Genomic DNA, 1,153,433 nt, shown 5'->3' on the forward strand with positions numbered 1-1,153,433 from the left:
TTTTAATTTTCAGTAATCATTTGGGCAGTCCCAATACTGTGAATAGAACTAAGATATATTGGTTACAAAATGCAACGATAATTTTATTCTGATACCATGAAATGTTTTTCAATTTTCAATTTAATCATTGCTTAAAGCATGTTTCTTAGTTTTTTTAAACTCTAAGTGATGTAATGTAAACCAAATATATAATAAAATTTTGAATTCATTTTATGCAATCAATTTAATATAAACGTCGATATAAGTGATAATGAAAACTTCAATGTCATCACTGTCATCAACTTAAATATATATTTTGACATCAAAATACTTTTTGAATCGATATTCATAAAATTTTTGACACATTTTTGGGTTCTAGAGGTGAAAAAAATGTGTAACGATCCTAATGAATTTGATGTTAAAACATTATTATGGGATTTCGGTAAGTAGAATGTATATACAAATATCTTTGTAATATGATATTCCAAAGTCTCAATCATGATAAAAAGTTTTTTTTCTATTATTTCCATTTTGTTTGAACGTAATCTGGTTGTAGTATCTGTGTCAAGACCGTCCGAGACTATATCCAAGATTTTGAAACAAAAAGAAATTGATCACAATAAATTGATTGAATCTATGAAAGAGAACATCACCAAAATAAATAAAGAAATAGATGCAGCGATAAAAGAAAAATCTGCAGTCCTTGAAAAAAAATTAGACGATATTAAAGAAGATGTTAAAATGTATTTTATTGATTTGCGCTTCAAATTCGAGGTAGGAATCAATTTTATATTGCTACAAATGAATTTTTAGATTGATTATATATAGAACAACAATTTATATTTTCAGTCTTTGATTTTTGAGGACGATTATTTACTGAAGTCACTAAACACTGTTACAAAATATAACGAATCAGAATTTTCAATAGTCGAAGAATTCTGTGGATTTTTATTGAACTTGGAAAAAAGCAGATCTCAACAATTCAAAGAGTTGCTAAAAGACACAAAATTGAAGGCAATAGAAGTTGCCCATGAGCTACCATTTGCTTTAGACGAAATGTTTGAATTGGAAATCACGGTAAATATTCTCATTTTTTCATGTGACTATTCGTTCCAAAGTTAAGTTTTTCGATGATTATAATAAAACTGATTTTCTGTTTCTCTTATAATATGATGATACCAGTTGAAAACACAGTTTATTAACTCAACGCTATCACTCACAATTACACTGCTTGGCGTTAACCAATAAGTTGTCGTCTAAAGTTAGAGTTTATCGATACACGTCTTAAATTATGTAATAATGAGTTTGTAGTGATACGAGGATAGTACCAGAAGTACCTGGCTTTATCTAGAGATGGCGGTAGTTGTTTGAAAAATCCCACTGTATTAGAACGTACACAATCTATACACCATACGTTTCAAGTTGAAAGACGCCATGTTGTTTAGTATTTTTGTGGCAAAAACCAATAGTAAACGTTTTCAAAGAATTTGTAAGCATGGAAAAAATGGGTTTCAAGCTAACCATTATAAAAGCTGAACTAGATTCTTCTCTGGTGGAAACTGCTCCTTCGTTAACAACAGTATTGGGTAGCAGAGACCGAGGCCGTGCGAACTGCGAAGACCAGCATCGCATTGGTCGACCAAATTAGGTGACGACTTCAGAAATGTTAAAGAAAATCCACAAAGCAGTATTGGATGATCGTCGACTGGAAGTTCGTGACAGAAATAAAGCTGAATTTTTGCGTAACCATGGATGAAACGTGGGTCCATTACTTTACAGTGAAAGCAAAAGAACAAATAAAACAATGGATTGAAACGGGAGTACCGGCTCCAAAGACGCAAAGAACGTTTCATCTACAGGCGTCCGTTTTTTGAGATGCGCGCGGTTTAATTTTCAATAACTATCCTGAAAAAGGAAAAACTATCAACTTCGATTATTATGACCGTTTGAGCAAAATCGGCCGTATTTGGCTAAGAAGAAAGTGTTGTTTCATCAAGACAATGCCACAACTCTCACATTCGTTATTACAATGGCCAAAATAATTGAATTAAAGTTTGAATTGCTACCTCATGCACCCTATTCGCTATCTTTAACCCCCTCGTAAGGTCGTCTTTTACCTCTTGCCACCATGTAGACCTTGGTCTTCCTCTTCTTCTAGCACTTCCAATCTAATATTGAGTACGCTACTGTTTCCTCTCCTGCTCTCCATACATGTCCCAGCCATCTTGCTCTTTGTTGTTTAATTTTTCTTACTATGTCCTCTTTAATTTCTTGTGCTATTTCATGGTTCATTCTTCTTCGGTACTCATTTTCTCATTAGTTTTACTGGTCCTAATATTGTTCTTAATATTTTTCTCTCAACAATTCTTAAGTCTTCTTCTTGCTTTTTTGTCATAGTCATAGTTTCTGCAGCATACATCATGACCGGTCGACATGTCTATATATGTATTATTTATATGGTTATTGAATTTAACAGATAAATTTCACGTTCTTAAGGCCGCGTGCGGTTTACAAGGAATATAATTTCAATACGAGACTATTGAACATATTATTCGCAAAATTATGAAATTATTCAATATTATTTCCGATGTATAGGTTATATGGGTATATTCCATCTATTTTTTCGAGCTAATCATATTTAGGTGAATAAACAATATCCTAAACCTGCATTATATTGAATTAAACCGATAATAAATTTAATAGAAAAAAATACCAAAAACATTAGAAAGTATCTAAATAAACTTTATTCATAGTTTAGGTACTTAAATAATAGAACTAATAGATTCAAGAAAGTATATTACTTACAAAAAAATTTTAAGAATCAAAACATAAATAATCGAAGGAAACTGTTTATTTTTCACCATTTATAATTTTCTTGTTTCCTTTGGCAGCTATTGAAACTAATTTTTTCTACGACCGTGCGTTTTAACCCACTTTCCCGCACGCATTTTGGTTTTGAAAGTGTCACTTTCCCGCACTAGTGCGGAAAGTGACATAAAGTGTCACTTTCCCGCACTAGTGCGTGAAAGTGACATTCTTCAAAGGAGAAACAAATATCAAAACTGGTTTGATATCAGTTGCTATGACAACCCAAGCGTGTAATTGTTACTAAAACGTCAAAGTTGTTCAAAACGTCTTGGAAGTGACCGAATAAGAACAATCTTCTTTTAAATTAAACCACATTAAACCGAATCCGATACAATAATATTAATGGATTCATCCGACGAATAACTTCCCGAAGCCGTTTTGAAGGCTGCAAATGAAGCTAATTCCGAGCTGTTACCTGCCAAATCCAGACTAAAGTATGAGAAGCAATTCGACCATTTTGTTACATGGTGTAAGGAGAAAGGGGCCAAAACTTATAAGGAAGAGGTATTTCTGGCGTATTTTTCAGACCTAAGTAAGGTTTTGAAATCTAATACATTATGGTCCCGCTATTCGATGGTAAAAAGTTTCTCTGTACTACAAATGACTTAAAACCGTTGCCGTCACCGTCATCGTCATCTTTATGCGACCTGCAACCGATGCCATCTACCTTCCAGTTGAAACTAAATAACTCCACTGGGCCGGCAATTCTTACTAGTCTACAGAATACAACAAATTGTGTTTTCAATATTAATATTTATAATAATTAATAGTTTTTAGTTAAAATTTTGTATATTATTATGTTTGTTGGAATAAAATAATTTTTGAAAAATGGGTTGGTATACTTTTATGTATATACGGTCGTAGAAAAAATAATGTTCCTAACTCATGCGTAAAGTGTCTTTCCCGCACTTGACCGCTTGCCCGAACTCCGCTCCGCGTCGTTCGGGACAACTGCAGTTGCGTGCGCGAAAGTATCACTTTCCGCAGGAAAATAACTATTTCGGCTTAGGTCACTCAGCCTCATAAATATATCCGTGTTTTTCACCTCAAATGGCACTGACGTGTTTGCTAGTAAACTTACAGTTTTTTGAACTAATTAGAAAATTCTGTTTATAATATCTGAGCTACCTGTAATAACTAGATCTATGTTTTCTTTTATTTAAAAATTCTACGTAACATTTAAAACTTCATTTTATCCTCTCGACGACAGGCTCCTATCCACTACTTTGCCAAGTCTTCATTTTTTGGAAATCCAAAGTATTTAATACCAGTTTCTTTGATATTTCGATTAGTGTGTTCACACGCCACGGCTCCACCCGACATCATGATTTTATAATAGGAAGTTCAATCTTTTAAAATAAATTAAAAACAGTTATGTCAACTCTGCAATAGTCTTGTATACTGGCTAAGTCGATAAGTACAAAAAAATATCACAAACACACAAAAACTCGGTATGGTCAAATGAAATGGCCAAGAAAAAATTCTGATTCTAGCGTGACGTCACGCGCGTGGCCTGTCAAATTTGAGCCGACAAGTCAACATATAGGTGTTTGTATATCGTGGGTAAAATCCTTTTCTGATATAAACGTCTATTTCGTAGTAGACGTAGCTAGCAACTGAATAAATCTATATGTGGCTAGCACTTCGCTCGCCAGGACTAGTGTCGAGAGTCTCTAGGAGATGCCCCGCAATAGTCTGGATCGAGCATTACGGTTGGAAAGTAGTTATTTGCCTATTTTATTTTTACGCAGTAGTTCGCTAAACAGTTATTTAGTTCACTTGTATACGTTAATTCAATTAACCAGTATTTTAGCTCATTTTGCTACTCTACTTAACTTGTATTTGAAGTATAGAATTTTAATTCCACAGCTGAAGCACGACTTCCTATTATTGTTCTTATTAGTGGTAAAAGTTCATTTGTAAGTAGTTGTATGAACCTAATTTAACTAAATATTTGTTAAATTTTCAGTTCGTATCTCTCTTATATTTAAAACTTATGGTCCTCAATCAAGCAAAAAAAACAAGAAATCATTTATTTTTTCATGTTTAACAATATTCAGAGGATTGAATCAAATTTTGAAATGTGACAACATATTATACCATCAAATTTCTTCATTATGCTTCAGTTTTTGTTTCAATGAATCTTCAAATTTTGACGTATTAGAACACCTCATATCCAAACCATTAATTTGAAATGCATGTAAATTTTATTTCTAATACTCTAATTAAAAATGCTCATCTTCGAATCATTACTAATAGGGTAACTGCGCCAGTGCTCGGCCATGTAACGCTACTCTGCATATTAGAAAAATATAGAGCAAACTCAAAGACTAACCATTTTAGTTAGTTAAATATCAATACATCTAAGTTTTTTACTACTTCACTGACAAACTGTTAATTTTCAATGTTTTTTCACCAATTTATTATTTCAAGTTCTGTTTTTGATATTTCGCAAGAAGCAGCAGGAGCCATATTCAAATCTTCGATTCGGTTTCTCATACACTTCATATACAACACCGTCAGGATTAAATGGATACAGTGCACACTTCCTGAAACCATTGACAATGGAATTTGCCTGTGATTTGCTTTTAAGTACCTCTTTTAATAAAAGGAAAAATATTGTCTTTGTTAAAACACAGTTAACACTTTCTGGTTTTGACTGCCGTCTTTTTCCACTCAACTATATGTCTTTTAAATACACTTACATCACCAGGTTGCATTATGTGGATAGTGTTCTAAGGCAATGCGTAAAATATTATCACATTGTTGCTGCAAAATTCACTCTATTTATGACCGTTAATCAGTAACAGTACTGGTTTCGTTATATCCTCTTTTCCAAGCCATTTCCAATTAAGAACGCGCCACCTTCTTTTCATACTTAATACTGTTTTAGACGTTATCCTACTTCACTCGAAGTCTGCCTCACGGTCTTTATTCGTGTTTCATATATTTACTGTGAATAGCGTTATCCCCCCATTCTTGTGCAAAGGCTTATCTATTGATTTGTAATATTTTTCGTATTTATTCAGACTCTATCTGTTCATGGGGTGAATTAATTAATAAACACAGTGTCTTACGTTCTCAATTTATTTGCACACTATAATTACACTGAACTTATAATAATTCACTTTTATCACTATTAATTAAGTAATTAAGTACTGTATTTAAACTCTTTGACTACTATGCTAATTGGTTCCGTTCACTAAGACTATTTGTTTTAAACTAACTAAATGCGTTTACACAATTCATTTATATACATAAATAAAATTCTACAAAGTTCTAGAACAAAAAGAAGCAAAAGAAATAAATAAATAGACTTTCCTAGCAATTATTTAGAAGAAATAAACCGCCTGTCACAAAAAATATATACAAATAAACATCAAATAAGTTCCGCCATTTATAAAAAATGTGAAAGATGCCGCCCGAAAAGCGCCGTGCGAATTCGCCGAATTTTTGGATTTTCATAGTAGTTGATCAGAGCCGGCCGAGGGAACCATTTTTATTTATGAATTTTTTAAAGAAATAAACTAACAGATATTACTACTAATACCTAACGTGACCTGACGTCTTGTTTTAAACGGTACTGTCCCTTTTTATAATTACGAGTCCCCCGGTGACTCAAAATTGTCCCGTTTTCAGAAACCGCGCGAAAATTTGAATAGCAAAAACTAACAATGTATTAACGAAATTACAATCATCTTTGAAAAAAGACTTGATAGGTATTGGATGTAGAGCCTATGTAATTCACAATGCAATAAAATCTGCTATATACGGGCTATGCGTAAATTGAAAAAGCGTTATTTTTTATATTCACAAGATGAAGTTCTAAAGTAGTTTTGTGCCGAAACTGAAACGAAATATTAACAAATGCTCGGTTATAGCAAAACTAGATGGTTTGCTATTAAGCCTACCTTGGAGAGGGTTTTAACAATGTATCAGTCGTTGGAAAGCAATTTTTTGAGTATTGAAAAATGTCCCTGTTACTAAAAAACTTTTTTAAAGATCCCACATCCAAATTGTGGCTTTATTTTTATATGCTCAGTCAGCAAAATTTCATGCAGCTGTCTTGAAACTTGAAGGTCAGACTGTATCAGCAATTGAAGCTGCAAATGAAATTTAGCTCAGAAATAGAAGAATTAGTTTCATCCATTTATATATCGATATATCGATAAAGAGTTTGTGAAAAGGACGACTACAAAATTTTATAAAACAAGCTGTGAATATCTGGAGCAGTGGACTTGCTTTCTTTCCAAAGAAATGGAGATATTTTATCACATTACGTCGCAAAAACAAACAGAATTTAAAAATTCAAATGTTTCACCGGAAACCCGTTTGGTTGTTTCATTCTTACCTGGACAATATTTCTCTTGAAAAAATGTATTTGTTTTTCATTGACTACCTATTATTTGACCTAAATAAACCTATGTCCCGTTTTGAGTCAAAGAATAAATGGTCACATTACTAATACTTGTTTCTATTAATACAATTACTCTTTCTTCTTGACATTCGTTTCGTTTTTTCCATTTATGGTTCATAGTTCATAGAATTGATCTGTCGAATTATTTCTATATTCAGGCTCTCAATCAAATAACAATGAGTAATTATCGGAGTTATGCGGAACTGGAAAAGGATCTAAAATTGAGGGTTAAAAATGATTTGCGAGAATGGACAAATGAAATAATGGAAATAAAAGAACAAGTCAAAGACCGCTTGAGATCGCTAGCTAAAAAATCCACAATGTGAGTAGATAATATTGATTTTCGTAAAAATTTATTTTTTAATCATTCTAATGAATTCACTTGAGGATAATATGAATCAAGGTAAATTCGATTTAAATCAAGTGAAGCGCTGCAAAAAATAGAAAAATAAAAATATTATGTAAAAAACAATAACTTCAATTAGAAAAAAATACCTTTTGAATCATAGCAAAAACTTCCTTGCGTGAATTTCAGCCATGTAGATGAATGTCGTGGATCTTATTTCTTCAGATTTTCCTAAAGGTGATCGATTAATTAATAGTCCAAGCAGAAAGTGCTGCGAAATAGTGTTCAACCAGAATAAGTGCAAAAATATATTTTCTTCAAACCTCGGTTGAAAGTACGTTTTTTCGTCCCTAGTAGCAGGGACGAAAGTTCAACATTTACTCCCTGTAGAAATTAAACGCACGTCCTCCATAACAGCGGGAGGAAAAAATTAACTCGTAACTAGGGACTATTTATTCTGTTGCTATGACAAATTGTTAATTGCTGCCATTAGTATTGCTACCTCTAACCTTGATAAATTATTATTAATGTCATAAAAAGTGAAATTAATAACGTACTTTCGACCGGCTATAAAGAAAAATCATATACACTACACGGGCCAAAAGTTAAAGTCCCGATCCTGCTCATCATGAGCAGGGCCGAATATTTAACTTTCGGCCCTTGTAGTGTAATATAGTATGTATTTTATATGGGGAAATATTATGTTGAATCTCATGTAGAAAATGCTCGCTATTATAGCCACTGAATTAAACGTAAAGGAAGGAAAGCTGCTATCTATATACATAGACAGCAAGTGCGACGGAAGTAGCCTTCTTAAACATCCAAGTAGGGATCAATTTATTTTGATTGTTGCATTGGTTTAAGCGCACGTGATTGTTTTTGATAATTTTATATAAATTTTGCAATGGGTAGCATAGATTTTGTTTGTTTTGCTAAGCTTTACATATGCGCTCATTAGAATAGTGATTTAACTGTTGAAACGTTAGTAATTCGATTACAAATAAAATGGTTAGTTGTGTAGCTTGTAGCTGTTCTAACACTCCTAAAAATAAATCTTTGGGGATCCATTTTTAAAGGTAAGTTGTTTTTTCTTAATCAATTTTAGTTACTATCAATTTTAACTGTATAAAATGCAAAATAAATATTCCATGTTTCGATCATAGACATAGGCATAACATAATAAAAATACCAAGTTAAATGCTGTTAGTTGTCTTAAAGATTGTCAGAAAACAAATTTTGGACGAATTTTGTTAGTTAATTAGATTGGACATCTATAAGAACAAGTGTAGTATGCTGTCAACATTTCACTTATGAATGTTTCAATCGAACCTCAAAACCAAAAGTTAGATTGTGGTCATATGCCCTTCCTATAATAAAAGTTAGACGTTAGTATTTTATTTATAATTATATCAATACTATTTTTTCAATATTTGGCAATTTTATTTACATGTATTCAATTTTTACACGTGAGAAAATTCAATCCAGTTCAACTTAAATCTATTAAGTCACCTGAAAACAAGCTTCTACTAGCGCCATCATTTAGGATAGAAACACCTATTTTAACTCCTGTTATAAATGCAGGTCTAGAAAGTACCCCACGTAAAAAATTCACAAAAATATGTTTCTCTAAAAAATGAAAAATTTTAAAACCTTAGAAAATGATTTCGCGACAGAAAAATAAATAAATTTCCTTACGAAAATGGTAAGTTTGCTTAAAAGAAAAAACTTACTCTCTACTGACCTAGAAAATGTATTATTGGGGTAAACACGGAAATAATTGATAGAATTTGCATCAAAACGGTCAGACGGAGAGTATTTGCAGTGACCCTACATTTTTTTCTCCAAAGGCTTATAGTTATGTTCGACAAACATTCAAAAATTTGAAAAATTTTAATTTCAAATTTTATGGTTATGTGGATTATGGAAATGAGTTGCAGGAAGATTGGGATACATAGCAAAATAAGTTCTATTTTTGATGATTGTCTGTATTAATGAGCCATGGAAAATACCAATAGATTATTTTTTCGCATCTTCATTGAATAGTTCACAAAAGGCAAAGTTAGTTGAACAGGCACTATATCTTTAAAAAAATATTGGAATTGTAATAACAGATATAACTTTTGATGGCACTGCGACAAACATGTGCAGTGAATTAAATTATAATTTTAGTAAAAATAATATCCAATCATATCTCATTATACACAATAATAAATATTATTTTAAAACAATTAGTGATAAAAAGGGGGATTCGGTAGATTATAATTATGTTGTTAAACTTAATGAGTTGCAAGAAAAAGAAGGTCTTCATTTAGAAAACAAATTGAGAAAAAAACATTTTTCGGGCAAAAAATGGAAGTTAAATTAGCTAATTAATTATTGAGCAAGTCTGTGACTAAGTCATTAATTTAATATTTTGTAAAGAAATTTTGAAACCAGACAATTTCCAAGGATGCGGACCTACTGCTATTATGCATTATGCATATCATTTCTAAACCTATATTAGCCCAAATTTTTATTATAAGGATTGTACAAAAATTAGGCCCATAGTACGTGCGGACATAATATTTTTGAAAGATTTTCTCAGTTTTTCGGAAAATAGGTGTTACCGTATGGTAACGCTAGGCTTCAAGTAAGCTAACTCTTGTACATTTAAAAATATTTTATTATTTAACACATTTCTAGAACTTACAAAAACATATGAAAAATAATCGTGTATTTTTTACGCGCATTAGCTTGGCATCTTAAGACGACAAATATCTGCGTCATATAAAGCATTACAGGGTATGTTATATCAAATTACAATCAACGCAAAGATCAACGTCACACTTTTTACACATCGTACGTCCACTAGAACAATAACCTTTTCCTGTACAACATCGTCTTTTATTATTTAGTATTTGGTGACCTTTTCCATCATAACGCTATAGGTATGACATTACAATTTTGCGCTTGAACTCAAGCTGGGATAAATTGCCTTTAGATTTTTTATTGAGATATCCAAGCATTTTCGACTGAAAAATCAATATGCCAGCTAAACACACACCACCACCATTTCTTGCCTCTCATCGAGATTCTATAGCGCGAACCATATTGATCCATTAGATCTCTGCCTCCCATTCCATTGTTGAATTTACGAATAACATCTGGCATATTGACTTTCGTGTATTTTTTTCAATTCCCGAATACCTCTTCACTTGGGTTAGAGGAGCTATTCCGCTAGAGGTAGATGCGACTGGTAACTACATTATTATCTATCCAGTTTAGAAACATTATTCCACTATTTTGGTCAATATTATCTCCTTTGTTAGCATTCTTAGCAATCTTTCAGATTCATTGAAAACAATTTGTCATGAGTTAAAAATTACTCAGGGCTAGCAAGTCATCGAACAAAAACTGCAGCTATAGTAAAAAAACGTATTGGGACGTCAAGGTTTCCATTTATCTTGCCAAGACTTGCGAAAAAATATATTTTTCTTAATAGTGGATGAATCAACGAACAGAAGTACAATTAAACATTTGTGTGTTGGTGAGATATGTTAATGATTTTTATCATATTCAGAATACATTTTTGACTCTACTTGAAATTTCTTGGGCGGATGCGATCACTTTGCTTAAACGCGATACACCCATTATTTGTCATCAAGTATGAATGTCATTCTTTTAGATTATAGGAATCTTATTCTTGCGAAAAAGTGCCAAGATGTTACAAGAGATATATACAATTACTTTAATTCAAGTTGTAAGAGAATTGCGGAGCATGCGAAATTTCAAACATTCATAAAATCCTGCATCTTTCACATACTCGCTGTTTGTCAGTACAAAGTGTCGTTACTAGAATTTTAGAGCAATAAGGGGCATTACAATTAATTTTTTTGAATAATGATCTTGTTGCAGAAAATATAATACAAAAATTGAACGATCCTAAAACAAAGTTATTTTTACAATTTTAATGATTTATCTTATCTTTTTTAAACAATTTCATTGAAGGACTGCAGTCAGAAGCTCCTAAGTCCTGTACAAATCATATAAAAATATCGTTCAGATATATTTGATTGTTTCCTTAAAAGAGATTATTTGATTATTGTAGCATTAGAAAACGTGGAATATAAAGATCCTGGTATTCCCATGCCTATAGGGAATATATATTAGGGGACAAATGTTACACAATCCTTATTACAGTTAAACAAATTAAATTTTGTAGATTAAGTTTTTTGAGTTCCTATATGAGTCTGTAGCTTATTAAAATATTTGCATTAAAGGAAAATAAAATCAAATTGTTTGAATTTATTAATGCTAGGGTACTAAAAGAAGGTTCAGTAAACTCTATTTATTCCCTAATTTGTTAAACGATGATATGTTTTAAGCTTTGGACTCTGGATAAAATACTGAAGAAATTCGGTTATTTCTAGACGATCATATATTATTTTGATAAGAAGTCACAAAAATACAATAATTAATATTTTTACTTCTTTTGTTTCCAATGTGCTAACCCTTCCACATTCCTTGGCTAATATAGAAAGGATATTCTCTTCTATTAATGCCATGAAAACGGAACAAAGGAACAAATTAAGCATTGAAAGTATAACCGGTTTGTTACATACAAAAATGTGTAGAGGGAGCAACAACTGCCACACTTTTTCATTAGAAAAAAAAACTGTTCTCACATATTATTAAATAAAGCCCATATGCTTTGTTGAGTATAGATTAAATTTAAAAAGCATGTTAACCTGGGTCTTTATGTCATAGTAGGTATACTTTACTCAAATAGGACATAATAATTATTTAAACGAACGGATGCACTGCTTTACAATTATGTTGATATTTAACATTTTTTTCCAGTATTTATGTCTTTTTTTAACCTCATTTCGTTGAAATTGTTTTTCAACAGAATCACTTTTGAAAAATTTATGCCCCAATTCTTCAAATCTACCGACTTTTCACGTGCTAAACTACCGATTTTTAAATTTTCGAGCTGGCAAAATCCATCAATGTTCTTCAATATTTAATAAAAACTGAGTCTTATACAATGTGGCCCATATGTATGGAATAAATTCAATTTTAGTATTATTATGTATTATGTGAAAAAAATCTGAAACAGATCGATTTTTATTCTGGAATTAACAATTTACAGTATGAAAATATTATCCCTCTCCCACACCCCCTCGAAAATTTTAAATAAGAAAGGGGATCGTGTGGCACCTTGTTGGAAAGAGATTTTAATCTTCTGTTCAGCAATATAGAGTTTTGGAAATTTGGTATAATCATAACTGAGAATATTTATTTTTAAGATGTAAAATTTTGGCAATGTCTCTATCACAAATTTTACGTAGAATGAAGATAATAATGCCGCATAATATTTAGAATGTATTTTTCACTGTAATTTAATAATTAAATGTTCAAAATGACTACCATTCACTTCTTTACAATAATAGAGGCGATTTTGGAATTCTCGTACAACATTTTTTATTACCTCAGGGGTTATTTTATTAATTTCTTGCGTTATCCTAACTTTTAAATCAGCAAAATTGCCTGGTCTATTAAAATATACTTCAGAAATAATCAGGTATTTTCGTATCTGTTCTGCTAAATATCGGAAAAAATCTTTGAAGATACTAAAATATCAGTCAAAAAGCTAAATAAACAATTGATATGAATCTAGTAAGCTGCTGTTATTTAGGTATTAAAAGTTACTAAAAGATGTTAGTGTAATATTTGAGCGCATAATAAATTTAACATTCTAGCTCGCTGATGGCTAAGGGTAAACGCTCTACGCAATCAAACTGTAGCTCCCAGGTTCGAATCTGGTCTAGGAAAATTTAAGTTTTTTTATTTTTCCATGTGTACAGAAAAGAATTTAGAATATTTAGTGGTTTACATGATAGAAAATCGATTTTTCGAAGTAGTATATTATTCACGAGTGCATATTGAAGGTTATCATTCACGAGGTGAATTTTATTGCCATGAGCGCTAATAAGTGGAGTAAATCACCTAGTGAAAAATAACTCATTAAATGAGGTGGTTTTCTTTTCCTTTTGTTAGTCCAAATAGATTAGTAGTGTTAAAAAAAGTCATTTTTCTTTTCTAAATCCAGTTTTAGTTGATTTTTTAACACAATTTAACACAAAATTTCTAGATACCTAGAAACCTACGCATATAATTTTGATTTGAGTCAAATATATTTCGTTTCAAAAGCTATTTATATTCATAAATTGTTCTATATGGTATCCTTAGAAACAGGTATACGACACGCACATTCCAAGTCTCTGATGGCTCAATGTTGTTCCGAGCCTTCCAACTACGTGTCCTGGGGCCGAATCTGGTCTAGGAAAATTAATTTTTTTATGCATATAGAACTGAATTGATAATATGCATAATTAGTTACAAATTTTAAAAACCCACCAATTTTTTGCAGAAGAATTAATGTCAAGCAAACAGACATAAAATGGGTACATTATACAACAGTCGTGGTGGATAAACAATATAATATTATATTTAAATCAAGAAAGCATATGACAGCAGTGATTAATAAATTCATTAATCTTAACGTATGAAGGATACATTATACAACAGTGGTGGATAAAATATATTTTTTTACTTATTTAGGTTGACCACCCTTTCACGGCGATCACCACTTAGATTATAATCACAAAATGGCCCTGTATTATACTTTTTCTGAGAAGAGGTTTATTGAAAGCAATTAAGCTCAAAAACCAGTTTTTGAGTCATTTAATCACGGGTTAATTTTGTTGACTAAAAATTCCCGAAGTGCACGAAACTTGTTCTGATTTGAATTCCAGTATAAATTTTGTTTTCTGTCATTACCTGATGATTGTTTCATCTTCATGCTTATTAATATTCTCAATAAAGCCATGTTTTTATTACAATATTTTCAACAGCATTCTTTTTTTGCTCTTATATTTTTATAATGCCTAATATCCAAATCTTACTACTGGTAGGTATTCTTTAACACATTTTAATTCAGTTGACTAATTAAAAACTTAAAAATATAATATTGCCATAATTTTGTATAGCAATTAAAAATAAAATTTATATAATAGATTGGCTGGCGATTTAATCAGAACAGAATCAAGAAATTCAAAATCTTTAGCTCTGTCCAGCGAAATAAGTAGATTCAATTCCTTGAAATCAGTTTTCAATTATACATATTTTGGAGAAGAAAACGTTCCAGTATCACCGCAAGAAGTGGAATGTTGGCTCAATGATGTACAAAGAACATTGGCTTCGTTAGGTTGGTATAAAAAATAATCTAATTTTCGGCCAATCACAATTTTTTATCAATAAATTCCAGACCAATCAGCCAAAAATATCGTAACCCTCTATAAATCAATTATAACAGTATTGTTTCATCGATTTTTGGACGAGTTAGACGATATTAAGAATATGATGCAACGATCTGGAATGTGCCATAAAAAGGAAATTGAGGATTTTAAATGTGAAATATACACACCCACAGTAGATCAACTTAATATCGAGTATCTTTCGGAACTTGAAGATTTGCAGGTTAGTTCTTGATATGTATTCTACTAAATCAAAAAAAAATTATAAATTTCTTCAGGTTAATATAAATGTCTCCATATTGTATATAGTCTAAGATCCGAACCTAAATAGACCTTCACCAAGTTCAGATCAAACATATTTTATAACAAATTTCGTATATTAGAAAATACATTAAAAATGGGTAGACAACAAAAATCCTGGACAGAATATTTTCAATTATTTTTTAAAAAATGATTTCTCATAAAATGTTGCAACATGAAGATAATAATAAAATTTTATACTTTTATACTTAAAGTATAGAACATATAGAATTTGCAGACGTAGGGTTGACTATTATTTACCTGGACGAACTACTGGGATGACAGATATAAACAGGTATGTCAATACTTTCACTTGATTAGATATACTGTGCTTTTCAGATAAAAGTATCCACCTTTAATAACTTTTGTAATACTGGTATTTAGAAAAAATCCAAAAACACGTCAATTTATGTTGGAAGGGGCAAGCATTATGGCTTATTTAAACTTACTGGAAAAGCCACCCCCTCACCCCTAGCAGCATCCCCTTTATTTTTTTAAATTACTTTTCATATTTTTTATGTAAAATTTGGATACTCCTCCTTGAGCTGATTTCAAAAATGTATAATACTTGTAGGTTAAAGTGGTTAGTTTATGAGATAAACAATTTTTCTTTTAAGAGCACAAATTTTACTTATTATTTACTTTCACCTTATTTGCCTGTACTAAAATGGGTTGTACAACAGTTCAAACTCTTTAATCTTCTTAACTGTGCTATTTATTATGAAGTTACAATAAGTGTTCAAAATGAGTACCATTCACTTCCATACAATGGTATAATCTATTTTGAAATGCCTCTCTGACATTGCTTAATACGGCTGGATTTAATTGTCGACATTCATTTTCTATCCTCTCTCGTAAATCATCCAGAGATTCTGGTTGGGTAGCATAAACTTTTGTTTTTAAATACCCCCATAAAAAGAAGTCTAGGGGTGTTAAATCCGGTGACCTAGGTGGCCACTCCATCATCTGCCCCCTTCTACCTATCCAACGAGCGGGGAATGTTTCGTTTAAAAATTGTCGGACAGGCATAGCATAGTGTGGGGGAGCTCCGTCTTGTTGAAATACCAGTAAATCTTCGGAAAGGTTATCATCATTTTCTATTATTGTTGTAATACGTGGGTCAACCCCTTCCCTGAGTAACTCAAGATATGATTCACCATTTAAATTTCCGTTGATGAAGAAAGGTCCGACAATGTGGTCACCTAGGATACCACACCAAACGTTTAACTTTTGGGGATGTTGTGTATGGAATTCACGCATAATATGTGGATCACTTTCAGCCCAATATCTATAATTATGCCTACTTACTAAGCCATTTAATGACCATGAGCATTCATCAGAAAAGCAAATATTGTTTAACAATTGTGGATTGTTATTGATAGTTTGCGTCATTGATTCGCAAAACTCTAGACGACGATCAAAATCATCTTCATTCAACTCGTGCACCAACTTAACTTTGTATGGGTGGTACTTGAATTTATGTAGAACTCGGAAAACTGTAGAAGATGAAACACCGATCGCTCTACTTATTGTTGACAACGATTGGGGTTGTTGAGCCTCTAAGCTGACTTGCCCTAAAATTGCCACTTGGATTGCTTCGTTATTTACGAGTCCCTCTCGCTTATGCACTTTATTGCAAACAGACCCTGTTGTGGTAAATTTCTCCATCAGTTGAATTACATACTTATGAGTTGCATGTCTTCCGTCATGTAATTCGTTAAATATTCTAGCAGCAGCTCTTGCACAATTATTATTTTGGTAGTATAAACCTACAATTTCAATTCTTTCTTGCAAAGAGTAAACCATTTCAGAGAAACAAAATAAATAATGTATCAAATGACTACAAATTCTAGTTGACAATGTCAAACTTTAATAAAAAGTAGAGTTTTTTGTTGTTTGGATTTTTTAAGTAGAATAAATAGCACAGTTAAAAAGATTAAAGAGTTTGAACTGTTGTACAACCCATTTTAGTACAGGCAAATAAGGTGAAAGTAAATAATAAGTAAAATTTGTGCTCTTAAAAGAAAAATTGTTTATCTCATAAACTAACCACTTTAACCTACAAGTATTATACATTTTTGAAATCAGCTCAAAGAGGAGTATCCAAATTTTACATAAAAAATATGAAAAGTAATTTAAAAAAATAAAGGGGATGCTGCTACGGGTGAGGGGGTGGCTTTTCCAGTAAGTTTAAATAATCCATAATGCTTGCCCCTTCCAACATAAATTGACGTGTTTTTGGATTTTTTCTAAATACCAGTATTACAAAAGTTATTAAAGGTGGATACTTTTATCTGAAAAGCACTGTATATGTAAATTCTATGTGGCTTAATGCAACTGATTCTATATGTGCGTTAAAGTTAAAGTTAAACCATGTAAGCTACGGTTGGCATTTAGATGTTTTTTTTTAAATCCAACAGGTTTTATCGGAGATCCAACTCCTTTAAAACTCCAGGACATTATTGAAATGGAAGTTATTGAGAAAGAACTTGAAGAGTCAGATGAATTCGAGAGTCGTAATTCAAATTCAGATGAATCAGATATTGAATAGAAAATATTTATTGAAATTTTTTTTCATTAATATTATTTGCTGTTTAAATTTAAATTTTGAACACCCCGTATCTCGGAAACTAGCAATATTTGCATGAGGCATGTTCAGCACAATCATCATATTTTGAGATCTAGAATCTACAGTTCAGAGCTTGGACATTCTTAATGAATCACCCTGTATACCGAGCAAGCGCACTTTCTTATATTCACGACCCCATCAGACACGACTGCAATGTTAGGTCGTTTATTATCATACTTACCTCGGATCTCTCTGTCACTCATTACCCCACGCTTTGAAATTTAAATCTTTAAAATTTATATACCTCTATTAGGACCAAATTTTTTGCAGTCAATCCTATATCATCGTGTTGAGAATAAAATCTAATCAAATGAAAGTAACTAGTAATGACATACCTGTTTATACTTGTCAACCCAGTAGTTCGTCCAAGTAAATAATAGTCAACCCTACGTCTACACATTCTATATGTGTTATACTTCAAGTCCAGTATAAAATTTTTATGAAAAATAATTTTTAAAAAAGAATTAAAAATATTCTGTCCAGGATTTTTGTTGTCTATCTATTTTTAATATATTTTCTAATATACGAAATTTATAATAAAATTTGTTTGATTCTACTATCAACCCGGTAAAGGTCGATTTAGGTTCGAATCTTCTACTAATAAGGACCCATAACTTTGTTGCGTCCCTGACCCATTTATAAATCGAAACGATTATTTATCATCACGTCAGATTGTAACCTATTATGTACGGACTCACGGCATGAACTGACAAAGCGTTCATATAGTAATAGCCCGAATTTGAGAAAGGCACATCTAAGTATCAAAATTGAAAATGTAGAGCAATGGGCGCTGATTAAATACTTGCGATTAAAATAGTTGCACCTAATGTAAATTCACATAAATTTGGTGAATTGGTATGTGGTGCAAAATCTTTACAGCCGAATTAAACATGTCTGCACGATGTGTACCACGAGTATTAACACAGACACTCAAGCGAACTCGAAAAGATATTTGTATTGAACGTAGACAACATAAAAAAAATTTTTCTCGTAATATTAGTTACAATGGATGTCATAGATATGATAGATACTATGATTTAGAGACCAAAATATAATAGAAATTGTGAAAACAATGAGGTTCATCATCTCCGAAAAAATTCCAGATGCAGCCTTTAGCAGAGAAGGTTATGTTCACCGTGTTTTGGAATGTCGAAAGTGTAGTTTCAGTAGATGAAACAAAACGGAGACAAAAGTGATCAATATAGTATATGAACAAAATTTCAAAATTAAAAATGTTCAGATAACGCAGGTAACAGGTCCGCTAGAGAGGTTCCGATTTAGTCGAGCATCTGCGTTATTCTCCAAATTTGATCTCAAGCGACTACCTCTTGTTTCTGAATCGATTTTCTTGGGGTAATGAAGACATCTGTGTGGAGAATTAGTAGTTTATAGTGGTTGAACAATTTTTCATTCATATAAACGATTAATATTATTTCAGAGTCACTGGGGAAACAGTATAACTAACATGACAGATACAATAAATACAACCTATATCTTTCTGAAAGGAGCCGCTAGCCTTTGGGATCAACATTTTGAAAGAGTAAAAGTCTTACAAGAACTTGTAGTGAAAGACATTGAAAAAACAATCAAGAATAATTCTTGTTTGACTGACGTAAATATTTTTTTTATTATTTTCTCGGTATCCAACTTTTTTTTTAATTTATTAATGTTTTCCTCTGAAAACTTCTACCTCAATTGCGCTCTTCATTTTGTTCAAACTTGCTTTGGAAGCAGTAGGAATATCTTATTAGTCATTATTTCATTTTTTACAACTATGAAATATGGATAGGGCATCAACGAAGAAGTAGGGGCCAACAAATAGTAACGTTTACTAGATATTCTTCGCAAAATCCATTAGATGAGATGGATACATACCAATTAGAATATCCGCCAGGATATGAGCTTAGCCTTGTAAAGTGAACTTTACAAAGAGCGAGCGCATTCCCACAAATATCCAGTCTAGCATGCTTTACTATTATGGGTAAGAAATAAAGTTAAATGTCGCTACTCCTAAACTATTCCACACCATGTTTATCAGCACCATGTCGGTTAGGTAGTCTGTGTCACAGATTCAACAAAAACAAAAGGATGGCTGGTAAAGTTTTTTACTCAAGTTTCATGAAAACTCATCTTGAATTGGCCTATTGGTACCACAGTATACAAGCTTATTATGCAGTGTAGGCTTCATGTACCCCAAGTACTCAATCTTCTAATCAACACTCATTTTGTCCATAATGAATTTTCAGCAGGGACGAATTTAGGATTTCTTGAAATAACGAAAATAACAAAGGCGTTATAATGAAAAAACATCAGCATAGCGAGCACGAAATATAACTGCCACCGGCCATATGTGTCCTCAAATTTTAATTTTTCCCGGAAAAGATGAATGAACGGCGGATGATGATAGGTGCTTCAACTGAAAGTTGCGCTTTTTCAAGGGGTCACAAGGGGAAATAAATTAGCCTGAATATATTTTTAATGGAGGAGGAAAGAATGGATATTGAAAAAGAAGGTAAAAATGAGCTTGTAGGAATAATTAGCTTTAAAATAGCTCAGCACAGGATGAATGATGCTAAAACGAGTGACTATAAATAAAAGTGCTAATTTTGATAATAAGAAAACATATATCAAACTCATTGAGTACAATAATCCATAACCTGGGAATTCTAACGAAGTTGAAGTTGTATGTTTTGAAGAAAAATATTTTCAGTTCGCTGAACTTGAAGATTCATTATACTACCAATGTGATGAAAGTAAAAATATAAATTACAGTTCCAATTGCATTCCAAAATATTTTAGAATAATTGTTTAATTATAAAAAATAATATGTCTTGAAATATCAAGAAACAGGTTTTACCTTCAAACCTAGTCATAAACATGAACGAAATAAGAGGCATTTGAAAAATATACAGGGTGTTTTTTCAGGATTTAATGTAAAAAAATTGGAAGTAAGTAGATGATGTGAAAATAATGGTGTGACATGAAAAAACTTTCCCATACGACCCCTCGTTTCTGAGTTAAACGCATTCAAAGCTGCGAAATCAGAATTTATATTAGAGTATATTTTCTAAATTATACATTCGAAAATTATGCATTTTTAATGGCTGATTACGTAGTGTGTTTGACAGAATAAATAATTGTACACTACTGTCTGAAGGCCAGAGGCGGCTCATGCCCAATGGTTACTAATCAGTAACTTTTACAGGGACAACCTGTACAATCTAAAAATAGCAAAAACGAATTTTTAAATGATTTTTAACAAAAAGGGATTCTTTGTTTAACTCGATAAAATGTATAGTTTAAGAGATATGTAGATTTTTAGATCGTTGTACATGTCAAGGATACCTTTCGCCATAAAGATACATTCTGATGAATGTATCATAAATTGTAGTTATTTATTGAAAATACTTACAGTAGATATTAAAACACAATCAAACATTGCACTGGTTGTCCCTGTATAATTTACGGATTGTTAACCATTGAGCATGATCCCTTGGTCTTCAGATAGTAGTGTAGTATTATTTATTCTGTCAAACACACTACATGGATATACGTAATTATCCATTAAATAATGTTCCAATGTATAATTTAGAAAATATACTTGAATATAAGTTCTTATTTCGCAGCCTTAAACGCCTATAACTCAGAAACGAGCAGTCGAATTCGTTTTGTCACAGCATTATTTCCACGTCATCTACTCACTCCCGACATTTTTTGCGTCAAGTCCCAGAATACCCTGTATATTTGGTATAAGTTTTGTCAGTTAACAATTTTATTATAACTTTCGTTACTTTGTTCATACCATGGTTCAATCATATTTTACATTATTGTGGCACATAGTAAAAAGATTGAAATTAATGTTCTAGACTTATGAAGCAAATTTGAATATTGTTTTGGAAAAATTACGACAGGGTCTTACTAAAAAACAATTAAAGTCCAGTTTGGAACGTATTTACGAAATTTTGAACAAAATGGAACTATCGTAAGTGCAATTACCATAGGAAATAAATAACAAATCATATTTTTTCGTATTAATTATTAATTATTCAACGTAAAGCTTCAATTGCTTAAACCTTGAAATCTAATACATGTGAGAAGAACATTTTTAGATTCAAAAACATCGTTTTTTTTTGGCTATCATGTACGTCAGAAGAAATTCTGTGACTGGACAACTATCCTTAATATCAGTCCACCAAAACTTAGCAAACAATAGTAAACATCTTTAGGAACTTGGAACATTCATACCAAATTCAAGGCTAATCAGTTGAATTTCTACCAATTAGACCGTATTAAGCCTATACAACAAAATTATAACCGGGAAGTGATTTAATACGGTACGAGATAGATGTTTATGGACGAGGCGACGAAGGAGCCGAGTCAAGAATATCTAATCGAGTACCGTAGTAATAACTTCAATGACGCATATCGTAATATGTTTTTTTTCATACTGTTTTCGGTTTTAAATAAAAAGCAAAATTATATTAAAACATGAAATATCATATTGGATAATTTGATTATTGTCTTATTATTTAAAAAAATAAAAATTAACAAAAGTCTCTAAGGTAACATTGTAAACAAAGGCAGATACATTCACCTGGGGAATTTAAGATTACTGCAAAGTACAAGGATACCGTAAAGTGCCATTTTCCTGTACTGTAAAGTCGACTTTACAGTCGCCAGTGGACGCCAGTGGACGCGTGTATTTCTGTGACACCAGTGGTCGCGCGGTGTACTCCTACATGTGTACATTATTTCAGCTTTAAGCTATAGAATCTAATACTATAATTTCAAATTATGTAATTAACTGTACTGGAACAAAATAATCTTCCAATCATTTTTTACAGATAAGTAGTTTATTATAAAACATTGTCTTGATTTATTGAAAGAATGTGTCCGTAAAATCATATAATTTAAATTATACAGAAAAAGTCATCATAAGTCAGAAGTCAGACATCATTTTTAGAGGCGCTACTCATATACGTTTTGTAGTTGATCAACAACCCATTTCTGGCATTTACTGTACCTTTTTCTTGTAAATTTGCTTCTGGCACGGCCGTATACAAAAGACCTCCCATCAAACCCAAGACGATTTTGGTTAGTTTTGTAGATGAGTTGTAGTAGAGTTTTGACCCCTGCAACATTTAGGTCGTGGAAAAATAACGTTAGAAGCCATATTCGCGAGTTTCTAGCACTTTCATATTGTCGACATATTTTATCCAATATATCGACACTGAAATCTATCTCATTTTAATCGGTGATGATAACTGACTTCCTCTCATATCCAGAGGCTGGATCGATAGCTGAGTTACCATGCATGATTGAGATAACCAACACATCTTTTTTCGTTTTTGGTACATAGACTACCGTACAAGATTTTTGAAAACCGAAAAAACAACTTTGTTCTTCTCTCTCTGTATCTGCAAGATAGTTTGGAGACGTTTTTTATTGCGTAGAGTATTAATCATCATAATCTTCTTCATAAAGCTTTATTGCTAACGGTATTGAATTGAAACAATTATTAGAAGTAATGTTACGGTTTTATCTTGATATAGTCTGTACTAGTTTTAGTAACTACTAAATCATTATTAGAATTACTTTTTCTGGAAGGGCCAACTGACCGCTGCCCTACATATACTTCAAACACCCCATACAAGATTTGTAGCTTAGAAATTGCTTGCTAGGCATCTAAACCCTAAAACTACGATTCCCTCTAAATGTAACAAGCTGCTTATCTAAGGTAAGGTAGTATTCTTACAGTTGTCCAGAAACCTGTCAAATACTTCTTAAAAAGTAGCTACCTAATCAAGAGTCTTTCTTTCGTCTCTAGTGTAAATATTGTCAAGTCTAAGAAAACGTAACAAAAATCTAAACCTTTTCACACTCTTCGTCAGGTATATAGATTCCACCCCAGTACCCTAAGATTATTCCTCATATATATGTTAAGTTTATTCTCTCAGATTTTATTGCCTCATCAAGGTACTCTTCGTACTTTCAAAAATTTTCAAAATGATTTGATCATCACTCAAATACTAATTTAGATGTAAGAACTTGTTTCGCATTATCTTTGGGTCGTGGCTGATGTAAAATAGGAATTATTTTGTCTACCCAAATAAAATTCAGGATTTACAAAAGGACCTTGAGAAGGTTCCTAAGGTGGCAGCACTTGAGGGGCTGGTTCAAAGTCCATATTATCAGGTATATCCGGTGAAAATTCTTCTTCGATCATTTGATCTGATTGTTCAAAACTGTGATCTAACCAGAGGCTTAACTGCTCACGCGTTCACTCATGTCAGATTATATGTATGTTCAAATATCATGTCTAAATATCATAAAATCATAATAGTTGTACTAACTATATGTCACAATAATGTAAGAAAATCACATTCAAAAGTCACAGAAACAAAAAAACTGTTACGCGACTGGTCGCAATATGTACAGGTATACACCAAAACTACAGGCTTCCAGAAAATATTTAGCAACAATTCAGTGCATCACGAGAACTGGGCCAGTACTGAGATGTGGGGGAAGAGGTGTGGGGAAGATAGATGTCCGCTGAAGGTTGTCGGTATTGTCAACCGTCATTAGTAAGCAAAATAAAATACACCTGTACATCGCGTGACCACTGTAGTGTATTATTCCTTAGTCCATTGTTAAAATTTGTTCACGGAATGTTGCTTGAAAATCAGAAAAACCGTTTTCATGTTTTTCTTTGGTACATCTGTTTGTTATGTGTATTATAATATCTGCTTTATATATTATATATAATATGAGTCCATCCTGTTTCGAGTCTAAAGTGAAACTGTCGATATTATTGTTTTCAGGTATGAAAACCAATGTTCAAATGAAATGAACGTTGTTCAAAAGTACAAAACTATGATGGACATAGAAACGGACGTCCTCATGAGTGAAATTAAACGATTTCTCGTTGTACATCCTCCAGATTCAGAACGTGATCCCAAAAAACAAAGAAAAAGAGCAAGTCAAATGAGTTTAAAAGAAGAAGAAAAACAACCTCTACCGTTACAAATACTTTATTGCGTGTTTCAAGTAGATGCTGTCAAAAACTGGATGTTCGGGTTCGTAAAGCTATTTATTTACTTTTTATAAAATAGCAGAGAATTGATTCAATCTAAAAAACCAATTGATAAAATATACCTACTATTGAGAAAGTAACAAAACACATCAATGGAAATAAAATATGTATTATTCATGCACATTTACAGTTATTGTCCGTTTGTTCTTTTGATTAACATTGAAAAATTTTGTTCAATAGCCTTTTTTTGATAATATGAATGGAATGGAAGTATTGCCATAATACCTACTTGTCATAATTTTTTACTATGCATTGACCTTTGAACTCCTAGGAGTAAAGCAACAAGAATAGGAAACTAAATCCTTGAATTTTAAAGTTTTGTGGTAAAATAACATCATAAATGAAATTTGAATGTACAACTTTCACTACGCATGTGAAAATAGTAGTACTGATTCTCTCGTGTCTAAGCACTCAACGTGTACGTTTGTTGTGTGGTTAAAATTGTGACGATATGTCAGTAATTAGAGAAGACATCACTTGCAAGCTTTTGAAACATATAAAAGTGGTCAACGAAGCAGTTAAACATACCGAGCTGGGAAGAACTCCGCTCCCGGTCGGAACGGAATCTCTAGACATGCATTGAAAATCTGTCCGAGACAGCCTTCCACCAGCTATGCGGCCTATTTAGCGCCTGCTTGGCAAATTCATACTTTCCTCGATGTTAGAAATCCACCAAACAATTCTCATTCACAAACCCCGCAAAGGCTACGTCTGAATCTTACCTCCCTATATCGCTCATCAGTATTCTGGGTAAAGTACTTGAATGTCTGATCAAGGACACAATCTGGGACTTCTGTACCGAGATAATTCCAAAATTTCCATTCGGATTCAGACCCGAACACTCCACGCCCAACGCCATCACTAATCTTCAATATATCATAACCACTGAAGCAATGTACCGAAATCAGTACGCCTCTGCCATATTCATGGATGTCCAGAAGGCTTTTGAGCAAGTCTGGAATGCCAGGGCTTGTTAGACAGCTTTTGACTAAATTGATATATTAATATCTCACCAACCACTCCATCAGGGTCAAAGTCGGTTATTGCCTATCCAATCCTATCACCTCCCTTACCAGTGTTCCACAAGGCTACATTCTAGCCTAACTTCTTCACATCTTCTATACGTTTGATACCCTAGTCCCTCGTGACCCATCGTTAAAGGTCCATATGTATGCCAACGACACCGCACTAATAGCTCCCGCCCAATTCATGTAGAGGGGGACTCTCAATTCCCAAAAGACACAAGCCATGATCTTAAAACATCCGTATTCCGTGCCAAGCAACATCAACCACAAAACTTCAAATTGAGACTCTGGGAGAGAGGCTCGAGATCCACAGAGAAGCCGGGAATGAAATTCACTCACAGTCTCAGATGGACGGCCGATCTGAACTATTTTCTAAACAAAGTACGGAGACGAGTCTTATCGAGGCACTCGGAGGAGAATTTGGACGAACTCGTCCTGTCATTTTACTTCATACGTATAAAACCTTACTCGACTATCAACCTCCAACAATTCTTGACCTGCGAGCAATCCATTCTCATGTACTTCCAATATAGGTTCCGATTCAGCCACAGTAACACTGTTAATGTCAATACTGACATAACCTACATTTCAAGCCGTCTAAATGACCTCCAAGACGTCTAAGTAACCTCCAAGCCCGCTATATGATTCGTACCATCGAATCTAACAACTCCGCTGCCAAAGAAACTCTTCTCACCTTCTAGCTCGTCAATTTACGGTTCCTCGCCTCAAAACCCAGGAGGAAACTCTCCTATTCAACTCTTCCCCTGTTAGCAACAGTTTACGAAGACTACCCGAGAATTATCTTAACTTCCTAGATAATTTTCTCATAGCCAACAGATGAAACTATACCTCTCACACATCTTCGATCGTCGGTGTTTCCCTGTAACTTGATGAACCGGTTCTACAGTCAAATGGCCGACGATAGAGAATAATGCAGCCGCAGCTGTACCTGCTTCCTAATTACACATTTCCTCATTAAATAACGAACAAAAGAAACAAAAAAATGTAAAAATAAAAAATCCAAAAAAAAAAACAACAATAAAACAAAGAAAATTGGATAATATATTTCTAAACCTGAAAAACCGCTTTTTTAGGTTGAAGCTTTCCTCTTTTTTATTTTCTCGTCAAACCCAGCTTGGTAGTTGGTTTTTTTTCTTTTTTCAACCTGAGGCGATACAATCTTCACAAACAAAAACTACAAACCCAGCTCTGCAGAGTAGCAAGTCCTATATCAGGGCCAATTTCATTGAATCCTCCTTCCTTTAAAAAATTTCCTCATTCCACCCAAATATATCCAACGAATCTATTTCTCTCAGTTAAACATAGCAAAGATGGATGTAGATGAACTCTTTTTTTAATAGTTTAAGTCTTTAGCGATGCTTTTGTGGAATTTTAGCGATGCTTTTGTGGAATTTTAGCGATGCTTTTGTGGAATTTAAATCGAACTTTACCGTGAACATTTTTGGAAAATTTCAGAAGCTAACAAATTTAGTCAAAAACAGATGTGAAAATTAGTTCTTGACACCAAAACTTAACTGTAAAAGTTGGAAATTCATACTTTCTTGAAGTTCTAATATAGTTTGTTTGTTAAAATTTGTTTTTTAAAATATATAGTTTCAATTTCCTTCCATAAAATATATCACTTTCGTGAAATTTTTTGAGATAAAAGGTTTAAGAAAGATTTTGTGTGTCCTAATTTCACAATGGCAAAGATAATGAGGTAATTAAGGTAAAAAACATCAACAAATTAGGAGCATTCGAAATGTGGGTATATCGTAGAACCCTGAAGATACCATGGACTGCCAAAGTGAGGAATGAGGATATTCTCAAGCGTATCAATAAAGACCGTGAACTCTTTAACATCGAGAAGAAACGAAAGATTGCATATCTTGGCCATATAATGCGAGGCCATAAATATCAATTCCTTCAGCTGATAGTCGAGGGCAAGATTGAAGGTAAGAGAGGATTGGTACGGAAGAGGACGTCGTGGTTGCGGAACGTAAGGCAATAGACGGGTATACAAGATATTCAGACATTGATCCATACCGCTAGATATAGAGAAGCCATGAAAAATGTGGTCGCGAACATCCATTAATGGATAAGCATTAAAAGAAGAAAGATAATGAATAATAGATAATGATAAAGCAAAGATAATGATAAACTTTTTTCAAGTGACGGAATAACCTCCTCAACAATCAACCCTTAACACTGGCCAAATTTCAATAATAAATTAAACAAAAGTATGAGAATTCACATGAATGAATGAATCATAAATTAGCACTGGTTATAGTTTGCTGGAGAGGGATTCAATGACTGCTGGAAATGTTACGTTCTGTTCTCCAATGAATTCATAAAACAAAAACGTAGTTATTTCCGTTACCGTATTGTCTCTTTTTTCACTTAAATATTTCGATACTCCATTCATTGGTTGTTTTCCATTTGAGAAATATGTATTTGAAATATAGTATTTGATATTTTTTAGATTGTGGGAAGCTGTAAACCAGTATTTATTAACGGGAAGAGAAGAAATATCAAACCTAACGGATGAATGGGTGAAGATGCAAATTGAAAAAATAAAAGAGCGATTTGAATTAAAACTATCCTTTCATCATCCACGTTACGAACACATAAAATGTGCCATTTATGAGAAAAGATATAGAGAATTGATTTTGCATGACAAACTATTCAACTGTCACAAAAATGTAAGTAATTTTTTTGAGCACAAAAATTTCCCAAACTTCCAAACAACACCATATAATTATTCAATGACATATTAATCACATTTGAAAAAATAGTTTCTTGACTTTGAGTTTGTGAGCAGGCAACAATATCAACTTTTTATCACAAAACAATGGTCAAGACACGCTTTGGAGTTTCTCCAAGAAGTTTCTGTTAAAACTCTGCCACAGCCACCTTGTTTGAGGAATTTAAATCCCATCGTATATGTATGGAATATGATGGGTTGGCAATTGATTTGTACAATAAACACACTTTGGATAGATAATCCATGAAATTAAAGAGGCTTGGATCTAAGTGCTACAAATAGACCACCTCTTTTTGTCGATGCGTCGACGTATACATGATAATATTCAGTTTCTTGCTAAAGTTATAATTCCTTTTCTAATTATCAAAAAATCGGTTTCGATAAATTATGGGTGTTACATTCCTAAAATCACTGTGAAATGTACATAATATTAGAGAGAAAATATTACAATTTGTAGACAAATGCTTCTAAAAAATATAAAACAAACATAAAAATAACTGAATAAAAATACAAATAAAATAAAATTTCAATATAGGCTGAAGAAGAAGAATAAAAGCACAGTTAGTAACAAATTCATAGATAATAGTAATAGGTGATAATTAGTATAGTAAGTCCATAGCAAAATTAAACCAGTATGCAGCATGTCCGGAATTAATTATATTATTAGAATAGAAGTCGTTTACAAAGTAGAAGGCACTTTCCAGTAAATATGCCCTCAAATGATTGCGGAAAGCGGGAAACGTTGATATCGATTTAATTTCACTTGACAGGTGATTGTGCATTTTTTTGCATTGTAAACTATTGAGCCGTTAACTAATTCCAAACGTGGAGTATGTAGGTAAAGGCCGTGCTCCGCGTTTCTAAGTAGGTAGCCGTGCAACGATCTGAAAGCGTGCTTACGAATTAGGCAAACGGATTTAAAGATGAATATGAAAGGATGAATTAGAATTTTTCATCTTTCAAAGAAGTCCCTGCAGTGAGCCCTGCTGTTTAGTCCGAGTAAATATCTAACAGCTCTCTTTTGTAGTTTGAAGATGCGCTCAAATTGAGTCGCACCACATATACCTCAGAAGGGAAGGGCAAATCGGAGATACTACTCAATAAAGGCAGGAGGAACTTAATTTTTAAATAGGGCTGCAATATATAACGCCTATTTCAAGGAATTGTCCACAGCACTAAGAATTTTACAGATTGAACGACGTCAATGGTGGTGTTATTTATTAAAAAAGGCAGCAACGTATATTTATATGATAAAACTTTAGTTTTAGAAACGTTAAGACAGAGAAGATTTGAATTACACCATGATTTAAGGGTGATTAGGTCACTAGATATGGTTCTATGAAGTGGCTTGAGATCAGGGTTGCTCCAAGATAAACTAGTGTCGTCTGCAAATAGACATATTTTACCACTGATGTCTAGATAGGCGATGTCGTTTATAAACAAAAGAAACAAAATAGGGCCTAGTGCTGAGCCTTAGAGCACTCCACATTCTATTGGCTTACAAGAAGACATCATTGTATCAACCCTTACAAGCTTGACTTCTATTGGTAAGGTATGACTATGCCAGAGGTGTTCCCCTGAAACCATAGAACTGCAATTTGTTGATTAAAATATTACGATTATTACGATTGAAAGCCTTAGGAAAATTCACACAAAAATTGTTGCAGTGGAGTGATGGCTGTTTGCTACAAAAAAAGAACGACAAGCTGAGCTAGAATTGGAAAAGAAATGACCAAAAATTGAATATAAGAAATGGCAGTGAATTTTGTTACCTAACGGTATACGTTATTTACTCATAATTTGATGAAACAAATAAATATCACAAAAATATAAGTCAGCTATCTAGGTAATATATACTGAAGTTAATTAGCTGTGAAAGTGTTGATGTAGGTATTTCAGAGATCCATTTCCATGTCTCACACCACAGTGGAAACAATCCCACTCAAGCCATCCTAAACCGAGTCTTACAAAGAAAACATATCCTATATCAATAGCTTTCAAAATCAAATCAATCCACACAAGAAATCTAAATAAAAGACATCAAATCCAAAGATCTTTTCTCTGTGTATCATTTCGTTTTTTATAGTTTTCGTCATACATCAATAAACTTCTAAATTAAACCAGTTTTATTTATTATCTTATGAGACTTTATGTACGAGTATTATCAATATTTTCTCCATATGAAGCTATTGTAAATATTTATTAACATATCAATACTTTTCAATAAACGTTTGTGAATTACTGGTATTCCATCACTTCAATACTTTTGATAAAAGGGTATGGAGAGATCTGTAAATAATAAAAGTGTCACGAAAATATAAGCCAGCTATCTAGGTAATATATTATACTATAGTTAATTAGCTGTAAAAATGTTAATGTAAGTGTTTCAAAGATCTATTTTCACATGTCAGACCACAGTGAAAACAACTCCTCCCGAGTCATACAAAGAAAACAAATGCCATATCAGTAGCGTTCAAAATTAACCAATCCACACAAAAAGTCTTAAATAGAATATATCAAATCTAAAGATCATTTCTCTCTCTCTCTTTCTCTCATTACATTTTTGATGCTTTGACATTTGACATATCAATAAACGTCTAGATTAAACCTAACCTAACCAGTTAATTTTATTTACTGTATTATGATACTTGACGTATTATCAATACTTTCTTCATATGAAACTGTTGTAAACATCTATTAACATATCAATATTTTTCAATAAAAGTTTGTGAATACTTGGTATTCAATCCCTTCATTACTTCGGATAAAAGGGTATGGATAAATCTAAAATTTGACAAATATATGACATTCTTAGAAAATGACTTAAAGCACTACTTATATGTTGATATTATATGTCTATCATTAAATAAAATTAAATGGAATTTTCGGGGGGGAATATGATGATATTTATGTACATGTATAATAAGGTAATGTAATATCCCTTTTTTAATTAGGCAATAAACTATTTATATATCTCCTCCTGATGTAAATTAGTACTTTGTGAATTAATTATTTGTTAGCATATTCTTCTTCGATTGTTAAGTTTCCAATATTGAGTAGTTGGTTTTATGTATGTGCTTAATAGAATGACCTAAAAGATCTATTGTGCCTACTTCTCCACTCAGTTTTCAAATAAGAGCTAAAGATTATTTTTCATTATTTGATACATTTTAGAACATCTTTAGTTTGAGTAAATCTTGCACTATCCATTATACTCCGAGCTATGACATTATGTATTATTTTGTATTTAGCAAGTATGTGGATAGAAGTTTCATCGTCTAACAAAATCTAACCTTTCTACCACTTTGTTTCTTTCAGCTTGACAATTTTTAGTGCGAACTTACTCTGGCTACTGCATTTTCTGATTTCTACCCGTTAATATCTTCGCTTGTCTTAGCCCCACAAGTTGTAGAGTATTCCAATAATTTTTTGTTTCGGTTTCCGATTTCTTCTAATAATGTATCAGTGTTGATAAAGTGATCCTTAGCTTTCATTTTCTTCTGCTCCATCACGCCCTAGTACTTACAACACGACTACATCCTGCCTAGTTGCGAATTCCTGTGTATAAGTATTCACGACCCATTCTAGAACTGATTTCAGAAGAACTCAGCGCTTCAATGGTTGACCGGTTTCATGACTATAATCATCTGTCTTCTAAACAGTTTTTTTAGTAATAATATGAAACTATAGTTGTTTGGTTATTTTATTCTTTGATTAAAGAGTCAGATGCTTCCTTATTTCGTACAAAAATACGATATTTGTCCAAAAAGTTCAAGGGTTGCTACTTAAGTTTTGAGATAAACAAAACAAATATTTTCCATTAAGATCAATACACTTTTGTATGCCTCTGGATCAATTCAATGAGTTGTAAAGCACATGACTCATCAAGTCAATGTTTTGACTGTTCAAAAACGTTTTTGTTTGAAATGATGTGTGAGAGCTCGTATTGTTATAGTGAGGATTGCAATTCTTGAAGTCTTCTGCAATTGGTTTCCCTGATTTTTTCGAACACTTATGGCAAACAAATACTAATGTACCATTCAGAATTGATCCTTCTACATTGCTCTAATGGAACGGTGGCGATATTGCGAAAAAACAGACGAGCATTTACTTCGAAGTGTTTCGGCTACGAGAAACTTTTGTTGGATTTGGCTCGTCTTGAAAGACCCATACAGTCGTTATTTTTTCAGAGTGTTTGCACCAATTGACACGTGTTCTTTTTAAGCGATTGTCAAACTATGCGGCATCCAATGTGAAGAAATCTTTTTGACAGCAAAATGTTCATGCAAAACTACATGTAGGTATGCTTCAATCTCATTGTATGTCACATGACGATCGCACAGCATCGATGTTTCCTGACACAACAGCCGATTTTGGACGCCCTTCACGGAATTCATTATTTAGCGAAGGGTGACCAGGACTGAATTCGAAAAACCAGCAAAACACTGTGGCTCGAGATGGTGCTTTATCACCAAAGGTCGAAACGAGTTGATCGGCACACTGTTGTTGGTTTAATTCAGGTCGAAAGTCATAGAAAATCATCACACGTAAATATTCACGATTTAATTCCATTATTTTACCAAGATGTATGTTCCATGTATTTGTAAATCACTCAAATAGCATTTATATGATAAAACGTTCTAAGTCTATAACGACAGTGTCAGTTTTGACATATTCACATCAATGTTGCCATATCTCAACCCTTGTATCGATCTTTCTTACTTTCATATCTCTGAATCGTTATTATTCTTAAGACCCGGGAATGACAACTTTTGAAGTAACTACATTCACTGCGGTATGTACACTGCAGCACTGGAAGTCAACTTTTGGAATTGCTTTCAGTGAAGAACGTATAAACGTATAACGTTCATGAACTACGTTTGTGGCGACTTAATGATGACTTCAATCCCACAGAGGTCGATCGGGAGAAGAGATGAAGGTCTCGATACTTTTGGAACAAATTTAGTTTTAACATTAGTCATCATCATCATCAAGCCTATGAATCCTTTGAATTATCATTTCTATTTATAGTTTGTCATTTGCCTTGACTGCTTTTGTGATTATTTTCCATTCTTTTTGGTTCATATACTTTTTTATATATTTTAAATCCTCCGACTACAAAAGATCATAAACAAGAACATTGAACTTTTATACAATAAGTTACATATCAGATTGTTTCTACCTCAGCATTCATTATAAATTATCAAACATTTCGGTATTTTCTAGATACTGTTTTGTATTTGCTCAGGAGTTAACAGTTTTTCCTTCACGCCAATGGAGTTTCTGTTGCTTTTTCTTTCTTCTTGGAACCATGTGAAGTCCACAATTTGGTTTTGATGCTAGACGATCTATAAATTGCGGCTCAAGGCTTTTGAGATTATTTTGTTCACTATTGCATTATGTTTGTATATATCCCTTAATTAATTTTTTGATATTCCTGATACTATAAATATGACTGTGGATATATATTTGAGTTCACTCCTAGCGTAGATAGTTGATAATTTTTCTATTGTCCTCATGTTTATGCTTCCCAAAGAAAAAAAATACAGCCAGTCAGTTATATTGAAACAATATAAAGGTCACAGTAAACTTATGCCCTTATCTGATGCATCTGCTTATGAAATTTCAGTCTATTGAAAACAGAAAGAAACAATTGAAAGCTTACAAAACTACATACGAAGATGAATGCAACAAATGCTGCCAACAATATGAAGAAGAATGCCAAAAAATTATAAAGAAAATGACAGATATGAATTCATCTTACGAAGTCCACGGCTTGGGTCAAATGATCAAACCGCAGTTGCAACCTATTGAGAAGAATTTGAGAAAATTAACGAATGACTATTACTTGATGTGTACGGATTTTGTAAATGAAATGAAAATTTCAAATTACAAATACCTGAAGAGCTTAAAGTAAGATTGAAATTTTTATGGTTTTTTTAAGAATTAGATTAAGTATAAGGTAAAGATACGTGGATTGATTCTTATAGAATGCGTTCCATTTAACGCTGAAATTTCCAATCTATTAACGTAAAAAAGACGTAGACGTCGCGTCGTAAGCGAAATCTCTAGAACCCACATTTTAGGCTCACTATCTTACGGTTTTACATGCTATTTTAAATGAATAGCTCTGTTCGTAGAGCAAATTCCGAATCAGTTTAGACAACGATCGCATGCGCACTTTCAAAAATGTAGTTCGCGGAGGGGATGAAGTCATCGACTCACGAACGACAATTTTGAAAGTGCGCGTGCGATCGGTCCCTAAACTGATCCGTAATCTGATCTACAAACAAAACTGGTATTTAGAATGAAGTAGGATGAATTAAATTTAAACATTGTTAAAAGAAATGACTGCTCATCCTTGAAGAGGGTCAAATTTCAATATCAATTTAGAAAATTTATAAAGCAAATTAAAAGTTTTCTACACAATTGCATCGAAAATTCTTTGAAAGGTCCATCAGTTTAGCTTTACAGCTTTTTTTCGTCTTTCACCAACAAGAGAAATAAACTGATGATAAGCTGCACTCTGATCCAAAAATCAAGTTTAGAGAAATATTAGACATGTTTTAACTTATTAATTAGTTAGAGCAAGGTGAAGAGAATTATTGTTCATTGATATGGACTAATTTTAGTGCTTTGGGGTCATTAACAAATGCAACATTATGTAAGATTTTCAATAAATTACTGAAATTTTCGACACAATGGATAATTTGAGAAAAAAGTAAATCTGCAATTAATTTATTAAAGCAGTTTATGAACCTCAAAAAACAATCTTTTTATATGTTCCTTGAATTACCAAAATGTATAACTTTGAAAATACGAATTGAAATGCAATGAAAAGTTGTTCTCTCAAAGTATCATTCACATGAACAAACAATATTAGTAAGAAATTGTAAATAGTGGTTTAGATTATGACAAACTAGCGGTGCACCGAAAAATGAATCGTATTTGCTGATTCTGAAATTTCAAAATATTGGGTCACAATTGCAAACACGTATGCCAACAAAGATATATCTGCAATATTGACCACTGAAGGTACAAAAATAACCTGAAAATAAATTTGTGCTCTTTCGATTAACCAAAATAGATTTAGTAGAAGCACTAGGCACCTCATTGGGAAAAGTATTGTAGTCTTGGATTACAGAAAGATCTGTGCAAATGAGCAAAAATGCGACTTTCTCGATAACATTTGAGGCATTTTGAAAATGATAAAATTTATTGTACCATTTTATAGCTGTAGACTAGACTAGGGTCTACCACCATCATCCTAAATCAAAACCAGAAGCCAACGAATGGAGCAAAGTTTAGTCCAGAAATCGGAAAGAATGAGTTTTGTATATCATATAATTTTGTTAAATATCGGATAACTTCTAGTTTTATTCAATAAAATATTTACAACTATAAAATATATTGATTACAATAATTATAAATGTCAAAAGACAATTTTATCAGAGGAAATTAGTATTTGATACGTGGTAAATATAGTTCAACCACCGTAAGACACTATTTCTTTAATACCTGATACATTCCCAGTGAACTTGGACCTCTTCGATTCTTTGATAGATAATCACACTACATGGATTCTAATGGTCTTGTTTCTTCATCTAACTATAAATATTCATGACTATTATATTCTTCCGTTATTTTAATTTATTATCTCCTATTATTGATCTTGTGTCTAGCGTCTTCTAATATTTAATTTTTTAATGTCTTCTCTCACTTTGTCTTTCCATCTTATTCTTAGTTGTCCCCTTGGTCTACCTTTCATTGGTCTCTCTCTAGGAACCATACCATCTCAACCTGTCCGAATTTATGAATTTAACTATCCTTTCATTATCTCTTCTAGCTCTTTATTTTATTCGCTAACCTTATTCCTATATTCATTCTCATCTATTTCCTTTGACACCAATATTCATCTTAGCGTTTTTCTTTCTAGTATTCTAAGGTTGTTTTTTCATGAGACACATAATTTCTTCAGCATAGTTCACAACAGGCTTATTTATTGATTTGTATATTTTGGTTTTAGTACTTAAGTATTCTATCCCTTCTATCTGATATTTCTTTAATTTATTATTATATCTAAGTACTTGAACCTCTTCACTTTTTCAAAACTTTTTATTCTATGTTTGTTTTTGTTTGTTTTTCCCATTTATACTGTCCAAGACTTGTTGAAAATCGGTGAATAGTATGTGTAGCATTTTTCTAATAGTTGCGTCTAAGGTGGGTCTCTCTTTCTTAAAGCACTGGCGCATTTTTTTGTGAAAAATGCTCTATTTTCACAAACAATGCAGTATTACTAGCGTTTTGTCCGTCCGTTCTTCTATAGCAGCAACATGTGATTTTTCTCATACAAAATTTCTTAACAACCACCAAATTTGGAAACTTTATTTACAAACTACAACATCGATTCAGTATCTTCAAGAGAAACTACAACAAACGCAGACATAACAATCGATGAAGTTTTTGCAAAATTAAATTTTTACTAAATTGAAACTTATATTTATAAATCATATTTTCCATTTCATAAACTAATTATTATGATCAAGAAATAATTAGGATAAAATTATTAAATAAATTATATTATCATAAATTAAGATTTTTGTTAATATCCACTGATTGCTAACGGTAAAAAATTCATGCAAATACTTTTTTACTTGTTGTCTTATCATTGTAGTCAATATTTTTTTGTAGTTGCTACACAATAGGTTATCCCCCTTTTTAAATCTGAATCAGTGTTCCTCCTTTCTCTGGCATTCTCTGTTGTTTTTCATATAGATCTTAATTACCGAGAGCAAACAAATGAAATTTCCTTGGAGATCATACATTCACACTCGTAAAACAATAAACACAAACTATTATTGTAATCTTTTGTATCAACTGGATATAAAATGGTTTATACAAGAATGAACTTATTTTTTTTTCAAGATAACACCTCGAAAAACCATCGCGAAAATTATAAATTAAAGAACGAAATGCTACAATATGCATCCTATTCGCCATATTCGGCTCCTTCTGAATCTGGCTATTCTCATATCTCAATAAAACCATATGTGAAAAGCGATTTCTATCGAATCAAGTAGCCGTGAAAGCGTATTTCAACAGTCTTCTCACTTGAAGAATAAAATCCATTAATTAGAACATCACTGGGACATGTGCACTGAAGTTCAACAAGATTGACGGCATGAATAAAATGATATCTGGCGTTAATACTTATGAATTATTGAAAGAGAATCCAACGTACACCAACGGAGAGCGAATGAATTAGTCAACAAATCAAAAAAAAATGGAATAGTCTCAAAAGCTGAAAGAAAAAGGATGATAACAGATTGGGAATGTACCGAAAATATATGGCATACGAGAAACTCACAAACCAACCCTAACCATGGTGCCAGTAAAATAGCGAAATGTATTGATTCTTCATCATATAAAATAGTAGTTTTTGTTAACAGGTCATTATCGCCGATAACCACGACGCTTCTATATGATGTAAAAAACTCATATGAATTTGTGGAGTCAACAAAAAAAATAACACTTGCTAATGGTTATATTATGATATCTTTAGACATAGTATAACTTTATACTAATATGCCTGGAATTTTAGTAAATAACATCATTAAGAAACATTGAAGGTACCTACTGTCGTACACTGATATACGGTATAATTTGATTATAAAATTAATTAATCACTTATTTGGATCCAGTTATTCTTCTTTCAATGACAGACTCTACAAACAACTGGAAGGCACAGCCATGTGAAATCCTGTTACCCTAGTTTTGACAAATTTGGTAATGAATTATTGGTTACTGAAAGTCTGAAGCAACTATACTTTCCAGTTAATTTCGTGAAAATTTATGTTCATGATTGCATTTTAGCCATTCCAAAGCAATGAATTGATATGATAATAAGTACGTTTAACCCCTATTATCCCAATCTCAAGTTTACCTTTGAGGAAGAATTAGATGGTGCCATCCCTTTTTTGGATAAAGTGGCAATTAGGCAACCGAATGGTAAATTATTAACAAATTGGTTTTCCAAACGTTCTGCATCGAACAGACTGCTAACTTTCATTCGAACCATCCTTGGGGACATAGATTAGGGCCAATAAAAGGGCTTATGCACACGGTTAAATGTCTTAGTAGCCCTGAATTCTATACTAATTCCATAATAATAATAAAATCAGACAAATTCTCAAAGTAGATGGTTACCCAAGAGAGCTGGTTAATAAAATTATAAATGAGAGCAAATCATAACGTAATACAGGTACTTCGAAACTAAAATAAAAAGTATTATAAATTTCCTTACAGTAGAGGATTGTCCGAGAAACTTGGAAACTGTTTCAAAACGCACTCGTCAAATAATTATGATCTAGCTTTCTACCCAATAAATAAAGTTGGCAACTTATTCACACATATCAAAAACAAAATACAAAAACTCCAGGATTCCAATAGGATTAATAAGATGAATTGTTTAGGCAGCAATAAGAGTTACATTGGTATGACTAAACAGTACTTGAAATCCAGAATACAACAGTATACATATGATTGTCGAGAACATACTAAGAACAAAAAAGATAAAACAGCTTTGGCATAACATTAATTCACTAATGGTCACAACTTTAATTTTAATGATGTCAAAATTCTGGATAAGGAACATAAATATGTAGAAAAAACCATCATCGAAACTGAATGATGCAGTTAAAAACGTACGGATGTGGCCGATCTCGGGGTTCAATATAACCATCTTTTGAATGTTTATAAGTTAACACACTCGTGATCGGACTAGTACTTGATACTATTGAAAAAGTTTGGAAGTATTGATTCACTGATCGATGTATCTTAACATGCCGAATATGTATCTATGTATTTTATCGTTTGACTGACGTCTAATAATTTAAAAAGGTATGTTGTTTGCACAGGTGTATGTATTGGTTTCAAACTTTTTCATTATTCTTCTGTTTTATACAACAATTTTCTTGTTAGCTTATGCTATATAGATTGTCTTAGATGAATTGTGTTCTATTCATTTATATATACATGTATAAGTATTTATTTGTTTACATTATCTGATTATTGTTTTACTTCTAATTTCACATTTTTTTGTTCACTTGTTTATCTGCATCAACATTTGACTTATAATGTACTACAGATTTTCAACCTTGATAAAGATCAAATAAAAGATCGAAACGTTGGTTTTTAAAAACAATTATTGGACAGTTTTATTTCGAGTTCTCCACCCGCAACACCATTCGAAGATATATTGAACATTAAAATATCTTCAAACAACAAAATTACGAGAAAACGTTTACCTTTGAAGCACACATCGTGAAGTTCCTTGGTAGTTAAGAAACTAGTTATTTGCTCGCGCTCGTGAAGTTTCCGTATAAGATTTATTATCATCATGTGATGATGATAAATAATTTTATTCACGAGTTATTTTCATGTTTTAGGTTGTTTTCAGAAGGTGGTAATTTTAATGCACAGGAAGTAATTAGTCTCCAGAAGCACATACAGAAATTGGAAGATACATCAATCAAGCAAATGGACATTTTTATTAAAGTAATATCAGCAACGGAAGAAAAATGTATCGCACGATTGCATGCTGCGGATGGGAATATAATGTCAAAGTAATCACTACAATCAGTAGAACAATAGACCAAGAGCCAGTGACCAATTTTAGATGGTCATTTCTAAAGTCACGAAACTTTCTACAGTAAAATCTCTATACCTACTGAAAATAAAAAGCTACTTCTGGCAGCCATGTGTGGCCGGGGTAGAATACCCTAAAATTTTAAGGAGGGTAAGAGATAAGATGTATTTTAGTTGAAGTCATAAGAAAATATTTTGTCTTCATGGATTTTTGACAGAGCATTTATATCTCTCCTAATTGTTGACAGAACGCTATAAATATTTATAAGAAAGAATCAATTTTTATTCCATCATCAACAGTCTGCCAAAGCGAAAAACGTGTCCGTGTGAGTGCAAGTAAGACAGTAATATGGAAACCTGCGGGTTAGAGTGAGTGGACTGGCATCTGTACCTTTGACGCAGATATTCTCTATTGTCAAGGAGACTGTGGGAAAATATTAAAACGCGTAATATTCTAGGTATTCTTTTCTTTTAGGAGTGATAATTCGTAGCAGATCTGTTGCTGGTACCTGTACCTGTGACGTACTTTTATAGTTCTCAATGTACATTTCGAAGATCCTAACACAGGTATGAATAAAAAGTAGGGATCCTTCTACGGTTTGGGGTATTGCATAAGATTCAACATCTCAGTAGTCGCTTACGAACATTTTTGGAGTGCAGTTCAGGGTAATTATATACTTTCGATATTTTTTTTCTTAAAATCCTCGTTTTTACGGCTAATTTATGTGAAAAAATATAGGAAATATATCACTTGAAGATTTTATATGGTTTTATGACTTTAACAGTCAACCTTAGTAAGATACCATTTTTTTAATGGTGAAAATTTTCAATTTTCCGAAGTTAACTTTTAATATTGTACACTTTTGTGTTTTTCTTCAGATATCTTTAATAATTACTTGATAAAAAAGGTACAAAAGATTTTATGTAAGATAATGTCAATTTTAGGAGAAATTGTTATTATTTTTAATTGTAAAAACATAATAAAACAACATCTTTGTATAATTTTTTTTCAATTTGTTTGTTTTTGTGACACCAATATAAGTTTACATATTATTTTATCCCCAAAATTTTTTTCGTAAATCCGCCGTAGAAACGAAGATTTAAATAAAAAATCCATCGAATTCGAATGAGTTTTCGATTTTCTAGAGCCAAAAAACGAAGGGACCGCGAAAGTATAAAATTACCCAGTTTAGTTTTACTTGCGCGACAATCTTGCTATCAGAATAAATATTTTATATTGATGTATTGCAAATTTTGTTTGTTAAGATTGACAAATATATCCGTGTGAAGACAAATTTAAAGTATCGTGAAGTAGATTTCTACATGTGTTGATTTGCCTACTTTATTAAATAATACTTCAGACTCATGTAGAACTGTGTATAAAAAAAAGTCTACACGATACTTTAAAATTGTCTTTATCCGAAGATATTGTCAATCTTTAATAAAAAAAAAATTTTTGCAATACTTCAATATAAAATATTTATTCTGATAGCAGAATCGACGCCCGAGTAAAACTAAACTGCATTCCAAAACTGTTCGTAAACGACTCCTGAGATGTTGAATCGTATGCAACATCCCAAACCGCTAGAGGATCCCTACTTTTTATTCATACCTGTGCTAGGACTTTCGAAATGTAAAGTAAGAAATATAAAAGTACGTCATAGGTACAGGTAACAGCAATAGACCCTATGAATTGTCACTCCTAAAAGAAAAGAATACCTAAAATATTATGCGTTTTAATATTTTCCTACAATATCCTTGACAATAGAGAATATCAGCGTCAAAGGTACATAAAAATCTTTCAAAAGTGATATTTTAACTAGATTAAAAAAAATCTATTGCATCATGTATCATTTGAATTCTAATTACTAATGAAGTCCACAGATGTCGTATAAGAACTCCCACTCTAACCCGCAGGTTTCCATATTACTGTCTTGCACTCGCACGGACACTTTTTTCTCTCTGGCAGACCGTTGATGATGGAATTTCGTTCTAGCATTATATATTACTAATTATTTATTCATTTTATTTGTTTTGTTAAAATTTTAAGACTGATGAAATGACAAAAATTGATTTTTTCTTATAAATATTTATAGCGTTCTGTCAACAATTAGGAATGCTCTGTCAAAAATCCATGAAGACAAAATACTGTAGAAAGTATTTTTTAAAATTTCACGACTGATACATTAACTGAAATAAATCTAATCTTTTACCCTCCATAAAATTTTAAAGTAGTCTACCCCGGCCACATAGAGGGCTGCCAGAAGTGGCTTTTCATTTTCAGTAGGTACTGAGGATTTACTGTAGAAAGTGCTTTTTATTTCAGCAAAGACAACTCATCGCTATTGATTCGCCAGTTTTTAGCCGGTTTTTTATTACTATGCTACTTCCGATTGCCTCTCTCCAAATCAATTATAAATTAATAGTCGGTCGGCCAAGGGCAGTTCAAAGTCAAATTCTGTCACTTCTCTACTTTGTTTTCGAACTTATATCTACTATATTGCCTCAGAAGACGGGAAAATCATTTTTTGTTTGGTAACATAATAACATTATTTTAATAACCGATGTTGCAAACTATTTATCTGGCGAAACCTTCAATAGTGACTAATCTATTGTATGCGAGATGTATTCAAAATAATAAGGAATACTATTGCCGTTAATTCATCATTAAACTTTAAAACCAAGAAGTTTTATAACCATATATGATAATTTTGTCTTATGGTGCATAACACCATTCTAATAATTGTTTCAATAGAGGCAATCAAATTATATAAATAACCACAAACATTTCATATGCACAAGCATCATCTACTCATGCGTTTTCTGGAGAATTATCGAAATTATAATACAGTGAAACTTGGTTAAGTGAGACATCAAGGGACCTGCACTGTCGTTTCACTTATAGAGGTATTCCACTTACCCAGTGTCTCAGATATACAGGTATAAATAAATATCTGTCTCATTTACATAGGGTTCCATTAATAGAGGTGAGAATACAGGTTCTTTCAGTTATACAGGTTAAATTATTTAATAAAATAAAATAACGTGTTATGTGTGTAAATGAGTTTTAACACCTTTGAAACATCGCGGAGACTTGGATTTTCCGATTAATAGGATAGGCAACTTTTCAGTTCCTGACATATTAGCACCTAGAAGTATTGTAATGCGCTCTTTACTGAGTTTCCCGCCATGACAAGACCCACCTTTTAAGGTAAAAGTTTTATCGGGTAGACACTTGTAAAATAAGCCAGTTTCGTCTGTGTTCAAAATATCATCAGCAGAATAATTGCGTAATAGAAGTGGTAGGTCTTCAATCCATTGGCTACATTTGTTAACATCAACAGCGTTACTTTCTCCACAAATTGCTTTGAAAACTATACCGTTTCTTTTCTTAAACCCTTCCATCCAACCATTGCTGCTACAAAAATTATGAATATCGAGCCTTCGCGCGAAATCTTGTGCCTTTTCTTTAATCATCAGTCCACTTACCGGAACGTTTTTGTTACGAAGTTGCTTGACCCATGTTAGCAAACACTGTTCAAGTTCAGGATATTCTCATAAACGTACACGTTTTAGTTTTCCTTGTCCTTCAGAACATTGTGATTCAATTTTATGTTTACTCTGAACTATTCTACAAAGAGTAGATTTTGGCACATTAAATTCGGCACAAACTTCTTCGCGTATCTTCCCACTTTCATAAACGGATATTAACTTCAGTTTTTCACGTAATGATAACGATTGTAGCTTTCGTTTTGGCATTTTTCAAATAAACATCTGTATGATAGTAAAGCGAAACTAAAACTGAAGGTAATTGAAGCTCAAAATTTGTACTTACGTACTTGAAATTATGTGTGGAATTTGTGGGTAGAATAAGAATGACTAAACAAACAATGTTATCTCAGTTACAGAGGTTTATGCATATAAAATTTACTCGCTGTCTCAGTTATAGAGGTAACTATGATGATAAATCGAAAGAACAAATCCCAGATATAGAGGCTTACCTCGTCCCACTAACAGAGGTAATTCAGTGCCAAAGTGTTGGGACCTCAGCATGAGTTCCAGTTATGGAGGTTTCTCACTTATCCAGGTCCCACTTAACCGAGTTTCACTGTATCACAAAAACTTCGAAAGTAATCTGCCAAAAATCAGATGAGCGTAGTCGAATGATTTTTTAATGATTACGTCGTGACAAATGATACTAGATTATTTTCGATTGCTCAAGTGGCTTTCGTTGCGACTATATAATGAACCAATAAAAGATCGTTCCGCTTATTTCCTTATTTGAAGCGATTCCGAAGCGATTTGTGGCGAGTTCAAGACGTTTTCTGACGTTTTAAGAAAATTCAGTCAACACATATTGTTAAACCCATCGACAAAGTGATTAAACCACGTTGCCAAGCGTTCAATCGCTTATCTATACCTATATCTTTTATTGGAAATTTTATCATGAATTATATGATCTACATTAAATGCTAGAGCTGTTAGTACGCTGAAAATAAAGGTATTTCGTTACGTAGACAATCAAAAACTGAGGAAGCTACAACACCTATTGTAAATTCATTTCATTAGGATTATAAAATCAAACACTGTAGTAGTTCCATATATTTGAGTCCACTAACTCGAATAAACAAGTTCCCGAGCCACTATTTCTTCTGTTTTCCTATATGTTTCCTTACCTAAATTAGCCATCTTAAACAAGCGATCTTAGCACCTCATGTGCGGGATTTCTATTAACCAATTATGCTATCTGAAAGGTCAAAAATTGGTCATAAAAAGTTAGTTGTTCTTATTAATTTGTCAGCATTAGGTACTTTTTTAAATTGAGGAATTTTAGCATTCACTCTTAATTGATCAACTTATACAAATATTTGGTCAGTTTAAGTTAATATTAAAAATATTATACAAGTTATCATTGTCGTACAGCGCATGTTTTGGCCCGCTTAACTGCATCAGGAAGTGATAATAGTATTTTGTGCACCAAGTGGAGAAAGTTCAACTTTTCTCACGAGTGTGGAAGATTGTGTGAGTGAGAAAAGTACTTTTCACACATGTTGCACACTATACTTTTTCTACAACTGCACAAATCGGAAGAATAAAAGTAATGGAGCTTAATGTTTATTTTTATGATTAGTAAAACCAAAATAATACTAAAGTATCCTCTTAACTGTTAAATAATATTATTTAGAGCTGTAGATGATTGTGAAATTTTTACAATTCTGTATAGCTGAGCCTGGAATGTCATTTATTTTCATTAAATTTTCTATTATGTTCATTTTAGATGTTGAGGGTTTATCGTTCATATATGGTGTATTTTCTGTTTCCATTTCTGTAAAGGGTTCGGAAGGTTTTTCAATGGAGTTGACGATTTTATTAGCATTAATAGACTTTTCGACGTATCCTTCGGCCATAGTACTGGATTTCCATCCTCCATGGCCCTTCAAGGCTAATAAGTAACCTCCTGCAATAATAAATAATATTTCTCACAGTATGACCAATATGTGGTTTTGAAATTAAGTTAGCTATGAGAAATACGTCACTTTTCATAGTAGATGTAAAAAACAATAGAAAAAATTATTTTTTTTTTTTTGGAAAAAACTTAGACATGTTCGGCTATCAAATATATAATAGTAGAGAAAGAAATAGGATATTTTTTAAATAACGTGAATGTATGGGATTTCGAGGACGATAAATAACTAGTTTCAAAATTTATTATTACTTTATTTGTTTTCACACAGTACTTAATACAATTTGTCATAAATGGCATTAATAATTAGTAATTCAAATATGCGTAGATCGAAGCGATGCATGAATTATTTGCCTCTTATAGTAAATAGAGTGCATTCGCAATAATCTTTATGCACGTGTCATTGACAAGTCTCAAAAAGCAAAGATCACGAAAAACACTAAAAAAAGTGATGGCTTCAATATTTTCGGATTGCGTGGGTAACCTTTTGATTGACTTTAAATAATTGAATACCACCGTAAACGCGGCATATAACTCTGACTTACTATAGCAGTTGAATCAAAATAGTATCGAAAACAGGCGCGGCAAAATCAGCCGAGGTGTGCGCTTGCTACTGCTGTGCTTGCCAAGGGTACTGTACACAGTACACCCACCATTTAGCTCTGAACCGGCTCCGTTCGCAAAAGCCGTTTGTTACCAAAGCTGAAAGCCGAGTTAAAGGGTAAAAGATTTAACGTAGATGAAATTATTTAGTCAGTGTACTTACTTTTGACTCTAAAAATGCATTATATTTTTATAGGGGCATAGCTTTAGTCTGACGTTCTGAAAAATGTGTGGAAGCAAGGGAATATTATCTTGAAAAATAATCATAGTATTTTTTTATTTATCTATTTTTATTTCTTCTTATGATAGGCTCAGAGCTTATGGTCTACGTTCCTAATGTCCAGAATTCACACGCCTCGATGAAACATTACTAATGAGAAAAAATACATTATTTTTGATGTTCCTTTGAAATAATAAAGTAATTGATGTTTGAATTTGGCCAAAGAATTCTTCAGTATTTAAAAGCTCTATTATGAAATAATGGAACAACAAATAACACAATTGATAGTTTAATGTATCCTAAATTACTGTTGTTAATTTCACTTGTCTAAATTAAATGGATTCATCTGAATTAAGCTTTTTTTCCATATAGGATCTAAAGATGTGTCTTATAGTGTCTTTGATTTGTTCAATCACCTTTGCTTGAAAATAATTTGAGATGGTAGCTATAATTTATGTTTATAAGGGTTCACCCACTTGACACCGTGACTCACTGCGTATCCGTATTTTTTTGGTCCGAAAACTTATTTTACGATTTATAATAACAAGAGTGCTTTTCAGCTTGAATCAATATATCAAAGAGCACGAACACAATGAGAAATTAGTGAAGAAAATAGAAAAATTTCAAAGAAATCTGAAAGACAAAGTGCAATCTTTGAAAAAATCTTTCAAACAATTTGAACAGAAGCTTCACGATTTTAATAAGGAGGTGAAAATCAATCTGGGCAAAGTAGAATATTTGTATGAATTCATAGAAACATTTAATACTTATAAAAACGAAATTCTAGAAATAACAGAATATATTAAGCATCCAGAACCAATTGGTTTATATACGGTTACCACTGGTAAGGATTACAGATATGATACCATTTGGATAAGCTTCATTTTAATTTAAACCTCGTTATAGTTTATTGATATTATGAACTACGATAAGAACTACGAGTATAATAGACTTTTGAATATTTGACTTCTAAAATGGATTTTTTGGGTACAAAAAAAAATGTGCTCCTAAATGTATCGAATTAGTTAAAACAAACTTATAAAGCACTTTAATTTGTACAGAATATAAAACAGTTAATTGATCGTTTAATTGGCCTTTTGAAAGAGATTTTCAAAATCATATTTCAATTCAAATTAACAACATTGTTTTCTGCGCTTACGACTATCTGCCAACTCAATTTTGTCATTTAATTTCAAGCCCTGCTCTGTTTTGATCTGACTTGAATTTTAACAATTAATATCTCTGGTGTAAAATATGAAATTTGTATGTTTTAGCCGACGCAGTCAAAAATAAATCGAACGTGGATGTGTTACTAAATAGAAAGATGGATTTTCACGCAAACGATTTTATTTCAGTTATAGTTAGAATGCTCCACCAATCTTTCAATGAACTTGAAGAATCTGCAAAAGTAAGTGTTCAAAATTTTACTTAGCTTAATCAAGAATGCAAAAGTTGGAAGTAATATCGTTTTTGGCATATCGATATTTGATTGTTTGTTAACTCTTTGTGTTACTATAACTTGTTCAGTTTTAAATAATGAAGTGTCACTTTTTTGTAAGTTTAAGTGAAATAGTCAGCGAAATACCAGGAGAGCGTATCTTTGGCAATAGACATTAGCTAATGCCAAAGATGGATCGCTGAGTTCAGAACCGGAAATATTGATGCCGCGTATTAGTCTATGAGCTGGTCGCCATGTCGACTAAGGTACTTGCCACAAGGCTACAATTTTTTGTATAATTGATTTAATATATTTAAGTATCAAAACGTACTTCTCTTTGGGTAGAGCGGTTTTAAGAATACTCCTTTTTATGTTTATGTTTATAATTGTAAATTTTTCTTAAATATTAGTTCACACGTCTGCCGTTGACTTATGTTTTAATCTATATTATCTGGAATCCATGAAGAAATTGGCAGAAGATTTTTGCGTTTGCAAGTACCTGCCAGGTGAGTATGAAATTGTGACAAACGAACGTATTTTATAATATACTTTAATAAGTCTACCGTTCACGTATTTTCTTGGTTGTAAACACTTCTAAAATTAATCTGAAGAGGATGCATTCGTGTTCAAAATCCACATACATACACTACTCTTATATATTAAAGAAGTATAATAAAAGGGTATGTAAAATAAAGTTCTAATAATTTATAATTTTTTTTTATTATTTTTTAATGACAATAGCATCAAAATTTTTTTCTTATTTTAGTTAGATTATTCAACGGTTTCCTCCTCATAGACGATGTCATCTTCTGAATTGAGTGCATCGTCATCTATTGTACCTTCACTCTCTGAAAAACGTAAATGGATATTTATAAATATTTCTACAATATATCAAATTGATTTTAAACATTTTTTACCTGAAAGAAAAGCTTCTGATTGATTTAATTCCAGCAAAACGTCGTAAATAGATGATGGTACGTATTTCCTTCTTACCATTTGAAGTTATATTTATATTCATCCATTACCCATCCGTAATCTTTTGGTGTCAGTGTTGTGGAACACTTTGAATTTGCATTTCGCCATATGCTTCGTAGAAGTTGTTGTTTCAGTTCTGCTTCACAGGGTGGTAAATTTGATGCAACATAATCAACAAAATTTTTGTGAAAAGGTTCTTTTTTTGCATTATATATTGATATGAATTTGTAGTAGATGGCTTCATTTACATTATCAGCTGTAATTATATATATTTGGCAAATGAATTGTTCTAAACATTTGAATATAATATAAGCTAGCGTGTTTTTAAAATTTCAATCAAGTCTGAAAAAATAAGGTTTACAATCGCAACCCGTCAGCGCAAGGAACCCCGGTAGGCTTGATGATAGTGATGGTCCTAGCTGATACTGATACAATTCCGATATATTGATGTGTCTATTCTTCTTCCCGATGCCGTATTTCATGAAAATGTTTAATGATGAGTTTTACAAATGGTCCATTATCATTATAATTAAAATATCTGTAACTGATGATTTAATTAAAATATTGGTTGATTGAAGATTTTCAATTTGACATACTTAAGTTGGAACCATATGGAAAACTTTGTTATTAGTGGTATTATGAAAAAAAGTTATTTTTGATAAAAAAGTAATACAAGAATTTGTACAAAAGAACAATTATATGTCAAAGTAAGTAAAATTTAATTATGTGTGTTTCTGTTTAATAAATATTCTTTGTATGGATTTTTCAATTTCTACAATAAATAATTATTATGCATTCATTACGTATGTAAATTGCAAGGTTGTTCAAAAGCAGTAATAAGTAGAAAGGTTAACATATTTTTAACAGGTGAGAGAGATAAATTTCATGCAGCCAAAATAATTAATACGGAATGATTTGTAAATGATCACAAAATCTGAATTTTCATAATAAACGGCTGTAATTGCATATTTGAATATAACTATAGATTCAAAACATCTTTATTTCATAACATTTTTCTGAATCATAAAAAAGATACTTTACTCTTGCTCAAAATTCAAATTTTTGGACAAACCTCATCTAGTGATTTAAAACATTTATATCTGATGGTTGCATTTTAACTTTTGGACTAGGCAAAACTTTTTATCAAGAATAACTTTTATTCATAAAACCACTAATTAAATAGTTTTTCATATGGTTCCAACTTAAGTAGACACACACATTATATATAAGGGACGATTTTGGTGTCAGCTTTTTCATGATCCAGTTTCGATAACTGTTCTTCAATTGTTGCAATTAGAGAATTATTTCGCACTGCATAATTATGGCAATGTAAATAGTTTAAAATAATTTCTACAATTCCGATGAAAGGTATTACTTCATTGGTGCTCCAATGCTGAAAAAAATCTACAAGAGCTTCTTTGAACGAAATATTTTTCAATTCCTCAAAATCGACTGGTCTTTCTTGTTCTGGGCCATCAATGAAGTAAGGAATATTTCTGCTTTCTTGACGTTATTGACATTCTTTGTCTTTTATTGATTAAGAGTGATACTGATGGAAGATAATATTGATCAGCGATGTTTTTCCAGCTGTGCATTTTTAAAAATTCGTATTTTTAAAGTACAAATGTTACATGAATAATTTTTATACCAATGAAAAGGGGAAGTTTCAAAGTTTTTTAATGTAGGCAGGTGGTGATGGTTCCAGAAGCGGCCGCTAGAGTTCTCGCGGCAATAGGCCGACATTCTCTGTCACTGCCAGTTGTGAGTGAGACGGCGACTGTGGAGCACAAGGTGTTCTGTGTTATTGAGTTCGCAAGAAATGAATCACAAATTGTAGTGCATCCGGCATTTTTTGCTGAATTTGGTATTAAACCACCAACTAAAGAAAGCCTTACTCGTTGGTTTGATCAATCAAGAGACTGAAAGTGTATGTAAAAGAAAAAGCACAGGCCGACCGCGTGTGTCAGATAATGTCAGACGGATAAACGACAGTCTTGTTCACATCCCAAGTAAGTCTAGCAATAGAACTAGTAGAGAACTTGGAATACCCCAACCAACTGTATGGAAAGTTCTGAGACGGCGTTTGCTGAACAAGCCCTACTTTAGAGCTCGTGTAGGCTCTCAACCCTCAAATTTTGATGTAATGTGATAGAAATGATGAAGGATGACACATTTGTACAGCGTATCATATTTAGCGATGAAGCCACTTTCACCTCAGCAGAAATGTCAACATACAAAATGTTCGCATATGGGGTTTGAAAAATTCACATAAAACATTGCAAAACGAAAGAGACTCACCGAAGATAAACGTGTTCTGTGCCTTATCACGTACAAAGATTTATGGACCATTTTTTTTTGCGGAAATAACTGTGACTAGAATAACGTACCTAGACATGTTGGAACAATGGCTATTCCATCAAATTTTGGAAGATTATCAGGACTTCATTTTTAAACAGGTTATAAGTTAAGTAAGCTGTTTACGTCTCGCTTCTACCAACAAGTCTCAATGATCTGCGAAGTCGTATCATTGCTGCCGTGCACTCAGTAACAGCAGATACACTTGTTCGTGTGTGGGATGCATATGACTACCGCGTGATGTTTGCCATGCAGCAGCTGGACGCCACATTGTACACTTGTAATACATTAAAAAAACTTTGAAACTTCCTCTTTTCATTGGTATAAAAATTATTCATGTAGCATTTGTACTTTAATAAATACGAATTTTTACAAATAGATCCATCATTTAGAATAACCCTGTATTTCCAAATGTATTAGGAATATTTTGGGAGGAATGCAGTGAATAATATCCATCGAAAACAACAACATCAAAATGTTTGGGTGATTCTTTATTTGTTATGTATTTCTCCAAAACCGGTACTAACGCTGATTTTTCGGCTTTGTTGATTGTTCCATTCATATGACATAATTGGCAAAGGTATTAATGGGTAAGATGAAACTTTGTAAATCAATTTTTTCATTTATTGATATTGCAAGTAAACGTCCAAATAAATTTCGTTGAATGCGTATTTCTTCGGTTTTATCTTCTATTCGCATTTTTTTCTTTCCAGCTTCAGATAAAAAATTCGGTAACTTGGCTTTACTAATGCTGTATGTATTATCACTTGCACAGTCTGCGATCAATGTTTCTTTTAATTGGTTTCCTGTTTTTTCAAAATCTAATAAGAATTGTTCAACTTCGACGAAAGCAGGTTTACCACTTGCAATATTGAATAAATAATCCGGGTTAGCATTTGGGTCAAATGGATTTATGTATTTGTCAAAAGTTTGTATAAATTATTGGAGCTGGTCATTGTTTTCCTTTATTATATGAATCTTGCTAAATCTGTTGTAACTAGTATGTAAAAAATAACAGCTGCCCTGATATCATCTTAGCCCAACGTTGCCGGCCAAAAATAGAGTTGGTGAAGTGAATGACACCTATCAAACGTTTTCCTGCATCAGCATTTATAGTTTGTTAAAGGGTGAAGTCAATTGTCTGCCTTGAAAAAAATTGTGGGGTTTGATTAGGATTGCATCCTCTCCAGATTAATTTTAGAAGTATTTTCAACCGTGACAATCTTCTGTCAATTTTTTTACACACTTAAAATAGTATGAATTAAAACATACGTAAACGGCAGACTTATTAAAGTATATTATAAACTTCGTTCGTTTGTCACAATTTTAAACTCACCTGGCAGGTACTTGCAACCGCCAATTTTTTATCTATTCCAGATAATATAAATTAAAACATATGTCAACGGCAGACGTGCGAAATAATATTTAAAAAAAATTCACAATTATAAAAATAGTAGGGAGTATTCTTGCAACCGCGCCACCCCAGGCAGAAGTACGTTTTGATACTTAACTATAATTAAATCAATCATAGAAAAAATTGTAGTTTTTTGGCGAGTACCTTAGTCAAAGTGGCAACCAGCTCTTCGACTATATAGATCAGGAAGCCCAACAACATTAGACAACGGAAGCAGATCCATGTCAGATCGAGTAACTTTTAGTCGATCATCCAAAAACATTTGCAGCAGATTGGAAAAATAATTAATCAGAGCAAGTGTTTGTTGAAAGTTGTTGAAAAATAAAAATGAATATGGAAAAAAATGTGTTGATCCCTTGTGAGACAAGCTTCGTGTATGAAAAGTGTGTTGTTTCGGTGATTGCATTCCGAGATGTGACGTACTAAATTTCTATTATTCATATAAATACGAACCTGGATTTCTACCTTTAGCAAACAGATCACCATTTAACATCATTATGACGAGACCACTTCGTGACGGTATCTAGTAGAATTTACTTTTCCACTCTTATATATGTTATATCATGCATTATCTTTAGTTGTTTATCTTCACCATTGCGCAATATTACAAATACCTTTTATATGCCTTTTTATCTTTTGATATTGTCTTGAATACATTATTTTGTATTTTAAACCCAAAAGTACTTTTACTCTTAAAAGGGATACATTTCTTTAAAAAAGTGTGGTTCCTTTATATTTGAGACTTTTCATTTATTATATATTCAAGTCAAAACAAATGCGGCTACTTAATTTTTTATTTTATTCCGCCGTACATATGTTTGGACTAAAAGCAGCTGGTTTGCGATACCAATCGGGCTCTCGTTCGATTCCTCTTCTTCTATAAAACGAATGCTTTATTACTTCTTCTCTGCCGAATGGATATCTCTTCAAAGTTTTCATTGTATCAAATATATTCCAACCGTATATCCAACTAGAACACTCTGGAAGGTAATATCGTTTTTCTGGTAACAGGTGTGCTCTTTTCTGTAGATATCTTTTACGTCCGTCAACTTCTCTTTCGTATATCATTTTCTTTACTTCATGATCAACAGGTCGCATAATATCTAAATCAAAGGATAAGAATAAAAAAGTCATTAACAAAACAAAAATAATAGAGTAAATTGAGCAAAATACTCAATTCTATGAGGAAAATACCCCAGGTACAATTCATATGAATAATAAAGTTATCCATCTCTTTTTAATACCTACGTTCAAAACAAACTGTTAACATTTTGAATTACCAAACGCGATTTGATCTCTTAGTGTGCGTTCACATTGGCGACGCTCAAGTGGTGAGCGTCAAGCAATGCCGCTTTTGCGATATCATCGCGCGCGTTGTCCTGTTCAAATTAGTTAAGCGTCGTTTTAGTTATTTTCTAGCTTTCGAACCAAAAGGACGTAGTGAATTTGGTATCCAAACGATTATTCCTTTTAGAAAGTACACGACTGCGAAGGCTAATTTTAAAGAAAAGCAAAAAAATACAAGGCGTTCATGAACTTAATAGAAATAGACTTGCTTATGGCGAATTTCAGCACCTTAATCATGAGCTTCGCAGTGATCCGATAAGATTTTTTCAGATTTTAAGATTACAATGGGTACGCAATACAACAAAACGTTTAGTAATATATTCCTACAATTTGTGTTATTTCATCCCATAATTTTGCTACCATTTTCCTGTCTTTGTAGGAACGGTGTCTATCATTCCAAAGGGCTGGCCTGGTTTGAATTTCCGATATTAATAACTCACGTTCAATAATCTCATTTTGCCAAGTCATTTTATTAAAACTAGAACGTATAGATTGGTGGCACTTCGACTCCATACTGAATAAAAATATAGACATGAGTGCACCACAAAGGCGATGCCGCTCAAAAAATCGAACAAGATCGAAGCTCAAGCGACGTTGAGCGGTGGTCTTTTGCAATTCGAACATATTCATTTAAAATCTATAGTCCGAAAGATTTTTTAACACCGCTGGAGCGGCATCGCTCAACGTTCAGCGGTTGAGCGTTGCCAATGTGAACGCACACTTATGGTTACATCTTTTTAATACGAAATAGAAGGCTCATAATTGTAAATGTAAATCGAATCAAAATAAATACTTTAAGGTTAAGTTCTTGAATACCTTTTACTGGAATTAATTTGCTTGAAACTTTGGCACTGACCTCACAAAATCACTACGTCAGAATAATGCGTATTGCCCCACTTCTCGTATAGTATCAATCAATATTTTTAAAGTTCAAGAACGTGAATTTCTATAGCTTTGTTCGCGGGTTAAATTCCGAATTAGTTTAGGACTATTCAAATTTGATAATTTTGAAAGTACACTTACGATCCGTCCTAACCTCAATAGAATTTTCAGTAACCAATTAGTAGAATTAAGAAATATCAGTATGCCAAGTTACGAACCTTATTATCTTCAGTTTATAGATTGAATACACAATTGGAATAGCGTATCTTTAAACCTGGCCGAGATACAAGGAACTAGCCATATCAAGTGTACTTCCGCTGCGTGCGCAGACCTAGCAATCATCTAAATCTGTTTGTTTTTTTTTATTAGATATAAAATAGAAAGTTATTGAATAGTTCTATACATAGCAACAACTTAAATCATCTTTAGGATTTCTCATATACAGGGTGTTCCGGGATTTGATGCAAAAAATTGGGGAGTGAGTAGATGATGCTGACATAAAAAAAATTTTCATACGACCACTCGTTTTCAAGTTATAGGCATTTGAAATTGCGAAATTGGAACTTATATTTAAGCATATTTTCTAAATTATGCATTCGAACATTATGAATTTTTAATTGATTACGTATGTCCACGTAGTGTGTTTCACGGAATAAATAATTGAACACTACTATCTAAAAGCCAGGGGTGGCTCATGTCCAATAGTTAACAATTTTACAGGGATAACCTGTACAATTTAGTTATGACCAAAGCACTTTTAAACTTGATATAATACCCGAAATAGATATTGATAAGTGAAAGCAGACCTTAAAGGGAGGCAAGTGTTGTTAAGAAACCATTTGTGTCAAAGCTTAGCTAAGCAGGTAATTTTTTGAGCTTCGTTCATAGTAAGAAATGCTCTTATTTTATTGATCTCAAGCTCTTGCGGAAATAATACATGATTTGGACATTTTTTGAAAGCAGATAAATTGAATTAGAAAGATGGGATCCACTTCCGGTATAACCGTAGACTCATCATTTATACGAGGGTCGACCGAAAAATTTCCGACCTAACAAAGAAACAAGACATTATTTTATATTTTTATTTTGGACATTGTCTCTCTTTAATCGATGCTCCAACCTTTTTAACCCTTTCAAACAATAGTTGCCAGCTTTCTCCTAAAAATAGCTGTTTTCGTATGCGATAAACAAGAAAAGGTTCTGGGGTACGGATCTGGTGAATACGATGGGTGGTCAACCAATTTGTTCAACTAATATTAGCCATGGTGATTACCGAGGTAGGATAGTGCGTTGTTCTGATGGAGAAGAAATTTGTGTTTCTTCTAATGCTGTCGCTTTTTGCAATATCTCATATCAAGTAATGATACATTATCTTCTCCTGTTGTGATTTTGCTTTTTTGAAGATAATCGATGAAGACAATCCCAAAAACGGTCTGAAATAACTTTCCGGTTGATAAGACTTACTAAGACAACCAATTATGCCCTTTGGCATTGAATTGATTCTTGTTTAGGTACGGGATCGATGTGGAATTCTTCGAAATCATATAATGTTTAACTTTTGCTACTACTTTTTGGTTTAATATGAGGCTATAATGATTTCTGAATAAAAAAAAAGAAAAACAATGTGAAAATCCGCACATATTTTGGATTATAACTGCTACACAACAGTTTAAACTTTTAAACGTTAATGCGACATACGGAAGTCAGACAGCCAAAGTTTGGTTTATAGCTGATATGTATTCGTTATTTCACGAGCGCAGGGTTAAGTCAGCTGAAATGAGTTAAGTTTATTGAAGAGGAAGAGATTAATTTTCGGTATATATAAAAAGAAATTGGAACAATGTGGACGAGAAAGGAGAGATTGTGTTCTACCGTTCTGCAAACAAATTACCAAGTTTTAAAACCAATCTACCAATTACATCAATCCTCTAGCGGGGGCGAACACAACCTCTAAAATTTGAAATCTAAATAATGGTTGAGTTATTTTAGTCGTTTAACTATCTTTTTAAAAATACCATAAACTTTTATTGAATGTTTTATTTTATACCCACGATATTCCAGTCATTTGTCTCCATTAGTTAAAAGCTTAGTCTTGTAGTTACTGGTTCCCATTTAACGCCAACTTCTTCATTTTGTTGTTAGATGCGATCTTTATGCGATCTTTCTCCATCATTTGAATCAAGTTTATTATTTTAGATTTGCTATCTAAACTTCTGCTATTGTTTTATATTCTACCTATGAGGTTCTTGTCCTTTTACCCCATAGTCATATTTGCATTGCCTTCAACATCTATTCATATTCTCCCAAGCTTCGTAAAATGAATTGAAATGAATGAAACTGGAGTCGTCATCACAAAGTATTTTTACTTCTAATATGACGAAAAAATAATGAACAAATATTTCAGTTCAAAATTTATTATTACTGGCAAGAATTTTCAAATTGAAACCTCCTACACAAATATATAGTGTGTCATTTATTGACACTCTACCTAAATAAGATACTTGAATTAACTCACCCATTAACTTCCCCGGACTGATCAGTTCAGCCTCTTCAACTTTCTTCCGACTGAATCTTTGTACATTTCTAAAATTTTCTATCAAACCCTTAGCGAATTTCTCTTTAGCCTCTTCAGGTACGGTCCTTGAACAAGTTGCATTAGCTATTTCGTTCAAGCGTTCTTCGTGTTTCCGAAACCATTTCAATCTTACTTCGTCTTCTCTTTCGATGGAATGTATCCAGCCCTTTTCGAGTTTAGGATCAATTCCTCTGGCGTGTGGTGCCATGATTTTATTTGATAATCTTTACGATATTTCAGATTGAATATACATGAATTTTATAGTACTGATTTAATACGAGATATTTATATAAGGTTATATGTCAAAACTGATGTTTAAGTCCAAAAAAATTAATAATTGTCAGTTTATAGTGTGTTTCAATTATTTCATTCAGTATTTAAGTTAGTAGAAAGTTTAAGGTTGCAAATAGCGCTGTCAATGATGAATAATATCATTGTCAGTTTGATAATATAGGTCCTCTACAATATTGGCCCTGACGCTTCGACGAAGTTAACTGAAGTTCAAAGTGTATATCCACGTCCTTGTGCAGCCTTGAGAGGAACTCATTACGTCTCACTTCGAGTCCCTCGACTCGTAAAAAGTTTGTCTCTACACTATCTTATTTGATTAAGCTCGATCAACTTCAGTAGTTTAGTCGACGCTACGCACCTTATCTAATTTCATTAGCTTTGTTTCAATTTAGTGCGCATGCTATCGGTTCCTACACTGATTCAGAATTTGTCCCGCGAAAGCAGCTATTCTATCTCTGAACTTTGAATACATGTCGGGTCGAAAATTGTAGCAGCTATTTACCATTCGTAAACAGAACGCCGTAGGGTAAACAGTGGTGTATTCTATGAAAGAAATTTGAATAAGACATAAATTCCTTTGGAAAAAATATAGTAAACGGTAGCACAAGCAATTGGTATTAGCCAGGCCACGATCAAAAACACCACACAGTTCCTCAGATGACGAAGAATATTATGATTTCTTATAATTTAATTTCTGTATAATGTATTTTTTGGGATAATGTTCAATAAAAATTAGTGTACCTAATACTATGTACATAAAGCCTAATTTTTATTCTGTTAAAATAAAATTCGTTCCTTTTTACGAGTATCCTACCAGCCTTTGGTACACTATTTTCAGTGTTTGTGAATGGATAACAATAGGCTAAATCCATAAATTGACCCCAACCCGGGTGGTACTACCTGCACTTGATAAAAAAAATTTACAATAAAATCAATGCCAAACTATGAAAGTGACGTTGAGTCACTCTGTGGTCCCTTAGCATACCTAATGCGGTTTTATTACTCTATACCTTTCTAAAATGAACTATAAAAACTGTATATTATAAACATTCTGTTTATAACTAAGTTGGAATTTTTGTGCTGATGATTTTATACCGAACACACTGTTTACACTATCACTACACCAACACTCACAATTACACTATCTGAAGCGTGTTATCGTCTTCAAAGACTAAAGGTAAACTGAAAACAAAAACTTATATTTATCTTCATTGGAATTTGATGGTTTAAGCTATCCTAAAACTCCTCTAATAATACTTAAGTTACTTCATCGAGATTAATTGAAATTAACAATTTTCAGGATTTTTACCAAAATTCTAAACATCACAAGTTACTGGACGCTTCTAGACTACAACCTACCTTAGAAGATTGTATAAACGAACTTTTACAAAAGTACAAATCGTACCTACTACAATGTGAGATATGTTGGTTGGAAAACGTAACTGTTTTTTTAACTCTTCTCAACAACATAAAATCATTTCAAGAAAACTTCTTGTTTTCGTTCGAGAGTGCATTTAATAGAATTTGTTTGGAAAGCTTAAATTTGGCAATCGCCGAAACTTGGCAGCAACTCTACGCGAAATCGGACGAGTTAAATGGCAGGTTAAAACAGGTATCGTTTTTACAAGTTCATAGTTCAAAGTGAATTTAGACTCTAAAATAATTGTAGATGTTCCTAATCATTTTTATATCACGAGCTTTTGTTATATTACTTCAACTTTGGCAATTAATTTCTCATCACATCACATGTTTCCTTCGAAATATTGATCAAAAATTAGACACCGATTATTTCAAAAGTTTAATTTTATCTTGTGTGCAAATAGTTTTCTTCAAAGAAACCAGCTAGTGAGTAATCTCATTTTATTTGTGCGATTTAGATTAAATCTTTTTATTTCAAAGTTTCAAGATGTACTTTTAAACTGCAAGGAAATTTTTTAAATGTAGAATATCAATTATTGTTCTGTATAAAAAATAGTGGCATTCTGAAGCTGGATTAGGACACCCACTTTGCTTGATGATAAAAGTAACCTACCAAACACACTAAAAATTCAAAAAAGTTTATTCAAAAGTGAAATAAGCCATTAGAAGTGAACTTATTTTGAGATATGTGAGTCATCTTTCTGGGCGACTTTTTATTCTATATTTTTTTCGCCTCTTTATAAAGCCTACTCCATTTCCTTATTTGAGTTTTAGAACCAATATAATATTTAAAACACTACACTAAGAAAAAAGATAAACTATTCAAACGAACAGATAACGAGCAGAATCTACATGATTTATAATTATTTTGGACTTTTGAAAGTTGGGGGAAAAAGAGATTTAAAAAATGGATGGTACGAGAGTTGCTACTTAAGTTATGAGATTTGGCAACACTAATGTGAATATGACATTGTCATCATAAAGTTTGACATTTTTAATGGTGAACGTACTCAGAACGTGTTGTCATACGAGTCCTATTTGAGCTGTTTACAGATACTTGAAACGTTCATCTTGCCCAAAAAATGGAATTAAATCGCGAACATTTTCATGCAATGAATTTCTAAAACTTTCGACGTAGATTAAACAGCAGTGTGCCGATCAACTCGCTTCAACTTTTGGTGATGAAGCACCATCTCGAGCCACTGTGTTTCGCGGTTTTCCGAATTCAATCCTGCTGGCACTTAGCTGTAGGATGAATTTCGTAAGGATTGTCCAAAATCGGCCGTTGTGCCAAATAGATGCTGTACATAACCTGATATAAGATCGTCATGTGAAATACCCTGAGATTGAGGAATACATGGACATTCGTTCCACTCGCATACATTCAATATTGTATGAATATTTGACTGTCAAAAAGATTTGGTCGCGTTGCATGCCGCCTAATTTGATAGTTGCTCAAAAAGAGCTCGTGTCGATTAATGTAATGAAATGCTGAAAAAATTCAATCGCGTAGTTTCAAACGACATTTATAAAATCCTGACAGGCGACGGATCATGGATTTATGCATATGAGCACGAAACTATATGGGTCTTTTAAGATGAACTAATACCAACAATAGTTGAGAAGAAGAGAAAAGGTAGAGAAGCACTCCGAAGCAAATATTCATCTGTTTTGTCGGAATAACTGGACATGTCGCCACCGTCCATTAAAGCAAAGTAGAACGGTCAATTTTGAATGGTACACCAGCATTTGAAAAAATCAGGGAAACAAATTTCAGAATACGAATCATTTTCCTCCACGACAATGCGAGCTTTCATACATCAGTTCAAACAAAAATATTTTTGAACAGTCAAAACATCGAATTGATGGGTCCATCCGCCGTACAGGTCTTGTTTGGTACTTTTATTCCCGCAGATCAAAAAGAAATTGCGACGTCAACGTTTTTCTACACACGCGAAGTATATTGATTTGTTTTTATTTGTCTATAACTCAAAACTTAGTAGCAAGCCTCGTAGTTTATAAAAATTAATAAACTGCATAATCCATCTACTTATAGATACATAATAGGTTGAAAGTAATGTTTGGACATCCCAGAAATACGAAGATGTTACGAGATTTGGAACAAGACTACCAAGAAATTAATGAGGACAATCAACAGAGATTTGCTGGAATTATACCACCACATAAAGTAAGTAAAATTAATTGATTTTTCGTTTTAATAATGCATAATTTTGTATTTGTTATCCGAAATATTAGTTAGAACTTGGTAGGTTATTGAATAATTCCTTAAATAAGGTTGATTTTATGTATCATTAAGTTTAGAATATAATGAATATACACTTTTGTAATAAAACATTGAATACAACTGTTAGTCCTTGTTCCCTATATCCCTAATTATAGAACTATTTATAATTTATGAACATTATTGAAAGAAAATTCAACTTATGTTTCTGATATCAATATTCTGAATCCCTAGTGTCATTAGAACCAACATGAATTTATGTTGGTTTATGTATTTCTAAAAATCGAAATTATAATTATGGTATATGGTATTTTAAAAACAATTATGGGACACAGTAATAATAATGTAAAATCTTTTAGCAACTTAATTACACTCAACCAGTATAAGCTTCAAAAGAACATGGTGATAAATAAAAATAAAGTGATCCGAACTTATGTCTGCTCCACTATATGTTATCACCTTTGTGATTAGTTTTGAATGATGTCTTCGTGACAAACCAAAATATCGCATTGAATAATCTTCATTCAGGAGTCGATGCTTGCACTGCCTCCTCCATTGACACATTTCTTTGGCGGTTCATTATTTATTTGCTATACTCCGAAATTAACTTCCAAACATGCACGTAATAAAACCAATTACATACAATCAACAGCTTTCTTCTAACACAAATTTTGCTTTAATCAGCACTTAAGAAAATATTAACACAGTTTTAGTCTAAAATGAGGTTTGATATGAATTATGTGATACTACAGTTAACTTGAATAACAACTTTCACAAGGTCCATGGCCTACTTGTCATACAGTAAGTTATCAGTAATTAAAGAATATCGAGAAAAATATGAGTAGTGCGTTAATTTTTCCTATGAGAGGGTTGGCGAAATCAATTATAATATTATTAATATAAATTTTATCAAAAACATGTTCAATGTATTAATAAAAATATTTTTGATACAGTAACACTGCATAAATTTCTATTATACGTGATTATAATGAAGCTGCACGAATGTATTTGTTTCTTTCAAAAGGTAACTGATAACAGTTTTATTTATTATTTTTTTTTTTCGAAAAGGGCCTCACTCTATGTTAGGTCTCTAAAGTCTGCTCTGTTTTCTAGACATTATTTTGTAGGGTTTTAATTTTTGTAACAGTTGGTAGGTTAGATAAAAAGTTTATTTCACAAAAAAGATATGAAGTTTAAAACAAAAGAAAGAACAATGGAAATATACACGTAACGGAATAAAATAATATCCACACAACTAAGCCTCAGATTTGAACGATCCGTCGTCTTTACGTCTTTAAACAAAATACATCTTTTTTTTTTTTTGAAAAAGACAAAATCTGTTTTTAAAGTCTACATTAATTTGTACAAGTAAGCAAAATTAAGGCAAATCTGAGTCTTTTTACGGGAGTTACTTTTAAAGTCATTCGATTGAATAAAAAAAAATATGCGTCATATCTTGTACTGAGAGCTTTTAAGGATAGGGGATTCAAAATATTACCATTTGTTGACGATGATAATTTTCGTAGCCTTATCTCACTTGTCATTTGTTAGATCTAATACATCTGCCGTACACTACTTGCCGCTTATAGACAGTAAGGATCAAAGTTACGTTCAAAGTTTGTTTGGCTTTGGTTTCACATTAGTGGAAAGATCCTGTTTTTAATGACAGTTACAGTACACTTTTTTATAGTTTGGTACTGCACGTTCGTGTTGTAGGGTATTATCTATATATATAAAAATGAATTCATGTTTATTAGTCTCGCTAAAACTCGAGAACGGCTGGCGGATTTGGCTAATTTTGGTCTTGAATTATTTGTGGAAGTTCAGAGAAGGTTTAAAAGGTGATTAAATATGAAAATGCACGGAATTAAATAAAATAACAATTTTGTTTTTCCCTCATATTTTGTCACAAATTAAATTTATGAACGCAACCATATTTGACATTTGACAACCAACTAATATGTCGATCTATACCTCAGACAAAGAGTGCATCCTATCTTTGTGAGTGACCTTTTTTGTTGATCTTTTTCGATAGTGACACTTTTCTGTTAAGTGCACGAGAACTTTTTTTACTTTGAGTAATTACAATTTACGATGCCGAGGAAACGACTTAGGTCGTAGCAGTACCTCACGTGCTAACCGTATTGATGACCAAAGAGAGACAGATCAATGAAGTAGATAGGCTTAGAATTCAATAATAATAAAGTCGCAGAGGACACCCCGACCAGATTCATCACATTACCCATAGATTTCTGTCAAATAACAGACTCAAAAGAGAAGCTTATTTAGCGTATTTTCCCAGATATAGCGCAACAGTGCAATAACCATAATTGGCTGGGTGAACGAGAGCTATTGGCGGGCGAATAAAAAGATGTCGAGAAACTCAATGCGACTATTCAGAATTTTCTCCCGGGACAGTTGGTTTCCTGCAGATCTGTCAACACAGTTACGAACCAGGATGGCGTAGTTAACTATCCCACGGAGTTTTTAAATTCATTGGAATTGCCTGGATTACCACCTCACATTTTGCAGTTAAAAGTAGGATCAGTTGTCATCATGTTGCATAACATTAATCCGGTGATGAATAACGTTTTCAAACGAAATACATCTTTTTTAGAATCCATACGTCTTTGATATTTATACTATTTTTGACATTATTGGACCAAAAATAGTTGAGTTAATAAATAAAGCACTAGAAAGTGGAATATACCCAGAAGATTTAAAAACAGGAAAAATTGTGCCAATATAAAAAAAGCGTTCATAATGATGTAAGTAACTACAAACTCATACTCAGTACATTCACCAAAATAATAGAGAAGAAAATAAAAATAATAATAGTCAACTTTGTTGAAAGAAATTTGAAATTTGATGAAAGACAATATGGATTTCAGAAAAAAAGCAGTACTTTGTATCAAATAATATAGACAAAAATCAGTATGTTGTTACAGTGTTCGTCGATTTAAAGAAAGCTTTTAATACTGTGGACGTTGAGTTACTGCTACAGAAACTTTATATGGGACTTACAGGGGTATCCCATAATCTTCTAAAAAAATATTCAACCAACAGAAAACACTATACAGTTGTAAATAGTGAAAGTAGTGAGGAGATAAATGTAAAAGTGGGTGTCGCACAGGCATCCGTACTGGGGTACTACAGTACCTTTTTATATGTACACAGTTTAAAATATGTGGGGCTAAAGTCTGATTACATTATGTTTGCTGATGATACTGTCCTAATGTACTCTAGTACAAATCAAAATGAAATTGAAGAAAATATAAATTTCATTTATTATGATTGACTGTGCAATAATAAACCAAGTATGAATGTTGATAAGACAGTGTATATACTAATTCAACTGAAGGCAAGAGGCAGTGTAACCCTACCATTAAATTAAATCAATTAGTGCTTAAAAGAATGCAAGAATACAGATACCTCGGACCGGTGATATCAGATATATTAATGTGGCATGGACATGTAGAAAATGTTATACAAAAAATTACCGCATTTATAGGTGCAATAAAGAAATGTAACCACCAACTAAATACAAAAACAAGATATTATTTGTATAACAGTTTTGCTTGCTGGGGCAGTACTAGTGCTGTCCTTTTAAATAGACAACAAAGACTTGTAAAATTTCCTTTTAAGGCCTCGATGCAAGTTATTTGTAATTGATTTGAGGTCTTAAATAAATAAAAAAAAATATTTTGAAACGTCGGTACTCACGTCTTCTAAGCAACTGACTCGTGTGCGGCGCTTTTCTTGTAATTATTATATCACCCTTTTAAAAATGATTCGTTGCGATGTCGGCTAACATTATGATGGATACTTAAGCGGTACACAGAATTAACGCAAACATGACGCTGGTTTTCTAATAAACATAACCTTAAAGTGCATGTATATAAAGAAATTTTAGCAGTGATCAACGATTCTAAATTATGTATAATATATTATATATTTACTTTATTGTATAAAATGCATAGAGGAATATATACCAAGAGTCATTTGACCCGGCGTTGGTGAGTGAGACCCCTCAATTTGATCAGAAATATCTACAGTTACAAGAAAAAATATTATTTCCTACAATTTCTACTTTTCATCGATTTCAACTCAGTTTTTCATGAATATATATCTCAATTTTGTAATAACAATCATAACATTTGTTTTTTGATTATAATAATTAACTCACTCTACAATAGTGGTACTACAAATTTCTTCATTTCTTTCTATTTACAGGAATACTTACAAGAAGTATACGATTTATTGACTTCCAAATTGAATGAAGTTCATAAAACTTTTTCAATTATAAAAGAAGATGACAGAATAACAAACGTAATTGAAGAACTAACCACACAGCTAAATATTAAATCCGAGTTGTTACGACCCATAGTGTACACAAATATGGCGGAAGGAGCTAGTGAAGTTTTCGTTAACAAAGGTAAGTAATGAGACTAGATATGTTAATCTCTTTTGGCATTTACCTATATAACTTAGTTATAGAATATTCTGGAGTGATCTAGAGTATGCTAAAACATTATGAAACTGATCTTGAGTATATTAGCTATAAAAGCCTACAATGGAGGGAAAGGAAATTGACATGATTCAGAAAGATGTTGATGTTTGTAAAATCTTGGAGATCAGATCAGTTAATAAAAAATTTAACCCCAGTGTGTTACAAGTTTTTTTTGTCTATATGAAATAAAAATTGATATCCGCTAAGATTTTGATCCTATTATAGCTCGTTTTCAATTTTCAGATACAGCGCATTATATTCAGAATTATTTCAAAGAATCGACAACTTATTTGGGGCTGGAGCCTTATTCGTTCCAAGCTCTGAGTCTAAATACATTATCAACTGATAAAACGTTCGAGACACTTGAAGACTTTTTTAATGTCCTCCGCGAAACTATCACAGCGACGACTTCCGCAATACAAATATTCGTTAATAACAAAATCATTAAGGCTAATGATGATTTCAAACAAACTTGGGCAGAAGACATAAAGTATATTTTGAATTTGTACAAAGTGAAATATGATAATAAAATATTTTGAATAAAAAGTATATTTAATTTTTACACCATATAAATAAAGTGACTTATACAAATAAAACCATGAGAACGTTTTCAATTTATAGTAGTAGTATAGACACGTCCTATAAAAAAAAAATTAAATTACACAAAATAATTTGTAATTCTACTTAATAGAATTGGCAAAAAAATTTAACTGCAAGTATACTATACACTAAATTCAAGCTCGTAACGATACGAATTGTTGGAAAATTTCTAAAATATGGTGGTCCAAATCTTGGGTGAACAATAAAGTTTCTAATGTCGAACTGTACTTCTGAACTTGTTCATGATGCTAAAAAAATATTAATAAATTAGTGGAACTGTTAAATGAAAATTTTAATATAAGGAAACTAGTAGACCCATACCACCTCAAGCATTGAAAATTAACTCTCTGCATAATGTGATGAGCAAAAATTTCTATGCAATCTAAATTCATAACATCATTCATACTATCTCTATTTTAAAAAGATTTTCTGTGAGATAAGGGTACATATACACTGCAGGTCAACAGTTTAAAACTACCTTATTTAGAGTATGAAAATTAAATGAAACTCTTAAACTTAAATATTAAGTGTTGAATTAAAGTGTTAAATCATCCAATAAAACACTTTTTGACAATCAATATATTTGAAGTGTAAAGAAATCCCCTTTTACGTTCTTTGGCTTTTTTCACTAGTCTAGATATACGAGCAATCTATTTGTTGATAGTATCATGTGATATGTTGCTCCGACTTTCACTTGAAGCATCCCACATTTCTTCTCGCGAGAATGGACTACAATTACGGACGTTCCTATCGATTCCCCTATTCCCACAAAAGCTCTATGAGATTAAGGAGGCTAAACCACTTTTATTAATATTCTTTGTGTCTCTTTCTATTTCAAATATCCTCTGCATAATGTTACGCACGCGTCTTAGCTCAGGAGTCGGTCCTGCCTTGAATAATTTCTAGGAAGGTCTATTTATTTAGTTGTTTTGTTTTTTTTATTTTCTAGAACTTTGGAGAATTCCTTTGGAATTTATATAATTTATGTAAATTAATTAAGTAATGATGATAAATGAATTATATAAATTTGTTAAGTTCATTGTAAAGTATTAAAGTACATTAACGTAAAAGACAGTGTCTATTAATCCAACCTTCGAATAGAAATCATATAAATAAAATAATAAAAATCTTACAATAATTTGGAACTATGCTTGGAATCATTATCCTGTTGGAAAATGAATCTATCTCCAATTAATCGCAAGCTGGAAGGAACGGCATTTCGTTCTAAATTTTTTTGTACTGTTCTTTTTGCTTAATTCCGTCACTTTTGATCAAAATGCTAGTTCAATGGCTACAAAAGCAACCCCATACCATAATTGAGCCACCACCATGCTTGATTGTTGAGAATACTCAGTCTGGCAATAATATTTTTTGGCAGTGCGTCGAACGTAAATTTTTCATTTTGCACCGAATAGCTCAAAATTGGATTTAATCGGTCCAAACAGTTTTTTTAAAATCTTCAGTCCAGTCTTCTTTAGTATGATTCATTATTAATGATAATGATTATTGGAAACCGACATTTTTAATTAGACATCCTCGATATTTTCTATCGTCTTGAGGAATTGCTCCTTTTCCTTTTCAATTAATTAAAGGTTAATTAAATTTCATGCATTTACATAATGGGGCATTTAGAACCGGCTTTAATGGAATGTTTGATAGGTGATACCCAGTGCATGTATGTAGTTTATTTTGTATCAGATACAATATTTCATCAGGTATATCACAACAACTTCCATTTCATGACATTTCCTACCAGTTTATAACTCACACTCTGCTTAAGTCAACTTCCACCTCTTTCAACATTTTTGTCCTGCCACATCTTATTCGACCACCAGGTCCAATTTTAATCATATTGAATGCTATAGATTGTGTTTCTTCTTTCCATACATGTCCCAATCACTTAATTCGATGAACTTTAATTTTTCTTTACAAAATCATCGCCGCTGAGTTCGTCACTTCTTTTTCGTTTTGTACTTATCCTATTACCCTCGACTAACTTTTATTCATCCTATTATTGTTTTGATTATCTTTCTTTCCGATCTTCTCAATTTTCTTCTATCATTTCTTGTTAGTGTCATTGCTTCAGCTGTGTACATCATTACTAGTCTAATCATCGTTTTATATTTATTAATCTTCGTTCGTTTTGTGATTAGTTTACTTTTCAATAATTACCAATTTGTATTATTTTTTCTTCAATCTACGAACTTGTCTCCTCTTTTATTGATAATAACGCCGAGGTACTTAAACTTTTCTATTTCCAAAAATTCATACCATTTTTTTCATTATTTGTTTTATTGTATGTACTGGGTCTGATGACCTACCCCGTATGAAGCCGTATTGATATTGTCCCAATATTTCTTGAGTGCTATTAGCTAGTCGTTTTTGAATTACTATTGATAGGATATTATATGCAACGTTTAATATAGTAATCCTCCTATAGTTACTACACTGGTGTTGATCACCTTTCTTGTCATTAGTGATAATTTGTGTTATTTCCCATTCTCTTGGCAACCTTTCTTTCTCTTTACCAGGTGCTTTTCCATTTCTCATGTTATTTATGATTTCGTTAACTTCTTCTATTGTCATTTCTTCTGATAAGGTTCCTTGATCATTCTCCTCATGTTCCTCGTCCACTCCTGTGCTTGGTGCAGTAAGCAAGTGCTTAAAGTAATCTACCCATATCTATTTATATTGGTGGTCTTTTTATGTAAACCTGCCTTCTTTATCCTTTATTTTCTTGAAATTACCTTTGTATGTTTTATTAGATTCGTTCACTTTTTGTAGAAACTCTTTGTATTGCTATTTGAATTTATCTTTTCTTTTTCTCTAACAATATTATCCATTCATTCACGTTTACTTTTCCTTATCAGCTTATTATTCTCCTTTTTAATCATTTCTTATCGTTTTCTGTCTTTAATTCTGTCCATCAATATTAGCCTTGATTGGACTCATTTCTACCACGCTTATACAGCTTTCATTGACCCATTCTTTTTTCTTACAGGTCTTTGTTCCGCCTAAAAGATTGTTGGCTATTTCTCTCTTCTTTATATTGTTCCATTTCTCTTCGATAGTTTTCCCTTCGACATTATTTTCTGATAGTAAAAATAATTCAAGTAGTTATCCAAATTTGTTTTATGTAAATTTTTTGGTGGTAAGATATTTTTGTAGCTTTCAGATATTCAAATTGATTATCTTCCTGTATTTACAGGAAAAAATGAAATAAAATTTATGTATAATAATACTGACAACGGGAAAAGATTGAAAGTTATATTACTTACTGCAAGGAATACTTGTTGTAAGCGCCCAATCGTCCATTTATACCAATGAGTACTGTAGTCTTTTCCGTCGGTATCGCATCGTACTAGATGTTCAGATAAAATCATAATGAATCTTTGGAAAATAATCAAGAATAGATTTTTCTGATGCGTATGGGCTAATTCCAGTTTTTCTTCCATTCTCTCCACCATTTCTTCTGTAGGTTTTTCAGCATCATCTTAAATGAAACAATATAATTATGATTTCAATTTAATTTAAAATGGACAATATACAAAACAACTTTTGATAGAGAATATACTTCTATAAAATTACAATATGCCTTATGGTAAGGTGACCATCCGTTCTGGATTTCCCTGTTTTTTGTCCCGAATTTTTGAAAAAGTTCTTATTTTCAATATTTATTTTAAATATATTTCAACTAGAATTATTGTTACAAAATTTGAACTGAAAAAAATTCTCTTGGTTAGGTAACTCAATTTTTACTGTTTTCTTAGTTCAAATGATTATATTAGATTCTTGAGAAACAATATTTGAAACGTTTTCCTCGGAAACTATTACCACGATTGGTCTAATAACACATCACTCAATAAGCCGTGTGACTAACTAGGGAAAAAACATTTTTTTGTCAAAAAGCACTTCTCTTCATCAATGTAATCTCCTTCAAGAGCAATACAATCAATCCAACGCTTCTCTAACTTCTCGATGCCGTGCTTGTAGGAGGATTTGTGTTTTGACTCAAAATAGACTTCAGTTTCAGCAATTGCTTCTTTATTTGGGTGGAATTTCTTACCGACAAGCATTTATTTGAAATCAGTGAATGGGTGATTCCATTATAACTGTGATATTCAATGTCCTGTATTGTTTTTTTGTACTAGTCATTAATTAATAATCAATTAATAAAAATTTTGTGTTAATTGAATAATTCTTAAGATATTTAAACATTATTTTTATACAATATAACTTGCCACTTAAAGAAAACTTATACTACATCACTTGAATGTCAGTACCGTGTCATGTCCATTCCTAGAATTTACCGATAAATTATTAATTTTTTTTGTCGTAACAAATGATTTAAACTAATTACCTTATAAATTCTAATGTTTATGATCAAACTGAGGAAAATTGATGCACTTGTTGTTTAATATCTTAAGTTACCATGTCAGTACCGTGGATAAATGAGTCAGTACCGTGGAACTCAAAATCCGACATTTGTGCCTTGCTCGTGATACTTTGAAGTTGTAGTAAATTCCTCTTAGAGTTTTATTTTTACAGTAAAATAGATGAATAATATGCATAAAAAAGTTAGAAAAGTTAAATTTTAAAATCTTGAAATTTTGAATACAAAAAATCACAGTTAGAACGGAATCACCCGAATATACAATAGTCACTGGGGACTAGATCTGGACTATACAGTGGATGAGAAAGTAATTCGAAGTTTAATTCGTTCAATTTAACCATCGTTGCCATCAATTTGTGAATATGTGCATTATGTTAGATGAAACGGTGGTTTTATCTTCGACATATTTTTGCATTAAAGCGATCCAACAATTCTATGTAGGATTCGCTATTGATTGTCTCTCTTTTTTGGAGATAGTCGATGAACAATATTCCATGCGCATCTCAAAATACTGAAGCCATAACCTTTCCAGCTGACTGTTGTGCCTTTGGACGCTTCGGACGTGGTTCACCGGTTGCAACCACTAAGATGATTATCGTTCTGATTTCGGGGTGAAGTCATGGATCCATGTTTCATGCATTGTCACATATCGACGCAAAAAAATCTGATTTATTACGTGTAAACATGGTCAAACACTGCTCTGAATCATCAAAACTGGTCAACTCATGGTCAAATGTTGATGCATAATTGTAAACACACTCAGCTATCTCAAGCAATTTCAATTTACGATTTGATATAAGCAATTTGTGGACTTTTTTTGATGTTTTCTGGAGTAACCATCTCAAAAGGTCGAGCAGAACCTTCACTATCATCGGTGTCTGTACGACTACGTTTAAAATCAGCAAACCACTAAAAAATGGTTCTTTTCGATGAAGCAGAATCCGAATAACACTTTTGAGGCAATTGCTGAGCTTGTACAGTATTTTTTTTTCATCAAGAAGCGTTTATAAATTAACTCACCAGATTGTTTTGAAAATAACGAAAGTAGATTCACCTAAATGGCTGTCACTTTTATCTGACTAAGTTGAAATTCATAAACGTCATATGGATTTGACAATGGTAGCGCTATATGTGCGTCAGTCAGTCGTACGATTTATTAAGTGACGTTATAAATACATTGACCTAAGCAGGAACAACATAAGTACATGGTTTGTGACTGTCAATTGAATTATTAAAAATGAGAAGCACCGGCGAATGTAACTTGTCTAGAGAATATGGTGAAATACCAGAACCCATATTTTCGAGATACTAGTTATCCGTGGCAGGGTACTTGTATTGATTGGAATTGTGGAATGAAAAGTGGAGAATTGCCCTCCTTGAAGATGTCTCAAATACAGGCATCTATGTTCAGGGACTATTTGAAGAGCTCTAACATACATGTCCAGCCCAGCTCTAACAAATGGGGGACATGATAAATCTCTTATGCACAATCCACATTTTAGTCTTTTTTTATATCTGTTCATCTATTTACCTTGTTTTTTCTTTGATTCGTCATCTTCAGATTCACTGTCACTTGATTCAGCACGAGCAAGTTTTTCTCTGGCCTCGTTAAGTTCTCCACCAAGTTTTATAACATGTTTATTCATTTTTTTAATTGTTAAATGCAATATTTCCCACAGATACATTTTAGTAAACTCGCTAGTCATTTCTTTGGAAAATATCCAATTGGCTACCTGTAAAAAATGAGGAACTTAAATTTTGCTAAAAAAATTAAGTTGATTTCACGAATAGTAGTGGATTAATGAACAGTAAATGGAGGTAGTTAATAGAATGACTAAATTACACTCCTAAAACAAGTATTATTCAATAAAATATAAAGTAAAACAAATTTTGTATTTGAAATTAGAGTGAAAATTATAAATACTCACTGCTGAACATTCCACAATTTGAGTTTTCAACATTTTATCAACTAAAACGATCATCATCTGTTGATGATTATGCCATAATTCAAACATATTTCTCAATATACATATTTGAGCGGCTTCTGATTCTGCTAATATTTTGAAAACATAATGAAACTTAGATATAGCTGCAAAACTATGAGAAAAACTTTTCGAACCCAAATTTAGCAAAGTTTGTACGAAAACATCGATTTTAAGGGGATTAAATCGTCCATCGGCTTCTTCTTCTGTTCGAGGATTGGGTAGATCTTTCAAAACAGCTAAAACTTCTTCGGGGGTACATTTTTGTCGAATTGAGACGACAAGTTTATGAGCAGCTTCGGTACCAGGTAAGGCAGCTAAAAATAAGACAATGTAAAATTAAACAAAACCACATCTGCATAGACAACATCGAATATCACCTGCAATTTTACATATTCCTATGAAAAGAGAAAAAGTGAGATATTATTTATAAATTGAAATCAACGTTTATAACTTCTACTTGAAGATTTTCTCTTTAACTTTATCATTGGTTCATCACACAGAGAACGGTATAGAGCACTACAGAATATTTCATAATATATAGTGTTATCATATAATAAATTAGAAATCAAATTATACGAGAAAGAATAACTTGTCAGTCAAACAACCTATCTAGCCAAGTCACAATCTAGACACGTGTAGTGTGCCAAGCCAAGTTCAAGTAACAGAACAGGTGAGCAGCACCGTGTGTAATATTACACTAACTATTTGGAGCTACTTTTGACCCCCTCATAACTAAAAAAACTATTTCACATAAACGTGTCAATTTTGGCTCACATATTGAGACTTGCGTGATACATATAAGTTCCAAATTTCATAAACATCTCAAACGGTTATTTAGATATTAACGTCCAAAAATCGTCATTTTTATCACTAACTGACCTATCATCATCATCAAAGCTCTAACCCAGTTCCAAATGACTCATAAAGTTCAAATTTGGCATGCAGATAGGTATTTAAGTGAATACAAAGGAATAAATCAGAATATATATTCGTATAAATCATTTTATTATAATTTTCCACTTGATTCTATTAGAAACATTTGACTTATACTTAGTGCCTGTAACTGTAATATATATAAGAATTAGCTATTAGTGTCAGATCATTTTCCTTATAAATAATTAAATAATAGGTATTTCGGTACACGACACGCGGTACGACGCCAGAGAAACGAGGTAGGAGCGGTGCGATAAAACCTTGACGCGAACGTGTCCGAGCGAGTGGCAACCGCGCTAACGGTGTTCGTGTGTATTTTGGGAAGAAGGCATAAGAGGAAGACAAAAATATTAAAATCAAAGTTGGAGAAAAATTTTTTAATTGTTTATAGCAAATTAAAATTTTATATTCAACAAAAATACATATAAGCAAACATGCTTCTATATTTAAATAGTTTTTTACATATTTTTCAATTTTTTTATGAAGGTGGCATTTTCGATTTAAACTAGATGGAAAGTTTTTATTGAAATGCTCTGTATATGAACTAATTTAGCTACTTGGAATAAAAAATCAGAACGATTTGGTGATTTCTTAATTTTTACCAATTTTCTTGATTTTCCAGAGAAAACGTTCTTACAAAACATTTTCTAGATATTTTAAAAGCTCTGAAATAATTTGGAATAAAAATTTTTCTGGGTCCAAAAATTTTAAGGTTGAGACATACTGCAAAAATCATAATGAATTTATCGGTATTGCAAATGAAATCTACGACCTCTAAAAATAATTTTAAATTTCCTTTTTTTCTATAACTTTAGACTGTTATCTTGAAAGATAGCTCATATATGTTTCACAAGAAAGTGTTGCATGTAAATATTATGCTTTACAAAAATAGTTCAATGGCACTTGTATAATTATGAACTTTTACTTAAGTAAACTGTTTTATCTGATCATCAGGATGTTGATGAACATTTATCTAACCATCTCAGTAATCCGAGCAACTAAAATTTATATATAATGAAACTATAGATTTATGTACACAGGGTGGTTACTCGTTCGTAGACCCATAGGTTTACATTAAATTAATCGTATATTATTCAAGCGAGCGATAATTCGAGTGTTGCTACTTAAGTTTTAAAATAGACAGAAAAACGAATATCTATAATTGAATATGAGATTGAGGTACCACCAAATCATATGATTTGAACGCATCAAACGCTTCTTCGGGTGTAGAAAACTTTGACATCGCAATTTATTTTTGATCTGCGGGAATAAGGGTACCAAACAGTATAGCAGATAACCCATCAATTCGATGTTTCGACTGTTTAAAAATGTTTTTGTGTGAACTGATGTGTGAGAGCTCGCACTGTCGTGGTGGAGAATGATTCGTCTTCTGCGATTTGTTTCCCTGATTTTTTAGAACACTTTTGGCAAAAAAATGCTGGTGCACCATTCAGAATTAACCGTTCTACGTTGCTCTAGTGGAACGGTGGCAACACGTCCAGTAATTCCGACAAACAGGCGACCATTTACTTCGAAACGCTTCATGCGCCAACAACTTTTATTGAATTTGATTCGTCTTGTAAGACCCATATAGTCGATTGTTGTTTAGTTTCGGGTTCACATGCATAGCTTCACGATTCGTTGCCTTTCACGATCTTATAGAAGTCTTCTGAAGGAACGAAATAAATTTTCAGCATTTCTTTGCACCAATCGACACGAGCTTCTTTTGAGCGATTGTCAAATTAAGCGGTATACAACGCGAACAAATCTTTTTGACAGCCAAATGTTCATGCAATATTGAATGTATGCGAGTGGAACTGATGCCCAAGTATGCCTCAACCTCACGGTATGTCACATGACGACCTTGCTATATTAGTTCACGCACAGCATTTATGTTTCTTGGCACAGTAGTCGATTTTTGTCGACCTTCACGAAATTCATCCTGAATCAAAGTGCGACAACGATTGAATTCGAAAAATAAGCGAAACATGGTAGCTAGAGATGGTGTAAATTTTTTCATTTGTTTGTAACTCTCCTTTAGACATTCATTGTTTTTTAAAGCTTTCGTATCGAAAGGATACGAAATAATTTTCTAAGGAACTAATAGCAACATTTTCTAAAATACTCGACGAAAATGCTAATGAGAGTAGAAACGAAAGAAATACAGATATGGTCGGACCTGCACCAAAACGGAGAAGATTTAATTTCTGCTCAAAGAGAAGAGATAGGAAAGTGAAGACATTTTGTCAAAAGCCAAGCAGCAGTTTTTAAAGACCATTCAATTCACAAACGTGTATGTCAGTATTGTAAATGTAAGTAAATGTACAATTAAAGCGTCGTGTTAAAATTTTTATTCATAAATAACTTTTTTTATACGGTTACGGTACAAAATTGGAATGCATCTTGGATATTCTGTTATTTTGTTTTTAGATCATTATAATATATTAATAAGTCAAATTTGCCATGGAGGTTACTACTGTTTAAGTTTGTTTTTAAATTTAAGACTCATGTTTAATTTTTTCTTGTAAACTGCTATTTTCAATACTGTTTGAGCAAAGATATATAAAAATAATATATCCTTTTGTTTATTTCAAATGGGGTGTTGAAACACCCCAGGATACCAATTACGTGACTGTAAAACCTCGATACCAGTTGAGGGTTAACTTTTATAAGTATATACACTTTTATATACTTGGTTTCATTTCGTATTCAAATTTGATTTTCATGGTGAATGTAGGAGGAGAAAAAATCATAAGAGCTCTACTTTCTTCTCATATAATTAAATACATAATTATCGATAATGTATTTACTATGATGAAATATTCGTCGAGAAGATTTAAAAAATACAATAACAGTGTTGTCAGTTATAAGAACATAAAATGAGATCCATTAAAACAATAAAAAATTTAATCAATCATGGAGTAATTTCTGCAATTTGTTTCTCATCCTTCTTATACAATGAAAATTTGGAAGTGAATGTGTTTAAAATATAGATAATCAGTGAAAAAAAGTTGCCAAACAATGTGATTGATTACGAAATCGTTTAATTATAATATAAACTAAGGATCTCAATCTTTAAAGCTTGGGTAATTCGACAATTTCTGAAAACATGTCAGCATTAATGGAATCAAGGTCGAGATAATGTTAAGATACGAGATTTTATTAAGTAATAATGGTAATATTGTAGACAGACATTAGATCTCTGTAGTACGTTTATTTAGCGAATGGTTAATCACAAAAATATTGTTTGTATAGAATTTGTAAATCTTATACGAGGGTTGTCTGGAAGTTCCCGACCTCATCCTGAAGATGTAGACCGTTATCAATATAACTTGGGATATATTTGCACATGCTCGAGATATTCTCACTAAAACTTCAGCATTAGTTTCTGCTCGACAATCGTTCGTCAGTCGTTGTGAAAATTTTTTTGAATATAAAAAATTACTATCATTAATTGAAGCCGATTGAGGTTGATTCCTACGATCACTCTGGTACTCCAAGACCTAAGAAGTTTCGTGTCCAAAAATCTGCTGGAAAAGTTCTTGCTCCAGTATTTTGGGATTGCCATGAAGTATTCAAGATTGATTTTTCGGATAAGGGTAGAACAATAACTGGAGAGTACTATTCGACATTACTGACCACTCTACGGGAAAAAATTAAAGAGAAAAGACACCGAAAGCTATCCAAAGGTGTTTTGTTTTTGCAGGACAACGCCCCTGCACACAAATCCCATGTTGCCATGTAAAAAATTCGTGATTTAGGTTTAAATTACTAGAACACCCCCTTATTCACCAGATTTGACTCCGTCCGACTATCATATCTTTCCTCAACTGAAAAAAGTTTAAAAGGTCGTGAATGTTCTTCCAACGAGAAGGTAATAAAAGCTGTGGAGGTCTGGTTTGCAGAGCAAGAAGAAACATTTTTTTTTGAAATGTCTAGAGACGTTGCAGGTTCGCTGTAATAAATCTATCCAATTAATTAATAATGAAATTTTGTTTGGTTCTATAGTAGGTTGATATATCCTCGTATTAGGGCTTTATAAATATTATTTCTATTATTTGGAAGATATGAGCATTATAAAAATAACTGTGTTGTGTTAGAAAAATCTTGTATGTCAGTGTAATTATTACTAATTTGTGAAAATGGATCATAGTCTTGTTTTTAAAATATTTTGATACATACATGGTCACTCATATTTAATGTTTCTGCGCTTCAGTACACAAATAGTGTATTGGATTTAACCATATAAACATGTAAAACTAAAATGTTCCCAATTATTTTGATAATAAAGAAAAAAACTTTAAATTTTCGTCCGTGTGATTGGAAACAATTTACAAAGAAGCCTGCTTCTTCCGTGTTACTTTTTCCTGGCGGTTATTATTTTTGTGAAATTTACTGGCCAATTATTTAATTTTAATAGTCAATTAACACAGAACAATCCACATATAATCACAACCTGCACGTTTCCTATTTTTTTCTAACTTCCATTTATGAAAATCGTTGTATGAGAATTTCGATTTCAATTGTTGTAGAAAAAAAGAACAATCGGAAGAGTCCAGCAATTAATCTGAATATAGTCACATAATAATTGTTACGTATTCGCACTTCCTTTAGTTTTTATTCTTTCTATCCATTCTGTAACGCGTAAGCATGCTAATAATTGCTATTGTTGTACAATAAATGTATCAAGTGAAAGTGAACATACAGGGTGTTTCTAAATTCATGCGAAAAAATTCACGAAGTGATTTCTCGTATGACATCAAGATTAGTCTTTCCACAACCCTTTCCGAGATATCACCCTTAAAATATGGTGACTAAAATTGAGTTTTTTTTAGTGATGCTAGAAACTTGGAATATTCGTGCACCCGCAAGCGACTAACTACAGGTATTTTTTGAATATTCCTGTTACTTTTTATGGGGGTGAAATTAGCAACCCTTACTTCATTTCAAATCAAAAGTTTTTTTCAAGATGAAGTTTGATGAAAAAAATTATTAGTTACAATACTTGTTTTATTTAAAAATATTTTTAATTCTTAAATTCTTTTCCCAAAATCTATAACTGTAGCGAAAAAAAAAATAAATATCATAATCTATATTTTTTTTTTGATAAATTGAGTGGAAAACAGCGAAGATGTGAAATGTGATACCTTGTATTTAATTCCAGTTGTAGAATAGTAGGCGGTTCAAATTGTAGTGGGCTGATGTCAAACATTGTTATGGATAATTACAGTGAAACCTCTTTAACTCGAAACTCAAGTGACAAGCAATCTATTTCGAGTTAAAGGAGTTTAGAGTAAGGGAGGTTTCGAGATAAAGAGGTGAAATAAATTTACTTCGAGTTACAAAGGTTAACATTTTTTAATGAATTTTATTCTTGTCTATCAAAAAATTTTACACAATTTAAATGAAAAAAACCGTTATTTCTCTTTGAGATTTTGATTTACGAGATTGAAGATCTATGATATCGATGTTACGAGGATATATTGAAAAATTATTAGCCTACTAGAGTACCAAAAAAAATTTCAATATCAAAATATTTTATTACTCAACATATTCTCCTCTTAATTGGATATATTTATTACAGCGAACCTGCAATGTCTCTAGATTTTTCAAAGAAAACGTTTCTTATTGCTCTGAAAACCAGACCTCCACAGCTCCTCGTTGGAAGAAAAATTACGACCTTTTAAACTTTTTTTCAGTTGAGGAAAGAGAGAGAGATTCAAACCCCAAATCACGAATTTTTTGCATGGCAACATGAGATTTGTGTGCAGGGGCGTTGTCCTGCAAATACAAATTAATTTTTTCCCGTAAAGAGGTCAGTTATGTCGAATAGTAATCTCCAGTTATTGTTCTACCGTTATCCAAAAAATCAATTATGATTACTCCATGAGCAATCCCAAAAAACTGAAGCAAGAACTTTTCCAGCACATAGAGTGTCGCCATTCCATCGATTTTTGCTCTGTTTCTGGAGCGTAGAAATGTATCCAAGTCTCATCCATAGTAATAATTCGGTTTAAGAAGTCTACATCGTTTTCAAATCTGTTTTCTGTCAAAGACAGAACGCGATGCTTCTACCCTTGCACGCTTTTGGTCAACATTCAAACATTTGGGGATCCATTTTGCAGCAATTTTTCTCATGTCCAAATTGACGTGAACTATATGATGAACGCGTTCGTATGAAATATTCAGTGCTTCAGATATCCGTTTCAGCCCAATTTGACGGTCTGATAAAATCATGAAGTGCATCGATATTTTCGGGGACTGACACAGAAACTGGCCGTCCCGATTGGTCATCATCTTCAATAGAAAATTTACCTCTTTTGAAGCTTGCAGTCCAACACTTCTAATAAATTATTGTTCGTTGCTATGGTGACGCAATATTTTGTTTATGCTTGGAACTGGTCTAGACTAACTAGATATCAATATATCCTCGTATGTAGAGATGAAAAAATATTATCACCAATTTCTTTTGATCTCTCTAAATATGTTCTCAATGTATCAAGGGCACGTTTCGCATCATGACTTCATGACTTGTCACAAAGTGTATTGTGTAATTCGTCTCGTCATCAGAATCTTCCTTGTCTTCATTTCGTATACTTGTAATAATGTCAGTATAGAGTCCGTACGCAAAAATACCATTATTAAAATCAACAAACTCATCGAAAGTAACAGGTTATTGAATATTGAAGTGCGCAGTACTAGAGACCATTGCTGCTGGATGTTCGAATTATAATCAGTTTCAGACTCTAATTCTTAAGAGGTGACATCTGCAAAACCTGCTTTTTTGAAGCAATTGGCGATAGTATTTTGACTAACATTCTTCCATGCTTTATCTATTAACCTAGGTGCATGTAGAAGTGTAATACTTGACTTTTGTTTTTCTTCGATGTCATAAATAATTTCTTTACAACATCATTCCTGTAAAAGTACTTGAAATTTCTAATGATTCCTTGAGGGGTTGCAGTCTTGAAGTTGTATTTGGTGGCAAAAACTGCTCAGTAATATTTTTCAAAGGTGGCAATGTAGTGTGAGCACTGCAGTTATCAATAAACAGTAACATTTTTCGCTTTTGTTGCTTAATTTGTTTTTCGAGGGACAATAGCCATTGAGTGAACAATTCGATCGTCATCCATGCTTTTTTATTGGATCTATGTTCTACTGGTGAAGATTTCACTTCTCGGAAGCAACATGGTTTAGCTGATTTGCCGATCAGCAAAGGCTTCAATGTTTCAGTACCACTTGCATTGGCGGCTAATAATACTGTAACGCTTTCCTTGCTGTGTTTTCCACCAAAATATGAATCAGTCTTAAAAGTTAATGTGCTGTCAGGTTGACACTTCTAAAATAAACCTAAAATTACATAAAAAGAGCACGTGTATTTGTACACTTATTATTTTATTGTAACATAATTTTTAAAAAGTTATCGAACCTAGCTCATCGGTATTGAAAATGTCATCAAAGTCATATTCTCTTATTATGGTTTGCAGTTTTAGATTCCAATCGTCACACGTGTCATTGTTTCCATTGACACTCTCACCGCAGACTTTACGAAAAACAATGCCATGCCCCTGCTTAAACTTCTGCAACCAGCCGTTACTAGCTCTAAAACTGTCACAGCCTAAATCTTTTGCATATTGTTCGGCTTTCTCATGCAAGATTGGTCTTGAAATTCTGACATTTTCGCTGACACACTGCTTAAACCATTTCAACGTAGCTTCTTCAACACTTGGCTATTCAGCCTCTCTCTTTCTTTTACGACTACAGTCACCTTCGTAAAATCGAGATAAAATTTCGTCTTTATTTTTCAAAATCGTTAACAATGTGCTACTAAGAATGCCGAAGTCTTTTGCTATGTCTTGCTTATTCTTTCCACTTTCCACAGCTGCAATAACCTATACTTTATCAGGAATGCTCCGACATTTCAGTTTTCTCTTAGCACCTGCCATGTAGTAGAAATGTAAATACCGACGCCAACTCATACGTACGTATATTTATATCCCTTTACATTTTCGCATTTCGACTTACAGAGGCTTGTGATCGTCGCTTCGAGTTGTAGAAGCTAGTACGGCTAAATATTGAAAAATAAAGGACTTTTTCGGTCGATCAGACTTCGAGTTACAGAGGTTGTGATTTTACATTGATTTTTTTTCGAGTTAGAGAGGATTTCGCACGGGACAAAAATTTTTTTCGAGTTGGACAGGTTTTCGAGTCAGAGAGGTTCCACTGTACCAATCAAAGTTTGTCGGTTGTTATTTTTGCGTTATCTGTGTATTGCAACATGTATACAAACGCTAAAATTGCCGACGTGCATTTTGTGTATGATATGGGAAATGGTAATTCTCGACAAGCTAGACGTCATTATTCTGAAAAATATCCGCCTCATCATTCCGTATTTTCACGTATTTACAATCGCTTATCCAAAACTGGAATGGTCGTTTCCGGATGGATAGAAATGTAGTGAGAGAACAAGCAATTTTAGAAGAAATTGACAAGGACTTGAAACATTGGGTCTTGAAAACTATAGGAGAAAAGAAATTACTAAATGGAATTCGTTTAATTCTATTTTAATAATAAACATATCTAATTCATATTTTAAAATAAGGAATGTCACACTAAATTTTTTTTTTTTATAATAATAATCAAATCGTTGGTTTGGAATTACAGCTCCTGTTTTAAAGCTTTTTATTGAATTGGTAAATAGAAAAGTCTAACACAGTAACATTCTCCTTTACAGAACCCTAATGAAATTCGAGAAGTTGCCTTGAAACTTGACAAATGATTCTAAAAAACACGCAAAAACCACATAAATTATGAATTATAGTCACTATCTTACTGTTAAAGTCTATGAAAAGTGGCTGATATTATTTTTACATATTTTTATATTTTTTAGAAATCTTAGAATCATTTTATTTGAATTTGCTTCGATTTCGAACACTCAATCTCTAGAAACACTACATTCTGTATTTCTTAATCACTTATTTCAGCGTTAGACTAAGACCAAAGCTAATCAATGATAAAATAATCTTACAAACAATACTTATTTACAAGGCAGGTCCCTTTACTTCGCCAATGGCCCACTTTTAATAAAAAAATACAGCTCATCACATATGAGGCTGATTCGTTTGCAATAAAAAATTGGCAAAGATACCATTTTTATATCTCAATATAGTCTCCATTAAGTTCAACACATTTTTCCTAAATTGCAAACGCATATATGCGTTTATTATCCGAAGAATATCATTCCTCATGCCAATGTTTTCGGAACAAACAATAATCGCTGGGGGCTAAATCTAGTGAATATGGCTGATACTCAACTAATTCGAAGTCTTTCTGAGGTATTGTGGCTCTTGCGGACCTATGAATAGTAGCTTCCCCCAACATTTTTTTGTAATGCCTATTATAGAACTGAATTGGTATATCCAAAACCCATAATTGTGGCTAGCCTTTTGCAGGTAATGAACTGAAATTGTGTCTTCAGCATCCCAAGAAATGGTTAGTATGCTGATGGTCGTATCTTGTTGTTCGTCGGTGGTGAACTTCGTGTTTCTACTCCTTGCTCTGCTCATCCTATTTAAGGTATCTCTTATCGACAGACCAGTTTTACATAATTCAACAATTCGACTCTTAGTTGGGACACATGGCAAGTTCTAAGCACTCTAGGTAATTCACTTTAATTCTAAAAATCATAACAAAATTTAAATCTAAATCCTACTAATTTCTAAGCCACCTATGTAGACATCACATCATTTTGCCATTAAGGGCATTAAGTAATGGTAAGTAAAATCATTGTGAGGGGTTAATTAGGGGTTATCTACCCTGAAAATTTTACAGAAGTTTTCATCTTATAAATTATTTTCATATCATGGATAACTTGATTTCAAAACTTTTGTTACTCTCGTCTTTTTTCATAAAATATGTCATTTTGAAAGAAAAGTCTAATAACCAAAAACGTGTGTTCAGCAATGCTTAAAAAGTTGCAAAAAAGTCAAGATGTGGCTATGAATTTATACATAAAATCCAATGCTTCTAGTAATTAAATTGTTTCAAGTGGAAAATTCCCAATCAGTGAACAAGTGGATATTTAATTGTTTTTAGATACTTGCTGAATTGCAAATTGTTAAATTTCATAAATAAACTCATAGGAAAGTCTTATTTTTTTGGAACTTTTTGAATAACATTGTTGAAAACATGTTATTAGTTATTCGACTTTTTCTGGAAAATGACAAGGTTTTAAGATAATTACATGAATAAAAGAAATTTTTGAACCAAATTATCCATGGTATGAAACTAAAATTTTGTAAACCAACTGACAGATAAAAAACATATTAAATTTTTTGGGGTGGGTCACCCCCAATTTACGCCCTAGAATGATTCGATCCCGTTCTGGCTCCTATTACTTAACGCGCTTAACAGTCTCGAATTTTTGGGCTCCACTCTGAGGTTCTATAACTACTCAGGGATACAACTCGGTACAGAAGTAAATTGCCCCAGTCGTCATTTTTGGGCTCCCTTATACCTTGTATCGGTTCTCATGTACTACACCCTGTATAATCGGTCACAGTGTGACGTGATGGTAAATAATTGTTTAGATTCATAAATGGGTGATGAGCAAATAAAACTGATCAGCAGTCGTACCTCGACAAATCTTATTTTCTGGAAGAGAAGCAAAAAATTTAAGAATCATTGTACAATTCGAAAGAGCAAATTTATTTCTTATCCAAAAAACTTGAGTTACATACAAAAAATTATGAACTTATTGAGTCGTCCTCGTACTCACAGTAAATTAAGAGCTTGGCTAACAAACGTACCCGACTATCTAGATTAATTGCAATTATGTGAACAAATTAAAAAAAAAACATAATTTCGTAAACAAAGAAAGATCGAAACCAAAGATTATTCAAAAGAAACATCAATGGAAAGTCATTAATGCCGGGCTTAGATTAACCATGGAATAAGAAATACGACGGAATGATCATTCAATGTAAATAAGACAGTGAAAAAGTCTCAAGTTGCACAGCATAGAAAACTCATATTCATTCTCACAACCATGGGTAGAACGTCCTCCACAATGCAATACGTAACTTAAGTCAAAACCGTATTGATTTCTTTTTTGTAGGAAAATTAGAATGTTGTTTCATCCCTCGGTAACATAATTATTTGAAATAATATTTTGGAATTCCTATTATAAACCAATAATAAAGTTGAGAGAGAAACATTAGTTTCTGACATATAAAAATTTTTTTTTCGCTCTCGAATATCATCTATATTTAGGAGGTTTGCGATAGTATGAACCTGAACAACTAATATGACATCCTTCATAAAATAATGGCAAAATTAAATATTATTTATGGCACATGATTTAAATTTAGAAGTAATTCATAATTTTTGTTTATAATATTCTTTAACTTTTTGCAATACGTTGTCGTCGTATTTGCGGCATTACAATGCTAACATTAAATCCACTGTCGCAAGGTAAGCTAAATAGTTTGTGTTTATCTTATGGTGTTTATGATAAGTTCATCATGTTTACGAGGATGGTCCCAGAAAAACCTGGTCTGACCTAGAAATGGTGGTAGTTGCTTGAAAAATACCACTGTATTAGAATTTACGCAAACTACACAGCATATGATTCAATTTTTTAAATGCCCCGTTGTTTAGTATTTGTTTGGCAGTCATACCGTTATACAGAGCATTCAAGAAAAGCAATAATTATATTTTAACCACTCTGAAGAGATTCAATTCAGAATAAAAGCCTGTCAGCGGATTACCCCTCTCTGTTGTAATTGCGGGTCATTAAAGATGTCATTTCAACATGACATTTTAAATATTTTTGGTTTTCTATTGTTTTATTGCGATTTATTTTATTATTATGGAATACCAATTATTTGTACTAGAATTCACAATAAGAAAAACAAGATTTAAATACTTTCGACTTTGTTATCAATTATTACGTGGTGCTAGACGTTATTATTCAAATCACTCCCCAAAAAAATTAATTCTTACTTCTTGTTTTTTTGACCATAAACACGTTCGCTGAAGCGTAAAGCCGAGTTCACACACGATACAAGAGCAAACAGCGACGCTTCTACGGTAATTCGATGTTGAAAGTAAGTTGTAAAGTAGGGATGAATTGCATTGGGAATCTCCTGTCGAACTTATGAAAAAAATAAATATATAATTTAGTCATAATTCTGTTTTTGTTCGGCGAATATCTTGAACGGGATATTGTTCCAAGTAACTAATAAACATTTAGGATTTCAATATTGAGAAAAAAATTGTGGTTATGTTAAAAACAACGGGGTGTAAAATCAGCAGCAAGTACCTCTAATTTGAATGTGAAATTAATGGAAAATGTGAATTAACAAAATGTTTTTTAGTTTGTTTTTCATAAGTTTCCAAGTAAGTAGGTTTATTGTTAGTCTTCATACAACATTAGGTACTTTCAATATATTCATTTTTAATAAAGAAAAACATCAATTTGAAATGGATATTAGACAGACCTGTGGAACTGATGAGGAACTGATTTTACTTTGGTAAATTTAGTATAATAAGATGTATTCGAGTTTTTCAGGATTGTCATATTAAAATTTTTCCATAATTTTTAAAATTCACGTATCAATATTTACTTTTTTCTGTTCACAATTACACTATATATAGTTTAGTTGAAAATTATTTTGATTTTAGGTTTCTATAATTTGAAATTTTGTTTTAAAGCATATCTATAATATTGACGTTTCGACTACTTTCAGTCTTTATCAAAATATATTTGACACTGACAATTTGCGTATCAATATAATAAAAAAATAAAAATAAAACTACATTAACGAAACACGGAATATTAAATTAAAAAAAAGACATTCGATTATGAAAATTCAAAAATTCTCGAAACGGAATCAAATTCACGTAAAAAAGATTGAATATACATTTTTTTAATAAAACTTCTTGAGCTCTTGGGTTGATTTTAATGTGGATTGGAATTAAACACAAAAGTGTACCAACTCTAATATATTCCGAGCTTTCGAATACTTATATTTATCGTCTCGAATCAATTAATAATCAAACAAATACTAAGCGTATTATTAGATATGAATATTTCTAACAAGGGTCAATTTGAATATTGAATTTTGAAGTTGATGAATCTAATATTTTTTTAGAAGATGTAAGAAATTTATCACACCACAATCCTTAACTAATTGATTCTCAGATGATGAATACATAATTATACGGAAGCTAGGAATATATTAGAGTTAGTACACTTTGGTGTTTAATTTTGCCACAATCTCTCTACGAAAACGCTCAGTGATTTAAGAATTTGTAAGGTATTTAGTCGATATCTTTGAAAAACTAAATACTATGCAGTCCATATGGATGGTATAAATTAAATTTTAGCATTACTCCTATTATATACTATGTAAAAAAAACTGAAACTGGTGGATTTTGAGCTGGTTTGCTGATAATCTTAAAGTAGACATTAAAACGAACAAAATAAAAAAATCGTGTTGCGTAATGAGGGAGAAATTTCCTCCCTCATGACACACTTTACAAAATATCTTGCCTAACTCTCTCGGCCAAAAAAATTGGTTTACGTTTTTTCTGAAAGAGAATGAGAAGAGTTTTTAGATTGATAGCTCTTGGACTATAGGTAACGATACAGACGTGAGATTTTCAAACGATACTTACTTAAAGCCATTCCTGTTACATTTTTGACTTTAATTTTGACATTAGATAGGTAAAAAAATAATTCTATTACGATTTACCTATATTTTTGTTACAAAACTATTTTAATGACACAGATATATCCAGTTACTGGTGTATGATATATTACAGACGTTACGCAAAGTTACTACCGGAATAAAAACTAGTTTATGAAGAGCAGTTATCAGTAATAAAGTCATACAAGAAATAATCTAGATCTATATCGATTCATTTTGCGCAAAACATGATTTGCGATTTTCAAATATTATATTTATGGTTTTCAGTTGATAAGTACTACTTGGGAAGTAGCTGCAATAACAAACAGAAGACCATCGATATCAACCCCAGAATATTCAGGAAACGGGAGACATTTTCGTCATATACCAGCTGGACCATCATCAGTGCAATTAGGAGATTGGGAGGTACAATTTTATTTTTTTTATTATGCTAGATGTCAAATTCCTTAATCACTTTGAAATAAAAGTCATCCTACAAAGCTTTATGACCCCTACAACACTGCTTGCCGCAAATATTGATCATTTAGTTTGAGAGTTTTACACCATGCAATAAACCAGGTGCCGATCCTTGTTCGCTCCTTCAAAAATTGCCAAACATTTTAAGGAATACGTCAAAGTCAAGTCAAGTCCGTCAAAAGCCCATTTTGAATAAATATAGCAAGCAGGAGGTTTACATATTTTAATTTGACAAACTTATTTATTAACTGTCATTTTCGCTTAGTGTAACTGTTCATACAGTTATAGTTCTTCCAATATCAATATCCCCATATAAAATTCGGTAAACATCTAACAAACCGTCGGTCCATGTAGACTCATCATCTCCACTGTTTACCAATGAAAATATCGAATCGTAAAGATAAATACATTTTTATTGGCTGAAGCCGTATGTACACAATTTCTTCGAAATATTCCTGCCAGATACAGTCTGCGGACCAATGGCTTCGTTTGGTGAAATTTATTTAATTCATTAATTTCTTTAAATATGGCGCTCTTTAGACCATGTGAGAATGAAGACAATAAAATTGCACAGTGTAGTGAGAATAAAGACAAGTATGAATTTAATAATAAAGATTTAGATATACAAACACAGCAAGTTATTTTAAATATATTCGAATGTTTGAAACAGGAAAATATTCAGCAATCTAATAATGCAATCATAATAAGAATTGCTGAGTTAACTAGAGTAAATAAATTTCCTATTTATCGAGTAGTCACGAAAGGGGTTGACGTGGATCCGTGGAACTGAGGAACCGAAAATACAGCAAACGATAGCAGATTATCCAGAATACAAGTATACCAGTTTAGAAACATTGCGTCAAGTTTCAAGTGTCAGCATGTGGTTTTCAACACAAAAAACTGAATAAACGGATGGCAATAACCGAACCGTCAACGATAGTTCGATGGCGACAAGATTATTTACGTCAGTTAAAAGACCACCGAAGTTCTAATAGACAATTAATTTATCTAGATAAAACATGGTTTGACTCTCACGATGTAGTAAATTTCGGTTGGATTCACAATAGTAAAAATTGCTGTTTGAATATGTCATGTTCTAAAGGGAAACTCTTTATAATTATCAATATTTGTTAAAGAAAAATGTGCAGTTGATTATCATGAAAATATGACAGTAGAATTATTTGAAAAGTAATGAACAGCTTTTACCACATTCCACCACAGTGAGTAATCGTTATGGACAACGCATCCTACCATTAGCGGCAACTCCTCAAAATACCAAATAATAGTAGTAACAAAGCTCAAATTTGAGCATTTATGTCTGATAAAAATATTAATATTCCTGTCCGCGATCGTAAAAAAGGTCTAACAAACAAAGAATTGCTTACTGTTATTGAAGGTCTGAAGTTAGATAAAATTAATTATATTGACAAGCTGTGCAAAGAACAGGGTCATACTCTTCTCAGACTACCTCCTAACTATTGTATATTTAACCCTATAGAGTTAATATGGGCAAACGTAAAATCAGAATTACGAAAATGTAATCAGTCTCCAGAACTGAGGAAAGGGGTTATAGAACTCGTAAAGAAAGTTCTAGCAGTAGACAGTCAAGTGCTTTGGAAAAACAAATGGGGTACAAAAAGGGCTCAGTTCACGTCTGATACTCTGTTTAAACCAAACTCCTTTACAAACAGGTACATTTTACTCGTCTATTTACGTTTTATTATTTAATATTCAGTTGTAGCAAGTTAAAGAGGTATTATAATGATTCGATTGCCTTTTAACGAATACATATACATAATTTTAAAAATAATAAATTCATAAAATGAGGTATCTACGCCTATGGTAGATCAAACAAAATTGTCAGCAAGGGTTTTTATAATCTGCAATTGATATTGGAAGAACTATACAACATGTTTCATATCAGGAATTTTCTTTGTAGCACGCATCATTTCCTAATTAAATTTACAATTCTGGGACTTCAACTTGGCATTGCGTAATTACGCAATAATAAGGTTACAGCCTTGACATCGTGATCTTTTTTTCATGCAGTTTCATCCACAATATATGTATTTGAAATTGTTATAATCTGCTTACAAGGATCTTCTTTATAAAGGGTCAGTCAAGAAAAACTTTATCGTATGTAGAGCCATTCAGAAAGATTATCATATGGTTACTTTTCAACTTCTCTTCTTCATTAAGTTACAGGGTTATTTGTGAAATTTAATATAAATAGCAAATGAAAAAGAGATCCCACAAAGGTGCATTTTTATTCAATTTTTAGTGAACGATCAAGTCTTATTAAACAGAACAATCATAATGACGTATCACATAATAATGTATTAATTTGAACAAATTTTATAAATTTTGAGTATAGTTGAGGTTGTGCACTATATTATCATTCGTTAAATATGGTGTCTTCATCAATTCACTTGTTTTAAATAAATTTTAACAGCATTGCCAAAGACCTAATGTGAAATTTTTCGAAGAAGTTTTCGCTGGAATCATTTTCGTTCATTAGTGGGAAAATTCAGTATAAAATAGGTAGGTTGAGTTAATAGGTTTTAGATAACCTCAGTCTCTGAAGACGATAACTTGGTTGTCGAAACAATATAGTAGTTACCTCTCTCAGTCAGACACTAGTAAAGTAATACTCATACATACGCGTATCATTGGTGTACATAATCAAACGAATCATTAAGATTTGGCAGACAGGCTGCTTAGAACTAAGTTAGTATTTCTGGAACCGTTGGTGATATTCATACTGAACACAATGTTCACACTACCATTACACCAACACTAACAATTACACTGTCTGACGGGCGTTTCGATAACCAAGTTATCGTCTTCAGAGACTGAAGGTAAACTAAAACCTAATGACTTGACTTACGTGTTTTATACTGAATTTTCTCACCAATAAACCTTCTCCCACAGCTAATTTCATATGTGACGGGAAATATACTGGGCAGACTAAGATATCCGTTATTGTCCGGTTTAAAGAGCACATAAATATTAACAATGTAAAATTGTTAAAAAATGTATCCATTAATAAATTGCTAGATGCGTTTGGAAGAATTGAAATTGTTAAATGTGAGAAAAGCTTAAATAGGGACAAAGGACCAATTCCTTACAGCTCACACTAAAGTTTGGGAATAAATGTAAAGATTTCCACCAAGGAGGTTTTTCCGCTGGAATACATTTTCGCGGGAGAAGGTTAATTGGTGGGAACTTTCAGTATAAAATAAGTAATTCAAGTTGTTAGGTTTGTAACTAGACATTGTAATTGTGACTGTTGGTGTAGTGTAATGTAAAGAGTGTGTTCAGTAGGGTGCTCAGAAGCTTAATGTCAGAATATCTACAACGAATAGAAGAGGTTAAAAATCTATTCTAAATATAATTCTTTATTTTAAAAGCATAGAAACGGAGGATAGTATCCCAAAACTTTATTTAAACTTAAACTTCTACATATATTCGTTTATTCCTAATGACAGGTGAAAAATTCTTATGATTGAGCCCGTGTTTTACCTTTATTTTGTATTAATCAATCTTTTTATATTTTATAGACCGGCTTGCGAGAAGCGATTCACCAAGCATTATTACGAGAAGGATATTGGGAACCCCATTTACGCGAAAGGTTGGCAATTGCTCAACTAATTGGTCGCCGAGACCAAGCTACACCTTTTGGAGATGTAGCCGTAATTGCAAGAGGTCAACTGTATAATATTCAAGCGGGTAACTTCATGTTATTGCAAGATAGTTATCAAAACGACTGTGACGATTGTTACAATCCAAGGAGGTGCGACAGACACGACTGTCAGGTATTTTATTTTCGTGATTAGTATTATCAGCCCAATATTTGTGAGAGTTTCCTACAACTTAATAAAACATTTTGTCACAATTAAGATAAAAGACAAATTATCCCAGTTTAAACATATCCTATCCGGCAGACTACTGGAACATTATTTATTGTGTTTAATCCAAACTTCTATACTAGAACAAGTATAATTACGAATGACTTTAATCTTATAATACGAGTAGGTACAATAAAAATTGCACATTCAAAATGCTGCAAATTTCCAACAGAAGCAACAAAATATCTTTCTTTCTTCTTCTTTCCGGAAACTACGATCGGGTTAACTCAAAAGGTCAGTATTGTAACCAAACCGACTATTGTCTGATTCAAAGTCAGTTAATGAATCATCCACACATTACAGACAGATCTCGGTATTCCAACCATCAATGAAGTTATTCAGACATCAACGATAAGAAGCAAAAACCGCAATGAAAACCACCAAAATCCACTAATATCCAAGCTTTACTCTGATCCAATGGAACAGAGAAGATTGAAAAGACGCTGGCCTGAAGACCTCATAGAGTGATCTACGGAGACCCATCAGTCATCAAGTCATTTAGCAAGAAACCATATGATTTACTTATTACTCTTTATTTTTTTTTGGGTAGATTGTAAATTTGCAATTAAATAAAAAATGTAATAGCGAAAATAAAACAAAAACTACAAAGAAGGAGGAAACAAAATAACGGTCCAAATAAAAAGTTTCAAATAAAGAAATTTATAGAAGATAAAACAATGGCAGCAAGATATGCGGAAGAAATTGAAAAAACGCTAATCCAAATAGAGAGCCTCGACATAAACAATGCATGGAAGCACATCGAAGAAACCATAACGAAAGCGGCGGATAAAATATTACCAAAGAGAGCAAAATAATGTAAGAAAAAAATGGAAAAGAGAAAACGTATTAATCAGAAAATGTTGCAAACGTGTGCTGCTTAAGATAAAACACATTACCATAAGCAAAGAAGAATCACTAAAAATATATGCAGAACAAAAAAGAGACAGGAAATGGAAGACAGAATAAAATGAATTGAAGATAAATTTGTAAGTAAAGAAATGAAGAACTTTTCTCAAAGATTTGAAAAAGAATAGAGGGACGGAGCAGCAAATGACAATTTTTATTGAAAGCAAATAAGGCAACATATAACAAAACAAGAACAGATGAAGAGGAACTATGGAAAAGTGGAAAGGGTACTTCGAAAAATTGATAAATACAAAAAATAATAAGGAATGAACATTTGAAATAGCAGCTCTAACGCTGCATAACGAAGAAAAAATACCAGTACCAACTAAGGAAGAAGTAGCAGAAATGATACAAAACCAAAAAAAACTGTAATTGTCCCTTAGAAAACGAAAGTTACTCGGAACTTATAAAATATGAAGGTGACGCTCTAACAAACAAAATACACTAATTGATTAAAAGTATATGGGAAAATGAGATAATATCAAAGGCATGGGATACTGCGTAATGGTACCAATATACAAAAAATGGGGTACGAATACAACTTGCCGATATTTGTGAGTTTCATCGACTTCCAAAAGGGATTTGACATAGTTACAAGACAATATCTTTGTAAAATAATGAAAGTCCTGAAAGTACCAATAAAACAACAAACAAAAACAACACAATTGTTAGCATAAGCAGATCGTGTGGTAATTTTAGCAAAAATGAAAAATAGTTGAAAAGAACGTGCAGGGCTTCCATAGAAATGGCAGAAATAAGGAACCTCATAATAAACGAGGGAAAATCCAGGTTTATGAACAGTGGCGCATCCCAAAACACGTAACAATAAGAGAATTCTTAGAGTTCAATTACACATACAAAAAATAATTGAATTCAAGCAAGTCAACAGTTACATTTATCTTGGAACACTTATCAGATAATGACGACGAGGAAGAAAAAATAGAAGCAAGGTTAAATCGAGGAAGCAAACAGGCGGGTAATATAGAACAAGATACTAATTTCCAAGAACATTTTCATCAGACAGTCATCAGACCGACTGTACTTTATGCAAGCGAAACGTGGATGCTGAATAAAGAGGAGAAGAGCAAGTTAGATATATGGGAGAGGAAATTACTTAAGAGGATATTAGGAGGGGAAAAAAGAGGGAGACATATGGAGATGAACGACAAACCAGGAATTGAAAAACCTACATGATGAAGTGAACAAGAAATTGGCAGTCATAAGATTCAGAAGACTATGATGGCTGGCACACTTAGATTTGAATGTCAATATCAAGAGCAGCCAAGGAAAATGACAGATATAAATATGACAGGAACACGAAAAAAGGGAGACTCAAAAAGAGATGGTATGCGGATACAAGGAGACATTTCATTTGGTAGAAAAAAGCTTACAAAAACTAAAAAACAAACATACAAATAACTAAATAAAGATACAAATAAAATAAAACTTTAATATATAGAAGAAAACCACAATGAGTGATAGAGTCCATAGCAGATATTAAAATAGTATGCTGCATGTCCGAATTTAAATATTATTATTAGAATAGAAATTGTTTACAGAGTAGAAGGCACTTTCCAGTAAATATGCCCTCAAATTATTGCGGAATGTACGAAAAGATGTGATCGATTTGATTTCAATTGGCAAGTGATTGTGCATTTTTTTGCATTGTAAAATATTGAGCCCTTAACTAATTCTGAACCTGGAGTAGGTACGTAAAGGTCGTACAACTCGTACCCAAGAAGGGAAGGGCATATCGGAGATGTGACTCAATAAAGGTATAATAAATTGTTAAGGATAAGTTCAGTTCTTTGGAAACTGATCTCAGCGCGAAACAGGAGTAATTTAATTTTTTGCTATGAATAGAGATGGTGCAAGTTTTAAATATGTTTCCTCGAATCAGTGACACAAAATTGAAGGAAGGAATTGTTGTAAGTCCGCAGATATGTGAGCTAGTGAAAGACGAAGCTTTTGATTCGAAGTTGAGCAGAGCAGAAAAAAGAGCTTGGGTGGCTTTTGTGGAAGTTTGTCATAATTTTCTTGGGAATACAAAAGCTGAGAACCACCGACAAATCATTCGAGAGCTTCTTTCTGCTTATAAAACTAGAATGCAATATGGCACTCAAGATTAATTTTTTGGACTCGCATTTAGATTTCTTTCCTGAAAATCTCGGAGCCGTATAAAATGAACTTGGTGATAGGTTTCATCAGGATATAATGCAGATTGAGAACTGTTATAGTGGGCAATGGTCAGCAGCAATGCTTGCTGATTTTTGTTAGTCAATTCGCCGAGAAACATCAATAGAATCGATGAAAAGGAAACAAACCTCAAAATATCTTAAATTTTCCTACATTATAATGAGATAACTGACTAATATTTATTCATTTTGTAACTATAATTTAGGATTTTTCACTGTAAAACTTATACCGTGATATTTTTTTATTTCGTTATAATAACAGATACTTTAATAATATTGTTTGTTAATTGAATAAATATTATATTGGAAATCTACGTCTGGTGCTTAATTGTATGTCAGATTGCGTGTTTAGAGAACAAAATATGATGAATTCATGCATAAAACAAGGAGAAAAAAATATTTTTTTTGCAGACCAATGTTTAATTCTATAATCAAATCAAGAAACAAAAAATCAGTTTTGAAAAATACTCAAAAGAAATTCAATACAATGAGAATAAAAGAAATCTAAGACAGCAGATAGCCATACTGAATGAGGTTATACTCGTGTTGTGGGTTGCATAACAAGCTACTGACTCTTTCCATAGACTCAACTATTGAGTAGAAATCGATTGATGACAACGATTTTACCTCGACTCAACTATTTAGTTGTGTAGCGTACGCATAGAGGCAATAGTCGATGATATCTCTATCAGTTCTTATACTTCACTACTAGTACAAAATTATTAATTGAAGAGCTCTCCTTATCACTTTTTGTTTTATTTTCTGCATCCATTTTCACACACATGTGAGACAACTTCTCGACAAAATTTCTCCTATGTTTTTTATCAAATTAACGTCTAAATATTCTTTCAATGGCTTAAGATACAGCACAGGTCTCTTCTGTATACATTCAACGAAGCACTTGACGACATCATGTATGAAGACAAATCACCTCATTTCAAGAACACCCGAATAACTTCATGTTCGTCCAAAAACGTTAGAATACAACTGATCTTAAATAGGGCATCGACTATTTAGTTGTGTGTATACGCACTGAAATACAAAGCTATAAACATAAAGTCGACTAGCGATAGTTGCTCAATTTTTTAATCAAAAGACAATCGATATAGTTTTATGATTTCTTAGTCGCACAACTAGCGTGTTGGCTGTATGCGCACTCCTATTTGATTCTACAGAATTTTGACAAATGAGGCGCTTAGCCTTATAATTTATCGTTACAGAATAAAAGTTTGAATTTCAAATTTTCCATACAAATATTTTTTTATTGTTAGAACTACAGATTAATATTTTTTATATTTTCAGCCATACTCGCCGCACAATCACGAAATATTAGTAGCTTTATGGACTGTTAAACGCCTAAGGCATCGTGATGTGAACGGAATCCGATTCGAAATCGAATACATCGTATCTCCAATTAATTCTAGCAACAACCGCATAATAATGCGACGAAATCGATTCAATTACGCTATTCCGGGACATGTATTTGTTATTAGAAATGGTCGAACCAACAAGAAGCATTCTGTGGTAAGATGGTATTTTTCTTCATGAAAACTAACATGAACGAGGACAATCCATTTGAACTTACACAAACAATAATGCAATACTAAGAGCAAATGCACTACAATTTCTAAATGTTTCGAAATATTTCAGTTTAATTTTTGTTTCAGACTTTTAACAGCAAAATTCCTCAGAATAACTTGAGAGAAGAAATTGCGTTGGGAGTTGATTCAGATGCGCATAAAAAAATCTTGTATAATAATTCTGACTTCCTTACATCTATTCCTGTACATTATTTACCACCGGAATCTGGTAATAAAGAAGCCATATTATATAACAAGCTGCTAGAAGTTCTTTCTTCAAAGACAACCACTACTCAAAAACAAGATGTCTCTAGTACATATCCATTTAACAAATTTCTTGAAACAACAAAAGCTTTATCAGAAACTAAAGAGCAACAATCTACAACAGCTATGGTATCCCCGACTTTTCCTTCTACGACTACTATGAAGACTATAATAACATATTTTATGCCCATTGGTGATGAAATATTGATGCCTCAAACAGATAGTATGACAAATACTATGTCAAGTACAGGCGCGCTTACAACGTCTACATCAACAACTACAACGACCATACAGCCATCAACTCCTCCTAAAAAGTATTCTTCAAAGCCAACAACTGAAACGTTTATTAAAACTTCTGCAAGGCAAACCACTAAAACCACAAAATCTACTACTACCATGCCAAAAAGAATAACCACTACAAAGAATAAACAGCCATCAGCCCCTAAAACAACCTTGCTTTCAACATCACAAAAAACTACTGGAAGAACTACTACTAAAAAAATTAAATTAACTACCCCTTCTAAGCCAACATACAAAACAAAGCCCAGTTCCTCAAAAACAACACCATATTCAGTGACTACTACAGAAAGCACTACAAAACTAAAAACAACCACCTCAAAACCAACATTCAAACCACCTCCTAAGTCAACAATGCGATATTCACCAACTACTACAAAAACAAGGCCAACCAGCTCCAACAGACCGACAAATAAAATAAGTTTTAGTTCAACTAAAACATATTCTGTAGCAACTACAAAATTAAAAACATCTACCTCCACAAGACCAGCATACAAACCAAGCTCGACTTCCACTACTCCATATTCAGTCATTAATAAACCTCCACCAGTTACTTCACCATTTACGCTGCTCACTACTACTATTACTAAGTCCAATACAGTAGCGCCAACAACTACTGAAACAATTAATTCAATATCAGAACTACCTCCATCAGAAAAGGCAATGAAAGCAACAATCATGACAATGATCCCTACTAATGCATCTTTACTGACAACAACATATAATCAAATGTCGGATGAAACTCCAAAAGTAGAGCATACCTCTACAGTATTTACTGAAACGAGACCGTTTACATATCCTCCAACTACTACTACAGAACTACCTAGCGAAGAAGTTGTAACTCATGAAATGTCGACCTTACGTCCCACAGAACCTATGACAGTACATACAGAAGCAAATACAGAAATCACCTCAAACACTCGCATCATACAGACTACGAATTTTGATATGGACAAAAGCAAAAGCACTTTTACAACTACAGAAACAACGGAAACGTCACCAATGACATCAACAGAATATTCTAATACATATTTTGATAGTACATCGCTACCAAAAGAAACCATTTTATCTACTATGAAATCTATAATGCACACTGACAGTACCACTGAAACACCATTTGTGCTGTCAACAACTACAACTGAAGCTCCTACAACTAATCTATTAACAACAAATGAAATTTCATCAACCAACATGTTGACTACGCCTGAAACTCCAGCTACTACAATTTCAATGGGCAACATCTTGACTACACCTGAAACTCCAGCTACTACAATTTCAATGGGCAACATCTTGACTACACCTGAAACTCCAGCTACTACTATTTCAATGGGCAACATCTTGACTACACCTGAAACTCCAGCTACTACAATTTCAATGGGCAACATCTTGACTACACCTGAAACTCCAGCAACTACAATTTCAATGGGCAACATCTTGACTACACTTGAAACTCCAGCTACTTCAATTCCAACTAGAACTGAAACAACTAGAAAGATATCAAGTGTATCCTCAACTAATAAAACAGCCACAACACCTAGTGATTTCTTAACAGAAATTGAACCTTATGAAGGTCCTTTATATGTGGAATCGGTGAAAAATGATTACTCCCTAGACGATATTTTTGGAACAACTGCAGCAACCTCTAAAATGGTCAGTACAAGTACATCTACATATACAGAATCTGACATATCCCAACAATTATTTGGGAAAATTATACCAAAGAATTCAAAGGTAATTTATTCGAATTTTTATGAAGCTTCTACAGATAAAAATGGGAAAAATAACAAAGAAAATGAATTCTCAACTAGTCAAAGTTATGAAACGTCTATAAGTCTTGAACTGAACAAAAGAAATCAAAGTAAGTTTATTGGTTCGGCAATGAGTACGCCAAATGTATCGACTACAGCTACAAAGAAATTTTCTAAAAATAGGATATTCAACATTAATCGAAAAATAGCAAATTTGAAAAAGTCTACAATGAAAAATAAATCTTCAAATATTGATAAAAATGAAAATATAACTAAATATGCATCAAATGAGGTGAAAGAAGTTGTAAATGTATCGATACTTCCTCTAGAAGCTAACATTAGTACACAACCAATCGAAACAACTACAAAAAGTGTAATTATAAATGAAACAGATATAAAAACATCTACCAAAGCTCTAGTACTAGAAATGCCAGCCAATATGAGTGACTTTGTCGTTTACAAAGCTGAATACCCAAGTGAACAGACAAAACAAAATCAAACTGCAAACAACAAAGATGTTTTAGATGATTTAGCTTTGAGGTTAGTAAATCATGCCAGAAGTTTGCAATATCTAACAAAAAGTAATAATACACTTAAACAACCAAAATATAGAAGAAAACCGTTCATACCAAGGTCTAAGAGACCTGTTAGAAAAAGAAAAAATGAAGGGGATAGAAAGTCGACTTAGTTTAAGTATTGAAAAAATGACAGATCCAACAATATACAGGGTGCTCAAGAGTAAAAATAATGTTGTAACACAAAAAAATATACTCATACGCCCCCTTGTTTCTGAGCTATAGGCTTTAAAGTTGCGAAATCAGAACTTAAATTAAAGTATATTTTCTAAATTCTACATTCAAACATTATGAATTTTTAATGGATGATTACATATGTCTACGTATGTCCATGTAGTGTGTTTGATGGAATAAAAAATTTTACACTACTATCTGACGGCAAGGAGCGGCTCATGCCCAATGGTTAACAACCCGTAACTTTTACAGGGACAGTCTATACAACCAAAAGATAGCAAAAATAAATTTTCTAATCGATTTTTTAACAAAAAGGTACTCTTTGTTTAACTAGATACAATTTATAGTTAAGGAGACATGTAGATTTTTTGATCGCTGTACATGTCAAGGAAATCTATCGCCATAAAGAGACATTCTGAAGAAAATTATCATGAATTATAATTATTTATTGAAAATTCTCACAGGAGGTATTAAAACACAATAAAACATTTCTAATTAAGCTGCACACTGCCGAATATCGTGTTACTTCATCATCATCATCATCATCATCATCAAGCCTTCCAATCCTACGTGGATTATAGCTATCGCTTTTGGCGCTTTAAATCCTTTTTTTAGTCGGATTACTCCTCGTTTTCTAATTTTTATTTTCTTTAGTTTGTCGTTTGTTTTGGCTGTTTTTGTTATTATTGTTGACAATACATTTGTTAGAAAAGTACTGTTTACTGATGTAGCTGGTTTCAGTTTTATTAATTCCACACGGTATTATTAATTCCCATAATTTACATTTATTATCAACAACGATTTTGTGTTAATGTGTGGAAAGGAATGATAGGTAATAATTTAGTAGATCCATATTTTTTAATAATAACCTGAATGGTTAACGATACTTAGAATTCTTCCAAAATGATAAATATTCCTCTAACCATATGGCTCATGCACGATGGAGCTAATGGGTAGATTGGTCGGGGAGGTCCATTTGCATGGCCACCACGTTCCCCTGAATAAAATACAATGGATTTACTTTTTTGGGAATATCTTAAAAGCTTTGTATATGCAACACCGGTAAATTCAAGGATAGAAATTATCGATAGAAATAAATTGTCATTGTGACGCTATAAGCTTGGAATACTCTTACAAGTTCAAAGAAATATCCTCCGTAGACTCCAGAAGTGTGTAGAAGTGTTATTTTTTTGTGTTTCATTTGATAAGTTGTAGGCTAACCAAGTAAATGTTTCTACGTTCCAATTTTTTCCTTAAGTAAGTTACACGACGTTCGACAGTTCAATTAGAGATGTTTGATTGTGTTTTTATAGGGATTTTCAATACATAATTACAATTCATGATCATTTTCTTCAGACTGTCTCTTTATGACAAACAGTTTCGTTAACATGTACAATGATCTAAAAAATTTACATATATCCTAAACCGTTAATTTTATCGAGTTAAGCAAAGAATACCCTTTTGTTAGAAAATCGATTGGAAAATTAATTTTTGTTATATTTAGATTGTATAGGTCTGTAAAAGTTTCGGTTATATTGGGCATAAGCCGCCGCTGGTCTTCAAATTGTAGTATAGAATTATTTATTCCGTCAAATACACTACATGGACATACGTAATTATCCATTAAAAATTCATAATGTTCAAATCTATAATTTAAAAAATACACTTAAATATAAGTTGTGATTTCGCAACTTTAATGGTTTAAAACTTAGAAAGGAGGGGTCGTATGAGAAATCTTTTTTATATCACACCATTATTTTTTCATCATTTCACTCCCGAATTTTTTGCATCCTGGAACACCCTATATGCAGAAAAATATATTATTATGTATATAAACAATCAATAGTACTAATCTTATGTTTTTTATAATGGATCAATGAGACTATGTCAATATATTTATGAAATCATGTACATATTATTTATAAAAATATATATTTTTATATGGTTTGTTGTTTTATTGCAAAACAAATTGAGTGTAAATATGAAATCCAATTTTACTTCTGTACACACACCTAAAGGAAATTTTTCTAAGACAATTTTTTTTCTCAATTCATCAAATACCAACAATAATGACAAATTAAACCAATTTCTCTTCGAAAATAGTTTATTAACGTCAACTTAGAATTCTACATAATAATAAAAAATTAAATTATTTTACTAATATTTTTTTATATACACTACGAAATGTAAAATACAGAATATTATTTTGTGTTACACGGTTTAAAACATTCTACGCACAACGTAATATCTCATTTAGAGCAAAATGCTTTTTCTGACCTCCTCTATATTGGCACCTTCTCTGATTGTTTCTGCGTTGAATCCAATGATTTTTTTGCCTTACCTAACGTTGAGAACTAACTCTGCAACATCCATTTTCCGTTTTGTACCATGGCCGTGGGGTTTGAAATACGGCACAGCAACTGCTCTTCTGAAGTTCAAACTCTTATTAACTGTGCTCCATAGAAAGTTCTATATAATAACCACGCATTGTTAACAGCCATATTTATTTTACGAATGAATATTGCCCAGTACCATTTTTTTCCTCGAATCTGAATTGCATATTTTCCCATTAACCAATCTTGATGATCAACTACTCCCATACACTGATTGTAAGATTAGATGAGATTTCGTTGAGGCACATTTATTTTTTCTTTTTTAGCACTGTTCTAGTGCTTTTAGCAGGAAACTTTTTCAAAAAATCGGAATTCAGGGACAAAACATGAAAAAAAGGACTTTAGGGACCAATCATTTTACTCATAAATATCAATAATATATAAATAAGTATTTTTTTATATATAATCTCATACCAAGGGTAAGCCGGCTAAGAGAATACCTGAAATCAAGCAGTTTTACATTTACACTTAATTGATGGCAACACAATATTCATAAAATTTATTAAAATGATTATGTAAAATTTAAGATTTCCAAATTTTCATGTAGATTATTCAACTCTTGTCTGATCAAAGTTTTTCTTCTTTTTTTAAATATAGGTATTGATATTCAGATTTGCATGCCTTGATTCATTTAACAAAATAATTTTAAATTAATGAGATAAATATTTCAAATTATGTTATTCAAACACAAAAATATGAAAGAAACTAATCAGAAAGGGGGAAACAAACCTACTGAGAAAGTCTATACAAAAATACTTATGTAAAAGTAATAACTCACTCCCTGCTATGTGGACAGAAAGAAAAAATTTAATATGTAAAAAAAATAGGGGAAAGTGTCCCATCAAAATAAATACACCACTGTTAAGTCAATATATTCACCAAGTTTGTATATAATATCATTTACCAATTACTGGAGAGCAGTAGCAAGTCCCAGATTTCAATGACGGTGGTCTTTAGTTCTGCTTTAGATTGGAAATGTGTAATATTGGTATATACAGCCCTTATTAAGGATATTCACACATTTTCTTGGAAATTGAGGTCAAGGGAAGTCTTATTAAGAAGTGTACTAACGCAAATATTTGTAATGACACGATGAGTAAATAACTATTGTAAACACTGAGAATTTTTTCAGAAAAAAAGTAGCTAAATGTGATAATTTTCCCTTCCAATCATACAACTTGTGTTTAATTTCATAAGGCAGTCATAAACAAACAAATTGTTTCTGAGAATGATCATCAAATTAAAAGTATGCTGCAATATGGTAAATATGTATTTATAAAAATAGCATGAAACTTTGATGCAAAATTTAACAAAATGGGACTAAGGGACCAATTTGCAAAAAAGGGTCTTGGGGACCTAAAATAAAAAAGGGAATATCAAGGAATTTAGGAACCTCACTAAAAGCCCTGCTTTTCCAATGACTACCTTGTTCTAGTAGCGTAGTGGTTCGTACCTATGAGGTTATTATATATTATTATTCCTTTTTATAAACAAAACCTCGCCTTGATTGTCAAATCCATAATCGTAATTACTACGTGCTTATTTTTCTAATAATTTCAAGATTTTTTTGTACGGTTCTCGCGTATTGTACGATTGCCCTAAACCCCAAATGTCTTAAATGTATTTGCAGGTGTCGATTGGTAAAAAAATTATCAAAGTGCACCATGTGATCCTAAGGTACTGCGATACATTCTAAGAGATTGAGTTGTACTCTTTTCGGTATAATCAGAAAAATTATAGCAGTAACCTTCAAATTGCCTAAAATTTGTAGCCAAATCGGCTTACCACCTATGGATTGTTTCAATCTATTATGGCCATGATATTTAACAATCATTTCATCAATGGAGAGATTTTTCGAAAAAGCTCCTCACTGAGGAAAGGCTTTGTTGATTAGAGAGCGCACCTTGAAACATATATCTTTGGCAAAATGTAGTAGAACGACGGTTAGTTTTCTTTTTTTTTTCTGTTTTTTTACCACTACTACTAGCTACAACCTCTTCACCAGCTTCATTTTCCAATCTCTGATTTTCGATATTCCCAGCTTCAGTTTCATCCGCCTCTTAAGAATAACGTACACTTTCAAAGTATTAGGATTATCAGTTGCAACAACCAGACCTAGAATATCATCGGCACTTTCATATAAGCATTCAAAGAATCAGATTCTGGTGGAACCACAACCAAATGTATACCAAATATACATTCTTCATACCCCGAGAAAACTTATCTCGTTCAAATTCAGCTTCTAGTTCGACAATACTCAAAAATTTATTTGTCGTTATAATACTGGTCATAAAGAATCTTTTTAAATTTTATAATTTGAACTTTCCTTAATAAATTAACCTATGATCATTTAATAGGTGAAACATAACCAACATATTGGAATAAAACTCACTTTTCAAAAGAAATGAGTCACGTGTACTCTTGAATAAAGTTCGCTGAGGATCCCGGTGTCCTAAATATATGACATCTAATTGTATCAAAGAGAATAGGATTCATGAACATTCTAAGGGATAAAATATTTATGGAGTAATACTCTTATAAGAGTGAAGAATCTGTTTATGGCGTTAGTAATACAGTAATCAGATATTATTTTAACTTATAAATTTTACTTATAAAGATTTTTGAAAAAAATGTAAATAGTCTGTCCTAGTTATATGACAGCGATAGATACATAATGGATTAATAGTACATAATGTATATAGTTTACTTCCTTTTGCATAAATTCCACACCTCTTTTTTATATAGAGATATAATTTGTAAATTTCAAGAATAAACAGTGAATTTAAAAAAATCTGCACTATTTAGAAAAATATTTATTTTCCTTATCCCTAAAAGAAAGGCGCATAACATCGCGGACTTTTCTTAAGAGAAATATTTCTCTTATAGATGATTGCTCCATAACTCTACCAATTTATATAATTGAAGCTCTTAAAAAATATACATTTTGCCCTTTTTTGGCAACACTTTTTATTGGTATTTATTAGTCCTAGATTGGTGTTATAGTCTATGGCAGGGATTCCCAAACTAATTTGGGCAACTGATGCCTTTTCCAAAATGAACAGATACCTTAGAACCCCAAATTACTATAAACTTTTCATAAGCCGCAAAAATATAAGTTATGGTTATGCTAGTAAATAGGTAACTAAGCATTTTTAAAATTATTGTTAAATTGCTTTATTACAGTACAATAGAGTATTTGCATGGTTTGAGAAACAAAAATAATTTTGGATAGTTTATATACAACTTTTATTATAAGTTTTTTCTAATTCTTTGATTAATTTTCATAGAGAAAGAAATTATTGAAAATTCTAAATTTTTGTAGGTATAAAATAAACACTGAACATATGATACAAAGTAAATACAACAATTCCTTTCTTGGATATTCTAAAAGAAGCGTTATTATTAAACTTTGATTAATCTGAAAAATGGTATATAAATTGTGTTTTGTGCCAAGATGTAAAAATATTAGATAAAGTTTTTTTATGATGTCAAGAAATTCGAATATACTTCAACAAAAATGATTTGAAAGTGTTGGACGCTTTGACGATCCTGCCAGATGTAATTATTTTTGTTGCCAGGATCATTTTAATCTAAGTAACATCAAATTCAACTTATTTCAATATTTTACAGTAATTGAGTTTATTATGCTTCTAATTTTTCTAATTTTTAACGTGATTATGTAATATTATGAGAACTTAACCTATAAAAGGTTTATTCACTTTATTCTTATAAATAGAAAAATACGTAACTGATAAATAAAAACTATATTATAACAGTACACGCTACAGTGCAGGTAACGATAACCTCGTAATCATTAAACAGTATTAGTGCACCCATGACAAAAGATATTTTACTACAAATACCCTATATAAATTTGCAATATTATTTGCATTTTATTTATTCATTGGATAACAGATGAAATTTTAGAAGTATTAAAAAAAGTGAACAGAGCATATAACATCTCCTTCAGGTGAAACCTAATCAACTTTGTACCACATATCCTTTAAATTTATCTATTATGGAAATCTTAGACATAAATATTAAAAACTAAGAGACTTCTACTAATATTCATACATATCAATATTTATTGTAATTCGCTAGAAACAACACTCACTTTTTAAAAATAACATTATCCAAGTATAGAACAAATCTAAGTAACGATATCACTTAGTTCAGGCATTGACATTACTAGATACCATAACACTAATGCTGGTAATCTCTGTAGCATATTTTTTGTGTAGGTTACATGTTATCTCCACATCAATAAACTCAGAGACAGTTCAAGAAAAAACCCGAAATTGTCACCAAAAATGATCTGAATATTGTAAATAAAATAGACATGCCACATAAATGAATAAAATAGTCCACAGTTAACAAGATAGCTCGTAAAATGAGATTGTATTTGTTATTTATGTAGAATACAGAAAATTGACTAAGCCCATTATTAACAATTAAGCATGCCAATTCCAAAAAGTATAGGCCCATGAAAAGTAAAAAGTTTATAGAAGGATAAATAAATAAAATACTCACCAGCTCCTTCTTGAGCATACTTGTAATCAGGTTCTGGTTTCTCAGGAATAAATTTGGAAAAACTTTCAGGCAATATTTCTCTAATTCTTTGAAAATAAGAAAGTCTAAAAATAAAAAAATCAGTCAATATCAATTGTTCGGAAATGTCATTTCCAGATATGACACACTCACTTAAATTCGATAAATAAAAAAATCTCCAATCTACGTACATGCGAAACTCTAATAGAAATAAAATAATATTCCAATTGATAACATATTTAGCTTTTTTTCATAAATATTGAAATTAAATTTCGAACTGCAATTTATAATCAGTATCAAGTGGTTAAATGATTCTAGGTGAATATAACGATTTCCAATTATTAAAATTATTTTCGATGGTTGATTTGAAAGAGGTTTCTTCCTAGGCAATATGGTTAACTTACAAACTGAAGAAACAACACTAGATCAAAGCAAATATATTAAAGCACTATTAAGTAAGTTTAATATGGCAGATTGTAAGCCCGTAAGTAAACTTCTAGTAACTAATTTAAATTAATTTAACTCTAAGTATATTAAGCAGATATATGAATAAAAATAACCAAGAGCTTTGGCATTATTTAAAACGAGTACTTACATACTTACAATGTACTATAGATTCAAAATTAAAATATGTAAAGGGAACATATGATATTATATTTACAGGATATGTTAACTCTGATTGGAGAGGTAACGATGATGAAAATCCTGTCTTAGATTCTAATACAGAGGCTGAGTATATGGCGCTGTATGAAGCTGTCAAAGAGGCAATGTGGTTAAAGATTTTAGCACCAGGTATAAATCTGGAAACTGAAGAACCTATCTTAATATATGAAGATAACATTGGATGTATAAGCATAACTAATAATCCTACAAGCCACAAAAGATCCAAACATATTGACATCAAATATCATTTTTCTCGGGAACAATGTGAGAAAAAGACTATAATTGTTAAACATATTTCAACGGGTGAGCAAATTGCAGACATGTTGATAAAGCCACTACCCAAAGGCCAAAATCCTAGAATTTAAAGCAAAAATGGGATTGGAAGATTGATTAATAAATGATATCTATATATATTATAATCATACTTTTTTTATTTTCTTTTGATCTTCTGGGTTCCCCTTATTGTGAAGGCAGATGTTGGGAACAACTATTGTATCTAGTTGTTATATTGTTATGAATAAATTCTTTTGACATTTTAAATCAAAAAAGAAATTAATTTTTGAGAGAGCGTGTGGGAATATTGAATGCAAAAATCCTTCACTTTCAAGATATTATACTTTTATAATATTAATATGAAAGTATGAAATATTAATATGAAAGTAGAGGTTTTTATTTTAAAACATGTATTAAACACATTTTAAACCTTGTTAAAGGATATATTTTGGTATAAATATGAAATCGATAATACAAACTCAAAATATATTAAGTTTAGGTAGTAGGTAGTCAGTTCTCTCCGATCCTTAACATTGTAAGGACATACCTCCAAAACTCTAATAGAAATAAAATAATCTTCCAATTGATAACTTATTTAGTTTTATATATATATATATATATATATATATATATATATATATATATATATATATATATATATATATATAATTCATTCAACAATTTCGATATGAAGAAACCTCTAAAAAAATTATCAACTGATTTCAATAATAAATGAAAATAAAATTTTTGGAACAATATCATTAATCTTCATTATTTTTTATGTTGTAATTGAGTATAATAATGCATTACTTACCTCATACATTTCAGCATTGTTTCTCTAATAAATTTAGGTTTTGGATGATCATCATCTAAACTAAGACAAGTATCCCAATCCTCCCAAGACCACCTGAATTGAAAGTTACTTAAATGATAAGCAAACCAAGAAACAAATCTATCAAAACAAGACACATTCATAGTATCTATTCTAACAAACAGCATTTCAGTTGCTTGTGCAAGAACTTGAGGCATCGTTGAAGGTTGTAACTTGCATAATTCTATCAATATAGCTCCATAAGCAATTTCAAGATACCTGAAAGATAAATTGTATGAAAAAACTATAACATCTATTATAATATATCAAGTATAAAAAACAGTGAGAAGAGTTTACTTGTCTCTATGTTTATAAGGTTGGAGATTGGTATAATCTTATATATATATATATATATATATATATATATATATATATATATATATTTCTTATTTCTTAGACCTTTTGATATATTAATGCATCTAAATGTTCTTGATTTTAGGTCTCTTCTGTTTTAAAATTAGTTTTTTTTGATAATTTTTAAAAGAAAGATAAATTTTGACGTTTCGACTTTTCTTTAAGTCTTTATCAATATATATATATGCTCATGTTATTTTTGTAGTTTGCACACAAGTTCAAACAGCTATTAAAAAAAATAGTTTATTCAAATTTCATGAAAGTTAAGTTGTCTACGTAACTAAATTAACTTATATGACAATGAAATGGGTTTAGTACGCTATACATCTAAGTGCTGGTCAGGATGGCAAATGGACAGATCAAATGAGTCTCGATTAACGAGCATTTGTGGTTATATTACATCTTCCTATTATATGTTCAAATTTTCGCCAGAACAGATTTTACATTGCTTTGAAACAGTCTTAGTTTTATTGTTCTTGTTTTATTGTTTTATTGTTGGAGATCATATATTATACAGTGACCCAAAAGTGTTTTGTGCCAGGCCTATTCTTCTTTCGATGTTAATATTAGTATTTCCTTGGGTACTTAATATACTATTTAAATGCTCTATTTTTCCCCATAAGTATATGGCGCTTTCAATTTCAGCTTTGCTGTGTCATAATATCTTTATTTTTTTCTGTTTTTAACAACTGCTATTGGGCTATTATGTCCTATTTTTATTAATAGACACATATCATCCGCGAATTCAAGGTCTTTTAGTTTTTTGAATAGGTTCCAGTTGAATCCTGACCTTTTATCCTCTATTTTCCTCATTATACAATCTATTACAATGTTAAACAGGTTTGGCGATAGAACACAACCCTGTCACGCTCCCTTTTTTATTTTGATTTGCCAAGATTATTATTTTTCATGCTGTATCCTGGCTGTGCAATTGTTATAAAAAAAATTCATAATTCAGATATGCTTATCTGATAGTCCCTATGCTTCTAAGGTTTTCCTCATTACTTCTCTGTTTATTAAGTCAAATGCTTTTTCGAAGTCTATAAAATTCAACTGAATGTCTTTATTTTGTTCTTTTGTTTGAATTCTCACTGATGCAATATGGCAAGATATACCAATTTTGAATCCACCTTGATATTTTGTAGTTTGTTGTTTAGTGGTTCTCTGATTCTTTCCAGAATAACTCTGGATAAATTAGCTCGATAAATTTTAAATTAAGAAGATAATTATTATAAAATTGTAATTTGAATTTACCTTGGCTTGGGCATATGAAGTAATTCACCAAAAATCACTTCTACAATGCAGTACTCCAATGGAATTTTTAATTTGTATGGAAAGTTGAGCAAATGAGCAGCACAATCCTTTCTTTCGAGATGGTATAATTCAATTATAGAATGAAGATGTTCTTCAATAAGGAATCTTTCAATTGAATGAGCTCCTGGTAAAGTGGGTCCTTCTGGACAATCTGTGTAGTCAAAAAGCCTGAAATTACATACATTTTCACAATATTATAGTGATATATTTGATATATTATATACATATATATATATATATATATATATATATATATATATATATATATATATATATATATATATATATATATAAAATAACATAGGTGGAAGTATCATTAATAAATAAATACAAGTAATAGCACATGCTGATGATTTGACCCTATTAGGAAGGGGCCGAAAAAGTCTTGAAGACACTTTAGAAAAAATTGAAAGAGATGCAGGCAAAAGAGGATTGAAAATAAATAAAAAAAACGAAATTTATGGGAATTGAAAGAAAGAAGTGCACAAAAAAGAAACAGTAAAAATAAATGAACTTATTTTCAAAGTAGTCGAAACTTCAAGTACTTAGGAACAATGATAAGCAACAAAACTGACACATAAAATGAGAACGAAATGAGAAACAGATGCAAGACAAAAAGAAATGGAGAACAAAAAGCAGTCATGGGAGAATTTTTAATATTGGGAACTTTTTTATACCATACCAAGCTTTCGAATGACTGCATCCATTTTCAAGGCTGCAATAAATACCAAACAAACTGGTTCATAAAATAATAATTTACTAAATTGTTATAACCTGCTTGTATAATAAAATAATTAGACGAAATCAATATCACAAAATTTATTGTGAGCTACATTTTTACTTTTGGAGGAATTTCATAAAAACTATTCAGGAATAAGTAAAATTAATTTTTATGAAATTCCTCAAACTGGAAAAAATTTTTATTGTAAAAACAAAATTCAGTTTTATTATAAAGATAATATAGCTCACAATAAAATTCAGATTATAGGTTTTCCTGTAAAATATTGCGATATTGATTTTGTATAGTATAAAAAAGTTCACCATATTAAAAATTCTACCATGACTGCTTCTCCATGATTGAAAAATTGTTTTTTGTATAACAAATAATAGTTTTTCATGATTTATATATATATATATATATATATATATATATATATATATATATATATATATATGTTTAATAATTTTTGCGAAAAAATGTCGATAGAGGAGACATATAATGAAATTATAACAGACTTCATAATTTTACTACCAAAAATAAGTAGATAAGTAGATAAAACATTTTTAAGCATGTGTTTTTGTGTACATATTTCACGATTCTCAACTGAAAACCCAGAAATTAAAGGAAAATTATTTAACTACTACAAAGTTCACATAATTAAAAAACAATTAACTAAAAATTGTGAGGTGAATAAAGTTCATATTTGAGCACTGACACGCATCGTTCGTTTTGATATGAAAGCCCTAAAATTCCCTCAGATTTTCTTTAACTATTGCAAAGGACACTTAATAAGAAACCTATTAGCAAAAAATTGTGATGTAAGTATTTTTTATAACGCCAAAAAAAATTCATGAAGTTTGATATACATTAGAATTTAAAATAAATATCCTTCATATCATCGTTATTAAATGGCCACTTATTAATGGTGTATTATATGTAACAATCATTTATTAGGAACGTCAGCATAACTATTTGTACATAAAAAGGTAAATTCTTCTCAAAGAACAATTATTATTTTTATATGGCACTAAATTATGTAGTTAGTGGTTACGTAAAATTTATTTTCTGGGGTAATTTTAATTATTTTCATAATAATAAACAAAACTATGATGCCGATTTCATCAAGGTAGAGTTTTCTATAAAAATAAACTCAGCTACTCAAAAAAAAAAGGATCAGATATAATCTTCCAATAATCACAATCCTCTCATATTAAAGAAAATTTTGGGACTTTGTTACCAAAACAAGTAGGGTTTAGGATTAGGGTTGAATTAATTAATTTTAAATAGTTACCTGAACACAACCCATGGCATCGGATATTCATAAGTGTCATGATGTGGGGGAGGTATTATAGAAGCTAAATTATGCTGTAGAGCTTCACATAAAATCGAATCAAAAGCTAAATAAGGTCTAGGTATATGTTTCTCAGCCCAATTGTCCTGTCTGAGTTTTCTAACTTGTGCCCAAAGACAATCTAAATACTCTTCTTGAGGATGTGGGGAATCAATTGCCCAAACCCTTAATGCATTGTGATGTTTTTTAGATCGTTTGTTCAAAAAGATCTCAATTTGAATCATAAGATGTTCTAAAGATTTTTCTTTCTTTTCATAAAGTTCTCTTCCTACCCATGGTAATGTGCTAAGTATAGCAAAAACATACCAGTCTCTACGAACTTGAGGGACATTATCTTCGTTAGCTGTGTCCATCATATTATCCAATAATTGAAGGAGGGAAGTAGCAGAAATTACATGGCAATTAACCAAATCGGCTAAAAATCTCAAAGCATATCTTGCTGCATCCCATTTACACTGTTTCAAAGACTCTTTGAAACTCTTCACCATATACTCTACAAATTCACCACCAAAATTGAAATTCTTAGCATTCAATAATCCTACTAAGGTTGTATAAATCGTACATTTTTCGGGCATTCGTATAGCACAATCTGTAAGGATTCTAAGAATTTTTGCCCTGAAAGTGGACAAGTCTGCTTCTAAAACACTTGCTAAGCCTTCTAAATTGCTTTCCAATGAAGAAGTGCTTTTTTCTCCTACTCTTAATATAAGAGATTCCAATCTATCCTCTATTTCTTGATTTTCGGAAACACGACGCCTCTTTCTGTAGGCTCTCTCTAAAATAATAAATGCCAAATATAGAAAGTAGCCAAATGGTAACAATTGTTAACTTATTAACTTACCGTATCCATCGTCGTCTTCATGAGCTCTTCTTCGACTCATTTTTTATTAGAAATTAATAATAGAATCCTTATATTTATAATCAAAATTCTAACCTACTCAATTCAACAAACTAAACAGCACATACGTAGACGCCACAGAATCACGAAATTATTTGATTTCAAACCTTTAGAAAATTTGAGCAAATGACATCTGACAGTCTTATTTCTTAAGTTTAAGGTCTTTACATTTTAGTTATGCCAATAAAATTTATATACGATTATTTTCTTATACAAACATAATGAACACGTATACATTTTCGATTTATTATTTATACATTATAGCGAAAACACTCATATAAACTGTTTTGATCAAGAGTTTAAGAAAGTCATAACCATATAAAATGTGTCTAAGCTCATATAGTGAGTAAAAGGTCCTGGATTATGAATAGTCCAGTGAACATTGTTTTACCTCAGATTTTACACTGGGGGTGATTACGACCCCAACTAAAGGGTGGTATTTTTTGTTGAAAATAAGCGTAGAAATAGACAAAAAAGCATTCTACGCACAAATTAATCTATGGAATTTTCTCGAAAAACAATACTTTTTGACTTATTCTTGAATGAAGTTTTGAATTATTGTTACAAAAAAGCATATTTTTAATCGAATTTTCACAAATAACTCAAAAACCTCATATTTGAAAGGTTTAGAGAGCTTGATTCCGAAAAAATATTATGGTTACAATGGAGAAAGCATTTCAAAATTTTTTTAAAAAATTTTATTTTATTAAAAAAAGCTCATAAATATGAAAGATATGTTAAAACTGTTAGAGAACAAAAAGTTGTTTATTTTTTAATTTTTTTTAACTTCACAATTTAAAATAATAGCGACGCTCTTTGACGTTGTCTTCAGTTCTGGTCTCAAGCCCGAACGAGGACTGTTAAACTGCTCTAATGAAACGTAAAGACGTCGAAACTAGTCAGTAGTTACAACCTCTCTTTGCAATTGTGAGACATTGAGGATATTAATATCGACAAAAGGGTCGATCGACATCATGCCCTTCATAGGAGTTGTGATTCAATATTTGGCGAAGCATTATCCAGGAAAGTAGTTGTTTTCTCCTTTGAAGAACGGCAGAATTCATTTTCGAAATATTGAATTTCGAAATGTTTTCAGAAACGAATAGTAGAAATCCTGTATTTTGATACATTTTACACATACCTCATTTACCATCGGAATAAATTCGTTATTTCGTAAACCGGAGGAAAAATACTGAAACCCATCGATTTTTAATTTAAAACAGGCTATTCGTAAGGATACTTTTTTATTTTTGACGTCATCTATGCGAGCGTGATGACGTCATCGCTAAAATTTTTAAATGGAAATGTAATACTTGAATGTAATATTTGAAAGGTCTTTTAAATACCTATTCAGCCATATCAATATGTACAGTAATTGATTTGCGTTATTGTTTAAAAAAATTAATAAAATTTTATTATTACGATAAATATTTAATATGTTCTACTCATTAAATACAACGAAACCTAAATTAAATGCTCAAACCTAAATTAAATGCACGAATTGGCAACGAAGGCGTACCAGGAGTCAAACAGCGCCTTAACGAAGATGCAACAAATGATAATAAAGAGATTATGATCAACTTTTGTACACTAAATGAGCTAAGAATAAATAATACATTCTTCGACCATAAACCTCAATTCAAATATACATTCGAAAACACAAGAGGACATAAATCAACCATTGACTACATACTAAGCAACAGACAACTACACCCAACTCAGGTACAAGACGTCAGAACACTAAATTCAGCCAACGTTGGTAGACTACTGCTCGAGAAGATCAAATTTAAATTGCCCCTGAGAATGAATAGGGAACCAGGCAGAAAAGATCAAAAAGTAAATATAGAAGCGCTATGGAATGAATCTATGAGAGTTCTTTATCAAAATAGGTTAAAGGAAAAGATAAATAAAAACCAAATAAATTAGCTGGAAGATGCAAATATCAGTTGGGATAAACTAAGGAGTAACATCAAGGAAGCCGTGGACGAAGCGCTTGGTTCCCGCATAATAAACATATCCACCAAAAACACAATAAAACGCCATGGTTCTCTCAAAAAATCAAAAACAGGAGCGAAAAGAAGAAAAAAGCTTATCTAAAATATCTAACGATGAGGACACAAGACTCGTACGAACAATATAAAACAATCCGTAATGAGACGAAAATAATCGTAAGACAAACTAAGACGGATCACTAAGAAGCTTTCTCAAAAAGAATGGAGACCGACTTTTATGGTCTCCAAAATCAAATCTGGAGATTTATCAGGAATCAGAGAAAAAAGACAAACGAATTAATTGTACCTAAACATATAACAAACCTGTGTCTCACAAAACTAAACAGTAAAGAGGTAGATGCTATCGAGCGCAACACTCCAGACATAACCACATTCCCAATGAACTGCTTAAGCACGGTGGTCTTATCCAACAACTAACAAAACTGATTAGAAATATCTTTACATACCACCGAATACCTATGAATGGCGAAAAGCCCCACCATTATTATGTTTAAAAAGGGAGACAAAAAAATGCCAGAGAATTACAGAGGCATAAACCTAGAGTACATTAAAACTAACAACAAAAATAATAACAAACAAAATAAATAGTATTATATCCCGGTCGGATGAACAACAAGGATTTACAACGCGAAGATCATGCATTGATGCAGTGTTTGTTATAAGACAGATTGCAGAATACACAAACCAGCCTACATGTGTTACATAGATCTGCAAAAAGCATCTGACCGGGTTCAGGTATAGGATGTTGTTCATTAACAGACAAGTATGCGGACCTTAATCAAAGTCGTAGAGAATCTATTCAGCGAGAACAAAATCCAGGCCAAGATCGACGGAGAGCTCACTAAAACAATCCCTGTGGAAAGAGGAATACGTCAGAGCGACTCACGGAGTCCACTACTTTTCAACATAATTATGGATGAAATGATGAAGCAAGTACGCAGATTGAACGGATACAAAATGGGTGACCGCAATATTACAATCCTGTGCTATGTTGACGATGCTGTGCTGGTTGCAGAAAATGAAGACGACCTCCAAAAGCTGCTATATCGCTTTAGTTGCATAGCAAAATCTCTAAATATGATGGTTTCTGCCACCAAAACAAAAAGTTTGACAACATCAAAAAACCTCTTAGATACAAGCTCATCGTAGACGACAAAATAATCCAGCAAGAAATGAAATCAAGTTTCCTGTATTAGAATCATCTGTATACCATTTTGACGGTATTTCTGTTCATACTCGTATGATGAATTAATCCCATTTGCTTTTGCAGCTTGTTTTGAAATGTGATAAACATGATGTGTCATATTTTTCAAATAAAATAATATTCCTCGAGTGTTCAGTGTCACTGTTAGGAAATAAAATAATGTCTTTGTATATAAGATCCAGTTGTTCCAAGGATAGAAATAAATACAATTTGTTATAAATGTTTATTTCAAGATAAAAACATGAAAAGAAAATGCTTGTATAAGATTACTAACAAATTAACATTAGTAAGTAATTATCACAATATATCTTAGGACTACTAAACACCTAAAGTAGGACATTTTTAATAAATATCAAAATACCGCAACTGCGAATCAAAAATAACATGTAATTTTACTGAAACAATTTTATTAAAATATAATTGGAAAAAAGTTCAAAGATAAAATCGATGGACATTGAATATTAAGTAAATAAAATGAAAATTATTGATTCGTCTAAATAAGAGATTCGGCAAAAAGAAATTGGAATAGATATTAATAGACATACTGACGTACAAATTTCTTTTTATCTGGTATAAGTGTTACGTCCCAAGCCCGATCTTGTACGGAGTCGAGCTTTGTACAATGAATTTGTACGAAGTCCGATCTGTACAAGCCATTTTGTACGAAGCCGAGATTGGCGGACTTCGGACAGAGATGATTGTACGAAGTCGACTCTGTACAACGCTGGTTAGGTTAGGTTAGGTTTTCCTCAAATACTCTTTTCATCGTGTCCAAATTCATTTTCAATCTCAATCCGTTTTCAATCTACACTCGACAATAGATGGTAGCCAACTAGCCGGAGAACATACTTTCAATCACAATAACTACGTTTGTGTTTACTAACATCTTAATAGCGCGCTCATTACCGAGTGAGTATCGATGCTCCGACTCCGTACAACATATACAATCCATACAGCATATGGTTTAAGTTTGAAGACGCCACGTTGTTCAGTATTTGTTTGGTAGCCATCAATACTGAACGTTTTTAGTGAATTTGTAAACATGGAAAAAATTGGTCTTCGTTTTATGATACAATACTTTTATTTGAGTCATAAGTTAAGTCATAAGCCCAACCAATATAAAATCTTACCTAGATTCTCTAGGCGAAACTGCTCCTTGGTTTTCAACAGTGAAATATTATGTAGCGGTACATTGCATATTAAATGAAAATTTGGGCATGAGAAAGCTGTGCACACGATGTGTGCCGCGTCTGCTCACAATAGAATAAAAGCAGCGTCGTGAAGATGCTTCCATTAAGTAAATGGCAATGTTTTACAGAAATGAAGCCGAATTTTTGCGTCGTTCCATAACAATGGATGGAACTAGGGTCCATCCTTTCACCCACGAGACAAAAGAGCAATAAAAACAATGGACTGAAAAAAGAGAACCGGCTCGAAAGAAGGCAAAGACTATTCCATCAAGACCATGGCGTCGTTTGTTGGGAAGCGTGTGGGATAATTTTCATTGACTTGAAAAACGTAAAACCATCAACGGTGAGTATTATACGAATTCATTGTAACGTTTGAGCGAACAAATCAAGCAAAAGAAGAAAATGTTTCATTAAAAATTAAAGTCTGAATTGCTACCTCATGCACCGTATTCGCCATATTTAGCCCTCTCGGATTCTTTTCTATTTCCAGAATTGAAAAAATGTCGCGATGGTCAAAGATTTTCCAACAATGAAGAGGTGATATCGACAATTAATGGCTATTTTGAGGAGTTTGTGATTCTTATCACGGGTATCGGACTTATTGAACATCGCTGGGAAAAATGTACAGAGCTAAAAGAAGATTACGTTGAACATTAAAAATATTTTTTTCCAAAATTTTTGTGTTTTCTTTGTTGGGCCAGGTATTTTTGGGACTATCTTCGTAAATGGAAATATAAGTTGAAAACTTGGCTAATAATATTAAGAATCGGCTTAAATTGCTTACATAAAAAATGACTTTTAAACAAGTTTTATCTAAAAATTTGGAAATTATTCACTTTAAAACTATTAGAAGTATCTTTTTCACACTTTGTATACAGAGCTGTAATTGTGTTAAAAAAACATTTTAATATACAACCATAAGTCACACTTTCGCGAAAATAAGGTTGAGGTGTACGGTCATATCGGTCTAAATCTAAATCATCCTTATAAATAACGTGCAAATTTGAACAGAAAATTGAAACAAATCAAATTAGAGCAAGCCAAAGGTAGTTTTTGTGTAAGTGTCTTTAATCGAAGACAAATTAGGAGTAGTAATCCCACATGGAAGAAAGAGCCGGAAGGCTCGCCCATTATAGAAAATGAACCAATGACTACAAACAATCAAAGTAGAAAAAAAAACATTAAATTTATAATATTATTAATATAATATCAGTGATTCTGGCCCGTTTAAGGTACTGATTGAACACAAAGACAAAAACATAGGCAATCTTCACCCAGTAGAATTGGGCAAACTCCTGCACAAACAAGAAATTAAAGGAATTCAACAGTTTGAAAAAAAAGGTAGAAACAGGGTTGCAATAACTTTCAGAACTATAATTTATGCAAATGACTTCCATAACAATGAAGAAATCAAAAAGCAAGGATATGAAATGTTCATACCAGCCTCTTTATTGACATGTAAAGGAGTAATGAAAGGAATCGGTGCTAATCTATCTGAAGAAGAAATTGTAAGAAGAGGAAATGAAGAATCAGATAATATATATAAAGATGTAGAAGCTCGAAGAATAAATAGTAGAGTAGTGGACAAGGTATCCCAGTCAATAACGTATGTACCAACAGGTTCCTATATTTTTACATTCCATGGAAAAAATTTCCCTAGATATGTTAATTTATATTCAAACAAGTTACAAGTAAGAACATACATAAGACCAGTTGTACTATGTTTAAAATGCTACAGGTTCAATCACACGACAAAACAATGCAAAGGAAAAGCTAGATGCCACAAATGTGGAAATGAGATCCATGGAGCAGAAAGGTGTGAAATTAAAAAATAAATCTTGTTTGTATTGTAGGAAAGAATACAATATACAGGATGTTATTAAAAATGTGGAAGAATGTGAGGAGCTAATTAGACATGTAGAGCCAAATTATATTAATTTCCCTCCCTTAAAATCCAAACAAAAACCTAATGAAACAGTTAGCATCCCTCGAAGACACCTATTTTCTCCTACACCTAATCAGCCAAACAATTACAATACAGTCACTAAAAGCCCTAAAAGGCCAAGACACAACGATACACTCAATTATAATAAAGTAGCTCACAGTAGTTGTTTGGCGAAACACCAACTTTTCCCTTCCTCCCCAATAATTAACAGGCAAAATTATACCCAATCTCAACACAGAAGCTCCAGTTCTAGAAGTAATCAAAATAATCCTCAAAACCAATCCGACAACCACTCCCCTACAAGAATATCCACCAATTCCCAAAAACTAGAAATCACCACAAACATAGCAGACTACTTTAAAGACATCAATATTCCCGTATAAGAGTTAATTAGGTACTCAAATATTATTCAAGAAAATATCAAAAACAGAGGAGGAAGTACCTCCACAGAAGCAGGGGGGGAACTCCCTGGAATGGGTAAATATGATGAGAAGATGTTTTAAATGATCTACCGGATATCAACATCCCTGTGGATCATAGCTAAATATTAAGTTTTCTTTTTTCAAAATTCAAAGTATTACAATGGAATGTGAGTAGCATAAACTCGAACAATTACAACCTAGAATATCTACTGCATCATATAAACCCTGAGGTAGTTATCCTACAAAAGACCTTTTTAAAAAATAGAATCAATTGGAAAGTTTATCCATACATTACTTTTAGAATAGATTCTTCAGAGGGCCACAATGGCTATTATAGCAAAAAGGAGTATCTCTCCTAAACCTTACAATTTAAACGCTTCAAATGAACCTTATGGTACAATCATTCGGGCTATATCAATAAAGGAAATTCTAGTAATTAATATCTATAACCCTAATAAGGTGAGACTAAACAAAATGTTTCTAAAAGATATTTGTAATGAAAGTAATAATTTTGAGCATATTATATTTGGTGGGGAAAATAATACTAATGATCATGACAATGTCATTGTGGACAATGTACTGGACAGCAAATTTATTTGTCTTAATGATGGCTCAGGCACAAGGGTTAGTCTTCCAGGACATTCTGCTCAGAAGAGCTGGGACTTAGATGTTCTTGGACAACATTACCCACAGACAGGGGAAATAGTGATATTTTCCGAAAATAATAGAATTTACAAACAATAATTATTTACCTGAGGTTTACACCTATAAAGCAATCATTTAACTTCAAATTAGCGGACTGGAGCAAATATAACTCATTAACAGGAAATATGATAAACCAGACAACTGATGAAAACTATGGAAATATAATTAAAATCATCAAAGAAGCCACGTCAGTTTGTGTACCAAAGAATGAGGGAAGGAACTACAAAAATATGCAGCCTATCACATGGTGGGATGATGAATGCACCAAGCTGATTAAAGAAAGAAAAACAGCTATACAAAAATATTTAGATAATAGTACAAAAGAAAATTATATAAACATGAATTTACAGGTGAACGGAGTAAAAGAAAAGTCCTTAAATCCAAAAAAAAGAACAGCTTTATTCAATTTTGTAACACTATCAACAGAGAAAAATGACATAAAATATATTTGGAACACTGTTAGGAAATTTAACAATAAAAAACAATCAATCACATCAAATAATTTTGTTAAGGACAACCTCGACAACTTTGTCAACGACATAACAACCCCTGACATACCTAATGAACATCAATATTATCGTATTGATAACGACGATAAAAAGTTAACTTTAGAAGAACTAAATGCGGTAATCAATAGAAAAATTAAGGATACTGCTCCAGGTGTGGATGGCACTATTTATTCTTAAATAAAGAATTTAGCAATTTCATGTAAAATCAGTCTTTTTATAAAATACTCAATCACATATATGAAAATCCCGGATGATTGGAAAACGCAAATAATTTCTCCTATAGTAAAACCAGGAAGAAACCCAGATCAAATGGAAAATTATAGGTATATTGCATTACAATCCTGTGTAATGAAGATATTTGAAAATCTAATTAAAAATAGGCTAGAATATAAACTGGAAAATGAATCGCTAATTAATCAAAATCAAAGTGGATTTAGGAAGGGGAGAAGTATCTACGGCAATTTGATTATGCTAGAAACTAAAATAATTCTATCCTTTAAGAAAAACAAAAAATTGCTAGCTGTGTTTCTTGATATTAAATCAGCCTATGACAATGTGAAATTACTTATCTTATTAGATAAATTGGCAAAGCTGAAAATTCCACAAAAAACTATTGATATAATAAGCAAGCTCTATTCTAGTAGAATTATCCAAATTAAAGATACTTGTAGTGGAAGACTATCAATACCAGGGGAAGTATGTAAAGGATTACCTCAGGGCTCGGCTTTAAGTCTATTACTATACAACATCTACACAAATGATATGTTTGATCTGAAGACAAAGGGAGTATAATTATTGGCATTTGCTGCACCAACATTCATCAAACAATCAGGAATATGAATGAATCTTTATATAATATAGGAAGATGGCTAGAACAGCAATTTCTACAGCTCTCGATTCACAAATCAAAGGCTGTCTTATTTCAAAAAAGGAAATCACCGATAGTAATACCTGAGATAGAAATTATTGGAGAGGCTATCGAATTTGTTACATCATTCAAATACTTAGGAGTTATATTAGATGAAAAAATGGAATTCACAAAACACATAGACAATATTGTAGCGAAAGCACAAAAAGGGGTAGATGTCATGAGATTAATCAATCAAGGCTATAGTAAGATGACACCTAGATTTCGGTTCAATTATATTTAATAATGTCTCACAACAAACAAACTTAACAAAATTCGGTTTAAAGCTTTAAGAGTGGCGATGGGTGCCATATCCTCAACTCCAACAAATTCACTTCTAGCAGAGGCTAGTGAACTACCTCTCAATTGAAGACGGGTGTGGCTAGCACAAAAATATATAATCAAACAACTATCCATTAAAAAAACTTCCCTTACTAATAAACTTATACCAAAATCTACTTATACCAATTTTCCAATAATGGAAGATCTTGATAGAGCATTATCATTAAACTCTCATATTAAAAAAAAACCAATTAATCCCATGTTTTTCACAGTCCTATGAATCCCAATTAATGGATGTCAAAACACACAATCTTAAACTCTCAAAATCTTCCCATAATAATCAAATATTCCTAGCCAGAAATTCCTACACGAAAAATGGCCTGACTACCAGACAATATATACAGATGGCTCTAAAAATGAAGAGAACACAATTGGGTTTGGTCTGTACCAAACTGTACTTGGTTTGTACTTGAAAAACAAAGACAAATAAACTACATTCAAAGCATCAGCTAGAGTATCGAACTACGCCAGTATATGCACGGCTGAAACCCTAGCAATTGCTGTAGCGATCAAAAGAAGTATTGAACAGAAAATACCCAAGGTTTTAATTCCAACGGATTCGAGTACCGCAATTCAAAAAATAAAAAGATTTGGACTAGATAGCGATACAGACTTCTCGAAGTTAATGACAAGACAACATCTATGGGAAGCCAAACAAATGGGAATAGAAATTGAATTGGCTTGGATACCTAGCCACACAGGGATACACGGGCATAAGGAGACAGATAAAATTGCGAAGCAGAGCCTCAATGAAGATAATATCAATTTAGAGAAGCTGACTATAAAGATCTATTACCTTTCATCAAAAAAGAAATAAGGGACCTGTGGAATGAGGAATTGACAGAAATATGCAAAAGAAAAGGAAAACATCTGTATAAACTGATGGGCAAAATAAATCAAAAACCGTGGTTTTTTCAAGTAAATTTGGATAGGGCCAGAATCACTATGATGAGTAGAATGAGAATGGGCCATTGTGGCACTCAAGAGCATCTTTATAGAATTGGAGTGGTCGACTCGCCTCGGTGCATGTGTGGGGAAGTAGGGAGCTTGAAACACAAGCTATTAGAGTGCAGCAGCATTAAAAGTGACATTAGAAATAGATTTTATTTTAGTATGCTTAATTGCTTGTTTGGTAGCAGCTCTGTTTCAAGCTTGGAATGCATGCTTATTAATCCAACTGCTAAAAGTGCTTCGCTAATATTTGCTTTTTTAAAGAAAACAAACTGGAAAATATGATAATTTCAGATGGCTGGAAGGAGTGATGACTATGAGTCAGACGCGATAATATTCGCAACCCTAGACAGTTAAAACAAATTGCAGAAACTTTAACTTAGCCTGGGTGGATAGTCTAAGGATTGATCCCATCACCACAAAGAAGAAGAACCATAAGTCACAAAAATTATACTTCAACCAGTAATTTACCTATTATAAAAATTTATTCAACATAATTTGATAAGATTTTACAGTATGACAAAAATATGTCAAAATATTATAATAATCTCGACATTTGGTTATGCTTAAAGTCACAACCAGCCGAAAGTCATAAAATTGTTCAAAATAAAATTATTAATTAAATTTTCCACCATTCCCATGCATGGTAAAAATTTTACTAGAGTTAAAAAAATAAGTTTTTTTCCGATTTGAAGCAAAACGGTGAGTTTTATCATAAAAATACCTGTGACAGAATTGTAAATTATAAAATTATTTAAAAAAAAATGGAGAAATACTTTTTTTCCTACGAGTCACCGTTTCTGAGATATTACGATTCAAAAAGCTGTAATCGTAATAATATGTACACCTATGAGGTGGCGCGTTTTTTAACATAGCTTCCTCAGTAGGTCTATTCCATGAGTTAATTGTAATCTTGTTTGATTTGTAACAATTTCCAAATAACGGAAATTAGCAAAATTGGAAAAAATAAATAATAATAATAAACAAAAATAGTAAAGTTTATTCCTCCGATTCATAACTTTCAAATTCTTTTGGTTCGTCTTCTTCTTGTTCTTCCTTTCTTCTTCTTATTCATTCTGAGTTCAAGTAAACTGCATCAATTGCGATGTATCGCATGTCATCTCGTTGGTATCAAACGAATCATTCACTGTTGGTGATCCAACATTAGAGCACGACTTGCCTTGACGTTTTGTATATGTCAGAGGACAAAACAGTCCCACTTTTTGCAACCACATTTAGCGCTGCATACCTTTTTGAAGTTCAGGGTTCCCAGCAAAATTTGCCTGATAAATTCCCTGACTTTCCCTGACCAAAACTCAAAAAATTCCTTGACCAAAAGGTACGCGCAAAATCAGCTTGGATTACTTAATGTTAATAGTAGTATTAATCATTATTATTAGTATTAATTAAATTAATTTAAAAGCATCTAGTGAGAAACACAGCAAAATATTTCAGAAGCGCCATCTGGTGAGACGTAGCGCAAGGATTTTCTAAAATCTGGAGTTACTCCAGATTTTACTTTATTTTAGGATTTTCCCTGACTTTTTGAAATTTTATGTAAATTTCCCTGACTTTTTGAGAATATTTCCAAATTTCCCTGACTTTCCCTGACCATTTTGCAATTCCCTGACTTTCCCTGACTTTCCAGGTCGCTGGGAACCCTGAAGTTGCAAAAATTGTGCTCAGCAGTTTTTTCGGCAGGAGTAAAGTTTGAACTGGTTCTAATGTATTGTTGATCAACTTCCAACTCCACTTTGTAGGATCTAGCAGGTAACGAAGCATATTATGACGATTACTTTTACAACTTTTTCTATCGTAATATTGTGACTTGTAGGAAAAAAGTATTGATACACTCTTTATAGATACATAGTTTTATGATCTACAATTTTTGTCTGAAGTATGTGAGTATATGATACAACTTACCGTTTTGCTAAAAATCTAATTTTTTGCCATACATTAAGATGATGGGGAATTTAAAAATTTTATCCATAATTATATTCTGAACAATTTCACTGATTGTCAGCTTGTTGTCATTTTATGTATCTCCACTCTTATTTTTTAGTCTAATTTGACTGGACTATAAGTTATTGCACACAAATAGTTTTTAAATTTTTGAACAAATTACTTAATATAAAGCCTAATTTTAATTTAGTGATTTAGATTAATTTTCAGCTCAAGATTCAATAGTTTAAATAAATCAAATCATAATTAAAATAAGATGTATAGTTTCTCTCACATTCACTAATTTTTGTAATTCAACCACACATGAGAATATGAAAATTAAATTTAGATAACAGTCAATGTATTCATCTTACTGTAATCGGGGTTCTATTATATAGACCAAAAGCCAGTGAACAATTTTAGGTGGTCATTTCAAAAGTCATGAAACTTTTCACAGTCAAACCTTAATACCTACAGATGCTGAAAAGCCACTTCTCGCAGCCCTATGTGGCCGGGGTGAACTATCCTAAATTTTTAAATAGGGTCAGAAATAAGATTTATTTTTGTTAAACTATAAGTCATAAAATTCTAGGAAATTACTTTCGACAGTATTGTTACTTCATAAAATTTTTGCCAAAATATTTACATCCTAATTGTTGACAGAACATTATAAATATTTATAAAAAAATCCAATTTTGTCATTTCACCATTCTTGAAATTTTAACAGAATAAATAAAATATATTAATAAGTCATAATATCTAATGCCAGAACGAAATTCCATCATCAAAAGTCTGCCAGAACGAAAAACGTGTCCGTGTGAGTGCGAGCAATGCAAATGGAAACCTGTAAGTTAGAGTGAGAGCGCTTATTGGGCATCTGTAGACTTTATTGGACGTACATTTAAAATGATATATAATGAAATAGATTTTTCTTTATCTTGTTGAGATTTCACTTTTGAAAGATATTTCTGTACCTTTGACGCAGATATTATTCAGGTCATTTACAAGGCGACTGTGAGAAAATATTAAAACAGATAATATTTTAGGTACTCTTTTGGGAGTTACAATTCGAAAAGGTCTAGTGCAGTTCAGTTTTACTCGTGCGTTGATTTGGCTATCAGAATAAATATTTTATACTGAAGTTTTGCAAATAATTTTTTTTTATTAAAGATTGACAATATATTCGTGTAAAGACAATTTTAAAGTATTGTGAGATATATTTGTACGTGTATAGATTCTCGATTATAAAATACTTTGCTACAGACTTTTTTTTAAACTCAGTTTTACAGTTGCATTTCTAAAAAATGATTTGTGTAATTTGCATAAAAACTGGTGATAAAATTTTACTGTTTGACACAGTAAAAAAATTGAATAAATGTAGCAGAATGTTAAACTGAATTCATTGAGGATCACGACCAATATGATGAGTGCACACGAGGATGAAGACTATGAAACAACAGAATAATTCCACAAACATAAATTTTGTATTTTTTAATTAGAATAATAAATTTTTTCTTCAATTGTATATATCCAGCTTAAATATATTTTACTCTCCACAATATGTGTATTCGCTTACCTAAACAATATTCTAAACGTACGTCCAATAAAGTTTACATATGCTCAATAAGCGCTATCACTCTAACTTACAGGTTTCCATTTGCATTGCACGCACTCGCACGGACACGTTTTTCGTTCTGGCAGACTTTTGATGATGTAATTTCTTTCTGGCATTAGATATTATGACTTATTAATCTATTTTATTTATTCTGTTAAAATTTCAAGAATGATTAAATGACAAAATTGGATTTTTTTTATAAATATTTATAATGTTCTGTCAACCATTAGGATGTAAATGTACTGGCAAAAATTTTATGAAGTAACAATACTGTCGAAATTAATTTCCTAAATTAGCTTTCAGCTCAGTAGCTCATGTGTAAGTATTAAGGTTTGACTGTGAAAAGTTTCATGACTTTTGAAATTACCACCTAAAATTGGTCACTGGCTCTCCCTCTATAAGAGGAGGTTCAGAATTAATTTCTAGAGTTGATAGTACATAGAAAAATAAAGGTACTTTTTTCATTTTCTAAAATTGAATACTAATAAGATATAACATTTTACAGAATTTCATTTTATTTGTTATTATATACCACGTCCCACATCAATACAAGGTAATTTTGGATGGTGAATAAAGGTTGATTTGTAATGTTATTTATAACTACTTAAAGAAGTTTTTTTAAAAATTGTTTTTTTAGAATTTCCTGTTTTATTCATTCAGTGGATATAAAACTTTAGTCAGACTCTAAAATATTTAGGTTACAATTTCTGGAATCGTTACAAGCGTTCCTTTTGTAAAAGATCTGATTTAATTCAAATTGAGCTGATATCATCAATTCACCTTTTCTCACTGATATGTGGTGGATCCAATGGAAAAACAAACTGAGACATTCATTCAACTCATTCATATTCTAACCTAAAATTGACTCGTCAATACAATAGTGAAATAAAAATAAATAATACGCCTATTTCTGTAAAAGAAAAATTAATCGGTAAGGGGGTAGGTAAATATCTCAATTCATCTAATTTCGGTGAAATCAAATGGGACGTAAAATTAAAAGGGTTACACTTAAATGAGTTCAAATTCTCTGAGACTGCATGCAATACGCTATAGTTGATGATATTCATACTGAACACACTGTTTACATTACCAATATATCAACGCTCACAACTACACTGACGCGCATTTTGATAATCAAACTATCGTCTTTAGAAACTAAAAACTGTGATCGAAAAAACAGTCACTCAGTCTATAAAGCTACCCTTTATTTATATAGAATGGGACATGTGGTAAGATGATTTTATTTATACATATGTCTTGGCTCAAGTCGCAAGCCACGTAACTCTGTTTTTTCTAGTATCAAGATTTTTATAAAGTTAGATATATACGTATGTAACGAACTCGTCCATTCCATAGGCCTTGAAGCCGGTCCTGTCCGGTTATAATAGAATTCTAAAATTTGGCAAATTTGCGGTGCCTTTGGTTTTTTAGAACTAATTTCTAGAAAGGACTTTTTATTTATTTGTTTGTCTGTTTATTTTCTACCTTTTTTGAATATATAAAGAAGTTTGTATAGCGGAGTTAGTTAGTTTATAATTGAAAGTCCTAATGAACGGAACGACATAGATTAGGAAGCCTTAAGTTAGTTAAGTCTAGTGTAAATGTTTAAATAAATTAAGTACGTAAAAGACAGTGAATATAAATCTACCCCACCGATAGAAATAGTATAAATAAATAAGAAAAATATTACAATAATATCTGAACGCAACTAACAGAAAAATTCATGAAGGCCCAAAAAAATCTGGTACAATTTGAAAGTCTAAAAAGAAAATCTCGCAACTCCAGACCGCAATCGTTAATTTTCTTGTACTGTTTCTGATTAATTATGTTCACGAAACTTGGTATCTGGCCAATATAAAGCCAAATGGCCGAAGATAGGGAATAATGCAGCCGTAGCTGTACCTGATCTCCCCCTATTTAAATTAAAAACAAACAAAAAAAATATAGAAAAAAAAATTATCCCCAAACTGAGAAGAGCCGTTTTAACTAAAGCTAGAACTCTCTTTTCGTCTTCTTCTGGCCATTGGTCTTCGTTTTTCCTCCTTTTCAGCCAGACAACACAACCACAATGCAATCACCATAGCCCCAGCCCTGCAAAGAAGCAGCTCCTATGTCAGGGCCAACTCCAACAAACCTTCCTATAGAAAAAAAAATTCCCCTTATCCTACCCAAAAATACCCTTCGAATCTCCATCTTTTTTGATCATTAAGTTTTTGGTGTCTATTGTAAAATTTGCTGCTTTTGAGTTTGCGGATTAATTCGACGATAGTGTACCTTTCAAAGGGTTGAGTGTCTTTAATATAGTTTTAGAAAAAGATGTACACATAAAGGAGTACTCTTATTTTTGGAAGTACTATCAAGTCCACAAATTAATGTAAGTTGTACTGGGTCACTTTAGTCACTTTATAAAAATCATAATTTTGTGCGAATTATGGCTATAATTTTGAAAATTTTTAATCTTCAGATAGCAACATAATTGTCTTAAAAATTCAATATGTGTGAAAATTTTATTTTTATCGAATTTTTGGCATGAAAACAGATTATATAAACCGAGCAGACATGTATTTGAATAAAAATAATATTTATTTCAGTAAAACTACATTTAATAAATGAAAGTTTCGCAAAATTTTAATTGACTAGATTAACAAAATGCACATTTTACGATCTTTCTAAAATTGCATTGCAGTAAACAAGTTGGCACTGTTTTCTACTATGTTCTCAAGGCTTAACAAAAACTTAATCAGTGAAATAATAACAGTTCCACAAAATCAAATGAAAATAATCATGTGCTGGTGGTTGTCGTACTATATATTTATTGTGTATTTTTTTAATTAAAACTGTTTCCATATTTTGGCTGACAAAATAAAAATTACCAACTTGAAAAATTTAAATAACGTTCATCAATTTATTGGAGAAATTGAAGTTTAAAATTGTTCTCAGCTATTTTACAAAAAGTTCTAGACTTAACCATAAATTCAGTGTAGTGAAAACTTAAACTAAACTAACAACAAACAACTTGCAATATAACGAACATGCATTAAATTTTGATATACCCCATATTTTTTTATTTCTTTCAATGTATAGACATAAATTGTTGTAAAATCGAATCCACAAAATACTGATTATAAAAATTGATTTACCCACTTTATTATTTTCTAATTTGGATACTCATATTTAATATACCAAAATGAATAAAAATAAAATAATTTTATTTTCAAACATACTACCTTCACTTAATTTATAAAATTCGTTCAGATTCATCCCAAATGCTCTAGCACTCTACTAAATAATAAGAGTTTAACGGCCAACGGCATCATTACAGATTGTAGGGAAGAGTGTTGAACCAGGCAAAAAAAAAAATTATTTGGTTGTAAAAGATCTGTGAAGGACTAAAAACTGATACATCCAAAGGCTGCAGCTTGTTCGATTTATGCGGAGATAAAGTAATCATAACTATTCCCTTTGATGCTTTTGTAATAACATCAACAGAGAAGTATGACTCATGTTTATTTAGAAGCAAAAGTATGCGTTCTTCCCGTTCGGTTTGGCGTGAGCTATATAATGAAATTTGAGAATAGCTGCTCGTTCGACCACCTATAGAAGCTGGAGGAACTCTAGCCATCATTCTTTCTTTGAAAAATACTCCCAGGAATATTAACATAGGTGGAATGTGATTTCCGATAGCATTTGCAGCCCCAATAAAGGTTATCAAGTTGCCTCTTTCAGCTGAGATACAACCACCCACTTGTTTTACCCTTTTTTTGGTTACAATATAAGATGATATTTGTATAATAGACAGTCCTTTTTCTTCTATATTCCATATTCTAGGGGAAGAAATAGGCCTGTTATGAACATCTTCCACGTTGTCAAAAAAAGCTTTTACATTTACTTTGTTGAAACTGGTTGATCGGGAAAGACTTCGGGCTTTCTAATTGACGACAAGGAGTTTTCACCTTGACTATGCCTTTTCAAAAAAAGACCAAAGTGTCTGTGATTTTTTTTGTGGTTACCTTTACCATGCTAATTCCCTAACGCCTTTCTTAGTTAAGCCATAGTTCATTTTAGAGACTTTTAAAATATAATCAAAGTCAAAATTCCAGTAGTCGAAACTCTGAAAATTATGTCCTTAAACCACCCATACTTAAAATTTATCCCCATTCGTAAAATATTGTAACAGATGTAGACCTCAGTGATCAAGAAGGCATCCTTACCAACGAAGAATCTAATCAAAAGTCAGCAACAAGTCAAAAAACGGAAACGAGATAAACCAAAAAGAGATCCCGGGACCCCCAACACACCACCAACCAACTGCAAAACCAAAACGTATTACAGCAAATCCCTACCTAATGAAATTGTTAAGATCTCAGCTCACACAGAAGAAACCTACAGAAAGTTGATAAGATATTTTAAAGACATAAGACATTTTCACTACTCTATACCACCCGAAGATATCAAAGCTGAATTGTAAAAGGCAGGTCTAGATCTGAAAAAAATGGACATATTACTTGTATCAGAAATGCACTTCACTACCCTAACAGTATTCAAAATCCCACAATACTCCATTTTTACACTTCTCAACCAGATGGTACTGCTCATGAAGGTTCAGCAGTAATAATTCGCAGGAATATCCCCCACCGTGAATTACAAAAATTTCAAACAAACAAAATATAAATTTATTGCAGGTGTTGACTAGAACGCCAAACATACGCACTGAAGTTCCAGACGCATTACTACAAATGGACGAAATGTACTGCGAGCAATGACAGATAATAACTACGATTACCTATCCAACGGAGTCCTACTTACTGGCCAAGCGACCCCAGGAAACTGCCTGACCTCCTGGACTTCTTTATAACAAAAGGAGTGTCAAGAAACGACTGCATTGTAGAATCTAACTTTGACCTTAGTTCTGATCACACTCCTGTTATAACTAGTATAAGGACAACAATTATCAAAAGGGCACATCCTTCTTAGCTAACCTCAAAAATACAGAATTGAATCAATTTCGCTACTACTTAGAAGACAACCTCAACCTCCAACTCCGACTAAAATGTACTACAGTAAGCAAAGTCCTCGAACGGCTCCTACTAAAATGAATAAACAAGGGTGATGGTCTCATGGAGTTACTACTATTCATCAATTTCGATTTCGGGAACATCATTCTATAACCCCACAAGTTCACAGGTTAATAAGTGAAATCTCCAAGGGTCTTGAAGACAAAAAGTATTGTAATGCGGTATTCCTAGACATCTCTCAGGCCTTCGAAAAGGAGTAGCACAGGGGTCTTAAATTAAAAAACTGTCTTTCAAGTCATTACTACCTTCTCTTCAAATCATATTTATCGATTAGGACCTTTTCTGTAAGATTTTCAGACCAGAAATCTAATTTCTTTCCTATTAAATCTTGAGTCCCCCAAGGTAGTGTCTTAGGGCCACTGCTTTTCCTTATATATACATCAGATATACCAGTAACCAACAACACTAAAATGGCTTCATTCGCTGATGATGTAACCGATTTAGCTACAAACGACGACCTACTAACAGCTACTGAAGATTTACCAAACCATAGCGACCTGCTTAATGAGTGGTACATCAAATGGCGGACTAAGATTTAAATCAGTACAAGTCACCTTCACCATGCGTCATAATATATGCCCCTCCAGTAACTATGCACACCATACGAACACCCATAGCAACTGAAACCAAATACCTCAGCCTTCATCTAGATCAGCGACTTACCTGGTAAAAACACATTGAGGCTAAAAGAAGACAACTAGATATCAATAAACCTACTGCGATCAACATAATACAAAGGTTTCAATTTAAAACACTAAGAAACCAGACAGATGCTCCGTGGTATGTTAGTAATCATACCCTCCAGATTGATTTCAACATTCCCTACGTTAAAAATGAGATAAAGCGTATGGCCATAGCATACATCAACATGGCAAACCATGACAACGAGCTAATAGAAGAACTATCCACTAACGGTCCACGAACGAGAAGACTACGTAGAACTTGGGTTCCAGGACCTACCACAACTTTGAAAAATAGAATATAAGGAGTAGCATCAATGAATGGTTCCCTTTAAGTCAAATACAGACAACTAATTTACTTAATACTTAATCCAAATGTGATAATAAAAAAACGAAGTGACCAATATTGTTGGTATTGTTGCCAACTATTTAATTGTCGAAAGCGAATATATGAAAATTGTAATGCATGTATACTCTTTATATTATGTGCGAATTAAATAATAAAGTAAAAATTAGCTTTCTAAAAATCTTATCAATAATATAAAAAGAAATAAAAACTCTTTGTATTTTTGTTCTAAATAAGTACTGTATCCTATAATTATACGTTTTTAAACTATAATACAAGAATGTGCTCATCGTCTTTTGCTGTAAGTGCAGATCATCTACGAGATTTAATATTTACAGTGTATTTCACCAATACATACATACACATATTGATAGTTATATGGATAAGGAGTTTACGCCTCATTTGTTACCCAATTAATTTACTTGAATATCGTTTAAAGTAATGGGTCAGAAAAAAGCAGGAGCCTCTTCAACGGTCTATAACAGTAATACAGTTGGACATCTTTACTCCGAACTCCTTCTAATCCGAATATCCCACTGCTCGCTTTTTCACTTGTCACGCCAGTTACTTATTTTGAGTGGGTAATATATGAATCTATTCTTTGTGTTTTTACATCATGGCTTCGACGTCAAAGAAAAAGAACCGCATTTCCCTGACCATTTCTGAGAAATGTGAGATTTTGGATCAACTCAAGGAAGGAGGCAAATCAAAAAAGTTTTTGTGTCTGTACGAAAGTTACCAGTACATTACATAAGGCAATGAAATGCATGGGTGAAAATTCCAAAAAGGTGATTAACTATACGACAATGAAGTAGAGCTTAAAATCTGGTAGTGGTCAGAATCCAATTTGTTCCAAGACTTTTCATTTAATGAACAGAAATGAAACAAAATTAATTTGTACTTAATTTAATGATTGTTTAATGAGGATCCGAAATTCATTCCCATAATTGGCACTGGAAATTAAAATTGGGAATAGGGATTGTTTTGGGTCCAAGACAAAAATTTAGAGTTTTGAATGGAAAAACAGTGACATATTCAACCCTAAAAGGGCCCATTAATCAAAATAGAACATTAAGGTCATGATCATTATTTTCCGATTATAATGCTATAGTGCAATCAATCTGTTTCAAAGGAAACAACTTCAAATTTTAAATCCAATTAGGAGATTAGAACATTTGTGAAATAATGTGCAAAGAAGGAGACCTGCTCCCAATTATGGTTTCAACGTTCAGATAAGTGGATATCCACAGTTACTTTTGAGAAAATTGATTAAAACATTTTAGTTATGCAGATATTTAGTAATGAAAAGTCAAATATATGAAGATTATTGTAAGATTGTAATAAAAGTGAGTTTTGGTCGCCCTTACTATAAGCCACACATCATTTTTATCAAATTACAATTGTCCTGGAACATCTACATCCAATAAACAAATAAAAGCCAGGGCTATTAGACAAAACTAATTGAATAAATAAAATCAACTAGTATGGTTGAAGAAGTACATTACATTACCAGACTGAATCAATAAAACAAAATGGTAACATGTGACAAATTTGTACCTTTTCTCATTAATCAATAACTAGAAATATATAGTATAGGGATGATTTACTATTACTATTTACACTATATATTTAAGAGAATAGGTTATATATTAGTGAAATTCACTTTACCAAATCTTTGACTTCTTAAACTTTTAATCACCAAAACTTTTTGATAATATATAAGAGCAAGATAATATGGAATTTTGAATAGAAATAATTATGTTTTAATAGCGCAATAATGTAAAAATACTTATACAAATTCAAAAACTGAAATAATGAATACGGAATTTAGAATGCAGAAAATGAACAGTTCACTTATTTTATTATTAACTCCTAGACCTAAAATGATAGTTCCAGAAGTAAATGGCTGTAAAAAACAATCTAGCTACTCTTTTCTAGGACGCAAAGCTCTAACTCATTGTTATTGCAGTTTTACGATTTGGATCATTTTTCAAAATATCACATATGAAAATTTGGTGTTAAAAGTTGAAAATGTCGGATCAACCATACCAACACTCTTTTTAGTAAGAAATATTGACTATGTTTTTTCATTATAACAGAAAATCTTGATATATTTAAATAATTTTCTCTTGGGTATGTTGCAGACTGGAACAGTAATGCAACATCAACACTGATAGTCCGTGAACTTTTGCGTCTGCTTTCCCCATTAAAAAAGCTAATTTCGCTTTTTCGACCTCCGATTCCTCTGATCCTATTTGTTTCGAAAGATCCATGTGTTCCATTGTAACCGAATCTAGAGTCTTTTTCAGTTCAGTCATCTGAAAATGAAAGGAAACATTTTTATTTACATCATAAAAAAACTGTAAAAAAAAACAAATATATCAACCTCAGGAAAGCGTGAAAATTATGAAATAATCAATACAGAAAAGAGAGAGAGAGGGTAAAACGAGAAAGTCGCAGACAGAAACGTTTAAATTGTAATATACTACCAATAAAAAAGCTGAAGCAACAAAGATAACATGAAATTGACTATGTGGGAACAATTAACAGGAAATTTTTTTGCTCCAGTAAAAAAACAATGAAAACAATTAATCTAAAGTCGTCTGATTGAGGACAACCAATCAGTGCAACAAAAATTCTATCATATAACCGCGTTACAATTAGCTTGGCGAGGTGGGGAAGCTGATACTTGCTTGACTAACTTTTTTTGTATCAAATCACACAACAGTGGTTCTGTAAAAAATCGAGTTATAACCCTGTATTCAACAAGACTTGCGAGGTGGTTCAAGAATGTGTACTGGAAACAAATTTTTGATAGAAAACAATGTCACATTTGTCCTGTCAGATTATTTAAAAAATTGATGTCAAAAAGGGCCCTAATATAAAAATCAACAGATTATTCCTAAGAATAAATCGGAAGTGATCACTGGTATAATATTCCTATTGAAAGAAATACGTTTCAAAATTGTAGAAAATTGTCTGTCGAAGCGATTGGCTTTAATACCAATGAAAAAAAATACTAATCACCCAAATATATTGACCGCGGTTAGTCAATTGGCCAAAAGTGGTGTACAAAGATAAGAGCTCAAAAAAATTACGGATCACAACAATGCCAACGCAATAAACCTTACTTGAATTTTGACGATGATCATAATTAAATTATTAACAGCGTGCGTATTGAAAATACATCTTCATCAGTTGTAATAATAATGTTTATTTGCAAGAAAAATTAAAAATTATTTGAATGTACAATATGCAATAATCAATATTCAATAATTTTTATTTCACAATCATTTGAAGTATAATGAGAACAATGAAAAGGAAAGAAAAAGTTGTTGGTCCATTTACATTTGAGAATATTTCAACTTTGACATAACTTTTCAATACTCAATAATATAAAATCTACTTTCATAAAAATAAATGTTTCGAATGGGATTATCTTCTGTTCATTTAAGTATCTATCTAAAATGTATTAGGTAAGTAAATAAAAACCTAATCAGCATTAATACTGCGAATTATTTTGCCCTTTTCTTAACTTTCTTTATCTTAATCAATAAGTTCTTGAAATTCACTTTGATCCGTATTTACGAGAAGTTTTTAATAATTTCAAATATGTTTTATACATTTCTGGAAAATAATTATATAGTTTTGCGGCGAAATAATAATGACATTTTTGACTTAAAGACTTATTTGAACTGATAGTTTGTACATTAGAACTACTTTTTGTCTTCGTATTATAATTATATCTAGCAGGTTTGTTTCTTGGGTTTATTGTACATAATTTTAAAGATTTTTTTTGTAATACATCAAGTTGTCTTATATGTGTATAGTATGTTTCACCCCATCCCAAAATACCATATTGGATTCTAGATTCTACAAGAGAGTAGTAAATGGTTTTGAGGTAACTTTTGATCAAGACATTGGAGAAATATATAAATTTGAAAAGTATCTTCCTTAAAGTTTTCGAGACGTTATCAATATGTTTGTCCCATTAAAAGTTTTCATCTATAATTACATCCAGGTACTTTAAACTCGTCGCTTTCATTTCGGTTTCATCTCGTTTGTTTTTATTTTTATAACATATTTGGAATGTTTTGTTGATGTATTAGAAAGGGAATAAAATACGTTTTATCGACATTAATTGTTAATGCCATATGGTTAAAAAAATTATCCATATCTTTTTCAGCTTTTGACTTTAGATATGCCCATGTTTTATCATGATACAAGATGACGGTATCGTCAGCAAAACTAAAGATTTGGCCAGATGTTTCTGTAGTGAATAAGTTATTTATATAGATTATGAAAAACAAAGGTCCTAAAATAGTTCCTTGTGGAGCTCCTGTTTCAATTTACACTTTTTCATTTATTCGGTTATTTATTCAGACCATTTAATCTATTTTTAATAAATAACTTCGTATTAAATCCGGCGGCACTCCTCGTATTCTTATATCCACCAAGACAGTGAGTATAAAAGTATAAATTTCGATAGTGAAACAACCTACAACATCAGTAGTGGATATTCCCTGTCTAAAACCATATTGTTATAGAAACTAACACGTCTGGATCTTCATTTAACTTTTTTAATTGTCTTATGTTATTTGCACCTTAAAATAAATTATTTTTGTTCTGTTTTTTTCTATAATTAGCAATAAAATTTTTATCTGAATAACCCTCGATTATTGACAACAAGATATTACTGTATTGAAAATGGTTCTAAATTTCATTCACAGATGGTATTTTATTTGAACATTTGGTTACATGGTTATAAAAACATGTGATGATATGGGGTTGCTTCCTATTTTAATTGAGTTTTGTCATTTCACTATACAGATTAAAATATACAATAGGGTTAAAATTACAAATATTTTAAACTCTAAGGCAAGGCGTAAATTGGGACACGTGCTGCGTGGGGTGATTTGCGTTTTCAAATAAAAAATGGTGGGGTTTGAATTTGATACACGCAGTTCGCGACTAGTCGGCATCAGAAAATGTCATTTTTGACAATCGAATAAAACAATTGTTGTTATTGAACTTAAGTTCTAAATCAGAATCGGATGATGCTGAGGAGGAAATTTTTGTTTTAATCTTTGATGAGGAAAAACTTTACATCACCTAATAAATTTATTTTACCGAAGAAAAAAAATAGTGGGCAATTAAGGAAAGACTTGCTAGTCACTCACATGTGTGGCACAGCAAATTGTACTACAGCAGGACACGTCTGTGAGTTCACGCGGGTAGTGTCAATGTATGCAATCTTGTAGATTACAAAACTACTAGGCAAACCTTTCGAAATATTTGTATTTGCAGCGTTATCAAAGATATTTTGATAAAAATACTCTTTAATAAAACACTATATTGTTACTATTGTAAAGCAAGAATAATTAGCTACTTATTTTAGAGATATAACAACCAAGAAAAAATATTTATTGTTATTGAAACAGAGTTTTATTTTGATATTCATGTTGTTGGTGATCGATTGATTAATTTAAATAAGCAAAACATATTTTGATAAAGGCCAAACTAGGGCGAAATGTCAATTTTTTACCTTTTTTAAAAACTAACTTTTAATCAGAAGAGACCTAAAATCAAGACGATTTAGTATCAAAAACATATAAAAGGGTCTAAGAAATAAAAGACAGTAATTAGTTAACTTACAATTAGATTAATTTTTTCAACTTTTTCTTCGTGCGACATGTGTAGATACATTTGTCTTCCAGTCTCTTTGGCAGCATCCATTAATGTCTCATCATTAGGACACGACATAATCTGATCCAATAATTTATTAATGCAATCTGAAGCTTCTGCCGGGTTCTTCTGAACTTCTTCAAGAACTTCAGGACACATTAAAAACGGATTTACGATTACCAAAGATTGTTTTCTACTTGGAGTTCGTTGGGGAGACGGTGGCAAACTTCTTGAAGTACAACCTATGAATGGAGATCCTAAAAAATGTGTGTTATTTTGTAGTGTATGTATGTTGGTAATGGATTTTTCAAAAAGCGCTAGATCAAGAAAGAACAAATATCAACTATGTCATTACATGATAAACGTTGTTTGTTGGTTGTATTCAAACTCAATTAGATCCACATCACACAAAAAAAAATAAAAATATTAGACCTAAGAAGAAAGAGAGAGAAAAAGACAATAGCTTATAGTCTTGAAAGAAATAGAGAAGCTCAAGTCATGCTAAATTTGAGATTACATGAAATTTTAAAAGCTCCGGTCTACCTTTCAAAAATCTTACTACTGAACTACAATAGTTCAGGCACATGATGAGAATGACTGATCAAAAACTCCTCTATATCGCATATAATAGTAGAAAATCCCAAAAACACATGGGAAGACAACATCATAGAGGCAATGAGCAAGAGAGGTGTTACCAGAGAGTGGCCTTGGATTAGTGTTGTTAATTGAAATAAGTGACGAGCTCTCTGCCAACTCTTATCTCCATGACAGAATGAGCAGCATGATGTAAAAGTATGACAACTTGTTTACTAAACCAGTTCTGATGGGAGAAATATATAAGGACAACATAATTGAGAGAAAAATCTTCTAGAGAAGTCTAGTTCCTGTGTTGCTGATTGAAACAAGCCGTGAGCTCTCTACCAACCCCCGTATAGGGGGCAGGGTAAAATGACGTGGCCATCGAAGGCCATCTATTCAGATCTGATAGAAATAACACATCATGGAGGCAATGGAATGAGTGAAAAAGTAATATTCTGGCGAATAGCCTGGATTAGCGTTGCTGAAAAACAAATGCAGAGCTCTATGCCAACCCCTACTTTCAAGGTAGCAAACATGGAATAAAGTGAGTAAAGCTTTCTTTTTTATTATTTGGTCGCTTCATCAATTTTGAAGTTTTGGAAGTTCAAAATAAGATCAAATAACTACGCTAAAGTAATAGAGGTGCTAATTATAAATTGCAAGTGTTGAAAAAGTGCAGGTGTTGATTTGATAGTGAACAAATTACCTGGGATGGCTAAATTATTAACACTATTAACTCTTTTGATGCCATTTCCAAGTGGTTTTGACTCAGTTATCTCTTCACCGATATCAGTCATAGCAATTTCGGGTCCTTCAGAACAGGAATGTTCAGTTTTTGAGTTTGGATTGCAGCCATTACTCATCTGACATTTTACTATGCATTTTTTATGACAACACAAACCACATTGCTTGCACTGTACAGCATCCTTCAACCATATCTAAAAAAGGCGCACATATTGAAAAATAACTTAAAATAACAACTTTTATTATGCAAATATTAAATATTGTTTACCTTTTTTGAACAAAAATCACAATGAGTCGTTCTATGGAATTGTGTCCTAACAAAATCGTGTTGCATTCCACTGGGAGATTCATCAGGTTTAACATCCTCGGTAAAGTGATTTTCTGATATCTTCTGTTTTAGTTCGATATCCTCATCATGTGTCCATACAAATGTCAGTAGAATATCACCATAACAAAAAACATGTTCGAAGCCCGAATGCAACAGAAGAGGATGAGTCTGATTGTTTGGGACTATGTTGTTCGGCGGCAGAAATGAATAGCATCGCATATAATTACCTAAGAAGCTGCAACAAAAGAATTATAGATTTATGATGAAAAAATTATAATAAAAATCATTTAATTTACCTATTACAACATTCTCCTAGAACGTGGCTAAGTGGTATGTTGGTGTAACCTAGTAAAACATCTTTTTCATCAGTAATCGTTCCCCATACGTTTATATTGAGATATTTTAAAGAATCTTTCAGAGCAAACTGAAAATCTTCGTTGAACTGAAGTACTGTCCCAACCTGTAGTTCTTTGCTTCTATGGACCTGCAAAATTGTATATTAATACAATTCCACTTATTTGTGAAAAAAATAATTTTTGGATTATGCATAAATATGGCAATTAACGAATTCTGTTAGTTTCAAATCTATTCTTAGATACGTTTGTATAACAACTATGTCGACAACTTATTTATAAACATTTTTCATTCTCTATAGAATATATACTACCTGTATACCTATAAAAACCACAAGAAAGTAATTATTTTCTAATATCGTTATAAAAATTTATACTATTTAATAATTATCAAAATCACTTTATATGTGTTATTAATTGATAAAATATGGTATTTGCATGGTTTGAGAAAAAAATAGTTTTGGATGGTTTATACACAACTTTTATTATAACTTTTTTACTTCTTTGATCAATATTTATAGAGAAAAAATATATTGCAAATTCAAAAATTTCGTAGGTAGTTTAAACATTTCAGTGAGGCCGCCTTATCGCGTGATGTCATAGGTATAAAATATATACTCAACATATGATACAAAATAGTTACGATAGCTATGCTCTAGTTTTTTTTTAAACTTTGAGTAACTAAAACACCTGATAAAGTTTTTTATGATGCCAAGAAATTCGAATATACTACAAAAAAATGGTTTGAAAGTGTTGGACGTTTTGACGATCCTGCGAGATGTATTTATTTTTGTTGCTCGGATCATTTTAATGTGAGTAACATTCAAATTTAACTTATTTTAATATTTTACAGTAATTAAGTTTAAGATGCTTTTAATTTTTAACGTGATTATGTAATAATTTATAATTAACCTGTAAAAGTTTTATTCATTTTATTCTTATATATAGAAAAATGTTTCATTTATACGTAACTAATAAATAAAAACTATATTATAACAGTACACACTACGTTGCCGGCAACGACAACCTCGTGATCATTAAGCAGACAACTGCTCGTTGTTTTTGTTAAACCAATGACGTCACAACTGAAAACCAATATGAATCGTTTTCTTATGTAGTTAAAAATTTGAAAATTTTGCGATTTTCAATTGAATATTTAGATATCATTTCTTCACTTTCAATTAAATATTTTACTATCTGACATTATTTCATATCAAGAACTTATAAAATAAACAAAAAAATAAATACTTTTTAAAAAATGCAAGTACCCTATTTCAAACTACAGAATATGCAAGAAAAAAGCAATGCTGGTTTACTTTTTCCTTGATTTCAAATTTGCATGAAAAAGGAATGTGGAGGAATGAATAGAAAAAAGAATAAACGCTTCCTATACCTGTAAAAAGATGTTGGGTAAAAAATGGGGACTACAAAGTTTAAAAATAAAAAATGGAAAACTTAAAAGTTTATTATATATTTATAATTGGTTATGGCTTTATTGTTTTCTAAAATATTCTCCATTAAGATCAATGTAATTTTGCTGCGTTTGGATCAATTGTCGAAGCATTTTTTCATTCCGATTGAGGTACCTCCAAAATATGTTATTTCAACACATCAACCGCTTCTGTAGGTGTAGAAAAACGTTGACCTCGCAATTTATTGTTGCTCTGCGGAAATAATAAGAAATAATCGAGTTCCCTACAAGGAATGTACGTCGGATGACCAATCGATTCGATTTTACGACTGATCAAAAACGTTTTTGTTTGAACTGATGTATGAGGCTCGCATTGCCTTGATGGAGAATGATTCGTTTTCTGTGATTGATTTGGAATGCTAGTGTACAAGTTATTCCGAAAAAACAGGCGACCATTTGCTTCAAAGTGCTTTAGATGCGAACAACTTTTGTTGGATTTGACGCATCTTGTCCACGGTCGATTTTTGTTTAGTTTCAGGTTCATATACTTGAATCCATGATTCGTGGCCTGTCAGAATCTTATAGACGTCTTTTGAATCACCGCGATTGAATTTTTTCAGCATTTCTGTGCACTAATCAACGACCTTTTTTTTGATAGATTGACAAATTATATGCTTCCAACACAACAAATCTTTTTTACAGCCAAATGTTCATGCAGCATTGAATATATCCAAGTGGAACTAATGCCCAAATATGCCTAGATCTCAATGTATGTCACAATACGATCTTTCAATATCAGCTTACTCACAGCATCGATGTTTTTCTGACACAACAGCCAATTTTCTACAACCACGATTGAATTCGGAAAATCGGCGAAGCAAGGTGACTCTAGATGGTGCTTCATCGCCAAAAGTGTTGGTTTAATCCACCTCAAAAGTTATAGAAACTCATTCCACGAAAATGTTCGTAATTCAATTCCATTTTTTGACCAAGCTGAATGTTTCAAGTATCTGTAAACAACTCAAACAGCACTCGTATGACAACACGATCTGAGTAAGTTCACCATTAAAAATGTCAATGTCATATTTTATAGAATCACATCAATGTTGCCATATCTCAAAATTTAAATAGCAGCCCTCTTTGTTAGCGACTCATTGTATATTGGCACTGTTATGAATTTATATGCAAGAGTGAGTTTAGTCTTATCGGATATAGATGAAAGCAGCAAGTGAAGAAGCAAGTGTCACGCCCCATTTGTATCATATTTGTTTAAAATATATTTCATTAATAAAGGGTATGAAATAAAGCAACTCAATTAGTTCTTTGAAAAGAAAATCATTTTAGGAACAAACTACCACTCGAACTGGATAAAAAGTGTGTTAGTGTAATTTACATAAATAATCGAAATAATAATTGAAAGTGGGATGTTGATGAGAAATAGAATCATCACTGATAGACACCATGTAAGAATGTCTAGGGCAGGCGAAAAGCACAGAAAAGGATTGGTTTGACGAGCAATGTAGATTGATGTAAGGAAAGAGAAACCAGTCAAGATTAATAAATCAAAGCAAATATAGCAATAAAAGAAGATATGATGAAGCAAGAAAACAAACAAAAGCAGAATACCCAAGAAGAAAAGGAGAAACTGGAAGCAATAGAAGAAAAGGAGAAAATAGTATCACAGTGGAGATTTTAAAAATAGGTGGGTGATAAAAAAATATTGGGAAGAATGGTTACCAAACGATTGGAACAACGCTGTATGATGCCCTATCTATTAGTAAGGTGACAGGACCTGCTGCGAGAACTACAGGGACATAGCACTACTGGATGTGCCCTACAAAGTTTTGGCCAGGATAATAAGAGAAAAAACTGGGAGTAATTCATAACCAAGAAGTCAGTGAATATCAATTTTTTTAAATTTTAAATTAAGTAGAGTACAGGTGTAATAGTATAGGCACTGGGAAATTATTCAATGTCAATATGAATGATTTTAAAAATCAGAATCTGAAGAAAATTATTTGTTATTCGAAGTTTCCTATAATTTATGCAGAAAAAATTTGAAAAGATAATGTAGCTGAATGAAATTATTTAGTGATTGTTTGAAATTTCTTATTTGTTTAATGATATTTTTTATGTTTTAAATGTATTTAATAATTTAATAACAAAATTTTTTTAGGGGTTTTTGATTGGCCCTTTCAGAAAATAAATTTTCAAGAATTGGGAACATTGGTGTAACGACTTACTTCTGTATTTAACGGAACGTCTACACAATTACTTTCTATATCCGTTCTTGTTATTTCTGGTAAGTCCGGCATTGAGGTTTTCTTTATCAAAAATGTGGTTTGATTGGCTTGATGTTTAAGATTGGAATGTTGTGGTGTACTGGGATTACTTGATGTTGGCGTGTTTTTGGCGCTTCCAGTTTCTTAAAATAAAATATCCAGTGATTATCAAATGCACAAGAAATGTTAATTTAATCACAATAATTATTCATTTTCATCAGATGAAAATTTGTAGCAACTCGAAGCTAAAATTCAAAATATTTTTGTTGAATTGAATTTTTTTCAAATCATTACTGGTGTCTACTGAACTAAATAAATGTAGATAAATAATATGAAAATTACCTGTTTCATTATGTCGAATTTAAACCAAAAAATATCAAGTAATAAATGAAAGTGGCCTTTAGTAATTGTGTATTATTGATATTTATAAATGTATGTTGTATTATGCTGATCTGCTACTGTTTAGTATAAAGTGATTTATATTAATTACCAGAAAGAGATGTCTTCCGTTTCCTCAAACTAAAATTTCCAATAGTTTGAGCTAATTTTGTCATATTTTCATTTGTTGGTATGATTTTCGGTACTCTCTTTTTTGTATCTTTAGGCGCCTCAATCATAATAAAATTTTCTTGTTCAGTTTGGGTTAATTCAGTCTCTTCCGGCAGTTCCGGTGTAGGACAAGTTACCTTGAAAAAACAAATCATTATTATATCATTGATATCTAATTTATTAACATGCAAATTCTGTATTATAAACATAGAACCATCTGTTGTACACTGTATCCCATTTTGGTTGAGACTGCACTGTATCTCAGCTATTATTAAAGATATTGACATGCGGTTTTCGCGACATTGTATCACTTTTTTTGTAAAAGTTTTAAAGCCAAAAACAGAAATATTCCAACAAGTTTTTTTAAAAAAAGTGATTGGTTTCTTTGAATTTCCTTCAGACATAATAAAAACGGAGTTTGATTTATTGAAGGTTGATTATTTTTCTCGAACAAAATTTTTTTAAATTCAACGTCGAGTAACGGAAAAACGGACTTTTTGAGGTAATTGCATATAAACTTTTGAAAAGCTTTAAAATGAGAGTTAGTAGAACTCTCTAGTATAAAAACAAAGGAAATTATGGCCGAAATAAGATCGATTTATATTTGTTTATAGAAAAAACTAAATTTCACCCTTAGCAGTAGTACCCATATTGCAATAAAAATATAATCCAGTGATGATTTACTTTATTTACGTATTAATAATGATTTCAGAAAGTTTGAACGATTTAGAATGCATAATTTCGAAAAAAATTATGTTCAAAGTCGAAAAATCATTTTCGAAATTTCCCCTTTTTTTTCAAAATTATTAAAAAACTTTGAGATTTATATAAAAATTGATACAGAACAAAAACTTAATATTTTTGAACAATTTTGCGTTTTTTAATATCTTTGTAACTTCTAAAATAACTGAGATATAACCTTACAAATCGTATCCAAACGTTTGACTGATACCATCTTCTAACCATTTAAACATTACCCTTTAAAGAGGGTGTGAGTCTTAGTGTGACTTTCATACATTATAGTTGAAAACTCAATGCTTATTAAATTGATTATATATCACCCATATCACCACCTACCACGGGTACTCCATATCCAACGGAATACACCCGACGACTTAGAGAGAAAATAAGTAAACTCAACGAAATAAAACCAGAGTTATTTAAGAGCGAAAACTTAATTAGTGATAAAAATGTTAGTGTGAGGAAAACAGGCAAGCCTATAGTAACAGTCAAAACATCTCCTAGGAAATCAATTATCAAGGGTACGTACAAACACAAAATCATAAAAAGAAACAGAAAGAAACACCCACTAAAAAACACCTCCACACAAAAAAGTTGCAAAAAAGGTGATTTGGAAAGCAGCCCAAACGAGGAATGTACATCCGTATGCGCTTCTAATAGCCCCAACTCACCTCCCACATCTATATATTCAAAAGAACTACAAAGAATTAGAGAGAAAACTCAAAAATTGAAAACAAAAAACGAAAACTACCACCAACTAGTATATATAAACGAAGATAACACGTCTTCCGAGGAAAAACTAGATTCATTAAAAAATACTGGAATAAACAGCCTGAAAATAACGGAAAGTCAACTCAAATCTGTCGACATAGAGACATTATATAAATGTCTAGACATAACAAATAAATTGCCCAATAATATTACAGAACAAGAAAATAAGTGTCCTGTAAGCCCAAAAAGTCTAGATATAACAACAGAAGGCCTGGATTTCTCTGTTCCTGCTTGTCGTGGAAAAAATTCAACACTAACGTCAGACCATCAGTCCATCAGTATACCAATAAATATGGAAGAAAATACTATCGGGCAAAGTGCAAATGAAAACATAGTAGTTGAAGTAGATAAAAACCCTCAAAGTCCAATTATTAAAAATCAACAAACAGTGGTGAAAGCACAAATTCACAAAGCAGCGAATCACTCTTGGGCACAAGAAGTAGAAGATGCAGAAAAGGCTACACCAAAGGAAAATTCGGACAATTTCACATCCCAATACGAGAAAATGATTAAAAATAAAGAAATCACAGCCAGAAAACTCGATGAGTTTTCGAACAAAAGCAAACCAAAACAAAAAGTTAATATGAACGAAATTATCACAATTCCACAAAATGAACCCATGGAGGTTAAGGAAATTACTCCACCAAGTTTCACCAAACCCAGAAGATACACTCCCTTTAATAAAAATATAACTCAGAACATAAACCCGACCATCACGCAAAACACATATGAATCGCTTTCGGAAATGTCCGAGGAAGAGTCTCAACAAACATCAAACACCCAAAAGAAAAGGAAAAAAACTACTTTCAGGAAATACAATGCCACAGAGTCAAGTTCGGATGAAGACAATCAGAATAAACAAACCAACAAGAGGCAAAAAGCTAAACAAACGAACACTACAATCAAAAAGAATAACACATCTTGCCCGCCAATCGTCATTGATGGCAACGTTTCTGCACATAGGGATATGGTGAATAAGTTGAAGGAAAATATTCGCAAACCGTTCGAAATCAAATACACAAACAATTCATCAATCATTTTCACTAAAGACGTTGAAGACTTCGAAAACTTGAAAAAGGCCTTAAGAGTGGAAAAAGTGCAATTCCATACTTACTCAAGAAGGGAGGAAAGAGCTCATGCATTCGTTCTTCGTGGCTTAGCCGAAGGTCTTCAAATAATAGATATAAAAGAGGAACTCAAGAAAACATACAAAATTCACACCAAAGATATTTTCAGAATGACCACGAGACACACGAGAATTCAATGGGAACATCGTAGGCAGACAAAACCGATAATACACGCGACTTCAAATTGTGGTAGAACACCGAGATATCTGAAATGTGCTGGACAACATCTCACACCGGAATGTCCTAAGGAGAGAAGTAAACCCGCGAGGTGCGCAAACTGCAGGGGTGACCACCCTGCCAACGCAGAAATTTGCCCGGAGTTCATTAAAGGAAGGCAATGGCTTGAGGAAAAAAGAAATGTATACACTAAACCGGATCCAAAAAAATACATTCCTGCCCCTACTCCAGCTGTCAATCCATGGACACGAGTATCCCAAAATAAACAAGATTTTCCCAGCTTACCTAAAAAACAAAACTCCCAACCGATTCCGCAAACCACTTCCCTTCAACCCGCTTCCCAAAACAAAATAACAAGTCAAACAGCAGATACTGACGTGGACAAATTTAATGAATTAAACAGTATGTTCAAAGAGCTACACTCATTGGTAAACTTGGACGAACTAACCAGAGCCGTCGCAGATCTGCTACAAGAAATGAGGAAGGCGACCAACAAATTAGAAAAATTCACAATCTACAATAACTTTGTTGCTGGTATAGACAACTATGACATCTAGGCAGGTAGGTGGTAAAGCAGTATTTCAAAATCGATCTAATCTTAATATAATTTTTTGCAATATAAACGGAGTTTTTAACAAACTCCATCTTATAAGACATTTTCTCTACATCCATAAACCCGATATATTTTTTCTAATAGAGACTCTACTCAAACCAAACAAAACAGTAAATTTCAGAAACCCCGAATATTGTCTTTTTAGACAAGACCGCCCCGATGATGCCAACGGTGGCGGTATCGCATTACTCATCAAAAAAGGCATAAATTTCCAACTTTTACAACAAAATAATTCTGTAATTGAGCATATCGGAATCCTTCTCGATAATAAAATTAAAATAGTTGGTGCATACAACCCTCCAAATACTAAATTGAACGAATCAGATTTTTTCAATATTATGAAAACCCACAACAAAGTATTGTTGATGGGTGATTTTAATTGTCGACACCCACAGTGGGAACGGTACGCAAACTATCCTAACAAAAATGGAAGTACTCTCTTAACTTTCTGCGATAATTCGGATTGCAACATATTTTTTACTGACGATCCTACCCATTTTCCTTACGCAAACCACACCCCTAGTACGTTAGACATAGCAATAGGACGTAACATAAATATCATAACAAAAATGAAGACATTGACAGACCTAAATTCCGATCACGATCCCGTCCTAATTCAACTTAAACTTTCACATAATATAAGCAACACAATAATAAAAAATATCTATGACTACAGCACCACGAGCTGGGTCAAATTCAGAAGAATCATTAACGAAAACATTGAAATCATAGACAAAATAGAAAATACAGAACATCTAAATAGAGTCATTGAAAATTTACAAGATATAATCCTAACCGCTAGAAACCTATCCACCACCCTTAAGCGTATACCCCCAATAAACGATACCCTCCCGGACTACATCACTGACATAATACACGACAAAAATAAAGCACGCAAAAGATGGCAATCATCAAAGCTAGAAAACGATAAAATCATATTAAAACAATATCAATATACAATAAATAATTTAATTAAAGAATACAAAAACAATAATTGGACAAAATTTTTAAACAAACTGAAACCCGAAAATAACTCTTTATGGAAAATTGCCAGACATTTCAAAAACCAACGTAACGAACTAACAAAAATTGTTTACAACGACCGCACTATAACGAATATGACTGAAATTGCGGAGAAGTTTGGAGTGTACTTCCAAGAAAACTTTATAAACAACATACCCAACACACAATATCACGACAATATATCAAATATTGCACGAAATCACCTAAACGCACTAAATATACAAAATTCAAAGAATCTTACAACTTGTACTGAAAATTATAATATAATTTACAAGTTGAAAAATAAAACTGCACCGGGTATAGATGGCATAGCCAATATACTTATTAAAAATCTTCCCAAAAAAGCTTTAGTGCAACTTACACATATCGTTAATTTTGTTCTAAAAACAGGACATTACCCCGATAAGCTCAAAATTGCCAACATCGTTCCCATTATCAAAGCTAATAAACAACCATACTATACCATACTTGCTCAATAATATTGTAAAGGTGATAGATAAAGTAATTCACAAAAGATTACAAAACTTTATTGAAAAACAAAAAATTATACCACCCGAGCAATACGGATTCAGAAGTGGACACAGTACGACGGCCCAAATAATACGAGTTTTTAATTATATTAGAGAAAGCTTCCAGGACAAAAATAAGTCCATCATGGTCGCTATCGACATTCAAAAAGCATTTGACTCCGTATGGATCGAGGGTTTAATTTTTAAATTGATCAATTTAGAAGTTCCAAACTATTTAATAAAAATTTTGCATTCCTATTTAACGAATAGAGAATTTTACGTCAAAAACAACGAAAGCCAGGCGGGTCCATATCCCATAAAGGCTGGAGTTCCGCAAGGGTCCGTACTATCACCTTTGTTATATTCCCTTTTTACACATGATATACCCACTTCCCAAGAAATCCTAACAGCTATGTATGCAGATGACACTTGTTTTGTAGCATCGGCAAAACATCCCGATCAAGCACTTAACATCATCCAAACACATTTAAACAACAAAATTTTACCATATTTTCAGAACAATAAACTATCTATAAATGCGTCAAAAACAGAGTACTTGTTACTCAGACGTATAGCCAGGAAAAGCAGCTCATTGCAATCGCAGCTTCACATTAACGGACAAACGATCCTGCCAAGCAGTACCCTAAAATATCTAGGGTATATTGTGCAAGGAAACACGAATGCCCACATAGCCAAACAAATACAAAAAGCTAAGATTGCAATGGGCAGACTTTACCCTCTCATCTGTAAACACAGTAAACTCACCACACAAAACAAACTTTTATTATACAAACAAATCATTAGATCCATTTTAACATACGCAGCCCCAGTCTACTACACAGGTACCAAACAAAATTTCCTCACCCTTCAGGTGGTACAAAACAAATGCCTTCGTATGGCTATTAAATATTCATGCTACCCAAAACTTCCTAGAACCTCGTGGTTACATGACATAGCCGATATACCCACTGTCAAAGACTTTGTCACCAAAATTTCAACAAACTTTTACAATTTTTGTCTACCAAAAGATCTTCGAGAAAAACTCGAGAGCCGCAAATCGCGCAGGAGATATCCACGACAGTGGTTGTAGGCTTCTGGATGGTTCACTTATAACGTAGTTTAGTTGGAGAAATCCAAATTTATATATACCGAAATCAAAGTAAATAAAAACTTCAATATATTCATACGAATTATTCAATATCAACCACGTTGCTTTCTCGAAAACTAGAGCCCCGATCGATTTTTGAAACCCTGTTTTTCAGCTGCTTTTCAGGGATATTTCAGCCGAAAGATACTGGGAGACACAACTATATACCAGGGACAGAGTTATTGTAGCTACATCAAACTTGTGGATAATGCCCCGATGCAAGGAACCACAACAGTACTTAAGACGTACACAACACATCTAGAGATCGCCAACTCATGTATTGTTATCTTTTAGATGTGTTGTAATTAGGGAAACATAAAAGAAAATAAAGACACTTTTTTTTTAAAAAAAAAGGGCGAAAGAAATTTAAAACGCTTATAATCTTATAGGTTATATAATTCCCAATGATTTTACGTTTTAAGCTACTAAATTTCTTGAAAATTAACGGAGATCTGACCTAAAAACTAAATACACTTTTTAAAAATTTGGTCCAGGTAAATTTTGGAGCTTAAGTGAAAGTATCAACATTGTGTAAATCTTGTGAATAATTTTTTCATTTTTTTGACACAAGGGATGATTTATAGGGGTTGAAAAATGTTATATATAATATTCAAGTTAAAAGAGATAAAAAATATCAATTCGATATAAATAGATCAAAAAATTGTATAAGTACGTCTGTGAATTTTTTTCAATTTTTTCCGAAATTTGGGATAATATACAGGGGTTGAAAATTATAAATACAAAATATTGAAGTCAAAACAGATAAGATGTCCATTTAAAATAAATAAATCATCGAAAAGAATACATACGTCTATAAATAGATTTTTTCAATTTTTTGGAAATAAGGGATGAATTATAAGTGTTAATTTAATATAGGTAAGCTACCACAAGGTAATTGAATAATTTTTTTTTAAATTTTATATTAACCGGGGGTGCTTTATAAGGGATGAAATACATAGAGCGGGGTTGAAAAATTATAAATACTAAAGCATTAACAACAAAAAAGTAATGTTTTTAAGATTGGGCATAAACAAATTATTTTCTGAATACATTATTTTTTCACAACCTAATCAGAAAACAGAAAAATCCATATTTATGTTTGTTTACTTAATAGTAGGCCATGGATTCTTTCACACATGCATAAAAAAATGTTTTGTTTATTGCACACCTGGAAACTAAGTCACAGAGTCAATACAAATCAATAATTATGGCTGAAGGTGAAAACAGGGAATTTCAAAATTTTGAAAAGTAGAATATTATAAAATGTTTAAACCTTTTTCAACGAAAATGTCGAAGCAGCGCTACAATTATATTTAAACAGGTGAAGAATCGGCTTGTTTTATTTTGTTACAAAATCAAAAAATAAATAGAAAAGATCTTATTAGGTTTCCAGAAAGACGTCAGTCATCTCGGGCTACGGTATCTCGGTTAAAATCCAATCTTTTAAATTATGACTGCAATTAAAAAACCTTGGCAATCTCATGTTGAAAGAAATGAAGCTGGCGAAATTAATGTTTTAGCGTGTGTGAAAGCAAGACCCCAAATTTCCTATAAATGAAGATTTTGAAAAAAAAAGTGATATGATCTGACGAATCCCATATAAGCAACATCGGCATATATAATATGCAAAATACAAGATATTAATTTCAAGAAAACCAGCATATTACTTTTGAACAACCGCAACAAGGCCGATTTGGTTTTATTGTTTCATGTTTTGTATTGAGTACTAGAATTGTATATACAACTGCCTAAAGATACCTAAATATATTACAAAATAATATGCCAGAATTGCTGGAGGACATACCTTTGGAACCTCAACCGAAGAAACATTCAGAAACTCACAGAGGCAACCCTTTATGATTTTAACTGCCTTAAGGCGAATAGAAACTTTATGTGGTTTATGTATAAGACAAAATAGACGACAGTTTAAACAGTTTTATTAAATTTATATGTTTCTTCTTCGTTTTTGTAATAAATTTTTTCATTTGATTATTGTAATTACAGTTAAAGAGTGATATTTTGAGTTTATTTTTAGAATATAATTAAATAAATAGGTTTAACTCACATGGAGTTTTAAGAAATCAATAATTAAATGCACGTGTGAAAGAATTCACAGCTTACTATTAGATAAATATAAATGTGGATTTTCTATCTTATACAGGATTTTCGCCTTATATTTCAAGAACAAAAATAGTTGGAATATTTCTGTTTGTTGCTTTGAAAATTTTACAAAAAAGTGATACAGGGTTGCGGAAACCTCATTTCTATAAATAATGATAGCTGTGATACAGTCTCAACCAAATTGGTACACAGGTACAATTACAAACAAAATACAAAAGCTAAGTATATGTTATGGACCATAAACAAAAAAATTAATACTTTTTAAAGAGAGATATTGACTAAAATGCAATGTTACAAAAATATAGGATTCTGTATGCTGCCCTATCAATATATAAGTTTTACAACAGTATAAACTAAGAGTCATCATTATAGCTATCAGTATAGTTTATTTTTTTTTTTGGGATCAAACCAATCTTGAAATCATAACCCTGGTGATTAAATAAGTACAAAATAATAAACAGAAAAAATATATGTTGGAGTCAGACAATAAAAAACAACTATAAAACAGAAATATTTACTAATAAAGAGTGGAATAAAAATCTGGAAATAAGTGATTACCTAAAAAAACAGCTAATAGGTATTATACAAAATTAGTATTGTCTGAAATAAATAAAACAAAATTATGGATCCACTAATGGCCCTAATAGCATTTTAAATCCGTAGAGATTGAGAGGCTAGTAGGAAGAATAAACCCTTCAATCATTCCACACTGATATTAAATATTAACCTATGCTTTTATCTTGTTTCTTACAAGCTACAAATATAAGAAGCTTCACTTTATATGTTTGCCTAATCTGACGTACCAAAGAGATCATGGTAGACACCCACATATCTTCACCTGGTGATAGAAAGATCAGTCTATTAAATCATTCTCAGAATATCTGAAGAAGGTACAGGAAATGAGATAGTGTGGTACATCTCTTCAGTGGAAGTTACTAGTGGAGTTATGATCAAGCAAATAATCATCATTGAGGTTTTTACCGTAATATTAATAAGAAAGATAAGGATAGTATATTTGAGGTTGGTAATCAAATGTTCACTACCCTTAAAATAATAAGCCGACATTCCTGAATCTGGAAAGAAACCATCATGATTGCGACATAGCATTTAACTTCTATGTTTATGCAAAGCTTGGAATTGCTGTAGGAAATCCAATGATCTAGGTAACAATACTTTTTTAAGATTCTAGTTATATTATCTATAGTTGCGAAAAGTTTCAAATGACATAGAATAAAAAAGTTTAAAAAGTTTTATTGAATAGTAAGAAAATTATAAATATAATGATGTAGATAATATACTGAAAGGAACAAAATGATTAGTTACGTTCTAGGTGCCAGTTAATCACATCAATCTCATCTAAACTAAAAAAATTAAAACCTGAACTGTAAAGAATTCTGCCATAACCAAACACTGAATGTTACTTTTATTTTTGTGACAAATATTCTTGTTTTGTAAACAACATGGCAAAGTCACTTTGTTACTTCGCTAGGCCATCGCCGAAGGTGAAAATCATTGTTGAATAGATGTTTGAAGTAATTACATCGTTTAATTTTCTTGCTCTTCAAACCTGAGTTTTGGAAAAATATTCTCATAGTTGTGAAAAGCTAATTCAACAAGTTATTAGCACATAGTTTATTTAACACTGATTAGTAAAACTAATTATTTACCTTGATTTCAGTCTCCTCTGAATACTTTGATTTGATACTGTAATTTTCAGCCAACCTTTCCACTTTCAAAGTAACATTAGCAGCTGATATGGATTTGATAAACTTTGCAACTTGAGGTACCGATTGAACCGTACGGTTTTCTACGGCAAGTACTATATCATTTTGCCTTAGGCCCGACTTGTAAGCCGTACTTTGGGGTGTGACGCTATCAACTAAAACCAATCCTTGTTCATGTTTAAAAATTACACCTAGTTGAGCTTGTCGAACTTTCGTCATGGTTATTTCAAGTGTCATATATACATTGTCATCTTTATGATATATAGAGATCCAAGGTATTACATCTAAAAATAAACACCATTGGGTGATAAAAAATGAAAAACAAGATCATCTTTAGAAAGAATATAGCTGTACAATTTTAAATAACAACTCAATAAAAGATGTTTTAAGTATGATATATTGAAAAATTCTTAGCCTACTATAGAACCAAACAAAATTTCAATGTCAAAATATTTTATTACTCAACATATTCTCCTCTTAAATGGATACATTTATTACAGTGAAACTGCAGCGTCACTAGACCTTTCAAAAAAGTGTTTCTTCTCGCTCTGCAAACTAGAACTTCACAGCTTTTATTACCTCCTCGTTGGAAGAAAATTTACGACCTTATGAATTTTTTTTCAGTTGAGAAAAGAGATGATAGTCGGACGGAGTCAAATCTGGTGAATAAGGTAGGTGTTCTAGTAATTCAAACCCTAAAACACGAATTTTTTGCATGGCAACATAAGATTTGTGTACAGGGGCGTCGTCCTGCGAAAACAAAACACCTTTGGATAGCTTTCCGCGCCTTTTCTGTTTAATTGTTACCGGTAAAGTGGTCAGTAATGTCGAATAGTAATCTCCAGTTATTGTTCTACCCTTATCCAAAAAATCAATCATGATTAACTCCTTGGTAATCCCAAAAAACTGAAACAAGAACTTTTCCAGCAGATTTTTGGACAAGAAACTTCTTAGGTTTTTGGAGAACCAGAGTGTCGCCATTCCATCGATTTGTTACTTTGTTTCTGGATCGTAGAAATGTACCCAAGTCTTATCCATCATCTTCAATGGAAAATTTACGTTTTTTGAAGCTTGCAGCTCAATGTTTCACGGTCGCATACGAAGGACATTGATCACCAAGGGTATTAAGCATACCTTCGTAAATCTGCTTACCTCTTAACCCTTTTAAATACAGGTACTTGATGGTGGCTCGATACCTCAATTTTTCGATTTTCCCAATTTCGGTGGACATATTTTTTCTGTCAATTTATTGCGTAACTCTGATTTACTTTTTTGATATCAAACTTTACACTGACACTTCTAATAAGTTATTGTTCGTTGGTATGATAACACAATATTTTGTTTATGCATGGAACTAAGTAGATATCAATACATCCTCGTAAACACAGTAGTTGCTATGATTTGTATCTAGGTGAGGATTCCGAACTAGAAGGAATGGTCTAATGAAAATTTGTTGAAAAAAATTAATAGCAGGCAACGGCCGACCGGAATATACAGGATGTTTCAAAAAAGGGTGATCCCGTATATAGGATGGATAGAAAACAGAAAAATGTTTGGGGTTTGTTCGGTAAAAAATGTTCGTAACGCCATCCGTATTCAAGATAAAGGGCGTTGAAGAAAAAAAATACGTATTTTTTTACGATTTTGCTGCAACTACTTGCAACATTGTATTGAAGTTTTATAGAAATATGTTTTGGAAGTTGATACATCCAATGAATCTGTTTTTACGAGTATGTCTGACTCTCATAGTGGACGCTAGTTTCACAGTTCGTACTGTAGATAGTATTGAACATAACTTTTTGATTTATTTAAATAAAATTTCAAGTGAACTTAACCATCACTCAATTTTACACCAAAAAGATACTCTTGTTAAAACTCGATACTATTTACCGTTTTCGGAATATTTAGATTTGAAATTTATGGAGTAGTAACCGATGCTGGTATAAAGTATGGATAAAATAATTATTTCTCACAATTATTAATTAGTAAACATTATCTGAATTGACAATTCTTTGTCACTTTTGTCGTTTTAAATACATCCTTTATGTATTGATTTATTATGAAATAAAATAAAACTTTATCGTTGATTGAGCTTATTTTTATTGCGAGGGAAAAGGCCACAGCCAATTAATTTGCCACAGGCCTCGAACAGTCTTGTTACGCCAGTGTGGATCAGTATGATTCAAAACTCTAGTCAATTTCCACTCCCTCTAATAAAATTGTTTGTTGAAATGAGCAGTTGAGTACGGACCTGATAATAAAACCAGTAGAAATAAATCAAGAAGTAGATATAAATTTACAAGACCAAAGTTCACATTGCTAAAAAATCTGTACTATTAGAAAAATCTCCATAATAATAAATAATAGATAGTTTTTATTTATTGAAAATACTCACCCACTGCCATTGTGCAATAAACATTTTGAATGAGGGGAGGTAAGGAGAGTCTTGACACTTCAACACAGGTGACTTCCAATTGTCCTTGAGGAACTATTTCGTTGTCTTCTGCATCCAACTGACATGGGTCCGTTTTGACAAAAAATGGTTTGTATCTACAAAAATGAAAATTTTACTCTATACAAATTTTTCTCATAACCCATTATTATTGAGTACATAATTACTTAATTAATTAATTACCTTAATTTGTAGTTTGGCAAAGTATGCTTTCTCTTAATTGCTTTTTTGATCTGATTCACAATGAGATTTGTTATATTAGATTGTAGTTGCCTTCCTTGAAAATGAGATTCTACTTGCAAATTCAAAAGGGGTTCAGAGAAAAAACTAAATGACCAATGAGTGTAGGGTTGTCTGGAAAACTGAAGTCTTGCTTGTCCACTTATTCTTTTCACTAAAATGAAGGTTTTTCATAAATAGTGTTGCAGTTTCTTTTATATTTAATGATCTAACCTTTTATAGACAGATAAGCGGTTTTTCCAAATTTCATTTTGGCATCAACACTTAATAAAAAATTTCCTGTGTAATCCAAATCAAGGCATAAACTCACAGTTTCAATATAACCTTCCCTCTTATCTAATTTGACTGTATCTATAGTAATTTCTTTTATGTCAGGAAATTCTGTCCCTAGGTGCATATCCCTAATCTAAAAAAGTTTACTTCTTTAAACATACTTTCAAGACATTGGCGGGTCCACCGGAAGGGGGGTGGACGAGCGAGACCGCACCCCCAAGAGCGAAAAAATATAATGTTCTACAAAAAAATCAAACAATTTATATCTTGCAAAATATAAGTAGAATTTTTTTGTAATGTCAAATGCTAGTATTTCCTAAGAGCCTAAAAACTTTGTATTTTCTGACAGGCACCCCCTGCACTAGAGGGTTTATTATCACTAAACTCTAGATTATGCACAATGGTTGTTAAAATTTTTATAGCAAATAGTCTATGAGGTAAGAAGTTTATATACGAAATTTTAAATTGCCGAGATAAATAGCTTTTGATAAATTTTTGAAAATGTATGTTTTTTAGCTTTATGTTAAGCCAACCATAACTTGTTTAAGAGCATTTTGTATTGTGTCATGCATGGCGTATCCGATGTTGCCATTAATCATTTAGGGGTCAGATTAGGTCTTGATTAATGAAATTTTCTCAAGAATACTATTACATTTACAATTTTTAAAACACTGTTTAGCTCGAAATTTTGACACAGAGTTAGTAACACTCCTGGTATGTTTAGTCATCTTTTGTTCGCCTTACTGTTGAGCAAGTTAGGTTTGGTTAGGTTGGGTTGGGTCGGGTTAGGTTAGGTTGAATTAAGTTAGGTTAGGTTATTATTTTATATTTCATTTAAAACCTGAACCAATTATAAAGATAACAATCTATAAGTACTATGTAGGCAGTACTAATATACACTCAATATAACTTTAGTTTTAAATTATTTGGAGAAAGACTCCCTCAACAGAAAAAGGTCTTGCAACACCTTCTGGGGTTGTGAAGAACTCGTTACTATGTTTATGATTTATATTGGTCAGTCCCAATTTCCACTCAACATAAGCTCAAACTTGATGAGGTCCTCCCCCAGTATCTCCTCCCTCTACCGTCAGAAAATCACTATAAATCAATGGTACATAATCTAAAGTTTTACCACCTCCCCCCCCCCCCAAAGCAAAATGTTCACTTTACTACTTTAAGAAAATACATTATATATTGAGAAATAGAGAAAAATAATCTGGAAATCAAATATGTTCCATTTCAAATCACTTACTGTAATGCTATCAAAAAATTTTCCTATTGTAGTTTTTGTTAAAAGTTCATCAAATTCTAGGCTCAATTTCTTATAGAGCCACCGTTTAATATATTCTGAATGCCTCAACTCGTGGAATAAAAACTGTAAAACTAAACTAATAGGCAGACTAGCTCCTTTTCTTCGGTCTGTCACATCTTCAGATTCTATTTGTTTTTTTATGTCCTGAAAATTTAAATAAACTAATATGTAGTAGTGTTTGGAATTAACAAATAATAAAACACTTCATAAAATATTTGAATAATTACTCCATAAGTTCTTCAATAAATAACAAATGTTTTGGTACAAGTCATTAAAAATGCCACTTTTAATTACTGTCAACAGTATTAAAAGTGACTGTTTACATGAAGTGTGATGAAAATATTTTTGAGATGGTTTTGTATTTGAGTATTAAAATGCATTTTGAGGTTTAATGTCATTCCAAAATCTCATATATTGTTATCAAAATAAGGTAGTTACTCAAAAAATGTTGTATGATATTTGTGATAAAGTGATTTTATTTTATTCATTACATTGTTCACTTTGCTCCCCTCATTTCACAAACTTTTTAACTCACAAAATAAAACATCACTTTTAGCACTCACATCATAAATAACTATTATGTTTAGTAGGGCATAGTGTGGGTCTAGTTATTTAGTAACTAGGTCTCTACTGTCAACCTATATCTGATAATTTTCCAAGAAATTGAAACAAATATAATTAATACTGAACATAACATTCTACATTTACATAAGAGAATTTGGAGAGCTGTACATTTGGAAAAACTTTAGATTAAACCCACAATTAACTGAACATTTTAGTATTTATAATATTTGGCCTAATCTATTTATAGTGTCTAAATTTAACACTACACTGATCAATAATCTACACAAACAATAAATAAAACACAATCATAAACCGACGAACCTTCATTTATGTTAACAAAAACAATGTTTTAGGAATAAACAGTAAACATTAAAATTAAGAGTTAAGGTCATGCAAGATTAAGCACTAATCTTGTTGAAATTACAATAAATACCTGCGGTAGGTTGTAGTCAACTGAATTTTTTGTTACTGAAGGCTTTGCTATTGGGCTCTTTTTTAAATAAACATACAAAATATAATACTGTACACCTAAAGTTAAAATTATTCCGAATAATACTGAAATACAGGCCAGAAAGACAGTAGCAAAAATATCCATTTTAATAAACTCAACTGCTACTATCACAAGAGCTATTAGACCGAAGAAATATAAATTATTATTATTAAAATCGATTAATTACATTATGAAACCACCTTTTCTCAAAAACATTCTATTTGTTTTTGTCAAACATAAAGCTTAAAAAAGAAGATGATTAAACCGGATGGAAACTTTGTCAAATTTTAACTTCACTATAGAAAATCTTAATCTCTTCAGTTTTGGCAATTATATTAACTCTTTCTTGGAAACCGTTAATCCTTTGAGAAATTTATTTTCCTTCTTCAGTTTTAATAATTTTCATTTGTTCAAAAAATTTTAATTTATTTTGTTATCAAACCTAGCTGATGTCCTACTATTAAGTCGCCATTCAGTGATAACGAAGAAAAAGATTTTGATTCCAAAAATTTATATTTTCCAAAATTTTTTAAACAATGAAATTTAGTTATCCCGTGAAATGAGTAATAAAGTTGTCTTGAGCTATAATGAAAGTTTATTAAGAACATCTGACATAGAATTGCTGAAAGGTCCGAATTGGCTAAATGACACAGTAATATCTTTTTATTTTGAATATCTAGAAAATGACTTGTTCAAAGGCCTGAATTATTTATTATTTGTCACTCCAGAAGTGACCCAATGTATAAAAGTATCTCCTCAAAATGAATTAAATATTTTCTTAGGGCCATTGGTAAATTCCATAATGAGAGAATTTATTTTCTTTGCTCTAAATGACAATCAGTTAGTTGACTCGTCTGGAGGTTCTCACTGGAGCCTTCTAGGTAATATTTATCCGAATAACTGCAAAAAGTAGCATAAAGTCAGTAGAAATAAAAATTACGTAATGACATTTTTAGTGTTTTCAAGACCAGAAAAAATGGTATACCATTATGATTCATCACAAGGAAGCAATGATGACCAAGCTGTGGAACTTGGGGAAAAAATTTTAAAATATTTTTCATTTCCTGTTCAAGGAAAAGTACAAAATATGCCTTGTCTTCAACAAACAAATGGATATGATTGTGGTGTTCATGTGCTTTGCAATGCTGAACAGTTAGCAAGTTATGCTTCTCATTATGGAAGGGTAACAGGTTGTCCCAAATTAACACCGGAAACAGTAATTGCAAAAAGATGGGAAATTTTAGATATTATTGAAAGATTAACAGGAACAGGTTATGTAAACTGATGTTTATTAAACTTTTTATTCAATTTTAATAATTTTTTTATGTAGTATTAGTCCACATCATAATTTAATATAAATACTTTTGTACAAAAGTGTATATAATAAAATTAATATTCATTCCACTAGGACAGTATTTTTAGATACTTAATTTTTTGTCTTCACATAATTGTAATATTTAACATGAATTTCGAATTCAGAGTTTACAGAAAGTCTAGAAGAACTTATTCATAATAAATAGTTGCTAAACAGTTGAGGAAAACTGAAACAAATAATAATTTTTTTTCTAGAGTAATTAGTCAAATTCTCTTCAGCTTTTTAAATTTTTCCAGAAAAAAAAATAGACCAGAAGAGATTGTACTGGTGATTATCTATGTTTTTCTGTTTTCTGCCTTTTGGAGTAGTGAAAGGGTATTCCATTGACATTTTATTTGGAAAATGAGATTTTCTTTGCAACAAAATGGGTTCTGCATGATTTTCTGATTCTTGACATCTTCATTGAACAATAGTTTATCATCAATTTTTTTATCAAAATTTTTTTAGCAGTAGTGTTCTAAGAATTGAAATATTTAAAAGAAAATGCAAAGAAAATCATGAATTTTCCGTGCTTTTCTGTTTTCTACTAACAATATCAATCAAACATATTTTGTTCAAATTGATCAGAAAAAATGTTGGCTAGACGTCTCCTGGGCTATAACTGTTCCTGGGCATCTAAAAATTTTGCAGAAAATGTTCACACTGAGCCTGTGTTTTTCTGAGACATAAAATAAATGTTAATATAAAGGTAATAATGCAAATAGACAACTCAAAAGGACAGAATTGTTACGTTGACCATTTATACTGTTAAAAAATGTGTAAGAAAGTTCGTAGAAATATATTTTGTTTATAAAAGTCAGTCAGATTCAATAGAAATGTATGCTATTGTATTTATGCTCAAAAACCTTTAAACTTTGAGAAGATCATTATGGAAATATAAGATATATCAAAATTTCATTAATTTAAAGTAACATGAACAAAATATATGAAAATATACAAAATAATTTTTCATTATCCTCATTATCATCCTCTTTGGATAATTCACTTTAATCTGATATTTCTTCATTGATTTCTCTCCTATCACACTCGTTATATTAATTAATATCTTTCATCATTCAAAGCTTGAAAATGAAAAAATTCATATTATTGACACAACAAAAAAAAATTATATCAAATATTAATAAAAACATGTTTTTAGGGATAAAAATGTACTTACATGAATTACACAGAAATTATTTACCTTCATTTGCTATTAAAATTTGCATTTCGACAGTTCTTCCACTTTGTACGAATTAAAAGTATATTTTTGTGCACCCAACCATACTACTTAATATCTAAGCCAGATGGTATGGGTCTGAATGCATTGCTTCACAGATTTTTAATTTACACTGTTCTTAAAATATGCTGCTCTAATTCCCTATTACATGGCGACAAAGTACATGTATCAAAATTCAATGATGTCTTTTAAATTGTTTAGTTGTCTCAATTGTGCCGTAAGTGTTGAAAAACAATTGAAGGCGAGCTTCATCTTCTGATTTAAGTGTGTGAAGCTGTGAAGGCATTTCTGCGTGTAGCGTACATTTTACAAATAAATTCCTCTAGGATCTCTGAAGCGGCCCTATAATAATAAAAATTTGTTTTTATATTGCAAGTTAAGGTGTTTGTATTATGATATAAAATGTTGATAAATGATTTCAATTTAAAATTTATAATAGTTGAACTTGTTTACTTACTCTACAAAATTTCAGCTAGCGATCACAGAGTTAAATAATGAGTATTTTCAAATTGAAAATAACAAAAATAAACATTGACTTCGCATCATTAAAAACTTATTTTAACCTCGAAAAAAATTACGGCTGTCTTGCTAAATTGTGATTGTATGATATATATGGTGTTGATAGCTGGACTTTGAAGGTCTCCAGCATGCATAAGGTGGAAGCTTTTAAAATGTGGCTCTTTAGACGGATCCTCAAAATACCATGGACCGGATCCGGATCATGGATAAGGAAAGCTTCCTACTTTGGCCACATTTTTAGAAATCAAAAATATGCCTTGTTACAGCTGATCTTGGAAGGGAAGATAGAGGCAGGCGCGGCCTGGGTAGAAAAAGATTTTCATGGTTGAAAAATCTTCGAGATTGGTTCGATGTACGTGATGCCGTAAAACTAATACGCATGACTGAAGATCGTGAGGAATTCCAAAGGATGATTGCCAACCTTCATTAGAATGAAGCAGGCACTGGAAGAAGAAGATATATATGATGGCATAAATCAGAAAATTGTGGCCATTTGGAAATATTTTTTTAATGCACTGGAATAATTTTGATTTAATTAGAATACACTTTCTAAACACAATATCCTCACGGCACTACTGCCTCTTTGTGAACTTATGGTCTTTAGATGTATGCAAAATGGCAGAAATCAGAAAATCGTGTAAATTTTTCCGAATTTTATTATACATTTGAGACTCCTGCCTTTTAACCGTTCTGCTGATTTGAAATGAGCACTGACTGCATACAAGCATGATAAATTTTAAAAATTTGCTTCTTTAGTTATAAAGATTTTTTTAATAATACCTCTAGTGTACGGGCCCAGAACCAAACACTCTAAAAGCCTGGGCAGCGCACCAAGTCTTTTTGAAGCAGAAATTTATAGGATTGAAAAATGTGTTCAGCACTGGAAAAGAAGGTTGATAGGAAGAAAACCAATTATTGGGACAACCTACAGGGTCTGAGATACTCAAAGACTCTCCTGGGAAGCTCTAACCAGAAAAGATATGCTAAATGTACCAACCTGAATAAGAACAATCTACAAATACTAACAGGAGTCCTATCGGGACACTGTCGTCTTAACAAACACCTGAAAACGCTAAACTTAGCAGATAATGCGTGCAGAATTTGAAGTGTAAAACACTAAAGAACTCCATAGCACTTCTCCTGAGAGCGTTGGAAATAGAAGACGAAGATCTCTGACAATTACAGCTATCTCACATTCTATACTTTTTAAAGAGAGTGGGATTAACAGATCAGCTGTAAACACTGTGTGCCCCAGTATCGGAGCAAGAAAGAGAGAGACAATAGATCCTTTGGGTTGCAGTGTATACGATACCCCAAAATCCATACATACAGAGTAGATACCTCATACATAGTGAATAAAAATATTGAGGAACAGTTAAGTAGTGACATTTCTAGATTGTCATTGAGTATGTGGCAAGAAGATGGTTTCTTTGAGTAGCTCTTATTTCTGAAGATGATGTTTGCTGCAGTTCACTGGCGGTAGAGACTTGTTTATGTTACTTTGTGTGTCTGTATTAAAACAATGTAGTGAAAATAAGTCTAAACAAGAGCCAGCTTTAGTTATTCTTATTCTTCTAATTAATTTGGTTATACCCTGGTATATTGATCAAAAATTGTGTTTGAAGCATATTGCGATTTCTTTCAACACTGTGATTATTAGATGTTTGACTTCTCTGTTTACTGTCCGGGTTTAGAATGATTTTTCAAAACTCTGGAGAAACTTATTTTGGTAAGGTTTGATTCACTTTGCTAATCTGGCATAGGTTAACTGTTTTTTTCTACAGAAACGCCAATTATAACAATTTGATAATTTTTTTCCATTAAATTCACTCTAATTGTGGGATTCTTGTTTCCTATAATATATTTTGGTAGATTTCTACCTAACTATCTAGGATTATTAAAAAAAGGAACCAAAGAGAGTATAAATAGATGAGAAAATATTTACAAGAATAAGGATAGCACTAAATGTATTCATTATTGTACAGGACAAGATAAGGATATTAATTTATTTTGCAAAGGCAACCAAAATTAAACTCAGAAATACAACAAGAAGCCCATTTTATTATAAAATATTTAACAATTATAAAAAATAATGCACAATCTCAAGTTCTCACATAAATGTTTGTATAAATACAAGGAGTGTACTATTTACTAGTTTAACTGGTATGTAGATACAAATATTTCTAAAAATACATAAATGTGATCATATTGGTCATTAAAAAAGTATGAAACACACTGTGATGGTTACTCAAAAATAACAGTCAATTTCCATTAACTATAAACAATTCTACACCTTAGGATTGAGTTTCTAGAAACAACTACTCATTGAGACATGTGGATTAAGAGCAATTATGTTATACTCAACATAAAAATAGTTTGGGGGTATAAAGCCCTGAGAAAATATTTTTTATCCAAAAAAATTGTTTCTTCCCAATTCACAGGCACATAGGCTTGTTACTTGTTAGAGTTGCTTTACTTATTTTTACACCCTATCTACCAATTCATTTTTGTTAAAACTTGAATGAAGAATTCTTTTGATAAAATGGCTCAACAATACAATAATAGAAATTGAAAGTGATATAAGTTTATTGAAGTTTGATGGAATTAATTTGACCCAAAATGGTTGGTATACATTTGAAGAAAATTTTAGCCACAAGGAAACATCAGACAATACAACATTTATTTTTAACATTAAATTAAAAGGTCGATAATAAAATAAAGCTGCAATAGAGAACAAGAAAAGAGAATATGTAGATGAATTTTAGTTAATGATATCAATGACTGGGTAATAACTTTGTAAATTCCAAACCCAAAAACGTGCAGATGAATGCTCTGGAATTAGGTCTCAGATTTTAGATGCGGAATCGTATCATGTTGTAAACTGTACTAGACAATACCCTAAGATAAACTTGATCGGAATCGATGATTTCTTAGAATATCGGACGATGTTGTTGAGAAGTTCTGTTGTCAAAACTCTCAAGCAACAGCCCTTCAGTATATTTTAAAATCAAATGCTAAAGAATAAAAACTTATTATATTAGAGAATAAAGCTGCTTTCTATTTACATCTAAACTCAGATTATTCGCATTTGTGACGACATAACTCAGTTCAATGCACCTTCCTTTTCATCTTACAAGTGAAGCCTAACTGAGTTTTTACCAGCAATTTGCATAATCTTGAGACCGTGTGCTTTAGTGAGTTTTTTAAACTCGAATTGAAAGTGATGTTGAAGACATGACGTAGTCAGATTTTGTCATCAAAATATGCAATTAAGTACACAATACTGAGTGACAGCAAACAGTTAGTGATATGAATAATCTTATACATAATATTATTTTATTTATGTCGTTTCTTATGCTACGAGTAACTGACAGTTGGCTTACCAATAATAATGATGAATCACGACACTTAGATAATGTTTAAGTATAAGATACATAACTGAGTGTCTCAGTTCGCTTGAGTGTAAATAGAAGGCAGCTAGTCTCTCGATAGCAATGAGACTATCGAATCCTATACATGTCTCGTAATTATTATAAACTAATTTTAACGGTTCTACAAATCTTAATAAAACTGATGCTAGTTCTTGTCCAACATATGATGCAACTGTAAATTTTTCAAACCATTCATGAAAATTCGTTCGTAATAAATACGATTCCTTTTTTATTTGGAAAGACTGTGGGTATATAGTATGAGTATTTTGTGGTATTAGAACCAAACCGTGAATAGTACAGTAGAAATTTTCCCATTTCAGTTTACAATAACATTTTCTGTTGTGAAATTATTATTTATAATCTATATTCACAGCACCATTTTTAAAACTAGTAAATTTCAATTGATTTTTCTATATTTATGCTGATGACAGATCTTTTAATAGAGCATAAACTAAATAGTAGCAATCAGACTTGACCAAGTTATCATCAAAATTCAATATTACCATGATAGAAAGACAGTGTATGTTTTATAAATTATTTTAAATATTGTAAATGGCGTATTTTCTCTAAATCTTGTTTTTTTATCTATAAAGGATACATTTCCTTTCCAACTAATTAATATGATTATAGTTCAAATATATCATTTCTGTGATGTATGTATATTTCAATTCATTCGATAATACCTAATTGAAGCTTTTAATTTGACACAGTTAGCAACATTGCATGTTTTCATATACTTTTTTGAAGGAAATAAAATTGTTACTGTTACCGGTAGTTCCAATGTTTCCAATAACGAACATAATATATTGGAAAAAATTTTATGGAACACTCCTCTCTAGCAGAATGTAGTCGCGGATTTATTTTTGGCTCGAGCTTGCATTTGCTGATTATCTTTAAGGTTAATGCTCTGTAACAGGGGCGGCCAAACTTTTGAGAACCGTGGTCTACTCCATATAAAAAAATCGAATGCGCTGTACCAATGGCAAAGCTAAATTAACCTAACGTACATGTTTATGTATTTATGTTTGATAACAAGAAAAAATTGTAAATTATCCAATTTTTCAAAAAAAAATTACAAAATAAAAATTTACTGTCGAATATATTCATATACCAAAAACTGACCATCCTGACCCTGACCATTATACTGATAAAAACTATATTCAGAAGATGAAGAAAAGAAAAGATAATTTAGTGTAACAGTTGAGTTTTATTATAATCCATCGCATTGCAATTAGACTGGTAGATTATAATTAATACTGCTGACGATTTTATATTGATACAGAATATTACCCAAAATATTTTCCAATACCGCTTGAAGCTCATTTTTGAGAGGTTATATGTATTGCTACTCAACAATCTTTGATATTTTTAAGACACAAGTGAAATTGCAATTGTTGCTTTCGAAGAGTAAAATAATTTGCTACTATATGAATTTATTATACTAATTGTTCCAAGAAAAAATAAATTAACGATTATTTACTCTTTTGGCGAATATGATATACGAGGTTTGTTCAACAAAATACAATGAATTATTTTTGATAGCAACAACAGTTATGATGCGTTCATTTCAACTAGTATGTCTCATACCCTTATATGCTTGGGTAAGTAGTAACAAGTTTAAAACCATTTCTAGTTTATAGAGTCTCAGAATAGGGGTATTGAACAACACATTAAGATTGTTTCACATTGAAAGAAGGTGGCAACGTTTTTGAAATGTTAAAATCAGTTTATAGTGAGTGGTTTGAGCGATTTAAAAGTCGAATTGGGTCAGTAAGGATGAGGAACGGTCGGGACACCACTTCAAATCAAAAATAGATGACAATTTGAAAAAAATGGCCAAAAGTGTTAATTCAAACAGACTTTTGGGTACTAGAACGTTTGTGAAAAGATATTCGATGACGTACACCTGAAAAATTGTTCAACATCTTTCTTCTTCAACATGACAACGCGTGTTCAAAGTTGTTTTGATTTGCGAATTGTAGGTCGCTAAAAATCTACTTGTCTTTCCACATTATACAGCAAAATCGCAGAGATAGAAAAAATTAAAGCAATTTCAGAAAAAACTTTGCAAGAACGCTACCAAGCTAATATTTATCTTGGGATAAAACATTATCGAAAAGAGCACTACTTTGCAGGAGACTCCTGTTACCTTTTAACTTTGTTTTTAATAAAATAATTCACTGTCTTTTTTGGTGATACTCAGAAATACTCGGATAACAAAAAGTTTCTACTCGTTTAGCATATATACCAAAACTGCAATGGTTCCCAAAAAATATTGAAATTGTTTTGAATTTAAACAATTTGTTACGTCAAACAATCAAAAATGTACAAATATATCGATATTAGGCTTTAACATGTATAAAAAATTACATCTATATTTTAATAACAAAAATAATCATAAATATAATAGTATATGTGTATTGTAAATATATAGTTTTTGAAAAATAATTTCGTAGTTATAAAAGTTCATATAAAATATGGAAAAGCACAGTACAATCTTTTGCGTTAATTTTTTTATAAATTTTCAAATACTTAGGCATAAAAAGAAAAAATGTCAGAGTTCAAAATAAAGCAACTAGTTGATAATTTTACCAACAAATTTATTTGTTATAAAATTATAACAAAGAAGAAAATAACCCCGACTTCTTTCCGTGCTCTATTTTGAGTAATTTAAGCTTTAATAGCTGGAGGTATCCAGCCACCAAATGCTTTTTCAATTTCTCTAGCTACTGCTAAACACAATCGATCGTTATTCTCTGCTGCTATTACCTGTATACCAATGGGCAAACCATTTTTGTCTAGACCCATTGGACAGTGTGTGGCAGGTAAGCCCAGAATATTTATCACAGCTGTATACGAAAAATTGAAGGGTTTAACTAACGGCTCGTTGTGGTATGGAGCTGCAGTAGGATGAGTCGGATACAGGAATACTCCATCATTACCAAGAAGCTCAAGTAGCTCTCGCCGAAGATTATTTCGTTCCTGGAAAACAAATTACTGATAAGATGAACAGTGATTATCGTTTTAATTAATATCGATAGACACAATAATTAATATAACATATGTTATTAAGTTTGTTCTAGGGCTTCAATTTAATAAGTTTTGTATTTTTTCACTATTTTGTTAAGTAAGTCTTAACCAACTGGAAACAGTAGAACTGATTGAAAATAAAAAAATTATGACCATACCAAAAATTTAGAAGTGTCAACTTCAAAACGGCAACGTTTTCAAGATGGCCAAGAAGATGTTTAAGATTATTCACGTTTGGGTGGCCCTTCCACGTCAAAAAGGATTGAAAATATCGAAAAAGTCAAATCTTGTTCGATTTGTCTAGCGGCTAAGTATTTGTGCTCTTGCTAAATCTTAGGAATTGATAAAGAATATATGCGACAAATTTTACATGAACATTTTAATATGGGAAAAGTATGTGTAAAACGGGTGCGTAAAATTATTATCACATTTGAACAACAAGAAGTTCGCAAAAATATTTATATTGACACTTGAATGCGATTGAAAATATCTCAAATTTATTAGAAAAGGAAATAATGTGTGTCGAATTACATTTGCATCAAAAGGAACAAAATTGGACTTTGTTGAAGCTGTGAAAGAAAAAGCGATGTGCATCCTGAAGGAACTGATAAAAAACGACTTCCTGCTCTGTTTTGAACAATGGAAGATCACATGGAGCGATGTATGGATAGATGAGAGGGTATATATTGAAGGTGATACTAAATAAATATACATAATATCAAAATAAAATGTTTTATATCACGTCTCGTTATTTTGAAATTCATGATTCTTTCATTCCATATCCATTAATAAATTTTAGTACATCTATCGGCAGCAATTTAGTAAGTCTTCCTGTTCTATCTAGTGTGTTTGCAGATATTGAGATTTGAGATGCTGTAATGCCTTACTGTTTATTTCAGTTCAGGAGTACCAATGTTCATTTTAATTACAAACCAATGTTGATTTTACGCTTTCCTTTGCCAAATTATTTTCCAAAAAAGTTTTCTATTTTCACTTATAGATCCATCTGTCGAATATCCTTTCTTTAAAATATTCGGTTTGAAAATTTCCTGACCTCTGTACACCTCTGTTAATTGAAATTTTTGCAATTTTTTAGCTGTGTAAATTTACTTGACATTTATTGCCTTGTTTACCAATATTAAGTTACCAGTATTACCATTAAGTATTAAGTATTTACAAAAAATGTTCATTAAAATATAATTATTAACTCTTTTAGTACAGCCGACTCGGGTAAATCGTTACCATTCAAACCCATTTGTTAATTACAAGTTATGCTTGAGAATTACAGCGGAGTATTTTTTTTTTCTGAGACTACTAAACCGCAATAAGTCCATCATTCACTAATACTAAAAAATCTCTTTGCAGCTGTATCTATAACAAGAAATACTCTTTTTATTCTATCTTTCTGAATCGACCTAAAAGAACTTGAGTTAATATGGACACGTGGTCAAAAATTGTGTTCTTTGGGCAATAGGAAAAATGCTCATAGTGATCTACAATAAAACAAAGAAGGTAAAACGATGAGGTCTACCAAACAGAGCTACAGTATGAAAACTTTGTTCCTTTCCGATCTGATTTTAGTAAAGAATCCGGCGATGATTTGTCGGTTTTCCTGGACTTGAAGGATTAAGATTGCTTCCCACGAACTGTTATATTACAGGCCGCGTCATAAGTGAGTTACTCTTAGAAGCGGTTTGTATGCAGATACGAGGATCTTAATGGTTCAGCATTCGTCAAGTACGGTAGTCGGATTATTCAAACCAAGTTTAATTCTTCTCATAGATATCATAGTTACACACTTTTGCTCATCCTGGTCTGGGGAGAGAATTAGTCTCGATTATGTCATCTAGAGTTTAGTATGTTATTTAGAATATAGGTATCCAGTTTCCACACAATAGATGAACATTTAGAAGTGAATTTTCACAGTTGTCAAAAATTTTTTGATTTTGTTTCCCGAGGACTATAAATTGGCTATCGAAACACAGGTCAGATAGAATGCGTGTTGGTATAGTCATGAGATGTATACTAAAAAAAACAATTAAAGTATAATTTTCATTATAATTCCAGAAATACTCTTTCTATTTTTTGACCTCATCTCTTACAACATTTGAAAAATTGTAGGTCATTAATATTTTATTATTCTTACCTGAACTAAATAGTCATATTTTTCATCTCCATATTTACAACCTCCCTTTTCTGCCAAACATGTCATTATACCAATGAATGTATGCTCTGATAAGCCGAAAACCCACTTTACCAATTCCATCCACGGGTTGACAGTACCATTCAAGTTAGCGAGTTGTTGTCTGAACGAAGGTCCATTCGGAGATTTCATGTTAGCGAACCACATTGCACCACTTTTGGCAAATCTTTTGAAATTTACCTGAAAACAGAGAAAACTGTTATACATTTATTTTCTCGATCTAATAGTCTCTATATTTTGCTATATTTCGAAATCCATACCGTCAATAGCTAGTTGCATTACTATAATCCTTTCTACGGTTTATTTTGTGCTCTACGAGTATATTTCATCGCGGATATATATTGCTCGTAGACCTTTTCAAACTCTAGAATCTCATTTCAGATTTCTTATTAAAACAGTTTATATATTTTTCATGAACAAATAGAGAGGATCTAAACCAGCAGATTTTTTTATTTTTTACGTAATTGTGAAAGCGATTGCTGTACAACTCCGCACACGGGTCGACTCATTTGCAATTCGAGTTGTCAACGGCAGTCACGCGCAACCTTTTCTGTGTTTCACTGCCAGTCGTCAACTCAAATACAGTTGGAAACGTGACGCTGCCTGCAATCCCAGTCGCGTAGTTGATTGCCGTACAATAGAAGACTACGGGTGCGGAAGGCCTTTATTATTAAAAATGAGTAATTAATCTCACCAAACAATATTTCTTTTGTTGAAGAAGTGGAGAAGCATGAAGTGTTGTACAACTACCACCTTCCTGGTTATTATAAAAAACGATTACTGATAGTAATCTACCATTTCTTCCTTAGACTCACCATTGCTAGAATGCATTTTCAAAAACTAGCATTACATAAAGTAAAATTATAGAAATATAATTTCACTCGTCCGGGTTCTGTTGCCAACTGTTGCATTCATAACCCTCCTGTGTGCGGACTCCAGTTGCAACTGGTTGCACAACTCCGATTGCCCGTTGTGCAGTCAAGTTGCAAACTAAAATTGCAAATGAGTCGACCCGTGTGCGGAGGGCCTTAGTTTTACTTGCTTCTACAACTCTCTAGTGGCTAGAAATTAACCCTGCAAAAATTTTAAATGAGGGTAGGTGTAATATCCGTTTAAAAGGTTTTCAATAGAACGAATACTGTGCCTATCATTACTTCGAACAAATCAATACAGTCGTAGCCTTCATTTCCATCAGGGTTGTTTTTGTTTTGGTTGGAAAAAGTGTATAAATAAAGCAACGATTTGATCTGACCATCGCATACAGGTAAAACTTACGTAATTTACGGCCAAAATTAACAAAATCAAAGTTTGATTCCAAAATAATAATCTAATTTAGAAACAAAACACATAGTGTCATAAGTAAAAAAATGAGAAAATCTCTTTAATTGTACTGTTAGTGCCAGGAAACTAGTTTAACTATTTATCGCTGGTTAGATACGTTGTATCGTAAAGTAGAAGAATTGTCTTGCCAAACATAAACAGTGTCAGAAAAATATGAGCAGAATTATACTGTTGTCGAAACTATTGAAAATGATATGAGAGCTCATATTAAAATACCACGCATTAGAAGCCATTGCTTGAGGGCACAAACTACCCGCGAATATATTAAATTAACATTAAAAAAACTAAGAAGCCACTGTGAGTAAATGAGCTGTCACACAATGATTTTATTTCACTGCAAAACTGAATTAGTGACTAGGTATTATTTTGATTGAGATAAAAGTCTCAGAAGTGAAAATGATGAGTGTTAAAGATGAACCTAATATTTTAAAGTACAAAACGTCTTACACGGACATTGAATGGTCAGAAGTTAGTTTATTCTCACGAATTAAGAAACTAATCCTTCCTGGTACGAGTGATTTTTTATGCTGACTTTTTTAACCATTTTTTAAAGCAGGTTTTGACGAGAGATTTACTATTCAACTACTTCTCTGTTTTATTTTTGTATGTAAATTATTTCTAACCCAAATTATTTTTCTTGATTATGTGAGTAAGATAGTCAAGTACAGGATGGGCCGGAAAGGCGTACGATTTTACAAACTCACCAGAGCGCAACGTGTATTTTGCATTAAACATTATTACAAAAATGGCGATGCGTGCGCAATTGTTCGGCGTTTGTTTCGACGTGAGTTTGGATTACATAACATAAATCAGTGTCCGAGGGAAAGTGTGATTCGATCGTGGGTTAGAAAGTTCGAAGCTACTGGTTCGACTCTCAATCAGAAGCTTACGGGACGCCCAAGATCAACAAGAATAGAAGACACAATTCAACAAGTTGGAGCTTCAGTTGAATTTCATCCTGGTCCATCGACTCGCAAGCGTTCAGCCGAACTTGTGGTATCCAGATTATCTTTGCGACGTATTTTGTCGATCTGAAATTATACCCTTATAAAATTCATCTTATGAAGAAATTACAGTCAAATGATTTAATTTTAAGACTAGATTTTGTTGGAATAATGTTGGGACGCTTTCAGAGTTTCAACAATATTCTGTTCTCCGACGAAGCTCATTTTGTCAATAGATAGAATTGCCGTTACTGGGCTGCAGAGAACACAGAAGCAAAACATCAAAATCCTCTGCATTCGCGGAATGTAACCGTTCGGGCGGCCATATCAGCACTGGGAATTTTATACCGGAGGGCACATGTAATGCCCTCTTGTGAAAATAAAGTATTTTTAGTTTAATAAAACGTTGTTTGTTGTAACTTAACAATAGGGAAAATTAAAATAGGAAAAAGAGGAGACAACATAGAAAGGGATATGATAAAATATTTGCGACAAACAGGAAAGGGTTGAATATTAGAAATTTGCATAAAGTAAAATACCACCCTTACAAGTTCAGTTATTTCAGGAGTTTAACTAAGATGATTTTGATAGAAGGAAAGAATTCTGTGAATTGATGATGGACAGAATGAACGCAGATTTGCAGGTCATAAAATAGTTTTTTCTGATGAAGCGACGTTTCATTTAAACAGAAAGGTTAACGAACAGAATTGTAGATATTGGAGCAGAGAAAATCCTAACTGAATGTGTGAGGCTCACACTCAATATCCTCGAAAAGTGAACGTTTGGTCTGGTATCATTAACAATAAAATTATTGGCCCTTATTTTTTTGTGGACACAGTTAATTTTGAGGTTCAACTAGATTTTTTAATTGACTTCTTAGTGCCTACATTACAAAGACTTTTTGCTGCTGTTAATAATACAAATGAGATCAATTGATCTATTTACTACCAACAAGACGGAGCTCCACTACGTTTTGCACGTACAGTTAGAAATTATTTAAAGAGGTTTTTCCGAATAGGTTGATTGGAAGACGTGGAACGATCGAATTGCCGGCTAGATCCCCCGATTTGACTCCTATCGATTACTTTTTATGAGGTTATTTAAAATCTAAAGTAAACTAAATTAATGTTGTACGAGAATTCCAAAATCGCCACGGTTATTGTCAAAAAATGAATGGTGGTAATTTTGAACATTTAATTTAATTGTAAAGTAAATATTTTGCGACATTATGAGTATAAGTTTTGTGATAGAGACATTATAAAAATTTTAGATATTGAAAATTAAGTTTCTCAGTTATAATTGCACCAAATTTGGAAAAAAACTTCATATCTCTGAACAGATGACTAAAATCCCTTTCCAACAAAGTGTCACATCTAATTTAAAATTTTCGAGGAGGTGCGGGAAGGGGATAATATTATCATACACTAAATTGTCAATTTAAGAATGAAAATCGACCTGTTTCAGGTTTTCTTCACATAGTACATAATAATGCTCAAATTTTTTCCATACATATGGCCCACATTGTATTTTTTGGAAACATTTTGGAATGCCTGAAGCTTTTCTACAAGTTATCATGAAAATTGTGAATATTACCCCATAATATTGGCCTCAACATATTATAATTCGATTTAGTCTCGTTATCACCTGAATATATAAAATATTTAAAAGAAAACACTTTGTTAATATCTACATTCTAATATTTATTATCTCATTTTTGTAATCTGTTTATCTAACCGCTTCCAAATTTTCCTAGTCATATGCATATTGTTTAGGCCAACGGATTATATTAGCATAAAATAAGTCAAAGTGATAAAACAAATGATTTTGGTTGGTTATTCAGATCAAAAGATACCATGAAAATGAAGATAAAATATGATAAAATAAGGTTTACGTACGCGCTCGGATTGTAAATTAATATGTAGATAATAATAAAATTTATACTAGAAGCTGACACCTTTATGATGAACTGATGATATATTGACTTACATTTAAATAAATTATTATCACGGGCCCTTATATTTTTGTCTTTAATAAAGTTTTCTCTGTGCCCAAAAATTTTTTTTGTCTTTTTACATATCATAAAGGGTGTGGATTCAAGGAAAAATTTTTGGAAATAAATAGTGCGAAAAATTGATATTGTTTGTATGTGGTCTATAGGCCCGCTCCGTTCCCGAGGAAAAGTTTACCGCTAAAACTTTCCCCAGGGCCCAGATCACGAAAAACATATTTTGCACTTTTTATTCGAAATAAATATTTTCATTATCTTTTTTTGAAGGTACACTCTAGATGCACTATGGAAAAACAAAATTTTGTTAGCTTTTTTATCCTTTGAACGAAGAGTTATGCTTTTATGTAAATTGTACAAAAATGTTCGTTTTGTTTTGAAAAATGAAAGATCAACGTAACGTCAAGGTAACACAAATGAACAATTTCAATCAAATATTATTTGAATTATGTTGAAGAAAACAAAAAAAAATATGAAAAGTGAGGGTTTTTGTTTTACAATGGAGTTGAAGATCATGAAAATGGACCAAGTGTAGGATAATGTTCCAAAAAAACACATTTATTTCATACTTTACGGTATCCTTTTACTTTACAATACTCTTAAAGTGTCCAAATATCATTTGAAATTATTAGAAATGAAAAATCAATTAACATCAATAACTAAACTTGTATTCTAATTTTTGAATGTTAACAGTAATGGTGCAACTACTGTTACCTGAAATCTTTATTGTAGAAATTACTGGGTGTACTTTTGTATTTTCAATAATGCTGGAAAATGTGTGTTTTTGGTTTAAAATTTGTACAAAAGTTTCACCCCCTTGTATAATTCTTGCTATTTTATTTCTGCTCTCAACGGATTCTTCCACATATTTTTCAGCCACTGTTGAACTCTTCCATCCACCATGCCGTTTTAAAACATTTATATCAGCCCTAGCGTTGGGCAACAACGTTGACGGAGTCCTTCTGAAGCAATGTCCGGTGTACTTTTCTGGATCGAGGAATTCAGCATTTTTTTTAGGTGCCCCGCCAACAGTGTGTATTCCAGCTCTTTGATCTACGAATTTTCCTTATCTCAGCAATATTATTTGAATTATCAGCCATTCTTTCGGAAAAATTTTTTGTATTTCCAAAAATTCAATGTCTTCCTTTGTTTACAATGTTACCTTAGTGACTTCGGACTTTACGTCCGTAATGTTATTATTACGGTATTCAATTAGACATTCTTGACTCGGCTCCTTCGTCGCCTCGTTCATAAATATCTATCTCGTACCGTACTAAATCACTTCCCGGACTTATAACGTAAATAACTATTAAATACGGTCCCTTTGGCCGTGGAGAAGGTTTGATAAATTAGATCGTGCAGTTCATAGGACCCCTCTGGGGTCAGTTCAGTTGTAGGCCTATGGACCGCACCGAGGCTCAACGTGATAAGTTTCGTGATATGGCAACACTGATGTGAATATGTTAAATCTGATATTTCCATCATAAAGTTTGATATTTTCAATGATGAACGATTTCCGAATAAGTTGTCATACGAGTGCTATCTGCGTTGTTTATAGATACATCTTGGTCATAAAATGGGTCTAAATCGCGAACATTTTCGTGCGATGATGTCGATCGACTTTTGGTGAAGAAGTACCATCGCGAGCCACCGTATTTCGCTGGTTGTCCGAATTCAATCGTGGTCGCATTTCGCTACAGGATGAACTTCGTGAGTCCTCCAAAATCGGATATTTTTTCGGAAAACATCTTTGCTGTACGTAAATTGATATTGCAAGATCGTCATGTGACAAAACGTGAGATCGAAGAATACCCGGGCATTACTACCTCTAGCATACATTGAATATTGCATTAGGCGGTCAAAAATATTTATCATTAGACACCTTATGTCGATTGGTGCAAATAAATGCTGAAAAAGTTCAATCGCGGTGCTTCAAAAAACGTCTATAAGATCATGACAAACGACGAATCATGAATATATGCATATAAACCCGAAACTAAATCGACTGCATGGGTCTTTCAACGTGAATGAAAACTTCGAAGCAAATGGTTGCCTGTTTTTTCGGAATAACACCGGACATGTCGCCACCGTTTCATTAGAACAACGTAGAACTGTCAATTGTTCATGGTATATCAGCATTTGTTTGCCAAAAGTGTTTTAAAAAATAGGAAAATCAATCGCAGAAGACCAATCATTCTGCACCTCGACAATACGAACTCTCACACATTAGCTCAAACTTTTTTGAACAGTCAAAATTTCATACTCCTTACAGTCTTTGTTTGACATTTAATAATTTCTTCTTATCCTCGCAGATCAAAAATAAATTGGAAGAAAATAGAATAGGGAGAAGAATTATACATTACATCCATCAATTTGAAAGCTGCATTCGACTCAATAAATAGGAAAATAGTAAGAGATAGTATGAGGAAAAAAGAAATCCCAAGAAAAATAACAGAGATAACAAAAGAAATGAAAACGTAAAGGGAAAGTTCGAATAGACGGAATAAGATCGAAGGAGTTTAGGATGTAGAATATTTTGAAAAATAATGAAGCCATATCCAATTATAAATATTTGTTTTTATTTGTCTATGTCAAAACTTAAGTAGCAACCCTCGTAGCATCTATTAATGGGAATAGCTATTTACATACCAAGAGAGAAAAATAATGCGTTTCTCCCCTTGGATACTTTGATTATTATCCTAGGGAGAAAGCGCATTTTCCTCTTGAGGCACGTATATAGTTTTTTCTACTACACCTTAACATGAAATTTGTAAAACTCGTGTGCCAAGTGAATAATTAAGGTCATAACTAAGGACTGGTCAATAGTCTTCCATTATTAAAACTAACCACTTCATCATCAATGAATATTCTTCAAGTTAAAATTATTAGTATATCAATTGAAAGTTACAATTCGGGAGGAATAATTTCCAAGAATTCATCCATCGAATTGCATAATTAATTTAAATCAATTTTTAATTTGAATTCTTATACATAATTGAAAAATAATAAAATATTTTCAAATGAAATCTTTATATCTTTTTTCCAAACAGCAAATGAGGAAAACATTTTGTCTCCAGAGAGTAAAAAAAATTTACTCCCTCAGAAAACAATTTTCCTCTCTGTGAGGGAAATGGTCATTTAGTGGTTGAAAATTTTGGTTGCGAGTAAGATAGTAGAAAAAAATATTTAAACAAACATATTAACATCATCACTTTTAGGTAAATAACAGAAAAATTAACAGATACAGACAATGGGATTTATGTTGATACAGTTGATTTAGAGAAAGCCTTCGATAATATAAACAGAGAAAATATATGGGAAGTAACGAGGAATAGAAAAGTTAGTGAACAATTGATAAACAAAGTTGAAAATATATATAAGGAAACAGAGAATGTGGTACGAGTTAGCGGGAAGAAGACAAGTAGTTTTGTACCTTCCAAAGGAGTGAGACAAGAAGTCGTTTCATACCCGTTATTGTTTCTTCTAGTCATGGACGGAATAGCAAAAGAAGTGAACAAAGAAGAAAAGAAAACATACAAAGGATACAACAGACTGAGAGCCAACTACATAAACGAACTGTAAGCGGACGACCTACTAATATTCCCTAACACAAAAGAAGAGCTCCAAAATAAAATACATAAGTGGAGTTATGAAGAGGAGCAATACGGACAAACCAGAGGAAGTACCGTTGGAAATACAAGAATTAGAAAAGAAGAGCCTTAACAGACTCAAGTATCTTGGGACAATCGTAAAACCAGATGGAAGATTTGATTAAGAGGTAGTCAATAATGTAAATAAGACAAGCTCTGTACAGAACATACTTCGACAAAAAATGAATAACAAAACGAACAAAAATCTACGAATCAGTACCATTACCAATGCTGATCTAGGGTTGCGAAACATGGGTTCTAACCAACAAGCTGAAGCAAAAAAATAACAACTTGCGAAATGAAGATACTGAGAAGGGGTTAAGAGACTCGATAAAACAAGAAACGACATAAATAGATGCGAATTAAACGTGGTGAGTGCAGTGAAAAAAATCGAACAACAACAATAAAGATGGTTTGGAAATATAGTTGGAATGAAGGAGGACAGAACAGTTAAAGTCATGGGAAAACGAAACAAACCAAAAAGAAGAGAAAAAGCAGGCCCAGGAGTAAAGCGAATGAAGAAATAGTAAATAGTAAAAATAGTACTGAATTGGAGACGAGCTGAACAAGAAGCAAAAAATTTAAAGAATTAAATGGAGAAGGAATATCACCTCTAGACCTATGGTAGAAGAGGTTGCGGAAAAGAAAGTAAGTGAGTACAGCAGTAAAATTTATATACCCTGAAAAGGATGTAAGTAATATTCACCAGAGACTAGTAAATATACTTACATCCTTTGAAGTATGTAAGATTTTTTCTTATTCCTGCAGAATTCCTTCTCAGAAGTTAATTAAATTCTTTTCACATAAAATTTAGAGCTTTCACTGGTTTATATAGCATCATAAACCAATTATTCCATCAATATTGAGCTGACATCAAAATTTGAGTTTATTGTGTGAATATTCCATGCAGAAGTCCACTGTTTTCATAGAGGAGATTACCTTTTTGGTAATTCTTACTTACGTCCTTGAAATCAATGTCAAAATGCATAAACTTGGAAAAATATATTTATTATCGAACGATCATTTTAAAGGTTAATGCCAAATTGAGTGTTATGATTATTTAAAATAAGACATACCTTGGTTGCTTTAACACCGTAGGCTTTATCCAAATGCTTACAAATTTTAGTAAACAGTTGCTTGATTTCGGGCACGACAGATGAAACCATAAAGGAACCACTGTCATTATCCTGGTAGTACCATTTTAATTTTGTCACATCCACTGGTTCGTCTAATTTTAATTTCTCCTTATGGGAAGCAGTCAAAACTTTCAATATTGGAAGAAGATCTTCCGCTCTACGACACATAGGACCGATGCCTAAAAATCTATCTTGTTCCTCAGTTACTGGTTCTGGATATTGACCATGGTTAGACACAACAAATGGAGATGGTTTGTGACCGAAAATTCCATTGAAGAATGAAGGCATGCGGATGGAACCACCGATATCTGAGCCAATACCTAAAATAAAATAATTTGTTAATTAAAGGTAAACATCATGTCGAAATATTTTTTGGAAAATATAAGAGGTGTGATTTTTTGAAAATTTATATACAGAGCACGGCTGGAACCAATTCATTATTTTGCCCAAATTTTATTATAGATAAAAATCCTGAAATTGAAATTTAGGTCTTTTCTTATGATACCTCATTTAATATAGTAACTTAATTTCTTTCGAGAATAATTAATGAAAAACTGCAATATTAAATTGATTAATACTTTTTCGACTAAATTAAATACCATTAAATGCTATTCAACGGTTTATTGACAATAAGCAAGCACATATCGGAGTAATTTTATTAACATCGTATCTAATTTGATCTACATCAATTGAAATCCTATGATTTTAAATAATACCATAGAAATAAATCAAGACGTGTAAGATCTGGGCATCTTGATGATCTTTCTAATATATAAACTATAAACACTATAAACAAAGTTCGATAATCACTTAAATCTATATACAATATACAAACAAATATAAACAAAACGTAAAACTCAACTGAGTATGTGTGCCGAAATCTCAGGGAGTAGCGTAGCTCTGCCGACTCCTAGGCGTTCAAGAACTGCTCGCTTCGCTATCCGATTCAAAGCGACTCGTCTGGTTTCGTGTGAATGTGTTGCGTTTTCCTAAGTTAATTTCATAGTATTAGGACAATGAGGAGATTATAAAATACAGGTGACTTGAAATTCCGAAATGACCAAAATTTGTTGCTGAAAGAAATTTTTCCGTAATAAACGGAAAAAATTATTTTATTGTTCATCGTAGATTTTACTCTGGGTTGTCAGCAACTCATTAAATAAAGTAAATTGGATGAGTTTCTAGCCGGTATTCTTAAAAACAGACCATAAAAAAATCTGAAAAACGATTGGCCCTGTAATCTGTCGTCGTCTGTTTGGGTGAAATTGAAATGTAGAAAAATTATATTCATTGGCCTACAACTTGTCAAATATGTAGAAGTAACTTATCAAATAGATAGAGTAGAAGTGTACAACATTTAATATAGTTTTTTTGTTTTTATTTGATAAGCTGTAGGCTAACTAACTAAATTTTCCTACATTTCAATTTTACAGTTCAATTAGAAATGTTTGATTGTGTTTTAATACCTCCTCTCCTGTAAGTATTTTCAATACATAATTACAATTTATGATGATTTTTTCCAGAATGTCTCTCTATGGCGAACGGTTTCCTTGGCATGTACAACAATCTAATAATCTACGGATTGTTAACCATCGGGCATGAGCTGCCTCTAGCCTTCAGATAGTAGTGTAGAATTATTTATTCCGTCAAACACACTACGTAATCAGCCATTAAAAATGCATAATGTTCGAGTGTATAATTTAAAAAAAAATTACTTAAATATAAGTTCTGACTTCGCAACTTTAAAGGCCTACAACTCAGAAAATTTTTTCAAGTCACAGCATTATTTTTAGGGCATCTTTTCACTCCCGATTATTTTGCATCAAGTCCCGGAACACTCTATATACGGTATGGAACAGCCAAGTGGAATGAATTTGTTAATAAATAAATCGGGTCGTGTTGTGAAAAACGCTTGAGCACATCTATTTGTATTTTTAAATGCGCATTTTTTTCAAAGATAAAACTATACAGGGTGTATCATGTGAGAGTGACCAATACAAACTGTCTTATTTTAAATGCTACCCACTGTCCTACACCTGTTTTCAACTGTTCAAGAAATATTTTCAGATGAATTACGTCTATAATTTTCTGAAGGATTCAAAAAAATAATAACATACACGGTGTTTCATTTAAAATAAAAAAATTTGGTCCATATACACGGGTCTGTTTCACATCCTATGCTCTTGCAATAATTCTGAAACTTTTTAGTAATAGACAACTTCTGACTGGAAACTTCTGTTAACTTATTTTTATATCTCGAAACCTCATACCATTTTTAATAGTTTCCAAAACATTAAATTATGATCGGCGTCTTTAGACGGCGTGCAGTTATCTACACGTTGCACTATTATCTGGTAAATTGGGATTGTTGGCGTTTGGAAACATCGGCAAGGAATGATATAACTTTTTTGCAACATTTGGTTTGGAGTGCGGTTGGATAAATCTTGTCCCAAAACTGTATAAGGCGATTGGGATTATCATTGTTAAGTCCAACAATTTGAATATTTTGAACATGATCAGTTTTACTAAATTTTTTCTAAATTTGACCGACTGTTTATCGAACTATAGTTCTATCTGAGTACTTTGCATTAAACAAATCGTATACTTGTTGAGTTCTAGTTTTATCCCTACATCTCAGAAAAATAAAATTTCTATGGAAAATTTGTAAAATAATAAATATTATTAATTACACAAGGTGATTGATTAGTATAATAAAGTTCTGAGCCTCTAGTCCTTTGAGATATCAATTTGAAAATTTGTGGGATTATAGTCATCATTAGTGTTCATATTTTAAAATTTTTTACAATCTTACAGGTTGTGTCATATCAAAGAGACATTTTTTTATATGAAACATCCTATATTTTATTGGATATTTGAAAACCGTTTGAATTCTTTATTACTAAAATCAAAATATCTCAAGAACTAATAATTTCAGGTATAGGAAATGCTTGATAAGAAGATGCGTGTTGGTAGTACTTTTTGATACTCACATAAAGTACAGGGTGATTCATTTAGAAAAGCCGAGAAAATATTGTATTAGTATTTTCATTCACCATGTATCTGATTTAATGATTATTAACAAAATAAATCATTTTTACTACTATTCGATTGCTTTGACCGCAACAGATCTTAATTTTTGAATTTCTCTTACATTCTACAGGGTACTGAACTTGTTACGATTTTTATGAATAATTGGTTATAAGTTTTGAAATACCCAGTATAACACATCACAACTCTATATTATTGTAATGGGGAAGTCAAGCTGAAGCTGACTCAAAAATATATCCAATAAAATATGAGGTGTTTTATTTGAAAAAGTGTAAATAATATTGTGAATACTAATGATGGTTATATCCCTCAAATTTTTAAATTGAATCTGAAAAGAATAAGGAGACCCTGAACTTTATCGCACTAATCAACAGTTAACTAGATTTATTTGATTATCTTCACTTTATTTTGAGCTGCTTGACTGTCGGTCCAAACCAACATCTCATTCTATTCAGTTCATGTTCTACTAAGAGTGTAAGTGCAATACGATGTATATGTCTTATAACACCGACAAAGAAAGAGCTTAAGTTGAAATTTCGAATATTGCATTAATATACTCAAAGACATTAGCAATCACCCAGAAGGAAGAGAAAAGCTTTTTTGTCAAAAAACTGTTACAATTTATAGACAAAAGCTTGTAAAAACTAGAAAAAAAACAAAAATAACTAAATAAAGATAACACGAATCAAATCAAATTTCAATATACAGAAGAAAACCACAATAAGTAATAAATTTATAGCTAATAGTAATAGGTTATAATTAGTATATAAGTCGTAAGAAGTCCACAGCAAATATTAAACCGGAATTAATTATTATAAGAATAGAAGTCGTTTACAGAGTAGAAGGCAATTTCCAGTGAATATGCCCTCAAATTATTGCGAAATGCGAGAAAAGTTGATATCGATTTGATTTCAATTGGCAGGTGATTGTGCATTTTTTGCATTGTAAGATATTGAGCCCTTAACTAATTCTGAACGTGGAGTAGGTAGGTAAAGATCGTACTCCGCGTTCCTAAGTGGATAGTCGTGCAACGATCTTTCTGAAATTGGAGAAGCGTGTTTATGAATTAGACAAAAACGGATTCTAAGATGAATATGGAAGGAAGAGTCAGAATTTTTCCTTTCAAACCTTTCAAAGAAGTCCTTACTGTTTAGTCCGAGTGAATATCTAATGGTTCTCTTTTGTAGTCTGAAGATTCTCTCAAATTGAGTTGCAACACACGTAGCCCAGAAGGGAATGGCATAAAAGGAGATGCGACTCAATAAGGGCATAATAGACGGTTAAGGAGATGGATAAGTTCAATCCTTTGGAAACTGATCTCAGCGCAAAAAAGGTGGAACTTAATTTTTTAGATAAGGCGGCAATATGTAACTCCCATTTTAAGGAATTGTCCACAAAAAGCCCTAAGAATTTTACAAATTCAACGACGGAATAATTTAACTCACTGATATTTTGATAATATGAAACCGTAGATACAATTTTGATGACAACTAGTCATAGATAAATGGCGGTGGTCGATGTCTGCTTATAGCACATCCTTACAAATAACTGTTGGCTTCGTGGATTAACTGCGCCTGGAAAATATTACAAAGTGGACTATCACCACCTCCATACAAGTTCGATGAAATTCAAATCTTAAGACGGGGGTGTTAACACAGCAAAACATTAACGCCAGCTTCTCGAAGTACTAGTTAGACGTGCAATATGTGGACGCGCGTTGTCTTGTTGGAAAAGGACTTTCTATAAAGTAAAGATTCATAGCGCTGATTTCGCCATTCTACCTCCTAGTGCTTCCATTCTCTGCACCAGTTAAAACGTTGATCATAGTGGTCGGCAATCAAAACAAGCACTTATCGAAATGAAAATATGGAACGCATGGTAAAAGACCTACTTCTCCAATATTGCTGTTAAAAAAATTCACATCCAACTATAGGCAGCACTGAATCAAAGAAAGATGGCCAAATATAGATAACTACTTAGATATTGAATGATTATCGTAGTACGCCGAGCTTGAAAATTTGAAGTGGGGTTGTCATAGCTAATAGCTTTTCGTACATGATAATGATTTTTATTCAGGTTTTTCTACAAAAATTCGTGCATATGACACATTTCCTTGAAGTCACTTCTAGGTATCTTCTTTTTAAATTCAGAATAATAAATAACACCTGACTATTGTGATTTTGAAATCAATAATCAATTCATGTTCCTACAAATACTTCTTCATACTTCATAAAAACTTTTGTCGGTTCTTAACTCAACCTATATTCAATCTCAAATTTCTGAACACATTGCTACCACTACATCAACACTAATTACGAAGTGTGACGCGCCTTGCGATAATCAAGTTATTCAGTTTAACTTCCGTCTCTAAATTCCAACTTAATTTCCAAGTTTGTTCAGTAGAACTCTACTTTATAGCCTTACTAAAAAGACTTTTCATACACCAATTAATTCAAAATGTAATAATAGTATTACCGTAATAGGGCACTATCTAATTTATATTGCTGTCAAACAATTGTTTGAAAATAGCCACATCGTATTTCGAAAAATATGTCTACCTAATCACAATGACAACATTTCGAATTATAGTTATTGGTTTATAACAGTATGTTACGTTGAAAATGAGTCACGCAAGAAAACCTTCATGAATAACTGAATACACAATTAATATTATAATAATACATAATATTTTAACGAATATTACAACAAATAACTCGTTGGATAAAAATGAGTTTATAGTTTCTGCTATTGAAAAGCTTTGTACTGCTTAGAATTGTTTAGATTGGATAGTTCCTCGTAGGTATGAGGGTATCTTCTATTTTTATTGACAATACCGGTCGCTCTTTAAACCTGTTCAGTCCATCGTGCTGGTTGAAACCCATCTTTAATTTGTTGTCATCCAAAAAATATCATTATACTCTCAAAGTAAATAAAAGAAAGTTATCGCCTCCAGAGACTGAAGGTAAACTAAAACCTATTAACTTGACTTACTACTAAATTTTTCCTTCTCCCGCAAGAATTATTCTCAGCGGGAAAACCTCCTTGGAGGGAATTTTCACATTAATTCCTTGACTACTAAACTATAGAGTGGGCTGTAAGGAAATGGTCCTTTGTCCCTATTTAAGCTGTTTTCATATTTAGCAATTTCAATGCTTTCAAATGCATCCAACAATTCATTATTGGATACATTTTTCAACAATTTTACATTATTAATATTTATGTCATGATAATGACTGGCAGCGAGATCGGCAATACCTACTCAATTTTTCGGCCCGTCTATATTTTTAATAAGCTGTGCTCTTTAAACCGGACATTAACGGATCTCCTAGTCTGTCCAATATACTTCCCATCACAATCACCAAAGCTAATTTCATATCTACCACTCTTTTCCAAATTTGGTATTTTATTCCTAGGATTACCCAACGATTGTTTTTTAATCGTTAATCTCTGTTAATTATTCCTTCCGATCCCTGGGACATACTTAAGCTCTTGATTGATTTGCTTTTAAAAATGATGCGTGAATAGTTCAGCCAAAAACGGTAATAGGCAATTGTCTATTGTTGTTTCTTCGTTTTGTTTGAAGAATTCATTGTACTGAGACTAATTTTGCTCTATACATATACTTTAAGCAATCTTCGATTACATCAGTTCCCAAATTATTGGATCCCATAAAGTCAAGGTACTGCGGGATCGACAGGCTGGGAAATGAACTTATATCAAAGGAGATTGAAATTTCCCCATTACATTTTCGTCTATTTACTTGTAGTTTTTAACACACAGAGGATGAATGCATTAGATGTTTTTTCTGTTAGCAATTATATAAATATGTACACATAAATAATACAAAAAATTGTGGATGGTCCCATAAAACGGTTTCATTGTACCACATATTTTTCTATTTTTTGTAGTTGTTCGTTGTACAAAAGTGTGTTCAAGATGATTATTTGACTAAAGAGAGCGAAATTATATGCCAATATTTTCGATGTTTGTACAAGGACAAAGAGATTTCTTTTCTTAGAGCGCAGATACGAGTACGGTGCATATACGCCGTGAAAATTTTTTTAGAAAAGTTAGAGTAAGTTTGGGGCAATTCATTTGGTGGGATTTCGGATAAGTATCAACATCTGATTTCGATAGAACTTTGTATGTGTGTAGGAAGCGGGGGTAACAACGAATTCCAGTGTGTGCGTGTGTGTATGCGCGTGCGTGTTCATGTGCGTATATGTGAAGTCAATCAGCCACATAATTTTTCAATGATTCTTCTATTAATTAATGCTTCTAAATGTTGATTTTAGGTCTCTTCTGTTTTTAAAAATTAGTTTTTTTAATAATTTTTGAAAGATAGATAAAAGTTGAAGTTTCGACTTTTCTTTAAGTCTTTATCAAAATATGATATTGACACTGAAATATAATTAAAAATTAAATTTTAATGTTTTCCATCATTCCCTTGGGTGGAAAAAATGTTTTTCAACGTCAAAGGTCAAAAAATTAGTTTTTCGCGATTTTCAGCAAAACGGTAAGTTTTATCAAAAAAATACCTTAGACAAAAATTGTAGATCACAAAATTATTTTCAGAAAACGTATTAATACTTTTATTCCTACGAGTAATCGTTTCTGAGATATAACGATTCGAAAAATTGTAATCATCAAAAAATGCAGCTCCAACAGAAAAAACTATTTTCTTCTTAAAACCACGAAAAGCTCAACATCAATCGGAAATCTATTCATCAAAAAGTTTATCTATCGTGCAATACATTTGTATAATCTTTTATGTACGCTTTACCACAGAGAGATCTTAATAAATGATAATGATAAATGATAGGGTGTTCAAAAATTTTATATCAAAATCAAAAATTTGCCATAAATCAAGAACGCCTTTAAATTTTTTTTTCAAATTTGGTGACCAATATGCTCCTTAATGAAGTAATATTTTGACATAAACAAACTTTGGAAAACTTAAACTAGTGGTGCGCTGACAGGGTTAGTTGTCACTTTTATCCCCCTATTTTTCACGCCACAAGAGCATTTTTTTTTAATTGCATGATATCTTTTAGTTGTAAAACTAATAGCCTTTTATGGAGCTAAAATGAACGGTATTGTAGAAACAAAAGGCTGCATGCACTAAGTAATTTACAAATTAATTTATTACTTATTTAATTTCGAATAATGATTAAGCGGAAGTAGTTAAAAAAATAAAAATTTTAATTGTTCAAACTGTTGGCGGCTCACTTCAATATACTTATTATACCGTTTTTTTATTGAAAAACGTGTTTTTGAAAATAAATTTGGATGGGATTGAAGGATTTCTGCCGCAGCTTGAATCCTAGCTATTACATCTTGTTCAGATTTGATTATTTTCTCGTACACTAAGGACTTCATATAGCCCCATATAAAAAATCGATATGATTTAAGTCAGGTGATCTGGGAATGCGCACGAATTAAGGAAACTCCAAATTGAATTCGCAAGCTTGCAATGATTGGCCTTGCGATTTATTTATGGTCATCGCAAAGGCCAGACGCACCAGAAATTTTAAACGTTTAACGTTGGAATCATTGGTATACGCGAGATCAAGACATCCTCTCCTTTGTATTTTCCCTTCATGAATTCGGCCTCAATGACGTTATTTATCACCTTTTCACGACCAGTCTTTTTCCATTGAACAGTTGATTAATGTTACGCAGCATGATGACAACTAATCCTATTTTTAACTGCAAATTGTGAAAAAAACTCAGTGGGATAGTACGGTGTCGACTGATTTGAAGGAAAACAGATGTCCGGGAAAAAAATTCTGAATGGTCGCATTGAGATCATCGACATTTTTATTTTTTGCCACCAATATTGCTCGTTCATCCAGCCAATTATGGTTATTGAACTGTTCCTTTATATCTGGCAAAACATGCTCAATAAGCTCATCTTTTGAGTCTTTGAGTGACAGAAATCTGTGGGTAATGTAATGTAATTTTCAGGTTTTTATAGGGACAAGTTTTGTTGCAAATGATGTTTTATTGTCCATCCTGTAACATTGATCGGTTGGAAGAATTCAAGGTTCTGATTTTCAAACCGGAAACACTGAACAATTATTACACATGATATTGGCCATGAAATGATTTCAACAATGGATATTCACTTCAATAAAATTTTTATATTATGTTTTGATGGATTTTTTGTTATTTTAATTTAACGTTTCATGATAGAGTTGGTTATTCGCACAAAATCAAACATTACATAAATTTATTTTAATTAGTTTAAACTATTACAATATATAAATACAATCTCGATAGCTTCAAAGAACTCCAAAAAAAATTTTTACCTTAGGCTTCAGATCAAAATGTGTGGTTGTTTAAAGTCGGCAGGAGTGTACTTGACGCTAATAGTGATAGGGAAATTATGAAAAACAGTTTAACTCCTCTCCTGTTTGGTGTGTCTGATTCGTAGCTTCTATTGTACAAGGCGCAGCAGCACAAATTTCTTTTCAAAACGCATTGTATCTATAAAGTATTAATTTGTCTTACAATGTAGCAATGTAGCACATCACTAAATAAGTCGTGAGACTAACTAAGAAAAACACATGTTTTTGCCAAAAATCTTCTTCTCCATGCCGTGCTTGTAGAAGTATTGATCTTTTGCCTCAAATAAAGGTTTTATTTTCAGCAATTACTTCTTCATTTGAGCTAAATTTCTTACCGTGGAGCATTTTTTTTATATTAGCGAATAGCCAGTAGGCACTGGGTCCCAAATCTGGACTATACGGTGGATGAAAAAGCGATTCGAAGCGTATTTAATTATCATTTCTATCGACTTGTGAATCGATGCATTGTCTTGATGAAACAATGGTTTTTTCTTCGGCATATGAGGCCGTTGTTCCTTGATTTTTGCATTCAAACGATCCAACAACTCTATGTAGTTTTTGTTATTGGCCCTTTGTCCTATTCAAGCTACTCTTACATTTAGCAAGTTCAATGCTTTCAACTGCATTCAACAGTTTGTTATTGGATACATCTTTTTAGAATTTTACATTATTAATATTTATGTCATGATTAGCAGCGTGATCGGCAACACACGATTTTTCGGTCCGTCTATATTTAAATGAGCTGTATGCTCTTTAAACCAGACAATAACGTTTCTTCTAGTTTGCCCGATATACTTCCCGTCACGATCACTGGTATTGTTGAAAATGTATCCAATATTAAATTGTTGTATGCATTTGAAAAACAACTTAAATAGAGAATATTAAAGATCCTATTCCTCTCAGCCCACTCTAAGTTTAGTAGTTGAGGAATAAATGTGAAGATTCCAGTCAAGGAGATTTTCCCGCTGGATTTATTTATTAACATATAGTGTAATTGTGAGTGTTGATGTAGTGGTAGTGTAAACAATGTATTCAGTATGGAAATCAAGTATTAATTTACAAAACCATCTTAAAAACAGTCTTCACCTATGACTAAAATAATGAGGAATTGCCGCAAATTCAAATATTGCATTTATACAGAAATTTCCTAAGGATGACACTAGTCCCATGGATTATAACCAATGAAGCCATTCACCAGACTGCAAGTCTATCGTATGTCAAAGAAGAAATGAAGAAGTACGCGGAAAAATATACAGAAAGGTCGAATGTCAAAAATAGTCAATACATTGTTTGGGTTGTTTAGATTGAATCTAATACACTGGGAAGTTGATAAAAAAATATTTTGCTATTGAAAAACAGGATACGGTGCGGTATGATGTGGCTGTAAGAAAAGCGATCTTTACTGCTCATCAGCCCGCATTGTTTGTAGTGGTAGTGACTACTTACAATAACCCCTCATTTGTAAAGTACCTTTTTTGTACATAAAATAATAAATTTCATACCGTTTATAATTACTCCTAATTTATTTATGGATCTAATTATAAAATATGTACTTACCGAACGCTGAGATGGCAGCAGCTTGCGCGCATCCTTCTCCTCCAGAAGATCCTCCAACAATCCTGTTTATATCATAAGGGTTACGTGACCTGCCATGCACTTTATTGGCACTCTCCCACCACATGCATAATTCAGATACATTGGTTAAAGCTATTGGAATGGCCCCAGCGTTTCTTAAAGACGTTATAGATTTAGCATCTTCTTCAGCTATATTATGTTTCCTTTTTACCAAACCAGAGGAATGGATCATACCTATTAGTAACAGAGAGAATTTTACTGCACGATTGGTGGCAAATTTAAATCTTATGTTAATTGTGGGTCACTTTTTAATGCTGAATTATAATATAACAAATAAAAATCAAATTAGTCAGTTATATTATCTGTGCACAACAAAATTCTAACGCCTGCGGGGAAAGTATCGTAACTATAAATGTTTACGAGAGTAGTTTGACAATATTTTTGCTAAGATGATTATATTGCTAGTTCTCGCCATGTTTCTGATGTTATTTGTCAATTTTACACAAATCTGACAGATCGAGTAGTTTTAAATGGGAATAAAATTGAAGAAACTGAAGAAAAGTTACGTATGTATTATTCTGCATGTGCTTCTTGTCATGAAATGTAAATAATATTCCGCTTTCAAAAGTATTCACACAGATGTTGCTTAAGGTCCGAGCTTGTTATTTACTGTCAGTTTTCCAAAAAATGTTTAATAAAATCTGTACTCTTATACCAAGAAATAATGTTAATGAATTAATTACATGGCAAACACTTTTTTTGACACACAAACTTTGTAATGCTTTTTATTCATGTTGATGTACCCTCACTAATAATATATAATAATTTTGTTTCAATCACGTCCAGTTTATTTCTGAATTTATATACGTGTTTTTTTAATAATTCCATTTAGAAGATTGTATTACTATCGCAGTCAACGCTTACACCTCTTATACTTTTGTTACGTCTTAAACATGCCACGAAAGTATTTTAATAATCCCGAAAGTTTTTATTATGTGTGTGGAGAACTAACTTTTAAATTTCAGCGCCGAATATTCACATCATTAATTAAACAGTGCTATTTAGACTATTTTGGATTTTCTGTGAGGAATCTGGTTAAATCCTGGGTTCCACATAAATGTTGTGTAACATAGGCCAATTGCTATACCAATTATTTAAACCGAACCAAAGAATCAATTAGTGAAGTGCCAGACTTCCAGTACCAAAGCCTTCACATTGATCAGAAGCAGAAGATAACGATCAGGTATCTGCAGATAGTGACCCAAGTTAAGAGTCAACTTCAAAAGAACCGCATTCATTGATACAAAATTATTGAAATGATTTAGTACGCGATTTAAATCTTGAATCTTAAAAGATAAGCTTTTGGGGTATAGATTAAACGACTTGAATCTATTTTCTTCCGATACGGAAATTTCTTTTTTCTGTGACGGGGAAAAAGTTTGACATTTTATCTCTGTTCACATGTAACAAAATATCAATTAAATGAATTATTTTTTTTATCGGTAAAAAAATCATCAAACTTGATAATAAAGGTACAATTATTAAATGTACATAGCATGAATGACACGTTTCTTAAATTATTCGGTACAACAGTCGAATTTTCTTGTGTTGACATCAAAAATAAATACCCATCTGGAACATCTGCACATTAAATCACCTTACCACTTTAATTAACGTTTAATTTCAAAATGGCGCTATTCTCAATTCCCTTAAGACGTTCATAATTATACCTCTGCATAAAGGAGGAGATAAAAATCAAGCATCGAATTATCGCCTTTCCCATAAATAATGTCTACTCTAGCCTAAACAGCCATCACTCCACTGTAACAAATTTTTGTGATTAATCTAACGTTTTCGATTGTGTTAATCATGATATTTTAATCAACAAATTGCAGTATTACAGTTTCGGGGGAATACCTCTCGCATGGTTTAAGTCAAACCTTATCAGCAGAAGCCAGCTTGTAAGGGTTGATACAACGTTATTTTCTTGTCACTAAATAGAATGTGGAGTGTCCCAAGGCTCAGTACCAAGTCCTATTTTATTTTCTTCTGTTTGTAAACGACATCGCCTATCTAGACATCAGTGAAAAAATATGTCTATATGCAGACGACACTAGTTTATCTTGAAGCAACCCTGATTTCACTGTACTTCATAGGACCATAACTGGAGACGTAATTACCCTTAAATCATGGTGCGATTCTAATTTTCTCTGTCTCAACGTTTCCAAAGTTTTATCATATGAAAATACATTGCTGCCTTTTTATTAAATAACACCACTACTAAAGTCGTTGAATCTGTAAAATTCTTACGGCTTGTTGTGGACAATTCCTTGAAATGGAATATTGTATCCTTATCTTTAAGTTTCTCTTGTTTTGCGCTGAGATCAGTTTTAGAAGAACTGTACTTATCCACCTGTTTAACAATTGCCCTTATTGAGTCGTATCGTATGTCGTATGCCCTTCCTTTCTGGGTTACGTGCAATTTGAGCAACTCAAACTACAAAAAAGAACTGTTAGATATTTACTTGGACTAAACACTAGGGCTAACTGCCAGGACTTCTTTAAAACATTATTAAATTCTGACTCTTCCTTTCTTATTAATCTTTGAATCCGTTTGCCTGATTCGTAAGCACGCTTTTCCAATTTCAGAAAAATGGTTGCACGGCTATCCACGCGGATTACATCCTTCATCTACCTATTCCTCGTTCAGAAGTAGTTAAGGGCTCAATTTTTACAATGCAAAAAAATGTACAATCACTTGCCAATTGAAATCAAATCGATGTCATATTTTCCCGTATTCCTCAATAATTTGAAGGTATATTTACTGGAAAGTGCCTTCTATATACTAATTATCACATATTACATATAATTGTGTTATTCATTGTGGTTTTCTTCTGTATATTGAAATTTTATTTTATTTGTATCTTTATTTAGTTATTTTTATGTTTGTTTTTTTAGTTTTTACAAGCTTTTGTCTACAAATTGTAACAATTTTTAACAATAAAGCATTTCTCTCTCTCTCGCTCCTGAAATTATCTTTCTTCGTGCCATCGCAACTTCCATTGATGTACTTGGTCGCAAATCCGGTGTTATTTCAGCGCTACCATACGTTATAAACACTTTATTAGCTATTTCTGTCCTGTGTGCTACCAATTCATCCATGTACCTTTCAGCGACCGTTGATGACTTTCAGCCGCCATGTTTTTTTAGTGTCATCAAGTCTCCCCCACATTAAATTAAAAGTGTAGCAAACGATCTTCGAAATAAATGACCTATATAAGAGTTAGCATTTACAAGTTGATGAAAATTAGCTACTGTTTAAGGAACCTTATATAACTGATTTTTACCCAAAGCCTGATTAATACATTTTCCATTTTGATATGCATAAAACAGACGGCGATACTTTACGGCTACTGAAGGAATGGCTATGAACATTCGGTGAATTTAAACATATTTTTCAGTTAGTACAAATCTCCTGTTCACATCATTCTTCGTTTCCTCAAGTTTCGCAATTAATAAAGTCTCCGAATCTTCAATATCATCTAATGTTACCTGGATAATTTAGAACTTCGACAAGCTCCTGCAATGGACATTGAACTGCCTGTTATAATTGCAAGATAATTTCCTGTTTCAATGTGCATGGTACCTTACTTCAGATGTCAGCATATTGATAGGAAATGTAAGTTAATATGTAAGCATTTTTGGTTGGTTCGATCCATCCGGGTCGACGGCTTATTATTATTATAACTATGATCGTTGTCCAGTACAGACATGTAACGTTATCAATATACGTGTGAGAGATTTTTGAACTTCCATTATTCTAGCGAATAGCTAGATCATGTCCCCCTTTTTACCCTAACGGACACATTCTTCACACTCCTACAATCTCAAATACAATAATAACCTTGACCAATTAATAACTCCATCGGGAGTTTATTTAAAAAATCGCTAAATTGTGTACTCGTTAAAATCGCAGCTTTCTTGGGCTTGTAACATTTCTCATTTTTGATTCAGAAATGTAATTAGTTTGAAATATTTTGAAATGTCTACAATGTTATTGGATCGAAACGAACTTTTAATTATTGAATCATTCGATCATACTGTTGATCTGCCAATTTCGAAAAATAAGCCAATAAAACCGTTTCTGAGAAAGAACGGCATATTTCATTCCATGAATATTGAATACGCGGTTTCGTGAATTTTCTGCGATTCTGCGAGTCGAAGAAAACTCAGAATCAGACAATTTTTACTTTATAGTATTGAAAATAACTTCTAAATAATCCATTTGCTCCCAATTGTTGAATCAAATCACAAAATTTTATTGACCGCTATTTTATTACTTTAAAATTGTTCTTAGCCGCACAGGTCTAATTGTCTAAGTATAACATAGCCTACTGCTTTCAAAGTTCAAATTTCACATCGATAATTTTCTGAATAGAATATTTCAATATGATTTTTCAATATTAAATCATCGTTTTTTTCGTCACAGAAAAAAATTGTGTATTATACACGGGAAAAATACTAGATTTAAGCTCCTGGTTTTTTGTCTCCCTCACAACTTCAAGCTAAAATCTAGTACTTTTTTCCTAGTATATTTTTCTAAGGAAGGTGATTAGTCTATTGTAATAACGTTCCTATTTTTATGAATTTATGAAATTTTTAATATGTTCAATAACATTGGCGATTTTCCATTGACTCCTCAAAAACGAGTTTGAAGGCAGTGTTGCTGTATAACGGAAATTAACTTCCTGCAGTACCGGTATCTCATAGTTTTGATATGGCTTACGAATTGAATTGAATTGAATGTAGTACGAGGATGGTCCTAGAAGTGCTTTGCATGACCTAGAAATGGTGGTAGTTTGCTTGGAATATATCACTATATTAGAGAGTATACAATCTATACAGAATACGTTTCAAGTTTCAGAACACCACGTTGTTAAGTATTTAATAACCATAGCTGAAACGTGGGTCCATGACTTCACACCCGAAGACGGCAGCTATGCCCCAAGATGTCATGAATTTGAGACAATATCTAGGAAACTATAAATCGGAAAATTACAAGATGAAAAAGGTAAATTATACTTATTACTAATGCTAAAGCTTTGGGTATAATATATGATATAAATTTTCAACAAAAAAAAAGTTAGAATGGTCATAAACCAGTATTATTTCAACCGAACGAACATGTAAAATTTGAGAACACTATCCGCAAGGTCATTTTACCAAAATGTCTCTTCTGACCAGTTATTACATACGCGAGTTATAAGGCCTCTTTTTTTTGTCTTTTTTTGTCGCTGGTCGCGGGGCGACAAGAAACACAGTGTTATTTTATGAAACAATATTTAAGCGTTTCTTGCCGCGTCCCACTTTTGCACGTTTCAACTGTTGCAATTGGACCTCACAACGGCAGTGATTAAAAATGAATCCGTGTGGTTTTACGTATTTGATATATAAAAATTTCATTGAAAAAAGATGCCAGAGTCGTTGGGGTGTTTTGTAATTCCACGCGACAGGATTTCAGTACATCGCGACACAGACAGCGAGCGGCTGATTGACGTCGATGCATAAAAGCGTACATTTAACAAAGTGCTTTTAGAAAACGTCACGTTTTTGTCGTCCCGCGACCAGCGACAAAAAACACATGTATAAGAGAGGCCTTAATACATTGAGTTCATGTGCACGCTGGCCTAAACTTCGAACGTTGCGTCGCCTTAGACTGCGCTGTGGTTGGATTTTTCTCGATACGCGTAATCAGCGTTTTGCGATTTGAGTTTTGTTTATCGTTGATCGTTATTTAAATAAAAATAAAAATAATAAAAAATGAGCATATTTTTCGAAAAAGTTAAACTAATTGTGTTATGATTTATTGCCATAATCCCCTGCTTTGATTACTTTCTGTTCGCAAACTTGAATAACGACTTAAGGGAGAGCAAATTCAGATAAATGAAGATTGATAGCAGAGACAAAAGTGAATTTCATGAAGCTCACTTCAGATTGTGTTATAGATGGTTTTGAAACATTAGTACATTGAGTTGAAAGATTGTATTGAATAAGTTGAAGTTGAATGAAATAATTTTTAAAATTAAAACAATAAAGATTGAAAAATAGTAGTAGTATTGTAAAAAAAATGTCGACCACTCGATTTACGAGAAATATGGAACAAATCGCCTCACGCTACTAGTATTTTTCATTCATTATTGTTTTAAGCTCATTTTGGAAATTGATTTCAACTTTTTAGTTCGATTTAGTGTCAAAAATAAAATTTTTCTTTAAGTTCTAGTCTTTAGTATCAGAAATCTCCCCAGAGGGTGCAATCATGTAGATTTTTTTTCGAACAAAATAATAAAAATTAAGGTGTTAAATTCTAAAGTAATATCTACTGACGCATAGTCAATCTTAAAGAGACGACAGACAGTTGTAAAACTTGTTTTGATGAGAAGAAAAAATTTGTGATAATTTTTTTACAGCGTAAACTCACGACCGGCGAAACCAGGGGTTGGCGCCTTAGCCCGCTCGGCTAACGAAGAATCCGGCAAAGAGAGTTAGAAACAAGCTCACTACAAACCCACATACAGGTGAAAGTATTGAATCGTTATAAAAATATAATAGGAATGTCATCGTCCACGATTATTCGAAGAATTGTACATCAAAAGAGATTTATGAGAAATAAAATTATATTTTAATATAGTCAATAGGATATTTTATGCAATCAAAAATCACGACATAATTCTTGATGAGTCAAGAAATTTTACTTAAGGCATTCGTAAACTTAACTACCTGTGGGATCAAATTACAGAACAGTGAGTGACAATCATCGAAATTAGTCGAAAGCCTGGTTTATAGAAAAGTTTCCAAGCACTAATGGGCAAATGGGTAATTTTATACTTTCGCCGTCCCCTCGTTTTTTGGCTGTAAAAAATAGAAAAATCATCCGATTTCGATCAATTTTTTTTAAATCTTCGTTTCTACGGCGGATTTACAAAAAAAAAATTATAGGAATAGAAAAAATGATATACTTATATTGGTTTCGGGGCTTTAAATAATCATGAAAATGCACTTATTCACGTATAATAACTCCAAATAACCAAATGATGTTGTTGTATTTTTTTTCATAATCTAAACAAAAAAACGACAATTTTGAAGAAAATTTATACAAAGATGTTGTTTTATTATGTTTTTACAATTAAAAATAATAACAACTTTTCTTAAAATTGACCTTTTCTCACATATAATCGTTTGTAACAACTTTTTTATTAAATAATCATTAAAATTATATGAACAAAAACTTTTTAAAAATCACTTATTGTAATCAAGTATACAATATTAAAAGTTAACTTTGCAAAATTGAAAATTGGTAGTGTGGCGAGGGGCGCAGGGAGGTTTGAAAATGTGAACATTTGTTCTGAATTTTTAGCGCACTGGAATCCCCTGCCCACACCCAATTCTCTTTATCCTCAAGATCGTTTTAAAAGGATTTTCTGGAGTGTTGGTAATAATGGCTTCGTTGTTGTCGGTAATTATTACATGTTATCGATCGTTAATGATCGACAAGTTATCGATCGTTTATCCACTACTATCGTAAAAATTTTTTATAAATCATGGTGCTATAAAGTCAAAACCATATAAAATCTTCAAGTGAGATATTTCCTGTATTTTTTCGACATAAATTCCCCAAAAAAGATTTTTAAAAAAAATTCATCGGAATCGGATGATTTTTCGATTTTCTAGAGCTTTTATGAAAACTTTTAAAGTCGTATAAAAAATTCGAAACATTTTCTAATTTTTTTTCCAAACTGTTTTTTTTGTGTATATTAACAAAAAAATATATGAGCTGCTTTTTACACTTTTTAAAAAAGTGATGAACGATTATATGCGAAAAAGAACGCCGTAAAAACGAAGATTTAAAAAAAATTCATCGAAATCGGATGGTTTTTCGATTTTCTAGAGTCAAAAAAAAAGGGGACCGCAAAAGTATAAAATTACCCCATCTTTTACGATGACATGAACGCAGATAGCTTAAAATTGCGGTTTTAATCCGTCCACTCTTCTTGCCATAATCGCACTTCAAACAATCGAAAAGCTACAATGCAACAATGGCTACACAAACAGGATATAATGATTCTGTAATCAATACCGTTTCCAAGACTGATTTTTATTCAGCGATAATTTTAATTGAAATTTAACGGTACATAAAACTAAATGAAATTTTTTTTATTATGGTGTGAAAAAGCGCTTTAAATGGTATTCGTATGCCAATTACATTCAATACGTGCTCACATTATTGCATTTTTGCGACTACTACCGTATCACAGCGACCTTAATGTTGCAGAACTTATTTTTTCAATGAAATATTTAAGATTTTGCCACTTACTCCTTTACCTAAATAATAAACTGTAAAAGGAAGTGGGATGAAAATACCTCACAAGAAATGAGTAGACATACCATTAAATGGTATGCGGACGGATCAAAAACAGCAGACTGAAGAACTGAAGAGAAAGAGAGGGATAGAGTGAGAGACGGAGAGAGAGTGAGGGTTCACCGGATTATTTTAAATCATTACTTCACCGTAATAGTATTAAATTGATCGAATTTTGTAATGTAATGATGTATGAAGCCAAACCAAAAAAATATTACAAACTATAATAGACCAGGGTTGATAATTTTTAAAACCAAAAAAAAGTAGGATGAAATCCATCAGGAAAAGAGGAGAATATGATAAAAATGGAAGGAAAAATAATTTACCAACGATCTGAGATCGAGAAGGAGAAGAGGGTGACTTTTTAAGGGTAAAAAGAGTTTACCTCGATTTCTGTCAAAACCAGGATTTCTATGGAAAAAGGCGGAGAACAAAGTAGTAGGTAATCAAAATATCTACAACGTTTGTATTCACACTTTTTTCACATAACCTCAAAATTTATGTGAAAAATTCAAAAAATCAAATTTTTGGTCTATCTACAAAAAATATTTTTACTTCTCACGAAATTTTGTCAATACTCAACTTATTATATCCCAATTACACACTGTTATTGATTGGATTTGAAATATTTAATTCTTCGCCTTATTTTGATTAAATATCGTCAAAATATCATTTTTTAAAATCGGTGATAATTTTGTTAATTCAAATCTCTACTCTCTGATAGTGTATAAATATATTGCCATAATGATGGTAAATTTTCTTAGGAAAGGCAAAAAAAATCGAAAAAATTATTTATCAATTATTTGGACAATTTTTAGTAATTTATTGGAATTTCACACTCCAATTACATGAAAATGTGAGATTTTATCGTCCACTGATAAAGATAAGTGATTAAAGTCTGAAATTTCAATGAATATTTCGTTTATTTTTGCCTTTTTGCCAAAATAAGGTGAAACAATAAATAATTCAAATCAAATAAATTACAGTATGTTCGGGACATGAAAAAGTAGGTTTTCCCTAAATTTCGCAAAAAAAATATTTGTAAAAGTAAAAGATGATAAGAAAGCAAAAACTTGATTATTTCAATTTTTCACATAAATTTTGAGGTTATGTGAAAGAAGTGTGATCATTACCTACCACTTTGAGGTGCAACTTTTTTCCGTAGGACTTTTAATATTTCCAGAAATTGAAAAAGCCGTTTTTTACCCTTAAAAACTCACCCCTTTCACTTCCCGACCTTAGATCACTCGTAAATTTTTTTTTTCATTTTTATTATATATTTATTCTTCTACCTCTCTAATGGATTTTATCCTACTAACATTTTGTTTCACTTTTTATCATTTTCAAAGGCTTCTGCCCTGGTTTTTAATTATATTAGAATATTTTAAATAACTAAGATCCCTTCCCACGGCACTTGGATTCGAATGTTTTTATGTACCGATAAATTGCTGTTTAATTTCATTTTTAGTTTGTTAAGCTATAAAAAAATGATGATTAGTGTTATCACAAAATACTATTTTATTCTTATTAATTCGAAATGTATCACTAAATTAGAATAACGTTTTTTTTTAGATATAACTTACCTTTAACTGGTATGCAGTCTTTTGTTGTAAACGGAACTCCTAAAAATGGTTTTTCTTGAGCAAGTTTTTCTTCAGAAATAACTTCTGATGCGAGTAAATCATCAACTATCTGAGCTTCTTTTTTGGCTTCCTCGAATCTTTTGTCTACCACGCAATTGAGAAGTGGATTCACCTCGTTTATCCTATCTATGAAAGACTGCAGAACTTCACTACTCTTTATCTGAAACGGAAATTTTATACTAAGTGAATTAAGGTAGTTGAAATAAATTTGCGTTCTAATATATTATCAAAAATAACTGTAATGTTATCTAGAAACCCACAATGATGCCTTCTTTAATTTTGACTTCGCTGAGTCTTGGAAATTTCGTTTGACATACAAAAACTCCTGAATGGAGTTGGTACCGATCTTAAGTGCTGGAGTTACTGCTTGAAATGCTATGCATTGCTTTTTTACAGTTTATACGGCTGTCCAGTTCACAGAGAAAGCAATATTTTGTATACATCGATAGCTATCAATGAGCAAGGACTATGACTTTGATTATAACAAAATTGCTCTAAAATAATAGGTACTAATGATTTATAATTTAGAGTGCATGTGCTATAGGTCAGATGGATTGTTGTTAGCGTTATGAATCTATATAACTTATGCTTCGAAAAATGCAAAGACCGTTTTATCGGCTGGAAAAGTCACGAAAACCGTTTACTGGAATAGCCATGAGATTGTGTTGATCGACTATCTTCAAAAAGGTAAAAAATAACAGGAGAGTATTAAGCATAATTGATGGATAAGGTAAAGGGGGAAATTGCAGAGAAGTGATAGCATTTGAAGATTAAAAAAGTACTTTTCCAGCAGGGCAACATACCTTCTCACACTTCGGTGATCGCCATAGCTGAAATTCACCTACCGCAAGAACGAGATTTGGCCCTCAGCAACTTTTTACTGTTATCTAACCCTGAAGTTTCACTAGAAGAATTGAAAGGGTTAGAGCATCGCTGAACTAAGTGTATAGATCTAAAAGAAGCCTATGATAGACAACAGAAACGATAATGGAAAAATAAATCATGCTTCTTTTTTAGGTCTGAAGCTTTTTAGGCAATCCTCGTATATTAGATCCCCTTGTTAAAGAAAGTATTGGATAAGCTCACTCTGTCGTTTTCTGTAATAAGTAAAATGCACATCGTCTTGCAGATCATTCCATTTTTCGATCTAGATGTTAGAAGTTCGGATTGCCGTTTTTGAAGATTTATATTTCGAAATAAGTCAATAAGTGAAATCAAATTCGGGGTATCCGGCAGTCAAATGGAAGATCTTTCTCATATGCATTTTCAATTACCTTTGCGACAAAAAGAAGTAGATACAGTTTAATAATTCAAACTCATATATTATGATTCTTTGGAAAATATAACCTTAGTATTAATCTCGAAAATTTTAAAAATTACAGGTATCGTGATACTTTGGATTGATATGTAAATTTCCTAAATATTTTAAAGAGTTCTTGCTATATAGGAATATGACATATTAATTTTTTGTTTGTTTTAAATTCTATAATATTGCTTGTTTTATATTCATTAGATCTGAAGTAGAAATAGAAATTTATATTTCTAGATAAAACGATTGTTTTCAGATTCGACTTTACGAAGGTTGCTACTTAAATTTTGACATATAGCAGCACTGATGTAATTATGTCAAATTTGACATTGCCATCATAAAGTTTGACATTTTTAATGGTGAACGTACTCAGAACGTGTTATCACGCGAGTACTATTTAAGTTGTTTACAGATATTTGAAACATTTATCTCGGTCAAAAAAGGAAAGAAATCACGAACAATTTCGTGCGATGATTTTCTATGACTTTCGACGTGGATTAAACCAACAGCAGTGTGCCACTCAACGCGCTCTCACTTTTGGTGATGAAGTTCGTCCAAAATTGGCTGTTGTGCCAAAAAACATCGATGCTGTTCGTAAACTAATATTGTAAGATCGCCATGTGACATATCGTGAGATTGAGGCATGCTTAAACATTAGTTCCTCTCGTATAAATTCAATATTGCATTTGGCTGTCAAAAATATTTGTTTGCATTGGATACCGCATAATTTAACAATCACCCAAAAAAAGATCGCGCACATTGTGCGAAGGAATGCTGAAGAAATTCACTTGCGTATAAGATCTATGCGTATGAACCCGAAACTGAACAATCGAGTGTATGGATCTTTCAAGATATGTCGCCACCGTTCCATTAGAACAACGCAGAACGGTCAATTCCGGATGGTACATCAGCATTTGCTTGTCAGAAGTCTTCGAAAAAATCAGGGAAACAAATCTCAGAATCATTCTCCACCACGACAATGTGAACACATCATTTCAAACAAAAACGTTTTTGAACAGTCAAAACATCAAATTGCTGGGTCATCTGCCGTACGGTTTACTCCCCAATTATGTCTGCTTATATCCGCAGATCAAAAATAAATTGCGGGTTCAACATTTTTTTACACATGAAGAAACTGTTGATGCTTTCAAATCACATGTTTTGGAGGTACCTATTGATCTTAATGGAGAATATTTTGAAAAACAATAAAACCATATCAAAATATAAATATTTGTTTTTAATTGTTTATCTTAAAACTTCTAGAAGTAAACTTCTTTTTGTACAATTCTATACAAACTAAGTAACTACTATACTCTAGTAACAAATTAATTAACTTGTTTATAGACATAATATTGGACAAATTTTTGGCAACTCGTTGGCATGTTTGATTGTCAAAATTTTAAAAGATGGAAATGTCAAAAATACTTTATGTGCAACTCGCATTAGTGGTGGTCGAAACCGTTTCAGAATGCCTTTTACAAAAGACTTTATAATGGGAGGTATTTCCGCTATAGTGGCTAAAACTATTATGGCACCAATAGAACGTGTCAAACTCCTTTTACAACTTCAGCGAGCTAGTAAACAGATTGATACACACAATGCTTATAAGGGAATTATAGATGCGTTCGTTCGAATACCAAAAGAACAAGGATTCCATAGTTTTTGGAGAGGTAACATGAGCAACGTTATAATGTATTTTCCGACACAATCTTTAAACTTCGCTTTCAAAGGTCTGTATAAACGTTTCTTTCTGGTTGGAGTAGACAAAAGGACACAATTTTGGAAATTTTTCGCCGGTAACTTGGTATCTGGAGGAGCAGCTGGAGCTACTACATTGTGCATAGTATACCCTCTAGACTTTGCAAGAACACGTTTAGCAGCCGATGTCGGTCGTGGTATTCATGATAGACAGTACACCGGTATTATAAATTGTATATCGAAAACTCTAAGAACGGACGGTACTTTCGGTTTATACAGAGGATTTTGTATATGTGTTCAAGGTATTTTTATTTATCGAGCTGCGTATTTCGGTTTATTTGACACGGCTAAAGGACTTCTTTGTGACCCACACACGACTCCATACTACGTATTTTTTATTATAGCACAAGCTGTGACCACAGCTTCCGGACTTGTTTCCTATCCGTTTGATACAGTCGGAAGGAGAATGATGATGCAATCCGGTCTTCAAGAACACGAAGTTATGTACAAAAATGGTTTCGATTGTGTTAGTAAAATAGCGAAATACGAAGGATTGAATGCTTTCTATAAAGGTGCGTTCGTGAATGTTCTCAGAGGGATAGGAGCAGCCTTAGTGTTAGTGGTTTTCGAAGATCTCCAATCAAGATTTAATTGAGCTTTTTGGTATATTATAGATAAGTTCCAATGTGACCATTAGAGTTTAGAATCTTATGTAATCTCTGTAAATGTTATAATAAATATAAACTTTATTATTTTCTATTTTATATTAGTTTGGTGGGATAAAAATTGTTTTTAATAGATTCAGTTATGAGTTCCCAAACATGATACATTAACACAATACTACCAACTCGTCCAAAAATCCCATCAAACTATGGAAATACAAGTACACTTCTGTTGTAAAGTTTCCCTTGGACCCCTGGGGGTGCACTTGGACCACTTTGGAAACCACTGAGTTCAGTTCAGAGTTTAAAACATTTTATTCTGTCAAAATAGACATTTCAAGTGTAAATCTTGGGATTACCATTAGAAATAAGCTCCCAGAAAACCTCATCGACATCTCGTGTTTGCTGAAAAAGGTACTCAAGGTTAATTTTTTTTTTGGATATATCAAACAAAAATTGTAAGAAAATTATCTACAAACAACTAATGATATTGATTTAATTTTTGTCCATATTCTTCAGATCATCCAATGTAAAATGTAATCATCACCGACTGTTGAATCTTGAAGGCGGCCAATGTTATCCTCAGTGTGGGTTTTTGGTAGGATTTATAATAATTGTCATCATTAAGGATTTATTTAAACGAACTAACAAAGAAAAATGACACTTTTGTCATAATCATTTTTATTTTCCATCATAGTTCGTTTTAATTTTATACATTCCATCTAGGGATGAACCAAGCTTCCCAATTCTTTTAAATAGTATTGCCGTTGTTCTCCTTAACATATGCCCTACAAGTGAAAGGTTATGAAACAGGAAATAGTCGCTTATGGCAAGATCGGGGGAATACGGTGGGTGGTCAACAAATTTGAAGTGCTATTTGTTACTGCTTTCCGGAAATTTCGCCCATTATGTTATCATGCAATTATACATAATATTCTATTTTTTCACTTTTTGGTAATAATCGTTCATAACAATCCCATGGTTAACCCAAGAAATGGATGCTATTACTTTTTTGACCGACGAAACCTTTTACTTTTCGAAGTAGGTTCGCCATTTGCAATCCACTGTTTCCTCGTTTCTGGAGTTTAGTGGTGGTTCCAGGTTACATACTCAGTTATGAATGGAAGCAAAAAATCTATCATGTTGCTTAAGCAGCGTCAATAATAACCGAGAAATGCTCATTCGAATGTACTTTCCGTCCACAGTGAACAAACGCGACACCAAACGCGCGAATAGCTTAATGGCGTCCAGTTCCATTTGGTGAATCTTTTCGATAATATCACTGGTTGTGGTTTTTTGACCTTTCCGAACATAATGTGTAACTCCTTTTTCATTTGCGTAAGCACATTGTCTTTAAGAAAATATTCAGTGATAGCTCGATACTCATTTATTACATTTTTAGAAAAATCTTCATAACGACTCACATATACAAAACAAACCAAGCATCAAAAATAATTCAAATTTTGGTGAGATTCTTCAACGCATGTGCAATATTTCTTTTGATACGGTAAAGGTCGGAAACTTTTCAGACATTCCTTGTATTTAGCCTTATCAGCGACTAAATCCTAATGCAAGTCAATGCGTGCTACAATACCGTTTATTACATCCTCGGAACGAGGTCGAGCTTTTTCCAAAATGGTTTCCTTAGAAAAATGGAGTTGAAATAGTAGTAACTATAAATTTTCTTCAAATTTTAAGTGTTTTGGCTTCATCACCGCACAATAAGCAGCATTGTATTAAACAAACATCAGATTCACTGACTCCTGCTCTAGAACGAGGTGTATAATTTTGAAAATGGACGGCGCCAGTCAAAATTTTCAGTTTCACCTTTACTTAAAAGTTTATTACAAATGAAACAAAATCTAGACATTTTGTCTTTTTTGTCAACAGATACAATGTGGAACACAATAAAAAATACGTGTATTCACATCAAGACAAAAAAAATTAAGAGTATTGTCAATAAAGCAACAGAACAGATAGGTGAAGATACAAAGTCTTGAACTAAATTATTGTTCAAGTTGAAAATCTGAAAAAAAATCTTCGGTAACCTTCTGAAGGATCCGTTGGACGTTGATATTGGTGAGGGAGCCCAGCGGCCACTAAACTCATCTAGGTGGGCACGAGGAGGGGGGCCAATGCAAAGGACAACTCATTGTCATTACCTTAATCCAAGACGGAAGCAAATATGCCTAGGGTTGAATGGTACATGAGTTTTAAGCAGGTTTCGTTAGCAATGCCTGTGAGAAATCTGGCGAAATTTCAAAGGCCCTGTTAATCAGGGACCACGCAACCCACTACTACCAAAGCATCCATTTCTACTGATGTCGAAGCTCTGACCGGTGCCCGGCTCCATCGCTGCAACATCAGTGGTGCGGGAAAAAAGTTGAGGAGGGCGAAGGCTCCCGAGACGGCTCAAGGTTTACGGCCTCGAATCTTAAGGTTGCGTCGACCTCCAAACTTCCTCCACCATGGTTTGCAACCCAGAAGTCCAGGTGAAGCTTGTTAAGAGGCCAATAACCTCTGGTTCTATGCCTCTCGAACAACAAGTTCGCTCCACAAGACGTGCAACTGCAGCCGCAGTGGGGCCCGGTGTTAGCTATATGAAATCAGAGCGACGTTCGTATTTGCAGCTGGTCGTGGGTCAAGCGGGGCAACCCGATTTCACTAACGCAGTGAATGATGCCATCATGCGGTCTCTATTTGGCAGTGGTACCAAACCATTTCGACAAAAGTAAAAGCGCCTGTTAAGCTTTTCAAAGGACATCTGCCTTTGATAATTTCAAGGAGGTACAACGGGCCTATCCTAAGGTTTATGTGTTTAGAGGCCTTTGCCCTCCAACTATTCTATTATGAACTAAGAACCTTGATTAACTTTTTTAGAACATTGGGATAGGTTGAGACTTCAGTTCTGTGGGAATTTTTTTTATTCGACCGCTATTAGTCTAATTTGACCGGACCAATTATTAAGGTAACTCAATAGAAGGCTGTCCAACTGAATATCTTAGTGCATTATGGGAACTTTTAGGCAGGTAATGAAAAGCATCATATAAAAATGAAGATGTATTAAAGTGTTTGTTCTATTTTTTTGTTTTCCTTACTATTTTCCTGAAACGGTTAAACACACAATGTACTCAAGTTAGTAATTTAATATTGCTTCAAATAAACGATGACGATAATTAGTTGCAACCAAACAATCAAATGAAATTAATTAAAGATGAAACATTACTTATTGTTTGGCAATTACCTTGAACAATAAAAATTATCTAACCTTGTATTCATTGATATTAACTATTATTGGAAAGTTTGTATGAGTAGAATTAATATCAATGTTTATTTCTGTATGAATTATTTATGAGGGAAAAGTCCAAAAATACGCAACAAGGAAATAAAACGTAATTATAAATTAATAAAAATTTCAAGGCAAAATATCTTTATTTCCAAATACGTTAATTTATTCAAAATTCCGATAGATTGTTTCAACTCTTAGTATCTTATTCCACAGAAATATTATATTAATGTATATTTGGCCCTATTGCCATATTTTATTCAGAATAATCTGCCTCTTGTCAACAAAAGAATTATATTTATGCTTCTAAATGTTCTTGATTTTAGGTCTCTTATGATTTGAAATTAGTTTCTTTTATAATTTTTTAAATACCGATAAAATTTGGACATAAAAATACTGGTCGGCGTTTTATCAAGAGATTTAAAACATTGAGATATAAAGAAACTTTAGTTGCTTTTAATTCAATAGATGCAGATCCCAAAATGTCACTCATAAATCGAAACGTAATTACCAACAGAAATGAAAAACATTTATGAAGAATTTATAAAGCAAACATAATTTCTCCGTACAAACTCAAAATTTGTCAAATTTCAGAAGAAGGTGACGAAGCAAGGCGATTACAGTTCTATTTGTTTTTAGGGGAGGTAATTTTAGTAAACAGAAAACATTATTTCAAAAAAGTGTTACGTCAAATCAGCAAAAATACTAACAAATCTTGCAAAAATTGGTTGACGAACTTCCTTTCAATATTAAACACACTTATTTTTTTCAACATGAGGGTTGCCCTGCTCCATCTATACAAAAGATTACTGATTGGCTGCATAATCAGTTTGATGAAAGATAGTCCCCAGACGTTACAATATTGGATTGGAACACATTCCGATGGATAGTGAAATATTGGAAAATATATTAACTCGTCAAGTTCAATCAAACTAGAGAGATTAGTGGGGTCTATTACCTAATAGGAAGGTTTCATCTTACTTTTATTTAATTATCAATAATTAATATTGAACCAGTAGTAATGAGTGATGTGAATTTTTTATTATGATAAAAATTAAAAATTATACTTGATATAACTGATTTCGAAATTTGGTACATGGGCTAAATTCGTTAATTTAGAAATAAATGATATTTCACAAAATTTACTTTCTGGTGACGTCAATATTTTTGAAGTGGTGACCTAATTAATAATTTTTTAAATTGAAATTAAGATTTCGTAATACTTCTAGATCAGGCTCGATAATTTTTAAAACCAAAGAAGATTACAGTAGTATGAAAACCATTTGAAACGCAGGGAAATATGATAAAAATGAAAGGAAAAATGAATTACGGGCGACCTGAGTTCGGGAAGTGGGAGGGGGTAAGTTTTTAAAGGTAAAAAATGGTTTGTTTCGAATTTCGGCAAAGCTAGTCCTATGGAAAAAAGTTAAATGGCAAAGTTGTAAGTAATGAAAAGATCTACAAGATTTAAAATTTTAATTACATAACCTCAAAATTTATGTGAATAATACCAAAAAAAGCACATTAATTTTCAATTGAAAATTGTGGCGTCAAAATATCACCTTTTTTAAAAAAGTCGGTGTGCTTTTTGTTCGTTGAAATCTCTAGTTTCTGATGGTTTAAAAAATATATACATTTTTATTGTAAATGTTCTCAGAAAATCTAAAAAATCGAGAAAAAAATTCGAATTCGAAAATTTTTTAATCATTATGAACAATTCCATTAAAAAAAGTTGAGTGTTACAATTTTTAACAGTTAAAAAGCTTATTTATTAAATTCTAATTACATTCATATCATAGAAAATCTCATAAAATATAAATATACATGTAAATCGTATTATCGAATTTAGATACCTCAGTCCGATTACGTTGTTCATTATATTTTTAATAATGTTAATCTTATTATTTATAAATACATTATCTTGAATTCTAATCAATTATCGATTAGTTTTTATCTCCTTGATGGCATTTCTTCATCGTTAAATTCGACCATCCTTTCTCCCTGATGCTAATGCTAACTTACAGTTTCTTCTTTATAGTTTTAGGTAAATCTTCGCAGTACAATTAATGACATCAAAAATAAATACTGATCTGGAGCTGATGGACTTACATTAAAAATGTTTTGGAGATTGCCCGATTGCTCATTAAATAACTTTACCACATTTCATTTCAAAATGGTACTTTTCCCGTTATTTAAGATCATATAAAGATTGGTCAAAAAGAGGCTTTTATCATTTCTGTTGATGATATATTCTTCTTCCTTAATTACGTGTACTTTAGCCTAAACAGCTATCACTCCACTACAACAGCTTTTTGTGATTTTTCTAAGGCTTTCGATTGTGTTAATCATAATATTTAATCCACAAATTGCACTACTACGGTTTTAGAGGAACACCTCTCGCATTGTTTAAGTCATACCTTACCAACAAAAGTCATCTTGTAAGGGTTGATACAACGATTTCTTCTTGCAAGCCAATATAATGTGGAGTGCCCCAAGGCTCAGTACTAGGCCCTATTTTGTTTCTTATTTTTATTAACCATATCGCCTATCTAGACATTAGTCGTGAAATATGTTTATTTGCAAAGACACTAGTTTCTCTTGGATCAACCCTGATCTCACGGCACTTCATAGCACCATATCTAGTGACCTAATCATCCTTAAATCATGGTGCGATTCTAATCTTCTCCGTCTCAACGTTTCTACAACAAAAGTTTTATCTTATAAGAATACAATGCAATTCTTAGGGCTTGTTGTGGTCAATTCCTTGAAATGGGAGTTACATATTGCCGCCTTACCTAAAAAATTAAGTTCCTCCCACTTTGTGCTAAGATCATTTTCCAAAGAACTGAACTTATCCACATCCTTAACAATCTATTTTGCCTAATTCTTAAGCAATTCTCCAATTTCAGAAAGGACGTTGCACGGCTATCCAATTAGAAATGCGGAGCACGACCTTCACCTACCTACTCCACGTTCAGAATTAGTTAAGGGCTCAATATTTTACAATGCAAAAAAATGCACAATCACCTGTCAAGTGAAATTAAATCGATATCAACGTTTCCCGCTTTCCGCAATCATTTGAGGGCATATTTACTGGAAAGTGCCTTCTACTTTGTAAACGACTTCTATTCTAATAATAATATTTAATTCCGGATATGCTGCATAATGGTTTAATTTTTGCTATGGACGCATATACGACTTACACTTTTTGTGGTTTTCTTTTGTATTTTGGAATTTTATTTTATGTGTTTTTTCTTTATTTAGTTATTTTTTTGTTTGTTTTTTAGTTTTTAAAAGCTTTTGTCTATAAATTGTAACAATTTTTGACAATAAAGCATTTCTCTCTTTCCAATTCTAGTTGATCTTCGGAATCTTCAAGACCATCACATTCTTCGATTCCAATATTATTTCCATTCAGCATTGATTCTTCATCCACAATTTTATCTGAACCATTAACTTCCTCGTAGGTTTTTTCTTCCATATTGGACCAGTTTTAAGAACCATGAAAGTTTGAGCATAAATTTGCGCATTTTAAACCATGTTTTCGGCAGCTACATTTTAAACTGTTACCTCCAGTTTAACAGCTGCAGCAAATAGTTTTAAACAATACATCCGGAATTAATTTCCAGTGTGTAAATTTGGGCATAATGCCACGTTGACGTTATTTTCAGTCTCATTCTGTTGCTGTCAGTTCGTTACCTAACCAAGTTTGAAGCTGATAATATGCCCGGTGAGTGGGAGGTTTGCCAAAATGAAAGAGGATTTAATTTATATGAATTGATATTTTGAAATCTTAATTGATTCAGTGTTAATTTCTCATTTTTACAATTATAAATGGATGTAAAACTATAATCCATTTTTTTATATCTTCTTTACTTGCATCTTTCTTATAGAAAACAATAGCCAAAATTGACAAATTTTTAGCGTCTAATAATAAATTTACGATATGTTTCTTTCTATTTCCGACAAATCCAGATTTTGTATCGCAACCGGAAAAACAATGCAGAAATGCAACAATATTTTTGAAAGATTCATGTTTGAAACTCTTCGACGTGTAAAATAGATCCTTAAAATTCTCAAAATCTAGTTTTACAAAATAACTGTCATAATTACTTGGATTTAATTGATTTAAAAGGACCAAAAGATCAATATCTTGTCCCACAACAATGACAGTTTTATTAGTATCACAGACAATTTCTATCGAGGTATTAATTATGTCAGCATATTCTTCTACTTGTTTACGAGTACAGGAAAACCTTTGCGGCTGTTATCTTTTCATTGTTTTCAAGTTTTTAATATTTTGTTCTTTTTTTTCGTTAGATAAAAATTTTTCTCGCAAAAATGGTAGTTTTTGAGGTTTTTCCACGACTACTTTCCACTCTTTTAGTTGTAGTAGCTGCTGGTACTGTTTTTACAATAACTGATTTTTTAATTTCGGTGTAGTGTAGTAATTTTCGTGTAATTAAAGTGTAAATTTTGATAAATAACTCAAAATTGTACATACTGATTAAAAAAATTCGAATTCGAGTTTTTTACGATTTTTTGCATTTTTTGAGGAAATTTTCAAACCATCAGAAATTAGACATTTCAACGATCAAAAAGCACACCGACTTTTTGGAACAAGGTGATATTTTGACGCGAGAATTTTTTATTGAAAAATAGGGCGCTTTTTCGAAATTTAGTTAAAATAAAGAGAAAAAATAAATATTCTAATTCAAATAAATTACAGTGTATTTGGGACATAAAAAGGTAAGTTTCCAACAAATTTCGTGAATAAAAAATTTTTTGCCAAGGAGAAAAATGAAAAACCAGAAACTTGGTTATTTGAATTTTTCAATTTTGAGGTTATATGAGAAAATTGTGAATACAAAAGTTGTAGATCTTCTTATTACCTACAACTTTGTAATTTAACTTTTTTTCATAGGATTTGTAGTTTAGCAGGAAATCGAGATCAACCATTTTTTACCCTTAAAAACTCACCCCCTTCCACTTCCCGAATTCAAATCACCCCTAATTTATTTTTTTTCTTCCATTTTTATCATATTCCCCCCTTTTCCAATTAGTTTCATCCTACTATTATTTTTTTTACTATTTACCATTTTTGTGGCTTCGACACTGGTCTATTTAAAAGGTCCTTCAATATTTTATTCAGTAAGGACATAGATGGTCGATTACTATTGATACGCAGTGAACAAATATCCATTTTATATCCCAATTTAAATATTTGCTATTTTTTGAAGATATGAAAATAAGTTTTTCAAGATTTTATAAGACTCGCTCGGTATTCTCTTTTAATGAAATTCATACACAAAAACTCAGAAATTGGTCGATAATAATATATTATAAAAACCACGCTTTAAAAAGATTTAAAAGAGCACTAAAAAGTGAGAAATAAGAAGAGAATAGGAGTAAAACTTGCAAATAATAACAATACCAAATGTATGGGCACTTATAAGAATATACCACCACAACATATATTATTCTTGAAAGAAAAAAAATTAAAGAGCCCACCCTTTGGTATTGTTATAATTAATTTTCAATTTTTTTCATTTTTAAATTTTATTTGTAAATAATTATTGTTTAATTAATAATATGGTAACTGATGAAGATATTTGTAAGAGCAATGGATAAACATTGATTCAAGATAGTTATTTTGTTTTTGTTCCTTATATCCTTTTTGCCCATCCTTCCCCTAATTATTTTCAAATGTTTCAAACAGGCAAATGGTTATAATCGCCGATTTGACATTGTAGCGATCAAAGTTCGTTTTAAACACTTGTAATGAATTGAGGCAAAACTACCGTACATTCATTTCTTAATCGTGCCTTTAGCTGCTCGATATTTTGCTCTTAGAAATCTTTGCTCTAATAAAAATGAGACAAATGATTGATATATGGGAATCTCAGTTGCCACTAAATAAGTCTCCAAGCATTCTAGCTGACAGAAAATAGAGCATAAAGATACAGGCCCACTATCTTCTACGATTGGTGTCCCTAATTTTTTCGAACACTTCTGGTAAAAAAATGCTGGTGTACTATCCAGAATTGACAGTTCTATGTTGTTCTAATGGAACGGTGGTGACATGTCCAATTATTCCGAAGAAACATTTGCTTCGAAGTGCTTCGTGCGCAAACAACTTTTGTTGGATTTGGCTGGATTTGGTTCATATGCATAGATCCATGATTCGTCGCTGTCTGTCATAATCTTATAGACGTATTTTGAAGGAGCGCGATTGAATTTTTTCAGCATTTTTTTTGCATAATCGACACGAGCTTTTTTCAGCTCTTTTTGTCTAATTATGCGGTATCCAACGCAAACAATTTTTTTTACAGCCAAATGTTCATGCAATATTGAATGTATGCAAGTGGAATTCATGCCAAAGTATGCCTCAATCTCACGGTATGTCATATGACGATCTTAACAATATCAGTTTACGCACAGCATCGACGTTTTCTGGCACAATAGCCAATTGTTGTTGTTAAGTGCGACCACGATTGAATCCGGAAAACCATCAAAACACGGCGGTCGAGATGGTGCTTCATCACCTAAGTCGAAGCCAGTTGATGGGGACACTACTGTTGGTTTAATCCACGTGGAATGCCACAGAAAATCATCACACGAAAACGTTCGTGATTTTAATTCCATTTTTTGATCTAGATCAATGTTTCAAGTATCTGTAAACATGTTCACATCAGTGTTGCCATATCTCAAAACTTGAGAAGTACCCCTCGTAATACAACTAAATATGAGAAAAAATTTTTACGTCGTAAGGTACCATGTTATCAATTTGTGTATCCAGTGATTGATGGTTTAGCAACTGTTGATCGATGCAATTTCATTTCACAATATCCGCGCTGTTTTATTCTAGTGTTGACATTTCATAATACAATGTGAATTAACTGAGATTTGTAATGTTGTTATAGCATTCAATGAAATTGAAAATGCTTTTTTACCTTATTTTATATTTGGTTAATACTGCATTGTTGAAAGTACATCACTAATGGGACACATTGTGTCATATGTTGTAACTTTTACATTGAGGTGTATAGATTACTGTGCCTTGGTGATACAGCAACATAATCAAATTTGAAGTTAATTTCCCACTAATAATTTAAAATTGGTCGAATGTGACCCTCATTCCCCAACGTATTTAAATGTAATTTGTATCAATAATTAATTAATACATTCCATATTTATTGGAGGAGAAAATTATGTCACTCACTTAAGTAACTGTGAATTTGTGAAATATTTTCCAATAATAGAGAAATTGATAAAGACAGGATTTTAGAATAAATTTGGCTATGAGGTTCTGAAGTGTCAGGTAGATAATTGAACAGACGGCACCTGTCCAAAATTTAGATCATAATGTTATTAGATTTATCATATTCTAGTGAAAACCTGGAAAATCGATTGAATTATTGAAAAAATTGAAGTATCAACTCCAGTATCGATGCATTACTAATTTTCTGTGGTAGATACAATCGGTGATCTCATTGTTGAACTTGGCCGCATAAATGGATTTATAGAGGTGAACGTACTCTCAATTAATAAACAGTCTGGGTTTGCCAAATCATAACAAGCGCCCTTGAACCAAAATAATTTAGAAAATTCAAGTTCATTATTGAAAAGTGAAAATACTGGTCGAAATATGTCCCACAAGAATAATTTGATAAATTTAGAAAATTTAAATTGCACATACCATACTTAATAATGTTTCAATATAATAATTTTTCATGGAATATTTTAGAGAATTAAAGATTTTTTTTATACTTAGACGTACTAAATTTTGAAAATTTGACTGTTACAGATTCTACAAAGAAGTGGAACGAGATAGGACATGAAAAATTCTCGAATTCAATTCTTATTTTTGAGGTTTAGCCTTGCCTAACAGAAGACTAATTCCTAACATAATTTAAATTTTGAAAAATCACGTATGTTTCACTGTAGAGTGAAGTATGCGATAAATATGAAAAAAAGTTATAGCAAATTTCAAAATCAACTACAATTTTTATTATAATAAAAAATTTCACACTTGGCTTGTATTTATTCTCTAGTCACTAACGCTGTTTTTTAGAATGTGTTCTTGATAAACTATTTCTTTTACCCCTCCTCATATAAAAAATCCATTAATCTAGGACCTGGGTGACCAGTGGGCCAACATGTTACTCTCATTCTCCAAACTAACTTCCACCAAATTGATTATCCAGTCAATCAATAATTATTTGTATAGAATGAGTTGGAGAGCCATTACGATGGAAGAAATGTGTCTGTCGATTATTTAAAAAAAGTTTGTCAATAGATCTTTGCATAATTTGGAAGTACGTACACTAATTTAACGTTCTTTCAATAAGGAGAAATCCGATGACTCCTAGCCTATATGACACGGTACATCGACTTTTTTGAAATACAGTTTTGCTTGATTTACGTCATAGAGATTGCCTCCGATCATATATCGATAGTTTTGGGAAGACGAAACACCATACGAGAATGATCTCAGATGTACCTAGCCTAACCTAGATATGGCGGTAGTTGCTTGAAATATGCCACTATATTAGAAGTACACAATCTATACAGCAAATGTTTCAAGTTTGAAGACGCCACGTTGTTTAGTATTTGCTTGGCAGCTATCAATAGTGAGAGTTTTTAGTGAATTTGTAAACATGGAAAAAATTGGTCATCGATATTCGATATGTGTTACAAGAATTTTATTTGAAAGGTCTTAACCCAACCAATAGAAAAGATGAACTAGATTCTACTTTAGGTGAGACTGCTCCTCCGTTTTCAACAATGGAATATTGAGCAGCAGAGTTTAAACGAGATCATACGGCCTATAAAGACCAGCATCGCAGTGGTCGACCAAATGAGGTGACGACTCGGAAAATGTTGAAGAAAATTCAAAAAGCGATACTGTATGATCGTCGATTGGAAGTGCTCGAGCTAGCAAACATAATAGGCTTTTCAAAGCATCACATGTTAAGTGAAAATTTGGACATGAGAAAGCTGCGCGCAAAATGGGTGCCGCGTCCGTTCACAATAGAACAAAAACAACGTCGTGAGGATGTTTCCATCGAGTGTTTAGGAATATTCCACAGAAATAAAGCCGAATTATTACACCGTTCCATGACCATGGCTGGAACATGAGTCCATCTCTTCACACCCGAAACAAAAAGACAATCAACACAATAGACTGAAAAGGGAGAACCGGCTGCAATGAAGGCAAAAACCAGCTGAGTATTTTCTGTTCCCAGACTTTAAAAAAATGGCTCGAGGGTCGAAGATTTCCCAACAATGAAGAGGTGATGTTGGCAAAGAATGGCTATTTTGAGAAGCTTGATGATGCTTATTATAAAAAGAGTATCGAACTTATTGAACCTCGCTGAGAAAAATGTACAGAGTTAAAAGAAGATTATGTAAAAAATTATTTTCGCCCAAAATTTTTGTGTTTTCTTTGTTGGGACAGGTACTTCTGGTATCATCCTCGTATATGGTAAAAGTACGGTCTTAGATTTGCAATAAAAAAAATATTATTTACCGATGATTTTCATGTTTGGTATATAAACATATATAAATGTTGATTCTCAAAAAATAGGCTTTTTTAAGAATATACAAATACTCATTTTTTCAAAACTAAAATTATGTAAGAAATTAATCTTCAAAACTAGAAAGAATAAAAATTTAAATCGTGAATTCTGATTCTCTTCCAAGAGTTGTTTGATATATCTTGGGACACAGTATATATGGATCCTAATCTGCGATCAAATCGATCGTTTTGTTATACAACAGAAGGAGCTTTTGTGCAAATGTCTTCAAAAAGAGAAAATCAATAATTGAAAGTATAATGTTTTATGATTGAAAACATTGAGGTAATTGGTTTAAATATAAAATGAATTAATTATAAAAAAAATGAAGTCAGCTTGTTACTTGTTTTTTACTGGGAGTGAAATGACTATGAAAAACTACAACAGAATTTTGAAAAATAAATATTGATAACTCATAGTGATAACTGCCGTCCATAAACTAGTGTTTGCATTATCTACATTTTCTAAAAAAAGGTTCTCAGTTTACAAGATTACGTTATGTAGGATGTTTCACATAAAAAAATAGAATATATGCAGTGTTTCTGTATCAAAACAACTTTTATTGACACATTGAGCCCTACATATGTCTATATAGTGTGTACTCTATGTTTAACTCGATAAAATTTATGGTTTAGCTGATATGTAGATTTTCAGATCATTGTACTCGTACATGCCAAGGAAACCGTTCGCCATAATTAGAAATTCTGGAAAAAATTATCAAAAATTGTAATTATATATTGAAAATACTTATAGCAGTTATTAAAACTCAATCAAACATTTATAATTGAACACTATCCTACTCTACCCTAAAAAAATGGATCCGTTGTATTTAATTATTAGGAAAAATGTTATTAAGAAGGTTTTTTACATCAATTAGGAAGTTGGGAGGGGATTTATCGAGCATAAACTACATGTCTCTGCGACAGTACTTTTCCAACAAATGTATTCTCAACGATCGTAGGCCATTCTTGCTGGATAAAACTCTACTTGGCATGCAATTTCTGGATGTAAAAGGAATAAAGTAGTTGCTCTTGGAGAATCCTATGAGTAGTTGTCGTTGATGCGTTTAAAATTGTAGTGACATTTTGCGTACGATAGTTGTGTGACAGCATCAACTGCATTTAGCTCTAAAGTTGGTGTTCTTTTAGTTAGTTGTTGACCTTTTCCACTTTTTTTTAGTAGGACACTTTCCATAATATCTTTTATAAAAAATAATGAAAACTAATTAACTTTACTCTTTAATTGAACATCAGGTAGTTGCTTATTTCACAGTAGCTTACTAGATGAAAAGTAATTATTAATGTCTTTCAAGTTTTTTCTAATGCTAGTAATATGATCTTTGATAGTATGTAGTACAAATGTTGATTTATTTATCCATTAGTTCTCCAAGAAATGTTGGATTGTATTTTAATCCCTCCTGTAAATATTTTCGATAAATAATTACAATTTATGATAATTTTCTTCAGAATGTCTCTTTATGGCGAACGGTTTCGTTGGCATGTGCAACGATCTAAAAATCTACATTTCTCCTAAGCCATAAATTTTATCGAGTTAAACAAAGAGTACCTTTTTGTTCCTGTAAAAGTTACGGATTGTTAACCATTAGGCATGAGCCGACCCTAGCCTTCAGATAGTAGTGTACAATTATTTATTCTGTCAAATACACTACATGGACAGAAGAAAGCCTTCATTAAATATTCAAAATTTTCGAAAGTATAGTTTAGAAAATATACTTAAATATAAGTTCTAAAACGTTCAGAAACGACGGGCCGTATGAACAATTTTTTTATGTCACCGTATTATTTTCACCTCATCTTCTCCCAAATTTTTTGCATCAAGTCCCGAAACACCCTGTACACAATGAAAACATAATTATCAGTGTGCCAATGAAATGCAATACCTGATGGATACCTGATGAAATAGTTATATATTTTTTTAATTGACTAGCTCAAGGAAATTATGAACAAACTTGTTTCAAGATAAATATATGATTTAAATTTTTTTGAAATATATTTATTTAGATATGAATGGTTAAATACATATAAATAGATTTATTTCAAGGTCAAAACAAGTAAATATTTTTCTTTAAATTATAATCTTTTTTAGAAAAAGTTGCATTCACATTTTACTATTCTGTGTTATCATTTTTGTAGATTAAAACCCATAAAAGGACTTCCTGTTGCCATTTAAACACTTTCTGTTTATATTTTCATGATAATAGTTCCCATAACTAGGTCAAAATTGATATCAAAACATACAGAATTGTTTATCCAGCAAGAAATAAGTTTTCAAATTGGTCAAAAATGGCACAGGGTAAGGGTTATACATCTTGTACACATCTGAACTGCCTAAGTCAAGAAATATGACTATTCGTGCCATTGTTGATCATACTATGAAATCTTTGACTTATAAAGATTGTGCAAAAGGTAACTTCCAGAAACATCTTAGATAACCAGGGCATTGGTTGAAAACATAGTCTATAAAAGTAAATGTGCCTGAATCTATACACATAACTCTCAATCTTAAAAAAACAGAGCTGTCCAACATTTTGATGACAGAAGAATATGTTGACTAAATAGTAAAATAACATGAAAGTAACATATAAAATGAGAAGAACCTAATTCAAAACATAATTATTGGCGTAAAACAAATCTAACTATAAAATTATTTACTAATTTTGTTGAATTTAGCCTGAAATATGTACAGTGAAACCTGGTTAAGTGAGAAACCTCTATTATTGAGAGTTGCAATGAGGTCTCGGTTCTTTTTCATTAAATTTGTACCTCTGTCAATGGGACTTTTTGAACCTTATTGAATGAGATCTGAATTATAAGACTTTTTCGATGTTTACCTCTATAATTATGACTTTGTAGCTCAATTAACTGTAAAAATGAGATAAATTTGTTTGTTTGTTTGTTTACATACATTTCGCGCATGCTTTGTTTGTCAGTACTATTTCAGGTGTTGACAAGAACAAGGGAATAAAAGTGTACAAAATGTCCAAACGTAAATATAAAATGTATCAGTATCTGAAAAATTACAACTTTTATCAGATTATGACTGTGGAAAGTCGCGCGAAGAACTGTGAATTAACAGAAGTCACTAAGATAACATTGTAAGCAAAGGCAGACATATTGAATTTTTGGAAATACAAAACATATTTTCGGAAAGAATGGCTGATAATTCAAATAAAATTGCCGAGGAAAGTGCGGAAGCAGTAGGGCAAATTATTAAATAATATGGCGAAGTTTTGCGACTGGCGTAAGAAATACGAGGTAAAATGTGCTAATGAAAATGTGATGTTGGTTTATTCTTCTGATGTGGTAAGAACAGTTGTTTTTTAAAAGCATTCTTTTCAAACCTTAAATTTTCAGTCAAAAACATCAAATAGCTCTTTATTATGGACTACATACTCCATGGTCAAATCAATGATTATGGTTAATGAGAATGTCAACATTTCCTGTTATTCTAAGTTAAAAGCTTTTTTAAAACAACAAAGTGTAGCCTAACATCCGAGCCTGTCACAGGTGCTAACAAAGGAAGAAACATTTATGAGGGACGCCCCAGACAAAGACTATTTACTGGTGAAAGTTACTGCATTAATTGGCATTGCCAGAGGTTGTCGAAGAGAAGACACCTATAATTTAGAAGTAGACGATGTAGAGGATACTGTTTCTCAGTAAGTGGTTCTTATTAATCACAAAACACACTTGTTCGACGTGTTTTTACTCGATGTTTTCAGAAAATATAAAAATTTGCTAAAACATTTTTCACTAAAAGCATTTTTGGTAGGCTGCAGACATTCGCAGAAAATTCGTAGATCAAAGAGATGGAATACACACTGTTGGTGGGGCACTTAAAAAATTGGTGAGTTCCTCGATCTTGAGCATCCAGAAAAGTACACCGGACATTGCTTCAGAAGGACTTCGTCAACGTTGTTGCCCAACGCTAGGGTTTTAAAGCGGCATGGTGGATGGAAGAGTTCAACAGTGACTGAAAAACGTGTGGAAGAATCCGTTGAGAGCAAAAATAAAATAGCAAGAATGATACAAGGGGGTGAAACTTTTGTACAAATTTTAAACCAAAAACACACATTTTCCAGCATTATTGAAAATACAAAAGTACACCCAGTAATTCCTACAATAAAGATTTCAGGTAACAGTAGTTGCACTATTACTGTTAACATTCAAAAATTAGAATAAAAGTTTAGTTATTGATATTAATTGATTTTTTATTTCTAATTATTTCAAACGGGATTGGGAGAATTTAAGAGTACTGTAAAGTACAAAGATACCGTAAAATGCCATTTGCCGGACTCAAATTAGTACTGTAAAGTCGACTTTACAGTACAGTATGGAAAAAAAAGTTTTTTGAAATCGGAGTTAATCTCCCCATTGCGCAATCGGTCAAAAAGTTTCATGAAATTATAAAGAAGCCGAATTTTTTTCAAAATCAATTTTTTTTAAATTTTGGTAATCTTTCATTTCCTATCGCATTTTTCTCTATGGGCTTCGAAAATCGGTAATAAGAATTATTTTTCCTCTAGAAGTATGGTTTCCGATCAAGAACTACATGAAAGTTTAACAAAAATTACCATTTTTGGATAAATTATTATGCTATGAAAAAGTCAAGTTTTTAATATAGATTTACAAAACACAAAACGGTTTGAAATCGGTTATCACCTATCGATCACGAAAGTGCTCGAAATATACTAAAAATCAAAATGCATCTGGCAGTCACCGACCGAAAAAGTTGCTACTATAGCCTACGTGTTAATTGGCGATAGCACAGATAAACATCCGGTTGCGGGATCGGAAGATGAAATCCGATTTCAAAACAATCTTTATACTCCACCCTATTATGCAAAGCTCGTCCAAATAACCGAAATTAAACCTTTCCTCTTCTGTAAAGTTGCCAACCATAAAAAAATAGCTAACACAATTCAGAATCAAAAAAGTTAGTTTTCCTAAAGAAGGCAATCAGGTAAGAAAACCAGTGGCAGACAGTGCGGATATTTCTTTAAAAACACAATTTCAAATAACTAAAAATGAGGAACACCTGACTTAATTTCTATTTCTAACGATTTTTATTTTTTTCGATATGCATTTGTTTATTTAAAGGTACAAACGGTCCATTACTAGAGACATGAAATGACCAAAGTAAGACATCACTGAGTACCAGTGGCAAATAGTCTATTAATATTGCTAAACTAATAACAAAATTGGAATAAATAAAATATTGAAAATACTATGATTCAATAAAAGGTGAAAAAAATCATCATTATCAATATGTCAATATCTGGAAAATGCAGATTTTACGTACGTTCTTGAGTAAACATTGTTTATCATAATTTTTTAGTTAAATTTTGACTAATAAAATGGCATGAATTTGGATGGCAAACATGAAACTATTACATCCGATTTTGTAATTTTTTGCATCAAGATCCATTTTCTTCAACTCATTTGCTAATTTTTTAAAATACTATATTATATTTCTTTGTTATTAGGAACTTCTACTTGCAATAAACTTAATCAATTCAACAATTCTTCCTTCCTGTTCTAAGAGAAACATTGGGGAAGGTCCCATTTTTTCCAAGGATATTTTCCAAGAAATTTTTCCCACGGGGTGTCTTACAACATTGAACCTTTGTAGCAGCTGCTATAGGTATACCATTTTCGCAGGCAGACAGAGCTGAAGACATCTGCTCCCGAAGATCCTCTTCGACATCATCCAGCCATCATTTGCGAGGTCACCCAGGCAGTCGTTGGCCCCCGAACTTTTGCCGGTACGCTTTGCGTACCCCGGCTCCTCAGGCATACGCTCCAAGTGGCCTAGAGATCTGAGTCTCGCCCACTTGACTTCTGTCACCAGGCTGCGGTCTTCATAGAGCCAGTAGAACTCGGTTGCGCCACACGCTCTACTCGCACACTGATCCATATATTCGGCGTAAAATCTTTAGCTCCTACGTGTTGAGCAGCCGCTCCTCGTGGCCTTCTAATACCCAGGTCTCGCTAAAGTACACGACAACCGGACGGAGAATTATGCGATAGATCCGCTTTTTCATTCTCCAATACAGTATACGTGACTTTAGTAGTCGTTGGAGACTGAAGTATGCTCTATTTCCCGCTTTCACACGTTGTGATAGGTCCATCGAGTTGTCATTATTTTCGATCACTAGTGATCCCAAGTATTTAAACTCTCTCATACTTTCCTTCAGTTCATACGTATGAGTCGATCAATGTTATCAGCGTAGTCCAGGTACTGCAATGTTCTGTTGAGCAAAGTGCCTCCTCTATTAACTTCGATACTTCTGATGACTCGATCTAGTCTCAGGTTGAAGTGTGTATACGAGAGGGCGTCTCCATGCCAGAAACCTCGTCCTGTTTGGAATTCTCGTGAGGTTTCTCCCGTTATCTTCACTTTGCTCTTGGTCTCAGCTAACGCCATCCGCACCAGGCTAATAAGTTTCAGAGGACTGCCAAAAAGCTGCAGGGTGCTGTAGAGGTAACACGTTTGTTTGTAATCTATGAAGAGCTGGTCTACGGAAATATTGTGCTCATAGCACTTTTCCAACGGGCAGCAAATAGTAAATATTTGATCAGTTGTTGATCTTCCTCTCCTGGATCCGCAGGGCTTTTTCAGAGAAAGCTTCCAGTATTTTTGCAATGACTTGTGCCAGTATTTTATAAGTCACAATGAGCAGAGAGGCAAGGAAAAAGATGCTTCAAGAGCCAACACACAGGGATTTGTAAAGGCCAAAACAGCGGCACCCGACGGTGTGTTGAAGAAAAAATCGCTTGTGGGAAACAAAATGAATGCCAATATCAGCATTCGTTAAATGGCACACATTCCGAGCCAATCAGAAAAAGCGCTTACCAAGCTGATACCAACTGATACCCGAACACTTCGAACGCCAACGACAGCGTCGAAACTGAAAGATAATCCAATTTTCTTAACTGACTTTCTTTTTAGAATTTTGTGATTTAGTTTGTTTTAATAACGTTTTCAAGCACATTTTAAAAGAATTATTGTATGGTGTTATTGATTATTCTATCATTAATGAAGCAAAATCATGGATCTACAGAGGTATATAGTGATTGTATTTATGTAGAGGAGGGAACATTTATTTACTATCGAGAAATAACTAAGACTAAGTAATTGTCTATTTTCTTGTACAATTTTTAATAAATATAACTAGCTTAAAAATTTGCAAAAGGAAATGCATAATAGCAAAATTATTATTACTTGGTTATGTAACTGCACAAATGTGTATACAGTCAACTAAAGATTAATTTAATTAAGTTTATTTTTATGAAAAAATGTGTGACATGTGAATGTTCAACAAAGAATTTTCGACCACCAGTACTCGAAATAAACACATGTTAAAGTATTGTCTCAACAATGATTCGCTCAATAAGAATTTAAAAAATACGCATAACATAATAATCAAACAATTTGGTTTCATTCTTTTAGAATATACCAGTACTGCTCAAAAATGAAATGCAAAAATTGTAGACAGTATTCATATACACAGAGTGTTTTATGTATGGAACGCCTCAATTATCTCGGAAACGGCCTATACGATTTTTCTAAATTTTTGTGTACAATGAAAACATAATAAACTTTGTTATTTCAAATAAATCACCCTGTATATTTCTCGCTTTTCGAAATCCTTAAGAAATACCTATTAGTTTTCATTTAATGGTCCCTATACCTAAATGCCGTAATTTCGAAATTATTATCGTTATCTCCGCCGAAGTTAAAATAAAACATTTACGAGGATATATTGAAAAATTGTTAGCCTACTATAAAACCAAACAAAATATCAATGTCAAAATATTTTATTACTTAACATATTCTCCTCTTAATTGGATACATTTATTACAACGAACCTGCAACGTCTTTAGACATTTCAAAAAAAATGTTTCTTCTTGCTCTGCAAACCAGACTTCCATAGCTTTTATTACCTCCTCGTTGAAAGAAAATTTACGACATTTTAAACTTTTTTTCAGTTGAGGAAAGAGATGGCAGTCGGTCGAAGCCAAATCTGGTGGGTGTTCTAGTAATTCAAACCCTAAATCACGAATTTTTTGCATGGCAACATGAGATTTGTGTGCAGGGGCGTTGTCGTGCAAAAACAAAACACATTTGGATAGCTTTCCGCGTCTTTTCTCTTTAATTTTTTCCCGTAGAGTGGTCAGTAATGTCGAATAGTAATCTCCAGTTATTGTTCTACCCTTATCCAAAAAATTAATCATGATTACTCCACGGGAATCCCAAAAAACTGAAGCAAGAACTTTTCCAGCAGATTTTTGGACACGAAACTTTTAGGTCTTTGAGACTTTGTTTCTGGATTGTAGAAATGTACCCAAATCTCATCCATAATAACAATTCGGTTTGAGAAGTCTACATCGTTTTCAAATCGAGCACAGACCGAACGCGATGCTTCTACCCTTCCATGCTTTTGATCAATATTCAAACATTTAGGGATCCATTTTGCAGCAATTTTTCTCATGTCAAATTGACGTGAACTATATGATGAACGCGTTCGTATGAAATATTCAGTGCTTCAGATATCCGTTTTAGTCCAATTCATCATCCTCAATGGAAAATTTACCTCTTTTGAAGCTTGCAGTCCAATTTTTCACGATCGCATACGGACCACCAAGGGTATTAGGCATATATTCGTGAATCTGCTTACCTCTTAATCCTTTTAAATAGAGGTACTTGATGATGGCTCGATACTCCAATTTTTCGATTTTCAGAATTTCGGTGGACATCTTTTTTCTGTTAATTTATTGCGTAACTTTGTTTCACTTTTTTCACGTCAAACTTTATACTAACACTTCTAATAAGTTATTGTTCGTTGGTATGATAACACAATATTTTGTTTATGCATGGAACTAAGTAGATATCAATACATCCTCGTAGGTGGCTATATAACAAATTTGACGTTTGAATAAATTATTATAGTTGGAGTTTACTGAAAGACACAAAGGATCGTTTATCTGAAAAAGAACGAATTGAAATTTAAATGATATTAGGATACAGTGATAGGCGTAAAAGTCAACAAGAAACGTGTAATATCTTTAATAATTTATATCCTAACCGAAATCACATAACAAAATCTACTGTCACAAAATTAGTAAGAAAGTTTAACTAAACTGGTTCAGTAGAAGATTTATCCAAATCAGGGCGCAGAAAAACTGCATCAACTAAAAACAAATCTTTAGATGTTTGTGTCCTGTTAGAAGACGATCCACACTTGAATACTAGACAAATATGCAGGAAACTTGATATTTCGCAAACATCGGTAAATTTTTCGTGATAATAAATTCCATCCATCTAAAGTAACGTTGGTTCAAGAGTTGTCAGAGACGATTTTGATAGACGTGAAGAGTTTGCAGACCTAATGATAGAAAAATGTTTAATCAAAACAGTCCAAATTTTTCAAGTTATGTTATATTTTACGATGAGGGCACTTCTTTTATTAATAGAAACGTAAATTGGCATAATTGTAGATGCTGGTCACGTAACAATCCTCGTTGGATGCGTGAATCATACATCCAATATCCCAATAAACTGAGTATAGCGGCTGGAATGATTAGCCCCAAAATAATTGTTTCCTTTTTCATTGAGTGTAACTTAGATGGTCCGGCGTATTTAGATTTATTGGAAAATAGTATTATACCTGAGTTGGCTCGGATATTTCCAAATCCAAGTAAGTAATTTCAATTATATTTAAAAGAAACTTAATAATAAGAAATCTTCTTACGATAACAATATCCCAAACGACAATATTTGGCTACAACAAGATGGTGTCCCACCTCACTATACGTGTGTGGTAAGACAATACCTATATAATGTGTTTCCTAGAAGATGGATTGGAAGGCGTGGATAACATAGAAATAATTGTTGAGTTGGGGAATACAAAAATCCCAGATTTCCATAGATAAGCCGTTATCTTTGATATATAAATGAGTCTCAGTTGTTTTTAATTTATAACTGCTTTTGTTTCTGTGCTTTTTTGGATACGATAAAAGTTAACACTAACTAGTTAATGCGAATTTGCTATTTTTCCAATAAATTTATTCATTGCTGAAACTTTTTTTATTGTTCACAGTAATAAATATTAATTTGGATAATCGTGTCCGGGGATAGTTTTAGATTGTTTAATTTTAATTTCAATTTAATTCATAAGGTGTTTTCATTGTTTTCGCCTTGTTTTATTATTTTTTAACATTGTTCGTTAAAAAGCTAGTGGCGTCCAATTTAATATTGTTCACCCCATCTATGTACCAGTTATTTATATACTTCAACTGAGGTCAAATACAACTTCCTCAGGAAGAGTCTCCTGTCGGGGAAATTAAGGTTATAAAATTGGCGCCCAACGTGGGTCCCGACTTTTGTATGATACTTTTCATATTCGTATTTTCTATTCTATTCGTTCTGTTCCCCAAATAAATAGAAAATACGAATTTATTTAAAAAGTTTCGTAAAGAATTTGCTTAAAACAAAAGAAAATCCATTAAGATAACTGGAATTTTTGTGAGCACAATAAAAAAAGCAAAGAAAAACTTATCAGTGAATATAAAGATATAAAATCACCACAAATGTACTAAAATTTACTTTTATTTGGAATATGAATAGGTAGGGGAAGAATTCGAATCAATTTCGAGGTTTTATTAAATTTCTCGAATGGAGTGGGATGTCGATAACAAATTAAATTCTCCAAAAATTCGAATATTAGAATGAATAAATCCGAAATGACTACTGTGCCACATTACGTGAACAAAGGAATATTCAAAATGTTTTCAGAAAAACAAGCCGATGTTACGACAACCACTGATACGAATTAAGAATATATGTACCAAAGTCGACTCATCCCTCATTTAAAAAAAAAGATACAAAAAAATAAACAGTTGGTATATAACAGTATTAATCATAGAAAAATCTTATTAGAATTCACATAAATATAACGATTTACCTAACATCAACCTAAACATGTCTTGTTTAATCCATTAAATGACGAAAAGTTAGTTGTTTAACACGTAAATACATGACGAGATTCCTATTTCTAATTTACCAATTAACATATAGATGGAGACAATGATAGTTTTCTTAATTTTGAGGATCAAACTAGAAAGTGTCGGATATAGGTACACTGTCTCTATGGTGATATTACCTTAATGTTAGTTTTATAAAAGTACCTCAATCAATCAGCTGAATTGATTGACATGCAATTTTTTGTTAAATCAAAAATAAATAGATTTCTCCCCATAATTGTAACTTGCATGCAATACAAATAGCACCCATGGTGTAAAATATTGCATGCAATTTCATGCAGGCTCAAAATATTGTATAGATAAATATTGCATGTCGCTTGACATTATGCAAGTCTCTTGCCATTGCATTATGACTACCACTAAAAGCCACTTGACATGATGCAATACAATGTGCAATGCAATGCAAGTCGCAATATTTCTTAATCAAAAACATGCGCATAAAGGCCGCTTGACATAATACAATAAACGTGCAAGAAATTGCATGTGAAACTCTGTAAACAGTGATAGTAAAGTAAACACATTCTTAACCTCAAATTTTATCTAATATTTTGTACCTAGTTTAACAATTAAAATAACAAAAAACTAAGTTTTAGCTAACTTTAGCTAAGTCAGCTGATCTGTTAATCCAAAAGTAACTAGATTGCGACTTGTAAGCAATAAAAATAGCACAAAACCGATAATGTCAAGATCTTGCATGAAACAATCCAGATGAACTTCATCTGCGCATACTTTGGATCAAGAAATATTGCGTCTTGCATTGCATTGCACATGGTATTGCATCATGTCAAGCGGTCTTAAGAAGTCCAGCTGATTGTTTCATATAAGATCTCGCACCTTGCAACATTATCCATTTCGTGCAGTTTTAATTGCATGCAAGTTGCAATTCTAAGGAAATGTCTAATTATTTTTGGCGTCACAACCAACCTGTCCTTCAGGCTTAAAAATTTGAGTTAAGGATTTTGTTCATTTTTACTAATGAAATTTTTGTTAGTGGCATCCATGATGTAACAAGAGACTTGCAAAATGTCAAACAACATGCAATGTTAATCTATGAAATATTTTGACTTCGGAGAAAATTACATGCCCGTTCTTGCACGTTGTCTTGCACCATGTCAAGATGCCTTAACAAAAATTCCATTAGTAAAAGTAAATAAATTCCTAACCTCAATTTTTGTTCAATATTTTGTGACCAGTTTAAAAATGAGAATAGCAAATCTAAGTAAGTAACGAAGAAAAAAAAGTAGTCAGTGAATCCCTGTCAATAATTATATCTCTTGTAGCCTGATTAACAGTTTGGTTAAGCCAAAAGTAACTAGATGTCTCTCTAGAATTGCATCTTGCATGCAATAAAAACGGCATCGAACCGAAGTACGAGATATTTCATGAAGCAATAAGCTGAACTTCTTTAGCGAATCAATCTGTTAATCTTCCTCTACACACTCTTGTGCTATAAACATATCAAGTCGTGAACTGCATGGCACATTGTCTGTTTCATGTTGAATGTCGTTTCATTACATTACATTACATCATTACATTAGAGAAATAACAAATAATACAATTACTGAACTGAACTTGGTTTATGTATACAAAATTGCAGTTAACATTAAATTAATTTTTCTTGGTAGTAATTTATTGGTTTATGCAGTAAATTGAGGATAATTATAAATTATTACTGGTAAACCAATAGAAATTCTCTGTATCATACAAATTTGGAAAGCTTCTGACACTGTCTAGCAGTGTACCATCGTCTAAAGGACATTGCTGTCTTTCAGACAGTGCTTTTTCCTATTTTTTTGATATTAGTTTTCAAAATAGACCCATAATGACCTACACCGCAGAGACACGGCCAGAAACGGCGAAAACCAAAAGAATGGAACGAGCACATAAGTCGTATGGACAACATAGCGCTTAATAAATCCCCATTTGGCCGAAGGAGTACCGGCCGACACAGAAATAGGTGGAGCGACAACCTTGAAGCAGGATAGGAGGCAAGGATATCGAAGATAAAACAGGCGACTACGCCTAATACAAGGAAGAAGAAGAAGTTTTAATAATAAAGCACCACGGCGGAAAACGGTACAATAACACGAATATTACTGACTGATCTAAAGTATTCCGTGCACATAGCCTCATAAAGTTAAGGGATTAAACTAATAAGTTAAAAGTTGGCGAGCTCTTAGTTGAATTTTAATTTGAACTTCCTGCATGAAATACATGTACCATTTCAATGTCTCTCAACTAGTACCTAATTTAATTCATTTATTCATTGTTAATTTTGAATTTTGGCTGCATAAACCAAACTTTAATCATATTCAATTTTGTAGATCTATGATGATTTGTGAAAATTCAGCAACCTTACTTAGATTACCCTAAAAGGTATTGGAAGGTAGGAACACGTATGTTAATTTTGAGATAGACAACTGCAAAAATTAGATAATTTTTTGCACGATGTACCAACTAAATTAAAGTAGATAAATCGAATATTTTCTAATGAAAATCTTGTATATTTGAAATGATTTGAGAATCGATGTTTTTGTTGATTACTAAATTAATATAATTAAGTAAATATTATATCATATACCCATTTCAAGGATAAAAATATTATTCAATAATTTTATTATCAGCTGTTTATATTTTTTGTATTTTTCTATGATGTAAAACACATTTCAAACAGACACATTGTTATTGTTTAAACATTCCATTTCATTATGGGTACTGGTTTTTAACAATGATAAGGATAAGTTTAATTGTATATAATATTATTACACTTATCTATCTATATATAATAATGTATACAATGATAATACATAAAATAAGTAACCCCAGAAAAACTATTTGCAAACGTAACATAGAAGATTGATAAAAACGGAAGGACTAATAAACTGGTTTAGTACGGCAGTTAGGTTTCATACTCCCGAGCGTTTTCCATGTTTTTTGATACACAGAATTGATTTTTCGAGGGTGCCAAGCCCAAATCCGGTTAAGTAATTTGTTATAAACAATTTAATTGTTTATAAAGCTATAACTCTTAAACACAGAGATATATGGAAAAAGGTTACGTATATAAAATATTTGTTTTAAAAAGTTATAGTCAATATAATGCAAAATTGACGCTTTTTCTTACTTTATCATATATTACGTGGTTCCTACATCACGTAGAAATATTTAAAGCAGCTCATTGCAAACGTCAAAGTTTAAGCTTCAAAATGAGATGTGGCAGACCTTTTACGTTATGTATGTGTTAGAAAGTTACAGAAGTTTGAATGTACAAATTTTCATGAAAAAAACATCGTAATTTGTTTATAAGTGTTATAGTATGATACTAAAGGGTGTATCTCGTTTTTTTTTTTTAAATTTATATACCTTTAAAACAAATTACGGGGCTTTTTTTATAAAAATTTATACATTTAAAATTCTGTAACTTTTTAACAGTTGATATTTAGAAGGTCTACCATTTCTCTTTTTGAAGCTTAAACTTTAACGTTTAAAATGAGTTGCTTTAAATCTTTCTACGTCATGTAGGATCCAAGTAATAAACGATAAAGTGAGAAAAAACGTTAATTTTGCAATAATTTTGCATTATATTGACGAAAACTTTTTAAACATTGTTTTTTTGCAAAAATTACAGAGACCTTTTTTGTAGATCTTTTTATAATAAATCTTTTTTATTTGAAACTTTTTTCATATATCTCTTTATTTAAGAGTTATAGCTTTATAAATAATTAAATTGTTCATAAAAAATTACTCAACTTGGGCTCGGCACCCTCAATAAATCGATTCCACGCATCAAAAAACATAGAAAAACGCTCTAAAACTAAGGAGAGTGTGAACGGCTACGGGACCCTCCTGTTATAGCAATCACTAGTCTTCACTTCTTAAAATTATTAACAATTTTACAGGATGTTCCAGAATGCTGTGCCATGTCAATTGAACATTGTTTAAAATGGAACATCCAATATTTTATTGGATATATGGAATCAGCTTGACTTCCTCATTACAATAATTTAGGGTTATGATGTGTTCAACGGGGTATTTCAAAAGTTATAACCAAAAATTCTAGCAAATTATTTATTTTGTTAATATTCATTGAATCTGATACAGGATGAATCAAAATACCAATGCATTATTTTCTAGGTTTTTACTGATGAATCACCCTGTACTACCAACATATTTCTTTTTTATCGAGTATTCTCCAAACCTAAAATTATTAATTCTACAGATATTTTGATTTTTCTGTGCATAACAATGATAATTTACCGATATCAAATTATTTAACAATTAATTTTGAATTTTCTTTGATTTGTAAAAAGCTGACATTTTATCATTGTTGTTTGTATTGCAAATACAAAGAAAAAACGAAATTACAAATAAATTACAGGAACGGAATAAAAAAACTATCTTATTTACTACAGTATACATACAACTCTCGATTTTCACAATAGGTGTTCGAAATGACATGGCTTGAAAGCGATAATTGAAAGAGTTACACTCATGACGAGTCATTTCTATATAAACATTCCGAAACTCATTCCGTATTCTCTCCAACATGTCATCCCTTGTTGTTGAGGGTATTCTGTATACTTAATGTGGCCCCAGAACAAATATGTCCATTTTATTGAAATCTGGTGACCCTGGTAGCCACTGTCTAAACCATTTCTTCTGATTGATCTTCCAGGAAATATTTCGTTCCGTTTCATTAATTATATGAATAGCGTGAGCAGGCGCACCATCATGCAAAAACCACATCCTTTGACATATATGAAGTGGAATTTCTTCCAATAAAAGAGATAATTGATTTACTAGAAAATCTAAATACATCTCAGTATTTGAATGTTTCTCAAAAATATATGGTCCTACTACATATTCACCAACAACACTTCCCTACATATTCAACGACCATCTAGTATGACTGTGTGACACTAAATGATATGGATTATTTGATGAATAATATTGAAAGTTTTGCCTGTTAACATAAACATTTTTATTGAACGTGGCTCCATCTCCAAATAGAACATGGTCGTGAAAGTCTGTCTGTTGATTAACTTTTCACAAAGGAGTTAATTCCTGTTGCAAGTAAATGTGTTAAGAGTGCATTTTTTTGTCAAAAATTCTTTGGACACTACATAGTAGCTGAGTTCTTCTTCGTTTGCTTGTGGGTTTTCCGTAACTAAGTACCAGAAAAACATTAATTTCATTTTCTTCTGTCATACAAGTTTTTAATCATTCATGCTTTTTATAATTAAATGAGCCCGTGCGATTGAACCAATACATCAATTTCTCCAAGTTTGCGTTTGTAGGGTTTCAGCCTTTCAGGAAAACTTTCATGGTATACTCTTGCTGATATTATGGCGTTTTTATTGCATTTTTCCAATATCTAGTTCATATCAATCATTTCACCACTAGAGAAATTCATTTTTGTCCTAGTTCTAATTTGTCAAAATACCCAAAGAAATATATCAAACTGCTAAATCAAAAAACGATAATTTACTTGTCATACCATGTCATTGACATGATCATTGTTTTGCACAGAAAAATCGATATATCCTAAGACCTAATAATTTTGAATATGGGGAATGTTCGATAAAAAAGAAGAATGTTGGCTGTACGTTTCGATACTTACACATTTCTTAAAATAAAAACCGAGAAAATAATGTATTAAGTGTTTTAGTTCACCCAGAATCCGATTCAATGAATATTAACAAAATAAATAATTTTCCAGAATTTTCAGCAGCAACAGATTTTCATTCTTGAATTTCTATTAAAATGTATCAAACAGCAATGATAAAATGTCAACTTTTCACAATTAAATCATACCCAACTAACAATTAATTGTTAAATGATTTGATATAGGTACATAATCATTATTTTGCACAGAAAAATCAAAATATCTCAAGAACTAATAATTTTAGGTATAGGGAATGCTCGATTAAAAAAGATATTTTTTCGATTTTCACATAAAATTCATTTGAAAAAACCGAAAAAATAGTGTATATAAGTATTTTAATTCAATCTGTATCAAGTTTGATTAATATTAACGAAATAAATAATTTTCTAAAATTTTTACTACTATTCAACTGCTCTAGCAGCAACAGATCTTGATTCTTGAATTCCTCTTACATTGTACAGGTTTTTGAACTCAAGCTGATTCCAAATATGTAATAAAATATAGGGTGTTTAATTTCAATAAATGTAGCTTTGATATGGCTCAGCATTCTGGAGCACTATGTAAGAATCCCGCAAATTTTAAAATTGATATCCCACAGGAAAAAGGAGGCAATGAACTTTTCTATTACCCTAATCAATCACCCTGTATAATAATAACCATGTACAAACTAAAATTAAAAAGATCGCATGGACAACTTAGTAGTTCCTTTTTTGTAATCATTTGAATATATTCCAAATAATTTTTTATCTTCATAGAATTTTGAGATGTAGAATATCAATTTCCACCAATCTGTTTATTATAGCTAGTCAATTAGAACAAGCGAAGCATTTCTCATTATAATATCTCAATAATCAATTTGAATAATTTGTAAGTCAAGACATACAACCTTTATGTCAGTGCTAAGGAGTTTCGCCCAAAAAGGCAACTGACAGAGTTTAATTTCTTCCCAATTTAATGCATTTGTGTTAGCTATATGAATAAGGCAAAAGAGAGACAAGTACTGAATATTACTCCTGAAAACATGTTTCAATAATAATTAATATTTTATTTACTAATTTCTTATAAAAAATGATCAGTTACAATTTGCTGTCATCTAAGAAATGGTATCAGCTTTCATTTTTGAATATTTGCATTTTAAGTAGGGTATAAATAGCTTTAATAGCATTTTTATTTGATGAACATGAATGTATTTAGTAAAAAAATAACTTAGTTATATAACCCCCAATATATTTAACAATAAATTATATTAGCTCATGCTATCACATAATATTCCATATTTATGTAGAAACTTGTTTTGTTCTTTTTACTTAGATTACTTATATAACATATTTCTAATTTTATTACCATAATATTAAGTACTGATGATAGTATTGAATTAAATATGGATTGAAAGTAGAATAAAAATATGAATATAGAAACAATATTGTAAAAGATAAGTAGGTGAAAGAGAACATAGAAAAATTATTTCACTTTGATTTGAGGAAATATGTTTTAATAATAAAATTTCAAAGATATATCTGTACATTTGCCATTTACATTTTACTTAACTTGTTATAACTGAAGCCGTTCTATTAATTTTTCACAAACTTATTAAATATACTTTTAAATCCACTTCAGTTACAATTTAAACTCTGTATTTTTTATTCTATTAATTCAAGTGGATCAAATTTAGGAAGCAAATAGTCACTGAATAGCTTTAATTATATTGTTGATGGCTATATAGAACTAATTTAATCAAATAAAAAACACATTATTCACTCACTTATTTAAACAAATGAAGGATGAATGTGTTCACTCAATTTATATTCAAATATTTGGATCATCTTATTTTTGAGACTTTCATTTCAATAACACAAATATTTTATAATTGAAAATAAAATAATGAATACCTTTCTAGTTCGTATCTTGTACGCTAAAGATGTTGCGGATTCCAACAAAAGAAGATCATTGATTGGAGGCATACTTATTTTACTTCCACTATACACTAAACTAAATAACCAATGGAAAAATATTTGCAAAAATGCACCTATAATTTTTAGAAAATGTCTAGTATACGTTTTAACAGGACTAGATTTTCCCATTGTGAATGTTGTTATGGCTTAAGAAGGAAAAGTTAATCAAAACTTTGAAATTACAGTAACCAGTAATTTGCAAAATGAAATTCGCCGAAACTTTAATGGACTTCACGAACTTCGTTCACAATTTTAAGCAATACATAATTACACACATTCACTCAAGATATAAGATTAAATCGTTCTTGGTTATCTGTAAAAATAGATATAATTTCATACTGAATTGCCCCTCCATAACAGTTAATTGTCAGGTTGACAGTGACATTTGTATTTATTTATAGGTTATGTTTTTGTTGAATTTTATATGGATGTGTATATGCAGTCGGTTATACGTTATATTTACAATTTTTACATCACATGGAGCAGTAATAAATATCAGATTGTGAAATATTAAAAAAAATGCTATTTACTATTGTATTATGTCTCAAGAAATTAGGTATCCATTCTTTAAATACTCGGCCAAAAAAATAACGGAGCAAAGAATTTAGCTGAAGATTTTTTAAAAGATACTTACTAGTGAAATAGAATTTTCAAATAACCCTTATTGACATGTTCGATGTGAATACATATCGAAGTTTTGGTTCACAGGTATGTATTAAGTGCCCATTGTTTAGATTGAAATTTCTATGCCAATAATGCGTAGAACGTATGAAATTTAGCATGAATTACGTATTTCGTTTTAGTAGGCACTTTCGTTATCAGCAGGTGAGCAGAAAGATTCATTTCTAGAAAACTATTTTGAAAAGAGAATTAAGAATAATATTAAATTAACCTGCAGTTTCATTGTGATTGTGTAGAGCCATCTATAATTAGAGTTTCACAATAAATTTCCATGAAGTGACAATCTAAGAATTTTAAATAGTGCGCGCATAAACTAAATGTGTCTTTTAGCAAGTTTAGAAACGTTTAAATTTAGATATTTTAAGCAATAATTTATGTTTTAAATGTGATAAATAAACATGTACTCAAGTTTCTAATCTGTGCAGTGTCTTATTTATAATGTAGGATTGTTTTAACTGAATAAAACGTTATTTTTATTTTCGTAAATTAATTGGAAGTTTCCAGTTTTCGAGGCGATTTTGATTTGGTATTTATTTAGTTCATCATTATGGATACCACAAAGAGTCCTAATAAAGTGAAAAAAAGTGTTATCAGCAACTTATTGAATGACAAAGTGTTAAAAACACCAACGTTCGTGTCTCCTGTTTTGCAACAAGTCGGAAAATTAGCTGCTAGTGTAGCTAATGTTGGAGTTGAATTATCGAGTTCTGGATCAGCAACCGGTAAGTCAAATATACTTTTTGTATTCCAATATCCGAAGTTGTGGTTTGTGCGGTGGAAAAACACACGTTATTTTATATGTATATCGATTGATCCTCACACTTATGAGTTATTCAAGTATGCAATTTATATAACCAATTCAGGTATAAAGAGTTGCCTATACTACAAGTAAACATATGGGTTTCTTTTTATAGGATATAACCAACAAATTTTTGAAAATTGCGTTTTTTATGTTATTCTATCTGTGCTTATTTTATCTACTCAATTCCAATGTATCATATCTTAACCCTCAAAAACTTGGATTTAATTTTTTGAAAAATATCTGTTTTGTCATTTTATATTCTTATAGTGATACAAAAGTCAAGAAAATTAATTTAAAAAATTCATGAAGTACAACATCACAGAAAGTTGTGACATAAATGTTAAACTAGGCTTTCGACCTACTAAATTTTTCAAATTTTAAATTTTGCTAGATTTTTCTTGGGGTAGAAATAATAACCAACTAAATAATTTTTAAAATTAGTTTATTGAACAAATTAGACAAAATTTTATAAACAAAAGAATTTACACGGGTCTTTTTGTGGTATGGATAGAAACATCTCTTCTCATGCAATTAGAAACCAAGGCATTATGAACATCCAACTTTGTTTTCCAATAAAACCTCTTGCCTGGTAAGTCCATATATCCACTTAATATGTCTATGAAAGCTTTGATTTTATCTGGGGATTAGACATATTTTTGAATAAGGCATACTTGTTCAACTCATTTCTGAGAAAATAAAAATCTTATCTGTTAAAAACTTTTAAAAGCTTTCTACAGGAGTAATATCTTTGAAAAGTTTGTAAGACCCTGTGGTGAATTTATCATATTGAATATTCAGTAAATCACCTTCAATCCATGTTCTTTTTACTTTTTCGCATATTCAGACATTTTTGTCCCATGGTGGTTATTATTCCTAAGAATGATTTCTGCATAAGTAGTTAACTGTCTAGCAGTTAGGTTGTCTATATGTCCTCCTTCGTTTTTATTAGCACTGTCCTCGTCTGTCAGAATATCTGGTTAAGGAGGAGCAATATAAATACCAGCTACTTATTCTTAAACCCCATCCACTTCTAGGATATGGAGAGCCTCTTCAAGAGTGAGACCACCCACACACAAAATGTTTTTCCTAAAAACAATAAATAAGTAGCAATTAAAAAAAATTGAACATCTAAGCAATCCCAAAATAGATGTTTGATGAAATATAATTTGAAAATATGTATGTTGGTATCAACTATAATTGTTATTTAATTTTTAAAAAAGGCAAACAAGGATTAAGCCGCTATTCCTGCATGGAACTATTTATCAATTGCAGAGCGATTGCAAATAGGAATTTACATTGACACAACAGATAATGTCTGAAAAATCCTGAGTAATTAAAAACTTATAAAATAAATTTATAACTTGAGAGACTTGAAAATTGTTAAAAGTATTGAAAACTTTTATTGTTTTAAAATTATTTTTTAGTTAGACACTAAGCATAAACAAAAAGGAAATTATGTATTTTCCCAAAATTTATATTTTGTTCATTTATTTTTATTTGTTCATTTTTGTAGTTAAGAGGGAAAACCGAGAATTTAAAAACAATTATTAAAAACTACTGTTGTTTGAAAAATATCGAGTGCTACGTGATTCCGGACGAGCTAAGAAACAAAAATTTAACAAAGGTAGTTCAAGTCCGAGTGAGACAATTTGTTACACTGAGTTAGGTTAGGTTAGGTTAGTTAAGGTTAGTTAAGGCCGAAAATATGAAGGTAAATATTTTTTTTCGAATTCAAGATTTTGTGTGCTTTAACTTTAGAATCAAATGCAACCAAAATATGAACAATTAAAATTTTAAATACATATGTAATAACATGCATCAAGATCAAAATTCATTGTTGGCCTATTTTCAAACTGCAATAGAAACACAAACAATGTTTGAACTCACTTTGCATTAATCTGACTGTCGGAGCCTGTCTCGGAGGTCATTTCGAACACTTATTGTGATAATCAAGACGTATACGTACACTGTAATAGGTAATGTAATAGATAGCATAGTTTTTCATTGTTTGTATCCTGTGATTTATTTGTAACATACCTACTAGTTTTATTTATATTTGCAATTCAACATCCACAGTACCAAACAGCAATGATAAAATGTCAGTTTTTACAAAAATAAATTATAAAAAACTCACAATTCATTGTTAAATGATAAGATACATAAGCATTGTTTTGCAAAGAAAAATAAAAATATCTCAAAAACTAAGAATTTTAGGTATAGGCTCGATAATAAAAAAGTGTGTTGGTACTTCTTTTCGATTGGTGATTTATTTGAAAAAACCGAGGAAATAGTATTTTGATTCACCCTGTATCTGAATCAATATCTATTAGAAAAATAAATAATTTCCCAGAATTTTTACTACTATTCGAATGCATTGCCGCAACAGATCTTCATTCTTGATTTTCTATCACATTGTACAGGGTATTGAACAAATCTATATTATTGTAAAGGGGAAAGTTAAGTTGATTTCGCATATCGAATATAATATTAGAAATTAGAAATTAACTAAAAAGTTGACTTCTGACAATCTATTTGTGAATTACTTGGAAGCCAACACGCCCGGTCACGTTATGTAATCCTCAAGAGATTGAGCAATCAATTGAAATCAGTGTCTCGGTCTGCCAAACTCCACCTTTCTGTTAGTATGAGTTTTTTGCATTATTTATAATGGCTGGAACGTTAAAAAGGGTGTGCGATGAAACTTTGAAAGACTGTTATATAGTGGTTGGATAAAACCAAATATGATGCATGTGATATAGACGAAATCCTAGAAGATACGTATTTGCAATCTGAAAATGACAGTGCCTCTAAAATTTCAGAAAACGAGGATGCAGACACTGCTAGTGAAAACAGTGCCTCGAAGAATACGGAAAAGGAAAATGCTATAAACACAGTTAGAAAAAAAGATGGTGATAAACGGAAATTCATTCTTCATATATCACTAGAAAACATAATATTGTAATGAAAACTCTGATTCTCAAAGGTGAAGCACGTGATCTAGACGAAGAAGCCACGCTTTCAATTTGAAATTTGTTACTTTCTGAGGAAATTTTGCTTGAAGTATTGCGTTGGAAAAGCTACAAGCCTACTCAAATAACTCTCCGGTATGAAGAGGATACGAATAACGCAAGAGAATGTGATATGGTATAATTAAACGTTTATCCATTCTATGAACCTGAATATTAGAACAACACTAAAAAGAAATTGGCCACCAGATCTATTGATGAAAAGAATAGAGAAATAGATTGATTATTGATTACATTTTTTTGTTTAAAAAAAAAAAAAAATAAACAAACCTATCCTTTCCCCGTTCATTCTTTTTGAAATTATTGAATTTCGTCTATGAAAGGGGAGAAGCAATCAACTAGTAATAATTCTGCAAATATTTGACTATTTTCAAACGATTAATTACAATGGATGGCATGCGATAACAGTTGTAATAAGTTTGAAATAATTATTGGCACATAAAGAATATTTGCTCGAATTGAAAATAGCTTATTGCGTGTTAAATATTTACAAGAACAGTTTAATATATTATAATATCAGTTTTAATAAGTGCGAGTTGCATATAATTTTTTTGTAGAATATGATATAGATACATACGATTCGATGGAAGAGTGACATTCCAAAGAAAAGTTATTTTACTGTGAACAATAATATATTTTTCAACATAATAACTTTTTAACTCTACACATTATATCCAGGGAATGTCTAATTTTCCAAATCAATAAGAAAAATAATGTTTTTGAATCTCCTCAAAATACACGTTTGTCTCTACCTCTTAATTTGTCTGAAATCATTTTCCACCAAGTCATTTTCTGTGTTGTGTTACTTGAACAAATAGTGAAACAAAACTGGGAACTATACTAGACAGCAAACGACGGCTATTACCGCGAAACCTTCTATAACAATTGTTATATTTCTCTCTACTGTAAACAAATCAGTAAGCCGGAAAAATGTCACTTGTAGCAGTAGAGCAACGAAATTTCTTATGAAACTAGAATATCTGGCGTTCACCTTTCGAAGAAGAGTGACGGGTACGTCAATATTCGATAGGTGGCGCCACTGTCAATAGCCGGTTCAAATTGATTGCATACATTGTGAAATTAAGATTGTTGATTGACATTTGATAAATAAAACGTCATTCCCGTACAACGATACATGGGCCAGTATACTCAGGTCTTCGCTTAGAGCGATATCGATGTCATTGAATGCGAGGGGATCGAAATTCATTGTTGTCTAAGTTCTCATGCCTTTTCGTCGCAATAGGAACACTCCCGCCAAAGAGGAGTTTATTTCACTCGCATTCGCATGTAAATATATAATTCTAACCTATAATTTTTATCGAAACAGTGTTTTAAAAGGTATAATTCTATATCAATTTTTTATAATTGTGGTCCTATATAAGCGATTGTAGTGATAGATGATCTTCCGTATGTTGGAGTGCTGGAAGAATTAAAAGAAGCTAAGGAAATTGTTGAAGAGCCCCATTGATTTGTTTTAAGACACCCTCTAATACAACTTAGTGATGACCAATTTTAAAAAATATTTCGGCTAACCAAAGAAACTTTTAGATATGTTTTGACCTTTTGACACAATAAGAATATATCTGGACGAACCGATAAAATCGACAGTAGTAAGAACTGTTTTACTTTTAACTTAGCTTTGATTTATATAGACTTATTAAAAGTATGTAGATGCTAGATATATAATTGATATACTATCAACACTTGTTAATGCTCTCTGCGGGCCACACGATTTCTGTTTCCTGAAGAAGAATCATTTAAGGTAGTAAAAGAGAAAGCTATACACGTCCTGAAGAAACTCGCATCACCATTTTAAATATTGAAAGGGTATATACTGAAAAAATTTAATTTAGCAATTCAAAATAATCCAGTTTTGTTATTGGATAGTCACATCTTAATAAATACATGAGTCAGCTCTTTTCCCTGTCAAGAGATGTCAATTTCAGTATTCCATTGCTAGGACACCCACCTTATTTGTGTCTAACGATTTCTGTTTCCTGAAGAGGAATCATTTAAGGTAGTTGAATCTGTAAAAGAGATAGGGTTTTTATGGAGAGTTGTAGGGATAGAGGAAGGGTATATATACTGAAGAAGTGAAAATGTATTAATTCAAAATAATTCAGTTTTGTTATTGGATAGTCACATATCTTGATAAATACATTTCTCAATGGTCGGATCATATAAGGCTGGCAATATGATTTGAGTGTTTCTAATTCGTTTACAACAATGCAATTGTGAGAATGTTGAATGCAAAAATCCTTCTCTTCAAAGATATTGTACTTTTATAATAATTATTCTAATATGAAGTTAAGTTTCCTAATTTGAAACGTCTTTAAACACATTTTATCCTTGTTAAAGAATATATTTTATTATTTCCTAAAATGAATGCGGGAATCCAGCGCACAGATTATATAGGAGCGTACATTTGCAGGTATAAAGACTGCATATTCCATCCCTGTATTTAGCTCGAAACGTTTATTACCGTAAACAAAAGAAGAAAAATTTATAACAGAGTTAACAAGAGTGTAACAAAGAATTAATACTTCCTCATCAATGCGATAATAGTCATAGTCTCCTAACATAACCTAACCATTCTAAATTTAAAAGGCTTTTTTGTGGAAAATTTAAAATACGTAATTTTTAATTATTTTGAACCTAATAATAAAAAAAGCCGTGAGCAGCAGAGCTCCATCACGAAAGTCGAATTTTTCGTTGAATGAAGAATTTAACTAATACACAAACAAATCTTTCCATAAAATGAATTTCTTGAAAATGATATCAATTCTCAATCTTATTTCTTTATATGGAAAATTTGCTATTCCTCAATAACTTTTCATTTCACAAGTTAACTCTCTCGAATGAAAATTCATAATTTCAATAGACTCAGTGGTCTCGAACCCTCTTGTTCAATTCCAATGTGGTACTGTGGACATTCTAGGAAGATATACTTCACTGATACTTATAGTTACATTACATAGATCATATATTGGGTTTTCTTCGCGTTTTATCAGGTAACTTTGAGTAAATTTTGTATGCCCTAGTCGATGACAAGAAATAATAACTTGGTGTTGTCAGTTATTGGAAAAAATCACTTTTCATAAAAAGGTTTCATTCCGCGTAGTTTTGATTTGCTTTTCGTCCACTGAGATTGCCATAGTGAAATTATTTTTTCAATCAAAATCCACTAAGATCCGAATTTACCAATTTCGAAACACATGTCACTTTCAACTGTAGTTGCATTACGCGCTCATCCGGCCGCGTCTCCATTTACAATAATACCAATTGGGATGAGATCCATAGAAAGATACCATTGTCATTTGGCAATGTAGAGTTCTTTTTCAATGTAATGAACCAAAGGGTATTTTGAATAAATAAATGATGAAGATGAAGTTTCTGTGAACCAGTTGCGATGGCTACTCCTACTCCTACGATCGATTTAGAGACATCTTTATATTTCTCTGGATAGTTTTAGTAAGTTTCCATAGTCTCGAAAAACTTGGATCTTATTAAAGCTTTATATTTTGTTCATAGTAAGTACATATTTAGGCTTTTGTCGCAGTTTAGAGTCTTTACCAACCAGGGTTCTATGTTATAGCTGACAATTGGATGAACTATTGGTGGACAGAAATTTGTTGAAAGAACGTTCTAAATGTGCCATAAAACGAACTTAGTGTTCTAATTTATAAGAATGAGTTTACTAAAATGTTGGATTTTATTTACTGGTAAAAAAAGTGACTACACATATTTACCAGGGAGAAGTTTTCGCTCTAGACTTAAAGGAAGCGGACGGATTTCAAAACAACATAAAGACTGATTAAAGAAATAACGATGTAGGTAGATTTTTTGTTGTATTTTCATTACTCCGTGAGAGCTTTGATATTTTCTGATAATATTTCTCGAAATTATTGCATGACAGACAATATTATTTGGAACGATCCCAAATTATTTGAATAAATAAGTATAATGTCGATAAAATTATAATAATTGTGAAGTACTGGTTTATCGATATAAAAATTTAATCCATATGTACCCTACGGTCCGTTTGTGTAATTTCTTCTGTAAATTATAGGCTTGTAGTAGTAAATAAACGTACAAATTTACGAAATATCTATATTTGTTATTAAATAATTGTTGTAATAATAATAAATGAGGATTGTTTAATTTGAAGTAAGTAGATAAATAAATTAGATTCCATTACCCAATATGTGGTAGAAGACCAAAGTAATCTGAATAAATTAGAGATAAATGAATATAATATCGTTGTGAATATATATCATAAGGTTATTCCACAATTGTATCGCCTTCTACAGAGTGTTCCAAAAAAAGTAGAACCTGTCTCTAGGATAGGTAAAAAACTGAAAAATAATGGGGCTTGGTTTAGTGGAAAAATTTCGTAACTTCCATCCGTATTCAATATATAAGGGTGTTGAAGAAAAAATATTCATACAAATTTTTACTATATTGCTAAATCTACTGGCAATATTGTAATAAAAATTTATGCAATTCTATTTAGATATCTGCCTATTATGGAGGACGTTTTTTACACGTTATAGTCCAGGAGCTGTCAATCCCCTCATACGGTGCATGCAATTTTTTATGAAAATTGATAGTTCAAAACTATAGGAATTAGAAACGTAAGGTTTGCGTTGATTTGCAAAGCCGGAAAAATCTTTATTGAAAAAATCAATAAATATTTTTCTCTCATGGTATGAAATGGTTTGCCTAAAGTGTATTTGATTGAAAATTTCATTCTAAAAAACACAAACCAATTTTTTCAACAGGGAAGTCAGGCAAGCCTTTTTTAAAGTATGTGATGACGGAGAAAATTTCTCCCTCATTACGTAACATGATTTTTTTTATTTTGTTCGTTTTAATGTCTATTTCAAGATCTTGGATTGCGGGCTCTAAAACGACTAGAAATATCATACAAACTAGCTTAAAATTCATTGACTCTGAAATCATCTTTGATAAGTAGAATTATAGTCAATGAATATAATCTAGAATGAATGTTTCTCTGTGGAAATACTATTGTTGCATAATGATTATGATTTTTATTTAGGGTCTGCGCTCACGACTCATTCTTCTCGATGATTAACAGGCATAGGATTAAATTTTTTGTAACAATATCAATAAAAATTTAAACTTCCATTCGGGGGAGTGTACGATTTCCGCGATACCACAATTTAACAGCGGATTTGGCTTAATTGAGCTAAAACAAATCGAAAATGAAGAATGAAATTTTTTGATATATCACTTCGTTTTCGAGATATCGATATTTAAAGTTATAATCAAACTTTAGTTCAAAATTCGCTTTATTCAACAGATGGCGTTCAATACTTCGTTTCAAATGAATATTTTATCACTTCAAATTCAATGAATCTTGTAATTTAATTAACAAAAGATTTTTTATTTAATTGTTATATTATTTACCCTGATACTCCAAAATTATTTTGAAATAACAAATTTTTATAGCAAAATAAGCCATTTATGATAACTTTCATCACTCTGTGATGAATATAACTCAATATACGATAAATACATGAATAATTTGATGTTTTTCTGCTATTTTTCATTATTAATAAAATAAAAAAAATATTTAATGTTTGTTTAAAGATTTAATTAGTAATTTAATGTAAAAATATCCTCTTTCGAGCAAAAAGTACGTTCTGAATGCTTTCAAAAGTTATTCATTTTCGTTTGTTTTATAATTGAAATCCCAGACTACTGTAGTATTTCACAATTATCGAAAAAAGTTCTCTAGCAATTATTTTTTCATCATTTATTCTATTTTTAATGACAAAATCAACCGAATAAGAAAAAGGAAAAATCGTTCCAAACCTAACCGCTCCGAAATTATCTGCCCCCAATCTCTCCGCTCCAAACTCAAATAGCCTCCCCCATAAGAAAAAAAATAATAATACAATAAAACTAAAATAATCCTCACGCGACGAAAATTTTTTTAGACAATTTTGGCTGTAAAAAATTCACATTTTTGAACTTTTTATACTCAAAGTACACCACGAGAAGGTTAGGTTAGGTTAGGTTAGATTAGGTTGATATTTACAAATATTAAATAAAAAAAAATTCCAACTTCAAGTATCGATATCTAGAAAACGACGCGAGATATCGAAAAATTTTATTCCTCATTTTCGACTTATTTCTGGTCGATTTACAAAATGGCATAGTCAAAGTTTTCCAATTGTATGAAGTGTAAAACGGTTTGATATTCCTTAAATGTTTTTTTTTAAGGAAAACGTAGTAATCTTCTTCTTAGTTGTGCAGTACACATAAAATACTTCATTCTGTATTTGTAATAATTTGTAAAAATCGAGTAAAAATATCTATTAGTGTTATGGAAACTATAGAAAGTGTAGAAGCTATTGTAGCTCTCTCATAGCTCTTACCTCTAAAGCAAGCTCATTATGTGTATAAAGAAATATAAAAAAGTAATTTTAGAAAAAAAGTATTAATAGAATATATAAAATTATAATCATTATAAAACAAGAGTATTTCCATAGAGAAACATTCATTCTAGATTATATTCATTGACTATAATTCTATTTGTCGAAAATGAGGTCAGAGTTAATGGATTTTAAGCTGGTTTGCTGGATATTTTCAGCCGTTTCTGGGCCCGTAGCTATTAGAACAAAAAAAATCAAACACTTTAAAAAAAGGCTTTCATGACTCTCGTGGCCAAAAAAATTGGTTTACGTAAATTTTTTCTGGAAGAGAATAAAATTTTCTATCGAATACACTTTAGGCAAACATTCATAGATTTATTCAATAATTAATTTTTTTAACCATTTTTTCGGCTTTGCAAATCCACACAAACCTCGCTTTTTCAATTCCTATAGTTTTGAATTATCAATTTTTATAAAAAAATTACATGCACGGTATGAGGAGATTTTTTAGATTGACAGCTCCTGGACTATAATACGTATACACAGTTCGTAGCACGTAGTAAGGTAACTTTTTTAGGTTGATTTTATTAATTAACCAACTACAACTAAAGTTACATTTTCTGAGAATGAAAATTATTTAGCTTTTAGACAAACTTTTACAATTAGAAGGGTAAGGTGAAAAATGGACAGTTGGTTTAGTTGACAATATGTGATTCATAGTGAGGGGAGTTGTTGTGGGTAACACTTTTGGGAGCGTATGAAATGGATGATTGAGATATTTGACAGCCATCGCAAATCCTGAGCTTGCTAAAATGAGTAGAATTAGTAGCTTTTATACCAAAGCGGGTAATCTTTGCTGACTAGTTAGAACTAGAATATTGGGGATTGCAAATAATTTAGAATTGAAAACTCTTCATTAAACTATAATTTAAATATTTTATGTGCTTTGACTGATTAGCAATTTCATAAGCTACACTTCATGAGAATTAGCTATGATTAGCAATTTTTACCTTCATGGTTTGGTGTAGTAATTTAACACCTAGGAATTCATTCTCAAATTGAAAGTAAGTCACCTTATTTCCATAATATACTTTACATATTCATTTATAAGTTCTTATCGCCTCCATTCTATAACGTATTTTCACTAATGAAAATAGGAACACTTACCGATCCAATTCTCCTCTCAAAAATTGCTTCTCCAAGAAATTCCCAAATCTTCTTTCAAATAAACCTAGAACCACTAAATATTTCTATGCTAGAATTAGATCATATCTATGCGAATTAAATTCCTACCTTCCTGAAGACTTTCTTATCAAATATTCTCAGTCTCTACCATTGACAATAAAAAGCATCAAATTCATTACCAACCTTATTTCATTCGACAAACATCACACCAAACATACGCTAATTAAAAGACCTTTAGTAACTTAGATACTCGATAAATACAAAAACTTTGTACATATTTACACAGACGCTTCGATATTTCAAGACGGTACGGGTATCGCTATCGTTACCTAACCTAACCTAACCTAACCTAACCTCCAAATATATGCTCAGAATACCTCCAATTCCACGCACTTTTTCTCGATATCGAATAACACATATCGCTGCTTTGTCAAAAGCACCTAATCACCTCATACTTTTAGATTTCCTTGGCTCAATCCCAAATCTTCGTTAGCGATCAAAATTAAGCAGCAACTGCAATTTATACTATAAAAATACATTTTGTTGGATCCCTTCACATACTGGAATAAAAGGAAACGAAGAGGCAGACCTGGTCGCTAGGAAACTGTGAAGAGTGATAGTTCGGTAGATAGTCAAAAAATGTTAAAATCCGTTCAGTCAACCCGGAGTAATTTATGTTTAAAGGAAAATGCTCAAAATTTACACATTTCTTAAGATATCGACATGCGGTTTTCGCTATTCTGTTGCTAATTTTATCTACTTTTATATTCCTTAATTAAAACTGCATGTTTCCATTTAACATTTTTCAAGGATAGCTAGATTTAAAAAAATAAATAAATAACGCCCTCTAGCGTATACGTTACACATTAGGTTGTTTCGAAATTATAACTCTCAGATTGGTAGAAAGGAGCTCTCTTCAAAAAAACTAAGTTTGCATAGATAGGTTAAGTAGAACTGGATTTACAGGCGTTTTTTCATATTAAAGTTCCCGCTTCTCCCCACCTCTTATTTGAAGAGATAAACTAAAACTTGTAAAATCAAATATACGCTGAATTTCTTGAAGAATACGATAATCATAGTTTAAATGCATCTTAATGAAGCAAAATTTGTAAATTATTCATTTTATGATTTTTGGTATTCAATTACGTCCACTAGCGGTGGACCTACAACTCTGAAAATAATTTCCAGGTTTTTTCTCGAGGTCACTTTGGTTATAAATTTTTTTCTCGAAGCTGTACTATAAACGGTTCCCGAGATATGGCCGAGAGCCATTCTTATTGGGACACCCGGTACTTTAAATACTTACCTTTATGTTAACTGTTAAAGATGTAAAGATTTTCAGTTTTAGTTTCTGTCTGGTTCTTGTAGTAAAAACATCTTTTTTTTGTAATTAAAATATAAGTTTAGTTTATAAAAACGAATTTCAATTTTTCAGATATTCATCCACCGGTAAGAGTGGATTTTTGTCAAGAAAGAACAGTACTAATTCCAATTTTTTTCAAATTTATTTTTTTCACGATCGAGATAGCATTTACGAGACAAGGTATGTTTTCTCATAATGCACACCACTGGTGTGATGAGCATCCACCACATGTCAAAAGGGTATCACATTACAAACACTTATTTAAAGTTAGGGCAGCAACTTTAGGTAACAAATTAATAGGTTTCATTTTACCTGGAAATTTAATTAGAGGTATGTACCTATATATTTCAGAGAATAACTTATTTGAGATATTAAAAGATTTAACGCTAAACGAGTATTGAGGACATTCTGAACATTCACTCTAATTGAATGTTATTTCATGTTTTGGCAACAAAATCGCAAAAAATGTGTATAAATGTTTCTCTTCTCCACTCTTCATTTCGCATATACCTATATGTCGGCATCAATAAAAGAATGAAAAATTTTGGACCTACTTACTTCAAAAAATATGTCACTAAAGTTAGCAAAGCAATATGAGCAGAGAGAAAAAAACAATAAGCGGCAAATTAAGTGCCATATCACGAAGTTTCCCGTTGTGCAAGCTTTTGAGAAATTGACTATTCTGGTAACTTTAGAAAAATTTAAAAAAGCAATGCAAGTTAAATGTGCACAATCAAAGGATAATGGAAGTAGAATGCTTCTATTATTGATTGCGAATTAAATCCTAGAACGCTGAGTTGTTCAATGATAGAAAAAATTTTTTTCTATGCTTGGATGTTACACTAAAAATGATTTTCCGAGTTTTCTCGACAGTTCACTATCATTGATGAAGAATTATAGACTTGTGTGCCCTTGTTAGGGACTCTATAATGAAATGCTTGACCAATGCTAATTAAATGCCACGGAAAAAATGAACGAGGCCATACGAGCACATAATTCTTCACCAATGATAATGTCTTTCCTAGAATACTCTGAAAAAGTAATTTTTTTCGTGATATCTGCGAAAAATTCATCTTTTCCACTGCATTTAATTAGCATGTAACAAGCATTTGATTATACAGGCACTAATGAGGCCACAAAAATCTATAATTCTTCACCAACGATAGTTGTAGAAAACTGGAAAAAAGGTATTTTTTCATAACCTCCAAGAATAGCAAAAATTTTTTTCCATCATTCAACAACGGAGCATTTAATTATGGAAGAATTCTTTTTCAATTGTATATTGCATTGCTCAACTAAATTTTTCTAAAGTCAGCAGAACAGTCAATTTCTCAAATACTTATTCTTAATATAGAGGACAAATTTTAAAAACATGAAAAATTTATTTGAAAATTATAAATATAAATATCCCTCTTCCATTAACAATTGGAGATTATAAAACCTTATATAAAAATCCTGCCGACAATTTTGTTCTTATGCGAGAAAGTATTCATTAAAAGGCAATCGAATCATTATAAATTGGACGGTATTATATGCAGTTATTTAGCTAGATGCACTTAATTGTAGTCCTACTTGGAACTTAGAAAAAAATTATTATTATACCTAGTTAATTTACTACAACTGAATATTAAAATATAAAACGTAAATAGACGAGTAAAATGTACCTGCCTGTTAGGGAGCTTGGATTAAACAGGGTACCAGACGTGAACTGAGCCCTTTTTAAAAAAAAAACATTTCAATTCCAAAGTATCTTTATAAATAATCATGGTAGTCAGAATCGACTGAACTGAGTCATCATTTGATTGAATTATGAAGGGATGTAAAGCGGGTGATACCACATACTCATCTTGTTCTTTGATAACATGTTAAACACAGTTTTTCTAAAGCTCTTGGCGGTCTGCTGCTAGAACTTCCTTTGCGATTTCTACAACCTCTTTACTAAGTTCTGGAGATTGATTACATTTTCGTAATTCTGATTTTACTTTTGCCCATATTAACTCTATAGGGTTAAATAATCAATGGTAAGGAGGTAATCTGAGAAGAGTATGACCCTGTTCTTTGCACAGCTTGTCAATATAATGAATTTTAAAGTTTCACCTTTGATAAAAGTAAGCAATTGTTTGTTTCTTGCGCCTTTTTTACGGTCGCTGACAGGAATAGGAATATTTTTTTCAATGCTAAAATTTGAGTTTTGTTACTACTATTATTTAGTATCTTAAGGAGTTGCCGCGAGTGGAAGGGTGCGTTGTTCTTAACGATTACTAACTGTGGTGGAATGTTAGATAAAAGCTGTTCATTAAACCATTTTCCATATAATTCTTCTGTCATATCTTCATGATAATCAGCTGAACAGTTTTTAGTTTTTTTAGTAGATATTTAAAAAGTGGCACAAAACCGTCTTTGCTTCCTGCGTGTCGTACAGTAATGCGTTTCCTTTTAGAACATTACCTATTCAAACAGAAATTTCTACTATTGTCAACCCAACCGAAATTTACTATATCGTGAATGTTTTCATTGGTAAACAGTGAAGATGATGAGTCCACGTGAACTGACGGTTTGTTGGATGTTTACCGAATTATTTACGGGTAGTAAACATTATTTTTCATTTCTTAATTTGGTATGAGTGCCGTGCGTATTTATGAAATATTTATTGTTCCTCGCATAACTGTCTTCCGTAATTGATATTGGAAGAATTATACCAACAATGAACCAAGAAAACTAAGGCCCAATCAACGAAATTATTGAGGGCTACTTTGTTTTGAGATACCACGAAACTTGAGGAGTTGAAGATTAAAGTAGTGGTATAAACGATTTGCCATCGAAATTTAAATTAATCAAGAGAACATATACGCGCTATGATCTACTATAATTTCAAGGTCGGTTTAAGTGAACAAAGATGATGGAAATGGGTGTTTTGATATAAGAGCAAGATTTGAATTGCGCGCCATGCTCAACACTAACTTGATTTTGACCTGACAGATCGAATGTTGACAGTTGGGAGTAAGTAAGCATGGAGCATCACACAGTAGCATACACGTTTTGATTGTATTATCAACATGGTGAAAGTTTACCTGCTATTATTCGTAAAGTGTGTCCCAAGTTTGGTCGAAATAATGTGCCTAATTACTTTATTGTGGAAAGAGTAATAAAAAAATTAGAAAGCTCTGGCTCTATCAGTGATGTGAAACACAAGATACGAGCTCGTAGAGGTCGTTCAGATCAAAAAATCAGGACATTTTGCGAGAGTGTGACAGAAAACCCTGAGACGTCAACTTTTCAGTGAATTCTCACCACAGATTTATAGTTGCATGCCAAATCCAACTGATTCAATAACTAGACCATGAACAGCGAATCAATTGGCTTGAGTAACCTGCTAGTTTTGCATTTTCAGTGATGATGCCCATTGTTACTTCGATAGCCTCAACGGATCACTGTATGGTTTGCATTATGGTTTGGAGCAATCATTGTACCATACTTCTTCTAAAATGAAGAAGGTAATGAAGTAACGGTGAATCACGTACGTTATGGTACTATGATAATACAGTTTCTTGTGCCTCATTTAGAAGCTATTGATATTGGCGATATGTGATTCGATCAGGATTGTGCCGCATGTCATACCACCTGTGAAACATGGACGATTTTGTGCGATTTTGCTCCTGGTCGTGTCCTTTCCCAATTTGGTGACCGAAATTGGCCTTCACGCTCTTGCGATTTAACGCCTTTAGACTTTTGGCTGTGAGGTTATCTAAAATCACAGGTTTATTGGAATAAACCTGCAACCATGGAAGCATTGAAAGCCGAAATTAGACGCTGTATCAAACATGTATTTAATTAAGTATTTAGTTAAGTAGTTAAGTAGTTTCATACATAATTCCTAAATGTTTATTTTCCAAATAAATAAATATTTCAATACTTTGCTACAGAAAACCATGTTTTATTAAACACTGATATCTTGCGCTCTCATTGAAACACCACTTACTTCACGAGCAGCGGTATTTCACTGTTATAGCGAATTTGAAAGAGAACGGATATAGGTTGGTTATGAGGCACGTACTGAAATATTCTGTACTTTAGATATTATTGGAAATATTGAGAGAGTGAAACATATGATCGAAGAAGGTCCAAGATGCAACTATCAAGCGGTTGAGGCGACTTTTGATCTTAGATTAAAGGGAGACAAAGTAATTGATCAATTCATTCTGATCCTTTCAAAAGATGACCCAAATCGGTAAAAATTGGTTCGGAATGAATTCTATTTATAACCTGCGAACAAAGAAAATTTATTGATTATGCGTATACCACTATTCAAACTAACAACTATAGATTTTTGTGAACCTGGACTAGAAATCAACCATATCACAACCAGATACAAATGGCGTAACCATATGCGAGAAATCTGTGTCTACAATCTAGGCACAGAGGTATGAGGTCCAGTAGAAAAGTTTATTTTCTCATTTTTAGATTAATTTTGGAAGAGTACTGCCACAACAATGAGCATTTAGTGAAGTCTGTCTTGAAAGTGGTTAATATATTTCAGTAGGCACTTGCTTATTCCTTGTTGTCCATTATAAAGGAGGATGATATTAATCTAAAGATAACTATTATATCAGACGAGTAGCGAACATACAACAGTATTTTCAAGCTAGATTGCAAACAAGACTTGGTGAACCATACTCACAATTTCACCAATCGCGTGACTGTTGCGTAAACACAAACCATCGAAAGTACTTGGCGGCTGCCAAAATAGCGCAATAAAAACAAGTTCTAAGCAATATCGCCGACAATTGACCAGTTTCATCAACTTGAACGGTCAACTCACTTTTATTTAATTACACAGTTGGCTTTGGATAATGATTACATATAACGTTTGGGCGCTCAATCACTCATAAAACAAGCGCTACGACGGAAGCGGACTCGTTCGCCAGATTGGGATTAGCATAACCACCAATCGGCATAGAACCCGAACCGAACTAGCCGGAAGTGTTGCTATTATATGTATAATCCAACTGTCTACTCGAAATGCAGGATCTGTGGTAGTGGATGGAGACACCTAGCATTAGACAAGCTATGGCATAGATAGGACAGTTTAGTATTAGCAGTCGCAGGAGACGGCCGTGTGTGTTTACGTTTCTTGCGTTGTCTCTGTCTGTATTTAATGTTTGTTTTGTTGTGATTTTTATTTTGGTCCGACATCATGCTAGTTTTCGCTACTATTCCTATGTGTTGTTTTACTAAACTTCTACCCCTCCTATTAAATAACTGCTCTACTTAAATAGGCGTAAAATTTAGCTGTTCACTGGCATTTTAAACGGACACTCTTATCTAAGATGCCATCACATCACTTTGGTGATGGCGTCTCGACCCGAAGGTCGCTGGTGCATGGAGGAAAAAACATAAACACGGTAAAAAGGATCGTATCATATATTTCAGGGGCGTAATTCATGGAAGTAGTTCTTGAGTTTTTGATGGCGTTGTAATATTTTTAATATTCAAGTACCTATCTGCGAGGCTGTGCTTTGATAACTTCTGATACATTTTCAATCTTCTATAAAATGTTGATGAATGTAGGAAAGTTTATTTTTGCGACGATTTTTATCTTTTTCCATTATTACACACATACTTAAATGATTTTTGACATTTGTTGACACTACACAAATACTGTTAATATAAAATAATCCCTATAGAGTAAATATCACTTTGAAGAACATTTTTAGGGTGATAATAACTAAACGAATTTAATTTCATCAGTCAGTGAAAATACCAACAAGTGACGTGAATTAAAAGTTACCAGAAAAGTGACTAAAACGTTGTCGCAACTTTCATTACCACTTCATCCTCAAAATCACTTTGCAGTTATAATCTGGTGGCGCAGTCTGAGGATCGCCACAATGGTTTTCCACTTGAAAGTTGGAAAGTTAAATGCACTGACAAGTGATTGGATCAAGTCAAAAAAACGTTCTGATCACTGTAATTTCCACTTGAATGTTTTGAAACCGTAAAATTACTTTCTAAAGTTGGTAAAACTTGAATCCCAATGCTTATAAATATTTTAAAGTGGACTTTACAACAAAGTTGTAATATTGGTGCACTTGGACAAGCCTCAGAGCTTGACTGGTGATGTCAAAGGGTTCAATCCAACCAACGTGGCTGATAAGCTTTTCAAAGGACATCGGTCTCTCTGGTAATTTCAATTGAGGCACGACGGGTCTATCAGAAGGTTTATGTGTATTTATGTCCTAGACCGCTTACAATCATACTATGAACATATAATCGAAAAGATCCTCAATTGTTTCCAAAAAGAAGTAGCTTAAATACTTGATAATATAAATATATCTCATTTAGTAGGATTTCTTATTATAATAGAATAAAGGGTGAAGATTATCCTCAGGTTCACGCTTTGTTAACTTCTTCTTCGTCGGTTTTTGTCCGCATCAAGAAGCCTATGAACGCGTAAATTCTCTGTAGACACAACTCCATACTCGCACGTTAATGGATGCAAGTCACCATCGAGAACAGTTCTATTCCTACTCCTTTGGTTGTTTTGTTTATTTATCTGTTAAAATTACCTTAAATGTGATAAATGCATCAGAAGAAGTTTTTTTACACTATATTCGAATGAAACCAGATTTTTGGAATAAGAGTTCGAAGAAATACACAAGTTAACTGAAAAATTATGCGTATTGGTACGATAATGCAGGAATTGAAATTGTTATTGATGCATCAGTAAATTTTCACCGCACGCGACATGTATTTGTCACGTCGAGTGCAATAAACACTTTTTGCACGAGTTGCATATAATATTTTTTCTACATTCATGAAAAATTGTTTTATTTAGGTGTAGAAAAATCAAAAGCATAATTTAAGAACAAAATATTTAATAATTTATTAACACTATCGGTTAACATCGAGAAAGTTAGGAACTAGTAATTAGAAATAATTCAACTTAAACATTATTTGTACCATTAATATTAAAAATAAATGTACAGTCTTTGCAATTTTCAATATTAATTTTCTTAGTGAAATATTTTTTAATTCCACTTCTTGATTTGCGACTTCTTTAAATGTACCAGTATTTGGTATCTGTACATTGTCATTTTCCTTAACTGGAAATATTTGCTTTGCAACATTGAGTTTATGTTTTTTTTGACCACAAACCTCTGTGCTATGTGTACAATAAATATTTATTGCACTACTGCAATAGAGATCCACTTGTTCCAGTAAATATAGTTCAATTAAGTTGTGTATTAGCATGAACGAGCAAAAAAATAGTCTATTTTTTAGCTACAGATACTACCAAAGTAAAATGAAAAAGTCCGAAAAATCAGGCCAAGGTGTCGATGGCATATCATGTCAATTTGGTTTGATTATGATATCATTGACGGCATGATGGGTGAAACTAATATGCAAATACACTCAACAGTAGGCCATAAACTTCGTCCCAATCCGTCGAGACCGCTAACTACACTGTGAATACAAATTTGTGCCGCCAATTTGCGTATATGTAACGATTGATAAAATTGACGACATATATTGTGATGAATTTTTTCTGATGATATGTAATTTATCATTTTGTATAATATAAGATAAATATTTTTTTGATAATCGCCTGTTTACGACGATAACATTAATCATACGAAACAAACTATGTGTAATGGAAAAATCATCGATTGCCATATATTTTCCATATATTTTATAACGTTCGGAATAAAATAAAGATCGTGCCTGTTTCTACAGATGACATATAAATCAAATTCTTCGACTTTCGTACTCAGCATTGAAAATGAAAAAAAAGTTGATCATACATTGATAAATGTTATATATGCTCAGATGTTACTAAAACTCTTTCGTAACGGTAATTATATTGTTGATTGATAGAAATATAAAAAAGTTTTTTCATTATTGATTAAATATGGACAAAAACTTCATTTTTCATGTGAAAAGAAATGAGGAAACCCAGAAAAAGATGATATGTAAGTGGTTTTCTGTTTTTAAAAATGGCTTTATGAACACGGTTCATGATGAGTATTTGGCACCGTCATTTGCTACAACTAATCAAAGATTGGCTGGTAAAAGCCACACACTTTTACTTAGCGTGATATAGCCCATGATGAAAATATTTCAAAATTTCAAAATTTGTTTGCATATACACAAGGTTGGTGCGGCGATTGCTCAATGCTGATAAAGGTAATGCATCTGCCCATTCGTCATTGTTGCAGACAATTATCCGAATTGGTGAAAATGTTATAGCAGACAAAATGCGTTTTTAGCGGATGTTCCGGAGAACAATTTTTTGGATAGTTTCAAAATAAACTAAGCATAGACAGTGCAGTGAATTTTTCATTGGAAAGTCAATTTTCCTCTAAACCGTTCTAGGACAGTTATGTGAGAAATATCGTCAATACAAAAATTGCACTTTTAAAAATTTTGTTCCGAACTCGTCCATTGATATAGCGAAACCGGTCCTGTATTTTATGAATATAATCTAAAGTTTGACGAATGCGCCGTGTACAATTCCCGGAAGGATCATTTACATCATGTTTTTTCTGTATATTGTGGCGATTGTTTTTATAACCTATTAACAGTATGATGTGGCCGTTGTAAGAGTCAATTCTAAGATTTTATTTGTTTACGGCAAATGGGAGATTATTCTATAGTGTATATAAATGAGTATCTAACAGCCGTAACAGTCAGTAAATATTTTTATGTCATAGTGAACGCATCTTAATAGTAAAAAGTAAACGGTGTATTTGAATAAATTTCAAGTATTAAATAAGTGTTTAGTAATAAATGTTAGTGAATAATGAATTTAGTGTTAGTGTATAAATAAATGAAGATATAATGTGTATGTAAATCATCCTCATCTTTAAAAAAACGGTTTAAATAAATAAAAAGAACATTATCTATTAATGTCTACTATTTCACTAATTTATTCACTTTTCAAAACTATGATTGAAAGTCATGAAAAACTAAGCTATAAAAATAATTTGGAAAGGCGAAAAGTATTGGATGAGTTTTTAAGAAAGTAAATATTAACGTTGAAAATTCGATTGTAAACTGCATGAAATTTAAGAAAATCTATTCACCTAATTATATCTTACTTTTTCTCTTTGTCGTTTTGCTCAACTTTTTTATTGCCAAATCCACAAGGTTCGAACCAAAAAATCATGAAATAATCAATATATTTATCCAGTTCATTAGAAAATGAAAAAGTCCGTCTGCATTTTCGCAGTATATTTTTTTGTGAGCTTCTGGGTTAACTGCAATTAAGAAACTGTTTGTTTTCTCAAGAAGGACGTGCATCGCGAAGCGGATAAATGGAATAGAGCTGGTGTTTGAATCTTCTAAAGGTATAAAAACATAACAAATTAAGCAACTTCCAACATTTATTTTTGTTTTAGATAATTTTCCACAAAACCACGAGCTGCATAATGATCAAGACAAGTTTTAAACACTGCACTTTATCTACAAATAGTTTGTTTTCATAAGCATACCAATCTAACAAATTTTACTACTGTACTAAAATTTTAGAGTGTTTAAATTTACTGTACCGCCTTCAAATAAACTCCTTTTGAAGTAATATACGAGGGCCACTCTACATATTCCGAGAGCCACGGATCAGTAATGTCACTACTTTCACAAAGTAAATAGTCATACATACCATTTGCTATCGAAATATGAATTTTTCAAGAGAACGTGTGAAGAAAGTCTTGTACGAGCAACTGTGGTTCGCTGATATATCGGAGTTAAAAAAGGATGATGTCTTTGAAGACTTGGCTATCGAGTGTTGGTATAGCTCTTCCAATATCAATTGCAAATTATAAAAACTTATATAAAAACACTTGCCGAAAATTTTGTTTGATCTACCATAGGCGTAGATACCTCATTTTATAAATTTTTATTTATACGTATATGTATACCTTATGCGAGAAAGTATTCGTTAAAAGGCAATCGAATCATTTAAATATACGCCGTTATTTAGACACATGCACTTAATTGTAGTCCTACTTAGAACTTGGAAAAAAATCATTATTATACCTCTTTAACTTGCTACAACTGAATATTAAATAATAAAACATAAATAGACGAGTAAAATGTACCTGCCTGTAAGGGAGTTTGGTTTAAACAGGGTACCAGACGTGAACTGACCCCTTTCGTACCCCATTCGTTTTTTTTTCTGGAAAACGAAATTTCAAAGTAAAAACCTTAAAGGAAAATAAATTCTTTGTAAATAAAACAAAAGAAAAAACAACATTTCAATTCCAAAGTATCTTTATAAATAATAATGGTAGTCAGATTCGTCTGAACTAGAGTCATCATTTGATTGAATTATGAAGAGTTGTGAAGAGGGCGATCTACTGCTAGAACTTTTTCTTCTATAACCTCTTTCCTTTGTTCTGGAGACTGATTACGTTTTCGTAATTCTGATTTTACGTTTGCCTATAAATTCATATCTGTCTTTATTCTCACTACAGTGTGCAATTTCATTGTCTTCATTCGCCCATCGTCTAAAGAACGCCATAATTCTATTAATTCAAAAAAATTTATGAATTTAATTAATCTCACCAAGCCATGCCAATGCTTACCGCAGACTGTCTCTAGCATAATATTTCGAAGAAATTGTGTACATACATCTTTCGACAGCTTCGGCCAACAGAAATGCATTTATGTTTACGATTCGATGTTTTCCTTGGTAAACACTGGAGAGGATAAGTCCACGTAGACTGACGGTTTGTTAGATGTTGTATATGGGGAGTAATCATTATTTTTCATTTCTTAATTTGGTTGCCTTGCGTATTTATGAAATATTGTTTGTTCCTCGCATAACTTTCTCCTGCAATTGATATTGGAAGAACTATAATAGTAATGTAAACACTAACAATATGAATATGACGGCTCAACTTAATTATGTGTTTTGATATATTTGACGCTTCTACCACAAAGTAAAAGGTATTTTTATGAATATAATTTAATTCAGATTGTGATTAACAAGATAAACCTGAACAGAATCCTTTGAAAGGCGATTTCATCTAAAACAAATGCCGCTTTGAAATACCCTTTCCCCTCGAGGACAATTCTCTGTGATACAAATTGGTCTGATTTCCTTTATGTATACAGAAGTTCAATCCATACCTCGTCCTACGGCATTATATAGAGAAAGTCCATAATTTGGAACAAGTTTAATGTTAATATTTTTTTTGCAAAATACTCATACCGACGTTTAGCATTATAATGAAAAAGTATAATACACTGTGTACCAATTTAGAGATCTGACATCATTATTTATTTTATTGAGTGACTACTATGCTTTGATAGCTTTTTCTATAGGGTGTACACATGAAAGTGAAAGTTCGTGAAACTGTTGAACTGTTATGAAGGTATACAAGAGCGTATTAGTTTTGATCAAGTGCTCGCATAGATCACATCTTGTGAAAAAACGTTTAACGTTCAGTTTTCAACTTAAAATTCAGTGTTCAGTTTTAGTGCAATAATAAATAAAGCTTTTCATGTAACATTTCATAGGTCAGTTATTAAGAAATTAGTAAATTATTCGCTTGTTTAAATCTAAAATCACTGAATAGAGTTAGAAGTGAAGAAATTTTAAATTATTTTCAAATTTATGTTGAATAACTTGTGTCAATAATCTCAAAAGAATTGCTATAATAATAATTGTAGTATTAGTTCAAGTAAGTGTATTTGATATGTTTCCAATATAGAAGATGTAGGTGAATGCCTTGCAAACATATCATGAAAATTATAATTATCTATTTCTCAATCCCAAATATTGTTCGGGACAGAACTAAGTACTTCTTTTCAATTTTCGTATCCTATATAGAAATCAAAATAATTCAAAATACCCATTAAAAAGTGTATGGAAAATCGTAGAACTTTCCTAGATTTTAGATTCGTTTTTAAGGTTTCCTAGAAAGTGGTCATCAAGTGTGTTACTTCATCATCCCACAACTTCTCGAAACATTCAACAGCACTTGGAACCAAATTGTCAAAATCAATTTGAATATCAACACCGGTACTATCAAAATTAAAATTTAGAATGTCCGCTACGTCATCACCCCATTCATCTTCACTAGAGTCCTGGGAGGCTGTATCGCCCATATCTTGTACGGCGATATTCTCATCTTGCACATCATCAGCTTACTGTTCCTGGTCTTCACTTACACAACTAATGCTGCTGAACGAGTTCTCGATAGTGTAAATTGGGTCTTCAATGTCATCGTCGCTGCTGTAAGGTTCCGACTGAGATAAGGGTTCAGTCTCTCCTGAGCTAACTTCATCCATGAGTTGTAGTAGCCTTCTCTCCTCTCGGGGATCCATTTCTCTTGGAAAAAATAGATAATTAGTAATTATAAATGTCTAGAAAACATCCTTTTGTTGTAAAAAAATAATTAGTACGCATTCTCCACGGTTCGTGAGTTCATACCCTCCTACCCCGCCCCATAAAAAACAAAAAAATCAACTGACTCTTTCCATCATCCCACTCCCACGAAAAACAAAATACCGCAGTTGTGATTCAAAATGTCAAAGAATGTTTCTGTCAAATTTCAAAAAAATCGAACCAGCGGTTCCGGAAATATTTATCCATTTATTTATTTATTTATATGTTTTTTTTTGCAATAAAATATTAGAGTGAGGTCGGCATCAGAAAAGTACATTAAACTTTAGCTTTTTGAAAACATTTTTAGTACTTACCACAATTAAACACAAAAATACCAGTATAGTATTGAATAAAACGCCCTATAAACCGAGCGGCAAATGCCGCGTTGTTGCAGCACCGAGATTCCTATTTGGACAGCATATGCTGCTTTGTCCGCGAACGTGTTATTTTCATTTGGTTTAAGATCTAAAAACCAATTCCGTTTTGGTGTCTTTCTCGCATTACCACTCTGAAGCTTTTTTCACTTTTCAGTCTGTAGGTATGATATGTTCTTCATCTAATGCTTTGATTGTGGTCGAGTATTGTTCGGGTGTTGTTAACTGTATTTTTACCGTTTCAGGACCATTCGTTTTAAGAGTATATTCATTTGGGACAATTGCTTGTAGTATTTTTTATATAAGTTCCACATACCCTACTTTATAGGCAGTTATTGGTGGTGATTTTACCTTTACAATGTCCTGGATTTCTTCCTCCATCAGATCTTTGTACCTATTGTTGATTTCTATCGGTTTCTGTAGCCTGTATTCCGTTTGTTTTCTTGTGCTAGTTTCTTCTGGACTTTTTAGACGTTTTATGTTTTGTATCGTTTTCTGTTCCGATTCCACTGCCGTTAACGTTCGTTGTGATGGATTTATTTGGTTATGTTGGTAATTGGGATAGTTATTAAATGGGATGGGTAGAATAGGTTGAGGTTAAGCAATAATAGAGCCAATTGGTGAGATATTCCCTGCATATGTTGGTATTGTAATTGTTGGTTTGGATATTTTGACATTTGTGTTTGTGGCCCCATTACGAAGTAATATTTTTACATTTTTAAACAAATATAGAAAATTATTCAACTATCACAAGGTTCACCTAATAAAAAACCAAAAAACAAAAATTGTGATGTGAATATTTTAAATAATGCAAAAAACAATTAATAAAATTTCCATTTGAGCGCTGACGAGCATCGTTCGTTTTGAAATCGAAGCCCCAAAATTTGATCAATATTGAAAAGGGCAATTGAATATCGAATAAAACTTTTTATCCGATGGTATAGGTTATCTGCTACAAAACATCTAGGATATCTGAGAGAAATTCCACACAGGATAGTGAGAATGGCCAAAATGCAGAAAATAATACATTTTAAAAAATACGCCAAGAACGAATTAGAACATTTTCGTATCTACGACAAATCTACGTAGATTTTCAGTATCTAAAAAGTGAAGAAGACATAAAATAATATAAATTTGCTCAAATTTACATTTAACAAGAATAATAACAACAATGTAGGTAGCAGTAAGTTTTACCATTGACGTTGAATGAGTAGAAAGGAAAATCTTAATTTTTTGTTGATAGGTTCCTATTAAGGTATCCTTAGCAATAGTTAACGAAAATTTGCAAAAAATTTGGGGCTTCGATTTTAAAACGAACGGTGCGCATAAGTGTTGAAATGTAAAGTTTATGAATTTTTTAGGCGATATAAAAAATACTCACACCATAATATTTGGCCAATTATTTTCTAACTAAGTGAACTTTGCAGTAGTCACATAATTTATTTTTATTTTCTGGATTTTCAGTTAAGAATCGTGAAATGTGTACAAAAAGTCAGTGTATGACAATGATTTATGTCAATTTTTTGGGCAACATGAATGTTCAAAATATATGTAAACAACTCAAATAGCACTCGTATGACAACATGTTCCGAATACGTTCATCACACACAGAATGCCCTACTGTAATCAAGGAGCAGTAAATTATGCCCCTGAGACAAAGGAGATTCATAGAGAATTCTCGGGAATCATAAAACACAGTCCAATACCGGGAAAGCGATGATTACGTGGGCGCGCATGTGTAAAACTGATATTTCATCTCCAATCGTGTAACCCGTATAATGCTTTTATTGTTTGGAATCGTGCTTGAATATTTTCTGATCTTTATACTCAATATAGAATGACCTCGTAAGAAGATTTCTTTGAACGTGATTCACATAAATTAGTCATATTCAAAAACCAAACTAGAACAAATTAACGCCAGCAAAATGAATCTCTGCCGACGAACAGAACAATTCACGATCCTTCCGGTTGATATTGGATCCCGTAATATTCGATATACAGAGTGGGTTTTATTTATAGAACGCGTCAATTATCTTGGAAACGGCTTGTACGATTTTTATGAATTTTTATGCGTAAGGGTCCCGTGATCCGGCCGGTATTATGGTATCTACATTGTTGTATTCCTTTTTCCGGAAAATTAATGAACTCTGTTATTTTAAATGGTACAGCCTATATATTTTGTGCTTTTAGAAATCCTGCTCCATCATTAATACCTTTTTTAAATCCCTAAAAGACGACTTTACACATGGCGGGCCCCTAACGATGCACCGGGCAATATTATAAGAAACCAAATTGACTATTTCGTAATCAGACAATGGTTCAGAAACATGGTAAAAACTGTAAAAATATATACTGGCGCAAATGCTTTTACTGATAACAGTCTCTTGCTTACTAGCAGGTATACAACAAGAAATAATATCTGCACTGGAGAATGAAGCTAAGAAATTGAGCACACCCAATCAAGACATAAAAATTGACAATACTTCACTCTATATATATATAGAAAAGAAAAAGGCATGGATGACTGACGAGATTTCAGATCTCATGGAAGCACTACGAAAAAATAAAAATGTTAACCAACCCAAATATAAACAACGAAATACAGATAAAACACGGAAAATAAGACAAGCTAAATCTAACTGGATTTCAAGAAAATGTACAGAGTTTGAGGAATTGAATAAAAGGCACAAAATATTTCATCTTCATGAGAAAATCAAAGAAACCATAGGCTCCTGGAAGTATAGTGGGTATAGCAATCTTGTAGTTAAGAACAGGTAAATCATCTTAGATGTAGAGGGAAAGCTAGCTAGGTGGAAAGAAGATTTATTTGATGATGATAGAGAAGAGGTCCACAGAATAAAAGAACCACTGTTTGTCCCAGATATAACAATAGATGTAGTCAGGAAAGCCATTACAAATGCAACCAATGGAAAAGCTCCCGGGCCTGTTGGAATTCCTACAAAAATGGTTAAAAATGTTTAAAACCAATTCCCTTAGATTACTAACAAAGTTGTTTAATGCTATTTATCAAAAATGCGTAATTCCAACGGATTGGTTGAAATCGACTTTTTTCACACTGCCTAAAAAATCAAACGCCAAAGAATGTAAAGATCACCGCACGATAAGTTTGATCAGTCATGTATTGAAAATATTCCTGCGAATTATACATCAAAGAATATACCCTAAAATAGAACTATAGAAAGTTTGTTCAGCATTCAGGTTTTGGTGCAGAGGTGTAAAGATGTTAACCGTAATATATATTTATGCTTTATAGATTTTGAGAAGGCATTCGACAAGGTCCGTCATCATAAACTAATAAATATCCTACAGGCAACTGGAATTGATCGCAAAGATATTAATTTTATAGCGAATCTCTTCTGGAATCAAAAAGCAATTTTACGTCTCAAAGATAAATTAACTCCAGAATACAACATTAGGAGAGGAGTCAAACAGGGCTGTATACTGTTACCACTACTCTCCAATTTATACTGGAAACATATATTCCGAGAGGCCTTCGGTGAAGATATTGAAGGTATATAAATAAATGGGGTGACCGTAAACAACTTACCGGTACCTACGCCGATGACACTGTCATCGTAGCTTATTCATTGGAAGGTTTACAAACGTTATTAGATCAAATGGTGGAGAAATGTCAGGAGTATGGAATAAAACTTAATACCAAAAAGACTAAGTACATGATTATCAGCAAAAACCCAGTAAATGATGGTGACCTCATTATTGACAATGAACCATTAAAACAAACGGATTAACTATTAACTATTAGGGAACAACTATTAATGACGAATGGTATTACTCAACAGAAATAAAATGTCGTATTGAGAAAGCTAGAGCAGCATTCATTAGACTAAAAAACATCTTGTGTAGTCAGGACCCAAGTTTACAGCTTGGCGTCAGGGTATTAAGATGTTACGTGTTTTCAATTCTTTTGTATAGTATGGAAGCATGGACACTGACGGAAGCAACTCTTAAAAAGCTCGAAGCTTTTGAAATGTGGACATATAGGCGTATGCTCCGAATCAGCTGTCAGGATAGAGAGAGTAATAATGACGTTATGGTGCAAATGAGAAAGGAGAGAGAAATTGTAAGATCTGTTAAGACCAGAAAATTATCATATTTCGCACACGCAATCCTGACACGAATAGTATATTCCATCTTATTACCCAAAGAAAAATAGAGGGAAAACGGAGTCCTGGAAGAAGAAAAACATCGTGGTTGAAAAATTAAGGTTAGTGGCTCGGTCATACAACTAGTTCACACTTCCGAGCTGCAGTGGAGAAAATTATCATAGCCAACATAACCACCAACGTCCAATAACGCATCCGGCACTATAAGAAGAAGAAGAAGAAGAAATCGTTAAGAAATACTGATTATTTTTCATGTAATTTTTTCTATAAGTAAATGCCATAATTTCGGTGGTCTAGCTACGATTGCGTTATCTTCGCCGAAGTTAAAAGAATTTTAGACTGCTACAATAACAAATTTGACGTTTCCAAAAATCATTATTGTTGAAGTTTATTAAAAGTTACAATGGATCATATATCTGAAAAATAATCAGTATTTCTGAAGGATTTCTGAAAACACACAATATATAGGGTGATACATTTGAAATAACAAAGTTCATCATTTTTCCGAAAAAAGGAAAGATCTGATAACAATGTAAATACCAACATAATACCGGATGTATCACAAGACCCTTGTACACAGAAATTTATAAAAATCTTACAAGCCATTTGTGAGATAATTAAGGCGTTCCATACATAAAACTCACTCTGTATATCATAACCTAGTAGGAATAATGGGGACGAAGCCTATACTGTCAATATTCTTTAAACGATAAACATAGTTATGGTTTGTTATTATCGAGGAGAACGTTATGCAGCGTTGTTAACTTCTGATGTACAACAATGCGAAATGGTATATTCTGTTTTACAAAAATATGCGACAAAGGGACGTTGATGTCCAGTCTAAATTATTACTGCAATGATAGGAAACTATAACCTTTCATATTATAATCTATACATTTCTGTCTTAATGGACATCTTACTCTGGATATAAAAGTTGAGTATTTGAACATTAAGCCGAAGTCAGACTCTGCGTTAAAAAATTTTCCATAAAATCGACTATATTTTTAATAATATTAACTGTGCTATTAATTACATTTTTGGATTTTTGCTACATAAACATGTGTTCTATGAAGTGTGGAATGTTAAAACAAAGTAATGGAAAAACAATGCTGGAATAAATAACCAGCATGTGAACCTAAATGAAAATTATTGCATGACCTTTCGAGTATGGAATACCTCGACAATAAATTAGCTTCCGTTACTTGTATCTTCCACACAAAACTCTAATCTATTGGAAAATACGTTCTTTACACTCTCCATTATACGACCGGACGAGAGACTTTTATGACTTTGTGGCTTCCTGGGAATACAAACTGTGAAAAATCAGCAAACATTGAGTTAGTCGTACAACGAAAAAGGTTCACTTGACGATGCTATACATTTTAACAAAACCCTAACTGGGTAAATATATTTATAGAGAAATGATGATGTGCAAACTTCGTTGGTAGATTTTCTTCAGAATTCGATTTATCAAAACGAAAAAAAAAATAGGTTAACACCGGGTTAAAAATTCTTTAAAGGAATGATAATGGAGTGATATTTCTGTGCATTCAATTGTAATAACTAATTTTAAGCGATATTTTTCTATACAAAAAATACAATAATATTTGGCATGATATCAATTATCCAACATACGAGGGTTACTACTTAAGTTTTGAAATAGACAAACTTATTTATATATATATTATATATATATATATATAATATATATATATATATATATATATATATATATATATATATATATATATATTAATTTAAACCAGTATTTAGAAGTATTTTTTCCATTCCGATTGAGGTACTTCCAAAGCATTTGATTGGAACGCACCAACCGCTTCTTTAGGTATAGAAAACCGTTGACGTTAATCTGAATGAATAAAAAGAAATCGTACGGCGTATGATCCCATCAATTCGACGGTTTAACTGTTCAACAACGTTTTTGTTTGAACTGTGTGTGAATTTTCGCATTGCCGTGGTAGAGAATGATTCATCTTCTGCGGTTGGTTTCCTTGATTTTTTCTTCTAGCAAACGAATATTGGTGTGCTATTCAGAATTGACCGTTCTGCGTTCCTCTAATAGAACGTTAGCGACATGTCCAGTTATTCCGAAAAACAGGCTCCCATTTGCACGTGTTTCGCGCGCGGACAACTTTGGTTGGATTTGGCTCACCATACAATACAGTCGATTCATATGTATAGATTTATGATTCTCAGCCTGTTTTGTGGTTTAAAGCACCTAAATTTTTCCAGTCTTTTTGACAGCCAAATGTTCATGCGATATTGAACGTATGTCATTTGAACTAATGTTCAAGTATTATTCAAATTCACATGGCGATCTTGCAATATGAGTTTACGCCCAGCAAGTTTTCTGACACAACAGCCGATTATTTATCCTGTAGCGAAGTGCTAGCATGATTGAATTCGGTGAACCAGCGAAACACGGTTTCTCGAGATGGTGCTTTATCACGAAAAGTCGTAGCAAGTTGATCGGCACACTACTGTTGGTTTAATCCACGTCGAAAGTAAAAGAAAATCATGGCACAAAAATATTATCGATTAATTCCACACTTTGACCAAGACGAATATTCCAAGTAACTGTAAACAACTGTAAATAGCACTCGTATGCAACATGTTCCGAGTATGTTTACCTTAAATTGTCAAACTTCATGATGGTAATGTCAGATTCAACATATTCACATCAGTGTATCTCAATACTTTAGTAGCAACCCCCGTATAGAACACCTATTTTTTCGTATCTCGAAATACACATATTGAGTTTGGTTCCCACCATTTGCTGCAAATTCTATAATTGTTCAAAGTCTCATTTAAAAATTCTAAGACAAAGTTTAAAAAATAAAATTTGTTTAAACAACGCTCCCTAGCGATCTTTTATCTTACCATGCCGTTTAATTTTTCAATAGAGGGTAGTGTAGGGGAAAACAATTAATTTGAACCTTCATATCACTAAATGACAGTGAAAAGAGCAGGGAGAATGTTTTTTTCTTTTAATTTTCATATAAAAATATTTTTCAGCGTAAATGTTGACAAAAATAAACAGTCAACATTCACCTCACGTAGTGACGATTCCGGCGTTCTTCATCATCTCTAAGGTCACTTTTGAAAGCATAGAAACACTTACCAATCATTGCATCGGACGAAAAACTTTCAAATATTTATGTAGCTTTTTCTCGGTTTTCTCCAATTGTTTTTCCATGTTTAATTCATACTCCAAATCATTTTTTCACCATATTCACCCAAAACAAAATCAGTTTTTCCGATATATTAAAGTTTTTTGTGAAATTTATATATGATTTTTATTGATATCAGAAAAATGGCGGAAGTATAATCACCGTAGTAGAAGTATTGTCAACCCGTCCTCGAATCAATTTTTTTTCGACGAAAAGTAGATCCAGCATACTCTGATAAATTCATTTTTTTATTGATACAAGCCTTACAACACTTTACGGATCATTTATTAAGTATATAAATACTAGTCCAGCAAAATAAAAATGATAATCGGCTACGTTATGGCAACTATTAGTTTGTATCATTATAAACTACCTGATCTAGGTAATGCTATTTTAGTATATTCTGAATTTATAAATAAATAATTTATTGAAATTCTAAATTATATTAAAAAGACTGGAAAGCAATGTCGTTTCCGCGTATATCGATATTTGCTTTTCATTTATCAGCTCAATGTGTACTTCGGAGTCTTGTTAAAGACATTTTAAGGTTATCGTGAATAGTTCTAAATATTTAAATTTCATAATTTTTTTAATTATCATTAAGGCATATATAATATTCTATGCCTTTTGAATTTGTCAAGGATAGTATCGTATCAGTTGCGATTAAAAAAAATTTATGATGTTAAACGTTAATAAGCGCCAAAGACAACTGTACAAAATGAGAACAAAAACATTATTGACGTGTTAATGGTAGAAGTAGAAGCTGATCCATGATAAACAATCGAGAAACTCTAAACAACCTTTGTCGATTATTCATGAACATTTGCAACAGATCTGAAAAATTAGGAGATCAGTTGTCTGCGTCCCGCATAATCAGCCCTAAGAAAATAGAGCCAACTGATCAATATCATGCAACGCATTGCTCCATGGGCACTATATAGAACCATTTTTATCGATTGAACATAAAATATGAAAAATGTGATCTATATGGTAATCCGATATGCAGAAAACAATTTCAATAAATCACCACGTAGTACTGCGAAACCAGGTTTACATCCCAAAAAGGCAGCTCTATGTGTTTAGAGGAATAAACGCGGAATTGTTCATTTTGATGTGCTGGAATCTGTTCAAACTGTCAATGTATTTTCTCATTGCGAACAATTGGATCCATTGAACCAATTTTTAATCGATAAAATGTGGCAGATGAACATTGAAAAGGTATCTTTGAAAAGATGAGGCATCTTTAGTTTTCCATTTATGCCGATCATCAAAAATTCAATCTCGAAATATTTTACTAATAAAGCCATTTACTTTTATCGTTCCAGCACTGACAGCACACTAGATAGCAAAAGTTGTTTATAACGAATGTGCTAGAAATTTCGTTTGAATTTAGTTTCAAGAAGAGACATTACTTTCCGATCCCCCTTTGTATTTGTGAATTCATTTGAAGCCTGCTTAAACTTATTAAAAATAAAGTCATAATCAGGCCGTCTGCCAGTAAAAACAAAGCTATAGCTATCGTTAACCATTACACAGTGAAAACCTTTTGATCTTCGATCTGCTTTGATGTAGGAGTCGAAATCAGTCAAGTCTATGGAGAATTTTACAAGGAAATAATGGCTTTCATACCTCCATTGTTTCTCTGAACACGTCTAACAACAACGGAATTTTATATTAAATCATATTTTTAGTTTGACATTTCTTATTAGAATGGGAAGTGAACGAATACAAAAAATCAATTCAAATAATAATTTGAAAAATGGAACGGTGTTTCTTGTTGGAATGGTGTTTCCTAGATTTATTCTTAACGTTCACTTAGTGATCCAATGGTGTAGTAATATTAAAATCTACTAGTTAAATTGAAAGGAATGAAAAGCATGAAAGAATAAATATTGATGCCTTCGTGAAGGAATTTTTATTAAAATGACTTTCCAGAAAAATCTCAACGAGAATACATAAAATGTTTTGAATAAGTAAACCCCAAGAGATTAACCAATAATTCTATACCTCAATTAGGGGGAACGCGAAATTATTTCGATATTAGAAATAGTTAACTGGAATTATTAAGTAATCACATTTATTTTGCAAGCATATTACTAATTAGTCTTTTCTTTGAATTTAATAATGAACGAACACATAATTAAATTTATATGGAAAATGAGAAAACTTTATTTCCATCTTCACATAAACTTAATATAATGTATAGGGTCCTTCACGACGAGCTGAATCGATATGTATACAGGAAAGTTCTGCGACTAGTCTTCTGAAAATTTGCTTGCATGGGTTTTCCGAAATGCCCTTTTTAGCTAAAATAATAAATAATTTCAGTTTTCGGAAACTTCCGATTATAACAAACAAACAAACAAACAATGAAAACAGCATTTCGAACTCTTTTACCGTAAGAAATTCGAAACGCCACTCAGCACGGGTTTTTAAGAAGAATCGATAAATGTTTGGAAGTTCAATTTTTAGTTTTGTTCTTCTCTTAGTGTAGTGTTTTTAAATATTTTTTAATTGATTAAAGTATTTCAATTTTTGGTACGTAACTTTTGTTATTCGTTGTTCGTCATCAGCAGGTGACAATTAAAAACCATGAAAATTTCTACAAAAACCGTTAATTCAAGATAGTTGAATTCAGTAACAAATCCACTTACTTTAAAGCGTAGAATCCAATGGTAAAGAGAAAACTGGGGGTTGCCATTTGAAAAAAAAATTATTTTTAGATAGCGAAATTCGGCACCATTTTCTAAACACCCTATATAAATTTTTGTTAAGGTTTTCACAGATTTTGAAAGCTGTATGTGTTATGTGTCCGAAAATCTCGAATATGTGAAATAATTAAAAAATTGTGGACTTGAGGCATATTATGCCTTACATAAAGTTATATTGAAATTTCTATATTTTAAAAATTTCATAAAAACTAGAGCATTCCGCTTAAAATAACGAAGTTTGGGTCCACTTTGGGTATAATCGGAAATTTCAGAAAACTGAAATTATTTTAGCTGAAACGAGCATTTCGGAAAACCCATGCAAGCAAATTTTCAGAAGACTAGTCGCAGTACTTTCCCATATACATATCGATTCAACTTGTCGTGAATGATCCTGTACAGTTCAGATCTGAATAAGTAAATCGGATAAAGAGTCATAATCATCATCATTTTCGACAGAAGTGATAATTGGTTGTATTATTTTCTCTATTGACACATCAAGTTTACAGCTTTCTTCTGCTACGAAATTTTTGATATGAAGTTAAATGTTGTTTTGTTTTTACGCATTCATTTTGTCATGGTAATCTTTTGAGGAAATTGGGACAAATTCTAATAAAGATTTTATTTGCTCCAATTTGAGTAATAAATAACACTAGTTTACCCAGCAAAGACTTATCATCATTATTTTAAATTTTCTATAGCGAAAACGAAGATAAATAGTTTCTGTGGTTATTTGTTAATGTGTTTAGTAAGTAAATATATTTCAAATCAATATGTAACTATACAAATATTTCTATGTCAATAAACAATATATATGTGAATATATTAAAAGATGACAATGAAAGTGATGATGAAGTTAAATCTATTCCACATTTACTCAAGCTCAATTGAATGATATCCTTACATAACATATTAAATAATTTTGTGACTATTTTTATAACAACACACAATTCTGGATTTCGAACTTTTCTCACAGATTTGTTCAGTTGCTAACAAAGTTTACTAGGTTTACCTTATTCTTACATAGGCTGAAAAATAACATTTAACAACATACAAGAGTTATAATACTGATAAAAAATCTACTTAAAACAAGCATTAAGAAAACACAACTCCCTTTTATAAAAAAAATCTAAAATTATACAGAAATTAACAAAGTAAATATGTTTTTGTTTCAATGATAGTTATAAGTTCATTGTATCTGGAAGTAAATTTTGATAAAGCCATTCGAATTTCTTCTTCAATGTTAAGCTTTGCTCTATACTTGGATTTCATCACACTACAGCAGAAGAACCACACTCGCAAAGGTAATAACTGGCAAACGGAATAACAGCACGCAAAGCCTTCATGCTCAACACTGGAAATTCGATTTCAATACCACTCTAAAACTCAAATAGGAATTGGGACAGAAATTTTGATTTTAGTGAAGTCCGTTGAAACGTCAATCAGCTGCTTCTTCATTACTGAAGTGTTCAGACATTTCAATATGAAAAGGGTCGTTTACCCACTGCTACGCTTTGGTTTCATCTTTTGGCAGATAGTCTTAAAAATAACCCTGTAATTTAGACAAGTGCTCAATCAACATTTTGTTGATTTCTTCTTTCACGGTTTAAATTGTTTTCTTGTAGGAACTGGTTCAAAAATGAAAACATCGAACAATTTCCATTTCTCAAATTTTTTTCCCAAAGCATGAGTTTCTTCTTGAATGCTTCAACTTCACTAGTCATTTTAAAATATCTGTATTGTTTCCTTGCAAAGATTTGTTAAGAATGATTCCTGTCAGGAATACCAGTTTAAGGAGAAAACTTTCATCAATAAACTTCAGCAAGAATGCAAGAATAATAATACAGGCAATAACAGCATTTGAGGCTTTTGCTCTAATGCAAGATTGCAGGCCTTAGTAGTGACTTGACATTGACCGTCGTCCATCAATACACACCCCAACACAGTTTTCCCAGTTAATATCATTTTATGCCACAAAACCGTCAACAATATCAAACGATTCACATACTTAACGTAGCAAATAAAATGAGCGTCTTTGTGACAGTCAGTGGCCTCGTCTAATTGAATTCTGAACTCTTCACAACAGCATCAGGTAAAGTCAGCTCTTCCGCAATTGTTTGAGATTTTTTGGATTTTACAATGCGATATACCACTTTGTATGAAGCTAAAAGAGCATCACTGTTATATTTGGAATGTTAAGAAAAAACCCTCCATTTTTAATGACTCAGTTTGCTTTCTTTGAAAAAACTTTCTTTGATTCCCACTTTGTGGGTAATTGGAGTGGCTGCGGGGAAAACGGTGGGTAATCACCAAGGGTTGGTAACCGTCGGTAATATTTAGTTTTGAGTAAAAACCAATTTCTTTGTTAATCTATATTTAGAATATAAATATTAACTCTTAGAATTGTAATAAAATCGTAAATAGAAACATAGTGTACGAGGATATATTGAAAAATTCTTGGCCTACTATAGAACCAAACAAAATTTCAATGTCAAAAATTTTATTACTCAACATATTCTCCTCTTAATTGGATACATTTATTACAACGAACCTGCAAAGTTTCTAGACATTCCAAAAAAAAAATGTTTTTTCTTGCTCTGCAAACCAGACCTCCACAGCTTTTATTGCCTCCTCGTTGGAAGAAAATTTACGATCGTTTAAACATTTTTTCAGTTGAGGAAAGAGAAGATAGTCGGACGGAGCCAAATCTGGTGAATAAGGGGCGCGTTCTAGTAATTCAAACCCTAAATCACGAATTTTTTGCATGGCAACATGAGATTTGTGTGCAGGGGTGTTGTTCTGCAAAAACAAAACACTTTTGGTTAGCTATCTGCGTCTTTTCTCTTCAATTTTTCCCGTAGAGTGGTCAGTAATGTCGAATAGTAATCTCCAGTTATTGTTCTACCCTTACTCAAAAAATCAATCATGATTTCTCCATGGCAATCCCAAAAAACTGAAACAAGAACTTTTCCAGCAGATTTTTGGACACGAAACTTCTTAGGTCTTAGAGAACCGCCATTCCATAGATCGTTGCTTTGTTTCTGGATCATAGATATGTACCTAAGTCTCATCGATACCAACAATTCGGCTTAAGAAATCTACAGCGTTTTCAAATCGAGCACAGATCGAACGAGATGCTTCTACAATTGCACGCTTTTGGTCAACATTCAAACATTTGGGGATCCATTTTGCAGAAATTTTTCTCATGTCCAAATTAACGCGAACTATATGAACGCTTTCGTATGAAATATTCAGTGTTCAGATATCTGGTTTAGCCCAATACGACGGTCTGATAAAATCATGTCATGATCTGTATCGATATTTTCGGGCGCTGAAAGAAACAGGCTTTCGGTCATCATCTTCAATGGAAAATTTACCTCTTCTGAAACTTGCAATTCAATTTTTCACGGTTGCATACGAAGGACATTGATCACCAAGGGTATCAAGCATATATTTGTAAATCTGCTTACCTCTTAACCCTTTTAAATACAGGTACTTGATGATGGCTCGATAATAAAATTTTTCGATTTTCACAATTTCGGTGGACATCTTTTTTCTGTTAATTTATTGCGTAACTCTGGTCTACTTTTTTGAATTATTGTTCTTTGTTATGGTAACGCAATATTTTGTTTATGCATGGTACTAGTCTAGGCTAACTAGATATCAATACATCCTCGTAAATATAAAAGATTGTAAATATAAATTTTAAAAGAGATTGCTTTGGTCGCTTTTCCTCACTCATAATTTTCCATACTAGCCCCCTCAATGACGTGAGTATCGGAAAAAAGTGATGAGGTTGCCAATGGTGGGTATTTTTTTCTTGATAAGTGGCTAAAATTGTCAAATACATTGGCAACACTAATTAGTAGTCTCCTCGCTGTACCAGCACCGAGCGGAACGACGCGAGCACATCGCTCCGTCACTGCACCGCGTGGCGGTGGCACAAATGCAAATGATTAGAACGACAAAAACGTACAGTCGCAAACTTTTTAGTAGGCCTTTTCGGTAGGCAACGGCGGCGCGTCTGGCACTAGCTTGCGGCGTACCGATATGCCACGGCGCACAGTTTGGGAACAACTGAGTTAACCCATTAAGTACCGGTAACAAAAATAGTGATTAATATTTTTGGTAACCTAACCAATATCTCTTCAAAAATAGTTTATCAACGTAAACTTAGAGTTCTACATAAAAATAAAAAATCAAATTACCTTATATAAAGGACATCGGATTCACGAAATGCAAAATACAGAAAATTATTTTTTGTGATAGGGTTCAAAACATTCTACACACAACGTAACATCACATTTAGAGTCAAATGTCAAAAGCTTTTTCTAGCTTGGTACAAAGAGATGCGACGTACAACTAACTGAATGTACTCGGATTCTAATTTCAATGATTTTTTTGTTGATGTCATTAATTTAGTTGCAGATATTTTCGAAGCAATGAGAGAACCCACTTTGAAGGAGATTACTCAACCTGTTTTTATTGAATAGAATATTTCACCGTATTCTTTATCCTATTTCTTATAGTTTCTATCAATAAATATATTCCTTGAATAAAAAACACTTTGTATAAACGATTATTGCGTGGTTTTACAACACCAGACACATTTCGCACTAAACGAGAAACCATCAAATTCGAATGTTCACCTTCCGCTTCACTTGAACTTTTATATCCTTTTTTTGCCAATTTCCTTAATGTGATCGCAATTGGTATCTCAGTTATTTTATTTTTGGATTTGATATTGACGTAGAACGTTTCAACTTTCTAGGGTTATTTTATTATTATTGCTACGATTGCAGTCTCCAAAAATTGGTCCCGAAATCACTTTTCGAGCACTAAGAAAAAAGTTGGCCTGTAAAAGTTTAGTACCTTAATTTTTTTTCTTGTTGCCCATTTGTATAGAGATAAAATAACAATAAAAAAGAATTAGAAATTGGTCAAAAGCGTACGTGATTAAGAGGAAATTAGAAAGGAAGCTGACAACTAGATCGTAATTATTAGAGAGACGAAAACATTGAAATAAATTAGAAGGTATTAACTTCAGTTTCATGAATTTTGTCATAAGATCGATAGACCCTATATATATCAGTGGCGTAACTACAAACTGTTCGAGGTCCGTTGTAAATTCATTTTTTATTTTATAATACTTATTTATACAGAGGGAGTTTTATGTTTGAAACGCCCCATATATCTCGGAAGCGGCTTGTACGATTTTTATAAATCACAAGCCGGTATTTTCAGATTTTCCGTTTTTTCGGAAAAATAATGAACTTTATTATTTTAAATGGACCACCCTATATATTTTGTGTTTTTAGAAATCGTTAAGAAATACTGATTATTTTTCATGCAATATTCTCTATACTTAAATGTCATAATTTTGTAGTTATAGCTACATTTACAGTATATCCACCAAAGTTACAATGAATATTGTACATTTAGATGGCTATGATTTAATAAACTCTTTTCTTTTGAATACAACAAGCCATGCGATTTTCAAAACTTTGCAATACATTTTGCAACATCCCTATTGCCTCACCACATATGCATAGTGAGGTAGTTGTTATTGTCTGAAAAGTTTTTTCAACTGTAATTGAAAATACTTACTTGGATTTTGAAATATCCGATCTAACTCAGATATAATTTCCCAATAAATCTAAATACGCCGGACCATTTAAGTTACCCTCAATGAAAAAGTGACCAATTATTTTATCACCGATTATTCCAGCCCATACATTCAGTTTTTCGGGATATTGGGTGTGGGATTCACGCATCTAACGAGGATTGTCATGTGACTAGTATATTCAATTATGCTGATTTACGTTTCCATTAATACAAAAAGTGGCCACATCGCAAAACGTCTATCAAAATCTTCATCCGACAACTCTTGAACCAGCATTACTTTGTATGGATGGAATTCATTATCACGTAAAATTAGCATTACGGTTGTTTGCGAAATATCAAGTTTCCTGGATATTAATTGTCTAGTACTCAAGTATGGGTTGTCTTCCAACAGTATAGAAACATCTAACAGTTTGTTTTCAATTGATGCAATTTTTCTGCGCCCTGATTTGGATAAATCTTTTACTGAAGAAATTTCGTTAAAATTTTTCACTAATTTACTTATACTTTAGGATATAAATTATTACAAATATCTTGTTGATTTCTACGCTTATCACTAAATCCTAATATCATTAAAATATCATCATCAATGAGTTATTGTAACGTCAAATTTGTTATTGTAGCAGTCATAGCCACCTAAACGTATTCTTTTAACTTCCAGAAAAGGGAAAGATCTGGCAACAATGAAAATATCACCATAATACCGGCTGTATCACTGTTACTCATAAGGGTTATTCACTTTAAATGAAAATGTACCTAATATAAAAGAACATATTGAACTGAAATCATATTTGTAGTTCAAGTACACAATTTCAATTATCAAAGCTCCTTTCGTTAGATTTTCGATTCTGTAAAAGTGTTAATAACATCATCATAGATCAAGTGCGGAGCTATAGAATTTTGGATAGATAGAATAGCCAAGTTAGTTAGTCTCTCTTGTTTTATAGAACGCCTTAAACAAGTTTTAATAAATTTCACTTGTAACAAATAACAGATATAAAGTGCACACTTTATGGTAGGAGAGCCACAATGCTAAATAGGGATTTATTCGAGCCTTCATAGCGACCTATTGGGTGGTAAAATGTTATATAATGTATACCTTTCCATCAGTCAGGGTAGCGACTATAGTTATTCAAATATGTGAAAAAATATTGTTGTATGGACATACTCGAATGCGTCAGATATTGAATGTATCGATTTTCTACGTATTTTTAATAAAGTATGTATGTTAATCTGATCGCTTGCATGTTACGGGTGTTTCTACGAAAGGTTTTGAAAAAAAAAAGAAAAATTCTATTGAACACTTCAGATTTTCTAAGGGGTATCTTAAGTGAATATAAAAAAAGCACTTTTCCAATAATCTGACGATTACCGTGTGACGCAAACTTGCGGCCATCATTATAATGTGTAAAAACAATTCGCTATTTTGAAATACTCAAGCGCGTCAAATTAAAATGTATATATGCGAATCCCTTTAGATAATATGCTGATTATTTAGACTGATTCACTTAATTGAAAAGCTCAGAAAATAGCATGCAAATAAAAAAGTTTTTAAGTAGAATACCTCTACTTAAAACAAAATAATTAAAAAAAAAACATTTTTCATGCCGTTTTATTGTTATAAGCACGAATTAGCAACATGAAGGGAAACATCTGTGAGGAAATCCCACATGAAATAATTACAGTGCAACCCTAATATAACGTACCTCAATATAACGACTTCCTCGATTTAACAAATTCTTCGTAATCTCCTTGAATTGTCCGTAAGAGTCAATATAAAATATACGAGTACCTTTACATTGCGAATAACCTATTTACGAGTATAACGTAAAACCTTTATATAGTTCTCACCAATGTGTGACTCTTAATCTCGTAGTATGTGATTCATGTCGCGACATGTTTCGACACGCTTTTGTTGGTAAAACAATCATTATTGGTTGATGAAAAGTAATATAAACACTTCTGCTCGTCACTATTGTTAAAGTTAAAATGGCTCAGAAACGTAAAAGGTGTTCCTTATCGGTCACAGAAAAGCGAAACATCAATAACTATGTTGACAAAAATCCTATGTCGAAAAAATTAGACATAGCTAATAAGTTCGGGATTCCCGTAAGTACATTGGCTACAATTTTAAAATAATATATAATAATAAAAAGTTTTCAGAAGAAAGTGGTTTGCCTGCACACAGTAAAAGATTAAAATCATGCGAGTTCAAAGACGTAGAGGAATATGTGTTGAAGTGGTTAAAACAGTGCCGAGACAAAAAATCACAATCGGAGGCCCTATTTTTCAGGAAAAGGCTCAGCTCATCATACATTCAGAAAGCTACGCCATAGGCAGCTAGAAGACCGATAGAAACGCCAATCGCAGGCGAGAAGAATTCATAATGCAGAAATGCATACCACGCGCCGTCTAAATTTCATGCGTTAAGGATTGGTCGGTATTTAATGGTAATGGGTTTCAATATGATTCTTCAATTTAATATCATAATCAACCTTTGATTGTTATGGAAAGATGAAATTGTTGAAAAGTGCTGTTCCAGTGGTAAAGTTTCATTTCCATTACTTGGTGAACCAGAAAAGCCTTTAAAAACTTTATTCTTTAGTTTTACAGATCAAAGTAATTTTAAAGCAAATTAAGAAATTATAACTCTTGCTTCGAATCAAATTGATTCATTTCTTTTATAATGATCTTTTACTTATTTAATATCTTCAATGCGAGCGAAGCCGCGGGTAAAAGCTAGTTATTAATAAACTTTTATTGCTTTTTGGTACAGTACAGATTTTTATCAGATTTTATTAGATTATTGAACCGATTTTTATATTGCTTAAACTCAACATCAAACTGGAGAATATATGGGTGTTTTTTTTTTGTTTCTGTATGCTTTATCTCGTAATTTAATCATATTTAATATATTTTAATTAATCCATTCATTGCCTTTTTTAATTTTTGAAGTTTTATTACATACATAATTGTTTTAAGTTTCAATTATTAATGTTACTAGTTGTTGAAAAGTTCACACATTTATATCTTTGATTTTATTACTAGAATAAAATAAAATCGAAATTATATCCAACTGTGTTAAATGAATATCTAAGAATAACGCTGAAGAACTGAACGCACTAGAACAAAACAGACTGGTAACAATGGTGAACAGAAGAATGGACGCAACGACTAATAAAAGACGTTAGACTGTGGACCGAAAGGAAGTTCGGAGATGTGAACTTCTACATTACCCAGCTTCTGACGGGACACGGCTACTTCTGACCGTATCTCCACAAAATGAAAAAAGTACAGACATCTGAGTGGAGGTATCGTGAACACGACTCAGATGATGCCGAACATGCGTTCTTCGTGTACAACCACTGGAGGGGTTTGAGAGAAGAAGTAGAGGATACTGTCGGCATTACAAATATTCATAATATCGTCCAGGTGATACTGCACAAGGTAAAATGGTGGCAACTGATTGCTACCTACCCAGAAAGAATTATCTAATTAAAAAATATGTTCTCAGAATTAATATGAATACTTTTAGGGAAGACTGCTGTACCTTGAAACATTTTTTCGAAATTTTCACACAGAAAAAATTTAAATAATTATTGCAAGAATTTTAAAGGGTGAAAAAAATAACAAAATAACAGATTTAAAAAACGAGTTTGTTAAGAACTTAGAAACAAAAACAGTATCAATTTTTTTCTTATATAAAAATTCTGCATTTAAATAATAAAAAAGTATTTTCTTAAAAGAAAATTCCTACTCCAGGTTTTCTACTTTTTGTCATCAATTTCTGAGCATAATTCTTGAGCCCAACGACCATACTTAATGCACCGCCTCCATTTTTCACCACCTTTATCAGCATTCATTGAATTTTCGTAAAAATAGAACTCTTCATCTGGACTATCTTCGTCATCTGTTGACACATAGGGAACGCTATTTTCACTTTCGAAAGTGGTCTCCACTACTTGATATTTTGTATTTTGCGAATTTGGTTTAAATTCTCTGAACGGCGGAGTTTAATTTTTTCCCAAATTTAGGTCTTTTGTTACCAATTTTTTGCTCTTGTTTCTTCTGATTTCATCCTTTCCTGGGGTTTCGGTTGCTGTCATTGTTTTTCCAGTCTTTCTCCCTTTCTTTGTGTTTTTCCTGGCTAATGCTTTTGGAAACGGCTGTACTTCTTCTGGCGAAATAAATCCTTTTTGGAGGATTTCTGCATTTAGATTTAAATGTGTTAATGGTGGGGTTTTTACAACTGACGGCCTAGCTCTTGGCTTATTTATTATTATTTGAGGTTAAAGAATCATTCTGTTTATTAGTAGTAGGATTGTGATACATAATTTTCCAAATCGTGATCCGTTACGCCGAAACTCATAAAATCTTGATCTAAAATATTTCGCTTGCCAGTGTTGCACTTCCTAGTTGTTTAATTCCCCTTTGGTGCAATTCTTTTTGACTGCGATTGAAAAAGTGTTTACACCCTTCTCATCTAAATTCCAAAACCGATTCGGAGGAATTGTTGCAAATCGGTTGTGAACATTTTTTATGTTGTCAAAAAATTTTTGTAAATTAACTCTATTAAAACTTGTCGATCTGCACATATTTGCTGCCTTGGGTTTTCGAATTGATAGAGTGTTTTGATGCCTTTCAAGAAAGCCGCGCATCCACTAGATACAGCTGTGAGGAGTAAATAGACTTTCCAACTAAGATCATTTATTGATTGAGAGATGGAGACACTAGTTTTAAATACAAATCGTTACAAGGTACACTATATCCAAGTTACAATAGTATCCTCTAGTATTTATTTGAAAAAAAAACCGGTACTTTATTAAACTTAAATTCTAAACTACTAAAAACAAAATTTAAAAGGAACGAGAAACGACATGATTGATAGATAAACTACTTGTACTCCCTAAATCTTTCTCTCAGTTCGTAATAGAGCATGTGCATTACATCGATTCTAAATTGGCTACCAGCTGATTCGCAATCGATTCTAAATTGACCCGTGATAGTGAGAGAGTAATAGATAGAGAAATAATGATAAAGGTGTAGAAAAGCGGAGAGAAGAATATATGCATCACCAGCTGCACTCATTAAATTTTTTCGACGGATTTTTGTTACTTCGGCTTGTGGAAATCACCACATTATATTTTTCGTTATTCTTGAATTGTATCCTTCGAAATAAAAAAAATTAGCCACGCTCGAGAATGTCAAGATAACATTTTTTTTCACACATTGGTAGCCTGCCTGTTTCCACTCAGATTAGTGGAATAGATACTTTTTAGCATGTAATTAACTTACCCTACTTTAATCTGACGCTCTCCAGAATTTCTTGTAATAATTTTTTTTAATAATCTGATCGTTTATTGACGGACTGCCTTAAGTATGGGTCTCATATTTGGTGGACTCACTTAACGGGGTACAAGGTATCCTCCTATATATTAATCTGCCGCCCTTCAGGAAATCCTGAAATCCCCGTTTAGGCTTCCCTACTATTAGGAAAACATAGGAAGATATAAAATGATTCTTTACTATTAATAAGTCAGCAAGTTCTCTTTCAGAAGGTGACGTTTCCATTTCGTGTCGAAAAGAGGATTGAAAACGTCGTTCTGATATACAATCTTTCAGCGGGGATTCCCCGAGCATTAGCAAGTATTACAAACGGAAATCTTAATGCCGGGATTATACTCCAAGACATGCCAAACAAATATAAATATTTGAAGGTGTTTGTGTGTATATTTATCCAGGCATAACTCTGTATTGGATTTTGACCATTCTTTCTAAAACTGGGTAACAACTTTTCTTTACAAATGAATTGAAAAATTAATACATTTTTGTAAATGCAGCTAAGTGTGTAATAATAAATGCTGGCATTCTCCATTCTCTTGGCCGTTAGCTCTTTAAGGCTGACTGGGAAAAAGCACTGGAAAAGGAGGTAGATAGGAGCAAAACCAATTATTGCCACAACCTACAAGGGCTGAGACAGACAAAGACTCTTCTGGGAAACTATAACCAGAGTAGATCTGCTGAATGTGTCAATCTAAGTAAGAACAATTCACGAATACTAACAGGAGTCCTATCGGGACACTGTCCTACCTAAAGGTGCTAGACTCTATCCACATTCTCTCGAAGTGTGAATCACTAAGGAACTCTAGAGCACTACACCTGGGAGCGTATGAAATAGAAGACAAAGATATCTGACAATTAAAACCATCACACATTCTAGACTTTTTGAAAGGAGTGGGATTAATTGATCAGCTGTAAACACTGAATCATCCAGTATCGCAGCAAGTAAGGGGGACACAATAGATACTTTGGGTCATGTTGTATACGAGAACTCAATCCATACATGCATACATACAAGGCAAAGAGGGGCATCTAGCATTTTGTTGACTTGCCATTGCCTTCAAAGGTAGATTAATTAGATAAAATTAATAAATGATTCAAAATTTGAAAGTACAAAAGTAAATTGGGGTAAAAACTAATTGTTCTTTTGATATGTTGTTGAAGGAACTAATTAATATATAATTTGTGGAACAAGACACTTAAAATATAAGTAGTAATAGTGCTCTGAAAGAAAGACACTTAAATAATTTGTAACAAGCATAATTTGTATCAATGAACAATGCTAAAGGGCAATTTTGAGGACAACCTGCTTTACGCAATAACTGTTAATATGTATATAACTTAATCATCTGATGTAAAGTTACAGAGATTTCAATAAATAACATCGAGTTCACATAAACAATCGAGCTATGACGACTGTAATTCGTTAATATTTGTAAAAAAGTTGGAGAATTCTTATTGGAAAACAAGTAAAAAGTTGTCGATATTATTTCTTGACAATTCTCAGAATAATTGGATTTTGAAATGAAAAATTACCTCAAATGACATGACGTCTATTGAAGCCAATTGACGTCTATTGTCATTTGAAGTTGATCAATATCTTAACGCCGATTCATAAACTTGACTTTCCGTCTGTTGTTATCGTTGACGTTTGTTGTTACAAAATTAGAAACATTGAAATGCATAAGACCGTTTATGGTTGCCGTTTGCCGATGGTGACTTTTTTCTTCCATAGCAACATTCATAACAATAGAAAAAAGCCAATCACATCCGTTTGCGTTTGTCACGTGATGTCGGAATTATTTCTCTATCTTTTTGTTTGTTTATGATGGTATTTTGTATTTGCTTGTTTTTTGTTTGTTATTTTCCACAATATCGTTCATAAATACCGGATTACCAACAAAAACACAAAAATATCACGAAAACAAAAAGCAATACACACGTCAAAAAGAATAACAAAATTTTTTATTTTAATGGCACCAACGTCAAGTTTATAAATAGGGTGTTGAATTTGCGTCAACCTCAATGGCAAACGCCAAACGGCAACGGCAAACGGAAAGTCAAGTTTATGAATCGGCCTTATGATGTCTGTTGATGTCGATTCACGTCCATTCATGTCCTTTGAGGACATTTTAGTTAATTTAATTAATTTTTTCACAATGATACCCAAAAGTTCTTTCATTTCGGCACATTAATAACTATATAGGAATTAAATGCAAAAAAAATGAACGCCCTACATGCTTTCTGTGAGGAGATATCGCTGCTACAGACGGGCAGACGGAAAAAACGCTAAAACAATAGTTATTAGAAGAAACATATTTTTGGGTGGGGAGACATTGATTGATATTGACGAAAGACGTACGGAACAATTCGTGGAATCAATTGCTAGAGAAATGAGGAAAAAGTGATAAATTTGCTTAAACCTTAAACAAACAAACTTGAAGTTACAATAAATCTAGTTGTGACCAAAGGAAACGGCGATCAATCTTGCTGTTGTAATACAATTTACTAACATAATTTTTGGCTGAAAAAAATAGATTTGTTATTAATCAGTATGGTTTGGGGTACTAGTACTAGTCTGAATACCAAGAGGAACAACCTCTCAAAGGTACAAAGACTGGCTTGCTTATGTGCAACCGGGGCCATGAAATCTTGCCCAACAGCTGCACTAGAAGTAATTCTAAATCCCTCACCTTTCCACATAGTTCTGAAAAGCGCGGAATAAAAAACATCATTAGATTGTTCAGAGATGGAATCACCAAAAAAACCGTACCTAGATAATAACCAACCCTGTGATATGCCTCAGGACGTCACATCGAAAAAGTTCAGTTTTAAGAAAAACTTCTTCTCAATTATAAACTGTAAAAGCAAGTGGGACCAAAACACCATACAAGAAATGAACAAAAATGCCATTAAATGGTATAAGGATGGATCGAAAGCAGTAGATGTAAATGGAATAGGAGTGTACGGGCCAAGAACCAAACACTATGAAAGTTTGGGCAGCGCACCAAGCATTTTTGAAGCAGAAATTTATACAATTGAAAAATGTGTTCGGTCCAATGTAGAGAGCTAGACAAGAAAAATAGAATTACCCTACAATGGACTCCAGAACACAACGGAGCGAAGGGAAATGAAATAGCTGATAACCTCTATCTACATTCTCTCGATGTGTGAAGCACTAAGGAATTCCAGAGCACTACATCTGGGAGCGTATGAAATAAAAGACGAAGATCACTGCCGTTTGAAGCCATCCCACATTATAGACATTTTAAAAGGAGTGGGATTAATGGATCAGCTGTAAACACAAGGCTCTCCAGTATCGCAGCAAGAAAGAGGGACACAATAGATCTTTTGGGTCGCAGTGTATACGATACCCCAAATCCATATATACATATTAATCAGTAAGATAGAAGAATTAATATTTCACATAATTTGTGGTATAATTCAATTAATAATAATAACTAAGGTTTATCCATAAACCACAAATTCTTAAATTCTGATACTCGAAATATCTTACTCTTAATCTTAATCTATTTTAACTTGGTAGAAATCGAAACGAAATAAATATCACCAATCTTTTTTCAAAATACTATTTCTCAACTCAATCCAATCTTACGGTGTCTAGTATTTCTGATCGATTTTTTTATAAATTGATATTCTACTATAGATGTATGATCCTGCATAAAGGACTTGTATTCGGAAGCAGTACTCAGTAAAATGTCAGGTATCTTGCCCTACGTTTATCTTACACGCTTGAGTAAATTTGCTTTAAGAAGCTCTACTACTATTTTCCACTACATTCCACATATACTATGTCCTCGGATAGGGGGTGGTACATTAATCACGTGAGGATCTGAAGGAAGAGGAGGTGTGTCAGAATAAAACACTAAATATCACAGGGGATAGGTGGTGTATTGTTAGATTACGTATATGTAGGTATTCATCAGTATTTATTTGAATATTTTCCACATCATTCGCATGAAAAATAATATGTTGAAATTTTTTTTAAATATTTTGGAACAAAAATACACGTGATTTTGACTAGGGGGCACAACCTGTAGTTATAATTTCGTTTTCATTATAGTTTTGAATCGCGAATTGTAGTAATACTTCTTCTTCCTCGTCAGATGAACTACTTGGTCACCCAATTTTCGTGAGATATGGTGCAAAATATATGCGTAAACGTAAAATAAAATGAGGCTGCCGCAGTCGGACATGCATGGCGGCGTTCCGTACTCATCTTTATCGCGTAAATCTAAACGTCGAGAGACTCATAACTCATTTTAACATTATAGCTGCTCTACCTATTCGATACTTTTGGCCAAATAATGAGTTTGGTAAAAGATGGTTTGGGAGAATGAGTACGACTGTTGGTCTGCTAGATCCTCAAACCTCATACTAATGGATTTTTTTTAGAACAAATAGTTTATCAAAAATAGATTCCGAATAATGGTGAAATATTAAAAAATTGATTAACTTGCGCAGTCTTATCAATTATTAATGAATAAGTTCAAGCAGCTTTTGAACAGTTCCGAAAAAGTATTGAAATTCAATTTGAGGTTTTTAACTTCTTTTTATTTAATTATCACTAATCAGTGTTAAGCCAGAAGTAAAAGTTAACTATGAATTAATTACACTGGTCGACAAAAAAAATTTTTGTACTAACACAAGAATGAATAGCAACACAAATACGAAAATATGAAGAAAATAATTGTAACACGTAAGGTTTTTATATTTATATTTTATATTTATATTTTATATTTATATTTTATATTTATATTTATATTTTATATTTATATTTATATTTATATTTTATATTTATATTTTATATTTATATTTATTTATTTATTTATATATATATACGTTTTTTGAATCGTATATATTGATAATATTTATAGTTTATATGTAATAAACATGCCTCACATCTATTAAAAACAAAAACTTTAAAAAAAGTCACTTTATATCTCAATTAGCTCTACTTTTTCATTTTATGAGGGGTTGCACTTTCTCTTTTTAAAAACCAACAGTAATCATCCGTCATGACCGAATTCCATCGTCCTTGATACTGAATTTTCATTGTTCGAATATCTTGGTGGATTCTTTCACCCTGTTCATTAGTGACAGCTCCCAAATTTTTGGGAAAAAAGTCAGATAACCCCAAATCTTGTGCTAAATCATTCAACTCACTTTCTACAATCAAATGTGGCTCGCCGGAACTGGTACTTGGAGTAAAATTAGGGTTGGTGCATTGTTCTTCGGAGCTTTCTGGTAATACGTTGTCTTCTAAAACAATAGTTTGCGGATCTAAAGGCGTAATCGGTACTGTTAAATCTTCGTTATGGGAAACAGATCGTATAGCAGACGGCAAATTTGGATACTCGATCTTGTGCTTTCCTTTCTTAGAATAACCTTCAGTCTTTGTTAGACAAAAAAACAGTCGTCAAAATGGTTAGTAGGTTCCCCCCATACCATTGGAATTGTAGAAGGCATGCTTTATTTCTTCCCATTCATTCACTGCACCAATGACTCGCTGCAACTAACACAGCACGCGTGGGGAGCCCACTGCTTGTCTTGGTTTCCAATTAGAGTACCAAAATATTCGAAATTGGCTTTTTTCACATTTTCGGAAAATTCACCATAAATTCTCCACAAATATAGCAAAATATGTTAGGAGTTTTGCAACTGCCACGCGTTTGACTCGACATTTTCGTCTTTATAATCACTTTCTCGACTATGAACAGAAAATCACTATGAAACTCAACAGAATACTACTTTTTAATGTTATTTTTATGTTTATTATTCTGAATAATACCGTTCGGGTATTTTTTCGATATTAACTGATATTAACCACCCCTTTATAAAATTAAGTACCTGCTAATGTAAACAGGGTCAATTAAGCTATTGAAAAGTGGTACGTGTTAGGGCTTAATAAATATTAAAGATTATAGTTGACAAATATTTCGAAATTTAGTATGTGGGCCTAGATGTTGATTCTGAACAACTTTTCACAATAGTTCTTTTTCATATCAATGGGAAAATAGTTTTTTTGAAAAACTGGAAACCCACTGTATATATGAATATAATAAATAATGAAAGATAACAGCACAGAAACATTCTATTTCTTCTGTAGTGATAACAACGGCAATCACATCCCAATTATTACGAAAATATTCTCCTTTTTGGAAACATCAGATAGCACGGCTTGGCAAATTGAGCGCACGCATCTCACTAAAATTCAGTTTTCGGTGGCTGTTTTAGTTTCACGTTTTCAGTCGGTATCCGCCGTCGATCTAGATCAGTCGAATCGGTACTATTTGTAGAAGATTGCTCTTTTGTTGACAAGTCCCGCTAACGTAATTTCGTTGTTTTTTTGAGTGTTTTTTATTTTACTTATTGTGGTGACTTTTTACTAGTTGGCTTCTTCTGAAAGGTTTTTATCAAGCTATTTGATTTTTAAAAAACGTTTAAGAAAAAACAAAGAGCTTGTTCGGAATTATTTGTTGTTATTTCAAATATGAAAATTTATTACAAATATTTGTATAAATTAATCCTGCAATAGTTTGTAATGAAATAAAATTTTACAATACTTGAAACATAAAACGACGTAGTGGTAATTAATTGATGATACTTATCAAGAAAAAAAATATAATAAAAACAGTGATTCGATTGGAAGTTTTGTATTGAATTTTGGATTGATTGGAAGTAGTTATATCGAAAAAATATATTTTTCACTTCTATAAATTGGTACTGGAAATGATTTTCATTGTTTCATTACAATGTGTTGATTTAAAGTTTGTTCAAATTCGATTATAAGTATACTTTTCAAACTGTTAAACAGTAGTCACTATGTATTTTCAGTTTTTTGTTGTCTATTATCTAATTATTTAATGTCAAAAAGTGGTAAGTTTTTCTGTCATTAATTGTGTTTAAATGTCATGATTCATTTCTTATTGTCATTGGTGAAAAGTGTTTTGTAATTAGGTTAGTTTCAAGCGGTTATTCGATAGGTACAGTTTATGTCCAAAAAATGTATCGTAGAAAAAATATAGCAATGTTGTGCACCATATCTGCTCTGGCACTAAATGATTTTTTCCAATAATTACAGTGAGTAGTATCATTCAAAAAATACTTCATCCCGTAACTCGATAGGCCAGGCTTTTTACAACCAGCTCTTCGACTATTAACTTTGCCCCGTTCTAAGAAATTGGTTAAGAAAATATTTTCGCTTAACTTATTTAATATACAATTGAACAAACATTATTTTGTACAAGATTATATATCTAGTGCTACGAAGTGCCTTCATTCTATTCTAAGAACTCATATACCGTTCTAGTAAAGTCTGTAAATTTATACAGATTGAGTTTTATGTATGGAACGCCTCAATTACGCCTCAAAAACGGCTTGTGCGATTCTTATAAATTTTTGGGTACAACGGTATTGTGATACAGCCGGTATTATGGTGGTATCTACATTGTAGTCAGATCTTTCTTTTTTTCGGAAAAATAATGAACTTTGTTATTTCGAATAATTATTTATGAACAATATTTTTCGCCATCTATTGAAGATGAACCATAAAGTATTTCATTAATTGTCCAGAACAAGTTAGACCGACTGACAGCTACGTAACTTTGAGTTCAAATGAGCTTTTGTGGATTTTTAAAGTGTCCACAACAAATTTGTGACCTCTAATTCAAAATATGCCAAATGGGTGATAATGTATCAGATGTTTTAATAAAAACACTTGACACAAACATTTTAATATTAACGCTCGGCAACAAGGACCATATCCGTATAATACTTGAAATATGGCAATGACAGTTTTAAAAAATAGATAAATATTTATGATTTATATATAAAATTGGGACCTGTATATGCTGAAGCTTAGCAGGATTTCATGCATTGACCAGTTGCGATTTTAACCCGTCCTTTTTAACCTTCCGTGAACTACGTTGATAGAAGTTCCGTCCTGCAATATGTGGGATTTCCAGGACTCAACGTTATTCTATTCTTTATAAGTAGTATATTTATTGTTTCAGGTTTATTAGAGAATCAAAATAAAATTAATTTGCTGAACTTATTAACATTTGATTACTTTTAGGAATTGTAATACAAATAGTACTTTTGTCAATTAAATAGATACAATCTTTTTTCTAAGTGCCCTACATTCTAGGTGAGAAACAAGAATAAAATAAAAATCACTAAATTTATCCAGTATTTTTAAGATCTTACTCTGCTCAAATAATTTAAATCAATTTTCACAAAAAATAAGCGTGTTCTAAGGATATTGGTACTTCGTACACATCGTTTGCAACTGTATTTGGTCTTTCTATCTTTTCTTCTGTCGTATCTATAATATCTTGTTATAGATCTCGGCATTTTCTTTGGCGGTTGGACAAGTGTTTCATTAGATAAAGCATGTATGCGCTTCCTCCAATTCATAATTATTTCTGATTGAAATACCGTTGCTGAACATATATCAAATTAGAGCTTTTATTCTTGTGAATTAAGCATTGAGAAAAATAAAGAGGGTGGGCAGCGTTTGATATGCGATGCAACGTAACTTCAGCTACATGAGGTTTCGAAGTGTTCGCGCAAACATGGATATGGAGATTTTTCCAATACTCGCGAAGTTTGTTTGCCGAATATGCAGTCCAAAATGTCAAAAATTAAATGACACTCCTCATTAATAGTTCCTTCTCACATGCAAGATGGGTAATATTGAATATATGTGTAAAAGTATAACAATAAGTGATACTAATATATTGTACTTGACCACAATTTCAGTCCATTGAGATGAATACATAAGTACACGTTGTTGTTTAATTTTGACACACTCCTTTCGGGAAGTGTTCCTATCATCATTGGTGGAAGCATCATGTAGAATGAAAGCTATAAAAACTTATAAATGAATATGTAAAATATATTATGGAAATAAGGTGACTTACTTTGAATTTGAGAATGAATTCGTAGGTGTTGAATTACTACACCAAACCATGATGGTGAAAATTGCTAGTCATAGCTAATTCATATGAAGTACAGCTTATGAAATTGCTAATCAGTCAAAGCACATAAAAATATTTAAATTATAGTTACTTAGAATTATAATTTAATAAAGAGTTTTCAATTACAAATTAGCTGCACTCCCCATTATTTTAGTTCTAACTAGTCAGCAAAGACTACCCGCCTTGGTTAGGTACACACATAATGCAATCTACACTGCGACCCAAAATATTTATTTTGTCCCATTTTCTTGCTGTAGTACTGAGAATACTTAGAGCTTAAAAAAATCTAATAATTCTACTCCTTTTAGCAATTTTAGAATTTTCGATGGCTGCCAAATATCTATCATCCATTTCATACGCTCCCAGGTGTAATGCTATAGAGTTCCGTAATTTTCGTCCTCTACGTAACAGAATTTGCATGTTTGGCTCTTTGCTTAACCTAGCGTCTGTAGGTGTCAATGTCCCGATAAGATTCCTGTTAGTATTAGATTGTTCTTTTCCATGTTTATAGTTTCTCAGGAATTTCTAGTGATTTTTTCCCTATCTAGCTACTTTTTTCGTGTTTTCTCTATATTCCTCTTACTTAGCTCATTCAATTTCTCCATTTGCAAACCAGACTTGTCCTTATGATATTGGACGTTAGAGACCTAATGGCTGCTGGGCTCACGAACAAAATGATCTTCTGTTTGCGATGATTCCTTTCTAGATTGAACTAGACATGTTTTTTAATTGGATATATTTCTGGTTGAAAAATAATTGGTATATTGACAAAGCTTTCAGAGAGTTTAGTTTTGGACCCTATTCTACTTTTGTATTATTTAATGGCATTTCTGTTCACTTATTTTATTGTGTTTTGATTTCATTTGCTTCTACAGATTAGTTTTGAGGTAAATTTCTTAATATTCTAAGTGAGGTTTTCACATCACTCTTTCCAATAATATCTGGAGAGATGGAAAATTCAGAATCAGTTCTAGTACAGTTGTTGAGCATGTAATCATGGCCCCGGTTGAACATATGCAGGTCAGTCTTTGTACCTTCGAGAGATTGATTCTCGTGGTTTTATTATCACCGTCCACATATATAGCAGGACTTTAAAGTTTCTGCACACCATCAGAACTTTCGATGTGCTAGTTAGTTAGTTTTCTCCTTTTCATATTTGTTTCAGAGATTATTATCTACGGTAAGTCCCAGATAATTCTACCAGGTATTTTTATTCACTGAAATCGAATTTTTTTCCATATTTAATAGTGAAAAGAAAAATTCTAATGAAGAGAAGTAGGTTAATATAAGGAAGCCTTGGGTGCTTGCCTTAACTTTTCTAGCGTCCTATTAGTACAAACTTACATACACTTTGAAGCATCAATCTCTTCTTTATGCTATTTTCATGCTATTTTTTCTGACATCATCTAAAAGACATTGCATGAAATAGAATACTGACAGAGTCTATCAAATAATACATAAGCAGTTGGGTAATCCGAAATCAGCGTTTTGTACTAGACTTGCATAAAGTTAAATAGAAGAAGGAAGACAATTTGAATATCTAATGAAATGATATTAATTTGGTTCTGTTAATTATTTTAGTCAGAAAAACGTTGCCGTAAATTATTTTTTAATAACAGTAGAATAAATAAAGTTAGAATTATGCGGTATTGACAGTTTTATTTTCAATTTAATAGATTATTATAGACTAAAAATATATATAGAGTACACTCATTAATCGGTTATTTTTGAGTACCGATGCTCCCTGTACAATTTTAATCTCATTACAGGTAGTCTGTATTATTTGAACAAACTTTTATTAAGTATAATAATAGATATCGAAAGAAACCTTATTTCATAAACTAAAAGAAAACATTTGATGAATTGCATAAACCGAGTGAGAATATATTATATTGAATATAATTAATTCTCTCATTTTTAGAATCAATGATGTATTAATTCTTCTTCTGTGCATTTTCGTAACAATCGATATTGTCAGAACAATGTAATCAACATGAACCGAAAGTATCGAATAATAATTAATTATGAATATCTAATGTTTAAAAAGATCTCAAGCAAAGTGTTGAGGACTTGTGGAAACATGATATATACGCCGAGTTTTAATTATGGAAAGTCTCAATTATCTCTTCTCACATCTCAAATGTGAACATGTCATGAAAATCTTAAGATTGCTTAAGCTGCTATGCCCATACTTGAACCCATATTTTTATTGATCAGTTTGATCAATTCCCATACACATTTTAAAACCAAATTAAACTCGAACATAAAGGAATCTTATACTTTATTTATAAGCATAGAGTACAGCAAGGTTGCTTGAAAATTGTTTTTTTTTTTCATCATCATCTCAATTTTCCATAGACTCGCTTTGAGTCTAGATACACTTTTTATAGCAATTTTCTAACCTTATCAACTCTTCAAAATAATAGATGCTGCTCAAAATAGGCGTTTACGTATGACGTAATGTCATGGTCTGATGAAAATCTCTCTTTTGCAAATGAAACTTTGAGGTTAGAAAACATTAAAAAGTTGCTGGGGGCCAGATCTAATGAATACGATGGGTAGTCAATTAATTCCAAGTATAAGACGTGAATTTCAGCCAAGGCGATAATCGAAGTGTAAAAAGGTGCAATCACAGAGAAGCATTTTTGTTGTAAATAGAGTCACTTTTTCGCATTGTCTTTCTTTACCTTATCAAGTAATGATGCGTTTATTGTTCTACCTCTTTGAAAATGGTCGATAAAGTGACAATCCCAAAAAATGGTCGCCATTACTTTTTTCTGCCGATGAATTTGTCATTTCTTAACTGTCTTAACTGTTTTTCCGTTTCTAGAGTGTGGTGGTGAATTTAGGTTTCATCTACAATCATAGATAGAAAAAAATCCTACTTATTTTGCTTAACTCGCATTAATAAGGACTGGGAAATGGTTAATTCGGTTACATCTATGATCCAAAATGAGCATACTCCCAATCACCCAATGCACAGATGCCTCATTCTTCATTCAGAAGATGGCAAACGGTTTCATTTGATATGTCCATAGCCTCTTCTATCTCATAAATGTTAATCCGACAGACGTTAACTACTGTTTGGTGGACTTACTAGATAATATATCCAAATATTTTGCGATCGCAAATGATCCTTTTTCATTTGAATAGGCGTAGTGCCTTTCACATACAAATGTTTAAAGAGAGCTTGATACTCATTTTCCTCCATTTTCACTTATTCGATTGTCTAACAGAAACTTGGCGTCCAAAATAATTAAAGTTTCAGTAAAAATATCTGAAAATCATATTGATAAGTGATGACTCTTTAGTCAACCCTCGTAGATTATGATGATGAACCTCATCAATTTATGTTAACATTGATTAAATCTATGATAATGTCACTTCCAAATCTATTAATTAAACATTAGAACATAATGAGTCGTAATAAATATAACGAGGGAGTGAAAATACATCGACATTAATTCAATGGAACTTCGAAAACGTGTTTACAGCCCCATATACATCAGAGTGATGATTATTCTATTCGATGGCTCATTTTACGACATCACATATAGAAACCCTGTTTCAATATTTATTGAATTTCGATTCTGTCGTGGTATATAAACTTATTGTTTATACCATCATTGGTATAAACAATACGTTTTCCTCCCAACTGTAGCTCGACACTTTCGAAAATAATCGTTTGAAAATACTTTCCTATCTGCTCGTTTTTGAGTAATAAAAAAAATATGCTATTTCGGCATTTTCTAGGTAGCAAAACCCATTTATCTCAGATGTCCTTCGGCTTTACCAACAATTGGATCAGTAGACTTCTGGATTGACTTATCGAATTAGGTTTATGAATCACACGAAACATTATAAAACATCTCATTTCATAGAAAAACAAATTTTTCCAATTTAGATAAGCTAATTTAAGCTACCGTAAACCTAACCTAATCAGGGAATGGATCCGTTCCTCGGTCTGCTCAACAACATCAAGACAGAGTTCCTAATTCGAATGTAAGTGAAAGTTAAAATACACAAACACGTGAAAAACAATTACTTATGACTCTTCCACTGTAAGTCGATCCCTCCTTCAATCAATCTCTCATCTTCTAAAAATAGGCTCCCTTAAATAAAACCTCCTAATTGCCGCTTAATCCGTTCAATCCATAAATCCAGTTCAATAAACCGAACCGGAAGTCAACTGATCCAGTTATTGGTAAAACAAGTTATACTATTTTCGACAACTTGGACATCGATAAATGGATTCTACCATCTCGCAAACGTTAAAATAACGTGTTTTATTATCCTAAACCGGGCAGATACAGAAATAAAACATTTGTTTGCAACGGAAAGGTCGTCAATTTACCTCGCTAACACTTTGACCTATTGGTCTATTATGTAAAGTCAGGAAGCCACAACTTTGTCTGAGTGCTATACAGCTTACCTCTGTTTTCTTCGCACACACTAGTTGCGTCCCGCGGTCAACTGGACCTGTGAAGGTCTATACTACTTGTATCCGGGTGGAACATTTTCTTATCTACAGGCTAAGGTTAGGTTAGATTAGCTTAGCTCATAAAATTTCAACCAAATACTTTGAATTTATCCATATCCCTGGTAGTTATCCCAACATGAGAGGGAATATTATGATTAATAAGTTGGCATATTTGGAACCGTTGGTCATATTCTTACTGAACACACTGTTTACACTACCACTACACTAACTTTCACAATTAGACTGTCTGACGCGCGTTTCGATAACCAAGTTATCGTCTTCAGACTGAAAGTAAATAGTTTACAAAGTTATTGGTTCCTGACTGTACATTATAGATCAGTAGGTCAAAGTCAAAGCGACGTAAATTCACGACATTTTCGTTATAAACAAAAGTTTTACTTCCGTATCTGCCTGGTTAATAAAAACACGTTACTTTAACGTTTTCGAGATCGTAGAAACCATTTATCGAGGCCCAAGTTATCAGAAATTAGTATACCTTGTTTTACCAACAACTGGATCAGTTGACTTACGTTTAGTTCTTTTGAACTGGATTTATCGATTGAACGAACTGAATGGTAATTAGAAGGTTTTATTTAAAGGGGCATATTTTTAGAAGATAAGAGATTTACTGAAGAAGAGAGCGACATACAGTGGGAAAGTCATAAATAATTGCTGTGCACGTTTTTGTTTACTTAACTGTTACTTTCATTCGAATTAAGAACTCTCTCTTTATGTTGTTCAACTGGCCGAGGAACAAATCCATTTCCTGAGTAGGTAAGGTTTACCTTACCGTAGCTTAGATTAGGTTATCTTAACTGGCCGATAAATCGGGAAAAATTTGTTTTTCTATGAAATACGATGTTTTATAATTAATATGAATTGTTTCGTGTGATTCATGAATCCAATTCGCGAATTAAAACCAGAAGTCCATCAATCCATTTGTTGGAAAAACCGAAGGACATCTGAGATAAATAGATTCTGCTACCTAGAAAACGCCAGAATAGCATATTTTTTTATTATTCAGAAACGGAATATGAAAGTATTTTCAAACGAATAGTTTTGAAAGTGTCGAGCAACAGTTGAGAGGAAGACGTACAAATGATGGTATAAACATTAAGTTCAAATATCCAGTAGGATTGAAGCAGCTGTTACAATTACTCGAGGTACACTGATTAACGTTTGTAAGGAACTCGGATAATGTCTATTTAAATGGAAAATGGTTCTCACAGTTATAAATTGCAGATTATAAAAACCCTTACCGACAATTTTGTTTGATCTATCTAACATCGGCCTAGGTACCTCATTTTATAAATTTATTATTTTCATAAATAAACGTATATCTTATGGGAGAAAGTATTCGTTAAAACGCAATGGAATCATTTTTAATTGGACGGCATTATACGCCGTTATTTAAATATATGCACTTAAATGTAGTCCTACTTGGAACTTGAAAAAAAATATTATTTTATCTTGTTAACTTGCTACAACTGAATATCTTAATATATATAAATCTCGTGTCACAATGTTTGTCCTCAATGGACTCCTAAACCACTTAACCGATTATAATAAAATTTGCACACCATGTGCAGTTCGATCCAACTTGAGAGATAGGATAGTTTAAATCTCAAATTATAGTCGCAATTTCAATTTATTGCTAATTATTCGTCTGTTATTATTTGACAGTCAAAATTATCTGTTAAAATTAATAATGTCAAATGCCACCGAAAAAATCTAACCTCAACAACGCGTGCACCAGAGAGGCACGACGCAAACGTGTTGTTGAGGTTAGATTTTTTCGGTGGCATTTGACATTATTATTTGACAGTCAAAATTATCTGTTAAAATTAATAATGTCAAATGCCACCGAAAAAATCTAAACTGAATAACGCGTGCACCAGAGAGGCACGACGCAAACGTGTTGAAAGAGCTCAGCAATTACCAGAACAAATCGAAACAAGAAATGCAGCTCAAAGAATCAGGACTGCAGAAAGTCGTGCACAAGAATCTCAAGAACAGCGTGACGAACGTCTGCGACAGAATATTACGAGAACAAGAGCGGCACGAGAACGAAACATAGCTACAGTACGAGTACTAGATCGACAAAGGCAACGGATCAGCCGCTCATTAACACGTGCATCATTCGTTCGGCTTGCCTTTGAATATGCACCAGATATTAACTACTCAGCGCATTCAAAAATTGCTATCGGTGGAATGGATAAAGTATGTCAATATTGTCAGGCATTGAAATTTCGGAATGAAGCAGCCGGCATGTGCTGAGCATCAGGAAAAGTTGTGCTGTCACCTCTACCCGCTCCGCCGGAGCCTTTATTATCCCTTCTTACTGGCAATTCAGATGATTCCAAATTATTTTTGCGTAAGATACGCAAATTTAATTCTTGCTTCCAAATGACGTCATTTGGGGCAACTAAAATTTGCGATCGTGCATCCGATGGACGTAATTTTGAAACTTCATTCAAAATTCAAGGCCAGGTGTACCATAAAATCGGATCACTGATGCCAATGCCTGATAACAATCCGAAATTTCTTCAAATTTATTTTATGGGCGATTGTGAAGAGCGCGTGACGACTCGGTGCCTGTATAATTTTATTGAACAAGCAGAGGAAAGAGCAATTGTGATATTATTGGAAAATTTTTTAGAAGATCACAATCAACTAATTCAATTGATCAAAAGAGTTTCGCCACGACTGCAAAATGACAATTATCAAATCGTCATTAAAGCCGACAAAGTACCATTAGGTGAACATGCTGGTAGATTCAACGCTCCAACTGTTGATGAGGTTGCTGTTATCATGGTTGGTGATCCAGTTGACGAAAGATCTATAAAAATTACACGGCGAGACAACACTGTCAGTACGATTTCGGATCTACACCGTTCATATGATGCACTACAATATCCATTAATATTTTGGCAAGGACAAGATGAATATCACCTCAATATCAAACAGTATGATCCAAATACCGGTAAATTTGACAATTATCTATTTATTTTCTTACTGTATGTATAGATTTTAATTTCGTATTGCATTTTATTTTTTATTTTTTTAGGTGATTACAGAAATAAAAAAGTTAGCTCAATGAACTACTACGCACACCGAATAATGGTTAGACAACATCAAGACAATTATATCCTTCGATATCGTCAGCTGTTCCATCAATACATTGTTGATATGTATGCTAAGGTCGAAAGCGAACGCTTGCGATTCCTTCGATTCAACCAGGCGAAACTACGATCGGAAGAATATATTCACTTACGAGATGCTGTTGCTGGAAACATCGATGGAAATTTAAATCCCAATGACATCGGTAATGCTTTCATTTTACCTTCAAGCTACATCGGCAGCCCACGGAACATGCAGGAATACATACAAGATGCGATGACTTACGTACGTCATTACGGCCGACCGGATTTATTTATTACATTCACATGTAATCCGAATTGGGAAGAGATACAAACTTTACTATTGCCAGGACAACAAGCCATTCATCGTCATGATTTAACTGCACGGGTGTTTAAACAAAAATTGAAATCCTTAATTGATTTTATTGTTAAATATTCAATTTTTGGTATCACACGTTGTTGGCTGTATACGATAGAGTGGCAAAAGCGAGGTTTGCCTCATGCCCACATTTTGGTTTGGCTTAAAGATAGAATCCGTCCTGAAGAAATCGATCAAATAATTTCAGCCGAAATTCCAGACCCATTAATTGATCAAGAATTATTTGATATTGTCACCAAACACATGATCCATGGGCCATGCGGTGCTTTCAACATGACGTCACCGTGCATGGAAAATGGAAAATGTAAAAAAAACTTCCCAAAGCCGCATACGAATGACACGATCACGGATATTGATGGTTATCCAATGTATCGCCGCAGAAGTACTGAGAATGGTGGCCACACATTTACAATGCGACTGCCGAACTTTCCAAATCAAGTTGAGTTTGATAATCAGTGGGTGGTACCATACTCACCACTACTTTCAAAAACTTACAAAGCTCATATCAATGTTGAGCTTTGCAGTTCTGTTAAATCAATTAAGTATATTTGTAAATATGTAAACAAAGGCAGTGATTTGGCCATATTTGAAGTACAAAACATAAATAAAAATGACGAAATAGCACGATACCAAATGGGCAGATACATTAGCAGCAATGAAGCTATTTGGCATATTCTCAGCTTTCCCATCCACGAAAGAGATCCTGCTGTCCAACATCTGGCAATACATCTTGAAAACGGTCAACGTGTATACTTTACTGGAGAAAATGTTCTCCAAAGAGCGTTCGAAGCTCCGAAAACGACTCTAACTGAATTTTTTACATTGTGTCAAAAACCTGATGTTTTTGGCCAATTCGCGAAGACATTGGTGTATGGTGATGTTCCACGTTACTTCACATGGAACAAATCCAGTAAAAAATGGGAGCCACGGAAACAAGGAAAACCACATCCTTCCATTACAGGCATATTCAAAGCTAAGACATTGGGGAGACTTTACACGGTACATCCAAAGCAACGTGAGTGCTTCTATTTACGTTTGTTATTGGTGAATGTTCCCGGACCAACGTCTTTTGAATTTTTACGAACAATTAATGGTCGAGTATTCAATACATACCAGGATGCATGTCGTGAACTGCAATTGCTAGAAGACGATAACCATTGGGACTTAACGCTTGCTGATGCTGCGTTGACATCAACACCGAATAACATTCGTCAGTTGTTTGCAATTATTTTGACGACATGTTATCCCTCGCAAGCACAAACTTTGTGGGAAAAATATAAAAATTGTATGACAGAAGACATCTTGCACCGAATTAGACAAACAAATCAATGCCAAAACATAGATTATACACCAGAGATGTACAATGAAGCATTGGTCTTGATCGAGGATTTATGTGTTCTTATTTCAAATTTACCACTTAATCATTATGGTATGCCATCACCTAATCGTCCAGCCACCGACTTAGTCAATACCGATTTACAACGAGAAAAGCAATATGACCATGGAAGTTTAGCAACAATTATCATGAACAGTGAACCATTACTGACAGCAGAACAAAAAATTATTTATGATCGGATTATGCTGGCTGTTGCTGCTGAACAAGGCGGTTTTTTTTTCTTGGATGCACCCGGTGGAACCGGTAAGACATTTTTAATATCGTTGATTCTTGCCAAAATACGGTCGCAACAAAAAATCGCATTAGCAGTAGCATCGTCAGGCATTGCGGCTACTTTACTGGATGGTGGGCGAACAGCACATTCAACATTCAAGCTGCCATTGGACGTTCATAATAAACCAGATGCAATGTGTAACATCAAAAAGAATAGTGGAATAGCTGCAGTGTTGCGAAAGAGTTCTATAATAATTTGGGATGAGTGCACAATGGCACACAAATATTCACTTGAAGCATTAAACAGAACTATGCAAGATTTAAACAGCAATAATAGACTTTTCGGTGGTGTTATCTTACTTTTGTCTGGTGACTTCCGGCAGACCTTACCGGTTATACCTCGCTCAACTTTCGCGGATGAGATTAATGCATGTTTGAAACAATCATTCTTATGGCGAAGTGTTGAAACACTTCGATTGACCATAAATATGCGAGTACAATTGCAAAATGATCCATCAGCACAAATATTTTCCGAACAACTACTAGATATTGGGAACGGTAAAATAGAACTGCAACCAAATACGCAATGCATTAAACTACCAGACAATTTTTGCACTGTTGTTCAGGATAAAAATGAATTGATTCAGAGTATTTTCCCGGATATACAGAATAATTATTTGAATCATGAATGGCTCAGTCAACGGGCGATTTTGGCAGCCAAAAACGTTGATGTTGACGAAATTAACTTCCAGATACAACAGTTGTTACCAGGCGATCTGATGTCTTTTAAATCAATCGATACTGTTGTTGATGAAAATGAAAGTGTAAATTTTCCGATTGAATTTTTAAATTCATTAGATATACCTGGAATGCCACCACATAATCTTCGATTAAAGATTGGTTCCCCTATTATTCTCCTCCGTAATTTGAATCCGCCTCAATTATGTAACGGTACGCGTTTGGTCATCAAAAAGATCACCGGTAACATTCTTGAAGCAACCATTTTGGCTGGGAAGTTTAAAGGAAAAGTGGTTTTGCTGCCACGTATTCCGATGATACCATCAGATTCTACCATACCCTTCAAAAGGCTACAGTTTCCAATTCGTTTAGCTTTCGCCATGTCTATAAATAAATCTCAAGGTCAAACAATGTCCATTTGTGGTTTAGATTTGGAAAATCCATGTTTTTCTCATGGGCAACTATATGTTGCGTGTTCACGTGTTGGGAAACCGTCGAATCTATTTGTGTTAGCTAAAGACAGGTTAACCAAAAACATTGTGCACCGATTGGTGTTAAATTAAATTGAAATTGAAAGTATTTATAATTCAAAAAAAGAGACATTAATGTTTAAAAGTTTAAGACTGTCTGCCTTGCCTACCTCATTCATGATGTTTAAGCGTCACATGTTATTTACTGTATTATACTGTAATATACTTATTTGTTATAAAATTAAATGGAAATAATAAATCTGATAAATTTTTATTTTGTATTGATTTCTGCTTAATATCAAGTGTAAGAACATTTTAATTAATTGTGTTCAACGTACTTCCCCTTCAAATCTCAATCCAGTGAATTTGTATACCACCATCAACATTTTCGTCTTTGTTCGTAAATAATTTCATTGTACTAAAGGGTTATAGTAGTAGAAAGTCAAATAAGGAGATCACCATTTTTTTTTTTCAAATACCATCTGTGTAAATAAGCATAGTGGACTCCGTGTCTGATGTTCTTTTATCGTTCCTCTTAGATTGTTTACTATAATGTAATATAACAAAAACTTCAGCCACAGCAACGCGTGGCCGGGTCAGCTAGTTGAATTATAAAACGTAAATAGACGAGTAAAATGTACCTGCCAGTAAGGGAGTTTGGTTTAAAAAGGGTACCAGACGTGAACTGAGCCCTTTTTGTACCCTATTCGTCTTTTTTTTGGAAAACTAAATTTAAAAGCAAAAACCGTAAAGGAAAAAAACATTTAAATTCCAAAGTACCTTTATAAATAACGATGGTCAGAATCGTCTGAACTAGAGTATCATTTGATTGAATTATGAAATATTGTGAAGAGGATGATACTACATACTCATCTTCTTCTTCGATAACATTTTCAACACAGTTTTGCTATCCGTTTATTCAGTTTTTTGTATTTCTAAACTGGTATACTTGTATTCTTGGCAATCTGCTACCTTTGGCAGTATTACTTCTAATGTTTTTCGGTTCTGTGAATGATCCACAGCAACCCCTTTCGTGACTACCCGATAAATGGAAAATATATTTTCTTTAGTTAATTCAGTAATTCTTATTATGATTGTATTATCAGATTGCTGAATGTTTTCCTTTTTTAAACATTATAATATATTTAAAATAACTTGCTATGTTTGTATATCTAAATATCTCACTACACTATTCAATTTCTTTGTCTTTTTATTTATTTTATTTATTTATTAATTAAATTAATCTCACCAAGACAGGCCGATGCTTATCGCAGACGTTCTGACAGGAATATTTCGAAAAAATTGTGTACATATGGCTTCGGCCAATAGAAATGCATTTATGTTTACGATTCGATGTTTTCATTGGTAAGCAATGGAGATGGTGAGCCCACGTGGACTGACGGTTTGTTAGATGTTTACAGGGAGTAAACATTATTTTTCATTTCTGAATTTGGTATGAATACCGTGCGTATTTATGAAATATTGATTGTTGCCTGCATAATTGTCTTCTCCAACTGATATTGGAAGAGCTATACAATTACTCGAAGGACACTGATCAACGTTTGTAAGGAACTCGCATAATGTCTATTTGAATGGAATTATTCTTTCTTTTGATGTATCATGTATAACTATAAGTATAGTGTAGTAAATACTATTGAGCACTATGCATTTTGAAGCTCCTGGGAAATATGTGGTGTGCATCATGTAACGAATAATGAACCATGCACTGGTGATTAACAGATAGTATTATATTATGAATGTTTTATTATGCAGTAGTGGACAAATTAATATTATTGGGATGAATCACGGAATATTTAAAGTATATCGTCAACAACAAGACACACATTAAACCACGATAGAATCGAAATTCAATAAATATTGAAACAGGGTTTCTATATGTGATGTCGTAAAATGAGCCATCGAATAGAATAATCATCACTCTGATGTATATGGGGCTGTAAACACGTTTTCGAAGTTCCATTGAATTAATGTCGATGTATTTTCACTCCCTCGTTATATTTATTACGACTCATTATGTTCTAATGTTTAATTAATAGATTTGGAAGTGACATTATCATAGATTTAATCAATGTTAACATAAATTGATGAGGTTCATCATCATAATCTACGAGGTTTGACTAAAAAGTTCAACTTGAAGACGTCATCACTTATCAATATGAATTGGGAAATATATACGCAAGTATGCTTTCAGACATTTTTACTGAAACTTCAGTCATTTTGGAAGCCCTATTTCAGTGTATTCAGTAGGGTGATATGTATTTTATTTAAGCTCCAGTTAAGATAAAGGTTAACCAGAATTCTATATTCAAAAATCGGTAATCCTGGGAGGGGGCTACAGAGGTATTTAGGAGCACATTTCTTGGAAGGTCTTTGGGACGCAATTCATATATCGCCCTTACAGTAACCCGAATGAAAATTTGACCGCGGATCGCAATTCGTAATGCAATCGTTTCCTTCTGTTTGTTGCAGAAACGACAATGATTTCACTGATGCTGTTTAGATAAAAATTTGCTTAATGAAAGGGCATTTTTTACCAGTTGAAATTTATTCGATTGTTTACGATTTGGAATCTTACTTAATGTTTCTAATTTTTCCTTGATTTCCCACTTTTATATGGTCATGGTATAATGGCCATTCGGTACCAAGATTTTGCATTGAGGTAGTTACGTTGTACGCAATCAGTTACGCATATACGAATGACGTATGTTTCCACCTGGGAAATAGGAGGATCTTGTTAGGATAACAAGATGTATCCATTACCTCTAAAATGATTATAGAGGATGAACTCTGAAGTGCATATGGAACTCCTTCAAGAGTCTTAAGTACAATGGTTAACATTTCTTTTAATAATTTATGGAATTATAGCGCTTGATTCACACAATTAAAAATTTTTTTGGTAATTATACGAGTCTTAATACTTAAGTTTTGAAGTAGACAAAAAAATCAAGCATTTACATATGGATATGGCTTTAGTACTTTTCAAAATATTCTCCTATAAGATTGTTGAAGCATTTTTTTCATTCCGATTGAGGTACCTACAAAACATGTTATTTGAACACATCAACCGGTTCTTTAGGTATACAAAACCGTTGCCCTCGCAATTTTGATCTGAATGAACAAAAAAGAAATCATTGATTGCCAAACAAGGACCGTACGGCAGATGATCCCATCAATTCGATGCTTTTACTGCTCAAAAACTTTTTTGGTTTAAACTGATGTCTGAGAGCTCGCATTGTCGTGGTGGAGAAGGATTCGTAATCTGCGATTGGTTTTCTTAATTTTGAACACTTGTGGCAAACAAATGCTGGCGTACCATTCAGAATTGATCGTTCTATGTTGCTGTGATGGAACGGTGGCGAACGTCCAGTTATTCCGAAAAAACAGGCATTGTTTATTGGATACGACTCGTATATATATATGATTGATTTTTCCAGCATTTTTTTTGTACCAATCGACACGAGCTTTTTTTGAGCGATTGTCAAATTATGCGCTAATGAATATATGCGAGTGGCTCAAGTATAACTCAATCTAACTGTATGTTACATGATGATCTTGCAATTGTCGTTTACCTTTACCTTCACGGAATTCATTCTTTATAGAAGTGCGAACACGATTGAATTCAGAAAACCAGCGAAACACGGTGACCCGAGATAATGCTTTATCACCAAAATACGAGTTCTTCGGCACACTTCTGTTTAGATAACCCACGCCGAAAGTCATTGCACGAAAATGCTCGCGATTTAATTCCATTGTTTGATCAAGATGAATATTTCAACAACTTAAATAGCACTCGTATGAAAACACGTTGTTGCCATATTTCAAAACTTGTAGCAACCCTCGTACCAAAAGTTTTAACGCAAAAAAATTTAGTAAATTCACTAAACAAAAATGAATTCAAACAATTTTGAAATAATAACAAAACCTTTTTATAAAATTTTCTAGGCGGTAATGAAAAATTTGAATAGTACTTTCATGTTTTATCATGAGGATACTTAGTAAATTTACTATGCAGTGTTGTAAGTATACCAGTCAATTAACTACGATTGAGAATATATATTTTTTAATTTACTATACAATAAACAAACTATTTTTTTCTGACAAGCTATTATATTTTAGGTAGTTCGATATTTTTGTGATTTATTTTTGATTCCTTTTGAGTTTGAAATATTCCACACTTCCAATTCAAATACTGAATTTATTTGAAAATAAGAGGCTCAATTGTTCTATAGACTCTTGCATATATCCATTCCAGTTCCCATTGTAACTCAAATAATCATTTTTTTTATAATTTTACAATGAAACATATTGAATCAAAATACTAAGAATTTTTATAAATACTCAAAGATTGTTATCGAAATGAACAGGTCTATTTAATTACTACCCAAATAAGATTTGTATGTAAAGATAGTAAAATTATAACTCGTCTTAGTAAATTTTCTAAATAGTTAAAAAAAATTACCCAAATTGTATTATAATTTGGATTCTAACACACTGATTAGTAATTTTTAGCAATCATATGTTTAGCAAAACAATTGTAAATCCACAAAAATTTTTCACAGTGCACATAGTTGTTTCAGACTTCAATAACCCGCAATCATTTTAAATTATTGGAGCACGCACATCGTTCTGATGCAAAACAGCAATTTGTGATATAACAAACTTTTTTGTCTACTTATGAATATGATATTCAGATTTCTTTTCAACTATACTTTAAATAAAGAATTCTCGAAACTACCAATTACCATTATCTCTTATCAAGCTAAATATATATATATAAATTTCTTTCATTTCTTATTTTTTAGACCTTTTGATATATTAATACATCTAAATGTTCTTGATCTTGTGTCTTTATCAAAATATTTTGATAAAAATTTAAAGAAAAGTCCAAACGTCAAATTTTATCTCCCTTCCAAAAAATTATCAAAAATACTAGTTTTAAAACAAAATAAACCTAAAATCAAGAACATTTAGATGTTGATCTCTAACGGTGCATCATGACTCTTTTGTTAGTATTTATTTAAGTCTTGTTAAAAATCATTTATTTCATTTCAAAATTGTGCACATGTAAATGACTGTGACACAATGTGTCAAACATTGACTGAATTGGAAAATTATAAAATATTGGCAACATTTGTTCTGTAACATTTCTAGCGTGCATAAAATTGTTTTAAAGTTAATTTCCTACTTAAAACTTTATCACACCATTATTATAACAATTATTACAACACTACACTACTAATACTTTGGTAACTAACACTTCACTATCACTTCTTTACCAGTCGTTTCGTTCCCCGCGTATCTTCTACTAACTGCTCTACTGCGAACTCCTGCCTTATATATGTTCTTCCAATAAGTCTATTACATTGCAAAAAGTATCTAGTAAAAGACAATTCGCTTATTCAGAAATATCTAGAACACAGCGTTTGGTTACCATAGTTTCAGATGGCATGCAGCTGTGTTACCGTCACAGTATATTGAATATGCTATAAATTTGTTGAGTCTAGAGAAATAATTTTATTTTCACTTGATTAATAATTTGTTGAGTAATGGAAATAATAATAATGATTAAATATTTGCACAAACGCACATATTCGGTTATAATTGAAAACGAATGGGCTTTGACAATATAAAACAAATATATTTTTTAGTGTAAATAAATACAATTTAATTTAAATGGTGTTCAATCTAACTCGGTAGGATTAGTATTGACAAACTTACAAAGTTCAGAAGTCTGGATATATTTTATACCGCCCGAGATTTGTTCCAAATAGGTATTACGTCATCAGCGCCGATTGTATAGGAGAGCGGCCTGCCTTTTAGACAAAATGCTACTGGCTACAGTTCTATTTTGACGACAAAGTTGGTTTGTTGAAAGAAATAGAGCAGAGTTTTTTTTTTGGCTACTTAACGATTTTATGACTGGTAAAATCCACGGGATAAACTAGATGAACACAGAGATCGATAGAATGACATATTCATGGGACAAAAATAAGATTTTCTGTTAATGCCTGATAACTAGCAAAAGGTGTCAACAAATTTTCATAAAAAATGTAGTTTTATAAAAAGAGAATAGGTCCGTGCCGTTCCAATAATAAATAATACTTCAAGCTATCCTGTATGGTAAGTTTTAATTCTTGAATATGCTATTGAAAAAATAAAAGTAGTTATCCACCTCGAAATTTGAAGACAAAGTAGTTGAATTATTCTGCATAACAACCATTGAGGTTTGTTTGCACCCTGAACATATATTTTCAATATGTATCCAAAAAAATTGTTTTTCTATTTCATAATCCACATTTCTTACATTAAACCTATTGACTTTAACAGCAATTGATTCTGTTATTTCTTGTATAAGAAATTGTCATAATCAGTTTGTCCATAGTGTTCTACTTAGACTTGCTTTTGGAAAATATTTTTGCATTGCACAAGAAAAGTAAGTAATTTAATATCATATGTTTTTCGTAAAATTGGCCTTTTTTTAAAGACTAAGTAGTTGAAGGTTTGTTTGTACCCTGAATCTACAGAGTGAGTTTACATATCAATAACCTCGGAAATGGCTTGTACGATTTTTATGAATTAATTTTTGTGATACGGTCTTCTGATAAGGTGTCGGTAGTCGGTACTATGGTGGTATTTACATTATTGTCAGATCTTTCCGTTCTCCGGAAAAATAATAAACTCTCTTATTTCTAATAGATCACCCTGTTTATTTTTCACTTTTCGAAATCTTTAAGAAATACTTTTCATGTACTGTTACCTATACCTAAATGCCAAAATAAAAAAAAAACAAGAAACGTGTAATATCTTTAATAATTTATATCCTAACCGAAATCCCATAACAAGATCTACTGTCAGTAAATTGGTAAAAAAGAAAAGATTAATCCAAATCAAGGCGCAGAAAAACTGTATCAACTGAAAACAAATATTTAGCTGTTTGTGTCCTGTTGGAAGACGACCCATACTTGAGTACTAGACAAATATCCAGGGAACTTGATATTTCGCGATCATCCGTAATGAAAGTTTTACATGATAAGATGTCAGATGACGATTTTGATAGACGTATAGAGTTTGCAGTCGTAATGATGGAAGAATGTTACAAACAAAACAGTCCAAATTTTTCAAGTTATGTTATATTTTGCGATGAGGGCACTTTTTGTATTAATGGAAACCTAAATCGGCATAATGGTAGGTACTGGTCACGTAACGATCCTCGTTGGATGCGTGAATTCCATACCCAATATCGCGAAAAAGTGAATGTATGGGCTGGAATAATAGGCGACAAAATAATTGATTTTTCATTGAGGGTATTTTAAATGGTTCGGACTATTTAGATTCATTGGAAAATAGTATTATACCTGAGTTGGCTGGGATATTTCCAAATCCAAGTAAGTATTTTCAATTACAGTTAAAAAACTTCATTCTTAGACATTTTCAGTCAATAACAATATCCCAAACGACAATATTTCGCTATAACAAGATGGTACCTTACCTAACTATACGTGTGTGGTAAGACAATACCTAAATAATGTGTTTCCCAGAAGATGGATTGGAAGGCGATCACCCGACATGAATCCTGTTAACTATTTTCTGTGGGGTCACTTAAAAAACATCTTTTATAAAACAAAACCTGCCAATATCCAGGAATTAAAAGATACGATTACCACGGAGATGAAGAGAGAAAAGAATTGAGCAGTCAGGGATGTATTGTAAAGCTTTAAAAATCGCATGGCTTGTTCTATATTTTGAGCATATGCTGTAATCGCCTTTACTGTATGTTTTCTAATATTCGTAATTTTTCTACTTCACAAATGTGGATCTACTTCTAACATGACACAAACATTTATAGAATTGTCTTCAGTTGTTGTGGGTTTTCTGCGTTATGATTTGCATCAGTTTTGTTAAACTTTTTTCTAATTTACTGACACTAGACTTTGTTACGAGTTTGTAATAGCACATAAATTTTAAAAGAATATTCAAATACAGGAAACTCACTCTGTATATTTGCAACGTATATACAAAAAAATGTTTTTTTATTTCATCATTCATATTTCACACATTGACTCGGTATAGAAGAAACAAAACCCATTAATTGTAATTTGATAAAACAGTATTCCTCCTACTGTCCTTTTTCATTGCTTCACGCCACGTTTTCCGTAATTTTTCTCCTTTAGGGATACTTGAAAATACTTAATTTTGTGCAGTTATGGTGGTGATGGCACATGTAGACTCAATACAACATTTATAACGAACCTTTGTCGATCCAGGCTTCGATATCCTTACAAAAAATACAACTTTACGACTCGATAGGACGGTAAAAATAAACAACAACGTAGTGTGGATGCTGTTGTAGCTTGTCGGACGAAACTGAATCGGCGCTGGTGAGGTAAGCAATCGAATGGTGCGTTGTAAGAAGAAATGAAGGCAGAGTAAAAATATTACTTTCAACAACTAATATCAGTGCTATTATGAGTGCTAGAAACGTGCGGCGATTTACAAAATTTTTTACAGCGTGTCCAATCATTTGAAATTCAACAAATGGGGTCTTGTAATAATTTTATTTGACTAATGATTTTCCAGCGATTAACATATGAATAAGATCCGTTGCGTAGTTACTAATGGAGAAAATTTGAATACTGATTTTATTGTTCGGTTTTGGATTATAATTTTGGACTTAATTGCTGTTTGCAATAATTAATAGCAATAAATGTTATTATTTGTAAAATTTACGCCATAGATGTGGCCCGATTATAAATTATTGGATTTTAAAAATATAAGAGATGCACAACAAAACATTGATATTGATTTTTCAATAAAATGTTGAGAAACACAATAAAAAAGGAGACAACATGACTGCAAATAGCCAAGCTTTGGAAAAAATGGACAACGATAGAAGCACGTAAATAGAGTAATAGGAACGCGTTTTATGTTGCATTTGATTATCCTTTCCTACTGTCCTCTCACCAATTTCCAGAGTTTACCGTTTAGAGTCATTTTTACATTTTTCTTTATTGTCGTGGAACATTTTATCAGGAAATTGTAGTTTTCTTCAGTTTTTAATTCAAAATTACACTATATGATACGTATGGACCTTGTAGTGTAATCAATTTCTGGCTTAAATTTAACCAAGCCCTCTATGAAGTCATATCGTTCAAACTTTCAGAAATCATTATGTAATTAAAGTGAATCATCACTGAATTATATTTTTATTGCAATTTATAACTTTCTTAGTTTTCATACTAAACGGTTTTACTTATTATCATTTTAAAGCTTTTTAAAAGTACTGCAATTACCTCGAACGTTATTCGACGTTGAATTTTAAAAAAATTTCCTTCAATAAAAATAAACAACCTTCAATAAATTATAACTCGGTATATATTATGCCTAAAGCAAATTAATCTCTTTGTTTTTATAACCTTCATATTTGTTCCTCAAACTTTTTTTGATAAAATCAAAAGTATTTGAGTTATTCATGAAAAATCGATTGAAAACATGGTTTAGTTTTCACGCAAAACTAAAAAAACTATCGATCTAAAAAAAATTCCAAGAATATTTTTTGCTTAAAATTTGGTCCTCCATCAATTTAGGCGATTATTTTCAACATAAAAATTTTCACTCCTTAGTTGGGGTGGAACTCACCCCTATAGCAAAAGCACACATCGGCGTAAGGTAGATTTTGCGTTTTGAGGTATTCCCTACATGCTGTCAAAATTTCAATAAAATCAATGCAGGTTCATGGCAATCAAAGGTGAAAACTGGATTATACGTATTTTAGGGACATTTTAAAGCTTCGGGGGGTCTGCAGCAAGGATGTTAACGTGATGACGCCAAAAACACAATTGATATTTTGGTCTCGTCAAACGAATTTATAATATTTATCGGCTGCAATTATTTAAGAACCTCATTTTTCCTTCTAATTGGACTTGATCTAGCATTGCATTCAAATAGCCTAGAGTAAAAGGGTTAAACTTGCTTCGAGTCCATTTGTAAGAACAAAGCAATAGCTCAAATGTGGCTTTTAATAATGCATATTATATTTTTTAAGGATTTTGAAAATAAATTTTAAATTTTTTCGTTTGGACCTTTACCTCGCGAGTTGCAGGTAGATAATCTCTTCCCTAATATATTCACTTCCTTGTGATTTCGTTATCGACTCAACTCTTTCAAACGCAAGTATTAATGCACGGCGCGATGCATTTCAAAATAGGGCCTCTACATTAAACACTCAAGAGGTTCAGACTTGTCAATTTCCAGGTGATAATGAGGCGTGGGGAACCTATGAATAACCTCAACTTTGATAAAAAATTAGCATAAATTGCCAATAGATCATCTTTTTGTTTGATTTTTGCATCTTTTTGAGTCCTATGTCTAATCGTATCGCGATTGACTGTTTTACTACAAGTGAAAAAAGTCTCTTTAATTTTACTCGCCTATCATGAAATAAAAATGTCGTTCATCATTCTGAAGGCAAAAAGTCAAACTAAGAATTTGGAGAGAAGTTAAAACATTTCAAGTGTCCGTACATAGTGATAAAAACTAGACTGAAATTTCTACTTTGAATAGGGAGAGTGTTTTGATCCTGAATATTTTTAACTGAACTTGCTCGTATTTTTCGTCTAAGAACTTTTTCCGTTCTACTTGAAAACAACGTTAACGATGATAAATTATTTCTTTTGAAGTTTTTATCCGTCTACCGAAATCTTATCTACTTTTATTTTCAATTTATATTTTATGTTCAATGTCATTACTGATGTGAATTGAACAATTAAAATTTTTTCTTGTATTCCTTTTGGAATTGGAGTAACAAGAGAGGAACGCAGACAAGCGAATTTATAGAACTATTCTTGTAGCTAACGTCAATACATCGTTATGTCAGCAACACATTTACTACTAAAATTCATAACAATTTAACAACTCCGTTCAGTGCAAAAATGGATGTGATGGTACTCAGCTATTTTAACATGCTTTTATTAGCTTTACCTGTATGTATCTGTAATTGAATTTTCAACGGCTACCGACCCGAACACAAAACAGTTTGCGAAAATCCAGACGTAACCATAATCACATCTGTACCATACTTAAGGCGGGTTTAAAACCGCAAATTGAACTAAGAAGTAAAAAATAACTTCAAAGTTATAGTTTTAATTGAAAAAACGCCAATTCTCATTAAAACCAATGCTCATTTTTTCTATTCTTTCGTACTCGTTTAGTTTCTTAAATATGTGAACATTACTGTATTTTCTTGTTGCAGATCATCACAATATTATTGTTTCGGCTTTTTATCTTCTTAAACTGATATTTTCACAAAAAAGGTAATTCTTTGAATTTTCTTCTCCCAAGAGAGGGGATGTAACATGTCATTCGGCTTTTAACGTTTTTCCTCAAATATTTTGAATATTTCTTCGTTCACGCATTGTGGCTCAGTAGTCACTTCTATTTCAACTATAATATTCAAGTTTGTGAAGAAATGATTTTGTTGCCGACCTTCCAGTGTAATCGAAAAATTCAATAAAATCTTGGTATCTATTATAAAACGTCCTCTATCTATCTACATTCTACAACCGAAGATTGAAATCACAGTACATTTATTAAATTTGTGATTATACTAATCTTCATATTAACTGCTTTTTTTATATCGATTTAACTCTACTTTCCATATATAGTGCTCACAAAATTCTAATCATCTTTAATAACTTTCTTTTATTTCAATATATAGTTTAGAAAAACTAAAAATACGCTTCTAATAATAATCAAACTAAAAACTATTATAAAAAATTATAAAAACTATTATAAAAATGTTCTATAATATTTCTGAACTACTTCGCGTTGTGTAATCGATAGATCTGAGTCTTCATTCTTAGTCCAGCGACTGTCCGAATGATCTTTTCCATTACTGAGAATTAAAAAAAAATATGATAATCACATTAATTTCCTCAGTAGTAATTTCATTTTTATGATGAGGATAATTATTTAGTTTTCTTTCTGCTAAAAAGCGTGCTTTTGCAGATCTTTAAACCAAAATTTATCAAAGTTATTTTCCTTTGGCTATTCATTACGAATAGATTCATATCGGAGCAACGTTTCCGAATTAGATATGGTAGAAACGATCTAATAAACAATTTTGATTTTCCCGAAAAATTCTAATTTCCATTCCAAAAAGTAAATGAATTTCTGAACAACTGCTTTTGCAGATATTAGGTATAACCGCCGATTAAATTTCAGATCACTATAATTTATTAGTTTTTGTCATGTTTGTAGTTTCATCTATCAAAATTTTACAAGAATCTGGCAGTTAAATTATAATCATATGAAGAAAACTGTTTTTGTTGTTAAACAGTTTTTAGGTAAATAAACGAAAACAAGGAAAAGTTACTTATATATATATATATATATATATATATATATATATATATATATATATATATATATATATTATCCTGACAATGCATGAATAATTAACCATAAATGGTTAGTAAAATGAGTACTCTTGCACAAACCTATCATAGAAAGTACTTAAGGTAGCTAATAAGGCAAACATAAGGATTAGTGACAAAGTAATTTCGGTTTTGTACTTTTTGTCAACAAAGAATGGTTTTTAATCAATTATATATTTTCCATTTCACTCAATGACCTTTTACCATTTTTCTTTCAGCTTCATGATTCTGCGCCCATAAAATTCCTGGTCCTTATCAGCAAAAAACTGAACCAGGTACAATTGAAGGTCATTGTAATTTGTATAATTTTGACTAATCAAAGAATTCTACAGACTTCGAAATAGATGGTAATCAGGTGGTGTCAAATCAGGGCTGTAGCGGGATGTAGTATCATTTCCCAGCCAAGCTAGAGTAGTTTCCCACGAGTTGTGGGAGGCCTTGATTTTCCATGGTGGAAATCTAAACCTTTCCTATTTGACAATTCTGGTCATTTTTCTTTGTATGCTTCATCCAGTTTCATTAATTGTTGATTGTAAATATCAGAATTGATCGTTTGGTTTCTTGGAAGCACGTTTGTAATGCCACCAAACTGAGAGCATGGGCTTTTTTTGTTGTTTTTCAGCTTTCTATGTGGTTTGAGATGGTTCATTATGTTTGTTTCTTGATTGTCTTCGAACTACGTTAACATACAGAACTAATTTTTCATCACCAGTGATGATTCCTTTCAAGAAAGGTTCGGTTTCATTTCATTTAAAGTGTATATCGCAAATGTTGTATTAGATGAATTTCTTTCAATTCGTAAAGTACCCAAATATCAAGCTTCTTGACTAGCCCAAGACATTTGAAGTGTTTTTCAATTGTTGTGTACGATACATGTAGCCTCTTCGCAACTTCTTGAACAGTTATATGATGATCCTTTTCAATTATGACTTTGATTTGATCATCATTAACTTCAGTAGACCGACCAGAACGTTACTCATCTTTGAGGGGAAAAATCTCCAGAACGGAATTTTATTTACCAATTCTGAGATGATCTTCTGCAATTAGCACCATAAACTTCACATATTCCTTATTTGTTCGAACATTTAAAATTAACACAAAACTTATAGCTTTGATAAAAATCACGCACTACTTTCTATAGCTACGTCAATGTTGCCAATATCACGTGACAAACGGCAAAGTACAGCCCTAAAATATTCAAAATCCATCTCTGTGTTACATAAAGTGTCAAACTCTTTACGTTAAGGAGGCGCTACTATCGCATGAGTGTAAATTTTAAATAAAGCGCTAGAAATTTAAGTATAAGGAGAGAGAAAGAAAGAAGTGATAATTGACTGGCTTTTAATACGCTGGCTTAATGTTAAATTTTATTATGAACTTGAAGAAAACGGCCGCACTAGGCCAACAGAAAAATTTTATCCACATGACAATGTCTGCCTTTTTGCCCTCTATTGTTACACAAAAAATTAGCTGAACTATCTCCATATTTATTGCCTCATCTACCATATTCGATCTGGTTCTACCGTATTACTTTCTGTTCTCAAACTTGGCTCGATGTAAACCGATTTCAAACATTTGAAGAGATGATGATGGACTAGTAAGTAAAGTTAAAAATCATTTCCACAGAAAAGTCACGCTTTTGTCAAATTACCTTATTTTAGATTTTTTATTTCCCGATTCGAACTTGACTTTTCCAGCATATTTGTTCAAATGTACAAACTATATTCTTATATTTTAATTATTCATAATTTTAGCTGATTGATAATTAATTACTGTATTTGATAAGATCGTTTTTTTCAAATAAAATTTTTGCCAGTAAGCATCATGATGAATAAAAGATCAAGTTATTAGTAATGGATGTCATCACATTTGGTTTTGATGTCTTTAATGTAATTAACAAAAATGAAATCAAATCAATATCTGTATACGCTGAGCCAGAAATTATATTACGGTGTATTAATAGATCAATTTCCTATTACTATTTTGTTATTCAAATAAACATATTTGATAAAAGGAAAACATCTGCTGTACGTCGGATATGTGGTTCAAATTTTAATAGGTATTTTCGAATTTATTATTTATTTCCAAATAGCCAATTATTGTCAGTTCAAACCAAAAAGATCTTGTACAACAAACGAGGAAAATTATTACTATTTCCTCCGACCATAAATCAAGTGAGGGAAAATATGTTATTCCCTCACGTACTTTTCTACGCATGCGTTGTTTTTATGTGTTCAAAACGATGTTCAGAGTGGAAATACACACATATTATTTTCACTAATTTCTATATTCAACTTGAAATTGTAATTAACAGTTTTATTCGAACAATTTTGGAAAGTTTCGTTGCATGATACTTCATATAATTGGAATATGAGCCGAGATCAAGGGAGTGGGAAAACGTGCTGAGCTTCCACAGCAGTTTTATCAAGTTCTAGTAGCGCTGAAGGTTGAATCTACTACACTTTTTAATATTTACATTTTGCTTGCCATATAGTTTTCGATTTTAACTTTGCTGAATTTTCAACCCTCATGGCTTTTTAGATTTAAAAGATCTACTCCTGCATTAACTAAAAGAGTTGCAGATGATTTTCAGAAACGGTGGCTTGTCTATAATCCCGGATTTCAAAAAATTCCTCCATATTTTGCCGATGTGCCAAATTTATTTATTGAAATTTTAATTAACGTTTCATTTCATAATAGCTCTTCCCAATCGCCTTGAGACTGCTATAATTATACCTCTGCACAAAGGAGGAGATCAAAAACAAGCGTCCAATTATCGCCCAATTGCACTCCTTCCCAAGTTATCTAAGATCATACAAAGATTGGTCAAAAAAAATCTTTTATCATACACAATACTTACTATCCATCAATTTGGGTTTTTAAGTAACAAATGCACAAATGATGCTTTATTCTCCCTCCTTAATAATGTGTACACTGGCCTGAACAGCCATCACTCCACAACAACAACTTTTTGTGATTTTTCTGAGGATTTCGATTATGTTAATCATCGTTAAACGACGTCGCTTATCTAAACATCAGTAGTAAAATATGTCTTTTTGCAGACGACAGTTTCTTTTGGAGCAACCCTGATCTAACGGTATTTAATAGGACCATTTCTAGTGATCTAATCACTATTAAATCAGGGTGCGATTCTAATCTTCTCTGTCTCAATATTTCTAAAACCAAATTTTTATTAAATGAAAATACATTGCAGCCTTTTTTATTTAACAACACCACAATTGAAGTCGTTGAATCTGTAAAATTCTTGGAGCTTGTTGTGGACAATGCTTGGAAATGGGAGTTACATATTACCGCCTTATCTGAGAAATTAAGTTTCTCCTGTTTTGCGCTGAGATCTGTTTCCATTAAACTGAACTTATCTACCTCCTTAACAGTCTATTATGCCTTTATTGAGTCGTACCTCAGATATGCCCTACCTTGGGGTACGTGTGGTGCGACTCAATTTGAGTAAACCTTCAAACTACAAAGAGAACAGTTAGATAATTACTCGAACTAAATAGCAGCGTTCTCTGCAGGGATTTCTTTAAAAGATTAAAAATTCTGTCTCTTCCTTCCTTATTCATCTTTGAATCCGTTTGCCTGATTCGTAAGCACGGGTCTCCAATTTCAGAAAGATCGTTGAACGGCTGAGGCGGAGCACGACCTTTACCTACCTACTCCACGTTTAGAATTAGTTAAGAGCTCAAAATTTTACAATGTAAAAAATGCACAATCATTTGCGAATTGAAATCAAATCGATATCATCTTTTTCCGCATTCCGCAATAATTTGAGGGCACTGGTTTGGTTTTTGCTTATATACGACTTATATACTAATTATTACTTATTACTATTACCCATAATTTTGTCACTCATTGTGGTTTTATTCTGTATATTTAAATTTTATTATATTTGTACCTTAATTTAGTTATTTTTATGTTTTTTTTTTAGTTTTTATAATCTTTTGTCTACAAATTGTAACAATTTTTTAAAAATAAAGCATTTCTCTCTCTCTCTCCCATTTTGGAAACTTATAAAAAGCGTGTTTCGCTCGTGTGTAAGAAGTTTTGTATAATTTCCGAATTAGTATAATTCTCCTTTGAAATGTTTAGAAATATTTTATTTTTTTATTTTCAAAGATCCTTACAACAGCATGGATCTATAAGGCAGGCTACTGTTGAAACCAAGAAAGCAATCTTTCAAAATATTTTGTTAAACATACCCAACAAATAGTCCTCAGGTTTCTGAATTATTTAGAATGTTTTTCCGATTTTTGTTCTAAAATGCTTATTTTGATATATCAACATAGTTTTCAATTATGATGGTACTCTTCAGCATCGAGTACGAGAGCCATAATGTTCATATTTCTAATTTTCTGGATAACTCTTCACAATAAACTAACAAAGTATTATCAGAATTCACCTCAACTTGCATTCTCCAGATCTTAAAGTCTTATTTTTTTCATGATGTTTTCAATTGCAAATCGTTACAAACATACTCTTTGGACAATATCTCTAGGTATATTTTCAAACTCTTGTATGCCATTATAAATCAAATTTAGTAGTTCTGAAGTGTTTCAGGTTAAAAAAACATGAATAAGACGGCAATAATAATTGTACAGTGTTTTGGTTGCTATGGAAATGCCGGAAAATGTTTTCAAGGCTTAGGTAGATATTGATACGGATTATCATGGTGACAGTGAGATTAATAGCCGTTTGAACGTATTCATTCATGAAAATAATTGCGGTTTGTGTTAAAAAATTTACTGACGCCATCGGAAAAATAGATATACATATTTTTTACGATTCTGACGCGACTACTTACAACATTGCAATTAAATTTCATACGTATGTTTTGAAAAGCTGACATATACCATGAATGTGTTTCTATACCTGACTCTCATAGATGGCGCTAGTTACATTGTCCGTACGTGGTAGTATTGAACATAATTTTTTTAAGGCTAGTTTTGTTAATCAAAACTTGCACATGATTCAATTTTACACCAAAAAAAGTACTCTTGGTGAAACTCGATACTGTGTACCGTTTGCGGAATAATTTGATTTGAGAATTATTATTATAAATATATTTCTTCAACGCCTTTTAACTAGAATAGGGATGATGTAACGATCATTTGTTAGTAAGCAATTCCCAATAATTTTCCAGTTTTCTACCCAGAATTTTTTGGAAAACCCTGTGGAAAAAGTAATTTTTTTTACATAATATTGAAAACAATTTATATCAATTATGTTTCACGGAACGGAAGGAAGACTATCAGTATATCTCTTCGATATATGTGTGGAGGAAACAGATATATTTGAAAGCCTGAAAGATGCTGTATAATTTACTAGTCTAAACATTACATATCGATATTAACCAGAAGGAACATGAGGTAATGATTTGAAGTGACTGTGCAACTGACACTGGAGTTATTCTTATGAAATAAGGTCGAAGGATTCTTTATGTAGGGATCTATAAATTCTTCATTTACAAGTTCGCTAGGTGGATGAAATATTGATTTTAGGAACATTTTTGGTTCAATAGAAAGAAGAGGAAGCGGGCGGGCAGAGAAAGATAGTTATTTTTAAGTAAAGGTGTGAGCTAGTGGGGAACAAAATGGATATTTATTTTTGCATTAGCGGGTAGAAAATCTATTGTGATAACAATCGAGTAGTCAGGATAAGAAGGATTAGATGATACTGAGGCAGCTGATTAAAGGAGAGGATATCATCGTCTTGTAGAAAAGATATTTTTTTTCCATTACATTAATTGAATCATTTCCGTACTATACTTGTACGAAAGGTAAATTTTCTTTGGAACAATTTTCATTTTTAAATAGATTCTCACCGGGATCCAATACATTTCCAAGTGACAGTATCGTTTTCTCTCGGTTTGCCAACGAGATATTCATGGAACATGAATTTTGATTTGGAGAAGTTTTAATTGAATCAAAACTGTGTTCTGTCCGTCATTTATACTTGCATTTTCTTTGATGAATTTCAAATGAGTTTTGTGGAATAATATTACTGTATCCAAAAGTTGACGATCATTTTTCTTTTTCGAATTTGCTCAATTTATATACTTTAGATTATTAAACAGAATATTTAGAATTTTTCTGATATAAAGTAATTGAGATGGATTTATTATCTGCTGATGAGTTATTCATTGTAAATTACCTACCCATCAAGAAAAAAATTTCCATTTTATATTAGATATATAAAGGGTGACTTATAAATAATGTAGGTTTCCAATGTTCAGTTTATTTATGAAAGAATCATACAAAAAGTAAGCTTCATATGCGAAGCATAGCCCATCGTCTTCTATGGTTTTAACTCAACGTTCAGTAAGCTCTTCGGAATATTAGTAAAACAATTTTTTGGCTTAGATGCAAAAAATTGTCACACTGCATTCTCAAAATCATCTTTGGTTTCAAATTTTCTTCCATGTAAGAATTTCTCATTGAATCTGAATAAATAGTAATCTGACAGTGCAAGATCCGGACTGTATCCTGGATGTGGTAGGAGTTGAATGCTACCAACTTCGATCTTATACCATGTAACTTTCGAAGTAATCGTTTAGCATTGCCTTGTTGTGAAAAAATCCGCATTTGGTTGACTACACCTGGATATTTCTGCGATAAAACCTCATAATTCCACCAGACACACAACAAGACGGCCTCTCTTTGCGACAGGTTCTGGTATGTATGGATTTGGGGTCTCGTATACACTTCGACCCAAAGGATCTATTGTGTACCCTGGTCTTGCGGGATACTGGCTAAGCCAGATAAGTGTTTACAGCGGTTAATCTCTTTCTTATCATAAGTCTAGAATGTGGAATGGCTTTAATTGCTAGAGATCTTTGTCTCATATTTCAAGCGCTCCCAGATGTACTGTTCTGGAGTTCCTTAGTGTTTCACACTTCGAGAGAATGTGGATAGAAGTTTCATCCTCTGTGCAACAAAATCTGCTCGCCGTATTATCTGCTAGATCCAACGTCTTCAGATGCTTGTTGAGGCAATAATGCCCCGATAGAACTCCTGTTAATATTTATAGATTGTTCTTACTTAGGGTGATACATTCAGCAGATTACTCTGGTTATAGTTTTCCAAAGTCTGCCTATCTTAGCCCCTGTAGGTTGTCCCTATTTGTTTTACTCTTATTCACCTTCTTTTCCAGTGCTTTTTCCATTGCTCTGTAGCCAATACCACAGAAGGGTTCCGGTACCATGAACGGCTTTTCTGCTTCTGCTTTAGCGAGCTTATCAGCTATTTCATTTCCTCTAGCTCCGGTGTGTCCCGGAATCCATTGTAGAGAAATTTCATTTTTCTTGCTTAGCTCGTTTAATTTTTCTAGGCAATCCCAAACGAGTTTGGATTTTGTGATATTGGAGTTAATGGTTGCTTGACTATCGGACAGGATGATGATTTCCTGTTTGGGATAGTTTCTCTTTAGATTGAACTGAACACATTTTTAAATTGCATAGGTAATTGCCCTTTGTCTTATTACTAATTTTTCATGTTCGAATTGTTTAGATAAAACCATTTTTAATCGTCAGGATCAATGCGCTTCATAAAAAGATCTTTCGGCAGGGCAATGAGCTGTTTGCACACTTGAAGTTTAGCGTAAATCTCGGTTAATTCCACAACTTTTATAGATCGCTTTTAATGATTTAAAATACCACTGTGGGGTATAGTATTATTCACAATCTAAGAAAATGTCTATACTACCGAAACGTATATAAAATTCGATAAGACACAAAAGTTGTGAATTTATGGCTATTTATTGAGGGGAAATTGTACAGAGGCACTATTATATTATAATACCTGACATTTTCCTTATAGTTCAAATAGAAATTTGAATTTTACAAAATTTATTTGATTTTAATACCTTGGTTTACTGTTGAAGTTTAATCTTAAATCAGCTAAATGATACACAATATATTAATACAAAAATACATTTTGTTTATTACTCGCTATTAAATAGTTCAATTTCGCTATCACTACTAGCTACTATCTTGCAAATCAATAATACATCTGTATTAGTTTTCAATTTTTTTGACGCGTTGAATACAGTTTCTCCAATTTTCGGCAGTTACATTTTTAATATCCGTCGAATTACTTCGTGACCAGCTTCCTTTGCAATTTTGTCACAAACAACTTACAGAAACATCACTCTAATCAGCACTTTTTAAGGAAATGTTGACAAAGTTTCAGTCTAAAACGAAATATGAATCTGTTAAAACAAGATTATGTGATACTATAGTTAACTTAAATAACAACTCTAACTGCTAAACAAGTCCATGGTCTACTTGTCGTACAGTAAGTTATCAATAAATAAAGAATATAGAGAAAAATATGAGTGGTGTGTTATATTTGTCCTTAAAAGCAGATAAATAAATCACTAACATTGACACGCGTTTTGTTTTTTGGTAAATTTTCCGCGGTAACTCCGCAACTATTTGCTCGATGGGAAACTTCATTTCCACTTCAAAAACTGGTTGTATTTACAATACTCCATGTCCTATATTTATCGATACATTCATTTGTAGTTACCTCGTATTAATATTTTATATTACTGTCAGGTATATCTTTTATGTCAGTTGTTTAGTTTTTAGTTTATTAAAGCCTTTATTCCCGAGGTTGTTTATTACACTCCACACATGAAATTTGCATGAAATATCTATGTTAGCAAGTTGTAAACGGCGAATTGTTATATCCAAGTTGTTTTGGTACAAGCTGCGCTATAATTTCAAAATATTTGAATACGGAATTCCTTCTTTTTCTTTAAAAGTTGGTAAAAATTATTATCGGACCCTCTCCGTGAACGTATCATAAAACAACCACGTCAGCACGTTAAAAACCCACATATTGCTGTTAGACCCATATTTTTCCGCTGTAACTTGAAAAAAATTTGCCCAAGCCTTTTCTTCTCTTCTTCTGAAAGATGGTAAAATTTAATATCAGATCCCATGCAAGAAATTTTTATCCTGAAAAAAACACCCAAGTCAGCATAACTCGAATTCGAATATTTACTGTAGACTTCAATAGTTTCTAGCATAAGCTTAAAAATAATATATTACAATGTGACAATGGTAGTAAATAATTATTTGATAATCATTTATCTATTATAAAAGATAATCAAATTTAAATTTTTCGGTGCTTTTACAATGTTTTCATTTGTTTTCTGAACTGTTTTTGGTTTTGGAAGCCGTTTTATTCACTTCTCATTGTATATAATATTATAATATTTACTTTTACCCAATTCCATTCATCTAAACCATAAAGCTCTATCTAATCACTTATTGTGAAACATTTTCAACGACAAAATTGTTCAGAAAAAATATATTTCCCGACTTCATCTTTTTTCTCTTAACTTTGGGTTAGTAGAATTTATAATTTAAAACCTTTTGACACACCTACGTTGAGAGAAAGGCAAGAGTCGCTTTAAAATTTATCTTCCACTCGCGGAAATGCATTTTTAAAGGGGTCACATTCGGCTTCTCCTGTTTACCGAAAGGCAGCGTCTGATTGTAAACAAGTTAAATAATCATTTAAAATTCCGTGGAAGTGGATGACGTGCTTTTCTTTTAAAAGATGATTATCGTCTGAAAGACATCCTTCTGAACTTATCTTAGTTTGAAAGGCGTTGTTTTACATTTATTGTGAGCTGAAATATTCGTAGGCTGACATACTACTAGTATTGAATCTATATGATCCTCATTTAGCACCAGCCTTCAAAGGACACGTGCATAAATTTGAGAGCTGTCGTACTATTAGTTTACACGTTATCGCATTTCGAGTGAAATAACTTGTTAGTTTGAAAAAATTGATAAAAAAGAAATTCATGTTTCAATAAATCAGTGCTTTTTGCTAAAACTATTTGATACTAATACTGTTTAAGCCGTAGTTTGATTTAATAAACATTATTCGGTCTACAATATAATGTTGGTTAACCGTAGATGAAGCTGATTGAGATATAAAAGGAATGTATTGGAGATATCGTGAATGGATATTTGGGTATGCGAAAGCTCTATTCAATGTGGGTACCGCGACAATCAACATAATACTACAACTAATTGATGATTCTGAGCAGTGTATAGAGCTGTTTCATCGTAATAAATCGGAACTTGGATTAATGGATTAAATACAACTCTATCCTTTTACGCCAATCCAGTCCAATCAGGCTGAGTGAACTGTTCGTGAAAAACCGACTCAATAGCGTGGAGATACATAGCTGACAAGGTTAAGACATCAGTATTTCAGGATGCGCTTGGTATAATTCCATCGACTATCTCAAAACGGGAAAAACCATAAACAGAGACTATTACGTAGCATAATTGAAGCGTTTGAATAAAGAAATAATCGAATAAAATTCCATTCAAAGAAGAATTAAGTGCTGTTTTATCTAGGTAATGCACCATAAAACAAACCAATGAAAACGATGGAAAATGCATGAATTAGGCTTTGAATTGGTTCCCAGCAACTTCTCTCTGACCTCAAGAAGATGATGGCTGAACAGAAATTTCGCGCCGATGAAGAAGTTACTAATGGAACTGAAACCTATTTTGATATTTTCTGTGCTAGCTTTTACTTTTTAGTCTACCTGTTAGTCAGTTATTACAATACTTCGAATTTTCTGGGCTGCGCTTCTCCTGTTAGCAATCAGGCAGTGAAATAATCTCTTTATATATGTTACCGGCAAAGCATATAATTCGGCATTCTATATTATGCCTAGTCATTTTAGGAAATGACTAACTATGGTAGGTGAAGTATATATTATATCCACGTTATATGCTTTGCCTAGACAATACATAGAACGACGGCTACGTTTCCGTTAAAGCGAAATAAACAGAGCAAAGCTCGTTGAAAGAAATAAACGGAGTCAAGGCGTACGGTGCTTACGATTTCATAGGTCAGTCTGCTCCAAACCAGTGCTGTGTACGTTTACAGTTCGTAATGGCTGATATCGTCAAAGAAGCGTGGAGAAATCGATTCTACGAAAAGACTACTGGCTACTACAAAATTATGTCGTATTAAATATTTAAGAAGCGCTTGTGATTGAAAACGAGTCACAAGTGATATATTTTTGTTCGACTGAAGATTTATTTGATATTTTGTATGATAGTCATATTTCTATTGGTCATGGTGGCAGGGATAAAATGTTAACAGAAGTCCGTATGAGGCAATGAAATATTTTTTCGACATCGTGATAATTTTTAATTGACAAACCATAAAGTCTAGTTTATCTGTTAGTTTTTATGTTTACAGATATACTCGTATATGAGGAGTTTTATAACTCATATACGTAAAAATCAATAATTTGAATGAAAATTTTCTCTGTGTACACCGTGTTAGGATTTTTCAATAGCTACTTGTTTCAATCCCGTGAATGAAAAAGGTTTCGATGTTGGAAACCCATGTTCGGAAAATATTTGAAGTTTTTGCACTAGAAACAGAAACATGGCAATGGCAAGAAAAGCTGCTCATGATGGATTACAGCTACAGGCAAAACGAATGAAAATAAAATCAGATATCACCCATCCAATACCGAAAATCGGATCATCTGTAAAAATTCCCTTTCCAGACGTCGTTCGTGGCAGAGAAGATGCTAAGTCAGTTTTAGCTGTAGTACTAGAAGCCACATAAGATGGGTTTTACCGCTTGGGAACAAAACAAGGAGTGATTTCAAAATACTATAGCCGTTCAGAATTTAGTACGTGCCCTGCTAACATTTTGAAAATTGAAGAAGTTCCCAAAGACAGGAAAATCCCTCTTAGATCGTTGGCTACTGCCTAATCGACAGGACATGGGCAAGGTTTTAAAAAATGTAATTGTAAGGGTAAATGTCAATTAAAGAAATGTGCTGTCGAAAAGGTAATGTATTAGGGAATTCTAAATGCCATGATAGCTTAAGTTGTACAAACAAATAGAACAAATGAAATGTCCTGATTTGTATTCTTTAAAAAAATTGTGTTTAAATATCTTAGAAATATACGTATGGCGTGGGTGCAGATGATCTATATATAAATAGACTAGACTTTTTAAAAACGGACAAGCTTTTTACACATATAGACGACTAATCCTCAGTCCTTTTCTGTACGGATTAGTCCTTTTATATATGGTCTATTTTTCATAAACCTAACATATATATAACCTAAGTTCACTCCGGAATTTCATGTAATGCCTAGACATTTCATAGAATGCCTAATCGAACCATGGAATAAATGCTCGATTCCATACTTCGCCTAAAAAGACCCGGCATTCTATAGAATGCCTAGGCGTTCCATAGAATGCCTGAAATACATGATTTGTCGGTAACATATATATGTCGGTCTAATTTATTCTAAATATCCAATCGAAATGAACAATAGACCAAAATTTTTGCTGGAGGTCTCTACCAGAAACATTTTTTTTTATTTGCAGTCAACGAACTACGCTCTTATAGTGGTTATTCCCCTGCCTTGATTACTAAGGGGCTACGCGCACCCCACCAAATTCAAAGCTTTGTAATTAATGTCAAATTTTATAAAAATCAGAGATAAATCCGATCACTGTCACATTTATTGGAAGTGACAATTAGAGACCACAAAAGTGTCGATAGTTCAAAAAACTTTCTAAGACTCATATTCTAAAAGAAAAACGCAGATGCATAATCTCGAGTAGTCCGAGGAAGTGTGGTCAAAAATTAACCTCCATTCAATTTAATCCAATCTGTAAATTAATTAATTTTTCATTGTACTTTTACTATTGGGGATGAATGCCAAAGGCAGTTACAATTAACATGCAAAGTAGCTAAAGCGTGGCAGCTCAAACTTCCTTATAGTATTCTTTCAGTACTTTGTTGTCGGCTTCTGATGATGCAATTAATTTTTTTTCCAATTTTGTGGTTTCGAAGGCTATTTTGGAACTTTTTTCAGGTGTCATCGGCCAATGTGATCGTGGTTATATTTGTTTCTGCTGGCAGGTCGGCAATAAATGAAAATGAGGTTGCGTATGTGATATGGGAGCTGTCAGCAACTCACACATTAGACTCTTGATAGTTCAAGAAAACTGAATCCAAAGTAGCTGAGTGCTTGGTGAATACAGAGTATGGTATGATGAGTTTGCAATCGCGTACCTGGTGTATTCAAGGGACCATCGAGAGTTACGTATTTTTCCATGCAGCCAACCCTCACCGACCATACACACAGGGTTGTCAGGAACTCTCCAAATCATTCCTAACAACACCCAAACAATAGTATAAAATAAAATTTACAGTTTTGTTAGATGACGTGTAAAACTCTCTATCTCTTTGTCTAAAGTGTGTCAAAGACGGCCCATTCCAAACTTTCAAACTATGACTATGTTTGTAGCTTGGATATCTGATTCTTGGTAATGTGTTGTTTAATATTGTTTTATGACAGCTGTCCTGCCATGTGCAGTTTCGTCAAGATTTGTTGTATGAAATATTTTGTGGCTGTGGATTTTCATGTAACTTTTGTTCTTAAATTGTGCTTTTTAAGGCCTATCAGTTTTTTCATGAAAAACATTTCTTATAAAATTTTTTTCTCTATACCCTTTTGTTAAATCGATTTTCGAGTGCGCTAAGCTGCATCGCAGCGGAATTTAGAAAAATGATTGTAAGTCGATATGTTTTCGATTAGAAACTTAATTATCCTTATGAGGAAACATGGACTAGAATGGAAGATACATTTTAAAGCTACTCTCGCCTTACTAGTTATGTATTTGTGTCAAAAGATTCTAAATTTCAGCAACGGAACATAAAGTTGGGGAACATATTTTTCTCAATAATTTTGTTGTTGAAAATGTTTCGAAAAAAGGTTAAATTTAACAACATAGATGATAGAATTCAGAGAAAATGAATATTAGAGAAATATTGATAATAAAAATCAAATAAAGTGACTGACAAAATAAAAAACAGTTTTAAAAACAAATTAAAATGTTAAAAAGATAAAAAGAAATTTGAATTTTATTAAATATTGGTAGAAAGAATGTCACATTTTTACATATTGTGTATAGAATCAAACTAGAACCTAACACGTCTAAACATGTTGAAAACTTGTCTCACATCTTAGTATAAAAATGGATTATATAGCGAAACGCACGGTGATTAAATATTCGAGTTGAAAAGAGTTGATGGTCTGCAGTATAATATGAGATAGTAAACAAATGGTGTCGTGTTTGTAAATGTGACAGAGATTCATGTACAGATGCACATGTAGGTAGAACATCCACAACCGTTACCAGGCATGAAATTGTTCACCAAGTTCATGATTTCACATTTAAACATCGACGTTTGATTATTAGACATTAAGGTGGTCTTTCATACCAATTTTTTCGACCGTCCTGAACCTCCATGTTTTCACCCTTTTCTTCTTCTTCTTCTTCTTCTTCTTATTTTAAGACTATGTCTTGTGTTTTCAAAGAGGCAGCCTTAGTTGTGACTGCGAGGACCAGCTCTCATACCAGCGCTTTGGTGGTCTTCCAGGCGGTCTACTTGTATTGGGTCTCTCTTCCTTTGCGATTTTCACCAGTCGATCGTTGTTCATTCTATTGACATGATCTCTCCATGCTCTTCTTCTAGTTCTGGCCCATCTCACTATATCCGGAACGTCACACATTCTTCTAATTTCATTGCTCCTTATTCTGTCTCTTAGTGTTTTCCCTGTGATTGAGCGTAATGTCTTCATCTTGGTCGTTCTAAGAATCCGCTTAGTAGTTGCAGTCTCCGCCCTCGTTTCTATGGCGTATGTCATTACTGGTCTGACACAAGTTTTATATATCCGTGTTTTGCTTTCGATACTTAAAAATTTATTCCCCCATATCACGGTTCGAAGGAATCCTGATATCCTCGATGCTGCTGTTGTTTGCGTTTTGACTTCTTGTTTCAAGTTCCTATTGCTCGTGATGTTAACCCCTAAATATTTAAAAGACATAACCTGTTCTACACTTTTATTATAAATTGCCAGTTTGCATCTTCTTGGTTCTCTCGCTATTGTCAAGGATTGTGTCTTTTGTTTCGATATGATCATATTGAATTTTCTTGCAACTGTTTCAAATCTGTGTAGCAGCTTTTGCAGATTATCCTCATCTTCGGATATCACAACCGCGTCATCAGCGTAGCAAACTATCTTAAACTCATGTTTTCCCATTCTGTATCCTCTGCCTGCCGTTTTGACTTCTTTTATGATTTCGTCCATTATAATGTTGAAGAGTATTAGGCTGAGACTATCTCCTTGTCTGATCCCTGTTGATACTGGCATTTTACTGGAGAGTTCGTTGTTTACTCTTACATATGTGCTATTTCCGTTGTTCATGTCCCTAATGATGTCTATTATCCTTTGGTTTACGCCTCGTTTTTTTAGTAGCTGCCAGTATGGCCGTTGGGCGGATTGAATAGCTCAGCGACCATGCTGCCGGTCCCAAGCCCGGATAAAAGAGGAGGGTTGTAAGGCAAGGCTAGCTACCTACCCAATGTAAAACAGCCATTTGCTCAGAGAACGAAGAAAGTAGCCTCGGATAGGACTGATAAAACTTATAACGACCCGGCAAAGTTAAGGAAAAAACGATTTTGGAAGCGACAACAATTGCGAATAGCCACCTGGAATGTTACATCAATTGCTAACAAAGACCAAGAAACCATAATAGAGCTTAAGAAACATAAAATAGACATATGTGCCTTGTCTGAGACGAAAAAGAAAGGAGCTGGCAACTTTAGAATCGCGGAGTATACATTGATATATAATGGGAAACCAAAATATGAAAGAGCAGCATCGGGAATAGGCCTATTAGTGCACGAGAAATACGACAAAAACATAATAGACATAAAGTATATAAGCGACAGACTGCTACAAACCACGTTTAAATTTACAGAAACAACTAAAACCCATATATTAAGCGTGTATGCTCCTGATACGAGTAAAAGTCAAGAAGAAAAAGACTCATTCTATGATGAACTGCAGATCACCATGGATAAGATACCGAAGCAAGACGAAATTATGATACTGGGGAATTTTAATGGAAGGATTGGTAACGAGGTTATTAGTGGAATTAAGAATCGGTTTAACGAAGAAACACTCAACAGCAATGGAGAACAACTCATACAATTCTGTGCACATAATAACTACGCATTAACAACACGTTTTATCCCCATAAACAGCAGCACAAGTATACGTTCGAGAACACAAGAGGACATAAATCGATTATAGACTACATTATTACAAACAGAAATATTCATCCCTCAAAAATATTAGATGTCAGAACATTAACCTCAGTAAACACAGGGACTAACCACCATATGGTGCTAGCCATAATGCGGAACTGCGTACAAAGGAAAACCCAGAACAAACCGAAAGTGACAGAAAAGCTGAACATAGAAAGCCTTAGCGATGACACCACAAAATACCTCTACCAGCAAAGACTAAGGAAGGCAATAAATGAAAACAAGATCTTGAAAGATGATACCGTAGAACTAGCATGGAAAAGATTAAGTACTAATATAAGGACAGCTGCAGAAGAGGCATTAGGCAAACGAAAGGTGAACCTAAACGGAAAGCCCAACACGAAACCATGGTTCACACACGAAATCAAATCACTTGCGGAAGAAAAAAGAAAAGCATATCTTCAATATAGAAGTCAAACAATTACATATGCTGATTACAAAGTCGTGAGGAATAGGACAAATATGGAAATACAAACGATTAAGAGACAATTCTGGGAGAAATACTCATCAGACATGGAAAACGACTTATATGGGGGACAAAAAAAGATCTGGAATATGATAAGGAACATCAAAAGACCAATCAATGAATACATCCACACGAAAACAATAACGTTAAAAGAATGGGAAAGGTATTTCCATGAACTCTACGGTGACATAATAACAAGCCAATCCACAGAACAGAAACAAGAAAATATATCTGGGGAAGGAGAAGACAAAATTGAAGCAACAATGCGCAAGATGAAAAATAGGAAATCACCAGGGCTGGATAACATTAATAACGAGCTTCTTAAATATGGTGGCAATGAATTAATAGACCAAATGCATGTCATGTTCAACAAGATATACGACCAGAGAAAAGTACCAGAGGAATGGAAAGTAAGCATAACGATCCCCGTCTTTAAAAAAGGGGAAAAGAAAGATCCAAATAATTATAGAGGGATGAGCCTCCTAAGCACGACTTCAAAATTACTAACAAAAATTATTGCAGAAGAAATCTCAAGTAGCGGCATGAGCGAAGAACAACAGGGATTTAGACAAAATAGACCCTTTTCACCTCTGCATTTTAGTCTTTACATGACAGTGATGAGTCCGAGACAAATCTCATCGTGGATTAGATTTTTTCCTTGTCTATTCTGATATTATTAAATCTCAACTTTTATCTTGTTAACATAATAGCGAATGAAGAGAAAATATGGGCCGTTGCTTGTCCATCCAATAATAAATTTATTGGCATAGCGTGTAATTTGATTTCTTATTTACTTGCCCTTGTCTAAAAAGCAAATAAAAATTTTACTTCGTTTCCACTAATTTGGATTCTATCAGATTGAAATCTCCGGAGAAATATATTCTATTTTCTCAAGATTATGTCAACGACTTCGGTAAACTTTAATGAACTCTCCCATTTTCTGAAAATGCAACCAATTTATATTTATAGCCGCTTGAATTTTGATCCGTGAACGTGCATTTTGCTAATGAACCTTCAACAGAACGCTTTGATAAAACAACTAATGACTATTCAAAATATAACAGAATTATTCAAACATTGGACCGAATAATTTACGTCGCTTGTATTACGAACTGAATAACTCAAAGGATAAAGCGACTCAAAATTTTACAGAGTTGCGCAAAAGTATAGATTAAAATTATTACTATTCATCCAATAACTTGTAGGTGATGAATAGAATGTAGTGAGTACTGTCAGTAAGATCATCTGCACAGTTGAATAACTTCCCATACAAGAAGAAACAACGGTGCCAAATATGGACCAGACCATCACTGCCAAGGTTGGCCAATGCTTTGTTGCCTTAATTGGGTCATGTGTGCTAGTCATGACTGGGCCAAGCTTGTAAGTTCTTCTTGGTACAATTTATAGTTGATTTAAACATATTTTTATAATTATTGTGAAATCTTCTAATAATCAAAAATAATTAGTAAAAAAAATATTTTCAAACTTTAAGTATTGTTAAAACATTATACTTAGATTAGTATTATCTTAAAAAATTAAAATATAGTTTTGATGACCAAAATCTTAATTACCGCAATTTTAAATTATGACTTTTCTTGAATTACTGGAAGTTTTCCACTGAGTGTCTGTTTTGGTTCAATTCAAGTTGAGGACCTCACCTTCTTTGCTAACGTTGGTCACAATCGGATACATTCGTGTATTTGGTAGAAATGAGAGTGGGAGGTTTTCTTCAAAGAATTTTGGTTAGGGACAACATTAGGCTCGCCAGTCTTGGGCCAAGGTTGAGAAATCACAGGTATGACCAAGGCTGGGTTATCCAGATCTGTCCCAAGTTTGGGTTCCCATTGAATGGCCTTACTTAGGCTCGCCAATCTTGTGCCAAGGCTGAAAAACTACAGGCCCTGCCAATGTTTGGCTGACCAGACTTGGGCCGAGGCTGGTCCGCCTAATCGCGGCTGTCCAGTACTGGCCCAGTTTTGGTCTCTTGTCTATCTCTGGGGGCTCCTTAGTTGAAGATAAAAAATTGGACTTTGGCTCTTATAAATTGTCCCACAATAATGCTGCGGGAATACGAACGATTATAAGGTTAGAAATACCACCCATATAATACATTATGTTGTTAAAGAGAAAAAATTAAGAGACGATGTGACAAGAAAAATTGGGGTTCACTAAATATACTCTTTGAAAATGAAGCCACTTTCTATTTAAACGGAAGATACTTACCTATTTCTTATCTGTTTCTTTCTTCTTTGTTTTTTTCCCAAAGTTCCCTACATTTTGTTAAATCCTTTGTTTATGGTAGCACTTCGTATAGTTGCTTCCATTTATTCTCAGTAGCTTTGTTGATTTCGTCCATCTAAATCTTCGTTGGTCTTCCTCCACTTATGATTCTTATTATTATTTCCTCACTAATCCTTTTCACATGTCCGAACCATTCAAATCCTTTTTCTCCTATTTTATTCTACAGCTTTTGCATTTATTATTTGTATATCTGTTATGTTTTCCAGTAGTTGTGTACGTTTTGAAGCCATATGTTTGTACTACTTTTTATAAATTCAATGATGATCAATAATGATGTTTCCTTCGCGTTAAATAATTTACCTGTGCATGTTATTTGTTTGTCAAAATTACCATCTTCTGCTATCGTTGATCCCAAGTTTTCTATTTGTTTTATTTGCCTACTTCTTATTTTGATCAAGTTCTTATTTGTTCCTATGCTCTTGGTCATTGTTTTAGTTTTATCTATGTTTATGTTATTACTGAATATTTCAAGTGTTTGGTTGTAAAGTTTTTGCTTCGGGGTTTCTTTCGTCTTCTACAAATATGAATACATTATCAGCGTATCATTATTTCCTTATCTCCAGCTTCATCCATTTTTCAATACCAACTTTTTTCAACGGTTTTTATTCCTCTCATGTTCTCATCATTATTTATTTGAAATATTCTTGAAGTTTCTTTTTGTTGTGAAGTACTTTATGTTGTTGCTGTACAAACTTCTAAAGACGTTGATTTATTACTCTCATATCTAATATACTCCATAGGTCTCTTCTATTAATTATATCGAGCTTTTTTTTGATTAATTGAAGGTTTCAATTTGTTTTTTCTTGTATTGCTTTCTCCGACGTCTGTCTCTAAATAGGCTCGAGAAAACCCACACGTGATATGTGAAATTCTCAAAAAATAAATGTATGGGCAAGTATTATCATCAATTTCTACTTGCTCTAGATGTTATTTATATCCTGTTATTTCCAGTCAAACTAAATCAACTAAATGTGTTTCTTCACGTTTTGGCATATAATTGGCAGGCAATATCTCGATGATATCTTTGCAAGACACTGGATTGGACGAAGTGATACAATTGAAGGGCCACCAAGATTCCTAGACTTAACGCAATAAGATTAATGTCTTTGGGGATATATTCAAAATAAAACGGTTATTAATGAGTATCTAAAAACAATATTGCCAAGCTTGCCAAGTAGAAGGAGAACAATTTCAACATTTTCAACTTCTTTGTTTTTAAAAGAATTTCTCCTTATTCTCCATAAGGGAAAGAAATGAGATTTTCAATGACCCTACAGACGACATACCTTTCCATTCAAAAAAAGGAAAGCTGGTTTGTAGTTTTACGCCTTACTGGGTGAACAGTAATCATTTTATTATGGACTTTAGCGCTCTTCTGATCGAACTTCATTTCCATGAAAGGATTGCCCAAAATATTTTCATATCAAGACTTTCTATTCATTCAGTTTTGTGCATTTTTAATAATATTTTATTCAGTTAATTTCGATTATATGACTAATTTCTGCCTCTTTCCAATCCTCTGTTTACATAACATTACGGAAAATTTTGTTTTTTGTCAGATTTAAAAACACGTGAACGGAAAAAGAATTTAATAACTGTAAATACATTTTCACCTGATGTAATTGGTTTATTTTCAATTCATTACTACGGGCTATAAAAAAATCAGTCGTTCAATTAAGCATTTGCTGGAAGCTGACAACGAACAACATTTTTTCGAATTTATTTATTCCAAAAATTATTCGGGGTTACATTGACAGAAAATATATTTAATAATGAAAAGGTTGACCGTGTTAAGAATGAGATGCTTTTTTTGTTATTCCGTTACTCATTGAATATAATTGTTCTTTTGTTATGTTTAAAAAATTTGGTAATTATCTATAAATCATCCCTCACCCCCTATAGACTTGAAGTTGTAGGGGGTAATAAAGAAAAGTGTACTGGACACAAAAAAATGATTTCAGCCGTCGGTCAGCCCTTGTTAAAAAAATAGAGAGGGTTAAGGAAAAAAAATTTGACATTTTCTGAATTAATTCCGTTAATAAATCATAAATTTTATTTGAAAATATAGATATAAACAAAAAATGTGAAAAAAGTGAAAAATATATGAAATTAATTCAGTGTTATTATGAATAATTATAATTGTTAATTGATTTAACCATAAGTAATTATTATTTTATCATAGAAAAATACATATGAAAAAATTGAAAATTCAATAACTATTTTTCATGGTGAAATATTGGTGAAATGGTGAAATGATTATTCAAATTATTTGAGACTACAAGGGTATATTTTGGATTGACTTTAAGGAATCAAGTACAAAAAATTATCGGACAAGATGCGGTAAAAATCAACCGATGACAATGCTACATTTCACAATGCTTCTCTCTCCAAGGCTAATGTACACGTATGTGGCTTCAAATAGATTAAACACCCACAATATATCTCTGATCTGGCCTCGTCCGACTATTCTTTGTTCGCAAATGACGATGAAATTAAACAGGAGGTGTACAAACATTTTTATAGTGGCATAAAGGCTTTGGTCTTAAAAGTGTGTGGAATTGAGAATATTAAAAATATATCGAAAAATGATCATAGTTTTTTTATTTATGACCTTTCTTCCAATGTTAGGCAAAGAACTCATGGACCTCACTATGTAAGTCCAGTAAATTAGTAATTTGCAAATTTTTTTTTACATATTAGGAGAGGTACAAACTTAGTGAATGATATTTGTCAAATATATTTATCAAATAATTTAATAAATACAGATACAGTGAATGAGTAGGCAAAATCCATTTAAAAATATGTTGGGTTGTTTGAGGTCAGTGCCGCAGATTAAAAAGTATTGGCAAATAATTGAAAAAATATCATGGTGAGCGCACAGTTTAAAATTTATTGGTCATTCACAATGATAAACAAAGAAGTTTCATAATACTGTCAGAGAAATTTATAACCGAAAAAAGACCGATACTGGAGGAAGTGTGAGAGATAACTCGATAATTTCGTGATTGAGATAATAGTGGAAGATAATTCCATTATCTATGATTTTGCCGTTGTAGATACGTGGGATATTTCGACTTCATTATCAATAGAATAGAACGTAAACATAAACTACTGTCAGTAGCCCAAAAAAGAAATACATCATGACATCATCAAATTCATGACCAATTCAGTTGTGAAAAACTACGCAGATATGTGGAGCAAAAATATGAATCAAGTTAATCAAACTCAAAAAAATACCACTTAAAGGTTTCGCGATTTCTACATTTTACTCTTTATTTAACTAATTATGAATTTATGTTACTTTATGCACGCACTGTAGATTATCCATCATAAGCAGTCTGCATTTCGTTCACATAAACTCAATTAATCAAAATTATCACATTATCTTTTGGTAATATTCGTGTAAGTTCTGGCTATTTACATTCACTTTGTGAGAGACGGCTCGGTACCCTCTGCATCCTTAATTAGAATAAGGAATACAAACCGTAATGTAGGTCACCCAACATCGAGATAATTTGAAATTCTTGGAAGTTAATTTTCATATATCAATTATATCCATGTCTTAATTGATTATTCAAACAAAATTTATGAATTTCATAAAGATTATTTTAAGAAACGATTTTGTTATACGTATTGTTCGTGAATATTTTGTTGTTTTTGTAACAATTTTTATCCGTGAATATTAACAAATTTATACAATTTATCTAATTCATTCTGACTGTGAGATGCACTAACAAAAACGAAAACAGTAAGTTCCATTCACTTAACCTCGACTGGCGTACTTTACAGCATCCTTCGGGCTTTCAAATATATCCTTTTCCCCTTCTAAAAAACATACCGCTGTATCTATTGAGTCTAGCTTCCATCGCATACTGGAATCACTGGAAACGAATGGCAGATCTAAACGCCAAAGAAACCTCCAACAACTCTTCAGAAATAAAAGGTTATTATATATTATGAATTTTCTTTAATTTCTTATTTCTTAGACCTTTTATATATGTTTAGTTTTATTTCATAATTTTTGAGATAGATAAAAATTTTGATTCTATAACAGAAGGGACCTAAAATCAAGACATTTTATATTATATAATTTTCGGCACAAAAGGACTTTGTGTTGACAGAGAATCTAGAAGCAGCTCAAGTTTAAAATTTTTTTCTTCGCATTACAAGTATTTTTAACTTCATCAGCTAAATAATGATGGGAATACAAAAAGTTCAAGTCAATTCTACAAAAGATGAAATATCAAAACTATAAACCAGTAATAAAAACAAGACCGGTAAAAACGAAAAACGGTACCCACAATACTATAGAGAAAGACTTAAAGAGAAAGAAAAATCAAAGTAAATTAAGAAATAATGTTAACAGAGGATGAAGAGGACGAGGCAAAATGCCCCATGGAAAATGAGGTGCAAGACGAAATAGGAAAGCTCCAGAATGACGGTAGGAGAAGATGGTATAGAACCGGAACTTCTTAATTATGCTGGAGAAAAACTAAATAAACATATTCATCAACTAATAGAGCAGATATGGAAACAAAACAAAATCCCACAACCATGCTAAATATCGCCTACAAAACATTGAAAGAACATGCAGAAAAAGGACTAGGCTTTAGACTAGGAAGATCAACTATCGACGCAATCCATATTCTAGACCAAATAATAGAAAAGACAGTGAAATATAAAAGAGAAATACATATAGTTTTTATTGACTTCAGAAGTGCTGTCGATTCAATAAAAAAAAATAGAAAATAACAGAAGTTCTAGAAAAACAAGGAATTTCAAAAAAAAATTAAGAAAATTAATAGAAATAACACTAGATAAGAGTTACATTAAAGTGAGATTCCAAGGCACAACATTAGAAAAGACACACACAAATAAAGGTGTCAAACAGAGAGACCTAATGTCATCAACGTTATGCAATCTAATATTGGAAGGCATTGTGAGAAATGCAGGATTACAGAAGAGAAACATTATAACAGGCGTAATACAGATAGTAGCATACGCAGATGATGTGACTATCAAATAGACAGAGGGAATTAATAAAGGCGATCAACAAATTAGAAGAAGAAGCGAGCAATTTCGCACTGAAAATAAATGCAGAAAAAACAAAATATATGAAAATAGGGGGAAAACTAGAATAGAAAGAAAATCAACTGTAAACTGACAAATACAATTATGAAACAGTATCGACCTTTAACCATATAGGAATAACGTTGAGACAAACAACCAGAGGATGAAGGAAAGGATACAAAAAGGAAATAATAAGAACTTAAAAGAACCCAGAAAAAAATAATGAGCACTATAACAGGTCCAAACACAACACAGGAGGGAGAAAGAATAGCAGAGAAAAACGAGAAAAATAGAGAAAGAGCTGGAGAAGGAAAACATCGTGATATACATAAAAGCATAAAGACTCAACTGGGTTGGCCATATAATGAGAAGAAAACCAACTGAAATGATCAAAAGAATAACGCAATGGATCCTATTGTGGTCAAGGAGAAGAGGCAGGCCGAGAAAGACTTGGAGAAACGATATAGAGGAGGATATAAGAGCACTCAATATAGAAAACTGGAGAGCAAAATGCCGGAACCGAAAGGAATGGAAAGTAATAGCTCTTATATGAACAACAAGAACTATCATTTAAATCATTCTTAAAAACCATTCACACAAAGATTTACGTCAAAAATTTCACATAAAGTGTATTTTTGTGAAAAAAATTTTTCTACACAATTTTTTTATAAAAAATAGCAATATTTTTAGAGTGAAGCTTTTTAAAAAAAAATGAGTTCTTTGATTCACATTCCTGATGAGAAGTCAAGTACTAACCGTAAGCCACGTTCATCAACCATTGAGCTATCGAAGCTATTTTACATTTGAAATCTCTCTGTGAAAGTCTCATATAAATTGTTTTTCTACATAAAATCGTTATGATATTTGTGAAATCAGGTTAACTAAACTAGAAATATTATTATAGAACGATAAAAATGCGAAACAGAACATTCTGTTTTGCATTCACGCGATATTATTAAATATTTTACAATTTTTACTATTAAGTTTCATGTATCGTCAACAAAGTATGGAAATTTGAAGTTAATAAGTTGATTAAAAGGAAGTTTGATTAATAAGCAAACCAACAGAGTAAGTTGATTAAAATGTAAAAAACAGCTTTCGATGATGCAAATTTTGTAATAAAAAAGCAACACAGTTACGAAGCGATTATGAAAAAGTTGTTTTCTCAAGATGGGTTAACAATATCACTGCTTGAAAAATATTTTAATTGAGAAGCATAAAAACAAAAAATGAATTCTATTTTGATTTTTGGCTAATGAGGAGAATTCACTAAAAGATTGGGATCGAAATAATGGCAAATAATGTTTAGAATTTAAAAAAATTATCTCATGTGGTTTGAAATGAAAATAACCTATAGAATTTATCATTGAGCTTTATTTGATCAATTTTTTGATTCCCCATCCGATATTCATAACGTAGAACAAAATGTTTTGTGTTTCGTTGGAATAAACTGTACGCTTTGACGTTGTCATTTACAAAGATCGCTTAGTTCATTTTGTGGAAGGTTTCACGCAAAAGGACAAATTTAAATTGCTTAAATTCCCGAGTGACATCAATTAGGAAAATGTTTATCTTGAGCTTTTGGTATTATTTCAATCGTAAGATAGAATTTACACTTTTTTATATTTATTATGAGGTGAATTTGAAAATAACCAAATGTTCGTCATTAAAAAAATAGAAGATAATTAGGAACAGAGAGAAAAATAAACAACATATCGACACTAGGATGTATTACGCTGCCGTGAAATAATGAGGCTCTAAATTTATTTGTATTCGAATTAATACATATTTACACATTATCATCTTCTATATATACCCTAACATGCTCCATGAAAACTTTCAATTATTTGAAATAGTGCTGGAAGTGTTCTAATACCAGCTCTGGCAGAACGCGTACCACTTTCTCTTTCAAAGCATCATTGGAATCTTCATGATATTTGCTGTAGATTTCATGTAAGGAAACTGATAGAAATCACACAGTACAAGATACGGCGAATGAAGCGGATTGTGTCAAACTGGGATGTCGAACTTGGCTAGAAACACTTGTATTAATATATTGTTTACACCACCACTACACCAACACTCACAATTACACTGTCTGATCCGCTTTTCGATAAGTTATCGTCTTCAATGGCTGAAGGTAAACTAGTGTGTTAGTCTAGTGGTAGTGTAAACAGTGTGTCAGTATGATTATCACAAACGGTTCCACAAATTCTAATTTAGAAATCCTTGACTTAGAAGAGAACAAATGACTTTTCGTTTCTCAGTTGGGGCTATTTTTTCCTCATTCTTCCACAAAACTCAGCAAGTTTAGCAATGTTTAAAATTAATGATGTTGTTTCATGGTTTTTTCTACAGGAACCCAGTAAAGATACAAATTTCATTGAAGCGAATCAAATCGGTAGAAAAAGTATTTCGATATAAAACGATTGAATTCGCAGATTGTGATATATATAAATGGAAATGTAAATTCAGAGACTGTGAAGTATTGGAGTGACGCAAATCGTCAAATGTTTCCCAAGAGGGCAGGTATATTGTGAAACTACAACTTTGGACGTGTTTTTTGAAAAATAATTCAACTAGTAAGATTTATTTTGAGGTGTTTTGATTTACAATAGAATCTACAGATTATAACTTGTGGATGCTCTCAATTCTAATGACAGAGAAAATCGTATCGAATTTTGTACTTATGTGTAGAAATAATGAAGGACTGCCTCGTTTCTACAGTGAATAATTTTTGACGGCAAAGCAACTTTTTGTTTTAGTGGAAAAGTCAACATAAACAAAGTTCGTATATGGGTTTTGCAAAATCCACATTCAACATTGCACATGAAAGAGACTCACCAAAGATAAACGTATTTTGAGCCTTATCCCGTTCAAAAGCTCATGGATCTTTTTCTTTGTGAAAACAACTGTAACTGGAATAGCGTAAAGTTTGTTGGAAGTTAGTTAAAGAAAGTAAAAAAGAGTTTCCGAATCGATCAGTGACGTACTTAAAGTTGCGAATATAGATTAATAAGATTTTTATGATTTAAACCCACAATATATATAATTCATCATAGTTTTTGACGGAAAAAGAGTTAGCGATAAATATTCAATGGAGAAATTAAATGTGTATATTCACAGTTCTGCGTCGCTAAGAAATCAACAAGTTCTAGTTTAACAGTCATTGATATCCACAATTTTACTATTTGAAGTTGGAGTTTGATTAGATCTTCTTAATTTTTTCTTTACAAAAATCAACATTAATTCTGTGGGGTCCAATAAACAATAACAAGATAGTAACAGAATAATTGTGTGACCTCACTCTTTACAAAGGTTTTAAAAACTATAGTTTTTTTATATCCCTACCTGTTTGCAATCTGAAATTTATACTTATAATAGGAAAATTGTGTGATAATTCAATTCAGTTGGCATGCTTGATAAGAATCCAATGATTAATACTTCTCACAGTTATAATTAATTGGTTCAGTCTATTGAGTATATATTAGTAATCGTTAAAAGCTATCAATTGGGTCGTATGGATAATTTCATTGAAGTCTACGCTGGACGTTTGGTTGTATCCTGGAAGTCAATTTATTTGGATGATATCTTAATCTAATTTTATAGCTTACCGATAAATTGTTCATTTCCACTTGAAGATTACGGGCTATAACATTTTCGACTTGAATTGCTCTAGAATTTTAATATTGGAAATGGCTGCTGATCTTCATAGTAGGACACCGTAGGTTCCAATGAGCTTGAAGATTGCTTTGTAGATCAGTACTTCATTTTTTATAGATAATTGAGGTTATCTCCCAATCAGATAGTATAAATCTATTAGTTCCAAACCTAATTATTTATTCTTGAAAAAATTGTGTTTCCTGCAGGTTAGGCTCTTAACTAGATGCGTAAATAGTTAATTGACATCGTCCCGTTGTGGTAGAGTTCGATTGTTCAGAGCAGTGGAGACCAAATTTTTTTGTACCACGCCCCCTCCTAGGGGGCGTGGTAGAATAAATTCTCCCATGTCCCCCTTAAACTTTAAATTGTATTGGCAATGGGTAAGTTGAAAAAAACCTAGAGTTGTACTGAAAACAAAATATTTATTTTTACTGTCAAAAGATACAAAATTATAAATTTCAATTTAAGTTGAAGGAATACCCACTCGTAGGAGAAAAATAAGTTAGTGAGATGGATGAGCTAGTATTTTCAAGTATGTATACTCTTTGTTGAATTTTAGTAAGAGCTCAACTTAGTCACTGGCAACATCACGTTCGTTCCTGGGATATACTTTGAAGTATTTCATCCAAAATAATAATTTTTTTCAAAGTCATACTTGGCAGAGGAATAATTTTATATTTCCGAATCTTCATGCAATATTTCTAGAAAGGAGTTGACATTGGATGGGTCATTTGATAATTGGTAAACATTACATTTGGGAAGTAGCTCTTGAACTCTTTAGTGAGGTGTTCCGAACGATTTGATAATTGGTTTCTCAAATTTGATTATTCAAAAAAGTCCTTGAGGTGTGCTTCTTCATACATCGACACTACTTTGCTAAAATTTTAATAACTGCAGAGGTTCGCTGATATTTAACGTCTCCAAAGTTACAATTTCTCAATAAACATCATGATGAGTAATTACTAATTATATTTGAGTCTTCTCCTTGCAATTTTAATTCAAGGCTGTTCAACGAATCAAAGGAATCTGACAAATAAGCCAATGTTACTTGAGTACTTGGTTTTTTGCAGTTCACGCCTAGGTAATTTAGGTTCTAATTTTCCAAGAATTTGATTACCTACTTTTTCTCTGAACTCAAATAATAGTGTCAGTGTAGTTCTGTATCAAATAGCAGTGCTTTGTAATAGTTTCCTAGGTCTTTGAAATGAGTTTTAAACAGTCAAGTATCCAATTTACTGTTTTTTTTTATATCAGTCACTAATTTCATACATAAATTTAAGATAGAATTGAATTCTTTTAGGAGTGTTTTGGCTGCCAAGGCTTGACAATGTATAACATCATGAATCTCAGTCACATTAGCATTTTTATCCAACCAAAAACCAAGCGCTGTAGGAACGCCATCTGTACTAAAGCCCATTAGTTTTTCCACGAGAGCTTATATTTGTCAAAAATATGACACTGCTTTCATCGCATAAACAGCTTTGGAGTAGTCACTAACTTCGTAGAAAACTGTAGCTCTTCTTCCATTATTTCGTTTTCCATATATTGACCATATATAATTAACTGTGAACATTTTCTCGTCTAGTTGAATATAGTTAAATAGCAAAAAACGGTGATTGTTTTATTGCATCCATTACCTGGTTTTTTATGTCTTAGATCATATCATCTTCTTCTTCCTGCTGTGTAAAGGCATCATTGCCTGTTTTTCTTCACGTCATTGCTTCTGCTCAGTCACCTGGGAGGTTGTCACTCCATCTTTTCCTAGGTCTTCCAAGGCTTCTTTGTCCTGCTGGTGATTTGTCCCTTGATATTTTCACAATTCGTTCTTCTGTAATGCGGTCAATGTGCTTATTCCATTTTATCTTTCTATCCAGTACCCAGTCATTGATGTTATCTATCCCGCATGTTCGTCTTATGTTTTCACTCCTTTCTCTATCCATTAGTGTTCTTTCCGCTATTCTTCGAACTATAATATAATGCCTATACACAGCAGAAAGAAGATCATATCATCAATGCGACGTTTTATATTGTTGTCTGAAAGTGGTATTTGACATAATTTTTACCTACTGTATGAATTTCCAAGAATAATATCAGCTGCCTGCGGCACGGTTCAACTAGGATCTCACCAATAATATGGTTTTTTTTAGCAACAAGAAGAGCTAGCTCATTTGAAGATTCAAGCACTTTTGCAGAAGTTTGAGAAATAGATCCAGTACTATCCAACTTCATGCGTAAATTTACAGATTTTGGCAGCAAAAAACTACTACTACTACTTTTTCTTGTTAGAATGATCGATAGTAAATGCACTGTTAAATTAGAAATTCCGCATCGAAAATGTGGTGTCAATAAATCGTTTAATTATATTCCTCACCAACTGAGATTTTTTCGAATTTTCAACTAGTATCGCGCTCCCCTGGCAGGCCATCACGCCCTTCAGGGAACCGGGGGTTTAGACTAACTCCTGAACATATGCAGTTACTGTGGGAGAAAGTTACAGGCATTCAATTCATTCTCTTTAATTACCCATTTCTTTAACCAGTTTTTTACCTTATTGAGGTGAGCTGTAGTATATTCGATGGTTTTGGCATATGGTGATTTCTTCTGCAAATGTAGCTGCTAATACGTCGATGCTATTTGGTAGATCAGCCATGAAAAGGAGATGGAGTAGTATTGAATGATTACATTTACAGTCTATTTGTCATATGGGTGTATCTTTAAAGCCATGAAAGTAAATACGTCAGTCTTTTTGTGTGATTATCTGTTATTTTTATTTCTGTTGCGAAAATCATTATTCTCTGTACATAACAATGACTGAACTGTAAAACATTACGTGGAATTTACTCACTTTTCAATTAATGAAGAAGTTATGTCCTAATGTTTGTTCTCATTTATTGAGCTGACCCAGAACCATTTTCGCTACCTCCATGCATTATCATGCACCTTCTCGAAATTCCTTAATCATTTGTAAATAGTACTGTATATGATGCACAATCTCTGGCAATTTTATTATTGTCTTGCTCGTATCTATTTTTTATATTCCAACACAATCAGTTGAAATGCCCCGTAAAGGATTTAAACTATAGTTTGTATGAATCATGAATCTGTTAGGGAATATAACCTCTGACATCTACATCGAACTCGTTTAACTTGGTACTCACAGTATCCTTACTGGAAGAAGAAGAAAATTCAGCGAAAAAAAAAATAATTCTGCCATCTTCAGCGGCGTCCCTTTGTTAAAATAACTTAGTTATATGTATGACATTTTTTTCTAATAATATCTGGCACTGGCTTCATAAAAATTAATTGTTCATTTTATTTAATATCACTTTCTGTTTGATTTCCATTTTATCGTGTTAGGCTCTTATATTCATTCAAAAGAAACCTCTCAGAAATATGAATTGTTATATCTAAACTGTTTAAACTTTCTTATCAACACTTTTTTTTGCTATTTGCTATCTCACTGGTCGTCAAAAAGCTATCACAAACATGCATTTAATAAAATACTGATAAACGTGCCCGACAAACCAAACGAAATATTTTGTTTAGTGCAGATAATGGAACGGCTTCTTGAAATAATCAGCCCACTTTTTTATTTGAACGCACATGTTCTTTGGCAACACTTTTTAGTGAGGTTATTAAATAAAATTTGCGATCGGAATTCTTTAATACTTTTTACAATCATCATTCAAGTAATAATATAAAAAGTAGGTATGTATACCTTCTCTTGATTCCGCAAAGTAATTTTTATCAATCGAAAATATCTAAGGTCTCAAATATGCTATCATCATCAAATTATACTCGTAAGTGAAAAATCGACTATTAAGAAATATATAAGACTAGCTTTAACTCAAAATATGAGGACAGACTTAAATGTTTTTGTCATTTTCGGTAAAGATGATTACATTATAAACATATAAACTGCGCCAAATTGTACATGGCGTTTTGAATAAATTGTTTTCTTGATGCAAGGCAACTCGTAGAGAAAATGAAGACGTGGCTCTATACATTTGGCCACCGAAATCTCCTTGTTTCATTCCATGTGACTATGATCGATCTGGCAGAACCATACACTGCTGCCGTACAAGAATGGTTGAACATTCATAATGTATCAAAAAATAATGTATCAAAAAAACCCAATAATATTTATATCATTATTTTTAAATTTGTACTTTTATAATTATGTACTACATGACATGACATTATATTTAAGTATTTGATTAATAGTTCTTAAGCTTCTATACATCGGCCAAGTCAGGTTATCATTAGAGTTGGCGGTTAGTTGCTTGTCGATTGAGAAGATCAAATTTGTTTTACTTGTTGTTTAATGTCATATTTTTATGATGAACAATATCATATCCAAATTTTAATTTGTATTTAAAAAAATTCAGTAAACAGTAACTCAAATAATAAATTATTTCCACAGTGTATGTAAATAGTCCCTCAACTTCTATGGTTTTGATTCATAGCCTACGCCTTAGTTATAAGTTAACTTGTTAGTTAACAAATGAAAAATATAAGTATTTATATGTTATTTATCAAGTCTTCCAATCCATACGAAACATTTTGCATTAATAAAAGTCGCTCATACTGATAAAACCTTTCAGTAAGAATAACTAGTTTGTGCAATATAAAAGACCTAAGTTCAATGCGATGCCTCGTAAAATATTCAGTTGCTGCTGTTGGAGAATTTCTAAAAGAAAAGATAAAGGAGAACGTGAAGAAGATAACGAGGAAGGTGTTATAATTGTGAAACAAAAACCTCCAGTGGAAAATGAAGAAAAAGACGATAAAGGTAAATAAAAATTTTATATTTTGATAATTATATGCCTATCTGATATTTGCCGAATAATCATGTATCAATAATAGTATTATTTCATGCTTAGAGAACTCTTTCCTATAGAGAAAATTACCACAGGCCCAAGCTTAGTCGGAAGACGTAGAGCTCTGGACCAAGCTTTAAAACCAGGCTTGGCCCAGTCTGAGTTATAACGATGAATCAGTCTCGGTTCCCAATATAGGGCAATGCTTTATGTCAAATATGTTCAATTGCCAAGATTGGCTAATGCCAGGCCCAATTCCCATAATTGTGTTATGCCTAATACTCAGGACTACGCCATGCTTGGTTTTCAGACTGGTACAAGCTTTATTGCCAATACTGACCCCGCTTAACTGCTATCACTGGAACATAATAAAATGCCAATGAGAATATTGATTATATACACATATTAATAGTAAATCTTTTTTTATTGCTAGAATAGTGAGGGAAATTGTATATTTTATTATATTTACAAAGATAGCTATTTCAATTATATAGTGTGAGTTCAATATTTGGAAAGCCCTAATTATCTCGGAGACGGCTTGTACGATATTTAAAAATTTTTGTGTACAAATTTCTTGTGATATGGCCAATATTATGGTGGTATTTATATTGTTGTCAAATCTTTCCTTTTTCCGGAAAAATAATAAACTTTGTTATTTCTAATTGATCACCCTACATATTTTTCTCTTAAGAAATATTTATTAATTAAAATTAAATTAAAAGTATACTTTTAGGTGAGTATGACTGCTATAGTAACAAATTTGACGTTTCAATAAAATATTATTGTTGAAATCACATTGGATCGTTTATCTGAAACAGAACGAATTGATATTTTAATGATATTAGGATATGGTGATAGGCTTAGAAGTCAACAAGAAACGTGTAATATCTTTAATAATTTATATCCTAACCGAAATACCGTAACAAGATCTACTGTCACTAAATTAGTAAGAAAGTTTAATTAAACTGGTTGAGTAAAATATTTATCCGAATCAGGGCGAAGAAAAACTGCATCAACCAAAAAGAAAGATGTTTGTTTCCTGTTGGAAGACGATCCACATTTGAATACTAGACAAATATCCAGGGGACTTGATATTTCGCAAACATCTGTAATAAAAATTTATCTATACAAAGTAATGTTGGTTCAAGAGTTTTCAGATGATATCAGATTATTAAAAGATACGATTACCACAGAGATAAGAATAATTGAGCAGTCAAAAATGTTGCAAAATGTATTGCAAAGTTTTAAAAATCGTACGACTTGTTGTATTGATATAAATGTACAACATTTTGAGCATCTGCTGTAGTCGCTTTCACTGTATGTTTTCTAAAATTCGTAATTTTTCTACTCCAACATGTCACAAACATTTAAAGATTTGTCTTCAGTTGTTGTAGGTTTTCTGCGCAGTGATTTGGATAAATATTTTACTGTTTCATTAAATTTACTGACACTAGTCCTTGTTTCGAGATTTGTATTAGCACATAAATTATTAAAGAATATTCAAATTAAACAATCATAGTCATCTTAATGTATTAGTTTAACTTTGGCGGAGATAACACAAATGTAGCTATAACTCTGAAATTATGGCATTTAGGTATAGAGAATATTACATGAAAAAATTATAAATATCGTACAAACCGAGATAATTTAGGCGTTCTATACATCAAACTCACTATGTATTGATTTATATAATTACTTAGGCCGTGTAATTTCAAAAATAAGCAAACATACATTTCAGTATTCATTCCTGCACTGATGGCCATAAATAATACAATATTATCAATAAAATTAAGATATCATAGATTGAAAAATGAATTGTTTAAGTCAAGAAGAAAGGAGAAGAATGCTTTATTGTCAAATTTGTTCACTATTTGTAAACAAGAACTTGTGAATCACTATGTATACACACGAAAAATACAATAAATAACAATATCACTTTTTACCTTTTAATATGTAGATTGGGAAAATTTTTATATGTAATATACATTGTCAAAATAAATCAAATTCAATGTGATTCAACCAGATAATGAAATTAAATATACGGCAATCACAAAATATGTAATAATTTATCAATTAGATTTCAATTGGTAAATCATTGTGCATTTTTATCGCATTGTATAGGATTGAGCCTTAATTCTGAACGTGGGGTAGGTAGAAAAAGATCATACTGCGCATTCCTAAGTGAATAGCTGTGCAATGATCTTTTAAAAATACTAGAAGCGTGAATACGGATTAGGTAAACAGTCTCAAACATGAATAAAGAAGGAGTAATGAATGTTTGAATCTTCTACTGAATCTCTAGCAGAAGTCCTACTATTTATTCTGGGCAGCTCCCTTTCGTAGTTTGAAGATCCGTTCAATTTGAGCAGTACAACAAGTATATATTTAATATATATTTTATTTATTAAATAACTTTTTCTATTCTTTTTTTGTTTTCACTTTTGCACTATTATGTTGTGAAGAACTAGTGCAGCATCGCATGAACGTTGGTCATTATTAATTTTCAAACATTCATTGATACTACTTTTTGAATTATTATTATTACTATTGTAAGGATCACGAGTCTGCTCCATTAAATTGTTATTTGATTATTCGAACTTTGCTTGTCTGTTTTAGTGTATATTTAAAACTTCTGATTTATACAGGGTGAATCGGGAGGAGCGCACCAAACTCTAGGAGTGTATTATACACGTGAAAATAATGTAAAAAACTCATATGTTCTTATCCGATTTTCATATCTTTTCAAGTTATAGTATATTAACAAATAAACAAATTATCACATAAAAATTTTCTTAGTCACCGGGTTCTTTCAATCAATGTTCAAAAATACCGCCATTGACTTCCTAAACAATTTCTGCTTCGTCTACGAAGAACGTTTTTTGCTCTCCCAATTGATTCATTTCTTTCTTCTTTAATATGGGCTGCAGTATTCTCAATTCGTCTAATTAGTGCGTCCCGTGTGTCCACTTTCTTATCCAGCCCCATAAACAAAAATCTAGTGGTGTGAGGTCTGGAGATCTTGTAGGCCAAATTAATGGGACCTCCACGACCAATCCAACGCCCTGGAAAACGTTCTTCCAAATGTTGCTTGACCTGACGAGAGACATGTGCAGGAGCTCCATCGTGCTGATAGTACATCTGCATTCTAATATTTACCTCTAGTAGACCTTAAAATTTATTTTGTAAAAAATTTAGGTAATTGTCTCCTGTGAGACGATTCTCCAAAATGAAAGGGCCAATTAAATAATTGTCGACCATACCACACCACACGTTTACAGAAAACCGATGTTGAAAATTGCTTTCGACTGTTGCGTGGGACCATACATGATAGTTACAAGTATTATTAATGCCATCACGGGTAAATGTAGCTTCAACTGTAAAGAGTATACAACACGATGATTATTATTTATCCACCAACAAAACTCTATACGGTTAGCGTAATCCTCTAGTGTAGGTGCTGTACTCTGTATGTGATAAGGATATAAGCCTTGTTCGTAAAGTGTGTTTATTACCCTTTTTTGTGGAATTCCAAATTGAGTGTCACTTCTCCGTGAGCTAGTAGCTGCATCTTCTTCTACTAGATGCAGAATATTTTTTACTTCTACCAAACCTTGTCGAGTAGCGTGTTCAGATGATATGTTAGCACTGGTAAACTTACCTGTGTCGCACAATTTGCTAAAAACTCTAATAAATACGTTTTTATCAGGATATCGTTGGTGTGGAAAACGTTGACGATATTCTTCAGCAGCAGCTGTAGCATTTCCATTACAGAAACCATAAACAAACACCATATTTGCATATTCCAAATTTGAATAAGTATCTGGCATTTTGGAATACTAACAATCCCATAAATTCGAAATTAAACGTTCGGTTACACTGAGAGTTCATAAAACCGTCAGAATTATCAAATGCCTTTGAGCCTCGAACATGGCATACTTTGATAATGTTAAAATTCAGATATAAGTGATATAGATGAACATTTTTAATTACTCCATAACTTGAAAACAAATAAAAATCGGATAAGAACGTATGAGTTTTTTTACATTATTTTCACGTGTATAATACACTCATTGAGTTTGGTGCGCTCCTCCCGACTCACCCGTATATTACACGCCACCTTGAAGGTACGCAGTAAACACAGAAACTTTTAGTAGTATTAAAAATTAAGAAAATGTAACCTGAAAACTTATCATGAAAAATACTTTGACTAAATAACTGAAGTTCTGATTGACCTGACACATAATGAACACAAGGATAGCTGGAGATGGAGCGTTGTATGAAAATAACTTTCAAACAGGAGGAGATACGAGTTTCTTGTAGACTATATTTTTTTTTGGTTTTAACAACCAACGTACGGACCTCTCAATAAAGTCTTTTTTCGATATTTTTATTCAGAAACATTTCATCAAGAAATAAAATTGAAATAGGAAAAATGGGGTAGCTGATAATAGTGACAGGAAAAATGGACATTTTACATAAGAAAAGAATTGGTCTTTCTACTGGTTAACTTTCATTCCACTTTATAATTTTATTCTAACATGGATTAGAGATGTTTCCTCAGTATATATCTATAATATATCTTATGGTTCAATGGTGTACGGTAATCATTTTTTAGTTCTTTGAATCCTATTCTCCACGATTTTCTAATAGAGAGAGAGAGAGAGAAATGAGTCAAAAAATTATTGGTAATAGTAATAGGTAAAAATTAGTATATAAGACCATAGCTAAAATTAAACCAGTATGCAGCATGCATGGAATTAAATATTAACATTAGAATGCCATTAAACTGGCAAGTGATTGTGCATTTTTTGCATTGTAAAATATTGAGCCTTTAGTTAATTCTGAACGTGAAGTAGATGGGTAAAAGTCGTGCTCCGCGTTCCTAAGTGGATAGCCGTGTAAAGATCTTTCTGAAATTGGAGAAGATGAATGAGGAAGGAAGAGCCCTGCTGTTTAGTCTGAGTAATTATCTAACTCTTTATAGTTTGAAGTTTCGCTCAAATTGAATCGAACCACAGGTACTCCAGAAGGGAAGGGCATATCGGAGATGCAACTCAATAAGGGCATAATAGACTGTTAAGGAGCTGGATAAGTTCGGTGTCTCTTATGCTTTGATAGTCTTACATAGTAAAAAAAACCCTTGCCATTTATTTAATATTCACCAAAGCAAGAAATTCATCTTCTTCAAGGGTATCATAATAATAACATTCATTTATTAAGCTCAACTTCATTGAAACGACCTATTTTCTCGGGGCCATCCCATTTTATTAGATACTCTATTATAATTTGATTGGCAGTTGAACGATAAAACATTTAATAATGATCTTCCGATAAAATGGTATGACTTTGTACTACATTCTTCTAAAAAATTTGCTCTACACTCTCGGAAATTGTATAAAATTTTTCAGCATCCAATGAATATTTTTCAATATATTACAAAGTTCGTTAATGTGAATATATTGGACGTATTTTTATAAGGTTTCGTACAGAACACATTTTCAGGAATGTCATTTATGGAGCTATATTTTTTTAACTAGATTAGGAACATAAACAGAAACTATTAAATTTAAAATAAAACCTATTTAAACAATGCTCAGTTCACAGAATTATCTCGGTGCAGAGGCTAATTAGCATTTCTAATTTGAATTCATTTTCTTTAAACATTTAACTAAAACAGAGTAATACGAATTTGAACATAGGAATACTCTTATATACGAGGGCGGTTTGACGGTTTGACAGAAAATCTTAAAAATTAATAATACTTTCGTTTCAGTGGTTTTCGCCATTTTAATACGTCAGGTTTCAAAATTTTCTATGAATTTGACAGTTTTAGTACCCATTTAAAGAAAACTGTTCTCGTTGTTAGTAAATAAGATGTCACTTAATGTAATGTTTAAAGGGTTGACAACATTGTGTTTCTCGATACATTCATTCTTTATTCAAAATAATATTTAAAGTGTCGGATAAATTCCACTTGTTTTGAACGCCGCTATTTTTCGTGAGCTTTGGATGACGTCAATTGTCATCTCCAGTATTTGTTTACCTCAAGTTTGACAGCTACTTTATGGATTATAATATCGATAAAAGTCATGGAAAAAGTAAAAACCTTTCTATAGGAATTGTATTGTACCCGAGTGTGAAAACTATATTAGCAGGAAACCCAATTTATATATTTGTATTGTTGCAAAGATTATTTTAATGGTTTTATTCTTTTTACCTCAGCCAATGTAAAATCTTGATTAGATACAAAATATGCAGTCATCATGAATACCAGAATGTCAGAAGAATAATCAGAATCTAAAAACGCTTCACGAACACAAAAATAGAGAGTATTTTTGTTCCAATTATAATCAACACCCTTTTTGGACCTCAATAAATGCAGGACGTGTCATTTGACGTCACTACCAATGATGAGGTCTTTACATAATTTGAATTACGCTCGCTTATTTTGCTCTCTCTAATACTCATTTCATACAATTGAAAACAAATTGAATGAGGAAATAAAGATTTTATGATGATATTGAGACTATAATGTCTTTGGGAAAAAATAATTGAGTGAATTTAAATTACAACTGATGACGATAACTTAGAATATGTAAATTGATAATTGGTGGCAATTAACGCAACTAGTTTCGTTTTCCTACCATGTAAGAATTACTAAATCACTCTTGCCGGCTCCGGCTACCTAAATCACACAAACTGAAAATAAAAATCTGGCACGTTTAAGATAATTGCAAGATCTTTGGTCATACTTGACTTCAAACTCAAAATTGTTCACCTTGAAAAACAAATGAAGAAACCAAAAAAAAGTTATGTAAATGTTACTATGAAAGTACTACTTAGCTGTACCTAATAAGAATAGGTGAGGTAGCTAATGAAGTTAATATTCCATCAGAATGGGTACGAAATATTTATCAATAAAGGTTACTTATGTAAAGCAATTTGTAAGGTACGTGCCGTGATTGCTTGATGTCGATGTAAAGGTCGCTTTGATCCATTAAAAATTCAAATCAAGGTGTTGATATTTTCAAACGTAATTCAAGTGATTCATTGGATACACCATAATATCTCGAAAATAAACAAAGTTTGGTTTCCTTTTTCCAGTTCCATTCATCGTTTTCCCAATGCAGCCATTTTTTCGCGGTTTCCATGAGCTACCTTGAGAAGTGCTGCAACTTCTCTTTCATAGTAAGAAATTTTCTAAAACAGAATATGGTGAATGTGAATTTTATATATTACAATTTATCTAAAAACTTCCACCCGAGTTAAGTTTTTTTTATTATCAAATTCTTGATCTAGCCTTTCCTCACCAAGTTTTTCTATTCTAAAAATTAACTTCTCTAACGTCTCCTGGTATTTTTGTATTGTTATATATTTTGCCTCATCTACTTTACCATCAACTGACAAATGCTGTTTTTGTTCCAAATTTGTTATGTGAAGGTCGCGAATAATTTCTTCACAGTGCTATAAGGATCGAATTTGAAATATGTCAAATTTTACTGTTTGTTTGGGCGCTTTAATGACTGTTTACTTAATAAATAATTACAATTGTGAATATTTGGCAGTAAACAATTATATAGCAGAATTTTGCATTCGTATGTCACATATAATCGGTAGAGTTGAAATATTTTTTACAGGCATGAGAATGATTTGAAGAGATATAGTTGTCTCTGCGAATTACAATTGTCAATGCTTCAAGAAAGTTCTTAATATAATCGACAAATACGGTTATGCGCAAATTTTTTTAATTTCATCTTGGAGATGGAAGGGTGATTTTGAGGATTTTTGGATGTTTCTTCACTATAGTTTATCCATTTAATAGTTTTTCTAACGCGCTTGTGAAGTAAGGAACATCCCATTTATCTCGAATACAACTTTTTATAGAATTATGTGTCTGTAATATGACTATGATTCCAACAACGTTTCAATGAACGATAAAAATTGTTGTCTATTATTAAAAAGTGGAATATATATGGAAAATAATCACTTGATATTTCATTTATATTAAAAATCAACTATAAAAGTCTAATATCTTTCATAATGTACATCTTAACCGAAACCTCATAACAAGATTTACTGTAAACTGGTGAAAAAATTTGCATTAAACTTTTTCCATTTAAGGTATATCCAATTGATGATGTAGAAAAATAGCATTGAGTGGAAACAAACCGTTAGATGTTTGTGTCATATTAAAAGATCCATATAAACAAATATATAATGGGGTTTTATATGTCGCAAACATTCATGTGAGATTGGTTTAGGAGTTAAAAGATTTCTATAAACGTGAAAAGTTTGCTTACAAAATGATGGAAATGAAGAAAATGTTCGAAATAATATTACGATTACCGATAAGACCACCTTTTAATGGCATTGTAAATCGGTATAATTTTAGATTCTGGTCACGTAACAATTCTCATTGGATTAGAGTATTTCACACCCTATATCTATCAATGATTATCATTAAGGCTTGGATAAGAGGCTATAAAATAATAATTTTTTTTTTTCTCTACATAAAAACTCGAAATGTTGAGCATATTTAAATTTATTAGTAAATATCATCTTATCTAAGTTACCTCAGTTATTTCCAAATCCGAATAAGTATTTCTAATTGTGTTTGATCTAAAAATTCAATTATTAGTATCAATATCAATTGGCATTAGCAAAATAGAGCTACGATTCACTATGTGTACTCGAAAAATATGTTTCCTAGAACGTGGTTTGGAGGGTGATAAATTCTACAGATAGGATAGGTAGGAGTAAAATTAAAATAATAAAACCAAGTAAAAAATGCATTTTTATTTTTAGTGTGTATGTAACACTAAAAAGACTAATGTGATGAATGATATTGTATTTTATTTTTACAAATTTCTTTAATATTTGGCTTTATTGAAGATAGCTGTAACCTAATATCTGGTTCGGCATCCAAGCGGACGGAAATAGCTTTTTTTGTCAACTCTGGATACTCCTCTTTAAGGCTGCACCAAAACTCTGCTACTGGTTGATTCTTCAACTTTAGTTTTAGTGAAGAATCGGCGGTCAATTCAATAAGTCTTTCGTATTCTTGAAAGCATAAAGTTGGAGGCTTTTCATTCACAAGAAAAAGATTTTTAACCCATAAATACTTCTCCAGATTGGTACCCAATTCATTAGGAATGTACTGGGTTACCGAGCTTCAAATTTTTCTAAGATGATTAGCAATATCAGTAACTATTTCTTGAGGTAATTTTTTTATATTCGTCTATTCACAAAACTCCTTTAATGTCGGAAAACAATTAAACTCCTCACTTTCAACGCTACTTAGCCAAAATTGTAATTTCCTTTTAAAAGGAAATTATTTTATCATTTGCTGTAAACAATGTGATCTGTTTTCCTTGAAGTGACAAATTAACTTCATTAAGTTTAGAAAATATTTCTGTTAAATAGGCAAGTCTAAACAGCCAGTGTTTATCAATTAATCTGCTTTATAAATCAAAAGGATGTTCCAAAAGAAAAGCGTGAACTTCAGCTCGTAACTCAAACAATCGAAGTAGTATTTTACTTCGAGATAGCCATCGAACTTCTGTATGAAGTAGTAGAGAAGTATGAAGGCTTCCCATATCATCGCACAAGATTTTAAACAGTCTCATGTTTAACGGTCGAGACTTTATAAAGTTTATTATTCAAAAAGTCTCTCTTCGAGGACAGTTTTTTATTGAAACTGGAATATTTTTAACAAGTAATGCTTGTCGATGAATTATACAGTTACTACTGCTGCAATATTTAGCTATATTTTTAATCCTTGAAACGGCACCGGCAGTTTTTCCAACCTTAGCTTTTGCCCTATCAGTGCAAACATTAATACAGTTGTCCCATGAAATATCATTTTTAATGAAATACTTGTTAACCAAGCTAAAAATTTCAGCCCCAGTAGTGTTCCTTTTCTAACGCCTCACAAATTAAAAGATCCTCCTCTATAGAACGCTCGAACTCATACCGTACAAATACAAGCAATACTGCCCGGCTACGTCAGTGGACTCGTCCATTTGTAGAGCAAAATCACGACTTTTAAGACAGGAAGATAACTCCGTTTTCAAGAAATCTGACAAGTCTCTTATACGGCTAGCAACTGTATCATTTGAAAGTGGAATCTTTGACACCTCTTTTGCAGCTTATTCATCATACATACATTTCACCATTTCAATTGCACACAGCTTTATGAGCTTCTCTGCTATGGTATGGGCTTCACCAGCTATTACAATTTTGTATGAACCAATATAGGATGCCTCAGTTGCATTTTAATTGACAGTCTGCGATGCGTGGCGCATGAATATTTTTGTTCTCGCTTTCGTTCAAAAAAGTTTACCTTTTTGTCCTTGTATTCTGGATGCAAAGTTTGGAAATGGCGAAGTAGTTTGGCAGGATACATGGAGATGTTCGGTAAAATTTTATTACATAGAACATATTGAGGGCGATTGTCGTCTACTTCCATAAATCCAAAAGCTATATAATTTTTATCATATCGCCTTGTTTTTTGCGTCGTGCATGGCTCATTTGAATGGTGTTTTTTGATATATCTACTTTTATGCCCACCTGGCTTATCGACTTCAAATAACTCTGGAGAGAGAGAGAAGAGCTTATATTACTTTACAAAATTTGATTATAAAACAATACCCGCATTGGAGGGTCCAGGCGTTGGTTCTATTGGTACCTCCAAAGTCGTTGTACGCTGATTTTTGCATGTTCCTGTTTGTAGCCAATGGTCCATTGCAGATAATTAAACTTTTACGAATAAGTAAGTAATTGTGAATACGATTTATGAAAGCACAACTTATTAGCCTGCTCAATCCGCAGTAACATGAGTTTTGGCAACGCGTATCAAATGACTTTAAAATACGGATATAATGATAAAGAATTATAAGCAAGCCAGCGATTGACTATTGTGATCGGCAATTCTCGCAACCGCAACGCTATCAGGCGAACTGTGGGGCGGCGAGAGATGGCATAACCCCTGTTGTCACCTTAAACATAATTTCGCCCCTTTTTAAGAATTTGTTTTTATGTCTGACTCTCATAGAGGGTGCTAGTAACACGTTTCATACCAAATAGTATTGAACATAACTATTTCAATACTAGTTTATTAAGCAAAATTTGTAGTGAACGTGAACATCATTTAATTTTACATCAAAAATGTACTCTTGATAAACCTCGATACTGTGTACCATTTGAGGAATATTTTGATTGGAAAATTATGAAGTAATAACCGATGCTGGTAATAAGTATTGATGAAGGTATTAATTATTATTGTTATTATTAATTAGTCAGCATTATGTGAATTGAAAATCTTTTGTCGTGAAAATTAGCCCCATCGATAAAAAACGGATACATTTAAAAAAATTGGGACTAGGGCTTTCGTTCTTTGTAACGTTTTATAAAAATCCAGTCTAATCAGTATAGGACCTTCTCTTTCAAAGATAAATAAGTATGGACAACTAAGCTATTGGAGGCCTTAGTATGAAACATACTAAGACCCTCAATAGTTGAGTACCCATAATTATTTAACTTTGAAATTTATACTGTAATAGTATTTTCTCTGAGTTTGCCATAGAAAACTGTCATTCATTGATAGTTATGACGTTGAGTCAATAATAATTACATTTCTGAAACATTGTTATTTGTTAAATTGGGTATTGTTAATCAAAATGTACTCAAATTTTGCATACAATGACATGATATTAACTTGAGGTAGGTGTTTAGGAAATTTTAGTGCAGCTGTCACGCTTTATGCAGAAAAGCTTCCTCGAAGAAACTTACCAAGGAAGGCTATTAAAAAACGAGACTGAGCGCCTAGAGGCGCCCTATACGGATGGGGTAAAAAACGAGTAGTGCGTTGGGTACCTAGATATCTTTTCTATGCACTTTCTAAAACACGTTTCCGTCACTATTATAGTATTTGTGCAGTAGCGGTTTGAAAGGAACGTGCCAAAAACCATGTGTGACAAGAACAGAAGCAGCGTATCAATCTCGAATTTCTCGTTAAATTGAAAAAATCTCCGACTGAGTGACATAAATTGTTGCATGAGGCCTATGGGGACAATTCTCGCGGGTTTTGAGTGGTTTAAGCGCATTAGTGATGACCTAGAAAGCACTGAAGATGACCAGCCTCCAGGTCACTCTGTGACTGTCTCAACTCCGGAAACAGTGACCATAATCAACCAAATGGTGCGTGCAGATCGTCGAATGAGCATCCGGTTTATTGCCGATACTGTAAACGCCGATATAGAAACGGTTAGAAAAATTTTACACGAGGAATTACACATGACAAAAGTTTGAGCGAAGCTGGTGCCAAAAAATCTGACTCCTGACCAACGGGTCTGCTTAGATTTCCTTGATACGTTAGAAAAAGATCTTCTTTGAAAGGGACCTGATTTGAGTCGATGGAAGCGGTAAAGCAACCATCGGCAGAACTCCTAAAGGCACTCACCAAAGAAGACTTCCAGCACTGCCTCGATCAATGGAAAATACATATGGAAAAGTGGGTGGCAAGGGGAGGGGAGTGTGATGCAAATGTATCGGAAATATGGAAAGTAACCTAAATAAACATTGAAATACATAAAAAAATTCAAATGTAGTGATTAAAGAATAATACTTTCTTTTATTACGGTTTAGATGTGTGTTGGGGAACAAGCTATTGCTTTGGAAATATAAAATGAGTATAACGTGACTTGCTTAAACTTGTCGCTCATTTTTCTTACGACTCGCGTCTACAGATATGGAAAATGTGCAGTCATTTCAGTTTTTTTGAAGTGATGATAAATACAAGTAGAGGAAATTTGTCTGCAACATTTAAATTTTGTATATTATAGTAAAAATTACTAAACAAAAACAATAACAAATAAGTGTAGCGATCAAAGAAGGGTTGGTCAAAAGAAATAATACATTAACAAAATTACTGTTTTATGATTTTGAGAATTATATATAATTTGAAATTTTGGAAGGAAAGTCAGTGTTTTTTTTTGGGTTAATCTTTAAAGTTATCGAGGTTATGCTTGATTGAATTTTGCTTGTGTGAAACTCTTACTCTTATTTGGAATATGCTAGATAATTGTGATTAGAGCAGTCCGAGGCAATCCTGATAAGAACCATGTAAAGTAATCCTTGTCCTGATGAGGATCTTGTGAGGTAAACCTGATCAGGACCTCATTAGTGATCTGCGGTACATCCTCATCAGGTCCTTGTTTGGTTATCCTGCCCTTTACCTTATCAGGTTGCGGATAAAGTTCTTATCGGACCTTCACAAGAAATTCTTGTCGGAAATGTTCATCTTAATAGAGAAAGCATATTCCCGAACTACAATTTTTGTTGATGGAGGTCCCTTTTTGGAGCTCAATCTATGACTTACAATAAACTCTATTAATAAATATAGACGGTTAAATTTTATTCATGCAAACATTAAATCAGATACTTTTGAATAAAGATAAAGACAGTTTTTGCTAAAACTACAAACATAAATGGGGGCTCAATTGGGGGCTTATTATTAATTCATTTCACGTAAAATTCCCTAGGGTGTAAAATACTAATTCACTATTCATTAGATCCCAAATAATAGATCCACTTTAACAATGTGGTGTATAGAATTTAATACAAATTTCTATATTTACTCTTCTCCCAAAGGAGATATTTTACGTCGAAACCATTTAGTCGGCCTTTTGGAGGATTTGCTTCTAACAAGGTTGTATTATTACGGATCTCGTTTCATGGAGATAAATCTAAATTATATAAAGCAACTTGGATTCACATAACAGCGGGATTGAAGTAAAATTTCAAATAAACTACAACTTTTTAAGATTATTTAATTAATAACATATTCTGAGTATATTACTTACTATTTTAAACTTATCTAATTTCGTTGGAACTTAATAGCTAAATTTCGAAAGCGAGTAGGTAGTTGAGGTCAAAATAATGAGAGAAGTTTAAATACATTTTTGTCATACGACCGTTAGGTTCGAAGTTATAGTTAAAATTCCTATATTAGAATGCGAGTAGAGGAGTGTCATCATATTAAGTAAAGACATACACGATTAATTGAACATTCCTCAATTCTGACTATGCTATCGTTAAAAAATGTGGATTATTTTTAATCTTTCATTAGATTAGTATGAATCTATATAACGGTATCTTTGAACTCGATTTTCGTACACAGAACGATGAATTAAATGGATATTTTGTACATATATTGAGAACAAGTGAAAATTCAAATTTTGGATATGGTTTTTCTGCCCACTTGAAACCGTCAGACAAATTCAAAATTTTGCGCACTGCTCCTCGACGGATGAAAATCATAATTATTTTGACAATTACTTAAAATAGAAAGAGAAAAAATTGGGAATCCAAAGAAGAAAGGGAAAGGTAAACCGGAAATTGGGGAAAGAAGGAAATTAAACTTCGTAATGCCATAGCACCACATTTTACAGTAGGCACAACAAACTAACGAAAATTGAATGAAGTCTTGATCTGTTGTTTTTAATACGGATTGATTGGCCAGATATCAAATGTAGAAAATATAATTAAAAAAAAAACAATTCAAGTAAATTACTAGGGGTTAGCTGGAAACAAAATGGTGGTCTGGAGTTGCGGGATTTCTTATTTTGTCTTTTAAATTTTAACGAATGTCTTTATGAGTTTTTCTGTTAGATGTGTTCAGAAATTTTCTATCTCATGGTATAAAATGAAGTTACGTGACTAGTGATGATAAATAACATGCTAAGGAGGTATTACGTTCAATTTCACTTTTCCAAATTTCGTAATGATTGTGGTGTAATGGTTAATTCAGTTGTACAGATATTTTTGATCTGATTTGTGGTGATATAAATCTTTATAACCACTGCTCTGCGGTTGCAGAATTGGAGTAAAAAAAAAAGGAAAAAACCACGAACGTCTACATCAGAACAATCTAGACCTATTATTGCAGTGAGTTTTTTTCTTTGCAATTTATACTAATTGGGAGAGTCGTACTCGGGGAAAGTTTTATTTTGCTCATATCATATTTTTCATGAGGTTGGTCAGACGTAATCTGTGTGGTCAAATGGATGACATTCGTGTAGATACGACTATGAAAGTGACACATTGTTATCAGTTCTCGATTTATGACTAAACTCCCATAACTTAATTGCTGCATAGCTTTTAGTAATCCAAACATCGCTAAACATTGCTGTTACTAAGACAAAACTTCACATACTGGAACATTTTCAAAACGAATACTCATTACATTCGTATTAGGCAAAAGTGGAAAATTATTCTATATCTGATAAAGATCAATACAATTATGTATTCGCCGTTGGGCAAAGGGATCAATTTGTCTAATACTACTAGTATTGGACAAAATCTGACCACATTTCCGGTGATAATGTACAAAGTTATATTTAGAACAGAGAATTTGAATCCGGCGTGTCAAAGCCTCCGGTATAATGGAAACACCACAAAACCACAGCTAATCGATAGAAACTTTCTATGTGTAATAAGTTTAGATCGTTATAACAGATAGTGGACCAAAACTAGAAGAACAAATTGAAGTAGAGAAAGGAAAGTTATAAAAATTAAAAGAGAATGGTGAATTGTACAGTGCTCATGATAAAATAGGAAATATAAGAAGAATCTACTAAAAAGATGTGAAGAGGCAGTGGAGAGATTGGAACACTCTTCTTTAATGAGCCTGAACATTGAAAAAGGGAAAATAATGAAGTATCAAACAGATAAATATATAAATAATGAAATATAGTTATATTGATTAGATAACTCTACTTAATGTAGAGAAAAAAGAACAAAAAAATCCAGCAAGAACTGGGTAATTAACCAAAAGAATATCAGATACGAACAAAAGAAGCACTGAAAAAGACCGAAGAGGAAAGAAGTAGCTTTAACTCAAACCATGTCAAACCTCGATATATATCGAGAACGATTTCTTGCGAATTAAATCGTTATAAAATGTTTGGGTAGTAGAAGAAAAAAGAGATCGTAACAAAATATATGGTGAGCGTGAGCATACCGAAAGGTTAAGGAAGTCTATACTAAGACAAATAACAGAGACAAAACTAAAACAAATCAAAATATGTACTCGGATATTAGATATACCAAGAGCATTTGAGAGTGTTCCCAGAAAACATTCAGAAACCAGGTAAGAAATAATATTGAACAATCCGAGGATTTAATTTTTTGACGTTGGGTCACATCACAATTAGTATGTACGAGGATGTATTGATATCTAGTTAGCTTAGACCAGTTCCATACATAAACAAAATATTGTGTTACCATAGCAACCAACAATAGCTTAGTAGAAGTGTTAGTATAAAGTTTGACGTCGAAAAAGTAAACCAGAGTTACGTAATAACTTAAAAGAAAAGAGATGTCCACCGAAATTTTAAAAATCGAAAAATTGGAGCTGTATTTGAAAGAGTTAAGAGGTAAGCAGATTCACTACGAAGGTATGCTTAATACCCTTGGTGATCAATGTCCTTCGTATGCGACCGTGAAAAATTGGACTGCAAGCTTCAAAAGGTAAATTTTCCATTGAAGATTATGACCGATCGGGAAGGCCAGTTTCTGTGTCAGTCCCCGAAAATATCGATGAAGTTCATGACATGATTTTATCAGACCGTCGAATTAGGCTAAAACGGATATCTGAAGCACTGAACGCGTTCATCATGTAGTTCACGTTAATTTGGACATGAGAAAAATTGCTGCAAAATGGATCCCCTAATATTTGAATGTTGACCAAAAGCGTGCAACGGTAGAAGCATCGCGTTCGATCTGTGCTCGATTTGAAAACGATGTAGATTTCTTTAAGCCGAATTGTTAATATGGATGAGTCTTGGGTACATTTCTACGATCCAGAAACAAAGCAACAATCGATGGAATGGCTACACTCTGGTTCTCCAAGACCTAAGAAGTTTCGTGTCCAAAAATCTGCTAGAAAAGTTCTTGCTTCATTTTTTTGGGATTGCTATGATTGACTTTTTAGATAAAGGTAGAACAATAACTGGAGATTACTATTCAATATTACTGACCGTTCTATTGGAAAAAATTAAAGAGAAAAGAGGTGGAAAGCTATCCAAAGGTATTTTGTTTTTGCAGGTCAACGCCCCTGCACACAAATCTCATGTTGCCATGTCCCATGAATTACTAGAACACCTCCCTTATTTCCCAGATTTGGCTCCGTCCGACTATCATTTCTTTCCTCAACTGAAAAAAAGTTTAAAAGGTCGTAAATTTTCTTCCAACGAGGAGGTAATAAAAGCTGTTGAGGTTTAGTTTGCACAGCAATAAGAAACATTTTTTTAAAGGTCTGCAGACGTTGCAGGTTCGCTGTAATAAATGTCTGGAATTAAGGGGAGAACATGTTGAGTAATAAAATATTTTGACATTGAAATTTTGTTTTGTTAGTAGGCTAAGAGTTTTTTAATATATCCTCGTAAGATATACTCCTTTCAACTTGTTCTCCCTAGTAATTTCTCTTCTATTTCAGCATCACTCTTTCTGGTTTGTTTGTTTGTTTGTTTAATTGTGCTATTTTTAGTTTTAAACACTGGAATATAGCGAAATTAAAAAATCGGGAAAATTTTTGGACTGAATAGAATATGGTAGTCAAAAATATTCCGGAGGAGACAGAGCATCATTAATTCTGTTAAAAAATGTAAGTTCAAGAGAGCTTCAAATATTAGACGTGTAAGTGTAAGAGAAAAGTAGAATGAGTTACAACTACCAGATTAGCCAAATGAGTACAAAAATTTTGAAGCCTAATAGCACTGATGAATTCGAAGTCCTTGTCAAGGATAACTGAAATAAGAACAAATAAATCAGTGATAAAACCCACGGCAACATATGTTTACGAGATATGGATATTAAAGAAGGCCAACGAAAATATATTTTGAAGAATGAATGATACTAAGAGAAAGCTACCGAAGAAAAAGAACAGAAGAGAGTTGGTAGAGCAGAACTATTAGAGAACTGGTATAACTTATGAAGAATATAGATAAGTATTCATAAATTAATGAATTAGAAGGTTAAGCAATGTGGACTGTTGGGAGGCTACATGAAAATCGGAAGCCACAAATAGAGCTGCAAAGAAAAATGGTAGGCAAAAAAAGGTAAGAGAAAAACAAATGTTACTTAAAACAATCTACTGAAGGCAGGAGAATCATTACAGAAACTAAGTATCCATAAATAAAATAATGAGAAGGCCAAATAATTTGGACCGTTGAGAGTGTACATAAAAATAAGAAGCCACAAAAAAGAGCTATAGAGAGAATCGATAGGCAAAAAGAGGATAGTGACACCAGAAATGCTTGTGTGGGAGATTTACAACAAATAGAATTGGAAAGAAATAGTTTGGAACAGGAAAGAAACGAAAACGTTGTATAGACTAGGCCCGTGCTGGGTACGTCGAAAAGGCGGGGGACAGGGATGACGTTGAGGCACGCCATACAGTCAAGCTCCGCTTGCTGTTCGCTCAGAAAGGGATAGACATTAGGCTTACTGCTTTCTTTTCATTTCCAGTTTTGAGCTCCTCTTACCCACGCATAAGAGTTCATGAATATTAGAAAAAAAGAACTTACATTTATAGATTACTACTCGATTTCGGCTAATACTAACATAGACGTTCTAGAATTAAAACATTTTAGAAATCAAGACCAAAAGTTCGTTTTTTAAAGCTTTCTATGCATGGTGAATATTGTGTCTGGATTTTTCTTTTACCATAGGAAGAGTAGGAGATGTAAAATAACTATAGGAGATAATATTTTACTATTTATTTTTCTTTGAAACTTGGAAATATTTTCACAAAACATCCAGAAGATGTTGGGAATAAAGTGAGTAAAATTAGTTTCTGTACAATTTTTCAAAAATTGAAAATCTAAATAATATGTTACTTAGAAATTATTACAACATTTTACATTTAAAATGACATTTTATAACACACATATAACATTTTTATAACAATTTATAACTGTGTTTGGAGATTGTCTGATAACGGTGTAGTTAATTTGATTATTTACAAAAAAATCATTGTAATAACTATTGTCTCAAATTAAGCTGTCTTGTAGCAGTAGTAGCTGATAAGTAAATCTTTTATAACGATGCAGTTACTTCACTAAAGACATCTTTTCTTTGAGAAACGTCAAAAGTGATTGGCGTTCAGCTACCATACCACATCTACTTCGCCAACGAGTTGCTCCAATCACACCTGGTTGGAATGCAGCAAATATGCAAATTATTTCGTTGAACGAAATTTATTTCAAGAGTAAAAAATAGTGCATTAGGCAGCATGAGTTAATGCGCAAAAATCGTAATTTTCGGTCTATGACAAGACACGTCCCCCTAACCCACCGGGCCAGCACGGGCTTGGTATAGACAATTGAAAATAAAGAATTTTTCAATTTAATGAGACAAAGGCTTAGCACGTAGTGCGAGAAAAATATTTTTATAATTTTTTGTACATGCACGGCTTGAATGAATGGAACTTTTAGGGTATCTAAAAATTCCTCAGTCAGACACGACACTGGTTTATTGCGGACCTAAAAGCCACTCTCATAACACTGTATCCAAATAACATTCTTTACTGGTTCCTTTTCACAAAAAAATATATCCAGGCAGTTAACTTCCTACCTGAGAACTTCATCAACAATTTCTATTTTAGAGTTTGTTTGTATGTTATAAAAGCTTTTCAAAGGAGTTCGCTTTAGAGGTAAATTAAATTTGATTTGAGTTAGGTTACCTTAAATAAGTTCCAATTTAATTTAATTTTGCTGCTCACTTCTCGTTGTATCTTACAATATTGATGATTTATGAAATGAAATGATATGAAATGATTAAAATAGAAAATAAAAAGAATATGCTTACCATCAAAAACACTAACACAATCATTGCTAGTCTTGAGCTAACTGGTGAGCTAGTCGCCTGGACCTTATAATTATAGGGGACCTGTTGGCGGGTTTTGGGTTATTGGCGCGCGTGGGAAGTATATTATTGGCGAGAGAGGTGGCTTCTCGGGGAGTTTTAGAGAAAATGTTGTTGGCCGAAGTGGTATTGGAGTGAAGTGGATGAAGCTTCCAAGTTGCTGGTAATCTCTGGCTATCGTTCTTCGTGTTAAGACAGTTTGGACGTTTCTCTATTTTGATAGCTTATCGAATAATCCTGGACATGAAGGAGAGGAGTGGGGTGATGACGTTTATTTTATCGAAATCGATTGTGAACCTGGTAATGACACGACACGACACGACAAACGCACGGCTTGCCGCGATTTGATTTGAAATAATATCAAGTCCGATAATATTTTTACTTGTATATTGGCATTTGATTGGTAATTCTATCTCTTTGGCGTTTTGTGTTTTATACGCCAACTGTCATAAAGTATTTTAGATATATTTTGTAAGGTATGTAGTATTTATTAAATACAATTTTTACAACTTTCTGAAACTAGCATTGTGTATATCGTTTTCTATTAAACTGATGTAAAAGTAGATTAAATGTTTGCAATATATTAGATTTATTATGCCAGGTGACACATTATCCGCGGGTATCCGTTTTAGTTTTTATTTCGTGTTATTTGTTGCTCTTCCTGGATCTTATATAGCAATACTTTAGCTGCACGAAGGTGCAGGTTGGTATGCAATTTTTTTTTCAGGAAACATGTCAATTTCACGAAATGAGCTTCTTGAAGTGTGGTACCAATAGAATGGTTATAAAGACAAAAATAAAGCTGGTCTTTCATATGTGATAAATAAATTAAATTTGTGTGATTGTGGAGACATTCAACAATGGTTAAAGTCAGCAAAATTGTTTCTAATTTTACAAGTAAGGTTACTGATAAGTGGAAAAATTGCAACCGTATAACAAAAGATTTTTGCAATAAAAATCAAAAGTGGTTAGATACGCTTATTATTTTTTTGGAAAATCCCGTCAATAATAAGCCTAGCTCAAAAAAAGGACGACCAACAATGTTATTTACGGAGGTTAGTAACCAGTCAAAAAGAAAAAAGGTGTCACCTTTGGTGAAAAACTACACAAAAGAAGAGTTGACTTTTGCAACTTATCCAGCCTAAGGTTATCAGGCCAAAGGGATGCTGCTTTGATGGTGGAAACTGAAACTAAAAGTTTGGAGGTAACTTAGATAAAACATTCTATTTCTTGCCCCAAACCATTGCCCATTAAATATACCCCAGAAGAGGCCTTAGCCCTATATATAACTGAAGAATTAACGGTTAGGACATACTTAGAAATAAGATCTGGAGCTAAAGAACGAAATGCTGATTTTTATCCATCATATGGTTCCATTGAAAAAGCAAAAAAGGCATGCTATGCCACAAAAGAATCTATTTGCATAACAGAATTATCTGCGGAGGTACATCTGTAATCATTAGTGGACAAAACTGTTCTTAGACTTGCCATGGTTCAAAAAGATATCTTAATATAGGAAGCAGCATCTGAAAGGAATCTTACTATCATATATAAATGGGGTTGCGATGGAAGTGCAGGCCATTCAAGATATAAACAAAAATTTTGTGGAATAATCCTTGGCCATTGTCAACTCGTTTTTGTAGGCCTATTAAAATTCCATTTCGAAATAAACCAATGAACTTTCTAAAAAAGAAATAGAGAAGATCGAATACCAAATTAAATCAATTATCCGACAAAAGTTTCAGTTGGAAATGGAGAAAAAATTGTTTCTCATAATTTTCAGCTTAGCATGATAGACGGAAAAATCTTTAGTGGAATTACCGAATCATCAACACAAACGTAGGGAATTTCATACACTTCATAGTGTTCATTGGATATTTTATCTTTGACGGTTCGGATTAGATGAAAGAGTTTCTGATTGGGTTTGAAGTGCGAATACAGTGGGGTATGAAGATTCTACAAATTTTGTCTGCCACACCTTCGATGTGAGGAAAAGACAACCTCAGTTGATCCTCAATGTTTGTTTCAAAAAATTGATTTCAGTTAATGGACTGGATTCGTCAGTCAATGATATGAGTGTATCAATGACAGTTAAGTGGGGTCGTATGATAATGGGATTGAGCGTTGAGGAAAAAATTGGTATGAGTGGATTTGAGATGGACGCAGTGAGAGAAACCTTGTGGAGCAAGTTTGTTGATTATGACGTCAAGAAATGACTGAGATGACCTCCTTCACATCCATCGTGTACTGTATACAAGGATTTACGCTATTCAGATGAAGCAATAAAGAATCTAAAGTATCTCTTTCATGGAGTCGAATGACAGAAACCATTATTTGTCAAATAGAGGACGTCAACTCTGAACTTCCTTCCAACCAAAACCAAATTATAAGGCAGGATATTGCGAAGGTCCCCCAAACATCAAAACCTCCTGCTTCCAACCTGACCTCTACAAAGCAACAAGCTCTCAAAGATGTTTATAACAATCCTGATATTGTATTCTTCCCAGGCGACAAGGGCAATGCCACGGTCAAAACCAGGAGCCGAAACGTCGAGAATTTTCAAAATTCCAACACGCTCAACCCGTCAACAATTTTGTATATTTGTGGTTTAAATGAGAGCTACTGAGTTGAAGAATTTCTGGTAAAGTTGGTTATTTGTGACTTACGTTCCTGTAGCTCCCACGTTCAAAATTCACAAATTAATAAACTGTACTTTGAAAACAATAGTGCACAGAAATACTAGAAATTGATCCAAAATTTTATTAATACAAAAAACTTGGTTCAAAAATTTAAAAGGATATTGAGAAAATAATATATTGCTAAAACAATGCCCTCTAGCGATCGTTACAAAAAATAAGACGATATCATTGAATTTCCTTTCATAAGTTTGTCAGTATCAATAAAGCGGTAAAAATGTAGAACCATTTTCATTGATTTATAGCATTCCCACTCATTCGTATCCGTTACTTTATAAACTAGGGTAAAATTTCAGAAGTAAAATGATACCAAGATCACGTATTGTCAGGAAGCGAAGTGTTATAGTGGGGATCGATCACAACGCTCGATGTGCTCAAGTAATCGTTGAAGTTTGCTATTAATATCAATAAACATGAAAATTGAATGTAAAATGGTTCATTATAGATATTTTGTTATTAAGTGCTAAAATGCAAGTAGAAAGAGTAAATGTAAATTTTATACATTTCCAGTTGCTTTCCAGTGGAAAAAGGATAAAGAAATAAATGGTTAAATGCAGTGAAAATAACAAAGTGAGTAGTATATAACCTTATTATGTAGCGTGCCAACTCATAATAGTGTTGGTTAAACTCTAAAATTAATATTAATTTTGTGAATAAATAAAATATTTCCATTAAAATAAATGTAATAAATAGAAATGAATAAGAAAATTAACAATTGGGAGCCGATTTATTGAAATGTTTTACAATCTAGGTTTCTGAAGCATCATCTTAACATCTACCGCTACGATTTGAACGCAACGAAAGCAAATTTGTTTAATAAAACGGTCGCTGTAAATATGTATATTAAAAATGATTTTAGACTTGGATGTGAACATTTTCGTGTGGATTAAACCAACAGCAATGTGCCGATCAACTCGCTTCGACTTCATGAAGCACCATCTTGAGCCACCGTGTTTCGCTGTTTTTCTGAATTTAATTGTGCTTGCATTTCGCTACAGTATGAACTTCGTGAAGGTCGTCCAAAATTGGCTATTATAACAGAAAACATATATATACTGTCCGTAAACTGATAAAGAAGATCATCATGTGACATACCGTGAGACTGAGGAGTACTTCTTGGGTATTAGTTCCACTTGCACACATTCAATAATGCATGAACATTTGTCTGTCAAAAAGATTTGTTCGCATTGATTACCGCATAATTTTAAAATCGCTCAAATCAATTGGTTGGTGTGAGTTATTCAAGACGTGCCAAATCCAACAAAAGTAGTGCGCGCACGAAGCACTTTGAAGCAAATGGTTGCCTGTTTCTTTTGAAAAAACTGTCACCACCGTTCCATTAGAGGAAAGTAGAACGGCCAATTCTGATGTGTTCGAAAAAAGTCAGGGAAGCCAATCACAGAAGACAAATCGTTCTCCACTACGACAGTGCCGGCTGTATAGTCCTTTGTGTGGTACTCAATGATTTATTCTTATTCCCGCAGATCAGATATAATCTACGAGGTCAACGTTTTTCTACACCTGAAGAAGCGTTTGATGCATTCAAAACGAAGGTACCTCAGTCGGGGTGGGAAAAATGCTATTGCTCTTAATGGAAAATATTTTGAGTCATATCCAATTATAAATAATTGTGTTTTTGTCTCAAACTAATATTTTTTATTCGGATCTTACATATGTTATATTATTTTCGAGCATGATTTTATGTAATAGTAACATTGTCTCATCAGTACAATTAGACACTCATACACATTTCCAAATTCAACATTCGGCTGTGCAACAAGCCCATCGACTTAGGCAGAAAATAAACAAAGCCTTGGAGAACAAAAGATATCGGACAGGCTTTTGGCAGAGTTTGGCATCTATACTGGCTGCTATATAAAACTACTACCTACTAAAATATTATTTGATCAACAAAACCTTCTAATCGATAGTAGAAAAGTTCGAACTTTTTGCTATTGCAGCAGGGATGTCGTAAGAAAGCATACTTGGCCTAGTACTCAACAGAGATACAGTACACAACAACAGGAATTTTTGCCAACGACATCCTTTTCAATAATCAAGAACCACATACAGTAACAACGAATGTTCAACATGGCTACAAACATGGAGGATTAAAGTAAATGAAGGCAAATCCGAAGTATATAGAAATCCACTTGGACGAAAACAGAACTGAAAACATCACATTAGAAGAAAAAAAAAACAACTTGACGTAAAAGTAAAAGAACTACATCGGCTAGTAGAGAAAATAATCCAAGTCTCTAGAAAACAAACTCTTATCCATAAATACGCCTATAAGGACTAATGTAATTGAACATTGGGGTTGCGCTTCAATATTATCCAGATTTTCCAATCAAAAGTAATATGGGCGCTAGTCTTTGGTTCTAGGATTGCTAAGAGGTAGCACAAAATTAAGAGTTCGATAACTACTTAAACTTACTATATGTACATAAATACTTGAAATTTCCAAGGTATCATTCAATCAGGAGTGGAAATATTATTGTTTTTATGGGGGAAGATGTTCGGGAAAATGTGTACCTGTATTAAGTATTTAAAAATGCGGCGGCATATGGCGTGGTCCCCACAATATTCAAGTCAAATAGTACATACTTCATGGTATGTACCACACTATTCATGTGGATCTGAGAATGCTTAGACTACAAGAATTCATCCAAGAGAGGATCAGCAAACATCATGAAATTATAGAATCTCACCGAATCCAGTACTAGAGAAACGTTAAGAAATATAAACACAAGAAGACGGTACAAAAATTAGCCAATAGACCTAGTATGAGATATAAGAGGCTACATCACTAGATGTAAATCTCATCAAAAGGTGTAAGAGCTTATAATCTAACAATCACGAACAAATTCACTCAAAAAATCTAATTAAATATTCTGATTGTTGATAATTTTGTTATTAAAAAAAATATTTCAAATTCTACCAAACAGAGATATCAATTAGTTTCGAGATTGTTTTGTATAAAACGTTATTTGCTTATTAGTGTAGTTATACAAAAGTTAATTAGTGATTGTTTGATTTTTTGCAATTTTTAACTGACTAAATACATTATACATAGGAGGGTAAAGGTAATTTTTTGGATAACACTCTTTATCATTCATCACATTTGTAAACCAACTAAGATTTACCCAGTTACGCTAAGAAATTTATTATCATATAAATATTTATATAAGATCTGGTATGGTTATGTCATTGTTTTCAGTTTTAGATTATCAATATCATTATTCAACTGTACACAAACGGAATTAAGTTGAGGCTTCTCGCGTATTTTGTATTAGTTGATTCTGCAGATGTCATTACTGGGTCTCCCTATAGTTACCGGTCCAATCACCCTTATCTTACTCAGCAGGTCGACATTTCAATACAATAGATCTTTGTGTAACCGTTAAATAGATTAGGATGTCAACGTATTGCATGTTTATTTATGTTACAGAATACAATGAAATTGGATTGGATTAGATAGATTGTTGTTAGAAAAATATATTCCTGTTCAAAAATAAAAAGAGCATATTTGAAAGTAAAAGAAGTTAAAGTTTCAAAAATTAAAATACAAACGAAAGGCTGATGGAGCAAAAGAATACAAATCACATTTGAATTTGAATGATTTAAATATTCAGAAGCTGCTAAGTTAGAATTTATAGAGCAATAACAGATCAAGTTATGGAATATAAAGCAGTTTCCAGAAAAATTTCATCTTTCAAGCTAAGAAACAATAAATTTTTTTCTCAAAACTACAATTTATTTAAAATACGTTGTTATTGATACGAACGTACAATGTAACTAAGTTGGAATTTCTGGAACCGTTGGTGATATTTATACTGACCACACTGTTCACACCAACACTCACAATTACACTGTTTGACGCGCGTTTCGATAACCAAGTTATCGTCTTCAGAGACTGAAAGTAACGTTACAATGTGACAATGTTAAAATTAATAAAAAATGTTTTCTTGTGAAAAAATAGTTAAATAGTAAACACAGTTACTATCAAGTGTCAGCGTTTTAAACTTCATCCCATTGCTCCCGAATTGACTATGTACCTAAATCTAACATCTAACCTGAAATTATAAATCTTCTTTGTTTCCTTTAGCGCCTTTTATTCGTGAAATTTCAAATAAAGATTGAAAAGTTCGATATTTCACGTGATATTATTAAACATCTCAACAATTTTCTGCTGAATCATAGATTCTCGTTTAAATGAATAGAGAAATAGGATACATTCAATAAATTGTGGTATGAAAGAAAAACCTAAAATAATTATCATTCACTCAAGTCGTGTGACTGACACACACCATTGTCAAATCCATATGATGTTTATGAAGTAGCAGCTTTTAAAAGACTATCTGTAAAAGTGACAGCCATTTATGTGAAGTTATTTATGTTATTTTCGAAACAATGGATTCAAAACAATTCGTGGGTTAACTTATCAATGCTTCTCGATGAAAAAAATACTGTACAAACTCAGCAATGGCTTTAAAAGTTTTATCCGGAATCTGTTCCTTCGAAAAGAACCGATTGTTACTGGTTTGCTGAATTTAGACGTGGTCGTACAGACACAGATGATGGTGAACGTTCTGGTCGTCTAATTGAGGTGGATAGTCCTTAAAACATGTAAAAAAGTCCACAAATTGGTTATATCTAATAGTTAATTCAAATTTCTTGAGATAGCTGAGGCCGTAAAGATATCAGAAGACACTGTGTTTACAATTATGCATGAACATTTGACCATTAGCTTTCAAACTGGGTTGTGTTTACTCACAGTCGATCAAAGACAACAACGTGTTGATGATTCAGAGCATTGTTTGGCGATATGTGAAAATGGATGAAACATGGATCCATCACTTTACTTCGGAATCAAAACTATCATCATCTGAGTGGATTACAGCTGGTGAACTACATCCGAAGCGTGCAAAGGCACAACAGTCAGCTGGGAAGGTTATGGCTTCATTATTTTCGGATGCACATGACATATTGTCCATAGACTATCTCCAAACGGGAGAGACAACCAATAGCGAATACTACATAGAATTTTGGACCGTTTGAATGCAAAAATAGGGAAAAGGGCCTTATATGTTTAAAAAAAACCACTGTTTCACCTAGATAATATACCGAATCACATGAATTGCTTTATCATCCACATTATAGTCCAGATCTGGCCCACAGTGACTATTGGCTATTGCTGATCTCAAAAATATGCTCGATGGTAAGAAATTTGGCTCAAATAAAGAAGGAATTGCTGAAACCGAAGCCTACTTTGAGGCAAAAGACAAATAATTCTACAAGCACGGTACGACAAGTTAGAAGAGCGTTGAAATGATTGTATTGCTCTTTGAGGAGATTATATTGATGAATAAAATCGATTTTTTCTTAGTTAGCCACACGACTTATTGAGTGATGAGTTATATATACAAATAGGAAATATCCAAATAGGAAAGCAAGAAGGTACATTGCAGGAGTTTTGATGTAAGCAAAAAAGCGCATTGCGTATTATACACAAAAATTTCAATTGTAATATTAATAATGCTAACATTTTTTCATTAAATTGATATATTTATTTATGCAGTTCGTTGTTATTCAAATTTTCTCTCTCAATTTTCTTAACAGTAGAGTGAATACATAAGACTGAGAATAGAAAAAAAGTATTAATATAGTACGGATAAAGAAATAAGCAAGCATCAAAATGATTAGTAACTTTCATGAACAGAAAGAGACACAAAAGTATACTATTTAGTAAAAAAGAGAAATAGCATTTGGTGATACAAAAGGAAGAGAATCAAAAACAATATAAAGCATGTAAAAATTGAAAGAGGAGATGAACAAAACAGAGACGGAAGAAAAGTAGCTACAAAAGATTTTTTCAAAATATAAGAAGAGTTACACATAGAATTGACTGAATTAAGAACGCAGAACAAAGATAGAATGTATTTGTGGGATACTTACATAACAGATAATAGAGATAGAAGACAGTGTACGATATGATGGGATAATGAAATGATAGAACAAATTTAGAAGAAATATGAAAAAAATAAAACAATAATACAACAGAATAATATCAGAAAGAGAAATCAAATAGAAAAGCTGAACATTTAATAGTAGCAAATCAATATTCATAGAAAAATTCTGCGAACAACCAAAAACATAGAATAATATAGTTCAAGTGACCTAAAATTATCTTACAAAGTTTTAAAATTACTGAGAACAGAAAATGACACACGGGTATAATATTCGTACAAAAAAACTTTGTCAATCGATACCAACTTCTTGTATAGTTAAGTCCTCTTTGAACTATGTCACGGAGTATATTATTAAAGACCGTCTCTGCGTAAGTAAGTATCTTGTCAGAATATGCCAAAGTCAGACAGTCCGCAAAAGAGTTCGTCTACTACGCTCAATATAAGTGGGGATGCAATTCCTCATTGTGGACATCCTTTGTTTGCAGTAATAGAGATGGTATCTTGTACTACTTTTATGTCTGCTGTTCTAGTGAATAGAAGTTGTGAGATCCCACTGGAAGTTATCCTATCTACTTGTCTAATGCTTTTTGTAATGTACCAGTTTGTTATTCATATTGACAAGGATGAAGTGGCTTCCACTTCAGAGTCTCTGTTTCAATGTAGCTTTCCATAGCTTCTATGAAATCTATAAAATCCTAAGTTACTTGTACTACTGGAAATAGAAATAAGTCTGACAATGAACCAATGGCAGAGAAATGGAAATAACACTAATAATAATACACAAAAAATCAAACCACAAACAATTGTAAAGCTAAAGGGAAATAACCCTACTAAATGCAATTATGATATGTAATAAAATTATGAATAACGGAATCAAAACTACTCCATGTACCAGAAAAACCCACAAAATCATATCTTTTCAACAGAATACCCATTGAAAAGGTATACCTGGAAAATAAATCTGCAAGTTTTTGTCAATGACTGATGACGATACATGATTTCAATTATTTTGTCCTATTGTTCTTAACAAGCTCACGAACTGAAAAAGGCACATTTTACAATTTTATTAAAAAAAAAACGAAATCGATTCGTTTGAAAGAATGAATTTCGATTATGACAGTGGATATTGCTGAATTGAATTTTGACTGTCACCCAACTTCAAAGGAACAAATGAAAATACAAACTGAAACACGTCAGTAGCATCGGAGTTCGCAAACATTTGTTTGAAAATACTGTGACAAGAGCTTCCGACACATTCCCATTTATTAATCAATACAAATTGCCAACAAACAGGTTTATTTCTAAAAACTCTAATGCTTTCTCCAATATAGCTTGTATTCTAATTTCTACTGGCATTTATGTTACAGACACATATTCGTTACACAATCAATACTTGATGATCCGTCTACTGAGACCACTTTCGCGTCAGATTGTAAAAGTGACTGAGAGTAAACTTGAGTCTACATAATAAGCCAAAGCTTCATCATTGGTCAATTGCTCGACTTACAAATAACACAAATAGGTTGATTTTTTCAGAATACATTATACAAAAAATTCTTTTAATTAATGTAGCAAAATGTTTATGATCCTACAAACGATTTGCTACATCAGCAGCTGTGATACTTTTTCAAGTTTTCAAAGATAAATCTTCGAAGTTTTGTTTGGGACAACCTTGAAGAAGACTTCAATCAAATGATGAGAAGCAGGGCTGATGAATTTTTGGTTTATTAAAAAAAGTGATAGACCCTTGAAAAAATTTGGAAGAATAATTCGAAATTTTCATTTGTAATACCTCTTGGAATCATCATTTGTATAAAAGTAGCTACCTACATACGTTAAAAAATTGGAATTGAGAAAAAATTAATCTTACAACAGATCATTGTGTTTATTAGGATTAAACTTCAAATGAAATAATGATACTACCTTTTAAAATAAGATAAACATACTTTACTTTCAACCTGTTCAGATGTTATATGAATTGCAAGAAAATTTCAACTAAATACTACACAAAACTGTGAGATGGCGTCATCACTGCCGAAATATGGTGTAAATTGATAGAAATATTCATCGCTCGAAAATTGTTATTCTGATTTAGATATCCTCCGCTAGATACAAGGTTATACAGTAGATTTTGCTGTCGTTCATATACGTTCTCTGCAGGTTGCTGATAAACAAGCCTATTTAATACTATTTAGCTGCGTACGGTACTTAAAATTGGATTATAACATACGACGATCTTATATTCTGGTTTATTACATTTTTACACGGCCCCTGAACGGTTACGTAACGTTACCGTACGAAAGCAGAAACGCGATGGAACGGATCTTGAACCGGGCAGCTGCCTTATTTCACACAACGATATGGATCAGCACAACGTGGTGGTTGATAAGTTTCCAAATTGAATATTCAAACTTCATGTAGTATTTAATATAATTAAATCATCAAAATAATCTAATGGGCAAGTCAATTCAAATAGTAAATTACACCAAGTAGAGGAATAACCGTTGAATAATCTTTTATCGAAGGATTTCTAACAAGTTGAAATGTTAGAATGGGATTTTCAGATTTGTTGGTATCAGTGTTCCTTTGTGAATTGGAACGGTACAATGTGCTATTCTCAAGATTATTAGAACGGACCGGAAGAAATAAATGATTGTTTCTTAAAGAATGGAATGACGAATGAGAAAATTAATTTCAACATTGATGTTTGACTCAGTTAAACTAGACAGTTATTAGAAACAAGCGAAGTTAGATTAGTCTGGAAAAACCATAGGATTAGAGGATGAGTTTAAGGCGTGTGCAAGTGAAGAGTCAAAAGAAGATAGTACGCTGATGATGTGATACTGTTTGCAAAAGATAAAAACTTGACTACTACTCAAACTCAAAATATACAAACTGCACTAGACGAATTGAGCAACTGGTCTAACACCAGCGGATTGAAATTTCGAAACAAAGTGTATTAACTTCTCCAGAAAATACATAGAAGAAATGCCCGTACTGAACTTGAAAGGTAAAATTAAAAAACTTACATTAAAACAATACATTAATCACCTCAAGAAAGTCTGCCAAAACGGCATTAATTTATTAAAAACAATAGCCAGCCATAAATGGGGCGCTGATTCTTCGTGTCTGATAAATCTATATAAGACACTCGTAAGATCAAGAATCGACTACGGCTCCATCGTTTATGCATCATTTGAGAAAACATATATATAACAACTTGACACATTGCAAAGTACTGCACTAAGAATCGCTACCGGTGCATTTCGAACAACACTGATTGAAAGCCTTTACTGTCTCACCGCAGTATCACCCCTCCGACTTCGAAGAATCTAACTAAGAATGAACTATGCAACATCAATACTGTCAAATAAAAATGACCCTGTTAATTAAAAAATTAACATAGATCACTTTAAAAACCTATTCGAAAACTATTCCGTTCTATGAAAGAATTCGCCAATACACAAACTCCCTAGTACTTGAATTACCAGATATCTTCCCAATCAACATAAATATCCCCTTCCCCCCTTCTTGGACAATCCCTATTCCCACCATCAACGTCAACATGAACTTCCCGTACTCTTGAAGAAAACTTCAAAGAATACCATTTTCTGTATACCGACGCATCCAAAACACTTAGCCTAGGAGCTGCAGTGGTAGTAGAGATCGAAATACACACATTTAAACTATATCCACATAATAGCGTCCATACTGGAGAACTCTATGCCATATTACAGGCACTAATCATCGCTAGAAGAAATCAATACAATAGAACAGACTCCATGAGCTCAATACAAACCATTCAACAACTTTTTCCCAAACACCCTATAGATATCCTTATTTAAACCCAATTACACCTTATCCACCAATAAAAGGCAAACGTATACTTGGGTTCCATCACACACAGGCATCCCAGGAAACGAAAAAGCAGATGTGCCAAAGAAGCAGGAGATAACAACGAAGCAACAATTGTACCTGAAGTGATAGCAAACAACCATAAAGGGACAATCAAAACAAAAGTTCAGTATAAGTGGCAAAGTGAGTGGAACAGATCGCTGTCGATATTAAAATCTATAAAACCATCCGTCCAACTATGGAATAACAGTTTTAAAAATCGTACGGACCGAATAAAAATCGATGGTTTAATGCTAGGGCACACTAAAGTGACATATTTATTTAACCGAGAATCCACCAATCCAACCAATTGGCTGCTAGTCTCTTGCCATTGCATCATGACTGTCTAAGTAACTAACTGAAATTCTATAAGTAAAAATAAATAAATTCCTAACCTCAAATTTTATCAAATATTTTGTACACAGTTTAACAATGAAAATAACGAAGCTAAGTTTCATGAAAGTCAGCTGATATGTTAAGCCAAAAGTAACTAGATTGCAACATGCTCGCAATAAAAATGGCAGAAAACCGATAATGCCAAGATCGTGCATGAAACAATCCGCTGAAGTTCATCTGCGCATACTTTTGATCAAGAAATATAGCGTCTTGCATTGCATTACACGTTGTATTGCATCATGTCAAGCGGCCTTTACAAGAATCTAATCGTGAAAAACTGTCAAAAGTACAAAAACGAAAGATTAACTAACAACACCATAATTTCTCTACTTAAAAATAATTGTAATACCACAAACTTCATCAAATATCTAAAAGACACTCAACTGTATCAAATATTGTGAACAACTGACATTTCGCTAATAACCTTTGATGTTGATGCGACAATAAATATATAAAAAAAATCTATATATTTTCTCAAAAAGAGCTTTTATTTGATCGGATCATATTCGATAGATGATTTGCATCGCGGAAGATATCTAATTGGTTAATTTTGCAAACCAGAAAAAATATCAACACCTACAGAATTTTCTGTCTGATACAGAATCTTCTGATATTTTTCAACCGCATAAATTTAAGTGATATTTTGATAACACTTCCAGATGGTTCAATCAAATTACCGTTATCCTTAATCCATATGAAAAAATAGGTTGAGTTGATTTCATTAGAAAACAAGCTATTAGTGATGCCACAAATCTCGCTAAATAAATAACAGTAACAAATTGGCAAGAACGAGCAATTCAAACTTACAACAATCATCTAATAGTATATTAAGTAACAGAAGGCTTTTCGTTCCACCAATAATTTGATTTGATTAAGTCAGAAAAAAACTAATCCTGTAAGTGGTATGTCGGGTGGAGAACTATTTACACCACCTGAATTGTGGGACGTTGCCTCAACCGCCATAAATAATTTCCTACCTGTAAAATCAAAAAGTAATTATGGAAAAGAATATGAAAAATTTATGGTTTTGGTATTCGGATAAAAGGGCCAATATTATCACAGAAAATGTGATAATTGCTTTGTTGATGCCGCGAGTAAAAGTTATGTCGAAGATGTTAAGTAAACGTTAAATATTCGTCAAAATATGGATATTTCAAAATTTCTGTAATTTAAATCACTTTTGGAACGATGTTCAACGGGATATCAACAAAAAAAAATCGAAGATATTGGAATATACTGATATTGGAAAATTTATTAAGTGTCTGACGTTGATTTTTTAATAGTTAAAGTAACCCTAGTGATCGGTTATTCGGGTGCATGCAGAAAAAATGAATTAATTAATCTTTCTTTAGAGGATATTGATAAACATGAATCAGTATTCGAAACCGTACCAAAAACAAATCATCCAACGCTCTTGGCAAGAACATATGAACTTGAACTTGAGTATTGGTGGTGGCAATGTTAACAAAACTTTCATACTCGTATAAACTGCAAGTGCTGGAGTTTCAGCTTCAACAAATCAGGAAATTAATTTTACTGACGAAAATAATAATATTATTTCCAATTATCAAAAAAACGTCCCTGGTATTCCAATTAAAAGTGGCGACTAGATCACAATCTCTATTAAAATTTAAAACAACTGCAATCATTATTTATGTTACAAATGATTCAATACACTATTAAATTTCACTAAAAATCAAATGATTCTTAATTTTGTCTAGTTTACGTTACAAATTCTCAAGAATTCCCTAATTTTTATTAGAGAATAAGGTTAGGTATTTCCAAGAAATTGTTTTCACTGTAGATTTGTATGTTCTGTCCATATTTCATGGCTACATTTGTCTAAAAACTCATCATAATCTATTGTGAATAATATCTTAAAATCGAAATAAACTCACACATGACCGAATAATGCATCGTCCAGTCAGCTGTCAAAATTAAACTGTTATTCAGGGGCACCAACCCATCACTGAAAATTACCAAAAATGTAGTTCATTCTAACATGAAAAAGCACGAGAGAATAACGTTGTTCTAATACCGAAACAGAAATAGTATATTACAAAACGAGTTTGGAAAGTGATACATTTCGCACTAGTAACGAGGGTGAAATACACTTTCCAACGAGTTGTGAACACTATTTTTCCTACGACCACGTAAAAAATTCTTCACAAAACGTATTTTTTAAATAAGAAAACAAATCATTCTTTATTTTGTTAAAATAACCAATAGAACAATAAATTGTTCGTAACTATATTAGTACTAATACTAAATAATTATTAATGCTTTTGTTTAACTTTTTTTTTCTGAGACTTTATAAGAATTAAATATAAAGTTGTTATTACAACAATTACTAAATTGCAGTGGCTTTTGTAATGTTGAATTATTGGTGGTATTCCTGGGTTGATTGCCTCTTGTTGCTGTATACATGAAGTACACAAACTTCTATTGTTTTTGGATTGTGTTGTGTTAGTATGTTGTTCAGCATTTTGTTCAACACTATGTTTAATGTTTATATTTGTAACTTCTTGGTTTAATGTGCTTGTGTTGCTAATGGCATTCATTATTTTATTAGCAGTCATTAACTATTATTTGCAGAGTCATGTACTGCTCAGCCACGGTAGAGGTTTGCCATCCTCCGTGGCGTTCTAATGCAACAAGATCTGTTCCTCCAAAATTTTTGCAGAAGAAGACCTAAACAAATATTGACTACTTCTTCAGTCTTCTTAAATTTGGTCTTTTGCCTTTCGGCACTCAGCCGATTCATATTGTATTCGCGTATTCCCTCTATCGTTCGAGACCATATATAACATAAAAAAAGAAGCATTTCAATACATGTATGTTTTGTTATTTTGAGTATATGTTTGAAATAAGCTACTTTCTTAGGTAAAAATAAGTGTGCAATCTATCATTTTCATAAGTGGTCGTAGGAAAAATTATTTTCAATATTGTACTAATATTTTTCTTTATAAGTATCAAACATATAAGATCCTTTAAAGTGAACAGAGTAAATAAAAGCCCTTTTAGGAAGAACCCAGCAACTCTTTCTGTAGTCCCAATCCACATATTAGAATCGATCTTTTATGGGAAACTTAAAAACCAATATTGAAAACTAGAAGACTTTTATGAATGTTCTTACATATTTTATTAGCTAATATGATTTCTTTGACGCCGTCTGTATAGAATATAAAAATCGGAGAGCTGCACTTGGTTCTCTCCTGAATAATAATATTAAGGATTAAGATATAAGTTATTACAATCATGGTCTGTTTGCAAGGTATTCACCTGAATTTTCTATATTGGAAACATGTGAAATATGATACTTTATTGATGTAATATTATATATTATTATTGCAATTTTTTTTGAATATTACAAAGTATAAAACTTAAAGTTGGAGTAAATTGTATAAAACAATAGAAAATTTAGTAACTTCAGCTCATAATATTCAGTAACTTTCCCGGGCTTTGAATTTGAACATACAAATAGTTGAACAATTTCTTAATTAATAACTTACCTATGCAACTTAACCATAATCAGGCTTCCCTCTCCGATTCAAGTGTTTGTTTCCTCGCTTCATATTCCATAGGAAAATCCCCCTGAACAGAGACAGAAGTGAACATAAGAAGAACTTGCAAGGATTAAAACGTTAATGTCTGGGGCTTGGTAAAAATTAGTGGAACAATCACTAATAGGACGCAAATGCTGCAAATGACATCGAAAACGATGGGACGATAATTTAGCAGTGCAAAGTAACAACTATAAATGAGTAGGTGAATTGAAGAAGAATATATTCTAGGCGCGTGAGATTTATACATTTTAACTAACTTTGCAAATAGGAATTTTTTCATAAATCATTTTACTCTTGCATTAAGAATTTATTGAAAATTTATAATGAATAGAAAAGTTTACGAGGGTTGCTACTTAAGTTTTGAGAAATAGCAACACTGATGTAAATATGTGAAAACTGATATTGCCGTTATAAAGTCTCACATTTTCAATGATGAAAGTACTCAGAACATGTCTTCATACGAGTGCTATTTGAGTTGTTTGCAGATACTTGAAACATTCATCTTGGTAAAAAATGGAATAAAATCGCGATGATTTTCTCTTTAGACGTAGATTAAACCAACAGGAGTGTTTTTCGACTTCTGGCGATGAAGCACCATCTTAAGCCACCATGTTTCGCTGGTTTTCCGAATTCAATTGTGGTCGCACTTCGCGACATAATTAATTTCGTGGAAATAGTCCAAAATCTGCTGTTGTGCCTGAAAATATCGATTTTTTACGTAAACTGATATTGAAAATTCGTCATGTGACATACCGTGAGATTGAAGAATACTTAGGAATTAGTTTAATTTGCTAACATTCAATATTGCATACAAATTTAGCTGTTAAGAAGATTTGTTCGCCTTAAATACTACGTAATTTAACAATTGCTTAAAAAGAGCTCGTGTCGATTCGTGCAAAGAAATGCTGAAAAACCTCAATCGTGGTGCCTCAAAAGATGTCTGTAAGATCATGGCAGACTATGAATCATAGATCTTTGCATATGAACCTTAAACTAAACAACAATCGACTGTATAGGTCTTTCAAGACGAGCCTTATCCAACAAGTGGTCGTCTGTTTTTCCGGAATAACTGGAAACGTCACCACCTTTCCATTGGTGCAACGTAGAACGGTAATTCTGAATGGTACATCAGCATCTATTTGCCAAAAGTGTTTAAAAAAATGAGAGAAACCAATCTCAGAAGACGAATCATTCTCCACTACGACAATGAGAGTTCTCATATATCAGTTTAAACAAAAAGTTTCTTGAATAGTCAAGAATATATGGATCATCCATCGTACAGTCCTTGTTTGGCACCCAATGATTCCTTCTTATTTCCATAAATCAAAAAAAAAATTCAAGATCAACGTTTTACTACACCTGAAGAAACGGTTGATGGGTTCAAAGCACATGCTTTGGAATTTCCTCAATCGATAATTGGTTCAAACGCGTGTAAAAGTGTATTGATCTCAATATTTTTAAAAATGATAAAGCCATATCAAATTATAAATATTTGTTTTTATTTGTCTATCTCAAAACTTAAGTAGCAACTCTCGTATGCAATATATCGGAGTTTGCTTAGTGATCTCCTGTAAATGGCAAAGCGTGAGAGAAACAACTGAATTTTCACTAGAAACTCCAAAACTCCAAATACACCTCCATTTGTGTACCAGTAAATGAAATTTCTTGCTTTATATATTCACAATAAAATATTCAATTGATATCCCAGACACATTAATCCAACTTTTAAAAAGAAGCTGTTATTGACATTCGTCGAGCGTTTTCAAACATCACAATAGTTAAATAGCTTCCCTCAAACAGAAAGAAGTATTCAAGCTGAAGAGACTTCGTAGTTTTCTTGTAAAATTGTTTGTCCTACTTTTTCCAGAACTCGATAATTGCGCTGTTAAATTATATACTTCCCCTGCTCTAACATACTGCCTTGACATTTAATTTTCCGTAGTAGTGTTTACAGGTTTCAACTTTCCAACTGAAACTAATTTCAATTGAACCTGTGGCTGCAGCTGTGATGACCTCGGAATATAATAATACTCTTGCTTGACAGTTACAGCTTAATATTTTTTGTATTTTTTGTACACTAACTGAATGAGAATAGAGTCGGTTCGCTCGAATAGATTCTACAAAAATTGAAAATAGGTTTGTTAGATGAAAATTCAATCATTTAAAGGTCTAGTGGAAATTCTAAAACTGTCGTAACTGCTACGAGTCTGATAATAGGGCATTGTTAGCTCAGTATGCATAAAAATTTGATAGATTTGGCAGTCCTCATGTAAATTCCGTTGATTGGAGGAAGAAACTACGAAGGACATTTTTTTGTCACTGAGGCAATTAAGTTTAGAAAAACCATTAGAACCGACGAATAAGAAAAATAAATTCATCAGCAAATATAATTGGTGGATGTATCCACGAAACAAATTATTAACGTTATTAAAATATGATATAATATTTTGAAAAAGACTAAAAAAATTCGAAATGTCAAGTTTTTATCTGTTTTTTCAAAATAATAAAAGAAACCAATTTTAAATCAGAAGAGAACTAAATCAAGAACATTTAGAAGCATAAATAAATTAATCAATGGATTACCTACAACATGAATATAAAAAAAACTATTTTAACGACATAAAATAATTTTTTCTCAGTTGTTACATTTCAAAATTATGAAGTTTCGTTTAGATTATTCGTAGTTACATTGAATAATATATCTATGTTTTCATAAAAATTATATCGAGAAATTGTTTAGTGTTAGTGAATTTGATTAAGACACGCTTAACGCTGTTTCATTTAGCGCTGTTTCGGTTTAGCGCTCTTTCATTTCTACCCGGGGTTTCCCCGAAATTATACGCAGTGCAGGATTTCCAAATAACATATTATCCGAAACAGTGTGTGGAGTTGTGTTGGTTAGGTAAGTGCAGTGATGTACAGACGCATTTTTATTATTTGAAACATTTGTTGATATTATTGTAAATGTATAAATTTAAATAATACTATAACGATTAATACAGTGACAAATATTATGATCTTCAGTTTTTATCATGGGTGATAATGGAAAATAAGAAAAGAAAGCAACCAGAAAAAACATTTCACTGGAAACTAAAATGCAAGTGATTAGATTAGATTTTTGTGAACATCAGTCTCAATTTAGTGCCGCACTGAATTTGGTGATTTCCACAACAAGGACAATTCTTAACAATACAGAAAAAATACTATCATCGGCATCTGCAACCACGTCAAACTCTGCAACTAGAATTACTCGTTCTATATATGGAAATGGAAATGGAAATGGAAACACGACTGCTTATATGGATTGTCGACGAAATTAAACGCAATATGCTATTAAGCCAATGTATCATAATGGAATAAGCTAGAAGAATATTTAATTACATTCAGGCGGAGGCAAGTGACATAAATGAAACTTTCGTTGCTAGTCGAGGATGGTTTAATAGATTGAAACATCGAAATAATCCTCTCAACATAAATATTACAGGTGAAGTAGCAAGTGGTAATGCGAAAGCGGCGGCTGGATTCCCAGCGACATTAAAAACAATAAACTCAGAATTGGTTTTCAATGTTGATGAAAAAGGCCTGTTTTGGAGAAGAATGCCAAAACGAACATTTCTATCTCGTTAAGAGAAGCATTAGGGTTTAAAGCTGCGAAAGATCGCTTAACACTTCAGCTGGGTGGTAATGGAAGCGGAAATTTCAAATTAAAACCACTACTACCAAACTTGTAATTTGGTTAGGTCTAATAAAAAACATGGATAACTATAAAAATTTTCCAAGATTGGTTTACTGAACATTTCTGCACGTCTATTAAACGTTATTGCGAAATTAAACAACCACCCAACAAATTTATCAGACTTAACAACATGCTTTCCAGTCGAAATGGTTTTCTAGCCGCCTAACACAAATATCTTAATACTTGTGAAAATTTTCGAACGAATGTTTGAAAATTCATTTCTATATTATGTTAACTTTTGATAGTGAATATCCCGTTGAGGCAACGCTTGGCTTTGAAAACATTAGGTGACTTCTATCCAGAAAAATGAGCCTGTATTGATTGTTGTACAGTTGTTAAACGTGACCGTATAAGCATTGATGATGCTTAACATCCAAGCTATCCAAAACAAAATGAAGTAGATCTGGAAAATCCATCCGAAACGCAATAATCAGCTAGCAAAGTTAAATCCTCCATATTTGGCATTGGAGACTATTACAGTACATTATTGTATCGATGTGAGAAGAAAATAATGAATAAACGTTCCCATATGTAGAAGAAAAGCTTCTTTTTCATCAAGGTAACGCATCATGTGACAAGTCCAAATTACGGTGGTAAAATTCTATTAATTGCTTTCGCACACACCATATTTTCCAGATCTGGTTCTCCAGTAATTCTTGGCCGTTCTCGGACTCCAGGAAAGAAAAGAAACATCAATTGAATGAAAAAATTGTCGCTGAAGCGAGAACCTACTTCAAAGTCAAAGAGAATGCGTTTTTAAACATGGCAAGTAAAGTTTTGGACTGATTGTATCAGAATCCAATACAAGGAAATGATATGATGATTAAAAATAAACTTGTTTTGTTACTAGAACGTATTAAAAACATGAATCCATTTCAAACCATTCGAGGCATTACTAAATTTACTCGTACTGTTTATAATTCTAAATACTATTTAATGGAAACATAAAAAAAATATATATACTAACTGTAAACAATAGCCAAACCTAGAGAAATGAATAATGATCAAAAATGACTTGGAAGACAATTAATACTGGCCTAGTAAAACATGACCGCATCATTTAACACTCGTCCAAGTTAAATCCACGGATTTACAGAATGTGAGATAGATGAATAGAGGACGTGGAAACACTTGTTCTAAGAGACTCCGTTCATATGGACGTCGAATGAATGACGAGAATTTCTTCAATGACCCTTTTTGTATATTATCTGCTTTCTACATGTGGGTCACATTCTCACATGTACAAACGCCTGAATACAACTGATGTCTGAATGCATCTAAAATACTTCTGGGAATATTATTAAAGTTGTTCACTATAGTCTAGATTTTCCGTCTCGTTTTGTATTATTCAGATTATTATTATTATTTATTCCCTCACAACAAATCAAAGTGACATACCTAAAATTATTAATAATAAACGATATTTCAATATATTAATGCTCATAAAATTTTCTTATCAATCTTTCAAAAATTATTAAAAAAAAACTAATTCTAAAACAGAACCTAAAATCAAGAACATTTATCTTCAATATATCAAAAGGTCTAAGAAATAAGAAATTATATATTATGAGCGTATGAGCGTTTTCGACTTAAATTTAGTCTTTATCTGCGTATTGAATTTTGAAACCTATGAATTTTAAATTTTTTTATAAGAATACGATTCTAAACCACCGAAAATCTTAATTGATTATTTCCCAGAACACATAAGAATTTCGAAAACTTGGTAAATATATTAAAGTGAGTCCACTTTGGTGTTTCATTGCCACATTCCCAGTAAGTAACCGCTCATAATATAGCTGGCAAAGACTTCTTTACAATATATATATATATATATATATATATATTAAATTAAAATACTTTAGTCAATTTAAAAATATTTAAAAACACTAACAATAAGAGGAGAAGAACAAAATTAAAAATCAAACTGAAGTAAATGTTCGAAATGGTTGCCCCCAACTTCCAAACATTTATGCCCGTGCTGAGTGGCATTTCGAATTTTTTGCGGTGGAAGAGTTCGAAATGCATTCCGAACTCTTTCCTGACCGTCTTCTTTGGTAGTTAGCGGCGAAGCATACACGATATGTTTTATACGACCCAAAAAAAAATCTAATGGGGTGATATCCGGTGAACGGGGAGGCTATTGATGCGGTCTATCGTGTGCTATCCATCCATCGGTCCTCAAAATGAATCTGTAAAAAGTTATTTACAAGCGCACTACCTGTATTTCACGCAACATGTGAGGATAATAATAACTCCAATAATAGGAGTTACGCCAGTTAAATATTCCATTATTCTGAATTTCACACTCATCTGTCCAATTTAAGTTTTGTAAAAAATTTTCGTCTTCCTGAGTTTTAATTAATATGAATTCACTAAAAGCAATTTTTCTTTGATCGTCACCTGGCTTTAAATTCTCTACCACCGAGATTCAATACGGATAGAACTTGTGTTTTTTAAGAATTCAGTGAACACTTATCTCTGATATTCCCAAATCTCTTTCCGCATCGGTTAATGAATTTTCAGGATACGCTTTCCAAGACTGTAATTTCATTGGTTTCATTGTCTACGACAGGTTTCGATTTGCTGCACGGTGCAACAAACTGATCGTGGGTTTTACAATTATGAATGAGCCGCGTAACTGTATCAGGGGTGGGTCGTGATCTATCCGGATATCGCAAGCGGAAAGTATCGCAGGCTCGTTCAATAACCCTATCACATTCCCCGTGTATTACCAGAAAAATGAAATAATCTTCATTAATAAATCCTAAACGGGACATGTTCAACACTTTGCAACGCTTAAACGTCAAGCTGTTTTCATATTTTGTTTGCTGATATGTTAGCTTTTTTGGTCGCTCTAGACAACCGAAAATTAAAAACCATGAAGATTTCAGTTTTTTCAAGTTTCTACAACTCTACGACTCACTGACTCACTTAAACTTAGAAATATATTTTTTTTAGTAGAAGGCTGCATGTGTCCAAAAATTTCGAAAATGTGAAATAATTTAAAATGGTAGACTTTAGGCATACTATGCTTTATATAAAGTTATATTGAAATTTCGCGTAGATTCCAAGTTTTGATCCAATTCCGGTATAACCAGAAAACTGAAATTATTTTAGCTGAAACGAGCATTTCGGAAAACCCGTGCAAGCCAATTTTTAGTCGCAGTACTTTCCCATATACATATCGATTCAGCTCGTCGTGAAGGACCCTGTATATATATATATATATATATATATATATATATATATATATATATATATATATATATATATATATATATATATATATATATATATATATATATATTCAATGGATTTCTCTTTTCACTATACGGAACGATAGCGATGTCTATATTTTCTGAAAGTAACTACCTATAAAATCTGTTTTAGCTCAGTTTTACGTTATTCTTCGCCGTTAAATTATTGTTTCATCCCTCAGGATCACTCTGGTATTGTTTTTTCCATTAGCAGATAACTTCAAGTTCTACTAGTTTTATATTTCTTTATTCAAATAAGTTCTGAAAACTCCTCTATAACCTATATTAATAACTAAGCTTTCGCAATAAGTTTTTTTGTGAGTGAACTTTATCAAGAAGTATATCTTATTCAAATCGTATACTAACGGTTAAATTCATTCAGTATTCTCCGAGAAACCCCAAAAGTTGTACAAAGTACATTCTTGAAGATTGAGCTAAAGTTCGAAAGTTATTATGAATTCCTTCCGAGATACAAATTTCTCAAGATGTAGAACTATTAAATTATGTTCTCATGAATGTTTTATGTCATTTTAAACATTTTTCGTTTAAATATAAAACTTGTTTCATATAATTTGGGATTAAATTTATTCATAGTGGCGTATCTAATTAAAATACAAAGAACGTACAAAATGAAAATGCTTTAGTCTCAGTTCTAATTACTGTTAATTAAATTGCTTTGTAGTGGTTTCAATATTATAAACTTGAAGGATAACCGGTTATTTTGAAACTCTTCAAAATTAGACTCTCTGTCCCAGAATTTCAGAAAAAACTCGCTAGAATTAATTAAAGGAAACTATAAACTAAAGAAACTTGTTTCTTTTAGGTTATTACAATCAAAAATATTTTTCATTCACTGACTAACGTGTAAGATTAATTTAAAACACAGTGTATATTTTATGTTGAATTTAGTATTACAAGAGCTTTATCTCATGTGAGAAAAAAATTGTAAAAGCATGCAGCTGCATACTAAATAAGATTTCAATAACCTTTCACAATGGCACTGGCGAGGACAAGGAGTATGGTATGAATGTAGCAATTGTAGATTAAGTATGTCGGGTTGAAAAATGTTTTATCAGCTATGACTCAAGCAAATCATCATTGAAGTTTTCAACGAATTGTAGCTAATATAACCTAGAAGAATTACTGTCAAATCTACCCTGATGCTTATGTGGTGACATCCTTATTTTACACATTTTTCATATACACACTCTCTACCTCTACCCTCCATAGTATTAATATTTAAAATACAATTTGTACAACATTGTTATCTGTGTTAAATTGGAAATGTACTCAACCTTTTATCACTTATTTTTGTTCATAATCCGCTAACATTATCAGCAGAATATTGCCCATCAAACTGTCCTGTAAAAAGAAGAAAAGAGGATCTCTTCGAATATTTTAACATTCTAGAAAGCAGGTTTCTAGCAGGAGGTGACTATAACGCCCAAAATATACACTCACAGATCCAGGTAAGGGTAGAGTGCTATATAACACCTTGCGAGAATAAAAACTAAAACACCTTTCTACATACTCAGGTATTTCCACTGAATACCTAGCTATAGAACCGAATCTGAATCTATCCTCCCACCACACACCAGTAATTTGTACAGTTAGTGGCACAATCTAATATTGGATTGTTCCAGAAATTCCACACCTGAAATACTAGCACAAAGACTACAATTATTTTGGTCAGTTGGACAGTAACCAAGTGACCAAAATAAGCTCCCAGACTCACTAGGTTTTTCCAATACGACAGGTATTTCCACTGAATACCAGCCCAAGGATTAAAACAAAACTGCCCATCAAAATCAAATAAAAAATTGCTGAAAAAATAAAATTGAGAACAATATGGCAACGAATTAGATACCATCGCGAGAAAACACAATAGGAAACTGCCTCCCGTGAACTAAAAAAACTTATTAGTGACCTGAAAAACAAATCATTCAAAGAAAACTGTCCAGCACTGCTGAGTCCGAATATTCGTTATGGAAAGCTATCAGAAACATCTATCACACTCAAGTCAAACCGAAGAGATAAAAATAGAGAAAGGAACAGAAGCCCCATACCAGATGTCACCACTACCTAAACTCTTTAAGGTAAAAGAAGTAAATACAATGAATAAAAGCAATCTTCGTCCTAATAAAGCCCCAAATTATAACCTTATCACAGGAAAACTAGCCAAAGAACATAGGAAAAGTATAGTCTTGCTAACCATTTACATCAATGCAATCCTACGTCAAGGGACTTTCCCCCATTGGAAAGTTTTCCAAATTACCCTTTTCTCTAAACCTCCTAATAACGTCACCTTCTACAGATTTATTAGCTTTCTCCCTATCCTAGGAAAATTACTGGAAAAATTACTGTTGACGGTATCATGCCAACAATTGAAACGAACAACATGTTACCACACCACCAATTCGGTTGTAGACAACAACATAGTACTATCGAAGAAGTGCGTAGGGTAGTAGAAACTCTAAATTGTGCATGTGAAGACAAAAGCTATTGTGTAACAGCCTTCCTAGATGTGAGCTAGGCCTTCGATAAGTTTCGGCAAGATTTACTTTTTAAACTTAAGAGTTCTTAAAAGTTCACGCGCACAATATACGTCATATTAGAATAATATGGACAAGAAACAATTTTTCCAGTAAAACCGGGAATGTCCCAGGGTAGCGTGTTTGGACCTATCCTATAATTACTAGACAAGAATCTGGAGAATCAAAATGAATGAACAAAAATAACTTGAAACAGCCTTCACAAAATGTACGTTACTCCTACAGTAACGCTACCACAAACAGACAGCGTAAAGTACCTGGGTATACATCTAGACAAAGGATCTGGAAAATACAAATATTCTTAATAAAAGAAAACAGCTGGGAATTAAATTCTGCAAACACTATAGCAATATGCAGAGACTCCTTATCTGCTATAAATTCCATAAAATATATGTACACCAGACACCATTTAGTCCAATATATGCATGACATAAATGAACTATTAAGAAATCAAAATACTGCAATAACTATTATATGGGTTCCTGCTCACGTTGGTATTATAGGTAACGAAAAAGCAGATTGCCTCGCAAAAGAAGTCACTTTTTTCAATTCCAAATATGTGGATATGTAAAAGCATACATGAAAAATTTCAATCCTAACACCTGGAAAAGTCATTTGGATTTAGTTACTTCGGCTCTACGTGACATTTAACCAACAGTTAATAAATCTAAGTTGAAATTTCTGGAATAGTTGGTGATATTCATACCGAATACACTGTTTACACCCACACATACAATTACACTGTCTGAAGCGCGTTTCGAAAACCAAGTTATCGTCTTCAGAGTCTGAAGGTAAACACCAACCTACTGACTTGATTTACCTGTTTTATACTTAATTTCCACCAATAAATTCACGAAAATTAATTCCAGCGGAAAAAACGATAGAATAGGCTGTAAGGAATTGGCCCTTTGTCTCTATTCAAGCTACTCTCACATTTAGTACTTTCAATGCATTCAACAATTTTTTATTGAATACTTTTTTTAACAATTTCCCATTATTAATATTTATGTTATGATTATGATAGGCAGCGTGATCGATTTTCCGGCCCGTCCATATTTTAAATGAGCTATGTGCTTCGTAAACCGAAAACGGATCTCTTAGTCTGCCCAATGTACTTCCCATTACAATTACACAATTTCATATATACAACTCTTTTCCAAATTTGATATTTTATCCTTTGGATCACTGAACAATTGTATTGTTAAATATTCCTTCCATTTCTTTTTTATAAACAGGATTGAAAGGTATCAGAGCAAATTTTAATTGTTTTTATTTTGGATTTGGAAAAAAGTGGTTTCACATAGAGATTTCTTAAGCCTGACGATTAATTAATCGATTTACAATTATTTTATTTTAACCGTTGAGTACATTAACATCCTCAATAAAGGTCTTTTCCTTATTGTATATCTCGATGGTAAGTGGAAAGTGGAATAACCGATGTACCAGGAAATGGAAAAATAGGAAAGAATAAAATGATTCAGTTCATGGAAGAATAGTTTATTTCCAAAATAAAATATCTAGTCATTAGATTTGAATAAATTGTATTTTATTTCATGATTCCTTAACCTAATTTTAATATTTCTTTATATAAAAATGAAATTATGCAATTTCACTCATGCTAAATAATGGCCACAGATGTCACATGCACGTTAAATATAATAAAAAAAATGAGAAAGATAAAATACATACCTTGAAATTCTATTTTTTATAATAACTAGTAAGTAATAGTTGCAATACTGGTGATGATACTAACTAGAATGTAGTACTCATATGAATGAAATTAATACTTACCGGGAAAATTTGATTTCCATGTGTCGATTTGTGTATAATTGTACCCTACTTGGAGCGGATTGGTGGAGAGCCTACAATTTGTTAAAATTTTTTAAATTTCACACCAAGAATAGAATTATTTAGATTAAAATGAATTTATCATCATCGAACTTATTTAAATAAAGAATTACATCTAATGTGTACATACAACTGATAAATTCTTTTTTACCAAACTGCAGGTTTGTAATAATAAGTAGGAAAGAAGTTTTTTATTAAACATCGACTTCCATCGATACACCATTTACTCGGAAATTCTACTACATCTACTTTTTTTATGTTCAGACAAAATTATATAGGAAACAAAAGATTTTATATTGTGTGCTTTTTTATTTATCTTTCGTAATATAATATAAATAATTCTAGAATCAATTTTCGTAGCGTCATTCATGTACGACATAGATATATCAGTCTCTAGCGTTCCGTATTCATCCCTCTTTGCTCAATTCTATATATACAACTATGTTAAATGTGATACTGTTACCACATCTTAATTACGGTTTACATCAACCCACGTTATATGAGTTCCTTGTAATCGTATTTGTAATAGAAACAAAGATAACCCAAATACAAAGTAACTACGACTGATATTCCAGATTATACAAATTTAATATAATTCAATTGCTTTTAATGAAACAGAATACAATTCAAGGAAACAGATGATTGTGTTTGTTTGTAACGGTATCTAACATAAATCACAATAATTTGGAAGTACACTGAGGTGGTATACCCCTATATCCCCATGTACACGGAAGATACGTTCCAGGCATAGCAAAACAGCAATAAAGTAACGTGAAAATAATGTCTATAAAATGGCTTAATATTGGAATGCTACTTCTACGGCGTAAAAAATAAAATAAAATATATTAGATCAAATTGGGTATAAAAAATTTGCCGCAAAAATATATGAAACCATCAAGTAAACCAAGTGCACACTACAAATTATAAAATTAATCATAGCATATGAATATCAGTTTTCCTAAAAACTATACTAACTATACCAACCCTTAAAAAAATCTGCAGGCGGTGGCCCGTCACTATTCGAAATAGAGAAACAAAAAATTATAAGATAAGACAATCAAAAATCTTCTTACTCATCAAAACTTCTCGACTCAAGAAACAAAAAACAAGGGAGCTTCCCTAACTTTGTTTCCAATTTTATATGTTCATATTTTTTCCCAGTTGTAACTATTTAATGTTTTATAGAAACCATAGATATTGACGTAATCCTAAGTTTTCCAGTTTTTTTAATTTAAGTATTTTTGATTCACTGTCTCTCTGAATAGTTCACCAATACGATTGCATAATTTGTCCATATTCTATTTTAATTGATACATATTCTATGATCCTATTGAATGTGAAGCTTAACAACAATTTAACTATATTGTTACAACCTAAATTCGAAATTTGACATTATGTAACCTTTCTTATTTACATTTTATACATTAAATATAAGGGTCTTGCGATACGGCCGGTATTGTGGTGATATCTAGATTGTTGTCAGATCTTTCCTTTTTCCGGAAAAATAATGAACTTTTTTATTTCCAATGGATCACCCTGTATATTTTTTGCTTTTCGAAATTCTTTTCCATCTAATATTCCCTATACCTAAATGCCATAATTTCGGAGTTATAGCTACATTTACAGTATCTCCCCCAAAGTTACAATAAATATTGTACATTTACGATTGAATAAACGTTTAATTTGATTAATCTTTAATAATTTATACAAATCTCGTAACAAGGTCTAGTGTCAGTAAATTAGTAAAAAATTTAAAAAAACTTATGCAGTAAAATATTTATCCAAATCATGGCGCAGAAAACCTACAGCTGAAAACAAATCTTTAAATATTTGTGTCATGTTAGAAGTAGGTCCACATTTGTGAGGTAGAAAAATTACGAATTTTAGAAATCATACAGTAAAGGCGATTACAGCAGATGCTCAAAATATTGTCCAATTATTTCAATAAATGTCATACGATTTTTAAAACTTTGTAATAAATTTTGCAACATCCCTGACTGCTCAATCCTTATCTCTGTGGTAATCATATCTTTCAATTTCTGAATATTGGCAGGGTTTGTTTGATAAACGATGGTTTTGAAGTGACCCCACAGGAAATTTTCTGAAAGATTCATGTTGGGTGATCGCGGGGGCCATTCGATAAAACCACGCCTTCCAATCCATCTTCTGGGAAACACATTATTTAGGTATTGCCTTACCTCACACGTATAGTGAGGTAAGCCAAATATTGTCGTTTGGGATATTGTTATTGTCTAAAAATGTCTAATAATGATTTTTTTTAATGTTATTGAAAATACTTACTTGGATTTGGAAATATACGAGCCAAATCAGGTATAATACAATTTTCCAATAAATCTATATACGCCCGACTATTTAATTAAGTTAACCTCAATGAAAAAGGAACCAATCATTTTGTCGCCTCAGTTTTTCGGAACAAAATTTAAAAATTTTATAATGGAATATCATTTATATCATTATTGAATATTCTTATTACAAATACAGGTAAATATTTTATGTGTTTTATTATCAAAGGTTTTTTTATAATAAAATTATATATGATGTAAATACATCCTATTATTAACAAATATATCATTATAGTATATTCGAATATCCAGCTAAGTATACATTTTCAACAATTTTAAAAAAATTGTTAATTAGATATGTAATGATAAACTATGTAAAAGCGTAAACTTGAAAAACATGTATCTTGGACATCAAGGAATAGTTTTATTCAAGCGTATTCTGACCAGTAGAAGATATTTGCAAAATAATTAACATAATGAAAGAAAATGGATTTCGATGAAAAGGAAACAATTATTTCTACATAAAAGAAAAATCGGAATAAATACGGAAATAACTTCAGATTACTTGCCAAATGATTATATAAAAGAAGAGGAGAAAAAAGTTAATATTAGATGAAAAATTGGAAGTGATGAAATAAAAGCAAAGGGGATACACACCTCTCATATCGGTATTTTAGCGTTTCTAATGCGACTTGAAAGAAGAATTGTTCAACCTCTGTAAACCACTTCTTCACCATACCACGCAAGGGTTATTTAAGTTTTGGAAACAGTTTATAATCGCTGAGGGAGAATATGGAGATTATAGTGGACTATAAACCGGAGAACACTTTTTATAATGAATCCAACATTTTCTGATATATTGAACAAATATGTATTGGTAAAATGGAGGAATAATTTCTTACAATATATCAGAAAATGTTTAGAGTTTAGTTTTTTTAGATGAAGAATAGGTCTATGTGGAAATGAAAATATTTTCCCATACAAATTTTTTCTGATTATTACTAATTTGCACTAAATTCTATGAAGATATCGAACGATAATCGCCTTGTTAAGTTACTAAACTAGAATCAAAATTATTCTGCAAACTTTAATATTCAATTCCCAAATGAAACTTCGAAATGAGATTTGTGCGATTAAGCGAATAATAACTTTACGAGAATCTTACTAATTACTGATCATGTTTTATAGTTCGAATATAATACCGGTATAAAACTATTTTATGGAGCAATAAATCCAATAGTACATATAAATGATTGGGAAATTTGTTCGCATTGAATAATAAAATTAGTTTGTGGTCACCCATATTAAGGAATATTTGATCTGATTATATGTTAATTAAATACGTAAAATCGATTTTAGACTGGTAATGAAGCATGAACTCCTGTTTTTTGAGATTATGTCTTTATTCTAACTTTTTATTCAAAATAAAGCTGGTATAATATAAAGGTAGTTAGACAATATTGCGCCCTACAAATTATTCATTTGTAATTATATTTCGAATAATTAATAATCATGTGCAAGAGCTTGGAAAATATGAAAATCTACTACACATTACAGAGGTAATTTCCATTTAAAAAATAACTCAACGCAAAGTATACTTCTGGTATCATTTTTGTCTCTGGGTTAACAATGCGGGTTGGTCATGGGTGACGACAATTATGGCAGAACATCATAAACATGGTTCATCAGTTCTGAAGAATGATTTTACCATAATCTAACTCTCGGCATTAACGGTTAAAAGCCAATCGTTAAAAATTTCTGTAATCATCCACCTTTTTTTAGCCATTTAAGCAGTGAGAAACGATATCACTAATTTGAAACATCGCGGTGTCATTGCTTCTGTTTTCAACAATGGCTTCAACTTTTCCGATCCATCCATATTTCCTGTTTTCCCTTATGACATTTTTTATCTTTAAAAATAAAATTTTTGTCGGGTAAGTATTTGAAAAATAAGCCGGTTTCATCAGTATTACAAATGTTTCGCGTTGCATAGTTTTCGATAAAAGTCGTCAACTCTCAGGGCCAACTTTAGCAACAGGTGAAATATACACTTCCACTTTTCCTACAAATATAAACTTCTTCAAACATAACTATTTTGAATTTGGAAACCCTCCCTCACTTGCTGCAAAATTTTTAATATTTAGAATAGATGCTTTCTCCACTAATAGACACTAATTATCCTCTAAACTGTTTTAGCCTTGTATCTACCTTGTAGATATTTGTGAGGAGTTTCTAGATTTTGTAGCCACTCTGCAATCTATACCTTGAAGATATTTCTAAGGGAGTTTGCATGTCATTGTTCTACTTTCAAAATACGTAGACTTTTTTCAAAGGAGTTTCCCAAGGTGTTAGCACGGCTATTTGAGATATACAGAGTCATTCACGGGAACCGGCTGTTTTTGAAGTGCGTTGTACACGGGAGCTCATGGTGGGAGAGGCAAGTGACTGGTATCTAACGTTTCCTTTGTTCATAGCATTCACATTTCAGTCATTGAGATGGAGCCGTGGACGTTAGACCATCGCTTGTACGCGTATGACAGTTTTGTGCGAAATGACGAATCAGTAACTACTGTTCAGCGAGATTTCCACCGTCAGTTTAATATCCATCATAATGCAAGTGTCCCTTCTCGTAACACAATATTGCGATGGGTAAATAACCTTCGAACAAATTGATCAATATTGAAGAAAAAACCACTGGTTCCCCAATGAACTGCTAGCACTTCGGAGAATATTGAACGAGTAAGGGAAGCCTTTGTCAAAAGCCCGCGCCGCTCTATTCAGAGGCATTCAGTAGCACTTCAAATGAGCAAAAGTACGATAAGACGAATTCCGCATACAGATCTAAATTTCCATTCTTACAAAATAGACGTCGTGCAGCAGTTACAGAGCAAGATTTCCAGCGGCGATTACAATTTTGTCGACAAATGCTTACCATTTTTGAAGAAAATGAAAATTTGATATTGTTAATGAGTGATGAAGCCCATTACCATCTGAATGGCTTCATCAACAAATAAAATTGCCGGCATTGGGCAGAAAGAAACTCACATCAGCTTCACGAGAGAGAAAAAAAATGCTGAGTTGACTGGGATTCACCGTCAAGCCTCTAGTCTCAGACTTCTTTGACTCATTGAACAGCCATAACTTAAAATTGCAAGGAGGAGACTCAAATATGATTACTCCCGTGATGCCATTAAGATGTATATTGAAACGTAAAATATCAGCGAACTCCTGCAGTTATTCAAATTTCGGCAAAGTAGTGGCAATGTCAGAAGAAACACGCTTCAAGGAGGTAATTGGAAGATTAATGACCGCTTTAATATGTAATCACAACGGACTGGTTGCGTGGCTTGGCATCAAGAAGCCGACGCACAACTTGAATGTATCTTTACCAGAGCGTTGTTGGGTATATGATGCATATAAACCAAATGTTAAACACGGAAGGTAAATGCTGGCGACATCGTGTCTCTGTCGCGCTATTTTGGTGAGACAATGGTCCAACCGAAACTAAAGTAACCAAACAAGTTACAATAACAAATGCTTGTGCAACTATGATAGGAGTTTGAACTAGTTTGAATTTGCTTCAGAGTGTGCGACTAATCAACTATTTTGTTTAGGCCAAAATAGTTGATTCTGATATAAATACGCACACGTCAAAATAAATTAGTACAGCCTAGTCTAAACCAATTTAGCAGAGTCGAAAGTAATTGAGCAAACATGTCAGGACTTGTACATGCGGGAGTTAGATTTGTCGTTTTAAACGCATTTTGCGTCTAGTTATCAGCCGTGCCTAACGTATTCAGTTTAAAATAAAAAGTTAACTTATTACACTACATTATAAAATTTTCTTATTTTTCAAAATGAATGAACTTACGTTAAGTCAGATACAAGGAGATAAAAAACAATGGAAGGAAAAGTTTTTGACAGAAATTTTAGGAAGTGGAGTAAAATGTCTTCTCATTATAGTTAGGTTAGGTTAGATTGGGTTAGGTTAGGTTGGGTTGGGTTAAGTTAGGTTAGGTTAGGTTAGGTTAGGCGATGATACTCTACATTTCTAAGTGCCACAAAAGCACACAATGTAAATAGTTATTTTCCTAACAAGTGCGGAAAGTGATACTTTCCCGCACGCGACTGCAGTTGTCCCGAACGACGCGGAGCGGAGTTCGGGCAAGCGGTCAAGTGCGGGAAAGACACTTTACGCATGAGTTAAGAACATTATTTTTTCTACGACCGTATATACAAAAAAGTATACCAACCCATTTTTCAAAAATTATTTTATTCCAACAAACATAATAATATACAAAACTTTAACTAAAAACTACTAATGATTATAAATATTAATATTGAAAACACAATTTGTTGTATTCTGTAGACTAGTAATAATTGCCGGTCCAGTGGAGTTATTTGGTTTCAACTGGAAGGTAGGTGACGTCGATGAGGATGGCATCGGTTGCAGGTCGCATAAAGATGACGATGACGATGACGGCAACGGTTTTAAGTCATTTGGCAGGTAACAGCTCGGAATTAGTTTCATTTGCAGCCTTCAAAATGGCTTCGGGAAGTTCTTCGTCGGATGAATCTATTAATATTATTGTATCAGATTCGGTTTAATGTGATTTAATTTAGAAGAAGATTCCACATATTCGGTCACTTTCTAGACGTTTTGAACAACTTTGACGTTTTAGTAACAATTACATGGTTATATAAAAAATATTTGTATTATTTTATATTTTCAAAAAATTAAAAATGCTACAAAAAGCTAGAAAAAGTTTAAATGTTATTTGATGGACTATTTCGTAAATATTTATTTACCTGTAGTAACAATAGTTATAATCTCAGAAGTGAAAAACTATCTAATAAGGTCAAAATTTGCATAATTTTACTAGTGCGGGAAAGTGACACTTTCAAAACTAAAATGCGTGCGGGAAAGTGGGTTAAAACGCACGGTCGTAGAAAAAATAAATAACAATTTTAAAAATTGTGATATGGTTATTGCTTTTATAAAAAAAAACTTATTATTTGTTATAGTATGATTGTATTACCAATTATCCATAGCTTTTAACGTCGATTCATTATTGTTTTAGTAAAAATTATTATTATTCAAATACCGGATATTTTATTCAGTTTATCTATTTATTTTGACGTTTAAGATATATTATAATGTTAAGAGTGTGCGTATTTATATTAGGATCAACTAGTTTGGCCTGAAATCGAGTATTGTCGGTAACATATCCATGCAGTCTAATAATTTTGGATTACTGAGTGTATGCCGCCTCGATTGACGAGTCGTTTTGTTACGTAGTGATGACGTTTTTTTCGAATTATCAAGGGTGCATTCCACTAAGCACTCACAACAATCATTTCACGACTACGATCTTTCCCGTTCCACTTAGTCCAGAGCGTTATAATCGTAAACCCAAGTGGAATGACTCAAGAGGCGTTTGGAGTGTTAAGACAAATATTAACGAATGGCAAAACAGAAAAATGAAGCGAAAGGTTCTAGAGGTTATGTTATAATTTGTAAGTTTTTGAATTTTTTAGTGAAGTGCTTAACAAAAATACTTTAAAAGTACTTTTAATACCTCAAACCGCGTCAAATTATGAGATAGATGCATGGTTGCAATCTACGTTGCTCTTTGTGGAACGCCCAAAGGAGTATTTCAGGGGCGCCGTGAATGCTTATTGGAATGCACCACAAGGGCTTAAAAATGTATATACCTACTTTTTTTTGAACATAAAGAGATATTTGAGGGAACTCGATCTTTGAGGTTCGAATTATCACCAGTTTGAATTAACAAGAGACTGTGGTTAGAAATATGATTATGTATCTTATTTTTATCGAAAATATTGAACTGTACATACGATTCTAGTATTCACTTATAGTGAGATATACGTTCTTAGTTTGCGTAACTCGCAAAGTTAAATTAAGGCCTCTTGACATGATGCAATACATTGCAATGCAAGACGCAATACCTCTTGATCAAAAACATACGCAAATTAAGTTTAGCTGATTGTTTCGTGCAAGATCTCGCACTTATAACTATAACTTATAACTATCTATAAATCTATTTAATTTTGGCTTAGACAGATCAGCCGACTTTCGTTAAAATAAGCTTTGTTATTTTCATTTTTAAACTAAGCACAAAATATTAAATAAAATTTGATATAGGTATTTGTTTAGACTAGATAATTATATAATTAGATAATTGCATAATGTCAAACGTTGTGCAATATTATTCTGAGCAATATTTCGATTTTGCAGTAAATTGCATGCGATTTCTTGCAAGTTGTATTGCATTATGTCAATGGGCTTGTAGATAAGGTTTACATCTTCGAGGTCATATAAGTGCAAGCATTCGTTGAGGTAATCTTATTATTTGGTTATTGATGATTTGTTGAAAGACTCTCATAATTAATCTCGAAAAAAAAAAACAGTACGAATGAGACTGGCAAAGATATCTAAAAACATGTTTTAATAATGGAACAGGAGAAAATTTTGAAATGAAATATTTTCATCCCTCTCTATATTTGACAGAGATATCCATAAGAGATAATTAAATTCTCGTTATTTCACGAGCTTCAAGTTTTTTCCATTTTCTCTTATTTAATCAATAGTCTTATTGTTCATAATATCAAGTATCTTCTCCTTCGTTTTCCCTTCTCATTCCAACAATTTAGGCGCCGGATTAAATAAAGTATCCAAAGTGGCTAAATCGGATTATTGAAGGGTAACCATTAGCAGACAATTAAGTAATATTGATGGCTTGAAGCTTGAACTCAAATACACGCCCACTGAATATTTGTGGCCTCATTGAAAACAGTTAATAATAGTTACGACAGTAATTCTGAATTCAATTACTAATGATACTTAGATAATTCAAATAAAATAAAATTTTTTTTGAGCAACTATGTATCTTAACTCAATTTATGACTAAACATATTGACTCCAATTTTCCAACTCGGATTTTCCAGTAAAATCTTTTTTCTGCTTAAAGCTATAAAATTTAGAAGCCTTTTTGAAATACGGGGAACAAGGAGCTAATGCCTTTAGCCACTTAGTGGAATATGTCAATGTATTGAAAATCAATACAGCTACTCTAATGTAGACAGGTAGAGTGGCAGGATAAATATGCAATTTATTCCAGAGACTTGACATCATCTATTGAAGCAGATTGGTCTCGCTTTTCGAATTAATTCATAAGATATAAAAATAGTACAGACAATTCGAACGCTTTGTCCTGATGATAGAAAATATTAGATTGAAACACGTTATATCGGTTTGTGTGCTATTTAAAAAAGGAAGAAAATAATTTCCGTTCAATCATAATTAAAAAAAAGCTTTAAATCCAAAAGTATGTTCTGGAGTCATTGAGAATTCGTGAAAATAAGATCGCAACAAACCATTTTAGTGGCATGTTCTCGAATCTCCACTGATTAAGGCCGGGACACACTTGTCATACATCACACTCCGATCCGATTCCGGTTTGATTTTGCTCTAAAGAACGAATCAGTGTGGGATCGGAAGGTGTGACATATGTACCTTTCAGATTTCCAGCTCCGGCTCGAAACATTCGCCACTCTTGATTCAATCAAAATCACGGTTCTGTGCGCAAAATTTTAGCAACTGCGATTTAGCAATGGGGATGAAATAACGAAGGCTACAATGTGTGAACTACGTGACGGTACTCATGTTACTATTTAAGAGGAGGGATTTCGTCTTCCGAAGATTCGTCGTCGCCGCGGAGAAAAAAATCGCGAAACATTCAATTTAAGGGAACAGTTTAAACAATTCTTTAATCCTCTTAAGGGTAGTGTAGAGTGGTAAGAACGTCATGATTTGATGTTTTGATGTTTTTATTATCGTCCAGATTTATTACAGCTATACAATGTACTATTTCTATTCAATGCGTTTACTTTGTAGGTAAAAAATTTCATCTTTTATATTCAATTCCTTCACAACTTTTTCTTGATCTTGTTTTTGTAGTCGACGTTTCGGTAGTGCTCGTTTGTATGGTCATACAGTACTGGATACCTCATCACTTCTGATATCATCCATAATCGGCACTAATATGCAGAGCAAACAGAAATAATATTAAAAACCGCCTGGTTAGTCAAAGTACTACATTTTATTGATTTACTTTGCTTAATACTGATATAGCAACCTGGCATCAACAATCATCGACATTTATAAAAAATGGAAAAGTTTCTCTATTTTGGCATCGAAAAAATTTTTGCGCAGATTTGAGTATATCTGCGGATTGACTTTGATTAAAACCAGGTCTGTTTCAATTTATTAAAATAAAATGATATCGGGATAGAATGCCAAGTCAAAGTCCTCTTCCTCAGAATTGTATAATGCAAGTTATCACTTGATATTATCAGATAAGGCATATTTTTTAAGTAAGTACCTTTTTAAAATTAAAAAAAAAATGTGAAGATATTGCAATAATTTTATTTTCACATCAAAGCCTGTACCTTAATCTACTTTTCTACATACTACTTTTACGTAGACGCTGACCGCCCAGGTGTTTCTTCAAGTGCAGGAACAAATGGTAGTCGCTGGGCGCCAGATCAGGGCTGTAAGGAGGATGATCTAGAGTTTCCTATTGAAGAGATTTGATTAGTCCGATTAGCCACATGTGGACGGGCATTGTCATGCAGCAAAACGATATCCTTACTCAACTTGCCACGTCTTTTGTTCTGGATAGTACTACACAGATTGTTCAATGTCTCAAAATAAGACGCTGCATTGATTGTCTCATTACGAGGCTCTCTCACCGTTTCGTCCACTTTCTGCACCAAATCTTTATTAACGACCGAAGGACGCCCACTCCGTTCTTCATCATGCACATTTGTGCGGCCATCTTTAAATGCTCTCTCTCATTCCATCACTCATAATGTTTTGTCCGTAAACTTAACAGATGTCATGATGAATATTGATCAGTTTTACGCCTTTAGCACTAAGACATCGTATAACAGCCCGTACTTCACAATCGGCGGGACTCAACGATTGTAGGAGGCATCTTAAACACTCAGTAATTAACGTACACAATGAATAATCAGACTGTAATGGCGTCAGTGCGTAGACAAGAGATGTAGGTAACCAACGCTCATGTGCGGAACTCCGACCTTGGGGTTGCGGCGGCGGAATAGCAAAACGGTACTTATTTAAAAAATATGTCTCGTATATTGCTCATCACCAAGTGGTTTAAAAAAGATATACAGAATTGGGGAATTCAACAAATCTTAAGTTGCGTTCCGATTCTGCGAGAAAAGAACTGCATTCTTTGTGTTTTTTTCAAAAAGAGAAATTCAAAAAATATTAAACTGATGAAATTGCAGAAAATCGTGGAATGACGGCGGTTAAATCACCACCATATTGCGAACCTAATTGAACTGGTATGGGCACAGATAAAGGGAGAAGTCTGAAATCTGGGGAAAGGCAATGAATCATACGCTTGAAGAATAAGGGAAAGTGTGTAAGTTGGATAATATTACTGATAAAAATAATCGATGCTCTCATTCTAAATATTGGCTGCGATAGTTTATCTTCTGATTATATCTTAAAAATGTTACTTCATGCGGCAATACTCGATGTATAATGATATATTTCAACTGTCTATTAGAAGAAGTGATACGCCTATGGATTACGAATACACCATTATTTTAATACTCTTTCCACCATAACATATTGGTTTCGCGATCTCAGCACATCATGTGTTGAATTTCAATTCATCAATCATATCATTTAAAAGGTCAATAATTTATCATAAAAGGTCAGTTGGTTTCATTAATTGGTCAGTATTAAAAAAATTTATATTAACGTTTAGTCCCTATGAACCAGACAAAGTATAGGAAACTACTCAACCCATATAATGGGAACATTTCTAGTAAATTTGCCACATCCAGCATCACTATAATTATAAAATCCACTTTGTATGTTATACAATCACTTGACCAAGATTTCAATTTTCCGTTTGCTGAATTCTGTATTTTTTCTGAGAAAGTGGGAACATTTAATCTCGTTCGTTATTCGAATATGGAATTCATATTTGTCATCGTAATAGAAATGATAATAAATTTTCGACATTTGCTCGACTGAGCTCTGCGAAAGCACAATAAGATGGGCATAAACAGCTGTGGATGATAAAATTTGGATAATTGCACATCCCCAATCAAAACAACTCTTGAATTTGCATTTTTAGAAATATTCATTTCACATTTTGTATTATTATCATTAAATGAACTACTATGTGGATCACGAAAGTAAAAACCTAGTTTTTTTCTGCTAAAGTTCGCCAATTGTTTTATGAATCGATCACAGCACTCGATGTGAGATTTGAACGAAAAATGGTTCATTATAGTTGTTGTGTTGTTGGGGGCAAAAATACAAGTAGAAACAATATCCTAATACACACAGAGAAACTAAACTCAAAAGTGATTTGAGTCACCAACTGGTTGCCAACTGATTAGTGACACGTCTCTGCCCACGTCGGCAAGACTCATTTGTGACCGGAACCTCACTGACTCAAACGTAAACAAACAGTTCACTTCTTTTTAATTAATAATAAATAATTTTATTATAATAACATATTCACTTCCTCATTTAAAAAAGTATCGGAAGCTATTCCATATCGTTTTTTCAAGTCTAACTATAAAAAAAATAAATTACCTCTCGTCTAACCAAACAATCCATTCCAAACTTCTTTTGAAAATATACAAACTATCATATTTGTCCGTTTTTGGAATATTGCTCGCACATTTGGAGCTCAGTTCTCAAGCTGAAAATGCTCGACTCAATACAGAAGAGAGCAATTCGACTTATAGGCGATCCAAAGTTGACCAGAAACTTGGACAGCTTAGAACATAGAAAGAAGGTCGCTGAACTGATTTTTTTACAGATACTACAACAGGAGATACAGTCAAAGATAATCGCACTTAGAGCAGTATTTACAGGACCTACTCGATAGGCAGACGTGGCTCAAGAACATCAAGTTTGTCTGCAGTCGCCTAGAACGTCAATTTATAGGGACTATTTTTTTTGGAGAAGTGCAATCCTGTGGAATCAGCTACCAAGGCACGTATTTTCCGAACCCTACAAACTACAGAAGTTCAATATCAATTTACACAGGCATCTCTACACGGTAGTCACTATTCGAACTACTAGAGTATAATAAAGTTCAGACAGTAATTTTAATAGAACGAATTACTGTTGAAGTGAAAAACTCGTTTCCTCGTGATCTGATTGAAAACAAAATAACATTCGTTCATTGAAATCCTTGAGAGACGTGTGATTCAAGTTGTCATCGAATCAACAGGTCGAATCAAACCGGTTACCAACGCGTTGCCAACTGGTTGGCAACCAGATGTAGTTTTCAAATACAAATGTTGTTACTCAGTGCAAACTGGTTAGTTATTTGCGTCAGATATGAGTTTCTTTTGAGTTGATCTGTGTATATCCGGCTTAAGTCTAAATTGATCATCGATCGCATTCAGCACTACTGCTCCCTACTGATAGCGGTAGTGATCGGAAACATGTTGAATGTACGTTGGCAAGACGATTCTGTCAACTGTTAGTTAGTTTTTTACAGGTGTATTTTTTACATAAAGGCTATATTTGTTGCTTTTTGTTTAGTTAATTCAAACGAAATTCTTTTTTTACTTAACGAGTGTTACATTATGTGGTTGTACGTTGTCTAGTGTCTTTTTAAAGAATAATTATGTGTATTCTGTTACAAAATTGAAAAGATTGAAGTGCATAAGTCCATTCATAGTTGCCGTTTGCCAATCGGTCTGCCGTTGTTGACTTTCAACATAAGCAAACGTTATCCTTGTTTCCTCTCCGTTATTTTCCATAATATCGTCCATAAATACCGGATTACAAAACAAAATACTAGAATATCTCCAAAACAAAAAGCTGTACACACTTAAAAAAGCAACGTCAAGTTTATGAATAGGGGAGAATTTGCTACGAACTTAAAACGGCAAACGTCCCCTGCGAAGCGCAACGGTAAATGGAAAGTCAAGTTTATGAATCGACCTTACTGCTAAATTCATGTCATTTCCACTCGCTACACTAGTGCTATTTTGGTGAGTCCTCGAACAATAATTTGCTACTTACAATTGAACATTTTTCCAGCTTTTACCTCATTCAAGATGGATCTCCGTTCCTCTAAACTCCTTTTTTGAACAACCATCAAATTACGATGGCAAAGTATCCGCTTTCTCAAACGACTATCAATGCGTGTATTTCCATTCTGATAATTTTTGGAATAACGCCTCTACTGCAAATAATCTAAAACTTTGTTTTAAGTTACCTAACTAATCTAGAATTAAAAGTGTATCTACCATTTTTACAAACGTGTAAATCATTGTAACAAAAAGTTTTATATGAGTATAATTCCTCATCCCCATGACAGAATTCAACCATTTTCACAACAGTTGCACAACGATTTGTCCGCTGAATACGACCACGGCAAATTATTGATTATGCTGACTCCCGTAAAAATTCAATGACAACAGCTTGGCTATTGTTTTTTTATTAGAACCACGTAAGTGGCTGGTTAATAGGAATTAAAATAAATTTTTTGAACTCAGTATATCAGTATTCTTCATACCATCAAACTGGTAAGCCATCGCTTACTTGCGAATAAATAGTCAAATCACATGTTGGTTATATGCAGTTCTACCTATATTTGATTAAATTCTTAATTAGTTTCAATCAGTTACAATTTTCAATACGCTTATATTAGCTTCACCTGTATATCGGTTTGTGCACTTGTTTTTTCGTAATTCTCCTTTGTGGTTTATTACTGTTAGTATACCCCACCACTTTAATAGCGTTGGTTAACCGAGCAAATTGAGGCTTCAACTTCCGGATTCGCCGGTCGTGGGTTCAAATTTCATTCACGCTGTAAAAAAATGTTTTTTGACACATCTTTTTTAGAAATTATCACTGCAAATTTTCTCTTTACATCGAAACAAATTTTATAACTATCTGCCTTCTTTTGGAGATTTCCTGCTTTAGAATTTAACGACTGTCTGTAGCTCTATGACTGGAGTCGTACTTATTTGTTTCCCTTTCTCAGATTATAAAGTGTTTAAGTCGCGAGCAATGTTTTCTCACTTTGGGCTCTGGCTTTGTACGCGTTTGAGTCAGACAGCTTAAGTGCCTTGTAGCAGGTCAGAATCAGCTTTTATTCGTTGGTCATGCTATGCAGTGGCACGAGTGCAGGTACACTGTTCTTCGGATATGCATATCGGGATATACATGTGCGCATGTTTTACCCTTAAATTTGATTATGCAAGAATTGATAAAGGGATGTAAAACAGTGCGCTCTATTGAAAATAAAACATACATAACTTTGACGTGGTTTGGTGTTATGGATTATATTGTACTACTACTACGTCGACGACTTCGTACTGTCCTATAATGACATGTAACGGACAGTGTTGAGAAAATTGATTAAAATTTGAGGTTTGTTTTATACTTGCGCGAAATTAACAGCCACGATAATCAAATAGTCAATAATTAGGCAAATGTGAACCATTTTCTCTGACTGTTTTTGTTACATTAAAATAATAATAATTATTTCGCAGTGTAAATATGTATAATAGAATTCCACTAATTGAAAGGGAGCTTATTATTTATTCTCTCATTAAATATAAATGTGCTCGTTCAAATGGATTATACCAAACGTTATAATGAGAATATTATGACTTTGTTTTTGCGAATGACTAATTTTCAGTTGAATAATGATGTAATAACATTGAATTTCAAAAGACAATGAAATTGAATTGGATATTCACGTTTTACGGGGGCTATTTAGAAATTAAGAGTGTTTGGAACTAATCACAAGACACAAAATTTATTATCTACATCTAAAAGAGCGACTAAAATTTCACTTCTCTATATAAAAACCTAATAAATTTAGGCACTTATTATAATGGTGGACAAGGTTTGAGATTCATTCGTGATAGAACCTTGCCTCTGCGATATAAGCCGTCCGGTGACGCACATTCGCATATCTTTCTCGTCTTCATCGCTAGTCAGTTCATTCTCAGAAATAAGTGCAATGCAATATTAGGCTAAAGAGTATATCAGATAGAACTTTCCATTTGAATAAAAATTATGCAAAACTGATATTTTCTATGCCAACTTTTTGTATTACTCGAGACTCTAGAACTAAAAGCACACATTATCTATCCCAAGAGAGAAATATTATCGTCAACTTTAAAGAACAGCTCTGCTGTTTTCAAATTGGATACACCAATTCAGGGCAGAACTTTTATTCATTTATTCTTTTCGTACTCTTCACACCTACCTGATAAATTGTCACAAGTTTCAATTTTTTTTGTCTAAGACATTGTTAAAATTTAGAATTGGAACCAACATTTTGAATTTGAATATTTAGAAAGAAACATTCGAATTTCTAGATTTAGTAAACGGAATCATTTTTTAAGTTTCTTTCCAAACACGCATAAAATAAAATGAACTTTATGAAAAATCTTCAACGTTTCATCGTTTTGGATATGTTTAAAAACTTTTCAATTAGAAGTCTATGGTATCTTATTATTCAACATAAAACACTCACCACTAAACACAATCCGGCAGGCATTTTTTTCAAAATTTAAAAAAAAACCATGTGTTTCTTCCTCATTTCTTCATTTGTCTAAATCGTTTTTCACGAAGTCATTATTTGAAGCTTGGCAATAGGAGGATGGTAGATCTGATAAATATGGTGAATGAAGCAATAAATCTCAAAACAATTCCCCTCAATTATCTGCAGACAAAAGCGCATGAATAAGCATACCCGCCGTGATGGAATAAAACCCTTCTCTTCAACAAATGTACTCTTGTCTTGTCTGTGGTCATTCTGAATTGAATTAGTCAATGTAATATTAGTCAGTTAACGTATTCACTTTTTCTTAACAATCGAATATATTCAATTATTGCTATCTGGGAGTACATTCCGCAGATGAATTCCCTTGTTTTGACTGTCTTTTTGTTTCTCGTGTATCATAGTGTACACAAGTTTTATCTACTATGAAAATTCACTCGCATTACGTTTTAAGGTTAAACATTCATTTGAATTTTTATTACGAGAGGTAGTTTTCGACTAAACAAATGCGGCAAACAGTTTGCAGATCAATTTTTCATAAGTAATCTTTTTGTGAAGCATTGCATACCCATTAGGTTGAAATATTTACTTCTCTAGGGATGTCTGGTACTTTCATTGGATTATCGCTTTAGTAAGTAGAGATTTTATTAGAAATTTCAAAAGCAGAGGATCACTTACAAATCATTGACTGGGACGGAGCACTTCCAAGATAGTATTCACGGAACTTAGTGTTGATTTAACACTCGAAATTCTTTATCTTCCATATTTACAAATAACGAAAACAGTTTTTCTGATATAAGTATTAAAATTAATGTATTTTTCATATTTATATAAAATAAAATAAAAATATAATCACCGTAGGAGCAGTTCTTTTCCATATTTCTCTCCGTGATTTTCTTTTTGAGGTCAGCCGTTATACTGTTATCTTATTTCTAATGTATGTTAGTCGTCCTCTTCGGTTTTCTGTGGAGATTTCTATTCCAGTATTTTCTTTGACGATCTGGCATCCTTCGGACGTGATCATACCATTTCACCGCCGTATCTTCTAGTTTTCTTACTCTATTTCGTTACAAATCATATGATTTGTGAGCACCTTGTCATTCAATCCATTTCGACCGGTCTTCATTTGGTTTTTCCTATTCTTGTTGTCATTGGTCATACTTCTGCGCCATATAAGTTGATATTCAGTATTATGCTTGGAAAGATTTTTATATGTTCTACTTAGTCAGAATATTATTCTATAGCAGTTCATTAAGTGCTTTTATGCCTTTTATTTATTGTGCTGTTTTTGTCCCTATAAATTTTTCTCACGTATCATCTCGGTGTATTGTCGATCCTGAATACTTTAAAGTTATGCATTTTAAAAATAGTTTCCTCCTCTAAAACTGAATCTTCAGCCTGTTGTACAACACATAAATAATCAGCTTTATCCACATTTATTTCAAGCCCCCATATTTCGTTTCTTTTGGAATTAACAGCTTTAATTGGAAAATTGCCAGCAAAATTCCACACATCGTTTGTTTTATTTGTTCGTCGACTTTTCGGTGGGTTTTAATCGGTTTTAATTAATTTTGACATTGCCGTTTTCAATGATGTCGGATATAATTACAAACGTACAAACCGGTAGGACCAAATTCCAGCTTTCGCCTTAATTAGATTGGACGCAAACAGATCTGATGAATGATCGAACACAAGTAACTGGAAAACGAATCTGATATTTAATTGAAAAGAAAAATTACAGTTTCACGTTACTAAATATTTACTTAACATAAGTATTTTTATAATCATTCCATGCTTTGTCTTTTTAATTTTTTCATTTAATCCTAAGCCAGATTACCGTGAGTTGTATGGCGATTCAAATTGTATTCAATCAATTGACTCAATTGTGTTCCATCTATCTTTCTATCTTTCCTTTCCTATCTTTTATCTTTCTTCTTCTTCGCTTCTTCTTCACTATCATTGCTTCATTTACCTCTGCTGATTTGTTGATTTCTCGAATATTTTTAAACTTTGATATTGTGCACCGACCTACATATGCTTCTCCTATCCATTATTTTGCCCTGCATTACCGAATGAAGAAGATCGTACTTGATATGATTGCACATCACATGTATTCTACTCTACGACGCTTTATAATTCTATCACCTTAACTTTTATTCAAAATATGGCGGTGAATCCACATCTCAAAATCTTTCAAATATTTAAGCAAATTTTCAGTGATTTTCCATGTCTCTGCGTCATATAAGAGCAAAGGAAAGACGTAATATCATGCCATCCTCAAACGCAGATCAAAGTTGAGGTCGTAGAATTTTTTTTGAGTCTTATATAACTTGCTCTAATTTTGGCCATTCTCGCTCGTATTTCCGCATTAGGATCCCATTTATTGATTATTATGGATCCAGGTATTTTTTTTTATTTATGACCATATATTTAGCCTTCTTTGTATAAAGCTTTAGTCCGTAGTTCTGGCAGACTATAATAAGACGATCTACAGGCTTCTGTAGCTTTTCAAACGTGATAGCTATTAAAAATGTATCATCAGCGTAGCGAGTATTGTTGATCATTTTTCTATCATCCTAGTCACCTTCATCAGCGTTCTATAAAATTTCGTTGAATATTTTTGCAGAGTAAAAATAAAAGAACAAAGGAAATGGAGTGCACCCTTGTCTGCCGCTGTCAGAGTTGATGACCATACGGGATCGTAATATCCATTACTTTTACCAAAACTCCTGGCGACAGGTTTTTTTAATAACTCCAAGAGTTTAAAACTTTTTAACGTAAACACAAATCTGAAACTGTTGAATCAGATTATCTGACTAGCAAGGACAAATATCGAGAGATCAGGACCCGGAAATACTCATCCAGAATATCTGTTGTGGCTGGCGCAGTGTGCGCCGTTGCACTGTCTCATCTTTTCCAGTCTACATTCATCCAATTGAAAAGGAAACATTCGGTGATCATGGCTCTGTAGCACGCTGAATCCTCCAGCGTAAGACGTACACTACGCAGTAACTTTGAGCAGGTATTCTCCATGGGTAACATACATTTAAAGAAATTATATTTTTCTACGCCCATGTCTGTAAACGTCAAAAATCGCACTGTTAACATTCCGTGTTGATGACAAAATGCACTTAATGAGATCTCATAACATACACCCATTAGAGGAAATATGTTAGTCATTTGTTAGTTTTTTCAAGTTCATTCTCCATTTTGAGGAGTACAAATCATTCTTATATGTATTTGGTAGTAATTTACATATTTCTTCGTTCTTTAGTGTCTCTCTATTTACTTGGTTTCTTTTGGGTCGTTTTCATCGTGAATTCATTTTAGCTAACTCTAAGCTGTGATCTTTAGATATGTCTACACTGGGGTAGGTTTTGATTGATAATAATCTGGTTTCTGACTATTCTTTCTGTGTGTTAACTCGTGCTTTGTAGGTCGATTTAGCTAACTCATATTTTCCTGACAAAATCTTACAAAATGGTTGCCCCGCTCGTTTCTTACGCTCCAAATCACTAATAATTGGTTGACATTTTCGGTACCTACTTTAGTTCTCAGATAGCTCATAATGATAATTATATCATCTTTTTTCGTTAATGCAAGTACTTGGTCTGTAATAGTAGAATTTTTCAATTTCATCTTCATTATGGTTCTTAGTTGTTGTATATACTTGTATAATATTCATATAAACAGTTTATTTTTAATTGCATCATTATTACCCGCTCAGAAAGCAAGTTATTCACAGCTTTGTAGTGTCTGGAAATGATATAATTTTCTATCTTACTAATTCCTATTATACTGATATTAACTCTGTTCATTTCTCTTATAAATGTTTATCTTACCAATCACGAAGTTACTTCTAATATTACAGGTTGCTATACGTTGTATTTCTGATGACATCACTTTAGCTGACAGAGAGATTATTCGAATCCATGCCCCATCCAAGGAGCGTCGGTACTCGGAGCAGTTGTGTTCATCATCATAAGTTCCTGGAGAGAAGTAATGAGTTAGTTTATTCGTTTCTTTCTCATCCCCAAGCCGTTGATCACTTCATTCGTCTTTAGAATCAGTTTTTCGGTCACCATCTACGTTAGCCATAATATGTTCACCCCTCACCGCGATGAGGTGTGTATTAGGATTATTCCTTCATCAAGTTTGAGACCATGAAGTTTCATTCAAACTCTCCAGTCCCTTAGGGAGCATTCATGTTTCATTTCTTATTCCATCTTCTTTTGTTTTATTTTCCCTTTTTCTGAGTAATATCATGTCGATGGCATCTATAAGGGTTATTTGGTTTTGATTCAATGTCTATGTTTCATAATTGTAAAGGGTGAAGCATGATACTCTACACTACATTTTTAACAATTTCTATTTTTATTCACTTCTTTTTCCCGAAAAGTATTTTAGAAAGTGCTGGAGAAGAGACATGAAGGTGTAAATATCAGAGGAACATTAATCAATAACTCAATATTCGCCGATGATAATGCTATACTGGCTGAGAGTGAAGAAGATCTTCAAATCCTATTAGAGAGAATCAACCGAGAATGTGACTCACTATAAATATTGAAAAAACTAAATTCATGGTTATAAGTGAAAACCGAAATATTAATATTAACCCTATTCTCACACTGAGTGGAAAACAAATAGAATGGGTGCAAAAATATCTTGGTTCAGTCAAAAACGCTCAAATGGATCCAGACAAAGAAATCAAGATCAGAATTGAAATGGCCTTGAAAGGCGTTTTTCAAGTACTCCTCAATGTTTGCAAACAGAAATGTAAACCTTCACGTCAGAATAGGATTCATGGAATGTTACGTGTGGTGAGCACTGCTGTACGGAGTGGAAACCTGGACTTTGAAAGTTCAAATGATCGAAAAACTTGAGGCATTTGAGATGTGGCTCTATAGATGCATCTTGAAGATACACTGGACTGACAGAATCACCAACGACGAAGTACTAAGACATATTGGTTGCAAAAGAAAGCTATTGACAATTATTAAGATAAGAAAAACATCCTACGTAGGATACATCTCATGCAACAACAAATACCTACTGCTACAGAACATAATGCAGGGCAGAGTAGAGGGAAAGAAAGACATCGACAGATAGAAGAATGGAGAATTGTTTCATGTTGCGAGGGACAGAGACGCATTTAAAAACGTGGTCGCCAACCTTCAATGAGAAGACGACATGACAACAAGAAGAAGACTGCTATTATCTACTTTCTATTCTGGCACCTAGATATTCTTACGTGCTTAATATAATCAGTTTTATTTGTATTTAATCTTATATTCATTTCCATTTTAATATTTCCAGATTATGTTGTAGCCCTTCTTCTGATTTCGATAATGATCCTAAATTTTCTGAGTTTATCAATTCCTTTATATATGTTGTTTTTCTGTGAGATAAATCCATTTATATAACGTATATCCAAGGTATGAATGACGATTCCAGAAATTACTAATAAACAAAAGTTTGCAGTCACAATCATGTGGTGAGAGTTTCTCACTGTTCTCTGTTAATTGAGATACGTCACAGTAGTTGCTGAACCTGGAAATCATTTCAGCATTTTCATTTTCAGTTCTGCACTCGATATATTGGGTGACCCAACGAAAATTTGCACCCCAACATATTTCGATTTTTTTTTATTATTAAAAAATTTCAAACATGTCGATTCCAATCGAGAAGGATTTGATTTTTATCGTTCATTCAAACTTATTTTTCTCATCTTTCCTGTACCCAAAACCATCTCTTGAACTTATTTTTAGGCTGCTCACATGATTGCAATTTTTTTTTTCAAATGACAAAAAAATTCCATTGAAGGTGATGAAATGTGAAACTTGATTGGTAAAGCTGTACAATAAATGATATAGTCACGTGCCGTTATTGCTGCTAGACTCGTTTACAAAAATCAGGTGAAACATCAAATCAGTCGTCAATATGTGACATGTTTAATTGGAAAACTCGATTTTTATAGGCAAAAAAACATTATAGTGGACGTCCTATCAGAAATGACGCTGTATTAGTATATAGTATTTCACCTTTACAGTTTCAATACAATTCCATTGAGTGGGTGAGGATAACGCAGGTTTACTTCACAACATTTGTTTATACGAGGTACGTTGAATGCTGAAATCAACATTGTTATCGAAGTGGTACGAATTCAATGTCAGAGATACCTTTACACAGCGCAGTGCCTCAAAAATTAAATACATACGCAGGCAACCACATTATCGGGGCACTTTTAACTTATGGACATTTGCATGGTGACATACTTGTTAGAAGATGACACTGATCCTTTAATAGCCAAATCTCCAAATTAACAGAATGGAGCGTAACGAGACGTAATCTGCGTAAAATCTTGAGAGCATAGCTCGAGTGGTTTTTTGAGAATTACGTCCAGTTACGACTGAAAGTCTCTATAACGAATTGTTTCGTCTAACTCTATGCTCTTATTGTTTCATTTCTTCCTATTGAGAAAAACAGTGAGCTTAGTATAGAGAGAGAGAGAGAGTGAAATGTTTTATTGTCATAAAATTGTCAGAATTTGTAGACAAAAGCTTGTAAAAAGTAAAAAACAAACATAAATATAACTAAATGAAGATAGTAGGTAGTTAGTTTTATTAATTCTGTACATACTGAATACACTGTTTACACCACCACTACACCAACACTCACAATTACACTGTCTGACGCGCGTTTCGATAACCAAGCTATCGTCTTCAGACCGAAGGTAAACTGTTTACTTCAGAGACTTGGTTATCGAAACGCGCGTCAGACAGTGTAATTGTGAGTGAATGAGTAAACAGTATAAATATCACCAACAGTTTCAGAAACTCTAACTTACTCATTTCTGTGTATTATTTATATCAGTGGTACAGTCTTAAGATCCATACTGCGGTTTTTAAGTATTTTTAATATATCTTCTCTCCATAGTTGGTCAAAAGCTCTCTCCAAGTCTATGAAACATAAATAAATGTCCTGTATCTAATAATTTTTCACATAATTGTCTCATTTTAAATATTAAGTCGTTTGTGATTCTTCCACTTCCAAACTCACATATTTATTTCTCTAAATTGATCTTATTTCTCACTTTTTTCTCTATTATTCTAGTGATTATTTTGCTGGTATGACTGTTATTTTTATTCCTCGGTAGATTTCACAATTTCTTTTGTCGGAACTTTTATATATAAGTAGTATGAATTTTCATATTGAAATAGAAATCAATCGTTAATCTTATATCGTCAACTGAGATGGACCTAAAGGGCAATATTTAAAATTGATTTCTACCATAAGTTGACATATGAGGTGACATGAATAAATTTTTATGCCAGCAATCATTACGCTGCATCTATTTCAACTAGAATGGAATAATAAGGACAATAAAAACGATTTACAACACCTTTGGGAAGAATATATCAGATGAGTGGCTCTTGAAATTAAGAAAGGAGGATATGTTGGTGGCTAAGCAAACGGATTCCTAGAGAAGAGCAGAGGAGAGGAGGGACCGATCATGGAAACAAAAAATACAATGTATGGGTTTTTTTACTATTTTGTAATAAAATACCTTCGATTTTTTAACACTAACAACTTTAATTCAATCACGCAGTAATAAAATTTTCGAAGTTGTCTTGATACATTCACCTCGACCACCGACTTGCTTGCGGTCTTTTCTACATTAATCCAATAGAGGATGCATCTCCTTTAAGTTTTATTACTTCATAGTTTGATTTTGAAAGAAACTGAAGATACAATATGAAATTAAAAGGATAATGAGATCTGAAGATTAGGAATCGGGAGACGTATAATATTATAAAACCAATTCAACTCCACATACAACTCATTAACACATTAATATTATACAGGATGTTTCTATATTCGACCAACAACGCTCTACCACAGAGAAATCTCAATAAATGATTCATTTTGATATACTGTTCAAAATTTTAAATCAAATTCAAAAATTTGCCATAAATCAAAAGCGCCAATGTTTTTTTCAAATTTGGTGACCAATATGCACCTTAATAAAGTAATATTTTTACATAAACAAACTTTGAAAAAATTAGTTAGTTGTCACTTTTATCTCCTATTTTTCACGCTACTGGAGCAAATTCTTTTTTCAATTTTGTTTTAAATTACCTGATTAGTTTCAGTTAAAGAGCTGAAATGAACGGTGTTGTGGAAATTTGCCTCTAAACAAAACTTTACAAGCACGTAAGTAATTTACAAATTAATTAATTATTCATTTAATTTCGATTAATGTTTAAGCGGAAGTAGTTCATAAAGAAATAAGAATTATTCATAATCCCAATTTCAAACAAAAATGTATTATCTGAATAAAAAAATTGGCAATGAAAATGAAAATAATAATAGCTCAAATTAAATTTGAACAGCACTGTATTACAACAATAACAAAATTGACAAAGTTACATAAGTTGTTCAAACTGTTGTCCGCTTACTTCCATACCATTATTATACCGTTTTGTCATTAAAAAACGTGAAATTGAAATTATGATTAATTTTTATTTGTTTTTAACTACTTACGCTTAATTATTATTCGAAATGAATGATTAATTAATTTCTAAATTACTTACGTGCTTGCAGACTTTTGTTTAGAGGCAAATTTCTACAACACGCTTCATTTTAGCTCCAAAAAAAGTTATTAGTTTCTTAACTAAAAATAATCAGGTAATTTAAAATGAAATTGAAAAAAGAATTTGCTCCAGTGGCGTAAAAAATAAGGGGATAAAAGTGACAACTAACCCTGACAGCGCGCCACTGGTTGAATGTTCCCCAAGTTTCTTTTCTTTATGTCAAAATATTACTTCATTAATTAATTAAATTTGAAAAAAATGCGTTCTTGATTTATGGCAAATTTTTTATTTAACACTATATCTCAGCAACTAGGCCTCGAAAGGGTTCGTATTCTCATATCAAAATTAATCACTTATTGAGATCTCTCTGTTGTAAAGGGTTGTGGGTCGAATATAAAAACACCTTGTATTTAGACTCTGAAAAAAAGTGGAAAATAATACGTTAAAACTTGTCTATAGTGATAATGTAGTAACTTTGAAGTAAAATAGTACAGGACAACTAAGAATTCGAAATGAGTCATTTAAGAACAAAGAAGGGTCAGGTTTTTCGACAATAAAAATGAAAAAATGGATAATGGGTTTATTTAAATAGGCGATTGATGATTTGAAAGCTTAGTGAAGAACTTAAAATAATGTACGAGTCCGTACAAAGTATTTATATATCATTTACCAATGAAACGATTGTGAGTGGGTGAATTTTTGGAGTAATGTTTGGCTGATAAACGAAGAAAGAATCGTTTTTAAGTTTATTATTTCAGTTATCACCAGACTAATTTGTTAAGCTTAGGAAACACAATTCACCACTACATATGAAAATCGAGACAGGATATCATGTTCCTAATCGGAAAATATATAGGTTGTTCGATTCTCTAATAAAATTCCGTTTGCAAGCACCGTTTATGGCACTCGAAATTTGAATCTTATATGATTATATCCCTTTCATTGCTATTCGTACAAATTGTAGATATGAGAATTGTGAAATCATTTGATACCTATAACATGATAAAACTAGATTTCAAAAAAAACTCACTTTCTTGAAAAGTGTTCAAATATTATTTATTTATGCCGCGTATATATTAAAAATAACAATATCAAGTCAATACAACATGGAAATACGGAGGAAATGTTTCTAAAATAGTTGATGAATAAAATTTAATTTATCTTGGGTTCTAGTTATCGTAAAAAAATGTTTTAACAATAAACTAAAAAGTAAGATTTTCAGTCTAAGCATTCAAGCTCCTTGATACTACAGGAATAGAGACTGGATTAAACCTTTCGAGCCGGTAAAGTGAGATTCTCAAAAGCACAGTAATGAGCTTGTTGAAGTGTACATTAATTAGAGTACAAAATATATTAGAAATTTAATGATTCTGTTGAATAAGACCTTTGTTAGTTACTTAAAGAGTACTAAATGAAGTAAGCTGCTGATTTATCTTACGATCAGAATGTAATGTTAACACAAGTCCGCGCAAATGTGTTATTATTTATAAAAAATTAAGCATTAAAAATTGTCATTAGAATTTTGCTCTCATCTAACAAACTGCAACGCTTCCTCTGTTCATTTTTAAAATTTATGATATGGAATTGCAATAGCTTAGCTCACGTGGAAGCCAATTTCAGTTTTCAAAAATTGAAGATTTCCTTTATATTATCATATTTCGTTTTGCTATTGCTGCATTTAGAACATTTTTCGAAAAATAGTAATATGGTAGGAGATTTTCTACAATTTTAATGTCCACAATTTTATTTTACATGCAAAACTAAAAGAAATATCAGCGTGAAAGACTCAAATTTCTACTCCCTAAACAATGCTTCTTAGGTGCATTTCCAGCATCAGCAAAATTGATTACTGAATTCATTACCATATATATGTTAACAAGATAATTTTTGCAAACCTTTAAACTATATATATAAAATGGAACAAAATATTATAATAAACCAATAATTCCGTTTGGGAACCTAATAACTCGAGGAAGTGGAAAACCTAATTAAAGGTTTTGAAAGTGAACAAAGAACAAAAGGTATACTGATTCAGATTAGGGTTCTCGCGTACCTGGGCATATTTAGTACCCGGGTGTCAGGTATTATTTTTTTTAGTGCCTGAGTAGACTTGGGTATCTTCAAATATAAATAAAGCTTTATTTCTACTTGTTCCTTTTGTTCCAATATTTATTAATAAAAAAAATTCACTTAAACTTCCAGATAATTAAAATTAACTTCTTTCAATTTCTTTAAACAAAAGTGAACTCATTTTTCATAGCAAATCAAATAATAATCAAAGAGTTGTTCATGTTCATTAATTTATATCATTCACGTTGTTTATAGATGGAGAAAATTCTTCCAACTTTTTTCAAATAAGTTAAATAAATATTTTGTTTTAATTTCTGCCAACTTATATTTTATATAAAATTTAGTAGAAACAAGCGACGACACCTATGGATGCTTATTAATTAACATCATTCATGTTGTCTTATCATTAAAAAAAGCTATCAAAAACACCAATGCGTAAAAACAACGAAAGGGCAGCCTATTTCTTGCTTTTTTAACGTAATTCTCGGCAACAGAAAAAGCCAGTTCGCTATCTATCTATGAAAAGAGCTTTGTGTATCAAGTTGGAATTATGAGTGTGGAAATTCGTGACCTCGAAAATCAAAAACAAGAATTTGAAACATTATAATAGCACTTGGTGTGAAACTGGCAGGATTGTGTTAAAATTTTAAAAATGAAAATAGTCTTATATCCCTTCGCTCACATCCAATAAAGGAATTCGAATTCTACGGAACATTTTTAGTAAAACCGAAACTATAGCGTCGTTTGTAAGTGAAGTTGCATGTTTTCAGCTCAACTCTTATACGATAAATTATCTCAATTCAATATCTGCTCTAAGTGCTTCTTCGTTCCAGTGATAATTAATTTTAGTGAGAACTTTTTTATTAAATTTCTTTACCTTTACAAATCTATCTATCATTGTAACCAAACTGATTTAGCGCGTTTTTTTAATTCAATAGAATTTGCAATTCTTAACCCATTTTTTTAGAAATTGTCCTTGAGGGACTGTATTGTTAAGAGGACTTCTTTGGAAAACTTCTACTATTTTTCTAATTTCACTCAAGACACTTCCCAAATCTAAACGAATAGTGACCTCGGTTTTCATGTCCAATCATATCAAGAGGAAATTCGTATTATTCATTAACAGAATTATCATTCCCAGTGTCTGAATTTTTGTTATTTTGAATAAATTTTCCGCAATATTCTTTTTTGTTTAATGCCTCACTACTCTTTTGGATATTAGAATCAATACTGCTATAAAATCATTTTTCTTTCATCTTTTTAGGCGTTGCGTATAACGTTAAAAATAAATTATGAATAAATATATACAAATAATACTAGGAGGGTCGAGTTTTCTATAAATATTACACGGGTTGGACAACTCTTTTATATCCGGGTATACCTGAGCCAGGCAACCGAGCCCGTAAATCCTAATTCAGATTCATCAGAGAATAAAGTGACGAGGAATGAAAATGAAATTATTAATGAAAAATACAGAAGCATATTTTACAAAATAACTTGAAACGAGGTACAAACGTTAGTGAAATGAATAGATATTTTTTATTCCTTAGAAATAAAATTCCGATCATCCCCTTAAGAAAACTCAAATAGGCGACGAATTGACATTAAGTATTACATTATTTCGAAATTTTGAAAATGATTCTAAGATGACTAAATTATTGAACGGAAACGAAATTAGTATGAAGTATACTAATTGGAGGAAAAGTAACATCATTTTAATCACCTACATTACGCGTCCGTTTGCTATTTCATCAATTTTCCGAAAATTGATGTCAGGATATGACATAATCACGAAGCAACTCAGTGCAAGATAAAATCCAGACTCTTTTAGTCCTCAATTTAGATAAGTGAATATGGAACCAATTTTCTTTAAATAACTGCAAATTTGACATTTTATAGTATCCCTTTCTTAGGTTGAATACTATAATTTTTCCGTTAGATTGCTGCATATTATAATGGAAAAATTTCTTAGAGAACAAAAAATTTGAATAATTATTCATATACCATGGAGGAAATTGCCTAATACGACAAAGCGAAATCGACGGTTTTAGTTGTATATTATCTATTTTCGTCGACATCTACATATCTTGATGAAAGTTTACTTGTTCCAGTTACGTCCCAGTCTTTGGCAAATTCGATGACAATTTTAATATATTTAAACAAAATGTACTTTTATTTGAATTTTAATTGATGAAATTGGATTCTAATTAAGCCAGATGAAAGAAAGTACTTGGATGGTCTATTAAAAACCCACGGTGTTGAAAGAACTCCTCAAAAAATAAAATTTTATATGAAATTAGAATCATAAAAAATAAGATATCAAACTCAATTGCATCTTGTCTTATCATTTCTGTAGCTAGTAAAGTAATAATATTTATTGTTATTGTTATAACATGGATATTTTTATTTCAACTCTCAATTGAATATTATGATGCAGTTAAGATGGTTGTCTGAGAAGTTTACAAGTTCACAAAAAGAAAAGACTTTTTTGTCATAACCATTTCCATATTTCAATTCCCGTCTTTTTTCTCAAATAGACATTTACAGATGCGATAACGTCCTCGTCTGATGAAGACATTTCTCCTATAAGTGAAACTTTAAGGTTATGAGACAGGAAAAAGTTGCTGGGGTTAAATAAAGAGACTTCAAAATTCAACTTATCAAACATCAAAATAAGAATAAAATCAAAATAGAAAATGTTCTAATAAGAAGAATTTTTCCTTAGTCCTTACATCTCAAATATGTAGCAGTACTTAAACAATCGAATTTTTTTTAGTTTTATTAGAATTTACAATTCTGCAAGAGAAAGATTCGCCGTGTGTTTAAGGTAAATATTGTAAAGATCTGGTCGTTCTCGAACCAAGTCGATGGGAAGCTCGTCGTTCATATTACAAAAATGAGGTAAACACAGAAAATATTGAAAAGTGAATCGAGCAAACTGTTTTTCACGTCCTTATTTAAACTGGAAATGTCGGCGACGACGTATTTCTTAGTTTCACGGGGGATATCGGAAGGGTACTGAGAGTGTCGGAGAGTTACGTTGTCGTTCATGTTCGAACACGCACTGTATTTCCCTCTTTAGTTTACTAAGAATTCAGCCGATATTTTTTCCACCGGACGGCACGTCACGGCACGGATATGTGTGAGTAACGAAACTCCATAAGATAAATAAAAGGAATATAAACGTGCATATTCTTTTGTTAATATCCAATATCTTAAGAAGTCTTGCTTTGATTAATTTCCAAGTAAATAAAGTAAAGTCAATAAACTTTTGTTGTTCTCAAAAACCGACAAATGCTGAGTTAGAACCAGGTTGTAGAGTCGTAATAATATATTTATGATAAGAGACGCGAAATCAGCAGTAAAGTACGTTCATTCATCGTTGTTTCTACATAATGAAGGCAAATCTGAACGAGAGATGTTTTAAAATTGAAGACACAAGATTGTCCACGCTACCATTTTTATTAATAGAAAGAAAACTAGATACTCAACAGTACCAAAAATCCGCATTGATGTGAGCAAAATCTGAGTAAAACCTTCATTATTGATTACAGAAAAAAATGCAATTGAAAGATGCGAAGTTGTATGGACGTGTCGCCGTTCGAAAACTTTTCCTAACGCCACAAACAAGAAAAAATTGCTTTGGTCAGTCTTAGCCCATCGAGATTGAACTGAAGAAGGTTTTGAAAAAGTTATTTAGATCGATGAATCCAAGTTTGAGCTATTCGGTTCAAAACAGAGAATTTACGTTTGACGCAAAAAAGATGATGCTGAACTGTGTAGTCTCAGTAATCAAGCATGGTAGTGACTAAATTATGGTCCTAGGTTGCTTTTCTAGCCATGGAACTGGCGATTCAATCGAAATTGATGAAACTATGAAAAAAAAAAACAGGATTCATTCCCCTAAGCCTCCTCAGAACTCGGATCTTAATCCCATTGAGCTTGATAGAAACGCCCGGAATTGTAGTCCATCTTCTTGTGAAGAAATCTGGAATGCTTTATTCGAAAGAGTAATATATCACAAGACACTATCAAAAAATTGATTGCCCGTATATCGAGAATTGTAAAAAAGTCATAGAATGTAAAAAAGAGTTTCATTACACTTTTTAAGAATATTGATCGTCAAAAAGTGTTTTATTAGATGATTTAACAGTTTAATTGAACACTTAATATTTTATTCGAGTATGATTTAATTTTCCTACTTTAATAAAGGTAGTTAGGTATCCATATAAAAGGATTATAGTGTCTGAAAATGAAAAACAATATTAAAAGAAATACAGTACGAAACGAAGCGATTTCATATTTCTGTGAAAAGTAAACTTACCGAAACAATTTGTTGGAATTGCTCTTCATCATTTTTAATACATTTCTCCATTTTATTTATAGTTGGAAGTTGCCTAATTATATATAGTGACATGAAACATCCAGTAAAAATTATGTTATTTCGCTTATACAAGGTCTTTCAAAAGGATGATCACGATTCTAGAATAGATGGAAAACTGAAAAATATTTGGGGTTTTGCTCAGTAAAAAATTTATACACATTCTTCACGATTTTGTCGCAACTTCTGGTAACATTATATTGAAATTTCATACGAATATGTTTTGGAAGCTGATACATCCACTGAATGAATTTTTATATCTGACTCTCATAGGGGGAGCTAGTTTCACGGTTCGTAACAAGTAGTGCTGAACATAACTCATTCAATATTAGATTTATTAAACCAATTTTTTTGTGAACTTGGACATCATTTAATTTCAATCCAAAGAGGTTCTCTTAATAAAACTCTGGCATGTAGTAATGATAATTTTAAAATCAAAATATTCCGAAAACGGTACACAATCTCGATTCTTATCAAGAGAACCTGTTTGGTGTAAAATTAAATGATGTCCAAGTTCACAAAAAAATTGGCTTAATAAATTTAATATTAAATAAGTTATGTTCAGTATTAACTGGTACTAACCGTGAAACTAGCTCCCTCTATGAGAGTCAGATATAAAAATTCATTCATTGGGAGTATCAGCTTCCAAAACATATTCGTATAAAATTTCAATACAATGTTACCAGTAGTTGCGGCAAAATCGTAGAAAATGTGTTTTCCATCTATCCTAGAGACGTGATAATCTTTTTTTGAAACACTCTGTATAAGCGAAATTTACTGGATGTTTCTGTCACTATGTATAATTAAGCAATTTTCAACTATAAAAATAATGGAGAAAGGTATTAAAAATGATGATGAGCAATTCCAACAAATTGTTTCGGTAAGTTTACTTTTCACAGAAATATGGAATCGCTTCGTTTCGTACTGTATTTCTTTTAATGTTGTTTTTCATTTTCAGACACTATAATCCTTTTATCTGCTACTTTAAAAGAATAATAGCTATACAATAAATTATATACCTATACACAGGGTCCTATACTAAAACATTTTTTTAGATTAATTCACTGATTTACAATCGCTAAGCTTGCTATTTTCTAAAAAATTGTTAACTAATAGCTTTTTTTCTGATTTCTGTATTTGATATACTAATATTTTTCCGTTATGATTTTTATACGACTTACAATTTACTTTTTGGAGAAACCCGAGCGATTCCATTTAAAAAGTGTCACTAGCGACGTTCATCTCTTTTGTTAATCTTTGAAGCCAGTTTGAACTTCTGATAACATTTCTGATGTATCCAAAATGTAAAATTATGATTTTCTCTAAAAATACATGAATTTCATGATCAAGTTTTATATTACAGGTCGAAATAATGAAATTTTATATATAGTTAGGTACGTATAGAAAGATAATTGTACTTATTTCGTATTCTATGCTTCTTTGCGAAAGCTAATTATCTATATTATCATTTTTACTTGGAGCTTTATAAACAACGAGAAGAGAGCGAATTAATTTTGTGATTATCGTTCGAAGAAAAGAGTCAATTTTTTCAAGTACTCTATCACAATCACTTAATCTAGTTCTCAAATAATTTCATTACTTATGTTCTACCCTTTTCAAACATTGCTGTAAGTCGAAGGGATCAGTTTTCTCTCAATTTTAGTGAAGAAATCGATAACAACAACGAAGTTCTCAACATGAATCTTGTGTGAACAATTACATATACTTTACAAATCATAATAGAAATTAGGTATTAATAGAAAAAACAGGAAATAATCACATGACAACGAAATTTCCTTCCGTAAAGGGATAGATTTTTGAGAACAAAACTTTTCATTCTTCCGATTTCTCTATTTTGATGTAAAATTGACCGTAGTGAATTCTGGTCATACGATTGAAAAGCTATGGATTTACACAATCATTATAAGCAGTCTTGAAATTGTTCTTGAATAGTTATGAACAAGCAGCAACAGGCAGAGGGCAATATCATATTTCAACTTACAGAGTAGTGACTGTGTAGGAAAATATTATGCTCCGTAATTCTGGTGACTTTTACAAGGCAGATCGCTCCAAATTGTTTTTTAAATCCATCCGGCGGCCTATCAGTCTAATAACTGTAGAAAGAGAGACTCGTTGGAGTGGCTCTGATACCTATAGAGAAACTTTTTCTCTGCAGTAGCCCATTCAAACAGACAAAAAGCTGAGATACAACAATGAATGCGTGAACAGGAGATTGGATACGATAAGGCCGCAAGTAGAGCAATGTTGATAGCAACTATCAAACTTCATCGATCGAATTACATACATTTTCGATGAAATGAGGTGCTTGTTTGTCTGTACTATACTGTAGTAGATAAAGTTGCTACTATGGAAAGAAAACCGCATGAGATAGTCAGATTTTTTATCAGAGTTATTTATGTTGATGATGGTAGCAACAATATCCATACTAACAGAAGCTGACTAATTCCTACATTAATTAACCATAACATTTCAATGTTTTTATGGAGGTGATGTAGCTGAATAATTGTATTTTTACTATCTTGAACTATATATCTCTTTGTATAATCAAAGTTTTAATTTAGGTATGTACTAAAAGTCGGAATAAAAAATTTTAATATCAACTCGAATATACATTTAGAATAAAAATCTGTAACTTCAAAGAAAAATGAAGAATTTCAAATATATATATATATATATATATATATATATATATATATATATATATTCATATCATACACTCTGTGGCTTACGACGCGGCGTCTATCTGATAACAATTTTAATTTAAAATTTCATGAAGTACCTGAAATTTTTGTCGCCAAATGAATGTAGTCCTCGACAAATAATCGGAGATTACTTTAATTTAAACTCTTTCATGATTTGTAGAATATGGAAAACATAATCTTAAATGTAATCGTATGTTACACTAAGTTAGTTGTACCTTCGTGATATTATATCTTTGTGGTATATAATCCAGGAAAAATATATATTTCTTTTAATAAAACATTTTCACCTCTCAACTTATGAATAATTCAGTTCAGAATAAAAAAATGAAGTCTCCGCTACAACTAAACACACCTAATTAAGTTTCTGCTCTTACTTGAAATAATGACGCGATTCTATGGAACTACCACTAAGAATACGAATGTACCTGTATACTAGATGCCTTAATATTTGTGACTTACAATTTACATCCGATAAATTTCTTACAATTTTTGTGTTTCGTAAGCTTACTGTTTAACAATGTGACGACAAACGATAGCGGTTTGACGAAAGAGATTGTAGATAATACTTTCGCTATTGTGATTATATGACTATTTTTCGCAATATTTACACAATTTTAGAGAAATTTAACAAATAGATTAGTTTTCCTACTCATACAAGTTGAGGCGAAAGTAACCACCATGTGTTTTTGAGGTAAGTTTTTAATGTAAAACTTTGGGGGCTTGTGAAATTTGTTTATTTAATCAATTAGAATTCATTCCCTCAAGTGAGAAAATGATATTGGCCAATTCCCGCTGTCAGAGTTGATGACCATACGGGATCGTAATTTCCATTACTTTTACCAAAACTCCTGGCGACAGATTATCCTTAAGGACTCCAAGAGTTTGAAAGTTTTTAACGTAAACATAAATCTGAAACTGTTGAATCAGATTATCTGACTAGCAAGGACAAATATCGAGAGATCAGGACCCGGAAATCATCCTCCAGAATATCTGTTGTGGCTGGCGCAGTGTGCGCCGTTGCACTGTCCAGCTGGAATCTCATCTTCTCCAGTCTACATTCATCCAATTGAAAAGGAAACATTCGGTGATCATGGCTCTGTAGCACGCTGAATCCTCCAGCGTAAGAAGTAAACTACGCAGTAGCTTTAAGCAAGTATTCTCCATGGGTAACATACATGTAACGAAATTGTATTTCTTTAGTTGGAAACATGGTTTGTTTGACTTAACTGTAGGTTATGATGCATATAGTAGAATTGTCATGGTTGTTAAAATGACATTGTCGGTTATTGTCAATTTCGATGAGGATGAAATATAGAAGTTAAATAAGTTGTTCTTTCTTAAATAAGAAATAATTCTCTAATTAAAACTATTCACATCTCCCAACTTATTTAACTTCTATATATAATCCTCTTCGAAATTGACAATAACCGACAATGTCATTGTGATATCCATGACAGTTATACCATAACCTACAGATAAGTAGAACAAACCATGTTTACAAACAAACAAACAAACCAAGTTCTCTACGTACATATTTTCGATACACAGAAATGATTATTTTGTTCATTTATGTAACCACTACGATGGAAAACAGCCTGATCGTTCATGATAATTATCGTTGAAAAATCGTCCATCTCTTGGTTGTGATTCATGATGGTTTAAGCGTAGGTTACACGTGGATGGCAGTCAATAGCTGATGCATTGTCGGCACTATCTCCAAAATATCACATGATGATTCCCAGTAGTTAGACACGTTATCCGATTGATGTTCTTGGCTTCTCTTCGGCATCTCAGGCAACTGCAACGATATATTCTGTAGAACAGCTGCTCCGACTTCGATTTGTATGCTGCGATTGTTTTAATAAAAACCAAAACCGAATTGACATTTGGCTCCCTTTCCAAAAGTTATAAGGTTTTTCAATACTTTTTTCACACACTTGTTATGAAGGAAAATAATAAACATTAGTGTTTACGTGATACGTGTTTACAATTGGAAAGCCGACGAAATATTGCATGAATATTATTCTGAAACTGCTGTTTTCTATAAAATGATTTGTTATTAGTTTTATGCTTTTGAAGGTGGCTAAATAAAAACAGATAAATCCGAATGCCCCAGACCGTCATTTGCTCCAAAAATGGTTGATAAAATCCATGCTCTTGTACTTGTCGTACCTGAGACAGCTGATGAAGTGAACGTTTCAACAGTAAATGTTCGCAATATTCTGCGTGAAAGGTTACATATGAAAAAGATATCTGCAAGGTGTGTGCCGCGATTGCTTAATCAAAAGCTCTAATATAATATCGAATGAATATTTTAACATAATTCAAAAAAAAATTTCAATCGATATGTCACAGTTGATGAAACTTTAATACACCATTATACCCTAGAAAAAAAATAAAGATACAATCGATACCGTGTTTGGAGATTACGCTGACACGTTTTTATGTGAAACATAGGGTTAAACGACGGCGTTTGTTAATGAAAAGGGTTTTATTCCATCACGACAATACGACCGGCTATTCGACATATTCAGCCGGTCTGGCCAGCTCTCATTACACCGTCTCCAACGAAAGTGATTTCAGACAATTGATGCTAGAGACAATCGCCTAATTCACGGAAAGCCAAAAGATTATTTTTTTGGATGATGTTTTAAAAACGGGAAACTCGCTGAACCTCGAAATTATTTATTGGGCATAAAAAAGTATAGAAAATCTATTATCTGTATTAATGAAATATGATATGATGCTTGAAATTATTAGATATAGTCGCCTAACTTAAAGAATTTCATGTAAAAGTACTTGCAAATAGGGCACAACTGCTGAACTTTTCAGAAATTGGTTTCGATATTAATCGCTTCCATGTATCCTGAAGAATAGTTTCATTTAAATTGATAACGCATATTATCACAGATAACGGGTAAATAAAAACCGACTAGAGCGACTGATAAGAGAGCAATTTCAGAATTGTGATGTTCTCTAGCAACAGCTCTAACATTACCATTACAGAACCCATTAACATTAATAAAAATTATCTCAACATATGCTGTGGTCGAAAACTGATCTGGCATTTTGAACTCTACAATAGTACATAACGTAGATATGTTACGCACAACGATCGATAACGGTCAATAGCCGTTTAAAACATCCACAACGCGTTCTGTGCGCTTCTGGCTGCTCTGATATAGCCAGAACCCGAATAAAATTATTTTAGATTTTTTCGAATAAATGTTTATTGACAACGTTTTTATAAATTATTAACAGTCGTTTTAATGTAAAAAAGTATGCATATCCACCTATATGTTTTGACATGAGGAATTGTTGTAGCATTTTGAATTGCATTGAACTTTATATTTGATGCAGTTAGATTAGGTTAGTTATATTAACTATTGACTATATAGATATAAAACATATATAAAAACGTTGTCATTATCAATTATTCAAATAATGAGTGTTTTACTACTTTATTACCAAATGATTATTAATTAGCAGTATTAAATTCCGTGAGCTGACGTCTTCTAAATCTAAATTAATTTTATTCGGGTTCAGAACAGCCACAACGCGTTCTGGGAAACGCAAGGTACGGCGCACAGAACGCGCTGTGGCTATTTTAAATGACCACTGGCCGTTTTTGGTCTTTGAGCGTAACAGATACGCACAGAAGAAAGATGTATTATTGTACACATAAATAACGGTTGATGATGACAATAATGACAATACGTATGTAATATCAAGAAACGTCAAACGGTCATTGCCAATTTTGATTTTAAAACTTTGAACTACTCGTTATTTTTATTTGGTATATTTTATAGAATGTTTCATTCTCTGACATGAAATTTTAATTATTCACAATCAACACGCATTAACATATACTTAAGGTTTGACTTTTAGATCAATTTGATTCACTATTTATCGAAAATAATGCCCCACTGGGATTTGTGTCTAAAAATTAAAGTTTGAAAAACAATTTATTCTGGCCTCAAAGATAATAGGAAGTGACAGATCTAGTTGAATTTATACATATATATATTAGATTATACTTACTCGTTTCAGTAAGAATACACGAAATCTATAACATTTGTTTAAATTAATATCTTATTATCGAACTTTGCCAAACTGCTAAAAATTATCTAGACTATAACTCCCAAAAATATAAGTAGAAATGAACAAGTGACCCTCTCCCGTCTAAGAATCGGACATACTTATATCAAACATAACTATAGTACAAATCAAATAAGAAAAACACACAGCGTAATTATGGCGTCATCACTCAGTTAATGTCACTTTATCATGTATCTAACTTTTTTACTCGTATCAAATTCAAATAAAAATTCAAACAATTGATTTTTAACCGTATACTTGAGTTTATGTCAACTTGGTAGATCGCTTGAAATTGGTTCAAGATTATGACAAAAGGGGATAATCAAATAAACAAATTACAACTTGCAATCATACCAATAAAGTGATATTTACTACATTTTTAAAAGATATTCTTTAGTTTACGTTAAATTTTGAAATACGGACTATATTTTTTATCAGTTGATTTCTTTTCGCCCATAGAAGCAATGGGTAAGATGGGAAAATCATTTTTTTCTCAGTTTAGCATATTGCTTTAATTAGATGGTCTTATAAAAAAGCCCTTCAAAGTTTAAACTAATATCTCAGAAAATATAAATAAAGGGGACCTAGCTATAATAGAATGAAAAATAATAACCTTTTCATTATACTTAATTAATTATTTATTACAAAATTTCAATCATTATCAAAACTAGAGGAAAACAATCTAGATCATCATCATCCCTGACAAATTCTCGCTGCCTTCATTTTCTACCGAGGACCCCGTATTAACCGTAAATTTAAAATTATCTAGGGCGTCATCAAAGAGATTCTCTTTTTGTAGAAGTTCATCCTCGAGTTTTTTATATGTCTACAAATACTAGACCATTCCTGTGGCATCACAACCGCAAATTTTTGCCTAGCAAGCGCCTCCGCATCAGCCAACCTAAATGTTGTGTTTTGCGCCACTACCCAGTTTTTTACTAACGACCAAACTACGTAAATAATTAAGTATGCTTATTAGCTGAATCCAATTTTATCAGGAGAAATAAGATGGGTCAATATATGGGTTTAGCCTATGATTATTCATTCACAAGCACTGAAAATAATGTGTCAAAGCGTACCCGTAGGATACTCGTAAAAAGGAAAGAATTTTATTTTAACAGAATAAAAATTAGGCATTCTGTACATGGTATTAGGTACACTTATTTTTTATTGAACATTATACAAAAAATACATTATACAGAAATTATAAAAAATCATAATATTCTTCGTCATCTGAGGAACCGTCATCTCCTCTTGACGTTATAATTAACGCGTCGACGGTGCGATCGACCACCAGTCGATATCCCACATTTTCTCCTCTTCTTTAATGACATGCTGGACTGCTTTTCGCCAGTTTTCTGGTGTCACCTCCTTAATGGCTTCATCAAACAGTAGCTTAACATCTTTCATTTTGAATGTCGTGTTGTGTCTTGCTACAAATCCTTTCACTTGCGCCCATATAAGTTCTTTTGGTGGTTAACGAGTCAATCATGTCTTGTTTTCTCCAAGATGAAGCTGGAGTCTTTCTATGCGTCGAGAATGAAATCTTGCGTTATCTATAACTACTACTGAATCAGCCGGAAGATATTTTATCATATCACCAAAATAGTCACGAAAAACATCCGATTCTATGTCCTCATGGTAATCTCCCGTATGGCTCGACTGAAAGGTTGGCAAACCTTTTAAAAGTCCCTCTCCGCTTCCAATATGGATGATTATTAGTCTTTTCCCTTTACCTGAAGGCACCTTAATACCCTTTAACAGGCCTTCCATGAAAGCTTGGCGAGCACTGGTTATATTTTTGTTTTGCCACATCTTTGGTACTGTATAACCTTCATTAATCCACGTCTCATCAAGATAAAAGATTTTTTTCTGCTTTTTACTTCTTAAGTATTTTCGTCGCCAGCAAACAATTTCCAATCCAATCCATATTTCTCAAAGTGTTCCATAAAAGTTTTTTAGTTATCAACGGAATACTGTCATCCTGTCCAAGCTCCATTAAAATCTTATCTAGGGTGGGTATTTCTTATTAAAATCAAAAGAGTAAACTTTTCTTATTACTTTTAATTTACTCTTTCGGTGTCTTCATCAACTACTTTTACTGGTCTGCCTGGACTTTTATTGGCCTGCTATATTTCTCCCCCGCAATAATTTAAAAACGGTGGACTTCCCAACTCCAGTCATTCTCGAACATCGGTCGACAGTTTATTGTACAGTAAAATTCGGGTAATCGTATTTTATGCAATCGTGTACATTTAAAATAATAAGTTTTTCGTTCACTGATAGTGGAGAATTCTTGGAACATCTTTTCGTTGGTGTAAATGTCGCCATTTTATTACTAATCTTATAATACTGTGAACACTATTTACGGCTTAACAGCAAATACTGATGCGTTAAACTAAACAAATATACTTATAAAGGTCTAAAAAAAGCAGAATCTGAAATAGTTTTGGAATTAGGCAGAGGCACTAATAGAAGGTTAAACGGTGCCCCTTAAATGCAAAACGTAACTGTATAATCTACTACCTAAGTAATCCCTTAACAATATTTCAATATTGACACTTCAGGCCAGAAAACATACTTTTCTAAATTCTCTTACGCAATTACTTTGAATTTTAATGTTACAAACAATAATATTTCAAGACCTACGCCTATGGCCGACACCGAAATTGAGCCAACTGGACGGAATTTTCCATTTTATTATTCTATACTTTTATAGTTTCATTGCGTATAAAATATTTCCAAATAATCATGAACAACACTAAGAAAATTTGCTCGACTTAACCGATTAATTTCCATCATTTCATCACTTAGGTATACTTCATAATCTTATTATTTGGTAGATATGTACAGCTTTAACATTTAACAAAATTCGTGATATTGTCATATCTCTAAATTTTACATTATTTTTGTATGTAAAAAATCGCGATTGGAAATACTAATCACGGTTTGGAACATTTTACAAAGAAAATCAGTATTCGATCTATTGGGTTCATTTCAAATTACGGACTCTCTGTGAATTTGAATGATTATTTTCCATCAAACAAAAAAATTCTACAAGCGACGTTCTAGAATGGACAAAAAACGTGAGTAAATAGTCCGTGACTCACAATTTAACACAACAAAATATCGAACATTTGTCATTCACAATTCCACTGGGATCATACATCTGCAGTAATTTCATACAGTACACACATTTGTTGTGCTCAATAGATTTGAAAACAAACAATTTGTTGCCGCCATTTTTCACAGTACTATTAATCTATTGCTCTTTAGAGAATACAAAATTTGAAATTTCTACATAGTTTTCCTTGTTAATAATTTAGAATACAATGTTGTTTATAACTTTAGTAAGCATGACAACTAAAAACTGTAAGAAGAATCCATTTTAAATTCTAAACTTTTCTAAGTAAAGAACTTCACGCTTCAAATAGAAAGTTTATGTTAATTATTCGGCAAGTTTAAATTGCGGAGTTTGCAGAAATTCTAAAATATAAATTTTCATCGTTATAGAGTAACGGATACTGATATAGTATGTTCATAAAAAGTGACTTAATTATTTCGATAACGTTGCGTAATACAGAGTGGGCCACAGAAGATAGTCCGATAGTCCACCCTATCATTTAGCACTAGGATTTCAAAGAAATATACTGGAGTGGAATTGAAAAAAGATATTTTCAACATTTCATCAAATAAAGACTTAATTTTGTTTTTGTTCTGTTAACTCTATAATTCCACGACTTGTATTGAATAATTTTTGTATTGTAGGCAATTAACATTTTTTTAAATCAATCTGGTTTTAATTCTTCACCCATCTAGCGAAGCATAAAGGTCAAACCAGGTAGTAGAGGTTGGGGCGCTTGGGACCGACGGTTTCAAAGGTCAATCCGCGGTTGGCACAGCACCGTTTGGCGGATTCTTATCGCGTGATGGCAGAAAAAAATATAGTGATATTGTAATATTATAATTATTATTAATTTAGTTGGTTGCTGATGTTATTATTATCGTTCTATCAGAATTTGTTTCCTTTATCTATTTTTAAGGAAATTTATGGTTAGCATATCAAACAGGTAGAGATATTTCATAAGATGCCGGCGTATACGATGTGGTTCGATATGTTCCAGTCACGTGACCGTCCCCAGACATTGAGGTATATCGAAAAAAGCTATCGATGTCAAAAGGCATTATCGTCTATACTTCACACACAGAATATTATACTAGGGGAAAAATCGATATCGTAAATGCATTAAAAAGGTATAAACAGGGCGAGAGATATTACCGATGTCAAAAGTGGTATATACAGGGTGAGATATATTATCGACGCCAAAAGGGTTATATATAGGGTGAGAAGATACTATCTATGTCAAAAGGGGTATACACAGGGCGAGAGATATCGATGTCACAAGGAGTATATACAGGATGAGAGATATTATCGATGTCAAAAGGGGTATATACGGGGTAAAAAGATACTATTGATGTCAAAAGAGCTATATACAGAGTGTATCGAAAATTGATCTAAAAAGGGAATTAAAAAGGTATATACTGGGTCGAAACATAGATGTTAAAAAGGCATATTGGTGCAGAAGTGCAGACATATATTTTTCCCCGACGATTTTTTCTATTACCCTCCGTTCGCAGACCGAGCTTCCTCTGCCCCACTCACCGTTACAACGTCGACGCGATTAGGATTGGCGTCTAGATGACCTTTGAACGTCTGGCACAATCATAAAATAGAACAATGACGAACTATTGGAATGAAAAAGGCGCAGATGGCGTTACGTGTATGGTGAACTATTTTCTTTTAAGAGAGAATCTTGGCAGAGACCTGTATGATATACTAATCATCCTTAAAAATACATAAACTAGACAAATTCTGATCATCCAATAACCAAAATATCTTCGTAAAAGTCTCCAGAAGCTACTTTTTGATACGCTCCGTATAATATATTTTCCATCTCCTCATCCATATTTTGCCCCCTGCCCGCCGACACGTCGCGTCACTGTGGCGTCACGCGAAAAGGATTGGCGCGACCTTTGACCACCTGGCCCATGCACCGCAGATAAGCGAAACAAATTCCGATAGAGAGGTAATAATCCAAAAACCAACTAAATCAATAATTATTATAATTTTAGAATACTACCATTTTTTTCCCTCCAACAGCGGATTGAAATTTGAAACCGTCGGTCCCAAGCGCCTCAACCTCTATTCCAGTTGCAACAAAATCTGCAATAAAGAAATATTGAATTTCGATTAAATGAAACAACCTCATTGAAACACTTTGCTTTCTATTCAATGTGGTTAGGGCAGTAGACTGAATCATGTCAAAGTTTGATTCGTCTCAATATACAACATTGGATTAATCTTTTGCGACACGAGATTCTTCCAAGTTTAACATATTTCCAGATCAGCTTTTTGAAGTATATACTATAGTCGTAAGTAGGTCGAGCAGAAATTGTTCTTTCAATTTCTACTCTGACCTCAGCAGATGATTCTCTAAATAACTGACGATACCGTCGACATGCGTTCGTCTATTAATTCAGTCAGGATAATTTTTTATTCAGACTATTAGTAGCGTAGTAGTATAAACCGTTTTTATACTACAAACGCAAACTTATATTTATACAAACTTATACTTTATACGCAAACACATCATACGAAATTAAATCAAGCTAAAAAAATGTTATGAATATTATATTAAAAAAAAATTGAATAAGAAATGTCCGAAAAATCAAAGCGCTTATGGGTCAGCAATTTATAACCATTTTATCGTCGGGCTATAAACAGAATCAGTCCCGGTGTCGGATTGCTTCGATTCCTCTATATTAGCAGTTCTTGTGAATATGTTGATCTGATATTTTTTATTTTAATCTCGATTTATTTTCTCGTAGCGATTATTATAATAAGCAAAGTAGCTCAAGGAACATTCAAACAATAAACGACGACTGCGAAAACTTTACACAATTAATACAAATTGGTTTGTCATGTAGCCCTCATCTACTGTTATAATTATTGTATTTGTTCAGTCCTTAAGTAATATTTACAAATTCCAAGCTGTCACTGTCGGAGGTTTTCTAGTGTTGATTCATCCATTGAAGATAAAAAATAAAAGAGTTATATAAAAGAAGGAAAAAATAACGAAGAAGACAGTGGGTTAAATAGATAGATGAAATGGAATGGAATAGAGACTGAACTGTAAACATAACTGTAAACATAATCATAAAACTCACCATTGGTAGAAAAGCATGGCAAACATGAGTGGAAGAGAACACTATTGGAAATAAATAAGAAGAAGACAAGAAAAAGAAGATTTTATTCGTGGCTTTTAATTTTTATTTCCTTTTTAAAACTGATCTTTACCCTTATTTGTAATTGTTCTATTTGTTCAAGTTCAGTACCCCATCAAGTAATTTTTTTATTATATATTTTTCTTTAGTTGTAAATGTTTTTCTCTTTTGTCGGCTCATTGAATAGACTAAAATACTGTAATTCGTCAATGTATCTGAATTAGACAGGGGATTTGTTTTCATAATTACTGAAGCTATAAACTCTTGGGTTAGCACAAAATACATAAAAGTTAAGACGAATCCCATTAAATATCTCAAGGGTACTCGAATACAGATGTATTTCCTTAGGGTTTGACTATAAGTTTACCATTTATACGTATCCCAAATCGTATTTCACCGGATTTATCCAGGTTTTCGTTAGAGAATTTTATCAGTCTGGTGGCGTTGTCAAGGAAAGAGGTCAGGAGGGAAAGAGAAATCTTGCACAGAAGTGATTTATTCAAAAATTATCAGATTCAAATAGAAAGGTTGTTGGCAAGTATTTTCGATGCTTTTGAAACATGATTTCAAACTATTTACAGGGACGTATTTGATGCACAAAAAATATTAATTTTCATTCTACAATCCTATGTTGTGGCATTAAACTGTGAACTATAAAAAAATTCGATTTAGTATGTGTATGATTTTATTATGTATCTATTTCTAAGACTATTGAAAATGTTTTTGATTGAAAATAAGTGATAAATATTATATAAATTTTATAAAATATGAAATAAAATTTTTGTTAGAAATATTACTTGAATGTCAAAAAATAATGTCAGAATAATATCAGAGAAGATTGATTTTAGTTGTCAGTTTTTATCAAAATATTGTGATTAAAGACTTAAAATTTCTCCACAGCAAAAATTAAACCAATGTGCAGCTTGCCCGAAATTAGATATTATTATTAGAATGGAAGTCGTTTATAGAATAGTAAATATGTTCTCAAATTATTGCGGAATGCGTGAAAAGATGAAATCGATTCGATTTCAATTGGCAAGTGATTGTACATTTTTTGCATTGTAAAATATTCAGCCTTTAATTAATTCTGAATGTGGAGCCGTGCAATGACCTTTCTGAAATTGAGGAAACGTGCAAACTGATTCAAAGATGAATAAGGAAGAAAGAGTCAGAATTTTTAAACTTCTAAGGAAGTCCCTGTAGTGAGCCTCGCCGTTTAGTCCGAGTAAATATCTCCCAGCACTCTTTTTGAAGATACGCTCAAATCGAGTTGCACCACACGTACCCTAGAAGGGTATGGCATATCGGAGATTTCTTTGGAAACTGATCTCAGCGCAAAAGAGGAAGAACTTTTTAGGTGAGGTGGCAATATGCAATTCCCATTTCAAGGAATTGTCCACAACAAGCCCTAAGAAACAAAATAGGGCTTAGTACTGAGCCTTGGGGCATTCCACATTATATTGGCTTGTAAGAAGACATCGTTGTATCAACACTTACAAGCTTACTTCTGTTTGAAAGGTAGGACTTGAATCATGCGAGAGGTGTTCCCCTGAAACCGTAGTACCGTAGAACTACAATTATCTCCCTCTATTGTCAAGAGTAAGTGTTCTCTTTTAAAACGGAAGTCTCTCGTCAATACATGCTTGAGCATACCGCTTTGTCATCGTCACACTCCAACACGTCCACCTGTTACTGTGAGGAAAAATCGCCATTCATCGGAAAATAATACATGTCTCTAGTCTTTTATTGTCCCAAGTTATTGTTTTCGTGCATAAACAACCTTGCAATCCAGTGCTTACGGGAAAGTAGCAATATATTAGCTCTAGATAAAGTCATCGTATGAAGTTAGTGAATCAAGAAATAATAAACGAGAAAATTGAACAAAAAATTATAATAATTTCAAATTATAATCTATGTAATATCAATTTCATACGTAAAAAGAGGTTTACTGACTGGACGTTCTGGAAACCAAGTTGATGTCCGTACACCCAAAGAATTAACAAAATCAGGAAGAAATCGAAAATGCGACACATTGTGGAAACGATAGACATATCATATGGTTTACGTAGGACAGATGTAACATACATTACTATTTCTAGTCCTATTTGCATTAGATAAAGATGAGTTTGACATTTACACACGGCATCACTTATTTGTCAAATGCTTGTAACGATACCTTGGAATCCTAAAACAAGCAATAACATAGGACGTGGTCTATGAAGTTATAAAGGAAATAAATCAAATCTATTACTAGGTACCAAATAGAGAGAAACTCCAAAATTATATAACTATAAGTGATAAAACCTAAGGTTTCTTTTGCTGGCTTAGTTGCTACTCAACATTTCTAGCTGAGGTAAAGTAATTTTTCCAAGATTCATAAAATCCGACCAATACTTTTTATTGCTTTGCGAAATATTGGCTACACCACAAAAAGTGTAATTAAAACTTTAAAATGGTTCCTTATATCTGTCATAATATTAAATATGTTGTACATTATTTGATTTCTAAAGCATTAAGAACGTTCCAAGAAAAAAGAAGAGACTAAGAACACCGAATTCTGCGAATTCAAGTGCAAAGGCTTGTTATCCCAACTTCCAATCATCAAAACATTGTGTGACCGCCTATCAAGAAGAAATAAACAATGATTAATGATTATTAATAATAAGTAAAACGACCTACGGAAAGAAATAAAAAATTAATATATATTGAATTTATATTCGACAAGTTTTCTGCTGCTCAACATTGATCCTATATTTACAAATACGGAAACTAATTAGAAAGCTCAATTATATCTTACTACCTGGGTTTTATGATGCTGTCCTTCCCTCTAGATCATATTTATAATAAAACCTTCCACTTTATTGCACCATTTTATTTGCTTTCTCAAGAATATATGAATACATATTATATTCGGTAGAGGATTCAAGTTCTAATACCGATATAAACCCAAAACCGCTTATAAAATTTCTTACGTTCTTTCCAGTTCATATTATGTTCATTATTTACGTTTAGTAATGCGGAAATTTTTATCAACGCATTTCTCAGTATACTTACAGAATTCGATTTAAAAAAATTGAATAGTTTTTTTGTAAGTTGAAAGTTTCTTCATAAAACTATGATGAAAGATATCAGAGTCTTTCAGACGAAACTTTTATAGATTATCTAAATAGGACGCCACTCTTGGCTTCTCTAATCACATAAAACCCTTTATTTACTCAATCGAACTCATTTATCAAGTTCAATATCGACTTGTACATCCGTTAGGAATCATTCGAGCTTCAGAATATTCTGTAGTTGTGCTGATTCGATTAGAATTTAATGACGATGTAGCATTTGAGGTTTCTATATACAGAAACATTGAATGGCGTATCTGTATGAGGTTATTATTATGAATGTGGATGCTATGGCGATATAACATCACTCAATAAGTTGTGTGACTGACACACATATGACACTACCATTGTCAAATCCATATGACGTTTATAAAGTACCAGCTTTTAAAAGACTATGTGGAAAATTTCATGACATTTCGATTAGTCAGAAAAAAGTGACAGCCATTTATGTGAAGCTATTTTTTTATTTTCAAAACAATGGATTCAAAACAATTTCGTGTGTTAATTTATCATTGCTTTTTGTTGAAAAAAAAATGCTGTACAAGCCCAACAATGGCTTCTAAAGTATTATCCGGACTCCGCTCCATCGAAAAGAATCGTTTGTTATTGGTTTGCTGAATTTAAATGTGATCATACAGACACCGATGATGGTAAACATTCTTATCTTCCAATTTAGGTGGTTATTCCAAAAAACATAAAAAAGTCCACAAATTGGTTATATTTATCTATAAAGATATCAGAAAACAGTGGGTACCGTGTTTATTCACAGTAGAACAAAAACAACACTGTTTTGATAATTCAGAGCAGTGTTTGGCTATGTTTACACATAATATCTCAGATTTTTTGCGTAGATGTGTGACAATGGATGAAACATGTATCCATCACTTCACTCTAGAATTAGAACTATCATCTGCAGTGGACTGCAGAGAAGGTTATGGCTTCAGTATTTTAGAATGCACCTGGAATATTGTTCATCGATTATCTCCAACAAGGAGAGACAGTCGATAGCGAATACTACATAGAGTTGTTAATCCGTTTGAATGCAAAAATCAAGAAAAAACGTATAACAAAAAATTACTATTTCACCAAGACCATGCACCGAATCACAAGTCGATGGTATCGATGGTTAAATTAAACGAATTACACTTCGAATTGCCTAGTGACTACTGGCTATACGCTGATCTTAAAAAAGAAGAAAAAATTGTTGAACCTAAAGCCTATTTTGAAGTAAAAGATAAATCCTACAATCACGGCATCAAGAAGTTAGAGAAGCGTTGGAATGATTGTATTGCTTTTAAAGGAAGTTACATTTATGAATAAAATCGATTTTTGGCAAAAATTGTGTTTTTATAGTTAGTTATACGAATTATTGATGTATTATCTCCGGTATTATGAATTTTATGTTCTTTTCTATTGATAAAACATCTGTGAATAATAATTCTAATTGCAGGATGCTAAAAGTTGCAAATTTTAAGTAAAGTTTGTGGATAGGATTTGATAAACTTATCGGTAATTTTCAAGATCCGTATTTCACACTCCAATAAAATTGGTGAACATTTGGTGAACGTTGCTACTTGAGCAAAAAATGCATCACATGTTTAACAATATGGCTGTATAATAAATTTTAACTATGTCGAACAACGTTATGGTATTGCATAAAATAGAAATGGTCGATTGATGAAAACGAACGGAAGATTTTGATTGCAATATTTAGCAATTAAAAACCTGTATCACCTTTTGCTTGGCTAAACACTTTCTCTTGGCATATGGTAACAGCTCAACAGGCTTATAGACACAAAGCTTAGAGTCGCTCTAATGCTTTCCTCCTTTTATTTTTCTTCATGGCTGCTTCAAAATTTCTTCTACAATCCTCCTTAGTACCTTCTTTTTTTCATATATTTCAATTCGTCCTTTCGATATATCAAATTTGAGTCATCTTCCTAGTTGTTGATAAGTCATATCCTATTTGTTTTCCAAATCTCTGTTTACTCCATCTCGATATCATCCATTGTTTCTTTGTTTTCGTGGTATACTTGAAATTTACTTTTTTGATTCTATCCTAGCTACGTATTCATTCCCTATAAATAGGACATGTGGCTCTGCCATATGACATGTAGTAATCGTTTACCAGGATGGTTATACACGCCCCTATGAGGATCATTACTAAACAGGCAGAATTGGGACTTGTTCTTAAAGATACATTGTTCGATACATTAATTTTGGCCATTGCAATAACTGATGTGTGAGCTGGTGCATTGTCTTGATGGAACAACATTTTCTTCTAAGCCAATTACTGCCGTTTTTGCTTGATTTATTCGCTAAAACATCGAAATAAGTTCGCATAATACTCACCGTTAATAATTTTTCCTTTTTCAAAATTATCAATGAAAATTATCTCTCGCTCATCCCAAAAAACCGATGACATGACCTTGCCTGCACATGGAACGGTCTTTGCATTTTTTGGAGACGGTTCTCCCTTTTCAGTCCATTGTTATGATTGTTCTTTTGTTTCGGGTGTCAAGTGAAGGACCTAAGTTTCTCACATAGTTTTACAACGGCACAAAAATTCGGCTTTAATGCTATGAAACTTTGCCAAACACTCGATGGAAACATCTTCACGACGCTGCTTTTGTTCCATTGTGAGCAAACGAGGTACCCATCTAGCGCACAGTTTTTTTATGTCCATATTCTGAGTTAATAAAATAACTACTATGTCTGCAGCTCGCGCACTTTCCAGTCAACGTTTATCCAAACCGCTCACCTCATTTGGTCGACCACTGCGATGCTGGTCTTCGCAGGTCGTAAGGCCTCAATAAACTTTACTAACCAATATTTCACTGTTGATAACGAAGGAGCAGTCTTACCCAGAGTAGAGCTTTTATATTGGTTAGTCTAATGCCTTTCAAATAAAAATATTGTAGCACATAACGATGACCAATTTTTTCCATGTTTACCAATTTACTAAAAACGTTCACTACTGAAGGCTGCCAAACAAAGGCTGAACAACGTGGCATCTTCAAACTTGAAACATATGCTGTATAGATTGTGTACTTTCTAATAAAGTGGTATTTTTGAAGCAACCACCGTCATCTCTAGGTCTGGCCAGGTACTTCTGGGACCATCATCGTAATATCAAATAAGTGAGTTATGCCATCATAAGTTAGATCTAGAATCATCGTAACCTCTCGTTACAAGATATTATATATATATATATATATATATATATATATATATATATATATATATATATATATATATATATTCAATAACTTCAGTCGATAAACTGTGGAAAAGAGCTATTCAATGTTAGGGTTGTATTTGTAATGGTAGAGAAAATTTTATCTGTAAATTAAGTAAAATATTAGCAAGGTACGTTACAAGCTGTATTAGTATAGATAGAAAAAGATAATTAAGAACGCTATAATACAATTATGTAAATAAAATGAGTACCAGTTGTTAGTAAAATAACCTGTTTATACAATATGCTCATATACTTACTGATTAAATTTTCATATTGAAATGAAAACTGGAAATTTGCACCGTGAAAATTACAACACTTTTTACGATCTTTACATGAACGTTGATTCCGTTAATCAAAATGCATAGAAAGTTTTCTCTAATCAGAATAGTTTAATCCGTTTAACTTTTAATTTCAATCATTCATTATCTCTTGAATAAGTTCGATCTCTTAGATGAAGGAAGCGTCGCCCCTCGGCAATTATTAAAGCGTTTCAGGTTATCTTGTGACGAAGGACTCTCAAAAAGCCGGAAATTCAACGATCGAAAGTCTAATGACATCATGACTTTCAGTTCTACCTCACCCCAAAGTAGAAACTGGGTCATGATCAGAATTTTAAAAAAATGTGTAGTTTATTCTCTAATACTACATTAATCATCGACCCAAAGATGATATTTCGTTTATTTTTTGTTTATTTGACAAAATATGGTCGATTTATATGTTCTAAATAATAGCATAAGAAATGGTAATGAAGAATCAGTCTCTTCAAGGTATTTAGTAGAAACAATTGGATAAGAAGTGAACGTAATCGTCAATTTCATATAACAATTCTTCTTGAACACGTAATTGCGTATACTTCAATAATTGCTCAAACAACTATCTTTATAATAAATTTTGTACGGTGTCTCAATTACCTATTCGATTTCTTATATTTAAGTTGGAACTTATTTGTGCTAGATGTCTTCTCTAGACCTTTATTTAAAATTTGTTTACACCGACTTATTTTTTTAAGTTGAGAAATAAATGGACCTAACCTAATCCTGATTCTGTTTTTATTTCTTCGCCACCAAACAATTTCTTAGTCTAAGCTCACTAATGAACACGGCAAATATAAAAGTGGAGTTGTCTTTCAATTACAGACCAGCACATAATCACTATAAATCTAATTGAGTTTTCTTTTCACTGATTTTTTAGTTCGTCTGAAAGTTCTACATTTTCCTATCATATTGCACCTTTTTTCAAATATCTTATTTTCATCTCCCTCGCTTTTCTTTTTGTTTTGTCGTACCCTTCTTCTTCGATCTGATGATATCCCCTAGTATTTTGTAGTGCCGTCTAAACATTGCATCTTTTTTGCAGGGCCGAAACAATTAGTTGTTCCCGTTTATTTCTAATTACAAAAAAAGGGGGAGATGAGAATAGCGGAAGATAATAAGAACAATGTTATTGTGAAATAAATGAAGAACCTTGACCCAAGTATATACAGGGTGTTTCTATATTCGACCGACAACGCTTTACCACTGAGAGATCACAATAAATGATTCATTTTGATATAAGAATACGAACTCCTTAATGAAGTAATATTTTAATAAAAAACTTTGGAAAAATTTAACCAGTGACGCGCTGGCAAGGTTAGTTGTCACTTTTATCCCCTTATTTTTTACGTCACTGGAGGAAGTTCTTTTTTGAATTTTGTTTTAAATTCCCTGATTATTTTTAGTTAAAAAACTAATCTTCTATGGAGCTAAAATGAAGCGTGTTGTAGAAATTTACCTCTAAACAAAAGTCTGCTAGTACGTAAGAAATTTTTACAAATTAATTAATTATTCATTCAATTTCGAATAATGATTAAGCGTAAGTAGTCATTGAAAAACATTCTTTGAGAATAAATCTGGATGGAATTGAATGATTTCTGCTGCAGCTTGAATTCTAGTTATTAGATCTTGTTCAGATTTCGTACAACAAGGACTTCATATAGCCCCATAAAAAATCGATAAGATTTAAGTCAGGTGTAATACTACAACTTTGTCAATTTTGTTACTGTTGTAATACAGTGTTGTTTAAATTTAATTTGTGTCATTATTATTTTCATTTTCATTGCCAAATTTGTTATTATTGTAATACATTTTTGTTTGAAATTGAGATTATGAATAATTTTGATTTGTTTTAAACAGCTTACGCTTAATCATTATTAGGAATTAAATGAATAATTAATTAATATGTAAATTACTCACGTGCTTGCAGACTTTTGTTTAGAGGCAAATTTCTACAACACCGTTCACTTTAGCTACATAAAAGGTTATTAGTTTTTAACTAAAAATAATCAGGCAATTTAAAACAAAATATAAAAAAGAATTTGCTCTAGTGGCGTAAAAAATAGGGGGTGAAAGTGATAAGTAACCCTGACAGCGCGCGACTAGTTTAATGTTAAATTTGTTGTCAAAATATTACTTTATTAAAGAATCATATTGGTCACCAAATTTGAAAAAAAAATTTAAGGCGTTCGTGATTTATGGAAAATTTTTGTTGGTCGAATACAGAAACACTCTGTATAAGTTTGGCAACTAAGTACCTTCTCTTTTAACTGATAGAGAGCGTTGCTTTATTTTGTCAGTGCTGTAATTTGTCTTTTGTCACGCGATACTTGTCACCTTGACATAACTTTAGAAGCAAGTATTGTGGAATTTTTATTGAAGCTATCAGTTGTGAATTAATTTTAAATGGAAACGAACATTTTCAGCTAATTTCACTTCATTATCGTAAAGGAAAGAAAGCTCCTGCGGCTCACAAGGAAATATGTGAAGTATAATATGCGCTTAATAGAGCGCACTTGTCAGAATTGGTATAAAAAATTCCGCTTTGGAAATTTTTCCCTCAAAGATGAGCAACGTTCTGGTCGGCCCACTTAAGTTGATAACGACCAAATCAAAGTCGTAATTGAAGAGTATCGTCATATAACTATTCGAGAGGTTGCCAAGACGCTACATGTATCGCAGACAACAATGAAAAACACTTAAAATATCTTTGGAAAGTTAGGGAGACTGATATTTGGGTACCTCACGAATTGAAAGAAATTCATTCAACACAAAGAATCAACATTTGCAATAGACACTTTAAACAAAATTAAACCGTCCCTTTCTTGAAAAGAATCATGTTGATGAAAAATGGTACTTATACAGTAACATAGTTCGAAAACAATCTTGGAGCAAACACGATGAACCAGCGCAAATCACATAGAAAGCTAAAAAACAACAAAAAAGCTTATGTTGTCAGATTGGTGCGATTAAAAATGTGTTGTGTTTTTTGAGCTGTTTCCAGGAACCAAATTCTGATGTTTACTTTCAACAAATAATGAAACTGGATGAGGTAATCAAAGAAACATGAATTGTCAAATCGCAAAGGTTTAGTGATAATGCAAGGCCTAATTTTTCTTGAGGGAAACTATTGGAGCTTGGCTATGAAGTGATGTCACATCCCCCATACAGCCCTGGTCACACATGTTTCAAATGACTCTGTGAAAATTGTCTGAACTTGGTGTTAACGCACCCACCGTATAGCTCAGGTGTTGCACTGCTCCGGTCTTTGGAAAACTTTCATGGGAACAAAATTTGACAACAAAGGAGACGTAGAAAATCATATCACCAAGTCTTTTGGAATTGTCTACCATCCTATTTATCAAACTAAAATAATAAAGCTTGAGAATTAGAATGGCCAAAATGTTATTCTACATCCAGCTTCGGTGAAAAAAAATTTTATTTAACAAATTAATTAAGAATTTAATAATATTTTTTGAATGACTATATACATTATTTGGTTTATTACAATTAATTACAATTCTCACCAGTTCGAGATTCAATTGAATTTATAAATTCACCTACGATCAGAACGATTGTTTAGCCCCTATTGTATCATTTAATTGCATGGTTATTTGGTTAGAGTCACATCGTAAAATAATTCGTTCATAGTTTGTAACAACGTACCATCTGATTACCATTTATTTCGAAGTTTGTAGAATTCTTTGAATAACAAAACTTTCATTAATGACGATGTCCTCCAATCGCACCTGGTTCGGGTTTTTGCCTATAAGGACCAAAAATTTTATGAGCACGGAATCTTGAAGCTGAAATATTGATGGCAAAAGGTCATTGAGCGAAATGGAAAATATATAATTGATTAAAATCTATTCTTTAAAAAAAATATGTATTATTTTATACTTTAAAACCGAAATTACTTTGTTGCCAACTAATAATAGTTTAAAATATAAAAACACAAAAAATAAAGCGATCATGAGGTTTAGGGTGAGCCTGCGTGGACATAGTAGCCTTGTCAACGCTGAAGTAGGATATAGAAAGTAGGAGAAGAGGAAACCCCAAATCAAATTGAATAAAACAAGTAAAGGAGGAGCCGAGAAAAAGAATAAAACGATGGAAAAAAGCAACCACAGACAGTACCGCATTATTTTTCTTTCTACCTTAATTTCTGTTTTGTTTAATATAAAGCTACTGGATATTTTCGTATTTGTGGTTTTACCTTTTTCCATCGATCAGGTGATATCTATTCTATATTTTCTAGTGCCCTCTATCCCCCTATAAGGTTTTCAGTCTATCTAGTTTTTATCACTTGAATCTTCTTCAAAGGAAGTCTATTTCGGGTACTATCATTTTCCTATTTACCTTCTGTTGTACTAGGTACAATAAAATTCTCATATGAAAGGAAATCCGACCAAATATACATTTGCCATTTGTGGTTAGTAGCTCTGTTAGTGTAGACTTCTAATTTTGCATAAAATAGGATTAGATCCTATATTCTAGCCTGTCATTCCACTGATTACCCTTATACTGATCAATCGAATCAGGAAAAACGTTCTATCTAAAACCTGGTGAACAGTTAAAGCCAAATGTTGGAGTACGATATATATTTTCTGCGGTTTTAATTATCGGAAACTATCATTTCATCTTTTCCATCACAAATAGAATTCGTCAATGCTCTAGCCGGCCATCAAGATCTTCATCCTAAGTCCGAAAGGGAAATTTATGTGAATCACGAAACAATTTTAAATAGCAGTTAAACATGAAACAGCGCTACTAGTGTAGAAGTTTCCTGAAAACTTAATTGCGTAGCGGTCGTTAAGAACATAGTAGAACGAGTTAATTCAGGTTTCCGTTAAGTAAACGACTCTTTCTGAATCTGATGCAAACTAATCTAATTAAGTTATTGAATCACCGTTTTGCAGTAAATATTAAATAAAGAAATTTATGTGATAGGCAGTATTTGAAACATCAAATAGACTATATGTACTCATGTATCCTGCACAATAAAACATTACTTTAACTTGGATTTCTGGCCACAAATTTCAAAGATTATCAATTTACCATAATGTTTTAATATTATACACCCAACTGATCTTTTCATTACACAAATCACTTCAAAATACACTTTTCAGCCGATAGAACAAATAGAAGAGAATTCTTGGACGATAATAAATATTTGATATCAACAACACCATCTTCCTTTCATCCTTTTTAACGTATCCGAATCTATGTTTTGTCGCTTTAGTACCCACAAAAATTGTGTTGATTTGTCTTAAGGTTAATCTGTAGGATTACCAGGCTCTAGAAAGGAGTGCCGACGATTGTTTCATACAAGGTATGATAAAAAAAATGGTGAATGAATTTTTATAACAACAATACTTCACACTGCATCTATTTCAACTATTATAACTAATACACCTACGCATTGAGTTCTAGCTAGGTAGTATGCTTGTTTGTTGATATTAAGCCAATTCTTTGTTTCAAGTTGAAGAAAGTGCTGAAGAAGGTTACCTAAAATAATTTTTCAAACAATTTACAAGTGATATGAACGATTCAATATTGGACACGACTCAGTTGATATAAAGAATACGTTTATTCATTTCTATAAGTTATAAGGGAATGTAAATTCCTAATAACCGTATGCCATGTTTCACCATTAAAAACTTTCTGTAATTCAAGAAAGGGAGGTTTTAAGTTCTAAGTATTTCCATGATATTCCAATTATGAATAAAAACAAAAATTTAAAAGGAGGTAATTTAATATGAACCAATGTTTTCAGGACCATCATTTAAGGAAATGCCAAATAATTAGAGCAATATAAATGGAAATGTGGATGCTGTAATAAATTATTTGAAATATTTTTTAAATACCTATTCAGGCATATCGATATGTATGTTTGTATGAAATACTAACAAGTTTTCATTATAACAATGAATTGTTTTATTCAATCAATATAACGAAACCCATATCAAGGGTTCAAGGCTAATAAGAAAAACTCTTCTCGAATCTTCTCTTTTGGAGTTATTATTGCAAACAAAGTAGATTCAATTTTTTCAAGTAGTCTTATAAAAATAGGAGCCAAATCAGGTGAACCAGGCGTCCATTCTATTGTTTCTCTTCGACATATCCACCGATTTGGAAAGACGTTATGCAAAACAGCATAGTATGGAGGCATAAATCTTGGTGCACTCATTTATATTTGTAAACAACCGGTTCTATTCGGAAAGCGAGAAGTTTTGAGAAATTCTAAATATCGAGGAACTCTTAAGTTGTCTTGAAAAAGTATGGTGCAATTATCCTGTTATCTATTCTTACCGTCCAAACATTAACTCTCTCTGGTATTGAGTACGGTACTCTTGCATATTTTTCATAGCCCAATACTGATAAGTACGATTTACATGACTGTTTAGTAGAGATGTAACTTCATCAGAGTAAAGAACCTTTTTAAGAATATCGAATCTCTCTTATTATAATTTCACATAACTCAATTCGTCTATCAAAATCATCCCCAAAAGGTCTTGTACTAAATTTACTTTGTATGCATGCCAGTTTTTTCTTCTTTAGTTGCCTTGAAGTGGTATAGGGATTATCTTGAGAGGCTAACAGAACATCTAGTGGTTTGTTTGAAATTGGTTTTCTATTACCTTTAGATAGATCTTTGACATGATCCGTTTCTCCGAATTTCTTCTCACTTCTGCTTGCAGTGGATTGTAAAATTGGTTCTCATTTGCGGTATTAATTATTGCATAACGTACCGTAAAGTGGGGATACTTTGCTAGCCGGGGCAACATTGCTTAAAAAACTAAAAAATTATTTTCTGTTAATCTGGCAATGCTGCTCTAATGCAGTTGGTGGCAAAATACTACGCTATCAACAGGTCTTAGGCAGTACGAATACGGTGATCGGCGAAAAAGGTCTCATAAAAAAATTCACTTGAGTAAAAATTTCATTTTTACTTCGTAAAATCATGTTGCTATGCTAAGGGTTGTGTAATAAAAACTAATGAATCTTAGGCAGTACGAATATGGTGATCGGCGAAAAAGGTCTCATAAAAAAATTCACTTGAGTAAAAATTTCATTTTTACTTCGTAAAATCATGTTGCTATGCTAAGGGTTGTGTAATAAAAACTAATGAATCTTGAATTTAGCGGTTGGCGAAGTTGCCCCACATTATGTTTTTTTAAGAATGTATAAAAGACAAGTGGATGCACGGCGTTATAACAATTATACCAAACAATAGTTGCGTAGAGCTGTTCTATTGATTAAAAGTAATCAAATGAGATATACAGAAGCATCCACAACCTTCAATATTCCTAGAATAATCCTAGTAAATAAAGTTGAAAGAAAACATGAAGGTCCTGTTGGAGCACCTCAGCCAATCGCCCCGGAGATTGAACAGTCCATTGTCGACGTTATAATAGCCAGCTCCGAATACGGTTTCCTCCCAACCAATACAGAACTGAAAGTAGTGTTGAAGAGTCATTTAGACACAGAAGGTGTCCGCCTAAAGAAGTTCAAAGACTATTTTCCAGGTGTAGACTGGTGCAAGAATTTTATTCATAGACACAAGCATGAATTATCCAACAGACAGTGCCAAAATATCAAAAAAGCATGAGCTATGAGGAAATGAACAATTACTTCGATAATTTAGAAAGAAACGTGGCAGGAATTCCACCTGGTTCCATCGTTAACTACGACGAGACTAATCTGACAGACGTTATTGGATCAATGATCAACATGTATTTTCAGAAAAGGGATTTAATATCCTGAACGTATTATGAACTCAACATAGTCCTCAATATCCGTCATGTTACCGCTGAACATGGAACTTTATTTGTTCCATATGTTGTATATAAGGCGGAGAGATTATTTGATTTATGGTGTATAGGGGGACCCTCTGGAACTCGTTATAATAGAACTAAATCTGGATGGTTTGACCAGTACGTATTTGAGGAGTGGCTTACACAAATGGTTATACCGTGGGCCGAAAAAATTGATTGATCGAAAGTTATAATCAGATATTATTTATCGAGTCTTTCAAACATAACAATCATGAATATTAGATTCATCTTTCTACCTTCAAATTTAACACACTTGACATAACCTTTGGATGTAAGCTTCTTTAAGCCCTTGAAGGTAGTTTGGGGCCATATAATAATAACCTACAAAACCAAAAATCCACGAGATAGTACAGTAAAGTATTTTTCCTCGTTTATTAAAAAGCTCATTGAGGAAATGAAATTAAAAGACGAACAAATTATTTGAAATTAAAAATTCCGATTTTCTACTTGTAGCACTTTTAGGGATAAAATAATACAAGCACTTTGTTGCACAAGTTATTGACAAAGAAAAAGACTGCTGTAATGTAAAGTTTTTAAGACTAAAATCACAAAACAATTTTTCTTTTCCTATTATCAATCTTGAACACGATATTGTGATTCATTTTAGAATCTACAAAACTTGCAACGACATCAAGATAATTTTTGAAACTTTAGATTTTTCCAAATATAACATGTTTTAGTTTTTTGTTTCCTAAAAATTTAAATCTTTATTTTAGAGCATTCCTTTCTTTTGTGACTTACTAGCTACTTTGAGTAGCTAAGAATTATGTTCTTATCATTTTGTTACCTGAGAGTTATTATTAATTTATAAGAGTTGTTTATTGACTTGCGAAAAGGTAAATGTTCCTTTATTTTCTTAGAAATATACATTTCTAATGTGATAATGAATTATGTTTATTAAAATATTATTTTGAAGCACATTGAAGGTGGGTGAAGTAACCTTTCGTGACTGTTAACTTGCAAAAATGCCAGTCGGCAAATTAACCCCAAAGTCGAGGTAACTTTGAAAACTTTTTAAACTTTTAAAAAATTTGGTTATAATTTTTTTATGCTATCTAATTATAAAACTATGTAGGCAAAGTATCAAATTTGTATATAGTTCATAATTTCCCGCAGAAGCATAGATATTAAAAAAAAAACATTTGTGCCAAGTAACTCCACTTCACGGTACATTTTCTTTCTGCGTACGTGCTTTATCTCCGCAACCAATATAATTATTAGAATTTCAATTCTTAGCGTTTCAGTCAACTTCATATTGATAGATACAAAGACTTTTTATTTTTAGGCACCAATAGACCATCATACTAATACTCAATACATTTTAATAAGAAATCTGTGGTAATTTCATCAATAATATTTGTGGCAATACGCAATTCAATCACTGTACGTATTGATATGGTTGAATGGACCATAAGATACTATTGAACTCAAAAAAAAAAGATACGAATTGAGGTTCATAAATAATTCCGGAAGTTTTAGAGAAGGTTCGAGAAGAATTCTCATTATATTTTAGCTTAAGGTGAACAATTTGAGCACTTGATTTAGATTTCGTTGTATTTAATGAATAATACCACTTTCTGTAATTAAAAAAGTTTGTTGATTTTTTAAATATCAATTACTCAGACATATTGATATGGCTAAATAGGTATTTATAAGACTTTTCAAATAATGTAGGTACTACAACACCCAGGATTCAGGATTTTTCCTCATAGTCGCTTGATTATGAAATAACGAATTCATTCCTTTCATTTGCACCATACTTTATAAAGAATAGTGCGATGTATAGTGATTGGAAAGCATACATCAAAATTAAGTGTCAATCTGAGTTGTAAGGATCTTTTCATTTAGATGAATAATTGAGAGTATTGCACAGTTGCCGTGAATATGCAGTATTCGTCAAAAACAAATCATAGAAAGTGAACCAAGAATAGGTCACGAATATTTAGAATGTACTTTATACATATCGCAAACACAACAATATAATTTTTCAAATGACATTAAATCCCTACTAGGAAAGAACTACGACGTGAATAATATCTTTAAGTATAGGTTAGATACGGCTTTTATTAAAAGTTGTGATTATATTACCTAATCCATCGCTAGAACCAACATGGTTTATGCGAGAAACTAAAAAAGCAACCTTACACTACATATAAACTTCTATAATTAAAAAATTGTAACAAGTCACAGAAAAAAATTTAAAACACCAAAGAATAAGCGAAGTAGTTTTGTGAATGATAGAACTAATAATTATCTCGAAGACGATGATGTAGGAAATATGTCTCCATGTTGTGAAAAAAATTTATCGGTAGGATTGAAAAAATCAAACTGCAATAACAAACCATAAAATCGTAAAAAACATGTTTCATATCATAAAAATAGGACATCCATAATGATATGAAACATGTAAGTGGATAGAAAAATATATAACTGCATCTATAAAAGTGAAATAGCAATATACCATACATTAGATTATCAAAATTCAAAAAGTACAAAAAAATTAGAGAATCAAAATAAAACATTCATTATTAGAAACACTATTATTATATTCTAATAAATATTTCATACAATCTATTATTGTTCATTTCAACAGAGTATATCAGTTATCTAAAATTAGAATAATGGTATAATATTTCCATAATATATTCTTTTCATGACTATTACAGCAATAAATTTGATGAGGCAATTCCAGCAGCTTCTCTATTTCTGACAGTTTTAAAGAAAGCCGTGAGCAGCAGAGCTCCATCTCGAAAGTTGAATTTTTTCTACCGAATACTCGGCGATAGACCCGGTAGTCTTGAACCCTCTTGTTCAATTACAATTGACAACAAAGAAAAAATTGTCATAATGACAAGAAATTTCGAAAATGGGAAGTAAAAAAAATCACCCTAGCAACAATCATACTCGTATTATTCATTAAATAGGAGGCGGTCCAGTTCAACAATTACAACGATCAGAATGATTTCGGGCGTTTTGTGCTAGAAGAACTGAAGAAGAAAACTTTGAACTTGAGAAAGACAATTCTTCAACATCACCCCTACTTGCATGCGAGGTTCGAACTCTCTAGTTAAACTTTTTCTGGTCAAAAAATAAGAAAATATAACAAAAATGACCATAAAATGGAGAGGGGTGGAAATAGAAAGTTTCGACCTTAGACAGGAAACCATCTCGCAACTAATTGAACCTACATGTGAAATTTCATTTTTCAGTTGCTTTTCATTTGACCTGCAGAGGTGAGCAAAGGTCAAAAACCACTTTTTTTGCACTGCGACCCCCCGAAATATTCATTTGTTTTCAACCAAACTCTAATAACATCAAACCGCCGCCAAAAAAGCCATGTATGCTAATTTTGAACCAAATCGGACCTATAGCAATTGCTCGAGAGACGAAAATAAGAATTGTAGCTTAAACAGATATATATATATATATATATATATATATATATATATATATATATATATATATATATATATATATATATATATAAACTACAGACATTCGAAAAACCATCATAATCGTGTTCAGGAGGTCTCATAGGATGGGAAAAATGATGTGCCCCCCATTTTTCTTCTAGTCATGCCTACCGTAATAGTCTAATTTTTCTTTGAAAAATTCGACTAAAAAGTCTTTTTCATTTTATATATCCTATTTTAGTTGTTTTTTTAACATAATGTATCATAAAATATTGAACCGTGAGATAAAACACACAATAATGTTAACAGGTTTGAGTCAAATTTATTTTATATCAAAAGCTATTTAAATTTATAAATTGTTTGAAAAGCTATGGTACGTCAAGAAACAGATATACGACAATCACAATCATGTTTCTAATATCTGAGTGTTAAAGCTCGAAGTGCCTTCGAAGTAGAGGAGAGAAGATTGCATTACATACTCACAATTGTATGAAAAAATTATAAAAGTAGAATCAATGCGTTTATTTTTTTTACCCAAAATTTGGAAAAAACGTTTAATTAAATTATTTAGCGTTTAGTACACTTATAGCCTAAATAGTACATTATTTGCCTACAGACTGTATTATCTCAGTTGTAAAAATAGATACCAAGTGTTGAATAAGTAACGCTATTAGGTTTAGAATATAATGTGGATAAACAAATAATTCAAGCCATCTACTTAATAGGATACACCCAACATAATCTTGTAACCTTAATTTACCCGTCAGAAAACTCTTCCTTAGGGAGTGGTATTCGGCCTTAGTTAAAGTATATAAATATCGGGTACTCAGATGGGGTGAACAATTAATATTAAATTGGACGCCACCGGCTTTTCAACGAAAGACGTTAAATATTAATAAAAAATACAGAGTAGCTGGAAACACCTTGTGAATTGAATTAAAAATAGATAATCCAAAACTATTCCCGGACACGATTATTCAAATTAATATTCGTTGCTAAGAACAATGAAAGAAGCTTCAGCAACAAATAAATTTATTGAAAAAATAATGAAATCATATTAACTGCGTACCCAAAAAAGCACAACGAACAAACGCAGTTATAAATTAAAAACAACTCAAATTTATTTATATATTAAAGATAAGGCTGAGACTTATGTATGGATATCCGGGATTGTTGCTTTCCAGATGTTGGAGTGAGTTGAATTTGTAGTTTAGTGGAAACTCCCAACTTGGCAGCTGTAGATCAGCGGATATAAAAAATGAAATCACCACAAATTTACTAAAATTAAATTTGATATGGGGTGTAGATAGGTAGAGGAAGATTTCGAATCAATTTCGAGGTTTACAGAATTTCTCGAATGGAGTGGGAGGTCGATAACAAATTATTTTTTTCAGAAACTGGAAAGTTAGAATAAATAAATCAGAAGTGACTACTGTGCCACAATACGTGAACAAAGGAATATTCAAAATGTTTGAAGAAAAACGTAACAAACCGAATGGCATATTACAATCTGCTTACTTAAATAGTTTAACCCCATTAAATTAGGAGTACAGCTGTCAGCCGTTTGATTCTCACTTTATTTATTAGATTATTTACGTTCTCCTTGCAAAAATAAATCATTTCATAATCTAACTTAATTGGGTGTTCAAATTGTTCTCTCCCTTTTATTTCACGGTCTCCAAAAAAGCTGATAAGAAAAAATACAATTGCTGATTCGTTATTTGACAAGTTATCACATGTATTCTATTTCTGAGTTCATCTTGACTATTATGTTTCTTTAGCACACAATTTTTTTAGATATCCCCAGAAAAAATTGTAAACGCGACACATCGAGAGATCCGGTTTGCCACTCTATTGTGCCCCTTCTTTCAATCATTTGTTATGAAAAACACTCAAATGTATGTGATTCATCATCCTGCTGACATAGGCTACAACTATTTCATTTCTAAACACCTCTCACTAATGACAATGCGAAATAGTTCATTACATTCATACACAAAAAAATCATACAAAAAAAATTTTCTAGGCATTAAATAATGGGTTTATACACAAATAAAAATAAGATGAAATAACATAACAGAACAGAAAAAATTAAAGTTTACTTCAAGGGAGTGCCTGATGGCTTCCATACATGACGGAAAAACAACATAACTTAACAATACTTAAGAAGGTGACCAGTCCATGATCGTGACGCCATCGCGCTGTCAGGTTTTTGGAAGCCTTAAGTAGATGTTTTTAGAGGTTAAGCCAATTTTTTTGTAGATGTTTGGTGAAAATATATACATTCGAATGCGCAAAAATTTGCTCCCGATTAGGTTGGGCTTAAGTTTCAAACTTTTTTAATTCTATTTGTGGGAATATTGAATGCCAAAATCCTCTTTTAAGATAATGTACGTTTATAACATTGATTTTAATATGATTTTGGAAATAAAGTTTTCTTCTTTAAAACATCTGCTAAACACATTTTATTTTTGTCAAAAAAATATATTTTGGTATTATTTAAATAAAGAAAAAAAAGCTTTTCGAGCTACAGGTCATAAACAAGGTATAGGTTTATGTATAGAATTGATAATAATATCCAAAAATGTATTAAGGTTAGGAAGTATGTAGTTTAGTTATCTCCGAGCATTGACGTTGTAAGGACATACCTCCAAAACTCCAAGTGAATTAAAATAATCTTCCAATTGATAACGTATTTTTTTCATAAATACACCGTTACCTTATCCATAATCCCAACAGTATTTTATTTCAAGTTGTTTTCATCTCCTCGTTTTCATGAAAAAAGAAAAGGTAGAAAACGTGCGTGAGTGAGCTTATAGGCGCGTGCCAGTGAAACCTAAAGTGCGGTAATGGGTATCAGCGCCAGATTAGTAAAAATAATAATAAATTTATTGTAAATAAAAATAATATTAATTATTTTATACATTTATTTAATTCTAATGGATAGATTAAAACATGTTTTATATTCATTATATTGAATAAATAAACATGTCAAATTCACTTTAAAAGCATTCATTATATATCTAAAAAAACTTTTCGCTTTTTAAAAATTCATCTACATATTTTTTAGAAATCCATTATGTGATTTGTAGCACTGAAGTTGAATTGATAAGTTTGCAAACTAAGAAAAATATCAACACTACAACATTTTTTAGAGTCTGATTTAAATTAAACGTTAAAAGTCTTGATAAAGACCAATACTTTCTGTTATATCTTACCATCACTCCTTATGTTATTTTAGAGTAACCATACAACATGTATTCTTTAATTATTTTAAAAAAATTTTCAGTCAGTATTTTTTGGTAAATCTAATATGAATTGAGATCTTCGTTATATTACAAATTGTATAATTTTTTAATTCCTCCAAAGAGAAGAATTGGTTTCGTATTTCAATTAAAAGCTTGGTTGAAATCCTCCTAAAATATCGGCAGTATGTTCATGTTGGTACATTTTTTAGAACTTTCAAGGATTTACGAGTATATTTTGATAGCTTCTTTTCTTTCGATTTTCGTTAGCTTTTTTTATTATCTGGTTACCTTGCACTTTAGTCGAGAGCGCTTTTTCTCACATCCGACTCGATTTCAAGGATCTACAAGGCGCAACTAGATTTAGAAGTTTGTGGATGTTTGTGAAATGGATCCACATTGAACTTAAAATGTGTAGATACACGTTGATTTAAAGCTAATATTGCTGTATTCGAGAGTTCTGAAAAGTATCCACTGTAATTTTTGAAATTAGAGTCAGAAGGCATTATATAATAGAAAGATTCATTACAAGTCTCCTCCTTTCTCGTTTGTTACCTACGATAAGTTGAATTTTCCCTCTAGTTAGGGTTGCATAAGCATCTTTGATGATACGACTTGATTATTATAAAGAACATAGGGAATTCGTATACTTTTATTAATATTGCCACTCTGCATTTCAAAATCGACCATGAAACCCAAAAACTTTTTTTGTTCAGAATTACTGTATAAATGCTAGTGTAGCTATATTGGTTTCAATACTTTAATTTTTTTTTTTCAAATAAGGACCGTATGATTATGAAATACACGTGGCGTTTCCATCAAAATTTTGACGTCATAGGTATACTCTGATATACATGGTTTAAGCATGTTTTTCCCTATACATATATAGGGAAAAATTATCTCAATTATCTAAAAAATTGTCTCAATCGTCTCATAAATTACTTTATTTAGAATGCTTTTTTGAACATCATGTAGTTTCAAAAAGAACTTTCTTTTTTTAATTGTATATTTGTATTCTATTCTCGAATATAGTGTTGTGAAATTGTTGTATGTTTTTTATAAAACAATTTTTTTGTAAAAGATACATCAAGAATTGGATTATCCTTGAAAATACGTGCTAAGCAAATTTTCAAGTTGACACAGGTAACGGATACGTAAAAAAATTACGCAAAATGTGCTTGCTGGGCATACACGTGGCCTGATGTATACAATAAAGCGTATATAAATGAATAATAATAAAGAATAATAAACAAAAGGGAAGTAAACAACTAATAGATGTAAAATTTTTCAAACCATTAGAGAGCTACAAATATAAACAAGCATATATTCAAGACAAATTAAAACCAAAATTAGTGTCTGCTGGCCAATATTAAAAAAGAAAAACCTATAAACTTGAAATTCATATAAGTGAAAATTTTCTCCACTGATGCATTGGAACTAATAAAGGAGATAGTGCACAAGCTTACCTAAAATCTTAAGGATGGCACACGGTACTTGTTTTGTTTAAAAATGTTTCTGAACCCAACGCTGATCGACGGGAGTCTTGAGCTCTCGTCAGTCGTTGACTTTTTCTTTAATCACATACTTTGTTAAGCATATGAACTCGTCAATGAGCAAATTGCCTTATTCTATAAACATTTTAAAATGATCTTACTTATGTATAATAAAACAATGAGTAGTTTCGTATCAAAATTAGAATGACACGCAAAATTACAAACAATTACAAAACCTAGCCTCATTTTTCCCAATTTTAATATTGGTAAAGTTATTTTTAGTATCTAAATATCATGTATATCGAAGCTATAATAAGTCTCTTTCTATTGATTATTATCACTATTGTGAATAGGAAGAGCACTTTTCCTTCCTTCCATAAACCCCTTTATGAAACTCTTAAGTCAGTAGATCCATTTTGTCGAAAGAATACAAATAATCCTTTCAATACCCATTCATTGTGTTTAGAAGAAATTCAATGGAGCCCTTCACTTTAGTTAATACAATATTATTCCTTCTAGAAATTCTGTTTATTACAAGAGAAACTTTTTCCAATCATAACACTATATCCACAGTTTTCGTGACTTGAAAACTAAATTTAATATAGATAGGGTAACAAAGGATTATAAATTCAGTAACCAAGTATTCTGTTTGTAACATAAATAATTATCATTTAATTCGAAATATCTGCAATAATATGTACTCAAAGGTTTTTGTTGAACGTTTATTCATCAATATGTACGAAGTAATAAATATGAATATGAATTGATTATAATATAATAATATAATATAATAATATAATTAATTATAATATGAATTAATCATCATATTTTGTGTGCTGATTTCAATAAGTTTTTAAAAGTTAAAATACCTTTGTTATTACTGATGTTACCAAGTTATCCGATTTCTAGAACCGTTGTTGACAATAATATTGAACACTACCACTACACCAACAATTACACTGTCTGACTTTCATTTGGGTAACCAAGTTATTAACTTAACTGGAAGTTAACTAATTAATATCTTGAACAGTAATTCTATTTGTACTATGACAAGAATTGTTCTGTTTAATAATACAGAATTATCCATAAATTTTCTAATAATGTGAGAAGCGAATTTCATTTATTCAACTAATTTCTTGATGATTTTTTTGGAATATGCATCGTTAAAAGGGTTGCTACTTAATTTTCGTGATAGACAGATGAAAACAAATATTTATAATTGAATTCAGCTTCATTTTTTTTCAAAATATTCTCCACTGAGATCAATACACTTTTGTAAGCTTTTAAACCAATTGACAAATCATTTTTTCCATTCCAATTGAGGTACCTTCAAAACATGTGAAATGAACGCATCAACCGCTTCTTCAGGTGTAGAAAAACGTTGACCTTGCAATTTATTTTTGCTCTGCAAAAATAAGAAGAAATCATTGGGTTCCAAACAAGGACTGTACTGCGGATGACCCATCAATTCGATGTTTTCACTTTTCAAAAAAGTTTTTGTTTCAACTTGTGTGTGAGAGCTCCCACTATCATGGTGGAGGATGATTCGTCTTCTGCGTTTGGTTTCACTGATTTTTTCAAACATTTCTTGCGAAAAAATACCGGAGTACCAATCAGAATTGACCGTTCAACGTTTCTTTGAGGATATCTGAAAGAAAAGGTTTATTAAAATAGACCGGCTGATATTGAGGATATATTCGGAATTATATAGAGGGCAGCTTCCTAGGTAGAGGCTAAAGAATGTTTACTACGTTTATTTTACAATCGATAACCCAAAATTGTATTTGTAGCTTTTTTACTCCAACAATGTTCCTCCTTAAGAGAAAGAAAAAAAAGGTGCGGTCATATTTCATCATTTTCACTTATTTTTCAATAACCCTACATCCGACACACTTTTATAATTGAAAATTAAGTTTGGTAGGGTTGCAGTTAAAGAGTTCAAGGAAAAAATAAAATTTCATTTTATTGACAGCATATGCGTGTTTCGACGATTGAACGGTAATAATTTTGTAGGCGAAACTCTATTTTTACGCTAGCTCGTAGATTTACATTATGCTAGGACAAATAACAATTCAAAAATTTAATATCGACACGATGGTCGCGTTTCGTAGATGCATAAAACGATATAGAACATTATACTACTCCTATGATATTTTTCATCATATGTTACTATATCGGAGATATTTACATAAATTTATGCTATAAAATAGTTCGACACGTGTGTGTATAATATGAAGTAGCATTTCTTCTTTCCCTAAATTCAATAAAAATAAATTACCATTATATATTTAGATTCTTCGTTATAAGCAAAAAACTTTTGAACATATCGTGAGTCAAATAAATTCAGTAAATTAGTATATGTTCACTTTAAAAATCATCCTTAAATGATAATTAAAATCACAACTAAGTAAAAAAGTAGTCGACCTTTTTTAGCACCTTAACTAGGAAAAATAATCTCAATCTTACACTCCAGATAGTGAAATTGTTAGGAACAAACATGAAGAGGAGATAACCACGAAAGCCATAAGGGTGTACAAAAACTTCACAGGAAAGAATTTGAGTTGTGTGCCAAATATCCTGTTGACGTACATGCCGATAGTGAGACCAGTCTTTCGGAGTTACAAATACTTGCGAGTCTATGTACAACAGGAGCTATAGAAACATGCCCAACAGTTGCACAAGAAGTGATTCGAAACATTCTATTTCTACAAATATTATTGGAAATTGCGACGGAAAAAACCTCACTCATACTGTTTAGAGAAGTAGTCACCAGGAATTAATCAAAAAACTCCTTCAGTAATTGATTAAATCTTGGACATACCTCAGGATGATATACCAAAAATTTCACGTTTAATAAAAACTTTACTTCAAAACTAATCACTAATAGTGAATTAGATCAAAACACCATGTGAGAAATTAACAAGAATTCCGTCAAATTATGTACAGATGGTTCCATTATAATCTTTTTCAATAGCCAAGTCATAAGAGTTTTAAGCTTTAATATCAGATTAGATCTCAGCTAGTTTCAGAATGTCTGATCAAGTTAAAGGAACTGACAAAAAGAATAAATTTCCAATAAAGTTCCTGGACACACTGGTATAGGGAGAAATGAGGTAGCTAAAATAATGGCGGATAAACCATTTGGACCGTTACCCTCAATTGAATCGGCTACAGAACAATAGATAAAAAACTAGAAAAGGATGTAGATAGAAAAAAGCAATTACTGGAATTATCTACAGGGGCAAAAATACTCATAAGAAACTATAACCAAAGGTCTATCGAATATATCAGCCTAAGTATGAACAATTTAAGAATATTAACATGAGATTTGTCGGGACATTGTCGCCTCAACATCTGAAGATGCTAAGTTTAACAGAGGATGTAATTTGAAGATTTTGCTATGGAGAGATTAACCACATTCTCTCAAATTGTGAGATACTACGAAACTTCAGAGTATTACATGAAAACCTTTGGTAGCTATGGTCGTTCCACATTCTAAACTCTCTGGAAGGACTGGAATTAATAGATTAGCTATAACCATTGAGCATCCAGTGCTACAACAAGCAAAAGAGACACAATAGATTTTTTGGGTCGCCGTGTATATATTTACACATACATCAGTCACCTTCCTACAAATTATCTAAAACCTTGTCAACAGTTTATCAAAAATAACCAAAAATCGTTTTTACATAAAAGATTCATTTATGCCTAAGCAGTTTCTAAATACAAAATCATATTTCTACACGTTGTCTCAATGTACAAATATTCATAACGATCTCATAACACACGTATTGTGAAAAAAGATGGCATTCAATCAAACAATCACTCAGCTATGACGAATTTCTGGAAGGTATTATGCTCATTCAAACTAATAATTATTTCCAATATGAGGACTTTTTTTCCAACAACTAAACTGATGTTCAATGGGATTTCCAATTTCCTCAAGTCTCGCGCAAATTGTTATGGAATAAGTAGAAGGGAAAATACTGGAAGATAAGTTGACAACTGCTTAGCAGTAATTATACAATCAAATTAATAGAATCATCCTAAAACGCACATATAAATCACACAATAAGAACAATATAAATCCAACTACACAAATAAATTCAAGTAAAGAAAAAGATACATATATAGCACTTCCCTATACAAACCAACTATCAGAAAAAGTGGAATACATTTTATCGAAACATAACCTCAATATAAGTCATAGATTACACAACACATTATCACCTCTATTCACTACACTAAAAAACAAAACTAAAGACTCTAAGAAATCAAATATTATATATTCCATACTAGGTCTGAATTGGGTAATTATCTAGATTAGGTTACACCCCTCCGATTTCGTTAAAATTTTAGTATGTTATAGAGAAAATTATGCTGAAAAATTTGATGTATATATATATATATATATATATATATATATATATATATATATATATATATATATCATCCCTTAACATAGTTTTCAACTTTGAAGCTCTAAAAAAAGAAAAATAATTTATGTGTAAAAATAAAATAATTTACACATAAATTATTTTATATACTTTAGCTTCGCATGTCTAACCTAACCTAACCTAACCTAATCTAGCCTAACCTAACCTAACTTAACCTAACCTAATTTTAACTAAAAATATTGATAGAATATCAATCAATAAATAGCAATACACAAAAATTAATAGAATTTTTTCCTTTTTATGGTCAAACACAAATAAAAAAAAACAAATATCGATAGTCGTATGTAAACAAACTAGACTGAACTCACTGCAAATTTTATGATCATTAGGTAATGAAGACATGCGAAACTAAACTATGATGTATAAATTATTTTTCTTTTTCTGGAACTTCAAAGTTGAAAAACTATGTGAAGGGATGATTTCTGCGCCTTACATATATATATCAAATTTTTCAGCATAATTTTCTCTATAACATACTAAAATTTTAACGAAATCGGAGGGATGTAACCTAATCTAAATAATTACCCTCACAAACATAAAAAAAATGAATATCATGAATTTGATTTCAAAGAAAAAATAAAAATCTTAGCTCAAGACACGAACTATCAAAAATTATTAATCAAAGAAATGATATACGTACATAAAACAAGATAAATGTTCTTTGAATGATAGATAAGATATAAAAAACCTCAGCCAAATTTACCATAAATTCATTAGTTAATTCACTTCAATCTACTTAGTATATTATCGTTTTATTGAAATTTCGAGGTAAATACATTGATTCTAATACTCTGTTTTCAAGATATCTACTAATATGTTTTTATCTATTCTACAAATATTTTAATCATCATATATTAATTATTCTTTTGATAATACTGCCAAGAAAGGAGCGAGACGTTATAGTTGTACATATCTAACAAAGAAATGTGATACTTCATCGAAGTTTGATTATTTCATCCAAACAACTTACGAACCCAAGAAATTAGAGAGAAAAAATAAATTTTACACATACATATACTTCTTCTTCTTCTTCCTGCTGTGTATAGGCATCATTGCCTGTTTTTCTTCACGTCATTGCCTCTGCTCAGTCACCTGGGAGGTTGTCACTCCATCTTTTCCTAGGTCTTCCAATGCTTCTTTGTCCTGCTGGTGATTTGTTCCTTGATATTTTCACAATTCGTTCTTCCGTCATGCGGTCAATGTGCTCATTCCATTTTATCTTTCTATCCAGTACCCAGTCATTGATATTATCTATCCCGCATGTTCGTCTTATGTTTTCACTCCTTTCTCTATCCAGTAGTGTTCTTCCCGCTATTCTTCGAACTATTTTCATTTCTGTAGTCTCCAATATCCGTTTCGTTTTAGAGGTCTCAGGTCGGGTCTCTGCTGCATAGGATAATATAGGTCTGATTGCGGTCTTGTAAATGCGGGCTTTTGCTTCAGTTCGAATGTATTTATTTCGCCAGATTGTGTCATTTAGGTATGCTGCTGCTCTTGAGGCTCTTGTAGCTTGGTTTCTTACCTCCGTCTCCACGTCCCCGTGTCCAGATATTTCGATTCCCAGATATTTAAATTTCATTTCCTGGTGTATTATTTTGTTATCCACCACAAGCTTACATCTGATCGGTGTCTTGGAAGTAACCATTGATTTTGTCTTTGCCGCTGATATTATCATATTGAATTTTTTTGCTGTTTTGTTAAATTGGTACAGTAGCCTTTGCAGATCGTCCTCGTTCTCCGCCAACAGTACCGCATCGTCTGCATAGCACAGGATTTTGACTTCTTTATTTCCCATTTTGTATCCTCTTAGTTTGCGTACTTGTTTTATGATTTCATCCATCACTATGTTAAATAGGAGCGGACTGAGAGAGTCCCCTTGCCTAATGCAATACATACATACATATACATACATAACAAAAGTAGTCTTTTTAGAAAGTTGAAAATTATCCATAAAAAATTGTTTTTGTTACGTTAGAATCGTATTTCTGGATAAAATTTCCTCAATTTATACTTTCTTTATATGAATAGTATGAAAATATCGTTGTTTGCCTTGGCACTTATTAGTTTCCTAATGTAAATGACCTCAATTTGAAACCGTAATTCCGTTAATGATCCGGAACTAACTATATTTCAATGAATTTGCTTAATTGATACCAATTTATAAAGTTCTGCTATTGTGATTTCTCTCCAAGAATTTTCAGAAGGATGAGCGAATGAAGAAAATGAGAAAATAAACTAAATTACATATTACGACACCGCGCCGCTCTCACAATTCGTCAATGTATAATTTGAATTTGAATGTCGTGAAATTAATTTTTAACGATGTAAATATTTAAGTGGTTTTAAACTTTGAAAGAGCTTTTGCAAAAGCTATATCGTAGAGGTTACTCTTTAATCTCTATTCACCTTGTACAGTGAATTTATAATTTTAATACTATTCATATAAATAAGTTAAAGGATTTTAGTAAGTGACATACCAGGATTATTCAATTGATACCATGAACAATTTTATTATATAGTGGATTTTATTGTGATTTATTGTTTTATTTCCTGTAATTTGATCTCCGAAAAATGGAAAACTAGATAATTATCCGTTGATTGATAAGGTACATAGTACTTTTTTCTACAAACTATAATATACCCGCAAAACATTTTCTACAAAAGATGTTGTTTTTTCAACAAGTTACTGTTGTATCAAAGATTTGTTACTTTGTACCTAGAATGATTCGTACGCTTCACTCCTGCCCAATTTATAAATCAAAACAATTAGTTCTGATCATGTCACGTTGTGATTTATTATCTTCAAAATCACGCTAAAAACTGTTAAATCTAACCTGTTGAGGCGTGTCTACGGTTGAAGCCCTAATTCGATAGTCTCATACTAGTATCAAAATGTATCGTGTGATTAAATACACTGTATCATATTACGTACCATCCTCAATGTTAACGGATGCACCCAAACATGTCTTTCAATGTAGGATAGACAAGCCAAAGAATATTTTCCTGAAATATTAGTAGCAATACCATGGATCTACCACTATAATGTGGAGACAAAAATACAGAATAAGGAGGGAGAACATCGAAATTAAAGATGGAACGTTTCAAAAGGGAACGTCATGCTAATCTAATTCTTGGATGCTCGAGGTATAATTTTAGTAGATTTTTTACAAAAGGGAATCCCAATTACAGATATTAACTAAAAACGCCTGAAAAAAGTTACAAGTTACACACCATCACAACACAACACTAATAGCTTAGACAGGCTTCGATTTAGTTGAGAAATCGCCATTATCTCCATTATTACCGGCTGTTTCCAAAATTCGAAGAAAATTTGCTTGATAAGCAATTTTCTCCAAATAATGAAATCATACTTACTAATCGGCAACCATAGGTAGAGATAATATTTCTTCTCCACTGGATTATATCATTTGCTTTGTTTAAACTCTCAGTTGAGTTCTCTTTTTTCTCCTGGTTGTTTGCTAATTCTGTATTATATTTTCTTCTGGTTCTACCTCTTCTCTTCTTTCTGTTTGTTTCGCTTCCCGATATCACCTTAGCTGATCTATCCTCTTTATTCTCACTAAGTGTTCAAAACATCTCAACTGTTGTCCGATTTTTTGCATTGCACTTACTGATTTTATTACATCTCAGTATTTTCATTTCACACCTTATTTTCCGATCAAGTTGTTGATTAGCACCCTGTCTCAACTTTAGATCAGCATTGGTTGGGCAGGCTACATATGTAAATATTGTCCTATTTACCCCACTGGCTACCTCTTCGCCAATTATTTCTCCTGATCTCCTATTAGTGCTCTTCTCTTCCTGTTCTTATATTAGCACTGTTATTTCTCCTGGTTAGTTTGAAATTTCCATAATTTTTGTCTTTTGTTTGTTTATCTACGGTCCGAATTGCTTTACTTCATTACTCCACTTCAGTATTTTGTAGCTGATATTTTCTGTTAGCGTATATTAATAGGTCGTTCGGATATACTAGTTCGTTTATGTGGATTTGTCTCAGTTTGTTGTATCCTATAGATAATGAAATTTTGTGTACGGAAATTCAAAAGCTTGCAATCTTTATTTCCACACGGTTTAGAAATGCTAGAACATGATGAGCAGAATGTGTGAACCTTGATCACTAAATTGACAATAACTATATCTTCAATTGTTAGTGAAACCTTGTCAGATTTTTCTATGCCTCATTTGATTTTTTGTGATATCTGATGCTCCTTCATTTCATTTCAATTTCAATTTCAATCCATGTTATCGATTATGTTCAGCGACGACGACATCGTAACAGACACATGATAACCAAACAATTTGAAATTTACTGCTTTACAGAAACGTGATAATGAATTCATGTGGCCTGAACTAGATTTTATGGATCTTGACAACAAGACAGAGTATTGAGATGTTCTTAAAATATTGGATCTATGTGAAGGAAAACAATGTAATGGGTATTATAAACATCACAAAATGCAAAGGAAAAACAATATTAATATCAAGTGGTAGTGGAAGAATTGTTTATATTAGATCAATTGATATCTAGTCCAACCAAATCAGCAAAGTGAACGAATAATCTATGCTACAACAACCTGAGTCTCTTGCCTCTTAACGTAGAAACTAGTCAAACAAGTCAAAGGAGTGGAGGAATTGTCTATACTACTACTCTATAGTCAGTCTGGGAACCAATTCAATCACGCTTCCGCCGACAAACACCAATCGAGGTCTTTCGCTTTTAAACTAAGAAATTGGTCAACAAAATTAAAGGAGTTGATTAATTGTCTACCAGACCAATTACAGTCTAGGAAATAAGTCAATCAAACTAGAACCGCCCAATATCAGCTGACGTATTTCACCTCTTCACTTAGGCCAAGTCAAATTATTTTGAATTTAAAATATTCTAGAGGATATAATTGGTATTTCAATAAAAGCGTAAGATTTCAGTGTTCAATAAAACATGGTTTTCTGTAGCAAAGTATTGAAATATTTATTGATTTGGGGATTTATATATGAAACAAACTAATTGGCGTAAACCTATGACTTCAAATAATCTGATGACACGACCAGTAGCAAACTCGTGCAAGATCTTCAATGTTCCACAGATGGTATGACATGTGGTATCTTCCTGCTGAAACCACATGTCGTCAAGATCAATAGCTTCCAAATAATGCACAAGAAACTGTCATAATACGCACGATAAGGTTCGCTATTACTGAATTACCTTCTTCGTTTTGTTAATGCATTGCTTTCTGATAAATCATTCGTAGATTTTCTTAGCCAATTGCGACAGTTTTGCCTATTAACGAAGTCATCCAGGTAAAAATGGGCCTTGTCACTAAATGATTTTGTTTGCAAAATTATCAGGCTGCTAAAGGATCCAATCGGTAAATTCTTTTCGCTGTTCATGGTCTACTGGTAGAAGTTGTTGAGTCAGTTGGATTTTATAGCCATGCAGTTGTAAATCTTTGGTGAGAATTCGCTGAAAAGTGCCTGTTGAAATGTCCAATTCTTGTGCCCGATGGCGAATTGACTTCTCGGGCTTTTTTGTCGCACTCTCTCAAACTGAACAACCTCTACGAGCTCTTATCGTGTGTTTTACATTGCTAATCGAACCAGTACTTTCGAATTTTTTTAATCATTCTTTTTCACAGTAGATGAATTAGGAATATTATTTAGATCGAACATTGGACACACTTTACGAATAGTGACAAATAAACTTTGCAGATTTTGATAATAATTTTTGACAATCAGGACGCGTTGTTCTACAGTGTAATGCTTTATGTTAACCAAGTCCCAACTGTCAACTTTCGATCTATCACATCATAAATCATGTAACATTATGACTGTCAAACATGGCGCACAATTCAAATCTTGCACTCTGATTAAAACATCATTTATAAATCTAATTTCCAAGCATCCACCCCATAGACAAACTCATCAACCTAAACTCGTAAAAAGAAAGACATCTTGAATGAAAGTAGATTGTGGAGTGGAATGAAAAATTCCAAACATTTTTTCAAGAATGCGATTGATCATAGGAAAAATATAGTGTATTATAAATTGTTTATAATGTCACAAAACTAGGAATATATTGAATACCACCCTAAAAAAGTTTTACCGGAGTTGATAGGGTGTTGATACGATTGTCACTTCTATTAACACCCTTAAAAAGGATCGACATATAGACTTCCTTTGAAACTAAATTACTTTATTATCGATGACACATCACATTAATCTTTCTCATTTTTTTTTCAGGGAATCCTCGTAACAAATGTGCTCTTCAACCCGGACATTCCCTTATGGACTGGATTCGCCTCGGTGCCTCCGGAAAAGATCTTACCGGTTTAGGACCCAGGGCCGGACATTTGTCGGTAAGTAGTCTAGTTTACGTAACATTCTTAATAGCGGCTATTAATTTCATATGAATACCCTCACCTGACCTAACTATTAAAGTAAGGAAAGATCTGTTTTTACAGAGTACTCCAACCCAAATGATATTAATGATATTCATTCCAGTGAGTTCACCTAGGGTTGATCTTCAAGAGACCTTGATTTAATTATATTACATCCTCATCATCGATTTTCCTTCGTAAATTCACACACTAACTGCCTTATTAGAAATTTCAGAATTTTCAGAATTTTTGTCGAGTATACATATTTGAAGCAACGTCTTCACATTGAACCTGTAAATATTTGTTTTTAAATTTTTCCTAACAATCATTATATCAGCGCTAACGCATTTGGAAATGGTAAAAAGTAAAGAAGATATTAGTATGATGAAATCCATTGGAAAAGGAAGAGAATTTGATAAAAATGAAAAAAAATAATTTACGGGCGTCATCAAGTGGGAAAGTAGAAGAGTTTGTGTATCTCGATTTGCGAAAAAGCTATAAGCTCTATAAAAAACCAAGTTTTTGTCTTTTATATATATTTGAAGAAAATACTTTTTTATAAAATACGATGTAAAATTCCTTTTTTATGTTCCAAACACACTGTAATTTTTTCGATTTAAAATATTTATTATTTTATCTTATTTTGACTTAAATCGAAAAAGCAATTGAAACAAATATAGCCGATATAATATAAAGTGTAATGGTGTTGAAAAAAATACGTATTTATAGACGATATAATCAAGTGGTGCAAAGAAAAAACAAAAAGTATGCATGTGGGGCATAGTATTTAGGAAAAGTATAAATTTCAGATTTAACATTTTCCGATGATGTAGCATTAATAACAAGGACTGAAAAAGAATTACAATAAAACTTAATTATATAGAACGAAGTAGAATTGAATGAAAATGGATAGAAAGATAACGAAGGTAATGACAATAAACAACAGATGTTACAAAATGTACATAAATATAGAAGACGAAGAAATAGAAAAGTAAAGGTAGAGCAATATTCAGGAGTTGAACTAGAAGCAGCTGAGAAGCTAGAGACGGAAATAAATAGGAGAATTGAAAATGCAACAATTCATAAATAAAAGAGAAGTATCAAAAAACACCAAAATGGAAGTATATCGAACTATATTTAGGCCCATACATATGGGTGCGAATAATGGGTGCTAAATCAGAATGAAAAAAGTAAAATAGGAACTAAAGAGATGAAATATTTGAAAAGAGTGACAGGAATGACGATAAAAGATAAAATTAGGAATGATAGTATTAGATAAGAGCCACAAGTAATATCTGTCACTGAATTCATTTGAAAGAAGGCATTTAAGCTAGTAGAGAAATGGGCTGAGAATGGGTAATTCAAAACAAGTATGAAAAGTTTGGCAAGCCAAAAGACAAGAAAAACGAAACAGACCAAAAGAAATATGAGACGACGTGATAAGAAAAGTTTTGAAAAAGAAAAAGCTGACAAGGAACAAGACAAGAAAGTTTCTCTACTAATTTCTCCGTTTTTGGAAATTTCTTTTTGATTTCTTTGAAAAGGGTTAAATCCATTTGATGGAGTTTCGATCTATAGATTCTGTGTTACAAGTTGATAATGCTGTGCAATACCCATCAGAGTTCCTAAACACGCTCAATCCTCCAGGTTTCCCGGCACATAGACTTATTCTTAAGGTTGGAACACCGATAATGTTACGAAATCTCAATCCTCCTAAACTGTGCAACGGTACGAGACTACGTGTGAACGCTCTTCAGAAAAACGTAATCGAGGCTAAAATCAGTGTTTATGCCACGCATACCCCTTATACATTCAGACTACCCTTTTCAATTTAAAAGAATGCAATTCCGTATTAGAGTATGCTTTGCTATGACAATAAATCACAAGGTCAATCTTTGAAAGTGACAGGAATCGATTTGATCTTTTCTTTTAACACTTCCAAATTGAATTAATGTATAGAATAAGTCATTTCTCATCGAATTATCCCTATATTACGCGAGGTTCAATAAACCGCGGGCGAAGCCGCGACGGGTATTGCTAGTAAAAATAATAAATTTATAAAATGAGGTATCTATACCTATGGTACAGCAAATAACATTGTCGGAAAAAGTTTCGAACTGGTTTTTATAATCTGCAATTGATATAGGAAGAACTATACCAATTGATAATATTCTTGAGATAGAATATGCTACTTAAAATGATCTTCAAAGGTTGACAATAATAAAATATTATTAAAATTAATATTTACAAACTTACCCGTAGGCGAGAAAATAAGGATAATAAGAACATATCAAGTTTAAATAATTGTACACTAGTTAAACTGTCTATATTGTGCAAACGGTGACATTTTTCGAATTTTTTCTAATAGTCATATGAACATTATCTCTAATTATTTCCAGTCATACAGAATGATCCGAAAGTAGTTGAATAAATCAAACATACGATTTTTCAAATGGAACGTTATATTCGACCCCATTTTTTAATTCTACAGAAAAAGAAAGAAGTTGTCATCTTTAAATAAGGTATCATGTACCTAGGATTTCCATTTTCACGGAAAAAAGAGTTGGCGTGAAAGTTTCATCCCAATGGATCCATTTAGTTTATCAGCTTTCCCATATCAGGGCTATACTAGAAACGAATCAAATGCCTAACGACATTGATCCTACTTACTCTCCTACTACTCAAATAAAAACAATCTGATGAGACTTTTTCTCTCTTTACGGTGTACCGGAGAGGTTGCCTGTACAGGTTTGCTTGCACAGTTTAACATAATGTCGGTAGCGTGTATCGGGATGTTCCGGTGTACCTGTGAGGTGTTTAATTTTTGGCAATGATATCGATTGACGATGATGTCGTGATGGTATTATAATGACTAATTTTGGAAATGAATAATACAAAAACAGTGAAAAGGAACCGAAAAAAGTAATGTGGGCGTTGGTTATGGAAAACGGAAAATATATAGTCATTTTAACTTACGGAATAGTTCAAAATTTGAACCCGATGATTTTTAAAACTATCTCCGAATGAACGGGAAAATCTGTTTTGGTTACTTAAGAAATAGTATTTGATTACACCATCTATTTTTGTCTTCTCGATAGAAATTCCCTGATGATGAACGAAATTAAACAAATCGGAGTATCATAATTTAGTGCAGTATACATCATGAGCAGTAATTCCAGATTTCGAAAATTGTTGATATATCTACTTTTTCTTCCTTTACTACGGTGCTTCTCAAATTATTGACCTTCTCACAATTACTGTTAACGTCGCATTTAGCTAAATTCTCTCAATTCTGTCTTGAAGATGGTATTCTTTGTTTGTAATTTGTCAACGACCTGATTGACTTCTGCAAATTTCGATAAACCTCACAAGTTTTTTTTGTTGAATCTGATGGCGCTATTTGCAAATGTTGTTCCCCAGATTTTAGCCATTCTGCCCAAAATGCCACGGTTGTGAATGATGATGCAGTGACACAGTGTCTAACTCCTCTTTCATTTGCATAAGCGTACTTCTAAAACAAATATTGAATAACGACTCGAAATCCATTTTTTTCCATTTTCAGAAATATCTTCACATCGACTCAGTTATATCATTGTCCAACAAAAACTGAACATTCAAAATGGCAGAATCTTTCAATGCATGCGCAAATATATTCCCAAACTAATATTAATAAGTCGCTGAGGTCGGAAGCTTTTCAGGCATCCCTGTGAAATCATTTTTGAAAATTTATGCCAAAATTAGATTTTTCAATACATTTTGAAATTTTTTATGTCTTCTCATTGACAATAAGTGTCAATTTTGTATACTGATTAAATTTGATTTTATTTCTTACTTTAGGCTTCCATTGTTTCTTCATTCTAACTCTTTTTCCTATAAGAAGAATTCTCATTGCTAAAAACGGAGGTTCTTATTCTACATTATCAAATTTTGTAGGTAACTAAGCAAGAACTGGCAAAACATAACACGATAGATGACATATGGTTATCGATAAGAGGAAAAGTTTATAATGTGACGGCTTATGTACCATTCCATCCAGGAGGTCCCGATGAACTGTTGAGAGCTGCAGGAATTGATGCTACTAAACTCTTTGATCAGGTAAAGATTCATAATTTTAGCTTAACGTAAACAGAATCTAAACGTGTCACTATATATTCCACCCCTACTTTACATTTTTAGTGAACATATTCACATTTAATTTACATCCCGAACGCGCAATATTAAGAGATGATTTTTTCATAATTCAGGAATCAACCTTAATTAACTGGAATAAAGTTAGAAACCAAAATAAATTACTTTTTTGAAATTCATTGAAATTTTTGGAATTTGAAATGTTTGAAAAAAGTGATTTACTAACGCATTTTCAAGAAGAAAAGATCATTGAAATAATGGAAAAATAAATGTATAATTTCAGGCAGTACAGAGGGTAAATATTGGAATTTTATTAGCAGTAATACTGATATTGCGTTTATTTCAACGGAAGCTTTGCCGGATATTTTCATTCACGCCTTTCTAGAACAATTTTGTATTTGGAGGTAGAATGCATGACACTTTTTGTGTTTATATCAATTCAGTACGACGTTGAAATTCTGGAACTACAGTTGCTCATACTAAAGACAATAATAATAATAATAATTAAAAGAGACCATCCAACATATAACATATTTGAGTGTATTAGTAAATACTGACAATCTGCACCAGTATAATCAAATATAAAATATCTTTCACCAAAAACTTTCAAACAAGCTGGCGTCGTGCCTAAGACTCTGCACGATAGCATCGCCAAACTGGGATCACCAAAAAACACCCTCGGCGACATCCATAAGCCTGTAATATTGAATATGTAGTTGCCACACTAGTTCATTATGTGAACCGAGCCTAATCCTTTTGATACTTTGTATCCGGGATAGGTAGATGATACCGGCTCTAAGCTAAGTCGTGCATAAGTCTCGTAATATAAATCTCGAAGTGCCAAAATGGCACGAGCCGAAAGAGCAGAAGTTGGAGAGAATCCTCATAATGCGGACATAATACCTGACAGGAATTTCAATGTCATGTTTCCTAGTAGAAATAAATGAAGAAAAAATGAGGTCAACCTGCATTTAAATGGTGACATCTATTACATGGATGCATCCAAAAATAGTGAGTTGTCTAGAGCAAGAGTATACAAACATAATATCCTTTCCTAAGGAAGGTATGTTTCTGTAATGCAAACCAAGTTAATGGTCATACAAACTTCGGCCCAGCTTACTGCTAGAAATATCTACTAGATCAGTGTTACTAACAAGTTAATGGGCTAGCTAGAGAACGTATAGTTATGTACTCACAATATTTAGACATAGATAGCTCGGAGCCAGTGAAAATGCCGATCAGCTGGCCAAGATTGGAGACACTCAATTGCTGACAGAGCTCGAATTGTGGCAGGAATCATTTACTTGCACATTAAGGAACATCTTAAGTTGCTGGGGAAGGGGGGAAACAAAGAGACCTGGCTCCACTCATATGGAGGCAGATGGGCCAAAACCTTCATAGGTCAGACACAATCTTCAGAATAGTCCCAGAAGAGGCAAATACTCTTATCACAAGGCACGTGGAACCGCTCTGCAATTGTTCTTAGTAACACAAGAAAAAAACTTTTTTACGATGCATCTGAATTATTGGGAGTATCAATCGAATATCACTTCATAAAATTAATTTAGTAAAAGGTTCTGAACGATAACGGTGCCTTTGTGGTGTTGAGTGAACCATCTGACCATTTCGCTATCTGACCAATAGTAGAAGAGCCGCGAGAAACAACGGTTTTTAGGTACGACCTTTCTAATTACATGATTTAAAATTTTCCCACGTTACAGTAAAGCCACATATGAGATTTAACTTTGAGGAAAAAGCTGGCTTTGAAGCCAGCAACACCCGGAAGATTCTCCAATCTTGTAAAACCTCCATTGGGTACGGCGAGGTTGACAAAAGAGACTGCAAAGGGACTATGGAACCAATTTATTTATAGTATTGGTATTATTATATCATCACTAACTTTCTTTAAAACCAAATGAAAATTCACAACAAAAAATATAAAAGAAATTCAGGTCTCTGATTTATCAAATTCCCATCAGTGCGACTATGTAATTTCCGATCAATTACGTAGTTAGGAATTACGTCGCTTTAATGCGTCGAGTGTTGAGATCGAATTTTTAAAAAAAAAAACTTTAAACCACTCCAAGTAGAAGCATACACACTGACAGCGTTCTATTTTGCATGGAGCTCTTAATCGCTTTGAAGAACTTTGAGTAGTTTAAACAGACCAGAAAAATTGTTGAAAATATTTTTGTGAGTTTGTGAGAGATTAAAGAGATTTTCTGATAACCAATTAATATATTCATCTTCACTGAATATTTCTCCGTTTGTTGATATCCACAGAATCAACAATTATTAGTAACAAAAAATAAGGTTAAATTAAGATTTAATTCAATTGCTCTATCAAATCTCTTTAAATATATATTTATATTTATTTCCCTAGAAATTATCATTTACTGGACTGATTCAGCTGAAACACTACGTAAAATGTAGCAGAATAAATAAAATTTTTATGATGTGCGCTTGTCCAAAGGATGGAGACAACACTTTTAAGTTATCGTCATAGTTAATGGATATATTATTAGTTATTCATTCTTCTGAATATATTACTTATGATTTTTTTGAGACAATTATTTTCTTACAATACAGGTTTTCTTTTTCATTGGCCATGCTTAGTCTTTATGTTATTCAGACTTAAATTCGTGTCATCTTAACTCACAAAAAAAGTCTTGTAATTATTAGTAATGGTAATCCAACTCTTCATCCATGAGATCCTGAATTTGGATACACAGCTATTTAATGAGAGAGCAAAAACCGCATTAAAGGGCAATAATTATAGCAGAAAAAGAATAAATCTCATAATAAACATAAGGATAAACAATTATTATGATCCATTAACAAACAAAAAACAGATACTGAACATCAAAATGTACTCAGTGAACCCATTTCTTCATCGTATGTACAAGGACTCCATTACACATTATCAAAATATTTGACTATACTGGAATACCAAAGAACGGGGGAAGTAATTTTGTATGATTGCCTGTCCTATGTAAACAGATAGGGTATAATGTCATAATATTTCACTTAAATAATCGAAGACCCCAACTAGAAATAATATCATATATGAGCTCTCAGTATGATAAGTATGCTGTTTACATAGGACAGAAATTTCAATATTTGGAAAATAAATTGAGCCATTCATACAATAGAAACAAAATTGCCTTAAAATACGAAGATTGCTACTTAGGGTTTCAAATACGAATCTAAGCATATAAACACGAAACTGAACAACAATCGACTGTATGGAAATTCAAGACGAGACAAATCCAACAAAAGTTGTTCGCACACCAAACCCTTCGAAGCAAATGGTCGTCCGTTTATTCGAAAAAATTTATTTGACATGTCACCACCGTTCCATTTTAGCAACGTATAATGGTCAATTCTGATCGATACGTCAGCATAGGTTAGTTAGAAGAACTCAACAAAATCAGGGTAATCAATCGAAGAATATGAATCATTCTCCACCACATTGCGAGCTTTCACACATCAGTTCAAACAAAAATATTTTTGAACATTCAAAACATCTAATTGATGGGTCATCCACCATACAGTCCGTGTTTGGTACCCAATGATTTCTTCTTATTCTTGCAGATCAAAAATTGAGGAACTTCAATCGGAATGGAAAAAAGCTTCGACAATTAGTTCAAACTCATGCAAAAATGTATTGATCTTAATGGAGAATATTTTTAAAAACAACAAAGCTTTATAAAAATATAGATATTTGTTTTTATCTGTATATATAAAAATTTAAGTAGCATCCCTCGTACCATAAAATATAGAAACGAATTTTTTTGGTGTCAAGAGAATGCGCTAACATATACTGTAAAAAGTTAATAATAGGTGATTTCCAGTAATTGTATATTTTCCTTAATCTTTTCAATTTGTTAAGAACTATTCAATTCTTTCAAAAATCTCATTAAGAGTGACATTCGGGTGTTGAAATCAATATTATGTAAATCAAACTCTTAACATGGAAATATATTTATTCTAAATATTTTATATATATGTTTTCAAAACACACTTCAAACATAAAACTTTGGTTTAGAGGGTAGAAGGAGTCTAGTCCTAAAATTGAAACACTACAAAATTCGCAGGTCATACTGGATTTTCCCGCGTTCTGTACTATTAAAAATTTCATTTTTCGACGTCTGATTTCTGGTAGCAGTCTTTAACCAAGTCTTGGAAAAGTATTTATCAATTAATGAATGGAATATCATTTCAATTCGTAGTTTAATATATTTTCACTTTTTTATCTGATTGAGAATAGGTATTCATTTCCGTAAAATATCAAATGGAAATGATTATTCAAAAAATTAGTCTTATCTACCAATAGTTCACAAAATTAACGTTGAAACAGTAACTGTATATATAGTGAACTAGTAAATTACGTCGTCACACAACAAAGGTTTCCATAAGAAGATACTGAAAGCACATTTCCCACAGTTGATTTCCCTGAATCAACCTTTATATAGATTCTGCAAGATCGCCAATGTTTCAAAGAGAAGCCAATCAAAATTCAGTTCAAAACTTGCTTTTGTACTAGTACAATGCCCGTCATCAAATACCAAAAATCTTATCTTTACAAAAAGAAATAGGAGACGCTCTACTGCGAACTGAATAGTAAACAACTCCAGGTCCGCATTACAATATTTAATTTTCAGGATCAGTCAATAATTCAAAAGTATAGATAAACATTACATAAAAAGTTAATCCCTTGGAATTCTTAAATAAAAACTGATTATTAAATCGAATAATACTGAGAAAATAATGAACGTGAATAGAATATTATACATAATATTTCTGTTATAAACATCAGGTAGGTACTTGTAGTAGGGTTTTCGGTTTCGGTCAGTAGTTAGTTGTGAGCTGCGCAATTGTGCTGTGTTTAAAGCTCATATTATTCTTAATGAAAGTGAAATGGAACAATAAAATATGTGGCAATCGAGGCTTCAAGATCAATCATCAACAAGTCGATTAGCAGATTCGACAATCGTCCTACTAGAGCCTAACAAAGAGCGAAACATGATTTGAAAGCCGCTATTATTTATAACGCCTGGACAAATGATAATTGGAAATGTAAAACGAAAGCACCCCATTCAGAGTTAAACGCATATACAGATCACATTGTGGTGGGCAGCAAGGTTTTGTAAATGATGCAGTATTATTAAATTTGAAGCATGTTAAGGATAGCTCTTAGATTACCACCAGGATATCGAAGTGACTTTTTCGAGTTTTGGTTCAAAGAAAAACTGGTACTACACTACACTACATGCAAACAGTGTAATTGTATTAAATAACGCCTCGTATCATTCAAGATAAATTCGTAAAATTCCAACAAAGTCGACAGGAGTTTCTACTTGAACAAGATTTTTATTTTGAAGAGCATTATACAAAAACGCAACTCATAGAGGTTTTAGAAACAAAAATAATTGCCAAAGGATATACTGAAGACGAAATGTCCAAGAAGAATGGTCACAAACTTCTAAGATTATATATGTACTATTATGTTTTGAATTAAATTGAATTTATATGATCCCGACCGAAAAGACAAACAGGAATTAATAACATTTTACAAATTACAGATAATGAAAGAATGCTATAAATCACGTAAAAACTAATTGAAATTTAATATATGCAACCTGTATCAGTTTTAAATAGACTTATGAGTGATTTAACGATAGTGATTCTGAGGAACATGAATGTAATGCTAGTGATTTAGAATATTTATATTGTAGTATTTGTATTATAAATAAAGACTACAGGAGAAAAACTTGGTAAGACACAATTTTCAGGAAAATGTCATTTTTTAGCTCTACGAAAAGTGCTATGTAACTTCTACTCTAGTTTTTAAGCTAAAAATAAAACTTTTAAGTGATAAACTCATCTTTGTATTTAATTTTACTGAAATTATCTTCGCTTGTTATATTGAGCAGAACTGTTAATAACTTTACAACAATTTTAATGATGGGTTCTTTATCTGCGTTTGTGAGCCGATGGTGGTTTTACAAAGTGAGAACATATGTGACTTTTCACTATTTAATGACCGGCATTACAACACATCTTTTAGTGGATTTGTTTTCAAATTTCTAATAATTGTAATAAAAAATATTTTAAAATGTTACTTCGATCTACAAAAATTATTATTATTGTTAAGTAAACAAAAATTAATCATTCACAAAATTAAATACTTCAAAATATATAGAATAAAAAAATAAGAGAAAGCTATTTTTTTCGAATATCATCACTAGTTACATATGAATGTTACTCGATTTCTATTTTAATCAAATTAAATACTTCGTCTCATTCATGTTGTGATTTAAATTTGATGTGGTTGTTACATGGAATTTTCATTAGTATCACATCGCTGTTCATTCATAATTCTCTGTTGCTCTAATTATTTATTGACGTTTTTTAGGTTCATCCCTGGGTAAATTACGAACAAATTCTACAAAAATGTATAGTCGGCAAATTAGTTGCTATCGATCCCAATATAGACAAAGAACGATTATTTTTTGGCAAAACAGTGAATAGCGATAATGTAGATCAACTATTGCAAGAAAGAGACAGCACTGAAGTAGAGAAGTTTCAAGAGTTCACGCCAGCAAATGAATCAGGACAAGTTACATTGAGAACAGATGAAGCAAAGGCGAAAATTGAAAATATAGAAGAAAATAGTAACATAGTTTCTGTTCCTATTCCAGACACTCCAAGATTTGATTGGATACAGAAAATGGATTATATAACTTTAATATTCTATACTGGTTCCTTTTCTAATCCATTGGTCGAAGTTCATTCACCGCAAGTTCAGAAGGAACTTGTTGTTTGTTTCACATATAATAATGCATTTTACAGGTATATATCAATTCAAATAATTTTTTATTGTTCGTAGATGCTATGACTTTAGGTAAAAAAGGGTTTATAAACAATGAACTTTACTGTGGCAAACATTAGGACCCGAATTATTTAATTCAGCTTGCTTGACTGTAAAGGTTGCAATTCTTATTTTTTTTGCTTTTTCTACTTCATACGTTTCCAGGTTCTTGTATGATATCTTCAAAGTTTTTAGGCAGGGCTACTTGATCTGTTTAGATATTATCTACTAAGACAATATGTTATATTCTTATGTTGCCAGCTTATTACACTGGTCAATAAAAAAAATTTTTGCGCATGAGTTTTACTCAATATATTTTGATTATATAATCATATACATAAAAAGAAATGTGGTTAGAATTTAGAAATATTTCCATTTTAAGAACTTACACTGATTTGACAATGTTTGAATTTTGCGCCCAGTCAATGTCGGTTTTTTCGGGCTATTGGTGTAGAAAGAGAAGTAAGAGGGCGTGTGAGTAGGGTTTCTTGCATCACACGTTGTATACGACAGTTGGTTACTGAGAAATAATATGTTTCATGTAATTTTTTACTGTATCAATCTGTGCAAAATGGCTACAAGAAGAGAAGCTGACTCGTTTTGTTATATTTGGGCCAATTTATTAAAGTGAGAGAGAAAAAGTATGATTAAAGTACAAATTTAAAAATTTTGCGAGGCATATCAAGCTTCCTTTAATCTATCAGTCAAAAATCAAGACGAAAAATGGGCTCCACATGTATCATATAACTCTTGCAGATTCTTGACGGTCAGTTCATTTTCTCTTGTTTATTCTATTAACTATCTATAACATGGACTAGGTTTACGTTACGTTACGTTTTATTGTAGGTTGGTACCGAGGTGAAAAAAAAGCAATGAAGTTTGCAGTGCCGAGAATTTGGAGGGAGCCCAGAGATCATTACACTGATTGTTATTTTTGTATTGTGAATCCACTCAGAGGTAAAAATTCAAAGGATACAACTTATCCTTCACCTGCTCCGCCATTGTTGGAAAACAATCATGAAGTTCATCTGTATCCGTACATTCTGAAATTATTTTTGAATCTGAATCAAATATACCACACCTCATCAATTCTCAAGTTCTCAATGACTTAATAAGAGACTTGAATCTTCCAAAAAGTAAAGCAGAGTTACTAGCATCGCGGTTAAAATAATGGAATTTAATTTAATCTGATGTTCGAATATCCCGTCAAAGAAAACGTCATGAAAAATTTTCTTGTTTCTTCGGTAAGGAAGATGGCCTCTGTTTTTGCCATGACGTGAAACATCTATTTGAAGAAATCGGTATTTTATGTCATACATCTGAATGGCGTCTTTTTATTGACAGTTCAACAGAAAGTTTGAAAGCTGTTCTACTACACAATGGGAACAAATTTCCATCGATTTTATTAGCTCATTTCGTACATCTAAAAAAAATTACGACAGTATTAAAATGCTGTTAACTGCAATTAAATATATGGAATACAAGTAAGAAGTTATTGGTGATTTCAAGATGGTGTGTTTTTTAACAGGAATGCAAGGTGGTTATACTAAACACTCTTGTCATCTATGCCTGTGGGATAGTGGAAATGATGCCGATCACTACCGACAAAAACATTGACCTGCACGTACTGAGCACGAAGTAGGAAAATACAATGTTAAACAGAAAGAAATTGTCGATCTCAAAACTATATTAATGCCACTATTACATATTAAATTGGGTCTTATTAAACAATTTGTAAAGGCTCTTAATAAGGCGTCTAAAGCTTTCAAATATTTGAAAATTTTTTTTCCAAAGCTCTCAGAGGCATAAATTAAAGCTGGAATCTTTGTTGGCCTTCTAAAACATTTTATGAACTGTGATATTTTTGTAGAATTACTCAGTAATAAAGAGAAAAAAGCCTGGATCAGTTTTATGACAGTAGTTCATGGTTTACTTGGAATCTTAGAGCTGATCACTGACATGATCACTAATTTTTCTATCACGGGATGTAGAATGTCTCTAAAATTGCATATTTTTCATTTTTATCTAGATAAATTTAAAGATAATATGGGAGCTTATTCGGAAGAACAAGGGTAACGCTTCCATCAAGACATAGTGAAATTTGAGAGATGTTACCAAGGCCTGTATACTAAAAGCATGATGGGAGACTATATTTGGGGGTTGATGAGAGAAACATCTACTAAACATGACAGAAAAAGTAGAAATTTTCATTTTTAAATTTTTAACTCCATTTTAAAACTGTTGATTTTTGATATGTTTTAATAAATCATCTCTTTGTGGATTTTCTATGTTATCCTTAATTTCATACAGCGCAGGGCATCATCGGCAAAAATTCTGCGTTGGATTGTAGTTTATCGTATGGGTGATGAACATGTCCAAATATTTGGATTTGAGTTCTGAGTGAGATTTGGATGACGACCTAGGTTCATTATTATATAGTTGTTTTCTTACCAACTACTATTAATAAAAAATCCCTTACCATCTGCAATGTTGAGTTCTTTAAGTATTTTTTTCGCAGTTTTCTAGCTTGTAAGTACTTTTCATATATTTGCTATCACTAGTATCATACAAAACTGGATAAACACGAACCAGTCCAATCAATTTTTCCTTATGATCTATTGCAAAACTCAACACTGGCACAGATGAGCAATGTGACACAGTTTCTGTGTCTCCACCACAAGTGCCGAACATTCCATAAGCGAAACTACACTACTCTGCCCTGTCTTGCCCTACCCTGTCTTGCCCTACCCTGTCCTGTCCAGCACCACAATTTGCGCGCGCTCTTGCAAACAAGGAAGTTACAAAAACTAACCTGCTCTGTGCTGCGCTGCACTGCTCTGGCTACATTTCAATATGTCTAAGGGTTTCAATATAATTTTCTATATAATTTTCAAAAGGATAACTGTCGTATTATCGTCGTAGTTTGTGACTCAATTGTTGTTAGTATCAAAAATTGGATAATAAGGAATTGTGTGTGTTAATAAAGCATTACTTTTTGCCAAAAAAATTCTTTTTAAGCTAAATATTAGCTTGATAAACTTTATCGGAGGTTCCTCCTGGAAAATCAACCGCTGGGAAGTGCTTTACCAAGGGAGTGAATGAGTATTTGAATACACAAAAGCTGTATTCAAAATAGGTGCCGCATGAGCTCACGATCAACAAAGGACCTGTGATGCTGAGTGTTTGGAGCTATTCAATCATGATAAATCAGAATTTTTGCGTCGATATGTGACAATGGATGCAACGAGGTGCTATTATTTTTACACCGGAGTCCAATCGACAGTCCGCCCAGTGGACTGCACGCGATAAACCAATTCCAAAGCATGGAAATATGTAAAAGCCGGCTGGCAAGGTTATGGCATCAGTATTTTGGGCTGCAGAAGGCTTAATACTCATCGATGTCTTTGAAAGGGTAAGAACTATAAACAGCGTGCGGTGGTTATTAACCCAGTAGGTCGTAAAAAGAACTAAGTTGAACCGTTGCGAGGACAGGGTTGACAGAAACCAAAATTTGGAGACAAAGAAACGACCGGCAAAATTGTATGAATTTGGCTTCGAATAGCTTCCGTATCCACTGTATTCTTCAGATCTAGCCCTCAATGACTTTTCCTATTCCCATATATCGAAAAATTGTATGACCGCTATAATATTTGTATCACCCTATTAAAATAAAAAAAAATATTTTTTGTTATGCTGCTACATTATTAACCCAGCGGATAGTTTATTCCATAAAATGTGGTGATTTCTGATAATCAACTTATCACCAAAATATCAATTTATTCCTTAATAGTTTCCTTAGCTTACTAAAATAAATTCTTTCAGTCGAAACTGATAAATATTTCTTCAATAGTCTTTCACAACAATTAACTATAACTCGATTTATTAGAGAGTAACTTCCTTAGCTCTAGAAGAGCTGAATATTTTATGTACTTGATAGACCGCAAGGAGTCATTTTGAACATTTTTGTTTATATTATTAATTCAATTAGTTTCGCTTGATAGTAATGAAATTTCTTAAAAAGTTAATGATTAGCACAGGCTACAAATTTGATAGTTTCTGGAGTACATTTTCCACAAGTAAATTTTAAGCAAACTTTACTTTTCATCAATTGGTTTCCCTTTTATTTCCCATTTTATATTTTGCATTCATGCTTCATATTGGAAACGTTCATAAATATATATATATATATATATATATATATATATATATATATATATATATATATATATATATATATATATATATATATATATATATATATATATATATATATATATATGGTTATCGAAACACGTGTCAGATAGTGTTGATATAGTGTTAGTGTTAACAGTGTGTTCAGTATAAATATCATTCGGTTCCAGAATTTCCAGTTGAGAGTTTTATTAGATACCTGAAGTGGCCAACTCCATAAACCAGTGACAAACTACTAAGATTGAAGTCTAAGAAAAATGAAAGAGAGAACCATCATTTGTCGCTTCTATTGTTAAGACGATTATTTATTTTGTATTTGACAGCTATTATTTGACTAACTATACTTGTCTCATATTTGTTGAATGCTCAATAATTTATTTAGAGACTCTAGAATAATTTCTTACTTACTATGACGTAAATACGAGGGCCACTTTTTTTCTACCTCCAATCGCTCTGTGCAGACGCTACGCGGGCAGAAGAAAGCGGGCATGCGCTGTAGGCGACTGCGAAGCTCTCGCACTATACACTCCATCATTGGTGACATTATTGCTGCCATTATTGATGCTCCCGCCAAGTGTGAATTGCGAAGTGTGATTCGTTTTCTACAGGCTGAATGCCATAGTGCTGCAGAAATCCATCGGAGAATGAGTCGTATGGATGTCGAAAGCTTAAAGATGGTCGTAATGATGTGCATGATGAAGGGGGCCAAGGACGCAAACCGCAGATTCTCTATTACTGCTTTGTCTACAGAATTTCTTGAAGTTTCAAAGTCTGTTTTGTACTCTATTGTTACTGAATGGTTAAGTTACGTTGGCGACTTTCCAGTCTCGCTATTTGTAACTTTTTCAGGTTTTGTTCCATGTGTCTAATATTTCATTTTGTTCAGCTCTAAATTTACCATTTATAGTTTTTTGGTTACTTATATAATTTTTGCATCTCCATCCTTTTCCAAAACTCCTCCCCAAGACTCAGCTTCAGCTTCTTTTACTATGGTTTTCACTTTGTCCCTCTGTTTTTTGTATATGTCATAGTCTATTTTCTAATTCCCAAATGTTTATAATGACTTTTTCGAGCTATATGCGTTATCTTAATAAAAAATGATCTATTATAATACTATGCATTTATTGTTTTGCCGGTTTGGATATAATCTACAAAATCCTTTTGGTAACTTAAAACACTTATAGTTAACTCTAGCTTGTTTTATGACCAATATTCAAGTTTCGCATCACTCCTTAGCCTCTGCGTTCGGTTGGTAGACCCAAGTCTTATCTTCTTCTCTGAAACGACGCACAGAATTCTTTTTATACTTTCTAAAACGCTCCAAATTATTATTAAAGAAGTCGTGTTTTTGTTATAGTATTAGCAAACGTTGTATCGATTCCATACAGATCTTTCTTCGACTCTTAAATAGTTCTAACACTTTGTAATAAGATGTCTAAGACTCCTACTAAATCTCTCTCTGTTGATAGATGATCTTGCTTAATCAATTTTGTGACGTTGATGCACTTTCGATACAAGTTGTGCTATAATGATTGGAATGAATAATTTTGTTGAGTTCAATGATAATAATTATGTGAATTTCAGGAATCAACTGTTACTTAAAGAAGACGTCGAGTGGCCATGTTCTATAAAGGTTACATGGGAGACTGGTAAAATTGAGTTAACCTTTAAGAAAAAAATTGCAAAAATTTGGGACAATTGTGGGATGTTACAACAAAATGCAGAACACTTACACCATAAGAACGCCAGTGAGAGGTTTAATTTCGTTATTGAAGAAAAACTTCAAGTAACCCATAACATATTTTTGATGCGCTTTAAAAGAATTGATGGTTGTAAAATTGTTGTACCGATAGGAAAACATGTTCGAGTTTTTGTTAATATAAATGGTAAGAGAATAGTTCATATGTATTAGTACGATATATGCAAGAATAGATTTGTCTCAATGAACATTTTGTGAACACTGCTTTTCTAGCTCGTGTTACATGTTATTTATTTCCTTTTTTCAACGATCTGGTCATTTGAATTTATCAGATGAGGTATTATCTCTGTTCTCAATTTTCTACGTCAGTCAAATTCAAAGGTGATAAGCTTTATGAACATTTATATACATTTATATACATCTGTGGAATATATCAGATTATCAGCAATAGAATCAACTGTCAATGGTTTCTACATGGCGTAAAAATGCTCATAATTAATTAAATGGATCGAATTACAAGAAACTTGAAAGGTTTCAATGGTGATGTTAAAAAATTACGATTTAATTCTACCAAGCTCTATAAATATAATTTTACGTCATGATAATTTAATTAAAAACATTATTTTTCTTCATCAGAAAAAGTATGGCAGCTAGAGATAAAATCGACCGCACCTTTAATGAAAAAATTATAAGACAAGTTGAACAAATATTTTTGAAAATAGGTTATCTAAATCCTAATTTTTCTAAGCCATAATTTTCATTAAAAGAAAATTCAAGGAAATATAAATACAATGTTTGTTGCTTGCTCTAGTTTCTTTTTGGTCTTTTTGTTATGGAGATAGATTATTATATGAATCCAGTTGCATAGAATAACGATAATCGTTGGAGGAGAAAAATTAAAACTACTTCTTTGAAAACTGTTGCTTGTATAAAATCTCAATGCAGCTTTGAAAGACTTGACGAAACTTTTGGAGTTTTTCACATGTATAACTTAATTATGGGGTTGATCATCGGAACATGAAAGTTCCAATCAGTTAAATGATTTTATTATATCCCGATCCTCTGATTGCTTTGAGTCTATTACTATTGAGATTGCTTCTATTTTCTCCTATCAATGCAAACATCACTATTTTGAAAATTATCTAAGTAAATGAGGAATGTGATATATTAGATTACAGTTATATTAGTCATCAATCCAAAGGAAGCATTTGTTGCAAGTTTTTTTATATTTGATAATGAAAAAATAAAAAACGTTATAAATTATATACAGTTGCTTGATATCCATTCGCGATTATGAATTATTCAAGCAATCAACATTTTTATATAGTATTTGAGAGTAGATAAGTGGGATTTTGTTTTGTATAATTGAAAATTATTGTATTTACTTACAGGATCTGAGTTGTCAAGAAGTTACACTCCCGTCCCTTCAAGCCTCTTCACTACTCTTAGTCTAAACGACGATACCACTGATGAAATATGCCTTATGATTAAAAGCTATAAAAACGGATCGGTTAGCCGCATGATAACAGATAAAGACTTAAAAGATGTTTTGACTATGACTAGACCACTTGGGGACTTTGACCTTCAACGGTTGGAAAAAAAGGTAGCGTTTTTGATTTTAGCTGCAGGTACAGGAATAACGCCAATGTTGCCGCTGCTGTTATTTTTATTGGAAAGGCGAGTCAAAAAATGGTAGGTATCGCCCATTTAAATATATACAATTTCGTTTTGTAAACATGTTTCAAACAAATCTTGTTTTTTGTCTATTACTATTATTATTATTATTATTATTATTATTACATGAGGTCGTCTTGAAAAGGAGAAAATATTTCTATCTTAAACCAAACCTCTACAAATTAGTTTAATCAGTAATGAAATTTCAATAATTCAATTTAGCATATAATTGATGTACTGTGAGTTCCACTTATTCATTTCTATCAGTTTCATAATTTTACTAAGAAATTAAGAAATAATTAACGTATAAGATAACAAAATAGTAAATTTAGTATTACAGTAAATAAATAATAGGTTATTTTAAAAAATTTCTTTCCATTTTTACAGTAAAAGCTATTGGCAATATATCGAGAACAGTAGTCATTGTGGGGCAACTTGTTGTACGTTACATTTTTGTAGTCAGTGTCAAAATTACAGAAGTTTGAAAATGAGTGTTTGTAAAAAACACGATGTGATGTTTTTCTTTAGAAAAAATTGAAATGCATCTCAAGCATACAGAAAAATGTATGGTCTTCATGGTGAATATACTGTTACTGATTGTCGTATTATGCGTAATTGGTTTCAATAATACCATGGTGCAAATCCAGCCAAATTCTCAGCCGTTAATATTTTGCAACTTATAGAGCTAGTTATCAAGAAAGCACTGGATAGTATCAACCTACAAACAGTTCGGAATCAATTGAAAAGTCAAACGATCGTGGTAGAAGCGTGATGAAGTCACACAAACGACTGCAATGCCCAAATTGACTGTCGAAAGGTGTTATGGTGAGAATGTAAGGGAATTTTTTACTATGCAATTCTGAAACCTACTCGATCTAGTACTCGGCCAACACTTGACTAGAATACAGGAAGAATCTCGAAATAAGCGACCGAAGTTTGTTAATAAAAAAAGCGTTTCCATCTTGTCAACGCTTTAAGGTGTTGCTGAATTTAGTTGCAAAGTATTAATATTCTTACCGTACAACCATCTTAAGTATCTAGTGACCATCATTTGTTTCGGTTTTTGAAAAACAGAAATTGACAATAATGAAGACTTGTATCACAACGTAATGCGAGTTTTTACTTCAAAACCAATAAAGTTATACACTGATGAAATTATGAGACTAACCTAAAATCGCTAAAAGCTAAGAACATTAATAGCACATATGTCCCTGAATAGAATTGATGTTTTTTAGATATCCTTATAATTTGTACGTAATAGAAAAAGAAATTTGACGCTATATTTTACCAAAACAAGATAATATTGATTTTATATTCATGTAGATGTTTTGTATATTTTTCTTGTAGTCAGTATTCAAGTAGGTATATTTAACTTCATATTTAAAATTTCACTTAGTTTGATTTGTTAGATAACCCATTTCTTCAAAAATTTTTAACGATACTTAAACTTTTCATCGAATGTAAGAAACTGATCAATTTCATGTTCATTTCTCTTCTTCTACTGCCTTGCACCTACAGTGCGTTGGCGATTATCAGACATCTATTTATAGCGGGATGACACAGCTCCCTGGTATTATTTATGCCAGTCCAATGTTTTATATTGCCTAGCCATGACAATTGTTTTCGACCTACGCCTCTCTTTACTTTGATATTTCTTTGTATGATCAATTGGGGTATTGTATATCTTTCTCCTCCAAGAACTTGACACAAGTATCCAACCTGTCGCACCTTGATCAAGTTGAACAACTCTCTTTCAGGCCCCGCTTTTCTTAGTACATCCTCGTTCCTCACTCTGACTGTCCATGGTATGCACAACATTCTTCGAAGGGTCCACATTTCGAAGGCTTCTAGTTTATTGATGGACGATATCGTTAATGTCCATGTTTCCATGCCGTACACTATAATTGGCCATACATAACATTTGACTATTATATACCGAAGGCCAAAGGAGAGATTACGGTTACACAACATCGGCTTAAATTTAATGAATGCCTGTCTAGCGTGAATGCGGCATTTAATTTCCCAGGGTCCCCCATTTCTCATTTATAGCTATCACTAGATATTTCAACTTCTTTACTTGCTGGATAGGCGTGTTATCTATATGCAGTTAGGCACTTAAAATTGCATTTTTACTTATTGCCATGCACTTGGTTTTTGTTGCATTTATTTTTAAGCCATATGATTTCCCAATATTATTTACTTTATTCAATAATAATTAAATCTCGAGTACGTTGTCTGTGAGTATTGCCGTATCGTTAGCATAGCGAATATTATTCAACGGGTATCCATTAATTTTAACATCTAAGCGTTTTTTAATCATAGTGTCATGCTTGACGGTATGAATGTGGTGTAAACGGCTTTTCGTTGGTCAATGCGGTTTTGAACGAGGGTATTTAGACAGAAAACTGATTCGCGTGTACCCATACCGCTTTTGAAACCAAACTGGGTCACTCCACTTTGTTCTACTAACTTTATGAACATCCTTGTGTGAAGGATACGGAGGAATAGATTGAGCAGATGACTCATTAAACTAATCAGTCGATGATCTTTGCATTTTACCGCTTTTGATGTCTTAGGAATCATTATAAAAGTTGAGTCGTTTGGAATGTGACCTGTGCTATAGATGTCGTTGAAAAGGTTTACCAACATGTCAATGTTATCGTCATCGAACAGCCTTATAGCCTCGGTGGGAATGTCATCCGGTCCAGTAGCTTTACCCAGCTTTGCTACTTTTATGGCGTATTAAACCTCACTTTGGTAATGGGAGGGCCAGATAAGTTTTCAGTGGATAGGCTTATGCTAGTATGTTTTGGTCTGTCATCACTGAATAGAGATGAAGCGTAATCCCTCCATGTCTTGGTCAGTTCCTCCTGGGCATTTATAAAATCATTTTGGTCATTTTTTAGGCGGGTGGTTTGATATTTCTTGTATACACACGAGATCGCTTTAACCTTTTTGTGTAGTCCGAAGCTATCGCCTTTATCCAGTTTTCCTTTTCTATCTTAATTTTTATCATAGCATTTATTGGGTTTCTTAGTATATCTGTTTGGTTTTGTGTACGTTGTTCCACTGAATCAAGAATTTCGTCCGTCATCCACTCATTTTTATCGGTTCTATCTTGTTCATGTTCTCGCTCTATCTTCCTTAAGTTCTCGTTGATCTTATTACTATAAGTTGCTTTAAGATGTTCGTCTCTCATTAGTTTCCTCCTGTCCATATATTTGTTATTAGCTGATTTATTGATCTTTGAAAGACGAAGTTTTATATTCGTAATCAGTGATCAGACGCAATATCTGCACCGGGATATGCCGCCACTCTCACAAACAATTTTGGAACCTTTTGTTTATTAAGATATAGTCGATGTGGTTCTGTATGACGTGATTCGGTCGGTCACCTGGTGCCCGCCATGTGTATAATCGCTTTGGTGGGAGCTGAAACCGCATATTGGACACTATGAAGTCTTTTTCATCAATTCAATTATCATATCTCCCCGCTCATTCTTACTACCCAAAACAAAATTTCCAACTAATTTTCTACAACGGCCTCTACCAACCTTGGCACTAAAATCGCACATTATTAAGTTGATATTGTTCTTCTTTGTGAGTTTTAATGCCTGATGCCACTATAGATCTATAAGGTTTCACTGTTGATAGTTCTTACTAAAGTCGGGTGTTTACGGCATTTATCCGAAATACCTGGAATATTTTAGTTAGCTCTAGCGTTGTTTCTTGCAACCAACATATCCATTTTTGCCAGTTTCTCTATAATGGGCGATTGAATCTCTATCTATAGTATTAATTGATATAGTAGGGGAGATGTTCCCGAGCTGGCATATATTTCGTAATTATTTGTTTTAATTATTTTTGTGATTTTCTGTGTTGTTAAGTTAAGTATATTTTTTTAAAATAATCACTTGGGTTATTCCATCTTGGACTGGATATTTGGGTAAGATGGCATGGTATATAATCTGGCCCAAAATACCTAGTTACTTGAAGTTAATAAATATAATATTGGCTTTATTGGTCAAACAAAGTTTATTCAATAAAAAATATAAATTAAATGAAATGTTCAACTTAAGGAGATCAATTATTAATACGTAAATCTGAAATTCACCGAACTTGAAAATATAAAAAACACATATATATTATTGAAGCAAGCTACAAAGTATGAAGCTACCAAATACAAAGTTCACATATATACCTATTGCTTTGTTTTGAAATGGAAACCCGCACATTCGCAGTGGGACCATTTATTACAAGACATGCAACGAATCCATTTTTCATTTGGTTTAGAGCGGGAAAATAATCTGTTGCAAAAAATGCAGGCTGTATTATCTTCATGGTCACTGATCTCTATCTCTGATTTATCTTGGATAGTCGAAATTAAACTTCTCGCAATTGTAGCAGCTTTTCTAGGTGCTCTGTTAGCTATAGAATCAGAATAATTAAAAATGTTAGATTTCACTGTTTTTGCATTCCTTCTTGCTAACTTAATTTTTTTTCAGAAGTTTTCGTTTTTCAAAATTCTATTTAGGGTGTTGTATTCAAGACGCCATTCTTAGAGGTTTTTACGTTTTCATTTGTTACTCGTATCAGCTTTTGGTGTAGGCGAGATTCGTGAGGATAGGATTAAGCAAGATGCTGCAAGATGCAAGATAATCCCGCTACGAATTATTTTCTGTATTGGAATTTACGTTTCTTTGCTCTACGTTGCTTTCCTGTTCAGTCGTTTCCTCGTTTTTATTCGGTTCTTCTTCTCCCAACCTTTCCTCGATATCATTCGGTTCTTCGATATTTTGATGACATCTAATGGTTGTACCCTGTGGGTGCACTTTTTGCATAAGCCTGGACTTTCACGATTTGTGCTCATATGCCCATCTAGCAGCAGTAACACTTTTTCGGTTTCTGTAGGTTTCGGAAGTTGTCTATCCGTTCTCATGAGCAAAACCAATTGAATCAGGAGGAGAATCGTACATTAATTCATTTTTCATGTTTTTGCGCAGGAAGATAAAACACGGCGGTAAATAAGACCCGGAAGCACTCATTGCACATATGACAGTTCTCACTAATTAATACTTCACTTATTTTTTCCTTTGGTAGCATAAACTTCACAATTTTTTGAGGCAACTGTAGTAAGGTCGCTTTAATCCATGTTCCAAATTTTTGTCAGATTATAGTTAAGTTGCTCCAAAGCTCATTCCATCTGATTAAAATATCTTCCCATTTATACTTTATTAAACGCCCGTGCTCTGGCAAAAGAGGTTGACTCTGGTAATCTAAGTAAAATCGTAAATCCCTTTAACCAATCCCAGCCCGCCATCTTTTTCTGAGAATTAAACCAGTATTTAATGTTGTTCTATACCGCCATTTCATTTACACGTTTGGGTACCTCTAGAGTCGTAAATTCATAGAACCTAGCTTCTATGTTTTTGATATGGTCAAAGAGGTGGCTTTCGATAGTATCGTCAAAGGCTGGTCTTTTCGCTCCCAAACAGTTTTTTTCTGTTCCTTCAGTAAATTTATTCATTTCCTGGCAACTTCATCTTAATGTGCCAAAAGGAACAGAGTAGGCTTAGGATGCTAGTAGCCAGTCCATTGTTCCAGATTTATCAGCTCCCATGTTACCTTCTCATTGGTATTTTACAACCATTTCACTTAAATCTACAATAACAAAACAAATAATTCATTTTGTTACGTAAGTCGGCATATTATACCAACTATCCCTAAACTATAGCATGCCTTATTGCTTGGGTATTCGAACAAAAAGAAAATAGTGAGATATTGGACATATATGAATTTTCAATCTACCAAACTTTGTGTAATTATTGTAATTATTATAATACAGGATTCTACTTTTCAGTCAGTTCGTGAGACTTCTATTTTTCAATAAAAAAGAACAGGACATACCTTTTGGAAGCCAATTATCTGCGATAGTAGAGATGGATCGTAGGTAAGTACTGCCTATGGAATAACGTTTCAGGAAATGTTATTGTGCTCAAATTCGTACTGCTTTCAGTAAAGGAAACATCACAATTTTTGTAAAGAATATCGGTAACTTAACAGAAATAACTTTATTCAGTTGTAAAGTATGAAATAACTTTAGTGCTCAAGATGAGTGTGATCACTTGAGCTTCGGGGAAGAAAAAATCAGATTATTTTATCTAGCTTCATTAAAATTTCACATTTTACACATTTTTCATCATGACTATATCTATGATTGAACATTTTTATTATATTACTGATTCAGCATTTCATATGTCTACGAGGTCTAACTATTAAATAACGAGACTACGCGCCTAGATGTCGCCTTAGACGGATGGGATAAAAATCAAGTAGTGCGTTGGGTATCTAGATGTCTTTATTTCGTGCGCATGTTTGTGAGTGGTGTAAGCGCTTTAGTGAGAGCCGAGAGAGCACTGAAGATGATCAGCGCCATGGTCGCCTTGTGACTGTTTCAATTCCGGAAACAGTGACCAAAATCAACGAAATTGTGTGAGCAGATCGTCGAATGAGCATCCGGATAATTGCCGAGGCTGTAAACGCAGATACAGATATGGTTAGAAAAATTTTACAAGAGGAATTTCACATGACAAAAATCTGTGCGAAGTTGGTACCAAAAAATCTGACCCCTGAATAAAAGCTCTTGCGTCAACGGGTTTTGCTCTGATTTCCTTGAAAAGTTAGAAAAATACCTGCTTTGGAAGGGACTCGATTTGAGTGGATGGAAGCGGTAAAGCAAAAAACGGTAGAGCTCCTAAAGGCTCTCACCAAAGAAGACTTCCTGCATTGCTTCGATCAATAGAAAAAACGTATGTAAAGGTGTGTGGCAAGGGGAAGGGAGTATATTGAAGGGCAGAATTCGAATGTAGAATAATTTTCATAATAAAACCCTTATTCGTAACCAGTCTCGTTATTTTATAATAATAATAATATATAACAGACCTCGTATATCAGTTCATGTTTACAAAATGTGCATTCAGCTGTTGTATCATTAAAAATTATTTTGTTTCAACGTGGTATTTTTACAATTAATTCATATTGAGTATAATAATTATATTTGATTTGCGTTAATTTAATTAAGGATGCTGTTTCTCTTATATCCTTTTAGAGTCAAAGTTGTTACAGTATAAGTCGATTCAATTAAAAAAGCAAAAAACTAGTGATTGTCTTATATTAAATATTTTTTGATAATTTATAATTTCATTTATTGCATATTTTAGGTTGGTCGTTAATCATATCCTATCCGAGCCAGTAGAAAGTTGGACCGGCCTTTCAGGTCATGTGAATAAAGAAATGATTAACAATGCCATCCAGGAGCATATTAAAGATACTGGTTATACGATAAAAGATATTTTTGCCTTCATATGTGGACCAAATCAGTTTTCTGAGCTTTCATTACAAGAACTACACCATTTAGATGTTACAGAAGAACAAATCCATATATTCAGCGGATAGCACATTACTTGCACTGACCAGCCTTCACTATTCTGCGATACTCCGCCTCTTTCCACAGACTTATGTTTTGTTGTTTATCGTTTTGCTATAATATTTTTAATTTGATTTGAGAATGGAGCCGTTGGTAATAAACTGTTTTATTTAATGCTATTTTTTTTCTTATCAAAACATCATTCTTTTTCAAGAAGAAGAGCGAATGAAATGGCATAGTGCCTCTAAGTGCTAAGAGCTAAACTGTATAATTGCAGTGGACAAAACCAGAAAATGAATGTGATATTGATGTACATTTGGCTTTTAAAACCAATTTCTAGCCTCATCCAAATTAATCATAAATATTTCATGGCTGCTGGAAATACCCATATGGAAGTCGACCCTCAACACCAAAGAAAGGGCAAATGTTTCACTCAGCTATTACATGCAACGATTGGGTTAATTTTATAGCTTAAAGATGTAAATGTTTTTTATCTCTCACCTAAACTAGATAATCACCCTACATTCGAAGAAAATTTAACATTAATAAAAAACCCTGTTGGGTATTAACTGTCTGGTTTTAACTGCAAGAAAATATGAGAAAGCTGCATTACAAAACTAGTTTTGGAAAAGATTTTAAAAGTGTTCACCCCAACCAGCTCATTTTCATACCACCAGCCATACCTCTGATTTGAATAACAATAAAGATAACTAGTAGTGAAAAAAATATGTCACAAAATCAAAATATTGTAGCCAACACTTTTTTGGTACTTTTCGAGACTTTTAGCTTCTTTTGGCATGGGCTCTCTTTTTTGATGCCACTCCATGGAATCTCTTTTGGATGTTGGACCATAGTTTCATCATCCGTTACAATTGATGGAATTGAACTTTTTTGGTCCTCTATTCAAAGCTTTAAAAATCACTCACAACATTCTACTCGACACTGTTTTTGCACTGTGCTGGAATTCGAGGAAACCAACTTGCACTAATTTTTGTCATATTCAAATACTTAGAAAACTTGTTTTGGAAATGCCGATCTGTGCTGCAATTTCTATTGTTTTTAGGTCATTTAAAACTTTCAATATACAGTATAGTGAAATGCTACCTAATATAACGAAAATTGCATGGTGGGATATTTCACTTTTGTGACTATATTGATATAAGTCATGAAAATATTTTTCCACAAAAAGGCGATCTCACCTACTGTGGCTTGATAGAGGTAGTCTGTCCACATGAGAGTGGCCACCATGTTTAACCCAAACTCTGCTGATTTAACATTTGTTCTTTTCATAATAATGTTTAAAAATTGTAATTTATTTTCTCAAATACTTTTTCAAAAATTTTTCTAGGACTAAATAGTATTTTTAATTGAAAAAAATACGGGAATAATTTATTTTATATCATAGTTGGGGTTAAACATGTGACCACACTGTATCTATCAAGCCACTGTAATCTCACCCTACTTGCAATGACATCTGCTGAATTATCTGAAAACTACAGCCAAGAAACTCAATAATGACATTTGATTTTCAACAGCAAAAGAAGCAACAAGTGTGAGTGTGTGTTTGCTGAATGTAAAGTTGAAAAACTTTAATAAAAACTAAGTTGTTATAAAATAACTATTTTTTGGCCCATCTAATTTCACCAAAATCTGTATCTAAGAAAAAATATTGGCAACTTTGGTGTTTTTGGGTTTGTATCACATTTGAAACAACATATAAAGATTGTATGACTGTTTTTCTGCCAGATTCAAGAGTTCCATATCTGATGTTCCAGCATTAAATTTTTGGTAATCTTTTACAGATGAATGAAGGACAAAAAAATACTCTAGTTCCTCCTAAGGAAGTCAATGACAGTTGTCACGAGGATAATAATGATATAGACTCTAATTATGATCCAGAATCTGATTAATCAGAGTTATCTAATAACGCTAGTTAATTTTCTAATAAAAGTGGTTGAGAAAATGAGAATTAAATAAAAAAGGGAGATTAAGCAGCAAAAGAACATAAAATTAGTTATGAATGGAAATACTTAAATGAGGAGAATCGCCCCAGGGTGACATTGGTTTGGTTGCATAAAATGAAAGAAAGAGAAGTTTATACACCGATTAATTATTTTGAGGAACTTTTAGATGCTGATATGATAAAAAATCTTGTAGAACAATCAAATTTATAAAGTATTCAAAAAAATCTAGTTAGAAGATTATCCGTTACAATAACTGCGATAAGGCAATTTCTGGGTATATGTTTATAAATGTCAATTTTTAATTTACCACGAACTGAATAACTCTTGGATTGGACTAGAATTCCTTTTCGGAAAAAAGCAACTGGAAATCTTCAGAAAAATAATTGGAAAGTACAATACTGAATATTGCATAAATAGTAGGAGTACTCCTTAGACCAAATTGAAATTTCCTTGAACGCCTTGGGACATATTTGATTTTAAAGTTTGGATATTAGGAATAATAAAAGAATCTGAAATGTTCTTCATTCCAGTGGTGAGGGAGGGGTCTACAAATTTTCAAAAATTGTGAAAAAATATAATTTTATGTATAGAAGACTGGGGTATGTTAAAATACTGCTTTGAATAATGGGGTGACCATGTGAAAGGGTAGGAAATAAAAATAAACAAAAATCGAGCACATCAAATAATCAGCGAGGGTGCTAAGTAAGCCCTAAATATGTTTAGGTCTTTACAAAAGACTGAGATTCAGAAATCACGTGGACTGTTATAGAAACAATGCTGTTTTGAAATACACCAGAGAGTAAGATTATTATAATACAGACAATTCATAATAATGCTCTAGTAATGCTGATCGAAAATCTCATGATGATTAAGTCTAAAGCTAATCACGGACTTACTGAACACAATGTTCACTTTACCACTATACCAATACAATTATACTGACACACGTTTCGATAACGAAATTATCGTCTTCAGCAACTGGAGGTAAACTAAAATCTATTAACTTGAACTACCTATTTATACTAAATTGTCCCACTTATGAGCTTCTTCATTATTGATGTGTTGGCTTTTTGTTTGTAGAGCACTTCATTTTCGTTTAATTCTTGGGTTTTTGCAAGTACGTTGTTTATCCGAAGTTTAACGGATCATACAAACATCCATTTCGAGAGTTTATACTAAACATAATATATTTAATACAGTCAATTTACACATAAAAATAGTGGTAAAATTACAAAAATTGCTGTAGAACCAGATATTGATGGAGAGCTGGGGTTCACCGTTACAAATAAAGTTTTGAAAATTCCCATCGATTCTACGTGTGCTACAATAGTTATCGTAGTCAAAGGTTGAAATTTGAGATTTTTTGGATTTTTCTTGATCTTAAAAGTCTATACAAAAATGGTCCACATAATTTTTTTGTAAGAATTAGAAATCCAGAAATATCGCGATTCTAAGAGTCACATTATACATGATACGCACACATTTCCACGCCACCTGTGAGTTAGTGTACTCGGCGCGTCTTTCTTACTGTCGTTTCCCCTTTAGACCTACTCCACTAACTTTCGTGGCAACTTTAGGTTATTTTAGAAGAACAATAACCGTCAAGTTCTAGATATAATACTGACTTTGATATTGGCTACTGATGATTGGGTTAACTATTGTTTCGATTTCTTTAGATATTTTAATCAGATTCATAATCTTAAAAGTTTACATCAACAGTAATGTCTACGATTTTTTCTTCCTCTTCTTGCTGGATGTTCATAAATTGTTAAAATATGGCTGAGTCATTGGTCTCTTCATTAAAACCACAGGAATCTTCCTCTATTGTACTCAACTGGACATTTAAGCAAGACTGTACCTTGGCAATTGGTACATACTGAAGAACACACAAACCCGACTTTTTAACAGCCAAATTTGACACTAAAATCTTTTTCGCAATTGCAACGGTTCCAGAGTATTATCCATCAATTTCCAACTCCAATCTTCGGGGTTCAGTTGATTGCCTAGCCATGTTTAAACATCCTATGAGACATCATCAGAACTATCTTTAGCTAATTTCAACAAGGATTCTTTGATTTTAATGTAGCCACGTTACAAATTTTTTTTCGATGATGATGAGCTTTCTTTTTCTGAATTTCTTCATTGGCTTCATTGCCACAAAATAAACAATATTTTTTGAAACAAAATTTTGATTCACTTCCCGCGTTCTAGTTCGAGGTGGACTTATTTTTGAAGTACTAGACTTCAGTTAAAAGTTTATTGCAAATAAAGCAAAACTGAGTTAAAAAATAGCACAAATAACCTAAATTGTAGACGCTTGTGTTAAATACGTATATTCACTTGAACTTAACCTTTAGCACTAGAAGAAACAGGTATATGAATGGGACTTAAGGATAATAGAGTAGCCAGATATTTTTTAAGGCTACGTTGGTAAAGAGGATTCAGTTGGGGACTGACTATCGTTTGAATAAATGTTTTAAGAATAGTATAATATGTATAAAAAAACACATATACGTGGCTTATATGTGCATATCATGTATAATGTGACTCTTAGAATCGCTCTTAGGAGAAGAATCATAGGAACCATTTTTGTGGATAATTTTTAGGACAACAACTTTGGCTTAGATTTTCTTAGTACAACTTACCGTTTTGTTGACCTTTGAAACCGAATAACTTTTGTAGCACACAGCATCGATGGGGATTTTTAAAGCTTTATTTGTAATGGTGAACCCCAGCTTTCCACCAATATTTTGCTTTCCGGGAATTTTTAATGTCTATATTGACCGGACCGGATTAATTCTCTATTTTGTCGTAAGTAATGTGACAAGCTTTTTTCCTTTCGTCTCCTTTTTAGTGTTATTCGTATCATTTCTCAATGCTGCTCAGGCTGTTTATCTTGGTAAGAATATGAGAAAATTGTCAATGATGTCATGTTTTTTCAGAAAGATACTTCAAATATGGACTTTTTGCTCTCAGAATATGTGGTGTACGATATAACTTTTTGATACGCCCTATTTTATCCCATATACAGCAAGCTGTTCAATTCAAATGTTTACTTTGTTAGCAAATTTACTATAAGTTAAAGCCCAGACGAATTGGAATCTGTTCTAAATGCCAACCGTGTAAATCTCAGTGCGTACATATCTTCTCGTCAACGTTTAATTATTTTGATTTCCTCTGGGAAATAATCACTGAACTATTGCTTTTTTTTCAGTATGTTCCAATTGAGAGATTAAGTATAAAAGATAGATAAAGCTTAAGACGTTCATTGGCATTCCCTCAACTATAAGTCGTTGCGAGATTTTAATAACAAAACATCCAGAAAGTAGTTCAAAAATTATTTATAGTCTAACTTATTGTTGTACGACGTATAAAGAATCCTATAAGAAAGCTAAGTATTATAATGTTGCTAATTGCGTGAAAGATTTTATCGGAATTTTTACATACAAAAGTTGCTATTTAAGTTTTGACATATAGCAACACTGATGTAAGTATGTCAAATCTGACATTGCCATCATAAAGTTTGACATTTCTAATTGATGACTTACTGAGAACATAATTGTCAAACGAGGGCTAGTGAGTTATTTACTAATACTTGAAACATTCATCTTGGTCAAAAATGAAATTAAATCGCAAACATTTTCATGCGACTATTTTCTATGAATTTCGACGTGCATTAAACCAACAACAGTGTGCCGATCAACTCGCTTTGGCATTGGTAGCTTGATATTCTTTTTCTCTTTTGTTTTTCATTTTAGCTGAAATTTTAGCTCTCTCAACCCATGTCATCTTAAGTTTGAGGTCGGAAATTTAGCAAATATGAAGTTTTTCTAATGAGGCATTTAAGGGAAAATGATCTCTTCACAATTTCGTAAAAGCTGTATTAGTTCCTGGAGTAAATGTGAGATTGGTTAATGGATATTCAAGTCATTTGGACAATATGAAATTCTAAAGTGTCTTTGACACAATGCGGTTAAACAATATCGTTTAAAAAGAAGAAAGATGGTCCAAAAGCAGCATAAAGTAAATTGTTTGTTTCTTTAACTTAATTTCGATTAAAATGAATGTCTTTCAACACAGCAGCTTAGTGAGTCGGAAAAACCTAAGGTCTGATGGCGGGCATCAAAATAGCCTAAGTGAACGCTCACCATGCAAAAGTCATCGCCCGGGCATTACTAAAGAAAACCTTAGGGTAGTCCTAATCCAGGAACCCTGGGTCTACACGGAACATATCAAGGGACTAACCTGTAAAAATACCAAGGAATATATGACACAAGTAGTGGTAGTATACCGAAATAATGGATCTTGTTAAGAAACGATAGAAATCAACTTTGACTTTCAGAATTTCTGGCCAGAGACAGAATAAGGCCATACTCGATGCATACGAATCGAGTTGCCCAAAACAAAAAAGCAAAAAAAGTAGCGATGCTCCTCGGTGGAATGATCTTTTATCCAAGCTAAGAATCGAAACACAAAACCTCTTTCTTTAACAGAGCAAAGTGTTTCGGGGACAAGCAGATATACACAAGAAAACTCACTGCATACAACAAAGAAAAGCAAAGCGACAAAGCTTTAGAGATTCCTGCGAGGAAATTGCCTCTACACCTGCGGCTTCAAGACTTCATAAAGTTTGAGAAGGTTGAAGTTACTAAAACCATGACACTGAGAAAACCGGATGGCAGCTTCACGGAGAGTGAGGAGGACAGAGCACAGCTCTTGCTTAAGAACCACTTCCTAGAAAGCGGCAATCCTTAACACAAAAGGACAGAATATAGCAAAATTACGAGAGAAGTTGCTGCAATTGCAAAACAGGTATACAGTAGTGAACGAATACCATAGCCTTTCAACCGTTCAGGTCGCCAGGAGTCAACGGAATCTTTCCATCCCTTCTTTGAGGGGGCCAGGAGAATATCTTGTTACACTTGATTCTTCTCAGTAGAAGCAGCCTAGAGCTGGGTTGCATACCAGAGCCATGGAGAAGGGCCAAAGCAACCTTCATACCAAATCCTTTACACCAATCAACTTCACCTTGTTTCTACTCAAAACGATGGAAAAAGCTGTCGACAAGTGGACACCTCTCCATCCATGTCAACTTGATTACCAAATAGGCAAATTTACGGAGACTGCTTTGGTACAATTGAAAACTGGAATTCAGAACTCTTTGACGAACAAAGAAAACGTAGTATGTGCCTTCTTAGACATAGAAAGCGCCTTTGACAATACTCCAATATACTTTGTCAAAAGAGCATTAGATGCGAGAGGAGTAGATGGGACAACCTCCAGCTGGATTGCACAACTACTATCTATTAGAACAGCAGAAACGAAAGTAGGGCAAGACACCATTTCAATCAATGCAAACACGGGATGTCCACAAGAGGGAGTTGCGTCCCCACTTATGTGGAGCTTAGTAGTAGATAAACTCTTATGCGGGTTGACGGAGCTCGTCATACCCATTTTAAACCACAGTTGACTTAATAAATGGTGCTCATAGCTTATTCTTGAAGATAGAAAAGAAAATAAAATTCGCGTTAATCTTACTAATATGGAATCATAAAAACGCATTGAACTCAACATATCCCTATAATCTATTCCCCATTTATGATTTAAAATGAACATGAATCTTCCACAGATATTTCTTGAGGTAATCCTCTATACTGATGCTTCCAAAGCTGACCGTTGGTTGTGCAATCACTTCAAATCCATTCACCATATACATGGAGTATTTATATAACATAATCAAGGTTTCAAATATATATCGCATTTCCAAAAACCACATTATGACATTTATAAAACTCTCTCTACTCGTGATGTACCAATATCTCATCTAGCTTCAATTCCATAATGGAATCACTGTAATCAAAAGTACAGATTTCGACAAAGACACCTTTAGCAAAATAAAAATCATAGTACAGATAAAGTTCAAGCTCCAAAACTTCCTATCCTTAATCACTTCAATTGACTACATTAAACGTAGGCACGGATTTCTGGGTGTTGTTTTTTTGTAGAAATGATCATGCTACTATGACCATCGAGCACATAATCACCGATTGTAGACACTACTTAACCTCAAGTCAAGATTTGAATGGAAGCATAATCTTGAGGTAATATTCAGTATATTGTGCAACAAGTGGGAAAAGTTCAACTTTTCTCACGAGGAAGTTTGTGGCATGAGCCCGAGGGGTGAGTGCCTCACACACATTTTTTCTACAACTGCACAAATTGAAAGGAACTTAATGTTCATTTTTATGATTAGTAAAACCAAAATAATACTAGAGTATCCTCTTAACTTTTGTATAATATTATTTAAATTTGTAGTTGATTGTGAAATTTTTATTAGTTGAGCCTCGAATGTCATTTCTTTTTATTAAATTTTCTATTATGTTAATTTTAGATGGGTTTTCGTTCATATACGGTGTATTTTCTGTCTCCATTTCTGTAAAGGGTTCGGGTGGTTTTTCAATGAAGTTGACGATTTTATTAGTAACTTTGATTTTATTTTTAATAGACTCTTCGACTTATCCTTCTGCCGCGGTACTGGATTGCCATCCTCCATGGCGCTTCAAGGTTAATATGTTCCCTCCCGCATTTACTAAATGAAGAACGTCTAAAGCAGTGACCTGTGTATAGATGAGGTTTTCTAATTTTAAAAAAATTGCAATTGTCTTAGCCATACAACCAAATTTGTTAATGCCTGTCTCCTGTCTAGTATATATTCCATGTTGATAATTTAAAAATAAACGTTTTTCTGGCAAATCAATCGGTCGAAGAGCAGCATATTTTTTATATAACTCATAAAATTCTCCCGTTAAGTGAATGTTGACTCTTTTGTTTTCGTGTCATCTTATTTCACAAGTAAAACTGAATTCAAATCGTTCAAACTATCGATTCTCAACTCTCACAACTCCTCTCTACGACTTGCCCCTGCTACGCCTATATCTACTGCTGTCTGCAAATGAAAAAACCATAGGGGAGGGTGGGATAATACCGTGCGGTTGATAATACCGCGCCCCAGTGTAACTACATAACTATTTTTAAAAGCTATGACATCACATGATCACCTTGCGACCGAGTAACCCCGCCCCGCACGGCAGTGGCCCACGGTCAGTGGTACGAGTTGTGCGTCAGTAGAGAACTTTTGCACACATTTCTTATAATTTTTCTGTGACTGACGTATCCAGGTATGTACTTCTTTTTGTTGTCTGAATTATGTTGTTGTAATGTATTTTGTAGCGTAATTTGGTGTTATTTAAAGTAGATATAAGTTTCAGGCTAAAATTTTGTTTATAAAATTCTGTTGTTGGAAAAACCACCGCTCAGGGCGCGGTATTATCAATTGCATATTATAGGTACCTATTTTTTCTTTTACAGATGGCTGGAAGTGCACCAAAAAGAAAAAAGGGGTCATGGGATCCTCTTCAAATGCAAGCTGCTTTAGAAGCTGTAAAGAGTAGGAGAAAAATAAAGGAAGTAGCAAAATCATTTATGCTTCGGAATCTTCAATTAGAGATAGGTTAAAAAAAGAAGAATACTATGACCCTTGACTTGGCTGATGAAACAGGTATTACAACTGTTCAAACACCTGGAAAAAATTATGCACCTATAGGAATTAAGCAAGTTGGCAAAATTACAAGCGGAGAACGTGGGAAAATGTCACAGTTGTCTGTGCCATGAATGCATCATCCCACCCATGTTTATATATCCACGCCAAAGAATCAAACCAAGTCTCAAGTTTGGAGGGCCTATTGGAGCAGAATATGAGTGTTCAAAGTCTGGGTGGATCACCGAAGATTTTTTGAGAAATGGCTTCGTCATTTTGCCAAATATATTACTGCAACAGCTGAAAACCCCACTCTACTAATTCTTGTCACTGAAGGCTTCTCAATGTTGCCGGGAAAACGGGATCCATATGCTATCTTTGCCCCCGCACACTTCCCATAGGATGCAGCCGCTGGATTTCACTTTTTACAGTCCATTGAAGACAGCTTATCATAAAGAGTATAACTTATATATGAAAAACTCATGGCTTCAATATTTAACAAAGCTTATTTGAGAGTAGCTTCGATGGACAAGTCAGTAAAAGGTTTCGAAGTGACTGGCATTTATCCCATAAACCCCAACGTGTTTGATGATGATTTTATATCAGACCCAATTGTTCAAGACTCAACTACTCGAAAAGAAAATTCATTCAACAATGACATAGCAACGGAAGCACTCTCTACACATGTTACAAATGAAACCGAGTCTGCCAGTACTTCGCGTAGTAACATTTTAGAGATATTGAGCCCAGTGCCTCGAAAAATTCAAAAAATTAAAAGACGTTCAAAGAAACAACACTCTCAAATTTTGACCGCCTCGCCACTAAAAGGACAGCTAGAAGATAAGGAGAGAAAGAGAAGATTAAAAGAAGAAAAAAAGGTAGAGGAAAACATGTTAAAGGAAAAGCTTTATCAAAAGGAAAATCTATGAAGAGAAGAGTGTTAATTTCTAGCAGTGAAGAAAGCAGCGAGGATATTCTCCTTGCACAATTATATAATTGCGACGATGAAGATGAGATAAGCTCAGACAAAGAAAATGAGAATACTAATGAAATATGTAAAGTATGTTGTGAATTCGGACGTAATAATGAAGTCTTGTTTCGTTGCTGCTCTTGTTCAACCTGGATCCACATGTTAAGATTCTATTAAGATAAGCACTATACCTAGTTATGTTCAATGGCTGTGAAGTATGCATAAATAAATTTTGATTGACCTATGTATCGCCTATTACCGGGGCACGCTATTCTCAAACCAGTTTGATAACGCCGCGCTCTCATAAATTTTATTTTTCTTCCTTTATTTTTATATAGGTGTTGTAAAAAATAAAATTGTATTTAAAATTGATTATGATAAAATTTTAGCTTGAGTTGAAATGATATGCACTAGTCGAAATTTATAGCCATATGCTCTTAAGGGCGCGATATTATCCAACCCTCCCTTAATTAAAATTTTACAAAAAAATTCTTGCCATACTGAGTTCCAAGCAGACACACTATCCACTGCACCATTGAACAATGATTTAAATGTATCGGTTAGAAGTACAAATATCTATCTATCATAATTTGAAATAGAATTTTCTATTATTATTTAATTCTTTTCATCTACTAAAGAACTCTTTAATTAGAAAAATCTATGTTAATTCAAGGAAAAAATAAAATTGAATTCTAAAAATAGTTCCTCCCTTTTTTGGGGACGTAATTGTCGGACTTTTTTTTGAAAATGATTTCTGATACGTGGATATATCAATGTTATTTTTTATACTGATAGTACTTCGCAACATTGAATATTGTGACCAAACTCTAGACGCTTTTAAAGTTTTTGGACAACTCTTCAAAGTATACCAAAAGTACAGTTTCCGAAAAAGATTTCATTTTTGAGTTTCTTCTCCATTCTATAAATTTCTTGTATGCTAATTCATATTTTTTATTGAAATTTCCGGCAACAAATCTAATTGCTGTTTTTTTATATATCTCTGAAAAAGTGTTATCAAAATCGTCACTACTCACAGTATCCATTATAAAGTGGTATAATTATATCCTGTTAAAATAATATTTAATGGAAATTGCGATTTTCATCAAATAACTAATGAAAATTACTTTAAGAATTTAAAAAACTTGTTGTGTCAACTATTTCATGTTGACAAAACCCAAATAAGTTTTCGTTGATTTTTGTTGATTCCCCTTCTAAATCCATGTGGTGTGGGCAAAATGTCGTTAGAAATAATATTTCTCACAATATGTGATTTTGAAATTAAGTTAGCTATGAGAAATATGTCATTTTTTACAAATATGTAACATGACTTTTTCAATATAAGATTTGTTAATCAGAATTTCTAGTAAACTCATTTAATTTTACACCAAAAAGGTACTCTTGATAAAACTCGATACTGTGTACCGGTTTCGGAATATTTTGATTTGAAAATTATGAAGTAATAACCGATGTTGGTTTGAAGTAATGATAAATGTATTAATTAAAGAAAAAATCACAAGATGAAAATTAAAAAAAAGGCTAATAACAAAAATATAATTTAATTAGAGTAGGTGTTCAAAATATCCTCCGTTTTCATGAATACACAAGTGTATTCTTTCTACTAAATAATCCATGAGTCTTCTAAACGGTGGGGAGTCAGCTATGAGGTCATTAAAGTGACGTTGAATTCTTTCTTTCAATTCTTGAGGAGAATTAACCTATGTACCATGAACTTTTTCTTCAAGATACAATCAAACTGTGTAATCCAAGGGATTGAAATCGCATGACCAAGGAGGCTAATGAATTGGAGCTTCTGCACCTCTACCAATCCATCGATTTGAAAAATGGTCACTCAACCAATTACGACACCTTCTATCAAAGTGCGGTGGAGCTCCATCGTGCATAAATAGAGATTTCCGCTCGTTTAGCGTTATATCTTCTAATATCTCGAATGAGTGATTGCTTAAAAAATCCAAGTACAAGAGCTCTTGGACTTGTCTGTAATGATAAGGATGTAACTATTGCTCTTTATGTATCCACCAAGTACTTGCAGAAGACATATTTGTTTGTCTTGCCGTATTCCTTACGCTAACTGTTAGATTTTGATCGATTAAATTCAAAATCATATTCTCTTCATTAATGGTTCTTGTTGTTCTTGGTCTGCCAGAACTTTAAATGAGTGTTGGTAATGGGATACCCTTTTGACATGTAGATTTTCATCGCACCATTATTGTGCATTATGGGAGTTAAACATACCTTGTGGCGTAAAAGTGACTTTGTCCGTGAAAAGAATACATTTAAAAACATTTGGATTGTGTGCCGTCCTTACTTGTAATGATTGATAACAATCCACTCTAACCAGTAGATCGTCTGACAAGATCTCTTGGACTTGTCTGTAATGATAAGCATGTAGCTGTTGCTCTTTAGGTATCCTCCAAGTACTTAAAGAAGGCGTATTTGTTTGTCTCGCCACGTTCCTTGCGCTAACTGTTGAATTTTATTCAACTGAATTCCAAATCATATTTTTTTTATTATTGGTTCTTGTTCTTGGCCTACCAGAATATATTTTCTTAGGTCTTAGGTCTTCTCAGTTTCTCGACAACGTCATTCCGTGGCTCTAAATGTGTTTTTACTTGTTAAGTTTCTTCGAGGAAACTTTTCTACGTAACGCGTAATAGCTGCACTATTTTTTTTTTAATTAGTCGCATAAGGTTAATAACATGTCAGTTTATTCAAAATTTGATCACATTTTAATTACCAATATCTAAAAAATAAATGACAGTTTCCCATGTCAAACTCAGAGAAAATGATATTGTCGTGTAAAATTTAAAGTTGAATAATTATGGGTACTCAACTTTTGAGGGTCCTTAGTATAAAACAAACAACAGTCCCAGAGCCGTAATACATGATCATCAAATTGTTTCATACTAAGGCATCCAATAGCTCAGTGACCATACTTTTTTAACTTTAAAAAACAAGATCCCATACTGATTAGACTGAATTTCTGTGAAACGTTACAAGAAACGAAAGCCCTCAGTTCCATTTTTTTTAAATGTATCCGTTTTAACGATGGGGCCTCATTTACGCGACAAAAAATTTTCACATAGTCACATAATGCTTACTAATTAATAAAAATAATAATAATTAACTTTATCAGTACTTCATAATTTTTAAATCAAAATATTCCGAAAACGTACACAGTATCGAGCAAACCCCAAATATTTTTCAGTTTTCTATCTATCCTAGAGACGGGATCACCTTTTTATAAAGACCCAGCATAAATACCGACAAAACTTGGTAAATAAATCATTTTAACATAAATCCAATATTTATGAAGTTCCCCAAACTTTTGTGAAGCAGATTATATGAAACTAGGATTTCTTAATGTCACGTTTCCTAGTAAAATACACAAAGGCTGATATAACTGTTTTTGTTTGATGTCATAGCCCGAGAAATAAATTTGACAGAAATCTGAGTAATTGTTTTTGATACGAGTTTTAGTCCAATGATTAATGTGGAGAGCTTTTGTAGTTAATGGGGCTTTCGGTATAGTGGTCCGAGTGGAAAGAAAAACAATTAAGGGTTTCATAATATCCACTTTAAACATTCTAGTGCGGAGAGCTCTCATTTTTTCTTCAGTTTGACTGAATAATTTATGGGCTAGAGCCATTATATTTGATAAAAGAAATATTCGCTATTTTGAGATTTCAGTCTAATAGTTAGTCCAATTTCTTCAAATTTCACTGTTGCTTGTAATCGATGTCCTGATTTGTTGATATAATACAGACTGTATTCATTTATATTTTGTTTATTGAAAGTATAGTTTTAACGGTCGAATAAGAGTGGTTATAGTTCTTTCAATATCAATTACAGAAGACAGTTATGCGAAGAACAATCAATATTTCATAAATAAGCACGGCACTCATACCAAATTAAAAAATAAAAATAATGTTTAGTCTCCGTATAAAATTCGGTAAACATCTAACAAACCGTCAGTCTACGTGGACTAACCATCTTCACTGCTTACCAATGAAAACATCGAATCGTAAGCATGAATGCACTTCTATGGTAGTTAGAAAAGAGACAGGTATGAATTTAATAATAAAGATTTAGCTATACAAACACAGTAAGTTATTTAAATTATATTCGAATGCTTAAAAAAGGAAAATGTTTAGCAATCTGATAATGCAATCATAATAAGAATTGCTGAATTAACTAAAATGATCTACAGCAATCCCTTTCGGATTATTGACAGAACCGAAAAACATGTAAAGCAAAAGCTGAAATCAGTTGACAAAGCTACTCAAGATTTTATACGTAGCCTATGCTTTATAAATATGTGCTAAATACTGTGCAGCTGTTTAACACGAAGATATAACAGTAGAATTATTTGAAAAGTGGCTTAATGAACAGCTTTTACCTAACATTCCATCACAATCAAGAATCGTTATGTACAACGCATCCTACCACTCGCGGTAACTCCTTAAGATGCCATAGTAGTAGTAACAAAGCTCAAATTTTAGAATAGTAAAAGAGGCCCAATAAACAAAGAATCGCTTACTTTTATTAAAGGTCTAAAGTCAGAGAAAATTTATTATATTGACAAGCTGTGCAAAGAACAGGGCCATACTCTTCTCAGACTATTACATATTTAACCTAGTAGAGTTAATATTAATTTATGAAGATACCTACTTTGGAATTTAAATGTTTTTTTTCTTTTGTTTTATTTTTTAAAAAAATCATTTTACTTTTCGGGTTTCTGCTTTGAAATTTCGTTTTCCAGGAATAAAACGAATGGGTTACAAAAAGAGCTCAGCTCACGTCTGGTACCCGGGGTAAGCGAAACTTCCTTATAGGCAGGTACATTTTACTCGTCTATTTACGTTTTATAATTAAATATTCAGTTTTAGCAAGCTCATGAGGTATGATAATGATGTTTCTCCAAGTTCCAAGTATTTCTACAATTAAGTGCATATGTCTAAATAACGGCGTTTAATGTCTTCTAATTAATAATTCGATTGCTTTCCAACGAATACTTTCTACGCCTATGGTAGATCAAACAAAATTGTCGACAAGGGTTTTTATAATCTGTAAATGATATTGGAAGAACTATACATATTCTCGTCTCTACAATACCCTGGCTTAGAGAGATCCCCTCCTATATCTAAAGGTGAGAGATGCAATCCCCACTTATTCTATATAACAAGAATTTTGTAAAATCACGTTTTTTGCTATGTCAACTCTATAGGATGTTTCCTCAGTAATCTAATGTTAATGAGATACAAGATGTCGGATTGTGTCATTATTTTATTATAAGCTTCAACAAGTGTTAAACATAAGGAAAAATAATATATGTTCAAAATGTGCTACTCCAACTAAAATACTCGACGTCTAATGGATTGCCGAATAAGTTCGAAGTTATCAGGATTGCTACGAATAAAATCACTAGCTTGTATGATACAATTTTGAAGATCTCCCAAGTTTAATATTGGAGTTGTTCGATGAGCGATTTCGGATACCCTTTCACACACAAATCCAGAGGATCGTGTCAGAGGGTCGCGGTTGTGGATATCCTCGTCCGATCCAACTGTCAGAAAAAACGTTAATCATACGTACAATCATACCAAAATGTGTAAGAGCACCGTCATGCACGAACCACATGCGCCTTCTAATAATAAGAGGTACATCTTCCAAAATAACTGGAAGCTAATTTTATAGAAAATGAATATATGTTAACCAGACAGGAACACGTTTAACGCGATATAGATACAATAAATTATCTTTTAGAATATTCCAAATAGTTCTATTACTAACATGTACTTCATCATCAATTTTTCTGGTACGAGTTTCTGGATGTTGGTCAATCATTTGAGGAATCTGGTTTTCCAATTAAGGAGTTCTTACATTTCTGTGTCGTACAAAAATATTCTTTGATTAAGCAAAAGTTTCAGTCTCTTGTAAACGATTATGTATCTTATTAAACGTTTAAGAACATGGTAAGCGATTATTTGGATAACGTCTAGACTCTAAGATATTATCATTGGCTAATCCATACAAAATGTGCATGTTAGACATTTCAGTATTAGTAAACGCAAGCATCGTTGTTAATACAACAAATCCATATGATGAACATTTCTCATTCGTTTTTTGCGTCAGTTTTAAGGTTCGGCACAGTATTTGACAACATTATTTCAAAGGCCATTCAGAATAAGCATGTTCTTTCGTATCACTTCTAGTAGCGTCATCAGGAAAAATAAATTTCACTTACAGTAACAGCTCATTTATTACAAACAATTCAACACCCTGTATCTTATTAATGACAAGACTTATCACACAGGTTTATAGGATTTTCATTTCTTAAAATGGAGTGATGAAGCTCACACTACAATATTTTAGGTTACTATGTATAAGCGTCAAAAAATTGAAGTTCCTTCTGAATAAGATAATCACAATATTTCAAATTTTATCTACTCCTATCAATTTATGAATTAATTATTTAGCTGCTTCTGAGCTTGAGATTAATAGGATTTAGGAACAAGAAACATGAGTTATAATAACTCACTACTAAAAGTGACTATCAAAAAACGTATCAAACTACAAATCAAGAGAGGGAAAAATATGTCATTCTTCCATTTATGGTACATTGTACTTTTTCTATGCTCGCCCGAATGAGGTGAGTCCACTGGAACCTAAGAATATTTCTCGTTTTGATACTAATGAAATTGCTGTTTAAGAAATTATTTTAGAAGAAAAAATTATAGTAACATACAACTTAATGGTGTATTCTATATATATTCAGTGATTTTGTAAGAGGTATAGGATTTGATTTTGAAAAAAAATTTGAAAAATTCATGATTTCATGCAAATTTTGGCCGCGGCTCCGCTTCACATTGCCCACGCGCGAGGTCTAATTTTGGCACCCTCTCTCCAACATATCGGCCAGTATTTCACGAATAAATGCTTCAATATTGGCTTCCAGTGCGTCCACACGATTTAGGCGTCCAATTAACGATCCCCAAACGTGGGAAAAACTGTTCACAAATTTGGCCATTGTTTCGCGTGCCGTGTGGCATGTGGCACCGTTTTGTTGAAACCACATGTCAGGCATGTAAAATTCTTTCATTTTGAGCAAAAAAATCGTCAATCATCACACGGTAGTGCTCGCCATTCACAATAACGTTTCGTCCATCGTCACTTTTGAAGAAGTACGGCTCGATGATGCCAGCGGCTCATAATCCACACCAAACAGTTTCTTTTCCGATGCATTGGTAGCTCTTGCAATGCTTCTGGCTGGTCTTTACTCCAGATGCGGCAATTTTGCTTGTTGACGTATCCATTCTACCAGAAATCAGCTTCATCACTGAACACAAATTTTCGATAAAAAAGTGGATCTATCTCCAACTTCGCCAGCGCCCATCCACCAAATGTTAGACATTGTGGGACCTCGTGTGGCTTCAATTCTTGCATCAGCCGCATCTTATATCAAATCCTTTTGCAAAATTTTCCACGTAGTGAAGTAACAGTAACAGTAATTGCTGCGAACACCAGCGATTCGACATTTCACGATCATCAGTAACACTGGCGGATACAGCCGCAATATTTGCTTCAGACCTCACTGTATGTTTGTGTGTTAGTGGTTTAATGTCCTATAGTGTAAACTGGGTTCAAAATTTAGTCACAAAGCTACCGAATAGTTCACTCAGAACACCGACCAAACTGCCCATAAATTGGATTAAGTCGATAGACCAAACGCAACAAGTTTGACAATGACACAAGAAACGATTTACGCGTGATCTGTCAAAAACAGTGTTGTCAAAAAGATACCAGCCAAAAATCACTTATTGAAAATTAACAGTCTGTTTCGTTAGTAACGCCTGTCGAAATATCTGGCTAAAGTACTTCGAAGGGATCACTACTTTCAATGTCAAATGTACAAGCTTCATTGTTTAATTTCAATAAGTTATTGTTGCTAAAGAGTGAGCTTTTTAATCAAAATTGAATATTAGAAATGGAAAATATATTTTAGATAAGCGTTTCAATCTAAATAGGATCTGAGTTTTAATGAAAAACAGAATACATAGTTGAATTATGATTAAAAAATATCGTATTCAATATAAACCCTTCTGAGAAATGTTGGAGTATTAATAATGATGAGAAAGGACTTTTCTCATTTATCCTTTCCCTTTAATTTGTGCTCGATTTAAAATGTTTAATTAGATTGAAAGCATCTCGACAGTTGGGACGTATTTTATAGATACCTTCTTAAATGAAAGGGAGGAAAAGCTAGATCCAATGAATAATTTATCACATTTTTAAAGTTGAGCTCTTGAGGTACTAATTCCACAAAATTATACTTAATTCAATTGATGACTTCGTTATTATAGTAAATTTCATTAGTGCATATAACACCTTTGGTCTCTGCCAGATCTTCCAACATACAACGTAGAATACAAAATCCGCATGACTAAAAACATATTCTTTTTCATAAAAGTAGAAATCGACGAGATTGAGGTGAAAGGCTTGTCTTTGAATAAAAAAGGTTTTTGGATCAATAACACTAATTCACTCTTCTTACCGGATATTTCCAGCTCATGATTTTCCAATTGAGTTTTTAGTACTATCACTTCCAGATCACCTAATCTCTTAGCTATTCTTACGTAACTATTTATTTATCTAACCTTCACACCTGTCACCAATTAATGTTCTTAGTTATATAAATAGTATTTAACCACAAAACGGTTGGGATGAATTTATACATGTGGTGTATTTTACTAACTTAATTCATTTATGTAGAGACTGACTTTTCACTAACACTTTTCTGCTTAACTATTTCCTAATCATAGCACAAACTTTAGGAGTAGGAGTTGTAATATAATAACAAAATGGTTTTAAAAACTGTTTATTTTCTTGAAATTAGATGGACGAGCCCTTTTTTATGTCAGTTGCATTAGAATGTCTTATAAGTTGGAAATAATAAAAAACATTTATAAGTCGTAAGCCTAATATAATTCACATTTTTCAAAACGAAAATATTTCACGCAGATGCATTCACCGTGCTATAACCAAATGTGAAGAAGAAACACTATGTCTAAATATCCTAAAAAGTGGAAAAACAATTATTTTTACCCAAAAAAGCTGAAAGATTGGCATGAAAAGTGAAAGACATAGTCGAGGATTCCGCAAGGAAATTAGCGTGAATACCATACTTCAATGAGTATCGTATCGCGGGAATTAGCAAGAAATGGTCAAAAATACCAAAAAAGACGAAAGTGTCCTAAATATATACCCCATACTAATCAGCACGGATAGCAAGATTATGTTGTCTGCTAAGGCGGATACATTTCGGGTATGAACAAGAATGGGTCAAAAATAAATATTAATAGTGATCTTTCACGTTATTATCATTGGTTGGGTCATAATAAATTAACAATGAATATAGAAAAAACTGTACATATGGTTATACAACAGGTTTGGAAAAAATAATTATCAATACGGTAATAAAAATAAATGATGTAATATTAGAAAGAGTGAAACAGTACAAATTCTTGGGGTTAATAGTTACAGATAATCTGACGTGGAAATTACATGGGAAAAACAGAAAAACAAAAAAACAGAAAAACAGAAAAACAGAAAAACAGAAAAACAGAAAAACAGAAAAACAGAAAAACAGAAAAACAGAAAAACAGAAAAACAGAAAAACAGAAAAACAGAAAAACAGAAAAACAGAAAAACAGAAAAACAGAAAAACAGAAAAACAGAAAAACAGAAAAACAGAAAAACAGAAAAACAGAAAAACAGAAAAACAGAAAAACAGAAAAACAGAAAAACAGAAAAACAGAAAAACAGAAAAACAGAAAAACAGAAAAACAGAAAAACAGAAAAACAGAAAAACAGAAAAACAGAAAAACAGAAAAACAGAAAAACAGAAAAACAGAAAAACAGAAAAACAGAAAAACAGAAAAACAGAAAAACAGAAAAACAGAAAAACAGAAAAACAGAAAAACAGAAAAACAGAAAAACAGAAAAACAGAAAAACAGAAAAACAGAAAAACAGAAAGACAGAAAAACAGAAAAACAGAAAAACAGAAAAACAGAAAAACAGAAAAACAGAAAAACAGAAAAACAGAAAAACAGAAAAACAGAAAAACAGAAAAACAGAAAAACAGAAAAACAGAAAAACAGAAAAACAGAAAAACAGAAAAACAGAAAAACAGAAAAACAGAAAAACAGAAAAACAGAAAAACAGAAAAACAGAAAAACAGAAAAACAGAAAAACAGAAAAACAGAAAAACAGAAAAACAGAAAAACAGAAAAACAGAAAAACAGAAAAACAGAAAAACAGAAAAACAGAAAAACAGAAAAACAGAAAAACAGAAAGACAGAAAGACAGAAAAACAGAAAAACAGAAAAACAGAAAAACAGAAAAACAGAAAAACAGAAAAACAGAAAAACAGAAAAACAGAAAAACAGAAAAACAGAAAAACAGAAAAACAGAAAAACAGAAAAACAGAAAAACAGAAAAACAGAAAAACAGAAAAACAGAAAGACAGAAAGACAGAAAAACAGAAAAACAGAAAAACAGAAAAACAGAAAAACAGAAAAACAGAAAAACAGAAAAACAGAAAAACAGAAAAACAGAAAGACAGAAAAACAGAAAAACAGAAAAACAGAAAAACAGAAAAACAGAAAAACAGAAAAACAGAAAAACAGAAAAACAGAAAAACAGAAAAACAGAAAAACAGAAAAACAGAAAGACAGAAAAACAGAAAAACAGAAAAACAGAAAAACAGAAAAACAGAAAAACAGAAAAACAGAAAAACAGAAAAACAGAAAAACAGAAAAACAGAAAAACAGAAAAACAGAAAAACAGAAAAACAGAAAAACAGAAAAACAGAAAAACAGAAAAACAGAAAAACAGAAAAACAGAAAAACAGAAAAACAGAAAAACAGAAAAACAGAAAAACAGAAAAACAGAAAAACAGAAAAACAGAAAAACAGAAAAACAGAAAAACAGAAAAACAGAAAAACAGAAAAACAGAAAAACAGAAAAACAGAAAAACAGAAAAACAGAAAAACAGAAAAACAGAAAAACAGAAAAACAGAAAAACAGAAAAACAGAAAAACAGAAAAACAGAAAAACAGAAAAACATTAAACGATGCAATCATGTTGATTGGGTAATTATTTAGAATTGGGGCTCCACCCCAAACATACTCCTAAAATTTTTCGCGTATATAGGATGTTTTTTAGTGCTCCGAAAGTATTTTAAGAGTGGGAGAGACACATATTTTCCATCATTATTCATCATTTCATCATCCACACTCATTATCTTATGCATATTGAATGTCAATAATGTAATGTCAGTAATGTAAGTATGATTAACTGATACGTCCTTGATACCTATAATATTAATTGAAAGAAATACATACATGTTTCACGATAAGCTTTTAACGATTGACTTAACTCAACCTAACCTAATCTAACCTAACCTAACCTAATCTAACCTAACCTAATCTAACCTAACCTAACCTTTTGTTTTTTTTTTTTGCCCAGAGGTAGGGTGGAAGCTAATGCCTTCCTCACAACGGGCGGGTGCAAATGCTGTGAGTTTGTGTGGGACTCTCACCCACTAAACCATCCTCCTCAATCCTCGGGAGTGTCGTACGCCGGGAGGACAACAAATTGTCATTGAATCAGCGTACAACACTTAATCCTTTGGATTTTTTGAGCTGTTTCTTAGCTTCACTCCTCTCCACCAGTCCGTCAAGACGGCACAAGAAGAGAGAAAGTTACTGAGCCACTCCACCAACTTCAAGGTCTTACAGTTCCCAGGAGTGGAACCTAACCTAACCTAACCTAACCTAACCTAACCTAACCTAACCTAACCTAACCTAACCTTACCTAACCTAACCTAACCTAACCTAACCTAACCTAACTTAACCTAACCCAAGCTAAGGTACTATTGCTCTAGATGACCACGTATTCCGATATGATTGGATAAGCATTGACATATGTATAAGATAATGTGTGTTATGTTGGAAAAATGTGTCTCCTGCACCGTTAAAGTACTTTCAGAGCACTAAACAGTAACCCTATATAAGTATACGCGAAAAAATTTTTGGAGTATGTTTGGGGTGAAGCCCCAATTCTAAATAATTATGCTAACGCTGTGTACTGGTTGTATAACAGTTTTATTGAACCACTTATGAGGGATCTTATCCCATGCTATCGAAATGTCACTGTAACACTAGATTACAGAGGCTATAGAATACTGTAATCAAAATTATATTTGCGAAAAAAATTAACTCACTATATAAGGACGATCCATTCTTAAACATCGACAAATCAAAAGAATTTGAGCAAACAAAACTCATACATGAAATACAAATAAACCAAATAAAAACTGATTTGAAATTAAAAAAAATCAAGATTATTACAATCACAATCTGCGGAAAAGAAGCACTTGTTTACGTATAAAAAAACCTCAAAACTCTCCAATATTTGCTTGTTATATGTAATTACATATAACAGTGTTTTTAAGTCAAAAAGTGAAAAAACTGTGTATAGGGAACCTGAGAAACTATTGAGAAATGAAGTAAAATAATAAAAAATACTTGAATTACATTATTTTTCTGTATTCTGTTATGATTATTGTTATCTTACAAATTCACCATTTCTTTTGGTAGAAAATAGTAAAGATAGAAGAAAATTGCAATCGTCAATATATTAAATTTTTGGATGTAGGGATGATGTGCACATCAAACAAAGTGAAACATAATTAAAGCTACCTCCTATCACAACGGTCGACGTGCCGTTACTAAATGGGTTATAATTAATAGATTTACATAATGATTTTTGAGCCAATCAGCACAACACACATATATACAACATACACACAAAGACAAAGATAATTTGGAAGTCCATTTATCATTTCAAATCTAATTATGATTTTATGCTTTGCACTTTTTTTACTTTCACACCAAACGGAATGTTCTGTTCTCAATATATTAATAGAAATATTGTTCGGAGTTCACGCTTGTTATCGAGAGTTGTTTCAGGGATTAAATATTATTACAAGATGAGTAATATAACGAACGATATATAATATTGAAGACGGCTATAAAACAGCAATACATTAAATTCTAATTTTTTCAAATTAAATGAAAAACTTGCCTTTCTGTTACATCTGGAGGAGAGATAAAAGTATGTAACTCGTCAACTTTGTGAAGTAATTTCGAATGATAAATTCGAATGGACTTCTTAAAAATAACGATGTAAGCAAATATTTCATGTATAATATTGTTATAGGTAGATAAAACAAAAATTCCTTACGTTTGAACCAGTTCAGAGGTTTATAAATGAGGCGCGAGAAAAAAAATACTTGATAGTGGAATTGAGAGATAAATGATTGTTTAAATTCCAACCACCAAGTCGAGAATAATTCATTCTTTTTGCATTGCTAGCAAATGCTATTATGCATAATTCGTCGGCTTTTTTTCTGGAATACTTATAAATGCTTTGAGGACCGTGTTAATATACGTCTAAGAATTTGTATTTATTAGAACTAATTTTTATTAGAACCCAGCGGAGTGAGAGGAATTTTTTCTGCGAGTTTCCAGTTTTTAAAGCGGTTTCTAATTATATATAATTATAATATTATGTGTTATATTTGTTTACTGTTCCGTATTTACAACGTGAAGTTTCATAACGAAGGATCTTTTTCAAGAAAAAATCGTCGGGCACGCCAAAATTTGAAAGTTATAAATACGCAATATTCGAATAGTAACTGATATACAATAAAATTGAGATTATCTAAAATCAGTAATAGAAATTTCATGATATTAACTAAACTTTATATTAAGAAATGAGTATTTAGTAATATCGATAAATAATAACAAGAAATCAAACAAGGACTACGGCGTAAGACCCATCAATTCGATGTTTTGACTGTTCAAACACGTTTTTGTTTGATATGATGTGTAAGGGCTCGCAATGTTATAATGAGGAATGATTCGTCTACTGCTATTAGTTTCCCTGATTTTTTCGTATACTTGTGGCAAACAAATCTTGGTGTAGCATTCAGAATTGACCGCTCTACGTTGCTATAATGGGATGGTGGCGACATGTACACTTATCTCGAAAAAACAGGCGACCATTTGCTTCGAAGTGGTTCTTGCGAACAACTCTTGAAGGATTTGGTTCGTTTTGAATGACCCATAGAGTGGGTTGTTGCTCATGCACCATGATTGAATTTTGTCAACATTCCTTTGCACCAATCAAAGAGCTTTTTTTACACAATTGTCAGATTACTTTTGGGTATCTAGAGCAACAAATTTTTTTGACAGCCAAATTTGCATGCATGCAATATTGAATGTATGCTAGTTGAAATAATGCCTCAATCTTACATCATGTCACATGACGAACTTGCATCACGAAACTGACTCGATCAATCATCGGTTGAATTTTCCACAGGTGGTTCAGTTTTTTGGCATATTCGGAGACCGTAAGGTTATCTACTACATGAAAATTTGTACGAAGTTTATAGAATCTGTCCCGATTCATTACATCGGCAATAATTGGTAGTTGATACTTAATGCTACAGTAAAGATGAATTCTAGAAAATTTAAAACACCCCATGCACTCATGTATGTCAAAAATTGCGTAATTTTTGGTTTTATCTCTCTGCCAGTTTGCTGTAAATGATATCTAGATGTCTGTTCTGCTCCAACTTCGAAAATATCGTTATTTAAATATTTGCTGAAGTAACCCCAAGGACTCAAAACTTCGGCTACATTTCAAATCCTATGAAGACATTCGACGGACCTTGCTTTTCATCGTTGCTACTTTCTTCAGATTCTTCTCTGTCCGAGTTTTCAGAAACAACTGTTGGAGGGTCAAAAATATTTTTATCTTAATCACTGTTATCCTTATAATCGGATCCAATTTCGCCAAGCATATCGTAGATTTTATCTGAATCTGCAGAAAGCTAACCAATTGATATTTTGCTTAGTTCCTGTAATGAAAATATACCAGCGTTAGGTACTCTCATTTTTTCTCATTTTTTATATGTTAACTCCTGGACGTTACGAATATGACACTCATTCCAAACAACAACATTAAAACCTCAGAGAATTTTTAGCAATTTTATTGTAAAATCTTCAGTTATATGCCTATTCTGAATAATTATGCATGCAAAGCATCATTTAATAACATTTGGACCAATACAATTTTTTGCCATTGTAAAACTCAAACATTGAGAAGAGAATGAAATTCGTTACTGTGACCTCCCATCACAAGACAAAAACGCCGCCAAACATAAACTTTTCGTTTTAACCAGTTAAAATAGGTGTAGCACAGATGTGTCGCATGGGGGTCAACAGAGTAAAAGCAATTATGAGCTTCACATAGCCTCTCGATAAGACTTCCACGATTGTGACAGCTTGGAGCGCAAGTGTTATAGCGCCATCTATCAGCGAAATTTCGAAGTTTAATTTAAAAGTTCTATACTATTCTGTTCCATATAAGAATGTTAATCAATATATGCCATATTTTTAAATATTTCATTGAATATTGTCATCTGAAGCGAGAATTATGAGACATTTCAAGTTTAAAGTGAGCAATACATTGAAATAAAAATGGAGTGTGGTAAAAATGACAACTACCGGAAGAAGCCAAGATGAATTCTTATGAATAAAACCTTACTAATGTTTATGGCTATTTGTGTCAAATATCTCATACCTTACTCATATTTACCGTTAGTGCGGAATACATAATTATAAAATTAACCGAACGTGTTTTTAATATTAGTTTTAGCCTTCCGTAGTTTGTCTAAACATAAAATAATCTCTTATTCGTCGAAAGTCTACCCCGACCACCCACGTTAGCATCGCTAGTCCTGATTATGAATGAAATTTGAAGTTCCGCGATCCTGCAATACACGTAGTAGTGGGGATTCACTACGCGCTTCCGTTTGTAGCAGCTCATCTTCGGCGAAGGCGCTGCGGTTCATCCCAGCAGCCCGTCGAGCTCAACGCTCACTCAGTTTCAACGCCGAGTTTGTTCATTGTCGTACGGATCGAGTCAGGGCTGAAAATTACGCAGTCTCGCAGCATCGACGAACTCTGAGAGAATTTCGTTTACTGGCACGTGTTACTGGGATTTGCGGGATGATTTCGGAGATTGATTATTGTTGTTGCTGGTGGCGGTTTTGTGGTTTTTGGATTGTTTTTGTTGGAGGGTTCGACAAGTGAAGTATAAAGCTGACTGTTATTAGGTATATTTCTGTTTTTATCGATTGTATCCAAAATTTTTAATTGCATGTTAAAAAATATTAATTAAGATATATTAACTTCGAGAGAGAATATTGAAAGCAAAGAATTTCGATAGAAAATTATACATATGGGGCTAAATTTCCATAGATACAAATTAGGTTCGTAAAAAGTTTTTTACAAACGACTATCAATCTGAGTTCTTTTATTTGAAAAGGTTGTGTATTATTCAGTTTCGTTCATATATCAAGAATATCTTTGAAATTACAACAATTGACTCCAAGAAGTATCGTTAAAAGAAGTAGTTTAAATATTCAAATAAATATTCTAATGCTAATTTAATAACAATTATGAATCAGTAATTATTAATAGATTATTCATATTAATTCCGAAAATTAATGAACGATATAATTTGATGATGAATGTTTCGTAAATGGATAATGATAATAAGACCAAATAGCAGAAATTATTGCTTTGAAATAAGATGTAAAACTTTGAAGTTGATTATTTTTACGTTTTTGATTTTTTTAATGGAAATATTTGTATTTATATTAGATCTATTGTTCATATAAAATAATTTTACACTTTTCACTACAATCGTTATCAAGCATTTCACAGCCTCAAAAACAACAAACAATTAAAAAGTTGAAGCTTAAGACTTCCATTACCGTGGTAGGGCAGAATTGAAAACAAATTAACGTAGAAACAACAAACTTAAATTAATTGTTCTTCGTGAAACTTCTTCACTTTTATTATTTTTGTTGTATAGAACTTTATGATGACAAAAGAAACATACCTGCGTTTTGTTATTCTTGTAATATAGAACTTTAGAATGACAAAGAGAATATTACGATATTACCATATAAAAATATCCACGTTACTGTTTTCTTGTAAAATAGAACTTAAGAATAACAAATAGAACATTATAATATCCCCTCATAAAAATTTTTTTTCAATTTTTTCTGAGAGAAACAATGCACCTTATCTTAGTATCAACCGACAATTTACATTTAATTCTAATTTACTAAGTACTTCACTGTCCTCAGTATTCCCAATGGTTCACTTAAGAAATAAACGTTAATGTTTAACTATTGTGGCTATTAATTATTGAGCTGGGTTATAACTGTCACTTCTCACACAAGTTCTAAAGGTTTTGTGCCTTTGAGTCTACGGACTATGTCTTGATTTTATAGAAATTATTATATTTCGTTGATTATGTGGTTATAGAGTCGTTCTTTATGACCTCCAGCGATCTTCTTAATCTCTTTTACGACTGTTTTAATATGGAGTTCTCGCTGTAGATCTTTATTGCGGACATACCACGAGGCGTTTACTATATTCCATAGTATTCGGTTTTGGACTCTGCAGGCAAGTATAATCACTTTCACTTGTACAGCCCCATAGTTGTAAACCATAACTCCACAACGGCTTGAGTCTTAATATACTAGCATCTTAGTTTTAATACTTGTTGTGAGCTTCTTCCTAGTAACCAATATAGTTTTTTATATCTGAGTTGCAATTTCTGTTTTCTTTTTGATATGTTCTTCCCACTATAGTTTGGTTCCAGATTTAATCCTAGATATTTGACCGTTTTTTTATATGAGATGATCTTATTGTTTAGTATAGCTGGGAGATTGTTTATCTCCTTATAGATAAAGTTGATATCGATAGATATTCCCTCATTGATTTTAATACTCCATTTATTAGCCCAGGCATCTATTTTGTTACTTGAATTTAGAAGATTCTTGACAGCCTCTCCAATTGATTCTCCAACAGCCAGTATTGCAGTGTTGTCTGCAAATGTAGCCATTTCAATATTTTCCGTAACAGGCATGTTACAATTATATAACAAGTATAGTATTGGTTCCAAAGTACAGCCTTGAGAAAGCCCTGTTCTAATTAGTCTGAACTATGAATATTCGTTTTCTTGTTTAACTCCGATTGTAGGTCTTTCAGGTAGGAGTTTATTAGCTCAACATAATGAGCAGGTGAATATTTTCTGATTTTTGGTAACAAACTTTATCACATGCTTTTGCAATATCTAAAAAGACTGAATATATTTTATTTCCCTCAAAAGATGTCTCTATTATATTTGTTATACGATGTACTTGATCTATTGTAGAATGCCTGTTGCGGAAACCAAAATGATGTGATGGAATAATTTAGTTTTCCCCAAGTTTGGTTAGTATTCTTATCAAATATTATATTTATATTTATACAGCGGGGATCTTACAGCTTTTTTTGCTGCATCCCGCATTTCGTACGCCACACTTTTCTATCTATCCACTTGTTTAACTAGATAGCTCTGTCTTTTATATTTTGTTCAATTCCTTCTTTCCAGGTCCTTGAGGGTCGTCCTCGTCTACTTCTATTCTGCGGTTCATACATCAATGCTTCCTTCGGCCACTTGCTCAGCTCCATCCTCATCACATGTCCGTACCAGAGCAGTTGCTTAGTCTGAAGTCTCTCTGAAGTCGTGTATATTCGACCTGTTCTTCGTCGTATATCTTCATTCCATATCTGCTCTGTTCTGGATATCCTGCACTATCATCTTAAGTAGTCCATTTCCGTAGCCTGTATATTATTTTCCTGTCTATTTGATAGTTGCCAGCACTCACATCCATAGGTTAAAATAGGATTCACTATGACTTTGTATATTGTCATTTTTGAATTTAGATTAATTTTTCGTGACTACAGACTTTGTGTAAATTTTTCCTTTGCTGCAATTTATTTCTTATATCGTCTTTTGTTGTTCCATCCTCCGAAATTATGCTTTCCAGGTATTTGGATTGTCTACATCGTCTAATCTTATTTATTTGCAGTGCTTCATACCGGCAGATATTCTGATTTTGACATATCCATATTTAAACTCCATTTTGTATATTCGTCGTCCAGCTTTCCCAGCATATAATCTGCATCGTCCTCGTCACCAGCTATAACTTCGTCGTCGTCTCCGAAAAATAAAGTTGATAATAACGTATCCTCTATCTAAATTCCCATTATCGCAACTTTAGTTTTTCAAATACTCAATGCTTCCTGAATGTATGTTTTGAATAATGTTGGTTATAAACTGCATCCTTGTCTCAAGCCTTTCAAATGCGAAAATCGTTTTGATAGGGTATTTGCCAGCTTGACTACACCTTTTGTCTTTCTGTATATGCTCAGAATAGGTCGAACATAAACATTGCTAAGGTCACTATATCAAAAAGCTGTTGCAACGACACCGCACAAAATCTGTACTGTTATTCTAATTCAATAATATTTTTTCCAATTTTATTTTTAAAAACATTGCCGTACAACCTTCCCATTGCGCTAGTTATACTGATGTCACGATAATTGCCACACTTCTCATCTCTATTCATAGTATATTCTTAAATAATTTATGCATTGATTTTCGTCATTTGGGTATCAGTTATCACTTCAACTGTTTTCCACGTGTTGGTACTCGTACGTATTGGAGTCTTAATACTGCATTTATGAGGTTTGTGAGTTTCATAAAGGCCTTTATTGGAAACTGTTATTAAGTCGTACCCTAGGGCATTCTTGTGGTTTATACTATTCTTAATAATTTTCATTAACTCTTTAGTAGGTGAAGTAAGCTCTATTTTTTTCGTGGTCTTCACTATTGACTCCTTCTTCGATACTCTCATCATCGTTACTAACGGTTTCATCATTACTTTCTATGTAAGTGGTTTGGAAAATACATAAGCCTTTTGTTGATCATCACGTGCCCAAGATCCATCTTCGTTTCGAATTGGCAGAACCTGTTGAATTGGTTTGTTCAATTATTTCGTTCATTTTGTCGATTTCATCCTTACTTGATGGGTGAAGTTGTTTAGTGTGTTTTTATTTTCTGTAGCTCCGGTCTCTGTCACGTTTTTGTTGGCTTTCATTATTCTTTGTACTAGTTCTCTGATTTCTTTGGGGTAGTTATGACTTTTTATTCTTCTTGTAATTAGTTTGGTACTGTTCCATGCGGCTTGCTGTATATTTATCATTACTTTTTTATCTTCTTCGTCTACTTGTTCATTAGTTCTGATTTGTACATTTAACTTAATTCTATCACTTAATTCTTGTTTAAAACTTTCTCCTTATTACTTAGATTCTCTTAAAAAAGTGGGTTTTTGTGTTTTGATTTTACTCTAAGTTGTTCAAGTGAACATATCTTACGTACATAAACTAAGGACTTTATTGGTTACCAAATTTGGAAATAAAGTGGGTTCAACTCACAACTTCTTGGAGACAATTGAAAATCATTCTGTTTTCCAATACACCGAGTTGGATATCCATGCTATTCAAGCAACATGTACCTCTTCAGAGATCGAATGTTAAAAAAAAATTGTTACTTCAAATAACTCTGTCAACGCTTACTGAGAACATGTGAAAGATCTCATAGCTCACAATAAATATCACAAAACTTTAAGAGTAGAAAAGGCTGAAAAATCTAAAACTACATAGCAAAATATTCAATTTTGCTGTAAAAAATAGGGTATCCTATTTGATCGTAGAAATAAAATGGAAAGTTTGATTTACTATCCACCCTTAATACAAAAAACTACAATTATGACACTCTGTTAGGAGATATCAAAAATGTTCTTACTCTAGTGGGTGAGCTAGATGGCGTTCGTTGATTTATCTACGATTTTCACGTATAACAAAACAAAAAATTACATCAAATAAATATAAGAGATCTGTATTAGCACCATATACATTTGAATAGTTTGAATAATCATAGTTCCATACGTACTCTGTATGATTCTGTATAAAAAAACCTCAATAACATTTTTCATCATCCACAATAATCATGAACTTTGTATACAGCGAATAATATAATTTGTGTTTTTCGCCATGATGTCCCGAAGTGTGCTCGATATTTCATTGATATATTGGTTTGTCCTTTTACTCGTTATATTTTGTCTTGAAATTATTTGTATGATATGTAGATCTCACTAAGAAAACTCATAGTGTCTGAGTTTCATTGCAACACTATGTATTCAAATTCAAAATAATTTCAACAGAAGAAACTGGAATTTTATCACATTATTACGAATATATACAGGTCAAGCTAATAAAAGATTGTTGGAAATAAACAATTTATTGTGATACTAAAAGATTTGTGTGAAGATATGCGGATTATTTGGAGTGAATTATGGGATTGTTATTTTTATATATTCCATGAACACTCATATTTATACAGCTGCTCACAAATAAACAAACATTAAGTCAAAGCATAAGAGCATCGCATTTTCAGAAATTTGAGAATTCATCGTCTTTCATTAGGCATCAAGTAATATTATTGTACTGAATAATAGAAACAAATTTAGAATAGCTTGTTTGAAAGTTTGAATAAATATTGAATCTTCTTATATATATATATATATATATATATATATATATATATATATATATATATATATATATATGTAATTTTTGATGAATACATAATTTTCATAGTAAAGTCATGATTCAAAGTATTCCATTAAAATAATGAAGTCCGCTTCTCTTGATATTAATAACACCAGATTTAATAATAGGAACCACTAGAAAAATTTTTATAACGCTGTTATGTGATTATGAGATAACTTGGTCTATTGCAATTCGTAGCCAAAGTTCCACATCTACATTTCTCATTAAATTAGGAGATGCCATAAAACTATTTGTAGTTATTGTTATTTATGTAATTTGATCGTGCTAATTGTACCCAATTCACTTTTCACGTAGTCATTTTGAAATTTTCACTGTCTGAAATGCTCTGGCGACGGAATCTAAGAAGTGATCTGCCTTCATGTCTTTGTGGTAGTCGTCAAAGATCACATTATTTTCCTCCAAAAATGCACTGCTGGCGTTAGACTGAGATATAAGGAGTTCGAGCCCGACTTGATAGGTCTAATGTGTCTCATTTTAGCTAGAGTTAGACTAGACAGATAAACTACAACTTTTCTTACAGTCTAGATCATGCAGAATAGCAAGGTTCGGGTGCTTGCTATCTCGGTGCATGCAGAAATTACGTGATATTGCCTGTTGGTGTTTGAAAGCCTGGAGATAAACCTTTAATAATAGCTTTTCGACTGCTTGTGAAGGTTTCGTCAACCCGTAGTTTTTCAACCGTATGCCTGTATTATCTGAGCATTTAGTTGAAGATTTTGGTTGCCAAATTATGCCTTTTTACGAATGTAGTTTCGTCGTCAGATGATTGTTTCCTGTTTTCCACCAATTCCAACATCCTCCTTGAAGCTTAGCAAATATAAAGTTGAGTTTTTTGTACAAGATGTTCCAACTCATGCTCTGAGATTACAGTAGGAATTTCTTTATCAAAATAAAAAATTACAGTCTATTCGTCTTTTATCTTGCTGGTTATGTTTTATCTCATCTTATGTTATATATTTTCTTTCTCGTGAATTTATCTGTTATATTTAAATATCACCACAACGATATTTTTTATCCAAAATTCTATATAAAGTGGACTTTCATCTGTTTTTTATAAATGGCGGACAATGGTTCCCTTTTAGAACTTTCTATTATAGCAGGCGGTTATTTACAGTATTGATTTTAAAAATTTCTAGGAAAGTCTATTTATTCATTTGTTGTGTTTCTTTTTGTTCTAGAACTGTGTAGAATTTTATTTAGGTATATAAATGATTTGTGAAAACGCAGTTAGTTTAGTGTCATATAAATAGTCGTAGCGAATAGAACGAGTTAGTAAAGTATTCGCAGTGATATTTATAAGTATATTATTATAAGTTATTAAAGTGTATCATAGAGTGTATGAATAAATTAAGAACGTAACAGACAGTGTTTATGAATTCACCCCACGAATAGAAAGAGTTTAAATTAATACGAAAAACGTTACATTGGTGTCAGGTGTGGGGTATTATATATAAATAATGACATAAACATAGCAAAGAGATTAAGTGATCTGAAAGTGTCGGAATTGAAAGCCCAACTGGAGAATCGTGAGTTGGAATCGTCCGGTAAGAAAAGTGAATTGATAGAAAGATTTAAAGTGGTGCTGGTAAGTGAAAGAAACTTATCTATTCAAAGACGAGTCCTCGATCTTGATCTCATTAATTTCGACTTCGAAAAACGATATTTCTGATAATATATCGAACAGGAAGGACAATATTTCGACTATGAAAAGTGATATTTCGGCCAATATGGATGACAAGATTTCTACCATAAAGAGCGACATTTCTGCCGAAATTTTATCATTGAAAACCGATATTGCCGCTGGCGTCAAAAATGAAATGTCATCTCTATAATTAGATATCGAGAATGAGATGAAACAACGATGAAAAATCAGATGAACGAGAAAATTAAGGAGCTGGAGAAAAAGATGATAGAAGATAAAAAACCAAGCAATATACAAGCACCATTCAGAACAGACGAGATCGGCAGTTCTACACGAGTCAAGACTCCAAAACTCGACGGCAAGACGTCTTGGACCAATAACGTTAAACAGATAAAAAAAGTGAACTTGACCATTGCACTGCGAGGATACGTCTTAGATGTACTCCAGTGGTTGGACATGCGATATGGTCATTGTTCACATTGGAGTTACATTAGTTTAAGACATTTCAAATTTTCAGCAGCCTACCTGTCGTGTAGTTTATGATACATACTAATAGTTGATATTGCCCACCTGCTGTCACTTCTATTCAAAAGATTTATGTACAAATAATGTAGTTGTCCTATTCTATTTAGTTTATTATATTTCAGACTGAGATTTTTTTCTTTCTCGTGAAACAGACTATTATTCACCTACGAAACTCCAAATTTTTCTAAATTATCACATCATTATCACCCTTCCGTTTTAAAGAATCTTGCGTTCAAAGTAGATATTATAGGTTTTTCTCCAATTTTCCTCGCAATCAGGATCTTCAGTCATATAACTGACATGCTCACAGAAAAATATAGCCTCTAATTACCCCAAATTCAAGATATGGCCTAATCTAAAAGATGCAACATATGTTTTCCAAGTTTATTCATTACATAGAGGAGACGTTTGATATTGTTGAAGTCGAGCTACGAAATTAAGATAAAAAAAATCAATTCTCACTAAAGCTAATCTTGTCGCTTAATCCGTGTTATTCCTATTAATAGATGCTAACAGGTGTGGATAAATTGTCGAACCTCTTCCTAGAGTGGTGTGACTATTCCTTTTGTGTCGAGTCACTTCTCGGCATGAGTTCTCTAAAATTGTTTAAGAGAAGACGATTACAACACGTTACGGGGTCTGAGATCAAACCAATACTGTATGTAATTTTTAATCTATTGACGTTAGATACGGATAAGATTGTTATCGATTGAATGTTGCAATAATTAACAATGTCGAGAATTTATGAACCATTGTTATTAGTTTGAATAGTTGAAATACTCAATTTGTTTTCCGCTCGCGGGGACGAATATACAGAGGTAGTATTTCATTAGCAGTAGTAAGAAAAATGATTTTTTATAGAGTTTATAAAAATGGAGTGCATAAAGGTGATAGGGACTTGGCCAGGATGGAATTTTGAAAACTTTCGACGCTTCGGCTTCCACTTTGAAGCCATTATTAAAGGTAGGGTGGGGATAGGATGATTATTAATTTATTGGTAAGAAATGATCCGATTCTGCCTACTCCTTGGAATTTCACTAAGGAAATGAAAAGCTGAACCTGGTAATTATTTGCGGGTTTTTTCTTTTTGGCCCTCGTGGGAAGTATATTATTGGCGGCAGGGGTAATAAATGTATGGAGTTCGGTTTCTTGGGGGGCTTTCGAGTAAATGTTATGGGTTGGTATTGGAAAGAAGTGGATGAAGAAAGTGCTGAACGTTGAGGAAACCATTGGTGTAAGATGGTTTGAGATAGACGGACTGAGAGAAACTGCGTGGAGAAAGTTTTTTGATCATGACGTCAAGGAATGGCAGAGATGATTTTTCCTCCACCTCCATCGTGAATTGTATACACTTATACTTATCTTGATAAAATGTGTGCTATTTAAAACACGTATATTATCTTTGTAACGATTATACATATACCAGTGAAATATGGAAACTGAATATCAAGGGTTATGAATTTTTCTAGTGATTTGAATAGACTTTTCCATCAAAAGCATTGGAAGAACCTATTCATTGATATACAGTAATACTGTGATGGATTGAATTAGTTAATAATTAAATTTGAAATTCCGTTTTCGTTGAAATTCAGTGAGGATATTTGGAAATGTTGGTGAAATTTAGAATAAAATCACTGTTTACTGTAATACCAACACTCACCATTACATTGTCTGCGAGTTTTAATAATCAAAACATCGTCTTCAAAGACCGAAGATTATCTGAAGTCTCTTGTTATTTCTGAACATTTAATAATCTGTTAGCCGAATTATTAGGTGCTTTGTGAAGAGAAATGGTAGGTGATTTGGGTTATAATATAGCAGAAAACGCATTTCACTTGAGATTACCTAGAGCTCTGTTGTAAGTTTGAAAAAATGAGTGTAATAATTATGTAAAATGATCTAGCAGAAATTTTTAGCAAAATGTACCTTCTTTAAAAATTCAAGTTCCATTTACCTGTAAAGAAGAAACAAATTTTATCCACATATATGTGTATATACATGAATTCATACAGCCCTGGACTACGATCTAAGCAAAAACTGGAACTTCGTGAAAATAAAGTCACTAAAATTAACCAACAACCCGACTACCTCAAAACAAATGCTTTATTGACGAAAGTTGCTTTCTATTTAAACGGAAATGTAAATACACAGAATGTAAGGTATTGGAGTGATACTACTGGTAAAAAGTTTTGCCCACTATACTATATAATTTGCATGATACACAAAAAATAAAAACAGTATGATTGACTTCGATAATTTTCATTTCAAAAACCATAGACCGATAAAAATTATTAGTGAAGTAAGTATTAGTGAAATTGTAGTCTCTAGCTGCAGTCACTAATTGTTACATATTTAAAATTTTGTTCCATCGATGTAACTTATTTTTGCTTTTATTATTCCGGTACAATTTTGGCATTTTCTGTTACAATTTCGACAAAAAATCTTCATCTATTTGGTTCCATTCATTAATCAGAATATTCCGAAGAAGTGGAGTGGAAGTATGACACTGCTTTCTGACTTTCCTGTCCAATTTGTCCCAAAAAGATAAGTTTTCTCTTAATCCGGCGCTGGCCAGAATGTATTACATTATCCTCTTATTTTTTTGTATAGTTTTCTTTTCCCAAACTAACTTCGATTTCTAACAGGTCTTCAGTTCCCCTTCCTTCAAAACATCCTCCAAGACATCCTCCAAACATCGCCGAGCCTCCACCTCGTTTACTGTTGGAATTATACATGAATCTGGCATACATTCTTTCTTTGACCTATGTATAAACATTCTTCTTTTAGACTCATACTTTGACTCATCACTCCATAAAATTCTCTTAAATTCCTTATGTGCCCAATTTTTATGTTTAGTCAGCCTCCTGCAGCCTCTTAATTTTATTTTGACATCTTAAGAGAGTTTCTTCACTGCCAACCTTTAAAAAGGGCAGCTTCTCTCAATCTCCTTTTCACTGTAGAAGTTTTCCAAGGCAGATCCCTAGATTCATTGATATGAGCTGCTATCTCTAGACCCGTGAGTCATCGATCACGTTTAATGATCAATACCAATACAATACGTTTATTACGGTTCGTCGAGGTATTTTTAATTCGGCGGCAATGATACGGTTACTTTTGCCTAGACTTCGCGACTTGCGATACTTCCTCAGATTCACCCATTTTAAACCTTACAAGCCTGAGTTTGCGAAAACAAAAACAATAAGTATATCAACTACACAAAAAGATGTCTGAATCCAAAATTACAAATCACAGAACGTTCTTGCGTGTCACAGGGGTAACTGGGACTAAACTACAATCATAAACACCGAAGAAATAATTTACAGTTGAAGAATAATAATCAAATCAGGCTGTACTGTATAAATAGGCGCTCGTATAAAATAAACAAATAACGGACAGTCTTGGTTTGTAAGAAACCATTTCAACCTTTGCTTGACAATATGAGTGAGAAATACGTGTATTTATTTTGAAATTTAAGGAATAGATTAATTATGGGATGGGCAAAAACTTTTAATCTGTATTGAGCGTGTACAGTAAGGTTTTATTTCCGTTTTATATAAACGATATGTTTCTCATAACACTTGATAGGGTTAATAATACTGCTTACCAAAGATACATTTTTTGACTGATATAGTACAAATTACCTATGTTTGAATACCTCCAAAGCTTAAGTTATGAAATTTTATGTTCGACAAAAAAGTATCAACAATGTCTCACTATTTAATATAAACGAGACGAAGTGAACAGTTATTGTGAATAACTAAAAATAAAACTTGAAGTCATTGTGCTTTTAATTACTGGTTTTGATGGAACTTCAGCAGCTATCCCTATCATGGTCAGGTGTCATCAGATATAGATAAAGGCTCATGAGGTGATGCTAATTATTTGAAACAGAATTTGTGAAGGTAACAGCTGGTGTTTCACAACTTCGCTTCTATGGGGAACAGTTTTTGGGATTCAATTTTATCCTGGTACATATACGAGGTATGCATTAATATTTTCAGTGAATACCTAGCCGAAAATTATCATTTTCACATACTGTTTGATGAATTCACCTATAATCCTTACAAAGTTCCAATAATTTACCGCGGATTATTGAAGCCAATAATGAGGAAAACTTATTGAAGCATTAGTTATATTTTTAAGTAAGAAATATGTCTACGTTTGTAGATGAAAATTTTTTATGTTTGATAATTAAATTGTTTCTTCAGCTGTAGAAAATACTTGACATCTCTGTGTCTCTATGCGTAAATTTAAACTTTTTTTTACCGTGAAACTTTTTTTCACTGCCAAAATAATATAGAAAATAAACTTGAAATATTACTTTTTGAAGGATTTATTCTTAATAGAGTCAATTATTAATTGACTATTCATTATAAAATAATGTCTTTTATTTGGTCCACAGACTCCGGTCTTCGCTTCTCTACAGCGAAAACCAATTGCATGATGTAGTCTAAAAGAGAAACGCTAAAAACACTACTCTGTCTAAATTCCTCTCGGTTATGTATAGAAAATTACATATTTGGGAATAATCTTCGATTCGCAATCAAATTGGAACGAATACATCAAGAATCTTATCGTCAAATGTCAGAATGGACTAAACCTATTAAAAGTTCTTCTCTTTACTCTTTATTCTCAATCTACAACTATCTCATATGTTCAAGATCCATTATGGATCCATCACCCATGCTTCCTGTAAAAAACAGATACCAAAATGTTTAGATACTACAGCTAATCAAGTATTGTGCAAAATTGCTGGAGCTCTTTATCATTTACAAGTAAAACTAGCAAAAAGAAAACAATCTCTAACATTAGTATTATAATGAGCAACCATGAACATACAAAGTACGATAGCACAGTTGCAAATAGATATCAAAACACGTTCGAATTCATGCAGAGTCGACTATCCCTTTTATCAGACGGTTTCTAGATATATCAGACTACTAGATATGCAGATTTCCCCACTTCTACAATTAAATATTGACCTCTACCTCTACCATGGCTGATTAGAACTCTAAGCATTGATACAAATTTGGATATCTTGAACAAGGCAGAAACGACAGCCTCTATGATATATCGGAGCTTTCACTCGAAATTCTCCGTGTATTCTCACTTCCATAAAATATTGATTGATGCACCGAAAACCCAATGACGTAAGCTCTGTATATACAGCAGAAATATATGCGATCCTACAAGCTTTGGTCGAATTTCAATCGTCAAACGTACAAAAAACTGTAAAAGTAACCGACTTCTTGAATATCTATAAGAAATCTCCCTTGAACCACAAATCAAGATTCAATTGCATCTACTACAAATCAACAACTTAGATGTCAAACAAGGAAATGAAGATGTTGAAAACATGCAAAGGATTCTACGGTATGTAGTGACGTACATGAAGAGTGCGGTTTATAGTGAATATCAAAAAGAAAATTAATCTTCAGTGGCAGGGATCATTCCATAAATTGAAGCAAATAAAGGAGAGTGCTGCACAGTGACAGCGTATATGCAGTAATCGCCCAAAACAAGTTAAAGTAACCAAACTAAGAATTGGTCACACTATAATTTCGCACGCACGAATAATTATTATGTAAAACTAACAAACTTATGTGAATAACTTGTAACCGAGAACTTACTATAAAAAATACTTCTAAAATATACAAATCGCAAAGACAATAACGTAAATTTCCAAACGACATTAAAACCCAACTATGCATTTGAGTTTGTGTGGGCATAAATCAAAAATGAGGTAGCGCGTAATAACAATAATACAACATCCAAATTAAAGGATGTGAAAATGTTACTAGAGCAAGCCATAAAAAATGTAACAACTTTTAACTGGCAGAGATGCCTAAATAATGCAAAGAAAGAAGAAAATAGAATGTGAGATCTTGATACGCGCGTTGAAGTTCTTATGGAACCAATTATTATTATTCCAGAAGAAGATAATAGTGATAGTGATATATTTATGAATCTGGGAGTGAATCAGGTTAAATATGTAATTCAAAGAATACCTTCAAGTTCAGTACGAAGTAGTTTTAGTTTTATTTTCATTTCCGTTACTTCGTTCGAAAAGTTTAAAAAGACTTATCTTTATCCTAATTATGTCTAGTTCTTCCAATATCAATTGCAGAAGATAAAAACCGCTTCGATACATTTGCCGACAATTTTGTTTGATCTATCATAGGCGTAAATAGCTCATTTTATATATTTACAATTTTTATAAATATATAAAAAAACATATTTTAAAAATATGTATATCTCATGCGAGAAAGTATTCCTTAAATATCAATAATATCATTATAAATTGAACGGCATTATACGCCGTTATTTGGACAGATGCTCTTAATTGTAATCCTACTTGGAACTTAGAAAAACAACATTTTATCATACCTCGTTAACTTGTACAACTGAATATTAATTTACGAGGCATATGTTTTAAGTAAGTACCGTTTTGCGGTTCCGCCGCCGCAACCCCAAGGTCAGCGTTCCGCACATACGCGCTGGTTACCTACATCTGTTGTCTACGCACTGACGCCCTTACAGTCTGATTCCGCATTGTGTACGTTGTTTACTGAGTGTTTAAGATGCCTCCGACAATTGTGAGTCCCGCCGATTGTGAAGTACGGGCTGTTATACTATTTCTTAGTGCTAAAGGCGTCTACGTCACACCAGAATCGAAACTACAATTCATGAAATGGCGACATTCATCATCACCCAAAAAAGTGAAGTTTAAGTAAACAATTTCTGCCCGGAAAATCATGTGCACAGTTTTTTGGGACAGAAAAGGAGTATTGCAAGTGGAGTGTTGGCCTCGTAATGAGACAATCAATGCAGCGTCTTATTGTGAGACATTGAACAATCTGCGTCGTACAATCCAGAACAAAAGACGTGGCAAGTTGAGTTTGCTCCATGACAATGCCCGTCCACATGTGGCTAATTGGACCAGAGATCTGATCAAATCTTTTCAATGGAAAACTCTAGATCATTCTCCCTACAGCCCCGATCTGGCGCCCAGCGACTACCATTTGTTCCTGCACTTGAAGAAACACCTGGGCGGTCAGCGTCTTCAAGACGATAACGAAGTCAAAACAGTTGTGATACACGTTATGACAAGTGCCTCAATATTCACGGAAATTATGTAGAAAAGAAGATTAAGGTACAGGCTTTCATGTAAAATTAAAATTATTGCGATATCTTTGCACTTCTTTTTTTAATTCCAAAGCGGTACTTACTTAAAAAATATGCCTCGTATAAAACGTACATAGATAAGTAGAACGTCCCTGTCTGTAACGGCGTTTGGTTTAAACAGGTTACCAGACGTGAACTGCACCCTTTTTGTACCCCATTCGTTTTTTTCAAAGCAAGAACCATAGAGGAAAATAAATTTTCGCAAAGTAAACAAACGAATCGTCTAAACTAGAGTCATCATTTGATTGAATTATTATGGGTTGTAAAGACGGTGATGCCACATACTCATATTCTTTTTTGATAACGTCTTCAACAGATTTTCCAAAGTTCTTGGCGGTCTGCTAGCAGAACTTTCTTTACGAGTTCTACAACCTCTTTACTCAGTTCTCGAGACTGATTACATTTTCGTGATTCTGATTTTACGTTTGCCCATATTAACTCTTTAAGGTTAAATATGCAATAGTTAAGGGGTAGTCTGAGAAGAGTATGACCCTGTTCTTTGCACAGTTTGTCAATATAATGAATTTTCTCTAACTTCAGACTTTCAATAACAGTAAGCAATTCTTTGTTTGTTGGGCTTTTTTACGATCGCTGACAGAAATAGGAATATTTTTCATACATAAATGCTTGAACTTTGTTACTATCACTGTTTGGTATCTTTAGGAATTGCCGCGAGTGGTAGAATGCGTTGTCAATAACGATTACTTATTGCAGTGAAATGTTAGTAGTTAGTTCTAATGATTCATTAAGAATGTCTAATCTTTGAACTGTAGATTCTAATAATATGATGTAATTAAAAATAATAGACAAGGATTATATGATATTGAGAGATCTTTACGAAAGCGGATCATAAAGTAAATGGTGGGCATTTTGAGCATTTGCTTTGTAGTTTTTTATTTTTGTTTACAAATTTGTTATTGTTACATATTTAAGGAATATTAAAATTTTTTTATGAAAAAATTAAAATTTATTGAACTTTTTAGAAGCAAATAACTCGATAACCGATTGAGTTACACGAATCAAAGAAGAGTAACTTTTTTTGTAGAACTTAACGCTTTTTAATATTTTTTTATTATTTTATTTGTATGTTTAGCCCCAAAAAAGTTTTCTTTGATTTCGGAAAATAGCAATATTTGCATAAAGCATTTTGAGCAGAATCATCATATTTTGAGATCTAGAATTTACAGTTCAGAGTTTGCAGATTCTTAATGAATCACCCTGTATAAACTATAAATTGTCCATCGTAAAAAATCTTGAGTAGCTTTGTCAACTGATTTAAGTTTTTCTTTGCATGTTTTTTTGGTTCTGTGAATGATCCACCACAGCCCCTTCAGTTAATTCAGCAATTTTTAATATGATTACATTATCAGATTACTGAATATTTTCGTTTTTCAAACATTCGAATATATTCAAAATAACGTGCTGCCTTTGTATATCTAAATCTTCATTATTAAATTCATATCTGTGTTTATTCTCACTACACAGTCCAATTTCATTGCCTACATTCGCTCATGGTCTAAAGAATGCCATTTTTCTATTTATTTGAAGAAATTCATGAATTGAATGAATCTCACCAAACGACGCCACTCCTTATCGCAGACTTCATGGCAGGATAATTTCGAAGAAATTGGGTACCTTCCGACAGCTTCGGCCAGTAGAAATGCATTTATTTTTCATTGGTAAATAGTATAGATGTTGAATTTTCACACATTCATCAAGTCCACGTGGACTGACGGTTTGTTGGATGTTTACCGAATATTATTTTTCATTTCTTAATGTGCGTGTGTCGTGCGTGCGTATTTATGAAATATTGATTGTTACTCGCATAACTGTCTTCTGCAATTGATATTGGAAGAACTTTAGAGTATTCTAAGTAAGTTATACATTTCATATCATTTTTACCATAAAAGATTTTGAAAGTTATTGTCAAACGTCAATTAATAAAAAACAGCCATTGAACTTATTAAACTTCATACAAAATAACGAAATTCACACGCTGCCACTAAATTGCACTTTCGTCTTGAATCCCTGACAATCCTATTGAATTTGTACTATAGGAAAGAATTGCGACGTGATTAATATCTATAAGTATCTGTTAAATACTACTTTAATTAATAAGTTATGATTATATTATCATATCTATCGCTAATAACCAACATAGTTGACTCAAGAAACTTAGAAATAATTTCATTCATTACAATGATAATTCATAGTAAAGTTTGAACAATCACTTCCACATAAATTACCGAAGATGTTCCATGTTGTTGCTGATCAGAATAGTTAGATATTTCAGTGGTTGATTCCACATTTTTATCAGATATTTTAGTTTGTTTGGGAGAAAAAAAATATCTGAAACATATTTTGTAATAAATTCCAATTTTGTTCATTCAAACTATCTTCTATATTCTACGGAGGCCACCGCGACGTTTTATGGACTTATTTTTTCAAGACAATAGTTGTTTAATTTAAAAGCGATAACTTATGACAAGAAACTACGGCAAAAAATTCTGGACGTATTTATTTTTAATATATGTCAGCACTAATTCGGGAGAAGTTTTAGCCACGAGCTACGGTGATAACGCGAAATTGACACTTTCATGTGTCATTAAAAAAAAACTCATTTTACGCACCAAAATAACTATGTCAATATTTTTTTACACATTGTGTCTAAGAACATTATATTCGCTTAACAATTTGCAGATCTCATGAATATTTCATCAAAAATGAGAATTATATAAAGAATATATTGTTGAATAATAGGGAGTTGATTTTGTAAAAATAAAATAGTCAAGCACAAACGAGAAATTTATTTTTTGGTTATTTGAAGACGCAACAGAAAAATTGAGAAGCCTGCGGATTCACTGGATTATAATGATTGTGCTGGGCAAATATTGGAACAACAATCGTTGAGACAATTTACTAGATACACGTGGTTTAAAATAACGAGACTGACACAAGAATTGATGGAGCAAAGTTAACTTCAATAGAAACGGTAAAAGGGAATACAGAGCCTTGGTCGTTCTAGACTTGAAGTGCATATAGAATACATTCTGAGCCCTGATATCCAAATTAAAAGACTCTATTTTATAGTCCATGGTAGTGTTTCATAAATAAAGATTGTTGCAAGGATGAATTGGTTAGGGTCGCTTCCATTTCCGGAAAATGTTGGATTTTACTATAAAGTAACTGAACTATGAACTTTTGTCTAATTTTCATACGAAATGTTTATTGAAATTCTAATATTAATAAATGGTTTGAACACGGTGCAGTTATTTGGAAATGTACAGGTAGATACTTTCAATCGGTATCAAAACTGCAATATTTATTTCGTGTATACTCTATATAGTGTGATTATAAATAATATTGTTAGTTCGTTGATTTTTGTTAAATTTACAGGAATAAAAGTTATTCCAAATAATTCCTATTCATGAAATAAATTTGATTTAACCTATGCTCTTATTTAATTATATATCTGAACTGACTTTCTTCTGAATCTATTTAAAGAAGCTGATATGGAATTCTTGAACTGTTGTTTGACTGGCTGTAATCAGTACGTATTATATTTCTAAGTTCTCAAATACTCCTCTTAGAGTGGCCCAAAGACAAATATGAGGATCTGTCTAGCAACTATAATTTTCCCTTTCTTCCAAGTCAAACGGTGAAGTATTTTGCCTCATTCGTCCTCACTAAAGTGTGGTCATGCACTATATCGCTGAGACCGAATATCATTAAAATATTTACCAACTAAGTTCTTTATTGCGGAATGGATTCCTCAACAAATATGGATATTTTGGTTCAGTAAAATTGCATTTTACAAAGAATGATCCAATAACAGTGTGGCTGATAGCACTTGTCCACACTTTGAAGGTACTTCTTGATCTATGAAACCGCATCCATCCAAGAATATCTTACTTATAGAATAAAGGTCTGCAGTTTCACAAAACTCCATTCTGCCGTCTTAATCATTTTCAGATAATTCTTGTACCAACGTTATTTCACAGTTTTTGTTTGATAATTTAAAAGATGGATTCACCACTATTATCGTACTTTAATACAGTTTTTCGCAAGGCGTTGTAAGGGTTTTATACAAAGCTACGAATAACTTCCAAGGTTTTATCTTTGCTAGTTACCATCATTTTCAAAACAATTTTGAAGTTGATTCACTTAAAACACTTTCGCAATCCTTCAAACTACAAATTGATTTATGTGGTTGCGATTTGAATACGTATCAAATCAATGCAATGGCTTAATAAAAACTGCACTCGAGCAGTCAACAACAAAAATGATGCTTACCGCAAATGGCCCTTAAACCCTAGTGCCAAAAGTTGTATAAACTTTGTTGTCTCGAGAAATACCTTCAAACAGATCATTGATGCTAGCAAGTAACGATATCACGAGAGAGTGAAAACACAGTTCTCAATTGCCCAAATAGGTCAAGAGCTTTCTGGTTTGTAACAAAACGGTCAGCAAAGCAAAAATTCCACCGTTGGCGTTGAGAAGATGAGTCAATAGCTGTGACCGTAAAAGAGAAGATGGATAAGATGGGTTGTATGTTTGCAAAAAATTCAGCTTTTTGCGGGAAAAATATCGCTCTGCTCCACCTAGCCTGCCTTCAGTTGGTACAATATACCTACTGGCCTAGATGAATTGAAGAAACGCGTAGCTGATCAATGCAAATTCTTTTCTCTATCATTTCCTACCAGATTGCTCGGGCTCAACCCATACCGATAAAAAGGAAAAAAGACGATTCCCAACAACTATCGTCCAATTGCTCAAGTTACAATTATTGTCGAGGTCATGGTCGTTAATCAACTTTTATTGAGATATCTTGAGTGAGTTATACTAACATCATCAACGACCATCAATACGGCTTCCGTAAACATAGATCAACCAGGGATCTCCTGGTCTATATCACCAACGTATGCAGTGAAACTATAGAGAAATATGGGGAATCTAGAGCAATAGTTCTGGATATAGGAGGCTTTTGACAGGGTTTGACATACCAACCTTTCAAATAAATTAAGATCGTACGATTTGCCATCTTCACTTATCAACTGGCTAAGCAGATTTCTCGAAGATCGATTCATCCAGGTCGCTATCGATGGACACATCTCAAAAAGGTTGGATCTCAAAGCTGGGATGCATCTTGTCACCTACTCTCTTTCTCTTATATACCAACGATCCACTCGAAAAAACTGCAAACACGATCTATAGTTTCGCCGACGACACCACATTGATATCGTCATTCAAATCAGCCGACCCAATAAACTCGGCTACTACCCAAATCCGTAGGCAACAACTGATCAACTTTCCCAATAACGATCTTGAAAATATTCTAGAGGGTATAAGCAATCTGATTGAGTTTAATACAGCAAAGACACTGGCTACTGTATTTACAAAGGCACCGCTGCTCAGGATTTGGTCATATCTGGCCATAAAATATCACCATCACAGCAAATTCGCTTGTTGGGTGTGGATGTTGAGAGTGATATGATCTGACATAGTCACGTAGCCCAATTAGCTGAGGCAGCTTCACAAAAACTCGGAGCTCTCTTTGAGACCAAAAAGCTATATACCCCGCAACAGCTTTCAGTCCTCTACAAGACCCATATATGTCCATATTCGGAGTATTGCTTACACATTTGGAGCTCGGCTTCCAAGCATACTCTCAGATGCTTGGACTCGAATACAAAAGGAAAGTTAACCAGAAACTTAGACAGCTAAAAGCGTAGAAAAAAGATCGATGACCCGACTCTGTTTCACCGCTGTCCAACATAATCCCAGCTAGAGCAGTTTTTGCCAGATATACTTGACAGACAGACGTTGCTCATGAATGGGGCTAACCCTCTTATGCTTGCTTTTAAACACGCTTGTATTAGCTTCATCTGTAGGTGGATTTGTTTGTTTGTTTGTAACTCTCTTGTGGACGAAGAGCTTATAAAAGTTTTCGTTAAAGGATTTGTACTTCCGATCTCCGTGTTGGAAATCAAGCACTTCGACAACCTTACTAACTACATCGCTACTGCTTGATGAAAATTTCGAGGAGATATAGGTATAAAAGTATCGAAGTCATTATTCGAGGGTGTTATCAATTAAATAAATATAGTTTGAAAAAAACGGGAAAAATACGCTTTTATAGCCTATGAAACTGAGAAACGAAAAATAAATAGAGTTTAACAAATCTTAAAAACACGTTTCTAACACATCAAACGTGAAAGTGAAGAATGATTCTTAAAATATGTAGAATTATATAGTTTTAACCATTGTATTTTCATGAAAAAATTAATGAACATTTCAAAATATGTATATTCCAATTCCAATATAACATATTTTTTTTAGGAAATATTTTATATTGGAGTAATCGTGCTTTAATTTTGAACAAAATTTATTCAATATTTTCCAGTTAAGCAAATCGAAATATTAATGATTTACGTTACTTATGAACAACTTATATATAAGAATTGATAAACTAGTGATCTGAAATGTAACCATTTGAATGAAAATTTGATATATATTCAAGTTAATTAAAGTTGGCAACATTATAACTACTGCAAAAAATTACCTCGTATAGAGTACATCGATCTTACCAGTCACGATTTTTCGCGGCTAAATTGCAATTTGCGAATATTGATATGCCGGGCCATTATTATTTCAAGCTCGTCGAAAACTATAAACACGATAAATCCTTTTTTTTATTATAATAATACCTGGTGTATAGGTAGAAATCGTATTATCAAACTTTATTGCTACATCTTTTTTTAATAAACCATTGTTGTAGAATTGGAAAAAAAATATTTCGTTGCTACTCTATCATCCTAGGTCATCTGTACGTTAAAGTGATTTATCAACATATTAATAATACCTATTGGGATAATCAAGCTATTATTAAAATGATTTCATACTATCATAACAGTTGTAGATATTTTTTTTTATAATGAACGTTTATCAACTGTTAAGGATCAACGATAATGACCGAAACCTTTTTTTGGTAACAGGTTGAGGGGATATTGAGGAAAAATAGCAGTCATAATTCATTTTAAAATGGAGCCCATCTACTTTTGATGGAAAATATGATAGAATGGAATGGAGAAAGTGGATTTTCCATTCGAAACACTAAGAAGTCTTCAACAAACCACGATTTCTACTTTTATCAATTCCTTACTTATGGATACGTGAAAAATCATATTTTTTGGGGTTATACTAAAAAATTTTGGATTTCTATTGAAACCAAATATATTTTAGTAGAAAAAAAATTTTATTTCGTATCTCCATATCCTAAATAATGATTATATGTACTTAAACTTCAATTCGTGTCATCCTATGTCACAAAAAAGATTAATGATAATAAGTTTGGCTGATAGATCTATTCAACTACTAGATCCTGAATTTAGATGTTTAGCTATTCAAAAAGCAAAAACTGCATTGAAAGAAAATAATTATCGGGAAAAAAGAATAAATAACATATTAACATATTCAAGAAAAGGATAAACAGATACTACAATCAATTTAAAAACAAAACAGAAACGAAACATCAAAACATAAAATATTTTTCTTTACTATATGTACAAGGACTTTCCCAACAATTATCGAATTATTTAAAAAAATATGATATTAGTATAAGTCATAAAGGTCATAATACGAAAAAGCTAAAAGAGATCTAAATAATTTAAGTAAAATTTATAGCTCTATTTTGTAAATTCTAATAAAACTACAAATAATTTAATTGATTACTGCTGTATATTTGAGATGTAGGGACCAAGGAAAAATTAATTTTTCTTATTAGAACAAAGCTCTAAGTTGATTTTATCCTAATTTTGATATTCATGATGAAGGTGATCTAAAGATCAATATAAATAAGCAAATTGTTGTGTCAATATGATATTTTGATAAATACTTGAAGAAAAGTCGAAATGTCAAAATTTATCTTTCTTTTGAAACTTACCAAAAATAAAAACTAATTTTAAAAGAGGAAGGACTTAAAATTAAGAATATTTAGATGCATCTATATATATACTACTTGTGACGAATATACCGGGTTTTGACAAATGAATCTGGGAGCTATGATGAAAATATGATTTGTGATATTAGACCTTGACGGCGGCGATTATTAATTGTAAAAAAAAAGAATAAACGTTGAGCGCCAATAAATTTATAGTTTATTAGATAAAAAAAAATAAAAAATGTATATATAATGTCTCTATTGTTAAATTATATTCCCTGTGCTTCTAGATATTAACTACCAACAAGGTAACCATACTTGAAACATGAGATGAAGCACTCTCCTTGGGTTTTTGTAATAACCCGTAAAACTGAAATGAAATTTGGATTAATTATCCTAAATAGTTATATTGATTCGAAATAATGATGCAGATGAAACATCAGAGAAATCATTATAAATTATTCGTCATTCGTGATCTGTCATTAGCGACACAAGTTGAAAAATAGCAATACATTTTGACATATTTATGAATATTATTTAATTGATCATAAGAATTGATTCACACTAAATAACGACAATTTATAAAAATAAATTGAGGAAAAATTATATCCTATATATTTTTGTCTAATTATACTACCATACTATTATGATGATTTGAAATAACACCTTATATTCACGGTTGACTGTTCAGTCCAATATGTCTTTCACTATGCACTCCGGAATCTGTTTAACTTTGATGACGCGTACTGTATCTTTGTCTTGTGCTCACTTCAGAAATTCCGTTGTTATTATTAATTTTTTTATTCAATTAACCGCTTAGAATCCTTTCATCACTATATACACTTTCGGGTTTTCTTTACTCATTTTCCGTAACTGTCTGTTTGGTTATTCGGTCACTACTTATCTTTTGAATTTTCTTTTCGCTAACTAACTCTTTCGGTTTTCCGGTCACGAGTTATACTTCCGATTCTTATTCATTTCTTGTTCTTCTTTTTCTTGCCTTTTATATTTTTTCCACCAATTGTCATTTTTATTGTTATAAAACGAAACTAATGTCGCGAAATTTCATTGGAAAATACATGATTCAAATCTTATCGTGAACTACATTATCTTTATGACAAAACTTTTGTTTTGGTTTCAGAATGAAAACTTCGTTCCTTTTTTTTTCCATAACAACTAATCTTACTTATTCCTATCGATTTGTTACCAACTTATTTGGATTCTATTTTTAAACTCATATAAGAGGGAAGTTCAGAATTTAGTATGGAGAATCATGAAAAAGTGTTTTCCCTCTACTTTCAATTATTCACTTGCATTTGCATTTGAATTAATGGAATACTAGAAACGTCCATCCAAACTCAACAAAAAGCATGAAAAATTATTGATATTCTTGTTTTCTTATTTTATTATCGACAGGCGTATTAACGAAATGAGTCAAAATTCTGCGAAATTTGCAGCCTCTTACGTCCATCATTCTTGGGCTGTAAACCTATCCCGATATGATTATTGTAATAGAAGCAAACAAGTGTGCAAAACCAAGCATCTGGTTCTAAGGTTGTCCAGAGAGTCTGGAATTGATTACAAATGTGATTATATGATCGAAAAACTATTGGCAGAATAGAAGTTTTTGTAGTATAATAAATAGGTATAAATCTTGCCAAGTGATTCAACATCATATCTTTTATTCATTGGTTTCTCAATCTGGTGTACACGATACATCCCTGAGAATTTTTTTCTGTTGTAATTTCTTTCAATGTCTAGAATTTTTATATTTTCCAGATCTATATGATGGAATTTGTCTATGAAGTGTTCAGATAATGCACATTTTAGTTTCTTCAATTTTGCATCGCTTTTGTGTTGTGCGCATCGTGATTTTTAATTTTGAGATGTCATATCATCATATATCTTATTACAGTTCTTACACTATAGATCCAATTTGTTTTTTTTCAACGACTGGTGCGCGCATCTGGAAAGTGCTAGAAGTGAAGAAGAAATTCGAAGTTCTGTTCATTTATTTTCATTTGATTTCATCGTCTTGAGACTCTATGCATTGTCATCTGCATACTTCAATGCTACTCTCTTATGTCCTTCGATTGGTCCAATGTACAGTAATATTCAAAGTTATTTGTTTTTTTTTTAAATAATTGATCAAAAATATAGTATTGGTAGTCTAAAATGAAAACACCATTCCCTTGTCACATCATTTTTTAGTTTTCACCTGCATTCTTTTTGGTCATGTAACTGACATTCTAATGCAGGTGTGTAGTAGTGACAACCTTATCTAAAGTATGGTCACGTATTAGCACACAACAGTTTTTTCAATTTACCTTAACAGCACCCATAAATTGGTTGTTGTATTTGTGTTATTGCTCGGCCTGTTTCTTATAAATATTCAATCTCTTAGACACAAAACAGATGAATTTTTATAGGAGCAGCTTAATTTTCTAGAAATTGTTCCCATCACTGAGCATTGGTTGAATAATAATAAGCCGGTTCTTGTCAAAAACTATCCCACAGTAGCCAGATTCAAAAGAACCAATTCATCTTATGGAGGTACTATGATCATGTACATAAACAACGATTTTTCCGAAATAACACAATTCATTGATATAATAACTGATGAAATATTCGAATTTTTTTATCGTCTACTATAAGACTTATGATCTCTATATTGTTTGTATTCACAGAACACCTGACACTGGCGTGCATAGTTTCTGTCACAAACTACTGACCTTACCTCTAAAAAGCTAATTCTATGTGGCGATCTCATTATTGATTAATACAGTGTGTGTGCTGGTCAAGAATGTTTTCGGTCAATTTTCTATTCTTTTGGTATTGTCATGCATATAACGGCACCAACCAGAATAACTAAGACCAGTTCTAGTACTATAGACTATGTCGTGTCACCGTATATCCAGAATCCATCGACTGTACTGTCCTTAATTCAGGTCTCTCCGATCATGAAATAGTGATAACAAAATTTTCGGTAAAATACAAAATTAAAAATCCTTCTTGCAAATAATGCCGCATCTTTTCGGAAAAAAGTTTTCAAAACTTCAAGCACAGTTGTTAAACAACTGACTGGAACATTCTCTCGGGAGATGTGGACATCGAATATTTTAGATTCATAGAAACACTAACTAATCTGGCATCCAATTCCAAGATAAAAATCAAGCATCGGATTATCGCCCAATTGTCCAATCCCACGTTATTTAAGATCATAGAATTATTGATCAAAAAAAGGCTTTTATCATAGCTGTTCAAATATAAAATACCTACTACCCATCAATATGAGTTTTTGAGTAACAAATGCACAAATGATGCTATATTCTTTCTTTTTAATAATGCCTACTTTAGCCTGAAGAACCATCACTACAGTACAACAACTTTTTGTGATTTTTCTAAGCCTTTCGATTCTGTTAATCATAATATTTTAATCAAGAAATTTTAGTCACCACCTTTTAAGGATTATATCTCGGAAAGAAGTAGACTGACGATATTCGTTGTTATAGGAAAGACCCATCTTAATTCCATACGAGCAAACACCTGAAATATATAGCATGAATTTAGAAACACTCTGTATAACCCTATATAATTCAATAAGTATATAACTTCAAATTGATTCTAAACTTAATATTTCAAACCTAGCGTTACTAAATATTCGAATTTACAATTGGTCTTGATGTCGTGATAGAAAAATGAATTCTGGTGCGTTCGGTTGAACCGGAATCTGAAATAATTTCAAATATGCATATTTCCACACGTTCAGATCCAATATAGTCAACATGATTTTCCTCTCTATTGCATCAGATAATGTGCTGGCAGGATTTTTCAATTATTATAATATCGAGAATATCTGCAAATTTTTTCGCATCTTTCCAAAGAATTTCCATTTTTAATCAAATACATCAATCAACTATAATAATAGATCTTCTAGTGGGACATAGTATGGAGCAATCAGGAAATAAATCAAGTAAATTCCTTATGAATTCATTTATAAATAAGGAGTGTAAATTAAATGAAATGTTTTCAAAATTTGATCTCCAATTAGTAAACACATAACCAGGTTTGACGCTATTGAGATGAATTACCTGAGAACAGTGCAAAGCAATGTCTTATTCAAAATCAAAATAACTTCTTCAACGTGGAGCGTCTCCTATTACCATACAAAGCGGTAACTGACGTTTAGGCATATAATCAAAATGCCCGCCAAAGTATCTCTGAACTGAAGTTTCACTAAAGCTAGATCTGATATCAGAAGATCCCGAGGAATTGCCTGAAATAGTCATGATAATAATACTAACTAAAACGAATGTGCTAAACCTTTTACCCACGAAGAAGGTTTGCATGAAAATATAATTATATAATGATAAATGATGAAAGTATGTACTGATTTTTTTCCACTAGGCTTCCTAGAAGCTTCTGGTGAATAATTACCATATCAGAAGTATTGTTAAATAATATACACAAAACATCTGTTTTGACCATGATAACATTTCAACATAAAATCAGCAACTGTATAAATTTCATTCCAGAGCAAAAAGTGGAAAAAGAAATATTATGAATACTAGCTACCATACTCAAAAAAGCTGATTTATACAACACAATAACTGGAATAGTGGCTGTGATCCCACTGGATTCGTAGGGAGTATGAATCATCATGGGAATATACGTTAGCAAACGAACGATAGACAAGTGGAAGACCGAATTAAAGTTGCAAGATGGGGAATGGAATTATATGAAAGGAATTTTCGGACAAAAATGAGCTAATCCCTCCGTTAAATTTATTATCGATAAAGTTGTATCGCTAAAAATATTTGGTCGCCTGATAAATTTTTTATATTATATGAAGTACATTTTTAAAACTAGTTTATTAGTAAAAGGTTTAGATTCGTAAGGACATCATCGCTAAACTTAGGTTTACAGTAAATAGGTCCACTATTTATTCCTCAGTATCATCACATATAATTCTTCTGTTTTTGTAGGCATAATCGATAGTTTCTTTCGAGAATGATACAATAAAACGCACGCTTTTCTCTAGATTCAAAACAGCAGCTTACGATTTTCAGCATTTTGGACGTCTTAATAGATGATCGTTAGTGTTGTACGAATAATATGAAAGCCAGTGCGTAGTGACTTCACATACATATAAACTTTTTCAATCTTTTTCAGTTAAAACATAATTCCTAGGAATTCTTCTCCATTTTTTAAAAAATGCCCTCGAAAAAATATTCAAACAAAATCACAGGAAGATAAAAAAGATTATGATAAAAAAAGAGTCAAAATACTATAAAAAAAAGAGAAAGGGGAATCATTGATACAAGAAGGAAGATTGAACAGAGAAGATCAAAATCAAAATAAAATAAACTGGGAAGAATTAAAAAATGCAATACCTAAAATAAAAACAGGAGCAAATTGAGAAGATGTCATATCTCCAAAAATGAGAGAATGTCTTTGATAGAAAAATAATGTATTTGGGAAATTTTACAAAGAATATTCAGAGACTAGAAAAATAACTTTATAATACTAATTGATTACAAAGGGGACCAGGCGCAAAGTGATAATTAACAAAATGATGATATATATTCACAGTAACCTGTAAGGGAATTAGTTGAAGAAATAGAAACTTTCAAACATTCATTGATCTCCCAGCAGTCTCCGACAAAGTGGAAAGGACAGAAATATAGGTGTTCAGATGAAATAGCAGTACCCAGGGGACTAAAAGGAGCTTTCAGAAGCATATACAGGACGGTAAAGGCTGAAATACAAATATTACGAATGAAATTGGACGCTATTGGAATAATAAAAGAAACAGAAGGTTGCATCGTTATTTTTATTTGTTATACAAATGAAAGTCACAACTGAAAAGTTGAACACAATGATTGGCTACAAAAATATGACACCAGTGAAAATAAATTTACTACAATATGCTTATGATGTGGTTTTGATAAATTTCAAAACCGTTGAATATAATGAACATATGGAGAGGACAGACATTGATAGATTTCCTGCACAATCAAAAGTTATATGTAATGAACAGCTTCTTTCAAAAGAAATTGCATAGACGATGGACTTGGGTAAACCCAAATGGAAGAACAAAAAATGAAATAGACTTCTTTATCACGACGCGGAAAAGATTTGTCACAGATGTTACAGTTCTAAATAAATTCGGTATAGGGAGTGATCATAGAGCTGTAAGAGCAACTGTAAGAATAAACGCCAGAAATGAACGACAAAAAATGATAAGAAAGAAACAACAAATAAAGTGGGAGACCCCAGAAGATATTGATGCGTATAATACTTTCTTAACTGAATCCCTGAACACAAACCAGTCACTAGACATAAACATATTAAATGAAGAAATCACTGGAACAATATTAAAAGCACAACAAAAATACTGTAAAAGAGATGGAGATAAAGAAGAAAAAATAAGCAAAAATACAAAAGATCTAATTAGACAAAGAAGACTTCTAGTAGAACAACAAAAGGAAGATACAAGCGAAATAAGAACACTAAATAAGACTATTTCAAAAGAAATACGGAAAGATTTAAGGAAATATAACACAGAAAAAACCAGACAAGTAATCGAAGAAAATAAAAGTATGAAGGTGCTTAGAAGGAGACTAGCTGATGGGAAAAAGGAAATCATCAAACTCAAGGATAACAACAAAAAAGAAACAAACAATAGGAGAGAATTGGTAAAAATTGTAGAAGAATTCTACAAGGAACTATATAGGAGCAGAAGAGAAGAATTAAATATTACAGAAAATAAAATGAAAGTCGTAAACCAAGGTTCAGAACTTGTACCTGAAATAACAATTGAAGAGTCAAAAAATGCCCTAACGGAAATGAAAAACAAGAAAGCGGCAGGCGAAGACCAAATTGTGATAGAAGCTGTCAAAGTTGGGGGTGAGAAACTTTTAAAAGAAATAATCTCCCTCTTCAATCTATGTCTAAAAAAGGGGGAAATCCCGGAAAAGTGGAGAAATGCGACGATAATTCTCATCCACAAAAAAGGGGATATAACGAACCTTGAAAACTATAGACCTATAAGCTTGCTTTCTCACCTTTATAAATGGTTCACTAAGATCGTAACGAAACGCTTGGAACGAAAGTTAGACTTTTATCAGCCCAGAGAACAGGCGGGGTTCAGAATAGGGTATGGAACAAACGACCATTTGCAAACGATTAAGATACTGATAGAAAAATCCATAGAATATAATAGGCCCCTCGTAATGATATTTGTCGATTTTAAAAAGGCGTTTGACACAGTTGAACTTCCAGCAATTTTATCAGCCCTGCAACAATGTAGGATAGACTACAGATACGCAAAGCTCATTAAACACATATATGAAAACGCAACTCTAAATGTAAATCTCCACGAACCAACAAATAAGATACATGTAGGACGCGGGATTAGACAAGGAGACACTATCTCTCCTAAGCTCTTCACATGTGTGTTGGAATACTCTTTCAAAAAATTAAACTGGGAAGAGAAAGGTATAAATATCGACGGTGAGTATCTAAACCACCTGCGTTTCGCAGACGATATCGTCATAATCACCGACAATATGCAAGACGCTCGGCAGATGGCTACGGATTTGAAAAGAACCACAATGAATATTGGTCTAGAAATAAATTTAGACAAAACCAAATTTATGACAAATCTGGTAACAAATGATAACATAATTATCGATGGAGGTGAGATAGCGCAAGTATATGACTATAAATATCTAGGCCATGAAGTGAGGATAGGAAGAGATAACCAAACGTGTGAGATAAAGCGTCGAATACAGTTAGGATGGATAGCTTTTGGCAAGTTGAGTAGTACCTTGAAATCAGACTTACCAATAAGCCTAAAGAGAAAAGTATATGAGCAGTGTGTTATACCTGTGATGTCCTATGGGGCAGAGACGCTTACCCTCACGAGACAAACTGCAGGAAAGATGAGAGTGGCGCAACGGGCAATGGAAAGGGCAATATTGGGAATTACGAGAAGGGATAGAATTACAAATGAGAACATAAGAAGAAGAACAAACGTTAAGGACATTATTGAAATTATAGCCCAAAAGAAATGGAAATGGGCAGGCCATGTAGCCCGAATGACGGATAATAGATGGACGAAAAGAATATTGGAGTGGAGGCCAAGAATGGATAAGAGAAGTAGAGGCAGGCCGCCAACAAGATGGAGTGACGATGTAAAGAAAATTGTAGGAAATTGGATACATACAGCTCAAGATAGAGATAGATGGTTTAAACTAGAGGAGGCCTATATCCAGCAGTGGATGGAAGATGGCTGATAGATGATGATGATGATGGAGTGAGATCAGACGAAAATAAAGAGAAATTAGCTAAATTGGTAAGTACATATGTTTAAAATGGAAATAAACATATTCACAAGAAAAGTAATGGGAACAGGAATTATTATCAAAAGAAGTTAAATTAGATTGGAAGAAGACAGGAGAGATGAGACACAATATCTGAAAAGATTGAAAGGAAAAGCAAGGTTATGATGGGGAAAAATCGAAAATTCAACAGCTGTCTGGAAATATGATTCCTGGTGACCACTCTCCACAATCAATTGGATTGGTTACGACTTGTTTTTCAAAATATTCTCCATTAAGATCAATACACTTTTACATGCGTTTGAACCAATTATCGTAGCCATTTTTTCCATTACGATTGAGGTATCTCCAAAACAGGAGTGTACTGTGATTAATTTGATGTTTTGACTGATGAAAATAATTTTTGTTTGAACTGATGTGAGACAGCTCTCATTGACGTGGAGGAGAATGATTCGTGTTCTGAGATTCAATTCCCTGATTTGTCGAATACTTCTGGCAAACAAATGGTAATGTACCAATCAGAATTGAGCATTCTACGTTGCTCTAATAGAAAGGTGAAATGCCAAGTTATACCTAAAAAAGAGGCGACCAATTGCTTCGAATTACTTCGTGCGCGAATAATTTTTGTTGGATTTGTTTGGACTTAAAGTACCCACACAGCCAATTGTAGTTAAGTTTCGGGCTTATTTGCATAGATCCATAATTCATCGCGTGTGAAGATCTTATGGACGAGCACCGCGATTGAATTTTCCCAGCATTTATTAGCAACAATCTTTATTGAGCGAAAGTCAAATTATTCCATATCTAACGCTAATAAATTTTTCTGACAGCCAAACGTTCATGCAACATTGAAAGTATGCGAATGGAACCAATGCTCAAGTATGCCTCATCCTCACGGTATGTCACATGTCACCAAAGTTAAAGCAAGTTGATCAACGCACTGCTGTTATTTCAATCGACGTCGAAAATCATACAGAATCATTGCACGAAAATATTGAGATTTAATTCCATTTTTTAACCGAGATAAATGTTTCAAGTGTCTGTAAACAACTCGTATGACAACTCCATCTGAGTGCGTTCACCATTAATATCAGTGTTGCCATATTTTTAGTCTTAAGTAACCACCCCTTGTAATTCGTTAAGACACATACTTTTGAGAAGTGTGTGACTATTGCAAATGAGAAAAATATAACTACTCATACTTATAGCAGAAAAATCAATATATCGAGACTTGAATCAAACTGTTCTATTACAGAAGAAATTTTAGTTTGCTCTACTTTAGATATGCAGAATATAAATCAAAAATCTGAAATGAAATGAATTTTCTAGTAAACATACTTTCCAAGTGAAAATCACATCCAGTTATAAATTTAACAGATGGAAAATTCAATGTTATTTGAATTTATACTTGTCAGATCGATGAATCGTTAATCAGAAACGAGAGATGAAATTCAGAGCGCTGTTTTTGAATTAGACAAGATTTAGAAATATTGGGTATTTCTAATAATGAATGATAAGCACATGTGTCAATATGAACGATTATGGTCATCAATAATTTCTGGGTTTTCAACTTTTTCTTACTTCTTCTAGTGAGAGGAAATATAACTGAAAATATTATCGAAACATATTATATGCTTCTCAGTAGAACTATATGAGAAATTTCACAAATGCTGATTCGCAGAAATTAATTTCTGTCCATGATTCATTCCTAGAAAATGAAATAAGGAACTTGCCAAGATCGGAAGTGTGCGGATGGCAGATGAAAAGTTATGAAAAATAATTCATTATGATTCTTAAAAGTTCCAAGATGTTGTCAGTAGAAACTTTTGTTATGGATTTTGATCAAGGAATAAATAATTTGATCATTCAGTTTCTGAGAGTTTTCTCAATCCATTCCTGAGTCTAACTATGGTCCAATACCTGAAGCTTTGAAATGATGCAGTGTCATTATAAGTAAATATATTATTTTTAGAGAATGTCTAAAGTATTCTAATTAAATTGTTGCCAATATTCGATAGTAAAAATTGCAAAGGCTCATGAATGTATATTATTATGATCAAGAGTCGGTTGTATCGATGAAGTTTAAAAAATATATGGAGCAGAATAATATTATGAACAACTTAAATATTATTAGAAAATGACACAAATTGTCAACTTGCAGTTGTTTAAGTTCATTTTCGAATCAATTACCTATAAAACTGATTGTGTAGAAAGGAAAATCTGAATAGGAAGTGTCTTCCTCTTGAATGCGATACATTATAAATATGATATAACTTTCAACAATACCTAACTCTATAACAAACTTAGCGAGAAATTAGAGAACTGAGCTTTCAGTTTGGCACAAATAACATTTACCACAAGACACGGCGTATGCCCACAAGTTTTCATAACAAAAAGGTACATAAGCAAGATTACACGTAGACCAGGAAGTCTTTTAGGAAAAATATATCAAATATATAGAAAAACTTTAACTCATACAGAATGGCAAATAACACAACACTTGTTATTATTATAGTTGAATTAAATTGAATATCATTCGTGAATGATAAGATCAACATTTCAGTTGCTAATACCATCCAAACCAACTTATATTGATCTCTATACGAATCGAATAGAGAACTGTACATTGGAAATAAAACGATCAGATAGAAAATTACCTCATTGAAAATCCATCACCATTGGATGGATTGTAAGAAAATCGATACAAATTTTTTATAAGAGCTAATGATTTCCACCATGAGTATTTTGAAAATTTGAAAAGTTATATAAAAAGTATCTATCCATGATTTTTTATTGTCCATGATATGAGTATATAGAAGAAGTGTGCACGTCCAAACGCCAGTAACCAGCAGTTGTTAAAGTTTGTTCTAAGTTAATTTAAAGAATTAAAAGGAAAAATAAAACAATAAAAATTTTTGTTGGAAAGTGCCGATTCTACCAGTGACTTACGAAAGAATGCGAATATAAACTTCTATTCATTTGCACCAAGAATTCATATTATTTATTATATATTTTCAGTACTTTGTACAATAAATGAGGAAAATGATAAATTTCTCTTAAGCCCAGATCAAGTGAAGAGGGAATATTTTGAACGATTGGAGATATCGACAAAAAATAATTTTTAATGGAATTTTCTCATAAATAATATGTATGCTTGTATGGTTGTCAGTATCGCGAGTCATATGGAGACGATTATATGATTATAAAATACTAATACCCCAAGTGCTGATAAGACAGTCGCAACCTAAATTGCTTAAGTCGTTTGGTCCAAATTTCAACGTTACCTACAGTTCAAAACCCGAATGATTTGGCTGGAACAGATCGGTACGATGTTAAACCTTCTTGCCACTATCGTGTCAAAAATCACAAAATGATGAAATTCTTAAAAATAGCCATATAAAATTCAACATGTCCCCATAGAACAAGATTTTCGAGTCACAAAAAATACCTTTCAGCACGATGTATAGTAATACAAAATCAGGAAAAACCTCCCGCACAACCTATTCCAAATTCTAAAATCCTACCTGCAGAATAGACACTTGTAAGTCAAAACCCAAGATTACATCACTACTTTGAATTCAATTATTTCAAGAGCTCCTCGGGAAAGTGCATTTGGCCCGATCCTCTATCTTTTGTACATAGTTAATAATCCCACACACAACAACGTAACTCCCGCAACATATGCAGATGACACTGCCGCTCTTCAGTGCATGTTAAATATACCACACGGAGAGAAATCTGTCCAGCTGTAACATTAAACAGGCATCTACTGCAACGAGTACAAAATACCTTGGAAGGACCGACGGACGACTAGCTTGGAGCACACACATACTAATCAAGAGAAAGCAATTGGGTCTAGAGCTCAGCAAACTGTACTAGTTAATAGGTAGAAAATCTCAAGTAATAATTGACAAAGTCACACTAAAACTTATCTGGATATTCAACAAGGGGGCACTGCATCCAACTCAAGTATAGCAATTCTAGAAAGATTTCAATCAAAGATACTCAGAATTATTGTAAATGCTCCTTGGTATGTACCCAACAGCGTTATCGCTTGCGTCTTCCAAATTAAATTAAGTCAGTTAAAGAAGAAAAATCTCACTTCTCCCAAAAATATTATTACCCTATGGAAGCCCTATCCTAACACATTGGCTCAACCTCTAATGAGACCTCCCACTCAGCGAAGGCTTAGAAGGCATCTTTCGTGTGACCTGCCTAAAAGATTTTAGTGTCATAGTGTTGTGTGGTTATCCTTAAATCAAACGATTTTTTTTAAGTGAAGAGAAATTGCCACTGGGTGATTCTCCTACAAGACAGTTTATATTGCTTTAAACCATTTGCCCATTGTGAAATTATACAGATTGCAAATAAAAAACGGTTTAAAAAACTATTCCATTTTACTGTATACATAATTCATGTTTCTTTTTGTTTGTTCTGTAATTAAAGAAAAAAACTAGTCTTTGATCATCAATTTTCATAGTCATTAAGTTCTACTTTTCAAATTTAAATATTGTTCAGTTATTTCAATTCAATTCATTTATTCTTTATACTTGTCGATCGTTTCATTGTTATAAAAAATATTGTAGTAGTAGAACATCCCGTGAAAAGAAAAAATGTAGATATTAAGTTGAATAAGATTGATGAAAATGTAGGGAAATTTATTTGCCGATAGATTCATGATTCATACAAACAGACAATTTTCCTTATACATGAGGTATTCTTCCTCGAACAAAATTCACAAACCAATAGAGTCGTATTCCTTATTCGCACCAAAGCTGTATTTTTTCTTGGAAAAATATTATAACACATGAAAAAAAAAAACACGGATGAAACTAGAGATGAATGTTTATCTCGTACACGTGTCTTTGAATTGCTGAAAAGAATCTAGATTCATGTAACAAACAGATCACCATACCAAAAAAAATCGATAATTTGATACAAAATGCCCGTCGGTTGAGTATTCGTGAAACTGCTGAAACTATTCGCCGTATCTTGCGTCGTGCGATTTATATTTGTTTCTTCGAGTCAAACCTAAATTGAAACGAAGAAGATTTGAGTTCGTTGAAATTATGAAACAGAAAGGATCTGACAGAAGACGTCTTCCAGCACTGTTTTATTAATATGATTGATTTGTATTGACTTATGGGGTTAGGAAATGGGTATATATTGAAGGTCTTAGTATTTTACAACTTCAATCTATTATTTTGTTGTCACTCTCCGTAAGTCAAACTCAGATAATTGGAAATATGGAGATAGTTGTTTATACTTTGAGGGATGTAAGTAACATTTACTAGTCGAGAAGGATTTTGTGACTGGGTGATGGGGAGAGCGCCAACAGTCAACAATAAATTTCGCGTCTAGTAAACATACCCCCATCCCGTGAATATATAAGATCTTTTCTCTTTCTCACAGAATTTATTCTCAGGTTTTAATAAATATAACTCAATACTTTTCGCATGAAATTATGGAGACAGCTCCAACCAGTTTCTATAGTATCATAAGCATTGTGATTTTATCAACAACGTCAAACTGTCAGTTAATTAAATATTGCTTGACTGTTTACAGAAAAAGCGAAGAAGAGGTATGAAGCAACGCATCAAAACTTCAATAAGTATGACGTTGTTAATGAAATGAAAAATCAATAGCTAGTCGTATAACAAGGGAGGAAAGTGTTATTTTTTCTCCCGTGTCGAGCAGTAATCATTCGAGGGATGGAAAGGCACTTTATTCCCATGCTATACATATGATTTTCCGCATCCCGAATAAGTCATTTCTAAATAATGTATTTATGAAACTAACAAACAAAATTTATTAAAGAAGTGAAACTGCGAAGTAGGTACAGTTTAACTTACAGGCCCGTTATCTTCATTCTTGAATGCCACATATTTTTTAATTTGTGGTAGAGTAATTATTTATACTAATGTTAAACGTGCACTTTTTAGCAGTGGTTATTCGAATATCACCAGCAGTGAGAGCTATAGCTATAGCTAAGTTTTTGTGGTATTTTCAGTACCCCCCGGAAGTACTCGTACATGACTGATTATAATCAATTTCATCAACTTCAGTGACTGATAATTTTATTCCAAATTTTTCGCTTTTTTGCAAGAGATACGTGCATATATCATTTAGCAATTTTCTTCAACTTTCAAATACAGGGGAAAAGTACGACTTTACGCCAGACAATGAGGCCAGGAAATGTATATTTTGGATAGAAGCAAGCGAAAAAATGGTTCGTATGTCCATCGTTGAAACTTTATAAATAGAGGGTATTTTACGAGTAAATGAGATACACATTAAATTTCATAAATTATTACCCATCAAGGGTAGAAGTTAGCTTGCAACTCGTTGTCAAGGGCAATCGATACCATTTTGGTATTTGTTACTTACGTCTCATGGAAGCAGTGTCAAAATACGTTATTCACAATATAGGGAGTAAAAAACACTGTACCAGTTCAGTTTGATTTTTATTGTCATCATGCATATATTGTAAATATTCTAAAAAGTGATATAATGCTATGAGGTCAAGGAACGTTATAAGAATATGAAAGTATTCGGACATGGAGGAAATAATGACTCAATGATATAAGTTCTTTGTAGCGACTATTCAGTTATTTTCGCATAATTCCACAAATGTTTATATGTATAACTTGTTTCTCTTGAAGATACAGTTTTTTTAATAGTGTGGAGGAAACCGGAAGACTTTGAAGCATCCAGTACCAATAAATCAAGAACTATATATTCAGTAGAGATTTGGAAAAACGTATACAGAAAATCGCGTAGCTATAGAATTCCTGAGTATATTATTTAATATGTTTGTTCCTATTGTTTTATTATCATTGTTATTTGTTTGAACCTATAAACAATTATCACGATCCCATTTATTAATATTTATTGCAGTTTCATCGTTTCACTGCAAATTGAAATATACGATTTTATTTCCGTTTCGGCTTACACTTCCGTCGATATATGTCAAAACGCCCACAACTCAATTTGTGTAAGTGAATATTAAACCAACATCCGCATATGTAATCCCTTCCAATTATTCACAACCGCTCTCAAACAGTGCTATTAATTTGAACATATACATATATATATATATATATATATATATATATATATATATATATATATATATATATATATATATATACTTATATAAATTTCTTATTTCTTAGACCTTTATTTTTTATCAAAATATTTTGTCCAATTAAGTCGGAACCATATGGGAAACGTTTTTATTCTTAGTTTTATCAAGAAAAGTTATTCCTCATAAAAATTTGTGCTTGGTTCAAAACCTGAAATGCACTGATCAGATATCAAAATTTCTTAGTCGTATACGAGGTATGTAAAAAATATGAATTTTTACTCAAGAGTAAAGTACCTTCATTTTTGAAAATTATTGTCAGATATCCAATATTATACATGAACCATGAAAAAATTATTTTTTGTGCTTATTCACTTCTCTGTATTAGCATTGCCCTGACAAATTCAGGAGATTAGCAATTTGTGTATAGAACGATTTGTTATCTAGAATCCACTGGCAGCAAACGTCGAATCGCTAGTTAGATTGTATAAAATACAAGAAATGGCGGTTGGGTTAAGTAATGAGGAAAAACTTGAAATAGTGTTGATTGTGGGAGATAATTACAAGACTCATCGAGAAGCAGCAGCTACATTTAACAACAGACATCAGAATAGAAATATTCAGCATTCGACAGTTTCAAAAATTATAAATGAATTTAAGACGTTTGAAAGTGTTCACAATAATTTTAATAAAAACGCCAGAAGAGGTTTACCAGCGAGGACACGCAATCACAAGTGATGTTATCTGTATTAAAACACCCTAAAATGAATCAAAAGGTTATCATGTCTTTCAATAAAATAGCTGATTACAAGATTTACATTTGCATGTATTTTATTTATACCAAAAAATATTTTTTCATGGCAGAAGGGAAATATTGGATATCTGACAATAGTTTTCAATCGCGATCAACTTTTTTAATAACAATTTTCGATTTTGTAAAAAATAAAAGTACCTTACTCTTGGGTGAAAATCATGTTTTTTGACGAACCTCGAATATGACTGATATGACTGAATTTTTAGTCTTATAAACTATGCAAGTATTGTATTTTATACAAGGAGTTCGCAACTTTGAGCTAGGTTTATTTGACCATTTGGCCGATAGCTGATAGTTGCTTTTTGTTTAATTTTGTTTGACATTTTATCATTGATAGTCTTCCACCACAGCAACAATTGCAACTTTTTTAACAGAAAAGTGATTCTGCTCTTAAAACTTATCGTGTACTTCGTTCATTTGATAACGAATATAATCATCGTCTAGAGCTGCTCATTCGAATAACAATGTATCGCTTTCGGATAATTTTCACGCTTACCGTTGATGTGAGAAGCCGAAGTCTAATCACCGAAGAATCGGTTTTCAACAACGGGATTTGTGTCTTTTCACTTTATGGAAAATTTCACACGCAAAAATCTTGGCTCAAAAGCTTCCAAGATTCAATTTGGACAATAAAGTAACAATCGTATACGCTACCAAATGGGCAGATATCAATTTTAATATTTAATTTTCATCAATACTACGTTGGAATTTTTGGAACCGTTGGTGAAATTCATACTGAACACATTGTTTATACTACCACTACACCAATATTCACAATTACACTGTCTGAAGAGCGTTTTCAGACGCACGTTTCGATAACCAAGTTATCATCTTCAGAGACTGAAGGTAACTAAAGCCTAATTTCACCACAATAAACTTTCTCCCGCAAAAATTCATTCCAATAGGAGAATCTCCTTCATCTCCATTCATTCATTCATTCATTCTCTACATTTAGCAATTTCAATGCTTTAAAATACAGTCATCAATATATCATTGGATACATTTTTTATCAATTTTACATTATTAATATTTATGTCATGATTACGATCAGCAGCTTGATTGGCAATACTCAATTTTCCGGTCAATATGGCGAAAATATTATCCACATAGCTGTACCATACTCTGGAATTTGTTGTACTGGAAATGGTTTTGTTTCATACATATTTTTGTTAACTGTAAATATTCTTCTATTATATCAGCTCCAAAACTATTAGACCTCAGTGAGTCCTCAAGGTTTTCCAAGGTCTGCGGGATCGGGACGCTGGGACGTAATAAACTTACATCAAAGGATATTTCCACATCTTTCATTTTTTAATTTTTTACTTTGTTGATATACTCTAATGAATTCTTCACTGAAAAACTCTCAGATTTAGTGGGTAGGTTCTCAAACTCCTTCGTTAACGACCTGAAAGTATTATAATTGGGTATACAAATTGTTGTCATTGCCTTCCAAGGTTTGTATAATAATAATGAACATCAATAAGAAGAATTGTCGCGTTTGGAGCAAGAACAATTCACAAGATTTCGTCGAAATACCATCACAACCAAAGAAAATTACTGTTTAGTGTCCTTTATGGGCTGGAAGAGTCATTGTTCAATATGTTTCCAAAAACGATTATAGTCAGAATATTACTCTTAAAATTGAATAGTGTAGAGACATGATTAAAAATTTTTGCGTACCTTAATTAGCTAGCATCAATCTTGGTATTATGTGTCACACATGGGCTCCAATTGATTCAATTAAAATATTGATGAAAGAATAATTTCACATAATGGTCGAATTAATCTTTAGGATTATGTAAAGTCACTTGTCTATATCGATAAACTAGAAACACATGGAAGAGTCATTGGCGAATTACGGCTGCATATGCTGCGAAAAGTACTTGGTATTCCAGATTGCACCTTGTACGCGACAGCCGTGGCGGTAACATGGTTAAAATCATGTTCAAACGTGAATGTCATAAAAATTTCTATGCAATAAAACCCGTCTCATTAATATTGAAAATATATTTCTTTGTATTATTATAATTTAAATGTACTGTAGTGCGTGGAACACAGAAAACACTCCATCTTGATAAAATAACAGTATTGATTAGATTTCAAGGCAAGGCTGAAACACGTCGATTCTTGTTCCTAAAGGGTCACATTTTTTCGACACGGCATCGGTCATTTGTTAACATCCTTCATTTCACTTCCATAAGCCCTTATTTTTAAATGGATATCATGTGTGACACATCATTAGAAATGTATTTAGATGGAGTAGTCAGACGTAATGGTCGACAATGTTTTCTTCGCAAAAAAGTAACAATTCACTCAAATGCAACGCCTATGGTCTGCTAGTCTCATTATCAGTAAAAAATTGATTATTATCTTAACTTAATAAATAAATTAAGAATTTTCTATATATTTTCATAATGTTTAATTAATTCAAAGTATGAGTTGAGATTATTTATATATTTTTTTAAAATGTGAAAAATGCAAGGGAATTTTTTTCAGTTTCATGGAAACAAGCATCATCAACAACTATACTCTTACATATTAGAGCTAGTGAGGAAATTTGGTTAATAGGGAAATTGCTGTTATTAGGCTAATTAAAATCGTAAACTATTTCTTCAAATACGTAACCGACATCCTCTAAATCCTAAAACAACACTCCGACGTCTCTGGCGAATCAAAGCAATTATTTGCGCAAGTGTGTCACGTGCGAATTTTCCTACATGAGTACCTCTATTATTCATTGTTATTCTGCAATAGTTAGTTCCATTTTATGAACAGTAGTTTCTGGCCTGGGCCAACTCGTCATTTTAATACCTGCCATATATTCTAACTTCTGTTTCAATATTACAATTCGTGATCGTGGTTGTCATGAAGATTAGACAACTCGTGACGGAAAATTATGCAGTCAGGGATTCTAATAATGTACGCTGTTGAAAGTTTATTCATTGTGAACGCCATGTATGGCGAATAACTGGAAAAAGTACTTTGGACAGTATTTGAGAGTGCCATCCATCTAAAATGCTTCTGAGTTTTTTTAACAATTTGTATTTATTTCAGATCCAAATGTAATTATGTTATTAGTTAAATCATTGTCCAATAATAAATATTCTCCTCACTCAGTTTTTAAAAGATCTGTATTATTTATAGAATTGTGAATTTAGGTTAGGTATCCTAGCCTAACCTAACCTTAGTGATTTTGAAATTCTAGGTGTTATTTTTTCCATTAGGTACTAAATTCTAAGTAATACTCTTAATGAATCCATCATGATTTGTATTATCTACTTAGATTCGAGTTGGGGCATCCTTATATCAATGGATTGAGAATTGTTATGAGTTGTAGCACATCCGTAGTTTCGTTTGTCTTTTTATTAGACCGTTGTCTTCTACGACGCTACGATGTTGATGTAACCAAGACGGATGTTTTATTCGACACCGCGGAGCGGTTGACGTAGCAAAGGATGTTTCATTGAGCTATTTAGAGACATGAAATTCTGTAAATACATAACCTTTTACCCCAGCTAAAGTGAGTAAATGAGTTAACATGAACAAAAATAGAGTGGAGGATGAAACAGAATGTGAATCTTGAGCTGAAGAAGAAAGCAAGGGATTGAAATAGGGATTGATTCAACGTCAGATATTGTAGCAACATTTGGTTTCTTCTTAATGGTTACAAATAGTTAGCTAAACCTCTGCAATGAGAAAGGTAAAAACATATGTATCGACTTAACTGGCTCAAAATGAGAAACAAGAGTTGTAGATGGGACGGAGAAAATCTTGACAATTATTTTTCACTTAAAAACTAACTGACAATATTGTGAACACCAATAAAGAACTGGCCATTCAACGGTAAAGATATTAAATTGAGTGAAGTTATTTACAGGATGTTACTACTACTGCACTATGACCTCCTTTGGGTCTATTATATTTTTCAGGAGAGTCTTGAAAGATGCTCAGTAGTGTTTCACAGAGATATGATTTGAATTTTCGATGTTGCTATATTCGAAAACACGACATATTTATCGATTGTATCTTGCAAGCTTTATAGGGTGATGAGCGTTCTAGACTTATATTCTCAGTAAACTGATATGAAAATAATGATGATGGTAATGCCAAAACTATTCACAATGATTTAGGATTGTGTGAAGAAAACAGGAGTGGGAATGCAAACTATACACAACAAAAAGAAATATTAAAATGTTCTTAATTTAACCTGAACAATTAATAGAGATAATGAGAAAGAACATTACTCTCAATGATTGAGTGAACTTGAATGACGGGATCCATATTGCTACCTAATTAAGAGCTTTTAACAAGTGTTAGTGTATTTCCTGATAAACAAAACTAATCAATCTAGTCATTAATTATACCTTTGAGAGATAGTAATAACTATCGTGCCTGCCAAATGAGTTGTATTTGCCTATTACATTATTTTTTATAGATTGTAAATAAATATGGAAATAAAAAAATAATTGATTCATTTCAATAGAGCTGACTAAGAATTTCTTGGGATAGAAGATTCCAATGGCCGACACATTCTTAATAAACGAACAGAAGATTATTGTGAAATTTCTTCAGATAAATCGTGCTTCGACTTTCGCATTCGATAGAGATTTTTTTGCGCTAGAAAAAATAAATATGCTCCTGTTATAAGCATCATACATTTTTACGATGATGTTCATCTAAGCTTTGGTAAACATGAAGTTATTTTGCTTCACAATTTAATTAAAGGTGAAAGGCCGTTAGGAGTCTTTTATGTAGTAATAGATATAGCTGTAATTAACGCCTTTATTAAATATGAGGAATGCTACTTGAGTTTTGAGATATGGCAACACTGATGTGAATATTTTAAAATCTGACATCGCCATCATAAAGTTCAACATTTTTAACATGTTTTTCTATGACTTCAACGTGAATTAAACCAACATCAGTGTGCCAATCAAATCGCTTCAATTGTTGGTGATACAGCCCCATCTTGAGCCACCGTGTTTCTTTGGTTTCCCGAATTCAAGTGTAGTCGCATTTCGCTACAGGACGAATTTCGTGAAGTTCTTCCAAAATCAACTGTTTGCCAAAAAACATCGATATTGTTATGTGAGGTTGAGGCATACTTAGCATCTCGTAAACATTCAATATTGCATGAACATTTGGCTGTCGAAACTATTTGTTTGTATTCGAAAAAATCAGCAAAACCAATTGCAGGAGACGAATAATTCTCCACCACAACAATGCGAGCTGTCACACAACTGCGTGATTCTTTAACGGGCTTAAATTTATAGAAATCCTTGTATTGAAACTGGGTCTGCAAAGAATTTGGGAGAGAACATATTTTCTTATCATTAGAAAACACTGTTGATCACATATGTAGTCGAAAATCTTAGGTCCTCAGAAGATGATATTTCCTCCAACAAAATGGCGTACCAATAAATTATTCATTGGATAGTCTGTAACATTCGCATATTCAAAGCTCCTGTCTTATATTTTATGTTATTTATTATCATTATATATGGTGATTCAAATAGTAAAATCTATAAATCTGAAGCCGCTTCGTTGGAAGTAATGTAATTAATTTATTCAATCATAATTGAAAATGTTTGATATAATTATTTGTATCCATAACTGTTGTATAATGTACTCAGTATCCGTCTGCTTCCTCGACCTCAATAATATCCATTAATCAAGGTAGCGATTAATGAATCCATTGACATTAATCACTGCTGTCAGGTGCTTTCTTGATTTAGCTATATTATATTGTTTTGTTACAAAAAATCGGTTTTCAAGATTTTATCATTAGAACAATACAAAATATTTCCAATTTAGCTCTGTATATATAAAAAATTGGATTGTCCTAGACCAGATTTGAACCAGGGACCTGCAGTTTGAAGGCGAGGCGCATTAACACAGAGCTATTAAAATACAATTTATAAATTGAAGTACATTTTGAAACAATATAAATTTGACTTAGAACAGTCAATATTATTGTTTGTTTAAATATCTTAGTGTTTCAATATTTCAAGCTAAATTATGTTGAAAAACCAACTAAAAATGGATAAAAAAATGAGAGTGACTTAAACAACACCAGAAATTAGAGACAAGAGAAGCTGCTGAAGTGGCCCCATTAAATTAATTGCTGGAAAAGTCGAGAAAAGTATATATGGCATACGAATTTTGAACTGGCAAAAGGGATTAACAATAACTATAAATAAATAACATACTCCTGTAATATTAGTTACTCTATATTTGTGAAACTAAAACTTAAATTTTTGAGTTGATTATTATGGGCATACTATACGATTATTATAATTTTCTATAATTATCTACAATGTTCGAATAAACAATAATATATTGTATGGAACATTTGTTAGAATAAAATAATAATGTTTTTAATAATGTAACAAAATTTTCCAACAAAAAAACTTGGATAAAGTTTAGTTTTCCACTCGTGTATAATGAGTTATTAATCACTAGGTGATTTATGCTACTCGCTAGCGCTGGTGACATATAATTCACCTCTTGAATACTATTCTTCAACATAGAATCGTGAATAATATACTATAAATTCAGTCACAATTATTATCATAATATTTTTGCAACATAACAATTTTTTGTTTCATTGAAATGTGTCCCTCTTGAAATAATAATCGACATATTCCACCATATCCTCAAAATCTTTTTTTATGTACTGCTGCTAAATTTTTATGAGAATTGTTTCCTGTGACTTTCTCTAGGAGTATATTAACTGATAAGTGCGTTAATACGTCCCTCAAAACTCAGTATTTCGAATTATCTACAATCATGTTCTATTGTTGACAAGATATACTATCCGGGTTGTTATAGATTCTTATATACAGAAAATATACAAGGTCTTTTTTCTATTCCCTTCAGACTCATCATGATGAAACGAAAATTTGTTTATATATACATAGTTATATAATTATAAAAACTAACCGACTTGAGGGTTTTAATAAATGTATTAGAATATGTAAATTTCCTATACGAGAGAGTTTGTCGGAAAACATATTTAGGGAAAACCGACGAAGTGAAGACCCTAGATGTTAAGCGCAAATTATCTTGGTCTCGCTATTTGCATAGGACAGAGGGCATTATAAACATTTACTCTAATCATTGTGATTATTTTATATGAAGGAATACAGAATACGATAACATAGTTGAAAGCTTTAGAAACTCTCCAAATTGTGAACGATATTTGTAAGGTAATTGAATTGGTTCTGTAGTAATTGACTGTGTATATTTTGCTTTAGGAAAATGTTTATATTCTCATTGTTTCAGTATAGAAAGCAACGTTTATATTGTTCAATAAGTTCAGTTGAGGTTATATACTTCTTTACAAGAGGGGGCAACATGTGCTATTGAGATTGAATAATGCTAAATATCTGGGTATTACATATAATGCGTCCTGTCCAGTTATAATAAAATTCTAAAATTTGGGAAAGTTCCGACACGTGTAATATACTTTTCATAAACCATGCAATGCGTTCAAGGTATATTTTTACATATATTTTTATCACGGGAGGCGATTTGTACAAAATTTTTTAACTAATTTCTAGAAAGGTCTTGTAATTTATTTGTGTTTGTTTATTTACTTTTTAGAATTATAGTGTCGTTTCTGCTATAAATATCGAGCATGTTTGGCGGAGTTAATTAAATTATAATGAATATTTATAGTGAAAAGTGAAACTTCAAACACGATTTGCGGTACATCAAGTACCTGGTAATCAAGAATGAATTTCAAGATTAATACGCCTACCGCGATGTGTCGGAAACGCTTCAAAGCTTCCGCGATCATTTGTTGAAAGCCAACAGGAAGAAACTGGCTATTACCAAATTAGCGAGTAACGAGTTGGATTGGAGAGTCGTCAAGAACATGGTACATGTGATAATCCATGATACCGGGGTTCATATATTAATTTTTAACTATTCACCCTATCAACATTACTTGGTGAAGCGTCTTCCTTGTTGTTGCCTTGTTGTTTCCATATGACCGGAAAGTGCAGAAATAGCTCTAGAGGCCGATTTAAGCACCCAGTCCCAGCTATCCATGAGTTCCAGAAGGAGGGGGTAATGTTACGAACAAGTTTACGATATGGTCCGTAAAACCGGTCCTGTCCGATTATGATGGAATTCTAAACTTTGGCCAAGACGAGTTTGATATAATTTTCATAAACCGTGAAATTCGTTTGAGGTTTGTTCTCATATATGTTTCTATCACAGCAGGCAGTTTATTTATATCGTTTATTTTTCACTAATTTCTAGGAAAGTATTGTTATTTATTTGTGTTCGCGTACTGTTTAGAATTTTAGATGTATCGTTTTTGCCATAAATATCGAGCATGTTTTGCGGAGTTAGTTAGTTTAAAATAAATAGTCATAGTGAATAGAACGAAATAAAAAAGTAACCACTGAATTTAAATAAACAAGACAAGTAATCATACAAGTAGTGATAAGTTAATGATTATAGAAGTTAGTTGAGTATTGGTGAATGATTAATTATTATATGAGTTAGTTAAATCCAGTGTTAGTGCTCAAATGAATGAAATTACTAAAGGGCAGTGTTTATAAATTCAGCCCACCTTTATAAATAAATAAGAAAAACATTGTAATATTATATTCTATAGGTAAGAAATGGAGGTGGATAATTCTCTATAAATAAAGTCTACAATTTGTCCTGTTGCTTTTCTGTTGTTCATAACGTTCTGACGTTCATAACTTCCTAGTAATTTTCACGGCATAATGGGAATGACTGAAAATCCTGATCATTCCATCAATGATATTAGATAAAGCCTTTCATTTATTATTTAAAGTATGTGTTGAATATATTTGCAATGCCAAGTTCATTATTGAGTAGTTTATACTCACGGTACATCAATAGATCTGAACTGTTTCATCTCACATCTCTTGTTTTTTGTAACACAAATGTTGTAACTTTATGCAATTATGCAAACCACAATTGTGTGATTTTTGATATAACAAGTAATACAAAATAAATGAGTTTCAAAATTCAATGAATGGCTGTATAACGCAAAAGCGATAGTCGCGAACTAGATAACAAAAAAAAAATAATTCATTAGGTTTTTTAAAAATGCACTTACCAAATTGTAATTTTTTACAATTTCAAAACACGTTCACATTGTTCATTCAGAACGGCGGCTTATGGAAGTATGTGAATGAGTTCGTGAAATACAGAATTTGCCATCATTATTTCTTTCACTTCTGTATGCTATGCTGTAAATTTTTTTGCTGCTTGTATTTTAGATATTCATAAATCATATTGTACTTTGTTGCTGGCATATTATGAATAAAAATATCAATTTTGCTCCACTATTCGTAGTTTTTTGTAGCAATATTCAAAGTAGAAAGAAAAAGTTTTTGTATCCAAAAATTTCTGAGCGTAGAATCAACGAGAACTTTTTTATTAGTTGCATCCATAATGTAACTGAGTTAAGTGGATGTTCCAGATTAATGTAGTGACTATTTTTCGTATATACTCGCTGCCGGAATCATCCCAAAATATTTTGTTGACGATCGGAATAGTTTTTGTAATACTTCTTCTTATTGATTTTAACATTTGTTTTGTATTTATATCAAAAAATTGGATAGAATATGGAAATAATTACTGTAATCTACTTTGATACCCCAGCATCATATTTTGATGATCTATTCTCATGAGAATTTTTGAATAGAAATTTTCAAAATGAGAATCTTCTGCATTTGAAAATAAATGCAGTTATTGTGATCTATCATATATAGACTCACGCTACAAACTGTTGAGTTTGTACTTCTTGAAGTGTGTATACATTATACGAGGATGGTCCCAGAAGTACCTGGTAATGTCGGTAGTTGCTTGAAAAATGCCACTGTATTAGAAAGTACACAATCCATACAGCATATGCTAAAAGTTTGAAGACGCCTCGTTGTTTAGTATTTGTTTGACAACCATCAATAGTGAAGGTCTTTAGCGAATTTGTAAACATGGATAAATTTGGTCATCGTTATGTGATACAATACTTTTATTTGAAAAGCATAAGCACAACCAATTTGAAAGCAGAATTAGATACCACTCTGAGTGAGGCTGTCCTATCATTATCAACAGTCAACAGTGTTCGACTAAATGAGAAAACGACTACAGAAATGTTAAAGAAAATCCACAAAGTGGTACTGGATCATCCTCGACTGAGAGTGCTCAAGCTAGCAGATATAGTAGGTATTTCAGAAAGTGCGGTGAATAGCACTTTCCATATTAACTAAAAAATTGGATATGCGTTTGCTCACAATGGAACAAAAATAGCGTTGTCAAAGCGACGTCAAAAAGTTATTAGGTATGTTTCACAGAAATGAAGCCGAATTTTTGTGCTGCTTCATAACCGAGAATGATACGTTATTCCATCACTTCAACTGAATAGTGAAAGAAGACAAAGACTGTTCCATCTGCAGGCAATGTCATGGCGTTGCTTTTTTAGGATACACGTTTGATAATTGTTGCAACGCTTGAGCGAAAAAATCAAGCTAAAACAACCGCTATGAAGAAAGGGTTGTTCCATCAACATAATGCACCAGCTCACACATCCGCAAAGATCGTTCCATCTGCAGGCGTCGGTTTTTGAGATATATATATATATATATATATATATATATATATATATATATATATATATATATATATATATATATATATATATATGTAACGCAACGATAATATTTGACATTTCACAACCAACTAATTGTCTATCCATCTTCTATATCAATCGATACCTCAGACTAAGAGAGCATCCTCCTATCTTTGTGAGTGAGAATTTTCTTTACTTGGGTGATCCTTTGTGATAATGACATTTCAAATTATGTGCTTTTTTTGGTTGATCCTTTGTGATATTGACACTTTAATGCTAAATGCGCGAGAGCTTTTCTCACTTTGATTAATTACACTTTACAATGCCGAGAAGACAATCTGACTTACGTCGTCGCAGTCAATCAAATGTGCGAAGAGCTACCTCACGTGCTAACCGCACTGATGACTAGAGAGAGACAGATCAAAAAAATAGTCATATGCTATGTCAGAGCTGCAAACAATCATAAAAGGAAAATACAAATGAGAGGATGTTTTGATCCTACATATACCAATGATTCCAACGGATTTACCATTGTACGTCGCGTGTCGGAAAGCCGTCATTTTTGTTTATTTACGCACCACAAAACAAAACAAAAAATATAGTTTATCCGAAAACTTTAAATTGATCAACAGAATGTGTCATAACTGTGAGTGTCTATCAATATCAAATTGAAACATTTAAATAGCCAGTATTTCATAATAACTGTTTTGTAAGTAAGCAACAGCATGTGTAATGAATCGAAAATAATAATAAAAGGTCACTCATATTGAGCATTTTTTTAATTTGTTTTAATGAAAAAAGGATTGATTCCTTTTGATGGTTTTAAATTTATTTTATATAAAAGTTCAGTTTCCAATATTCCAAAATATTGAAGAAAAAACGAAAAGAAGCTGACAGATTCGTATAGTTATTGAAGATCCTTGCTTTGGAAATTTCTTAGTTAACAATAAAAAAACTGTTCAAAAGTCTCTCACAAAGGTTGTCGTAGAATTTTTGAAAAAAATTATGAGTGAATATTCATTCTTTGCATTCTATTTTTATATTTTTCCCTGTCAACTTAGAACTTGTAAGTGTGTATTATGAACTGGGGCAGTATTCCTTCAATATTTAAAGAATGTCATCAGGAAGTTTGTGTCTATAAATAATGAGAGAACCTGATCTAAAAAATTATGGATGGAGGGAAAAGATTTGTCATTTCTAATTTTTTTGTTATTCTTTATACTAAGTTTCATTAGAAAAGTATTGTTAAAACAAGAGGTGAGAGAATATTTTTCTTATTATTTTTGGTAAGTATCAACGTCTTGAAGCGCTTGATAATTATGACAATAATTTTTCAACGCTAAAGTTAAGTAATCCAAAACAACCCTCTTTACAGCAGCACATCATCATCAGTTACTTATTTATTATTATGAACTTTAACTTCATTAAAATATCGTTGCCATAAACTAGTCTGTGTTTAGTCTCTCTGTGTCAGTTTTATAGATTCTACTTCAGCCCCGTTGAGGTATCTTCTTCAATTAATTATTATTGATGTGACAATAATGAACCATAAATATATTTATCTAATTTTATAATTATTATGATATAAGATAAGAACTAATATATGAAGAAGTCTGTAAAACTAATACTTCGTTCATTCAATGTGATATTTGTCTAGTAAGCCAGTCAGATTGGTGTAACTAATTGTAACTTTAAATTCTTAGTTCCTTCAATTTGATATTCGTCTAGTACGGTAGTCAGATTAGGGTAACTAATTGTAACTTTAAATTATCAAATCCTCAGTTTGCTAAATAAATTGTTTTTAAAAAGCAAGTTGGTGAATTGAGTTATTTAATTCTATCACCAACTACTACCAAAATTTCCTCCAAATATTGACAATTCCCTCTAAGCGTATTTGCTAAATACAAGCTAATGACATATATTATTACAATAATATCGATGGATACGATGACCTCTCTTGGGAAATTGTTTGCTTTATGGATACAATATTCTGGTTTGTGTATCTTATTATCGTTTCAAACATATCGTCAATCAATAAATTATCACAACAATCGGCTGTGTAAGACGTGTTAATACCCAGTTAAGCTTGATTCATTACACTGTTGGGTTCAGATTTTTATTAATTGATTCAAAAATAATCAGATATCTTGAGATCATAGGAGATTGTAACTGCCACGAAATATCCAAACTCTTTAGTTTGCACAATTTATAATCGAGTTCTTTCAATAATTCACTAAATTGAACTCGTCCATATATTTTCATCTTTGTAGTAGAGTGCCGAAAAATAAAAAAATTTAATAAGGTCAGAAAAGCGCGAGAAAGCCAATCTGATTCAAACGCAAGAAACCTAATTAATCTTATTTTGTTAAATCCGTGGAAAGCAATTGCTTTTGAAAGTTATCAATTTTTTTATCTCTTCAAACACTGTTTAATGGATTCAGTGGTTTAAGTGACGACTTTGATGGAAACATTGTACATAATCATACATAACTCACAACGATGTATGGTTATTTGATGAATAAATGACGCCCAGCTTGTTAGACGAACGAGTCTAGATACGCAATGTGAAAAGAAAAAGTTTGATGGATATGCGATGATCTTTTACATTTATGTATATTTGTGTAGTTTATAGAGTGAAGTGGAATGAATATCTTTCAAAAATAAATTGATCCCTTTATAAAATGATTTCGGAAGCAGAATTTTTAGTTGCGGACTTTTTAATGTACTGTTTCAATCAATTGTGTGAACGAAAAATATTGATAAATATGTAAATGTAATATCACATATTTACTTATAGTTCAGATTATATTATATTATGCCTAATAAAACAATTTCAACCAGCAGAAAAAATATACATCTTACAGTAAACAAGCTTGAACCTAAACGCTAAATTATGATGTTATGTTAATATTAAACAATTCAGTACGTAACTAAAGTTTTATTGGTTATATGATGGTATCAAAAATGTGAAAGATCCAATGGTGGACGATAAATCAATTAAACTAATAACTTTAAAATAAATTTTATACCTATAACCATTTGAGGGTAAAAATATTGAGTTCTAGTTCTTCCAATATTCGTTTTTATTTAGTTTCTCGATTAATATCATTATTCTTGAAAGTCTGTCAAATACATATTGTATAGTTCCAAAAAACTTTGGCCGCAAGCTCTAGAACAGTGTTTCTTAATGTTTTTGGCTAGCGAATGAACGTATAAATTTGTCTGTTTTGAGACCTTGACGTTATATTTATCTTTTATTTTATTTTATAAAACTGATATGAACAAATCACTGCTGTAAATAATTTATAGCCTTTTCGAGAACCATCGCTTTCGCTAAACTTCAGATTCTTCTATCATAATAGAACAGGTCTGGTCTCACGGTCCATGTAGTGTACGAGTTTGTTACATTAATATGTGGACAGCTGTGAAAAGTCTTGTATCTGCTGATTCATCAATTTTAATAAGAAATTTTATTGCTGTTTCAACATCAATTATCAATTGTTCTGAAATTTAATTGCATTCAGACTATTCTTTTTCTACGGTATCATTTGACATTAACACCATTTCTATCGTCACAGATAGTTTTCGCCATCGCTGCCGCATTTCTTTAGCAATATTATGGACTTTTCTATACTGAGAAACTTTTAAAGCCTCTTGAAAGGTAGAATAGGAAATATTTTTTTAAAAAAATTGTTACCGAACTGCATAGATCAAGTCTCATAGTGATTTTTGTAATTATAATGTATGGCAAGTCGGACGAACATTCTGAACATTCGTGTAGACATGACTGGAGGGTGTAAAATACACTGTATGTCAATTGGAATATCTACTAACAGTTACACCGAATGTAAATAGCAATTTGCGACATTTCAACTTCAATTAGACAAATTGTATATCCATTGCACGTACCATTCGCAGCAAAAAATGTGTGTAGAACTAATTATTATATTAACAACTTGTCCAACAAAAACGTTTGTGATTCACTTGAAATGTTATAAAAGGAGAGAAGGCAGTCATCAATGAATATGCAAGAATACCAATTCACTGCCTAAAGAATTACCGTATCACTTCTCCCGGCTTGCATCCACCGTTCCGTTTGGAACGGAGCATTTTTAATAGGTTAATATTCATATTGTCCTAATACTTGTTATGACTTTGTTCGCATACTAAAAAAAGTAGACGATGTTTTTATAGATCAAGTTTTCCAAACATCTTTTAAAACTCCTAGTGGAAACTGAAATCTGCTTAGCTGTCATGAAAGAAATAGATTTGTAGATTATCAGTCCAATGAGTGATCTCCTTTGAATTATAATTCCAAATTAATTTGAATCTACTACTTAGTCTGTTGATAGGTTGAATGGCAATAGTCGTTATAGTCGACGCACTCAATTGTCATCTCGCACATTCAATTGTCTGGCCAATACATTAGAGTGCACTATCATTCGGTCACTGTATTTCGCATTATAGCGATATATTTATTATTTCCTTTACTGATTCTAGGGATATATCATAATGAATCACCTCGTTGGGAACAAAGTAAGGTATATCGACGATGGCGCGTAGCACCTTATTTTGGTTATAGAGGTGCCCCACAGTTGAAGCCTATAAGAACAAATAGATACAAGGATAGAGTAGTACAGTATAATATTGTTATCTAGTGATAGTTTTGGTCTGTGGATAATACGCCAATACACATGACTTAATTTTAGTCTCAGTTGCAGTTGCAGTTTGGCAACTTTTCCAAGTAGAGCGGATGTCTAAATGCATGTCAAAAGAAAACTTCCCTTAGAATGTTCAGAGAAAGATACGTCAAAATTCCCTTAAACAGGTAATTTAAGGTAACTGAAGCACCACATTAGAAATGTAAAGAAATGCCATGGTATACAGATGGATCGAAGACGACAGAAAAACAGGAATAGGAATGTCGAGGCCTAGAATCAAACACTAGGGAAGTTTGGGTAATAAACCAATTTAAAGTGGAAATATTTGCAATCAAAAAATCACAGAAAGATCATCATCTTGTGATGGCCAAGCGCCCGGATCCACTATAGTGAGGGAAAATGAAATAGCAATCATATTTGATAGAGTTAGATAAATTCTCAGTATGTCTTGAATCTTTCTATGGGGTAGAGACAAATAAAAATACTTCTGGGAACCAATTATCAAAGAAAATTGAATGTTTGAACATGAGAAAGAATAATTTACGAATGTTAACAGAAGTCTATTCGAAGTGTTACCACTTCAGTAGTCACTAGATTTAGTAGAGGATGCAACGTGGAGGTTTCCTGAGGGACGAAACCTCTATGCACATTGTCTCGAAGTGTGAAAGACTACGGAGTTCCAGAGTACTCTACCTAGTAGGTTATGACTAGGAAAATGTAGATATTGGGTAGCTAGCCATTCTATATTTTGAAATTTCAAAATATGTTCAAGTGGAACAGTGAGAAAAGAGAACATTGTAAAAAATTGCACATTCTCACTTTTTCCACCTGTAACTATCCCGAAGGTAGCAAAATTATGAAACCTAACCGATTACACAAATAAAAAACTCCAAATTAACAAAATAGATGGCTTATTCAAAAGTTATAATCGTTGTATATTGTTCTTAAAATCCTCCGGAATGAATTAGAAGTATATATTCACGTATTCAAAGCTGTGACGTGCTTTTAAATATAAGGCACCTGTAGATGCCTTTGGAAAGTGCCAGGATAGATATATATTTTACTGAAATTCACAATTCAATTCACGAGACCGAGTCAAAAAATCTGTCTATCAATTTGAAGATCAACACTGCTCTACGCAACAACAAAAAACCCTAGCACTTACCAAAACTAAGATCGATGCTAAAGGAATTTTGCATTATCAAATAAAAAAAAAACAAAAAGTTACCTGAATTTAGTTGTGATCCTACAAGCACGAAAAATACTGAAAGTTTTTATCGCCCAGTTGAGGTCTACATACCTGAAACAATTGAAAAAGTTCATGATATGGAAGTTTCCCGATCGAGAACTCAAAGTGACAACGATTGTAGATCTCATAGGCACCTAACATGACTCAATGGTTTCAATTTTAAAAGATCACTCCGATGAAGGGCTATTTTATCATCAAACCGTAATAATACACCTAGTGGATTTATCGGAGTCAATCTGAGATAAAGAAATCCAGATAGTTGTCAGCAATTGAAGTTATGACGACCGCTTCTTGCTTTGTATTAAGTATAATTCAAATTAGTTACCTTTACAAAAATAAATCAATCTATAGTAATGGATTACATTTGCCAGAGAAGTAAGTTTTTTGTCACCTGGAAGCATATACGATACGAATTGCTACTTTATTCACCCTATTCTCGGGGTTTAGTCCCGAATGTAGAAAAATTGAGAAGTTTAGAGCTGAAAGAAAATGATACTGAAAATAAACCGAGTTTCTAAAGTCACGGACACATTGGCCCCCATCGTATTTCCCATTATACAAATATTCTTTATCAACCATATCCCGTATATATTTCCAAAACTAGTTTCTGACTTACTTAATTAGTAAGAGTAGAGTACAAAATTAATTTTATATATTTTATGTTCGTTAGACTTTTACTTCTATGGTTACCTCGTTGCTTATTGAACATTCAGAGCATGTGCCTTAGAATGCGCTGTAGTGTTTTTCTAAACTATCGGCGACACAGTCGGCGGCATACAAACAATGTAGATTCATATCTTCATTATAGGAAGGCGCGTTTCGAAATGCAATCGAGATACATACATTATCAGCGAGTTACAAAAAACCAGGGTATATATACGGTCTATCATGGAGAATCTGTGATACACCGTTTTGTGTTCGGTAGAGCAGGACAACAAACTGTAAATCAGACCAGAATTGTTGGAAATCAGTGAACATATTTATGAAGAGTAATTGTTATAGCTACTGAAAAAGGTGCTTCTATTCTCCTGCCATGGGTTTTAACGTGAAATATTTTGCATTTCACGAAATCATTTTTTCCTTTAAAGTATATGACAGCTGATTGATAATTCATCAATTCATAAACGAAGATTCCTTTCTAATTATTCGACGTACTGTTGCATGTAACACTATCAACTAACATATGATAATTATTTCTCAATAATATTTTACTGAACAAATGTTATTAAACTAAAAGTATGTTCCTAGTATAATCCTAGATTCAAAAAAAGAACAAGAAAACCAAAATCGAGAAAATAGGAAACAATAGATATCATAACTAATGAAGAGATTAGGACAGGGGAAATCAAGAAAGCAGAAAAAAGAACAGATGAGGTACAGCTGAAAATAGAATGACAAATCATTAATTAAGATACTGTGCTACAAAGTTACCGTAAAAATTAAGTAGGTGATGGATACAAGACAAGACAAACTCTGCTGCTAAAAAGCCAAGACCAGAGAATTACAATGAATTCAAATCAATTTTATCAATGCGATAAATAGATAATACGTTCTGACGTTCTTCTGTTCACTTGACTCGGAATAAACATATGCCACAAGACAGAAGTGCGTTCTAAAATAAGAAAATGAGTCACATATGGAATAGGTAGTGAAGGGTGGTCTATGTGATATATGTGGTCATGCAAGATCTACCGTTGTGTAGAACTATACACCACATGCTATGTTCACTGAAACTCTTTTACTTTAACCTAAAGCTCGTTGATATTTTTGTTATCTTTAGAGATATTCTCGTTGTTGTACCACACCTGCTTCAAGGATAACGTAGACTCTTCGTTCTTCCGTTTTCACATATTGAAAGATAAGTCAAGAAGTGCCAAGAATAATTTTGTTGCTTCATGTGGTTTGGTCATTGCTCAAATCTTAGAATAGTTTTCACGTGCTTACATACGGCGTCACAGCTCTTATATAATGCTTTTGCAGGTTAATTCTCTTAATACACCCCATTGGCTGTATAAGAACAATGGGTTTTCTGCATTGTTCACTATAAGTAGTATCGAAAATATCAGCAGTTTCTCCTAAAAGTCCTCTATCCAGTTTCTCACATTAATCCACATCATACTTTTGTTGCTCCTGGTATATGTTCACAGATCTTCATTTAACAGCGATCTTGGCTCCACATGATATTTTCTATCCTTTCAGAGTTATATCTTCTTTCGTAGATTATCTAGATCATCTGGGACAGTTTTCGGAATGGCTTGTTTGTTGTTTCTGTAATAGTAAAAAAATTATCGCCTCTGCTTTGCTCTGCTTTTCTCACAAGAGAGTCTTTCCACATATTTTCGCGCTCTACAGAAATATGGAGTTGCTATGTGACAAACAGTTTTCTTTCGCTAGTCCTCGGACCATTTAGTTTTATCAGTCGACTGAACGAGTGCTTGATGGTTAATAATCTGCCCATTTTCTAAGATTTCTCCAAAGTTTATATTAGAGTACAGGTAAATCCTATACATTCGACGAACTCTTTTTTCGCAATGACTCATTCCTTGGATGCTGTAACTAGTTTTTTATTCAAGAGTATCAATTCGGTATTCTCCATCACTAGCGCTACTCCATGATAATTTAGTATGAGAAGTGCTAGTCTTTGTGTGAATCTTGCTTATGTTTTAGTTCTTAGGACCATTCTTAGTGTCAAATAAGAAGTGAACTGTCTACTTCTTTATGTTAAATAATTGGAAACATTGTGGTTATTTCTTAGCTTAGTTTAATATAATTCTCTGACAAACAAAGTTAAGAGTCTTTTTGACGTAAGCTTATTAATTTCTTCCAAATATCTTGTTAGCAATAAAAAGTTAAGTAGGAATTTCTGGAACCATTGGTGATATTCATACTGAATACACTGTTTATACCACCCATACACCAACACTCACAGTTACACTGTCTAACCAAGTTATCATCAGAATTACCTTTAGAATCTTGGCAGTAACAGTGTAATTGTAAGTGTTTTGTAATGGTGGTATAAACAGTATATTCAGTAGCAATAAAAGGTAGCAAATATGATTTATTTCAATATCAGTATTCCAGCCTTAATAATGGAAATAATAGTTAGCAGTTTATTTGATATGAAATAGAATACCAACATACCAAGGCTAACATCGAATAAAAGAACAGATTACCCCAAAAATACAAACTTCAAAACAATTTTGAACGTCGTACGTTCCTTCAGCAAATTATCCATAAACAGAAAACATTGGCAATTTCCATTATTAAAATTGACTAAAAACTAAGCTGAAAGTATTTTGTATATCTAGAATTTTTATCCAGATAACAACCAGTTCCATTTATATCAACGTCATTTGGCATCTTTAATTATCTGTTGTTCTAATTTTAAAGCCACTTTTCCTTGCTCATCAAAGTGTTAGGTCGGGCATTATTTGCAGTTGTCCTTAATGAGTGTTTTCTAGCGCACTGGAGTCGCGCAGAAGTTCCACACAAGGGATGTCAATGATCAGTCACTTTATAATTAACTGTATTTTCAGAGATATTCGCATTGAAGAGTATCTGCTCATTTATTATCAGGTATGCAAAATATATTGCGAGAAAATTGTCAAAAATAGTTCACTTTCAGTCCCTGAAGACGATAACTTAGTTATTGAATCGTGTGTTATGAGTGTTGGTGTAGTGGTAGTGTAAAAAATGTGTAAAGTATGATTATCCCCAGAAATCACAACTTTTTAATCTATTACAAATTTGTATAAAATGCACGAACGGCTGGAAAATTATTGTTGACATTATCTCTTAATGATAAATAGATTTTATAAAGATAAAATCGATTCAATGGTTTCAATATAGCTTATATATTTATCGCTGTTTTTTCTTCTCAAATATCTACGCAGCATTCATCAAAACTTTGTTAATGGCTTTTCATTAAACTTCATCTTTACAAAGTGAATTTTCTTTATGTACTGCTGAGAAAAGTTATAAATCCTGTTAGATTCGAAAGAGGAGGTTGCAAACATTCATATAACTTGAAAGTGAATGACTTCAAATATAAACTTGACATAAAAGTTTCTAACAAAAAGTTATTGTTTCCATTGTATATAACTCTTCTATAGTAGCAGCTGATCAAATTTTGCTTTATATTGCTGACTCATCAAATCGTAGTAATAATGATTCTATTATTTTGAATTGAAAAGAACAAGTAATACGGGGTAAGCTTACATTGTGTTAAATCACTCTTCTTAGAACTAAGTTTTCATTGCGAGATTGACCAATATGTCTCTTAACTTGACATTTTGTTGATGGCAAGCTTCATTCCACGCTGTATTATGCATTATGTATACTCTCACGATAGAAAATTAAAGCTCTGAATCTGTTAATCAGTGCCTACAGTTAGTAGAATCCCAAACTCTTAGTCATATCTCAGTATTAAATTGAAGCGTGTGACGATTGAATACTTGCGTTTAAAGGAAATAGATGCATCTAAAATACCCAAGATTTTGTTGATACATAAGATAAATTTGCTGTCATAAAACACAGTGAAAAGATGATGAATAAGAATTAGGCAGATAGTCGTGCACAGAAGAACGTGCAGATTGAGTCTAGGGTATATAATGTTCCACTCGAAAAGTTATCTTTAAACGCAGTATAGGTACACAAATTTATAGTAGATTAATAATCATGGATGAGTCAATGTGACGAGTTGAAACAGTGGGGTTCATCATTAATTTATCATCAATTACAGCTCCAATAATGCCAATTTAGGTTCAAAATCATGTCAAGCGAAGAAAGATCAGCGCCGACAGAGGGCCACTATAGCCGCAATGGCTTAAGCGGGCTTCGAATTAGTAGGACGTTCACTATATTCTTCACATTTTGACCCTAGTGATTTCAGGCTGCTTCTAAAACTTAATTTGCATGCTAAGCTCCTAGACTGGAAGATATACTAGATTCAGTAGGTAATACTTTGACTAAAGAAAATAATATAATGAACGGTGGAGATAACTGATACAAAATTGTAGATTTGTAGATTGGTCTGAGAAGTCGTTTTGGCTTTACAGCCACTCTATACCTATACCTAGAAGATATTTAGTACAAGACTCTACATCTGTTTTGTTTCAAAAATATATAGAATGCTCCCAAAGAGGGCTATTTTTTGGGGGTTCTTGTGTCCCATGTCCCTAAATGCATTTACTACTGCTTCAACGTACTTGAGCCTCTTAGCGGAAAAAGCAGAACATTCACAGAGTAGATGTTCCGCTGTTTCCATGGCTTTATCCCAGAGCATTAAGGTGGTATTTGACAGGGCAGTGACCTGCCAGAACCACAACCGCAAGTTTTCTGGTCATCATGGAAAGCACTTCAGATTTCTCAGCTGATATGGTTATGCATATTTTGGATTGTGTTAGGCCTGAAATGTAAGTAAGACTTTATCTGATTATTCAGCCATTTGCTCAGTTCGTTCTTGATAAGGCATCTCGTGAGGCCAGAGTAGGGTTCTGGTCCAACGTATAAAGTGGTGGTAAATCCGTTTGCTTCCTCATTTTCTGGTATATACTGGTAGCTTGAAAGTCACATTAGAGTTACTTTGTTATGGTTAGCTAGAGCTTTCAGAGTTTGTGGAGGCTCCCACATTACTTTGGTGGTTTTTACAGAGGTTTCTATACTTCTAAGCATATTTGCTTATTGTTAGCAGTTCTACTTGAAAAATGTTTCTAGAGGTATGAAGATTTTGTATTTTGATTCAGAAATGCTCAGTCCAGCTCCTTACGTTAGCTGCGAACCGTCTGGGTACCAGAGAAATACATTTCAACCTTAAGGAAGATTTTTTTTCACCCATGGTTAGCGCTCGTTAATTATCACTTTGAATGCGGTACGTTAGTCCAACATGCTATTCATTTCGTAAATCAATATTTATGAAGAAATATAACTGTGAATTGGATCTACTTTATTTGTAATGATCAAGCACACATATAAAAATAAGAAAAGGATTTCTTGGAATATTGATTCACACCAACTGGAAAGGATTAGACGACAGACATAAGGATGCCAATTTACAAAAAAAGGAGAATTTATAACAGGGGCATCACATTGACGAGCATACCTAGTGACGTTTTAGTAGAATAATAAAAAACAGACAACAAAAATAAGGGTCAACATTGGAAGCATTATTGATTTAGGAACGTAAGGAGCGCCCAATAAAACATATTGAAGCTTACGATGTAAGTGTGATTGAAAAAAGTATAAATTTCCCGTTACAATAAAGTTAATCGAATTTACAGTTTTCTATAATTCTCTGAATATTCAAAAGCTAATTATATTATAGGAGGGGAAATAAAAAATATGAAATAGCGATAATTTCATCTGTTGCACCTAGTAAGTCTGAAACCTTCAATTGCTAAGACAAGCAGAGACGGCCACTGCTGCCGGCTCAGTGACAGTTTTGCGGTAGGTATCTGTAGTGAAATATGGAACTTGATCGATATTAGGTTTAGTAAGAAGCTAAAGAACATGTCAAAGAAGCTCACGAATTATTCAAATCTGTCTATGATGTAATATATGAACCTTGGTGACTATTCATAAGAATGGTATGAATGATTAAACAGTGGTAGTAAGTTAGTTGAAGATAAGGAATCGTCGTGACTTCGTTTATCCTAAAAACGAATGAAAATGAAATTCGTGAATGAGACGAGTGGATGGCAAATTCGTTTCCAGATTTTTGACTGTTGAATTGAGAGAAAATAATGCTACAATTTGAAGGAAGTGTAAAAATTGCCTTCGTAGAGATCTGGATTTTAATACCAAAATTGTGACTTGAGATAAAATGGTATATGTCCATTAGATATGAATGTAGAATTTTTCAAGGAAAACAAGTTCCTTATCTCATTCTTTGAAATCTTACCAATCAAAGTTGAGCGCCAAGTGCATAGTAATTATTTTCTTTCATTTCTGAGTGCTATCAAATGAAAAAAACTGTGAAAAAATGCATTGTTGTGAATAGCTAATTTTTGTCCACTAAAATTCTTCCTGTTTGTCTACTCCCATCTAACTCACCAGATTCAGTACCATGCGAAATGAAAAACATTTTTAAAGAGGAACGGTTTTTCTTTGAGAAAGCTATTTCCAAAGAAGACTTCCCGAAATACTTTTACTCATAGACTTAGCTTAAGGAAAGCCTATTGCTTTTTTTTCTATAGAGAATTCACACCATATACACTAATAGCTAATTTGGAAATCATACAACAGAATAGCATCTTTTAATTTCATGAAGTATATAAATCTGATCTGTTGTGATTTCAATACATCGCAATAAATTTATAATACACCAAGAGAATAACATCTCCTATGACGATCCTGTTGTCGCACAAATACCTGCATATAACGGTATATCATACAAACATCAGCGACTGTGATTTATCAGGGCAAAATCCTATTTCCCAAATATTTCTCCATCCATCCTTTCCTTTCTTGTCTCTGCTGATATTCTACCCCATTTTACTTCACCTCCATAAATTTGCATGGAATTAGGAAGAATGTTTTCGGTGGTTAGTGAATCTGAATAGGGAAATAACATGAGGCCATCGAATTAAGTTATAGCATTGGAATATCCTGGAGGTTGGAGACCAAAAACCTGGAAACTTTATGAATTATGGCTGAGATTATAACAGGAAAAAACCAACTCACAAAGATGATTACCCCACTTTCAGATAATTCTATTTCATCTTATCATCAACGATTTTAGGAATCCTGAAAGTCATTTATTCTTGTTACATAGATTATTTTCAAAAATTTATTCACACTTTAATATGATTTTTCAATCCATTTGATTCTTTTTTGATTCGTATTTGCTTCTTATTTCGAAGATTTATTGTTATGGTATTTGTTGTCATTTCTATTAGTAAAATTTCTGCAAACTTATGGAAAGTATATTGGGAAATTGGAAATACCGGACAAAGATTCATTAAACTTGACATTGGATTGAAAATATATGAGAATATTAGGATAATGTTTGCGTGTACCCTGAACATTTTATTATGTGATATAATTTAGAAGCATAGAGAAGAAGTCTCTGATTTTGTGTATTTCAAATAAATAATTTCTATCAAATTATTATCTAACATTGAGAATTTTGTTGTATGAATTGTTGATACATGAACATAAAATTGCATTTCATTTATATAAAGATTTTTTATTTTTAATCATGAAAACTAAATTTTTATACACTTGAATTATTTATAGTTACATGCTCGTTTACATCATTTCTCTGTATTTAAGTAATTTCTTTACATTCCTTTTTGTATTCGAGGATTCAAGAAAGGATTTTTGAACCAGTTTGAATGAGATTTTTTTTAACTGTATTTCATGGTATTACAGACTCTTTGATCTATTTTGCAGATACTGTGATGTTTTTTCTACATAAACAACATCACAATTAATACAAAGAGCGATACATTCAACAGTTCTAGTACTATAGACTATGACGTGTTATCGTATGATCCAGAATCCACCGATTATACTGTCTTCAATTCAGGTCTCTCCGATCAAGAATCAGTGTTAGCAAAATTTTCGGTAAAATCCAATACTGAAATGCTTCTCGCCGATAATGCCGGAAAAAAGTTCAAAACTTCGAGCACCGTTGTCAAACAAGTGACTGGAATTCTCTGGTGATGTCGACTTCGAATTTATTAGATTCATAAAAACACTTCTAACCTAACCTAAGGAAATTCTCGTATACTGTCTTCTTCAAAAATTACGCGAAACTATACTAAAATTTATCATAAGATAATAAAAGCTGTCAAAGATATTTATTATAATAGGAGAATCGCCAGTTCTCGCACTGTTCTATTGTGAATGATATAAGAAATAAGGCTTTTTCATCGAGCATAATCTCTACTTCACCTGATAATCTCAATAATTATTTTTGAATATAACTGATGGACTAACGTTAAAAATTTTTTTTGAGTCTGCTCGATTGCACAGTAAGTTACCTAACCAATTCAATTAACGTTTCATTTGAAAATTGTACTTCTCCCAATCTCAAGAATTACGCATCAGTCATTAGTTTTAAACTCATAATGAAGATTAACTTGCTACAATAATTGCTGATAATCGTCAATCGTCATCATATCATCATCATTATCATCATCATCATCATCATCATCATCATCATCATCATCATCATCATCATCATCATCATCATCATCATCATTATCATCATCGTCGTCGTCATATTTACATAAAAAGTTTATCATCCTGAATAAAGGATGGTGTCGTCTCACTTTACTCCTATGAGCATATAATGTCTAGTCTTTCCTTACCCTCTATGGATGTTGATTCTGATAGCTGATTTCAATCTTTCAGTTTCGCAAAATAAAACAGAACAATGCAATTAATACACTGGTAGATTGGAGCAAGAATTTCATTTTAACCTCGGCAACGATGGCCATTTGGCACAGAAGTAAAAAATATAAAAATTTCATAAACTACAGGTTAAAAAGCTATAACACTACATTAATATTATTATATTAATTATATTTTATGATTCAGTTTAGTAACTTCAAGCTACTCTAAGACTTTCTTGATTTCTGCGGGACAGTTGAATAAGTTTAAGTTTCAGATTATAATGATGGTATGTGATTGTGTGCAGTCGAGTGGATGAGGATGTGCTTGACAGACATAATCAGTTATCATTCCAATGGAAACTAATGTTTAAATTGTTCGCTATTGAAGATAAGCTCATATATCTAGCAATGACTCTTTGTGTTTGTTAAATATATGTTGTTAATGTAAAAGCTAGTTGAGGTGTTATAGAACTGTATATATCACTTGCAGTATGTGTCTCATTTTTTAGAATCATCAGCATCGTTAAAGAAGAGATTTATTATAACTTATTTTGCTCGTTAATAGCTCAAAAGTAGTTGAATAATCATCAAATAAATCATAAGAAGTAGATAAATTGCATTAATTGCATTTTTGTTATATTTTAGAAGAAGTCTTCATCAATCAATTTACTCCAAAATGTGCTGGAATATATCCAAAGGAGTTTCCATGTTTTGACAGACGACACTAAAAAAATGTTTATCAGTATATCCTTCATAGCACTTTTGCTGTGGGTGTCCTTACAGAAGGATTCTAAAAGCTCGTAAGTGAAGGGGATTCACTTTTACAACTTCAGGTAATGACAGTTTCATTTACTATCGTTAGAACAGTGTGTTTCGTTTTCGAATCGTCCAACTGGGTGATTTTTTATGAATTTTTCTTCAATAAATTGTTTATAAGTAAGTAGAACTTATTTTACAATGGATATTTATTTCATGATTTAGTATATTAAAGCACTATTCACTAAATTGTTGAATTTTTGTTGCAGATTTCGATTAACAACGAAGGATATTTTGTAAAAATTAGGGTTCGATATAGATTCTTGCAAGTGACCCTGTAATTTTTGCTTTTTATTTATCACATTTATTGTAGTAAAGTATTTTAATACATTTAACTATATTACATTTAGTTCTATAATTTGAAGAATGTATATTTCCTCAAAAAAATAAAATAAATAATAATGTAAAGAACTTATTACGCTCTTTGATTATCAATAATGTCCAACAAAATAATTATTTGAATCAATAATTATATATAATTAGTAATTGTTATTCGCCATTCTAATAAAAATTTTCAACAATTTTAGAGTTTTCTTTTACAATAAATAAACATTAGATGTAAGTGTAGAGAATTTAGCATAAGCTGACCTAATGGGTGTCTATTGATACTAACTCGCAAAGCAGGTGGTATTCCTCGCTTATGGATTGTCCTTCCGGAAGGACACTTCCGGAAATGCACTTCTGGTTAATTTTTTTTGTTGGATTACTATTAGAACCATTGATTATGATAAAAACATGTCTATATTAAAAACTCAAACAAAAAATACACTCGTAACAGGGGTATTCCCCAAAAATGACATACTTAGTGAAAGTGATAGAATATGCGATATATGAAATTAATGACAGTGGTGCCTCGTCGAAAATTAGCGTACCCATCATTCTTCTTCGAAACATGAATCCACCAAGCGAGTTTGCAACGGAACTAGACTCTCAGTAAAGAGAATGATTAACATTGTTATTGAGGTAACAATTATGGAAAATTCAAAGGTGAAGACGTATTGTTGCGATCAGCATGAACTATCAGGGCGATATATGAAATTCATTGTAATGACAGTAGATCCATTTTATAATTTCTCATTTTGAAACTAATTTCAGTTATTTTCAATCCAATTCAATTCTTCCCAAATGACTTCGACAATTTTCCTTTGATTATTTCCTGAATTCTTAGTTCCAATATAGACAATTTGTCTTTATAATGATCGTTCACCTTTTCTGTACTCCCAGTTCGAATTTTAAGATTTTCAAAATCGATGGACTTCCTTTCGAACGTATCCATTTTTATAAATAGCCCATTCATTTCGGTGAAATTATTTGGATGAAAAACGTTGTAAATAATCTAATGATATTAAATTGATAAGGCATATATCATGGGCGAATCCGCGACTGGAAATACTAGTATGTATATATACAATGCGGTACATAAGTTTTTTAAGTTTGATGCACACTATTTAGAATGTTTTTTCAATATACTTTACAATTTTATTAAATGTTCCAAATGACTTCAGGGGTTATTTTGTTAATTTCTTCCGTTATCCCAACTTTTAAATCAGCATAACTGTTTGGTCCTTTAAAATAATCAGGTATTTTCGAATCTGTTCTGCTAAACATCAGGAAAAAATCTTTGAAGATACTAAAAAATTAGACAGAAAGTAAAAAGAAAAATTGATATGAATCTAGTGGGTTGCTGTAATTTAGGTATTTAAAGTTACAAAAGACGTCAGTATAATATTTGTGCACGAATTAAATTTAACTATGGCTCATATGTCCGAGACTGAAAGGAATGATACATATTTTAATTACGATTGGTTGTGGTAATGAAACAAGAACTCAAGGAGATTGGTGAAATTTTTCATAATAAATATCTTTTTCAACACGTTTCACAGTCTACAGTTGGGAAAATTTCCAGTTGGGAATTGAAAAAAGTTTCGTGAAACTGGACATGTAAAAATATAGGAAAACTAGGTATAATTGTTCAATTTACTAATGAAAAAAAGTTAGATGTGCATCTAGAGATTGAGGATAATCCGCATAAGACAACGCTAGAAATTGCCGCCGACAATTTTATGAGTAAATTATCTATTTTGCGAATTTTGCATAAAGAGAAATACTATCCTTATAGTTCAGTTTATTCTGGAGTTAACTGTAGATGATCCTGATAGAAGGCAAGAATTCTGTGAATTAATGATGAACGCAGATTTGCAAATCATAAAAAAATTATTTTTTCTAATGAAGCGACGTTTCATTTAAACGGAACGGTCAATAAACAGAACTGTAGATAATGGAATAGAGAAAAGATGTGTGAGGCTTACATTCAATATCCTAAATAAGTAGATATTTCGGCTGTTATCGTTATCAATAAAATTATTAGCCCTAATTTTCTTGAGGACACAGTTAATGGAGAGGTTCATCTAGATTTTTTGATTAACTTAGTGTTTATATTTCAAAGACTGATGTTATTCATCCAAATGAGATAGATCGATTTATTTACTATTAACAAGACGTAGCTCCTCCGCATTTTGCAAGTACTGATTGAAATTATTTGGACGAGGTTTTTTCAAATAGGTGCATTGGAAGACGTGGAACGATCGAACGGACGTTTAGATCCACCGATTTTACTTCTCTCGATTACGGGGGTTATTCAAAATATAAAGTAATAGACTTAATAATATTGCTGATTTGAAAATTCGGATAACGGACGATATTAGCAAAATAACCCCTGAGGTCATGCCTCGGTTATTGTCAAGAAGTGAATGTTGGTCATTTTGAACATTTAATAAAATTGTAAAGTAGATTGGAAAATACATTCTAAATATTATGGGACATTATTTTCATTCTACGTGAAGTTTTGTAATAGAGATATCAAAATTTTACATCTTAAAAATTAAGTCTCTCATTAATCACTGTACCAAATTTTAAAAAAAATCATATTGCTGAACAGAGGAATAAGATCCCTTTGCAGCAAGATGCTACCCCCTTTCTGATTAAAACTTTTCGAGGTTGTGCTTATAATTCAGAGGGGGTGTTCGACCTATTTCAGGTGTTTTTGAATTCATTCTATACATATGGACCGCATTGTATAAGATAGTTCATTAGTGTGTATGTTTGAATTTTCCTAATTTAGATTCAGGATTTTCTGTGTGAAATATTTCAAATCATTGATGAATCATACTGTATAAGTATCTACACATCCAGTATAAAGATAGAATCTTCAAACATTTACTCATTCCGTTACTATATACAGTTTTTCTCGTCTATTATTCTAAATCTTGTGTGATAAGCCATTGTCTTTGAGCAGACAGTTGCCATAAAATTGAATCAGTAGAATCATATAACTGTTTGTTTTTTTTATTCTGAAATCAATATTTTAACAGTAAATTCTTCGCTTCCGTATCAAACAAAACATTTTTCACGGCTCCTTTTAAAGTATCAGTGGCATTGTTTGTTTTCTTTCTACGTTATGAGACTGTCAGTGTATTATAGCTAACAATTTCCTTTTTATTCGGGGATAACTAACGAACAGTGGTCACAACAGTGTTTGGTTGAAGATGTTACATTTATTTTTATTTTGTCTAGTTATAATAAAGTATATTACTTGATTCATTCGATGAATTTTGTATTGTTGGGTAGTTCGTGATAACACAATTACTTCAGATTATTTATAGTTTTTAGTCTACGAGAAGATTTAACGTGACTTGTCAATGAGAAAGTCACTTCACTACTCAAATACACTATTGTTTTTGACAACAAATCCTCGCCTATAATAGCTTTCTACCTCGCGATATTTTTTAGTTTTTGAAAAGGAGTAAAGTAAGGTATGCATATTATGTGAATCTTATGATGGAACAAAATTATTCTCTATGACAAATGCGATGTCTTTTCCCAAGGTCGGCATCAAAAAGTGTCAGCAAAAGAGCATCATCAAAAAATCACTTGGATTATGTTCGAACACATCTAAGCATATAAATGCAAGGAAGCTTTCGATAAGCATTACGCAAACGCGTTAATCAACTTGCAGATAGCTTTTCCATATGAAAAATATTGCATATCTTTTCGGTAAATATCATATTCAGTCCAGAGAATTGAAGTTTAGTTAAATATCACACAAAGTTAATATATTTAAGATTCAAATTCAAGTTAAGACATGTAGAGCTCCTCGGGAAGTATTTCATGAGGTTTCTAAAAAGTGTCAACTCTTTTTCTTTATTAATCTACAGGGGAATTTGTGGAATTGACCATAAATTTGAAATGTTCTGATAAATAATTTCATGTTTTGAATTTTTTCATGATGCATTACACTTCTATCAATCATTGGATTGGTATTAGCTAAACTCAGAAATTCTAGGACCGGCTTTGGAAAAATCAACTAAGGGATTCGTATTATTGCACATTGTATAACATTTTTTTGAATGTGACTGATTTTAAAACTACATAAATAACCAATGAAAACGACATATGCGATAATATTGTCGCACTTCCCTGAGGAACTCTACATTAGGTAGAAGTATGTAAAACTCCTCATGACTCACCCTGTATTATTTAATATTAAATCTTGTTTCCGAGAATAGAACTGTTAATCAAAGTTATCGTTTATAACAAACATTTTATTTTCTATTATTTGATGGAAGCAATAAACTCCGAGAAAATAAATAAAAATCAAATACTTTTCTGTTTTATACCTCCAGTAAAAATTATGGTATTTTGGTATTTATTTTTTAAGACACTTGGTTCTGAAGAAAAACTTGAGGATTTGGAAATGTTTTCCAACTTAACGAGAATAATATTTTTTGTATACCCATCTTCATGATCAAAAAATCTCTTGTTCTATTAAGATTTTTCAGTTTATATTCAAATTCTTGAAATAACCCAATCAAAGACATCCTAAAGGTCAATGTCATGACGACGATTTTAGGAGTAGGTGTTTAATCCCAAATTTGTCGCAAAAAAATGTCATAACATTAAAGGTAGATAAAATAGTCTTATTCTTCTCCGCAATCTTAAGTCGGTTAAATGTTACTTTGTATTTTATAGAGGATGTTTTATTTTTTCTTAACAAATAGCTAAAAAATTCTGCCTCCCTTTGCTAAATACTCAATCGAAGCATTATAAGATAATACTTTTTCGCGAATGTGAGCAAACGCGGTATCCATATTACACATATTTTACAAATTTTCCGTAGATATATAGTGTAACGTAATCTTTGAATACATGTGGAACGTGTTATATAACGATATCCTTGAACTTAAGCTTTCAGAGGGTACAACAACTATCACCTATACTAACTATTTGGCCTTGATCGTTGATGCATGTGACGAAAAAGAACTTGCTGTAAAAACCAATAATGCCATAGATAAAATTAGCTACTGGATAAATTAAATGAATAGCTAGGAAAAAAAGGAATCGATTCTACCGATACCAAAAAGATGACTAGACACAATTGAATTCAAGGAAGAATACATAGGTATATGGCTCATGTTTAACGAGCCTTAAGTAGAACTTTCTCATTAATTTTCATGGCTCTTCGAACTATTCCAAATTTTCTATGTATGGGGTAATTAAAAAGATGATCACGTCTCTAGGATAGGTAGAAAACTGAAAAATAATTGTCGTTTGCATGGAAAAAAGTTTTCTTGACGTTATCCATATTCGAGATAAAGAGAGTTGGAGTAAACAGACATAATTTTGCCAAATCTATTGTCAATAGACGACATGGAACGCACTTAGGAACTGGCAAATACCCTTATGCTTAGATGGCAACAGCGATGGTAAAACACAAACAACTAGATGAGAACACTCAATCAGAACGTACCTCAGTGGATCAACGAGAAACACGGCGAAATGAATTTTTACCTTACACAGGCACTTTTTGGTTGTTTCCGAGTATATCCGTATCGTTTCCATGTCATTGATCGTCCACTATGTCTATACTGTAACAACGACACGGATCATACTCTCTTTCACTGTTATCGGTGGAATACCATGTAATATCCTGCTGGCTATTGACATAAATTGAACTACTTTCGCTACAATGATAAAAGATATCCTTGGGATAAAGAGAGCTCCTTTCAATGAAGATACATACCTCAGGACTTAACAGTAATATATCGAAATAAAATATTAGACAAACTGTAGTTTTGAGGTACGCGGTCCCAAATGTTCAGAGAGGTGGAAGCAGAAAGAGGTAGATTTAGTAGGTAGGGCGTCTTCCTGAGCAAGGCGCGGATCCCATAAATTGTTTGTAAAAAGTATGCCACACCTTTCAAAACCAAAACTACTTGATAGCAATCATTTAGACCCCTTTGTGTATTTTCTGGATTTGTAGATAACTGTAAGATTCAATTTTCCTTGAAACTGATAACTTTTAAGTATTCTACCTCATGGCATTGGTTGCTTTTCTCCATTTTCACAAATTCTTCGAAAACATTCACTATCGACGGATGACAAATAATTACTAAACAACATAAGATTCCCAACATTTGCTTGGTAGACTGTGTACTTTATTATACATTTTTCAAATAACTACTATGTTTCCTTTTCTGACTATTGCACATATTTCAAAAAGTTCAACTACAACAAAATTTTTTCACTTTATGACATCACCTTATTATTGCGATTCACTGTTTCAGATTGAACCTGCTATGCTGACATGAAGTTCGTTCTTGATTAAGGTGGTGGGAAATAGAAAGGTAGGAATTATGTTAACACCTTTATTATCTTTTGTGGATATTTCCACGATTATGTTTAGAATTTTATATTTATATAAGAGGCGTGCAGTAACATAATAACTGAGAAAATTTTCCAAACAATTTCACTCATTTTTATCGAAATACATTAAATAAATTTTAAATGAATCAGTTTTCTGTTGCTCAAATATTAGGTAAGGTGTCACTAATCATTAAGTGAATTGCTTGTGATTAAAAACCTTCTGCATCAATACATTATCTCCAATAAGTCTCGAATGCGTTGTAGTGGCAATCACTGGAATTACTATTGACCCGGAATGATTGTGTTTCATTAGATTTATGAGACATATCACAAAAATTCTTGCCGATCTTCTTTCTAAGCCGAATCGATCCTAGGAAAAGTCCTGTCGTTGTTTTTCTAAGTTACATACAAAACTTTATCTCCATATGCTTGTTCCCAGTCTCTCCAACTAGTTTCAACAAGAAAGTAACATTACTTTGGATGTGGGTTGTCCACTTTGCTTATGATCACCTCTTTACTCTCTGTAAGAACAATGTATAAAAAGTGGGATATGCACCATTCAACTTTTAATGTACTTTACTTTCAAAGTAAATTATTTCAACGATTGTAAATTATGTATCTGTAGTTTCAGGAGAACTCGATTGGTCAAGTGTGAAATAATAGTCAGTGCTTACATTTTTTGTTGAGTTGTTACTTTGTATAAACGATAAGTTCGTGAGTAGATCATTTCCTCAACAGTTGTCGCGTAGTTAACTTATTTCAGCATTAATTTTTAGTGTATTCGTTGGATGAAATAAACATGAAAACTTTTCACCTTAGATCATTCTCCAATTTAAACATAAAATGTGTATTAAGCCTTAAGTAAAACTTTCTCATCAATTTTCATGGCTCTTCGAACTATTCCATATTTTCTATGTATGGGGTGTTTAAAAAGATGATCTCGTCTCTACGATAGGTAGAAAACTGAAAAATAATTGTCGTTTGCATGGTAAAAAGTTTTCTTGACGCTATCCGTACTCAAGATAAAGAGCGTTGGAGAAAACAAGCATATGAACACTTTTCATAATTTTGCCAAATCTATTGTCGGTATTGTAATAAAATTTCATATGAATATGTTTTGCAATAAACAGACAGTCTAATTTTTTTTTCTACATAGGTACTAAAATTAACCTAAATATGCATTTATGACAAAAAGCAGAACCATTTTTTTTAACCTTAGGGTCTGAAAACGATATTGGATTTATATTTTCAAATGATTGGGCACGATGTAACAGAAATTTTGAAATTTACTGCATGTCTCCTGCACTCATGATAGCGCTGATATTAATTTTTGAAAGTATTATATCTTTACTCCGCCCTTATTTCTTTTTGCAACGCGCCAATCGCTTGCTTATGTCAACAACGCCGATCAAGTTTCGCCCGCAAAGCTACGGCAGCATCTACATAACATTGTTTTGTTTTACCATGTCTACTCCAGCCTAAACATATTTTAATAATAATAATATTTTAATTAACAAATTGCGGTACTATGATTTCAGGGGAACCTTTCGCATGATTTAAGTCATACCTTACCAATAGAAGTCAGCTTGTATGGGTTGATACAACGATGTCTTCTTGCAATCCAATAGAATGTGGAGGTCCCCAAGGCTAAGTACTAGGCCCAATTTTGTTTCTTCTGTTTATAAACGACATCGTCTGTCTATACATCAGTGGTAAAAAATAGATTATTTACAAGACGTGTCTCTCAATCTCTTCAGCAACCTTATACAAAGCATTGGCAAAACATGTTACATGTATTAAGTTGGAGCAAAAGATTCTCAAATTTTGTCTAGCCTTTTTCATGTACGGTACTGCATCTGACAAAATGATCGAAGAATTATCTCCAGGGACAGTCGTAGGAAGCAAAAATGTTGAAAAAATCTCTAGTATAAATCTAGTCTTTGTTGGTCCATTTATTTTTTCTAACTCTTTAGGAGCAATGAGGTAAGATTATGGCAGAACGTCATCGTTAAGAATATCTATCAATAAATTATCAATACAATGTTCTACAGAATCGGTAGTTCCATCAATACAAGTGTAAAAATGTTTATTCCGAAGATTAGCTTCAACCTCTCCAATTAACTCCAAATACATGTACTTGAGGTACTAACGTCGTTACTTCGTAGTGTTGATTTACCTGGTACAATGAATTTTCGATACTTTTGAAGAAAGTATGCGACTATTAACTACATAACTTTGACAGTGGAATAAATGATGTCGTCATTGCGTGATACAAATCTTTGTTGAATAATATGTCTTGTTCGTTTTCATTTATGTGGGTTGTGAAACGTCTCCAGATTTTGTTGGTCTAATGTTTCATCGCATGGTATTTGCAATAGAAAAAACAAAAATTCAGATATAAAATTTTTAATCAACAACATCAATACTTACAAAAACATTACAAAATTGGATTGCAAGCGCCCCGCGTGTTCAAATCATTCGAAATCAGTGGAAATCTGTTATATTTCGAGATTAAAACAATGAAGATAGAAAAACGAATCAAACCTGAAGCACCCTGTACATTTCTCTATATTTTCATTGTGTTTACTGCTAAACAAGAACTTGATCTTCACTTGTTTTTATAATTCTCAAAAAAATAACATATTTCGACCGATTTCGCACATCTCTTTGAATTGAATATACAAAAACTATACTTACTATTTTAACGCACGCAGAACAGTACACTTTTACCTTTTACACTTTAGGGATTTTACTAAGAAAAATTATTGAAATACTTCAACACTACACACCACAAATCGCTGGTATCTCTTCAAAATAAATAAGAGATGACACGATACCCTCCACCAAGAAAATTGGAAATTGTTGTGTATTTTGTTTCCGAGGGTCTAAGCAAATAGATGAAGAATTTTCACTGTCACCTCACTTTATTCAATATTAAGAAATTGTTTGAGCGTTGAAGAGCTGATGTGATTTCCTTGGTCAGATGTTTGTATCAATATCAATGCTTAACCTTAAAATACTTGGCGACTGAAGTCTAGTCACATTTAAGTATAAAACAACAAATAACAAAATGAAGTCGTTTATATTCCTGTTAAAAAAAATTTCTCAGATACTAAATACCAGAATCAAGTTGTCTAGATTTGGTTTCTGAAAACGAATGCTCGACATATTCCTGTTAAGAAATATTTTTCAGATTCTCGTGGTGGGAAAATCTACTACGGCTCCCCTCATGGAGCTGCCCTTGGTTGAGGGTTTACAACGACTGATTTTGAATTTAAGCCTGGGCATAAATTCTCTTTGACCCTTTGACTACCTGCTTTAAGATTTGTTTCTTGAGAACTGCAATAAAAGTAATTGCTTCAGAATAGCACATTTATAAAATTGTTCTTGTTTTGAAAAGCCTCGCCTGCCAAGGCTCAACATCTTTAAAGATCTTTTCAATTATGCACAATATGCTATTTACGAAAGATATACCAGGTGTATCTAAGTTGATGCGGCAAAATTCAAGAGGGGATTGCTCATATTAAATTAAGATAGATGTTTCCTGTGACAAAATTTCCTCAGTCCACTCCTTTCTGAGATATCACCTTTAAATGGTTGTGACAAAAATTTTTTTTAAATTCCAGTAATAGATGAGACTTGAAATTATATAATTTTCTTGCACTCGCAAAGGTTCAACTACTGGAATTTTTTCATTATTTCTATTAAATTATACGGAGGTGAAATTGGCAACCGTTACTTGTAAGCATGTATCATGAATCGTATGCTTTATCGTATTACATTTCACATATTCACTGTTTTCCATTAAATATATTAATTATTTTTTTCTTTGAAACTATTTGTTTTGGTAATAAATTTGAGAATAAAATATATTTTCAAATAAACCAAGGATTTTGAGTTATATGTTTATTTCATAAAACTTCATATTGTGATAAAGTTTCGATATGAAATAAGTACAGGTTGCTAATTTAACCCAGGAATATTTAAAAAATACCGGTGGTTAGTCCTTTGCGAGTGCATCAAAATTACAGAATTTTAAGTTTCTAGCTTTACTGAAATTTAAAAAAAAAAGAAAGTCTCAATTTTAGTCACCACATTGTAATAGTGATAACTTGAAAAGAGGTAGGCTGAGGACATTAGAGGAAAGATCCATCTTAATTTCATACGAGCAATCGCCTTCTGAATATTTTCGCATGGTCTTAGAAACACCCTATACTTAAATATTTATAAAAATGCATATAATAAGCAAAATATGTATAATATTTGCTTTGTATATTTGGTTTTTTTAGTAATAACCGATGCTGTTATAGAGTTATTATTTATTGTTATTATTCAGTATGCTTATATGAATACTGAAATTTTGGGATTGAGTGCTTTCCTTTCTTGCAATGTTTCTCAAAAACCCATCAATCGGTAACTTGATTTTCATTTAGGTTGCCATGGAAAATCATGATTCATTGATAGTTAGAGCGATAAATGACCATTAATAAGATTTTGTAGACTTTATAGATATCTATAGATATCTATTGCTGATCACGATGTACTGAAATGTTAAATATGCCGAAATAATATCAACCCTAGGTGAGTGTTTCCTAGGAGAAACTTACTGAGTAAAGATACATTTAGGGCTATTCGAGAGCGAGAGGATGAGGGTGTGAGATCAAACATAAAAATAAGTTCTGGTAGGCCCAGAAAAAGAAGAACCATTTATAAGGAAATTATTATTCAAAATTTAGTTGATCAATTCTGATCACCTTTTTTAAATAACCTGTATATTTGTATAATTTTACATTTTTGAATGAATATTCCCACAAATATATATTTTTGTTTGAATATGCGTTGTTTCATTTTAATTCTAAACCTAGAATGACATGCATTATTATGAAATATCAATATTTCCAATGAGCATATTCTAGGTTGTATTTGCCTCAAGGCGTTGCATTTTAATTCAATTACACTTTGTTGAAAATTTAGTTTTCTACTTCTACATAACAACTATACTTAGCTGTTTAAACGGTGAATAATCGTAATTTTAGTGGGAAGCCGGTACCTGCCTTGATATTAAAAACAGTTACGCCTATTAAACTACCTACAATCACTCTACATTGAAGTAAATAAACAATCAACATTCTATAAAAAACATAAGTGGTTATTATATAACAAGGTATATAATATGAAGAGGAGGATAGTATAGTAGGGCGTACTTTCTAATTTTTAGGAGGGTGTCAATATTATTTTTGTTCAAACGAACGATTGCTGTTGAGTGACTGAATTGAAATAAACTTCCAACATCTTCCCCTTCTGTGTTGTAATTTCTTGCAAAGTCCTAGTTATGATTTATGACTCTTGTATAAATTCTTAACAATATCACACCATATCAAGAGGACATTTGCCTGAAACGTTTGAATATAAGTGTTTGTTGAGTTCTCAGAATACATTGTGAAAAAAGGCTGCTTTAGCTGCTTTATCAACATAACCCTCTCTAATCTCTTTCAAATAATTTTTGATCTAGTTATCAATTGTTATATATATTTTTTGTTAGAAACATATGATCTAGTTTTAAGGTTACATAACTTCTTTGTTAATAAAATAACATAGTACCTGCTTTATTTTGTTTTAACTTTTATTAGCATTGAATCTTTTATCATATATCGAGTTATAACTAGAATTATAACTATATATCTTCTTCTTCTTCTTATTTTAAGACTATGTCTTGTGTTTTCAAAGAGGCAGCCTAAGTTGTGACTCCGAGGACCAGCTCTCATACCAGAGCTATGGTGGTCTTCCAGGCGGTCTACTTGTACTGGGTCTCTCTTCCTTTGCGATTTTCGCCAGTCGATCGTCGTCCATTCTATTGACATGATCTCTCCATGCTCTTCTTCTAGTTCTGGCCCATCTCACTATATCCGGAACGTCACACATTCTTCTAATTTCATTGCTCCTTATTCTGTCTCTTAGTGTTTTCCCTGTGATTGAACGTAATGTCTTCATCTCGGTCGTTCTAAGAATCCGCTTGGTAGTTGCAGTCTCCGCCCTCGTTTCTATGGCGTATGTCATTACTGATCTGACACAAGCTTTATATATCCGTGTTTTGCTTCCGATACTTAAAAATTTATTCCTCCATATCACGGTTCGAAGGAATCCTGATATCCTAGATGCTGCTGTTGTTTGCGCTTTGACTTCTTGTTTCAAGTGATGTTAACCCGTAAATATTTAAAAGACATAACCTGCTCTACACTTTTATTATAAATTGCCAGTTTGCATCTTCTTGGCTCTCTCGCTATTGTCAAGGATTGTGTCTTTTATATCGATATGATCATATTGAATTTCCTGCAACTGTTTCAAATCTGTGTAGCAGTTTTTGCAGATTATCCTCATCTTCGGATATCACAACCGCGTCATCAGCGTAGCAAACTATCTTAAACTCATGTTTTCACATTCTGTATCCTCTGCCTGCCGTTTTGACTTCTTTTATGATTTCGTCCATTATAATGTTGAAGAGTATTGGGCTGAGACTATTTCCTTGTCTGATCCCTGTTGATACTGGCATTTTACCGGAGAGTTCGTTGTTTACTCTTACATATGTGCTATTTCCGTTGTTCATGTCCCGAATGATGTCTATTGTCCTTTGGTTTACGCCTCGTTCTTTTAGTAGCTCAATGACGTCATGTAATCTCACTCTGTCAAATGCTTTTGTTAAGTCTATGAAGCACATAAACGCGGTTTTATTGTACTCTATGGCCTTTTCGGCAATCTGTCTTAAGATGAATATAGCGTCTATGGTTGATCTATTTTGTCTAAATCCCTGTTGTTCTTCGCTCATGCCGCTACTTGAGATTTCTTCTGCAATAATTTTTGTTAATAATTTTGAAGTTGTGCTTAGGAGGCTGATCCCTCTATAACTATTTGGATCTGCTTTCTTTCCATTCCTCTGTTACTTTTCTCTGGTCGTATATCTTGTTGAACATGACATGCATTTGGTCTATTAATTCATTGCCACCATATTTAAGAAGCTCGTTATTAATGTTATCCACCCCTGGTGATTTCCTGTTTTTCATCTTGCGCATTGTTGCTTCAATTTTGTCTTTTAATATTAATTGTATATATATATATATATATATATATATATATATATATATATATATATATATATATATATATATATTTATGTTTCCAAATCTTCTTGATTTTAGGTCTAAGAAATGAGAAATTAAAGAAATTTATATATATGTTACCGGAAAAGTATGTAATCCGTCATTGTATACAATTCCTAGGAAATGTATGTGATTCCTTAAATCGCACGGAAATGTGTAAAATAAATTATATTAGACACATTTCCTAGGAAATCTATACATTGTCTAAATAGTGGAGCGAGGAGAGGGATGTTTTGTCTGATTATAAGAATAATATAAGTCGATTTTGTGAAAAATAGATTTTAAAAGTTCCTAGAAACTTGATTTTCGAAGCACTAATTAGTAAGATAATATGAAGGTTATTATATTTTACGATATGACTGTTAGCTGAACGTTGTTGTCTCGACGATTGCTTCGATAAAAATTATTATTCTCATTTTAACAACGCGTTTTATTACAGAAAGCTTTATTTTTATACATTTTCTAATATGATATTGCAGTTTATATACAATTCCTAGGAATTGTACCCATTTCATAGGACATTAAGTAGTTTTTGAAACAGTATTTTATACATTTCCCAAATATCTTCGGAACTACATAAATTTCCTAAAATTTGAATATTACAATAACGTATTAGAAAATGTATAAAAATAATCCTTTCTGTAATAAAACACGTTTTTGAAATGAGAATAATAATTTTTATTAAAGCACTCGTTGAGACAACAAATATAATAATCTTTAAAATTTACTATACTTCAAATCACAAACAACTCCACTTGATACAAATCAGGAACTTTTTATATATTAATCTATTTTTCCCAGTTGGAACTATCTAATGTTTTATAGAAACTAGATATTGAAACAATCATACATTTTCTAGTTTTTTAAAAAAATATTCAATTTGATTCACTGTATCCCTCAATAGTTCACATATACAATTACATAATTTGTCCATACTATAAATTTCATTCAATACATAATTTATAATTTTAATTGATTTATAGTCGATGATCCTAGTAAGTGTTACAATAAATTTAACTATTTTTACAACCCTAATTCTAAATTTGAGATATCAATAACTGTCTGAACACAAAGGGATGTCAAGTATTTTTCAAATATATTCCTTCTTCCATAAATTGTAAAATATAATGCACAAGCTTAAATTATACATGACAGCGACTTTTAATGATAGAGATATTTGGCTTTCAACCCTTGTGATGAAACTGATCACCAATATGCCAATGAGGCTACCTCTTTGGTGTCAGTTAAACAGCTTACCCAAGATCTGAAATCTATATTTAAAGATTTAACCGCAAATGCTGACGAATTTATTTGAACACCGAGTCTTCAAGATATAATGCACGAATTTTTTGAAGTCTCCACAATCACGCATGCTACTTTTGCACTAACGTTGAATCATGTTTTTGCCCCTTAGTAGGCAATAGGATTGAAAAAATCTATACGCGTGTAGAATGTTCACCAAACTAAACCACCATACTCATGAAGGTATGTAAGCTGGTGTTGAACTTCTGGTACCAGCCAGGTCTTGCAACTACTAAATAATAGACTCTATAGCAATGTTACGTAAAAAAGAACAAGATGCTAATACTAACAGAAGTGTTTCAATTATAGCTAAACACTTTCAGAGTTTGCCAATGAGCACAGTTTACAAGTTACTTGAACAATGGCTGCAACTTCATTTTTCACTTCTGCCCAATTCATTTCAATAGAGTTCAATTCACAATGATACAGTTACATCATACTTACTATAATTCTATCATTTTGTTGTGCCATTCCACAACATATTAATCATCCAATTCATATAAAAATTAATATAGTTTATGGCTTACTTAATAGTATATTACATAATCACTACCAAATACTTTGATTGCGAAATATTAATTTCATGCTTACCTCATATATATAAGTTTGCTTATTCTGTTTATTGAATTTTTCCTGAGATACTATTACTTTTTATGTATTGCCTTAAAGCGTCACTAGTTTGGATTTTCAGCAAAGTTTCATGACCAGAGATGGGAAGACAGGGCTGAATACTGACAAGGTGGAGATCTAGTACGTGAAATAATTAAATGAGAGTCTTAACACGGTTCAAACGAAGCTGGATCAACGATAAAACACGGTTATTTTAGATTAGTAGATTAACACCTTTTAAAGTATAAGAATCATGAAATGTTGACATCTACATTAATTTATTCATGAAAATATAGTAAGACTTACTCTTGATATCATACACATCAGAATATAATTGAATATACGAGGCATCCTTTTGTTTGAGTGAATAGCGTTTTGAACAAATGAAAAACTACAGAGAGTTAAATTCTGCTTCTCCCACAACGTCTGTCTTGAAAATTACTTAAACTCAGCCTTTTACACGTCGTTATTAATACTGTAGCACACACTGCTCAGCTGTGTCACTACATTTCTTCAGATTAAAGAGCATGTGGCAGCCACTGGGCGCAAAATAGAGACTAAGTTCGTTAAATGAATATGGACAGGAAGTACCAACCTAACCAAAATTGACTAGGAGACTTTCGATAAGGTAAAATATTACCAATTCAAAGATATTTTTTATAATAAAGATTTGAATATACAGGATGTAAAATTAATTCCAAATCTGTATTGCAATCAACGATTCACAAAAAAATATGAATCAATGAAAGCTGTTATGTAAGCTTGATAGGTAAATGTGAAAGACGTTCCATCAAAATACCGAGGAATTCTTATAGTTCTTATAATGTAATCGATTTGAGGATATCTCTCGACTTCAGTTTAGAGAAGTCTTCTCATTCTATCCAGTAAGTTTGCGGCCCCCAGCCTTATATTTACCAATCTATAGTAGTCTTTTCTAAATAGTTTGAGACTCGTATAGTGTCTATTCAGATGAAAATACCATGTTGGAAATTTTGTTGAACTTCGTTTAGCAGATTTGTTCTTGTTAATATGTTCTACCGATCTCATCTGATAGTAGTTTCTCAGTAGTGTCTTCCCTTGTCTTAGTCCTACTGTGTTGTCCCAGTAGTCTGATAGTTCCATATTTCTTTTTCATCAATTTCTCCAAATTCTGATTCCATAAAGAGGTTCTGGTCCCCAAAAGGTTATTAAAGTGAATTGGTTTCCAGTACAACATAAAATTTTCCCATGATACATAGTTATATTTGATACAACTTAAAAAAAGATATAAATGAAATATTATGGTGTATTTGAACTCATGGGCTTTTTCTAATATAGAAAAAAATTATGATTTGCGAGAACAGCAACAGTCATTACTGAAGAAATTAAAAACGAAATCAAATAAACTTTTACCGACGTTATAAATATGGAAAAACATAAGTATAGTGGATATGTGTTAAGTTTCATTATACAATAAGCAAAATGTTGATAATAAAAAAATGAGAAGATATATTCCATTTGAAATATTAACGTAAATAAAAAAATTGAGAAAATTGTTAGTAGACACAAACATAGAAGTGCTACAAAGGATCTGTGAGGGGAAACAAATTGAAATTACAAAGGAACATAAGAAAATCTTAAATAGAAAAGGCGTAAATAAATACAACCTATTACGACTAATAATGCAAAGTAGAAGCCAAAATAAATTTAGAAAGAAGACAAATTTCATTACCGAAAATTTGGTGCTGCTCAAAAAATATTATTAATATTACGTTAAAGTCTATGTCTAGAACAGTATTTTCTAAAGTGGGGCCCACGCCACACGAAGGAGCAATTTGATTTTTGAAGAGAGCAATTCGAAAATTGCCTCGACATGAGTGTAACTCTTTCGTTTCCAGTCATTTAAATGCAAAACTTAATTATTATGTATCAGCTGGCTAACGAGGCCAAAATATCAACTGGTTGTTTGGCGTCGTCAAGTATGCTTCTCGGATGTTGGTCTTCAACTGATAAGGCGTAGACTCTACGTCCGTACTTCTAGGCGGCCATACAATGTCATCTCGGCGAGATATCAGTTTTCCTGCAAACATCTGGTTTGAGACCGCCAAAGAGGCATTAGAAGTATGACATGTCACGCCGTCTTGTTGAAACCATGTCGTACGATTAAAAAGGCTTTTGATGTTTTCTATGTGGGTTCTCTGCAGCCAGTAACGGCAATTCTGTCTATTGACACGCCCATTTAAGTGAATCGAACTAGTAGCTTTCGACTTTCTTTCTTTCCCACGATCGAATCACTATTTCCCTCGGACACTGATTTATGTAAAGTAATCCAAACTTACGTCGAAACAAATTACGAACTATAGCGCAAGAATTACTAGTTTTGTATTAATATTTAATGCACAATGCACGTCGCGCTTTGGTGAAGTGATCCATCGCGAGTAAATTTCCGAGAAGTGAGCTACTCATCCCCACCACCCGCGCAACTCCCTCTCATAACATTCAAACGCAAGAGAGTTTGTAAAATCGTACGCCTTTCTGGCCCACTCTGTATATGCCTGAGATAAGAAATGAAACTTATGTGAAAAATACAAGATGCTTGCAGTTCTCAACTTTGAACTATGATGAAGATGTTATCGTTGATGGTGGTGTAGTTATTGGGAGTTTAGCATAATTTTTTTATTGCCTAAATTTTGCAATGCCCATGAAGTTAACGGGAATACGGAGTGGACCTAGGTAAAAATGAGCTTATGGACATACAAATGCTGGAATGCTGGATTGATATTTGTGGAATATAACCAACATGAATCTGTTCTATTATATTTGTTATGTACCACGAGTCAACATGAATTTCAACGGAAAATATTTCACAAGAATTAGTTTAAACGATGATATAACAATGAGAACGGCACTAAAAAAGATAATTAATAAAAAGAACATTTATGAGCACTAAACATAAAAAGTTAATAGTGAAAACATAACATAGAATAGTCTTAAAAATCTGTAATCCCTTTTCAACTTTGAACGTTTCAATTTATCAATATACATTATAGAAATGTGATTAAATAATTTTCAAAATGTGTTTTACTGGAAATTACAAACTTTGCTCCTCATATTCATTAATATTCAATAACTATGTTACAAACAAACTCAATAAAAGTAGTGACCGAATTTTCCAAATTTCAAATTTATGATAATATTTTTATTTTTAGCATTAACCCTCTATACATAAAGGCGTTGGTGATATTTACGATCACATGAACAATTCATAGTAGCTTGTAAAACTGAATCTATTAACATGCAAATTCAACCTTTGTTCCCATTAAACAATATTTGGTTTAAATACCACAGCATAATAATTTATGGGAATTCCTTATTTTATCATCGCATTCGTACTACATAGTATACTGTAAATGATTTGAATAACTTCAGTTTGAAATTATTACAGTTTAATTAACTATGATATCACTTAGGTAACATAAATATTAGTGGTGCCTGGTGCTTTCTCTGTGTTATCTTAAAGAGTACAAGATTAGAAGCAGTTTAATCCGGATATGGTTCTCTATAAATTGAAAATATCTGGGATCACAATTATATTATTATGACCACTAATATTGAGAATTAATAGGAAAAGAGGCTTATAATTTCATACGTACAAATTTATTTAATAACTCACTTCACTCTTGTGATCTCCTTGTGTAGTTAATCCGATTCTCTCCCAAAAAATTATCCTTCAAATACAGTAAGAAGTGTATAAAGCAGTTGAAAAAACTCAAAAATATTGGTTACACTGTGTAATCATATCGACAAAGTCTAAGTTACAGGGAAAGAGTAGAATAACATAGCAAAGTAAAACTATATAGCAACGTTAATGTAGACTACGGTATGAATTAAATTACAATTGTCATATTTTTATTCAAGTGCCATCTATAAAAGTGTTTTTCTTTGAGACCAAATATCACGAAAATAGATCAATGAGACTGAAAGTATCTATTATTTAATCAAATTTATTCTATCGTTTTTAAGGCTATAAAGTGTATTTGAGAACATTTTTGGTAGTCGTCTTCGATATTTACTTTCAAATTTTGTATTGTAATAGTTAAAAACCAAAGAATTGAAATAAAAACTGGTCTAGTGGATAGAAAATCTACGAGTGATATAGGGAAATGGATTTGTGAATCAACCTTATTAAGTTTTTCATTTGTTCTTCGAATTATTCTCTTCTTGGTATACCTTGTCAGGTATCCAATGAGGGTCTTAATTCCTCTTCTACTCATTTCTCTCACGGTCTTCCTCACCTCTTCTATAGTTTTACCTTTTTTTATCGAATCCTTCATTTGATGTGTTTAATTATACTATTTTTCCATTTTTTTTAGTTAAACTGTATTCGTTTTATGATGTATCTATACCAATTATCATGTTTTCAGTTAATTTTCAAAATATTGGCTCTTATTCTTTCTTATTTCTCCAATGTATTTATTCTATATCCTGTATCACTTAATTTTTTTTGAGTCCTACATTTCCCCTTCATTCTCCTCTTATCTTTCTTCTTAATTGTCTGTTTTTCGATCCATATGTATAATTAATACTGATAGTGGCGTTATATGTTTTTATTTTCTCTCCTATGTGTATATGTTGAGTGCAACTACAGTTTTATCCCATTCCTAGAAAAGTTTCGTCTATTTTTTCACCCTATTAGCTATTTCTGCATCTGTTTATTTCTGTCATTATACTTCGAAGATATTCGTCGTTACTCCTCTTATTTTTTTCTTCTGTAGTTCAGACATTCTTCAATTTTTGAATTCAAGATCACAACGTAGGCATAAAATTGGCTACTCAGTTTTTTATACTCCTCCTATTTTCTAAATAAAATTCCTGTACTAAAATGTTCACAGTGTCTTTGAATTTTCAGACTTTCATAAATAGTAACAGTGGTGGGCTCAAACTTTACTTTATTCCATAATGAACTATTCTGACATTCATTCATCCTCGTTCTATACATTATAGTCTATATTTATTTTCTGACGAACATTACTTCAAATCAATAAATACCTTAGTATCAATATAAAATACAGGATTTCTACTATTTACCTGTAAACTCATTTCGGGATTCAATATTTTGAAAATGAATTCTGCCGTTTCGTCAATATTAACATCCCAAATGGCTCGTAATTGCAAGTCGGGGTTGTAACTACTGACTAGTTTCGACGTCATTACGTCTCATCATCGTTCGGACTTGAGTCCCGAACTGAAGACAAAGAGCGTTGTTATATCGACAAAAAGTTCGATTGACATCACTGTAATATGTAAATAATATATAAATATTGATGAACAACATATTCAAGTAAATGATAAACAGACACTACAATCAATTAAAAAACAGAAAAAAACGAAACGTCAACATAAAACATTTTTCCTTACAATATGTACAAGGACTTTCCGGACAACTATCGAATTATTTCAATAAATATATGCCAACAAACAGAACAGCTAACCAGAAGACCCGGACAAGGCCGCGGAAGGCTAAGTTCGGTAGTAGATGATCGTTATTTGAGGTTTACGGCGTTAAGAATTAAGCATACCAACGCTCGAAGTCTGCAAACAGATCCTGCTGGCTGCTTGTAATGTTCGAATAAGCCTACAAATAGGCTGAGAGAAGCAGGTATACGAGCCAGAGTGCCAGCTATAGGTCCTCGTCTTACCAAAGAACATCGAGTAGTAAGATTGGAATTTGCTCGAGAAGACGCAAAAAGGAATATTCAAGATTAGTCCAATATTTTATTCACGGATGAATCAAGATTTTGTCTGTATTCATCAGATAGGCGTGTACCATTATAGGTAGGCGGCGTGGTGAACTGTACGATCAGGTTAATTCTTGTCAAACTGAAAGGTTTGATTGTGGCTCTATCATGGTTTGGGGAGGAATTTTGAGGGTCACGCGGAGTTAGTACCAGTGAATAATGGAAGACTAAATACTAACAGGTACATAACCAATATCCTAGAACCCTATGTAATGCTCTATACGCCTCATATCGGTGACAACTCTGTACTAATGCACGATAATGCTCGTCCTCACGCTGCTACAGTGGTTCGGCAGTATTTAGAAGAGGTCGAGATATCCACCCTGAATTGACCTACTTATAGCCCGGACCTTAACCGAATAGAGCATGTCTGGGACCATCTAGGATGACAAATTCAGCAACATTCGGCACCAATAAGAGCACTAGAGGATCTTCAAAATGTTCTTTTTAACTTCTGGGAAAACAGGCCGCAAGGATACGTCCAGAACCTGTTTAGAAGCCTTCCAAGACGAATGGAAGCTGTAATTAGAGCGAGGAGCGGCAACACACGCTATTAGAAATTCATTGGCTGGTATTAGTATAAGCACCGTTCATTTTTTTGTATAGATGTTTTGTACAATTTTTTTGATATTTTCTATGTTTTGGTAAATCAAACTTTTTGTCCTCTATAGATTAAACTGATATAAAATAAATTTTGCAAAAGGCGTATCTATTGGTGTTTTAATTCGTAATAATGAAATTCGAAAAACAGGCAACATATTTAAAATATTTAAAAAATAATATATATAATCTCTAGTTTTCAATAATATCAAAGTTTTATAATATTGTACTTCTTGTAGGTAGTTTGTAGCTTGTTATTGTGAAATTCAATTTCATATTTTTGTCTTTTTTTTTATTCAACTATTGTGATATTTATTGAAAATTCATCGGAAATTTATAAAAAGGTTGTTGTAACTTATAAGCATAGACTCCTACTTTGATTGCAAATAACAAAAATGTACATTAAATTAGTTTTTTTCATGAAAATCTTCTCGCACCCCTCGTTGAATTTGAAAAGTACTTCTTATCTTTATAAATTTCTCTAGGGTTTTCATCTGTCGAATTCGACAGTGGTGTCTATTCACTCTTTTCTTCGTTTAAATGGAACGTTATCTTGTCAGACGTTATTAACTCAGCTTCCGAATGAATCTCATATTGTAACGAACGTTCGATTTTGCTTCTCTCGTTGAAGTTATTGGAAACTTGTATTTTGTTGGGCTTCAGTTTCAACTGTACACAACTCTAAGAACTCCAGCTATCAACTTTTTCGCTAAAAATTGATTGATATTCTCAATAATTGTTAGAAATTATTCTCAAATAACATTTTAAAAAAGATGAATATATTTCCTAACCTCTTCATTAAAAACAAATCGATATGTGGAGTATACAGAACAAGACACTTATAAATAGTTGGCCTTTTTACAAAAGAGTCATTTCAAGGTTCTTTTATCAAGGAATATTCCTTCCTCATCGAACGATTATGCTGTGTTAACATTTTTTACATGAATAATCAAATATGAAAACGATTCTCGTTTTCTTGATTTAGTAATTACAAAAAACTGATAGGAAAATTGAAAGAAGTTACTTAAATAGAAAAAAAAAGGAAATATATTTTATTTTTTTCTAGTTTCAAGCTAGCACTGATAATATTCAAATTACGACACTCGTCTAGATACTTTACATTAAAACATTCCTCGATATAATCAACAAAGCAGAATAAATCGAAAGTATATTTTCAATCCTCATCTACGTCTATGTAGTTTTCCTCACCAAATCCCTTTACAAAAAACCCATAAGTTTCGTAAAAATTCCAAAAAAATGGTAGCGAAAATTCCACCACAAAAAATTATCACATAACTCATTCTTACTTGGCTTCTCCAATTACTACCAATATTTGATTGGTAGTTTAAAGTTTAAAAATATGTAGGTGCCATGGACGATGGCGAAGAAAATAATGTAGAAGCGAGAATGATGAGAGTGAGTATAACGCGGGGAATATTGAATAAAATGATAAAACAAATAAAACTTTCACAAAATTAAGTGAAACGTAGTTCTTAAAAATTTAAAATATGTAACTGGATCTATGAGTAATTACACAGTAATTCAATATTCGTGTGCTGGTCCAGAACTGCCAAGACGTTTAGAAGGATGACTTCGTCGGCTTTATTGCGAAAAGGTTTTTGTCAAGGTTCAACATCACAAATTAATCAAAGTATTAAGAATAACGGATGAAGATGAAGATAATATAAGATGTATCTATAATTTGTAATGGCACCAAACCGCTCACGTGAAAACAGATGAATTAACAACAGATGACATAGCAATTAGCATGGGTGTCAGATAAGGATGCAGTCTATATCCATTATTATTTAACCTCTACTATGAGGCCATCTTTAGTGAAGTACTTGGAATTGAAGATAGAGAAGTGAGAGTAAACAATATTGTATACACAGACGACTCAGTTCTGATAGCAGACCCAATTGAGGATTTACAGCATATGATCGATTTACGAAACTGTGTTGGTAAAAACAACAGATTACAGATAAACAGCAACAAGACAAAGTTTATGACGTGAAGTGCCGTACACGAAAGCATAACTCTTGGTGAATGGTGTTGCATTGGAGCGGGTAATACGCTACAGGAATCTGGGAAGTTGGTTGGACGAGGACTGGGAGGATGAGAAAGAGGTCGGAGTAATAATTGAGTTGGTATGCATTTATTTTTTCAAATTAAAAAATACCCTCACAAACAAAGATACCAGAGTGCCATACACTAGATGTTACGTGTGGTCGGTTTTGCTTTGTGGTATGGAAACACGGACGCTTAAAAAATCAGAGATCGATAAACTGGAAGCATTTGAAATGTGGGTCTATAATCGAATGCTGGGAGTACCATGGACTATCAAATTAACAAATGGAGGGATCCTAAGAAAAATGGGAAAATATATAAATACATAAAAAGTATATACAAACTAAGAATCTAAGTTCAACAAAAACAAAACATAAGCTCTATTCTGGATATTTTTAGTTCTCGAAATCTGTCGTAAATTGTGACGATTTCTTTTGATGCAACAACTGAACGTTCATCAAATTTATAAAAAAACTGCAGTATTAAATCCCCAGTTTCACTCACATATTCTACGATCATGTTAATTAACCGGTGCAAGTTCGCTTGAGGTTTATTGACGTTACTTTTATTACTTTATAATTATAATAATGCGATGCCGTGAAAAAAGTTAATAAAAAAACAGAAATAGATGGCTGAACACCTCAGTCGAGTTTTCACCCAATCTATTTTTGTAATTATGTATAGGTACAGTTTTGAAATGAAATATTAAGGAAGCGTCCAGCCACATGACATAAAATTAAGAACAGTCATCAGTAAAATCAAATTTTATTATCATTTTTTATTACTTTGGTATTATTAAAACTCAAATTTTAACGGCATCTGCCAGTATTCTTCAACAATATCTCGAAATGATCTAACATACAAGGTGATCCAAACAGATGTACTAGATTGACTTGACACAATTAAAATATAAAATTTTGGTATATAGAACGTACTTATGCTGAATAAAATCACACAACGTTAAAATTCTTGAACCCCTTTTGTTCTATTCTATTAAAGACATAGTGTTTTGAAAAAACGAAATAAAATTCAGTAAAACGATTTTGTTCCCTATATATTATATCAATATACTATGATATTCCGACAAAATTTATTGAGCGATAAAATTGATGAACTCTGATAAAGTCGATATGACCTCCTTCACATTCCCATAACATGTTGTTATTGATAATGAGGCCATTGATAGTTTGAAGTAGATTATAATTCCATTCATTTGTAGTTTGTGGAGGGTTGACACGACTTTCATTTATTAATATGCAATATATTTTATTAAAACTTTGTTTCTAGCAGAAAATTTGAATACTATTTGAATCTACTGTTACAACTTGTGTTATATAAATGGAAATAGAACAAGGAAGGCAAGTATCGTAAGAAGTTATACGATTGTTGCTTCTTAAATTTTGAAATCTAGAAGTAAAATCAAATATTCATAATTGGGTATGGCTTTGTTGTCATTCAAAATATTCTTCAATATTCTTTTGCATGCGTTTGAATCAATTTTCGAAGTATTTATCACATTTCGATTAAGGTACCTAAAAAACATGTTATTTGAACGAATCAACCGTTTCTTCAGGTGTAGAAAAAGACTTCGCATTTTATTTTGGCAATTTGATCTGTGGCAATAAGAACAAATCATTGGGTGCCAAAGAAGAATCATTCTTCGGATAACCCATCAATTCATTGTTTTGATTGTTCAAAAACGTTTTTATTTGTATCGATGGGTGGTTTAGTCTAATTAGAAATTCATAGACAATCATCGCGGGAAATTGTCGCGATTTAATTCTATTTTAATGAATAGCTCAAATAGCACTCATATCATATATTCACATCAGTGTGTCCAGATCTCAAAACTTGAAGAGCAATCCTCGTATGATTATTTTGTTCTTAATATCTTCTAAATATTAACTACTCTAACTCTGTACGCTGTGCTCTTTATCCTGCTATATTTCGATATATTAATTTAAAGCAGATAAATTACCACTTCAAATTCCAATTTTCATAGGATTTGTTGATATTTTTTATGATGTTCTGACAATGAAATATCACCAGTTTTCAATTGGTTTCATAATAAAAGAGTTCAGTTTTCTGATATATCGTCCATCCAGTGCATGCCGAACCCTTCTTGTTTGATGTGGTCTTGCAGTGAAGTGCAGACGCTAGTGTACAAAAATATACAACCACTACTTCTAATATAATAGTGAGAATACCAGTGGTACTAAATATCACTTCAACTAATTAGGTTAGTATGCAGCCATACCCAGCTTACTAATAGTTCCAAATTCCGAAAGATTGAATTATCAATCAATAACCGCCGGCCCAAAATATGAAAAAACAAACAACTTTAATAACAACTACAATATTTAAATAGTGAAAACTGCAATACGCAGAATCTTTTTAAATATCTGAATGGCTTTAGCATGATAATAAAATTATAACTCCATAAGAGTTAGGTCGCTAATTACCCCAGTAGTAGATGCGACTAGTTTATATAAAAAGATACTCCATTTATGATATGATTTTTATTCATATTGATAATATTATTTCCGAATATCTATAATGATTCAATTCATTCAATTCGTTATTTTCTATCCTCCTTTTAAAGCCGATTCCAAAAGAAACATATTCAGAAGTCACCGATTTACATCACTTTGATGTTAGAATTATAATTTCTCTTTTTTACTCTACACTTTGTTCCTGGTAATTTTTTCTAGATCTATATCTGTATATTCGACTAATAATACCTTATTTTTACATTGTGTAGAATCTGTGAATAGAGATCAAATTGACTGTGACAAAATACGGTGAAAGAATTTTTCAATGCAGCAACTAAATACTGATACTACTAATTTGTTCAAACAAAAAGTGGAAGTTTTAGTCCGATCCGATTTATCATAAAGTATGGATCATAAACAACATATTTTAAGTATTATAATTTGAAGATCATGCTTGAGGAACCAGAAGATATCGAAAGAGCCACAGAACTATTTAACTAACAACTTCAGCTAGCAGCCCAAACTGCTGCACAAAACACGAAACAGAGAAAAGGAAGTAAAGATGTCCCACTCGAAATAAAGAGACAAGTTATCCAAGAGAGGATCATCAAATACAACAAAACTATAGAAACCCACCAAAATTCACTACTAGAGGAGTTGTTAACGTCAAGAAATGCAAAAAGACCGAAAAAAAGTTGTCCAATAGACCTTGCATGAGTTATAAGAGGTCGCATCACTGGATGTAAGCCTCACCAAGACATTATAGAAGTTAAATTATCTTATACTCGCGAACCCATAGAATGTGCAAAATATTCTGATTATTAAAAAAAATTGTTATAAAAAAAGTATTATAGTCTTTCTATGGTAACTCTGCATTTGTATAGAAGTAGAATGAGAAACTTAAAACTGGAAATGAGTCAGTTGAAGCGGAGAACATTGTTCAACCTCAAAAAGAGATAGAAACATGCGAGAAATGGAGTAATTTGTTAGTTAAGATAGCTGATTGGGTTATTGGATGTTTGTGAAACTATTTACGAAAAAAGAGAATTGGACTTCCACATTATGATAACATTGGGAAGACTGTCACAGAAAATTTTGGAGGAGATTCATTCAAATCCATGTTACATTTTCTTTCATTTCCAATAAAATCATTTTCCATTCTATTATCTTCATAGTAATAATAACAGTTTAAATTTTATCAACATAAAACTGTAATTTATTACAGGTTATTACTCATATTACCGGCAATAAATAAAAGAAATTAACCCTGAATTCTCTAGTTTAAAACTCATTTAACACCATGCTATTTCATAGAGGTGTCTCTAAATAAAAATATCGTATATGAATCAAACAGCGGTATTGTTGTCGTCTCGCTAAAGGAAAATATATGAACCTAATAAAACTGAATTTCAGTTTTATTATACTTACAGTTTTTCGTAATGGCCTGCTGCGGTAGGCAATAAAATACAATAAATACTTTGAGCTGACTCAAAATTGAATGAAATAGTGTATTGATAAATAAATTTTATGACATAGAAAATCCCATAGACAATAGATCCATCAGAATCAGTACCCTTATAAGGGTAGTAATTACTATTTATTATGACAATTTTTGAAAAAGATCTTTTGAAATCACCACTCAACCATACTCTTATCTGATCTCGAATTAGGCATTAGAGAAAATTGTACAACATAAAATTCTACAATTGGTTCACGAAGAAGTTCCAAATATAATTAGCTTCTAGAATTTTATCACTATAGTTATCAAATTAGGATGTTTTTAGTAGACCAAACAAACTTCTGATAACTTACGTATCCCTGCTTAATGTTATTCTTGTATACGAAGGCTGGTGTATGTGCTCTACCTTTGACCTACTTACAATGAGAAATTTGCAATAGGTAATCACTTTGCAATATTGTCTCAATAATGCGAAAATCCGAAATGTGTCCTTTAAGATTTAAGAACAACCGGTAAACTCCGAGGGCCAACTCTGGGTTTGGTAGATGCTCAAATTGGTATTATAAGCGCTTCTAATTGTGGCAATCTTCAGAAGGTAATCTACTCAAATTACTTCTTCCTGCATTTTGCATTGTTTTGATGATGAGGAGCCGCGATGTTTCCACTCGTTAACTGTATTTTGATCAGGATTTTTCGGCATTGGTGAATTATAGTGATGGATCGCTGAATCATCCATCGTCATTAACATGTGTAGGGAACTTTTGTATTTTATCTAGTGTATTAATAGACAAAGCTATTTTCTTGTATGCTTGTGTGCAAATGGCATTAGTGGAACTCATAGTGCAAACCATCTTCTCAGTAAGTATATGATGTGTCATTCTCTTCAGCTAATTGTCTGACTGTATATTGGATTTCTATTAAAAGAAATATAATTTTCACTATTTTTCTGTAAATATGACGATTCAAACATAAACTTTTGTAGTCACGGTTGCCTTAACTCTCGCATTTATTAGAGTTTCACTTTACATTCGAACTTTGAACGGAGACCAGCAGTTTCCCGAAACTGTGATTAATTGGTACGATTTGGTGAAAAGCTTAAAAATTCTCAGATATGCTGATGACCATTTCACTTTTCTACGTTTCTTGCGATATAAAAAAGTGCTAATTATGATCGGTTGTGGAAGCAAATTTGTTAACTGGATGAAATCTTTGGTATCTTATTCATTGAAACCAGATTTCAAGCATAATTTCTGGTTAAATTGTTTAGTCTGAGCTTAAATCTACTCACAGGAGCTGTCAAAAGTAGAGATCTATATAACAGACTTATACAGTCGTACATCCATTTGAATTTTTTTTGACATTTTCTCACAACATCACTCTTTCATTATTTCATGTGATTTTCCTAATGTACTCGTATTTGATAAAGAGATAATAATGAATCTCTTTAATTGGAGCTTCTGCTGAAACTACTCTTCAGACTTATAAGTAAATATATGTAAATAATAAGTTACATTGTGACATGATTAATTTTTATTCATAAATAGGGCAGGGGTGAAATAAAGGAAATAGTCTGTATTATGCGTGTGGGGTTTTAAGGACGTAGAAAAGCACCTAAATTTTATGGTCGATTTCTAAGTAAATTTTCTGACATGTATTGAATGGTAATGGCAATAAGGTAAACGTATTCCATTTAATTACACCACCCTGCCTATAAAATTTTTTTACAGATGAATCAATGAAAATAGCTGTTTCTGAAATGCTTTTTATGTTAATTTTATTTCTGCTTTCCGTTTTTCTTTATCAGTCTAGATTCTGTACAATCTCACTCGACTATGATATATATTCTATGAAGAAAAATACGTTTTCTAATACATCATCATCTAATACAAATTTTGTTATCAATATTAGTTTACATGTACAAAGATGTATAAATGAATATGAATTTTTTACAGAGAATGAACTTCTAATTAATTTTGAATAAAATCATGTAGGAATTTTATTGTATGTGGAATTATATATGATAGTAACGTTAAAGTATTCTATTCTAGCTTTCAGGCTTCCGTTTATTTTGGTTTCCTGCATATCTCTTGAGTCTCTATCTCCCTCTTGAGATTCCAGCAGTAGTCAGACACATCATTTTTTTATTCCACTTACCTTGGTATTGTTTTTCCATTTCTTTTATGTCTAGGTAGAACTGTTTACCTTGCTTTTCACTGAAATCCTATTTCAGGGAAATAGTTGAAGTGGCAATGTAGATAGAAGATTTTTATAATGGCATAACATTGTTCCTATTAGGTTTTAGTACTCGGGATCTTTATTGTTGCCCAGAAAATCGCGCACAACTTTCGTTGTTTAGGCTAAAATTTTTGTTTTCAATGTTTGTCACGAACTCTAGTGTCCCATTCACATAAGAAGCAAGGCATTTTTGTACAACCCAGTTGTTGACTAGCAGAAGGCAAATCATTTTGAAATTGCCAACACAAACAATTGGTGCTCCGCATATTTGATGTTGCCCAATAGGGGTCCTACATTTTCATATTTCCTTCATGTGAACGGAATGAGCAACTGGAATAGGGGCGTATTTATTGCCAATATCTAGAAGAATTTCACTCGTTTCGTGATTCCAAAATATTTCATTAGATCAGTAATTCCATTGAATTTTTGTCATAAAAAAAGATGGTTTTCTAAAATTTTTCCATGAAAAAAATGTACGAGATGCTAAGAGATTTTTTGTTTCCAGTTTTGAGCCTACAACTTTACATTCCTTTTTCGATATAGGTTTAAATTTCTAACAAATTATTTGTTCTGTTAGATAAGCAGCTGTGATTCATTGCGTCTTCTGTAGTGAAATTCATCCTTTGGTCTCAGTCTCATATTTAATTGGTACATCGATCAAAATGTGGTGGAGATGGATTTGGTAGATCCTTGATCTGGCCCGTGTGGCACAGGTCATATTGTTGAGAGCAGTAGTCAATGCTCTCTTTATTTATATATAACTAATATAATGGTCTTGACCATTAGAAATAACATTATTTTAGATGATTCTACGTTTCTCGTCATACCATAGAAATCCCAAAGGGCATTTGCCAACCTTCCAAAGACGCAATCCTTCTACACAGATGCGACACACTTTATGGGGAGCTCATGATTTGTCTTGATCCCTAACTATTGAATTTGAATAGGTAAAATACTAGTTCTCCACTAACCCATTGGTGTGACTTCTCTGTTTAGCTTTTGTAAAATTGTCACAAAGATAAGAAAACACATCAGGACTATTCAAACATTTCCGTTTCAAATCGCTTATTTTCTGTCGACGCTATTTTCACATTTATCGGAAGAAGGGCAAGAAATTAACTGGGGTGACTATAGAGTGACGAATTAATTCTCTACCGTATACTGTATTGTATTTGTTTTCGGCTACTTGCAAAAAAAGTCTATGCGTGATTGAAAGGGATTTGCTGCTCACCAATAAGGTGCCGAAAGACGAGAGAAACATGTACATGCCAATCCTAACTTCACACGAGAATCGTGAATGTTTGCTTCACGCGCTGTACACTCTTATCAGCGCAGTGCGTTACGGGTGTCCGATTATTTAGTGGCCGGGAATCAATCCCCACGATAAAAACGATCGATTTGTGAATTAACCAGACATGGTTGAAAAAAACGTGTTGCATTTTTGAAATCAGTGTAAAAAACTGGTTGAAGCAGATGTTCATTTTGTCATAGATTTTGCTTCAATATGGTGTTATTTATTTCCTTTTATCTCTCGAAAATAAAAACAGTTGAAGACTTGCTCAGCAATAGATTCAAGTATTTCTTTACTTTAGTACTTCGTTTTTTATGACCAATTGTAACAAAAAACATCAGATTTTGTGGTTTGTTGTATCCAGTAAATAAATAAATTCCTTCTAGTATTGGTAACTAATTTTCGTTATTTAAATATGCATATTTTTCCCAATTGAAGCATTTATGAATTATGATATAATAATTTGAGATCTAATAAAGTTCATATTAGATACAGCTCGTTAAATAAGACAGAATATCACCTAACAGGAAATTGATGTACAACATATACAGTCATTGATTGATTTCTATTTATGTACGGGTCAACAAGACTGTAGGTTTTACTGTTATGGATCATTATTCCAATTTATTCAACGTTACGTTCCACTGAAATTAATCAATATCTGTTGATAGTTAACAAGGGTAGTTGTTCATGTATCCTGTTGTACAGAGGATATCATTAATTAAATTTATATTATACAAAATCTACATACTATTATCTACTTTCATCGCGTACTATTTGTAATTTTCACAGTTTGAATTTGTGGCAATTAGATTGTATTTAGTAATTATTTTTAAAAAGCCTTGATATAGCTTAAGTTAAGAGGTAATAAAATGGATATGCAAGACATAATCAAAACTCTTAATGTTCGGAAAGTAAAAACTATAGTAGCGTATCTAGTAAGGCGAAGTGAAAGCTTTCTATAAATCCAAAAAGTCGAGCTTTTATCGAAAATGAAAATTAACAAAGGGCTCTATGTGAATACATTGCGGAACATATTTCAGCATTAAATTTTATTTAAAATTGGAAAAATGCTGAATAAACTGGTAACTTCGAAGGTTGGATAGAAGTATTATAAGAAATTTAGAACTGAAAGTGAATCAATTCAAACGAGGATTATCGTTCGACCTCAAAAATAGATACAAAAACGTGGAAAGTAAACAAATTTGTTAGTTGAAATAGCAGATTTGTGAAATTATTTACAAAAAAAGGGAACTCGACAAAATGGTAAACAACTTTCTTTTACATTATGATAACGTATCATGCAACAAGCTCACGAGTTTTTGAGTTATTTATTTGAGATCCATCATATTTAGCACCATGCAACTCCAATAAAATTGCTAAAAGAGAAATATTTTTTAGCATTGAGAAGACTGCGGCAGAGCAGATGAAAGCCTTCCAAAGAAGAACGAGTCGTTTCTTCATCGAAAATGAAAATTAACAAAGGCCCATGAGTAGATACATAATTGGAAGTATATTTTTATTATTTATTATGGATGATCTCATTTCTATTGCTCTACAGAAGAAAAGATAAATTTGCATTAGAGTAAATGAATTTGAAGAAGCTATTAGCGAATCCAGATCATCCAAAAATTCTCCAATTTTCTAAATTGTAATTCTGAGGGTTACTACACATGTTGAATGATTGTTTGCATTGAAATAATTTTATTCTAATAAACACTTATATGATACTTGATGAATAGTAAGTAGTGTTCTATTTTGATCTGGTTGAGAAGTTTTAATTCTGTAATCATTTAATATAATTGATTTAGTGTTAAATTCACTTATATAGCTGGTCACACCATAAAACTTTGAATTTCCAATAGTAAATTCTACAGCTCAATTGAGCGGGTTAGTATCGGTAAGACATTCCGATTGCAATTATTCATTTTTTCTTTATATTTCCAGATCCTGTTTCAAGTATCATACCCTACCTAATGTTAGTTTAAATCTGATTATACGAGGATGTATTGATATATAGTTAGCCTAGACCAGTTCCATGCATAAACAAAATATTGCGTTACCATAGCAACGAACAATAACTTATTAGAAGTGTCAGTGTAAAGTTTGACGTCAAAAAAGTAAACCAGAGCTAAGCAATGAATTGAAAGAAAAAAGATTTCCATCGAAATTGTGAAAATCGAAAGATTGGAGTATTGAGCCATCATCAAGTAGCTGTATTTAAAAGGGTTAACAGTTGAGCAGATTTACGAAGATATGCTTAATACACTTGGTGATCAATGTCCTTCGTATGCGACCGTGAAAAATTGGACTGCAAGCTTCAAAAGAGATTGAAGATGATGACAGTTTCTGTGTCAGTCCCCGAAAATATCGATGCAGTTGATGACATGATTTTATCAGAGCGTCGAATTGGGCTAAAGCTGATATCTGAAGCACGTCAATTTGGACAAGATAACTCAGCTGCTGCAGTTGCGAAGATATAAAGAATTTTTACCCACAAAAAATCTCTTCTCAACGGACAGTGTTACGGAACCACCAGAAGGTATTATTTCATCATACTGCTTGGACTTATTTTGGTCTATTCACCAAATCTTTCTGGTTTTGATTTATTATTCTGTGACTATATTAGATAGCTGATAGGGTTTTCAGACTTCCTCGCTACCTCATTTTATGAGGAATATTTTCTGGTATCAATACGTTCCCGATTTTTTGTACGGCTGCTCTACGTTTTTTCTGTCATCTTAGAGACATGCAAAATAGGTATGTTCTGCAGTATTTTCCACATCGGGACTATCAATAAAGACAAATTTGAGTACGTAATTTTGAAGCGGTAAAAATAAACCATGAATTATCTATCCCCTGTGAATAGCTGTGTCAGGTGGATAATTTATACATCTGTTTTTTCTATTGAGTCAAATTTCAATACTAGGGATTAATCTTCTTGTCCAGCTACCTTTTTCTGTCATACTATACCATTGTCTTTGGTAGCTTTCCACGGATACCACTTTCTCCTTTATTTTAGTAACATTATCTTCACCTTATCCAGTAGGTCTATTGATATAAGGTCAGCCAGTACTACAGCTGCAAATTCTAATGGCTTCTTTTCTTTGAATTTTTTAAGCATTTTGCTGTACTCTTTGAATCTGAGTACATGAGACCAATACGGAGCTGTATATAACATGATTGAGTGAGTAATCATACTAAAGAGTTTTCGCTTTACGGCACAAGGCCATCGCAGATGCCTCAGCTTTTGACAAGTACTTAAAATCTGTTTTTTCATAAAAGTTTTCTGGTCTATGCATACTCTAAGGTACTTTACTTCTAGTTGAGTTGTGACGAATGTTATTCACTTGGTCACTATGACTATGGCCCTACGACCGACCATGAGTAAAGTCTTTTCTTCTACGAGTTTCTAGATTAATTTTTTCCATATACTCATATCAATACATATATTCATGTATTGCAATATCTGCCAGGGTAACTAGAAATTGTGACAACCACTGCCAAATCAATAGAATTACCGTGATTGCAGATAATAAGACGTCATTATGCAGTAGTTTCACTGATTCCAGTGTCGAGATTTGAGAACATCATTCACGTTTAATTCGACGCCTCGAGAGAATCGGTTTTTTTTTGTTCACGTGGTATAAAATTGTTTATAAACAGCTCATTGATCCACTTAACTATAAACGTCTTTAGGTCAATTTATTCACTAGTGGTATAAGTGCTAAAATAAGTAAAAAGAAACTGTTAAGCTAGAATTTCTGGAGCCGTTGGCGATATTCATACTGAATAAATTGGTTATCGAAACGCGCGTCAGACAGTGTAATTGTGAGTGTTGGTGTAGTGGTGGTGTAAACAATGTGTTCAGTAAAAAGAAACTGTACAAGAATACACCTCCATCTCACTCTTGTTCTCTCTACTTGAATCTTTTTGAATCCTATTGTACACCAAACAGAATTCATTTATATAAATAAATATTTGGGAGTTTGTTCTGTTGTAGAAACTTCTAGAACCGAAGAAAAATAGGAGTACTCTTTTTAGATAGTCTCTTAGATAGTCTGTTGTGTCTGGTAGATTCAGGAACAAATCCAACAGAAATAGTTGTCGATTCACTTCATCTGTTTATTGGCATAAAAAAGCGTGAAAGCGAATGAGACGATACAAATAAAGATATACAGTAGAAACAGATTGTTGTCAGAATGCAATTAAATGGCTTGAATAGGGAAAACAACAGAAAACTATTGGTTTTTTAAGAGTTTTCCATTCACGATTCATCAAAATATACAGAAATGGAAAAAGACCTATCGTATATATTTTTCGATGAAGCTTATATCTATGTAGATATGTTATGGTTACTTAATGGAATGACCATTTCAATTTGGGATAATCAAGCCCTATATCAAAAGGACAAAAAAATTCTAATTCTGGCAGTAATATGGGTTTTATTCCGAAAGCTAAATCCAATACCACAGTGGAAGATTACTTCAACTTGAAATAGGAATTGAAAAAAAGTTGTTAGAAAAAAATAAATCTGTGCTAGTATTTAATTATATCCTTCACCATGTTGTTTAAAAATATAAGACAATAAATTATTAGCATGCAAAATAATTACTGTATCCCTAACATATAAGAGCAGCTAGATTTATATAATATTGGTAACACAACATGTAATTTCCCTATTATCGCTTTTGCTACCCAGAGTTAAGTCGGATTAAATTTGTATGGGCATCCCTTATAGCCGTTTTCTTCATTCGTAGTTATCCTTTGGTTAACATTATTCTCCAGATAACAGGTAACGAAAACCATTCGATTTCAAACCTAGAATATATTTATCTGCCGGAATACATAACTGAGGCTTTACTATTTTTGCTCAATGAGAAAAAAAGTTCGATCGCGTGATAATATGGAAAGAAACGTTCTTGAAATCAGAACCTAATTATTAATTTGTGAGACTGACTTGGAATTTATGAAACAGTTCGTGATAATCATACTAAACATATTTTTCACGCTAGCACTATACCAACACTCACATTTACACTGTTTGACAAGCGGTTCTATAATCAAATTATTGTACTTAGAGTTTCAAGAACTTTAGCTACTATATTTCTTCTCCTTCTTTCTTCCATAATAGATCTAACGCCTGTTCCTTCGTCGTTATTTCTCCTCATCCTGTCTCTAGATTCTCACTCCAACACTTTCTTGATTAACCTATTCTCCGTATTCCAATTGGAGATTTATCGGTTGCAATTTTTACCAGTCTATAGTCTATCATTCGACTTATATGCTGGTTTCATTGCTTTTTACGCTGTGATACCCATTCGTTAATGTTATCTACGATACATAATCGTCTGATGTTTTCGCTCCATTCCTCGATCTAATAGTGTTTCGCCCGAAATACATCAAGAGAATTTTTATTTGTTCTCAAATAGAAGTCATAATCGGTCTGATTGTCTTAGTAGTTTGATCAGCCATACTACGTTCTAAAGATATCCCACGACCTTATTTGCTTTAGCTACTTGTTCCCTTACATCCTCTTCGACGTCTCCATTACTAAGTAAGTCAATTCCAATTGTATTTCATTTGTATTATTATATGTTCTAGTTCTAATTTACATCTAATTAGCTGTTTTGATATTGTCATGCATGTGGTTTTTTCAGTCGGTATAGTCATATTATGCTGTTATTCTGTGAGATTGAAGATATATAATAATTTTTGAAGATCATCTTCATTTTCGGCACATATCATGGCGTCATCAGCATAGAATAGGATTTTAATTTCCTTGTCATCAATTCCGTAACCTTCTCCCAGCCGCAACAAATCTGTATCTACTAAATTTTCCTTTCAATGAACCTCTTTCCGTAGAAAATGACAGCGAATTAAACCATTTTTGGCAGAAAATTTCATTGCTTTCATGAAGTACAAGATTTGGAATTGAGTGTAATTGTGAGTGTTAGTGTAGCTGCGGCATAAAAAGTTTCTTCTTCTCCCTCTTTCAATAGGACCTCAGACAGCTGCTGACTTTTGATGCTTTCATTGCTTGTGTTCGTAGTGAAAGTTTCACTAGATATACTAATTGAATTGAATTGAATCTTGATATCTGCTGTATTATTCCGCTATCGACTGCCTATTTGCATCTAATAGGATTTTTGATATTACCATTGTTTGTGTCTTGTTGACTGAGATGCTCGGATTAACTTTTTTGGCAGAAATTTTTATCTTATATATTAGACGTTGTAAGTCGTCTTCATTTTCTGCTACGGCAATACCATCGTCTGCATACAGCAATACCTTTAGGGAGCGGTGACCCATTCTGTATCCTGCATTGACTTTGTTGACTTCCTCGATAATTTGATCCATTATGATGTTGAGTAGGTTTGGGCTAAGACTGTCTCCCTGCCGAACATCAGTATTAACTTCTTCAGAGAGTCCTTCCTTAGTTTTAATTCTTGTTCTGGTTCCGGTATAAAGTTCTTTGATGATGCGTTGGTACTTAGCCTATCGTAGAAAGTTTGTGTTGTATAATTAGACGAGTCCAAATCAATGGATGAAGTTGATGATACTGATATTTAAAGGGCTATTTTTGTTTGAATAATCTATCATCATATCTCATATTAAAGTAGTAAATATTCTGATTTACTTCTATCCGTAATATGAACAAGATTTGTTGACTAAATATACTCTTTAGCTTGCAAGACACAAATCACGCATACAGACCTTGTCCTATAGCAGTTCTCCACCGGCCAATTCGCGTTATGTTAGCTGTATATATTTATTTGTAATCGTTATGTAATATCTACATTCGAGAATATTGAGATAAATCTCAATACAAAGGCCTCCGTTTCTTTCTCCCCGAAAAGAAAAAAACATCGAGGGATTACATTCCACTGGGCCATTAACTCCAAGACTGTGAATTAGCTTTGAGTTCGCTTCAAAAAATTGTTCAAGTACGAATGTATATCCGCTATCGTTTCAAACGTGGAATGACAAAGTAAAGCAGAAGAGGAAAATTAGGGAATAGGAAGAGAATCGATAATGAATTATCAAACCGAATTTCTATTAAGTGTAATGCGGTGTTACACCGTGTAATAGTGAGGAAAGTTAAATGTCCTTGCTCGGAATCGTAAATTGAATGTTGCAGATATAATAGAATGAATTGAGCGGGTCAAATAGCTGATTTCAATAAGTTAATGTAGTGTATATAATCGAGGTTACTCAATGTGACGTTTTTTTTTGTTCAAATATTTTAGTATCTTTACGAACTAGATAATATATCCTTAACGCACGATCACATGAATAGGTCCTTCATTATAGGCATCTTCTAACATTGAACATGTCTGCAAAAGTGACAAATGTTGTTTGTGAAAGCTTTATGCTTTATTAGAAGGACCTTTTTATGTCAAATTCTTACTAAAAATTTTTAATTTTAAATGAATGATTCTCTAGGTCTTTGAGGTTGTTACACCAATAAATTTCCATATTTATACAAGGATCATTTTTGAGTAAGAAATGTTTGGTAATCGAATAAAAAAACAGTCACAAACATTAATTGTATTATAAATTAAAATATGAACATTTCAGCTTTCAACATAATCCTCATTAACATTTGCCCATGTGACCATCTTCAAAAATAAAATAAAGTTATAAAGTCAAGTGGCAGGCCATTGAACAAGGTAGTCATTTTTTCTGTAAATTTTCCATCATTTGTCAAGAGTAATGGTGTGATAAACTACTGATCCTAGAACATAAGGACAATCAATATTGAAACGCCTTTTCTCTGGTCTCTATTCGTGATATTATCCGTATTGTTATTCATGAAGCAAATTTTTCTATTTTATATCGAAGATCCTAAACCATTATCATAAACAATAAGACGTTGGATTTCCATTCAAAACGAATTTTTTTACAGTAAATGTAGAATAACTCGAATTTTACATTTGCTGAGACAGCTCATTAACAAGGAAAAAAATATAGCAGTTTAGCCATACAACCAACACCATCGTAGACGTGAAACCTAATAGCGACATAGTAAAAGACTGAGGCCTTTCGACAGAATACCCGGACACGATGAGAAAACGGCTCTTATCTCACAATTGACTGTCCTCTTCTACTGGTATCATGTTATTAATAATCTGCTGCTTACAACGTTATGATCTCAAACAAACGTTGCAAATGTTATACTTCTCTTATATCTGCAAAATTATCATTATCTTTATGATTGTTGTCGATATAAAAGGTATGAACGGTTGAAGGAATACATTTTATAAAATGTTAATAGGACGCCTTGCATCTTTGTTAAGTTTCTATAAAATTATTTATTGCCAACAGATTCGTTTATTCTGTATGGCTAGATGTTTAACAGTTTGGTATTTCCAGTTTTTTTTACATATTGACGAAGAAAAATATGTCCAAATTGTATAGAATTGGGACATTTTAATTCATATTAAAAGCACCCAAAAGTGTGTTAAGTGACGCATGTCCAGCTGATATCCATTTTGGTTAGGTTAGGTTAGGTTAGGTATACAAATTACAAATTTTCAAGTAAAATCAGTTTTCTCGATTTAAGAAAAATAACGATAATAAATTTTTTTAACGATATAATTAACACTCACTTATTTGCAATATATGTGATGTAGAATTATTGTCTTTTGTAAGTCCTTCCCCCAGGGAATAAAGAATGATTTTTTTATAGAATAACTTGCTAAAATGTGATCAACATAAAATAGCCAACCTCATATTAGTACTTTTAAAGCTGAATAGGCGTCACTCGACAACTTTTGGGTTTGATATCAGACATTTTGTTGATAAATTAGAATTAAAAACATTCCCAAGAAAAGAAAATAAGTAATTACCATTTGTAATTTCTAAAAATTTAATGAATTAAAGATAATGAAGGAAAACCCTGCAAACAAATCATCATCTCCATCTAATAGACTGGAATATGAAATTGTCCAGTCTTTATCAAAATAAGGAGCAAACTTTCACCACAAAACCAAGAACGTAAGAAATATTAACACACTGTAACATCTCAAACATTGAGAATAGCGCGTGATATTACAGTGTCAATCACTTGTATTCCTAATAAACCAGTTAATACAAGCAACATCACTTCTCTTGATACGTAGGTGTGACCAATGTATTGCCAAGTCTATCGGCAATTGTATAAAGAGACAATCAGCGCATCCCTAGGAGTCGATATATCTCGATTAGAAGTTATAATAACCCCCTATCTCCACAGGAACCCCATGGAGTAAGTACCTGGCCTGTCCAAGAGAGGACGGTAGTTGCTAGAAATATACCAATTTATTAGAAAGTACACAATCCATACAGCATATGCTTTGAAGACGCCACATTGCTTAGTATTTGTTTGACAGCCATCAATAGTGAAAGTTTTCATTGAATTTGTAAACATGAGAAAATTGGTCATCGTTATTTGAAAGGCATAAGCCCAGCCAATATAAAAGCTGAACTATATTTACAATGGTTGAGACTACTGCTTCACAATAAAATATTGTGTAACAGAGTTTAAATGAGTCCGTCCGACCTGCGAAGACCAGCAAGGCAGTGGTCGACCAAATCCACAAAGCGGTACTGAAAGTGTGCGAGCTAACAGACATAGGCATTTTAAAAAGTGCGGTACATCCCATATTTACTGAAAATTTGAGCATGAGACAGCTGTGCGCAAGATGAGTGTCACGTTTGCTCACAATGGAAAAAAAGAGCATCCTGAAGATGTTTCCATCGAGTGTTTGGCAATGTTTTATAGAAATGAAGCCAAATTTTTTCGCTTTTTCATAAACATGGATCCATCACTTCACACCCGAAACAAGAACAATCAAAACAATGGACTGAAAAGGGAGAACCGGCTCCAAAGAAGGCAATACCGTTCCATCTGCAACGTCATGGTGTCGGTTTTTTGAGATACGCGTGGAATAATTTTCATTGGCTATCATGAAAAAGGAAAAATTATCAACAGCGAGTATTATGCGAACTGCCACGTTTGAGCAAAGAAATCAAGTAGAAACGGCCGCATAAGTATTGTTTCATCAAGATAATGCACCAGCTCACATATCCGTTATTGCAGTGTTCAAAATTAGTGATTCAAAGTTTGAATTGCTATCTTATACACCCAATTCGATTCAGTCCCCTCGGATTATTTTTCGTTTCTAGACTTTAACAAATGGCTCGGTGGTAGTTAATGGCTATCTTAAGGAGCTTGACCATTCTTATTATAAAGAGGAAATCTAACTAACTAAACATCGCTGGGAAAAATGAATGAAGCTAAAAATAAATTACGTTAGAAAATAAATATATTCTTTTCCAGAATGTTTTATGAACTAGCAGTAATATGCCCATTCCCAGTTTTTTGTTTCAATTTTCGATTTCGATACAAGTATTTTTTTATATCTGAATGTTAATTTTACATTTTATTATTAATTTATGCTTTTGTCAATTATTCAATGGATGTTTAATGTATTTCATATTAGCATAACCAAAATTCGATTAATTAGTTAGTCAATTCGACAGTTATATTTGAATTTTATGAGACATTTGTATCTATAATAAAATCAATTATTAACAGATATACGGTTATTCTAGACTAGTTAAGGTCATTAATAGGTAAAATATCATGTAAAACTGCTTATAGATGTACAAGTGTCATATGAAGTAATCTTTTTTAAACCATAGAGAATATATTGATTGTACTAAATTCTTCACTTAACGAATTTTACGCGAATGGGATAAATATCATACTTTTCTTCTTAGTTTGATGTTTACAAACCGTTATACATAATGTTTTATTTATTTCATCCTATTAAAATATAAAATAACCATATATCTATTTATAATTGATTTTATGATATTATCAAATGCGTCATGAAATTTCAATATGTTTGGATAAAACTAGGCTCATGGTTTGAACTCATTAAATTTGATGTCATTTTGGGGAGTAGTTACGAATGAGAGTTTGGAAATTTAACGACTCTAAGGGCTATAAAAACGAGATTCAACGGTTTATTTTAAGAAACACACATACCATATCGGAGCTACTCTCATAATACGATGAAATATTTCTTTTCCATGTTATTAAAGTTTTATATGAGCATCCTCGGCAGAATTTAATTTGTTAAATATTACAACATAGTATTTGTGTTGTTGTTATCTAAGCAACAATATTATTTTAATAAAAAACATCTACGAGGCTTGGCAACACTAATATGAATATGTAAAATCTGACATTGTCATCATAAAGTTTGACATTTTTAACGTTGAACTTACTCATAACTTGTTGTCATACGAATGCCTTATTTGAGTTGTTTACAGATACTTGAAACATTCATCTTGGTCAAAAAATGGTATTAGATCGCAATGATTTTCTATTACTTTCGATGTGGATTAAAGAAACCAAGCCCAGTGTGCCGATCAACTCGTTTGAACTTTGGGTAATAAAGCATAATCTCGAGCCACTGTGTTCCGTTAGTCTCAGAAAACATCGATGCCGTGCGTCAAATGATATTGCAGAATCGTCATATAACATACTGTGAAATTGGGACATACTGGAGCATTAGTTCCACTCTCATAATTCCATTGCGGTGCTGCAAAAGACGTCGATCGGCACAGGCGACAAATCATGCAAATGTTTACCTGTTGTTTCTGAATAACTGGATATGTTGCCACTGTTCCATTGGAGCAACTTAGAACAGTCAATTCTGAATGGTACACCAGCTAAAAACGTTCGACAAAATCAAAGCAACCAGGACAATGCAAGCGCTTACACATCGAATTGATGTGTGAGAGCCGTACAGTTCTTGTTTAGCACCCAACCATTTCGGCTTATCTCCGCAGATCCTAAATAAATTGTGAATTCAACGTTTCACTACACCCGAAGGAGCAGTTGCTGCGTTGGAATCACATGTTTTAGAGGAACCTCAATCGAAATGGAAAAAGTGCTTCGAAAGTTACTTCAAACGCAAGCCCATAATTATATATTTTATTCATTTCATCAAATTAGAATCTGATCGCTTCGATTCTTACACTTTTGCATTTCACTCTGCCTTAAGAAAGGATTCTTATTTACCAAACTTATGAGGTATCTTTCTGTTGACTGATTAGTCTTATCGAATTAGTGAATAGCTTGAACATTTACATTATCTTAGAAATATCTTTTGTGCGTCTTGACAAACTTTGCTAACGCATAACTGCCATTGTCTTTTGAAAATCCTGATGAAGGTCGCTATTTCTGGTGCAGTTATGAGCATTGATTATGTCGTTGTATAATTTGGCTGTTTCTGTCTTGTATATTCCTAACTGGATGTTGTAAGTCTTTATATTTTCTAGAATAGAAGATTAGAATAGCCTATTCATGTTCCTCAATTTGTATTTCAATTTTTTTCAATGAGGTTTTAAGCTAACATCGCATCTGTTGTTATACCCATATATTGTAATAATACACGTGAAAATTGCCTAATTTAATTGGCATAGGTTAACATTCCTTGTTAATGAAGATAATATGCACCAAATTTCATCTAATTCAATTTGATACCTATCTTTTTAGTCTACATATGCATTTATTTAATGGCTATTTTAACCGATTATTATGACCATAAACATTTTTGATCCACTTTCTAGTAAAATTCTGGATATCAATAGATTTGTTCCTGTGTCTGTAATTTAGGGAATGCAATACTGGTATATGCGTTACAAAGATGACACGGTTATCATTGCAGACAATCCAGAAGCGTTTCAACGCCTAATCAAGAAAGTTATAGAAGTGGGAGATCAACTTCTTCATCTTATGTCGTCTTCTCATTGAAGATGTGTATGTAAGATGATTTTCTTATCTCAATAATTGTCATCAGCTTTCTTTTGTGACCAATGCGTTTTAGGACTTCGTCGTTGGTTATTCTGTCAGTACAGTGTATCTTCAAGATGCATCTATAGAGCCACATCTCAAATGCCTCAAGTTTTTTGATAATTTGAGTTTTCAAGGTTCAGGTTTCCACTTCGTACAGCAGTACTGACCACACGTAACATTCCATGAATCCTTTCTGACGTGGAGGTTCAGGTTTCTGTTTGCAAAAATTGAGGAGTACTTGATAAATGCCTTTCGAGCCATTTCAATTCTGATCTTGATTTCTTCGTCTAGATACGTATAACTGAACAAAGATACTTATATTTTCGCACCTTTTCTATTTGTTTTCCACTCAGTGTGAGAATAGAGAATATTTATGACGATTTCTACATTTTCACATTCTCGGTTGATTCTCTCTAATAGGATTTGAAGATCTTCTTCACTTTCAACAAGTATAGAAGTATTATCGGCAAATCTTAAGTTGTTTATTAATGTTTCTCCGATGTTTACTCCCTCATGTTTCTGCTTCAGAACTCCGCATCGTTTGGGACAATTGCAGTCGCGTGCGGGAAAGTAGGGAAAGTAGAAAATAGTTATTTTCCTAACAAGTGCGGAAAGTGATACTTTCCCGCACGCGACTGCAGTTGTCCCGAACGATGCGGAGCGGAGTTCGGGCAAGCGGTCAAGTGCGGGAAAGACACTTTACGCATGTGTTAGGAACATTATTTTTTCTACGACCGTATATACAAAAAAGTATACCAACCCATTTTTGAAAAATTATTTTATTCCAACAAACATAACAATATAAAAAACTGTAACTAAAAACTACTAATTATTATAAATATTAATATTGAAAGCACAATTTATTGTATTCTGTAGACTAGTAAGAATTGCCGGTCCAGTGGAATAATTTGGTTTCAACTGGAAGGTAGATGACGTCGATGAGGATTGCATCGGTTGCAGGTCGCATAAAGATGACGATGGCGGTGACGGCAACAGTCTTAAGTCATTTGGCAGGTAACAGCTCGGAATTAGTTTCATTTGCAGCTTTCAAAATGGCCTCGGGAAGTTCTTCTTCGGATGAATCCATTAATATTATTGTATCGGATTCGGTTCAATGTGGTTTGATTTAGAAGAAGATTGTACTTATTCGGTCACTTCCAAGACGTTTTGAACAACTTTCACGTTTTAGTAACAATTACATGGTTAAATAAAATATATCTGTATTATTTTATATTTTTAAAAAATTAAAAATGCTACAAAAAGCTAGAAAAGGTTTATTTGATGGACTATTTCGTGAATATTTATTTACCTGTAGTAACAATAGTTATAATCTCAGAAGTAAAAAACTATCTAATAAGGTCAAAATTTGCATAATTTTACTTTCCCGCACTAGTGCGGGAAAGTGACACTTTCAAAACTAAAATGCGTGCGGGAAAGTGGGTTAAAACGCACGGTCGTAGAAAAATAACTATTTCAAAATCAAAAGATGGATTAGTTATGTGAAATCCTGGCTCGTATCGTTGCTCGTGATGGACTACCATTTAGAATTATCTGCTTTTCAGAGGATATAAGAGAAGAGCTATCTGTAAGAGGATAAATATAATGATCTACCCAAGTCAGCTGCAACAAAAAAATCTATGATCACTGAATATAGCAAGAAGATAAGAATAATAAGTTGTAAAAGAAATATCTTATCTAAAATCCAAAAGCAACCGACCAACAAAGACGAACAAACAAGTTTTGCAATCTTTACACAACGCTTCATAAAATGAAATCAAAACGGATACAGACTTATGTCCTAAACTTAAAAAAGGTTCTATTACAAAAATATTGATTCCTCTTATAAAACGCATAAGAGTTCAAAGTGATTAATCAGACAGTGAAGATTTTGATTTTGAAGATAAAAACAAATTAGAGATTGTGATTAACAAAGCAATGACGAACGTTCCAAACCCAAAAAAAACTAAAAAAATGATTAGAAATAGAACATAAACTTAAATAAGAATTAAAATTTTTTGAAGAGCATGGAATAAGGGAAGTGCATCTAAAGTTTGCTTATGAATTGGAAATGTATACTTGTTAACAATACTACCAAGTGTGGAATCAGAACGAGCCTTTCCAGCTTCTCAACATATAACCAGAAAAGTAACATCGATTAGACGACGGTACTTTGGATCATTTATGTTTTTTGAAATCATATTTCAATTTACATCAAAAATATTCAATTATACGAATTGTTGTTTAATGTTTGACATATATTTGTACTACCCCTAAATAATAACATAATCTATAGTAAGTAAATTTCAATTGTGTTTACATTTTTTAAAATAATACTAAGACTGGTATTGTATCGGTAACATCGGTTCTAAAAACGAAAAGACCGAAATACCATAATCGAAAATTTTCAACGGTATTAAATTTTTATCTATAACTATTTGATCATGCGCGTAATTGAAGTTGCGTTCCAAAAGTATCAAGTTCAAATGATGAAAAAAAGTTGTATATTCCAGCAACTTGTTTAGTACTAGTTCGAGTCGAGCAAAAATATTTAGAATGATTTTTGGAACATATAGATCCGCGCATGTCAATACATATTTTAGATCTTGCTTTATAAGGTTGTAAAATATCTTTAAGATGAGGATACAGTATTTGATCGGTAGTGTTGAAGATGGTGTTCTAGCAGCAATTGTTGGGTACCTGCTCGTTATAGATTATAGTCAAATCAAGCTTGATACACTAAAAATGGTAGGTAATATTATCAGAGCATACTGCCTAAATAAATCTAATATTTCAATCATGTACAGTTATACTATATCCTCTCAAGATTAGGTGGTTAGTAATTTATATTCTATTTTATGTAAAAATGGAAACTTGATGTTTTACTAACACTACTTTATTTCACATGCTAGTGTTGACACCAGAATAATGAGAAATAAAATAAAGGGTCTGCGCGAAGGTTTAAAAAGCACAAACAAAAAGAAGTATTAATAATTCCAAAGAAAGCTGGAGCATATTCGAGCAACAATTTTGATCTTATCACATTAATTTGGTTTCACAGAAAACCATTTGTTCCTAGATCAAGTAAATGAATTGACTATTATCATTGAAGTTAGTTACGTATACTTAACTTCTTCTGCTAATTTCCCTGTACATGTATAATGGCATGGGTATTTTTCAAATTACCAGTTCAAGATCCTATACATCGGTAATTTTCTCAAGTTTATAAGAATCCGTTCAGAATGTTCATAAATGTAACGTTTTTCATTTGTTTCCGTCATCACCATAAATATCCATCATTTCCTGACGTATGGCGAATAAGAAATTGAAAACACGCTTATCTAGATACAAGAAATTAACATAGTTGCCATTCGAAAGATATTTCATCGGGAATAAGAAATTTTATATTTTCTTTATATGGTAGTTATTACTAAGAAATTGAAATTATCTACGGCGTTCTAATAATGTATATATATATATATATATATATATATATATATATATATATATATATATATATATATATATATATATATATATATATATTACGCTGCATCAAAAAATCATCAGCGTATAAATGTGTATCGTAATTCAACAAACAGAATAAATGATAATTTTCTATGCAAGGATAATTGAACGATTTAATTCATAATTAGTTTTAATATCGATTTCCATACGTATATCATATGAATAAAATTAGAATTAACTTGAATTGGAACATTTGCTTAATAAATACAGAAAAGTAACATAATTGAAGCAGTTACTCTTAATTTAGGAGATTTATATTGATTATATTGTGTGAAATTCTATAATTGCTAAATATATATTACTGTTCATCTTTGCTTATAATTTGTAAGCAGTCTTCAAAATGTACTGTCTAATTGAAATAACATTATTTGTACTGATTTAGCTCCAATTAGATTCCACCAACTTCACTAGAATTGAGACGAATACTGAACAGATATTTTGCATCTGTAACATGGTCTTCATATGTATACTGACGCCCTTGTTGAATATTCTGGAATTTTCAAAGTGTTTACGAGTATATCCAGAACTTCGGATTTGCTTTAAAAGCTGCGCATGACTGATGGGAAACTACCCGACTAGAATTTTGGGAGGGGTTCAGCTAGGGCCCTCACGAGGCTAGCCACACTGCCTCGTGGGGACCTCATGATGCTGCCTCATAGGGCGCACAAAGGGTATATAACGCCTTGCCTCATTCGTGCATCATTATGTATACCGCATGTGGACCTCATAAGGAAAATTAACTGTTACCCTATTTGAAAATTTTCAGGGAAATTAACCGAATTTCATTGGCAACATTAAAAATAATGTATTTTAAAATATATATAGATATATCAATTACAAACAATACATTCATAGTCATTACAATCTTAAAATACAATAAGTAATAAAGAACTATTTTTTAAATCAAACTTTCAGAATACAATATAATGCACGGGATAAACTACATAATGTATATTTTACTTTATATAAAAAAGTTACGCAATTAAGAATACTAATCTGAAATACTAGTCTAAATGCTCATTGTCTATTTCACTATTAGCTTCAGCAGGTTTCTTGGAACGAGCAGTTCGTCCACCGTCCCAGTCTTTACAATTATGTAGAGCTGAAGCCATAGCATCAAGAATATTTTGGTCTGGGACATCTTCGCCTGGTTTCGAAAAAACTTTTCTGAGCGTCGCTAAAAAGAAAACATTAATTTAGGACAATTATAAATATTAAATACAATATTTATTAATTATTTGTATTCATTTTGTGAAACTTGAACATTAATTTCACTAACCTTTTATAACTTTAAAAAGACATGTATCCTTGAATACATGTGATTTTTTTTTTGAAGTCTTAACTGGAGCGAACATGAGACCTACATCGCGAGATATACAATATCTTAATAATTCGCCAAAATTCCTAGTTATGGGTAAGCGTCTATTGACTTTTTGAAGTAATTTCCGAACCTAAACGTATAATTCAATATTCGGTAAGTATTCAAATCGTTAATATTATAATAAAAACTTTTTTTAAACATGAATACTTACGAATTTTTTTTGAAAATTCTTATCTTTTTCAAGTTTTTCATCGAACTGATCAAAATCTATTTTTGTTTTACATGGAAGTTTTATTTCAGCATTTTCATCATCACTATCGACTTCAATATCTGTGTTATTGATATTATTCTTTGTTAATTGATGCTGAATCTCAATAATTTTTCCACTTAACTGTCCAATTTGTAAAGATAATGAATTATATTGACTATTGAGTTTAGTGAATTTCTCCGATATTTCATTTGAAAAAGTCTTAAAGCGGGCATCAATCATACGATATAACTTTTCTGTAACATAAGAAAAGAATATACTTCGTTTCCCAAATGTTGATAATTATAATTAATAATGCGGTTTCTATTCATCTTTCAATACCTACCAAATTGGTCACCTTCGATTTTTTCAATTGAATGTTGGTTTGTTGACGAGCATAATAATACTGGTTGACAATTCTTATCTAGCTTTTCCATTACATTAGGTGTTTGTGGATTATTTTCATCAATTTTTAAATTCGAATCAGATGTACTGGACGAAGATATGCGAGATCTTTTGATATTTTTTCTGGTAATGATTTTCTTTTTTTTTGATCTAGATGCATCGTAACAATGTTCTTCGTCTGAGTCTGTGGAAGAATAATATCTATCTTGTTTATCTTCTTCTGTTGGTAACTTTTGCGATGATGGCTGAGCTAAAAATTTAAAATATATCATCACCTTTTCGTACTTACAAATATATGTTTTCCAAGTAACAAAATCTATATTTTCATCATAAATTACCTCTATTCACACGTGTTTTTTCACCTAAATCGATGTTGATTTCATTTAACATCTTCAAAGATTCATCTCTGAATGTTTTTCTATTTTTAAAAAAATGCACATCATTAGCAGCCTTTACTTTAGCTGTCTCTTCATTTTGTGTAGAATAAGCAAATGGCTTATATTCCAATTGGATAGCCAATTCATTAGCTTCTTCAAACGTTCCTGAATATTAGAATAATGTACTTAATAAAAAAAATCAATAAAAAATGATAACTGAAAAAAATAGAATTTTAGAACAAAGGAGTTTTTTTGTAATTGTTGCGAAAAAGTTTTTTTTCATTTAAATAATAATTACAGTATTGAAAACTATTTTTTATCACTAAAAATAATATAGTAATCATAATATCATGTTAGACATTGACATTAAAAGTTTTTTTAAGCTAGAAATATTTTTTTAATTGAGGTTGTTAGAAAAATGAATCCAACACAAGAAACATACCTTTGTTCTATTTATCTTATTTTCTCAGAGTATATAAATTCGAGATGAAATTAATCAATCGAATAATTTCACAACTTACGAGCTCTTCCTCGGATGTCTACTGAATAAACTGGCCAATCATTTATCGGTTGTTCACAATTCTGTACCATTTTTGATAACGTATCCGATCGCTTTACATCGTATGGTGGAGGCATAAATTTGCACTTGATTGTGTCTGTTTTTTCATCATAAAAAATCCAAGACGATGGCACTATGTCAATATCTTTTTTTTTTTTCTTACCAACAAAAACAACTAGTCTATACTTATAATCTGCAACCACTTCTGATACATCATCATTTGATGTACTATTATCAGTACTCATGGTGATTATTTTTCGAGAATATATCAACTATTTTAATTATATCACTATTTATTAACCTACAATAATTATATGGTTAAGAGTATACACGAACGACTGAACACGATTCAGAAATTAAACTGATTCTTACTGTTGACGCGTAGAAAAGATTTCTATACTGATTACCATCCACTTGAAAATATAAACATAAACAATACTCTTCGTAGAATAGATGTTTGTATAAGATTATGAGACTTAAAGTTTAAAGCCGTCAATACAAACGGCAGATTGTACCATATAAAACATTCTTATTTTTCACTTTTACATATGAAGTAGTGGTATCACATATATTTTTTCTTTATGTTCATCACTTAAATTTAGACAAACCATTTTTTTATCCACATCTATAATTTTACACGTCACAATATTCTCATTATTTGCAGAGACATTAAACATTTGTAGAAATTTAGCATTACATGGATATGTAAAAAGAGGTTTTCTTTTTCTTAGGATTTTACCACACATTTCAATAGTACTTATATCACCACGTGGAGGAATGTATATATCATTTATTTGTAAAATTTTTTGATTTGTCAGTAATATGGTGTTATTTGGCTCTTTTGTAGTTAGTAACACTCCTTTAAATTCAAGCTGTTTTATGGTAGTTCGACCTGATGAATCTGGTTTCAGTTGTCTTTTTATAACAACATTCGGAGGTATACCTGTTGGTTCATTCCAAACGTAAAAAATTTCATTGAATCTCCGACACAACTGTGAAAGAGGATTATTGCCATTTCTAATAAGTTTTTTCATTTTACCTAGAGCATTTTCAAATGGATACGAAGATATTTCATATAGAGGACAATTAAAATATGCTACATCATCGGCTAAATGATAAAGATTATGAACATTTCCTATAACAAATTCAGGTTTATATATAGCTGGTGCTATAGTGACAAATAATGTTAGAAAATGTTTTGCGGATGGCCATTGCACCATAGCTAACTGTTTAGAAAATAGAATTCTGCATGCTACATGTAATAACATGAAATGTTTAAATACTTCATCTTTTAAAACTTTTTTAAAAATGACTGGCCCTGCATATAGCAATAAAAATTGAAATTCGGTGGCTTTGAATTTATGAAATTCTGTTAAAGATCTCGTAGCCCTCTGGAATTCATTAGGCACTTTTATTTTCGATAACATATCAGTCAATAGTGACTTAAACCTGCTACTAAGTTTAAGTTCTCTGACGTCACCGTCTATCCAACATCCCAACAATTTTTTCATTATTCCAAGGAAAAGCAGATGCATGGAATCTAATGGAAATTGCTTGACTAAATCAATTTCCGGGTATATACGAAGTAGAGGTGATACACCTTGATGATGACCTGGAGTAGATTGATTCCTGAAAGACTCATTTGTTCTTAATTCCCCACATATTGGATAAATTCTTCTATTCATGTATTGTTGACCTTTTATTAAGCATCTTTCACACGCCCAGTATCCACCATGACCTACGATGCACTTTAAAAAAGAGCGAGCAGGAGTATCACAAATAAATGCTTTTACAGATACAATGAATTTGCGATTATCTATAATAATTCCTGTTTGCATTAAACTATTGAGTTCTTCTATAAATTTATCTAAATATCTCTGAACACTTTGTGGCTTCTGATCTCCACAATATACAGCAACAGGAAATGGTTTGTAAATGTTTGGATCATGATGGATTTTACAGAGTATTGGCCATAGCTGTTTTTTACTGGACTTAAACAAAGGTAAACCATCAACATTGAAAATCAGTTCTATGTTATTTAGCTCATGAATACTTGGGTTTAATTGAATTCTTATAGTTTTCTCTATGCCAAAGTATACAAACTTGCCAATATTATCAAAAACTTCAATATTATAATTTTCTGACGTAGTATACAAGAAAGTTTTTGCACATCTTGGTAGAGTAGGATAAGATCTTCTTCTTAAAATAGCTAATAATGATTCTAAACGACTATGAGGTATAGGCGGATTCATTAAAGCCCACTTGCGAATGTCTTCTACATCATAAACCGATTGATCAGTATCATCTACTTCTTCATCTATTGCATCATGAGTCTCGTTTTCTAGTTCATCGTCTGAGCTAACATCATGAAATAATAACAAATCGTCAAATTCTTCATGATTAACATCATCTCTATCATGACTTTCTTCATTCATCTCTTCTTCTACCACAGCTGATATTTCATCACTTATTGCTTCTTGCTCATAATTTTGCACTAATTCCAATTCCACTTCAGCATTTGAATTGGAAGCACTATGATCTTCTAGATTGGAATTCAAACTATTATCACTTGCTGTATTGTTGAATGACTCATTAATATCTGGTAATTGATTCTCAATGTTTTCTAAAACGTCTTCATTGCCAGAAGGCATCAAATTTTCTTGGTTGGAATTTGCTGACAGTAATTCTTGTCGAATTCGCCTGAATCTTTCTGCTCTCAAACGCCTAAGCTCGCGTTGTCTAAAATAATTATTCATGATGTTATGTCAATATTTACTTCAATAAATAATAATTTTCAACAATAATCAAACTGAAATTATTTACACTGGTAAAGATTAATGTAAATTTGTAACTGCTTATGAAAATATATATTTGTCTATATGTACTATGTACACTATGTGTACCTGAGCATGCGCAATACGATGTACATAAACGATATACTTTATGCAATACGTTCTAAAATATTGCAATTTCGTAAGGTAAATCCGATAAGACAACGATTAACAATTATTACAATTCATGAACAATTGTACTATTAACAATTAGTAGTAGTAGTAGTAGTAGTAAAGTAACAATTGTGACAAGTTTAATTTTACCAAAAATAGTATATTTGATATTTGTCAAATCGAGCCCTCATGGGGTAGACGAGGGGATTGCCCATCTCTTTAAAATACCATATATGTGTTAGGTTTACCCTATAATATCCTTATGGGAAACTCATACGGCATACCTCACTTCAATATTTATAATTTTTTCCGTGAGGTGCTCATGAGGAAGTTGCGGGGAAATCCCTCAATCGGCATGCCCCCCATTTGCCACATGAGGCCCACACGCTATATAAGGCATGCCCCCTCATAAATTCTAGTCGGGTAGTTGACATTTTTTGATAGAAATAATCATTTTATGTGAAAAAATTTGAAAAAATTGAGGTTTCTTGTTTTCATACATTTTCATTAATCAATTTCTCTACTACCGTGTGTAAAGTGCATTGCAGTGCACGCGACGTGATTTGTCGAGTTCAATAAACACTTTTTGCATGAGTTGCATACAAAACTTTCTACGTTCATGATAAAAAAGTTTTATTTAGATGTAGAAAAATAGGAAACGTAATTTAAGAGCAAAATATTCCATAATTAATTATCACTATCGGTTAACACTGAGAAAGTAGGAACTAGTAATTAGGAATAATTAACCTCAAACATTTTTTGTACCATTAATATTGAAAGTGAATGTACAATTTTCGCAATTTACAATATTAATATTTCTTAGTGAATTATTGGGACGTAATTTCGTGTATTTCTGGTATAAATCGATCAAATTTAATCCTTCTTCAACCTCACCCCTAATGACAAAACTTCGTTCCCTGTCAGTTTTTAATCGTGGCACTTTTACAATTAATATTGAACCTATGTCTTCAATACTCAATTTGTGGAACTCATCTCTACGACATGCCCCTGCGATGCCAAATATTGCAGCGACTTACAACCAGTAATTTTAAAATGCTAAACAATAATTACTGACTAACTTTTGTTATCAAATACTGAAATTTGGAGCGTCTTTTAGAAATTGATTAATGTGTCTCCTATTAAATACTTCGACTTTTTGACTGTAACTGCAGAGTTCTGAGTTTAGTAATTCAATAAATGATTGATAATAAAATAAAATCCGCAATTCTTTGAAACGTGTAAAAATCTCACAAAAAAGGACAAAATATTCCGCTTATTCGAATTTTTATGTTTGTCTTGACCCCAAACTTCTGTACTATAATGACAAATAAGTGCAATTAATTTTGATTGCATTAGTGCAATAATGATCAACTTTTTCCCGTAAATATAGTTCAATAATGTTGTGTTTATTGCATAAACGTAGAAAAACTTTACGCCCTATTGCATAATGAAACATACTGAGAAAATTTATTATCAAGGTAGAGTAGTGGCTAGAATAAGATGCTCACGTGCGGGAGGTCCCAGGTTCAATCGCGCTCGTGCAATTTTTTTATTTTTCTACTTAGTACTAATTATTTTGTCGTCTTGTTAATTTGTTTTAATTTTCTTGATTAAAATGTCCAAAATATTAAGAATTATATAATATATTTCATAAGGAATCAATAAAAGCGTTGTAGTTTCTTCTAACGAAAAATTCTAGTTTTTTGCGCACTAATGCGTGAAGAAACATATTTTACGCACTATTGCATAAAGAAAGATACTTTACGCACTAGTGGGTAAAACAAATTACCATTAAACTTGTGTATTTTGATCAAATTTTCGCTAGTAGTAAAAATATTGTATGCAATTCGTGTTTAAAGGACTTTTTTCGAAAAAAGGCTACTTTACACACTTATAACATAGTTACATAAATAACTATTCTATACTTGAACTAAAATATGTTACTAATTGGTGTCAGGTGGGGTGTTCGGTTCAAGAAGAAACAAGGTTGCCCAACTAAAGATAAAGCATAGTTCAGAAGGAACAATTGTAGGCTAAAATATAAGAAAATGGCATCGTGCGGATAATGGTTAGATTCAACGTTTCTAGGAAAGATCAATTGGACGTCGTTTCTACTTTAAATAGATTTGAATGTGATTTTGCGCTTATGGTATGTATGGTAAGGTTCCTCTAAGCTATGTCATGCCTCTAAGTCATAACGACGATGAGGACCATGGACAGAAGAGAAAAATTGACGACGGTCCTAGAAAGAGTAACGAAGATGAGCTACTACGATTGCATCAATTGCAATAGAAACGATAATTTCGGAAAAAGTGATTTTAATGATCAAAGAAAGTTTAGGCTCTAGAACAGGCAAGTTCGGTGAAAATGCACCTGGAGAAGTCTTCAGTTCAGACAAGTGACTCACAGAAGGAAATCAAATTAAGTATTCAAAACATCAAATTTTATTGGAAAGATATATAGTAGTGAATTTAGTGACATTGGAAAAATAATCTTTAGCCAACCAGACATTTTGAAATTATCTCTACAGAAAATCAAAATGCACAAAAAATTGAAATTGAAAATTATGTCCCAAAGTATTTTGTTGAACATTCAGCAATCACCAACATTGCTGGCATATTATTCTTCACTGAAAAGATTATTAAATATCCACCACTTAGAAACTAGAGGTCTAGCAATCAAAATAACCAAAACCTCCCAAGAAGCTAGTAAATTTAATGAAGAAGCGACAGATCAAACAAATCTGATCACAAATGTATTTATGTATGTAATTTTCAGCTTAGTCCTTTCCAAATTAACCCAACCATTTGTTATTATAACCATTAGTCATTGAGTTGAAGAAAGCTTGTAATGAATTAAAGTTATGGAAGATATGGAAGATTAAAATAGAAATATCTTTCAAAGGATCATTGGATGATTTAGGAGAAGATCAGGCAAAATGAATACCCTGATCAAAGCGAATATTCCCTACTACTTCTAAATTCGTTTCTCATTCAACACACCACCTTAGTGTAATGTTTAGCCATCTTGGCTCACGGTCAATGGTATAGAGACAGCCACGTGACGTGCCATAGAATGAGTGGAGATTTGTATTTTCGTAATTAATATATTCATTTCACATGCTAAATATATTGGTCACTTCTGCAATATTATCCGTTATTAGTTTTTAGAAATATTAAAATTTGGTAACATATGAAAATGGGTTTATTTAATTTATTTAACGCAGAAGTCAGAATTATTGATTTTTGAATAAAATGTTTAACCTCGAAACTTTGCCTTGAAAAATTAATAGAGTAAAGTGAATACTTTGTCGATAATTCTTGTAAAAATGTTTGGGAGGTGAGCAATTTCTAATTTATCATTAAATCAAATCTCATAGACATATTTATTTTTATTTCTTTATTTCAGGTTTGTATCGAGGTGAGAAAAGATCTATGAAATTTGCAACACCAAGAATCTGGCGAGAAATATATTCATGACTGCTACTTTAGCATTATGAATCCGAGTAAAAGACCTAAAGGAGAAAACGCCAAACCCATAGAATATCCAGACCTTGAATCTTCACCGAAAAAATTATCTGAAAAAAGTAGCGTATTAGTTCTAACAGAAGTAATTCTGATAGAGATTTTTACCTACACCAGAACAACGATTCTTGAAGAGGGAAAAGTGTTAATGCCGCCTCTGCACATTAAATTAAGAATTAATTTGTCAAAAAACTCGATCAAACCTTAGTCTGGAAATTTGAGAAAGTGTTTTTCTATGTTATCAGAAGCAAAGGTTAAAGTTGGGATCTTTGTTGGTTCGAAAATAAGACAAATTTTTGCCGATGAAGAATTTCCAAGGCTACTGAATCGTACTCAAAAAACGAGTTGGAACCGTTTTAAAGCAGTAATTTCCGAATTTTTAGGTAACAACAAAGCTGGAAACTACTAAAAAATATTAATGCCATAGGCTGCAGGAAGTCATAGCCATTTAGATAAATTTGAAAACAATATGGGAGCGTATTCAGAAAAGCAATGAGAACGTTTTCATTAGGACATTATAAACTTTGAACTGCGTTATCAAGGCCAATACAAGTAAAACATGATGGGAAACTATATCTGAGATTCACTGAGAGTACAAGTATTTTTCACTTTTTGAGATTTGAGCTATTCAATTTGTTTTTCATCTTATTTCTTTTCTACTAAAACGTTAGGTCTTAAAGTATTTACTTTGTCTGACATTCCTCTGCTATATGGCATTTTGAATATCCATCTTTATTTTCTACTTATTAAAATGCAAACGTAGTTGCCAAAGAGTAGATATTAACAGATTCGCTTCTATGGAAAAAAAACATAACCACGTTTTTAAAATGAAAAAAACCCGAATTGTACTCAAGACATTCATATCGAAGATCATATGCAAGTATTTGCGTTAGAGCAGGCGGTGACATTACAATGTTAAGCTCTTATGAGATTGACATCAACCTCAATTGCTAATGGTTATGTAGATGAGAATATAACCAAAGACATAAAATCATATTATACCATATTATAAACGGAATCTCCAAATATATTAGATCTAATAAAATGGACAACCTTATGGCTCTTGTATCACAATTTCAACAATTGTTATGTTGCTATTAATAATTATTATGTTGATGAATATGAGTTTATTTTATATAAATGATGTTACCATTACAACCTGACGCTATATTTAGCAGAGAATCTGGCGGGCAGATTCTATGGAACTGTGGAACTGTAAAGCATAAGACATGCGAGCGTATGATATAAAAGATGAAGATCTTTCTCAGCTATATCCTTTGAGTCGTTTTATGACTTCGAATTCCATACATACATATAGTTTATCGTTAAAAAAATATTATTCATTTGGTACTATGATCATGTCCATAAACAACGACTATTCCACAACGACCTCTATATTGTATGTGGCAATCTCGATATCAAACATTCCAGTGTGTGTGCTTATCAAGAATGCCTTCAATCAATTTTTGATTCTTTTGGTATGGTCATGCATATACCAACTAGAATAACTAAGAGCAGTTCTAGTACTATAGACTATGTCGTGTCATCGTATGATCGAGAATCCACCGACTGTACTGTCTTTAATTCAGGTCTCTCCGATCACGAAATAGATATAACAAAATTTTCGGGACAATCCAATACTAAATATGCTTCTCGCAAATTATGCCGTATGTTTTCGGATAAAATTTTTCTAAACTTCAAACACAGATCTGAAACAACTGTGGACTTCGAATTTTTATAAAAACACTAACTAGTCTGGCATCCAATTCTTTTCCCCTCAGGCGTATTGAAAGTAAACAAAATAAACCCTGGTCTACGAAAGGTTTACATATATCTGCAAAGAACAGGCGATCTTTATCTCACCTAAGGAAATTCTCTGATAGTGTTTTCTTCAAAAATTGCATGAAATTATATAGAAAAATTCATCATAAGACAATAAAAGCTGCCAAAGCCGATCATTCTAATAGAAGACTCGCCAATTCTTGTAGTGTTTCTAAAGAAACATTGCCCATTGTGAATGATGTAAAAAATAAGGTTTTTTCATCGAGTTTCTTCTTCTACTTCATCTCAACAATTACTTTGTGAATGTAGCCTGAAATTTATCAAATTATGTAACTCCTCATGATCCGCATTATCATGTCTCATGTCCCTGATGCTTATACCAACTTACACAGTTTCTTCTCTATGCCCGTAGTTAGAGGCAGAGCTTCGCAGTATAATTTATGATATCAAAAATAAATATGGAACTGTTTCTGTGTCTATCCTATTGCACATTAAATCACCTTACCCCTTTAATTAACGTTTCATGTCAAAATGGCACTTATCAACTTCGTTAACAGTCGTCCTTATTTAGTCACATCTCCGATATGCCCTTCCCGTCTGGGGTACGTGTGATGCGACTAAATTTGAGCTAATCTTGAAATTACAAAAGAGAGCTGTTAGATATTTACTTCGGGCACACTGCAGGGACTACTTAAAAAAATTGAAAATTCTGACTCTTTCCTCCTTATTCATCTTTGAATCTTTTTCCCTAATTCTTAAGCACTCTTCTCCAATTTCAGAAAGATCGTTGCACGGCTATCTACTTAGGAACGCGGAGCACGACCTTTATCTACCTACTCCAAGTTCAGAAGTCTCAATATTTCATAATGCAAAGAAAATAACAATAACTTGCCAATTAAGATAAAATCGATATCATATTTTCCTATATTCCGCAATAATTCGAAGGCATATTTACTGGAAAGTGCCTCCTACTATGTGAACGACTTCTATTTCAATTAAAATATTTAATTGCGGGCATACTGCATACTGGTCTAATTGTGCTATGGACTTATATACTAATTGTTAACTAATACTATTACCTATAATTTTGTTACTCATTGTGGTTTTCTCCTTTACATCGAGTTTTTATTTTATTTGTATCTTTATTTAGTTTATTCTCCACTTTTTACAAGCTTTTGTCTACAAATTGTAACAATTTTTTGATAAAAAAGCACTCTCTTTCTCTTTGAAATATACTCTGTAATTTTTAAACAAACAATAATATACTATTATTGGTATAATAATATTCATGTGAACTGTAATAATGATTTTTTATATATATTTATATAAGTAATTCGTTTCATTGAATGAACCTTTTTTATGATATTCATTATCGTTGTATTCAATATTACAGTTAATGTCATAACTATATTTATATATAAATAAATGTTTCAAAATATCAAAAACAAATTATAATAACAATCAAATTGTGAAAATAATAAATCATTGTATTGTTTTCAATTTAAGTTGAAATATATTATTGAATAAATATCTATGTACGCCAATGAAATAGCGAGTTCATATTATTTATATTGTAAAATGTTTAGATCCAGTTGGAAGTTGGTTATTGACTTCGGTGATTGAAGATTTTAATTTAAAATGTGACAGAATTGAATTAAATTACCCGCAATATGGCAACTTGATTTCCTGAACGTTACACTTCTTCACATTGAAAAGAGATTTGGTTTGATATCGACATATGTTTATAGAACAGGTTAATTTTTTGTTAAGTCTAATGTGAAAATATTTTAGGTAATCCCAACCTAACTAACAATGTTTAGTTCAAGGAGTAATATTCTCAAGATAATCATTTAATACAAATGATGTAGAATGATGTTTAGTCACGTTTTATAATAGAGCATATCGCTAGTGGTGCATTACTGGTCTAATAATCTGTCTAACAGTAATCTATTGATAAATCAATCAATTACTCAAAATCGATTTACATTTCTGATATCGAAACTATATTTCAATCATCCTATTAAACCTTATGATCGAAATGAATTATGTTATATTAAAAAATTATCGGATGAAGGGTGGTAACTAGCAGCAGAGTATGGTTAGGATCGAGGGACGATCAACAAATTATCTACCAATTGAACTAGTGAAAAGAGCTTCGAAACTAAATTACAATTAAGAACCGGTTGTACATAGGACACGATAATTGATTGAGTAATTTCTGTTTACTTAATGGTTGAATTTACTTAATATTTGTTATATACAGGGTGTTCCTAAATTCATGAGACAAAATACAGGAGGTGATTGCTTGAATTAAGTTAAGACGGGTCTTTCCACAGTCCATCCTTCTCCGAAGTACCGCTTTTACAAAGTGGAGATTCAAATTGACTATGTATTTTTTTATAAAATTTCAGTGAATCTAAAACTTGAAATTCAGTAAACAACCACGGATATTTTTGAAATATTCCATCTACATTATACATAATTTGTAATTTCTTCAATAAATTTAGTGGAAAACCGTAAAGATGTAAAATGTAATACGATTCATAATAAGTGCTGGAAAAAACTACCTCTAACCAAAATATATGAACGTAGCCGTATCATAGATTGCCGTACACATCATAGATTTCAGGTGTATTTCTTATGGTGTCACACGATATTTGAATACGATTCTTCATATTGTTGATATCAACTATTTGTGTTATGTAGATTAATGATTTAAATTGACGCCATGAACAGAAATTACAAGGGTTTAACTCTGGAGATTGAGGAGGAGGATATGTTGTACCTAAATGTTGTCTAGCAGGTCCACTAAAATGTACGGAAGCACCATCGTGCATAAATTGTATGTTTATGGAATATCATTTGCGAAAAAACTGGTGTAAGAAATTCCATTTAATGACTGAGGCATAAAATGTAGCCCAATTAATCCCCCGCAATGCTGAATACATTGTTTGCACCACCACTACACCAAGACTCACAATTACACTGTATGACGCGCGTTTTGATAACCAAGTTATCGTCTTCAGAGACTGAAGTTAAACTGTAGGTAGGTGAACAGCTTCAGAGAGTGTAATTGTGAATGTTGGTGTAAACAGTGTATTCAGTATGAATATCGCCAATGGTTCCAGAAATTCAAACTTAGTTATCACCTGCAATACCAATACATAAGTTCACTGAGAAAACATTTGGAAAATGGTGCTTATTTATAGAATAATTAGTTATTCCAAGGAATAACTAATCGTGTCCGTTAAATTGTTTAATATGATATTAATTTGACACTTTAACTAGATATTTCATGAAATAACGATCTGTAGCCTGTTAAAGTGTAAAATAATTAAGATCATATATATCTCTCTTTCTAGTATAAGGTTGACATTTTGTACGAAACTCATGTATCTATTAGACACAGTGGTATAGACTGAATAATAATAGAATTTAATCGTTGTTAAAATAATATTACGCAAAAAAATATTAAGATTTGCCTGGATTTTTGTGATTCTTGTCAACAAAAATGCCAAATAGGCTGGTGTTGTTGTTAAACCCACATTTTTTCACATATGAATTCAAGATTCAGGTTGACCTCATAGATTTTCAATCACAACCTGATGGAAAGTATAAATTTATTTCAGTTTATCAAAATCATTTTACAAAGTTTGTGGTCTTAAGACGTCTTCAAAAAAAAAGAGAGCAGAAGAAGTTGCAGGACAGTTGCTTGATATATTCCTGTTGTTTGGAGCATCACGTATATTGCATTCGAACAATAGAAGAGAATTTTGTAACGAACTTATTGATGACCTAGAATTAACTTGGCCAGAGCTTAAGATTGTGCATGGTAAACCAAGACATTGCCAAAGCCAAGGCAGTGTTGAGAGAGCGAATCAGAGCATAGAAAATATGTTGACGACTTCTTCTGTTTCTGATATTAGAAGGACCCTCTATGTTTGTTTGTGCAGCTAGAGTTGGACTGTCAACAACTGCCATTCCGAAAGAAGCACCTAATTCTTTGGTCGACGATGATCAATTGCAGCAAAATACTTTGACTGCAGTGAATGTTTCTTCTCAACCTGATAATGAAAAAGTAATTAAACAAAAAGTATTAAATAATCCCATTACTAAAGTACAGCAGTGAAGATATAGTTTGCTTCAAATGTATAGAGCCTGTCCATATTCATGTTCGGAAGATTATGTTTCAAAAGATGAAGTTGAGCAGAAAATCTGCAAATTGTGTTAACGAACTTAATGTTCAAAGAGAAATAGAAAGTCTAAAAATGTTTAGAAATTCAAGCAAAAAAGATGAAATATATTTCGGATAAATCTCATTCGGAAGCCTCTGTGGGATTTACCGTCTGTATCCCAACGTCTGAAGTTGGCAGTGGAAAAGGTGATACCAAACCTATTTTAGGTATCAAAGTAACTGAAGAAGCATTTTTCCAATTAGGTAAAGAGGTACCGGATGTAGAAATATCGCTCCAGTCGGTTGGTACAACTCAAAGGTCAGCGATTTGAAAATGTTCGTGTAAAATCCAGTGTGTCAGCAACAAGTAAATTTCATAAATACTATTGGTACGCTGCATAAATTAGATAAATTGCTTCTTTTCCATTTTAATTGTCTATCATTAGTTTATTTATAGAATACGTACTTATTTCATTTTAGATAAATTGTTAATTTTACACTTTAACTGTCTCTCGTTAGTTAACTTACAGAATACCTAGTTATTTCATAGAATAACTAGTTGAAGTGCCAAATTGATAATATGTTACATACTTAAACAGATATGATTATCTTTTTATGGAATAACTAGGTATATAGTTTGATAGTAACAGTGCTATATAATTTCATGGGGATTTTGGTGTACCCATATGTGAGAATTGTGAAAATTTATGATAAATATTCTCAAAAACGCCGATTAATAACAGATACTTTAGAAAATGTCCCACGTCTCAAAAACATATATTATCCTAAAATTGAGAATTTCATGTGTACCATTCACAAAATCTTACTCGTTGAGGAAAATCTCTGTATAAAACAGCTTGAACCCGTTGGAAGTGGTAAGGCTATAACTGCTGCTCTTTTGACACTCGCCACACAGAGGAATGGCTGATATTTAGAGTGTTGGAAATTTGTCTAGCGGTTGTTTCCGGGTGTACAACAATTGCACCTATATTTGCTTGTTCTACCATCACAATTCTAAGTTGAGGCGTCATTTGCTGCGGATATTTTTCAGCATAAAGACGTCTATCTTGTCAAGAATTACCATTGGCCATACCACACACAAAATGCAACTCGGTCATTTCAGCGTTTGTATACATGTACACAATACAAATAACGCCAAAATAACAGCATATAAAGTTTCCAGCGTTCATTATGAATCGTATTACATTTTATATCTTCACTGTTTCCACTCAAATCATAGAAATATTATAAATTATGGTTTTTATATTTTCTCGGAAGCTATTCGTTTTAGGAAAAAACAATAAAAATATTTTTAAATAAAACAAAGATTCTAAGTTAAAGTTTCATCTCATAAAACTTGAGTTAAAACAGTTATGATATGAAATAAAGTAGAGGTTGTTAATTTTACCCTCGTAAAATATAACAGGAATATTGAAAAATTACCCGTGGTCAGTCTTCTGCAGGTAAACAAAAATTACAGAATCTTGGGTGGAGCTGAGGAAAAACCCGTCTTAATTTTATACGAGCAATCACCTGATTTTATAGCATGAATTTGGAAGAATATGTTGATACCTTTTTCGTAAAGTCCTAATTATGTCTTTTCAGAGCATCTGAGGTTTCGTGACTTAAAACTGGAAATGTTTGTCACAAGTCTCGTTTGTATGCAGATTTGCATTATTATGAGAATATTATAGTGACTGGAGCAAACACAAGCAATATTTTGACGAGGCAAGGTCATATTTATATATGAATTCAACAAAACCGTCTAAATTTGGGAAGTCAATGGAGATATGTACGGTTAGCGTCGTCGTAATTGAAGATAACGCTTTTCCTATTGATTCATTATTGTCGGTTCTTTTATTACCTGCTTCATTCGCTCCAGTTTTTGAATTTTTGACTTAAGACAGTCGAATTAATGGCTTGGACAAGTTCATGATGAACAATATTCACTAAACAACAAACATTATCTTCCTTATTGCCAGCACAAACATCACAAATTTTTTATTTGCATCTTCGGACTTCGAACATGAAATGTTTCGTACATCAACTTCGCTAGCTTCAACATAGACTTTAAAGTTGTGTGATTTGCTTCTTTGGTCATGATATCTTAGAATATGGATTCATTTAATTTCGTGTCAGCAGAGATTGAAATAAATAGAAGGTATCAACTTCACTTCAAAAAGTTTATGGTTGACATTTAGTTTCAGGAATATTAGTTAGTCTTCATTTTTAAAAGATTTCAATGGAAAGTTGTCGAACCAACATAGAAGTTTCCAGCAAAGAGTTTAGATAAATTCCTTTGTTCCAAAACTTCGCACATAAATAATTCATTTGATTCAATTTTTTTTTATAATTTGGTTTTTCCACGTATGGTGCCTGGTGTTCTTGGAGCCTCCATATCTAGAACGTAATAGAATGAAATTGGTGAAACTGGAGACTGTATTGTGATTCTAAATAATGGACAATTATGAATAGAGATCTAAACGTGAAACATCAATCCTGGCACATTTCAACGTATGGTGAATGAACACTTCTAATGATTCAAATGAATCGATATGGAATTTATTTGCGTGGTATTTGTTATTCATAATCATTGCCTTCTCTCATTTACTCCAGTATTTAATTTAAAAGGCTATTGAATTGAGAAGAGAATTTTCAACAATTCTGTGTTTATTTGAAAGCATTCAACCTACTCCAGCCAAACCCTACAATTAATCAACTAGTGTTAGTTATTTCAAATGAAATACAACAGACAGGTGGATTTTAAATGAACTAAGATTCAGCATAATATAACAGTGTTTACTCAAAGATTGAGACAAACAGCTTAACTAATGGTAATATCTGCAATGATATGGGCGTACAATTTAGTATACTCAACAGTAGAGTAGGATTTTGACTTGACAGAGTAGCAGTGGGGACGAGTAACCTTCAATACTATACGGTGTCCTGTAAACTGTAAAATTTGTTGATACTGATTTTAAAGTAGACAATTCAAATTAAGTTAAAAAGGGGTTAAGCGATATCTTTTTTAAACGATGTTTGAATTTAGATAAAATTCATCGATAATTCCTTTGAAAAAACTATTTGGAATTCTGAAAATCAAACAACAAATTAAGTAGAACAATTTTTTTGGAATAACCTTAATACCCGACATTGGATTTTGTACTATTTAATTGTTATTTTGTTAAAGTCTTTTTTCGTTTGGTTGACGATCAATAACTTGTCAACTGCGGACAAAAATTGTTTAAAAATGTGAACTTTTCAAAAATTTCTTCTTGAGGCTCAGCTTGATATGTAAAGGGGAGATTAATACGTGTATATTACCTCAGATCAAAACTAAACTGCGATGTTAACGTCAACGTCAACTACACCTGAAGAAGCGCAAACGCATACCAAAATGTATTGATCTCAATGGATAATAATTTGGAAAATAAAGCCATATCAAATCATAAATATTTGTAATCATTTGTCTATCTCAAAACTTAAGTAGCAGACAGATATAACAAAATGCATCAACGTCATATCTTTACATTCTAGATGACATTTTAACCTCTTCGAGTCTTCTAAAAAACAGGTAACTGTTGTCCATCACATAAATTACATCAGCAGATGTTTTATGATAGTTACGCTATCTCAATTATTTCGCTGTAATTTTAAAAACATCATGACTATTTAATATTGAATACAATAACTCAAGTAAAAAGATTTATTATCATAACTACCACAAAAGCTAACTTCTTGAAGACTATGGGTATTTTTTTCTTCATTCTAAAACATAGCGATTGGACAAATCACAAAATAAATTTTTAAACAATATTATATTACATTACAAGGGCCGAAAGTTAAATTTTCGACCCTCCTCGTCATGTAAATTTGGAGAACTTTTACTTACTACGCTGCTTAACAATTGATACGGATCAAATCATCTTATATCTCCGATACTTTAGAAATATATGATTGTCTATTGGCTTTATTCTTAGTTGCATGCAAATCCAAATAAAAGAGCTAACTAGAGAGCATAGGTGTTTAAACGTCAATGGGCCGAGAAATATCGCAACTAGACCATTCAGGTTTTATCCGAGTAAGTACGATGGACGTATCTCAGATTGTAGACAACGATAACAAAGATAATAAGCAATTGAGGGCTTCGATAATCACTTTGGGTGGAGGTTATATCATCGTTTGGTTTGAAATTTGTTTCAATGATCTCACAAATTGAAAGTATTTATTTTTATTATAATTCCCACTCCGAGATATAGAGTCACGCTAATTGAATATATTATTTTGCTATTAGCTGTTGGAATTGGAGAAAATGGATGAGAATGCATGTTCTCACCATGCACGCATTGTGACAGAAATATTAGGACTTCACGGTATAGCGGAATTAAGTGACTTTGCGGTCACCAGACATGAAGTGCATATAATATATCTGGGCTGTAATATCTAGACAATTGAATACCTCAGAGAATCCAATCAATATGGTTGATAAGTTAGTAGACGCTGTTATATAAAGCTAGACAAGTTTATCTCGAATTTGATCAATTTTATTTAATACAGAGAGTTGATATAGTGAGAAGCCCCTCTCGTGCTAGAGGTGGGCCGAGGTGATATTAAATGATGATGATATTTCTGCCCGGAAAATCATGTGCACTGTTTTTTGGGACAGAAAAGAAGTATTGCTAGTGGAGTTTAGGCCTCGTAATGAGGCAATCAATGCAGCGTCTTATTGTGAAACATTAAACAATCTGCGTCGTGCAATCCAGAACAAAAGACGTGGCAAGTTGAGTAAAAGTATCGTTTTGCTGCATGACAATGCCCGTCCACATGTGGCTAATCGGACCAAAGATATCCCTACAGCCCTGATCTGGTGCCCAGCGACTACCATTTGTTCCTGCATTTGAAGAAACACCTGGGCGATTAGCGTTTTTAAGACGATAACGAAGTCAAAACAAATGTGATACAGTGGTTAACAAGTCAGGCGGCAGAATTTTATGAGGAGGGTATTCAAATACTGGTGCCACGTTATGACAAGTGCCTCAATTTTCACGGAAATTATGTAGAAAAGTAGATTAAGGTACAGGCTTTCATGTAACAATAAAATTATTATCTTTGCATTTCTTTTTTTAATTCCAAAACGGTACTTACTTAAAAAATATGCCTCGTATATATAATTTCGCTAAATTATCTATTCTATCAATTTGCATTGTGGTTTTTGTCCTAAAATTTGAGATCACGCAGATTGAGGATATTTTTCAAATTAACCTATTACTACGACGATTGTTACTTAAGTTGTAAGACAGACAACCAATTGTCGGAGTATTTTGATTTGTCTTCTTTGATGGAGTTCCCTGATTTTCTGACAAACAAATGTCATTATACTACTTAGAATTGACTGTTATAGATTGCTCCAATGGAACGGTGGTGACGTGTCCCGTTATTCCAAAAAGCAGACGACTATTTGCTTGGAAATGCTTAGTTTGCGGAAAACTTTTGTTAGATTTGGTTCGTCTTGAAAGACCCATACAGGCGATTGTTGTTTGATTTAGGGTTCAAATGCATACTCGTTTATGCATTATTTATCACCTTTCATGTTCTTATGAACGTCTTCTGAAGTATGGCGATTGAATTTTTTCAGCATATCTTTAGACCAATAAACACAAGTGATTGTGAAATCATTCGAAATCCAAATTTCTTTTCTAAAGTTAAATGATCATGCAATATTGAACGTATACAAGTGAAATTTATGCTCAAGTATTCCTCAACCTCACGGTATGTCACATCATGATCCTGCAATATGATTTTATACATAGCATCGATCTTTTCTGTCACAACAGCTGATTTTGTATTAAGTTCACAAAATTCATCCTATAGCGTAGTGCAACCACAATTGAATTCGGAAAACCAGCGAAAAATGGTGGCTCGAGATGTGCTCCATCACCAATAGTCGAAGCGAGTTGATCGACTCACAGCAGTTGAATGTTCCACGTATCTGTAAGCACTGGTGTGGTAATATGTTGTGCGGTCGTTCACCATAAAAAATGTCAAACTTTATTATTATTATTATTACAAGCCTCCGAAGTCTATTTCAAATGCCCTGTTCGTAATTTATGTGAACTTCGAGCTCCAAAAATTGTAAAAGATGTTTAGAAGGTAAGCAAACAACTTTTTATCTGGAAAAACAACATTTCTCCCATTGAATAGAAATTTTTCTACATTCAATCTTCAATTTAGGTTGGTACCTAGGTAATAAATGGAATAGGAAATTAGCAGGACCAAGAATTTGGCGAGAGCCAAGAGACCACTTCGATGCTTAATTTGCGTAGTTAATTCTGCTAGAAGATGTGAAGGCAAAATGCAAAATCTATTGAATATCCTAATCTTGAATTGTCATTGGCTCCAATTTCTCATAGCCAACATAGCCAGTATCTAAACCTCCTACCAAATTGGTTAGGTTGGTTGTCTTTCCGTTTATATGCATAGATGCATGATTCGTCACCTCTCATGATCTTATATACGTCTTTTGAAGCAAAGCGATTGAATTTTTTCAGCATTTTTCTACACCAATAAACACGATCTTTTTGGAGCAATTATCAAATCATGCGGTATCCAACGCGAACAAATCTTTCTTTTTGACAGTCAAATACTCATGCAATATTGATTGTATGCGAATAGAACTGATGAATAAGTATGCCCCAATCTCACGGTATGTTACATGACGATCTTGCAATAGTATTCCATACATAGCATCGATGTTTACTGGCAAAACACAGCCGATTAAGGACTACCTCTACGAAAATCATTCTGTAGCGAGGTTCGACCACGATTGAACTTACAAAAATAGCAAAACACAGTGGCTCTAGTTAGTGGAAAAGTCAGATTTAACATATTCACATCAGTATTGTCATATATCAAGACTTAAGTAGAAGCCATCGTATAAATATAGACGTATGAAAACGACAAAATTTCATAATTAATTTTTGAGCTGTGTTATATCACTATGAAAATTTAAATTATTCAGTAGGTCCTAAATCTACTTATCCCGTGGAAATTACATGAAAACGAAACAAACCAAGAAGCAAAAGGCGTTCGCTAATATCCAGGCAGCTGACATTAATCAACTTTTGATCCCGTAGAGTGCACCACCTCCTCCATAAATTACTTCCACTTTCCGAACTTCCTGGGTTACTCGACAAATCATTCCACGATTCCAATCTCAGCAACGGCAATGAATTGCTCACAAGCGCGATATAATCGCAAAATACAATCTCAAAGTAATATGTAAATTCAGAAACGATGATACTCTGTTTAAATTAACCCGACGCGACAAGATAATAGAGCTTATTGAATTTATTCTCTTTCTACATAAATGTTCACACGTAAAGTCATTAGAAGCAAACGAAGAAATTTAGGAGTCAGTCATACATTATAATTTATAAATTTTTTAGTGAATCTAGAGAATAGAGAATTTATTCAATTGAGGTAAAGTCACTAAGTGGATCCCGGATGTATTGACAACAAATTGAAATGTATAATTATTAGGAAGAAATGCACGTTTTTAAGTAGGCTTCCATTTAACTATTTTTTTTATTGAGTTTACCAGGGATTTTCCGATTTTTTGTCACTTTTTTGGACGTAAATTATGCAACATTGAATGACATATCATTAAGGGGAAAACTTCGCTATAACTGCATACTTATGGGGGAAAAGACATATATTTTCTATGTATCCATCTTTTGCTCTCCTCTCTGAATGTGAAACTAATTTATTCTGCAAAGTAGTTTTTCTGTTACGTTTTATTCTGGAAAGGATTCTAGGATAATGTATTCCCATATTGCATGATTTATTATTAGCATCTTAATACAAATATTGATTATGAATAATATATAGAATTGATTTCCGTTGATGTACACCAAATCTATTTTCTTAGTTTCGGTTGCAAATATTTATAAGAATGCTATAACTCAATGGAAACCTAGACTGATTGTAATTAATGATGAAATAGTGTATTGCTTCATTATACTCGAAATACCAGAAGAAAAAGGAAGTAGAAATTAATCGAGTTCCAGTAAAACGCATTCCATGTACTCCATATAAACCGGGAGTCTGGATATCATTGAATCTATATATTGTTTGGGAGAGAATTTAATATACACTATACACGAGAAGATTCATATATTATTAGCTTTTATAAGATACTCAATAAAATCATTTTTCTTCGCATTTGCTCTATTAAAAATATCATCAAAATTTATGGTGTCTTCTATTTTAAAATTATCGAAAGAGACTTTTTCTTTGAGTATAATATCTAGTGACAGTGACATTAGAAGCATGCTCTTGGACATTACTCTTGATTATGATGTAAGGTACTGATATACCACGAAAGGTTGAGACTTGCTAGATGACTGATGAAATTGGAAATTAAGAAAAATTAAGATGTGATTGGTTAGTCATATTTTTAGTCCTTTAAACCCTTGTATATTGTTCGTGTTTCAGATTTTTGATCAGACATATTTAAGAGTAATATATTAACCGCCTACCTCTATCAAAAGTATACATTTTCTTGCCTTATTGTAGGGAGCTCTTTTACTTCCTAAAGAGGAGAAGTACATTTCTACTTTAGGGAGGAGAAATAAAAAAACGTCATGGAAAAGCTCTAATTATATTGACGTTTATAGAAAATATATATCACTGCACCCTAAAACAGAGTAGACACGTTGATTTGTCTTCTATAGAGCAGGAAAATATATCAATCAAATGTTTGAAAAATACTATTGCCTGAATTCCTACCTACTATTCCTACCAGGACCGTTTTTAAATTATCAATTGGAATTTTCTACATCCAGCCTTAGTGATTCGCCATTAAACTTTACGACTTTTCCTCGTATAATATGTATGATACAATTTCCAAAAATCACTTGTTTTTGTTGTTCTTTTCTTTCTTTCCGAATCTGTAGTCCGTCTTACCTACCATGATTGGTCATTTCACCGGTAGTATGATTTATACATTTAATAGTTTATCTCAATGCTAAAACTATAAATTATTTACTAACGAAAAGTAATGTAGTAGTGGCGCTTTTTTTTCCTATGAGTCTTCCCCATAAAATGATTAGGTTAGTGTTTTTTCATATTTTTATAGTTAGAACGGTATTTTAGGTGATAATTGATAATAATATTGTCAACGTTATAAGAAATTGAACAGAGGAAAGGCATTTAGAGTGTTGGGATATGAACTGGAACTATCTACTGCAAAGTTATATGCATTTTAGCAATAATATAAGCGCGCGATGCATATGAGGCAAATAATATGAATATGACACTTCGATGGCCCGCCTTTTTTCTTGAAGACTATGTGTAGAGATGACTTTACGGAGATTATGAGATATATTCGATTTGACGACAGAAAGCAATGAAGCCAACGGTTATAAACTGATAAATTCGCAATGATTTCCAAAGTTTGTTACAAGTTTATTGACAACAGTTGAAATTCATATGAACCAGAACCATATATTACTATTGACTAACAATTATTTCCAACCAAAGAAATAGATTTTTGAAAAGTTATTCTTAAGTGTGTGAAACATTTTTGGCGCAGCGAACAAGATCATTCGTACAGAAACATATACGTTTCCTGGTCAACTTCCGTTGTTTAATGAAGATTCATCCAACCTTTCCATAGGAAATTGGCATGCAGAGGACATCATTCGTGATCATCCTATTAAGGACAATCCTATTCCTGGAACATCCTCTTAAAATCTATGAGGTTCCAAATGACGGAAATAATGCCGAGGAAATTGTAAATTCAAGAGAAATTTCTCACTATCATACATGTCTGCTCATTGAAAAATTATAAGAAACATTATCCATAGATCCTAAGACTTAATTCAAATTTTGATCAGATAAAACGCTACTTTCAGCCCAATATTCCAAGTTTACTCATTTACTTGACGAACCGAAAGGTTTATTCAATTTTATCTGTACTACGATAAAGTATGCAACAAATAATCTACAGAACTTAGACTTACTTAAAACACATAAAACCGTTTTAGAATTAAAACAAAACGAAATTGTGTGAAAATTCCACAAACAAATATGTTTCAGTCTGTCTCTTGATACGAGATTCAACAAATTATTGAAAAACATTGTAAACAATAATTCAATGATATCTGCAGCTATCAGTAAATTATCAGCTGACTTCGATGGATACGCCGCCCTTTATAATGAAATTATCAACCTAGAAAATCCTAATGAATTCATAAAGAAACTTGTAGGAACAATCACTTTATCTTATTTGAATCTTTCAAATATAAAATTCACTTTAAATGGAACTTGTAATTCTAAGAAGGCAACTTATCAAAATGTTTTCAAGAGAATATCTACTTATTAATGATGAACATCCTTACGAATTAGTGGATCTTCTAGATCTGTGTGACTCCAAGACAATGGTTATAATAATCAAAATTCCCTTTTTCTATACCAACACTTTTCTAACCCATAAAATTTATCCTATTACCAATAACGAACACGTAATGATTTTACCACCCACATCTTTCAATGCCAATAACAAATGGTTCGAAGAATGAAGAGGAGAAATGGATTACCTGATCTGCACGGAGTCCATTAGATCCAAAGGTCAAATACTGAACGTTCAAAACTGTACGAAAACGTTTTTATAGAGAAACTAAGTACTTTTGTTGGGTATCTCAATCCTACAAAAATACAAAAGTCAATGGTAAAGTTGATAACTTTCTGTTAGAGTCCAGTTAGAGGCATGGGTGAGGCCACACTACTTCAGGTTGAGGGAACGTACTAAATGAAAATCAACACACGACCCGGATAATCGCCCGGCCTCTATTCAATATTTCAGTCTCTCTTTAATCTTCATACAGTATGCTTCGAAACATTATTATTTGATATCGTTTGCATAGCAGTGTCCCTGTTTCGTTGAACTTAATCATGATGTCTTCGAGAAAAAATGTAGATTCATTACTGGGTATTACACAAGAAACGCCTGAACATTGAGGAAAACCATATATATGGGGATTAAAAAACCAAAAAAAAGTTGGAAAATTATTCGCAAAATAGTTGTTAGCTTGTCTTTAAATAACGTTCCAGGTAGTTGTCTTGTAATATGAAATAATAATAAAAATAAGATAAAATCGACTACTTGTGAAACGCTTTGTCTTTCTTCGGTCACCAAGTAAACAAACAAGAACTGATTTGTTTCGTCTTCACAATGCCACATGCTAAAATACTGATAAACTATTGATGTGGATCTGGGAGTTTAACCGATAAGAACAAAACCCTGACGTTCGCCCGGACCGTGTGTTACAGGCTTAAGCATTCGCGACAAGAACAGGTTGGTATGCAGATATTAAATTTTAGTATTGTGTACGACGAATAGAGCAAAGATTAGATTCCTTGGTTGTTTCATAGAGTGAACTAATTATTTATTGGTCTCTTCCCTTGTTTACTTAGAATTCGCCTGTTGATTTTTAGCAAACAAAAACTGAAAGAAAAATCAATAGAATAGATAACTTTAGAATACAATTTATATTCCCAAGATTATTTTTTAAATTGTTTACATAATCCACAAAACAATGGCTCCAACAATCACTATCTACTAACAAGATTATCGTGTTTTGGATTACGTGAAATTTGACCGAGGCAAACGTATTTATCGCATTTTTTCCGGGGCCACGAATGCTGGATTTACTATTTGGCACAAATTTATTTCCGGCGTGAGCGAAAATGCCACTCTCTCCTAATCCGGTGTCAGCGAGAGATTTTTGGAAAGATAAACATATGACACGTTCTTAACGGAAGTGCTTTGTTTGAATTTTTGATGATTACATGGAAAAATACATTAAAAATATGTTTCTTCCACATTTATCGAATGATTTCTGTGAGCAAAATAGATATTTTTTAAGTTCAACAACTGTATTTCTACATCGAGGAAATGAATTATTTGATTTGAGGTTGGAGTACAAGATTTTCTTAATATGTTCGATATTATTTTTATAGCGATTCTTCACCTTTGAAATAATATTATGGTTTTCCCTATCAATAATTATCATCATATGTCTACTGCTTGGTATAAGTCTTGACTTTCTTGAGTTTATTTCGCCACTGATATCTGTTCATATATTTCCGCTTCCAATTGGGATCTTCTATGCACAATCCCATCATTTTATTTTACTTTTCATGTATCCTATTTATGTGCTCAACCATGTGCCAGTAGGTACTATGTCTAATGTCTATACTACTTGATACTGAGTGGTATTCTTGATTTCAAAGCTATAGCGCCCTAATTTGCTATCAAACATGTTCTAAAATTAATAGTAGGTTTTCACCAAATTCGCTCAGTTTTTAGGTTTCATATGTGAGCATAAGGATTATTGCTGTTTTCTGAAAGAGCCTCTTTGAAGTGCTTTCTAAAACTAAGGTAACTTCTGTTTGCAAGTTATATTTTTAATTGATATAATTGCCGGTACTCATGAGTTTGCCTCAATCTACCAACTTAAGATTATGTTTGTCCACTGTCATTTTTGTAATATTGCTAGTTAGATTGCTAGCTGAAATTGGTATAATTTTGTTTTTATTGGTTTTTAAATACAATTCATTCACTGCAGTAGTAGAAAATAAGATTAAGCAACTATTTCCACATACGGTGAATTGTGATTTTTCAATTAGTTTCGACTGCCTAGGAAAGATATTCGAAAAGATGTTTCAGGTGAAGAAAATGTATCGTTTGTTTTGGTATCATCGATGTTTCACTGAAAAATTGTGAGTACACCCTTGCCTTCAGAGGTAGATGTCTGTCTGTTCTTTTTGTTAGCGACTAACAAATTGATAGAAAATTCATGGTTTGTGACCTCAAAAACGTTCACAGCTACTTTTATCGCGCCATAAACTTGATATCAATCTACGTATATCAGTATATGCCAGGAGGTTTATGCTTTCGTTGAATATTTCCTTTATTGGATGTGAAGGTCTCGAAACACTCTAATTTGTAAGTTTATTTTACATATTACTAAAATCATCATTGTTTTTACCAGTCATATGAGTGCCTATATTTAATATTGAGTATTTTCAAGTATTTGCTGTCTGATCACCTCTTGATCTAACTGTATTGAACCCGTTCCTCTTATGATATCACTTATCCTACTGCACAATACATGAAATAATTTCTTATCAATTGTATCTTCCAATTCTCGTGATGTAGGTGAGTATGTTTCGACATGTGGTGTTATTAAGGAGTTATCCTCATGGTATTTTAGTCTTTCCTTGTCGAGTAATGCTTGTAAATTGTGGATATCATCAATAATATTTAGTAGTTGTTATTTGATAATAATCCTACGAACTCATTTACGACATGGACTGTGAGATCGGTCCTGTTCCGTTATAATGGAAGTCTAAAATTTTGATATTTGTTTTCACATATGTTTTTATCGAAGTGGCAATTTGTTTATATTGTTTTTTACTCAGCTTTAACGAACGACTTTTTATTTATTATTACAATATGTTTCCTCCATTTTCTTCACAGGCTTAATTTTTTTGGTTTCTCATATTATTCACTTTCTGGTAGAATTTAGTGTTTTTAGTTTGATTTCTTCATAAATCCAGCTGTACGCTGCAAAATTATATATTAAACGTAAGTCCTCACTCAACTACAACAAAAATTACCTTGCAACCAAATCTTAGTCAGTCGTTTGTAAAAAAGTCTCTAAAGATAGAAAAACTGCACCCATACAAAGTTCAACTCGTTTACGAACTGCCAAGGGTGAGGATCCAGATATACGCCCAGTATTTGCGAAATCTTCATGAGGCAGTTTTATGATAATTCCAAATTTTCTTAACAGTGTAGTATTTTAAGAAAACAAAATAGTTGATTCTGGACACGTAAAAATCCCGTCTGTATTCAGACAAAACACTCATTACGGTTTTAATGTCTTCATCGAGGGAGTAGTCACCTACACCAATTTATATCTTACCCCCCTTAATGTTTTTCTATGGAATCATTCAAAACTCGGATCTACCTTAACCTACTAGGCAATTAAAAACTATTATTGGAACGAATCAGACCCAGAATGACTCGTGTATTTCCGCATATCATTTAAAGCTTTGGTCCAGCACGCACCGTCTGGATCTGCCAGATAATGAACGAGACACATTTTGAACAATTCCCGTAAAACATAGTTTGGGGTCAACAGACTAGATAGATAATTTATAATTCATTATTAAAACCAAGGTCATTTGTATTTTTACTAATTTTCTAGTTTTTTATTCAAATGTGACTTCACTTGAACTATTTTTCATAATGTAGAGAGACAATTTTCATAAAATGATTTTTGGAGAGAGGGATTCGTTGGGTATATTTTCGGTGGAATGAGGATATTTTTTATGGTAAGTAGGTACATTGGAATTGGCCCTGATATAGGAGATGCTCTTATTTTTTGTAATTGTACTGCTTCAGGCTAAAAAAAGAAAAAAAACGAACGACCAAACGCGGTTTGAAGGAAGGTAGAAGGGAAAGCTCCAACCTAGAAGACAAAACGGTTCCTTCCAGTTTTTGTATGTATTTCGTGATATTGTATTTATTTTTTGCACTTTTTGTTTTATTTATGTTGTTTTTTCGATGTTTTTTCAGTTTTCAGTTTATAGTGTTCATTATTTAATAGGATGAAGTAAAGAGGCAGGTACAGCTGCGGTTGCATTATTGATGATGTCAGTACTTATTTTAAAAGTATTAGAATCAATTAATAAACTGTTTGACGAGTTATTACTTTTTTTTCAAAAATAAATCTTATATATTTAATGAATTTTATGCAATACTTTATCATAATCCTATATAAAGATCCTGTATAATCAAACCAAATTTCCAATATCTTTTTATTCCGTTTTAAGTTGTTAATCTTGTGATTGTGATAAAAACTTCTTTTCGTTTTTTCAATAACATTTAGCGAAGTGGTTTTGGTTGGAGAGCGGACGTTTCATTTTCTTATATCTTCCAAATAAGAATAAAAATGGATTTTAGCAAGAAATATTTTTGTATCGAGAAATATATTTCTTTGTAGCGACGACCTTCGAAGCTTCCAATTAATCAACTTAAATACCGTCGACCGACTGAGGTATATTTGTGCAACAACATCTTTATACGAATTTATATCAAATGATGATCAATTTGTTCCATAAATCCTACTTCTCTTCATATTATTGAAAGGATTTCCACAGAATTCCTTCGAACTTCCTTATCTTAAAGTAGAAAACTAATTCTGTGTTTAAATTTTAATCACGTTTCAAGTTTTTGGGGCATACTAAGTATAAAATGAATCTTTTACGAGCTGAAAAGTTGTTTTTTTCCTCTCTCAATATACGTATTTTTCGAAATTTTGTATTATCGAGTTTATTCCAAAAAAAAAATTATTTGAATTTCAGCATTCGTTGTTGAGAGATAAAAAGATACAGTTGAAATTAAATATGCCATAAGAAGACGTATTTATGGAGTTTCTGCATCTGTACGAGTAATTGGTGAATTTTCACTTCTCACGTTTTATGTAGTAATCAGATATTGGGTGAAAAAATTGACATTACATCAACACAAGATATTTCTTTCCGTCACGAATGAGTTGGTGCAATTAGAAAAAACGTGGTATTAATTTTATAGATGCACGCTACATCTGCTTCAATTAGCACCTCATACTTTAATGTGTTTAGACGAGCATTGCGAATCCGTTACGGCTTGTCGGTTCACTACTGTGTGTCTATAGTGATAATGTAATGAATTTAGGATTTGGAAATTGTTTACAGATAGCTTAGATGATTTACAAAGGGATATGGTGTTAGTAAAAAATGGAGAACGGACTATATGCCTTTTGCACTCAAAAAAGATAAGACGTACAAAAACTCGACAAAACAAACTACTAACTTATTTACTTACATTTTAATACAAATTCGTGCATAAAATTTTATCAGATGATTTGCAGCTGAGAATAGTGCCAACATTGTTCGGCTTTTCCAATTAGTATCTAATCGTCTTCAACACAGATGCGCTTTTCATTTCCAAAAGTGTTGTTGGAGATGAAATTTGGGTCTATGAGTATGATATGTTCAAGAGCAAGCCAAGTTAAATAATAGAACTTTAGTGAACTGATGCGCGGAAAAAATGAGCCAATGTCAAATTTTTTTCTTCGACTTTCTGGTGACAGCTTAGACTTACAATAAGGATACACTTTACTCAAGGGCGCTAAGGCCTAATTCCATATTTAATATTTTCTTTAAAACAGAAAATAGAGGGAATACACCCTCCAAAAAACTGTATTTCAAAATTAAAATGTGAGAAATGTAACAAAAATCAAAGAATTAAAAACTTAAATCGTCTCATAGGAAACATTGGACCCGTTATTTCATAATTTCAGAATCACACTATATAAATAAATAAAAAAATACTTGACTAGGATGTTTGCCCAGAAAACAACAAAACAAACAAAATTTTAATTTTGACCAGTAGATAATTCCTTCATTTTTTAACAAATTAAACTGAGAAAATGTGAGAAGTTTTAAGTATTCTGTTAAAAAATAATTAATGTAACATCCGGCAAGGAAAAAAAAATCATTCAACACAATTCATTCACTGCAGTAGTAGAAAATAAGATTAAGCAACTATTTCCACATGCGGTAAATTGTGATTTTTCAATTAGTTTCGTTTGCCTAGGAAAGATCTTCGAAAAGATGTTTCAGGCGAAGAAAATGTATCGTTTGTTTTGGTATCATCGATGTTTCACTGAAAAAAAAAAACTTATGCTTTAGCATATACAAAAACTAAATATGTTCAATTCTATTCATTCTGTTTCCTCAAAAAAATAGAAAATACTCCATTCTAAGGACATAAGCAATTCTTCGCGAAATAAAAATAAATTAGGGAAAATAACTGAAATTTTTCTGTGTACTATATACAAAAAAGCAGAATTGAAAAGATATTAGAAAAACTTACCAGCGAATACAAGAAACAGTGTCATTACAAATTTATTTTGATATTAAGATTAGACAACGTTTTAGAATCTACACGCAGATTTGAAGTTTTAGTAGAGTGGGTGGAGGACGACCCAATAATTTCCCCAACATGAACGTTATAATTTAATAAGAAAAGGACTACTGAGTCATAAAGAGAGAACAAAAGAATATTCAAAATATTAGAAACAAAACTTAAAGGCCGAATAGCATCCTTACATTGAGGAATATATACTACGTTCTATTTTTATGGCGACCAGTAAATTAATAGAAAATTCATGGTTTGTGACCTTATTATCATTCAAAACCAATATGTTTGCAGCAAAACGTGCCAAATACTAAGGAATCGCAAAAAGAAACTTCGCACAAGCCAGTTTAAACACAACTGATTCAAAGCGGTTTAAAATTGATTGTATTTATCTCGTAGAAGTCTATGGCATACACTTGAATGAAACTAGAGGTTCTTTTTTGCCACTTCTGCGGTTTACTATGTGTTACATGTCGTCTTTCATAAAGTGAGTTGATAAATTCCTCTTTATTTCAATTGTACATATATACATCATGAGAATAACAACGATCTTCCGACGTTTTTCATTTTTTAGCTACAAAAGTTTATAAGATAGATAAGTGTATGTTAAAAGACCTAGATTCAGTATAACTATTTGAAAGTGAACGAAATTGGAATTTCTGATACCTCTAGTCGATTACAAGTACACAGACATGTTCAGGCTATGTTATATTAAAGAAATCATAAGAAGGGAGATGTTGGGGGTTATGGTTTATAAACGACTCGTGGTATGTGAAAAAGGTTCTCATTGTTAGTTACTTGGATTGATGATGAAAATTTACTGTCAATTTTTCAATTTTCTCTAGTTTCGAAGTCTCACAGCAAAAGTAGAGGTAGAGCATTTAAGTAAAGACTTGATTATTGATAAATGGAAGATAGAATGAGAATGTTTGTGTTACGAGAGTAAAAAAAATTCGACAAAACTTGAATGGGAAGCGGCAAAAGGCTACAATGGAGGTTAGTTGTACAACGTCAAAAAGCTTTTTCCGAAAGAAAAGAAAAAATTTAAAAAAAAAGATAACAAACATATTAAATAAATTCGCATACAGTATCCATTGATTTTTCAGAATTATAACAATAAAAGATAATCAACCGGACAGAACTTATGGTTTTTTTCAACATAAAGGGAGGAAGAAGATACTGAATACGAGGGTTGCTGCTTAAGTATGGGGATAAACAAATAAAAATAATCGTATATGGCTTTATTGCTTTTCAAATCATTCTACATTAATGTCAATACACTTTTGGATTCTTTTAAATCGATTGTTGCAACATTTATTCCATTCTGATTGAGGTACCTTCAAAACATATGATTCGTCTTCGGCTATAGAGAAACTTTGAACTCGCAACTAATTTTTGATCTGCGGGAATTAAAAGAAACCATTGGATATCAAAAAACGGTGGATGACATCTCCATTCGATGTTTTCACTGTTCAAAAACGTTGTTTGTTTGAACTCATGTGGTGATGATCTGCTGGTGAATGATTCATCTTTTGAAATTAGTTTTCCTGATTTCTTCGATCACTTCTGGCAATCAAATGTATTCAGAATTGTCTGTTCTACATTACTCTATTAGAACAGTGGCGACATGTCTAGTTATTCCGAAAAAACAACCATTAGGCTCGAGGTGCTTAATGCGCGATCAATTTTTGTTTAATTGGATTCGTCATGAAAGACTTATGGAGTCGATTGTTATTTAGTTTCGGGTTATTATGCATAATTTGCAGCTTATTATGATCGTATATATGTCTTCTGAAGCACCACGATTGAACTTTTCCAGCATTTCTATGCACCACACGAGCTTGTTTTTGAGCGAAATTATGCAGTAACCAACGCGAACAAAGCTTTTTGACTGCCAAATATTTATGCAATATTGAATGTATGCAAGAGGAACTAATGCACAAGTACGCATTAATCTCTCTGTATGTCGTATGACGATCTTGCAATATCAGTTTACCCACAGCAGATTGTGGACAACCTGTTCGAAACTCATCCTGTAGCAAAGTGTGACCAAGATTGAATTCGGAAAACCAGCGAAACGCATTGACTCGAAATGGTGCTTCATCACAAAAAGTTGAAGTAAATTGATCGGCAAACTGCTGTTGATATAATCCACGCGAAAGTCATAGAAAATCATAGCACGAAAATGTTTAATTCCATTTCTCAACTGATGAATGTGCCTGTGAAAACCTCAACTTAAACAACATATTCTGTGTACGTTCACCAATGAAAATGTCAGATTTGACATATTCACATCAATCTTGTCATATCTTAAAACTTTAGCTGCAATCCTCGGTACAATAATAACATCAAAAACGCCTGGTGGAAAACAATTATTTAAACATCAGTTCAGAAGATCGACGTTTTCAAACGAATGTAATTTAAAGTAAAACCTACTTCTTACATAAATAGGATTAGAGTGAAATTTTCCTACTTAAGTTGCGCTTCTCGCTAGAATTCTTTCCCACGAAAGAAAACTCATTGGTGTGGAAAATTTGATATTTATGTGCCACAAATTAAGTAAATTGCAGTTTAACTTTGGCTCTGGAGACGATTATTCGATTATTGAAATGAAATAGTCTAGATCCCAACTAAATACACTTTAAATATCCAGAAACTACTCATTACTTGATTATCTTTTTTACTTTTTCATTACTATAAAGAAATATAGAGTAATCAAACAACCGGAAGTGCAGTGAATCACTTTTTTGTACAATCTCACATTATTATCATCTAACGCGATATCGCTGTGACGATGATTGAGCAAAGCTTAAAACTCATTCAACTTCTATTTGAAATTAAACTGTCTGTGTCATTGCCAGCAGTGGAAGTCGGTAGCTTGTGAATTCTGTGGGTTTTTGTGAATAAGTGAAGTCTTTCAAGTTTAAACTGAGAAAAGCACGGAGTTTTTAATGAGTGTCTGTTCGTGTTCGCAATGATCTACCAGAGAATTAGAAGTGTTAGGGCGAGGAAGAAGTATTACTTTGAAAAATAAAACAAGCTGAGAATTCCTTCGCTCTAATGGAAATTCATTATGATAGAAGCAATTCTCAATTTGAAATAACAAACGATGGCATTCACAGTAACTTCATTTTGCCTTATTCCGTCTATACGCTCGTATTTTCATGGATTGTCCTTCATAAAACAATTTCTTAATAGATAAATTCAAAATTTAATGTAGTAAGTACTTTCACTAGATTGAAACACATCAAAATCCCAAAAAGTTTACTATGCATGTCACGAAAAAATTGCTGTCTCTGTCTCTGTCCTCTATTATACAGTTGTTGATATTTAGATATCTGAATCTATCACTGGCCCACAAGATTTTCGTAACAAAGGCAAGACGTTCATTTTTAAAATGGTAATACCCGTCTAATAATAGAAAAAATATTTATTAAGCCCTAACACGTACCACTTTTACATAGCTTAATTATCCCTGTTTACATTAACAGGTAATATTATGAAGGGGCGGTTATTATCTGTAAATTTTATGGCCAAAAAAATACCTGAACTCTATTATTCAAAATAATAAACATGGAAATGATATTAAAAATTAGTATTCTGTTCAGTGTCATAGTAAGTGATTTTCTGTTCATAGTCGAGAAAGTCATTATAAAGACGAAAATGTCGAGTCAAACGCATCGCGGTTGCAAAACTTTTTCGAAAAAATTTGCTATATTTGTGGAAAATTTATGATGAAATCGCAAGCCAGGCCCATTTTCCGATAATGCAAAAAAAGCCTATTTCAAATATTTTGGTACTCTAATTGGATACCAAGACAAGCAGTGGGCCCCCACCCGTGCTGTGTTAGTTGTAGCTTGTCATTGGTGCAGTGGATGTATGGGAAGAAAAAAAACCATGCCTTTTGTATTTCCAATGGTATGGCGAGAACCTACTAACCATTTTGACGATTGCTTTTTTTGTGTAAGGTTATTCTCAGAAAGGAAAGCACAAGATCGAGTATCGAAATTTTCTGACTGCTATACGACCTGTTACTCATAACGAAGATTTACCAGTACCGCCTTTTTATCCACCAAATATTGTTTTACAACATACTGGAGACAATTTATCATCAGGAAGCTCCGAAGAACAATACACCGACCCTATTTTCACTCCAAGTACCAGTACAGGTGAGCCACATTTGATGGTTCAATATGAGTTGAATGATTTAGCACGGGGTTTGGGGTTATCAAAGCCAGACAACGTATCATCAGGAAGTTCTGAAGAACAATGCACTGACCCTATTTTTACTCCAAGTACCAGTACCGGCAAACCACATTTTATCAAAGCAACAGTCTGAACTTCTTGCTTCACGTCTTAAGGAATGGAACTTGTTAGCCACAAAGACAAAAATTACGACCTTTAGATAAGGAAAAGCTACATTTTCTACTTTCTACAGTATAGAAAATTCGTTGTGTGCATGTACGTATATTGATGGTCTAAAGAAGGAACTTGATATTGAGCATAATCCCAGTGAGTGACGTACATTTATTGCCTCGTTTAAATACAGTTTAAAAGCTGTGTTATCATAAAATAGAAATTTAAAACCAGTTGCTCATTCTGTGAATATGAAAGAAACTTATGAAAATATTCGCTTGCTTTTAGACAAAATTAACTACAATTAGTATAAGTGGCAGATATGTGGGGACCTGATGGTGATTGGAATTTTAATAAAATTTCAGGAAAGGTCTTCGAAACATTGCTGTTTTCTTTGTCTATGGGACAGTAGGACATTAGATTAATACTATGTAAAAAAATAGACAAGCAAGAAGTGAGTTTTAACCGGGATCTCAAAATATTAATTTTATATCCCTTGTAGATCTTAAAAATGTCCTTCTGCTCCCCCTCCACATTTAACTTGGATTGATGAAAAACTTTGTAAAGGCTATGGATAAAAAGGGTGATGGATTCAAATACATTAGAGAAGTCTTTTCTCAGTTGAGTGATGCCAAATCAAAAGAAGGTATTTTTTATTCAGCCACAAATAAAAAAATTGCTGGACGAACGATGACAATTTACCGAGAATGCCAACCAGACAGGAACATAGAGCATGGAAGGTATTTGTTAGTGTCCTTAGGAGATTTTTGGGCAACCATATGGATCCAAACTACCAACAGTTAGTTGATGAACTTCTAGACACCTACAAATCCGTTGGTACTCGAATATCATTGAACATTCATTTCCTCCATTCCCATCTGACATTTTTTTCCGAAAATTTGGGAGCTGTCAGTAGCAGAGGGAAAGGTTCCGCCGAGATATTAGAACAGTGGAAATTCGGTATCAAGGATGATGGGATTTGACCATGATGGGTGATTACTGTTGGTTTTTGAAAAGAGAACGTGCAACCTCTCATAAAAGGAAAAAGTAGAGCTAATTGAGATATAAAGTGACTTTTTTTAAAGTTTTTGTTTTTAATAGGCATGTTTATTAGATAAAAACTATAAATATTGTCAATACATATGATTTAACTAATGAATATGGTTCTATAAATGTAGCATATAAACCTTACATGCTAAAATTGTTTTTTTCATATTTTCGTATTTGTATAGGTCCATTTTATCACAATATGCTTTTCATTTTTGTGTTAGTGAAAAAAATTTTTTGTCGACCAGTATTATTTGAGCAACCCCGTTAATGGTTACTGAGGTTTTTGGTTTTTATACTTTTCGACATTTCAGCATAAAAACAGCTTATTAGTAATCATCTTGAGCACAAAATCCATGTCACTGGAATCTATCATACAACAGAATAAAAAGTAATAATAATCAAGAAGTTCTTGTAGATCATGTTTTAAATTTGAAATTTCCACCGGAAAATTGAACACAACGTTCGAAAACCACTATTTAAATATCGTTCTGGGTTAATATCCGTAATCAGCTGATAGGTGATCTCCTGAACCTCGATTATAGTTTCCAAAGAGCCATTGGATGATCATATATATTCCATATATTTCCCTAATAACCTGGACTTGGCAGATTCTGTTAGACCTAGTCTCATTAGAAAGAGGTGTTCTGTGAGTAAACCAGTGAGAAGGTGTAACACATATATACTAATAACTAGATACTCCTTAAAGCTTGCAGTATTGAAGTTCCGAAAGGACATTTTCGTATAATTAAATTAGAAAATCTGACATAGTATTCCTGTTTTGTATTCTTTTTTCTTATGAATATCTGTCTTGTAAATACATTTTCGTATGTAGTGTAAATGTTTCGGATTATCAAAACATTGAATGGATGTGATGCTATTCCACTGTTTCCTATTTTTTATTTATGTTTTTCATTCCTGAATTCCTCTCTCTCTCTTAGGTCTTCCATCAACTCTGCGTAACATTTTTTCTTGTTCCTCCTTATTCTATATCCATTATTTTTTGCTGCTCTAAAATCTGGCATTCTCTGTAAAAGTGACACAACTACTCTATTCGTTTGGATCTTATTGTTTTGCTTAGCTCTGCTTCTCCAAATAAATTCTGTATTTGATTATTTGCTCTTCTACTCAGCCAGCACTTTCAAAAGTGCGGTGCATCGCATCTTAACTGAAAATTTGGATACGAGAAAGCTGTGTGAAAGATGGATGCCGTGTTTGCTCACAATGGAACAAAAACAGGTACTGGCACCATCCTCGTACTTTGGGTGTAGTAGTGGAAGTGAATAATGTATTCAATATTATGGATAGAGGAGCAATAACAACAACCTAATCAGTAAAAAAAAACAATGGATTTTATCACAGTGGCGAAATAAAGATAGATTGGGAGTAATATAGAAAAACAAAATTGTACACAATACAAATTATAATAAAAGAAACTGCGTCACCTCAAACTTAAAATCTAAAATCCCTCTGAAGCTTGTCGATGGTATTACAATTGGTACTTGTTTCAGAAATGGAGACTCTAAATGAGAAAATTATCTACAAATTTTAAATACCGATCACAATTATGATAATTCTCCAACATCTAATTAAATTACATCTGAATGAAAAACCAAAACTGTTTATGAACATTCCGCCTCCATATATCGCTTATTTTTCGCTTAAATATATTCCCGTCATTGCAAATCTTTGGAGTAAAATTCTCGAATGCATTTCTAAATTCAATTATGGAAGTTACTACGAAGTGCTTCATTGCAATAATATTCACATAAGCGACACGATTCATATCTTGAGGCAAGTAGAAAATGGTAGTAGGAATTATGAAGGAATGGCGATAAAAGAGTTTTTGAGGCGTACATTATTATATTTTGTAGGATAATAACGTCTTTTCAGCTGGATTGGAAGCTGCAAATTGTACATTTTACGACAGTAGTGAGGTTAGGAAGTAAACTGTTCAGAATTGCTAGCTTTGCTGTATATTTGGCGATTACCAAATAACGAATGTGTGAATGATACTATGTTCAGAAAAATGTCAGAACTCATTATCAATGAAGAAGTACAGTCAAAAATGGTAGTAACATTTTCTTTAAAATGGACTCACCAACATCTGCCTGAACTATACTTTGACTACTCGAATACTCAAATAGCTGGCGAGAAAAGGTTTTATTCAGTATTATATTCTCTCAATCTATATGTGAATCATTTTGTAATTGAAAGAAGAGAGATCAAATAAAGACAAGAAATCAACTATCTACGTGTGACATTGTGAAACATCAAAAGAAGGTAATGCATAAAGCTGAAAAGATTCTTATTGTGATTGTACTTTGCAAACGAAAATTGTGGTTGCAATAATAACAATTAATGTAAACTGTGGTGAAACATGTAATCACGTCTATTAAAAGAAGCTTACGGAGCACGAGCTATGAGTTTCTCAGAATTCTTATGCACTAAGGAAATAAACTTCTGGTATAGAGAATAGATACAAATGGAGTCAGATCAAAAACTAATTACTAGACAGGAGAAAAGTAGTAACAAAATGTAATTAGATGATAAGAAAATGGCGAAACTAGAATAAAAGGACCTGGAAGACACTATAAGAATTTAAGAAAAACCTAAAATACAGACAAATCGGGATCAGAAAATAAGCAGAATTCAATAGGAATTATAAATATGAGAGGCCGATTGTAATATTCATGTAAAATAGCTACGCAGTCCTTAAAGCAGTGAGATCTTCTGTAATCAGTTCCAAAGTGGTTTGAGAATGATAATATTTAACAAGACAACTATACTAGAATTATCATAAATCATTCTGATGGTACTGTATTGAGTTCAGAGACATTTCTATTTTTTTATTGTATTCAAATCATTCTAGTAGACCAAAGAGATTTCACTTTAAATTTTTTGTTGTATTGGGTTAACTTTGTTAGTATTTTTTTCTTTGGTGAGTTTCATAATTATCAATTCGAAAAGAAAAATGAACGTCATTGGATGACACAATGGTGGATTGGTTGATTGGGGTATCATATAGGTTTCTGATTATCATGAGTAATACAACATTAGAAGAAGACGAATAAAGGCTTTTCCTCGTTGCAGAAAACATTTTTTTCAAGGGGTTCAATTTTTAAAATAGTTTATGAGAGAATTATACAATCCGGTCCATATGTATGGAATAAATTCAATTTTAGCGTTATTATGTACTATGTGATAAAAACCTGAATCAGGTCGACTTTTGACGACAATTTGCAGTATGTAAATATTATCCCCCTCCAGTACCGCCTCTGAATTCTAAGCACCTCCTCGAAAATTTTAACTAAGAAAGGGGGTTGTGTCGCACCTTGTTGGGAAGGAATTTTTTAGATGAAAAATTTTGATAATGTCTCTATCACAGAACTTCAATGACCACCATTCACCTATTGACAATAACTGAAACGAATTTGGAACTCTTGTACTCTAGAAGATTTTATATGACCTCGGGGGTTCTTTTCTTGATTTCTTCCGTTATCCGTTATCCGTTATATATATAACTCTTGAATCAGCATTATTGATTGAAGGGAAAATATACTTATGGAATTTTTTATAATGAACACCCAGTTCACTACACTTAGCAAAATTGGAAAAAAATGTTATGAAACTGGACATGTAAAAAATATTGAAAAACCAGGAAGAAATGTTGAATTTACTAGTGAAAAAAAGTTGATGTACTTCTAGAGATTGAGGAAAATCTGCATGAGACAACTCGAGAACTTGACGCCAACAATGATGCAAGTAAATCATCTGTTTTGAGTTTTGCATAAAGAAAAATACCACCCTCACAAAGTTCAGTTGGTTCAAGAGTTAAATAAGATGATTTTGATACAAAGCAAAAATTCTGTGAATTGATGATGGACGTACGCAGATTTGCAGTCTATATGATAAAATGAGAACATTTGGCTTAGTATCATTACAATAAAATTATAGGCTCTTCTTTTATTAAGGCGCAGTTAATGGTGAGGGTACATTACAAAGACTTTATGTTGTTAATCATCCAAATGAGATAGGTCCATTCATTTACTACCAACTAAAAGGGGGTCCACCGTATTTTGCACGTACAGTTTGAAATTATTTAGACAAAGTTTTTCCCAATAGATTGATTGAAAAACGTGGAACGATCTAATGGCCGGCTAGATTCCCCAATATGACATATATGCTATAAGTTCAGCAGCTCTTATTTACATCATGGCTCCTGGTTGTTCAAGTGGCGCCTTACACCAAACTTCATGTGCTGATAAAGCTACCACAGCTCCCGTAGGAAAATTTCAATGGTTAGGATATAGTGGATATAGTGATAATGTTCAATGGGGTATCCAGTTCGTCAGAAGGTTCATAGGCAATGTCTAAAAATGTGTGCTAGTTACATGAAATGGACTGGAAAGGATGGGAAAGTGCAGAATGGTGCAGAGACTGCAGGAGTAAAAACATTTTCTATTGCGGCTGTAAATTTACATAATAATTAAGTTGGTAGGAAAGTAATAATTTAGTCATTATTTGATAAAACCTGTCATGATGTCTCGTGTTCATACAATATGAAAACATTAAAATATAAAGTTTATTTCAATAGACCAGATAATATTGCTGATTTAAAAGTTAGAATAATGGGAGAAATTAACAAAATAAACCCTGTGGTCATACATTATTATCTTCATTCTACATAAAATTTTGTGATAGAGATATTATCAAAATTTTACATATTAAAAATCAATTTTCTCAGTTATGATTGCACCAAATTCAAAAATTTTTATATTACTGAACAGAATACGCAAAAATGGCCAATTTAAGGATAAAAAATTGGCCTGTTTCAGGTTTTTCTCACATAGTACATAACGATAGAATTGGTAAAAAAAATAAAATTGATAAAAATACATATGGACCGCATTGTTTCTATAATTCATCTAGAAAAACAGTTGTATCTAGAATTTGCATTTATTTATAACCTTTCACAATTAAATCGGCAATTGAATCAAGAAACTGTCCCTAGTTGAAAAAATAAGTCAGCATCTCGAGTTCATTAAATCTACAAGAAAGAAAGTTAATTTTTGCAGATTGTACATCTGGATTATCTCTGTATATAGTTCTGTACTATGAAAGTTAATTTGTGTAAATTTTAATAAAATGATTGGTTTTTATAGAGGGTGTTCCGGGACTTAATGCAAAAAATTCGGGAGTAAGTATATGACGACGTGAAAATAATGCTGTGACATAAAAAAAATTTTTCATACGATCCCTCGTTTGAGAGTTATAGGCCTTCAAGGTTGCGAAATCAGAGCTTACATTTAAAAGCTTATTTTCTAAATTATACATTGGAATTGTGTTTGACGAAATAAATAATATGAAGGCCAAGGGCGGCCCATGCCCAATGAATAACAATCCGTAACTTTCACAGGGACAACCTGTAGAATCTGAAATAGTAAAAATCTAATTGATTTTTCAACAAAACGGTACTCTTTGCTTAACTCAATAAAATTTATGGTTTAGGCGATGTAGACCGTTATACATGCCAAGGAAACCCTTTACCATAAACAAAATGAAGGAAATTATCATGAATTGTAATTATTTATTAAAAATACTTACAGGAGGTATTAAAACACAATAAAACATTTCTAATAGAAGTGCATACTCATACATCGTGTTACTCAGCAAAAAATGACCCCTGTATATTTCGATATTTAAAATTATATGCATATTTCCGAACTACCCACAGCGTGTGTAGGTGTACTGAAAACTCTATACGCCGCAAAACATATAAGCGCGAGTTTGACGCCAGAAAATGTTTTGTAAATATTAGGTTCTCTTCATATTTTCTCGCTCGACTATAAATCCGGGAATATCTTTGAAGATACTCGTATGAAACTCGTTTACTAACACTTTAAAGAATGGAGTTTCGTGATAAAAGATTTGGAATCAGAGAATTCCCCAGAGATCTTATAAGAAATTATGCTCCATCGGTTTTTTTTTCGAATTTTATAGCAATTCTAAATTGTCAACCGTTTAGGAGATAAGCGATGTTCCATATATGAGACATGTTATTTATATATTGAAAATCAAAAGGGCAAGCGAATTCATTTTATCAAGATAAACGCCTACAAGAGGAATGAGATTAAACTACGATTTAAAAATATTGGTTTCTAGAAGAACCACCTGACTCTAGCAGATATGCGGCACAACCTTCTTGAACCACTTGTGTTCAATAGAGAAAGTACTACGTTGAAATTATTGGAAACGTTGTGGACACACTGTTTACTACCTCTACATGAACACTCATCGAATACACTATATAAAACGCGGTTTTATAACCAGTTTTTATCTCCAGAAACCGAAAGTTTCGTGAGAATGCGAAAGACATACAGATTGTTTCTCAATTTAGGTGACACAATTTGGAAAGCGATTATGATGTGTCGTAACCACCTATATTTTCAATATTTCAGATACCATATGAGGGGATGGACCTAGCAATCCTTACTGTTAAGTTGGAATTTTTGGAACCGTTTAGATATTCATACTGACGCACAGAATACACTATTACTACACTAACAATCACAATTCCACTGTCTGACGCGTGATAACCAAGTTATCATTTTCAGAGACTGAAGGTGAACCATTTCAATTATTTATGAAATAAGTATTCTCCAAAGTGATATCTATCATTCGGAATGTCCTCCAGCACATAAATTAGCATATCTGAAGGGATTGCAGCAATTTCTCATTGATCGAATTTTTCAGAAATTCTATATTTGCTTTTGAAGGAAGAAGACACACACTAATAAGTCGAGAGACTTGAGCGAACACTGAACATTGCTAAGACGTGAGATAATATTTTTAGGAATCATACATGTTAAGAACTAATGAGGTTCACGTGATTCGTGTTGTTGCCCCATCCTGCTTGATTCAAACACTTTTTGAAGGGATTCATCATCTTTTTATCTCTAGTTTCAAGAACACTACAAGCAAGCAAATGTGTCTGTATCAAGCCGAAACAACAATTACTGTATTTCATTCAAAAAAATAAGGTCAAATAATGCTAAAGAGTATACGAGAATGGTACTTTTTCTGAGGACTGAGGACGCTGGTGAATAAGGTGGGAATGCTCTAAAGCCAAGTTGAGTAGGTTTTGTTTATTCACGTTTTAAATAGAAAGTACCTTGATAGCTTATCAATCAAATTGTGTTTCCATTCTATTCCAAAATCATTTGCCTTCTGTAAGAGAAGTCTCCGCATACAGTCAAATCTGTTACCTTCATTTGTGGGACATTAAGAATTTTATAGAGGTGAACTCTAATTCTAATGTAAATTTCGTTCAACTGATTTACAATTTAGTTTACTAGCATAATGTCCTGGTCTTCTGACTACGGCTAGTTTATTGTTTCATCAAGACCGACTACCTCATACCACCACATACTCAGTACTACGTACTCTATTCAAGAACTTCCATTTTCGCGTATCACCAGTAACTTGATTAATTCATCATGTTCAATTCATGTACAAAAACAAAGAGATGATCTACATGCATATCATGTATGGTATAAGACAATGGTAATTCTAGTGAGGTTAAACGTCTTCACATAGAAAAATATCTTCTACGAGTGACGTTTCTCCATTTAGTATTTGTACGTAAAAGTACTGCTCACTTGACACTGTAGTTTTAAACAGAAATTTGGTCAACATTTGAAAAATGACAATATTCCAAGAAAGAGTCATCAATTTTATCACCAATAAACCTTCTCCCTTGAAAATTAATTCCAGAGGAAAACCGCCCTAGCGGGAATCTTCGTATTTATTCCTAGTATTAGGAATACAGTTTCTTGAAAATTATATTTCTGTATTATTTAAGGATATCCCATTGAATATAAAAAAGATTATGTGGGCTTTTACCGTTGATCGTTTCATATAGATTAATTGGGCTTCAAGATAAGTCTTATGTTAATCATACCAACCATTGGATCAGTCCAGATTAGCACAAACACTCGCATCCTTTATTTCCATAAATATATTCGTGACATATGACTCTAGGATAACCTTAAAATCAGTAATTGACATCACAAAGATTCTTGGTATCAAGGAATTGAAATGAAGAGCTTATTATATTATGAGAAATACGATTCAAATATGTATTTTTCATCATTACTATTCTTTACTTGTAACATCAACAACCAAAAGCATGATTTGCAGAAGCTTTTTCTCCAGATTTGTTGATTTTTGATAAAATGAATTTTGAAGGATATTTTCATTTCATAAAACCGAATCTTTTAAAATGAAAAGATTAGAAATGTGGTACTGGTCTATTTTACCCTTCATAATGTGACAGAAATGTATTAACAACAACAAAATTCTTAGCTTCACTTATATTTGAAATCAAAACATTGAAGGATTAATATCTCCGTCGAGGGTGAGATAAGAAATTTGTGAATAGAAAATAATTTTATACAATTACCTAATTGATGGTGTTGCCTGAATTTAGAAACATCCGGTATTTTGCGAACTCAATTTATCACTTGCTCAAGTGATAAAAGGAACCGTGGATAAATATGTTGAATCTGACATTATCACAAATATCGGAAAACATGTTGATTAAGACTCAGATGATGGTAGTACGATTCCAGTAAGGTTAGCAAACTCCAATCATCCAATCCTTGTTTATTATTCGTAATAAACGATTATCCAATTAAAAAAATTATTTGAGTACGCCACTGTCAATAAAATACAAGCTATTATCGAGAACGTCTATCTTAAAGAAAAAACTACTGAAACCGTTCTGGACAAGATAATCGGATAATCGCACGATTATTTATTATCAACATACCAAAGGCAAACCTTTCTAATTAGTGATGAGTAAAAATTTTCCATTTGTCACTCATTTATTTCAATTTTTTAAATAAAACGATAGAAAGATTGTTGCCATGTGCTTCCGGTAGTTTTTTACTCGATTCTGATAACGTGCATACCTATTGTGAATTTTTTTATTACAAAATTCGTTTCAGGGATTCAGTAAAAATTAAGTGTTTTATAAATAAATATTTATTTTGTTAAATTAAGTTCTTGATCGAGATCTGTTTAAGTTAATTTTTAAAGTAATATTGTATTTAGGTCCTGAAATTTCACGTATTGTTCCGAGTGGTAGATTTAATGATGATTTAGTTAGTTGAGTTGAGTTAGAGATAGATATTCTGCGATTATGTATTTTATAGTCAATTTGCAATTGCTCTTGCTACATTTTGGTTCGGATTTCGCATCAAATAAGAAGCTATGTGTATAGAATTGATTGTGTTTAAAGACTAGAAATTATTTCTGATGGATCTAAATAATTTGTTGTATCAGTGATTATTTTCTGGATAGGCGGCAGCAATGGAGAATGGACAAATGTTTTATAACAATTTATTAGAGTAGAATAAAAGGAGCTGGCAGTCATAGCAATATTTATATATTCACATATTAAAACAAGGAGAAAGAGCTCTACCAAGAAAATTTGTTATCGCTTCAATACTTCAACACAGGAAAACTGTTGAATTTGTTGTTGCAGATTACCTTCACCTGTATTAGAAGACTCAAGATTTCTTAATTATTTGGATAATTTTGTTATCAATTTATTAAAATAAGGAATTTCTTTCAAGTAATAATATTCTGATACCGGAAATATTTAGTAAATTATATTTCCATTATATTTTCACGGATCTATGGGAAAGGAAACCTACGAGTCATGAGCCTGCGGCAATTATGATTATCGAATAAATCACATATTATGCTTTCCCATTACCAGTAAATATAAACGACAAAAAAAATTTCTAGTTTCGTTTCTTTTTCAATCAGTTATTTCTTTTTGTTTTTTTTAAAGGTATAGGATTTGATTTGAGGAAAAAACCAAAAAAAATTTAAAACAATTAATGAAATCTTTATTGGAATGGATGGAACGAACAGTATAATTTAATGTTTGATGATGATTTCATGCAAATATTGACCGCGGCTCCGCTTTAGATATCCCATGCGCAATGTCAAATTTTGGCACACTCTCTCCAACATATTGGCCGGTATTTCACGAATAAATGCTTCAATATTGGCTTCCAGTGCGCAAATCGTTGTTCTTTTATCCCTGTAGACATTAGCTCAGCATGGCCCCACAAGAAATAATCTAAAGGCATTAAATCACACGATCTAGGCGATCAAACGTGAGATGAACTGTTCACTGAATTTGATCATTTTTTCGCGTGCCTTGTGGCATGTGGCTCCGTCTCGTTGAAACCACATGTCAGGCATGTCCAATTCTTCCATTTTGGGCAAAAAATTGTCAATCATCACACGGTATTGCTCGTTATTCACAGTAACGTTCTGGCCATCGTCGCTTTTGAAAAAGTACGTTCCGAGGATGACACCCGCCCATCATCCACACCAAACTGTGTCTTCTTCAGCGATGCATTGGTAGCTCTTGCAATGCTTCTGACAGGTCTTCACTCCATATGCGGCAATCTTGCTTGTTGACGTATCCATTCAACCAGAAATGAGCTTCGTCGCTGAACACAATTTTTCTATCAAAAAGTGGATCTCCCTCCAACTTTGCCAGCGCACATTCACCAAATGTTAGATGTTGAGGGAGATCGTGTGGCTTCAATTCTTGCAGCAGTCATATCTTATAATATTTTACACCCAATTCTTTTCGCAATATTTTCCACGTAGTGGAGTAACAGAGGGCCAATTGCTATGAACAGCGGAAATTCGACATTTCACGGTCATCAGTAACAATCAGAAAATGTATTGCTGTTTACTTTCAATAACTAGACTTCAACTTTGTGGTCCAAATATTTAATGACAAAATCCGTGCTCAACATTAATGAAAATTTCGATATTTCCAATTATTTTGTACTTCGTATCGTTTGCTTCGCGTTCATCGACTACATCTACTTTTAAATTGATCAAGGTGATCAATTATGCAGTTTTGCCTATTCTCGATTTCTTTTCCAAACGTTCAAACTAATGAATGATATCGTCACCAAGTTTTCCAATACATCAATTTATTGATTAAGCACGTTAATCAACTAGGATTCCATTTCGCTTTAGTGAGAGTAAATGAAGTTTGAAACTTTTTCGTTAACGAATGTCAGTATGGACACGAAACGTTTATAATGATTACCGGTTCACGCTACCTACAATCAAGACTCGTTAAATATCTCATTTTTTTGATGCTTACTTTTTTATATGCGTATTGATCGGTATTTACTACAGAATATGTTCCATAATGACATTAGTGACACCATTAATCAAAACTCCTCATTAAAAATTTACATCTTCAATTCACCTGAAGCGAAAGATTAATTTGTTATACTGACAAAGATTATTAATTATTCAACAAAATGACTTGACTATGATGACTTTTGATAAAACGGTTTTTTAATTCTGAATTAGGTATACTCTTGCATACTTCTACAGCAACACTGCCAATTACACTATTTGGCACGGGTTATCGAAACCTGCGTGGAACATTATAATTTTGTAATCGTAAGCAGATTTTTTTATACGAATTATACCAATAAAATTCAGTAGAATAAAGCTTTTATGCCACACGTACGTGTTTGTTAGATAACCGAATTCTAAATTGAGAACTGATTTGATAAATCTATGTTATATTTTAGTCACTTTATTTTGGAATGGATGATCCTCGGCATTAAGACTCAGTAAGCATTTCATATTATTTCTGATGTGATTAGGTGTAATATTTGGATGTGTTCAAAAAATTTAAAAATTTGCTAAAACACTTTTCACTGAAATCTGACGTCTTCTAAATCTAAAATAATTTCATTCAGGTTCTGGCTATATCAGAACAGCCAAAAAGCGTTCTGGCAAACGCAAGGCGCACAGAAGTCGTTGTGGCTGTTTTATACTAGCCGTTATACAAACTTGTTTCCTCTTTCTAACAAAATTGAACATAACAAACATAACAAAATGATATCAGAAATGTATAAGAGTGAAGAAGAATAGGAAATATATAACAATCAATTATTTCCGTTATTTTGTCTACTCTAGCTTCTTTTCCTGACTGCTTTTTGGATGCTTGCTCATATTTTATGACTTTTCCTTGATAATATCTGAAATACTGACTCAATCTTAGTCAGTCATGAAAAATATGTGTTGTAAATAATTGAAAATTTTTAAGAGTCACTAAACCACAATAGGGCATTAAAAGACTTTGTAAATTCAGGAAAAATCCAAGAGGAGTACAATTAAATCAACGAAGAAAAAAATAGCGAATTGAAACTGAGAACTAAACAAAATAGTTCCAAAAATAAGATTACGTCAAAAACATAACCCCAAAAGACAAAAATTTTTCATTTGTATTGAGCAGTCTTATAGTTAGTTGATTTTCATTGATAATCTAAATGTCACATCCTCCAAGATGTAAGTCGATAACTAAATTTAGTCACGGACGATCGAACTTGTACAATGTACAAATTTACAAATTAGTTTGGGCTGTTTTTGCTACAAAGGAGTGATTCATAGACCAATTTCAGACAATCTCGCTTATGAAACAGCTATATCTGGAATGTGCGATTTGTAATTAACACATTACGTGTTACAACATGCACATTTGCCTCTGTAACATTGCGACAAATTAGTTTACCTCCATTCAAATTCGAATTGCATCATACACTAGTGTATTATGATATGGTAGATTGTATAATTTAACTTTCAAAATTATTTGCTCTATTTCGAATAACTTGATTAATTTTGCGACTACTGATTATTTTTCCCACATACGAGGGTGGTCTGATATGTTTTCAAACCTCAACCGGAAGATGTCTCCACGTCTCGAAATAGGTTGAGAAATACATTGTCGCAAGCGTTGTGAGATTCTCATAAAATATAATCTATTGTGGACGCTAAGTTTTCATCATGATAATCATATCAGTTAGTCGTTGTTAAGATTTGTTTGAAAATGGAACAAATAGAGACAGAGACTGCACCAACATTTAATATCATAAAAAATTTCACCAAAAGCAATTGGTCGACCGTCGAATTGAGATGAGAGATATAGAAGAGTCTATATACAAGTCAGAAAAAGTATTTGAAAGATACTGACCGACGAATTATGTAAGCGTAAGCTAATGGCGTATTGGGTACCACATTTATTTTACTTTGGAGCAGGAGCAGGTTCGAATGACGTTATTGATGCGGTTTAAACAACATGAGACTGACTTTTTCTGTCGATTCATAACTGGAGATGAAGCCTGGATCCATTGGTACACTTCCGAAACGAAAAATCAGTGGATTGCAGAAAGGTGAAGACCATTCATCGACACAAGAGTAAAGGCGACCGTTTTTGGGAAAATCATGGCACTTTATCGGATCCTAAATATAAATGGTGATAGGAATATTTTTATATGAAGAAACCACATTTAACGAAATAAATACATATTCGTTAGGAATTTTCATTTCATTTTTTCTTTTAAATCCCATGTGTCTTTGATATAGTATTTGTATTGGTATAAATTTTTTTTCAAAATATAATTAGATAACGGGGTAAGAGGAGTTTGAATACTTGAAATAATCGGTCGAAGGAGAATGCAGTCTTAGTAAACCATATATTTTAGGGGGTAAGGCATTGTAAATTTTCAATTTCAAATCTGATGGCGAAATGAAAAGTTGTTCTTCCCAAGATCGAATTAGATCATTGATTTGTTTTTTATAAAAATGCGTAGGGTCTTGTTAAATTTTTTTGTAAGTTGTCTCATTGTTTAATAAATTCATCATTTTATTATTATAATCTTCTGATTTCATAATAACAGTTTTGTTAGATTTATCTGTATTGTGAAAAATATATTGATAAAAAATAGGACAAAATTAAAGAATATACAGGAATACCATAAAACGAATTTATAAAAGCTATGAAAATCACACTTACAACAACTTATTTCAAATATGAAAATGAAATATATAAACATATTCGAGGTCGAATAATGGTATACGAAACCAACTTGGTCCTCAAGATATTTAAACTTCAATTTGTGTCATCCTATGTCACAAAAAAGATCAGTGATAATAAGTTTGGCTGATAGATCTATCCAACTATCAAATCCTAAATTTAAATGCTTAGCTATTTAAAAAGCAAAAACTGCATTGAGAGGAAATAATTATCAAGTGCCTTGTACTAATTTTGACGCTTTGAATTTCGTTATTTAGATAATTGTTGTTGCATTCAATATTACATAAGATATTGAGACCTAAAGATAAACTTTTTTCACTTCATCTAGTATTACAGTATCAGTTGAATTCTCGATCCATTTTGATTTTATTCCATTTGTATTCTCAGCAATAGGTTGTTGTTTTAATATTAGCTTATCAATTTTCTTAATATTTTTTTCTTTGTATTTATTAAAAAGTGATTCAGTTCTTTCTCAACATTTTTCCTTAAATTTTTGGAAAATATTAATAGGAATTATTTCATTTATTCTAACTGCTATGTTTTTAAAAAATTTTCTAATTTTCTTATTAGAGTAGTACATTCGGTAATAGATAGTTGTATGATTTGGAAAATAAATCTGGATAAAATATGATTTTGATATTCATGCTGCAGACATTTGTAAATTTTATATGGGATAATTTTAAATTTAGAAATATAGGTATCAACTTATCTTTTTTGCATCTGAGTATTTTTCTGATTCTGTTTGGCTTCAGCTTTGTAAGTTCAACATATTCAACAAAAGGATAAGCAAATACTACAATCAATTTAAAAACTAAACAGAAACGAAACATCAAAACATATAAAACATTTTTCCTTACCATATGTACAAGGACTTTCCCAACAATCACCGAATTATTTCAATAAATATTATATAAATATAAGTCACGAAGGACATGATACATTATACAAATATTTCACTAAATTAAAATCCAAAATGAAATTCCGCTAGGATACCAACAAGACGAAACAAATGCTGAGGGTGGTCGAGATGAAAACACTGTGAACAATAGTGGGGAAAACAAGAAGAGACAGAGTAAGAAATACAGATGTCAAAGAGCAATGCGGGATACAAGACATTGTGAGATGGGGAAGACAACGTAAGAGGCAGTGGTACAACCATGTAAGACGGATGGACGAGAACGGACTTCCGAGAATAGTTCTAGAAAACAACCCGCCCGGCTCAAAGCCTCCCGGGAGACCACCTAGAAGGTGGAAAGATAGTTGGCAATCCACCTCTCAGGAAAAGATGCAGAAGCAGCTTCAGAATTAACAGATCGACAGATCTCCAAGAAGTAGAAGAAGAAGAAAAAAATTCAAAACACCAAAAAACAAAAGAAGTAATTTTATATATGAAATGGACTTGTACTAATTGTGACGCTGTTTACATAGGGCAAACATCTCAATATTTATAAAATAGTCTAAGAGGTCATCAATACGATAAAAAAATAAAACTGCGTTAACGAACCATAAAATATCAAAACAACATATATACAATTATAAAGATTAAAAACTCTTGGAACGGAATCTAATACCCGAAAAATAGAATTTTTAGAAAATTTAGTCGAAACATCAAAATTTATCTTGCTTTTAAAAGTTATAAAAAAAACTAATTGTAAAACGGGCGAGACCTAAGATAAAAACATTTAGATGCATTAATATATCGAAAGGTCTAAGAAATGAGAAATTACAGATTATATTTCGATGGTGGATATGGTGGTACAATGTATTTCGCCGTTCTTCAAAGAAGAACACAATTATTTCGAATATTGAATTGCAATTCCTCTTAAGAGCGTTATGTAAATCGACCTTTTTGTGGATATTAAAATCCCCAATGGCTCGCAATTGCAAGGAGAGGGTGTAATTACTGACTATTTTCGACGTTATTACGTCTCATCAGAGCAGTTTAATACCCCCTCGTTCGGGCTTGAGACCCGAACTGAAGACAACGTCAAAGAGCGTCGCATTTGGTACATCTAGTTAAACATCATCCTCACTTCCAAATGCAAACAATTGGTCAGGTAGGAATCTAGCGTAGTCGCCAATAATATATATTTCGATGGTAAATGAGGTGTGTAAAATGTATCAAAATAAAGGATTTCTACCATTCACCTATGAAATAATTTTGAAATTCAAGATTTCGAGAATGTCTTCCGCCGTTCTGCAAAGGAGAAAACAACTACTTTCCTGACTAATGCCTCGACGCATATTGCATAACCCAATTGAATACATACAATATATACAATTCAATATTCGTCGAGGCATTAGCCAGGAAAGTAGTTGTTTCCTGCTTTGAAAAATGGCGGAATAAATTTTCGAAATATTGAATTTCGAAATTTCAGACTGAATAGTAGAAATCCTCCATTCTGGACTTCTTTTGTACATAGAAAGAGCGAATATTCCAATGTCACACATCTACTCTAAGCTCTTCAACTGCTCTTTGTTATTCTTTATGCTGTTTCTCAATTTTGATATTTTGGCTATTGTAATCCGATGAACTTGATATATAACCATTTCGCTAGGTGCTAAATTGTTTTTACTGGTTCCAGCTACAGTGAAAAAACCCGATTTTTGTTTGCGAAAACTACTAATTTTCTTTGTAACAATGATTCTTCTGTAGGTAAATTTTCAGATATTGAAGCATGAACCCACGGACTATCAACTTATGTACTTGATGATCATATCAGTATATCATACTATACCTGTTTTTACTGCATATGAATGTTCTTGGTTTACTATACAGTCGCTAGCATTGGTGTATATGTGATCTCCATAAATTGAAGTTGACAATGAAGACAGATGAGAGGTAGAAATAGAGAAGAAAACTCTATACTTCAACCATTTTATTTGTTAGATCACTTTCAGGAAAATGATTTTTACAAGAGCGATAATTTCATGTTGAGAAATATATTTAAAAATATTCTTTCTATTTAGGACACACATCAGAAAAGCGTTTTGGAAATATTAACAAATAATTATTTTACTTGACAATTGACATGTACACATTTTTATTACACTAGCGTCACGATTGGGAGATGACAGAACTAAATTTGTGTTGCTGAAATTCAGATGCAAGTCAGCCTTCTTATAGGGTATGTTCTGTGGCGCTACAAGTTCTCATGAATAACAATGGTCTTGAGTCACTTAGTGCGACAGAGCCATTTTGCAAAATTTTTAGAAGAAATATTTGGGATAAGTAGTTTAAGTTTTTTCTAATAACGCCACCGCTGCGGACCTAAAAAGATATAACAGTAACGGGAGAGTATTACGCATCAAAGCTTGATAAGATAAAAGAAAACATTTTGAGAAAAACACAGTATTTGAAGGAAAAGGAAGTACTTTCCACACAGGACAACGCACTTTCTCACACTTTGGTAATCGTCATGACCAAAATTCACAAATTGGTTAGGTAGAAACTTTCCCGTACTTACTAACTTTCCCTTGCAAGAGAGAAAAGATAAAGAGAGAGAGAAATATGACAACTATTACTTGGAAAGGTTAAAAGTTTGGAGCATCAGTGAACTAAGTTTTAAGACTTAAAGGATGATACTATGTTGAGAAATAAAAATAATTATGGAAAAAAATGTTTTGTTTCTTAGGTGGGAAACTTCTCAGACAACACTCGTACATCAAATGAGTAAATTTGTTTTTTGTTTAATTGAAATACTAAATTATTGTAATTTTGTAGCAAATCAACCAGGCGCATTTATACATAGATTTAGAATAATTCGAGAATGGTTCAACAGCAATATTCTAAAAATTCCACTTAACTAACAAAAAATACGGGCAGGTTAATTTCTAAATGGTGAATATACGTTTTAACACTCGCTTCAACCTTCCCTTGGGAGCCATTACTAGATTTAATTCAAATCGCATGGGCTTTTATTTAGTTTTTTAAACCTCGCTTAACGGAAGAAATAAAAAACAATTATGTAATATTCATTTATCAAATAATGAAACATATTTATATTGATAAATAACACCATAAAAATTTAATTTCTTTCTTGTTCAAAATGCTAGTAGAATGAATCATATTCACCTCATATTAAAATTAATTTAAAAAAAAAAATATCGTGTCAATTGTCGAAGTCTCTAAAATATGTATTTTTGCAAAATATTCCTTTCCACGTGGAAATTATAGTGCTTATTTCCATTGATCTATCGATCATGAAAATAAATATTATGAACAAAAAATGAATCCATTTTGAGTAACAGTGTTGAGTTTCAGAATGTAAGTTTACAAATAACTCAAAATTTTAAATGAATATTGTATTGTAAGGAGGGGGCATCACTTATGAAAAAACAACAAAGCAAGCTAAACCTTCTCACTTACAATCGCAACTTCTTGTATCTTCCGTAAGGGAGTAAGAATGGAATGGACTTATTTCTGTTCATTTTTTAACTTTTTAGGATAATCTTATCCAAATGATAGAATTATAAACTTCTAAAACGCCGGACCAGAACTAACTTACCGAATTATTTTGTGTCAATGTTAAATATTTAATTAAACCACTCTATTTCTCCTATGATCTCCGTAAATGTTAGGGCTGGTGACATGATATCTTCTGAGACATCTTTAATCGACTGTTCAAAAGCCCAGATTCAGGAATTTCAGAATAAATTTGAAGATAACAATAATAGCTGTGTATAGACAGCTTTGGGATTTAAGACTAGTTAGAGAAATGGTGGAGAGTAAGCTTTATAGCTGCTTACAAAATAATAAGCTACTTTTAGATACATTTGATGAAAATAGTTGATTTTTATTGCTAACTACCTCATGTATAAAATATCTTCACGATTTCATTTGATTTCTCTGAATATAAGGAAAAGAGGAATTCACTTTTTTTAAAAGGTGGTTGAAAACCCTCAAATTGTCATCCCACATATGTTTTATTTTTCAATATAATAAACTTTCACTTGATAACGATTCGTTATATTGGAGATATATTAATCACGAGAATTTGTTTTATCATTAGATTTACAATAGCCTGAAGCAACCGAAAAGCTCTTATATGATGGTATGTGATTCGAATGTCAAAAAGAAAGAATAAGAGTTAGAGAATTAACGAAATCATTTCTATATGAACTTTCTATTGATATTTCCAAGACTTGATATCTGGAAATATCATTTAGAGTGGTATAATAAGAACAAAGAAGAAAAGAGGAAGAAATTTATGCAGGCAATTTTCTCAAAAAGGAAAAGTTTAATATAAGCTTTGCTAAATTAATTTTCGAGCGTTTGTACCAGTAATATGAGATCCATTAAAATGCTATTCCTCGATGAATTTAGAAACATATACAAAAGAAGAAACCTAGTTGAAATGTTTTATAAAATTAATTGAATGAAGCAATTTCTATTTGATTGAAACAAAAAAAGGGAACAATCGGTATAGCACACACCGAATTTTCTGAATTGTCATAAACAACAATTTAGGTCAATTTGAAAGATTGTGAAAAATACAATACAGGTCGAAGGTAGCTTGGCAAAATTAAGAATCAAATTTGAAAATAATAGAACGTTAATTATACAACGAATACCGTATACAATTTATGTCTCTTAACACCAAAACAAAACAGGAAAAGAAAGGAGGAGTAATAAACATCAACAATTTTTTATGCATAAAAAATGAAAACGGAAAGAGCTTTCTGAAAGAATGGAATAATGAAATAATAGCTGTTAAAATTATGTGGAGAAAGATGAAGATGACGAATAATTCCGAAGTGGTGGTGAGAAAACTAGTTGCACACATTATACCCCTATATTATATATACTATAGATTTAGAAGCAAGATTAAGAGAATATGTGGAAAACAGGTGAGAGGAAGCGAAAAAATTAAGAATTAACCAAAAACGAATTCAAAGCGTGATGAATAGAATAAGAATGGGACAGACTTGCGGAGAAAATGGAATAGCACAAGAACTTATTAAATGTATATGTGAAAAAAGAGTGTTGAAATTTGAGACCAGTTGTTGAAATTATACACCTATATGTTTGATTTCATTAGATGTCTATACTAGAATTCAAGAAACAAGATTGATGGAATATGTGAGAAACTCTTTAGGACAGGAGCGAGCTTAGAAAGCAGAGAACTGAGGAGAAATAACCGAAGATAAAGTTAAAAACGAAGTAAATAAAACAAAAAAGGAGAAGAGATATTGATCAGCGAATGCAAGATCACGACCAAGACCGGCTTAATCTTGGTCTTGCTCTTGGTCTTTCATGGGCGTTTTTGATACTGCAGCCCTTGGTCGTCCATAGTCCGGTCTTGGTCTTGATCTTGGTCTTACAGATCTTGCATTTTATAATAGTATAGTATAGTATAAGTATACAAAATCATCTCATGAAAGCAGTTTGGAATATATCGGCGTGTGGAAAATGTATTTTTAGAGTTATAGGTAACTGATTTTTCTTAAAATAGAAACTCTTTTTGACATTAAATTAGAACCATTATCATTCGTGATCGAATTTCGCTGAGATTTATGGTAAAATTAGTTTCTGATTTATAACTAAAAATTGTTCTACTTGCTATTTTGTTGTAGGAAAGTTTTTTTGCAAGACCACAACCAAGACCAGTTTTGCTCATTACTACTGAGAGAATGGTGAACGATAGAATTGATAAAACAGATAGAGTAGTGGCTGTAGGAAATATGTGTCCAGAGATAAAGAAAACAAGTAATTTCGAAAGTATTGACAAGACCATTAGAGACCTATATGTTTAGCGCAAATTTAATTTGAAGTCTATACCAGAGTTCAAGAAAAAAGATTGACATTTTCTATTCATAAAAAATAGGAAGAGAAAAAGTGGAGGATATAAGAGAAATATCCACAGAATATAAGAGAAATATCTACAGAGAAAGTTGGAAACAAGGTAGAAAAATGAAAATTAAGCAAGTTGTGAGAATAGAACAACAAAAGAAAAGATCGAATGGATGGGTTATGGAGAAAAGTGATGACTGTAGACAACATGTAAAAAGATGGAGAAAACATATGATTCTAAAACAGATAAGAAGAAACAGGTTGCAAAAACTACTAACGTCATCTATAGTCTATATCAAAGTTTTATAAGTGATTTGAAGAGCATATATGAAAAACGTTGACTTCGCTATTGATTTTATATCTGTGGAAATAACAAGAAATCATGGGTATCAAACAACTGTACGGCGGATGACCTATAAATTTGATTTCTGACTCTTCAAAAACGTTTTTGTTAGAACTGATTTGTGAGAGCTTGTTCGTTCAAGAGGTCTTCTGCGATTGTTTTCTTTGATTTTTCGAACACTTCTGGTGAAGAGATGAAGGTGTATCATTTTGAGTTGATTATTCAACGTTACTCTAAGGGAACGGTGGCACACTCTCCAGTTATTCCGAAAAACATGCTTCGAAGTACTTCGTGCGCGAACAAATTTTGTTGGATATGGCTCGTCTTGAAAGACCCATATCCATACGTATTTTGAAGCATTTTCTTGCATCAATTGACACGAACTTTTTTGAGCGATTTTCAAATTATGCGTTATCTATCCAACGCGAATAAATATTTTTGACAGCCAAATGTTCATGCAAATTGAATGTAAGTGGAACTAATGCATGACGATCTTGCAATATAAGTTAAAGCTCAGCATAAATGTTTTCTGACACGATGTTGGACGACCTCCACGACATTTATCCTGTAGTTAAGAGATTTTGAAAAGCCAGCTAAACACTGTAACTCAAGATGGTCTTTCATTTCCAAAAGTCGGAACGAGTTGATCTGCACACTGCTATTAGTTCAATCCATGTCGAAATTTACAAAACAATTCGAAAACACAACAACTCAAATGATACTCGTACGGCAACACGTTCTGAGTACGTTCACCATTAAAAATTTCAAAGTTTATGGTTGCAGTGTCATATTAAATTAGCAGCAGAGAATTAAGTGATGTGGAGATAGCGCAGAACTAGAAACATAGCCAAAGAAATTAAAAATTTGGAAAAAATGGTGGATGACACAAATTGGGGCAGGATCAGAAGTAAACGCAAAATGGAAATGACGGACAGACATCATTCCTGAATTATGTAGATGCCTGAATAAGTTGCATTGTTTAATTGATAAGGAACAAAACTTTCTCAATAACTCAAAAGCAAACAAGAAGAAAGGAAAAAGTCAAACTTACATAGATTTATCCTCAAAATATGAATATTTAGATAACAGTTTAAAGGAAATTTTATTACTAGAAGGCTACTATTTCACGAAACGTAGTCTGCATCTGAATGTGTTAATTTTATGAAATGCTACATCTCAATACAACTCAACAAACATAATATTATTTGAAGTGCGGCTTTACTGTAAATAGAAGGTAACATAATCATGTTTGATACTCTCAAACATACTATACAGGAGAAGTAAACTTTGTGTCTGCGGTATATAGTGTCTAAAATTATAATTAAAATCTTTGGTTAACACGAAAATCACTACTACACATTGCAGTACACAAAGTCGTCGTAACTTTTGAAATAACTAACCTTTTTTATTTCACAACGACCGACATAAGCGCTTAATCTTGGAACAGAAATTCAAAGCGGTCTCAAAACATATAAGACCATTCTAAATTGATGGAGCGAAAGTTCTATGAGGTTTCTTTGAAACCCTTAGAATTAACAAAGGATCATCTGAAGCGTATTTCAACCTTGTCAGGATATGAAGAGTTTCTTTATTCGGATTAAAGTCTAATTATTCAATTAACACTGAGTACGATCTGGAATTTTTATGAAAATGAAAAATTATGTATAACAAATCAATTCTAAGAGATCGGATGTATCGATAAAAGAAAGCGATGAAAATAATTTCGGGGTGAATTATATGACTATTTCTTCAGAAACTAAACGCTGTTTTATGAGACAATGAAAAACCAGTTATTTCCAAATGATTCCCAAGTAATCAAATATATCAAAAATGAAAATGACAGTAATTTCAAATGAAGATTATATAATAGATAGATCAAACTTTCAAATGAAGCACGAGCTGAGAACCAATGAGACACAAGAGGATGAGAACAAATCAGAGGAAATTACATGCGCCAATCTAAAGGTAAAAAATAGCAGGGCTGATTCACTTCTTAGAATTCGCTACAAGGAATAATTGAATGATAAATGAAATCATGCATTTCATTTATATAGTCGAGGAAACCTTCCATGAAAAATAAAAATGACGATGGCAATAGAGACGTAATTCAGACGCAAAGATTTGCCATCTGTATAACTCATAGAATTATTGTTGTGTAAATCCGTACCTGAAAGACAAAGAAGTGATTTTTTCAAATTTTTGGAACTTGACAAATTATATGCCAAAACACCCACATATAATTGAAAGATGAAAAAATTCTTGCGAAAATGAAAAATTTTCAATTAACTTTTAGGCGCATAACAAAACAGAAATATGCGGAAATAATAAAGAAAAACCATCCGAAAAATTCATCATTTCTGTCTATTAGACTAAAATTTGGAATTAGCTATTAACGTATTAACTCATTGTTTCCACGCGACACCAAAAAGAAAAAAATGAGTAAATTTCAAGACATAGGAACGAACGTTTAACAAGTATGAAATATTTCCAACAGTATAACATCAAAAACACCTGTCTTAGCAGCATCGAACCACTAGGACTCAAGATATTTCGGTTTAAAGTTGAGAATAGAGATCTTCTCAGGTTTTTTAATGTCAATCGTTATAAATGAGATTTCTGAGTTGCTTGAAAATCGTAGTAAATTTTGATTTTATTTCTGATTACTTTGGGTGGCCATGCATTGACAAACAAAAATGTGAACCTCTGAGAATGAAGGAATGGATATTACGAAGGCTTCAAATATTGTGTATAAAAAAATTTCGTGTATATACTGCCCAACGTTCTGAATATCCTTATGTTCTTTGTTCTAAACTAGGATACATACTCTGGTGATGATTCACAACAATGAAAATACATACCAAATCCAAATAAAACAAAATGAATATAGACTCAACCATTTTAATACAATAAAAGAAATCTACATCAATCTTGAATATGAGGATTATACGAGAAATCCAAATATGAGGAAATATTCAGGTTGTAGGATTTGCAAAACCGTCTGTTTGCCTTTTTACGAACCTCAGAATAACCTTCTTCAACTAAGCATATTTTTCAGATAAACTGCATGTCATATTCAACAATTTTTATAAATAAATATTTGGATAATATCAATAGCATCGAGACTTAAAACACTGAATTACATACAACACCTACAAATATTTTGTCATGGAATGAATTCAATAAATCTAACATCTCTTGACATCTCTTGTAGTATTCCCGACAACGAAAATGCTTCGTATCCAACCAACCAAACTGCTTGGATGACTTTAAAAACAATTGCCAAATCACTTAACTGTGTCATTGTCGTTCTACGAAAGACGCTCCACTAGATAGAAAACAGAAAATTGTTGTCTGTTGCACTTACTGGTCCGGCTCGTGCGTAAATTTCATCTCATCGAGAAAAATAGAGTAAATTGTACTAAGAGCAGAGGTGTACATTTCAAGGGTGTTGAAATCAAGTATTATTTTTCTTCGTATAATGATTTACAATGATCACAATCAAATATTTTGATCTGTACTCTATCATTAGTAATACAGGGTATCTCTAAGCTCATCCGACAAATTTACGACGTGATTGTCCAGGGTTTTTTTATAACAAAATTTCCTCAACTGGTAAGTGAGTTTTAATTTTTCATTCAATTTAAATGAAGACGGAAACTTGACTAAGTTGGAATTTCTGGAACCATTTGGTGAAATTTATGCTGAACACACTGTTTACACCACCACTACACCAACACTCACAATTACACTATCTGACGCGCGTTTCGATAACTAAGTTATCGTCTTCAGAGGCTGAAGGTTTACTTGACTTTTGTATATTCCATGCAAAAGCTGAGGCATAACTATCGATGTATTTGGTCCACAGGAAACAAAAAAATTCTCACAATATCATCATTTTTGTTCTTATTTGAAATGCACGCAATACTGTGAAAATACGACTTCAATATTTGACGCCCTATAGTAATCAATGAAACGACACTATATTTAATTTTATTTTATTTTTAAGCTTTGAATGTATGTTGATCACATGTGCCGACAATTGTAATGTAGGGTACCGAGTAAACATCATTTATCTAAACAGTGTGATATGGTCTTGACAAGGTAAATGCATTCGAATGATCTTTCCCAGTTATAATTTTCCAGGAGTATGTTTAGCTGTCTCAAACCATGGTGGTTTTTCCTTGTTTTCACCTCTATCTTCATTTCCATTGCTTTTGCTATTTTTCTATAGCTGATACCAGAAAAGGGTTCAGATCCTATGCAGGGGTTATCTGGCCCAACTTAAGCAAGTCTTTCACCTATTTAATTTTCCTTCATACTAGTTTATTCTTTTTACCTAGCTCATTTAGCGAATCGATCCAATTCACTCCAACAGCTGAGTTTTTCGGTATTTCACCCTGAGGCATATTCCAAATTTAATAATTTTTTGAAATCGGTCTTGCCCTTTTAATTCCTTATCTAAACATTCTAGTGAAGTTTTTTCCAGCATGCTTTCCAATACTACGAGGAGCGGTGGAAGATTTGGAATCACTCATTGTACCTTCAAGAGATAGTTTCTCGTGATTTTCGGATCAGTCTAACTATTGCCGTGTATAGCCACAATAATATCATTGGATTCCAATTATAACTTCTTGGCTTTATCTCCTTTTCATATTTAGGGAGGAATTTAATATCTAGTGTATATCATACGTAATATACGTTTTCGATGGCGTGAAATGAGAATCAATCGCAAGCTGCTGATGGAACGACATAACCTTAGAGAATTGAGCAAAATGTTTTTACCAAGGACGAAACAATATTTCTTTGCTCAGATGGCAAAATAGTGTAGTTAGTTTTTTTAATGAAGTTTTCTATATCTTTGAGCCCCATTGATTGGTATTTAGAAGGTTTTAGAATTTCCCTTAATTTATGAGTAAACAACGATTATGAACTGTAATGAGTTTGCAATTTTCGAAAGCGGCTTGATGTTATAAATCTGGATAGGGTAGAATTGAATCGTGATTTCTTGTTACTCTCCATATACATGTGCAGGTGATGAAGCTCCCGAATTTTTTTACGACCAAGTCTTCTATACTACCTAACATCAATTTCCCTTGATCGAAATGTGCCAACAGGTGATATTTTACCTTCGGATCAAATCTCTAATCACTGCTACTAATATCGCGTAGTACAAAAGCTTACTATTTACCTGGAACCTCACGATGCGGGAGTGCTTACAACTGCTTATAACGGCTTAAACAGAAACCATGTAAAATTGCAATTTTTGTTAAATTAGATTGGTCTAAGAACTATTGAACTAATTGGGCCTATTACCCTTCTAGTATATTATACCTACCATAGAATGAACACAATGCGGAAACTATAGAAAACAGAAAGTGGGAAATGTCGGGTAGCTACTGGAAATTATTATTATTATTATTATGCAAAAGACTTATGCACTACTCAGTTTAGAGCCGGTATTATTTACCTATCCCGGACACAAAGTATCAAAAGGATTAGGCGCAATTCACATGAACGTGTGGATTACAGGCTTCTGGATGTCGGCGAAGGTGTTTTTTGGTGATCCCAGTTTGGCTATGGTATCTTGCAGGGTTTTAGGCACGACGCCAGTTACTGACATAATAACTGTGTCACATCTGATCAATCTCAATTGCGAGGTCCACGTATTTTGCCAGTTTTTCCTGGTGTTTGTTGAGGACGTTATGAGTGTTCGATATAGCTACATGGACAAGAAGGACTGAATTGACTCTTCTATCAACCACCATGATGTCAGGTCTGTTATTCGTCACCTGTCTATCGGTGATAATTGACCTATCATAGTAGAGTCATTTTCGAGCACCTTCTGTAGCTGGTTCTTGTAATACGGTGTATACATATTAAGAAAACCGAACTTGTTGGATAGTATCTCGTGGGTAATCTTGCACACTTGGTTATGCCGGTGTAGATAGTCGGTATTAGCTACAAGCAGATGTTATATGTTGGATGGTCTCTGCTGTTTGCTGCACTTTTTGCATCTGTCAGATTGAGTGTTCGGATCCTCAATAACATTTTTCTTGTAGTTATTTGTGTTAATAACTTGATCATGGATAACTATCATGAAGCCTTAGGTCTCTAGAAAGAGATTGCCGCTAATAAGCCATCTGTTAGAAGCATCCTTGTCTACATGCGGTTGGTTGAGGTAATGATAATGTCTACCATGTAGTGCCTTTCGTGACCACTGATCAGCTTCTCGGTGTCATATTCTGGCGATGCGAGGTGAAAAATCCTTATCCGCTTTGGATATAATACGGTCTAAAGTTGAAATTTCCGAATTAGTGTGAAAGAATTCACGTAGCTTCACTATCTGTCGAAAGTGTAGGTTAAGAAGGTCAATCAAGCCTGTTCCACCCTCTTTTCGGGATAATTTTGTTCATGATAATACCTTTCTCGATCTCTGTTAGAGTCTAACACTTAAACAGTTCAAACTCCATATGTATATCAGTGGAGAATCGATGTGTTATATCGAAAAGGTGATTGATTTGATGCTTATTTGCTGCGTATAGCTTGATATCGTCCATAAAGAGAATATGGGAGATGGTACAGTTGGTGTCTCTGTTCGCTTTAATGTTGAATCCGTACTTTGTATTATTGAGCATGGTAGATAGGGGATTCATTGCAAGGCAGAACCACAATGGACTCAGAGAGTCGCCCTGGTATTTTCCCCTACAAATGGGTATTTCGTCAGTACTGAGGGAATTTGGACCGATTCGAAGATGTAGATTCGTTCGCCATTTTCTCATCCTTGTTGAAAGGAATCTCACAATAATTGGGTGAACTTTGTAAATCCGCAAGACCTCCACAAGCCAGGAATGAGGTACATTATCAAACGCTTTCTTATGGTCCACGAAAGCAGTGTGTATATTCCGGAGATCTTTCTGTGCTTGCCGAAGTATCACAGAGTTCATGATAAGCTGTTCTTTGCATCCTTGATGATTTCTTCTGCAACCTTTCTGTTCCTCTGCTAAGATGTTATTTTTCTCGACTTGTCTATAAATTCTGTAAGTGGTACAAGCTGTAAGTATTTTATATAAAGTGGGTAGGTACGTGATCTGTACTGAGTCTGTACTGAGTGGGGTCATCCGTCAGGGAGCCCTTTGGAAGTAAATGAGAGAACCCAATGCTAAAAACGTTAGAATATCTTCTGGATTATATAGGAGGTTAGAAAATTGCTTCGCTAATTCCCTGTGTACGCTCGGGAATTTCTTATAACAGAAGTTTTGGATATTATCAACTCCCGGTGCTTTCCAGTTGTTAGTATTTTGGATTACGTCAGTGATTTCTTTCAGTGTAAATCATCAAACTGCATAGGAGCAATATTTAATCGTATCTCTTCGACTGCTATCCAGTCGGCATTTCTCATGTGGATTTTGGGAGTTGACCACAATGAGGACCAATACTTTTCCAAGGTCGGTTTCGATGGTATAGGTTGATTGGTGTTTTTATGGAGAGTAGTTACAAGTTTCCTGTAAAATACTTTTTGGTTGCTATGAAAAGTATAATTCTGTTGCTTCTTGTTTGTACACTCAATGTATCTTGATAAACGTTTCGATTTCGCTTTCAACTTCTGTTGAAGTAGATCAATATACTCACGCAAATGTTGTTGACGTTCTGGAACCTGTGTGTGAGTAACTATTTTTATTATTATTATCACTATTATTATTATTATTATTATTATTATTATTATTATTATTATTATTGTTATTATTATTATTAATCCTGTTTCAGCGATATTTTCCATATGATTCATAATAAGTTCCCATCCTTCATCATTCACGACGCGACAATGAGAAAATCGATTCATGCCATTTAGAAAATCGGAGATTTATGTATTAGATCTTCGGGTAAATCGTGGAATGAAATCACTATATTACCTAACCTAGTCTAACTCAACTTTTTAAATGGGGTAATATTCATGAATACGCCCAATAAGAAAAAAAAGGGGCTCTGACCGAAGACATTCTAGCCGTAATGATTGAACTCTGCAAGACAATTGCCCTAATAAAATCTTACTGAACCAGCCCATAACCAGCATGTTACCGTGTAACTTATTCACTCCCCCTTTTCTCGTGCGCATAATTCTCTTCACCATATCTGCGGCCCATTTCGAGCACCTCAGACATGAGCGTCAAAGTTTACACAGTCCCACAATATGTTCAACTGGCAAGACATTTGGCAAGACATGGTACCGAAAACATTGTTTATTGTGATATAACTACCGTCCCATTGCAATTCTGGTGCCAAAATTCTATTAACAAACTTTCTCTTTGATTCCATCTAGTAAATGGCTGAACACCAACCATCATACTTGCAGTTCAAAAACCATCACAATCGGGAAATTCCTCCGTCGAAATGACTTAAAGATAACATAAATGGAAGGCTTCAATATAAAATAAAGAAGCTGAATTTCTGATTATATCGATTATGTTTTGAAGAAATGGTCAAAAAATATTTCTTTTAGTGACTGCCACTTTAGTCCCATACAATTTCTAGAATTAGGAAAACAAGTCGCTGTAGCAGGAAAAACATTAAAGAATGCTAAAAAGTCTTTTCATTTGCGTCTTTTAAACATGTGGGAAAAATAAGAAAAAATGCATTCAACATGTGATCTTTATATGGCGTTTATAGACAAAAGTATTTTATTTTCTGGAATTGAAATTATAAATATAAATATTGACCACATTGATGATACGTGTATGGCTATAATGAATAAATATCAAATTTCAAATTCAGATTTTTTGACAGTAATCTGAAGTTTATTAACTCCCCTTTTTCTCGTGCTCACCATTTCTGTGGCCCATCTTGAGCACCTCAGACATTATGAGCGTTGCAGTTTACACCACCCCACAATACGTTCAACTGACCTGCTTGATATAGTAATCAACAAACCGGTACCCCTACTTCATCAATTTACCAAGACATGGTATTGAAGACCTTCTCCATTGTGACACAACTACCGTCTCATTAAAATCCTGATGCCAACATCCTGTTAGCACACTTCGTCTTTGCTTCCATCTAGTAAATAAATGAACACCAACCGTTACGATCCTAGTTCGATTCAACAGTACAAGAGTAATAGTCATAATTACTCTCTCATTGAAAAACTTTTATTTTCACACGATTCACAAACGATACTTTGCATGTTCATAGCAATTCACGCTGTAGTTGTCGTTTGAATTTGAATCCAATTTTATATAAATTATATGTTGTTTTTGTACTGGATCACCAAGTTTTCTCAAATTATAATGTTACCCACGTGCACTTGAACGTGTTATTTAAACATTTTACCTCTGGGAATTCATGTAATATTATGAAATGAATAGAATTAATTTGAAAGAGAAAACAGGAACACGTGCCACAAAAATAGCTACATACACAAAATTATATAAACACGAGTTAAATAAATAATATATTAAATTTTTCATGAAATTTCGTCTATTGGAAGCTTATTTAAAAATTGAATTAATTAAAATTAATGATGAGACGAATGGTATTTTTTAAACTCTCAATTGTAGACTATGGGCTCAAGTAAGTGATGATTATTTAGTCGATTATACTTTAAAATGTTCTTTGAGATCTCTAATGATTTGTGTTTTATTTCTGTATACTAGGTGATTCAATAATATGTGTAAATATTTTACTGAAAGAATCCCGAGTCTATTGATATCAATATGAACGTTTCAAAAAAAATCTTGACATGAAATTACTTTCATAGCAAAGAGATACTAGTAAAGATTTTTTAAATACCATTCACAGGTGCTTAATATGACCCAGATACACTGCATTTGTCTAATCGATACCCAATTTCATCCACACCTCAAATAACATATCTCGAGTGATGAATTCGATGACTGCTTTAATTGGTTTCTTCAGTTGTTGTTATAAAGAAAGTGATTTGAATAATATCTTCAACAAACCTTCATAGACATAATCGAAAAAAGAAAGATCCCTTGACCTCAGAGGCTATTGATGTAATGAGAAATCGTTGGGTCCAGAACGCCCGATCCATCTTTGAGAAAGTTTACCATTTCTTACATAAAGATTCTGGTAAGGCCTGTCCTACTGATGCATAGAGTTATTCAAATCTGTTACAACTGACGACAAGATACATTATTCCTGTAACAGGGTTTTCAGCAAAGCAAAGGGACCCTTCTCACATTGTGATCATTACACACATTAAAAGTTCCCTCGTCCCTAAGCACTGATACAAAATCTACAATATCATTTTTAGCATCCATCACCACTATCTGGCTTTGAATCAAAAAATTAATTAAAAACAACATATCTTTCATTGCTACCTCCATGTAAAGCTTACAGTAATTGATATATGTACGGTTTCATATCCAAACGACGGCGTAAATCACACCACAAAGATGTTGAAAAGAGTTCATTACCAGCAGGTTGAGTAGAATTTTGTAGGCTTATGATAGGCTGATGATTCGTCTTCACAGAGACACGTATCATTAAATTGCTTATACTATCTCATGCTCTGAGCTATAGGAGCATGAACACCGTATAAAATACGAACTTCATGTTATACGGAAATCGACATCTAGCAAAGTATGCATCATAAAATGCTTTCTGTTGTGCAGATTACCCCATTTTAAAAACTAGTAAGCTAGCCGTTTACAGAAGGCGTTCTCTCCATCTCCATCTTATTTCTTTATCTTTGCGTTGTAGTCCACGTTTTTGTCCCAAAAGTGAAGTGAAGAAATTTCTGCTTTTATTTCTTTGGTTTGGTACCAAATCATCTGCATAGACTATTTATGATACTGTTACCTCTCCCATAAGCCAATTTGCACCTTGTAGTGAGTTGCTTGTTTTATTACTTCTTTAATATTTTTATCAGAAACAACCAAGAAGAGCAGTGGGCTTAACATACATCCCTGTTTTCTCCTTCCCATCGTCTATCTGGTATTTTTCTATAAATCTTAGTAATGGTTCTAAGCGCATAAACATACTATGTCATTTTAAACATACTGTTTACACTACCACTACACCATTACTCAGAATTGTACTGTCTGACGTTACGACAAACTTCGTCTTCAGTGACCGATGATAAACAATAACAATTGTACAAAGATGTATCCGCTCAATATTAAGATAGTATAAAATGAAAAGGGGAGAGTTTTTGATTATCTTTTTATTATACGAGGATGGTTCCAGGAGTATCTGGCCTAATAAAGAAAACACAAAAATTTTAGAAAAAAATTTATATTTGTTCGTCAAGTTCCTCAAAATAGCCATTAACTGCCGACATGAGCTTTTTATTGTTGGAAAATATTTGAGGGGGCCAAATCTGGCGAATTAGATGCATGAGGTAGCAATTAAAATTTTAATCCATTAATTTTGGCAATTGTAATAACGGGAAGCTGGTACATTGTCTTGATGAGACAACACTTTCTTTTTAGCCAAATACGGACGTTTTAGCTTGATTTCTTCACTCAAACGTTCCAATCATACTCGCCATTGATAGTTTCTCGTTTTTCAAGATAGTCAATTAAAATAATCCCACGCGAATCCCAAAAAGACGATGCCAAGGCATGCAGATGAATTTTTTTGATTGTTCGTTTGTTTCGGGTGTGAAGTAACGGACCCACGTTTCATTCATGGTTATAAAACGGCGCATAAATTTGGCTTTGTTTCTGTAAAACATTGCTACACACGAGTTTGTTTCTGTGTTTTTGTTTCATTGCGAGCAAACGCGGCACTCATCTTGCGTACAGTCGACGATCATCCAGTACTGCTTTGTGGATTTTCTTCAACATATCTGCAGTCATCACCTCATTGGTGGACCACTGTGATGCTGGTCTTCGCAGGTCGTACAGCCCCGTTTAAACTCTGCTACCCAATATTTTACTGTTCATAACGAATGAGCAGTCTCTCCCAGAGTAGAATCTAGCTCTGATGTTATGTTGGTTGGACTACTGCCTTTCCAATGAAAGAGTTCCATGTTTACAATTTAACTGAAAACGTTCACTATTGATGGCTGCCAAATAAATACTAAACATATTCAAACTAAAAATATATGCTGTATAGATTGTGTACTTTCTAATACAGTGGGACTTTTGAAGCAAAACTACCCCCACAATCTTATGATGAAAAATATATCTAACTATCACCATACCTTTAGATTTGAACCAACACGATCTTGTAGCTCCAATATTTAACTGAGATTATTTAGCAAAACCTTGCCTCAATCGCAACAAAGCAAGTATTTCACTTAAATAAAAGTTTTAAGAGGAAGGAAAATTCTTAACTGACAATTCGCCACATAGCGTAGAGTATAAAAAAAAATCTTCTGTGCCCATTTCGTTAACGTTTGGTGAGAGGAGGATAACAAATATTGTTATATTTTTTGGGATATTGTCAATTGCTTGTATTCGTTTTCAAAAAATTTAATAGCGGTTTTCTTTTGTTCAAAAAAAAAGATGAAATATATACAACAATACTAATATATTGATAAAAGGTATGAGTGTACTTACTAGAAATAATCCAAATTTATTTCAAACAACGTACACATCTCTTTTAACAGTACTTGAAACAAGTGAAACAACATTAAAGTACAACTTTAATTTCACAAAATTCAAGGCTTCTGCGAAAAATGTACTAGAAAATCTTTGAAATTGAAAATTGAAGTGGTAGACTGCACGACCGTCATATGCAAATTGAGTTCGCTTCGACTTTTTATTCAGGCCCTTTCAACTAAATTTCAAAATATCACTTCCTGGCATTATGCTTTTAATCCAATTTTTGAAGCGGTATCGAGAACTTTACATCATGGATGTGAAATGGATTAAGTAATATGCATTTCGATTTTTGTAACAGATGTCACAGAAAAATATTTCATCCAAAAAAATGTTCAACCAGCACTTTATTAGATTAGACTATTTGTTGTCATTATTGAATTCACACACGCAACACATTCAATGCACCCAGCTCTATTCAATTCTATTTAACGATTTCCACTCTAATCCTGCAGATAATCATTACGGCGAGGCAGATGAATTAACTCTATGTACGACAATTCTTACTCTGTGTACTCCACTTCTATATCATATAATCCATTCAGTTTTCCACATCAAATTTTTACTGTTGCCGTTACCGTAGTTTGGACATTTCTGTTCTCTTTTTTGCCTTAAATGAAAATAAACTTGAATTAATGCTTTCTCTTGGTGTGGTTCCAGAACTTTTTACATTGATACAATTGAATGAAGCTGTACACTAATTCCAAATTTGCAAAATATTTACATGCAAAATATAGTCGCGTCCTAAAACAGACGTAAAGGTTATTGAGAATTATAATTTCATGAATATACAAAGAAGTCTCTCCGAAACTAATTCCAGTAGTAATAAGTGGTTCATTCATCAAGACATTGTATCTACAATTATAATATGAAATTTGCATATCATTTTAATAGGAATAAGGTAGAAAAACTTTCTTGAAAATGTGCAAGATTATGGGACTTATGTTCCTCCTAAGTTGTCTAATATATCATGAGAACTCAACACTCAAAATTTAGTAGGATAATGAAAATTTAGTGAAAATATCAAATGTCTGGAAGAGTTTCTTTATGCCATCATTTATCTCCCGTATTTCGTCAAATTTTATTCTGGAGTAGTGATAGGAGTCTAAAACTGAATAAATTAAAATATCACAATAATTAAAAGAAATGTTAGAGCTTCATAATTACGTTGAATAAATTAAGAGCCACACAGTCTTTCACGAATCATGGAACTTAAATTTTAGGTTTTATTTAAAGTTGTGAAAAATTTCCAAACAAGCTTATCAAATTCTGAAATCAATGGTAAGTGATGAAAAAGAAACTTTTTTTACAACTGGTGTCAGTAATTTAAAATCCACCAAGGTCATTGTTTTTATCTAATATGGCAACTATTGCAGTATCAATAGGAATATCTCTTAACCTCTTATACTAGCTCTTTAATTCGAAATGTTACGGAAAAAATTTGAGTTCGACGTAGTTTTGTAAGGGTGAATATAGTGGCATTTCTTCAGCGAAGAAATATGTTTTCTCTCTTAATACTGTTTGTGTAATGAAGGGGAAGCAAAAATCACCAAAAACATCTATTACTAGTATCAATAAATTGTGAAGTATGATCTTTAGGTTTCCTTAGCTACCCACTATATCAGAATGATCAAAAATCTCTCCTTGTCTTCTTTGGGTGCCCTTTTCTAACGAAGGCTGGCGATAACCCCAGCTAAGTCATTTCTGTCACTGGCTCTTCTTATCATCGCCTGAGAGTCTAAGCCGGTCCACTCGCGAAAATTCTTCATCCATAAAGCCTGTCGTCTGTCAGGACCACGTTTTCTCTTAATTTTCTTTTCGATCAGAAGTTGCAAAAGTCTGTATTTGTCATTTCTATATATGTGTTCCAGATACGAGGTTTTTCAAGTTTTTATTATTTCTATAAGTTTCCTGTCGTTAAGTTATTCTTTACTAGACTTTGCATCTCTTTTTGTTTAAGTAGGTTCATATCTGCTTTTCTTTTTACGGCCTCTTTTAGGTGTTTTAACTTGTAAGTTTGTGATTTAGCTAGTACTAAATTATGATCCGAAGGGACATCGGAGCCTGGGTATGTTCTTGTACCTCTTACTGCATTTCTATACCGTTGATTTATGATAATGTAATCAATCTGGCTTCGAATACAATTGTTCTCATTATCTGCTGGCGATTTCCACGCGTATAGTTTGCGTGGAGGTAGTTTAAACCAGGTGTTTATGATAGTTGTTTCTCTTTACAAAACTGCAGTAGTCTGTCTCCTCAGTCGTTGCGTGCACCCAGTGGGTGTGTCCCGAATAATATAAGGTGCTGTCCTTGATGGTTTTTTTTCTAGATCCGGTCCATCTAATCTCACATATGCCCAGTATGTTGACTCTAAGTTTTTTTATTTCTCGAATGGTGTTGTGAATTTGGCCAGCTTCAAACATGCTTTGCACGTTCCAAGTGCCGATTTTCACAAAAGATCGGTTGTTTATTTTTTCCTCTTTGAGGGTGGTTCCTCCTCGCGGGGATTCTTTGCATCCCTTGACCATCATTTAAGGTCTGCCGTGGACTAGGGGCCACTAATAAAGTACTCTGCATGGTTATTTTACTAGGGAAATGATAGTACAGTAGTTTCCCTTTGCTTTCTGCACCGCTGTAGAGGGACCAGTAAAGTGATTGTCACCACCTCTGGCTGTAGTCAGTTTTGAACAACCAGCTGCCGTTGCTCAGTACTAGTTTTGGCCAGCCGTGGATATTACACTTCTCCAGTACCACCCAATCTGGAAGGCATTTTTGTGGATAAAAACTGAGAAGGGTTGTTATAGCAGAAAATTGAATTAAAAAAATAGTTGTTATCGGATGAATTTGGTAACGACTAGTGAAATTGTAGAACTGAAATATTTATCAGAACATATTTAAATTCGAAGTACTCTAATCACTCAGTTTTTCATTAGATTCATACATTCAATATTTAATCACTTTAAAACTAGGCGTTTTGGAAACAGTCTAATAGTTTTGCTAATATAACCCATACTGTTTGTAGTTGCTTGCTGTAGATATAATTACTAAATTCAGTTTTCGGAATGAAAACCGACGATCTAATAATTTTTGAGCTTCAAGTATTCAAGTCAAAACTTTTCAGATATAAAGAACCTGTGAAATATGAACGCAAATGAAGATTATCTATTTCCTCGACACTCAAGGAGATATTTTTAGCCAGGCCTATTCGGTGTGCTGTTTGTGAAAACTCAATAACACTTCAATTCACGTTAAACAATAAAAAGAGAATAATACTGAAGTTATTTTTGACGCAGTTTTAATAGGGGTTTTTACCATATAAATGATTGTCAGTTTGCAATGGACACAAAGCGTTCTTGACTTTTCAATTTATAGTGAGTTTTTTGGATTATTCTATAATACAGAACTCGAATCTCATATATCCATTAATCTCTTCTAATTTAGGATATAGATCAGATATAGAAAATTTTCATCGATTCAATGATTCACCCAAAAATTTAAGGTTAAATAAATCAATAAAAAGATATAAAAATATGTTATCAATCACTAATATGTGATATTTCTTATAAATAATTTGAAAATATCGATGATGACGATACTTGCAGTTGGGTAATTAGATAATTTGAGGTGGAAAATTGAGGATTCAAAATATTGTTATCTTCATTCATAGTAATATGTCAATTATTATGGTGCAGAAATCACTTCTGTTTTATAGCCACCTCCAAGTTTGAGGAGAAATCAATTTGTGAGTTTCGATAATAACTTTTTTCTTTGATTTTTATAGGTAGTGCTTACAAAATTTAATAATTATATTCCAAAGTGACATAATTTCATTCAAAAAACTTTTGCAGGTAAAGTAAAAAAGTTATTTGAAGAGCTTACTAGCGAGATCTGGAATCAATACTAACAATTTCACAAAAACATTTCAATATAGGGGGTGGTTCACAAACAGTTTTTAGATCTTGTAACCACAATTATTGAGTAACGAAATATAAAGAATATTTGACGAAAAACGTAAATTTAGGCTGATTGGCATGTTACATCATATGAATTTTTAAGGCTGTATCTTTTTACAAATTTGTTATATAATAATAACCAAAAAATCAAATTACTAGAGTATTTGCAATTACATCAATGCGAATGATTGTGAAATACCTATATATCATCCACATAATTTTACAGTTTTAAATGGGAATTCAGGTAATGTTGGGAACGAATAACTAATATTTTGACTTCATAATCCAATAATAAGTAAAATTTAAAAAAAAAAGGTGAATATGAATATATACGGCCCAGCATTTGATAGTATTTTTTAGAAGATATATTTGAATACACACAAGAGCTGCTACTTAAGTTTCGATATATAGCAACACTGCCATGATAAAGTTGGACATTTTCAATTGTGAACATACTCAGAACGTGTAATCATACTAGTTCTATTTGAGCTGTTCACAGATACTTCACCTTGGTCAAAAAATGGAATTAAATAGCGAATATCTATGACTTTCGCCATGGATTAAACCTAGAGCATTTTGCCGATCAACTCGTTTCGACTTTTGGCGATGAAACACCATCTGGATCTCCCGTGTTTCATTGGTATTTCGAATTAAATCGTGGTCACATGAATTTCATAAATGTTTTCCAAAATCGGTTGTTGTGCCAGAAAACATCGATGCTGTGCATAAAGTGATATTGCAAGATCGAGATTGAGTCATACTTGAGCGTTAGATTGAGTTCGCAAGAAATGAGTCACAAACTGTAGTGCATCCGGCATTTCTTACTGAATTTGGTATTAAACCACCAACTAGAGAAAGCATTACTCGTTGGTTTGATCAATCAAGAGACTGAAAGTGTGTGTAAAAGAAAAAGCACAGGCCGACCGACCGCGTGTGTTAGAAGATGATGTCAGACGGATAGAAGACAGTCTTGTTCGCAGCCTAGGTAAGTCTAGCAATAGAGCTAGTAGAGAGCTTGGAATACCCCAATCAACTGTATGGAAAGTTTTGAGACGGCCTTTGCTGTACAAGCATTACCGGTTAGAACTCATGCAGGCTCTCTCGAATTTTGCGGTGATGTGCTAGAAATGATGGAGGGTGACACATTTATACAGTGTGTCATTTTTAGCCATGAAGCACCTCAGTGGAAATGTCAACAGACACAATGTTCGCATATGGGGTTTGCAAAATCCACATACAACATTGCAACACGAAAGAGTCTAACCGAAGATAATGTTCTGTGCCCTATCACATACAAAGGTTTATGGACCATTTTTTGGCTGTGACTGGAATAACGTACCTAGACATGTTGGAACAGAGGCTATTCCCCCAAATTATGGAATTATGGCTTTTTAAATGAATCCCTTCCTCAGCGCTGGATTGGTTGCAGGGGGAATGAAAACCTGGCTCTACACTTCTGGTCACCGAGATCTCTTGATCTCACCCGATGTGACTATTTCTTATGGGGTTATGTTAAGCAAACTGTTTTCGTTCCGCCTCTACCAACAAGTCTGAACGATCTACGGAACCGTATCACTACTGCCGTGCACTCAGTAACAGCAGATACACTTGCTCGTGTGTGGGATGAGTTTGGCGCGTAGATGTTTGCCGTGCAGTAGCTGGAGGCCACACTGAACATTTGTAATACAATAAAAAAACTTTGAAACTTCCTCTTTCCATTGGTATAAAAATTACTCATGTAGCATTTGTAATTTATTAAACAAAAATTTTTAAAAATGGTTTCATCATTTAGAATAACCCTATATATTGCGAGGTCAACGTTTTTCTACACTTGAAGAAAGGATTGATGAGATTAAAGTTCAAATCACATCACATCACTTCGGAATGGAGAAAATTCTTCGACAATTGGTTCATACGCATGCAAAAGTGTATTGATCCTAATGGAGAATATTTTGAAAAACAACAAAACTATATTCAAGTATAAATATTTGTCCTTATTTTATAATATCTCAAAACTTGAGTAAAAACCCTCGTGTTTTTTAATGGAAAAAATTTTTTGTTGAATTGAAGCTATTTCATATGAGACCGGGTTTTAATGTAGGTTTTTCTCTGCGAAATTTGGGTTGGGATATTTCTACGTATGATTTTTAACATGTAATTGCGAACGAAATCATTGATTGTTAGGTGTCGAAGAAAAGGTTTATCTTCCGCTAATGTCCGTCAATGTCATGAAACAAGTAGATTAATTGAGGTTAAGTGGAGAGGGTAGGTACCTCTGACCAAGTGCATTAAAATAACTATCCTACTACAAGGGTTATTCTGATACCAGAACCCTCCTACTTTTCGCATTTGAACGTTTACAGTCATACCTGACATTTTTATGCTATTGCACAAATTCATATGAAAATATAGGTATAATTCAATTTTTTCTCACATAAAAAGTTTTAGAATAAATTGAATCAATTTATTGTAATGAGAATTTCTAACATTGATTCTACTAGCTCTCCATTTCTCTTACTGAAGATCCAAAACTCAAGATAAACATTAAGTGAAATACATAACAATTAAGTGAATACGTAAGAGAATCACTCTTTATATTTTGAGATGTTTTCTGTTACTGTTGAGAACATTGAGGAAGTGTTCGTATGAATGGAAACGATTGAAGATGCACGTGTTAATCGATTAAGGCAATTCTTGGTGTTAAATACGCAAGAATAAATTCAATTCACATGATCCTATCATCATATTCGTGAGAAAAAAATCGTTTAGTACCTTATACCCTTAACGATTTCCAAAAGGCAGGATTAGTAAGAATGGAGCAATATCTGTGTCAGTCAATAGCCGTGAATTAAAAATATATCACGATTGGTTGAATTTTCACGTTGCATAATGTAAAAGTCATTGAAAATTCACCCTAATTCTTTCAGGTGTGGTTTATAATTATTGTTCAACCTAAAGATTCCCGTTTTTGATAGAGTATGAGATGGACTCACCATTCCGGAAGATGACAGACTTCAGGCTTTGAAATTGTAGGAGGTTTGGTTCCAAGAATACATTGATGGAGTGATGTACTTTCAGCTTAAATAACATCATTTTCTCAAAGACATGTAGTTTTCTTGGTTCTCAAAATAGATGGTAATACCTATCTTCAGATTTTTCCTGTACTACTTTGTCACCTGAGGAAATGTTTCACAATTCATCTGGCAATTGGTTTTCACGTCAGGGGTGTGAACGGCAGACTCAATTGGTTGATCCATATGGAGTCCATTTTCCAAACTTCTAAACCTCAACAAGCAAATAAGACAGTACAGACAGTGGAAACTCGATTTCCAATCAATTTGAAATATATTTTTGTGATATTCCACTTATGTATGCCTTTTGTTAGCATGAAGTATCTCAGATTACTAGCCCAATAATTAATTTTCAGTTAGAATGAAGTATTTCCGCAAATATTTATCGGTCTTAGTCCTATCACGTCTACTGTAATGTCGACATGAATCATTTTTTTTTCTCTGAATTTCTGTGATAAATATTCACAACGACGACTGATGAAAGAATTGAGAAGGAGAACCTGTTTCATGAAGCGTATGTTACAACAAAACATTCTGAATCGAGCATCAAAAAGTTGAAAAACTTTTCACATAATATACAATCTAGCTAACAACTGGAGATTTAGGCCACACGCTACAATTCAAGGCACTAACCATTAGCCCATTTCCGTTTCCGAGTTATTAAATAAAAATGATGGGGATCTTATATCAACACGCTCGGTATAATCCTTATCTCCCTTCGCGATAATAAAACTTCGAGCGTCGAATGTGACAACTAACAACAATCAGAGCATGGATTATATGAATATGGCCCATAGTTTGTCTAGTTTCTAACTTTTCCCCGAAATATTATGTGATAAAATTTGACTCAGGCTAACCATATAAAACATTTTTAAGTAATTTAATTCAAATATTGATTATCGCTTCTAGAATTTGTTGCTTTCAAGCCAATATGAATTTGCCAATTTTCCAAACATTTGTTGTTGGGTAGGCCTATGCAAATAACTGTTGATTCCATGTGCTAATGTCGCTACAAAACGAGGAAGTAGTACTCTTTATTGACCGTATGACCATCTGGAACAAATTCATTGAGAAACCAGTAAACGGTAGCAGAAGAAACCTATGAGATTACTTAGATTTGACCGACTTTGACGTGGTTTTTTGAGGGTTCGGCCCGCGTCTTGTCGCCAATAACGATGCGTTTAATGAATTTAGGGTCCTCACCTCATTGCTAAGCATATCTTCTGCGACCTATATTCGACGTTGTTTCTACAAGATATTTATGGTACTAGTCGAGATTTGAAACACTGCATATGCAAAGCATTAACCAAAATATGTTGTGTTAATCGACATAGATATTGAGAGTCTTTGGTTTTCCGTATGCCGACATGAAGATAATATTTTCGAGAATCATCACCTTTTTTGTTATCATCGCTAACAGAGGTCTATGGGCGACTCCTCTAATGCAACTTTTCGATGACTTCACGACCCCTACTAGTAGAGAAGACAAATTTAATTTGAATAATCGATAAAGTAATTTGAATATTTCAGGAGAAGGATTGTCAGTTATGACAATTTTTGTCACTTATATCTATTGAGGGTAGAGGTGAGGAGAATAATCTGAGTATATGAAAAATACATTCATATCAACTCATATGATAACCTTAGTATACACCAGGCCATTTTGGAAGGTTTTTGAACTGCTTTTTAAAGTATACAGCCGGTAACTTTTGTCCCATATGAGATACTCATTTTTATCTCTACTTTCTATAGTCATATATCCCACAAACATTTGTTTTCATACACTTAACTGGTGAAGATCAATATTGTTTAGAAGAAACCACCAAATACATTCGCATTTCGCATAGAAAATCAAACCTTTGTAAACTCAACTAATTCTAGGAAAGTCGTCCATGTTCTCACGTGTGTATCACTTCTACTGGAAATATTCTCATTAGTTATTGAGCATTTTATTTATTCGAATTTTCAAGAACTTGCCTAAATACATTTGGCTAGATTCACATCCATAGCTTAAAACTGTTGCAGTTGCGAAGTGTTTTCCACTCATAACACAAGTAAAACTCTACTCATGACATAAGTGAATTATTTTCGCTTTTTGGCACAAACAACAATACCACAATAATGTCTCATTCCCCTCTCAATTCAATTTGTAAACATTCCAGACATTAATGTTATTTCCACAATTCTGATTTAAACTTTTATCACGAATTTTTTCATCACCCTGAGATAATAAATTTTATATAATAACTTATAATGTTCGATATATAGTTCTTTTGATCTTTTCATATTAAAGATAGAAGATACAACACAATGAATCGTTGTCAATTTGCAGCACTCTGTTTCTTTTACTATACACCGCGCTGCTAGTTAATTAAAAAAAAGAAGTTAAAACGGCGAAAGCCTTCCATGACGTGACTTATACGAAAGCATCTATATCCATCTGAATCAAATAAAAATCTAAGTCAACACAGTGGAAATTCGTTATGATTAATATTCCCCGTCTTTCATGAATTGGTAATTAAAAAAGAAATTTAACGTCTTAAAATGTCTTAATAAGCAAAACTCTTTCGATAAAAATATCTATATAGTGGGTGTATAGTGTAACAAAATCCAAAATTAGTATTAGCCATGCTGGTTTATTACTGGAGAATTTTTATTTTTTGCAGGATGACTAGGGTTTTATATAAGTAGGTATAGTTCTTACAACATCAATTGCAGATTATAAAAACGCTTGCCAGCAATTTTGTTTGATCTACTATAGGTGTAGATACCTCATTTTATAAATTTATTATTTTCAAAATTATGTATATCTTAAGCGAGTAAGTATTCGTTAAAAGGCAATCGAATCATTATAAATTAGACAGCATTCTACGCCATTATTTAGACGTATGCACTTAATTGTAGTCCTACTTGGAACTTAGAATAAAATCATTATTATAACTTGTTAATTTGTTACAACGAAATATTGAATTATAAAAGGTAACTATACCAGTAAAATGTACGTGCCTGTAAGGAAGTTTGGTTTAAAAAGGGTACCAGACGTGAACCGAGTACATTTTGTACCTCATTCGTTTTTTTTTCTGGGAAACGAAATTTCAAAGCAAAAACCACAAAGGAAAATAAATTCTTTGCAAAAAAAAGTTAAAGAAAAAACATTTCAATTCCAAAGTATCTTTATAAATAATAATGGTAGTCAACAACAATTAGAGTCATCACTTGATTGAATTATGAAGGGTTGTAAAGGAGTTGATACCACTTACTCATCTTTTTTGTGGATTACATGTTTAACATTTTTTTCAAAGCTCTTGGCGGTACTGCTGCTAGAACTTTTTTTATAAGTTTTACAACCTCTTCACTCAGTTCTGGAGACTGATTACATTTTCGTAAATCTGATTTAATGTTTGCCCATATTAACTCTATAGGGTTAAATATGCAATAGTAGACAGGTAGTCTGAGAAGAGTATGACCCTGTTCTTTGCACAGCTTGTCAATATAATAAATTTACTTTAACTTTAGACCTTTAATATCAGTGAGCAATTTGTCGTTTGCTGGGCCTTTACTACGATCGGAATAAGTATATTTTTATCAGACATAAATGCTAAAATTTGAGCTTTATTACTACCACTATTTGATAGCTTAAGGAGTTGCCGCGAGTGGTAGGGTACGTGGTCCTCAACTATTACTGACTGTTACAATTTTCTTAGCAGATATTAATGAAGCATTAGACTCGAAACCGTCTTTGATTCCAGCGTGTACTATTATAATGCGTTTCCATTAAGAACATGGCCACTTCAAACAGCAATTTCTACTATTGTCTACCGAAAAGAAATTTACTACATCCTGACTGTCAAACCATGTTTCTTCTAGTCTTTTATCTGACGCAAATAATCTGTGACGCAAATGTGATCGAACGATCCTAGACGATTCCGTTATTGCTATACGTTTATTCAGTTGTTTGTGCTTAAAACCACATGCTGACAAAACTTGACGCAATGTTTCTAAAGTGGTATAATTGTATTGTATTGCTGTTCTCCCTATATAAACTATAAATTTCAGTTTTTCTTCACTTTTTTTTCGGTTCTGTGAATGATCCACTGCAAACCCTTTCGTGACTACTCGATAAATGGAAAATAGTTAATTCAGCAATTCTTATTACGTTGCATTATCAGATTGCTAAATATTCTCCTTTTTCAAACAATCGAATATATTTAAAATAACTATGTATATCTAAATTTTTATAATCAAATTCATACCTATGTTTATTCTCACTACACTGTGCAATTTCATTGTCTTCATTCACCCATGGGCTAAAGAACGCCATATTTCTATTTATTAAAGAAATTTATGACTTTCTTGCAGGAATATTTCCAAGAAATTGTGTAAATTCGGCTTCGGTCAATAGAAATGCATTTATGTTTACGATTTGATATTTTCAGTGATAAACAGTGGAGATGGTGAGCCCACGTGGACTGAAGGTTTGTTAGATGTTTACCGAATTTTATACGGGGAAAAAAACTTTATTTTTTATATGTTAATTTGGTATGAGATGAGTGCCGTGCTTATTTATGAAATATTGATTGTTCCTCACATAATAGTCTTTTGAAATTGATATTGCATATATTGATATGTCAACTATATGTCCTCTTAACTAAATTAAAATTGCTCTTTATAAACCGATTCATATTAGGCGCATTATTAGATTCACATTCGTGTAGCGTTGGTAGCAGAATATTCAACTGAGACTGTGGAATTGCAACAGAAAATCTTATTCACTAAATTTCGTTATCGAGTAAATCAGATTCCAATTATAATTGGATACACACAATTATCGCAAAAATTTTCACTGCACTTTTCTAATGCCTCTTTTCACATACTCAAGCCCCCATATGTTCAGGCTATTTTGTCTGTGTTCAGTTGTTGGGCAATTTTGATAATTCATTTATAAAAAAAAAATAGCCAGCGTTGTGTTTCTAGTTTTTCCACTGTAAGGACTAACACAACCAGTGGATTGTTGATTGGTTCCCTCGAGCTCTGACTGGTGTTGAGAAATTTTGATTATTCTCCTTCTAGTTTTTAGCAGAACATACCGTATTCACTGATATTTTCAGAGCAGTTGCCACTCTGTGAAATATATAAAATAGATGGAAACGTACTTAAATTGATAGGTTCCACCCCAAAATATTCAATCAAATTCATAACTAATTCCTGTGTTCGTGAATTAAGCTGCATTTTCTAAAAATAATTGTTAGTTAATCTAGCGATACAAGAATATCAGACACTTTTTTGTAATGATTGATTTGACATCTTCTATCTATTTCACTTAAATTCAAATTATTACTTATTCTTTGATTAGTTTAACTTTTCAAAAGCTGTAATCTATGTTCAAAAGTAATTTTCATTTTTCAACGGTCTTGTTAATTTAATTGTATAAGTGCTTATTTAATTTTTGGACATGTATTTAATTCTATCCTATTTCTCACCATGACCTCTGCTTTTCCTATTAATTTTTCCTGTATACATTCCAATACATGTGTACTTATATCATGATCATTATAAATAGCATAGTTCCAATGAATTTTTCGCATCTATTTATGAATTCGTTTAAATTATTAATATCTTCATCATATGGTTTCATATTTTCGAGTTTCAACTTAAATAAGAGTTTTAGGATTTGCCGTTGTCATTTTTGTAGAATCTGGATTGTGTAACGACCACACGAATCCTACTGACTGCGCCAATTATATATACAACTTTCGAAACTTTATTATTATAAAAAAATACAATTACAATTTTACAATTGAATTAACGAATATTTATCTAAAAGTGCTTACATCAATCCCTCTCAATGGTAAATTTAATAACACAGTGAATTTTTTTCAGAAATTACTCATCACATAATCAAAAGGATGTAAAAACACACAAAAACTGCATATATTCCCATCGAATGACATGGAATGGAATATTCTTTCACGAAAATAACACACATAAACTAAAAGTTATGGTCAGGTTGTAATAAGTTTACAATGTTAGCACAATATGACTGTGTGACATTTTATTTCAAATTCACCGTTAACACTATTTTTAGATTCTAGAAATAATTATGTTTTTAGTAAAATACATCTGCTTTTGTGAGGACCGACTATTAGAACATTGTAAATAAATTACATTTATGGAAGAATTTCGGCCATAGATGAATTTCTGACTTCGGAAAATCTTCTTACTTTCCTTACAAACAACTTATTTAGTTGTTTCATTCCTGTTGAGGAATTTTCTTTGTAGTTACATGAATCTTACAAAAATCAAGATTGTCATCCTTTGATCTATTCTTTTGTTACTTTCCCTGGTTATATTACAGGGTACATTTTCATATTAGCCGCTCTTCCATTTCGTAATAAGGTGTTGTTTGTAGTTTTCCCATCTTAATTATTCGAATATGTTTTTTTATTACATATTTTCAAAGGTTTTCATTTGGTCTTTCCAAATATCTTTTATACCAGGGCTGCTACTTAAGTTTTGGGATAGATGAATAAATACAAATATGTATAATTGGAATGTTTATTCAAAATATTTTCCATTGCAACCAAAACCCTTTCCGATTGAGGTCTTCCAAAAAATGTTATTTCGAAGCATCAACCGATTCTTCAAGTGTAGAAAAACGTCGACTTCGTAGTTTATTTTCGATCTGCTGGAATAAGAAGAAATCATTGGATGCCACGCGAAGACTGTACGACGGATGACCCATCAATCCAATTTTTTGACTGTGGGAGCTCGCATTGTCTTGGTGAAGAATGATTAGTCTTGGTTTACCAGATTTTTCGAACACTTCTGACCAACAAATGCTAGTGTACCATCCAGAATTGAACATTCTATGTTGCTCTAATGGAACGGTGGTGACATGTATAAGTGCTTCGTGCGCTTGGATTTGGCTCTTCTTGAAAGACCAATACAGTCGATTGTTGTTTAGTTTTGGGTTCATATGTATGGATCCATGATTTTTCGCATGTCACGATCTTTTGAAGCACTGTGATTAAATTTTTTCAGCATTTCTTTACACTAATCGACACGAGCTTTTTTGATCTATTGTTAAATTATACGGTATCCATCGCGAACAAATCTTTTCGTCAGCCGAATATTTATGCGATATTAAATGTATGCAAGTGGAACTAATGCTCAAGTATATGTCACATGATCTTGCAATATCCGTTTGCATACAAAATCGATATATTCATGCACACTAGCAGATTTTAGACAGCATTCACAAAATTCATCTTGTAGTGAAGTGTGACCATGATTGAATTTGAAAGATCATCGAAACACTATAGCTCGAGATAGTTCTCTATTACCAAAAATCGAAGCGAGTTGACAGCACACTGCTGTTGGTTTAATCAAAGTCAAAATTCATATGATATGAGATAATGATGACACGAAAATATTTGCGATTTAATTCCATTTCGGATTCATATGCATAGTTCTATGATTTGTTGCATGTTAAGATCTTATAGACGTCTTTTGAAGCACCGTGATTGAATTTTTTCAGCATTTCTTTGCATTTTGAACACATTTTCTTAACAGCCAAATGTTCATACAATATTGAATGTATGCGAGTGGAACTGATGCCCAAGTATGCCTCAATCTCGATCTTGCAATATCATTTTACGCACAGCATCGATGTTTTCTGGCACAACAAACAATTTTGGTCGACATTTAAGAAAATCATCCTGTAGCGAAGTGTGACCACAATTAAATTCGAAATACCAACGAAAAAAGAGGGTTGGAGATGGTGCTTCATCACCAAATTTCAGAGCGTCTTGATGGGCACACTGCTGATGGTTAGGTTTAATCTACGTAGAAATCTCTAGAAAATCATCGCACGAAAATGTAAGCGATTTAATTTCATTTTTTGACCAAAATGAATGTTTAATATTAAAAATGTCCTCGTATACATATCAAAAGCTTCAATATGCGTTCTCCAGTTCTATTCACCTCCACGCTCATGGAAAATCAAGAGCAATTATTATTGTGCAGATAGCTCGTGCTATAGTCAAGATATCGGTATCAAACATTCTTGTGTTCGAAAATGTGTGGATACAAAATCACAAAAATCAATTTGGTCCCATTCCTCACAATATAGATTTATGTAATTTGCTTGATAATTAGTTATATGGTCTATTTGTTCAATGAGTTCATTTGTTCGACATAAAGCACTATTTTATGGTTTGAAAGAGATTTTTCCATTCAATATACTCCCTCTCAACTTGTTTTGTTGAAGTCTCAATTTATTGATTCCATACCTAAAATAAAAATCTGAAACACTGTTGGAATTGGATTGCATGGCTTCTAATACCATTTCTTTCAATGGAAATAGTTTTCCAATACATTTTGCGATGGATCTATCTCAAATTCTACAGCTGATTATTTAGACCCAATACTATGTTGAGAAAACGAAAAAGACGCACCTAATCTCTTTTTAGTAACAAACCTTATTGAATAACCACTTATCTTATGATTCTAAAGCCTATTTACAAACAATGATTCTTTTCTCTTTTCCATTTCTAAATACGTTATTTGTTTGGGAAATTTCCAATATTTAATCATCAGTTACAGTCAAATGTATTTTATCACAATTGTCAGTTTCAATATAGCTCTAGTTAAAGTAATTCGTACAAATTTGTAATTTGTAATTTCAAGATATTTTAATGGGTTACTATTACTCATTCTTCTATTTGCACAGTCTTCACTCCATTTCTGTTTTCTATCACACGAACTTTGTAATTTCAACCAAACGAAAATGAACAGAACATTTTATGCGAGTGTGAAAGATAACTTGGTAAGAAAAAGTATTATAGGAAACGTAAAAGCAACAGTTTCAGATGCCGGTAGAAAATTCCCAACGAGAAAAGAAAACTCGTGAAGTCACAATGTGATTCAAGATCTGATTATACATAATAGGAATTTCATGGGCGCACATTTGTGTACTAAATTTAATCATAGCCGTAACGATGTGCTTCTGTTTCTCCCACTTAATTTAGAAATATTTTTGTTATACTCTTCGTTCAATATAAGTGATTAACATTTGATTTATTTCTAAAGATGTTTTCATACTCTCAAATTTTGTATTGAATTTTTTTTTCCTGTGTTTTTTACTTTCAGCTAGGTAATTGTTCATGGCATCTATATTTCAACATTGTTCTTCCATAACAAGTTTGAAAAATAATATCACTCGATATCATGAGGTGTTTGAGGAAACCTGAAAATAAGAATGGTTCTATTTCACATTATACGAAAGCCCAGTGTATGTATGTATATTGTTCTATTACTGAAATTCGCATACGATTTATGCAATGGGAGTAATCGGAAATAATGGACTGGATGAGAGATAAAAGAAAATGAGAAGCTAATAACTGAAAAGCCCCGACACCACTAACTACATGAACTATGCAAAAATGTTACTCAAGATTATCTATAGTGGAAACTAGATGATTTTAAAAAACAAGATTTCTTATGGCACTCAAAAAAACATATGGAGCGTCGAAAGTTATGAATATATAAAGAAAGAGAATTCGAAATAATTATTGTGATTATTTATACTAGATGTCTGAATGTTAAAATGACTTAATCATTGATTTACTTATACGAAAAAAATGTCATTTAATGACCCTTTTCATAGGGTATGTGAAGTTTCACATAACTAGCAAATATCAAATGCATGATAATGAGAGGTAACAAAGTTATGGAGAAAAAAGTGATAAATATTTGAAATTGATTATTTCGTTCAAGAAAATATAACATCAACTGACGCCTTGTAATATCCTAAACGCATCAAAATTAACTTTGAACATTTTTTGCGGCGCAATTATACTATACCAAAAGTTTTGGGTGGGGTTAGGTCGAAAGATCGTTCGACGTGCGCACAAGAAAACTTGATCTGCCGAAGTGAGTCCTAGAGATAGGCAAACATACGAACTTTTGAATAATTATTATCATCAAGACAAAACGAAAAACCATCAGCAACATCTAAAAAATTGAGAGAAAAAAAATTTTTTCTAAAAATGACTGCATTTTTTGTATTAGGTTCAATATAATTGAAAAATGGCGTATTTCGAATTTTCAACACAAAAGCCTTTTAATTTAAGAATGGTTAGGTTAGGTTAGCTTAAGTTAGGTTAGGTTAGGGGACTATGACTATAATCGCATCTACGAGAAACACTTTGTTACTCTGTTGTTAACTCTTTTATATTTTTTTTTCTTTTATTTACTCTTATTATGAAGATGGATATCGTTTTTCCTGAAAAAAGATATGGCATCGAGACTTCTATGTGAAGAATGGTTGTCCAGAACTAAGAGTACTGGATTTTCGATATTCGACCGTCCATTGTTTTGAAAGTGTTCCAACCATCTAATGAATAGTTCAGAATTTATAAAGCCACTTTGAGATAGCAACATCATTATATCTTCTGGTGCCCTATAAAGTGATTCCTTTTTCTCCCTCTTTCTGGAGTAAATTAACGCAGGAGTTATATAATATCCTCTTCCGTTTGAACAGCAGACTGCTGTAATCAATTCTCCTTTTTTCCCTGATACCACTCTCCCCACAACTTTTTTCGCTTTAACACTCACAATTTTTGGAATTTTATTGACAGCTGTGAACATCCCATTGATTTCTTCCCAACAACTTTAATTGTCTTATTAAAATGATGTTTTAAGTGTATTTTCTCTGCGAATTGATATACAACTTCTCGTTCTTCTAAGAATCTTTTGGACTGACCAATATTAATTTTTTCTTTTATATCATCCAAAATTTTCTGTGTAAATTTCAATTTTCGGTCACTTTTTCTCTTATAGAACGCACGAGAAGTCGTTGCAGACTCTTAGATTTCAATCCGTCTCGAATTAAAACTGAATTATGGACACTAAATAAGTTTATTGGAGTGTGTAAAGCGCTTAAGGTCAAACTAAAGATACACCAGCTCCACGGATGCATAAAAAGTTACAATAAAGTTAGCCAAACATAGAAATAAAAAGTTTCAATATCTTACTTCTGACATGAGAATTGAAAAACGTGTATGAACGCACTTGAACACTACTTACTTCCAATAAACTCATGATGCGTAGTCTTAGATCCCTCGTACTCTTAGGCGACCTTATCTTATGTCAGTGGTATGAAGCTATACTATAAATCTAGAATAGAAATGCATGGAAGATAGAATGCATATTTATTCATCTCTTGTGTCCTTTTCCTTCCTTTCCGAGCATATAGGATTCAAACGCTCATCAAAAACTATGGTATTTTAAAAACTGCTCTTAGTTATCTACCAGATTATTATAAATAGGGATTGTATATAAAAACACGATGTTGAATTATTAAGTTTCAATCACCAATGTTAATAATGATTTTATTAAGATCCCGAGGTGAAAAAAGTGAACCCGTTCATGGTTTATTCCCGCAGATGTAGGTGGGCGAACAGTGAGTGCTAAATTAGCTAATATATGTAGACGGTGAAAATGTAAACAGTGTCAGAAATCTTATTCAAACTGGCGAGCACGTCCATTTGTTACAAACGTGTTAGTTGTGTTTTCGAGTACGACCAAATCTACAGTCAGATTGCACATTTGCATGTTCGTAAACGTGAATTTATGCCGTTATAGATGCCTGTGTCTGATTCGTTTTTGTCGAAAAATGCATGAAATTTCGTAACCATTTCTCTTTGTACAGTTACTGATATTACTGATATAATATGACGTGTTTATAATGAATCGGACACGAATACAACAAAATTAAAAAATAAAATAAAAGTTACCGAATACCTGGTGGGAAATTGCAATAAAAAATACCACCCATAAGCAATTTATACGATGTGTCATAGGAATTGAATGACCAATTGAAAGATGAAGATAAACTATACGTTGCAATACTGTGAAGATTTTAATTGTTCTAGATAGAATGTCCAAACCTCTATAACATCATAATGAATGAAATCATATGATAAACTGAAAGAAGATATAGATTGAGTGACGAAGATATAAAATATTATACATTCTCGTTAACAAAATACCGGAAGTTGAGAATATATCATTCGAAATAAAAAGGCAGCATATTGATACTAATTTTTCATAAGAAGAAAAAACAAATTTGTGAAGACCAAATAGAAATTAGAAACAGCAGGTGTATAAGAGATGTCATATTAATCTTCCATCAAATAACCCAAAGCCATAGAGTTTGATGAGACACCCACTTATTAATCTTACTCAGACGATGCATAACCCTATTGAAACATTGAAATTCATCAGATTATAATAAGTATATTCGAAGAACTGCTGTGACAATGAGAATCGTAGAGAAGATAACCTCAGCCCAATCCTCTGTATGTCATAATGAATGAAATCATAAACGGGATGAGAAAGGTTGAGGTACAGAGAAATGAAAATATGGTATACTGATGATGCGTAAGGAAATGAACATTCCACAACGTTGTTAACATATCTAGGGCCAAATTTATCGATAATTTTGAGTCTGTCGAAGTAAGTTAATGTCGAAAGAAGAAAGGCGTTATTAATATTAGGATACTTGAAGAAAATAAAAATATATCAGCGTCAGAATTTATAATGCCACCATAACTGGAGCAAAGAACAAAATAATGAAACTATCTCGCAGGAATACCGAAAACTGTGTCTAAATACATCTTAAAATGAAAGTCTCTTATTAAAATACCTTGTAGATTGTGATTATTACAGTTGAATTAATGGGAGTTCAGTCAACCTACCGTATCGCGTCTTTAAAGGGAAATTATGTGCCTACTATCCGTGATCTAATGAGAACTCGGAGACAAAAGCCACTATGTTCGACAAACATTTATTTTCCCTTAGAAATATGCATACTCTGTTTTGTGTGACTTCCCTACAAGCAAGGAACGAATATGTATTGAAATGTGAGAGTGTAGCCAATCTGTTTACGGCGGAAGCTCTTGATAAACAATAGATAAAGAGGAATTCGCGATTATTAACGCTGTAATAAGCTTTGGTGTGCAATTTTATGCGATAATCACAGATAGTTATGAACTATTTTTCAATTATTATATAAGTTAAATACAAAACATCGTTAAAAGATTCAGGACTTGGAATCAAATTTCCATATATTGTTATTTTATGACATTTTTATTCAGGGTATTAGAAATGAACTGCGTGACAGTTAGTATGAGGTAGTTTTGGTTAATATAGCCTAGGCTGAGGGAGATTTGGAATGATATTGAGACTAATATATCCAAATCAACCGGTTTTGAATTAAATTAAATCTATATATTATAAAAATATTTAGAGTGAAAATAGCAGCTTTTGCTATAAACGAAAAGAAAACATTTTTAAAAATTTGATTTATAGGCCCTCTTTTTTCCAGGTAATAAGTTCTAAAATGATAACTTGAATAAACTAACAAAAAAAGCATCTTATGTTTGATAATCGAGATCAATAATCATATATATGCATTAATTTTGCACGAAGTCTTGCAAAAGCAATCTTTGTTTAGCAGCCACTATGACACTCAAAAGTATCTGTATCTTCTTCTAACAAACCAGCCCACTATTTATGGTGACTAAAGGTGACACATTATGGAACTTTCGTCTGTTGAACCAGATCGGTCCCGTTTGAAAATGCGAGCCGCATGAATTTAGTGGAAATTTGAGGAAATAAAAAATTAGCGGCAAACTATTGGCAGACGTGAAAAAAGGTGATCATAAACTCACCTAAAAAATTAGATAATGAGCACGCGAGATTCTTTTTTCTATTTCTTTCTTAGGTCATCAACAGCAGCGGGAAAGCTATGGCAGACGTTTTCTCTGTAGCCGAGTCCTCGGCAGACGTAAAAATAGGTCGTCGGAAAACTCAACTCAAAAATGCCATAAGGAAAAATGCCATGTGCAAAATTCTTTTTCTCATCTTATCTGGAGGTCATAGCTAGCAAGTAAAAATGACAGACGCTTTAGTTGAATTTATTATTGAACATTTGAAACTTGATGAAATAACTATATACCTTGGAAATAAAACAATTTTCTTGAATTGCAATGAATGTCACGAATTCAAAGCAAAGGAACAAAAAGTCATTCATCAAATTAAACTTTTATTTACATTACTGCGACACGAAGAAGCTGATTCAAAAATTATCTGTTTTTCCTTTAAGGCAAAAAACAAGCCATATATAACTTTACGAAAATCGGAGGCATTTTAAAAAGCATTTGCTGATATGGCCACTGAAATAACTGACAAAAATTTTTATGTTATACAAAATTTTGTATGCACAATGTACGGACAACCAAAGAGCAATATTCAACAAAAAATTTGACATAGATACCATCGACGATGAATTTTAAAAACTTTGCTCTGAAAAAGTCGATGCTAACATGTATCTTCCATGCGAAAGTGAACTGTGGCAGCATTACATTGCATCAGTATGGGAAAATGCAGAAAAAAAAATTCCAACTGAAATGAAACCCAAAGAATGTGGGTGGACAAAAGTAAATTCCAACTAGGAGTTTGTTTGGTTTGAAGGAGATATTAATTGACTAAGAATATACAAGATGTTATCATATAAGAGATTAAAGAAATGTTAGGCATATCTTTTAATATTTTCAAAACTAAAGTTTAAAGTACTAATAATAATAATACAATTAATTTGTGTTGTATAACTTACCTGAATCTGAAGAAGTTAACGATGTGTCAGATCAAGAGAGCGATTCTGATTCCGATAGCGATGGTTATTAATTTTTTTGCCATTCACAGATCTTAATTGCAGTGGCATTTAAAAATTTCAGATTGTTAAGCACTATTCAATTACCCATTTTAAATGTGTAAATGAAATGAAAATTTACTTCTTTTCTATTTCGACACATTATTATACATTTTGAGAAGTCGTCACAGCACTAAATTATAAATACTTTTCTTTCTTAATTGAAAAAGTTTCGGTATAAATTTATCTACATATTGAATAATTGTGAAGAATGAAATTTATAATTCAATGACTCAACTATAGTTGACAAATGCATGTGGCCAATTACAAACGAATCGCGCACAAACGTGAAAGCGTGCAGCAATGAGATATGTAATAATGAGTCAAGTTGCTTCAAATGTTGGACGCTGAAAAAATAAGCATCACAATTTTATGAATAGACGAGCATTCATCGTATTGCGATGATTTTATTCTAATTTGGGAAAGCTTGCCAAATAACGTAAGACTGATTTAATCAATTGTGATGATGACATAGTAGAATTACATGTTACGAATATCCAAGGAGTCGAAGCAAAAGCGAATGTTAAGGCTAGATAATGAATGATTATCAATAGAAAACATCATGATTACAAATGAATAGATTATATACACAGTGTCCCATGAGGTTTCGCCATGTAAATACCTCGAACAACGATATATAATAAGTTAATATAATAAACCGAGAATGTAGTCCAGTAAAAATATGGTATCACCTCATAACAATTCCATCAAAACACAAGGATTAACTAATTTCATAACCGCTGAATTCTAACTAATTATTGTGAATAATTTTTTTTATTGCACTTGACCATAATTTTAGTCCCAAGCGATACGTACATGAGTATTCGAAGACTCGGAATATATTAAAGTTAGTACACTGTGTTTAATTTTACCACATTCCTAATACGAAAATGATCAATATTTCGACAATGTAATCTGCCTTTCTTCAAAGCAGAAAACTGGTTAATGCCTCGCCGAATATTGAATTATAACTCCTCTGAAGAGCGTGATGACAATCGAAATTTACATGCCCAATGGCTCTCAATTGCAAGTAGAGGCTGTAACTATTGACTTTTGAAGTTATTACGTCTACGAGAAGGATGGAAGAGTTGGACATGAAAATTTGTGGATACTCCTAAAATTCGTTGTAACCATTTTGAATCAATGTTTTTCTCAAAAATTTATTTCAGATGATCGACTGGATCCATCAGTCAACGAGATGGATCGTGGTACAATTACAGAGTTGTTCGGTCGGATGATGATGGGATTCAACGTTGAGAAAACGATTGGTATGAGTGGGTTTGCGATAGATGGAGTGATAAACCGTGTGGAGAAAATTTTCTGGTTATGACGTCAAGGAACGGTAGATATGAATTCTCCACCTCCACCGTAAACCGTATTCAAGGATGTACTCCATTCAGATGGAGCATGAAGGAATCTGAAGTATCTCTTTCATTGGGCCGAATGACAAAAGTTGCCGGTAGAATTTTCCTTGGAATATGACGTAGGTGTTGGATGAACAATGTTTGATGAGCGAAAGGTAATCTGGAGCGATGGGGTGACTAATGTCTAAGATAGACAAAGTTTCATCGATGGGGATGTTGGTAAATAAGGAGTTAATACCAAAGCTGACACGAATATTCATATTCCAAAGAAATTTCTACTGGCAACTCAAAGGTGCTCTCATGGATTTCCCTCTCTCTCCCGTCATATCCAACATTTTCATGGACCATTTTGAAAATAAAGCACTATCCTCCTACCCTCTCCGATCAAGTTGTTGGCTACGATATGTTGACATTTGTCATAATATTTTCTGTATTACATTGCTTAGGTTAGGTTACAGCTTTTTCGTGAAATTGATCGCTGTCGATATAATCAATTCTCAATTTTTTGAAATCTTCCGTTCTCTAAATCATAACTCGGTTTGTATTAGTCTACAATCAAAAAAGGTTTATTTTTATTCTTTTGAGAACTACATTCAATCTTCTCAGTTTTTTGATCAAATATGAAGTTTTTGAGTTATTTCTCAAAAATAGATTGAAGATATGCTTTTATTGCAACAAAAATTCAAAATTTCAATCACGAATAAGTAAAAAAGTATTGATTTTCCAATAAAACGTCGCATTATTGTCAACATCTTTTAAGTCCTATTTTACAATTTATAAGGTTTTGATACAAATAGATTCAAAATATCCTTATTTAACACCCTTTAAAGCTCTTAACTATTTGGTTGAAGCGACATCTATAGGACAATCGCAAAACCTTCTATGTCGTTGCATCTCATGGAATCACTCAAAAGCATCTAAGTCTGCAATTTGCATTCGTTCGTTATTGTTCAAAATCTGCTTAGTTCCATATCATTAAATTTGGAGTTTAAATACAGTCGAACTACTACATATATAGGTGAAGCAGAGCATCTTCCTTATTACACTTATAGGGATTTGCAAAAATATTAAAAGAGCTATCCATATTCTTAAAGTAGGAAAATCAATAGTTAATTAATCTAACAGTTATTTCTTCTGTATAATGACTGTATATATGTATGACTGGATAATATTTTGACTTCTCATTGGTGTTTCCTACAAATGAGATTGTTTTGAAAAATTATCAGATGAGTATACAAATAATTTACCAACTGCCCTTATTTTTGAAACTTCATATGTCATAATTTGTTCTGCAGAGAGTTCATCCAAAAATAGCCTAAATTGGCGATTATCGAATGAAATTATTAGTATTTACTACCATATCAATGACACTCTTAAATCTAAGCTAAAAATAACCTCAACATGAATTTTAATTCATATTTTGTCTAGCTTTAACCATCATCATTGTACCGTTTAATCTCTTGGATTATGGCTAGGGCTTTAGGCGCCTACATATTCCTTTATTGGGGTGGATTATTCCCCATGTTCTTTTGTTATTGGTTCTTGTTGGCTCTGGCTTCATTTATCAGCTTTCTCCATTATTTTTTGTTCTTGAATTTGGCATTTATTTCTACAATTCTGATATCTTCTTGAAATTGGTTACTCCAGGTATTTCTTGGTCTGCCTCTTGACCGTAGATATATCTATTATGATACCCCCCTCACAATTTATGTAGGTTCCCTTCTCATGATGTGACATGCCCAATTTATTCTTTGTGCTTTCACATACCTCATTATATTTTCTCCTTCCAGTTTTTCTTCTATTTCTTCATTTTTCTTCAATCTCCTCTCTTCATCTCCTGTAACATGTGGTCCGAATATAGTTCCCAGTATTTTCAGGTATTCTTCTTCCTTTTTATTTATGACAGTTGTTTCCATGTAATCTGAGGAATTTTAATTCTAAAAAATCACACACACAAACACAAATTGAGATATAAGATATTTGTACTAAGTAGGATTTCCAGTTTCGCCTACAAACAGGAACTCAAAATGTTATACTCTCCGATAAACCAGATTTAGGAGCATCTTCAAACGTAGTAGTCAATGACGCGAGGTAGATCAAGACGTCAAAAATATCAACTTTATTTTAATAATTACTCAACTTCTTTGATAATACTGGAGTACTTAGTAAAAGGGGTCTAGGGACAGTATAACGCTATCTCATTCCAGATTGCAAACTACCCACTGAGAAAGAAGTAATGAAATAAACGCGGATTTTCCGTTAAATGTGAAAGGAATTGATGTGTCAAACGTTTTATGTAACGACAATAAAGTTGTAACTCTGGTGTCATCTTTTTCTGGAGAATTCCCGAAGGCCCACACTTTACGATAAGGCCAATGAAAAGTTCATCAACATTGATCGCTCCCATATTGTCGGAGATTATGATCGGCATATGGGAGGTGTAGATTGGATTGACAGTTTCATGGGAAGACATAAAATTTTGGTACAAAGTAAAAGATAGCAGATTTGGATGTTTTATCACTTATTAGACCTGACTTCGGTGAATTCTTGGCTGTTATATCGATAAGTAAGATAGACAAAAAACTGCAGTGACGAACAATTGTTTTCAGCATATTTTTGACTTAGGATCGATGAGATTTAAACCAAAAAACACAATGGATTAGCGCAACATGTCTCCGAATTGGCAGCAAGGTAGGATCAAATTCGCCACTTGCCGATTTTGGTAGAGAAAAGGGTTTGGTTCAGGTTTCTCAAATGTACTGGTGTATCTCAAACAATTTGGGAGAAATGCGGAGTACCGTTATGCTACAATCAACAAAATCATTGTTTTAGATTCATCCATACTACATAAGTAGATTTTCTTTCGGTTTAACTCAATGTTACAGTAATGTTACACACCCTAAAATATCCAATAAATAAAAAATAATAAATATTTTTCAATTTGTGATAAATATTTGATTTTCTGTTCCTTTATATCCCTAATTTTCCAGAGTAACTCAAAATTTTATAATTTGGGGCCACAATTAATATGATTTCAATAGGAAAGAGATCTAAAATCAAGACAAACTACCATGAAAACTTGAAAAAGCTAAGCAGTAAAAAGTGAAAGAATTTTAGTTTTAATTCTTCTGATAATGTTAAAGAGTTAAACGTTAAGAAAATAAAATAAAAGAAATGTAAAATGGAAAATTAACCTAGGAGCTGAAGAAGTTACAAAAGAAAAGCTATTTTATTGTGTTACTAGAGAGATGTTGATATTGAATATTCAAATGTTTAATACGTATTTGTATTACTTTCTGATGTGGGGTGTTCAATATTTTTCCAGATGGCGTTATTGAAAGTGAATAACAGCAATAATCATCTGAATCAAATGATGGATGGACCAAGTTGGTCTAGTCCTTCGGCAAGCCCTTCACCACCACCTCCTCCTCTACCCCCACCGGTAGCAACTCGCTGGGCACGAACTGAGCAGGTTATCAATGATCCATGTCCGCATTGTAGAGGCCGACTAGCATCGCTTCCAACTAGAACAACTTCTCTTAGTAGTTATAGTTGCAAAGGTAAGTACTAAAATATACTTTTATTTTGATAAATGCGATTTCAAAGGATATAATTTTCAATATAACTGAATGGATTACTATATAATGAATAATATTAATAAATAGAATAAGATTTGGCATTCTGAACATAAATATGAGGAGATATACGTAAGATGTGCTGAATTATGATCTAATTATAAGTGGATCACTAAATAGACTTATGTTACTGAATCAAACACTAAAAATAAGAAATGTTTATTAAAATAATAATATGAGTTTGAACGAGGATGTGTATTATTTGGAATGTTTTCGGATATTACGTCTTACTCCCAAAAGAAATCTTCATTATTCTAGACAAAGATTGAAAATCCTCAGATCTTTCAATTTTTATTTTAATCGAGGTGTTTTCTAAAAAAAAAACAACAAAATTGTCACCCTTTTATCTCCTTGACAGCTTTGACAGCTATCCCTTCAAATTTTTTATAATAAGGGGAGTCGTGCCATACTTCGTTGAAAAGAGTTTGAACAGCTGAAATGTATCATTTTTAAATTTTGGATGAAACAATTGATTGATAAAAATTAATAAAAAATGATATATCACATTAATTCTTCGAAATTAAAGGGACTAAACAAATTATCCCAGAGAAAATTTGATCTACTACAGAAAATGCTGGAAATATGCTCCATTCACTTCCTGGCAAAAATAAATCATTTCTTTCGTGTCCTTCCCAACCTTGTTTATGGTCCGAATATCATTTCTACAACTTTCTTCCAATATTATAAACGACATATAGCAGCTCACATACACTTTGGAGTTAACCCTATAGGTGAAAATCTAGAGGAGTTCCATATGATGATCTTAGTAGCCATCTACGATATCCAATCCATGTTCTCAGATAAAAATTATTTGAATAATTTCGAACTCGGCGTAATGAGATGAAGCTAAATTCAGCTGAAAAATAATATCCTGAGTGAATTGGCCTTGATGATTTCCAACTACATCATTATTTGAACGAACAATTTGTATCTGTAACAGGTTAAGATAGACTTCTTCCATTAAACCTCTCGTCTATATAATATATTCTCCTAGTATAACTGCAAAACATTTAATTGAGTATGACACTCAAACAGTCGAAGGTTCTGGTCAGACCAATATCTGACGTTTTATGGATGTACATAACCATTTAAATATAATTTAGCTTCATTGGAGAAACAAATATGTCTTAGTAATTTTGATCTAGTGAATCTTATTATCCATAGTTCCATACTATCAATTCGTGTGCCGTTTTCACTTTATTTGAATGAACTTTTTGTTTTCTTAAAATGTTGAAAACGGTTATATGACTTACTTTAGATGCTTTAGCAACATTTCTACTTGAACTGCATGAATTTATTAGAAATTAAGACAAAACATTCCCTTTGTTTTTCATTAGAATTCTTTTTTCAATGATCTCGTATCTTGATTTCGAGCGAACCAGTATCAAATTTTGTGGTATACGTAGTGATGCAGATCAATTGGACGATCTGAAAAACTCTCCTTGAATATTTTCATAGCTTCATGGTAGTTACGGGCCGCTTCACTAAATATTAAAATTGCTAAACTGTGAGGCTGTACCATTTTCATTTTTGTGGATAAAAAAATCACCAAATTGCAATTGTTGAACTCCATTATTATTAACAACCAATTATAGAAAAATGCTTGGGCTTGAGCTATCAAAACCTGATATACACCATCTAGGAAAGTGTTCTAGCCAGGGTGTATAAATTATTAAGTCGGAAAAAATGAAACGGTACAAGCGTTAAATGATGAAAATTAAATAATTTTTGTAAGATCAAGATAGATCCAAATTTAAAGCTAAACCTCATTTTGTCTTGTTATTCACAAATGGTGAATCTTAAACCAATAAATTGTTATTAACAAAGAAATATTTGAGATTAAAGCAAAGTATAATACATTTGTTAACTGTGGTTTTCATTTCCATCGAAGTATCGCACGAACCACTTTGATATTTAAAAAATCTGAGGGGCTAGCTGTCAAGGGCAGGAGGTAAATTTAATAAAAATCCTAATTAAAAATTGACACGTTCGAGGATTTTTCACCTTTTTGTAAAATAACGGAGATTCCTGAGGGGAAAAGATTTAATACCCGCATCCGTATAATAATATAAGACAATAAAAAGGATTATGAGCAAGATTAATAAAAACAAAGTACATGCATTGTTGTGACAAACATGAAAATTTGAGGGAATTGACAATTATAAATTGGAAAAAATTGAATGAGTCTGTGAATATTGAAATAATATTCAACCGAGTACGAAGATAGTGTTCATGATCGCGATTTTTAAAGGTTTTTATTCATTTGAAACCATGAAGTAGTTCATATGTGTTAAATACATGAAAATACATATCCATTGAAACTTCAAGTGTTCCATCTCGCAAGATTTCCGAAAATTTCCCAAGTCGAAAATTATGCTAGCTTACCCAAGTAGAAAACAGAGATCTTAACCATCAAGATGCATTTTGATTTTTGGAAATGAAATGGTTTTCCAAGAGTTCCAGCAGTTTCTATGTACGCCTGTAACGTAAATTGGCTTTCGGCGTCGAAAGAGATTAACTTGGAAATAGTGGTTCCAGGGAAAAAATGACCTGCGACGTTTTTTTAAGAAAATTTTTTGTTCGAAATTTTTTGTTTGGGCAGTTTTTTTCGAATTCCTCTCAGCTTTCGAGTTATTTGCGTTTCAAAATTTCTATTATAACGTAATGAACTACAATAACTATGTAATTTTCTCTTCCTTCAATATTGTTAAAACAGAGTTTCTAAAATCGTTCACTAATTTTGTGCATCAAAAATTTTGTAAATGGTATTATGATTTGTATTGGGAGGAGTGTATTAATATTTTTGTAGCATCTTGGTCTTAATCTAGATTATGAAGAAGATAGTTACATTCTGGCAAGATTTTTGTTATTTTTGTAGACAACGCGCACTCTTAACTAACTTATATTTTCTTCAAGTTCGCATGAATAATCATGAATTTAAACTAAAGCCTACACCTACTTCGTAGGACTTTATAATCGTACTTGTAACAACAAATATTATGCAATGCAAATATTATGTAGTGAAATTTCAATTTCCGTTAATTTAACCATAAAAATACATGGCAGAGGAAACTACGTGTTCGTTCAAGACTGGATTTGAGTTATTAATTCAATCAACAAATTTTGTTACTATGTGGTTATACAGCAAAGTGAAATAGAATGTTGAAGTATAAATTATTAAGAAGCTTGGTGTTGATTTTGGAAGAGAAAGTGAATATGTTTATATTGAAAATGTACACACAACTATAAAACAGCAAATTCCAATTACCGCTTCATGCTCTTGGTACCAATTAATATAGTGGCAGATTAAATATCAGCTCATAGGATTAAAAGACGATCTGAAATTAAAAATAGTGTGAGGAACACAACAGATATTCGGAAATTGGATTTATTTAAAATTTTATCTGGAAGAACTTCTGAGAGAAATAATCAAATTGAATTATCACTATAATGAAAGTACAACAAAACTTTGCTTTCGAATTTTATGTGATGAACTTTGAAGTGGTTGGTTAAGCGAACTCCGTAGAACAATGTGAAACGATAAAAGCTCTGCAGTAAATTGAAATGTTCCGCATTCTGTGATCTACTTCAACTGTAATATATATCTACAAAAAATATTAAAATTTCTTGAACTTGAGAAGCTAGTTTATGAATAAAATTCACGAGCAGCTTCTGTAGAATATTTTTTTACGCAAATATCTAAATACCGATTGTCCTATCAGGAGAGATCAGATTAATGTGAAATTTAATAAAATTCAAATGATGGGTTACATACATTAGTACCGTATTTGATGATATAAATGAAACACATTAATTTTGAGAAAGCTTTTGCACCATAGTTTCGTAATTTTAACAGAAGTATATTATCAAAATATCTGGAATGAGTTTCCAATTATTGATTTATAAAATGTGGCAGAGGGAAGTCAATAACATGATCCTAATAGGAGAATTTCACTATAGAATGAAGGTATAAGAATATTCATGAAATATCAAGTGGATGGAAAAACTGTGATTGATTATCAACACTTTTTGACCCCAATGTAGTGCGGGGAGGGAAGGGAAATTAGCTAATAGCCAACGACAATAATCATTACACATTTGGTTTCACGCTATAGAATAAGGAAACTTATATGAAAAATGCTGAGTTGTTTTAGTTCTTAGCTAGAGTCTAGTGGTTGATGGTTGGTTTAATAGCTGCTGAGGAGTCACACAGAAAAAGCATGAAAGACAAAAAGGTAATACTGACAATCTGCTACTACCATGAAGAATTTCCATAAATAAATCCTAACCATACTATTGCCGAAAAGCTGGGTGAAGTAATAATACCAACGCCTCAATTATCCCAGAAAGGGCTTGTACGATTTTTATAAATTTTGATGTGCAAAGATCTTGTAATAAGGGTTTCGAAAAGCGATGATTATACAGGGTGATCTATTTTAAATAACGAAGTTCATTATTTTCCAGGATAAAAGAAGTAAATACCACCATAATACCGGGCTTATAACATAAAACTCACTCTGTACTTGTGTGGGTATAAGGGTGTCATGTACACTGCAAGCAAAAAAATCTATTGTATTTCATTTTCTCACTTTGGCAGTGAGGATACTCAGTTTTACAGCTAATCTATTAATCCCAATCTCTTCAGGATTTCGGATGGGTTTAGCTGCCAAAGATTTTTACTTTTTATTTCTTGCTCTGGAGCTCCGTGGTTCTCCACTCTTCGAGAGAATCTGGATAGAGATTTAGTCCTCGCCATAGTAAAATCTGCACGTTGTATTATCTACTATACGTAGGGTCTTCAGCGCTATCGACTAAGGCAGCAATACCCGACACGAGTGTTGACAACGTTTTCACTTAGGTCGATACATTCAATAGATCTTGCAATAGGTGTATTCGAATCTCGTGCAGTAATAAAATTCTGAATTTACGTGATGGTTAAGGGTCATTTACCTTCCATCTAAACATTAGAAAGATGTGTTGCTGCATTCAAATGTTATTATAGACGTATTAAAGACGAGTGCGTTAAAGCCATCAATCATAGCAACATGACTATGTAAGATTGTAATTTAATAAAAGAATTAGCCATACATTGTGAAACAATATGCAGATAGTATAATTGCAATCTTCTGAGTCAACTGAATTCAAAAATTTCAGAATTAGTTCACGCCAAAAAACTTATGTTTCTCAAAATAACGTATCCTCGCACACAGCGCGAGAAAAAACAACGCAAGAATCGGTGAATTAAGTTAACTATTAACTAGAACTTGATTCTCTTTGATTGATGCTAAATTTGAAAATTTAGTCCAGTCCAGAGTTGACGTTTTCACCTTATAAGTTTGTATTCCTTTTGTGTCTTCAATGCTATTTTCTATTAAATATATAATTGCGGAATCTTTCCTTTTAGTGATTCCAGTAATTTATATCAATTTGAAAGATCGTGTTTTGGGACTACTTCTGTTAATTCCATTAGCGTTAATTCTTTATAAGGTTGGTCCAGCTTTTCTCCTTCAATTTTTCTTTTGCTAAAAATCTGATGGCGTTCAAATTGATATTAATTATTCACTTCATGCTAATATAGTTGTAGATTCTCCGACTAAGGCTGAAGGAGAATTTCCAGCCGAAGACTACTTACTTTCTAGTTCTAGTTAAATCGTTCTAATTCTTGTTATGCTATATTTGAGGGTTGTTGAAAAAATTTCACACCCTCCAATTTGTGAATGATCAGGTAATATGTGCAAACGAGAGAGATAACTTGAAATACATGGCACGCAAAATAAAGTAAGAATACGAAACTGGCACTACAAATGAACGTAGAAAAGACACAGTACTTATGTATAGGAGAGGATACAAACAACGGACAACTAGAAAAAAAAATATAACAAGAACTATAAATATCTGGGAATTACAAAGATGGGACAAAGATGGGACAGATGATAGAGAGACAATCATAGAATATATTGAGGCAAAGCAATTGATTTGGTACGGGAACGTTCAGAGTATGGGGGAGGAGGGATTCCAAAAAAAAAAATAATGAAGTGGATCTCACAGGAGAACAAAAAGAGAGGAAGACTAATATTATCATGGATGCAAGGAATGAGAGTACAGAATATGAATAAAATCTGAACGATAAGAACTGCAGCGACAGGGAAGAGTAGCAATTAGGCATCGGACAACGTCGTAGGACGTTTTGAACCCGATTTATGTATGTATGTTGATGTAGTTGACATTTTCCCCGACAAATGTAAATTTCCTTGATTAGCTCGTTTCGTAGAATTATAGAGTTATTATTTATTCAAAAGGGCAGAAGGAAATTTCATTTTATTTTTATGAATCATCCGTAGACAGTACATAGACAAGGAAAATGAAAAAGGATTTTCAATTTTTGTACTCTATTGCCCAATATAAAAATTTAAATTTCTCCTGAAGCGTTCTTTTTATCGAATTATAGGTTTTCTATTGGTGACTTAATTGGAAACTCTTCCAAAATCAAGATAGTTTCTAGTTTCCTCTAATTTCTGTTTATTAACCACTTGTCACAAGCGGCTTCTAAGTTTTCCGATGTAATGTGGATTTATTCATATCTTCCAACATTCACTCTACGTTTAAAATGAAAAAAAAATGATTTAGGTAAACTATATTGAGCTTCATACAAAGCCACTAATCACAAGCAATTCCATAAGACGCAACAAGAAGTTTTATCTCAAAGAATTTCTGCTAGACGTGCCAGAAAAACTTGTGTTTATGATAACGATGATGCTGTATGGTTTGATGAAAAAGACGTTGACGCAACTAATGTTTTTACCATTAACAAACCAAACGAGAACAAAGTGGCTGCTGTGCCAGTTATGAAAAAATGGATTTAAAGAAGTGTATTCAAAGTCCATGTTTTCAAGACCAGCTGTGACAAGAACGGGAGGAGAGGCAAAAAATCATGAAATTCGTGTGACGTAATTTATTTTAAGACGTTTAAGATAAATCTCTGTCGATATTATGAAAAAAAAACTAGAAAAAACTGACCAATTAGAAACTACTTTGATTATAATTTGTATTTTCCGAGAAAATACATTTTCTTAACGTAAATACAAATCGGAAGAGAGTGTGTATTGGTGTGTATCGAAATGAGAAATTTTTTTTGTATTATTGGAAAAGAATTAATTAAATTAACCAAAATGTGATTTCCTTGATCCCTTTGACCAAATGAATTGACGTGAATCTGAATCGACATCAATAGACGTCAATCATAAGATTGATCAATATTAAATGACAATAGAAGTCAATTGGCTTCAGTAGACGTCTATTCATGTCATTTTTCATTTCATGAACTAATTATTATGAGAATTGTCAAGAAACGATGAGGGCAAAATTATTAAATATATGAAACTATTGATATTTTCTTGCTTTATTTTCTATGCAAACTTAAGCTGGAACCTTATGGAAAACTTTTTTACTAGTGGTCTTATGAAAAAGAGTTATTCTTGATAAAAAGTTCTACATAGTCTAAAAGTTAAAATTCAATAATCAGATTACAATTTTTTGAAGCATTATATGAGGTTTGTTGAAAAAATTTGAATTTTGGGCAAGAATAAAGTAACTTTATTTTTCACAATTCAGAAAAATGTCATGAAGTTAAGTTGTGTTGATTCAAAAGTTATATTAAAATATGCAATTACAGCCATTTATTATCAAAATACAATACAGTAATCCAAACTTCGTAATAAAAAGTCGTAACCAATATTTTTTTGAAAAGTATGGTGTGGTTGTACAATAATAAATTAGGTGGACCTTTTATTCCATATTCCTTAAATGTCCCACAATACTTACAATTATTAGAAAATCGAGTAAGCGATTTTTTGCACGACCTTTACAAGAACGTATGACAATTTGGTTCCAACACGGCGGTGCTTCCATCCATAGGTACATTAAACGTTAGAGTACTTTTTCCAAAAGTCAAAATTTTTTGGCCTCCTAGGTCTGCTAATATAAATGTCCTTGACTTTTTAGGGGGTTACTCAAACAGCAGGTTTATCAGCGGGGACCATGGGACTATTTGATGAAGAAGTCCAGTTGGAGAGTTGTTTGTTTCTGTTCAATAAATATTCTTTGTATGGATTCTTTAATTTCTACAATAAATAATTATAATACATTCATTACGTATGTAAATTGCAAAGTTGTTCAAAAACAGTAATAAGTAGAAAGGTAAACATGTTTTTAACAGGTAAGAGAGATAATTTCATGCAGCCAAAATAATTAATACGGAAATTAGTAAATAATCACAAAACCTGAATTTTCATGATAAATGACTGTAATTGCATATTTAGATATAACTTTTAATTCAAAACAACTTTACTCAATAACATTTTTCTGAATTGTGAAAAATGAAGATACTTTACTCTTGCATAAATTTCAAATTTTGCGACAAACATCGTATATTGCTTAAAAAAATTATATATGATGGTTGCATTTCAACTTTTCGACTTTGCAGAACTTTTAATCAAGAGTAACTTTTTTCCATAAAACCACTAATAAAAAAGTTTTCCATATGATTCCAACTGAAGTAGACACACTGTATAAATTAAGAATTTTGTTAATAGTTACTGATTTCTAACAGTAAAAAATGCGCTATAGTATCTTGCGCCAAGAGTGCGACAACTGTTTACTTGTTTCAATTTGAAGAATCACAGAAACCAAAACGGAAAAACGAGGAAAAGAGCATTCAAAGAAGATTCATTTAGCATCGCATTACAGCTTCTAGATAGTTCAAGTCTACGCCATATCTCATTCAAACTGCTTTTTTTCTTCTCTAAGGTATCCTACGATATACTTTTTGTTACCCTCTCTAGAAAAAATACCAAAAATATACAATATACAATATACAATTAACCTAATTTCAGTTTTTTATTCATTTGAAAGCAAAACAAAGAACGTTTGATAAAGTATATTTAAAGTTTTAATGAAACGTTTGATATTACTATTGACCTTCCATTTCTCACCTCCAGTTATTTCCTGATCTTTTATTTGTATAAGACCGTGAACTGTTGGAAAGTCCATCGCCGTAATTCGATTATTAAAAGAAGATTACCAAAATTATACAAATGTTTCAGTTTATGTGAATACATTTCAGATTATAAAAACGAAATAAGTGTAATATGAACTATGGACATAACAGAAAACCAAGCAATTACCAAAATATGATCGGTACCATTTAAAAGGTAAATGATGATAATTAATCCGATTAATATCATGTAACATGTTCAGTGTCTAGAACGTGCCTAGCTTATATTAGGAGCGATTACTATTTCTATAGTTTAGTAGTTGTTTAATTTTTCCAACAATTATTATCGTATCAGCGATAATGTTTCAATAGACCTTCGAGCCGGCTAAGTTTGCGATTTACGATGAATAATTAATTTCGACCATGTTTCATTCAATTACGCAGCGTTTGTTCTTGTTACAATTATTCTCGTTCCAACTCTTTAACAGTCTTTGTTCTCTTTCAAGTAATTCGTTTAATAGTGCTTTGAGTGATTAAAAATGGGAATTTTCTCATATTTACCTCATTGCCGACCCTGTGTTACCGTTGTTGAGAACAGTTACTCGTTCAAACCAAATCAAATAACTTCCAGAGGATGTCACATGTACTTAAATCCAGAACTCTAAACACCAACTGCTTCAAAATATATGGTTCTAGAATTATTTAGATGTTGCGAATCCGACAATTATTATTCAAGTGAGAACAGCACAGGGTTAAAAATATTCTCTTAACTAATGGAATATTTCCGATATATAACTTAAGTTTCAAGATATTTCGTCAGGTACATATACATAATGATAATAATAACAAACTATCCTTACTCGACAAGATTCATACTTTGAGTTTGATGATAAGAACACTGTGTGCTATGATCAATATATCAGTCCAAATTTTTGAGAAAAAAAATGAAATCTCCCTTCCTATATAGAAATTTTACTAAATTTGTTAGAAAATGAGAGTGTTTGGACTCAAGCATAAATGCAAACAGCCTACCACCTACCACCATATATCAAAAAAATTTGAAACTTTCTTAAACATAGAAAAATCAGAAACTCTATAATTTAATAACTATCTATGACTTTAAAAGCTGTCTTATTAAAATAAATTATCTTTCCTCGTTTGGTACAGTCTTTTACAAACAACATTTTTGTATGAAACTTTATTTTCAAACTATTTTAAGTTAAGTCATTCCAATAACTTCATTATACTTATTTATGATATTCTACTTTACCTATAATGATTGTATTATATTTTCTAGTATTTATATATAGTTTTTATAATTCATCGACAAATTTGTATAATAGATGTAGTTCAATGTTCATCTTATTATTACAGTACAGTATTATTTTTTGAAACATACTTATTCATTTCCTTTGTTTTACAGTACATGCCTAGCAACGAATTAGAAGCTCACCTATCCAAAATGTTCTTTTTCACGTTTGATCATTTTAAGTTCCCGTGTCTTAGTTGGCATCTATTATTATAGTTTAATTTGGAATGATAAATATTCCTTCTTCCTTTTTTCTCTGTATCCTTTCTCTTTTCTTCCATTGTTTTGTACCAAAATTTAGAAATCATTCGGTACCTTCAACGCTTCCTGTGAACCCAATCAAAGCATAATCTTCCAATCGATCCCATATTAATATTTCTTTAATATCCTTTGATTGTCTCTTCTATGTTTTTACATTCATTGTTCTACCTCCTAGATAATCAACATTCCAAACCTCTTCTCTCTCATTTCATAGCCTGATTCTCTACCCCTCTTAATATTGTCATTTGCACTACATCAAAATTCTTTTTCACTTATTAATACAAAGTTTATTGGATCTCTTCTATATTTTCGTTCTAGCACTGCTATGTTCATTTTGATTGTGCTTCTTCTTGTGTTTAATTTTTCTGTAAAAAAGTTTAATTAGAAAAAACAATTATTAAACATAGAAAACTGATCCGAACGAATGCAAACAAGGGGACAAAAAGAAGTACAGAAAATGAAAATAGAAATGGGAAAAGAGAATGAATATACTCAGGTTAAGTAACTAGATAGGAGAGGTTTGAAATGTTTATTATCTAGGAAGTAAAACAGTTTATGGGACAACAAATGAAAAATTTCATGATAGAAATAAAGGGAATAATAATACGAAATCGATTGGAAGATCATGATTTGATCACATTCACTGGAAGAGAGAAAAGCGATGAATGTATTTACTAATTCTAAAGCATTTTTGTAGAAAACAATAATATTTAAATTCAGAACGCTACAAAACAATGGAAGAAAAGATAGAGAGAAAATAATGAAGGAGGAATATTTATTATATTCTAGGTCTAGAATATTCATAGGCTATGAAAAAAATTGAATTGTAATGCTAGAGATCCAAATAGAACAAGTGACTTTAAAATGACCAAAAGTATGAAGAATGGGAAGAGAAGATAAATGTGATGTTGTATAAAGAAAACTGAATAAAAAGAAAAATTAGGAATAGGTGAGGAGTAAATTTGTTTTGAAAGATAATTCTGATAACAATAGTCTGCACTATTTTTGATAATCGTTATTTGAAATGACGTCCAGACTCCAAATAAAGTTTCCGTTTTCTTTTATGACCTCCCTTTTTCGGAGGAGCCGAACTTGTATTTTCACCACTTTTCTATATTAATAAAACTTATGAACATTAATTTCATTTGCAAGGTCGAAACTGTTTAAACTGGAAATGATGATAAATATATGTAGCATTATTTAGTGCTTGCTTTCCTTTTATACTCTGAGATACAGTACAAGCGTTTTGATTTTTGATGTAGGTATTCAATAAACGTCGAATATTGGAACAGTTGTCTAATTTGGTGACCCACAAAAAATCCTTTCTTGATTTTAGCTTCGTCGAGACGAGGAAATTTAGTTTCCAAAAATGGAAATGCGTCACCTGTATTATCTGTCCACTGCTTTCATAAACTACTTGATCAATCTATGTTTGATGTGTGATGAAGTAAATATTTTCCATCGAATCCAAAGGGTCGTCAGCGACCAGGAGTAAAATTTTCTCGCAAAGGCCAGTTCTGTACAGTTTGTCGTGATTGCAGGTGACTAGAGCAACAATTTTTAAGTCAGTTAATGTGAATTAAAAATTTTTTGTCATGTAAATGTGACCCCTTCGATAGAACGGATACATTCGAAAAAATTAGAACTAAGGGCTTTCGTTTTTTGTAACGTTTCACAAAAATCCAGCCTAATGAGTATAGAATCTTGGTTTTCAAAGTTAAATAAGTATGGACACTGAGCCATTGGATGCATTAGTATGAAACAAACAACAATTTGATCATCGTGTATCGTATTAAATGATGGTTAAGTTCACTTGAAATTTAGCTTGATAAATCTAATATTGAAAAAGTTGTGTTCGATACTACGAAGCATATTTTTAAAGTAAGTACCGTTTTGCGATTCCGCCGCCGCAACCCCAAGGTCGGCGTTCCGCACATGCGCGCTGGTACCTACATCTCTTGTCTACGCAATGACGCCATTACAGTCTGATTCTTCATTGAGTGTTTAAGATGCCTCCGACAATAGTGAGTCCCGCCGATTGTGAAGTACGGGCTGTTATACGATTTCTTAGTGCTAAAGGCCTAAAATTGTTACTGGTGACGAAACATGGATGGCCTACGTAACACCAGAATCGAAACAACAATCCATGGAATGGCGACATTCATCATCACCCAAAAAAGTGAAGTTTAAGCAAACAATTTCTGCCCGGAAAATCATGTGCACAGTTTTTTGGGACAGAAAAGGAGTATTACTAGTGGAGCTTCGGCCTCGTAATGAGACAATCAATGCAGCGTCTTATTGTGAGACATTGAACAATCTGCGTCGTGCAATCCAGAACAAATGACGTGGCAAGTTGAGTGAGGGTATCATTTTGCTGCATGACAATGCCCGTCCACATGTGGCTAATCGGACCAAAAATCTCATCAAATCTTTTCAATGGGAAACTCTAGATCATCCACCCTACAGCCCTGATCTGGCACCCAGCGACTACCTGCACTTGAAGAAACACCTGGGCAGTCAGCTTCTTCAAGATGATAACGAAGTCAAAACAGCTGTTGTGATACAGTGGTTAACAGGTGGAGGAGGGTATTTAAAAACTGGTGCCAAGTTATGACAAGCGCCTTAATATTCACGGAAATTATGTAGAAAAGTAAAGGTACAGGCTTTCATTTAAAAATAAAATTATTGCGATATCTTTGCACTTCTTTTTTTAATTCCAAAATGGTACTTATTTAAAAAATATGCCTCGTACTTTGTACGAACTGTGTGCTCTTTATGAGAGTCAGACACAAAAACAAATTAATTGGATGTATCAACTTCCAAAACATATTCGTATAAAATTTCAACACAATGTTGCCAGTACTTGCGACAAATTCTTAAAAAATATGTATATTTTTTTTGCTTCAACGCCCTTTATCTTGAATACGGATGGCGTTACGAAAATTTTTTACTGAGCAAACCCCAAATATTTTTTAGTTTTCTATCTGTCCTAGAGATAGAATCACCTTTTTTTATCTACCTGTATAAACTTTAGTACCTATACTAAAAACTTTATTACCTGCTTTCGAATTTTTCTTGGGTAAAAGTTAAAATATGTGAAAAATATGGGTATATGGGGTATGTGCCCCACGGAGGGCGATGCTGGAAAACTGAGGTCATATTTGGATTCAGGAGGTCATATTACATAGGAATCGTCAAGTATGGTGCAAGGGTCGATTTTTATGTAGACAATTGTAATAAGACGAATACTACACATCAGTAAATCATACAAATTTGTTTAAGTCGATGGATAAAGAAAATTCAGAAAATACAATATGATAATTATGGGTAGAGAGGAATGTCATAAATAGGGATGTCAATAATGAAGTTATTATGAAATCCTAATTATAAATATAAAATATTATAATTAAAATAATATGTTTTGTTCACCAAATTCTACTCAAATTTAAAAAAAAAATTGTTATGTACGGTCACCAGATAAAAATTACATGCTCGAACTGAAGAAATTCGATCCATAAAATTTGACAAGTTTCAAAATTTTTCATAATTATGTACACCACCTTGAAACGATAGATTTATTGATGGCATTTTATCTGTCTGAAAATTTTCTAATCCACATTGATCGTATTGCACGTGACAAGAAAAGTATAATGCTAATTACTTTGCCGATTGAGTACATTATAATATATAATAGGAAAAAATGACAAATTTATGATAATGAAAGGGAGAATTTGAGAAAATTTCCTTATTAACATAACGGAAAGATAAATCGATATATAGTCTCTGACATCTCAAGCTTTTGATATAAAAAAATTGAAAGCTGTCAAAAAAATCACGATGGCGTGATAATTACTGTTGGATGGTAATTTTCATCCCTTTCCTTAATGAAAATGTGATATTTGTACAAAAAAACAAGAGTATCAGTCATTAATTTTCATTTGATAGTCGCTACCACGAAAAACCATTAAGCAATTTGACTTTTCGCAAATTTTTAATATTTTAATATTTTTAATATATGAGAATCAACATCGGGTAATGAGATGTCACTAAAAATATGAAAAAAGTTCTCACACTAAATATTTTCATTATTCGTTGTATTTTAGAATTATTATCTTGCAAATTAGACAAACATACTAGTCTGAAAAGCACAACAGGGTTTACAAAAGGTTTCAGTGCATGTGCACATCTGTAAACAATGAAATTATATATTGAAAGCATAAGCAACTATGGAACTAATTGAACAAACCAAACCGATTGCGATATACTGGGAAGTCAAACAAGGATATACTATTTGATCCTAAGTATTCCATCAAATACTAGACGACTTTTTCTACAAATTTCATCGGGATCATAAAGTTACTAATAAATATGGTCAATATCTCCCCATTATCTTACGATATGCAGATGGCATATTGTTAATAAAGATGAAAAGGTAACTGCAAAGGATAATTGAGGAATTAAACTATAAAGTATCGAGAATCATGAACAATTAAAAATCAAATGATATAACCGAATAAAGGTATCAAAGTCAAGAAATGACAAGTAGAATAAGATTAACACGAAAAGCTGTCATATATAAAGAAAAGAAAAATACCCCCAATGCCTGAAAACAAGAATCACAACAAAGGAAGACATAGATTGAATAGAGAAAATAATCAGATAGGTGGAAAGAGAAATGTTAAGCATCAAACTGACAAAGAGGATACGGAACAACTGGATACGAAATATAAAAAATATAAAGCACTTCTCTAGGTAGGGGACAAAAATTCGCGAGTCATACCTCACGCTTAACCAAAATAGCCGCAACTCTCCCAAGATAGAGATGCATTGAGGAAGGAAAGGATTCCGTATGTTCATATATTGACAAATGAGGAACATTAGATAGATTTTCACAACAATATCAAGAAATTTTGTCATGAAAATATGAAGAAGTTGAGCAGGAAAAAATGTTTCATACCTCTACTACCGTTGATACCGAAGATTAATTAAACTGAAGCTCTGGAACCATTAGTGGTATTCATACTGAAAACACTGTTTACACTGCTCCTATACCAACACCTACAATTACTCTGTGCGACACGGTTTTCGTCTTCAGAGAGTGAAGGTAAATAGTGTATTCAGTATTCGCATTGATTATCAAAAAAGAAGTAGTTTTATGTGGCTCGTTATGAGACACTTTAAATCTGAGTTATATCATACAACAAGCATTTCGAATGATCCAAAGTATCACTTTTATATATCAGACAGTTGTCTATAAAGAAACACTTTTGGCAATGGGTATCGAGGCCAAAACAACTATCTTGATTCAATACCCTGTTTTCATGTGTTTGGGTGAAATAGGTAGTTAATTACAAATAAGTAGGAGCTTTTCCAAGTTGATATCTTAGTTAGGGAAAAACTAAATAGCACGATTTTTAAATTGATCAAACTAATAAGGCGGGAACAATTCTTATTATAGGAATGATATAACTGCTTAAGTGAGAATTATTATCACTAATATGAAATAAAACTAGAAAAAAATAAAAACAGGACAAGAACGATGCTATTAATTCTGAGCTAATAAAAGCGTGATAAAAATGGAAAAACCCGACTACAGTGAGATTTTGTGGAGAAAAGGGTAAAACACCGAAACACATCATTTCTGTATGCACAGCAGGCACCAGTGCCCGATTATTTGGGTCGACCGAGATTAAAAGCGGAGAATTATCGACCCTAAAGCCGTCTCAAATCATAATATTTATAAATACTCTGACCGTACGAAGAGCAATAGCATATAATATGTTCAGCTTAGCTCTAGTAGGAGAGACACCAATAGCTCTTATGATGATGTGAAAGCAAAGTCGAAAACGTAACGTATAGGTATTGGTACTTCCAAATACATACAGTTTTTATATTTCTTTAAGATTAAAAATGTTTCACGGTTAAGTTAAATTAGGTTAGGTTTCATGGCACAATTTTAACCAGATGCAATCCAAATACTCAGAAACAAAGTTATATTTTATCAACGCTAGAGGGTTTACTCTTCTACCAGATTTATTTCAATGTCATCCACAAGCCTGTTGAATTATGGTTGAAATGACATTTGATTCAAATGAGAAGGTGAACGTGGTAATGGTGCAAATGCTAGTTGAAGAATCAGATGATACATATCTGGAGTTGAATTACTTTAGAATTAGTAGATCCAAAGCGGTAATAGGAGTTAACAAGAATCCACTCAAATAAGACAAAAATCACTGTTTCAGAGAAATTCCCCCACATCAACGAGACCAATGCCGATGTATTTTGGCTGTCTGAAACCGAAACCGCAGTCTCGAAAATGGGGCGGAGACATACGGCAAAATATTCAATAGCAATGTTAGAGGAAATTTATATATATATATATATATATATATATATATATATATATATATATATATATAAATCCTCTAGCGGGTAAGCCGCTAATTTTCTGTTTACTGTAAAACTATATTGTCGATTTTAAAATCTCCAATGGCCCTCAATTCCAAGGAGAAGGTGTAACTACTGACGAGTTTCGACGTTATCACGTCTCATTAGAGCAGCTTAACACCCCTCGTTCGGGCTTGAGACTCGACTGAAGACAAAGTCAAAGAGCGTCGCATTTGGTACAGGGAGTTATACATTTCCCAGTAACGCTAAGTGGCGTGATCCTCACTTCCATATAGGATTCAAAATTCAATATTGCTTTTCTTAATTGTTATTTGGAATAAAAAATGTCTTTTATAGCTTTTGACATGAAAGTTTTTCTGAAAACTTTTGTTTGTATCGACATCAGTTGTTAAACTCTCATTACAATTTTTTCGTTGTGATGTAAATTTTCAAAGTTTGATTCTGATTTTAAATATATGCATTCAATGTAGTGTCAAATAATAACCTTTAAATTATGAATTTGCATTATTCTGTGAAGAGAGAAGACATCAATAAAGCTAACAGAAATTATTGATATTAAATACTGAATTTCTGAATTTATGTGGAAATTTGTGAAACTACCATTTACGCCTCAATTATTAATAACGATAAAGCAATATTCTAGAACATTTACTTAAAAAACAGGATACAGACAAAATATGTTCGAATCAATTGAACTTATAGAAGCTAATTATATTAATTATTAATTATATTAATTATATTAATAAAAATATCATCCTCCACTCTCTATCAACTTGGGGTTGAGGGGGGTAATAAAGAAAAGGGTAATGAACACAAAAAATTATTCCAGCCGTCGGTCATCCGTTTTTGGCAAAAAATATATTTCAAAAACTGAAAATATGATCGCTGTATTTTTCATGTACCTAATAGATTATTGAAATCCAGGAATATATACAGTATGCTCAAAAATGTTAATAATTTGTTCCATACACCTTCATAATTCTGATCACCTTATATCGATAGCCTAATTTATCGAAAAAAATCAGAAAAGTATTCAAGAGAAATCGAAATATGAGTTGTGTTACTTTGCGAACACACTATATATTAACTTGTACACATATTTAAATGAGATTTATAGCTGTACATTTCCATATTGATTTTAATTATAAGCTTTTTGTTTTTCAATAAAAAATAATCAAATTCTGAAAAAGAATGATAAACTTCGAATTTTTATAGGTTTGACTCGATTTTTGATGATGAGTTTGCAATCGGAAAGCACAAAATATATTTACGATTTCCAATCAAAACTATAATAAAAAGTTCAATCAAAACTTTCAAAATTGGATATTTTAACAGACTTTTTTATTTTCGAATTCATTGATATGAATATAAATATGAATATTTGATTTACGAATGATTCATTCAAAAAAATTTTGATTCACATCGAATCTTTTATATTGGAATAACTTGATTATCAAGCCAATATTATGTGCGTTCCTAGCATTTGTTCAAAATTATGAAAGAACATATCTTTGTCTATCTGAGAATATTACGTGAACCTATGCCCACTTTGGTTTTTTCATTTATTTTTAGTAATTTGAGACATTTGCTTAAGTTTTTGGTAAGAAATGCAAACTAATTTTCAGTGGCAAAATGGTGAGGAACATGACAAGCAAATACCACAATTATAATTGAGTGTATCTTGACATGCCACGGAAATACAGAAATTAAATCTGGCAATACTACATTTCAAATACCAACTTCTTTAAGCAATAAGCTCTGTCAGCAGTTGAGTCGATGCAATCACAGAGTATATGATGAAGTTGTAAAGACAGCATGTGTGCACCTTGTTTACTATGAATCCAACGTCAGTTCTACTAAACATCAAAGTCTTAAACAATTACAATGTGTATTTGGTGATGGGAGTCTTTCAAGAGCAGCTGTGTTTCGATGGTATAGCGAATTCAAAAGAAGACGGATATTGCTTAATGCTGGTTTTTCTTCTTATAGTTATTGTTGGAAATGTGAAAAATGACTCTTAGAAGATCCAAGATTCACCTATCAAGTGATTTGAGCCTCTCTTCAATATAATATAAGAATGAGAAAAAATTATTATTTGTTGCCAGGATAATTGCACTCGAGTTTTCTATGGTCATTTAAATTATTTTAGAGAGCTGAAGTAGATTTCTCATATATTTCATATCTTTACTTGTATCTTTCTTAGGTCATTTCCAAGTTACCATCATCATTATATGTACTGCATCAACGGTCAATCTATTGGACATAAAATAACTTGGATAATACTCATAGTTCTTCTGTATAGTGCCTCGATCACATTTTCACCAAAAAATCACAAAGTTTTGCGAGAATCTTTGTACATTCCTTAAGTAAACCATCTGTAATATCATTGGGATCAATGTAGTTTATACAGATCATAAAAAAATGGGTAAGCAGATGAAATGAAATTTGTGAAGCACTAGTTGACTTGAAATCGAACATAACATGCACCTATATAATGTCTTAACATTTCACTTCAGTTCATATTTTTTCGAGCTACACTTTATTGCACTCAAGTATACTTTTTTTTGATTATTCAAAGCTTTCAATATTAGAGAAAATATATATTACAGTAGTTAATCTGGATTTATAGCATTTTCTATGCTCGACGATATTTAATCTCCAAGAAATTGCGCAGACTATTTGAGAAACAGTCCAGGATTCCGTACATTCAAATGTATCTTCAGGAGGAGAGGTAGCAGTGGCGTAGATATTATTTCCGACATTATCTATGATTGCCTCCAAAAAAATAATGGAATTTCGGATAAATATTCTATTCATAACTCTGCTTCTTCGTTTGCATCTGAGTTAATCCGCAATCTTGAGACACAATATCTGAAGTTGCTACTCAAGTTTTGAGATAACGTGTAGAAAACATATTTATAATTGTATATGGCTGTATTGGGTTTTAAAATAGAAAATAGATAAAATAGATAGAATCAATATACTTTTGCAAGCGATTGAATCAATTGTTGAACTATTTTTCGATTCCGATTGAGATACCTCCAAAACACTTATATTTGAACACATCAACCGCTTCTTCAGATTTCCCTGATTTTCTTGAACATTTCCAGTAAACAAATGCTGGTGAAACATTTATAATTGACCGCTCTAATGGAACGGTAGTAACATGTCCAGTTATTCTGAAAAATAGGTGATCATTTGCTTCGAAAAACTTTTTTTGAATTCGGCTCTTCTCTAAAGATCCATATAGTCGATTGTTGTTTAGTTTCGTATTCATATGCATAGATTCATGATTCTTCGCCTGTCATGATCTTATAGACAATATATTCGTGCAATAATGAATGTTTGTAAGTGAAAATAATGCCCAAGTATGCCTCAATCCCATTGTATGTCGCATGATGATCTTGTAATATCAGGTTTTTGGACGACCTCTATAAAATTCATCCTGTAGGGAAGTGCGATCACAATTGAATTCGGACAACCAGCTTAACATGGTGGCTTCATCATCTAAAGTCGAAGCGACACACTGCTATTGGTTTAATCTACGTTGAAAGTTATCGCACGTTTTAAGTATCTGTGAACAACCCAAATAGCACTCGTATAACAAGACATTCTGAGAACGTTTACCATTGAAAATGTCAAATTTCATAATGGGAATGTCGGTTTGACATATTCACATCAGTGTTGCCATATCTCAAAACTTAAGTAGCAATCTATCGGTAGCGGTAATGATCTGGGAGCGTGTTGAACGTTCGTTGACAAGCCGCTTTCGATATCTGTCAATTGTTTTCTTTTTACAGATTTATTTCTTATAAAGAAGCTATATATGTTGATTTTTGCCTAAATTAACGAGTTTTTCATTATGTGGTGGTACATTGTCTAGTTTCTTTTTAAAGAATTACGATGTTTATCCAGTATTCACCCACTTTTATATATATATGACATAATTCTGAATGAAATTATGGACATAAATGGAGCTCCAATTCATTCTCTTCATCCTCATGACCGAATCCAATCATTTTTCTTCTCAGAAGGGTGCAACTTAACGTCTGATCACAGAACACAGTTGATTTTACAAATTTCTGGTCTGGCTCTGTCTCAGTTTTTATTCACTTCTCACGTTTCAGTTTGCCTTTATATTCACTAAATGGAGTTTCTCTCAACGTTTTTCTCTCTACATCAAAATTAGAATATGCAGTATACTGTTGAGCGAACTTTTCAAGTGATATTTTAAATGTAGCTTCTGTTGCAGCCTTTTCAATATCAACGGAAATACACATTATATCATTACTATTTCTAATTATGCGAGATGAATATTAAAAACCAGCAAGAAGTTTTAATAAAAAGCGAGAAGTGCAAACAATATTGTATGTTAGTGAATAAAGTGTAATCTAACATTTTTAATTTACAAGGTATTGGACAGTCATTATTGTGAAAATGTCAAGAAATAATTAACTGACCACTCTAATTTCATTGGTAATCGCAACTGTTACGAACGAAATCGTTATATCTTTGGTTCATTTTAAAATTGAATGTGACTTTCGAAATTACTTCTTTTGTTAAAATGAAGAAAGTCCTCGAATTCATGTCAAGGAAATATATAAGTATACAATAAGTAAAGTTGAACAAATCAGAATCGAAAGGTTGTACTTATTTATTGATTTGATATCCGCAAAGTTTTCATTGAAATTTCTGAAATTAGTTACAAAAAGTTTTTTCTTTATGTTGTTAGTATATGGTGTCAACTAAGAATCTTTTTATTTAACAAGCACACCTATTTATGAGGAGGAACCGAATAATAACCTAACTTGTTTAAAAAGTATATCAAATTTCATATATCTCACAAAAAAAAAACGTTCTCAAAATACACTTCTTTAAAACTAATACATTTGTCTCACTGGTGCTACCACTGATCGAAATATTTTTTGTACTAATCTATACAAATCACTGACAACTTCTGCCTCGTTTTTTTCTCGACATCTTTAAAGTTATGAAAAAGGTCACACCGAGCCAAGTTAGTCGATTAAGGTGTGGGGCCACGAAAACATTTTAGCTAAAAACTGTGGAACGAATATGGCTTCCTATACATTACAATGATGAGAGAACCAATCTCTTGTTTTTTTGTCATAAACACTGATGCGCAATCTTCTTAACAAATCTTTTTCCATATTTTCGTGGATTTAGACAGTTGATAGGTTAATAGGCGAGATTTGTTACCAATCGACATGTTACTATTTTTAAAACCGTGCTTACTTCTATCATACCATCAATCGTAATTACATTTTTAAACGCGCGTTTCAATAACCAAGTTATCTTTTTTAGAGATAAAAAGTTTGTTAACATCACCAACGATTACAGGTATTTCAATGAAGTGAGCCTCCGTAAAATATAAACAACAATCAACACAAAAAGGATTTTATATCTAATTCGAATCAATGTTTATATTATTTTTCATATGGTAAAACGAAGTTTATTAAAAAGATTCACGAACTTCTAGTTAGAAATGAGATTCATCATTCCTCATAGACTCATAAAAATCTCAGTTCAATATTATTTAGACCAATTTTGAACATGCTTCCCCTTCTTGTCTTCATATTTCTCCTATAATATGAGAGTTGCTGATATTTTGGTCCAATGAGCTTCTTCAAATCGTCTCTTTTCTGGACTATACGATGGATGATAAAGCAATTCAAATTGTAATTCGTTCAATTTAATCATAGTTGCCATCGACTTGTGAATTGATGCATTGTCTTAGCGAAACAGGGATTTTTTCTTCAGCATATGAGGCCGTTCTTCCTTGATTTTTGCATACAAACGATCTACCAATTGTATGTAATATTCGCTATTGACTGCCTCTCAGTTTTAGAGATAGTTGATGAACAATATTCCATGCGCTTCCCAAAATACTGAAGCTAAAACCTTCCCAGCTGACTGTTGTGCCTGCACACTTAGGACGTGTTTCAACGGTTGCACTCCTCTCAGATGATGATCGTTTTGATTGTGGATTGAAGTGATGGAACCATATTTTATCCATTGTTTTATATCGATGCAAAAAATCCGATTTATTACGCGTATATACTGCTCTGCGTCTTTATGACCTCAGCTATATTACGCAATTTCAATTTACAATTTGATATAACCAATTTGTGGACTTTTGGGATGATTTCTGGACTAACTACCTCAATTGAACGACCAGAACGTTTACCATCTTCGGTGTCTGTACGACCACGTTTAACTTCAGGAAACCAATAGCAAATGGTTCTTTTCATTCGAGCATAGTCCGGATAACACTTTTGAAGCCATTTCTGAGCTTGTACAGTATTTTTTTCATTAAGAAGAACACACAGTTTCAAATTCATTGTTTTGAAAATAACAAAAAGAGCTCCACTTTAACGGCTAACACTTTTTTATGACTAATCGCAATTTTATAAAATTTGACCCATAGTCTTTCGAAATCACAGGGTTTTGACAATGGCAGTGCCACCTGTGTGTCAGTAACACGAATTATTGATTCATGGTATATATAGAAAAGAAAATTTTCAAATGGTATGAAGAAAGGCCTACTTTTCAATGGACAACCTATTACAGTTATTCCTGATTCGTAAAACAGTAATTTCAGTACTTAGCATTCAGATATGTTATAGAAATAGTTCAATCATTGAACTAACTATTTGTATAATTTTCTATTAAACATATTTGTAACAATTCAACATTACTAATTACATTGTCGTCTATTATTTTGTGACTCAAAAAACACTAAACAAATTCATATGAAGTTAAAAATAATTATTCACTGCACCACTAGAGAAAGAAACGATTATCGATTCTATAAGATCATCTACAATCATGTCTAACTTGTATTCAATTTTATCTCCTTTATGACATGTGAAACACAATGTTACTAGTGAATGTTTGTCACATTTTCCAAGACTTGCATTTAATGAGCCTTTTTAGCTCCTAGTTTTTAAAAGTATTAGTTTTGGCCGCCACTTCATGAGCCTCAATCCATTCTATTTTCACAATGATATGGTGGCAGCCTTAATACAATTTTATTATTTTGTTGTGCTATTTCATCGGTAAGATACGAATTAAACTTAAATATATACATACTCGTATAGGTATCTATATCTACTTGTATATTTTTACACTATAACCATTTTTGCATATATTTTTTTAATATTGATATTGTAGGAACCTTTTCTACCCTTTTGTCTTTGTCTCTGGTTTATCATCAGAGATTTGTTTATACAAATTTACCATGTTTTGCTTTTCTGTAAACGATCAGTGGCCTAAAACTACAGAGCTCCGTTTTAGGAGGGCGAATGTCTGTTAGTATTTGGAATGTTATCTGAATCCATTTACAAATTAGCCCTGACAAGAACTGTTATATTTCAATGAAACAATAAAAAAACACACTAAAATACAAAATGAACACTATTTGTTTAAAATTTATACAATTTTCGATCATAATATACATAGTGAGTTTTATGTATGGAACGCCTCAATTATCTTAGAAACGGCTTGTACGATTTTTATGAATGTTTGTTGGCAAGGATCTTGTGATTCGGACAGTATTATGGTGGTATTTACACTGTAAACAGATCTTTGCTTTTTCCGGAAAATATGAAAAATTATAAACTTTGTTATTTCAAATGGTTCACCCTATATATTCCGTGTTTTTAGAAATCCTAAAGTAATACTGATTATTTTTCATATAATATTCTCTATACCTAGATACCATAATCTCGGAGTTCAGTATCTCCACCAAAGTTCCAATAAATATTGTACATTTAGATGGCTACGATTGAATAAACTCGTTTAATTTGAATATTCTTTAATAATTTATGTGCTAATACAAATTTCGTAATAAGGTCTATTGTCAGAAGTTAGAGAAAAGTTGAACGAAACTAGTGCAATTTTGCAATATTTATCCAAATCATGACGCAGAAAACCTACAACCTTTTTAAATGTTTGTGTTACGTTAGAAGTAGATAAACATTTGTGAGGTAGAAAAATTACGATTTTTGAAAACATACAGTGAAGGCGATTAGAGCAGATGCTTGAAATATTGTTCATTTATCTCAGCACAACAAGCCATTTGATTTTAGAAACTTTTCAATACATTTTGCAACATCCCTAATTGCTCAATTCTTCTTATCTCTGTGGTAATTCCATCTTTTAATTCCTGAATATTGGCAGGTTGTGTTTGAGATATTGTTATTGTAAGAAGATTTTTAATTATAAAGTTTCTTTTAAATGTAATTGAAAATACTTACTTGGATTTGGAACAACTCAGGTATAATACTATTTTCCAATAAATCTAAATACGCCGGACCATTTAAGGTACCCTCAATGGAAAAGGGGCCAATTAATTTGTCGCCTATTATTATGTGGGATGCACGCATCCAACGAGGATTGTTACGTGACCAGTATATATATTTATATCGATTTACGTTTCCATTAATACAAAAAGTGGCCTCATCGCAAAATATAACATTACTTAATAAATTTGGATCGTTTTTATTGTAACATTTTTCCTTTACTTGGTCTGTAAACTCTTCACGTCTATCAAAAGTCATCTGACAACTATTGAACCAACGTTACTTTGTACGGATGGAATTTATTATCACATAAAATTTTCATTACGGATGTTTGCGGAATATTAAGCTCCCAAGATTTGTTTTCAATTGATACAGTTTTTCTGCGCTCTGATTTGATTTGGATAACTTCTTTACTAATTTACTGACAGTAGATCTTGTTAAGGGATTTCGGTTAGGATATAAATTTTGAAGATATTACACGTTTCTGGTTGACTCTTACCATATCCTAATATTGAAATATCAATTCGTTCTTTTTCAGATAATCGATCCATTGTAACTTTCAATTAACCTCAACAACAATAATTTAGGAAACGTCAAATTTCTTACTCTAGCAGTCACCACCACCTAAATGTATTATTTTAACTTCGGCAGAGATAACGCAAATGTAGCTCCGAAATTATGATATTTATTGGTATTTAATGGTATTTCTTAAGGTTTGCGAAAAGCGAATAACACACAGGGGGATTTATTTGAAATAACAAACTTTATTATTTTTCCGGAAAAAGGAAAGATCTGACAATAATGTAAATACTTACATAAAACCGACCGTATCATAAGACCCTCGTACAAAATAATTTATAAAAATCGTACAAGCCGTTTACGAGATAATTGCATACATAAAACTAACTCTGTATGTCAAAAGTGCTGTGTTAAAACCGGCTGCGATTCGACCAATCAGGAATCTACAGAATTTTCAACCTAAATTGGAACCAGTCCTCCTAGTTTAAAAACAGGGTATAACACTCTTAACAGACGCTACTTGATGCCACCCTCACATTCAACTGTAAACTACAAGTATCAAACTACTAAAATCAAGCCTTAGTTGCCGATAATATGAAATGAAATTTCGTTGATATACGAATATACATACATGTATAGGAAAGTTTAGTCAACCAGCGAAAAGTTGTTAGATCTTTCCAGTTTCGAATTATAAGAAATATCGTTGGGTTTAACGAATTTGAATTAACTTACAAGCTTAAAATCACAGATAAAAATTTATATAGCACGGAATGGAATATGCATGGAACAGAATATCCTACCGAGTGAAAAATTGCTATATTATTTCGTGGCGAATGAAGTGCCGGAAGATATTTATGAAAAGGCTACAACAAAAATGAAATGAATAAATCAAGCGACTTGAAATCGTTTCTAAATCTCAGAGGAAGTAGATATCGATATTTTTCGATACGTTTTAAAAAGATATTGTTATGACTATCCGCCTCGAATGGAAATTAAGGATTCGTTACATTCCCTTTTTCGGTTTCGAGTTAAAATTTTCTATTTCAGGGGTTATAGATTTTGTTGTAGCTTAGAGCTCATACCTTACACTAATTCAAAGCCTTTACTTTCTTAAATCTCTCTCTATATCGATGTGATTAATAGCTCCCACAAAATATATGGGAATTGTTGCTCGGGACTTCTTGTGACTTTTCAGTTGTTTGTTCTACACTATAGATCTTCTATATATTTATATATATATATATATATATATATATATATATATATATAAGAGACAAAGAGAGAAATACTTTATTGTCAAAAAAATTGTCACAATTTGTAGACAAAAGCTTGTAAAAACTAAAAAAACCATTAAAATAATAAATGAATATACAAATAAAATAAAAATTCAATATACAGAAGAAGACCACAATGAGTAACAGAACTATAGGTAATAGTAATAGTTAATAATTGGTATAGTCAATAGTCCAATTTTAAACCAGTATGCAGCATGCCCGGAATCAAATATTATCATTAGAATAGAAGTCGCTTACAAAGTAGAAGACACTTTCCAGTAAATATGCCCTCAAATTATTGCGAAATACAGGAAAAGATGATATCGATTTGATTTCAATTGGCAAGTGATTATGCATTTTTTTGCATTGTAAAATATCGAACTGTAACTAATTTTGATCGTGGAGTATGAAGGTAAAGGTCGTGCTACGCGTTCCTGAGTGGATAGCCGTGCAACGATCTTTCTGCAATTAGAGAAGCGTGCTTACGAATTAGGCAAACGGATTCAAAGATGAATAAGGAGGGAAGATTCAGAATTTTCAATTTTTTTTTGAAAAATCCATACAGTGAGCCCTGCTGTTAATCCGAGTAAATATCTAACTGCTCTCTTATGTAGTTGGAAGATGCTCTCAAATTCAGTTGCACCACACGTACCCCAGAAAGGAAGAGCATATCTGAGATGCGACTTAATAAAGGTAGAAATTTTTATCAATATCATCAGTGGGAGGAATTTATTGTGATTAAATACCAGTAAAATTTCACTATAGTTATCAAACAAGACAGAATAACTTGTCAAGACTAGCCTCTAATTCTATGAAGAGTACAACTGGTTTACTTTATTCTAATCATTATCTCTTTCTATGTGTATTTATGACGCGGTATGTTTTTATAATAAATACTATCGGGTGCGTGACAGCAAGGAAAATGTATGAAATTGGAGGGAAAGCCACATTTAATGAACGAACGGCCCAGCGTTAGTTTCATCAATTCAATAGTCGATATTTGACTTTTTCAGCACACCTTTATAGCATGAAAAGATTTTCAAAGCCGTCTACATTTGTGTTAAGTAATATAACCAATGTAATAAATTTTATTTTCGAAGCAGCTATGGGAAAAAATATTATTACACGAATCCATAACTTTGCACTATTTGTGAATTATTCTACATTGTCAGTGGCTTCTTTGCATTTAATGCCTTTAAATAGTTTATTATTCACAGACACATTCGACAGTTTTAAATTATATTATTCTCAACAGTTCTGCTGGTGGTTTCGAATGAATCACATTTAAATTGCAAGACTGGAAAATTGCGTTTCTCAGGTCGAGTCAAGTAGATTGGTGATTCTCAAACATAATTTCGTTCACGTAACGTGAATTACTACCGCAATCGCGTTGCACTGGTAATAACTAAAATATAAATTTGACTCAAAATGGATATTATTACATCGAGAAAATAGCGGAAGTTCTGTCAGCGACAATTGAATCAAAATCAAAATGTGAACTCTTACAGACATAACAAAGTTATTTAACCTTCCGCGGGAATAAATACAAAACAAGTTTATCCTTGTAAAATGAAATAAAAGTCCTGACGTATATATCGAATGAAGCCCCAGAAAAGGTTAATTCAATGAACGCCCTAACAAAAATCTAATGAAACCAAAACTCAAGATTTTTCCACAAGAGGCTAAGAGTTGCCGCCTTCACGTTTTCTTTGTAGTTCTCGCCTTAGGGTTTTCATTTTCCAAGTTTTTCAACGTTTGGTTAACATATTTACGTGACGCAATTTTGTTGTGAACTCAGTGCCGGATTTGTCACGTAGCAAGAGTAGCAAATGCTAAGGGCACCGCGAATTGGGGGGCTCCGCGAACCAACGCCTGTCCCGTCGTTGAAAAAAATTTAATAAGCGTAAAATATCTTGCATGCGCCATAAGGCATATTAAAATATTATACGCATACGCTCAGGATGTGCATCACTGTAAACTGAAAATCTAAAACTTCATTCCTACATACATACAAACGTTGGTATTAGAATCTACAACAATAATTTAAAGTTGTAACACATTTCTAAAATCGAATGCTGCCCGCATGCCCCACTAGTTTTGTTTTATGCGATCCACATTTTTAGATATTGAGGCAAGAACCAAAGATCTTCACGGCGGTAAAGAATACAAGCAACAGACATCCAGCAAAATACGAAATATCTATTCAGTAGCTCTACTACACTCGAAGTCTTAGTCGAAAATCAAATAGTTGAATAAGGTTTTGTGGTTTAGGTGTTTACTGGGATTATTGATAACTTACTGTCTACTTTAACTAAACGTAGAGAAACATATCATAAAACTACTGGTGTTTTAGAATATTTGGAGAGCTAAAATCCCTCAGATCAGAAGATAATTTGGAAAAATCCTCAATAATGGTCAGTGCTTACACTGAGCTTAGGCAACGAATTAATCCAGTTTGCGGGAAATGCTGAAAAGATATGTGGCTTCTTTTATTGATAGCAACAAACAAGAGTCTCTGGAAGTGCAATTTTATAATGAGTCATGTTACCCAAATACAGAAATTGCTTTTGGGAATTTACTTATCTCTCATGATGACCAACTGCAGTGGCGAACGCTCTTTTTTAACACTAAAACGCAAAAAAATGAGTTAAAGAATATAATGGGTCAAGAACGACTTTATAATCTCATTTTGATGAATATAGATCAACGTTAGCTTAAAAAAGTTGGAAGTGCTATCTCTAAATTTACTCGTACTAAATCCAGAAAAATCTCTTTGTTATAGTTCTGCTTCTTTTAATAGTCATCATTGTTTTTTAATCACCACAACTTAAATCTAATACAGTTAAGAAACTATCATAGCTCTTAACATTTAAATACCAAACGGCGATATCACAAACTTGTGCAGAATAAGGTAGCTAGGGTTCTATGTTTGATTCACTCTGTTAGTCTAGCATTATATTTTATTTGCATCGCTTTACATTTCACCATATTATTGCACCAACGATTGTGATCCCGTGGTGAATAAAAAGGGTAGCCAAAGTATTGTCAGTTCTCATGGTTTAACCCCAATCACCTAGGCACATTGGCTCAAATATCTCTTTCTCAAGTATCATGGAAGTCATATACTAACAGGAATATATATTTGAATTTGATTGTTTATTTGTAACTTTGATTGTATGTAATAAATATTTAAAGTCATTTACTACATTATTACCCGAAGTTGTTTAAAAAAAGCCAACCAACTTGATTTATAAAAGTAATAAAAATTATAGTGAATTTATGTCAAAAAATGGTATCATAACACGCAAACAAATAAGTATACGTGTTCCTACATAGTCGCCCCGGGTTATCACGCATACACATATTCATTTTTTCATTGGAGTTTATAACAATAAACGGCCCCGCGCTAGCTTAATCCGGCACTGCGTGAACTTACATAGCAAACCTTAAGCACTGAATTATACATTGGGGAAAAGTTAAGATTATTACAGAAGGACTAGAAAAGTGCCATAAATACAAACAATATTAACGAAGTATTGGAAAAACTCTAGTAAAAAATGAAGAATTCATACAATTCCATAAAGAGAAAATTTATTATTTAAGAGTATACCTGTGCGTAAAAAGTTATGCAATTGATTGTTTCGAAGTGTGTATAAATATAAACAAAAACTTTCTCTATAAATGGTGTAGATGTTAATAAATTATGGAATACTTGTAATCGACCAGTAGAGTGGAATTATCGGTTTTTATTACATGTTATAACATTTTTAACAAAAAATATGAATATCGTATGGCTAAATCCAGAGTTCCAGAAATAATTTGTGTGAAAGTATGTATATATTTAATTTAATTTATCTTTTTTTAGACCTTTTGATGTGTTTATGTATATAAATCGTTTTGATCTTAGGTCTCTTCTGTTTTAGTTTAGTTTTCTTATAATTTTTGAAAGACAGAAAAAATATATAAATATTTTATGTTAATAAATAGTTTTTACAAAGTTGTGAATAAAGTTATTTAACTCACGACACAGTGCCGCCCGACGAAGAGCTGCCCTTCGCTGTTTGACAAAATAAAAAATAATTGCCACAACAATAACCTCAACCTTTGAGACGGATTCAATTATTTCCGCATGTGAACACAGTAAACACTTCGTTACGACTTCCTAACGTTTTTATTGATTTAATACGTATGTTGTGTGATGTCAGGGTATAGATTAATTGATGATGAGTAAGAAATTTTAACGTATTAGTGTCTAAAAATCAAACAAAGTAACATTGTTAAAATATACGATGAATTGATTAAAGCAAAGAATAATAACCAAGAATGAGAATATTAGTAAAATTAATTTATATGAAATAGACTAATTTTGGTTGTTACATACTCCAATGGGAATCTTAGGAACCTATTCAAATCCGTAGAATTAGCGTAGCTCGTTCACTCACTCATATAATTTACATATCTTATTTTTAGATGCACCTAATTGCATTAGTTAAACGTCTGCGACAGTATAATTCAAAAACCAAGTGAGAGATTCCAGATGTTTAAATAACTACCATTTGACTTAACACTTTAAATCACAACGAACATAGTTTGAACTAGTTTGTAAACATGCGTAAAATTATTTATTAATACCTTATGTATGACTGAATTAGATTCACAATATCGTTCTTATTGTCATAGAAATCAAATTAGGCATATTCCGCAATAGGGTGTTAATTTGTACTATGCTATCAAATTCAAAAATATGCATAGTCATGCTTCACTAAATTATAAGGGGATGGTTTTTGAGCTGACACATTCTCTAAAATGAATGAAGGTAAAAAGCAATTCAACTCAATGAATATCAACATTTATAAAGTCTGCTCTCACAAAGAATGAAAAACATCTACCTGAAGTTTTCTATACACAGCTTTGCCGATTTTAGATCCCCCACAGAAATAATTCTAGAAGCTTTAAATCGGACGATTTTGGTGGCAATTTTATTACTCCTCTTCGACCAATCTATTTACAAGAAAATCTGAATATTTTGCCAATCTTTAATTGGAAGATGATAATCTTGTACTGTAACGGTTGTTGAACCAGACGGTCGTTAAAAATAGTAAGGTTAAATATAGGCCATGATAAATCAGAATTGTGTTATTCGAGTCGATTAACAAACACGTACCGTTAGAAACGAGACGCTAAAATATGACAAACCTTGTAAATATAACATTCGATTAAGTCATGTCAAGGTACTTAATATTTTATATAAATAATTTATTCAGCTTAATAAACGAGAAGTGACAGTTGTATCGTTGTCAAGCATACGTACCACGGACACCGACGCGACGCGTTATCGGAGGTAATTACTGACATGCTGGATACTGTTAGTTGTTAATAAATGTCTTAGTTAAAAATATATAAGTGATTTTAAAGATATGATATTATTAACTTCTCACTAATGCGAGGCCTCTCCTCTTCTATCAACACTTGGAAGTAGATAAAATAATCTTGAATGTAACCAGCCACATCAATTTCAATAGTTGTTATGAAGGGGTCTGTTATTTCTTGCACCAAATTTGATTAAAGCTCAGTAGTTAGATTTTTCTGGATGAATAAACATGCTTCAATAATATTGCTAAGAATACCAGCTCCAATGTTAACTATCCGTTTTTGTCAATTAAGAAAAAAAGCACTTCAATTGGGAATGCAAATATTGTGCAAAATACTCTGATTATCATTGTTTTAGATAGGTCAATTTTTCAGTAGGAATGTTTATATCATCGTCAAAAAGATGTTGAGATGTAAATAGTTGATGCGAGTGTAATTTATTCGATTATAGTCCTTCAGTTACTGTTCCGTGAGACATTCCCTTTTGTTGACGCAAAAAGCTCTGCTTAATCTAAAACACCGCAATTATTTCTATTTTTTTTAGCAAAAGAATTACTTCCAGTGAATTTTGAAATTTATTTCAGTACAATTTTATAATTCGAATAACTATTCAGATTTCTCTCAGTGTATTGACGTGTATATGCTCAGCATTTCACTTCTTCGTGAGAAAATCAATAAACAGACAACATTAGATCGCAAAGGTGATATCACAATAAAGTAGTTTTGACTAAGAGATATTGCGTCGAAAATGATTTATAAGGTATAACATTTCAAAATGTTATACCTGGACTTTTTATTTTATCTGATAACCTGTTGACACAATTTCAGAAAGTACCTACTACTTTATGTTGATTACATTTTCTCCTATATTTATTCTGATGAATATAAGAAATATAAAAATTATCATTATGTGATTTGAATAATATCAAAAAATGTCTACTGAACTTTAAGCTGCTAACATTTTCCACCTGATTTATCACAAGTGGCAAAAAAGTATGTGTATCCTTGAGAAGGTATTTAAAAGACTTACAGCTCCTTCTAAAAAATGAATTTGATGTAGCTTTGACAATTTTTAAATTTTCTTTAGGAAAAATGCAGTTTGTTTACAAATTCATACTCTGTAGTAGACATACAAAAACTAAATTTCCTGAAATTTCACCCTTCATAGTAAACGTAATTAATCGAAACAATTACCCATGCGTAACAGATCTATCATGTATTAATAATATGCCAGTTGAACAGTTCCCGCCTCGTGCCAGTAGCAAGGTAGTAATAATCTAAAATTGGAAGCTTATATTCCTTCCCAGTAGTCTGCGAAGTTCGGTCGGTAATAAAGTTCTTGAATGCATTGCACTAATAGGTATTCATCTTCATTTCTCTCAAGTCTATGAGCCAAATATCATGAGTAAGCAGATGGTAGCTTGTAGGTAGCAAGAGCGCAGAGAGCGACCATCCCTTATTAAGAATTATCTTGTTGAGCTTGTGCGGCATCGCGTGATGGAGGACCGACTCTTCACAATTACAGAGCTGAGCAAACATTTTCCGCAGATTTTGCAAAGTGAAGAGGTTTGTCAATGCCGGTTCAATTTCTAGGCTGCAGAGTACTACCAGAGAGTTTCTTCTTGCTCCGCAAACCAGACCTCCACAGCTTTTATTACCTCCTCATTGGAAGAAAATTTACGACCTTTCAAATTTTTTTCCAGTTGAGGAGAGAGATGATAGTCGGACGGAGCCAAATCTGGTTAATTAATAAGGGGGGTGTTCTAGTAATTCAAACCCTAAATCATGAATTTTTTGCATGACAACTTGAGATTTGTGTCATCATCTTCAATGAAAAATTTAACTCTTTAGCTTGCAGTCCAATTTTTCATGGTCGCATACGAAGGACATTGATCACCAAGGGTATTAAGCTTATCTTCGTAAATCTGCTTACCTCGTAACCCTTTTAAATACAGGTACTTGATAATGGCTCGATACTCCAATTTCTCGATTTTACTTTACACTAACACTTCTATTAAGTTATTGTTCGATGCTATGGTAACGCAATATTTTGTTTATGCATGGAACTGGTCTAGGTTAACTAGATATCAATACATTCTCGTAAAAGTTGATTCCTGGTGATAACTATATTTAAAATTGCTCGAACATTTGTACTTGTTGCCGATAAATATGTTTCCGAAAGCGTGAGCTCTTTTTTAATAAACTTACTCTTAACATAAGTATAAAACCTAGTGAAGTTTTTAAACGCACTCAAACATTTTAGTGTAGTGTACATTTTGTCCTGGTGAATTAGTGTATATTTCATGTGTTAACATGAAAGTTTTCCATTTTTATCATTGTATCAATTATTTAAAATAACATCGTTCAAAAAGGAAATCAATAATTCTTAAGATTAATAAGGCAGATTCAAGGTCTTGGTCAGTATATATCTCAGCGAATCAACAGTATAATCTTATTACTACGAAATACACCCATTATAAATTCCATGGAACCTGTAATGTTTTGTATCAGAATCGAAACATACGAAAAGATACTATCGTAAATTTTCCTCGAATATTCCATTTTGGTTCAATGACAAGTAAAATACCATCTATAACGGTTATATGGGTTATTTTATGCGAGAAAAAGGGATTCTAGTCCGCCGAGCAGTTTTTTGTCAAAACCGTATCAGTATGAAACTTAATTTCTACAAAAATGAAAAAATAAATGGAACATGTTCAAAAGGATAAAACATGTGCCTTTTGTGTCCGTTTTTAATCAAGACGCTTTGATTCGGTGTGAAATTGAGTGAACTGAAATTCGATATGTCTATTTGAACAATTATGTTAAATATAATTGTGATTGTAGTGACAAAACAATAAAAACAGTTATCATTTTCTTTCTATTAAGTTTGTAGCGACCAATTAGGAATATTAGTATATAGAGTATTCCAGAAACCCTGAAATTCTAATTGTTGGATATTTGTAGTAGCATAGAAAACTTAGAATATAATACGGAGACCCAATAACAACCGGAATAGCATTGCGCCGTGATGAAGCTTGTAGTGCACATTAGTGAGAAGATCGATAGCACAACTCATTTCCAGTTCAGTGCCATCTTTGATATCGATGTCTGCAGTGCTTTTCCCCAGCATTACTTCATTCATTGTTTTGTTTTTTGTTTTCTTAAGGTGCACAACAACAGCTCTTTAATTTCCATTCCTACTTGCTAAAAATGATGCTGAAACTGTTTTGATGTTTAAAAATAGCTGACAAAAATGAGGCTATAAAAATATCCTGCTTACTAATAGAACAGTTACGATTATTGATTTCGAACCTCGTTATAGACGCTGTCGACATCGATGGGATGTACAAATGTTGAGGAATTGGATATCTTACGCTCACTCGAAATATTAAATAGCTTGCACCACGGTATACTTCAGAAAATTTGTGTTAGATAGGTGAGTGGTTCTTTGACCACGACAAATGCACTTGCTCACACAGCTCTCTCCGATTAACAAATATATTAGTTTCAAACGAGAGTATTTTGAATGGAACATAAAAGAATGTGAATCGAATGTTATACAAAAATAACTCTGCTTATTTTTGAGTGGTACCTTGTAATCATAGAATTGATCTCGTTTGCTTTCCATACCAGACAATTATTATTCAATGATTCAATGTTTTTTTTTTCACATTCGCAAACATCTAAGTGTTAGTTACTTAGTGAAATAATACGAGGGTTGTACCAAAAAGTAGGTTCTCATATTTTTCACATTGCTTATTGTTATTAATTTATACATCTTTGGAAAGCTTACACTGTTGTCGGTGCTGCTGCTTCTATATTCCTGAGTCAAAGAAGTCTCCCACCAATATGTCGAGGATGCGTGTAACTTCTGCTCGGATTTTATCATCACTTTGAAGCGTTTGCCACCTAAGTGTTCCATGGGCTTAGCGAAGAGGTGATATTTTCTGGAGACTAAGTTCGGGATGTGGAGGAGATAGAGCATAACAGACTATGCAAATTTCTTAAAAAGCTTCTGAATTTGACTATTCTGACGATTCTGGATTGGTCACCATATTGTTAATGTTTCATAATATCTGAATTTATTGTTGTTCTAATTTGCATGAAATCGATTAGAAGTACCCCATCCTAATCCCGAAATGCAGTTGCCATAACTTTTCCTACCTAGTGAGTTTGTTTGATTTGCTTTGATGACTGTGAACCAAAGTGTAAAGAAATATCCACTTCGCGTCTCCTGCTACAACAGGGTCCAACAACTACTCCTTTTATTGTTAAAGCAACTTGAAAGCACAGTCCAGGCGTTGCTACTTGTGTCCATCAGTCCATCGGGAGAAACAACAACCACTCACTTTGCGATAACCCAACATTTTTGGTTAAAGTTCTTTTGGACAATCGTATCCAAAACCGATGGTCTTCCACTCCGTTCAACACAGTGAACTTCCGTGTTACCATTTTCAAAAGCCCTGCACCATTTTCTGATGTGATAAACGGACATGAACTCTTCCCCATAAATCTCAGTTAGTTTCCGATGAATCTCCACAGATGGTAACCTCCTTTCGAATCCGAATCCGAAACCGTATTTAGGTTAGCGGCAATCAACAGTTCCATCTGACGGTTACCAAACAAACACTAAGCGACGACGCGAACGAGTGGGTTTGTGAGTGGGAAAGTCGAATTTAGCCTAGCACCTTCACTCGAGGTTATAGTTTGGGGTACAACCCTCGTATTTTCATGCTCCAATATGTCAAAAAACTATGAAGTTTTTTAATAAATGACAAATACTGATCCAAATAATGATCCAAAAATATGATTTCACAAAATATAAGCACATATATTTCTAAGGTGTTTATGTATTCAGTTTGTCATTTAACATAAAGGTACAGTCGACAGAAAACACGTATTGTACGATTTATGTGGGTTATTATCAACAAAAAACTTCACAGACATAATGATGATTGGGATAATTGTTTAATTCATGTATTTTATAGGGGTAAAATATGCGAAGTTTCATAATTCTATGAACATTATATGCTTGAGGTAGTTGTAAAACGTTTAAATATGTTGAACATGTTACTTGATTTGTGGTGCAGTACTATACTCATCATACATTTTCAATGTCAAGAAACCAAATCTTGCCAACACTGAAGCCAAACATCCTTTTTAAATTTTAGTTCAACGTGTCTTGACAGCGCTGATCATTGGAACAAGAACCAAAATACGAAAATAAAAATACACAATTACATAAAGAGTTATCACAAACCTGTTACAGTACACTATTCTATTTAATATTTTGTAGAACATGTCGTTAGTTTGAAACTTTCTAAAATTTCTGTATATCTTTGGAGCAATTGTATTAAATTACTGGTATGTATTGTAGTTGACAAATACAGTAAAATTGAGAGAAGAATGATAATTAGATAGATGGACGTTGTTCTGTTGACCTGCTGCTCGTGGATGGAATCATTTGCAAGCTGGAACAGGATTTTAATGGCTTGCTGGATGATTTTCTAAAATGGTGTATTAAGCTCCTATTTTTCAATGATGAGAGAATTACCTAAACATAAGACGGTTGAATGAGAAAATATAGGTTGATTTCAATGTGGAGTAGATATTAACCAATGAGATCTACCACATATGAATGTATCGTTAGATGTGGCTACGAAACAGTTTAAGTTTTTTCTTCCTCCAACTTATGTCATTTTTCATTCGATATTTCAGTTGATTTATTGGAGAATACCAATAAATTTTGAAAAGTATACCCCAAGACCTCACTTCCTGATGGCGTCAACCGATGAGCATAAAAACGAGAGCTCTCAATGTAATTTCTGTTCTCGAACTATATGTGAAATTTATTTTTATCGTGATTTTTCATTAGTAAGTTTTTAAATTTAGTTGTTCTATGAGGAAGAGCATAGTCTAGAAGCCGCATATCATAAAAATCACTATACATACTCAAGAACTCACGAAAAAGATTATCAAACTGATTGATTTTGAATTGCGCATAAACTATGGGTTCGAATTCTAAAGACTTAGGTTGTGTGCCCAATAGTTTGAGAAAACTCCAGAAATACATTATTGAGATCAATGGATATATTCCAATTTCAATAACAAGTCTTATCTTGAAGATCCCTTTCATCACTCCGAATCAACATTGAAATTCAGAATTTAAAATTTCACGACCATTGCCAGGTTAACGTATTTTATCACATAGAGTGGCTCAACTCTATCTTTTGTGCTACTTGTAATAAATTGATATATTTCTGAAACGATTTGAGAATAAAAATGCTTCTCGACTCGACGTTGTTATTTTCCAAAATGGCATTTATATAATTGCATGTCAGTCAAGTATTCAGCTCAAGGATATAGATGTAATATTCAACTCCCAAGAGCAGTAAAAAATGTCTCTTATCATCCACAATCCACAATAGAACTAGGACGGTAATATTTTAAAGTAGATGCGATAACCGACCTCAACAATGCCTAATTTTCATCATATGCTGCTATTATATTATAACCAAATATTAGAATTTGATAACTTGGAAAACACATAAGTGTATGAAAGTATTTTGAAATATATAGTTATGAATTTGAAAATATGTCTTCTATTGAACGATAACTATCAAATTGCGAGTTGTATAACCAGTTTAAACATGTTCATACAAGCATATGGATTCAGGAGAGTCGATCATACCAAAAAACATTAAAAACTCGATATAAACAGTGACCAATTGAATTTCATGAATATGATAAACATCAAGAAGTTACCATATGTGAGTGTATACATCATTTTACGCAGGCATAATAAAGCCTCTTTCTGATGGCCATCGCGTTTTCCCATAATGCATCCAGAACAAGAGCGATTTGATAATTTTACATGCAGTTCGGAGCATTTTTTGTATTGATATTCATCTTAAATATTCAGCACTTCACAATTAACAACACGGTATATTGTTCATAGATTATTTGGAAAAAGGGAAAATAATTAGCAGTGTTCTATACTTTGATAATTTCGTCATTTAAAAAAGAAAATCACAAAGAAACTATCCCACATGCAGAAGAAAAAATTCTCATTTACCAGGACAATGCACGGTACAAGTCGTTAAAAATAAAAGTCAAATTCATGTAATTGAATTTCGAATTGCTTTCTCACCCACTAATTTCTCTACAATTGAACCCCAGTGACATGCTGCGTATAAACTGGATGAATAGAAAAATTAAACAAACCTCTAAAACATATAGTAGACTTCAATTTAACGAACGATGATAATTATTTATAATTATAAATAGCATCACATTTTTTATAGCATCTTTTATCATCCATTATTTCTCCTTTGTTATCCTGTATTTACACCTATCAGTATACTGTCCCTCCTTCTGAATCTGGGCCTACTTCACGTTCTTAATGCCGGAGGTGCTCTGTTATTCGTTCGATGAAGCATGGGCTCTCCTGACATGTTCTCATAAGGCTGTTATTTCAATAATTATGATTAGTAATAGATTCTTTCCTGTTCTCAGTATGATAGAATCTAATAGTACTTAATTATGTATTATAAGCTCATATATTCTCAGTTCGAAACTTTCCAAAGTAGTCTGACAACGGATGTGTCAATTCTGATTTCCAAATATGTAGATAACGCCTTTAACTTCGATATTTCATTAATGATTACTGTCTTTCTAGTTTATCCTCGTAATTCACTCCATTTATCATTTTTGTGTAGTTAACTGGTATCAAAATATTCTCGTCAGGTATTATATTTGAAATTTAATTATAGGAATGAAGAAGGAACAATCAATATTCACCTGAATTTTATAACATAGCTCAAACATTGCTCAAACTGTTTTATTGTTAATGTTAATCATTATGAATATCCTATTTTTAAGTATATGAACTATTTCTGTTCCAAAGATCTTTATATTTTCATAATTTAATGTTTGTGTGTCCATGTTTAGTTATTTAGGTGTCCTGTGCTAACAGACCAGCATAATTTTGATGAGAAATCTTAGATAAAGTAACACTTATTCAATTTTTTTGTGTTAAAGATGGAATAAAAGTGAAATATATTGATAATGTATACGTAACTATAATAATTGAATTTTTCTTAATATGTTGTTCATCATTTTTTTTAATTATTATTTTATTTCCATGCACTATTTCAATTACCGTACATATCAATTTTAGAGCTGACTTATAACTATTAGACAATCAGTGTTTCCATTTTAAGAATAAATGACCTTAAGGGCAAGTTGGTTTTGTAAATCATGCCGTTGTTATGTTCCCGTATAGAGTGTAAACAATTTCTGTTAAATCCCTTTTCTTACTTATAAGAAAATTGAATATTTGACTCATAATTCCATTTTTGGTATAACAAGAATGTAATAATGTTGGTTCTAGCTCTAAAACAATTCGACTTGAGGTTTGAATGGATATTTCTCAATTTTTCACAATTTTCCTTTTAATTTGATTTCTTGATACTTGACCTAAAGGATATGACAAGTAATGTTCTTTTCCTCGCAGAGTTTTTCAAAAGTTAACAAATGAAGATAGAAAACAAATTTGATATACAAAATCAGGTATATTTTGAGAAAGAGTGAAGTAAGCCAAAAAGTAAAAAAATTCCTAATTAGAATCCAATAGGTACATGCATTGTATGAGGAAAAAATAGTTTTGAATAGTTTATATACACCCTTTTAATCAATTATTTGATCAATATTTATGGGGAAAAAAATTATAGAACATTCAAAAATTTTGCGTGACGTCATAAGTATGAAATAAACACTAAATATATGATTCAAAGTGAATGAGACAGTCATTCTCTCGGTTATTCTAAAATGAGCGTCAATATTAAACTTTCATTAGTCTGAAAAATGGTATTTAAATCGTGTATTATGCAAGGGTGTAAAAATACTACCTGATAGAGTATTTTTATGATGCCAAGAAATTCGAATATACAACAAAAATTGTTTGAAAGTGTTCGTTTTGACGGTCCTGCGAGATGTAATTATTTTTGTGGCTAGGATCATTTTATTGTAAGGAAGATTCAAATTTAACTTATTTCAATATTTTGTGGTAATTAAGTTGGTTATGCTTTCATGTTTTAACGTGATTATGTAATGAAGTGGGAACTTAACCTGAACTTTGAAATTTCTGGGATTTTCAATTAAATAATTAGATATTATTTTTTTCACTTTTAATCAAATATTCCACTTTCTAACATTATATCATATTAAGAACTTATAAAATAAACAAAAAATTATTATTATTTAGATCTTATTATGAAAGTATATATGTATACAAGGTGTTCTAAGACTTGATGCGAAAAATACCGGAGTGAGTAGATGACGTGGAAATAAGGCTGCCACATGGAATAAAATTTCTTATAAAACTTCTCGTTTCTGAGTTATAAATTATTACTCACTATTCCTGCCCAGTAGGTCTATATTTTTTTGACAATAACCTGAATGTTCAACGATACTTTTCCAAAATGATTTCCTAACTATGTTATGTGATATTCTCAGTGATATGTGGCTCATGCATGATGGAGCCTCCCTTCCCCACTTCCTAAATTATATGATAAAACAGCTTAAGACTTGTTTCCTAATTAGTGGGATGATCGGGGAGATCCATTTGCTTGGCCACCACGTTCCCCTGAATTGAATATAATGAATCCATTTTTTGGGGAATTTCTTGAAAGCAGTAAGCGGTAAACACAAGCGGTAAACACAAGAAACTGAATGATCGATAGCAAAACTTCCATTGTGATGCTATAAGGCAGGCAGAATTTTGAAATGGTCTTCTAAATTATAGTTTCTTTTGTTCTTATTTTATAAGTTGTATGATAACCAACTATGTTTTTCTACATTCCAATTTTTTCCTCATGTAAGTAATATGATATTCGATAGTATGCAGTTTGATTAATGTGTGATTGTTTTTTCATACCTTCTGTAAGTATTTTCAATAAATAATTACAATCTATAATAATTTCCTTCAGAATGTTTCTTCATGGCGAACGGTTTCCTTGACATATACAACGATCTAAAAATCTACATCTTTCTACATCTACACCTTTTTGTTAAAAAATCGATTACAAATTCAATTTTGCTATCTTTAGATTGTACAGGTTATTGTAAAAGGAATTGATAATCATTTAGCCGCCTCTGGCCTTTAGATGGCAGTGTAGAATCATCTATTCCGTCTAGCACACAACATGGACATACGTAATCATCCATTTAAAAGTCATAATATTCGAATGTATAATTTAGAAAATTTACTTAAATATAAGCTCTGATTTCGCAGCTTTAAAGTCCTATAACTCAGAAACAAGGAGTCGTATGAGAAATTTTTTAGTACTGGATTATTTCCACGTCATCTACTCATTCTCGAATTTTTTGCATCACCCTGTATAAAATGGTCAATTAATCATCAATTTTTTCACATAAGATAAAAAAATTTGTATATAATTATAATATTTTCAACACATTCCCATGGCTTTCCATTTGAAAATTGCTACTACGCGACACTAATCATAAGTTCAATTTTAGATTAAACAGACAACTTTACTATTAATTCAATCTAGAAACTCCCATAGCCCATTTACGTTTAAGATAAGCCAATGATAGTTGCAAGGATAATTTCAAGATTGCTATATATACAATGTCTGGAGATGACTGTGAAGATTTAATTTAGATATTGTACTCCGAGCGTCAGGCATCACATTTCAATAGATACATCTCAAGAAATTCGCTTGAATCATGTCTAAGTAATTAAATTGTATCGGTTTTTGTTACTTAATAGTTAGGTACATTTCCACTTAAATTTAGATTATTTGAATTTGAGAAAGGATTTGATTTTAGGTAAGTTCTTGACAAGTAAAATTGTGAGAATATAGTGATAGTGCAGATATAGGTCGATGACTGCTATACGTAATCTCTGGAGAATCAATAGAAAATAAACTATTGGAAAATCAGGAAATTGGATGTTTTCACCAATTTTAGAAAAATCTTATCAAGTTTCACATTATTTTGAGGTCTACTAAATTTTTTTATAAATTCTAATACTAATACTACTACGTATCTGCATTCTGTAGTCGTCTGGAAATTGATATAAAATACAAATAGACGTTTTGATTTTTTTATTCCATATTCATTATGTTTCATATTTCTCAAATCGTACTAGACCAACGTATCCGTTTTAATTTGAGTACTTTTCGGTTCGTATCATATTAATTGTTAAAATACATTATATACAAGGCGGTACCCAAAAGTAACCGGAATAGCATTGCCATGGATGGAGCTTTTGTAGTACTGATTTCTGCCGCTAGGGCCTGCATAGCGCAACTCGTCGCCAGTTCAGTGCCATGCGGACCGTTAACCTGCCAGGTTCTGTTCGTCATTAGTGACCCTTTTTGCTAGTGCAGTTTCACTGCTGCTTCGTTTTTTTATGATGGCAAGTTTAAGCTAACAACGTGCCCCTGTGAAATTTTGTTTTCTACTCAGTAAAAACGCTGCTGAAACTGTTTTAATGTTGGAAACTGCTTACAAAGATGATGCTATGGAGAAAACTCAAGTGTATGAGTAGTTTTCTCGATTTAAAAATGGTGACATGTCGATTGATGACAAACCTCGCTCTAGACGTCCATCAACTGCCCGAATCAATGAAAATGTTGAAAGAATTCGAGAGCTTGAGCGCACAGACCGTCGATAGACAATTGATCAACTATCTCTGAAATCAGTGGAATATCTTGGAGCTTGGTTCAGCAAACAGGCGACTGGTTCTTCCACCATAACAACGTACCTGCACACTCAGCTATCACTGTTTGCCAGTTTTTGGTTAAAAATAACATGTTTCCGCTGCCCCCACGTATCTTACGCGCCTGACCTGGCTCCGTGCGACTTTTTCTTGTTTCTCCGCATGAAAAGGGGCATGAAAGGACGACGTTAAGAAAATAACGAGACAGGAGCTTGCAGTCATCTCTAAAGATGAGTTGAAACAATGTTTCGAACACTGGAAGCACCGCTGGGACAAATATATTATTTGTAATAGAGGTATATATACAGAAAAAGTGCCAAAGATACACATAACACTGGAATTCTCTTTTCTCGATGTAGTAAAAATTGATATCTAAATTCTTCTTATGACCAATGGAAAACTGAGCTCTAGGCCAATGAATTTTTGGGAGATTGGAGAGTGCAAGAAAGTCCTTGAAGACTTTGGGAAAAGGAGGGGGAATAGAATAGGATAGACGGTTTGGGTGCTGGCTATTTTCAATCGAGAAACAACAAGACTTACAACAAGCACTAGCATTATTTTTATTAGTCTCATATGCGGCAACATATAAAGGAAATATGTACAGATTGCGTTTAAGCTATTAAGAAAAGCCTGAACATTTTTAATGCAAAGCTATGAAGAAACTAATCATCAGAAAAACTCTGAAAATGCTAAAATTCCGTGCATTTTTGAATGAAATCCTGCGTAAGTATTTATCTTTTCGCATTTTCATACCACCTTTGCAGCAGTTTTACATGTAAATGTGAATTTTTTAAAAGCAAATTTCGAGTAATTTTATCACAGGGTTACTTTAAAATAACCATAAAATATATTATCTTGGAAAAATATTCAGCGGAAAGTTTTCTCTAATCCGATTAGAGCTCCTCAATACCTGATTTGCTGTATAATTTTGCTTTTTAATAGTATATTTCATCAGGAGTCTGCGAATAAGGATACGTGTAATGAACTATATTTTTTGTTATACTTATCTGAAAACAACGTAAAAAAGGATAAGAATTGAATTTAGAACATGTTATTTCCAAAATGATCATAATACATCGTAATAGTACCAAACGTGATTTACATTTCCATAGCAACGATATATATTGTCGGAATTTTTTTATTTTTATCAGTTTGATACACGTTTGTTTTAAAAAATTATAACTAAATTCTTTCTCAGGAGGTGGTATTAGACCTCAGTTATAGTATATAAATAGCTGGTACTCAGATGGGGTGACCAATTAATATTAAATTCGTCGCCACCAGCTTTATAACTAACGACGTTAAAAATGATTAAAAACGGTGGGAAAGCTGGAAACACCTTATGAATTAAATTAATAATAAAAACTAAACAAACTAAAACTATCCCCGGACACGATTATCCAAATTAATATTTATTGCTAAGTCTAATAAAAAAGTTTCGCACAATTAAATTCATTGAAAAAATAGTAAATTAACAGCATATTCAAGAGCACAACGACTACAATCAGTTTTAATTTAGAAACAACTTTTTTTGATTTGATTTGATTGAACAAAAAGATTTTTGTAAGTATTAAATATAAGACTGGGACTTATCTATGGACATCCGGGATGGTTGCAGCCCTCAACTGAATTCCCAGTTGTTGGAGTTGGGTTGAATTTGTGTGTTTGTGCTGTACCGGTTGTTTCCTATGAGTGTGGTTGGAACTCCAACCTGGCAGCTACGGAAAAAAAAAAGAAAAAAAATGAGGAAGGAAACGGGAACACAGATGGAAGTTACTAAAGAAGGAACGAGTAGAAAGAACAGATTTAAATAGAAAGAGCTTATACTCTAACATGTAAGAAAACAAAATTTCATTTTTTTGGATATAATCAAACAGGAATCTGTTCTATTTTATTTCTTCTATTATATGAAAACTATTATACAAAATTTGCTTAAAACAAAAGAAAATCCATAAAGATAACCGGAATTGTTGGGAGCATAATAAAAAAAAACAAAGCAAAACTTACCAGCGAATATAAAGAATACAATCACCTCAAATTTAACAAAATTTACTTTGATTTAAAGTGTAGATAGGTAGAGAATTTTTTCGAAATTTTCGAATGAAGTGGGACGTGGATAACAAATTAATTTCTCCTCGAATGTTAGAATAAATTCATCTGAAGTGATTACTGTGCCACAACACGTGAAAAAAGGAATATTCAAAATGTTCGAAGAAAAACGTAACAAGTGGAATGGCATGTTACGCATGTACTCTGAAGAGAATTCCTAGAACCATATTAGAGAAAGCGGCATAAACCAGTGCTGATTTGTTACTAGCAAAATAAATTATGGAATGACCAGATCTCTGAAAGTTGAGAAGTAAAAAATGTAATTGCTTGTATTCTTCTAGTTTATTTTGTCGAAAAAGCCAATAATATGAAATCTTCCATGTTATGGAGTCGGTTCTAAAAGCTTAAGACTTGTTTAGCTATGAAAGGAAAGCTTCAGATGAGCAATATCTACTGATGAAAGTGATTTTAGTGATTGGGTTCTTTGGCGTATGTCGTAGAGATCAATCAATACCTTTGAGTTGAGTCGAGTTTAGACGATGTGGAAGATAATGGGCGCTTCATTGTTGTGTTTGTTCGAGGTGGAAAAAATCATATGTCAAGAAGTTCACCATTACCAATGAGTGATGAGCGTTCGAGGTCTATGCACTTTACCGTGAAAATGCAGATCTACGACCTAAAAATATGAACAGCAGAAGTTTATTTGTTGCAAACCGAAATCGTAGCTGTTCTGCGCTGTCCAGAAACTTGAAACCTGAAACTGAAAAATCCCGAAAAATATATCAGACATGGGCTGTGGCTTTCTTCAGCAAACATGTTGGTTGAAAGTGCCGCTGATTTGCTCACTCTGAAAAGACACGGAGAATGGCGCTCTTCCAACGTAGCGAAAGGATACATAGAGGAATCTATAGAAAAAAAAACAGGAGTATCACAAAAACAAGCTCTGTGATATTTCATCAGGAGTATCAAAACATCTGCGAATCGTCTTCTTCAACATCCACAGTTCGGAAGAACGAAATACTGAAGGAGCTAAAGTTCTTCAATAATATCAATTGTACAATAAATTTTACTATTAATACCAACGATACCTACAGACTAATTATGTTATGGTTGTTTTCAGAAAAATGTTATGAATAAATAATTTTTTTTGTATAATTAATTTCAATTGTATTTTTTTATCAAGCGCACGTAACAAAAATTATGAAGTCGCCTTCTAATGTACGTAGTCTTTCGAGTATAAATAATTTTTACTAATAAACGCTGTTGTTGACTGATTCTATTCAAAAAAGGACAGAATGGAAACGTGTGAGTGAATTAACTTTGTTACAATTTAAATATTTCGTTATAAATGTACTCTTTATAATATTCTAATTTCAAACGAACAATTCTTCACACCCAGCAACAATAATTGTCATAATTATAAAGAACCAAAAAAGATCTTTTGAATAAATGAATAGAGCCTGTCGTGTATCAATTTCACAGACAATATAAACAGAACACGGTATGATATTGATTAACATATTCTTAGTTTATAATTATGTATCACAGTGTGTGTTTTCTGATACAGTCATTGTCTTTTGTCTATGTAGGTAGTATATATTTGACTGTAGAGATGAAATCATGATAAACACATTCTCTTATCTTGATGTATTATTAAAGCACCTTTTCTAATAAATAATCATTTACTTTTAAAAGCCGATTTAGTATAAAGTATTATCCAACATACCAAGAATTTTTACAAACAGTTAACGAACTTAAACAAAAGAAAGATATAGTCCATGAAAATAGGCGCAAAGTTGCTACAAGCTATAATAAATTGGAATGAAAAATATGGATAGAAAGAAACCATGTCGATAGAATGCAGAATTAAATGGATGAGTATTAAGATAAAGGTGAGCCCTCAGAATGAAACAATTACATATGGATAACACTTCTCAACTAAACTGAAAAATATTTTCTAAAGCCACACTTTGAAATAATGAATAAAAATTTTAGCGTAAATCTTGCTATAATGATTTGAATAATAACGATTATGATAACTAAGTTGAAAAGAATATTGTGAACATATAGGTACGGAAATTTAAAGGAAAGTTGGTCGTATAGGAACCATAACATTCTAATTTTAGCTAAAAAATTGAATTATTGAAAATTTATCAGTTCATAATACAACACTATAAAGTTAAATTTATTAAAAAATGGTTCTAATATGTGATAAAATGGACTAGTCAAAGCCTGCATATAGGACAATTAATTGAATTAGATATGTTCCTAAAATGAATAACACCATATTAACATGAAGTTTTCATTCCTTTCCTTGACAGATTCGACGAGAAAAATTTGCCTCTTACATTGCACAAAATTTATTGACGATTCTGTATTATTAAACAAAATGATTCTGGTTGGTCATATTATTAATAGAACTACACTCAAGAAAATCATTTCTCATTCAAATATCAAGTACTAAGTATGGAATTAAATACATTTTTTATTCTGCTTCTTTATTGATTTCTTCCGACGGATCAAACCTGAGTTACATTTTTATTAAGGAATAATTGATAATTGATTATCGTAGAGGATACCTCTGTTTCTGTGACATAAAAAATAGATTTAATAAAGACCAAATTATGAAACAAGAAGCATAAGAAGAAATCAATTAAGCAGGTATTTAAGGTTAATTTCATCAACCTAAATTTTCTGCTAACGTATTAAGTCCGAATTTTTTTAACCGTTGCGTTGGTAATATTCATACTTAACACAAAAAATCATTTATTTCATGCTCCTAAGCGTGTTGCGATAGCCAAGTTTGCGTTTTCAGAGACTGGAGGTAAACTGAAACCTAGTAATTTTACCTCTCTATTTATACTAATTTTCTTCCTCTTCCACTAAAACCAGTAGGAGAACAGCGAGAAAAAGAATAAAAATATTTATACTTTTTTCTTAGGCAGAGTATACTTAATATCAACAATTTCATCAGCTGTATCCGTGTCAGACATGTTTAAGAAAAGTACGCAACAGACAAAAATGAGCTTTCTCACTGCTGTCTCTGTACTATACCTAATTTAGCGGCTTCTGCAGGAATGCGGCACAGTTTCGCCTGGGAGGTTCACGTGATGATCATTCACTGATCATTGTTTTGATTCACTATTTCTCTTCGATAAATAGACTTGTAATGGGACTATATTAAAAAATAAAAATGATTTTGTGAAAAAATGTCTGGTTTCTTTATTAGATCGGCAACTTTCATATATCAAATACCCAAACTTCATAGTATTACTTTATTCATTTCTTCTTCAAAGTCTACGTTAGAATTTCTAGACATTTATACTGAATACACTGTTTACACTAGTACTACTCCAACACTCACAATTACACTGTCTGACGCGCGTTTCGATAACCAATGATAAAACAATTGCTGGGCAATCCTAAAATTAAAATACCAAATTTGAAAAATAGTGGTATATATGAAATTAGCTATGATGATTATTAGAAAAGTATATTGAGCAGACTAAGAGATTCGTTATTGTCCGATTTTTAAAGCACATAACTCATTTAAAATATGAAGGAACCGAAAAAAGCATTGCTGAATGTGAAAGTTGCTGAATGTAAGATTTAAATAGTGACAAAGGGCTAATTCATTTCAGCCCGCGCCGTGGGAGAATCGAATATTGCCGATCACGCTGCCAGTCATAATCATGACATAAATAATAATAATGTAAAATTATTGAAAGATGTTTCCAATAATAAATTGTGGGATGAATTTAAAAGCATTGAAGTTGCTGAATATAAGAGTGATTTAAATAGTGACAAAGGGCTAATTCGTTACAACCCGCGCTAAAGCAATAAATGTGAAGATTCCCACCAAGGTGGTTTTCGCGCTGGAATTAATTTTCGCGGGAGAAGGTGGGACAATTTAGTATAAAACAGATAAGTCTAGTCATTGGATTTTGGTTAACCTTCAGTATCTGAAGAAGATAACTCGGTTATCGAAACGCGCATCAGACAAAGTAATTGTGAGTGATGGTGTAGTGGTGATGAAAATTTGAAGTTAGGCAATTGGACATAATCGTTTACGGACAGATCTGGTAAAAAAATAGATGGTCAATCAACTCGCATACCGCTCGCGACTTTTAGCCAAGACGATCACATGATTATGAGAAGGTGCGTTATCTTCATAAAAAAATATTCTAACGAATTCGTGGCCGATTTAGTCAAGGCAGCTCCACAAAAACTTGGAGGGCCGCATACGCAGACGACCAGAACCAGAACAGAAGTAATTTCTTTGGAGAAGTGCAAGCCTGTGGAGTCAGCTACCAAGGAAAATCTTTCCCGAGCACTACAACTCTCTTGTGCTTGCTTTTTAAATAGAAATAAAATTAAGCTCAATATTCTCCTGTTATTTTTTCACTTGTTTGAATATAGTCGATTAACACAATTCCAAAGTAGGTCAGCCTTTGCAATCTACTGTCCTGGTGCAAAAATTCCAGATCATTTTGTTTTACCTACTTCAATGAGGCCTGGAGAACTGTTTCGATGATATCGCTGGTTGCCGCAGTTTTTGGTAGTACCGAACGCTCTAACTGTAGAAGCAACATAATAGCTGAGGTTTGAAATAAGAGTGATAGAAGATGAGAGCCCCTATTAACAACAACAAGCTTTTACACATCCTTCAAGGGAAAAGTCGGAGCCCTAACATAAAGACACTAGCAAAAGCCCCGACAAAATTGTAGGTTATGCCGATGACATCATGAAGAGGATCTAAGCAATTTTAGTAAAGTTAAGTTCAATTTCATGAATTTCTCTGATAGTTGCTATATATTTTCGAATTATAACAACTAAGAAAGAATTTAAAAATTATTATTTGTGGTTGGAACAGTTTTTTATTTTGATATTAATGTTGTGGAAGATCTATTGATTAATACAATTATGTATAAAGTTCGAAATAGGTCATAACGTCAATTTTTCACCTGTTTGGAAATTTAATTGGCAATCAGAAGGGACCTAAAATCAAAACAGTTTAGCAGCAAAAACATATGAAAGGGTCTAAGAAATAAGAAACCGAAGAAATTTATTCCAGGTATTCATATCAACTTAAAAGGAATACCAAAATGACCAGGGTACAGGAAATATCAATAATTAGGAACAATGCAAACTGGAAGATTAGTAGATTCCTAAACAAAAAAGATCATCCATGAAACTCCGTAAAGAACATTCAAAGGAGCATTCGCCGCCCAGTTACAATCTAGGCTCGGATCTGAAACAATTTGCTTCTCAGAACGACTTTAATACAAAATTGTTCAATTTTCCAATCAAGATTCGAATCGTAAAACGATAACACTTTGTTACATTCTATTCAATTTAGAAAAATCTGTTAAAATCCTATAATGGATGTTGATAACGCTCACTATATGAGTTATATAAATATGTACAGCTAAGCAGACAAAGTTGTGTATCTAAAAAGGACAAACAAAGGGAAAACAAAATGGGTGAAATAGATACTGCTATTATGTGGATATCAGATAATTTTCCTTCGAAACTGGGATGAGGAATGAGGACCGGAGATGAAGTAGCGGAGCTTTGGGATCGATGCCAACTCTTTGAAGTTATGATTTGTCGACCATGAAATCTATTTAGTACAGTTGGCATGATAATATTTGTCGATTTATTTGAGTTCAATTGATTCAATATTGTACAAATGAGAAAATCATAAACTTGGTATGTGCTAACAATGCGGTGTTAAATTTTAGAACAACTGTTGTACTAAAGCCTGATGTTATCCATTAAAAGTAATGTGAACTAATTCACCATTTCTGCTTGGATGCTATTAATATATAATAGAGATTATGAATATAACAATAAAATACGATTCATAATAAATATAGATAAATATAGAGAAAAACTCAGGCTTGAGAAATTTTGTTGTAGGAAAAATTCATTACAAATATATACTTATTATCACCTCCTGAATCCCTTCGCATCAATTTGGTATTTCCGGTACTATTAGTTATAGAATATCAAAATATGCCGTAGATATGCCAAAATATGGCATATCTACGGAAAACATTAAAATAATTATATGTATTGATAGATAAAAATCGAGTGTAACAATGATTATGTCTTGTCTCTAGATCAATTTACTTTTACCGTTAAATTCAATTTCCCATCATAAGGATGTTTTATTATCTTCTAACTGACAGAGCAATCTTCGGTATTAATTTTACGTGAAGAATTCTTATAAAAAACTCACAGCATCCTCTCGCCTCAATTACATACTGAAATTGGCAACAGTCGACGTGATTAAGTCGATTTTTTTATCTAACAGCAAACAAAACGTTTTGAGATTAAAGACGACAAACAAAAGTGTTAACATGGAAGCCGCTAGTTCATTTTTCACAAAACGTCGTTCTGCACGTTTGTCTTCTTGTGCTTTTCTGAGCGTCACTCAGATCAGGATCGCACTTAAATCCATAGGATAGCGTTTTACTTCAAATGATCGAAATTATTTTTCAAATTTAATGTCAGGGCAACAGTACAAACAGTATTCATTAGAAAATTTTCTTCTATATTTTTTTATCCCACTTTATGTATTCATCGGTGTAATCGATTAAGGGTTATTTATTTTTTTTATCAACCACAATCGAATTTTATTTATTGAAGCTGGCCACACACGTTACTGCGGCGTCGTTCGACAAGATCGTACAATTTGGTTGAAACATTAATGACGGCACACATGATAATGCGCGCAGTATAATCTTCGCTTTCGGTCATGTCAGATCAAAATGATTTAATTTTATTAGCGTCTCTCGCTCTATGCTCAACTAAAAATAAAAATTAAAAGGAACCGCAGATTTTGTTGCAAAGTATGGCTCAAGAAAAGGTGTTCACTGTCACGTTAATTTATTGGAAGAACTACGGTTGCATCCAGAAGATTATAGAAATTACTTACGGATGGATGAATCTACTTACGTGGAATTTTTGACACTGGTTACTCCTTTGATTGAAAAATATGCGCCAATCAATATCACCACATAAGCGGCTTGCGGCAAATACCGAAGTTACCGTTTGGTTTAAATATTTTTTACACCGGAAGGAGCTATAAAGAATTAAGGTTTACCAGTATCATTTCCGCTCATTCATTGACCAGAATAATACCCGAAACTTGTTATGCCATTTATACAGTTCATCTTCGGGAATATTTAAAGGTAGTGAAATAAATAAAAAAAGATTACATATACAAATATGTAATTTTGTTTTTTATTTTTTTTTTATTATTAAGAATTATCAGTAAAAGTTGAGAAGAACTGACATGTGGAAAATTTTGCATTAGCACTATGTTGGAACTGTAACTCTGTATAAACATTAGTGGAATCCCGATACTGAACAGCGCTTGGTGGCGGTGTCAATTGCCATCCCCTGCATAGGGCATTACTTTCAGTTTCGAACAACACGTAATTTATTAATTTTTTAGCCACGATTCTTTGATTTTTGGGAAGGGATCTTAATTTTCTCCAAAAATATCGTATCTATCCTTTTCACGCACATTTTGTATTGGCTGCTGTAATTTCTCGTTTATTTTACGAAGCAGTTCATCTGGGATCTTCTGCTTTTCTCGTTTGTTTTTTGCGCAAAGCGACGGTGTGATATTTGAAGAAGAAGACTTGTTTTCTGATATTGTCGACTCTTGAAATATATGTGAATCTTCTTCGATATCTGGGGTTCTTGGAGAGGAAACTTCATCTGCTTTGCTGCTTTCTAGCTCCATTATCCAACAAATGCATTTATTATGTTGCAGATAAACAAGTTTTTTTCGTAAAATATTTTTTTTAAGTTTCCAACAACACAAGAAGATTGGAAGAGGATTGCAGACTCATTTAAAGAAATGTGGAACTTTCCCCACTGTCTAGGTGCTATCGATGGTAAACACGTTCGAATTACTTCACCACTTCAATTAGGCTCTTACTATTATTAATTATACTATAATAGTATAAAAAAGTCAAAGTCATATCAAAAGTTGATGTCTGGAAGATTAAATACACCTAAGCCAGAAAAAATAGAGCACAGCGACCAAACTTTACTGAAATTTACTGAAACCGTTTCCTCAGAAACATTTGAGCAAAGAAAAAGCCGTTTTTAATTACAGAGTGTCAAGAGCGCGACATTAATTTAAATAAAATTATTCACAGGCTGCAAAAATAACAGAAGAAAGTCTTATGCCATATTTTAACAATGAAGAAGCTGTCCTATTGCAAAATAAAGCTGTGAATATATATAGTTTTAATTTATTTATTTCTTCCTCGTCCAATAGGTTGGAAATCGCTGCCCTAGGTACATCTTGATCATTTAGGAACAACAGTCCCTATCAGTCCCCATACCTGTCTTACTTGAGTTCTTCACTCATTTTAGTTTTCTTTTATAAGATGTTCAAAAATCATTAACTTTTTTTTCACAAAATCTTTGTTTGCTTCTTTATTAACCTCTTTAATTTTTTCAATTAAAATTAGTTTTCGGCTCGACTCGACACTTCCACACTCGTTCCATATTGTCTATCGACAAAGTCGAACGGTGTCGATCCACAAAGTGTAAACGCAGCTTTAAATGACGAAACAAGAATGAATGCGTATTAATAATCCGGTGAGATTAGACCAAAAAATAAAAGTGAGGATATATAAAGTTACAACAAGCAGAAAATTATTTAAATTGTTTAAAATATAATTATACACAAAATTTTTAAATTCCCCACCATTCCTATGTAAGCAAAAATTTTACTCAAGACAAAGATCAAAAAAATTCGTCGCAATTATCAGCAAAATGGTGAGTTTTGCATTACTTTTTATCTAAAGAGGCATAACACTGTAATTATTTTATAATATTTTCGTTATTTATATCTATTTTGAGGACGCAAATGGTGAAACTATTATTTGAATCTCGACCATAGTTTTAAATCTGTCAGATTAAATACTCACTTTTGTTTATATTCTCTGGTGAATAGGCGTGCGTTAATCAAAGTAAAGCAATAAAGTGTCCGTACTCAGTAAACTTTTCTTCACAGGTGATGAGCAAAACACTTTTTCAAGTGATGTTATCACAAATTCAGTAATCACATCAATTTTATTTTATTCTTTTATTTTATAAACAGAGGGTCGTTTGCGGCTTAGCCTCTCGCTTCTTTTTCTTTTTTCTTTGCTCTCATATCATCGATATTCCAATGGCAAGTGTGTGAATGGTCTGAAATTTGCTCTTTGTTGAGTTTTTGTAGTGAACAATGAACGCTGAATAAAGCTGTTGAAAGGAAAAAGATATTTTTGTGTCTACATCTGTTCGAAGATTTCTGTAATTTATACAGAGAATACATTATCCCAGTTTTCGATTGTGTCAATATAGAGTGATAAAAAAGTTTGTGTGTCACTCCGTTAAAACATCGACGGCGATTATACGAGGGATCATTTATAAACAATCACTTAAACATTTACATCTGAAAGATAATATTTTTTGCACTTGTATTATGATTAACACGTTAAGCGCCACAATAATAAAAAAATGATGGCTGGGGACCACTGTGTCAACTTAATAAAAATGTATAAAAGCGGCACTAGGAGCGGTTTTTTTTAAACGAGCTTAAGTCCATTTTTTTTGATTTTCAGGTTTTGGAGGTTTTGTAGTATAAATATAAAAACATCTGAATACATCGATTTTTGTTATTTTTTTGGTTTATTTAAAAAGAGTGCAAGTTTAAAAGAGTTTTTTTAAAAAGGCGTAAGTCCACTTCCTCTATGGATTCTGTTGTTTGATTTCTAGACTTTCGCCTGTTATCTGCAATCAGCTGTTACTTCTCATTTTTGTCTATTGTTATTATAACCTCCAAAATATTGTAGTGAATATTATTAAACATCCTTGTAGTCTTTGTAGTCTTACTTCACTACTTTACAGTTTTAATAGCTTAGTTGTTGTAGGTGACAGGCTAATGGATGAAAATATCGTAATTAGGAGTACAAGAAAAAGAAAGGGCCAAAACTTTACGAAGTAAATATAGTGAAAAACTCCAAAACAAAAAACCAAGCGATGTCAAGGTTCTGCTTATACTTGACCGACTCAGTATTTCCGTGTTATCAGCCACAGCTTCCTCTCGTGTGAAAGGAATTTCGGAATAATATCTAAGGCTTTAAGAAAACATGACCGCATTATTGATGTTCATAAAATAACTGACATAAATTTGCAAAACTAATCACGGTTTTATAAGTTCACTGTTCATGAGGTTACATCATCTGACAGTTTTATATTTCAAGAGATGGTAGAATAGGTTTTACAAAAAATCATGTATATCACAAGAAACAAAAGGAAAAAACTCAGATGAGAAGAATGAAATGTACTTTCAGATTCGTACTCTCTTTATGTTTATGAATCTGAATTAATGGAGTTAAATGGATGTGTTAAAGCCTACCCTACAATAAATGGTATTATTCATCTCAACTTTTCACTAACTAAGACAAAAGCAGATACTCTCTCCCTTCGCTTAAGGCTTACCAAGGTCGAGTGCAAATAAAAACTGCAAAGATGGAAGATATTAAAAAACTGAGAGCCTAAATTCCAGACGAGTATCGGGGATTTTTCGAAGAAATTCTCTAAATTATACATTCGAACCCTGTACACTCCAAGAATAGAAAAAATGAATTTTTCAATTGAATTTTCAACAAAAGGGTACTCTGTGTTTAACTCGATAGAATAAATGGTTTACGAGATATATAGATTTTTAGATCGTTGTACGTACCAGTTATTGAAAATACTTTTCAGAATGTATTAAAACGCAATCAAACATTTCTTGAAGAACTAATGAATAGATAAATAAACATTTGTACTTCACACTATCGAAGATGATATTACTGGCATAAGGAAAATCTTGAAATAGATTAATTATCGTTTTTCATCTAGTATACTACTATTAAATAAGCTACTACGTGATACACGATTAAAAACTGTGAGTAACTATTTGTTAATATCTCCCATCAATAATTACCACATAGTATTGGAACTGATATGATTCAACTTTAGTGAATATATTAGTGAATAGTGAATTTGAATTATGGTTTGGCTGAACGCTTTCCAGGTAGGATTATATTCGACTATACAGCTTTTGTTAGAGTTGATTGCAGCTTACTGGAAGCAGGTTTGTCTACATGAATTAAGTAAACTAGTTTCCATTACTTTTTATAAAATGATATCTTAAATGCAATTGATGTTAATACCACAACTACCGTATGCAAAGCGTCACTACAATTTAACGTATTAACGGCAACTATCCATAGGATTCTCCAGGAGCAACTTTACTTCTTTCACATCCACGAAGTGCATACCATGGGAGTAGAGGATTATCCAGCAAGACTGGCCTACGCTTGCTGGATCCTAGATAAACAACGAGTTGATAATACATTTGTTGGCAAAGTACTGTTTATTGATGAAGCTGGTTTGACACGAGACGTTTTAATTAATTCCCATAATTTACATTTATTTTCATGAAAATCCTCACGGTATAATTAAAACAAAGAATCAACATCGATCGATAATTTGTGGGTAGGAATAGTAGGTAATAGTATAATAGGTCCATATTTTTTTAATAATATCCTGAATAGTCAGCGATACTTAGAATTTCTCAAACATGATTTCCCACCCATGTTATGTGATATTTCTCTGTGGTTCATGCACGATGGAGTCCCTTCCCACTTCCTGAATGATGTGAAAAATCATCTTGATAACATTTTTTCTTATAGGTGGATTGGTCGAGGAGGTCCATTTACATGGCCAACACTTTCCCCTGAATTAAATATAATGGTAAACACATAGAACGAAATGATCGATAGAATAAACTTCCAATGTGACGCTATAATGCTCTTCCAAGTTCAAACAAATATCCTCCGTGAAGTCCGGAAGTGTATATAAGTGCAAGGTGCCCACTTCGAAAACATTTAGTATAGTTTTTTTTTTGATTGTAGGCTAACCAACTAATTTTTTCTACAATTCAATTTTTGCAATTCAGTACGAAATGTTTTATTGTGTTTTAATGACGTATTTTCAATGAATAATTACAATTTCAGAAGATCTTTTTATGGTGAGCGGCTTCCTTGGCCAAAATTTATAAATCTACATATCTCCTAAACCATAAATTTTATCGAGTTAAACAAAGAGAACTTTTTTGTTAGAAAATCGATTGAATAATTTATTTTCACTATCTTCAGATTATACAGGTTGTCCCGGTAGACGTTATGGATTGTTAACCATTGGGTATAAGCTGCCCCTTGCCTTCAGATAATAGTGTAGAATTATTTATTTCGTCAAACACACATAATATTCGAATGTATAATTTAGAAAATATAAGCTCTGATTTCACAACTTCAAATGCCTATAACCTAAAAACGAGGAGTTGTATGAGAAAATTTTTCTCATGTCACAGCATTATTTTCACGTCATCCACTCACATCCATATCTTTTACATCATGTCCCGGAACACTCTGTATACAAGCCCACATCGAACCATATTCATATCGAATTGTATATTCCTAGATAGTAACTATTTTGCATATCTTTTTTCAATGTAGATGTTGTTGGAACCCCTTATTTACTACCGCTGTGATGAGATGCATTGTCCATTACAATTACAGCACCGCCTGGCAATTTTTTTAGAAACCAGTTTTGGCAAATCAATCCATTCATATCCTCTTGATAATTTCCAGTTTTTCCACTTTCAAATATTAGCAACGCATGTTTAACAAATTCCTGCTCATCTTCCAACCTCATCCACTTTCACTGCTTAATTATATGCGTGATATCGAGCTACACACCTCGCTGCGTCATCAGACGAACCTATCACCTCATACTTACAGATTCCCTCAGCTCAATTTAAGCAGCAACTACAATGCATTGAAGATAACAAAACAATGAATTTTGTTGGATTCCCTCACATAGTGGAATAAAAGGAAACGAAAGGCTGACCTGGTCGCTAAGGAAGCAGTAAATAGTGATAGTGCAAAGTGCGTCAACTTTTTTACTAGTGCCGATATTAAAACAACCCTAAAACGTAATATGCTCAAATAATGTGAGAACAAATTGTCAACATCCACATACAAGCTTCGTAAAGTGGAGGACTCCGTAAAACCTTGGTCAGTGCTACCGAATAATCGTAGAGATGAAGTTCTTCTAAAGCGTCTCCCTCTAGGCCATACGCGTCTGATCCACAGCTTTAAACTTTAAAAACTACAATTGCAAATTAAATATAAAATACATAATCGCAGAGTGTTCATCTTTTGTGATAAATTTGGTAATAAAAAAAAATTCATGCTCAGATCCCACATCAATTATTAAAGGTTTGCCTTTCCTAGATGGATTTCTCAAACTTCTCAATCCTTCAAGAAAAGCTTCCCTTTAATCTCGAATGGAATTTGCATGACCCTCATCATGGTAATAAATGTTTTCTTCTACTATTAAAATACTCTTTCTATTTCTTTTCAAGTATCCAAAAAAATAATTCGAAACACAGTCGATCTAGCAACTCCTAAATAATAAAATTTTTATCCGTTAATTTTATACAAAAGTGCTATTGCAGATAACTTGCCCAAGGTTTTTACAATTTTAAGCACAATAGCATTCACCTTTGTCTTTTGTACATCATCTGAGATTTGTTTATACAAAGTTCCTTTTTTGGGTGGCGAATGTCTGCTAGTAGCTGGAATTATATCTGAGTTCATTTTCGAATTAGTTCTGAAAACAACTGTTTTTATATTTCAATAAAACATTAACAAAACCACAAGAATGAACAAAATGGACACTATTTGTACATTTATACACTTGGTAATAATAATATATGTGAAAAGTGCTGTGTAAAACTGACTGCGATTTGTCCAACCAAGAATCTACAAAATTGTCATCTTAAATTCAAATTTAGTTTGAAAACAGAGTATAGAATACCTCTTTCTCATACTTTTTTACTTCGTCAAAATCTCTTAGTAAGTATCGCTTGACCTCTGAATGACTTAATTGATAGAATAAAAGTGATTTCACAAGAAAATTTAACAAAACTACGATATGTGTAAAATAAATATGTATTCACCCGAATCGATACTTCGAGGTTGTTTTTTCTTTACTCGATGCCGATGGTCTCTGACAATTATTAGAAATGCAAAAAGATTCGATTGAAAGAAGCTTATATTAAATACGAATATCCCCTATTAACGGGATGCATAATCAAAATTTTATGTTATACAATACTTAACGAATTCGAGGTACATAAATCAAATACAACGGTGTCGATATAGATATCGAAATAAGTTGTAGGAATTGTATGAAGTTATGAAGATACAGTGAACAATAAACTAATAGATTATTTGACTCCAACAAGGGTTGGAGTTTCCATCATTAGATTTACTGACTCTGGTGGTATGATTATTCGCTTTCAGCTAAGAGAAAATGAAGAGACCAACTACTAAGGAAAATACATTTGAAGCAGGGTGAGAAAAAATAAGCTTATACAAAGAAGATATTGCGGAAAATAATTAAGGATACTGCAAATGGAGAACAAAATAAAAACTTAATGCTACAGATATATAATTTTCAGATCCCTCGAACAAAAATGTCTATTTTCATTTCATTTTCCAGCGTTATCTATGTCAGAGATTTAATTATTGAAATAAAATACTACTGCATTATTTTAAAACATTCATTGAGTTAATTGCAATACAAATATAAAATCTCTTTATCTATATATTGATAAATTCATTAACCGAAAGACCATTAATGTATAAAATTGAATCCATTCTAATAATTAATCAGAATTTGATAAATTCGGGCATCGAAAATTTATTTAGTTGATGTTATAAAACAGTAACGGATTGGTCCAGCAACAATGAACTCTGTATATAAACAGAATATAAATAGTTACCATGTTATCAATAATCGATGGCGCTTCTTTACTCTTCCTCTATAAATATTGTAAAACTCGCATTTTCACATTTTTTCTCTCTGGTCCGAAATTTTTTTGTTGATGAATAAATTCGCAATATAAGTTTAATTTGATGTTGAGGTACTTAAGCAGCTTATTTATACATGAATTTGTTTTTCCTTATTATATATTTTAATTAATAAGCTCCCTTTAGACATAATAAATAATTGAACGAATATCACAATCTCCACGTGAAAGTGATTATTTTTGGACAAAAGCATATTTTTGAGGCTAGACATTTATCCATTTGAAGGTTAACATATATGCATAGGATCAATTTCATTTTGGGGCTACGTGAATTTATTTCCACAAAAAGCTTAGTAAAGCCTACTAGGATGGTTCCAGAAGTACCTGGTCTGACCTAGAGATGGCGGTTGTTACTCAAAAAATCCCACTGTATTAGAAAGTACACAATCTATACAGTACATGTTTCAAGTTTGAAGACGCCACGTTGTTCAGTATTTGTTTGGCAGCCATCAATACTGAACGTTTTCAGTGAATTTGTAAACATAGAAAAAATTGTTCGTTTTGTGATACAAGACTTATTTGAAAGAACTAAGCCCAACCAATATAAAAGCAGGACCAGATACAGACGGACAGAGGCGAATCTGCCTCTCCGTTATCAACAGTAAAGTATTGAGTGGCAGAGTTCAAATGAGGGCGTACGACCTGCGAAGACCAGCATCGCAGTGGTCGACCAAATGAGGTGAATACTTCAGAAATGTTGGAAAAAATCCACAAAGCGGTACTGGATGATAGTTCGACTGGAAGTGCGCGAGCTAGTAGATATAGTAGGCAAAAAGTGCGTTCTTTACATACTGGAGAGACACAAGTTGCACACTGATGTTGAGTAAATCGGTTCTTTCTTTTGGGGTAATATTTACATCTTAATTTTTGCTGATCCTTCTGATCTTTTATTGTAGCAATATTCAATAGAGCATAAAAAACTGTTAGTGGCCAACGATTACTAATTCGTGCTACGGAATATTCGGACTTTAGTCGATCTACTCCACCTTATTATGATAAGACTTGAATTTTTTTCAAGTTTTCAATTTAATTCTTTGGTACGGCATCAATGCAATCATCTACATATTGAAAAAAGAATGGAATATTTATATCAAGTCTGCTTAGGACAGTTTCCTCGAGATCTTCCATTACTAATTGTGCTATAACACTTAAAATGGATGCTCCCATAGCATAACCATTGATTTGTTTTTATATTTCATTTTCATATTTGAAATATGTTGTTGTAAGTGTGAGTTCTATAACTTTTATTTTGATAAAGGCTTAAAATTAGTCTCTTTTGATTATTAATGCTTCCAAATGTTCTTGATTCCATTTCTTATTTCTCAGACCTTTCGATATATTTATGTTTGTATGGTATATTTTTCTTCTTGATTTTAGGTCTGTTCTGTTTCAAAATTAGTTTTTCAAATAATTTTTGAAAGATAGATAAAATTGACGTTTCAACTTTTCTTTGAGTCTGTCGAATGACCAATGACTTGACTATAAACTACTAAACTAATAATAATGAATTGAATGTTTATATTGAAATTATATACAGTGCGTAATGGTGCAATCTAATTCAAAATTTTAATGTAAATATCGACACATTCGTATTGTTCTTTATATGTACCAATAAAGAAAAATCACTCATTTTTTATTCATTTTTCTTTTTTACTTGTAGAATTTGTAAATGCCTCGTTTTTCCTTCTATAAGTCCTGTCAATTTCCCTCTTGTAACTTTTTCCTATGTGATGAAAGCCATCGAGATTTACACAATCACAAATTTCAAAGTTATTTGTGAATATGAATTTGAGTATATTTGAATTACGGTCCATTTCAGTAGTTCAGCAATACAATCCGCATGCTTGAAATAGTTTACCATTCTGTCTTCCTTAGTCGGAACAGCTTCCACTTATAGAAATTGTCCATATAGAAGTATTACGTATATGGTTTCACATCCAATATTTCAATCAACGTCACTTTGAATATTCAATTTTGAATCCTACCAATCTCAATTTAGATTGCTACTGGCCGATGACTTTTCTCATCGATCTTTCACAATTCTTATCCACAGTCTGCGATTCTGTACTTTTGCGGTTCATCTCGGTTCTATCTCCCTAATGTGCCTCAAAACTGCATCCAACCATTTTTTCTTTAGCCTCCCCCTTCTTCTTATACCTCCTTCCCCTTTTTCAAAAACCCATCTATTTCCCGGTATCCTTTTACAATGCCCCAACCATCTACACTTTGGGCTTTTATGTATCTTGTTATTGATGAGGAAGAAATATTTCCAGATACGTTAATATTTGAATAATGTATAATTTTTAAAACTTCCATAGATGTATATTGATCATATACACGTTTATAAATTCTCACTTAATGAACAAAATATACCAATATTATGAAAGAAAGAGTTCACCCTTCTTACTTCTAAAACACAGAAATGAAATCCATCAAGACCACAGGGGTTATATGGTCCATAAAGGAGTTTCAAGTTTTTACTCAATGACGTGTTTCGGAAGTTATAATAGCAGAAAGTTTAGTCTTCTAGAAATGTCTGAAATAGATGACAATATTAATTCTAAAATATTCTGGAAAGTTGTTTCCATCTTCTGTCTATGAAGAAGACATTCTACATTTTTTGGTAATATTTCAAATCATTATGAAATATTCTCGAACAATGGAAAACGTAGTGAAACAACATATTCTACCATGTATCCTTCTCAATCTACTTTTCCAACAAAATAATGCACGACCAAAAGTAGCTAGATCTCTGCTCATTTTATCGATACGTCTTGGTCAATGTAGGAACATGATTACTTCGTTTACTCGATCCACTACATACTCAAGCTGTACTTCTTCAAGATCGAATGGCATATCTCAAGATATGATCAACCATTCTATTAGGAGTATGCCCCGACGGGTTTATAAGTACGTAAAACACGTAGGAGGTTCCGAGCATTATTAATTTTTCGTTGTTTTCCTGAGGTTGGATTTTTCTCAAATTTTTATAGGTTACTTACCTAACCTTGGGACATATGTAGAAAATACAAATCAACTAATACTAAATACTTTATTTTCTCTATAACTTGCGTACATTTCTATTCATTTTATGTCAAATGTTACTAGTTTTTTCTTGAATATTAAAATTACTTAACAAATTTTTTCTTCCCACTAGAAGTTTCTCCTATATTCATATAATAAATAACCAAGCATATTATTTTGTAACTATCATTTTGGAAGTTTTTAAAGTTTAAGTGACTCATATCATATGTCATAAATATTTGCATGAAATTTTAGCGAAAGCATGCTGAATGTAATGACACTGAAATGTTCATAAGCAAATCGCTTTCAATTAAGAAAGGGAAGAATATCCTAAAAATGTTTCATTATTTGGTATTGACATGAAAGGGTCTAACAGCTTTGTTTCCAAATTAAGTAAATTATTCACACTATATACTTGTTACCTTCATGAATTTCCGCTAAAAATTTCTAACAATATCAAATAACTTCATAAGAGAATGATTGCTATAGTATTCTAAATAGAATTTAAAGTCACGGAATACGTACTTTTGATTTGTTATCCTAATAGTCCATTAAAGACTCTAGAGGAGTCTACGGTATTTTGTAGGAATTCCTCGTCATTGTATTCCATCAAAAAAGAAAAAGCCTAATAAATAAAAGAGATCTGCGTCAGTGCCACTGAAAAAAATGCGACAATATAGTTAGCGGCAGGAGACTGAAGTTTACGGGGTCTTTATAAGGGGAATGGATAATAAAATGGAAATGATGTTAAAAAACGCGTCAAACCAAGATTTCTAGTCTGAAAAAATGTTTTCCATTTAAGATAGAGACGAAGAAGATTCATTTATATATTATCCTTTAATACGATTTTTGATGATGATATACAAGGGAAAAGTATATATCTTTTGATATATTAATCCTTCTAAATGTTTTTGATTTTAAGTCTCTTGTGTTTTAAAATTAGTTTTTTTAAATAATTTTTGAAATATTGATAAAGAATTGACGTTTCGACTTAACTTCAGTCTTTATAAATTTTCTTTTTTATTTCGAATTTGTAATAAACTTTTAAATTAATTAATGGTTGGTACGGGAAACCTTTACCTCGACCTCGACTAGATTAAAGTCCTGAGGTCTATTGTGTTACCCTTTATTTTCCACAACTTGGAAACTTAGAGAACTACCTCCCATTTTTTCCGTTTCTAGCTTATTTTCAAACATTTACTATTTAGAATTGAGTGATTTATATTTCTAATTCTGTTATTTAGAGACAATCTACTCTTTCGTACCAATTAAAATATATTGATTATCCACTCAAATATTGATCTATTAATCAAATAGAAAAATTCGAATAAAATGAGATGTTCGAGAATTCTTATTCCTAAAGTAAATTTCAACAATTGGCTCAGTTTTAGGTGAAATTTTTAATGATTGTGGCCGCTCAACTTTAGAAAAAAACATTTTTTCACAGCAGAAGAAACAGTTTATTATTAGAAAAGTCTGAAATTGTAATTTGACAAAGAAAATATTGAAAAAAAAACATAAAATCGTATAGAGATAACAAACGAAAACTATATTATCTTGTTGAAATATGTGTGGACTATGGGCATATAAAATCGCAGGTGTGGCTTGACGAAACTGTACGTATCACATACTTTTATATCCGATTTATCTACTATCTCAAAAAATCCATCTGAAAGTAATTTAGTAAGCTTGACAACCTCTTCTAGCTTCATTATTCTATTTCATTATCACTTTGTTTATTAACATTCCTTCAATTTTCTTCGTTAATTGTTTGTTTGTAAGTGAATACGAAATCTCGCAAAAAACACGTGGAAATATTTCTAAACTTCGTTGACCCACTTAAAATGCATTTATTTGTTTTTCCTGATCTTTCGTTCAACTCACTTCAATCACGATAATTGATTAAAATAGGCACTATACTTTCCATGTGGCAATAAATATTTTTTGCACGAATACTTAATTTTAAGTCCTGATAGGACTCGCGTAAACTATGATCAGGTTAACCCGATCATAATCTGAAGAATCTGAAGAATTAACACGCACAAAAGTAATAAGAATGAACAACTTTTTGTAGATCGTATTTTAAATTTGAAATTTCTAACAAAAATTGAAAGCGAAGTTCAAAAAACATTTTAGACTTGGACATAACCTTGAGGGGGATTTAATCTATTCAACTCGCATACTAAAAGAAAATAACGTTTATCAATTAATTTTCATGTTTATATCTTTCACTCACAATATGATTCAATTGCAAAAATGACCTATCTATTAAAAATTACTCTACAAAGTTCAATTAATAGTACTCTCAATTCATAAATGTATCTATATCTAGGCAAAAGTAAAAAGACTTTTCCCATTCACTTCATATATTTTCTTGATAATTTTCTTGTCTACCAATAGACGATTTTTGTGGTAATTTTGATTTTGTTTGATACTATTTATAAGAAGAAACTGACAATTATTTCTTACGGTTTTTACTGTTATTAATATTAAAAAAGCGTACATCTCGAAGCAAAGAACTATAGAAGTTTTCAGACTCTACCAGCTTGAAAAATTCAGGTCTTGAGGTCGAATGTCCAAATTTATCCAGAATTTTGAAGCACTGCCATATATTAGAGTCCAACGTCTTTTATCTCATCAAAAACTGTCAATGTATCACTCGAGTAGATGTGTCAAATATATCTAATGTGAATAATTGTTGAATTTACGATCTCTTGAATTATTTTATTCTTTATTTAATATTTGCAAGAAATTTTATTTTCCGCAATTTGGTGTTCATATTGTGTGCTTCTGTTTTACTGGGTCGTTTGCATTGCCATATTGTTCTCCAGTATTCTCCTATAGAGCAGACTTTAGTGTACGTGTTCAAAGTATTATCATATTCTTCTCCAGATTGTTCTATTGGACTTTAAGATTAGATTTGATTCACCCTACCGCTACAATAATCATCCATAATGCTGATAAGAAATCGTTGTTGCTGCCTTAGGAAGTCTTTTTCCTCCAGCCCATCGAAATTTTTCAATAACCTTGCTTTTTCTTTTTGATCCGTAACAAAAGCTGAGAAGTCACTCACCTCATGGTATTGTATTAAATATAAATAAAATAAAAATGAAATAAGAGCTGAAGCAGAAGCTGAAGAAAAAATCCTTACTAGAAAATATACATTTGAATATTAGTGTTTTCATTGCAACCAAAGAAAGTTAAATTCATAAATAAACAGAAAAGAATATCAAAAAAGATTATCAATTTTATAACACTGGTGCCTGCACAATGAGGAAATTGCTGATTCGCCTGTATGCATCTACCACAATATTTTCAAAGGAACTGAAATGAGAAGGGCAAGAAAAAGGACTATGTCGTCCGCCAACATCGCTTTACGGAATATACGACCCAGCTGTGCTGTTGTCTAATTATGATTTTTATATTGAAACATTATAAAAAAGAAAAAGTATCACTTCGCCGATAATGCAGGGTTAAAAACAGTTTTATATACCATTAAACCATTAAACGATTTTTTACATACATATCTCGATAATACTTTTTTTACAGAGAATAAGGATTTTTGCAGTGGTATATAAAAAACATTTTCTTTGGATCATGACAACAAGAACATTATCTTCACTTTATTGACTTGAAAGACATATATTTCGAGGGAGGTTCAGAGTAATTGCCTATTATATATCACTAATAGCATATTAAACTCCAAAAGGCTTATAAGAATTAGCTCATTCAGCTTTAGTGGTCTACGGTTGCGAATTACCGTTTATAGGGGTTAAATGTGAACGGAAACTTTGAATGGCATTTACCTTGGATAAGGATTGTGGAGAAGTCCAAAACAATTGCTGCGAAAGCAGAAATTTCTGTATTCTATTCATCAGTTGAGAAAAAATCTAGCGGTGAAATTAATTGGGAAGTTTGGATCGTTATATAGGAATTAACAGTATACCACAGAAAAAATTTGTCGGCAAATAATAGAAGAATATTGATTGACATTCAACAATACGGCTGTTGATAAGTAATTCCCATATTGGGACATTCATTTGTCACAAGTTGATTCCAATTACCTATTCATTAATCATTACCACGTGAGTGCTAGACTCAATTAAACGGCAATGATCATGCGGATAATATGTTGTTTCAATTGTCAAAATAAGGTAAGAAGTGATTTATGGAGACGGCTTTATCATAGTAGTATGTAGTATGATTTTCTAACAATTTCGAAACCAAAAGTCAGAAAAATATTTTTTTCCATTCAATACATATATTTTATTCATTTATCTTATCAAACAACTACCCAGTTATATCTCTTCTCCAACAACTCTATGTGTCTGCAGCATGGAAACTGTCCAAAGTTATATTTTCTACTATATTATACTTTCGTGATTTACTCTTCTAGTCCAAAGTTTGATTATGAGTATATTCAATGTACCGATCTAGTTATCTACTTGACTTTTATGAATTGAAAGTTTATTTGAAAAGTTTCCTTAATGAATAAATGTTTCGATTCAGTTTATACTTTCAGTATTTCAAAATGGTATATTTATATTTTCGAACAACATACTTTCAGTACTAATAACAAATTTTATGTTATTTTTCACTAGACAATGTTTATTATTTCATTTGTTCTCACTCAAGTTACATTCAGAAAAATCCAAACGACTTTAAAACTTAAAACGTACGAAGATTATATTTCATAAATGCTTAATCAGAATTTATTTCAATATACGTAAATAAGTAACTGTTGTAAATACCATTTTAATGAATTTTGTTAATTCAATTATTGAGATTTATTAAGTTCATTTAACATGTGTAAAATTGTTATGTGGTTTTGTGAATAAGGTTTTTTTAGAAATGAATTAAAATGTATAATTCTCAAAGATTGTTTTTTTCTAATTGGCTAATGTTATATTTCTTGCGAATTTTATTCACATCTTGATAATTACCCAAATAATCGATAAAATAGGGAGATTTAATATACACACAAGGAGGTGTATTGATATAAAATAAATTAGCCATACGGCAAATTTCACATGGAATTTTCATGATGCAAAAAGTACATATATGCCAATTTAGTGTATGAAATTCTCATGTTTGAACAATAAGAAGCTCACAAATTTGTTTGTTCTAACATAGCAGACAAATGGAAGCTTCACTAGTATTATTTCAAACAATAAAAGGTTGTAAGGAATGTTGAAGTCGTAAGGAAAAGATAAAGTTCTGACATCTAATTAATGACCCTAATTATCCATTATAAAGTTATTCGGTGACAACAAATGATTCTCTCAAAAGTGATGTTGCTCTGTTCTGTAATAACAGGAAGAGAAGGAAGGGTAGACATTTCTGGTCTAGTCTGAGACTAGAGCCTCCGACAAAGCCCAAGTCACATTTTCCTCAAACAATCATGAATGTGTTTGTACAGGAGATTCCTGATTACGTTATTTTTTAGTTCATTTGTAATGGCAAATAAAACACTGAACTTTCTTCTTATGCACCTTTACTACATCATTAAACTATAAACCAATAAGTAGTGGACTGTATTTACTATTTAACTAAATTGTACTTTGAAACTAAAACATTTATTCACTCTTGCTAATTGACATAAACCAAAATTCATAATATATAAATATATTATAAGATAGTAGCGCGATAATAATCACACGCACCGTACCAAGGCCAAAAAGCAAGTGTTAATTTTCTTTTTCTATTTATCATTTGCCCAGCGTTAGCCGACAGGCGACAGCAAAAAAAAAGTCTAAAAATAGAAATCACAATACAGCTTGTTGCCACGGTAACAAAATTCAGTATATGCGGCGAACAGATTAATAAAAAATATACATATATACGAGGTGCGTTCATAACAGTGTTCTTTTTATTTTGGGGAAAAAGAAGTCGGCACTAGATCCGGTAAATATGGTGGCTGTGGTATCAATCAATCAATCAACGCACATTGGCAGAGTGCCCTATCTCGATTCAGTAGCCAATAGTTTGCGATATGTGGGTACACTCTGTTAACTACCTTACGAAGGTTATCAATTACTTTCAGTTACAACGGTTGGTACTTGAGTTTGGAGATATGGCAACAATTTGTAGAATCTGACATTGCAATCATGAAGTATGACATTTTCAATAATAAACGTACTTAGAACGTGTTGTCATACGAGTGCTATTTGAGTTGTCACCTCGACTTTTGGTTATGAAGCACCATCTCGAGTAATTCGCTCGTTTTTCGCATCCAGCCATTATCGCACTTAGCTACAGGATGAATTTTGTGAAGGTCGTTTAAAATCGACTGTTGTACCAAAAAACATCGATTATGTGCGTAAACTGATATTGCAAGATCGTCATGTGACATACCGTGACTTTGAGACATACTTGGGCGTTCAATATTGTATGAACATTTGTTTGTCAAAATAATTTGTTCGCGTTGGATACCGCATAATTTGACAATCGCTCAAAAGAAAGCTCGTGCTTGAACCAATTCAAAGCAAATGGTCAAACGGTCATTTCTAAATACTACATCACCATTTGATTGCCAGAAGTGTTCGAAGAAATCAGAGAAACCTATTGCAGAAGACAAATCATTCACCACCACGACAATGCGAGCTCTCACACATCAGTCAAACAAAAACGTTTCTGAACAGTTAAAACATCGAAATGGTGGGTCATCTGTCATTTAATCCTTTTTGACACTCAATAATTCCCTCTTATTCTGCAGATCAAAAAAATTGCGATGTTAACGTTTTTCTACACTAGAAGCGGTTGATGCATTAGGTACCTGAATCGGAATAAAAAAAATGCTTCGACCATTGTTTTACACGCAAGTATGAAGACGTGAATGGAGAAAAGTTTGGAAAACATCAAAGGTCTCCTATAATACTTGAATCACGATCTGTCTTGGTGAAACTATCTTTATGGACTTCTCCGTTGTCGCAGAAAGAACAAATGAACATTGATTTCATTCTTTACTTGCTCTTGTAACTTTTTTTGAGAATGGAATAATGTTTTGAGGGTTGTGCTGAATAATGCAATCAGCAGCAAGGGGATCATTTTCTACCTGCCAAACAGTCTTCTTCTATTGACCTCGATTCTGTATTTTCTATTTAAAAAGGCTTTTCGTATTATTTTTACACTAAGCTTTCTCAACACAAAGCCCCGAGTTAAAATCTGCCTAATGGATTCGCGGGATGTTAATCGAATTCTGGTGTGTAAACCCTGGGAGCTTGTGTCAGTTTGACCAGTCTTTCTCCTGATCCACCATCCTCGGTGCTTTAAGAACTCTCCTTGAACATTATCTGACAATTAAAGACTTGTGTAACGGCTCTATAATCACCACCAAACACATTAAATACTTCCAGCCCCCGAATTATTAAGTCGCAAAATTAGCAGATAAATTCACCAAATTTCCCATAAGTAATTTTCTTATTTCCTATATAAAAATAGATCCACTGCAATTCACATAGAAAAAAATGTTAACTGGGTTTGAGTAATAAATTGTTAGTTTTTCTTGTGTCTTTCAAATACGTGGTATAAAAAGCATATAATATTCCGTGGAATACATGAGTTTTTATAAGCCCGACTGAACCAGAAATATTTTTAAGCCTCATAAAGCTGGAGTTACGACATCAAAAAACCGCAAGGTAACAGTGATTTGGTAGTATTAGCCATTCGCTTTTTTTTTTCTCAATGATCAATAATACAGGAACTATCTCATTGATTTTATTTACAACAAAGGCATTTAATCAGGGAAAACTAATAACTAGAGGACATTTAGTTGTGGTTCGGGAATGGATTCGATTGAAATCACTTGACAAATACCAAAAACAACTCACTTTCTTGGGCTAACCTGAAGAAGATTTAGTTGAAAAAAGTACTATTTTTGTCACAATTCTTAAAGCATTAAAAATATTGATAACATTCACCGAATTCATTATATTCTAATATCTAATAGTTCAAGAACAATAATAAATAAATTAATTTAAAAAAGTATGATTCTTTTATATAGATATAGGCTTATACATTTTCTCTGCCGAGATACTTCAGCTTCTATTAATGAGCGGCGTATAATGTTAAATACAAAATTCGGGAATGAGTACATGAAGTGAAAATAGGGATATGAAAAAAAATTCTCGTATGACCCCTCGTTTTTGAGTTCTAGGCAAAGTCAGAACTTATATTCAAGTATATTTTATGAATTAAATATTCGAAAATTATGAATTTCTCATAGATGATTACATTTGTCCATATTTAGTGTTTGGCGAATAATTCTACACTACAATCTCAAGGCCTGAGGCAGCTCATGCCCAATGATTAACAATCCGTAACTTTTACAAGGACAACCTGTACCATCTGAAGATAGCAAACATAAATTTTTGAATAGATTTTTTAACGAAAAGGTACTCTTTGTTTAACTCTATAAATTTATGGTTTAGGAAATATGTAAATTTTTAGATCGTTGTATATACCAAGGAAATCGTTCGCCATAGAAAGACATTCTGAAGAAAATTAACATAAATTGTGATTATTTATTGAAAATACGTATCAAAACACAATCAAATTGAAATGCATATTGTCGAACATCGTGTTACTCACATGAGGAGAAAATTGAAATGTGAAAAATTTAGTTGGTTAGCCTACAAGTTATCAAATGAAAATAAAAAAAAAACTATGATAAATGTTTGAAGTGAAATGTTATTAAGATGATAGTTTACATCATTTAGGAAGTGGAGAGAAGTTCCATCGTGCATGAGCCAAATGTCTCTGCGAGTGCTTAGAGGAGTGTCACATAATATGGATGGAAAATAATTTTGGATCAATTCTAAGTATCGCTGACCATTCAAGTTATTATAAAAAAATATGGACCTTCTAAATTATCACCCACTATTCCTGCCCACACAACAACACAAAATAGATGTTGACTATTTGTTTGAATTGCTCCGTGAGAATTTCCATCTCCCCATAAATATAAATTATAAGAATTAATAAAACCGTCTCGTGTGAAACCAGCATCATTAGTAAGCAGTACTTTTCCAAGCAACCTATTATCAACTTTATTTATCCAGAAACCAACGAGCGTAGGCCAGTCATACTGGATAATCCTCGACTTTCATGGCATGCACTTTCTAGATGTGAAAGGGGTAAAGATGTAGTTCCTGGAGATAGTTGCCGTTAATACGTTAAATTGTAGTGACATTTTGCGTACGTTAGTTGTGGGATCAGCATCATCTGCATCTAATACATTTTGCTCTCAGCCTTTTGTCCTCATAGTCCGTTGTCGACCTTCGCCGCCTTATTTTTAATCGGACACTTCCTAAAATAATATTTTTTAGAAAATAATGAAAACTAGTCTACTTAATTCATGAGCAATGTTGAAATTTCTGGAACCGTTAGTGGTATTCATACTGAATACACTATTTTATCTTACCACTACACCAACACTCACAATTACATTGTCTGACGTGCGTTTTGATAACCAATTTATCGATTGTAAAGTTCGGAAATGTATACAAATGCCCACTTCGAGCATTTTATATAGTTTTTTTTTTGTTTTTACTTAATAAGTTGTAGGTTAACCAGCTAATTTTTTTTACATTTCAATGTTTTCCTTTTGTGAGTAACACGATGTATGCAGTACAATTATAAATTTTGTCTCTTTGTGGCGAACGGTTTACTTGGCATGTATTAACGATTTAAACAATGAATTTTATCAAGTTAAATAGAGTACCTTTTGTTAGAATAGTTCATTTTTGCTATCTTTTGATTGTTCAGGTTGAAAATTCATAATGTTCGAATGTATAATTTAGAAAATATACTCAACTATAAGTTCAGATTACGCAGCTTTAAAGGTCTATAACTCAGAAGCGAAGGTCGTATGAGAAAATTTTTATGTCTCAACATTCTTTTCGCGTCATCTACTCACTCCCTTCGAATATTTTGCATCAAATATCTCACCGTATGAAAAACAAAAATGGAACTGGATTTTTAGTTATGTTATTAGATGAAAAAATTAAGGAAAATCATGTTTCACTCTTTTCGTGGTAATGTTGTTCCAATAGTTGATGACTTCGGGTGGAAGTTGTTGTTCTTCGTCAACAATGTTCGTGTCAACCTCTGAATACCCTCAATCTCTTTTTTCGTCCACTTCTAAAAGATTACGTTAAAACAGGTATGGCATAGGTGTTGATTTCCTGGACTAAGTTACTTGCATTTAATTAGGATTTCATAAGTGACTTCACTAGTTTCACTCACTCATCCTAAATTCAAGCTTCTGCCTGCTTGTGGTTCAGTATCTTAGCCTGTTGAGATCCTGAGTATTTCCATTTTCCACTGCTTGTACGATATCTCCGTTGGGAATTTGCACATTTCCGTTCAAGACAATGCCTTTCTTGACTATTGCAACTAGACAGTCCAAACTTCATATGTAATTAGTAGAGAATCGATATGTTATATCGAGAAGGTGATTGGTTTGACGCTTATTTGCTGCGTATAGCTTGATATTGTCAATTTAATATTTAAATTGCAGAAGGGATCTAACAGTAGAGGAAACTATCGTAATTTAATTTCCTTTATTCATGACACAAAGCATTATTAACAGGAATACATTAATACGAACCAATTTATTAGTATATTTCACATTAGTACACAACATATGATCCAGCATTGGGCGAGTATACGGGATAAGCACCTGGATAAATATAATTAGAGTAGGCAAGAGGAGCAGCAGTATAAGCAGATGTATAGGCAAGAGCAGGAGCAGCGACAACTGGAGCTGCATATGCAGCTAAGACATCAGGTTTTGCTTCTGGTTTTGGTACAGGATTCGCTTCGGGAACCGGTGAAGCTACGGCTACAGCCAAAAGAGCAGCTACAAAGCACTGAAATAAATGTTAAAGTGTTCAAGATATGTTAAAACTATTATTTATACTTCGTATCAAAAAAGATGGGGAGTAACCTATAATCAAAAATTCTTTTTGAGTTTCACAGATAGTATTTAAGCATTTAAGTTATTATTATAAAACTATTTCAAAATAATAAGTTGATTGGAATGAAGGATGAATGGAGATTAGAAGTCGAGGACCTAGACATAATACTAGATAACATATAAAGCAGAAGTATTGTACATAAAAGCCTTTTGAAGTATTTTATGGAGGTAATAGATGCTATTGTAAGAATTAGCATTATGTACAAAGATAGAGCAGCGGAACCAGCCTACGCACAACGAAAGATAACTTCTCCAGAATTCAAAGGTGTAATTTTGCACTAAAAGTTTGAACGGGACATTTTGACCCGAATGAACAATACCAGAAATATAACGAGTGAAAAAAGACATTATTTTTATTATTATTATTATTATTATTATTATTATTATTATTATTATTATTATTATTATTATTGTTATTATTATTATTATTATTATTATTATCATTATTATTATTATTATTATTGTTATTATTATTATTATTATTATTATTATTATTATTATTATTATACATGCTTGAATAATGGTTGAGAATTAAGAATTAAATAGAGATTGTGTTGAAATCAATCTGTTGTTTGAATAAGTTGGGAATTGAAATTGAGCTGACCCTGGATTTATATAATTTTCTACAAATAATATATGAATTATGAATAATAACAAATGAAAAATTTCTTTAGGAAGGCTGATTTTGAACCTATGGAATTTGTAATGAAAAGTGATTATTGACCAATATACTTCAGTTTATGTATTTGAATAACTATAATATATATCGAAAATTAAATGAAGATTAAGGAGGTTCTTTGGCCAGTTTAGAATTTCAGAAAATTCGGTGGTAAATAATGTATTTTATTGAGAAAAATGGAATTTGCATGTTTAAAAGCCAATTTTTAGGTATTTTAAGCTTCATTCAATTAACAATTTATAGTATAATCCAAAGGAATGTGTGAACTTAAGAGCTTCCTGTAAAAAAATTTGTATGATTCAAATTCCATGGTTTCATAGTTCATCACTCCAGCTTTTATGAGAAAATTTATTCTCTTCATAATATAATAAATTTTTCAATGATGAGAAAAGAACCTCATTAAACGACTTGATATGATATTTAAAACACACTAAAAATATTTATTTCGAAAGACATTAATACATAAAAGCCTAAAATTTCTTTATTCATGATTACCAATTGTTAACTCACCAATTTGAACATGTTGACGTTTGTTTGATTGTAATTAAGAGGTATTCAACTGATAAGAAATCTAGGTCTGCCGTCAATTTATATTATTTGAAATTAACTATTCAATATAAAGGGGATAACCTTAGTTAATTCATGAAGTGCTGTAACCATACTAAGGAAAACATTATGTAAGAAATGAAGTTCAGTATTGCATACTAACCATAGACAATCTAAGACACAATGATACTCAGAATTCTCTTCAGCAATACATGAGTTGATTTTTAAATGGATACAAATATTTGAACATACGATGCGTAGCAATATGAAGGTTTTTATGAATGGTGAATCTATTTAAAAAAATCGTATTCATCAAAATGCAAATCCAAAGCAAACAATCTTTATAATCATATAAAGAGTAATATATGAAGTTTTTTTCCAATTTCTTACAAATGTTCAATATATCCTACGTTTAATATAAAACTGATTTGCTTGTCTTTTTGACTTACATAACTTTTTTAGTCGGCACGATATCGATATCAATTTTCCACCCCTTCATTATAGCACCATAATGATGTATACAAAAATTGAGCTCACTAGGAGTTTCTCCACAGATAAAACCTAAAATAACTGGACTATACCATCTCGAATACAGTCCACTTCAAAGTATGGTAGCGCGTCAAAAAAAAGGTTTTTGATAAAACGCGCATAGGAAATAAGCCTAGAGTATCTGCCACGACTCCCAGTTTAAAAGTAAATTCAGATCAGGATTAAACTGCCACAAATGTCGGTTAACAGTTGATGTGCCATCTGATAGTCTGTAGTGCAATCAAGTAGAAATTTCGAGGTGTGGGCATATAACCAACATGAGCCTACACCTTGATAGTAACCAATGCATCGATTTTTTCTCTGTAGTTATTTCTTATACAAAAAAACTTCAGTGAGAACATTTAACTGTTGTCAATTCTTCCATTTATTTCTTTTTGTCTATAATTTGATTTATCACTATCTCTAGATATTTATTATCATATTTTCATTTTACAGTTAGGTTTTCTATAAGCATATTTCTGTTTTATTCTAGTTTTATTTCATTGATTCTAACTATATATTTTAGTACTGTCTTCCATATAACACATAACTATCTTTCCATAATTAATAAACTGACTATATCATCTGCAAATGCACATTATGCCATTCTCTCCAATTTCATATTTTTGTAAGCACCACTTTTTGTCACGCTCTTTTATTACTATAAATAAGGGAAAGCTTGAACTTTTTCCTTTCATGCAGCTATTTTCACCTGAAAAATATTTTTGGATGTTATTTTCTCGTTGATTAGAAAGTTTTTGTTTTCTTGTATATATTTTGAATAGCTCTTATCAGCCTCTCACCGGTTCCCCTATTACGAAATATCTCCTAAATATTTTCTTGTGATACTTCAGAAAATACTTGTTTCATATCAATATATGAGATGTACATATTTTTCCTCTTACTTTTCGTTTTCAAAAGTCTATGTTAAAAATATGCGTTCAGAGTTCAGATACTCTGCGCTTCAGTATTTTCCACATACTGGTTTTTGTTCCAGTTATTTTCATTTATGTCCCATACTAAACAGTGAATGATAATACTTTTATCATGACCACTTATGAAAATGATAGATTGCGCACTCATTTTCACCTAAGAAATTAGCTTATTTCACAAATGTACATGTGTGATATTATTTAATTGACTTTAATGTTTTTTGAAGAATTTTTACGTGGTCGTAGGAAAAATAATGTACATAACTCGTTGGAAAGTGTATTTCGCACTCGTTACGTTTCATATATATCCTATATATATGAATATATATTTCTATATATTTCTATATATTTATTATTATTTTTCTATGTTCGTTAAAGGTTACGTTTTTATCAACTTTTAATCCTTGTTCTATGCGTTCTAATATGTTCTAACCCTCAATGTAATTTAATAACAAATATATATAAATGCAGTACGTATTTATCGTGGTTTTGTGTATGTAATTTCTTCGTATTTCAAAATACCTTGACCTCAAAAATGACCTTTAGTTTACATTTTCTGAAGAGCTACAACTACTGAACATACAAAAATGCTGATATTGAAATTCATATTTGGAATAACACAATCATTGTGTTGGTACAATCGAACATGAATGTAATAATACCATGTTGTGATTATGAATGACTGAACAGTAAGTAGGTGATTTTCATGCCAAAAAATTTCATAAGAAAAAACGGTTCAAGGAACTTAAATAAATTAAGTGAAAGCAACAATAATCTTGAGAAGTCATATTAATAGCGTTTCGTCGGCCCATTAATAAAATTCAATTTTATTGCAACGAGATTGCCATCTGGACCAACACATTTCAGAAGAACGAGTTATGATGAATGTACGAATTTCACCAATTCATACAATATTGTAAAATTTAAATTTTATCGCGCCTTATTTACTGGGCGTTATGACTATCCCTCTCGACTTCCTAAAAATTTTATTAAGCATTAGTAGTCATTAAAAAAGTAACAAATTGGTTTAATTAATTTTTTCTATATTCTTATCAGTTTATGCGACACAATTGCCAAGTTTCATTTATTAATATTATTTCATTTCCTTCAAACTTCGTTTTTGCTCATCATATTGAGAGTTTTTTCTTGTTGAGTATTGTGCGGCAATACCTACTAATAACTGGTTTAGACTTCAACTGGGACTTCAAACCATTTTTTGCATTATCAAGCAACTTGATTTATTCGAACTTCTTTAACAGTAACTTTTTAGGGGGTTGACCAAAGTAAAATCAAAGTATGAATTGTTTGAGCCATTTTATTGCATCAATTTAAAACCAAGAGTTCATTGCACATTGTACTACTTCGAACGACATAATTTCTATGAACCAGAAAATAGCATTTGATTAATAAATAGTTCAATGTATAGAATATCAAGCAAATTTCAGTTTTTCTAAATAATATTTTTTGGTGCTTTCGACCTTACACTACTTCGTCTTTAACAATGATGTTCTCTATGGCGACCTTGGGAAGAGCAAATAATTTCCATGAATATTATCAAGAAAACTAGATAGATTCAAAACTCAAATGTTTAGTCATGCAGAATGATGCGACGTATCCAAATATGACAATATTACCGATAATTGAACTCAGTTAGACCCTTAAACTCTATATGAGCATGAGCAAGATATGTTTTTCCTTTCTAACTGATTTTTTACCAGAAAAAGTAGCTATGGATTTAGTTAATCTCTCAGCTCATCTTATAGGGGAAACTGGCATAACTAATAGATTTGTTGGCGCCCTAGGAAGAAAAAAAATCAAGATTGTCTAGCTATTATGTTCCTACTGAAACGTGCACCCTAACTTCATGCTAGCAAACCAATCCTTCCATTACATATCTAAACTTACTACACCCCAAGATCGAATACAGCTTCTATAACTCCCACAATTCGATCAACAACAAGATTTATTCAATTCACAAGATACATAATATAGTTGCACTAATCATTTGCAATACGAGAACTGTACGACGAATTATGTATTATTAAACGTTTTTGTTCAAACTGTTGTGTGTAAGTTCGCATTGTCGTGATGAAGATTGATTCGTCATCTGCAATTGGTTTCCTTGATTTTTTGAAAACTGCTGGTAAGCAAATGATGGTGAACAATTCATAATTGACCGTTTTAAGCTGTTCCAATGGAACTGTGGCAATATATTCAGTTATTCCGACAAAACAAGCGACCATTTGCAACTTTTGTTAGATTTAGCTTATCTTGAAAAATCCACACAGGCGATTAATATTTAATTTTGGGTTTATTTGTATAGACCCATGATTCCTAGTCTGTCATGATTTTGCAATATCAGTTTACTTACAGCATCGATTTTGGACGACCTTCACGAAATTCATCTTGTAGCAAATTACGACCGCGATTGAATTCGGAAATCCAGCGAAAAACGATGGCTCGAGATGGTGTTTTATCACCAAAAGTTAAAACGAGTTGATTGACTGCTGTTGAATTAATCCACGTCGAAAGTCGTAGAAAATTATCGCCCGAATATGTTCGCAATTTAATTACATTTTTTGACTAAGATACATGTTTAAAGTCTCTATAGACAATGTAAATAGAGCACCTATATTACAACACGTTCTGAGTACGTATACCATTAACACCTTGTGTTGCCATTTCTCAAAACTTAAGTAGCAACCCTTGTAGCCAGTTGAAACCACAAGGAGAAAAAATTCAATGTTGTAAAACAGCATGTGAGTTTCGAAAAGAAACTCGCCATATATTGATTATAATTTTTAGGATAATGAAACGATAATAATGTAAATGCATCTTCTTTATTAAAAGTTTCTCAGGCACAATAGAATTCACATTTTTAATAGAAGAATAAGATTAATACAAATATTTAGTCCGTTACATCTAGTAGGTCAAGAAGGATGCGGCATAAGGAGAATACACTGAATAGGCACTAGGATAAACATAGTTGGAGTAAGCTACAGGAGAAACTGAATAAGCTGAGGTGTAGGCAGGAGCGGCAACCACAGGAGCAGTATACGAAGCAAGATATTGTGGCTTAGCTTCAGGTTTTGCTGCCGGATTCGCTACTGGTACTGGAGAAGCTACTGAGAGAGCCAAAATGGTAACTAAAATGCACTGAAATAAAAAAAAATTAATTGTGCTTTAAATACTAGTGACAATAGAAAAATATAGTTAAGTAATTCATAGAAAATAAAACTGAATCTCTGACTAGAAAAAGTTCAGGCTTTCTTCTTGAAACGTCGCATGGTTCTAAATCTGGAGTTGTAGGAAATGTGCACCTACGTGAATACATTTGGTGGTTAAATCTAACGACTTAGCAAAGCGCGTTGTTGTGTTGAAGCAGAACGCCATTGACTCATTTTTAGGTATCTTTCTTCAAATATCGCTTCGCAAACGTACAAGTACCCCAATCATTTGAACAAACAAGTTTGCACAATTTTCAACCGTTTCTCGTTCATAATTTACTTATTTTCAATTTTCAATTGTTCATACCATTTATAAACTAGCGTGAACAATATAGGAAGTCAATATGGATCGAAGAGAATTCATAAATGAGCTTAAGTATTGTTAATAGAATATTGATCGAAAAGTACAGGAGATTCACATAATCTAATGATCATATTGTAAACAAATGAACAATCTAATTTCTGTGCTTACAACAAGAAGTTGGAAACATTAATTCATTTGCCAATACTTGAAGTTAATTGTCATTCAACAAATACAACAATCACTTGAGTAACCTCAAAACAAAAACATATCAAGTTGATAATTTCATCGATAATATTATCGTACTGTAATTAATAGCTATAAACTCTTGAAACCTTCAAATCCACCTATCATATACTAAAATTCATAGATAAAGTTACTGAAACATATATAAATACAAATAAAGAGAACGCTTCAAAATATCAAAGAAATATAAAATACAGGTGTATAATCATGGAATAAATAAATATAGTTTAAAGAAATTGAAAAACACACTTTTAAAGAACATCAAACTGAAAAGTTAAAAATAATTTTTATCCTCGACTGTTGTATAATGTATCAATTATACGTCTGCTCGCTCGACCTTAATAATACCCATCAATCACAGCAGTGGTTAATGAATCATTAATCACTGCTGTAAGATGTTTTCTTGATTCAGTTATATTATATTGTTTTGAAACAAAAAATCGGTTTTTATAATTTTAGCATGTGAAACACTACTAAATATATATTCATATATATATATATATATATATATATATATATATATATATATATATATATATATATATATATATGAATTCATTGGTAAAGTAGAGACCAGATTCGAAACCAGAACCTCCATTTAGAAAGCACGGAACATTAACACTGCGCTGTCAGCGACATTAACGTGTTTGACGTATATCAATTTCTTAAAGTACCAAAGTTTGTGAAAAAATTTATAAATTGATATAATTTTTGAACCAAAATAAAATTGACTCATAAATTTCTCTGTCTATGTCAAATTATGTTAAAAAACCAACTAAAAATGGATACAGAAAATGAAAGTGACTTTTCTTTAACACCAGAAAAAATTGGAGAAGTTGCTGAGGTAGCCAAATATATTGCTGGGAAAGTCAAGGAAATGTATATGATATGGCATATGAATTTTGAACTGTCAAAAGAGATTATTGATAACTATAAATAAATACCGTCCTTTCGTAACATTAGATACCCAATATTTTTCAAACCGATATATAGATTTTTGTGTTAATTATTATGGAGATATTATACGATAATAATAATTTTCAATAATTATGTACTATATTGTATGGAATATTTGTTAGAATAAATAATAATTTGTTAGAATAATAGTTTTTATAATAATGTAACAAAATTTTCCAACAAAAATATTTAGTAGTCGTGGATAGGGTGTAGTATTCTACTCGCGTATAATGAGTTATTATTTTCTCGGTGATTTATGCTACTCGCTGGCACTCGTAGCACTAAACTTCACCTAGTGAATAGTAACCTGATTATACACTCGTGAATAATATACTATTTTTTAATAAGCTCATATAATAATGAATGAAAAATACTCGTATTACTGTGGGAAAAATGTCAGGCGCTCGATGTACTAGAAATATAGAACAAAGCCCTTCACTACTACTAGTACTGTCTATTCAGTATTGATTTAAACTTATTTTAAATAATAATCTAAGTTTAATGTGCTTTTTTGTTGTGTTTTTTCAAATTATATATATTTTCCACTGTTTAGTTAGTTTATGGTCAAAAAAATCTCCAATTATGAATCTCAAACAAAAGGTGCCTGATGCAAAATTCTTCTAGAATTGAAGGTGTTAAATTCTAAAGTAACACTGATGCAGGTAGTATAGTGAATCTCCAACAAAGGGCAGATATTCATAAAATTAGTTTTGATGTAAAACTTTGCAGTAATAATTTATAAAAAACATTTGCCAAAAAAAATCATCTTTTTAGAGCGTGAACGATATCTGAACCCAAGAAACCGGAGGTTGACGCCTTAGCCTGCTCGGCTAACGAACGCAATTAAAGTAGTGGGATATACTAACTGTAATAAAGGGAAATTACAAACAAACAAACAAACTCACAAACGCACATGCAGTTGAATTTAATATAAGCGTGTAAATAAATTATCACAATATGGTTGGTTAAAACACCATTAGCGATTCACGTTATCTTCCTGTCAAGTCACATCTTATTATATAATAACTTACCAATTTAAACATGTCGTATGGAAAATTTATTGTATCGATGGAGTGAACAAACAAGATCTAATAATTGAAGTTTACATTCATGTGGAATTTATATCTTCCAAAATAATTCGTAATAGGGGGGGTACTTCAACATGACTTAAATAAAATAATTCACTTATTGAAATTTAAAATATATTGATAGCATAATGTCAAAATACTATTGAAGCTTTGCATACAAACTATAAGTAGTATACGCGTTTTGAATTCAATTATTTATGTTTGTCTTACTAATATTATTTTTGATAGAATGTGTTATAAAAAGTTGTTAACCAATCTTATTTAGGTGGTAATTACATTACACTATTCGAATATTTAATGTCAATGACTAAAAATACCTGTCTATTCTAAGATGATGTGACCTATATTCTGTTTCTTGAATAAATTGCTATACTGTCTGATACAAATACATGAATGATACTGTATATTAACACGTTGACTGCCACAGTAATTTTCAGATTTCTGGCCAAAAATGAAATTTTGATTTTATTACATTATATTATTAAAAAGTCTAAATCTAGAGCATAGTTATAAAATAAAAGAGTAAAAACGTATTTTCCTAAAAAAAAAATGTTGTACGAATTATCTCGTAGTTGGCGTCGGAAACAGTAATCTCTTCTCGGAAGCCAATTACGAGTTTATTCATAGGCACACCTGCACTGACTTGTCGCTTCAGAGAGGAATTCGTGCTCACATTGATTGGACAAGAAATTCAACACGTTACGAAAAAGAGTAAATTGCAAAGTATCCATTATTTAGAGAGTTTACCGCCTACCGAAAAAAAAAACAGCGTCCAACGAAACCATGTCGCATATGTAACCAAGGAAAAAAACGCCGAGAAACGCGTTATTACTGTCCAGTATGTAGTGAAAAGCCAGCTCTGTGTGTGGAAGGTTGTTTTAAAAAGTTCCACAAACAGTAAATATCATTATACTTCTGTACTTTGACTTAATTCTTACACTTACATTTTTTATGTTCCTTTTCAAATAAATTGTCTTTTATGCAAGCCAACATTGATTTTTTGTTCTTTCCCAAGAAGCCATCTATCGATATTAGCACTGATATATTACGAGTTTAATCGTAGCAACACAAGAATGGCAAGTGAATACAGTACGAGATAACTCGTAGTTGGCGTCCTTGAAAAGATCGCTACCTACGAGTTATCTCGTAGTCGGCAGTCAACGTGTTAATAATTATTATATTTAGTCTAGATATGATGCAAATGTGAGCTTTGCTTGAGGAATTATGATCGAGTCCATTCATATCGGAGGAGTTTCTTGCATTCGTTAGAATCATAAAATTGTACTGAAGGTAGATTGAAATTGTCAATCCTACAAGCTTGCCTATGACTCAATATTAGCCTCTATCCAAATATAATATTTATAATCACATTTTTAGAATAGAATTTAAATGTAGGTTTTAGTATTGAATATCATTTCAATTTCATATTGTTTAGCTATTGTGGTAGTCACATTGTCTGGACCTGAGTCTAGTCTAGAGTGGCTAATTAAGACTACCCCTGGCACTTATCCCTCTGATTGATTGGATTATAATCCGCGAATCTCTCACTATCAATCTATAAATAGAATAAATGGCGAGAAACTCAATGTCACTGTTATAAAACGCGGGTTATAGATTATCAATCGTAATATTATTTTTTTCATCATCCACTTCATCTTTATATTAGGAATTAGTTTCATTAAATTATTTACGATTAAAATATCAGTTGTATCATGTGAATTAGTTCGCAATTTGTTAATTCAATTTAATGCTTCACCTTTATATAGGACTCGTTAATTTGGAGCAATCAATTTCTTCTTCTCGTATACGTCTAAGGAGCGTAAGCTACATATCAAGTCTAGCCAACAAGAACGTATATAAACTAGACCACATCTCCGAAAGGAAATAGTGAATCTTGATGATTCTAATTGTTTTGAATTTATATAACCGTGTGAAGCTAGAGTCCAAAGTTTCCGTTACACGCTATGTTAGTGAACCCTACAGGGATAATACGACGGTTGCTACCTAAGTTTTAAGATAGATAAATGAAAACAAATATTTATGATTCGATAAAGTTTTATTGTTTTTCAAAATACTCTTCATTGAGGTTAACATAGTTTTCCTTGGGTTTAAACCAATTGTCGAAATATGTGATGTGATTTGAGCACAGCAATCGCTTCTCCAAGTGTAGTAAACCGTTGATTTCGCAATTTATTTTTGATCTACGGGAATAAGAAAAAAATATCAGGTGCCAAACAAAAACGTTTTTGTTTGAACTGATGTGTGAAAGTTCGTGCTGTTCTGAAGGAGATTGATTCGTTCTTTGCGATTGGTTTCCTTACTATTTCGAACACTTCTGATAAACATGCTAGTCTACCATTCAGAATTGAACATCCTACGTGGCTATAATAGAACTGTGGCGACATGTCCAGTTATTTCGAATAAACGGGCGACCATTTGCTTCGAAGTGTGCGAACAAGTTTTGTTGGATTTGGCTCGTTTTGAAATAGCCATAGAGTCGATTTTTGTTTAGTTTTGGATTCATATGCTTAGGTTCATGATTGATCGCCACCGCTATTGAGTTTTTTCAGCATTTCTTTACACCAATCGACACAACCTTTATGTGAGAATATGCGGTATCCAACGCACACAAAATTTGACAGCCAAATATTATGCAATATTGAATGTATGCGAATGGAACTAATGTCGTATAGGGTGGCAGTTAAAAATTGAATCTTTTGCGACGGCTCTTAGAATGCTTTTTTTATGAAAAAACACTGGGAACTTTTTTTTTAATTCAAAACAACACCTGCCTCTACACGATCTAAGTAAATTTTTCGGTATAATCATCTTTTTTGGATATATTTCAGGAAAAGTACAATTTTATACCTACGATATATATAAATATATAAATATAAAAAATCATAGAACTAAAAACAATGAAAATAACAATATTTGGTCCAACTAACAATAAACAAAAATCTAAATTTGTAAATTTCCGCAATTGATTTAGTCTATTGAATAAAAAAATGAAATATATTCGATTTGATATCTTTATTTAAAAATAATATGGTACAAAAGTTATTTTAATATTCCGGTTCCTTCACATAAAGCCTCAAGTAAGTTTTCTTTCGTATTTATAATGCCTTCTATAATCATCTAGGATTTGAATGAAAAATTGTCCGTCATCTTTTGTTAACAAATCGTTGTAGTCTTGCATAAATTTAACTCCTCGCTCTGCAACATCTTTCACTACTGAAAAGCAGCCTAACAGTCTTGTTAATTAGAGTGTTCCAGCTTGTATTTAGTACAAGTTTATGAAAACAATTGATGGAAGTTACATCAATAAACTGTTCTAACCATTTCTCAAGTATTTTTGGAATATCTGCACGAGATACAACAGACTTCCTAGAAACTTGCTCATTACTTACCTAATCAGCACATGGGCATCTGGAATGTTCCTGAAAACAACTCATACCTAACTACTCATAGGCGTATAATTGGCTCATGGGCTCGTAATTGTGCTTCAGATAGAAAGATAAACGTGACCGCATCAAATAGAAGTACAGAAAGAGTTGTAATTGTATCGAGAAAATTATATAGATATTCTAGCAGAACAAAATATGATGGTTCCAATAAATCCGCGAATGACAAGGAAATCTTAAATGAAAACGTATTTTTTTTGAAATAATTTAAATCCGAATGAAAACATCTATTATTAAAATAATTAAATACTGTTGGTAGAATATTATCGTATTAACTCTCGAGAAAAGTAGGTTTATCGATGATTACTTGATTTTATTTGAATTAAACTGGACCCAGTAATACTCGTGTTTCTAAAGAAAATTTTCAGCAATAGATGGATATCATCACTCCAGTTAATTCAAGTAAGAAATAAATCGATGAGAAGCTAGATATACTCCTTCACCTTCACCTTGAAAGTTCTCCAACGAAATTATTTTAAAAATAGGAACAAGTACTGCATCCTCCGTTATATTTTTAATTCAATTCAATAGAATAGTGTTACGAACTAATCTCCGTCCTGGAGCCGATCCTGCTTAGATATGGTAGAATTCTAGAATTTGGCCTTTGATGAAATACCCAGAAATCGTTTGATCTTTGTTTTTATAGGAACTTGTTTCTTTTGAATAATTTCTCGGAAGGTTTCTTTATTTGTTTTGTTTCTTTATTTTCCAGATATTTGGAAAATTATTTTTGGATAAATAAGGAGTTTATTTAGCGCACTTTAGTTTAGTTTATAATAAATAGTAGTGGTAAACAGAACAAATTAGCGAAGTAATCGAAGAATTTGAATAAATTATTCAAGTAAGTTGAGTGAATTATTATAAGATAGTGTAGTGTATTTAGATATATTAAGAACGTAAGAGACAGTATTTATTGGTTGAAGTTACGAATAGAGTGTAAATGAATACGAAAATCTCACAATATACTGAAGTGAGGGTTAAAACGTTACAATCAAGGCACTTACTTACGTTGTGTGTGTGTTTCTCGCAGAGGCTTTCTCAGGCTTTCAATATATTTCAGAAAAGTAACTGAGATAGCCCTAATAATGGAATAACCCTAATGATGGTATCTAAAGGTCTTCCATTATCTACGTAAAAGGGTTGAAAGATGGTCTATTATAGTGAAAATATTTTCTCTTTGAAACTAATGGTGTAATTAATATAAATATTATATATTTACATAAAATGTCTATGAAATTTGAGAACTATGTTGAATTTTAATTGATATTGATAAAATTTTTCAATTATCAGAGCTTCGAAAATTATTTAATTTCTGAATAAGGAGACACAATCGGCGAAAAATCACGAGAGCATAATTCGAATGGTTTTTAAGGACTACGTCAAGTTAAGAGTGAAGTATTCGTTACGATTATACAGTGAATAAATGAAAGATTACATTTCTTCGCTTATTCTCAAACTTGAAGCTACTACGAGGCGATTCATTATGATATTGAGATACTTTTTAGGAAACTTGTCGCCAAGCACATATGTATACGTCGTAACTATGACCAATTTGTTATTTATATTTAAGCTTTTGTTTGAGTTGACTCATGATTAGATGAGGATAGAGTGATTAAAATGAAATTCATAGAAATTTCATTGAAAATCATTCAACTCCAAAAGTCCGATAAACGATCTTATTTGAGCTTTGAAAAACTTTATTATTGTATTAGAATTCAAAATTGCAATTAAGTCACTTATTTTTCACTATTTTCACTTATTTTCAATTGGATCATCACATTATTAACTTGCTAGAATGGAATATTTTTTAAAATAATGAGTAATTCTACAATCATCTGTTAACTCACGGTGATTTGCAAGTAAAAAGAGTGCGTGTCATATGTGTGCCAGACTGAAAGAATATATATTCGAAATTGCATAAATGGATACTGAAACGTTTAGGAAACAATATGCGATAAATGCGCCAATACGTCATGTCACAAGTCGCTTTTGATTCGTAAGTTTTGTCCACGTCTTCTCGTCTATCCATATTCACCTCACTTATCAGATTCAGAAGTACCATGCTCTTCTAGAAAATATAAAATATATTTGATACCATTTCTGGCCAGGACACCTTTCCCAGTTATAGGATAAGTGCGTGAATATTATTATTAACATTTCATGCTTCTTTCATACATTATTCCATTTAAAATACTTCAATGTGTATCTCAACAATTCCTCGTATACACGGGAAAATTTGGAGTAAATCGTATGGTTCCTATGTAATTTAAATTCATATATTCTCTCGTCCTTGTAAATATCGTTTGAATAAATCAACAACATTCGAATTAATATTACATAATTGTTCAGAATAATAAATATTAATTTTTTATTGTTTTTTTTTTGTCAGGCTCATTCACATTTTTAGTCAGAATAATAAACATTGCGATCCATTTCCATCAAATCTAGTAGGCTAAGAGAGATGCTGTGTACGGCGAATATACAGAATAGGCACCTGGATAAACATAACTTGAATAAGCAACAGGAGCAACAGAATAAGCAGAAGTGTAAGCTGGTGCGGCAACTACAGGAGCAGCATAGGCAGCGAGGATCTGTGGTTTTGCTTCAGCTTTTGGTGCCGGATTCGCTTCTGGTACTGGAGAAGCTACTGAGAGAGCTAATATTGCAGCTAGAATGCACTGAAAAATAAATTCAATAATATTATCAATTGTCTAAACGAATTTCAGTAAATATATTTAATCGGTTTATGAATACTTGCTATTATCGAAGAAACAAGATACATTTTTGAATTATTTGGAACCATAATTGGAAATCATTTATAATGTTTCACAAATCAATCAAAATATCATTGAACTACTAGAAGTACTCAAATGTTGTTGATTATTTGTAGAGACTATTACAGTTAATATACAAAGAAAATAACGAACAGGTTGAAGATATAACAAAACAAATCAATACCCAACAAAACCATGTTACATTAGAAACATACAACGAGAAGATATATAGCCTTATGGGCTCATGAATCTCCTCCATTTACTTTTGTTCATGACTGCTTCATGCCAGTTCTCTATTCCTACTCTTCCTAGATCTTCTCCACATGCGTCTATCCATTTTTTTTTCGAGGACCCCTCTCTCCCTTTTCGCTCCTTCCCTTAATAAGGATCTTTTTACCCAACTATCTTCGACCATTCTGGCTATATACTGTCGTCTGGCTGTCGTCACTTTTGAATGGTGGAAGTTAGTTATATTCCTCTCCATCCCCATAAATTTGGCCTTTTGTTCATTTATGTATATTCCACATTTTTTTGTTTCCTTTTAAAAGAGTAGAAAAATTTTCTCTAGTTCCTTCTTAGTTCTACTGATAAGTACCACATCATCTGCGTAGGCAAATATTTGTGTTTTGTTGTTGTAAATCATCCTCTGTGTTCCTATGCCACTACTTCTCAGAACCTCTTTTTGTTCAAAAATTTTACGATAAGCTTCCTTCGACAATTACATTATTATTGATGTTATTCAGTGTCATTGTTACCAAATGAAGTATTTTCTACTAATTGAATCATACGTTTGCTTCAAATTTACGAAGAGGTACTTCAGGTTTAATTCTTGGTCTTGGTAGCTATTGTTCTAGATTACCTTCGAAATAGAAATGTGAAGAAATGAAAATCGTCAATGAGTAATGCTAGGAACTCGTTCAACAAATCAATTTCAAGAATGCAGAATAAAGAAAACGGTGAAATATTTTATAGACGATACACTAAAATAACCAAGACTTCAGGTGAATCTGATTGCAATAATCTCATATCGAAACAATCACATTTATATGAACTAGTGAAATTAATCACTTATCAAAAATCGAAAAAAAAGTTATTTAGACCATCAAAAACTCAAAAGTATTGTGAAATAACTAATAACTCATTGTTGATGATACAGAATAGAGAAAAATGATATTATTTCATGAAACAGCAAGAAACTGCAGGACATATATTCAAAAATATGCTAGTAAAATAATAGAAAATATGTAAAACTTTATATATGTATTGAGCAAACTTGACCAATATAAATGGTTTGAAAATAAAAATAGATGAATTATTCAAAAATCCAAGAGCCAAGATGTTTGTGAAAATTTACCATAACAATAACACGGGAATATATGAACGATATCACGTTTATGAATAACGCTACGAGGTGTCAAATAAAAATACTGCGGAAAGTATGGATTGTCAGAGTTTTAGTGAGAAAAATCTCACAAATTATCACTTATAGCATAATGATTGCATATTTTCATATGTTTTCAAGGGTCCTGATTGCTCTTTATCATTATAGAGAAAGAGAGAAATGCTTTATTTTATTGTCAGAAAATTGTTACAATTTGTAGACAAAAGCTTGTAAAAACTAAGAAAAACGTAAAAATAACTGAATAAAGATTACAAATAAAAAAATTTCAATATACAGGACAGAACCACAATGAGTAACAAAATTATAGGTAATACTAATAGGTAATATTATGTATATAAGTCTATAGCAAAAATTGAACCAGTATGCAGCATGCCCGGTATTCAACATTATTATTAGAATAGAAGTCGTTTACAAAGTAGAAGACACTTTCCAGTAAATATATATATTTTTTGCGTTGCATAATATTGAGCCCTAAACTAATTCTGAACGTGGAGTAGGTAGGTGTAAAGGTCGTGCTCCGTATTCCTAAGTGTAATGACTAAAAAATGACTTTCTAAAATTGAGAAAGCGTAAAAGAACCTTTTAAAGAAGTTCCTGCAGTTAGCCTTGCTGTAAAGTCCGAGTAAATATCTAAGAGGCTTTGTTTTAGTTTGAATTGAGTCAAATTGAGTCGCAGCACACGTATCCCAGAAGAGAAGGGCATATCCGAGATGCGACTCAATAAGGGCATAATAAACTGTTAAAGAGGTGGATGAGTTCAGTTCTTTGGAAACTGAATTCAGCGCAAAACAGGAGGAGCTTAATGTTTTAGATAAGGTGGCAATATGTAACTCCCATTTCAAGGAAACGTCCACAACAAGCTCTAAGTATTTTACATATTCAACGACGTGATTAGGTCACTAGATATGCTCCTATGAAGTGCCGTAAGATCATGGTTGCTCCAAGAGAAACTGATGTCGTTTGCAAACAGATATTTTTTACCACTGATGTATAGATAGACGATTTTGTTTATAAACAGAAGAAACAAAATAGGGCCAATTACTGAGCCTTGGAGCACTCTACATTATATTGGCTTGCAAGAAGACATCAACTCTCACAAGCTGATTTCTGTTGATAAAGTATGACTTAAACCAAGCGAGAAGTATTCCCCTGAAACCCCAGTACTGCAATTTGTCAATTAAAATAATATAATTAACACAATCGAAAGCCTTAGAAAAATCACAAAACGTTGTTGTAGTGGAGTAATGGCTCCTTAGGCTAGAGTAGACATAATTTAGGAGAGAGAATATAGCATTATTCGTGCATTTGTTAATTAAAAATCCAATTTGATAGGTAGTAAGTATTTTCAATTGAAATTGAAATGATAAAAGCCTTTTTTGACCAATCTTACTATGATCTTAGATAACGTCGGAAGGAGTTCAATAGGGCGATAATTTGTTTTTTATCTCCTCCTTTATGCAGAGATATAATTATAGCCTTTTTAAGGCAATTGGGAAAAGTGCCATTTTGAAATGAAACGTTAATTAAAGTGATAAGCTAATATGCAATCGAGCAGACTCAAAAACATTTTTGATGAAGTCCATCAGTTCTAGATAAATATTTATTTTTGATGTCATTAATTGTACTGCGTAGCTCTGCTCAAACTACAGGCATAAGGAAGAAACTGGGTAAATTAGTATTAGCATGAGGAAGATATGAAAGCGGATCATGAGAAGGAGTTATAGAATTTGATAAATGTCTTGTTACATTCACAAAGTAATTATTGAGGGGAAGTAGAGATTATGCTCGATGAAGAAGCCTTATTTCTTAAATCATTCACAAAGGACCATGTTTCTTCAAAAACATTACGAGAATTGGCGAATCTCCTATTATAATAAATATATTTGGCAGCTTTCATTGTCTTATGATACATTTTTCTGTATAGTTCCACGTAATTTTTGAAGTAGACCTTAACTGACTTATTTCTACTTTTCAACAATCTTCATAGTTGATACATTAATCCACAGATAAATTGCTACATTTAGTAAGACCGCCTAACCTAACCTAACCTAACCGCCTTAGTATCATACAAAAAAATTGGTATCGTTTCATTGGTCTTATAAAGGTATGAAACATACTAGTGACTGCAGAGAAATATCAAAAAGAGAAAAAGAAAATAACTACTCAAAATGATTAAATTTTTTCGGTTAAGCTAACTCTAAAAAGAGATTACACTTTTTCTAATACTTACCAATTTGAACATATTGAGATACTTTGTTGTCTGTAACGATGTTGGTATGTGAACAAATTTAGTTTGTAAAGATCATAGACTTGCAACGATTTTATATCATACGAATTTGGTATGATAAGTGGGGCTCATGTAACCTTTGTTGAGTGTATTACATCAAATTATTTCATTCTACAAAATATTAATGAAATGTGTCAAAATATACTAGAAGGTGAAGCATTGCTTTGCATACATATATGAACAACTGAACATTAAGTACGACTTCTGAATACAATTATTTCTTCATGTCCACGGTATGATGAACAAATTTTTAGTTAAGCTGAGAAAACGAGGAAACAATATAATAATTATTTAGCTGGATAAAAAATTAAAGACACTCTTTTTTGGTTCAAAATAATACAAAAAAATGCCAGTTGGAAAAAATTATTGTCACGGTTCTAACAGCGTGGTTACTTTGTAATTCAATATTTTGAATAAAATAAATGTTTACATTGAGTTGAGAAAACTGATTACAATCTATATGAGAAAGGGTGATTCAATATTTGGAAAATTTCATAACAATAAATATCTAAGAATAATCAGCAACCGAAGTACAAATATTAGAAACTCATCAAGCATATCAGTGAAAGAGAAATGTTTACTAAAAAAAACAGAACAAAAATAAGACGACCAAACTAGGAAGAAATTGAGAGTAGCGAAAAGGAAAGTAATAAAAACAATATAAAGCCCAATCAAAATGAAATGAAAATGAATATAGGCAGCAGATCAATTATGAAATGGGGAAGGAGCTTGAAAGAGGAATAAAAATAATGAAATGGCTATCGGGAGGAAGACCCAAATCGAAGTGGATAAAATTGATTGATAAATCTCACAAAAATAGTTTAGGAAGCATTACGCGACTCAACTCCATTTAATTTGATACCAGTCACAAAAACTGTGATTGTGTACAGAAACTTTGCAGGGAGGAATTGGTGTTGTAACCCAAAGATCTAATGGAGGATGTACATGACAATTGTGAGATCAATCATCACATATGGGGCAGTAATATGGGGTACTAGAACTAGTCTGAATACCACAAGAAACAATCTCTCAAAGGTACAAAAACTGGCTTGCTCATGTGCAACTGGGGCCATGAAATTTTGCACAACACAAAACCCTGGAACATGCCTCAGGACGTTGCATCGAAACAGTGTAGCGTTGAGAAAAACTTCATTTCATTGATAAACTCTGAAAGCAAGTGGGATCAAAACATAATACAAGAAATGTACAGAAATGCCATTAAATGGTATACGGACGGATCAAAAACAGCAGGCAGAACTGGAATAGGAGTGTCCGAGCCCAGAACCAAACATTCTGAAAGCCTGGGCAGCGCACTAAGCATTTTTCCCGCAGAAATGTATACAGTTGAAAAATTTGTTCTGGTCAATATGGAGAGGAAATATCGCAAACAAAAGATCATCATCCTATCCGATAGAAAAGCGGCCATTACAGCTCTAAGCTCCAATATCATAAAATCCAAATTCGTTCGGGGTTGCCTAGAAAAATTAAACGAGCTAGGCAAGAGAAATAAAATTACCCTAAAATGGATTCCGGGACACACTGGAGCGAAGGGGAATGAAATAGCTGATAAGCTCGCTAAAGAAAGCGGGGGCAAACAAGCACCTCACGAGACTAGAACCTTTCAGTGGTATGAGCTACAGAACAATGGAAAAAGCACTGGAATGGAAGGTAGATAGGAGCAAAACCAATTATTGGCATAACCTACAAAGGCTGAGACCGGCAAACACTCTTCTGGGACACTATAACCAGAGTTATAGTATACATATATACAACAGCATCTTCCGTGGATCAATAGTTATTAAGTTTTTAATGTATTTACACCGGCGATATAGGAAACTCCGATTTTCAGAACGCCTCCATGGAAAAAAATCGTTTAACCTAATGATCTTGATAGATACTAGGGGATGAAATTATTGTATTCTGTAATCGATGTGATTATTATGATTTTTTTTCAATGACAAAAACAATGGATCTAATCTAATCTGCTCATTCGACGATCTGCACGCAAAATTTGGTTGATTTTTGTCACTGTTTCCGGAGTTGCAACAATCAAAGGGTGACCAAGGCGCTGGTCATCTTCAGTTCTCTCTCGGCCCTCACTAAAGCGGTCACACCATATAAAAATACGCGCACGAGATATAGAATTGTCCCCATAGGTCTCTTGCAAAAATCTATAGCAATCAGTCGAATTATTTTTTCAATTTATCGAGAAATTTGAGATAGATTTTCTTTATAAGTGCATAGACAAAATATCTTGATACCCAACGCACTACTCGTTTTATACCCTACATATCTAGGGCACCCTCTAGGCGCACAGTCTCGTTAATTAATATCCAGACATCATATAATCGAAAATGTCATAGATGCTCTATCTTCCTACACATTATAGGTAATATTTTGATAAACGATTTCCGAGGCAAAGGATAGAGGCTTCATAGGATGACATGCAATATTTCCTGATTTAACACCCCTGGACTGTAAATATCGGCATAATATTGAACAGTGAATTGTATGGAACTGCATGGACAGAATTTTGAACATCTGATTTATTAATTCAATAATAATTTAGAAATATTATACATGTCTTTAATTGAATCAATTTCAATCCAATTTTCATCAATCTATTGATATATAAGCAAACTATAAATTGCACTCTAAAACAAATAATATTTATTTCCAACTTTCCAAAAAATATAAAAATACGAATCTATCTTAATTCGTTCCTAAAGACGTTATATATCCTATTTGAAAATATGGAGGAGTAGAGCCACAAAGTTTTTGCAAATTACAGATGTCTGTATCGTGAAATTATATACTCTTTAAAATAATCGATATGTTTCGGTGTTTCTGTTCAAAGCCAATGAATACTGTCAAACTTCGGGATTACTGTTTACCGTGGCACAGTCTGTATATAGATATTTCTACGAATAGAGTTTATTATGAAATCGTCTACCACAATGGGTGCGGGTTTTGTAGGATTCTTCACAGGTTTTTTATGTGTCCATCGATTTGTCCTTCTTTTAACCTACCTACCCTCATATGAATTATAACTATTAATTATATATTTTTTGATACCTCGTTATAATTCTAGTAGTGTGGAATAATTGTAACTTTATATCCAGCTACATCCATTTTATCCTATTTAATAGATAGTATAATTCATATACATTTAGAATAAAGTAACTCTACTTAGAACACAAAAGTATATGATTGTTTTATATCATGTTAAGTTTTTCCCATTATCGATGTTTAAGGTTAGCATGATGGTGATATTCAAAGAAAAGCAATCATCTTCATAATCATTTACCGTTTATTACTAATCATAAATTACATTTTATATTAAAATTAATAAACAACATAGGAAGCGGCGTAAGGTGAATATACAGAATATGCGCTAGGATAAACATAGTTTGAGTAAGCAAGAGGAGCAGCTACATATTCAGATGTGTAGGCCACTGGAGCAGCAACAACGGGAGCTGCTAAGAACTGTGGTTTAGGTTCGGCTTTCGGTTCCGGATTGGCATCAGGTATTGGAGAAGCGGTTGACAAAACCAAGAGAGCAGCTAAAATGCACTAGAACAAACAATACATCTCAATTATGTTTTCAACACATAGTTGTTGAAAGCAATCGTTGTATGAGACGCACTCCAACCACCTAAAGTATATGGTGAGAGGAGAGCATTATATACATACAGCAAACAAAAGGTTCGCCTGGTTTCTTACACTAGATGATATCCATTAATTTTAGGGATTGATCGAAAACCCCGTTCTGAAATCAACTCGGTTTTAATGGAAGCAAAGTGGAATACGATGCAACAAAGAATGAAATTTATTTTAATATGAATCTTAATATTCGAAATAAATATCATACAAATTCATTCAAGCTGGATCCATTTCTAACGGCCTGCAATTGCTAGGAGATAAGTGTAATCCGCTAGCCAGATTCGATCTTGTTGCATCTCATCAGAGCGGTTCATATCATCGGCTTGAAACAACTGAAGGATTTATTTTTTTACACATATAAACTCAAGTAAATTTATATAAACAATAAGAAACTTGAAATAAAACATATTATCTCTACTTGTTAACTTAAGTTAAACTTAACTACGAAACAATATTTAAAAATTTTTTTGTACTTACCAATTTGAACATTATTTTGGTCGTTGTAACAGATTTGTTTGACTTGAGAGACTGATTTACTGTAATAAATTTTCCAGATATCATCATCATTTTATATCCAATTCAGTTATAATTGGTAGGGCTGTAACCTTAACAAATGTAGCACAAATTGGTGTTAAATTAAAAGTTCAATCAATGTAGTTAGAAGGTGAAACAACTTGTTGCATACTAAGTAATCACTTCACGAATAAGGAATCATAGTTTTGGTGGTCGAATGATGAAAGTAATTAAATCCATTAATTCTCTATTCAATAATGCCTACAGTGTTCGACAATATTTTGCACATGCAATGAAGGCTCAATTGTGAAGTGAACAATAAAATAAATACAAATTATTTCCAGACAAACATGCACATTTCTACCCGATGATTCTTTGAACATGAAATATTACGTGATAACCTCTGACTTTCTTGAACTTGTTCAAAAATACATTAATGTGATGAAAATTGCACCTAATATTAGTAATAGTATTTAGTAATATTTTTAGGGCTCTTCAAATCAAACGTACCATTATTTGGTTCGTGCTTAAACTTTCTTTTCTTTCTCTTCTAAAACGTTTTTTTTGTGTATTTCTGAGTGATGTTTGGTTCTACCTTCAGTTTTCTGCTTGATAGAAATACGTGGAATTGGAATGAGTTCATCTAATGTTTCTCCTTTGGTTGGACTCCTTGAACCTGCCGAAGAAGTTGAGCTACAATGTAGCGAACTTTCAGATGATTCAGTCTCAAGGTAACCATTCAGAACTTTTGTCTCAATCTAAGAAGCTCCTTCAATAGCTCGACTGAAATTAGAATTATTATCAGTAATTTGTTGCGAAACTGTCGATTTAAGCTGAACAGCATTAGCAGCATGTTCCAGTGTTGAAATATTTTTTACAACGAGCATAACAATACTCTTCTTTGAAAATATCTGAAGCTAAGAAATCCTCATCTGTGAAGATATTCGGGTTTATAGGATATATCCCAGTTGATTGGGAAACAGAAATACCAAACCTTACACGCCAAATCATATAGAATGATACTCAGTTAAGCACGTCTCTTCAGAATGCAGCTTTCGAAGATCCGTAAAGTGTAACATCCAATGTTTGCAACCTGTGGGATCCATGAGGGCAAAAGACAACATTGATACGCTGCATAAATTATAAGCTTACAAAGTTATGTGATTCTCAGGGTTGTCTAATACAATAATACACGATTTTCTGAGCTAACACTCGAGTGTTTGATGAAATGTCTGAGCCATTCCACAAAAAGAAATTCATTTGACAATCATTTGAGAGCAGTGATATATTGCACGAGGAGGATCATCTTTAAAAAGAAGAGGTGTGGCATCATCTTCCTTGGATAATGAACATTGAAGGAATATAAGTTCCTACAGCGCTTACCGCGCATATAACTGTTATTGTTTTTTCCCGTTCCCAGCTCGTAACAGATCCAACAACAACGTTTTTTCCTTTTTGATGCAATAATGAATCCTAGATCTTGAACAGTCGATATGCCTGTTTCACCCCTACATTGTAGATGTTACTAGTTTCATTTTTGAGTTCGAACATCAAAAATTCCAAACCATAAAATAAATCTGCGATGAATTTTATTTTTGTGTCCATAGTATTCTCGGCATCTTAGCAAAATGTACTTCTTCTATCCAATTTTGGCCCTATTTTAATACTTTTTATTTTTCTATCATATAGAGATATTTAACTGTTTACTTGCAAAGCAAATTGAGTTTCCATTTTATTTATATGCTAAGACATTGAATAATGACTGTCCTACTTAACTCTCCTTAGTTGCTGCGCTTTTCCATTTTTTTTTGGCATCTGCAATGAAAATTGAGCATATCAACAACAACAAAAAGTTGACAACTAGGAAGTAACTTAAAACGTTTGATTATGATATATCAGAATTGAAGCTCAAACTATATTCAGTGATGTTTATAATGAATACGAATAGAAAGCATAGTTCAAAATGGCTCTTACTTTAGAAGAAGTTCGTCAAAATGTTACAGCGGATCGAAATGGCAAAAAGAAATGACCATAACTTACCAACGACACAAGGTAGCGCAATAATATATACGAGGGCCGTTTCTTTTCAACCTCCGATCGCTCCGTGCAGGAGCAGGTGCAGATGATAGTGTAAGCGTCTGCGAAGCTTTTGCACTACACACTCGCCATTGCTAGCATTCAGGCGTCAGTCGGTGATGTTCTACGGCCACGTAAACATGTCCGCCATTATTTATGCTCCGACCAAGTGTGAATTGCGAAGTGTGGTTCGTTTTCTACAGGCTGAAGGCTATAATGCTGCAGAAATCCATCAGAGAATGAGTGATGGTATTGCGCGTGAATGGTGTCGAAAGTTTAAATATGGCCGTAATGATGTGCACGAGGAAGGGGACCAAGGACGCAAATCTGTCGTTTCAGATGGCCTAGTTCAACGAGTTAACAGAATGGTCAAATAAAACTGCAGATTCACCATTACTGCTTTATCTACAGAATTTCCGGAAATTACAAGGCAACTTTCTTTGAAGAGGTTATTGAAAAGCTCATTAAAAGATATGACAAATGTCTCGATCTCTTCGGTGATTATGTACCGTAAGTGTACTAATCTTTTGGTAATAAAATTATTGTTTTATATGTACTGGTTTTTTACTTATAGCCCATCGGAGATTGAAAAAAAAAACACGGCTCTCGTATAAGCTCTCATCAACCTCCGCCAGGCGTACGATGGATAATTTTCCACAAGAATACAATAATTCAACTGAATTCGCCTTGATCGGTATTACCCGCTGATCGGTAGTACCCCATTTACCCCTAGGCATATGAACTTTTTATAATCTCACATTATACAAGTAAACGTTATTCTGAGTCTACATCAGCAGCTCAAAATTGGTTGTAGTTTCTGAAATGAACAAGAAATTCATTATTTTAATATTGAAAATTAACGGTAATATAATAAGTTATGAAGTATAAATCAGAAAAGTTGCTTCAGTATCATTTCTACTGTCAGTGAAAGTAACAGTATTTTTATTGACGCTGTCATAGCAACAAGACGTTCTCATGAAAATCAAACTTCTGTACAGACAAAAGTTCAAAAGATGTCAAGTTTCACTGAAAATTTTCACAACAAATAAGGCATATAATGTTGTGAATGGTAAGATATGGCCATATATTTTGTTATCTGTCACTCTGTTTGCTATAACCCAGTGCACTCTCCTAAACTATTCATCACCATTCTCCTAGAGATCCGACTGGAAAAACTTTCGTAGGAATATACGCGCACGCTATAAAAGTAATTCATGAGAAATGGCGACTGAGGGATGTCACGTTTTTATTCTAGGAGTTTTATTTATGTTGTCAATAACTACACAATTTCTAAAAACAATTCCAAATAATGATGACTGGAATACACTGCTAAAACATGATTCAATAATATAATAGTGGAAGAGTTTGGATTGTATGAAATGATTTAAAAGTAGAAGATGAATCGTGTTACGACAGTAGTAGTTATTAGTAAAAATTCAGTTTATTAAAAATGAAAAAACATTCTTTTTGTAAGTATCAAACTTAAGCGTTGAACCTAATTTTTGTCATAAGAATAAAATTACTATTGAGAAAATTGATGTTACAATTAAAAAAGCGTGGGATACTTTTCGGATTAGGGTCGTCAGAAATATTTTTCCGTTGAACGATATTCTTTACTAAGTACGTCTTCACTTTCCTGTATTCTTAATTTTCCCATTTACCCAACGCACACAAATTGAAAATCTGGAACTGCGCGCTTACGTAGTTCACACACTAGCTCTATATTTTTTACTCTCATTCAAAGGATACAAAAATTACTTCATTACTTATAAGATATTTTGATCGTATTATTGCATTGTCGACAGTCTTTGACATAAGTGCAAAGCTTAAATTGAATCCGATCGTACAAATTGGAGCAAAAACAAGGCCAAAAGTCAGTTAACATGTAAACATAGAGGTGAACCTAATGAAAGCGTGTTAAAAATCTACCACGAGACAAAATGCAGAAAACGAGAGGAAAAACGAATAGGACAATCAATAAGACAACTGTTTAATTTATTTTCCTCTTTATTTTCTCTAATTTTGGAAAACAACGGCAACGCTGTGATCAATATGTATAAATGTAACGATCGTGCAAAGCAGTGACTGTATGATAAATTAAAAATCATATTCCAACGTAAGTATAGTTTCACTTATTCACACTTGCAATTAATAAGTAATCTTTCAACATAATTACATATAACAAAAATTGTTGAACTTTGGTGCTGAAGATATCTATTATTGATAGATACTATTGAATGAATAAAATTATTGTATGTTATCATTCTAAAAGATCACTCATACTTATATCATCTCTCTTCAGTCTTTTATTACCATGAGGACATAATGATTACTTACCTATAACTTTGATTTGCTTTCCAATTACCACATACACCAGTGGTGATCAACGATAGTATGATTGAATTTTTAGAGCAGCAATTACTTAACGCTTAATCTATTTAAGCAAATATGTATCATACCCTTTTGAGTTGAGATAAACAGTGACGAGATAGAACCCGTTTAAACTCGTTAATTTGCTATTAAAATTAATCTAGTAAGATGGTTCTTGTAGTGTCTATCTATGGTGATAATATAGTAATTTAAGAAGCTTTCCAAGCAATTTGAAAGTGGAAATTAGTCAGTTGAGGATAAGAAACGGTCGGGACTTCCTTCGATATTAAAACAAATGGTAATGAGCAAAAAGTGGAGAGATTACTTGTAAACGTCAAAACTTGAAATTTTCGGAGTCTTTTGGCTCACGAACAATTTGTATAGGGTTGAAACATGTTGGAGAGGAAATTTTTCTCTATGATCATGACCTTTGAATAAAAATGTTTGAAGGTAGAAGTCTAACCAACTGCCTTATTATTCAATTGTTTACTTTTATATAGCTTTTCTCACCTATTAATTGGTGCTAGGGCTGAGGGGTTATGTAACGGTATGAAAATAAAATGAATGACTAGTTTCTCATCTTCAGTCTATATATCACCATACGCCACTGAGTATAGAGATAGAGTACGAAGATGAAAAATTGGAAAGTTAATTTGTAAAAACATCGGTTTTAAAACACGTAACTTGAATTTACCAAACGTACCAATCAAGATCAATTTTCCTACTATCTAAGGTATTATAAGACAATACTTCTCATAAAATCATCAATAATCTATGTTATCTTTAGGGTAAGAAGGTTTGCCATATTCATAGAAATGTTTTCAATTTTTATTTCATTTTTTAATTTCTTATATGATATAGCTTCACATTAGTACTTTCATTTTCTTGTTTTCCAATATAATAGAACGATTTTAGGGCCGGTTTCAAGTTTTGTACATAAAACACCTGAATAACTTCAAAAACGATGACGACTCTATTTTTCGCAATATTGCTAGTGTCATCAAATATTTCATAAAATAATTTAATCAAATATGTCCATTTTAATTCATTTTGGACTTTCATTTCGTATTATTGAGTTTAATTCAATCCATTTTCTCACTTCATTTGCAATTGATTCTGTTATATTTTCTATTTTCTCTATACAAAGGCTCCAGAGACATTATCTCAATTGCATCTCTTTCCTTTTTCCGCTATTTCAATTTTTCCGATCAACCTCACCAGTTTTATCAGGAATTCTAGTAGTAGTATAACCACGAGGATAATTCTGTAGTTGCCAGGACGATTTAAATATTGAAATTCCAGCTTGACATTAGATTTTGTAAGATGGCTGCTACTTAAGTTTTGACATATGGCAACAATGATGTGAACATGTCAAATCTGACATTGCCATAACAAAGTTTGCCATTTTTAATGGTGAATGTACTTAGAATGTGTTGCCATATGAGTTGTTTACAGATTATTGAAACATTCCTCGTTGTCAAAAAATGGAATTTAGTCGCAAACATTCTCGTTCGACAATTTTCTATGACTCGCTACATGATGAATTTCATGAAGGTCCTACAAAATTGGCTGCTGTCTAAGAAAACACCGATGCTGTGCGTTAACTGATATTGAAGGATCATCATGTCATGTTACATATCGCTTAATTTGAAAATCGTTCAAAACAAGCTCGTGTCGATTGGTGTGAAGAAATGCTAAAAGAATTTAATCGCGAAGCTTCGAAAGATGAACCCGACACTAAACAAAAATCTAGTGTATAGGCCTTTGGAGATGAGACAAATCCAACAAAAGTTGTTCGTGCTCAAAGCCCATTACGTGTTTTTTCTGGACATGTTACCATCGTACCGTTTTCGAAAAAATTGCAGAAGACGAATCAATCTCCACCACGACAATGCGAGCTCTCATAAGTCAGTTCAAACAAAAACGTTTTTGAACAGTCCAAATATTGAATTGATGGGTTATCCGCCGTACAGTCCTCGTTTGGCATCCAATGATTTCTTCTAATTCTCGCAGATCAAAAATAAGTTGCGAGGTCAACGTTTTTCTGCACCTGAAGAAACGGTTGATGCATTCAAATCATATGTTATGGAGGTACCTCAATCGGAATGGAAAAAATGCTTCGACAATCGGTTCAAACGCATGCAAGTATATTGATCTTAATGGAGAATATTTCTAACATCCATAAAGTCATATTTAATTATAAATATTTGTTTTAATTTATTTATCTTAAAAGTTAAATTTAAACTCTCTTATGGACCAGGATGATTTTATAATTTTTAATCAATAAAAAGAATATCGTATAGATATGAAATGTTTAAACAATTTTTTCTCTAATATGGTTGTTGTATAAATTCAAAACGTCTTTTGCATCAATAAAAAATTTACCGATAATACTGTATTAAAAAACATTGCACTTGTATATTCGAAATAAAAAATGTTTGGAATTTTTGTTTATTGGAAATTTAATTTAATTTTAATAACAACGACCCTAGAATATTTGAAAGGATATTAAAATCATATAGTCAAACATGAGAGAAGTTTGTTATTTTTGTTTGCTGTGAAATTTTTCTCGTCGTCAAAAACAGTTAATTGAATGTGAAAAAAAAAACGAAAAAATAGATCCTAAACTTATGTGATAGGCTTAATGTCAAGCTCCAGTAGTATGTACTTGTGTGAACATTTTCATGGAAATTGTAGTGTTTATTTCAGGTAACTATTGTGGTTAAAGTGAGAAATTTTAATCAAAACGGAATATTGAAAATGAAGAATGCATCTTTTAAATATAAGTGTTTTAAGTTTAAAAAGAATTTCGCGTACTTAAGTACCTTAAAATTCAAATTAAAATTGTGTACCGAGATCACGGATTCACTCGCAATCAAACAAAAAAGCAATGTGACAAAAATGATGTTATGGAGTATAAGCCTCCATTTTCAATATTTTTTTTTTCAAAAAATCATACGTTCACTAATATGGTTCAATAACTCCAGGTCTCAAAATCAGATTAATGATTTTTTCCAAGAAATAGACTTTGTAACCTAAAGAAGTTCACAAGAAGAAAAATAATATTACTTCTTATCTTAGAGACAACACAAAGTGTATTGAAGTATTTATGTATATTAAAAGATAACAAGAGTGCTTGGAAAAAATCCAGTGTCTTAAGGACCAGTTATCATCCATGATAACGCTATTTCTTATCATTCGTACCTATACTTTGAAATCATTTACTGATTCTATTATTACAAAAAGTGGAAATAAGGACTAAGAATATTGAATGGTTAATTTATTTTAAATTAAACTTTAGTTGTTAATGGTGGAGCGTACTCTGGATGAATGTGGAGGTCTCAAATAAAAACGAAATATCAAATTTGACGATAGAATAGAATGTATAAAGCTTTTGAGAACAGTGATAAAATATAATTAAAGCTGTTATTTCCTCCATGTTTAGGTTTGTGTAACTTTCGCTATTAATACCCAGTTCTAAAACGCGATTTCTAGTTCCAAATCTGTTTTTATTCAATACTTACCTAAGTACCTAATTTAGACTCGATAATAAAATATCTAGTTAATATTAAATGTTTCTGATTTCTTGTTTTACACTCATGTATGTGAAGTTGGAAAATATTCTGACCGAACGTTCACCTACACGAGAAAGTGTGGAGAGTTAACGACTTTTTTGTGATAAATGAGATCAATTTTCTTACAGATTTAGGTCGTTAATTCTCTGAAAAGCTAGTTTCGTATAGCATCACTAACCCTTTCCAAAAAAAGCAGAATCGGGCCTTTCAAATAAAAAAAATTTATACCCATTTCCGGCAGTTTATTGCGATTCATAATAGTAGTTTAGAAGTGTTACGACCATTATTTTATGCCAGTAAGGAAAAAAACACTAAAAAATGGAACCAAAATATATTAAATGCATTAGAGTTAGCATTTCACTGAATTGATTCTTAGTAGTCAGCTTATAAATTTGTTTATTCCAATTTAACGTTGTTGGACAGTGTGATCATTTGCACAGGAAGAATAATTCCATAGGCGGTAAATTCTACATAAAACCGACTTTTTAATAAAGAATTTACTGTGAAAAAAATGTCATATTTCTTAATGTAGTCTCCTTTTATTTCACACTTAGTGCCTAACTTTTCCAAATCATTCTTCATTTTTCTAAGCCAAATATTGCGGTATTGCGTGATATTGGTAAGCTAGAAAATATTACAAAAGATTCCCAAACATTATGGCCTTATTGATCTAGAAGACTGTATTTGTTTTTCATACACTGTGACGTATCGACGAAAAAATCGATTTTTCAATATTCGTTTCAATTTTTTTTTATCTCATGTACTTTCATTCGATGATTTGCTAAATACAACAACACTTATTATATTAACCATTTTTAAGATAATGTGATTATGTTTATTTTCAATAGTAAAGAACTACTCAAATCATTCCATATTATGGAAAATTTTTATAATAATGTTTATGTAACTTTTCCTCCGCTTCTGTAATTATCGTAACAATATTCTTCATTGAGTCTTCGTACTTACCCAATAATGAAAATCACTTTCGCTTTTTAAATGAGTATTGAAACTAATCTCTCTATCTATTTTATATAATATTTTTACAAATGACGTCTGTAACATGGTAAAAACTACTTCTCCAAATTCGTTTTCGTCGAAGTGCCGTGATATATAAGTTTATTTGAACTATTATATATATTATTTATTGGTAGAGGATGGTAGCTTTGATGATATCTAAAATTTAGTATTTCCTTAAGATTCGGCTTCAAATAAAATGATTGATACGTTGCAATCGATAAGTATGTGCTTGACTTCTTGATTTCATCACATAACCATGAGCATATTTAGTATTAATAAAATCACCATTATCGTTATTTGATTGAAAATTTCAGGTATGGATTACGATTACATTACGATTTCTGAATTAGGTTTTTTAGCATGGTAGTCTGCATGTTTGTTTCCAGTGATTCCAGTGAGGGATGGAAGCTAAACAAGATTTTCACATCACTTGTAAAGAAAATAGAAGTCATATTTGTTTTGACCTATCAGGTTGTCGGATAAACTGATACTAATTCACTAAATGGTAGAAAAAGAATCAGTTTATGTTTGTAGGGGAGGGACATACGAGTATATTCGAAATTCCAAAGGATATCAAGCTTAACAGTGTAAAAACAACACATCCAAGGTGAATAATAGTAATTTACGCAATGGATACCGGAATCAGTATAGGAGGCAACAGTATAGGGTATTGAATCAAATGATTCCTTTTTAGAAACTAAGAAACTCATTGAAATAAATTCTTGGGAAGAGAATCATATAAAAGCAAAAGCAAATTTCTTGATAAATAAATAAATCCAGAAGTTTTTGATAACTGGTAATAATGATAATTAATATAACAATTAAAACTATATTATACCACAATTATCATACTAATTACAACAAAACTAGCGATTTAGAAACTATCTATCGCTCGCCACAAATATTCAATATTCAACTACTTCTTACTGTGAGCTCCTGTCTTATAAATATTTTGGGAGGTTTCAGAAAGTGGTAGAACCTTCTGCATCTAGCAACAGCTAATTTTTTTTCCCAGAAATACTTACATATAACATAATCCACCATTCTTGATAGTTTCCACTATATAAGTTATGACCAGCGTGCGGCTGTGTTCCCGTCAAAGTATTAATGTTAATTAAATATACTCGTAAATCCAAGATGAAAAAATGATGAATGTAGCATATTATTAAAAATAGACGAAATTTGATGACTATTTCGAATTCTGCACCTAAAGCTAATCTAACCTAACCACGTTTATGTGAAAAATCACAGGCAGCAAAATTTCTGTATAATATTGGAAAGAAGAGATGATATTTCTATGAATTAATATTCAGCCTTCATTTAACCGACACGTCAAAAACTTTGCATGTATGATAAAAAAGGTGTACTATAAAAAGCAACGTTTTTAATAGAACTTTTAGTAAGTAGACAGTACAAGATCCTATGTAACGTATATAGAGGTTCAGTTTGAATCTACATATTTCAATATTCTTGCAAAAAATTATATTCAAAATGTTATTCTACCTTTTATGAAATATTGAGCCCGGAACAAAGTTAAATTGAATCATTCTGCCTTTCTTTCTATATTTTCAAAGAACTTAACAACTTAACACCTGTTTTCATTTCATTACCAGGGCACTTCGTGTCGCAGTGAAAAAACAAACCATGTTATATAATAATTTGAAGGTAGGAAGTAGATAAGTGAAGTAAATGAGAATATCTAATTCCTATTTTGTATGAGTACGGAAACAAAATCGAATTTCAAGAGATTTTTGTTTCGAAAGTAACAGCAATGAATATTTGCGAATATGTTATCCCACATACATTCTTTTTCAAAAGGTGAGTTAGTTCGATCCAAGGTCTCTGGTCATGCATAATAATATCCATCGTATACTTACCTACAATGGTTATTGTTTTTTCGGTGTGGCAGTCACTTTTCCTAATCAGGCAATTAGAAAATTATCAAAGGGTATAAAATAGTCTGCCGGCCGTTTCTCTACAATTAGCGGTTCGTAGGAATTACGTAGAAAAAATTACATCTATCTGTTTTATCAAAAACTTTCTCCACTTTACACATTATGGTGAAGATATTGTTGATGTGAGCATTATGGAAATTATGTTGAAGATAAAGAAACGTTTAGTAGCTTTATGTAGAGATGCATAAAGAAAGGAACTTGTAAAGCGTCAATTTTGTACATGAATGCTTTGAATTTAATACTAGTCACAACCAAGTATATATATATATATATATATATATATATATATATATATATATATATATATATATAATTCTAATCTCTAACCTCCGCGTGAACCGACCAAGTCGCTTGCATCTGAGTGTCCTATGGAATTGAGTGTTTTCAAACTAAAATTTATTTGTTCATTTTTGAGTTCGAGTACTATAAAAGCGTGTTTTCAAATATATTTGATTTGTTAAATTGTATATGAGAAAAATTACGACTGAGAGCTAGCTAGTCCAGTATCTTGAGGATGATTGTTGCTTAACTCAATATGAAAATTTTCAAATGTTTTTTTATCAACGTCATCCTCTGGCAGGGAATATTTATTAGGTTACTAATTTAATTCACCGAAAAAGAAAAAGAAGAAGTTTTATGGGTACTTAACAAATGTGCAAAATTCTGAAGTTACGATTATATTTACAGCAAACGAATAGAAGATTCTTTTTCAATACCTACTGGCGTTTTTGATAAAGAAAATGTGTGTAAATTATTGAATTAGTGCATTATCATGAAATTAAACTTGAAAATTCGTTACATAATATGAATGTTACCTTAACCACTTGGTTATTAACCTGAATAAAAGCGACAAGGATACTAAAATAATTATACAACAGAAGTTAATAAATATTCTTGTAAATAAACTTACTTCAATTGTTTTCATCGAATGTTGTGGGTAACGTTGCTTTCAACATAAGTTATATCATTTTACTTCCAATGAATCTCATTTAATCAAACCATTTCCCTAAAAACAAAGGGAACTCGAAACAAAGGATTGTATAAATTGAAACCCCCGAGGATATTGGACCCGTGTATCTGGCAACTGCAATCTCACCTCTAGCATCAAACGTCTTTCTGTGATGTCATCATTAAGTAGCCAAATCCAGAGAAACCCGTCCTAATGGAATTTCCTGTAAATCAACTACTAACTTCTACTTTCTCATACAGCTGAAACAGTTCCCAGACGATTGAGGCTTATAAAACTCTTAAAAAGAAACTTCTTTTGTACTTTTCTATTGACTGTACTTACGAATGTTATACCATAAGTTTTAAGTAGGAGGAAAATTTTCTAAGAGTATTATATATCAGTGGAGGTGATTGAATTTATTTTTATTTGTAAAAACAATTCCAAATAACTTTTGTACTATGAAGACGACGGATAATAATACGTTTATGCAGTAAGAAAATTTCTAATGGAATAAATTGATAATTTGAAGAGCACGGCAAGAGATGGAGTAATAGAGATGACTGTGTCATCTCACGCTCCTTGTGGACGGTGCTACAGGAGAGGAAGACAACGGAACTGCTAGGCTATGGGAAATCCTCGATCCGAAAGGTCGTAGCAGTTTTTACCGGTGACTGCACAGTAGGTTCTAGACTCAGGAAAATGGGTATCAAAACCGACTATCTCTGTGCAGAATGCAGTGAAGAGGAGGGGATAATAGAAGACCTAATGTGTCACTGCACAGCAAGTGAAACATTGGAATGTCTGGAAGAAGCAACGGAGCTGGGTTTTAAGGACCTGAATCACTTCATTGCAAACTGGAAAAGCTTGGGAAGGGGACAAGGACCTGAAGAGATAGGGAAGGGGAGTGAAATGGTGCTGACTGAAAAGTCAACAAGGGCATCACAATGGGCCTAAGGCCTCCGAGTGCATCTCGGGTGAAAAGTTAACCTGTTAACCTAACCTAAACTAAATTAATAATTTCCATTAAAAACTTCTGAAATTGAGTTACATGTGAACTACAATTTGACACTTTTCACCTACCTTCAACAATTGTCCCATAATCCCCAATTGTTTGATTGAGAAGTTATAAAATTGTGATTTATCGAACAAAAAAGCTATAGTTCTAATTTTCAAAAAATCAACATTAAGAAAAATAAAATAATATTTGCTTTAGTACACTGAAGTTCGTCTATTTCATCCAAGTATCTCTTTGTATATGTCCGCTGATAAATTTCTGTCACTGACCTCTAGTTACTAGAAGATTTTCTGTAATCGAAAGTCATTTGTAAAAGTTAGTGTTCCTAGTTTTTAGCCACGGAACGGATTCACTTATATTCTATTCTTAGTATGCTTCTACTAGTTCTGGTGACAAATAATTTAAGAACTGTCAAGTGGGGCTATTTGGAATAGATATTTGGGAATACCCAGTTATTTTTTCACTTCAGACATGTAAATAGAAAATACGTGAGTAGTTGCAGGCAAGAAAGAAACTTAAATCCATATCATTACTACTGATAAGAAAATTTGTCGAAGTAACTAGAGGACGTTGGATTAAATATCCGAGAAGCTGGGAAGTGGAATAATTATTTGACCAAACAGACAACAAGACGACCTGGTTTATTTAGAGATAAAGAACACTTCAGTTGCTTCATGGAATTTTATGTTCGATTTAGGGATATTTGAGAAAGTATGGAATAAATTGGCCTAAAAATCACGTCGGGTACTAAACAAGCAATGAATGATTTTCTCCTAATATATCGATATAATAAGTTTTGGATAGTTTTTTAAAAATGCATCGAAAATATTGTATTCAACTGATACTCAATAGTAATAAACTTTGATGAAGCAAATTTTTCCAACGATTAGGTATCTAGGGAAAGCATTTCCTAAAATGAGTAACAAAAAACCTAGAGATGTTTAATTCTATGAAATCTGGGATCAGTATTATCTCAGTTGGTTGTGATTTTTTCTGGGGACGATAATACTGATTACAGGTGTTTGTATAGTTCCTTTAATTGTTGCACTCGAGTGTCTAAAATTCAGAAGTTTGAACGACAGCAACAAAACAAAGTGAAAAAGCGGGTACAGCTACGATTCCCCTTTTATATACGCGAGGATGGTAAACTTGTGTTTCAATATGTGGACTGTGTTGGAAGTACTAAAGCATAACTCCACCGCAACAAATTTTTGTGATTTTTCGATTGTGTTAATCATAATATTCTAATCAACAAATTGCAGTACTACGGTTTCAGGAGAACACCTCTCGCATTGTTCAAGTTTTACCTTACAGTAAATTCTCGAGATCAGCGTTAAATAAATGGATGTTTGTATTTTGTTCACTTTAGATAGAATACTGATAATTCAAGTACGGACATAATCAATAGAGTATAATATAGTATAGCGATGGCTGCCAGGGTTGAAAATACAGGCAGAAGAAAATTCTACTCATTCGATGTAAATTACATAGTGTAAGCTTAGATCAGGTTCTATTGCAGTAAATAAGTTATTTTTAACAAACCAAGACATTTATTAAAAAACAAAACAAACAAACCACATGGTTCAAGTTACATCAGGCGAATGTGGTATTAACATCCCTATTTTTACAAATGCATTGTATAATATATTTACTACTACCGTGCGTAAAACTTAAGGCATTAATGTGAAAAAGAAAATTATTATTAAGGTCTACGTAGTACAGTGGCTAGAATAGACTCCTATGCAGGAGATTCTAGGTTGAGACACGCTCATGACATTTTTTATTTTTTTATTTATGTAGTAATACTTATTTTCAGGTGGCATTTTTTATTGGTATTTTCGGCGCATGCCGATAAAGTGCACACATGTAATATATTTTATTAGGAATCAATCAAAGCGTTATAGTTTCTTCTATAGAAAATTACCATTATACTTCTGTATTTTGAAAAAATTTTCAGTATTAGAAAAAAATATTTAATAGAATTCGTATGTAAAGGCCATTTTTCGCATTCGTCAAAAAAGGCTACTCACTTGTTACATAAATAACAATTATGTAGCGTTATGTACGATAAGCTTTCTCTTATATAACTGTTATTTGTGTCCTTCCAAACACACAATGCTTTGTTTGTTCTCTGTACTTCGCTCTCCTCTCCCAATTCATTTCAATATTTTCTTGTTAGTAATTTCAATCTTGTTTCAATTTCAGGGAGTAATTGATCAAATCGATTGATAGATACTTCTAACCTTTTCGAAGAAAACCATTGTCTTCATTTCAAAAATATTAGAATCTATCGACTCAATTTCGAACTTTCAATGAACAAATACCAGCTATTCAGTTAGGTCGACTATAGAATGACATGAAGCTTAATGTTCATCCTACTTCGAGAATAGTTCAGTTGACAAGTTGAGCGATAAAGTCGAATTATGTAAAGGGACAACATTGTTAACATCAAAATTCCTTCCAGGCTACATTAATGATTGATTTGTTTTCAATTGTATCGTTAGTATTCCATTATTTGATTTTCATAAAGACATAATACGTTAGAAGTGATAGAAATTTTTAAAATATCCGAGACATTTGGTCCAAGTTATTGATCAATCTACGCTCTGATTTGTATACCTGTAAACGGATGGCATTATGTACGATGGATGTATTGATATCTAGTTCCATGCATAAACAAAATATTGCGTTACCATAGCAACGAACAATAACTAATTAGAAGTGTGAAGTGTGTGACATCAAAAAAATAAACCAGAGTTACGCAATAAATTAAAAGATAAAAGATGTCCACCGAAATTGTGAAAATCGAAAAATTGGAGTATCGAGCCATCATCAAGTAACTGTATTTAAAAGGGTTAAGAGGTAAACAGATTTTACGAATAATGCTTAATACCCTTGGTGATCAATGTCTTTCGTATGCAACCGTGAAAAATTGGACTGCAAACTTCAAAAGAGGTAAATTTTCCATTGAAGATGATGACCAATCGGGAAGGCCAGTTTCTGTGTCAGTCCCCGAAAATATCGATGCAGTTCAAGACATGATTTTATCAGACCGTCGAATTGAGCTACAACGGATATCTGAAGCACTGAATATTTTATACGAACACGTTTATCATATAGTTCACGTCAATTTGGATATGAGAAAAATTGCTGTAAAATGGATCCCCAAATGTTTGGATGTTGACCAAAAGCGTACAAGGGTCGAAGCATCGCGTTCGATCTGTGCTTGATTTGAAAACGATGTGGACTTCTTAAATCGAATTTTTAGTATGGATTAGACTTGGGTACATTTCTACGATCCAGAAACAAAGCAACAATCGATGGAATGGCGACACTCTGGTTCTCCAAGACCTAAGAAAGATCTGCTGGAAAAGTTTTTTGGGATTGCTCTAGAGTAATCATGATTGATTTTTTGGATAAGGGTGGAACAATAACTGGAGATTACTATTCGACATTACTGACCACTCTACGGGAAAAAATTAAAGAGAAAAGAAGCGGAAAGCTATCCAAAGGTGTTTTGTTTTTGCAGGCAACGCCCTTGCACAAAAATCTCATGTTGCCATGTAAAAAATTCGTGATTTAGGGTTTGAATTACTGGAACACCCCCCTTATTCACCAGATTTGGCTCCGTCCGACTATTATCTCTTTCCTCAACTGAAAAAAAGTTCGTAAGTTTTTTTCCAACGAGGAGGTAATAGAAGCTGTGGAGGTGTGGTTTGCAGAGCAAGAAGAAACATTTTTTTAAAGGTCTAGAGACGTTGCTGGTTCGCTGTAATAAATGTATCCAATTAAGAGGAGAATATGTTATAACATATTTTGACATAGAAATGTTCTTTGGTTCTACAGTAGGCTAAGAATTTTTCAATATAACCTCGTATATTTTGTATTTAAGCGTGACCGATATTTTCTTGCCAGAAATTGAATGAACAAGAGCCAAAAGAGTGTGTCAAAGATTTTCCAAATGATTTTAAAAAAACCATTTACTAACTAGATGTCATTGATCAAATGAATTCAACAGTATCGAACACACAAAAAGAGATGTGTGAATGAAAAGGAACTTCGGTTCAATCTGGCAATTAATGCTTATTACATGATAGCGTTATTCTTGTTTTGAAACTTGTGAACCACAATATGTTTTACCATAAAATGAATTGACTCATCAAATTATATATCAAAAGTTGATTTTAAAATGTTTGAAAACAGCCATATATTATCATCTATATTTGATGTACTCTAATAAATTAACGCTCCAATAGTAATAATATAAATTATATAATACAGTATAGTATAGTACTCTTCCTCGAAGGAGGAAAACATACAGTAGAAGTAAAAAATAACAAAGGATTCTGCCGCCTTCAGAGGTCTCCCATTGTTAGGTTATTGATTTTGAGATAGAAAAATAAAAATTTTTTCTCAAAATATTCTCCTTGAAAATCAATATACTTTTGCATGCATTTCAGCCAATTTTCGAAGCATTTTTTCATTCATATTGAGGTACCTCCAAAACATCAACCGCTTTTCAAGTGTAGACACACACAGGTGCGCTTGAGAAATCCCGAAGAACATTCCACCACCCCCTTGTCATTTCGAGAGGTCCTCTCTTCATTCGCATCACAATTTCGCGCGTAGACCCCTTCCTCTCCCCTGAGTTCTATGGGAAATTCTGTCTTTTTGTTAAGAGTTAGCCTCTTGTCTTCTTGATCTGGACGTCTTAATGTGTGTGTGTATTTTTGCTGCCTCAGGTAAACCCTATCCAACCTTCTTTGGCAAGAAAAAATCTAGTTCGAGTGGTCCTTCGCCTTCTTTACAATTGTCCCTGAAGTATAAGTCTGCACATGCGGAGTTACCGTTTCGGAGGTGTCCTCTTGTGGGTTGAGTTGAAAAACCTAGGACTTTGAAAGAAAAGATGTTATTTTTCTGTATTTTTTCCTATTTCTTTGGTATATTTGTATTTTTTCTATTTTTATACTAACCTAACTTAAACTATCGATCCAGTATTCTTCTCCGCCTCTTGTGTTTCCTGTAATCCTCACTGGTGTACCTCATGAGTTCCATTAATCCCTTGTTAGAATGCCAGCTTCTCGAATAGCTTTTCTTCCCTGTCGTCCATGATGTCCAGCTTTTTTTGGGGTCCCATTTCTCCGTATAGTTCCTCGCTTTTCCAATCGACACGAGCTTTATTTGAGGGATTAGTAAATTATGTGGTATTCAAATGTTTATGACACCCAAATGTTAAAGCAATATTCACATCAGTGATGCCATATCTTAAAACTAGGAACCCTCGTACGCCCTGATGAAAATCTATCTCTTGAAATTGGAACTTTAGGGCTAGTTAACAGGAATAATGTGTTGGGGGGCAGATCCGGTAAATAGGGTGAGTGGTCAGACTAAGTGAAATTCGTGAATTTTAGCCATGGTTATCACTGAAGTGTGAGTGGGTATGGTGTTCACTTTCTTTTCTTCAAGCGTACTCGTTTTTTGTAATTCCTCTCTTTAATTTATCAGACATTCATGCGTAATATTCTTCTGTAAATGTTTTATGTTCATTAAAATGCGACTTTGATCCAAAGTGAGCTAAGGCGCAGTAACCCTCGTAAAATAAATAAGTTTTATCATCATGGACAATAATGTTATATTATAATATATTATATTTTTTTATTAAAATTATATGTAGATTATTAAGCTTTTCAAAAATTACCTTACAGATTTGAAAAAAAAAATTTTTGCCGACCACTCGCTTTGGCTATAAAGAGATGAGATTATTCAGAGTTTTTATAGGGTAACTGGCTGAAATTTCAATTTTAATGTTTTCTTTTATCAATAATCATTTTTAGAGAGAAAATATAGAATTTAAATTATTCGTATTTACATTTTAATTGACTCGCAGGCGTTTATTAAATATCGTAACGTTTTTCGTATTTATTTACACTCTTTATATTCGTGGGGTGAATTAATAAACATTTTCTCTTATGTTCTTAATTTATTCACACAATATACACTATTTATGATAATTCACAAATAAATATCACTGAAATAATTTATATACCTTAGTAAAATTCTTCAAAGTACTAGAACAAAACAAACAAGCGAAATAAATAAATAGAATTTTCTAAAAGTTATTTAGAAGAAATACTGTGAATAAACCGCCAGCTACTGAAAAACTTATATAGCAATAAATATCGAACCAGTTCCGTCATTTATAAAAAATGTGAAAAACGCTGCCGCGTGAATTCGCCGAGCTCTTAAAATTCCCTAGTAGCTTGACAGGGCCTAACCTAACCATTTTTCTTATTCTTTGCAATATTAAACTTTTATTTATTATTTATGTTCTACAATATAAATCCCTACATGATATTTAGATGAAAATATGACATATTAATCTCAAACGCAGGATTCTTCGAACTAAAATTGTCAAGATTAATTATAATTAGCGTTACGGGTGGTAGAAAAGAATATTGATTTTTTTCTTCATTGCGTATTACACGCATTTTTCCCGTACATCATTGTCAAATACCGATATAATTTGACATTTAACATATGTTCTCAATCACTATCACATTTACCTAAACACTATTTGTGTAATTTTACATTAAATGTATTTACTTCAAACCACTTATAAAGGATGATACACACAATAATACGAAAGAAAATTTATGTCCATGAGTAGTACAAATGCTATCAAATTTTAACTTATTGAAATTTAAAACGGCTAATTTTTACGTGGGAATCTTTTTAGGAATGTTTATTACCCAATAAATGTTATTATTTGATGTTTTTTGAAGCTGTTATTGTGTTTTTGTTCAATATTCGGGAATGATTAGATGAAAGATAATGACAGAATTTGGTTAGGTTAGATTAGGCGGCCTAATCGAAGCCGATAGACGAATAATGCCGTGAACATATCTCCGTAGGAGTGAGCACAGAATTGGGAAATGTTTCTAGGCGAAAAGAAAAATGCATTCGATACAAAAACATCATGATAAATATTTAGAAGTGATACTTCTAGTTTACTGTTTACTGTTTCATAATTTATTCATACATCAATAAAAAGTTATTTCATTTCTCATTATGAATTCGCAATGTAACACACTTGCTCCACGTTTAGGATGTATGCATCGAAATCAGGATCCGCGAAATTATAAGTATGTTTAACTGTCAAGTACTTGAAACCTAAAATATTAAACAAAAGAAATACATCTTAGCAGAGCTACCAGTTCAAAACCTAACCTAACCTAACCAACCCTTACCAAAATATTCACCTATCTATTAGTTACATAGCAAAAATTTCATATGCTATTCCTGTAGAAGGCCGCATATTCCGATAAGAATAATAATGAGTGTTATAACAGAAAATGTGTGTTGCTCCCACTTTCACAATACTTTCGGAGCACTAAAAAACAACCCTATGTGTGCAAAAAAAATGTTTGAGTAATTTTGTAGTTGAGCCCTATTTCTAAATATTTACCACCATCTTTACTGCCATGAACAATAATTATCCATTTTCCTCTTGAGCAAAGAGTATTTAGGCAAAAATATTCCCCGATTAATAGCACTTCTTGAGCACATTCCTTACAAGTTAAATTTCTCGATTAACATCGCGTAATCATCAAATAACCACAAAAATTTTCAAAAATCGTTGAGTCATTCACCTAACAAATTAAACTTGTTAATAAAATCAATTTTCAACTAAGTGAATTCCTTGTCGGTCGTTTTTTGCTTATTACCCATGAAAACAATTAGTTATACATCAGAACCTGTCATAAATAAGTATCATATACGAGTGTCTAACGAAATTCAATCTAATTTAGTAATTAGAAGTACTATAGTCCGGTCAATTTAGACATTGGAAGTTACATAAAGCTGTAAATCGTATTAATATATTTTTTCATACGAGTCACTGTTTCTGAGATAAAATGATTCAAAAAGTTGAAATCGTCATAATATACAACGTTTCCCAGCCACCTCTGAGGTATTGTACTTAACATTTTTTAACGTGGTTCCTGAGTAAGCCTATTCCACGGGTCTTTCATGATCATATTTCCATTTGAAACTATTGCAAAATAATTGAAATTAGCAGAATTTGAAAAGATGAAAGCGATTTAAATTGGAAAAAAGTTTTGTAATTTAATCGTCCGAGTCGTAACTCTCATATTCTTCTTCTCGTTCTGTGTTACATCAATAGGCCTCATTGGAACCAAAGGATCCTTCACTGTTGGTGATTCAATATTAGAGCACGACCGGACAGAGTAAAAAACAGTCAGACTTTTTTGCAACCACATTTAGCACTACATCACTTTTTGCAGTTGCAAAAAAATGTGTTCAGCAGTTTTTCCGGCGCAGATGGGAGTAAAGTATAAACGGATTCTAATGTACTGTTGACCAATTTCCAACCCCAGTCTGTAGGATGTAGTTGATAACCAATCCACACTTCAACTTGGTAATATACCCGAAAAATATTTTGGTATGAGTAGCAACTGAAGTTGGAGGAAGCCAAGCCAATTGAACTTGTTTTTTACTTTTAGTATTTTTAAGGAAACATGCATATCGATACTTTTCTAAACGGGTTACTTTTTTAGGACCTCCTTACACAGAAAGAAGAAAGTGAATGCCGTAGGTAATAACTTCTTGTCAAGTTGAATTATTGTTTTTAAAAATTTCAGCTCATTGAACTGAATCTTGTTTTTCAAAAATTTTGAGAACTGTAAAATGCAGATGTCGTTTTATGGCCAGTTATTGCGTGTAAAAATAGTACATGATTTTGACACTTTGCAAAAGTAGATAAACTTTTTGATGTTGAGCTTTTTCTGGTTTTAAGGAGAAAATAGTTTTTTCAGTGGCAGTTCGAGTAGTATAAAGTATTTTTAAGATGAAACTTAACTTTTTGTAGAAAATGGCAAAAATCTAATTTTTTTACCATTGATCTTGAATAAATTTTTTTCCATACACGAGAATGATAGGGAACTTCCAAATTATATTTTTAATTATATTTTGAATAATTCAACTGATTGTTACACAGCTTGTTAAGAATTTATATACCTTGACTGGACTACTACGATAGTTTTTGTACTTTACATTGCATCCTATGTTTTGGAGTAGTTTATTAACGTTACAACAATTCTGATCCCTCTGCTACTCACACTTTTTTTCTATCAATAATATAGCAATTCTTTGTTTGTTAACTATAGTAAACTAATATGATATCCACTAAACTTTTTCTCAGTATCTTTTTCGCCGATTCAAAATGTTCATATTTATGGAAATCTCACTCCCGCTACACCGCTTTATTTATTTACCAAAATAAAATATCATAATTGATTCAAGAAAACTTTCAAACAAAAATACGCTTGTTAGTAAAACAATTATTTTTGGCGTTTTTTGACGGCATGACCTAGAAATTTCATCAGCCCTGTCGCTTTTCGGGAGGTAAAAAATACGAAATGGAAATATATCAAGCTGTTCCAATTCATTTAAGACTCTTCTAAATATAATTTTAAATACCACCCAGTAGCAGCAGTAATATAAACTTGTAACTTCTCACAAACTTTTGCATGATCATTGGCGTTTCGTAACCAACGAAATACGAAATATTTAAAAAAGAATTTACGGGTAACACGCTCAATTTATATTGCAGCAAATGATTGTTGGGAGATGAATGTTCCTTGGCTTGTCCGAAGCAGAGGCGTGCTCATGGATTATTTATATCTATATTTTCCATTTTATATATTTTTTCCTCGAAGCATGCTTATTGCATTAATTCTAAACCTTTGAACTTTATTGTCCTTAGAATATTTTTATTAACTGTCTATGATTATTTCTGTAAAGCGGAACATGATATGGAATATTATTCTAGGTAAGATCCAATAAAAAAAAGTTACATTTAAACCAATTTAGAAACAACTCCTCAATAATCAGTTCTCTATAATCCGTTTTTTTTTTGTTGATTGTCATGGTCACAGTGTCTTGAGATTTCAAATCTGTAATCTGTTGATTATTTAGAGAAGGGGAAAAATAAAATTATTGATGTTGAAGAAATAATCTGTTTCTCTAAGATTAATTTCTGTGCTCAAAGTCGAAAAATGGATTGTTTGGACAAAAGGAGGAAATATGCCAGAGGCAAATGCGTATTTTTCAGAAAAATATTTTTCTATGATTTGGAGTAGGTATCTGTGATTAGTTGAAAGGAGATTGTGTTGAAAAATTAGATGATTTGAAACAGTTAATAATTTTTTCCATAAAAAGTCACTCACCCATCAAACGACCTTCGTAAATTTGAGACTACTTTTTTCAGTTTCAGCCCCCGATAAATTTCTATCGATTATTTTGCCATATTTTTGATCATATATCTCCCATGTCTAAGGAATGTTGTTCAGTTTTATAAATTATGAATTTATTCTGCATACTATTATCCTTTGACATCCAATAAGTATTGGTCGTTAGTTAAAAAAAATTATAAATATTCTGCGTACGACGTTCCTTGTTATTATCAATAATTGAATTCTCAGTATATCGTTAATGAATGATTAGGGACATATATCAAATAACTCATCAGTTAAGCCTGTTCTACACGATGCCTCCGACTTTTGTGCTGACATTTGCGTTCCAACGACGGTTGAACATTGGAAGGAAGGTTGGATGCAGTGCTACAGCTTCACGAAACCTCAAACGTTTGTGCCAACATTCACCTACCAAGGTTTGCTGAACATTCGACGAAGGCTAGAACCTCACCTAAATTTACCTAAGAAAGAAATGAAAACGTGGCAAAAAAGTGATGAACAGTATACAACAGATATAAGTTCTTCTGAAATAAACTGGATGAAACTTTTGGTTTGTTATACAAAATCCGTACAATTCATACACAAGAGGACAAGAAGTATGTGTAGTTGTAAAACAAGTTTTGGTTCCAGCTTAGTTTAAATGTTGGGTACTCCTTTGACTCGGGTCAAAAAAACCAACTTTTTTTAGCCAACGTTCCAATGCCAGCGTTTATATCAAAACATTCGTCGAATGACACGCGTACTACGAACACACGATGCGTTTGATCACACCAGCGTCCAACGTTGGAAGCATTATATGCATCGTGTGGTCTGGCTTTAGATGTATTTCTGTGCATTTTGTTCGTCATAAATAAAACATCGACTATCTTCACCTTTTCCAGCATGATGTTCTACCATAATTAAATTGAAAGTAGTCTAGTTTATTGAACTGAGGTGAATTATAAGCTGCTGCCATACATCACTGAATATTTTCGCTATGTATCCATACTTTTATATCACAAAAATATATTCAATGTTCAATAATGTAGCTCATTCTTGTGTCACATAACCTATAAGGATCAAACTCTATGTGACTATAGAGGACCTAATTAACAACAATTTTGTCTTACTTCTAATCGATATTTTCCAATCATCAATGTTAGAGACTTCTCCTAACTCTACTATTATAAGAGCTTCCAGAAAATATCCGTTTCAAATATTATTCTCCATCAAGATACTGGCATATATTAGCAAATATAAGATCTCATTGGTGCATGATTATTTTTTCTACTGTGATTCGTTAGAAATAAAGTTTTGCAATTCAATAAATTATCTCAGTTGATAAAACTTTGATATGTATTTAAATAGTCCTTTAATTACGAATTGTAACAAATGAAAAAACTTTTCTAGAACGGAAATACTATTAAAAGTTTATTTTTTGAAAAGAAAACGTTCTGTGGAAAATTATTTTCTCACAGTACGGAGAAATTTATAGTAAGAATTATTGATTTTGCTGGATAATTTTCTCTAAGATGTTTATTTCACCGAGAATGTAAAGCGTGCGAAGAACTATCAACAATTAATATAAATCTTATCAGAAAATGCAAAACTTCGATAGAAGCTTGGTTAATGATCCATGAAAGACGCGCGAAGAAGTTTTACAACAAAATTTCATCAGTTAATGATCTTTGTAAGAATTTTGTTGTTATGACTTTCGATTTTATGCAAAATCTACTTTTGCCTCACATACCAATAGTAAACATTTGTTATTTAAGGAAATTATGACTTCGCTGTTTTGGTACTGAGGATTTAAAAATAGGCCAATCAACATTTTACATGTATCACGAATGCATTGCTAACAAAAAAGCCAATGAGGTTTATAAACATAATATTGGGCCACATATTAAACATTTTTTTTTCCGACAGCTGCCCCGGTCAAAATCAAGATAGATTTATAATGGCTTTGACTGACTAAGAAATTTAAAAAAAATTATCAGTATTTTTTCATACGTGGTCATTCGTTTTTATCAAATGAACGTGATTTTGGATGAAAAAGACTGAACATATCTATGTCCCTATATTTGGTTTCGAACTCCAGCTCAATATTTACAGTCATAGAAACTAAAAATGTTTCGAAATTTGATAAATTGTAACGAAACTTTTACAAAAAACATGATTGTCAACTTTATCTCGTGGAGAAAAAGTCCCAAAAGAACCGAAGTCAATTGCAGCTTCGATATATATGAGTTTAAAGATACAAAAGTTAATATCATGGGTGTTTCACTCCATCAACTGAAGGTTATAATTCTAGATACGTTTTAAAGCAATTTCAGGATAGCATTTTGGAAGAGCACATGTCATTTTATAACAATATTTTTAGCTAGCCAACTGCAAATTCAACTGCAAATGTTGAAAATAATTCAGAAGAAAATGTTGGAGATATGATTATGTAACATGATAAAAGATAAAATACATGTAAAATATTAATGAGGTTTTTTCTATTGTTTTCACTAAATTATTCACCACTAACCCTACTTCTCGCTAAAACAGTATTAGTCAGGTTTCAGGTTTTTTGATTAGTTTTAAAAGAACAGTGAAGGTTAGGTAACTGAAATACTTAATTAAAAATAGACGTTTAAAACTATTTTATATGTACATAAGACAATTTCTAATGATTTATGGAAATTTATAATTTTGTGACTCATTAGGTTTTGGGATTTAGCTGCTCACCAGTCATTTATTTTGCCCATATGTTGGAGTAATATATATTCTTTGAAGTGAACAGCACTTGTCCGTCGTTTCTATAATTCCTCATAATTTTCCGATGTTTTCCTTCAAAAAAACGATTTACAACCAATTTGATACAAAATATAATGTGATATTATAAAATAAGGAAACTTTACTTGTTATTCTCTCCAGTATTTACCATTTCTCTTTACCTAAGATATGAACTTTCCATTGTTTGAAAGGGCTGAAAGTCTTTTTTTGTAAGCTTGTTTTGAACATATGTCAATTCGTTGTTTAAAGCAGACGCAAATTATTTCAATGTAGATTTCACCTTAAAAAACAAATGGAATTTATATGGTGCTAGATCCGGCAAATAAGGCGTACGGTCTGATACTGTAATGATGAACTTAGCTATATACCTCTAAATAAACAATAAAGTCTAATTTTTAGTGAAAAACCCATTTTTCTTCATTTCAAAGGTAGATGTGTTTCCCTTATACTTTCACAAAGCTTAGTACGAGCTAAAAACTAGTAATAATGAATAGCAGTACCTTAAGGATTCAACCCCATGAATATTGGAATAAAAACATTATCATTGCCTTACTCATTCAAACTTTTTTGGCTCTAGACCAAGATAGACTTCTCTATTCCATAGCAATTCATTTTAGGGAGAAGATTTTTATTTTTTTCAGTGGTATTCAAAGTATCAGAACAAATATTATTGTGGGCTTCCTGTTATTCCACTGTAATAATTTTAGTAACTTATTGAACCCACACTCTTGCATGCTGCGATCTATATTATTTCCCGCGGATTTTTTATCAATTTCTACAGTATTAGCTCATTATTCCATGGTTATTTTTCCGATCAGTTTTTATCATGGTAGGGCTACCCAGGAGAAACTCATCTAGAACTTGTTCTTACCTTCTTAAAATCACTTAAACCAATCAAAAATTCTCACAAACATTCTCTATATAAAATAAGTTTCTGCTGCGGGTTTTTCGTGTTTCATCGGGAAAGAAATGAACAACTGATGCTAATATAAGCAACGGCTTTACTGATTTGTTTATAGTAGCACGAGTTGATAAATTCGTGAAGAAAGGTTTCACCTTAAGAACTGTTATTCATTGGCGCATTTCTTCTGTAGCACCGTCAGTATCGTTGTTTAATAACCATACCTCGTACCGGGTGGGCAACTAAGAACGGCTGTCGGCCATATATCAGGAACAGATCACACCTTCAAGAGGAAAAATATAATGAAAATGACCCCGAGAAACACGTGGAAATTATTTTCAGAATTACAGGTCCACCACTAGAGTGGTTCGGTTCTGCCAATTTTTATATACCTAATGTTGTTTGAAAGATCTTTCGTCCATAAATACAGAATATTTGAATTCTAAGCAATTCAATTAGCAATGTGAATGCAAGCAATGGGCAAGCAGTACCTAAATCACTTTTGGAATTACTGATTTAAACAATAATATGCAGGGCAACTATCAGAACATGTCACGACGAATGGCTAAGAGTATGTGTTCTAGAAGAGGATGCCGTTTACACACTTCTTGACATATCGCTGGACAGAAATAAAATCGACCTTCGATTTTCGCTATTTTCATTTTAATTTTAATTCAGTTCACTTTCAAAAGACCTACGCTTGGATTTAATTTTTCAAAATATATGAAATTTCGTCCCCCTTGCTAATTGAATTGCTTAGAATTTATATACTTTGTATTGCTGGATAAAAGCTCTTTCAAACAACAATAAGTTTATGAAAGTCGGCTAAGCAGAACCAGACTCGCAGGCATTTTTTCATAAGAATGTTCCTACTCTCCCCATCTGTAGAGATAGACTAAAACTTGTAAATGAAAAATGCGCAGAATTTATTCATGAATTCGATTATCATTATGAAGCGCCACTTAATTAAATTTCAAAAAATGCTTTTTCAATTTCATATTCATATTCAAATACGCCTTCAAGTGATGAACCTGAAATTGTAAAAATAATTTCCACGTTTGTGTCCCTAAAGCTGTGGTATTATCCTTTCCGGAGGTATGGTTAAGGGTTTTTCTCAGTTGCCCACCCGGTACATACATAAATTCGAAAGAAAATGAGTGGAAACTTTCTGACTAAATAATTTTAGCTTTCTTATACGAAATCAATTAATGGATTTGTGACTATGACTTTACTTAGAATGGTCTATATGTCTCTATCTTACTGGTAAGATATCTGTATATTAGTTTATTCTACTTCTAAAGGGTACAGGACAAAACCAGACATGTCAGTTTTTATTCAAAATTTAGACGCCATTAAATTTTCCGATTAAAGATGCTTAGTTTAGAACAGTCAAAATATCTTGAAGCTAACGGTTATGACTAGCAGTGAGTTAGATGAGTCCATCAAACACCAAATCATGGATACAAAAAAAAGAGAACCGGACGCTAGTCAGACGTCGCGAAAAAGATAAAATTCTCGACACATGAACTTGGACCGCGTTGTAATTGCGTAAGATTGAAGTGTTTTGTTATGATAAAAGAGGGGCAAGGAAACTCTATAGTAAAACATTTCAATTCACTGCTTTCCCAAGATGAACAAAATTACAATCTAGCTGAAATAGTTGCGGTCAAACAAAGAAGGCAGCGTCAAAATGAATCCACGGCTACTCCATGATGCTAGTTATTTTTACCCAGTGCGCGTCCTAGATCGTGATATTCCTGCGCCAAAGCGTTTTCTTCGATTCATGGAATAACAAAATATTAGCTGATTTACATAGAAGAAAGTCTAAAGCGCACTGGTGCAGCTCCTAAAGATAAACGGGGAATCCATAGTGCAATCCATAGAAAACTGGACGACTCAATAAGGCGTTTGGTATGTGAACACATTAAAAGGGTCGTCCGAAAAGGATACAAAAAATCTATTTACCCGAAGAACTTACAATTAAAAAATGTTTAACCTCTTTTAGCAAAAGCATCCAAATAATGTTAAAATCTCGTATGAAACATACAAAATAATTTTTAACAACGAGTTTAATATAGTATTTGGATATCCCCGAACTAATACTAGCGCAAAATGTGACGAACTTAGATTAAGATTAAAAGCAAGTCTGCTGAAAAGGATACGGGTTAGATTAGATAATCAACTATAATGATTTGCATAAGAGAAATACTGGGGCATTCTATTGTCGAAAGAGAGGAGCAAGAAGAGCTGCAATAAAAACCAATAAAAAAGAAGTCATCTGCATTGATTTCCAAAAATTACCACAAATGACGTATATTATAAACGGCAGTTATCCATGTATGCTTTTAACGTTCAAGTTGTTTGTTCTGGACAGTCGATATTTATACTTATCATGAGGGAATCGCTAAAAAAGAATCAAACGAAGTAGCTTCTTTTATCTTCCATTCCATCAATAGTTACTGAGAAGACGACATTGAAGAATTGAAAATCTTTGCAACTTAACATGAGGACAAAATAAAAATTTTTTAATTTTTTGATTTATCCTTTTTATTGTTAATAACAAAATCATGTCTTAAGAGACATTAAAATTACTTCTCCTGTAAGGGGACACTCCTATTTAGAATTAAAAGTTATTAGAAATTGCATTTAGAATGCATTTGTTTTTTGTTTTGCATTGCATTGCATTGCAATTAGAATGCAAACCATCGCCTTTCATAGTGAGTGTGTCACAAAACATTTTGAATTGGAAATCTTATTTTGATTCAATGTAAATACAAAAATGTCCATGTAAAATCAAAATCTTAAAGGAAATAGTGATAAAATCTGGAGATGGCAGTCTTATTTATTACCGTTCCACCTACAACGGAGCAGCCCTATCTGGAATAATAAGAAAACAAACCTGTGTATGATGGTAAGTGATCAGATTTACAAAGACAAAATTTAAAAATTTTGAAATCTTTTGTTACTTTACCGCTTGCAAAGCCTAAGTTTGTAGACCTGATGAGCCTCATGTAGTGACATTTTCCAAAAACCTGGCACATAACCAACAAGTAAGTTTCAAGTACTTACATGTATAAATTTCAAACATAAACAAATAATAGTTGAAAAGCTTCAGTATTATAATCATTCGATTTTACTATAATGTAATTTCAGTTTTCTAGAAAACTTCGAATTATTTTCAATTTTAGAATTAGAATATCTCCTTTTCCACATTAAATTGGCATTTACTCAGGTTGAGAATAAAGTGACATCTCTGCTTTTTTGTGTACCTGTACACCTGTGTATTTTTCAATTTTTTGTTAATGTTCCATACGATTACACCATCATTTTGTCACATAAATTACGACTTGTGAATATTTATAAGGCGTCCCTTACATCTAAACTTTCATAACAATTGCCGAAATAAATTCTTATTAGAGGTTACACGTACTTTATACTGCAAGGCATACTAAAACTATGATAAGTAATTAGACATCTGCGCTTGAAACATCTGCAAAGATCTATGCTGATACATATTTATTGTTATTAATTTTTGATAATGAATTAAATTTGCTATGAATATGTGCATTCGAACGCGATTTCAACTGAAAAAAGGACTCCCTTCATTGTATAATAAATTATTAGTTAACGTTCGAAACTAGAGGAAGATGTTAAATGGCGAAATTTAGAGGATTCCCTTCTTCGTCGCTTAGGAGTACCTAACTATTATGGGACTTATTTGAATAATCAATTTAAAATTGAATACTATGAGTACAATAAGTAGGGAGATGGATTACGTTCCAAAGTATGTTTTCAAAATATTTTTATAAAAGATTTTCAACGAACTTTTCACTCGATAGAAATGGAAAAAACTTTCATATAGATTTCAGTGACTCAATGGCTGTACTAACACTGGCAAAAGGATGATTAAAAAATAGGAGTAACAAAACTAGCAAAGCAAAAAACAGAGTGGTAAAGCATAATGATAAGAATAAATAATGTACTTCAATTTGATAACAATGAAAAAATTATAAAAAACATAAAGGAAAATATATACCAAGGAATAATCATGAAAGTAGAAAAAAGCTGGGTGAAAATAACAACAACCAACAGATCCTTATATAGCAGAACAAAACACAAACTCTATAAAGAAAGCCTCACAATCATAAGGAAGAGTGAGAAAATTCTGTTTGGAAATTTTACACAGAAGAGGTGTAAAGCCACAACAAAATTGAAAGAACAGTCATATCACTAGTTGCACCCATTACAAAGTATTTCTTCCTCATTACAGACAAACAAGACACTGAAAATAAGGAAAAATAATTAATAAGAAGTGGTTCCAGTTGTCAAAATAAGTAGCAAAAGAGATAAAATTGAATATATAAATCTAAAAAGGCACCCCAGAGAAATTCCAACAAATCTACCTAGGAAACAAATAGTTATGCAGACATACTTATATAATGCAAGTTAAAACCGTATCTTTCAGTTGAAAAAAGGCTGTAATGATCATGCTACTTTTATCAGAAAGAGATTCAGAATTTTCAATTTGTATTTAGAAAGAAATATTCCATAATCAATCAAGTACACTGCATTAGAAATGTTATTGAACAAGCATAAGAAGAAAAATTGGTAGCTCAAATCTATTCCTGGATGTCGCATCAGCACTAGACCTTTGCAGATGATACAGCAATCCTATCAGATAGATACGAAAAGTACAGACAGCTTGTGACATACTATATAAATGGATCCACAAAAATAAAAGTTTTTCAAATGAACTTAATCAATGCAATTAGGTTTCAAAATTTCAAAAAGTACTATACTAACACAATGAAACATATCTAGGTATGATTAAGAATAAGAAATTTGAGTATATTGGATATAATTATGGATAGTCGCCAAAGACAACAATAAAAAATTATACAGACTATCAAAAATCATACGTAAATGGTCTGAGGTACGTGAAAATACAAATAACATAGAGATTCCAGATTTTACTGCAATAAAAAATTAGAAGCATTTCAGATGCTAGATAACCAACATCAAATCCGAACACCTACGAGAATCAAACCATAAGAATTAGTATTATATGTAAAAAACTGTACAAAAGCATTGAAGACATCAATTCATAGATTTTTATATAAGGTAAGTAACTAATTTCAAAATTTATTAGAACAATTATTCAGCATTTTACTTGCCAGCTATATAATATCAAAAAATCAAATACAAATACACGAAGTTAATATCTGTTAGAACTATCCAAGTCTATACGAAATAAGAATGCAGATATTTACTTAAAGAAACAGGTGGTGAAAATTCTAATATTTTAAACTTAATCCGGATGTATGTCAAAACAGGAATTCAAACTCTTCAAAAGCATTTAAAAAATAATTATAAATACATAATTGAAGTAAGAATAAAATATTTATTAACTGAACCTAACCTAACCTACATACTTCTCTCCAAAATGAAATCCAATCACAAGCAGGGGTTGCTGTTATCTAAAACTCTTATATAGTTTTTTCTTGATGAGGTGGTCGACAATAAATATAATAAGCTATGATTCTACATACTCTACATACCGTTTGTACGAGTATATCTATTTTGTTTATTGTCGACCACCTCATCAAGAAAAAACCATGGAAAAGTTTTCGATAACAGCAACCATTGCTTGTGATTGGATTTCATTTTGTAGAGAAGTATGTAGGTTAGGTTCCATTCATTAATTTAAATATTAGAATCACTGAAAAATCATTACAATTATCTGATTCTTTAAACGCAAAAAAGTATATGAAGGGATGATTTCCGCGCCCTATATATATATATATATATATATATATATATATATATATTCTCGTTCAGCGTAACTTTCTTTACAACATATTAAAATTTTAACGAAATCGGAGGGGTGTAAGCTAATCTAGATAATTCCCGTTTATTTTCTGATGCTTCCCGGCGCATAAAATAAATTATATTTGCCAAAATTTCTCGACTCTGACCAGTCAAAACTTTTATTTATTCTCACTTTTCATTTTAATTCCATTTTATATCCCTATAATATCTTTATTTTGCATCAATAAATATTTTTCTAGGTATCCAGTAAAAGCAATGAAAGTAGGTACCCACGCAGTGCTCTTCACTATCTAACAGACACAATAGATCTGACAGTAGTAGTCAAGTATACCTGTTTGAGGGACAGTACTTATCCCTATTACCATCATCTAGTAACATACATTCACGGGCGTGGCTATTTCACATTCAATCCTGTATTTGCGCCAAAGTGTAGATGATGTAATGTTCCAGCTATTCGTCAGCAGCTATAAAGCCCCAAAAATTTTTATACAATCTCAATACCACCGTGTAAGAGTGACCTTTATCCATAACTTTTTAGCGCCCACTATATCTCCCCTATTTGGAAAAATGCTGGCAAAAAGCATCCTACAATGTTGGACCTATTGGATTCAGCAGGACAATACATTTGTCTTCAAATGGTTCGAGGATGATCAACTTCCACATTTTGTGAATGAGTTACTCACCAATGTCACTATTAGGTTAATGAAAACTATTCTATTCACTTCTAATTCACAATTCACATTCTATTTTCATCCGATTCGATGGAAGATGAAGACAAATCACTTTTTCGACGTTTTTAAATTTCATTTAATAAAAAAACATGAAATTATTTTTTATTATCAGCACTATACCTTAATATTAACGAATACATATGCACCCAAAGGGATAATAACTAAGATTTTATTATCTTTTGATGTCCTCCATGTAGTGTTCTACCGTCATAAATATAACTTTTTAAGAGTATAAGGAATAAAATATAATATATAATTGCAGACCTGGACAAATATTTTGAAAATTTTTTCCGCAATCTCAAAATTGTCTGCTACAATAGTAACCGCGCAATAATAGTAAGTAGTAATAATATTCCAAATTTCAAAGCGGCACAATGGTAAAATAGATTTAGAATTAATACCTGCCTTATCTTATATCTCGTCCACCAGTTTAGGCTTAGTGAGTCTTCTCCTCAAATATGCTAGGTATAAGAGCTTCTATGTACAAAAATCAGGTCTGGTTAACTACAAATAGGTGACCTTATTCGAATTTGATAGTATACTCGATACAAGTGTTGGATAGCAATGCCGATGTTGGAGGAAGACATGATATTTGTTCTTGTTTCTTGTTAAGTTGAATAATTTTTTTGATCTCCATAAACCGCAAGAAGAAAGCTAATTCATTCAGATGTAAGAGACACAAATATGTATTTATACTTGTCTTAAGTGCCTGATATGTATGTACGTGGCTTGTATGTGCATATCATGCATATTGTGATTCTTAGAATCGCGATATCTCAGGAATGGTAAACTCTTAGAAAAAAAAATCATTAATACTACTTTTGTAGAGGATTTAAAGATCTATAACTTTGGTTTGAGGTTATTTTGAAAAAACTTTTTTGACCTTTGACCCCGAATAACTTTTGTAGCACACATAGGATCGTTGGGAATTTTTAAAACTTTATTTGTAATGGTGAGCCCCAGCTCTCCACTAATATTTGGCTTCCCGGATATTTTTATTATTTGACTACTATTTTTATGTCTACAATGACAAGACTATTTAGAATATATCAAAAATTTACCACCAATCCAGGATAATAACAAAAGAACTATGGCGAAAATGGGCTTCAAATACTTTATAACGAATGCATCAGAAATTGAGAAATGGAAAAATTTTATAACTCCGACAATGAACCTAATGCAGCAAACTTAAACTGACAACCAAAGGAAAAGGGCGAAGAGGAAGTTTAGATCTGAAATGGGAACTTACATTGGCTATACTAATAATTCAGAAGAAGGAATAATGTAAAAAGTTATTAATGGTTCTGTTCACTTTTGTTCGTAACACAAGGCGTTAGTAACATCAGACTACGTGACATTGATTAGTTCTCCCATTCCTTCAACTACAACATAAAAAATCGTTCAATCAACAGTAACGTATTTCAACAGATGAATGAGTATTAAGATAACAGACGCTGCTCGGCTATTGGGAGTAAATTTTTACCCTTAAACAAATTTCACTAATCTATTCATAAATAGAGTCTTATTCAGAATAACCAGTTTTAATTAAAAAGACTTAATTTAACTTGGAATGAATTAATTCATTTTAAAGATTCAATCACGTCGAATAGATTTGATTACAACAAAAGTCGTTGATTGGAATTCTTACAAATCCTGCTGCTTCAAATTCCTGTGTTAAATCATCTCCAAGAAATTCAATAAGAAAACATCAAAGACCTATTTTATATTAAGAGACTTCTTATAACGTTCAATTGAGCTTCGTGGAATTATTAGAAATAATCTGTAGAAATCTCTGATAGTCTTTGTGTCACAATGAAAAAGTGGACTTTCTAATTGAATTTGCAACAAAGGTATTTATCTTAGGGATATTTACTATTACTTTAGTTTCGAAAATCATTACTGGGGAAGGTTAATTCTAACGATAATAATTTAAACATAGTGGTAAATATTTATCAACAATCAATGCAATTTAGTTCTAACTGTTGTCAGTATTTTGAACTGAATGGAAGTTACTTTTGGAGAACTGAACAAAAACTCAAACTCCCCAACTAATGAATTTATTTCAAAGCAAATTAAGAAGTTTACCAGAATGACATCCCTGCAAAATAAAGTTAAATTTACGGTCTATTATGATTTGAGATTGTATATGAGCTTGTGGAGTGCGGAAGTTACACATCGTGGAAGGTATTGGGAATCCAGATAAGCACCTAAATGTTCTTAATTGCCCTTATCTTCATGAAGACATGCTTTCAAATCATATTTCTATTTAACAGCAAATTTAGATCAAATGCTCGCACGAAAGTTGGAACAGTTTCATACGTTATTTGACTATAATAAGAAAAATGAAAGAAATGATTTATCGAAAAGGTAATTAAATACAGTGGTGCCTTTATTTTATCAAGTTTCGTTCATTTTTTAAAATAGATGTTTTTAATTCATAATCAATTTCACTCTTATGACAAAAATTGAATGAATCCTCAATATCACATGAGGTAAATTGCTTTATGTAGCTTCTATAGCAGGGCCAAATTCACTGAGATAGGTCTCATATACATTATAACCTTAAATTCCCTGGCAAGAAACACTTTCTCAGGAAGTGGTATTCAACCTCAGTTAAAGAATATAAATAACTGGTGCTCAGATGGGGTGACAATTATTATTGAATTGGACGCCACCAGCTTTTTAACGAACGTCGTTAAAAATTAATAGAAAAGGCGGAAAAGCTAAAAACACAAATTAATATTTATTGCTAAGAACAATAAAAAAAGTGTCATGAAATTTGTATCTTAAAAACTCACAAAATGTTTAAGTATGTCATGGTGAGGATGTGCTAACTTTGAAGAGTACGAGTCGTTTAAAACGATTTATATACAGAGTGTCTAATTCGTTTGAAACTAATGGTAATTTTTTAGAATTTCTTATCGTTCTTCACAACAAACAAAAAATATCTCATGAAAATTGCTGAATGAGTCAGACTATGTTACGAAAATGGCAGACTTATTGTTTTAGCTAAAATTACCATTTTTTTAATATAGATTCTATTTCAAGTTATACAGATCATACTTTGTCCATTCTTAATTGTAAATCTACAGAAAGTATCGTTGATGTACTGGGGCGTTTGAAAGAAGCGTTAATAATAGTTATTTGCACAAAAACTTACAAAATTGTACTATTTAACGTTTTCCTGTAACTCCGGAAAAGAAACAAAGAATAAATAAATCAGAAGTGACTGCTGTGCCACAATACGGGATCAAAGTAAGATTCAAAATGTTTGAGGAAAAACGTAACAAGGCGAATGGCATGCTAGAACATTTTTAGCTAGCTTGATAAAATATATCAGTTTCTAATATATTTGATTGAACAAATAAAAGATTTTTCATAATTTCAAATAGATAATATTTTTCATGAATTATTATATTGTGATTTTGGAATCAACTAATTAAAAGTCTTACTTTCATATTTATTTTTTCACATTTTCAAAAATCCAAGTACCTCCATTCGTAAGATAACATGTAGTTTTTTTTTCGACCCGATTTCATATGATTCGAAATATTTTTACAATTCTATACAATTAATATCCTGCGATTTTCAAAATGTTTAGACTATCAGTGAATCAATACAGGGTTCTTTGTGACCGCTCAATTACAAGTTGTCAGCATCACTGGTTGTCGGTCGAGGGCAAACCTAATCGCAACGTTGTTACTCATACTAGCCTGAACATCATATTAAACAGTCTAGTTACAAAGGATTCATAAAGCATAGGCGTCTCTCAATCAACTTTCAAACTAGCAACAATATGATCCTAATTTAATTTCGTAATCTCTCTGTAACACAAATAGTTCAGTTACCTCAGATTCTTTGAAATTTTGATTAAATATCAGAACTTGATTAACGAAGCCTGTTAAAAATTTCCCACGCCTTTTTCTGAATTAATTATAATTATGCTTTTCATCTAATTATAAGGATAATTTGATGGGTATCGAGGAGATGAAACGGTAAGTGAAAAATGTTTTAAGTGCATAAATAGTAGTTCAGAGACTGATTTAACTAAAAAGAACAAATACCAATAACGAAGAGATAGAAAGAAATGTTTTATTGTCCAACAATTTGTGTATACAAAAGCTCGTAAAAACTAAAAAACGTAGAAATAAGTGAATAAAGATATAAATAGAAAAAAATTTCCATATACAGAAGAAAACCACAATGAGTAACAAAGGTATAGGTAATAGTAATGGGTAATAATTAGTAGGTATATGAGCTCATAGCAAAATCAAACTAGTATGCAGCATGTCCGGAATTAAATATTATTATTAGAATAGAAGTCGTTTACAGATTAAAGCCACTTTCTTGTAAATATGCCCTTAAATTATTGCAGAATATCGATTTGATTTCAGTTGGCAGGTAATTGTGCATTTTTTTTGTATTGTAAAATATTGAGCCCTCAACTAATTCTGAACGTGGACTAGGTAGATAAAGGTCGTGCTCCGCGTTCCTAAGTGGATAGCCGTGCAATGACCTTTTTGAAAAGAGTTATCTATGTATTAAGTGTGTAAAGTAGCCTTTCCTCGACGAATGTAAATGTTGTTAATCACATGAGTCGAACAAATACATTTACACACGAACTGCATACAATATTTATTATACTAGCTCAAATATTATGAAAATACAGAAGTTTAATGGTAATTCTCCTAAATTATTATTAAAATCAGAACAAATTAACAAAACCACAAAAGAATTGAATTGAATTGTATTTGTCACCTCTTTTATGCATGTATAAATGCCACCTAAAAATAATTCCTCATCTTCTTCTTCATCACCGTACGTTAGGTCGTCCAGGTGGTCTGGATGTATTCAGTTGTTCTTCTTTTGCAATCTTTGCAAACCTGTAATCTGACATTCTCTCCACGTGGTCTCTCCATTCCCCTGGCCGATTTCTCTCCCATCTCGATAGATCCTGAGTGTCACATATTTCCCTTTTTCCACCATTTCTCTTGTGGTCAAATGATGTGTGTCCCGTTATTGATCTCAGCGTTCGCATTTCAACGGTTCTTAAAAGCCGCTTAGTTATGGTGTTCTTTGCTCTGATCTCTATCGCGTATGTCATTACTGGTCTCACGCAGGTTTTGTATATTCTGACTTTGCTCCTGATAGTCATATATTTATTCCGCCAAATTACATCTCTCAGGTATCCTGATATTAATGACGCCTTTGTTGTTTGAGCATTCACTTCATTCTTTAGATTTCTATTACTTGTTATGTTCGCTCCTAGCCTTTGTAAGTTATCTTCGTCTTCTGAAATAATCACTGCGTCATCAGCATAACATACTATTTTTATTTCTTTGTCTCCCATCCAGTATCCTCTTCCAGTTTGCTTTACCTCGTTTATAATCTAATATCACAACATAAGTAGCAAAAAAATCAGCGCGACTTGAACCTAGAACCTCCCGTATGTGAGCCTTGTAACTACACTCTGGAGACCTTAATAATACATTTTTCACGCACTACTGCTTAGAGTATGTTTCTTTACGTACTAGTGCGAAAAGTTTTACGCATGCGAAAATATGTCTAATGTACGTACTTTACGTACGGTAGTAAAAAAAGATATTTAAGTTAAGATTACCTTCGGTCTCTGAAGACGATAACTGGGTTATCGAAATACGCGTCAGACAGTAAAATTGTGAGTGTTGGTGTAGTGGTAGTGTAAACAGTGTATTCAGAAAAAGATATGTTGTATTTAGAATATATGGTAACAGCCAAAAAATAAATTGAGCTGTTCAAAAATTCTTTCATCACGTGCGTCATATCTTCAGAAAGGTTCTACACAAATTATCTAGGGAAACTGGAAAAGTAAATATTCAACGCTAATCTGTAATGTTCTATTGACGATAGGTGATTGTCGTAGATGACGTGTAATTCATTGTAACCAGTAATGTTAAACGGAAACCTACGGTAGTGACATTCCTTTGAAAACGCATTGGAAACCTATATAATGTTATCAATATTTTTGTGTTCAAGGTAATTTTGATGGAATGAATAAGTGAAAAGCATACTTCAATGATATTTTATCATCATCACAAAATACAATATCAATTTTTTGATCAAACAACGGAATATGGTACATTTCCATTTCAATAAATTTATATTGAGTGATAGATGAATTGAAATGTGAGCGAAGTGCAGGTTTTTAAATCAAAATATATAATAAAACAAAACAATTATTATGGATAGCGCATTGAAAGGGAATATTTTCGTCAGACTCGAAGGAAGAGCAAGTATAGACGATAATAATATCTTATTCAACTAGTTCATTACAAATATAGTAAAAGTTTCACATAGAAAATTCACGTTACATACAAGGATGTGTTTTTCCGCGCAACTGTCTTTTATTTGCGTTTATATTAATTCAACGAAATTCAGCTTATCAGGGTATGGGGGCAATCGAAGCACTACGTAGAGTTGCCATTTAGTCCACTACATACATTAAATTGAGCTTCTGTTTTAGTAAGGTATATTATATGCTATAGTTTTGAAACTATCATGAAGGTTAAATTCAACTACTTACTAGCAATTGTTCTTTTAATCTTGAATAGTACCCAGCGTTATCCAATATAGGAATGGTAAATTTACCATTAAGATCTAATATTAGCTCAAAACATTCCTCAAAAATTTATCATCGTGGTTAGTAACCTGCAGATTTTAAAACAAAAGTCAGTAGTCTACAGTCCACAAAACATTCATAGCTTTCAGTGTGCAAGATGATAGATGTTCATAAATGTGGAAGATAGTTCAACTTGTTCGAACATCTGTGATACCACAAAAAATGATCTCTATTTTATCTATAAAGACTACTGATATGTTGAATCTATGTCCATATCTTTTAATGATTTGCAAAGTTGTGCTTAATACTTATCTTGTTGAATAGATAACAGAATTTTATCCAGAGTAAAGATTTCTGTGTTCAGTTGAAAAGTCTGCAAAGCTACATTCACCTTTGAAGTGCCGTATTTATTAAATTTATTACAAATGATATTATTTTAATAAAATTTAAGAACGTAAAAAATTGGGAAAATCGAGTTTGGGTGTCATGTCAATATTTCCGTTCCCGATTCTACCAACTCCTTTCAAAGTTTTTCAATTGAATTGTCTCACATTACTTTGTTACTTTAATTCCATTTTCAATAAAACTTCATATTTCTGGTATAAATTTAAAAATGAAATTATTTGATTTCCTTTTCACCGGAATAATACGAAAAATAAATTAGCCAATATACTAGCTGGTCCGTCAACTTCTAGCAAGTCTTGCTGATAAGTACCAAATACACTTTCCTCCGGTTTACACATGACACGTTTAGTGTCCGCAAATACTGTCCACCAGTGAATTTGACTAGATTTTCGTAACACAGGCGATACCTTTATTTTTAAAATGGTAATACCCGTCCAATGATAGAAAAAAAATTTACTAAGCCTTAACACGTACCACTTTTCAATAGCTTAATTATCCCTGTATACATTAGCAGGTAGGTAATTTTATAAACTGTATTATTCAGAATAATAAACATAAAAATAACATTAAAAATTTGCAAAAGTTGCAAAACTTCTCCTGACAAATTTTTCTATATTTGTGGAGAATTTATGGTGAAATCGCGAGCCAAGCCATTTTCCGAAAATGTGGAAAAAGACTATTTCAAATATTTTGGTACTTTAATTGGAGACCAAGACAAGCAGTGGCCCCCCACAATTCTGCAAAAAAGCTCACCAGACAGGAACTTGGAGCATGGAAGGCATTTGTTAGTGTAGTGAAGGAATTTTTGGGCAACAATATGAATCCAAACTACCAACAGTTAGTTGGTGAACTTCTAGACGAATACAAATCTCTTGCTGCTCGAATGTAATGTTCTTCCATTCCAATCTGTCATTTTTTCCCGAAAATGTGGGAGCTGTCAGTGATGAGCAGGATATTAGAACCATGGAAATTCCGTATCAAGGACCCAGGGATTGGGTCATGATATTTATATGAAATATATACTATATAAAAAGCGTGAAGTTATTTTTTTAATAAATATAAATATTTTACCAATCAATATGGTTCTATAAACGTAACATATGATCTTACGTGTTAAAATTATTTTTGTCATAGGTTTGTATTTGTATAGGTCCATTTTATCACAATATGCTATTCATTCTTGTGCTACTACAAATTAGATTGACGATAATTCTCGCAATAAAAAAGCGGCTCCAAACGAAGTGTATTAATAGGTTGAGATTAAAGAAGAGTGTTTTGTAATTTTTTTCAGGTGTGAAATTAAATTTTCTTCATCACCCTATTTAAAGCATGGACAAAACATGTTACATATATCAAGTTGGTGCAAAAAGTGTTTGAAAGATTGTAGTCTCTAGTACAAATACGACCACTACCAGTGCATTTGTACTTTCCAACTCATTATAAGCATTATAGTAAGATTTTGGCAAAACATCGTTTAGATCACCTATCAATAGATGAGGAAAATAACGACCTTTAGAATCGATGCTTTCATAAATACATATGTGAAGATTCCAAATTCTAGCTTTAATTTCCTAAGTTACCTCCGAAGAAACTAAAGTCGTTCTTTCGTAGCATTGATTCACCTGGTACATTGTATTTACAATACTTTTGGAGTTTATCCAGATTTCATATTACCCAACGTAGCAATATGAGCAGACATTTTCACTAATTTTCATCGCATGCTATCTACAATTAAAAATAAAAACAAAAATTGTAATACCAGACTGAAAATCAACAATATCAATATCTAGATGTAAATTCCTGACAAAAAATTCTAAATATAAATAAAAGCCCGCCGAGTATCCAAATGATTCAAAATCGGTCGATATCTGTTATTTTCCGGGATTAAAAAAATATAGATAGAAAAAATATCAGAGTTGAAACTTCCTGTACATTTATATCTACTTTCATTATGTAAGCTGCTCAAAAATAGGTTGCTTTTCACTTGTTTTTGTAATTCTCGACCGATTTCGCACCATCCTTTGTATTAAGTATACAATAATTATACACACTATTTCAATGCACGCTGATCAATATACTTTTTCCGTATCTATACCTAGTTCTTTGTATGGCTCCATCCATAATGACGCAGAAGTGATATTAGGCAGTTAACTCTATGCAGACGTCCCAACAGAACTTAGTGTCAAAGGTTTAAAACGACTTTGGACCGTTTAATTACCTGTTTTTAGAATAGTTTCTTAAGAACCACGATAGAAGTAATTGCTTCAGATAGGTAGATTTATAAAGATCTTTTTGTTTTGAAACTTCTGCCACAGCTCTACATCTTTCAAAATTTGTTCAATTACGTACAATATGCTATCAACTAAATATGCAAATATTTGAAAAAATTTATATGCTATGTAAAATATGTATGATACGCGCTACGCATATTTGGGTATCCTTAATAATTAGTGTTCATAATGATCATCATATTTGATCGCATCAACTAGCACCAATAATTTCTAATGTTTCTCAAATTTATTAGTTTGTGTATAACCGTTCCAAAGGTAGGATATGAGAAGGAGACTTTCAAATATTACATATATTTTCCTTCAACTATAGCCTCTAGAAACGTCAATGATTTCCGGAAGATCAAGGAACTACCCTATTTACTGAACGGGGAGTAAATGCAAGCGGTAAATATGGACGCAGTTCCAGGGTATTACACCATCAAATGGTTGATAATAAGGAAAGTTTCTGAACGGATCATTGATAGAAGATTACTCAGGGCCTTTCTTGTACCTTCTACGGCTTTTAAGTTCTATTGTCCTCGACGTGCATATAAAGTAGAAGTTCGAAACTATGATTTATGGGATACAATACACAATGAACTTTCAGGAAAAATATTTTCTTTAGATTCGAGTTAGCTAGATTTAGTTGAAATTTTTTGATGATTTTATTGCCATTTTCATAACATGAATGTTCACAGATGATTATAAAAAAAGATTTTGTGGAAAGTTTTCAATTTTCTGTGTACCAAATTTCAATTATCGCCAGATTTGGTATTGGTTGAGACTACATATTCTTCTTCAACCATTTCAACAATACTTCTACTTCCCTGTCAAATCGTTGTTGAGTATGTACGAGGATTGTTATTTAAATTTTGAGATAGACAAATGAAAATAAATATTTATAAATGGATACTGTTGCTTTATTCTTTTACAAAATAATCTTCATTAAGGTCAATAATACACTTTCTGCGCTGCTTTAATGGAACGGTCACCTGTCACGATCTTATAGATGTATTTTGAAGCACCGCGACGATGAATTTTCCCTGTATTTCCATGCACCAATCTACACGAGCTTTTCAACGCCATCAACTGCCAAATGCTATCGATATCATCTGGCAAAACATCTGATTTTGGACTACTTTCACGAAATTTATTCTGTAGTAAAGTGCGACCACGATTAAATTTGGAAAGCCAGCAAAACAAAGCAGATCGAGATGGTGCTCCATCACCAAAAGTCGAAGCGAGTTGGTTCGCCATTCACTCTTTTCCCTCATTTTGCCATTATCCCACTCCCACTCCACTTAAATCTTTGTTAACCTTCCCCAACCATTTTTGCCTTAATCTTCTTCTTTTTTCCCTGCCTTCTCCAGTGAAGCATTCCTGTTCTCAATATTGCATTGTTTTGTGGAAATGATGTAATTTTACACATTCTTCACGTGTATTTGCTCAAGACATTATATGACCACTTTAAAATATAGTAGGCCACAAATCTACGAATGTCCGGTCGTCATACAATTTCAGCAATAATTCAAGTTTATTCATTGTAAAAAATACGTGTAACTACTTTGAGTTTATGTTTGATCTACAAAGCATCTAATATGTGTATGTGGCAAGTACGTCAAGTGCCCCCCGCACGTAAAAATACTTAAAACAGGTACACATTTCTCCGCATATCTTCGTCAATAAAACAGTAATCCAGACTGACTGACCGATACCTGACCCAGGAAATTCCAAGTTACCTTATTTTCAGAAATTTTATATTTTCCTTTTCTTTTATAACCTTTTAAATGTCCTTTTGGTGTTTATGTATATATACTAAATTTGAGTAGTTATCAAACTTTTAGATATTATTGCAATTTTCGACCCTAAGTCTAACGTCCATAGGTCCATAAAAAACTAGTACTATTTTGATATAACTAAAAAGTCGGACCTAGTAGCAAGAAACTTTTATTAAACGATAGAACTTATTCCAGTTTATCTGAATTACCCACTTCTATTACATAAATAATTCTGGAAAAAGTTGTGTCATTCTTTTTGATTTTATACCTATAGTTTGTAACAAAGGATTATTTTATCGATTATATAACTTTGTTGATATATAGTATTATTTCTTGTTGGTGTGATAATTATACCTAATCACTTATTCCTATACCATATCTACAAAAAAAAGATATAAAATTCCACTAACTCCACACGTTCCAATATGTATTTCCGTTACTTCAAAGCTGCTTGTGAATATTATATGTAAATCTTCAACTTCTCACATTTCATATTCATTTTTTTTTAGAATATTTTCACGCGTATTCCATTTTCATGAAAATAAAAAAATATCAAAAGGTGTACGTGTGATATAGCCTCTGAATTTGAGGATGAAAAAATGAGAGAAATATCCTAAACGACCTACCCTCAGACATTGGCAAATAAGTGAAATTCAAATACCCAGAGGAGTCTATTCAACTGAATTAGATTGGATACAAAATATTGCGCTTCGAGCTCTTAAACCAACAACAACGTATTTGCGGATGCTATTTGCTGGGATAACTTTTAAACTCATTTTCCGCTTAAAGAAAATATTTTATTATTTGTGCGTGATAGATGTAACATAATTCTGATTCCATACTTGCGTGCATAGAAATCGGCTCAGAGTAAACTTTGAACATTTAATATATTTTTTTTAATTCATACATCAGATCAAAAGAAGTTTGCTGTTTGAAAGACAATTTGATATGCTTTAATGTGAGTATAAATTTGTATAAACTTATTTCGATTTCATATGTTTAACATAGTGAATTAATGCATTAAGCAAATTGAGCTTTTTAACTATTAACAAAAATAGGATTATTGACAATTTAAAACTAAACACTCAATGACCTCCTTTTATCCTAATAACATCTCTCATACGATTAGATATAGATCTAATCAAGTTAACTATTGTTTCTGGTGGGATGTTAAGCTGCTCTTCTTCTACTGCAACAATAAGCTCTGGGATCAAGTTTGGTATGGGAAGTCCAGCTCGAATTCTTATTTTTAGCTCATCCCATAAATATTCTATCATATATAATGACAGGACAGTATGCTGGCTACTTTATAAACCGAAAACCGACTTCTGCAATATAATCTTGCACGATTCTGACGGTGTGTGCAGTCGTGTATTGTCATGAATAAAGCTAAAATTTTCTCGATCTATCTATCAGCCGTTAAACTTCTTCATGAAACAGTCGCTCCTACAAATGAACACAGGGTCGGTTCGTGCTCCTATAGATTCCTATAGACTCTAGATAATGCAGGAGTCACCTCCATAAACACTCCGCTCTTCAAAGTAGCAATCTGTAAATCGCTCTTTTGCTCTTCGGTACATTTTCCTTCTTCAGTTGATACCATGGAGGCAAATTCTGGGCTCATCTGAGAACTGAACAGATCTCCAATGTTCCAACGTCTAATTCAGATGAGCAAGCACGCTTGCAAAACGCAAGCGTGCTTGGGGTGAGTTTTGGACCACTCGTAGGTATTTTAGAGGTCAGGTTATTTTCCTGCAGTCTTCGTTTTACTGTCCGCTGACTAATAGTCACTACTCGCACATTACGGATCTGTCGTTGTACTTGAATGGTGTTAAGGTGTCGATTTCTTAATATTATTGACACATTTAAAGCGCCTCCTGCTTGTTCCATGTCGCCTATGAAAGGATCCAGTATCCTCATAACGCTAGCACACTCTTAGAACCGCTGAGTGGGTCATAGCCAATTGTCTAGCAACAGCTCGCTGACCAGGTCCATTTTCGATTAAAGCAATAACTTGGGCGGCTTTTGTAATGTGATATGCATCAAACTTACACATGAACACTATTGAAATTAATATGTACTCATACAATTATACTTGTACTAAAGCATACTAAATTGTCTTTAAAACAGCATAGTAATTCTTTTAAACTGATGAATAATTAGAAAAATATATAGTTAAAGTCAAGAGAATACATTTGTCACATTCAATGTAAAATTTTCATTTACTGCAAGTTTTCAAATGACAAAGCAGAAAAATAGCCTTGTCTCGAATACGTTTTGCAGTACATCTTCATAAAACTTTTTAAATGAAATTCACTTCATAAGGAAGAGCTTTATTTGGATTTTCATCTTAATTTCTTATTTTCTTAAGTGTATGTTCTTTGAGATAATAAATAGTATCACCAATAAAACATCATATATGTGTAGAGTGAAAATTAAGTTAAAATAATGTAAATGTTGAAATTGAGAAATGATAATATACCAAGCAAGTTAAGAGTAGACATCTGAATAGAGAAGATAAGTTAAAATTAATCTTAAGGATTTATATAATTATTAGAAATAATAAACCATATTGTAAACTTTTTTTCGTATTTATTTACAATCTTCCTTTTCGTGGGGTGAATAAATGAACCCTGTTTTTCATGTTCTCAATTTATTTACACACTGTACAATACACTGAACTTATAATAATTTACTTATAAATATCACTTAAATAATTTCTGCTATTACTCTTACTAATTCGTTCTTTTCACTAAGACTATTTTTTTAAAAATAACTGTTAGTTTCAAATGATAAGTTAATTCTAGTATAAAAGGAAATGCAACAAATAAATAAATTCACTTTCTCAGAAATCATTTAAAAGAAATTCTGTAATAAACCGCCTATAATAAAAAGTTCATCAAAGGCACGTCCGTCATTTATAAAAAACAGATCAAAAGTACCACGCCAAAACGCCGAATTTTAAAATTCCATTGTAGCTGGGCCGGGCCATCCTAATAACTAATTTCACAAGCTTGTTTGCACAATATATTTGAAAATGTTGTAGGACCACAAAAATTAATCCTTACCCCATCTCAAAACCACATTCAGCAAAAAAATTCTTCGAATACAATTCCCATTTCTACAGTAGGGCCAAATATTCAAAGGTTAACAGTGCGTGACTTTTTCCTCCAATTTTTCGTAAACCTGACAAAAAAATAATCTGGTTTATTAAAATGAGTATTTGTTTGAAATGATTCTATCCCATATATCAATTCTCTTCTTACCCAACTATTTCTTCAGTTTTAAAAACAAGAAAATGTCACTATATACCTTATCTAAGAAATACAGTAAGCAGTTTATTAACAAACTCGTAGCGTAATTCATGAACTTTCGCTATGGAAACTGTACCCTTGCACTTTTCTGATACGAAAAAGCTTTATTCCGGATCGAAAACGGAGTTCTAAACATTAAATTAACCCAATAAGATGGCATAATATTCACCATTGATTATTTCACCATCATGAATTTGATCAAATCCACCATTAACATTAACAGTTTCGACTGCTGCTTAGGCTCTAGTGTGCTATGGTGGACGAACAACGTAAAAATATGTCCATATTCGGAATGGACAACATCAAATACTGCTACAAAGTTGTCACAAAATTGAGTATGTGTTCAACTATTAATGAACGCGAAATCCATCCTGGGAATCTATCTCATACCCAAATGAGACTTTCAATGTACCACCTATCATATCATGATTTATTCCACTTGTGTTCGCTCAATAGACCTAAACTAAACATCCACAATTTTCAACTCAGCGATATTCAGAGAATCACTTTCTCACCATGTTCAGTCTAAATGCGAGTGATAACTAATATTAATGAGTATAAGTAATTCACTTTCTCCAAGTTTCTCCTCAAATCAGTATGGAGCAGTACTGTTCTTTCTTTTAAGAGACGAGATGTTCGAATAATCATAGACTTCTTAAACCTTATTCGTTATTAAACCTGAAATGTTGCTTCTATGATAATAGTGTTTCGTTAGGCCTACTGCTGACTCCTGTTTTTCAGTAAAATTAATCTAAGCTCTCTCCAGAAGAAACGCACCCTTATATCTCCATATCAAAATTTCTGAGCAACCTTTGTGAGGTCTGGCCATCACAAACTTACGATCTCGTTAGTATTCGCAAATATCGACTGAAAGTATTGATTTTTGAACGGATTGCATTTATGTAAAAAATTCAATCAAAAAATTTTCATAAATTTTTTGTAATCCTGGAAAAACTATATAGATTATTACTGGTGATGAAACATAGCTTTAAGGCTATAATTCAGGAACAAAGCGACAGTCTTTATACTGGAAACTTTATACATGAAACCAAAGAACACAAAATTGCGTCAAAATTGAAGCAAAGTGATAGATATGTTGACTGTTTCCTCTAATTACGGTGGTATTATGCATGATGAATATAATTCGAAGTATCACTAAAAAATACATTTTGTAATTCATATGTCTTGTCTGACGGTAGTGAAAAGGCTCCTCATCATCGGTTACATGCAAAAAGTGTCCTGCCTTCAAATTCCATCCATGTGTATGTTTTGAAGCTTTTTTCTTTCCCACACATTGCTATTTTCCATTAATAAACAGCTGCAGGATTCTTTAACAGATTTTTATCATCACACAATGGCGGATCCAGGGGTGGACATGGTGGTTGCAGGACTTAGGTGGACCACTAATTGAACATAATGATTTTATTTATAAATTTTGTCACCATACAGATTTTATGTAACTACATACCTTCAATATTTAATTAATTTAATATAATATAATATAAAACTTTGTATGATGGCAAACGTTTGGGAATGAACGCATCAAAAATTTGAATTTTATCGAGCCACACTTGCGCGCGCTTGTCGACTACGTAACATCTAGCTAGACCTAACCTCAATCGGAATCGGAACAACTAAGCTTCAACATATAATAACATAGTTCTAAGTTGAAAAACTAAAATTTCTAAGAACGCTATTTATGATACTTCAAGTGTTTTACAAAATAAAAGAGGAAATGTGGATGTAATCTACCGACAGCTTTTTAAAGGGGCTAAAGAAGTAGCTGAGCAGCTAGATGTAGAAATAAAATGCCCCAGAATAATATCAAAACAAATACAATCTGCTGAAGAGTATTTCCGCAGCGCTATATACATCCCTCTTCTAGATTCAATAATAAGTGAGGCTAAGGGTTTTCATACCAAAAAGCGATTATAGTAATGAAGACATTGAAACTGAAACAACTAGCTACCGACTATACTTGACTATACATTATTACTAGATAACATTCCAGTTTCTGTCATTGTAAATGAATATCGGCTGGTGGATGGTGAAGTGGCAGGCGTGGCAGCGGAGCCAGGACATACCGCAGTGGATTTCTGATCTTATTTCAAATTGTGACATCGATATGTATCCTAATATAAAAAAATTTGTATGTATTATTTGTATGTATTATGGCTACACTACCTGTCAGTGTAGCGACAGCAGAAAGGTCTTTCTCTACGTTGCGCAGAATTAAATCGTGGCTAATATCTTCAACGGCTGAAGATCTCCTAACCGTGGCACTTCTCCACGTTCATAAAAACGTACCCATTGACGTAAATGACGCAATAACGCGTTTCGGGAGAAGACGGTAAAGAAAAATTGTTTTGTTATTCAAATATATGTATTTTGTCTGTTGGAAACCCTTGTCGTACCACCTCTTCACTTTTGAGGAGTTTTGCGTCATACCCCTCGACATACCTCTAGCTGTTATGACAAATCATTCACCACGGTTATGGAATATAAATAAGATGCCTCATTACGTGCGTGGTAGTGCTTCTCTGGATATCTTCAAGAGAAGATGGCAATATGAACGTGTATAATTATTAAGTTATTATGTGTTAAGTTTTTCAAGTGTACAATAAAGAATAAATATACGTACGTATATTAAAAAAATACCTACTTTTTACTTGTATATATTGTTATCAAAATTAAATTATTAGTTCTTGACTTAACAACGACGATGCCAAAGCTGGATCCGCACTTGTCATTACATGACCCAGATTCCCTACTCCTATTTGCTGTTCTTATTACTTATTCATCTATATATCGGTATTTCTGATGCAAAAATGCAATGGATTGTCAACAATTTCAAGGAGCATGCTTTCACATAACAAAAAACCACCGTCAAACACTGAAATTAACTCAAAACATTAAGTGATGCAGTCAGAAGAAGATTTAAACAAGAAGTGATTAGCTGCTATATCACAATAATGCGCCAGCATATTCATCGATCCATGTGCATCAAATTTAAAGTACTATGACATTCCTCAGTCTCACAGATTGAACATGCCGCTCAATAGACGTGAATACACTGAATCAATTCCGATGTTTCGAAAATTTAAATTCCGAAAACTGTCCTATATAGCTGTAGTATTCAGTCAAAGACTATTAAGCGGATGTTAATGAACATTAATAAAAGATATGAAGATGTTATAAAGAACAAACCCCGTATAAAGATCTATTCGTTGATTTATATTTTATGAAAAGAAAGTTCTGATGTTGTTTATAAGTTTTTGATTAAATATACCCATCCCATAGATAACTGAACTGAGTACTGTTATCTCTCGCGGTTTATGAGTAATATAATTACAGAATCTCGTTTAATTCAGATCAACTTAATGACGTAGACGATGTTGACGGTGAGTGGCTACCGGCTCTAACTAAGACGGATAGACAGATTACTCAATGCTTCCACTCTTTCCTTGACAGCAGACTGAAACTTACTGAAGTGTTTTTGCAGGTTTCCGAATGAAATACAATTTCTTAATTATTATATATATAATATTAATATATATTATATGATAATTTCTGAATTAGTCTGAAAACAAAGAAAAACACGTTATGAAACTAAAAAGTAGAAAATAGTTTCTTATTTAAGAATAAAATGCCACCAGAAAATTGTTGTCACTGTTGTAGAAGCGTACCTGGTGCTTTTAGAGAAGATAGGGGTCGGTTCCGTACGATACGGTCCTGTTGAATACTTACTCAAATGACGGAAGCTTTGGTGTTTTTCTAGAAAGAAAAAAAAAGCACATATTTCATTTTGTCTGTAACGTGTCCATGGAAACATTCCGAGCATCAGTGAGCAATTAAGGGTCTTAAACCTAAGACGTTAGGAAAAATATGAACCTACTTTATCATTCCCGATTTTATTTTAGTTCATTTCACTGGTATTTGTAAAATGTGTAACATCGAAATTTATTTTCGGTACTAGACTACAGCTCGGGATATATATACCTACTTTTGGTTATAGGAGAACAAATAATAATCATGCAGAGAAGATAAAATTGATAGAAGGATTTTAGTCTAAGATCCCACCGCTTGACTTGCAGGTATCTGTTTTTTTTATGAAATTAATTTTAAAGTAATCTTGAGGATGTAGGGAATGGATTAAAGACAGGTTGCCTTGTAAAAATTAGCCGCAATTACCTGTAATTAATTTTAATGCCATTAATAGACTAATATGAATTGCAGCTATATGTTTTTCAGTCAATCTTACAACATTTGAAAGAAAATGATGTCACAAATCAAAATAAAAATGGTTGCCAGCTCTCAGTCGGCCGCAACATTAGGGTTGCCAGGTGTAAACAGGTATATTATTGTTAATTAACTGCATTCACCGTTTTTTTTTAATTTTATGCAAAATTAAAGTTTTGTATACATGAAAATCCATGGTTGCCAGTTGCACAATGGCCGCAAACAAAGGCTGTTGGAGATTTACAATACTAATGATTAGAACTTAAGGAAAAAAATTATTTTTGACAATAAATCGAACTGAAGAGTGGAAAATATAGTTAAAAAAAAACAAAAAACACGCTCTTACAGCACATCAAACTAAAAAGTAGATAATTTCTAAAATAAACTATTATGACTGAAAAGTACTAATATTATTGAAAAAAGCGTAGGGTGCTTTGGCCCATATTTCTCGTAAATCGATTTCCCGACGCTTCTTTCATAATAATACCAGAATTTTTCATTCATTGCTGTTTCAAGCTTATTTTAAAACTTATTTTTATCTTCCATTCCATGAATCTTGAATTTTTCGCGATTTAGCTGGCAATAATTTTTGTGATGCTACTTCTGCTACTTCTACTGATTTCAGTGGAGTTAAAAAAAAAAACTCGGAATCAGACATTTTCACTTGTATTGAAAATAACAAGCACTAAGTTCACAATTTTTCAATCTAATCACAAAATTAAATTGACAGCTATTTGATTACTTTAAAAGTTTCCTTGGAAACACAGGTATAATTGTGCTATAAGTACAACATAGCCTAATAATTTCAAATTTTATATCGATAATTTTCTGACTTAAATATGGTAATATGATTTTTCAATACTAGATCATCGTTTTTACCATCACAGAAAAAAATTATACATATATAATTATACACGGGAAAAGAACTAGATTTTATTTTTCGGTTTTTCACAACCTCTAGTACTTTTTCCCTATAAATAACTAATATTTCCACTTTCATTTTTTCACTTACTGTTTAGGCTCATTAACATTTTGATTTTTTTTGGTATTATCTGGTACTTCTTATTTTCATACATTCCATGTTTCTATTTACAGTTATTATTCATATTATCTTTTGACTCTTGACTATCTTTTCATTACCTTAAGTATTAGCTTAAACTGCCCTTTCCTCTATTTTTGAGTGCATTATAAGCTACTTTGATATTTACTCTGCAATTCACTCATATAACGTCTTATTCAACCCTTACAAATTTCACAAAATTGTAGAAAAACCGCATCATACAGATCTTTGAAATTTTTATTGAATACTGTCCACAATTAATCAAATTAAGGAATGGGTATATTTGAAGAAATAATCTTTAATCATGAATACTCAATCGTACGTCATATTTTTTTGTTACAGATAGAAATACACCCGTTCATCGACCACCTGATGATGAAGATTCCTTCCCAGTTATACACGAACGGGAACTACATTCCCTGCATCGAAATATACCTGCTTTACGAAGAAGGGACGTCGATACAGCGACTATAAAACAACATTATTACCCTGAAGGTTCGTTAATGGATATTACAATTATGTTTACGAGTTGAGAGGTTGGGAAAGATTTATTGAAAATGTTATCCCGCATAGCTTTATGATTATTTGTCTATAAATATTGAATGAACACACAAGAGATAAATATCATTAAACCGTCGAAATACATCAAACAACGAAAAATATTGTTCCAATTATTTTAAATCCAAGCATTCTTATAATACTATCCAAACAGCGAATTGTGGAGAAAAATATTCCACTGATAGCTACATGATCGAACGACGTTGTATGTCCAATTTTTGTATAAATAATCAGCATCAATAGTTTATAATATTATCAGTGTCAAATATTACCTACATTTATATGATTCACTGATAATTCAATGTTATTTGTTCTGATTAAATGAAGACTATCTAGGGTCTAAGCCAATCTTTTCCGAAGCAGACGATAACGCTTCCTTGTGGGTGCTGGAGTCCTGGAAGGAGTCGATATAAGACTTAGAACAAAATGAATGAAGTTTGCATTGTATAAGGGGGCTGTTGATTTCTGATTTCATTTATATACATGTAACAAGCTGAAGTAAACAACATTTATCAAGTCAATTCCTACTAACTTCATTGTTCATTTTTAGCTGAACTGGTAACGCTTTGCCTTCACTACATTGATCGATTAAGTGTCAGCTACTACAAATGGGGATCCAGATATGCTCACCGTATATTGCGTCATTCATCGACAACTGTAACTTTAGTGAACTAGTACTTCAATCACTACATGTAATGATAGCAGTTAATATGAATTGAATTGATGAATTGAACTTTCACACAGAACTGTATGGGTTATCAAAAGGAAATTACTCGATTCTATAAACTGTTTGACTCCGTTATCTAGTTCTGAAAAAATAGTTATTTATGTACCAAATGTGTGAAGTAGCCTTTTTTGACGAATGTGAATATTACGACAATCACATGGGTCTAAAAATGCCTTTACTCATGAATTGCATACAATATTTTTTCTACTAACGAAAATTTTATCAAAATACAGAAGTTTAATGTTAATTTTTCTCATAAAATATATGTTTTTCATTATTTTGAACATTTCACTCAAGATTAGAACAAATTAACAAAACATCAGGTGAATTTTTGCAGTTATTAAATCTATCTACTCTTCTCTTCGGCATGTTACACAATTATTACTACATAGATAGAAAAATAAAAAATGGCATCACTGCAACTTGAACCTGAGACTACACTACGGAGACCTTAATAATACGTTTTTTCACGCACAACTGCCTAAAGTATATTTCATTACGCACTAGTACGTAAAGTAAAGTCTTACGCAGTCAAAAGTGTGTCTAAAGTACGTACTTCACGTACGGTGCCAAAAAAGCATGTAGGGTACACTATAGAAGCGAGCGCGATGCAGTATATAAATAGGTAGGTACGAGTGAGATGGCTAGTTAGGTCTATTGCGCCCCCGTACTACGCAGTGATTATTTCTACTCCTAATGTTATGTTTTCAAGTTAGTATATGTTTACATCAGCAATAATCTTATATCCAATCTTCATTCAAGTATTTTTAATTCAATATTTGTGTTATTTGTAACAGAAGTTGTGGCAAAATAATATTATCTTCTAACGAGACACAGGAGTGATGAAAAAAGACTTTACCCCAGAATCTAAACAATCTAAATAAACTGAGGTAAACTAAACAGAGCATATAGAAAAAACATGATGTTGATACATCAAACGATTATTCAATAAAGGTTCATCGCACCCACCATCAGCTACTCAATCAACAGAACCTCAACCTTCTCAGGTAGCTGTGAACACTCATGGACTCAAAGAAGTGAATGAAAATGGTAATGTAAGTAAAGGTAAATAGTTCGATTTAAAGTGAAATCAAAGTCGATAAAAGTAAAAATGTTAGTTTATTTCGCAATAAAAAAAGAGACAAGTGAAATCGAAAATGCTTTCGCTCCTTAAAGGTGATAAAATATACTTAATCAAATTAATTATTGTAAGTAAAAATTTCATTATTTCATTTTCATACATATCTGTTATTTTGTATTTGACCATAATTTCAGTCCCAGACGATGAATACATAAGTATTCGAAAGCTCAGAAAATATATTAAAGTTAGTCCACTTTGGTGTTTCATTGCCACGTTCCCAATAAGAAACTGCTCATAATATAGCTGGCAAAGACTTTGTTACAATTTATATATATATATATATATATAAATTTTTTTAAAAATAAATGTATACCCAAATGATTGATTGTATACTGATTTATTAGAGAGAATTTATGAAGAAATTCCATTGGAATTAATGCTACTTTTAGTGCACACCACCTAGAAGATAGAATTGAAAAGAAGTTTTCCTAAGATGTCAAATTCTTTACAAAAAATAATAGCACTCAATTATATGAAGATGATTGACGAAACGATATAGGACAACTAACAACAATATTTTTCAAAAAGTGGCATCAACCTTACGAAAAATTATTTTAAAAATTGACACGATAAAACTGCCAGGATTTCACAGGTTGTTATTATAATCCCGCATTTTTCCGGAAGGAAACTTGAAGCCTTTTGAAATATTAAAAAAACGGAAGAGTTTCAAAAGCTTTCATTAAACTTGGTGAATACGTATCATTTGTAAATAATAATGAACAACAAAGCACTTTTGATATTATTCAACATGTTATATGTGAGATATACAATGTCGGTTCGATAAATATCGAAAATACGTATCAGGTCTCAGATATTATTGGAGCGTTTAACCGTGTAAAATTAAGAAATTTTGGAGCCACCGGGTAAATCCGAGCTGCTACAACAATTTTGGCGAGTCGACTATATGTCGAGCATTTGGAATAATGTAAATCAACAAAATCCAGAAGTTTATCAACCCGATTTGATATAAAAATAATCAGTACCATTTAAAATGGTTCGAAAGTGATCAGTTGCCAAATTTCGTCAGATATTTATTGGTATAAATACTAAAATACTACTTCAAACCTCAACACATCATTTTTCAATACTTTCAATCGCATTAACTTTTTCTCATTTTCATAAAAACTGGCGAAGAAGACTACGATGGCAAATGGAGTAGCAGTGACGAGGAAAATGATAATATTGACCATAATGATGATAATGAGTAAAATGACATTAACTTCCATACGTTATAATGATGATCTGTAATATCATCAATATGTATTTTATAATTTATAATAACTTGTAATTAAATTAATAGATTTTTATTAAATTTTTTAGTATCATTTTATAAATGTCTTATAACTTGTTATTGAAAAAATAAAATCAAATTCATAGTAATTTAAGGTAGTTGTAGCATATAAGATTATTTCATCGCAATCGCACCCACTGCCTTGAGCTCGCTGCTATAGCTACCCTACATGGTTGTCTGGCAAGAGGTTGAAACTATCAAAAATAACTGGATAATGAGGAAACATCATCTAATCATCAGTGTTATACATAAAAATCAGTACTACATTGTAGGTAAAATTATAATTTAATGAACATTAAGAGTATCTGACAAAGGCTTACCACGATGTTAGTGTCTGGCAACGTATAACGTGATTTTTAATAACAATGTGAAGGTAGTCCAAGAAAATCCCACTATATTTTTTCATGAATGTAGATCGGTATTTTAACTAACTGACAAACTTTCAGCTTTTACAAAATAACGAAGGTCTGGGGTTCACGGACTCTTAGTGTGCGTTCATATTGGCGACGCTCAAGCGTTGAGCGTCGAGCGATGCCGCTTTTGGGATGTCATCACAAGCGTTGTCCTGTTCAAATTGGTTAAACGTCGTTTTAGTTATTTTCCAGCTTTCGCATCAAAAGGACGTAGTGAATTTTATATCCAAACGATTATTACTTATAGAAGTATACGACTGCGAAGGCTAATTTAAAGAAATGCAGAAAAATAGAAGGCGTTCATGAACTTAATAGAAATAGACTTGCTTATGGCGAACTCCATTACCTTTATCATGAACATCGCAGTGATCCAATAAGATTTTTTCAGTTCTTAAGAATGTCAGTGGGAAAAATCAAGCATCGACTTCAAAAGAAAACAACTACGCACTTCGACTCCATACTGAATAAAAATATAAACATGAGCGCACAACAAAGGCGATGCCGCTGAATAAAACGAACAAGATCGAAGCTCGAGCAGCGCGATGCGTTACTTCGCGCGACGATGAGCGGTAGTCTTTTGCAATATGAACACATTTTGCAATATGAACACATTTTGCAATATGAAGTTAGATAATGTTAAGGTTGGATTTTCTTCGTCTGTCACATTCGGCTGCCTCAAGGGTCAGGCCTTATCTCACCCTAGTCAAACATCAACCTGACGGGCTGTATTCAAACTTCGCAAATTGCAACTGTACTGAATCTTCCCATATTCGCATGAAGCATTTGGGAGATAGTTATTACCTGCATAAACTTATGAAAATAAATACAAATCAATTTGCGTCGGCATTTATATTAATATTCCATAAGATGATTGAGGAATTGAGGATTGCCTATAAATTAAATGAGCTAGGCAAGAATAATAAATACCTTACAATGGATTCCGGAACACATCGGAGCGAATTGAAATGAGATAGCTCATAAGTTCGCTAAAGCGTGTACAGAAAACGCCTTCATGAGATCCGAACCTTTCTGTGGTATCAGCTACAGAAAGATGAAAAAAGCACTGGAAAAAAGGTAGATAGGAACAAAACCAATTATTGAGAAAACCTACAAAGGCTAAGACAGGCAAAGACTCTTCTGAGAAACTATAACCAGAGTAGATCTGTCGATTGTATCAACCTTAGTAAGAACAATCTACGTATATTAACAGGGGTTCTATTGGGGCACTGTCACCTAAACAAACACCTGAAGACGCTAGTCCTATCATATAGATAATACGGCTTGCAGGTTTTGTTACACAGAGGACGAAACGTCTAACCACATTCTCTCGGAGTATGAAGCACTAAGGAAATCCAGAGCACTATACCTGGGAGGGTATGGAATAGAAGTCAAAGATCACTGCTGTTTGAAGCCATCCCACATTATAGACTTTTTAAAAGAAGTGGGATTGATGGATCAGCTGTTAACACTGGGCTCTCCAGTATCGCAGCAAGAAATGAGGACAGTGTATAACAGACCCCAAATCCATACCAAAATACATACATACAAGGAAGATAAACAAGGAATTTTGTATGAATGAATTGTAAGCACTAAGTGTGAATATTATAAATAACAGATGAAATGATCGTGGCAACCACAGCACACTGTATAGATAACTCAATTTACACAATACTAATGAACCATTAACCAAAAGTAGTGAATTTAAATTTAATTCAAATATAATCCAATCAGAAGTTTATTCCTCACCTACCATTTTTAGTACTATGTAAATTTAGTAGCCGAATAATGGTAAAGAGAAAATTAGTACTTTGGTACTAGCTTCACAAAAATGAAACCATAAAAAAGAATTACTTTTTAACAAGACCATAACTACTGCAAGTCCCAACTAAGAGATATTTTGCGTAATCTATTTAAAACCTAGATTTCATACAAGTAGTGATTAGAGCTAAGAATTACTTAAATTTTTCCATTGTGATATTTGATTTGTTCAATATTCAAAATCATTTTAATGGTGTAAAAAAATTTCTGCCGCCAAATTAACGCAGAATTATTGAATTTGTGAATTGATTTTGCTCATGAGTTTGTAATATAGACTAAGATCTACATATCTACCAATTTCAGGTGGTTGGGGATGGTTAGTTTGTGGAGCTGCTTTTTTAGCCCATCTTCTTACCTCAGGAATTCAATTATCATACGGTTTGTTATATCTCTATACTATGAAGTTCCTCCTTAAGAATGTCCAAGACGAAGAGCTGTATATTATGGGAGCAGGTGAGCACCTATTTATTGAGAATGAAATCTAAACATAAAATTTTCTACTGTTCAACACGGTTACTTAGTTCAAATAAATTTTTATTTTTCGTTATAATTTGTATTGATTTCAGTCTATTCTATGGAAATCAGTATTAAATAACAGGTAAAAATCTTACGTTTCGACCTATTTCGGACTTTATCAGAAATTTTTACATGGTATTTTAAACTTATTTCCGCAGAAAGGAGACCTAAAATGAATCATCACTTAAAACATTATAGAAAGTTTTTATCCCTTCATTCTCCCATTTTTTGACAACATATTTAAATTGAAACGAGTTCATTTAAGAAAAGTCTCAATCCATATCTGGATATCTATAGCAGTAATAATAATATGTTGTTCTTTGTTGAGACTACTCATAGTACAAATCTCTGTAGTTTTTTCCTTATAAATTTTTACTTACTTTACTTTTACGGCTCCTAAGAACAACTGAAATGCGAACTCTGAGATCAATAACAGGACATACGTTACTCGATCGGAAGAAATAAGGGACATGTGCGATATTCAGGATGTAGTAAGATGGGCAAGGAACCGCAGAAGAGACCATGTTGACAGAATGCCAAATGAACTGTTAGCAAAAATTGCAAAGGAAAAGAAACCAGACACAACTCGACCTCCTGGACGACCACCTATAAGGTGGTATGAAAGCTGGTCCTCAGCATCCCAACTACTCCTGGCAATCCCTTGATGAAAATATAGGACCTAGTCCTAACGTAAGAAGAAGAAGAAATTTTTACTTCCTCACCAGATACTTCTATCCAAAGATTGAGTACGATCTTGTGATATATATATATATATATATATATATATATATATATATATATATATATATATATATATATATCTGAAAGCTTGGAAAATTTATTAAAGTTAGTCCACTTTGGTGTTTCCTTGAAACGTTCCCAATAAGAAACCGCTTATATACATTTAGGTATATATATATATATATATATATATATATATATATATATATATTCGATTCCGTGGTCTCAATCTGCCTACTACTTGGAATTTTACCGAGGAAATGGAAAACTAAAGAAAACTAAAACAAAAAAAATATAAAATGGTCTTGAGCTAATTGGGGAACTGGGTCGCCTGGACCTTGTAATTATAGGGGACCTTCTAGCGGGTTTTGTGGTTTTTGGGAGCAAACTTTGCCTCATCTTTAATTGACGAAGGCGTATTATCCTTCAAAAATAAATATTCGATAACAGGTTGACACTCAATTTTGTACCATTTTCGGAAAAATGACATTTATACGATTGTCAAATTATTAAATAGCGTCAAAAACATCTGAAATTTTTCATATAACTATCGAAAATTCATGGCAAAGAAATTATTGATAAAACGTACGCTGCTTGATTGCTTGTTTTCAGAATGCTTAGCAGATGTTTTGAAATTAGACGATGTAGAAATTTGTTGATGCAGTTATTAAAAATAGGAAATAAAAAATAGTTTTAGAAGATATTAGAACAATCACAAATTTATAAATTCCAAGTATGTCAATAACTTGATTGATACAGTTTATGTACCATTTGGAAGAAACTATTACGTTGAAATTGAAATTCTAATATAGAATATATATTTTTATTTCCCAATTACTCAAATTGGACTTGTTCTGTATAAAATCCTTTATACTTTCTCAAGTCTACTCCCTCGCTGCTCTTGTCAACCGCGGTATCAGAACTGTTTGAAGCTTCGCACGATTTTGCCAATATTTCTTTTAAATAACACTTTGCTGCTTGAGCTCCCATGAACTGTTCTTCAAGCTTCTCTAACTCTTGTAAAAGGTTATCAGATTGAGCTTTGGGGTGCGTAGATTCGCCAATTTTAGAAAGTTTTTCTTGGTGTTTCTCACACATTTCTTTAAGCAAAACGTTATCTCTCTGTGTTTTACTCAATACCTCTATTAATTGTTGTACGCTGTTTTCTGAATATCGTTTCCAGTTTTCCTTGAAAATTTTCTCATATAAATCTTTACTGCTTCTCTGGCTTTCCTTGAATTCCTTGTCGATTTTCATTTCAGTCACCTTTTTCTTTAATTGATCTTGTATAGTTTTACATTTTTCCAATGATTCATTCAACTTATCTTGTAATTCTTTTCTCTTCGTTTCGTATTCATCCTGAAGTCGCGCAATTTCTTTTTTTCTGATATTTTCTGATTCATTCTGGAATAAAATTTTGTACTCGTGCTTCCATTTTTCCAAGTCAATAATTTCGTTGACTGTTATAACATCATCTACAATAACGGGAAGTAGAAATAGATTTTCGTAATCGTCTCCTATTGTGATATCAGACACGTTTAAATTAACGTTTAAACCAATTTTGGCTAATGGAAACGAATTATTCAAACTAATAAACTCTTCTTCGTAATCCACGGATCCATTCTCAACAAAATCAAGCTTTATAGTTCGTTTATCAGTCATGTATTTCTCATTTTTATCAGCAAGGACTAATTTTGGACGCCAATATTTCAATAATTGTGTTATCCTAGTTGCTGACGATATGTATGCAATTCTTACGTACAAATTATTAAGAGGTATCTCTTCATTCAAATTAATACTAACTTCTGTGAATATTGTGGTGCAATTACCAGCTCGAGGATGGAGAAATTTGAACATAATCTTATTATCCGGAGGAGAAGATGTCCATATCAAATATTTCAAATTTATTATAATTATAAACTTTTCATAGGAATCAAAAACTGCTAATGATCTGTCAGTCGAAGTTTCGCTTACAATCACCGTATCTACAGATTTTGTTATTGATAATACTACAGGTTCTTGTGGTTTCTCCGGTTCCTCCGTATTATGTATATTTTTATAATCAATATCTCGAGCGGACGTTTTGCAAACATTTGAAAATATACTGCGAGTTTTCGTTTTTTCTATTAGTTCTTCACCATTATCTTGTAAAGCGTGATCAACCTCCTTCACATCATTATTTTCTTCAATCCAGGCTTCAATTGATATATATGGAGATTTATCAGTACCTTCAAAAGGAACAACACCGTCGGGAATTTTAAAAAAATATTTAATGGCTTCTTTATTCCAAATTTTGTCGAAATTTAGCCTTGTTATGCCCAATTTATCATAACCATGGTAAAAACTTATAGATACGGCTTGGGTTTTAAGAAAATCTTCCAATATTTCTTTAGCTGATAGTAAATTGACAACGATTTTTTCATTCAAAAGAACGTGATCGCACATTTGATTTTCGAACGGTTTGGTTTTTATGATAATACCAAGAATTTTAAATGTTAAAAAGAAACTGCTGCTGCTGTTATTGTGGAAAACAATCGATTCAGTCAACAGTGAATCTAAATTAAATACCTCCACCAATGTTAAGTTAAGTGTATAGGAAATATTAGCCACATCATCATCTCCTATTTGAATATGGCCATTTTCGAAATATTTAATCAGGCATTCTTTAGTCACTAATTGCTCCTCCACTGATTGAATGTCTTCTTCTAAAATGAAAGGCATTCCAGCGCTTTGACAATCGATATTAACTTGTTCGTTAACCATATGATCTCTAACAGATAATGAAATATATAGCTCGGGATGGCATTTTCTTTTATCCGCTTGACAACCAATCAACTTATGCCACGTAGAAACCACTGGCTGATCAGCAAGGACTTGCGGTACTATTTTGGCACTTCGAAGACTCAAAAGTGCGAATCCAATTCGTTCTTTTCGATTTAGGGGATCTACCGTTATACATTCAACTCGAAGAGGTACATTTCCGCACCTAATTTTACGAAGCTCTTTCTTTTCCACTTCCCAAACGAGTTCTGTATTGAACGCAGGAGATTCATCTGGTGGAATTGTGTCTGATTCTGAAAAAGATTTTTTTAATTACCATAAAACATTTTGAATAATCTATCTCAAACTCTCAAAAACATTGAAGATTTATAATAAATCATACCAAAACAATCGGAACAACAGTTCACTGGAGAAAATTAAGAAGGTAATTTTGAACTACAGTGCGTTGTAGATGTATCTACACAAGAAGTGCGGTATATCATTCTATTAGACATAAATAAAGAGATCATATGAAATTTGAAATGAACATCTTCCAAACAACCGCCTTTATATAGTATTGTATTTACACCAAAGAATATTATCAGGTAAGTATCTACCGAACACATCCGAAGGTAAACTTGGTGTACCTTCAGTCTCTGAAGACGATTACTTGGTCATTGAAATGCGCGATAGACATTATAGATGTGAAATCCAATATTTATTGGTAGCAGTAAAGAGTCTGTTCAGTACGAATATCACTAACGATTCCAAAAATTTCAACTTAGCTCTTTATGTCAGAGTAGAGTCACTTCCTACTGATTCTATCAACAATACAATCAACATTTGCTAATACGAATTCACTCTGCCTACGGTGGATCATTAAAAATTTTGTTACGCGAATTGCAGAGCGTATCATTTTTCATACTGGCAAACTTATCGAATTTGCATTTGATCTCTTTAGATATTTGACTTTTCCAATGTAGCAAATAAATATCAATGTTCCTGAATTTACTTGGGAATTTGAGTGTTTCAACTTAATATTTCGTATTCAAATCTGACTAATTGGATCCTTAATCGCTGTTGAAAACTACAACAAAGAGATCGAAAAATATAATAGTGAACGAAAGGAGCTGTTTCTCGTGGAGAGGATGGTCAAATTTTATCGACACACGCATATTTAATGAGAAAAATTCATTTGTTTATTCTCAGTAAATTTCTACTGATTCTTTTAGTGAGGCTTCCGAGGCAAATATCATTTCTCCTCACAATCTACTTTCCATGGCACTATAATGCATAAACTAAATTGTAAGTTGCATTTTACAGTTTATTGTATCAGAAATGAGGAAACCAAAGTAATTTCTTCTTTCTGAAGAATTCAGATTTGAAGCTCCACAGTTTCCTCAAGCCTTTCTGACGACAAGTCCAGAATAAAATATTTGGAGAATTTTCGGCAGTTTTGCCATATTAGATGATTAGAAGAAGTTTCTTCTGTTATTTACATTTGCATTCATGTAATGTTGACTTAGTAGTTTTGTTACAGACTCCGTTGTCCTAATTTGTTAACTCGCAGTCATTTATAGAGATAATCAACTCGTTGAAATTTATGCCCAACCTACTAGAAGTTGACAAATAATTTTAATTCTTTATATTTCACTTCACGACTGAGACATTGGACAAGCTTATCACAAAATATAATGATTTTCATTCATCAGTTTGGTGACAAAATACTAATGATTATTATACCCATCACACATGAAAAACAGCGTAAATCAATACTACTTTCAATAAAACTGTTAAGGTTATATAATTCATCCTAATGGTCAATCACCACAATTCTTTTTATATTATACATTGTGGAAACCAATTTTATTAAACGTTGATTGTGTACTTCATTATGATATGCAATACACATTCTTCTTCCCAATGTCCAAACAATATGTATTTTCAGCTGGATATTGCATCAATCCATATTTGCAATTTTTTTAAACCTAATATATGGTGCAGAATGAAGTTCATAAAATGAAGCCTTGGAACCAAGAAATAAGAAATTCTGAAATAACATCTATCTATATAGTATGTTTATGAATTCAGTTCCGATAGAATAACTTAATTTTGTTTGGTACGTTAAACTGAAATTTTCAAATACACTAGTTTTTTCCTGTGCATATTTTTGAATGGTTATAGAGTTTTACAGATTACTGCCAAAACATTCTACTTGATTCCTGACCAAATAGTCCATTTCACTCTAAACTGATAATTAATCGATTTGATCAGAATACCGATTTTTTCAATATCGTATGAGTATGAAAGGCACTCAATCAAGCTACCTCTATCAATGGAAGATTTCCATAAAGCATTTTGGTCAAATAATGAAAGTAAATATTGAAAGTAAACTTCAATTTATAATCACACCTCTAACGATCTGTCTCAGTCGTTGTTTGAAAATCATTAACAAATTATTTTTGAATATAAAAATCTGGAAATATAAACTTTTTCTGGATTAAAAACCACACACATTAGGCCACAGAGCTCTTGTGAAACATCTTGAAGATGTACAGGATCTTTATAAATAAAGTAATTTAAGGGATTGCTGGACGCAATTCGTTGTTAAATTTCAAAACAAAAGCTTTTAAAAAACTTGTGTGATAATTCACGAAAGCAGAACAGTTGATATACTGAGATCGATATTTTTGTTTGATTTTTCTGTTATTAAATTTGACACTGTAATTATCAAGATCCCAAAGGCTACTTTATCCTGTTTGACAACGATGCCTGCATATATACAACCCTTATATCAAATCTTACAGATTTGTTCGATTTAAGGGTTGTAACCTAACCAAAATTGCATAAATTCAAGCAACTGATGTTTGTTTTTTAAATGAAATTATACGTTTAGAACATTTGCACTAAAATCTGACTTAACTTGGAGCTGATGTTTGTTTTTTAACTAGAATTATACGTTTAGAACGTTTGCCCTAAAATCTGATTTTTGTTTCAGTTCATGTTTATCATAATGTGACTGCTTTCGGAAAGTAAGTTTATTTGTTCCGCTTTCCTTACAAACATGGAAAATCTACAAAATCACATCATGAATTTAGGCCTTATCAAACGTATTCAACAATCTATTAAACTCCGTATCCTTGTACTAGATCCTTGTATTTTAGCTGTAGATGCATATTGATCATTTCTCTAAGATGAACTATTTGTTTGTGGCTATGCCTATTTCTATGCCGTTGCTTCTATTAAAATCACTTTCACTTAGTGTACTTATGGCTACAATCTCCTAAAAAGTAATACTACAGCTAATCTAATCCATTTTTAACTGGTGGATCTTTCTCTACTCTTTTCTGTCTTTCACTACTTCGTTCCAATTCACGGTCCCTAGTACTTACAGGACTTCCAACATTTGGTATTCTCACCTGGATTTCGGTATTACTCTCGGTCTATTTTCTATTGGTCACTACTTTATGTGTCTTTTGAACAGAGATGAGTCGTAGTTTCTTTGTGTATTTCCGAACAATCTTATTCTCTGTGCTTTTATATACTTTAGTATGTCTTCTTCTATCTGGTTCTTTTTTGTGTAGTTTATAAGCGTTTGACATTCATTTTCTTACTTTTTTGAACTCTAGGAGCTTTTTCCTTTCTTGGGAATTCTTATTTCTTATTTATCGTTGCTAATCTTTTTTCCCTGTTCTCTGTATATCCTAGAGTATGTAAGTACTATGTTAAAAAGCATTGCTGATAATCCGTGACTTTGTCTAGCTTTATTTTCTACACTAATTATATCCGTATTTCCTTCCTCTAGTGGTTGTAACTTCTGATTTTGAATTTGAAATAATCATTTCTGTTATTTCGATTGATCTTCATGTGTTAGTTCATTTAAAACAAATTGACTCTTAGTAATTCATTAACGACAACACGCTGTACATCAAAATTTACATTTATTTACACTCAACGTTCTTCAACATATTCGAAAATATCCTATTTATGAAATGCGGGTATACTTACGCTATATTAACCTAAATTGTGTCAATCAAAGTATTTTTTAGTTAATTACTTTGTAGAAACAGATTTTTCTACTCATATGAAAGATTGTTTCGCTCATATGAGAGATAGGAAATATTGTCAACAATAACATGTTAAATAACTCATACTTTTGATATTACATTCACATATTAATGAAGTTCGAATAGATTAGGAGCACTCTAGTTATAAATAATTTACCAAAAACTAATTAAACAATCCTTCTAGCACACATATTTTTCGTCTTTATTTCACTATATCCAATTAACTGACTTTATCATCGCTGAATTCAAATAAAAATTAGATTCTGCTTTTCAACAAGCACTTACCTAATATTCTGCCATTGAAGTTTGCAGTTATGAATACATTGTTTCTCAAAAAATCCATTCCTCTTCCGCATTCCACCGAAAGCACCACGTTAACGTATTTTCCAGAAAGTTGATTCATTATTTTTTATTATATATATAATACAAAATATGTCTGTTTAAATGGGTTATAGTGTAAATTGACGTTATATTGACATATTGATTTGTATTGTCTCTTCATCAATTTCACCTATGTCAACATATCCTTGTGGAGAAGTCAAAAATTTAATTTGATTTGAAGTTGGTAGTAATGTGAAAATGTCATCAGAACATTTTCTATAGGGTGTAATTTCCAAGTTTGAACTAAAGTATGGGATAATGGCCGGATTGGGAGACATCAATAAGAATTTGGACACACTTCACAATATTAATCAAGATTACAATACTTGACATTAATTCATAAATTGAAAACTGAATGACATAATGAACGTTAGAATGAAGTATGAGAGAAAGTAACAGTCAGAGAAAGCCTAGACACCTTTTTTAATATTGTAATTGTAATATTATTTAAAAAATGGTTTTGATAATTTTCGATTATTTTGAAATTTTCGGCACATCAACGTGATTAAACGCGAAAAACCCGAGCTTCCTTTGAGAATATCGCTGCTACGGACGCACGAACAAAACGATATTAATAAAAAATTCGCTTTCCTAGAAATTCGTTCTTAAAGACAATATAAAGAAATCGCCGCTGTAATAAAAACATGAAGAAACATCAAAGACCGCCGCATTCGCCGAATTTTAAACTTCCATCATAACCGAACAAGACCGGATTCAAATCCATGTCGTGGACAAGTTCGTAGTAGTATCAACAAACTTTCATCATTTACTTCTTCAAGTGTCTCGTTGGTAAAAAGTTTTTTGTTTTATTCATAATTCTGTGAGTTGGGAGAAATTGCGAAAAATTCAAGAAACCCTAAATTTTTTATTCTTTATACTAAATTCTCATATTTTTCTCTCACCAGAACTAGAAAATATACATATCAACTGATAAGAATTTGATATCAAAGTTTATATTTGCTCCTGTTCCTGTGAAACACCAAATGGTGTATATTGAAAGCTGATTATTTTATAACTCTCGCAACAGTTCAAATTGTTTTCCTGCGACCACTTATGAAAATGATAGATTGCACACTCATTTTTACCTAAGAAAGTAGCTTATTTCACACATATACTAAAAAATAACAAAACATGAATGTATCGAAATGCTTCTTTTTCTTATGTTATATATGGTCTCGAACGATAGAGGGAATATGCGAATACAATATGAATCTGGCTAGGTGCCGAAAGGCAAAAGGCCAAATTTAAGAAGACTGAAGAAGTAGACAATATGATTTGTGTACTTCATCTATACCACAAAAAGAGGCAATAAACACACATGTTAGGGGTACAACCAATAATGAAACATTACAAAAATAACAATTTTACATTCTAATTTTATAACGTCTCAGAAAAAAACTAAAACAAAATAATTAATAATTATTTATTTCTTGTTAATTATCCAATATAGATAGATAAAAAAAATATATTATTCTATTGGTTCTTTTTTCTGTTCTTTAGTTATAAAATATTTCAAATTCATACTTTTCGTTTTTGTCATCTCTACTATCAGAAAATGAAAAATATTTTGTAGGGTTTTTCAACTTTTCAGTACACGTGTTTATATACTTTTCAACACATGTGTGATTTTGATTAATTCACTTTCTTATTTTAAAAATACGTTTATTGAAGAATTTAATTTTTTATGTAGTCGTTGGAAAAATAGTGTACCCAACTCGTTGGAAAGTGTATTTCACATACGTTTCAGTTACAGTAACTAGTGCGAAATGAATCACTTTCCGAGCTCGATATGTATTATACTATTATTAGACTCAACAAATAAACCAAAAAAAAATTATTTCCATACTTTATCAACTGAAAACTGTTTTTCTGATATTTGCAAATACTCCCTGATATTCTTCTTCAATAGCTACATCACATCAGCTGGTGAATGGGAATCCCTCTCGAACCCGAATAAAAAATACTTTTACTTAGAAACTTTTGTAGAAAGACATGGGAATTTTCTTTTTTTCCCATATCTTCCAATATCAATATTTAAGTTTGATTCCCTTGCATGATTTTTCCACAAATTTCATCACGATGGGAGTATTTTTTCTCAACAACCTGAAGTATCATATGACAATCTATTCAAAATGTTTAATGATTTTTCATTTATTTTTTAGCTTGGATGGGAGCATTATGTCTGTGTATCTCTTTTGCAACATCGCCGTTAATAGTAGCAATTTGTAGAAGAAAATCAGCTCGATTAGCAGCACTTCTAGGAGGTCTGGTCATTTCTTTGGCGTGTTTATTCACCTCTTTTGCTGTGCAATTTCATCAGGTAAACGTTTGTTACTATTTTACTTGCTGGTTTCTTAGTGCAGTTACCTTCAGTTAATATGATTTTTCAAGTATTAAGTCTCACGAGTTGCTCTGTTTCTGTGCTTTAAGGAGAATTGAATCATTTAGAGATCTTTTCTATTTTTCTTTTCAGCATATATGGTAAGGAGAAGAGCATAAATAATATGCTCTTTTCTTCACTGTATCAACCCTTTGAACTAAATACGATAGATCACGGTAAGCTCTTTCACCTTCAAGATTCAAACCAAAAGATGGAATTAAAAGTATAGTTAAAATATCAATCAGAAACCCACATTAATGCATATGAAACTTCCCATGAACTGATCAAGTAGCTATGATATCCTGTAATCATGTTCGATTTACCGCCTTACGGGAGGTAAAGCAATGATGAATGAAATGAACAAACAAAAATGAAATATGTAGTACATATATTCTAAGGCAGACAAATATAATCAAGAAATATGCGGGGAAAAAATTGGTCGAGGACCATTTTGTGCCCGAGTGATAGCGAGGTCTATCAATAGAGTTCGAGTCTAGTGAATATCAAATTATTGATTTGTATAAGAGAAATAATAAGCAAGAATCGACAATTATTACTTAGCTGTCGCTGCTGTCAGAAAAATCGAGATAGAGGTATGAAGCTTCAAGAAAAAATGATCAATCAATGCCTCGGGAAGATAAGAATTGACTAGGAGTATTGTAACAACACGATTGTTCCCAAACTCATGGTGTAGCTGTACTTATTCGAATAGGTCGAGTATTTTTTATAAGCAACTAAGATACCGAATCTCATGGTTTGAAATTTTCATTTACGAAAAATATTAACAATATCAGATTTAAAAAAATTTCTAAATACACAACTACCCAATACTGTATCACTCAGATAAGCTAGAGATATTTATTCTTTCACGAGTAGATTTACGTTAGTTTTAAGTTGACTGAAATAGAACTAGACAATATTTCCGTCAATTTTTTTGGATTGATTTAACATTCATACTTGAAATGCATAATTTCTGTGGTTGCTCTATATAAATCACCTAAACTCAGTTAAAATCTCTCGTCAATTGGAAAGTACAATGTGATTTTTAAATTTTCTAGGCTCTTCTGAGTTATGGACTTGTTCTGGGAATTGGAGCGGGTGTCGTGAGAGAAGCATCGACTATAGTTTTAGGTCATTACTTCAAAAGACGGAGAGAGTTTGTAGAAATGGTAGCGCAATCAGGTGCCGGAGTAGGAATAGCTTTATTTTCAGTTCTTTACAAAGAAGCCGTTGGGTAATTATGAAATGATTTCAAAACTTTTCTCACCATAATATGTTTCATTTCTAGGAAATTGGGTTGGCGTTTGGGTCTTCAATCGGTAACTGGTCTTTTATCGCTAGCATTTTTTCTCCCAATAGTATATAGATCTGCAAATTTGTATCATCCACAAAGAAGAGCTATTACACATTTGAAGAACCAAAGAAAGAAAATGAAAGAGAAGAAGTCTCATACGAAAATACCAAAACCACCAATGTTCGATTTTAGTCCATTAAAAAGTAAGGGCCTCAGGGTTCTGATGATTGCTTGTGCCTTTGCAGCATTAGGAATTTATGCTCCTATTTTTTACCTAGTAAGTAGAATTGTCCAATAGCACATAAACTGATTATATTGAATCATTAGTTATAACGCAATTCTTCATTTACCTATAATTGAAACTATTAAATTGGATTGGTGAACAAAAAAAACATATGAGCTTCGAATTTCTTTTTATTCGCTCTCCCTTCAATTACTGAGCAAATTTTAAATTTCAATTTCGAGTATGTTTTTTTATCCATTCCACCCGATCATTATGGTAGAAGCCAATGAAATGGTAACATGGAATTTTCTGTGATAATTAGTTATGTCAATGATAACAAAAGTCGAAAATCTTCAAAAACAACCACATTTCAGATTTCCACCAAATAACTTACTTAATCTCTATATCCTCCAAATATATTACTCTATTGAACTTTGTGGTATGTAACACTTTTAATGTCACTGAATATATTATATTGACAAAAAAAGTAATTTTTGAGATCTTCACTTTTTTTTCCACGAAGGAGCTCTATCACTTGGTCTTTTTTCTCTGAGCTCTATGATTTCTCATTATATCTTTGATCCATGTGCAAATTCTAGTGAACTACTTGTACTATAACTATTAAGTTGATCACAAGTAAATAAAGTATTTATTAAATATTCCGAGAAACGTTTATTTTCATAAAGCAAAAATACTTGTGAAGATTTACTTCAAGATGTTTTGTTTTTTATAGGGACTGTTATATGTTCTTCCACTCACGCTGTGACAATCTCATGAAATGTTCTCTTATCATATGCGAAGTTCCCATAACACTTCATCAGCGGTACAGCGATTCAGTTCTAAATTGCGCAAAACATTTTTCGCATTAGTCTCAACTGTGTCTTCCCTCTGTCGCAGGGAATTATGTCAAAACTATACGGAGGCTGACGAAACGGTGTGTCTTGGTACTTTGTTTAATTTTGTTGCACAAGTTCAATAAACACTCTGGCGCATTGTCGTGCTGCAGTCGATAATATCAGGGCTTGCCTAAAGCGGTAGCAATTTTCTTCTGAAAGCGTCACTCCAAAGTAATGTTCTTTAGTGATCATGTGACTTCTCAGAGTTGTGCACACTTATTCATAAACAAAAAAATTAGTCAATATTGTCTTCGCTTTGTTCGAATTTTACATTCTTTTCTAGTCGTGGCAGTTCAGAATATTAAACTGTAAAGACTGTCGTTGTCTTTGTGAATCGTAGCTGTGAGCCCATGATTCATTATCAGTAACATTCACTAGTTTTCTCAGGATAAAACAAAATTCATCGATCTATTTTTTTACAATAACAAAATACGATAGAGAACGAAAAGAAGATTTTGTAAACTAACGTACGCCGTTAACAAACGAATATGTTTAGTCCTTCTAATTACATTCCCTGTCCCACAGAGGTTAATCAGAAGTTTTCAATCGTTAAGTATATGTGTCAATACTTTTGAGACAAATCTCGTATACAGATAATAAAGTAATCTACGGATCTCACTAAAGTGATTGTTTTGATTCTTTTAGGTATATCAAGGATATAAAGAAGGTCTTGAAGATAACGGTCTGGTTGTGTTACAAACTTTTATGGGCTTTGCAACTGCATTAGGTTGTGTTGGTTTTGGTTTTGTGATAATCAAACCAAGTACACAATGTTTAATTTCAAGGCAATACCTGTGCCAAACAGCTATGGTTGGAATGGGTATGTATCTATATTATTCAATATGAGGGTGATCAAAAATAATAAATAAAACAAGAGTAATATAAAATTAGAAACAAGGTACATCCCCAGCTTAGTCGTAAGCTAGCAATGCATTTATAATAACTTATAATAACGCAGAAAACTTTTTGGGAGACTTTCATCTGCTTTTCAGCCTTCTCAATGTGAATAACGCTGTTGAAATGTTTCCCTTTCAGCATTTTTGTTAATCTATTGCACTATTTTCAAATTCATACCTTCACATATTGTTCCTCCACCCCAATCATCTGTTTAAAAGAACAAGTTTGTTAATTTTTTTGCACATTTCATAAGTTTATGAGGTCCCGACCGTTCTTCTGATTCATTTCTACATTTAAATCGACCATGTCACAGTTTTCAAAGTGACTACATAGTCATATTTCATTGATAGTGAGCTTCTTCGACACTCTCCTCCAACTGTAACAAATGGTACAAACGCGATATCATTGAAGACTCTTCTATAGTTGCGAGTTGAGGAACCGGCATGCCAATAAACTACGTGTCACAACGTATCAAAGCTAGTATATTCTAATCCAATTTTATCTATTCACAAATGAACGTATGTATTTTCTGTTCTCTTTGACATAAATTTATAAATGGGAAGCACTGCAAAACTTGCAAATTAATTTTCTTCACTTATTTATCAACAGTTAACACAACTAAGTGGGAATTTCTGGAACCGTTGGTGATATTCATACTGAACACTCACCAACACTCACAATTACATTGTCTAACAGGCGTTTCGATATCCAAGTTATCGTCTTCAGAGACTGAAGATAAACAGTTTACAGTTTAAATTCGTGAATCAAACCACCGTGCTTTGCGAATTCAATCGTGATCGCACTTCGGTACAGGTTGAGTTTCTTTAAGGTCGTTCAAAATCGGCAGTTGTACCAGAAAACATCGATGCTGTGCGCATAAAATGAAATTGCAGGATGGTCAAATGACATACAGTGAGATTGGGGAACACTTGGGTATTAGTTCAACTTGGTTCCACTAGCATTCATCCAACATTGCATATACATATGGCTATCAAAAATATGTGCTCGCGTCAGATACTGCATAATTTGACTTCGCTCAAAAAATCTTATGTCAACTGGTGCAAAGAAATGTTGAAAACTTTCAATCGCAATGCTCTAAAAAACGTCTTTAAGATCGTGGCAGGTGACGAATCCTGGATCTATGCATATGAACCCGAACAATCGACAATATGAATCTTTCAAAACGAGTGAAATCCTTATTATTCTCCCTGCATAAATAATGTTTAATTAACATATTCACCCAACAATGGAAATAAATTTTCTTTATATCAGTGGTGGAAAGTAACAATATAATCAGCGTAGCGAAACCTCTGAAAAGTTGCTTTTCCGTCAAACCTTCTTCGTATACTCCATAAAAATATTGAACAGCAAAAGCTAATTGTGCACGTACGAAAAAATTGAAATTGAAACAGAGCAGCAGACAGATGCTGCTCAAGGCCAGATGGTCGCATAAAATAAACGTCTGGGCTTCTTTTCAGTTCATATTCTTAAAATTATTATTCAATGTTAATGTAGAAGATAGTAATTGTTTCACTCTTGTGCATTCAATGAGCTACATAGGCAACGAAGTAATGTATATTATCGGTAGTACAACTTTGGTAAAGTTTATATCAATTTTTGATTATAGGATAATCGGATATAAAGATAATAGGGTACTTTCATGGTTTGAGAAAAAAATTTGGATGGTTTATTACAATTTTTTTTAATTCTCTGATCAATATTTATAAAGGAAAGAAAATTTGTAGGCAGTTTAAACGATTCAGTGAGGCTACATCTTGCGTGACGTCATAGGTATAAAATAAGCACTGAACATATGATACATAGTGAATACAACAGTTACTCTGTTGGTTATTCTTAAATAAACGTTATTATTAAACTTTGATTAATCTGAAAAATAGTATATAAATCGTGTTTTATGCCAATATGTGAAAATACCTGATAAAGTTTTTTATGATGCCAAGAAATTCGATTATACAACAAATATGCTTTGAAAAAGTTAGTAGTTTTGACGATCCTGCGATATATAATTATTTTTGTTAACAGAATCATTTTAAGAATCAAATACAACTTATTTTAATATTTTGTAGTGATTGAGTTTATTATGCTATGTTAATTTTTAGTGTGATTATGTAATAATTTGAGGACTTAACCTATAGAAGGTTTATTCACTTTATTCTTATATATAGAAAAATACGTAGCTGATAAATAAAAACAGTATTATAACAGCACATGCTGTCGGCAACGACAACCTCGTTATCATTAAGCAGATAACTGCAGATATCCGTGAGTTTCACATAAAAATTCAACTCTTTGGAAACTTACTCATTTCACTTACTATTAGTTGCAGGCACTCTTATTGTGAATATTGAAGATTATTGCAAATTAAAATATGAGAAAATTAATTTTATCATTTATAACTAAACTAACTGGAAACGATATGAAACGATTATTTATGATGTGAGTGTTAAAACTGCTGTTTTATCTTGTGAGTGTAAAAGTAGCTATATGAAATGAACTGAGGAATTGAACACTATCACGAAAAATATGAAATCACTTTTAACACGAATTTCATACAACTTTTTGTATAACTGCCCTATTTTTGAGAATAAAATAGGCGAGTTTGGAATGACATTATACTTCATAATGCATTTTAATATTCAAATAATCACATGATTGTTGTAAATAGTAAACGTTTCCAAGGCTATGGTTACTAATAAATACTTGTTCACAAATAACAAAGACGCTGTCATTTAGATTGCATTTTTGAGCAATTTTTGTCTTTCGTTATTGACTGCTTATTATGTATGTTTATAGTGAAATAATTATTAAATTGTTGATTTGGTTATTCCTGTGGATATTGAAGAGTCTGCAATAACGAACTATTACCTAAAAATCATCTCAGCAGTACGATATTACATATACCTATTCCCTGGCCTGATGTGAATTAATGAAATAATGAAAAGAACTTCAGTCATCACGTTTTCATGGCATACTGACAAGAACAATAAAAAATATGAACCTCATTAACTTCGTCAAGGAAATTTTCAATTATAAAGTCAAGCGCCCTTGTTAAAATTGTATTGATTTTGGTTAATATTTCAAGGTAATAGCATATTTAAAACAAGAACAAGTTGAAAAGTTAATAAATGAGGCACCAGACGAGAAATACTTGGTGATTTGGGCTCCAAATATTTTAGGATTATTTGGAGCCTGTCAACGTAAAAAAGTGTGTAATTTACTAGTAAAATACAAATTACAAATAAGTCATTCGTTATACAACTTCCAAACACGATCTTTCTGTATTATTGGTAAGTCGTTGACTATTTCAGTAAGTACATTGTACTATTCCTTTCTGTTATCAAGCATTATCGTTTTCTTCTGAAATAAGAGGGTAGCCGAGGGCTGTGTTGATCATTTCATTGGTTATAAAAATACCATTGCAGGAAAAATGCTCTCAACCTCTAGCAGATTTTGGTATCTACCAATTATTGTAATGTTTTTTGCATTTATTTACACTCTTTTTATTCATGGGGTGAATTAATTAAGGTACTGACTCTTACATTCTTCATTTATTTATATAGTATACACTATTTATAATAATTCACTTATAAATATCACTTTACAATTCGTTCTATTCACTACAACTATTTATTTAAAACCAAACTAACTGCGCTCACATAACTTTTATATCCTAAATAGAATTCTACAAACTTCTAGAACAAAAAAAACCTCAACAAATGAATAAATAGATTTTCCTAGAAATCATTTAAAATAAATACTGTAGATAAATGGCATGCTATGATAAAAAGTTCTAAAAGGAAACATCTTAGGCGCATCCGCCATTCATAAAAAGTAGATGGAAGATGCCGCTCGAACTCGCCGAATTTTAAAATTCCATTGTAGCTGGACAGGGTCGGACCCATTTTGCGAACTTTTTCGTAACGTAATTTATTACGAAACTTCCTAATGTCGCAAGCCATTAATGCTAGCGTTAAATATTGGTATTGAAAATTTGCAATTCATGAAATTATTATGGTAATTTTATCAGCTTTGATAAATATTTCTAAATACGTTTTCAAAATATTTATCCACGATCACCATTAACATGAAGAGCTTCCTCAGAAACAACCGCTTTTAACACTCATGTTAAACATTAAAATTACCACTCTCAGGCAGTTATACAAAAACATTTTTTTGACATTACCAGAGCTACTATTTCGAATCTGAATCTCAATTTACAAAGTAACGAACAGCGCAATTCTTGCATTTTTAACTTAACGTATTTCTCGACGTACGTATTCACCTTAAATATTTTCAGGAATTTCACTTCTGGCGTTAAGCGCTGTCCAGGGATACCATGGCTACGTACTATTTGTATGGATGTATGGAATCTGCCTCGGGGGCTACAACTACGCGTTGAAGATGTTTACGTTAGAACGAATAAAAGGAAGACATTTCACCAAAGCCTGGAGTTTTATTCAAGGTGCTAAAGCGTTACCAGTATTAGTAGGAATACCAATTACAGGATATATCAATCAAGCTCATCCTAAAGCTGGTTATTATTTCAGCTTTGTAACAACTATTATTGGTAAGTTCACATGAACATGAACATGATTTCATAAAGTATATATAAAGTGACTCACTTGATTTTATAGAACCTCATCCATTTCAAATTCTATAAATTGAAAAGAAACTTCAATTGTGCTCGTTTAATTTATGTCTCTCTTAATCAAGTTGATCAGTTTAATCTTAAACTACTACCGTTGTTTAAACTTTCACTAATGCTAAAATGGGGTCTTTTTGATCCCCCAGCTGTTTAATAGACAAAAAATTGATGCAAATGTTTCTATGTAACTGCTGAAGAGAATAGACAGAGAAGAGAATTGTTTTTCATTTGTACAGAAAAAAACACAAAGTAAATCGATGTTTGATAGCAAATTATAAAATGTATGATTTATCTTACATATTTTTATAATAATGCTGCTAAATGTTCTTGATTTAGGTCTCTTCTTTTCTAAATTATTTTTTTCCAATAATTTTTGAAAGATTGATAAAAAATTGACGTTTCGACTTAACTTAATCAATAGATCACCTACATTATGAACAACAAAATAAGAATAAAATCAACATAGAAATTTATTCTAATAAGAAAAATTGTACTAATTGTGTCTCTAATAGGGCAGACCTCTCAATATTTAGAAAATAGACTAAAAGGTAATCAATACGTTGAAAAAACTGCATTAACGAACTATGAAATATAAAAAAAAGTTAAATTCAAAAATTCTTGGAATTCTAAACACGAAAAGGAGAATTCTTAGAAATGGTTCACATTCATAAGAACGAAAAAGCTATAAATGATAAAAAGACCTAAATAATTTAAGTAAAATTTATAGCTCTACTTTGTAAATTCTACTAAAGCTACAAATAATTCGATTGATTAAGTACTGCTACATATTAGGGATGTAAGGACTGAGAAAAAATTGAGTTTTCTAATTAAAACAAATTTCTATTGTGATTTTATTCTTATTTTGATATTCATGATATAGGTGATCTATTGATTAAAATAAATACACAAATTGTCGGTGTTAATATCATATTTTCATAAAGACTGAAGTTAAGTCAATTTTTTATTAATCTTTCAAAAAGTATTAAAAAAAACTAATTTTAAAACAGAAGGGACCTAAAATCAAGAACATTTAGAAGCATTAATATATTAAAAGGTCTAAGAAATAAGAAATTAAAGAAATTTATTTTTATATTTCTACAAATAAAAAGAAAAATCAATCTAATCAAAGTACTTCTCAATCGATATATTCACATCAACACCTAAAACAGAAAAAGTATTATATAAATTATAGCTAAAAAAATTTGGTACATGTTTCATAGAATGTTGTTATTTTCAACTTTGCCATAATTGTTTTAGAAACTTGTAGCTGTTGCAGACTATTATTTGTTAATGTGGCTTGCACACAGTACGGTTACAAATATGACATAAATTTGAAAATTTTTGAATCAGTTTTCTACTATCGCAGTATTTTGACGGCCAAGAAAATAATCAATTTTTTTCGAAGTTGTTTTGATAAAGTAGGTACTAAATCTCTATTTCTAAGATGTTGTTTGATGTGTTCTTTTCCAACCTCTATTATGAATCTGCCATGCAAAATATTCTGTTCGTTTCTAAGAAGCTTTTAGAATTACGTATCCATTAATTATTGCAATATACATAGCATCATACCATTTCACTAAAGTCCAGCGACGACATCTTCTGCCTGTTCTGTAGATCAAGAGCATCCACACCTCCTTTTGTACTATTATAAAATATTATTATATCCGGCTTTCAAATCGCTCCATCTACCATATTAACATCGATGACAATAATATGACAGACTTGTTTTTCTTCGGTACGTAAGACACAATAGTCATATCACCAGTAAATCCAAATAATACCTACTTCGTATGCTCTCCTAGAAAGAAATTCGGAAGGAATCTCTCTTTTTTTTTTTCTAAAGGTTCCATTGTAAGTACGACCGACTTTCTGCAGTTTTTTTACCAGCTCCATTGACGTAAACCAGTTTTAGCTAGATACACTTCTATTAAGATAAGAAGATTTATTATTATTAGAAAATGTTACAGTTTTATCGACAAATTCACACAATTTTATATTAGATAATATGAAAATATAAAATACCAATTTGGCTTAATAATAATAATTATAATATATATAATATCTTACTTCACACTAATTGAATTATGCTATTCTATTGAGTCTATGGTAAATTGTAGTATTCTGCTACAGAATAAGCAAAATTATTAACAATTACCATGCAATTTTAATGGAATTTATTTTGTTTTAGGTGCAAGTTTGATGTTCCTTGTAGGTACAAGGAAAGACCATCACCATATAGTAAACAGTAACTCAAACAACTGTAATCTCAACAATTGTACGATAGCAAACTTAAATGACTGCGTTTGTACTATAGGTCCTTACAATCCCATCTATACGCCAGACATTAACCCTTACAACTTCTACCGACACGGAAGTAATCATTATGAGCGAATATTTTCGAATTGTTCGGATCACTTCGATAAAACTGTATATAGACATTCATTTAGACAACGAAGAGATCCTCATATCCAATATTTACCAAAAAGTCTAAGCTATGCTGCCAATATAAATCATTCTCCTCACTATGCTCCTAATGCTTGTAATAAACAAGAATGTATCAGATACGCTTCTTTGCCGAGAATGAAGAAGAACGTATTACGACCTAGTAAAAGCGTGCCGGAAGGTTTGGCGAGGTGTGAATATTACAGAACGTGTAGAAGGCCAATTGTTAGAAATGTTCAAGTGATAGAACAAATTACGACCTCCGTGTAAATTATATGAGACAAAGTATTTTTAATTAACCATTAATGAGTGCCTTATGACTTATTTTTTGTTGTGAAGAATATTTTTACCTTAGTAATTCAAAGAGGCGATAACTTTCTGAATGAAACACAGGTTTATTGATTAAAAATCATTTTATTTCCCAAGGACTCTCCTTCAAAAACCATATTCGTTTTTAACGTTTCTCCAATTTGTTTATCGATTGCAGAAAATAAAGTTACTCAAGGTCATCAATAATAATTATTTATAACATGATTCTAAATCCAATCGAATATTCAAATATACTTCTGGCATACTATTTCTTTAGTTTTTAAAACAATAAATAGTCACAGTGGACTAAATCCAACGAATAGCAATTCATATGCTATTCATTGATTTTCCTGTGCTGTGTGCACCCTCGCATTTTACTAGTACAAAACAACTTCTTGCTTGATCCTTCATTTTTTTAAAATCTTTATAAATAAGTCTTTCTGTTTGGTGTTGCTTAGTTTACCCGATTTTGGTATGAAGACAACCCTTACTTCCCTCTACCTTCTCGGAACATGTCCGATCTCAATAAGCACTTCCATTATCTCACCCAAATCCTTCTGCAGCATGATCGGCAGGATCTCGTCCGGTCCTCCAGACTTATATAGGCCGAACGAGTCCACCGCCCACGCTACCCTCTCCTTGATGATTGTTCTTCTAATCAACTCCTCATTGTGGAATAGTTTCCCTTTGCCTCTTTGGCATTTGGTTTTCGATATCCTGGCATCGCGGAAGTGAGTTTCCATCAGTAGCTCCAGTGTTTCACTGCAAACTAGCTTTATAAGCTTGCCAAAGGCTATCATCTTCTTTGTTTTGCTTTGCCATATTGTACAGTCTTGGACAAGATTTCCTAAAAGCTTTTAATAATATGTCACTTAGTGTGCCGAGCGTTTCTTCGAGCTTCTCAATTGAGGGCTGTATGGGTCTCGAATCCCGTTTGATTCTCGTCTACCCGAGTTTCTTTCCCACGATCTCTACCATTCCCGTCCAGTCGGTTTTCCGAGGATTCCTGAAGGGTTTCCCCGCCACTGGTTCGCGGTTGATTTCGAACGATATTCTCTTAATGAAAATATTTCTGGACCAAAATTCCATTTCCAGTTTCGAGTACACAAAAAAAGAATAGTGTGATTGTTAGTGTTGGAGTAGCGGTAGTGAAACAATGTGTTCAGTATAAATATCGCCAACTTATTTGAGGAATATTTTCGCAGCTTTCGTATCTCCTCAAAATCTTCAGTTCAGGGATTAACACACATTAACCTCACGTTCCTGCGTTATTTCTATCCAAATTAATTTTCTCATAGTTTGGTTCCTATAAAATTTGTTTTCTTACTCAAATGAACAAAGGTGGTCTCTAACATAATTCTCATTAACAATTCCATAATAAATAATTTAAAGGCAAGATGTTGAGTAGTACTTATTTGATACAACTGGACCTGCCGGACGCCATGTGATGAAAATATAAAAGTAAGAGATCTCCATCGCTTTTCTTTGTTTTAGGCTGCATCGCATTGCATTGAATTTGATATTAAGTGATAAATAATTTACCTCCTCATTCTCATGCGAACTAAAAATGGCAGGTATCAGTATTATAAATGTTATTTGTGATCTATTACATTGTCAATCGACATCCTTTTATCATATTATGACCAATGAAAAATGTTGAAAGGTCAATATAGAATATTCACACTTTGCACAAAGATATTGGAACTGTGTATTCATTTCAAAAGATGCAGAGAATAAGTCATATGTTTCTCACGATTTTAGGTGCTATTAGTTCTAGTCATTAGAATAATGAATATTTTTTAAAAGACATTCAATTTGTTATAAATAAAATATATTATTTATACTGTATAAATAATTACAAGTATTCAAATTTATCCGCCAAATCTTGATAACAAAGTAAAGTGGAAAACTGTAATCCGTATTTTTATTAAAATATACACAAAAAGGAAAGCAATAAATTTGAAACTATTTTATTCATTCACAAACACTACCCCTATGGTAAAGTCATATTGTATCAACTTGTAAGGCTAGTATATTATACGATTTGTCTAAAAAGTTTCCAACCTTATAAAAAAACGACATTATTTTCTATAATCATTTTAATTTTTTAAGTATATATACATTTTTTCCAGCCATGTTCTAACCTTTTCACCCTTCCAAATAATAGTTGCCGTTTTTCTCCTTAAAATAAATTTTCAGATATGCTATAAAATCCTTAATTGATGAAAGTCTCTCTCTCTAATGAAAATGAATCTGAGATTATGAAAGACGGGATAGTCGCTGGGGCCTACATCTAGTGACAATTCGTAAATTTTAGCCGTGGGGATCCCCAATAGGTAAGCAGGTGCTTATGGAAAAACATTTTTTATTTTGCTAAATGCGCCCGCTTCTTTGCAATTTCTTTCTTCACCTTCTCAAGCGTAATATTCTTCTATTATTCATTCACTATTACAGGAGTGTAGTAGTGTAGTCAGTATATGGCAAATGCATTCTTTTGATCTCCAATAGCCTCTTCAATCTCTCTAACCCCTATCTAAAGATTATCGAATATCATTTGGAGAATGATTTTCGATGATATCGATAGTTGTCACAGTTTTTGGCGGTGCCTAATGCTCGTCGTCAGTAAAGCTAACATTTGAATTCAGCTGTCCAAGATTTTTCGGTTGTAAATGATATTACAGACTCTCCGTACACAGTGACCAGCTCTTCTTCCATTAACGTACGTGTATTGCTATTCAAAACGAAATATTTAATAACAGATCGTTTTTGAATATTTCCTTTATTAAAAAAATCTTCACAACGACCCCCTCATATGGTTGTAAAATAGACACCAAGCTTCTAAAATTGTTGAAATTTCAGTGAGGAATGCTCAGTACACGCAAAAATATATTTCCGAACTTATACGAAGGTTGTTTCTACAACACTGATTTGAATATGGCAAATCAGTGACAAGTGACGAATCATGGATTTATACATATGAACCCAAAACTAAAGAACAATCGAATGAATTAGTTTTTTGAAGACGATCCAAATCCAAAAAACGTTGGTCGTGCTCGAAACACTTCTAAGCAAATGGTCACCTGTTTATTCGAATAACTGCACAAGTTGGCACCCTTCCATTAGAGCAACCTAGAGCAGTCAACTCTCAAATAGTACACAAGCATTTGTTTGCGAGAAGTGTTTGGAAAATCAGAGATACCAATCGCGGAAAGCGAATCATATTCCACGTGACAATGCGAGCTCACACACACATCTCTCACGCATCAATTCAAACAAAAACATTTTTGCATAGTCAAAACATCGAATTGATGGGTCATCCGCCGTACAGTCCTTGTTTGGCATCCAATAATTTCTTCTTAGTTTTGGAAGTCAAAAATAAATTGCGAGGTGGCGGATTTCTACACCTGTATAACTTCGTAGATCGCCTTTTTATTTTGAATGTGATTTAGAACGTTGTTTTCTCGTTGGTACTAAGATAACTATTTTCTTATTCAATGAGTACTGTATTCTATAATCACCTACGTTAATTATTACGTACTAAGTTAGGTTAAGTATTTAATACATCTAAATCTTAACCATAGGTTCTCCCTATTGATTATTTTTTAAGCTATATATCAAATTATTGTTCATTGCTGCCAATGTATAGTAACTAACTTTTTCTTGTGACTATTTTATTGCCAGAACCTAATTTAAAAATTAGATACCTACTCGTATAAATAACCGTGACACAATGCAATATACAAATACTGTCCCTAATTAGAACTAAACAATTTGAAATAATAATTATAATGATTCAATTTGGAAAATTCAATGAGTCACTTTTCAATTTTGTTAAGAGAAAATTTCAGATACAAAACTTTTGGCATAATAAGATAAACAACTTTTCTTATGAACTACCAACCAAAATATTATAGTACATGACGTTTTCGTTTCATTACATAATTGCAACAGTCTGAATAGTATGGGAGTCAACGACATTAAAAACCCCCTGTGATTGTATATTTTAGTGAATGAAATTTCATCCTTGAACTGGATAATAAGTTTCGAACCTCCCGTGTTCAGCTGCTCTCATCCATTATTTGTCAGCTACAGCGCCATCATCACTTATCCATCTTGTTTCGAATCTTCTTATTCTTCTTTCCACTTATCAAGGTCTTCATATGTGACATAATCTCTATATTTTATCGTGTATCTATCACTTTGTTCTTATTCTTATTCTTCTTTGTTTCGCTATTCTCTATATAATGTCCATCACTCAAGATCTTCTACGTATTTCAATTTAGATGAAGGTGATATATTTAATATATGGTTTTAAAGAAAACTTTTACCGTCAATTTCATAATTGAAATTTGATCCACATGAATGGTATAATGTATCACTTTATTCAGAAGTGATAAAATAACTTAATTCCACTAGTAAAGTAATGGAAAATATAATCTTAAAATAATCACACTTTACTCATTTATTATTTCTATTAACATTCACGTTAATAGATATTTCGTTCTCTGTACAACATATTTTGCTTCGTCTGCATTAAGAATAAGCTTGTAGTTGTCATTAGTTTCATAACAGATAGTGCACGTTTAAGTTCTTGATGAATATGTGGAATTAATAGATTTCTCCTCTTGATTAGCACCAGCAGAACCTCAAATTTTTTGTCTTCATCGAGTAGTGATGAGCGATACTAATCTTAGTCTTGATTTAGCAAAAAAAACAAAATAAAAACCAACTGAAGGTATACAAGATCTAGACTAAGACTGATTATGCTATGATAGATACGTGACAAGCTTACTTAGGTATCATCAGCTGTAATTACAAACAACCATTATATTTGTGTCTCTGAGATTTATAATTATAATCAAACTAGAAAAAACATTACGATAGGTAATTACCGGTTCAGGAGATAGAGTACCATACCTGAAATTGTTCAGTCGTTGACTGTGAACATATTTTTTAACTAAGGTTAAGCAAGTTTGACATTTATAATACATATTGTATTATAAAGAATCATGTTATATTTGTATCTCAAAATTTCGCTAACGCGACACCAAGAACAAGAACAAGAACACACGGTAGAATACATTGCATACCTACTCGATTCGGACGTGCATAATAAAGAGTTGCTATCGATTTCCATCGTTTATTTCAGTAAAATATTGCAAACTGTTGCAAATAAAATATATTTGAGATTCATTCATCTCTGACATTGGAATTTGTCTCTCGAACTTCTATCCTGCTATTAAATACTCATGGCGAATACTATCTAAAACACTTGTATGATAAATAACTACTTTTTAGCGGTGGGATGAATTTATGCACACAATTTTCTCATTTACTTGATTTCTTCAAACACTTACGAGACAATATACTAAGCACTAAACACTAAACTACTCGCTATTTATAATAATTATCTACTTAACTATTCACTAACTTATATTTATTTAAATTCACTGGTTACTTTTTACTATTTTCACTATGCCATTCAATTATTTACTGACTTCCTCGCTGATATACAAGCGACTATGTATACAAAAAGAATTACTCGATAACTCGGCTCTAAAATGTGACCAAATGAAAAGGTTCCTAGAAATCGATTCAATAAAAACAATATAAGTAAATCGTCGCTATAAATAAGTCACAAAAAAAGAATATCAAAGGTTTCCCCTTTATTCCCACGAAGTTTGTACCAGGCGCATGCACCAAATTTTCGATCCTATTGAAATAATCAAATAGGACCGGCTTCGCGGTTAGTTAGTTAGTTACACTATTATACATATAATACGTTAAACATCTCATACTGATATTTTATAAACTTCACTAGGATGTATGTGTTTAATGGAATCTCTGAACTCGATTTTAGAGCACTTTGCATCATCCGATTAGTTTGAAATTTTGGATAACTATCTGAGACTAATGACAACACAAATTTCATATATTCGTACATCAGATTAGCATTTAACGGAATCTATGTATTTTCAAACATGTCAAAGACCAACTACAATACACTACTTATATTTGCCAGGATTCTTGGATCTCATTTAAACGATCAAATAAATTTCAATACCTCAACGTAAGTCAAAAGGTGATGTAATACACGTATTTTATAAATTCGTACCATTATCCTTGTCAGGGCACCAGGATAGCATGTATGAAATCTTTGGACGATTAGATGAATTCAAAATTCCGCACACTTGTTGAGAACATAGTATAGTATAACATGTAACGGTATCAGGCAAAAATATAAAAAATTCAAAAATCAATTTCTATATTTTTTTATTAAATGACAAAAACTCTACATATAAAGTTTTATTTGTAATATACTTATCAGAAAATAAACGAGATTACAGTCTTCCCAAAATTAAACTTGTAATATTTCATAAATTAAATTTATTAGAGCAATATTGGAACGGTTGTGAAGTATAAAATTTATGTATTAAACTCCTTAAAGTCGCTTTAATATCTTGATAGGTCGGCTTAGTTTTTTTTTATGAGACACACTTGTCTGCTCTCAATTTGATATGATATAACTACTCTATTCATAGTTATTGAATGAGGAATGAATTTTTGCCAAAACCATAGGTATCTATGTCAATACAAAAGGCAATCTTATGTAGGGCTGATGAAAACTGATTAAGTGATATTTTTCCCCGTAACTGTCAAGAAACAAGTAGCACAACATAGTTTTTAGATAGACTCAAGTGAATTTCACTGTTAACTTCAGCTGAATACATTCCTTTGAGCTTACCCGGATCCAGGGAGAACATGCCTAGAACAGCTTATTTTAAGAACATCAAATACCTTTCAAGGTCGTGCTTCATTTCAAACAATCTATTTAATGTTTATCTACTGGATATCTAGTTCTTCTGGATCAAATGAAGGTAGATTAAATAGTTGAAGAAAGCTTCAGAGAGAATAATGGATACACTGGTTACACCACTACTGAATCTCTGAAGAGAAGACCGACAACTTGGCTCGTCAGACAGTGTAATTGTGAATGTTGGTGTAGTGGTGGTGTAAACAGTGTATTCAGTATGAATATCACCAACGTTCCAGAAATTCCACCTTACTTCAGAGAGAATAACCAAATAAAATGCTCAAATAGTCGAAAAATCGGTACGGCAAACATTAGGGTATTAATCAAGATATTAAGCGACTAATTTATACAAATAATTGAAGACACTGTGTTATATCTCTATCAATCGAATGTCTCTTTTGTGTACTCCTAATATCTAAAAAAATTTCCTCATATAATACAATCAGTGTGAGCAAGTAAACTTCTTCTTTAACTTCCCACTCCCTACGAAATGCAATTCCCAAGTTGAATAAGAATATTCAAAATATAGGCAAGTTTCACATGTATTGGAGATAAAGACAATACATCATCTAATTATTTATACAATAGTTAAAAAAAGCATTTTTATCGAGTTTAAAATAATGTTCATCTGCATTTAGGATGTGTCGCAAACAGAACAAATAAGTTGGGTTTTTCTTCATTTGAAAAAGCATTTGTTAACAGATCATAAAAAAATGAAAAATTTATAGCTTAAACATCCAACACTCTCATGGATAATTTTATGATAATGGTTCTAATATAACTGGCAGCTAAAAATGATTACAATCTACAATTGCAGGAAGGAATGAGGTGACTACTAGCTACTCCACGTTTCAAATAGGTTCGCTCACTTTAGTTTCATGACATAAAAAAACTGCAAACAAAGAATAAACAGAAAATATTCGTATTCCTCTATGAACCAGATTTATCGAATGGCATGTGAAATTAATGGTGAAGAAAGGATAATTAGGAGGAAACGTACTGGGTTCATGAGTTGAACCGCGTTGGAAATTTGAAATTGCTCGATATTTTTGTTTCCACTTCGAAACAATTATCAAGAAAAGATGGTAAGGTGACTATTCAAAAATCTAGTGAGTAATCCGATTCCAAAATTATTGGATGAATAATCACACCAAGAGACATGAGACTCTTTATAATAGCTTCAAAATGGAAATCAAAACTCCGATAAAATTATTATTTCCACTTCAACAATTGTCATTGTATCTATGTCCATCTCTATTTGTGAGAATTCAACACCCAAAGATGCTTTTTGGATTGCAATAAAAAAACTAATAGCAACTCAGAATGTATAGATGGCGAGTATCTTCTTCGTATCACAAGGCCAAAGCAATTGAAATTAAAGAAATCGGCCACAAGGCTTGCCTACTACTTCTGTATTATATTTTCAAATAGTATGTTCCGTGAAAGAAAGTTTCCAATAATCCCAATGGAAACTTCCGTAGACTTTTTTATATATTTTGAGTAACTAGAAGTACTGTACAACACTTTAATTTCCAATCTAGTATTGATATGGAAAACTTCTTTATGGAGCCTATCAGTGAAGAATGTTGGTCATCATCATAGCAATCTATTCTAATATATTGTATCAGCAGCAATGTGAAAAAGTTGTAAGGAGGTTTCATTCAACCAATTTCTGAGGATAAGAACCTTAGAATGTTCAACTTCTTGGAGGAACGCATATCTAGGTTCGTTTCGCATTATGTGGCCGTAGTATTGTAGTTTGCCAGTTTTTATGGTTATTAATACTTCTCGTTCACTTTTCATTTTTCTGAGGACTTCTTCACCTGTAATCTGGGCGTTCCAAGGTATCTTGAATATTCGTCTATAGAGCTATATTTCGGATGGTTCCAATTTTTTGCAAATATCTTCATTCAAGGTCCAAGACTCCATAAAAAAGAATAGCGAAAACGTAGCAACACAGCATTCTTATTTTTATTTCAAGATAGACATTGTGACTCTTAAAGAAGGCATTTATCCGGTTAGACGCGTGCCCTTATTTCCTGATGGTTGGTTCAATCGTTGTTTTATTATAGTATCAAGGAATCAATATTGTTTGATTCTTTCTATTGGAACTTGATTGATATAGAGTTTATATAGTTTAGTATTTGTACTATTGATATTTAGTCACTCATTGTGACCATTAGCACTAACGTTACCCCCAGACTTTGTAACTAAATCTTTTGTATTGTTATCAAATACAATGGTGTAATCTGCATATCTGATGTCTAGCCTGGATGCATTTATTAGTACACCTTTTTCTGCCTCATATAAGGCTTAACCGAGTATCCGCTCCGAGTACAAGATAAATGGAGATAATATACAGCCTTGGCAGGACCTCTCTCATTATTTTAACTTTTTATTCATGTTCTTCTTCGGTTAAAATGTTTGCGGATTGATTTTAGTAGAGGTTTCCAATTATTCTCAAGTCATTAGTGTTAATTCCGGTTTCTTTAAATATCTGCATCATTTTTCTATTATTCATTTGATCGAATATTACTTCTTAGTCTACTAAAGATGGAAACACATCGCAATTTACGTCTCTGCATCTTTTCATCAGGATCTGTACAAATAACAATGCTTCCGTCGTACCCACAGCATTTCTAAACCGAAACAAGCTGGGGGATATATGCCGTTCACGTAATTTGTAAATTCTTCTGTGGATTGATCTGAGAAAGAGCTTTATGGCGCAAAGAACTAATCTTAAGGTATTCTTCGGATTTCTTGGCGTCTGATTTGTGAGTAAGTGCAATGAACTCGGATTTCAACAATTCTGATGATATTATTCCAGAATCATATATGTTGAGCACCTATGTAATCAGGACTATCGTTTTGGTATCAAGCAGTTCAAGGAATTGTGATTGTACGTAATCATGACCTGCAACTTTGTAATCTTTTAGTAGCATTATTGCTGCTTGGACTTCTTATTGTTGGGTTTCTATTCCTTTCTCTATGTAAAAGTTATTTCTTCAGTCTTCTAATAATTTTTCAAGATACACTTTCCAATGTCTGATTTTGTCTTCTTTATTCATGATTATAATGCCATTAGTATCTGTTAATATTCTTTGCTGCATTCGTTTAAATCCGCCAATAAACACTTTGATTTGTAGTACATTGTGGCCCTCATATTTTTTTGCAAAGCTTCAAAAAACTAATAAGAAGTTCAAAAGTGCTAAGTCGAAAAAAATAGCTGAGTACGCTACGGACTTACGTAGTCTGCTATATAAATTGAGATGCCGACATGTATGTCTCTTAATACGAAATTTCTTGTTATTACTAACTAAACATCGTAATTTAATGAATAAATATATAATAAAATGCATGCAATTATATCGTTAATATTTTGATAAAGGTTTTATTCATATTTTGTTACATTGTGAAAATTGAGATGTATTTGTTGCGTGATGTTGTAAAGTATTATTATTATTTTTCATTGAATATATTAGATATTATACATAAATGATGCAATAATGCTTTTACTTTATTCTTATCATAACAACCGCTTGATATGGAGCAAGACAACATGCTATGCGAAATAAGACGCAATGGCATTGTTCGCGGTAAGATAAACGGTAAGAACTTTAAATAATGTCAAACAACGTGCAATATTCATTAATTTTTCATTTTTACTCGGTATTTTACCGATATTGCAAAGGTTTTGCTGGTTGTTTTTCTTCATATCAAGCGGTTTTATGCGATAATATGTTTTTTGTATTTTATTGAAAATGGATTGCTATAGGAAATTAACGAATCTCGTACCAATTCATTTATGTCACAATTTTTATTTGATCCCACTTATTATTATCACTGAAAACCGTACAAAAATACAATTAGCCCTAGCATACATTTAAATGTAATTGAATTTTTGTTGGTAATAGAATAAAAATGTACATAGCTCTAGTAATGAGGGAACAAATACACTTAATAGTAATAAATAGTCGATTTGGTGTATAATTTGCAGGATTATGAAAGCAATCGTTTTCATACAAAAAATTATAAAAAAACTGTCATTTCAGCAAATTAAAACGAAAACATACTCAAATTTGAAATAATTTTTTTTATGCTACATCGTTACACCTTTTTCCACATATCGGATAGTTTCATAATTCCATCGGCATTTTAGTGGCAACGTCTAATTTATTGTCCAATTGCTTTCCATCATAAAAGTTGTGCAGAGACCTAAACAAACGATAGTGAGACAAATTAATATCGTGGCTCAAGATTCAGTGCGTAGACTCGCGCTGTCGTGGTGGAACATGGAGTCCGCTCCGGAAGTTTTTTTTTGTTTTTTGAATTTTGCCCTTGACATCTTCGTTGCAAAAGATGTACTATACCACCTAGCTCTCCTTTCCCAACTACGGATGAGGTAATATGCCTCCTCTACTACGGCATTGACGCACGTCATTCAATTTCAGAGAAACAAACAGATCCCTAGTTTTCTTGTCTCAACACTTTACATAGTCTTTCAGTAAATAGGATGAGCCCGTTATGAATCTTTATAGCTAAACAAGAACAAATTTAGTAACAGGCAACGGTCGGCGGCAATATATAGTTTAGATCATAAGCAATGAAAAAAGAAGCTTTCAAACAAATAACGAAACCGTTTTTTGTTATTTGTGGCGAAACGAGACCTCCTAGTGTAATCTAGCGTAGACGCCGATGATACAGATTCCGATAGTAAATAAGGTGTGTAAAATGTATTAAAATAAAAGATTTCTACTATTCACCTCTGAAATAATTTCGAAATTCAATATTTCGAAAATGTATTCTGCCGTTTTTCAAGGAGAGGTTGTAACTACTGACTTGTTTCGACGTTATTACATTTCATCAGACCATTTTTGTCTTCAGATTCGGTCTAAAGCACAAACGAAGGTTATTGAAAGTAGTTACAACCTCTACTTGCAATTGCGAGCCATTGGAAATGTTAATATCGAAAAAACGGTCGATTGACATCACGCTCTTCAAACGAGTTTTAATTCGTCGAGGCATTAGCCAGGAAAAGTAGTTGCCTTCTCCTTCGAAAAACGGCAGAGTACAATCTGTTACGGAACTATTTTGATTTGCAATTGAGTGTATGCCAAATTTGTTCCAGGACTTTTGACTCACGAACAAAAGATTTCAACTGAAATGGAATATAATCCATAAATCCGTTTCTGCAGTCCTGGCAGGCGAAATACATTGTAAACACCAATTAACAAGCCAATACTTCCAATCTTTACTTTCTGTTTACGCATACTTTTTCGGTAAAAAAAAACACCTAAAGGACGTCACAGTTTACTGAATTGAATATTGTGCTTAGCAATTTCGGATAATGTAACTGTTAATCAGGACTGCTGCTAGCTTTTTTATTGCAATACCCATTATGCCGCCCTACGACGAGTTACTTTGAGGTTTGTCAAAAAATGGATAATTGATATTTTCTTAGTATGATGGGAAAAAACAGCTCAACGAAAATAAAACTTTTATTATTTTGGTTTATTGAAGTGTAAATCTATAAACTGAAATATTTTTTTACAAAAACTTAACTTGTATAAGTTATCTAGCGAAATCTTCTATCAACTTTCTTGTATCCAAACTGTTTGAAGGTGATTTACTACTGAATGAAACACGAATGAGGTCTACTAAAACTTCGCCGATGTATTCATATTGAAATTATGTGGATGTGGATTTGTTTTTTGGATAAATTGGTAGGAAGTCTGTTTCTACATTGAGTTCGTTAGCTACATAGCTTCTAACGTCATTTGGAAGTGCTCAGCCGTGCGATATTCTGTGAACTCATCCATCAACTTATTTAAGAAATTTGTGCCAATTTGATTGGTCACTGTGGGGTTCTGCATCATTCTGGAACTATTCAGTAGGATCTTCTTGGCTCTTCTTCTAAAAAGCATATATCTTTTTTCCCAGTTACATACACAGTTTCATGATTTAAGACTTTACTCATTAAAACTACCTCAATATCCTCTTGAAATATCGTTTCTAACTTGCTAACAATTACATCAAGTAAACTGCTATTTTTTCTCTTAGTACCATGTTTGCTCGTTTTTGCTATAAAAATTGCGCACTCGGAAGTTTTTTCCATTCACTGCGTATCTATGCACCTAACATACCAACTGAGAAAAAAGCTAAGAAGTTATTACTGTATCTTCGCCAGTCCTACTTTACATTATATACTCGGTGCGCCAACAAGCGAGGGCGGGTGGTTCAACCTTCCGGGAGTCTACATTTGATATTGCATCTCAGTTTTAACAGATGCCAATAGATAACAAAGTTAATACCATTCGGTCGAATATTTTCCTAGCAAACAAATTTCTTCTGTAAGTTGGGGTGGGAACAATACCAATGACTTAACTAATGATGAGTCACACGATTTACCGCCCACCTGAACGTGCCGGCCGCTTATGGTGAGCTTGTTAATAACCTTCCTAATTTTATATATTCACATTGACTTTACTATTTGTTTACCCAATTGGTTTAATTGTAAGTATCGTTGTAATTATATTATGTTCAGTATGAATATCACCAAAAATTTCAGATATTCCTACCTAGCTCTAAGCATTGACTATAAATTTAATGCTAGTTGAAATGACAGTTCATTGTTTCTGAATTTTTTGGAGTTGTATTAATAATCCTGTCGAAATTATTAAATTTTTAATGTGTAACATGAACGTAGTGTGACAACATGTCTATATAGACATTTTAAACTCAATAGCTTATTTGCTAGAAATCTAAAACTTTTTTTTAGTAATTCGAACAATACATTGAAATATTAAATTATATTTGCAGGGTAATAATTATCCTTCAAAAAATAATAAATTACTTCTTTTTTCGAAAAAGTTTTTTATTCATTTCCTCAACACAACAACAAAAAATTTTGTTAAGGAATAACACCAAAAATTTCAGATAAAACAAACAAATCTTGAAACGCAAGTTAGCTCATTAATGATCTGATGATATAGTCAAGATGATATTGTTCTCAAAAACCTATAGTACATGAACACAACGAAAATATTTTCTAGTTTATTAAAGGTTCTATCCGAAATAATGGAAAACTCTTTTTGCTCTAGTACATAAACAATGGACCATGTATAACAAAAAAACACTACCCTGTATAATGATCAAACTCGACCCTACATAATTGTTAAGCGCGATCCTATGTAATAAACAAACAGCCCTGTATAACGAACAAACATTACTCTGTATAATGATCAAACTCGACTCTATTTAATTGCTAAACACGACGAGTTAAAACTATCTGTATATGGCAAAATACTTATAGCAAAATCAGGAAAATTTCTACGTTTGGGTTTTCGGATACGATGGCCGACTTCCGGTTCTACAGCATAAATCTTGATATTATCGTTCAAGTGATGCTGCACGAGGTAGAATGTTGACAACTGATTGCTACTATACAGAGATTCTTAGGCAAAATAATGTAGACAGCTGCCTGGTAAGACAATATCATAATAGAAACGTAAAAAATGTAACATCATACACAGATACACCCACCAACCAGAAGTAATATCACAATAATCCCTGGTTAGACGGAGATGTCAGAAGACGGCGGTTTAGTGGGTAGGCTACGGGAGTCTTACATATTCATCAGCGCTTCATTTTTTAATATTAAAAATGTGAATTGGAACTACTTCTTATTCTAAAATCGATATCTACAGGTGAAAAATTCAAATGTGAGTCCAGGACATGTATTTTGTGAGACATTTTACAGCCAATAACGCGAAAAGCTTCAATCATATCTTCCAGTGTTTCATAGTTCCGATAACATTTTTTGTAGTATTATATTGTCGTTTATCATCAATCTTTCAATTACCCTCCCCTTTTTTTTTGAAAACTTATTTTTAAGATATTGAAAAGCATCACTTTCACGGTTAAGAGATTTAACAATTTTTTTTAATAATTTTAGATGCCAAAGTGGAACATTAATAGTTTGTTGTTGAACTAATGGTGGGTGGAGTATATTTTCTAATCCTGGGTGGTCCTGGGCTTTATCGAAACTATTCCAAAGACACAAAAAACAACATTATTTAGTGTAACTTTGCTGCACACCTAAAAGTATAACGATAATTTTGAAATCTGCGAATATATCCAAAGAATATTTTTAATACTTTATATATTCTCAAGTACAACCAGCAGATTTTCGTAGGATTCTTTCAAGGATACTGCATACCAATAGAATAGAAGGGTATCTATTACCATTATACTGAATACACTGTTTACACCACCACTACACCAACACTCACAATTACAGTGCCTGTCGCGCGTTTCGATAACCAAGTTATCGTCTTCAGAGACTGAAGGTAAACTCAGTTTCACTATTCAGTATGAATATCGCCAACGGTTCAATATATTCCAACTTAATATTACCGTTATGTAATACTGCTTTTGGACTACTTTTTGATGAATCTATGAATAATCTCAAAATTTGTAGATCGTGATGTAGGCATCGATGTTATTACAATAAACAACATCATCATCAATACTGAAAAGCTGCACATATCACTGTGGCGGTTTCGGAAAACGGTGACCGTTGTGCCTTTTGCTTTCGATAGTGTGTGTCTCTGAGTCGTTTAATTTAGGCTGAGTAATTACATAAAGTTCAGATGAGTTGGGAAGAACGAAATACCGATCTGTAGAGTCATGAATTTTCATATAATCTTCAGTTTTTTCGTCCAAAAGAGCTACAGGAATTTGATAGTGTTCGTTGTGTGGTTCTTTGGTCAGACCTGGTTTCAAAATATATTTCTTTTTTTCACCAGTGTCGAGCCCTAGCGTTAGTGTCGCAAAAAATAAGCTTGATCAACGGCCAGACAACCAATCTCTCTAATTTCTAACTGTAGGACCAAAGTATGCCCGACTAATTTGCGGAGTTGATTTCGTACTTTTATAGTAACAGTACTGCACACAAATCAAAAATTATTTGGATATTCTTTTACAGCTACGAGGCATAATAATAATAACTCATAGTAGAACCGATGGAAGCCAGAAGCCCAGAATCAAACACTCTAAAAGACTGGGCAGCGCACCAAGAATTTTTCCAAGTAGAAATCTATTCAAGTTTATAAGATCGCTAAAGCGGGGGCAGATATGCCCTTCTTGCGACCCGAACCCTTCTGTGGTATCAGCTACAGAACGATGAAAAAAGCACTGGAAAAGAAGGTGGATACGAACAAAACATCCAGAGACTGACTCTGGAAAACTCTTCTGGAAAACTATAACCAGAGTAGATCTGCTAGAGAATGTATCAATCTAAGTAAGAAGAACCTACGAATACTAACTGGAGTTCTGGGGGCACTGTCGCCTCAACAAACACCTGAAGACGCTAGACGTAGCAGATAATGTGTCGTGAAGATTTTGTTGCAAAGAGGACGAAACCTCTATACACATTCTCTCGAAATGTGAAACTCCAAAGCACTACACCTGGGAGCGCCTGAAATAGAAGACGAAGATCTCTGGCAATTGAAGCCATCCCACATTCTAGACTTTTCAAAGGGATTAATGGATTAGCTGTAAACACATTGTACTCCAGTATCACAGCAAAAAAGGGGGACACAATAGATCCTTGGGGTGGCAGTGCATACGGGACATACACATCAAAATATTATCATTACTCACTTACAAAGAAAGGCAGAAACACAATTAACTAAAAATGAGATCAACAATTGTGTTAAATAGAAAGTATATTATATACTCGTATCTGCCATAAATCAGGACAATAATGAGAAAATAAGGAAGCACCCAAAATCTGCGTTTTCCTCTGTTCTCTATGGAATGTTCCCAGTTTCCTCTTCTAAACAAAGTTTCTCCTAACTAAGCCGCAGTTGCTGAAATTTTTGAACATTTTGCGCACAGATCCTTTCGCGATTTTAATTGAATTTAATTGAATTGAAAAAGTGCCTAATTAAATTAATTGAAGCTGTAATATAAAATAAAATTAAAAATACTTTACAAAGAAATTGTATATAAATGATGTAAAAAATAGATCTCATAAAATAAATTTATTCAGTCTGGATCTGAATCATTTTTTTGGGGATACTTTACTGCAGAATTCTATTCATTTATTTATTCATTTTGCTACTATTTAAAACTAAACTTTTTGTTTTATGGAGCCCTTCCAACGTGGTGGTTTTAAGGCGTGATCTGCATTATTTGTTCTCTATTAGACAAATTATTAACAGCTCGCGTCATCCCACGTAGTGCAAAGATAATTCTGTTATATATTTATGTCAGAGGTGCTGAAGTATTATTGATATAATATGTATATTTTCAAAAAATCATGAGAATAAGAATAAATATCGTCATATCGTGAGATTGCACATGAATTCGTTAGATCTCACGATAAATATTAAAATCTGGCATCCCTGCTCATCGACAATCTGCAATTTACCGCACGTCTTTACGTTGTTCTAATGTCAACATTATTGACCTGTTTTAGGTTATGTTTATGTTGTGCACGTTTTGATTTAAACTTAATCTCATTTTCGTATTCTCTTCTTAAAAAAATTTAAAATTAAATTCAGTCCCTTTCAATCCACATTAACATGAAGAAAAAGAAGCAAATTCACTCATCTATTGAGGAAACTGACATGGAAAAGAAACAAAAACTATTTTCAGCTAAAGAATTCAGACAACTACTTACTACAAACAGCTTACATGGTAATTAAACAGTGAAAATAAATGAAGGGCATATAACTAATTATTCTTCTTTTAGCACTGCAACAATTTTTACATATTATAAAGGACTTCAAAGACCATGATTATATACTAGACTATTTAGAATCTGGTGGAAGCTGTTTGGAACTTCTGCATTGCTTGGAAGTGGACTCTTCAATACCACCAGCTATAGTTTTTGAAATAATAACTCTAATGTTGTTAAAGATAAATATTCATTATCCTCAGTATCAAAGTACTGCATATGAAGCTTGCAGATATATACTCAAAAGTTATTTGACTGTATTGAACAAAATGATTAATTTGAGCTCTACCACACCAGAAAGAAAATCTTGCTTAAAGCTACTTACAGCCATGGTTGCGTTTTCTCCTATTTTAGCCAAAGATATTTTAATTCATATTAATTTCCATTCAGCGAATGTTGAATTACTTTCTAAAAACACTGGTGAAAAAGATAGTACAAGAGATCATTTTATTAAATTTTTAACAGCTTACTTAGTAGATGGACATTATCCAGCTTTATCCCTGTTGCTTGAGAAAAAAGGTTTTTTTACTAGTATTATTAGTGGACTAAAATTTGATTCTGCGGAGACACTATGCTTAGTAATGTCAGCAATGAAGAATTTCATATTGGAAAATCCATTGGTATCCAAAACAGCCAAGATGAAAACATTTAACACTGTAGTGGTAAAGGATATAGTCAACTTATATAATTGGGTGGGACCTGCAGGATTTAGAGCAGATAAAAAGAAAAATGGTGTTGTGAATGTGAGTAGTTATAATATACATATCTGCTAAATAGCTTTCTATGCATTGCGGGTCCAATCATTTCTTGTATTGTAATATTTGGAATATGTTAAAGCTATGAAGTTCCTACTGCTTGCTGTCAAAAGTCCATTTCTAGTGATATTAGTCTTTGTTTAAGTCTTGATGTTAGCTGCTACGTTTCACATCCATATAAGACAACACTTTTGAAAATTGTGTTAAATATTGGATGTTTTTTTTAGAGATTTCAACGGACCATAGTACAGAGTTCAGTGCTTCCATGATTTTTTCCCTTTTATTAATTGTTCTATTCCTGGTTCTATTCTATCATTGTTTGTGATTTTTGCTCCCAATTACATGTATTCTTTAGTGGTCAGTATTTGTCTTACCTGTGTGAGTTATCCACAGATTTCTACCACGAATATTCTTTTTCAAAATAAACTAAACTTGTGTAAAAAAATGTCAATAGAGGTGACATATAATGACATTATAATAGGCTACATAATTTTCTACCAAAAAATGAAGATTAAGTGGATAAAACATTTGTAAACACACGTTTTATATCATATTTAAATTGCGTAAATTGTCGATAGCAATTTTGATGGCATGGCATTTAAAGAGGCCTGGCGAGGGCCCACTCCCCCTTCTCCCAGTCACGCTACTGTACGTTTACTATCATATTTCAGCATATTTATTTTGAATTTACTAGGAGTATTAATTATGCTATTCCTCTATGTTAATTCTTATCTTTTAACTAACGTCGCCAATTTATATTTTTTAAACATATTTTTCTTACATGTTTTGTAAAACCGGTGGATAGTTGCATAAACTAGACAACTAAGGGAAAAAACACAGGGTTCTAATCAACATGTCATTTTTCTGTACCTTTCACCCACGGTTTACTCATTGTTCTATTTAGAAACAGATTGTAAATAAATTTAGTAAATAAAAACAAATTATTTCGTTATTCAGACTATTTGAACCTTTCAACATTCCTTAGTTACTAACTTTCTGCCCTAACTGGAATTTTTAATTTTGAAGTAATTTGCCAACTCTACTTAGCTTAAAGTTGAATAAATGTAAAATTTAAGTAAATATCGCTGTAATACTTAAATTTTCACTAGTTTCTACATTAATTGTATTTTTCAGGTCAACGAAATTGAAAAATCCAAAGTTAATGAATGTGTCCATGATTTTTTATTAATACTGTGTACAAATCATAAGTATGGAGTTATTTTTAAAGATCATTTAGTAGGTTTGGGAAAGAAGAATCAAAATAATTTAATGTATACTGTTTTAGAGAGTCTAGATAGGTAAGCACAAATATTTTCTACATAAATTATTATAAGGGATAACAAATAGTGCTTAAATAATTTAAGACCTTGGGAACACTCTTACGCTTCTGAATTAGTCACAAAAATTTGTGGAGCGTGTCCAGATATTTCAAAAATGTTATGGAGCAATTTGAAACCATTTCTGGAACCAAGATTATCTCCAAAATGGATAACTGCAATGAAATTTGCTGTTAAGTTAATAAAAGAATTACAGCCAAGCTGCATCAACTACTGCATACTGGAATTGAGTGATATACAGGTAAAATGGAATTGCTATTATTAATCTTATGTTTGTTCCTTTAGAATCAAAAGTAAAGGGACGTTTATTAAAAGTGGAATTCTTAGTCCTTAAAGTAAATCTCCAAATATCGAGGGTGATAGTTTCTCTTCTACTATTGTCGTAAACTTTAGTTTATTTTAGAGTTATTGGTTTCATTCATCTGTTCTGTGTACCATTTATTGCTATTACATTAATTTAGAACTCTTAGATCAGAAACTAATAATAAAATTTTTACATTAGAATAATATATATTCAATAAGGAGACAGTCATAACACTTAAATATAACATGTGACATCATATTCTGAAAAAGTGTGAAGTGAATTTATTTTTAATAAAATGCTTTCGATTTGATTGTGATAACAGTAATACTAGGAAGAGCAAATGTTATAAATGGTAATATTACCAAATATACAGGTCATATAATATCTTAGAATGTTACTCTACTGTAAATAAGTCTGAAAGAAACGCATCAGGTACCAATGCCTCCAGAGTTTACAAGATATATGACTATTAATACCCAGCCTCAATGGAAGCTGATACTAGCTTCCGAGAAAATGCTGTAACTAACCCTACAAGCCATTTCAACCCACAAGTGTTGAATGGAGTTGAGTTCAAGTCAAAAGTAGAGTTGAAATTTCGACTTCTTGTTGGTGATTTTGTACCTTTCCCTCATAGTTACCTATATTACCACATACAGTTCTAAAATATATGTTCTGTATCGAGGAGTTGTATAATAACAACTAACTCCAAGCGCGTCTCCAAACTAATGCCATAAACCATAAAAAATTCTTCCAACAAGTGTTTGGCGAATCGTTCGCCAGACTTAGTTCAACAACTAGCAACCTTCTTTGCACTATAACTTTACCAATGTCTATTATTATCAAAGTTGGAATTTCTGGAACTGTTGGGGGGGATGTTCATACTGAACACACAGTTTACACCACCACTACACCAACGCTCAAAATTACACTGTCTGACGCGCGTTTCGATAACCAAGTTATCGTCTTCAGAAACTGAAGGTAAACTAAAACATAATAACTTACCTGTTTTATACTAAATTTTCCTACCAATATGAAAACCTGCTTGGCGGGAATCTTCACATTTATTCCTTGGCTACTGAACTATAGAGTGGGCTGTAAGGAATTGGCCCTTTATCCGTATTTATACATCATATTGTAGCCTTATACTATTCCTAGTTACTAAAGTATCTAAAAATGGCAACTGTCCATTATTTTCCATTTCGTAGGTGAACTTAATAGATGGATAGATGAAGAGTTTAGCTCTTCGTATTGAATATGGCAAAAATATCATCCATATACCTGTACAATATCCTGGGGAAATACTGAAATTCCTGACTGATTTGCTTTTCAAAATGACCCATGAACAGTTCAGCCATAAACGGTTGGTTGTGAGTGTTGGTGTAGTGGTGGTGTAAAACAGCGTATTCAGTATGCCTATACACCTACGGGAAATTTCTTTGTGCAGTGCAGTTCATTGCTTGTATCAAAGTAACGTAATGCCTATATTCGCAAAAGATATTTTAATTACCCACCACACCCTTCTTTGGATACTACTGGAGTCTTCGCAATAAGCCAATGTTTTGGATATAATAGATTGGGTCATTTTCAAATTTAAGTGTCACATTCGTTGGTTGAACGATTTCTATTTCATTTTTAACAATTTTTACTTACAAAACTTGGAGGTTATATCTTAAAGTATATTGAAATATACACATCTCCAAAAGTCTTTGCCCCCTTTGTAAACTTTTAAGTTCATCTATGTATTGAGCCCATTTTTTGGTTTTAAATTCTGTGGCACCTTATCATAAAAATAAAAACAAATCGTACCAAAAAATTATTTTCGTACGTAAATATATTAATTTTGTATAAAAGAAATCAGATTTAATGATTCAACTTGAAAGCGACTTCATTTAAATGTTCTTGAAAATGCCGGCTAATATGAAGGTTTATCTAATCACCACATTGGCCTTCGACTGAATATGTCACGGACTGCGGTGAGGCGGATCGTGGCCCTTTTCCACCAAACTGGTAGCGTTGCACGAAGACCGGTCACGGGTCGCCCCAGAGTTACATCAAAGAGAGAAGACCGTTACATAGCTAATTTCATTCGAAGAAACCGATTTATAACGGTAACGGTCGCTCGAAGTCAATATTTGCAAACATACCTTAGGGCAGTTTCAAGAAGTACCATCAGAAGGAGATTACATTCATCAAATTTAAGGGCAAGAAGACCTTTAATGGTGCATAGACTTTCACGACGACACATAGGTGCTCGTCTCCAATGGGATCAAGAGCACGGGAATTGGTTTTACAACAATGGCGTAACCTTCTTTTTTTTGAAGAGTCCCGATTTGGTTTCCACTGTGATAGTCGGCGGGAAAGGGTCGGAGAGACTCAGGTAGACAGGAAAGACACAATTTTACCTACATGGCGGATCCGTGATGTTTTGGGGGGTATATATCCGTACACCACTTATTGTCATTGAGTGAACAATGACAGGTACCATATACGCTGAAAACATTACAAGACCTATAGTTTAGCCCTTGCGTAGTGAATATGGAACAAATTTCATTTTTCAAGATGATAATGCCAGACCACATCGCACGGAAATGGTACAAGACATCCTAGAGGAAGGAGGTATCCAAAGAATGAATTGGACAGCAAATTCACCAGATATGAATCCTATTGAACATGTGTGGGATTATATTAGCAGAGCAATATCCAATCGAGAAAACCCATCTGTAACCCTTCAAGACCTGACTGCTGCCGTTGAAGAACAGTGGGACAATATGGCTGACCATATTATTGATAACTTGATTCCCGGGATGCTGAGACGCGTTGGAAAATTGATTGCAAGAAGAGGCGGTCATATGAACTATTAATTTGTTTTTTTTATTACATTATTTTTTTTTCTCTATGTGAAAATTTTTACACTTCAATATTTTACAAATTTTTCGTTAATTGGTTTACTGTATATTCTTGGATACGTAAATTTAATGTTTTTCTTCATAAATTCTTATTAACTGAAGTATAAGATTGTACACATTTTATAAATTTAAAAATGTTTTTTAATTAAATAACCAGGGAGGGGCAAGACTTTTGGAGATGTGATTAATAAGGACTTCCGTGTACTAACACAAATTGGGGTATTAAGCCACGAAAAAAAAATCTTTCAGTCATTGTCATCATTTCAAAAATTATACCTATGGTAAATTTCTTTATTTCAACCAATAAGCGTTGATATTTATATATATATATATATATATATATATATATATATATATATATATATATATTTATTTGTTAGCTGTAATGTTTAAAGGAAATATCTATAAATAATAAATAAGTTGTACAATTCTTACAAACTAATTATCTTTTATAATTTTTTTTTCTAATACTTAACACAATATGTTTCTTTTTTAGTTATTCCAAATAGTTCAGTGCCTCATTGTACCTCTACCAGTATTAAATACAATACTTCCTAAAAATAATTCCTACGAAAACTGTTCGGTTAAACAATATGTACTACTATTACTTTTAGAAATGCTTAAATCTTTGCAACAGTATATTATTGCTTCAAATAATTTGTTGGTGAATGAGAAACGAAAGAAATTTAAATTTTTGTTGAGCAAACATTTGTCAAAACATTTTCCAAGCGCTAAGTCAGTATTAGAAAATTGGAATATATTAGATGAGAACTCACCTTTTTCAAGCATTCAAATATTACAAATTATCTTTGACATATTTAATCACTATAAAATTATCGCACCCGATTTATTAGACAATTTGAACAACAATGAAAGTGAATTGTATGATCTTTTAATTCGAATTGAGAAGTTGAATGAGACTAAAGAATCCATAGAAATATTACAGGTAAAAATAATTAATGTGTTTATTGATGTAGCTCAATCCCAATTCACAATAAATTCCAAAATGTTCCAATTTGTAGTACCTCTTTTGTTCAAAATATATTATAATAATGCTAGTAAGGATACATTGAATGCAATCAATAAGTTATTTAAAACAACTGGTATATTCGATGGTTGTGATTATGAAATAAATATTTGGATAAATGGCATTTTACATTTGAAACAATTGGATCTTAACTTAGGGGAGATTTTAGTACAAATATTAAATATAACTCACGATAAACTTGTAGAATTTCTAGAAGAACTAACATCTGTGCAGTCCAATACAGGAAGAGAAAATCACTACAGTAGTATTCTGCTACAAACAGATACACAAAAATACATTATAAAACATCGATATTTAAGCCCTATGGTACTTGGTTTATTATCTTATTCATCCGATAATGAAACTACTAAATCTTTTAAATGCTATGTGAATTTTGTTTTAATGAATTTACTGCATTTACAGACCCAAATAGCACCTATCGTCACTATTATTAATAAATTTGACATACTACCAACGTCTTTTAAAAATTATGCTTCAAGTTGGATAGATTGTAAAGAAATTGTGGAATTGAAGAAATTGAAAGGAAGATTACACATTTTCGAAGAATTCTGTAATGAATTTTTATCTGGAAATATCGACGATTTTTTGACAAATACCAATCTGAATGTTTATTCTGATTTACTAACAAATATACTGGATGCTGGTATTTTTTACATAACTTGTTATGTGAATAATAATCTTTTAACTATAGAAAAAGCAGATAAATTTGAATATTTCGCGAAGTATATATTAGAGAAGAGCGAATTGAAAATACAAATAGTCCAAAGGATTTTATGTCATCCAGCGTTTGTATTCAATACAAATTTTCTGCATATTGAAAAACAAACATCCCAAAGCTGCACTACAAATATGTTGATAAATTTAACGAAGTTTACTGTGCAACAAAATTGTAATAATGATTTAATTCTAAATGTATATAGAGAAAAATTATTACAAGCAATAATGAAAATTCTCAGTAAGCATAAAAAATACGAACAATTATCTCTGGACCTGAAATCTGTTTTACAGGTATACGGATTAGGATATAATGAGTGTTTAACTATACTAGTCAAAGTATCTCAATCTTACCAAGATTACAATAGGCATGAAATAATTGTAGATATTTTGAATTATAGTTTGGTGACGTTTACAAATATTTGCAGTGCTAATACAAATTTAGAACCACTAAAAGATGAAACCGTTTCAGGATTGATTGCATACGTTGTTTTCTTAGCAAAAACTAAACAAAACATCGGTGTTTTATCTTCAGCATTATTAAATTATTTTAAAACATTTCCTCATAATCTAAATTGTGTTAATAATCATTTATTCAAAATGCTTATTGAACTTGAGGATTTAAATAAGGATAACATAAAATTGGCTAGTTTTTTGTTCGAGAAAAATCCTATTTACATTAAATATATCAAAAAAAATTTAGGATTCATTTGTGAAAAGAAAAATTTATTATTGCCTTTGTTGACTGTTTATAGTAAACAAGATGTAGATACAGATTTAATAAAACAAATTTATGAATCTGTTGTTACTTCTCTGAATAAAACATTGCAAAAACCTCAAAAAGTCGGACATCACTTTCATGAAAGTTATCAATGTTTATTAACTCTAATAAATTTGGCTATGCCCATCGAAAGTTGCAAACAATTTTTTGAAAAATTACAAAAATTCGATTCCACTGAAATATTCCATGTCCATATGTTAAAAGCAGTAAGTTTCAAAGTTTTAGAAGATGATCCAACTAGCAAACATATAAACAATATAATAATGACTTTCATACACTTACAAATACATTTATTCAAAAAATCTGTAGTCACTGAAGATGATATCATGAAGCTATTGGCAACTACAAAAGTATTTTTCGATTTTCTGAAAGTTGTTAAGGAAAAACTCACCGATAAAGATTTAAAAAGTACGTCAAAAAATGAAACGGTTAAATTATATTTCAAATTTTGTTTGAAATACGGCGTTTCTAGACGACCCATACTGTTGCAAGCTTTAACAATTCTATTAGAAATATTGAGTACTAATTTGGATAAAGAAGATAGTAAACTACTACTTGATATGTTGACTTCTCACTCTGAATTTTTGGAAATTGTTTTGGGCGAAAACAACCAAACGAAAACGGAAATAATGAGTTTATATTTGGTTTTATGTAAGACTTGGCCTGAATTTATGGAAAGACGATATGTTCCTCTTTTATTGGCAAGTTACAGAGGTTTGGTCAATAAAACTGATAGAATTATTCTACTAATTCTAAAAATGTAAGTAGGAGTTTATATAGGTTTTATTCATTATCAGTTTTGTGATGTATCTTCGGGATAACCAATAATTGGTTGACCCTAATTAAAACATTAAGACTACTTAGTAAAAAAATATTTATCATACAAGAAAATAATGTATAAAACTTGGTTTCAATAATACGACTACCGTACTCGACGGATGCCAAAACTATTGAGAACCTCGTATTTGTTTACAAACCGCTTTAAATAACAAAATCCTATTGTACATAAAAGCTATGAATAATTAGATATATGGTGGTTAGTCACATCAATATAAAATAAAAGTAAGTAAGTTGATACGATAATGGAAATTCTAAGTGTCTAAGGGACACTTGGAATCGCTTAGTTATGACGTTGGTTCCCATTAGGAGCGATCAGTGTACAATAAATCTTAACGAATACAATAATAAATTGAAGTTAGATAGGTACATTTATGATTCTTTACAGTCACATTAATATAAGACAAAAATTAAGTAATCCGAAACGATACGTTAATGGAGGGTAAAATAAGGGATAATTTGTATCATTCAACTAGATGATTAACAAACATTTTATTGGTTCCCAACATATGAAATTGTATCTCTGTCTGGGTTACATTCGTGCAGAGTTGCTTAATTTTAAAGAGGAAAGTATTATGTCAGAACAAGTTTCATCATATTTCACTATTAGTCCCCATTTTAATCAATAATAATTTGCTTTACAAAATTTACCACATATTTAATTTCACCTTTTTCCACATGATCTATACACTTTTCACACTTCTATTTATTTACAGAACATCTGCAAGTTTTAACACGTTGATTGCCAACTATGAAACTAATTGATCCTCCGAGATTTTTTTTTCATCATTTAACTAAGAAATAAGCCTACATTTTTTTATACCTTTCAGTGATAACTTTCTATTTATATTAGCACTTTTAATGATTTAGTGCGAAGAAATAAAATTATGAAAATTACCATGTTCATTGGAAAATACTTTGCTAATACTAATAATTTTGCTTCAAGAAAGAAATGTGAAATCATTTTTGGTTAAGCACAACTGAAACAAGATCTAATTTGTTAAAATAGTCTCCCAACCAAATTCACGGGGTTATCGTTGACGGCAACGTAACTTGTGCTGTTATAATACAGTTTTTATTTATTAGTTACGTATAAATAAAATATTTTTCTATATAAAAGAATAAAGTGAATAAACCTTTTATAGATTAAGTACTTACATTATTATATAATTACGTTAAAAATTAAAAGCATAATACTACTTCATTGCTATAAAATATTAAAATAAGTTAAATTTGAATTTTACTTGCAATAAAATGATCCTGGCAACAAAAATAATTACATCTCGCAGGATCGTCAAAACGACCAACATTCTTTACACTCATAAACAAAAAAAAATTTAATATGCTCGTTCGTTCACATATATAATTTGATGATAGATTTGTTACTCTCAATACTGATTAATTCAAACATCATAAAATTTTATCAATTATTTGAATGGACATTTCTTGAATGGCATAATTTTGTCTAGATATTTCAGAACTGGGGAGATTCTGAAGTTTGCCGCAAAGCTTACGGAAAGGCTTCTTTCCATCATCAGGCAGACTACAATATTCTTATTCTATTATTCAATAAGTTTGGATTAGTTATATAATAAATATTTCTCATTTTCAAATTGCTGTAAACCTCAACATCTCCATAATTCTAGTTATAACTAGTATGCAACGACTATCCGTATCTCTATATACTTTTTCATATAATTTTGTGTTTATAGGTATGAATCTAGGGCTGAGCAAACCAATTTCTATGATTTTAAACCGTTTTTGTGGGGTAAAGTAGCAGCTACTCATTATTCAGTCAGATATCAAATAGAAAACGCCTTGTGGAGACAGCCCAAGATGAGTGATGTGCTCGATATTCTTCAAGAAAATTTAGTCATTTCTACAATTACCAACTATCCCCTAAGGCAACATCTACGTTCGGATGAAAACGAACTTTTAAAATTGGATGATATAAATAGCTACGACTTACTGTTTTTATTACCTTTATTCAGTCAACTATTAGCTCCCGAACAACAAGTTCAAACATACAAATTCACCAGATCAGGTAAATTTTCTTTTAAAAACAATCATTTTATTTACAAGTTAATAACATATAATCAGTGATTTTTTAAAAGGTAAAGGATTTGATTTTGAAGAAATCCAAAAAAATTTGAAATCTTTATTGAAATCGATAGAACGATCAGTATAAGTTAATGTTTGAAGATGAAACCACATGTCAGACATGTCCAATTCTTCAATTTTGGGCAAAAAAAATCGTGAATCATCACACGGTAGCGCTCGCCATTCACAGTAACGTTCCGACCATCGTCGCTTTTAAAGAAGTACGACCCGATGATGCCACCGGCCCATAATCCACACCAAACAGTGACTTTTTCGGGATGCATTGGTAGCTCTTGCAATGCTTCTTGCTGGACTTCACTCCAGATGCGGCAATTTTGCTTGTTGACGTATCCATTCTACCAGAAATGATCTTCGTCGCTGAACACTATTTTTCGATAAATAAGTGGATCTCCTTCCAACTTTGCCAGCGACCATTCACCAAATGTTAGACGTTGTGGGAGATCGTGTGGCTTCAATTCTTGCTCCAGCCGTATCTTATGAGGTTTTACACCCAAATCCTTTCGCAAAATTTTCCACGGTCATCACTAATACTGGCGGATTCAGCCTTAAAATTTTCTTCGATCCTCACTGTACGTTTGCATGTTAGTGGTTTAATGTCCAATAGTGTAAACTGGGTTCGAAATTAAGTCACAAGCTTCCGAATAGTTTCCTCAGTAGGCCGACCAAATTACCCATAAATTGGAGCCGAGCATAAATTTTGATAGTAAAATTCAATAATTTGCAAGCGCTGTTCGTTTGTAAGTCGATTCATGATTAAATTATAGACCAAACTGAACGAGTTTGACAATGACACAAGACACGATTCACGCGTAATCTGTCAAAAACAGTGTTGCCAAAAAGATACCAGGAAAAAAATCACTCGTTATAATCGAAAAATATACAGTGCGGTCCATATATAAGGAATAAAGTCAATTTTAGCGTAATTATGTATTATGTGAAATAAACCTGAAACAGGTCAATATTTATTCTTAAATTGATCATTTACAGTATGAAAATATTGTTCCCCTTCAGCACCACCCTGTTTTAAAGAAACAGTTAGCAAAATTGAAAAAATGTTTCGTGAAACCGGACATGTAATAAATATCGAAGGACCAGGTAGAAATGTTCAATTTACTGCTGAAAAAAAGTTGAAGTACATCTAGAGATTGAGGCAAATTCGCATAAGACAACTCGAGAACTTGCCTCCGACTGTGATTTAAGTAAATCATATATTTTGAGAGTTTTGCTTAAAGAAAAATACCACCCTTACAAAGTTCAGTTGGTTCAGGAGTTAAATTTAGATGATCCTGATAGAAGGCAAGAATTCTGTAAATTGATGATAGATAAACGCAGATTTGCAGTTCGTAAACAAAATAATTTTTTCTGATAATCATTTAAACGGAAAGGTTAACAAACAGAATTGTAGATATTAGAGCAGAGAAATTCCTCATTGGATGTGTGAGGATCACACTCAATATCCTAAAAAAGTGAACATTTGAGTTGATATTTACAATAAAATTATTGGCCCTCATTTTTTTTAGAACACAGTTAATGGTGAGGTTTATATAGATTTTTTGATTAACTTCTTAGTACCTACACTACAGAGACTTTTTCCTGATGTTAATCATCCAATTGAGATAGATCGATCTATTTACTACCAAGAAGACGGAGGGAGCTCCACCGCATTTTGCACGTACAATTAGACATTATTTAAACGAGGTTTTTCTCAATAGGTGGATTTGGAAGACGTGGAACGATCGAACTGCTGGCTAGATCCCCAGATTTGACTCCACTCGATTATTTCTTATGGGATTATTTAAAATCTAAAGAATATTTTAATAGACCAGACAATATTTCTGATTTAAAACTTAGGATAGCGGAAGAAATTAACAAAACAACCCCTGAGGTCATACAAAATGTTGTACGAGAATAACAAAATCGCCTCGGTTATTGTCAAGAAGTGAATGGTGGTCATTTTGAACATTATGGTTGTAGATGTACAAAACTTAAAAAAAATATATTGATATTTGTTGACAATTTTTTTAATTTTTCTAAAAAATATTTTTTTTTAATAAAAAGTATACTATGTTACTTCTAGTAACTCCCGGAATATGTGTACAAAGTTTCATGATACTGTTACTGTGATAGTTAATTGACGTAAAATACTCCAAAATACACTTTTTTCGCGTTCTTAGTAAAATAACTTCGTTAAATGCCTAATAAATGCATTAAACTTTCAAATAATACTTACAGAAAATTTAATTCTGAAACGAATGATGTGTACATATAATAATGTAAATGCAAATTAAAAGTATCTTGATTTTACTGAATTTAAAACAAAACAAAAATGAGCAAATTGTGTAAGTAACCATACATTTAACGATGTTGTTCTATGTAACATATCTGAGACCTATTTTATATTTATACTAATTTTTTTCCTCATATTCACCTATAGAATCATTTCCCGAGAAATTGGAATGCTATTCCCTGTATAAAGTGTCTGAATAAGCTTCAATATTAACAGTTGAGCTTTGCGATTCTTCTTCCAGACAGATTAATGGTTATACTTCGAATTTCTTAATATTACTACAAATTTATTTTAATTAAAAATAACAATATTCAAGACTTCGAGATTTGTGAAACTCTTCCAACATAAATGGAAGACTGGAGACTAAGTCTCGAGAGTGGGAATATGGGTGTTCATATGTGATCGGTGAGCTCTCGGAGACCTGTCCAGACTTGTCTCTGACACTTCTCTTAGCCTCCTATACATCTGCGACTAGTGTGACTCGTGTCTCGTTTTTATTTCGGATGGACACGTCCCTTGAGGATAGATAAGTTAACAGTCCAAATTTGCAATGTATATTCGAACATTTTGATTAAATGACTGGAATTTCAAACATTTACTAAAACACCAATCATTAGAAATTAAACCATTCATATTTCTTATTCATATAAAACACACTGTGTACCTTTGGTTACTGAAGAAGGTAACAATGTGTTCAGTAGTAATTCTGTCATCTTTTCATTAGTATCCTCATACTATTTTTAGGAATTAACTATCCAATAAAATTTCTTACTTATTAAAATTATATGTTACAAATCCTGATAATTACTAAATTTATTTTATTTTAGGTGCTTTAAGTCTAACAGTAGTCGGGTTAAGTAGTGACGACAAAGAAATCAGACAAGCTGCGTGTCACGTTTTGGCAAGGTTACATTATCATGTGGATGCACGACAAACTGGTAAAGATAATTTGTTGTGGATTCGATACATTGAAGCTGTTTGTAAAGGTAACGCTATTTTCTTTATTTTACGGTCTTATAAAATCTTCTTCGATTAACTATCCTGTGTGTCATCATGTATTCTTGGAGGTCCTTTTAATTGTTTAATATGATCGTCACCTGATTTTGATTGCTGTTTTGCAATAAACTTGAAAATGATAAAATTTTGAATTGAAAATAAACGATAATTAAATATATGAGATGCTAAATTCAAAGTCCAGCTCAAGAAATTTTCGAAAAAATGAGAAAAACTGTCACGAACAGACCGATCATAATAAATTATTAATTTCTTGCCAAAAAAATCAATATTTTTTACTTTATAACAGAGAAATGTATGATCGAGATCCCCAAAATAGTTTCATAAATATTTAGAAAAATTTAAAATAAATATTTGGTCTTGTCGGATTTTGATACTAAGATTAGGATTTGAGGGGATTTTAAACAAAAATAAGCTTAGGCTGCAAACAGGTTGAGCTATAAGGTATACTAATTGTAATTTTTATACTTTAATTACGAATAGGCGTAGTAAAACAAATCTCTGGCAAAAAATCTTGACTCTAATTATTACAAAAATTATTCCAAAGTAAAAAGTAAACAAAGACTTTTTTGTTATACTAGATCACAAAATATCTATTAATTTCCTCATCAACAATAATGTCTTCTTCATTGTTGTGAACATCTGTTTCATTGTTGAGACCTTCGGCTTAATGGTCTTCCAAATCTTGATAAAATTTCAGCGTCTTCTTGGTTTCTCCACCCTTGTCCAAAGTGCTTTGTTAGCAGGTTCGTAACATCCTTTATTTTTGCAGCTTTAACGCTAACCCCCTTGATGATGGTTTTTGGGTTTATGTGAGATATATTAAACTTTGGTTTTATGACAGATTTTGCTTGACATGTTTCAGTTCTATAAAAAACTTCACCCTGGACCAAAGGACCAAATTTTTTTTCTCATTTTGTTCTTTTTTACCATAATCCTTTTTTGATGGATTGAGCTTGAAGTACCACCAAGGGCGGATCCAGGGTCTTGACAAAGGGGGGGGTCATTTGTATTAGGACGAGTCCTCCTCCAAAGACATGGCATTTTAAGCCTTTATAAGTTAATTACGTTGTTTTTAACTGTATAATGACGAATTTTACGCAATTTTTACTGTAAACCTCAATTCCTCATCGGCTTTGAATCATAAATCACAACGTCAGTATACTGTATATTATTGTTTTGTGTAGGATAGTTCTCCATTACAGTTGAATTGCTGAGAAATAATGCGAAAGGTTTTTATTGAGTCTATTTTGACTTGTTAAATAATTATAATAACGTTTATCAATTCTAACTCAAAACTATTTCTTAGTAGGTATTTGAAGGTAGACGGACTAAGGGTATAAGGTCTACAGAAAATGACAATTTTACCAAAGTAATTTATTAAAAATTAAACTATGCTAATATGTACATACAGAAATGGATATTAATACAACTTCAACAACTATTACAAATTTATAATATGAAATCTAACTTTCTTGTTGTCTTAAAAAACCGATCAATGACTCTGTCACAGTTGATCTCAACGTAGCTAAACCTACGAGACGATCTTCGGAAATTGATGATCGTAACCATGATTTGACCTGTTGTAGGGTGGAAAAGGATCTTTCGATGGTTGCTATTCTAACGGGTAATATGGTCAATACCCGAAGCAGACAGTTTATCCCTGGGTATGTCGTTGTCACATTCACCTATTATCTCCAAAAGACAACTAGGGACTGACACAATACGACTCAGAGAATCGGATAACAATACGAATAATCCTTCAAGGTCCTACTCGAGAGTCCCGTAGAGGGGCCAGAGGTGGGCAAGTGAATCGAAAATCGATTCTTTTGAATCGTTCATCTAAAAGAGCGCTCTTTCGAACGATTGCGAAAAAACTGCGACTCTTCGAGTGAGTCGATTCTTAAGTTTACTAGTTCTTTTACGGACATTTGATTCTTTCGACTAGACCATCTCCTAAGTCATTTATACATAGAACGCTAGACCGACTCACGGTTTTTTTCGATTAGTTTGATTTGATTCATATTAATTAATTTATGTCAAATTCTTCTACTTCTTAGTCTTGAATTTCCTGAGCATTTTATTTTAGTTTTATTAGGTATTGTTTTGATATTCGATATATTTGGGGGTATTGGCTCCCTTTATCCGCGGTATAAAATAATTCTTACTTTTACATATTTCTACGTACGCTCTTTTATAAGAAACAAAAAAACAAGTTAATTAATCAGGGGTGGGTGAGGGTTTATCACCGAATACGTACCGATGTAGGTTTTTCTTTTCAGAAAATTTTGGCGTTTTATTTTGTAAGCTAAAAATTGAGTGAGATGTGCCCGTTTAAATTTTGGGTGCGTTTGCGCAGATACCTTTTTTGAGCCCTTTTACCGTGAACCTTTTTGAAAATGAGATCTGAATGAGATTAATTTGAATGAGCTTATAGCTTTAGAAAGAAACCTACAAAATGCTTTTTTTAAGGACTTGATTGCTTAAAAATTAAAGGAGTTTGAGCATATTTTTGAAAATGATTGATGTTCATTAGCAAATGTCTAAAATTACATTAGGATCTTGGTTCCTACTTTCGACATTCTGCTTAACGCAATGGTTTTTAGAAAGAAAAAATTCAAGAGCTTGAAGAGCTACTACCCATTGGTAATCAACAAAGCTTGCTCTCAATGTGTGAAACACGGTGGGTCCACAAACATGAAGCTATTATGAAATTTAGGGAAATTTATTCAGCGATTGTGAATGCTCTCGAAGAATTCCAATTTAATCACAATAAGGAAACATCACAACAAGCCGCCCAATTGCTAAGTACGCTTCGATCTTCGGATTTTGTGATTTGTTTAGTGATTCTTCAAAAAGTTATGAGCTATACATTACCGCTATCAAAACAATTACAAACAATTGATATCGATCTCATCACGGCATTCAAACATGTTGTAGATGATGTTATTAATATCTTACAACTCCTGAGAAACAACACTGACGTCGAATACCTTAATCTCTATGAAGACGCAAAGGTTTTACTGGAAGAAAATGGTATTATTGCGAATGCCACGCGTGGTCGGAAGACAATTAAATAGACCGAACATTCCTGCATTGGATGTATCATGTATTACAAAATCAATTTGTTCATTTCAGTTCTTGATCATACAATTCAACAATCGGTTGAAAGGTTTACGAAACATCGTAAAATATCAGCATTATCTGGTGTGCTGCCTTCAAATTTTACTGCCAGTTCTGAAATTGAAGAAGCAATTTCCATATACTCGTCAGTGCTTCCCGAAAGCAAGTGGTTAAAGCAGAACAGTGATGACAAGTATCTCGTCTACCCCGCAGTCTAGTTTGGAATGCCTAGATATGTGAGATAAAAACCTTTATCCTAATATTTACACTTTACTACAAATCTTGGCTACCATTTCTGTATCCATTGCTACCTCAGAAAGGTCTTACTCGAGTCTAAGGAGATTGAAAAACTATTTACGAAACACTACAAGTGAAAACAAACTCAATGGTTTGGCTCTCATGAAAATTCACTATGGAACAGAAATTCATGCAGATGAAGTAGTGGATATATTTAAAAGAATAAGCCAAAGATTCCTTCTTTAATGGTTTTAGATTTAGCGCAGAGGAACGAAATTAATTTAACCCTTTCATTCAAAGTTAAGAACTTTATAAATACCTATGTCGTAATTTTTCCGATGGATATATAGATATTAAATATAAGTATATTTTTGTTGTTTTATTTACTTTATACCAACACCCCCCCCCCTCCCCCCAAATTAAATCCTGGCTTGTATGTATAGAATATAGATTAGTAAAAATTTATATCCTTATGTTTTAGTTGTCAGACAACAATTTGACATTAATAATCTATAAAAGTATTAGTTGTGCTCATGAACCAAAAGAGGATGCTACGATTCATTTTCCATTCCTGCACCAACGAGTTCCCATACCCTTGTAGCAATCCTTTAAACATCTAGTCAACATCAATCAACGTCCTTTAATATCTAATAAAAACGAAGTCTCATACATTTATCGTTTTTCATTTGGAAACAAAATATCAATAGTTAACGAAGAAAATAAAATACCCATTAAATACAGACCACTTATCGAACTAATCATACAAAAACAATACCTGTACTACATGCTTTAGATCAAGATATATTGCTTGTTGCATTGCACGTTGTCTTATTATTATTACTTCAATTTTAGGTACAGCCCTTTTGCCGGACTTCAAATTAAACAATTTTGCTGCAATTTACTTAGCAAGAATGGCACTAATATTAACTCAACCAAATCACGTAATGTACGTACCGTTATCTCAACATTTGACAGCCAAATCTTCTCTGGATTTCAGCACAGTTCCTGAGCTGTACACATTCCTACATAGTTCCGATGTCAACTTTAAAGAACACAGAAATTTCATTTTGGAACTTTTGGTAGATGGATTGAGAACAGAAAAAGATTTCACCGATTTCATGCGTTCAATGGCATTTAAATTAATTTCAGAATTATATTCTAGTACTGTGTCTGATCTAGATACTAAATTATTGATATTGGACGTGTTTAAAGTGATTTGTGATATACCTTTAGGTATTAAAGTTTTGTGTGAGAGTTATTCTTTCTTAGTGCAAGTCTTTATCGACATCAACAATCTCTTAAAAGCTCATTCTAAAGATAATAACAATAGTCTGTTGATTAAAAAGAATTTAGAAATTGTTAATAAGATCATAAGAGTGAAACAAGATAGACATACTTATTTTACAGTTTATTCAATGGTAAAAAATGTTATTTTCAGTGAATTTTATGATGTGCTTGCAGTAAACTGCGAACTGTTATTATTTGAAATTTTAATAGCTTTGCAGAGTAAATTTAATTGTTTACTTTCCAATGAATTCTACAATGTTTTATTGGGTAAAGTTAACGATCCTTTGAGTAATTATTTAGATAAATATGGCTGTGATTATTTCAACTTTGATGAGTTAGATATTGTAGATAAATATTATAATCTAAGGAAATTTGTTATAAATTTCAAAAAAAACAACAGTACCTAAGGGTAACTCACAAAAAATCACAAATTGATAAATAAATTGTAAAAAACTCACTTCTTTGTTTTTTAAGTGATTAAATGTAAACTTTTATACTTATGTGGAGTAAAGTCTTCATTCACATCAAATAAGAATGGAGAATTTGTATTGTATACAATGATATCGGGTCTTCTTTTTTACTTCCTTCTTAGATGTTATTTTGAGCATCCACTAACATTTCCTGATAATAAATGTTAGCTACAGAGCGCAATGAAAGTAAAATGTTGATATAACTTCACTAGTGAACTAACCTTTATACTTCGGTAGCTAGGGAGGTCCCGTAGCCGTTACATACTCCCCTCAGCTTTAGAGCATTTTCCTATGTGCGTAGAATAGATTTTTCAAGAATACCGAGTCCAAATCTGGTCGAGTAATTTGTTATAAGCAATTTATTCGTTTATAAAGCTATAACTTTTGAAAAAAGAGAGATGAAAAAAGTTACAAATAAAAAAGGTTTGTTTTAAAAAGATGTACAAAAAAGGCCTGTATAGTTATTGCAAAAATGAATATTTTTTCTCACTTTATTGGTCATTACTTGGTTCCTACATGACGTAGAAAGTTACAGAAGTTTGAATGTACAAATTTTCATGAAGAAAAGCACCGAAATTTGTTTATAAGTGTTTAGAGGTTATATAAGTTTTTAAAAACGAGATGTACCTTATAGTAGCTTAAAGTGCTAATCAATGGTGCCTTTTTAATGAAAATTTGTACATTCAAACTTCAGTAACTTTTTAATAGATAATATTTAAAAGGTCCACCACATCTCATTTTGTAGCTTAATCGTTTAAGTTTAAAATAAGATGTTTTAAAACTTTCTACGTCATATAGGAACCAAATAATGACCGATAAAGTGAGAAAAAACATTAATTTGGCATTATATTGACGATAACTTTTGAAATATTCATTTTGGCAAAAAACTGTAGATCTTTTTAAAACAAACCTTTTTTATTTCTAATTTTTTCATATATCTATTTGTTTAAGAGTTAAAGCTTTATAAACAATTGTTTAAAATAAATTACTCAACCAGATCTGAGCTCGGCACCCTCGAAAAATCGATTCTCCTCATCAAAAAAAATTAGAAAACGCTCTAAAACTGAGAGGAGTATGAATTCCTACGAGATCCCCCCCTTAGCTGCCGTACCTACTATTACCATTTAACCAGATTTTCATAAACGTTAGTTCATAGTGGACTCGATTAGGATAAAAAATTATTTGAAATGGTGCTCATTGATTAGCGGAAAAAATATGTTACTTTTCTTCATCACATTTTATTTAAGGGGTAACACCACGGTAAAAATTTCAAAATGTCATTATCTTTTTTTTTAGCTAAAATGGTAGGGTATGTGAAAATGACGTCCTGGAATGATTATTCGAAAAAAAAAATTTTTTTCTGAGCTATGAGCATCAAACGCTTAGCCGCGTCAGATATCCATTAGCGACTAGTAAATAATACACACGGCTACCTATTGATGGCACTAGTGAGATTGTGAACTATATTTGTGTTAGTGTAGAGTCAGTTTGACCGTTGAATCACGCTTGTAGTCCCGTGTTCAAACTTTAAATACGAGTTAAATTTCAAAAAGTAAAAAGTGACTTTATTAAAAAAATTTTTTCAATCTTAATGATTCTGAACAGTTGGTGATTAGAACAGAGACTGTTTTTTTTTCTAGAATTGTTTAACAAATAAAAAGGAAACAAGAATGCTGAATAAAGTAAAATGATATAATATATAATTATTGTGTTAACAGGATGACTACACATGTCTGCTGATAATATAAAAAATGTTCTCAAACACCTGAAAGCATATAATGTGGGAACTGTCCTGTAAGCACTTACAATAATATTATTTTATTATTATGTCTCCATATGACTCGCGATTTTCTCGAAATAACTTTTTTTACACTACCACCACAATTATTTAGCCAATTTTGATCCGATTTATTAAAAAATTTTACGGAAGCTCATAACATCATTTTCTAGTGAACTACGTAGGATTTAATTGATAAATTGAAAGCTTTTTGTTTTACGAACTATTATTTACTTTTAAATTATATTCAGAATCTTTGGAAATAAACTCAAATTAGAGGATTTAGAAATTTAAGTGACTAATATACCAATAAAGCCACATAAAATCATCGGAAAGTTTCTTTTACCAATAAATAAAGTATTAATAAAATATGAAATATATCGTTGTTTTAGGCCTTAATTCAACTGTTACATTCCTTAAATTCATTATATGGTTATACTTAAATAACTTTTCTCCAAGTATTACAAGCAACTCCATATAGACTGCTAACCGGGTAGTACTGACCAACAAGCTATAAATTCTATAGTAATAAATTAAACACACTGCTAGGGACACCATAACGCTGCTTCGTGATTTCTTGCCTAGCAAATTGATAAGCCGTTTTGACATTCCTTAGTCCCCGGATCCTACCCCTATGGATTTTTTTCTGAGGGGGTATCTCAAAAGTAAAGTGTACGAATCAAGCCCGGCGACAATCCCTGAACTGAAAGAAAATATCGCGAAGTCAATGGCATCTCGGCGACAAATATCGAAGCCAGGTTCCAAGATTGTGTCCGATGTAACGGCTAAAATTTGGATGATGTAATTTTTAAAAAATAAAACCTGCATTTGTGTATCTCATATTGATTAAAACTAGAAATGCACATTTTTTGAAGTTTTTTTGTTATATAGATTTTAAATCCTAACTTTGGCACCTAACACCCCGTATGTTTGTATGTTATTATACTTACACTGACAGCTGGATACCAACTGGTACCACTTGGGGTATATCAATTTGTAAAATATATCATAGTTTCCTGATATTTTTACTATTTAGAAGTACTATAGAAACGTAGTTCATAAAGTACTTACCACTTTATATTTACCCACCCCTACTCTACCGACTTTGATAAATTCTTGAGCTAGCTGTAATATTTAAAAAAAGGCGAAGATACGGTGATTGAAGGTAATATAACTTTATTTTTATATATTCTAAAGTACAATTATTTCTGTTTTTTGTTTATTTAAACAAATAGCGAAAGTGATTTGTATTCTTATTATATACTAGCCAAGCTTATGCATAATACTATAATTATAAGATATGAGGATTTAATGAAAGCTCTGTTACAAAGAGTTGTATTACAGGTTTCACAGAGAACAGAAACTGATTTGGATGTGCTGGGTTTATTTTCATTGATGATATTGCATATATCCTGATTTTCGCATCCTCTCGTTGTTGATACATATGAATGAGATCCTTGAGTAGCTAAAACATAGAAATTACAATCTATTGCATTAAAAGTTTTGCAAAAAAATTAAGTATCCGCCGAATTCGAATCCTGGTTTTTTATTGATTTGTTGGTCGATATTTTTTGTTTGGGAATTTTGTAATAAAGATAAATTCACTAGTCTCAATCAATAAACTTATTATTAACTTGATATGACAAACAAATCCTTCCGTAGGACTTTTATGCTTTAAGTTTTCCAGAACATCTTGGAAAAATGGTTTACCAACTAATAAAGGTCAACTTGAATCTACATAGCCTCCCCAACAAAAATTATTGAATGTCCCCGTATTACAATGTATAATAATTCCGTCTCCCCAAAAAACGAAATCAAGAACTAGGTTCAATTCAGGACTCAAAATTAATATCAAGATCAAACAAATGCTGTTGCTTCTCGGTAAACGATCAAAGCTCAAATTGGAAATCAAAGTCCTTTTGTACAAATGCACGGTATCCAGGTAGGAGGATGTTCAAAGCCATCAAATACAAAAATAATACAACGAATTCAGTTAAAAATACTCCGCAACTTTGGAGTTCACGAGTCATGCGGGTTGCATTTTTTGCACCATTGAGGGGAGCGCTATCTAGCGGTCATATAGGATAATCGGGCGTCGGCTATATTGTTTATGCGTTTTTCGTACACAAACCAGGGTGATCATAGCACCATACCTTTGTGTTTCAATTCTTTCAAAGAATTACTGAAAGATGGTGAAGTGCGCTGTAGTGAACTGTAATCATAGGGCAGATAAATACCTTGTCAGACTAAAGAATGAGTCGTGAGGCGCGTAAAATTTCTATCAACAATCTGACCGCTCATATATATTAACTGCCATTTAACATTACGCCAAATTTCGTTTATTAGTCGAAGGATATTACCAGGGACTAATTACCTATATTGCTTTTTTACATCTATTCTACAAGGATCATCCATCCATATCCGACGAAAGACTGGAAATATCGAAATGTCAAAGATGATCTGACACCTTGAATTTGATATCTGAATATATGAAAAAAATCTCAATTACTCCTAGGAACGCAAGACATAAATTTTAGCAGGGAAATTGAAAGCAAGTAGAAAGAAAGAAACACAATTCAGTTGTATATTGTTAGAGAATTGAAAGTGAGAAGAAAAGTTATTAGGACATTAAGACAAAATGTGATAGAGTTAAATTCTGATTCCAGACAAACAAGAGGAAATAAGAACACTGTGAAAAACAAACCTTGCCAAGCACTAGCACACGTCCTTCTTGCAGCACGAGGAGGAAATACAACATTGTGAGCATCTGAAATCTTGTAATTCTTAATAGCTTATTCGGTCGAAAAGTTCATGTGGAAAACTAGGTACTCTAGTCTGTCTAATTCGGTCACTGCTCCTCACCTTCCTCCATATATTCGTCCTATATTTCTCACTATATCCCTTCACAAAAGTCATACTTCATCAAAAAAATAATCACTAGCAATGCTCCGGTATGCCCTCTCTCCTCAAAAAGAATCAACAACATGGCCGACGCCTAGTTGTCATTACTGCTCAATAGATGGTGCTCGCGTCACTTTGCCCTGCAGGGGCCTCGTGCACCCTAAAGATTCTTAACGCCCCTTGGTACGTGAGCAATAAAATACTCCATGATAATTTTAAAATACACACAGTGGAAAAGGAAATACACTCTCTAAGTACAAGCTATTACTAAAAGTTACCCGGTTATCAAAATGAACACGTCAATCGCTTAAACGAACCACTACCAGAAGGATAAAGAGAGAACGATCATCTGATTTACTAGACTTAAGCATTAAAAAAAATGTCATTGGACAACTTCTTCCTCAAAACATCTTCTATAGTAATATTATTGCTAAAAAAGCAGATTGAAAATGAGCTATAAAATATAAAAAAGCTCCAGAAATTCTAACCTAAAACGGCAATTACGAGTTACACTATCTCAAAATAGAATATTTATGGTTGAAAACAGTTTTTTCAAATTATATTCGGAGCCTGAATTTTTCTTATCCTTAAGTCGTTATGTTGATTTTGTATTAGGATTTGTTGGCTTATGGGTCGAATGCGACATATTGTTAATTCCAATTTCACTTTCCCAACTTTATACCTAAAACTATGAAGAATTAACACAAAAGATAATTGGTAAGTAAAAAATTGGTGTGACTTAAAGGATTTGAATCATAATTGATTCTTGACATTAATAGTAGCAGTAAATAAAAAAAATCGTGTCAATAGCCCCCAAAAATAATTTTTCACTATAGTAAATCTCAAATTCCTCTAAATCCTGACGTGAGGGGTCAAGTAAGAACGAGGATTCGGATTCCACGAAGACATGGTTTATTTTCTAATAACCAAGCCATAAGACATTTTTATTTTAAATATCGTTGAGTAATTTGGAAAAATGTTGAATGATCATACATAAGTACATATGAAATTTTCCGGTGTATTATAATCTTGTTTTTAAAAAGAAAATGTATAAAATATGTTTTATTTGCAATAGAAAACTATTAAAATAAATATCTGTAATTTTAATATTTTTTAACAGCCCAAGAAATATGTACACACTAAGATAATTCATTTTATTATATAATACTTTTATTGGTACATTCCAATGCTCTCGACCTCTAAAATCCCTATTGAACTAACGTAAAAAGTCAGAGAAATTTGTAGGTGAAAACTATAAATATAAATGAAACGCTCTTCTTGAGCGCTGTACACTGTATAAAGGTTAGGTTAAAACATAGGGATGGACAAATAAAAACATATCGATCAATATCGTATCGATATTTTTAAACAAAATCGATTTATGCAGTATAAAAAAATATCGATATTTTGATTTATCGATATTTTTCCTTTAAGATGTGATTATCCAAAAAAATTGTCAAATTATTCGACGTTAAAAAATATGAACACATATTTAATTTATTCAGTTTTATTTATTAATTTAGAAAATAGACATTTGAATATTGTTAATAAAATGAAGAATTTGATACTCGACTATCGATACTTCAAGATAAAAAAATTTATTCATTATTCTTTGAAAAAATATCGATAATTTAATATTTCGATATTTTATGCCCTTCCCTAGAAACATGCAGTGTCGGAATTAATATTTTTCATTTTAATTTTTGACCAAACCAACTTCCACTGCAACGTAAGTTTAGGGTTTTGTAAAAAGTGACTTGTTTCATTGTTATTGTTTAAAGAGATACAAATGTTGTTATAATCGTTGCGATAGTGTAATTACTTATAGGGAAAATAAATATTTTAATGTTCAAGAAAAAGTAGAATGAACGGATACCCTCAAAATACTATTGAAAAGTTGGAAGTTACTTATTAAAACTTACTTTCAGACTGATATGTGACACATACGGTGCTTTCAGAACAGTTTAATGTTTTCATGTTTTCTGTGTAGCCATAGTAACAATTACCTCTCAATTTCTCCATGCATGTATAGCATTGCAAAGTATACACAAAATCTGAAAACACGAAACACATGTTTTAAATGTATGTGTTATTTATAAACCTTTTGAATTAAATAAAATTGAATCGAATTACATTGTATAACGTGACTGTGAAACCAATAACAGAGCTATGACGTCTCTAGCCGAGATGATTTATCTCTCATAAATAAGATGAAAGTATCTCTGGTGAACTATATTTCTTGACAGTATGTAAGATAAGTTGGAATTTCTGAAACCGTTGGCGATATTCATACTGAACACACTGTTTTTACTACCACTTCACCAACACTCACAATTACACTGTCTGACCAAGTTATCGTCTTCAGAGACTGAAGGTAGGTACTTGGTTATCGAAATGCGCGTCAGACAGTGTAATTGTCAGTGTTGGTGTAGTGGTGGTGTAAACAGTATATTTGGTATGTTAGGTAGACTATACCATCCAGATTTTTATAACAATAGAGATTGAATTCATGTAATAAAAAATTGTAATCTCCCGCAGATTTATTATTTGATAGTAGCAAGGTTGTTAGCTAGAAACAGTGATTTTTGTGCTATGTTGGCTGAAAATATGCTTATATTTTTGTAAGTACTTGTCATTTTATGCTGATACACCTTATTACAAAAGTAAAGTAAGATTCGTAAACAAGTCCAAACCTGTCTGCTTTAGTGCTGTTTGCTGCCTGTTTTTTTTCTTTTACATAAAAATTCTTCAGTCTGGCTGCTGCTGGCAAAAAGTAGACACGTGTCACGATTATTACTAACTATTCATAAATTTATTTTACTTATTAAGTGTAATAGTATGTAAGTGATAGTTTTTAAGAATTTTCTATTTCCAAAAAAACGGGATAATAGTGTTACTGGACTCTCAAATAGAAAAGAGGTCAAAGATCACTCATTCTTGATTAACTTGTATATATACAATAAAAAGTAAATGTTGACCAACAATGATGTATTTCTTTTATTTTTAATACAACATGTATTTTATACGCTTCACTATTTTACTATCATAAAATACTGTTGGGACACTTACGACCCACTAACCAATACTATTGGGACAATGTGTCAAATTACTATTTTGCAATAATCAATAAATAATATCATCATTTATTTAAATATTTATTTATCTCGTCAAACTAAATTAGCAATAAATAAAAATCTTATTGAGAGCGTTAAAACCACAAGTGAGGTTATGTACCGTATATCAAAAGTATATTTTTATTCCTACTTTGTCAATTTCAAATCATCAAAAGATTTTTTTAGCAATAAATCCGAAGGATACGTTTCTTAGAAAAGATTTATTTACTTATATTAAGTGATTAGTAAACAAAAATTAATAAATATTTGACACTACATTTGTCCTCTGATCTTTCCAGATGTACTTCTCACTATCCTCCAAAAGATTTCAAAATTAATAAAAAACGTAATAGATAAAATTACTTCATATTTTGTTAATATTTATTCCAATTATTCCAGAACTCACTTTGGATGCGTGTTTTACGGAACGAGTCGTCAGGGATTACTTGGAAATCAATTTGGTATTACAAACAACGCTTATAATTGAGTCAGTGGAATTTATAATGATACTTATACCAGGACAAACGCATGGATTCGTCGACTAACCTCCAATGTTATGTGAAAAATAACATACCACTTTAAACCCACGTTCCCGTTCGCTGAAATTTCAATTCCACTATCTTGGGCGTTGTAAATTGACGTTTTAAATGGAACGCTCATCTTGAGCACTGTAAATTTACAATATGGCGACTACGTAATACAATCAACACTAATTTTGAATTGTATGAGCCTACATTCCACTTAACACCCACGACTACAGAAATTCCCATTTCTTCAACATAAAAAGTTGTAGGCGAAATTTTTAAGTTGAACGCTAATCTCTATAGAGTTTGGAATGAATATTTCCCAAGTACTGAAAATCTAATTCAACTTGGATTCCCGTGAATTTATGGTTGCAGATCAAACCACTCTAACTACATTCATTCCAACCTCACTCGTGTTTGTAAAAAATGACCCGATTTGACGCTATGTTTTAATAAATCAACCAATATTTTATGAGAGAAGTGGGCGAGACACAGGGATTTTTTCACATTGAAAGGGACGATCTACTTCAAGGACTCTTCTACAAAGAATAGGACGGTCTACTTTCATTTACCCCACACAAACCAATTTTGTGACAATTAAATTACAGCAGTCGTGTCACCATACTAAGAAAGGTTTTATATTGACAAGAACTATGGTCATATTAAGTCCAGTTAATATTTCTTCAATCTTCTAAGTTCATATATTGCTCCGCTTCAATTTTTGAGGTACGTTTCTTATTTTGAGTTACTCACAGTTTATTCCCCTCATAAAGTTCATTATCATTATCATTATGTTATTTGTTTACATTTTACTATGAAAATTGTATTTGTGGTGACAGAAGACAGTCTGACAGATTTGGTTACGTAGAGCATCTTATGCCAAATCGTTCAGGCTATCTTCTGGCGTCACAAATTACTTAGTTACTGTCGCCGCAGCAGACATTTCGATTTTACTTTAATGTAAATTAGTTGAACACTCCACTTAAAAACTCAATGACTAACAAATTGTAACATAACCTCTTAAAGCTTCATAATCCATTCTACTTGGGTTTACGATTAAAACGCCATGGGCCAAGTGGAACGGGAAAGACCGTGGTCATGAATATGATTTTCGTGAATGCTCAGAGCAATGTCTATTTTAATAAGACCATTGTTCTTGACATCACCAAGATAAAAGCTTTCAAAGGATGACTACACTTTTGCTGTAATTCGTGTCATCACAAAAATGGATTTGTGGGTTTAATGAGAGTAGACTGGTTGAAAACTGTGACGTTATGACAAAGAATCTTAAGTAAGCCATACACGTTAGGATTTACCGGAGAGGCTAGTTTTGCCTGTGCAGGTCAACCGAACGTCGGTAGCGTGTTTGAAGACATTCTGTTGTACCGGTCGTAGGTGATGACATTATTATTTCAAAAATGAATAATACAAAGATAGTGCAAAGTAAACAAAAAAGTATTGTAAGCGGAAGAAAAACATGTAGTCCTGTTAATTTACTGAATGAATAGAAATTTGAACTACATTTTGAAAACGACGAAAAAATATACTTGCAATGGTAACTCATATAAAAAAGAAACTGCAGGCGATTTTTTGAAGGTGAGTTATTAAATCACTTATTTATTAATTTCAATCAAATATTCAAGTGCTAATGAGACAAATATAAAACAACCGACAGGTACACCGACGGTGTTTCTCGAAAGAATTGATTTTCGATCTGGCGCTGGTCCATTCCTATGAACGAAACGTTCCGATCCACCTGCGCAGGTATACTACTCTTTTGAATCGTAATACAATTGTTTACAAAGTTGAGTGAGGTTAAGAGAAGTTAAGAACATATTCACATGGTAGAATTTGATTGCATCCATCAATTATTTTAATTAAAAATCTTGCGGAGCCTGTATAATCTAAATATATATTATTAGAATCCCATGTAATTTTAACACAAAGTACAGTAATTATCTTATATATACTTACCGCAAGAAAATGTTAAAACGAATATCAACAAGATATATACACACCTAGTCATCTTTTTAAAATATCTGATTTATTTAGTTGGTTTCATTAAGGTTGATAAGCGACTACCGATATATTCTAATTTTATTTCCACGTGGAAAAATAAACAAAGTTATTTTTATATTGGAAGAATCTGTGATTTTACATTTCGTCGAAATTTAATTTCATTAATTTAAACAAAATATATATTCATATACAGTCCAATCTAATTTTTCCTATTAATTTAAATGATTTCTTCAATTTTCGCTTTTATTTGGGTTAGTACTATTACGATCGTATCAATACAATGTACATTTTCATAGTTTAATAGCACATGGAAGTTATAAACGTGGTATTTCAATGATTGAATTGAGGTAGGTTAGGAAATTCTTCTTCTTGGATAACCTCTTTATTCTATGAGCCATAATCTGCTGCTGCTTTCACAGTTGTGAAAATAAAAATTTATAAACAAGTAATAGAATGATTATTTTATACAGACAAACTTAATAACGTTGCATTTAAAATGCATTTAAACTGAAATAAAATGAGGCATTCAGAGTAAAATATTTCTATTTAGAAATTTATTGGTCTTTTGCGTTAATGACATTAACACTAGTGACATTATTCTTAAACATGTAATAAATAGCACATTTACATGGTTCTCAAGCCAACGAGAATATACCGTAATGACTGTGGAAGAGATAATAGATTGATTTTGGATTAGACAGGAATCTTCGGAATGCTACAGTATTTATAAAGATTTATTTACACAATTAAAGTACGTAAGATAGAACCAAAATAGTAAGTAATAGCCAACTTAAGAATAGAATACTATAATTTATTTAGAACTATCTGAAAAAAAATAAAATATATTGATTCGGCAAGGTAGTGTTGGAGAACAATTTCGAAATGCCCATGTATTTTCTAAGGATTTTGGACAGTTACTTAAGGCACCAAAATCTAGTGTATGATACCACGGAGGGACAGCACAGAATGGAAGGAACAACAGGAGCTGGTCAAAGTTCAGTACTTGGACCGGATCTTTGGAACATCGTATACGACAATTTATTGAGGCAATGGTTGCCGGAAGAGTCGTTGTTAGTGGAAATTGCTGATGATGTAGTAACACTTAATTACTGTTGGGAATCTGGAGCCAGTATGATTCAAACTGAATCAGGTAATGCGGGTGGTCAAGAGCTAGATAGAGGATCATGGACTGTCGTTTTCCCAAAACAAGACCGAAGTTGTCAATCCTAAAAAAAAGAGGATCAGTAACATTGAGTGGGACATACATGTTGGAATATATGGTAATGAAATAGTTGATCGATTAGCAAAAGATTCAGTACTAAATGGAGTTTTTTGTAACGTATATACAGAAAGACTTGCTATCAATTCAATAAAAGACAACAGATAACAGAAACACTGGGATACTGCCTCCCGATTCTCAAATAACACCTATTTTCAAATTTATCCTACTTTACCCTTACCCCGAAGTATATTTTCCACTACACAACTTCGAAATTTTACTCAGCAAGTATACAATGAAGACTGGTCATGAGAGATATCCTGCCCATCTTACCAGGCTGCGTATTTACAATCATCAACCTGTACCTGCGATGATAATTCTTGTGCTGATCTCAATCACATTTTTTTCGGATGCAGCAATCACATTCATAAAACAAACAATTTGTTGCGGTTACTTGTTAAACAAAACTACTCCCTACCTCTAAACCTCATACACCTTTTAAGCATAGATAACCGACAAACTTTAGATCTATTAGTAAATTTTATCAAGGATATTAAAATTAATATCTAAGTAGTATCATTGAAAAATTCTGTAGCTGATGGCGGAGGTTTTAGTTGGTAGGGGAAGTGATGAGCCTCCATTTCCAACGCTTTCTCCATCTGAAAAAAATTTATATCTATAATACGGTGGTGATACCTCCATTCACAAAAATTTTGCCGATGATCGACGAAAGTTTAGGATATTTCTGATTTAGAGATATACTAATTTATTTGTCCACATCCACCACTAACTTTTTGTATACTTTCATACAATAGGCTTCCAGTATACACACGGTTTTGATCATTTGCTTTGGTCAGAAGAAATGGCTAATCTGGTGTGTCTTTGAGGTGTAGGAATCTTGATTTTTTTTGGTCGATTGCCTTCACATTGGCGTTTCAAACCGCTTGCTACTTCATATCATTTTCAGGTAAATGTTATAGTGAATAAATAAAAATCGGTAATGAAAATAGTTGTGAGCATCGTTAAATTTATGAAGACAAAAGAGTTAAATCACAGTATCTTCAAAGAATTCTTGAAAAGACTTGTTTCTAAATACGGAGATGTACTTTACCAAACAGATTAAGGTGGTTACCAAAATGACGAGCCTTGTATTTTTATTTGGGAAAAACTTAAACATGTGTATAGATGAGTTGTTGAATAATGATTATTCTAGTTTTCCTAGTATTAAAAATTGTTTGAAAAAAATCCTACTTAATATATAAAGATGTACATATATGAATTAAAATTATTGTCAAACCTATATCAAGACATCTCAATGAGGTGTAAAGGATTAAAAAAATGTTAAGATCCATTTTACTTAGTTGAGAATGCGTGGGCCATAACAATGGACAAAGTAGACAAATTTGTTGTTGCATTTGTTGGACATGAAGCCCAAATGTAAAAAAATACTCGTATAGTTTGAAAAAACCAGAAAACACGCTTCTAGAGCACATTAAACTAAGAAGTTAAAAATAGTATTATTGCGAAGAAGCGTCGGGCGTTCGATGTACGAGATTTATGGAACAAAGTGCCCTACGCTTTTTTCACAATAGGTAATACTAGTATTTTTGAATCATCATTGTTTTAATCCTTTTTCAAAAATTATTCTTTACTTTATAGTTTGTACTTTAAAAGCGTTTTTATGGTTTTTTAAACTAGATTTACTTTTCACTTTTTAGTTCCATTTATTCTTAAAAATAAAATTTTTCTTTAAGTTCAAGTCATTAGTACTGTAAATCTCCGACAAAGATGTAAAATTCTAATCAAACAACATAATAAAATTTAAGGTGTTCTGAAGTAATACTGATGCATATAGTAAATTGAATCTCCAACAGAAAGTTGTGAAATTTGTTTCGATGTAAACTTTTTTACAATAAGAACGGGATTTGAACCCACGACCAGCAAATCCGGAGGTTGACGTCTTAGCCCGCTCGGCTAACGAACGCAATTAAATTAATGGAATATACTAACATTAATAACCCACTTGCTCTTAGTCAAAAAGAGAGTTACAAACAAACCCACATTCAGGTGAAGCCAATAAAAGCAAAAAAATCGGAGGAAAATATTCACTATGACTTTTGGATTGTTTAGAATTGCAGTTAGTTCAGAATCAGCTAATATCCATCAAACATTGGATAACAATTCCGACCAATAACATCAAAAAGCCAGCAATGATTTACGCTAGTAATATATGAAATGAGTTCAGTGATCCATTATATCTCTATATCTATATCTCTCTATTGCAAGTGAAACCTTAAGATTTGGAAAAAAGAAAAAGTAGCTGCGGGCTATATTTGGTGAATGAAAGGGCTTTCTTTTCCTTTACATCCGATTGCTTTTTCGCAGTTTCTCCTCTTATCTTACCAAGCAATTGTGGGTAATACTCTTCTTATTTCACCTACCTCGAAGGCAGTCGATGAACACAATCCCATGAATATCCCAAAAAACAATCGCCAAGCTTTACTATCCGATGAAATCGTCTTTGCCTATTTCGGAGCAGGTTCGTCCTGTGCAATCCACTGTCTTTAGGTTGAGATCGCAAGCTTTTCAGACAACCTTCGTAGTTCACTGAGCGTAATAATTTCATTAAGTGGGAGCCAATTTTGACGCTCAAATTAATGTTTATATCATAACTTATTTTGTAAGTTCTCTTAATGTATTAATTATATAAAATAACAACACCACATGATTTTCGATTACAAAAATAAACAATTCCATACTTAATTTTATTTGTCAAGTTCATATTGATTCATGAAATGAGTTGCAAGTATTTGAATAACAAGGGAAAGTACTTAAATAATAAGTGGCAAGCCTCATATTACATGTAGATAAGAGTTAATTTGATTCTAGGATTGAGACATTCAGTATAATGCCTATGAACATTATTTTTAGAATCGCATCAATGGCATGTGTTGTATGTATGTGTGTGGAGTTGGCGAATCTTTAACCTTTTAATATCAGGATGTTTTCATGTCTACTTTTTCTCGGGCTGCCTTTAGTTTTATTTTCTCGCCATTAAGCACGCCGCATACCGTCAACATTTATTTCGTATCGAAATAAAATAAAATGGTTGATATAACTTCGCTGCATTCGATGAACGTGATAGGTCTGTTTAGAACGATATACCACATTTTCGAATAATAATTTCCATTGACCTAAATGCCTTCAGAAAAAATAGGGCGTTATTGTCTCTCTGGAATATTTTTTGTGAAATGAATATCGTTTCGTTTTTGTGCGTTCTTTTTATGATTTTTGATTCATCAGAGATGGGTGAGTACAAATAACAATAATTTGTGGAAGAGAATTTAGTTATTCTTTCAGGTTAATGTTAATAATTATTTATCGAGTGTGATTACGCAAGTGTTCCAAATTACCGATAATCTTTAAATGAAATGTGCAGTTTGTAAAAAACGCGTTTGATTAAAACACCTGCTTGTTTCGATGCAAGAGAGTAATTTCATTTGAATATTTCCCTAGCTAATTGAGAATTGGAATGAAGTGAAATATATACATGAAATATAATAAATAAAATAAAATGGTTAAAGATTACAATACAAACTATAATTGTAATTTAACAATATGTTGCCCTGAAATAGTAAACTGATGCAATCAAGTAACCAGAGCTTATTTATTCTGAGAACTCTTGACGGCGCAAAAGGATATGATGTTTACCTTCCATCTGATTAACTGATGTCCTCAAACATCTTTTTTTGCTTGTTTTGATACATCTCAAAACCAAAGAATGCTCTTTCTTAATGCAGTGATCCATTTATTGTTGAAATTATTGGTAAAAAAGTCCATCGTATTCCATTTTAAACTCTAAATACTTAAAATGAATGTATTTGTGTTACTAGTATTCTATTTTGATTTAAAATACTCACTTTATTCACAAAAATTAATTAAAACATTATACGAGGATGGTTAAAGAATACCACTGTATTAGAAAGTACATAATCTATACAGCATATGTTTCAAATTTGAAGACGCCACGTTGTTTAGTATTTGTTTGGCAGCCATCAATAGTGAACATTTTTAATGAATTTGTAAACATATAAGAAATTGGTCATCGTTATGTTATACAATATTTTTATTTGAAAGGCATTAGCCCAACCAATATAAAGGCTGAACTAGATTCTAATCTAGGTGAGACTGCTCCTTCGTTATCAACAGAAGAGTATTGGGTAATTGGGTTGGAACGAGGCCGTACGACCTGCGTAGTAGTCGACCAAATGAGGTGACGACTGTTGAAGAAAATTCACAAAGTGGTACTGGAAGATTGTCGACTGAAAGTGCGCGAGCTAGCAGACATAGTAGGCATTTCAAAAAGTGCGGTATATCGTTTTTTAATTCAGATTTTGGACATCAGAAAGCTGTGCTCAAGCTTGATCACAATGGAACAAAAACAGCGTCGCGAAGATGTTTCCATCGAGTGTTTGGCAATGTTTCACAGAAATAAAGCCGAATTATTACATGGTTTCAAAACCATAGATGAAACCTGGGTTCATCACTTCCCACCCGAAACAAAAGAACTATCAAAATAACGAACTGAGAACAAAAGAGAACCGGCTCCAAAAAATGCAAAGACCGTTCCATCTGCAGACAAAGTCATGGCGTCGGTTTTTTCAGATGCGTGTGGAATAATTGTCTATAAGATAAGATGGAATAAAGTCAATGGAGTCTGGGGCAACAACATAAGTTAGGCCGATGACACAGTGCTGATTACAGATAATATAGATGACCTACAACAACTAATTAATATAGTAGGCGGACATAGCCAAAACATGGGATTAAACATCAACATCAAAAAAACTAAATTCATGATTATCACTAGAGAAGCAAATACGTTTAGAATATCTAGAGTAACATATAATGGAAAACCTAAAGAACGGGTAGAAAAATTTAAATATCTAGGAACATAGCTCTATGAAGAATGGTCGTCGGACGGTGGAGTAAAATGCCGAATTGAACAAGCTCGAAGTACATTCATGAAATTTAAAAATGTATTCACATGTACCGACTTCGATCTTGATCTTAGACTGAGACTTGTGCGGTGCTACGTTTGGTCAGTGCTTCTTTACAGGATAGAGGGTTGGACCCTTAAGGTAAAAAACTTCAACAAATTAGAGGCATTCGAAATGTGGGTATATCGTAGAATCCTGAAGATACCATGGACTGCCAAAGTGAGGAATGAGGATATTCTCAGGCGTATCAATAAAAACCGTATATATTGAAGCTTTTTCATGTCTAATTGTCAAAAATTTTGTCAATTAAAATGTTCTGACGTCATATTCTGGGGTGGTTATTGAATTTAAATTTAGTTTATAGCAGACAATTTTCGCTCCGCGCTTGTTGCACCAATATTAGAGGTACTCATACATTCGAAGTACTCTGGCCGAATGCTTCGGTATGCATCAATAACGAAGCAAACTGATAATTTTCATTTAGAATACGCAATTAAGTTTTATGAAATTATACACTTATTACCTGATATTTTAGTTTGGATATGAAATTAATTCCTTGAACTTTAATTCTGTAGTTTGATCAGAATAATTCTATTTAACAAATCAGACTCATCAAAAAAGGCGTAAAATAATTTTTTTCTCCAACCATCAAAAAATGTTGACATTTTTGTACTATTTTCAGGTTCAAAAGCCATCGGCTGCACTTCGCTCCGCCTCGTAACTGCAAATATTGCTTGTAAAAAATATGCACTTTTAAATAATATACTATTTTAACTGAAGTCAAAAAAGGAAAAATTATTTACGATTTACTTTATGTGGTGTTATTTGCAATATTTCTTGGTGCTTATTTGGAAATGTGCCCATCCCTATTTTTAGTCATAAAAAATCGGATAATTGATACTTGAAATTTTTTAAGTATCATTTTAGATAAAAAGTTTGAAAACCAAAATTTCAACACTTTCATTTTAACCAGTTTTTTACTGGAAGAATATACAAAGACGAACAATTCAACAAATAAATTTAAAATGATAATTTCAACATTTTTTTTCTATTTCTTCGCGCCTATAACGTTATGTGAATTGCACAATGATTTAATTGTTTAAAAAAATTTCTATCTAGTTAATAAAAGTTTTTTACGATTAATAATTTGATTTTCATTTTTTTATCAACCAAAAAGTTTTGAAATTTTGTTTTTTTCACCTTATAGTCCAGGAGTTGCAATCTAAAAATTTTTTTATGAAAATTTATAGTTCAATACTATAGGAGTTGAAAAAGCGAGGTTTTCATGGATTTGCAAAGCCGAAAAATATTTAGAAAAATTAGTTGTCAAAAAAATAGATAAATGTTTCTCTCACATAGTATGAAATGGTTTGTGTAAAGAGTATCCGATAAAAAATTTCATTCTCTTTCAGATAAAAATTTACGCAAACCAATTTTTTTGGTCGGGAGAGTCAGGAAAGTCTTTTTTATAAAGTGTGTGATTTTATTTTGTTCGCTTTAATATCTACTTTAAGATTATCTAAGTTAGTGTGCCCAGAAACGGCGGAAATATTCAGCAAACCAGCTTAAAATCCATTGTAGGGGTAAGCTTCTAAAACTATAATAGTTTCAATACTTTCTGTAGTTTTTATAACTGTAATAAATATTTCAACTCGATTTTCACAAATACAGAATGAAATGTTATATGTGAGATGCAACCACTAAAGAGAAGAATACTCCGTTTTCTTTAAAAAAATAAACTTGTAAGAAATGTCAAACCGTTTTACTTTTCAGACAATTAAAGAACGTAAAATATTCGAATTTAAGTTTAAACTTTTAGTTATAGTGGGTATCATCTTTCGTGCTACAACAAATTTATAACTATACCTTTTAGTCATTGAGAAAAATATGAGTCATGGGCGCAAACCGTAAATAAAAATTATAATCATTATGCAACAATAGTATTTCTACAGAGAAACATTTATTCTTGATTATATTCATTGACTATAATTCTATTTATCGAAAATGAGTTAGGAATCAATGGATTTTAAGCTGGTTTGCTGGATATTTCCGGCCGTTTCTAAGTCCGCGAATAAAAAAAAATAGATATAATAAAAAAATCATGTTACATAATGAGGGAGAAATTTCCTTCCTCATCACACACTTCCGACTATCCCGGCCAAAAACTTGGCTTGCGTACCTTTTTTCTGAAAGAGAATGAAATTTTCAATATTAATGTCCCGAGAGCATGTCAAATTGTCGATAATTTAATTTAATAAGGAAATTATGAGACAATTTGACATGCACGAGAGGGCATTTTGGCAGACTATTTCCTGAGAAAAATTTAATTTAAAATAAACTTAATTCTGTGTTTAAAATTTGGAGAAGCATGTAATTGCCTTTTGAGTTACTTTGAAGAAGAATTTGACAACTACGGCAACCCTACAGGACGCATAGCTTATAATCCTATTTTTTCTAAGACAGCCCAAGGAGGGAGTTTTAGGTTAACAGAAAAAAGATGGTTAGTCCAAAACACCACCGAGCCTGATAAATGCCCAATAAGGTATTTAATGTAAAGCATGATATCAAACAATCTATCATTATAATTTTGCAGGCTTTTTAAAATGTTGAAAGAAAAAAGAGGAAAACATATTACGGTCGATCGTAGCTATAGGAATTGACACGAAAAGAATAAAAGTGACAAATCACTCGAACCGTGCTGCGGCAGTTACTCAGCTTGCCAAGGTTGGGGTTTCAGAAAATCAAATTATGAAGGTTACCGGACACTCAAATCAGGCCTCGATAAAGAGTTACCTCCAAGTAAATAGTGAACACCACGAGGAAATTGTACAAAAAATGCGAAATGACAGTAGCGAAGTAACAATAAGAAGTGGTGGAAGCAGCATAGAAACACCATCGTCGGCCTCCAGTAAAGTTGTATATTCTAATTGCATTTTCAATAATTGTTCCTTTTCTTAAAATATAAAATTAAAACCAAATGATGTTTATTAATCCTAGACGAAAATTTGGCACTAGTGCAAATTATCGATAATTTGCACTAGTGCAGTATTATCGCTGAAATTTGATCGTTGCTAGGTAAACATAAAATATTACAGCTTTTTGGTTGGCTTAAATTTTTCGAAGGAAATAGTCTATCCAATACACTTTAGAAAAACCATTTCATACCATGAGAGAGAAACATTTATCGATTTTTTTAATAATTAATTTTTTAAAATATTTATCCGGGTTTGCAAATCCACGCAAATTTCGCGTTTTCAATTCCTATATTTTTGAACTATCAATTTTCATAAAAAAAGTTACATGCACGGTATGAGGGGACTTTTTAGATTGACATATAAAAAACAATTAGATTTTGAAAATATTAGTTTTTAGTCAAATATCGGGCTGGACTGTTTTGTATTACCCGCTCCGTATAAAAAATCATGAATATCTGTTTTATTTCGCCATGATAAAACAGAATTTATGATTTATTATCAAGTTTTCTGCATAAAATATTAGTTGGCAATTCAAAATTTATTAACCGAATTGTGTTTTATGATAGCGCGTAGTAATTAATTGCAGCATAAAAAGACACAGTAAAAATAATTTTAAGCTTAAAAATAGCCCAAACATCAATTTCGATTTTGTAAGTTAATGATGTTTACGTTCACTACGTGTTACTTATTTTATTTAGCAAATTAAAACATATTTTTTAAAGAACCACGAAAAATTTTCAATAAAAGTTACCTCAGAATATAAGAGTTTATCACAAGTATTAAAATGTATTCTGATATTTTTCTCTAGTCTAAATAAATATTGTCTTGATTTAGGTCTCTACTATTCGAAGTTTGGTTTGAAATATTGACGTTTACCCAAATATTCGGTCATACGAGGGTTGCTAATTAAGTTTTGAGATATGGCAACACTGATATGAATATGACAAATCTGACATCGCCATCATTAAGTTTGACATTTTTAATAGGGAATCTACTGTTTTTATGACTTTCCACCATTCCACCATCTCGAGCCGTTAGTTTTCCGAATTCAATCGTCGTCGCACTATTTGTTTTTATACGTGTACCTTAAAACTTAAGTAGTAACCTTTGTATATAATTTGCATAGCTATTTTAATCAATAGAATATGGTATGAATATATCATAGAAGGCATTATTCTTCTTCTTCTTAGCGTGCCTTATCAAGTCCCCTTGACGTTGGCGAGCAGCATAGCAAAACTCTATCTTGAGCTAGTCTAAATAACTGTCCTGCTTCTCTTATCTCAGTCCATTCTCTCCATTAAAGAATGATGTTATTTTAAAAAATGTTGTTCGAGCTACCTCAATTCAAAATTTTATTTCCTTATCGGGATCCAGTTGATCAGTAATGTACCCACCAAGATATTTGAAACTGGACACTCTTTGAATTATCTGTCCGTTCACTCCTGTAGCTGTGTGTCATGGTACGGCAAGCTAGTAAATACCATATATTTTGTTTTAGAACAGTTGATGTTTAGACCCTCACTCTGTCAATGACGTTTAAAAGACATTGCAGTCGTCACACAGTACAACTGTATCGTCTGCGAATCTGATTATATTTATAAGTTTACCGTTAATTTTTACTCCATCTGATAAGTTGTGTCTAGCTTGCTTAAAGATCTTATCTGAATACAAATTAAATAGAAGTGGTTAGAGTATGCAACCTTTTCTAACTTCTCTTGAGATTTTGCATTCTTCTGTCAATTTTCCGTCGAACTCCCGCTCTTTAGCGCCAATATAATTTTTCGATGATTCTTATGTCGGAACTATCAACTCCTTTTTCCCTTAATATATTTATTAACTTGTCGTGTTTTACTCGATCGAATGCCTTTTCGTAATCGATAAAGACTGCAAATTTTTGTAGTATATATTCTATGCAAAAGGCATTATACATTATCAAAATATTTCACTAAACGTACCTTGTAATATGATTGTGATGATGTTTACGTAGGATAGACATCTCAATATTCACAAGATAGGATGAAAAATCATCAATACGATAAAAATTCTTAAAAGAGATTCAAATACAAAAAACGAAAAATTTTATAATTGATTCGTATACGAGAAAGCTGTCGATGATAATAACACCTAAACAATTTGGGTGAAATTTATAATTCTATTTTATAAATTTAAGTGTAACTATGGATAATTTGATTAAGCTACTTATTTTTGAGATGTGACAAATAAGGATAAAACAAATATATGTTTGTTTCTATATCAATGTTTTATATGTGCATATGACCTATTGATTAGTATAATTACGAAAATTGTTTATGTCAAATTATATTCTCATAAAAACAGTGATATGTCTAGTTTGGTTTCCGTAATGGATTTGGGACACAAGAAGCATTGATCAGTCTCATTATAATACTACAAAAATGCCGAGACCAGCAAAAGGACCTCTACTTATGTTTTATTGATTACGAAAATGCTTTCTACAAAGTAAGACACGATAAGCTGATGGACTGCCTTTACAAGAAGGGTCTTGACGAGAATGACCTCAAAATCATTCGGGTGCTTTATGCTAACCAAACTGCAGGGGTGAGAACTGAAACCGGCAACACAGAACCATACAGCATCAAAAGAGGCGTGCGACAGGGATACGTGTTGCCTCCTCTTCTCTTCCAGAAATATTCAGAAGAAGTCTTTGCCAGAGCGTTAGATGAAGCAAGAGAAGGTGTTAAAATCAATGGAAATATTTTTCATAATATAAGGTACGCTGTTGACACGGTTGTAATTACAGACAGTGAACAGGATCTCCAAACGCTCTTAGATCGCATATAAATTATAGGAGAAGATTATGACCTTAACATTAACATCAAAAAGACCAAAACCATCATTATCTCCAAAACATCCAACCATCCTTCCATGTGTATCAACGTAAATGGTGGCATTATCGAAAATGTCGAGAAATTTATATATCTAGGGTGTTGGATAATAAAAGATATAGAAACAAGCATCGAGCAAGCAAGAATATTCTTTCTAAAAATGAGACAATTGTTTACATTCCGAGCACTCGGCATTAAAATCCGGTACCGGATGGTAAAATGCTACATATACAGCATATACAGCACCTTATTATAGGCTTGGACCTTTAAGGTGAACTCACTAAGACGCTTAGAGAGTTTCGAAATGTGGATTTTTCGGAGGATGCTGAGAATTCCCTGGACCGCTCATATCAGTAACGAAGAAGTATTTTAAAGAATAGGCACCAACAGGGAGCTTATAGAATTGATAAAAACTTGAAAAATCTCGTATCTAGGACACATATATAGAAATGACTAATACTGACTTTTGCAGCTTCTGAATGAAGGGAAAATCGAGGGAAAACGTGATCCTGATAGACGACAGGCTTCATGGCTGAAGAATATTCGCGAGTGGACCGTTTTAGACTCTCGGACGCTGATAAGAAGGGCCAGAGACAGAAATGACTATCGCCAACCTTCTTTAGAAGATGTCTAGAAGCAGTAACGTAATCGTAGGGGGGCAGGACGGGCAAGATGCCACGGGCCCCTAACCGGGAGGGGAGCCGAGAGGGCCGTGAGCACAAGAGAATCCTGTTAAGTTATTATTAGAATATTTAGTAATTTTATTAGCTTTATCCTCAAGTAATTCAAGTTATCTAAGTGCATACACAAGTTAAACAAGAAGTTTTATGAAAATTTCAATACATTTTTTGGAGAAGGTATCACCCAGTCAGTTTTAGAACGTGTCCGGTAGGGGCGGTAATCTATGCCACGTTTAAACGCAGCGATGTTGCTGTAAGAATGGGATTTTTTCTTTATTATTTATATAGCGAGGGATAGGGCCCCATCCGATTAATTTACAACGGACCTCGAACAGTTTTGTTACGCCACTGTTTTATCTGTTTTAAAAACAATTTTAAACAAAAGAGACCTGTTCCATTTCAATTGGAAGTGAAATTAAATTTAGTGGAAAAGGTAGGTATCAAATTAAAATCCTGAACATATGTTATAAATTTATTATAATCAATTTTTGAAATTGGGAACTGCTGGCAGATGATATTGCTATCATAATTTAGATCAAAAGATCATTATCATTAATCACCAGGGTAGTCTGAAAAGTTTCACAACTCAAACAAAAGACATCAACACTTGCTGGGATTCTCAATCCCGGCCTTTTTAGACGCTAAGTTTACGACAATCATATAAGTGAGTGGTTTTGAAGATTTTTTTGAAAACTGGAAACATTAAGCTGTCTTTGAATATTTTTGATCAATACGCTCATGGTAAAGAAAGAGGAGAAATCAAAATTAACTGACGACGAACTTTCGAGACATCGAAAAACTGCGACAACCAGTGGTATCATCTGAAAAATTTACAAAAAGGTATTGGACGATCATCGGATTGAGGTTAGAGAGATGAAAGAGACTATCTTATCATCTCAAAATAACCGAAAAACTTATTCGAGTGAACATTTCCTAGGCTTCATGGACGTGAGTTATTTGGAATGATCTATCACTACACTTCTGAAATGATAAAACAGTCAAGACAGTGGATTACTAAGAGCGAACATGCTACGAAAAAGACAAGGAATGCTTGATTGGTCGTAAATATAGATAATTAGATGAAACAGTATATTGTAAGAACTTATATCACAAGATAAATCTGAATATGAGAAAATATACACAGTGTAGTAGTCCGAAAACTATCGCCCAATGTCACATTAAATCTCACTCTTTATTTTGATACTTTTCAACACAGGTAATTGATTATCACTTTTTTGTTTCAGCAAAAGCATTTCTTTGCTTCCATTGTCATCAGACATCCAAGGATTGCAATAGTGGTATCAAGATGAATCTCAATGTATCCAATTGTACTACACACAAGTGTTTTGTTTTGAAGTATGAGAGTAAGTATACATTATATAGTCCTCTGGGAAACTTCATATTTAATTTTATGTAAGAAAAAAGATTCATTTTAGTTACATGTGTTTTTTACGTAATCTGAAATATTGTGTCAGTCGATTCGTTATTCAATTTTGAGAAAAGAAATTCTCATAAACATGTATTCTAAAACGTTAATGATACACATGAATAAATAAATATTACGTTTGAAATGTTTACCTCTAACTAAAATACGAGTATCTGCTTTTAATAGATTTCCTAGTACATTTGGAAAAACTAATGTGTTGCGAATAACACTACAGCATAATTTCAAATATGCCCACACAAAAATCATGGGGTACCGTCGTTCCGGTACTTCCTTTTTGGACAGGAACGCGTTCCGGAACTAAAGATTATTTCTTATTACAAGAATTGGCTGACATATCGAAAAAGAAATTAAAAAGAATTGCTGATTTTTTTTCTAATTTTTGACGAATTTTTATATGTATTATTATAAACAAGGGTTTGAACCGAATCGGAGTAAAAACCGGAACGAACCGGCTTGTTTTTCCGAACCGTGAACCGGAGTCCGGAACCGTTTTTTTTTGCTGAACCGGAACTCGAACCGAACCGAAACAAATACGTGAACCGGTTCTTGAACCGGTTCAACGGGAATGAAACTTTATTTATAATAAACATTAGAAGAAGAAAATAAAATTTTAAAAAAGTAAAGATTTCATACATAAATTTTAATGAAAGCGTTATTCATCTCTGGTATAGTTTATTGCCATACCCAAATGGGCCTGCGGTTAATGCTAAGAATATTTATTATACATTTGTTGTGAATAATAAATAATAAAATTTTCCACATGTTGTCCTTCATTTTTAATCAACATTTATTTGCATACAATGGGTTTTCTTTTTTACATAGTAATTTTAAAATTGAAAAAATATATGGCCCTCTCTGTACTTTTCATAATTTAGCAAATAGTCAAGAGTACACATATTTTATTAACACAATATATTGTTTGTTTCAGCTGAAATGCCGGGCATAAAAGTTTTAGCAACTTTCCGTGGTTGCTATCACTATTCAGTCGAAGAAATGATGAAACATGTAGTCACCGACCAACATGCCGTCACAAAAAAATATTTTCACATTTGTAATCATACATTATGCAACAAAGGAACTGAAACTTTTAGACTTAAAGACAGTATTCAAATTTTATTTACAGTACAAATGACATACTTTTTATATATTTTTGGATACCTAGGAGGAAATTAAAATATTATTTTGTATTTTGTAACTATAGTTGTTTATCCATTTCCACCTAAATCTTAGCTATTATATGCGGTATACAGTGCGATTCAATAAAGTCTTTAAATACTTTCAGTAAAACGTCTGCTGATATAGGAGAGTAGTAGAGATTGTTCAGTGATATTCACTGAATTCATTGTATTATATCAATAAAAATCGAAAAATCCTCTAAAAACTGAATGCAATGAAATGATATTGTTAAATGGCATTGATGGTTTTTCATCATTAGCAGATTGTTTGTAAATTATTTGAGGAGTCTTTTTGGCTTTCATACTACTAAGCACCTATACTAAGAAGATATTTTGTACAAGATTGTGCATATCATTGTTTTGATTCCAGACTTTTATAAGAGGCTATTTTTCTTGGAGTTTTTCTGTATCACTTCCCAATGTGTTAGTACTCCTTTATTGAGATGCCTAAACTTTTTAATAAACTGGGAATGGGAATGTTTTAAATTATCTTAGGTATGGAGCGTTTTTCCATCTACTTCTTTAGCCAGTTCGTTAATGATGTGACATTTCATAAAGCAACAGTAGGGCTCTGGTCCAAAATATGGAATTGTTCTTTCTCTTGGCATAGCTGTCTACTTCCTCAATTCCTGTTATACGCCAATTCCTTCAAGGTCGCATGGCTATTAGAGATAATATGAATGTTTTTTCTACAGAGATTTCTATCCAAACTTCCTGAGCAAATATGTTTATTGGTAGTAACCCTACCTGATAAATAGTGAATTATTCTCGAAGTGTTATGGATAGCTTTGACTTTTCGTGATTATTAAATACTAAACTTCCATTTTGAGTTAGAATTTAATAAATACAGATAAATATTTGTTACATTAACATTGGGACTGTCTGAGACTGGCAACTATTTCTTTTTATTCTTTTTTTTACAAAAATTGATAAGAAAACATGATTCAATACACATAAATAAATTAATCACACCAAATTCACGTATTTGAAGATAATTGTTAATGAGCAACTAGTCGCCAACTAGTATACTTTCTAAACATTTATTCGAATTTAGCTTCATAAAAAAAAATCGTGCGGTGGGATATTCACGATATTAGTAATTTAAGCACATTTAAGCACACGTGGATTTCACAATGAATTTTAATGCCAATGTTGAAACACTAAAAAGTACAAAAATTCTCAGTAACCTGTCATTTACGTTGCTAATGAATAATAGATAACCATATAAGGGAAATTAATCATTCGCAGCTCAAAAAAAACAAAAGTTAACGAAGTAACTCATTAATAACCCATTCTACCATATAGTAAGAGGTGATTGATCTAGGCATATAGCTACGACCCCTTTACTTTCTTCAGTTTTCAACACTACTGAACGTGATTATAGTTCTTCCAATATCAAGTGCACTCTTTACCAAAATAAGAAATGAATCGTAAGGTATTGTTCGATGACAACAACTTGTAGTTGTAGATTATTTGTAGTAAATTTCGGTTGGGTTGACAATAGTGAAAATTGCTGTTTGAATTGGCCATGTTCTTAATGGAAACGCATTATAATAGTAGACGCTGGAAGCAAAGACGATTTCGTGCCTATGCTTTATTAATATCTGCTAAAAAATTAAAAACTGTGCAGCTAATTATCATCAAGGGGTGACAGCAGAAATATTTGAAAAGTGGTTTAATGAACAGCGTTTACCAAACATTCCACCATAGTCAGTAATCGTTATGGACAACGCATCCTACCACTAGCGGCAACTCCTTAAGATACTGAATAGTAGTAGTGTCTGAAAAAAATATTCCTATTCCTGTCAGCGATCGTAAAAAAGGCCCAACAAACAAAGAATTGCTTAATGTTATTGAAGGTCTGAAGTTAGAGAAAATTCATTATATTGACAAGCTGTGTAAAAAACAGAGTCATGCTCTTCTCAGACTACCCTTTAATATTGCATATTTAACCCTAGAGTTAATACGGGCAAACGTGAGTATGAGTATGTGGTATCACCTAACCTAACCTAACCAACCCATCATAATTGAATCAAATGATGACTCTAGTTCAGACGATTGTGACTACCATGATTATTTATAAAGATACTTTGGAATTGAAATGTTTTTTTTTTCAAAAAGGGCTCAGTTCACGTCTTGTACCCTGTTTAAACCAAACTCCCTCACAGAAGACAGGTACATTTTACTAGTCTATTTATGTTTTATAATTTAATATACAGTTGTAGCAAGTTAACGAGGTATAATAATGATTTTTTTTCTAAATTCCAAGTAGGACTACAAGTAAGTGCATCTGTTTAAATAACGGCGTATAATGCTGTCCAATTTATAATGATTCGATTGTCTTTTAACGAATAGTTTCTCGCGTAAAATATACATATTTTTACAAGTATTTATAAAAATAATAAATTTGTAAAATGAGGTATCTACGCCTATGGTAAATCAAACAAAAGTATCGGAAAGGGTTTCGAACCAGTTTTTATAATCTGCAATTGATATTGAAGAACTATACCTCCGTATAGTTATATAATTACCGGATTAAGCCGATCATAGTTTCCGAAAATCCTGCGTTAGTATAAGAGCGATATTTCGCACATTAGGTATATCATGTAAGGATATTTTAATGTAAATAAAAATTCAATGTGTGCATTAATACCGAAAAATTGGTCAGAAATATATTACCGCCATCAATATTTTGTCATTAAAATCGATAATATAATGGATAAATTTTAAAGTCTCATTTTATTCTATATACTTTTATACGTTAATTTGAAAAGTATTCAATGTATATATTTGTTACTCCTACACTTCCCAAACTTTTTCATGTTTCTGTGTAGTTTTGAAAACACTCACCTACTTCTGAGAGTTTAGAATATTCCAACATAACTCCAGTGCAAACAATACATGAATCAGTAACAGCTGCTAAATGAAACATGACGAATATCTGTCATTGAATTCGTTAATTTTAGATGTTCTATTTATAATTAAAAAACATAAAATACATGTTAAAAAGCTTACACCATGAAAATTTCTCGGTTTCCTAGAATATCCACTCAATGAATCATATAACGATGTTAAACAATTTCGTGTCATTATTTTCATGTTATCCGAACGAAATTTTCTTTCTACGAATACTATAAAATGTTTCACTCTTCTTATTGCTTCTACAGGGTGTTTCCCGTCCGTCCGTCCGTATTCAAGGTAAAGGGCGTTGATTTTTTTACGATTTTGCCGCAACAACTGGCAACATTGTATTGAAATTTTATACGAATATGTTTTGGAAGCTGATACATCCATTGAATCTTTTTCTATGTTTGATTCTCATAGCGGGTGCTAGTTACACAGTTCGTACCAAGTAGTTTTGAACATAACTTTTTCAATATTAGATTTTCTAAGCATAATTTTAAGTGAACTTGAACATCATTTAATTTTTCACCAAAAAGGTACTCTTGATGAAACTCATTTTCGACATATTTTGATTTTGAAATGATGAAATAATAACCGAAGCTGGTATGACGTAATGATAAATGTATTGATTAAACAAAAAATCACAAGATGAAAATAAAAAAAAAATACTAATTACAAAGAATAGAATTAAAATACAGTAGGTGTTCAAAATGTGCTCGAAAAATGATTACTCAAGCAATTACGACACCTTCTATAAAAGTGCGTTGGAGCTCCATCCATATCACCTTTTAAATTTCTAGGTAGAATGTGATAACCTATTAATTTGTTAACTAAAGCTGCTGTCCAAGCAATAACTTTAAATGAGTGTTGGTAATGTGATACCTTTTTGACATGTAGATTCTCATCACACTAGTAGTATTATGGGATTCACTCATACCTTGACGCATAAAAGTGGCCTCATCCGTTAAAAGAATGCGTATACAAAAATTTGGATTGAGAGTTGTTCTTTCTTGTAATGTTTGATAAAAACCTACTCTAGCCGGTAGATCGTCTGCTAAGAGTTCTTGAACTTGTCTGTAATGATAAGGATGTAGCTGTTGCTCTTTAACTATCCTCCAAGTACTTGAAGAAGACGTATTTGTTTGTCTTGCCTCATTCTTTAAGCTAACTGTTGGATTTATGTTTTTAGGTCTCAAATTCCCAGTTTCTCGATAACGTTGTTCAATGGCTCTAAATTTGAGTATCTACATTTTGATTATCAATATCTAATTTAACAAATAACAAATATCAACGAATGATAATGTTAAATAATTATGGGGGCCTTAGTCTGAAACCAACAACAGTTTGAGTCCCAGAACCACAATACATGATCATAAAATTGTTGTTTGTTTCATACTAAAACCTCCGATAGCTCAGTGCCCAACTTTATCAATACTTTATACCAGAATCGTTTATTACTTTACAAATTTCAAATAAAAATATTCCGAAAAGGGAAAACAGAGTTTTATCGAGAGTACCTTTTTGGTGTAAAATTGAATGATGTTTGGATTCACTTGCAATTTTGCTTAATAAATCTAATATTATCATTTATTCCATCTTCGTTAAGGCGCTCTTTGACTCCTGGTACGCCTTCGTTGTCAATTCATGCATTGAAGTCCCCTAGAATAATCAACATTTCCTTAGTTGGTAATGCTTCGAACGTGTCTTGAAGTTGATCATAGAACAACTCCCGCTCATGCCTGGATTTAATGTCTTCCGGTGCATATACTGATATAACATTGATTTCTTGGCTTTCTGCGCGAATTCTAACGAGTATACGAGACGATATATAACCGCATTCGTTTATGTTGGACTTATATTTATTGTTTATCAGCAAGGCTACTCCTTCCTTGGCCCTTCCCTGTTTTTCGACCCCACTGTAGATTATTAGGTATTTTTCGTATTGTTTTTGGCCTTTACCATTGTTTTTAGTTTCCTATAGGTTGTAAATGTCGACGTTGTGATAATTTAGTTCCTTTGTTATTTCTTGTTTTCTAGTGCTGAGGGATCTGATGTTCCATGTTGCAAATCGTAGTACATTTTTCTTTTTCCATCTCTGTGTCCTTTTTCTCGCGTGTGTCGTCATCTTTTGTTCTGTCCGGTTCCGAGGTTTTTTTGCCCTCAGGCGTGCTAACCTAATCACGGAACCCTCTTCCTTTATCCGGGTTTGGGACCGGCAGCATGACTACTGAAGTACTCATTCCACCCAGCAACCATGCAGGCGGAGTTTGCCTCCAAAACAGAAAGCCTGACAACACAAAAAATACCTCTTAGATGCAATATGGTCGTAGACGACAAAATAATTCAGCAAGAAATGAAATTCAAATATCTGGGTATAGAACTACCCGGATATGGTCATATTGAGACAGAAGTAAGGCATCCAACAATAAAAGCAGCAAGAGCAGCCGAATGTGTGAACCACACTATATGGAAAAACTAATACATAAGTATTGAGACCAAGTGAAGAACCTACAAAACTGTAATCAGACCCATAATGACGTACACAGCAGAAACTCGGCTTGATACAGCAAAAAACGGCTCTTGGAAACAAGCGAAATGAAAGTCCTACAAAAAATTAATGGAAAAACGCTCCTAGACAGGGAACGTAGCGACGACATAAGGCAAAAATGTAGAGTGGAAAATATTGACGAATGGGTACTGAGCAGAAAGCGCGAATGGGACGAACAAATAAATAAAATGAACGATGAAAGAATAGTAAGGATAGCGCGAGACAACTCACCACTGGTGAGAAGAAGTATGGGAAGGCCACGAAAAAGATGGAGTGATAATCTTACCATCAATTGAGGCAATAGACATGCTGCGAAGAATGAACTGGCAATCTGCCTAAAATGGAGTAGGAAGAAGAAGAAGGAAGAAATCTAATATTGAAAAAGTCATTTTCAATACTATGTACGGTACGATCTGTGTAACTAGTGCCCTAAATGAGAGTCAGATATAAAAACAAATTCATTGGATGTATCAGCTTCCAAAACATATTCGTATAAAATTTCAATAAAAGGTAGCAGTAGTTGCAGCAAAATCGTAAGTAGTTGCAGCAAAATCGTAAAAAATATGTATAATAATATATTTTTTTCTTCAATGCCCTATATCTTGAATACGGATAGCGTTGCGAAATTTTTTTTGTGAACAAACTCCAAATATTTTTCAGTTTTTCATCTATCCTACATCTATCACCTTTTTTGAAATACCCTATGTATGAATAAAACTGAGAATTTCTCACGCAGTGAGAAATATCTGCTAGTAAAGTGAGAAATTATTTCTCACAATACTGCACAAATATTATTGCTCTCAACTTGACAAATGGAAATAGTTTTGTTGTAGTTTTTATACTAAATTACTTCAGAATAGTTTAATATTGAATATATAGATATGAAGATTTATTTATTGTTCAAAAAGCAGCTACCAAGCAAATCCAGACAAAAGCATGAAATTTCTTACAGTAAAATTATAGATTTTCGAATTAATTTTCTGTAAATACCCTGTTAGCTTAATTGGAAGAGTGATCAAGAAAATGAAAACCGTAAACATCCTAGTACTAAATGCTGAGGAGTACCATAATTATCAAAAACTGTATTAATTGGTAATTGGTAAAACTACCCATATTTTCGTAACAAAAATCGATAAAATATATTCCAAAACAGTCGAAAATCGTAACTCTTGAAGAAATTCAACAATTTCTAAAATATGCAACTGATGAAAATTATTTATCAATAAAGGTATACAAAAGATTGTACGTATTGGCGTTACGCGGGCATGCACTCCGAACATGGAAGATTTCAAGTGGGCTCATTTAAGAGAATACAACTTCTGATGTACACGATTTTCGAGGCCGAAGCAGGAGCTGGTCTATATACGGTATTTTTACTGCAAGTCGACAGGGGAAAACTAAAACTTCTTAATCTTATTAACGTGAGTTAGAAAAGATAATTTAGAAGAAGAAAAAAAAATGTTATTCTAGAACATCCACCATAGCATGGTTTTGATTTGCTGAGATTAGAGGGAAAATAAGTGCAAGCAACCTTTTGTTAGGAAAAAGACACTTCTAATTCTATGTATGGGGCGCAAGATATCATTCTCCTAATTTTACTAATTGTTTTATTTGATGTTACTAATTATCTACAATTTTCTATGGTGATTACCAACGAATAATTTTAATAATGAATATTTTTATGAAACCTGAAAAATCTTTGATTTATTTTGCCGAGAACCTCAGACACCTTTATCAGAGTGATGAGAATCCCAGGAACCTTCTTAAAGTTTATATGTAACCTAAATAAATTGCGTATGAATATTATTATTTTAGTCAAACAGTTCTGTGGCGTTAAAAACGGTAGCAGAATGGAGTTCGGTACATGGTTTTTGGCGCAAAAGAAACACTGAATCCATTCAATGCAAAGTGTTTGATATTGGCACATGACTGTATACGTTTGTTCGTATTTGACCTTTTAGTAGTATTTTTACAAATTATCGATATTGCAGATGTGGCAGCGTATATCATTTACATGGAACATAACCTTCAAGTGATAGACGTCAAAAGTTATTTAAATCATTAATAAATCAATATAGAACAAAGATAAAAATTGTCATGCGAGATCTGCAATGTAGGACGTGCTTGCAAAGAATCGAGACTTTCGATTTCTTCTGGATCTCCAATATCTAGGTATGAGTCAGACTAGACGAGATTCTAAAGGACGTGTAGCAGTCGTCGGAAATTGCTATCATGTGCAGAAAACCCAAACGAAAGCAGAGAAAAGCTTGCACTATTTCATTTTTGTAAGAAATTATAAATACTTTTTTCATTGTCATACAAGACGCAAAGACGTACTTAACTATCTTCTCACTCTATTGTGAGTAAAAAATATGTTTTGGTTTTCACAAAACATTGGGAATAGTTGACTGAGCAAAATATTCAAAAATAAATAATTGATAACTAAATATTTTTCTTTAAATTTGAAAATTTTAAAGGTACCCAGGTACCTTATCACTCACGCAAGAATTAATAGTAAATCATTTTTAATAGTAAAATATGCGGTTGATATAAAATTTTGGCCTAGTTTTATCCTGACTACGTCAACGGGAAGAGTGTAATTAATAATCTTTATTGGTGATATTTTCATGCTTATATTCAAAATTTCAACATTCAAAACAATGTTTAATCTTGACCCAGTTTCCTCCGACGTTTTACCTGATTTTTATTGTCAATAATTTAAGAGATATTTTCATAATCAAACACTCATCCAATAATAATTTCCTGTTGTGAAACCGTCTAAATTAGACTAAACGTTTTATTATATACCAAATGTTTGCAGATATATTAAACAAGGTATAAAATTTTTATTTCAAGACCTCCTTTGGAAATTTAAGTACCATATTTTACGTTCCTTATTGGGTCAGAAAGTAAATAACACTTGTGGAACTTGTTAGTATTTTAGTGGAATTTGTATGAATACAGCTAATTTTGGTAGTTGAGTTAATCAAAAAATCGAACTATAATATTTTATTTATTTCAAATAAATATTTTCATACATTAATAGTGGCAATGACGAGATATATTTGGTTATTTTCCATATTGTGGCTTGGATCTATTAATTCAGGTAAAGTACATTGAAAATTAGAATGTAGTAGTTATTTATATATATTTTTCATATTTGATTATTAGTATGCCTCATTTAAGTTGAATTCAGCGGGGCTTTTAGCTACATAAGCAATAGACATTTTAATTTTCCTATTAACTACTCCAAATATTACAAATACTATAATTCATAATTTCATAAACCAAACATATTTTATATTAATTAAAAACTTTCAACATTATGCTATTAATTATTTCAAGAAATATACTAAAATTTGTTGCCTGCTTTGTCCAAAGAAATTACTATGTCTTTCCTAAAATACACTGTTAAAAATTTCTTTGGTGGTCCTGCCAAAAAGTTATAGCGCAAAACAATTTAGTAAATTTACTATACAAAATAATTGAATTTAGATTGAAAAAATTAGAAAAATTTCATAAAATTTTCTATGCGGTACTAAAAAATTTTATTAACAATTTAACTGTATAATTTTGTAATTTCAATCAAAGATTCATCACAAGGATACTCATTAAATTTACTTTGCAGTGTTGCAGTAACTTTATTACTCAGTTAACTTGAGCTCAGTTTGAAAAACAAATATATTTTTTTCTCACTATCCAACAAACTAACTGTTTCCGACAAGTTATTATGATATTATTGTGATTTATTCCATGTTTTATTTTTACATAAAATCCCCGTCTTCTTCTAAATCAGAATCTAAATTTATTTGAAAATAAGTATTTTAGACTCAAAAGGCCATCTATCATATCAAATATTTTCATCACATTTTTTTGTGAATCTACAATAAAACACAGTAAATCAAAATCTAGAAATTTCTCATAATTTTCAAACATTGTTATTGAAAAATAATAAGCAGTTATTACGTTTTTTCAATATTTTGAATATTCTTTTGTTCACGTGTTGTGAATGAATGGTGCATACGAGTTTTTGGAAAAATTAATTTGTTATCGACCATCCACTGTATTCGACGAATTCAATGAAAACTCGGTATGTATACTAAATCGTCCCCTATCTGTCTATTTCTACAACAAATATAAGTGAATTTACTAAGATATTATCTTTTATATTCGCTGTAAGTTTTTCGAATATATTTTTATTTTTGCTTTATAAACATATTGTGCTCACAAAATTCCAGTTATCTTTTGTTTTAAGCAAATTTTGTATTATAATTTCCGTGTAAATTCATATTTTCCATTAATATGGGCAACAGAACTATTAAAATAGAATATCTTAGAGTATAAGTTCTTTTTTATTCACATCTGCCTAACCTACTCGGTCTGTTTCTCAAATAAATATAAAATACGAATTTACACGAAAACTATTATACAAAATTTGGTTATAACAAAAGGAAATTGATAAACATAACTAAAATTTTGTGACCACTATATAAAAAACAATGTCAAAAAGATATAGAGAAAACATACTAGCGAATATAAAGAATAACATCACTACAAATTTACTTTGATTTAAAGCTTAATACAGTATTTTCATGTGGTTTGCGAGCAGCTGCGAGGTGGTGCGGGCGCGCAACGAATGCGTCGCGAACACGCGGCTGCTGAGCCTCAAGGACGTCGCGGTCGCGTGATAGAAATGCAACGTTTTCGTCGCGTGTTTGTAGCGCATAATCCACTCATTAACAAAATGGATTCCGAGAAGGAAACACTACTGTTGACTTTGTTACTTTTGGCGTTTGCACGCGACAGTAAAAAATGGCGTCCACGCTGCTATTTGCAGTGATCTCGTTGCGTGTCCGCAATGAAATCAATGCGCGTGCGCGGCGTAATCGTTGCGCGACCGCTCCACTTTGAAAACGCTTACAATCCGCCAGTATGATAAGCCTCTTAGAGTGTAGATCGATAGAGGACGATTTAGCAATGAAATTGGAGTTTTATCAAATTCTTCGAATGGAGTAGATAGTCGATAATAAATTAATTTTTCAAAAACTCGAATGTTAGAATGAATAAAGTGACTGCCACAATGCGTAAATAAACGAATTATCAGAATGTTTGAAGAAAAGCCGAATGGCATGTTACAAGTATCAGATTTATAATTGATAATGTTTTTTAGTGATAGCTAGTTTAAAAAACAATATTTATCTCATTTCAGATGTATACTATCTTATATAACAAATATCTTCTGCTCTCTGAATAATGCAATTTTGGTCTATTGTGGTTCCTTCATTCCGAATACTTCACATTTGATCCGAAACGACTTAGATCTTATCATTGTTTAAAAATTTTTTAGATACAAAACTTTTCAAAATTCTTTATATATTTAATTTTACAATTCGTTATATTTTTTTTTTTCGTTATCAATAATATGCATTCGCTCTTTAGCCCTGTTTGTTTTAATCGATTAGTATTAAGCTTACGATTCATTATTTACAGACTTTATAATTTTAGTATGACTAGTCTTTTATATCATCGCTTCTAATCTAGTAACTTTTTTGATGATTTCTGGTGGTGTGATTAAGGTTTTCTCGGTCCCACGTTGCTGTTCCGGTTAAGAACTATTTGGAAAACAGTGGATGGGAAGTTTTACCTCACTCGCCTTATAGCCCAGATCTTGCCCCTTCTGACTACCATTTTCTCCGTTCGATGCAGAACACCCTCACTGGAATACGGTTCACATCAGAGCAGGGTATCAAAAATTGGTTTGATTCATTCTTGGCTGCCAAGCCCGCGCAGTTCTTTTGGGATGGGATCCACAAATTGCCAGAAAGATGGGAAAAGGTCATAGCTTCAGATGGGCAATACTTTGAATAATACTATTGTACATGTTTTTCTTAAATAAAGGTTCAAATCTTGAAAAAAAACCGCACGAATTAAGTTATAGACCACAATAATATGTTTGATTGTTCAATTTCCTTATTTATACAATGTATTCATCAAGTAACATAACTTGCTACTATTTCGTCTTCTGATTGACGAGCTTGAACTAAAAATTTTGTGATAAACAAAGTGAAAGCTCCGTTATTGTAAACTAGTTGTTTCCACGACTCTTTATCAACTTTGTCATTATAAGAGTTTCTCATGTTTAAAAAAAGTTTAATTGATATATTCAAATTGATAACGTTGCATTTTCCAATATTTTATTCAACATTGAAGAAGAAAATTTAAATCTCGATTACACTCAGGGAAAATAAATTTATCTGATTTTCTACAACCTCAATATTATATTTTTGTTAATCTCACTTACCCTGGTAATGTTGACTTCATCCAATTTCGAAGCGTCGATTCAGCATATTATATACAATGTTATAAATTTGAATATTTCCTTAATGCATATAGAACTTTTGTTCTAAATTGGTTTCTGTTTATATTCCTCTCAAGCGTATTGAAATGAAATAATGTATTTATATTCATGTTTAATAATAGTTTCAGACTTTTGCCACCGATTTATTTCCACTAATGCATTTAGAAACTCATTATTTTTCAACATTTACAAAAAATAGGCACATTAACTTTCCTATTTTATTACTCAAACCGAAGCTTTTCTACGAGTTGTGATAAAAAATTGAATGGAATCATTTTATTAAAACAAAGGGCCTTATCATACTAGCAGATTGCGAGCGTCTTCGATGCGGAGTGGGCGCGCAACGATCACGCCGCGCACGAGCAGCGAATTCGTTGCATACGCGCACTTCAGTTCGTAACGAGACACAAATGTGAGGGGACCTAGGTGCTCACTCGTACCATCATAGCATCATTGGGAGATTCGGATATTGATACAGAGTTATTTATAAGTAAAGTAAAATTTTTTGTGATAAAATAATTTTTTTGTGAATTACCTAAATCCCGGTACCTGTTACCTTTTATCCAATTTGATTATGAGTGCGATACAAACACGCGACGAAAACGTTGCATTTCTGCAACGTGCTCGTCACGTTCTAGCGGCGCAACCGCGGTGTGTTCGCAACACATTCGTTGTGCGCCCCATCCGCCCCACAGCCGCTTTCTAGTATGATAAAACTGTAACATTAAATAGTTACATATATTTTGATTCAATTTCCTACAAGCTACTTGGCTAGAAACGCACTTATCTCAACGATAAATCAATTTTTGTATTCATTCTGAAAGGCTTCCGTTTTCTTTGTTTGTCAGATTTGGTGTCACATTTTGTATTTTCAGAAATAGCGAGGGCCCGAATGGTGAATATGAGGAACTTAGTTGTCGAAAATTCGCGAATCAAAAACGATTTGTGACACAACGCGTTGTAATGCTGAAGAAGTTATATTATTTTTTAGTTAATGTCATCGTACATTGTACCAATACACCCTAACAAATTGGAAGTTTGCAGTTGTTCTCATTGGACTGAACATTGATAGACCCATGATCATAAATTTGATGTTTGACTTTGATAGACGTACCTTTTTAGAGTCACAAGTTATAAATCTCATAGACCCCATTTATCAACAGTCATTTTTTTGAAATCCGTATCTTCACTATTCAAGATTCACGTATTACGACAGACATTGCAAGCAGGATTTTTCTAAAGCACTATTCTTTGTGTTAATTTGGTAGGAAAAGTTCTTGCTATCGATCCACCTTCTGTCCTTCTATTAAATTTATCTTATCTCGTTTTAGGAAACAATGAATTTGAATAAAAAATTTGAAGGTCAGGTATACATCTGATTTGAATATTTCAGGCTTGTGTCTTCGATGCTATGAATGTGTATCAAGATTGGGTCCAGCGGATACAGATGCTTGCTTAACTGGAGATCGCAACCAACTTCCCAGAGTACGATGTATAGGACCGTCAGTATGTGCTACTTATCATTATCAAAGTAAGTTTTTTGGAATACGAGGTTTACTATAAAACTTTGATTGAACGGAATAGGAAATTTGTATATTGTTATCAAAATCTAGAGAAATTTTACTGTTTCAACTGTTTATGAATCTTTTCAATTCTGTTAACATATACAGAAAATAAATATTGATAACGAATACATACAAATAGTAAACGAAGCAAAAAACAAAGGATATTTTTTGAGTGTCACATAAAATATAAAGTGAAAATGGTTTATGTCCTATTTAAGAAGCTTACATAATCTTAAAAACATCTTGCCTTCTAAAATAAAGTATCTTCTTTGTAACACTCTCGTTCTTTCACTACTCGATTACTGAGTTTTGTTTATTCTTATTCGATAACTGTTGCAGTTTCCAACTGCCTTCAAAAATTGCGAATGAGTTTTCGTTTAATTTACCTTATTGATATCACATAACTCCTCACTTAAACAGAAATTCCATTCTAAATATGAAGAATTGCAGGGAGTGATACATGGTTAGTTTTATTTATAAAATAATAAAAAGCGGTCAACATACTTATTTGTTCAATTTATTTTATATGCTCAACCGTCGTCGCAATACTAGAAATATTAAGCTTTATACGTGGATATATTGAAAAATTCTTAGCCTATTATAGAACCAAACAAAATTTCAATGACAAAATATTTTATTACTCAACATATTCTCCTCTGCTACATCTCTAGACATTTGAAAAAGAATGTTTCTTCTGCAAACCAGACCTCCACAGCTTTTATTACCTCATCGCTGGAAAGAAGTTTACGACATTTTAAACTTTTTTTCAATTGAAGAAAAAGATGATAGTCGGACGGAGCCAAATCTGGTGAATAAGGGGAGTGTTCTAGTAATTCAAACCCTAAATCACGAATTTTTTGCATGGCAACATCAGATTTGTGTGCAGGGGTGTTGTCCTGCAAAAACAATACACCTTTGGATAGATTTCCCGTAGAGTGGTCAAGAATGTCGGATAATAATTTTCAGTTATTGTAGTAACAATTCGGTTTAAGAAGTCTACATCGTTCTCAAATCGAGCACAGTTCGAACGCGATGCTTCTACCCTCGCACGCTTTTGCTCAACATTCTAACATTTGGGGATCCATTTTGCAGCAATTTTTCTCATCTTCAATGGAAAATTTACCTCTTTTGAAGCTTGCGGTCCAATTTTTCACGGTCGCATACGAAGAACATTGATCACCAAGGGTATTAAGTATATCGTCGTAAATCTGCTTACCTCTTAACCATTTTAAATACAAGTACTTGATGATGGTTCGATACATACTCCAATTTTTCGATTTTCACAATTTCGGTGGACATATTTTTTCTTTTAATTTATTGCGTAACTCTGGTTTACTTTGTTGACGTTAAACTTTACACTGACACTTTTAATAAGTTATTGTTCGATGCTATGGTAACGTAATATTTTGTTTTTGCGTGGAACTGATCTAGGCTAACTAGATATCAATACATCCTCTACAGTACCCCAGCATTGCAAGTCTAGCTTCCAAAAATCATTTTTGTATACCTCGTTTCTAATGTGGAAACCTATAAAAACCTCTCATTTAAATCCTTTTGTGTGGAGGTAGGAAAGTAGCTTCAAGTGGGCAAATGAGGCAATAACATTAAAACAGATAAAAGGGTAACCTCCAGGAAATTTTATTCATCTGGTTTTGCTCGCGTTACAGTTACTTCTTCTATTCTAATTTCATTTACATTACTTCCCTCTCAACTTAATGTATTCGTCGCTCGGTGCTCTGGTATATTCATTGCATAGCTAAAACAATTACATCTTTGGCAGTGATATTGAAATGGATATTGAAATGAATTTTTTTAATTTTTATACATTGTTTTTATTCAAAACTTGAAATAAATGTAGTTATAATATAATTTTTTGTTATATATGATAAATATTAGAGATACGTAAGTAATTAACAGTTGAAAAATGAATGTATATGTTTTTTTAATATTAATCAATTTTAAAATTTCTTTTTCGTAGCTTCTGTCTGCGTAAAAATATCAATTATATCATCAAAATTAATGTCTTGAACTAGTTGAGCTTGAATAGACAGTGATGCAAGAGCATTAAGTTTATCTTGACCCATACTTGCATATAAATAGGTTTTACTCTTTTCAAAGTAAAAAAAGTAATGCAGACGAAAAACTCAAAAAAATACGTAAAGCAATATAAACATTTGGGTAAACATCTCGAAAACTACGTAAATGAAATACATTGCATATTGCGTACAACTTCCGTATTTGTTGAAGAATCTTGGTTTAAATTTAAATAAATACGTTCATTTCCTAGTGTCTCTTCTAAATCGCGAGTATTCTTGTCAACTAGTTTATTGATAATATTTTCCAATTCGTTTGTATCTATTTCGGAAAATTATTTCCATAAAGCTTTTCATATACACTTTTCCTCGGCCAATTGTACACTCAGACCATCTAAAATTGGGAACTAAACATTTTTGCGAAAATTTTCGAGAAAAAGGTATTCTTTTATTTACCTGTGACTCGTATGGCTGATTTGCGACGAGTATCATAACGATAATAATCTTGGACTACAGATAGTGTTTTAGCTTTTTCTTCATATTCAGAAAATTATCTGTCTCTTATGTCTTGAAGGAATAGAGCCAGAAAACTATAGATCTGAACAACGGATGATAAATCAGCTTGAGATTCTTGAAGTTTCTTACTGGCAGCATTAAATCGATCTAAAATTACATTCCAAAAAAAGACTAGAATTGCTGTTTTTAAGTGCTGTAACATTTGCCGCAATCACTTAGCTTGAGATGATGTAGTCGGTTTCTCATCTCGGCTTTCAGCAATAAATTCTAGTGCATCAATTATTGCAGATCATTTTTTTTCTAACACGTAAAAGGCATCATGTCGATCAGGTTAACGAGTATTTTGACCCTCATATCATGCCGCCCTAGGCTCAGGTCTACATACTACAATATCGCTTCTTTCTTAAAAATAGACCGTCTGGAATATTTTTTCCAACGCAAATATATTCATTTCAAAAGTTTCTATTTCAGGGTAATCTTATCATGTCGAACCGTGGCAACAGATCTGTCTACTGTCGGAAACTCTTCTCTAATGAAGAACGCAATATTCAAATTATTTGCTATTTGAAATATTGTTTTTTCTGAAGCTTTACATGCTATTTGAAACTCACCACATTTCTCTTCTTCAATAACTCTGGAAATCGCAGAATTCTTAACACCAAGCTTAGTAATACTTCCACTATATCATTCACACTTTTGAATAAATCAAATATCAATGTTTTCACACTGTTGAAGGACCGATTTTTCGACAATTTATGCAGCGCTTCCAAAATTTCCATGATCACACTAGAATTCAAAATGATTGTGCACTACACCTTGTAATTTACAACTAACCTAGTTGTGTTAAAAATACACAACTTGGACCTCTTGGACTTATTGAACAAAATTCTTAATACACGGGATTTTAGCCTTTCCTAATCTTTATCAATTGTTCTCTATAGCTTGTGTCTTTAAAAAACTAATAAAAGACTGAAAACTTCTATTAGCTCACGAACATAGTGGAAAGTGAATTAAACGATGTACCAGGAAATGAAGACTGGTCTTTTTTGTGCACCTAAATTTCCTAAATACATCAAATTCTCGCCTATTACTTCTCTTCATTACTAAAGTATCTAGAAATGACAACAATCGATCTTTATTCATCTCATAGGTGAACTTTATACAGGGAATTTTGATTTGAGTTCGAAAATGAATTCTTTTACGTTTGCCTTTTTCGTATTATACGCGTATTCTACCCTGGAAAAATACTGAAATTCTCAACTGATTTGCTTTTCAAAATGATACATGAACAGTGATTGTGACGGGAAATATATTGGACAAACTAAGAGATCCGTTAAGGTTCGGTTTAAAGAGCACGTAAAATATGAGCGGACCGAAAAATAGTATATCACGACATAAATATTAATAAATTAAAATTGTTAAAGAATGTATCCAATCATAAATTGTTGTATGCATCGAAATTGCTAAATGTAAGAACAGCTTAAATAGGGACAGTATGAATATTACCAACGGTAGGTACATTTATTAAAATTTCAGGAAATATTTAGATTATTCTGTAATAATATTTACAATGCTCAAAGTTTTACATTGGAAATTAGGTTTTTTTACTATCTCGTACATAAAAATAGATTATAAATTAGACCCGACCTGCTGATAGGGAGAGAAAAAACATCGGTATACCTCTCTACCTCTCTCAGCTCTATTTTGATTCGATGGCCATAACGTTAAAGTTTCGAGTAGTGGGAACGACAAAGGAGGAGAATAACAAGTTTTGATTTTAATAGCCAGTAGAGAGAGATAGGAATTGGTAAACTGAAGCTCTTTCTCTCTTCATATACGTAATTCCATTCCGTCTAGCTTTAATATTAACTCAATTTGATAACCAGACTTTCATTGAAACTTAAATTTTTTATAAGTAGTATATCTCATACTTTAAGCTTTGTGAGGAAGTGAATTTAGTCAAATTACGTTTCTAGGTACAATACCAGGAACACCTACAATAAATCATGTTACAAGAGGATGTCAATTACTACGTTACGGAGGTAGCTGTGAAGATATTTTCAATGATTTAAGATCAAGAGGAGAAGTACTCCCAGGGCAACATACATGTGCAACATGCAGTGGAGATCTCTGTAATTCTACAACGTCTCTTAAGGCTTTGTGTTCCTTAATTTCAATTTGTATTTTCAGTAGTTTTTATTTCTCACTTTTGAGATAAAATTTGAAAGTACTCTTGTAATTTTTTGTAACAGATTACTGCCAGTTTCACAAAGATGAATGAACTTTCTTCAAACTACTTTGTACTCCTTTTCCACAAACCCAGTTTTTTTTGATAATGCTCACATTAATCTTAGTACCTCCAATATTTGATGCTCATATTCGCTGAAAATTTTGTTTCGATCTTTTCATTTGATCATAATTTTTTGAGTGATTATTCACCTCGCTCACTCTTTATTTAGTTTTATACCATTTTTTCTCAATGAATTCATAACAAGCTTCCCTGTTGTCATTATTATTCTTAACTTTGTTTTATTTATATTTCCTTTGTTATAAGTATCTTCATTTTACTAGAGTCATTGACAAGAGTATATCTTGTCAATGCCTATAAGTTGTTTTATATTTTTACATGTTCAATGTTGTTTCGTTGTTGACATATATATTGGATGTTTGTTAATTTTTAGTCTCACTTTTTGCTTTAATGTAATTAATTGCTTGAATCCTAGTACTTTATATTTGCCGCAAACTCTTTACTATGAAATTAATTTTTAATCTTTTATTTATTCCACGAATCACTACCATGGAGAAACGTTTATCAGAAGTACAAATATATAAGGTCTGAAAACATACAAACACTATATTATACTTTTTTATTATGTTTAACCCCTTGTATTTTTACTAGTTATCTGTAATATAATTGACTTGAAAATAAATGATATTTGTAAAAGCTCACATGTTTCACCAATCCTTTCTACAGGTAATTTCAAGTGAAAAAATACAGGTTGAGCTCATACTCTTTACATACGAGGATCAATAAATAAATCCCCCGCCTTTTAACTGGGTACAACACTGGCTCTGCCAACAAGCATTAACCATTTTATATGTGTTATTTAGTTTCTATTTGAGAGCCATTGAAAGCCTATGATTTCGTGATCTAAGGAGAAAATATTAGTTTCGTGTGCTCATTGATTTTGAAGAAAAAAACTTATCACTCCAACCATAAAAAAACTATTCGCTAAATTTCTTTACAGTAGTACTAGCAAGGAAGATACTGAATTTTCTGGGCATCCAGTTGAGGTCTCTACACATAAAGAACTTCCACGAAGATCCACGAAAATCCACGAGATGCTGTTGGCCGATTTGAGAATGAAAGTGCGAGTTTGTGAAAGTCACGACTCAGTGGTTTCAATTTTGAATGATCATATAGGTATGAGAAAGCTTTGGCACCATGATTATAACAATGCAGGAGTATTTAATGTTTCCTAGAAGCCAAACAGCTGTTACATAACGAGTTTCTCGAAGTGAATAGGCATCAAAGAAAAAGATAAAGGAGATATATTCAACTGCGAATATGATACCAACTTATTGCGTCTATTTGCTATATTGCGACATTTTGTTAAGAAAAAAATTATTTATCATTGTGCAGTTTCCATGGCGTAGATCTACGCATTAGGCAACGAATGTTCTCCGTCCGCCTTATCCTCCAGATATAGTTCTGAGTGACTATTTCCTGTTGCCAAATTAGAAGAAATATCCCGATAAAAAGAGATTTGAGTCCAGAGATGTAATCATCTCAGACATAAATATAGTAAGAATAGCATGAATAAGCTCTATCAATGCAACTTGTTGAACCGAAACATTTCTGTGGCGCTGCAAAATCAATAACTTAAAAGTATTCGCCTGAATAACAGTCAAACTTCTTTTCATTGATTTTAAATAGGCTTACGACTTAATACATAGAAAAGAACTGTATGAAGCTGCAAAATCAATAATGGACTAATACAAGCAATAGAATTTTATGTATCGGATGAATTTATAGTGGAAAAAGGACAAAGTAAAGATCACTCTGTACGAACCTATTTAATATTACCTGTATTAGATATAGAATAGTAACATACAAACAACAGGTTTCATCTTTAACCATATAGCACAAAGCATATGCCGATGACGTAGAGTTACTAACAAGTGATGACGGTTTGCCGCAACGCAAAATGTCCTTCGTGTTAACTTTACTAAAATGACAGTCATGCTTTTAAGGCCAGAATAAAATAGAAGAGAACAATGAAGACCAATTGATGAATCGCTAGCGTGTGAAAATGTTGACCAATCGTTTGGAGAAGTAGATAAACATATTACTATGCTTACATTGTATTGTCGAATTCGAGCCTTTGAACTTTTTTTATAGAACCCCCAGTTAGTTGAACTGGTGCTCAGTGGCAGCAGTGGGCATAAAATCGTATAATAGCTTTGAATTGATTTTCTGCATAGTTGCGCATAACGACCATCGAAGGATAAGACGCTCTCTTTGTATAGGACTATTGAAGTAACAGTTTGCGTTGTGTTGTCCAATCTACTGCCTTATCTACATGGGCTTACTTAATAAGCAAGACAACGCACACGTCTATATATTCTACGTTGAAGCAACAAGTTTTTTCTAAGAAATTGGAATTTATATATTATCATTCACCAGATTTCAATTCCATCAAATATGTGAAGGATGTAATAGAGAAGAGATTGTTGAAATTTCACCATCCTCCACAGACTCTGGTGTAGTTAATCCAGGAAGTTCAAGTGGTTTGCATCGAAGTAGTACAAACATACATCAAACACATCTTTTGTTGACAGGTAGATATATACAGAAGTACATTCAGCTAAGGTGTAGTCAAACATTTTTTTAATACAATGTCTCACAAATCTTATGATTTTTTTGTAACATTACCAATGCTTCTTCTTCTTATATGGGTTGTACTAAAAGAAAGGTTTCTATATTTTTTAAAAATAGAAAACATCGTTTACGATTATTAATTTGGACATCGTTGGCTATTCTTCAACATAGCATTAATTTTTTTCGACACACTTTTGAAGACGGTATTCCGGCTTTTATATTTCTAAGAAGTCTACCACCCATTCGTTCAAGAGGGAAATGTTTCTATAGCTTGGGGAAAAAGTACTAATCGCTAGAGGCTAAGTCCAGGCTGTACGGGGGATGGGGCATAACTGTCCATCCAAATTGCTTCGAAAGATTTGACAAGCGACGTTGTGTCGAGCATTATTGTGAAAGAGCACCTCCTTCTCTTTTGCGGAAAATAATCAATGTTTCATAATATCTTTCTGAGTTTATTGTCGTCTCAGGTTTCAAGAAATCGATGAGGAGTACCCCCTTGCGATTCTAAAACACAGTCGCACACACTTACCTGTCGACTGCGTTTGTTTGAATTTCTTTGGTGACGGTGAATCAGACTAACGCCACTGAGATTGTTGTTTCATTTCAAGAGTGTAACGAAAGAATCCAGCTTCTCCTTGTTGCCTACGCTCTTACATTGTTGATAAACTTGCGAGTACAATCAAGGTGTTGCTCCTTGTGTCTGTCAATCAGAAACCGGGAGACGGAACGACCATTCACTTTACGTTTCTGTGATAGTTCTTTCAATTATGCCATGGGAGGCTTCAGATATGCGTTCAACAAGCTCAAGGACTGTGCCCCTCTGATCTTTAAGCAGCTTAATGTTAAACAGACATGCACTCTTCACTATAAACCTCAGTCAGTCAGATGTTGATGAATCTCCACGGATGGTAACTTCCTTACGTAGAGACATCGGATTACTACTCTAACGTCACACTTGGCGGGATCAGCGATCAACAGACGGCTGCCAAGCGAACACTAAGACTGAGCGAAGCAGCCAAACGCAGCATACTCTAAATGGCACACATTCAAGGCCAATCAGAAGGAGCTCGTACCCAGCTGATACCGACTTCGAACACGCCAACGACGGCAACGAATCTATTATTTCTGCACACGATTGATTTTTTGCATTCTTTTCTAAATTATTCTTTGTTTTAGGTTATACCAGTCCTACTTAAAAATGAAATGCAAATGTTGCAGGAATTATTCTTTTATCTAGGGATTGGCCTTCTCGGTTCAAGTCAAATTTATGGAACTGAAAGACGATTATTTTAAATAGGTATTCAGAAAAGTAAATGAGCTCATATTTTTTAGATATTAACAATAGTAAGTATTTAAATATATATGTATTATGGTATTTCCCAACGTTATTTAGATATGATACTTTTTTTAGTGGTTATTATTTTCAGATGGAAGAAATAAATGTGGGTACATTGTTACAGAACATGGAATATCTTTTTAAAGTATGATACAGGAAGAAATTGTAGATGTGGGAGAAGATTGTTGATATCGAAAGACAAAATACCAATAATTACCACAGAGAAATTACTATGGAAATTCAGAACAAAAAGAACAGAAGATAGTAAAGACAACATAGAAATAATTGAGATGATGGTATTTAAAATAAAATCGATTTCGGTAAGATGTAACTTTTATAAGGTTTCTTGCATCGAAATTCGTTATTTAGAGTGCCCAAAGTGTTGTAATGTACCCACGAAGAAGATTTAAGAATAGATGAGTCTTCGAAAACTTTATTTCGCTACCAAGATTTTGTTAAAAATTTCAAGAAGAATGTGACAATAACCCATTGCCTCTAGGGAGCGGGGGGCTAGTTGTAACAGGGACAAGTAGTAACAAGCATTTTTTACCTATATAATAGAAGAACATTCGTTTGATTTTCAACCCAACCTACTACATAATACCCCTTTTATCGTATAAAAGCGATGAGGACCCCGCCGGACGGCGCAGGAAGCGGTGATGTGTAGGCAGGATTGGACTTTTTGAACTTTTTTTGTTTACACAAAATTGATTATCGTAGATTTCAAGTTGTATCAAATTTGTTGATTTATACAAATTCACTAAGCATTTTTTTAGTTCAACTATATTTAATGTTATTTCACAACAACTAACTTTTTTTTAATAGGGATTATTTCAAAGTACCTCGCAGTGGGATATGTTGTAACACCTTTACGGGGCAAGTTGTAACTTGTTACTTATAAATTCCATGATGAGAACTTAGTTTATATCTGGATCATTTCATCAAGTTTGTCAAACCGTCGGAGCAAGAACCTGTCCTCCTATTACTCGACAATCATCATTCACACAAGCATCTCATTGGTGAAAAAAGTAAAAGAAAGGCACGTTATTATGCTATCGTTTCCCCCTCACTGATCACATAATCTGCAGCCGTTTGATTTTGGAATTCATAGTCCATTCAAGAATTACTTAAGCCGAACACAGACAGCGTGGATGCATAACAATCCAGGGAAAGCGATGACCATATACGACATTCCTGGGATCGTTAAGAATTCTTTGCCATAAGCAATGAATCCTTCTAATATTATGAATGGCTTTAAAGCCACGGGCATATGGCCTCTAAATACAGATATTTTTAAAGATTCAGATTTTGCTCCATCTTATGTTACGGATCAACTAATTCCCGCAAGCAAAGAATCTGAAACAGATATGAACATTACTGCCCTTGATAACTTCCTAATATAGATTCATTTGATAATTTTTCTTTAGATATAAGAGTCAGTGAAATCAGAAATCCAGAAACTTCAGCTTCACCTGGGGGTCAATCGAACTTTGACCCGACTCCTGGTCCTTCTGGTATTCAAAAGCAAAATGATTTCTCTCCATCTAAAATAAGGCCTTACCCGAAAGCTCCACCACGGAAATTCACTAACCGCCCTCAACGTAAAAAAGAATGCTGTGTTCTCACAGACACGCCGGAGAAGAACTAGTAACAAAAGGAACACGAAAAAAAATTAAATAAGACAAAGAAAGCACAAGAGACTAAGAAGAGTGAAGGAAAATGCAAAAGATTGATGACAAAAGATCGAGAGGAAACAGATGAGATAAAAATAGCTAAAAGACAAGGAATAGAAAAACTAAAAAAGAAAGTTTTAAATTCTGATTCGGAATCTGAACCCGAGGAATGGTTTGTTATAACGTACCAAAAGTTTATAATACTATATAAATCAAAAGTCTGATTATTGCTAAATATGCCAAATAAATCTTTATAAAATATGAAACTGGTTTTCAATTCCTAATGTTACAATTTGCCCCAAGCCTGTTACAACTAGCCCCGAGGGTAAGTTGTAACACTCGTCAGTTTTTTTTCAAAGCCGTTTCTACCAAAAATTGTTATAGGTTTGATCAAAAGTTTATTTGGGATCGATAGCTGAATAGCGACAAATTGTTACAACTAGCCCCCCGCTCCCTACATATGAAAAGAAAATAGAAGTAACCATGAGAATAAATTATTTTAATATTTGATTCATTTATTTTATGATTTATAAAAAATAAATATTTGAATTAAAAACTTATATAAGTGCTAGCAAGAACTTTAATCGTTTTATGGAGCACATTAAAACTTTTGATTGGGGTTCTTCTAATAATACCCAACCCAGTAAAAAAAGGGAAATGGACTAGCAAACAATTTACTCAAATAAAAAGTTGGATTGTAAGAGTTTTAATATATTACTACAAAATTAAATATATTATTTTTTCACAATCCACATAGTATAATCGTGCCAAAACAACACTCAACGAGTCAACACGCCAGTTAAGAACTTTCATTGTTTTCAGTTTCTCCTAAGCGTGAAGAAAATTCAATTATTTCAAAATAATATGAGATTTAATGTGAATAAGTTACAATTACGATTTATTTTAAATGTTTCGTCAACTTTATATAGCATAAAGAATTGATTTTCTTCATAATTCATTTTAATGAAAAGTGCTGGAACAGTTGAATTTTTGCTCAAAATTTAGAATTTGCCACTTATATCACATGAAATGTACACTACCTGGCAAGGAGAAGTAGCCAACCAAAATATTTTTATTTCTTATGCCGCTTGCTGTAAAAATATATCGGAAACTAGGAAAATTTACACTCGACTATTGATTTCAAACAACTACTACATTTTGTTTAAATTTGGCGGGGTCCGCCTACAATTGCTGCAACTTTCTGATTGGTTTGGAATATATCCCATTTAGTTTATGCTACCAAACGTGGACGGCTAGTCGATATTGGAGGAAACACTGCACACGGCACTGTTATCGGACTTACAATCAGCCCTCGATGCTATAGCTCATTGGGAACCTTACTATTGGTATAATCCTCGTAGAAGTAATTGTATTCCATTAAAACTAACTAAGTTTCCTTACTGTTTCACCTTTTATGATTGGTAGTGTTTTCAGATGTTTGAAGTTCGTACCTTTTTTTGGAATATTATGTTTCATTTCTTTTCTATATATGAAATATTTTTTGGAAAACATTCTTTCTAATAATTCCTTGTATAAAATCAATTCGTTTTTGGTACGGATATTACATGATCTACTTTAAGCTACCTCCAAAGATTATATAGGTGAACATAGGTAAACAGCACCTAGATTTATAACAGGAAATTATGTTCTCCTTTTAAATCGTATCAAATATTTATAATCCTTGAAAATAGTGTCAATAGATGGACGTTAAAAATATAATCTCATGAATTTTTTCAATCAATTTTGTACGTGAAGCGAACATAATGTTTTCTCCAATAGTTTTTCGAATAAAAATACTTTTATTTTGCCTATTATTTAATCAATGTAAGTGCACTTCATCTATTAATTTCTAAAAAGTAAGGCTAGATTTTAGTTTTTTTTTAACGTGTATTTGTAAGAAATTGAAATTATTGAATGCTGCGTTAGAATGTATTATAACTCCTGCGAACTGGTTTCCTTTCCTTAGTGAAACAATCTTCAAAACAAAGATGGTGATTGATTACAATGAAATACGATATATATCACACTATAACACATAAAGATAACAAAAACCAATTATTTTGTATTCATTTTTATTGAAAATTTTCTACATTGCTTAATTTTTTTTCATAAATTATTATTGAATTGAATCACATTCCACTAATACTTCTTTATTATATATCTCGATTTGAATCGTATCTTGTGTAATTCGCTTCGAAACGATTCTTCACACTCATCATAATTGAAATTTTCAAAGAAACGTTGATGAATTTTTGGTGTATGATAATTTCAATTACTGGTTTTGTACATCCTTCTCTTTGTGATTTAATTGGCAGTCTAGTGACACAATTTTAATTTTGAGGTACTTGTTGGCAGCCATCAATTTTGAACATTTTCAGTGGATTTGTGAACGTGAAAAAAATTGGTCACTGTTATTTTATACAATAGTTTTATTCGAAAGGCATTAGCCCAACAAATATAAAAGCTGGACTAGATTCCACTCTGGGTGGGACTGCTCCTTCGTTATCCATTGTAAAATATTGGGTAGCAGAATTTAAACGAGGCCGTTCGATATGTGAAGACAAGCATCGCAGTGGATCAAAAGAGGTGACTACTCCACAAAGCGGTACTAGATGATCGTCAACTGAAACTGCGCGAGCTAGCAGACATAGTAGGCATTCTCAAAAGTGCGATACATCGTATATTAACTCGAAATTTGGACATTAGAAAACTGTGAGCAAGGTGGATACAGCGTTTGGTTACAATAGAACAAAAACATTGTCGTTAAGATTTTTCTATTAACTGTTTGGCAATGTTTCATAAAAATAAAGGCCGTACGACCTGCGAAGACTAGCATCGCAGTGGTCAAGCAAAAGCAATACTGGAGATCGTCGACTGAAAGTGCACGAGCTAGCAGGGTTTTCAAAAATTGCGGTACGTGGCATTTTGACTGATGGGTTACGAGTTTATACAATGACAAAACGAATGATTTTCTGTTCTCAGACTTGAAAAAATGGCTCGATGGTTAAAGTCAGTTAATGGCTATTTTGAGAAACTTGACGATTCTTCTTGTTCAGTCTATATTCTGTAATTTTCCTTCGTTTTTCCATTCTTTCAATGTGTTCGAATCATTTTATCCCTTTTGCTTCTATTATGTTTACTATATACTCATTTTCTAATATTTTCTTAATTTCATAGTTCATAAGCTCTCTATACTAATTATTTCCAACTTTCACTGATCCTGGAGTTTCCTAATTATTATCCTCTCATATATCCTTAGACCAAAAACAAGGTCCATATTTCTTGGTCTCTTAGATTCCGCGGCGTATGTCAATACTTGTGTAGGCTCTTAATTTGGTTACTCGGCTTATTCTCTTGCTTCCATTATGATTTATTGTCCTCCATTATGATGATCTTGCTTTGTTTTGTCTCATTTTTTGTGTCATTTTTGTTGCTTATTATTGTTCCTAAGTACTTAACGGTGGCGACTATTTTGAAAATAACGTCATTTATCTTTACTGTTTCTTGTTTGTGAGCTTCCTTTTTTTAAATTTACATATATTTTGTATTTTTCCCTCTTTCACCTGATCCCCTTACGATTTTTTCTAATGTGACTTCAAGACTTTTTCGGTTCCTTGCTATAGGAGCTAAATCACCAGCTTATTATGCTATTATTTGTTTTGATTTATTAATGATACTTCCATCAATATTACATTCCCTTATTATGCATGTTAAACAATACCGCTGAGAGTCCATCAGTTTGCCTTTCCCCAGCATTTATTTCTAATTCCTCAGATGATCCTTGTTTTGTCATTACGCTTCGCATAGAATTCAGCATAGTTATTTTCACCAATCGTATTAAATTTTGGGGTACTTGTAGGTTTTCCTTGTCCTTCTCTTCAGACCATCGAATGCTTGTTTGATGTCGATGATTAGCATTACGTACACACTCCCTTAAATAGTACAATTCATCAAGTTTCATTAGTGTTAATTTTTGTTTCATGAATGTTTTTAAATTATTGGTAAGCATACGGCTTCTTCAACGAAAAATTTCGCGTTCAACACCTCAAAGTTGAATCGAAAACTGACAATAATGGACTAAGCCTTTTAAATTTCACAACATTGAGAAACAATAACAACAGATGGGCCTTCAATATCGATTGTGAAGGTGGTGACGAAGCGGCGTGCCTAAAAATTCTTAAGGTCAAGTACCAAACTAGAAACTGTAATGGAATTGTTATATTGTAACATCTGTATACAACAAACGTATTTTACTACATGGACCCAATAATAACCGAAATAGCATTGTCGTAGACGGAATTTTTATATTGCACATTTCTTTTGCGAGGCATTAGATAGCACAACTAATTGCCGTGTTTTTTTTCCGTCTAAGGTAATTTTTTCTTGCCCCCTCTTTGTTTTTGTTTCGTTTTTTTTATGCCAAACCAATGCTGCTGAATCCATTTTAATTTTGAAAACGTACGAAAGTGTACGAGTGTTTGGCACGATCTAAAAATTGCAGCATGTTGATTGATGACAAACCTCGTTGTGGACACCCAGTAACTGACTAAATCGACGAGAGTAATGGAAAAATTCGAAATCATATGTTCACAGACTGTCGAGTAACAATCGATCAACTATCAGTGAGTAGCTCTGATCAGAGAATTTCAATTTGGAATGACTAACAATCCGGAAAAAGATTGTATTGGAACAAGTCGCTTTTCAAAAGAATAGCTTGAAACTAATTCAGATTTTCTGTCAAAGGTGATGAGTCATAGTGCTATAGCTATGACCAAAAATCAAAGTAACAATCAAGTCAAAGGAATATCAAAACAATGCTGATTTTCAATTTCTTTGACTTATTGTATAATTTTTATTGAGTTCTTTCTTGGGTTTAAGTCGATTGAAATGATGTTAGGGTTATTTATACATTTTAATGACGTCTCGGTCTTTTCTTTGGACATTTTTCAAAACTAAACGTAATTATATTGTGAAACATACAAAACAAAGAATAAAAATTACATCTAACTTACCCAAAGTGTAATTCGTCAATGTATATTGCACTAAATTTAAAAACATTTTTTTTTTTTCAATTAAAAACTATATGTTGATATTTATTACTTAAATAATGTAATTATCTAAAAATCACCCCCCATCCCCCATCGACTTGGGGTTGTGGGGGTAAAAAAGAAAAGTATACTGAACATAAAAAATATCATTCCAGCCATCGATCATGCCTTGTTAAAAAATTAGAGAGGGTTAAAGAATAAAAATTTGACATTTTCGGAATTACGTGTGTTAACAAATAATAAATTTTATTTGAAAATATATAAACAAAAAATACAGCTAAATAGTGAAAATAATTTGTGAAACATATATGAAATTATTTATTATCAGTGGAATTATAAACAAATATAATTGTTAATTGACGTAACCATAAGTAATTATTATTTTATCACAGAAACATTGAAGATTCAACTATTTTTTATGGTAAAATAGGGTAAAAAAAAGGATCAAGGGGTGGGGAATGAGGGGTTGTGTTGAAAGAGCACGGAAAGATGTTGTATACATATTGTTCTTGAGTAGAACATAACCTAACTTAACTTAACCTAACCTAACCTAACTTAAAAACAATGACCGATAGTTAATTTCACCTTCCATATATTGGAATCACCCCCCTTTAACACTTCCCACAACCCCAAGTCGATAGGGGGTGGGAAATAATTTCAAGATAATTACCTAAATAATCACTATAAAGACAGCACAATAAAAATACAGTGAACATTTACATTGATGGAATGAATGTGTGGCATTGTAACGCCAACCAGTGATATAGTCTAACACTAAGGCTACACAAGTTGCAATTCAAATCAATGGTACATAAATGGTATATTTGCATATATAATATTTAGATCCATAGCCTTGTAATTTATCTCTCCACTTCTTTCGGTCCCTTGCTTTTCCTCTCCAGTTCTTGATGTTTTTCTCTCTAAGGTCTTTTTCCACTAGTTTCCTCCACCGTTTTCTAGGTCTACCTCTTTTCCGCTTGCGCTCTGATATCTTTCATGCAACTCAGTTCAAGAGTCTGTCTTCTTTCATTCGTTCTAAGCGGCACAGCCATTGTACCTCTTGTTTTTATAAAGGCGCTGATTGGTGACTCATTGAAAAGTATGTAAATTATATGGTTCGATCTTCTGTCCCATCGTCTGCTTTCCTCCAACAATGCATCTTATTATTTTTCTCTTCCAGCTTTCCAGTTTCTGTTTATTTTTATTCGTCATTACCCAAGTATGCCAGCGCAAGTCAGGGTGGGTTTAAAAATTGTTTCATAAATTCGAACTCGTATGTTTATATTTTTCTAAGGCTGCCTGTAGATACAACTGTAACTTTTGGCAATTCTTAGTTCGATTTCTTTTTCTTCTTAGCTTTTATTATCTAGTAGTACACCGAAATACATGCAATTTTCTACTTCCTCCAATTCTATTAACGTCCCATCATGTTTATGACGTAATACACTCATACATACAACTATCTCCGTTCAATAGTTATTGCCACGCAGCTCCACGCACCTTACTTAACCGATCTTGTTCCGTGTAACTTTTTCGTGCATCCACGCACTAAAAGAAACATGCCAGGTTATCTATTCCACAATTAAATAATTCGAACAATGGAAACACCTATGGAACAAATGTATTAGCTGTTATAGAGAGTATTTTGGAGGATATAACGTTGCTCTGTAAAAAAATTGATATGAAATAGTTTCTTTCAATTATTTTATGTCCTACCTCGTATATTAAGAATATTTCCACATTGGAGCTGGAATCTATACTAAAATTTAACTCAATTTTTACTCGAACTCACCATAACTATTGGTCAGTCTCATTTAATAAGATTTAATTAGGTATAAGTGTCCCTCAACTGTGGATATCCTCTATTTCTAATGAAAATATTTGTTATTAGTATTGTTGAATAATTTTTCACGACTTCTCTATTTAATTTTCAGCTTTGTCATTGGAATGTTTCACTTGCAGTTCTCAGACGAATTTAAACAGCGATATGTACAGTAGATGTGAATACGTAGATTATTCATATTATGACAAGTCCAACTTATCGCATTGCCCCTCTCCAAATGTTTGTGCCAAATACATAGTAGAACGTAAGTATTTCCAATATTTAGATCAGGGGTAGACAAAGCGGCGCCCTCGATCGATTTTTAATGCGCCCTCGCTGGACTAATGTAAATGTATAATAGCCAGAGCGATTTACTTAATTTTGTCAAACGGCGATATACTGCTATTTAGTTGCCATTAGTCAGTTGAGTTTAGGATTGTGCATAGATTAGCAGTTTGCTAACCTTGAGCGTATCTAATAACACGCACGTATTTTTTGTTAGTGTGTGATCGTATTTTGAATAGACCACGCGTAGACCATGCATTTAAAACTACCAAGTAATCCGAAATAATTATTCTCTTTCAAAACCCTTCACGGATAAATGTAAAAAAAAAGAATATATTATTTTAACGATGAATGTGTATTTGTTTGTTGTGTAATAATAGTATTGCTATTTCCAAGAAAAGTAATATTGAACGACATTTTAAGACTGTTCATACCATTTTTGATAGTGACTATCCAATGAACTCTGAAATTAGAAGAAAAAAATTATTTTTTAAAAATCTTCAATAACTAGCAAAGTTTTTTACTAAACCACTGCAACAACATGAAGCAGCAACGATAGCGTCATATCGCATTTGCTAGCTAAGAATGAAAAACCATTTACAGATGAAGAATTAGTGAAAGAAGCCATGTTAGAAGCCGCTGATTCACTTTTTGAAGAATTTAAAAATAAAATGGAAATAGTTTCAGCTATAAACACGTTGCAATTATCGGCACGAACTGTTACTAGAAGAATTGAAGTAATTGTGGAGAATTTCGTGGCAGAATTACCAAATGATATGAAAAATTGTATTTTCTTTTCGCTACATATGGATGAATCGACAGACGTGACAAATATATCACAATTAGCAATTTGCGTGAAGATGGCATTTTCTGATTCTACAGCAAAAGAAGAATTCCTTAAAGTTCTGCCATTAAAGGGAAGCACCAGAGAAGAAGATATCTTTTCTACTTTCAAAAAATTATATAACAGATGTAAAATTATCTGTACAAAAGTTGTCATGAATTACAACAGATGGAACACCAGCAAAAAAGTATTTATTGCCTTATGTAAAGAGGATTCGTTATTCCCGAAATTTATTTCTTATCATTGCCTCAAACATCAGGAAATGTTATGCGCAAAAACTATCGGTTATCAACACGTATTCACGATAGTAACAAAAATTATTAATTCCATAAGATCGGGAGCTTGTTTAAATTACTTTTAGAAGATGAGGACGTTCAATTCACAGATCTTCTTTTACATACTGAAGTGAGGTGGCTGAGCAGAGGTAAAATGCTTGAGCGGTTTATCATGCTTTTGCCACAAATTATAAAGTTAGGATTGGTTAATCAACGGGTTTCTGACAAGGGAAAAATCAACATATCGCTGACATGATTAGTGCAGTAAATGCATTCAAATGGAGTCTTTGTTCTCAAATATGAAATATTTGAAATCAAAATACCGAACAAAGCTTAATAACTCACATTTAGATAATGGTTTAAAGACCGGGAACTCTAAATACGTATATATGTATATCCCCAATTATAAGAAATTATCTGAAAATATGGATACCCAAGTTTCACACTGAATTATGTACACCAAGAAAACAAAGTTATAAAAAATCTGTTTTTTTTTTAATGTCTATTTATACCTGTTGATTATCTTTGAAATATGCGCCCTCAGTGATTTTCAAATTTAGTATTGCGCCCTTAAGGACAAACAGGTTGCCGATCCCTGATCTAAATGATTACACATTGTTTGTTCGTCCTTGAATACACAGTGTCCTAACGAAAACATGACCGAGAATTTTTTGAAAATGTGAAAAACACATATGAATAATCGACACAATCTCATAAATATTAGTGTATAAATCAACCAAAGATCATCCTAATGGTCTGATTTTAATTCTTTTTAAAGAATTTAGTGACTTAAATAACAGCCCACATCGATTGTACAAGACGTGTTTTTCGACGAATTAACCTTTATATTCAATGGTGAAGTTACTGTCGTTATTGAAGTAAGACTAATCTTCATTTATCCAAGAAAACATAAAAAACACTATTGATGACGTTACTGTCCCAATGAATACTGACCCATTGAAAAATGATAATAACCAAATATCTCTCAGGACCACTAACTTTCAAGATATTATAATAAAATAAACCAATTTCATACACATCTAAATAATATTCTATGCACTTTTATATACAGGGTGGGCGAGAAAGACGTATTACAAAATCTCTGGCGTTTGAACGTTATGAGAGGGAGCTGCGCGGGTGGTGGGGATGAGTAGCTAGTAGATTAGTTAGAGCTTCAGTTGAACGTAATCCTGGACTATCGACTCGCAAGCGATTAGTCAAACTTGTGGTATCCAGAACATCTTTGCGGCCATATCAGCGCACGGAATTATCGGACCCTATTTCTTTCAAAATCAACAGGGGCAATCTTTCACTGTAAATTCTAACAATAACTGATATCTCGCCGAGGTGACATTGCATTGCCGCCTAGTCCGAACCTAACATCACAAGATTTTTTTATGTGAGGATACCTGAAAAGTAGAGTATACTCCAATAACCCAGTCACGCATAATATAGCAGCTATTCCCCGCGCGATGTACCAGTGAGTTTTTACCAATTTGAGATCTAGATTCCATACCTGGATGATGCTCTTTTTAAGATATGAATTATATTACTTCATTTCTCAACATTACTCGATTCCGACAATAGTCTGTCTGGGAATCGCTGTTCCCCATCTATTTAATCACTCCATAGGTAATAATTGTAGTGACTGCCTTAAATCTGCGCTTATCTATTTTAAGACAGTTTTGTACGATATTGTCTTTTTTTCCTCTACACATATATTTCATGTTTCCTCCACTTATACATAAACTTAACTTTCGTACTTTTCTGTCTAGATCATATTATTTTCTATTGGCTTGTATCGTAACATATGCATATGCTTCAAGGTCTACTTAAGCTTCCAAATATGGTAACAATGATGTGAATATATCAAATCTGACATTACCATCATAATGTTTGACATTTTTAACAGTGGACCTTCTAAGAATTGTCTTACCAGTGCAATTTGAGTTGCATACAGATTCTTAAGACATTCTTTTTGGTCAAAAAATGGAATTAAATCGCGAACATTTTGTATGACTTTCAGCGTGAATTAAACCAACAGCAGTGTGCTAATCAACTCGCTTTGACTTGTGGTGATGGAGCACCATCTCAACTCACCGTGTTTTGCTGGTTTTCCGAATTCATTCATGGTCGCACTTCGCTAGAAGACTAATTCGGATTAAATCGGCTGTTTTGCCAGAAAACATCGATGCTGTGCGTAAAGATATGGCAAGATCATCATGTGTCATACCGTGAGATTGAGGCATTAGTACCACATTCATTCAAAATTGCATGCAAATCAAAATGAATTATTCGCGTTGGATATCGCTCAAAAAAAAGCTCGTGTCGATTGGTGCAATGAAATACTGAAAAAATTCAAAAGACGTCTATAAGATCGTGATAGGTGACGAATCATAGATTTATTTGGTCGCCTATTTTTTCGGATTAAGTGGATATGTCGCCACCGTTCAATTAGAGTAACGTAGAACGGTCATTTCTGAATGCTAAACCAGCTTTTTTTGCCAGAATTGTTCGACAAAATTAGGAAATCGCAGAAGATGAATCATTCTCCACCACGGCAATGCGAGCTCTCACACATAAGCTCTAATAAAAACGTTTTTGAACAGTCAAAATAAAAGAATTGAAGGGTGATACGGCGTATAGTCCTTGTTTGGCATCCAATGATTTCTTCAAATCATTCAAAAATAAATAAGTTCTCAACATCTTTCTGTACTTGAAAAAGCGGTAGATGCATTCAAATTACTCAATCGGAATAAAAAAAATGCTCCGACAATTGGTTCAAAAGCATGCAAAAGTTTATTGATCTTACTGTAGAATATTTTAAAAAATAAAACCATTTCCAAATATAAATATTTGTTTTTATTTGTCTATCTTAAAGTTTAAGTAGCAATCCTCGTATAAGTTTCAATTAATTGTCAGTATACTTTCCTTCACAAAATTTTTGAGATTTTAAATATTCATAGCTCATTTACTTTCTACTTAGTGTGGCAATGGAGTTTCGAAATGTTTAAACCGCATTCTAACAATGTATCTTTAGAATCAATGATCATGTTATGTAAAAGCTATTTCAATAACTCTGGGTGGTTGATGATGGAATAATAAAAAATCCTCAATATGCCTCGTAATGTTTCCAAAACCTATTAACGTATAATTTTAGTATTGAAATTTTCTGCTTCATTTTATTTTGATTTCCATACCATATTTTAAATGCTCCAGCTGAAACGGCGGTATGCTCTAGGTTTACGTTGAAGTTTATGCTCGATGAAATGGAAAGCGATGGTTCACGAATCCGCCTCGTTTAGTGCAGCTAAAAGTAGAGCTAGCACATACCTGAGCAGTATATACGCACGACAAACTCCGAGAAGATGGATAGAAACACCAGGCATAAGACAAGCGAAGGTATACATAGATGGGCATTCTGCTTTCCTTACCCATCAACTACTGTACTTAGATAGGCGCGAAATTCGACTGAGCACTGCCTTCTAACCAGATACGCCATTTTTATACTATAGACATCATGTACTATCTGGAATACCGCTAGTGCATGGAGGAGGTAGAAACTACAGACCATGTTATCGCTAAATCCCCCTGATACGGGCGAGGTTGTAACTTACCTCAACTTACAGTTTACTTAGTGACATTAAACGTTCAAGTCAAGGCGCTTGATCAACTTTTCAAAAGACATCAGCCTTTGGTAGTTTTAAGTCAGGGACGACGCGCCTATCAAGAGGTTCATATACGAAACGGTTCGTGTCTCCCCAATGTTTTAATCATGAACTAAATGAACTAACGGACTGATAATATAATTAAATAACAATATTATAATTATTTGTCATTTTTGTGCCCTTTCACTTTATCAAACTATGAATCCATTGATCAATGAATATTTAATACTATTGATTCATTCATTAATCAGTGTGCGAATCTATAAATCTGTCATTATATGAATCTATATGCAATAAACCCATTATTCTATCAATATATAAATCAATTTATTAATCTGTCAGTCAATCAATCTATTGATTCCTTAATCTTTCAATGAATTAATCTATCAATTCTATATAAATCTATCAATGAACCAATTTTTGAATATATATCATTATATCAATCTATTAGTTTATCTGGCGATCTATTTATCTATAAATATATTAATTCATCAATTAATCTATCTGAAAATCTACCAATTTATCAATCTGTCAATCCATTAATTATCAATGTATGAATATATCAAAATGTCAATCTCTTAGTCCTTCCATCTACCAATTTATTATTCTATCAACGTATAAATCTGTATAATTCTATCGATTCAATCAATTTATCAATGTGAACTTACAAATCTTTCTAGTATGTATCTCTTTTTACTGTTTTAAATATATCTCATTGTTTTCGCAATTCGAAGTTCTTACAAACGTTTAATTGTACTTTCTGTTTTAGATGATGGAGTAAAATGGGTACATAGAGCATGCCAACCAAGAGACATCTGTTCCTTCATTGCAGCAAGATATAACGACCCCAGAAATATCTTAATAGATTGTCAGACATGTTCAGATGAGAATGCGTGCAACTCAATTGGAAAAATCATACCATTTTCAATATTATTTCTGTTACCGCTATTTTTAGTTAAGCTTTGAGTGTGATAATCGTAAAAGTTATTGTTCAAATTCATAAAAGTGTATCTTATTTAAAGTATACACGTTTTTTGTTCAATATTGATTTCTTAGTGTTGAAAATCTGTCTTTTATATGGGTTTTGGGTATTGGGTTTCTCATTATCATCGGAATTATTGCTTGAAGAAAAAAGAAGTTTGATTTATAGGATCAGAAAGAAATTTATGCATCCATCGTTTGTAGATGATGTGTGATTTCGTCTGAATATTATTAGTAAGCTATCAAACTTTCATTAGTGTTCTAATTTGAGAAAATATGAGAAAGTAATAGTTTTTGTTTTAAGTAGGAATTTTTCTCAGGATGTTACATGGATCAGAATATATAATTTTAACATTATACCATTTTTGAGTTATTAAATGTTATTGTAAATATGAAAGAATATCGTGAATAAATTTGGCTATTAAAATTAAAATGAATATGACTGATAATTGGCATTTTTATGATGAAATCATTGGAATAGTTTGAAATAATGAAGAATAAGTTTATAAGAGTTTATAGGAAATAAAGCGATTCCAAGAGCTCCACGGAACTTTCAAAACAGAGAAAATCATTATTTTTAATGGAATGAGGAAAAATTTTGATGAACTAAAGGAGCTCTCTAATTTATTATTTGAAAAATGCGAGAATATATCAAGATCATAAAGATACGAAAAACATTTTCCGTTGTAGAAAATTTCCATATTTTCTTATCATTCCAGGATTGATGAAATTATTAACAAGGAAAAAGTATTGATAACTTTTAAGATATGTTGTTATAAGATCAACACTACAGGCACAAGAAGAATTCACAGGTTGTTAGGTGTTATAATATATAGAAACTTATCTGGAAAACATCGAAAGGTGCGTATTACATACTTATGTTGTTATAGGTACTGATAAGCCCACTGTAAGCCGAGAAATCAAAACTTGTATAGAAAGACTGCAACGATTAGAATCCCTGAGAGGTAACAGAAGCCGCAAAAGGTTCAAGAAGAAATTCATAATATAAGTCGTTTTCCTAAGTGTAGGTGCAGAAGATTGAATTCACGTGAAAATATTATCTCCTGAACCTGGAATCCTTATAAATGAAAATATAGCAGCAATTATCTAAGATTAGTACCATATATATAGTTTGGATAAATAGAGGAGTGAATATCGAGAAACGTACGAGAGGCACGAAGTTAGAATGAGAAAGTATTCGGATCACAAAGGGGGTTATGAGGATGTATTGATATCTACTTAGCCTAGACCAGCTCCATCCATAAATAAATCCATAAAATATTGCGTTACTATAGCAATGCACAATAAATTATTAAAAGTGTCAGTGTAAAGTTTGACGCCAAAAAAATAAACCAGAGTTACGCAATAAATTAAAAGAAGAAAAATGCCCACCGAAATTGTGAAAACCGCAAAATTGGAGTATCGAGCCATCATCAAGTACCTGTATTTAAAAGGGTTAAGAGGTAAGCAGATTTACGACGATACGCTTAATGCCCTTGGTGATCAATGTCGGGAAGGTCAGGTTCTGTGTCAGTCCCCGAAAATATCGATGCAGTTCATGACATGATTTTATATCTGAAGCACTGAATATTTCATGCGAACGCGTTCATCATATAGTTCACGTCAATTTGGACATGAGAAAAATTGCTGCAAAATGGATCCCCAAATGTTTGAATATCAACCAAAAGCGTGCGAGGGTAGAAGATGTAGACTTCTTAAACCGAATTGTTACTATGGATGAGGCTTGGGTACATTTCTACGATCCAGAAAGAAAGCAACAATTGATAGAATGGCGACACTCTGATTCTCCCAAACCTAAGAAGTTTCGTGTCCAAAAATATGCTGGAAAAGTTCTTGCTTCAGTTTTTTGGGATTGCCATGGAGTTATCATGATTGATTTTTTTGGATAAGGGTAGAACAATAACTGCAGATTACTATTCGACATTCTTGACCACTCTACGGGAAAAAATTAAAGAGAAAAGACGCGGAAAGCTGTCCAAAGGTGTTTTGTTTTTGCAGAACAACGCCCCTGCACACATATATCATGTTTCCATGCAAAAAATTCGTGATTTAGGGTTTGAATGGTTTGAACATTTTTAGGTTTGAATTAAATTTAATTTTGGTTTGGACACTCCTTTATTCACCATAATTGGCACCGTCCGACTATCTTCTCTTTTCTCAACTGAAGAAAAGTTTAAAAGGTCGTAAAGCTGTGGATGTCTGGTTTGCAGAGCAAGAAGAAATATAACTTTTGAAAGGTCTAGAGACGTTGCAGGTGCGCTGTAATAAATGTATCCAATTAAGAGGAGAATATGTTGAGTAATAAAATATTTTGACATTGAAATTTTGTTTGGTTTTATAGTAGGCTAAGAATTTTTCAATACATCCTCGTATATGCGCCACAAGATCCAGAGAAGAATAGGATCAACATGGGCAGCGTTTGGGAAATTGAGAAATGTTTCAAAATCAAATATATCAATGTTCTTATAAACAGATTTGATCATTAAGTTATGCCAGTGCTATTTACTGAGAATGTATTCCCAAAGAGATGCTAGAAGAACAGATATAACTGAATAAAGAAATGCTGGATTAGTGTAGAAAGCCCTCAGAAGCAGGGACTAGACCTCTAACAGGTTCATCAGATTATGAAATTTGGAGAAAACTAGAATCAAGTAGCATAAGACCGAGAAGGGTTCAGAGATTCAAGAGAAGGACACATCCGGCAGGGGAGATACCAGATAAATTATAATGATGATGTAAGAGATATTTCAATTTAGGTAAAATGTCTGTCAGTTCCTATTCCTGTTTTTGATTTCTCGGAAATGATAAAGATAAAGATCAATTGTATAGAAACGAATCTTCCAGCACGAGTGAATCGCATTATATTAGAAAATAATGATATTAAGAAATTGTTAAGAGAAATTATTTTTTATCTAACTAAGCTAGATAATACTAGTAATTTGTTAAAACTAATAAAAAGTATGTTTTAATGTACCATCGATTGATTTAAATTCACTTTTCTTTTTAAGAAACACAAAAGATTGTGTCCTAAATTCTCTCAAAAAGCCTCAGACGTGCGCTATTTTCTAAGAAAACTTTAAATGCTGCTTGACATGGAGTAAGACAACTGTCAAAATATGGCATATGATAAAGCCATTGCATCATGGCTGATAAAACACTTAAAAAAGTGCTCTCATTGCAATTAGGTTGGTAGTTAAACCAAAAGATTTCTTTCTTGAAGTACAACTTGAAGGCAATAAAGATCAATCAAATACGTAAGAAATTTTGCAAAAATCCCTCTACGCAAGCTTGGGATCAAGATCAATGTCTTATTGCTTTGCGCGTGAAAATGGATTCCAACTCATAAGATAGTTTGCAGAAATCTAAATGCATATGCTTGTGGATCCAACTATATTGCTTATAATCTCGCGCGTTCTCTCGCTTCATGTTAAGCGCTCTTCAGAGTATGAATCCAATCAATCGACTAATTTTACTAACATTTAGTTGGTAGTTAAGCAAAAAGTAACTAGATATCTACGTCAAAATACAAAGTAGTGCTAATAAAAATGGAAACCCATAAGATATGTTCAAGAAATCCAGAGGTTTTATTCTGTTCATATTTAGTCACTTTTGCTTATGGTAAAGTATTCCACAGTGAAACATCTTTTTAATTTTTGTTGACCGAATCGAAATGCCGCCATAAAAGTTCAGTTTTATTAAAAATTTTAGTTAATTATACATTTAACATAAAAATGAAATATCTGAATTGGGCAGACACTTAATGTTTTTTATAGAGCATTGAAAAAATTGTTTTTTGTTTCACTATGGGCCACTAGTGTGGTACAGTGAAACAGCATGAGCTAACAATTCAAAAAAATCGGTTTTTATTTATCACCAAACCAAAAATTCACAAAATGTGATAAAAACTTACAAACTAGAACTGAAAAATTTTTAATACGTAGGTACTAGCTACAAATATAAACAGAAACAAAGATATCGCAATAATTTTATTTTTACATGAAAGCCTCTACCTTAATCTACTTTTCTACATAATTTCCGTGAATATTGAGGCACTTGTCATAACATGGCACCAATTTTTTGACTTCGTTATCGTCTTGAATATGCTGACTGCCCAGGTATTTCTTCAAGTGCAGGAACAAATGGTAGTCGCAGGGCGCCAGATCAGGGCTGTAGGAAGGATGATCTAGAGTTTCCCATTGAAAAGATTTGATGAGATCTTTGGTCCGATTCGCCACATGTGGACGGGCATTGTCATGCAGCAAAACGATACCCTTACTCAACTTGCCACGTATTTTGTTCATGATTGCACGACGCAGATTATTCAATGTCTCACAATAAAATTGTCTCATTATGGGGCCGAAACTCCACTAGCAATACTCCTTTTCTGTCCCAAAAAACTGTGCACATGATTTTCCGGGCAGAAATTGTTTGCTTAAACTTCACTTTTTTGGGTGATGATGAATGTCGCCATTCCATGGATTGTTGTTTCGATTCTGGTGTGACGTAGTTCCCAAAAATTCTAGAAAATAAAGAAATAGAACAAAAAAATAGACCTTCCTAGAAATCAATTTAAAAAAATGTATAAAAATCGCCTGCTATAATAAAAACTTATATAAAAAAAACTAACATCAAACGAATTATAGGGTATATTCAAAGTATATATGAATGTGCCGCATCTTCGCCGAATTTTAGAATTCTGCTTCAACCGGACAAGGCCGGCACCAGGACCCATACCACTTTGGTTCGTTACCATTCAGAGAAGTGCAGTAGAAATTTACTGCATAGATGTTTCATTCGAAAATACAAAAGAGATTTTTATATTTTCCATGGGCCTTCTTAACGACTCCCAAATTATGACTTTAAATCCAACGAGAAAATATGGACTTTGGTAAAAAAATAAAAAACAACTAAGCTTGTAAATCACTTGCAGAACTCTCGTATAATGAGAATTATCATATAATCTATGGATAATATAACTTACTATTAGTATTACGTAGTTAATAATCTAGATTGATAAAGCTTGATAAACATTTAGTTTGTTTGACTTGCAAAATTTGGAACGCTTAAATTAACTAAACAATGAGTCATAATAATTTTTAAAATACCGAAAAGTTGAGGATGCATGCAATTTGTTTCTTAAATTAACAACTTGTAAACTTTCTTATCTTTATATTCAGTTTACTTAATTCATAAATGCTCTATATATACCTTATCTAAACAAGTTGCTTAATTTAAATTACAAACAATTTGTCGTCTAAGTGGAAATCAGTGTACTACACAAATTATTAGGCCAAAGATGAAGAGATTAATTCGGGCATTTTCAACTGCTTTGGTGATTTTCTTTTACATAACTGAAAGTAAGTAACACAATATATAAATAAAAATAGTTCCTTATCAAATATTTAATAAATTACAACAATAACAAGTGAAGTCTGAGCACCAAAAGAAGCTAACAAATAATTCAATTTAGATGTGTTAGAGTTATAGTGATATTGGTAGAACTAAAATATGAAGATTTAAACCAAAACACTAATATACAGAGTGTTAAAATATGAAAATTATGTGTGCTTCAACACTTTTCCATTGTTTGTTTGATTTGTTTATCATACTTAATGGATTCAAACATATGAAAATAGTGTGAAATTCTGTATCATCCTCCTATCAAAGATTACGAAGGTTTAAAGGTATAAAGAAGGATGTTTTTCTCTCTATATTCTGTTTCACCAACAGAATTGTAATTTTAGGAGAATTTTTTGATTCTCCGATACTTTTTATATAAAGTAGTTTCATTCTGTTGTATTATTTTAATTGGTATCAATAGTATTAGCAAAAAAGCATACAAGATGGAAACTAGCTGTAAAAAACAACCCCATTCACTAGTGTATTCATACTTAGGGGTCGAGATCACAAGCGCCATAAACTTACAACAAGAGGTACAAATCCAAGTAAATAAGGCTTCAAGAAAATCTAGCTATCGGGGTACTTCATATAGGAAAACAAATATACCACTATAAGAGAAGATCTGAAAATTCAGGATATAGTACGATTCCCAAGATCTAGACGGCGATATTGGAGATACCACGTCGATAGAATGATGGAATATCGATGTGCAAAGGATGAAAAACCAACTTCAACGAGACCTCCCGACAGATGGCACGAAAGCTGGACATCTACTTCTCAAGTCACTGAATAGTAGAAGCAACAAGACTAAGTCTTGAAAAAAGAGGAAAAAGAAGAAGTATTCTATGTAGATGATTGAAGCTTTTCAAATAATACTTTGTAAATTAAAAAAAAAAGTTCTTTTGCCAACAACTCGCTTCGGTCATACGTGTACAGAGATGAAAAGATTTATAGTTTATAGTTAATTGAGAATTCAAATTCTAGGTGTATCACATTTTATTTGATGCAATACATCCAATAAATAGAACAACTGTAGATTATCACTTAAATTCACTCGTAGGCGTTCATTAAACATTACTTATTTCGCAATAGTTTCGTATGTGTAATCTCTTTTGTACAATTTAAAATATAATGTGAATCTCAACTAACAATTGAAAAAACTGACCAACGAATGAATTTGGAAAGCAACAGTCTTCGGAACTGGAAGGTTAATTGTTATTGGGGGATAAAATCAACTAACTCAGTACAAAACCAACTTTACTAATCATCAACCTAGCTACTGCGTCGTTTAGTCGCTTCCCTTAGAAATTTAATGCGAATGTCTAAGTAAATCGGTTTCAGTGAAGAATTTTCACTTTCACCTCACCTTAGTCAATATTGAAAAATTGGTTTAAACGATTTCTACAAAAAAATATAATTACTATACTTAAATGTAGTTAAGTATATATAAAGTTATAAGAATTCAAAAAACATAACTACTACGCTAAAGTGTTAGATATATGTAGTTTGTTTATTTATATAAACATAGTATACATATGTATAGTGAAGAAACGAGTGGTATGAAGTTATTCCTGTTATCTACAAACACCCAACTCTATAGCTAATGTCTGACCCGATTCACCTTTTTTCATGTTTTAACACAAATGCGGTATACACCTGACAAAGAACGGTTTGAAACTGAAACTAAGCTATCCACAACCAGTCAAATGAACGGAAATTATTTAACAGAATCAAATACAATGAACAAATTAGGTATACAGTTAGTAAACCAACACGTATTGAACGAATTATCTTGCTACTCCTGATGGTAACTATTATTGTTCTGTTAACCATATATAAAGTTATACAATATGTCTCTTATTTTATGCTCAATTAACGTATCGTCTCGGATTACCTAATTTCTATCTTATTTTTATTGTTTGAAACCTTTTATAGCAACTACTCGGTCGGGTCTTGGACGGTCATGGACGGTTGTGACGCCTGTTTCAACCATGTTCCAGATATCGTTAATAATAAATTTGTATCTCTCCATAAATAAGGCCAAATTATTGAAAAAGACGTTAACATTCGCTCCGTTAAATCTACTGGCCCTTGCTAAGCTTGTTGCTTCTGGTTTTCGAATGAATAGTTCTGGATATCATTTTATGAAAATGCTGAGCCAGTCTAGCCCAGTCATTTTATTTTCGCCGCATGTTTTTGGCGTTTTAAAAGCATTGACGTTAGTATATTCATAGACTAGTCTGCGGAAATAATTCAAAATGAATGTCAGACGCTTGAGAATATATTTAACTAGTTTTTCATAATCGGAAGTAAAAACCGGATGATTTTTAACATAACCAACTGGAATGGATGACGTAACCAAATGTTCATCAATGAACTCAGCTTCTGGAATTTTTTGGCAGTACCTTGTTCGATAATTTATATTAAATTCAGTTGCTGCTTTTCTTATTGAATATCTATTTAACTTGACATAAGTCAGCATAAAACAATATTCTGTGTAGAATGTTACACAAACTGTTACCCAGAGTTGGTTGTCACATTTGCACACATTATTTTTTACCCTTAATAACAGGATTATTTGAACAAATGCAAATTCGAAACTTACGTTAAATCAAAGCTAAGTAAGCACTCAGTAAAATATATATAAAAGTTATTGTTCACTCTTAACAAATTTTTTCACAACACAAATTTTTTAACACGCTCTCTGCCAATAACTCGTAATTGACTCTCTTGAAGAGATTTTTTACAAAGGTCCACTACGAAATAATTAGTGAAACTATTTTTCAAATATCTATTTGATAATAAATTTGTATTCAAATTAGTATTTTTCAATAATATAATACGATTTAATAAAATTGTGAAAATTGCCCTGGCAGCCAACGTGTTAAATACCATGAAATTCGCCGCTTTTTTGTTTTCTCTCGAAAGAGCGTATAAAACGTAAGTAAGACAAGGTGGTAACCAATACTTTTTAATATATATCCAGAAACCACTAGCAGAAGAGAAAGCGGGGATTCGAGTAAATGGAGTACCAGTTAATAACAAAAAATATGCTGCCGACACTGTCTTAATAATGGAGAATATAGATGATATTCAAAGAATTACAGACAAACTAACAAGAGTCAGCGAGCAGTAGGGGCTACACATGAATTTAAATAAAACTAAATACATGTACATCTCGAAAATGCAAGATCAGAATGCACAGCTACAAATTGGAAATAACCACGTTGAAAAAGTACAGAAATTCAAATATCTAGGGACTAGGATTAATTCGAAAAATGACAGCACTGAAGAGATAAAAGTAAGAATTGAAATTGCTCGCGTTACATTTTATAAAAAACTTGTTTCGATGTTAAAACTTGGGTAACGAATCGAAAAAGAGAATGATAAAATGTCACATATACTCGATTCTTTTATGCGGAATGGAGACACCTTCTTTAAACAAAGCAATAACGAAAAAATGGAATCCCTTGAAATGTGGATATTGAGAAGATGACTACGAATATCATGGACAGATAGAATCGCAAATGAAGAAGTTTGACGCAAAATGGTTACACAAAGACAATTATTGACTTCGGTCATGTAATGAGGGGATAACGATACGAATTCCAGAGATTGATTATGCAGGAAAAGAAAGGTATAGGACAACGAAGAATATCATGGCTGCGAGTGATTTAACTGCACACCAAACCAATTGTTTAGAGCACCTGTGAATAGAATACAAATAGTTATGATAGTCGTCAACTTTCATCCGAAGATGACACTTTAAGAAAAAAAAGGGAGAGCGTATACCACAGACGACGACTTTCGCATTGAATACATAAACTACCGCCAATAAAATGAAGGTTGACACACATTTACATTTTGCAGCGTTGCCGTGATCTAGAATTTGTGAAAATCAACCCGTGTGACAACCAGCCCCGGTCTCCCTTATATTAGACTAATATTTCACAATATTTTGATATTGCCTTTTTTTGTATATCAAAATACTATTTCTACATTCTTATATATTTCCGTACATTTGTTTCATAACAAATGATAGAGCCAACACGCAATTCTCATATTCATTTGCAACAATAAAATACAAAAAAAACGGAGATCAATTAATAATTATATAGTATCCATCCCATGTGGTTATTATTAATATGAACTATAATACGTGTTTATTATAATTTTTATATTGCTGTTGAGAATAAAAATAATAAGTTGTTACAAAACTTCTTGAACACACTGTTTAACATTCCTTATCTATTTCTAGGTTATTCTTTGGAGTGCTATTCCTGTGCAACTTTAACAAACTCATCCAATAATTGCGAAATGATAGATTCTCATACGGATAATGAATCATGCGCGGAGAACGTCACACAGTGTGTGTCAATACTATCATTTGGTACGTAAATTTTTATTTTTTAGCATAACTATCAACTATCAATCACTTAAGCCTCGTAACCACCAGTTAACACAACGCTCAACATCGACAGCAATGCAAAACGTTTTGCTTTTGTACAACCTGCAATTCACCATCAAATATGTGACCAAGTTGAAATATGATTATTTGAAGTTGTATGAAATTATCTGACTGGATCTTAAGATCAGTATGTTATTCTTCATATGGATGACAATATTTATCAGTCTCTTCAGTACCGAACCCTTTCTACTAACTTTGAAATCATTCAGAACAAATTTCGAGTTCAAAATGCACATTTTCAATGACATTTTACCTACATTTAAATTTATAAAAATTGAAAAAAAAATTTGAGGATATTTATCAATCTCTTCAGTACCGAATCGTTTCTACTAACTTTAAAATCATCAGAACAAATTTCGAGTTCAAAATGCTCATTTTCAATGACATTTTACCTACTTTTAAAATTACGAATAATGAAAACAAAAAATTTGATGTCTTCTTTTATACCTTTGAAAATCTATTTTACTGTTTTGTATATAACTGAACAGCAAAAAAAAACGGACACTTAGACTTGGTCTTATAATTTTGTTAAATATATTAATCTTTTTAATTTATGGTAAGAATTGGTTAATTTATAGGTTATTCAAACAAAATCTGCCAAAAGTGAATAATATATATTGATTATTTACAAATAACACAAAATAATGAAAAAATTATAAATTGACACATTTAAAAAAAATATTACTCTTCATTTTTATTAGGTTCTCTAACAATTTATGTAATTCTAATAGCGGATATAACTCTCACTGCTACGGCGAAGGGCTGTAACCCTGTTAAGAATCGAAGAAATTAAATTCTGGACATACTCCACCATCCCATTCTTTTCGAAGAGCAATTTGGAGCTGATTTAATTCACTAGGAGTTTGACGACATCTAACACGCCTCCCTAAATAATGGGATTCAAGTCGGGAGATCGTGTAAGCTAGTCCAGAACTGTGACTCCCACTTGCTCCAAGTATTCGGTAACAACTCTGGCGTTAAATAGAGCAAATAGGATCACAGTCTCTAGGAGGACTTCCTCGATGCACCTCCGAGCAGTCACAGCCCCTTTATATATGAAAATCAGTTCAGTATGGCGTGAAAAGCAATTCCACCCCAAACTATAATTGATCCCCTTTCAAAATGCCATAATTCACGAATTGTACATTGAGCAAATTGGTCCCATTATAAATCCACACTCTGTCTCGATCGTCTGAGTGGTATAGACCAAATCGAGACTCATCCGTGAATAAAACAGTTCCCCATAGCTCCAGACTCCAATGGAAATACTGATCGGCAAATAATCGCCTTTCTCTTCGATGCCTTTCTAGGAGATTTCATGCTCCCTCAATCTCCGCCGCACTGTATCTCCACTTCAAGGCTTTTCCGAACCTCAGGGGTTGTAAAATACCGACAGCGTAATAAATCGATCGTCTACTGCAGTTGTTGCCCTTGGTCGCCCACTGCCGGCCCTCCTATCGTAACTACCACTCCCGGAGACATCGGAGTGCATCGTGAATGGTAGACTTCGATCCCCCAAGCTATACCCAAACAAAACATGTCTATTAATCACAGAAAAAGCTTGGTTAATAAAGATGTTTAGATGTCCGAAAAACTACTAACAGTTTAGAATAGGTCCTACAGGTGAATCAACTTCAAGATAAATAAATCAAATCTGAGTTTTATCTAATTGTTTACTAATCCTGAAGGAATTAGTTCAATGGACTTAGACCCTACATTCTCTGTAATAACTAGAATACCCATAAAAACAAACATATTGCTGAAAATTAGCTTTTTATAGGAAAAATATGAAGTGTCTGGTATTTTTTGCTGTTGAGTGTATATGAATCTTAATTTAGGTAGATGTTATAGTTTCTTCTTTTCACATTATAATTGCAAACGCATTAATTATTATTTGAAAAGGAAAACTGTAATATTATCATCATTATCTAGAAAAATTTTACTGTTAAACTGTAGAGCCTTATCTTTACCCTATAGATTGAGAATATTTATTTTTGGATGATTCTTCTAAATGGTACTGTCTAGGAACAAATCATTGGAATACAGAGAACTTATGACATTATTATTTTTACAGATACAATAACAAGAAAATGCGCTACAAACAATACAATCTGTGATCAACAAACAGAAGGCACACAATGTCTTGAATGTACTTCAGATTTGTGTAACAATCATACATTCAGCTTAAATGGAACTAATACTACTATGCCTACAACAACTGTTCCAGTTAACAATACTAACAGTACAATTTATAATATGACTACCATATCACCAATCCATAATACTACAAATACAACTATTCCAAAGAACAATACTATATATACCAAAGGGAGTGCAGCAGGATTGCAGAGTCAAATTTTACCATTAATTATTTGTATCAGCAGTATAATGTTAAATGCTAATAAACTCTTCGCTGATTAAATAATACCAAAATAAAAGGTTTTTGTTCAATATTTTTTTTAATAACACAAATAAGTACTACTAATCCCCCAAACAGTACTCATCCATAAAAGGTAACGCAGCAAAATTGAAAATTTCTGTTTTATATATATACTGCCAACTTCTAAAATCCAGAAACCCTTCTTCATTCTGTTTGACTGCAAGCTAGGATAAGATAATGTGAATCAACAATGGGATTATCAGTGTCATATTTGTTGAAACGTTTATGCAAAAATGAAGTTATTTCTTAAAATGATCAAATTTGAGTTATTTTCTCGCATATGTTTTATTATCAAACATTTAAAAAAGTTTCCATGAAAAATAATAATAATTTCATTTATTTTATCATTTTACCCTCATTAATTCTTCACAGTTCTCATAATAATTGGTTCATGAAACTAAAAAAGCCGTGAGCAGCAGAGCTCTATTATGAAAGTCGAATTTTTCGTCGAATGAAGAATTTAACTAATACACAAACAAATCTTTCCATAAAATGAATTTCTTGGAAATGATATCAATTCTCAATCTTATTAATTTATGTGGAAAATTTGCTATTCCTCAATAACTTTTCATTTCACAAGTTAACTCTCTCTCTCGAATGAAAATTCATAATTTCAATAGACCCGGTGGTCTCGAACCCTCTTGTTCAATTCCAATTGACAACAAAGAAAAAATTGTCATAATGACAAGAAATTTCGAAAATTGGAAGTAAAAAAAATCACCCTAGCAACGATCATACTCGTATTATTCATTAAATAGGAGGCGGTCCAGTTCAACAATTACAACGATCAAAATGATTTCGGGCGTTTTGTGCTAGAAGAACTGAAGAAGAAAACTTTGAACTGGAGAAAGACAATTCTTCAACATCACCCCTACTTGCATGCGAAGTTCGAACCCTCTAGTTAAACTTTTTCTGGCCAAAAAATAAGAAAATATAACAAAAATGACCATAAAATGGAGAGGGGTGGAGATGGAAAGTTTCGACCTTAGACAGGAAAACATCTCGCAACTAATTGAACCTACATGTGAAATTTCATTTTTCAGTCGCTTTTCGTTTGACCTGCAGAGGTGAGCAAAGGTCAAAAACCACTTTTTTTGCACTGCGACCCCTCGAAATATTCATTTGTTTTCAACCAAACTCTAATAACATCAATCCGCCGCCAAAAAAGCCATGTATGCTAATTTTGAACCAAATCGGACCTATAGCAATTGCTCGAGAGACGAAAATAAGAATTGTAGCTTAAACAGATATATAGATATATATATAAACTACAGACATTCGAAAAACCATCATAATCGTGTTCAGGAGGTCTCAAAACATGGGGAAAATGATGTGCCCCCCATTTTTCTTCTAGTCATGCCTAGTCTAATTTTTTTTCGAAAAATTCGACTAAAAATGACCTCAAATGAAATAAATTGAGGTCTATTAAAGTCAATTGACATCTATTGTTATTTAATGTTGATCGATGTCTTAGTATATCTATTGATGTTGATTAACGTCAATTCATGTCTTTTGAAGTCAGTCGGCCAATGGCATCACATTTTGATTATAGCTCTTCCAATATCAATTGCAGAAGACAGTTATGCAAGGACAAACAATATTTCATAAATACGCAAGGCACTCCCCATAGAAAATTCAGCAAAATCTAACAAATTTTCAATGAAAACATCGAATCGTAAACGTAAATGCTTTTGGCGTGGCTTGGTGAGTATTAATTAATTCATATATTTCTCAAACCATGGGCGAATGAAGACAATGAAATTGCACACATGAATTTAATAATAATGATTTAGATATACAAACACAGCAAGTTACTTTAAATATATTCGAATGTTTAAAAAAGAATTGCTGAATTAACTAGAGTAAATAAATTTTCCATTTATCAAGTAATCATGAAAAGGGTTGCTGTGGATCATTCACAGAAGCGAAAAACATGTGAAGAAAAACCGAAATCAGTTGACAAAGCTACTAATATTTTATACGTATATTATCTAGAATACAATTATAGATACCAATTTAGAAACATTGCGTCAAGTTTTTTCAGCATGTGATTCTGAATTCTGAATAAACAGATGGCAATAACCGAATCGTAAAGGATCGTTCAATGGCGACAAGATTATTTGCGTTAGATAAAAAATTACCGAAGTTCTAATAGTCGAATGGGGTACAAAAAGGGATCAGTTCACTTCTGATACCCTGCTTAAACCAAACACCTTACAGTCAGGTACATTTTACTCGTCTATTTACGTTTTATAATTTAATTTTCAGTTGTAGCAAGTTAACGAGGTATAAAAATGAATTTTTTCTAAATTCCAAGTAGGACTACAATTAAGTACATCTGTCTAAATAACGGCTTATAATGCAGTCCAATTTTTAATGAGTCGATTGCCTTTTAACGAATACTAATAATAATAAATTTATAAAATGAGGTATCTACGTCTTTGGTAGATCAAAGAAAATATTATTGGCAAGGGTTTTTATAATCTGCAATTGAATTTGGAAGCACTATAATTCAATTCTTGATAATGCCCAAAATTTCTCTCGTTTCGGCACATCTACAGCAATACTCAGCATCGGATTAAGAAGTAGTGGGGGCTGGAGATACAATCGACCCTGGGACCAATTAAGAAAATCAAAATCAGCCTCAATTCTTTTAAATGTAATATATTAGTTTCAAATTATAAGTAAAAATATATAAAATTTTTATGTAATTAACTTCTTCCTCGATTTAGTTGTGGCAAAATATTCAATTATCTCATGAAAATTCAAATTCTGTAATAGCTCATTTTCAATGTACAGCCTCGTTAATGATGACAATCGCTCATCCAACATTGTAGAGCGATGTACATTTTTTATTCTCTTTAAAACTGAGAACGACCTTTCTGTTTCACAATTCGCTATAGGTATCATCACGAGCAATCGGTAGGCTATATAAACAAGGATTATTTTGCACAACCATTTTTTTTACAATTTAAAACAGTAAAACTATGAGAAATTTTCATTCCAGCTATTTCTACTAATTTTTTTTATAAATCCGCCGTAAAATGGAACATTTTGAGACCAAGATCATTAAAATCCATCCATTTTTCGATTTTCTAGAGCCAAAAAACCAGGTGACCGTGAAAGTGTATAATTACCCTTTCACTTAAAGTTTTTGCTTAATTTTTTCTGTTTTGCAATTTGTTATTATTTACCCCAACGCTCAAAACAGTCAGCATCCATTCCACTTTGGTTTAAGATTATAACGCTCTGTACTTGGTAGAACGAGAAATACCATGGTCGTCAACATGGACGTCGTGAGAGCTTAGTGGAATGCATCTTGTGAATTTTGTTGAATGCTGTCATCGCTCTAGGGGAAATACCTTGGGTCAAATTATGTCTATCGGGATAAGGAACTCATGTCCTCAAATCCTGTCCAAGATACAGGGTTTTAAAGTTTTAAAAATAAACTTTTTTGTATATAAATTTCAAATGGTGTGTTCGATTGTTATTCAAACTTATTGACGATCATCAAGTTGGTAAACTACTTGTTCTAACATGAAAAGATGATTTCTAGTTATTCCAGAGGCATGCAGCAGGGGTTAAGAAGCCTTTTTCCCCCTAAATTCTTTGTCACTGGATAAAATATATTATTTCTTTTTATTTTTTGATAATAACATATTTAGAAAACTGCAAGAATTTATTCCGAATTAACTCTTATTGGTAGGTTAATGGTGTCCTACAAAATGATATTTGTTCGTTAAGCTACACGTTTTCTTTGAAAAAAATGTTATTTTCTACTACGCTAAAACGGTTTTCCAGACATTCTTAATTAACACGGAAGCCAGACCAGATGATAATTTTACAAATAAGTCATGCAGAATGAAAATATAACATTTAATTAACAAATTTTAAACACAAAATAGTTGCAACACAATAAATTGAAGCAACTGCTCAAATTGTCCACCCCCTTCGTTTACACAATCCCCAACTCTTCGCAACATTGAAAAGCGCACGTTGCGGAAAACATTAGGCGTATTAGAAATTTTCTTCTATTACTGCTGTATACTACCAACAAGATCTTCCTCATTTTATACCGGACTCTGATAGACGAGAGACTTCATATGCCTCCACAGAAAAAAATCAAGAGGAGGAAGATCCGGAGACCTAGCTGGTCAACCAATTGGCCCACCTCGACCTATCCAGCTCTGTCCATAAGGGACTTTTAAATTAAGTCGTACATTTGGTGAAAAATGTACAGAAGTTTCATCATGCTGAAATATCATATCGGGTATAAAGAGGAACTTTTTCCGGAATTTCTGGTAATGTGTCAAATCGTCTACTTTTTCAGCACATAAATTTACATAAATAAACTTTTGCTGATATGCATAGGTAAAAGTGGCATATTTCATCCGCCCTAACATGACTTCTCTAGTAAACATTGCCTCACTGAAAAATAATATTAATTTAGAAAATTAATCATTATTCCTATGTTGTTGAAGATATCAATTAGAAAATTCTCTAGGGGGCGTAAAATCTCGTGGTAAAACAACTTGTACCTTTGTGAATTTATAAGGATGCAATAACTGTTCATTCGCAACTCTTCAGACAGTGCCTATTTGTATTCAAACTGTGATTGAGGGATTTCATACTTAAAGATGGTTGATTCTCTATATTATTCAAAACAATGCGCAATGTTCTGAAAATTAACTGTACGAGTAGTTCGAGGTCGCCCGGAGTTATTCCTTCTAATATTTAAACTTCCTGTTTCTCTTAATCTTCCATCAATAATGGGAAAAATTGAGCGCTTGGACGATGTTTAACATATAATGGAATATCCGCGTTAAAATGGTTTGTAGTCCAGGCTACTAAGGTAAAAATGAGGTATTACCTCCAATTTCCATAAACCTGCATAGCTTTGCATGAAAATTTGGAATTAAGCTCGACTCAACCTTATCTTAAGGATCTACTCTATGCCGATATGTGCTCATTACTCTTAGGGGTGAAAACTACCCCTTGCAAAAAATCAATAAAATTATAAGTAAAAGCATTTAATGAAAAGAAAAATAATTTTACGGTTTGAATCAAAGTTGTTTAATGCTTTAATATAGTATTTATAATTTTTCAACCCTGCTTGATGTATTTCATCCCTTATAAAGCACCCCCGGTTAATATATAATTGAAAAAATATTATTTAATTACTTTGTGGTAGCTTAATTATATAAAATTGAATCTTTTTTTGTGTTCAACTCAAATATTTTCCATCCCAAATCTTCCACCCTTATAAATCATTCCTTATTTCGAAAAAAAATGGAAAAGAGAATATTTATAGAATTATTTATTCTTTTTGATGATTTATTTATTTTAAATGGACATCTTTCTATCTGTTTTGACTTGAATATTGTGTAATTATAATTTTCAACCCATATAAATCATCCCCTATGTCGAAAAAAATTGAAAAAATTATTTACACACGTTTTAATACAATTTTTGATATATTTATTTCAAATTGACATTTTTTATCTCTTTTATCTTGAATATTATATATTTAAGATTTTCAACCCCTATAAATGATCCCTTATGACAAAAAAATGAATGTTATACTTAAACGTCCCTTAAAAATTATGGGTAATGGGAAAAAATTCTTAATTACACTGAAAATTTGTTGAATGAAAAAGGCAAATTAGTCGCTCACAACGTAGATTTATAGGGAATTTTATAACCTTTAAGTTTATAAACGTTTTAAATTTTATTAGCTCTCTGTTTTTCAAACGGGCAACGTTTAAATGGTTCTAAAATGGTATCAATCATTGTTAAAAAAAACTAACTTTTTGTTTCCTGTTACTTTTTATATATTACCTATTGTTTTTAGACATTTTGAAAAAAAGGAGAAATTTTCAAAAATATCGAAAATGATTTTTCGACTTTAAACATATTTTTTATCGAAATTATGCATTCGTTTAAAGTTCCAGAAATTATTATTAGTAAGTGAATTAAGTGAATCATCACTGGATTATATTCTTATTGCAATTTGGGTACTATTGCTAAGGGTGAAATGGAGTTTTTTTCTACAATAAAAATATAAATCGATTTTATTTCGGCCATAGCTTTCTTGGTTTTTATGCTAGAAAATTCGACTATTCTCATTTTTAAGCTTTTCAAAAGTACTTTGAAAAAGATTATATACAATTACTTCGAAAAGTTCTCCGTTTTTTCGTTATTCGAGGTTGAATTTTCGTTCGATAAAAATATTCAACTTTCAATAAATCATAACTCGGTTTGTAGTCTAAAGCAAATTAAAAAAAAACAATCCATTTTTTTATAAGCTTCATTTTTGTTTTTTAAACTTTTACTGATAATATCAAAAGTATTTGAGTTAATCATGAAAAATCGATTAAAAACGTGATTTTATTCAAGAAAAATTCAAGTTTTCAATCGTGCATAACAAAAAAACTATTGATTTTTCAAGTGCTAATATAATTTTTTGCTCAAAATTTGGTCCTCTATCAATTTCCGTGGTTATTGTCATCATAAAAATTTTTACTCCCTAGTTGGGGTGGAGCTCACCCCTAGTGCAAAAGCACAGATCGGCGTGGGGTAGATTCTGCTTTTTAAGGTATCCCCTACATGCCGTCAAAATTTCATTAAAATCGATGCAGGTTTATCGAAGGTGAAAACCTTGATAGCCTGGACTATCAATACCTAATAAAAATTATTTATATGAAAATAAATTTGTCCTTTGTATACTTGCTTCATTCTAAAGATCAGTTAGTATGATATCTGACAGGTTTTTAATGATAATCGTTTAGAAAATAGTAATCTGGGATATATAACAGGAGTTACATGCGAAGAATTCTTGTAGGACATTTTATGAACAATACAATTGTATCAAATATCGTAAACATGTAACAGCATTATTTTACTATAAATAAGATTTTTGTAAACAACCTGATAATATTTAATGTTTATAATTAGTTCGATCTTGAGATTAATTGTATTCATTCAAATATTCAAAATAAATTTTTTAAAAATTAAATTTCGAAACGCGAAATTTATAATTCAGGATAATTTTTTCTATTTACAGTCATATGTAATGTAAATAACAAATAACAATACGCCGCATTAGTGTGACGTCACAAACATTCTTTGTATCTAAACAAACCTGGTAGCCATACTATTTTCCATTTGTGTCTAGATTTTTGATTACTTAAGCGTTTTATAGGAGTTATTAAAGGAAAAAAATTGTTAAAAAGTAAGTAATCGTATTCACTTGATAAAATAAAAATAGTTATAATAATTTAAATTGACAAAAAATACAGTATTTTCTCATTTTAAAAGCTATATTTTAGGTTATGCTGACTGGATTAATGTATACTATTGGAATAATATTGAAATATATCAAATTAAATAATACTGATTATTTGTTCTAGTGTCATCAACGCATGTTTTAACATTATCTGCAATAGCAACCTTTTTTAAGGACAATATCGCCCAACTACAAAGAGGTGAAAACTCTTATAGCAGTGGCAATGTGAAAAAAATGATTTTCGATCCTGCTGTTTCCCCTGCCCTACTTCGAGGTGAAGTTACAGCCAGTATGAAGAATAGAACTTATAATGTTGAGGTGAGTTTTGAAGTCATATCAAAAAGATCGTTGTTATTTTGCATAATCATGTTATTTTTCAGGTTTCCATTGATTACGAGGATGGTATATTGGATGCCACCTGCTCCTGCCCCAGGGGACAAGCAGTATGCCATCACATGGCAGCTTTATGTTTTCATGCACACAACAACGTCAGTGTTACTGACAAAACCAGTGTGTGGAATCAGCGCAAACCTACTGGCGATGGAGAAAAAATTGTGAGGATTAGTGATCTCTACAAACCAAAATTTTCTAATTATCAGGCTTTTTCGAGACCAGCATCAACCCAAGAAATGGCAGATTTTAGGAATGAATTAGGATACTCTAATCCAGTTGGATTTACATGGCTGTTTGTGTCTGAGCAATCACAATTGACAAGCATAATAAAGAATATTGAAGATATTTTATATTCACTAGAGTATACACAGGCTACTGACAAAGAGACATTTTTAAAATCAAAATGCTCAGTAGATATCGATACTATAAATAAAGTTGAACAAATAACTAGAGGACAGTCAATTAATGAAAATTGGCTAGTTGCTAGAAAGTACAGAATAACTAGTAGTAAATTTGGCTCTATACTGTCAGCCTGCAGGAGGAACAAATTCTCAAAATCTTTATTTTCAAGCCTACTAGAAGGGTACGAGCTGGATGGTATACAAGCAATAAAGTGGGGAAAAGAACATGAAGTGACAGCAATTGCTGTATTTCAAAAAATTACCGGATTATCAGTGGATCCAGCCGGATTTTGCATGGACTATTGTGGATTTTTGGGTGCTAGTCCTGATGGGTTTGTTAGCGAAAGATGCTTAATTGAAGTAAAGTGTCCCTTCAAACACAGAAATGTTGGAAAATTGAGACCAGTGTTAAATGACAAAAACTACATAGTTTACTTTGAAGAAAACTTGATGATAATTAACGAGAATCATCACTATTATCACCAAATACAAGGTGCGTTACATATTGCTGAAAAGGATATGTGCTATTTAGTAATATGGGTACCAAGTGACTGTATCATTGTACGAATTGGTAGGAGTGAACAATGGACAAAAAATTTAAATATTTTAAAAACATTTTATATTTCAAAATTCATACCATTTATTTTATCCTAATAAAATATTAACAGAATTCTGAATTTTTATTCATTTCCTGCAAAGGGAATTAAATTGAGAGAAAGTTTTGAATTTAAATGATTAACAATAAGCTATTTAGAGTGTGAAAACTTCAAACACTACGTCACTTTTCAGAGTTTCTATCCATGGCTCTCAAATTTTAATTGCCCTTAAGGCATTTTGTTTACAAAAGTGTGACTACATATATTCTTCTCAATTAATATGAAAACACATATAAACTGTCTTAATTATGTAATCGTAAGCCAATGATTTACATTTGATAAAAAGGGGAAAATTAAGGTTCAGTAAAAAGAACTGTTGAATAAAACTAGCTATAATAACTTTATTTGTAAGTAAAACAACAGATTTAAAATAACAATGTATATATTACAGACAAGTTGATACAATGCAAAGATAAACATGTTTTAAAAGTTAAATAGGTTCATAAGACTTAAAAACTATTTATACAAAATCTAACAATATGATTAATCTTTTAAATCCCTTCATAATAAAGTTATCCAACTTCTTTAATTAAAGGATACTGCAAGTTTGTTAAAGCACCTACTACCTGAAACACAGCATCAGCATGTGGTAACAAAGAATGTGGAATTAAATTTAATATATTGAACACCTTCATTCTCCTTATAGCACGCTCCACATGAATCCTTGCTCGAGCAATGCATTCAGTTTGATGAACTTGTTCTGTAGTGAATTGAGGAGTTGTAAGAAATGGGGGAATGTTAATATGAACTCCGGGAAGCATTAAATCTTTAATTAGGAATCCTTTATCTGCCAATACCAAGTCTCCAGGTTTAAGTTGATTTAAGATTCCACAATCTTTGACAATTTTTTTGTCTGATGTTGAACCTGGATATAAACATGATAAAAATGTAGCTACACCATTTGGTGCAACACCTACTAATCCTTTGCATGTATTTCTATGCTTATATGAGCTGTACGTCAACTTCTGGGAAGACATACTTTGGCGATTTATACAAGTATAAACTTCCGTACAATCTATTATAATTCTACAATTTGTGAAACTACTAAAACAGTTTAGTAAGCACAACTGATTTTTACTTCTATCTGGTATTTCAGACATGAATTGTTTGAATAAAATTTCATGCAAGGCATGCACCCATGTTGTTACAACATTTGAGACTGTGCCTTGTGAAACATTAAACCTTACTGCTAAATCTTGATGTGGAAAATTTTGTTTCAATTTCATCAAAGTCATGAGCAGCTGATCAATTTTTCTCATTTTTTCTACCTTCCATTTAAAATAATATCTTATTTCATTTTTTTCCAACAAATGATACAGAGCCATGAATACATCTGTTGTAGGCAAACCAGTATATAAAATGACCAAGTTATTATCACTCCTAATATGATCAAAGGAGAATGTTTCTGATAAGTGAGAGAGACTACCTGTAGCTTTTTCTAGACTTTGTTGTAAGAAGTAGTTTTCTGCTTCTGTCATAACATGGTTGCTTTGAGAGAAGTCGTCTGTTTCTTTTGACGTAGATGCTTGTGGTTCAATTTGCAATCTGCAAATGGATAAAACAATAAATAGAAATGAAAAAATCACTAAAGGTATCTACTTACTCCAACCCATCTTGAAGTGGTCTTTTCTTTTTCTGGGGATATTGGTCGTTAAACATTTTTCCTTCATTGTGTAAAAAAATGGTTGGCCCATTTTCTTCTTTTCCATCTACAAAATGACAACTACACAAAAAAGCTCCGGGACCTGGTTCTGTTGTTCTTCTACCAATATTGTGAAAAAATAAAATTTTAAACAGTTATAAAATTCATCATTATATACCTTGTTAGCTTTATCCATTTGCTTCTTACTTTTGGATCCTTTGGAAATCTATAAAACTTACAACGCTCTCTGACATTGTAATGCTTACAGCCAGGTGCCCAACACTGCACCATTATTATTTAGATGAAAAACGCTAAAATTAGATATAAAACATGAGAAAAGAATTAGAACAATTGTTATTTTTGTAAACGAAACTAACTGTTTCTGAATAATTCCACTTATAAATAGAAATTCATGAAAACTCATCAGATATTTTAGTAGGTATAACAAATCACATTTTTCAGAAATTTTATAATTTTCTTAAGTATACCGTGAAATTATTTAGGAAGGTTGATTTCATTCACAACGACTTGATTTCGTAAAATAAAAGTTCAAACTGTACATTTTATCTAAAACAATTATATTTAACAAAATTACAATAGTGAGGTTAGGTTAGTTTTATCTTTTTATTCAAATTATATGGTAAAACGTACCTGTTTTGCTTGGAGTCGAATATATACTTTAGTAAACGTCCTAGTGAATGTATACAAGTTAAAATAATTTATTTTTTTTTCAAATATAAGGAAATAATAACTGATCTAAAATCACAGCTATTGTATCTAAATGGACGATATGTTTGTTTAGATACAGTTACAAATTGTGACGTCACCACTAATACTGCGTATAACAAATATAACATAACGTGGCTTATCTTCTTTTTGACGTCACATCTTTTGACAGTACTGACTCAGCGACAGGTGATGTTTTGCAAGACGTATTGGTTATTGGTGTTCTGTGAAACTCTAGATATATTTTTTGGATTATTAACAAGTTGTGCAATCAAGACATAAAGCCCGTATATATAAAAGTAATCTCATACTTTTAATAGTGACCAGTTTATATCAAGTACAAGTTCAAAATGAATCAGTTTGCTTCTCCAATGCCTAGTAGGCAATTTCTTTGGGACGTATTTCAAAGGTTGGAGTTTTGAGAATTTCAATTTGTTTCAAAATTTACCTTATTTAAATAATTTTAGAGTTGATAGAGACAGAAGTGGGTTTATTAATGCAGATGAACTTGGATCCGCCCTTTCTAATGGAACCTGGAGTCCTTTTAATCCCGAAACTGTTAGATTAATGATCGGTAAGATTTACCTTGTGAATAATAATTGTAAAACAAATGACATTACAAGTAAACATAGAAAACAAACATTTAGCTGTATAAGTAATATGTACCATATCTGTAATTGATGATTCAATTAAGACACAAACATTAACACCTATTTTTATAACTAGTAGTAAAAGTGATATTGTTTAATATTGCAAAATGTTGATGACTCAACAATCAACATTCTTTACTATGAGGATTTACATCTATAGCAACAAACTCACAATTAAATCACTTGATCTCTAATTTGAATAGATAAAAGCTTTAAATATTTTGTTTAAAAATGTTGAGTACAATATAATAGCCAAAAATATTTAATAACAAATAGTTTGTTCTCGTTTTCAACTTGGTTCAAAAAGGTAAATAAATAACAAATCATAAACATGGCGATAAAGAATACTGTTCGGATGCCTTCTTTGATATTGCATAGGCATTTAAAAAGATCTGGCACGACGGACTACTATACAAAATCAGCACGACCTTCTTCTAATCCTAAAATCCTACCTACAAGACAGACAAGTTAAAATCCAAGACTACATCACAACTTTACATCCAATTTTGTCAGCCGTTCCACATGGAAGTACACTTGTCCCAATCCTCTATTTTATATACGCAGCTGATATTTCCACACACAGCAACATATACCGATCACATTTCTGTGCTAACATCTCATCAGGACTTAGCAGTTGTCCTGCATATATTGCAAACTTTGACGCTGTTTCCTTGTGGCAAAAAAACTTGGAAAATAAAAGTAAATTATTCGTTACTTTTCACATTATATGTCTTTATTTATTTTTGGGTCAACCCTTGTTTTTGATAAATTATTGGCACTTTACATATGAGTTTCCTTTCTTCCCCATCCCTTATCTCACTCACTTTTACACTGTGTCTTGCCCTTTTGATGGATTACCATATATACTGTCTTCACAACACTTACACCAAGTTTATTATTATACAGCCAATCATAGTAGAGAATAAGATCAATATTAATGTTTTCTTCAAGTTCATTTTCTTTGTTACCGGACCGTACATTAAAACAGTGTCATCAGCAAACATGATATAAGCAGACAGATATAAAAGGTATTGTATTGGCCCCAGTACAGAACCTTGTGCTACACCTATATTTAAAGTTTTTGTGTCACTGGTTTCACCATTCACAACTGTATAGTACTTTCTCTCAATTGAGTATGATTGGAAACAGTTATGGCACACATATGCCCTTCCCTTCTGGGGTACATGTTGTACGACTCAATTTGAGCGAATCTTCAAACTACAAAAGAGAGCTGTTAGATATTTACCCGGACTAAACAACAGGGCTCACTGTAGGGACTTTTTTAAATGATTAAAAATTCTGAATGATCCTTCCTTATTTAACTTTGAATCCATTTGCCTAATTTGTAAGCAAGCTTCTCCAATTTCAGAAAGAACGTTTCACAGCTACTCACATAGGAACGCGGAGCATCACCTTTACCTACGTACTCCACATTGAGAATTAGTTAAGGGCTCAATATTTTACAATGCAAAAAAATGCACAATCACTCGATATCATCTTTTTCCATATTCCGCAATAATTTGAGGGCATATTTATTGGAAAGTGCCTTCTACTTTGTAAACGACTTCTAATAATAATATTCAATAGCGGGCTTGCTACATACTGGTTTAATTTTGCTATGGACTTATATACTAATTATTACTTATTACTATTACCTATAATTTTGTTATTCATTGTGGTTTTCTTCTGTATATTTTCTGTCTGTATATTTATTTTATCTTTATTTAGTTATTTTTATGTTAGTTTTTTTAGTTTTTACAAGCTTTTTTCTACAAATTGTAACAATTTTTGTCAATGAACACTGCCACCACATATTGGTTTTTGTCTATTTTATTTGGTACATCTTCTAATAAATCAACTGTCGCTCATAGGGTACTGCTTTTTTTCTGAAATCCATATTGACTTGAAAATTGTTTCGACAAAGTTCACAATCCTAATTTTAATTATCGTCTCCATTATTTTGGTGAAAATACTTAATAATGATATGGGTCTATATTTGCTTACATCATTATGGGCCTCTTTTTCATATATTGGCACTATTTTTGCTGTTTCAAGTCTTCTGAGTATATTCCACTTTCTAATGTTTTGTTTTTTGGCATAAAAGTGTCAAAAAGTATAATAATGTCTTTGTTTTAACAAGTTGTCTGTACCAGGAGCTGAGTGATTTTTTAATTCATTAAGAAGGTTCCTTATTTCTTGGAGGTTTGTTGGTTCTGAAGTGTTTCCATTACTTCTTCTTTGAAGTGTTCACCAACATTTTGTTGTATCTGAGGACAGAGTTTGCCCTATAATTTTAAAATAGTTATTAAACTCCAAGTCATTTCAAAGTTATTATATGTCTCTCCTTTTTTTATTTTTGTAATGTTGCTGTGTTTTTTAGCAGTTTGATTGCATAGTTCATCTAAGACCTTCCAAGTTTTCTTTGGATCTTCTGCTTCTTGAAGCTATCATCAACGTACTTTTTTGCTGAGTTTTTCGAAGATTATTTAGTGCATTTTGGACTCTCTTGAATTCTCTTTGTTTATTCATTTTCAACCCTTGTCATCCTTACATAAAGTTATGTTGTACACTTATTTTTTGTATCATTTATGAATTGTTTTGCATGAATGTTTTCAACCTCTTCTCGTCCATTTCTTCAGTTTTCAAGAGTTTTTCCACAGGTTTAACTTCACTTTCTGCACGCGCTTGGCAACAAGTAACGAGATTTTCGCTATTTACTACACCTGCTAGTTTCTCACAACTTGGGTGAAAGCTTAGTTTGCAGATTAAACAATCAAGTGGATATGCAACTTTCTTTTTGCAATATTTACACCTTTTCTCCAAAATTTATAACAGAATATATAATAATAATAAAAAATTATTTATATAATAATATATAAATAAAAACAGAATGGAATTTGTCAAAACTTTTTCAAATAATTTTTGATTGAAAAGCACATTAATCTATTCATCAGTTGATTATACACTGCAGCACAGTAATTCTACTTTCCATCTTATACCCTTCAATTATTATACTATTAAATTGATAAAGACCACATTGTTAAAACTAAAGGATAACATGGTCCATTTATAACAGTGAACATTTATTGTACCAGTATTATAATAAAAAACCACATAGAAAATAGATCGTGACGAATACACTCAACTTGTTAATCTTTACATAGAGCTTGTGTATTGAAATTTCTATATGCAATATTATTGATAAAGAGGAGGAGAATAATTTCTAATAAGTAACCATAAATATTTTCTCATATCAATACCAATTTATATTCTTTTACTTATTATTAATTTCAAATTTTAGGTATGTTTGACAGGAATAGTCGAGGACAAGTTAGTTTTGAAGATTTTGGTGCTTTATGGAAATATGTTACTGATTGGCAGAACTGCTTCAGATCGTTTGACAGAGATAATTCTGGTAATATTGATAAAGAAGAATTAAAAACTGCTCTTGTTTCTTTTGGTTATAGGCTTTCGGATACTTTAATAAATTTACTGGTAAGAAAATTTGATAGGCATGGAAATGGAACAATATTGTTTGACGATTTCATCCAATGCTGTATTGTTTTATATGTAAGTATTTATTCATAATATTTATAACACTGATCATTTCAAAGCTGACGTAATGCCGAATAAAATATATTGAATAGTCAAAAACAATAGAGTCTCTTTACTCTGAGTTCCTGATCACACAGGAATTTCAGTAAATGAAGATGTCAATACATTTATCAGAAAAATAGCACAATCACTTTTTATTGGCTTTTTCATGGGGTTTTGGAAGAAGGAGGAAAATAAAAAAGAAGCACTCTAGTGGTACCTTCTGGACTAAAAATTAACATTTTGATACTGCTAGATACAAAAAGTATTTGGACCCAATGAAAAACAAGCTATGTGCTCTCATTTGCTTCCTTAAGGGGCACTACCAAATAATTTGATGAGATTAGATCTAATAAAAAAAGATGAGTGTAGATTTTGTGTGTTTTTAAACCATGTATAAGACAAGAGAGGAAAAAACTAATATCTTCGAATCCAGTAGATACCAGATTTTATTAGAACTATAATAACGGGAAGGCAAGCTAGAAATATCAAAAATAGTTTTGATAGCTGAGTGCAATTGGTTAATTTGATCTATCTATCTCTCAAATATATACTGTTGTTAGCCAATTTATAAAATTGTAATTTATTTTTTCAGACACTCACTTCTTCATTCAGACAGTACGATACTGACCAAGATGGCTACATCACAATTCATTATGAGCAGTTTTTAACAATGGTGTTTAGTTTAAAAGTCTAAATGATTACTTAGGAAAAAACTTTGGTTGTAAAGTCAAACTTGTGCCAATTATATATTTATATTTTTTTCTTACACTGGCACAGTTTCTGGCAACAGCTAATAAATGAAATGTCTGGACTATATTTATATAACATTTCATTAAAATATTGTGATAAAAGTGGATAGAATTTTTATTTCTAATTTGGTTCATTGAGATTTGTATAAATATTTCGTGCTCGAAACTTTTAGAAAATTGGATATAGTTGACAGCATGAATTATATCCACTTCATCACAATATAATTGTGCATTTATCAATAAATGATATATATATATATATATATATATATATATATAATGCCTCTACCTCTATTTGTAAATTTTGTAAAGTGTTACTATAATTTGTTATAAGCTGTAAGGAATATAAAAAAGTTATATTTCCAAATTATTGTAACATGCCATTTGGCTTGTTATATTTTTCTTCGAACCTTTTGAATATTCTTTGGTTCACGTATTGTGGTACCATGGTCAACTCTAATTTATTTATTCCAGCATTAGAATTTTGAGAGAAAATAATTTTTTATCGACCTCCCACTCCATTCGTTGATAAATCGTCCTCTATTTACCTACATTCTAAAAGTATTACACTCAAAGCAAATTTTAGTACATTTGTGGTGATATTCAGTTCTACAGCTGTCAGGTCCAAAAGTCTCTATCAATACACCATAAACTCAACTCCAACAACTGGGAATCCAGTTGAGTGCTGCAACAATCCCGAATAAATAGAAAGTACGAATTTATATGAAAACTAATACAAAATTTACTCAAAACAAAAGTAAATTCATAAAGATAACTGGAAGTTTTGTCACAACTTTTCCTCTTATTCATTATTGAATTTTTCTTTTAATCTATGTTAATACATTGTAAGGATGGAAAACCAAAACGTATTTTTTATATAAATTTAGGTTGAAATTATGAATAAATTAGTTTAGGAATGATATTGAACGTTTAGTAACACTTTTCATTTGATTATACTGTTTGTGATATTTTTGTAATAAAAATTATGCACAGTATTTACATCAATATTTGATACCTGCTTATTTTAGTTATCAAATAATCGTTTAGTTTCGCCGCTTTAACTATAAACATTTTTATATAGTGTATTCTATACATATATAAAGTATTTAAATAATGGTATAGATAAATAAGGATTGAATATTTCAAGTATTTTTGTCAATAAACTGTTATTAGAAAACCAAACAATAAAAATAGTAGTAGGGATTCAAGAAACTTAGTTTTTAAGATAGGAAATAATGAGATACATGAAAAACTTTTTGTATAAGTATGAATTTCAGAACTAATCTATTGGCAACAGCCATAAAAATGAATAGAGAATCTCATCTTAAGTTGATTTTTTGAGTGAAAAACATTTATTTTAAATTGAAATTATATCTGTATTCTATATCTAAAAAGAGTCGCATAATGTGGCTTCTAGAGTTTTTTTTCAAAGACTTCACATTCTGTGATTCAAAAACAACTTGACTTGAGCGGAGTATTCTCTTTTAAATGGAGATAGAATGCAGATTTTTTTATTAACTGACTGAATACAAACCATTAAGAATTTACATACTAACTTGATAATCCCAACCAAAACTTCTCTTTCAGATATGTTTTTTATAGCTAAAAAATGAGCGTTCAAATTTTCAAGGAATAAATGTATCTAGGGCTACACTATTAGTGAATAGAAGAAACTTCTATATTTCAGTGGACACACTTTATTTTTTAACATAAAATATGAGTTTCCGGTACAATACCCTACTTTCCTGATCATTTGTGATAAACTGAACTGTTTTGTGGATTCCAACAATTCATTTATAAGTTTTTGCTGAAATGTTTATATTTCTGGAGAATATCATTGTTTAAAAAACATGACAATCATAATGCTTGAGGAAAATTGAAAGTAAAGGAAAAAATAAAATGTTACTTTACTTTTTCGCCTTTCATTGACAGATAGAAGAAGTGTAAAATAGTGCAAAGAAGATTAAAATACAATCACGTGGAAATATTTTGTCAGATATTGATAGTTAGGTGCTCCAACGTATCTATGGTACATACGCTAGATTACAACAGACAAAACATTTTACTCTAGTATGTTTTAATATATTCATAAATGATATCAATGAGCCTTAAAAATGCTTTTAAAATTTTTTATGTATTTGGCAAAAACTTGTGGGTTCTTTCATCCTTATTTTTTTGAATAGTTTCGACAATAAGTCAAACCATTTTCGAGCAGTATTCTTACCAGATCTCAGATACTGCAACCAACTTATCTCCATCATGTATATTCTGTTCCCTACTCTTTTGTTCATCGAAACGAATTGCTAATAATAAGGTGAGAAACCTTTTTAGATTCACGACAAATATCCCTTCCTGTTCCATCTGTTACAAATAGTCCCTCAACATCTTCATATACTCCACATAACAACAGAAGACCAAAAAATGCTTTTGGTTCGGTTTTATCAATGTGTTGCATAGAGGTGTGACGGTATTACCATAATTAAATTTGCACTCAAGTCAGTGATATTAGCTCTAATGGTATTTCAAGAATATTGTCAATAAATGGTAAAGACCAGTCTTCTTCTGCAATTTACTTAACTTCTTGATTACTCCTTAGTTCACTTAAATGTTCCACATAGTATTCTAGTTCTCTTTGCGTCACTTTGATTTAGTCACTTAAGTGGTATTGTGGGGTGATTCGACACCATCAATCTGCTACTAGCACAAAATGGTTTTATAAAAAAAATATTTTCTTCTATTTGTTGTAAACTAATCTGTAATAGATTACCTGAAATAAGAGGAAACAATAACCAATATTTTTATTGTAGCCTTAGAGAATATTTACTGTGGGGCATTACAATACCCCACGATACCAGTTGATTATATGATAAGTATTTAAACCATGTTACTTCAATTCGACGTGTCCAACGATTTCCCAAGATCAATTTTTTCACTATTTTGAAGAATATATACATTGTGGAAGGGCTCAACAGGTTGTATTAACTGATTATATGCCAAATTCTTTGATTGGGTTAGGTTAGTTACCTGTTTTTGTTTTTATGAGGGCAAGTATCTCACAGTCAAAATAGTTTGATTGTCACAGATAAAATATTAGAAAAAGTAATATCATATAATTACTTCAATCCAAATTTGTATTTAAACCATTATATTAGCCCAATAAAATGAGGAATCGAATAACCATCATTCAATCAACTTATTGGAAAACACAGTCTTGGCTTTCGGATGGTAATTTGAATTCTAATTTTATGGGTCTAAATCATTAGTAGAAAAATTTAATTATATCTGCTTGATAGAAACACTATAAAAAATTGGTATATTGTTCTTTTTCTTATTTTCAACACATTTTATGTAAAATATGATATTGGTTTCTCTTATGTTAATAGTAGATCAAAGAAGTTGTTATACGAGTATAATAATTTGGATTTATCCTTTCAATTTGTATTTTCATTGAAAAAAACATTTAGGATAAGCGCCAGAGCAAAAAAAGTAGGTTCATAATATGTTCAGGGGTGTCCCCTCAGTGTAAATTCAAGTAGTTGTCATGGGGGCGCCCGCGTCAGCCGCCATCTTGAAAAACACGTTTTATCGAATATCTCGTGAACCGCACATCATACGACAAAAATACTGGAGATCATTTTTATAGATAATAATTGTTGCCATCTTTTTTATTTGAAACTTTTTTTTGTATAGCGCATAGGTTTTTAATTATAGCGTTCCAAACTTTTTAAAATATGGTATTTGCTAAATATATAGTGAACGGTTCATGATAAATTAAATATTGTAAAAATTTTGAGCGCTATATATACATAAATATGTTTCAAATAGAAAAGATTGCGAAAATTATTATGTATAAAATTGATCCTCACTATTTTTGCCTTAAGATGCGCGGTTTGCGAGATATTCGATAAACCGTGTTTTTTAAGATGGCGCCTAACGTCTTCTTGGATTTACATCCAGCATACACATACACCCTTGAACTTATTCCAAAAAAAAGTCCTTTTCTATAACTTAGCAAAAAAAGTACACGGCGCTTGGCCTAATTAATAAAATTAAATATGATATCGACGTTAACTAGCTTCGATAATTTCTATCTTTTATAATATGTATTTTTGTATCCATAAGCTTTTAATAATAATGAATGTTATAAAACAAATTTTCATGTATTTTTATTTCTAGATAAACACTTAAAAACAAAAATTATCAACAAATATTTTACTTCATTCATTTAATAAACTAGTTGTTTACCTTCGCATAGAACTTATTTTGGAGTGTGGTGAAATAATAATTTACACAAGGGTGTGAATAATAATTCACTATTTGTTTCACGTTTACAATTAAACTTGTATTGAATAAAAAACGAATTACAGATTTTTCTTCTTTGAATATATTTAACACGGGGTGTATTTAAATGTTAACTGGTTTTGTCGATCTCAATCGACAGTTCTTTTATTATTCAAAATATGTTGATGCCATTTGTTGAACAAAATCGCTACACTATGTTTTTCTTTTGAAAAAAAAATATGGGTGGTAGGGCGGAATGTTTATTTACCATTTTTCACGTTTTCAATTGACCGCTCCCTGTATATGAATTCAGGATGTCTAGGAGTCTTGAAAACAGGAATTTCGTAGATCTGGGAAAAACAGGAGATTAGACGGGAATTTTCAGTAATTTTGACTGCGCCCACCGAGTAAAGCAAGTTTGTGTTGGTATCTCAGTAAAAATAAATTTTCCTACAGTGTCCAGTGTACAGTTCCTGCAATTCTTAAATAGTGCGTGTGTGATTTGCTTTGACAATAACTTGAATAACATTGCTCAGAAACAACAAATGGACATCTATGTTAGATATGGGCATAGCGGTAGGAATCATGTCCAAGATCCGTGTTCTTAATCACGCAAAAGCTGTCGATTTGTTGGCAGGCCTAAAAGTTTGTTTGCAAGGTCTTGTTTCAAAGAAACTGCTCCAAATATAGATGGTTGGACCTCATGAGAGCATGTTTGTTTAAAGACAGTCCTACCAGACGAGGAATGTTATTCATTACTGGTTGCTCTGAGTTTCCTCTGATTCCGTTCAGGACGATGGCTAAAAAACATACCTATTTCTCAAAAAATTTGGTCACTAAGAAAAATTCATATATTCTCTGCAAAAAGGAGATCAGAAGCCATCATGTGATAGTTTTAAAACCGTGGAAAAGTCTTTGGATGATATATTATTATTGGCTGAGGTAGCATTCTTCCAGTCCTTATTCGAAGAATTAGAGCCATTCCTTAAACATTTTCAAAGTGATTGGACCCTAAATCCATTTCTAAGACCTGATAGACGGTTCGTTGCAGGCAAAATTCTTCGAAGCCTCCTATTTGTAAAATAGTCAATTTCAAAAAAAATGCCAATGGTATATTCTGCAGCCTCAAAAAAGCGCAAGATATTTAAATAATTGCATCGGGGTCAAAAATGAGGACATTTTGATATTTTACAATAATTGTAGATATTGTAGATAATTGTATAAGGTTTCCAATCTTTTGGAAAAATGCCCCTTAACATTCAAGTTAACGGAAGAAATAAATTTCCTTAATCCCAATAAGACGACAACGATCCAGAACAATCCATGCAACTGATGTCTGAAGCATTTGACATTTTGTTGGCTGAAAACAGATAAAATGGCACTATATTGGAAGAAGCAGATAGGGCTTTTAGAGATCACTCTGAATAAGATAAAAAACTAATCCAAATGTGAAAGAGTAGATAATTTTGGGATGGAATTTATCGAAAATTTCTTCTAATATTTTTTCGCGGCAATGCAATAGCAGAGAGAGCATTTTCTGTCAATAAGGGAGTTTTGGTTGAAATTTTAAAAGAAGAATTACTTATGCGCTAAAGATTGGTGTACGATTATCTACAAAAATTGGTGGATTGAAAAATGTAAATATTTGAAAATCTATTGTACTCGATGATGTATGCCTCCTCAAGATACGGCGCAGCACATAAAGACAAAAAATCTCAAGATTCGCTGGAAACTCGATGAACAGAGAGAGAAACTGGAAACAAAAAAGAAAAAATCCTTGAAGGCTCTCAAAAATTGTGCAACATGCAGCAGTGGAGAAACAATTAGTTACATTTAAAAAATAACTTGGTTGTATGATTATACTTGTATTTTCTAAAATAAATGTTCATCATCATAAAAGTGTAGTAAATTCACGAAATTCTAACCGGGAAAATGTGAAAACCAACCTGGAAAAAACCGTAAGAAAGTTTATTTGCAATCGTGGAAAAAATTAGCTACCGATTACTTTCCTTTAAAATAAATCTGATAAATCAGAAAAACCCTTTTGTCCATAGTTCATAGTAGCATTGTGGGCAACCAAGGGGCCGTTGAGCACGTATACCTTCAGATAGGCCCGTCGTACCTTACTCGACGTTAGCAAAGGCTGATGTCTTTTGAGAAACCGATCAAATCCTATTGTAACAACTTTTTTGGGCAACCGTCCGGAAATTGAGAAAGTATAGCTTTTTCGGCCTTGTTCGGAAAGTACGTAATTTCAGTACTAGGCCAAAAATTGAAAGACTGATGTCATTGTATGTACCTAGTAATCAAGTATCAATCAAATCTTCATGCCAACTTACTAATTTGACAACTTTATAATTGAATTTTTTCTTTTTAAAAATTTGACAAATTTTTGGTTGAGATTAATACAATAATGAAAAGCAGCAGTGAAAATGTGCCCGACGGAATTACTAATACACAATAATGTTCCTAATTTTTTTCTATAAGTAAATAATATGAAGAAATGTGTTTAATTTATTTTTATATTAATTTTAATAACTAATCCCACGTTTGCCCTAAAAAATAATGTACTTAACACGACCGGAAACTGTTTTTTCGGACTCACCTGCGACTCTCGTTAGAATCTTGTTTACTTGTCTGGAAAACACTACTTTCCGGACTTGTACCTAATAATACATTACATAACGACTTTGGAAAGTGATAGATTTCGCACTAGTTACTATTTTGCACGAGCCCGTAGCGAAACGTAACGGGTATGAAATACACTTTCCAACGAGTTGTGTACATGATTTTTCCTAAGACAACATAAAAATTTCTTCAAAAAAGATATTTCTTAAATAAGTAAGTCAATTAAACAATATCACATATGTGTTGAAAAGTATATGAATACGTGTGCTGAAAAGTTTAAAAATCCTACAAAACATTTTTTATTTTGAAATAGTGATTTTCATTCAACTACTTTACACATTACCCAGTAATAGTAATAACACTTAATTTTAATGTTTAAATTACCTTGTATTTGTATTGTAAACACTAATATAACCTCAAAAAATCATATTATCTACTTATTCAGTCAGTATAGTATACGCACGGTACTCATACCAAATTAAAAAATGAAAAATAATGTTTACTCAATGTATAAAATACAGTAAATATCTAACAAACCGTCAGTCCACGTGGACTAACCAAAAAAAAATCGAATCGTAAACATAAATGTATTTCTATTACACAATATTGTATGTACGAAATATTCCTGGCAGACAGTTTGACAGTCACGTTGTAGTAAATTAAAAACTGTGATTATCATGAAGATATGACAGCAGAGTTATTTGAAAAGTAGTTTAATAAACAGCTTTTACCTACTGTTCCACCACAATCAATAATCGTTATGGAAAACGCATCCTACCAAAAAGTAGTAGTAACAAAGCTCAAATTTCAGCATTTAAGTCTGAAAAAAATATTCCTATTTCTGTCAGCGATTATATTGACAATATGTGCAAAGAACAGGGTCATACTCTTCTCAGACTACCTCCTTACTATTACATATTTAACTCTGTAGAGTTAATTTGGGAAAATGTAAAATCAGGATAATAATTCTCCAGAACTGAGTAAAGAGGTTATAGAAGTCGTATAGAAAGTTCTAGCAGCCAAGACCGCCAAGAGCTTTGGAAAAACTGTGTTGAACATGTTATCAAAGAAGAAGATGAGTATGTGTTATCACCCTCTTTACAACCCATCATAATTCAATCAAATGTTCAGACGATTCTAACTACCATGAGTATTAATAAGGATACTTTGGAAATGGAATATTTTTTTTTCTTTTGTTTTATTTACAAATAATTTATTTTCCTTTATGGTTTTTTACTTTGAAATTTCATTTTGCAGAGAAAAAAAACTGATGGATGGGATACAAGAAGGGCTCAGTTCACGTCTGGTTAAATTAGGTTAGGTTTACCAGTACTCTGTTTAAACCAAACTCCCTTACAGGCAAGTACATTTGACTCGTCTATTTACGCTTTATAATCTAATATTCAGTTGTAGCAAGTTAGCGATATATAATAATGACTGTTTTCAAAGTACCGAGTAGGACTACAATTAAGTGCATCTGTCTAAATAACGTATAATGCCGTGTCCAATTTATAATGATTCGTTTGCCTCTTAACATACATATTTTTAAAAGTATTTATAAAAATGATAAATTTATAAAATGAGGTATCTACGCCTAGGGTAGATAGATCAAACAAAATTGTTGGCAAGGGATTTTATAATCTGTAATTGATATTGGAAGAGCTACAACATTAAATCCCCGGCAGGTGACTCAGGGGTATTCGGCCTTAGTTAAAGTATATGAAAACTGTTACTCAGATGGGGTGAACAATTAATATTAAATTGGACGCCACCAGCTTTTTAACGACGTTAAAAATTAATAAAAAAGGCGAAAAAGCTGGAAACACCTTATGAATTAAAAATATAAATTGAAGAATCCAAATTTAATGAAAAGATAATCAATTAGCATTAAATGCTTATCTAAAAAAGCACAACGAATAAATGCAGTTATAAATCAAAATCAACTCAGACTCATTTATATATTAAAGATAAGGCTGGGACTTAATGATGGATATCCGGGATGGTTGCAGCTCTCAACTGAATTCCCAGTTGTTAGAGTTGAGGTTGAGTTTGTAGTCTAGTGATTGTATCCTTGTTGTGGAAACTCCCAACCTGGCAGCTGTAGAACAGCAAACATAAAGAATAAAATTACCACGGATTTATTAAAATTTACTTTTACTTGAAGTGTAGATAGGTAGAGGAAGAATTCGAATCAATTTCGAGGTTTTATCGAATTTCTCGAATGAAGCGGGAGGTCGACAACAAATTAATGTGTTCTTAGCGTCTTAGTTAACTATATCTAATCTTTCGACAATAATGAAATTCTTCCTTAAAAATTATACAAGGTTATTTCATGTGATAATTTGTCGATTCCTTACGGGATAGGTAGATTGAGACCACGGAATCAGATCACTTCTAAGATCAATTAAAAAAGAACCACCCTCACCTTGATAACGGCCCTTTAAAGTGGAAGTCGAAACATCGAAGAATTTGAAATTTCCATCACAGTTCAAAAAGTATTTAATCTGACAGTGACAATTATAAAGAGAATAGGTTAAGTGTTGTAACAGTGACATTAAATTAAAAAACGAAAATTTTGAGCTATAAAAAAAACAAAGGACTGGCGTTACGAGAGAAAAAACTAATTGGTCAGTTTGTTGATTTTTGATAAGAGATGTCTAGTGCAATTTTTGGAAGTAAAAGTTTCAGTGGATAAAAATTGTAAATTAAAAAAAATAGGAATAAAATACAAGTGTGGTATACAAAATATTTCATAGATTGATAGAAACCAAAATTTATTTGACATAAATCAATTAAAACTGTGGATTGGGAAATGAAGAAGTAAAAGAAAGATAAAATTGGAATGGAAATAAAATCAAAATGCAGGACAAATTAAAAAGGATGGAATTAAATTAAAAAGTAAGTTATACATAATTAAGATAACATCATTGTACTTAATTGAAACAGATTTAAAAAAAAATGTAAATATAGAAAAATAAGATGACGCCTAACGTAGCGATTTTTGTAATAAATATGAGGATATTTGTCTGAAACGTGTAGCTTTATAAAAAAGAGAGTTAAAAAATGATAGTGCAATCTCCCATGATAACGATAACAATATGAAAAAGAAGAAGCTACGGTGCAGGAAACTAGATCAAAAGAAAAGCTTCGTTTGTGGGTCAAATTCCAAATCAGTTTGAAGAAGATTACGTGAGGGCCCTTTCACACCGAACGAATCCGAATCAATCAGAATCACTCCGAATCAAGTTGAATCTGATTGACCAAGATTCGGTTTCGAGCGCTCCGTTTAAATGTGAAGGGACTCTTTTTCCGCCTTCAGACCGAACGAATCTGGTTCAATCAGGTTTGATTCGAGGTCGCACTTGATTCAACCTGTCAGATTCCTCGTCCGGTCAGTCTTGAATCAACAACCATACGAGATGGACGTGAAGTTATTAATTTTAAAAGTTAAAGAAAATAGTGTGATTTATGACGCCAGTGATAAAAATCACAGCAACAGAAATCTTATATTTTCTGTGTGGAGGAAAATTGGCGAAGAATTAAACATTCCAGGTAAGAATTATTCAGGTTGATTCAGCTGGTGTGAAATAGTGGAGATGACGAATCAGATTCAACTTGAATCGGAGTGATCCAGATTGATTCGGATTCGTTTTTTCACTAAAAATGGTCATGTCAATAGATAGAATTACTATTACTGGGCTGCAAAGAACCCACGACCAAAACATCAAAAGCCTCTACATTTGCCGCAAGTAACTGTTTGGGCGGCCATATCAGCGCACGGAATTATCGGACCCTATTTCGTTCAAAATCAAAAGGGGCAATCTTTCACTGTAAATTCTAAGCAATACATAGCCATGTCAAGGGATTCTTTTCTTTCTGCAACTGCAACAATTTGAAGCCCATAATCGTACGACATGGTTTCAACAAGGTGGCGCGACATGTCATACTTCCAATGTCTCTTTGGCGGTCATAAACCAGATGTTTGCTGAAAAACTCATATCACAACCTAACCACTGGATTTTTTATTGAGGGGATACCCGAAAAGTAGAGTCTACTCCAATAACCCAGCCACGCTTAATCAGTTGAAGACCAACATCCGAGAAGAAATAGCAGCTATTTCCAGTGAGTTTTTACCAATTTGAGATCTAGATTCGAGGAATGTTTGTAGCGCAATGGTGCACACCTGGATGATGTTCTTTTTAAGAAATGAATTTCCCAGATGTATATTGCAAATAAAATAAAATAATTCTATGTGGATTATATTTAGTTATTTTATTATTATTTTTTTAAATTTGCAAAACTTTCTGACCCACCCGTTAGCTTATAAGAAATCATTTTTATGAGAAAAAATTAGAAGTTACCTAACAAAGCTGATTTGAATTTATCACATCGAACTATCCGTGATCCATCAGCAGATTTACTTTCTAGTTTTCAAAATACAAATAATCGCTTGAATACAACCATGAAAATCTAGTGGAAGTAGGTAGTAAATAAATTATACTCGGGAGTGATTAAATTTTTTTGAGGTGTATGAAAAGTTTTCTATTAATAGATTACGTATTCCAAGTAAGAGAAATTCTTTGAATCCGTGGAAGATACTAAATAATTGATGACGAAATATTTTATAAAAGATCATAACGTCACGTTATTCTGCATAATTCCAACTAATTATTTGTAATTTTTTCTTGTTGCCGGCTTTTGAATTTTATCTATGGAACTACTATATATTTTTTTTGACACGTGTTTTACATTACTTCGTTTTATTTTGATAGTTAATTTTTGTTTGCTGCATATTTTTTTAAATCGTATATTTCTCGAATGATCATAAATTTTTCTATCAATCTAAATGGTTCATTCTGCAACTTTGTCAATTTTTAATGAACACGGCAACGTTGGTTACTGCTCCTTCAGTATCAATCATTCCGTTTTCGTGTTTGGGTTTATATGTATGTGGTGATAAAAGTATGGTTAGGTAAGATAAGATTGAAAATTAAAGAGTTCTACTTGTAACTATTTAGTTTCAACTTTGTTTTATGAATGCACATGCACTACCAATTATTTTTACAAATTGTTATGCACAAAACACCAAAAATGGCTCACCACCGCACATCAGGAATCATCAAAATGGTATGATTTACTCTTTTAATTTTTCCTTTCTCAGATAACTATTAATCAGCCTTGATCCAATATCTAATACATATTTACACAAGTATCAATTTAGACATTAAGTTGTGTACACATGAATCTGTAATCTGTCTTCAATTTTACAGCAGAACAAATTTTTTTTCGCGGTTCCAATTTTTTAAACGTTTTGCTTACCGCGCATATTGCATAATATTGACAGAATTATTATTGTTTGTCAATAAATATTAGCAAATTTGAATATATACTATATTTTTAATCATTAAACTAACAGTAATAAGAATATTTTCATGCAGAATTACTATATTTAGAAAAAAAAATATGAGTAAGTACTGTATAAAGTGTAAAACGTTTCATTCCTTAAAATGAGTAAATATATAAAATGAGCAATATTGTATATTCAATAACTTTTTTATTAGTTAATTAATACTTGATACCCTTGATCAAATATAATATTGAATTGTCTTGTCTCTCATGGTCAACACAAAAATGTTATTTAGTCTGTTACATTTAGGTAATTACAGATTATGTCAAGGTGAATAATATATCATAGAGGTAAATTACAACATGATGTTCAAAATAGTACCTACTGAATGTTAGAAAAATGGAAATTATATCAGCTTGTGTTTTGAACTATTTCACAATACGAATATATATATATATATATATATATATATTTATATATATATATATATATATATATATATATATATATATATATATATGTATGATTTCTTTTTATATGCAATTGAAAAATATTTTGTTTGTTGATTATTGAATTTAATTCAAAACCTACTGAAAAATATGCCATAATAATACTTATTAGAAACTATTGCATTGCCTTTAGGAAATATTCCAAATACACATATACACCTGCATACATTTTTTAAAGAAAAGAGAATAACAACAGGTGTTAAAAATTATGGCTGTTGAAAATTATGATATATGATATATGAAATACTGTCTCTATAGGTACAAGGTTCTTATATGTGTCAGGAAGACTGTTAAAGAAAATTACCTGATTAAAAGTAGATAATAACCATACTCTTTGTAAGTTGAACCTCGATAAGTCAAAAACCTCCCAAACTCCAATTAATATTTCTTCCCCTTTCCTGTTCAAGCACCAAAACCTCTGTTGACTGAAATTTTAACTTTTTATAAGTCAAAGTAATTAGTGAGTCCCTACAAGCCGTTTCTCTACATATTTTCCATCCACAACTCAAATAAAAAAACTTGGAACTCTCTATCTCCAATATAAAATTGTAACCATACATAACTATCTCATTTATATTATCAATTCTATGAAATGGTAATAAATAAATTAGAATTAGAAACGAAAATTAAAAACCTTCAGTGTTGCTGTGGTCGAAGCAGAAGTGGTTTAAACAGCGTCGTCAAAATAAGCTATGGTGAGCCATTGTTTTAAGAAAAAGCTGAAATGTATTCGAAGTCTTCAGGATTTTATGTCTTCAGAGCAAGCAATGGATGGCTGAAAAAGTTGTTTTCAAAAAAGTTTGTGGTGTAAGTGCAAGTGTAAATCTTGCCACTTGCAACAAATGGACAAGCAAAAAACTGATAGGTTTATACGTGATTACGAGTCTGAAAACATCTTCAATGTAGATAAAACGGGCCTATTTTTGAAATGTTTTCCTGATAGACTCTAACTTTCAGAGGTGATTCAACAATTTTACTTGCTGCAAACATGACAGGTACAGAAAAACTCTCATCTTTAATTATCAGAAAATCAAAAAACTTCGCTATTTCTGAAAATGTAAATCGCTGACATTAAAATATGAATCGAACACTAAAGCTTGGATGACTTCTGGAATCTTCCGAAACTGCCTCATGGACATCAATAAGAAAATGACTAAAGTAAAAAGAAAGATCCTATCAATGACATCAGTAAAAGTCGAGCTCTACCTCCTAACACCACATCAAAATTGTAAGTGACGCATTAGGGCATCATCAAAAATTTTAAGTCATTATACCGTAAAGAAGTTGTTAAGAATATGTTGCAAAATATTGAAGTAAAGAAAGATTCTCGTATAAATGTATTACAAGCAATGCGAATGATTGATAAAGCTTGGCAAAACGTGACTCCTACTACTATAAAAAATCGTTTTGCTCAGCGTTTTTTTTCTTCGTCATTAACAGAAGAAGAAGTCAAGATATTTCTCTACAACATCCTGAAGCATGGGATACAGTAGCGCCTAGGGTATGTTTCGAGGATTTTATTATATGTGACGATGAAGTAATAACTGCTGGAATATTATCGAACGAAGAGATTCTTAATTGGTTTCCATTCTTGGGGGTTCACGAGTCATGTGGGTTGCATTTTTTGTTCCTGTGACGAAGGCGCCATCTAGCGGTCGGATTCCACATCCGGGCGTGGGCCAAATTGTTGATACGTTTTTCATAAACAAACCAAAGTGATCATAGCACCATACCTTTGCATCGAAGCAAAAGAGAGAGAACACATGATTGTAGGATCCCCGTCTTTCTCTTGAGGGTTCTGATTAACGGTGTTATTCCTTAATATTTCATATGATTTCATATTTACTGTGTTTGATTTTGAATTTGTGAGGATTTTGAAGCTTTGTTAATACAAAAATTAGTGAAGTAAGTGTTGAGGACATTTTCATTATTATTAGCACATATGCTGCTGTTATAAACTTGGGAGTAGTGTTTTTGTAAATGCTTCAAACATTGTTTTTAATATTATTAGTTTTTTAGAATTTATATCATTGATAAATGGGGGACAGATATTAAAAAAAGGAATAAATGTAAAGAATCTTTTAGTAAATAGAGCTATAAAATACTTTTCAGACAAAATCAGTCTATTTATTCCAGTACACCCCATAAATCACGAATTTTTTGCAGAGGAACTACATGAAATTCAAATTGTTAGAAAAGTTACTTATACTTTTATAAAATGTAGAGTGCATCATTATTCCAAATTGTTGAATAATGAAATTAATGGAAAATCGTCTGCCAACTTGTTTTTTTAAGTAGGTTACTTTATGCAGTAAGTGGGGCTTTAGGTAGATTAGTTGTATATGTAATTTTTATTCGAAATAAGGCCTGTAATTCACTTATATATTATTTTTAAATACTTGTTCTTAATTACATGCTTTAACTTTGTATACTTAATAATATTACGTTATTTTTCCCAAATATATTTTTAAAAGTTCCAAAATGTTTTTACTAGGTATAGTAGCGACATAAAATCGGAAAAGTCATTTTATTGAATTAACTATTAAGTTAATAAATAGGTAGTAGGAATAATATTTCTCATATGTGCTACCCAATTTATTATTTAATTTTCATCCAGTTTACAATTTTTATTAGTCCCCTAAGGTTTTCATGAGTTTTAAGAATCATTTGTTATTGATATATTATAAAAAAATATTTAAATTATTTATAATAAGGAAGATATAATTGAACACATGAAAATCTTAGCTTTTGCCATTTGAACAATGAAAAAGAGTGCGACGGGGGTACTACAATATAGCTATTCCAATCGGCCTCACTTTCGTGCACATTTATTTATCGAGTTCGATATATCTTTGTCTTTCATTTTTTTTTAAATTACTGAATAATGATGAAATGCGCTGTAGTGAACTGTATTCATAGGACAGACAGATACCTTGTCAAACTAAAGAATGAGTCGTAGAACGCGTGAAATTTCTATCAACAATACGACCGCTCATGTACCACGACGAGTTAAAACTATCTGTATATGGCAAAATACTCATAGTAAAATCATGAAAATTTCTACGTTTGGGTTTTCGGATACGATCGTTTTAACTAAAATATTTTTCCGGTTCTACCGGAAGTCGGCTGTAACTTTGTTATTCTAAATAGAACACCCTGTATATGAGTACATTTTTGAAATTTACGTAAAATTTTAGTATAGTTTTGTCTTAAAACTTTTTTGAAAAATGCATACTTTTTGAGTTATTAATTTTTTGTAAAAAAATTTGACCGTTGCAGACCCTTATAAATAATTTTTTTATTTTATATTGACCCGTGAATACAAGCACTAAGATATAAAAAAGATTATGTAAATTTGCTTTTAATATATGGTAAATATGGCAAAGTTGTTACAAGAACATGTGCTTTCTTTGCTGAAGGATATCCAGATAGATCAAAATCGTACATTGTTAAAAGAATACATAACAATTTGAAGCTATTCGGTTCATTTCAAGCAAAAGTTAATCGAATTAAACGAGTTGTGACAATAATAAGATATGCTACAAAAATTTTTTGGAAAATTAAAAGCCAAAGGAAAATAGTCTCATGCTTTAAAGTAAATGTTCAAAATTGTTCCCTTGAACTTCAATGCATTTTTCAACCCTTATCAGTACGCATTCATTCATCGCACAACTTATCATCATCTCAGAAAGAGAATTGGATGAATTATGAATTCTTAGCTCACAATCTTTTCTAGTTGTTAAGGCTTCTTTTTTTTATGTGACTTCATATAAAAAAATCAAAGGCGTCATATCGGGAGAACGAGGGGCCACCGAAATGTACCATTATTTGCCAACCACCTGTTTTCAAATTTCTCTTCTAAAAATGTATTTATGACGATTTAATTGTGAGCAGGAGCACCGTCATGAATAAAAAAAAGTTTGTTTAATTCGTCTGGTGGCAAGCGGTCTAAATAATTTTGTTTCAAATTTCTTAAAATATCTTACACCTAAAAATAAAACAAAAACAGTGCTTTTTTACATTATTAATTAAAAATAAATTAATTGTTTGACTTTCCTAATCATTCAAATTCCCATCGTAAAATGAAGTATTATCATTTGATTATTTCGAATAACACAAAAGGCATTGAATTGCCACCGATCTTGAAAAGCACGTTAAATGAAGATTACCTTGACTCCAATAATGAGGATTGTGTTTATTAAATAATTCATTTTTCGTTAATTTCGATTCGTCGCACCAAATTATGTTTTTTAACAAATCTTTGTATTTCTGGCATTTTATTATTAAAAATTCAGCTAACTCTACTCGTTAATAAAATCGGTTTTTTTCAAATTTTGACACAAATTGTATGAATAGTGCTGCATTTTATGTTTTCGTAACACACGGTGAATCGACGATTTGCTTACTCCAAGATCTCTTACGGCAACACGTATTGATTATTCTGGATAAGCAACAACATTAATTTCGGCATTATTATTATCAATAACTGGTTTAATTCGATTAACTTTTGCTTCAAATGAACCGTATAGCTTCAAATTCTTTTAACAGTCTGTGAGTTTGGTCTTAGTCTATCTGGATATTTTGCAGTAAATAAAGTACATGTTTTTGTAACAACTTCGTCACATTCACAATGTATTAAAAGCAAATTTACACAATCTTCGTTACGAAATTGTGAACGAGCCATTTTAACGATTTTCGAAAGTATCAACAATAAACTAATGACACTTGAACAAGTGTCATTCATTACCAAGCCTACTAAAAGTATAGGTACATAAAATATTAAAACTTGTTAAAAAATACAATAATAATTTAAAACCTCAAATATCTCGGAAACGACTAAAAGTTGGAATACGGTTAGGTTAAACTTTGAACACTTTTTATACACACCCCATATATTCAACATATACACCAACATATATTCAAATACGTCTGACTTTGCTAAAAGCAACCAACTGAAACTATTTTTCATATCTTTAAGGGTATCCTAGTAAAAAAATAATTTATAAGGGTCTGCAACGGTCAAATTTTTAAAGAAATCAATAACTGAAAGTATGCATTTTTCGAAAAAAAGTTTTTAGACAAAAGTATACTAAAATTTTATGTAGATTTTAAAAATGTATTCATATTTGGGGTGTTTCATTTAAAATAATAAAGTTACAGTCCGGTAGAACCGGAAATCGAGAAAAGAAGAGAAAATTTTGGGTTTTTCGCACAGGAAGTAATGAGATTGATCAAGACTCCGTAAAAGACTGGAAATATCGAAATGTCAAAATTGATCTGAGACCCCGAGTTTATTAGTTTGATATCTAAATATCTGACAAAAAATCTCAATTACTCCTAGGGACGCAACATGGAAATTGAAATCAAGTAAAAAGAAAAAACACTATTCAGATGTATATTGTTTCATCGAATGGAAAGATAAAGGGACACACATAAAATGATTTAGGAGAATTGAAGGCAATGAAAGTGAGAAGAAAATTTATTTGGACATTAAGACAAAATGTGATAAGAGTTAAATCCTGATTCCAGACGAACATGAGGAAAGTATCTGTATTTAAAAGGGTTAAGAGGTAAGCAGATTTACGAAGATTTGCTTAATACCCTTGGTGATCAGTGTCCTTCGTATGTGACCGTGAAAAATTATACTGCAAGATTCAAAAGAGGTAAATTTTCCATTGGAGATGATGACCGATCGGGAAGGTTAGTTTCTGTGTCAGTCCCCGAAAATATCAATGCACTTCATGATTTTATCAGACCGTCGAATTGGGCTAAAACTGAATATTCCATACGAACGCGTTCATCATATAGTTCACGTCAATTTGGACATGAGAAAAATTGCTGCAAAACGAATACAAAAATGTTTGAATGTTGACCAAAAGCGTGCAAGGGCAGAAGCATCGCGTTCGATCTGTGCCGGATTTGAAAACGATGTAGACTTCTTAAACCGAATTGTTACTATGGATGAGACCGGGGTACATTTCTACGATCCAGAAACAAAGCAACAATCGATGGAATGGCGACACTCTGGTTCTCCAAGACCTAAACCTGAAACCTGAAAAAAAGTTTAAAATGTCATATACTTCCTTCCAACTTTGAGGTAATAAAAGCTGTGGAGGTTCGGTTTGTAGAGCAAAAAGAAACATTTTGAAGGGTCTAGAGACGTTTTAGGTTCGCTGTAATAAATGTATCCAATTAAGAGGAGAATATATTGAGTAATAAAATATTTTGACATTGAAGTCATGTTTGGTTCTATAGTAGGCTAAGAATTTTTCAATATATCCTCGTATATATATTATTTATGTGTATTTTCAATGGTAATTGTATGTACTTGAAAATGATATTTAGAGCTCAAACTTGGTGAGAATTTTTTTTCTATATGTAGATTAATATTTTGCTTGGGCACCAAAAAGAAAAATTTTTTTTTTGGAAATGAATCACCGTACTAAACACGTACTGAAAAATTTATTACCACCTGCTTAAATCAATAAATATTTATCATCCCTTTTTTTTTCTATTACATTACTTACCAAACAAATTATCTTCGGACCCTCGTAGAGATCTCGTTTCATTTTACCTTGAATACTGAACGAACTTTTTAAATTTAACAAATGATGTAACTTCATTCATTTAATGAAATTCACAGAGAGATTCGAATAAATATATATATAATCTTTATTGTAAATAGAATTTTATATTTTTAGATGATTCAAAGTGATGGAAGATGATGATGATTTCTTCGATACAGTGTCTGTCAATTCCACGACAGGAAAACGAAGATTCAATAGTAAAGAATACCTCGGATTATCTAGAAATACAGTGTATCGTTCCATTATGGACTTTGATGACGCCAATGAATTGGAAATGGGAGATTTGGATCAGAAAAAGGTGCCAAATAAAAGTAGAGTTGTTAACACGTATGAACAGTGGAAAAATAGGGTATTGTTTTACTTTGATTTGAAAATTGTGCATGGCATTTAATTTATCTAATCTTTTATTTTCATTATTAAATTATTTAAATCATTTTATTTGTACTAAATTCAAATGTTTCTATACAAGTTTTACTGATTGAGGAATTATTTGATATACTTCCCCTGGATTAGTCAGAAACTTTATTTCTAATTATCATTGTTGTAATTAAATGTAATTTAATAATGAAATACTTTAATTTGTTACCTTATTTTAAAACTGTTTCTTCTGTTACTCAATTCTCTTACTAAGTATATTGGTGGTGGGATTTTATCTCTCTTAATAACAAATGTTTTTTTTTAATTAAACAATTCCTTCAGTTTGTATATCAATTATATTTCAGCTTCTTTTTTGATTATTTTAAAAATGATGAATTGATTGTATACATTTTTCTGTATACAATGGAAGTGAATATTTTAAATGACCTCAAAACATGTAAATTATTTAAGCATATGCTTAATCATGATAAAATATGTGTGGGTATTAAGTCTGTTTATTTTTTTGTTGGTTTTAAATTTAATGCCACGTTTATTGTGACATTACATCACAGAATATGTCTTGTGACTGACAAATAGATGGCGCTGCCATTGTTAAATCCATATGACGTTTATGAAGTACCAATTTTCAAAAGACAGTATGTAAAATTTTATGACATTTCGATTAATCAGAAAAAAGTGACAGTCATTAAATGAAGCCACTTTCGTTATTTTCAAAACAATTTCGTGTGTTAATTTATCATAGCTTCTTGGTGAAAAAAAATGCTGTAGAAGCTCAGTAATGCTTTCAAAAGTGTTATTCGAACTCTGCTCCAACGAAAAGAACCCTTTGTTATTGATTTGTTGAATTTAAATGTGGTCGTATAGACAATGATGATGGTGAACGTTCTGGTCGTCCAATTGAAGTGGTTATTCTAGAAACCATAAAAAAAATCCACAAATTGGTTATATCTGATCGTAAATTGGAATTGTGTGATATAGCTGAGGCCATAAAGATATCAGAAGCTTCATTGCAAGGATTTGGCGCCATGTTTTTATAATGGCCCAAATACAGAGGCATCTAATGGCTGACATATATGTGTGGTATTCGGAGGCAAAAAAATACGAAGCTGATATTATGTAGCGTAGAACATGATGAGCGTAGAGGCTTTGGATGAATAAAAAAATTTTTGAGCCATCGGTTATGTTAGTTTCAAAGAAATTTATTATGTTTTTTGGAAACACATCTTCACGAGCTATTCTCGAAATACTTCATAATTGTTTCTGTTGTTACTTTGTACCTTTAAGCGTTTTATGTTTTTTGACAATCTCCTCGCCAATTCAGGATTTCTTTCCTAAATACCGATCCTTTCCAGGTAGATTGTTTTGAAATACAGGAGTATGAACACCCTTTCGGTTCAAATACTGTTGAATGAATTGACATAGCACTTGCTGCGTGAAAAGCTAAGGGCAAATGAACTGGCAGCAAATAAAGCATCTAGAATACCTTTTTCCTCCAATATACTTGAGACAGGAGGCCGTCTCAACTTGTCTCTCGTCTTCCCAAGATTTTTATTGTATAACGTATTTTAGGGCATTACAAACGTGTCTGTTGTCTCTCTCGAATGATTTCTTGTGAAGCTTGCGAACAGGTTTTCGTGGCATCGTTCTATATATACCCTAAAAATAACACTTTGGGAATATTTCAGCATTTTTAGAAAACGGGTGGTATTTTTGCAAAGTTGTTTTGATTACATAGAGTTGAGATTATGGATAAGTATTCATTCCATTGGAACAATAACGTACAATGTTTAATGTACTGAGAATAGGTGGAACTTTCTGAAATATGTAAGATGATAAATATTTTACTTAATTTATTTTTCCAATACTTACTAATGAATTTCATGAAATAAAAATATAACATTTGAAGTCTCTCCAACTCCTTTTGTTCACGGCTGCATTGCGTCAGTTCGCTATCTCTAACTTCTGTAAGTCTTCCTTACATGTATCTCGCTATTTTCTACGTGAACGCTTTCTTCTTTTTGCACCTTTTTTAGGCTCTTTTTCACCCACCTGTTTTCTTTTGTTATGGCTATATACCTCAACCAATGTCTTTTTGCCCATTACTATATAGCCGATCTCTGCCTGACTTCAAATCTCTGCATTCGTTCTTCTTCTTCATTTTGTTCTTCTCATATCCCTCCCAAAATTTTCTTAACACTCCTCTCTCCCATACATTTAACCTGTTATCCTCTTTATATATCCAACGCGAAAAAATCTTTTTGACATACAAATGTTCATGCAGTATTGATTGTATGCGAATGGAATTAATGCCCTAGTATGCCTCAACCTCACGGTATGCACATGACGATCTTGCAATCTCAGTTTACGCACGATATCGATGTTTTCTGGTACAAGAGTCGACCTTAGACGATCTTCACGAAATTCGGAAAATCAGAAAAACACGGTGATTCGAGATATTGCTTCAACACCAAGAGTCGAAGCGAGTTGATCGGCACTGTGCTGATGGTTTAGTGCTCGTCGAAAGTTATAGAAAATAATCGCTCGACTAAGATGAATATTCCAAGTATCTATAAACAACTCGATAGCACCCGTATGACAACAAGTTCTAAATACGTTTACCATTAAAAATGTCAAATTTTATGATGACAATGTCAGATTTGGCATTCATATCGGTTTTGCCATATCTCAAAATTTCAGTAGCCTCTTTCGTGCAAACTAAATAACTTCTCATATCAAGATCACTTTCCCAGAAATATTTTTTGCTCAGAGAGAATCAAAATTGCTACAAGAAATGTTAGCTCTTCTCTAGTAACTTTAGGATCTTGACAAACCTGCATAGACCGATATCTGTGGTGAAGTGTATTCAAAAACTTCGAAGATTTCTACTCTTGATAAATTTTCGTAGTATTTGTATTTAGATTTTGTTATGTTAGTCCAATTCACATTTTTACTGCAAGTAAATTCTCATTTTATGAAGCTCCAACTCTTGCTTCAACTAATTTTACTTTGAAGGGAGCTCCAGTTGTCCTTTTGACAAATTATCAGTCTCCGCCGCCGTCTTCTTCACTAGAGTCTTGTTAAAGCTTCATCACCCTCAGGAGGTTTAAAAAATATTTCGTCTAAATCGTCGGCGTGTGCTATTTCTAATACCTTTTTTAAGTAGTAGTAGTAGTATAAAGTCCTCGGGTTATCATAAATGACAAGGATGAAAAGAGGACGTAATTTTTAGAAGCATACAAACTTGTTAAATGATATATTCAATGGTAGATAACCTTAACATATTAGTTTATGTCATTACTACATTACTAAGGTAAATGAATCAAATAAACTGTCAAATACTATGATAGAACAGTACTGTTACCCCTCCATTTCTGCTGCCATCTACTGAAATCTTGCTTTAGTTAACAAAATATAGCATTATCTAAATTTACTCACGACTGTTACTGTACGCTTTAAGGCATTGGTTTCTAATCTGTTGCAAGTGGGGCATGCAGCTGTTTGCAAAATATCATTTTTGTAAATTTTGTTTTTAACCCATTTAAAATTATTATTTCTTATAATAATGTATACATAATATTGTATATTATTTATAATATAATATCAGTTTGAAATTATATTGTTAGAAAAATTAAAGGGGCCAAAAATTTTATTTAAATGGGAGTGCAGGTACAAAAAGGTTGAGGACCACCCCTTAAAGGTTGAAATCGTTAATTTTAATAGAACTACCTATTGCAATCTATATAGAAAGTATACTTTTCAGTGGCGCCATTTTTTGGTGAAAACATGAACAAATATCTCCATAAGAAATATTAATTTAATTAATTACCACAAATTGGTCAATTAATTCATAGCTTTTTGAGTAGTAAGGAGTAAGTAAGCATAAAGTTTCTTGTTCAGTTATATCTGAAATTGGATAAAAATCAAATTTATTCTTGTATCAAATGCGTTAAAACTTTCATGTCATTTCCACATTGCAATAGGGTGTTCTGGGACTTGTTGCAAATAATTCGGGAGTGAGTAGATGACGTGAAAATAATGCTGTGACATAAAAAAATATATCATACGACTCCTCGTTTCTGAGTTATAGGCATTTGAAGTTACGAAATCAAAACTTTTAACTGAAGACCAGGAGCGGCTTATGCCTAATGGTTACCAATCCGTTACTTTTACAGAGACAACCTGTATACAATCGAAAAATAGCAAAAATGAATTTTTCAATCGATTTTTAACAAAAAATACCCAGTATAAGTCCAAAAAATATAACTTGAATCTTCCTTTCTTATTTAGATTTAATCGTTAGCTTTCATTTCAGTTAATATCTTGAGGTATAACTGGAATAATTATTGTTTTATTTTTCCAATTCCTTATCATAAATCTTGAAATTAATCAAGTTATTTTACCTTATCGGTTTTCGTTTGCGGATATATACAAGGTATAATGTTGATACCTTACCATATCCAATTCTGCTATAAAGTCAGTAACACAATATGTCTACGGTAAGTTATTTTTATTACCTCATTTGAAAAAAAGACATTAATCAAAACACCAACTGTAAGAATATAATTAGACAATAGTATAATTTATTTTTACGTGAGTTTTTTAGAATAGGGGTTGGTACTTCACACAATTTCTGTTTTTCTTTTCTTTAAATTAGTATTATTATTTTTCCAAAACTATGTTTCAAATGCTTGGTGATCTTTAAAAACACATCTTTTCAAATTTATTCTATCGTACCCTCACCTTTAAGTATATTTTTAATTATACAAAACCGAAATTTTGTATACTATATATAAGTACTTTTAGAATAAATATTACTTATGGAAAAATTTCTCCCCGTCTTGCTACGCTGGATATCATAAAATCATCGTGTAGCTGCAATGAGAACTCTATGCTGCCCTTTTTGGATACAAATACATTCACAAAACCAACAGTTTATGAGTCATTTGTTAAACAAAACTACTCACCATGTTCAAACTTTATTCATCTCTTAAGCAGATATTTTCTTTCAAAAACACACCTACATAGAAGTGGCTTTTGTAAGATACAAATACACATTACTGAATAAAGACGTTTTTTAAAAGAGTAATTTATACAGCAAGTGCATAAAGTGGCATTTTTTTCACTAATAGAACAAGTTGAAAATTCCATGAGTGAATCACTTTAAAAATTGAAAACAAAAAACTTAATGACTATAAAATATTGAAATAAGTTAAATTTGAATCTTACTTACATTAAAATGATATTGATAACAAAAATCATTACATCTCGCAGAATCGTCAGAACGACCAACACTTTCAAACCATTCTTGTTGTATATTCGAATTTCTTGGCATCATAAAAAAAACTTTATCAGTTGTTTTAGTCTTGGTATTTCCATATCCTAGTACAAAATACGATTTATCAGATTTTTTTTTATAAAAGTTTAATAATAATGCTTATTTTAGAATAACCGAGAGAATAACTGTCTTATTTACTTTGTATCATATTTTCAGTGTTTATTTTATACATATGACGGCCTTACTGAAATGTTTAAACTATCTAAAATTTTTGAATTCCCAATAATTTTTTTCTTTATAAATATTGATCAAAGAATTAAAAAAAATATGATAAAAGTTTTATATCTACTATCCAAAACAATTTTTTTCTCGAACCATGCAAGGACCATGTTGGGCTGACTTATGTGAATTTTCGATCCAGTCAAGCTCATTATCAGATAAAGTTTCATTTAGTGGTCAATATTTGTAACAGTCAAATTGGTCTCTTGATTCTCATATGATGTAGAAGATTGGTTTAAAAAACTGCGGTTATTAGTTTCTTGTAACATTCGTAAAGCACAATTTATTTTTGTGTTGAGAGAATTGCTCACATACCCTTTGACAACAGTCGGAGTTTTTTCAATTTAACGAGAAATTTGAGATTGATACGTTGCTCCTGTTTTTTGGCACGATAAATAAACACGTTTGTTTCAAACCGCTACTGTACAATACTATAATAGTGACGGAAACGTGTTTTGGGACGTTTATAGACAAGATATCTCCCAATGTACTACTTGTTATTTACCCCACGCGTCAAGGGCGCCCTCTAGGCGCGCAGTCTCGTTATTTAATAACCAGACCTCGTATTAAATTTTTTAGGTTTGTACCTAACCGATTTTTATTTCAGATGTGAGATTAATAAGGCATATTTAGTTAAATCTACATTATCATATTTAATTAAGGTTGCTTTCAGTTCAGTAGAAATGCTGTAGAGTTTCTTAGTTATCGGAATACTGTCATACTGGCCAAGCTCCATTAAAATCTTATCTAGGGTGGGTATTTCTTTTTCTTTTCTTCGAATTACACTTTTGGTGTCTTCATCAAGGACTTTTACTGGTCTGCCTGGACTTTTCTTGGGAGGTTCCATTTGGACCGCTATCTTTCTCCCAATAATTTAAAAACGGTGGACTTTCCAACTCCAGTCATTCGGGAACATCGGTCGACAGTTTCTTGTACAGTAAATTTCGGGTAATCGTATTTTATGCAATCGTGTACATTTAAAATAATAAGTTTTTCATTTACTGAAAGTGGAGAATTCTTGGAACATCTTTTCGTTGGTGTAAATGTCGCCATTTTATTACTAATCTTATAATACTGTGAACACTATTTACGACTTAACAGCAAATACTGATAGGTTAAACTAAACAAATATACTTATAAAGGTCTAAATATTTTGGGTAAGGCACCATTGCTTTTACGGCGCATGGTTAAGCCGAATCTGAAATAGAGTTGGAATTAGGCAGAGGCACTAATAGAAGGTTAAACGGTACCTGTTAAACGCAAAACGTAACTGTATAATCTACTACCTAAGTAATCCCTATAAAATATTTCAAGACTTACATCTAAGGCCGACACCGAAATTGAGCCGAACTGGACGGAATTTCCCATTTTATTGCTCTACACCTTTCTGAAATAGACTATAATAATTTATTATTAGCTAAAGCACTAAAGCACTAGCTAAAGCACTAAAGCACTAACTAAAGCACACGGTCTCAAGCTGAGAATTACTGAGTTTTGGTATAAATGGAAAGCAGCTAATGTAGAAGGCGAAAAATCCATAGTAAATATCTGGATAAATGTTGAGTACTACTAATAATTGCAAGGATTATAATTGATGTTAATCAATCTGTAAAAAAATCTGCACAATAAGTATACAAATTTGAGAAGAAACACTAAATAGCATAAACGTGATTGCGATAATTCTATAATAATCCTCTGACAGGCGCATTATGATTCGTAGTCTGGTTGGACACAATTCATATGAGATCAAATACATTTATTATTAAATATCTTATCCGAAATAGAAAGGGTATAAATTCGACTTCGGAGTCATAAAGAAGTATATGCGTAATTTAACGAAACACACATTGAAATATCGCTTAGTAAGCAGAATTATTGTAGGCGATGGCAAAATCTAGAAGACCAAGACTAAGCGACGTTGCAAAGTTAGATACTTTGCTGTCATTAGAAGACGACCCTCAACAACTACAACAGAGATTGGCTTACAACAAAATGTTAATTAGTCGGTTGTAGTAAAATTTTTAAAGAAAGAACAACTACACCCACTACTACAAAGCTCAACTTTTGCACAAAATTTTAGAAGAGTAAGAAATAGTATTTTCAAACGAATGAACGTTTTGTTTAAGTAGTACAGAAAATCGACACATTCTCACTACTGGACTTAAGAAAAGCATTGGATATAATTAAAAGACACCCAGCGCCACGAAAAAAATTATGTTTGGATGGGAATCGTCAGGTTAAGATTTATTGGTCCCTATTTCTTTCGTCGAAATTTCAGCTGAGCGATGTTTAGAATATCGTCATAAGGCGATACTTCTAATTGCGGCATTGCCAAATCCACAATTTTATCTAGTTATCTACAAATGATTGGACTATATCGTGGACAGTTACCAATTTTTGTTGAGCTTTTCTGGAGTTAGGATTATATTTTTAAATTGAGTTCATATCACAAGAAATTTGCCAGGGGAAGTAATCCGATAAATTCCTTGAATTCAGTTACCTCTGTGACTCTAACTCTTAGAAAGCGGTTGGGAAGATAGTTGGAGGCTCTGCTCTATGTTGTGAAATACAGAAACTCGGTAGGTCAAAAGATATTCTACTCATTCCGTAGATTGAATGCGCCCTACGGAAGGTTAAAAACTAATAAAGTATAAGTGATAAATAAATAATTTATAACCTCGTAATAATATAATCACTTTAACTTGTTTCAACCTTTTGTAAAAGTTTTATTCAAAATACGTGTTTTCTTATCAACATTCTTCAATAACAGGAAACATTACTAATAGCGATTTATTTTTGTAATTTTTTTCTAGTATTGAGTTAAATATTGAACTTTTTAAAGATTTAACAAGAAATGTGTGACCTTATAGTATAATCGATATTTCAAAAGTAGGGGAGCTCGGTGTATATTTCGCTGCATTAAGAGTGGGAAATACCTGAAAACAGTTTCTAATATTATTATGATAGACTAGGGGAATTTTTAATTAGTTAACGACTGTTGTGTTTGAATTAGTATTATTATTATTATTAAAATGACAAATATCGAGGCTAATAATTTATACAATTATTATTAATGACGCAAAATAGTTTAAAAAAAAAATTTGAATTATTAATTCTGTACGTTGTTTTTGTACTAAAATAGATACAATTATATTGATTATATATAAAATTTAACAATTTTCATGTCAATTGAGTGTCTGCAAAAATATTTATTATACAAGGGAAAAAGTAGTAGATTTTAGCTTGAGGTTGTATTGTCTCCCAACGCACACCGAATGAAGACAAAAAACAGATACACATTTTTTTATGTGACGAGATAAATCATGATTTAATATTGAAAAATTATATCATTACAATAATCAATTCAGAAAATTATCGATTTGAAATTTGACTTTTGAAATTAGTACTTATAGTGCGAATTAGATCTGCTTTTTACCTAAATAAACTTTCACACCAATTAACTGTCAATTTAATTTTGTGATTTGATTTAAAAATTGTGAACTTGGTGGTTGTTTAGAAGTTATTTTCAATACTATAAAGAAGAAAATACCTTAGTCCCAATTTGAATCCACTGGAATTAGTAAAGTAGCCAAAGTAGCGTCAAAAAAATTATTGCCAGCTAAATCACGGAAATTTTACGAAACCGCGTATTCAGGATTTATGGATAGGAAGATGAAAAAAACATGCAAACGTTATAAAAAATTATTGCCAGCTAAATCACGGAAATTTTACGAAACCGCGTATTCAGGATTTATGGATAGGAAGATGAAAAAAACATGCAAACGTTATTGGCCAATTTTTCGAAATTGACAGAACAAGAGCCATTGACAGTGTGATCGAATTATTTAATGATTAAAAGTATGTTACGATCTAATAATAATGCAGACATTCCAAAATAGTTCAAACTAATTCTATTTCTGAAACAAAACAGGAAATGTTACAAGTTACCCAAAAAAGCTGCGGCTTTTACGAGTACATGAATTGCAATCTTTTTGTTGTATTTGGGATTGCAGGAGCTTGTCGAATTTGTGAAATCAGCGATCATCAGATAATATTGTAAATTCGGGAACGTTATTAATTGAGGAATTTGAGGAAACAGAGAATGATGTAATTTTTTATCAGAAGATACCTAAAATCAAGATGATTTATAGGTTCTGACCTACACCAACTTTCCACATCACACTCAATGCAGCTTATTGCTAATAGTACATTTAAAGAAGAAGATAAGGAGAACGATATTACAACGAAAAGAACAATACCGAGATCTCAACTCAGATCTCCAGTTGTAAATCTTATTTTTGTCAACATTAACACTGTCTAACGCGCGTTGCGATAACCAAGTTATCGTCTTCAGAAATCGAAGTTAAAGCGCTACTATTTCCATATTTTCGTTAGTTGTTACAAATACCGGTCGTCCAGAACGCGGCTCGTCGGCAACAGAGCCCGTTTTTAAGAATTTCTAGTACGTCACTGTCGACGATTGATCTAGTGTTAGCATTCTCTTTTAACTTGCATTCCAGCACATCAGTATTTTTAATAACATTCTTTTTCATTTGTCTTCCTTATAATTCCAATTTGATAAACCTCTATAATGGAATTGCGTCCTTAATATCACAGATATAGTTTTGAAGCATTTTTACTACTAAAAATTATTTCAATATTACATGATTACTAAAAAGTTACTGAATTAAGTAAAATAATCATTTTATATCAATGTTTGTTATTTGTTCACAGAGATGGCGTTATTTCTCAAGCTGTGACTTGAGCGTTGACTACGTTTTAGCCTACGAAGATCAAGGCGATACAAGAGATGTTGAAAAAAGAACCAACTACGAACATAATTTGGAATCCAACGGGTTGATATTAGAAAGGGAAGAAAATCAAAGAATACATTTTGTTAAAATTCACGTTCCTAAGGATGTTATCATGAGATACGCAGAGATACTTAAATTGCGGTTGCCAATAAAAGACGTTAGTAGTTATACAATATTTTTTAATTATGATCATTTTCATTGACTGTTTGTTAATGAGGTTAGACATAAATTCATATTCATAATTTAAATGAAGGACGAACAATAAGCTTGAGATTCGTATATTTTTTTCGTTCATTTTGAATTTTAAGTCGAATTTATGAATATTCCAATGTTTCAATATTCCTTGAAGTGATTTCAATAATTGATAATAAACTGGAAAAGTTTAACAATGAAAAATTTCAATTACAACATTGATGAAGAAATATTTGATGTTGTTAGTCTTTAAGTTCATATTCAAATGGAAACAATAGTTATTATTTAAATAACTTCATATGACTAGAGATAAAAGTTCGTTTTTCAAACCACAGTTGGTATTTATCACATTAAAATCTAATCAATTGTAATTAGGAGCAAAATATCCGTTAAATTTAACGGTTTATTTTGTAACAATTTTGATATATAGGTGTAAATAATTGTGTCTGGTTACAAAAAAGGTCTAATTTTTCAGAAGAGCCAATTTTCTGTCACACCGAGGGAAATTGAGATCGGATTCAAATCTCTTGTTGTGAATAAATCACTGCGATTTTAGGTTTTGAGCACTAAAGTCTATTTGTCGAAGAAAAATAATAAACCAAAACAATATTCACGCATAGTGCACGCCAAAAACGAGCATGTAACGGGACCACACTTAAGAAATAATTTGTATTTTTTTTTTCAGCAGATTAATCATATAAATTATAAATAATTATGCAGAATTATTACTATAAAAATATACAATGTAAACGTGACATTTGTACTAGATATAAAGTGAACGGCTAAAATATTTATCTAAAAATCAGGAATTAATAATCAGTTTTATACTTTTCACAATGATTATAAATAACCTCTTATTCTTCTTCTTTCAATGCATATCTACTAATGGATGTTCGCGATAACATTTTCCATCGCTTCTCTATTTCTTGCGCTGAGTATTAAGTATTGTGTAGTACTGTCCACTCCCTGTTTCACATCCAAGCCATATTCTTTCTTCCGATCCCTGTCTATCCTTCAATTTTACCTTCGATCAGTAAGTGCAAAAATTGATACTTGTTGTTTAGCATAATGTGCCCTAGATGCGCCGTTATTCTCTTCTTAATTAATTCAAATAATTCACGTTGTTTGCCGATACTTCTCAGAATGTCTTCGTTTTTCAATCTAGCCGTCCAAGGCACCTTAAGGATTCTGCCACATCTCGAAAGCCTCCTTGTTAATCGCAGTCATCTTCAATGTCTAACCTTCCATGCCGTAGAGAAGCACCGAACAAACTTCACGAACCTCAGTCGTAGGTTAAGATCAAAATCGGGACATGTAAGCACTCTTCTAAACCTCAAGAATGTTTGTCGGGCTTTTTAGTTCTTTTCTTAGGTGGAGTATAGCTAACAACTTCATCATATGTCTCCGTGTCCAGCGGCTATTTATTTGTGGTATATTATGGCGCCCCTGATTTGGACCAATATCAATGCCGCGCCGCGTTTTGCCCGGAATGTCACGTGTTAGTCACGCATTGATCAATGTTTTGGTTTACTATTTTTTTTATAGATAAATAGACTTTATAAAAGAATCTGGCACAAGGTGTAGGAAGGGGAAAATTCAAAAGTTTAGTTAGAATTTTGCAACCCATTTTACCTGGTTAAGGCAATTAAGTAAATTAAAGCTTAAAATATCAAAACAACTTTAAATAGTAAGGTTAACTCAATTTACTACTCTTAAATATCGAGCAAACAGAAGGTTATAAATCACTTGTTGATAAATAAAAATATTTTGTGTATATTTTATTAGGAATGGTAGAATTATGTACGTTGATTTATAGCGCTGATAGTAATCTAAAAATAGAATTATGATTCATGTACCCTTTTGTTTCTGAAACTGCATAATAATGGATGTGCTTTAAATGCTGAATGAAGACTTTATTTTTTTCAAATATGTGTTTTGGTTACGAAAAATGATTTCTTTTATCAAATACCTAATCTCATATATACAGAGTATATTTAGAAATTATAATATTTTCGACTATGGCAAAATAAATCTATTTTTATGAATAAGAGAGAAATAAAATAATGGAGCATTCGTAATCCATGGGAAAATTGCTTCTTTTAGTAATTTTCCAAATTATATTTCGATTATTTTCATATGAAAAAACATTTTTATAAATATAATAAATATATCGGGGGTACACTAATATTTTTACCTAATTAATCCCCTTATAACATCTAAACAGTTGAAGTTAAAAAAGTGCAATTTTTATTTCAAATTGTTTCATTTTTCTAAAAGGTATGAATTGTCATAGAAGTTATATAGGTATAAGTATTTGAACTTCTTTTAATAATCTTGCGTTCATAAAGAATTATTTTAATATAAAAATTGACATGTATAAGTAGAGCTACTAGTCCAGTCAGTGTAGGGAGTTGACCTCGAAAATTGACATACTTATTCTCAAAATTCACGTATAATTGGATGGTCGCAAGTTTTAAAGTTATGGAGAAAAAAGTGACAAAAATTGATTTTTTTACATTTTTGAGAAATATCTCGGTTTCTATGGGTCTTAAGGTCGTTGTATTTTTTATCAATATTGTAGAGAACTCAATTTTCTACAATTTTTGTATATAACATTTTTTATACCTTGAACTGTTAGAGGGCTTAAAGCGAGTGGTCAGAGGTTATCTGAGATGAACTGGTAGTTCCGATCAAAAATTTATATTAAGGCTATAATTTATTGCTAAATATATTTGTTTTTTTTTATTACTGATACACCTTTTTCAAATCTTCCTTCTTTTACTTATCAAACTTAGCTTTCTTCACTATTTCTATCAAGTGTTACTTTTTTATTCGATTCTATTTTCTCAATCTTTTTTTTCCACTACTAAGTTGGAATTTCTGGAACTGTTGTATGTTGTGAACACACAGTTTACACAACACCACTATTCAGCGATAAGGAGATAACTTGGTTATAGAAGCGTATGTCAGACAGTGTACTTGTAGTGAAAGTGTAAACAGTGTGTTCAGTACCTTTTAACAGTTTTAGAAAAATAGTCTACATGTGTGGTACCTCTTATTTTTGGATGAACTATCAGTTGCAGATATCATTGCACATAATTCTGGACCACCTTGTATATTGAAAAATATTTATATTAAATTGTATTGTTATAGGATGAAGAATCTCCTCAAATAAAAGAAAATATAGTTACGCAAACTGTGGTAAAAATTTTAAATAAATGTAAAGTATCATTAGACCCGGATAAGTTTCCTCCTAAAAAGTATCAACTGACTGCAGAGTTTAATAAAGACAAAGATTATTTGTAAGTATATATAACATAATTGGGTCACATATCATTTATTTGTTTTTTTTAAACAAATATGAAGGACTACCATGCATTTTCAAGGTTACATAAGTTCACTGGACTCACTGTTTTTCTAGTTTGAAGAATATTCTTCAACTTATGGATCCGAAAACTTATATATTTTTCAATTTTTTTTATTTTGCTTTGCTTTAAACATTTTTAAAAATCTTTAGTTCGATCTAATTTTTTATTTTAGTAATGTCCTACTACTGAATGAACGGCAACTTATGCTATAAAGGCTTTTGAAGTATTTTGGTGCAGGTAAAATATTGCATTTGTTATTAACAAAATAAGATGAAAAAAATAGTATTTAGTTTTTCCTTAATAACTCAAAAAAATACTGATTTTCAAGCAATTTTGAAAAAAGCTCGTTAAAGAGGAGGACATTTCCGATAAAAAAAATCCTGACCCCCGGAACGAAATATCTTCTTAACACTTGAAAGTATCGAGCTCCATTTGAAAAAGTTTTATCACTATGTTTCGAAATATTTTCAATTGGTAACTAACAAAATTTGATAAAAGGTATAAATAATTGGCCTATGAATTTGCAAATTAGTAGAGCCCTTTTTAAATGTATACTTCATAAGATGCTGCGTTAAATGTTTATAAAAGTTTATTAATTTGTTTATTATGGTTTTTTATAGCTATTCCAAAACAATGGCGTTAATAACATAGATTATGATTTTTTACGTAATTTGTTTATATAGAGAATTTGAACATTTTTGAAAAATTATTTTGCTATTCTGTTGTCCAGAGAAAATAATGATTTTAAAAAATTTTTTTGTTACTTTGATATTAAAATTGTTTAAAATATTGTATTTTAAATTTCGATTGTTTACAGATACTTAGTTTATACTTTGGAATAAGTTGGCGAATTTTTTTTTATTGAAAATTGATTGAAAGTTTTATAAACATTTATCACAGGATCTTATGAATTTTATATATTAGGGGGGCTCCATGAAATTAATAGGTTAATTCTTTATACCTTTTATCCTATTATTTATGCTAACGTAGATTCGGAAAAAAATTGTTAGTTAACGGCTGAATAACTTTTCCAAAAATGGCGATAAACCTTTTTTCTCGATTTTTTCAAATATTCAGGAGATTCTAGAATTTGTTCAAATTACTAAGATGACACTTTATGTTTAAAAAAATTTCGGGAATTGGGACTTTTGTAACGGAAATTTCCTCTTTTTTCAAAATTGTTTAAATATCAATATTTTTCAAGTTATTAACCGAAAACTAAATACTATTTTTTTATCTTATTTTGTTAATAACAATTGTAATTTTTAACCTGCACCAAAATCCTTAAAAAATATGTTTCTAGAGGTGCTTCCAAATCCAATCAGCTATCTTTCCAAATTTTTAGGACCTTTATTTTCCACATTTTTGAGCTTATTGACTAGACTACTAGCAGGATGGTGCAATATGCCATAATACATTGCAATTATAATAAGGCAAAATGTGGAAAGTACTTTTGAAGGAAAATGAATACATATTGAAATATTTTCTGATCAGCTATGTCGCTAGATTTTACCCTGTAACATTAGAAATTTTGGGATTAATTGAATGTATTCAAACAAGGGCCATTTGTAAATGTACAACATTTGGAAATAATTATTACAATATATGTTCAAAATGTAAACAACAGTATTAGAAATATGTAAATATGTGGTAGAACAGAAACTTTATTGAAAGGTGTACATGTGATTTCATTGAAAAGCTAATTCACACCATTTTTTCATTAATTATATTTAAATATTTAAAATTATTGTTAACAATGTATTGTATAATTATTATTAAGCACTCCATTAATGTTGAATTTTAAAACAAATTATTTTGTTACCTTACATTTTCTAACAAAATTTTGCAACACAGAAGTTCCAAACTTGAGGCTTATTAAATTTTTGATAAAAAGTGAGTTAATTGTTTCTAGATACTATCATAAAATTTTAAAAAATTTTAGTTATAAAAAATTGACTCACTTTGATTGATATTTGTTCAAATACCTCGAAAACGATTGAAATTTTTTAGTATCTACTGTGTTTGTAAAATAAAAAGAAAGACAAAAATATTTCAATGATTCGGTATCTTACAACTTGAATTTTGTCAATGTTTTGTTTTATATTTGATTTTGTTTCAAATATAGAAATTTTGTGTGTTGTATTTTCCATCATTGCAAGTAAATTTCCATATATTGGTGCACCTACAGCTCTTAGCCAAAGTATCAGTATTTTCTTAATAATTTTGTTTCTTAAAAGTTTTTATGCCGTAATTGTATATTTAAACTATAATATTATTGATTTTTATTTAAAAGATTTGTTCTAGATAACCTATTTGTATTTATTTTTAACATATGACAACGCAATGTTATACATGAACGTGAACAAGTACAAACCTGTTTCTGTGGCTTTATGGACTGAGATTGTTTGTTGGACAGTTGCACCAAAAAGGTGATAAATTACAACTCCAGGATGCTAGTGTAAATGGTTCTGAGCGCACTGTTCGAAGAAAATTGAAAGAATTAAATATATAATAAATAAATAAATATATATATATATATATATATATATATATATATATATATATATATATAAAGAATAAGGCTTGTCGTCTAGCCAGGAAGCCCAAGTTAACAGCTGTAATGCAAGCAAAGCTCTTGAAGTGGGCCAAACAATAGCAAGTCAAAGATGTGGACTGGAGATCGGCAAGATATTGTAATTTAATGAAAAATTGATACATTTTTATCATTTTCAGTTAAATAAAACAAAGAAACTTGGAGGTTTATATGTTTTTTCTATGTTTGTCAGGTCTGCTTCAGTGATGAAAGCACATTCGAAATTTTGCAGAATAAAGCTCGGTATATGCGTCGTCGTCATGTAGAAAAGTATCATCCTGACTGTATCGTTCCAACGGTTAAACATCCCATCAAAGTGATGATTTGGTCAGTAATCAGCAACAAAGGCGAATATATATACGTCATGAAACGAATAATGAGACAAGATCATTACAAAGAAATATTACAAAATCGGACGATTCCGCGGTCAGAAAATGGTTTCCGAATTTCATGTAAGATGAAGCTACCTGTCACACAGCTCAGTTTGTTAAAGCTTTTTTGTCAGAAGAAAATATCCCTATTTTGGATTGCTAAGATAATATCCCCGATATAAACCCAATTGAAACTGTGAAAAGAGAAGTGGCTAAAGAGGTGATTACCAACAAAACCCAGCTCCAAGAAAAAATTATGTGTGTGAAATCACCATCCTCAAATGCAGTAGATGGTAAAATCTTGCATTGATACCATACCGCATAATAAAAAACTTTAATAGCGGTTAAACGTGGCTCAACTTAATATTGACTTTCACTTACATTATTTTCACTTTCTTTAAAACTTTATTTATGCTGTTTTATTTATGTTAAGGGGGTATTCTGGTCTAGAAATTTGAAAAAATAGATTTTTTGCATATTTTCAAATCTTAGACTCTTAAGACTATGTGCTCAAATGGATTTTCAAAAATTCGCATTATATTTAGAGATACAATAGATTTTGTGACGTAACATCTAAGTCGGCCGAGTGAAATGAGTTATTTTACTGGAATTGTTTCTCAAACTATTTTTTTTTGAAGTAGTTCACGTGATATCTCAAGTTCTACACGACTGACTACTTAGAAATTTGGTGGAAATCTTTTTTATATATCTGTCCATTGTGTCTGCCCTGGATTCTAGAAAATTTCAATTTTGAATATTTTTAAAAAATTCGAAGAAAAGTCAAAAAAATTGATATTACAAAGGTAGGAATCATGTCAACCACCGTGCAACGTTTGTTTCTAGCCCCCAGTTTGTCGGCCTGTAATTTATCGAAAATCTGATTTTAAAATTTTTTTTTTATATTCTTAAAAAATCAATGATATTGAAAAATGAGGAGTAAAAATGTTTTTTACGTTAGTTTCAAAAATGCCTAAAATTTAAGCTTCCAGACCAGAATACCCCCTTCAAATAATCGGTAATTGATTGGATAATATAAAAATAGAAAACATCAATTTAAAAAGATAAAATGGTACAATATCAATCGGTAAATAATATTGTACATGAAATACTGCATTCTGTTTCTAATAATTTGGCCAGGGACTGTACATCAAAGCAAGGAAAGTAATGCCAATAGCACAAAAATGGAAACATCAACCATTACACAACATTTTCTTATAAACATTATATATTATTAGCCACTATTTTGTACATCGATAAACATTCATAAATTGTTGATTTACACTTGGATCTTGTGTACACCTATCGATACTATTTTTTATTTAGGTATGAGATTTTTATTTTAGATTTGATGTAGACGACCCAGAGTTCTTCAACAGTTCGGTGAAGATAACAGTGATTTCCTACATTTTAGAAAGAGAGAGATTTGGCAACGAAGATCAGGATAAGGGTATTAAAAGACTGATAGCTGAAAATGTTTATAAAGCTGCTTATCCATTACATGATGTAAGTGTATTTTTTTTGTCCTCGAATCATTAACTAGAGTTCTTTTTAATTTATAGGGTGATCTACACGACAAAACTTCCACCAGGAAACTCCTCTTAGACGAATGGGCGTCAGTCTCAAAATGTATAAAGTTCCAACCATTAGATGAAATCAAAGATTACTTTGGTGTGAAATGCGCCATATATTTCGCGTGGCTCGGATTTTACACACACATGTTGATACCTGCTTCTATAGTAGGCATTTTGTGCCTTTTATATGGTGCTATTACTTTACATTCAGATATCCTTAGCAGAGATATTTGTAACGCCAAAAACATCACCATGTGTCCAAGATGTGATAAATATTGTGATTATTGGTATATACAAGAAAGCTGTAATTATTCAAAAATTCAACATATTATTGATAATAACGCAACTATATTTTTTGCTGTATTCATGTCATTTTGGGGTACTTTCTACCTTGAAATGTGGAAAAGGTAATATAAAGATAAATATATAATATTATATATATAATATTATATATATATATATATATATATATATATATATATATATATAATATTATATATATAATATTATATATATATATATATATATATATATATATATATATATATATATATATATATATAATCAGAATTTCAAAAAAAAATTTGAATAATTCTTATTCTGTAAAGATGTCGCTTTCGCATTGACTTTGGTCAAAATAAAAATTCATAAAATGGCGTCGACTTATTCATTATTATTTCAGGTATAGTGCTGAAATAGCCCACAGATGGGGTTTGACAGGTTTCGATTTACAGGCAGAACCCCCAAGACCTGAATATCTATTAAAATTAGCTAACGCAAAGAAGAAGAAACTCAACGTTATAACTCAATTACAAGAACCAGTGGTTCCTTTTTGGAGAGTCAAGTTGCCATCACTTATTATAAGCTTTTCAGTTGCTTTTTGCTGGACTTTGATAGCTCTAGCGGTTGTCGTTGCTGTTGTGGTATACAGAATGTCTTCTCTAACTTCTGGTTATTTACATAGGTAATCAATTACATATAATCTACTATCAGTAATGTTGATAATGTTAGACTCAAAGTTTTACTATTTGTTCGGAACATATAAATATTTATTCTGTTTATTTCAGTGGCAGTAGTTATAAGATCTATGCGATTCCAGTAACGGCGGGATTGATTAACTTGACTTGTATACACATTCTGAATTTTTTGTATGGACGATTGGCCGAAACATTAACAGAATTGGAATTACAGAGAACCCAGAATGAATTCGATGAAAGTTTAGCTATTAAAATATATATGTTTCAGTTTGTGAATTTCTATTCCTCCATTTTCTACATCGCTTTTATAAAAGGAAAATACGTTGGATATCCAGCAAAATATAATAGAATATTGGGATATCGCCAGGAAGAGGTATGTTAATCTATAATAAATGAACAGCAAAATAATTTTTAATATCATTTTATCACCTCTCTTTTTTATAATTTATATCCTTCTTTACTTTGAATAAATATGTGGTACTTGCAGTTTTTCAATTTTATGTTATATCATAGGGGTGAAATTTTTCAAAATCAGTATAATTAATCAGCCGCATCATTTATTGAATGTAAATGTTTTTTTTTTTTACCTTTTCAACTATCAAAGTAGTATAACAAATCTCATTCGAGCTCGAGACCCGAACTGAAGACAACGTCAAAGAGCGTCGCTATTTTGTTCATGTAGTTAAACATTCCCCAGCGAACACTAACTGGCGTCATCCTCACTTCCAACTACGAACTCTGGTCAGATAGAAATTTATCGTAGTCGCCGACAATATTGATTCCGATGGTAAATGAGGTGTGTAAAATATATCAAAATAAATGATTTCTACTATTCAATATTTCTAAAATGTATTCCGCTGTATTCTTCAAAGGAGAAACCAACTACTTTTCTGGCTAATGCCTCGACGAATATTGAACTACAACTCCTCTGAAGAGCGTGATGTCAATCGACTTTTTTGTCGATATAAACATCTCCAATGGCTCGCAATTACAAGGAGAGATTTGTAAACGCTGGCTAGTTTCGACGTTATTACGTCTCATCACAGTGGAATAACAACTCTCGTTCGGGCCTGAAACCCGAACTGAAAGCGTCGCTATTAGGTTCTTTTGTTTCTTCCATGGACCAGTTTTTATTTGATGATACTTTGTTACCGACTCTCAAAAAATCACTCTCACATATTCAATGCAGTTCAAATCCTGCAAGCTTCTCTCCACTAGTAAAGAAATGACATATCCACCTGAGAGCATGTCTTGGCAAATCTAGTCGCCGATAGCTGCAAGTCACTCCCAGATATCTGCTCTTAAGAGTATGTCCATATATTTGCAATAGTCTCGAGAGCAACTCGCGAGAGTATTAAACTTAGATGGACACTCACCTATATTTTGACAATGTACTGCCAAGGAGTATAAGTATTCAACAATAATATATAGAATATCTGTTTAATGAATTGTCAGCCCAATGGAAAAACTAATAATAATTTCATCCCTTTCATATGATTTGAATTTATTGATTTCTTTCCTCCAGTCATCACGATCTAACGTTCGGCGTCTCACAAGAACCTTTTCGACATCATCCAACCATCATTTGCGTGGTCACCGCTTAGCGCACCCCCGCTCCTCAGGCATCGCTCCAAGTGGCCTAGCCATCTGAGTCTTGACATATGTCACGAGGCTGGGGTCTTCATACAGCCGGTAGAACTCAGTATTTGTACAGCTGCGCTACACCCTGTGCTTGCTCACTGGTCCATATTTTCGGCATAAGATATTTCGCTTCCACGTGTTGAGCAGCCGTTTCTCGCGGCTACTCAACACCCAGGTTTCGCTAACATACATGACAACCGGGCGGAGAATTGTGCGATAGATCCGCTTTTTCGTTCTCCAATTCAGTAAACGTGACTTTAGTAGTCGTTGTAGACTAAAGTATGCTCTATTTACCGCTTTCACACGCTCTCTTATTTCCATCGAGTTGGCATTATTTTCGGTCACTAGTGATCCCTGGTATTTAAACCATGGTACATTTTTGTACCTATCTCGAAAGCCCCCGGGGGAGCTCTTCTGTTCCTTGACATAACCAAGTATTTTGTTTTGGACTCGTTAATGGTGAGCCCCACTCTACAGGATCCCTCCTCGAGCTGCTCACGCTTCGGTTCACGCTCCCTTCGACTGAGTAGATCAATGTCATCAACGTATGTCAGGTAGTGCACTGTTCTATTGAGCAGAGTTTCTCCTCTGTTAACTCATTAAAGTATTTTATTATAATATACGGTAGTAAATTTTTACAATACATTGGCAACAATATCCATCAAGGAAATTGAATGATTAGATGTGTTATTTATAAACAATTTTTTGAACCCTCCAATAATTATTCCTATTGGTCTAAGAAGACTATACAAGTTATTTCACATATTACACTTAATGGTAGCAAATATATAGGATTGTTCAGCTAAAGATCACATAACTTTCAATGAACTACATTTTTATAATTTTTGTACCGTTTAGTGCAATCCCGGAGGATGTCTGATGGAATTAACAATTCAACTAGCTATCATCATGATCGGTAATCAAGCGATTAATGCAGTCATGGAAATGTCGGTTCCTGTTGCAATGAAGATGTATAAAACATTTATTGTTACAACTGGTATTGACAAAGCCGATAAAGAAGAAACGGCGTTAATTAGTTGTAATCAATGGACGGAAGATTATAAACTATCGGAAATTGAGAGTAAAAGTTTATATTCGGAATATTTAGAAATGGGTAAGTCCCAATATTTTAGTGCATCAAATCATATAATTTTTTGTAACATTCAAAAAAGTGATAACAGTACAATACAGTTTCCTCAAAATCAAATGTTATTAATTGTTTTAACGTTTGAAATGTACAATTTTATTTATTTTGTTTAGCTACATTATGAAAACACGCGTATATATTATGTTGCACATATAGAGAATCCATCAGAAAATGGAGACGAAGGGGAAACTATCGAGGAGGAATGGAACAATATAAAGAAGAGTTTGCAAACTGCAGCGAAAAATCTTTTGGGTTGAACCTGCATGAGAAAAGAATGTTTCAACTAAAGCTGAATAATTGTAGTAGGAATTAAAGTCAGAGCAAGACTAAGCTAGATGAAAATGGACAGAATTATACACAGAAAACAATACGAAATGATTGGAACGGAGAGTAATAAGCTGATAAGGCAAAGTAAACGTGATTGGATGAAGAAATTTGTTAGAGAAATAGAAATGGAAAGTTCAAATAAAATACAAAAATTTTGTACAAAAAGTAAATTAATCTAATAAAACATACAAAGTTAATGTTGAAAGAATAAAGAAGGATAGACATAAGAAGACCACCAATATAAACTAATATGAGTAGATTTAAAAACTTGCTAAATGAACCGACCAAAGAAGAGGACGAGAGCCGGGAGGAGATTGATCAAGGAACCTTATCAGAAGAAATAACATAGACGAAGTGAACGAAATCATAAATAAAATGAGAAAGGGAAAAGCACCTGGTATAGATGAAATAAACTTAGAGCTGATGAAGTATGAAGGAAACAAACTTTAAGAAAGAATATAACAACTAATTAGAAAAATATGGTTTGAGGAAAAGATGCCAAAAGAATGGGAAATAGAACATATTAACACTATACATAAGAAAGGTGATCAAATTAGTGCAGTAATTATAGGGCCCATACGCAATACATATAATAAAACAATATTTGACCATATTTGTTGTATTAAAACTACTTTGTCACTTAATAACTAAAATTTTAATTCTAATTAATAACTAGCGTACTCGACGTACGAAACAATTAAGAATCCCATATCCGTCTACAAGTTCCCTTAAATACTAAATCTTATCATATACAAAATTTGTGATTTATAGAAATGCTTTAATTCTAGTAAAATAATGAATATAACAAAAAAAGATCTGTTAGCTCCGATTTCCTACCAGGTCTATTTCTGTATTTTTTTATTTTGCTTCCAAGATTCTGTATACTTATTAAATCACTCAATAAGTCATGTGACTTACACACAGATAGCGCTGCCATTATGAAATCCATATGACATTTATGAAGTACCAACTTTCAAAAGATTACATGTAAAATTTCATGACATTTCGATTAGTCAGAAAAAAGTGATAGCCATTTAAGTGAAGCTATTTGTTATTTTCGAAACAATGGATTCAAAACAATTTCGTGTGTTAATTTATCATTGCTTCTTGCAAAGAAAGAGACAATCGATAGCAAATACTACATAGAGTTATTGGATCGTTTGGATGCAAAAGTCAGGGGAAAATGGCCTCATATGTTGAAGAAAACACCACTGTTTAACAAAGACAAAGCACAGATGCCCAAGTTGATGGGGATGATGTTAAATTGAACGAATGACACTTCGAATTGCTTCCTCATCCACCGTTTAGTCCAGATCTGGCCACAAGTCACTACTGCCTATTCGCTGATCTCCAAAAATTCTCGCCGGTATGAAATTCATTTCAAATGAAGAAGCAATTGCTGAAACTGAAGCTTATTTTGAGGCAAAAGAGAAATCCTACAAGCAAGGCATCGAGGAATTAGAGAAGCGTTGGAATGATTGTATTCCTCTTGAAAGGAATTACACTGATGAATAAAGTCGATTTTTGGCAAGAATAATGTGTTTTTCTTAGTCACACGACTCTCTCCAAAACTTGGATTGCAACTTAATTAATTTTACATTTACGAATTTGACTGCGTATTGATGTACCACCTGTAACTATTTATTTTTTTTCTTTCAGTACTACAATATGGTTTCGTGACGATCTTTGTCACAGCATTTCCCCTTGCTCCACTGTTCGCACTCATAAATAACATATTGGAAATGCGATTAGATGCTAAGAAGTTTTTGAAATATTACAGAAGACCTGTACCTCAAAGAGTAAAAAATATTGGAGTTTGGTATTCCATTTTGGCATTCGTTGGTAGATTAGCAGTGGTTTCTAATGCGTTCATAATTGCTTTCTCATCTCATTTTATTCCTAAACTCGTTTATAAGTTGAAATATTCTCATAATTTTACGGAAGAAGGATACATGGAACATAGCTTAGCTTTCTTCAATACTTCACATTTTGCGCCTAATACAGCGCCGATTCATTCCCAGATAAATGCTACAGTTTGTAGGTAGGTTTAAGTAAACTCTATAAATATCTTATAAGCAAAAGGCATTGAAAAAAAAATTTTTTGAAATTAAATTCGCCAAATGCTCTGTTACTGGGGTTATTTTTCTTAATTCTTTGTTGATGTGAATTCTCAATTTATTGTATTAATTATTTTTTTATCGAAAATAATAAGATTTTATTTTTTAGATACCCCGAATACCGAAATCATTACTCTATGGATGATCACACTAGATATAAACGCCCGCTTATTTATTGGCATATACTTGCAGCACGATTAGCATTTGTAGTGGTTTACCAAAATTTAGTAAGTTTTGTGATGACTGCAGTGGAATGGATGATACCAGATGTCAGCAGGAAACTAAATGATAGAATAAAACGTGAAGCTTATAGAACTAATGAAATTATTATTCATAATGAAACCAGGAGAGCACGAGAACGAAAAGCTTCGTCTTGTAAGTTTTTAGTTGATTCAATACAAGGGCTAGTTTTTTTTTTCAATCTCCAATGGGCTATAATAAAAAGACAGATGAATACACAACAAATATTTCATTATCGAAACTAATGTTAATACAAGTTATTTGTCAACATAACCACTTTTATTATTGAGGTAATTATTATATTTGTAAACAAAGTTTGGTACATTGAAATTGTTGAAGGAGTCCTTATTTGTTTTGAATAGCTCTCAATAAATGTAAAGTTTGTTGTTCCGGGCTGTATATACTTAAGTCTCAAAAACACCTCAACCGTTTTAATCTGTGTTTTGTGGTCGTCAGTCAACACCTGTAAATCTCAGCGTGCTCTACTGTTGACTAACGATATTGTACAAGGAAGATCCTGAAATTGAACATTGTCATCTGTAGCAACAGACTTGCGTCATACAACTTGTACATCAATTCGGCCGTCTTCAAATTTTCGACAGTATTCACGAAAATCGACATCACTGTCTCTATATACTCCATACAAACCTTCCCGTTCTGCTTGTAAAAAAAGGGATAATAGTTTGCATTTCACACTTGGCGAGAAATAAATAGCGACAGCCATGTTTATTTGACTGAAACTTACCAGTTGGGCTCACCATTGACAAGAGTAAGGAAGGAAAGTTGCATACTAGTCACCTGTCGTAAGCCCGGTAGTAATACTGCGCCATCGGAGGTTGAAAAATAAGAACCCTATTTTTTATCATGAAAGTAATGATTAATTTTACTTTGCATTAGTTATTTTTAATACGCAGCGATTAAGGTTTAGTTGAGTAGTAAGACAAACAGGGAATGTAAGTGTTATGTTTAAAATTATTATTTTTTGTTTATATGTTTCATTAGATGATTTAGAAGGAATTATGGAGCAACGTCTAGAACACAATCGGATATTAAAAACGTAAATTCTATTTTTTATCAGTTTCTATTAAAAAAATGTTACACTACTTTGGCAATGTTTTCTACAATTTTAATCTTAGTACTGTATTCAAATAAGATACAGAGGAATATATGATGAATAAAATCTACTTGCACTTTTTAACATGAAAATTTTTCAGCTGATAGTCAAAATTTACCACAAACTAATTTTGATGCTGCAACAGGCCTTGCACATGTTGATCTAAAACCTCACGTTGTTTAATTGTCAGGTATCTTTGGAAATCTCATTTGGTAAGAGTATGTTGATTTCAAGAAGCAAAATCAGCCTATAAACTGTATAAAAGGCTTCAGCCACTATAAGCTTGATGATTTTTTTTCTTAGACACTGTGACAATGTTATATTATCATATACCAAGAAGATCAATTCAAAAATGATACGCCAGCTGAACACACTGTTTACCACTACACCAACACTCACAATTACACTGTCTAACGCGCGTTTCGGTAATCAAGTTATCGTCTTAAGAGATAGTTCAACTTCATTCTCTGAAAACGATTACTTGGTTATCGAAACGCTCGTCCGACAGTGTAATTGTGAGTGTTGGTGTAAACAGTGCGTTCACTATGGATATCACCAATGGTTCCAGAAATTCCAACTTAAACCATACATACACTAAAATGGACATTGGGAATAGAATTCTAAAAAATAGATTGGCTTCTTAGGAAATGTGTCTATACGAGTATATAAGTGACAATAACTATTGCACATGAAGTAATATTCGAATTATGTGAATAGGACATTAATCCAATATCAAGATATCATATCATTGAGGCACTATGCAATGATACAAATATAAGATTTAAGATAAATAATGATATTTTATCAGATCAATTGTTAGTATTTTCGTGACAAGAAAATAATAATGGACTCATGTTTCGCAGATTTTTCATTGTTACCAAAGATGATAATGACAGGTTTTTCAGCAAATGAATTAAGTAAATCAAGAGAATCACTAAATTCCTTAAAATACAAACGTTGCTCACATTTTATGTATATATAGCTTCTCTTTTTAAAATAGTTGATTTAGCAAAATCACAAATGCTTTGATTTTGAAACTATCAGTTTTACATGCAAATTTTAGAAGTATATTAGCTTTTTGCCTTATAATTTCATATATTGCTTTATATGCATATTTTAAGAATTGTGTGAACGTTAGATTTAGGTTATATATGAGGAGTAACATTACACTGCGATCTCTAACATTTATTATTTCCCCTATCAGAGCTGCCTTCTTTAGTCATTTAATGATATACAACTTACATTTCTTATGAACTCCAATATCTGGCTTATGATGGCTACGTAATCTGTTCGTCTTCCCTACAGAACCTGCACTCATTCATTTTTGCTAGACCTAGCCTCATTAGGCATTTCCTCAGGCGAAAATGTCATGTAAAACCAGTGTGGCATCCATTCAGATAGTTTCAGATACTTTCTTGTCTTGACACTTTTTTTTCTAAGTGTAATTTCCTATACCAGAAAAAGGTTCCAGCCCCGTACAAGCTTTTTGCAATTTTTTTCTGACAAATATATTGGCGTCAATTATCGATAGTCTAGTAACCTAAACCAAAAAGACCTTATAATTCTAGCTTGGGTCATTAAGTTTCCTATGACATTCCAATAGTGGCTTTGAATAGATAGCGTGAGAGCTTGATGTTTTAATACCAGTCTTGACTAACTAAATGGTCACTTTATCTTGATAGTTTCTTACCGCGCTTATTTCCACACATATCTTTCAATATGAAGTATTTCTGCCTAAAATGTGCTTGTACAAGACCTTAGCGGTAGTTCCGGTCATAAATAATATGTCACGTTATTTACCTTCAAAGTTTGCTTGGTGGATCTCTTGTTCTATACTTTTTGTGAGCTACCTCACATAGACCACATTACATTGTAACATGAGAATAACTCTTCTTTCTTTTCATTTTTTTTCTGTAATGCAAATTTTTTTTATATAAAATATTCAGAGTATTTTTAACTGTAAAATACTCGTAGTACATGCACTTCCATATGTGACCATTTTCAATATTGTAATTGCAATTTACCAATATTTCGGATTGATCTTGATGTTGAGAGTTTGAAAGGCAGATGATACAAAAGCTCCGCTAGCTTTTGGTCAATACGTAATTTTTTTATGAGTTATTTATTAAAATTCATTTACTATTTCTAGTGAGAAAAAAACGAGAGTCAATGATGTCAACATCAACAATTTACTTCGACGCAATTAACGGAGATGTTGGTTCGGAAGGTGATCAAGCAAGAAGTACAAAATATTATGACATTTAATTTACATATTGTGATTTTCGTATAAAAAGTGTCCTTGCAACTTGCCTTATTTCAATGGATACCTAGTCAAATGTTATAATAAATTATAACTTGGTTCATAGGATTTTGAAAGTCCTATTTAGCAAAATATAATTAATATATTATAGTAAATGTTAGTTATGTTCGATTAAAATGTACTAATTATCTTTATGACGTTATAGAATTTATTCTAATAGTGAACTAAAAATGTTTGCAGCAATAACTTCATTTAAAAGCCAATATTCCCGAAAATGTGTTCATATTATTTATAATTTATAAATTGTATATTTTTACATCAATTGTTAGGAAATAGAAAGTGTACCAAACAAGTCGTCACATACAGGGTTAGTGAACTGATACATTCATATAAACTATCAGAGTTTGTACATTGTCGAGTATTCGGACAAATAAAGCATTTTTTAATTCTGTTATTTTACATAATATAATATAAACTTAAACAAACGTAAACTTTTTCCATTTGTTGAGTGTACACATATATTCTTCATACATTTGAAAAAAATTTCTTCATTTTTTATTTTTGGCTTTTGCACAATATTTTTGTGTGCTCACATCAATCACTTTCTTCATATTCTACTACTTTATAATGATAATAATTCATAGTTGAACAACTTTGTTGTTTTTTTAAAGTAGGTATTATTTTGCATATAAAGAGCAAATTATAGTGTTTTCTACAAGGTGTATACTTGTCAAAAATCTGTTCAAAGAAGTTTGGGCTTGCGATTTTTCTTGAAAATTAATTTCTTTATTATAAATTTTACTGACAGTAGAATATTACATTATATTAAATTTTGAACTAATTATATTTTGACGCATTTATTCAAATTTCCTTTTTCTATACACCCTTATATCCTGTGGCGTTTTACATTATTAATCCTATAATGATTTTGTTTTAATAATTGTTCTGTACACTTTTTATTTTAATTGTCTAGATGTTTCAAATCATCACATTTTAATTTAAAATATTTGTTAATATAGCTGTTGATGTTATATGAAAGTTTATCGCAAATGCTTGAGAGTTACAATAATTTTAATTGTTATCGAATAAAATGATCGAATACTGAATATCTACTCACAACAGAATGGACCAGTTCGATAATTTTTGAAACTAAAAAAATAATAGTAGGATGAAATCCATTTGGAAAAGGAGGAGACTATAATAACAATAAAAGGAAATATAATTTACGGCAGATCGGGCGAGTTTTTAAGGGTAAAAAATGGTTTATGTTTATTTCCAGAAAAACTACAAGTCCTATAAAAAAAGCCAAATGGCAAAGTTGTAGATAATGAAAAAAATCTACAACTTTTGCATTCAAACATTTTTCGCATAATTTCAAAATTCATGAAATGTAATATTATAAAATTTTTGTCTTCTATTTTCATCTTTTTATCTAAATAAGCTGATTTTTTAACAGGAGAATTTTCGATTGAAAATTAGTAGATTCCTTCGATATTAAGTCAAAATAAGGTGGAAAAAATTTCAAATCAAATATATTAAATTGTCTTTGGATCAAAAAAGGTAATATTTCACCAAATTTCGTAGAAAAAAATTGTAGATACAAGTGTAGATACAAAAGTTTTTATTACCTTCAATTTTGCTATTCAACTTTTTTTCATAGGACTCGAGATAAACCGCTTTTCACTCTTAAAAACTCACGAACCTCCCTTTCTCGACCTCCGTTCTCCTGTAAATTATTTTTCCTTTTATTTTTATTATATTCTCCTATTTCATCCTACTATTATTTTTTCTCACTTTTCATAATTTTGAAAGGCTTCTACCCTGGTCAAGAAACCGATTTGATTACTAATTGCTCCTTTCTATTAAGATATTTATAATGTGTTTTTCCGATTTACATTAAAATGAAATTGACCTGCTAAGGAGTTTTAAGTAGATTTGGTGAGAATAAGTATAACAGCGAGATGTACAAAATTTGTGGAGGAGGGAGGATATTAAGAACGTATAGGAATCAGACATTAGCAGTTTGAAATTGTTGCCAAATTTCTTGTTTTAATAGAATTTATTCGCCAATTGATTCAATAGGCTGACAGAAATCACAGTTGATATTTAGCATAAATAGTAAAATATATTTTATCTTCACTTACTAGAATTGATAAATGAACGTGGCAACTCAGTAAGTAAAGTATTTTAAAGCCAAACTCAATATCAATTAGTTAATTACCCCTTGTTATTTTCTACATTATTTATTTAGTTGAACTGAAAAAATATAATTTATACAAAATATGTTTGAACATATTTTATACGATAACAATGAAGATAATAAGATTGAAATATTTTATTAAGAAAAATTTCTGAACGCTCAAATTATGTATATTTTTACTACAAATAGCTTTTTGATTTGTTTTCCAAATATGATAATTAGGTCACCTTTTCATTTAGATGTGAAATAATTGTGACTTTCTAAAAAGAGATTAACCAGAAAAATGGAAGTAAATAGTAATTACCTTGTGTACTTAATGAGTATATTGTAATAGTCATCATTCAAAATGTAAGGATAAGTAATAATTTTCGTTTGATTATACAATATATTAATTAAATAGAAAACATTGTTAAACATTGCATCATCATTGTATCCGTTTGATACAAACAGTTATCATTTTCTGATTCATCTCCACTTCAACTAATAATTTTTTATACTATGATCACACTCTCTTTTGACTTGAAATATTTTTCTATTTTATTCAGTTTTGACTTTTTCGACTCCCTTACAAGAAATGTTCCAAAAAATGTTCATAAAGTTCATTATCAATTTTACTGACAGTAGAATATTACATCGTAATAAATTTCAATCCAATTATATTTTGACACATATAATCAAATTCTCCCTTTTCACACGCCCTTATAACTTATTGCGTTTTGCCTCCATAATAATCTCTAAATTGAATCATAAAATCATGGTGTTATACAAATTGTTCTGTACACTTTTTATTTTAATTGTCAAAATATTTCAAATCATCACAAGAAATGTTTAAAAAAAAATGTTTATAAAGAATTACCTGTCGAAAAATTCACTCTTCTGGCTTTTACATATTCTTTAAGACAGTCCAAGCTAATTAATAATAAAATAGTTTAATAAAACTAGATTTATTAAATTTCATTTAATTTTATAAATCAGGCCTTGACATATATCAATTCCTTTGTCAACCATTGTTGCATTACTCAGTTTCTCGAACCACTTGTGGGCGTTTTATCTTTCTGCGTGTTGTGATAAGGACCGGTACCTATTACAATCGCTCTAATTGTGGTTACCCAAAGTTATTTTTTATAATTTACAAAGTTCAGGTCATGATAATCTCCTGTTCTACTTTGAGATGTCCATAGGAAATAAAATTAATCGACAAATCTGCCTATATATCGATCTTATTCTGTTTTCTTGAAATAATTTGATCTCCCATTAAAAGTTTTCTATTTTTGACTAATGTATCAATAAAATTCCAACACTGAATTTATTTTCTCTTTCGTGGTACTGATATTGTTCTGTACTTTGAATTAAATTGATTTTGTTGATAGTAACATGCACATTGACAATTTTTCGACACCTTGATCGATTTCTAATTCCCCCGATTATAAGTCAGCTTCAGTTGCACGTCTTGTCTATTTTTTATTACTTGATGAGCAAACTACTGATACAAAAACATAAAAATACACTCATACAAAAAATAATTTCCAACTATTAAAATTAACAATGTATTAACAACACATGTTTTATCAAAAATTTACGGGATATAAATGTAAGGTAATGATGAAATTTTTGGGGGTAGAATAAGAATTTATAAAATTTAATAACTGAAACTTATAAAGTGGAGCTTTGATAAATGATATTAAGTAGATGTGATATATTTATCTATTTATGCAGTAACTCGTTCTTGTACTTTTTTGGCTCAGTCATCAATGTTTCACGTCTACTACACTACACAATAAACAATTTAGAATGTTTATGTTCCTCACTCTAACTCCCTTTTTTCCCTTGACAACGCCGCACTACTTTCGTTTTAAACAATTACTAATTACAATGATGGAGATTAATAATTGAGCTCAGTCTTCACTATTCCTACACCGATCTCGCAGTTGTATTTATTCTAATATATAATTTAACATTCATTTATTTAAATTTTGAATAATATATTACTTATGGATCTGATGTATATTAAAATGTAATATTATATAAGAGATACGAATTATGTATGTTATTTAATACTTATTTATATATAGAATATGACAGATAAATAATTTTTTCTGTGATATTCTGTACAGTGTTTTACTATACCAACATTCATTACTATTATTTATTGTTTTAAAAAAAGGGAACAACATTATTATAATCATAAGAAGTTAGTTTCAGAAAAAAAATTCACTGTTCATTGTTCACATACTATTAATTGAATATAGTGTACTTAATCATTTATTAATAGTTTTTATACAGTTTTAAAATTTTAATAAATGTTTTGTTTATCCTACTATAGTTTCAACATCACCAATTTCTGCAATATATATGATATAGGAAGAAGGTACGTACACATATTTGTAGTCGAAAACAACTTAATGCAAATGTGCACACCAAAATCGATTTTTCCAATACTTCATAAATTATTCATTTTACTGAATTTTACATTCGGTACCTTAAAAAGGAAAACCAAATTCTGGTTAAATCAATTTCCAATTTTGATACTCCAGTTGTTGGTCGGTGATTATTTCAATAGAATACACGCCTTTTTAAAGCTCCAGAAGCAAAAGTCAATAGGGTTAGCTAAGAAATAGGTGCATCAAAGCTCCGTTAAGTCCTACCTTCAGGGTAAAAATAACTTAAACTCAAAAGATATTCTTCTTATTTTTAAATTTTCCTCTTCAGAGTACTCTGCTGAATCACTTTCTAAGAACTGCAAGTAATTCACACTATTTAAATTAAAATTCCTTTGGTGATAATTCTTTTATAGTGTGACGATTTTATTCAGCCTACATATGTGCGTTATATGAAGGTAGCTTCATTAGCAAACCAAATATGATTAATGAAATTGATATATCTTCACCTAGTTATTCTTGTTAAGTGATAGGGATGCAGTTGCTATTGCTTCAATCTTTTCCAAACCATCATGTAGCCAACATTTTATTGAACAGCTAGTAACCAGTGTTTTCTTTGAAAAATTCTAAAACCTCCTTATCGTTTTTACCCATTTTTGAGCGATCATTATTACCAGCAATTTGCGGTCGCATAGTATCAGTCTCCAGTGATCAATAGTAAGATATAAGTAATCGCCTGTCTTTTGTGTTTTGGTCGAGATCAATTACCGCAAAAAACCTTGCACTATTCTGTTGGAGTTTACTTAAATCACCAGAATTACAGAAACTTATCTTCTTTATTCTTAAAATGTTTTGAAATGTGGATTCTCATCACACTAGTAGGGTGCATTATGGGAGTTAAACATACCTGACGCATAAAAGTGGCCTCGTCCGTTGATTGAATTAATTTAAAAAAATTTTGATTGAGGGCAAGAACTCTTGGACTCGTCTGTAATGATAAGGATGTAGCTGTTGTTCTTTAAGTATCCTCCAAGAACTTGAAGAAGACGTATTTGTTTTTCTTGCCACATTTGCTAACTGTTGGATTTTGATCAACTGAATTTTCTTTATTAACGAATCTTGTTGTTCTTGGCATACCAGAATTTAGTTTTGAGGGTCTCATATTTCCAGTTTCTCGATAATGTCGTTTAACGGCTCTAAATGTGTTTTTACTTGATAAGTTTCTTCGATGAAAATTTACTGCATAACACGTAACAGCTCCACTAGAGTTTCCTAAACAGTTGCCTAAGATTGAATACATGTCAGTTTATCCAAAATTTGAGTACATTTTGATTAAAAATATTTAATTTAACAAATAACAGGGTTTCAAGAATGTAATTATTAATGAATCAACGTCATAACTATCAATGAATGACAGTTTTCCATGCCAAACTCAGAAAAAATGCTATTGCCGTGAAAAATTCAAAGTTAATTAAAGATGGGCACTCAGCTATTGGGGGCTTTAGTATGAAATAAACAGTAGTTTGAATCCCAGAATCGCAATACATAATCATCAAATAGTTGTTTTTTTCATACTGACGCCTCCAATAGCTCAGTGCCTATACTTACTTAACTTTGAAAAACAAAATCCTTTCCTATTAGACTAGATTTCTGTGAGACGTTAGAAGAAACGAAAGCTCTTAGTCCCAATTTTTTAAAATGTATCCGTTTTATCGATGGGGTCTCATTTACGCGATAAAAAATAATTTTCAAATTAAAATATTCCGAAAACGGTAGACAGTATCGAGTTTTTTCGCTTAATAAATCTAATATTGAAAATGTTCAATACTACTTGTAACCCTGTAACTAGATCCCGCTATGACGGTCAGACATAAAAACAAATGCATTTGATGTACCAGCTTCCAAAATATATTAGTATAAAATTTCAATACAATGTTGCCAGTAGTTACGGCAAAATCGTAAAAAATATGTACAATCTTTCTTTCTTTATCTTCAATACGGATAGCGTCACGAAAATTTTTTACTGAGCAAACTCCAAATATTTTTCAGTTTTCTATCCTAGAGACGGTACCATCTTTTTTTGAAACAGTCTGTATAGGTAAGTAAACAATGTTTTACACCTAGAGACTTTGCATTATATGAAACTTCCACTTTCGAAATGAATGGAAGAAACACGCGCTAAAATAAATAACACATAAATAAGGGGAATCGTATCTAAATATTTCCTAAATAATTTAAGTAAAATTTATAGCTCTAGTTTGTAAATTTTCATACAACTATAAATAATTTAATGATGACTGCTACATATTTTTGAGATTAACCAACGAAGGAAAAAATAAGTTTCTATTTTGATTTTCTCATTATTTTGATATTCATGATGTAGTTGATCTATTGATTAATATAAATAAGTAAAGTATCAGTGAGTTAAATAACTTAATACACAACTTTGAAAAGCTATTTATTAACATAAAATATAAATGAATAAAGTGATTTCGATAATCAGACTACTGTTCTCGTTGGATGTTAAGATTATATATGACAATCTATGCAAGTTTATTCTCTCTTAAATACCAATACTATTGTATGAAAAAGCTATAATTAATTATATTTATGATCGTCACGTCACATAATATTATAAGTAATTTGATAAGTTAATGGAACTTCAAGTGTCTAAGGGACGACATATGGAACCGCTTATGAAGACATTGAGAACGGTCAGTCCACAATAAATTTTACAATACTATACGAATACAATAGTGAGTAGGTAGATTTATGATTCTTCACAGTCACATTAATATAAGACAGAAATTAGATAATCCGAGACGATACGTTAATAGAGCATAAAATAAGAGACATATTGTATAACTTAATTTATGGTTAACAGATCTTAATTGGTGCCCATCAGGAGTAGTGGGATAATTAGTGTCAATATATAATAATATTTCGATAAAAATTGAAAATATTTCTAACTAGACTGAAACCTTTTTTGTTTATAATTTTTCAAGTGAATCAACAACAATATAAAATAAGTATAATTTTTTGAAAATATATGAATTGTATTTGAGATTTACGTCATCATTCACCATATTTAAAATTAATTTTATCCTGTCGACCACGAGGTCCTGTCCACTGCTTCGCATGTAGCGACGGCATTATGATCTCATAACATAAAGTACAATATTTTAAAAGGAAATAAGAACAGAGAGGCCAACTCTATAGTAACCGTAAACACAAAAAAGATCACAAATACCCAGTAAAGACATACAACTCCAACCTAATTTTATTAGAATTTTGTAGGTAGTGTGTGCTCTTTAAAGTCAAGTGCCAAAGTGTTTAATTAGTTTACTGTTGTTTAAGATTTTAAAGTGTTTCTTTGCAAAATTTATCAAAGTAAATTCGAAATACCACAAAACACCAATCATATATATGATCGTCAACGCAGTTAAGACAATTTGGACAAAATTTTATGAGGAAAATCTCAACAAATCTTATTAAAATTAAAATTAAAAAATTAAATCAACTGTCCCAATGAACTTCTATGGATCTTAAGTTCCATTCAGGATTGAAAAGCTACTAATAAACATGTCATTAATTAATTTTTCAAGTTTATGGAAAACACAAGTAAGTGAAAGTATTTACTTAGCCATTATGTATGTATAAATTGGGAATGCTTAAGAATAGTTACGATGTGGTGGATACCTGAGAATACCAGCAAAAAAAGTGATCCATACATAATTCCAGGAACGGATATTATATTGGAAGAAATAGGAAAAAAATAAACTATTATGAGTTTTTACCCCTGCCAAAAAATTAAATATAAAGAGAAAAACGCAATATCTATCGTGGCTGGTGGTTCATTCACTACGCCTCTCTTGCTTTGGTCGGCATGGCGTCATATTCTGCATCTGACTTCTTAAGGCGTCCCCATTTTCTTTTTAGAACTAGGTACAGGGGAGACGATTCTGCTTATCTTGTATGGTCCATCTCGCTTTGGATTAAATTACTTACTTTGAACATTGACCTTGAACCATACCAGGTCACCTATTTTAAAGGAATGACAGTCTTTTTGGCCTGCATACTTTTCTGTCGATCTTGGGCTCCTTCATGGAGATCTTTTGCTTCGTACCATGCATCGGCAATTTTCCTCAGCTAAGGAGTGATTTGAGGCATGAAATTATGTGATTCAGCCATGCGTCTAAAGTCTCTTATGACTTGATCGGGAGTTGTAAGTTCTCTGCGAAATGTGAGGAAAGTTGCAGTTGGTCCTGATTTTTCACTCCAAACATTCATGGCGAATCTCAAGGAAGGTAGTTTTTCTCACCAGGAATCATGGTCGTTACCAACTAAAATGGCTAATCTGGCTTTGAGATCCCTGCGTTCTACAATGTTGACAGGCGGATGATAAAGTGGTGTAAACGCTTCTTTAATGTTCAACGAGTGACAGGACGTGCTATATTACGTCAGATATAATGACACAAATTGAACTCCATTATCACTAATTAATTTTCTAGGTTCATATAGTCCATATAGAAGAAATAATTCATTTATAAGTTTCTTGGTACATTCTTCGGCTGTGGCTTGTCCATTGCAAATAGTTCCAGCCATTTATTAGCTGTACCTTCTACCACGAAGATCCAGCGCTCGCCATTTGGCCCTGTCGGTAGCGGTCCAAAGAGATCCATTGATAAAACCTCACACCGTTGAGCGAAAACAGGTGTTTGTAGTCCTCTAGGTTTTGTTTTGATGTCTTATAGCGCACACATTGTAAACACTTGCTAATGTATATATTTAGCACTTGTTATTGGAAAATAATCCTCATGGTAGCGAGACAAAGATACGTACATTGAATCACCGACCGGCAAATGTCGACGCAAGCGAAACTCGACCTGAAGACCAAATATAAACTAATAAAATGCACTTGTTCGATTTCAACCTATATTTTGATTTTATTTGCCCTAAATTAGGCGGCAGTTTTTACCCTTGGATTGTGGAGAATTAATTAAATTAAAAATTTAGACAGGTTGAGTTTTATTCACTACACAAACTGCCGGAAAATTTACAATACCTAATATAAAGAGTAAAATGCAATGTCTTTCATGTCTCCTTCTCTGCCTTCCACCATAGGAGTACAAAGCGGGCAGGGCCGGTATGGCCCTAAATGATAGGTGCGTTATGTTATGAAAAACTTAGTCTATTAAGATAACACAGTAGGGCTAAGACAAGAACAAGATACAGAACATTGTCGCATTGGTGGATACTTCAAGAAACTCAAATTGGTGAAAAAATATTCTGTGTTCTAGAAGGGAAACATCCAACTACATATTTGGTGACTGCAAGACACTGTAGAATACAAACATATTTATACTTAACCTAAAATTTGTTAATAGATCAGGAATAAAAGAATTACAGACTACTTCAAGAAATGGTCATCGCAAACTATGTGGAGAAGGGCGTGAAATAGATCTTATAGGCATCAGCAATTCTATGAAGCATGCATACTTATGTATAATCATAAATTCAAGTATGCATACATAAATATTCAAAACCAGATGCTGAAACAAGGAACTACTTAGCTAGTTACTTCAAAAAATTTAACCCTCGTTCAAATTTACCACACGCGAGCTTCCTTTTTGATTGCATGTTGAATATTGCACGATAAGGCTATTGTCGTTTATGAATTTTGTTCTCATTTATGAAATAATCGATAACTAGATTTCAGATGACACGAGACGAGTAGAATGGCTTCTCTTGAGCATAAGCTTTGCGTTCTTCAAGCGAAATTAAAAGTAAAAATTTCTCATTAAAAGTTTCATATCTCTTTGTTTATACTCTCAATTTTTAGGAAACAGATGATAATCTCAACGTTTGTATTGTTTTGCTCCAGCAATATCTGCGACAAGAAAAATACAAAAGTGCGGTAAGTATTAGTTTTTTAAAATTATTTTTCGTGCAGATAAGTTCTCAGGATGTAAAAAATGCTATTTCTTAAACTGCAACAGTTTCAAATGGTTTATCGAATAAAATTTATATAACAAAAAAGTTTAGAAAAGTAAAGTTTCACTGCACGATTATAATGATTGAATTGAGTAAACTTACATTATACACTTTATTGTATTTTATTTATTGTTTATAAAAACATAATGGGGATTGAAAAATATTATTATTATTATATAAGTATTAATGTAGGATCTTTGCAATCGGACACGGCTTTATTTTTCACTTAACACAATTTCAATTTTTGTGATACAAAATTGCACGTTTACTTTTAAAGTTAATTAAGAAAATTTAGAAAGCTGAAAATATTTTAAACGCTTTTTGAGGAGTATGTTCGAATTTCCAGCATCTTATTTTTACATTTTTTCAGCAATTATTCACTTTAATAACAAACAAAATACGAGGTATGTTTATAAATAAGTACCGTTACGAAATATAAATCAAAACGATCAAATATATTTTAGTGATTTTATTTTAATCTACTTTTCAACATGATTAAAGCACTTGTGATATCGCCGAATTAGTATTTGAATTCCAACCTCGCAAAAAATGCTGCCTCTCTTTACAATCAATGAAACACAGCCATATAGTCGTTGTTGATGGAACATTGGGTAGTAACTGGACGCTAAACCAGAACTGTAGAGAGGAAAAGTTGTTCCCAACCAAATGCTCCAATTAGATCTTATGTCAAAACCCAGTTGCTCAATGCCCAGGGTACCACCTGGGTTATTAATTTTTTATCTTTCACATTATCACTCATCTCATTAGGGATTATCTGTGGAGTAGATCCCTACTCAAGACACCCCTAATCGTAAATATTAACTTTGGGGAAAAGAGGGAAGTGTAAGAATATAAGAAAGTTTTTGGGAGCTGCTTAATTGGCATCACTTATAATGGTCAGTTTCAAACTAATCTGATATTTTGTGAACACTGTGTAAATTTTTTTGCTCGTAAATTGTTTGTTATAGTATTAAATGATGACCAATTTATCAGCTGTGTTTTCAAGCAGTTTCATTATTGATTCACTTTATACGTTTATGGACGCTCATTTTAAAATTATAAAATTGTAAACTTAACAGATTTATGGTTAAAGTAAAGAAGAAATATTTGTGTTATTGTGAGAGACAAGGGCGTTGTCAGTCGATGCCCCATGATGGGTACATTGATACGGTTTGTAGTATAAGCCTTACATCTACGGCGATTATAATAACCATGGTACAAAGTCCAACGTATAAAGTTATACGATCTCTTGACTGAGATATTTTGTAAAATAATCTTAACTACAAATATTCACTAACTGAATTCTATCTCACTTATTTCATATTACAAATGTGAAATTTATGTTCGCCACTCTCCCCCTGTTTGATACTCAATTACGCAAAAACGACTGGATGGATTTGAATGAAATTTGGCACACAGATAAATTATAACAAAAATTAACCCATAAGCTTTCTAAGGATTTCGAAAAATATCAAGTCTAACCACAAATAAATACTATGAAACTTTTTGATAATACCACAATGACAGACGCACATGTTGCTCTCAGATTCCCTCTCTTTGGCTTTGAAAATAGCACAAAGTAGAGCGTAATTGAGTATACGAAATATTAACAATGGAATTGGTGAATTCACTCGAGATGGACGTACGGGACGGATTAAACAAGGGGAATGATCGATCAAGCAATCAAATTCCTAAGCCTAAGTCTCTCACTTGGGCTTTACATTTGACAACTTCAACTCTAGAAGGGGCAGCTGCCCCTCCCTGCTCAACCTCAAATATCTGGTTCATATAGAAGTATAGATACTTTATCAATTATTGAGTGAAACATTCTAGAATTTGAAATGGTTCATGACATATTCGTTACATCAACAAAAAAGCAATTGATGTGTGTAACTAACACAACGAGGAAAATCAAAAAACAATACAATAGGCTTGGGAAATTTATAAAAAGTTTATTCTATTTTAACGAAAGTAAATACTACTCATTTCTACAAGAATAATGGTGTGTATTCCAAGTCGATAGGATTATTATTAACAAAATTATGAAGTCTAGAAGTCTGGATATATTTTATACTGCCCGAGATTCGTTCTAAACTGGCTAGAGAGACGACAAGGAGTTGATTTACTAGTTTAAGTATTGATTTGTGGATCAAAATAGAGCAGGGGATGGTTCGTGGTGAATTTTCGATTTTTAAAGACAGTTATAGAGGATCTAAACGAAGATCTCTGCAAACTCAGTTCGCGACGTTTACTTTTACATTTACGACCCTTCAAATGCTATTGAACTAACAATTCATAGATTATTCCGCGCGTTCAAAAACACAGGAACATGTGCATCTTTTCATAAAATATACTTATAGAGAATCGACAAACTGCTTGCCCATTGTGGCACGAAATGTGCTGTGATTGTACACATGCCTGTAAAGCGTACCAACTAAGTTATTGTAAAATTTCAGATTGATAACTGGTTGAGAGTATTCTTGTGGCGAATAGTCTAGTATAAGCAAATTGGAAAATCTTGTTATTGCAGAAGTTTTTATTGGAAAATACAGTCTCACAAATTACATAATATGTACTGATATATATTGTTACGAATAAGCACGCGAAATGGGTCCTTAGCCTGACCCTATGTAGCTACAGTGGAATTTTGAAATTTGGCAAACCTTGCGGCGCCTTTAATCTGTTTTTATATATGGAGGATGCGCCTTAGATGAAGTTTTTATTATAGAAGGATGTTTATTACAGTATTTCTTTTAAATAATTTCTAGGAAAGTCTATTTAAATCTTGTGCTTTTTTGTTATAAAACTTTGTAGAATTCTTTTAGTCGTATACAAATAAGTTTATGTAGCGCAGTGAGTTATTTTTGAATAAATAGTGAATAGAACGAATAAGTAAAGTGATATGTATAAGTTAATACTTATAAATAGTATATAATATGTGAATAAATTAAAAACGTAAGAGACAGTGTTTATTAATACATGCCACGAATAGAAAGAGTGTAAATAAAGACGAAAAACGTTACAATATTTTATATTTATATTTGCAATATTGAGAAAATAGAGAAAGTTTGGAAAATCCGTTTGGTCCTCAATATTTACACAAAGTAGAGTATCTATTCCATTGCTCTGTGTTTTGTTTTTTAATAATCTGATCAAGTAACCTTTCGTGCTTTAAAATTAATTTTTATTACAAGCCATTCGAATTAAGTAGTATCAGACCTTTCACCTCAGCACGTGTGTTAATAACACTAAGGCCCATTTCGCACCAAGCCGTCATGTCGCGCTTAGTATGAAACCAGATTTACACATTCTCTTTGTTTTAATGGTAAGTTAATATTTCCAATTCAAAATCGTCCCACTTGACTGGACGCGAATGGACTAGACTGGCTTGGTGGGCCTAAAACTACTACTTGGTATATAATCTACCTTAATTCATTGAAATTAAATTACCTTGAAATGTTCTTCACAACAAAACCGATTACATGTAATCGAAAAAACTTTGTTCATTTTGTTGTCCCTCATTGCATTACACCACTTTTTCCATATTTTCTCACCTGTTGGCACACTAATGAATACTGTATTTGGTGTATTTGTACTTTTTGGTACAATACAATATTTATATCGAATATATTGAGCAGACATTTCAATAAACATATACAACAGAAAAAAATTCTCTAGTCGGCGATATGCGCTGATGAAGAGTGGAGTGACGTAGTTATTCGAATGTTAATAACAGTCCAATAATAGAAAAAATATTATTAAGCCCTAACACGTACCACTTTTCAATAGCTTAATTATCCCTGTTTACATTAGCAGGTAGGGAATTTTATGATAGGGCGGTTAATATCGGTAAATTTTATGGCCGAAAAATATCTAAACTGTATATTCAGAATAATAAACATAAAAATAACATAAAAAATTAATATTATTTGGAGTTTCATAGTAAGTGGTTCTCTGTTCATAGTGCAAAAAGTGATTATAAAGACGAAAATGTCGAGTCAAACGCGTTGCAGTTGCAAAACTTCTCCTGACAAATTTTTCTATATTTGTGGTGAAATCGCAATCCGAAAATGTGGAAAAAACCTATTTCAAATATTTTGGTACTTTAATTGGAGACCAAGACTGCAGTGAGCCCCCCACGCGTGCTGTGTTAGTTGTATCGTTTCATTGGTGCAGTGACGACTGCTATTTTTGTATAACAAAAACTGAAGGTTATTCTATCCAAATTTGCCGTCTGCTATATGACCTGTTCCCCATAACGAACATTTACCAAGACCGATTGCGTCTTTTGATCCGCAAAGTATTGTTTTAGAAGATACTGGAGACAACGTATCATCAGAGAGCTTCGAATAACAATGCACCGACCCTATTTTTACTCTAAGTACCAGTTCCTGCGAGCTAAATTTGATTGTTCAAAGTGAGTTAAATGATTTAGCACTTGATTTGGGGTTATCAAAGCAACAGTCTGAATTTCTTGCTTCCCGTCTTAAGGAATGGAACTTCTAAGCTAAAGAGACAAACATTACGACGTTTAGAAAAAGAAATTTTACATTTTCTGCATGTACGGATATTGATGGTCTAATGAAGGTACTCGATATTGAGCGTAATTTTAATTGGAATTTTAATGGGATTTCAGGGAGGGTTTATGAAACATTGCTATTTTCAGTAGGAAAAAGGAAGGTATTTTTATTGGGCCACAAATAAGAAAATTGCAGGATGATGAAATTTCTTCAAAAAAGCTCACTAGACAGAAACTTAGAGCATGGAAGGCATTTGTTAGTGTGGTGGTGGGAGTTTTGGGCAACAATATGGATCCAAACTACCAACAGTTTGTTGATGAACTTCTAGACGTCTATAAATCCTTTGGTGCTCGAATGTCATTGAAAATTCATTTCCTTCATTCCTATCTGACATTTTTTCCCGAAAATTTGGGAGCTGTCAGTGATGAGCAGGATGAAAAGTTCCACCAAGATATTTGAACAATGGAAATTCGGTATCAAGAACGATGGGATTCGGCGGCCATGATGGGTGATATAAATGTAGCATAAAACCTTACGTGTTACAATTATTTTTTTCATTCACATTCTTGTGTTCCTACAACAAAAATTTTTTTGCTGTGCTGACCAGTGTAATTAATTGTGAAGTAACAAATGCTAGTGAAACTAAATAAATTATTAAAGTGCCCCCTTATGTAAGATAATAACCCAAATGTCGTTTCCAAGCTCATTGTGGAAAAATTTAACTTAATTATTGATATAGATTATTCAGGAGACATGTGGAAGACAACTTCTTATCCATAATACCGAGTTACTATGGGGATCAAGATATTTTAGAGTATGCAAAGATATAATCGGTTCAATAATGTAAATAAGTACACGTGAAATATCAGCATTTGACAGTTGATGACTTTATCCATACAGATGATATTAGGAGAGGATCGTGATTAGCTTAAATTCGTATATACAGAAAATAGAATATATTAATGGCAATATACAAAATTACTCATTTATTTATTTTTAAGGATGATCATGTTCCGAACCAAATCTATGCGAATAAGGCTCCAGTCCATATTCTCCGTGTTCATGATAAAGTCCAGCATAACCTTCGAAACCTATGTTATGTATATCTCCATAGTCGTAATTGAATTCTTTGTCCAATCCGTGATCCAAGCCAAGATTAACGTCATGATAATAATTGTTGTGGTGGTATATAGGTGCTACTGGTTGATGAGGATATACGCATTTATTGTGATGGGGTCTATAGAGTTGTTGATGGTGAAATTTGTTGAAATGATGTTGAAATGGCTGGAACAATTTTCTCTTGAAACTTTCAAAGAATGGTTCGATGTTGAAATGAAACTTTCTAAGTTTCCGAAACGTAGCCTCAGATAATGACATACTTACTGCTAGCAAAACTACCATGACCTGTAAAATAACAAAATAAACCGTTAATTATTATGTTTCCCTCAATTATTATTAAAGTAATTATTATAAACTAATGAAAATTTGAATTTTAAATGTACACACACAAATGTACACTGCTTACCAAAGCATTTTTCATTTTGAAGGAAACTATAGGTACACTCTCATCGGACATACAAAACAAAGTATATACTGGAAAATATTAGTGATATGTTTTGATTTTATAGAGGATTTATATGTAACGGCATATATTTAATAATATGTTATTTTTGGTTCACAATAGTAATCATTGCACTAATATGTAGAAATAAATAAACGTTTGATAAAGTTTTTAGTTCCTTATGTGGATAAATCGTATATTTAAAGTATGTAATTGCTACAATATTTAATAAACGGAAGTGAAAGGTTACAATTGTTTTATAAATAGTAAATATTGAAACCCCAAATAATTCATTCCATATTGTAATAATGCGAAAATACAAAATCTGGCCACACTTTTACCCTTCCAATATATTTGGGGTAATTCTAAGTTATCTAATTTACAAATTGACTGTCAAAAATATTATAATTCATATAGGTAGCATACTATTCGAGGTTATATAAATAATAATTTTAAAGTAATATTTAACTAGTAGTAATGTTGAATATTCTATCTAGGTACGACTATACAATCATAAATAAAATCAAGACATTTTATTAACAAAACCATATGAAAAAGAAGTAAGTTATTGAAGAAATATAATAATTATTTTAACTGAAGGTTCTTTCAGATTGAATAGCCCTTTAACTTATTTGTTAAAGTAAAGAAGTTCCATTACAGATTTGTTATGGCCTCTCAAGTAATGGCACCTTTAAGACGTTAAAACAAGGCTCGCGAGCCTTCTCATATTTTTAAAGTTTGCACGTTTTTTTTGACTGAAAAATGTATTTTTGGTTTACGTTAACAATATCTTGCCAACGTACCATTCTTTGATAGGTTCTTCGTAGAGAACCGCGTAAAATCTGTTCATTTCAATTTCATTATTTTTCATAATAGATGTCATTCATATATTTTGATATTTTCTTTTCTTCAGTTATTAATGTGTCACTTCTATTTGGATTATTTATTTTTTCTTCCTGCTCTTCATTTTCTAGTTTGTTTTGATCTTTAGTTTTAACAATAAATCTCCTTAGTATGTCATTTCAATCAATTTGTATCGTCGGCATATCTAATTCTCTGAATAATTGTCAATTTGTGATAATTTTCGACGTTTCGATTACTTGGGAAATATCATTTCTTCTTGTAAATCACACGTTATTTTAAACTGAATTTGGTCGCTGTAGAGTTGATGTTGATGTCATTGAACGAGCAGTCAGGAACAACTATAGCAAAGCTATGGACAGTTTCCAGATCAATTCTGTTACTTCTTATCAAATTGGTCAAACTCAATGGCAATCAATTGTTGGATAGAAAATTATTCTTAAGAGAATACTTGTCATGCTTTCTTATCCAAAGTCGCCAGCTTATAAAAAAGAATGGTCCTTTCCACATTACGCTCATTCTCTCTCATTCAAAGATTTGTCAAGAAGAGGAGAACAATATAAGTCATATTTTCTAAAAACAGGGCAGTTGTATCACTGTATCACTTTCTGGCAGATGCTTTAATAAATCTATTACTTCATAGAAATACATTTTTTCGGGGGCCTTAAATTCGTGAAGATCCTTCTAAAATCTAGAAATGATACAAAGAAATTTCCGAAACTAGGATTAATGAGTTTGTCTCTTAGTTTAATGCTATATATAACAATAATTTTTGCAAGGCATTTTAAACCATTCAAAATTTGAATCTTGTTCAGTCATATCTAGTCCGAGCTGTATTCTCATAGTTTTCATTAACTTAGTGTCACCATCAAAACTGACAGCCGGTCTCATAATAGATACATTTAAAAGAAGCTTTAAACTTAAAGTTCCCAATAAATTAAGTCGCGCCATTCATAACTGCCGTTTAACCTAAAAGTTCTTTCAATTTGAACTTTAAGTTGAAGTCAGAAATGCGTCTCCTTTAGCGGCAAAAGTCAAATGCAAACATAGGCTATGTTTTAATTCGAAGCTGGCCCAGGTGTCTTTTCAATAAGTTTAAAAAAATAAAAGTTTTGCAGCATAATGGCTAGATATCGTGCTGTATTAAGTTCGAGCTCAAGCTCATCCGAAGAGGGAAGTATTCTTTACATTCTAGTATTCTACACTGTTTACACCAACACTCACGATTACACTATCTGACGCGCGTTTTGATAACCAACTTATCGTCTTCAGATACTGAAGATAAACGTTTGCCTTCCTCGTATTGAATATGGCGAAAATATCATCCACATACCTGTATCATACCCTGGGAAAATACTGAAACTCTTGAATGATTTGCTTTTCTAAATTGACTCATGAACAGCTCAGCCATAAACGGTAATAGGCAGTTGCTCATTAATGGTTCTTCGTCTTATTTGTAGAATTCGTTGTTGTACTGGAAATAGTTTTATTCTTCTATTACATCAACTCCCAAATTACAAGTATTAGATCTCAGTAAGTCCTCAAGGTATTTCTAGGTCTGCGGGATTGGCACACTGGAGCATAATGAACTTACTTCAAAGGATATTGAAGTTTCTCCATCTTCAATTTATGCAGTTGTTACTTCGTTTATAAACTCTAATGAATTCTTCACTAAAATACTCTCAGATTTAATAGGTAGGTGTTAAACTCCTTAGTTAACCACCTGGAAATATTATAATACCGTGTACAAATTGTTGAAGCAATAGGTCTCATTGCCTTCCCCGGTTTATGAATTTTGGGAAGGCAATAGAGCTTTGACAAAACTGGGTTACTTACGGATAACTTATACCTGAATGTACCGGTAACAATATTGTTACAATTTTCAAGTGTTTCTTTCACATTTAAGATTATTTTATTAAGAAAAACAATTGTTGGGTAATCCTAAGGATAAAATACGAAATTTGGAAAAGAGTGGTATATATGGTATATAGCTGTGGTGATTATGATGGGAAATATATTGGGCAGACTAAGAGATACGTTATTGTCCAGTTTAGAGAGCATTTGTTCTTTGTTGGATGCATTTAAAAGCATTGAAATTGCTAGATGAAAGAGTAGCTTAAATAGGGACGAATGCCAATTACTTACAGCCCACTCTATAGTTTACTAGTCAAGGAATGAATGTGAAGATTCCCGCTAAGGAGTTTTTCCTCCTGAAATTAATTTTTACAGGAGAAGGTTCATTGATGGGAAAATTCAGTATAAAACAGGTGAGTCAGTTTATTATATTTTAGTTTACCTTCATTCTCTGAAGACGTTAACATGGTTATCTATTATCTATAACAAGAAACGTCGTAGAAATCAAAATTGTATACCAACCATGTAAAACCTTCAATACTTACAATTGAAAATGATAAAAAATAATAATGGAAATGAAAAATTGAATTGAATAATTACATTGACAAAACTAAACACTAGTTCAAATTTAATATTTTCCGCATAAGAAATAATATTTTCATTTGATATATTGATAAAATAATTTAGTCATAGCGCATTTAATGGGTTTTTGACAATTTGTCGCAATTCTAAATTTTGAGACTTCATTCTCTGGCTATACTCGAGTAAGAGGAAGGTCCCAGAAGTATCTGGCCTGACCTAGAGATGGCGGTAGCTGCTTCCCGCTTAGTATTTGTTTGGCAGCCATCTATAGTGAACGGTTTTAAAGATATTGTGAGAATGGAAAAAATTGGTAATCTTTATGTGATACAATACTTAGCCTAACTAATATAAAACCTGAACCAGATTCTATTCTGGGTGAGACTACTCCATCATTATCAACAGTAAAATAATGGCTGTACTACCTGCAAAGACCATCATCGCAGTGGTTGACCAAATGAGGTGTCGACTTTTGAAATGTTGAAGAAAATATTCAAAGTGGTACTGAGATTGATCGTCGACTGAAAGTGCAAAGAAGACATAGTAGGCATTTCATGGCATATTAACTGAAAATTTAGACAAGAGAAAGCTGTGTGCAAGATGGGTGCCGCGTTTGTTCACAATGGAACCAAAAATGCGTCGTGAAGATGTTTCCATCGAGTGTTTGACAATGTTTCACAGAAATGAAGCCGAATTTTTGCAACGTTTCATAACCATGGATCGAACAAAACAAAAGAACAATCAAAACAATGGACTGTACAGGGAGAACTTGCTTTAAAGAAGGCAAAGACCGTTCCATTTGCAGGAATGGCATCGTTTTTTTGGGATACGCGTGGGATAATTTTCATTGACTATCTTGAAATAGAAAAAACTATCAACGGCGAGTTTATGTGATCTTATTGCGATGTTTAAGCAGAATAATCAAGCGAAAACGGCAGCATTTGGCTAAGAAGAAAGTGTTGTTTCGTCAAGACAATGCACCAGCTCACACACCCGTTATTGCATTGGCCAAAATTAATGAATTAAAGTTTGAATTGCTACTTGATGCACCCTATTCAGTTCACAGACTTAAAAAAATGGAGCGGTGGTCAAAGATTTTCCAACAATGAAGAAATGATGTATCTACCTAACTTATTGAATATCACTGGGAAAAGTGTATGGAACTAGAAGAAAATCACGTTGAAAACTAAATATATTTTTTTCCAAAATTTTTGTGTTTTCTTTGTTGGGCCAGGTACTTCTGGGACTATCTTCTTATATCTTCGAGGACGTGAGAGTAGAATTTTTTGATAGAGATTAATTCGATCTTTCTAATCTCTTATGTATTCGTCAGAATTCAGTAGGCGTCTCTCTGAGTTTAATGTCACATAACGATGGACACCGTATGCGTCCTCCGACAACTATACTAACTTTTAACCCACAATTATAATAAATAAACTACATTGTTTCATCAACATCAATTTTATTTACATATTGGTACTAGTGTACAAAAAAAATAATTCAGTCAGTCATGCATTACGGAGTAGGCATGTATTTATTAATAATATAATGGAAAACATCTGCAAAATATATTTATCAAATCAAAATGAATAACTTTGTGCTGATGGATTGTGTGAAAATATATCAATAATTGCGTGCTAATGCTCAAATATATTTAAATATGATACCTACCTACTAAAAGTGAGAACTTGAAACCGAATATATTTGACAAACCACATGCGTGAATTAGTTTTATAAACTGTCTGAATCACATTTATAAAAGTGAATGCAGAGAGAAGGTAATGCTCATATAGTAGGTTGATTAATATTAAAGATTATTAATGAAATATTGGAGTAATGAATAATGCGCGACATATCATAATTTCCCAAGTGCTAATTGTAAAAATATAAAAATACTAAAATAGGTGTGTGTATTAAGTGAGAGTGAGAGTTTTTGTTAATAAATTATTAATGAATAAAAAAACAAATTATGAAGCACAGTTGTCTGTGGAGTGATATTATATTTTAGAATACCATACAGCTTACTACTAATTCAAAAAAAACTTATAATGTTTTATTCTGAAATCGATGCATACAAATGAAGCAACAATAATGTTAAAGATCCATTGCAATTCTTACAATTCTCAGGCTCATATTTCGCTACATCCTAGGCTCTTCTCAATTATTGGAAATTTCTGAAAAATTATGGTTTTTAAAATTTCAAATGCATGCAAACACTATTTTCTCTTTAGTTCATTGTCACAATTGTATTTTTATTTTATTTTTAATTGTAGTGTACCCAAGTTTCCACTACTATGAAATTGATAATTCAATTGGTTTAAATGTGAATTTGTTCGAATTGTTAATGCGATCCAGCTTTTAAAGAGCATTAAGCATTCGTGGCATGCACCTTTCATGCAAAATATTGCATACGCATTCGGTTGTTAAGTTTTTTCATTACCTGTCCCACGGATTTTATGAAGCATTTCTCGAGTACCTAGTTATAGTAAATGACAGTCCTGGCTGTTGGGCGTCATCCTTGTTCGTATGACCACTTTTAAACACAGATAAACACTTACCATTCTCAGGAAAATATTTACGTAACTTTTTGCTGATTTCTATGTAAGAAATAATGTTTAATTAAGATTTTTTTTCCATATTTACCTAACAATGAAACCGTTTACATAAATAGTAACATTAATCTACTTCTTTTTAAGTGACAATATATTAATACATACAGCTTAAATTATGTTTAGAAGCTGTCTAGGAACTAATGCATTTATCATTAATGTTATGTCATCTCTCATGAAAGAATTTTTGCAGCTTTATTTAGAACAAGTTCTTTAATTTCAACGTTCAATACTTACATAACGTTTTCTGCTGAAGGTGCGGTAACTAGTTACTTTTGTTCTAAAAAGTAATCATCTAAAGACAAAATTGAGAAATTGTTTTATATGGGACAAAATATATTTCTCTTATTTCCATAAACTGATGGATAAATTGCACCAAGAAACAAATAATTATACAGAAAATTATAAGTATCACTTAGCTCCAGATCTCATTTATTTTGGAAAAGTGACTTATGGCGGCTGAGCACTTTAAGGAATAAAAGTTCACTTTGAATCACTGTTTTAATGAATTAAGTTTTTCTTTTATCTTTATGGGTTAAAATTTTCCTAGAAAAAGTCAAAAATGAAGTTATAGCTGATTTCAACCAATATGATTTTATGAACACATGTTTCTGCATATCACGTTTTTATTAAAGCTGCAATTATGAAAAATAGGCAGTAGGTTTCTTTTAGATCCTACTAAGAAAGGATAGGGTTGAAGAGGAAATGAAAATTTATATAAAAGTCGTTTGAGGTTAGGATATGCCCATTATGTATTTAGTTGGGCTTATGATTGTATCGGATGGGCAACTAAAAAAAATTGATAACTTACATCAAGATAGTTTCACCCACTAGGAAAAACGGATTGAGTTATATATGAAACGTCCTTTAATTCCAATTGATATATCACCCTATTCATTATTTGGGCTTATGGTTGTACCGGATGGGCAACTAATCTTATCCCAGGAACAGATTATATTACGGCATCAAGGAAAAAAATATAAAAAAACTGACGTCGAGAAAGAATTTTAGGTCCACTACTAAAGGACGGATTTAAAAATATAAAGTTAAAAAAGTATTTTGTTTTTATAATTTACCCAATTAAGTGGCACTTTATACACGATAATCGAATTATCCAACAAATTCTGCGCATTTTTCATTTCGCAAGTTTTAGTCTATTTCTTCAAATAAGAGATGGGTAAAAGTGGGAAATTTAGGCTCTGCTTAGCCGATTTTTATAAACTTGATGTTGTTTGGAAGAGATGTCGTCCAACGTTGCAAAATATAAACATTCTAAGCAATTTAGTTAGCAACGTGTAGGCTGGAAGATGAAAGTAAACTAAATAAATATGTAAAAAGGAGCATTTCTCTTCAAACCTCTAGTAGGCTGATGAACTGAGTTGTGTTTATTGTTTGCCAGTGAATCAAAGCATAGTAAAAACCTACACGACAAATAAGGCTTAGTTTCTTAGTAATGGTAGAGTAAATCGCCATAATATACACGACTAGTCCGAAACGAACCCCCATTGGATGCTGTAGATCCAACATCAGAGTCATTTTCTTTTAATGATGTACTTGATAGAGAAAAATATTCAGACTTCTAAAGAACGAATTGCACTTCTCTTAGAAAACATACCCTTAGTCATTCATCGTGACATACTCTTACAATATGATGGTGCATTCCATATACGTTCGACATTTTTTAGATCAAATATACCCTGATAGTTGGATGGGACGTGGAAGATCCTTTATTTGGCCACGTAGATCTTCAGACCGAATTTTATTTTTATTTGTGGGGTCGATTAAAAAATCTCGTTCACAATAATAGACCCACGACAAAAGAATACTACAGGAAATACGAAGTATATCAATGATAGCGACTAATTCAACCTATCGTAAGTGATGGACGACATTTTGATCAGCTAGGGCGTCACTAATTATGTAGTTGGTTATGTAAGTTGTTAATTGTGAGATTTGTTGCATGGTTTATTTAATGATTTATTCTGATTGCTAAAAATATTAGTGTTACATTTAGATAACGCTATCTAGTGGCAATAAAAGATTATTATTTAACATTTCTTAAGATATCTCGGGACATAAAAAAAATATCGATATGCGATTTTCGCCATTAAAATGAGAATTTAGTTTACTTTTAAAAGACATCTAGAACCTAAAATCCTGAAAATAATTTCCACGTGTTTATTGGGACCACTTTTATTATAATTTTGTTTCCTGGACCTGTAATACAATCCGTTCCTGAGATATAGTCGACGATCGTTCTTAATAGCCAATTTAGTACTTTCTTATTTTTTATTGTCAAAAGTACTTTCTCACTCCAATAAATTCACTAACTTAGCCGTGAATATCAGAAATTTGACGAAGAAACATAAAATGATCATTGTTTTACGTAAGTGTTTATTAAGAAAGAATTTTGAAAAGTTAGCATCAAGAGTCCAAAATAGGTGAAATAAAACTTTATTATATTTTGAATTAGCGATTTCAAACATAATCTCTCATAATATATTCATAATAATATCCCCAAAGGGGTGCAATGAGAAACCATCTTTCATAAACTTACTTTGTATTTTGTACCAAAAATTACTAGACACCTTTCTTTTCTCCTAAGCTAAGAATACATAGGTATCGGTATAAGCTAATGGAGAATTATCGCAACGACAATTTTAATAAAATCGACTTCATTTATGACATATTTGACAGGTACGCACTCGCACAAAGTGTCTTTTAATAAAAAAAGTTATCATCCTTATTAAAATCAGCTTTACAATTCTTCTTTTTTTTTGGGAGTTTGAAAACCTACTCATCAAACCTGAGAATTTTTCAGTGAAGAATTCGTTATTCAACAAAGTGAAAACTGCAGAAATTGAAGATGAGGAAATTTCAATCTCCTTTGATGTAAGATCATTATTTTGTGAAATTTTCACAGCGTGCCGATCCCGTAGACCTTGGAATACCTTGGATGACTTACTGATATCTAATAATTTGGGAGCTGATGTAATCGAAGAATACTTACAGTTAACAAAAATATGTCTGGAACAATAGTTAATTGTGCAATAAGTGATTTATGATTAGTAAAACCAAATCAATACTAGTAGTGTCCTCTTAACTAATATTATTTAAAATTGTAGTTGATTGTGAAAGTTTTACAATTTTTTATAGTTAAACCCGGAACCTCATTTCTTTTCGTTATATTAATTTTAGATGTTGGGGTTTGATCGTTCATATGCGGTGTATTTTCTGTCTCAATTTCTGTGAAGGATTCGAGTGGTTTTTCAATGGAGTTGACGATTTTATTAGTAACTTTGATTTTATTTTTAATAGACTCTTCGACTTATCCTTCTGCCAAGGTACTGGATTGCCATCCTTCAAGGCGCTTTGAGGTTAATATGTCCCCTCTTGCATTTACTAAAATTGATGCCGAAGAAAGCAGTGACTACTTGTGTATAGATGGAGGTTTTCTAATTTTAAAAAAATTGCAATTGTCTTAGCCATACTACCGAATTTGTTAATGCCAAGTACATTTTCCTTGTTGGTAATTTAGAAAGAAACGTTTTTCTGGCAAATCAATCGGTCGAAGAGTAGCGTATTTTTTATATATCTCATAAAATTCTTCCGTTACAGTTAACGTTCTTGACTTTTTTGTTTCAGTGTTATCTAATTTCACAAGTAAAGCTAAATTTAAATTCTCTAAATTATCGATTCTTAATTTCCACAATTCTTCTCTACGAGATGCCCATGCTACGCTAATAGAATTTTTAATGATTAATTCTTTTTATCTACTGTAAAACTCACTAATTAGAAAAATCTATGTTAATTCAAGGAAAAAATAAAAAAAATTCTAAAAATAGATCCTTCTAAATAAATTCACCTTTATTAGTAGATATTCCTTGTCTGGAGCTTCGTTTAAAAATCTCTGCAATTGGTCTGCTATTAATATGTGTGATTTTTTGGTGACGTAATTATCGGCCTTTTCAAAACTGAACGTTATTTTTGATACGTGTATATATCAATGTTATTTTTTATACTGATAGTACTTCGTAACATTAAATATTGTGACCAAAGTGTAGACGCCTTTAAAGTTTTCGACAAAACTTTAAAGTATACCAAATTTACAGTTTCCGAAAAAGATTTGATTTTTTACTTCTTCTCTATTCCATACATTTCTCGTATGCTAATTCATTTGTTTTTTAATTTATAAAGTTACTGTCAGTATCCATATTATAAATTGGTATAATTATGTCCTACTAAAATAATATTTAAGGGAAATTGCGATTTTTATCAAACCACGAATGAAAACTCCCTTAAGAATTTGAAAAACTTCTATAATCTGACAGTTGTGTCAACTATTTGATGTTGACAATAGCCAACTAAGTTTGTGTGAGCAATATGTGATCTTGGAATTAAGTTAGCTATAAGAAATATGTCACTTTTCATAGCAGTTGTAGAAAAAATTGATTCCAGTACAACAACGAATTTTACAAATAAGACGAAGGAATAGCTATGGGCAATTGCCTATCATCCTTTATGGATGAACTGTTCATGATTCATTTTGAGCCGCGAATTAATCAAATTCGTCAATCAAATACCAAATTTGGAAAATAGTGGAATATATGAAAATCGCTGTGGTGATTATGACGGGCAGACTAAGAGATCCGTTATTGCTAGGTTTAAAGAGCACATAGGTCATTTAAAATATGGACGGACTGAAAAATCGAGTAATGGTGATCAGGCTGCCTGTCGTAATTATGACATAAATATTAATAATGAGAAATTGTTAAGAACTGTATTCAATCATAAATTATTGGATGCATTTAAAAAAAACTACATAGGGACGATAATTTGAATATTGAAACGCGCATCAGATAGTGTAATAGTGAATGTTTTTGTAGTGGTAGTGTAAACAGTATATTCTGTGTGCATATCGCTAACGCTTCCAGAAATTCCAACTTAGTTCTTTCAATGTCCATATATTTTTTGTCTTCGGACAAGAATACCTTCCTCTTCGGATGAACTTGAGCAATTTTCGTTCTTGATCATCTGTTCATAGTTGGTACTACAACTTAGAAGTCCCATTACTTTCTTATAAAACTGCATAGGTGATTCTTGTGGCACTTGTCGAAAGTTAACTAAATCTCTAGTGAAGAAATTTTCGTTTCTTTAGTATTCGCAATTGTGAAATAGTGACTAAAAGCTAGTTAGGTAGATTCATGATTCTTCACAGTTACATTAATATAAGACAAAAATTAGGTAATTCGTGGCGATGCCTTAATGGAGTAATATTTTTACATCTTGAAGTTTCAAATCATCCTCATTTTTGTTCTTGGCAAGTTTTGGTACCATCTTCTCATAAAGTGCTTTAAAATCGTAAAAATCTCCAAAACTCATTTCATTCACATGCAAAGGGTTTCCTTTTTTTAGCATTTTTGATCATTAAAACATATTGATCGGGTACGTAAATCGGGCCTGACTTCTTTGCTCTGTTAAAAAATCTTTCGATGATACTGTGAACTGCGTTTTCCTCGTTTTACGTATGACCGCGAATCAAATACTTGTGCGTAATGGATGTCAAGATGTTCAACTGCGTATAGTATATATAGTATAGTATAGTATAGAGCGATCAAGCTCCTACAACAACAGTGGAAGTTAATTACATTTTCCTTCATAGCCAAAAGCCTGAAAATGTTTACTAAGTGACAGAACGCAGATGTACTACACACATGCACCTATACACACCTATGTATTCAAATCAAATTTTCGTTTGTACTATCTGAGGCTTACCGGTTCTTCTGTTGGCTCCCGCAGTTACTGTGAATGGAACACTTGCTGATACTTACTGTAAAATTGAAACAATTAAGTCGGGACTTGTAATAAAAAGCTGATGTTTGCCCCGTCGGTGCTGGCAACACTGCTTGTAGATCATAAACAGCTAACTTGATTTCCCTTTTTGGGACTTTTCTTTATCCGCTGCTTTCTTAAGTTGACTTAATTTTTTTCCTCCTGACGTAGGTGGTAAGCGTCTTCAAGTTCCTTTTTGTCATCATCAACAGCATTTTTGTACGCCTCACATTGATCACATTGATCCTTCTTCGGCAGGAAGAATCCTATATTAAATTTGTTGTTAAATATCCGTGCATACGTATCATAATTTGCCGGTTGCATATTAATTGATGATAATACTATTATCTACTACATGGTTTAAGAGTCTACTATCTTTAACTAATTGTCTAATAGTCTCGTGCTGATCTTGAATCACCAGATCATGAACTTTTTCAATATTTTCGTGTATGGTGGCTGTTGTGTACGTTCTACACTCACTACACAATCTTTTACTGTCATATCGTACTACAAATTTCCCTAGAAATTCTAAAACAGTCACTTATAGATTATAAAGATATTTACATTATTGCCAAGCTTTACTGGCATCAAACCGCTAGCGTTCGCGTAAATCAATAAAGTTCCCCTGATATTGAAATAAGAAATGGAGTAAGACAAGGGTGCATTATATCTCTATTGTTCTATAATTAGTTCTCTGACGATATATTCAAGAAGTAGAGAACGCTGATGAAGGTGTCTTGGTTGATGAAAAACAAAACTTGTGAACAATATTCGCTACGCTGATGATATTGTTCCAATAGCCAACTCGTTTGAAGAACTACATAGGTTCATATACCGATTTGTTATAGTTTGTCAGAATTACGGACTCAATACAAAGAAGACTAAATATCGTGATCTTCGCATCAGACAGATCACAGAAAAATCGATTGAGTACAACAGACCAGCATTTATGTGCTTCAAGTTCTTTATAGATCCACAAAAAGACTACGATCGAATACAACTAAAAGACGTAGTACATCTACTATACGATAAACATGACTTGATAGAAACCATTGAAAATATAAACATGGACAACAAAATCCAAGCCAAGTGAACGGAGTGCTAGCGGAGCCAAAAGCAGTACACAAAGGAAATCGCCAGGGAGACTTCTTAAGCCTCTTGCTTTTCAATATCATTATAGACAAAATAATCAAGAAAGTAAAAAAGCTAAACCGAAATATCACAATATTATGTTACGCTGATGATGCTGTTCTTTCAATATGATAAAATCTGCGTTCAAAACAAACCACTCCAAAACTCCGATAAGATGTAAGCTAGTCGTAGACGACCAGATAATTCACCAAGTAATGAAATTCAAATACGTAGGAATCGAGATTTCAGGATTTGGAGACGTAGAGAACGAAGTGAGAGAGCAAACAACTAAAGTCATAAGAATAGCAGCATGTTTGAACGAAACCATACAGCGAAATGAACATATCGGAACAGAAGATCGTATGGATAACAACTGGTCAAGATAGCGCACGATAAATCTCCACTCGGCCGAAAGACTATCGACCGACTCATAAAAAGGTGGAACGACAACATTGAAACAGGATAGGAGGCAAGAGTGTTGAAGATAAAGCAGGCGACTATGCCTAATACACGAAAGAAGAAGAAGAAGAAAACTAAATATATGGTCATAGATAAATAACAAAATGTATCAATACAAATAGGTGAAGCTGAAAAATTAAAGTACCTGGAAGCCATAATGAACAATAAATGTGATCCTTTCGTGGAGATATCTGCAAGAATAGCCAAAGCGAAAGCAAATTGGATAACAGAAAATCTGGTCTGAAGTTCGGAACCGTTTGAGATGTGAATTTGAAATGTGAGAGTATTTTAGATCGATAGAGTTAAAAAGCTGAGTCTCTTGAGCGTATGAATAATACTTTAGAAACAGTTAACACTATAAAGCGACGTTAATTAGTATAGTTAGGTCATGTGATGCACAATTCTGTAAAGTACGATCTTCTTTACATGGTAATGCAAGGCAAAATAATCGGTACAAGAAGCATAGGTCGGCGCTCAACAATTTAGCTATTGCGCGCAGTAGGAAATAAAGTAATTATAATCAATATGAAAGCCAACATGGGAAACAACGATAATGATCCCTGTATGCGAAGAAAAAGATTTTACTAATGTATCCACCAAATATTTGTGAATTTGCTTTGGGTCATGCTTTTTAGACTCAAGTATTTAATTGCTATGCGTTGTTCAACACGATCTATTTTAATACTATAATGCAACTTCATTAGCTTCAGCAATATAAGTTTCTTACCTGACTAATATATAATATGTTACAATGTGACATAATGATTAGTAATCGCTTTGATTTATAAATGTATAATATGTATCAATTCTCGTATAGGTAAACCTATATTAACTGTATTCATGTGTGTATTGATTTGTAGGTTACTATTTATCTCCAAAACTTCTATTATAGACGAAAAAGTGATTCCGTGGTAATTTGATCAAAATATTTTCACTAATCATTTAAAAATCGTAGCATAGTCAAACTAATGCAAAACTTTTTCAAGATTTTTTTATTTAGTGTATAAGATACTTATAGAAACCAAAAGAATTTGTTTCGACCACAATATGACGTAAAGCGAAAAAATGAACTCTTTATAATTCATTCCACTGATGTAACAGTATTATCTTCGGTTAGTTATGATTCGTTTTTAATCCAAGAAATAATTCAAAACTCACGTAAAATGTGGTAAGGAATGAATAGGTGACAAAGCAATCAATTCTGAAAGATCCGCTATCGCGAGGAATTCAACTAAAAAATGTTCATTGGGACGCGGGATGTTCGAAATTAAAAAAATGAATTTATTAACAAAAATAGATTACAAAATTTAAATAAAATACCATAGTAATTATTTTGTTCTTGCTTAGTCGCTAATAAAATTTATTAAACATCGGGCCGTTCTGAAAGCTAAGCAGCTTCGGTAGAAAAGCAGTTTCTCGCTTTTGATAGAAGTGGACGCACTTTGACGACCAATTTAAAAAAGCACCCTTCAGAATTATCGAATTTGTGTAAAACATGATGGCCGAAGTTTTTTTGAGAATACAACACATTAGTTTTGATATTTTAAATTCAATTTTCTCTGTAGGTGGCAAAAAGCGGCAAATGAATTTTTCCATAGTTAATATATACTTGAAGATATTTTTTATTATAAATTCTAGATGCTGTACAATAATGTAAAAACATACGCCTTCTTCGTGATGATAATTAAATGAAGCAATTTACTTACTGATTAGGCAAACGACCACATAATTTTTGGAACGCATTGTTTATTGACTTTAAGTAAGCACTTGCTTTGTGATTCAAACATTATCTCATAGTTTTAATCACACCACAGTTTAAAAAGGACTGCCAATTCTATATGCTGACATTTACCTTCTTGATTACTAAACTAAGCATTAAAAATTTTATTTTTAGCTAGATTTTTTTGTTTGTTACACTGTGCATTGTCATCAGGGACTTCTCCTTTATTCCATGCATTTTGTTGCAAAATTCAAAATATATTGGCGTGGCAGTTTAGAAACAGAATTATCGTCTTGTCTTACAGCAGTCATGACAAAAATACGGCCCGCGGGCCGCTTCCCGCCCCTGGGCCATATCAATAAGGTCCTCGATCGCAATGTGTGACAGAAAGAAGAATCGTGTTTTTTAGAGCTTTTAGACTTCATTCGATTCCTCTACGAATGTTTTAAATATTCTTAATATCAAGTCTACGGATGTTATTAGTAATTGTTGTGTTGAATTCCATAATTGTTACGATTTGGGCATAATGTCACAAAAACGTAACGTTGATAGTGAGTGCAGAGTTTTTCAGTCTAAATGGGAAATTGCATATTTTTTCTTAGAATGGAAAGGTAACCTCCGGTGTTTGATTTGTAATCGAACGGTTGCTGTTTGTAAGGAATTTAATTTGAAGAGACACTATGATACGGATCATAAGTCAAAATTCGATTGTTACACTGAAAAAGTAAGAATCGACACATTGTCATCTTTCAAATCTAAACTTCAAGGTAAACAATTGATATTTACCAATAAACCTTTTACTGATGGTGATTTTATTAAAGACTGTATGTTGAAAGTTGCCGATGTTTCATTTCCATCTCAAAAGTCTTTTCGTTCTCAAGAAACACTTTTGCTTCAAGAAGAAACGATTTATCTCAAAATTTGGTTCTTTATCTGAAGAAGAGAATTAAGGAATTTACAAACTTTTCACTGGCTGTTGACAAGAGCACTGATACTGTTGATACAACTCAACTTGCTGTTTTTATACGAGGCGTTAACAGTAACTTTGAAATAACTGAAAAACTATTAAAGTGCATTCCACTGACAGGTACAACAACAGCAAATGATATTTATTCTGCAATTGAGCATTTGATAGCAGAATATGAACTCGACTGGAGTATACTTAGCAGCACAACTACGGATGGTGCTCCTGCCATGGCTGGAAAACATTGGGGCGTTGTAACTAAATGAAAACAGAAAACATCAGGGAATTTTGTGGGATTTCACTGTATACTTCCTCAGGAATAATTGGCATCCAAACATTTCAAAATGGACCATGTCATGCAACCTATAATTAAAATAGTAAATTTTATAAGGAGCAGAGGTTTAAGTTACAGACAGTTCAGGCAATTTTTACAAGACTTAGACGAAAAGTTTTCTGATGTCTCGTTGGCTCAGTCGAGGTGTAGTATTAGAAAGATTTTTTGCATTACTTGGCCCTATTCAAGCTTTCATGCTAGAAAAAGGCAAACCAATTGATTATGACAATTAATGGAGGGTTGATTGTGCCTTTTTGGTAGATATGAATAAACACTTGACTGATCTGAATATAAAGTTACAGGGTAAAAATCTGATTGTCATTCAAATGTATTCATATATTCAGGTCTTTGAAAAAAAGTTGAGGCTGTGGGAAAATCAGTCAAACTTTGGACCAGTTCCCTCATTTAAAATAATTTGGCACATTGAGCCAAAAAAAATTGGATTAATATTTTCAGCTTCTGCAAAATTTGATTACGGAAATCAACAATCGTTTTGAAGACTTTCACAAAATGAATGAAATTGAATTCCAAATGTTCAACAATCCCTTCAATTTTAAAGCTTCACAGGCACCAGTTCATTTGCAAATGGCGTTGATAGATCTTCAATCGGACATTATTTTGAAAGAACAATTTAATGAGATTAACGCTCTTACATTTTATACAGCAGATGTTTTCCGTCATGAAATTAAATAAGAACAAACATCGCACAATACTTACGAATGAACATCAATTCTAATCAATTCTTAAAATAACTACAACGAATATGATACCTGATATCAATCAACTTGTCAAAAACAAGAGAAATCAGGTATCTGGATCCTCGAGCTCAACGTAATTACCTACTGTCCTTTATAACTTTGATATGATTTTTAACAACCGTTTATTATATACTTATATAATTTAATAAATAAAATATTATAATTTCAGTTCTTTTTTTTTATTTTCAATCGGGCCCACCTACGAATTCAAAATTTAATATATGAACCTCTGCAAAATTGAGTTTGACACCTCTGTCTTACAGCATCTAGTTAATTTAAACCGTTTAAACATTTGAGGCTCCAGTACATAATGGTGAAGGCGGTCGCTAAGTCAAATACTGCTTATATGAATGAATAAATAGAAATTCTTCTTCTTCTTCTTCTTCTTCTTCTTCTTCTTATTTTAAGACTATGTCTTGTGTTTTCAAAGAGGCAGCCTAAGTTGTGACTGCGAGGACCAGCTCTCATACCAGCGCTTTGGTGGTCTTCCAGGCGGTCTACTTGTATTGGGTCTCTCTTCCTTTGCGATTTTCGCCAGTCGATCGTTGTTCATTCTATTGACATGATCTCTCCATGCTCTTCTTCTAGTTCTGGCCCATCTCACTATATCCGGAACGTCACACATTCTTCTAATTTCATTGCTCCTTATTCTGTCTCTTAGTGTTTTCCCTGTGATTGAGCGTAATGTCTTCATCTCTGTCGTTCTAAGAATCCGCTTAGTAGTTGCAGTCTCCGCCCTCGTTTCTATGGCGTATGTCATTACTGGTCTGACACAAGTTTTATATATCCGTGTTTTGCTTTCGATACTTAAAAATTTATTCCTCCATATCACGGTTCGAAGGAATCCTGATATCCTAGATGCTGCTGTTGTTTGCGTTTTGACTTCTTGTTTCAAGTTCCTATTGTTCGTGATGTTAACCCCTAAATATTTAAAAGACATAATCTGTTCTACACTTTTATTATAAATTGCCAGTTTGCATCTTAGTTCTCTCGCTATTGTCAAGGATTGTGTCTATCTTAAACTCATGTTTTCCCATTCTGTATCATCTGCCTGCCGTTTTGACTTCTTTTATGATTTCGTCCATTATAATGTTGAAGAGTATTGGGCTGAGACTATCTTCTTGTCTGATCCCTGTTGATACTGGCATTTTACTGGAGAGTTCGTTGTTTACTCTTACATATGTGCTATTTCCGTTGTTCATGTCCCTAATGATGTCTATTGTCCTTTGGTTTACGCCTCGTTTTTTTAGTAGCTCAATGACGTCATGTAATCTCACTCTGTCAAATGCTTTTGTTAAGTCTATGAAGCACATAAACGCGGTTTTATTGTACTCTATGGCCTTTTCGGCAATCTGTCTTAAGATGAATATAGCGTCTATGGTTGATCTATTTTGTCTAAATCCCTGTTGTTCTTCGCTCATGCCGCTACTTGAGATTTCTTCTGCAATAATTTTTGTTAGTAATTTTGAAGTCGTGCTTAGGAGGCTCATCCCTCTATAATTATTTGGATCTTTCTTTTCCCCTTTTTTAAAGACGGGGATCGTTATGCTTACTTTCCATTCCTCTGGTACTTTTCTCTGGTCGTATATCTTGTTGAACATGACATGCATTTGGTCTATTAATTCATTGCAACCATATTTAAGAAGCTCGTTATTAATGTTATCCAGCCCTGGTGATTTCCTATTTTTCATCTTGCGCATTGTTGCTTCAATTTTGTCTTTTGATATTATCAAATCATTATCAAATAGAAATTCATATGAGCAAAATGTGAAACATGGTTGTTAGGGGTAGGCTCAGGAAACTTATCAATATTATCCAACTGTTGGGTTACTAAATAATTAAAACAGTTTTATTAAAGTTATTGAGAACTTATGTAACATACCATTCAATTCGTCGCGTTTTTCATCAAATATAATGTCTACTTAATTTTAGTGACCGGCGCCATTAACCGCTAAACCACCAATTCACGAAGATGATCCTTTAAATCCAAAAAAAATGTCACAGTCAAATGTTTGTCAACAAATTTGTCACGCAAATCATCTGTTAGGTTCCTCAATAAGTTCTCCAGTAGTCAATCAACATTTACAAATTTTCATTTGTATCCGGACCGTTTCTCACCATAAACTGATTCTTTTCAACTTGTTTATGCCAATAATAGACATTTTCAACAAACCAGTCTTCTCCTTATAGGTTCGCTTATCTAATAAATAGAACAAGTTCAAAGCGTAATGACTGCTATTATAATTTTATTCAATATAATACCCTATATATTATATAAGTTTATGAATTCTTCAAACCATTAGATTAGCATTATTATAATGTATCGAATGCCTTAATTCACAAAAATCTTCACTTCAATTATTGCATACCCATTTTATGTAGTTATACAGATCTAATAAACGTTAAATATAAAGAAATATTCTGAAAGTAAACCGCTCACAATTTAACAGTATCCAAGTCTTGTACAATTGAATCACTATCATGTATTTGTTATGAAAATTTACGTTTTTTTTAACGTGCTTATCATGGCAATTCATACATGTTCTGGTGCGCCTTACATAGTGTGGAGATCATTGTATCAGACAATCATTTCATCAATAGTACATTAGAAAAATGAGAAAAAATTGAGAAATTGAAAAATATCAGCTATTCCTGGAGAAGCGAAACACCTTTAAAAAGCAACCTCGAAAAATAAATAACTGACCAAAAACCACTTCCTGTTTTTCGATTCTCAAACGCTTTAAACTTGGCGTGTAATCAATATTTTTTTTACTACAAAATTATTAGGTTATTAGCAATTCAATAAAAATTAAGTGTTTTATATACAGTTTTTTGTTAAATTAAGTTTTTGATCGAGATCTGTTTAAGTTAATTTTTAAGGTAATATTGTATTTAGGACCTAAAATTTCACATATTGTTCCGAGTGGTAGATTTGATGATGATCTTTCTCAGTTAAAAGATGGACATTCTGTGTTTTATAGTCAATTTGCAATTGCAGTTGCTACATTTTAGTTCAGGTTTCGCATCAAATAAGTAGCTATGGGTCAGTATGGCCTAGACGGAGACGAGTTAGAAGAACTTCATCTCTGCGATTTTTTGGTAATATTGACCATGGTTTTACTAAGTTTTTGACTTCACGAAATTGATGTGTGGTCGTTCACCATTTGTTCTCCCATTCATTGAGCACTTTACGCTTCAGGACTGATTTAATATCGGCAGTAGTTAAAAAGTTCACGCACTCCGAACTATCACTCTTTACAGCTTCCTAGTGACCAGGTCTGCCTCTTCATTTTCTGTTACTCCAGTGTGTACGGGGATCCAACAAATAGTTATTTAGGCAACAAGTGAGTGAAGTACGTTTTTCACGAGTAGAACGGTTTGATTGGCAATTCCTACGAGTGAAAAAAAAAAGTTACTTTACTAACGAGTTTCATACAAAATTTTTCATACGTCCTAACCTAACAAATTACATTACTATTGGTTCTTGAATTGGTAGCATTTAACGAGTTCAAAGAAATAACATTGTCTATAGTTGTATTAGTACTTATTGGATTGTTGATAGGATCGTGAACATTTACAATGCTGCTTGAAGGCGAACTAGTTATTCCCGTTAAAATTTTCACTGCGGAATGCATTTTGTTTTGTATTGAGTCGTCTACGTAACCTTCCACAACTGTGCTGGATTTCCACCCACCATGCTTCTTTAGTTTAATTATATCACTACCGGAATCCACTAATAGAGACGCCGAAGAGTATTTAAATGTATGCACAGAGAGGTTTTTTGGATTAGGTATATTCAAATAAATTGCGATAAGTGAGGGAATTTTTGGAAAAGTATTTATACCAACAACTTGGGTTTTGCATTTTCCATTTCTATACTGCAAAAAGAAAAAATCTGTTTTGACATTTTTGGATCGTTGGTTTTCATATTTTTATAAATGTTTACCAAGTATAATCTATAATGTATGAGATAATGATCGTCTGGAGCTTGCAACAGAAACTTATGAATTTCTTCACGGGCACATGTTTTAGATTTTTTGGGTCTATACCCACCGATTTATTTTTCAAATATGCAATGAGTTTCATATGCAATGAGTTTCGAGTATTTACTGATGACTACGTCGTTATTTACTATTAGGGCGCCTTTCAGGCACATTTCCACATTTTGAATTTAGTTTCAAAGTAAGTTAGTAACACTCTTTCTGTGAAGGTGTTCATGCCTTTTTTAGTACGCCACTCCATAAAAGAATTGTATTTCTTTAAATACTGTTCCCTAGTTTTCTCAGGGAGAAGATTCTTAGTCGCTGCAGTTGCTGATTCAATAATAAAAGTGTGACAGTTCATCGGGGAAACGAATTGACATGAGAAAGAAAGCGTTCACAGCCCACTAAACAATTTTATAATTGCGTCAAAAAATGTCACGTTACGGTACTTCTTTTAACGCAAAAGCGTAAAAAAATGAACCGCTACGGTACTTTTTTTCACGCTTTTTGATCAATTCAGAAATTACATTCTTTATGAATGCAAATGAATGAAAAAAAAATTGAATATTATTAGAAAAATGCTATTTTTTGTTGTTATTTTGTATATATTACAGTTGTTGCTTGATTTTGACTTCTAAGGAAATTGTGAATTTTTTGAAGAGTTTGGATTGGGCTAAGGGAATCTGTGAGTATGAGGTGATTAGCATCGTTTGATGAAGTGGCGATGTGTGTGGCTTGATATATTGCATATAATTCATTGTACTCATTGAATATGTTATTCAAGTGTCCTTCGATTAGCATATGATTGGTGTGGTGTTTGTCGAATGAAGTGAACTAGGTAATGAATTTGGTGCTCTCTATTGTCCATGGTGGAGTCTGAGAAGATTCGATAGGAAGGCATTCAGAAAGGAAGAAATTTAATTCGCTTAAATATGACCTAATTCTAGCATAGAAAGGTTTGGGGGTCATGGGTTTATTTGAAAAAAAATTTGGGAATTTCTTGGAGAAGTAATTTTGGAGGGTAGGATCGGATTTCACTTGGGCTGTATACGTAAGGCTCCAATATATTCTTCTGTCTCCTAAGGATAGTTTGTTGGAAAGTTTAAGCTAGATAAGTGCATTGCAAGCTATTCCTTCACCGGAAAGTTCCATAATATTTATTATTGATAGATTGGCTGAATTGTTCTCATTTGTAGCTTTATATTCGAAGGGCGTAAATCTTGAAATATCTTTTACCACGTTTTCATGTGAAATGCGAATTTAATTAAGACGCCTCAGTTAAAAAAAAATAACTTTCATGTTCATATCCAGCACCCTAAAACATATAACAAAACAGGGTTGTTTCACTTGAAAATGAAACTTAACGAGTAGGTGGGGTGATTCAAGCAGCTTTAATGTGTGAAATGATCTTAATATTTTATGAAACTATCGACGTACTCTTTAAAACAGTGTTGTTATAAAATTCCTAAAATTGTCAATTTTTACTGGAGATACTTTTCAAATAAACCAATCAATAATGAAACGACAATAACAAAAGGTTCTGAACACCTATCACAACTTACACATTTATCGTAATCGATGTGGTAATGAAACGACCATACATGAGACACTTCTTTTGTAAATACGTAGGTATACTTGTATGTATGTATCAAGATAAGTAAAAGTTACCATTAAATGACAATATGAACAATTCGTACGTGTGATTCTTGATCTAGTTCACTTGTGTTAACACATAACGAAAAAAAGAAGTTTTACCCTTCCACAAACTATATAAAGTGCATAGGATCCTATTAAATTCAACATAGAACCATCGAGAGTGCATTCAACCGTATCCATTCATTAAACATTATTTAAAATGAAGTTTTTGGTAAGTAGGCTCTGTTATTTTTTTTATTAATAGAATGAGTAGGAATAAGAAACAATAGAATAATAAATATGAATAAATTATTAAATGGAATAGAGTGGAATCTGTAATATTTGAATGATAGAATGTGACTTTTTCACAATAATATTTCTAATACAAATTTTTCAATTGCTACCCAACTCACATTCTCAATATACTCAAACTTTTGTCATAATTTTTCGAAATCTGCCCTATTTTTTTATTTCTTACACAAGTGGTTTTGATATAAGTTTTGAGGCCAGTTCGAATATCCAAGCTCGGGGTTAATGCTTTATAACGTAAAATGTTTGTGCAATCCTAACCCAAAAGTTCGAGAAAAACTATTTTACTATTATCTATATATATACGGTTTATATTGTTTTCCGAATAACTCTTTCTCCAAAATACAGAATAAACTATTTTCAATTTACACTTTTATCTTTTTCGAATTGTTGATTCATCTTCGGTGCTTTAGATTCTTCATCCAGATTTAGGTAAGAACATTTCTGATTCATCATGTCTCGGGGTATATGGGCCTATGGAAGTTAAGTTTGTTTAATCAGATCTTATGAAAATTTTTATGAATAGATTTCATTTTTCGCAATTAGCAATGGAATTTTTGATTTCCAACTTGATCATATTTTTAATAAATTTTTAATAATTTGTTCATTATTCAAACTCTCTAATATTCTTTCGTTTCAATTAAGTTTATTTTTTCATCGAAAGTGTTAACAACTACTCCTTCAATGTTTTGCAATGAATAAAGTTTTGAAATTCTTGTAAAGTACCTCACAAAAATTGGGTCGACCGAATTGATATATAAAATGAGAATGCTTCATTCTATTATTCAAACGAATTTTTTCTCTTCTTGCAATATGTACGATTCCAAGTTACCTAATTCCTCGTTTAATCCAAATGGACACAAATTGTTCCATTCAATTTATTAGCCAGTTCAACTTCAGGTACCAAATTGCACGGCTTACAACTTTATTCTAATATTAGAATTTTCCATAAAATTATTTGCAACGTTGTTAAATATTCATTTATGGGTGTAAGACCATAATTAATTTTACTATTATAAGTAATTGTTGTCACTTTTCGCTAGCTTCATTATTATTTGTGAGATTACACGAGACTTGAATAGCTTTTGAGTGTCCCTTTTAGTGATTTTCTCTTAGTTGTTGCTCAGTCTTCTACCATGTATTTCTCAACCAATTTTTTTCCGATGTAAGGTCCATAGAGTTGTTTCATCTTCTTATTTTTAAGACACTTTCTAGTGTTTTTCCCTGCAATATTCTCAGATTGATAGATTTTTCCATATTCGATCTAATACCATCTCAGCCTTACTGGATACAATATACCTTCATAGTTCATTAAATAGGAATTGATTGTGAACTTTTTCCACAGAAGTAAATTATCCAGTTCGGAGTTTATATAGTATATATACGAGTACGTAGGACAAATGAAGTATTAGTTTACGGTTCTAGATATTTCACAATAAAAAAAAATTGAAATCGGTCAATATAACCTGTTGAGTGAGCAATCTTCTTCTTCTTTTAGATGTCTGATCTTTGTATCAATATATTTCACTCCTATACAATAAAAACTGAAAAAATGAAATTCTAATTGCAAACATTTTCACTGGGAGACAAAGAGTGATAACGAGAATTTTGAGATGAACAAATAAAAACAAATTGTCGAAGCAATTTTTTCCATTCCCATTGATCGAGATATCTCCAAAACACGTGAAGCATCAGTCACTTCCCCAAGTGTAGAAAAATGTTTACCTCGCAATTTCTTTTGGATCCGCGGAAGTAAGAAGTAATCATTGGGTGTCAAGCATGGACTCTACGGCGAATAAACCATAAATTCGATGTTTTGATTGTTCAAAAACACTTTTGTATAAACTGATGTGTAAGAGTTTGCTTTGTCGTGGTGATTCTTTTTCTGTGATTAATTCCTCTGATTTTTTCAAACACTATCGGCAAAAAAATGCTGGTGCACCTTTCAGAATTGACCGTTTTTCTTTATTCTAATGAAACATTGGCGACACGTCTTTCGTGCGCGATGACTTTTTGTTAGATTTGGCTTATCTTGAAAGACCCACACGGTTGATTGTTTTTTAGTTCCATGATTTGAAGCACCGCAATTGAATTTTTTTCGGCATTTCTTTGTACCAATCTACACGAGCTTTTTTTGAGTGATTGTCAAATTATGAGGTATCCAGCGCGAACAAATCTTTTTGACAGCCAAATGTTCATGCAATATTGAATGTATGCGAAGTATCAGTTTACGCATAGCATCTATATTTTTTGGTACAACCGTCAGGAAATTCATCCTATAGCAAAATGCGCCTACGATAGAGTTCAGAACACCAGCGAAACACGTTGGTTCGAGATGGTACTTCAACACCAGAAGTCGAAACGAGTTGATCGGCACACTACTGTTGGGTTGATCCATGTCGAAAATCACAGAAAATCGTCGCACGAAAATGATCGCAATTTATTTCCATTTTTTGTCCAAGGTGAGAAAGTATATTCACTATCAAAAATTATCAAATTTTATTATGGCATTGTCGGATTCGACATATCAGTGTTGCCATATCTCAAAACTCAAGTAGCAACCCTCGTATACAGGACTTTTCGTCTTTCCATTGTTTCGATTTTCATCGTTAGATGTGGTATATATTTTTACTAACATATTTCACGAATAACTAGTTCATCTCAGCAGTAATATAGTTTGGAAGGAATAGATCCGGCGGTACTTACGTTCAAAACATTTTTATCGATAGAAATGTATATCATACAAAGCTGTACCAAGTGACTGTAACATACAATTTCTCTTGTCTGAATACAACTATGTTCTTTTATGTGATAAACGATATCTTCATTAAATCCACCTTTTTTAGACGGCCCGTTTACTAGATCTTTCTTGAGTTTCTTGCTTTTCCCAAAATCTCTAGATGTGTCATCTCTTAGTTCCATACTAATTGTTCTAGCAGTCCATCAAAAATATCTTAAATTTCTTTCTAAAGAATTGTAAGTGTACCTTGCTCGCAAGCAACCACATTTTCTGGAAACTTATGAGCACGAAAGTGGATTCCATTCTACGAATTATAGAAGTAAGGAAGCGATTAAAACGCAGGATCTTATTATATTTTTAAATTGGTTTCGAGAACTTTAGAAAAGGTTGTTCACCAAGCTTCGGCTTCTTTCTCACTACATCCAAACTAAACTACTAATCCAAAATTTTATTTCTGTTTTACCAAATTTTATAGACAAATAAATACTGTTTTATGCTGGAATACTGAAGTAACTTTTAAATTTTTGTCATGGTTTTAATGACAGATTGATATGAATTGTCGGCTTACCAAGAAACAGTTCATAGCTTTATCAATATTGTAAGCTTTTGAAGCATCATTTTCTCATTAGTACGATTTACAGGATATTACGATATACGACAATCGTATCACTAGTCTTTGACTTAGATTTGCCAATATTTATAAGGGTTTGTTGAAAATACTTTTAGAAACACTAGAAATATTGGCAAGTATTACACTCGATTTCTTGGATGGAATTGAATATTTGTGTTTGAGATCAGCAGCAGATCATATATACTGTGGTGTGACTACTTCATTTCGATAAGAGTTAGAGTTATTTAAGATGTAATTTTCATTATGTTTCGATTAGTTAGAACTTTCAGAAGTCTAGAGGGAATTTCTCTTCATAGTCATTCCCCAAGACTGAATCACTATTAGATCTATTTGCAAAAATTAATAAATTAAACAGATAAATCTATCCGCGGAATTAGAAGAATTAGAGGAGTTTTGATATTTTAAATTATTGTCACAAGTATCCTCTACATTCTTTTGTCTATTTGGCCAGGTTATTAAAAACAAAGAAATCTGTGTTGATTTTGGAATGACAAATGGATTGCATTTGTGGAAGTATTGACTTTATCTGACTTTATTGAAAATACGCGTGAATTATACAACTGTGTGCAATAATCAACTGTAAGTTGTGAAACAAATATTTGATAGCTTTATTTGTGTAGTTGTATTATCATTTTAATGATTTAGATTCTATATTCTATATGTTTTTTTTAATTTCAGATCATTTTTGCAGTATCAATAGCAGTATGCTGTGCTGTTGAAGATAAAAAAGAAAAGAGGGGTTTGTTGGGCCTGGGAAATTCTTACTTTGATGGACACGGTGAAAGTTATGGTTACGGCGACTACTCAGCACCTATATTATCAAAATCAATCATCTCTGCACCTTTGATTTCTAAATCATATCTCTCAGCTCCAATCTCCTACTCAGCTCCAATAATATCCAAACCAATATCTTACGCTGCTCCTATTTTAACCAAATCCTATGCAGCTCCTTTGATTTCTGCTCCTCTTCTAACCAAGTCCGTATCTTATGCTGCTCCTATTTCTTATCCCTCTTCTTTTGCCCATGCCCCCATTTCATATGCTGCTCCTATTGCAGCTCCTATTTCATATGCTGCCCCTATTGCACATCCAGCTCCTATATCGTATTCAGCTCCTTTATCATATGGATATGGTTCAAGCTTAGGTTTAGGTTATGGGAAATATATCCATTAAAGTGATATGTATTCTGTGTTTCTTTTTATGAAGTTTCTCCAATTGTACTGTGTCTTATTTTGTAAATAAACAATAATTTTCTCAATAAATTATGTTTATCTTTTGTAACAAAAAACAAACAAACTACATATTTGAATTGAAGCCAACAACTACAAGAAAACGAGGTTTCTACTAAGAAGAAAATTCGAACTTTCAATAATTTATTATCAAACAAGTCATGAATACTTCCTTAAGCTTCCGATACAGAAGAACGTTCCCCTTTACGGCATTTACGATATCCTAATTTAAATATGCACTACAATTAAAAACCAGTTGTGAAGTGCGGCCTTTTATGAAGTTTTGTGAGCAAAATTTATCGTGTTTGAAGCGCAAAGAAATTCCATTGAGAAATTATTTAGAATAAATAAATAAAGCAAGAAAAAAACTAGTCAAAGAAATCAAAGCGATGTTCATACAAAGAAGTATATTGAATACTTTACTTATTATAGACTAGTGATATACTTGATTTAAAACACAATTAAATAGCCGCTGCCACAGAGAAGTCAGCCCTTTTGGCTTGAATAACAAACATCAATTAAATTCAAGTATGACGAAACATACTGAACGAGACCAAATCAGTGCACATAAACTGTACTAACAAGAGAGAACAGCATGTGCCATTGAGGTTGAATTATGGTTGGTTACCTCATATGAACATAACTAAATACTTGAATATCAAATTAGATGGGGGGTTGTGATGGAAACCCCATGTTATAAAAGATAAGAGCAAGGTATCAAATTCAAAAGAATCTATTGGATTTTGACAAGCACTTTCACTTTATAAAACAAAGTCCTACCATAAAACTTCTGAATTGTGCCAAAAAAAGTAATATCCAAATAATCTAAAGATTCAGAATAAACTATCAGAGAAACATTGCTTAATAGCTCAGTGTATAGTATATATTGTTAGTACAGTAGTCTGAAGGACTACTGTTTATAAAAATCTTTAGTCTACTAAAGTATAATAAAGTATAATAAAAAAATGATATATTCAGTTCATAAATGGCCGAAGAAGAGATCAGTGGACGCCGAAGCATTGCGAAGTTGATGGAAAGATTTATGACATAATAAAGGAGCTTTCGCTAAGCTTTCACTGAGAGTTCTAATCTTACATCTAGTGTTTTTCACTTACTTCCAAGTATGAAGAACTGGTTGGAAAAAACACCTTGTGGCTGCGCGTCACTAAGTAGTAAGTGATTGCAGTCGGCAGAATTGTATGATAAAGGAATTTCTAAGCTTATTCAATGCTAAGATAAGCGCCTCAATTTATTTGAAAATGGCGTGGAAAGTGAAATTTTACTTACTTTTTCAAATGAAGACACACACACGTGCGCGTGAGAAAACCCTACACTCTAAGCATCCCCCCCTCTGGATAAATCCCTAGATTGGTGCGAAGAAGGAAATTCCACCAGCCCTCTATCATTTCGACAGGTCCTCATACTCATTCGCATCACACTTTCGCGCGTAGACTCCTTCCTCTCCCCTGAGTTCTACGGGAGATTCTGAGAAGTCTTATTTTTTTGTTAAGAGTTGTTGGCTATACACTCTTGGATTTTTTTGGACGTCTTATTGTGTGTGTGTTTTGCTGCCTCGGGTAAATCCTTTCCAACGATCTTCGGCAAGAAGACGTATAACTCGGCATTTCCTCATGAAATGCGGAGTTACTGTGTCGGGGGATCTAAGATCTTGGAAAAATGTTTTTTTTTTCAATTTTTGCTCTTTTTTTCTTTGTTTTTGTTCAAATGAAGATAATTTTTTTTATTCAAAAACGTTTCTTACTCACTGAATAGCCCTCATATGTATTAATTACATATTACTTGTAACAAAAGAGGGCCACTTGAAATGAGTCTTCAATCTAATTTTTTAAGGTATAAAGGTGCAACATATTATTAAAATATATTATGTTGCTATTATTTCCTTTAATTTGTTCACATGACTAAGTTGTGTTTTTTTAACTTAATTATGTCCAGTCAGTCTTATTATTACCCTTCAAAAGGTAAAATATATGAAATTCGTTGATTGCTCATAGTTGTATAATTTAGGAATGGAATGCCATCGACATAAGCTAGCAATATTATTTAGCCTCGGGTTTGTTCTTACCAAATATCTAAAACAGGTAAAGTGGCGTTCGACAACCAGTTCTACAGAAGAATATTCGATCTACTATCGCCTAATTGTTTTTATACTTTGATATCTAAATTTTGCGTGTCTGCGTTTTTGTGATTTAGTGTGGCTCATGAGTTCTAGTGAATAGAGAGCTTTACATAGAGTTTCAACTACTTCAACCCATTCTATTATAGTAGAGCTCGAACGACCTCTCAGTCAAGTTGTTTTAAAAATTGTCCCAAATTGAGTTTCGTGCTGTTACAAAAGTTTTGGCTAAACAAGGATTAACACCAATATAAATCGGAAATAAAATGAAGGCTGTGACTTGTGTCAACAATTGAAAATTGTTTCGCTGGGGACGAGTATCATTAGAAAATTACTCATATGCAGGGTTCACGTGGCGGTAACTTATCCAGAAAACATTAAATTGTGGAAGCAACTATTCTACCGGCTGCGTCTAAAATCAAAATAAATTGCAGCACAGACCGGCATTTCCATAATAAGTGTTTTAAGGATCCTACATGAGAATTTAAATATGCAGTGCAAAAGCAGCTTCGAGTAGAATTTTGTAAGCGATTTTTGACGCTTTGGTGTGAGGACTAGGAAATTAGATCAAATGTAACGGATAATAAAATTATGGTTTTTTACTATGATCTGACATTAAAAAGAGATCCCATAGAGTGGCATCGAAAAGGAAAGCCCATGCGAAAAAACACATATCAAAAAACCCACCAAAAAAATATCACTTCAATATTTTGGGACTACAAGCGTATCCTTTTGATTAAAGGATTCAAATACAAACGGCAACGCGGCATATTACTATGACTTACTAAGACAGTTGCCTGAAAAATTTATCGTAAAAAGGAGCGGCAAAAACAGACGAGGGGTGTCTACTTGCTTTATGACAATGCTCCAGTCCAGAGTTTGAACACCCACCATATAGCCCTTATCTGGTCTCGTTCGACTATTTTTCAGTTGAGGTGTAAAATATTTAACAACGGCGATGCAATTAAACAGGCGCTGTACAAACATTGTAATTCTAAGTATGCATCATAGTTTTTTAGTTCTTATAAGGTTCTGAAAAGTGTGTGGAAATAAAAGAAGAATATATTTAAAAATAATCATAGTGTTTTTTAATTTAAGACCTTTTTTTCTGTGTTAGGCTAGGAACTCATGGACCGCACTACGTACATGCCCAGGAAATTTTCCAGTACATCTAAAATAATAATTTTCTCTATTTGAATGGTGGTTGAGGTTTAAAAGTACACTCTACAATTATCTCTTTCAGTTTATTAACACAATAATCTGAGCTCAATCAATCAATCAATATGTTTCCGGTGTACGTCGAAGTTCATCCATTCTTTTTTCCTCTACTAATATTCGTAGTTTCACTTATTTTTCTGTGATTGAATTATATTTAGCAATAACTTTTTATTACTACGTCCGTTATCTTCTAGTTTTATCACACTTTTATTAGTTTCATCTGTATGTTTGCAACTGACTTTTTGGTCTCGATTTTGCCTACTATGAACGATCAGATTCAATTAAAACTTTGCTCACTTTTGTAAGATTCACGACAAGACAAAATAGCTATTGGATAAACTACGTAAACGCACTGTACCAAACTTACAAAATCGAGAGGCAACTATAAACACATCTATTCATATTAAAGACGATTTTAAAATACAGATATAGTTCAATATAGTTCAAAAGCACTTATAGTCTATATCAGAAAGGTATAGAGTAATAAAATGGGGAGTTCCGTCCAGTTCGGCTCAATTTCAGTGTCGGCTATAGGTGTAGGTCTTGAAATAGTATTGTTTGTAATATTAAAATTTCAAGTAATTGCGTAAGAGAATTAGAAAAAGTATGTTTTCTGATCTGAAGTGTCAAGATTATACAGTTACGTTTTGCGTTTAACAGGTACCGTTTAACCTTCTATTAGTGCCTCTGCCTAATTCCAAAACTATTTCAGATTCGGCTTTCCGTTTTACGAGTATCCTAACGGCACTGCATGCTTTTGGCACACTATTTTCAGTGTTTGTGAATGGATTACAATAGGCTAAACCCATATATTGACCCCAACCCGGGTGGTACTACCTGCACTTGATGATGAAGAATTTTACAATGAAATCAATGCCAAACTATGAAAGTAGCTTAAATATTCGTTGGTCACTCTGTGGTCCCTTTGCATACCTAAAGAGGTTTTGTTACTCTATACCTTTGTGAAATACACTATAGAAATACGTTTTTAGAGTTAGTTTTACAAAAAAAATAAATATTAGTTTAAAAAAAAACAAAAAAACACGCATATATAATAATAATCAAACTAAATAGTGAAAACTAATTCTAGGAATAATAATAAAATTACTGATAAGAAACTTAATGCCACTATTTTAAAAGAGTAGGGGGTATGACAGTTTCAAACTAACTTAGAAAAGTAGTCGAAAATTATAACGAATGACATCGAGTCCTAAATCCTATTTTGAGGGAGCTAAATAAATGAAGAGATAAAAAATAGAGAAAGGGTGGATATACTTAGTTATTCGGTAATGGGAAAATAATTCGGACAACTCGGAATGGGAATCGTACTCAGATCTATTAGTTACACGTTAAAAGCTTCACCAGTTAAGCTACTCGAGACCTACTGATAAATATTATCGTCCATCTCAACGCAGAGAGCCAATTTGAACTTATTAAGAAAATGAGGGAAGAAGGAAATAATAAAAAAGGAACTCTTACTCAGTGAATAAGTCTCAGTTACCGAAAAAAAAATTCGAACAGTTCTCGAACTGAGAATCAGACTCAGACCTATTGGTTACAAGTTAATTTTCAAATATCATACAAAGCGTCCCACGCTTTTATAATAGTGACATTAATTTTCTCATCAATAATTTATTTCTTATGCAAATTTTTTTGTACTATAGTTTTTCAATACATAATTTACTTTGTTAATATTATCATCTCATTCTTATTTCTGTATTTTTGATATCTTTTTGTCTTTCCACAAAACTTGCTAATTTTTTTTCTTTTTGTTTTTAAATTGGTTCTATATATATTTAAATGACGTTTCAAATTAATTTTATTCAATTATTTCTATTTCTGTATGTATACTTGTTTAACTAACGGTTTCTTTTTACCGTCACAGATGGCTAATTCTAATTTTATCTACCTTGCTGTCTGAAACTACCCTTTTCTCTGATACACTAACATACATATTACAATAATATACAAACTCATCAAATACTTATGATTCATTTTTGTTTTTATCCATAACATAATAATTACATATTACTTACTTAATACATCAATGAATTAATCTAAATTCATTGAAAAGTATTCTTCATAATTTGAAAATTTGAAAAATTGGAGGAAATTGCGAGGATTTTCTCATTTTCGAATAAAATTTTTATTGTTAAAAATAACTGAAAAAAGTATCCCCCTTGAAAAGAGAATGTATAGTTACTTCCATTGTAATTTTGATGCAGTTTCTTTTGTTTGGTCTCTTGGTTAGCAACGCAGCTTATTCAGCATGAGATTGAAAAGTATAATTAATATATTTTATAGAAATAAAACATTATATTGCATAATAATTGATTTTTATTGTAATATTTTTAATATAAATTTGATGTAAATAAAAAAAATAGTTCTAAGTGAAATACATTAATTCGGTCTGGTTTTACGCCACATTTTTTGACATACTTCCTAGAAGGTGCACAAGAAAAAAATAATTAAATTACCAAACTATATGTCGACATTTATAACACCATTTAGGTATGATACGCATAGATAGGCACAGGTAATTTACTTAATTTTGTAAGATTTTTAACCTTCAGTAAGTAGAAGAAATGGAACATCTCATTTTATAGAATTCGACAAGTTACTTTTTTTTATTTTGCCAATATGAGGACATATGAATCTTATTGAGAAAAGAGCCAATATTTGGTTTCCATTTCCATGAAGAAGAGAAATCCATAATGATATGACATAATTACCGTCAGCAGAGTGGAGTGGTGTTTTTGGCATAATATAAATCATCAAAATTTAGTGCGTAAATTGATGAAGAACATAACTTTTTCCTTAGATTGTGCTCCTTTCCATAATCTCCCTCGATTTGGTGTAAAGAATTCACTTCCGAGATCTTGTAAATAACCATTATTATATTCTCTTTTCAAGATTATTTCAACACGCAGGACTACGCTAAAAAGCTAAGAAGATTATAAGAAAGAATTAATGAAAATGTTTTGCAGCCCCATAGCTGACGACAATCCTTTACAATTCAACGAAGAGAGGTTTCTACATGCCGGCTTGTTTCTAGCTAATGGTTTAACTATACCTGTATTATATGGAGGCTGGTACGAATTGTATAATCATCCCGTCACCATATTGCACACACGTTCGATGGGATTTAAATATGTTGACAATGGTAGCCACAGCAAACACATTAAACGCTTCTTGGACACCTGCGTCTTGAAAATTACGTTTTTTTTTAAATCGAAAAAAAAAATCACATTAAACAATTTTTTTCAAAATATACGTGTTCCAAACCATTCAAACTTTCGGAACGTGTTGTTAGGGCTTAAACAAAGATAATTTTACATAGGCTACGATTAATTTTAATTTTGCCGCACATGGTGTCAAATTTACCGACATTTTTTTTCAAATTCGAGTTACCTAACTTATTTTCGTCATAACTCGCTTAATTTTCCTGCTAGACGGTTTTATAAAGCTTATTTTAAAGGTCTGAAAAAGTACTTTAAAAATGTTTATTACAATTTTTTACCAAAAATTAATCGTTTTTTCGTTATTTGAGCTCAAACTTCTGCATAAATCTACGAAAAAGAAAAAATTAGCATTTATTGTCTCATAAGTTGCTGAATATTATTTTATTTAATTTAAATATAATTTAAACTGACTAATTTTTTTGTCTCTTTATAAGCTTCAATTTTGATAAGAATAATTTTCTCCAGAAAATGCGTAATTTTCGAGTTTTTCGTGAAAAATTTTTGAAAAACATGATTGTTTTTTTCAATTTTCAATCGCTTTAACTTGAAATTATTGAGTTAAATAAAAAACTTCATTCTACATTTTCTTCATAAAATTCAATTCTCTATCGATTCCCGTTATTTTAAATTTCCACTCCCGAGTAAGGGTGGCATTCACCCCTGGGCTAGAATCATACATTGGCACCAAATCAGGTTTGTTATTTGCATCATTTTTGAGCTTCTGTCAAAATTTCAAACTAATCCATGTAGGTCTTTAAAATTTCGAGGTGATTTGTTTGGTTCACTGTACTAATAAGAATTAAAGCAATTTTAAAATGAAAAATTTATTTCAAATAACTCGTAACATCAAATAAATTATATAACAAGAAACTATCAAAAGTATATATACAATTTATGTACAATAACAAATTATACTCTAGCTTGTAACCGCAATAATAGAGGGGCGAAATATGTTTAAAAAGATTTTGTTTTTTGATAGATAATATTGTTTGTTCTCTTCAAGTATTTTAAACATCATTCTAATTCAAGACATGTCCTTAATATGTTTTAATATTACCTAATAAACTATTTGCTTCTTAATTATACTCAAACCATATCAAACTTATTTTTTATATGGTGGCTCCAGTTGTATCGATGGTTTAAAACTTTCTTGTTGTTGCGATGCTTCCGGCTGATGATCTTGTTCATAACCTCTGTTAAATCCGGGATGATTTGGTAAATGTAACGGAAACTGCAAGTCAGTTTGTCCTGGTTGAATAAAATTGTGCGATGGTTGAGGATAAACGTATCCTTGATCTTCATTTTGGTTACCTGAAATAGAGTAATAGATAGCTAATAAACAAGCTACAGGTCGTGTAACCCAAATGTCGATAGGCAACAATATTTAGTTGTCTATAACAGAAACATTGTAGTTCAAATAAAATAGCTACTGATTTAATCGAAAACAATGAAAATTATAAAAAGACATATCATATAAAGTAATGTGTAAGTACGCTCTACAATTAAATTAAGACAAGCTCTAATAGAATATATCTTACAAAATCTTTTTAGAACCACCGCATACGGGCGCCATCCTTTAAGGGCGCCAAAACTAAGGGCCCAAAAAATTTGAAAAAAAACAATTTTAAAATAAAAGTTGAAAAATTGAATAGGATTAGGTACACACGAAATTTTATATATCATCCAGTTACTGTTGATTCCTATGTTGCGAGACTTGCGAGATTATGTCAGGCAGTAGTTTCTTGATTTTTCCTGTTCCGACATGAATAATGCCGGGAGCTATAAGAGCGATGCAGCACCGGAGGCGTCATTAGTTTACTGGACCATGCAACAAGTGCAGAAAAAAAAGTTATCCTATTAATTCATTTTTATATTTAAAGTAATTTTTATTTTGTCAAGTTTTTGTTGTATAATATAAAATTTTGTTAACTACATTTTTTCTAAAAAATGTGGCTGCAATTTCAACTGTACAACCGTGTTCACTACTTTATACTACCAAAATTATCCCTTTATAGGATACTGGCTATAATATTTATTTTACCAAAATATCTTTTAACACGCCTTATATTAGCTTCACTTGTATGTTTGTTTGCTTGTTTGTAACTCTCCATTTTAACACGCTTCCTATGTACTGCTATGATATGGATATCATAAAAGCGTAGTGGGCTCCATATATCTTCTTGAGAAGCGCTCCAAGCTTTTTTCATAAAAATACCATTTATTGTTTGTTAATTTATTTTTAAATTAATATTATAAAAAATAATTCAAAGTGCCTTAAGGAGCGCCAAATTCTTTTTTTGCACACAGACGCCAGTAGCCCTTACGAGGGCCCTGCATTTAAATATTAGCTTGCCTAGAAACCTAAGATTCAATGAAACGTTAAAATTGCTGTTAATGAATAGGCGATTTGTGAGCTTTACACTAACATCTTAAATAACGATATTTAATGTTTCTGTCAATAAAGTAATTCTGGAAAACTATCAATATCTTACGAAGATAAATTGAAAAATCATTAGCCTACTATAGAACCAAACAAAATTTCAATGTCAAAATAGTTTATTACTCAACATATTCTCCTCTTAATTGGATACATTCATTACAGACAACCTGCAACGTCTCTAGATCAAAAAAATGTTTCTTCTTGCTCTGTAAACCAGACCTCCACAGCGTTGGAAGAGAATTTACTACCTTTCAAACTTTTTGTCAGTTGAGGAAAGACATAATAGTCGGACGGAGCCAAATCTGGTGAATAAGGGGGGTGTTCTAGTAATTCAAACCCTAAATCACGAATTTTTTGCATGGCAACATGAGATTTGTGTGCAGGAGCGTTGAACTACAGAGTGGTCAGTAATGTCGAATAGTAATCTCCAGTTATTATTCTACTATTATCTAAAAAATCAATCACGAAACTTCTTAGGTTTTGGAGAACCAGAGTGTCGCCATTCCCTCGTTTTCAAATCGAGCACAGATTGAACGCGTTGCTTCTACCCTTGCATGCTTTTGGTCAACATTCAAACAATAGGGGATCCTTTTTGCAGCAATTTTTCTCATGTCCAAATTGACGTGAACTATATGATGAACGCGGTAGTATGAAATATTCAGTGCTTCAGATATCCGTTTTAGCCCAATTCGACGGTCTGATAAAATCATGTCATGAACTTCATCGATATTTTCGGGGACTGACACCGAAACTGGCCTTTCCGATCGGTCATCATGTTCAATGGAAAATTTACTTTTTTTGAAGCTTGTAGTCCAATTTTACATGGTCGCATACGAAGGACATTGATCACCAAGGGTATTAAGCATATCTTCGTAAATCTGCTTACCATTTTAAATACAGGTACTTGATGATGGCACAATACTCCAATTTTTCGATTTTCACAATTTCGGTGGATATCTTTTTTCTTTTAATTTATTGCGTAACTCTGGTTTACTTTTTTGACTCAAACTTTACACTGACACTTCTAATAAGTTATTGTTCATTACTATGGTAACGGAATATTTTTTTTAATAAATTGAAATGCTACTACTGAAATCAATCCATTAAATTATTCGGTGAATATGGACAAAAAAAACTGTACTTACCTATTTGGAACTGTCCTTCTCTAAAAAATTGTTGATTGCTGACTTGGTGCGCAGGCTGATATCTATTATCGTTTTGCGTATTGATATATTGATCTTGCACGTCAGGATAATGATCTTGTATATTAGGTTCCGGTTGAAAGTGATTAGGGTATCCATTAAATTGAGGTGACTGCTGAGGGTACTCATTTTGTGCTACATCGAAGCTTTGAGGTTGGGTACCTAAAGGTGGATACTGTTGATTTGGATATATATTATTACCAACGTTAGGTATTTCATTCGAATGAACTTGGTGGTGTTGTATTTGAGGATATTGAAGGTGATAATGATTTGGTAATAATTGTTGCGTAGGGGGTTGATCAGGTCCCAATGAATGTAGATAATGGATTCCGTGGTATTCGATTTGACCGCCTGGTTGTTGGTGACCCACTGGATGTAAATGTCCTAATGGATTGTGATCACCGTGAACGTGTAAATGATCGGCTGGTTGAGGCTGATCTGCATGAAAATGGCTTGGTTGATAATGATCATGATGCAACTGACCAACAGATTCTGCATGAGCTACTGGATGAAGATGTGTAACGGGAAGATGTCCGTGTTGTAGCGTTCCTACAGGATGTATATTATGTATAGGTGCAATTGGAATAGGTGCAGGTGCAATAGGAATTTGAGCAGGACGAATTTGAAGTTGTGTTGGAAGCAGTGGGGCTGGTACTGGTGCAATCGGCAATGGTGCTGGTGCAACCTGGAAAGGTACTGAGGCAATTGGAATTTGTGCTGGTGGAACTGGAATATGTATGGGATGAGGAACTGCAGCAATTGGTGGGCCCGGTTGGGCATGAATATGATGTACTGGATGTGGCGCTAATTGAGGTGCTGGAATTTCCTTTAAAGCAGTTGTTGGGAATACAGCACCTAATGGAAGTACGCCTAAATCAGGTTTGGTAACTTCAAAAAGTTGCGCAGAAGGAACAAATGGTGTATGAACAACACCAGCATGCACTGGTTGAGGAGCAGCAGCAACATGGTGTAGATGATCAATGTGCCCTGTGGTAACATGATGAATATGGTCCTTAATGTGTATTGGTCGAATATGATCCACGTGAACAACAGGTTGATTATGAACGTGCTCTACATGTGGCACAGGATTTGAATGTATGTGATCTACATGAGCAGCTGACTCAACGTGTACATGCTCTACAAGAACTGGCTTCGTTTGTACGGGAGCAGCAACAGGAACCGGTTTTACTACAGAAATTGTTGGTTTCCACCCTGTTTCAACGTGTTTGATCTGAGGAATATGTACGATAGGTCGTTTTATTTGTAATTGAATTCGTGGTCTATTGTAATGGTATCCTTTAATAGCTACTGGTCGTAGCACAGGCTTCAGTTTCAGATTTATGGGTGTATATCCTAAGACATATTTAATGGTAGAGGGTTTTATTGCAGTATGTTTCACCCAAGCAACGTTTTTAGATGGCAAATTTAATACAGTCCGTTTTTCTTGTTCTTTAACTGTATGTTCAGAGTTTTCTACATCGTGCAAAGGATCCAATTCGTCGGATAGTGTGGATTTAGTTGATTCGATTTCCGCATATATCAATACAACTTGAAAAATGGCTAGAAATATGAGAAGTCTCATCTGGAAATAACATAATTTATTGTTAACAAAGATACGAATGTCAAAAATGAAACATAATATGACTATCAAATCAGTTATTTGTTATAAATGATCAGACTACGTGATGAAAAATTCATATCTATTAATGAGACCTTCTATGTATCGATCAAGTAAGTACACGCTAATAACTCGAAATTGAAATTAGATGCAAATTTTTATAATAAAATTTTGGCTTTATCGAAACGCGTCATAATTTTTTGAACGCGAGGAGGGAGGATAATAAGGCGTTTCTAGATTGAAGAAGATATTATGATGTAATGTTTTTCGTATTTATTTACACTCTTACTATTCGTGGGGTGAATAAACACTGTCTCTTACGTTCTTAATTTATTTACACACTATACAATACACTTAACTTCTGATAATTTACTTATAAATACCACTTAAGAAAAGGAACACAAGAAATCTATAAATAGACTTTTCTAGAAATTATTTAAAAGAAATAATGTCATAAGTCAATAAGCCGCCTTCTATAATAAAAAGTTCATCAAAGGCGCATCCGTCATTTATAAAAAAACAAATCAAGTTGTAATATGTAGTTTCACCTTTACTTTTACGACTACATCTTAAATTCTTCAATGCTTAGATTTCTGCATTACACCGCCTAGAAAATTTGGCTTACCAATTAGGAAAGCAGTTCAATATACCCAAGATATATATATATATATATATATATATATATATATATATATATATATATATATATATATATATATATACCTATATGGATACTGCTCTTTCATATTTAGATTACATCAAGACTAAGTGACTAGATGGCTATTGCAACAATGCGCAGACTTCGTACTCCCTCAATCGATAAATAAACTTTTGTATGAAATAAACTTAAAACAAACAAAAGGAATCCTTTTTTATCAAAACAAAAAAAATATGAATGAAGTTTTATTATTATTTTCGATTAATTGACAGACACACACAGTTACGATACAGTCAATTTCAAGCTTTCTGAAAAAATATATTTTTTGTTGTGTTTTGTGGTGCCTAAATAAGCAGAGATGATGGTTTTACGACGCACAAACATGCGTCGTATAAATGTCCATCACGAATTAGGGAAACTCCTAGTTGATTCTGCAAGCTTCCAATGACTGTCCTTGCGATTTATTTATTGTTATCACAAAGGCCAGACGTACCGGAAATTGTAAACGTTTAAAATCAAATAGTACATCCGTTGCAATCATCGGTATACGCGGTAGATCAAGAAATACGCTCCTTTGTATTTTCCCTTCATGATTGTGGCCTCAATGATGTTATTTATCACCTTTTTCACAGTCAGTCTTTTTCCATTGCACAGTTGATTAATGTTACGCAGCATGATGACAACTGATCCTACTTTTAACTGCGAATTGTGAGGTGGTAATCCAGGCAATTCCTATGAATTTAAAAAACTCCGTGGGATATTTGACTACGTTATCCTGGTTCATAACGGTAAGGACTGATTTGAAGGACACTAACTGTATCGGAAAAAAATTCTGAATGGTCGCATTGAGATCTTTATCTTTATTTTTTGACGCCAATATTGCTCTTTCACCCAGCTAATTATTATTAATGAACTCTTGCGCTATGCCTGGAAAAACACGCTGAATAAGCTCGTCTTTTGAGACTGTGATGTGACAGAAATCTGTGGGTGATGTGATGAATACGGACGAGGTGTCCACTGCGACTTTATTATTTCCAATGTCTTACTACTGCTTCGCAAACACATTTGTAGTTTCATCTAGTTGCAAAAATACTCGCATGCTAGTAGTAAAGTACCACTATCCCAAAAGATCAACAAAAAAACACATAACTTGAAATGTCACCATCACAAAGAATCACCGAAGTAAAAAAAGCTCTCGCGCACGTAGCGGCAATCAACACTCACAAAGATAGAAGGATGCACTCATTGTCTGAGGTAGTTGGTTGTCAACTGTCAAATGTTATGGTTGCGTTCAGAAATTTAATTTATGATAAAACATCAAGGAAAAACAAAATTGTTGTTATCATTTAATTCCGAGCATTTTCATATTTATTCACCTCTTAAACCACAAATAATTCAAGACCAAAATTAGCCAAATTGGTCCAGCCGTTGACGAGTTTTAGCGAGAGTAACGAACATGAATTCATTTTTATACATATATAAAATTGTTGTGTGGCACCTCACCTCAAGAAGAGAATTGAATTATTCCACACCATTTCTATTGTTTATCAATAACCACTTTATCATATAATAATTATGAAATAAATATGTAGCAATAAACACCTTGGAAAATCTCGATGTTAAAAACACATTTGGTAAATCACTTAAACTAGGTCTCATTCAAAACATCATTTGTTTAGTTTAGGCAGTTCTTCTAAGACCAGGACTACATGAAATGGAATCTTTCGCTACGGGATTCAAGTGTCATACAGGTAGGATTGGGAAGATCTGGTTCTGTTATTTTTGAAGATAGAATATATCTTGTATGTTGCAACCGAACAAGGCTAAACTTGAGAGCTATATCAACACACAACAACCCACACATTAAATAACAGCTCTTTTAACTTCAATCCAACAAAAATGTGTCATCACGATACCTTTAGGAATGCGACACGGGCATACTAAATAGATACTGTCAACCTCATCAGATTCGAGTAGATTGATGAAAAATGTTACTGATTTTTTCATGGATAGAAAA

At 32.2% G+C, this 1,153,433-nt stretch overlaps 23 protein-coding genes and 1 long non-coding RNA gene across 45 annotated transcripts in view; 14 read left to right on the plus strand and 10 right to left on the minus strand.

Annotated features, from left to right (window-relative positions):
* Window positions 1-277: 277 nt before the first annotated feature.
* Window positions 278-66,646, plus strand: LOC130900635 (uncharacterized). The gene is made up of 18 exons (XM_057811376.1): window positions 278-421; window positions 536-753; window positions 829-1,056; window positions 7,423-7,586; window positions 14,669-14,859; window positions 14,920-15,131; window positions 19,276-19,449; window positions 21,704-21,819; window positions 24,659-24,913; window positions 28,438-28,657; window positions 34,349-34,632; window positions 40,167-40,343; window positions 47,213-47,496; window positions 47,927-48,060; window positions 59,230-59,541; window positions 61,405-61,536; window positions 65,824-66,025; window positions 66,344-66,646. Exons 1-18 carry the CDS (start codon window positions 370-372, stop codon window positions 66,637-66,639), a joined length of 3,651 nt encoding a protein of 1,216 aa, XP_057667359.1. The 5' UTR covers window positions 278-369; the 3' UTR covers window positions 66,640-66,646.
* Window positions 53,578-58,057, minus strand: LOC130900637 (protein ATP6V1FNB-like). The gene is made up of 2 exons (XM_057811378.1): window positions 57,579-58,057; window positions 53,578-53,937 (listed from the first exon to the last, which is right to left on the minus strand). The coding sequence occupies exons 1-2, from the start codon at window positions 57,844-57,846 to the stop codon at window positions 53,633-53,635; spliced, it is 573 nt and encodes a 190-aa protein (XP_057667361.1). The 5' UTR covers window positions 57,847-58,057; the 3' UTR covers window positions 53,578-53,632.
* LOC130900636 (nuclear cap-binding protein subunit 1) lies at window positions 66,573-113,569 on the minus strand. Its single transcript, XM_057811377.1, has 9 exons — window positions 113,156-113,569; window positions 112,255-113,089; window positions 110,183-110,410; window positions 108,518-108,793; window positions 106,750-106,853; window positions 73,022-73,392; window positions 72,625-72,826; window positions 69,979-70,193; window positions 66,573-66,948 (listed from the first exon to the last, which is right to left on the minus strand). Exons 1-9 carry the CDS (start codon window positions 113,193-113,195, stop codon window positions 66,835-66,837), a joined length of 2,385 nt encoding a protein of 794 aa, XP_057667360.1. The 5' UTR covers window positions 113,196-113,569; the 3' UTR covers window positions 66,573-66,834.
* Window positions 113,570-120,115: 6,546 nt separating this feature from the next.
* On the minus strand, window positions 120,116-160,644 carry LOC130901115 (PDZ domain-containing protein 8). 3 transcript variants are annotated; one of them, XM_057812216.1, is made up of 13 exons: window positions 160,215-160,644; window positions 159,158-159,361; window positions 157,846-158,038; window positions 157,576-157,786; window positions 157,336-157,490; window positions 154,884-155,224; window positions 144,929-145,124; window positions 144,400-144,581; window positions 140,689-140,876; window positions 140,333-140,627; window positions 140,027-140,258; window positions 138,712-138,998; window positions 120,116-135,374 (listed from the first exon to the last, which is right to left on the minus strand). In XM_057812216.1, exons 1-13 carry the CDS (start codon window positions 160,374-160,376, stop codon window positions 135,171-135,173), a joined length of 2,850 nt encoding a protein of 949 aa, XP_057668199.1. In that variant the 5' UTR covers window positions 160,377-160,644; the 3' UTR covers window positions 120,116-135,170. The 3 variants fall into 3 exon arrangements, with proteins under 3 accessions (XP_057668199.1, XP_057668200.1, XP_057668201.1); XM_057812217.1 differs by having other exon boundaries at window positions 138,712-138,983; window positions 160,215-160,592; XM_057812218.1 differs by having other exon boundaries at window positions 160,103-160,228.
* Window positions 160,645-160,741: 97 nt separating this feature from the next.
* On the plus strand, window positions 160,742-161,588 carry LOC130901116 (sentrin-specific protease 8-like). 2 transcript variants are annotated; one of them, XM_057812220.1, is made up of 3 exons: window positions 160,792-160,900; window positions 161,054-161,152; window positions 161,228-161,588. In XM_057812220.1, exons 1-3 carry the CDS (start codon window positions 160,831-160,833, stop codon window positions 161,554-161,556), a joined length of 498 nt encoding a protein of 165 aa, XP_057668203.1. In that variant the 5' UTR covers window positions 160,792-160,830; the 3' UTR covers window positions 161,557-161,588. The 2 variants fall into 2 exon arrangements, with proteins under 2 accessions (XP_057668202.1, XP_057668203.1); XM_057812219.1 differs by having other exon boundaries at window positions 160,742-161,152.
* A 3,834-nt stretch (window positions 161,589-165,422) lies between these two features.
* LOC130902462 (fatty-acid amide hydrolase 2) lies at window positions 165,423-237,762 on the minus strand. The gene is made up of 6 exons (XM_057814628.1): window positions 237,307-237,762; window positions 202,094-202,313; window positions 192,077-192,328; window positions 181,062-181,441; window positions 171,989-172,225; window positions 165,423-169,794 (listed from the first exon to the last, which is right to left on the minus strand). Exons 1-6 carry the CDS (start codon window positions 237,496-237,498, stop codon window positions 169,483-169,485), a joined length of 1,593 nt encoding a protein of 530 aa, XP_057670611.1. The 5' UTR covers window positions 237,499-237,762; the 3' UTR covers window positions 165,423-169,482.
* LOC130902463 (ADP,ATP carrier protein 1-like) lies at window positions 204,851-205,910 on the plus strand. The gene has a single exon (XM_057814629.1). The coding sequence runs from the start codon at window positions 204,931-204,933 to the stop codon at window positions 205,813-205,815; it is 885 nt and encodes a 294-aa protein (XP_057670612.1). The 5' UTR covers window positions 204,851-204,930; the 3' UTR covers window positions 205,816-205,910.
* Window positions 237,763-237,933: 171 nt separating the features above from the next.
* Window positions 237,934-501,986, plus strand: LOC130902461 (cytochrome b5 reductase 4). Of its 6 annotated transcripts, none has more exons than XM_057814622.1 (9): window positions 237,934-238,077; window positions 238,173-238,772; window positions 475,685-475,800; window positions 479,755-479,916; window positions 486,368-486,804; window positions 492,599-492,900; window positions 494,105-494,405; window positions 500,247-500,336; window positions 501,607-501,986. In XM_057814622.1, exons 2-9 carry the CDS (start codon window positions 238,598-238,600, stop codon window positions 501,839-501,841), a joined length of 1,818 nt encoding a protein of 605 aa, XP_057670605.1. In that variant the 5' UTR covers window positions 237,934-238,077; window positions 238,173-238,597; the 3' UTR covers window positions 501,842-501,986. The 6 variants fall into 6 exon arrangements, with proteins under 6 accessions (XP_057670605.1, XP_057670606.1, XP_057670610.1 ...); XM_057814623.1 differs by lacking the exons at window positions 237,934-238,077; window positions 238,173-238,772 and adding exons at window positions 290,833-291,025; window positions 349,185-349,372; XM_057814627.1 differs by lacking the exons at window positions 237,934-238,077; window positions 238,173-238,772 and adding exons at window positions 290,866-291,025; window positions 349,004-349,372.
* Window positions 242,721-243,555, plus strand: LOC130902464 (uncharacterized). The gene is made up of 2 exons (XR_009060397.1): window positions 242,721-243,216; window positions 243,270-243,555. It is a non-coding gene; the product is annotated as an uncharacterized LOC130902464 (long non-coding RNA).
* Window positions 501,987-528,314: 26,328 nt separating the features above from the next.
* On the plus strand, window positions 528,315-920,920 carry LOC130901346 (monocarboxylate transporter 2-like). The gene is made up of 11 exons (XM_057812657.1): window positions 528,315-528,551; window positions 600,813-600,872; window positions 740,158-740,392; window positions 891,791-891,943; window positions 897,700-897,849; window positions 908,024-908,181; window positions 909,300-909,475; window positions 909,530-909,812; window positions 911,300-911,474; window positions 915,870-916,139; window positions 918,406-920,920. The coding sequence occupies exons 3-11, from the start codon at window positions 740,158-740,160 to the stop codon at window positions 918,927-918,929; spliced, it is 2,124 nt and encodes a 707-aa protein (XP_057668640.1). The 5' UTR covers window positions 528,315-528,551; window positions 600,813-600,872; the 3' UTR covers window positions 918,930-920,920.
* Window positions 643,103-645,563, minus strand: LOC130901347 (uncharacterized). The gene is made up of 6 exons (XM_057812659.1): window positions 645,130-645,563; window positions 644,570-644,773; window positions 644,173-644,481; window positions 643,791-644,083; window positions 643,538-643,709; window positions 643,103-643,435 (listed from the first exon to the last, which is right to left on the minus strand). The coding sequence occupies exons 1-6, from the start codon at window positions 645,410-645,412 to the stop codon at window positions 643,263-643,265; spliced, it is 1,434 nt and encodes a 477-aa protein (XP_057668642.1). The 5' UTR covers window positions 645,413-645,563; the 3' UTR covers window positions 643,103-643,262.
* LOC130901348 (uncharacterized) lies at window positions 821,238-824,231 on the minus strand. The gene is made up of 2 exons (XM_057812660.1): window positions 824,176-824,231; window positions 821,238-821,569 (listed from the first exon to the last, which is right to left on the minus strand). Exons 1-2 carry the CDS (start codon window positions 824,185-824,187, stop codon window positions 821,336-821,338), a joined length of 246 nt encoding a protein of 81 aa, XP_057668643.1. The 5' UTR covers window positions 824,188-824,231; the 3' UTR covers window positions 821,238-821,335.
* Window positions 889,798-906,002, minus strand: LOC130901345 (centrosomal protein of 120 kDa-like). Of its 2 annotated transcripts, XM_057812656.1 has the most exons (3): window positions 905,766-906,002; window positions 900,457-901,727; window positions 889,798-889,923 (listed from the first exon to the last, which is right to left on the minus strand). In XM_057812656.1, exons 1-3 carry the CDS (start codon window positions 905,881-905,883, stop codon window positions 889,897-889,899), a joined length of 1,416 nt encoding a protein of 471 aa, XP_057668639.1. In that variant the 5' UTR covers window positions 905,884-906,002; the 3' UTR covers window positions 889,798-889,896. The 2 variants fall into 2 exon arrangements, with proteins under 2 accessions (XP_057668639.1, XP_057668638.1); XM_057812655.1 differs by lacking the exon at window positions 889,798-889,923 and having other exon boundaries at window positions 899,463-901,727.
* Window positions 920,921-936,215: 15,295 nt separating the features above from the next.
* On the plus strand, window positions 936,216-955,835 carry LOC130901498 (uncharacterized). Its single transcript, XM_057812933.1, has 8 exons — window positions 936,216-936,486; window positions 936,542-937,269; window positions 938,416-938,579; window positions 938,646-938,859; window positions 942,325-945,131; window positions 946,921-947,252; window positions 950,444-950,602; window positions 954,843-955,835. The coding sequence occupies exons 1-8, from the start codon at window positions 936,372-936,374 to the stop codon at window positions 955,682-955,684; spliced, it is 5,361 nt and encodes a 1,786-aa protein (XP_057668916.1). The 5' UTR covers window positions 936,216-936,371; the 3' UTR covers window positions 955,685-955,835.
* Window positions 955,836-958,683: 2,848 nt separating this feature from the next.
* On the minus strand, window positions 958,684-966,129 carry LOC130901499 (uncharacterized). Its single transcript, XM_057812935.1, has 3 exons — window positions 966,037-966,129; window positions 962,348-962,479; window positions 958,684-958,989 (listed from the first exon to the last, which is right to left on the minus strand). Exons 1-3 carry the CDS (start codon window positions 966,086-966,088, stop codon window positions 958,781-958,783), a joined length of 393 nt encoding a protein of 130 aa, XP_057668918.1. The 5' UTR covers window positions 966,089-966,129; the 3' UTR covers window positions 958,684-958,780.
* A 4,193-nt stretch (window positions 966,130-970,322) lies between these two features.
* On the plus strand, window positions 970,323-1,000,249 carry LOC130901859 (uncharacterized). 3 transcript variants are annotated; one of them, XM_057813494.1, is made up of 3 exons: window positions 970,323-970,609; window positions 994,645-994,782; window positions 999,342-1,000,249. In XM_057813494.1, exons 1-3 carry the CDS (start codon window positions 970,552-970,554, stop codon window positions 999,581-999,583), a joined length of 438 nt encoding a protein of 145 aa, XP_057669477.1. In that variant the 5' UTR covers window positions 970,323-970,551; the 3' UTR covers window positions 999,584-1,000,249. The 3 variants fall into 3 exon arrangements, with proteins under 3 accessions (XP_057669477.1, XP_057669479.1, XP_057669478.1); XM_057813496.1 differs by lacking the exons at window positions 994,645-994,782; window positions 999,342-1,000,249 and adding exons at window positions 980,064-980,183; window positions 981,195-981,461; XM_057813495.1 differs by lacking the exon at window positions 970,323-970,609 and adding an exon at window positions 989,394-989,999.
* A 6,763-nt stretch (window positions 1,000,250-1,007,012) lies between these two features.
* On the plus strand, window positions 1,007,013-1,018,607 carry LOC130901526 (uncharacterized). The gene is made up of 3 exons (XM_057812974.1): window positions 1,007,013-1,007,080; window positions 1,012,239-1,012,391; window positions 1,017,968-1,018,607. The coding sequence occupies exons 1-3, from the start codon at window positions 1,007,020-1,007,022 to the stop codon at window positions 1,018,162-1,018,164; spliced, it is 411 nt and encodes a 136-aa protein (XP_057668957.1). The 5' UTR covers window positions 1,007,013-1,007,019; the 3' UTR covers window positions 1,018,165-1,018,607.
* A 4,765-nt stretch (window positions 1,018,608-1,023,372) lies between these two features.
* Window positions 1,023,373-1,030,506, plus strand: LOC130901230 (uncharacterized). Its single transcript, XM_057812439.1, has 3 exons — window positions 1,023,373-1,023,557; window positions 1,027,859-1,027,990; window positions 1,030,143-1,030,506. The coding sequence occupies exons 1-3, from the start codon at window positions 1,023,497-1,023,499 to the stop codon at window positions 1,030,487-1,030,489; spliced, it is 540 nt and encodes a 179-aa protein (XP_057668422.1). The 5' UTR covers window positions 1,023,373-1,023,496; the 3' UTR covers window positions 1,030,490-1,030,506.
* A 7,139-nt stretch (window positions 1,030,507-1,037,645) lies between these two features.
* LOC130901352 (uncharacterized) lies at window positions 1,037,646-1,039,254 on the plus strand. Its single transcript, XM_057812674.1, has 2 exons — window positions 1,037,646-1,037,739; window positions 1,037,918-1,039,254. Exon 2 carries the CDS (start codon window positions 1,038,249-1,038,251, stop codon window positions 1,039,239-1,039,241), a length of 993 nt encoding a protein of 330 aa, XP_057668657.1. The 5' UTR covers window positions 1,037,646-1,037,739; window positions 1,037,918-1,038,248; the 3' UTR covers window positions 1,039,242-1,039,254.
* Window positions 1,039,255-1,039,607: 353 nt separating this feature from the next.
* LOC130901716 (uncharacterized) lies at window positions 1,039,608-1,042,335 on the minus strand. 2 transcript variants are annotated; one of them, XM_057813265.1, is made up of 4 exons: window positions 1,041,537-1,041,716; window positions 1,041,064-1,041,196; window positions 1,040,847-1,041,005; window positions 1,039,608-1,040,788 (listed from the first exon to the last, which is right to left on the minus strand). In XM_057813265.1, exons 2-4 carry the CDS (start codon window positions 1,041,174-1,041,176, stop codon window positions 1,039,756-1,039,758), a joined length of 1,305 nt encoding a protein of 434 aa, XP_057669248.1. In that variant the 5' UTR covers window positions 1,041,177-1,041,196; window positions 1,041,537-1,041,716; the 3' UTR covers window positions 1,039,608-1,039,755. The 2 variants fall into 2 exon arrangements, with proteins under 2 accessions (XP_057669248.1, XP_057669249.1); XM_057813266.1 differs by having other exon boundaries at window positions 1,041,064-1,042,335.
* Window positions 1,041,784-1,050,760, plus strand: LOC130901718 (programmed cell death protein 6). Its single transcript, XM_057813267.1, has 4 exons — window positions 1,041,784-1,042,020; window positions 1,042,079-1,042,185; window positions 1,045,563-1,045,831; window positions 1,046,451-1,050,760. The coding sequence occupies exons 1-4, from the start codon at window positions 1,041,962-1,041,964 to the stop codon at window positions 1,046,550-1,046,552; spliced, it is 537 nt and encodes a 178-aa protein (XP_057669250.1). The 5' UTR covers window positions 1,041,784-1,041,961; the 3' UTR covers window positions 1,046,553-1,050,760.
* Window positions 1,050,761-1,056,092: 5,332 nt separating this feature from the next.
* LOC130901148 (anoctamin-2-like) lies at window positions 1,056,093-1,099,140 on the plus strand. 10 transcript variants are annotated; one of them, XM_057812266.1, is made up of 13 exons: window positions 1,058,369-1,058,643; window positions 1,066,074-1,066,308; window positions 1,076,626-1,076,862; window positions 1,080,051-1,080,199; window positions 1,084,573-1,084,732; window positions 1,084,789-1,085,207; window positions 1,085,483-1,085,764; window positions 1,085,868-1,086,150; window positions 1,088,277-1,088,532; window positions 1,090,552-1,090,933; window positions 1,091,119-1,091,384; window positions 1,092,464-1,092,575; window positions 1,094,513-1,099,140. In XM_057812266.1, the coding sequence occupies exons 2-12, from the start codon at window positions 1,066,087-1,066,089 to the stop codon at window positions 1,092,544-1,092,546; spliced, it is 2,739 nt and encodes a 912-aa protein (XP_057668249.1). In that variant the 5' UTR covers window positions 1,058,369-1,058,643; window positions 1,066,074-1,066,086; the 3' UTR covers window positions 1,092,547-1,092,575; window positions 1,094,513-1,099,140. The 10 variants fall into 10 exon arrangements, with proteins under 10 accessions (XP_057668248.1, XP_057668251.1, XP_057668249.1 ...); XM_057812264.1 differs by lacking the exon at window positions 1,092,464-1,092,575 and having other exon boundaries at window positions 1,058,435-1,058,488; window positions 1,058,535-1,058,643; XM_057812265.1 differs by lacking the exons at window positions 1,058,369-1,058,643; window positions 1,092,464-1,092,575 and adding an exon at window positions 1,056,093-1,056,414.
* A 32,276-nt stretch (window positions 1,099,141-1,131,416) lies between these two features.
* Window positions 1,131,417-1,138,848, plus strand: LOC130900554 (cuticle protein-like). Its single transcript, XM_057811251.1, has 2 exons — window positions 1,131,417-1,131,476; window positions 1,138,354-1,138,848. The coding sequence occupies exons 1-2, from the start codon at window positions 1,131,417-1,131,419 to the stop codon at window positions 1,138,846-1,138,848; spliced, it is 555 nt and encodes a 184-aa protein (XP_057667234.1).
* A 7,499-nt stretch (window positions 1,138,849-1,146,347) lies between these two features.
* The window catches only part of LOC130901149 (tyrosine-protein phosphatase non-receptor type 23-like), an 8,570-nt gene continuing 1,484 nt past the window's right edge, over window positions 1,146,348-1,153,433 (minus strand). Inside the window, exons 2-3 of the mRNA XM_057812273.1 lie at window positions 1,149,084-1,150,722; window positions 1,146,348-1,146,809 (exon numbers count right to left, since the gene is read on the minus strand). Coding sequence (XP_057668256.1) covers window positions 1,146,601-1,146,809; window positions 1,149,084-1,150,722 — 1,848 coding nt within the window. The 3' untranslated portion in view covers window positions 1,146,348-1,146,600. The remainder of the gene's footprint in view (window positions 1,146,810-1,149,083; window positions 1,150,723-1,153,433) is intronic.

This window comes from Diorhabda carinulata, chromosome X (genome assembly GCF_026250575.1).
Source record: "Diorhabda carinulata isolate Delta chromosome X, icDioCari1.1, whole genome shotgun sequence".
NCBI lineage: Eukaryota > Metazoa > Arthropoda > Insecta > Coleoptera > Chrysomelidae > Diorhabda > Diorhabda carinulata.

Coding starts and splice junctions, on each gene's coding strand:
- LOC130900635 (XM_057811376.1), top strand. CDS start 370: ATGTGTAACGATCCTAATGAATTTGATGTTAAAACATTATTATGGGAT. Junction 14,860..14,919: donor AAGAACATTGGCTTCGTTAG/GTTGGTATAAAA, acceptor AATAAATTCCAG/ACCAATCAGCCAAAAATATC. Junction 61,537..65,823: donor GAATTATACCACCACATAAA/GTAAGTAAAATT, acceptor TTCTATTTACAG/GAATACTTACAAGAAGTATA.
- LOC130900637 (XM_057811378.1), bottom strand. CDS start 57,846: ATGGCACCACACGCCAGAGGAATTGATCCTAAACTCGAAAAGGGCTGG. Junction 53,938..57,578: donor CAGTCCGGGGAAGTTAATGG/GTGAGTTAATTC, acceptor CCTTTGATTTAG/ATATTATGCGACCTGTTGAT.
- LOC130900636 (XM_057811377.1), bottom strand. CDS start 113,195: ATGAGTCGAAGAAGAGCTCATGAAGACGACGATGGATACG. Junction 113,090..113,155: donor TGAAGACGACGATGGATACG/GTAAGTTAATAA, acceptor TTATTATTTTAG/AGAGAGCCTACAGAAAGAGG. Junction 66,949..69,978: donor TACAACAAGTATTCCTTGCA/GTAAGTAATATA, acceptor ATATTTTTTTAG/CATCATGAACAAGTTCAGAA.
- LOC130901115 (XM_057812216.1), bottom strand. CDS start 160,376: ATGGATATTTTTGCTACTGTCTTTCTGGCCTGTATTTCAGTATTATTC. Junction 157,787..157,845: donor CGCTTATCTGTCTATAAAAG/GTTAGATCATTA, acceptor CCTTCATTTTAG/TGAAAAGAATAAGTGGACAA. Junction 157,491..157,575: donor TTGCCAAACTACAAATTAAG/GTAATTAATTAA, acceptor TCATTTTTGTAG/ATACAAACCATTTTTTGTCA.
- LOC130901116 (XM_057812219.1), top strand. CDS start 160,831: ATGAGTAATAAAGTTGTCTTGAGCTATAATGAAAGTTTATTAAGAACA. Junction 161,153..161,227: donor TTCTCACTGGAGCCTTCTAG/GTAATATTTATC, acceptor TGACATTTTTAG/TGTTTTCAAGACCAGAAAAA.
- LOC130902463 (XM_057814629.1), top strand. CDS start 204,931: ATGCCTTTTACAAAAGACTTTATAATGGGAGGTATTTCCGCTATAGTG.
- LOC130902462 (XM_057814628.1), bottom strand. CDS start 237,498: ATGGGAAAATCTAGTCCTGTTAAAACGTATACTAGACATTTTCTAAAA. Junction 202,314..237,306: donor ACAAGATACGAACTAGAAAG/GTATTCATTATT, acceptor TTTCCGTTTCAG/ATAAAGAGTAGTGAAGTTCT. Junction 192,329..202,093: donor AGACTGCATACCAGTTAAAG/GTAAGTTATATC, acceptor TGTTACTAATAG/GTATGATCCATTCCTCTGGT.
- LOC130902461 (XM_057814622.1), top strand. CDS start 238,598: ATGGATACCACAAAGAGTCCTAATAAAGTGAAAAAAAGTGTTATCAGC. Junction 238,773..475,684: donor GAGTTCTGGATCAGCAACCG/GTAAGTCAAATA, acceptor TTTTTTTTTCAG/GGAATCCTCGTAACAAATGT. Junction 486,805..492,598: donor TATAATAATGCATTTTACAG/GTATATATCAAT, acceptor TGTGAATTTCAG/GAATCAACTGTTACTTAAAG.
- LOC130901347 (XM_057812659.1), bottom strand. CDS start 645,412: ATGAGTACTGATAATAGTACATCAAATGATGATGTATCAGAAGTGGTT. Junction 644,774..645,129: donor AGACATCCGAGGAAGAGCTC/GTAAGTTGTGAA, acceptor TCTAATATTCAG/GAACGTTTGAAGAAGCTAAT. Junction 644,482..644,569: donor AAAAACACGTGTGAATAGAG/GTAATTTATGAT, acceptor TTAAATTTTTAG/CTCAGCCATCATCGCAAAAG.
- LOC130901346 (XM_057812657.1), top strand. CDS start 740,158: ATGGCGTTATTGAAAGTGAATAACAGCAATAATCATCTGAATCAAATG. Junction 908,182..909,299: donor TTGCTGTGCAATTTCATCAG/GTAAACGTTTGT, acceptor TAAATTTTCTAG/GCTCTTCTGAGTTATGGACT. Junction 909,813..911,299: donor ATGCTCCTATTTTTTACCTA/GTAAGTAGAATT, acceptor TGATTCTTTTAG/GTATATCAAGGATATAAAGA.
- LOC130901345 (XM_057812655.1), bottom strand. CDS start 905,883: ATGAATCAACTTTCTGGAAAATACGTTAACGTGGTGCTTTCGGTGGAA. Junction 901,728..905,765: donor CTTCAATGGCAGAATATTAG/GTAAGTGCTTGT, acceptor AATCTTTTTCAG/AATCAGACACAATTCCACCA.
- LOC130901498 (XM_057812933.1), top strand. CDS start 936,372: ATGAAGAAAAAGAAGCAAATTCACTCATCTATTGAGGAAACTGACATG. Junction 945,132..946,920: donor ATTCTACTAATTCTAAAAAT/GTAAGTAGGAGT, acceptor TTGTGTTTATAG/GTATGAATCTAGGGCTGAGC. Junction 950,603..954,842: donor CATTGAAGCTGTTTGTAAAG/GTAACGCTATTT, acceptor CTTCAATTTTAG/GTACAGCCCTTTTGCCGGAC.
- LOC130901499 (XM_057812935.1), bottom strand. CDS start 966,088: ATGACTAGGTGTGTATATATCTTGTTGATATTCGTTTTAACATTTTCT. Junction 962,480..966,036: donor CGTTTTAACATTTTCTTGCG/GTAAGTATATAT, acceptor TCGTGTTTTCAG/ATTTTGTGTATACTTTGCAA. Junction 958,990..962,347: donor TGTCACATATCAGTCTGAAA/GTAAGTTTTAAT, acceptor TCTATGTTTTAG/CTACTCAAGGATCTCATTCA.
- LOC130901859 (XM_057813494.1), top strand. CDS start 970,552: ATGAATATCGTTTCGTTTTTGTGCGTTCTTTTTATGATTTTTGATTCA. Junction 970,610..994,644: donor TTTTGATTCATCAGAGATGG/GTGAGTACAAAT, acceptor TGAATATTTCAG/GCTTGTGTCTTCGATGCTAT. Junction 994,783..999,341: donor TGCTACTTATCATTATCAAA/GTAAGTTTTTTG, acceptor TTACGTTTCTAG/GTACAATACCAGGAACACCT.
- LOC130901526 (XM_057812974.1), top strand. CDS start 1,007,020: ATGTTTTCTCCAATAGTTTTTCGAATAAAAATACTTTTATTTTGCCTA. Junction 1,007,081..1,012,238: donor TTGCCTATTATTTAATCAAT/GTAAGTGCACTT, acceptor TTTAATTTTCAG/CTTTGTCATTGGAATGTTTC. Junction 1,012,392..1,017,967: donor TGCCAAATACATAGTAGAAC/GTAAGTATTTCC, acceptor TTTCTGTTTTAG/ATGATGGAGTAAAATGGGTA.
- LOC130901230 (XM_057812439.1), top strand. CDS start 1,023,497: ATGAAGAGATTAATTCGGGCATTTTCAACTGCTTTGGTGATTTTCTTT. Junction 1,023,558..1,027,858: donor TTTCTTTTACATAACTGAAA/GTAAGTAACACA, acceptor ATCTATTTCTAG/GTTATTCTTTGGAGTGCTAT. Junction 1,027,991..1,030,142: donor TGTGTCAATACTATCATTTG/GTACGTAAATTT, acceptor TTATTTTTACAG/ATACAATAACAAGAAAATGC.
- LOC130901352 (XM_057812674.1), top strand. CDS start 1,038,249: ATGGCAGCTTTATGTTTTCATGCACACAACAACGTCAGTGTTACTGAC.
- LOC130901716 (XM_057813266.1), bottom strand. CDS start 1,041,176: ATGGTGCAGTGTTGGGCACCTGGCTGTAAGCATTACAATGTCAGAGAG. Junction 1,041,006..1,041,063: donor AAATGGATAAAGCTAACAAG/GTATATAATGAT, acceptor CAATATTGGTAG/AAGAACAACAGAACCAGGTC. Junction 1,040,789..1,040,846: donor CCACTTCAAGATGGGTTGGA/GTAAGTAGATAC, acceptor ATCCATTTGCAG/ATTGCAAATTGAACCACAAG.
- LOC130901718 (XM_057813267.1), top strand. CDS start 1,041,962: ATGAATCAGTTTGCTTCTCCAATGCCTAGTAGGCAATTTCTTTGGGAC. Junction 1,042,021..1,042,078: donor CTTTGGGACGTATTTCAAAG/GTTGGAGTTTTG, acceptor AAATAATTTTAG/AGTTGATAGAGACAGAAGTG. Junction 1,042,186..1,045,562: donor AACTGTTAGATTAATGATCG/GTAAGATTTACC, acceptor TTCAAATTTTAG/GTATGTTTGACAGGAATAGT.
- LOC130901148 (XM_057812265.1), top strand. CDS start 1,066,087: ATGGAAGATGATGATGATTTCTTCGATACAGTGTCTGTCAATTCCACG. Junction 1,084,733..1,084,788: donor CTGCTTATCCATTACATGAT/GTAAGTGTATTT, acceptor TTTAATTTATAG/GGTGATCTACACGACAAAAC. Junction 1,088,533..1,090,551: donor TTCGGAATATTTAGAAATGG/GTAAGTCCCAAT, acceptor TTTTTCTTTCAG/TACTACAATATGGTTTCGTG.
- LOC130900554 (XM_057811251.1), top strand. CDS start 1,131,417: ATGGGTCAGTATGGCCTAGACGGAGACGAGTTAGAAGAACTTCATCTC. Junction 1,131,477..1,138,353: donor TTCATCTCTGCGATTTTTTG/GTAATATTGACC, acceptor TTTTAATTTCAG/ATCATTTTTGCAGTATCAAT.